The 1,153,433-nt window shown below is 39.3% G+C and overlaps 7 protein-coding genes and 2 pseudogenes across 12 annotated transcripts; 6 read left to right on the top strand and 3 right to left on the bottom strand.

Moving 5' to 3' along the window:
• The first annotated feature begins 188,937 nt into the window (after positions 1–188,937).
• On the top strand, positions 188,938–189,381 carry LOC122737966 (annotated as a pseudogene).
• A 34,023-nt stretch (positions 189,382–223,404) lies between these two features.
• On the top strand, positions 223,405–227,231 carry LOC122739272 (general transcription factor 3C polypeptide 6-like). The gene is made up of 3 exons (XM_043981076.1): positions 223,405–223,423; positions 224,811–224,853; positions 226,616–227,231. Exons 1-3 carry the CDS (start codon positions 223,405–223,407, stop codon positions 227,229–227,231), a joined length of 678 nt encoding a protein of 225 aa, XP_043837011.1.
• Positions 227,232–232,166: 4,935 nt separating this feature from the next.
• MSRA (methionine sulfoxide reductase A) lies at positions 232,167–813,071 on the top strand. Of its 6 annotated transcripts, XM_043987045.1 has the most exons (9): positions 308,337–308,352; positions 308,920–309,077; positions 309,279–309,354; positions 315,219–315,277; positions 478,456–478,524; positions 536,610–536,729; positions 627,067–627,171; positions 652,136–652,242; positions 812,318–813,071. In XM_043987045.1, exons 2-9 carry the CDS (start codon positions 309,065–309,067, stop codon positions 812,483–812,485), a joined length of 717 nt encoding a protein of 238 aa, XP_043842980.1. In that variant the 5' UTR covers positions 308,337–308,352; positions 308,920–309,064; the 3' UTR covers positions 812,486–813,071. The 6 variants fall into 6 exon arrangements, with proteins under 6 accessions (XP_043842981.1, XP_043842986.1, XP_043842984.1 ...); XM_043987049.1 differs by lacking the exons at positions 308,920–309,077; positions 315,219–315,277 and having other exon boundaries at positions 308,305–308,352; XM_043987048.1 differs by lacking the exons at positions 308,337–308,352; positions 315,219–315,277 and having other exon boundaries at positions 308,604–309,176.
• LOC122742655 (high affinity copper uptake protein 1-like) lies at positions 645,844–646,419 on the bottom strand. The gene has a single exon (XM_043987052.1). It carries the CDS (start codon positions 646,417–646,419, stop codon positions 645,844–645,846), a length of 576 nt encoding a protein of 191 aa, XP_043842987.1.
• A 5,873-nt stretch (positions 813,072–818,944) lies between the features above and the next one.
• Positions 818,945–876,765, top strand: PRSS55 (serine protease 55). Its single transcript, XM_043981075.1, has 9 exons — positions 818,945–819,017; positions 826,030–826,225; positions 829,857–830,095; positions 832,511–832,653; positions 837,697–837,933; positions 861,612–861,792; positions 866,801–867,007; positions 868,363–868,505; positions 876,484–876,765. The coding sequence occupies exons 1-9, from the start codon at positions 818,945–818,947 to the stop codon at positions 876,763–876,765; spliced, it is 1,701 nt and encodes a 566-aa protein (XP_043837010.1).
• A 77,317-nt stretch (positions 876,766–954,082) lies between these two features.
• LOC122739270 (WW domain-binding protein 1-like) lies at positions 954,083–956,102 on the bottom strand. Its single transcript, XM_043981074.1, is given in 4 exon segments — positions 954,083–954,420; positions 954,423–954,661; positions 955,474–955,604; positions 956,061–956,102. Coding segments are annotated over 4 exon segments (750 nt in total).
• Positions 956,103–994,449: 38,347 nt separating this feature from the next.
• Positions 994,450–1,052,559, bottom strand: RP1L1 (RP1 like 1). Its single transcript, XM_043981747.1, has 4 exons — positions 1,052,475–1,052,559; positions 1,008,221–1,008,848; positions 1,005,116–1,005,257; positions 994,450–999,980 (listed from the first exon to the last, which is right to left on the bottom strand). The coding sequence occupies exons 2-4, from the start codon at positions 1,008,827–1,008,829 to the stop codon at positions 994,450–994,452; spliced, it is 6,282 nt and encodes a 2,093-aa protein (XP_043837682.1). The 5' UTR covers positions 1,008,830–1,008,848; positions 1,052,475–1,052,559.
• A 23,936-nt stretch (positions 1,052,560–1,076,495) lies between these two features.
• On the top strand, positions 1,076,496–1,129,886 carry C2H8orf74 (chromosome 2 C8orf74 homolog). The gene is given in 6 exon segments (XM_043981773.1): positions 1,076,496–1,076,543; positions 1,085,030–1,085,111; positions 1,085,114–1,085,155; positions 1,085,158–1,085,218; positions 1,128,299–1,128,704; positions 1,129,665–1,129,886. Coding segments are annotated over 6 exon segments (861 nt in total).
• A 4,417-nt stretch (positions 1,129,887–1,134,303) lies between these two features.
• On the top strand, positions 1,134,304–1,135,069 carry LOC122739269 (annotated as a pseudogene).
• Positions 1,135,070–1,153,433: the final 18,364 nt, after the last annotated feature.

Here is a 1,153,433-nt window from a genome sequence, read left to right as displayed (position 1 = left end):
TAGGATAAAATATAAACTTTTCTGTTTAGCTTTTACAGTTCCTCTTAAACTGGTCCCTGCCTGTTTTTCCAGATTCATTAAATATTATTCCCTCTCCTGTACTCTTCAATTCAGTCAAACTGGTCTTCTCTCTATTCCTCAGACTAGCTATTCCATCTCCCATCTCTATACCTTTGTATTGGCTGTCCCCAATGCCTGGAATACCTTACCTTTTTTTTCATCTCCATCTCAAGGAATTCCTCTGTTCCTTTAGGACACAGCTTAAGTATCACCTTCTAGTCTTTTCTCATCTCTGTAACTGGTAGCACCTTTCCTGACAAAACTAACTTGTATTTAATTATATTTATTATGTATATACTTTTATGTAAGTTTGTCTCCCTATTAGAATGTAAACTCCTTGAGAGGAGGGATTGCTTTGTTTTTGTACTTATATTCCTTATGGCTGGTACATAACAGGTGTTTAATGAAATGCTTGTTAATTGTTTTATCTTCCTCCACCTAGCTGCCTCGTAATTTGTTTTTTTTTATTGTATTTTTAAAAAATTTGTTTAGAATTTTAATTTTCCCAAATTATATGTAAAAACAAATTTTTGGGGCAGCTAGGTGGCACAGTGGATAGAGCACTGGCCTTGGAATCAGGAGGACCTGAGTTCAAATCTGGCCTCACTTGACACTTACTAGCTGTGTGACCCTGGGCAAGTCACTTAACCCCAGTTGCCTCACAAAAAACAAAAACAAAAACAAAATTTCGACATCAATTTTTTAAAACGTTGTGTTCCAAATTCTCTTCTTCTCCTCCTCCCCCCACCCAAGAACTCAAGAAATTCAATATAAGCTATACATGAGTAGTCATACAAAATATTTCCACATTAGCCAGGTTGTAAAAGAAAACAGATAAAAACCAAACTTTAGATAAAGGAACTAACAAAAAATTATGCTTCAATCTGTATTCAGATGCCATCAGTTCTTTCTCTGTAGATGGATTGCATTTTTCATAATTCCTTCAGAGTTATCTTGGATCATTGCATTGCTGAAAATAACCAAGTCATTCACAGCAGATCATCTTGCAATATTGCTGCTATTTTGTACTGAGTTTTAATTCTGAAATAAAGAATGAAACACATTTGAACTCAGGTGTTCCTGACTCCACATCTCTTGAGTGCTTTGTGCACTGCCACCTAACTGCTAATCAACCAGTCAATCAATGAACAAGTATTAAGTACCTACCGTGTGCCAGGCACGGAGCATACAAATTTTAAAATGAGACCCTCCCAGCACTACACATATTTGGAAGCAATGACCAGACAGGAGTTTTAATTCAGGCCATTGAGATTGTTTTTGGAGCCACAGGACAGTAGATAGCCATATACTTTTCAGGAGTTGATTTGATTATTTCATTATTTCCTTAGTGAGAGGTGAAAACTAGCAGAGTGGGTGAGGGGAGGGGGAAAAGAGTAAGTGCACAGCAACAGAGCAGATGGCGATATACACAATCAAGGAATCTAGGTGGTTGGATGGGATGATGCAGAGTCTGAGTCCTCCCAGCTTGCTAGAAATAGAGGGTTGAGGTAAGGATTGACTCATTTATCCTCCCATCTAAGCAGCAAACTGGAGCGTAATACCTTACATCAGTAGAGAGCTTTACAATTTACGAAATGTAGCTGGCAAGGCAGCTAGGTGGCGCAGTGGTAAAACACCAGCCCTGGATTCAGGAAGACCTAAGTTCAAATCCGGCCTCAGACACTTGATACTTACTAGCTGTGTGACCCTGGGCAAGTCACTTAACCCTGATTCTCACACACACACACACACACACACACACACACACACACACACACACACACACACAATGTAGCTGGGCCACGAATCTTTGCCGGTGTGTCAAGACTGCCGGTGTGAGGGAGTCACAGATGCAAGGGCTAAAAGCACACGCCAGCTTCTCCCTTTCCTCTTCTCTTCTTCCTGGACATCTGGAGAGCTTCTGAATAGCTCTGAGAAGTCACCCTGGATAATTTCCATAACTTAGTGCAGCCTCCTGGAAGAAGATAGGAGGTGGAAAGGCAAATGTGAAGGGAGCTCAAAAGAGCCATGCTGATCTCCACTCCTCTGGGGGGGGGGGGGAAGGGCATCACCTGGGCTCTGGGGGAGGGAGGAGATCAAACTCGTGGAGAAGTCAGAAATGAAGATTCCATGGTTCAGAGGGAATAGAAGACTGTTCCCTACTCCCATTCCCTTTGTTCATTCCCATCCACTTTATTTGTACTGTGGGGCTGTTAGCAATAAAAGAGCAGAAATACATGGCTTCTTTGAAGGAATCAAAAGAACTGTGATAATGTCTGCTGGGCTTCTAGTAATTCCCCCCATGATTCAGTTGGTTGAGAGCTAGCACCATCTCCTGGGGAGGAGCCACAGGGAGCAGCTGCCAGAGGACAGAACAGCAGGGAAGAAGGACCCAGGATGTTTCTTGGAATGGAGAAGAATGTAAATGGAGTAGTGGAACATGAATGGAAGGAGAGCTGAATTAAGATACCAAGAAGAAGAAAGATCATGGTGCTGACTGGGAGCAAGGGTGGTGACTTCAGCAAGGTGGAATGGTGGGTGCCTCCTGGAATTGGGAAAGCATTTTGTAAATTTCAAAGAGCTATATAAATGTGAGCCGCCACCACCATCACCATCACCATCATCATCACCATCACCATTGCCACCACCACCATCATTTGGTTCCCCTTTTTGCCCATTTTCAAACTCATCTGCCATTTTTCTGATCATTCACAAAGTCCTTAAATGATCTTTCTGAAAGTTTTCCCTTTTGGCATGACTTTTTGCTGGTGTAGTATCACCTACAAACTTAGAGATGTCACTATGTACTCTCTATTTATGGGAAATAGGGCTAGTCCCAGGAGCCAGTCCTTGGGATCCAGCTCTAGGTTGTTTCCATTACTCTATTCAGAGAAGTAGCTGTTTGTCCTTATTGTTTCTTGTCTTTAAGCCATTTCCTTACCCATGATAAATTTCCTCCAAATTCCATCTTGACTCAGGTTTTTAAAAAAATGTTTACTTATTTTTTATTTACTTTTTTACATATAAGGTATTTTATTTTTCCATTACATGTAAAGATAGTTCTCAACTTTTGTTTATACAAGCTTTACAATTTCAGATTTTTCTCCCTCCCCTCCCTCCCCCTTCCCCTAGACAGTAGGTAATCTGATATAGGTTATATCTATATATCTATATACATATACATATATATACACACACACACACACACACATATATATATATACACATAATAGCATTAATCCTATTTCTGCATTAGTCTTGTTATAAGAGAAAAAATCAGAGCAATGATGAAAAACTTCAAAATAGAAAAAAAAACAACAGCACCAAAAACAAAAGAAATAGTATGGTTCGTTCAGCATCTATACTCCACAGTTCTTTTTTTTTTTCTTGGATTTGGAGATCCTCTTCTATCATGAGTTCCCTGGAACTCTTCTGTACCATTGCATTGGTGAGAAGAATATAGTCCATCACAGTAGATCAACACTCAATGTTGATGATACTGTGCACAGTGTTCTTCTGGTTCTGCTCATCTCACTCATCATCAGCTCACACAAGACCCTCCAGGTTTCTCTGAACTCCTCCTGCTCATCATTTCTTACAGCACAATAGTATTCCATTGTATTCATATACCACAACTTGTCCAGCCATTCCCCAATTGATGGGCACCCCCTCAACTTCCAATTCCTTGCCACCACATAAAGAGCAGCTATAAATATTTTTGTACATGTGGGTCCCTTTCCCCTTTCCATGATTTCTTTGGGAAAAAGACCTAAAAGTGGTATTGCTGGGTCAAGGGGTATGCACAGCTTTATCGCCCTTTGGGCATAATTCCAAATTGCTCTCCAGAATGGTTGGATCAGTTCACAGCTCCACCAACAATGAATTAGTGTTCCAATTTTCCCACAGCTGTTCCAACATTTATTATTTTCCCTTTTTTTGACTCAGTTTTTTTAAAGGCTTAGATGCAAAAACTCACCAAAGGCTTTCTAAAAGTCGACCTAATAGCCACTAATCCTCACCTTGCCCACATACTTCAAAAACTCTGGTAGATTATTCAGGCATGCATCCATTTTATAGAAAAATCCTTTCTTTCCCTCTGAAGGGTATGCTTACCCGAAGTGTATTGAACATAGTAGCCATTCATTAAATAATTGTTGATTGTTTGATTAATTAAATACTCATTAATCTATAATTCCCAGGGTCTCCTCTGCAGTCTTTCTTATTGAGTGGGACCATGTTGGCAACATGCCAGTCATTAAGCATCATTAATTTTGTCCTATAGTTTTGTGATTTTTTTCCTTTAAATTCCTTTGAAACTCTCAGGTACCCACCATCAATGGTCTTGATGATTTCTTTATCTCTAGTCTTTTAAAAAATTAGACCAACTGGGTTTCAACTTCTGGTTGTGACCCAAATCAGGGCTACAGAAAGGTAGAAAAATATCCTTTGTCTTCAGGATGAGTTCAGGTTGGGATGTTAGGATACCTTGGTGAGGGACACTGGCAGCTCTGGGATCAATCCCTTCCCTTGAAGCTGTGAGGACTAAAGAGGCATGAGTGTCTTCTATCAGTAGAAATGCCAACTAATCACCAACTTCCATGTCAGAGTTGGCCATGTCAGGGTTGTGCCAGAGACAGTTCCACCCAGCTCAAGAGCCAATGATTAAATCTTTAGTGTGAACATTTACAACCTGGGAATTAGAAAATGCTAAAAATGGGGGCTCTGGGCAGCTAGGGGGTGCAGTGGATAGAGCACTGGCCCTGGAGTCAGAAGTACCTGAGTTCAAATCCAGCCTCAGACACTTAACACTTAATAGCTGTGTGACCCTGGGCAAGTCACTTAACCCCAATTGCCTCACTTTAAAAAAATGGGGGCTTGACTTATTGTGTTGTCGATGGCCTAGACTTAATAAAGTGATAGAAAATGGGTTAATCATGCAGATTAAACATGTGTCATTGGTCAGTTGGTTGTTAAACATCTACTAGAACAGTCCTGACTATGCTACATATTTATTTTCTGCCTGGCTTCCATAACTAGTATTCCTGTACTTTATTAACCGATATTGTCCTTTTAAAACCAATTTCATTTTTTTTTTCAGCAAATTACTTACTCAGAACTTATTTTACTCAGTTATGTCTGCTCCCTGACACAAAGACTACCTTTTAACACCAATAATGTCTCAGTAATGTGATATGACTATAAATCATGGAATACCTTGATCTCCGAAGAATCAAAATTATAAGTGACTTAAAGAATGATGGAAAGAATCATAGTGGTTGTTACCATGAGAGAAAAATTTTTCTTCAAGTATTTAAAGGGCTATTAAATGAAATAGAGTTCAGCCTTATTCTGATTGGTCTTAGAAGTAAGAACTAGAGGCAGTGGTAGAAATTTCAGGGAAGCAAATTAGGTTCAGTATAAGGAAAACTTTCCTAAAAATTAGAGTTGTCCAAAGGAGTGATGAGTTGTCTCCAGAGATAGCACTGTCCCCTTCACTGGAAGTCTTTAAGTAGTCTGGATAACCACTTGGTGGTGGTGTTATGGTGGGTACAAGCTGGACTCAATGTCCTATAAGGTCCTTCCCAACTCTCACATTCTATGTGACTGTTAAAAAACAGACATCAAATCCCAGTCACATAAACCTAAAAATTTCCCTGATTTAATTATAGGAAAATAGAGTCAGATTGCTCTGAGTACTGTTCAAATCTTATGTGGACCAGCTTTACATTTCATAGGTTTAAAAGGGAAATGAATAATAATAAAAAATGTCGAGGATGTTAGAATATTGAACTGCTGAAGTCTACACAAAATTTGTATATTTTTTTGTGTGTTGTGTCTAAAGAATTTACCTTTTAGTAATTCATCCAGGTTGCTGCTCATCATATTTACCTAGCCTGGACCTTGCACAATAGACTGTGCTTCACTGGGGACCCTACTGGAAAACTTGAGAGTGGGGTATAACTTGCTAGAACTTGAGATCCACTGGAAACACTTTCAGGATGCTAGGATTACCTTTCAACTATCATTAGGCATTGCAGTAGTCCCTGAATGATGATGGTACTTGCCTCCTTGTATGTGACACGCCATCTCTTAATTTGGGGACATTTTCACTTGCTGGCCTCTTTGCCTGAAACACTCTTCCTCCTCATCTCCATCTCTTGGCTTTTCTGACTTCCTTCAAGTCTCAACCAAAATCCCATTTTCTATGAGAAGCCTTTCCTATTCCCTGTGAGACCACCCCTTAATTTAGCCAGTCTTTCTTTTTTTCTGTTCGAATGTTGTCTCCCCTATTAGACTAAGAGCTCTTTGAGAGCAGGGACTGTGTTTTGCCTTTCTCTGTATCCTCAGTGCTTAGCACAGTGCCTGGTATGTAGTAGGTGCTTAATAAATGCTAACTGACCAACTTCTAAGAATCTAGACAGTTTATAAATATTGTGTTAGAACTATAAATGTTGGGGCAGCTAGGTGGCACAGTGGATAGAACTCCAAGTCTGGAGTCAGGAAGACCTGAGTTCAAATGCAGCCTCAGACACTTATGAGCTGTGTGACCCTGGGCAAGTCACTTATCCCTGTTTGCCTAAGTTTTGACATTTATAAAATGAGTTAGAGAAAGAAATAGCAAAGCACTCCAGCATCTCTGCCAAGAAAACCCCAAATGGAATCACGAAAAGTTGGACATGGCTGAAATAATTCAACAACTATAAATGACAGAACATTAGTGACCATTTTGGGATGGTTCTTGACCAGGTAATGCTTGGTCTAGATACCCTCTGAGGTCCATTCCAATTCTGAAATTCTACAACTGATTCCGTGATTCTGGTTTGAGGTCTGGAAAAGGCTTTAATGTTATCCCAATACTTGAGAAGTTCCAGTGGCATCAAAGATTAGGAGGTGGGGTAGGATAAGAGGGTGCCAGCATTTCCCAGTGCCTTGAGAGACTGCCAATGCTTTTCACTTGTCAGACAGCAGAAGAGCTAACTATTGGGAACAGAGTTGCTAGGTCCCAAATCTTAGTGTTGATGATGACTTTAGTTTTATCCGGTTCTCATTTTTCAGAGTCAACAACTTATTTAAACAAGTATAATTGGAGATGCTGTAATTGTCCTCATTATCATCTTCCCATCTTGATCCTTTGTTCTAACCTGTTTATGATGTGACTGTACATAGACAGCTGGCTTTGAATTGACTCCCACATCAGTAACCTACTGTTTCCTGTCTGTTAAGATGTAGTCAGTTTCGCTTTTTGTGATGTTAGATGCTTGTTAGGTCTAGTGCCTTCCAACTCTTCTATACATGTGCAATCAAAATTAGTTGTTTTTATTTAAAAAAAACTTTATAATTTATACAGCTTGTCCCAAAAGTATTAATACATTTCTAAGCTTTAGTAGCTACACTAAGTCTTTTGGGACATCCTGTATTTAACAAGCCATTGAAGTTAGAAAAAAATAAATATTTTGTGTGATGAAATGAGCATCACTCCCAATTTAATTTAGTGAATCTTTATAATGTAATATGTATTACAATAAATAATAAAGTATTACAGTAGCTCATCTTTAAAGTTCACAAATTACTTGCATAGCAACAGCCCTGTGAGACAGCATTATTGAGACCCATTTTACAGAGGGAAAAAACTGATACTCCGCGTGATCATCCCAAGGTCCCACAGCTATTAAGTGGGGAATCAGGGTCAGGAATCCAGGTCTTCTGGAGGCTGAGTCTATGCTTCTCTCTACTACATGACAGCTTCTTCCTTTGGGCTTAATATCTTCAAAACAGTCACTATTACATAGTAAATTTCGTCACTAAAAATACTACCTATTTTAGTTTCCTTTTAGGTTAATGATGGCTGTAATACATAGAGTGTTGCACTTGGAATGAGGAAGCCCCGAATTTAAATCTGGCCTTAGAAGTTCACTGGCTATAGAAACCCGGTCAAGTCAGTTGGCTTCCTTGTGCCTCAGTTTCCTCATCTGCAAAATGGGGATAATAATAGTACCTACCTCCTAAGGTTATTGTGAATACCAGGTGAGATATTTGTAAAGCACTATGTAAATGCTAGCTATCATTTAAAATAAAAAAATACTATTTTATCTTTTCCCAATTACTTGTAAAGACATTTTTTAACATTTATCTTAAAAAATTTTTGAGTTCCAAATTTCTCCCTCTCTCCCCTACCTCATCTCTCCCTAAGACATTAAGAAATTTGATATAGGTTATATATGTGCAATCATGCAAAATATATTTCCATATTAGTCATGTTGTGAAAAAAGATACATAACCAAAAGGGGTGGGACCATGAAAAAAACCAAAGTGCAAAATAGTATGCGTTCAGTCTGCAGTCAGACTCTATCAGTTCTTTCTCTGGAGGTGGATAGCATTTTTCATCATGAGTCCTTTGAAATTATCTTGGATCATTGTAATGCTGAGAATAAAATGCTGGCTATTATGATATTATTATACTCTTACCTCACTGGTGTCTTATTTAGGTTTTGTAAGAATTTGGTGAGAATTCTGAGACACACCTCATGTTCCTGAGCTCAGTGGATCATTATGCCAGTTTTGTTCAGCCCAGATTATTGGGGCAGTTAGGTGGCATAGTGGATAGAGCACTAGCCCTGCAGTTGGGAAGACCTGCGTTCAAATCTGACCTCAGACGTTTGCTAGCTGTGTGACCCAGGGCAAGTCACTTAACCCCCAATTATCTTTAAAATATCCAGGGCCATCTCCATTTTTCCTGATAATATATCTTGGCACTGGATCCAGATGGTTCTGGAAGAGAGAGTGAGGCTGGTGACTTTTTTTTTTACCTTCCTCACTTAAATTCAATTCATTGCAAGTCATGACATCTGTCATGGTTCTCTTTGAGAACCACCACCACCAAAATGAGCTGGAGAAGGAAATGGCAAATCACTCCAGTATTTTCACTAAGAAAACTCCAAATGGGCTCACAAAGAGTCAGGATATGAGTGAAAACAACTGAACAACAACGACACTGGAAGTATGTAAAAATGAAGGACAAACAACAACAACCAGATTACTATAGTATATATGATCCCAGACAGTGACTGTCAGCCTACAAACCAATCCCTTAGAGTGGAGATTCTCAGCCTTTGTGTGTGTGTGTGTGTGTGTGTGTGTGTGTGTGTGTGTGTGTGTTATAGACCCCTCTGGGACTCTAGTGAAGCCTATAGACCTTCCTTTCAATAATGATTTTAAATAATTGGAGGAAATGTTAAATTTCTAGCTCTAGCTATGGTTAATGAAAATAAGGATGTAATATTTTGTCCCATCCAAGTTCACGGACCCCCTGAAGTCTATCCATGGACAAGAACCCCTGCCTTAGGGCTGCAGGAATCATTTTCACTTTCCTGGTCTGCACTCTTTCAGTCCAAAAACTTTGAGGGTCATCATCTAGCACCTGTTTTCCCAACCTTCTCCTCTTCTTTTCCCAATGCAACAAAGTGAGCTCACGGAAATTTATGGGCATGGGAAGATTAAAGCTTTAGTGAATATATAAGATCAAGGCATGAGAAATCACAGTGCTAAAAAGGGACTTCCTCAGTGACTTGCAGTGGCCTTACTCCTGCCTGAAGTTTACAAGAGTTCACCCTCCCCAGCCTAATGTCTCGTGGAGACAATCACCCTAGAGATATTTATTTCTGGTTTTCTCAGAAGAAAACCATGTGCCGCAAGCTTGTCCTTCTCCATGTCAGAGAATAGATTGATGAAGGCCCCTCAATAGCAGAGCTTTCATTGGATAGGATGTCAAGTTTAATAACTTTCCTTTTCTTGCTCTTATTTTTTTTTTATCTTTTTAAGTAATTGTATGAGTGGAACTAGGAGGTTTACCCTTACAAGGTGAGAGAAAAAATCCAAGACCTTATTTGAGATAAACCTTTTTAAAAGGCAGGAAATCTGGTTTCTAGTCCCAGGTTCAGGGGATGGGTCATTGTGAGATATTGCATAATTCATAACCTATCTAGACTTCAGATTTCTTCTGTATAAAATGATGTTAGACTAAAAGATTAAAGAACATTGGAGACTACTTCTTGCTACCCCACTCCCTCAGAGGTCCCCAGCCATCAACATAGTCTTTCTTTTTCCAGGGACTTGGACTTGTGATTCCCCAGGTCCAAGATCCTCAGTTTTCTAACACTGCTATCCCTCTAGTCAACAGTAAGTGCTTTAAAAGTGCTTAACAGTTATGAGGTACTTAATAAATACTTCTTCCCTTGCCTTCCTTCCTTCCTTCCCTGCAAAACTCTCCAGAAGTTTACAAGGTCATTCTTTTTCATCCTAAGCTTTCCATGAGAAAAACTTAGGAGTTAATAATCCAGAGTGGTGGTTCCCAATGTTCTACAAGTTTTGTCCTTCCTTTGTCCTTTTTCTTGTTCTGAGAACCCCTTTTAACAACAACAAAAAAAGATGTGAACCCTCGGGATAATTTAATATATTACCCATATTATTTTTTACAATTATTTACTGCTTAAGGCACCATTAAAGAATTTCTAATATGAAACCTTTGGACCATTGTCATGAACACCCAAGGAGTTTGTAGACCCCTAAATGAGTTCCATCAGTCTACAGCATACTATACATTTACTATTACATATTATGATGCTTCTCAGTTTTTTCATCTATAAAATGAGGGGACTAGATTACATGATTTCTTCAAGATCTAAAATTCTATGATGCTTAGTTTATATCTACTGCAAGAGGCAGGTGAGAGTGCACATCTCCCTAACATCTTTCTTAGTAAAGACTACAGCAAGGAATTCATTGAGTCTTTTCTCAATATGAGAACTACCAAAACAGAAATAATTTAAAGATTTAGTTACTAGTAGGATGTATCAGTATGATGCAATATTCGCCTTATAAAGTATGATATTATTTCAGAGCTTGGAAACGACCTGAGAAAAGCTTTTGTCTAACTTCATTTTATAGATAAGAAATCTGAGGTCCAGATAACTTATGAATTATACAGTATCTCATTATGGCCCTCTAGAAATTAGGTTTCCTGATTTTTTTGATGTTTAGCCTAAATAAAATCTTGAATCTTTTTCTCACCTTGCATGGTCAAAAGTAAAATTCCTAGCTCCACCCCTAGGATTACCTAAAAAGATAAAAGGCTAAGAAAAGAAAGGAAAGTTATTAGATTTTACATGCTTTCCCATGAGAGCTTTGCTATTAATGTGTCTTCATCAGCATATCCTCTGACCTGGAAAAGGACAAAGCTAGTGGTACATGAATTTCTTTTGAGAAAACCAGAAATGAATATCTCTTTTCAGCAGGGGTGAGTTGACTCCACTGAAAGCACCTAGGAGTAGCCAACCCCATTTGCAACATCTGTGAATAAGTTGGCAAGTTGCTAAATTGCACCTGTGAGTGAAAAAAGTGTAGAATTGTAGTTTCTTCTAGAATTTCAGGTGTCACATCATTCATCACATAGGACGGTTTATCAGGTGAATCTGTATGTCCTGAAAGAGCTTCTTCATCCCTGATGAGGGACTGGAGGCAAGACAGAAATTGGTTTACTCTGGTTTATCATTGGATTAAGTTCACAATGATTACATTGGTACAAAATCCCAAGTAACAGATTTGATTGTCATTGGAACTTTTTGTTCTTTCTGTTGTTTTTGTATTTGGGGCTTTGGCTGAATTTTCCTCTAGAAATCTGTGTTCTGGGTATAGATTTGGCTTAGGGAAAGCCACCCATCTGGATCTGTTTGATTTTAAAGTATGATCTTATATTTAAAATTAGAGTTCCCCATAATGAATTCAGGTCCTATTGATGTGTTTCCTCTCCTCCCCCCTCCCCCATGCCTGGAGGCATTCAGGAAGCTTCTGGGGGCTTAAAAAATAACACATAGGAGGTATATTATATGTGAAACCATTTGTTGTGCTGAAATATGTTGTTTTCAAATCTCTGGCAAGCTAAACACTGAGTTGCCTTGCAACTAAAGATTGTGGAAATTTCATTATTCTGATTGATCCTAACCATTTACCCATTTTTAAAAAAAATTTTTTTAAAGGGGCTTGCATCATGCTAAAGGGCCCTAGACTAGTGTAGACTTTAAGTTATTTCACCTGGTTTTCAGTAGTTCTTCCTATTCCTTTCTTTGCTGTCATGTTGTCACCTATCATTTCTTATTGCCAGCAATACCTGTCTCCAGTAACTCCCTTCTTTATGTCTGCTGTTTGTCATTTACTTTGGTAAACCAGATAATCCAGCTTGTTAGAATTGTGTGAAAAGTAAGAATAAATGGATTCTGAGTTTCAGGGAACAGACTTGTACCTTTTTTTGGTTAGTTTTTATGTTGTTTTAGCTGTGTCTGACTCTTTGTGACTCCCTTTGGGGTTTTCTTGGCATAGATATTAGAGTGCTTTGCCATTTCCTTCTCCAGCTTATTTTATAGATGAGGAACTGAGGCAAATAGGGTAAAGTGACTTGCCCAGGGTCACACAGCTAATAAGCCTCTGATGGTGGATTTGAACTCAGGTCTTCCTGACTCCAGGCCCAGTGCTCTTAGCCACTGTGCCACTTAGTTGCCTCCAGTTTAGTGTTTAGTTCAAGGCACTTGGCTTTGTTGCATATAATTGGTATTATATAAGTGACCTCCAGAAATCTTAGATGTACTTACGTTGAAATATAGCATTTATACTTTTGATCCCAACATAAATGAACAATGAAATTATGAATTTCTCATTTGTCTGATTTCACAGAGGAGTCAGTTATTTTAAGTGAATTTTCCGTATAACTGAATCTTAATCTTTTAAGAGTCTCAACTTTTTTATTTTTGCCATTTTTCTCTTTTGGATGGAGATCACTTAAAAATGTCATGTACTGGGGCAGCTAGGTGGCACAGTGGATAGAGCACCGGTCCTGGAGTCAGGAGGACCTGAGTTCAAATCCGGTCTCAGACACTTAACACTTACTAGCTGTGTGACCCTGGGCAAGTCACTTAACCCCAATTGCCTCACTAAAAAAAATGTCATGTACTTCCTGCTCTCTTAAACATGGGATATTAAAAACAATTTAACTTTTTCTAGATATCTCAGGATTATTTTTATGAACATTCATAAATCTTTTATGCTGTTATCTACAATAGACTTTTATCTGCTTTTCAGCTTTTCTGCTTCCTTTTGTTAGTATCAGGACCAGGGAATCCCATGGTGGTTCAAGGAGAAAGTCAACTGGATTCTGAAATTCATCTTTTCCATTGGTAAGCTGAGAGGGCATTTTACCTGAGGCATTTAAGAAGGAAGTTGTTATTCAGTTGTTTCAGTCATGTCTCACTCTTTGTGACCCTATTTGGAGTTTTCTTGGCAAAGATACTGGAGTGGTTTGCCATTTCCTTCTCCAGCTTATTTTACTGTTGAAGAAACTGAGGTAAACAAGGTTAAATGACTTGACTAGGGTCATATAGCTAGTAAGTGTCTGAGGCCAGATTTAAACTCAAGAAGAGGAGTTTTCCTGATTCTAGGCCTGACACTCTATCCACTGTGCCAAATAGCTGCCCCAAGAATGAAGTCCAAAGACTATTTGCAAGTGGATATAGGCTTCAACACAACCCTGTTGTCTTTGGGTAGAATTGGATTATCAGTAGAGAGATAAATAAAAAGAATAAGAATAGCTACTATTTATATAGCTCTTACAATGTGCTAGGCACTGTGCAAGGCACTTTACAATTATTATCTCATTTGATCCTCACCATACCCCTGGAGATAGGTGCTTTATAACCTATATTTTACAGATGAGGAAACTGAGGCAAACACAGGTTAAGTGACTTGGCCAGGATTACATAGTTACTATGTGTCTGAGGCTAGAACTAACCTAAGTAGGCCTACAGAGCTTGAGGAAGGGTGCAGTTGAACTATGTGGGAATTTGGGGAAGTCTTGCCTGGGAAGGCTACGGGGAAAGAAGGGAGGTAACTGCTACGTGTCTTTGTCTTCCCTTCCCAGACATTCTATCTTTAGTAGCTGTTTGGTACTTGCCCCAGAGTTGAGTGTCTATTCACTTGGAAGGGTAAACCTCTTTTGATTGGCAATTCTCTTGCATAAGCTACATATCTATAAAGACAATTTTTCTGAGACTTCACCCCATACCTTTATGTGTGTGTTCCAGAGTCGCAAGTGTTACACCATGACTGTCAAGCTGTCCCTTCTGGTTGTTGTCACTGTACCTGCCTCTAATAATCCCCATCCCCTACCAATGCCTGTTCTGGTTTGCTCTTCCAACCTGCAGTAGGTTGGGGAGCCAGTTAGCCAAGGTTGTTAATTGTTGAGATTTAACAGGAATAAGTAAATAGCCTTTGAGGAAGCAGCTAAGAGCTTCTCCTGAAGAATAAAGGTCATGGTTTTAGTACTAGGACTTTTGATCTTCAATTTGGGGTGCCATTTTGGTTACTTCAGGCTGTGTCCAGAGGGTTGTGTTTACTGGAAGTCTGACCTCTGAATAAGCAGGCTGTCGCTGTAATGAAATTTAAGAAAAGTCAGAAATCACTCAGGTGGAAGGACTGTTCCTTGACTTCCTCTGATACTTATTCCTCAAGTTACTTTGGACAAGTCCCTTACAAGTCTCTGAGACTCATAGTACTTATCTGTAGAGTGAAAAGATTGTACTAGATGGTCTTAGAAGTCCCTTCTGGGTCTAGATCTGCTTCTCAGCTTGGTTTTGACTCTAGGAGCATCCTCAAAGATAACCTTGTCACTTGAAATCTCAGCATCATGGAGATTGCTTCAGCTTTGGTATTCAACACCTCCTCATTAGATTCCTCTGGCCTCTGGGTTGTAAAGCAGAAAAAGTCCTCACCAAGCTTCCTTTTAATTAGATTGTAAACTCCTTGAGGGCATCAGTGGATAGAGTGCCAGACCTGAAGTCAGGATGACCTGAAATCAAATCTGGCCCCAGACACTTGTGATCCTGGGCAAGTCACTTAACCTTGTTAGCCTCAGTTTCTTCATCTGTAAAATGAGTTGAAGAAGGAAATGGAAAACCACTCCAGTATCTTTGCCAAGAAAACCCCAAATAGGGTCATGAAGAGTTGGACACAACACAACTGAACAACAACCACCTTCTAATTACCCTCTAGTGTCTCTCCCTTCTGGGTTGGAAAGCAGAAAAAACTCCTTCCCAAGGCTCCCTTTAATTAGATTATAAGCTTCTTGAGAACAAAGATGGTCTTATTATTTGTATCTCCAAGGTTTAGCACTTTGCCTTTGAAGGGCTGTGTGCTTGTTCCTATGCTTTTTAGCATAATGTTTTCAGAGATGTTGTCAGATGCCTTCAATGAAGATGAAAATAACCTCAGGGTAAGGTACAGCACTGATGGTAAACTAACTTGAAAAGGCTACAAACCAAGACCAAAGTATAAGGAGAGCTGGTGCTTGAACTTTTGTTTGGAGGTGATTATGCACTCAATGTAGCCTTTAAGGCTGAGCTACAACAGAGTATGGATCAATTCCCTGCTGCTTGATTTTGGCCTGACAACACCAAGAAAACAGAGGTCCTGCACCAGCTACCACTGCATCGTCCATATGTGGAACCACTGGTCACAGTAAATGGAGAAACTTTGAATGCTGGGGATAAGTTCACTTACCTTGGCAATATATTTTCTTTTTTTTTCTTTTTCTTTTTTTTTTTTGGTGAGGCAATTGGGGTTAAGTGACTTGCCCAGGGTCACACAGCTAGTAAGTGTTAAGTGTCTGAGGTCGAATTTGAACTCAGGTCCTCCTGACTCCAGGGTCAGTGCTCTATCCACTGTGCCATCTAGCTGCCCCAGCAATATATTTTCTAGGGATGTCCACATAAATGATGAGGTTGATGCATGCATTGCCAGAACTAGCCAAGTGTATGGGAGATTCTGAAAGAAAGTGTAGGAGAAAAGAGGTATTAGACTGTATACTAAACTGAAGGTCTACAGAGCTACTGTGCTGGCCTTATTGTTGTATGCCTGTGAAACCTAACCAGTCTCCTAGTGCCATGCCCAGAAACTGAATTGCTTCCACTTGAATTGTATTAGGAAGATTCTCAAGGTGACCTGGCAGAATAAGGTCCTAGACACTGAGGTCCTTTATTAAGCTGAACTGTCAGGCATTGAAATTCTACTGCAGGTTGCACAGCTTTGATGGACTGGCCATGTGGCCCAAAGGCCAAAGTTATGTTTACCCAAAACACTATTTTCTGGAGAACTTGCACTAGGCAAGTGCTTACATAGTGGTCAGAAGTGGTATAAGGTCCCTCTGAAAAACTTTAGTGCTGGTTGTGAAATATGGCAGATGCTGGCATGGGAACACCCAGCATGGCATGCCCACATCAAAGAAGGCATCATGCTCCATTATAAAAGCAGAATTGAAGTAGCATAAAGGAAATGTGAGTTGTGCAAATCCAGAGACATCCTCACTCCCAAAATTCCATAGTTCTACTTGTGCCCAACCTGGGGTAGAGTTTTCTTTTCTTTCCTTTCCTTTCCTTTTCTCTTCTCTTCTCTTCTCTTGGTGGCGCAATGAGGGTTAAGTGACTTGCCCAAGGTCACATAACTAGTAAGTGTCAAGTGACTGAGGTTGGATTTGAACTCAGGTCCTCCTGAATCCAGGGCTGGTGCTTTATCCACTGCGCCACCTGGCTCCCCCTGTGGTAGAGCTTTCTAGGCTCATTATTGGTCTGATCAGTCACAGTCAGACATACTGTATCTTGACCCCAACATTGTGAAGTCGTTGGTCCTCTTCAAAAATGATGGATGAGCAACAACAATCTCCTTAACCCACTTTTGTTATTAGGCAATTTGTTTTCCTTGTGACTATTTTTTTTTTGTGAGGCAATTGGGGTTAAGTGACTTGCCCAGGGTCACACAGCTGGTAAGTGTCAAGTGTATGAGGCCGGATTTGAACTCATGTACTCCTGACTCCAGGGCCGGTGCTCTATCCACTGAGCCACCTAGCTGCCCCGTGACTATTTTGTTAATGGTATGTTTCCTCTGGAAATCATAAATGAAAACTGTCTTCTGCAAGGCCCAACTCCCCTTTCTCATTGGTGAGTTCCACCTGGAGTCTCCATTTTGTGAAGGGATCTAGGCTGGCCTGACTTCATTCTTTTCTTAACCCAGGTACTGACTTTCTGGACTTCAAAATCACTCCTCTACCACTTTTAAGCTCCCTATTTTGTGTCATTTCCCCCTATTAGAATGTAAGCTCCTTGAGGACAGGGGTTATCTTTCTTTTTGTTTGTATTTGCATCCCCACTACTTAAAGTTCAATAAATGCTGTTTCCTTAACCCTTCCTTCCCTATTGACTAGATCTATGACCCTATGGGGACAGTTAGGTGGCAGTTTACTAGCTGTATGGGCCTAGGCAAGTCACATAATCCTTCTTGCCTCAGTTTCCTCATCTGTAAAATAAGCTGGAGAAGGAAATGGCAAGCCATTCCAGTACCTTTGCCAAGAAAATCCCAAATGGGGTCACAAAGAGTCAGAAACAACTAAAAATGACTGAACAACAATGACCCTATGGTCTTATGATGGTAGACCATCAGAAGCTACAAAGTGTTAAAAGGCCAATTAGCGCCTCCTGGAAACATTCTCCCTAAAATAGCTAGAGATCTTTGCTGTAAACTTTGATATAAATGAAAACTGAAAAGGAAGCTTGGAAAGGAAGCTGGCAATGTGTTTCTTGCCCTGTTTAGGGAGAAGGAGCCCAAATGGGGCAGGAGAAGCACCTGGTTGGCTTGAGGAGGCTTAACATAAGCATTTTCCTTGGTCTGGTTCCTGTTCTAGCTTTTTGCTACTATTTTGATTTTCCAAGTAATCTCTTTTGGGAAGAAAAGGAGCTGACTGGGCAGTACCAATATTAGGCCACTTAGAAATAATGTAATTTTCAAACTGACAAGAACTCCACAGGCAATCTAGCCCAACTCCTTCATTTTTGTGTGGGTTTTTTTTTGGGGGGGGGCAGGGCAATGGGGTTTAAGTGACTTGCCCAAGGTCACACAGCTAGTGTCAAGTGTCTGAGGCTGGATTTGAACTCAGGTACTCCTGAATCCAGGGCCGATGCTTTATCTGCTGCACCACCTAGCTGCCCCCCAACTCCTTCATTTTTACAGATGAGAAAATTGAGGTATAGAGAAGTATAGAGGGTAGAATAACATGGAGGAAGGAGCAATGGATATAGAACTTAAGGTTCCAGATTTTATATCTGTCACTTGCTACTTCTGTGACCTGAAGCAACCCTGCATTTTTCTGGCTCTTAGATTAGAAGTTCTTCAGTTCCTTCTAGTTCTGAATCATATGATTTCTGTAAGTGAGATGTTCAAGGTCACACATTTATTTAGAGGCTTTTATTCATTTATTTATTTCTTATTTAGTACTCTGACCACTAGTTGACTGATTGTGTCTCTCTTGAAAAAGTCTTAAATTTGTTTGTTTTGTTATAAATCCATTTTATGTGAGTTTGGGCAACATAACCTAGTTTTCCCCAGGGTCTTATTACCTTTGAATAAGCTGACTATGGTGATTCTAGATTTCTAGACCTGGGAAACAAGCTGAATGTAGATCAGCAACCTTATCGTTAATTCCTTTTCAAAAACAACTGGTAATTTTTGTTGTTGTTGCCTTCATGGCAAAAGTGGTCCAGGGACCAGAAGAGTTTGAGAACACCTTACTCTAAAACATTTGAATAACCATAACTCACACTTATATAGCACTTTCAAGGATATAAAATCCTTTTTCTCACAAAAGCCCTGTGGAATAGGCCATGCTCAGAACTGAAAATCAAACCCAGGACATCTGAATGACCAGGGCCCCTTCTATTTTGTCACACTGACTCTTTGTGTGTGTGTGTGTGTGTGTGTGTGTGTGTGAGGCAATTGGGGTTAAGTGACTTGCCCAGGGTCACACAGCTAGTAAGTGTCAAGTGTCTGAGGCTGGATTTGAACTCAGGTCTTCCTGACTCCAGGGCCGGTGCTCTATCCACTGTGCCACCTAGCTGCCCCTCATACTGACTCTTTTTCCAGAGGGAAATTAGTGTACAGAATTAAAAAGTGAATTTCTTAAGACCATTCACTATACAACAAGAGGGTAGATGAGCTGGGATTAGAACTCAAAACACTTCCATGATAGAGGATTAATTTTTCTTTGAGGAAGATGAATCAAACCACTTTCCTGTTTTTCAGTTTTCTATTTCCCACAAGTTTGAGTGATGCCCCCAAAATAGGATGGATGTAGAGGGAAATGAGCAGAACCAGGAGAATACCTGTTGTAAAGAAAAACTACCTTGAAAGCCTAAAGAACTCTGATCAATGCAATATCTCCGGAGGACCTATGATAAAACATACTACTCACCTCCTGACATCTAGGTGATGGATTCAAGATGCACAAAGAGATATATATATTTTTGGACATGACCACTGTGTAGATTTGGTTTTGCTTGATTATGCTTATTTATTGCAAGGGATTGTTCTTTTTTATTGTTATTTTCTTAATGCATGGAAGGAAACAGAAGGAAGTTCAGAAGTAAGCACAGATAAACAGGACAGCTTTGAAAGTAACTTGTAGAATTATTACATACTTTTAAAAAAGCAAATACTTTAAGATGGGGATTCACTGTTTCATATATACAAAAATAAGTTGCATAGATAGTGCAATAGTGTTGGTTGTGATATTTAAAGTTTCCTGAACCCCCTCGCCATATGGATGCATAGAAAGAATCAGCAGATGTCCAATGAATCACAGAATTACATTCAGAATCTTAGAGTTGAAGAGAACCTTAGAATTTCTCTAGTTCAACCCATACCTGAGAAGGTATCATCTCTAAAATAGCCCTCGGTCATCTAGTCTCTGCATTAAACTCTTTATTAAGGGTAACCAATGAAGAAATGACCTTCTCAGAAGAAGGCAGATTAAGAGTTATTCCTAAAACACAACATGATATTAATCCTGTTGTACCCTCTCCGATTGGAGAAACATTGAACCCAAGTCAAGGGCAGATAGGTGACACAATGGATAGAGCCCTAGAACCAGAGTTTGGAAGACCTGAATTCAAACCCAGCCTCAGACACTAACTATCTGTGTGACCCTGGGCAAATCACTTAACCTCTGGCTGCCTTAGTTTTCTCAACTGTAAAATGGGGATAATGATAGTACCTAGTTGTTGTGAGGAGAAAATGGGCTAATATTTATAAAATGCTTTGCTCACCTTCAAGCTCTATGTATATGCTAGCTATTGCTATTATTTTTTTATTTTTGTTTTTATCTTTGTTAGTATTGTAGATCCAGGAGAAACTTCTACCTCTCACCACTTTTTGCATTTCTCATATCACTTACCCATTGGTTGGTTTTGTTGTTGTTGGGGTTTTTTTGTGAGGCAATTGGGGTTAAATGACTTGCTCAGGGTCACACAGCTAGCAAGTGTCAAGTGTCTAAGGCCGAATTTGAACTCAGGTCTTCCTGAATCCAGTGCCGGTGCTCTATCCACTGTACCACCTAGCTGCCCCCACCCATTGGGTTTTGAACAATAAATACAGGGTATATATTGGAGAGAATGCTGGAATTTGAGTCAGAAAGATCTGAACTCAACTTCTACCTCTGACACTTGCTTTGAGACCATGGGCAAATCACCTTGTCTCTCAAAGACTCAGTTTTCTTATTTGCAAAATGGAGGGAATGATAACTGTAGTCCCCACCTCATAGAGTTGTTGTGAGACTCAAATGAAGTAATAGATATAAAACACTTTGCAAACTCTACAAAAGCATTCTAGCAGTGTCAGCTATTGTAGTCATTTGTGACTGTGTGGATTATAAGAACTTTGAAGACAGGGGCTGTGTCTTATTCATCTTTGTCTCTCTCCTTGTCTCCCCCACCCCCTGCCTTAACAACAGGGCTTTAACAACAACAACAACAACACCACAATCATCATCATAATCAATGATAATGACAATGATAACAACAGCATCATCATCAACAACAACATTTTTTTTTTTTAGTGAGGCAATTGGGGTTAAGTGACTTGCCCAGGGTCACACAGCTTGTAAGTGTTAAGTGTCTGAGGCCAGATTTGAACTCAGGTACTCCTGACTCCAGGGCTGGTGCTCTATCCACTGCGCCACCTAGCCGCCCCAACAACAACATTTTGATAAAGTTTTTTATGATAGTTTTGTTGAAGGAATGCTTACACCCAGGGCTTCCCTTGTAGGATAGAACCTTCAACAAATGCCAGGGGCAGAAGAAAGGACCATAGAATAAGAGCCAGAAAAAAGTCTTAGCCCAAATTTCTTCTTTCATAAATGAAGAAATTGAAGCCTAGGCAATTGGACTGGCTTGACCAAGGTCCCATAGATGATGCATAGTAGAACTGTGATTTGAAACCAGCTCCTCTGACTTCAAATCCATTTCTTTCCACTCTCCTTTTTGATCTCAATCTCCTATTATTACTCTTCCATGCTCTCAATTACTCGTTTCCAGATACAGTAATGTGTATGTGACTGAGTTGGGCAGCCAGGTGGTATGGTGGAGAGAGTACCAGGCTTAGAGTTAGGAAGACTCCTCTTAATGAGCTTAAATCTGGCCTCAGACACTTACTAGATGTGTGACCCTGGGCAAGTCACTTAACACCGTTTACCTAATTTTCTTCATCTGTAAAATGAATTGAAAAAGTGGCAAACCACTGCAGTACTCACAAGGAGTCAGACATGACTGAAAAATGACTAAACAACAACAGCCAAATAATATAAGGATAAAGATGGGACTGACCACTGATTTCACTGATACAAGGAACTGGCAAATGAGGGACCTCTTTTTCCCCTTGCAGGCTGGCACATTCTCTGCTTTAGAGTTGCTTAAGAAGTTACAGCTTGCTCAGTCATACAGATGGCATATACCAGAAACAAGATTTGAATCCATATCTTCCAGCTTCAAGGCCAACTATCTATCTATCATACTATTCCCCTTCTCAAATAATTTAAACTTTGAAAAAATTGCAGCATGAATGAAATTGCAATTGAGAGAACATGGGAGAGGACTGGAGAGGCCTGTATAACAATTACAGCTTTGCTACTAAGTAGGTATGTGATTGGGAAAGCAACCTAGCCACTAGAGACCACCCTTCAAGTTGACACTAACCCATTAATGACTACTCTTTGGGTCCAAATGGTTCAGCCATTTATGAATCCACCTAACTGGATACTATTTAACCCATCCCTTCCCTCCAGTTCACAAGGACCAAGAGGGTAGGATGAGAGACTGTCAAATCCTTAAATTTAGGGATGCTACATCTTCAGCATTTCCCCATATCCACTGGTCTAGAAATCCTATTATTAAACGAAATACATTTAGTTGGCCATTCCCTATTCTTGATGAAACCTTGCAACCTTGCTTATTATTTTTGTTGTTGTTGCTTTTGGGTGGGGCAATGAGGGTTAAGTGACTTGCCCAGGGTCACACAGCTAGTAAGTGTCAAGTGTCTGAGGCCGGATTTGAACTCAGGTCCTCCTGAATCCAGGGCTGGTGCTTTATCCACTGCCCCACCTATCTGCCCCAACCTTGCTTGTTCTTTTATCTCCTTGTTGCATCGAATATAGCTTTAAAAAAGGAAGTTATTTTTGTGGTCCTTGCTATTCATTGCCAGTCTCAGATCATTCTGAACTTTAGGGCCCTTGAGAATGTTCTAATAGGACCATGCCACTCTGAATTCATGATTAGTTACCAGCCTTCATTTCCAACTTTTGTCTATGTCTTTTAAAAACTCTGGGCCCATGAAGTCTTGCTGTATCCATATAGGTCTCTTTAGGCAATGCTTCCTTATCAGAAGCATTTGTTTATGTCAGTAGTATCCATTCCCTCTGGGTTGACTTTTCTTGTAGAATGTTAGATTATAGGCTCCTACCTGTCCTTTCTTTGAACTCTTCAAAATATACCCTCTCAACTGCCTCCTTTGGGCTTAGTGTCTTCAAAACATTCACTGTTACACAGTAAATTTCATCATTAAAAATGGTATCTTTTTTTTTTCTTCTTAGGGATAATGGCAGTAATGTTTCTTGGGAATCTAGGAGGTACAGTAACATAGAGTACTGGACTTGGAGTTAGAAAGACCTGAGTGTGAATCCTGCCTCGGACACTTACTGGCTGTGTGACCCTGAGCAAGTCAATTAAAAAAAAAAAGTTCTGTGCCTCAGTTTCCTCATCTGTAGAATGGGGATAATAATGGTCCCTGCCTTCCAGGGTTGTTGTAAGGATCAGATGAGAAAGGGTATGTGAAGCTCTTTGCAAACCTTAAAGCACTATATAAATGCTACCTACTGTTATTGTTATTATTACTAATTTCTTTCTTTCTTTCTTCTATCTTTAACTGTTAAGAGGTCACTTCAAACCAAGGTTCCCACCATTTCTAGTTCACAACCTCCTCCATATTGGTCATAGGCCCAGGACAGTAGTATACTCCACTGCTTCTTCCACTCTTTGGAGAATGAAGTTATTATTAACATAAACTGGGGGCAGCTGGATGGCGCAGTGGATAGAGCACTGGCCCTGGATTCAGGAGGACCTGAGTTGAAATCCAGCCTCAGACACTTGACACTTACTAGCTGTGTGACCCTGGTCAAGTCACTTAACCCTCATTGCCCTGCAAAAAAAAAAAAAAGATAAACTAAGAATTGTCAGTTACTTTGTTTTTGGTAGAGAGGGTGCAGCAGATGTCTAGATAGTTGAAGTTTTGCATCCTAACTATATTGTGCTTCTGTGCCAGGTTTGTGATCCATTTCCTGAACTCCTCATTTATTTCCTCCTTCTGTTCTCACTTCTGTTTCTCTCTCCAATGATCCTCACCCAAATGTGCTTCCCCCTTTGGTTCCTGTACTTCCTTACACATATCTATCTCCTTGAGAGGCAGAATGGGATTGTGGATAGAGGTTCAGCCGTGGAGTTAGGAATTAGGCTCCAGCCTTGCCTTTGAGAGGTATAGTGGCTGTGTGACTTTACCTCTCAGTGTTCCAGGCTGCCCTATTAGATGATAAGTTGCAGATGAGATACCAACCTCTGTCAGAATGAACAATTTTTACATCAGGATTTCCTTATAGCAATGCAATCACAATCTAGTTCCTCTGTGTGTGTGTGTGTGTGTGACATTTATAGGGCTACTCTGCCCTACCTTTTTGTACATACTATTCCTTTTGAATTACTTTATTCAACAAGCACACTGTTCTGTGTATATGTATATATAGTTATATATACACACATACATATATGTATATAAGTAGTTCTTTGTCTGTCTATGTGTCTACCTATCTATATAACTATCTGTCTATGAATCTATTTATGTATATCTTTCTCTATCTCTGTGTCTATCTGTCTATATCACTTGTAAAGAGTACAAGTTGGCCCCTACACAGGAAAAGTTAAAAGAGTTGGAAAATTGTCTCTCTTCTCTCCAAGTTATCAAAAAGAATGACGTTCTCCTAGAAAGAAGAAATACTTCAAAGGGAAAATTGCAAGAAAAGAAGAATTTTAATTTTAAGAGAGAAACACTAGAAAGTGTTATATACATACATGTATATACATATACATACATGCATACATACATGCATATACACTATCTCCTTTAATAAATAGGATGTAGGCTCCTTGAAGTCAGGGATTGTTTCATATTGGTCTTAGTATCCTTGGCCCCTAACACAGTCCTTGTCATATAGTAGGTTCTTGATAATTGCTTTTTGATTCATATTTTTCTATCTCAATAGAGTTCTACTCTGTCCCATTTTTACATGTTCTGTAAGATTTATTCAACAAGCATATCTTTTTCTATAGCCATATTACAGCCTCTTGAGTCTCATCTCACTAAGTCTCAGTGATAACAGTGGGTTTGAATTTGCTTCCTTGTTTTGTACATTAAAAAAAAATACTCCATCTCCCTGTCTCATCCAGGCTGGCAGTTCAAGGAGTATTCCCAGGATTGACTCCCCTGCCAGTTTTAGGGCAGGTATTAGGCCATATTCTGTTTCTTACCTGGGCAGGGTTGGCCCTTTTTCAGCAACCTAATGGATTCCTGTTCCTGGGGACTCATCACACTAAAGCCAAACTTAGTTCAGACCTGCTTGGCAGAGCCCACTGCAGCTCAGAATTCCTGAGCTCATGAAATTTGCCAGCCTCAGCCTCCCCAGTAGCTAGAATCATAGCCATGTGCCACCAAGCCCAGCTTGCTTTGAGCATTCGTGGGCTTTTTTTTTTTTTTTTTTTTTTAGTGAGGCAATTGGGGTTAAGTGACTTGCCCAGGGTCACACAGCTAGTAAGTGTTAAGTGTCTGAGGCCGGATTTGAACTCAGGTACTCCTGACTCCAGGGCCGGTGCTCTATCCACTGTGCCACCTAGCTGCCCCCGAGCATTCGTGTTTAAACAACTGAAATTATGAGCTATATTGTTAACTTTCTACTTGTCATTGTCATTGATGAGTTAATGATCCTCTCTACTGCTGCTATTACTACTATTGTTGTGATTATTTGTCTTCATGCCTTCTGAGAATAGGTATCCATGGTATTTGGTTTGGCAGATATATACAGTTCCTTCACAAGTTTTTTCCTTCTTTCCTTCCTTCCTTCCTTCCTTCCTTCCACCCCTCCCCTCTCCCTCCCTCTCTCTCTTTCTATCATGCTTTTAGGCTGCTTTACCATGCTGGTCACCCTCTTCTGAATATTCTCTATTTTTTTTCTAGTTTTTAAGCAAAAATCAAACTTTCAGTCTCTTTTTACCTCTTCCTACCTCTTCTTATCCATTCTGAGCAAACTTCAGATAACTTCTTCTATTCAACAACAATTCAGTTCAACAAAGGACATCTAGACCAATCTATACCTGAACAAGAAGCCTCTTTAAAATATACCTGACATGATTAAGAATTAGAAATCAAAGGGATGCCCATCAATTGGGGAATGGCTAAACAAATTGTGGTATATAATTGTGATGGAATATTATTATGCTATAAGAAATGACAAGTAGAATGATTTCAGAAAAACCTGGAAAGACTAATATAAACTGATGCAATGTGAAGTGAGCAGAACCAGAAGGTTGTACACAGTAACAGCAATATTGTTCTATGAAGAACTGTGAATGACTTAGCTATTCTCAAAAATACAATGGTCTAAGGCAATCCCAAAGGACTCATGATGAAACATTCTGATCACATCAGAGAAAGAACTGATTATTGTCTGAATATAGACTGAAACATACTATTTTTACTTTCATTTTTTATGAGTCTAATGACTAATATGGAATTTTTTTTTTTTGGCGGGGCAGTGAGGGTTAAGTGACTTGCCCAGGGTCACACAGCTAGTAAGTGTTAAGTGTCTGAAGCCGGATTTGAACTCAGGTCCTCCTGAATCCAGGGCTGGTGCTTTATCCACTGAACCACCCAGCTGCCCCTGGAAATGTTTTACATGATTGCATATGTATAATTTTTATCAGATTGCTTATCACCTTGGAGAAGGGAAAGGGAAGGTAAGGAAAAAAATATAATTTGGAACTCAAAACTTAAAAAAAATGAAATGTTAAAATTGTTTTTAACAAGTAATTGGGGGAAAATATAATATTAAAATATATATACCTGACAATTGGTCATTCAGATTTTTCTTCAAGACTTTGAAGGAGACCCCTTGTGAAAAATCTCATTCTATTTTTGTATAGCTCTAATGTTAAGAATTTTCTCTTTATATTTAGACTAAATCAGGATCAAGATCCCAAAGCACACAAAAGACTTGTATAGATTCACCTTTTTTTTTTTGGTGAGGCAACTGGGGTTAAGTGACTTGCCCAGGGTCACACAGCTAGTAAGTGTTAAGTGTCTGAGGCCGGATGTGAACTCAGGTCCTCCTGACTCCAGGGCCGGTGCTCTATCCACTGCGCCACCTAGCTGCCCCTGGTTGTTCTTTCATTCTTTAAGGAGTGCTTTGTATTTGAATCTATACAGGGGCAGCTAGGTGGCTCAGTGGATAGAGCACTGGCCCTGGAGTCAGGAGGACCTGAGTTCACATCCGGCCTCAGACACTTAACACTTACTAGCTGTGTGACCCTGGGCAAGTCACTTAACCCCAGTTGCCTCACCAAAAAAAAAAAGGAATGAAAGAACAACCTACAAAATAAAAGAATATTCAGTGCTCATGACTAGGCCATGCCAATAGAATAAAATGACAATACTACCAAAATTAATTTATACTTTTAATGCAATACCACAAATTAATTTGAGGATACTTCATAAAACTTGATAAAATAATAACAAAATTCAGGCCTGATTTGAATTGAGGTTAAAAGACTAAATCTATTGCACCAGCTCACCTATTGCTTCTACGTCTGCTGTCTAGGGCCAAGTTCAGTATGTCTAATCCCTCTTGCACATGTCAACCTTTCAAATGTTTAAAAACATATCTCTGCTCCCCCTGCACATCCCCTGCCCTGCCCCCTGCACCAAGTCTTCTCTTATTTAGGTTAACCTTCCCCAGTTTCTTCAACTGATTCTTTTATGGCATAATTCAAAGATCTGTCATCATCATGATCTCTCTCTTCTGGATACTTTCCATTTTTTTAAATGTTCTTACTAAAATGTAGCACACAAAAATTGAATAAAATACTCCGGATGTAGTCTGAAGAAGGCAAAGTACTTTAAGTACTTTAAGGCAAAGCACCTTAAGACTATTATCTGGGGGCAGCTAGATGGCTCAGTGGATAAAGCACTGACCCTCGATTCAGGAGGACCTGAGTTCAAATGTGACCTTAGACACTTGACACTTACTAGCTGTGTGACCCTGGGCAAGTCACTTAACCCTCATTCCCCCCCCCCCAAAAGACTATTATCTTCCTGGTCATGGATACTATGTTTTCATAATGCAGCCTAATTTTCATTTCATTTTTTTTTCAGATGTTGCATCCTACTATTGACTACTATTGTACTTGCAGTCCATTTAAATCCCCCAGGCAGATGCTGCTATGTTTCTACTGTTTAATACTTATTAAGTGCTTATAATGAGCAAAGTACCACATTAAATACAATGAAAAATGAAACATTCCCTGGACCCAAGATGCTTACATTCTACTTGAGAGATGTAGCATGTGACTAGACAAGTTGTGTTACTATGGGAGATGAGAGACTTAAGCAGACATTGTCCCAGAGTCTACTAATTAGTGATGTTTTTCAGTTTGAACTTCTGAGAGTGTTCTGGGGAATATCTAGGAGAAAGGAGCTGGAAGGAGTTAGTTCATTAGTTGGAGAATTAGAGTTCTTGAGTGAGTTCATTTTCCATTTTGGTGTCATGAGGTAGGTCTAGGTTGAGCAGTGGGGTAATTGCTGCCCTGTTTCTCTCTCTCTCTCTCTCAATCTCTCTCTCTCTCTCTCTCTCTCTCTCTCTCTCTCTCTCTCTCTCTCTCTCTCTCTCTCTCTCTCTCTCTCTCTCTCTCTCCTCTCTCTCCCCCTGTGCAGACTGCAGCCCCTGCTGCTGCTACTGATAATGCTGTTGCTATGCTAGGCAGATGGAAGTGGGACCTGAGAGACTTCCAAGAGCCATGCTTGGTGAGCTAATCCAAGTGCACCTTGGAGACAGCATCCTTCCTCCCCCTTCCCACAGTCTGTTCCAGGGAAAAAGCAACTCCCATCACTGTCCAACTCCACTGTGTTTTGCCCATTTCCTCCTTCCCATGAGGATAAAGGAATTAAAAGCAGGAGAAGCAGATTCACTTGAGAAAGGAGATGAAAACAGAAGATGAGCCCTCAGGGAACTTACATTCTAATGGGGAGAATACACCACATAAAGGGGAAGTAGAGAGTGGGAGTGTGGAAATAGAATGCTTGGAGCAGTATGGTTTGGAGCTGGTGGCTAAGTGAATCAGAGGCTTTTTCTAGGCACGATTAGGTGAGAGTTTACTATCTGGGCCAGGGGTAGTTCATTGCCAGGATATTTCCCCAATGCCAACTGCTGGACCCACTTGATTCTGAAAACTGAGACCTAGACCTCCACTGCTTTCTGCTAATTACTCCTTATTCTTCATCCACCTTTCTAGGCTTTCTCCTATCGCCCACTTGTTGGCAACTTTTTCTACTCTTTTTCCCCCCCGTTTTTCAGGGGAGGTAATTCGGGGTTAAGTGACTTGCCCAGGGTCACACAGCTAGTAAGTGTCCAAATATGAATTTGAACTCAGGTCCTCCTGACTCCAGGCAAGGAGGCTCTATCCACTGTACCACCTAGCTACCCCCAACTTTCTCTACTCTTTGACCCACTCTAAACAGGTCAGTCTAATAGTTTCCAGTTCCTAACAATCTCCATTCTGGCCTGCCTTGTTAATCAATGAGCCCTGGTAATGACAAAGTTTACATTTCAGGTCTTCAATATTAAATATAGCCATAGAAAGAAAAAATTTTAAACTCACTATTCTCCAAAATAAGGAGTTATAGAATGGTCCAGTGTATGAATATGTAGAAGCAGAGAGAATGTAAGAAATCCCTCACATTCCTAGATATGTGTCCATCACCAAGGACCCCAGTCACAGGACAACTTACTTCCTTTTCCTTTATAGAGACATCTGGGGGAATAACATCCTCTTGTCATATAATCCAGAAGATTTTAGTCAGCTTTTGTATCAACAGCAGACCCCCCTTCCTTGTAAATCTTACCTGGGATAGGATCAGCACCAGGTGCTTTGCCACACAAGAAGAGCCAAAACATCTTCTTCAGTTGAAAGTTCAACTAGAGAAGTATTGACTTCAACCTGAGGTATATGGTCAATGGCTTCAGCATTGGTTGATGACAGTCTGTTGAGAATGCTATGGAAGTGTTCATCCCATCTTTCCAGGATCATGTCCTTATCACTAATCAGTGTGACTCCATCAGCAGTGAGTAGTTGAGATGCACTATAAGTTTTTGGCCCATAAATAGAGTATCATAAAAGCATTTTGGATTGTTACTATAAGCATAAAACTGAATTTCATCTGCCTTCTTACTGATCCAAGAATCCTGCATCTCTCTAAGCTTCACTTGTACTTTACTTTTGATGGAATTAAACATTGCCTTCTTAGAAATGGATAAACTATCTTTCTGTCAAACCCTGTGGAGTTCTCATTTTTTATTTAACAGCTTCTGAATTTCCCCATCATTTCATTAAACCAATCTTGATGTTTGTGAGTGTTCTGACCCAGATGAGTAAATGTCATGCTGTACACCAAATCTTTGAAAGCTGCTCACTCCTTTTCTGCTCCACTGTTGCCAACCATGTGTTGGCTCAGCTTTCCCTCTGAGTTTGAAAACTGTTCATGCTGAAAGAAATTCTCTAATCTGTTGACATTGTCTTGTGGTAGTAGTCTTGCCTTGGGGGCCACCACTTTTGTTGAATGTGAATGTTTAGCTCTATGACTGATCCAGCATTCTGTGCCACACATCACCTTTATCTCTCTCACATCCTCTCTGTCTCTTCCTACAATGACATAGTCTATTAAATGCCAATGTCTGCTGTGAGGGTGCATCCACAAAGTTTTATTGTGTTTAGGTAAGCAGAAGATAGTATTGGTGATGAGAGGGTCATAAGATGCACAAGTCTTCAGCACTAAGTAACCATTGTTGTTGCTATTTCCAACTCCATTCCTTCCATGGCACTTCCTGCCATGTCTGGTAGTCTGAGCCTACTCTAGCATTGAAGTCACCCAGAATTACAAACTTGTCCTCTTTTGGCACATTGATGATGAGGACCTCTAGGTCTTCATAAATTTTTTTCTTTGACCTCATCAAGATTTGTCATGGTGGGAGCACAGGCACTGATTGTTGGCTGAGGAATGGTCAATATGGTGTTTACTGCTTGACAACTCCAGGATAAATGCTAGGAGCAGAAGAGAGGTCTGTATACAACATTCATCAATCTGACCAAGACCTTTGATACTGCCAGTCAAGTTTGGCAAAATTTGGTTGTCTGGAAAAGTTCATCAGTACAGGTTCTGAATAATGGATGATGTTTTCAAGTGGCCACAGTCACCAATGGAGTGAAGCAGGGCTATATGCTTGCTTCCATTCTTTTTAGCATATTTTCAGCAATGTTGTTGGATGCCTTCAACAAGGACGAAAACTGCATTGAGGTCAGATACCACATTGATGGTAAATCATTTAACTTGAAAAGGCCAAAACTAACGTGGAGGGAGAGTTGGTGCATAGCTCTTTGTTCTCAGTTAATTGTGCACTCAATACGGCCTCTGAGGCTAAGATGTCACTTGGCTAATTTTGGTCCAACAATGAACACTAAGAAAATAGGTTCTCCACCGACCAGCACTGCAAAATCCATATGTGGAACCATCAGTTACAGCAAATGGAGAAATTTTGAATGCTGTGGTTAAGTTCAGTCTTCTCATTGGACTCGCTGCTTCTCGTCTAACCTAGAAATATACTTTTGGGGCAGCTAGGTGGCGCAGTGGATAAAGCACCGGCCCTGGAGTCAGGAGTACCTGAGTTCAAATCTGGCCTCAGACACTTAATACTTACTAGCTGTGTGACCCTGGGCAAGTCACTTAATCCCAATTGCCTCACTTAAAAAAAAAAAAGAAATATACTTTTCAGGGACATCCACATAGATGATGCGGTTGTTGTACTCATTGCTAGAGTTAGCTCAGTTTTTAAGAGGTCCTGAAGGAAAGTGTGGGAGAAAAGAGGTAGTAAGTAGTCTGTCTACCAAACTGAAGATCTATAGAGTTATTGTGTTGACCTCATTGTTGTATGCCTATGAAACCTGGACAGTATATCAGCATCATTCCACAAAGTTGAATTGCTTCCATTTGAATTGTCTTAGGAAGATTCTGAAGATCACCTGGCAAGATAAAGTATTGAACACAGAGGTCCTTTCTTGAGCTGAACTGCTAAACATTCACTTTACAATAGAAAGCATAACTCCAGTGAACTGGCCATGTTGTTTGAATACTATTTTATGGAGAACTCATGCAAAGCAAGTGCTTACCAAAGAAGTTATACAAGGACACTCTCAAGGTCTCTCTGAAGAGATTTGGAATCTATTGTAAGACATGGTATATTCGGGGGCAGCTAGGTGGTGCAGTGGATAAATCATCAGCCCTGGATTCAGGAGGACCTCAGTTCAAATCTGGACTCAGACACTTGACACCTATTAGCTGTGTGACCCTGGGCAAGCCACTTAACCCTCACTGCCCTATTAAAAAAAATCCCAACTAAAATCCCATCTTTAGGGGCAGCTAGGTGGTGCAGTGGAAAAGCACTGGCCCTGGATTCAGGAGGACCTGAGTTCAAATCTGGCCTTAGAACCTTGACACTTACTAGCTGTGCGACCCTGGGTAAGTCACTTAACCCCCATTGCCTCATACACACAAAAAAAGACATGGTATATGCTAGCACAAGACCATCCAGCATGGTGTGCTCACATCAAAGAATGCACTGTACTCTATGAGCAAAGCAGAATAGCAGTAACTCAAAAGAAATATGAGATGTACAAATCTCCACTCCATGTTTATATGGACTATTTGTGCTTAAGCTATGGTAGAGCCTTCCAGGCTTGTTATTGATTTTTTTTTGGTGGGGTAATGAGAGTTTAGTGATTTGCCTAGGGTCACACAGTTAGTAAGTGCCAAGTGTCTGAGGCTGGATTTGAACTTGGGTCCTCCTGAATCCAGGGCCAGTGCTTTATCCACTGTGCCATCTAGCTGCTCCCTTGTTATTGATCTGATCAGTCACAATCAGACACATTGTACTTTGACCCCTAAGATATTGATGTCATTTGGGTCCTCTTTGAGCATGAAGAACAACAACCAACTAACCAACCACATGCTAGTCACTCTGCTAGTACCTGGGGATACAAGACAAAAATGTCCTCAAGAAGCTTACATTCTACTGGGGAAACAACATACAAACATATAAGCAAATAAAAATATACACAAGGTAAATTCAAGATGATGGGAAGAAGCACTAATAGCTAAGGGGATCAGGAACAACCTTATGCAGCAAGCAGGTGGCATTTGTGTTTTGAAATACAAAGTTTCTGAAACATTAGAATTTAGGGTCAAAGTACAATGGAGAAGTAGTTGTAAATAGGTTGAAACAGAAGACCAACAAAGGATTTGTCAGGAGAAGCAACATAAAGAAAGACATTACAGAGATTTATGACCAAAAAAAGAAGACAGGACATTCATGGGGAAAGGAAAAGGGGCAACCATTGGTTATCTATAAATACCATGTACTTCCTGGTATTCATTCAGTATCAAAAGAACTAGAGGAAGGATCCCAGTATATTCCAAACTACATATAAAAACAAATTTTGACATCAATTTTTAAAAACTTTGTGTTCTAACTTCTCTTCCTCCCTCCCTTCCCACCTCCTACCCCCAAGAACTCAAGCAATTCAATATAAGTTATACACGAGCAGTCATGGAAAACATCTCTACATTAGCAAGGTTGTAAGAGAAAACAGACAAAACAAAACTTCAGATTAAGGAACTATCAAAAAATTATGCTTCAATCTGTTTTCAGATACCATCAATTCTTTCTCTGTAGATGGATTGCAATTTTCATCAGTCTTTCAGAGTTATATTCCAGTATATTCACTGGAACAATTGTGGAAGATTTAGAGGAGGACATGGAAGAGTCTCCCAAGATAAAAGGGTGTGATGGGTTTCCACCTGTATTGTTAGGAATGCCCACAGATCCTTGGAGATATAGAAGGATAACCACTGGGATATGGGACCTAAATCTACTCATCTGCCTAATTTTCCTATTTTTGTTGAGGGCATCACCATCCTTCCAGTCATCCATGTTTGCAGCATTGGAGTGATCTGACCTCTGCTCCTCCCTCAGCCTCACCCTCCATATCCAACCAGTGACTATTAACTGTACCTTTCCACATCTCCTTTATCTGTCCCATTCTTTCTAGGCATGGTCACCACCCTAATCAGACTCTCATCACCTCTCAGCTGGATTATTGCAGCAATCTCCTCATTGGACTCCCTGATACTAGTCTCTCCCCTCCAACCACCTTCTGACAGAGGCCAAAATAATCTTCCTAAAGCATAAGTCTGACCGTGTCCCTCCCTTCCTTAAGAACTTTTAGGGGCAGCTAGGTGGCGCAGTGGATAGAACACTGGCCCTGGAGTCAGGAGTGTCTGACATTTACTAGCTGTGTGATCCTGGGCAAGTCACTTAACCCCAAATGCCTCACCAAAAAAAAAAAAAAAAAAGAACTTTTAGAGGCTCTCCATTGGCTTTAGAATAAAATGCCAACTCCTCAGTTTGGCCTTGAAAGCTTTCACAATTTGGTTCCATTCTACTTTCTTGGCTGATTGAACATTACCACTTTCCATGTGCTTTATATTCCAGCCAAACTGTGTGATTCAGGTTGTATTATTTTCCTTCCCCCATTCCCTTTTTCCCTTTTCCTTAATTCTACTAATCTTACTTGTGTTTTTAAGTTTATTCTTGTTAATAAACCCTGTTTTGTTTTTGAAAGAGGCTGTTAATCTCCTTCCTTGCCCCAATATTGCTGCGAGCCACCTAACACTCCCCAATTAAAATTTGGTCCCTACAATCCCTACAAACCTCTGAACTTGGTGCTTCATCTTCCACCTTTGCCTTTGCCTCAGAAGCCCTGCATGTTGAAAATATACTCTCTCCTCACTTCAGCCTCATAGAATCCTGTAAAGCATTGATCATGATTTGAGGTTTTTATGACCCAATCTTTTGGCTAGAATTAAAAAAAAAAAAACCTGGCTTGGCACTGGCCGGGGCTCAGGCATCATGCCTCTGCACTGGTGAGGTGCTCTACCCACTGGCTATAGCCGTTGCCATGGCACTGGCAGCTCACGTCATCACCACTCGCCCATGCCTACATGGGCCTGACAAAATTATAATGACTGGAAGCCCAGTGAGGGCAGTCATGTGACTGTCAGTCAGGGCTGCCAGCCCTGACAGCTTGGGGCAGTGTGTGGACAGCCTGGGGGTTGCTGGTAAGGAGAAGGGAGGAGATTTGCCATTCTGGCATTTGAGCTAGAAAGAGACAGGACATAGCTCTATGCTCTGCTGAGCCCCGGGCGCTGGTGTGATTCAGGTTGTATTATTTTCCTTCCCCCATTCCCTTTTTCCCTTTTCCTTAATTCTACTAATCTTACTTGTGTTTTTAAGTTCATTCTTGTTAATAAATCCTGTTCTGTTTTTGAAAGAGGCTGTTAATCTCCTTCCTTGCCCCAATATTGCTGCGAGCCACCTAACACTCCCCAATTAAAATTTGGCCCCTACAATCCCTACCTGCCTTCAAAGTTTAGTCCTCATGTCACTTCCTAGAGGAAGTTTCTCTGATTCCTTCAGTAATTAGTGATCTCTCCTTCCTTCCCTCCAATTATCTTGTATCCACATATCTGTTTATCTGTTGCATTCCACCATAGAGAGTAAATTCCTAGAGGGAAGGGACTGTTCATCATTTTGTGTTTGTATCTTTAATATCTAGTAGATAACAGGTGTTTGAGAAGTACTTGTGGGATTGGATTGAGTTAGATTGGAGGGTAAAGTACACGCTTTATGTGAAGGAAGGAAGGCAACATGCATTTATTCAGTATTTATTGTGTGCCAGGTACTGCACTAAGTGCTTTACAAATATTATCTCCTTTGATTCTCACAGTGACCTTAAGAGGTAGGTGCTATTATCATCCCCATTTTACAGTTGAGGAAACTGAAGCAAATAGAGATTAAGTCATTTGTTCAGGGTCATACAGCTAATAAGTGTCTAAGGCTATACTTGAACTTAGAACTTCCTGATCCCAGAACCAGTACTCTCTCCATTTTGTTGGAGATGGGTAGACTAGAAAGGAGTATAGCATCATTTAGTCTAGGTAAGTTGTTGTTCAATGATGTCTGATTATTTGTGACCCCTTTTTGGAGTTTTCTTAACAAAGATATTGGAGTGCTTTGCCATTTCCTTCTATAGCTCATTCTATAGATGAGGAAATTGAGGCAAACAGGATTAAGTGACTTGCCTAGGGTTACACAGCTAGTAAGCATCTGAGGTTGGATTTGAACTCAGGAAGATGAGTGTTCCTGATTCCAAGCCCAGTGCTCTATCCACTACGTCATTTAGCTGCTCGATAGCACCAAATGACATGAAGTAGAAGTGATATGTTGTGGGATAACTGTGAATATAAGTTTTTTTTTCTTTTTTTTTGTGAGGCAATCGGGGTTAAGTGACTTGCCCAGGGTCACACAGCTAGTAAGTGTTAAGTGTCTGAGGCCAGATTTGAACTCAGGTCCTCCTGAATCCAGGGCTGGTGCTCTATCCACTGTGCCACCTAGCTGCCCCAAGTATAAGTTTTATACTCACATAATAAGAATATGACAAGGAAAATCTTATATGACATATGACCAAGATAATGAGACTGAAGTGTAATGTTAAATTAATTTGGGAAAATTACAAAGTCAGCCCAAGTAGCAATAATGTTTATTTATGAGTTGTAATTATTAAAACTCAAATTTTCAGACTATAACAGCAAATGCTAAAATAAGAATGACAATTTTTAATAGGACAAATGGTTTGGTTGCCATCCTTTGTTCTCAAAGAGGACCAAAATGACATCACTATGTTGGGGTCAAGGTACAGTACGTCCAACTGCGGCTGATCAGTCCAATAATGAGCCTGGAAGGTTCTATCACAGGTTGGGCAAAAATAGTCCATATGCACATTTGGAGTAGAGATGTCTCTAAATTTGCACATTTTACATTTCTTTTGAGCTACTGCAATTCTTCTTTGCTCACAGAGCACAGTGTGTTCCTTGAGGTGGGCATGCCATATCAGATGGTCGTGTGCCAGTGTCTACCATGTCTTACAGTAGATTCCAAAGTTTTCAGAGAGACCTTGAGAGTGACCTTGTATCACTTCTTCTGACCTCCATGTGCTTGACTACTCCCTAGAACAAGTATTTCTACAATCCACAAGTAGACAGCCACAGTATAATGTCAAGAGCACTGGATTTGGAATTACAGGATCATCGAATTACAGAATCTGTGAGCTGGAAGGAGCTGGAGCGACCACCTAGGCCAACCCATACATAAAAGGAATCCCCACTATAACATACCTGACAAGTGGTTATCCAGTCTCCATTTGAAAATTGACATGGAATGGGAACCCATCACTTCTCAAGAAGTCTATTTCACTTTTGGACAACTCCAATTTTTAGGAAGTTTTTTCCCCCCTACCACCAAACCTACATTTTCCTCTTTGAACTTCTACCCCCTGCTCCTAGTTCTGCCCTCTGGGGTCAAATAGGACAAGCCTAATCCTTCTCACAATTTACAGCTTATTAAACACTTCAAGATAGTCATTATGTCTTCCATGAATCTTCCCTAAGCTTCCTTGAACTGATCCTTATATGACATGAACTCAAAGTTTTCATCCATGCTGGTCACGATATTTTCCAGATTATCAACATCCTTAAACTGTGGTGTCCAGAACTGAGAACAATACACTAGATGGTATGTGATGAGGGTAGAGTAAAAAGATACTTTCCCCTACTTATTGCTGAAGGCCGATCCTCTCAATGTAGCCTTAAATCATGTTAGCTTTTTTTGGACATCACATCACATTACTGATTCATATTGAGCTTGCAGTTCATTAAAACGGCTGAATCTTTTTCCAATGGTTGTCTAACCATGCTTCTCCCATCTTGTACTTGCAAAATTGATTTTTTTGTGCCCAAATATGAGACTTTATATTTATCCCTATTGAATTTCATCTTATTAGATTCAGCCCAATGGTCCAGCATGTCAAGACCTTTTTAGATCCTGACTTTATCCTCTATTTTATTATTTATCCCTCTCAGCTTGGTGTCACCTGCAAATTTGATGAGCATGCTTTCTATGTCTTTATATTAAACAGCACAGGGCAACACATATCCTTAGGGTACTCCCCCGAAAGCATCCTGCCAGTCATTCAGGCAAACCATGTGCCAGGCACTGTGCTAAGCACTGGGGGTACAAAAACTGGCAAAAGATAGTCCCTGTCTTCAAGGAGCTCACAATCTAATGGGGGGAAACAAGTGGCAAACAAGTATGTACAAACATGCTACATTCAGGATAAAAAAGGAATAATTAAGAGAGGAAAGGCACTAAAATTAAGAGGGATTGGGAAAGGTTTCTTGTAGAAGATGGGAGTTTTAATTGAGACTTAAAGGATGATGGGGAAGTTAGTAGGCAGAGATAAGGATGGAGGACATTGCAGGCATGGGGGCGGGGGGACAGCTAGTGAATGCATCCAGAGCTAAGAGATTGAATGTTTTTATTGAAGAACATTCAAGGGGGTATTGTCAATGGATCAAAGAGTATGTGGAGGGGTGGGTAAGGTGTAAGGAACCTGGAAAGGGGGTAGGAGCTAGGTTTTGAAGAGCTTTGAATGCCAGAGGATTTTAAAATTTGACTTTGGAAGCAATTGGAAGCCACTGGAGTGTGTTGAGTGGGAGGGGTTGTTGGGGTGCTGACATGGTCAGACTTTTGCTTTAGGAAAATCACTTTAGTGCCCGAATGGAGGATGGCTTGAAGTGGAGAGACTTGAGTCAGGTAGACCCACCAGAAGGTTATTGTGGTAGCCCAGGCTTGAGGTGATGAGAGCCTGTACCAAAGTGGTTGGCAGTGTCAGAGGAGAGAAGGCAGAATATTTGGGAAATGTCACGAAGGTGAAACTGATAGGCTTTGGCAAGCTACTGGATATGGCCGGGGTGAGAGATAGTAAGAAGTCAAAGATAACTTCTAGGTTGGGAGCCTAAGAATCTGGGAGGATGCTCTTTCCCACAACAGTAATACAAAAGATAGGAGGTGGGAGAGGGTTTAGGGAGAAAGAGAATGAGTTTAGTTTTGGACATGGTGAACTTAATATGTCTACTGGACATCTAGTTTGAGATATCTGAAAGGCCATCGGAGATGTGAGACTGGAAGTCAGCAGAGAGGTTAGGGTAGAATAGGCAGTTGTGAGAATCATCAGCAGAGAGGTGTTCATTAAATCCATGGGAGACAATGAGATCACCAAGTGAAATACTATACTGAGAGAAGAGAAGAGGGCCCAGGAGAGGACCCTGTGGGACACCTTTGGTTAGAGGGTATAATCTGGATGAAGAATCAGCAAAGGGGGCTGAGGAGTGGTCAGATAGGTAGGAAGAAAACCAGGAGAAGGCAATATCCTGAAAACTTAGAGGGAAGAAAGTCTCAAGAAGAGGGTGATCAAGAGTATGAAAGGCTATGGAGAGATCAATGAGAGTTAAGGACTGAAAAGAGGCCATTGGATTTGGCATTTAAGAGATTACTGGTAACATTGGAGAGAGCAGTTTCAGTTGGAAGCCAGCTTATAAAGGGTTAAGAAGAGAGTGAGCAGGGGCAGCTAGGTGGTACAATGGATAAAGCACTGGCCCTGGATTCAGAAGGACCTGAGTTCAAATCTGGCCTCAAACACCTGACACTTACTGGCTGTGTGACCCTGGTCAAGTCACTTAATCCTCATTGCCCTGCAAAAAAAAGAAGAGAATGAGCAGAGAGAAAGTGGTGGTACCTGTTGTAGACAGCTTTTTTCAAGTTGTTTAGCCACAAAAGGCAGAAGTGATATCAGATAATAATGGAGATGGAAGAATCAAGCAAGAGTTTCTTGAGGATGGGGGAGACCTAGCCACATTGATACTAAACCATGAACAACTACTCTGAGCCTATATATCAAAGCAGTTCTGAATAAGTCTAATTTTATTATTGTCTTTGTTATATACTGTCATCTCTTCCACAAGAATAGCATGAAATAATTTCTCAAAGCTTTTTAAGGTTCAGGTAAACCGTAATATATGTAACATTTCCTTCATCTAACAGTTCAGCATCCCTGTTAAAAATGAAGTAAGGTTATTCTGGCATGAACTTTCTTTTCTTTTCTTTTTAATAGTTGCAATCAATTTATTAAAAGAGACGATTAATTAGGCATCTGCAATGGTGACTTCAACTTCTACACCTGGTTCAATGCTGATAGAAGTAATCTGTTTAACAATTTCAGAAGGATTGTGTAAATCAATGAGACATATGTGGATTCTCATCTGGAAGGAAACTGAATCTGAACCTTTATGGCAGAGAGTTTTTCTAGCTGTGATTCAAAGTGTCTTAGTGAGCATTTGAATAGATTCCTTCACTTTCTTTTCTTCCTTCCTTCTTTCCTTCCTTCCGTTTTTGCTCTTCTTTTAAAAAAATTTATTTTACTTAAAAATTTTTTCCCAATTACATGTAAACATATTTTTTGAGTTTCAAATTTTTCTCCTTTACTCCCTTCCCTCCCACCTTTCCTGAGGCCAGCAAGCAATCTGATATAGGTTATACATTACAATCATGTTAAACATATTTCCTGGGGCAGCTAGGTGGCGCAGTGGATAGAGCACCGGTCCTGGAGTCAGGAGTACCTGAGTTCAAATCCGGCCTCAGACACTTAACACTTACTGGCTGTGTGACCCTGGGCAAGTCACTTAACCCCAATTGCCTCACTTATTAAAAAAAAAAACAAACAAAAAACAAAACATATTTCCACATTAGTCATGTTGTAAGAGAAGGATCAGAACAAAAAGAAAATAACATGAAAGAAAGAATAAACAAGAACAAGAACAAAAAACAGCAACAAAAGTGGCAATGGTATTCTTCAATCTGCATTCAGATTCCACAGTTCTCTTTCTGGATGTGGAGAGCATTTCCCACCATAAGTATTTTGGCGTCTTGGATCATTGAATTTCTGAGAAGAGCTAAGTCTCTCACAGTGGTAGATCCCTTCACTTTCAGGTTCTTTTCTTTGACTCCCCTAATTAGGTCAGCACACACCTTCTTGTGGTTGATGAGGGTGATTTGGACTCCACAAGTGTCTTTGAATGCCATGGCAGCAGAGCTTCCTGACCAACTTATACCTCAGTGAAAGCTAATAGAGGCGAGTCAGGAGAAGGAGAGGCAAAGACTGCCGGCTCCAGTGATAGTACCTTTCCCAAAAAGCACGAACTTCTTTAATGAAGCCATGTGGATTCTGTAATCACCACTTTCCTTTCTAGATGTTCACCAACCACCTCTCTACTGATCTCTTCTATAATTTTTTTTCTTCAAGAATTGAAGTTAAGTTGAAAGGATAATAGTTTGCAGACTCCTCACCCCCCTCCACTTTTTTTTTAAACTGAGGCAACATTTATTAATTTCCGGTCTCATGATTATTTCAATAGCCTGCTGGTTGGTCTGCCTGTCTCGTCTCTCCCTATTCCAATCTATCCTCCATTCAGCTACTGGCATGATTTTCTAAAAGCACCGGTCCCATCAGGTCACCCCCTTACTCAATAAACTCCAGTGGCTTCTTATTGCTTCTAGGAGCAAATACAAAATGCTATCTTTGGGATTCAAAGCCCTTCATAACTTAGTCTCCTACCTTTCCAGTCAGCTTACATCTTGCACCCCAAAGTGTTCTCTTTGATTGAGTCACGCTGCTCTCTGTTCTAGGAATAAGACTCTCCGTCTCTCAGCTCCAAGCATTCTCTCCTGCATTCCCCTTCCTCCACTCACTCTGACTACTAACCTCCCTGGCTTCCTTTAAATCCCAACTAAAACCCCACCTTCTACAGGAAGCCTTCCCTAACCCCTCTTAATCCCAGTACCTTTCCTCTGTTAATTATTTCCTATATTTTGTTTGGTATATATTTGTTTGCACGTTATCTCCCCTATTAGACTGTAAGCTCCTTGAGGATGGGGATTATCTTTTACTTCTTTTTTTTTACCCCAGTGCTTAGCACAGTGCCTTTCATATAGTAGATGCTTAATAAATGTTTATTGATTGATTGTGGTACCTCTCCCATAATCCAAAAATCTTTGAAATGTCATTGGTCTTAAGCAATTCTCTTTGCTCTTTCATCTCCATTCTTCATTCCTAGATGGCTGGTCAGAAACAATTAGCAGTTGTCTTCTGGAGGCTGGAGGAAAACCCTAAACCCATATATATCTTCTCTTTTTCTCTGTCTCTGTGTCTATATCTCTGTATTTGTCTTTTTCTCTGTTTCTCTTTCCCCCAACCCCTCTGGTGCTCTCTCATTTTTCTGAGTTCAAAAATCCATATGGGTCAAGATGATCCACTTGGATCCAGGAGAATAATCTAATCCCATCCTATTTTCATGATTATTTGTATCTTTAGGATTACAGTTAAGAATGATATTCTCAATTCATAGAATCAATTTTGTTTTATGTGTTTGCTACTGAGTCAGAATTTCTCTGATAGAATATGTACCTCATTAAATATATCCCTGCTCCACTTCTCAAGGGAAAATTTTCGGCTGAGTTCAACCCAATAAAATATAGCATTCATTTTTTAAAAATTAAATTTATTTTTTTAATGAACAAAAGTCTATTTCTTTCCCTCCCACCTTTCTCCCTTACCTTCCCCCATAAGAAAAAGAAACTCTTAATAACAACTATTCATGGTCAAGCAAAAGAAATTCTTACATTGGCCACATCCAGAAAAAAAAAATCTTTTTAATTCTGCACCCTGAGTTCAGCACTCCTCTGTCAGAAGGTGAGTAGCATGCTTGGTCCTCTGGAATCACAGTTGTTCATGGCATTGAGTAGAGTTCTTAAGTTTTTCAAAGCTGTTTGTCTTTATAATGTTAATATTTTCCATCCTTATTTTATTTATTCATTATAAATAAATTTTTGTGATTATTGATCATTTATTTTACTCCCTCCCACCTCCTCTCCCCACATTGGAAAAAAACCCCTGTAGTCAAACAAAACAAATTTCTGTTGCCCATGTCCAAAAGATGGTGTCTTATTCTTCCTAAATCCAGCACCTCTCTGTCAGGAGATTGGTAGCATTCTTCATCATCAGTCCCTGGGATCATGGTTGATCATTACATTTTTTTTTTTTTTTTTGGTGAGGCAGTTGGGGTTAAGTGACTTGCCCAGGGTCATACAGCTAGTAAGTCTTAAGTGTCTGAGGCTGGATTTGAACTCAGGTCCTCCTGAATCCAGGGCCAGTGCTCTATCCACTGTGCCACCTAGCTGCCCCTGATCATTACTTTTTATTAGAGTTCTTAAGTCTTTCAAAATTGTTCATTTATACAATGTTGTTTTTCTTGGTTTAATTCACTTCACTCACATACAAGTCTTTTCAGCTCTCTATAAAACCATATATTTCATAATTTCTTATAGCACAAAAGTATTCCATTATATTCACATACCATAATTTGCTATAATTTGTTCAACCAATACTCGATTGATGGGCATCTCCTGAGTTTCCAGTTCTTTGCCATTAAAAAGAGAAACTAGAAACATTTTTGTGCATATGGGTCCTTTTCTTCTTTGATTTCTTGGAGGTATTGGCCTAGTAGTGGTATTGCTGGGTCAAAGGACATGAAAAGTTGAGTAACTTTCTGGATTTATTTCCAAATTGCTCTCAGGAATATCTGGATCCTAAAAAAAAAAAAATCTGGATCCCTGGGGGCAGCTAGGTGACACAGTGGATAAAGCAGCAGTCCTGGATTCAGGAGAACCTGAGTTCAAATCTAGCCTCAGACACTTGACACTTACTCGCTGTGTGACCCTGGGCAAGTGACTTAACCCTCATTGCCCTGCAAAAAAAACAACAAAAAACAAACAAAAGAATATCTGGATCCAAAAGACATCCCCCAAAAGAGAAAAAGACATATTTGTACAAAAATATTTATAACAGCTCTTTTTGTGGTGGCTAAGAATTGGAAATCAAAGGAATGTCCATCAACTGGGGAATGCCTAAACAAGCTGTGGCATATGATGGTGATGGAATATTATTGTGCTATAAGAAATGACAAGCAGGATGTCTTCAGAAAGGCATGGAAAGACATTTATGAAATGATGTATTGTGAAGTGAGCAGAACCAAGAGAACATTGTGCACAGAGACAGCAATATTGTTTTATGAAGAACTGTGAATGACTTGACTGTTCTCAACAATACAATGATCCAAGACAATCCCAAAGGACTATTGATGAAACATACTATCCACCTCCAAAGAAAGAACTGATATTGATGGAACACAGACCGAAGCATGCTATTTTTCACTTTCATTTTTTTTCCTTTTAATCAAGGTTTGGGTGTTTTTGTTTTTGTTTTTTCGGTGAGACAATTGGGGTTAAGCGACTTGCCCAGGGTCACACAGCTAGTAAGTGTTAAGTGTCCGAGGCCGACTTTGAACTCAGGTCCTCCTGAATCCAGGGTCGGTGCTCTATCCACTGTACCACCTAGCTGCCCCAATCAAGTTTTCTGGTACAAAATGACAAATATGGTAATGTTTTACACAATCATACATGTATAACCCATATCTGATTGCTTACTGTCTCAGGGAGGGGTAGGGGAGGGAGGGAAGGAGGAATAAAAATTGGAACCGAAAACTATAAATAAAAATGTTTATTAAATTTAAAAAAAAAAGAATATCTGGAACCCTACCAACAATGTATTCTCACGTCTGATTTTCTGTAGCCCCTCCAAAATTTGTCCCTTTCCCTTCTTTTTTTTTTTTTTTTTGCAGGGCAATGGGAGTTAAGTGACTTGCCCAGGGTCACACAGCTAGTAAGTGTCAAGTGTCTGAGGCCAGATTTGAACTCAGGTACTCCTGAATCCAGGGCTGGTGCTTTATCCACTGCGCCACCTAGCTGCCCCCCCTTTCCCTTCTTTTGCTTGTCTTATTCATCTGATGAGGATGACATGGAACCTCAGAGTTGCTTTAATGTTCATTTCTTGAATTGTTAAATATTTGGAGCATTTTCATTTGGTTGTTGTACAAATGAGCACCCCATTACTTCATGTTTGAGGTCAGGATGAAAGGCATTCATGGGTCACTGGATAGTTACTAAGATGGTTTATTTTTCCAGAGCTTAGAAAAGATATTTTAAAAGAATATGGTAACTCTTAGTTTGGCTGCACATAGGGGTATCCTGAAGTCAACTGCACTGGGGCAAGAGCTAGTTGTTAAAAATTCAGCGTGATCATTTACACCTTAGAAATCAGAAAATGTTATAAATTGGGGGTTTATTTATTGTTTTATTTATTCTTTTGACTTAATAAAGTGATGGAGAAAAATGTTAAAAATGAAGATTAAACTTAAAGATGTCATGCATATATATATGTATATATGTATATGTGGGTGTATAAAACCATCATTGGCTATTATACATTCACCAACACACCACTCACCTAGCCTCTTTATGCAAATGTATCTGGTCAGTAGGGTAGGGTGTGGTGATTTGTGTGGTTTGGGGAAATCCATCAAGTCTGAAGGGTCTGGACTCCATGTGGGTAGGCCTTTTTATGTTCTTATGTGATCAGGAAGTCATGTCATTATAGCCAGAGGCTACCAGGAAACTACATTAAGGGAGGGGCTGAGGACAACCAGGTCTTGGGAACAGTTTTGTCACTACTGAGGAAAAACTAGCTTAACCCATGTTGTGGGGAAATGGGAGAACACTGGTAGATATTGATTTTATCACAGCTGTTGTTGGCATGGATGAATTCCTTTAAGAATGGCCAGTTTATACCCTTTGATCATTTATCAATTGAGGAATGGCTCTTATAAATTTGAATCAGTGCCTTAAATGGCTTGAAAATTATATCTTTATTAGAGAAACTTACTGCAAAGATTTTTCCTTTCATTCAATTGTTGTCCTTTTGATTTTAGCTACATTGGTTTTCTTTATGCAAAACCTTTTAAATTTTATGTAATCAAAATTGTCCATTTTTATCTCCTATGATCTTCTCTATTTATTATTTGAGCATCAACTCTCCTCCTATCTAGAGATCTGAAAGATATTTTTTTCCTTGTTCCTCTAATTTGCTTATGTTCTCACCTTTTGTATCTAAGTCATGTACCCATTTGGAACTTATCTTGGCATATGGTGTGTGATTTTGGTCTATACCTAGTTTCTGCCAGATTACATTCCAGTTTTCTAGTAGTTTTTGTCAATAGTGAATTCTTACTCCAGAAGTTGGGGTACTTGGATTTATCAAGTACTAGGCTACTAAGTATGTTTACTTTTGTATGTTGCATTTCTAATTCACCCCATTGTTCGACTTATTTTCTCCATACCAAATAGGTTGTTGTTTTGTTTTGTTTTTGTGGCTGATAAATGAGGATTAAGTGACTTGCCCAAGGTCACATAGCTAGTAAGTGTCAAGTACCTGAGGCTGGATTTGAACTCAGGTCCTCCTGAATCCAGGGCTGGTGCTTTATCCACTGCACCACCTAGTTGCTCCCCACTACCAAATAGCTTTGATGATTACAGTTTTATAGTATTTTTGGTAGTAGTAGCTCCCCTTTGTTCCCATATTTTTTCATTATTTTCCCTGAGTTTATTGACCTTTTGTTCTTCAAGATGAATTTTGTTAGTTTTTTCTAGTTCTATAAAGCAATCCTTGGATACTTTGATAGTATGCCACTGATTATGTAAGTTGACCAAGGTAGCATTGTTGTTATTATTATTATTATATTAGCCCAGCCTACCCATGAGCAATGAACACTTCTCTAATTATTTAGATCTGTATTTCCATAAAGACCATTTTGTAGTTCTATTCAAAGCTCTTGTGTGTGTCTTGGTAGGTAGACTCCTAAGTATTTTATATATTCTACAGTTATTTTAAATGGAATTTCTCTTTCTATCCCTTCCTGCTGGACTTATTCATTTCCTTAAAACATTGCCTTTCAACCTGAGGTCTATGAAATGGTTAAAAATTTTTTGATAACTTCTTAAGTATAACGGATTCCATTTGTAATCCTATAAATTTTATTTTATGCACTTAAAACATTATTCTGACAGGAGGTTCTTAGGTTTTCTAAGGAGGTTCACAGCATGTGGAAAAGGTTGAGAATGTTTGCTAAAAGATCCTGAGGTAACTACAGCACTGGCCTCAACAGACTTGGTAGAGGATGTCAGCAGTAAAAAAAAGAAGGGTTTTGGAGAGGTAAAGAAACTGGGAAGTGTTTTTACAAACTCTACCCCCAGACAACCTAACAGGTCAGAGGCACCTTCTTATTTAGCTCAGTAATTAATTATAATGCCCGAAGAGAAAGTGAGTATGGTTACCTAAAGGATTACTGCTGGTGGTATTTGATGATAGTATCTGCAATCTTGAGTCCTGGCGGCTGAAAGCTCCCTGACATAGGTAGGTCTTCTACAATCATCAGTACTGGGTATATGTATGCTTTCAGTGTGGAGTCCAGGCCAGTGTGCCTGATCAGGGGCTCAGGATGAGAAAGGGGAGCCTGTGAAGATGCTAAGAGTGAGGAAACAACCACTAGAGGTCAGCCAGAGACCTTAATTCCACATCAAACAGCTTTCCTAGCCCCTCTGGTGACCATGTTTCTAATGTGGAGTCCTGAGGTACTAAGCCTGGTGGTGTAGGCTAGTGGTGTCAAACTCAGATAGAAATGGGAGTACTTAAAGACCCCTGGAGGTCACATATTGACTTAGTTTTAGAATGTGACATTATCAATGTTTTATTGTATTATTATTTATCTTGTTAAATATTTCCCAGTTATAATTAATTTGGTTCAGGCCACACTAGGGAGTGTTGCTGACCACTTGCAGCCTGTGGGTGGTGTGTCTGACACAGGCAATACTAGTCCTTCCTCAGTGGGTGATCTGGGCCACCCCCCCCCCCCTCCCAGCTTGGAGGGACGTCAGTCTCTTTCCATGAATCTACCAGCATAACATGGGTTAGAGTCCAAACTCTACATCTAGCCTTTAGCTCTAGGTCAGAACAAAATGCAAATTCTTTCCTTGGGCATTTAAAGCCCTTCACAAGACACCTCTCCCCACTCCTTTGCCGAGGTGGGGGAGCAATGGAACATTGCATATGCTATCAGATTTTTTTTCATGTATTGCTCAGTTTTACTGATTTTTTTTCCACTCTTCTTTTTTCTTTAAAAAAAATCTTTGTTAAATGTGATGGCTTTCTAGGAATGGGGTAGGAGAAGGATGGGAGAAAAATCTAGGCGATATAAAAATAATAGATATCAATAAAATTTTATTTTAAAAACAAACCCACAATCTGGCTCCAGCCTACCTTTCCAGGCTTATATATTAATTCTCTTCATAATCTCTATGTTCCAGTCCAACTGGCCTACTTACAGTTTGTTCCCTGCTATTCTAGGGCACTTTATTTTCCTGGTTCTGTGCCTATGAATAGGGTGTCCCCTATATCTGGAATGCACTCATTTTATCTCATAGAATTCCCAGCTCCCTTCAAAGCCTAGCCCCACTGCCACTTCTAACAGGAAGTCTATCTTCATCTTTCCATTTGCTAGTTCCCACCCTAAGGGAAATTGTTTGGTATCTACTTTGTATATGTATTTGTAGTTACCTTTCTGTGCACATGCTGCTTCTCTCCAATAGAACCTGAGCATCCTGAAGGCAATTCCTCTTTTATTTTTATCTTTGTAGCCCTTTTAATTGGCTCAGTGCCTGTCATATCATAGAAGCTTAACACCTACTTTTTAAATGTTGAGAGAAGGTGAGGTCCGGGGTGGGAAGGAGCGGAGCCACATCCTTGTGGCCCCAAGGAGCCAGAGTGGGAAAGAAACTCTGGTGGACAAGACTGTTAGATTCAGAATTTCACCTTGAATAGACCTTGACCAGATGGAAGAATGAAGAAAATTATTATGGTGGCCCTAATAATTTGACCCTCTGAGTGGAAGATGGAAGGGCAGAAAGGATCAGAGAATAATAGATTTAGATCTGGAAGAGGACATATTGTCCAGGTCACTCATTTTTTTAAAAGAGGAAACTGAGTCCCAGGGAAGTTATATGACTTGTCCAAGGTCACACAGCTAGGAAGTGACAGAGACAGAATTTGAACTCAGGTCCTCTGACTCCAAAATCAGTGCTCCTTCCTCTGTACTATTCTTTCTCTTAGAGAGGTGGTAAATAAAGAAGGTGGTAAAAATGCTGGATAAGACTTAGGTTTAGTTCCTGGCTCTGCTTACTACCAACCCTGGGTAAGTCATTGAACTTCCCTGGGCCTCAGTTTCCTTGTTCATAAAATGAGAGGGTGGGGGTAAATGACCTCCAATGTCCCTTCCAGCTCTATTCCTCTGATTTATGATTTTGAGCTTCTAAGAAGGCATTTTAAAATAATTTCCTGACTTCCTGTGGTTTATTGACTTTTTAAAGCTATATCTTTCAATTTCTTCTGATGAATGCATGTCTTCCTCTTCTAAAATGGAATAGCTATTTGACAGATGTCTTTGATTTCCCTCTCACTCTAGGGTCTTCAGTTTGTCCTCTGATTACTCTTATATGTGCCTCCTCCAAGCCATCCCTTAGTGGGGAGCGGGCTCTGGGTTCTTTATATTCATCATGTGGTCTTCACTCAGCCCATCATCTCCACCTCTTCCTCATCAGAACCTTGGACTGTGTCCCTTGTAGGCAGGTTTGGACCTGGGCTCTGATAGGTCAGGTTTGATATAATCTTGCCTGGATCCAGTCAGTTCTCTACCCTACTTACCATTTTCTGGTATTTTCCATACATACCAGCCTGAGTCTCCTCAAGCAGAGAACAGTTTACATGACAATCATAACAATAAAGGGGAAAACAATTTTGAAAGACTCAAGAACTCTAACCAATGCAGGGACCAATCATGACTTCAGAGACCTGATGGTGGAGGAGGCCACTCATCTTCCTGGCAGATAGGTGACATGCATTTTTGGCCATGGTCAATGTGCCAGTTTGTTTTGCTTGACTGTCCTTATTTGTTAGAGTTGCTAGGTAGCACAGTGGATGGCATGCTAGGTCTGGAGTCAGGAAGACTCATCTTCCTGAGTTCAAATCTGGCTTCAGATACTCAGTAGCAGTGTGACCTTGGGCAAGTCACTAAACCTTGCTTGCCTTAGCATCTTTGCCAAGAAAACCCCAAATGGGGTTGTGAAGAGTCAGGCAAGACTGAAATGACCAAACAACCTTATTTTTTACGTTATAAAAGTTGTCATTTTTTGGGGGGGAGGATGAGTTAGTAGGTAGTGATAGAGATACAAAAGTAAAACAGCAGCAATAGATCAAAATAGAGAGAATAAAGCAAAGTGAAGTTCAGAAAGGAACCTAGACAAATATTGCTGTATTGTAAATTTTAAAAGTCACAGAAATTTATGGTTTTATACACAATTCTTTTTTTTAGAGAGGCAATGAGGGCTAAGTGACTTGCCCAGGGTCACACAGCTAGTAAGTGTCAAGTGTCTGAGGCCGGATTTGAAATCAGGTCCTCCTGAATCCAGGGCTGGTCCTCTATTCACTGCACCACCTAGCTGCCCCTATACAATTCTTTGTTTTTCCTGAAAATTGAAATGTTCGATTTAATTGATTATTAAATTCTAAATAAAACATTTTTAGAATAATCTATATATACATTGAGGGACTCCTTGATGAGGATTTTAGAAGAGAAGAGGTATGGAGCAGCTAGATGGAACAGTGGATAAAGCACAGGCCCTGGAGTCAGGAGGACCTGAGTTCAAATGTGGCCTCAGACACTTGACACTAGCTGTGTGACCCTGGGCAAGTCACTTAATATGAATTGCCTTACCAAAAAAAAAAAAAAAAAAGAAGAAGAAGAGAAGAGGTAGGCTTTCACAAATGATATTAAACATTAGGTTACATCTCTACTATTTCACAAATAACTGAAAGATATTAAAAATGTGAGATCCTATTGAGCTTATTATTTGTTGAATAAAAAAGCATATGCCAAAATTATACAAGATTCCTTGAAAGAGATACCATAACAATTACCGTTTTTTAAACACCCTTCTGATTATTAATATTCAGCAAAACCTAAAACAGAGAAATACATTCTTGCCAAAGGAGTTCATCATGGTCATGGATGGTATCCAGAATAGTCAAAGTAAATAAGGGATTCATTCCCTTGTAGATAGTGAGGGGCTCCAGATATTCCAATTTTTAGATGACATTGTGCTGATTAGATCAAAGCCAGGAACACTGCAGAGCTTTCTATAGGAAATCCATACTCACCTTAAAAAATTTGACATAACTACCAAAACAGGAAAAAAACAAACAAATGAAGAATTATAAGAAATATTTGAATAGGGAACCCATTTAGCTCATCCTTAAGTGTGTGTGTGTATACATATATATATATATATACATATATACACACACACACATATATATACATACACACATATATATACATATATATATATATATAGTCCCAAAATTCTTTTTTTTTTTTTTTTTAAGTGAGGCAATTGGGGTTAAGTGACTTGCCCAGGGTCACATAGCTAATAAGTGTTAAGTGTCTGAGGCTGGATTTGAACTCAGGTACTCCTGACTCCAGGGCTGGTGCTCTATCCACTGCACCACCTAGCTGCCCCCCAAAATTCTTAATGTAGTTATCTGTCTTAATAGCAAGTGACTATGTACAAACAAGATATATACAAAGATCAATTAGAGACAAGATCTGAGGAAAGGCATTAGTATTAAGGAGGACCAAGAAAGGCTACTTGAAGAAGGCAGGATTTTAGCTAAGACTTGAAGGAATCCAGGGAAGCCAGGAGGCTGAGACAAGGAGAGAGAATTCCAGGTATGGGGGACAGACAGCCAGTGAAAATTCATGGGGGGAGGGAGAGATGGAGTCAATCAGTGTGGTGTAGCAGGAGGAAGTAATGCACCTCAACTCCTGTCTACAACTCCTCCAAATTGCTCCAGAAAATTCACCAGACCAATTCTTTTTTCTTTGTTTCTTTCTTTTTCCTTTTTCTTTTCTTTTCTTTTTTCTTTCTTTCTTTCTTCTTCTTTTTTTTTGCAGGGCAATGAGGTCCCAGGGCCACACAGCTAGTAAGTGTCAAGTGTCTGAGGCTGGATTTGAACTCAGGTCCTCTCGAATCCAGGGCTGGCGCTTTATCTACTGTGCCACCTAGCTGCCCCCTCACCTGACCAGTTCTTGATGAAGAAATCCAGAGAAGGTCACAGTGAGGTGACAGGTTAGCATAGTGAGACAAAGAGATCTGTGGACACTGGAGACAGGGTTAGGCTGGGAGAATGCCACATGTGGAGCATTCCAATGCCCAAGGAGAAGCTGTGTACCAGGGCAAAAGGGGGTCCTAGACCCATAGAGGGCACCCGATGCCCATACTGGGCACTACAACAAGGATAGGTGTGAACTGGCAGTTTTGTTGTTCACTATCCTCTCCTGGCTCCCAGATCCAGGATAGAGTGAGGAGGTGGGGGCATTCCATTTCCCGAGAAGAGAGGCTATGATCAGTATACCTAGAAAGGAAGAAGTTCAGAAGGCAACAGCAACATTGTGGCTCAGACCCCAAGTTCTGAGAAGGACCTCACTTTCATTATCTAGCCCATTCTACAGAGGAATAACCGAGCAGAAATCCCAGATCAGAAGGGAGCTTATAATTCTGCCTCTCTGAACTAACAGAGCTTTCCAGCTAGCTCATAGGAGCAGACCCAATCCCAGGTCACAACTTGCAGAGATCATAAGACGGGAGAAGGGAGGCAGCATCAAATTTTGTCCTAGATCAGACCACTCTGGAAACCCTGAAGGCCTGCAGGTCCCCAGCCCATACCTAAGATAATGGAAAAATACAACACTTAATATCCCAAGAAAGTAGCAACATGATCAGTCCAGACCTTCCTTCCAGAAGTGTGGCAGAGCCCAACCCTAACATCAAGTCCAAAGTCAGGAAGTAGGCTGAAAGAATGGGCAAACAAACAAAAAAAATAATGACACCATAATGAGCTATTATGGTGGCAGGAACACCCAGGATACAAATGCAGAAGAAGAGAATGACGACAAAACACCTGTAATCAGTGCCTCAGAGGAAAACACAGCGTGGACACAAATTCAATTAGTATTCCTGGAAGACATGAAGCAAGAGTTTAAAAGAGAGTTAAAATTTTTTTTTTCATATAAATGGAATGACAGTGCTAGAGGAAAAAATTGGGGGAAAATGAGAGCTATGGAAAAAAAAAGAATTAGAAAGGCAATTAACAGCTTGGCATAAGAGGTTAAAATATTGCTCAGGCAACAAACTCCCTGAAAATTAAAATGGACCGAATAGGTCAATGGACTTCATGAGGCAATAAGAAATATTAAGACCAAGTAAAAAAGCTGAAAAAAATAGAAGAAAATGTAAAATATCTCATAACAAAAGCAATTGATCTGGAAAACAGATTGAGGAGGAAAAAATTTAAGAATCATTGGACTATCTGAACACCATGATGAAAAAAAAAAAGCCTAGACACCCCGTTTCAAAGAATCTTAAAAGAAAACTGCACAGATTTCTTAAAATCAGAAAAGAAAGTGGAAGAAATAGAAAGAATCCACTGATTATCTATTGAAAGAAACCCTGAAATGAAAACTCTGAGGAACATCACAGCCAAAATCCAGAGTTTCTATGTCAAAGAAAAAATACTGTTAGCAACCAGAAAGAAAGAATTCATTTACCAAGGATTCACAGTAAAGATCACACACAATTTAGAAGCCACCACTGCAAATGGCCAGAGAATTTAGAATATGATATTCCAGAAGGCAATACCACCATTCTTGTCTTACCACCAAGAACAATTTACCCAGTAAAATTGAATGCAATACTAAAGATGGGAGGGAAGTGGGTATTTAATGAAAGAGAGCACTTCCAAGCATTCCTGATGAAAACACCAGAGCTGAGGAAAAACTTTAAAGTTCAAACATGGGAATGAAGAGAAACACAAAAAGGTGAAGATGAATGAACAATTATAAGGGTTTAAACCAGGATATTTAAAAATATTTAAATATGGGGAGATGATGTATATACTGTGAACCTATCATTATCGGGGTTCATAAAAGAGGTCTAATTAGTCAAGGCCTCAGAGGGGTTCTGTTATGTCTTGATAATCTTGAAAATGGAAAGAGAGGGGAAGAAGAAAATAGTAGGGGGGAAGGGAAAGGAAAATTATCTCGCAATTACATAACTAGGGTATTACAAGTAGAGGGTGGGCAAAGTGGCTGAAATTGGAACCTTATTCTCATCTGAACTGGTCAAAAGAAGGAATGAATATGTGCATACACAAATGGGTATAGAAATACATTTCACTAAATAGGGAAATAGGAGGAAAAGGGAAGAAAGGAGAAGGGGGAATTGGTGGGAAGGTAGATTTAGGGAAGCATTAGTCCTAAGCAAAACAACTCTTTAGAATCTTTAAAGATCCTAGGGCTAATAGAGAACCACTGGAGTTATCGAATGGTTAGATCTGCTGCCTCAGGAAAATTACTTTGGCAGCTGAGAGGAAATGCCTGAGTAATGGGGATGAGATGGGAAGTACCAGGAAAGGACTCATATAGAAAGCTGGGATTTGAGCTAATTTAAGGAGTTCAAGGAAGTTAGTAGATAGAGATGAGGAGGGAACGCATGGTAGGCATGGGGGACAAGTGAAAAGGCAGAATCTGGAGATGGACTGTCCTGCTTGAAGAACTGCAAAGAGGCCACCATCAGTGGTTTGTTCAGCACTTAGAGGGGAGCAAAGTATAAGAAAGCTAGAGAGGTACAAGGGGGCCAGGCTGTGAAAGATTTTAAAACTAAACATATTATTTTATATTTGATCCTGGAGATAATAGACAGTTACTAGAATTTATTGAATGAAGGAGAGGGTGGTAGGTGGTAGTGACACGGTCAGGTCTGTACTTTGGTAGCTAAGGGGAGCATGGACTGGAGTGGATAGAGTCTTGAGTCGCTGAAGTTAATCAAGAGTCAATTAAAAGGGGCAGCTAGGTGGCACAGTGGATAGAGCACCGGCCCTGGAGTCAGGAGGACCTGAGTTCACATCCGGCCTCAGACACTTAACACTTACTAGCTGTGTGACCCTGGGCAAGTCACTTAACCCCAATTGCCTCACTTAAAAAAAAAAAAGAGCCAATTAAAATAGTCCAGGTGAGGTTTTTTGAGGGGAAGAAAATTACTTCTGGTTTTGAATATGTTGAGTTTGAGATACCTAAGGGATATGCATTTTGGGAAGTTCAAGATGTTGTTGGTAATTTGAGACTGGAAATCAGGAGAGAAGTTAGAGCTGGGAATTATCTGTGTAGAGATGATAACCAAACCCATGGGAACGAATGAGATCACCAAGCCAAAGATCCATGATTTCTATTCACTGATTCAGATCTCTTCTGTGGTTTGGTAAAAGGTCTTTGAGAGGGATTATGGGTAGAAAATTCCTCACCATGAAGCCTCAGATGTCTATACTTGAAGCCTTTCCATTCTGGTAGAACTTGTCAGAGCTTATACACAAAGTATACAAGGTCATCTCTGTGCCAAGAGATGTCAGAATAGGATATTATTGGCAGTTCAGGAAATTATCACATAATAATTCTATGGTGGTTTAAAATATTTTTTTCGATTCAAATAAAGCTATTGGATTCATTTTTATCATCATTGGTCTCTTTGGTTTCATCATTTTCATTGTCATTCTCTTCTCCCTGTGTTCCCTTCTTTCCACACAAGTTATCTTTATTGGTCTACTGCATTTATAGGGAATTGATCTGTTCCCAACTCAGCCTAGAGAGTTGAGAATGTAATTGCTAGGTATTAAACCATCTGTAAAGACACCAGTGGCTTTATGAAGTATAAACGGCTTCCTCTTACAGAATTAAAGGGAACAACCTCATTGGTTGAGTAGACAAACTAGCCACACCTCTGAATGCTTTAAATAGCTAAGCCCTTGAGAACTGGAGACTTTGTAAAGCTTTTTAAGCCTGGAGCTGAGATCTTTGAGGAGGGGAGGAGGGAATCTTTCACTTACCTCCTTTCAATGGGCATCTAGCTTTGAAGGGAAAGCTTCTTGACCAATAGAAGAAATTGAATTCAGTGGGGAGCAAACAGACACACACACACTCACTCCAGACAGACACAGATAAAGAGATAGTTACTATAGGGAGGAAGCAGCTTCTGGGGCTGGGACCCCTGGCAGCAGAGAAAAATTAAACAATCAGTGTCTTCAAGTAACTTATTATCTATCACAAATACTAGGTACCAAAGGTATTAGGGCTCATTCTCGAACTTCAAGGTTGATATAAAAAAGAAAAGGCACACAATATTTTATGCAACATTCCAAGATGGTGCTTCTATTAGAGCAATAATACTGGGTCGCATAGATGTTTTATGTGTGGTCTTGGAATTCATTGGTGGTGTTGCTGCGAGTCAGAGGTCATCAGCGGTGTCAGCAAATGGTGATAGCCTTATCAAGAGATGTTCTTGTCTCTCCTCCAGCCTCCCATTGTAACTCATTTTGGCCAACTTCTCATCTAAGGACCTCAACAACAACTTCTCTGGAAACATTGAAGTCATTCTGAGAATTCTCCCTTCTCTGTTTCTCCTAATCTCATATCCCTCAGACATCTTTCCCCACATGTCCTTTACACCGGTCTCTGATGAACAGCCCTGGTCTCTCTCTTGAGCTCCAGTCCTTGACTACCAATTGAATAACGGACATCTTGAACTGGCTATCCCTCAACATGTCCAAAGCAGCGCTCATCACCAAACTCTCCACCTTCTGAACTTTTCCATCCTTGTGGAGGGTACCACCAGGAATCCTCCCAGTCCACCAAGCTTATAACCTTGCTATCATCCTCAACCTCTCACTCTTGCTCTCATCTATTGCCAGATCTGGCTGTTTATACCTTTACGACATCTCTCCTATTCATCCATCCTCTTTTCTCTACTCACCCAGCCACCAACCTAGTTCCTGTCCCCATCACCTCTAGCTTGGACCATTTCAGTAGCCTTCTAACAGGTCTCTGTGCCTCAAGTCTCTTCCTACTCTAGTTCACCCTCCATTTAGCTGCCAAAGTGATTTTCCTAAAGCAGGGGTCTGCCCATGTCATCTCCCACTCAGTAAACTCCAGTGGTTCCCTATTATCTCCAGGATCAAATATAAAGCTCCATTAGGCATCTAAAGCTCTTCTTAACATAGCTCCTTTCTACCTATATGGTCTTCTTACACCATGCTTCCTTCTATGCTTATACTGGTCTAATGACTGTTCTTGGCACTTCTCTTTTCTCTATGCCTTTGTCCTGGCTGCTTCCATGCCATCTTCTGCAAGAGACCTTTTCTAGGCTCCCAAGCTGCTACAGCCTTCCCCTCTAAGACTATCTTCCATTAATTATCTACATATCTCACACATACCTAGTTATTTACCTGTTGTTTTATCCATTAGAATGTGAGGTCCTTAAAGCCAGGGATTGCTTTTGCCTTCCCTTGTTTAACCAGCACTTAGAACAGTGCCTGGATCATAGTAAATAATTAATAAGTGATTATTGACTGGCTGATAAACTGACTGAGAGGGTGCCTCAAGTCTGGGAGAATTGTGCTTTCTGGCAGACTGCAGAAGTCCTTTCTAGAGAGGCAGTAGATAAGGGGCTAAGACAAAGAAAGATTTGTTCTAGCAGAGGTCTGGATTGTCCCCCAAGAGAGATGCTAGAAAATCAGCTTCCAGCCTGAATCTTGTGATTCTGATCCAGTTGCTAGGAACTGCAAAGAGGATCCATGAGAGGGAATTTAGTTTGCCTGTCATCTCTAGGACTGCTAAGGAAATGAGGGAGGTGACACTTACCAGGAGCCTTGCCTAGTTGTGACTACCAAAGAAACAATGAGGCAATTCCTTTTCTGTTTCACCTTCTCATCCTATTAAACCATCTAGTCATCCATCCAGGTCTTTATCTGCTCTGGCACTGTGATAATCATGATTTTTTGAAATATATCATTTGATGTTGTAGTTATAATGATAGGACCCCAATATGGAGTCACTTAGGCTAAGTGATCCTAATGCTGGTAAAATATATAGGAAATGACAGACAATTTCTACTTTTCCACTATCCTGACCCATTCTAACCCTGTCAAGCAGTTAATGATCACAGCTTCTGATTGGATAAGACTCCTGGCTGATAGCAGCTGTTTAATGAGTCATTCCTCTCTTATTGCTTCACATAGCCAACTCAAACCTTTGCTCAATTTCTGACCCTGATAAAGAAATTGCCTCCAGCTGAGACTGGTATCAATAAGTGCCACCCTCCAGCCTCCCCTTTTCCCACCACATCTGGGACTGATGAGGAATGCTACCCGCACCTGGCATCAATGATCAGTCCTCAACCAAGTCGTTTTTTAGGGTTTAAAAATTTCTTGGTCATACCCCTAGTCTGAGCATGTACTTCCCCAGAGATGTTTGTCATTGTATATGACACCCTCCCCCTTGAGCTGGGTGAGTTTCTTTGCATCTATGAAATTGAACTTTTATCTATATTGCCTCCGTGTGTGTGTGTGTGTGTGTGTGTGTGTGTGTGTGAGAGAGAGAGGGGGGGGTTATTTATTTATTTTTTTGATAGAATTTATTTTTGCCTGCTCGTTGCACTGCATAATAAATCTCATGTTTTCATTAGTTTCCTAAGGACCAATTTCTTAACCTAAATATCCAAACCCAGTTCTTTGTTTTAACTTGAGACATGAGGTCAAATAAAGCAAGTTCTCTCCACACCAGACCTGGACTTCCAGAATCCATGTGCCCAGTCCCTAAAGAATTTGGTCCATTCATATTTGGGACTTCCATCTTAGGATCCAGCCCAGTTTCCTGTTGACTGACTGACCTCCAATTAGCTCACTTAGCCCAGTATATCTATCATCTTGCTCCAAGCACCAGGCCATGTTTTATCTTCACGTTCCATCCATTCATCCACTTCCTAGACAATGCTGCCATGTACCTATATCAGCAGCCACTCTCCTTCCTCCCAGCCTACTTTCTATCTTTGTTCTGAGCATCATAATAAAATTTCAAGTACCATTACTTCTGGAAAGGGTATGTCAATCGACTATACACCAATTCACCAACTCTATTCCTTCCCAAACCCGAGTTTCTTCTCTTAACCATCACTCCCCTATATATGTTGTTTTAAGAATCTTAATATGCAAACTTCTTGAGGGCAGGCATTATTTTTCATTTTATATTTGTATCTTCAGGTCTTAGCATAGTTCTCAACAAATACCAAGCATTTAATAAATACCTTTTCATTCATTCATTCATTTATTTGCACAAAAGAAATGATTGATTGTAATGTATGACATTTTTATTATTTAGTGTTAAATCTTGATGCTACCCTTCTTATTTTCATGACACTTTGTTTCATAAAGAAAGGAGTCATGACTTACATCATACTCTGTGGTGGGTTTTGAAACCACTTGTTAGGAAATGTTAGCTATGGAAGAAACACAAATCTGCAATAATCTGCATGCCAATGGAGCTCAATTTACTGAAGCCTGTCAATGAGTTCTTAATCATGGTCAGGTTATATCATGTGTACATCAAGAGGATCAGTCTTCCTATCACAAGCTTCGTGATTTCAGATTTGTTCTCTACTCCTCATTTTATGTTATCCTGCATATTCACTCAGTTGACAAATGTCAATTTGAACTTCACAATATCTCTTGCATACAATTCTTTTCACTCCTATGGCCTGAACTGGGCCTCTCTCTTCTGCATCAGCTTTCTAATTGGCCTACTTCAAGTCTCTCCTTTCTCTAATCTGTCTTCTTCATAGCTTCCAAGTGAGAGCTAAACACAGGTCACTATCCATCTCAATAAGCCCCAGTGAGTCCCTTTTGCTTGTGGGATCAAATATAAGCCCATTTGTTTGTCATTTAAAATCCTTCACATCCTGGCATCAAAAGATCTTTCCAGGCATATTATTTACCTGGCATTGATGTGACTGTCGTCAATGATAATAGCTAACACTGAGAGAGTGCTTACTATGTGCCAGGCACTATGCTAAGAGCTTTATAATTATGACTCATTTGATTCTCACAACAATCCTGGGAAGCAGAATCCTATTATTATCCTCATTTTATGGACAAGGAGATTGAGGCAAACAGGTTAAGTGACTTGCCCAGGGTCACACAGCTAGAAAGTGTCTGAGACTGAATTTGAACTCAGGTCCACCTGACTACAGGCCTAGCATTTTATTCATTGTGTCACCTAGCTGCCCCTAGAGTCAAGATAGATTATGAAAGACAAGCTAAGAAGCTGCTAGAATTAATGAAAAGAGATTCTTCCTCTTAACTCACTTTACAATTTAGATAAAATGGTCCTCTTTCTGTTCCTTACACATAGCACTAAATCTTTTTTCTCTGAGTCATTGCAGGTTGTCCCCCACAGCTGGAATGCAATACCTCCTCAACTCAGAATCCTTTACTTTCTTTAAAACTCAGTTTAAACTCCAACTCCTATACAATTCCCTTGTGTGATCCTTTCCACCACCTATGTGATCCTTGATTGCCCAGCTGCTGGTGCTCTCCCATGAAATTACCTTCTCTTTACTTTGTATATATTTATTTGGTGTATCTATATATCATCTATCTATCTATCTATCTATCAATCATCTATCAACTATCTATCTACCTACCTACCTAACTTATCTACTCATCCATCCATTTATCTATCCATCTATCTCTATCCATCTATTTATATCTATTTATCCATCTTTATCCATCCATTTATCTATCTATCCATCTAGTTCTATCTATTCATCTATCTATTTATGTCTATCTATACATAGATCTATGAATCTACATATCTGTTTATATCTATCTTGATATCTATGTCTCTATCTATTGATCATTCTATTATCTATCTCTACGTATTCATCCATCCATCCACCCACCTATCTATCCATCCACCCATCTATCCACCCATCTATCCACTCATCTATCCACCCATCTATCCACCCATCTATCCACCCATCTATCCACTCATCCATCCATCCATCCATCCATCCATCCATCCATCCATCCATCCATCCATCCATCCATCCATCCATCCATCTCTCTCCCTCCCTTTTATCTATAAATATGTTGGTTCCTCTGATAGGATGTAAGCTCCTGGAAGGCAGAGACTGTTTCATTTTTATCTTCTTTTCCCCAGTGACTGTGTAGTCCCTGACCACTATTAAGTGCCTACTATATTAGGCACTTGGTAAGTATTTGTTGATTGATGAATTAATGGACACAAATGGATTTTTGTCAGGTGTTGGGAATATAAAATAAATGTGAGATTGGGGTCTAGTTGGAAGTTTCTTGGCACTTGTACTGGAATAGTAACCGGAACTCTAAATCATACTCTTTTGCTATCAAGAGCAAAGGTGGATATGACACAGCTCATACCTGGCCTGTGGCCAGTCTCTGAGGGTCGATTTTGTGACTCATGTTGTGTCTCCCCTCTGTGCTTCAGTTCCTTCCTTGGTTAAATGAAGATCCTCACACCTGCTCTCCCTTCTCTTCCCAGGGGTTATGAGTGAATGACTTTACAATTTCATAGAAGGAGATTACTTGTAAATATGAAGTTCAGCATGGTACCATGGACAGTTGGGTATAACCACATTGTTATTCTTTTTCTGAATGTATTTTATTTAATTTTTTCATGAAAGTATTTTATTATTTTTCAGTTACACGTAGAGATAGTTTTCAACATTTGTTTTTATAAGATTTCTAGTTTCAATTTTTTCTCCCTCCCTCCCCTCTCCCCAAGACAGCAAGCAATCTGATATAGGACAAATATGTACAATCAATGAAAGCCACATTGTAACAATAATACATCACTAAAATTCTCCTTGAAGATGATAACTTCCTTGGGGACTGGGCACATCAATTCTGGAGGTCCCAAGTGCAGGTAGGAGGTACAGTGGATAAAGTGTCAGATTTGGAGACAGAGTTCAAATCCAGCTTCAGACATTTACTTAGCTGTGTGACCCTAGGGAATTTATTTAACCTTTCTGAGTCTCAGTTTCCTTATCTGTAAAATGGAGATAACAGTAGTATCTACCTCAAAGAGGTGTTGTGGAGATCAAATGTGATAATATATGTAAAATGTTTTGCAGCTCTTACAGTGCCATAGAAATGCTATTTTAAGTATTCTCAGCTCACAGGGAGAAATGGGCTACATAGATATTGCATATGATGTGAACTTGGACATTAACATGATAGACTACCACTCAGTGCCATTAGTTAGCATAACAGCTATGCCTTTAGTAAATGGTGATGCAGCCAAAGCAGTAAAACAAAGGCAGGAAAGGGCCATTTTGTAGGTTTTACATAAAATCTGCCTGTGCTATTCTTTCAGTTATTGGCTATGAACCTGATACAAATGACTAGTTTGGCTGGGTAAAAGCATGTTTATACTCTTGCTGCTTACAGCATTTGTTCTGCTGGTTGGAAGCACTGGGGAAGGATGGAAAACCTGGGGCAAAGAGGGCATGGAGTAATAGGAGGCATGGGTAGCAGTCTAATCAGTGATGCGCAGGTGAACATAAGTACCACAGGGTAAGAATAACCAGGTGTGTTGGAAGGGCAGGGAGAATAGAGATATTTACTGATTTCTGGTCCCCGACCCAAGCAAGTTGACACTTTCCTCCTCACCCTTGCCTCATGGAACCTTGAACTTCCTTCAAAGCCCAGTTCAAATGTCACAGTCTACCGGTGACCTTTCCTGATCCTCCAGTCTTTAGTGAGTTCCACCTCTCGACAAACTTTTGTATTGTTCTTAATTCATTTAGTTGTGTCTATGTCTTCGTGACTCTATGGACCAGGCCCTTCTGTCCTCCACTATCTCCTGAAGTCTGTCCAAGCTCATTTTCATTGCTTCTGTGACACTATCTATCCATCTCATCTGATGCCATCCCTTTCTCCTTTTGTCTTCAATCTTTCCCAACATCAGGGTCTTTTCCAATGAGTCCTGTCTTTTCATTATGTGGCCAAAGTATTTAAGCTTTTATTTCAATGTTTGTCCCTCCAATGAGTAGTCTGAATTAATTAATTGTTAACTGAGTTGATGTCTTCTTTCATAAAGCAGGCTGAGAAAACTCTTATGGTGCCAAGAAAGTTGGTAAAATTTCCAGTGACAGGGAGTCTCTAAGGCAGTCTCCCATCCTCTTAACTCTGCCTGAAAGTGTGAATTGGAATCATACAACCTCAGCATTGGAAGGGACCGCCCAGTCCAATTCTGCCCAAATTATGAATCCTATTTACAACAAGCAATGTACCCATCAAATGGCCATCCAGGCTTGGTTTGCAGATCTCCAGTAATGGGAAACTCACCTCCTCCTCTCTCCTCACTCTTCCACGGCAGTCAGTTGCAGTTGGAAGCAGCTCTAATTTTAATGAAATGTCCCTACCCCCCATCCCTTTTTAGTTAAAATTTTGCCTTCCTGTATCTTCCAACCATTGGTACTATTTTTGCTCTCTGGGGTCACACAAAGACAAGTCTAATGCCCCTTTCCGTGGTAACCTGTTAAACATTTGTAAACAGTTATTATATCTTTCTTTCTCCAGGTTTCTGCTTCCCTCCACCCTGCCCAGGACATGGCCCCCTTACCATCAGAGTCAATCTGATGATTGGCCTTACATTGCTTCTCCTGCTGCAGTAGGTCCTTGCTAGTTTCATTCCACTCACAGACCCACTGATTAATTGCTTCCACAGACCACCATACTTGATTCTTCTCTGGAAAAGGAAAACAAGTGTGTCACCCTGACTTACAATCAATTTGTCAAATAAAACTATTCTCTTTCTTGGAAAATGAAATCTGAACATTAAATTTCATTGGAAAGGATGAAATTTTTTTTTCAGGTTGATTAAAAAAGTTCCTGATGGTCATATAAGGTTTTATAATTGACAAAGAACTTTTAAATAATTCACCTCATTTGATCCTCAAAATAACCTTGTCAGGTAGATTGGGTGAATGTTATTGCCTTTATTTTACAGATTAAGAAACAGCAATCCAGGGAATTTAAATGACTTGGCCAATGTTAGTTAGCTACTTACTGATAGGATCACTAGACTAGAATCCAAGTCTTTTAATTCCTGGTTTATTGTTCTTTTTTGTACCAACTGCTTTTTACAAAATTGATCTAAGAATATTCTACAGCTACTAGAAGGACTGGCCTAACATGTTATAGAGAAGGGCTGTAAACTGTTTTTATTACCTGCCGCTACCTTCTCTTTTTGCGTTCTCCACCCCATTTGGGAACCTTCCTTGGCCTTGTTCTCCTTGCCACAAGATACCCAGGTACCTCAAATTGGTCTCTAATCTCTCAGGTCAAGTTAAATAACAAGCATTGATTAAGCTATAGGCAGCTGGGTGTTAGCAGTGTATAGGTTACTGGGCCTGGGGTCAGGAAGACCAAAATTCGAATTTGTCTTCAGACACTTCCTAGCTGTGTGACCCCAGACAAGTTACTTAAACCTTGTTTTGCCTTAGCGTACTCAACAGAAAATTGGTGATGATAATAGCACCTACCTCCTAGGGTTGCCGTGAGAATCAAATAAGATAACATTTGTAAAGCACTCAGTATAGTATCTGGCACATTTTGTTGTTTAATTTATTTGTTTCAATCCTGCCTGACTCTCTGTGCCCCCCTTTGGAATTTTTTTGGCAAAGATACTTGGATGGTTTGCCACTTCCTTCTCCAGTTCATTTTACAGATGAGGAAACTGAGGCAAATGGGATTAAGTGACTTGCCCAGGATCACACAGCTAGTAAATGTCTGAGGCCAGATTTGAAATCAGGTCCGCCTGACATTAGGGCCAGTGCTCTATCCATCAGGATCAATGCTTGTTGACTTAATTTGACCTGAGGGGCCAGAGAGCAATTTGAGGTATCAGGGTATCTTGAGGCAAGGAGAATGAGGTCAAGGAAGGTTGCCAAATGGGGCAGATACCACAAAAAGAGGAGGTAAGGGCAAGCAATAAAGAACCAGCTGCCTGGCACATAGTAGGTGCTTAATAAATGCTTATTTCTGTTGGCCTACTATGTGCCTGGCACTGTACTAAGAGCTGGGGATAAACAAACAAACAACCATGCAAAAACAGCCCCTCCTCTCAAAGAGTTCAATATTTGCTGTGACCATCCAGCCTTGATTTTCCTAACAGGGCCCTGCGTTCTGAACCTTGATGTCACCCCTTGCTCTAATAAAAAATGATCGTCCTTTGTTTCTTCTCGAAACCTTGCTTTGTTCCATCAGTCAGACTCTCCAAGGAGGCTGTATGATATAAATAGAACGAGCACTAGACCAGGAGTAAGGAAGCCTGGATTTTTGTCCCAGGCCATTGTCTAATTACCCATTTGATCCTGGCAAGTCATTTAACCTTCCAAGTGCTGTTTTCTTATCTATAAGGTGAGAGGTAAGAATAGATGGTCTTTTAGATGCATTCCAGCATTTAAAATGCTATCATTTAAATGACTTTTGACCATACAGTGGAATGTTCCTCTTCCCAGGTAATCTATATACATTTTCACAATGGCTTTTTACAGATACTTCCTTGCTGAACAGCACTGAGGGTAGATATAGATCTTTGCACTAAAATGTAGGAAATATGTTCACATTCTGTTATAGACACTTATTAAATGTGTGTGATGGTAAATTACTTAATCCCTTGGAGCTTCGATGTCCTTCTCTATAAAAGTATAAATTATTAACTATTTTCCCTATCTAACAGGGGCAGCTAGGTGATGTAGTGGGAAGAATGCTGGGTCTGGAGTCAAAAAGACTCCATCTTCTTGAGTTCGGATCTGGCCTCGGACACTTAACAGCCATTGTGACCCTGGGCAAATCACTTAACCCTGTCTGCCTCAGTTTCCTCATCTCTAAAATGAACTGGAGAAGAAAATGACAAACCACTCAAGTATCTTTGCCAAGAAAACCCGAAATGGGGTCACCAAGAATCGGACACAACCGAACAACAATCTAACAGGACTTTTGTGAGGATTAAATAAGTTGCAACCCACAAATCCTACCTGGGTACCAGGCCCTATGACTTTATACTGATTGACTCATGTGCCTCCATCTGACTGACAAATCCTTATTTTCTCTTAGCTCTTGCATGTTGTTCACAAATAACCTCATCCTTAAGTAAAGAGTTTAGTTAGATTAGTAAAAGTATAATAAAATCAAGTCGCTCAAATCCCTTTTCAGGTTGGAGACTATTTTCATTCTATTTAGTTTCCTGGGCTGCATGATGGAAAACAACCTGATAGTTCAGTGTTTTATAATACACCTCCCATCTTCCAGGAAAATCAGAAAATCAGATACTGGCAGTTAGTTTACAAGGGTAGCTAGGTGGCACAGCAGATAAAGCATCAAGCCTGGAGTTAGGAGGACCTGAGTTCAAATCCAGCCTCAGATACTTATTAGCTGTGTGACCCTGGGCAAGCCACTTACCCTGTTTGCCTCAGTTTCTTCCTCAGTAAAATGAGCTTGAGAAGGAAATAGTAAGCCACTCCAGTATCTTTGCCAAGAAAACCCCAAATGGGGTCAACAAAGAGTCGGACATAACTGAAATGACTGAACAACAACTACAACAATGTGCCAGGCAGAGGCTGGGGTGGGGGGGAAGATGCAAAGTGAGGCAAAAGACAGACCCTGCCCTCGAGGAACTTATAATTAAATGGGGAAGACAACAGTGTTTCTCAGACTAGATGGTCTTTAGAGTTCCTTCTAGTTCTTGATCTTCCAAGTTTATATGTATATCTAGATTTTTTTTTTTTTGCGGGGCAGTGAGGGTTAAGTGACTTGCCCAGGGTCACACAGCTAGGTAAGTGTCAAGTGTCTGAGGCCAGATTTGAACTAGGTCTTCCTGAATCCAGGGCCGGTGATTTATCCATTGTGCCACCTAGCTGCCCCCTGACAACAGTGTTTCTCCATGAAGACTTCCTTGATTCTCTTCACCCCCAACCTAAATTGAAAGTAATCTCCCCTCTTGCCAATCCTTTCTTAATTATCTTACAATGCTTTTGATATTCTGCTTTGAATTACAGTTGTTTGTCTACATCTTTTACCTTCTCTAGAGACTATAAGCCCTTCGAGAACAGGGAGGATGTTTTATTTGTCTTCATATTTCCTATAGCACCTAGAACAGTGTTTGCTGCATAACAGGGCTCAAATAAATGTTCTCTGAATGGATAAATGTAGGTCTGGCCCTAGAAGTTTGTACGTTATAGTAACATAAATTGACACAGCCCACACCCAGTTTTGTCTTCCCTGTAGAAAACCTGATTGGTGCTGAGGAATGAACACTGTTCCCTTGTGTGAACCCATTAGCTCTGTCATTTTGATTGCACAGGAATATCAAGAGATTGTTTCTAGGAAAAACTCCTACAAAACCACAGGTATCTGAAAAACCTTATGACAAAAGTAAAAAAGTAATGGGATTCTGGTGCCTGTGCAGATCCAGACCCCATCAGTGTTTGCTAAGGGAGTATCCTCCATGCGAAGATGCTAGGAAACTGCTTACAGAAGAATTTTGACAATTAGAGCACACGTGGATCTCTGTAACCACTTCTGATTGGCCTTCCACATGGTTGGTAGGAGCCTTTAAGGGCTTGGGCCAGCTCCGTCTTTCTCGTTCTACATTCTCATCTTGGGGAGTGAGATGATTTTTTTCAATCCTAGTAGGAGACCATACATTAAGGGCAAAGGGCCTTAGGACCTCCTTCTACACTCCTTAAGGTCATATGACTCCATGAAATGGGCCAGGGCACTTGGCCTTTTTGTTCATTCTGTTTTGTACTAGGTATAGGGAGATGAGTCTCGGATCTGGGCTGGGAGCACAAACCACTGGGATCCAGGAGTCCAGGAATACAAGATGAGTGTTACAGCCAACCAAGCATCATTTCCTAGAGAAACAGGGACATAAACTTGACCTTGCCACTGCTATGTAGGAATGAGAAAAGTTGTGAGTCTAATCACCTCCATCCCCTTTCCTTGGTTCCCCTCCCCCCATTCATAGTTTAGGGGACTGGAGCTGATATCAGAGCAAAAGAAATAACCCACACACCCCTCATTGTGCCCTATAAAGGGTCTGGTTCTGAGGGAATGGGGCCAGAATGTATACCATGTTATGAAAATAAAATAAAAGCTACACAGCCATCCTAGAATCACAGGAGGGTGGGGCAAGAAAAAAAACCACAAAATAGTTTTAGCGATGACTGTGAAATTTGCTTCCTGGAAAAACCGCACAGAAGTTTCAGAAGTATTTAAGCCTGGTGGTGTCTTCATGTGTGGTGGTGTTTTCAACAAAAGACTGGACAGACCACAGAGTCAGGGTCCAGAGAAAAGGGAGCATCCATTATCTATGGAGTGAGGGATGCTGGGAATACTCCTTTCGAAATGTGGGACAGAGGGGAAGGCTTAATAGTGCTCTTAGAGTCCCCTCATTTATCTGTTTCACTCATAGGTGAGTGACCTGGAAAGGGGAGAAAGCAGGTCTGACAGGATGCAGGCACCTAGGATTGAGCTTGGAGGTCGTATAAGACTAGCTCTCTACCACCCCTGGAAATGCCTTAGCTTTTAGCTAGCTGGAGCCGTCACCACGGTAACAGAACTGCACACAGCAGAAGAGGCGGTTCATGTGCTGGGGACCAGCAGGGGAATGTCAGAATGCTCCATCCAAGGATTCCCCCGCCCCCTTCCCTTTAGCTAGGTTTCCTGACACTGGCCCCTCCCACTTGGGAGGGCAGTTGCTGCCACAGTGACTATAAGAACCGGGGCCAAAATTTCTCTTGGTATTTTATTCTAAAAACCTGGCCCTGCAGAGCTATGTCTCTGAGAGTGAAAACAGCAGGAGAGCTCACATTTGGAGTTATTTTTCATGGACCCAGAACTCTACCCTATAGCATCTGGTGTCTAGCCCCCTTTCCTTCTGTGTTGTAAGTCTGGACCATTCTTTCTAGGCCAGCCTCGTAGGGTTCTTGTCCAAGGAGGATGGGGAAAATAAGTCAAGAAATATTTTTTGAGTGGCTACTATGTGCTGGGCATTGTGTGTGTGTGTGTAGGGGGGGTGGTTTGGGGGGAATTTAAAGAATTATAAGACATAGTCCCTGAACATAAGGATACAATATGCCAGTCTTTGGCAGTTATTGATGGATAAAGATAAGACACAAATCAAAGTGACCTTCTGTGCCTCCAGGACCACAGAGGTCCTTTGCTTGTCTTGCTTTTCTACATGAGGGTTCACTGGGGACCAGAAGGAAGCAGAACTGGGTGTTAATACTATCAAATGACCAGGAGCTGCTGGTCATTGATAATAATTGACCTTAGACTAGTCCATAGACTAGGGTTTGAGAGTTGGTTTTAAGCCCCTCTTTGCTTAACAGCCAGAGGAGTAATCTGGGAAGACAATCCTTCTTGCCCCACCCATAGGGACTTACTCCTAAATTACAGTTTTGCTATTGTTTGAAACATAAGTGCACTATGAGAATGATCCACAGAACAAAGAAATTTTGTTGGAGGAGGATGCTTGGGAAGATGAGCTCCATCAGAAGTTCTGAGCAATCTGAGGACCATGGGGGTGGGGCACTGAGACCACAGTTAAAAGGAGGTGGGGAGTCAATAAAAGAGATGAAGGAAGGGTCTGGAGTTAAACTCTGTCTCCTCCCCCACAGTTTTGTTTAGGGCTGAATCTGCTGTCAGATCCCATCCCTAGGCGTGAATTGGCATTGTTAGGGCGAGGTGGATGAATTTCTCTAACATGCTCTCAGTAAGACCTTTTCAGATACTACGCTGAAAACATATAAATCACTTTCAGGATTTATGCAAAATAACACGGAAGGACATTTCCTCTGATTTACTACAAAAAGCATGGTAGGCTTCATCTAGATTTACGCTGAAACCAGTAGAGAGAGTTACAAAGTAATTCTGTTAATGGCCTCGGATGTTCCCACTTTCCCTAAATGTGACATTATTGTGTTGTTGGGGTTTTATGGAGGCGGGCAGTAGGTAGGTTAAGAGAGATTAATTTTTAATTCTGCAAGTGATTCTTTTTCATTACCTCTGTATGCATTTAGGATAACAGCCACTGATATGCCTGGAATCAAACACTAAAAGATCCTGTGGATAGGGCTGGGTTTACCCCTAGTGGAGTAGACTGATACGATTTTAATAGGGCTCTAGAAAGGTCTCTCCATCTCAAAATATCTCCTTTACTCTGTCTACAATTCTTCAGTTCCTTTCATCATCTGAATTCTGACAGTTAGAGATTCAGTTGGATTAATAAGCATCCTCTCTAAAAATGTGAATACCTCTGAAAGGATTAAGTGGGGTGGGGGAAGGGAAGGCTGAGGCGCAGCCATTCCTGGCTTAGTAAGAATTAATTCAATTCAATTGAGCAAACTTTTATTAGGTACCTATTATACATATGCAAGGTACCGTGCTGTTGTTCTTGAGTTGTTTCAGTCATATCCAACTCTCTTGAGACTCCATTTGGGGTTTTCTTGGCAAAGATACTGGAGTCATTTGCCATTTCCTTCTCCAACTCATTTTACAGATGAGAAGATTGAGGCAAACAGGGTAAAGTGACTTGCTCAGAGTCACACAGTTAGTAGAGGCCAGATTTGAATTTAGGAAGATGAGTCTTCCTGACTTCAGGCCCAGCACTCTATCCACTTTCCCACCTAGTGGCCCCAACCCTGTGCTAGCCACCTTGTATACCAAGGTGCAATGAGATTATTTCTATTCTTCCCAACACATTCCATGCCTTGAGGGAATGGGCATTTTGAAACAAGGAGGAAGAAAAGATAATTTTGAATTGTGCTTAGGGAGAGCAGCTTGGCTTGGGTGGTTCAGTGGGGGTGCTTTGGGTAGCCAGAAAGACACATGATGGCCCTGAACTTCTGGGCATAGCCAGAGTTATGAGACAAGGTGGAGGGGTACAGATATGAACTTTAGAGACCACCAAGACCAATGTCCCCAACTTGAAATTTTGTCTAGGGCTAGCTCTAATTGTATATGCATTTCCTCTTGAGATCTTTAAAAATACAATATTCACCTGCTTGGGATAATTTACAAAGGGTCATGTGTAGAGGGAGGGGGGATGCATTTCTCAAGGTCCCTTTCTTCCTTATGAATCTATTCAATTAACCTAACTTTTGACTAAGAAATCATTGGGTAGAATTGTAATTTTTCTTACCAGTGATCTCTTAACCATCATATCTAGTAACATTTTCTCATTCCTTGTACTCTGACCTCTCTTCTGCATTTGCCACTGGTAACCACCTTTTCCTCCTGGATACTATGCCCTTAATGGGCTTTTGAGACATAGCTCCCTCCTGATTCTCCTATTACCTGTCTGATTTTTTTCCCCCTCAATTTACTTTGATGGTTCATCATCCATATCATACTCACTAACTCTGGATGTCTCTCAAGGTTGTATTCTGGGCCCTGTTCCCTTTTCTCTCTTATTTTCTTTCCTCTGGTGACCTCATTGGCTTCCACAGATTCAACTATCATCTCTCTGTTTATGACTCCCAGATTTAAATATCCACACCTAGTCTCTCTTTCCTGAATGCCTATCCCACATTACTAACTACATATTTGGCATCTCACCCTGGATATCTAGGAGACCTCTTTTTTTTTTTTAGTGAGGCAATTGGGGTTAAGTGACCTGCCCAGGGTCACACAACTAGTAAGTGTTAAGTGTCTGAGGCCGGATGTGAACTCAGGTACTCCTGATTCCAGGGCCGGTGCTCTATCCACTGCGCCATCTAGCTGCCCCTCTAGGAGACCTCTTAAACCCAGCATGTCTAAAACAGAACTTTGTAGTCTTACACTTTACTCCCTTCTTTACACTCTGAATTCTAGCTATTCTGGCCCACTCACTGTTCCACATGCAAAATACTCCATCTCCCCTATCTGTGACTTTGCATGTGCCCATATGCATTTCCCATACTTGTGTCTTGTGACTGGAAGACTTTCCTTCCTTACCTCTGCCTCTTGGCATCCTTGGTTTCCATTAAAACTCAACTGAAGTCCCACCTTCTTCATGAAACCTTTCCTGAGTCACTTTCTCCCCAACTGACTCAGAGGCAGCTAGGCATACTCTTTCCTTAAACTATCTTGTATTCATTTTGGGGGTTTTTTTTTGTTGTTGTTGTTTTTGGTTTTTTTTTTAGTGAGGCAATTGGGGTTAAGTGACTTGCCCAGGGTCACACAGCTAGTAAGTGTTAAGTGTCTGAGGCTGGATTTGAACTCAGGTACTCCTGACTCCAAGGCCAGTGCTCTATCCACTGCGCCATCTAGCTGCCCTATTCATTTTTAATATATTCTTTATATATTGATATAGGTACAAGTTATATTCCCCAAGGGCCTGAACTGTTCAACTTTTGCCTTTGTATCTCCAGTGCATAGAACAGTCCTTGGAACATAATAAGTCCACAATAAATACTAATTGGTTGATTGATTGACTTTTTAGGAAAAGCAGAGAGGCTGTTGCCTCCCTCTTAGCAATTGATCAGATCCATGTAGTACCCAATTTTCATTTACATTGTATCAAAACTATTTCTTGAAAACTCTTAGGTTTTAATGAAAACCTATATTGTTTAACATCACTATGTCAAAACGAACCAGTTAAGTGACAATAAGAGACCGTTTCATTCATTATCCTTTTCCCTCTAAGACCTTCGAATCTAGGGTCTGATCCGTTGATGATGAAAGCTAAGCAAACAGGATGATATAATTTATAGTATTAGATGCTATCTCCAAATTTAAAACATACATAAAAGGGTCCTATTGTTATTTTTCATTTAAAGTTTATTGAGTTCCAATAATTTGTTTCATGCTGGCTTCTGTTTATCAGTGCTCATGATGCAAACACATTCAATGATGGTAAAAGATTTCTGCTTCTCTTAAATGAATCTCATCCCCAATTGGGACAATCCTGTATAGGTAGCCAGTGAAAGCAGGAGCAGGTTGTGAATACCAGACATAGCTTCTAAAGGCATCAGGGGAGGAATTGTAGGTTTTCTTCATGAGCTCGGCAAATTGTGCCTTTTCCCACTTGCTTTCCAGAGTTTCTTTTAAAAAAATACATGCATCCAACAAAACAAACTGTAGTCCTTGGCTTTCTAAATTTAGTGCATTTAGGACATATTGTGGTCTTATTCGGGAGGTAGAGGAAGAGGAGAGAGAGAGAAAGCACTGATTTCACTCATTGGTGAAATAGGATTCCCTTCAAAGAGATTTGTTTTGACCACAAAGTTTTTCTTGTAGGGGAAATTGTGCACTGATTCTAGAAAAGATTGTGGAGGAGTTGGGGTGGGTGGGTTAAAGGTTATGTGTACATGTGTATATGTATGGGGAGGAGTTGAAAAGAAAGAAGATGGAAAAATTTTCTTTTTTGAAAATGGAAAGTTTCCTTCAAATAAAAATTAAACTCAAAAATGATTTTAAAAGCAGTTGCAGAAATATCTCTGGCCTCACTGGACTGAGTGGGGGAAATCATCTTAGGAGGGAAAAACGTCAAAATAGAAGAACAAGAAAAAAAATGTAAAAGATTGTGTTCTCTTATGTTGATTCTAGTGCAGAGGCAGTGAGCAGCAGGGGTCTGGGCTATGGGATACATAATTGGCCCAGGAATAATAAAGCCAAAATTGGATATTAACAGCAATTAGTTTCTGCAGTGACACTGGGGAAAAAGACTGTAGAAAACCCCATTGGGGCTTAAGCTGAAGCAATCTGAAATGAAACCAGTGTCTCAATTAAATGGGGATAAATATTGCCTCATAAATCTGTGCAAGTGTGGGTGGAGAGAAGGGCAGCTCGGGTGGGAACCAGGTGTGGGGGCAAAAACAAAAAATCGATTTTCTATAGAAGTTTTCAGTCTTCCTGTAGAGGACCCTATCGATGACTCTCCCTGAGGCAAGTATCCAGAGGTACTGCCGGTTCTTGTTCCCTTAGGCACCTTTGTCTGGAGTCCAGACCACTCAAAGTTATTTCAGAGACTAACCTGTTTATTCAAAAGGTCCCATCCTGGTCTCTTGTGAAGCAGAGAAGAGGGAAGATACAGACCTCAGGTGGTATAGAGGACAGAACGTTGGACCAGGTGAGGAGAACTGAGGTGTAGCCTGGAGCAGACCTTAACTGCCCCTTAGCTTATAACATTGAAGCTTATAACTTATAATTTTGAAGGAGTTGAACTAGATAGATAACCTGTCAGGTTCTTTCCAGCTATAACTTTGGGGTACAGTCTTTTGAACCAGTAATGAAGTCAATCTAAGAGAAGAAGGCTTGATCTAGACAAATTTTAAGCTTAAATTTAACTGCTCGGTAGAGAAGAAGAATAATATTTAAAGGCTCCAGTGGAAAACATCCTTGGAAAGAAAAGGAAAGAAGCCGATTCTTCCCACTGCAGTCTCAGTCAAGCTGATTTGCAAGTTTCCCTTTCCTCTCTAAGACCATCTGGGATAAGCTCTGCTCAAGAAACATCTGATGAAGAAACATGTTGTTAGGGGTTTTTCAGTTTTTAATTTTTTTTCTTTTTGGTGAGGGGGCGGAAAGGAAGGCAGGTGGTTGAGGATTGCGGGGCGGTGGCGCCGAGAGTGGGTTGAAGATTGCCTGGGATTGGGAAAGAGTTGACCCCAGGCTTTGTAACAGCCACTGATCCCCAGGGATTGGGGGTTGGGGGTGGGCGGGTGTCACGAATAAGCACGGATGATGGATTGAGGTAAAAAAGAAAGCGGGGTTGGGGGTGGGGAAGGTCATTTTGATACCCTGGCCACTAAGATTGGAAGGTGAAGGGACGTCAGAGGTAGGGTCGGTTCTGGTCGACTTCCTTTGACACTTTCATATTTCCCTATCCCCTTCGGCATCCTTTTTATTCAAGTGACTCGACGAAGGATGAGGAATAGGGAAGGAGGGGCTCGGAGTCTCAAAAGGCCAGGAAGCCTAATGAGATGTGGAGACCACGGAGAGGTTAAGGCCGGGGCATCTCAGGAAAGGTCCGAGACAAAGGCCGAGGCTTCTAGAAACCAGCTGGAGGAGCTGCAGGATGGTAGCGGGGAGCCACCCAGGAAGGTCCTGGGGTCCAGGCGGGAGGGGATGGCAGAAAGGCTGTGCGGACCATGTTGTGGCCGCGGCGAGTGAAAGGGTTATTTTTATACTGCAAGCCTCCCTCCTTCTCTATGTCCCAATCTGGGAAGTCAAGTCGATGCCTCCTTCCTGCACTCCCCTTCCCCCACGCTCGCCCGCCCCCCGGACTCATTTTCCGCGCTGACTGTCAAGTGTCCATCTGGCGCCTCGGCGAAAATGGGGCGAAGCAGGTGCATCCAAAAAGCAAAACGATTACCCCGTTAGGCAGTCACTGGCAGTCGCCGGCCTCGCCTTTCAGTCATTTACCTTCCATTTTTAAAAAGGCAGATAGTTAACTACCTTTTGTGGCTTACCTGGAGTTTCCGAACAAGATCGGGGAAAAATATTTTAAAAGGGGAAAAACCCCACCAAGAATTATTCGGCTTTCGTTCTTCCCATTCAGGACGAGCCCAAGAGAGAGGAAGGCCGCTGCGGTTGCAATATGAGGGGCCTGAGGCCCAGGAAAGGCGTCAAAATTCCCCTCTAGCCCCCCTCCATTCCTCTTATCCAGCTACAGTTCGTTCGGATTAAAGAAAAGAAAGATCCTATAGAGCATCTTCTCAAGCGACAAGCACCGTGCCCTGCACACAGAAAGCACTTAATTAACGTTTGTAGAACGAACGAATGGATGGAGTTGAAAAATGAACCAGCGTGAAGATCACCTCCCACACCTCCTCTCCACTGAATGACCTCTATTCAAAAAGAATCAGGAACGCTTTTGAAAAACAAAACAAAATTAAACAAACAAATAAACAAACAAGACACCTCCGGCATTTAATTTTGGAAACCCCATATCTAGAGGGGTCATTGAGAGTAGGCTCACTTCAGCCCGCAAGAGAGAAAAGGCCAAGAGGCCTCCACCGCTGTGAACTCTGAGCCTGTGGCGACTCCAGCTTCAGGACTAGGCCAGAGGAGCAAGTCAGCGAGCCTGAGGCCTGGACTATTTGTAGGCTAGACTAGTGGAAAGTCAGCGGCGAAGATCCGCTGGCTTTGCAGCGAAAATGTTCAGCCCCGGGCCTCTCGCATTGGCTAAATGTGTCACGGTAGCATTACCAAAAAAAAAAAAAAGTAGCCCTGCCCTACGAAGCTTTCCTCGGATGTATTATTTTTCTCTCTTTTGGCTTTCATACTAATAAAAATACGTTTGCGAATTATATTTATTTACGTATACATAATCTGAATACCCAACGGGACAAGCCTATCACGTTTTTCTCCAACTATATGTGCAATATACATAATTGAGGCAGATGAAGTCAGGTAAACAGTTATCACATTTTAATTTAAAATAAAACTTCCACTTCTTTGTTTTAGGAGAGTAAAAAAAAATCCTTGTAATCTCTCTGATATAAAATGTAGGAGATCTTTGTGTCTCTGGGGTGCCTGGCCTCTGCTCCTGATTTCTTGTTGATATCTTGGGCTTTTAAAAATTATAAAGAAAGGGATAGAAAAATAAAATAAAGTTGATTTACTGTGAATCTTTTACTACTGTACTCCTAGACAGAATTCTCAAAAAAAACCCCAACAACCAAAAAAACCAAACCCCCAAAACAAAAACCCCTCAATTCTGTGAGTTTTCTCTGCCAACCAGGTTTGAGTGTTCTACCCAAATCCATATCCCACTCCTGCCAAGAGCAGACCTTGAGGTGTTAAAAAACAACCTCTATTTAAACTCACTTCCCTTCTTCTATATTTACTTTCGAAATGCAATTTTAAAATAACTAATAACAATAACGAACAAATAAATTGTGTGGTTAAAAAAACACTTCAGTGTACTTGAGGAGAGAAAAAACATCTTTATTAAAGCATAAGCATTTTTCTTAACTCTTTCAACATATTTTTTCATCAGTCTACAAAGCCACACTCAACCTGCTATTACATCATCTCCAGAAAGCGCATTCATTCCAAAGCTTTATAAAATACAGACAAGTAAAGAGAACCTTTGAATTGGGCTAAAAGCCAGGCATTTTCAGGAAGACAAGAGAAATAAGGAATGTATGGAAATGTCATAGAGGGAATAGGATAATTTTCCTTAGGAGAGAGGTACAAATAGATTTTTCTTTGCATATGTGACTATAGTGATGGATAAATGTCCTTATATGTGTGAAAGGTATGTTTGCTTTTTGATACATGTATGTATAGGCCTATGAGTGTAAACCATAGAGTGGTTGCTGTGGGGGAAGATTCCTCTGTTAGGGACCTTCTTATTTCAGCAATAGCCCCTCCCTTCCAGACCTTCATTATCAGTTCAGGTAATAATTACCTCAGGGCTGTTTCCTCTTCTTCGGTTAAAGATCAATTTCCTTTTCCTTTTTACAGGAAACTGGCCTACCTTTAATGAGGAAAAAAAAAGGGAAAAAATAGAGAATAAATATACTACTAAGATTAATTTCATAATGTCAGATTATCATCGATTTAGACATGGAAGGTACCTTAGAGACTATTGAATCTAACCCTATCATTCTGAATGTTTTCTTTCAAAGTATTAAGCACAGAGTAGGACCTCAATCAATCTTTGCTGAAATTAAATATTGCATATCCAATGGGAGCTCATGAAAATGATATGACCACAATAGCGGGACATGTGAATGGATGGATGCTTTGGGTGAGTATATAACATCCTAAAAATAATATACCTCCAACACAACCTTCATTTTTGGTATAAGATGCAATCTGAAGGATTTCAGTTTGGGGGGGGGTGGAGAAAAGAGAAGATACTTGTAGGTAAGGGGGAAGTAGACAATCTTCAGGTTTTCTGTGTACAGCTACTGGGGCACAAACATGCAGATGGAGAGAGAGGCAGGATAGGTATTTACCTTTGTGATGGTCCTTTATTTGATAAGAACTGAAAAAGGACCTGGGAATGGTGAAAGAGGAATAGTGGTGCATTAACCTTCCCTCCCTCTCCCTTCCACCTCCACCCCCGCCATTTTCTTTTTTGCTATTAAAGAAACACAGCAGTGCACTCTTTTGAGTCACAACCGAAAGCACAAATTCAGCACACAAATACACACAAGCACATACTTGTGCACATACACATTAATAAACATAGTCCATACTCTGACCACACTCAGGCCGTGTACCCCCATGATTTCAGACCTCAGGAGGAAGCATGTGTTTGTGTATGTGATAGGGGTCAGGGGGTTCATTAATTCTGTCTTTCCACTTGGAAGCTCTGTGGGAGGGTGAATCATAATCAGAAGCGTATCATTATAGGGAAGAGGCTCACTAATATAGAAAATTCTGGGATGGTGTGACACTGATAACTATTGGCTCAAATCATGTCTTTTATCTGGCCTATTCATAACTTTTCCAGTGCCAAAGATGATGTTTTCTACTCTTTTTCTTAATAAGTCGTGTGGAAATATGTTGCTCCAAAGAGAGATTATTTCAAAGGAGCGGAGCAGTTGACATCCTCCCTTTTTCCAAATTCTGCAGGGAGCAGTCACTCTTCTTTAGTTTCTTCTTAAATACTTTCTGCAGAAAAAGGTGTATGAAGTTCTCATGCCTTTTTTTTTTCTTTTCTTGCCTCATGTGCACTGCAGTTCTATTCTAGCAAAGGCAGGTGGCTTGTGTCACATCCCTACAGGCCCAGAGAGGCTTATGGGAGAATGACATTGGGCTATGGCCAATATTTGTGTCCTGATAGTCCTCAAACACAGAGCTAGGAACTTAGCTGGTTCCCAATAAAAGTTTGTTAAATTGAATTGAAATTGGGAAGATTGGTGTTGTTGCAGGCTAACTTTTATTACCAAATCATTTGATGGGAACAGACCAGTATTTGAAAGCAGATAAAGATGAGAAGTAACCTTGTGAGGTTTTTGGCTACATTAGTTGGAATATATGGTATTAGTTATAATAACAACTAGCATTTATACAGCATTTTAGGGTTTGTGAAGAGCTCTATATTATCTCCTTTGATCCTCAAAATGCCACTGTAGGGTGGGTGTTATTCTTATATTCCCAAGGGTACTACAGAAGAAAACAAGCAGATCAACAGACAAATTGTGAGCTCCTTTTACCGGCTGACAGACCCTTCCACTACATATTGATGGACATTCTTTCTGTTCTTAGCTGTTGAAAAGACAGACATCCCTGGTGGGCAAAAAAAGTCCCTACTTCAACTCCTCATTCATGGGTTCTGATGCTCACTGATGCTCCAAGCTTCCCAAGCTCTTTTTTTTCTTCCTCATCTCTTCCCCTCCTTACACTCTTCCCCTCCCCCATCCTTTAGTCGGCTCTTCCGAGAAAAAAAATGAGTTCAGGTCTTGACACCCACCCTCTGGTCCTTACTATGCCCTGCAGCTCAGGACTGTGCTAGTGTAATGCGGAGCTGGAGGGGGAGGGGGTAATGTTCTTTGGGTCCCTTCTGAAGAATGGAGTAGGATGCTGTGAAGCAGGAGTGGAAAATGCAGGGCGCAGCTGCTGCTCTAGGTCTGGGGGTCTGGGGGGTGGGGAGAGAAGGCACGATTAGAGAGCCAGATCCTGCAGTTAGAGGGCAGGTTTAATCCTTTCAGGTCTCTTTCTGCTTCTTTTATAACATTCTCTAATCAAACCCCAGACATCTGCCCTGTACGTCACATTTTCTTTCTGTTCAGGTTTAAAGAGGCACCATCCTTCCCTTCCTAACCCCCCCCTCCCCACCCACCCCGCAGTTTGCTGCATTTTGCACTCATGTCGCCTCCTCTATCTCAACAGATTTCTGAGTGGTCCTCAAAAACAATAGTAATCATAAGCAATAATTAAGTTGGGAAGCCCCTTTTGGCTTTGGGCTGGTGGTTACGGGAGGTGTCAGGCTTCCTCCTCTCTCTGGCGGTCCCTAAAGGACCTTGGAAAACCTCTCTCCTTCACCTCTCCCCATTCCCCAATTTCCTTCAGTCCCTGCTGTCCATCTACATCCATCCCTGCAGCACATTGACCCTGGCCTCCCAATCAGATGCCCCCAGAACACTCACAACACCCCACCTGCCCTTTAGGCATCGGGAATTTCTCTCTTCAAGGGCACCACCAGACACATCGTCTAAAACAAAAACGCAGACCCGGCAAGCTGATGGTCCTTATAATCGCACCGGACAGATACACAAACACACACACACACACACACACACACACACAGACACACACACGCAGTGCTACAAAAGAGTGTATACATTGGCATTTGCAGTACACTCAAACTCACAGGCACAGGTCAACGCGAACATGCACACGGAGGTCTCCACACAAACACACCTTGTTGCAGAGACCACACACACATATACACACACACAACCGCGCGCGCGCACACACACACTCACATATACCCTTCCTCACCCGGCAGGCCCCAGCGCGGGGCTAGCCCTGCCCGTAGTCGGTGCACGTCCCCTCCCAGTCTCGGAGACGCTGCCGCTGCCCCAGTTGATGCTGCAGTGCTGCGCTATGCGGAACCTCCGCTCGGCTCCGAATGATCGACGACGCTGCTCAGCCCCATTCTTGGCATTCACCGCGTGCCTTAATTGTATGGACATTTAAATCAAGGTCCGCTGTGAACACGGAGAGAGAGGCCTTTCTCCTGAGGGAGGAAGGGAGATAGGGAGAAAGACAGAAGGAAGGAGAGAGGGAGAGGGAGAGAGAGAGAGAGAGAGAGAGAGAGAGAGAGAGGAAAAATAAAGAAAAAGAGGGGTGTGTATGTGTGTGCTGATGGTGGGGTGAGGGAGTTGAAGGGGGGTGTCAAGAGAAAAGGACAGTAGCATCCTCCCTACCCCAGCTCTCTCCTCCCCCCCACCCCCCATACACAGACAATGAGATAACAGCGATGTCTTCCAATGGCTCTTTGTTCTACCCCGATCCTTTTTTCATCCAGGCTCTTCCTGCAAAGCGAAGGGGGTGGGGTGGGGGGTGGAGGTGGAAGTGGGGGGGAGAGAGGCATTCTTTCCCCATTTTAATTACTCCTTCTTTTACTTCTTTCTCTCCTCTCACCTCTCCCTCCCTCAGTCCAGACAATAGGGGAAAAAACCCACCAACAAAACCCACCTCGTCCCAGAGAAGCAAAACCAACACCTACCCTCTCCAGTTCTCTTTTCCCCATCTCTGCCCTGGAAGAAAAGGGAGGGGTGGGGTGGGGGTGGGGTGGAGGGGGAAGGATGGGGAAAGAAAGACAAGGAAGGAGGAAAGGGGCTTGCCGCTGCTGACAGGGCGGCTGCCTCCTCTACCTCTGTTCTCAGAGTCTGCATACACACAGCCTCCTCCAGTTTTCCGCAAAACGGTCTGCTGCAATAAAGGGGCCTGGATCCCAGCAATAAACCGTCCCGGGCTCGCCTGCTGCAGTCAAGTCCTTTCGCTCAGGTCCCAAGTGGTGATGGGGGGATGGGGGTTGAGGGGGGGGGGAAGAAAAGAAAAAGAGAAAAAAAAACCCATAAGAGCGGGGCCCATCTGGCTTCTCATCAGCTTTGTCAAGTCTTGCATACGCTAAAATGCTAATGACCTAGATAGCTCATGCAAAATGCAGCAGAGAGGGAGGGAGGGAGGGAGAGAGGGAGGGAGAAAGGGAGGGGGGGAGGAAGGGGAAAGGGGGGGAGGAAGAGAGGGAGAGAGAAAGAGAAAGAGAGAAGGGGGAGGGAGAGAGAAAGAATATGTCTTCGAGACACCCCTACATATATCCTCCCTCCCTGCCTTCAGCCAATGTACTTTACCAGGTAAAGGGTGGGCTTTGATTTAAAAGGTCACCCGATTAAAATGAAGATACAACTGGGGTACAGGGTATTGAAACAGGGGGAGAGAGAGATCCCTAAATCATACAGACCATAAGTGACAAGGAATCCAAGAGATCATTCCCCCTCCCTCATCTTCATCAATGTTTACACACCAGAGGCCATTCACCTTTATACGTGTATATAGGTGTATACACACCTATACACACACACACACACACACACACACACACATTCTCCCTTCTAAGTTGTCTTCGGGATATTGATGGAGATAGATTTATCCCGATCAATACTCAATGTGTAAAGGGGAATCAAAATATACCTTTCTCCTCGTCTATCCTTCCCCCAGCAAATACAATCTATCCATACCCAATACATTTGAAGATTCTCATTCTGGAAATACCACATTTACACGTCCCTCACCCCACCCTATCTCATTATCCCCTAATACCGCACAAGGAATATCTCTCTTCAATCTTGCCTTTTTCTAAACGGATCGCTGAGCTTCCACCATACCCCCAACATGCCCCATAACACTCCGATCCTATGCTAGAAGACCATTATGAGAAGGTGGGATGGAGAGGAGTAAGAGGAGGGTAGAAAGCGAAGTTGCTGCGTCCACAGATTAAAAAAAAAAAAGGATATTAAATACACCTTTATCATTCCTACCCTCAACCTCCCAAAATGGGAGGGAGAAGAGGGCAGAGAAATCAGAAAGAATCAAATAATAGTAGTAGTAATAATAATCAAGTACCTTATAAGGACAAAAAATGTCAAACCCTAAATTCCCTTTCGGAAGCTCAAACGCCCAGGCGCCCTTCTGTCGCAGAGAAAAGCTGTGCGAAATTTAGAGAATGCTCCTCCGACACCCTTCTCTCTCAGGTCCCATCCCTCCAACCGGATGATGCAGCAGCGGCCGCAGAGAAGGCGAGTCGAAGGTGCTGGGGCTGGGTGTCAATCCAAGGGCTTTTTTTTTTTTTAAAGGGGGCTGGTCACTGACAGAAGCATCCCAACCCATGCCCACGAAAGCCAGGCAGCACCTACCGGGAATAAAAACCGAAAATGTAAAGAGACAGAGACAAAACCAGAGATAGGCGGAGATAGAGGGAGAAGAGAGAAAGGAGAAAGGGAGGAAGGGAAAGAGAAGGAGAGAGGGGGAGAGAGACAGAGAAAGAGAGAGAGAGAAAAAAAGGAGGAGGAGGAAGAGAAGGAGGAGGAGGAGAAGGAGGAGGAGGAGGAGGAGGAGAAAAGGTAACCAAAGGCTGCTAGCAGAATAATACAGATAAACACCAATCAAAGAACAGACTGGTGGCCAAGGTCGAATCCTTTCCCAGAGTCCAGGGAAAAGCAAGCGGCCAGGAGGCAGGCGATGGTGATCTCTCTACCTTGCAGGAGAAAATAATAACCGTGATAAGGAACATCATCATCATCATAATGATAAAAAATTCAGGATCTCCCTTTGGTGAACCAGAGCATGCGTGCAGAAGGAGGACTGCTGCTGCTGCTGGTGGGCAAGGCTAGCGGATCAAAAGGCATCCGTATAATATTAATCATGATAACGTGCAGAGAGCAAGATGTCTTTCGCATTGGGAAGCCTGTAGAGCCAGTTAACTTATATGAAGTGAGTTTTATAAAGGATAGAGAAAGAACTGAAAGAGAGAGAGAGAGAGAGAGAGAGAGAGAGAGAGAGAGAGAGAGAGAGAGAGAGAGAGCGCAAACGCTGGCGGCTTTCCAATTTATCATTAACAAGCCCGAATCTCGCTCCCTGCTCTCTTTTGGTGAGGATGAACTTTATTATTATTATTGTTATATCTTTAAAGGATTATTAATCTAAAAGAAGTCACATTTGCTTACTGTTTCCCGAAAACAAGAGGATTACAATACTCACGATCAAGCCTGATCCCTCTCTGCTTCCCTACTCCCCCCTCCCCATCTTTGAACACCAGAACGTCATATTCCTTGCCCCCAGTTACCTCCCTTCCTCTTTTTGCTCAGCTCAGGATAGCTGCTGTCATAGGAAATGAGGATTTTTTGGGGAAGTGGGAAGCGGAGGATCATGGAAAAGCGGGAAAGGAAAAGCTGGGGGAAGGTTCGACCTGCATCCTTTCTCCCTCCCCCGTTCTCCTCTCCCTCCCTAACTTCTGTCTATCAGTTTCCATACCCAGGGCGTTTCCTCCTTCCTTACAAATCAGTTTGGGATCTGCTGCTGTTTGTGTCTTCAACCCCTTAGACGCGCCCGTGCGCGCTCCCTCCTCCCCATCCCTCCCCCGGATTCTGGGCACTGCACAGACTCCATCCACTCCTTGCAGATTTCTCCCAGCGGCATGTGGTGCAGCTGAAGCTGAAACCCAGGCAATCGCGCTCACCCCCGCCCCCGCCCTCCCACCTCCCACCTCCCACTCCCCACCCCCATCCCCACCCCCGGCTGGAGTCGTTCCTTGCCAAGCATCCATTAATTTATTTACTTCCTTATTTATTATATAGCCATCCGACTTTGCAAAGCGAGGTGGTGGTATTTGGGTGGGTGGGGGGAGTAGAGAATGGGGGATCCGCACTCTAGAGTCCTTGCCTTCGGTGCAAAGCCTGCGGAGGTTGGAGTAGGTTTGTTGGGATTTTGCCAGCTAGAGATGCTCAGCTTTGGGGGCGGGGACCGGCTGGCTTTTGCAGCTGACATCACTGCAGAGAGAGGATGAGCTAGCTACTTGGGCTACTGCAGGGTTAGGGGGGATTTTGCAGCTTTCCCTTCGACAATCTTCAGAGGAAGGATAGCTGGTTAGATAGGCAAACGGGCAGACAGGTAGGTAGATCGATCAATAGATACATATACTGAGAAACTTATCCTCCCACCCTACGAGATTCAAGGTGAATGTGAAGGAGAGATGGACACGCGCATGCAAGCACACGTGCGCGAGCTTTAAACCGCAAGTCCCGAAGCACACAAGAGATAGGCAGAGTGCGCGTGCACGTAAATCCATCCTGTTTAAATTTAGAAGCGTTTAGGTGATGCCCCTTCATTCTTCCGGTGTGCATGGTGGTAACCTTGTATTACAGCAAGGACGCAGAGTAAGCTGCATTGCAAAGGAAAAGTACAAACAAAACAAAACAAAACAAACAAAACCCAACCAGGCTCTGAATGCGTTAAGAAAATCTTTCCATATTTCCACTGAGGGAAGTTTTTATGGGTCCACATTTTCTGCCTGGGTTCTATGTAGTCCTTTTATATAAACCCTGGGCCCTTCAGCCTCTTTGCTCTTCACCCTTCACTCACAGCATTTGCTTTGAGGATGACTACAAAAATCTACACGGAAAATTTACTGTTAATGTTGAACATTAGCTACAACATTATCCCCTCCTCCCTCCAACTAAAAACAACTAGCCCCCTCCCCCCAAACCCAACACAATTGGTTAAATAAAACGAATCCAGTGGGATTTCAGGAGATGCATAAAGATGAATGCACAGAGACAGGCAGTACGAATGGGTGTTATTTCCAGTGGCACGGTTGACCTCAGGTCCTTTTCTGTCTTCTAAAAGTCCATTTCAGTTTTTTGGGGGTAGTTTATTGGAAATATACCTCTAGAAGCCAGAAAAGAGATTTCAAGAACAGAAACAAAGTCCCTAACCCTGGCCTATTTTTTTCTTTTTTCTTTTTCTTTTTCTTTTTTTGTAGGAGGAAGGAAGGGAGATTGCTTTAATGGAAGAAAATAATCAGGGTCCCAGGGAGGGGGGAGAGGTCAATGTGCTTCTAAAGAGAAAGTTTTGGTCTAAATGTAAAAAAGAGAGACAACCTAGCAGCATGAAAAGCAGCAGTAGCATAGAAAAACAAAAACTGTGTTTGGTAGGAGCATTTAATAAGAGATTCAGACTGCAGTTGCATCTGCAAGGAAGCCAGGGACTTCACTGGAGAAAGTTACAATTCTGACCTTCCCCATTGTTTTTTCCCTCAAGCTCAAAAAAAGTGGTCCAGAGGGAAGAGACTAAGATAGTTTGTTTCAGAACTTAAATTGCAGAGGATTCCAGATCCTGGACCTTTGCTGTCATGGGCTATAGACTAAAGTATAGAATCTTGGATGACACAGCAAAGGTTATAAAGATATTACTCGTCTCCATTTTTTAAAAAAGCAAACAATGTATAAAAGCCTGCCTTTGTTCAAATGACAAACTGTTTCATTTCATCTCTTCTACTGTTATAGGGTCTTTGCTCTCTCTTCTTGGTGGTGGGGGAAGAGGGAAAGGAGAAATATCTGTTGTTTAAGTGCAATGCAGCTCTGCAGGTCTGGCTGGAATGCTTCAAATGATGATTCCTGGGTTAAAAAAGCAGCTGATGTTGAATTAATAGTTAAAATGTACCCTTGGGGCCTTCTCTAGCTAAAGGGAGCAGGAATTCTATGCCACTTCACCTAACTCACCCATTTCCTAGATATTTATGACCATTCTGATAATATGCTGGGCCATTCTTGATGGTCTCTTTAAAACCCAAAACCCTGGGCTTAAGTGATGATCTCTGCCCTTGATCAGGTGCCACCAAAAATATTAACACATTAAGAAATGATATCGTGAAACTGCCCCAAATCCGATTGCCTGGGATGCTCCAGGCCCATATGGCTCAGCAGCTGTGCTGACTCCACTTGAAAAGACACCATTGCCCCTCGGATGGCATCAACCAAGGGGTTCCCCAGGGAGCTCAAACATGACCTAAGTATTAACTTAGCCTGGGGTGTGAATGAGTTAAATCTCTCCCATCACAGAATGCTATTTTTAAAGTGTAAAAACCAAAACCAAAATTTAAAAAACCCAACAACAAAATAAGTGAGGTTTTGAAGTCATCGGTACTACCTCCATTACTGTCTTCTTTCTTGCTTAAGACAAACTACAGATATAACCACTCATCAGCTTACCTCAGGCATTAACTGAACAGACTGAAGGCAAAGGAGATCAGGGAGGTGGGATGGGGGCAGGGAGGAACATATATTATTTGCCAAGAGCACCATGTGTCAGTGAAATTTGTGGTTCTGTGTTCAGGGAAGCTGGGGTTCTGACCTCAACCAATGCTCCAGCTTTAACTACAAAAGTATGGCTTCACAGTTTGATGGCCTTAGCCTAAAGATGAAACACGGCTTGAAAAAAGAAAGCACATTATAAACTGCAGCCAGATTTAATTTTTAATATGATGGCGTATCCTCTAACGCATTCCTCACTGGTGTTTGCGTTCAGAATGAGTGATTCACTTGCTCTGTGGCAGGCATCAGAATAACACTAAGCTTGCCTGAGTGAGGTTGCTATTATAACACAACCTAGTTTAAAAAGATGTCCCCACATGGAATATTCTATAGCCTTCCAGTTGCAGTGGCTGAGGAAATTAAGCTCAAGTTTGCTCATCTTGCTTTGTGTAAAGCTCAGGGAGGTGATACACACACACACACACACACACACACACACACACACACACACACACACACACACACACCCCCCAAGTCTCTTGTTTCCAGAGAAATTTCCCAGAAAATGAGATTATATTTAGAGCCAAAGATATGAAAAGGTTCAATATATGGCTATGTGTATACGGTCTTTAGCTTGCTGTGTAGACTCCCAAAAGAATGTTTATCTCATATGTATGGATATACATATACATACTTATATTTTTAAAAAAGATCAGCTTTTCAATTTTTAACACACAATAAATATTACACAGAAAAAAAGTTCATAGATGAAATTAGAAAATAAATTTTTTTAAAAAGATGTTTGTTAATATAAACTCTAGGCTCCTGGAATTAAATTACTGGAATTAAACTTCAGCATCTTTAAAAGTTGCCTAGATGAAATGTTTTACCTGTTTTTCAACTTAATTTTAAAGCTCTAAGTTAACTTAATAGATCCAGAAGTGTTACTTCACTCATCTTTGGAAATGGGTAGAGATGCTTTTGCTTTTGCTATACCTAGCCATCCATCCAAACATCCTTCCACCCACTCACCCACCCACCCATCCATCCATCCATCCACATCTGATCCATCTACCTACGTACCTATCTCTCTCTCTCTCTGTCTCTGTCTCTGTCTCATCTATCTATCTACGCAAGCATCCTTCCTTCCAACCATCCATCCATCCATTCATCTTTATGATGTTTTAACTTTCAGAATTTATTTGAATGACATAAGTCATAGAACCATAGAGCTGGAAGAGACTTCAGAGGTCATTCACTTCAATTTTTTAATTTTATAGATGAGGAAAGTGATGCCCATGGAGGGTTTGAGATCTGCCCAAACTTGCTCTCTAGGATACTTTTCAAAAAACTGTACCTCATTGTCTGTTGTGACAATTTTCTAGCTGAACTTTCAGGTTACCTTCAATTTGGAATGAGAACAAACATAATAAAAAGATAGCCCCTAATTAGTTCATCTTATATATCTATAAATTTGTTCTAAAATTCTTCCACTTTCTATAAATTTTAGCTAGTTTTCACATTCCCAGAAAAATTTTTTTATAGAGAAAATAGTTTTATTGAGGCTTTGGGAAAGGGGAGGGAATGAGACAAAAATCATAGTGTTGTGAGTACATCATATGCTATTCTGTGTTTAGTAAATGAACAAGTTAAAAGTGGAGAGGTTTTGGGGGAGGGAAACAGGCACTTTCTGGGCAATACATAGAATCAGCTCATAAGGGAAAAAGAAGCATTTCTTCCACTTTTCTCTTCACCCAGATGTACAGTGGGGAGAGAGCATGTTCTCTAGGTGGTGTGTGTTTTTTTAAATACATGTAATAGTTATTGGGTCAAGATGCTTGGTATCCAGGGCTTGCCAACAAAATCATTTTTATGTTATTAAGAGTAGGAGGCAGAGTGGATAGAGCACCGGCAGTGGATTCAGGAGTACCTGAGTTCAAATCCGGCCTCAGACACTTGATACTTACTAGCTCTGTGACCCTGGGCAAGTCACTTAACCCTCATTGCCCTAAAAAAAAAAGAGTAGGAGGCAAAATGGTGTAAGGGAAAGCCCACTAGCTACCAATCGAGACACTCGGCTCATCTCAGTTTTGTCCCTGTTTTATCTCTTCTATGGACTTGCTGTGTGACTTGGGGCAGATCATATTACCTTTATGGGTTTTGGTTTTCTCATCTATAAAATAAATGGGTAAGATTAAATGGTGTCCAACGTTCCTGTCTGGTGTTAAGATTTCATAATCTTACTGCAAAGAAAGTAAAACAACAACCACCAAAAAATGTGAAGGTACATGCTTCTGAATCTTGGAAATACTCTCTTCATTTAAACATTTACCTGGCTAAGCCCTTATAGGGGCCTGGAGGATTGAAAGCTGGAGGTAGGGAAGGCATTTTATTCTGTGCCTGAAGCTCTAGCTTTTGTGTTTAAATAGCGTTCATCTGAAAGTATCACCTTTTTTTTTTTTTTCTGATTATGCTCAGGGTCAGAAAAAGGTCCCAGTGTCAGGTAAAAGCATTTTCCTATTCCTCTTTGTGCCATCCAGCACAACATAAATGTCTGCCTAGTGTTTGTTCACATAAGCAGATTTAAAAGCTCTCCTACTTAGCCCTAAATCCTGACCTAGATTGCAGGACCAAGTCTAATGATTCATTTGCAATGCTTATGATGGGCAGCTCCTACAGTCTTTTCTCTCTCTCTCTCTCTCTCTCTCTCTCTCTCTCTCTCTCTCTCTCTCTCTCTCTCTTAACTTCTTTTCTCCTCTCCTTATTCAGGAGGAAACCTTTATACCATTACCAACTGCTAAGGCTATAAGTAAATATTTTGGTTCTATTACTATGCACTCAGTAGGAGGCAATTTTCTCATGAATTATCTATCCTGGAGAGAAGGACTATATCTCACCAGAGCTGCAGACAATTTTTTAGCATAATGTTTATGTCCAAGATTTGTGGCTTTTTTGGGTGTTGGTGGTGGAGCCTGGATGAGAGAGTGGAGATGGGGAAGATGTAGATAAACTTTTTTTTTCTTTATGGGTTTAATGTAGACCTATCCATTTGAATGTGCCTTTAAATATAAAGACGATTTGTTAGTTTTTTATTGAACTGACACTGGCATGAATATGTCTTTCTTTGCCCAGAGAATGAATGAGATGTTAAAATGTTAATAAGCCAACAAGAGCTATTAGAGCTGGGGTACCCTTGTCTGTACTCCATGCAAAGGTAGAACATGTATTAGTCATTATGGACTCATTATTCTTTTTTTTTTTTTGGACTCATTATTCTTAAAAGAAAAAAAAGTCCTGACAGATAATGAGGTGCCAATTGATCTGTTCTTTAAATATACAAACCAAAGACAGAATTAGAGTGAATCAAAATCCTATCACTCACCAAAGAGAGGACGACCAGAAATGTTCAGGAATAACCACATTTGTCTCATATCCTGGCACATTATGGGTTTGGTTCTGAAGATGATTTAAGTGAATTTGGATTCTTCTTAGGTGCCAAACTGGAAATGAGAAATATGGCCATTTATGGAAAAATAAATCAGTAAAGGAAGGAGGATAAAAAAGAGAGAGGGGGAGCTATCTGGGAGGGAGGTGGAAAGGGAAGAGAGGGAGTAGTTTGGTGAAGGAGGTAGAAGGGCAGAATGGAATAGAGGTCCTGGGTTGAATAGATACCATTTATTACTGCCTGTGTAGCTTTCCACAAGGCCAAAGTCACTTTGGACAAGTCACAATTAGCTCTCTCCAAATGAGGGTTCTGGATTGAATGACCTCTGAGTCTCTTCCAGTTCTTTAATCATGAACCTAAGATGAAAGGGCAGTTTGGTGGGAGAAAGGAGTAGTTTAGTGAGTAGTTAAAAGTGAAGAAGGAGGGGGTAGTTTGGTGGATGAATGACATCTGGATTATTTATTTCCCATTGCCAACATTGAGGAGACATCTTACTGTTTTCCATACAATGTAATCATTGTTCCTACTGTGTGGAACAGTATCAAGCATATTTTCTCTATGTCCATCTCCTATGATATTGAAGTATTGCAGAGAAAAAAGCTTCTATACTCTTATGTACTAGCTAGCAATAGAAATGGATGTTTATCTCCTTTCCATCTTTAATTTAAAGAGTGGAGTTTACACACCCTTTATATAACCTTTACATATAAAATAAACGAGACTTCCTAGCAGGTTTTCCATAAAGAATAAGACAATTATGTTATAATGTAAAGCCTGGATGAAAAAGTTTCCTTAACATTTGTCACCCAAGACTTCATGTACCATGTTGAAGCAAACGGTGAGACTGACAGAGCTGATGAAAAACACCACTTAAGATAATTTTTTCTGCTAAACTCTGTTGTACACTATGCAAATATGATTGCCAAAGTGGGACATTATCAACACTTTAATGCTAGTTATCTTTCAAAGATGATACTTAGAGTAATCAACATAAACTTAGTATACAGTATCTTAAATAATAAAAATGTTGGCTTATATCACTCTGACATCTCCATATGACCTAGAAAGACTAGATGTATTGATGTAGGTGATCTATGGCTATAATATACTATGCATTTAAATAGGAGCTTAACAATAATTGTAACTTTGCTGGGAGGGGACAGATATGGGTATGGGTGGAAACTGAAAATAATTTAGAACCCTGGGCCTGGAGTCAGGAAGACATGAATTCAGACATTTACCAGCTGTGTGACCCTGCTTAAATAATGTAATCTCTGCCTCAGTTTACTCAATTGTAAAATGAGGATAATAATATCTCCTTCTTCTCAGGGTTGTCATGATGATCAGAATGGGATAATATTTGTAAAGTTTTGAACAGTTCCAGGAACAGAGTAGGTACTTAATAAATGATTATTCTTTTCTTCCCTTCCCTTCTCTTAGGGGAGGCAAGTTTAAGCAAATCTAGAGATGGAGAGGGAAAGTTGAGAGCTTTGCTATCATCCTGTTAAGGGGTATTGTTCCCAACACCGTGAAGGACTAATTATGTGACAGAAGCTTTCAGTCATATATGCTGTACTTTCATCCTTATAATGTCAAGAGGATTAAAGGAAGGAATGTTGAGTAGAATCCCCATAGAGCATTTACAGGAGGACATGGACAGAGTTATGTAAGATGAGCAGACTTGTGATCTGCATCACTGTATTGCAGACCCACAAGAATGAGGTCTAGTTGAGTATCAAGCTACCCAACAGCATCTTGAACAGGGTTAGCAAGAACCACTTCCAAGGGGGTTATGTTGGAATTTTTTAATATTAAGAAGCCCCACAAATAGTTATGGAGCAAATCAAAATTAAGGCAACTGAGATGGGAACTCTGTGGCAAGGGGCACACCCCTTTATATCTGAGGATGATTTCTGTCTTGGCAGGAAATGTACAGTGGGGAGAGAGCATTGGCCTCCGAGTCATAAGACCTTGGTTCCAGCTATGTGACCTTGAAGCCAGTTACTTCATCTTGCTAAGCCTTAGTTGACTCATGTATAAAATGAGAGAGCTGAACCATTTGATCTTTAGGGTTCCTTCTAGCTGGTCTGTGAGCTCTCTATGACTGAGAGAGATTAAAATGAAATGGGTGATGGAAGAAGGAACAAGTGAAGCAAAATGTCATCTTCCCTCTGTTTTTTCAGAGATGGCATTTTGTGTTCTTGCTCTGCTCTACCCCTCACATCTACCCCACCATATTACCCACACAATAACATGTGACTTATCACCAAATAAAGACCTATGAGCAATGGAATTCTTTGGCAATGAAAATACGTTCCTTTTTAAGAAGTAGTATTAAATGTATTTGTAGTCGTGATCCTCTGCTTATGCCCCAAGCATTTGTTTATTCTGCCTACCTCTAGTTTTGACTCTCTGTATTTGAATTTGCCAATTTTGCACATTTAAATTGTTGAGCAAATGAAGCAAGGAAAGATGGTATCCCTTGCGATAGGTCTAAAGAGTATCTAGCATACTTTGTGGGCACAGTAGTAATCATTCCTTAGTTGGCAGTGATCATAATATCTCTGTTGATAACAATGATATGATATGATATCTCTATTGATAGCAATGATATGATAACAATGAATCAAATTCCACCAACCCTGTTACAAAGTAGAGACATATTTAAACATGCTGGACCCTTGCTTCCTTGCTTTAGGTGATCAAAGACATAGAAGACTGGAACTGGGAGGGACCTTGGGGGACATCTAGTCCTAGGGTTCTTAATCTGGGGTCCATGAACTTCAAAAATATCATGATAATTATATTCAATATAATTGTCTTCCTCTATAATTCTATATTTTATGCATTTAAAACATTATTTTGAAAAGTGGTCCTTAGTCTTCATCAGGCTGCTAATGGGGTTCATGACATAAAAAGATTAGAAATCCCCAATTAGGCAGCTAGGTGGCACAGTGGATAGAGCACCGGCCCTGAAGTCAGGAGTACCTGAGTTCAAATCCGGCCTCAGACACTTAACACTTACTAGCTGTGTGACCCTGGGCAAGTTACTTAACCCCAATTGCCTCACTTAAAAAAAATCCCCAATTAGTAGAAACCTCTCATTACAGAAGAGGAAACTAAGATTGAGGGAAATGAAGTGACTTACTGAAGGTGTCTTGGGATTAGTAACTCAAAGTTATATAGAAAAGATCTTGTTTATTGCTTTTCATAAATCATAGCCCAAGTGTTCTCTCAAGCACACCATTGTTTCCCTTTCTTTCTTCTCTCCTATCAGTTGAATGATCACATTTCTGTTTCCTTGGGATTTGATCAGTTCTGGGATATCATTCTTAGCAGAAGGGAAACATTTCCCAGGTCATAAGGACAGTAGGCTGAATGTTTCAACTTTTTATTTATGTTAGCCATACCAGCTCCCTTGCAATGGTGTTTAATTCTTTATTAAGGCAAAATTTTGAGGTAGGAAGACTTCAAGGTTACCAGCTTCCTATCAATGCATTTTATCTGCCACCCCCACCCCCTTAGTGATTGAATGTCTCCATGATTTTTTTTCTAAACTATCTGATACCGATCATTTATATTTTAGTGTGAATTTGGGGCCATGTATCACCTTTCAGGGGGTATATACATTTTTTTTGCTTTTTCTCTAATAGTAGAACAAAGCATTCTGTCCCTTGGGAAAGGACTTTCAGGGATCACTTGAGAAGGGAGTTCTTAGGGAAAAAAGGACTTTGTCCTGATCCTCTTGAAGTGTTAGTCCCAAGTTTTAATTTTTATCATAAAAGTCAGCCAGTGTGACACAAAGCCCCTCAGAATCATGAGGAAAGACCTCAAGTAGAACTAATGAAATTCCATCCATTATTCCTGCTCCTACTATCCCTTTTTCTAACTGGGGTGAGAACTTAGACACTCACTCCCTGATGTCTAAAAGGCTTCTCTGGGCTCTGCCTTGCCCCAAACTGATCTCTAGCAAGAGTGACTTCTGGTTGCAGTTTGATAATCCCAAGATTTTCATGACCTTCCACTCAGTGTGGAGAGAGAGCGAGAGGCAGATAGGAGAATGGTTTTCCACTACTGACTCAGTCCCTGTTTGGCTCCTCTCTCAGAGGTTCCATTTTGTGGAAAGATTTCTGAGTGACAGAAAAGCAAGGGTAACTCCAATTGTTACAAAGCCATGAAGGAAACGAGAACTAGAAAAACTAGCGCTTCACATGGCTAACTTCTGTAGAATTTTGGATCAGATAGTTTCTTAGTTAAGCGGAGGCTTTGATGGTGATGATGATTATCGGTATTGATATAGTACACCAAAGTTGGCAAAACATTTACACACACTATCATATTTAAATCTCATAACCACCCTGTGGCAATAGGTACTACAGGCATTAATTATATTGTATTCAAATAATACAGGTATTATTTGAAATATAAGGAAATTCTATATATTTATATATGTTCAATTAAGTAACATCATAATAATTAATATATATTTAAGTGATTTGCCCCTCATTACACCTGTAGTATCAGTTGATAGCTATAGCAATGCTTGTCAACGACAAAGCACTTAAGGACCTTATCTAGTGAGCTCCATAACCACCTAATGACTCATAGATTTAGGTCGGAAGATACTTTTTAAAAAAAGTTTTAATTTTAATTTTTTTGGGGGAAGAGACTTTTGAAACCATCTACTACAGTACCTTCATTTTGTAGGTGAAGAAATTGAATCCCACAGAAGGTAACTTGCCCAAGGTGGAAGTGGGTAAGCCCTTGGAGGGCAGAGACTGTCTTTGCATTCCCAGCACAGTGCCTGGCACAAAGTAGGCATTTAATAAATCTTTGCTGAATTCAATTCAGCATTTCAGTTTAACACATCTGAAAATAGGTCCAGAGAAGTTAAAGGATTTGCCCAATGTCAGACAGTAAGTGGTATCATTGGGACTTAAACTCCATATAGCATTCTCTGATTCAACCACAATGTCCTTAGCCAAAGTTCCCTCACTTTAAAAAAGGAGGATGATAATAAATGCTTATTGATTGATTGATGATTTCTGCCTTGTCCTATCTCACAAAGATGTTGTGAGAGTCAGATGAGAAAATGTATGTAAAAGTGCTTCATAAATTGTAAAGAGTTATACAATATGACTCTTCATGATTCCATTTGGGGTTTTCTTGGCAAAGATACTGGAGTAGTTTGCAATTTCCTTCTCTAGCTCATTTTACAGATGAGGAAACTGAGGGAAACAGGGTTAAATGACTTGTCCAGGGTCACCTAGCCAGTAAGTGTCTGAGACCAAATTTGAACTCAGATTTTCCTGACTCCAGGTCCAGCTCTCTATTTACTGTACCACCTAACTGCCCCATATGCAATATTGCTATAGTTATTAATGATAGTACAAAAAGATAATAAATGTGAAAGGGTTTTGTTGATTGTAAAGACTATGAAAAGGAAGGTGGTATCATGATAAGGATGATGATGAAAATTGTAATACCAAATTACTATGTCTCTTGTAGTTCAGTTCCTTTAAAAACACACTCCTCAGAGAAGTAAGTCATTTTCAGACCTGAACTTTTATAGGACATTAACATGAATATCCAATCTTTCTGTTAGCAAAGTCCTGAGAGAACGGCGAATTTCAATTAGCTAGGTTCAAGGGGAAAGGTTACCTGGACCACTGAGCATGTAGGTTTGGCTGCTCCAGGGAGGCCGTGGGAAAATTCTGGGAGTGGGATAGAGAGACCAGTCCAAAGAAAGGAAAGGGATCTTGAAAGTGAAAGTTTATAGTTTATGAGCTTTGATTATATTGTCTTATCCAGTCCGTTTTTGCCCTTAGTTGTTAGAAGCCTGGTGGTAAATATTTAACAACTGGCTTCTTTGGCTAGAGGGGAGGGAAGTATGCTCAATACACCTTTAAATTTAATCCTTATTATTAACATTTCTTCATTGCTTTCTCAAGTCTAAAGAATCGACAAAACAATCAACCAAACCCTGATTTGTAGTATTTGCTGATTTCTGAAGTTTAAATGCTCACGATGAAAATTTAACAAGTGGCTCTCCCAAATAAGTAGGAGTAAACTCCAGTATACTATTGCCTGGTTTCATGAAGAAAAATTCAGTTGAGGAGCTAACCTCTTTCTTCAAACTTGTCTTTTTTACCCCCATCATTCTGAAGACAAGATGAGGTGAAATCAGAATGAAAGAATACTCTTGTCCACAGTGTGGAGCTACTGTAGCTGATTAAATGGTCAAGTATTTAATAGCTGAGATACTGGAAATGCAAATGAAAAGAGAAACCCCAGAGAGTTCTTGGTTTCAGGGTGGCTAGGACGGCATGTATGAAAAACAGGGATGAGCCCTCGAGACTGAAACTCTCTAGTTAAGAGTTAACTTGAAAAAATAAAAAGCAATTGTAAGACTATCTAATGTTGTCAAGACAATGAACCGCGGCCCATGTTGGAAAGGTCTAAAAGAAATCCAGGTAGGCCCACTGAGCTTCCTAATTGTCTTTTCTTCAGTTTTGTTTGATCTTCATGGGACTTCAGCATTTATCTAGAGTGGAGCCTTCTCATATTATTAAGTGAGATATAACATGTCCAGTGCTCACAAACCTTAAGGCACTATATAAATGCTATTATTAGTAGTAATATTATTATATAGGGTATTCTTAAAGTCTTAAGCTTTAATAGCTTAAAACTGCACTAAGGGGGCAGCTAGGTGGCGCAGTGGATAGAGCACCAGCCCTGGATTCAGGAGGACCTGAGTTCAAATCCGGCCTCAGACACTTAACAATTACTAGCTGTGTGACCCTGGGCAAGTCACTTAACCCCAATTGCCTCACCAAAAACAAAAAACCAAAAAAAAAACCAAAAAACTGCACTAAGACTTTTGAGATACCCTGTATTTTGGATAAAGAAACTGAGGCCTAGAGAGATGAAGTGAGTTGATTCCTGGGCTAGTGTTCTTTCTACTCTACTTCTCCATCTCCCATGTCAAATGTCCCTTATAGGAATCTGTATTGGTGGTAGAATGTTGCTGGCATCTCTTATAAGCAGTCGCTTAAGGACTCAAGTATACGAATATTAGAAGCATTGCTAAGATATTCCAAATGTAATTTTAGCAACCTCAGTAACCATAGTTCAATTATTTCCGGTTGTGCCTTCAGCAGAGAACTCTAAATATTGGTCACTGTGGCTGTGTAAGTGGGCAGTGGCTGATTGGTTTGCTGATAGTGGTGGCATGGCAATTTGACTAGGACATGTGCAGACACAGCCATAGTGGTGTGTTGATATGGACTGCAATTGAGGCTGTGGTCAAAAGTTTAAAGGTGATGAGATGATAATGGTAAATGTCCTTGGGGCCAATGCAAATTTTGCAGATCTGAGATAGTTGACTTTCAGTTCATGTGAATTGAGGAGAGTAATGGACAGTTTTAAAGAGAGGCCAATATAAATTAATTTCTATCTAGTTTTGAAATGAAATATTGAGGTCATAGGATCCAGAGCTGGAAGGGACCTTAGAGATACCCTAGTCCAAACCCCTCCCTTTACAGATTAAAAAGTAACTGATGCTCATAGAGATTAGATGATTTACCCAAAACCACAGGGTCAGGCAAGTGACAGAGTTGAGATTAAAAACCAGGACATCCTATTTCTAGTCTAATGCCCTTTCCACTAAAGCTCATCTTAAAAAGGATGAATTCAAAAAATCACAGAAAATGAATAGCTCCTTTTAGGGACAACAGACAAACAAACACACATTTTTATCATGAAAGGACTCCAAGTACCCATTACCTTTTCTCGCCAAAAACTGTTCTTGACCCCTTCCTTTCCCACATCCACTAACCACCTTTTGACCCTGCTAAGATAATTTCTTGGTCCACAATGGCTTCCAGTAACCCAAAGAATAGCCTGGGTGAAAAAGGTGGCTATCATGGCTGGAGCTATTGAGAGAAAACAAGTAAAGCTATTCCCTTGCTGTTCTCCAGGCTGCAGCTGGTCAGAAATGAGTTCTTATGTTTACAGGAAGCATCAAGATGTGGCTTGCTGCAGCTGTAGGGAAGGAAATAACTTTGTGAAGAGGCACCTTGCACCTATTTATTCTACCTACAGCTCTGGTGGTATAACTGCTTCTCTTCCATGCACACCCGTGCACACACATACACACACACACACACAGACACAGACACACACACACCTAGAATCAGGATTTTGCTATTATCCAAACCTGGCATCCTAGTACACTGCTGCAGTACTCACCACCCTTGGAGTGAGACACACCCCAGCTTGTTCTGGACTAGGGATCCATCCGTCTTCCTTTTGACCTGGTGCAATTATGGCTCGCAAATGAGTTAGAAATGGTACAATCTGATTGTTCCCCCTCTCCCCCCACCCCCAGCTGCTCCTACTTCAGCCACTGTGTGGCCACTGCAGCACTTGCTGTTCCTACCACACTGCTGCTGCATTAGCGCAAAAGTGCTGAGGCCAGCAGATTACCCCTCTCAGGATGGTGGGGATTTGTGTGCTGGGTATTGGAGTGGGAAGGGTTACCAGCTTTCTGAGATCCACAGCTATACCTAGGACAATTTATGTTATGGGAGGGAGTTCTGCTTGAAAAAAAAAAGGAAAAAAATCCCCAAAGGATGAATTTGAAGACATGTATGTGGCTTTGGTCAATGGACTGGGGCTCTGATTGTGCAGCAGTCAGGAATATGGAGGAAGGGGTGGGGGAGAAGAATAGCTTACAGGGTGACCTATACATGGTGAGCCTTCATCTGCATTGTTAATGATGACAATGACTCAGTCTTTATGACACTTAGGAACCAAAGACTTTCTTTTTTATTGAAGGAGATTGTTTTTTCTCTCTCTGATAGTGTGAGATCAAGAAAGATGTAATTCTATTCAATAAAAAGGTGAAACGTCAGAATCACAGGGCCAGTTGTGTCCAATTACTTGGAATGAGCAATTGGGACAAAATAGGGCAGAACCATAAGACATACTGGACAATAGCTCCACCGGTGTTTAGCATGATTTTTGCACTGATGCACTCAGATAGCCTTGGCCTGTCTTTCTCTACTTTCCCCCATACTCTTTGGTTGGGAGTTGCTTTGGTTGGTTGGTGCTGGCTCTGGTATCTTTATTTCAGTTCAGTTCAATTCAATTCAGCTCAATTCACTTCACTTCACTTCAAGAAACAGAGTTGTTTGCATGTTGTTTTCCCCATTATACTGTCAATGTTCCTTGAGAGCAGGGATTGTTGGTTTTTTGTTTGTTTTGTCTTGTTTTTATGCATCCTCATCACTTAGCACAATCTCTGGGACAGAAGAGGCATTTAATAAATGCTGGTTGACTTAATGTTTATTAAGCAGAAATTGCAATCCATACTGATGGAAATAGAGATAGGGTCCTATCCCTGTGATTTCACTGGTATAGGGAACTTCTCAGCAAAGAAACTCCTTCAAACAATATAGGTCAGTGCCTTCTCTGCGACTTATAGTCTTAGAGAGTTGCTGAGGACACTGAGAGATTAAGTGATTTGCTTGAGGTCACATAGCCAGTATGTATCAGAGGCAGTCCTAGAACCCAGGTCTCCCTGGCTTTGATGCCAACTTTCTATCCATTATGCCATACTGCTAGGAGTACAAAAACAAAAATATGGCTTTGCCACTTATGACTTGTGTGGCCTTGGAAAAGTCACATACTTTCTTTGTGTATCAGTTTCCCCATTTGCAAAATAAGGAGGTTGGATAACCTCTGAGGTCTTGGTTTTAACTTCTGGATCATGATCCTGGACCATCCTCTGCCCTCAGAATTTACATTCTACTGAACATTTTTCTTTTTTGGGCGGGGGGCAATGAGGGTTAAGTGACTTGTCCAGGGTCACACAGCTAGTAAGTGTCAAGTGTCTGAGGCCAGATTTGAACTCAGGTCCTCCTGAATGCAGGGCTGGTGCTTTATCCACTGCTCCACCTGGCTGCCCCTCTACCGAATATTCTTAAGGACATAATGGCCATAATGAAACCAGTACTTTGATTTTATAGGCAGGGTAGCATCCAAAAAATCTTCAAGTGTTATCACATGAATAGCATCATTCATTGCTACAGTAGGAACAACAACAACATGCATTTGCATAGTGCTTTGAGGTATAGACATTCCTGTTATTGACAGGAATAATGGCACAGAGAATTTAGGAGTCTTCATCAGATTCACTTAGGGAATGTGTGGTCATTGGACCATGGGCTCCAGAGCAGGAATGGATCTGAGAAATCAGCTAATCCAATCTCATCATTTTATATGAGCAAAAAGGCCCAGAGAGCTTAGGTGACTTGTCCAGTGGTATGCAAATAGGAAGCAGTGGAGGCAGAATATATCCCTGTCCTCCTGATTCCAAAACTAGTGCTCTTTCCACTCCCATATTATGTTGCCTCTATCCTATGTTTTGCTGCCTCCATAGAATTTGAGGTGTGGCTCTACCTTATATCCTGGTTCTTTCTATTCAGCCCAGAGTGCTTCTCGATAATTTCTACATGAACAAGTTACTGTGCTAGGCATCATCTAAGTATGTTTGTTTTTGCTATGCTTCAATACATTACTCTCATCAGCATAGTCATCAATCTTGATTCTTTACTCTTTGCATAATTATGGAATATCAGAACTGGGAGGGACCTTAATGATCATCCAGCCCAACCACCTAACTTTACAAAGGAGGAAACTGAGGCTCATAAATGTGAAGTCACTTGCTCAGTATCATGCAACCTTTAACAATAAAGCTGGGGGGCAGCTAGGTGGCGCAGTGGATAAGGCACCAGCCTTGGATTCAGGAGGACCTGAGTTCAAACCCTGCCTCAGAAACTTACTAGTTGTGTGACCCTGGGCAAGTCACTTAACCCCCATTGCCCTGCCAAAAAAAAAAAAACACCCAAAAAACAAAAAAACAAAAACAATAAAGCTGAGACCAAAATCCAAAGCTCCTGACAAAAGTACTTTCTGCTATGCCATAGCTGTCTACAAGCCTGGGCTGGAGTAAACTTATCTCCAGGAGAGACCAGATCAGATGAGAGTAGAAGACGTACATATATTATCTAGGCCAGAGGGAAGGGATGGTAGAGAAACCAATTTACTGCAAGAAATAATATTTTTTACCCAGTAAGAAGTATCCTATTTCAAAATATCCTCCCCCACCCCCAAACTACTGAGGCCTCATACATAGCCAGGCAAAGATGTAGAAAACAGTGCCTTGATTATCACCCTCTTTTTTTCTCCTATGAGTGCATGTTCCCCTTTGTTTCCATTCCTTCTTTGTGATCTGTTCTCCATGCTTCTTCAACTGTGTGCCAAAAACTGGATTCCTATCACACCAGAATTTTTTTCTAGCCCTGATTTTACTGGGGTTCTCTACCTAATCTTCCTTTTTCTATGCATGTCTCTTTTCTCCGAAACATTATGGGGGCTGCTTGGAAAGAACCTGCCACTAAGGACAGTTTTGTTCCTTTTCTTTTTAGGGTATTTTTTTCCCTTTAGGGTCTTTTAACAATCAGAGTGCTTCTTGATAATTTCTACATGAACAAGTTACTGTGCTAGGCATCATCTAAGTATGTATGTTTGTATGTATGTATGCATGTGTATGTGTATGTGCACACAAATGTATTAGGAATTTACCTCCCCCCAAAAAAACTAATCTTTTAAAATATTTCACTTTTTGAAATATGATTTGCTATTTTGAAATAAAGAAACGTATATCTAAATGCCTCCCTTAAGATGGTGGAAAGAACATTGAACTGGAATCAGGAACTGGTACTAATCCCTGCTTTGGCACTTAAGAGCTATTTGACATTGAAAAATCATTTCACCCATTCATAGCCTCAGTTTCTACACCTGTCAAATGAAGGAGTTAGAATCTGTGACCTCTAATATTCTTTCTAGCTCTCTGAAGCCTGAAATCTCTTACCCAGGAATCAAATGTCCTTTCATTCCACAATTAGATGAACATTTATTATACAAACACATGGTGGTTGGCATAATGGATAGAGCTCCAGCCTTGCAGTGAGAAATACCTGAGTTCAAATGCTGTCAGACATTTATTCAATCTATGCCCTGGATAAGTCATCTAACCTTTCAGAACCTCAGTTCTTCATATGTAAAATAAGGATAATAATAGCACCAATCTCAGGGGTTATTGTGAAGATAAGATGAGATAACAAATGTAAAGAGCTTTGCAAATCTTAAAGTGCTATAGAAATGCTGGCTATTTTTTTAATGGGAGAAGAGAATGCCAGAGAGGGAAGAAAAAGGAGAAAAATGAGGGAGTTGGTGACAATTAAAACTTTAACAACTTCATAGCTTTTTCTAGGCACTTACACAATTTGGACTTTCAAGGCCTCCCTTTGCTATTCTTGAACTCATTATTCTTGGAAGTGTGGTGGTAGTGGTGCTATTGTTGCAGAGAGAAATATTTAGGGCTCTTTGTCCTTATTTCACAGTTAAGGAAACTAAAATCCAAAGATGGGGGGGGTCTCCTTTAAAACAAATTAGTGACAGAGTTGTGAATATCATTCTAGTTTTCTTGCAGCTAGCCATGGGCTTGGGCCACTAGGCTGTGCTACTTCAGCACCTAAGACAGCGCCTTGGGTGAGCTGCATAGGCGGAACTGGGCATGGTAGCTATCACAGTATGCTGCTGTTTACAGAAGGTGAATTCTCTGTATGTGATTTGGCTACAGACATAATGAATGAAAAAGCATTTATTAAGCACTTGGTGCTAAGTACTGAGGACACAAACATGAAAAGCAAAGACAGGATTGAAGCGTGTTTCAAAATAAATATAACATTTGAGACTCTAACTTGAATTTCTGGTTTTACTATTGTTTAGGGATTTTCTTTTTAAAAAGGTATTTTTAGGCTTTAATAGTCCCCCGAAAAGTCCTGGATACCTTTCCCACAGTATCTTACGAGGGCACATTATCTGACCCTTTCTCCTTTTCTATATTTCCTATGAAGTTATTTTTACTCCCAACCGATTTAATCTGTGCTCATCTTCTATGGTTTCTTTCTCTTCTTCTGCCTTTCTCTTTCCTGTTCCGTCCCCTCGCCCCTCTTCCTCTTTCCCACTTTGCCCAGTTCTCTTATAAATGACTGCTAGATAATGTGTTCATGGGTCAAGACTATTCCCTTCCCCCCTCCCCCCAATTCCCTCCCAGGTAATAGCTGTACATTTTTTGTATGGACCTCCTAGAAACAAAAAAGGAATAACGTCCATGGTGGGAATTTCAGAGTCCTAGTAGGTCAGATGAGAAAATTGTTTTGGGGAAGGCAGCACCCTGTGAAGTACCATAAATTATACCATTTAGGCAATCTCTTGCCCTGGTTATATGTAGGGCCAACCCAAACACAATTCCACACAGTCTACAATGGACAGGATCTAACAATAATGGTCCCTCGATCTGTGCAAACTAGTATATACAACCATTTCAGAAAGAAATTTTCAGCTCTGGTTGGGGTAGCAGAGAACTATTGGGGGAAGAGCCCTGGATTACTCAGAAACCTGGGTTCGCATCCTCAACGAGTCATTCTTAAGCTATATGATTTTAAATAAGTGATAACTCTTTTGAGATTCAGTTTTATTATCTATAAAGTAGGGACAATAATGAAGGCAGCTAGGCTGTGCAGTGGATAGAGTACCAGACCTGGATTCAGGAAGACCTGAATTAAAATCTAGTCTCAGACACTTACTAACCATGTGACCCTGGGCAAGTCACTTAACCCTGTTTGCCTCAGTTTCCTCATCTATAAAATGAACTGGAGAAGGAAATGGCAAACATTTCAGTATCTTTGCCAAGAAAACACCAAATGGGGTCACAAAGAGTCAGATATAATTCAAATGACTGAAAAATAAAAACAAAGGGACATGCAATAAAATAATAATAAATAAAATAATTTATACATGCAATACCTATCTCACAGGACAGCTGAGAGAATCCATTTAGATGGCAAATATAAAGGGCTTTGTGAAGGGCAGCATGATGTCATTTGCTTAAGGTCAACTCAGCTCATTAGTGGTAGAGTCAAGAAACTAGTGACCAATTCCTGCCCATTGTGAACGGTGCTGAATTGCATGTAGATGACCCTATGTATAGGAAGGAAGGAAACAAGCATTTATTAAGCACCTACTATGTGCCAGGCACTGTGCTAAGTGCTTTACAAATGTTACCTCATTTATCCTCACAGCAACCCTGGAAGGTAGGTGCTATTATTATCCCAATTTTATAGTTGAGGAAATTGAGGCAGCAGAGGCTAGATGACTTGCTTGGGGTTACACAGCTAGTAAGTGTCTGAGCCTGGATATGAACTCAGATCTTTCTGACGCCAGGCTAGTGCACTATTCAAGGAAACTCTCTGACATTTAGTTTAATGATCTCCAAAATGAGGATGATTTTATCTCTAGTACCTAATTCACAAGTCTGTTGTAAGTCTCAAATGAGATCATATACGAAAAGCAACTTACAGATAACACTAAAAGTATTAAAAAGACAGTTTTGGCAAACATATGGTGCAAATAGAAACATGAGTTATCTTTCTAATTATTTATTACTTATTTCTAATTATTGGTGGTTGTGTATGGGTGGGTGGGTGGGTGGGGGAGTTCTCCCATTAGAAACACATCAAAGCTGCAAGTTTGTACAACCATCTATAGTTTATCAGACAGTCATGGTACTATTGGCAACAGCCAGGTCCCCCAGGCAACCAGAAGCCTTCCAACTCTAGGAAGTCTCTAACCCCATAAATTCATAGTTATTGCATATTAGAGCTGGAGGGGACTTTAGAGGTCAGATACTCAACTGTATCATTTGAGGGATGAAAAAAATGAAGCCCAGAGGGTGATCTGCCCAAGGCCATAGAGTTGGTGGAGCTGGGATTAGAATTCAGCTCTCCTATGCCTAGGGTTTCCTTAGAAAATATCAGCTTCCTCCAATTCATTCTATAACTTTTTTTTTTACTGCTTATTCTTTCATTTCTCCTGGATTATTTCCCTTCTTGTGAGGATCAAATGATATAATAATTGTAAATCACTCAGCACAGTGCCTGGCACATAGTAAGTACTATATAAATGTCAACTGCTGTTATTATTACTGTTCCCTGTGGAAGCACAATGCAGTGGTGGTGTCAAACTCAAATAGAAATCGGAGCCACTAATCAATGCATATGTATTCCTATAGGCTGCATATTGACAGTTTTAAAATGTGATATCTATATTTTATTATTTATTTATTTTGTTAAATATCTCCCAATTATGTTTTTTTTAGGTGGAGCAATGAGGGTTAAGTGACTTACCCAGAGTCACACAGCTAGTAAGTGTCAAATGTCTGAGGCAGGATTTGAACTCAGGTCCTCCTGAATCCAGGGCCGGTGCTTTATCCACTGGCCCACCTAGCTGCCCCCTTTCCCAATTACATTTTTTTTAACTTTTTTTTTTTTTAAGTGAGGCAATTGGGGTAAAGTGACTTGCCCAGGGTCACACAGCCAGTAAGTGTTAAGTGTCCGAGGCCGGATTTGAACTCAGGTACTCCTGACTCCAGGGCCGGTGCTCTATCCACTGCGCCACCTAGCTGCCCCTTCCCAATTACATTTTAATCTGGTTGGGGCTGAAGTCAGGAGTCTTGTGGACCACATGTTTGACATCTCTGTCTCAGTGTCTAGGGCACTGGGCCTGGAGTCAGGGATACTTGAGTTCAAATCTAGCCTCAGACACACTAGTTGTATGACCCTGGGCAAATCACTTAACCTCTTTGTGCCTTAGTTTCTTCAATTATAAAATGAAAATAGCAATAGCACCTATCTCACAGGTGGCTGTGAGGATCACATGAAATAATATTTGCAAAGCATTTAGCTTAGTATCTGGCACATAGTAGGTGCTTACTAAATGCTCATTCTTCTCTTCTCCCCTATCCCTCCCCCCCTCCAAGAACAGTTTGGCATCTACAAGGCCCTTTTGTTTGCTGCTGTAGTGAAAAGAATTTGGGGGATTCAAATCTTTCACTTGGAGTCAGAAGATCTATTTGTATTTGAATCCTAGTTCCGGTATTTGCTACATGTGTGACCTTGACCAAGTCTTCCAATTTTTTTTTGGTTGGGGGAGGGGACTCAGTTTCCTTATTTTTAAAATGAAAGAACTGAGATGACCTCTAAAGTCACTTCCAGCTATAAAGGCTGGGTTACTAAAGGCAGGACATCTCAATTTTAAATAGCAGTTTAGGATGAAAGAGATCACAGGACCAACACATTCCACAGGTGATGTCACATAAGGCTGTGAAAAATTAATTACAAAATAAATTGTGCTATACATTCAACCACTTACCAAGTCTTATTGATTCTGCCTCTGTAGCATCTGTCTTCTGTCATGGGGGGAAAATGGAGTACGGGTTTGGGTTAGGGGTAGGGGTTCTTAGGAATTCCTCTTTTAAAAATTACACCCTCTTGCACACAAAAGCAGTTAGAATAAGATACTAGTTTATTTAGGGGCAAGGGAAGGGAAGGGGGGTGGGAAGGGAAGAAATCCTTGGACTTTTCATGGGGAGAGAAGTATGGAACAAAGCACATGGCTCTGAGGTACCAATCTCTGGGAACAGGAGACTGGCAGGTACTTTTATAGAGGACTGATGGTGGGGGGTGTGTGTGACCATTTGACTGTGGAAAGTTCCTTTAGTGAGGGAGGACCATTCCTCACTGGTGGTGGCTAGAGGAATTGGGTGAGGGGTGGCTAAGGATCTCTCAAGCCATCTCTCTCTTCAAGACACAAAGGCCACAGCCACACCCAAATTTATCTCCCCTGGGGTAAGGGAGATCAGAATGAAGGGTGGAGATCCTGAAGCTAGCTCAGTCCCATCTGGTTCCGTTTATCTCTCTAAGGTATCGGTCCTCTGGTTTAGTTCCTCAAGAAGATTCCTTGATGTGCCCCAGAGAACTTCTTGGGGTACTTTCGGTCCCATGACACTTCCTTCCTCCTACTTATACAGGCACCATTTTAGTTCAAGACTTCAGCACCTCTTGCCAGTAATGTCACAATAGCCTCCTAACAGTTTTTCCTAACTCATTTCTCCCTTTTTCAATAATCCTTCCTTCCACAGAGATGACCAAGTGATACTCTTAAAACATGTCTGCTCATGTCACTACCAAGTTCAAGAAACTTCAGTGACTCCTTATTACCTATAGGACAAAATACAAGTTCCTCCATCCAGAAGCCAAGTCCTGGAGGACTTAACCCTTTCATACCTGAGATCCTGACATCCTGATTGGTGTTATCTCAGCTACTGACAACATCTAGGCCTGGGCTCCAATTACCTCATGGAATTTCTTCTCACCTGGTCCAGAAAAAAAGCTCTAGAGGGCTTCATACTTCATATGCTCAGAACTATTCCTTCATTACAGTTCTGGAACCATTCAAAGTAACTCTGTTGTTCCTAGAAAGGGTGTGTCAATTTACTCTCATGGCTCTACTCCTCTATTTTTTTTTTTTTTTGGCGGGGCAATGGGGTTTAAGTGACTTGCCCAGGTTCACACAGCTAGTAAGTGTCAAGTGTCTGAGGTCAGATTTGAACTCAGGTACTCCTGAATCCAGGGCCGGTGCTTTATCCACTGTACCACCTAGCTGCCCCTCTCTATAACTTTCTAAATGAAAATGATCCACCCTGTTGATGACTCTCATATATATATCCCCTTTTGTTAGAATATGAGCTTCTTGAGGGTTGGAACTGTCTTTGATATTTTGTTTCTACAGGACTTAGCATGGTGCTTGGCACATATTATGGGCTTACTAAATGATTTTTCATAAATGTTCTTTTATTCATTCATAATCTTCCTCAGAGAGACAGGGTAGTATAATGAATAGAGAGTGACCCTTGGAGCCAGAAAGACCTCAGTTGAATCCCTGTTTCTGATGGATGCTAAGTATGTGATTCTCGGCAAATACCTTAACCTGTCCTGGACAACTCTTTTTTTTTTTTTTTGGTGGGGCAATGAGGGTTAAATGACTTGCCCAGGGTCACACAGCTAGTTAAGTGTCAAGTGTCTGAAGCTGGATTTGAACTCAGGTCCTCCTGAACCCAGGGCCAGTTCTTTATCCATTGTGCCACCTAGCTGCTCCCCCTTTTTTCCATGGGAAACTCTTGAAGACTATATACAAACTACAGGGGCAGTTATGTGGCACAGTGGATAGAGTACTGGCCCTAGAGTTAGGAGGATCTGAGTTCAAATCTAACCTCAGACACTTGACACTTATTAGCTCTATGACCCTGAGCAAGTCACTTACCCCCAATTGCCTTAAACATCCATGGCCATCTCCAGTCATCTATATCTCCATCTCTATCTCCTTCTCCATCTCCATCTCCATCTCCATCCACCCATTCATCCATCCATCCATCCATCCCCATCTATCTATCTATCTATCTATCTATCTATCTATCTATCTATCTATCTATCTATCTATCTATCTATCTATCTATCTATCTATATCTTGCCACTGGACCCTGATGGCTCTGGAAGAGAGAGTGAGGCTGATGACTTTGCACAGCCCTCCCTCACTTAAATCCAATTCAGGGATGTCATGATCCTCTTTGAGAAAAAGAGGACAACAGTATCTAAGCCGCAGAGAAAATGCTAGCCTGAATTGGTGGGGGGAGTTCCCTCATACAGGAATTCTATATTTTAATGAAATCACAAGATCAGTCCCTTTCTCCCTCTTTGTACAACTATTTTCCTTAGGTAGATTGTAAACTCCTTTAGGGAAGGGAGGGTTTCATTTCTTTCCTTTGTATTCCCAGTATATCCATCTCAATAGTTGGGTACTTTCACATAGTTTGGTGCTTAATAAAGGCTTGCTGAAATATATTATACTATGAATATTATAAAATATAAATATTGCAAGAATATGACTATTATGAACTATAAATGTGCACATTATAAGTATATAATAAATGTAATATTGTGAATATTATAAACATTTAGAGGTAGAAGAAATCACTTGAGCCTATGATTGGTCCAGACTCGCCATGCCTCATCTTCATGGCTGTACCTCTTGTCTCAGATTCAGCTCTTCATATTCAGTCTGGGGACCCTGTGTTCTAATTGAAGAGAATCCTTCATAAGTGGTTGATTTAGACTCACCATGCTGTTGCTTTCCAAGCATCTTCACGATCTGTATTCTTGGACCCTTTTTCTGTCTCTCCCTTTCTTTCCTCTCCCCAGGCCCTTTCTACCTCTTGCTCTGGGAATAGTAATCAACAACCCTTCCATTCCTGGAAAGGACCCGTCAATCAATTGCTCTAGGTCTCCACTCACCATCCCTTTGACATCCCAGACTAAATGTTGTTCAATAATTTATATTCTGGCTGGGCCCAGAGGTACTAGGGCTGCTTTCCTAGCAGGATCAGCTCCCTCCTACTCATGCCCCTGCCATTTCTATGTTACTCAGAACTGGCAGCTCAGATAAATTTCAGAATAGAACTTACCTGGCAGTTTGAGGTTGGGAGCTAAGAGTTAAGATTTACAAGATTGTGTACAAATGTCTCACATAAAATTTTCTTAAACTAGAATGTGGTTAGCAGGCATTATAATTCACTTTTTCAAAAATTAAAAAAATTTCAATTTAACACTTACCAAATAAAATGACCATTTCCATATACATAACAAAAATTTTTTTAAAGGTTTATACAAGAAAATGTGAATTTCTGTTGTGTACAGCTTTTTTTCTTTTAAAATATATACTAAATTCAAGATGCAACTTTCAAAGCTGTCCTGCTTGTTTGTGATTATTTCTATATTTCCTTCTGTTCTTGTCTGTGCATTAAAATGCTTCAATGATGCTCTTTTCTTTATTTTCTTTTTTCCTTCTTTTTTGGACTTCCCTATCTTTAACTCTCTCTTACTTTGATTCATCTCTCATTGGAAAGATAAACAAAAAGAAAATCCTTCATCACCAGGCCACTGGAATCATGGGTGGGTAATGCATTGATCAGAGTTCTTAAATCTTTTTTTTTTTTTTTGGCAGGGCAATGAGGGTTAAGTGACTTGTCCAGGGTCACACAGCTAGTAAGTGTCAAGTGTCTGAGGCTGGATTTGAACTCAGGTCCTCCTGAATCCAAGGCCAGTGCTTTATCCACTGTACCACCTAGCTGCCCCCAAATCTTTTTTTTTTTTTTTTTTAAATTAACGAGATTAATTCTTACTGTCACCTTACTGCCACTCCTCTCCCACACTGGGAAAAAAAGTAAAGACTGAACCCATTTAACAAATATGCATAGTCAAGCAAAACAAATGTGTACATTGGCCTTATATGTCTCATTTTTCTATCTTGAGTTTATTGACTGTGAGTAGTTTCATCATTACTTCACTAGTCTTGGTTGGACATTGCATCAATCAGAGTTCTTAAATCTTTCTTTTGAAAAAATTAAGTTAAAAAATTTAAAAAGCATTTATTTTCTTTCCCTCTCATCTCCCCCACGTCCCTCAATTAAAAAAAAATCCTTGTGACAAAAATTCATTGTCAAGCATATTAGATTCCTACATTGGCCATGTCCAAAAGGACATGTCTTGTTCTGCCTATTTAGTCTATCATTTCTCTACCTGGAGATGGGTAGTATTCTTCATTATCAGTCCTCTGAATGATGACTGGCCATTAAATGTTTCAAAATTGTTTTTGCACTGGGCAGAATAATGGAAAGTCACAGTTGTAAGTGACCTTACAGATCATTTCATTCAACTTCTTGCCCAGTACAGTAATCTTTTCCACAAAATCCCTAATGTATGATCACGTAACCTCTGTATGTACATTAATATTAATAAATAAATAAATAATATTAATAACTAGGCTATAAGTTTATTCCAGGTGGCTTTGGATCCTAGGGAGTCACACCCCTGTGTTGCCCATGCTTCCTGGATGTGAACTCTTCCTGAGCACCCGGCTTATTTGTATACAAGCAAAACCAACAGAGGAGACTCTGAATAGGAGGGAGGATCTTATATAGAAATGGTAGAGTATACTGACAGAAAGCTAGCTTCAGTTCCACTCTGCCCATAGCCCCTCTAGCTACCAAAAGTGTGTTTGGAGAATGGAGTCAGAAATTCTGTATTAAGAATCAAGGTCCTGCTAGCTAATCAAGGTAGAATGCTAGCCAGCATTGTGGGGATGCAGTGGAAGTACTCTTGTCCCCTTGCCTCGATCAAGGTGTCTCTCATAAAGCACTCTGAGGTCATTGTCTCCATATGTTCTTCTCAATTCCACTTCGTGTTAGAGGTTTTTCCACAGCTCATGTTGCCATGGTATCTGGGCCCCTTGTCACCATTCAAAAACCCACAGATGAAAAAGAAGAGGATATGGTTCTTTGAGAATAGAACCGTTTTTGTTTTTTCAACTAGATCTGATCCTTGAAGCAGGGTTAGAAATTGAAGTTGCAAAGATAATGGTCACCACCTAACCTGGATTTTTTATTTAGCATTTTGCTCCAAGGCATCATCTCATTGATCCTCAGTGTTCTTAAGAGGTAGGGAACAGACAGGCATTATTTTCTTTGTTATTTAGACAATGTGGGAAGTCCACAAATTCCTATAGCCATACTCCTTATTCCTTGACTTGTTCTCTCTACTTTGGTCTCCAGATTGGCATAAAAGATGGGGATGAGTCATAGCTATTCACACAATGCAAGAAATTCAGGAATCTTTATAGTCATACCTTTAATTCTTTAACCTGCTCTCTCCCATCTGGCACAAAAGATGTGGGTTAAGCTACTGTACAAGGGGATACTGATGACTTTGTGTAATATGGAGGGATCAAGAAAAAGGATCATAAACCAGATAAAGAATCCAATATTGTATTCCGTATAGAAATGGAAGGGACCTTAGGGACCATCTGGTGACAGAATAATAAGATTATGGAACCCTAGATTTATAGCTATAAAGAATAACAGCTAGCATTTGTAGAATGCATTAAGGTTTGAAAAGTACTTTCCAGATGTTATTTTACTTGATTCTCACAACAATCCTGCAGAGTAGATACTATTATTACCCTCCTTTTACAGATGATGAAACTGAGGCAAAACTGAGGGGAGGTAAGTGATTTAACCCATTCAGGGTCACACAGCTAACGAGTGTGGCTGTTGCAATATTTGAGCTCAGGTCTTCTTGACTTCAAGTCCAACAGTTCTATCTACTTCGCCATCTTGTTATCTCTATAAAGAAGAGATTTTATAGATGGTACAATTTAATACTGTGCTTCCATATCTTTGCAGAGGAAGCGGGATTAATAGGTAAACAATAATCAGACCATGAGATTCTCATCACAGAGTTTTTGTAGACATGGTCTAGTTGATTAAAAGATCTATTCTCTTTGAGTCCCATTCATTTTATGGTATCACCCCTTTCATTTCATTTGCTCTTTCCCACATTGTTTCTCAGAGCATGGGGATTTGGCTGGAGAATATTGACAGGAAGTAACAATAGATGTAGCTTCAATAGAGAGGTACCACCTTCAAGGTGAAAGAGGCAGGATAGTCATTGAGCCTTTCTACCCTGCTCCATGAATGATGATCTAGCTGCAAGTAGAGGAGGCTGGAGGTCATGCCTAGGGAAATGATAACATAGAATGAAGACATCTTCTGTCTTCTCTTGAGTCCACTTAGATCCCCAGTCCATTCCCCATGTCATGAATCCCAGGTCTGAAGTTTATGCCTTGATAATTTGCCCTGGTGGATGCCCGAGTCCAGCAATGAGTTTGAATTGTGCTGGGTTGTTTATACTCCTTAGTCCACTCAAAGGAGGGGGTGAACCCTGCATTTTCTAGAATATTTGGGTTTGAAGTAGCTCCTAAGTCTATAACTTCTTGTGTCTGGAGAGGCACAGGCATGCAGCTGGTAGGTAGAACTCTTTTTTATTATGCATTGTTTTATTATTTTTATGTACCAGTTATTTGGTAATGAACTTTATACTGAGCAAAAGAATTGCATGCAGCATCTAAACATGTTTGCCTCCTTCTTTGGAAGGTCAGGTAGGTCATGTGACCAAGGATTACTGAAATAAAAGTAGTTCAAGAAGGAGTCAGAATTTGGCCAGTAGGTGGGGATTTAAAGGGTAAATACATAAATCCATACATCTCTCAACAAGATGTTGTTATTGCATAGGATACCCAAAGACACAGCTCCTCTATCTACCATCTTCTCTTCTTCTTTACCAGTTCTTCTTTACCCCTAATAGGGGACCCATACGTATTACTCTCTCACTCAGCCACACATCATTTGGCTAGTCAAGGTTCTTCCTCTTTCTTCAACTCCCCTCCCCCAACCCTAACTTCTTTTTTTAAAATTCAAGTTTATTTGATTAAAACCAAAGCACCACAGTCTGCCCAAAACAAAACATTTCATACATAACAGTAACAAAAACTACTGTATCAGATGTCCTTCACAATAAAGCAGCTGATTCCTTCATGAAGAAAGAAATCTGTAATATGATTGGCTAGTATTATTCATCCATGCATCCATGCATCCATCCATCTGGACCCCAATTGCTCTGGAGGAGAGGAACAAGATTCACTATTTGTGAATTGTGGCCCATTAATTTCACACCCATTTTATAAAGATGAAAACTAGTTACAATCAGTTTTTTTTGCGGGGCAATGAGGGTTAAGTGACTTGCCCAGGGTCACACAGCTAGCAAGTGTCAAGTGTCTGAGACTGGATTTGAACTCAGGTCCTCCTGAATCCAGGGCTGGTACTTTATCCACTGTTCCACCTAGCTGCCCATAATTTTTTGGTGCAGTTTGTAAAAAGACATTAAATATAAATTTAAACAATGTTATAAAATGTTTAAAAATATTTACATGGTTGTTTTAAAGGGGTTAAATTTTAAGCAGGAATTAGGTGGTTGAACTCATGGTGATGCTTGTAATTCAAACAGTCAATAAGATCACTCTATTTCTCTCATTTATAATGAATGCAGGCCACCTTCAAAAAATGAGTAAGCCTTCAATTTCAACCTATAAACCTTTTGATCACATGCAGCAACTTATTTTATTGAATTCATAATATCAATCTGTAGAGTAGACTCTAGAAAAAGGAAGACCATTCTCCTACTTCCCTGTCCCACCAGCTTTATCATGGGATTTTGACTCGAAAGTTCAAGGTGTCTGATAAAATAAGATTCTGAAATGCAAAATTCATTATCAGAGTAAACAACACTCACCAGGTCTCTCCAGATTCTGGAAAATGATGGAGGTTCTACTCTCGGGCAAGTTTACAGGGCCAGAAGCTATTGGGTAGGTCTTGACCTGGGGTGTATGAACTATGGCAATGTGGCAAGACCTGGTTGCTGACATCAAACTCACAAATGGTTATTATAAATCCTGACATCTTTTCCTTCTTAACTACCCAGGGAGAAGGTTGCATCATATGCCAAGGGGAACACTCTCCACTTCTTTTTTTTTAATGAAACTTTTATTTTATTTTCAATTTACAAGCATTTTCCCCTTTTCTATTCTACCTCCCTCCTCAATGGAAAAGAGAAAAACAAAATTTCTGTAACAAATATGCACAATCAAGCAAAACAAATACCTGCATTGACCATTAGGGAAAACTAGTGGATACAGTGGGTAGACTGCTGGACACAGAGACAGGAAGACTCATTTTCATGAGTTCTAATCTGACTTCAGACACTAATTAGCTGTATGACCCTGGCAAGTCACTTAACCCTGTTTGCCTTTGTTTCCTCATTAGTAAAATGAGCTGGAGAAATAAATGACAAACCACTCTAGTATTTCTGCCAAGAAAACCCCAAATGGGATCATGAAGAGTCAGGTGCAATTGAAATACTGAACAAGTATTGGCCATGTCCAATCCAAAAATGCAGGCTTCATTTTTTTTTTTTTTTTGCGGAGGCAATTGGGGTTAAGTGACTTGCTCAGGGTCACACAGCTAGTAAGTGTTAAGCGTCAGAGGCTGGATTTGAACTCAGGTCCTCCTGACTCCCGGGCCGGTGCACTATCCACTGTGCCACGTAGCTGCCTACAGCTTCATTTTTTATCTTCAGTCCATCACCACTCTTTCAGGAGGTAGGAAACATCATTGGTCTTAGTTGTTGGTCACTGCACTGATCAGAGTTCTTAAGTTTAAACATTTCCTCCTTGTTTAGGAGTTCACAATGACCCCAGTTGCCTTGCTGCCAATTTGTTCTTTTAAGCAACTAGGAGTGATTAGTCAAATTATTCAAGGCTGTCAATTATCTTTGCTTGGGAATGAGGAAAAGGCTGTGTTCTCCTGATCCTTGAAAATCCACCCATCGAGGGAGAGGGGAAGAGATGATCTTTCAGTTCTTATGCCCAATACTGGCTATGAATCATGTCTCTTCCTCTTGTTCTCCTCTCAGCATTGGTTGATGAACCCTAACATCAATGAAAGCCCTGCTTTTCCCCCCTTAAAGATCTCTAAAGGTGAGGCTGACCTTTTACTTTGGGGAACATTGAGGGCTGAGTGAATTTCCTTTGGATTCTCACATATCTCTCCTTCCCTCATCCTCAACCAATCTTGGGTCCTGACACTGTTAACAAAAATTGTGGTATGTGATTATGATTGAGACAGCTGAAAAATTTCAGAATTCCAGGAAGTCCAGAAGTGAACAGAAAGGAAATTTTTTTTTATTACTTTATCTTCAGTAGACCTCTTTAAATGACATGATTAATAGGGCCACCCCTTCCTTTCCACTGTCTGAGAGAATTTGGAGGGGAGCAGACTCCACTATCTCAAGAGCATTTAGGTCCAGCTCCCTTTCAATATTTCTTTGTTCTTTTAGGCTTTCTTTCAGGCTTCTCAGTATATCAGTTGCTTTCTGAAAGCAGCTGAAGCTGTCTCAAACCCAGGGATTCTTTCTCTCTTCCCCTAACCACTATTCAGTATCTAAGCAAAAGCTATATAGAAGACCTAGTATAATTAAGACAAGACCTCAGTAAGATTCTAGTACTTAGGATGTTTTACTATCCCAATACTTGTATTTTTAATGTGTTGATTAACTACCTGGTGTTGCTTGTTCAGTTTATTATTATTAATATTCCACACCTCAACACTAGTTTATTTTTGTGGTTTAAAGTGATAGTTTTTTTCATTAAAGAGGGATTAATTTGGTTATTTCACAATAAGGCAATTCAGTTTTTTTAAACTTTCCACTCAATTCAGGAATGGGGAAAAAAGGATGAATAAAAAACAAGGCACAAAATTTCTAATACTAGGCTCATAATCCAATATATAAAAGGAACTGATTCAAATTTAGAAGAATGAGAGCCATTCCCCAACAGATAAATGGTGAAAAGATATGAACAGGCAGGTAATTTTCAAAGAAATCCAAGCTATTAACAATTATGTGAAAAATTTCTCCACACCATCCATAAAGAAATTCAAATTAAAGCAATTAAATTTCTATATCACACCCATCAGATTGGCAAACATGAAAACAAAGGAAAATTACAATGGTGGGAGGAGCTGTGACAGCAAAGGAACACTAATGCACTTTTGGAGCTATGAACTGGTTTGGCTGGCAATTTAGACACCCCAAAAGTTACCAAACATCCTTTGATCCAATGGTACCACTACCACTTGATACCACAATGGTATCATTACTATTATCAATGGGCCTATGCCCTAAAGAGAAAAAATAAAGAAAGATAAGAACCAATATATTACAAAAACATTTATAACAGCTATGTGTGTGTGTGTGTGTGTGTGTGTGTGTGTGTGTGTGTGTGTGTGTGTGTGATAGCAAAGAACTGAAAACTAAGAGGATGGCCATCCACTTCCAAGTGGATAAACAAATTATGGTGCTGTATAGAAATGTAATAGAATATTATGGATGGAAGGGAGAGTTTTGGAGAAACTTAGGAATACTTGAATGAATTACTGAAGAATGAAGTAAGCAGAACCAGAAAAATTAATACAGTAGCAACAACATTGTAAAGAAATATAACTTTGAAAGACTTAAGAACTCTCATTAGTGATACCAGGCAAGCATACCTCCTGAAAATTGAAGAATCATTTCTCACACCTCTTAACAGAGAGGAAATGAGCTAGTTCTTGGCTATACTTATTTGTTATAAGACAGTGTGTTTATTTTGTTTGTTGGAGTATGTGTGTGTGTGTGTGTGTGTGTGTGTGTGTAGGGGTAGGGGTAGAATTATGGGTAGAAATAATGAGACACAAAATAAAAAGGAAAAAGGAAGAAAAACGGATAATAAGACATCAATAAAATAAACAGAAGAGAATAGAAGTTCAGAAAGAGACACCAACAAGCAGGATAGTATTGGAATTACAATGTTAAATTTAGTATATATTTATATCCCACCCCACCAAGCTGTACGTAAGTATAGATTCATGGTTTTATATGTAATTCTTTTTCTGTTTTTCTGACATGTGAAAATTATTATATTTGTTCATGTAAATTAAGTTCATAATTAAAAGAAAAGAAAGAAATGGAATCCATAACATAGGGTTAGCAGTCTGAGGCTTTTTGTCTTTTGAGCAGCAGAGTCTGAACCTCAGATTCTGGGTTCTCTCTTCTCTTCCTGACTACTTGACCCCACAGCTGGATATGCTTCTGCAAGATAACATTGTTGATGGGATCTGGATGTGAGTTTGAGGGAAGAGAGAGGGAATCTTCTCTATTTGCCCTCATTCCCAAGCTGCACTCTGTTAGAAATGATCCTATTGTCTGAATGTTTTGAATCTCTCAACCAGGGTTAGATCTTCAGCTTTTAAACTCTTATTTTCTCCTGATTGTTCAGGTCAGTGAGCAGAGAAGAGAGAAGGCAATAATATAAGACCATTATTTTTGCCAAACTGTAACTACACTTCTTGATCCTTTCATATGCAAATAGACAAAGTCTGAAGATGGCATTAAATCTTGTTATCCATTACCTGCATATTACATTAGTAATTTCATCTATGAGACTCTGGACTCAGCGGGTCTGAGGTCCCCTTATCAACTTTTGCCACACAAAAATAAAATAAAATAGTTCTGGCCTTAAGGTGCTTACATTTTATTGGGGGATTCAACAGAATTCCAGCATTTTTGTATTGGAAGGAACCTTAGTGCTCATCTTATCTAACTGACAACCATATTGAAAAAGGAATCCCATCGTTTCCCTGAAGACCCATCCTTTCCCTTTTTGAAGATTTCTAATGAGGTTAGAACCCATGAAGGCAGTCTATTCTACTTCTGGATAGTTTTAATTGTTATGAAAACTTCTCATCAAGCCTAATGTTGCCTCTTTGCAATTTCTACCCATTGCTCCTGGTAGCTCTTACAGGACTGAAGAAAACAATTCAAATTCCTCTTCCACATCACAGCCCTTCAGATACTTGAAGACAACTATTATCCCCCTTGAATCTTCTCTTCTTCAGGCAAAACATCTTCAGTTTATTCAACCAATTCTTATATGTCATGAACTCAAGCCTCTTTTCAATTCTGGTTGACCTCCTCTGGACATTCTCCAACTTATCAATACCTCAGTATGAGATACTTTACCAAATGCATTGTTAAAAACTGGGTAAGCTATATGTAAGAGTAGGGGTTGATTGTTTTAATCAATCTGGTCACCCCATCACACTTGAAATAACAAAATGGCTTCATACCTTGATACCTTTAAGGTATCAAAGGCATTTGACTAGATTTTAAAAGTTCTTAATTAACTTGGAAGGAGAAAAAATGCTTTCAGCCACTGCATGAAATAAAATGATGCTACAAAAGAAGTCCATTGGATTGGTTGAAGAATTGATCACATCTTGTGGACCTTAGAAAGAAACAGCAGAATAGTTCAAAACAAGGGATTCTTAGGAGTGAGGCAGTCTAAAAAGAACAGCTTTAGCCCAGCTTCTGAGAAGGAGTCACTTGGGGTGGAGGAAGGAGAAAAGCTCTGTTTCTTCCCTCTCTCCTGACAAGGGGATGACATTTTGAACTTTAAAATGTCAGAAGATTTTAGACTTCCTTTAGACAAGGACCCCATAAATGAGTCTGCCAGTAACCATGAGCTGTTAATTTGCCAATGCAATCTCCAAGCATTAGCCCATTTTCTCCTGGACCCTGTACATATTTTTGGGAGAGCATGTCCCCAGTTCGGAGGAATGTTTTGTATCAACTGTTTTTATTATGCCACCTTAGTAAATGCCCATTTCTAAAAGCTAATTAATTCTTTTGGATGATGGATATCAACTGATAATCAATGGGGGGAAACCCATTACTAGGGACTTATTAGTAATAGCATTAGAAAGATACTCTCTGCCTGACCAAAAGGGCAATAGAGATAGAAGCATCAAGAATATGAGGGAGTTTCAACATATCCCAGTGTGGGTTGAGAGAGACCTTGATTTTAGCTTCTGTCCTAAGTGGTTTTCTCCTCTCCCTCTATTCTATTGTGTTTGGTGTTCTTTTCATCTACCATGGAATCAAGTATTATCTCTATCCTGATGATTACTGTGTATACTTATTCTGCCCTAACCAAGCTTCTGACCTCCAGATCACATTTACAGTTACCCACTGGATGTTGTACAATCTGAATGTTGTACAATCTCCCTTCTAGGCTTATGTCATCTGCAAATGTAATAAGAATGCATAAATGTTTATATTCACATCATTGCTAAAACATGTTAAGAAGCGTAATGTTAAGTAAAGATTTCTAGTAAATGTAGCTGGAGACATCTTTCAAAGTGGACATGGAGCCATTAATGACTAATCTTTTTGTCCTTCAGATGATCTAGAGGAAGAAGAACATTAGAGGTCATCTAGTCCAACTTTCTCATACACAGATGGGAAACTAAGGGCAAGAGAATTTGAGTGAATTCCTTGATGTCAATATAAGTCATAAGCACTGGAAGTGACATTTGAACCCATATACCAACTCCTTTTCATTGATTCCCATAGTAATGACATAAGACTTAGGGGAACATGAGAGATGTGTTCAAGCAAGTGAAGGAATGTCATGTGAAAGAAGGATCTTTGGCTTTAAAGGGCAGAATTAATAATGATGGGTGTGAGTTGAAAGAGACCAATTTAGTCTTGGTGTCAGGGGGAAAAAAAAGAAACTTTCAAAAAATTAGATGTAGAATGGACTCCCTTAAGCGGTAGTGGGTTCTCCCTGCTTGGAGATATTTTGGAAGAGGCTGGCTGGCCAGTTGTTGGGGATTTCTTTCAGGAATGGGCTATACTACATACACACAAGTATACACAAATGTGGATATATAAATAAAAATTATGTGTAATATAATAGATAATTATATCATAATTATATAATATTAACTTAAAATTATATGATTATATATAAATGTATATGTGAATAAAAATACCATATATATATATACATATAAAATTTAAAAAGACACTCCCAATCTTTCAGAATTACCCCTAAATCCCTTAGGGGAGAAGTAGCTAGACATCATCTGAGGACCCAGCCTACCTTTGAAAATGGGAGTTTGGGGATAGTAGCCCCAGAGACTATGCTATATGTATCTACAGCATTTCCTTGGTCTTCCAGTTTTGTAACTGTCAAAAAAGGAAATAAGGTTACTTTGGTATGCTTTGTTCTTGATGGAACCATGTTGGTTCTTTGTAATGATTGTTTTGTTTTCTAGATGCTCACTAGCCATCTCTTTAATGAAATGTCCTAGAATTTTCTTAGGAATTGAAGTCAGACTCATTGGCATATGATTTTAGATTGTTTTCTTTCCTTTTGTAAGAATTAGGATATTCACCCTACTCCAGTTTTGTGGAACTCTCCTTTATTTTTCAAATATCACTGACATTGCCTCATCATCACATCTTCCTGTTCTATGCACATCCTTAAAAAATTATGTTTGGTTCATGAATTCCCAGTATGAAGACACTAGTAAGTCAGTCAACAAACATTTATTAAATGCTCACTTTGTGCCAGACACTGTATGAAACTAAGGGGATAATAAAGGAAAACAAAATCAGCTCTTTCTTTGAGGAATGCACATTCTAATGGGGGCAGGCAACATACAAATAACTAGGAACATACTAGATAGAAACAGAGTCGTTGAAGGCAGTATGAAAGAGGAAGGTGCTAGTATCTAGGCAGGTTGGAAAACAACTTTAGAGGGCAGAATTTGAACTGGATCTTAAAGGAAGCCAGGGGAACCAAAAAATGGAGGTGATAGGGCATCAGTCTCTTTAGATGATGCTCATTTTTCCTCCTCCTCAGAATTAATTTCCCTTTTGAGTCTTCAGAATCTCTTTAAGTTTCTCATCTATACTAGGCCAATTCCCTCAGGGAAATTTAGTCCATGGGATTTTACCTAGCCTAGATGCTTATTGGTGGATTGATTGATTTTATTGAACTCTTTGAAGTCTGCTTTTCCCAAATCTAGGATGTATGTATCTACTCTAGGAGTAGATAGTCCCTTTCCATTAGGGTTCCCATTATTTCTACTCTAGCCACCATTTCTTCCCAGTTAATGAAAATTTTCAATATCAGAATTGACTCTTTTTTGGTTCCTTCACCTTTTGAAGGATGTAATTATGATTAGTTGGAGAGAGAGAGAGAGAGAGAGAGAGAGAGAGAGAGAGAAGGGGGAGACTCCAATTACACACTTCAATTACGTAGATCATTACATTATGTCTCTCTACTAAGTTAGTAATCTGTTTCTTAAACTCATCTATTTCCACTTTCTCTCTAGGTGGTTTGTAGCATAATTTAATGATAAAATTACTTCTGTGTTTCATTCCATCAATCTTCACCTAAATTATTTTTTTTACCATGTGACACTCTTTTGGTTCCTGGATTTCCTCACAGAAATATACTTTTTTAAATGACTAGGTTTCCCCATATCACCCGAGCTGTAAATGTAGAGTCTACTCACAGACCCAATCCTACTACTGATTGGCATGGGAGTTTTGACCTGCTGTTTTCAACCTGGGATAGTTTGTCCCACTTTACACAACCTGGTGGTCTCCCATTCTAGAGGGCTTATCTTATTGATCTTAACCTTAGTGTGGACACCTGATTGACAGAGCCCACTGAAGTACTCCCGAGCTCGAAACCCACCAGCTTTAGCCTCCCTGCTACCTGAGATTACAGGAATGTACCACCATGTTATATAGGTTAAGGTTAAGGTTAAGGTTAAGGTTAAGGTATGCCTTCTTAATACACATTTTTATCCTACCTCTCTTTTTACCTATCCTGTTTCTTTTGAATATGTTATAAGCATTCAAATTTAGTGTCATGAAATCCTTCACACTGAGTCTTTATGACATCTATGAAGTAAAATTTGTTTTCTTGCATTAGGACTCCCAATTTCTGCTACTTGCTGCCTAGACTTTGGGTATCTGAATATAGACATTTGAGGCTATGAGTTTTACTATTGACTTCTTTCTTAGATTTTGTTGTGTGTGAACTTCTGGGTTCATATGCTCTTCTTCCCTCATGGTATAGAGCATAGTGGATATGCAAAGGTCATTTTCCTTCTCCCTCATCTTTTTTATCTTTTTTTTTTTTTTGTGAGGCAATTGGGATCAAGTGACTTGCCCAGGGTCACACAGCTAGTAAATGTCAAGTGTCTGAGGTTGGACTTGAACTCAGGTCCTCCTGATTCCAGGGCTGGTGCTCTATCCACTGCGCCACCTAGCTGCCCCCCCCCATCTTTTTTATCTTAAAGGCCCTTTGATTAGATTTATAAAACATTGAGTACATAATTCTTAACCAGATTTTGTTAGGGTCCATTCAGTATTGGTGTGGGGTCTGTCATCCCTATGTTTTAAGACTTCTGTCTCTGTCTGTTTCTCTCTCTCTCTCTGAACAACTAATCATTAAGAGGCAGTCCAGAAATCCAGATCTCATTCTCAGACATCACCCTCTTAAATAGCTATTTACTTTCCAAATCAATTTTCTTTTCTGCATCTTTTGCCTTCAGTGGGCAGCAGTGAGGAAAACACAACCTGTGCCTCTCTGGTTTTTAGTATCTTGTCTAAGATCTTATAATCTTCAGCAATATTTTCTTGGCTCCTTCTGGCTATATCATTTGTGCCCCTGTGAATCACCAGAAGTGGGTGGTAGTCATCTGTCTTCACAGGTCTTGGGAGATTGTCTGTTACATCTTGGATACATTTACCAGAAAGACAAAAGATTCCTCTAATGTTATCAGGTGAACAAATAACTGCTTCAGTTCCCCTTGAGAGGGAATCACCAACCAACATTATTTTTCTCTTCTTTCTTTGACCCTTACTGGTTAATCTCTTACCTGACAGGACCTGTCATTCTTTGGAGGACAAGCTACTCATCATAGCATCCAGCTCCCTGCTATTATTTTTTTTCAATTATCAAGCACTTATTTTTTCTTCCTTCTATTCACTGAAGAGAAAGGAAGGAAGATAGGAATATAGAACCTTTGAATCACATAAGCATAGTCAAGAAAAATATTCCTGCATTGGTTACATCCAAAAATGTATTTCTTATTTTACATATTAACCTATCATTTGTCTATCACGAAGTGGACATTGTCATTCTTTACCAGCCCTTTGGAATCATCTTTTTCTTCTTTTATTAACATTTAATTTAAAATTTTGAATTGCAAATTCTATCCCTTCCTTGTTCCCTCCCTTCCCTCCCCTCTCCCTGAGTTGGTAAACAATCAGATATAGCTTATACACGTACAATTATGTAAAACATTACCATATTAGTCATTTTGTATAAGAAGACTCAAATAAAAGAAAAAAAATGAAAGAAAGTGGAAAATAGCATGCTTGAGTCTGTGTTCAATCAATATCAGTTCCTTCTCTGGAGGCAGATAGTATGCTTCATCATTAGTCCTTTGAGATTGTCTTAGATCATTTTATTGCTGAGAATAGCTAAGCCATTCACAGTTCTTCATTAAACAATATTGCTCGTACTGTGTACAACATTCTCCTGGTTCTGTTCACTTTGCTATACATCAGTTCATGTAAATCTTTTCAGGCCTTTCCGAAATCATCCTGCTTGTCATTTCTTATAGCATTAATAATATTCTATTATAATCATATACCACAGCTTGTTTAGCCATTCCTCAACTGATGGGCATCCCTTTGATGTCCAATTCTTAGCCACAAAAAGAGTTGCTATTAATATTTTTGTACAGATAGGTACTTTTCTCTTTTTTGTGATGTCTTTGGGGAAATAATGGTTTTGATTATTTCATTGATGTGAATTCTTAAGTCTTTCAAAATTGTTCATTTTAATAATATTGATGTTATCAATTTTCTTCTGGTTCTACTCAATTCACTCTGCATCAATTCTTCCTCTTTTGAAAGATGCCAAATTTGTGTTTTTAACTCCAAGTGGATAGTTTTAAGTATACCTCCTATCAGCCTCTGGAGATATTCTTCATCTCTTCCACCTACAGACTAAGGTCAAGATTCCCTTTGGCTGTCTCAAATCTCCCCCCCTCCCCCCCGATTAAAACCCCACCTCAATTTTTTGAAATGAACAATTAATCGTCCCTGATCACTTGAAATATAAAGTTGTTTAGCAGGTCCCTTCACTTTCTCTTCTAGGAGGGACATAAACCTTCACTTGGGAGATAGATAATACTTACTCAGCTACATCAGAAATACAAATATCAAACTCATTCTAAGTCATGTAATATTTCCCTTTTCTTTTCATACCAACTGAGATTCTTAATCTTGTTTTTTGAGCTACTTGTGGCTATTTACACTTCACCTCCTAAAAACACATTAATACCCACAGAGCCTTTTATCATTTAACTTGATAGCAAGGTCAAGTTCCCTTTATCTTAACAGCTTTACAGCTACTCCCTACCTCCTTTTCCTTTTCTCACAAACTTCATATTTCATCAATACTATATTTAACAATTTACTATGTTTTATTTATCAAGTTTTTTTTTTACATACTCTGCCTTGACAAATATCTTCTTTTCCTCCTTCTTCTCCTCTTCTTTTTAAATTTCTTCTCTTCTGGCTTATATACCTTCATTCTTCTCCTTCAGATTGAGCCTTTCTCCTTTGGGCCAACTTCTCCTTTAGAAAACTTGAGTTTTCTCCAATTTTTCATGGTTTTCTTTTCCCAAATTTAATCTCTCACCTTCCCCAGAAGTCCCAAACCTACAAAAATCACCATTGTCTTTTCTCTTTCTCTTTCTACAAATGTGTCTCACAGAAGTCAGAAGTAGAATCTGGAAATGGACATTATTGTTCTTCCACTTTAGCCTCAATTTTTCTCAAACTTCTCCAAATATCTTTGATTTCGGGCCAGTCTCCTTCAGTGCTCTTGGATGGTTTAGGAAGGCCTCTTTAGTTCTTGTCTACTTTACAGACAAGATGCTGCTGCCACTGCCACTCAAAATAGGGTGGCTACTATTAGGTCCTACCCTCTGTCTTCATCCCTCCCTCCTGTCTCTGTCTCTTGGTGGTTCACTGTAGGCTCATCCCATCTCCAGTCTGTCATCTTCTCTTTGCATGGTCCCCAAGTGGGAGTTAACTCATCTCCTGCTGTTGCTATGATAGGCCCCAGTGAATTGCTAGACATTATGTTCTCCCATGCCTTCTTCAGGAGGCCTGATGCTGGTGCCCAGGGTTCAGTTGGGCCCCATCTCCCTGTATGATGATCTTTGGGAGATTGTTCTGTCCCTTGCTTCTGTTCTGACAGGTCAGGGTCAAGATGTGGCTTCTGCTCTCCAGTGAATAGACTCATGCTGGCTTAGGCTGGCATTTCCTTGGAATCACTCCTCTCTGTGAAATCATCAGTTTCTGCTTCTGCTTTTGCTTTGTCTTCCTCCATGTGATCTCTTTGTCATTCTTGGCCTGCTTTAAGTGGTCATCTTCTTGTGCATTTGTGGGCTGGATGTGGAATTTAACCTTGGCTTCTTTTTTTGGTTTTATTTGTTACTAGTCTTTTTGGGGTCACGTTTTAGGTATTTTGGGGGCGGTTTATGTGGGATATTGGGGGCTATCTATGAGTTTTCCATGTTACCAACCTAACTAGAAGTCCCTGAAGCTATGTTTTGTTCAACCAATTAAAATGCTTTTAAAAAACCCCAAATAATAAACACCATACATATGTATTCCATTTATACTATATCTTATATTTACATAATTATTTGCATGTTGTCTCCCCCAGTAGAATGTGATCTCTTGGGGGCAGCTAGGTGTTGCAGTGGATAAAGCACTAGCCCTGGATTCAAGAGGACTTGAGTTCAAATCTAGCCTCAGATACTTGATACTAGCTGTGTGACCCTGGGCAAGTCACTTAATCTTCATTGCCCCATAAAACAAACAAATAAAAAAGAGAATGTGGGGGCAGCTAGGTGTCGCAGTGGATAGAGCACCAGCCCTGAAGTTAGGATGACCTGAGTTCAAATCCTGCCTCAGACACTTAACACTTACTAGCTGTGTGACCCTGGGCAAGTCACTTAACCCCAATTGTCTCACCAAAAAAAAAAAAGAGAGAGAATGTGATCGTCTTGAGGGGAGAGATTGTGTGGTGTGTTTTTCCTCCCTTTGTATTCCCTCACTTAGCCCAGGGTCTGGCACATAATGTTTAATAAATTCTTGTGTGCTTATGGAAATTGATATAGTGGAATCTTATATACCTTTCAGTTAATTATGTGATTGTGAATATGTAGCTTGTATTTAAATTATTTTAAACACATCTGGCCATCAGTGATCCTTTGCTAGCATTCAGATGGTGGTAGTAGGGAATGCAACACTTTAGTATGACTATATTTCATAGCTCCTGTCCTGAGAACAGGTTTGCATAGAGAAGGGATAGGCCTGTCTTCGTCTCTGGAAATTGCCTGATCACCCAGCTCATAGATACAAGTCACTTTAACATATCAAATTTTGAACCCCAAACCCCAAGTCTAGTCAAGTCCACAAGCATTTATTAAGCACTTACTTTGTGTACTGTTCAAAGTTCAGGGAATACAAACACAAGCAGAACGACAATCTTTTTCCTCAAGGACCTTATTATCTAACAGGGGAAGACAATACTTAAAAGGGAAGGGGAGGGGGCAGCTAGGTGGTGCAGTGGATAAAGCACTGGCCTTGAATTCAGGAGGACCTGAGTTCAAATCCAGCCTCAGACACTTGACACTTACTAGCTGTGTGACCCTGGGCAAGTCACTTAACCCTCATTGCCCCACCAAAAAAAAAAAAAAAAGGGAAGGGGAAAGGGTAAGGGAGAGGGGGAAGACACCTGGAGGGCTGTGGTGTGGGAGTCAGTCATGGAGGTTCTGGAAGGAACTAACCAATCAGAGGATGGAGCTGCAGGACCAGAGAGTAATTCCAGCATGAGGAAACTAGGCAGAGTATATTTCCAGGGTATGAAGGCTGGTTATATTCTGTAACTGAAGAGCAACATATTTAGATTTCCTTGTGGCTCTTTCTTTTTCTTTTTTCTTCTTTGAGTGATTAAGATTTTATTGCGTACTTTCTATTTTCAAAGGGCTATGACAAGTTATTACTATTTATTCAAAAAAGTTCTATTACTGCCTGTTGTTTTATTTATTTTTTAGAATATAAAGCCATTTTTATTTATAGTTTTGAGTTCCAAATTTTATACCTCCTTCCCTCCTCCCCTACCTCCTCCTTGAGGTGATAAGCAATCAGATATAGGGTTTACATGTGCAATTATGTAAAACATTACCATATTGGTCATTTTGTATAAGAAAACTTAAAGCAAAGAAAAAATGAAAGTGAAAACTAGCATGCTTCAGTCTGTGTTCAATCGATATCAGTTCTTTCTTTGGAGGTGGATAGTATGTTTCATCAATAGTCCTTTGGGATTGTCTTGGATCATTGTATTGTTAAGAACAGTCAAGTCATTCACAGTTCTTCATCAAACAATATTGCTTTCACTGGGCACAATGTTCTCTTGGTTTTGCTCACTTCCCTATATATAAGTTCATACAAGTCTTTCCAGGCCTTTCTGAAATCATCCTGCATGTCATTTCTTATAGTAAAATCATATTCCATCACCATCATATACCACAGCTTGTTTAGCCATTCCCCAATTGATGGGCATTCCTTTGATTTCCAATTCTTAGCCTCCTTGTGGTTTTTTCACTACTTGAGGCAGCAATAGTTGACATCATACTAGCTACAGTACTATTCATCTCTCTTTTAATGAACCTTTGGAGTTTTTATAGCCTACATTATTATAGGTGAATATTAACCTATTCATCATACCTATAGTATGCTTTCTAGTTTGGAAAAAAGCTCAGGGGAGAGAAAAAAGATGCATATGTACAAAAATATATTTATAGAACCTCTTTTTGTAGTGGAAAGAATTGGAAAATAAGGAGGTGCCCTTGGGAAATGACTGAACAATATAATGGAATACAATTGTGCCCTAAGAAATGACAAAAATGATGGATTCAGAGAAACTTGGGAAGCCTTGTATGAACTGATGCAGAGTGAAGTGAGCAAAACTAAAACACTTTATACAATAATAACATTATAAATAGAAAAAATGCTAAAAGACTAAAGAACTCTGTTCAATGCAATAACTAACCACAATTCCTGAGGACCAATGATGAACTGTGTTAACCACCTCCTAACGGAGAGGTGATAGATTTAAGATGCAGACATACATTTAAAGTTATCACCAACATGGGAATTTGTTTTCTAGAGTAAGTAGAGAGAAACTCTACTGTTATCCATGTCTAATATCTAATATACTTTGTTCTCTCTCTCTCTCTCTCTCTCTCTCTCTCTCTCTCTCTCTCTCTCTCTCTCTCTCTCTCTCTCTCTCTCTTTACCTCCCCAACCCCAGTGAGTTGATTTGACACAGACTTAGGGATTTGTGATATCCCCCTATCTCCAGGCTTCCTGAGACTAGGTTGATTGTAAAGAACATCCTTCAATTAATCTTATTTGCTTTCTTTCTTTTTCCTTTCTTAGTCCTGTTGCAACCCCTACTTAAAAGAATTTTATTTTATTTTAATTTTTTTTCAGTAGGGGAAAAGGAGGTAGAAGGGGGTGAAAATAAATGTTTGTTAATTAGAAAAATAATTTTAAAATTTTAAAGCTCAGGAAATTTAAGAATTGTTGGAAATTTGGGCAATAAACAAATTTTGGTTCCTTTGGTCTTTATTTTTGCCATTTGACCCTTATGAGCCCATGGCTATTTGTGTAGAACAATTCTGAGTTCTGGGAAAGTTTCTTCTTGTTGTTTGTCCTTCATTCTGGAAGAGGATCATGACATCTGGAGATGATGTCATAACTTGCACTGAATTGGATTTGAGTGAGGGAGGGATATGCAAGGTCACCAACCTCATTCTCAGAGACATCTGGGTCCAGTGGTAAGATATATATCAGGACATGGTAAGATATATATCAGGAGATGGCCCCTGAGGGTTCTCAGCATGAAAGGAAGGCAAAATGGGTTTACTATTGTTTCTCTTTTTCTTTCTTTCTTTCTTTCTTTTTATTTTTGTGGGGCAATGGGGGTTAAGTGACTTGCCCAGGGTCACACAGCTAGTAAGTGTCAAATGTCTGAGGCTAGATTTGAACTCAGGTACTCCTGAATCCAGGGCCGGTGATTTATCCACTGCGCCATCTAGCTGCCCCCTATTGTTTCTCTTTTAAGGTAATTGGGGTTAAGTGACTTGACAGCTAGTAAGTGCCTGAGGTAAGATTTGAACTCAGGTCCTCTTGGCTCTAGGACCAGTGTTCTATCTACTGTGCCACCTAGCTGCCCTGGGGAAATTTCTTAGAGTCCATTCAATGCCATAAAAGTGGACCTGATAAGAAGGGGCCCAATTAAGTTAACTCTGAGGATATTAGGTTCTCTTCTTTCTTTTCCTCCTTTTTTGGCCTTTTAACTAATTTTAATGATAAAATAACCCAAAGTATAAATCTGGGATTAGGGGTACCAGAAATTACCCGGTTTTCTCCTCAATCACTACCTTAGAACTCATGGGAAATGTGGAAAATTGGTGAACATCCCTGATACATGTCAGAGATAGGACCTTTTTCATAAAAAAGGGAAAGTGTGGAAGCCATCTGTAAGTACTCCTTACCAAAGCCAATGAATTGATCTGACCAGAACTGGGAATGTGTTATATCCCCCTCCTCTAGTCCTCCTGAGCCCCAGGCTTATTATAAAGAATACCCTTCAATTAATCTCATTTGCTTTCTTTTTCCTTTTCCAGGCCTGACACTGATTTACTACAAAATCACTACTTTGGAGAGGCATTTGCTGTCAAATGTAGGCATTAAAATGGGTAGGATTATGATCAATTCCTCATTTTGACGAAAAAGTTCTATGGACTCACGGTAAAAATAGTACTGAATCATAGAGATAGGAAGAGAACACAAGGGGCTGGAGTGCCTAAGAGGGGGTAGGAAGAATGGTGTCCAGGGATGGGGAAAAGAAGAGAAGGACAGTGAAGCCTGGTCTTCCTCACCCCACCCTCCATCCTTATGTTTACCACAATTTCATAGAGTTTTGTTGCCCACATACAAGCAAAGGCTTGTGTGTAAGGGTGAAGAAAGACTTCTTTACTTAGAGATGGGGTGCTCCCTCCACCTCTTTCCTCCAAGCAAGGGTGCTTCTCAGGGATCAAGGGTGCCCAGGATGTTGCTGGGAGCTGTATGGTGAAAGCTCTCTCTCTCTTTCTCTCTCTATCTCTGTCTCTCTGTCTCTGTCTCTCTCTCTCTCTGTCTCTCTCTCTCAGCCCCTCCACTCCTGAGAGTTCTCAGCATGGAAGGAAGGCAAAATGTGTTTGCTATTGTCCCTCTTTTGGCAGCAGGACATTGGGAAGATGCAGTTCTGGTTGGAGACAAGAATTCTATATGGAGGGGAGTGGTGAGTAGAGGGAAACTCTATCGCCAGCCATGTCTAATATCCTTCAGTATAAAAGGAGAACAGAGTGCATTATTTACAATATAAAATCTATTGTAATGTCCATAAAATACCTTTAATGATATTGTTTATTAGCTACAATTATTTACTACAAATTAATAAATCAACAATGCTCTTTGATTTCATTAACAAGACCATATCTCTTCAGCATTCTCTAGATTTTATTTCCCTTCTGCTTCATAAATTTTTCTCTCTTTTTCTACTTGTCTCTTTGTCAAGTCTTCTATTTTTCTGTCCAGTGGGTTTTTTTTCCTAGCCTCTTCTGATTTTTCTTCCCTTTTCCTTTCTTTGGGTCATTGTCCCTTCCCCCTACATTTCCTCCCCATTTGCCTTGCTCTGCTTCTTGCTCACTCCATCACATCTGTTCCCTAGTGGATTTCCTCCCTCCTCTGCCCCCCTCTTTCTCCATGCTCTGCTCCAATTCACAAGATCACTTGTCAGTTTCAGTCTGCTGCTGGCAAATGAGTAGAACTGCCAAGCCCAGGAAGGGGAAAAAATGGAGTCCTAACAGTGCTGGTGTGTCCACGGTAGTTGCATTCCTTTGGGCTTCTGCTCTGGTTCCCTTTCCTTCTCAGGGTAGCACTATTCTACCTGGTACTACATGCATTAGGCTAAGAAGAATGAAAGTACTGATGAAGTCAATGGGTGTTTTTGACCTCAGGAGCAAACTGGGTAAAAAAACTAATCAGAACCTTTATTCAGAATTTGAATGGAACTAGTGACTAGCTAAAAGAAAGCAGGAGGTCTGATCCTGCAGCTCTTCCTACTGACTTTCTAGATGACTTTGGAGGGAGGTTTTCCCCTCATTCTCTGTTTTGACATCCATTCGGATCTGTTTGGATGTTTATCTTTGTACTCCCGGCACTTAGGAGAGTGCCTGGCATGTAGAGGTGCTTAATAAATGCTAGTTGATTAAATAGTAATAATAATGACCTTTCCTTTGTGGAAGAAGTATAGGCCACATTTATATAGTACTTTAAAGGTTAAAAAGTGCTTTCGCCCAAAAAACCACATGAAGTACATGGTCAACATATTGTTATTTCCATTTTACAGAAGAGAAAACTGATTCTCAAAGAGATTATAAATTCAGAGCTGAAAGTGACCTCTCTCACTCTCTGCCCCCAACCGGGATCATTTAGCCCAGTTCCTTCATTTGATAGATTCAATTCCATTGAATTTAACAAGCATTTGTTGAGTCCCTACTATGTGTCAAATGCTAGTTCCTGGCACATAGCAAGCACTTAATAAATGCTTGTTAACTCAACTTTTTGTCGAGGGGGAAAAAGAATTCTTGCTCTCAATGAGCTTGAATTTTATGACAATATATACATGGATAGATATAGTACATACAAAATACATATATAGAGAGAATAAATTCAAAGTAATTTCACTAACATAGCTACCAGTATTGTATAGGTCTTCATAAATTCTCACCTGGACTATTGCAATAGACTCCTAGCTCACCTCCCTAGCTTAACCTTGTGTGTGTGTGTGTGTGTGTGTGTGTGTGTAGGGGGGAGAGAACCCCTTGGCAGTGTGGTGAAGCATATGGACTCCTTAGAATTTAAAATTTATGATCGAAGGAAATGCTAAATTTCAGCTAGAGTTTAGTAAAATAAAAATGTAAATTTTTTCCATCTAAGTTCACAGAAAATTATCCATGGATCTCCAGCTTAACTCCTCCTTCTTTAGTCTTTCCTTTCTATACTTCATCTTCCATACAAACGATACATCAATGTTCCTAAAACAAAGGTCTGACCATGTCACTCCACTGTTCAGGAAGCTTCAGTGGCTCCCTATTGACTTTAGGATAAAATGTAAACTCCTTTTCTTGGCATTTAGAACTTCATAATTTGGATCCAAATTATTTTTCCAGATGGATCACAGAGTACTTCCCTTACATTTTCTATGTTGAGTCAAACTGGTCTATTTGCTGTCCCTTCTACATAAAATTCCATCTCTTACCTCCATGTCTTTACCTCATCTGTTTTCCATGCCTGAAATGTTCTTCCTCTTCATCTCTGCTTCTTAGGATCCATAGCCAGCCCTGTGAGATATCCCAAAGGTCTCTCAATTTCTGTATGAGAGATTACTATGAATCAAGCCAGAAGCCCATAAGTAAGATTCTGCTACATGGGGATTGTTCACAGATTCCTCAGAGACAAATAAAGGAGTTGGAAGAGTTAGCTCTATCATATATATAAAAGCAATCATCTTGACTATTAATCATTATTGGCAATGTGCTACAATTTGCTTATACCCACTATATGCTTCTCCATTGCACTTTGGGTCAATCACAATTTTGATTGTACTGAGGTTGTGGTGTTTGATAATTCACAACCATGTGGCCAGAAGAATATGGGTATTGATATTGAAAAGATGTTGGGGATTTCAATGCATATGTCTTTTTTTTTTTAGGCAGGGCAATGAGGGTTAAGTGACTTGCCCAAGGTCACACAGCTAGTAAGTGTCAAATGTTAGAGGCCGGATTTGAACTCAGGTCCTCCTGAATCCAGGGCTGGTGCTTTATCAACCTAGCTGCCTCAATGCATATGTCTTAAGGTTCAGTTTAGGATTCTTAGAAGTGCTATTTTGTTGTTGTTCAATTGTGTCTGAATCTTCATGACCCCCTTTTGGGGTTTTCTTGGCAAAGATACTGGAGGGGTTTGCTATTTCCTTCTCCAGATCACTTGACAGATGAGGAAACTGAATCAAACAGGGTTAAGTGACTTTCCCACAGTCACACAGCTAGTAAGTGTCTGAAGCTGGATTCAAACTCAGGAAGATGAGTCTTTCTTACTCTATCCACTGCACTACTTAGCTGCTATAGAATTTTTGAAATATCTCTCCGTTCTAATCAATTTTGGGCCCAGCTCACTGTCTGTTTTCAGTTTTTGCCCCAGTGAAGATATACTATTTCAATGGATCGTTTATCCAACTGTATATCATAGTTTGGACAATAGGCAATCTTCATTCATTTAGCTTTTCCTATGTGGATTGTTAGTCTAAATGATTTGGAATGGTCATAGACCTTGTGGAAAAGATTCTGTAGCTATTTGTGGCATTCCAGGGCTTGGGATGGTCAGCACAATGTTACTCATAAGGAGGTGCATCTTGGGGATCCTATCACTTATGGGAAATTCCAGAGCCATATGGATTGTACATTTGATAGTCTAGATAGGGGCAAACACTTTGGGCAAACGGTTCCTGTCTTGGTACTGAGGATCAGAGGTCATCACATGAAGTTATCTCTGTGGGTGCATCTATCAAGGAATCACATAATCTTAAATTATGAATGAGGATGTCTTTAAAACTGTAATTTCTTCTATTGAGTCAAATGGGTTTTTTTTAATAATAAAAAAATCCCATAGGGAGATCTTGTATTCTCTATGCTTTTCAGTCCATTGTGTGACTGATTATATGTTCTACTGTAGAAAATCAGTTGCAAAAGCCTGCTTTTTAACCTTTCTGATACTTGATACACTAAATGCCTTCAGTATATGTGTAGATCATTCTCATAAAGATTTGCAGAGAAGAAGGGGGAAAAAGGATATGGATCCATAGTTATTGATATTTTCTAGATGATTCTTTTCATGAATAATAGGCAGCATGGTGTAAGGGGTAGAGAGCTGACCCCAGAGTCAGGAAGATCTGGGCTCAAGTTCTTTGTCTAACACACATTGACTAACACAGGCTAATTCACTTAACCCCTCTGTATCCCCAGGCAGCTGTCTGAGACACAAAAGAAGTACTCAGCAATGCTATTCTGAAGACACATGGAGAAAGAATTCAATAAACATGAAGAAAGGGGAGTTGTCTAAAAAAAGACTGATGTGTAGACAACTAACAGATATCGTATTCAACACAATGTCATGTATGACACATGTGTCATACATGTGCCACACAGATCATTAACACGTATTACATATCTGTTAGTTGTCTGCACCTCAGTCTTTTTTATGTATATGTGTCATGAGTATAGATGCCACAATACACATGTATATCACCAAAAGCCTCTCTTAAATAGATAAGTGGTCAAAGGATTTGAACACAACTCTCAAGCAAAGGATCCAGACTCTTCACAATCACATGAAAGAATGCTCCCAATCACTAATAAGGGAAAAGCAAACCAAAACAACCCAAGGTTTCATCCCAATCCCAGTTAATTTCTGTTAAGTGAAGGAAACCTTCACCAAGAAGTAATTGCTACAGCAATGGTTATCCTGGCTTTCCAATAATTCCACCTAATCCACATCTTCCTTCTGAGTCTTCCTTTTGATCAGTGGTGGCATTTCCAAACTGCTGGCTAGGGTTAAAGAAATGTTCTATTGTCTTGGCACCGTGTGTGCTAAGCAAATATGTGACTTCAGTCTTGGCCACATCATGCCCTAACCCAAGTGGTTGAGTAGTTTTTCTGTGTCTCTATTATAACTTTTAATTCTCTTTCTGAATATAATGACTTTTAATCCATTTAAATTCTTCTATACTGCAATTTCTTTTTCTTTTTGGTGGGGCAATGAGGATTAAGTGACTTGCCCAGGGTCACACAGCTAGTAAGTGTCAAGTGTCTGAAGCTGGATTTGAACTCAGGTCCTCCTGAATCCAGGGCCGGTGCTTTATCCACTGTGCCACCTAACTGCTGATATACTGATATTTCTGAGGATCCTTTGAGATAATGATAGTAATAGCTATCATTTATATTGTACTTTATGGTTTGCAAAGCACTTTACAAATATTATCCCAATTTATCCCCATAACAACCCTGGGAAGGAGAAGCTATTATTATTGCCATTTCATAAATGAGGAAACTAAGGCAGATAGAGATTAAGTGATTTGCCTAGGGTCAATAAGTTAGTATGAACAATCTTTACTAAAATGTGGCACCCAAGACTGGACACAATGCTTTAAATAATGTCTAATTGGGGTAGATCTGAGGCTGAATTTGAACTCAGGTCTTCTTGTCTACAGGCTCAATGTTTTATCCATTACATCATCTACTTAGATCCACTAAATGGTAGCATAATTGGAATAAGTATGTTTCTCTTACCTGGCAACTACAATGAAGGTAACACTTGTATGAATGATCACACCATTTAAGAAAACAAATATCCAAATGGTGACTATTGTTCCATTCAAACACTAATTTTAATGTTATTGCTACTGTTCAAAAACTACTCAGAACTAACTCTTCTTTGGCAATCTGCTTGGCATTCCCAGATGCTCCCCATACTGGTACTAGACTTAGTCCTCCTGAGTCCAGGGCCTCAAACATTTACAAGCTGTGTGACCCTGAGCAAGTCACTTAACCCCAATTGCCTCAAACATCCGGGGCCATCTCCAGTAGTCCTGATGTATATCTTGCCACTGGACCCAGATGGCTCTGGAGGAGAGTGAGGCTGATGGTTTTGCACAGCCCTCCTTCACTTAAATCCAATTCATTACAAGTTACATCACCTCCAGATATCATGGTCCTCTTAGAGAATGAAGGACCAACATCAACAACAACCACCACCACCACAACAGCTAGCCTAAGTGTTGATACCCAATCAGCTCAGCCCTGTGGTAGCTCAGAACTCCTAGGCTTAATCCACCACTCAGCTTTCCCAGTAGCAGCAAGGGCTTGCTGACATGCACCACTATGAATAAGTGGGTAGTCATTCTTAACAGCAGGCAGCTAGGTGGTGAAGTGAATGGAGTGCCAGGCCTGGGATCAGGAAGACTCATCTTCCTGAGTTCAAATCTGGCCTCAGACATTTACTAGCTGTATGATCCTGGGCAAGTCACTTAACCTTGTTTGCCTCAATTTCCTCATCTGTAAAATGAGTTGGAGGAGGAAATGGCAAACCACTCCAGTATCTTTGCCAAGAAAGCCCCCAAATGGGGTTACAACTGAACAACAACAATTCTTAACAGTAGACAAACATTTAGTAAACAGAGTACCTAATTTTACCTAGATGCTTGTTATCCTTTATATTTTTTAAGGAGATGGCTGGACTGACTTATCCAAGGGCACACAGGTAGGATATAGTAAAACTGGGGTTTGAACCTAGGTCCTTTAATTACAAAACCATGGCATTTTCCCAAATGAGAAAATGTTGACATTCTAGACCATACTTATTTCTCTTTCTCCCTCTAAGATTCAAGGACCTTAAGAAAATCTGGCATTGCTTCCTCACTAGTCTTTCTGCTGGTACTGGACAGGTAGGAGAGAATGAATATGACTTTGTGAAAGCAAAATATGTAATCAATTCAGGCAATTCAGTGACAAATCCAGTCAAACTAAGTCATCAGATCATTGTGCATAGGATTCATAACTGTGAGGAATCTTTTAAGGCATCCAGTCCTACTCACTCATTTAAAAGATGAGGAAAGGAAAGTTCTTTGCCAAACTTATCCAGATACTAAGTGGCAAAGGTGGAATTGAACCCAAGATCTTTTCTCATGGCAGATCTAGTTATTTTGAACCTATGGGATGCATTGTTATTGATATATGGTCTGAGAAATTAAGGGTCAGGAAGCAAATGCCATGGCAAAATTGGACTGAAAAAGTGGGATTCTTGGGGCAGCTAGGTGGCGCAGTGGATAAAGCACCGGCCCTGGATTCAGAAGGACCTGAGTTCAAATCCGAACTCAGACACTTGACACTTACTAGCTGTGTGACCTTGGGCAAGTCACTTAACCCTCATTGCCCCCCCCCCAAAAAAAAAAAGTAGGATTCTTGAATTTTCCTAAAAGACAGTATGGATGAAAGAGCCTCTGGGCATTATAGAAACAAACAATATAGGCTCTAGTCCTAGCTCTTCCATGTATTAGCAACCTAACTTTGTTACTTAAACCTTTCTGAGTCTTGGGTTCCTTGGTTATAAATAATGTGAATGAATAAATCCTGCCAATTTTTTTTTTTTTAGTGAGGCAATTGGGGTTAAGTGACTTGCCCAGGGTCACACAGCTAGTAAGTGTTAAGTGTCTGAGGCCAGATTTGAACTCAGGTACTCCTGACTCCAGGGCCAGTGCTCTATCTACTGCACCACCTAGCTGCCCCAAATCCTGCCAAATTTAAGATCAATGTGGGTATCAAATGAGAAAATGGATGTGAAATATTGAGTAAATGATAATGTAATTTATACATGTGAGACATGATGATGATGGTGGTGGTGGCAACGATGGTGATAGTGGTGGTGGTGATGATGATGAATCCATTGGTTCCCTGCTCTTGAGGGATGGGCAGGTTGTTTTTATGTATATAGTTTAGAAGCCTGGACATCAGAGAAAAGAAGAAAATTAACCCTTCAGCTTGGCTCTGCCACTGACAACCTGTATCATCTTTTTTTTTTTTCCCCTTTTTTTTTTCAGGGCAATGGGGGTTAAGTGACTTGCCCAGGGTCACACAGCTAGTAAGTGTCTGAGGCTGGGTTTGAACTCAGGTTCTCCTGAATCCAAGGATGGTGCCTTATCCACTGAGCCACCTAGCTGCCCCGACACCCTGTATCATCTTGAGAAAATTACTTTACCTCCCTGGGCCTCTGTTTCTTCATCTGTAAAATGAAAAGGTTGGACTAGATGATCCATAAGGGCCAATCTGGCTCTAGTGTTATGGTCTTATTACCATAATGGTCACCCTCCTCCAGAAAAGTTCCAGGTTGTTGATGTCTTTATCAAGACTGGACGTAATACTCCAAACAGTGTTTGACAGGGATAGGATTAAGTAGGCATACATTATCAATGATTGTCCAGTCTATCCTTCTGGGTCAGGAAGCTTTTTAGTGCCCCATTCTTCACTCTCCCTCTCCCCCTCATTCCCTAAACTAGCATTTCCCAGGTCCATTTTCAATGTCACCAGTGATGGATCACTTCCCACAGGGCAATGGCTTTCTTAATGCATGCATTTTCACTCAGGGTGGGGTGAGGTAGACAGAGATCCTGCCTTGATGTTGAGCTTAAATGAGCCTCTGCTGACTTCCTGGATGACTCTGCATTGATTATAGCACCCACAGACTTCCCACCAGGGATTCCCAGACTACTTGGCCACTAATTTCCTTCATTTCCGAAAATTACTTTTCCTCCCATGGGCAGAAGAGGAAGTGGCTTAAATTGTATTCATAAACACCAAGCACTAAGGAGGAAGCTGGGGCATTTCATTGAAGAGATCATGAGGAAAGGGAATGGGAAGAAGGATTTTAGAAATGCCACTGTTATGGGCCTTTTGGTAGACTAATTCTCTAGGTAGGGCTCTCAGGAAGGGGAGGTCACATTAATGTGCCTAACATCTTTACTATAATTGAGTGCTTTGTCTCCTCGGATTTCTACTACTAAAAGGCAGGGTAAGGCTGGAGCCCTATGATGAAAAAGGATTTGGGTTTCCCCTCACTTTAAAGGTCCAAAGACCAATATGGTCCGTGGGTACAAGCTGACCTCTGACCACATTAGTATAGAATACAGTATTGAAATTTTACTGGGCTAAGTGAGCCAATAAAAGACCAATTCTCTTACAAAGTTGTTGTTCAGTGTTTTAGTCAAGTCTGACTCTTCACGACCCAGTCAGAGTTTTGGCAAAGATATTGGAGTGGTTTGCCATTTCCTTCTCCAGCTCATTTTACAGATGAGGAAACTGAGGCAAACAGGGTGAAGTGACTTGCCCAGGATCACACAGCTACTATGTACCTGAGACCAGATTTGAACTCAGGAAGATGAGTCTTCCTGACTCCAGGCCCAGCACTCTGTCCACTATAGCACCTAGCCGCCCAATAGTAAGTAGATACATTGGTAAATATCTAAAAATTGGCTCTCAAAAAAAAAAGAAAGGGAACATGCAAAACACTTTTAAGTTCAGTCTGAATTATTACCATTTTCTCCATCACTCTTAAATCTATGCAATCAACAAAATAATAAATCAAGGTCTGATTTACAGCATTTTCCAATTTCCAAGGTGTAAATACTCACAATGAAAATTTAACTATTGGCTTTCATGATCTGGTTTGAGCTGGCTCCAATAACTCAATGGGAACTGAGATATGAGCCATACTCAAGTTACATTCAGAGATTTCCCAGAGTCAGCCGTGAATTGAGGCAACCTGAACCAGAGTTATGCTTTCTTTCTTTCTTTTTTTCTTTTTTTGGTGGGGCAATGAAGGTTAAGTGACCTGCCCAGGGTCACACAGCTAGTAAGTGTCAAGTATCTGAGGTCAAATTTGAACTCAGGTCCTCCAGTGCTTTATCCACTGCACCACCTAGCTGCCCCCAAGAGTTATGCTTTTTTTAATTAAAATTTTTTTTTTTTAGTGAGGTAATTGGGGTTAAGTGACTTGCCTAGGGTCACACAGCTAGTAAGTGTTAAGTGTCTGATGCCAGATTTGAATTCAGGTCCTCTTGACTCCAGGGCCGGTGCTCTATGCACTGCGCCACCTGGCTACCCCCAAGAGTTATGCTTTTTAAAAGGACCACCCCTAAGATTAAATTAACTGGTCCTCAGGGTCTAGAGTCCTGGGTCAGGGGTTAAGTTTTTATCTCCACTTTTCAACTGAAGGAACTGAGGCTCAGAAAGATGAAGCATGGCTTGCCCATGTTTTCATGGTGTGTGTAAAAGGCAATATTCAAATTCTATCCTCCTGATTCCAAATCCAACCCATATTCAACTATATGACACCAACTTTCCCCCATGTTGATAACGACATTCTATCCTCAGCTTATGGGATGGCAGCTAGGCGCCACAGTGGTTAGAGCACCAGGTCTGGAGTCAGGAAGACTCATTTTCCTGAGTTCAAATCTGGCCTCAGACACTTAGTTGTGTGACCCTGGGCAAGTCACTTAACCTGTTTGCCTCAGTTCCTCATCTGTAAAATGAGCTGGAGAAGAAAACGGAAAACCATTCCAGTATCTTTGCCAAGATATGACTGAACAACAACCTTAGCTCATAGCATTGTGTCTGTACTACTCTTATTATAGTTATTATATATTATTTTGTATTACATGTAGTGGATATGCTTGTGGATTCCTACAATGCTTGGGCTGAGAGGCCCTCACTCTTTCCATTGTTAATTTTGCAAACTGCTACTTTACAGATCCAAGATTATTAGAATGAACTTTCCTAGCGCATTGGGAAGAGCACAGACACTAATAAATAATAATGATAATAAATAATATCCTCCAATCTCTCAGGATAAATACCTAAAGATGTGGTAATTAACTTTACCTTATTCATCTCCATGGTAGCCATGAAAGGGAAAGGGCACATTTTCTTATTGGCCAACTGAAAAAATATTAGCCTGGAGAGTTTCTGTGGATTTGCACATTAATCATATAGCACCTGAATTAGGTTGAGATTATTTCAGGGTAAGATGCCTACTTTGCTTAAAGTAAATTGAAATATTGGGGTAGGTCATTCTACATGATATCTTATGATAGGTAGATTGTTTCTGCTTCCAAAACATTTTCAAGGATGAATCATTCCAACTCCTTGAGGGCTGGAACCATGTTTTTGCCTTTATTTATGTTCCCCAACATAGTGCTTGGTGCAGAAGTCTTCTATAAATGCTTGTTGTTTGGTTGCTTGAATATTCTTCCTTTAGGCCAGGAATTCTTAATTTCTTGTGTGTGTCAAAGACCCCTTTGACAGGCTGGTGAAACCTACAGACCTTTCTTATAAATAATGTTTTTAAATTAATAAAATACACTAAATATAATAATCAAAATATTACAAAAACAAGTTAACAGACTACTGCTGTAGGGGATTATGTCATATTCCCTTTAAGTTACCTTCTAACTCTAGGATTCCCAAACTCTATGATTGTATAGGATATAATCTCATTTTATTCTTCCAAATGGTAGGTAGGAAAGGTCTGATGTTTGTCCTCACTTTATAGATTTGAGTTTGCAAGGTAATTAATGGAGACATTTCTCTTCTTCTTTTTTTGTTTTTGTTTTGTTTTGTTTTTGCGGAGCATTTGGGGTTAAGTGACTTGCCTAGGGTCACACAGCTAGTAAGTGTCAAGTGTCTGAGGCCAGATTTGAACTCAGGTCCTCCTGAATCCAGGGCTGGTGCTCTATCCGCTGTGCCACCTAGCTGCCCCAGACATTTCTCTTCTTGGCCTAAAATTCACGCAGCTGCCATCAGGTGGCATGCCGGCTACTTCCTTGTGGTACAATATTTGAAAAGATCACTACAGCAATCACCTGGACTTAACAGTGATACATAAAAACTTAAGAAAAACTTTTTGAAGAGATGTTGCCATACCAAATAAGTACTAAAATCTCTAATATACATGAAATCAATTCCCTCAGCTGGCTTGGTTGTTGTTGGTTGTTTGATTGTTTGTCTTTTGTCCTTGAAGAGGACCAATGCCATTGCGAGGGTGATGTCTTGACTTGAAAGTGAATTGGAGGGGCAGCTAGGTGGTGCAGTGGATAGAGCACCGGCCCTGGAGTCAGGAGTACCTGAGTTCAAATCTGGCCTCAGACACTTAACACTTACTAGCTGTGTGACCCTGGGCAAGTCACTTAACTCCAGTTGCCTCACTAAAAAAAAAAAAAAAGAATTGGATTTGAGTGAGGCAGAGCCGTGCAAAGTCATCAGCCTCACTCTCTTCTCCAGAGTCATCATAGTCCAGTGGCAAGACATAAGTCAAGATGACAGGCAATGGCCCAACACATGATTCAGTAGCAAACATGGAAAGAATTATAAAACTCAGACATTAAGAGGTGATATCATAGGGTCTGTGAATGGGAACAGAGAAGTTAGATAGTGGGAGTAACTTAGGACTAAAGTTTGGCAAGAGAACAGAGGTGACAGGTAAGAAAGGGGTTGAGGGATTTGAGAACAGAGGTCAGTAAAGAGTTGAAATGATTAATAATAGGGAGATCAGAAAAGGGTGAAAGTAAAGTCAAAGGTAAAGAAAGGCCTGAGAAAGTACTGTCTGGCTAGGGATGAGTGAGGAAGGGTGAGGCATAGGGAGACATGCAATGATAGCAGATTGTGGTCAGCCAGGAGAATGTTAGTTTCTAATTAAGGAAGTGGAACAGTTGTGGGTAATGGTGAGATCCACTGTGTGAACATTGTGATGTGTGGCTGAGGTGGAGTGAAGTGGTAACTCATTAGATTCAAGGAGGCTGCAAAGTTAGAAGGAGCCTCAGTATGAATACTGGTCAACCAGTATGAGGCCGGGCACTGGGGAGGAGAGGAAGCTGGTGAGCTTCACTTTCTCTTAGAAGAAAGCATTAACTAAGGACATCTATTTCTAGAAGCTGGAAATGTTTGATTTTTCCACTAATTTGATATTTGACTTTACAGTCAGTTTCTGCAGCTGATGATGGTACATTTAATAACAATTAAAGAAAACATTAATCGTGGAAGACGCTGGGCTTGGTGTTGGAAATACAAAACCAAAAGTCCCAGCCCCTCAAGAAGCCTAAATCTATTTAGGTGGGATCATTCAATTCAGTAAGCATTTCTTAAGGATCCTTCTGATATGGGTTTTCTCCTTGAGAAGCTAAACTGAAGGATAGACACACCTAAGAAGTAGGGGAGATAAGGGTGCCTGGGCCAAGGATAGCTTCAAAAGTCAGAACCACCACCCTTCACTCAAGCCTCTTCCACTACATCAGGAGCTGCTTACCTGAGCTGCACCAGGGGACAGAGATACCATCAGCCCTGATTCAAGCCTTTCCAATCCCACCCTTCATTCAAGCTTTCCCCACCCCCAAAGGGAACTTTTCATAGTCAGGTGGTCATCCCATCTGTCCTCCCACCATCCATCCTCTATAAAGGCTTTGGTCTTCTTCCTGGTCTAGGAGAAAGGTGACTCAGAGAATCATGTCTCTAAGCTACCTCCTCTGCCATTTAGGGAAGTCTTTGACTTCCCTCTTGGTCCCTTTCTCTAAGCACCCACCACCTATTTCCCCTGTGACACATCCCTTCTGCTGGATTTTCCTCTAGGTCATACCCACTAATCGTGGGTGCCCCATAAGGGTTTGTCAGGGCCTCTTTGTTTCTCTCACTATACTATCTCACTTGGTGATCTCATCAGTAAAAAATAGATTTAATAGGGGCAGCTAGGTGGCACAGTGGATAGAGCACCGGCCCTGGAGTCAGGAGTACCTGAGTTCAAATCCGGCCTCAGACACTTAACACTTACTAGCTGTGTGACCCTGGGCAAGTCACTTAACCCCAATTGCCTCACTTAAAAAAAAAACAAAAACAAAAACAGATTTATTTATTAACTCTAGAAACTCTTTTCTGACCTCCAGTTTCTGCAGACAAGTAGCCACCTATCCCCCTCTTTGCAAACCTCCAGGGATGGGGAACCCATCCCATTACCTCTTGAAGCAGCCCATTTCACTTTTTGAAGCATTTTTTTTTTTTAGTGAGGCAATTGGGGTTAAGTGACTTGCCCAGGGTCACACAGCTAGTGTTAAGTGTCTGAGGCCGGATTTGAACTCAGGTCCTCCTGACTCCAGGGCTGGTGCTCTATCCACTGAGCCACCTAGCTGCCCCCCATTTCATTTTTGATCAGCTCCCAAGGTTAAGAAGTTTTTCTTTTTTTGCATTGAAATCTGTCTCCTGATATAAATTGCGGAGAATCCTTTTCCAGCCCAGTAGTTTTTCCCTCTGGGGCCAGGCAGAACAAATCCATTTCCTCTATTCCTTGAGAGTCTTGCCTATTCTTGAAGATGGCTAACTTCCCTCCAGGCTAAACATCCCGAATTCCTTCCATTCCTCACATGGCCTAGTTTCTGGTACCCTCAGGTACTTCAGCACAAATGAACGAATGGGGGAGAAAAGCATTAATTAAGTGACCAGTATGTGCCAGGCATTGTGCTCAGCACTAGAGATGGTCCCTGATCTCCAGTAGATTATATTCTAATAATGGAGGTAAAATATAAAGTAGGTAGCCAAGGAAGGGAGTCTTGGTCTGGGAACAGTAATCCCATTAACACTACCATTGCTTCTGGGGGGAAATGTGACCACTGTACTGCCTTAAGATTCCATTCACCATCTCTGTGACTACCCTCATTCTGGCTCTATGCTTCCAATAATGCACACAAAGGTCACATTAGTTTTTGTTGTTGTTATTATTGCCATTGATTCATATTAAACTCGTAATCAACTAAAAGCCTCAGGGAACTGTCTTTTAGTCCTATGCCCTCCCCCATCCCATACTTGGGCAGTTGATTTTTTTTTAAACCACAAATGTAGGACTTTACATTTATTGCTATTAAATCTCATGGACTAAATCAATAAGAAGAAAATTTTACTTTGATACTTACAATTAATGCTGACTTGGGGCACTCCATTAGAAACCTCCTTTCTAGTTGGCATTGATCCATTAATGACAACTCTTTGGGTCTAGTCATTCAACCAGCTCTGAATCCACTTAACCATACTACCATATATGCCCACATCTCTCCAGCTTGTCCATTGAGTTAGCATGGAAGACTCCATCAAAAGCTTTGTTGAAATCTATATATCCTATTTCTATTATGTTTTCTGATTTATTCATCTAGGGATCTCAGAAAAAAGGGAAGTGAGATTAGACTGGCACAGCCTGTTCTCGATAAAGCCAGTCTTGCTCTTAGTAGTCACCAATGCTTTCTCAATGCTCACAAAGCATCTCTTTAATAATACAGTTTAGATCAGAGGTATCAAACATGATACTTGCCCTCCAACTGCCACTGAACAAGAGTAAAATATAATTGGGAAATAGTTTACAAAATAAAAATACAATAAAACACAAAAAATGTTAATAATAGGTGGTTTTAAAAATCAATATGTGGGCAGATAGGTGGCGCAGTGGATAAAGCACAGGCCCTGGATTCAGGAGTACCTGAGTTCAAATCCGGCCTCAGACACTTGACACACACTTACTAGCTGTGTGGCCCTGGGTAAGTCACTTAACCCCCATTTCCCCGCAAAAAACCAAAACAAAACAAAAATCAATATGTGACCTGCAGGAGGCACAGTTTGGTGGCCTCTATTTTTATTTGAGTTTGACACTACTGGTTTAGATTTTCTTAGCCATTGAAGTCAGTTTTGTTGGCCTATAATTTGGAAACTATACCCTTTCCTTTTTGGATAATTGGGAAAAGGCTTGGAGCACTTCTGCTCTTCATAAATTTTCTTTTTTCTTTTTTTTATCTTAATAGTAGTTTATTTTTTTACAGTTACATGTAAAGATAGTTTTCAACATTCATTTTTATAAGATTTTGAGTTCCAAATTTTTCTCCATCACTCCCTTTTCTTCCTCTTCCCCAAGATGGCAAGCAATCCAATATAGGTTATATATGTACAATAACATTAAACCTATTTCCACATTAGTCATGTTGTGAAAGAAGAATCAGAACAAAAGCGGAATACCTCAAAAAGGAAAAAACAACAACACAAAAAGTAAAATTTTCAAAGAAAACCAAAACAACCGCACCTTAACAATCATGCCTACTCAAATGCCAAAATCATCTTCCTAAATTTCGATCTGACCATGTAAAACCCCCAATCAATAAACTCCAGTGGCTCCTTATTGTCTCCAAATATAAAATCTTGCATAAAATTGACTGACTTTGTATTTCTCCCCTTCAAAACCTGGCTCCATTCTACCTTTCTGGTCTTATACTTTACTCCCCTCTAAGTACTCTACAATACAGAAACACTCATCTCCTTGCTGTTCTCACACATGCTCTTCATCTTTTTTTGTTTTTGTTTTTGTTTTTTGTGGGGCAATGAGAGTTAAGTGACTTGCCCAGGGTCACACAGCTAGTAAGTGTCAAGTGTCTGAGGTCAGATTTGAACTCAGGTCCTCTTGAATCCAAGGCGGTGCTTTATCACTGGCTGTCTCTCATGACTGAAAGGCTCTCCCTCCTCATTTCTACTTCTTGGTTTCCCTGAGTTCCTTCAGGTCTCAGCTCAAATCTGACCTTTGGCAATGTAAAGAATTAATTGTTATTTGAGGTTTTTATGCCTCAGTGCACACTGGCCTGGGGCTCCGCAAACCACACAGTGCTCCACCAACTAGTTGTAGCCGTTGCCATGGCGCTGGCACCTCACGTCATCACCACTGGCCAACGCCTACATGGGCCTGGCAAAATTATAATGATTGGAAGCCTAGTGAGGGCAGTCATGTGACTGTCAGAGCAGCCATCCCATTGGCTGGGGCTGTGTGGGTTTTTTCTGGGATTGGGGGAGGAGAATTGGGCATTCTAGCTGGATGCTGGAAAGACAGGAGGTCTGCTGGGTATTCTCAGCTGATTCCAGGGCGGTGGTATCTTTTGAGGTTGTATAATTTCCCTTTCCCCATTTTATTTCCTTTCCCTTGATCCTACTGATCCTGTGTGTGTGTGTGTGTTTAAGTTCATTCTTGTTAAAATAAATCCTGCTCTGTTTTGAGGGAGGCTGCCGGTCTCCTTCCTTGCCCCGATATTGCGGCGAGCCGCTTAGCTAACGCTCCCCAGTTAAAATTGGTCCCTACAGCAAGGAGCTTTTCCCAGTACCCCTCAATGCTGATGCCTTCTCTAGGAAACTACCTTCATTTAACCATGAATATATCTTGTATGGAAGTATCTTGTATAGTTGTTTGTGTGTAGTCTCTCTCATTAGAATGTGAGCTCCTCGAGGGCAGGTACTGTTTATGCCTTTCTTTGTAACACAGCATATGGCACACAGTAAGCACTTAATGAATACTTGCTGGTTCTTTCCATATCCTGGGACATACTTCATCTGGGTCTAATGATTGGAAGTCAGGACTTGAAAATGTTGACTTACTTTGGAAGTAAGTGGGTAAATAGTGGGGCATCTAGGTGGCACATTGGATAGAGCTGTGACCCTGGATCTGGAGTTTTCCTGAGTTCATTGACAGCCTCAGACACTTATTGGTTGTGTGACCCTGGGCAAGTCACTTAACCCTGCTTGCCTCAGTTTCCTCATCTATAAAATAAGCTGGAGAAAAAAAAATGGCAAACCAGTCCAGTATTTTTGCCAAGAAAACTCCAAATGGGGTCATGAAAAGTCAGACACGACTGAAAGTATCATGTGTAAAGAACAGGAAGAAGACCAGTTATTACTGACTTGTAGAGTGTGTGGAAGGCATCCACCAGGAGAGAGGAGGGTAGATCCAAGCCAAAGAGGGGGTCACCTGGGTCCAGGAAGGCTTTAGTATCCTACTCCTACTGGTCAAAGGAACTGGCATTTACCTTCATCATAGTCAAAACACATATGCCAGTCATTCTTAGTTGAGTGTAGTCATACCAGAGAAGTGCCAGTCTGAACCCTTAATATCTGGCTCATGCTCCTTTACTTATCAACCCTGTGGAGAAACAAAAAAGAGGAGGTGGTATAGAGGGGTGTAGTAATGGGGGAAGGCCCTATGGATCACTTCTCTCAATCCTGAAATGTAAGACCATTCCCGAGATATAACAAATACAGTCCCCAGAGGGGTTTAATGGTAGTGAGACTTATTAGGGGTGGCATATCAGAATCAGGTGAGGGAGTAAAGGAAATTGAGACATGAATGCAGGGCTGGGAGGGGACCACAAAGCATGGAAAGATAATTGTGGAAGAAAGTACCCACCATGTTGGGTGCCATGGACATAGAAAAACCTGAGTTCAAATCCAGCCTCAGACATTTACTAGCTGTGGAATCCTAGGGAAGTCACCTAACTTTTGTCTGCCTCAATTTTCTTATCTATAATAATAGCACCTACCTCTCAGGATTGTTGTTTGATCAAATGACAAATTTGTAAAGCATTTTACAAAACAAAGTACTATATAAATTATTATAATAATTATTAGTAGTAGTACTAGTAGTAGTGGTGGTAATAATAGGTTATGTACATGAATCCAGTGTTGGATACTGTGATCCTATAAAATGGTAAGGAAAGCTCTGTCATGTTAATAAGTGATGTTTTGAATGTATACTCAGCCTTCTCAGTGATTAGTGAGTCCTGCATTGTTGGCTACTGTCCTGACCCTCATAGCTAGCTGAAATTCATCTTCACCTCCAATTTCAGACTCACCCCAGCCCTCTAAGACCTACAAGCCTTGGGAGCAGCTTCTTCTCATGGGCAAATGCACATTTCACCACCTTCCCTTACAAGGAGCCAAGTGGTCTCACCTGTTTATTGAAGTGCCCCCATATTATCCACATCAGCATTAGTGTCTAAATCACACACAAGCAAAAAGCTCTTAGAATATATCAAGGAGTTCCTCAGGACCCTCTATCACAGTAAATTGAGCTCTCATACATTTTCTCAAGTGTAATATCTCTTTCAGCCTAAATGTTAGTACCACATCAATTTGTAAAGCTGTGGGTATCAATTCACTGATACTCATGTTACCTCCTTCCTGTAAGGATGAGAATTCTAGGGTTGTTAGGATTCTAGAATGGGACTTAGGGAAGACTCGTCGAATCTCTGAGTAGTTTGAGACATTCGAGGTCACTTATTTCAGCCTCCACCAAAGGCAGGACTGTTTTCTACCTTTTCATCCTTGACAGGTCCCTGATTCAGCTGAATGTTTCCTGTGATTGGGAGCTTCATGCTCCATGAGGCAGCTCAGAATTATTGGGCAGAAATGATTTTGAAAAATATTTAATTTTTCTAATTACATGTAAAAACAATATTTTTACATTCATGCTTTAAATTTTCGAGTTCTAAATTCTCTTCTTCTCTCCCCCATTGAGAAGGTAAGCAATTTGATATAGCTTATACATATGCAGTCATGCAAAATACATTTCTATAATAGTCATGTTGTGAAAGAAAACACAGACCAAAAAATAAGTTAAAAAAAAAAATAAAGTGAGAAATAGTATGCTTCGATCTGTATTCAGACTCCATCAGTTCTTTCTCTGGATACAGATAGCATTTATCCTCATTAGTCCTTCAGAATTGTCTTAGATCATCATATTGCTCAGAACAGCTAAGTCACTCACAGTTGATTATTGTACAGTATTTCTGTTACTATGTACAATATTCTCCGGGTTCCACTCACTTTACTTTGTATCAGTTTATGTAAGTCTTTCCAAATTTTTCTGAAAGCATCCTATCACAGATTGGATTGTTAAAAAGTTCTTCCTAATACTGAACACTACAATTTCTAGCCACTAGTTCTGGTTTTGACATATTTCTTATGTTAACAAATATATTAAGGTGATAACTCTAGTTCCAGATCTCATCTTGATTTACAGTGACCTTCAGTAGGCCTTTGTATTTTTTATTGCCTCTCATGTCCTCAAGTTAGAAATGATTAATTCAACAAATTTTTTAAAAAGCAGGATTGTATTTGGATCTGTGATTTCATTTGTATGGGAAGCTACTACTGTAGAACCTCCCTCCCCCAATTCAGATTGGCAACTCCTCAGGAACTTAGTATCTTACAGAGTTGCCTTGGACCTGGAGAGGCTGAGTTATTTACGCATATTCACCTTATTAATATGGGTCAGAGGCAGAATTTGAACCCAGGTCTTTCTAACTCCAGGACTGGCTTTCTATCTACTACACAATAGTGCTTCCCAATACAGCAAATAACGTGTTAAATATTTGCTTGCTGAAAATGAGGTCTTCCATTTAAGGTTTTCAAAATGAAACAAACAAAAACATACCCCATACCCCGCCCCCCCAAAGAAGCTTTATTTTACAGGTAGATGGAGAAACATTAGGTCCCTCTCTCTTAATTTAAGACTATGATAGGAACTATTTTCAGGTTTCTGATTAGGAACTACATTATAAACCCTATGATTATACTTTTTATGGTTTTGTTGTTGTTGTTGTTGTTGTTTCTGCAGGGCAATAAGGGTTAAGTGATTTGCCCAGGGTCACACAGATAGTGAAGTGTCAAGTGTCTGAGGCTGGATTTGAACTCAGGTCCTCCTGAATCCAAGGCCAGTGCTTTATCCACTGCGCCACCTAGCTGCCCCATACATTTGTTTTTTATAACCTTTCAGACCTGCTTCAAGGACACAGCAGATCAGCATCATTCTTCAGCAATTCAGGAAAGGTAAGTAAAGCACTTCAGGAGATGGAGAGATAGAGAAAGAGGGGAAACAGTCAAGAGAAGAAGGGGAGTTCTTTGGAATGCAACAGGCAAGATTTAAAATAAGAAGACACTCCCTGTTCAAGGACAAGAGACAAAGGGAAGTGAAAAAATACTTTTACAATTCTGAAAGAAGTACTTTTAGGCAAAACTTCAGGGTCTCTCATTCGAGGACAAGTAGTTGTTACAACTGCTTTACCATGTCCTTGCAGTTTGTTACATTTAATTTCCCCTTCAATAGGGGACTGGGGACTTTCTAATATTAAGCCAACAGGTGGTTGGGAGATTAGTGCAAAATAATTGTAGTTCTGGGGGCAGCTAGGTGTCACAGTGGATAAAGCGCCAGCCCTGGATTCAGGAAGACCTAAGTTCAAATCCAGCCTCAGACACTTGACACTTTCTAGCTGTGTGACCCTGGGCAAGTCACTTAACCCTCATTGCTCTGCAAAAATAAATAAATAAATAAAATAATTATAGTTCCTATTTTTTCTACCACAGTAACTAGGTGGAATAGTGGATAAAGGACTGAACCTAGAGTAAGGAAGACTTGACTTCAAATCATTTCTCAGCCATTTAATATCTGGGAGTCTCAACTTAGGGCATAGTGGTACATGCCTGTAATTCCAGCTACTGGAGGTGGGTTGAGGTCAGTGAATCATGTGGGCTTGGTAGTTCTCAGCTAGAGTAGGGCTAAACTGACCAGATGTATGCAAAGTACAGTACCAAAATGGATCCCTCAGGCTACCAAAAGAGGGCTGAACCAGTCCAGGTTAGAAATAGAGCAGTGGGACTGGGCCTGTTAGTAGCCATTGTACTTCTAGCTCAGGTGAGATAGAGACACTCTATCTTTAAAATAAAAAGACAATCTCTCTCATACTCAGTTTCCTCATCTGTAATATGGGGATAATAATAGCATCTTCCTCAAAGGGTTAGTATGAAGATGAAATGAGATAACATAGGAGTGCTGAAAGTGCTATATAAATGCTATATGTTATTATTTACAATGCCTACTTAGGGCAATTCTCTGCACACGGTTGACAGTCAGTTCATTAAAGACCGGTGGTAGTATTTCAGTTTTCAAATTTAATCCATTTCCCCTGGGAATCAATGGACTTTTCTTCATCAGTCTCCTGAGAAATCCCAACTGCAGAGGAGGTTCTCCAATCTCAACGATCCCTTAGATCCTTCAGCATGGGTCAATGGAAAAAAAAACAAAAAACATTGATCTCATTTTGTCCTCATCTGCACTCTAGATTATGGGGTCTAATAGTTACTAGAAATCACCAGTAAGGGGTGGCTATATAGAAAGAGATATTTAGTAAGTAAGAAATGTTTATAATTGTATTCAGATATAATTTGAAATCTGAAGCTGAGTTGTGGGAACTTTCCCATATATATATATATTTTTAGTGAGGCAATTGGGGTTAAGTGACTTGCCTAGGGTCACACAGCTAGTAAGTGTCAAGTGTCTGAGGCCGGATTTGAACTCAGGTACTCCTGACTCCAGGGCCGGTGCTCTATCCACTGCGCCATCTAGCTGCCCCTTTCCCATATATATTTAATCCAATCCAATCCAATGAACTTTTTCTTTTTTGGGCAGGGCAGTGAGGGTTAAGTGACTTGCCCAGGCTCACACAGCTAGTAAGTGTCAAGTGTCTGAGGCTGGATTTGAACTCAGGTCCTCCTGAATCCAGGGCCAGTGCTTTATCCACTGTACCACCTAGCTGCCCCCTCCAATAAACTTTTATTGTATGCTTAACTATGTGCAAGGCAGTAGGGTTACAAAATGAAAATGATAAAATTCGAAGAGATCATCTATATAACCATAGAAATCAAAGGCAGATTCAAGTACCAGGATTCCTTATACTTTCTTCCTGACTTTGTTGTGAATTTTTAGTATGATTCAGGGAGTCTAAGGCCAAAGGTTTTTCAGAGTCCCAGAAGAATATGCAACATTTACTGGAATGATGATTTAATTCAGACAGGATTTCATAAGTTCACTGGGATAGAGAGCTGATCTTGTAAAAAACAAAACAAAACTTTTTTTTACCATTCAAATCATTAGAGCTCAAAAGAGAATAAGCATCTGTTTCTGTCTATATTATGCTAAAATGTGTCAATTTAATCAAAATTTAATTTAATCAGTGAAAAAAAATCCAGTGAGTTCTCTACATGAATTGTCAGACTAAGTCAGACAAAATGGTTTGTTCAGTGTGCTTTGGTTCATATAGGCAGATGTTCTTCCAGAGGTCCTAATAAATGAATTTCAAAGTCATTAGGGAGTGGGCAGCTAGGTGGCACAGTGGATAAAGCACTGGCCCTGGATTTAGGAGGATCTGAGTTCAAATCCAGCCTCAGACACTTGATACTTACTAGCTGTGTGACCCTGGACAAGTCATTTAACCCTCATTGTCTTGCAAAAAACCAAAAACCAAACAAACAAACAAAAACAAACCCAAAACAACGTCATTAGGGAAAGGTAGGTAGCATGGTAGATAGAGTGCTGGGCCGGGAACTGGGAAGACATGAGTTCAAATGCAGCCTCACATACTTACTAGCTCTGTGACCCTAGCTAAGTCACTTAACTTCTGTCTGCCTCAGTTTTCTTATCTCTAAAATGGGGATAATAATAGCAGACTTGTTGTGATGATCAAATGAAATAATATTTATAAAGTACTTTACAAAAGTTAAAGTGTTCTATGAATGCTTTTGCCCCCCTTCATTGACTCTGGTGCTCTCAAAGGAGAAGCAACTGGTATAGAAGGTATTCTTTGATACACACTATCCATAAAAGCTTTTGATAAAATATTCTCATGGGGATAAATCCTCCGAGGCTCACTACAACACGCCTTGAGTTTCACTAGATGTGGCTCAGAACTCCTTAGTGAAGCCAGAGACTTTCACGTTCCCAGGCCTCTCAGCAGCAGTTTGCAGGCCGTTCATCCTGGTTTGGTGTTGGAAATATCCTGATAACAGTTTAATCTATGGAGGTGCAGAGCCACTGCTGCTCCTGGGGAAGTAAGAAAAAGGAAGACGAGGAGAAGGGGGAAAGGGAAGGATTCCCAAGACCTAAGAAATTGGTCTGCAAGCCTGACTTTCTGGGAACTTTTCTTTGTTGCCAGCTTCAATGTGGAGGGTGCTGAAATTCCTTATGGCAAAGAATATTGTACTGAAAGCACATAAAGTTTGAGTCCCATTGGATGAGCTCATCTCTCAGATCTCTTTCTATCCTATATCCCATAATCCTATGGCCCTGTGATTTTTTTTCCTATGCTTATTGACACCAGCAAAGTAAAACAAATCAGTAAAATCCCTCCCCATATTTGTGCCTATAATTTTCCTTCAAAACATGAATGAGCTTCTAGTAGTTATCTCAAGTTATTAACCCATATATTGTTAGTAGGTGCCCAAAAGAGTATGCAAAAGAAATGTCTGTGAGAAAACCTTAACCTTTTTTTTTAAACTTCTCTTCTCTCTGTACAGCAAACACCATGAGCCAGGTAGATGGAATTTTTCTGGGAAAGCTGTGAACCAGGACCTAAAAATGACTGAATGGTAGTTCCTTGAGAAGAATAAGTAGGCAATTGAAACAAAGAATTAGAAAATGATTAATGTGAATAGCATGGAGAAGGTAAGTAAAAGAAAACAACAACAACAATAACAACAACAAGAGATACATACCAATCACTAATGGGCAGTTCCTTGAGAAGAATAAACAGATAATTGAAATGAAAAGTTAGAGAATGGCTAGAATAGCTGGGAGATAGCAAGTGAGGAGCAAAAATAAAGTCAATTTAAAATAAAGTAAAATAAAATTTGAGAATTATAAAATATGATGAAAATTAAAATATAATTGACAAAAAGGTAAAAGAATAAATACTAGTTATACACTAAGAGTGAGTGATAACTGAGACAAATTCCTATACTCCAATGGTATCCACAAAATTTCAGATGATCTTAAGGACCCCCAGAGCAGTCCCTCTCAGGAGGATTTATAAGAATATTTGTACAAGAGTTTCATAGGATAGGCAGGCATGGATGGTATCATAGGAGCAATATTTACTTCATTGATTGTAAGTTAATTTTTCCCTAATAGATACTGACACTTTAGATATTTAATTGTTCTTGGGGGCTAAAGCTCAAACCATATCTTTAGTTTCCTTGTAGCCTAAATACAAAAACCAGTGTAAGAGGAATGAGGGGCTCTTCCCTCGGGCAAGCCCAGTGTTACCCTTTGCTTACTGAAATCTAGAATAATTTTACATTGCTGCCAATATAGCATCCAATGGTCATCAGAAAATTCTTTCTCAGGAATGACTCAGGAAACTATCAGAAGATAGAGTTGTCGGGAAGTGTCTCACTTTCTGGCATCATGGAGAGGTGAAACTATCTCTCTAATCTCTGTTACAGAAGGGGGTGGTGATACATTAGTAGAGGTCTCTAAAGGGACAACAATTTAGTCTTTTCCTCATCTTGGGACTCCCAGGGAAGTGGAATCCTGGCTTGTGGGCTGATCAATACTGAGTAAATGTTGGTAGATGGTGATTTTTTTTTTTTTTGGTGAGGCATTTGGGGTTAAGTGACTTGCCCAGGGTCACACAGCTAGTAAATGTTAAGTGTCTGAGGCCGGATTTGAACTCAGGTCCTCCTGAATCGAGGGTCAGTGCTCTGTCCACTGCGCCACCTAGCTGCCCCGAGGGTGATTCTTGATGCTGACTGTGCTACCAGGACAGGCTACATGCAGGAGGGCAATGACCTCATAGCGGGTGCCCTGATTCATGGAGAATATTGGCAGCTGTAACTGAAGCATCATGATCTATTTTGTGATCACAATGCTCCTGTTGTTTTTCTTGTTAATCATTACCTCTTTAAATTGAGAGACAAACGGGACTGCAAAGATTGGCATTGTTTGTCCTGTGGACACAATTGTTTAGATTTAGAGCTCAGTCCTTTTAGGCAAAGCCCTGGACTGTCTTACCTTTGTTCTCCTCCATAGGTGATCACTCCTTCAGGGGGTTCCACGGCTTATATTTTTAAAACTACATTTCTGTTCCTTTTTATTTTCTTTCTCCAGGGCTGCCTATGCAGTTGTTCAATAATAATCCAGGGGGCAGCTAGGTGGTGTAGTGGATAAAGCACCGGCCCTGCATTCAGGAGTACCTGAGTTCAAATCCAACCTTAGACACTTGACACTTACTAGCTGTGTGACCCTGGGCAAGTCACTTAACCCTCATTGCCTTTCAAAAAACCCCAAAAAACAAACAAACAAAAAAACTAAAGAGTCCTACCAAATTCATTTGGGGCAGCTAGGTGGTGCAGTGGATAAGAGCACCAGCCCTGGAGTCAGGAGGACCTGAGTTTAAATCTGGCCTCAGACACTTAACATTTACTAGTGGTGTGACCCTGGGCAAGTCACTTAACCCCAATTGCCTCACTAAAAAAAAAATAACAATAGTCCAAAGACCATGGGCAGCTAGGTGGCACAGTGGATAAAGCACCAGCCCTGGATTCAGTAGGACCTGAGTTCAAATCTAGCCTCAGACACTTGACATTCACTAGCTATGTGACCCTAGGCAAGTCACTTAACCCTCATTGCCCCGCAACAAAACAAAAACAAAAACAAAAACAAATAATCCAAAGGCCATTTAATGGATGGAATGCCTTCTATAAGACACTTAGGAACTTGCCACCAAGGTATGATATGCTGTAGGAGCAACATTCACCCCTTATAGGCTAGACTCATTTTTCCTTAAAAGATAATTAAACTATCCTTAAACTTAATTGGTCTAGGGAACTACAGTTTTACTAAAATTACTTCCTGGTGACTCAAGTACAAAAGCCAGCTCACGAGGAGTGAGGGTCTCATTCTTTAGACTTGACACATGCTTCTGACTGGTGTGGGAATGGCTAACATAGAGACAAGGAAGTTATACGCAAATAAATCAATGCTCTATTTTTGATGAGTATTGTTTCCACACTTTGGCTAAGTAAACTTCCTTTTGCTAACTTTCAAATGGTTCATGAGCATCTCATTTCATTTTAGTCCTGAACCTGAAGTCCCAGATTAGATTTGCCATTACCTGGTCCATAATAGATGGGTTGTGATATGCATCATTGAAGAGTATGCCTACATTGAGAAAATGACAACTCCATTGAAGAAATATTAAAGAATCAGCTTAGGAAAAGTCATTAAGTAGATGTTATGAAACGAGAAATATTTGGGAGCTAAATGTAACCGTGAATCATACTTGACTATATGAGAAGGATAGTTTAGTTCAGTTGGCAAGTGGTAGGGAAGTAATGAGTAGACAAGGGGAATTAAAGTATTTTTAACCTGAGGCTTTGGTGCAATTTTCTCTTTTCCAAGAATATCTTGATCCATGTTCCAGAGAACCTGAAACCATGACCACCATTATCAGGATGCCATGCAGCTCTGTTCCTAGGGAACTCTTCCAAGAGAACACAAAGACCAGCTCATTACAAGTAAGAGAAGTTACATTTCCGTGTTGCAGAATTAAATTCTGTATTTGATGAGAATTGTCCTAACTGCCTTGTGTTCTTTCTGTTTTCAAGTCCTTGTGCAGAAAAGACGTTGGCATTCTCCCATGCAGTCTTTGTGAATTCTGATAAGAATGATAACAATTAAAGTTCTGACATTTACAGAATATTGTAAGCCAGAAAATGTAAATGTGTGTATTAGGTATACATTCAAACCACTCCCTCTCTTTGCACCCCACGCTGCCAATTCCAAACTTAAATACTGATGTGCTTGATGGTGTGAAACTGACAGCCTCAGTGATGGAGACAGGAAAGGTGGCAAAAAACTGCTTTTCACACTCTCAGCTATTGCCAAAAATAAATGTAGTGGAGTGGACAGGCATGTAACCGGCATGTTTACGAATCAGTAAAAATCAAGGACTGGAAGCCCTAATTTATCATTTGTTCAATGCAAGGCTAGACAAAGACAATTTAATATAATGGATTGTTTACAAGTAGAGGAGAGCTGAAGTTATTAATGGATTACAAATGGATGAAAATGCATCTCATCAACAAAGGGGCAGGCAATCATTGTACAAGAATGAATAAAAAAAAGAACAAAAATGGTTTCTAAGTCACCTCCAAGCAGCTTAAATACAGAAAACACTGCACTGAAGGGGAAGTTTTGGAAATGTTAAACCAGGGAAGTCGGACCCAGAAAAACAGCACTAATCATCATAATAGCACATATTCATTTCATGATTCCAAGTTACAAAATACCTCAGTCCGATGAGGTGGGATCAATTTCTGTCATCTCCCTTTATAGATGAGGAGTCAAAGACCTGAAGGGTCAATAGACTTCCTAAGTCAAAAAGCTTGTTAGTAGCAGCAGAGCTAAGACTTCTGCATCTTTTTTTGCACCAAGTCTCTTGCATCCTTGCATAATTATTTTCCCTCTAAACCCTAGCTTTTTCTTTTTTTATTGATAGCACATCGTAACACATGATGGCATTTATTTTTTTTCTTTTTTTCTTTTCTTTTTAAAATTTTACATATAAGGTATTTTATTTTTTCTGTTACATGTAAAGATAGTTCTCAACTTTTGTTTATACAAGCTTTACAATTTCAGATTTTTCTCCCTCCCTCCCCTAGACAGCAGGTAATCTGATATAGGTTATATCTATATATCTATATACATAGACATATAGATATAGATATATCTATACACACACACATATATATATACACATAATAACATTAATCCTATTTCTGCATTAGTCCTGTTATAAGAGAAAAAATCAGAGCAATGATGCAAAATCTCAAAATAGAAAAAAAAAAAAACAACAGCACCAAAAACAAAAGAAATAGTATGGTTCAATCAGCATCTATACTCCACAGTTCTCTTTTTTTTTCTTGGATTTGGAGATCCTCTTCTATTATGAGTTCCCTGGAACTCTTCTGTACCATTGCATTGGTGAGAAGAATATAGTCCATCACTGTAGGTCAACACTCAATGTTGATGATACTGTGTATAATGTTCTTCTGGTTCTGCTCATCTCACTCATCATCAGCTCACATAAGACCCTCCAGGTTTCTCTGAACTTCTCCTGCTCATCATTTCTTACAGCCCAATAGTATTCCATTGTATTCATATACCACAACTTGTCCAGCCATTCTCCAATTGATGGGCACCCCCTCAACTTCCAATTCCTTGCCACCACATAAAGAGCAGCTATAAATATTTTTGTACATGTGGGTCCCTTTCCCCTTTCCATGATTTCTTTGGGAAAAAGACCCAAAAGTGGTATTGCTGGGTCAAAGGGTATGCACAGCTTTATCGCCCTTTGGGCATAATTCCAAATTGCTCTCCAGAATGGTTGGATCAGTTCACAGCTCCACCAACAATGGATTAGTGTTCCAATTTTCCCACAACTTCTCCAACATTTATTATTTTCCTTTTTTGTCATTTTAGCCAATCTGATAGGTGTCAGGTGGTACCTCAGAGTTGTTTTAATTTGCATCTCTCTAATCATTAGAGATTTAGAGCATTTTTTCACATGGGAATAGATAGCTTTGTAAACCCTAGCTTTTTAAACTGTGGATCTCGACCCCATATGGGGTCATGTAACTGAACATGGGGGGTCATGAAAAATTTGGCAATGGCAAAAGGTTATGTATACCTATTTTATACCCAGGGTCAAGGAAAAATTTTTCTGGTGAAAAGGGGTCACTAATGGAAAAAGTTTAAGAAACCGTGCTCTAAACCATGCTGTTGATGAGAGACACTTCTTTCTATGAAGGAGAGAAGCTTAGAAATGAGAGGAGTTGTATGGTAGACTTGGAAGAGAGGAATTATAGCTGAAGGGGAAGAGGTGGGGGTGACCTGCATTTGGATGGGTAAGGTAGGATATGAGGAGTATTTCTAATTTGGTTCATACTTGGGGCAACATTGTTCTGTTGAGAAGATAGTTGAAGGAAGATGGGTATAAAATCTTCTCTGTTTTAGGTAGGATATGGTTTCTCATCTCAAGTGAGTGTCTCTTTAGGGAAACTGAGGGAGAGTGTCTTTGTAGAGGCAGCTGGTGTGGTGTAAAGATCATTGTACATCAACTCAGAAGAGCTGGAATCTGTCAGGACCTTGAACAAGATATTTAACTTACTTGAGCCTCAGTTTTTTATTTTTAAAATAGTAATAATAATACCTTTCCTGCCTTCCTCATAGGGTTATTGTGAAGATCAAATAAGATGGTTCATGTAAAAGTATTTTGTAGCGATAATGTTTTGTATGTTTATATTTCATGTATAAAAACAGAGAGAGGCAGTATAGCTTAGTGTATATAGAACTAAATTTGGAACCAGGAAGACCTGGCTTCAAATCCCATCTCTGACACATACTCAAAAATCTGACTTTTATATATGATCTTAGAAGTTAGGTTTTTACCCCTTTTGGTATTTATTTTTTAAAATAGTTTTCTGGGAAAAGTCCCTTAGCCTTTCTAGACCAGAGGTTCTTAAACTGTGGGTCCTGACCTTACATGGGGTTGAGTAACTGAATGTGGGGGTCTTGAAAAAATTGATAACAGTAAAAGGTTATATATACCTCTTTTATATACCTATATACCCGAAGTCATATGAAAATTTCTTGGGCAAGAACATTATACATGGAGACAATAATATTATTTGATGAAGAACTGTGAATGACTTGATTATTCACAATACAATGATCCAAGACAATCCCAAAGAACTATTGATGAAACATACTATCCATCTCCAAAGAAAGAACTGATATTGATGGAACAGACTGAAGCATGCTATTTTTCACTTTCATTTTTTCTTTTAATCAAGTTTTCTTGTCCAAAATGACAAATATGGTAATGTTTTATATAATCATACATGTATAACCAATATTTGATTGTTTGCTGCCTCAGGGAGCGGGGAGGGGAGGGAGGTAAAGAGGCATAAAAATAAGAACCCAAAACTATAAATAAAAATGTTTATTATTTTTAAAAAATTTCTTGGGAAAATAGGGGTCTTAAGTGAAAAAATTTTAAGCCCTGTTCTAGGCAACTTTCTAAGTTGCAGAGTAGGTACAGTCTGTATTAGTAGGCAGATATTTCTCTCACCTGGAAATTCTTTATAGCTATGGAATCACATATCTAGTCTCCATCCCTATGTATAAAATACATACTTTATGGGGCAGCTAGGTGTTGCAGTGGATAAAGCACCAGCCCTGGATTCAGGAGGACCTGAGTTCAAATCTGATTTCAAACACTTGACACTTACTAGCTGTGTGACCCTGGGCAAGTCACTTAACCCTCATTGCCCTGAAAAAAAAATACATACTTTATTTGTATCCAAAATTTATACTATTTTAATTCTATTTTATATTCCTAGATTTCATGTCATATATGTATTTTATAAGCTTTTGTATCACTAGTGAGGAAACATGGACTAAGAGAGCACTAGATTTGAATTCAGGAAGACCTGGGTTCAAATCCCACCTCTAACATTTACAAAATTATGTGACCATGAACAAGGCACTTAATCTTAGTGAGTCTCGATTTCCTCATTTGTAAAATGTGGTTAATAGTGCCTGGAGTACCTACCACACAGGGCTGTTGTGAGGCTCAAATAAGATCACGTGGGTGAAGCATTTTCCAAACTTTCCATCACCACAGAAATGTGATTTTTAAAATGATGATGATTATCACTGTTTGGTTGGGCCCAGCTTTCTAGATGCAACACTTCTAGGGATCCTGCTGCTTCCATATTCAGCATTATTTAGGATAGCTTAAAAAGCAACTATTCACAGTCTTATTTTGACTGACTAACTCAAACTTCAACCTGTCACTTTATCTGCTAAGTTCTAGCACTGAGTCTCAGGAGGGTTGTTTGAGCACCCAGCATGACAGGCTGAGGACTTAAGAAAAAAAAATCAACTTAGGGAAGGTATGAATTTTAATAGGAATGGAAAATATGACCAATTCTGAACGGCTTTATGTTATTGTGCCTCCTCTGTGATATTGGTGAAAAATAATTTTGGAAAATACTTAAAGAATAATCATAATAATGGATATTTATTTTTAATTCACAGAAACTTTTAATTTTCATGTTTAATTTTTTGTTATCATGTTTTCTTTTTTATCATAAAAGTATTTTATTATTTTCCAGTTACATGTAAAGATAGTTTTCAACATTTTTAAAATAAATTTTTGAGTTCCAAACTTTTCTCCTTCCCTCCCTTCCCTTCCCCCTCCCCAAGACAGAAAACAATCTGATATAGGTTATATATGTACAATCACATTAAACATATTTTTGCCTTAGTCATGTTGTGAAAGAAGAATCAGAATAAAAGGGAAAAACCATAAGAAAGAAAAAAAAAACCAAAAAGTGAAAATAGTATGCTTCGATCTCCATTGTCTCCATAGTTCCTTCTGTGGATGTGGAGAGCATTTTTTCCATCATGAGTCTTTTGGAATTGTCTTGGATCATTGTATTGCTGAGAAGAGTTAAGTCTATCGCAGTTGATCACACAATGTTTTCACTGTGTACAATGTCCTCTTGGTTCTGCTCACTTCACTCAGCATCAGTTCACTAAATTTTTCTAGGTTGTTCTGAAATCTGCCTACTCATCATTTATTATAGCACAGTAGTATCCCATTACATTCCTATACCACAACTTGTTCAGCCATTCTCCAGTTGTTGGACATTCCCTCGATTTCCAATATTTTGCCACCACAAAAAGAGCTGCTATAAATATTTTTGTACATGTGTGTCCTTTTCCCTTTTTTATGAAGAGATCTGTAATTGTTCAAAGGAGTTTGGCCTGACTACAGACACAGGAAAGACCAACTGGTTGAAGAATGTCTATTGTCTATATCATAACATGCATCTGGATGGACAACTTGTAGAGCTTGGCTGTTAGGATTTGGTTCTAAGACAGTCAGTAGAGACAGAGTGAATTGGGCACAGAGTTGAACAGGAAGAAGAGAGTAGACTGGATTTCTTTGGGAAATTGCAAAGTTTCTATAATGATCTTCAGCTTTCCATGAAAGCAAAGACCACTATTTTACATACAAACATTCTGGTGTTTCTGTGTGGCAGCAAATCATGGAATACAACAGTTTCTAAGAAGTTAAAAAATGAATATTGCACAGTGGTTAGTGGAAAGGGATGTAAAGGGATGTGGTGGGTGTAAAGAAGCTGCAATACATAACTAACAAGGAACTTAAAAAAGAACAACTAAAAATGATGTCCTTGAAGAACTGTATGAAAGTAAGAAATGATGGGTTGGCTGCTTAGCAAGGGATGACAGGTGGGCAGCCAGAGTATTGTACTCTTGCCCTCAAAATTTCAGGAGAAATTGAATAAGACTTCTAGCACATTGGCTGGATCCCCCTGTAGTGAATTTATGGGAGAGCATGGATGAGAGTTAGGCTGGACAGGCAGGCATGAATGGAGAGAAATTCCAAATTGATGAGATCACAGGTCCATTTGAGTATCTAAGGTTTTGAGATCTGCAACTCATGTTATGTACCTGATCTTGTTTGATCCTCAAAAGTGATCCCTGTTTTACAAATAAGAAAAGCGAGTAGGAGAGATCAAGCATCTTGCTCTAGGTCACCCAACTAGTAATTGTATAAGATTGAATTTGAACTTAGGTTTGTATGACTTCAAATACAGAGCTCAATTGTTAGAAGTAGAAGTCACCTTAGAGATTATATCACTCTTTCAATTAACACATGAAGAAGCATAGGCCTATAGAAACAAAGTGAATCACTGGAGATCACACAGTGAGTGTGAGTCAGGAGTAGAACCCAGGTCTCCTTATTACTCATCTTGGACTCTTTCCATTATTTCAGGCTGCATCTGTACTATATCCTCTGCATGTGCACATATATGTACATAAATAGGGAGTATGGCCATTAATATGTAACATAATTTATAGGATTTCCCCCAGTATAGTCTACATAAAAAAAAAAAACATCGGGTGAAAAGGGGCAGGTGGGAAATACTTATAGAAGTGGAAAGAATATTAAAAGGTCACCTGGACCAGCTCCCTGCCCCTAGGTAATCACTATGTAAATTCTTCATGACAGATGGTTGTCTATCATATTTTTTAAGATTTCTAGGGATGGAGCCTGTTGCAATGTTTAATCAACCTTGCAGTTAAGAAATTTTTATTTATCATATTTACTTGCATAAAACAGGAGGTATGGTGGGATGATGGAGAATTATGCAAACATCTGGGTCCTAGTCTCTGGCTACTGTTGGCTAAGAGCAAAAAAACTTTAATTGAGGAATTATAATGGAGAGATTCTAAGTGATAAGTTGTCAACATATGTTTTATGTCACTGTGCTGGAGAAATAGTAGTAGGGAAAGGAAGCAAATGCTGGTAAAATGATTGAAAAGCAGTGCCTATATTTTGAAACACCAGTGTTTCCTTTTCTTTCAAGTTTCAGGTTTGGTACAGGAGAAGCATTAGGAATCTGCTTTGCCACAAATCTTCATTCTAGTGTTTGTTTCCCTGTATGCATGGACAGGCATTAAAATCTCAAATAAATATCCTACTTGGTCAAGTTAAGAACTGACAGTCTAGGGGAGATAGGAGAAAGCCAGAGAAAGGAAAGGGATAAGGGGGCATCTGTGTGGACATAAATCAATAAGCACTGAATTCTTTTCTTCTGCCCTTTTATACCACTCAGTGGTAAGATTCTGTGTTCGCTCTCCTAACACACACACACACACACACACACACACACACACACACACACGTCAGGTCTTTGGAACTTGGCTTCCTCTTCCTTTCATGGTTTGAGGGCTATTCTTGAAGGACAACGGAATGATTGTTCGAACACTATCAGCTCAAATCCCCTTTCTTTCAATATTAACTACATCAATTCAGTCTAAAAAAATTAACATCAATTAGCTACTATAAAGGGATGTTTACTAAAAAGATGTAGTAAGAGGTACAAAGGCATTTCCTCCCCAAACTGGGGGCACACTCTCCCTTCTATCACCTGGGTTTCTAGGGACAGTGGGCTCACATTTAAAGTAGCTGCTACAAAGCATTCATTCCTCCAATTTTTTTTTTCTGAATGTGGTTATAATCCCTGAAACAATTATCTCCTTGCTGTAGAACTGGAGCTTTGACTACTGGTTTGATCTGCTGTTAGACACTGTCTAGATTAGGGCTGTCAAAGAAATCCTCAAAAAGAGAAAAAGACCTATTTGTACCAAAATATTTCGATCAGCTCTTTTTGTGGTGACTAAGAATTAGAAATCAAAGGAATGCCCATCAATTGGGGAATGGGTAAACAAGCTGTGGTATACGATGGTGATGGAACATTATTGTGTTTGTTTGGTTTTGGTGAGGCAATTGGGGTTAAGTGACTTGCCCAGGGTCACACAACTAGTAAGTGTTAAGTGTTTGAGGATGGATTTGAACTCAGGTCCTCCTGAATCCAGGGCCAGTGCTCTATCCACTGCACCACCTAGCTGCCCCTGGAACATTATTGTGCTATAAGAAATGACAAGCAGGATGATTTCATAAGGCCTGGAAAGACCTGTATGAACTGTTGTATAGTGAAATGAGCAGAACCAAGAGAACATTGTGCACAGGGACAGCAATATTGTTTAATGAAGAACTGTGAAGGACTTAACTATTCTCAGCAATACAATGATCCAAGACAATTCCAAAGGACTAATGATGAAACATGCTATCCACCTCCAAAGAAAGAACTGATATTGATTAAACACAGACCGGAGCATGCTATTTTTCACTTTCATTTTTTCTTTTATTCAAGTTTTCTTATACAAAATGACAAATATGTTAATGTTGTACATAATCATACATGTATAACCCATATCTGCTTACCGCCTCAGGGAGGGGGGAGAGAAGGAGGAATAAAAATTGGGACCCAAAGCTATAAATAAAAATGTGTATTACTTTAAAAAATAAATAGATTAGGGTTGCACTAGTATACTGGGTTACCTGCTGGCAAACTCTGGTATGGATTTATATCATGTTATCACCACTTCTCCAACCTTTCTAAGTCTCACAGGGCCCTGTACCAAAGGAAAGAAGACACAAACAGGAGGTAGCTCCATCACAGATACTGGTTTATCTACGATGCCATTTAGTCAGAGGCATGCTTGGTAGGGAAGAAAGCTAATCTCCACTCCAGCCATCCAGAATTCAGAGAACTATTTTTGTACCTCCTGGGCAAGAGGAAGGGAAGTACAAAGGAAAATCTTCATTGGAACTTTTACATGTACTCTTAGTTCTGGCTCAACAGCCAATCAAAAGCCCCCTTTGCACCAAACAGTAAGTTGAAAGGAAACAGTCACTCAATACCTGTGTGTTCTAAGATGGGGAATTGGAGAACTCCATTCTGCATCATCATGAACTTCCAGAAGCTGGCTTGCCAAATATCCTAGGAGCATGTACTCTCATTGGCAGGTTCCTAATTATTAATTATTAATGCTCTTCTTCTTATTTATAAAACTAAAAAAAATTGTCCTTGGTGAATCAGTCAGGGTGAATTTTGAATCCATCATCTCCAACTCAGGACACTGTATCCCCAATTCAGAACAGACCTCTGCAATCCTGAAGAGCAAAAACATTGTTCTTTCTGAAGGCTTCCTTGTGCTAGATAGGGAAAAGGCTCAAAACAGTCGATACATAGTCCCACCTGTATGGGTAAACCCCACAACTGCCTCAATACAGATACAAAGATTGAACATAGAACATTTCACAAAGTTTATTGAAATTTCTGATTACTTTGTACTTTAAAAGGGCCAGTCTTGGTATTTGGAATGATTTTCCCCAACCCAACAATAATAAAGAAGAGGACAAGACCCAAAGACAATCAACATTCCTGCCTTAGAAGAAAACCTTGCTTCTTTGGAATTTCCCAGATGAAGTAGAGCTCTCTTCAAAGTATTTTAGAAGTTGGGATTGATTGGGAATCACCCCCTCCCACTCAGGTGAGAAACAACCCTGATTTGGCCTGGTGCTTGCAAACTGGTTCTGGGTCCTCAGATTGGGATACTAGCCTTGACCCTCTTCAAGCAACCCCCCCTATTCTTTACAGAAGGAGTTTGATGCTATAACATTACTTTGTGTCCCTGCAACATAGGATGCCTCCATTTTCTCTATGGCTCCCTGAAACACATAGTGAATCCATCTGGCTAATCATACAATATTCTAGGTATTGCTTTCTACACATCATGCCAAAATTCCTGGGCGTCACTGAAACACCCTAGGGCACCTCCAAATTTCCCAGTAGATCCCTGCTGGTACAAGGGAAAGATGAATGGAATTCCAAACTCACCCAATACTAGGACAAACAGAACAAGCCATGAACAAGTATGTCTCCCCAAAAGGGAGTAAGCACTTGGGATTGATTACTGAGGTTTTCAAGGTCAGCAGGCAATAGGAACTTAGATAGATCTAGGAAGAACTTTAGAGGTAATTTAATATACACTATCCACCTATGTTACACATGAAGAAGCTGAGGCCTTTGGCAGTTAAATGACCTTGTCCAAGGTCATACAGATGAATGGACCCTAATTGAGTTCAAGTCCTTTTGATTTAAAATCCCAAATTTTTTCCCACCTTTAATTTAAGTAGGTGTCTGATGTAATCAGGATGGCACATATAGTATAGTAAGTACTTCACAAATGTTTGTTGATTGACTCATTGATGGAGCATATCTAGCTTTATATGAAAGGTATTTCCTAATGGAAGAACTCATTGTAAAACTGACTAATTTTCTTAATCTCCTGTAGGAACCTCTTTAGGCAGCCATGGTTATTATTTCAAAGCATGAAAAATGAGCACAATGTCAGGATGCTTGTGCCCTCATTTTAAAAATGACTTCATATAGATTTTTAATTTAATTTCTTTTGTACAATAGAATGTAATCTTTTTTGAGGTGAGGGACTATTTCATTCTTTTTAAAAAAAAATTTCTGGTGCCTAGAGAAGTGCCCAGCACATAATAGTACATTAGACTTAGCTTCTTGAGAGCAGGGGCTGTTTTTTGTCTTTCTTTGTATCCCTGGAACTTAGCACAGTGCCCGACACATAACAGTTGCTTACTAAATGCTACTTGACTGACCGTTAAATAAATGTTTGTTGAATTGAATAGATATTAGCATACCTGCCAACCTCAAAGATCCTTTAGTGCAACCTCTTTGAGCAAAATATTCCACTGAATCAGCAGCAATCTGGAGAAATTCAGCTGGTTCTGATCAGAAATTTGCAAGAGCTTTGTCCTAAACATATGATACAATTCAATGGAGGAGCTATACTGGTGATATCAGTTCTGTGAGCATTAGAGGGAACAGAGCAAATTAGAATACCAGCCCCCCTCCCCCCATGAAGCTGTTCAAACCAAGACAATTCAGAGATGAAGGTACCATCTGAACCTTTACAACTGGGTTTATCTCAAACTTCTTTCAATTGTTACATCCAAATGCTAACCGGGTCTGACTTGGGGAGGCCAAACACACCAAAGAATTGATAATGGTCTAAGGATCAGAGCTGGGCCTGATGGGAAATCAGCAAGAATCTTAACAAGGTAATCATCTCCAACAGTTTGTTCACCGGTCAACAGATTTTCTGAGTTACATCCGTTGCTACAGAGAGTGCTGTCCATGGTCTGAATCCATCACACCATGTTGCTGCTGTCCAGGTGAGGGGCATAAAGTAATGTAATATCCCTGGCAGCTGCATATAATTAGCCATGAACACGGTCTCCCTGTTCTGGTAAACTCCCACAGCTGGGTAGGAAGACCCAACAAGAACCATATCTACCACTCCTTATTTGCACTACCTGCTTTCCCAAGCTGCTGGGAAAGTTTCTCAGTGTAGAGATTTTAAGTGTTGATGCTGCAAATAAGTGTTCACCATGATTCTGGTGATGCAGCTAGGTGCTACAGTGGATAGAGCGATGGGTCTGGAGTCAGGAAGACCTGAATTCCAATCTAGCCCCAGACACTTACCAGCTGTGTGACCCTGGGCACTTAACCCTGTTCACTTCAGTTTCCTCATCTATAAAATGAGCTGAAGAAGAAAACCCCAAATAGGGTCACAAAGAGTAGGACATGACTAATATGACTGAATAATAACACGGTTCGGGTAAAGCCTACCCACTTTTCCCTTCATCCAATCAGAGTTTTTATCTTCTTGTGTGAATCTATTTGTTATTCTCCTGGCTAGAATTCATGTGTCTGATCTGTGTGTTGAGAGAGGAAACTTCTCATATGGTTCTGTTTGTCTAGTTTCACTATCCAGAGGTGGTTCCCAAACCAATCTCTCAGTTCATGTGGCCTGTGATGTTGACTGGCTTCATGTTGGGCAATCCCCAGGCTCTTGTATGAAACCTAAGATTTTGAGATCCTAATCCATACCAACCATCAGAAAGCAATGTCTGGGGTGGGGAGAGGGGAAGGATAAAAGGAGGCAGAGGATAAGAGAGAAGAAGCAAAATACCTCACAGGTAAGCCTGAACCATAAAAGCTTCCATATAGCCACGAGCAAGGTGGTCATTCATTCATTTATTCCCTTAACTAATATTTATTGAGTACTCATTGAGTACTCATCATATTATATATATATATATATATATATATATATATATATATATATATATATATAATATGCTGGGAATTGTACTTGGCATTGTGGGAGATACAAAGATAAACAACAAATACCCAATGACTGGGGAATGTCTAAGCAAAGTGCAGCATGTAAATGTAATGGAATACTAAAGTGCTATAAGAAATAATGACCAAGATGAGTACAGAAAATCACAGAAAGACTTAAATGAACTGGTGCTAAGTGAAATAAGCAGATCCAGGCAAACAATACGTACATCTACTGCTTCAGGGATTTGGACGCTTTTATTGGGCTGATCAAGAAACAGTGAGTCAAAGGCCAATGATAAAGACCACTCATGTTAGACTGCTCTGGACCCATGCCTGAATCTTGTGATTCTGTGAGCCCTACCAGTATCCATTGCTGGAAGGAGCAAGCAATGTGGGAGAAAACATCTTGGGCCTACAACAGTCATATTTCTTCTTGAATAAATTTGATGAGTGTAACTTTCTTTTCTTTTTTTTAAACTTTTTTAGATGAGTATAATTTTTTTTTGTGGGCAATGGGGGTTAAGTGACTTGCCCAGGGTCACATGATGGGTTAACCCCAATTGCCTCACCAGAAACAAAAAACAAACAAACAAAACCCTATGCTCTCTCTCTCTCTTTTTTTTTGTGAGGCAGTTGAGGTTAAGTGACTTGCCAAGGGTCACACAGCTAGTAAGTGTCAAGTGTCTGAGGCTGGATTTGAACTCAGGTCCTCCTGAATCCAGGGCCAGTGCTTTATCTACTGCACCACCTAGCTGCCCCGAGGATGAATATAACTTTCAAGCTCAACTAAACCATACATGTACAGACAAACCCCCTAATACTATTTTTACTCATCAGGACAAAACTTTGTTGTCCTGGCTCTACACAATGATTAGATGGTTACAGGATAGTTTTTAAATATATTTTTGTATGATGAGATGAAGTAGGTGAACACTTACTATTAAGTGATATTAGTGTTATATTATAACCATAAAAATATAATGCTTCCCCCATTAGACTGTGAACTCCTTGAGGGCAGGGACTTGATTTTGACTTTGTATCCCTAGTACTGAGCAGAGTATTTGGAATAAGTAGGCATTTAATAAATGTTTATTGACTAACTGGCTGCTTCCTATGAGTCAGACACAGTTCTACTAAGTTGGCAAATATTGAAAATAAGGAGGGGAAAAGAGATTTTTTTAAAAAGAGAATACTCTCAAGATGGTAAGGCAAGCCCATGGCTGGGTACTTAGTTTTATTGGTCCTACAGTAAATATTCTCTGAGATAATATTGCTTTTGCAAAGAACTGCAGCCCAGAACAACCCACCTCCTATTGGGCTGCTCTGGCTGTTCCATTCAGAGTAAAATCTAAATGTTTGATAGGATTGATTGAGGAGCTAGGAATAATGGTTGACCACATTGTATTCTCATGATTCCCTGAATTAAAGGCATTTTCACATTGTTTTCCCCTAGGCAATTACTGGGTACGTGAGGTTTCTTCTTTTCTAAAATAAATCTGTTTCCAAAAAAGAGACAGAAAAACAGACTCCAGCATCTAGGCATTAAGCTAAAAAAAAGGCAATGGCAAAGCTCTTCCTTTGAGGAAGAGATAGCACTACAGGTGAGGCTAGAAACTGGGTGCAGAAAGAAGCTTTTCAAACTCATGACCAGGAGAACCACAATTGGAATTTAGGATAAGCAGAGCAGCCATACAAGACCAGCAGGGAGCAAAGACTGGCAGAGTCAATACCCCTGAGAGAGACTGCATGACATGTGACCAGCAGGGAGCAGACACAGCAAGAGCAGCATCATGATGAAACATCCAGAAAACATTGGTGGCTCTGCAGCAGTGGAGATAGGAATTGCTCCTTCACTTGTGTGCCCTGGCCACGTGCGTGTTCTGAGTATGTCCCATTCCATTTATTGACGTTGGACATTTCTGTTCCTTATATGTCCTCCAAAACACGTGCCCTGGATACCTACGTTCCCTATTTGTTTCAACTTTTTTTTTCATTGATTGTACGAATATTTGCGAGACATTTGTGGAGGAGTTTTATTTGTATTTTACTTGTATACTTTTATTAAATGATTTTACTAGAACTAATTGTGTCTTCTGACTGACTAGTAAAGGTAAACACATTGTGGGGGTTGGCTCATGATCTATAGTTTTCAATGGGTATGGATCCACAGAGTACCTTAAATTTGGTGTAGCTTGTTGTGGGGGTATCTACTGTGCAAGTTGGCTATTTCCCTCAGGTGCTAATTATTGTGTCAATATCCTGTAGCATGTGCTCTCTAGCTGTATTCTACTAGGTAAAAAATAGATTTAATTTGGGAAAAAATTTTTGAACAATGAAATAAATGCCAGTTTTGGATTTGACTTTCAGCAATTAATGGAATGATAGGGGTAGGGGTTGGGCCTGTGATTTCATTGATATAATGAACTCTAAGATGGAAAAAATCCTTTTACCAATGCAACTTATTGTCCCATAGTATTGACTAGAGCACTGGGAGGTTAAATGACTTTCCTAGGGTCACACAGCCATGATGTGTCAGAAGAGGCATTTGAACTCAGGTCTTCCTGGTTTCTAGGTGATGTCTGTTCATTACTGTATGCCTCCTCTTAATGTGGAATGTGATAGTGTAGAATCTCACTAAGAATAATGATAAGTAAAACAATTTTGTTAATATTAAAAGTTCTTTTCATTAATATAAAAATGTAATATAAAAATTAAGCATTTATTAAGTATTAATATTATGTTAATATTATATTAATATTATTATATTAATACATATAATATGTGTAATATATAATATTATGTTAATATTATATTTATATTATTATATATTAAACAATACTTATTAATACTAGTATTGTTATTTGTAAAGTACCCCCTAATTAGATTGTGAGCTTCTTAAAGGCAGGTATTGGCTTTTGCCTTTGTACTAGTACTTAGTACAGTGTTTGGCACATAGTAGGCACCTAATAAATGCTTACTGCTTGAAACAGAATCAGAATCTCTGAATTAGAGACCATATGGAGGATTCCTGGCAGTAATCTATCATTTCCCATCTGGTTCCCCTTTTACCTGTCTGACCATTCTTTCTTGGATCTTCATTCATGTCATAACCACTAACTATGAGTACCCCCCAAGGCTCTGCCCTGGCCTCTTTTTCCTCTTTCTATTCATAACTGACCTCATCACTTCTGGATTCAATGATGATTTTTCAAACAAATTATTCTCATATTTATATTTCTAGTCCTACTCCTTTTCCTGAGCAGCAGTCCCCATCACCAAGTGCTTGTTGGACATTTTAAACTTTACATCTCATGGACATCAACATGTCATGTCCAAAATAAATCATTCTCTTCCCCCTCTCCTCCAAAACCCTCTCCTTTTCTGAACTTTCTACTGCTGTTGAGGGTGCTTCCATTCTAGTCATGTAGATTCCATCCTTCATCCTTTTTGCTCACTCATGAATCTTATTTCTCTAATCTGAACCTGAGTTTGTTTATCTACAAAAAAGAAATACATAAAACCTACCTAGCCTGTGTATTTACAGCACAATAGTATGCTATTACAATAATATATTACAACTTGTTCAGCCATTTCCCAATTGATGGGCATCCCCTTAATTTTCTAATTCTTTGCCACCACAAAAAAGCTGCTATAAATATTTTTGTACATATAGGTACTTTGCCCCTTCTTATCATCTCTTTGGAATATAGACCTAGTAGTGGTATTGCTGGGTAAAAGGGTATACAAAGTTTTACAGCCTTTTGGGCAAATTGCCCTCCAGAATGGTTGGACCAGTTCACAAGTCTTCCAACAATGCATTAGTATCCCAATTTTCCCACATCTTCTCTAAAATTTATCTTTTCCCTTTTTTGTCATAATAACCAAACTGATAGGTGTGAGGTGGTACCTCAGATAGTTTAAATTTGAATTTCTCAATAGTGATTGAGAACATTTTTATATGGCTGTGGATAGCTTTAATTTCTTCATCTTGTGAGAATCAGAGCTCCACCCTGAGGAGAAAGAATGTGACTTGGCGGCCAAAAGTTATGTCTATAGAACTGCCTGTAGTCAGGTCAATCAAAGCTACCAGCCAATTAGCTTGGAGGTGTGTGTGTGTGTGTGTGTGTGTGTGTGTGTGTGTGTGTGTGTGTGTGTACAGCCCTGCTTCCTGTTTCAAAGATAGCTTCTGGGAGAAGCAGTGGAAAAGACAGAAAAAGAGAGGGCCTCTTTTCGTTCGGGACTTCAACTTTGTGGGAGACAGAGAAAGAGAGGAAATTAGATAGACTTTTCTGGCATTATGGGGTCCCATGTGTTCTCTTTACTCTTTAATAAATCCTTAAAAGCCTAAACTCTTGCTGAATTTATCAGTGGTTTTAGCCAGCTTTCCCCCAAGACTGGGTAGGGGGGGAAGATTAGAACCCAAAATTTAGATTTTAAACAACACAATCTGAAAACTGCCTATTTGTATCCTTTGACCATTTCTCAATTGGGGAATGACTTGTTTATTACCTTCTCTTCTTCCATTCTCAATAGTTTGTTGGGTTTTTTTGGTGAGGAAATTGGGGTTAAGTGACTTGCCCAGGGTCACACAGCTAGTAAGTGTCAAGTGTCTGAGGTTGGATTTGAACTCAAGTCCTCCTGACTCCAGGGCCAGTGCTTTATCCATCAGTAGTTTGTTTTTAAGAGAATGAAGAAATCTTCAATGATTTTGGGGGTTTGAAGGGGTCCTGAGATCTAGAGGAAGCTTCTAAGGTACATCCCTAAGCCTATGCCTAAACCTAAACCTAACCCTAGTAGATCTGCTGGGGAGGGTTTTGGGGAAGATATGAAAAAGGAACCTATAGGATTAGGAAAGTACATATGAGTTATGATCCACATGGAGAAGGGAGTTCATTGATCTATACTTATGAATCCAGTTAAAATATAAAGAACTACATAAATATAATAAAGACACACAGGTGTATGTCATGATATGATTATCTGGGTGAAGAATAACTCTTTATACCAGCCTGAGGAATATCTGGTTAGCTTACAGATGGAATGCTGACTTAGATGCCATCATGTTTTCTAAATTTTCCCAATATTTTCCATATTGGTTTAATTAGAATTTTTATATACTGATTAAATATAGATTGAATAAAATCCAAATGATCATGACATAGAGTTGCTTAGGGTAAGAAGCTTCATTTGAAAAGAAAAATGTCAGTTACCTGAAACAACTAATGTGATTGAAATGGTACTTGGTAAATCCTTTGCAAAGTAGTTCCAATTATTTCCACTTATAGATAATACCATGAGAGATCATTGCATCTGAAGGCCTATATGATTAATTGAGAGATTAAATTTTTTTATTGTAAGTGGATGAAGCAACAGATACTCATTTAATTATATTTGTATTGTATGATATGTTTTTGAAACTAATGTTAGGAAGTTTTTGCAAACCTTTTGATGGCAATGCCATGTCAAGAGAAAATTGCAACATAATTGGTGGCTTTTAAATGAAAATAATACAATGTAGGAGTATTGTACTAGACACTGCACTGACAGAATTCAACTGATATTAGGACAAAGTACAGGTCAGTAAGCACTAGTAAAAAATGTATGCCCTCATGAATTTAGACATATTGCATGTTAGATAATTAGTTGTATCAAGAAATATGATTTATTTCTGTATAAAAATTTTCAAGTTATTACAAGACTAGTTCACTTCAAAAAATAGTCCATTAAAAGGAAGGGTTTTTTTGGTAAAATTGTGTAACTATATGGAGGTAGAGTATAGAGCATTTCTATATTATTGAGTGACATTGTGGTTTCCTTGTACCTAACTCTTTCTAATGACATTGAAACAAAAAGAGGAGACTGCTCTTTTTCTTAGTGATAATAATAGATAAAGCAAAACCATTTTTAACAAAAATTTTCTGTTGAAATGTGTATTTGCTGTATATTTTGGGGAAAAAACTAAGCACTTGTAATTAATCATTTCAGGTTCACAAATTCATATACTTAAGAAATATTATTTTGATATGTTTCCTAAATTCAAAAATATCTCTTCTTCAGGAAATAGAGGAAAATAAAGACTTATTTACTAAACACTTGGCTGGTGTACAAAAGCAATTCTTATTTTATTTTAAAGACCTGGATATTGCTAAATATGAGTAAGGAACTAATTTTCTATGAAGAAGTAAACATTTTTTTAACTCTATGTGAACAATAATGGTTAATAGACTTGTCTTATGATAGTACTTTGAAGTAAATGTTTGGACCTGAAAATATTATGCTTTAACCCTGGGTGACACAAAAAGTGTTCTATAGTTTATCACACTGGTACAAACTTCACTATTGTTCAAAATAACTTATTTGAGTGAAATACTATAGCTGTTACAAAGAAAAAATGTCAATATCAGTTCTTGAAAAAAATAGCAACAATATCAATGACACTATATTTTGGGAAACTATGCTGAAAACCAATGTTATCCATCACCCTGATAATGTTGGGGTTATTTTATATTACAAATGTCAATAGTACATGATTTTTATAAAAATACATTACATATTTTGTTGTATATTTACTATTTTTTGCAATAAAAGTACAATCAAATTTTAATTTCATTTGAATAAAATGAGCTACATTATTTAATGAAAAAAGTTGCTAACATTGTTTAATAAAAGCTATAGGGAAAAAGGACACATTTTTTGGGCATTGCTACATAAAGTTTGAAAATCAATGCAGTTTGGGGGTAACTAGGTGGTGCAGTGGATAGAGCACTGACCCTGGATTTAGGAGTACCTGAGTTGAAATCCAGCCTCAGACACTTGACACTTACTAGCTGTGTGACCTTGGGCAAGTCACTTAACCCTCATTGCCCAACCAAAACAAAACAAAATAAAAAAATCAATGCAGTTTAAATATCAGAAGATGAAGAGAAAAATTCTCGTGGTTGTCGATTCCTTCCTAAGGAAATATTGATTACTTAAGAGCTCTTGAACTTTGGATCTCTTAAAATTAGCAAAACTCATGAGGTAGTGCTCACAAGGCATAGAAACATTCATTCTTGGAAACTCTAGTCTCTGACCTATGATTAGTAAAGGAAATAGAAAAGCAGAAGGCAGCAGGAAGCTAGGAAATTGAGTCCAAGAACTCTCCACTCAGGCCACCCAAAAAATCACAGGCATATTGCCATGTATTTCTCCTGCCAGTCACTATTTTCCACTAAGAAAAATCTGTCCCTCTTCACCTTTAACCCTTGCAGCACTGCTCTGAAAGTCCAAAGAGAAAGCAAGGTCAAGAAAGAAGAAAGCCAAGATGTTTCACAACTTGCATTTAGATAAACCATTAAGAAAGGGGGGCTCTGGGGCAGCTAGGTGGCACAGTGGATAGAGCGCCGGCCCTGGAGTCAGGAGTACCTGAGTTCAAATTCGGCCTCAGACACTTAACACTTACTAGCTGTGTGACCCCGGGCAAGTCACTTAACCCCAATTGCCTCACTAAAAAAAAAAAAAAAGAAAGGGGGGCTCTTCTGACAAGAGTATGTTCCCCTTCTTTCCCCTGCCATCTCTTTATCTCAGTTTCCTGTCAGCTTGGGGTAGCCTCAGTTACTGAGAACCAATTAGAGGAGTCCCCAGTGTCTTCTCAGCAAGGTGTTACAGAGTATGCTTATAGTACCTCCATGGGAAGTACCCTTCTGACAAAGGTCCAAGTCCTTAATCTCCTCAAGTTGATTGAGGGCTTAGCCAAATTGATCAGGGACTTCCCCATCACCCCTGTTACATCCTTTAAAATGATCAGGACAAACTGAGCAGATAAATCCAAGCAATGGTTTTGGAAATGGAAACGACTTCAATTTACTGTTTCTTTTTATGTCCTTTCCCTTTGCAACCCAATTCACTTCTCTGAGTCTCTCTTTAATTAGGGAATTGGGCTAGATCATTTCCAAAGCTCTTACTAGCTGTAATTTTCCATGAACTTCATTTCAGGAGTACAGAGGACCGATGCAATATTTCCAGAACCCAATTCCATTTAACCCACTTTGCTAAAAACAAAAACCCCATGAATATCTGACATGTTTTTCCAAAGCAGGATAGAACTGGAGGTGTTTTAGTGTTTCCTTTCTGCTCATGTTGATAGGATAATGTTGTGAACTGGGAACTGCTTATGCTGTGAGCCAGCCACGGATGTCTGCTGCTGGCTCTTGAGTTGTACAGCCTTTAAAGGTTATTAAAGCAATTCGTCTTTAGACTTGTTTAAATCGTCCCCATGCTATTTTGTTGTAGTCTCTGCTTTAGAGGAGTCACTCTATTGAAATGAACTGGGACTTCACTGGAGCTGCTTGGGTGATGCCTTGAAGCAACACTGCCCCCAGAATCTGTGTGTAGGCTGTTGTCCGCAGAATGAGTTCTCTCTTCTTCTTTCTCCTCTACCTTCTTTCTCCTTGTTCTTGCCCCCCTCCCTCTTCTTTTCTTTCTTTCCTCATATTCTCTGGAAATGGGATGGGGAGGAGGCTTATCTGTTCATCCCACACCTTGTTTATTTTAGCTAATGAACCAGAGTGAAATATAACAGCTGCTTGGTCCTAGTGTGGGTGTAGTACTGATGGGAAAGTAAAAGACCTAGACATCTCTTTGTATATCCTTTATAGGAAGACACGGAGAAGACTTGCACAGCAAGGAAAATGGGAATGGGTTCAGACTTTTTTGGAGAGCAATCACATTTGTGAGAACACAGATGCTTGTCTACTCTGCTTGCTTGATCCCTGGCCTGAGGTGAGAACTCCCTTTAAACAAAGAGCCTTACATTTTCTGCCTTTAGTACTTCCTAAGGGAAGGTTGGTAGAGCCTGATGGAGTGACTTCCATTTGTACCTTCATAAGGCAACTTCTACCTCCTGCTGCCAGCCTGATCTCTCAGATGTGCAGAACTTCTGGTGCAAAGAGGAGCAACCTTCTCTCTGACTTCAGACCTTCCATCTCCCACCGTGCCTGTCCCTTGAGAGAAGAGGAGGAGGAAATTCAGTAGGAAAGGGATTTTCATCTCCAGCTGCACCATTTCCTGCTTAATCTCTGAACTTCTGAGGGAAGAGGAGCAGTGAAATGGGGCCTCCCATTTGACTATCTGACTGTGTACCTCCTGTCTCATGTTGTACTTGTCTCCAGGTTGATTTTTGGTTTCCACTGGGAAGAGGAATTCATTCAATAACAAACTCAATGATGAACAGTCTCCTTCCTTGATCAGAACCTTCTCTTTTCTCACACTGTGGCCTCCAATCCCTTGACTCCTCAGTTCTCTCTCCAGTCATTTTCCCCGTCGTTGTCACTTTCTCCCCCTTTCCTCATCTTGACCTCTTTTGAACCAGATCAGCTTTACACATGGTCTTCTTCTTTGGAGTCCCTAGCTCCTTATCATAGTGCTTATTGTGTTTTGCTAAGCCTCAGCACCAGATCGTTCCTACAATCTGTCACCTTTGCTCTCTCTCACACACACGCACACACACACACACACACACACACACACACACGCTAAATGAAGGGGGCTGTTCTGCTTGGGTTTAGTACAAATGTATATTATACAATCTCAACTAAGGCCTGCCTGCTGCTTGTCAACCCTCCTATGCCTTCCTTATCAGCTCACTCTCCCACTTTCCACAGTGGCTCTTTCAAACCTTTCCATCCCTCCTCCAATCTCCCTCCCATGGTTCTCCCTCTGCCTCCACTCTCTCAGCTGAGAAACTTGCCCAATATTTTATAGTTGGGGTCATTCATTATGAGCTCTCTTTTCTCTCCTCTTCTTCAACTCATACCACTCAAATGCCTTCTGCAACTATCTCCTTCTTTATCCCTGTTTCATGTAAATGATAACCTTAGTTCTCACTAAGGCTAATCCCTCTACCTGCACAAGTGATCCCATTCTATCTCACCTCCTCTAACAGAATTCTCCTTCTGTCTTCCTCATTCTAACACTTCTCTTCAATCTCTCCCTGTCTATTGGCTCCTTCCCTACTGCCTACAAACATGCCCATCTCTCCCCAACCTCAAAAAAACCTCATTTGATCCTTCAATCCTCATTAATTATTGCCCTAAATCTCTTTTGTGGCTAAACTCCTTGAAAAGGCCATCTACAATGGGTGCCTCTACTCTCTCTCTTCTCATGGTCGTCTTAACCCCTTATAAACCGGCTTTTAACCTCATCATTCCACTGAGACTACGCTCTTCAAAGCTGCCAATGATCTCATAAATGCCAAACCCAATGGCCACTTCTCGAGTCTTATTCTCCTTGACTTCTTTTCACCTTTTGACACTACTGACCACCCTCTTCTTCTTGATACTCTCTTCTCTCTAGGTTTTTGTGACACTAGGCTCTCCCACTATTCCTCCTACTTAGCAGTCTTTTTTTGCTGGGTCCTCAAACATACTGTGCTTTCAAATTGCAGGTGTCCCTTAGTGTTCCTTCCTGGGGTCCTCTTTCCTTCTTTCTTTATTCTACTCCACTTGGTGGTCTCATCAGTTTCCATGAATTTAATTGTCATGTCTCTGCTGATGATTCTCAAATCTACCTATCCTGCCTTTCTGCTGATTTCCAATCTTGCATCTCCAAATGCCTTTCAGACATCTCAAACTGGATGTTCACTAGACATCATAAACTCAACATGTTTAAAATGGATCTCATTATTTTTCTCCCTAACCTGATCCCTTCCTAACTTCTCTATTACTGTAGAGGGTAATATCATTTTTTCCAGTCCCTCAGGCTCACAACCTATGAGTCATCCATGACTCGTCACTATCTTTCAGCCCCCCCCCCAAATCTGTTGTAAAGGTTTATTGATTTCATCTTTTCAATATCTTTTGAATAAACCTCCTCTCTTCTGACACTGCCAACACTCTGGTTCAGGCCCTTATCTTCTCACATCTGGGCTATTTTCTTTTTTAAAAAACAGGGTAAGGGGCAGCTAGGTGGTGCAGTGGATAGAGCACCGGTCCTGGAGTCAGTAGTACCTGAGTTCAAATCCGGCCTCAGACACTTAACACTTACTAGCTGTGTGACCCTGGGCAAGTCACTTAATCCCAATTGCCTCACTAAAACAAAACAAAACAAAAAAGACCAAAAACCCTCCTCAGGGCAATAAGGGTTAAGTGACTTGCCCAGGGTCACACAGCTGGTAAGTGTCAAGTGTCAGAGGCCGGATTTCAACTCAGGTCCTCCTGAATCCAGGGCTGGTGCTTTGTCTACTACACCTGGGCTATTTCTTTTTTTTTTTTTTTTAATGAGGCAATCGGGGTTAAGTGACTTGCCCAGGGTCACACAGCTACTAAGTGTTAAGTGTCTGAGGCCAGATTTGAACTCAGGTACTCTTGACTCCAGGGCCGGTGTTGTATCCACTGCGCCACCTAGCTGCCTCCACCTGGGCTATTTCAATAGCCTATTGGTGGTTCTGCCTGTTTTAAGTCTTTCCACCTTCAGTCCATCTTTCTTTAAGATACCAAAGTGATTTTCCTAAAACACAGCTCTATGTCAACCCCCTCCCCACATATACAAACTTAGTAAACTCCAATTGCTTTCTATAGTTTCCAGGATCAAATACAAAATCTTTCAGCATTCAAAGCCCTGCATAACCTAGCCCCCTTTTACCTTGCCTTATTCCTAAACACATACTCTTTCATCCAGTGACACTTTGGCCTCCTTGCTGTTCCACGAACAAGACACTTTGTCTCTTGACTCTGGGTATCTGCTCTGTCTGTCTCCTGCCTGGGATGCTCTCTCTCATCTTCACCTACTGATTTCCCTGGCTTCTTTGAAGTCCTATCTAAAATCCCATCTTATACAGGAAGCCTTTCCCAACATCTCAAGTTTAGTGCCTTCTCTCTTTTAATTATTTTTTAAGCTGTACATTGCTTGTTTCTTCATATTTGTTTTTTTTTGTCTCTCCCATTAGATCGCAAGCTCCTTGAGGGCAGAGTCTTCTGCCTCTTTTTGTTTCCCTAGTGCTTAGCACAGGTCCTGGCACATGGAATGCATTTAATAAATGTTTACTGACTGACACACAGATACGATTGAAGCATGGAAGTGTTGCTTATAGGCACTGGCTTCTGGAAGGCAATAGGTGTTGAATGGGTTGCCGATTCCTGGACTTTGAGTGTAAAATTCTCCATAACTCTTTGGGTAGCCCAAGATATAGACTTTTCAAGTGCCTCAGTTTCTCCTGCCTCTCTAGACTTTTCACCACCTCACCAGCAGTTTTCTCAGCATGGGGATGCTTTCACTCTGTGGGCCTCTCCTTTTATTGATGAATTCTTGATTTGCACCACCATTTCAGAAGGTACCAAGGCCATCCATGCTCCCTTAAATCCTACCTCTACTCCTGACTCTGCAGACTTTTCTAACTTTGAAAGTATCCTCCTCTGCTTTCCAGCTCCCTTTTATGCATTGTCTTCTCCCTCTCATGGGCAGCTAGGTGGCACAGTGGATAGAGTGCCAACTTTGGAACAAGGAGGACCTGAGTTCAAATTTGGCCTCAGATCTTACCAGCTGGGAAAAATGGTAAACGATTACAGTATCTTTACCAAGAAAACCCCATGTTGGGTCACAAAGAGTCAGACGTAACCAAACAACAACTTTTTCTTCCCCCCCACCTTAAGTCTCTTGAGAATAGGGACTTTTTTTTTCTTGCATTTGCTTTGTATTCCCTAGACTTAGCATAGTGCCTGGCATAGAGTAAGCATTTAGTAAATGCTTCCTCTCTCTCTTCCTTCCATCTTCTCTCTCTCTCTCTCTCTCTCTCTCTCTCTCTCTCTCTCTCTCTCTCTCTCTCTCTCTCTCTCTCATTCTCTCCCTCTTTTTCCCTGTGAAGTAGAGATTGCCAGATCACCTTCCTATACATCTCCTAGAAATACAATGGCTATTGATAAAATCCAGTGAGCAGTTTAGAGGAAAATCTCACTGATTTTTCTTTTAAAGATCTAGCCTTCTTGTATATATAATCTATATCAGATTATATATTATATATAATCTCTATCAGATTATATATTATATATAATCTCTATCAGATTATATATAATCTATATAATATTGTATATATAATCTATATCAGATTACCTGCTGTCTAGGGGAGGGGGGAGGGAGGAGAAGGAGAAAAATCCGAAATTGGAAAGCTTGTATAAACAAAAGTTGAGAACTATCTTTACATGTAACGGAAAAAATACTTTATTAATAATAAAAAAGATCTAGCCTTCTGTTATATTTTCCTGCAATCATAGTACTGGTTTCCAAATAAAGTTTTACTTCAACATCTCATAGTGTAGATGTCACCTTGGTTTCTCAGCCAGTAGAGTACAGCATTCTGTCAGGACTTACCAAGCTGGAAAGATTTTGAGTCTGGGTTCCATGATAGACTTGTATGTCTGTGGTCTTAGAACCATCTTAATTTGTTTGGTAAAGATTTCTATTGTGGTTGATTAGTGAATGATGAAGTTTTTGGTCCCAAAACTCTCAAAGATTGTCTTCCAAGTTATATAAGGACTGGAACCCATGGCAATAGAACATGTATGTATTACACACACACAAATATATATACGTATATATACACACATACATATACATATATGCATGTATCTTTATATGTGTTTATATGTACATATACATATATGTACATATACATGTGTGTGTGTGTTTCTGAAGCCAAATGATTTGTCCAAGATCAAACAGCTATCTCATGGAAGGGCCAGGACTAGAACCTATATTCTTCCACCTCCTTATTCAACATGAATTTCATTAATAGCATGACATTGCCCCCATAAGAATTTGTCTTTTTCTGTATTTTCACATTCTGAAATCCTAGAACTTCAGGCTACTGCTCCCATCACTCAAAGTGACTCTGTGTACCAGAGCTATAACTAACAATCTTTGTGCCTAAGGCAAGTAGGGCAAGTGCCAGGAATTCAAATACTGGTTGATACGTTGTCATGGGATAGGGAAGTGGTGGGCTGCTGGGAAAATGAAGGGCTCACTGCATGAAATCACTAGGGAGGGGTATGTTGGAACCAGCTTAATCCAGTTCATAATAGCTAATGGTTAAATTTTCATTGTGAGAATTTACATCTTAGAAATCAGCAAACACTACAAATCAGGGTTTGATTTATTATTTTGTTGACTGTCTAGACTTAAGAAAGTAGTGGAGAAAATGTTAATAATGCAGATTCAACTTAAAAGTATTTCTTCTGCATACTGCTAAGGATTATTGTTGTTTTTAGAGCTGGTCCTAAAACATTTACTGGCATGCCCCCGCATAGCTTCCTATTTAAACTAATTATTCTTGCTAACTAGATGCTAAGCTTGGTTGTTTCTTTGCTGCTGAGGAACTGTAAGTATTATCAGCACTCTCTGAATTTCAACATTTTGAACCAATGCCTCAGTCACCCTACCCCTGTTACACCTCTGCTGTGTATGTTTCAATGTGATGGTATACTTTTCCAGATTCAGATAGTAATAAGTGGAGGTAAATATTTTAATACAGAAATCTTTTCCCCCTTTCTTTCTTGGCAGAGTGTTACCCTTACTCAGTTTAAGTCTGTAATCCATTTTGAGAACTGGGGGAATGAAGATTTTTTTTTCATTCAGTGTCTGAGGCTATTAGAACCACAATTGGATTCCTCACATTAAGAGGAATACTCCATCTCTCCCAATTTGTATCCACTTAACTTCAGATCCAGCTATATGAAGGTTGTAGCACTAGAGAGGGAGAGGAAGTATTTAAGGAAGTTTGTAGGGAATCACTGATTACTGATCAATCCCTGCAAAGTACTTAGATACTCTAAAGAGACAGTCTACTACAATGAGAGGGCAGCAATGTAGGAGAATGGTTGAGTACTTTAGGATCAAAGCTTCCTAGTTGTGTTTGTCTCAACATGAAGCAGTAGGAGAGAATCTAGTCTGAGAGCTTTGCTTCTGTCATGAACCTTGAGGTTCATTTTGCCCTTCACATTCAGCCTTGTGAAGTGGGTGCTATAGTTGTTATTCTTTCCATTTTATATATGAAGAAATTGTATCACACTGTCATGGAAACAAGGCTAAGTGAATTTAAGATCTGTGTAAAACTGGAATGAAGGCAGTCTATGACTGCTATAAAATGATTTCAGTTCAATAATAATGATACTAACCAATTTTAAATGATAATAAATAATAAAATTTATATGGCACTTTCCATACACTGCCATTTGAGTCTCACAATAACTTTATGAAGTGGGTGCTATAGTTATTATTCTCTCCATTTAACATGAGGAAACTGAGGTTCCTAGAAGTTCAATGACTTGCTCAAGGTCACAAAACTGGTACCAGAAGTGAGATTTGAGCCCAGGTTCCTGACTCCAGGTATAGGATTCTGTTCACTGTGTCATATTGTGTGCCATAATCAAGGTATTCTGCTGGGTGATGGTTAATACAACCAGAAACTCTGAACCAGGTTTGGGTCATCCATGGGCCAGTGAAATTGGTACCATTATAATCTCATTGATCTGCCTAGACACAGCTTTAGCAATCTTGGGAATAAGATCTCTTAAGAGCCCCATCTTGGAAGTGGGCATACCTCCATGCCTAGTTCCAAAGCAAGTCAGGAGAAAAACACAGTTATGTAGGTGAAGCAATTTGAAACAGAACTTAGGGTCTTAGAACTGGAAAAGATCATAGAAGTCAATGAGTTCGTATCTCATTTGACAGAGGACACCATTATTAGGAAGAAAGTATGAACAGGGCTGTAAGGATTAGGCAGATGTCATAAGTCTAGGAAGGCAAGAGACAGAATGCAAAGAAGTCAATAGAAGAGGGAAGAAACGATCTACTCCAGAATTCTGTCTTGTGGTGGGGAGTCCATATTGATGCAGATTATGCAATGAAGTGGTTTGCGACAAGTCAGATTCCTAGAAAAACATGATCAGTTAGCTGGAATCACACTCTAGAAGCTCTCTATCCTTCATCAACGACATTCTCTTCTGGGTTTGTGTCTTGAGCTTCCTTGCCACTATAACAGCTCTTTATGGGGGAGAGGGGAAGGTTATTCTTTTTTTCCTCATTCTTCTCGCTCTTCCTGACTTCAGATGTGACAGGACTGGGCTCTGTGGCTCTTCTGGAGGGAAGGTCCAGGCGGGTCCCATTACTGCTTTCTTGGTGGATGGAGTGGTACATTATTCCAGAATTTTGGGAACAGGCTGGGGACCTGCAAGCTTTCATTGTTCCCAAACCAGTCTGATCCAGGTCAAAGTCTGATTATTGCTCCTCCTAGTCTGGGCTCTGCGAGTTCTTGACCTGGGTTTGGTTCTGAGCAAGAGTAAATGCTATGGGACTTTGCATCTGTCAGGCAGCTGAAAAACTATTGGTTCAGAGTGGCAGAATTGTAGGATCCTCTTTGTTCTGGAATTCCTGCCCTGGTTATTCCTCTGCAGGTTGGGCTAGATGCTAAAAATGAAACTCTGAGACTCATGGTGTCAGAGCTACATTATTGCTGCTTCTGGCTACTGAATTTCCTCCCCACTCCCACCCCCTCACGCTCAAGTTCCCCTCCCAGTTCGACCTGGATCTGTGACCCAGAACTGGGTAGTGGGCAAAAAAGTTAGCAATTGGTGCCTGCACCTGTCCCTGTCCCTGTCCCTGTCCTATTATGGGTCTGGTGAAGCCCCTGTATGTGGCTAGACCTTCTCTCACCCTGGTGCGCAGCATCTCCCTGGGAACTAGAGTGCTCTGCTCAAGGTATGCACCTGGCTAGACACCCTCCCCAGTGTCTGCAAACCTCCCTCAGTGTCTCCCTATGCCAAGCTGGGCTGGACAAATGACTCACTGTGACCTTTTCTGGATTCCCCTATCACAATTCAGTCTGGTGCATTTTCTAGATCTGTTTAGAGGAGTTTTGTGGAGGGGAACTCTCCATACTTCTTATCACTCCATTGTCTTGGTTCCACTTCATTTATATTATTTCTATAGAATATGTTATTAATATTTAGATCAACATTCTAGTAAATAACTTCTTTTGATTAGAAAAGGCAGTATGTTGAATGAATTCATCTTCATAATTAATATAGGATTGTAGGATCATAGATTTATAGCTGGAAGGGATCTTAGGGGTCATCAAGGCCAACCCCTTTATTTTATACATGAGAAAACTGAGGTCGAGAGAGATCATAATTTGACAAAAGTCATATAAATAGTAAGTAGAAGAGTTGTTGATTCTCTTAGAATCTTTATTAGGAATTCTAGATAACCCAGCAGCAATTTATAGACACTCTGGCCTTTTAGAACAACATTTCTCTTGCACTAATGACCCGTGGTAAATATTAAATCTTCAAACCATTTTTCAAAACACTAGTTTCCTGAATGGTAAATTTCATGTTCAATTCCATTTATGGAATAATTTTAGGCAGAATAGTTTACCTTTTTATACTGTGACTATATACATATGTCTATATGTTATATATATAAATATACACATAAACAGACATGCATATCTATGCACATGTGTGTATGTGTGTGTGTATGTAGTGGATAGAGCACTGGGCTTAGAGTCAGGAAGAGCTGAGTTCAAATCTGGCTTCAGATACTAGCTGTGTGACTCTGAGCACGTCACTTAACTTCTGTTTTCCTTAATCCACTAGAGTAGGAAATAACAAACCACTCCAGTATCTTTGCCAAGAAAACCCCATGGACAGTAACAGCATGCTATGCTTCAAGGGGTCATGAAAAGTTAGGCACAACCAAATGACTGAACAACAACAAAATATGTACACATATGTATGAATGTATATACTTGTATTTATTATGTATGTATGTATTGTGTATGATGAGGGTTTAGCACATACCCATATCAACTAAGATGAATAATTCAAATGGAAGACACTAGGGGAACGGTTTCTGGGAAACAAGAGAACTGGAACATGCCTAGATATTCTGCATTGGCCCAAAATGGGCTTCAGATTTTGGTCTCGTTCTCTTCATCCTTTACAATTCTAGGAGCAGGGAGTTGGGTCCTCAGTTCAAACCACAGGGATCTGGGAGCCCAGGGATCGAGGCTGGATCTTCTGCCAGCTCAGGATCAAAGCCCTGAGGAATCAGAGTGTATGATGCTAGCTCAGTGGGACTTTGGACTTAAACTTGAGACTAATGATGTGTATAGGATGTCAGTTAAGTTTTGAGCCTAATCCGCTTCCCCTTCCCTTCAGATGGAGGTAGTGTGGAGAAGATTAGGGCATGATATGGGTTTTGTTTTGTTTTGGTTTTGGTGAGGCAATTGGGGTTAAGTGACTTGCCCAGGGTCACACAGCTAGTATGTGTCAAGTGTCTGAAGCTAGATTTGAACTCAGGTCCTCCTGACTTCAGGGCTGGTGCTCTATCCACTGAGCTACCTAGCTGCCCCAGGATATGTTTTTATGGAAATGCTTTTATGTTTCTTCTTACTATACCTTTGAAGTAAACATTCCTTTGTAAAAGCTAGTCTAATGTTAAGTGATTAAATGGCAATGGTACCAGTCACTGGCCCCTGAAAAGGAGAGGAAACAAAATGGTGGGAGCTCTGGCTGACAGGAGAAAAGAGATTCCCTTAATTCTTGCAGGGTACTGAAGAACCCTTGATGTAAGGTAGTAATGTGTAACAGACCTGGCTCTCAGACAGTGGGGCCAGGGACCACCATATTATCTATATATCTCTATCTCCATCTCTACACACACACACACACATAGATATGTACATGTTTGAGTGATAATAAATAAATAAATTTAAATTAATATTCTTACCATTACACTAACCTAGAAAGAATTTGCTGCTGTTGACCCATGAACCCTAATAGGTAAATTTCATGAGTTGCTGTTGGAATGGCTACAGATAAGTGAGGAGAGGGTATGGCTATTATGCTGTCTCCATAAAAGGAAACTGTCTTAGGGAGAAACTGTAAGTAAGATGAACTGCTGTCTGCCAATGCCTTGTGTTGACCTCTCCCGGGCATTGAAGTCCTTGCCTAGCCTTCTGGATTTGTTTACCCACAATGACTCCTTTGCCTTGCTTACCAGTAAAGCATTCACAGCTTGGACTATGCACTTTCCCCTCTAGGCATATTTTCTTCCTCTCAAAATTCCTGAAAGCTGCCTCTGCGCTTGATGCCAGGGAATATCTCTTGTATGATGGTGGCAAATTCTGGTTTGATCACTGTGAATAAAAATACAAGGTTTTCATCTGCTAAGACAGAGATATTATGAATTGGAAAGAAGATCAGACTGAGAGTCAGGAGGCTTGGGTTCTAATCTGTGTCGTGCCATTACCTAGTTGTCGATGTTGTAACCAGTCACCTTCCCTATCTGGGTCTCAATTTTTCTATGTTTGAAGTTAGGGGTTTGGATTAAACAGTCTCTCTGGACACTTTAAAAGCCTATTCTGCCCTTTCTGCCTCCTCAATCATCATGGCTCCTGTGAAGAAATCTGTGATGAAAGGCGGCCAAAAAAACCCAAACCAACAAAAGAAGCAAGTCCTCAAATTTACCCTGGATTGTACCCATCCTGTGGAAGATGGGATTATGGATGCTGCTAATTTTGAGCAGTGTTTACAAGAATGAATCCAAGTGAATGGAAATGCTGGCAGCCTTGGTGGTGGAGTCGTAACCATTGAGAGACGCAAGAGTAAGATAACCATGACTTCAGAGGTTCCGTTTTCTAAAAGGTATTTGAAGTACCTGACAAAGAAATATTTAAAGAAGAACAATCTTCGGGACTGGCTCCGAATGGTGGCCAATAGCAATGAGAGTTATGAATTACGGTACTTCCAGATCAACCAGGATGAAGAGGAGGAAGAGGAGGAGGATTAAATCCTCTTGGGTCTGGAAACATTTTGTATATGATACTGAATAAAACCTAAAAAAAAAAAAGCCTATTCTTATGGTCTTAGACAAATCACATGGTTTCTCCAGGCCTTAATTTTCACATTTGTAAAATGAATCAGTTGGATTAGAAATCATTCTAAAATTCCTTCCAGCTCTAAAATTCTGTGGACAAAGAAGGTAAAGATAAGGAGTTTAGTGTTTCCACCAATAGCTACAACAGAGGACTATCAGCAGACAAGAATAGTACAATTCCCAAACAAATATCCCCAGGCCATGGGGAGCTTTATAAGCACTTTGTATGACTATTAATGCCATTGATTTCTTTGCTTAAAAATGTCTATTCATATCCATTGACCATTTACCAGTTGGGGAATGACTTGTATTCTTATAAATTTGACTCAGATCTCTATATATTTGAGAAATTAGGCCTTTATCAGAGACACTGTAAAACTTTTTCCCCTAGCTTTTTGCTTTCCTTCTAATCATAGTTACACTGGTTTTGTTTGTGCAAACAAAATTTTAAATTAATTTTAATTTAGTGAAACCAAAATGATCTATTTTACATCTCATTATGCTATCTATCTGCCCTTTCTGCCTCCTCGATCCTAAATTCTTTCCTTATCCATAGATCTGATAGGTAAACTATTCTATGCTCCCCTAATTTGTTTATGATATCACACTTTATTTCTAAATCATGTGTTCATTTTGACCTTATCTTGACATATGGTATAAGATATTGGTTGATACCTAGTTTCTACCATACCGTTTTCCAGTTTTTCCAGCAGTTTTTGTCAAATAGTGGGTTCTTATCCCCAAAGCTTGGTTCTTTGGGTTTATCAAATAGTAGATTACTGTGGTCATTTATTACTGTGTATTATGTACTTAATCTTTTCCACTGATCCACCACTCTATTTCTAAGCCAGTACAAGATTGTTCTGGTGATTACGGCTTTATAATACAATTTGAGCTATGGTATGGCTAGGCTACCTTCTTTCACTTTTTTTTTTTCATTATTTCCCTTGATATTTTTGACCTTTTCTTTTTCCAGATGGATTTTGTTATTCTTTTTTTCTAGCTCTATAAAATAAGTTTAGTAGTTTGTTCTATAAAATAATTTTAGCATGTTATTTTACTGAATAAGTAGTTTGAGTGGTTATTTTACTGAATAAATAAATTAATTTTAGTAGAATTATCATTTTTATTATATTGGTTTGACCTACTCATGAGAAATTAACATTTCTCTGATGGTAGATCTAACTTTATTTGTGTGAAAAGAATTTTGTAATTGTGTTTATACAGTTTCTGAGTTTGTCTTGGTAGGTAGACTCCCAAGTATTTTATATTGTCTACAGTTATTTTAAATGGAATTTCTCTTTCTATCCATTGCTCCTGGACTTTGTTGATAATATATAAAAGTGCTAATGATTTATATAGGTTTATTTTATATCCTGGGACTTTGTTCAAGTTGTTAATTATTTCAACTAGTTTTTTAGTTCATTCTCTAGGATTCTTTAAGTATATTATCATATAATCTGCAAAGAGTAATATTTTTTTTTCCTTTTATGCTCAACTTTGAGCCTATAAGTCTTATAACTATAGGGGATATGGAAACATGTTTTAGTATTACTGTATTATACTCTGATTCACAAAGGGAAACGATTACAGTGAGAAGGGGAAATGGGATTTGTCTGAAAAGACCAATGTGGATGAGCAGGGAATTCACCAAACGATTTAGTTTTATAAAAGAAATGTATAGAAGGCGAAAGCAAGGCCAAATAACAGAGAATGAATTTAAGAATGTGGCTTGACTCTGTAAAAATGGTGTCAAAAATGCAAAGTTCAGAATTAACTTTGGAAAACTTTAAAAAAAAGGAAAACTTAAAATAAAAAGGGTGTGTTTTTTAAAACAACAACAACAACAATACCCTATTGCAAGAAAAAGGAGAACCAAAGAAAGGGTTGGATGTTTGCTTGGGGGTGGATGGAGTGATGATAACTGTCAATAGAGAGAGGCCAGATCAATTCAATTCTTATGCTGCTTCTCTTTTAGATGCCAAGGAAAATGACCTTTTCACTTGAAAGGACAAAACAAAAATGACTAACAGAGTTGTTAAGAAATATGACCAAGAAGATTATAAGAGAGCAAATCGTTGTCCCTGGGGAATTCAAATCACCTGGCCCAGATGAACTATTTCTTTAGCTATGGATAGAATGCTTCCTACTTCAAGTCTTCTATACCTCCCATCCCAGCTTCTTCTCAACTGAGGATCTTGCCTTTTAATTTCCTGAGAAATTTAAAGTCATTTTACCAGAGCTCCCTCTTCTCCTATTCTTTCTACCTTAAAAGCCCTTGACATCTTGGCATTACATCCCATGGCCCATATGATCCCCAAATCTATCTTCTCTATCAGATAACATCCCCAATTATCCCCTCTTTGGAATTTTCAGTCTCTTTTTGTCTACAGGTTTTGTTCTTACTGCCTTTAAACATGTTCAAATCTCCCCACGCTAAACAAACAAAAACCAAAACAAGTTCACTTAACCCAATCAGCCCCTCAAACTATCCTCAGTGCTATTCTTTGATTAGGCCCACCTTGATTCCCCAGTTCCTGCCTTTGGTCAGGCCTCCCCAGTTCATACTTTCGCCTATTCTTGTCTATTTGGATGCAGGCCTCCTGACCCTCTCTGTTTTCAACATCACCACCAGCCACAGGGTTGTAATATAGGAAGGGCCATGAAAAGTCACCTGCCTTCCTCAATGGTTTTCTCTCCAATTACCAATAATTTGCCTGAATTTATTCCTCAATGGTTATCATAGTCTTGACTCCCAATAATCTATTCTCCCAATTCTAGTCATTTGGAACCCTCAGCAAATCTTCCTAAATACAGCCCACTCCTTTACTACTATTCCACTCAGCCTTCCCCCCTGAATGTACCTTACTTACCCAATCTACTTACCATTTCAAATGTGCTCTCTGGAATCACTATTCCTCAGTCAACAAATTTACTTTATCTTAAACTTTTTCCTTTCTCACTTCCTCCATCTTCTGGAATTCACTAAGATCTGACTCCTTCCTAAATTTACAGCATCCCTGGCTACCTTTTCAAATACCAGTTGAATTTTCACTCATACTCCTCAACTCACTGGTGGTTGCGCAGCTGGAATATTCCTTGCTCTTTAGGCTATTACCTTTGCAATGGCTACACATTACCCACATCTCTAATCTAGAGCCTTTGGTGAGTCATTTCAACTCTATATTATCCTCTATCTATTATCTCCATATCTAGTTGCTAATCATGCCTTGCCAAACTCTCACCTTGGATTATATTTCTTTTCTTTTCTTTTTTGGTGAGGCAATTGGGGTTAAGTGACTTGCCCAGGGTCACACAGCTAGTAAGCATCAAGTGTCTGAGGCTGGATTTGAACTCAGGGCCTCCTGAATCCAGGGCCAGTGCTCTATCCACTGTACCACCTAGCTGTCCCTCTTACCTTGGATTATAACCAGCATTTGCTGCCTTCACTCCTTCTCACATGCTGCTGAACTAAGCTAAAGAAAATAATGAAATTGTGTTGACTGGGTCCCCTAGAACTTAATGTTACATAATTTCAACTGGGCCCTCACTGAAGCATGGCAATCCTTTTATGTCTTCCTTATTAACTCACTATCCAACTCACCACAGTGGCTTTTCCAAACCTATTAAATTCTCCCTAAACCTTTCGTGGCACTTTCTCCCCCATCCCCTCCCCTGAACACTTTTCTTCAAACTTCACTGAGAAAAAATGAGGTTATTGTTTAAGATCTCCCTCACCTTCCCTCTTTCTCATCTTGTATCACTTGTGTGTCATTCCCCACATTTTCCTTCACCTCTGTCTTAGATGAAAAGGTGGCCCTCTATATGCACATGATCCCATTCTATTCTATCTTCTTCAGAAGATTGCCTCTTCTCTCTCATCTCTGCTCTCCCGCTAATCTTCGATTTCTCCTCATCTACTGAATACCTCTGTGCTGTCTACAAACATGTCCTTGTCTCCCCCATCTTTAAAAAATCCTCACTTGATCTGCCCATCCACACTAGATATAAAGCTCTATCTCTCTTCCCTTTTGTGCCTAAATAGTTCGAGAAAGGGGCAGCTAGGTGGCACAATGGATAGAGCACTGGCTCTGGAGTCAGGAGTACCTGAGTTCAAATCTGGCCTCAGACACTTAACACTTACTAGCTGTGTGACCCTGGGCAAGTCACTTAACCCTAATTGCCTCACTAAAAAAAAATAGTTCAAGAAAGCCATCCACAATTGGTGCCTCTACTTCTTTTCTTCTCACCTTCTTCTTAACTCTCTTTAGTCTGGCTTCTAACCTCACCATTTTAAGTTAGTTTTGTCCAAAGTTACTGATGATCTCTCCAATGCCATCTGCTTATCTGACCATTACTTCTAAGTCTCCTTTTTTGGATCTTCATTGAAGTTATGCCCACCAGCTATGGGTATCCTCCAAGGGTCTGTCCTGGGTCTTCTTCTTTCTTCCATCTATGCTATTTTGCTTGGTGATTATCATCATCTCATTTAGAATAAATGGTCATTTCAATGCAGATGATTCTCAGATCTGTTTATGCATCTATAACCTCATCTTACCTCTAGTCTCACATCTTCAACAGCCTATTTGGACATCTTGAAGTGGTTCCTTCCTTTCCTCTCAGTCTTTTTATACTTCCCTCCCCATTATGTACTCTATGATCTAGTGGACATTGGCCTTTTTGTTTATCCTTGCATAGGGCACTCATCTTATGACTCAGTGCCTTTTCATTGTCTGTCCCCTTTTCCATTGCCTGGACTCTCCTTTTCCTCATTTCATATTCCTGGCATCCCTGGCTTCCTTCTCAGCTTAATTTGGGGGGGGGCAATGAGGGTTAAGTGACTTGCCCAGGGTCACACAGCTAGTAAGTGTCAAGTGTCTGAGGCTGGATTTGAACTCAGATCGTCCCGAATCCAGGGCTGGTGCTCTATCCACTGCGCCACCTAGCTGCCCCCTCAGCTTAATTCTTACTTCCTGTAAGAGGCATAGCCTGGTCCCCCCCTAAATGCTAGTACCTTTGCTCCGAGATTCCATCCAATTTATTCCATACATGTCTTGTATATACATAATTATTTGTATGTTGACTTCTCCATTATTCCCATGTATAACTTATGTTGAATTGCTTGAGTTCTTGTGGGTGGGGGTGGGAATGGAGGGAGGAAGAGAAGTTGGAACACAAAGTTTTAAAAATTGATGTTAAAATTTGTTTTACATATATTTTGGGAAATAAAATTCTATTCAAAACAAAAAGAAAAAGAAAAAGAAAAAAATAATAAAATGTGAGCTCCTTGAGAACAAGAAACAGATTTTTGTCTTTCTTTGTGTTCCCCAGCACTTAGTACAGTGCCTGGCCCATAGTGATGCTTAATCAATGCTTGTTAACTGACCACACAGTTCATAATATGCTTGTGGAGAAGATGGAGAACTGTGGGCCAGATAATAATACAGTTGATGGATTGAGAACTGGTTGGATGACCAGACTTGGATTAGTTGCTAATGGTTTGATGTCAACATGGCAAGAATTCTTTAATTGGACCAAGGATTTTTACTTAGCCCTGGGCTCTTTTACATTTTTATCTGTGACCTGGAGAAAGGCATAGAGAGAATAATCAGAAATTTGAAAATGACACAAAGCTGGAAGAGAGAATTGACACAGTGCATGATAGAGTCAGGATCCCAAGAGATAAATGAGAACATTGAGCTTAAACTAATAAAATTCGATTCAATAGGGATAAATGTAAAATCTTATTCTTAAGTACAAAAAGCCACTTTCACAAGGACAATCCAGAGGAGGCACAGTTAGGCAGCAATTGTCCTGAGAAAGATCTGGGAGTTTTAATGATGTGTAAGCTTAATATAACTTAGCAACATGATGTAGCGGCCAAAAGGTGAATGTGTTCTTGGACTTTGTTAAGAGAGACATAACTTCCAGGTATAGAGAAGTGATAGTGCCACTATAGTATATCAAATCTCATCTGGAGTACTTTGTCCAGTTTGGGGTACCACAGTGTAAGAACACTGGTAAAATGAAGTGTTTCGAGGAAGGTAACCAGGATGGTAAATGACTTTGTTTTGTTTTGTTTTGTTTTGTTTTAGTGAGGCAATTGGGGCCAAGTGACTTGCCCAGGGTCACACAGCTAGTGTTAAGTGTCTGAGGCCGGATCTGAACTCAGGTACTCCTGACTCCAGGGCCGGTGCTCTATCCACTGCGCCACCTAGCTGCCCCAGTAAATGACTCTGAGTCCATGTCATATGGAGGAATGGTTGAAAAGACTGGGCGTGCAGGGATCAGAGAAGAGAAGTCACAGGGATGTTATGAAAGCTGTCTTCAAACACTCAAAGGGCTGTCATGTGAAGGAGGGACTGGGTTTATTCCGTTTGGCCCCAGAGAGTAAAACAAGGAGCAATCTGCAGAAGCTGCAAAGTGGAAAATTTAGCTTGATGTCAGGAAAAACTTCTCAAGAATTAGAAGTGTCCCAAAGCAGAATGGGCTTCCTTGACATATGGTCATTTCTCTATCCTTCGAGGTCTTCAAGCAGAGGCTGGACAATGCCTTGGTGGACATTTTACAGTAGGGATTTATTTTATGGATGGATTAGATTAGATGGCTGTTGAGGTACCTTCCAACTATCAAATTTTGTGATTCTGTGATCCCTCTTGTTGCAAATGATCCATTCCTAACTTTGAAGTCTCATTCATTACAGTTTATAAATTTTCGACAATTTTATATACTTCTTTCTATTACATTTTGGTGCGAACTTGTCTTATCACCCCATTTATAATAGCTTGTATTTATATGGTATTTTACATGCATTCGATTCTCGCAAAAACCCTATGAAGTAGGTGAGAAAAGTACTCTTTTCTTTGTTTGGCAGATAAAGGAGAGATTCAGGGAGGGTTAAATAAATCGCACAAGATCAATCAATCATTGATGAAGTACCCACTAGGTGCCAGGCTATCCACTTAACGATTAAGTGACAGAGCACGGAATCAAACATGGGTCTGGTGACTCATGGTTTTTAGATTACTTGACTGTTAGTACTCCAAATGTGAGAGCCTTGTTCAGTGACCAACAAGTTGACATGCTACTAGAGGAAATGAATCACATTTATCTTGACATTCTTCATATTTAGGAAACCATATCACAAAAGGAAGTTACAGATGACTGGCAGTTTCTCCTAGGAGAGACAAGGAAAGGAGGTGGTGGAGACCGTTTTGTCATACATGTAAAGGAAACAAGAAACATAATAACTCCTTTCAACATTCATGATGAGCATAAATAAGCAAAAAAAAAAACCCATCATAAAGATAACTGTAGCTTCTTCCGTGCCAAGGTAGAGAAAAGGAAGAGGTAAAGAACCTCTGAAGAAAATGTAAGACACTTTAAATTAAATCTATCTATCCATCCATCTATCTATCTATCTATCTTTTTTTTTTAGTGAGGCAATTGGGGTTAAGTGACTTGCCCAGGGTCACACAGCTAGTACGTGTTAAGTGTCTGAGGCCAGATTTGAACTCAGGTACTCCTGATTCCAGGGCCAGTGCTCTATCCACTGCACCACCTAGCTGCCCCTATCTATCTTTCTGTATTTTAATACTTGGTCACTTTAATGAAAATAATTGTAGAGGAAGATAAAAATATGTCTTAGGATAAAAAAATTAAAATACCAAAGGTTTGTAGAAGAGAATCATGTATTAAGTGCCTACTATGTGCCAACTACTTTAGAAATATTACCTCATTTGATTCTCACAACAACCCAGAGAAGTAGGTGCTGTTATTAACATAATTTTATAGATGAAGAAAGTGAGGCAGCTAGAGGTTAAGTGACTTTCCCAAGGTCACACAGCTAGTAAGTGTCTGAGGCCAAATTTTAATTCGGGTCTTCCTGATTCCAGGCCCAATGCTCTATCCACAGAGCCATCTAGCTGCTTGTAAGTTACATAGAAGCCTTGTGCCTACAGACCATGAAGACTGTTTCATGAAGATAGTTGGAAGACTTTGGAAATGGGGAAAACAGAATAACATCATACAATGAAATTGATTTTATATTAACAGACAGAAAATAACTGGTTATGGATATTGGAGACAGGTGCAGTGGAATGAATGCTGGATTGGTAATTGAATGAATTGTAGCAAATTTCTTAACCTCTTTGAGCCTCAGTTTCCCTGATGGACTAGATCCTTCTGTTTTCAAATTCAGTGCTCTGTCTACTATACCACACTGCATTTCAAACAAAAGGAATTCTTAGTTATCTTAGGCTTAGTGAGTTCTTAATTAATTAGAAGTTGTAAGGTACTTATATATCCTCTAATAAACTTTGTATAGAACCTATACCTTCAGCTGGTTCTCTTCTTCATTGCTGCTTGCTATCCTTTCTCTACCTACCATCAGTGCCTGTATAAAACTGGTTTCCCTCACCTCATATAAACTTTAATCCTATAAAGAACAACAGAACTAAACAAATACTTTTATCAAACACATTAGTCACCATCATTTAATTTTTTTAAATACCAGACAGTTTACTGTGTATTTTGCCTCCCCCCCCCAATTTCAAGGTGGTTCTAAATAGCTCTACATAGAACAATTAAATTTTTTTTCTCTTCCTTTCTTCCTTTCATTTTATTGACTCTGGAAGTTGCCCCTCAATCTCATCAATTAGTGTGGGACTATATTAAGGATGGTTCTTCTGTCACAGCAAGTGGCAGAAAGAGAATTATGTAGCTAATAGCAGTGGAATACATAAATTATTCACCAAAATACATAGTGCTTATTTGAATGTATTACAGCTTTCTAAGACTAACACTATATTGGAAGCTGATGTGTTGATTTAAAGGGAAAAAGAGGCCCATTATTTCTGGTACTTTTTTTGGAGGCAAGTACTTTACTTATTCTGAGGAATAGTCTGAAAAGAATGATTGACAGACTTAAAAAGAATGGGTACAATTAGGCTTTGTTAACTTCAGATTTATGCTTATCAAAGATAACTTTCCAATACAGTTGTACCAGCCTAGAGGGAGATTTATTTCTGTTCTCTATTCTTAAATTCAAGAAATATTTGCTAACTGCCTTTCTCTTCTTCTTCATCTTTTTTTTTTTTTGGTGAGGCAATTGGGGTTAAGTGACTTGCCCAGGGTCACACAGCTAGTAAGTGTCAAGTGTCTGAGGCCGGATTTGAACTCAGGTCCTCCTGAATCCAGGGCCAGAGCTCTATTCACTGCACCACCTAGCTGCTAAATGCCTTCAATATGCAAGGTTAAGTGCTATGTGGTTGGGATAGAAAGACCCCAAAATAAAAGGAAATAGTTCCTGCCTTCAAGGAGCTCATATTCTAGTGGGGAGATCAAACATATACACAAGTCAGTAAATGATATCTTTTCATTGTTGAATTAGGTTGTTCAGATTAGGTTGGCATAAGGTTTGGTGGCTATCATACCCTTCCCTTCCAGAATTGATTTTTGGAGTATTTAATCATTGCAACTTCTATGCCCTCATGAAAAGGCAGGCAGTATTGATGAGACAAGCAAACCTGGAATACAGCCTCAAGCAACAGGATATTTGCTAATAACTCCTGGGAAGCAGAAGCAACTGAAAATACAGATGAAATGCTACAGATGGAATCACTTACATTCATAACTAAGTTACTTTAACTTTCATATTTATTGATGAAAAATTATGCAAAGTGATATAAAATACTTCTTTCCTAGCAAAGTCCAAACTCTTAAGCTAGGCATCCAAAGCCATCTACAATCTGGTTCCAACTTACTTATCCAGTCTTATCTCCCATAACCCCCTTTCATGGAATTTCTTATCTAGTCAAAATTAACTCTCAGTTCTTTTTTTTTTTTTTTTTGGCAGGGAAAGGAAGGTTAAGTGACTTGTCCAGGGTCACACAGCTAGTAAGTGTCAAGTGTCTGAGGCCAGATTTGAACTCGGATCCTCCTGACTCCAGGGCCAGTGCTCAATCCACTGCGCCACCTAGCTACCCTAAATTTGGAAGTTTTTGGTGTTTTGTTTTTTTTTACTTGGGACAATTGAGGTTAAGTGACTTGCCCAGGGTCACACAGCTAGTAAGTGTCAAGTGTCTGAGGCCGGATTTGAACTCAGGTCCTCCTGAATCCAGGGTCGGTACTTTATCCACTGTGCCACCTAGCTGTCCCCTAACTCTCTAAGATTTTGGCAAACATGACTTATCTTCCTCTTATAAGTTCCTTGAGGTCAGAGATTGTATCTTATTCATTTTCCCCCCAAGCCTCAACATCTACCAACAGGGCCTTGCACATAACAAGTGATCAGTCAGTGCTCATCCAATTGAATGGAATTGAACTAACTTCATCTCTAACAAAAATCCAAGCTATTCCAAGAATTTTTGGCAGGTTTCAAGATGTCAGAAAGTTCTTATGGGGCCATACCATTATGCAAAAAGCACATGAATAAAACTTCTTGAATTATTTAAAAAGCAGCAAAGTTTTTATCTTGTTCTGAATCTCAAATGTCACAGCTATAATTTCTTACTAATTACATAATTAGATTGTTATGTAGTACTAGTAATTGAACACTTGAAATGCTTTTTAGAAAATTCTAGTTTTAAGAAAGTAATTACTTAATTCCACTGCATTTTTCTGATATAAATTAAGTGATGGGTAAGGTTCTGTCTTTTGCACTCTTCTCTTCTTAGTCTATATTCTCTACCTTGGCAATATCATCCACTTCAACAGCTTCTGCTACCCCCTCTATGAAGATGGACCCAACTCTGTACCTCTAGTTAGGACCTATTCGCTGAATTCAAGTCCACACGGACTATAGCCTCCTGCCTATAGGACATCTCCTCTTGTACACCTAAGACTCAGCATGTCTAAAACCCTTTCCTACTAAATCGTACTCCCTCCTAAGCCCATTATTTTTCCTTGTGGCACCACCATTCATTCTTTTGTTTTTTTGTGGGGCAATGGGGGTTAAGTGACTTGCCCAGGGTCACACAGCTAGTAAGTATCAAGTGTCTGAGGCCAGATTTGAACTCAGGTACTCCTGAATCCAAGGAAGGTGCTTTATCCACTGCACTACCTAGCTGCCCCCAACCATTCACTCTTTCTCCCATGTTTGAAACCCTTGTGCTATCTTTGATTCTTTCTTATTCCTTATTTCTCATAGTTAATAACTTACCAAATGCTCCTCATCCTGCCTTTGTGCCCCATCCCCTTCTCTCCAGTGCTATAGTCATCACCCGAGTACAGGTTTTTAAACATTTCTCTTAGAAAGAAATAGTTTCCACTCACTAGAAGTCTTCAAGCAAAGACTAGATGAACATTTGGGGAGGCAAAGTTAGCTTAGGAGTTACTCTAAGACCACCCATCTTGCTTCTAGCTAGTTTCCATAGACATCATTGAGGAAATCAACCACTGTGAAAAAGTCAGTTGGCTAGCACTTATTCTGTGCAAAGCACTGTGATAAGTGTTGAGGATGCAAAGAAAGTAAAAAATGAGTCTGTGCTCTCACGGAAGAGCTCAGTCTAATGGGAGAGACAATACATAAACACTATGAACAAAGAAGCTATATACAGGATAATTTGGGGATGGTCTTGGAGGGAAGGCATTAAGATTAGGAGGGAATGTGAATGAGGGGCAGCTAAGTGGCACAGTGGATAAAGCACCAGCCCTGGATTCAGGAGGACCTGAGTTCAAATCCAGCCTCAGACACTTGACACTAGCTATGAGACCTTGGGCAAGTCACTTAACCCTCATTGCCCCACAAAAACAAAACAAAACAAAAAACAAAAACAAAAAAGAGGAAGGAATGGGAAAGGCTTCTTGCAGGAGGTGAGACTTTTGCTGAACTTAAAGTAAACGAGGGAGGCTAGGAGTATGAGAAGAGGGGGGAGAACATTTAAAGCATGGGGGACAGCCAGTGGGATTGTCCCAAGTTAGGAGATGAAGCATCTTATGAAAGAACAGCAAGGAGATCAGTGTCACTTGATTGTGGTGTTTGAGAAGGAAAAGAAGGTGTAAGAAGACTGAAAGGGTAGGAAGGAGTCACAAGGAAAGGTAAAAAGCTGTCCTTGCTCTCAAGAAGATCATTCTAATGGGAGAGACACCATATAAGTAACTATGTACATACAAGATTATCTACTCCATTAGAGCAGACGGAAGGCACTAGCATTGGGGAGGGAGCAGGAAAGACTTCCTGCTGAAGGTGGATTGTGGCTGAATCTTAGAGAATAAGGCCAAGGGGTAGTTAAGAAACAGAAGTAAGGAAACGAGACCACTGCAGGCATGGGGGATTGGTCAATACAGAGGCAAGGAACTGGGAGTAGGGTGTGAGGAACATCAATAGGCCAGTATAAGTGTATCGTAGAATGCATGGAAGGGGAGCAAAGTTGAAGGAGCCTGGAAAGGTATGTAGAGGCCAGGTGGTGGAAGGGGCTGTAAATGCCAAACATAAGACTTTAAATTTAATCCTGGAAATATTAGGGAGCCACTAGAGTTTAAGAAGTAGGAAGGTGTCATTGTAAGCCCAGAACTTTAGTTGTCAGGATAGCCTGAGATAAATAGAAGTTAAATGACTTGCCTAGGGCCACCTGGATTTGAATCCAGGTATTCCTGAGTACAAGACCAGTGGTGTAGCATCCACTATCACACTCTGACTTTACAAGAACTCACATATAGGGGAAAACATCACAGTGACTCTGGACCAATATAGCTATACTATTTTCCTGCTGTAAAGCTTTTCTGTGACCTCTTTTCTCTCCCTCTACATTCTATCACTCTGTGATAGAATAAAGAGCTCATTTAAAGACCAATACTAGTGATGATTACATTGCCTTTCTTGCTTAAGTATGTTGGCTGCATGCATCCTCATCTTGAGTGGAAATACCACCAGGGTAATCTCATAGAACAAACAGCTGCACCCTTTTACTTTGTACCTCCATAATTCCATTCCATTGCCTTCCCTACTGTGTTAACAAAATGTATAGCCTTGGAAACTAACTACCTTGAAGGGAAACACTCATTCGAATGTATACATTTTGGTATGTTTTACAAAAAAACTCAATTGCTTTCTAGGCACACCTCCTATATTTTGTACCCTGATATTCCAGGGTAATGTTATGGTAAAAGGAGATTTGTTCTTTAAATGGCTGATTGACTTGTACTCACACAATCTTTTAATACAAGTTTTACACTTGCAATAAGGTGCCAAATTAACAGTTCAGGAAAATAAAAGGCTTATGTTCCTCTGTATAATAAACAGGGAAGAAAGAAGTAGAGTAAGCTTTATTATAGATGTATGCTTGTAAAGTACATAATATGCACACAAAAACCTTACTTTGAGCCACTGTGTTTTTATAAGTAGGGAAAAGAATCCTAATAATCATTCAAGATTTTTTCCTTGAAATTTCTGGTTGAATTCTAAATCAATGTGTGAATTGCTATAACATGGTAATTTCATTGTATTTATTTTTTTTTTTAAATAACATGACACATTTCTTCCAGAAGAGCTTAAAGAATTATGGGGTGATGGAATTCTGTTTCATTTATCCTTTGCAATTCCTGTGAAGCGGGGTCAGGAGCTGTTTCTGACTCTTATTCTAGAAGATTTATGCAATGCAGGGTTCTTTTCTTCACTTATTTGGTTTGACTTCTGTATGTGAAGGGAGCAGGCTATCATTAGGGGCTTGTGAAGCATCCATGAGAAATTGCAAGTAAGGATGGGAGGAAAAATATGCAAAATCCTATTCACTTTTATCCCTTTAATTTTTCCTTCCTTCCACTTTTCATTGGATGTGTCTAGACAACCAAGCACTTCAGAGGTGTGACTTTGTATAAAAGTGCTTGGGAAATGCTTGCCTAGAGTAACAATTAACATGAATAGCTAGCATTTATATAGTACTTTAAGAGTTCGAAAGTACTTTGCACAACAACCCTGTGAGGTAGATACTATTGTTATTCCCACTTTATACATAAGGAAACTGAGGCCAAGAGTGGTTAAGTGATTTACTTATTGTCACACAGCTAAGTAAGTGTCTGAGGTAGGATTTAGACCCAGGTCTTTCTTACTCCAAGTTAAACATTCATCTGTTGTATCACCTAGCTGCCTACTATAACTGGCATGTTCTGACTATAACTGGCATGTTCCTGACCACAAGGAAGAACAGAATGAAAGCTAGAATATCAGGAGTGTCCAGCATAGCACACATTCAGCTTTAATGGCTTCCAGGAGAGAGGAAATACAAATACTATTACTACTACTACTACTACTACTGCTGCTGCTGCTGCTGTTGCTGCTGTTGCTGCTGCTGCTGCTACTACTACTACTACTAATTGATATTGATATTTGTATAGAGCTCTTCGGTTTACAAAGCATTTTACATATGGTCTCCATATTTGAGATAGCCTGTTTGCTCTGGATTTTCTTTCCTTTGGATTCCTCTCCATTATTGCCAACCTGAAGATGCAGAGAGGAAATATATGTGGTTTGTGAAGCTACCATGAATAGAGCTGCCAAAGAGGTCATGTAATGGACATGCTATGGGTGTGCCATTTCAAACAAAGGCAGTTGACTGGCTTTATGGGGAGCCATGCCAGAGGGGGCCCTGAAGGGCACACACATAGGAAGCATACTTGAGAAGCAGCATGGGCAGTTGAGACTGAAGCATGGTGCACCTACATGGTGAAAGCCTGGGCCTGGGTGATGTTTTGGTTGTCAAGAAAATCCTTCTTGTGTTCTCCACTGAACTCTAGCTGTGTTCTGGTGATCAACCATGTAAAGGCTCTCTACAAAAGTCTAGATAGGGATCACTATTTACTGCATGGAGAAATTGTTCCCTTTCTTCTGGTGGTAAATTTTTAACTGAAGGATTACTTTTTGGGCCTCTCTTTCAAATGTTCTCTAGCTGCATCTTTTTCACTGGTAAGACATTGAGATCTTAATGGGAACAGTTGACACTACTGTGATCTTGGGATTTTGGACTTTGTTAGGAGATATGTACTGCCTAGGACTGAAAATTTCATACCCTTCTCAGGACAGCTATAGTCAGAAACTCAATAATATCACTGTATTTTGCTTTTAATTCCATTTAGTAAATGTACTCTAGTTTATAATAATGGTAATAAAAATAGCTACATAGCATTTATATAGTGCTTTAAGGTTTGCAAAGCACTTTATATATACTATCTCAGAGTGTGAATATGTAATCCTTTGGGTCATATGAAATTTGGAAAGAGAGATAAGAATCTCAGTAGGATGGGGGCTGAGCCATTTTCATAGAAGTTATGAACTAAGTTATCATAATGTCTAGTTTCAACCCTAGTCTAAATGAGGCAAGCTAAAACCTCAGATGATATCTAAGGCACCAAAATGAATCTGGGAGCTAGCAGGAATCCAGATGGGTCTGTTTCCATATGCTCAAAAGAACAAAATACTTAGGCTAGAAGCCATGGGGATCCTAATGGAGTCTTGTTGCACATGTGTGAGTCTCTGTAGGGGACCTAGGAGCTGGAGCTGCATAAACTTAATCTCTACCTGTTAATTTATGCAGAGATTATATACAGATTTGTGAGTTAAAACCCACCCACTTGCCTATCTATAGTGTCCATGCAAAGCAACTGTTTGTGTAGAGAGAAACCTTCCCCTCTTTCTACACGCACACACACACAAACACACACATAAAAAATCTTATTTAATTCTCCCAACAACTATGTGAGGTAGGTACTATAGGTATCATTATCCCTTTTTACCAGTAAGAAAACTGAGCCTTAGAGAGTTTAGGTATATTGCCCATGGCCACACCGCTAGAAAGTTTAAGATATGGAATCTGAATGCAGGTTTTTCTGACCCTGATCTAGAACCCTATACATTATGCCACAATGACTCTAAGAAAAACACCTGAAAAAAAAAAAGAAAAACACCTGGACTTGAATCTCAAACTTGTTAGCTCTGTGGACTCTACTTCTCTGAACTTTGGTTTCTTTAATTTATAAACCGAGGGGATTACGACTGGATGATTGATAGTTTCTTTAGGGTCTCTTCTAGCCCTAAACTATATCAGTACAACTTTCTCCTACTTCACAGAATTGTGAGGAAAAATGCTTTAAAAAACTTTAAAACTGCAAGGGTTTGGGTTTTTTTTGGAACATTAATGCATTGTTGGTGGAGCTGTGAATTGATCCAACCATTCTGGAGAGCAAGCCCAAAGGGTTATAAAAACTGCATATGCTTTGATCCAGCAGTACCACTGCTGGATCTGTATCCCAAAGAGATCATAAAAAAGGGAAAAGGACCCACATGTACAAAAACATTTATAGCAGCTCTTTTTTTGTGGTGGCAAAGAATTGGAAATTGAGGGGATGCCCATCAATTGGGGAATGGTTGAACAAGTTGAGGTATATGAATGTGATGGAATACTATTATGCTATAAAAAATGATGAGCAATATAGTTTCAGAAAAATCTGGAAAGACTTACATGAACTGATACTGAGTGAAGTGAGTAGAATGAAGACAATATTGGACACAAGAACCAGCAATATTGTGTGATGATCAACTGTGAAAGACTTAGCTCCTTCTTAGTAATACAATGATCTGAGGCAATTCCAAAAGATTTATGATTGAAAATGCTCTCCACTATCTAGAAAAAGAACTAATGGACTGAGAATGCAGGTCTAAGTATACTATTTTCACTTTATTTGTTGTTGTTATTTTTTCCTTTCTTGTGTTTTTTTCCCCTTTTGTTCTGATTCTTCTTTTTACACATTGACTAATATGGAAATATGTCTAACATGATTGTATATATATAATCTAATCTGATTGCTTGCCGTCTTGGGGAGGGAGAAGGGAAGGGGAAGGAGGGAAAAAATTTGGAACCCAAAATCTTACAAAAATGAATGTTGATCATCTTTACATGTAATTGGAAAATAAAATAAAATGCTACTAAAAACGGCAAAAAAAAGAAATTAAGTTATTTTTATTCAATAAACATTTATTAAGCACTTAGGAATACAAACCACTGTGCTAGGTGCTATGAAATACTCCCTGCCTCTAAAGGAACAGGCATTATGATACTAATTATTATTATTGTTATTCCTTGTGAAGTCACTGAACATAATTATGAATGACATCACTCAAATATTTTCTAGATCTCTGAAAGCCAAGAAGACAAATACAGGGGCATAGGGGGGATAAAAGTCTGGGTAAGATAACATGATTTCCTGCATTCTTTATGAGGGACTGCTTCTATACCTGGCAGGCTATCATAACTTGCATTTATATAGAACTTTTTACATCTCATTTGATCTTCATAACATCCCTGTGAAATAGGTAGTACAAATATTACCTTCAACTTATAGATGAGGAAATTGAGGTTCAAAAGTGACTTACTTGGTTCAAGGCCAGCATAGCTAGTAAATGGGAGTGCAAGGACAAGCCCACGCCTGCCTATGACTCCAAATCCATTGTTCTTTCTATACTATGCTGTGCTGCCTCTTTTAATTTTATTTTATTTGCGAGGCAATCAGGGTTTTAAGTGACTTGCCCAAGGGTCACACAGCTAGTGTCAAGTGACTGAGGCTGGATTTGAACTCAGGTCCTCCTGACTCCAGAGCCAGTACTGTATCAGCTGAGCCACCCAGCTGCCCTGCTGCCTCTTTTTTTTTTTTGATGAATACTGTTCTGTAGCTTGTGCCTATTTGAAATATACCAACCTGTGTTGTAGAATAAGACCTTGACTTCCACCTTTGCTCTGCTATTGAGAGCAATATAACTTTTGATATGCAGTCACCTTTTTGGGTGTCAGTTCCTTACATGTAAAACAATGGGGTAGGGGTTGAGATGACCCTCTAAGGTAGATACCAGATGTTAACATCCTATACTTCATACATGATTAATGTTGCTGAGGCTGTATGCTTGGCCAGCTGTGCATGACAAAGCCCGCTGTGTATAGCTTCTATTTGTGTACAGGGCCATCTGTGGATAAAATTGTGAAGTTTGAAAAGTTTGTCTTTGGTATTCCCAGGTACATCTTTCTTTATTCATGCTTGTCCCCTCTCTTCCCCCATCATGGTGTCCCTTTCTTTGTTAGGTGCTCAGTATCCTCTTGCTGTCTGACCTATGAAAACAAGAAAAGATCTTATATCGGTCATATCAACTTGATACATGAGACTATTTTATACCTAAGTATGACTTTTAGGCCTCCCTGGCATTGCCTTTTATTTCTAAATGCAGAATAAAAGGCCTTTTCCTTCTTAAAGGAATTTTAGGTATAAGTGGGGCAATAACCAGGGGATCCCTATTGAGTTCCCCCAATCCCCTTGGTGAAATTGTAGGATGTAAGGGGCACATAACAGATAAGGAGATATAAATGTACTGTCCTTTCAAGTCTTAAGTGGTCAAATCTGCAGATTATGAGTGTCTTTTGTTTTTATAAGATGTGAGTGGGCCAAAGTCTGAAAGAGGTATACGCTTCCATCATTCAATCATACAGTGAGCAAGCATTTATTAAGCATTTACTGTGGATCAGAGAAAATGCTAAATGCTGGGGATACAAAGACAAAAAGAAAGTCCTTGACCAATAAAATTATATTTAAATAGGGAACAGAACTTGTACATATCTATATTTGTCAGTATTTATATACATACACACATACATACATACATACATACATGTTAAAACTTTTGGGGGATGAGTTGTGTCCTCAGAGATAGTATGGCCTTTCAGGACTTTAGGGGCATGGCTGACAGATTGGGAGGCTGTCTTTCTAGTATCATAGCTTCTCAGCCCTTACCAGTGTACTTTCTGCCTTAATTATAAGTTAAGAATTATTTAGGCAGTTAGGTGTTACAGTGGATAGAGTGCTGGGCCTGGAGTCAGGAAGACTCATCTTTCCTGAGTTCAAATTTGGCCTCAGTTTCTTCATCTGTAAAATGAGCTGGAGAAGGAAATGGTGAAGCACTTCAGTATCTTTGCCAAGAATATCCCAAAATGGGGGTCACAAAGATTTGGACATAACTGAAAATGACTGAACAACAAAAGACAAAAGTATCCTTTAGAAAGGAATTGTTTCATTAAGAACAGTAGGTATCTACAGTAGGACGTACATCCAGCACTGATTGATGGAACCAGGAGATCTCAAACTCATGAGGTCACCTCCCAGGCTAGGAAACATCCATTTTAAAAATTACTGTTCAGTCATCATCTCTGATCAGGTGAAGAAGGTACCAGCAAAGAGCCAGTCTGAGGTCCAGACTCAGGCTCTCCAAGGCTGACATAAGTCTGATGTCCATTACCTGTATGGGGGTGGGTAAGAGGAAGAAGTAAATCCTCTCCCCAGCCTCACAAGGTCTGAGAGAGTTTGCATGCTACACACCGGGAAGAATATGGAAAGAAGAGGAACAAATACAGCATATAGATCAAGAAAGATTAGAACTGAGAAAAAAAAATCTGATTTGGCCATTAAGAGATTGGTTGAGAACTTTGGAAAGATTAGTTTAAGTTGAAAGCCAGAGTGCAAAGGGTTGAGAAACAAGTGAGAAGAATTGAAGACAGAGATTGTAGATCACTTTTACAAGACATTGGGAGGAGTTCTATAGGATGTTAGCTGGAGGGGATGGTAGGGTATAGTAATGGTTTTCTTTAAGGTTGGGGGAAACTTAGACTATTGCTGAAGGCAGAAGGGGAAAGAAGGCGATCGATAGGGAAAGGTTGGAGATTTGAAACAGTGTAGGATGATGGAAGATACAATCTATTGGAGAAGAGAGGAGGGGATGAGATTAAAGTGCGCATTCAGAGTTCCCATGTGCCCATGCAGTGCCTGGCTCTGGCAAGGAGGAAAGTCTACTTTTTGGTAAGGAATGAGAAGAAAGTAGGAGAGGGTAGAAGATGATGTCAAGGAGTTTGGAGATAGAGAGTATGGGAGAAAATGGAGCTCACTTTGAAATCCCTCAATTTTTTTTCAGTAAAATAAGAAGAAAGTCCCTTGGGGTGGAGGTGAGGAGTAGGGAAGAGAGAGAGAAAAGAAGAGGGAGAGGAAGAGAAACAAGTGTGAGGACTTGAGGATGGAAGAGATTTGGAATAACTTCTGTGGAAAGTGAGATAGGGACTCAATTAGGCAGAAATAAAAGACTTCCTTGCTGCAGTGATGGGCCACGCAAAGGTGGATGACCCAGGAATTTGCAATATAACCAGTCAGCATGATGCGGTGCTTCCTCCAGCTTTGTGAGTAGAAGTGAGGAGGTAGATGGTGGGAATAATCTAGAGTTGAGCTTCGGTAAGGGAGAGTGGCAACAGAAGGAAACAAAGGAATCGTGGGCAGAGGACAGAGTAGAGCTGAAATAATTAATTACTGGATAGAGGGTGGAGAGGGAGGGAAAGTGAAGTCATAGCAAGGGTTATGGCCTGAGAAAATATTCAGTTCTTTTAAAAAATTTTTTAAATAACATTTTTATTATAAAGTTTTGAGGTTCCAAATACATTCTCCCTCCCGCCCTGAGGCAGTAAGCAATTACATATAGATTATACATGTGCAATTATGTAAAACATAGCATATTAGTCATTTTTGTATAAGAAGACTCAAATAAAAGAAAAAAATGAAAGAGTGAAAAATAGCACACTTCAGTCTGTGTTCAATCTTATCAGTTTCTTTCTTGAGGGGGGAGTGGGGGGGGTGGGAGGATAGTATACTTCATCACTAGTCCTTTGGGATTGTCTTGGATCACTGTATTCCTGAGAAGAGCTAAGGCATTCACAGTTCTTTATCAAACAATAGTGCTGTCTCTGTGCACAATGTTCTCCTGGTTCTGTGAACTTCACTATACATCAGTTCATACAAGTCTTTTCAGGCCTTTCTGAAATAATTCTACTTGTCAGTATAGCACAATAATATTCCATTACAATCACATACCATATCTCGTTTAGCCATTCCTAATTGATAGTCATCCCTTTAATTTCCAATTCTTAGCCACCACAAAAAGAGCTGCTACAAATGTTATGCACAAAATATGTCCTTTTCTCCTTTTTGGGGGGATATCTTTGGGATATAAACCTACCAATAGTATTGCTGAATCCAAGGGTATGCAGTTTTATAGTCCCTTGGGCATAGTTCCAAATTGCCCTCCAGAATGGTTGGATCATTTCACAACTTCACCAACAGTGGAATAGCATCCCAATTTTCCCACATTTCCTCCAGCATCCAACATTTTCCTTATATTTTTTTTTGGTCATATTAGTCACTTTGATAGGTGTGAGGTGGTACTTCAAAGTTGTTTTAATGTGCGTTTCACTGATCAATAGTGATTTGGAACAAATCTTAAACTGGGGGATATGAGGTCGAATAACTGAATGTGGGGGTTGCAAAAAATTTGGCAGTAAATGTTTGAGTTGTATACCTGTTTAATATACCTATATACCCAGAGTCATGTAAAAATTTCTCAAGTGAAAAGGGGTCATGAGTGGAAAAAGTTTAAGAAGCTCTGATTTAGAGCATTTTTTCATATGACTATAGATAGCTTGATTTCTTTGTCTGAAAACTTCCTGTTCATATCCTTTGACCACTTATCAATTGAGGAATGATATGTATTCTTATAAATTTGACTCAGTTCTCTCTCTATTTGAGAAATAAGGCTTTTAGTGGAGATACTTGTTGCAAAAATTCTTTTCAGGTTTTCTGCTTTCCTTATAATTTTGGTTGCATTGGTTTTATTTATGCAAATACTTTTGCATTTTATATAATCAAAATGATCTATTTTACATTTTGTAATGCTCTCTATATCTTCTTTGGTCCTAAATTCTTCCCCTGTCCATAAATTTGCCACCTAAACTATTTCATGTTCTCTTAATTTGCTTATCACATCAACTTTATGTGTTAATCATGTATCGATTTTGACCTTATTTTGGTATACGGTGTGAGATGTTAGTCTATACCTAGTTTCTGCCATACAGTTTTCCCAGAAGTTTTTGTCAAAGAATGAGTTTTTCCCCCAAAGCTCGGATCTTTATCATATGCTAGATTGCTATAGTAATTTTCTACGGTGTATTATGTACCTAACCTATTCCACTGATCTACCACTCTATTTCTTAGCCAGTACCAGATTGTTTTGATAATTACTGCTTTATGATACAGTTTGAGATCTGGTATGACTAGACTGCCTTCTTTTGCATTTTTCATTGATTCCCTTGATATCCTTGAGCTTTTGTTCTTCCAGATGAATTGTTATTATTTTTTCTAGATCTATAGAATAATTTTTTGATAGTTTGACTGGGATGGAACTAAATAAATAGATTTAGGCAGGATTGTAATTTTTATTATATTGGCTCAGCCTACCCATCAACAAATAATATTTTTCCAATTGTGTAGATGTGACTTTGTGTGAGAAGTGTTTTGTAGTTGTGTTCATATAGTTCTTGGGTTTGTCTTGGCAGTTAGACTTCCAAGTAATTTATATTTTCTACAATTATTTTAAATGAAATTTCTCTATCTGTTGCTGCTGGACTTTACTGGTAATAAATAGAAATGCTGATGATTTATGTGGGTTTATTTTGTATCCTGCAACTTTGTTAAGGTTGTTAATATTTTCAAGTAGTTTTTAGTTGATTCTCTGAGAAAATATTGAGGGGTGAAAGGAATGATGGTCTTGATGAGGTACAGAAGGGGTGAAGCATATGGAGAGGTGGATTGATGGGAGGTAATGGTCAGATATAGGAGGATGTCAGTTCTAACTAAGGGAATGGAACACATGGGTAATGGCATGAAAATGTGTGTGACCATCTATATGTGTGGCTGAGATGAAAGAGCAGATTATGGGACTTAAGGAAATTGAGGAAATGGGAGTTTAGGGAATTTGAAAAATTATATACTGTTATAGTAGTCCCTGTATTATGAAACTCTCCTGATAAAAGGATAGGTGTTGGGGAGAAGAAGAAGATGGTGAATCAAGTCCTGACTCCATCTCAGGCAATTGGGCGGCTCAGTGGATAGAGTGCTAGGCCTGGAATCAGAAAGATCTGAGTTCAAATGTGGCCTCAGATACTTATTAGCTATGTGACCTTGGGCAAGTTATTTAACCTCTGTCTACAGTTTCCTCAACTATAAAATGGGGTTAATAATAGCACCTGCCACCCAACATTGTTATGAGGAACAAATAAGATATTTGTAAAACTCTTTTCCCCCAGTTTTCTCAACAGTTTTTGTAGAATATTGAATTCTTGCCTCAATATTTATCCATTCATTTATTGGTATATTAGGCCCTTGGGGTTTATCAAATATTTATGTTACTGTGTTGATTTCCTTTTGTATATTGTATACCTAATCTTTCCATTAATTAACTTCTCCATTTCTTATCTAGTACCTAATTGTTTTGACAATTATGACTTTGTAATATAATATGATGTCAACTATTGTTAGCCAGAAGATTTTATTGTTGTCTGGTCATTTCAATCTTGTCTGACTCTTCATGACCCCATTTAGGTTGTTTTTGGCAAAGACACTAGAATGCTTTGAAATTTCCTTCTCCAGCTCATTTTACTAATGAGGAAACAGAGGCAAGCAGAGTTAAGTGACTTGCCCAGGATCACAAAGCTAGTAAGTGTCTGAGGCCAGATTTGAATTCAGAAAGATGAGTCTTCCTGACCAAAGGCCCAGTACTCTAATCACTGTGCTACCTAGTTAGCTGCCCAGTATCTTCTATCTACTCTGTATGTATTTTAATTTTTTGGGGGGGGGGGCGAGGCAATTGGGGTTAAGTGACTTGCCCAGGGTCACACAGCTAGTAAGTGTCAAGTGTCTGAGGCTGGATTTGAATTCAGGTCCTCCTGACTTCAGGGCCGGTGCTCTATCCACTGTGCTACCTAGCTGCCCCTCTGTGTGTATTTTAAACAGGAATGAGTGTTGTATTTTGTCAAAACCTTTGCATCTATAGAAACAATTATATGATTTTTGCTGGGTTTTGTTATTAAAATGGTCAATTATGCTAATAGTTTTCCTAATATTGAACCAGCTCTGCATTTCTGGTAAAAATCCAATTTGGTTATAGTATATGATTTTTGTGGTATATTCCTATATTCTCCTTGTTAATATTTTATTTAACATTTTTGCATTAATATTCACTAGAAAAACTGGTCCATAGGTTTCTTTTTCTGTTTTGACCTTCCCTGGTTTAGGTATCAAGACATATTTGTGTCATAGGAGGAATTTTGTAGAACCACTTCTTTCTCTCTTTTCCCCCACAAACAGTTATGAGCATTGGAATTAGTTGTTCCTTAGGTATTTGGTTGATTTGCTTGTAAGTCCATTGGGTCCAGGGATCTTTTCTTTAGGAGTTCATTTATGGCTTGTTCAATTTTATTTTTTTCTTATTTCAATATTTTATTTTTTCTTCTAATCTGGATAAATTATATTTTTGAAAAATTCATCCATTTTATTTACATGTCAATTTTATTGGCATAGAGTTGATTGAAATAGTTCCTAATAATTGCTTTTATTTCTTCTTCATTGGTTGTGAATTTACCTTTTCCATTTTGGATTATTTTAATTTGGTTTTAATCTTTCCTTTTAAAAATCAAATTAGTTTATAAGGTTATCTATTTTATTGTGTTTTTGTTTGTTTGTTTGTTTTGGGGGGCGGGGCAGTGAGCGTTAAGTGACTTGCCCAAGGTCACACAGCTAGTAAATGTCAAATGTCTCAGGCTGGATTTGAACTCAGGTCCTCCTGAATTCAGGGCCGTTGCTTTATCCATTGTATCACATAGCTGCCCCCTTATTGTGTTTTTAAAAGATAGCTCCTACTAAATCAAATTTATAAGAATCCAAGTCATTCCCCAATTGAGAAATGGTCAAAAGATAAGAACAGGCAGTTTTCTGATGAAGAAATCAAAGCTATCTATTGTCATATGAAAAAATGCTCTAAATCACTATTGATTAGAGAAATGTAAATTAAAACAACTCTGAGGTACCACCTGACACCTATCAGATTGGCTAATATGACAAAAAAGGAAAATAATAAATGTTGGAGACACTGTGGAAAAATTGGAACACTAATGCATTGTTGGTGGAGCTGTGAACTGATCCAACCATTCTGGAGAGCAATTTGAAACTATGCCCAAAGGGCATATGCCACTATTATACCAGCAATACCACTATTAGGTCTTTCCCCCGAAGATATAAAAAAGGGAAAAGGACCCACATGTACAAAAATATTTATAGTTGCTCTTTTTGTGGTGGCAAGGAATTGGAAAATGAGGGGATGCACATCAATTGGGGAATGGCTAAACAAGTTGTGGTATATGGATGTAATGGAATACCATTGTGCTGTAAGAAATGATGAACGGGCAGATTTCAGAGAAACCTGGAAGGACTTATAGGAACTGATGTTGAGTGAGATGAGCAGAACCAGGAGAACATTGTATACAGTATCAACAACATTGTGTGTTGATCAACTGTGATAGACTTGACTCTTCTCAGCAATATAATGGTCCAAGATAGATCCAAAGGACTCATGATGGAAAATGTTCTCCAAATACAGAGAACCCCCCCCCCAAAAAAAAAACCAAACAAACTATGGAATCTAGATGCAGATTGAACCATACTATATCTATTTTTTTTCTTTTTTGAAGTTTTTCCTTTTTGCTCTGATTCTTCTAGCACAGCATGACTAATGCAAAAATAAGTTTAATGTGATTGTGTATATATATAACCTATATTGGATTGATTTCTGTCTTGGGGAGGAGGCAGGGAGTGGAGGGAAGGAGAAAAAATTGAAACTAGAAATTTTATAAAAACAAATGTTGCAAACTATCTCTACATGTAACTGGAAAATAATAAAATACTTTTATGGAAAAATAGCTCCTAGTTTTATTAGTTTAATGGACTTTTATTTTAAATTTTATTAGTTTCTTCTTTGATTTTCAGGATTTCTACTTTGGTGCTAAGTTGGGTTTTAAAAAATTTGTTGGCTTTCCAATTGTTGTTTTAGTTGCATGTTCAATTCATTGATCTGTTCTTTCTCTCTTTTACTGATGTGTTTAGAGAAAGATGTGATTTTTCTCTTGGCACTGTTCTGGCTGCATCTCACAAATTTTGGTATATTGTCTTATTGTTATCTTTATTTTTAATGAAATTTAAAATTATTTCTATTATTTCTTCTTTGACTCACTCATTCTTTAGGATTAGGCTATTTAGTTTCCAATTAATTTTTAATATATGTCCTTTATTGAATACAATTTTTATTGTGTTATGGTTGGGGAAAGTATTTAATATTTTTGATTTTCTATATTTTTCCCTATTTTTTCAACATTTGTTTTTGAGGTTTTTATAGCCCATTACATGGTCAATGATTATGAAAGTGCCATGCACAATTGAAAAATAGGTGTACTCTTTTATATTCACAATTAATATTCTCCAGAGAGCTAGCATATATAACTTTTCTAAAATTCTATTAATCTTCCTAACTTTTTAAAAATATTTATTTATTTTTAAGTGAGGCAATTGGGGTTAAGTGACTTGCCCAAGGTCACACAGCTAGTAAGTGTTAAGTGTCTGAGGCTGGATTTGAACTCAGGTACTCCTGAACTTAGGGCCAGTGCTCTATCCACTGCGCCACCTAGCTGCCCCCTTCCTAACTTTTTTATGGTTAGATTTACCTAAGTCTAAAAGGTGTAAATTGATGTAACCCCTTATTTAAATTTTCCTTTAAGAATTTGAATGCCATGCCATTTTGTACTTATATGTTTAGTATGGATATTACTTCATTGTCTATTGTACTTTTTTCTTTCTTTTTCTCATTCATGTTTATCTTTTTATGCTTTCCTTGAGTCCTGTAAGTGAACATCACATTTTCTATCTAGTTGTTCTTTTTTTTTTCCTTTTCATCAGAAATACTTGAAACTCCTCTTTTTTATTAAGGGTAAATTTTCCCCCTTGTAGGATTATAGTCAGTTTTGCTGTGTAAGTTATTCTTGATTATAATCCTAGATCTTTTACCCTCTGGAACATCATATTCCAAGCTCTATTCTTTTATAATTTTGGCTACTAAATCTTATGCGATCCTGGCTCCTTGGCAATTGAATTCTTTCTTTCTGGATTTTTATAGCACTTTCCCCCCCTTAACCTGAAAGCTCTGGATTTTAGCTATAATACTCCTGAGAGGTTTCATTTGGGGATTTCTTTCAGGAGGTGACCAATGGATGCTTCAAATTTTTACTTTGCCCTCTTGTTCTAAGATATCTGGGCTTTCTTTTATTACTTCTTGAAATTTGATGTTGGGCTCTTTTTTGTTCATGGCTTTCAAATAGCCAAATTATTATTAAGTTATTTCTTCTTAATCTTTTTTCTAGGTCAGTTGTTTTTCCCATTAAGATAGTTTCCAGGGGGCGGCTAGGTGGTGCAGTGGATAAAGCACCGGCCCTGGATTCAGGAGTACCTGGGTTCAAATCCGGCTTCAGACACTTGACACTTACTAGCTGTGTGACCCTGGGCAAGTCACTTAACCCCCATTGCCCCGCAAAAAAAAAAAAAAAAGATAGTTTCCATTTTCTATTTTTTTCAATCTTGTGTTTTAGCTTTTTTTTTCTTGATTTGTCATGGAGTTATTAGCTTGCATTTGGTCAATTCGCATATTCAAGGAATTCTTTCCTTCAATTAAGTTTTATACCCCTTTTACAAAACTGTTAATTCTCTTTTTGCTTCCATAGCTCTAGTTTATTTTCCCATTTCCCCTCACCACTTTCATTGTTTTTTAAAATTATTTCTTCTCATTAAAAAAAAACAACCTCTTTCTTTAACTCTACTAGGAATTCTTGTTGGGCTTATGTCCAATCTGCATTTTTATTTGAACCTTTATTTAACAAGTGCTTTCAAGTCATTGTCTTCTGTGTTTGTATTTAGATCTTTCCTGTCACTATAGTATCTCTTTATTGTGTTGGGGTTTTTTGCTCATTCTTCCAACCTACTTCTTGAATTTGGATTTTATGTTAGTGATAAGTTCTACACAATTCTGGGGACAATGTCCACCCTGAGCTGTCTTTTTATGTCCTTCTGCTAGTTTTACAGCTCAGTATAGGAGCCTGCAAGTTTTCAGTGCTTCCAAAGTAGTAAGATCTATGGAGAGGTCTGTTCATTGCCCTTTTGGAGTGAGTTTTGCAAGTTGCTGACTGAAGTTTGGTTCTGTTAGCCTATATGTTGTTGAGTTTCAGCAGACTGCTGATGGACTCAGTCACTGTTAGCCCTCTGTGAGGCTCTGTAGTTTCAGAGTGACTGAATGACTGTCCCTTTTGTCTGCAATCCTTGTCCTGGTTTCACTGTAGGCTTATGTGCTAGGCTAAAGCTAAAAGTGAGTCACTATTTTGCTCCTGGGCTCAGAGCCATATAGCTACATTTCAGGAACTTGTTCTTTGCTCAGTATAAATCCAGGGTCATGCTTGCTTCCAAGTGCTCTTCTCTGGTCTGGATCTATGACTCAGACCCTGAGGAATGAGTGACAGAATTGCCAAATCACACCTGTTCTTGCATCCAGAGCTAGTTCAAGGGTCCCCAGAGATCTCTTTCTCCCCCATGCTTCCCTTCCTGGTGCTCTCTCAGTCCTCATCTCATCCCTGGGTGATGGAATGCTCCTTGCTCCTGCTGACCTATACTCCTGGGCAGCCTTCCCACCTTCCTAGTATTTGTAGCTCTCTGTATCTTGTTAAGCTGCCCTGGGCTGGAAAATGACTTTTCTTGGTTCTTAATCAGAATGTAGGCTGGCATGTTTTCTAGGTTGTTGTGGAGGAGGGGTATTGGGTAAACAAGGCAAAAATGCTTCCTCTAATTCTACCACCTTGACTCTACCTCCATAAATTATGTTTTTCAAGTTAGTTGAGAGAGATATAGGGTACTACTTGGTGTGGATAGCAGTAGTTTAACAGCATAGGGAGATGTGGTTGAGTTTGTAGGCAGCAGGGAGAAGCTGAAGATCTGTGAGAATGTGTATGATTAGAGGCTGAGAAAATGGGAGGTGACAGGATCAAGCATATTATGTAGAGGGGCTGGTCTTACTAAGGAAAAAAGGCAACCTTTTTAATCAACGATTAAAAGACAAAATAGTAATGGATGAAGTCATGCAGTTAAGAGGCAAGGAAGAGATGAGAGGGAGCTCCTAGTATATGGTCTCTTTTTTTTCTCAGTAAAGCATGAAGGGACCACTAACTTGACAGGATGGAAAGGAAGGAGTTCTGAGAAAAGGGATGGTTTGGAACAGCTGCTGTGGTGAATGGGATATAGTTTCAATCTGAAAGAATAAAAAAAAATCCTTGCTGAAGTGAGGGCCATCCAGTTCAGATTGGAAAACAAATTTAGTTTTACAACTTCCTTCAGCAAACTAAGAAGTTCATCAACATGTGAGTTAAGAATAAAGGAGGAGGATGGTGGGAATAGTCCAGAGTTGGGGTCTGGTAAGACAAAGCAGTGATGGAACAAGGGACCAGGGTCATCAAGAATTTAACTGTTTCACTAAGGGGTCAAGATAAGGGAAGGAGGAGACCAAGGTTGACAGCCTGAAAAAGAACTGAGTTGTAGATGATTGCAAATCAGTTAGAACAAAGAATAGGTATAGAATAAGGTACAGGGGGAGATGGAATGATAGAGCATTTTGACCAAAGGAAGCACAGAGTTCTTGGTCATGGAAACATAAGACATGTGGATGATGGGATCAAGGGAGTGACTAGCTCTATAAATAGTTGGGGCAGAATGGAGGAATAGTACATGGGAATTGAGTAGACTGGGGAACTGGGAGGTTCAAGTATTTGAGAGAACAACAATATATATGTTGGTGTCCCATAACAGGAGGGCAGGAATCGGGGTATAGTGGAACACTGTACTCCAGGCACTGAACTTATTGAGAGAGGAAGGAGAATGTCTTGGTGGATAAACTGTTCTAAAGATCTAGTACAGGCAACAAATTTGAATATGGCAGATATCCAAGTAAAAGAACTTTCCAAATTATGGCAGTAAAGGAAGGGTCTAGGACTAGCAAGCATTTCAACTATACTTCTCCTCTCCCCCATCATCTGTGAGTTGTGGGGCTATGAGAAAAGCTGAAGTGAGGACTGGAAAGGATGTCCAAGGCTATCGTGTCATCTGGGTGGAGCCAGGTTTCAGTGATGGGAGGGAAAGAAATATATAGCACCTACTCTGTGCCAGGCATTGTACTAAGCGCTTTACAACTCTTATCTCATTGATCCTTGAAACAACTCTGTGAGATTGGTGCTATTATTATCCCCATTTTATAGGTGAGGAAACTGACACAGAGGTAAAGTGACTTGCCCAGTCACACAGCTAAAGAAATGACTCAGGCCAACACTTTATCCATTAGAAGATGGAAAAAGCAAGAGAGGAAAAGGCTAAAAATGAAGGCAAGTGTATTAATTACAGAGCAGAAGCTCCAGAGGTCAGAGTGGAAAGAGGTGGACATAGTTTGTGGTCAGACATTGTAGGGCGGAGAGATTCTTTGTTACAGATATGGGGGGGGGTCAGCAGGAGAACATAATGTTTAAAACCAGGGGTGAGTGGAAACATGGGATATTTCCATAAAGGAGGAAGCACAGAGCTTTGGCTACACATTTAATGATTTAAACATGATGTAAAGATATTGGGCAAAGCCACTTTCAGACTCTGACCAGTTGTATCTGCATGTGAAGGGTTGAACAGGCATAGAAACAATGACCTCCAAGATGAGTATGGAGTCTCTGACTTTTTCTCTGCCTGATCATCTTATGTAGCACTTAAGGCTTAACAACTGAGGAATCATTAACACACTGCTCGTATGTGTTAGAGGCAGGAATTGAACTCAGGTTTTCTTTGTTATGAGATCCGTTATCTATTGATTCACGTCATCCATGCTATATATGTTGCCATACCCTACTTAACACTAAAATAACTCTCTAGTCAGTGCTGAGAAAAAAAATGACCATTTCTGGAATGCTGACATTGTTATGCATATCTCATATCATCATAAATCCACTTAGATGATAAAGACTATAAGAAAATAATAAATCGTACATGTACCAAGGCACAAACTGAAATTTATTCCTGGTCCCTGCCTTGATTCTGCAGTTACAGGTGAGATCCACCAGATGGCTTAAGGAAATGAATCTGTCACAAATATAAATTCATGCAGGGAATCAGGGGCTGAGGGGAAAGGAAGGGAAGTAACTGGGGATTAAAATGCTATAGGCACTAGAGTCCCAAACCAATCAATGAATTCTAAGGTATAACTACTGCTGACACAAATGTGGACCAAAAGCTGTTTTAAAATGGTAGAGTATTGCTTTTCCAAGTGCAAACAGTGAAATCTGACCAGTAGAAAGAGAACCTTGAACTGAATGGAATTTGTCAGTACTGTGCCTGCTTGTTTCATAAAGTGCTTCATTAGCATAAGACACTGTAGATTACAGTTCCAAGTAAAGTCCATAGTAGCTAAGTAAGCATATGTACCATACCTAAGTGAAGATGACCAAAGACCATCTGAAGATTTATGGCAGACTAGCAGTATAATAAGTTGTTTTTATTTTCATATCTGTGTGCAGACCATTAGTTTTTGAAGAAGAGTACTTGGTAATAACATATTTATGACTTAGTAAACTTTGGGGATTTTATCTGTAGGCAGAGTGGGTAAAATTAGATGAATAAATTAAAAAAAACATTTGAAGATAATTTAAACTTAAGATATAGTAAAGCTCTGAGGCATGATCATGAAATGGAGATCAAGCCTTCTGATTACATAGTACTTGAGATAACATATTCAGATAGCATAGCCTACTTATAAAACTTTCCTTAAAAAGGTCATGGACTATTTCTAGCTCTTTTGGGGGTGGGGTGGGGAGAAAGACAGGGGGAACTAATATCTAGTGTCATGCTAAAGAAGGAAAAAGAAAAAGTTGTCTATTGCTGAGTCTCTTTCAATCACCCTGCCATAAAACAAACTACAATATATTTTAAGACTACAAGGAGACAAATTATTTGTTCATAAATTATAGATTTATAGCTGAAAGGGGCCTTAAGAAATATGTGTATAGCACCCTCATTTTACAAATAAGAAAACAGAGTATGTGGCAGAAGTGAGATTTGAATCCAGGTTTATTAACTGGATATATTTTGGGGTTTTTTTGGGGGGTGGGGCAATGAGGGTTAAGTGACTTGCCCAGGGTCACACAGTTAGTGTCAAGTGTCTGAGGCCAGATTTGAACTCAGATCCTCCTGAATCCAGGGCCAGTGCTTTATCTACTCTGCCACCTAGCTGCCCCAACTGGATATGGTTTTGAAGAAAGTTATACAATTGGATTGGTGAAACTCCCTTAAGCACATCATTTAGCAGAGCCTACAGAAATGTTAATTTGCTTTTTATAGCTATAATTTCTTCTTAAGGTAGTAAGAATTCTGTTTTCATCTGAACTATCCATGAATAGGAAACTCTTTTTTTTCTTCTCAAACTTCTCAAACTCAACTCTTTTTATCCTTTCTCAAAGAGGACCATGACACATCAGGGTCATGTCATGACTTACAGTGAATTGGATTTAAGTGAGGGAGGGCTGTGCAAAGCCACCAACCTCACTCTAGAGCCATCTGGGTCCAGTGGCAAGATATATATCAGGGCGACTGGAGATTTCCCTGGATGTTTAAGGCAACTGGAGTTAAATGGCTTGCCCAGGATCACACAGCTAGTAAGTGTCTGAGATGAGATTTGAACTCAGATCCTCCCAACTTCAGGGCTAGTGCTCGATCCACTGTGCCACCTAGCTGCCCCCCAAAAAGATGAAAATAATTGTTGCTGTTGAGTTGTTTCAGTGGTGTTCCATTCTCTGTGACCCCATTTGGGCCTTTTTTTTTTTTCTTTTGGCAAAGATACTGGCATGGTTTGCCATTTTCTTCTCTGGATTTTTTTTTTTTTTAAACAGATGAGGAACTAAGACAAACAGGGTTAAATGCCTTGTCCAGCGTTACATAGCTAAGTGTCTGAGGCCACATATGAACTCAGGTCTTCCTGACTCCAAGGTGGGCACTCTATCCACTTCACTACCTAGCTTCCTGAATATCGTAGCATAAGTTGACTTGGTTGAAATAGGCTATTTAACCTTTATTAAAAATAAAACAAGGGGCAACTAGGTGGCACAGTGGATAAAAGACCATCCCTGGATTTAGGAGGACCCGAGTTCAAATTCGGCCTCAGACACTTGACACTTACTAGCTGTGTGACCCTGGGCAAGTCACTTAACCCCAATTGCCTCATCAAAACAAAACAAAACAAAACAAAACAAAAAACCGTATGTGATACCATCTTATAGCCATTAAAATGGCAATGATTACTAAAATAAGAGTTGGTGGGGTTGTGGAGAAATAGGCAAGCTATTACATAGCTGGTATAGCTATAAATGGGTATAACCTTTTAAGGAAGCAATATGGCAAAAAAAGAAGAAAAAAGAGCTATAGAATTTTACTTATCTTATCTTTTGACCCTATTGATCCCATTACTATGACTATGCCCGAAGGAAGTTATTAAAAGGGGGGGAAACCCTTATCATTAATATATATATATATATATATATATATATATATATATATATATATATATATATATATATATATATATTAGCAGAAAAAAACTGGAACCAACTCATGTGTTCAAAAATTGGAGAATGGTTTAAAAAAATTATACAATCATGAAAAATTACTAAGCTACCAAAATCAAATATGAAGACCAAAAACAGTATTTTTAACTCATGATTATAAAATTTAGGTGTAAAAAAAAAATCCAAACCTTAAATTAACTGAGGCTTCTAATTTGTGCATACATTTCCCTTTCGATTTAACATTGATTGCCACACATAGATTGACTTTTAGATAGTTCAGTTTCTGGTTCAATATGTAATTATGGATGGATGGGTGTGAGCAGGGGAGGCATTTATCCTTAGATACAAGGGTTCTAAAGAGGCTATGGTGTTGCAGGCAACAGGTAGAAGGTAGGTAAGGGAATTCTTGATCTAGATTTTTTTCCACCTCCCAACTCACTGGACTAAGATGTTTTTCCAGGAAGATGTCAAATACTACTCTTCTAATAATAGCTAATATTTATGTAGTGCCTACTATGTAGTAGGTACTGTGATAAGTGCTTTACAGTTATTATTTAATTTGATCCTTATAACAACCCTAGGGGGTTGGGGCTATTATTTTCCTCACTTAACAAATGGGGAAATTGAAGCAATCAAGGCCTCTCCCAGGGTTACAGAACCACTTAGTATCTGAGACTGGATTTGAACTCATCTTCTCCTGACTCCAGGACAGGTACTCTATCCACTGTGGCCTATCACTGGCCTAGATAACTATCCTCTTTAGAAGCCCTGGATTTCAGTTTAGCCTTCTAACATTGGACAAATCAATTAACATCTCTTAGCTACATCTAAAAATCTATGTTCCCTGCCTACTTCATAAGGCTGTTGTGAGAATTAAAACATTTTCCAGTTAAGTTTTGAAAGTCGAACTAAGTTCTGAAGGAGGCCAGAAGGCAGAGTTGAGGAGAGAAGTGTTCTAGGCATGGGGGGTCAGTAAAAAGGCTCAGAGCTGGGGAAGCCAGTGCTATCAGATCAGAATGTGTGGAGGGGAATACAGTATAAGAGCTCTGGGAAGGCAGAAAGCAGCCAGATTGCAAATCATTTTAAAAGCCAGATAGAGGATTTTTTATTTATTCCTAGAGTTGATAGGGAACCACTGTTAGGACTTTATGAAAATTGATTTGGCAACTTTGCTGGATTCATTATTAGGGGATACTCAGGTAGAGAGGCCAATTAGGAGGTTATTGTAATCATCCATGCAACAGGTGACAGAGGCCCAAACTAGAAAGGTAGCTATTTGAGTAAAGATGAGGCAAACTCAAGGGACATTGTGGGGATGGAACTGACTGGATATGTGGGGGGGAGAGTAAGGAGTCAAGGCCAATACCAAGACCAAAAATTGAGGTGACTGAAAGGATAATGCTCTCAATAGAAATAGGGAAATTTGGAGGATGGGGATTTTGGGGAAAAATATGAGTTTAATTGTGTACGTGCTAGTTTTAGACATCCTCAAGACATCTCCAGTTTGAAACATCTAACAGGCAGTTGGAGATGTTAGAGTGGATCTCAGGAGAGAGCCTAGGGCTGGATATAGCTAACTGAGTATTAGAGTTGTCTATCACTTGCTCACTCAAAACTAAAAAGAAATCACAATGACAAGGCCTGCAGGGTAAAGATCTGACTATGAATTCCTCTACTGACTGAAAAACTGTATGACTTTGGGATACTTCCCTTCTCTAGGACTCAGTTTCCTTATCTGTAAAAAGTGGGACTCATGAGATGATCTTTAAGGTACCTACCAACTAGAGATACCAGGAAAAGAAGGGGAAGAAGAAATCAAAGCCTGGCTGAGATATTGAGTCATCTGCCTCAGGTGAGATATCACTACTTCTACTATTGCCTCATACAGTCAATTCTGAGACTTGCTTACTTCTATTGTTAAAAACTGTCTGTGTGGGGCAGCTAGATGGCACAGTGGATAGAGCACCGGCCCTGGAGTCAGGAGTACCTGAGTTCAAATCCGGCCTCAGACACTTAACACTCACTAGCTGTGTGACCCTGGGCAAGTCACTTAACCCCAATTGCCTCACTAAAAAACAAACAACAACAACAACAAAAAAAAACTGTCTGTGTACTTACAAGAACTTGTTAGCATGTATAAATGTATAGTTTCCTTAAATCAGTATTCAAGCTGTATTACGTGATCAACATTTCTTCTTTTATAGAATCAGAGTTAGGTTTTCCTAATTAAAATACATTTATTTAACTTCATGTAATCAACTATCAAAAAATAGAAAAAACAAATCAAGAAAACCAGATGACCAATCCTTCATCAACAATGAATAAAATAAAAGTTTAAAAAAATTGGCTTGACTGGGAGGAGCCACTGCCTCCAAGAAGCTTTACCAGGTGGCTGCTCTCTACCGGCCCTCACTTGTCAGGCTTAGCAGCTCTCCCCTGCCCCCCTTGGAGGCTGAGGCGGTCAAAGCCACCTCGGGTGGGGCAGAGGCTGAAGCTGGGTTCAGCTGCTTCTCCTTTAAACAGGAAAGCACATGCCTAGCAACTGGAACCAAAACTGGATATAGGTTATTTTCCTTGAGTTCTGCAGAACAACTAAACCAAGTCCACAAAAGCAATTGGGGAAACCTGAGCAGGTTTGGAGGCAGATGCATTATCAATAGCAAAAGACTGAAGATGAATGAGAGGATGATCCTAAAATGTGCCCTCCTAAGGCCCAGGGATGTAAACTGACTTTCTCAAGTTCACTCATGGAGTAAGCATCAGAGGAAAAATACTCCCAAGAACATCATAGCCAAGATTCTGAGCACCCAGATCAAAGAAAAAAGACCACAAATAGCCAAAGCTCAAAACCAAGGAACCACAGTCAAGATCACACAAGACTTGGAAGCTACACCTTTAAAAAAGAAAAAATCATGGCATATGATATTCTAAAGGGCAAAAGATAATGGCTTAAAACCAAGGATAACTTACATTGTAAGACTGGGTAAAGGACCTTTAGTGGAATAGCATAGGAGACTTTGAAGCATTCTTTTTTTTTTTTAAGGTTTGGATAGTATTTTACATATATTATTTCATTTGATCTTCATGACAACCCTATGAGGGATAAGTATTATTATTATCATCTCCATTAAAAACAAATTTGCTTATATGGATAGTTGCCTCAATGCTTCAATTGCCTAGTGATTTGGCCTTCTCAGACCTTTAAGAACCATTGCAAGCTACTTCCAAGGTTGGGGGGAGGAGGAACAAGTGGATACGGGGTGTGGGGGGAGAGTTGGAACTAGAGCTTTGGAACTTACCCTATAATTATGAAGTGGAAAAAAAATACTACTAAACTCTGATGTTCTCACTGGTCAGGAAAAACACTAGTGGTAAAAAAAAAAGGCAGTCAACTTTACTAATTCTTGCTAAACTATAATTATTTGCTCAAAGATACTCGTGGGGCTATTCTACTTGACACTTGTCATATTTCAGACTATATTAAAACACAAGAGGTGGCTTCTTAAACTGAATGTGGGAGTCCTAGGTCTGTGGACTATGGTGACTGCTGCCCTGTGTGAGTGGGCTCTGGCATGTGAGGAAGAGGAGGAGCAATTGGTTATGGTGGAATTATCAGGAATTATAGATTTAGAGTTTTTAACAAGATGGGGAAACAAATGCAAGATTTTGGGCATTGACACAGAGAGACCTATTCTTCAAGTGGACAGCTATGTCTTTGCTGGGGAATATGAAGGTACTCTTGGGACCTGTGTTGTGTTTGAAGAAAATACAGATCAGGTCGATGCATATGTTAACTATAAAACAGAGCTGAAATATAAGTGCCACACAATGAAGAAGCTGAGTATGATGAGAATACTTCTGACTGAGAAGGAGGGAGAAGAAAACATAGGTGGTGTAGAATGGCTGCAGATCAAGGACAATGACTTTTCATATAGACCCATCATGATTTGTAGCTGTGCACATCAGAAGGAAGATGAGGAAGTTGCAGCTCAAGCCCCAGACAAAACTTTGGAAGTGGAAGAGCAGGAGATCCAAGCCAAAGAGAACACTGGCATGGGCAGTGAACTGGAAAAAGCAGACCACTTGGAAATGGAATATGCTGGTCCTCTTCTTGATAGCCCTTCTTCTGAGACAGAAGATTCTACTTCTATGGAAACTCAGGAGCCTGCCTTAGAAGCCACTCCTAGGTAACATCATTCTTATAGGTTTTATGCATGAGCATAACTGGAGAGAATTGAGCTTTCATTTATTCATGGATTCCATGATTATTAGCCATACACGTAGTATAGATGCATATCTTTGGATAAGTCAGGACCAAGCAATAACCAGGTAATTCTTTAAAAAAATTTTTGTTTTTTATTCCTCTCCTTCAGATTCTCTAAATTAGAGATTTTGGCTGAAGTGGGTATTGCATGTAAGGGCACTCTTTTCAGGAGACTTAAAGGACTTCTGGGAGCTTGACTAGAGGGATCCTGAATAAAACATAGCTATGTATTCAAGCCTTTCCTCTAAGAGGATAATCAGGAAATTCTAGTCGTTACTAAAGAGCATTGTTTGGTCCTGCTAATGAATCAAGGCATTTTATTCTGCACCAATGATTGGACTTTTTTCAAGTATGGAAATCCCTGCCATATTATTAATGCAGTCCCCATCCTTTACCTCTTCTCCCTTCCCCAACTTAATTTTGAAGAGTTGTGAGGGGCCTTCAGAGGTTAAGTGATTTGCCCAGGAGTCATACAGCTAGTATGTCAGGGAGGAACCAGGGATTTCCTGGCTCCCAAGGCTCTCTTCTCTGTACCATGATTCTGCTCTATCTTGGAAAGAAACTTAATTTTCAGAATTATTACAGACTTCTGATTCTATAACATTGGGTTTACATACCTTATTCCTATAGCATGAGGAACTATAGAGGATCATTTTGTAAGGTTGTATAACAAGCCATTCCAGATAAGCAAGAGTCAGATAAATGAGGTGATAATGTAGTCTGTTTACATGAAAGTGGAGTAATAAATGAAAAACATGAATTAAAAAAAATAAACTGAATGTGGGGGTCATAAAAATAATGTTTGATCTGTATTATATGCATATAATACAGATCAAACATTATATATATATATACACACACACAGACACATATATATATATATATATGAAAAACCCATTTCTTAGGCAAAAAGGGGTTGCAAGTGAAAAAAGGTTAAAAAGCCCTGCCCTAGGATACAGTCAAGGCCAAGACTAATCTATTTTATTTATTTATTTAGGTGAGGCATTTGGGGTTAAATAACTTGCCCAGGGTCACACAGCTAGTAAGTGTTAAGTGTCTGAGGCCGGATTTGAACTCAGGTCCTCCTGAATCCACTGCGCCACCTAGCTGCCCCAAGACCATCTAATTTCTTTTTGACAATGAATACTACTATAGACAATGTGCCTCCACATTTGAATTAAGCCAAAAACTTTCTTCTGGGACCTTGAAGTCATTTATTTGGCTCCATCTATAAAAGCTTTATTAGTGAGACAAAGGCAAGAAGACTGTGTTTATTTGTAATAATAAAATGAAGTTCCAATATCACCACAAAATGCTATTAAGTATGCCTGGATTAGTCGGATGAACTCTGCTGTTACTTTCCTGCTAATAACTAATTTATAAAGTGCCTTCCCAGTGCAAAGTTGGGTTCTCTACCTTTTGCAACAGTCGAGAGGCAAAGATGCAGTGGTTCCAAGTCACTGGATAGTTGCTCTCTGTTTTTATTTTAGGTAATTGTTAAGCCATTAGTTTATGATTAATTGGTGAGGGTAAATATTAATGCTCCTAAAGCAGAATTCCTAAAATCCTAATGGCAATTCTGAGTACACAAGGGGATACAGAGTGGTTAGAGTGCTGGGCTTGGATTCAGGAAGACAGGAATCTAAGTCTTGTCTCTTGGCAAGCCACTTACCTCTTGGGCCCAGTTCCTCATCTGTAAAATGGGGATAATACCTACTTCATAGTGGTGTTGTCAAAGAAAAAATGTTAATGCTATGCTGTGTATTTTAGACAGGTTTGGTAGAAGCAATTTCATTAACATTCTAAATCCAAGCATTTTCTATCTTAAAGACATCTAAATTGGCACAATCCTCCAATCATGCCCTCAGACAACTATAATCCAAGACTAATTGAGGTAACAGTTATAGGAATCTGGAACAAGTTAAATGTTACGTTAAAATAGAGTTTTGAGACCTATTTGTTTTTTTTTAATCATAAAAGTATTTTATTATTTCCCAGTTACACATAAAGATAGTTTTCAACATTTGTTTTCATAAGATTTTTAGTTCCAAATTTTTCTTCCTCCCTCTCTTCCCTCCCCAAGACAGAAAACAATCTGATATAGATTATATATGTGCAATCACATTAAACATATTTCTGCATTAGTCATTTTATGAAAGAAGAATCAGAACACAAGGGAAAGCCTCAAAAAAGAAAAAAACCAACCAACAACCAAACACTAGAAACAGTATCGTTCAATCTGCATTCAGAATCCATAGTTCTTTTTTCTGGATGTGGAGAACATTTTCCATCATAAGTCCTTTGGAACTGTCTTGGATCACTGCACTGCTGAGAAGAGCCAAGTCTATTATAGTTGATCATCACACAATGTTGCTGTTACTGTGTACAATGTTCTCCTGGTTTTGCTCACTTCATTCAGCATTAGTGCACTTAAATCTTTCCAGGTTTTTCTGAAATCTACCTGCTCATTTCTTACAGCACAATAATATTCTATTATATTCATATACCACAACTTGTTTAGCCATTCTCTAATGGATGGGCATTTCTTCAATTTCCAATTCTTTGCCACCACAAAGAGAGCTGCTATTATATTTTTGTACACATAGGTCCTTTTCCCTTTTCTATGACTTTTTTTTTTTCCCAGTAAGGCAGTTGGGGTTAAGTGACTTGCCCAGGGTCACACAGCTAGTAAGTGTTAAGTGTCTGAGGCCGGATTTGAACTCAGGTACTACTGACTCCAGGGCCGGTGCTCTATCCACTGTGCCACCTAGCTGCCCCTCCCTTTTCTATGATTGAGACCTATTTGCACAAAAATATTTATAGCAGCTCTTTTTGCGGTGGCTAAGAAATAGAAATCAAAGGAATGCCTATCAATCAGGGAATGGCCAAACAAGCTGTGGTATATGAGTGATGGAATATTATTGTGCTATAAGAAATGACAAGCAGGATGACTTCAGAAAGGCCTGGAAAGACTTGAATGAAATAATGTATAGTGAAGTGAGCAGAACCAAGAGAACACCATGTACAGAGATAGCAATATTGTTTGATGAAGAACTGTGAATGACTTAACTTCTCAACAATACAATGATCTAAGACAATTCTAAAGGACTATTGATGAAACATACTATCCACCTCCAAAGAAAGAAGTGATATTGATGGAACACAGACTGAAGCATGCTATTTTTCACTTTCATTTTTTTCTTTTATTCAAGTTTTCTTATACAAAATGACTAATATGGTAATGTTTTACATCTGATTGCTTACAGACTCAGGCAGAGGACAGAGGAGGGAGGGAACCCAAAACCATAAATAAAAATGTTTATTACTTTAAAAAATAAAATAAAATACCGTTTTGGTATAACATTCCAGAGCTACAGTCATGATCTTGAACTACTCTGCCCTTTCACTGATCACTCATTTTACATATTAAAAATATCATAACTCTTTCTGAATGGGGAAAAAACAGGGGTAGTTCCCTTGGGTAGCTCACAGGTCGCATCAGGGAGAAGGCAATAAGCTTAACAAGACAAGACTATACAAAGTTTGGTTCTTACCCTTAACTATTTCCCTAAGAAAGCCCTTTTGCTTTTGACCTAACTCCTCTTCCAAAAAGGAAAGTCAGGAAAGGGATTTAGGCTGTAGAAAGCTTTATTTCAATATTTTTAGTTAAAATAAAAAGCATTTTAGTGCTTCCACAATGTAAAGCGTAAATGAGAGAATGCATTTAAAGTGTTTTGCAAACTTTAAGTCACTCATCATCATTAGTGAATTGCTGGTCAATTCTAGATTGTCTCCACCTGAATATTAACTTAAAGAGGGCAGGGATTTTTACATTTTCTTCTATGTATTCTACTCACATCAACTAGTTCAAGTGCCTGGGACAGACGGACGGACAGACAGACATACAGACACACACACACACACACACACACACACACACACACACACCCCTAGCACCAGTGTTATAAGAAGGTATTGGGTAAAATAATGGTTCCTGTTTCTTTAGCAATGCGAGTCTTTCCTCATAATCCGGTGTGGTAGGTAGTGTTAAGTAATATTAGCCTCATTTTACAGATGTGGTAACGGAGCTCCAGAAAGGGTTATTACCCAGAAGTCACAGTAGGATGTCAGTGAAATGTTTAGAAAAAAATCACAGATGTGGAAGGGGCCTTAGATGTCTTTAGTCCCAAGCGCCTCGTTTTACACAATAAGAAACTGAGGCCAGAAAAGTTGAGAGTTGCCCGGGGAACCAGAGACAATAAATGTCAGAACTGGATTTAAACCTACGTTCTCTGACTCCAAAGTAGCATTCTTTCTACTGCACCACTTTCTCCCCCTTTCTTTAGATACCTAGCAGCAGCACTAGGCACTTAATACATAATAGCTGACTTGTATCAAAGAATCCAGCTTTTCAGAGCTGGGCTCAGGCCTTAAGGAGTGGAGGTGGGGGTGCGATGAATCTCGGTTTCCTCTGGGAAATGGAGAAATCATAATTTTCTCATCAGTGAGCTAATCTGCTAGAATATGAACCCAGGTTCCTTATAACCAATCCAAGCACCCTCTCCCCTAGAGCAAGGCAGATGCGGTCAACTATTCTGTCTAAATATCGGTACCTTCTGTCCCTAAGTACTGTTTGAGGCCTGGGGATCATAAACACGCCCCCAAAACCCTATCCAAAGACAAAAACCTTGGGAGCAGCATCAGCTCCTCCCCTCAGAGGATTCTGCAAGCCACTCTTGCTAACGGGTTTATGCAACTCCACTCGGGAGGAAAAGCGATCCCTCCTTTCCCTTGGACAGCAGAGTAGCCAACCAGGGCCGCACGCGCCCAGTCTCGCGCCTGCCCAGGACTCCACACCGCCCCTTCCCCAGTCCCGCCCGCCCCGCTCGCCCCGCCCACCCCTAGACTCTCGACTCTCGACCCTCGACCCCCGACCCTGTCTATGCTGACTCGGATCGCAAACTCTCGGAGACTGCTTCACGATTTCTGGTCGCGCTTCACCCCTGGAATGATGGGAGACGTCGTCTCAAAAATCATCAGGCGCGAAGATGCTTTACCAGGCCGTAGCGAGCCGCTCAAAGTAGCAGGTAGGGGGCTATGAAAGTGACGCGCGTACTGCCGCGCAAGCGCGCTGCTGCTTCACCTCTGTGTGGTCGACTCCTGGAGGAAGAAGCGGCGCCCAGCTTCATCCTGGGCACGTAACGTGGGGTACAGCGCAAGCGCAGAAGGGAACGACCACGGCGATGGGGGCGGGAAGTGGAGAAATGAGAGAAAGTTGGGGGGGGGGTTCAGCTTTGTGTTCAAGGCCTAGTGCTGTTTCAGGAGGTTTTTTCTTTTCTGTTTCCTTCTATTTCTTTTCCTTCTAGGACTCTAAAGCCTTTTAGGCGTGTAATAATAGTAATAATAATAAAAACAATAACCAACAGTAGCACTTATATAGCACTTTAAGATTTGCAAAGTTCTTTACGATGATTCTCAGACCCCCATTGTTGGAATGCTCTCCCTACTAATCTCTGTCTCCTGACTTCCTTTGAGCCCCAACTAAAATCCCACTTTGAGCCCCAACTAAAATTCCAGTGCTTTCCCTGTTAATTATCTAATTTTTAACCAGTATATTTCTTGCTGCGTACATATTTGATGTCTTCCTTTCCCACCCAACCCCCCAGCCTCCATTAGATTTTAAGTTCCTTCGGGGCAGAAACTGGCCTTTTTCTCGGCGCTTAATAAATATTTATTGAACTAAATTATCTCATTTTATATGTGATGCGAAGAGATAAGGTGGGCAGACCCCAGAGGGTCATTTTGATTTTTTCTCTTCTCTCTCCACCGTCCTCTTCTTAGGGCTCAGTAGACCCTCTTTGCTCTGCTAATAAACACTGTGCCTCTCACATAATAAGCCCTTGACTGTGAAACATTTGCTGCCTTGGGAGGAGAAGTCACAGGAATTGTACCAGGAATGTTCAGAACAGCTGCTTCAGTACAAAGGGAGTGGTGGGGTGGGTTACCTTCCAGCCTCAGCCTCGGTTCTTCTTTGAAGTAGCTTTCATTCCCTGGGTCTTCCTTCCCTCCTTCCTTCCCTCTTTCCTTGCCTGGCATACTCAAGAAGTCAGGTACTGCTGCTGTTTCTGGAACTTTCCTTCAGAGCTTGTACTGGGAAGAATATGCCAGGTTGGGTTCAAGCTCTGTTTAGACATGGAGAGGAAAATCTCAGGGTGGATTTTGTTTTGATTTGTTTTTAATTTTCCCCATAGAACTTTGTTGGAAGAGACCTCAGAGGTCATCTTGTCCGATTAGTACCCGAAACAGGAATCCTCCCTATAGCCTCTCAGACAAGTGTGTATCCAGCTTTGCCTGAAGTCCTCTAAGGAAGGAAAACCCACAACTTCCCAAGGCAGCTTAGTTCACTTGTGGGCAGTTCTATTATTAGGAAATTTTCCCTTGTGAAGAAACTAAATCTGCCTTATTGCAATGTCCACCTGCTCCACCTGTTGCACCTTGTTTGTGGCCCTCTGAATATCAACAGAACAAACCTAATCCCTCTTCCATATAATAACTTTTCAAGTTAGAACTAAGAGAGATATCCCCAAATACAATTAATGGGTTACTTTTCTTAAGAGCTATTCAAGCGAAAGCTGGATGACCAATTTTGGGAAATGTTATAGCCAGGATTTCTGTATAGGTACAGCTTGTACTACATAGCCTCTGAAATCACTTTCAACTTTGAACTTCTGTAATTCTATTCTATTTTAAGACTGCTATCGTTAAGCCCCATTCCTCCCTACATCTTCTAACAGCTAAAGATCCCTAATTCCTTGTATGGCATAGTCTTCAGCCCCTTCACTATCTTGATCAACCCTCTCCAGATGGGCTTCAGCTTGTCAATGCCCTTCCTAAATTTGTAGTGCCCAGAACTTAGAAGCTACATCAGATGTGGTCTGGTCTGGACAGAATACTGTGGGATTGTCCCTCTATCATGAAGACTTTCTTAGCTACTTTGATGGATCTGGTATTCAACTTTTGTTGATGCAAAAGCTTTAATTATCTTCATAGTGATCTGTAAATGTTTATCATAAGCACTACAAAAGTACATGATCATAAAGTGATTTTTCTCATTGCCTTCAGATGCATGATAAAACTAGTTTTGTCCACTCCTTTATCTGCCACTCTGAAGGTAGCCTAATATCATAGTAGCTTTTCTGGCTTCTGGCTAGAAACTAAATGTCACCTACTAACACTTTCTGGTTCTATACTTGTGCAGTTGAGGTTTTGGACTCAAATATAGGACTTTACATTTGTACTAGGCTTCTTGGGAAGCTGTCCTAAGCTCAGGTATCAGGATGGCACAAATAATTGACCTGGAATAAGCGAAGGTTATGACAGAATAGATTTATTTAGCTTATAACAATATAGAGCAAGGATACTTGTTGATAGTTTTAGTGATGATTCAGTTGAGCACCAAGACTTTTCCTGATAGCACAGTCTTAAGTTACATCATTGCAAGGTCTTAAATTAGCCATAAAACAAAGAAACCTTTATGCCCAGCTGTATCCTTGGGGTGGTGGGGAACTGTCTATTAGCATTCCCAAAGTCTCTATACCATTTGGATAGAGGTAACATTCTACCCACACCTAGGATACAGCCTAAAACTTCCCCCTTAAAATTTTGCTACCTCAAACCTGCTGTTTTTCTAGTAACGAGCAAAGGTCTAGTCATATTCTACCATGAAATTTTTCCTTATTAAAGGTTACCTTATTATTTTATTATTTATTAGGATATATAAATTAGTGCATTAGCCAATTTTTCTCTTTGGGTCCCTTATAAATTTAATAGGTGTGCCATTGATGGTCTCATGAAAGTTAGTGATAAAAATGTGAACTTCACAGGGCCATCAGTAGGTACTCAACAGTATTTACCTTTCCACAAATTGCTAACAATCCATTAATGACTTTTCTTTGGTCATTCATCATTCAACCACATCTCTTTTTCTTGTCTATAATCAAACGATGGGAGGTTTTGTCAAATGCTAAAAGCCAAGTATTCTATATCTATGACATATCTATGGTGGATTTACCAGGCTAGTGCCTGTATTATATATATATATATATATGTGTGTGTGTGTGTGTGTGTGTATGTATATGTGTGTGTATATATATATATATATGTGTGTGTGTGTGTGTGTATGTGTATATATATATATATAAATATATATTTGTATATATATATTTTCTTTTTCTTTTTTTTGGTGAGGCAATTGGGGTTAAGTGACTTGCCCAGAGTCACACAGCTAGTAAGTGTTAAGTGTTTGAGGATGGATTTGAACTCAGGTCCTCCTGAATCCAAGGCTGGTGCTCTATCCACTGTGCCACCTAGCTGCCCCTAGTGCCTGTATTAAAAACAAAATAAAGTCAGTATATCTCACTTAACTCGAAGTTCCCCACCATTGATTTCTCAGTAAAGAAAAAACACCTCTCATTCCCCTGCCTAACCATTTACTTAAAAGTATAATGAACTTCCCAAAAGTTCATACAAGCAAGCCAAAACTTAAACTTTAACACTGACATAATTAAAAGACTTTAACTTTGGAATTGATTGTGTGACATAGGAGACACTGGCACAGGACCACCCAGCACAGCATGCTATCATCAGAGAAGGTGGTGGGCTCTATGAGCAAAGAAGAATTGAAGTAGCTCAAAAGAAATGAGAGAGGTGCAGATTTAGAAAATCTACCCCACATGATCACAAGGACTATTTGTTCCCAACATGTGGTAGAGCATGCTAATCTGCCACAGTTGGACACACTGTAACTTGACTCTAACATAGTGCTGTCATTTTGGTCTTCTTTGAGAACAAAGGACAACAAGTAACAGATTAAAGGACTCACTAGAAGATATTTAGGACCCTCCTCACTTTCACATTGATTTGTGTGTACTTGACATTTATCTTTTCTCTACAGTATACAAGTATGCTTTCAACTATGTTAAGTCCCCCAGTATTACATAGGAATTTGAGGCATAAATCCCAGGGTCACATGTAGCCTGTAGTATATATGCCCATATATTAAAGCAAGAGACTTTCTTTCCCAAAATGTATCATAATATCTTACACAAAAATTTTTTAGGATGGAATAGGCCATCTGAATCTCTAATCTAGGAAGTACTGTTTACTGACTTGTCTTGATTTTATATGGAAAGTTCTGATTTGGATGGGTAGGATGAGAATGTAAAAGTGTTGTGAAGACCATAGGAAATATTCCTTTTATTACTAAGAAAACTGACTGCAAACATTCCTCTCTGTTAAAAAATATCCCCAATAAATTTTAACACACACACATTGGTTACCTTTTGCCTTGGTGATTACCTTAACTTCTTGCTGCCAGAATTCCAGCGTCCTTGGATTGTCTATCCCCATCCAAGTTTATCTTGTTATCTATTTTGTATATGTAACTGGGCTTCCAGTCAAGCTTGGGAGAAATGATACCTAATTGGTGGAAAGAATGCTGACACAACACTTTCTTCCTATGTAAGGGACTTTGTGAATGGCAGATATGTAGATGTTGGCTCCTCAAAATATCCCAGTTTTCCATTTTGCCTCCCTAAAGATTTCAAAGACTCTCTCTTAGGTCATATTGGGCCCTCTTTCTTGGTCTGAAGCTGATATCTCCTCTCACTCTCAGCTAGAGTTCATTCTTTTTTATTTATTTATTTTTTTGGTATTTTCTGATATATTCCAATATGTAGAACTTTTCTGGTTTCCATTTACTGTTTGCTTGGATGATAATCTTTTGTGATCGTTGGGTAGAAAGTAGTTAAAGTGGTGAGTCTAAGTTAAAGGACTACTTCTACCCTTCCTTTTAAGAGGAACCAAGGAAGTAGCTTTTCTTCTGAAATCCTAAAAATCATACTCCAGGGCCAGCAATATTCGAAAGCAGGGAGATATAGATATAAATCTAGCCTGATATCTCTCTTGGAGCTAGCTGAGGGAAGGAACAAGTACCCGGCCAAGGCCCCTCTTCTTCTTTCAAGGTAGAAACCACAGTTTTGCACAGGAATTTACCAGTGTCCAGAGATCCATGTTACCAACAATCTGCACCTTTACATTTAGATAACCTATACAGGCACACATATCTTACATATATGTTTTTGATATACATGTCTATGTGTGTGTGTCTACATGTGTATATATAGATATGTATATGTGTGGGGGTATACAGTGCCCCTCTCTTTATACATATATCTATTTCTATGGATATTTCTGCAGAAAAAATATTGTCTATTCTTTAGAATGTAAGCTTCTCCATAGTAGGGACAGTTTTACCTTTATATCTCTAGAGCCTAGCATGGAATAATGCTCCATTGATTGATTGACAAGAATTATCTGTTTAATTTGTTTTGTGTGTATATATATATATATATATATATATATATACACACATAAATTTTTTAAGGGACAATGAGGGTTAAGTAACCTGCCCAGGGTCACACAGCTAGTAAGTGTCAAGTGTCTGAGGTCGGACTTGAACTCAGGTCCTCCTGAATCCAGGGCTGGTGCTTTATACACACACACACACACACACACACACACACACACACACACATTTTTTGTGAGGCAGTTGGGGTTAAGTGACTTGCCCAGGATCACATAGCTAGTAAGTGTTAAGTGTCTGAGGCCGGATTTGAACTCAGGTACTCCTGAATCCAGAGCTGGTGCTCTATCCACTGTGCCACCTAGCTGCCCCCCCACCTTATATTTTTTAATGTTAATAATGGTAGCCTCCATTTTAGCCTTTCACTTTTTTTCAGTCATGAGTCTGGCACATAGACGTGTAATATATGTTTATGGGTTTATCGATTGAAGGAAAACTTCTGCCATTCGGTAAACCACTGACAGTTAACAAAATCCTGCTCTCCAATCCTTCTCGGTAAGAAACCCAAACTTTCCAACTAATTTAGTATTGATCTCCCATTTCTCTTCAGGCTACCTATATGGGCCAGATCCAACTATGTCCGTAGGAAGTAACTGGATCTTGTGAGAAAGGGATTGAATTGCTCTGTGTGAAAGCATTTGGACATCTGTGGGGCCTAGCATGAATTTGAACTTTTGGTTCTTTCTGATTTTCTCTCCTTACTGTTCTGCTGTTACAGTGATTTACTTGGTCTCCTTTGTGAAGGCAGTTTAACACTGTTCCCATTCTTGGTTATGTAGAGGTGCTTGAACACTTCGAGACAGAGGGAAAAGGAGAATTCATATTCATTTAGTTAAACGAAGGGGTTAAAGAAGCTTAAGGTAGAATGACCTACAATGTTCTTAAAACACTTGGAGTTTATTTTTCATTCCCCCCCCTCCCCCACATTTATCCCAGATTATGTAATTGCTCCTTTTTTTCTCAAATAAACTTATAGCTAATGGAAATTCTCCATGTTTACTTGTTTACATGTTTTTTTCTTTGTATTTGGGAAATATTACTATTCAGTTAATCAGGTGCTTATGTTCTAGTGACATCAATTCAAGGCTACTTTATATTTTTTTCTTGCCTCCCCCTTTCCTCCCCCCTCCCGCCCCCCCACCACTTAAGAGTGTTTTATTTTTTTCCAATTAGTTTTCAACATTCATTTTTATAAGATTTTGAGTTCCAAAATTTTCTCCTTACCTCCTCTCCCACCTCCCCAAGACAGCAAGCTATCTGATATAGGTTATTTATGTACAGTCATGTCAAACATATTTCCACATTAGTCATGTTGTGAAAGAAGAATCAGAACAAAAGGAAAAAAAAGCATGAGAAAGTAAAAAAAGTAAAAGTAGTATTCATACTCCATTAGTTCTTTCTCTGGATGTGGAAAACATTTTCCATCATGAGTCTTTTGGAATTGTCTTGGATCATTGTATTGCTGAGAAGAGCTAAGTCTATCATAATTGATCATTTCACAATGTTGCTGTTACTGTGTCCAATGTTCTGGTTCTGCTTACTTCACTCAGCATCAGTTCATATAAGTCTTTCCAGGTTTTTTTGAAATCATCCTGCTCATCATTTCTTATAGCACAATAGTAAGCCATTACATGCATATACCATAACTTGTTCACCCATTTCCTAATTGATGGACACCTCCTCAATTTCCAGTTCTTTGCCACCACAAAAAGCTGCTAAAATATTTTTGCACATGTGAGTCCTTTTCCTTTTCTTTACAATCTCTTTGGGATACAGACCTAGTAGTGGTATTGCTGAGTCAAAAGGTAATGCAGATTTATATTGGTTCCTTTTTAATACCTACTTTCTTGCTTTTATATTCTCATACTACTTTTAGTTTAATTTTAGTCTTTTTTCTTCCTTCTCCTCTCCTGTCTGTCCTTTCTTGAACTTAACTGCTTTGAATTTATTTATAGTTATTCTCTTTACATTTATTCTTTTTATAATCAATATATGTCCTTGTCTGTTGGATAGAATGTAAGCTCTTTGTGAGGAAAGAATGTTTCTCCTTCTTTGTATTTTGTAGCCTTAGTGTCTATGACAGTGCCTGGTACAGCATTTTCACTTAATAAATGTACTTGTATTGATTTTTTCTGCTATGTTCATTCAAGTTGTGCAATGTTCAACCTTTAACAAACATTTAGCACCTATTATGCAAAATATCATTCAACTTTAAACATTATTCTTTTTTATTGTTCTCAATTCTCTAGCAAGTTGTCCATTTCCCCATTCTTTATTATTCTTTCTCTTAGCTATTTCAAGTGTGTTTCATCTTACTTTCTTGTTTTTTGTCATGTACATTTTCCCCCCAAATTGCTTTTGTAATCAAAATCTACATTTTGACATGATTTTGAAATCTAATTTTAGAGGAGGGAATTGGAATAAGTTAATCTGAGTCATTTTACATTTCATAAATATTCATTTTTGCAGTGGCATCATTAGTATAGATAGGATATCTTTGGAGACAGATTTCTTTCACATTTATGTGAAGGATATTGTTGACATTTCTTTTATTTTGGGTCTCTCTCTCTCTCTCTCACACACACACACACACACACACACACACACACACACACACACACACACACACACACACCCCCCACAAAGTAGGAAATAGTTTTCCACTTAGGAATATTTCGCTTTTTGATTTATTTCTAGATTCTAGGACATATAGTTGATGTCAATGCTGTCTTTCCTTTCCCCTCCATTCCTCTTTGATCATGTCATTCTCTTTATTATCTTCCTACAATATTCCTTTAATCACGTGAATACTAAGGTTAAAAAAACCCAAACCCTTTGGTGATTCCTCATTGACTGTAGGGTAAAGACTAGACTTTTTTTTTTTTCAGGGTAATGAGGGTTAAGTGACTTGCTTAGGGTCACACAGCTAGTAAGTGTCAAGTGTTTGAGACAGGATTTGAACTCAGGTTCTCCTGAATCCAGGGTCGGTGCTTTATCCACTGTGCCACCTACCTGCCCCTAAGACTAGACTTTAGCTTAGTGTTCTGGGCACTCTACACTCAGGCACCAGTGTACCTTTCCTGCCTTATTTCTTATTCCTCCCAAGCAAAGACCCTATATTCTATCTAAACTGGTTTTCTCATTGTCTTTTGAACACATCTTATATTATTTTATTTCTTTACTTTTGCTCCTTCTGCTTCACCCTCATGGAATGCCCTCTTCCTTTTTTTGCCATGTACACAAATCAGCCGTATTCAGTGCTTCAAACCCCAGCTTATGTCCTGCTTTCTCCTTAAACATTTCATGAGTACCCTATTCATTTCTCCAGCCAGAGGTAATTCCTTCCTCTGAACTCCTGTAGCAATGATTGTTTTTGTGACTTGTTTGCAATATGATCATGTATTGCCTTGGGAATCTTTTCTATTGTCTTGAACTATTATTTAAACATTTTTCTGTTACTTCTCCTTGCAACTCTTTAAGATTATAAATTGAGACACAGTTGCTTATCTGCATTGAGAGAAGGGATTTCCTAACCAGGAATCCCCTACCTATACCAGTGAATACTAAAAGGAACAAGCCAACAAACTTGTTATTTTACTTTGCAGATATTTATATGCTCTGTCTCCAACTAGGATGCAAACTCCTTCATGATGGTGTCTTCTGAAGGACAAAGAAAAATTAGATGAAATGTATTTTCTTACCTTCAAGGAATTTAAGGTTTAACTAAGCCTAGGGAAAATAGAAACAGGACAAAGAATTGGATAGATCCTCAACCCAGTTCTAGGGTAGTCCTGAGATAAATTGATATAGCACATCCTCCATCTACGCTGCAAAGACGAACGAGTAGCCATTACTGTACTCTGCTGAAAGGTATAGCCACCAAACATGTACATCTCATTCCCTTACTAGGCGGTATCATGAATTGGATTTTTTAAAAACTGCAAGTCTTAGGGATGTCTACTAATCATAACAGCACACATTTGTAGCACTTTAAAAACATTTTGTCATTGTTTCTCAGAAGAGTCCTGTGAGGTAGGTACTAGTTTTATACCCATTTTGAAGATGAGGGAATTTGCTCAGAGACCTTATTTAAGTAATTTGTTCAAGTCCCACGGCTCATAAGTGTCTGAGGTAGGATTTGAATCTAGGTCTTTCCAATATCAGGTCCATCACGCTTTCTACTGCCCTACTTCCTCTACATAAAATACCTCTAAGCATAGTTACTCTTTCTTTATGAACAGAAAAGGTAAATATGGCAACTAGGCAAAATTCTGATGGATACAAAACTAGACTTTGATACTGTTAGTCCTGAAATAAAATCAAACTTGTAAGTGGAGGAAAAAGGTATTTTTAATCAAGATAAAGATGGTTGTAAGCGTGGGTCACACATATATCTGAGTACACAGATGTCCACCAAGAAAACTTATGGAAAGTTTTTTATATTTTCAGGAGGAAAAAAGGGGGTTGCGAGTCATATGAAGAGCTTGGCCTGATCATGAGGCCCCAGCCGACCTTGGCACTCTGAACAAGAAAACTTCATTCTGTTTGTTTTACCCTTCATGATCTAACTTGCCATAAATCTTAATGAAAGAGACAAGGACATTTAGTAGCTATGGCTAGCCTAAGCTAGTTCTCGTCACAGGATAAAAAGATGCCAAGATGGTTCTCCCCCTCTACCTTCTTCCCTCCCACCCCAACCTAATTGAGTCTCAAGAACAGGAATATAAGGACCTTGCTAGGGCTGTTTAGAGGAAGACAGGCTTCTCTTACTGTCAGGTTGGCCTTTTGACAGAGGAGGGAATATTACATTTGATATTAACAATATTAAAGTTAATTTTCCTGTCAATACTAATCATTCACAATTAAGTAGAATGAATTTTGATGAATAGATGTATCTTATATATCTACATATGTATCTGTGTGTGTGTGTGTGTGTGTGTGTGTGTGTGTGTGTGTATACCATTTTAAAAGGCTTATTCTAAGTGTACAGTGAAGATCTGGAAGATCCTGAGCTAGATCTCCTGGATTGCTGGTAGGATCACAGGAAGCCTTAGATTTTAGGTGGGAAGAGAAGCAAAGGAATGAGGAATTCAGTCAATGAGAAGCTGGAAATTTGATCTTTTAATGTGTTAATTATTAGCTACATTTGGCCCAACCTCTATGGGCCAAATGTTAGTGACTGTGTTATTGTGAGGATAATAATACTCAAACTATACATAGGATTAGAGAAAAATTTTAATATTAATTCTGAATATAGATATTAAACAAGTAAGACCTCAAGGAGAGAAAACTTACAAAACTTCTTGATATGGAAGTAATTCTCAGCACACTGACTAGTAGATTTTTTTTTTTTTTTTGCCATTTGGTGCTGGTTTCCTCTTAACATAGTAATTTAGCCTTTCTTTAAATGTGTTAGGCTAGCTTTGTTGTAAGTTGTATTTGATTACAACACTAAACACTCAGTTGTTCATTGTTCTTTGATCATCTTATCTGCTTACAACTGAAAAAAATTACAGTGAACTTTTGTGTTGGCTTTCTTTTTAAAGTTTAAAGCATTGCCAGAACTAAGCCCAAGATCCAACGTCCATAAAATTCCCAGTTGACCTCCATACATTTTGTGTTTCATTGTGCCTTTTAAAAGTGGATCCTTCTTAAACCTTCCAGTTTTCAACCAGTCTGAAAGTATATCTTCCTCTTATTGTACCTCCTCCACCACCATCTCCTACCGGTATTTCAAGATTCAGCTCAAATACCAACTTCTTTTTATTGCAAGGCAGTGTGGTAGAGCAGAAACAACATTAGACTTGGAATAAATAGCCCTGGATTGGAATTCTTCCTCTGCTACTTGGTAGTTATAGGATCATGGACAAAACAGGGATAATAATTCTACTACTCTTACCTTAACTTATGGGATTTTTGTGAAGAAAATGCTTCCCATATTAGTATCAGATATTGTCATGAAGATAAAAGTGATCTTTCTCTAATCTAAACTTAACATTTTGCAATTCTTTTAAGCATAAATAGGTTATTTTTCAGGGTTCAGGTAATAGGGTCATAGATTTAGAGTTGAAAGGGACCCTGAGAGGTCATTGAGTCCAAACTTCTTATTCTATTACATTATAATTTGTAATTCACAAAACAAAACACATTATAAATTAATAAAATTGCTTCTAATTAAAAATAATTTGTAATTCATGTATGTCTCTTATTGCAATTACTGAAGTATAAGCTTCTTATGATGGTAAGGGTCATCTTCAGTCAATTAGTCTTTATTATCTTTTTTTAGTGCCTTACACAGTGTATTCTACTAAATATTTGTTGAATGAATGGGTGAATATATGTGTGTGCTTGAATGTGTAGGTTTTTGTTTTTGTTTTTTTTTTTTAGTTTGTGAAAAACAGTAATAGCCATCCTATATTCTGGGAGCTTAGCCATTAGGTCACATGTGTCTAGTGTGTTAAAAGCTAAAATGTGTTCCATGGATTTTTTGTGGGGAAAAATATCTAAAGACATATTTAATAACTTAGAAGAAAATCAGAGTTCAACAAGTTAATAGTAAATTGAAAGGCAGTATGTTATGAAGAGTGCTAGCCCTAGAGTCAGGACACCTAGTTTCAAATTCCACTTCATACACTTCCTAGGCAAGTGTCTTCCTCTTAACAAAACTGCAATTTATAGTATAAATCTGATTTTCTGTACTTTAAAAATGGGGAAGGTAATCTCTGAGAGTTTAACCCATTTGTCTTAAAATGTGGAATAAATTTAAGTTATTATTAGTGTAGCAGCCCCTAAAGGGACATACTATTTGTATTTCCCCTCCCACCACTTCTGTGAAATTGATGATAGGCATGAGTGGAAAGGGGCTGGTTTCACTGAAAATTGCCATACCCCCAGAGAGAATAGAACTTTAGATGCTTGTGCCTATTATTGTCTTCTGTATTCTCTGTTGTTTCTGTTATTTCCAGAAATCTAATTGGCTTATGGAACATATTGCTGCCAAAGGAGAATTTTTATAGCATAGGGATCACAGAACTTTGGAGCTGGAAAGGACATTATTGGCCACTGAGGCCAACATGTAGCTGGAAAAGAAACTCTACTTCTGCAAAGTGGTCCATCTAGCCTTCACTTGAAGACTGCAGACAAGGCAGAACCAGAGGCAGCCAGCCCGCTCCACTTCTGGACAGCTCTTATTACTAGGAAGTTTTTTCCTTTTGCCAATACTAAATGCGCTTTTGTGCCATTTCTATCCATTGCTCTTAATTCTTCCTTCTGCAGCTAAGTAGAGTGTGTCTTTTCCTTGAGATAGCCTTCCAAACACTTAAGGACCGCTATCATGTCTCCCCTGAGTCTTCTCTTCTGCAAATTCATTATCTTTAATTCCTTTAACTCATCCCCCTATGTCATAATCTCTAGGCCCATCCTGGTGACTCTCCTTTGAACACTGTCTACCCTACCAATGTCCTTCCTGAGAGAAATGATTATTAATAACCAATTATTAATATGGAGGAAATCCAGTGTTTTTTCCCTTTCACTTTCCTCCTTCAAAGCCCAGTCTTTGTGAAGGATAGGGCTGACAATGAGACATTCCTCTCCTAATAACAGCCAGCATTTATGTAGGGCTTTAAAGTTTGCAAAGTGCTTTGCAAAAATTGTCTCATTATATCTTCACAATAACCTTGGGAAATAGGCACTGTTATTATTCCTGTTTTATAGATGAGGAAACAGAGGCAAGCAGAGGTTAAGTGGCTTGCTAGGGTCACACAGCTACGATGTTTCTGAGGCAATATCTGAACTCAGGACTTCCTGACTCTAGACCTAACATTCTATCTACTGTTCCCCCTAATACAATATTCCAGATATGGTACAACTAAGGGAGATTATAGGTAGGAGAAGGTGTCAAGGGTTGATATATGGGTGATCTCTCCTAGCTGTTTAATGAAAATTTCTTAATCTCCTCTTCTTAAACTCTAGATTCAGAAGACTATCATAGCATTGTCTGGAAGAGTAAAAAGACTTAATATTTAAACAAATTTACCAATAACTAAAATGAGTGTTGTCTTTAAAGTAATAACTTTGGAAGACTGCTTATTGCAGTGATGATGCCATTGCTGAGAACATTTTTGCCACATTTTGGGAATTGTCTTTTAGGTCCAGTTAATGACACACTCAGAAAAATAAATTTTAGATCTTTGTTGCATACCCTATTTTTGATGATATTTCTTAGCTTGATCAACCTTCTCAATCACTAGACTTGGTTCTCTTTTCTTTCTTTCTTTTTTTTTTTTTGCAGGGCAATGAGGGTTAAGTGACTTGCCCAGGGTCACACAGCTAGTAAGTGTCAAGTGTCTGAGATAGGATTTGAACTCAGGTCCTCCTGAATTCAGGGCTGGTACTTTATCCACTGTGCCACCTAGCTGCCCCAGGTAGACTTGGTTCTCAATGACTTTAGGCTGTTTTACAAAATGAAATCTTCCTTTTAAGGATAATGACTTACTATTCTTGGGGATATTCAAAGAGTATGCCTAGACACTGATGGGCATTTTGTTTCCTTTTGTTGTTACTAACAAAAGAAATAAAGGGAGACTGTGAATGGACAAACTCATCCCTACTATTGGTTAAAAAAAAAAAAGTTCAAAGCACATGCCTTTCTGATGGTGACATTATCATCATATTGACATGATTGGAAATACATTAGTAAAATTTCACAATTTGTGCAATGATCTTAGGTCCATAGAGCTGGAAAGGGAAGTAGAACTAGTCCAGCCCATTGATTTTGTAGATAAGACCCTGAAACATGAAGTAACTTGCCCAAATTTAGTTACATAGCTTGTTAGTAAAAGAGCTAAGACTAGAATTTGAGGCTCTAGGGTTCCACTCTAATGTACTATATACTCTTTTCTTAGGAGGCTGCCAGAAAACTTATGTGATATATAGCAACATCTTAACGTTGATATTTGCAAAGTAACATTAACTTTAATACCCTCTTCTCAGTTATTCCCTCAACTTTCCCTCACAGGTTGGAGTCCCCTGAGGATGTTTACTGGTAACTTGTTTGGTGGCTACTCCCAACACTATTGCTCATGAACCCACAATGGTGTGCTTAACATTAACAGTTAGCCATTAGGCTTAATTTATCTTTAGAAAAGTCTTTTTTTTTGGGGGGGGGCAATGAGGGTTAAGTGACTTGCCCAGGGTCACACAGCTAGTAAATGTCAAGTGTCTGAGGCTGGATTTGAACTCAGGTCCTCCTGAATCCAGGGCCAGTGCTCTATCCACTGTGCCACCTAGCTGCCTCAGAAAAGTCATTTTCTAAGGTGGTATAGTCAAAACAGTTGATATAAACATTCCCCTAAAGACCTGTGGTATACCTTGCCACAAATATCCCTAGCATCTGTGTGCAAAGTATGTATGTATGCATTTGGCAAAGGCCTACTTACAACTCCTGCTACTGAAGTCCTTTTCCTCTTTGTAGAATCTTCACACAATTTCTCTTAAGTGCTTCAATCCTGTCGGAGGGGCACTCAGTTGAGTTCCCAAGGTTGCCTTCTTTTTGATTTGATAGGTGGTATTCCTTTCTTCCATGAGCGGTCACGCACCTTGAAGCTACTTTCTACCATGGGTGTATTTCTGTCCTGGGCATGTGTATGTGCCTCTGTTCCTGGATAGAGGCATTTTTTCCCACTGGTCCACTAGCTGCCACAACATGGATAGTGTCATTTACATAGAGGCACAAGGGGCATGACCCACTGATTCTCTTAGTCACAAGATGTTTCCTGGATGGTCTTAATCACTTTTTTCCTAGTGGCCAAGGCCCTTTATAGAGCTTTACAAGTTGATTAGAGATTTATTCAAATATTGTAGTGGGGTTGTGGAAAAAACTCCTTACCACCTACTTTATAGTGTTTGTGATTACATTCTGAACCCTGCTGACCACATCAGTTAAGGGAGAGAGGGAGATTCCTTCATTTACATTTGTAACATTTCAACTTTAAGGATGCTGTTTGTTTAAGTCCAGATAGCATGTCAAATTTGATGCCTATTTAATATCTTGTCCTTTATTCTAGTAAGACATTCTAGTAGTGGATGTCATATAGTGGAAAGAGCATCAGCCTTGTTCTCATAAAACTTGAGTTTGAGTCCTGATTCTGATGCTTACTAACTGGGTGATCCTGGACAATTCATTTAAACTCAACTGAACTTCAGTTTACTCATCTGTAAAACTGTAATGTCAATACCTGTATCATGTAATTTTTAGAGCTGCTGTGAGTAAAAAACAACTGTTGTGAGTAAACTTTAAAAGTGTAATGATTGGAATGACCCTGCTGGAGATTTACTGTAGAAAAGCTCCTCCATGAGCTGAAGGTCTTTGAGGGCAAGACCATGTGTCTTTTTCTTTGGCGTCAGGAAGTGATGTTTGCTTGTGGGAGGAAGAAGGGGGAGCCTGGCACTCTGACTTGGACTCTTTCCTGAGGACTCCAGCGAAGAAGGGAGCTAGAAATGCGCTCTCCCTTTAATAGATAGATGAATGTAGGCCTTTCTCTCTCTCTCTCTACCAAATTCTTATTCTCCTTATTAAATGCTTAAAAATCTAACTCTTGCTAAACCTTATAATTTATTGGTGACCACTCATTAGCTATTTTAGACAGACTAGCTAGAATTTTAGCCTTTAACAGAAGGCCATGTATCCATGTGATAGAAGTCATGGTGGATAGAGAGCTGGCATTGGGGCCAGAAAGCTTGGGCTTAAGTTCTACCTCTGACATGTATTGACTGTGTGGCCTTCGACAAATCCCTTAACTTCCCAGGGCTCTAGGCAACTTTCTAAGACCATAAGTTGCAGAGAAGGTGATGACCTGTATTGTTAGAGGGAGTTTGCTCATCCGAGAACTCCGTATGTCAGTGAAACCATAGTTCTTATTCCTGTCCTTGTGTAAATGTGAACTATTATTGTAAGAGCTGTGCAATCTTAATTAACCCAAACTTCAATTAAAAGAATAGTTTACATAGGCATTTTACCAACATATTATGTTTTCATTCAGTATAGACTATTTGTGTGGAGTCATGTTCCAGTACTAAAACTGTTTTAAAAAAATACAGAAAAGGACAGGGAGACAGGGAGATAAAGGTAAATTACAAAGAAAATTCAATCTTCATATTTGCAGCTTTTTTTTTTTTTTAGTTCTCAGTCTTTATGCATGTCCTCTTTGTGCTCGTCTCTCTTTACTACTTCTTTACTATCCTAGAAAATAAATTGACTCAATAATATAGCTCTGGGCTGTTTTAAAGCCAGTGGCATAAATCTTATTGACATCTGTGTTAATGGTCCTAGTATGCATTGATTCCTTTGCCACTGTAACAATATTTTAAGAAATTATTAAATAGTGATTGTTCTAGCCTCACTTTTCTAAAGTGACGAAGGCTACATCTTTGCCTCAGGTTCCCTGAACAAAGAGGTTAGGGCTATCTTTCTTTAAGGCCCAGTGGATAAAGCACTGGTGTAAAGGGCTAAAATTCTAGCTATACTGTCTAAAATATCTAATGAGTGGTTGCCAATAAATTATAAGCTTTAGCAAGAGTGAGACTTTTAAGCATTTATTAAGGAGAATAAGAATTTTTTAAAGAGAGAGAAAAAGGCCTAGATTCCTCTATCTATTAAAGGGAGAGTGCATTTGTAGCTCCCTTCGCCACCAGAGTCCACACGAAAGAGAGCAAGTCAGAGCGCCAGCCTCCCCCTTCTTCCTCCCACAAGCAAACGTCACTTCCTGGCGCCAAAGAAAAGACGCATGGTCTTGCCCTCAGAGACCTTCACCTCATGGTGGAGCTTTTCTATAGTAAGTCTCCAGCAGGTGGCGTCATTCCAATCGTTACATTGGGCCTGGAACCAGGAAGAGCGAAGTTAAAATTTGACCTCAAACACTAATTTGGTGACCCTGGACAAGTAAGCTCTGTTTGCCTCAGTTTCCTCAACTCCAAAATGGAGACAATAATAGCATTTAGCTTGCAAGGTTGTTTTGAGGATCAAATGAAATAATAATTCTAAAAGGTGCTTAGTGCAGTACCTGGCACATAGTAGGTGCTATATAAATGTTTATTCTCCCCCCACTCTTCTGCTCCGGTAGTGCTTTGTGCCTATTTTTATTTGTTCAACAACATTCAGCAAATATCTTTTAGTTATTCACGTTGTACAAATGCACTATGCTTAAATACTGGCAAAGACACAAAGATGTGCGTTCTCTATTGTTTCATGGCTGTTTCTGTATTGCTGTATTGTAAATTGTAGAACAACTTGGCATTTCTCTATTGTTTCATTGATAGTTCTGTACATGTTTTATCTGCCCTCCTAGAGTGTAAGCTCCATGAGAGCAGGGACAGCTACTTTTCCGTTTTTATATATCTCCTATTGCTTGGCATGGTTCTTTGCACAAAGTACAGGTTACTGTTTGTTGAATGAATGAATAAATGAATACTGTTTGTTTAGAAGTGCTCAGAGGGAAACGAATGATACTCTAAGCATAAATAAGTGTAATATATCATAATCTGCATGGGGAAAATCAGGACACATCAAGTTGACTTCCTATTCAAATAGTTCTATTATTTATCTACATAATTTGAAAATAATGGCTTCATTTAGAGTTGTTAAAGAGGGAAGCAAATATCAACCTGTCAGGGGATAAAAAGATAAGAAAATTGGGTAATCATTCCTATTTTACTCAATGCTACTTATATCTTCTTCCTGTTTTTTTGTTTCCAACTTTTTTGCCATTCTTTGTAAAGAAAAGGTAGAAGAAAAGAGGTTACTATTCCTCCGAAGTATCCAGCCCTGGAACTTTACTTAACTTGTGGTCTGTTTCCTGGGGTACCAGAAAAGACCCTTGCCTTAAGTCCTGGTGCTTTTGTAATTCATGACTTAAAATTTATTTAAAAATTTGAATTTAACATTAGTTAAAATGGGCATTTCCATATACAAAGTAAAACAGACCAAGAACGTTGTACATGAACCCTTAAATCTTTATTAGGTTGTGATGTTTAAAATCTAATGTGTGGCCGCCTTGTTTCTATCTCAGTGTTGGGGGAGAGCTAGGTAAGGTTTACTTATAAGCAAGAAACATCAGCACTGGTTTTTGGTATTAAGCATTTATTAAAGAGTAAAGAGAACACATGTAGTACAGTAAAGCAAGAAAAGCCTATCTCCTTTCCTCTCTCTCTGCCACCAACCCGAAGTCCTGGAATGAAAAGGCAGACCCAGGGAGCCAGCCTCACCTTCCTACTTCCTGTCTCCCTCCCTAAAAGGGGAGGTCCTTCAAGCTGATTGGTTGAAGGTGGTCCCGTGTTGAGGTCATAGGCCATAGACTCTGAGAACAACACCCCACTCAGGGTCGGACAGGCATGGTCTTGATTTAATCAACCTTAAGTAGTTTCTCAGTCAGTCTCTCAGTCTCACCTAATTCAATCAATTCCAAATCAATCTTTAGGTGGGGCCCCTGGGCGGCTGCCAAATCTCATTATTTTTTTTCACAAGGTACAACTTGTTCTTTAAAAAAGTATATTCAGACTTAGCCATTCTCAGCAGTACAGTGATCCAAGACAATCCCAAAGGACTAATGATGAAACGGACTATCCACCTCCAAAGAAAGAACTGATATTGATGGAACGCAGACTGAAGCAGGCTATTTTTCACTTTCTTTCATTTTTTCCTTTGATTCAAATTTTCTTATGCAAAATAACTGATACAGTAATGTTTTACATAATTGCACATGTAACCTATATCTGATTGTTTACTGGTTCAGGTAGGGGGGAGGGAGGGAAGGAGGGACAAAATTTGGAACTCAAAACTTGAAATAAAAATGTTTATTTATTTATTTTTTAAAAAGTATGTTCACTATTTAATTTATCCTGATCTCCAACTTACTTTGGGAAGAGAAGTGCTACCCTCTACTACAGTGATGAACATTCTCATATCTGGTCATACCTTTCATATCTCTGTGATTCTGAACCCATGTAATTCATCATCCAAACCCTATTCCCCAATCCCTATCCCCCTCAACCCTCACACCACAAAGCTTCCACCAAATACCATCCACCTCTTCAAATGTTCCATAGGCAACACATTTCTCTTCATCCTAAATCTTTTGCCCTCCCAGTCCCTCCATCTACTAGCTCCTATTGAAACCTGACTTCTTTCTGATGGCGCAGCCTGCCCGACTACCCTTTCCAGTGCTGGCTGTACCGTCACTCATTCTCATCAGTGTAATGGTTGAGGCAGGGGAATTGGAATATTCTTGTTCCCCATTGCCACTTCCAGTTTCTTCCATAACTTCATCACTTAGTAACCTCTTCTCCTTTGAGGTTCTTGCTATTCATTTCTACCACCCAATCAAAATCCTGGTAGCTGTGGTTTATTGGTCACTCCCCTTTTTTCCACAGTGAGTTTGGTACAAGGCTCTCAATTTTTCTCTCCTTTCCAACTCCTGTCCTCATACTAAGGGACTTTGACATACATATTGACTTTCCCTCAAACACCCTAACCACTCAGTTCCACCACCTACTGATTTCTTATGAGCTATTCCTCCATTCCACCTCAGCCCCACCCAAAGATGGTTGTACCTTTGATCTTGCCTTCAGGCACAGATTTACCACCTTTATGTTCAACAATTATCTGTCTGACCTTAATCTATTGGTTTTTCACATCTCTCTCTCTCTCTCTGCCGTCTCTTACAAAACTCTACTCTTCATCCACACCATGGCCTCTTATCCACACACCATGAACCCTCTGTTCTCTCCCAGGCTCTCTCCTCTGTACTAGCTATTTTTCTCCTCTTTTCCCATCTTGACCCCTTGGTGAATCAGTTTAACTCTACACTGTCCTCCTTTCTTGAATCCCTAGCCTCCTAATCATTTTGCCAATTGCACCTTTGCAAGCCTCAGCTTTAATCACTCCCACCATTTGCTTCCCTGGTTTCTACACATGTGCTTCTGAGTGAAGGTAGAGAAAATCATGTAACTATTCTGACTGGGTTCACTACAGATTTATGTTATACAACCTCAACTGGGCCCTCCCTCACTGCTACGAGGCTGTCCTTCTGTCTCTGTCTTATCAACTTATTCCCATATCCTCAGTGGCTCTCCCAAACCTTTTCAACCTTCCTCAAACTTCCTATGCCTCTCCCTCCCTCCACTCTCAGCTGAGAACCTTGCCTTACATTTTTTTTTTTTTTTAGTGAGGCAGCTGGGGTTAAGTGACTTGCCCAGGCTCACACAGCTAGTAAGTGTTAAGTGTCTGAGGCCAGACTTGAACTCGGGTACTCCTGACTCCAGGGCCAGTGCTCTATTTACTGCGCCATCTAGCTGCCCCCCTTGCCTTACATTTTATAGAAAAAAAATTGAGGCCATTTGCCATGAGCTCCCTTTTCTTCCCTCTTCTTTATCTCTTATCACTCAGGCGTCTTCTGTCACTTTTTCCTCCTTCACTCCTGTCTCATATGATGAGGTAGCCTTATTGTTCACCAAGGCCAACCCCTCTACTTAAGCAATTCCATTTTAGTCCATCTCCTCCAACAGATTGCCCCCACTGTCATCTCCACTCTATCACTTATTTTCCATCTCTCCCTCTCTACTAGCTCCTTCCCCACTGCCTGTGGTGACAGTGAATGTCTTAGCAGCTGCACTCCTTGCACTGGAATCCATCATATTTATACTCCCAGGACACCTCCTTACCTGGAAACTCATCATCCCTTGGTTGTCACACCTTATCAGTGCTCTCAGTATCCTTTATCCTCCTGTTTGAAGGGGTGGAGGACCAAGTAAAGAACTCCTACCAAAGCTACATTTCCAGAAGACTTCTGGGCCAGTCATCTTTTTATTTCTCACTGCTGCACTCCTTGGACTGGACTCTATCATATCCCTATGCCAGGTACCTTTTCTCCCAACTCCCCCTGCCCCATCTTCCTTTTATGTGTTGCCTTTCCCTATTTGATTGTGTGCTCTTTGAGGTCAGGGACTATCTTTTCCTCTTTTGTGTCCCTAGTGCTTAGCACTGTGCCTGGCACACAGTAGGTATTTAATAAATTGACTGAGTGGCGCATAAGAGAGAGGCTTGGAAGAATTCTGTGACTTTGGTTGTATTCTTGGCCAGAGGTTTCTATACTTAATAAATGCTTATTGATTGACTCACTGCTGACCCTGAAACATGGCTCATGATGCTTTAGAGCACAGAGCATGGACCATGTTGTGGGAGAAAATGGTGAAAGCTGAGGTTAGATTCAGGCTAGAAATGCCTATCAAATCTGTATTACCTGAACATATGCCCTCTTTCTTATTTGTTTATTTATTTTTGCGGGGCTTGCCCAGGGTCACACAGTTAGTAAGTGTCAAGAGTCTAAGGCCGGATTTGAACTCAGGTCCTCCTCACTCCAGGGCCAGTGCTTTATCTACTATGCCACCTAGCTGCCCCCTCTCTTTCTTATTCTTAATGAAAAGGTACTTGGTGGCTGCCATTGGACCACTTCAACTCTATGCTGTCTTCTAGGCTGAATCCCTTGCTTTTTTGTGTTATTGGTGCCAATTCCTTGACAAACCGCAACCACGGATTGTTCCCACTATCTCCTTCTTCTCATCCTCCTCACACGATATTGAATGGAACTAGAATCATGCAACTGAGCCTAATTGGTCCATTACAGAGTTATGTTATCTAATGTAACTGTCACTGAAGCAACAGAATCCTTTTACTCTGCCCTGACTCTCTCCCACTTTCCACAGAGGCTGATCTAGACATTTTATTTTCTTCTCAGACCTCTCATACCACCCATCCCTCCACCCTGTCAGATGAAGCCTTCCTCATACATAATGAGAAAATAAGAGACCATTTTCTGAGAGCTCCTTCTTCTCTCTCCTCTTTTCTACCTCTCTGAACTCCTTGACATTATCCCTTATTTTTTCTTCCTTTACTCTAGTCTCTAATGAAGAGAGAACATGTTTGCCAAGGTCACCCCTATTCAGATCTTCCCTAGTATTATCCTCCAAGCCCCAATCTTCAATCTGAAGCAACTCAGTGGTATAGTGGAAAGAGTGTTGAATTTGTAATTAGGAAGATCTGAGTTCAAATAGTGCCTTTTGCATTTACTAGCTGTGTAACCCTGGATGAGTCATTTAGTCTTTTTCAGCCTGAGTTTCTTCATCTGTAAAGTGGGAATTGAAAATAATACTTATCTCAGGTTATTGTGAGGATCAAATGAAATAATATGTGAAATGCTTTGAAATCTTGAAGTGCTGTACAAATGCTAGCTATTACTATTGTTCAATCTTTCCCTATATTCTGGGTTTCTCCCTATTGCCAAAACATACTATGAATGAATGGAAAAACACTAAGCACTTATTATGGGCAAAGTACTATACTTGACTCTGGGGTTGTGGGTCAGCAAACTTCCTTTTTTCACTCTTTCAAACACATTTCTGCACATTGAAGAGCTACACAAGAAGGTGGTATGTTGAGAGGATTGGGATTTTTGAGTGTCTTCTGGGTTGATTCCTTCAGACCTTTTTGGAACCCTTGAACCCCTTAGGAAGCAGGAACGCTATGACCACGTGCAAAGCTCTACCATTGTTTGTGATGAAGTAAAAAGGTTAACTTTTTGGGAGCTTAAGATTGGCAAGTACAAAGGGGTACCAGGTAAGGTTTGTCTGATCATTGCAACTGAATAAACTTTTATTAAGGGCCTGTTCTCTGCAATGTAATGGGATAGGTGCTGGTGCCACAAAACCCAGTCCCTGGCTTGCTGGGGTTTAAAACTTAGTAGAGGTAGGGTGTGGGTGGGGGATGAATGAAGCATCCACTCAAATAACTGTAGTATATGGTAGAATATAATTCTAAGGAAAAAATGTATGTGTGTGTATATATATCTATATCTATATATATGCACAGTATGTGTATAAATACATTTGAATAGAAGTTTATTTATACAGATATACATGTATATATGTGTGAAATTTAAAATTGGATATTAGATCATAAATCTCCCCTACTTAACTTTTCCCTTAATTTATCTCCCAGACTAGTAAATGGAAGCTTCTGGTTTTCTAGATAGAGCCTTTATTGTATATAAGGTGTTGTTGATTAGAAGGATAGGAAAGTAGAAATACAGTAGAAATCGTCTTAAATCTAGGCTTAGTCTATATTTCTTATAAAAACTCACCAAACCAAAAAAGGCCACCTTTGGAGTGAGGGAGACCGTCTGTGCTGCGCCGCCAGGAGTCCCGCCAAGCAGGCAAAAAGGCCTCTTCCGTTCTCTCCACCCCGGAAGTCAAAAAAAAACCCGGCAGGCAGTCTGACATGCGCAGCAGGCGGACTGTTCATCTCCTCCCCAAAAGGGTGGTCCTTGAAAAACTGGCGTCCTTCAGTTATCCTAACCGACTGTTAAAAACTTTCATATTTTACTACATTTCCCCCCTTTGCTTCCTCAAGAAATGGAATGTTTCCTTGATGGAACAGTAAAAAGAATATAATAACCTTTGCTGACTAATAATATGCGAACAACAATACAGAAAAGGAAGAGAGGAAAGTTTTGTCCAGAGGGGCGATTTTTTTTTTTTCTTTCCTCATGAACCGACGCTTTGACATTTGTCTTGCAAAGGGAGAGCCTCTGCAGAGAGTACATGTTACAGATAGTATATAACAGAAAGGAGATAGTAAAAGCTAATAAAGCAAAACAGTTCATATAAAGTCTCTGAGTTCTCTTGTCTTCTTGAAGTGGTAAGATGTCATCAGGAGGAAACTGGATTCTGGTCTGGAAAACTGGATTCTGGACTCTGGTCTGGATTCTGGACTCTGGACTCTGGTCTGGAAAGCTGGATTTCTTCTTTAACTGTTTGAATTGCTGTATTTTTTTTTTTTTTACTAAACCTTAGCATAGCATTTTGCAATCAGTAACACTTTTTACCACCATGTGTCTGGATCAAAGCAAATTTAGTATGTGTTCATGACACCTGAAAATGTTATGGAAAGGTTATCATACCATATCTCATGGTTCCGAGACAGCCAGTGATTGTGCTAGGCCACAGGTGAGTTCAACTGAGTGAGATAAAAAGATAAATAAGTTCAGTTAAATTAGGTTAAATTAGGAGGGAGAGAGGATGAATACTGGACTGTGCCTAGTAATTGTGCTCTACATAGTCACCATCATAAGCAAACCATGGACTTATGTATACCTGTCTCTCCTTATATTCTCTCCAGGGCCTGCATCAGAGTTCACAGCAAGTTAGTCTCTGAAATGATAAGTTTCCATATTTCTGAAATCTCATTAATTTCACCAAAGACAATATGATGGTAAAAATGTGTGCTATGCTGCATAACTGAGAATATATTAGTGATATATACAATAATTCCAAACCATACCCAGAGTATAATGACATATAAATAATAAATGAATGTAAATAGCTGATTATATTAGACATTGTTACATAATCTTCTTTTAGACATTATTACATAATCTTCTTTTAGCAAGTAGACCACATCATCTTATACATGAATTCTCTAGTATAACAGTAGCAGATACTTAAAGTGGTGATTAATTCATCAAAAAGAAATAAGACTTCAATTAGCAAGATTCAATATTCAATAGCATATACTTAAAATGCCTTTTTACAAAATCGGGTTTTTAAAGAAAAGCAAAAGAAACAAAAGTAAAAAAAAAAAAACAAAGCAAAACCAAAAACCAAAAATAAAAGGCAAAAGATTCGCTAAGCACCCTTTTGTGCTCTTAAAGAATTTAAAGGTGTGGTGAATTCCAGGTCTTTTCAGTGCCTTTCAAAAGTCAAAACAAAACAAAAAGCAAAAAGGATTAAAAAAAAAAATAGGTATAGGGTAGGGAAAAGGGTGGGAGAAATTGAGGTGGGCCAGAAAACTAGGCCATGTGCTTCAGTGCTTTTGCCTGTGGAAGGAAATGCTTGTTAAATTTTAAGGTATTTAAGCTGCTAGAGTTTGGGGTATGCCACATTGTTTTAACTGGTTCCCCAATTCTCTGCATGCCAAAGTGGCAGGGGTTTCTGAATTGTCATTGATCTTTCTAATGCTGTCATAATGTTCTTTATGGTAGAAAATGTGGAGTTCTCTAGCATCAGTTTTGTCTGTGCCACTGATTCTCAATAAAGGCTGATTTAATTGATGAACCACAACATTCAGCTGATGCTGCTTAGCAAATGCTACAATTGTATCATTTCCTCCCCACTTTCCAAATTTCTTTAATTCATCAACATATTCTTCAAAAGGGGAGTCATTTACTATAAAAGACTCAAACTCTTGTCTATGGTTAATCATATAAGAAGCAGCTTCTTGTCTGTGTCTGAGATGATTTCTACAGTGACCTTCTAGCTGGTCTGCTAAAGCCCTAAAAAGGCAATTTCCGTCTCCTGATACTTTACGAAGACTGAGTCCCAAAGCATTTAACTGATCAGTGGGATTCTTAAATGGGAACTGCCTGTTTCCTCTCAACTTTCTTTGCTCTTTAACAGTTGCTATCGTTAGGGTTTTTACCTCTTTAGCGTCTACCTCAGGTCTATCTGAAATCTCTTCACCTATGAATGGTGCAGGCTTTATATGAGAGCAATGAATCCATGAGTCTTTTTCACCAATTTTAATGGCAGTAGGAGTTGTCAATAATACCTGAAAAGGTCCTTCCCAGGCAGGTTGAGTTCCACTGGTTCTCTGAAAATTCTTTACATATATTTTATCTCCTGGGTTGAAGTTATGCAATGAAAAGTCTAATGGTCCTGCCTGGACCACAGCTCCTGCCTCATGGAGTTCACGTAGCCTGGTTTGTAATTCCTGTATATAGGAAGCAACAGAAGTATCACCTCCCACCAGTGATGTATAAACTGGGGAAAAAGTTTTAGCTTGGATAGGAGGGTGACCAAAAAGCATTTCATAAGGAGATATATGAAGTTCTCCTCTTGGTCTACTTCGTAGATAGAATAATGCCAATGGTAGAACATCAGGCCATTTCAAATGGGTTTCAGTACATAATTTGCCAATCATACTCTTAAGCTCTTTATTCATACGTTCAACTTGGCCTGAACTTTGTGGATGGTAGGGCGTGTGGAATTTTGGAGTCACTCCCAAGAAAGAGTAGATTTGGGATAAAATCGAATCAGTGAAATGTGTGCCTTTGTCAGAATCAATGCGGGCTGGTGGGCCAAAACGAGGTACTATCTCTTTAAGGAGAATTTTGGCAACAAAGGCAGCTGTGGCTCGGGGGCTGGGAAAGGCCTCCACCCACCGAGTGAGCTGATCAACTATAACAAGGCAAAATTTATAATGTCCTGCTTTTGGCATAGTAATATAATCAATTTGTAAGTGCTCAAAAGGTGTATATGCTAGAGGACGCCCTCCATAAGCTTTGGCCTTAAAAGCATACTGATTATAAGACTGACATGTGGAGCAGCCCGAGCAGATTCGAGATGCTGTATTAGTCACACCTGGTGCTATCCAGGTTCTCTTAATAGAGTCTACAATGCCTTGTGTACCAAAATGGCCTTTTCTGTGAACAGAGAGGCATACCTGGTGGTAGAATTTCCGGGGAAGAAATGGCTTACCTTCCGGAGACACCCAGATGCCATTGATCTGCTTCGCCTTAAATTTCTTTTTCCACTTTTCTACTTCAGAATCGTCATAGGTTAGGTTGGAAGGAATATCCTCAGAAGGTGAAAGGTTAAATACATGTTCAGGAGCTTCTAATGCAGCAAGCTTGGCTGCAGAATCGGCTCGTGCATTTCCCTTTGAAACAGGATCACTATTCCCTGTGTGGGCAGGGCAATGTACAACAGCTAGGGAAGAAGGCAGTTTCAGGGCATCTAAGAGGTCCTTGATAAGGTCCCCATTGGCAATAGCCTTGCCCGAGGATGTTAGAAAGCCTCGTTGACGCCAAATCATACCAATAAAGTGGCATATGCCAAAGCCATATTTCGAGTCAGTAAAAATAGTGGCACTCTTACCTTTGGCTATATTACAGGCCTGTGTAAGAGCCACAAGTTCAGCAGCCTGTGCACTAAAATGGCAAGGCAGAGAAGCTGCCCAGAGGGTGTCATAATCAGAAACTACAGCAGCTCCAGTAAAACGGGTTCCCTCTCTCATAAATGAGGAACCATCTGTATAGAGGACAAGATCAGGATTTTCTAAAGGTGTATCAAAAAGATCATCACGGGGTTTTTCAGCCATATCAACTAAAGAAGCACAGTCATGCAACGGTTCCCCCGAGAATGGTAAATTAGGGAGTAGTGTTGCTGGATTAAGAACTGTGCAGCGTTTTAAAGTGATATTCTCATTACCTAACAGGGTTATTTCATACTTAGCCAGCCTTTGATCTGAAAAGGCTTGTGTCCTGTGACGTAGTAAGAGAGCCTCCACTTCATGAGGGCATTGCACAGTTAGAGGGTTACCTAGGACCAAATCAGAGGCTTTTTCTACCAAAAGCGCTGTGGCCGCCACTGCTCGAAGGCAAGGTGGCACTCCAGCCGCTACAGGGTCCAGCTGAATTGAATAGTAGGCTATAGGACGCTGGTTAGGCCCCAGTGACTGAGTCAGGACTCCAGAAGCCACCCCCCTTTGTTCATGCACAAAGAGAGTGAAAGGCTTACTATAATCTGGCAGTCCTAGGGCAGGTGCTGATAACAAGGCCCGTTTTAATTCTTTTATGGCTGAGAGATGCTGGGGATCCAACTGTAAACTGTCTGGAACAGAACTTTTTGTAAGAGCTATGAGGGGTTTAGTAATTTCACCAAAAGAGGGTATCCATTGTCTACAGTACCCGGCTGCTCCTAGAATGGCTCTCAACTGCCTCTTAGTAGTGGGGGCAGAGAGTTGTTGAATGGCCTGGACTCGCTTAGAAGAGACAGAGCGAGTTCCAGCAGCCAAAATAAATCCTAAATATTCTACCTGGGGCAAACACCATTGTACCTTTGTCTTGGAAACCTTGTGTCCTCTCTTGTGCAGCTCCAGCAGTAAGTGACGGCTATCTTCCTGACAAATTTCAGCATTAGGAGAGGCCAAAAGTAAGTCATCAACATATTGTACTAGTGTGGAGGCTTTAAAGGTAATAGAGGCCAGATCCTGCTGTAAAATTTGGGAAAATAATGTGGGACTGTCTACAAATCCCTGTGGGAGTCTAGTCCAGGTCCACTGTCTATTTTTCCAGGTAAAAGCAAATAAATATTGGAAGTCCTCATGTACTGGTATGGAGAAAAAGGCAGAGCAAAGGTCTACCACTGTGAAACATGTAGATTCATAGGGAATTGAGGAAATTATCATAGCCGGATTTGCGACTATAGAATGTCTAGGAATAACATAATTATTAATCGCTCTAAGATCTTGCACAAAGCGATAAACAGGTTTACCATCTGGCCCAGGCTTGGGTTTTTTAACTGGCAAAATGGGAGTATTGCATGGAGAGTGATGACATGGAATAATAATACCCTGGCTTTTCAAAGCCTCAATTATAGGGGTGATCCCTTCTATTGCTTCCCTAGACAATGGATACTGTGGAATGGAGGGGGGTGGTCCCCCCTTAACTTTAAAGGTAACAGGCATGGCAGACTTAAGGAGCCCCACCTCATTAGGGGATGAGGCCCATAAAGACTCAGGAATGTCAGAGGGGATTTTGGATACCTCCCCTGCTGTTCCTTGAGCTTCTGTAAGTAAAATTGGTAATAAATGAACAGTATCCTCTGGCAATTGTAAGGAGACAGCCCCATCTGGAGCACAAGATATGGTTGCTCTAAGCTTGCAAAGGAGATCACGACCTAATAAATTTACAGGGGCATCAGGCATGAGTAAAAATGAATGTTCTACTGTTAAGGGCCCCATAGATACCATGCGAGGATTCAATTTTGCCACTCTCTGGCTCTTTCCTGAGACTCCCACTACATTTAAATATCCTACAGGTCTACACCCAGCATCTGGTTTGCTTACTAATACTGATTTAGAGGCTCCTGTGTCTAGCAGACAATCATAATAAGTCTCCCCCACTTTTAAGGTGACATGTGGTTCATTACTCTGGGGAGGTGAATGGACTGGCACAAGTGCATTCAAAAAATCCGGATCTGGGAATATATGGCTTTCATTATCTATGTTCCATTCCTCCCCAAGACACCGTCATTCCTGTGTCCTCTTCTGAGGGGGACCTTGGTTACCATTATTCTGGTACTGCCTTTCTGTATTCCTCCGAAAAGATCTATTTCTATTTTGATTTCGCCTGTAATTAGAATTAGAATTTCTTCTCCAAGTCCTACATTCTCTCAATTCATGCCCCTCCTTACGACAGTAACAACACACCTTAGTGTCCTTGCTCCGGTGTTCACATGGCTGACTAGGAATCGCTGGTGCCAGAATGCTCTGTTTAGGGTGATCTGGATCTTCCTCACGTGAGTCAAAGACATAATTTGCAAGTTCCTTAATTCTATCTACTGTGAGATTTCTCCAGTCTGGACATTGTTTCAGAAAGTATCTGCGTATTTCTGGCAGTGAATTATAAACAAATGTGTTGAGAACGATATAGGAATCTCTTAAATCTACTGGATCCAATCTGGTGTACTGTCTAGCGGCCTCACAAAGTCTATCATAAAATCTGTTTGGTCTTTCATTAGCCTCCTGAGGTAGGCTTAAAAATTTCTGCCAGTTTTCCGGTTTTCTAGAGCAAGATTCCATTCCCTTCAGAAGTGTTTCTCTAGCATCTTTTAATCTTTGGAAATCCCTATCATCATTATAATTCCACTCTGGATCCTTTAGAGGCCATTCCACATTGGCCTTACCTTTCGCAACAAGGGCATTTCCTGCTGAGATAATATCTGTAATCTCAGTTGGGGACAGTAAAGTTTCCAAAAGGCAAGTAACATCAGCCCAACTGGGTTGATATGCATTAAATATAGTCCTTAACTGTGAAATTACAGTGTTTGGATTTTTCTCAAAACTAGGGATGAAAGATTTCCATGCGCTCAAGTCACTTGGTCTAAAGGGGCTATATTTTCTGACTTGAATTGGCACTCCCTTTTTACTATGTTCTATAGCTTCCTGCAGAGGGAGTAGTTTCTGTTGATCTGATTCTAAACTTGGATCATCTCTAGTAGAAACAGCCATTTTGAGGTCTCTCTCCATATGTGAGAATTTCATTTCGAGGTCTCTCTCCATATGTGAGAATTTCATTTTGAGGTCTCTCTCCATATGTGAGTATTTCATTTTGAGGACTCTCTCCATATGTGAGAATTTCCCCCATATCATAACAATGATAATAACAAAAACAAAACAAGACAAAAAAAACCCAAAAAAAATAAAATCCTTAGTCGTATGAACTATGGATGTGGTATTAAAAGGTATTTCAATTGCAGGCATAAAATTTCTACTTATATTAAACGTATTTTCCCAAAGATTCTCACTTATACTATTATACAAAAAACTTTTTGCTGCCTGAATGAGGAAAAAACCAATAATGTTTTGAAGGACCATTGAGTAAACTATTCCTCTAAGTCGGGACGTTATGCTGTCCCAATACATTCCGATGAGAAAAATCAAAGGGATAGTAGAATATTCGAGCATCTTGCCCTTTAAACTGGGCTGGCTTTTCTGTTTAAAGCAAGACTTTTAGAGGCTTAAAGTCTTTAAGGGAGATTAGACAAAGGGAAAGTCCGTGGCGGGGGGGGGGGGTATTCGGAAAATCCACCGAATTAGCCGGCTTATGGCCAAACTGTATGGCCAAACTAGGGAGGGTGGGAGGGTCCTTAAGGTCCCTTCGGGGTCGCCAAACTGTGAAATTTAAAATTGGATATTAGATCATAAATCTCCCCTACTTAACTTTTCCCTTAATTTATCTCCCAGACTAGTAAATGGAAGCTTCTGGTTTTCTAGATAGAGCCTTTATTGTATATAAGGTGTTGTTGATTAGAAGGATAGGAAAGTAGAAATACAGTAGAAATCGTCTTAAATCTAGGCTTAGTCTATATTTCTTATAAAAACTCACCAAACCAAAAAAGGCCACCTTTGGAGTGAGGGAGACCGTCTGTGCTGCGCCGCCAGGAGTCCCGCCAAGCAGGCAAAAAGGCCTCTTCCGTTCTCTCCACCCCGGAAGTCAAAAAAAAACCCGGCAGGCAGTCTGACATGCGCAGCAGGCGGACTGCACCCGGCAGGCAGTCTGACATGCGCAGCAGGCGGACTGTTCATCTCCTCCCCAAAAGGGTGGTCCTTGAAAAACTGGCGTCCTTCAGTTATCCTAACCGACTGTTAAAAACTTTCATATTTTACTACATATGTATATATATGTATTTACATACATGTGTGTATATATTTATATATAAAATTCTAAGGCATGAGAGATGGAGAAAGGAAGAGTAAACTTATTCAGGGATTAGGGGAGGCATCCTATACCTGATGAAGAACTCGAAGGAAGAAGATCTGTTAGTCAACCAGCATTTATTACCAATGCTAGGAATGTACTAAGCAGTGGATATGCAAATACAAGAGGGAAACAGTACTTGCTTTCAAGGGGCTTATATATTTTTTAAAAAGTTTTAATTAATGTGGTTTTTTTTTCCCCATCATCATATATTCTCTTTTGCCTCTCCAAGAGCTGTCCTATATAACAAATAATTTTTTAAAATTTATTTTATTATTTATTTTTTACAAATAATATTTTTAAAAGAAAAAAAGAAAGAAAAAAATCAGCACAATCTATCAATACACTGAAAACATGCACAATGTATAGTAACACTTGTGGATCTCCCTCCCACCTGCATGTAAGGGTGATTTGGAGGTGTCCTCACAGATTTCTTCTTTCAAGTCATGCTTGAGCTTTATGATTTTGCTACATTCATTTATGTATTTTTTTTGTGTGTATGGAAGTACTTTCCATTGACATTGTACTCATCGCATTTATTGTTTTTTTTTTTGGCTCTGCTTTTTTCATTTTGGCATCTTTTCATGTGGATCTTTCCATGCTTCTGTATATTCATCACATTTATCATTTCATACAACATAGTCATATTCCATTATATTAATGTACCACAGTTTGGCCATTCTCCAATTGATAGGCTCCAATACTTTGTTTTCTATTCTTTTCTATCATAAAAAGTGCTGCTATAAATATTTTGGTATAAATGGGGACTTTCTTCTTATCAACTTCCTTGGAGTATAAGCCCAGTAATGGAGTCTTTGGTTTAAAGGGTATGGACATTTTAGACATTTTATTTTTATAATCCTAAATTTATTTCAAAAGTGGTGGTGCCCTTTAAGAGCTCTACCAAAAAATGTATTAGTGTGGGGATTATTCCACAACCCTTCAACTGTGATTATTGCTTTTTTTTTTTTTTTTTGGTCATTGCCAATTTATAGAGTGTGAGGTGAAATCACAGGGTTGTTTTGATTTTCATTTCTTTTTGCTCATGATTTAATGTATTCTTTTATGTGGTTGTGAATACTTTGTAATTCTTTTGAGAATTGTTTGTTCCTATATTTTGAATACTTATCTATTAGAGAATGGCTGTTAGTCATATACATACACATATACATAATACATATGCATATAGGTATATACACATACATGTACATATGTATATGTATATGTGTCTACACATACACAAGCATCCTGGATGCCAAACCCTCATCACACAAATATTTTTTGCCATTTGATTGCTTCCCTTCTTATCTTAGGTACATTAATTTTATTCGTGTAGAAGCCTTTCAGTTTCATGTAATCCATTATATATTTTATCTTTTGTAATTGCCTCTATCCTTTGTTTGATTAAAAATATATCTATGAGGGCAGCTAGATGGCGCAGTGGATAGAGCACCGGCCCTGGAATCAGGAGTACCTGAGTTCAAATCCGGCCTCAGACACTTAACACTTACTAGCTGTGTGACCCTAGGCAAGTCACTTAACCCCAATTGTCTCACCCCCCCCCCAAAAATATATATATCCATTTCTGTGAAAGGTATAAAGTGTCTTATATTCTATTGAAGAAAACAATATATACATATATAAGCATATATAAAGTAGATACAAAATGATTTCAGGAGGGGCAGCTAGGTGGCGCAATGGATAAACCACTGGCCCTGGATTCAGGAGGACCTGTGTTCAAATCCAACCTCAGAGACTTGATACTACCTGTGTGACCCTGGGCAAGTCACTTAATCCTCATTGCCCAGCAAACCAAACAAACAAAACCCAACAAAACACAAAGTGAATTCAGGGTATTTTTGAAAAGGAGGGTACTTGTAGCTGCAGGAACTAGGAAAAGCATCATGAAGAAGGTGGTGCTTGAAATAAGTCTTAAAGAAAAGGAAGGCTTCCAAGAGGCATAAGTGAGAAACAAGTGAATTCTGGGTACTGGGAGAAAGACCATGCAAAAATATTGTAGAAGGAGCTTCCTATGTGTTGGAACAGTGTGTAGGCCAGTATGGCTTGTTTGCAGAGGGCATGGAGGGAAGTAATGGGTCAAAAATTGGGAAGGTTAGATGGGGACAGTTTGTGAAAAGATTTAGATGTCAAACAGAGGAGTTTCTGTTTGATTCTAGGATCAAATAGGGAATCACTGGAATTTATTAAGTGTTTGGTTATGACATTTTCAGACTTAAGGAAAATGATTTTATGGAGGACATATTGGAGTGGAGAGAGGCTTGAAGTAAGGCAGTCAAGTAAGAGACTATTGCAGTAATCCAGGTAAGAACTGATGAAAGCCTGAACTAGGGTGGTGTCTATGTGAGTGTCAAGGAGGGGATAAATGGAAGAGATATAGTTAGGGCAGAAAGGATAAGGTCTGGCCACTGATTGGATTTGTGGGATGAGGGAGAGGGAGGAGTTAAGGATGACATTGAAGTTACCTGGATTCCTGGAAGGGGAGTGATACTCTTGATACCCATAAGGAAGATTAGAAGAAGGATGGGTTTTGTGGGAAAGATAATGGTTTCTGCTTTGAACATGTTCAAAGTTTGGTATGTCCCCTTCGAGATGTCCAATAGACTATTCATAATGTTTCATGAGGGCTCAGGAGAAAGAGTAGGAATGGATTTATTGATCTGAAAGTCATCTTCATAGAAATGGGCATGAAACCTGTGGGAGTTGATGAGGTCACAAATGAGTAGAGAGAGAAGAGAGAAGAAAACCTCTGGGGCATAAGAGAAAAGAGAAGGTTTGGAGTAGTCACTGTGGACAATCAGATAGAAAATCAGCTAGGGAGGAGAAAGAATTTCCACAGTTATTAGTTGTAACATGGGATGATGAATGATTGAAGGAGACTGAGATGGAATGGTTAGATAGGTTCAGGGTGGGGCAAAAGTTGCAAAAGGGTTTCAATATTTAATAACTCCTTTACTTTTTGTTTTTAATTTACAATACCATAGCATCATATACAGTATAGATAGGAAATGAATTTATATTATGTGTGAAAAATCATATCTCATAAATGGTGAAAAATAAAGAAAACTTTTTTTTCAGAAAGTTTTTAAAGCATCTTGACTTTTGGTCCACCATGTAGAAGAGAGCCTTGAAAACCCAGGGATGATAAAATACCCACAAAGAGAGGGTGGTTGACAGTGATTTCATAAAGAAGAAAAGACTGGGAAGAATACATTAGAGTTGGCAATTACTTAGGGTTATTAACTTTGGAGAAAGCAGTTTCAAACTGGAAGTCAGATTGCAAAGAGTTAGTAAAATGAGAGTAAGTAGAGGTTGACCGTTTTTTCAAGGAGAGAAAGAGAGGAGTGATATAGATCACTAGTTAGCAGGAATGATGGGGATCTAGTGAAGTGGTTTTTTTTTTAAGTTGGGGAGACTTGGGTGTCTTTTTAGGCAGCAGGGAGGGAACTCACTGTGTTGGAGGAGACAGAAGCTTGTAGAGAGAGGACGATAGTGGACAATCTGCTGGAGAAAATGGGATCAAAGGTAAAAGTAACATTTGGTCTTGTTAAGGAAGGTCATTTATTTATGAGACTCTAAGGAGTGAATAGTTGGGTGAATACCAGCAAGTCAGAAGATGTGAGGGGATGGAAGAGGGAGTTCCCTGAGAAAGTCCTCAAATTCAGAGAGACACTTAGCTGGGTACTCTTGAGACGTTTGAAGAGAGAAGTTCTAGAAAGCCTAAAACAGCCATTTTGAATGAAAAACTAGGATGCTGGCCCAGACATTGAGATTAATCTGGGACAAAGAGAGAGATTTAAGTAAACTTCTGTCATTGGACCTTTTTTCACTACTCTATAATCTTTCTTTAAGTAATCTTATGTACTCCTATTACTTCAATTATACCCTTCATACAAATGACTCCCAAATCTCTATTTCTAAACCCAACCTCTCTCTAGTGATTCAGTCCTACATTTTCAACTGTCTACTAACCATTACCTTTAGAAGATAACCATTCTTAAATTCAGCATATTCAAATCTATATTCAGCATATTCAATTCATCATCTACCTTCCCACTTCCTAATTCTGGGGAGGTTTGAAGAAAGAAGAGGGAATAGCCATTGCAAATGGAAGACTGGGCTACTGGCTCAGATGTTGAGATTTATCAGGGAAAAGAAGAGAACTAGGGAGGAGTTAAAAGGGTTTCCTTTCTGCAAGGAGGGCTCAGGAGACTAAGATGTTGGGGGAATCTGTCTCTTCTTTGCTTGAGCTGAGGTCTGTGCCAATGCCCAGAGAGAGGAGAGGGCAAGTGAACTTGGGGAACAATGAATGGTTCAGTTTGACTGAAGTTTAGAGTACATGAAGGGGAATGATGAGTAATAAGGATGAAAAGAAAAGTGAGAGTCAAATTATGAAAGTTCTTGCTGGTTTAAGGAATTCCTATTTTATTGGGTAGATGTGAGAACTGGGAAATTTTTGAGTAAGAAAGTTAAATGATCAGATTTTTGCTTTAGATAGATTTTGGAGGAATAGGCATTCCAGGGACTGTTCTATGTACTTTACCAATATCTCATTTGATCCTCGCAACAAATCTGGTAGGAGGTGCTATTATTATCTCCATTTTACATATGAGGAACCTGAGGCAGAGATTACATGAATTGCCTAGTGTCATAAAGCTGCTAAGTGCTGGAGGCTGGCTGAACTCCAGGTCTTCCTGACTCCAGGCCTAGCATACTCTATTCCCTGATGCCTAGGTGCCTCTAGGTGTGAAGGAGAGGAGAGAGTCAATGTCAACAAGCATTACTAAGTGCCTACTATGCGCCAGGCACTATACTAAGCACTGGGGATACAAAGAAAGGCAAAAAAACTACCCTTGCTCTCAAGAAGTTCTCAGGCTACTGGGGAAGATGATTCACACAGCTGTGTACAAACATGATATATACAGGATCTCAGAAGGAATGCACAAAAGTTAGGGAGGCCTGGGAAAGGCTTTTTGCATAAGCTGAGACTTTAGCTGAGATTTGAAGGAAGCCAGGAAAATCAGTGGCAAGGAGGCACATTAGATTTATTATAAGAGCCCCTAAGTTATGTGAGATTTAAAATTGGATATTAGATCATAAATCTCCCCCCTTTAACCTTTCCCTTAATTTATCTCCCAGACTAGTAAATGGAAGAAGCTTCTGGTTTTCTAGTTAGAGCTTTTATTGTATGGTAGTCACAAGGTGATGTTGATTAGAAGGATAGGAAAGTAGAAATACAATACAAATTGTCTTAAGTCTAAGCTTAGTCTATATTCCGTATAAAACTCACCAAAAGCCCAAGGCCACCTTTGGGGAGAGAGAGAGAGACCATGTCAAGCGAGTGCTGCTGCTAACCGCGAGCCGGGCCGAGTCGAACTCCCATCAGCATCAGTCTGTGCAGCCCAGTCAGGAGACCAGCAGAGCAGGAAAAAGCTCCCACTTCTGTTCTCTCCTTGCCTTTTAAGCTCGCACCCCGGAAGTCTAGTGCGTAGCAGGCAGTCTGGCATGCGTAGCTCATGTTGCTGGTCTCCTCCCCGAAAGGGTGGTCCTTCAAAAACTGGCGTCTTTCAGTTATCCTAACGGACTGTTAAAAAACTTTCATTTTTTTTTTTTTACCACAGTTAGATGGGAAGTCATGCAGCCCATAGCTTCAAGAATGGTGGTGCCATCTAAACAAATGAGAAAGTTCAAAGGAAGGACACATAGAGGGGGTAGGGAGGTTGGTGATAAGTTCCATTTTGAACATATTCCCCACTTATTGGTGGTGCTGTTGCCAGCTTGTCTACTTCCCTGTATTCGTAAGGTGATTGGTTATTGTCATTCTTTTTATAGAAATAGTTGGAAAGAGAGAGAAATGATTAGTGCACCTGGGTTCTCACCCTCATTCTGACTTTGTGAAACACTTCAAGTAGTTAAGAAAATGTAGTTTCAATTTTTCAGCTGCTTCCAGGCCCTATGTTGTTCAGCTTTCTAACGTCCTTAGCCAGTTTTCCTCTATAAACTCTAGAATAATGGACTTCTCAGTGGCAGTGGTTTTGATAACGTTGGTTTTTGGAATATGAAAATGACTACATGAGTGATTATGAATGAATGGAGATACTAGTAAAAATCTGTGTGTAGGGCAGCTAGGTGGCGCAGTGGATAGAACATCGGCCCTGGAGTCAGGAGTACCTGAGTTCAAATCTGGCCTCAGACACTTAACACTTACTAGCTGTGTGACCCTGGGCAAGTCACTTAACCCCAATTGCCTCACTAAAAAAAAAAAAATCTGTGTGTAAAGGCAGGTAGCTAGAAATTTGGGTCTTCTAAGCAAATAATTTAAAAAATTATCCCATACCTTTTAGTAATTGCAAGACAAATGACCAACTTTCTTGCAATGCCCAGGTTCTTTGGGTTGTCTTTACTACTGATAGAGAAAAAGAGGATGTTGTCTTGCCTAGGTGGAACTGAGGTATTATGAATAATTACTCTCCTAAAAGGCTGAGTAGATCAGCAACAATTTTAGCAATTGATCTTCAGCAGGTAGGTTAAATTACTGAAATTTTAGTGAATTTAGTAGAAGTGATTATTATATGTTAATGAAATATCCTTTTAAAATGATTATTTATTTATTTTTAGCATTCTTCTCTTTTTAAATTTTGAGTTCCAGATTCTCTTCCTCCTTCCTACCCCTTCCTCCACCCTCTGAGAGGGTAAGCAATATGATATCCATGAGGCTTAACTTTCTGATAGCCATGTTGAATATCCTTTGTTGAATTAGTAGAAACTGAATTTCTTAGCCTAGGGCCTGTCACTAACTGGAACCTAAATAAATGCTTGTTGGATAAACAAGTAGGGTGCTATTACTGGTGGGCTCCTACTAGGACCTCCTGATGTCTTTAGGGTTGATTTTTAAGGACCTTTAAGGTTAAAGTGTTGCACAGGTTGCTCTAATCATAGTTATGGTTAATATGTTAATACCAGAAATAATCTGAATAAGTAACCTTTAATTTGAGAGTCTTTGGCTGATTCCTTTGATTTCTACATACCTCCAACATCTGCCCATCTCCATGATCCCCACTTGTGGTTTTGCTGCTTTTCAGAATGTTTTTAATTATGTTAATAGGTATGAAATTTAAAAAAAATTCTCTTAATCCTTTAATTAAAAAGTTGTAAGCCTTACATTGCACTTTAAGAAAGAAAGTGTATTGAAGAATCAAACAGTGAAGTTAGTGACATAGCCAGTTCTGGCCCTGGATTCCACTATACCTTTTCTACTAATGGCAATAATCAGAGCTAGTATTTATGTGATGCTTAAATGTGCCCCACTTTTTTTTTTTTTTTACACGGGGCAATGGGGTTAAGTGACTTGCCCAGGGTCATACAGCTAGTAAGTGTCAAGTGTCTGAGGCCGGATTTGAACTCAGGAACTCCTGAATCCAGGGCCGGTGCTTTATCCACTGCGCCACCTAGCTGCCCCAAATGTGCCCCACTTTTGATTCTCACAACCTCCCTGGGAGGTAGATGCTACTATTACCCTCATTTTACAGTTGAAGAAACTGAGGCAAATAGAGATTTGCCTAGGGTCATGTAGTAGTGTCTAAGGTGGGATTTGAACCAAGGTCTGCCTCACTCTAGGCCCGTGCTCCCTCATTTAATCTCCCTGGGCCTCAGTTTTCTCATCTATAAACCTGTACTTTCTGCTATTCCCACGATGAGATATTACAACTCCCCCAAATGTTGGTAATTATGAGTCTAAAAGTATTAAAAATTATTTTTAAAAAATCAAGGTTTTTTCCCCTAATAAATACATTTACTGAACACTGCCAACTTGCAAGGTTCTACATGAAGACAGACAGTGTTCCTCATGTTTCTGTAGTGTTAAAGTTTAAAAAATACATTTCAGAAAGGGGAATTAACGCTATTTCTCAGCTGGTAGGTACATTCTGATCACAAGCTTGTTGAACAAGTGTATAAAATTTGCATTACAATACATCTAAAACCTATTGCTAGTCAGAGGAATGCAAAATGACAATTTGCTTCAAGGCTACAGCTCCTCTTTTTCACTGCATATCATATAAATGTTCATTACATTTTTAAAAAATGAAGATAAAAATCTGGGAACATTGAATAGCCTCCTTAAAGCACCCATGTGTAATGGACCTTGAATATTGCAACATGGTGAGACAATGGTAATTACCAGGAATGAATTTTCCCTTGTAAAGTTTAAAAAATATTTTCCTTTGTTCAATTTTTGCTTCATGGTGTTCCGAAGTACCTTATCCTTTCCTTGGGCCAAATATACTTCAGTTTTGTAGAGAAATTCATAATTAGTGGGCTATAAAATGTATAAAGAATGAAATGCATAAGGCATGAAAGTACAAAAGCTATATGTGTCTAAAATATTCTTTGGCCAACTGTACCCTTTATAATTTTAACAGATGCTACTTAGAGAAAGATCATAAAAATAGTGTTTTATGAGAATTTTTGGTTTGCAATCTGGAGGGGAAAAAGGGACTAAAAGTCAGAAACATGCATCTCCCATAGTTAGCAGACAAAAAGAATTCGAGTGTTGTAGTTTGCAGATCTGAGTCGCCAGCTGTCAAACCCCGTGCCTGAGAAAATGCTGCACAGCCGCAAACCTGCCTTTCCTTAGGGTGTCTTCAGCACCAATTCTTACAGAGCTACGTCATTCAGCCGCAAGCCTTCAGCAGACACTCCTCAGGCCCTGAGGTGGCCGCGGGCTGCTTAGCATTCCGCGCACACTCCGCGCTGGGCACTGGCCCAGAGCCGCACTGCACAAAGCGGTCCCCCTACGGTCTGCGGCGGGGCGGGCCTGATAACGGAGCTAGTAGCTCTTCTCCAGCTTTCTCCCTGGTAACACAATGCAGGTTGCTGGGAAACAGCATAATTTAGGGGTAGAAACTTTACCCAACTGGCAGTTTTCTGAATGTAAAAACAGGGTTTGAGGTGCACCATTGCAGGCAACTTAAATGAGAGAAGGAAATAGAAAGAGGGAGAGAGGGGGAGGGATTGGGAGAGGGAGGGATGGGGAGGGATGGGGGAAAGAGAGGGAGAGGGAGAGGGAGAGGGAGAGGGAGAGGGAGAGGGAGAGAGAGAGAGAGAGAGAGAGAGAGAGAGAGAGAGAGAGAGAGAGAGAGAGAGAGAGAGAGAGAGAGATCTATTTCTGAGGATTATATACATATGCAACTCAGAGGTTTTCTTTTAATATGTGGTATGAGAAAGGATTATTATTTTCTGGAGAAAGGTAAGGTTTTGGATAAGCAAGATCCAGTAGCAGTGATAATTTAGGTGTAAGGCACATGGACTAAAGAGCATGTATTTCCAGGAGTAAGATATGAACCCAGGCATCTGTGATAATATTTTATTGAATTTCGCTAGAAATGAGAAATTTTAGTATCATTTTTAAGCACTAGCTGTTTAGTGTGGAGCAAGGACATTCATTAGAAAGCTGGATTTAAGCCTTTAAAATCCCGGTCACTCAGAGGTCCAAATGTGAATATAGACCCCTTTGGCTTTTGAAGTCTCTAGCCATAATAAAAAGTAGAGAGACATGAAAGCAGAAGGGTATACCGAAAAATCTAGGATATAGTTTAATTTAAAAAATTAACAATAAAACAATGTGACACAGTGGAAAGAACTGTTTGGAGTTAGAGGTCCTGAATTCAAATTCTGGATCCGTTATTTGGTCCCTTTGGGATCTTGAACAAATTGATTCTGTAACCTTTTTGGACCTCAGTTGCCTCATCTGTAAAACTAGGAAGTTGGGCAGATGATGTTTAAGGGTTTTTTGTTTGTTTTTCTTCCCCCAGTTCTGTGTCCTGTGGTGTTTTTCTAGCCTCCTTCTGAGTGCTTCTAAAAGCACTAATGATTCAGGGAAAATCTAGGTTTCATGAAGCATCACAGTAGATGTATTTTAAGCCTGATGAGACCATTCAAATGCTCTTAACCCACAGCTAAACTGGAATAGTTCTCTACTAAGTACCTTTGGGGTTCTCTTTGAACATTAGGCCCAGGCCAGATGCCCTTCTTGTTTCCTCTTTTTCCTGGTAGGCCTTGACCATCCTCTCTACACTTTTCTATTGAGAACTTGCATGATGGGTAGTGTTCTGAATCATGGTCAGGTAACCTTCAGTGCTGGAGTCCTGTAGTCTGCCTTATAGATAAGCCAGTGTTACAGAGGCACATAGGATTGTGTTGAAATGATATCATTAAAAGTGAGATGCAGATGCCACTTTCTCCCCGACCTGCCTTTGTGCTTCTCTTGAGCATTTCAGCTTTGAGGGGAGCACCACAGTTATAAGATCAGGGACCCGTTAAAGGAAATGCTTTTTTGAAGAGAAAATATAGATACCTACTTGTTTATATTCCTTATCAGATTCACACCGCAAGTTCCATGGGGCAAGGACCATATCTTATTTAACTTTGTAGCAGTTGCACATTCAGTTGTAAGCATTTTTCTTCCTTTTCAACATGATTCAATAAGTGTGTTGTATAAATGAATAAAAACGAGCGTATTCTTGTCCCACAGTTCCAGCTAGGAGCCCACTGTGGGTGTTCCCCCAAACCTGAAGATCTTAATTCATTCTTGTCTTTGTATCTTGTTCAATTCTTGTTCATGTCCCCATGTAAAGCTTCCAATGAAAACAAATTAAAATGCAAGTACTTAAGGATGCAAAAGGGTACTAGATCAAAATGAAATATAATAGATCCAAGATGCTCTAAATTGCATAGAATATGAGAATTATAAAGGACTCTAGAGATCATCTAGTTGAACCTCTCTTCATTTTACAAATTTAAAAAAAGATCCAGAGAGGTCTAGTTACTTCTCCAATATTGCATTGCTAGTTAATGGCAGAGCCTGACTAAAATCCAGAATTCTAAATTCCAAGGCACTTTGGGAAGGAGCTCAGCTGGTGAATTCATCTTCTGATCACCTATGACTGCCCACTTGGCTTATGCTTAAGATAGTATTTGATGGATGCTGAGGGCTTGCTAGGTAACCTGTTTGGATAATCTGTTTTAGTGTTTATTGGGTAATCTATTTTAATATGAACCTCTCAGAGACAGAATGAGGTGCTACTGTAATAATGGTGGGCCTTTTGCCCCTCCTCAAATCGTACCCTGTAGGCAGCTGCCAGTTCTTTCACATGTAGGACTGACTGTGCTAACAATAAATTGCATTAATGATTTTATAGGTTTATTGAATGTTAGAGCTAGAAGGCTTCTTTCTTGATGGTTATCTAGAGGTTAAAGGACTTGCCCAAAGTCACACAACTAGGTAGTTAGTGTTAAACAGGATTAAAAAAATACATTTATCATAAAATATATGGTGAGGATATTGCATAACATTTATCCTATTTATAAGATAAAACATTCTGATAAATTCTGGAAAATATTTAGTGGATACTGAATTTAGAGTCATCAACTGCAAAAGTGGAATTTCTAGGAGTAAGGGGATAAGAGTAGCCACTCTGAGGAGATCAAATGAGATAACACATGCAAAGCACTTTACAGACCTTAAAGTGCTATATGAATGCCAGTTAAGATCATATTGATGATAATAATGATTTTGGAAAGGGTCAGGGAGTCTACTTTTACCTTTAGACCATGGTTTTCAACTGATGCTATCTTTAGATATCAACCCTGCTTTGAAAAACAGTTTTAGCAGAGATAGTATCCTAATTTATGGCCACATCTGGGAAGATGGGGAAGGAGTAGAGCTGATGGATATTTTAGTCATGGGCCAAGTGGTCTTTGTGTGTGTGTGTGTGTGGGGGGCAATGAGGATTAAGTGACTTGCCCAGGGTCATGCAGCTAGTAAGTGTCAAGTGTCTGAGGCCAGATTTGAACTCAGGTCCTCCTGAATCCAGGGCCAGTGCTTTATCCACTTCGCCACCTAGCTGCCCCCCAAGTGGTCTTTTTTACATCTCTAGAAGTCAGTGTTGTATCCATTTTGGCATATGGATACTAGTACTTCAGTTAGAAGTATCCTTTCCCCCTTCAAGGGATCTTGAATTCTAGGTATTTATACTTAATGTGCCTTATAGTTAGTTCTGGGGCCTCATTCATATAAAATCCCAACTCCAGTGACCTCATTCTAACGTACTGGAATTATCACATCTTGGACCCAGAGCTCTTACTAGAAATTTTAGCACCTGGGGCAAATTCATTTATAGGGAGGGAAATGGTAGGGGGGATTGGAGATGAGGATTAAAGTTGGTCCATTTTTCTTTGTAGTTGGGTTGGACAGGAAACATAGATCATGGAAATAGAGGAGATTGAAGAATAGGGAAGCCAAAATATTCTTGTTTGATTTTTTTTGGGCAGGGGGGGGGCAATGAGGGTTAAGTGACTTGCCCAGGGTCACATAGCTAGTTAGTGTTAAGTGTCTGAGGTCAGATTTGAACTCAAGTCTTCCTGAATCCAGGGCTGGTGCTTTATCCACTGTGCCACCTAGCTTCCCCTGAAGTCAAAATATTCTAAGAGGGGAGAGGTAGTGTTGGAGATGATAGCAACAAGGATCTAGATAGACTAGAATGTACTTTAGGTTGCTGGTGGAAGGTAGTAGAAGGAAGGTCTGAAAGTGGCGATGGGGTTGTTAAAGAGAATGCTAGAGAATAGCTAGCTATGAAGAGGGTGCTAAGAGAAGTTATCTTTAGGAGATGGTTAGGTTTCACTGAATATCAGAAGACTGAAGGAATATGAAAGGAGGAAATTTAAGATAAAAAAACAACAACCATAGATTTCTAGTTCAAAGTGACCTTAGGGAGGCATCTCTAGTCCAACTCTCATTTTGCAGATGAAGAGAGGTGATTTGCCTAAGGTCACAAAACAAGTAAATGGTAGAGCCAGGATTCAAACTCACATCTTCTAACTCAAAATACAGTGATCTTTTCACTGCCCAATAACAAAGGAAGGGTCTCAGAAGAGCAGAGAAGAATAGCGATTGGGTGAAGGTTATGGTTGAGTTTCTTATGGATGGGAGCCAGGGGTGTTGATTCTTTTGGCTTATACTACATTGATTATGGTTGTCCAAGTGACCCAGGCCCTCAGGTCCAACATGCATCACTTGGAAGAGGGTTATGACATCTATAAGATCCGGGGGGTGGGGGGGGGCATTTGAAGAGAGCTATGAACCATGAGCTGGGGAGGGAGCTGGATCTGGGAAGGAATTAGGGCGTGTTCCATCAGTTGGCAGCTGGTCTTAATTGCCATGTGCTAACTTTGGCTCTGCCTAATTTTCACCATCTCTAGCAATTAAACCACTTCCAAGAACTTAAACTTTGCAATTCTGCTCTGTCCACAATCTCCTATGCATCTGTTTCTCCTACTCTCTCACAGTTATCTACCACCAAGTTTTTATGAGGATTGGATGAGCTAATGTGTGCCATACACATGCTATTTCTCATCATCACTCACACCAAATTTTTGCCTTTAAAGTGACCGTGTGTCCCTTACTCATTCCTGTCTTCCTCTTACACTTATCCAGCGATGGTTTCACTTGCGTCTGCACCCTGCCTTGACCCCATAGTTAGTCACTTCAGTATTTCATTAGCCACTGCCCCTGACCTGACACTGGCTTTGCCTTTTTTTGGCCTACTAATTTTCATTCTTGGGTAACCCCACTCTCTGATTTCTCTGTTCCTTTGTTAACACTGCTTGGTATCACTTGATAACTTATGAAATTGAACCAGTTTTACCATCAGATTTATGGTATATCACTTTGGCTTGACCCTTGATGCTGCTTGATATTTCTTCCCTATAATGGAAGAAGCCTTGGTTCTGGAGTTAGAGGACTTGGGTTCCAATTCTACCTCTGGTAGTTTAGTCTCCCTGGAGCTCAGCAGCCTTCTCTGTAAATTGATGGAGTTAGACCGAGCCTTTGAGTTCCCTTCCAACTCGACATCTGTGATTCTGTGATTATCTTGTTCCACCCTTACTACTAGTTTTCTCTTTCATTCCCCATAGTAAATCTTCCAAATTTTTCCTACTTATATAGCAAATGACTTAACCTTCCGTTTGAGGCCATCAGAAAGGAGTTCCACAGCTTCTGTCCTCTGTTCATCGAAACTCAGCCCCATCATTCCTGTCATTCCTATGTTCTCCTCTCTCTGGTCACAGAAAGAAATATCCCTGCTTCTTACTAGATCCTAGAGATCATCCATTCCAGTCCTCTCATTTTATAGATGAGGAAACTGAGGATCAGGGAGGTGAAGTGATTTGTCCAAGGTAATGCTAGGTGGCAATCTGAGAAGCAGAGAAAAGCCTCTGAGTCCAGAGCTGGTGTGGCTTAACCACTCTTTCACCCATTCCCTTTCATCTCTTCTACAACCATCAATATAACAATGATACCCTTTATTCCATGCATCTTTGATCTGTTCCTCTCCATTGGCTTCTTCCTATCTCACCATAAATGCTCAAGCCTCCTCATGCCTTCACTGTGCTTTCCCACCCCTTCCAGCTTCTTAAACCATTCCCACTTTTCTCCTAAAGTTCTTGAAAAGTTGTTTACACATGATAATTCCATTTCCTTAACACCCACTCTTTCCTCAGCCCTTTGTAGTCTAACATCTGCTTGTAGTACTCTACTGAATCTGTTCTCTTAGAAGTTACCAATGACTACCTAATTATGAAATTTTATATTCCATTATATTCCATTCAAACTTTCAGTCCCCTGGATGCACCCTTCATTTCCCCATGGTCTTTGCCCACTCTTACCTATGCCTGGAAAATTACTCCATTACTCTTTCCCTTCTCCCTTCAATTATAAGTCCTTTAACTAACTCAACTCAAAATACCAAACTTTTTTTTTTTTTTTGAGGGGGAAGCATAATTGAAATTGTTGAAAATTCCTACATATAACATTTCTGGCAGCTCTCTAGTTCTTTGATCTCTTTGTTGCTCATTATTTTTCTCACTGACTAGTAAGGACGAACAGCCTATTAGTAATCATAATAATAATTCTTATGTTTATATAGTGTTTTAGTGGTTACAAAATGCTTTCACATCCATTATTTCATTTGAGCCTTAATAACTATGTAGGATAGGAAAGGCAAATGGAATGATCCCAGTTTTCCTTATGATGACTGTCAGGCCCAGAGAGTGGAGGGCTTGCTCAAGCTAGTTGGTATCTAATGATACTAATCACTGTTTTATCTGTCTTCTGATCCTGTCACTACTTTTACTGTACCCGCAGCCTCATACTTGAAAAAGGTCAATGCTGTTGTTATTTCCTGATAGGCAGAGAATGGGGATGCCTGATCCTCTTCTTTTTTCCTGTCCTAGTTCTCCCTTTCTTGTGACTGTAGAGTGATCCTAATCCTTCCCTCTTTATTCCTTTTTCCTAGAGGCTTATATCTATTTCTCTGAAAGCCCCAAGGAATGAAGATAATTTCATTTTTGTAGTTGTATCCCTAGTTCCTTGCACAGTGTTATGCACATAATAAATACTTGATAAATGTTTATAGATCAGCAAGATCACCTTTCAGTGTTGATTACCCTTCATGAGAATGAGTTGGTTAGAAAGTGGCTTCCTCCAGTCTCAATGATCTACCTCCTTACTAATTTTTTGAACCTCAGACTTCTGGTAGAATTAGGCATTTCAAATAGAATCTAAAGTTTCAGGCTTGGACCATGTTTCACATTCCACCTACCCATCTCTGAGGACACTAAAGTCCACTTAGCTTGGCATTTTGCCATTTTTACTTTTATTATCCCCCTTCTTCCCATCAGGAACAGTTACTTTCTAGATTCAGATCCCCAGAGACCATGACCCCTCAGTTTAAGAGAATAAATCCATTCTACTTTGGGACTTCACAGTGGGGCTGAGCAGTCCTGATTTAGTGAGTGAACAAAAGCTCCCCTAACCCACTTTATCTAGTCAGCCCTAAACCATGCTTTACACCCCATCCAGATATTCACCTGGACACTGGGACCTACATAGTACAAATCTATCTGATAATAATAATCTAATCAGTACTACTCCTGCTACTGGGAAAGATGTGACCAGCTATTGCCCTATAGCTCTACCTACTAATCACAGTGATTGCCTATATCAGGGGGTCAAAAAACTGTGGCCCATAGGTCAAATCTGTCCCATTCCCTGTTTTTGTATATTGTCCAAAAGCTAACAATACTTTCTGTATTCTTACATTTTACATTTTGGCTTAGACCAAAGTCCATTCTGTGGCCACAACATGGAAGCACCAGTGTACAAGATATACAAAGGATAGATTGGAGATAATCAAAAGAGGGAAGGTACTGTCAGTAAGGGGAGCAGGACAGGCTTCTTGTCCTGTATCTGTGGTCAGAATGTTTCAGGGTCCTGGAGTTTTTCTGTCTTACTAGTCTGGATTTCCTGTCCTCTCGGAACAGAGCACCATAGACTTAGGTGCCTCTGGATTCTCTCTGGGCAGAAAGCTGGATTTGCTTGCTTGCTCTCATGTTGTACTTTGTTGCAGACTTCCTTTTCCATTGCTTCTGTCTCTATTTTTGTAATTTTGGGGCTTGATGAAGGAGCTCACTATTGTTTCTTGTTGTATTACTTCATTATTATTTGACCTGCTGCCCTTTAAAAATCTTTGCTGGAGTGTAGGTGAGAGATCTGGGCTTCCATATGCCTTTTCAAACTTCCATCTTATCCAGAAGTCTAAAAGTGGTCTTTTGGAGCCATTTCTTAGGCATTTGTGAAACATAGTATTACTCTATAGTTATAGAATCCACAAAGAAGGGAGAGCTAGGACTGATCAAGGAAGGAGCTGATACAGAAGGAAAGAAGAGGAACAGCATCTCCACTCTCTGCCGTCAGGAAATATCAATAGCATTAACCTTTTTCAAAGATGAGGCTGTTGGTATAGTAAGAGTAGTGACAGGATCAGAAGACAGATAAAACAGTGATTAGTATCAGAAGATACTCATTGGTATGGGCAAGCCCTCTACTTTCTGGACCTGAGAGACTGCATAAGGAAAAATGGAATAATTTCATTTGCCTTTCCTACTCCACATAGTTATTTTGAGGCTTCAAATGAAATAATGGATGTGAAAGCATTCTCTACTGTGGACCTCTAAACCTGTCTTTTTCATGAAAAACAAAGAGTCCACTGTAGCATGTATGAACACAATTGTATGAAATCATAACTAAAAATTCAATTCTAATAATTTAGCTCAGAATAGAAGCAGCAGGTAAATAGAAGCTTTTGATAATCTTTTGTTTTCTGACATCTGATTTTTTCTCTCTCCTCAACTTCTAGTTATTTTTTGTTAAAATCTCTTTTTCATCGAGTTCATGTTAACACAAATTTCTCTTCCATCATCTGGTAGATTTCTTGATCTAGTTATATCAATCTTAGAGTCATTTATTTTGTGATCTTTAATCCAGTCTCCTTAGTTACCTATCTTTTCTCTGTTCTTTTTGGTTGTTCTAATTTTATGTCCATTGATTAAAGTATTCATAGGAAAGTTATGTATTATCTGTAGAATTGCCACTCATCTGAGTCTATAAGAAGGACCTCAGATTGTAGTAATAGCACCGGAATATTTTATACAAAGAAAAAACATTGGGGTAATGGAAAAAGTGAGATTGAAGGTTCATGAAGCTAAAATAGAAAATGCTGATTATTCAAATCAGACGAAAATAGGTAACTACAGGAGAACTTCCATAAGTCTTCCATAGCACCAGGAATTTAGCTAGTAGAAGAATTAATTCAAGTCAGTTAAAAAAGTATTGAATGTTTTCTCTGTTCTGAGCATTGTGTTAGTCACTGTGATGAGTGGGTAGACATGGTCTCTGCCCAGTAAGAACTTATATTTTAGTTGGGGAGGTATATACATTATCTCCCATCATAGATATTCAACACATTCAAGTTACATTAATTAAGATGATCTTGTATTTTTAAGTACTCACTGCCCTTTGCTTTAAGGATTTCTATATTGAGATCCAGAGAATAGCATTCTTCCTAATACTATTAATTTTTCTCTAATTTCTTGGTTATCACCCTCCTATAAAGCACTTAGTGATTTTTCTCATCAAATTCCATCCCATAAGAGTAACAGTTGTTTAATGTTTTATTAATCCTATTACATTCACTGTCAACAATAGTATTTTAAATACAACTGATGGAATAAATACTAAACTGATGGAATATAAATAGTAAATATAAATATAAATATTTAGTATTTTAATGGAATTTATTAATTTGATCATTGACAATGCTATGCTAAGGTTTAGTAAAAATCCAGCAATTCGAACAATTAAAGAAGAGAATCCAGCTTTCCAGACCAGAGTCCAGAATCCAGTTTTCCAGATCAGAGTCCAGAGTCCAGAGCCCAGTTTTCCAGACCAGAATCCAGCTTCCTCCTGATGACCTCTTACCACTTCAAGAAGACAAGAGAACTCAGAGACTTTATATGAACAGTTTTGTTTTGTTAGTTTTTGCTATCTCCTTCTGTTATCATATACCATCTGTAACATGTACTCTCTGCAGAGGCCCTCCCTCTGCAAGACCAATGTCAAAATGTTACGTTCATGAGGGACTGCCCCTCTGGACAAAACTTTTCTCTCACCCTTTTCTATATTGATATTAACATATTATTAACTAGCATAGGATATTATTTTTGGCTGTTTCATTGAGCAAACTCATTCGTTTTTCAAATGAAACAAAGGGGGGAATGTGGTTAAAAAACGGAAGTTTTAGCTGAATCATTTGAGAGTTGAGCACATGCTACTGAAGTGGCTTTTGAAGGACCACCCCTTTTGGGGAGGAGACTGCGATGAACAGCAGTGTGCCTGCTGCTGCCCAGAGAGCGTGGCCAAGAATGCTGTACTTCCGGGACGCCAACTTAAAACTGAGAGTAGGAACGGAAGTTCGCTCTCTGTCTTGCTGACTCTGGCTTCTCAGTTTAGTGGTGACGGCACATGCTTTGGTGATCGACTCTGGTTCTCGGCCTGGCAGGCAGTTTTGGGATTCGGTGAGTTTTATAACAGAATATAAACTAATCTTAGATCTAAGATTATTCATTTGTATTTCTACTTTCCTATTTCTCTAATTGGTATCACCTTTTTGTTATCTAATTAATTCCCAAACAATAAAAACTAATCCCTCACTGATTAAAGCTCAGAGGCTTCTTTTTCTTAGTGGTCTGGGAGATATATAAGGGAAAAGTTAAAAGGGGAGTTTAATGCTCTTATATTCAATTTTAAATCTCACAGTATAAATACTAAATATAAATACTAAAATTGTACCAGGTAGTATCTTCTATAAAGGAGACTCTTATAGAAACCAATATACAAATTGGTAATTATATGATTACAAACTTAAAAAAAAAACCCTTTAGATTAGAAACATCATAAAAGTCACTGACATTTTTATAGTACACCAAAGTTTGCAAAGCACATGATCTCATTTAGTCCTCTAAATAATGCTTTGAGGATATAGATGAGGAAACTGACATTCAGGTTAAGTGAATTATCAGGTTCCTAGAGATAGTAAGTATCAGAGGTGGAGTCTGAACCTGGTACCTAACACTTGATTTAATTTGCCGTCATGTCTCCCTAATATACAATAGGACTACACACTACAAAATTCATAGCTATGCCTACCTTAGTGAGTCTGATGAGTTCTTGCAACACTTGGGCTGTTCATTTGTTAGCTCTTACTTGTTGGGTGACTGGCCAGCAATTCACATGGACCTCCCATTTACTACCTATATGACTAGATGTATAACCATGCAAAAGAATTTGACTTAACCATTAGGAGATGGAAAGAAATAAGAAAAACCAGGTGAATAAAGAATTATAGTTGTCCAAGTTAAGTCAGGCCAAAAAGCATTTATTAAGTGCTTACTTTGTGACAAACACTGTGCTAAGTAGTGTGGGTACAAATTCAAGTTGAATGTCCCTCCTGTCAAGGAACTTACATTCTAATGGGAGAAGACATTATATAAAAAGGATCTAAAAATCAGTGGGGGCCTTGGGGGAAGAAGGTACCTAGGTGAGGAAATGGTAAAGAAAGTTTAGAGTTATGAGTGAAGCTTGGAGAGGAATGAAGACAATAAGTAGCCTGAGTTTTTACCTTAAGATGGAGGTTCAGGGAAAAACCAACCAGGACCCTAGGGTTAGAGAGTACTTTCAGTGTGATAAATCTTGGGTGAAGTGTACTTTTAGGGTCAGGAGGCATCTATAGCAGGTTAGAGAAAGTCTAGAGGGTTAGGAGTGGAGCCTAGAGAGGAAATTATGACATAGAGTTATGTGGACAATCTATAGAAGTCATCATTGGTATGTATGTCTTTCATAAACACTGCATTTGGACATGGGTTTGGCCCAGAATTAAGGAGGAGAAAAGTGGGCTACATTGTCTTTGGAAAATCATAAAGTTTCTTTAATGACCCCAACCTTCTCTCTGAAATAAAGGGATTTTTTTTTTCTTTAATGATTTGGGTTGATTTATTTTGTATCCTGCTACATTCCTTTTTTTTTTTAAATAAACATTTTTATTTATACTTTTGAGTTCCAATTTTTATCCCTCCTTCCCTTCTCCTCTCCCCTCTCCCTGAGGTGGTAGGCAATCAGATATGGGTTATACATTTGCGATTATGTAAAACATTGTCATATTAGTCATTTTGTGTAAGAAAATGAATAAAAGAAAAAAAGTGAAAAATAGCATGCTTCAGTCTGTGTTCCATCAATATCAGTTCTTTCTTTGGAGGTGGATAGTATGTTTCATCAATAGTCCTTTGGGATTGTCTTAGGTCATTATATTGTTGAGAATAATTAAGTCATTCACAGTTCTTCATCAAACAGTATTGCTGTCTCTGTGCACAATGTTCTCTTGGTTCTGCTCACTTCACTACATATCAGTTCATACAAGTCTTTCCAGGCCTTTCTGAAATCATCCAATTTGTAATTTCTTATAACGCAATAATTTTCTGTCACCATCCCATACCACAGCTTGTTTAGCCATTTCCCAATTGATGAGTATTCCTTTGATTTCCAATTCTTAGCCACCACAAAAAGAGCTGCTAAAACTATTTTTGCACAAATAGGTCTTTTTCTCTTTTAGGGGATTTCTTTGGGATATAAACCTAGCAGTGGTATTACTACACAGTTCTATAGCCCTTTGAGCATAGTTTCATGTTGCTCTCCAGAATGGTTGGATCTTTACACAACTCCACCAACAGTGGATTAGCGAGGGACTTCTTTTTAATACCAATATTCTACCAGTGCTATATGTCTGTAAGTCATTGTCTCTTAAGAATTGAAAATGAGTATCACCGAGAGAGTATGCAGCTAGGTGACTCATTGGATAGAGTGCTGGGCCTGGAGTTCAAATATGGCCTTGGACCCTTACCAACTGTATGACATTGGGCAAGTCGCTTAACCCATTTGCTTTAATCCACTGGAGAAGGAAATGGTAAACTCCTTCAGTATTGTTACCAAGAAAACCCCATAGACAGTGTTGGCATGGTATGGTCCATGGTATCACGAAGAATCAGACAAGACTGAATGACTGTACATAAGTGAGAGAGTAATGGAGATGTGTATCTTGGTATGAACAGGCTGTAACATATAACAACTAAGAAATTATGAGGAAGTGGATAAGAGTGTCTTCAAATAAGTGCATGTTCCAAAGAGAAGTCGAGTTGGTCATGTGTCAAAAGCAAGGGATAACCAGATATAAGTCATATATTCTATTATTATTGCTGTGATGTCAAGGGAAAGTGAGGAAGGTTATGAGGGTGTTGGGTAAACTGTGGCAAAGTTCTAGGGGCATATGAACAAGAATGGAATATGTTGGGTTGTGATCTGAATTTTTGGAAGAAAAATTCACAGCAATGGAATCATTTAAGTATTTTGCATGATCTTGAGCAAATTCCTTTACCTTGATTAGGCCTCACCCTGTTTCTTCAGCTAAAAATGAGGGGATCAGGCTAGATAATCTCTCTTATCCCTTCTAGTTCTAATTCCTGTGATCTGTATCTATATTCTCTATCCTAACTTCTGCCTTTTACATTTAGATATTACATTGGCCATAATTGGTTGTTGAATTGTTTCATTAGCATGTTCCATGGTCCTTATACTCCAATCAGTCAGTTAACAAGATTTTATTACTACTATGTGGCAGACACTGTGATAGGTGTTGGGGATACAAAGACAAAAGTTAAACAATCTCTGTCCTCAGGGAGCTTATATTCTAATGGGGGAGACATCATGGACACATATAAGTATATTGAAAATATTTACAAAATGAGAACATGGTAGTTTTAGGAGGAAAGGCCTGAGCAACCAGGGGGAATCTAAAAAGGATTCATCTAGAAGGTGCTGAGCAACCAGGGGGAATCTAAAAAGGATTCATCTAGAAGGTGGTATTTGAGCTGAATTTTGAAGGAAATCAGTGGTTTCAAAAGGCAGAGGTGGGGTGGGAAACCATACCAGGGATAGGGGACAGCCAGCACAAAGTCAAGGAGACCAGAAATGGAGTATTTATTGTGTGAGGAACAGCAAATAGGTCAGTATTATTGAAATGCAGTACGCATAAAAGGGATTAATATATAAGAAGACTGGAAATATAGGAAGGAAGGAGCCAAGTTGTGAAGAACTTTAAATGACAGAGGAATTTTTACTTTATTCTAGCAGGAGTAAGTAACCAGTAGAGTTTATTGAGTATGGGCCTGACTTGGTCAGACCTGTCCTTTAAAAAAAATCACTTTGGCAGCTATGTGGAGGAAAGGTTAGAGTTGGTGGAGACATGAGACAGAGAAGCTATTATTATCATTATTATTATTTTAAAATAACATTTTATTTTTTGCCTCAGTTACACAAATAACAATTTTTAACATTTGTGTGTGTGTGTTTTAAAGTTTTGAGTTCCAAATTCTATCCCTTTTCCAAAAACTTCCCCTTCACCCTCCCTGAGATGGTGAGCAATCTGATATAAGCTATAGATGTGCAATCATGTAAAACATTTCCATATTTGTCATTTTGTGGAAGAAAACTTGAACCAAAAAAAAAAGAAGAAGAAGAAGAAAGAAAGAAGAAAGGAAATAAAGAAAGTGAAAAACAGTATACTTTGGTCTGCATTCAGATACCATCAGTTCTTTCTCTGGAGGTGGATAGCATTTTTCATCATGAGTACTTTGGGATTGTCTTGGATACAATGGATGAGTCCATTGTATTGCTGAAAATAGCCAAGTCATTCACAGTAGCCATTGGTATTATTGTAGTCTGGGTGAGAAGTGCTGAGAACCTGAATTAGATGGTGGTTGTGTGATTGCAAAGAAAGGGGACATTCAGGAGAGGTGTTATAGAGGTAGAATGGACAAAATTTGGATTGAGTATATTGGGTACGAGTGAATAGTAGAAGATGATGCTGAGTTTGTGAAGCTGGGGGCTAGAAGGATAGTGGTGCCATCAACAGAAATAGGGAAGTTTGAAAGAGAGAACAGTTTAGGGGAAAGACGATGAATTCTGTTTTAGACATTTTGGATTTAAGATGTCTAGTGGACAGGACATTCAGTTTGATGTGTCTAATAGGCAGTTGTAGATGTGAGATTGGAAGCCAAGAAAGAGACCAGGGATATACATATAGACCTAGGAGTTACCTGCATAGAGATGATAAAATAATAATAATAATAATAATAACAGCAATAGTAATAAAACCAGTGGGAGATGATGGAATCATCAAGTGAGAAAGCACAGAGAGAAAAGAGAAGAAGAAGAGGGCTCAGAACAGAGCCTTGGGAGACACCTAGAGCTGTTTGGTATTTTGGTGGGGCAGTTGGGGTTAAGTGACTTGCCCAGGGTCACACAGCTAGTAAGTGTCAAGTGTCTGAGGTCAGATTTGAACTCAGGTCCTCCTGAATTCAGAGCCAGTACTCTATACACTGTGCCACCTAGCTGCCCCTGGTATGATATAGCTGATGGTCTAACAAATGAGACTGAGAATGGGGGGTCAGACAGATAGGAGCAGAACCAGATTTTGGAAATTCACGGTGGAATATGAAGTGGCTTTACAGAGCTCTGAAGCATTCTCTGGGATATGACATTTTAGAATGTGCCATGGTTTTATTTTAACACTAACAATTCAATTTGCATTATTGTACTTCAGAGACATTTCTGTAACTTAACTGTGTATTAGGAAGTAGGTAGAAACTGGGCCTGGGATTCTTGAGCCATATGTAAATTAAATTTACCCTCATAAACACTGAAGATTTTATCAGTGATATTTATATGAATAAGTGGAACCATGAACATAATCATAGTGAATAGGAACATTTGGTTCTGTAATGGGAAAATTTTTGTTGATAAATAACAAAGGAATATTTTTGAAAGCCTTTCTCTTTTAAAATCATATCCAATTAGGTATGTTTAAGTATAGAAGTCTACACTGCAGTAGTTTTACAGCTATGAGAAACTTGAGAGCTATGAATTCTAATTCTGACATCTGTTGACTTGGTATACAAATTGGTCAGTTAACCATTTTTGTCTCTCAGTTTCCTGTTCTGTGAAATGATGACTTTAAGATGCTTTTGTAGTCCTTTAAATCACAATAATGGTCATAATAATACACAAGATTCATATAGTGCTTTAAAGTTTACAAAACGCTTTACAAATGTTATTTTTTTTTGGTTTGAGGTCATTTGCTTCTCAAAATAACCTTATGAGTAGTCCTTTTACTGTATTTATTTTACAGATGAAAAGTCTGAGAGAGCTTAAGCATTTTAGCCAGGGATGAAAAGTGTCTGAGTCAGAATTCAACCTCAGCCTTTTCTTATTTCAAGACCGCAAAGAGAACTTTGGCAGAGTAGTGAGAGGGTCAAGAGGATCTGGTTTTAAATTCTACCTCTGACACATATTAGCCTTGTGATCCTGAGCTAGTCAGTCCATCTCTCTCTGCCTCTGTTTCCTCGTCTGTGTGTAACAGAGTATAGTGAACTCTATGTGTAGCGAGGAACCCATGTATGGTGTAGACTGTCTTTGTGCAGCTAATTTTGGGGCCAGAGGCTGCTCTGCTCTCTTCAGAAAGTGGGGTTACTTCCAATTGATAAATGGCCAAAGAATATGAATAGGCAGTTTCAGAAGAAATCAAAGCTATCTAAAGTCATATAAAAAAAATGCTCCAAATCACTACTGATTAGAGAAAAGGAAAAATAAAACATCTCTTAGGTACCACTTCACACATATTAGTTTGGCTAATATGACAGAAAAGGAAAATAACAAATTTTGGAGGGGATGTGGGAAAATTGGAACACTAATGCAGAACTGGTGGAATTGTGAACTGATGCAACCATTCTGGAGAGCAATTTGGAACTATGCCCAAAGGACAATCAAACCATGCATATACCCTTTGACCCAGAATAACCACTATTATCCCAAAGAGATAAAAAAAGGAGAGGGATCTATATGTACAAAAATATGTGCAGCAGTTCTTTTTGTGGTGGCAAAGAACTGGGAACTGAAGGAATGCTCATCAACTGGGGAATGGCTGAACAAGTTATGGTATGTGATTGTGATGGGATACTATCATGCCATAAGAAATGATAAGCAAGATGGTTTCAGAAAAACCTGAAAAGACATACATGAACTGATGCAGAGTAAAGTGAGCAGAACCAGGGGAACATTGTACACAGTAACAGCAATATTGTGTGATGTTCAACTGAATGACAGTTCTGCAGGACTTATGATGAAAAATGCTATCCACCTCCAGAGATAGAGCTGACAGAGTCTGAATACAGATTGAAACATACTTTTAAAATTTTTTCTTTATTTTTCTTGTTTTTTATTTTTTGGTCTGAGTTTTCTCTCATAACATGACTATTATGCAAATATGTCTTACATGACTGCACATGTATAATCCATGTCAAATCCTTGCCCTCTCAAGGAGGGGGAAGGAAGAGAGGAAGAGAATTTGGAACTCAAAATTTTTAAAAGTGAATGTTAAAATTGTTTTTTACACATAATTGGAATTTTTTTTAATTTAAAAAGAAAAGAAAGAGGGGGTGCCAGGTTACAAGTATATCTATCTGCTCCTTTAAATGTTGTTTGTCTAGGTGAATATGATTGGGTCCAATCTAACTTCTGATCACTCTGTCATTTTTTTGGGGGGGGAAGGAGGATCTCAAATTCTATAGCTAAGGCTTCCTTGACCTCTTTCCCACCTAATACACACAATGAACACACATAATGATTAGCAAAGAAAGCCATTTATTCAAATCGTAGCAAAACAGAAATCATAGAAGGTATGCATAGGAGAATATTCACTAAACAATACAGAGTGAAGGAGCTCTCTTATTATGAGCAAGTTAGCTCACCTCAACCAAGAGAGAGGGTCCTGGATCTCACCCGAAGGGAAACTCCTTGAAGTCTCTACTGTAGCAAGCTAGGAATAAGAATGTGGTGGAGACTGCCCACTCCTCTCATGCCCCTCCTAGAGTCTTTTCTTTCAGCAATCAGAAGTGGAGTTGGCCTCTTCAATCTTCTCTCTTGAAGCTGGAAGCCAGGAGTGCCCCAACTGGTTCTCAGCTTGAAGAGGCCTGAAGAGTCTTGAAGAAGATTGGTGTGCCAAGAGTCCCCAAGGGGGCTGGTCCTAAAAAGTCCTGAAGACCAAAGGCCAGAGTTTTCTATCTTCTCACCCACTCGGCTCTGCCCCTCAGATAGGGCCTTCATCTCCACCAGTAAAGAGAGCGAGTCCCATACTTTGGGACAGGACTTCATGTAAAATAGAGCTAGTAACAGTACCTACTCATAGTGTTGTTTTGAGAATCAAGTGCTATATAAAGCACTTGCCAGGCAGGCACCAGTCATCTAGGCAGTTAGCTTTTATTAAGTGTCTACTAAGGGCCAGGCACTGTGCTAAGTGCAGGGGATACAAATAAAGGCAAAAAACAATTTTTGCCCAGTCAAATGGTGAACACAACATGCAAATAATTATGGTAAAAAAGATATATGCAGAATAAATTGAGGATAGTCTCAGGAGGAAAGTAATAAGATGAAAGAGGACTGGGAAAAGCTTCTTGTGGATGGTGGGACTTTAAGTGAAGGAATCCAGAGAAGCCAGGAGGTGGAAATGAGAAAGGGGAGAGTTATAGTCATGGGGACAGCCAATGAGAATGCTCAGAGTTGGGAGAGCAAATATCTTGTTCAAGAAACGGCAAAGTGATCAGGGTTGCTAGATTGCAGAGTATGTGGAGGGGAGTAAGATGTAAGAAGACTGGAAAGGTGGACGGGATCCTAGAGGTAACAAGAAGTCACCGGATTGTATTGAACAGGAGGCAGACTTTGTCAGACCCGTGCTTTGACAGTTGATTGGAAAATGGACTAGAGCAGGGAGAGACTTGAGGTAGGGAGACTCAGCAGGCTCCAAGTGTGAGGTGATAAGGGTGGTGGCAGTGTCAGAGGAGATAATGGATTATATCAGTTAATTCATATTTCTCAGTTACCTGATGATACCTCAGGCTCAACATATCTAACATCAAATTCTTCTTTTACAAAGGAAATCTCCTTGTTCTTTGTGACTTCCCTAACTTTATGAATGCTGCCATTATCTTCCCAGGTACCTTGGCTCGAAAGTAATGAATCATCTCTCTTACTATATTACTAGTACTACTGGTATTACTACCAGTGCTACAACTACCACCTATTAAATGCTGTGGATTCTCCCTCTATATTGTTTGCCATATCTGTGCTCTTCATTTCTACTACTATCACCCTAAGAGAAGCTTCCAAACTGATTTCCCTGACTAGATCTGTAGAATGTAAATCGTAGTATCTATAGCACATATTCTAGCTTTGTTGTAGGGATCAAATGATGCAAACTAAAGTGCTTTGCCAACTTTAAAACACTAAATAAATTCCAATTATCACCACCACCACCACCATCATCACCCTGAACTTGGGGTACCAAAGTGAGTCATATTGGTATTGAAAGTTCTTCATTTTGGGTTTTTGTAATCTTCTGGAAATTTAGCTTAATCAGGGAGACAGACACATGGTGGGTTGAATCCTCTTGTTTGTCCTCCAGAGAGTGAGCTCTTGGGATTTCCCCTGGTCTTGTCTTTCAGGGTCTTTTAAGACTGTCAGATTGAAGACTGAGGTAATGTTATTGCTGGGGAAGGGTCCATAATGAATTTTTCTCAGTTTTGGCTCAAAACTCAAATGCTATCTCCACTGTGAAATATTGTCATCAGTAATAATCTCCTCTTTCACATAGGAGAGAGAATATACAAAATAAACAGAAAGTAAATTTTAGGGAGAGGCACTAGCAGTTGGGAGGACTCAGAAAAGGTATCATATAGAAGGTGGTGCTTGAGCTGAGTTTTGAAGGAAAGTAGGAATTTTAAGATCTGGAGGAGATGATGATGATGATGATGGAGAGAGAGAGAGAGAGAGAGAGAGAGAGAGAGAGAGAGAGAGAGAGAGAGAGAGAGAGAGCTACAAAAATATATTGCAGCCAGATCATGGAGGGTTTTAAAGGCCAGAGGAGATTGTATTAGGTCCTGGATGAGCTACTGCGGGTTACTGAGTATGAGAATAACATGGCCATTTTGGAAGGAAGGATTGCAGATGTGCAAGATCTGAGGCAAGGAGATCAATTAGAAATTATCTGTAGTGGTCCAGACAAGAGGTCCTAAACTGGGGTTGTGGCCATTTGAGTAGAGAAGAAGGAACCAATGCCATTGATGTTCTACTTCTTTATCCCCAATGTTTTCTTGACTCTGGAGGCTTCTATCATTCAACTGAAACTACTCTCTCCAAAGTTACCAGTACTTTTTTTTTTTTTTTACCAGTACTTTCTTAATGGTCCAGTCTAATGGACTTTTCTCAGTCCTCATCTTTCTTAGCTTCTCTACAGCCTTTAAAACTGTTGATCAGCCTCATCTTGATCCTCTCTTCTCTCTAGGTCCTCATGACACTGCTCTTTCCTTGTTCTCCTCCTGTCTGACCACTCCATAATCTCATCCAGGTCATACCCAATAAATGTGTTTGTTCCATGGGGCTCTGTACTATTTCTCCTGGTGATTTGATCAGTTTCCATGGAGTCAGTTATCATCTCTATGCAGATAGTTCTCAGTTCTTTTTATCTAGCCCTCACTTCTCTCTTGACTGCCAGTCTTTCATCTCCAGCTGCCTATTGTACATCTTGAAATGTATGTTTCCTAGTCATTTTAAACCCCAAATGTCCAAAATGGGACTCAATCTCCCCCACCCCACTTTCTTACTCTATATTTCCTATATTTTGAGTTCCATTAGAATGTGAGCTCCTTAAGGGGAGAAATTATCTATCTTTTGTATTTGTATCCCTAGCACTTAGTACTGGGCTTGGCATATAGGGTATACTTAATAAATTAATCCATCCATCCATCCATCCATCCGTTTGTTGATTCATATATAGGTCTTGAAGTCATTTACATAGAAATGATAATTAAACTAGTGAGGCTACCAAGTAAGATTTTGGAGAGAGAAGAGGGCCCAGGATCAAGCCACTCACAGTTATAGAGCATGGTTTTGATACTGACCTAGCATAGGAGCCTGGGACAGAGTACTCAGAACCAAGGGAGAACTGTGTCCAAAAACCTAGAAAGGAGAGACCATTCCTTATCTCACTGTACTCCCCTCCATAAATCTTTCAGTTCAACCAGGCTGGTTTACATATTCACGGTGCCAGGAACATTCCTCTGTTTTGTTTGTGCCTTTCTCCCCCATAAAGGTTTATCTGCCCAAACTGATCCCTCCTTCCTTCAAATTCATAGTATGTCCTGTACTATTCATTTTGTACTTATTCATATGCTGCCTTATTGAAATCATTGTATCATTATCTTCTATTATTTTACTTTTGTATTACTATTTAACTTTTCACATACATGCACTCTTGTATATTTTTCATATATATTTTATATACATGATAAAATATATTTTCATGGATATATGCTTTTTTTTTCCCCACAGCATTCATCTGGGATTTTAGAATATTAGACCTGGAAGGGACTTTAGAGATCATAAGGTACAGATGATTGATTGAACTGAGGCCCAGAGAGGCCACATGAGCTACTTAATAAGGTCATACGACTAGTAAATGACTAAGCTAAGACTAGAATCAAGATCTCCTGACACATAGCCTAATGTTCTTTCCATTATGGCATCCTGCCTTCTTGTTTCAAATTAAAAGCTTTTATAGGTTATGTGTTCTGTGTAATCCTTATATCTACTATAATACCTGGCCAGGTGCTTTGTAATTATTTGCTGAATGACTCTATTTTGTATTTAGTGTAATCTTATATCAAGAATCTACTATTAAGCAGAGATGAGATCTCTTTGTTTAGTCAAGCCCTCTTACCATATTACATACTCATTAAGTATTAATATTAATAAATTTCTCAAGAAATTTGTGTTATGTTTTCAGATTTACCTGCTAAGACAAGCTTTACATCATCAAATGTAAGTTTGAATAGGAATGCTTTTGTGAACTTTAATGGCTCCCTCTCCAAGTGAAGAGGAGTTAGGATCCTTTAGCTTCTCTATTACTATTTGTGTTTAATATTTATAGGTAAAATTACCTTCTATAAATATGTGAAAACATTCAGCAGTGAAGGAAATGGCTCCCAGTGTGACAGAAGAAAATATCTTTAAAAGATCTGCAGTTATCTGCAGTTTCCCAGAGGCTATATTTACATTAAAAAAAAAAAGACATTGTTTTATGTTCTGGAATCAAGGGATGATTTTATGATTTAACAGGTTATGTGAAGAACTTTCTTAAGATTATTAGTACTGAAATAACTGCTACAGAGATCACATAGCAATATTGGTATGCAGACTTATTGAGTTGGCTTCCTTCCTTCAGTGTTATTCATATTTTTCTCCTGAGGGTACCACTTTGCTCTCCTGACTTAATACAAAAATGTGGAAGCTCATTTGTGCTGCATTGTATGATACTGGGGAAAGAATGGCTGTCTGTTATCTCTTCTTCTAGGATCTATCACCATAATAGGTAGATGGTTTTTTAGCCTCTATGTAAATAGGTGATTTTTGGAAATGTATTATTTATTGTTGAGGGTTCCATAGAGGGGTTTAGAGTAGAGGCAACACTTAGCCCTGGGTTATCTCATGCTTAATGATAGTGGCTGGCTGTTACAGGAAATCACAGTAAGAAATGATGGCTGCAGCTAGGATAAGGAGGCAATAGACCACAGATTCATTCACTCGTACCAAACCCATATTTTAACTCCCTCTTTGAGTGACTTTCCTTTTTTTAAAGGAGGAATAGCCAGGAGCCTGAACCTGGAATTTATTTAGGCCTTGTAGCATCCTCTGAATTAGAATGTATCTTACATCAGGTCCCATCATAGAATCGTAGATTAAAAGCTGGAAGTGACCTTCCTTGGAGGTCATCATCATGTCCAGCCTCCTCGATTACATGTAAGGAAGCTGAGATTCAGAGAAACAAATTGTCTTTTCCAAGGTCACATTGGTGATAAGAGGAGGATCCAAGGATTTGAAGACAGCTTCTCAGATTTCAAATCCAGTGCCAGGTCCACAGTGTCATGCTGTCTCTCTCTGAGTGCTCAGATGCTCAGAGCAAGCTTTCCTTACGGTTCTTTCTTTAAGGTCTTTCTCCAAGGTAGTTTCTTATAGTTCAAGGCCCCTAAATTTACCTACTCTTCAAATATTTTTAGTGTGCCTGATTTTAGTAGGGTATAATTATTGTTTTTTTATGGGGTATCATCACTTTAAGACCTTGAGAAAAGCGAACTTCTATTGGGAAATATTTTCCTGAGGTCCAAAGTGGATCCTGGCTCTTTGTTAGGTCATAGCTCAGTTGACTTCTATACACCTTCCCTCCAAGAATAATATAAACTTATTGAGAACAAGGGATTATTTTGTTTGTGTCTTTGTATGCCTAGTGTCTAGATGATGCCCAGTTGAAAAGAACAACAATTTGATTCAGTTGAATTCAATCAATAAACATCAACACATACAATGCGCAAGATGCTGTTAGGTACTAGTTGTATAAGGGCATAAATGAAAAACAGCCTTCATCCTCAAGGACGACTCTATTGGACAATGTAACATATAAACAGATATCTGAGGTCTGAGGGAATGATAACAACTAGGGAAATGGATCCCGGGAATCTTCTCTAGGAGAGAGCCCCTAGGGGCAGCTAGGTGGCACAGTGGATAAAGCGCCAGCCCTGGATTCAGCAGTACCTGAGTTTAAATCCAGCCTCAGACACTGACACTTATGGCTGTGTGACCCTGGGCAAGTCACTTAACCCTCATTGCCCTGAAAAAAACAAACCAAAAACAACCCCCCCCCCAAAAAAAAAACCAAAAAACTCAAAACAGGAGGAAGACCCTTAGGTGAGCCTTGATGAAAGCTAGGGATGCTGAGAGGCAGAGAGATAAGGAGGGAGTACATTTCTTTTTTAAGTAGTTTTTCAGTTGTGTCTGACTCTTTGTGACCCCTTTTGGGGTTTTCTTGGCAAAGATGCTGGTGTAGTTTGCCATTTCCTTCTCCAGCTCATTTTACAGATGAAACTGAGGCAAATGTGGTTAAGTGACTTGCCCAGGGTCATACAGCTAATAAGCGTCTGAGACCAGATTTGAACTCAGGAAGATGAGTCTTCCTGACTCCAGTCCTGATGCTTTACCCACTGAATCACCTAGTTGCCCCAGTACATTTCTAGCATCTATTATCTCTAGCCCTGACTTCTCTTCTGAAATCCTAAGTTCCATCCGTCTCTGCCTGCATGTCCTGTTGGTGCCTCAAATGCAAACTCAACTTGTTCAAATGCAAGTTTATTTTCTTTTTCTCTAAACTTACTCCTTTTTTCCTGACCTTGCTATTTCAGCCTATGGTACCCCCACTCATCAAGATTCCTGTTTTAACTTCTCATATCCAGTTAGTACTGTTTATTTCACCTCAGCAGTACCACTCACATTTGTTCTCTTGTCTTTATTCCTTCAGCTACCACCTTACCATAAGTGCTCATTCCTCCCTTTTTCTGGACTACTGTAGTGACTCGTAAGAGGTCCCTCCAACCTCTACTTTCTCTCCCTGATAAGCACTTCACATTATTTCCATAATAACCATTTTTGTGTATAGATACTCTTCAAAAATCTTTATTCCTTACTTACTATCTAATAAGGAAAGTTCAGCCTTCTGTCCCTGACATTTAAGACCTTTCCCAATCCTTATCATAGAAAACTCACATTGCATGGTAAAAAAGAACACTAGAATTTAATACAGAGAATGTGGGCTTGAAGCCTGATTTTTGCCATTTACTGCTTCGGCAGTTTTGGATAAGTTGTGGTAACCTCTCTGAGTCATAAAGCACCTCACCTACTTCTTAGGGTGGTTGTGCGGATCAGATGACATTATGCATTTGAAATCATTTTAGAAATTGTAAAGTTCTTCAAGCATAAGGGAATATTATTGCCATCGACCTTCAGTTTGGTCTGAGAGGTGGTCTGATGTTCTTTGGATGAAGCTCAGGGTCATCACATGATATTTGCTGTTTCCCTATAGGCATCTACTGTGTGCTTGGCTCTGTGTTGGGTGCTATGGATCTTTTTGTAGAAGGCAAAATAAAATTATCTGTGCCCCGAGGGTATTTATAATCTGGCTAGTGTAGGTAGAGATGAGTTTGGAGGAAAAAATCTAACCTATGTGTGTGATAGTTTAGAGAACAGACATCTTAAGAGCAGAGTCTGCCTTATAATATTATCTTTATATCTCCCCAGTGCCTAGTGTCACACACACATGGTACATGCTTAATAAACGTTTGTTGAAATAAATAGTAAATTGTATGGTGTATACTAAGATCATAGATTTAGAGCTAGAGGGGACCTTTTAGATTATCTAGTCTAATTGGGTTATTTTATGTATGTGAAAACCGAAATCTGTAGAGGTTAAGTGACTTGCCAAAGGTCATACAACCAGTATACATAAGAGAAGACATGAGTGTTTCCTTCTGAGACTATTACTTTTGAAAGATGGTTCCCTAGTAGCCACCCATGTGACCTTAGACAAGTCACTTCACCTCTTTGGGCCTCAGTTTCCTCATCTGTCAAATGGGGGAAGGTTTAGACTAGACAATCTCTGAGAACATCTTAGGCTCAACCTGATTCCTCTGATATCAATGTTAGTCCTGCCAGGAAATTCTTGAAGATTATAAATTGCAGAAGAGTTATAGATATGTTCTGGGGAGTTGTCTTGTGGGGAGTTTCTCACACAGATTAAATAACAGGTCCAGACCAAAAAGAAGAAGAAAAAGAAGCAGGGCATGCTCACCAACATTTAGGATCTGTGTTGTAATATTCACATCACTGAAGTAGTTCAGCATCCTATACCACCAGTCAAGTGGTTCACTATGATTTTTTTTTCCTTTTAAAAACAGAATAATTGGATTCATTTTGTTAGTGGCCTTAGAGAGTATGGGATCTGTTTTGGAATAATCAGTGAAGTAAAAAAATCTGAGTAATTTTTATTTTCTTGAGATATTATCATGGGAAGAAATTTCTGTGCTTCATGTAAGAACTCACAGTTATTTAGTGACTTGTGTTTTGCAACCTATAGATAGCTATATAACACTGGACCTGGAGTCAGGAAGAACTGAGTTCAAATCTGGCCTCAGACACTTACTAGCTGTGTGACCCTGGACAAGCCACTTAACCTCTGTTTGCCTTCATCCACGGGGAGAAGGAAATGGCAAATGACCCCAGTATCTTTGCCAAGAAAACCCCATGTACAGTATGGTCCATGGGGTCATGAAAAGTTGGACACGACTGAACAACAACATCAATGTTGCAACCTGCTTTCCTCACAGGTATTTAATATTCCAAGTTTACAAAGAAGGTAACTAAGACCTATAGATTAAATGACTTGAACCTAGATTATCTGACTCTAAATTCAGTGTTCTTCTCTCTATACTTTATATTTTCATAGAACAGCATTCAGAAGGAGATATTGTTTTATAGTGCATGTTATTTTGTCCTATATTTCTTAAATCTCATGGGTGTTCGGGAGAAATTTTATTCATATGATTCTGATTCAAATTTAATTTATTCACTGTAATGCGAAGGTGTTTGATGTCCAAAGAATATGTTTGATGCTTTTAAAGCTTCTTTTTTAAGAATGAATCCCATTTTGCTAAAAGTAATATGGCAGCTTCCAAAGTCTGAATCCCATTCAGTTGGTTATACTCACATTGGTCATATTCCAGCCCAGTCATTTGGCCTTGAAATTTTTTTTTCTGTGGTTGTTTAGGACTGAGCAAAGGAAATTTGCCAAGAGGAGTATTGTTTTTCACCTAAAACAGCTTTGCTTCTCTTCTACTTCCTCTCTCTGTTTCTTTAAACAAATTATAAAGATTTTGATAAATGTTAGGGTATTCAGTACATTTCATGCCATTCAAAAACTTGGAAACAACATTTATATAAATGGAGATATTCTTTAAAAAAATCTCTCTCTCAAAATTAGTTACCAGTGCCAGATGATTATTTTGGACTTTTAAAAAGTGTTAATTGAGGTCTTTGTACAGCGAAAATGTTTGTGCTCTGTTTTTGTTTTTTGGTTTTGGTGAGGCAATTGGGGTTAAGTGACTTGCCCAGGGTCACACAGCTAGTAAGTGTCAAGTGTCTGAGGCTGGCTTTGAACTCAGGTCCTCCTGACTCCAGGGCTGGTGCTCTATCCACTGCACCACCTAGCTGCCCCAAAGTTTGTGCTCTGAAACTTCTGGAGTCAGTTTTGAAATAAAAAAAGCAAATAATGATCAATTATGACATTTAGATGTTTAATTTAATTAACCACCCACAAGAAGCCTTCCCCAATCTCCCTTAATGCTAGTGCCTTCCCTCTCTTGCTTCTCCATTAAACTTTGTGAGCTCCTTGAGGACAGAGACTTTTTTTTGTCTTTCTTTGTATCCCCAGTGCTTAGCGCAGGGACTGACACATAGAAGGCACTTAATAAATTCTTAGTGACTTTATTTGACTTTAATCTGGAAGAAGATAGTGGGATATCTTCAGAGTTTAACAGTAAACTATATTCTGACATCAAATGCCAAACACTTTTCCCACCCTGTGAATCCATGATATCATCAGGGTGGATAATCTCTTCCTTGGTGCAGATTGTGACCTATCCATGTTTTTTAATAAATTTCCCTCAGGGCATCCATTATGCATACTGGAAGAATCTATTGAAATAGCAAGAAAGTATTTTTCCATTGCCTAATTGTGAATACTATGCTGTCCAGTCTAAAGAAAATTGCATAGCCTTGCTTGCCCTTTAAGAACAACAAGACTGCAGTGTGGTCACTTGAAATAGTACAAAAGGTGTTGTGGAGTGGGGGTGGGGTGGGAAAGGATTTCTCTGACTTATTTCCTTCTTAACCCTTAAATAATCTCATACAGATGAGTTTCACATGGCCATATCCTATAAATGAACATGGATAGCATTTTTCTTTTGTTTGATAGCTGTTCTACACTTGGAGCATATTTTCAGGTATGTGTCACTTGGGCGAGACAACTTGGCCATAGTTTTGAAAATTATCTTCCATGAAATAAGTTTGTAGAATTAAGATTTGTTGATGGGGGCAGCTAGGTGGCACAGTGGATAAAGGACCAGCATTGGATTCAGGAGGACTTGAGTTCAAATCTGGCTTCAGACACTTGAAACTTACTAGCTGTGTGACCCTGAGCAAGTCACTTAATCCTCATTGCCCTGCCCTCCCCCCCCCCAAAAGATTTGTTGATAGTCATAGCCTGTATCCTTCCTTTCTACTGATGGTCTTAAGTGCCTTCTGTGAGTTGATAAGGCAAATATTGTAGGATTGCTTAGCAGCAGTGAGGCTCCAATTTTGTTTGTGAATGTAAATTTTTAGTGTACCCAGTCAGAAGAGTTGGATGATTTTCCTCATCTTTTTCAGCATGTATGAAGGAGCAAGGTGGTGGATTATGGGAATGATCCAAGGCTTAGGCTTAGCTGGACATAATAGGTGGTATGGTAAGAAGGGTAGAAATGCTAGGGAAATAGTGTAGAGTTGAATTAGCTCACCAAGGGGTCAAGATGGCGAGAAAAGGAGAGAGTCACTAGGGAAGTGGAGATTGTCTGGGAAAGAATTGAGAGGTCAAGGTGATTGGAGGTCATGGTGTGTAAGAAGAGAAGGATTTTGTAAGGAAAGCAGAGAGTGGCGTGGAAAGTCAATAGATTATGGTCAGATAAAGGGATTTGAGAATTCCTGAACACAGAGGCAGTACATTTGTGGGTGATGGCAAGATCAAAGGTATGACCATTTTTGTGTGGGCCAGTAGTGGAGTAGAATAGTTTGTGGGAAGTGAGTAGGTTGAGAAACTGAGTTGTTAGGCTGTTAGAGGGAGAGTCACTGTGTGTGTGTGTGTGTGTGTGTGTGTGTGTGTGTGTGTGTGTGTATGTGTGTGTTGAAGTCCCCTAGTATGAGGACAGACTTTGGGGAGGAGAGAAAAATTCAGAGCCATGAATTGAACTCATTGAGGAAAGAAGGGGAGTCATGAGGGGGATCTGCAGACAAGTTACTAGAATTTTGATTGGGTGGTAGATATGAATAGCATGAATCTCAAAGGAAAAGACGTTATTAAGTGATGGAAGAAAGGGGAGAAAGAACATGGAAGTAGTAGTGGGAAGCAAGGAATATTCCAACTCCCCCTCCTCGACCAGTAAGCCAAGTAGAATGAGTGAAGGTGCAACAAGTACTGGAAAGGATGGCCAGGGAGGTTGTGTTATCATGGGGGAGCCAGGATTCAATAATAGTTGGTAGATGGAAGGAGTCGCTTGCCAAGTCTTGTTAGTTTTAGCTTCACAACATCTTTTGCATGCCCGCCCTCCCCCTCTACATTCATAGGGTCACCACCCTAGTTACATTACATTTCATCTGGACTATTGCAGTGGACTCCTAATTGGTCTCCTTACCTCAAGACTTTCCTCTCTCCAACCCATCCTCCATATGGTTGCCAAAGTGATTTTCCTAAGGCATATTTGAATCATGTCACTCACTCCCTCTGTTCGTGTAACTCTTGTGGCTCCCAAATACAAACTTCTCTGTCTGGCATTTAAATCCCTCTTCTGCCTTGCTCCAGGCTACCTTTCTAGGCTTATTATACTACTACCCTTAACCTGCTCTGTTGTCAAGCAAAATTGGCCTCCTCCCTGTTCCTCACACATGACGTTCCATCTCCTGCCCCTGCTTGCACATTTGCACAAGCTGATTCCCATACTTGGAATGCACTTCCACCTCCCCTCCACCTCTTAGAATCTCAAGATTCTTTCAAAGCTCAGCTTAAACACCACCTCCTATATAGACCTTTCCTGATTCCTCTAGATTTTAGTCTCACCACCCCCAGAAATTACATTGTACTGATGGTGTATACTTTGTACATATTCATAGCAGTTCACTAACAAGCATTTATTGAGCATCTACCATGTGCCAGGCACTGTTCACATGCCTAACTGAACATGTTTCTCTTGAAAGAATGTAAACTTCCTGAGAGGAGGGACAGTTTTATTTTTTATTATATTCTCAACATGTGGCACAGCATCTGGCATGAAATTGGTGCTTAACAAATGCATCTTGATTGATCAATTGATAGAGTTCTGTGACCAGTAGACAGGAAGCTCTAGATTCAAATCCAGCCTCAGATACTTACTAGGAGTTTTTGATCACGGAGCCTCTCTTGAGTCTCAAGTATCTCTTTAAGACATCCAATAATTTATAGTGATTTGCTTTGGTCTAGGGTGCTGACAGAAATCACAGAACCTTAAGATATCGATGTAATACCCAAAATATTTATATGTAAATCTTCTGGCACATAGCTTAAAGTCTTAGATTCTATCTCTGTAGTAATTGAACCAGATATTGATATAACTAAGTACTAGCCACTTGTAGCTTCATAATCTGTGTTGATCATAAGATAACAGAAGTAACTTGAATTAGCCATGCTGTCTTTTGACCATTTTGTGTGAATAAACCTATCTTTAATCTCTTAAAAATTTACCTTGCCTTTTCATTCTAAATTCCTTCCATGTAGCTTTACAAACACTTTGTGTTTTACCAGCGCATCCTTCACTCAGGAGTTTCCCAAGTACTCTTTAATGCTCTTTAAGGATAATTTGTTACTCACCTCCAGTGATTGGACAAGTGGGTATTTTCAAGGTTGATTACAAAATATACTTAATATAGTTTCTACAAAAGTGTCAAAGGGTGAGGTGGATAGTTACTTTGCTCATAGGGAAGAATTTTTCTTGATGGGGGTTGTAACTATTGATAATAAGGGTCTACTAGCAATTAGTAGGTTTTTTTTTTTAAAAGAAGTTAAAATATCTGTCAGCTAAGATAAGTTGAAGGGACCCATAAAATAGTCTGAATTCTAACCTAGATTCCACATTTCCTACTTTGCCCCGTAATTAGAGGTTTTCTGTTGCATGATCACATAGTTTTATTATGAGGTATAGGCAAACAGCCAACTGTGAATAGAAGGTGGATGACTGGGGCTGGGGAAATGATAGTTCTGGAAGGGCAGGCAGGTATCCAGGGCCATGAATTTCTGTTGGTAATGGAGCCTGCTTCTGTCAGAGAAAGTAGGGCGGGCTGCTGGCCATGGTGCTAAATCACCCTAGTACTTGGGTGTTTTGATGCATAAATGTTGCTACTTAGGAAGGGCAAACAGCTCCACCTAGCATAAGAGAATTTCGTGTAAAATCTGGTTGGGCAACTAGGCTAACCCTTTGCTGGTTATAATTTACAATCTGACATTTCTTTTGAAATCCCACCTGTCTTTAAACCCAGTGAAAATGCTACCTCTTCCATGAAGCCTCTCATCTCCATCTGATTCCGCATCACCCTTAGAAAGACCTGATTTCATTCTTGGCTTCAGTGCTTATTAAGTGTATGACCATAGGCAAGTATCTTAACCTCTCTGAGCCTTGGTTTCCTAATTTGCAGAGCAGGGATAATAATGCTTATATTGCCTAGCTAGTAGACGTTTGTGAAAAAGGCCTTTTAAACTTTAAAGTTCTTCATAAATATGAGTTATAAAGTAATTATCATGATCATAATCATTCCTGGAAAGGACCTTATAGATATTCTAATCCCACCATTTTATCTAACAGATGAGGCAATTGAAGCCTAGAGAGTTTAGTGACTTGATTAAGCACATACAGCCAAGAAACACAGATTCTGCAACAAACCCAAGCCATCTGACTTTCTCCTACATCGTGGTTTAGGTCCTAGCTGTGCACAGTCTACCTGGGTTTGGGCAAGTCACCTCACTGGGTCTTTGTTTCCTTGTCTGTAAAATAAGGGGATGATTTATGAGGTACTTTCTAGCATCAGCATTCTATGATTCTGTTGATTCAATAGAATATATTCATTCTCTAATTCCTGTCTGAGTTACAACTTATTTTATAAAATAATCTCTCTGTGTTTGTATTCATGTTTCCTATTGACTAAAAGATGCATGCATAGACAAATAAAGCAAATTATATATATGGATAGATTATATACACACACCCCAAATAATAATGAATAGAGGACTGGAATTAAAAAACAAAAACAAGTAAACCTGGATTTCATTTAATGTTGGGTTTTTCTCTCTATCTGCTTTGTCATAGTTAATGTGTTTATTATTTTCCTGGTTCTGCTTCCTTCAGTCTGTGTCAGTTTATATGAATTTTACCATGCTTCTCTGAATTTCTTATGTGTATTGTTTCTGTACAGGAATTGTACAGGAATATTCCATTCCATGCACATATCACAGTTTGTTTAGCTGTTCCCCAATCTGTGGCTGTCTACTTTGTTTCCGGTTCTTTGTTATCATAGAAAGTGCTGCTATGAATATTTTGGTGTATATGAGAACTTTCTCTCATTGTAGTCATGCCTAGCAGTAGAATCTCTGGATCAAAAAGTATGTTTTAGTAATCCTTGATTCCTCACTATCTCTCATCCTGCCATATGCAACCTATCCCCAAGGCATGTCAATTTTACCTTGGCAACATTTCTCAAATGTGCACCTTTCTCTTCTCTGACATTGCTATACACCTTTTGCCTGGACATTTGCAGTAGCCTACTAGTGGGTCTGCCTATCTCTAGTCTCTCACCATTATAATCCATCCTCTTCAGCCACCAAAGAGATTTTCTTAAAGTACAGGTGTGAGCTCTCCCCTACTCAATAAACTCCATTGGCTCTCTATTGCCTCTGGGAGAAAATAGAAAAGATTCTGTTTGTTATCTAAGGTTCTTCCTATCCTAGTCCCCTCTCACCTTTGCAGTCTTTTTGTACTTTGCTTTCTGCCATGTCCTCTTCAGTCCCCTGACACTGGCTTCATTGCTGTTCCATGAACGACTTAGTCATTCCATCAATAGACTGGTTATGTTTTCTGGGTGTCCTTCGTGCCTGAAAAACTTTCCCTTCTCATCTCTATTCACTGAATTGCCTGGCTTCCCTTAAGTCCCAATGAAAATCCCATCTTCTATAGGAAGTCTTTCCCAATACTCCTCTTAATTCTGGTGCCTTTCCTCTTTTAATTATTTCCTATTTATCCTGTAAAATATATCTCATTTCTATATATTTATTTGTTGTCTCCCCTATTGAATTATGACTTCCTTGAGGGCAGGAACTATCTTTTGCCTCTTTTTATATTCCCAGTACTTAGCACAGTGCCTAGCACATAGTAAGTACTTAATAAATGTTTATTGATTGATTGGTATGATTCCTTAAAAAATTTTTTTAAAATATTTTTTTCAATTACATGTAAAAACATTTTGTTTTGTTTTGTTTTTTGTTTTCTTTTTAGTGAGGCAATTGGGGTTAAGTGACTTGCTCAGGGTCACACAGCTAGTAAGTGTTAAGTGTCTGAGGCCAGATTTGAACTCAGGTACTCCTGACTCCAGGGCTGGTGCTCTATCCACTGCGCCATCTAGCTGCCCCAAAACATTTTTTAACATTAATTTTAAAAACTGAGTTTGAAATTCCCTTTTTTCCTCCTTAATCTCCTTCTTCCTTGAGAAGGCAAGCAATTTGATAGAGATTGTATTAGTGTAGTCATACAGAATACATTTCCATATTATTCATGTTGCGAAAATACAACCACTAGAGATTGGTGTAATTCCTAATTTCTTTTCAGAATATTTGGAGGGGGGTGTTTTGTTTGTTTGTTTGTTTGCACAGGGCAGTGAGGGTTAAGTGACTTGCCGAGGGTCACACAGCTAGTAAGTGTCAAGTATCTGAGATTGGATTTGAACTCAGGTCCTCTTGAATCCAGGGCTGGTGCTTTATCCACTATGCCACCTAGCTGCCCCTTTTCAGAATATTTGTATGAATTGAAAACTTATCAACAGTGTAATAGCGTGCTTGTCTTTTTGAATTCCCCTGAACATTGATTATTTTCAGTTTTTGTTATTTTTGGCACTTTACATGTATCAGGTGAAACTTGAGGGTTTAGGGATGGGAATACTCTAAAGTGTAAGGAAGGTGGTTTAGAAAAGAAATTTTGGGTAATGCTTCTTTGTTTTGGTTTTCAGCTACTAATATAAAATCAGCCAATTTGATTATTATTTTGAATGTTCTCTTCAAAGTTATCAGTGATCTCTTTGTGGTCAGATCTAATGGCTTCAGTTCTCACCCTTCTTGACTTCACTGCAGCATTTGAAGGAGGAGGATGGTTTGGAAGAAAGAGAATTATTTCTGCTTTTGACATGTTTTGTTTGAAATGCCTTCATGACACCCAGTTTGAGATGTCTAAATGCAGTTGGTAATTTGGGACTGTGGCTCAGGAGAGAGATTAGGGATGGATATATAGATCTGACACTTGACTGCCTAGAGGTGATAATTAAGCCCAAGCGAGACAACGAGATCAGCAACTATGAAAATATACAGTAAAACATACAAGACTCAGGAGAGAACCTTGGGTGGGTGGTCACCCATGATGATTAATGGGTGTATCATGGCTGAAGAAGTCATATAATAAAGGAGACTGAGAAGTCATCAGATGGGTAGGAAGAGAAGAACCAGGAAATATCATTGTTAAAAAATCTAGAAAGAAGTGAGGAATCAAATGGCACCAAATTCGATTAAGCTGTGATATAGAATTTTAAAGTTAGACTCTTTAGTCAAACTTGTGCATTTTATAGATAAGGAAGCTGAGGTCCATAAAGGTTCATTGACTTTACCCAAGGTTACACAATGAACTATTGGTAAAGCTGAATCTAGTACCCAGGTCTCCTGATTTTCTACCCACTCAGATATTCTTTCCTATATACTGAACTTGCCTTTTGGATGAAGATAATGGATCGTGTTTTTGTTTTTGTTTTGTTTTTTTTTTCAGGAGGAAATGGATGCAGATAAAATTTCTAAACCTGAGATAAAGAATAGTTTCCTCCAGGCTATAAATGAAGTAGTACCTATGGACCTGTTTAGGTAAATGTAAGACATTAGAATATAATATAAAGTAAAAACACTAGAATATAATATAAAGTAATAATAACAGTATTACAGGATACAGCACTGGGAAGGAATTTTGAGTTCCCCTATTTTAACACTCTTATTTTCATGTCTTACTCTCATCTTACAAAGGGAGCTATAGCCCAAAAGTCAAATGACTAGTCCAGGGTCATTCAGGCAGGAAGTGTTAGAGCTATGATTCAAGCATATATTTAGTCTTACTCCAAATCCTGTGCTAAGTTAATTTTTAAACTCCAGAACTATCAAAGTCTATATGGGAATACTTTATTCCATCAAAATTTTTATGAGGAATTTCTGTTTTTGAAAATCATCTTCCCTCCTCCCTCCTTCCCCCTTTCTCCCTTACTTCCAATGATTGTTTTGAAGAATAGGAATAGCTACAGCTTTGATATTCAGTTACCCCTTAAGACTTGGCATTCTGATCAGAATCACCTAACTTTTGTAGCAAAATTTTTGGAAGACAAAACATGATTATATGTATACTAAATTCTTAGTTTTATTCTATATGCCTCCATCCCTTTTCTTCCCAGGATTCTTTGCAGTAGGACAAGGAAAGCCAAGTATTATAAAAAGAAATACAGTATGTGGTACGTACTTATTAAAGTTATATACGTCCCCTCTCCCAGAAGACTCTTGATTTACTGCAGGTTGTGCAAATGTCGCATATGGGCATTTCTAGAGAACAGATTCCTTATCGCTGAACAGTGAATGGCTTCCGATATTCCATGATTGCTTCAGGAAAATGTAGTGATTACGAAAGGTAGGATACCATGAAATCTGTAAGGTGATTTGGCAGGAGAAGAAGCTGTTGGTGCCAGGATTTGGTTACTAAACCACAGTTTCCTGTTTTTAAATATATTAATTGATCCGCAAAGGGCATCTTTTGGAAACAAGAATTCAGACAGACTGGCACAGGTTGGAGCTCCGCCAAGCCTGCTCGGGAAGGTTGCCATACTGGGAGCAAAAGAGAGTGAGTGAGTGAGAGAGAGAGAGAGAGAGAGAGAGAGAGAGAGAGAGAGAGAGAGAGCGCTGAGGAAAGAAAAAAAAAAAGGCAAGACTTGGCACAGCTCAGTCAAATCAGCTTCTTTTGTCTGCTTTCTCGGCTTGAGCTTGAGGAAAAGGAAAGAAACCGTCCTGGGGCACCGAAAAACCCAGAACTTTTTGGTTTTCAAACTTAGAAGGCTTTTTAAGTCTCTTGGGCTATTTAAAAAGTGGTGGTACATACAATGCCGGTCAGTCATCAGTATTAAGGGAAAATAAGAGGCTTTTCAAATGAAGCTTCCACATTGTCCACACATTTGGGAAATGTTGCATTTGGTTTTTGCAGGTATGATTATATTGTGAGGGAGACAGGATTAATTTAGAAGATGGGAAGGCAAATTTCCAAATTAAAGGGAGAATCTTAATTTTCGACAAAAAAGTTTGCTCATCAGCCCAAACCTGCTTTCAAATCAAATCAGGCATCCTTCGGAATGTATTCAGAACGTAAGTTTTCAGATCTTCTTTTCTTTTCTTTTTTGCCCGTTAAAAGAAATTAACTTTTTCAAGGAGCATCTCCAAGATTTCATACAACTCAGCCAAGAAGTAAGAGTAAAAGTTGTTTTATCCAAGTATTTAAGAAAATGTTTTCTTAAAGCAACAGCTTTTATTTTTGCTGCTTCATGCTGTCCTAACTACATTCCCCAGCAATTAGTGACAACACTGAAGACCAGAAAGGCAAGCTGAAGACACCCAGACTACGCCTGAAGGGCAAACCAGAAATGTGAGCATTGTCATTTTTTTTTGTCTCTGCTCTAAAACATTCTTTTTTTTTGGGAGGGGGGTGGTAGTGTATATGTATAAAAGATGGGTAAGATTAGTGAAAAATCTGTGTGAGGGGAAAATTTTCAAAGGTAATGTTTCTGATGTTAAAAGAAATGACTGAGTAGAGAATTGAAATTTGAAATGCTTCTACTGGATAAGCAAACCAATATGTAGCGAACTATGTTTGAAATTAAGTGGTGGAAAAAATTCCATGATTTTCAGTTGGTTAAATTTAATAATTCAGAAATTATTGCAATGTGGACTTGTGGTGAAATTGCAAGCAGATCAAAGGGATAAGTATTCCATCGATTTTCTTTTAAAAATTATCTGAATTTTCAGTGAAATAGGTATTTCATTTTGAATTTTACAACAGCAAATATTGCCCAATAGGCCTGGTTATAGTTAGATTATACAACTTTTGCTCTTGCAAACAATATTATTGTAAGGGAGAATAACTGTAAGCCATGTATTTTTATGAACCATTTTCACTTTCATTAAGTTTTCTGCTATTTCAGGAGATGGTTTGATTCATTTGGATGTGCAGTTTTATGATTTCTGTAAAAAACATATTTCCCTTTTCAATGTATGTGTTAGGAGAGGAGATAATCAAGGACATTCAAATCATCACTACTCATTCACAACTATAGAAAAGATTGAATAAGAATACATGCTTTTGTTTTGATCTTATTTGTGGATCTTTGGACAAAAGAAAAAAGGCTTTGTGTACCTATACCTATAGCGACACATTGTAGAACCTAGATCACAGGCAGCTTTTAAATAGTTTTCTAGCATGACAGTAATATAGCAACAAGCATGGTAATGAAGTTTACTATTTGAATCTGATTTGAAAATGGGAAAACTAAAACAGGTGTTTTAGTAGTTAAGATTGTAGGTTTTACTAAGGCATTTTATTCATCAACATTTTAATCTTCCAAAAAATTGACTTATTAGTTCATGTGGATTGGCAAAATAACAGCCTTTGTTGTGTAAGCTGCTTAATACAGTATTAATAGTGTTTGTTAAAATGGATGCCTGGAAAGAAAAGACATACCGATAGTCCCTGGGAAAAGGAAGTGTTTGTATGATCTCTTGTTTTTCTTACTGAATTAGCCATTTTATACTCATTCTTTTACCAACACTGATAACATGTCACAGATTTATGAAACAAGATATGAAAGCAAATAAGCTTGCAATCAGAGCTATATGGCTTAAGATTTTATCTAATCACCTAGATCCTTAGATCTGGATACCTTTTAAAAAGCACAATATAATTTTTTTTATCATTTGTTTATGCCAAATTTAAAAACTTTCTCTCGTATCTTGAAATAGTCTTTGGGAACTTATTTCATTATTATTTTTAGAGTAAACTAAGGTTTTAAGTAGGATAAACTTTGCAAATCCTAAATTTATATCCATGTTTCACCTAATAGCAAGCAATGTAATTAAAGGTGCATTTAAAATTGATAAATTTCAAAAGAGTTTAAAATCTCTAATTTTAAAAATTTCTACTCAGATTATATTTTTGTATTATTCTTTTGACTTTCACTTTGTCAAAAAATCAGGTATTTTGCTTCTTAACGTTTCTTACTATTTCCATTGTTGCATTATCTTTGGCCTACACATTAAGGACTCTAAAAATGAATTTCGCCACGACCAAAATACTTCATGTAACTGTATCTGAGAGAAACAACCTTCTCCAACTCAGCTTTTGTGGGGTTTTTTTGTTTTTTTTGTTTTTGTTTTTAGAAGCAGCAAATTAAGTTTATGGCTTTGTACAACAAGGTGAATCTTGGTTTATATATGATATACTTCTTTTTTCTTGGACATTTCATTTCACTAACGAACTGAAATTTCAATTTTTCTGAACGTTTTAAGCATAGTTTGGAAACTTCAGAGCTTCTATTGTATTAGATGCTTGTGTATCAATAATTTGATTTTAAATTAACGTTTTCTTAAATGTGATCATATTTTAAACTGTACGGTATCTCACAATCACACTGTTAATTGACGGAAATAAAGGTTGGGGTTAGTTGATATTTGATCTGCTATTAAGTTACTTTTAGGTTTATAAAAATTACAGATGAATCCATCATTTTGCATGAACATAATCACGTGAATTTTTTTAGAATTACAGCAGTGTATTTGCTCATTCATTCAACAAATATTCATCAAACGCCTTATGAGAGCTGGCATTCTACTTAGCCATGTATCTTAGATGGCAGAGAAGAGCGCCAGCTACTTAGGAGTAGCATTGAAAGAGAAGTATAAAAGAGTAGGCAGATGTGTAGTATGACTATGAAGGGTTTTAAAAAAAAATGAAAAGCTTAAAAAAAAAGTTGGTTTAATTTTTTTATACATTAAGGTCAGAGCTGGGTTGAGGCATTTGTGTTCCTGAGATTTGGAAATTGTCTTGCTTTGCATTTGAAATTTGCGCTCCCTACAGTATGTGTTACTGTCCACCAGAAGCTTTGAGCCTTTGCTGTAACCTGTACTGCTTGACTATTTGTCACCATAGATAATTACTATTGTATCATTGAGAGCATTTTCTGCCATTGAAAATATGGACTTTTATAAAAACTCAGTTGAAAGTCTAGAAGAGACCATGGTCATCCTGCTGCTTGTATTCCTGCTGTTTTCATGATCATTAAGCTTCCGTTCTATAAATCGTTGTCTTAAAATCTATAAAATTAATCAACACTAACCCTAAAACTCTTTAAGAAATAAATTATATAGGAAAGATCAAATCGCCCCTAACATATTACTTCCCCCTATTTTTCTTAGGTTTTATGGAATTTTTACAGAGGGATAAACCACGTTGTGCTGGTGGCTTTAACTTAGCAAAGAATTATTTCTCTGTTTTTCTAGATAGAGATTGCTTACTTGATATAGAAGAGGCCAATGCTAAACGGTTATATTTTCTAGAATTTATATTATCTAGAATGGCTCATTGAGGAAATACTTAAATAGTATATTAAAGGAGCCAACCAACATAATTTCCATAAATACTAAATCATTTTATAATTCTTTTCTTTCATTTTTCCTGTCCTCTATAAGGTCACTAATGACCTCTAATCGTCAAATCAGATGTCTTATTCTCAGTTTTCATTCTCCTTAATCTTTCTGGAACATTCGATATTACTGACCTTTTACTCAGTTTTCCTTTTGCTTCTCTTGATTCTTCTACTGCTAGCCAATTTTCCTGTTTTCTTGTCTAATTATTCTTATTTCAGTCTCTAAGTGATGCCATCTCTTAAGGTTCTCTTTTTCCTCTTTGTACTCCTTCACTTGGTGATCTCATTTATTCTTTTGACTTTAATTATTATCTCCATTTGAATCACTTGCAAATATGTCTATGCCTGTGCCTATGTCCTTGTCCTTGTCCATGTCCATGTCCATATCTATGTCTCCTTGTGTTTGTGTCTACATCTACATCTACATCTATATCTACTTCTATATCTTTTTTTCTCTCTCCCTGTCTCTCAGATTTTGTCTCTGTCTCTGTCTTTCTCGTCCCTAATGCAACCTTGCCTCAGCAGTAGTCACACGTTTCCAACTCCCTGTTGGACTTGGACATATCCCCAAAGACTCAAAGGCAACCTGCTGCATAATGAATTAATGATTTACCTTCTTCCCTATTCTTCTTGATGGTATTCTTAGTTATCTACGCTCAAGGACAGAACGTTTTAGGTTTTTTCCTTAGCCAATAAGCATTTCTTAAAACTCTTATTATGTGCTAGCCACATGTTAAGCACTGGGTATACAAAGAAAGGCAAAAATCATGGTCCTTAATTTCAAGGAGCTTACATTCTAATTTTAACATAAGTAGAAAAAATAGATATTGTTTCATATTCTTAAAGGAGAGAAATGCTATATAAAGCTTATGGGAGGTTGTTTCCAAAGAACAGTATGATTTTATTAGCCATGCTATAATAATGTTATCTCCTGAGTTCTATACTTAGAAGAATTAAAAAAAGAGAACAAGGAAAAAATGGAGTTACATTTGATAAAAACTTATTGGAAAAATTAAAAATAGAAAGGTTGAGTTTGAACATCTGAAACTATTGGGCTGGCATGGTTCTGACATGTATTTAAGAAAATTAAGTTGAGCAATTATTACGTATCTTGTATCAATTCAATTCAGCAAACCTTTAGTAAAATCCTACTATGTTCAAGGAACCATGTCATGAACTGGGAACTCAAAATAAAATAGTTTATACCTTGAAGATGCTACTAAGATAATATGACATTTACCTTTTCTTTCCCCAGTGAATTTCTGGGAAATGGGTCATACATTTGGAGCCAAAAGGAAACATTTAGTCTATCTTCCTCATTTTATAGGTGAGGAAACTAAGGTCCATTTAAGTTAATTGACTTGCCCAAACAAGACACAGGTGGGAAGTCAAGCTGGGATTTTAAACCCAGGTCCTCTGACTTTGAATTCAGTACTCTTTCAACTGTGTTGTGTTGCCTCATTCTAGTGAATTTATGGAGAAGTGTAAAGGAAGATTGTGATAAACTTGTGCTATCCTTGTAAGTTAATAAAAAATAAAGGCAGTTCAGTCTTTGTTCAGAGATGAAGCATATAAAACTCATCTTATTGTTCTGATTTTGTTTTTCATGGTCCTCATCAAACTTACCATGTAACATCTCATAAAGTAATCGTATGAGCATGAATAAAGCCATAAAGGCAAAAATAAGCATGGTGTTATTTGTAGGATTGTAAGGAAACCATCATGGAAGGAGTGTTGATATAGAAGGAGGTAGGTTGAATAATTTGGAATTTATCCTGAGGACAGAGAGAGCACATTGAAGGTTATTTCAATGGGGGAGTGACATGATGAAAGTAATATTTTAAGAAGAGTAATCTGGCAGCAGTGTTCAGGATGGACTAAAGGGAGAAGGCGGCAGGGGACAGGCAGAAAAGTTAGAATATTATTATAGTGATTTAGAGGTGATGGAGTCCTACTAGGGTAGTAGCAATGAAAATGAAGTGGGATTAAAAAAACACTTCAATTCAGCAAACATTACTGTGACAGATGATGGGGAGAGACAATAAAAAACAGAATTTAGATCTGGAAGGGATCTTAGATATCTAATCCAATGTCCTCATTTTTACAGTTGAGAAAACTGAGACTCAAAAATAGTTAAGTTACTTTTGTACAAAGATAAAAACCAACACATACCTTATTCTCAGGGAGCTCACTGTCTAAAGAGTGTGCAAGTGGGGAAATCTAACATTGCAACTTGACTCCAGATGTCTCTCTTACTTTGTTACAATACCAGCGGTGCACTGTCAATGATGACTAAATGAAAGTTGACTTCTTTACTTTTTACTCAATCTAAAGATTAGGTGATTGACAGAACATTTTTTATCATGACTAACAGATGAAAAGCATTTTTATTTTTTGTGTACTAAAGTTTTCTTAGTGTGGGTAAAAGGCATTCTTTGTGACTCAGTTATAAACTCTGAAGACTATCGAATGTCCCTTCCTGAACCATGGAGTTCGGGCTGGAGCAGGGCAATGGTACAAAGTGCAAATGAGTCATTATAGTGGGTTGACTGCAAGACAATGCCAGGCCTTGGGAGGTGAAATTTTCACTGGAGATTTCCAAGTGAAGGCCCGTGGGATGATTCTTGTTTGGACATGTTAATCTGTGTAGTGCACTGAGATCCCTTCCAATGCAAAGATTCTATGATTAAGTGATGGCATCTTCATCTCCTTAATCTCTAGGCTCATCTTTTGAGGTATTTTGACTCTTCTTTCCTTTCTGTTGTTTGTCTGTTTTGATTCTTTATCCAAATAAATCACCACGTCTTGTCAGTAATGGGTCTGAACCAGCAAAGTATTCTAAAGAAGAGACAATGAGGTGGAATGTGCCAGGTGAGTCAAACCAACATCTCTATTACTACATCCCCTCAGACCCGTGGAGACAGCTCAGTATTCTGAGCCCAAGATCCTTAGAAATAGGCTAGTGCTCCCTAGAACACCAGTCGAACTTTTAGTCTGGTCCCTGTTACCATCATGCATGGAAGGGAGCAAATCCTATGGAGAAAGGGTCTGCCCTCCTCACCGACTTACCAACCACTGAGCAACTGGCACAGTTGGACAGATAAACCCACGTACTTTGGAAATGGCAGTGGCACTCTCTCTCAATCACCTCATGGTCATCATCTCAGAAAACAACCTCTGTGGAGATGAGACCTTGCAACTGCTACTGTGGGTGCTGTGGTCCAACTTAGCAATCATAGCTACTGAACACCTAGAGAAGAAAGTTCTCTCCACACAGGGCCTTGGTACTGCCAAATGGTTCAGTTTTATAAAGGATTTTATTAGCGGAAATGTTATTAAAGAAGATGCATGACCATCAGCTTTGTTATTGTACTTTAAGAACCATGGGGCCTTTCCATTTGACTTGCTGTTGAAATTGTCTTTGTGCATTGATTTTTAGAATGTGACCTCCTTGAGAGCATGAACTGTCTCTGTTTTCCTTTTTATATCCCTAATAATTATCACGGTGTTTTGTACATAGTAATCCCTTAATAAAGGCTTTTTCATATATCCATTCTTTCAATTTCTGTAGCTGCCTTTTTAGTTTGGGTCTTTAATGCTTAATATTTGGACTGTTGTAAAAATCTCCCTTTTGACCCCCTTGCCTCTATTGTTCTCCTAACTACAATTAATTACTACAATAATCTTCCTCAAAACATAAATCTTTGTGACATGCCAGTTGATAAAATAATTGTTTTCAGCAATGGAACTGCTATAGCAGATTCTATTTAAGTAGTTTCCCTTTTATCTGATCAGATCTTAGTTCCTTAGCTGGTCAGGGTACATTATTTTAAGAATTACAAAATAGAGTATCCAGGAGAGAGTGGCCAGGATTGTGTGGAGCCTGGAAATTATATATAGGAGGCGTTTACTTTGTAGAAGAGAAGATGAAGAGGAGACATGTTGGTTATCTTAAAATATCTGAAGGGTTACCATGTAGAAGAGGGAATATTTTTATTCTCTGTTGTTCTGTCCAGAGGATGAAAATAGATCAGTGTGTGGCAATGAAAGGTTAGCAGTTTTGGTCTCTACCTAAGTCTACCTCAGATTAGTTACTTATATCTGTCTATCCATGCAATGTCTTGTTTCTTAAAATAGTGAGCGCATTGTCATTGGTAATATTCAAACAGATGTGAGATAGCCATCTCTTAGGGAAGCTGCAGAAAGTAGTGATAATAACGATTCACATTTATTTAACACTTCATGGTTTATAAACTACTTTTCTCACAACAATCCTCTAAGTTAGCTCTTATGATGTTGAGGAATTGAGTTTAGAGAGATTAAGTGGCACACAGCTAATCGATGGAAGAGCCAGGGCTCATTCCCTTTTCTCTGTGCTCCCAAGATGATTCTTTTTTAATTACACTATGCTACCCCTGAACTGTTTGAGGTGTTGGGTACAAAGTCCATTTTGCCAAGCATAGATGAAGTTTGTCTTCATTGGAACAAAGCTTATTGCTTGCCTTCTTAAAGATTTTCAACATTGACAAGGAACCATTCCCTTTCTTTCTTTCTTTCTTTCTTTCTTTCTTTCTTTCTTTCTTTCTTTCTTTCTTTCTTTCTTCTTCCTTCCTTCCTTCCTTCCTTCCTTCCTTCCTTCCTTCCTTCCTTCCTTCCTTCCTTCCTTCCTTCCTTCCTTCCTTCCTTCCTTCCTTCCTTCCTTCCTTCCTTCCTTCCTTCCTTTCTTTCATAGAGGTAATAATGATGTAGTGGGAAGAACCTTGTTTTTGGAGTCAGAGGAGTTGAGTATAAATCTTGCCTTTGATGTCCACTACCTGTGTGACTCTGGGCAGGTTACTTAACCTCCCTTGCTTTTAGTGGTTTTGTCTGGAAAATGAGGATATTGGGCTAGTCTCTGAGATCCTTTTTGTCTCTACATATGTCATCTGGTTTCCCCAGGATATCCTCCATGATAATGGCAGACACCTTTGTTGAGCCTGTTTTATGACTTGCTTGATACTGATAACCTGAGGATCATTGACTATATTATCTCTGTGGTTGCATCTATCAAGGAATATTGTTTGATCTTAGAATATGCATGGGAAAATCTTTGTTGGATGAGAAGCTTCAAGGCTGCATTTTGTCCTATCAAACAACAACAAAAAAAACCCCTTTCTTTTTCTTTTCTTTACTTTTTTTTTTTTTTGGGTAATCAAGAAACAGTAAACACAGTGGTATCCTGTATTCTCTACACTTCTTAGTTGATTGTGTCACTATGAAGATATGGTGTGCCATGGAAAAATGATTGCAAAAGCTTATGTGTTTCCTTCATCAAGGAAACTTGGTAACATATTCATAGATAATTTTCATAAAGATTTTAGAGATGTAAAAAAGTAGTCATATACGTTGGTAGTTACTGATGTCTTCCTAGTTTTCTTTTTTAGTTAATATTATTGCCTGCGGTAATTTCCATTCTTTTGTAACCACCACTGAGATATTATAAATGTTGCTCCCTAAAAGGGGTTAAAGTCATGTTATCCCTAGTACTGAAATATTCTGTATATCTGTAATCAACTTATTTCATCATTTCAAGTTCTCTTTCCTGTTCTTCATATACGTGCTAGGGTGTTAGAATTCTGTAGTCATTGAGGTAAATGGAAATTCTGGCAAATCTATTTGTAATTTCATGGCACCTTTTCTCAAATGCCTTTCCTCGTTCGCTGTGCTATTAGAAATTTCCCAGCTAAAGTTACCCAATGTCTACCTCTCATGTATCTAATTATTTACATGTTGTCTCCCCCATTTGAATGTAAGCTCCTTGAGAGCATGGATATTTTTGCTTTCCTTGTGTCTCTAGCTCTTAACACAGTGCCTTTCATAAATGTTTGTTGATTAATATGGTGTAATATGTTGGTCTGTCTTTCATTTTGCATCCAGAAATATTCTGGAAATTATCTAGCTTAGTTGGATTCAGATCCAATTTTCTACACAGCTTTCTATCTTCTATTGCTTTCCACTATTTTGTAAGGTAATATTATTTGCAACATTCTGTAATGCTTCTCCATAATGGTTTTTAAATTTTTATTGGTTTTTTTGTCATATGTATTTCCAACTATATTTCTTGCTTCCCACTTCCCTACACTGTTAAAAAGATTTAAAAAAGAAGAGAAAGGGGGAAGCTAGGTGGCGCAGTGGATAGAGCACCAGCCCTGGAGTCAGGAGGACCTGAGTTCAAATGTGGCCTCAGACACTTGACACTTACTAGCTGTGTGACCCTGGGCAAGTCACTTAACCCCAATTGCCTCACCAAAAAAAAAAAAAAAGAAGAAGAGAAAAAATCATCAAGACTAACCGACATATCAACCATATCTTAAAGTATATGTAAATATTCCACCTCCTAGTTGCTTGCTTTTGCAAAGAAGAAAAATGTGTTTTCTCAAGTTTTCTTTGGACATTGTAGCCATTTCATTTGCATAATTCCATATGCCTTCCAAAATGTTTAAACCAACAATACATTAGTGTGTCTGTCTTCCCCCCAACATTTATTATTCCCATCATTTGTAATTTTTTCCAATTTGCTAGTATGAGGTGAAACTCAGGGTTGTTTTGCTTTGCATTGCTCTTATTATTAGTTATTTTTCATATGATTGTTGATGGTTTGTAATTTTTCTTTTGAGAACTCCTTGTTTATATCCCTTTACCATTTACGTGTTGGGGAATTGATTTGGTCTTATATACACACTCATACATATAACCTATAAACATATATCTATTAGTTGTCTATATATTTTGGATAATTAGACTCTTTGAGAAATTTTCTACATTTCCCTCATTTAACCACCCCTTTTCTTCTTATGGTTGCAGGGGACTTTGAGGTTGCTTGTCCTCACTGTGCCCCTCATTGTGCCCAGTATAGGGAGTGAATTGGTGTTGGGGTTGGTTTTTATTTTAATATTTTACATTGTATAGTGGTTCTGTCTCTCTTATCTTGTGGATTCTATTATTTATTTTAATTCTGGAATGTGATTTCTTTTTCTAAAGTTTTTGGGTTAGAGAGGTATGAGGAAAATGACTACTTCTCTGACTTACTACTCAAGTTATCTTTTCCATATTGTTTTATAAAAGGATATGTATCCTATGTTATGGGTAGCTAAGTGGTGCAGTACACAGAGCACTGGGCTTGGAATCAGGAAGACCCATCTTCGTGAGTTCGAGCCTGACCTCAGATACTTATTAGCTGTGTGACCCTGGGCAAGTCACTTGACCCTGTGTGCCTAAGTTCCTCATTTGGAAAAATAAGCTGGAGAAGGAAATGGCAAACCAAATACTCTAGTATCTTTGCTAAGCAAACCCCAAATTGGGTCATGAAGAATTGGACATGACTGAAAAACGACTGAACTAAAATCTTATGCTGTTGTTTCCCTTGATTGCCATGACTTTTCATTTAAAAAAGAGATCAAATGTTTGCTGACTAAATTTTGGTTCTCTTTTGGCCTCCTCATTATGGCAATTGTTTTACATTGGTTAAGCTTTTATAAGAACATGGTTAATAAGTAAAAGTCTAACCAATTTCCCATTTTTTTCTGGATTTAAAGCTGATTTAAGTAGGTTGGGTTAGAGCTGTGGTAATTACATGCAAAATTTGGTCATCTTTCTTCAAATATGGTGTTAATTTTGAACTTTATTCTAATGGGTCAATGATCTGCTGCATACTATGTATATGCTGAATGCTTTTATTATTATTATTATCTTATTATCTTTTTGATGTAGTTCATCTAAAAGTCAGTGCCTTGCTATCATTCTTTTGTACTTCATGTTTTGTGACTTGTTGCACAGGTAGATGACATGACTTCTCTTTTTAACTGAATAAAAATATTGCAATGTGAGTTCATCTCTTATAGGCTTACTGAAAGCAATTTTGAGACAGTTCCAGTAACATAAGGTTATTGATGAACATAAATTCCCACGTGGTTTTGATCTCTCTCTGTCTCTCTCTCTCTGTCTCTTTCTCTCTGTGTCTCTCTCTGTGTCTCTCTCTTTTTGTAGGGCAATGAGGGTTAACTGACTTGCCCAGGGTCACATAGCTGGTAAGTGTCAAGTGTCTGAGGTTGGATTTGAACTCAGGTCCTCCTGAATCTACTTTATTCACTGTGCTACCTAGCTTTTTCCTATACTTCTCTTTTGAAAGCTTTACATTCCACATAGCTTGGAAACTATGGTTATTTGGTGAAGCACTATTAAAAATATTGATCTTAAATGTTTATGGATCCATGCTATGTTCAAGTATTTGTGGGAAACATTTTTGTCATGAATTGTCAAGGATATTTTGAGGGGTTTTTTTTTTTGTATGGAGATTTGTCATTGATCAATTTATGAAAGAACAAACTTATGATGCTTTATTTCTGTGTACTCAGTAGGTCCTAAATTATTGCAAGGTTGCAGCTTCTGCTGTTTTGTTGTAAAATCTGCATCGATCCAACAGGACCAGGCTACTTAGGGATAATCCTTCTATAATTTCTGATGATGATGATCTTATCCTGGTTATCATCAAAAACCACTGCTTTCTAGAAATCAGTCTACTTGACTCAGCTATTTGTTTAGCAATTCTTTGTCAATATGTTGTTGTGTGGTAGGGAATCTGCTAGTTTTGTGTGGGTAAGTTGGTTTTGGGGGCCATTGATGGAGAAAACCGGGGAGAAGTTAGTCTGTCATAGCTCATTGTGTCCATACTTGCTACTGTGGCTAGATTGAGATCTCTTCATTCTGTTCCTTTCATCTTTACCACTTTACTCTTCATTCACCTTGGGTTGAGACAGTTCCCCTGGCATGTATTCAGCTGATCCTTTGAAGAGCTAGATTGCCCATTTAGTTGTTTCCTCACTTGAAGCCTAAAAAGACCCAGCTAAGTACGAATTGGTATTAGACAGCAGACCTAAACTTTTTCAATCTTGAGTTTCCAATATATGTGTACAGGTAGTGGAGGAAATAGTTTTGTATCCTTTTAACATTGAAATTTATTTTTAAAAAATTTCAATTTGTGACATGGCTTTTAGTGCATTTTGTTATCCATTAGTGCCCCATTTACATTTTAGCCCTCTAAGCAGAATTATTGGATTAGCCTAGTTTAGGCTTGGCTCAGAGTATGTTGGTAGAGTATGTGGGCATATTATCCTTTAGAGAGTCTTTTGATTCTACTCGTGGATCTTAGTCACTTTGTAGGCTTTATTATTATTTCTAATGTTATTATTCATCTTACTCTTTTCCCATTTTTTTTTAAAGGTAGTTCAGATAGAAATGGCTCTGGGATAAGCTGCTATCCTGCTACTATTCTTTTATATATGATTTTCTGTGGACTGTTATACGGATGAATAAAATAAGTGTTTCAGTAATTGAATAAAGGTATTGATTTGAATACATTTTCTCTAAGTTCACTGAAGGCATCGTCAGAATAATCTTAGTAGCAGACAGGATGTGGGCATGCTGTGTACTCTATCTTTTGCCTTCGTGATTTTGATTTCTTCTGCCAGCTCTCTGTCAAAAAAATTTTTTTTTGTTCTACTTAGTTTGAAGTTAATGAATATCCACTATGGTGAACTATCTTTAAAATATTGTTATATTTGGGGAAAGGGACCCACATGTACAAAAATATTTATAGCTGCTCTTTATGTGGTGGCAAGGAATTGGAAGTTGAGGGGATGCCCATCAATTGGGGAATGGCTGGACAAGTTGTGGTATATGAATACAATGGAATACTATTGTGCTGTAAGAAATGATGAGCAAGAGGAGTTCAGAGAAACCTGGAGGGTCTTGTGTGGGCTGATGATGAGTGAGATGAGCAGGACCAGAAGAACATTGTACACAGTATCATCAACATTGAATGTTGATCTACTGTGATGGACTATATTCTTCTCACCAATGCAATGGTACAGAAGAGTTCCAGGGAACTCATGATAGAAGAGGATTTCCAAATCCAGGAAAAAAAAAGAAAGAAAGAACTGTGGAGTATAGATGCTGAATGAACCATACTATTTCTTTTGTTTTTGGTACTATTGTTTTTCTATTTTGAGTTTTTTCGTCATTGCTCTGATTTTTCTCTTATAACATGACTAATGCAGAAATATGTTTAAAGTTATTATGTATGTATATATGTATATATATAAAACCTATGTCAGATTACCTGCTGTCTAGGGGAGGGGGGGAGGGAGGGGAGAGAGGGAGAAAAATCTGAAATTGGAAAGCTTGTATAAATAAAAATTGAGAACTATCTTTACATGTAACAGGAAAAAATAAAATACTTTATTAATTAATAAAACAAAAACATTGTTATATTTTTGTTGATCAAAATTATTTGTGGATGATTTTGAGCAAAACTTATGTCTGTAATATCCAGCAGAGTTATTGGTTGAAATTTTCCAAGGATATTTTGAGGTTTATATTTGTAGTAGGGGGATTTGTCACCTGTTAGTTTTTGAAAGATAGTGATCTACTGATGCATAATTCTAGCCACCAAGTCATGTCTTGCCAGATATTTAGCAGGTGCTAAATTTTTACAAGATGAAGTGATGTCTTACACAGTTACTATTATTTTCATGAGTTATCTGTATTGATATCAGCATCATAGAAAAGTCATCCTTATTTCTCTTGGATGTTGGATTGAAACAGTCCTGGGAGAAGTCACTATTTTATTATTATTCATTTATATTAAATGTTCTGTGGATTGTTGCTTACGTAGATAAAGTAAGTACTTCAATAGTTTCTATGAAAGGATTTGGCTCTTTTGTAGGCATGATAAAAGCATCATCAGGATAATTCCAATATGTACCTTATCCTTTTCCTAGAAGATGATTATTTTTTGGGCTAGGTCTCTATATTTTGAAAGGTTTTCATTCCAACTTACACTCAGCTTGGAGATGATTATTATTTGATAATGGTGGCATCTATTAAAAATGTCTAAGTTTTTATGAATCAGTATTACATCCTGGTGATTGTGAGCAGTAGTTTTTCTGTAATTATGATCTGGTTGCAGTATAGTTTATTGGTTTGAGTTCTCAAGGACATTTTTAAGTATAGTATGGGAATTTGTTATCTGTCAGTCTATGAAACATAGTGAGCTTCTTATGTCTAATTCTCACAGTCAGGTTATGTCTTGCTCAATTATTTGGTACGTGCTAAATTTTTGTAGTCTACAGTGTTGTATTACAAAGTGTCTATGTTTCCTTGTGTAAGCTGCTTTGAATACTAAGTCCAACCCTTCTGTAATTTCTAGTAGCTATGACCTGGTCTTGAATTGCTATTAAAACCTTTGCCATTTCCATAAGCACATGTGCATAGCAGAACCATTTGTTCAATGCATCTTTGTACATGTGTTGTTGGCCAAATTCATGTAGAAGCTATCCATGGAAGTTCTTTTGATTCCATTCTTGGATCTTAGCTATTTTTGTTAGGATAATTTCTAATCTGTCATGTTTTATTTGGTAGCCCAAAAAGCATACATTAAGATGGGTATTGCATAGGTGGTTATTGAATTAAATATATTCTTCCTATTGAACTTTGGTTTCAGGATGACAATGAGTATCTAAATGTATTTACCTGAAATTTTCTCTTTGGTAGCTTTAAATTCATTGTGTCCTACCCAGAATAGAACTAAAATATTTATTTGTAAGTTTTGTCTTTGTCCGTTGGTTCAATTAACTTCTAGCTCAATTGCATCAAAAAAGATGAGAACAAGATAATAATAATAACAATAATTTATTTGTAAGTATTATCTTCATCTATTCATTCAATTTGAACCAATATTTATAATGAAATAGTTATTGTTATGATTTATTAGAGGAAATGAACAAAATATTTCCTGAAATGTTTTTGATTTTACTATTTTGATTTTAATTTTATTTAATTTTATTTTTTTGGTGAGGCAGTTGGGGTTAAGTGACTTGCCCCAGGTCACACAGCTAGAAAGTGTCAAGTGTCTGATGCCAGATTTGAACTCAAGTCCTCCTGAATCCAGGGCCAGTGCTTTATCCACTGTGCCACCTAGCTGCCCCTATTTTTATTTTTTTTTTAAGGAACAGATAGTGCTCTGTTTAGCAGGGCATTAGAAACTTATCCACTCAGTTTAAAAATATTAAATTCATTTCAGATATTCAAAATCTTCTGTAGAGTCAATATTTTCTACCATTAACTGCACAAGTAGCTATATTTTTTATTATAAACAACATAGCAAAAACATTTATAAGTCACATACAGGGGTAGTTACCAGAAAAATTCCTCACTTATCCCAATTTAGCCTCAGTGTCCTATACCATTTGGGGACTACTGCTTCATTCTTGAGTTTCTGGTCCCTGTGAGTTCCAAAGAAGAATGTCTCATCTTAAATGCATAAACACCATTCTCTCCCTTTTTGCTTTAGTCTTGGAAGAACTGATAGGCCTATTCTCTATTAAGTCTAAGACCTCCACTTGCCCTTTTATTTTTTTATTCATTTGCCTATTTATAATTTATTTATTTTTAACATTCTTTTCTTTTTAAATTGTGAGTTCCAGATTTTCTCCCTCTCTTCCATTCCTCCCCAAACTGTCGAGAAGGCAAACAGTATCAATTATACATGTAAAATCATGCAAAACATATTTTAGTATTAGCTATATCACAAAACAGAAAAAAAATAAAGTGAGAAAATAATACTTCAATTTGCACTCAGAGTTTATCAATTCTCTTTCTGGAGGTGGGCAGCATTTTTTCACCCCGAGTTCTTTGAAACTGTCTTGGATCATTGTAATGATTAGAGTGGCCAAGTATTTCACAGTTGATCATTGTTTAGCAATATTATTATTGCTGTTACTGTGCACATTGATCTCTCAGTTTTTCTCATTTTGCTTTGTATCAGCTTATATAGGTCTTGCCATGTTATTGTCATTTCTTATAGGACAATAGTACTCCATCATAATCATTTGCCATAATTTATTTAGCTATTCCTCAGGAAATGGACCTATATGTACAAAAACATGTATAGCAGCTCTTTTGTGGTGGCAAAGAATTAGAAATTGAAGGTATGCTCATCAACTTTTTCTTTGATCTCTTTGGGGTACAGATGTAATAGTGGTACTGCTGGATCAAAGAATATATACAATTCTGTAGCCCATTGGGCAAAGTTCCAAGTTGTTCTCCAGACTGGTTGGACCAGTTCACTACTCCACCAATAGTTTATTAATGTACCTATTTTTCCTTATCTAGTCAAGCATTTGTCATTTCTGCCAGGTGTGATTTAATTTGACTTTCTCTAATTAGTAATGATTTTGAGCATTTTTTTCATGTAACTATAGACAGATTTGATTTCTTTTTCTGAAAACTACATGTTCATATCCTTTGACCATTTATCAATTGGGGGTTGCTTTTATTTTATAAATTTGACTCAGTTCCATATATATTTGAGAAATGAGACCTTTATCAGAGATACTTGTAAAATTTTTGATATTACTTCATTGTCTCTGTTATCTTTTAGCAAAATGTAGTTTCCCTGATTATCTCTTTTAATTAGGTCTATTTTTGCTTTTCCTTTGTCTAAGATCATGATTGCTACTCCTACCTTTTTTACTTCTGCTCAAGCATAATAGATTTTGCTCCAATAGTTTATTCTAACTGTGTGTGTGTTTCTGTTTCAAGTACATCTCTTATGGATTCTGGTTTCTAATCTATTCTAATCCAAGCTATCTGCTTCTGTTTTATAGGTTAGCTCATCCCATTTCCATTCACAATCATTATTACTATGTATTTTCCTCCATCCTCTCTTCTTCTCTTTATCCTTCTCTTTCTTTTTATCTGATATTTTCTCAAATGTCTGTTTTGCTTCTAAACTGTCACCCTTAATTTGCCCTCCCTTTTACTATCCCCCCATATCTCTTATCCCCTTCCTCTCCTATTTCCCTATTTTATAAGATAGATTTCTATACCCAACTAAATGTATGTGTGTACACATACATATATACATATATTTGTATATACACATACATACACACACACATATATACACATATAAAATTCCCTCTTTGAACCAATTCTGAAGAGAGTGAGGTTCAAGCATTGCCGGCTACCACCACCTCCATTTTCCCCTCTACTATAAAAGTTCTTCCTGATGCCTTTTTTATTCAAGAAAAATTTCCTTGTTCTATCTCTCCCTTCCCTCTTCTCCCAATGCTTTCCTCTTTCTCATCCTTATATTTCTTTTTTTTTTGAGCTCATGCCAACATTATTGACTTACACTTATGCTCTCTGTTAATGTAGACTCCTTCTGACTGCCATAATAATGATAAAGTTCTTAGGAGTTATATGTATTATATTCCATATGTAAACAGTTAACTTTATTGAGCACCTTATGATTGCTCTTTAATGTTTACCTTTTTATGCTTCTCTTGATTCTTGTGTTTGAGTGTCAGATTTTCTATTCAGCTTTGGTCTTTTCATCAGTAATGCTCAGAAGTCTTCTATTTTATCAAATGTTCATTTTCCCCTCTAAAGAATCATACTTAGTTTTGCTGGGTAGTTTTTTTCTTGGTTGTAATTCTAGCTCCTTTGCATTCTAGAATTTTATATTCCAAACCCTCTGCTTCTTTAGTGATATTGACTGTGGCTCCACAGGATTTGAAGTGTTTTTTTTTTCGGGCTACTTGCAATATTTTCTCCTTGACCTGGGGGCTATGGAATTTGGCCATAATATTCTTGGGAGTTTTCATTTTGGATATCTTTCATATGGTGATAGGTGGACTCTTTCAATTTTTATTTTATCCTCTTGATCTAAGATATTGGGGCAATTTTCTTTGAAATGTCCTGAAATATGATATCTAGACTATTAGTAGTCCAAAAATTCCTAAAATATCTCTTCTGGATCTATTTTCCAGGTCAGTTGTTTTTCTGATGAAATATTTCACATTTTTCTTCTATTTTTTCATCCTTTTGACTTTGTCTTATTGTTTCTTGAAGTCTCATGACTTCTGCTTGTCCAATTCTGATTTTTAAGAAATTGTACTAATCCAGGTGGGATGTTGGAATATTCCTTTTTTTTTAAAAGTATTTTATTATTTTCCAGTACCATATTACATATAAGGATAGTTTTCAACATTTGTTTTCTGCCTTGCAGTCCCTAACTTTGTTTTTCATCCTCACTATGACCTCTAATTCTTCACCCCCTCATTTCTTTCCTATGCTATCTCCACTGAATTGGCTACATTTACCTCCTTTACCCATCTTGACCTGATCATGCATCAGTCTAACACTACACTATCCTCTTCTCTTGAGTCCTTTGTGTCTCTATCCTAAAGTATCTTATCCTATTCTATCCCATTCCATCCCAACCCATCTCTTCCCCCTCATACCCCCCCCCCTTCCCATCTTAATTTTCCCTTCCAAGCCTCTGATAGGAGGGCTAGAGAGTAGAACTCCTCCCAATGCCTTCCAATACTGAGGCCAGAAATTGGACTTTCATCTCATTCTACTTTGTGTCTCTAGCTCTGCTTGCTTGGTTTCAATTTCACTGAAGAAGACTCCCCCAGACTGGGTACTATAATTTGTCAGAGTGTCCCATTTACTTCCACTACTCCCTTCTTTGTCCAGATTGTAAGCTCCTAAAAGGCAGGGATTGTCTTTTTCTTATTTGTATTCCCAGTACTTAGCACAGTGCCTGGAACATAGAAGGAACTTGATAAATGTTTATTGAATTAAATTCAATTCTCACCTTTGCATTTCGGAGTTCCTAGTTCTTTTTTTGTTCTGTGTGTGTGTGTGTGTGTGTGTGTTTCAGGGGCAATGAGGGTTAAGTGACTTGCCCAGGGTCACACAGCTAGTAAGTGTCAATTGTCTGAGGTAAAATTTGAATTCAGGTCTTCCTGAATCCAGGGCTGGTACTTTATCCACTGCACCACCTAGCTGCCCTCAGAGTTCCTAGTTCTTTTAAAGCCACTACAGTATCTTTGCCAAGAAAATCCCAAATGGGATCATGAAGCGTTGGACATGACTGAAACGACTAAACAACAACAGAAGTTCTCTTCGAGCCTCAGCTCAGTGTAACTTCCTATGGGAGACGCCTCCTGCTTCATCCAGTTGTTAATGTTCTTCCCTTCTTCCTGAAATGAAATTGTATTTATTTTGTATTTACTTATCTATACACATGTTTTCTTCCTTCCCTCTCCCCAGAAGAATGTAAACTCATTATGGGCAGAGAATTCATCTTTGTCTCCATGTATCCAGAGTCTAGCAAAATACCTAGGTACATAGTAGGCCCTTAGCAGATGTTTATTGATTTTACTGAAAGCTACAAAAGTTATACCTTTGTAATTTTGCAACAGTATGCTTTCTCCTTCCCCCCTCCCCTGCCAACTTCCACCTTTTGTTGTGAAGATAGGGTGGATTTTTTTAATGCCACAAAACTCCTTAATTTATAAGATTCTGAAGGGGATTAGAAATCCCAACTGTCAGATTACAGAGCACTGATTATAGGATGATGTGAATGAATATATTTTTGTCCTAAAAGCAATCTTCTCTATCCTCTTACCTCTAAACAGTGAAGAATTTCCTATTCTTAGGGAGCCCCAGAGACGTAAATCTCACATTTTCTCTTGGTAACACTTCAACATGTTTAACAGTGCCTAGCAGGTAGGTGCTTAATAAATACTTTTGGACGTTTATGATTCAAAACATCATCCACATTTAATCTTCCACCTGGATTCCTTTTAATGCTTTAGAATAGCACATCAGTAGAGGACTGCTTTGTTGGGCTATTTCTGTATACAACTGCAGAAATAGAGAAAAAGTTCAAAGAGAGAAAGATGAGTCTCCCTTCCAAGAGAGCTTTTGCCATTTTCTTAATGCTTATTCTCCTTTTGAGAGCTCATTACTGAACACTATACAACATTAGCTTACAGTGGCGAATGTGTCTTGCCTAGAGCCAGGGGATGAATTAGTTGACTGCTAAAGGCCATAAGATCAGACAAAATCACACCTAAATTATCCTAGACAGATGAGAAGCTATTCTATTTTTTAAAGATCTCCAGAGAACATCCCACAATCTCACTTGGTTTCTCTTCTCAGTGTTTAATAACCTTCACTGTCAGTAAATTCTTCCTTATATTTAACTCAGCTCTCCCTTGCTACAGCTTAAACCCATTTCCTCCTGTTCTGTCTTTAGTTGAGATGGAGAACATCTGGCCATTATCCTCTCTATAATAACCCTTTGTATAGTTGAAGGTCATTATTAAGTTTTCCCTAAGTCTTTTCTTCCCCAGGTAAAATAATCATAGTTCCCTTTTTAAAGCATTACCCCCCCAAGATTGCATTTAAAAAAAATCATAAACACCTGTATAACTTTTCTTTCATTTTTCTGATCCAGACAGTATGATATAATAGAATGAGCCCAAGACTAGAAAGGATATCTTTAAGTGTGGCCTTTTACTGGTCATGTGACTTTTCTGGTTTCAGTTTCCTCATTTGTGAAATAAAGATGTTATCCTAGGTGTTCTTCAAGAGTACTTACTTCTTTTCTAAAATGCTTTGAATATTACTGTCCATACAGGTTTTATTCATTTGTCCACTGCTCATATATAAATATCTGATTTTATTCACTTTATAGCTTATAAAGATCAAATATCTTTATGTCTTTAAGTGTTTTGAAAAGATCTTGACATATTGAATATAATAAAATTTAATAGGCACAAATCTCAAGTATTACAATTGGATTCAAGTAAATGACTCTACAAGTACATGAGAGGAGGGAATATCTAGCAATTTTCTGAAAAAAAAATCTGGAGATTTTAGTGGACTGCAAGGTCAATATGAGCCAACAATGTGATGATGCGCCCGAAAAAACCAGTGTGCTCTTGGGCTAAATAGAAAGCATCATTCCCAGTAATAAGGAAGGAAGGGAAGGGACATTTATTAAATCCCTGCTATGTGCTAGGAACTATGCTAAGGGCTTTACAAATATTCTCATTTGGTCATCGCAACAAGCCTGGGAAGTAGGTGCTGTTTTTATCCTCGTTTTATAGATGAGGAAACTAAGGCATAGAGAGGTTAAATGACTTGCCCAGTATCACACAGGTCTTCCTGACTTAAGGCCCAGCACTCTGCTTCAGTAATAAGTATGCTGTGCTTCTGATATGGTCTGACTAAATCCAGGGGCCTGTGTTCAGCTCTGGACATCATACTTTAAAAAAAGTTTTTATTGATGACATTTATTTTTTACACCATCATAGGTTTCCCCTGTTTCTCCCCTTCTCCCCCCTATTTTTTTTAAAAGACAAAAAGAAAGAAGAGGAAAATCTCTATAACTTGTCAACACATTGAAATGTCTGAAAACATGTATAGTGCGCAACACCTGTGGACTTCATGTCTCTGCAAAGGGGTGCATTGGCTGTCTCCTCTCCTGTCTCTTCTTTTGAGTCATGCCCAATCTTTATGATTCTGCAAGATTTAGGTTTGACTTTTTGTGCATGTGTGTATGGTTCTTTCCAATTAGTTTGTTGTAGTCATTATGGTTATCGTTTGCTTGACTCCACTTCTTTCATTCTACATCAGTTCATGTAGATCTTCTCATGCTTCTCTGTAGTTACCATATTTATGATTCCTTATAGCACAGTAATATTCTGTTACATCCATGTACCACAATTTGTTTAGCCATTCCCCACTTGATGGACAGCTACTTTGTTTCCAATTCTTTGCCATCTCAAAAAAGTGCTGTTATAAATATTTTGTTGTGTCTGGGAACTTTCTTCTTATCAATGGTTTCCTAGCAGGATTAGCTGGGCATTACACTTTAATAAGGACACTGATAAGCTTTCAGATGTCTGGAGCAGACGGTCACATGGGTGAAGAGTTTTGAATACTTGCCTTATGAGTATTGTTGAAGGAACTAGGATTATTCAGTTTGGACAGAGGAGATGTTGGGGTAGGGGGAGTAGGGGAACATGCTAGCTGTCTCTGAGTTCTTGTGTTGCAGCATATGAAGTCCAATTCTGTTTGGCTTTAGAGGGCAGAACTAAAAACAATGGAGAAACATCAGAAAGAGGCTTTGACATTAGGAAAAACTTGGAAATAGTAATAGGAATCCAAAACCATAATGGATTGCCATTGAAGGCTGAAGGTCCCTTCTCAGTAGATATTTTTCTTTTTTTTTTAATTTATTTTTAACATTTAAAAAAAATTTTGAGTTCCAAATTCTCTCCCTTCCTCCCACTTCTTCCTTAACCACTGAGAAAGCAAACAGTATGATATCAATTATACATATGAAATCATGCAAAACACATTTCTATAATAGCCATATCACAAAAAAGCAAGAAAAATCGAGAGAAAACCATATTTCAATTTGCACTCAGAGTTCATTAGTAGATAGCATTTTTCACATTGAGTCTTTTGGAATTGGCTTAGATCATTGTATTTCTCAGAAGTCTTTCACTGTTGATCATCTGTACAATATTGCTGTTACTGTGTACAATGTTCTCTTAATTCTGCTCACTTCATTTTGTATCAGTGGCCATTTTCAAGAAAAATTGGTATGCTGCTTACTTACTTGTTGCGTGGGTATGAGTGATTCTTTTTCATGTATGAGTTCACTATATGATAGGATCACAAATTTTGAGCTAGAGCAGACTCTAGAGGTCATCTCATCTATCACCCTTATTTTGCAGATGGTAAAACTGGTCCAGAGAAAACAAATGAATTGCCCAAAGTCACACAGATATTGTGTCAGCAGGAATTTGAACCCAGGTCTTTCCATGTCCACAACTCTTCACTGCAGTATTTAGATTAACTGGCCACTGAGATTCCTTCCAACTCTGAAATTCTTTGATACTATTCCATTTGAGCTTTAGATAATGCTTGATTTCTGCTCATTAATTCATTGCATTAAGCATCTGCTATGTACCAGGCAACATGCTATGTCAGGATAAAAACAGTTCCTTCCTTCAAGGAAATTATAGTCACCATAAAGATTGAATAGAAAGTAATTTCTGGGGATTGGGCACTAACAGCTACCAATGGTTTTGGTAGTGGCGGGTGGGGTTCAGAATAGGCTTCTTGTAGGAGATATTACTAGACATCCTAAAAGGTTGTTGTTTGTCCTTCATTCTTGAAGAGAACCATGATATTGGGGTGATGTCATGACTTGCAGTGGATTGAATTTAAGCGAGGGAGGGCTATGCAAAGTCACCAGCCTCATTCTCTCCTCCAGAGCCATCTGGGTTCAGTGGCAAGATATACATCGGGACAACTGGAGATGGCCCCAAATGTTTAAGGCAATTGGGGTTAAGTGACTTGTCCAGGCTCATACAGCTAGTAAGTGTCTGAGATGAGATTTGAACTCAGGTCCTCTTGACTCCAGGGCTAGTGCTCTATCCACTGTGCCTCCTAAAAGGTAGAGGTGGAAAAAGGATATAATCCAAGCAAGGCAGACAGTATGTTCAAAGGCCACAGAATTGGAAAATGGGATACCATATTTGGGGAGTAGCAAGTAGGGCAGTTTGGCTAGAACGTAGAATACATGAAGAGAAGATATCAAATAAGCCATGTCTAGAATGCCCTCTACCTTCATTTACCCCTGCTGAGAGCTCATTTACCCTTTAAAACCCTGTTTAAAATTCATCTCCATAGTGCCTTCCCTGATCTTTCCTCTTTTCATCTGTTTGACTTGATCTTTTCCTTCTTAATTTTTTTCCTTCTCAGTACCTTGTTCATAATTTTTCTGTGTACTTATGTTGTTTTATATTGTAGTTATTTGCATATATTTCTTATATTCCCTACTATATCATAAACTCCTTGAAGGCAGGGAATATAAATTTATTTATCTTCACATTTTCTTTAGGCACTGGCATAATGCCATGTGCTGTTAGGTAGGGTCTTAATAGAATGAATGAACATAATTCTGTCTTTCCTCAGTTTTGCCTGGAATACTTGTCTAAATCACTCCTGTGTTCTCAGCAGTCTCTCCCTTGTATAATTCTTTTTTCATTGTGCATCATTCTGTACCTATAGAATATAATCTCTTTGAGGGTAAGGAATTATTGTGGTTTATTTGCTCTTGGTATCCTATATGCCTAGTATAGTGTGAGCAAAGGAATTGACATGGGAAAGCACTAAGGTTCTATTTGGAGAATGGTGAGCAGTGGAGTTAATCTGATTAGAGTGTAGGGTTTGTGCAGGGGAAGAAGATCCTTCCTTATGTAGAAGGAAATTGTAGAGTAGTTCTTAACATCTCAGACCTAACCATGCCTTGTAAAAGTAAATGCTTAATATGTCTGTTGAATTTAATCACAGAATCTCAGAGCTGGAGGCAGCCTTGGTGGTCAGAATTACAACTCACACCCCAAAACAATCCCTTTAGCAACATATACAAGTGGTCATTTAGCTTTTCTTAAAGACTTCAAATGAGGAGGAACCTATTGCCTCCTTAGGCATTCCACTGGTTAGGTAACTTATTTATTAGGAAGTTCTACTTGCTATCATTGCTATTGCTCCTCCTTCTGTCCTTGGGGGCCAACTAGAACAAGTCTCACCCCTGTCATGTGAAATGCCTTCAAATACTTGAAGAGAGATATCATGTTTCCCCTGAATCTTTTCTTTCCAAGTGAAATATTCCTAGTTCCTTCAAGGTGTCCTCGTGGGGCATGACCTCAAGGTGTCTTACCATTCTCACTTACTTAGTACACTCTACAGTTTATCAATATTGTAGTTAAAGTGTGATGACCACAATATTCCAGATTTTATCTGATCAGGACAGAATACAGTGAGACTATTAATGCATTGTTTCTGGTAGCTATACCTACTCTCAATGTAGCCTAAAGTCTGCATTTGCTTTTTTAGGGCTTCCATATAACACTCTTGACTCATTTTGAGCTTTTAGTCCACAAAACCCACAGCCCTTTTTCAGTCACATTACTCCATCTTGTACTTTTAAAGTTGAACCCATGTGTAAGAGTCATCAAATATCATCTGATTGGATTCAGAACAATGTTCTAGACTTAATATCTTTTTGGATCCTGATGTTTTTAGCCATCCCTCTCAGTTTTACATGATCTGCAAATTTGACAATGATACTGTCTATGTCATTATTCAAGTCCCTGATAAATTAAAAAAAAAATTTTATAAAATTGTTAAAACAGCCTGGGCCAAAGGGATTCTAAAAACATTCCACTCAGGACTTCTGGCTAAGTTGGTGTCACACCACTAATAGCTACTCTTTGATTCTTACCAGTCAGCCAGTTCTAAATTCACTTACTTTTACTACCATCTATTTCTCAATTCTGCCCCGCCTCCTCCCCAAGGAATAGCATCAGACACGTTATTAATTACTTTGCTAAGATACGGGTAAGCTATGTCTGTGCTATTTCCCTGATCTACAATTTTTTACCCTGTTGAAGAAGGAAATTAGATTGGTCTGGCAATCAGACCTGTGCGTGTTTAAGCCATGTTGGCTCTCCTTAGTGACTGTGTGTTTCTCTTTTAAAAAAATTTATTTTATTATTATTATTATTATTTTTTTTTTGGTGGAGCAATGAAGGTTAAGTGACTTGCCTAGGGTCACACAGCTAGTAAGTGTCAAGTGTCTGAGGTTGAATTTGAACTTGGGTCCTCCTGAATCCAGGGCTGGTGCTTTATCCACTGTGCCCCCTAGCTGCCCTCTGTGTGCTTCTCTTGATTTTCTTCACAACTATTAAAGTCAGGCTCACTGGCCTAGAGTTGGAAAACTCCAGTCTGCTCCATTTTGAAAATTAGGACTTCTGTCCCTTTTTTCAGTCCTGCTGGACCCTTACTGTTCTCCCCAGTCTTTCATATGTTATTAGTGGTGACACAGCAATTCCATTCTCTAGATTTTGTATTTACTGAGAATATAGTTCATCTGGGCCATTTGACTTGAATTCATCAAGATGCTTTCCTACCATCTTCTTGTTTATCTTGGGCATCAACTCTTTGTTAGCTATTTTTGTCATGTCTTTTCTACTCCAAAGGTCATTTTTGTTGGTAGTGAAAACTGAACCGAATGAAGCATTTAGCAGCTATGCCTTGTCTGCATTGTCAGATATCATCCCATCCACCATGGGCCAGGGTCCTATCCCTTTTCTGATCCTCTTTCTTCCCCCAATAGTGGTTTTTAAAAAAATCTCTTGTTGTTTTTAGCTACCCCCCAACATCAACTCAGTCTGTACCTTAAAGTTTTGCTGTCACTCTTCTTACAGATTCATGCCACACTTTTGTATTCATGCACCATTACCTGCCCTTTCTTCCATCATAGATCATACTTAGAATCATAGATTTCTCTGAAAAGGGAGCAGAGGAGGGAAGGGTTACATACCACATTGCATCTATCTTCTGCACATAGCATTTTCAGAATATTAGTTGGTTGGTTGGCATACGCATCAGTCTCTTCAAACAATTCCCATTTTTCATCTACATTTGGACTTGTTTCTCTTTGCATCTTCAGAATTTTGTTCTGGAGAGTTTTCCTTCCCCTCCTGGGCTGACTTCCCCTATAATATCTCAGTCCATGGGATCCTATCTTTCCTCTCAAGTCCTTTGTTTCTTTACACTTTCCACCTAAACATAAAAGCAGTGCAATTATTGCTTTGCTACTTGAACAGGCAGCATTTCTCCCTCTGACTGCCAGGCTTTGAACAGATGAAATAAAAATCTATTTATAACATGTCTCTGATGGATTTCCTCCCTACCTGTGGTGGTGCTCCATCAGCAGGTGTACTGAACAGATGGAGAAGGGTTTTAATTTTTCAGTTCAATTAGATCAACTCTCCAGGTTCAGACCAATGTGTTCTCTTTCTGACTTTTTTCTTTCCTCTTGGCATTAAAATTGTTGAGCACAGCAAAACACAAATTAAGACCAGAAGAAAAAAAATGCATGCGGGTTTGGACTTTTAAAAACCACAGTTTAGTTTTGTTGTTAGTCAGATCTGCACAGCTTGATTTTTATACTGTGGAAAGTTGGTTTTAACCCTTTTATTACAAATTCTTATTTTTAAGATATTGTTCCTTTGCATCAATGGATCTGAGAGGCAGCATGGCATAGTGGGTAGAAAGCTGGTCTCAGAGCCAGGAAGACCCAGGTTCATGTCCTTTCTCTAGCAAATACTCTTTGTGACTCTTGGCAAGCCACTTAACTTTCTCTCTCTCTCTCTCTCTCTCTCTCTCCTAGACTACTCTCTAAGATGTTGACTTATATTAGTAGAGGGAGATTCCTCATATTGGTGTTTATATACCTACAACATCACAGGTTTAGTCCTTATCCCAATCAATGGATGTAAAATATGACCTGTAAGTGCTCAACCTACAGACATTTCTTTTGGGGGATAATAAATCATTAGTGTTGGAACATTTTAAATGGGGGAAGAACAAGACTCATAGTTTTGAGACAATAGTTTGATTGAATGTTGTGGTTGAAGGTGGTAGAGGCATGGTTTCATAGTATGAGTGGTTTTAGTGAGGAATTGAGGTAATTAATTTCACAGAGCTCAGTTTTCATCTAACCCTATAATTCTTTTATTCTTTTGTGATACGAAGCAGACTAGAAATATTTCCCTGCTCCCAGCATCTTTATCACTAACTTGCCAATACTTCACTTGTCACCATTAGACATACATTTTATTTCATTAGCATGCTATGTTTGTAGGAGTTGTCTGTTTATGTAAATATGTCTTTGGAGGGTTATGTTATATCATTGTTATTAACCATTAACCCTTTATTGAGGATTGGTTGATTAGATTTTTCTAAATGTCATAGCTGATTGAAAAAGAATGGAGCATAAGACAAGTGAGTTTTGTTAGAGGCAAGGAGGAGGAGGGCTGTAGTGTTACATGCTGTGCCAGGAGATCAAGGTTTAGTTCTGGAGAGAGGGATTCTGAGTGGTCGGTGTCAACATGAAAGAACTGGTAACCCAGACATAGGAGCCACCAAGAGGAAGGAGCAGGCCTCATAATGGAAAGACAATGACAAGGCATTGAACCCAGATGCTTTATTTGACCATACCATTGCAGCATGTGTGAATTTATTCACCTCTTTTGTGGAGATGGTCTTATTATATGGATGCATTTCTGTGTTCCATCTTTTAGACCAGCAGTGTCAATCACAAATAGAAAGGGATCCTTGTGGGCTGCATACTGACTTAGAAAATCACAAATTAACATTATGTATTTTGCATTGTATTTTTATTTATTTTGTTAAACATTTCTCAATTACATTTTAATCTGGTTCAAGCTAGTTTGACACCTCTGTTTTAGACTATGAACTGTATGGTAAAGATGCTAATTAAATTCTGCTAATTCACTGACATGTCTTATACATGATAGGTTGTAGGTGTTTTGATAATAATGATCCAAAAAATGTGCTTCATTGCAAAGTTAAAACATAATTAGACAAAACTCGGATCTATCCCTTTTTGTGATGGCTACAGAATAGTAGTCTGTCATGTTTTGCTTTTCTTTCATATCATTAAGAAACTTGTACTCCATTGGCTCAGTTAAAGTAGTTGTAAGGTGTTGACAAAGAAATTCTAAATTTGCCTTAATTTTCAGTCATATATGAACCTATAGTTGCTCTAAAAAAGAAAAACCTGGATCCCACAATCTTTTCTGGAATTAGCAGAGGAGTATTGCCTATGTTGATGAGATGTCATTTCCTTAATGTAAACCAGTCTGTCCCCATGAGATGAGAATAGTTTAATTTAACTTCTGCAGGAAAAACATTTTTCTAAAATCAAAGGCTTTCAAGTGTTTATTCCTTGGTCTTTCTACCCTTGTTGTACAAGCTCCTTGGGCTAATATAGGTCACTGGGACGCGTGCCCTAGGGCTTTTTCTGATTGGTCAATGCCTCATAAGGCCCTCTGTATCAGTGCAGATCTAGACGTGCATCTTCTCACCATCTTCTCTGCTGTTGCATCAAAGACCATATACCCCATAGGATTTCATACTTTTAGCATTGGAATTCCCACCTGGAGGTCCTGCTTGTCCTGTAAATTGTTGGCCAGCTGTTGCCAGCCATGCTTTACCTTATGTCCTGACTACCTTCTGAGTTCTCCCCCCACTCCTCTTTCCAGTTCTAGAACCATAATCAAATCAATATTGCCATCATGATTGAGAAGGTGTGTGTCATTGTTTCCCTATCATTGCATTCAATATTCCATTAAGTTTGCAGACAAAAGTACCTCTCCTTGGCCACCACTCCCAGGCACACATATTTATGGATGTATGCAGATCACCTCATCCTATTAAAATATAAGGTCTTTGAAGCAGAGACTGTCTTTGTTTTCGTATTTGTATCCTCAATTCTTAGCACATAGTGAGTGCTTAATAAATCCTTTTTTTAAATTAATTCATCAGATGTCAAACGTGTGTCAATTCATCATTGTTGCTTATATCAACTGTCACAGATCAGTTAATTTTTGGCTGTATTTTTAAAAATTCTATTGTTTTTATGTTTCCTACTTATATAATCTGTGTCAGGGTTTTTCATTTGAAGTTAAGGATAGTAATATTAATTGATTTACTTGTTTGTTCACTTATTCAACAACTATTTATTGACTATATTATATGCATGGCACTCTGTGAGGCCCTGTGTGTGTTTCAGAGATGCTCTGGTCCTAGCCTTTGAGGAAGTGGCTGAAGGGGACAGTATATGTTGCCACAAGCTACTAAATAACGCCAATTCCATGTATTTTATGGTAGACAAATTTGGACTGTGGTTCAGTCATGTAATAGTCAAAGACTACATGCTAAAAAAAATCTTACACATTTGGACCACCAATTAGAAATAATTTGTATTTTAAGGTCCTCTTTTGGGATACAAATTCCAAATTTATTTACTTACCTCAGAAGATTAATCTTATTGTCTGCAATTAGTTTCAGTGCTTTAATGGAATCAGTATCTAGCAAGAATCAGCTTGATGGGTGGGAGATTTAATTTGGGGGAAGATAAAAAGAGAGGGGCAGTTTGGAGGAGTAGACACTTTGGAGGTGGAAGTTAGGCCTAGTTGGGGGATTTGGGACAGAAAAGGTCTGCTTGAGCATTCAGGGCACCTAAAAGTCAAGGGAAAAAATGACAGAGGTGGAAGAGGGAGAGAAGCTAAATCTTTATAATTTTGTGTAGTGGCCAGTGGTGACTAATGTAGGGGAAAGTACCCTGTGCTGGGCGTTGGAAACCCTATTCTTTGGTTATAGCTCTATGTGATTAAGTGATTAGCTCTATGACCTTGGCAAGTCACTAAAACTCTCTGGCTTCTGTTTGCTTGTCAGCAAAATGAGGGAGTTGCACCAGATCATTTCTAAGCTACCTTCCAGTTCTGAATATTATATGGTTGTCTGAAAAGAAATTTTATTGCTGCCTTTAAATGATTAGCATATCACAGATGACTAATATCTGATTTAGGATGGCAGAAAGCATTGGGAAGGTTGTTAACCTCATCAAGGAAAAATTTAGACTAAATTAGACTATTCCACTTTAGCCTTTTCATTTCAGCCCAGTATCTCCCCACCCATCCATTCTGTCCCACACTGTGGGGAAGAGGATAAGGGAGAAGGAAGAAGAGTAATTTTGAACTAACTACCTGTAACTGGGGGAAGGTACTTCTGATTCTTGGTTTTAGAAGGCCTTCCTTCTCTTGGTTCTAGGCTACAGAACTGAAAGGGATCTTAGGGGTCATTAAGCCCCCAAAAGACTATGCGTTACTTGCCCAATAAACGTCTGAGGCAGGATATAGCTCCTCTTTCTGACTCCATCCCCTGCTCTCATTATCTTTTCCCTCTCCATCTCTATGCTGAGAACGCAAGGATTATTTTACTGGAGAGGACCTCTAGAAACTTTTCTGTGAATGCCAAGAGCCCCCAATATATATTTTTACCCGCAGCACACTTCTTCAGGTTATGATTGTACATAGCTATAGTTCATTCATTAGGACGTGCTGCCATTCATGTTCCTGCCTTGGTTGGTGAGCCACACTGTTTTATGCCTCCAGAAGAGCACTCTAGTGAATTACAGCTATTAACTCCATGTGATCTGTTATCTTCTAGATTATCTCTGGAATGTGTTAATATTGCTATATAATTTGCCCATAAAAATGCATGGGCTTATAATGAAATGTGAAGGAGACCAAGCTGAAAGTAAAGGTTTTAAATGTAGCAAATGGATGACACAGTACAATATGACCCTGTTATTTAAGCCTCTGTTATGTCAAGGTCATTATGATCTGAGATGGCAGCAGAAAGGGCTGCTTTGTTAGAGTGGTTTCTGTTACTAGCTCTGAGAACAGAGGGACAGCCCTGTGGTGGGGGAGGGGGGGAGGCGGTGGGGTGAGTATTTAAACATATAGTGACTGTGGCCCTTGAAACTAGTAAAGGTAATATGGTCTTGGCAGATGACTAGGGCATTTTTTCCTAAGCTAAGAAAAACTTAAGGCTTACCCTACTAGGTCGCACCCACTGTGAGTGTATCTGGTTTTAGTCTTTAGATTTCCAGGTTGAATAGTTTTTTTTTAAAATGTGTCATAATGGTACAGTTTTTTAATTTTAAAAATCATTTTAATTGCCCATTTCTGAAATTTCTTCAAATTTAGTAGATTTTTTTGAGATGTGTTCACTAGAATTACACACAGAATTATAGATGCAGATATTGCATTATCTTGTTATTCAAAATGATATGGAATGCATATACATATGTATGCATATACACATATATGCATATATATTTCATTTCCATACTGTTCATAATTTTAGAGGGTCATTTTTGGTTGCAGATACACATTGGGTGGGGCAGATAGATGGTGCAGTGGATAACCTTCCTAAAGTCCGGAAGACTCATCTTCATGAGTTTGAATCTGGCCTCAGGCATGTACTAGCTATATGACCTTGGGCAAGTCACTTAACCTTGTTTGCCTTAGTTCCTCATCTATAAAACACCCTGGAGAAGGAAATGGCAAACCCCTCCAGTATCTCTGCCAAGAAAATCACAAATGGGGTCAGGGAGAGTCAGACATGACTTCAGTGACTGAACACCAAAGCCCATTGGACTATTGTTTTCCAGGAATAATCTGTAGCGATCCCCATGTTCTTTATTAGATTGTAAATGATAGTTTGGAAGTCATAATTATGTAAAAACTCATTATTTTCCATCAAATACATTACATTACACTGGCCCCCAATGAATTCCCATTACCACTATTTTTGTTCCCACACTCATAAAACCTTCTCATTTTGTTTTGTGGATGAACTTGGTCATAGCAGTTTATGCATTTTTGATAAGTTCACAATATTAACCTTAAATTCTTTCAGAATTTTTAAGTGAAAGCCAAAAATAGTTCTGGTGATTTGCCTACACTTTGGCCATCTATAGATTCATAAATTTCACTATTCCTGCTCTAATTCACTTATCCAAGTATAAATAAATGTCTAGTTCTAGGATCAATCTGTGAAGGGGAATTTCACTGTTAATAATTATGGTAATTATAAACTTTATATTGCTTAAAGCTATAGTTCAGTGCTATGGTTATCATGATAGGGCTCCAGTATGGAGTCACTTAGGCTAAGTGGTCCAAATGCTCTGAAGAGCAAATAGGCAAAGACCAACAATTTGGACTTTTTCACTGTTAACTCTTGTGTCAGGCAGATAAGACTCAGCTTTTGATTGGATGAAACTCATGACTGATTGCAACTTCTTGATCAATTTTTCTACTGCCTGAGATAGTTTACATTAGATAGATTATCATGCCCCAATAAAGAGACTCCCCTTTCCCAGGCTTCACCTAAGCTTAAGAAATGACCCCAAGAACTTTCCCTCCATGTCTGGATTTAATTAGGAATGCTCCTTACCACATCTGACACCAATGATTTATTCTCAACCAATTCTTAGGGTATCTAGTTTTATCACCTGGACCCCAAACTTTGACTGTGATTTTACCCCAATATATCTCCCTCACCCTTGCACTTGGATCCTTACCCTTGCACTTGGATGAGTTTCTTGGGTACAAAGCTCTGTCTGTTTATATTGCTATGTAATGTGTGTATGCTTTTGTTTTCCTGTTTGCTGTGCCAAATAATAATAAAGCTCTTGATTATGTTAGTTTTTTTTTCTTTTGTTTTGTTTTCAGGGCAATGAGGGTTAAGTGACTTGCCCAGGGTCACACAGTTAGTAAGTGTCAAGTGTCTGAGGTCAGATTTGAACTCAGGTCCTCCTGAATCCAAGGCTAGTGCTTTATCCACTGAGCCACCTAGCTGCTCTATATATTAGCTTTTTGAGTACCAATTTCCTAGAAATTCCCAAACCCAGGTCTTTGCTTTAACCTGAGCCAAGAGGCCAAAAGCAATAATCCTCTAAAGAGAAAGGTATTTGTTTATTTCTACCTTTTTTTTTCTGTCTCTAAACCAAACCTTTATCCATGATAAAACAATACTATTATTGTCGTAGTGATTAAAATTTTAAAAAGACTTTAGCATGAAATCTTATAAAAGACTTTTTGAAATCTGTCTACATTGAATCAATTTTTTGCTCTTAATCAATAAGCATACCAAATCACCATGCATGTCCAAATATTTACCCTCCCTAGAAAATTCTAGTATGATTTGTAATTTACCATTTAAAAAGCCAAGTTGTCTTTTTCCATCTCTTATCATTTGTACTTGTGCCATTGTCATTTCCACCTTCTTCCTACCAAATGAATTCTATTCCTGGAATAAACTTGGAATTTGACAGTCCAGCTTTTTAACTTATCTTGTCTGAATCCAGGCTACCAAGCACTTCCTGGTCTATTTCAATCCAACATGCTAGACTGTATCCCTCCCTAAACCTTTTCAACTCCTATTTATGTGTTGTCATTAGACTCCTCTCCTCTCCTCTCCTCTCCTCTCCTCTCCTCTCCTCTCCTCTCCTCTCCTCTCCTCTCCTCTCCTCTCCTCTCCTCTCCTCTCCTCTCCTCTCCTCTCCTCTCCTCTCCTCTCCTCTCCTCTCCTCTCCTCTCCTCTCCTCTCCTCTCCTCTCCTCTCCTCTCCTCTCCTCTCCTCTCCTCTCCTCTCCTCTCCTCTCCTCTCCTCTCTTTCTCCCTCCCTCCCTCCCTCCCTCCCTCTCTCTCTCTCTCTCTCTCTCTCTCTCTCTCTCTCTCTCTCTCTCTCTCTCTCGTCTCTCCCTCTCTCTCCTTCCTTCCCCCTCTCTTTCTGTTTTCCTAAATATTTGGGGATCTTACCTTTTATTATACATTATTCCAGTTTAACTTGAATGAATGATATTTGCTGGTTGGGGGACACCCACTACTATCTTCTGACTCTGTGACCATTAGTAGCAATGAGTCACACATTTGAACCGGTTCTATAATTTCATGTTTCCTTGAAATCTTTAAATGGATGCCAGTTAGGTTTAGAGTAGGCTGCACATTTAGCCATTTTTGATAAAGCTCCTTATTTATTTCAAAGAATAATTTAGGAATTTGAATCTCATTTCAATTAAGCAAACTTGTATTAAGCCAAACCCATGCTACTGAGACCAACATCCTTTACATATAGATATACACTTAATCACATCTCTTCCTATCTTCTGCAATCTCCAGTTCCCCTCTATATAGTGGTTCCTTCCCAGAAGTCTACAAACATACCCGTCTCCATCACCCATAAAGAAAAAAATAATCCCTTTACTTGATCCTATCATCTCCTAAAGTAATTATCTCACTCTTTTTGCCTCCACTTCTCTTTCCTTGAACCTTTGGAATCTGGTTTCTCAAACTATCAGTAAGTGATTTTCCCATGGTCATAAAGCTAATATTGGTGAGAGGCAGGTTTTGAACCCAGGTCTTCCTGACATTAAGGCTAGCTCTCTATTTTATTGTGCCACACTGTTTCTCACCAAATAATGTACTAGTCTTACAATAAATAAGTGTGCATCTTTGCCATATGAGAAGTCAAGATAATTCTATTATATGCTATACTTAGCAGAAAAGATTTTATGATCTGGAGCAGGAAGAATCCTTATGGGTAATCTGGTCCAACGCCACTTACTTTACAGCTGGGAGTTTTGGTTAAGTGATTTGGGCAATTAGTATGTGACAGAACTTAGATGAGCTACAGGAGGCTATCCAGAGGAAGGCAGCCAGGATGGTGAGGGCCTAGAGTCCATCTCTTATAAGGATTTGTTAAAGGACCTGGCCAAGTTTAGCTTGCAAAAAAGACAACTTATGGGAGGACATGTCAATGTCTTCAAGTAATTGAAGGTCTGTCTTGTAGAGGAGGGATCATACTTGTCTTGTTTGGCCTCAGAGGGCAGAACATGGAGTGATAGATAGAGGTTACAAAGATGCAAATTTAGGCTTGATATCAGGAAAAACTCCCTAGCAATAAGGGCTATGCAAAGATAGAATGGGCTTCCTTGAAGTATTTTGAATTTCCAACTCCTTGTAGGTCTTTAAGTGGGTGCTGGAGGAGCATGGGGTATGTTATAGTGGGGCATGGGTTAAACTAGTGAGTGTCTGAGAGCCTTTCCAAATCCTGACCTCTCTGATTCTAGACACCCAGATCTTCCTATCCCCAATCCATTGAGTTTTCTGTTGTGCAAACTTGCCTTCAATTCTTGTTTTTGTTGGTCGTTTTGTTTATTTGTATGCAGGGCATCATCCTCATATCAAATTTGAACAGTCTCATCTCTTTTTCTGTCGTCTATCTCCAAATTTCTAAGTAGTATTTCATGGTATTCCCCCCTCCATAAACAGAATTCATGCTTGTAATTATGTGGAGGTGCTTGCTTCCAGTTTGAATGGAGTCAAGAGAGCCCTAAGTTTCTGTCTCAGCTTTGTAACACCATTTATCACTTTACCTCTCTGGGCTCCTGTTTCTTCTTTTCTAAAATGAGTGGGAGATGGGTTAGACCTAGAGGTTCCTCCCAGCCCTAACATCTGTTGATTCTACTTGAGCAGGTCTTCTGCAGTTTTCACTATGCTCTGGCCCCACACGTGTAGTTAAACCTGACTTTTTGCTACTTTGATTCTAGTTAGACACTAAGTATGCTTTCCATTATGAGACATCCATCAGTAAATAGAATAGAAATGTATGGTTAAATAGTTAAAATTATTTTCATCATTTCCATCATTACAACTATAATATGCATTGCCATTTCAACCCAAATAACCACTTATCTTCCTTGAAATATTGCAAGAAATCTATTATTCAAGGGTGCAGAGGAGGGTTTTTTTTTTGGTTGAGTTAAATTTTGTTATGGATTAGATGTGAATTCAGTACAAATAATTGAATTAAATTGGATGGCATGAATAATTCATGACATGTAATTTCACATCAGTGCTAGCATAAAAATAAAGCTCTTGGTTTATGTGCCAGGAAAAATGCATTTTATTATTTGAAAGGTAGTGAACATTTATTATTTTGGTAGATAATTCACTTTATGATTAAATAGAGATATTAAAGTCCAAGATCGAATGAAAATCTAAAGTTCTAACTCTGAGGACTTGATACATACATAACCATCTCTGTCTACTTGGTAAAATCCTTGTGTGTGTATGCATGCACATGTGTGCATATATGATTAGTGATTTCTAAAGTTACATAGTGATAGCCTTTCCCAGATATTGAAAATTAGTTCTTAACTCCCATGGTGCCCAAGATTAAGACAACAGAGAACTAATTAAACTTGTAGTGCTCCAAAGACATCCACAATACCACCTGACTCCCTCAAGGAACTATTGTGAGGACTGAGTGCTTCTCCTCATGAATCTATCATCGTTTCTATAGACCAGACTTTGTTAATCTATTAAGAAATCATTATTAATTTTTGTGACTTGCATTGATTGATTCCTACTCTCATTGGTGGGGAATTCAAATTCCAGTTATAGAAGGCAGCCACCTCAATCGTTGCCTTTTCTGTGTATTTTGCTATTACTTTCTTTCCTGCCCCCCTCTCATTTTACTTTTGATGAATCAGGAAGCAGGAGAGACAGGAAGCCATGCTTAAAAAAGTAGAAGATAATGTTTTTGAAATTGCTGTCTTGATACATTTTATATAGAACTTTGAGATTTATAAAGTAGGTATTCTAAGTATTATTATGTCCCTTGGACAGATAAAGAAGCATATGCTTAAGAAAAGTAAGTGACCTATCTGTGCCTATTGAGTTAATAGATGTCACAACTGGATTTGAATCCAGATTCCCTAATTTTTAAAAATTTATTTATTTTTTTGGTGAGGCAGTTGGGGTTAAGTGACTTGCCCAGAGTCATACAGCTAGTAAGTGTTAAGTATCTGAGGCTGGATTTGAACTCAGGTCCTCCTGAATCCAGGGCTGGTGCTCTATCCACTGTGTCACCTAGCTGCCCCTCAGATTCCCTAATTTTTTACATGACACCAGGCTGTCTATAATAGATCTGTGGTGTCATCAGTATGGGTGGGCATCTCCACTGCCATACTATCTTGATCTTAGTACAGTCTCCATCAAACTCTTTGGTCTCAAACCCCTTTACGTTCTTAGGGCCAAGGCTATGTATAGTTTCTTAGAATAATGTGTTTAAATGCATAAAATGAAATACACTGGATTACAAAGGAAACCAATTATGGTTATTTGTACCAAGGTGGTGGCTAACAGAGGGGAGAAGTGGGTGTATGTATCATGAAAGAAAAAATCAACCGGCCTTGGCAACTGAGAGAGACTGAGGAGATGAGGATGACACCCTGGATGAGAACCTGCATGACCAGGAGAATGGTGAGTTACTGGAGACTGAGGAATGGTCAGAAAGATAGGAGGAGACCTAGGAGATAGCAATGCCACAGAAACCTAGAGAAGTGTCAGTTTCAAGGAGAAGAGAATGATTGACAGAGTCAAAGGCTATAGAGAGATCAAGTAGGATAAAGATGGAGAAGAGGCTGTTAGATTTGCAGCTAAGAGCTCCACAGTAAATTTGGGCAAAGCTATTTCAGGTGAATGAAGAGGTTGGATTGTAGACTGCAGAAATTTAAGAAGGTAGTGAGTGGGGGGCAGAGCCAAGATGGTGGAGGAAAGGCAGTGAGCTCCTGAACTCATGACACGATCACTCCAAAAAACATCCAAAATAACGCCATAGGAAAATGCCTGGAGCAGCAAAACTCACAGAAGAATGTGCTGAAATCATCTTCTAACCAAGAATGGCTTGGAAGGTCAGAAGGAGGGAGCTGCTGTGCTGATACAGGAGTAGAGCCCAACCCCACAGTCACCCTGACACAGATCCAGTCTTAGGAAGTCCTCATCAGAGAAGGAGACCACCAGAGCCTCTGAATCAGCTGAAACATCAGTGTAGTCTGGAACTAAGCTCACAGTTTGGTGAGTGGGCTGAGCCCTGGCCAGGGTAGGGTTAGGGTTAGGGATCGCCAGGGGTCTATGCTGGTGCTAAGGCAGAACTTGGATTTTACATCCCCGCTGAGAACCAGGAGGTAGGCTCGAGTAGCAGTGACCCAGGTGGGGGAGGGGCACAGGCTCTAAGAGCTAACAACCACAACAGACATAGCTGGTTGATTAGCAAGTTGGTCTGGGGTCATCTAGGACCAGGAAAGAGGCTGGGGAGGGAAGAACCTGATTCTCCTTAAATCATACCACCTGGGACTTCTTAAGCTTGGGATACTGCAGCCTGGAAACAGTGCCCCACTTTAAGGAGCTAGAAGTCTAGTAAAAGAAAGGCAAGATGAGCCAACAGAGAATGGTGAGGACCATAGAAAGTTTCTTCAGTAACAAGGAAGACCAAGGGGTACCCCTCAGAGGAAGATGTCAACATCAGGGCCCCTATATCTAAAGCTTCCAAGAAAAATATGAATTGGTCTCAGGCCATAGAGGTGCTCAAAAAGGACTTTGAAGATAAAATTAGAGAGGAAAAAATGGAAAGAGAAATGAGGGTGATGCAGGAAAGACATGAGAAAAAAGTCAACAGCTTGAAAAGTCAAATTGGCCAAATGGAAAAGGAGGTACAAAAGCTCTCTGATGAAAATAATTGCCTAAGAATTAGGATTGAATAAATGGAAGCAAGTGACTTTATGAGAAACCAAGACACAATAAAACAAATCCAAATGAATATAAAAATAGAGGGCAATGTGAAATATCTTCTGGGAAAAACTGCTGACCTGGAAAATAGGTCCAGGAGAGATAATTTGAAAATTATTGGTCTACCTGAAAACCATGATCAAGGAAAGAGCTTAGACACCATCTTCCAAGATATTCTCAGGGAAAATTGCCCTGAAATTCTAGAAGAAGAAGCTAAAATAGAAATTGAAAGAATCCGCCAATCACCTCCAGAAAGAGATCCTAAAAGGAAAACTCCTAGGAATATTATAGCCAAATTCTAGAGCTCTCAGGTCAAGGAGAAAATATCGCAAGCTGCCAAAAAGAAAGAATTCAAGTACTGTGGAGCCCCAGTCAGGATAGCACAAGATCTAGCAGCTTCTACATTAAACGACTGGAGGGCTTGGAATATGATATTCCAAAAGGCAAAAGAAATGGGATTACAACCAAGAATCACTTACCCAGCAAAACTCAGCATTATCTTTCAGCGGATAAAATGGGACTTTAATGAAAAAGAAGACTTTCAGATATTTGTGATGAAAAGACCTGAACTGAATGGCAAATTTGACTTTCAAATACAAGATCCTAGAGAACCATAAAAAAATTGGAGCTGGGGGACATACCTGGGGTCATACAGTGGGCGACTGTCTTGTGTCTGAGGCTGGGTTTTGGCTGGGATCCCCCTGGGTCCAGGGGTGATGATTTGTCCACTGTGTCACTTAGCTAGATGATAACATCTTTAGGGTTAAATTGAGGGGTGAAGGGAATTCACTGGGGAAGGGGGAAGGGCAGAAGTGAAATCTTACATGAAAGTAATAGGAAAAGGCTTATGGAGTGGGGGAAGAGATGGGAGAGGAACAGGGCAGTAAATGAATTTTACACTCATTAGAAAAGGCTCAAAGATCTTAAACTCATCAGAGTTGCCTCAAGGAGGGACTAACAGACACACCCAACTGGGTGGAGTAATCTATTTAATCTGGGCAGTAAATGAGCCTAACACTCATCAAAATTGTCTCAAAGACCTCAATCTCATCAGAATTGGCTCAAGGAGGGAATAATGTACACACTCAATTGGATGGAGTAATCTCTCTAACCCTGCAGGAAAATAGGAGGGGAAGGGGATAAAGAGAGAGGGGCAAAAGAAGGAAGGGCAGAGTGGGGGAGGGGACAGACAGAAGCAAATCCCTTTTGAAGAGAGATAGGATGAAAGGAGATGGATAATAGAATAAATATCATGGGGAAGGTAATAGGATGGAAGGGAAACAGTTAACAATAGTAATCACGAAAAAGAGAAAAGGGGGAAAAATTGTACAAAAAATATATATAGCAACTCTTGGTGGAGGCTAAGAATTGAGAGTCAAGGGAATGTCCATCAATTGAGAAATGATGGAAAAAGCTGTGGTATATGATTGTAGTGGAATGGACTTGTGCTACAGGAAATGAAAAACGGGATGATCCCCAAAAAGCCTTGAAAGACTAATGAACATCGATGTATAGTGAAGTGAGCAGAGCTGAGAGGATATTGTGCATAGTGACAGCAGTATTGTTCAATGAGCAGTTGTGAATGACTTAACTACTCTCAGCAGTGCAATGATCCAAGACAATCCCAAGGAACTAATGAGGAAGCTTACTATGCACCCCTATAGAAAAAACTGATAAAAAGAACACTTGTGGATTGTAGATATATAATCTGATTGTGATCTTGTGGAGGGGGGAGGAAAGGGAGGGAGGGAGGGAGAAAAATTTGGAACTCTAAATCTTATGAAAATGAATGTTGAAAGAAGGTAGTGAGTGGAAAGGAAGTGGAATTACTTATTATAAATGGCTTTCTCAAGGACTTTAGCCACAAAATAGAGGAAAGATAGAGGACAAGAGCTGATGGGAATAGATGGCACAAATGAGGATGGTAGAGACATGGGCAGATAAGGAGAGATTGAAGATTGTTGAGAGGGTAGGGTTGATAGAGGAGGCAATCAGTTGGAGAAGATAAGATGGAATGAGACCACTTGTGCATGTAGAAGAGTTTGCCTTGGCAAGAAGAAGGGCCACATCTACCTGTGAGACAGGGATGGAGGAAGATTTAGTGGTGAAAAGCTGAAGAAACTTGTAGAAAAATTGCCATGAAGAATGAGATGGGAAGTCAACCCTATAATTTTACAGATGAGCACACTGTGGCCCAGAGAAGTGTTTTGCTTAATGTTAGAAAGCATATCTCAGCTAGTTCTCTCATCACAGACCTAGTGTTCTTTTCACCATTATAACCCACTACACACAGACATCATAGTTAGATTGTAATTTATCTTATTTACATAGTCAGAGATGTTGAAAGGGGTGTGAGGAAGACGCATAACAGCATCCAAGAAGGGTTTCTCCTAAACTAGAGTTCAATCTGGAGGTCACAAGTTAAGGAAATACCTTAAATAAGAGTCTCTGTCCAGTTAGTTAGGGGTTGATAAGCAAAATGCATCATCAGAGGCAAGGAGTACAAATTTTTGGTCAGTGTTCTTCACATAATTTGAAGGTACCAACCACTACCCCGTTTCAAATCAAGAATATGCCACTAGACATGTCCTCTCTCATTCTTGCTATTGAGCCGGAGCTGTTATGGCATGAAGTAGGTTTACATACGTTATTTCACTTGAACCTTACACAACTCATATGAGAAAGGTAAGGCTAGTATCATATACACTCTTTTCCTGAATTGTTCTTTCATTTACTGCTTCTATCAATCTAACATCTCATATGTTCCACTATTCTTTAATCATTTCATGTATATACATATTATCTCTCTAATGAGATTATAAGCTTCTTAAAGGTAAGGACTGCATTTTACTATTTTTCTTTTATCCTTTGCAGCACCTCCTTATAAAATATCAATTTTTTTAAAGACTCATCTCAAGCTCTTCTCTTGCAGGAGACCTTTCTCAATTCACCCAGCTGCCAGTGCCTACCTCCCTAAGGTTACCTTCCACTTACTCTGTGTACACACACACATACACACGCATATACAAAAATAGAAATTTATGTATATTTCCATATATTTTATGTGTATATATATATTTATCTCTGCCAGTAGAATGTAAGATTTTTGAAGGCAGGGACTAATTTTGCTTTTCCTTTGTATCCCTAATGCTTAGCACAGTGCTTGGCACATAGTAGCAAGTACTTAATAAATGTTTTTTGGATTGATTATTATAGCAGTGAAAAAGTATCTATAGACATTTTAATGGAGAAAAGGTGCTCACATCCTGCTTTTTGCAAACTACTACAAGAGAGATCCAGTGGATACCTCACCAATAGTACTATATACATCTGTAATATTCTCTCTCTCATAAGTGCGCGCACACACACACACACACACACACACACACACACACACACACACCATTTTGCTTAGTACCTTGCTCAGAGACCTTCAATGCCCCCTTTACCTACGGGATACAGACAAAAATCCTTTTGGGACTTAAGTTCTGCCATGTTTTGACCTCAATATAGTCATTCTAAATTTATCTCCCACTCAAACTATTCCCTTTCACACCCCTCTGCCCCAGTTAATTGCAACTTTAAATAGTCCTTCCCCAAGACAGAAGTAATCCCTTACCTCCCCTGAACTAACACAATACTTTTTCATTGTCTACCTTGTGTTGTAATTGCACATATATATATATTTATATATAACATGTTTTATAATACATATATTGTTATATAATATAGCAATATTATATTATTTTATATTATTTGTAATACCTCTTCTGCATTAGAATTAGAATGCAAGCTCCATGAATGCAGGTATCATGTCTAATTCATATCTCTCATAGCCCTAAATGCTTGTAAATGGCTATTGAATATATAAATATGCATTTTATTTATTTATTTTATTTATGCTTTGCTGAAAGAATTGTGTTGAGAATTTTTTACCCCAAAGATAATAGAAGATACAAGATAGAATCTGGGTTGGTAAAGAAGAACTTCAGAATGTCTGTGTATGTGCATGAAGATGGCTTACCAAATGAAGCTTGGAAGCCCTTTTCTGATATGTAGGGAAACTGCAAATGCCACTAAATAGCCTAGGAATGTGATATTTTTGAAGACTTAGAGAGCAGCTGACAATGTGGTAGCTCAGTAGTTTTGTCCAGTGACTGGGAAAAAAACCCCCATTCTTATGGTATTGCTGGGATTTTTCTTAGAGCCTTTGAAGGCACATGGAAAGCTAATGATCACTCAAAGGAATAGAATTCTCAGGTTTTCAGTGATATATAGATGCCTGGGATGCTGAAGTTTGGATATAATCCAGTGATTCATTATTTCCTGACTATAGAGACTCTAGCCACTGGCATTGCACCCCCTTTTCCACACTTCACAATTCAATGTGCCCCCCCCCCCCCAAATCATTACTTAGCAGGCAACCTTGTGGTGATGACTCTCAGAGCTTAGCTAGGCTGGTCCTCTGATGATAGACACAGTCCATTGCCAGGTGAATACCCAAATTCTTTCCAGATTAATAGCACCAGCAAGAAATTGTGCTGCCTTGTCATTACCTTCAAGTTCAAGAACCACTTCCATGTAATGAGGAGGCATTTTGGGAAAGGAAACCTCAGAATATTAACTTGTAATATAATTCTTATATTGCCCCATAGAATTCCAAGTGTCCTTATAATAAATGGGCATTCCCTGTTCTGATATGAGAGGGCTGGGACATATCATCTCCTGCCTCCTACGGAGGCTTTGGGACTAACCCAGGGCATATCACTTCTCAACTCCTCCCTAGGATCCAAAATATTTTGAGGCAAATCTCTGCTCTAGTTGATGTGAAGAATCCAGGACTTAACTTCTTTGTCTCTTCTGTAGCCTTCCAAACTGGAAGGGGCACACAACTTTGGTGTTGTTCTTGACTCCTTACCCTACATAAATGATTAGTTGTTAAATCCTATAATTTCTTCCTCTATAATTTCCCTCACATATCTCCCATGCTTCTCATTCACACATCCACTACCCTGGTTCATATCATCCCTCATCATATCTCACCATGTGTCTCTGCCTATTCCAGTCCATTCTCCACACAGCTGACAAAGTAGTTTTTCTTGAATTGTAGCTCTGACCATCTCATCCTTCCCAGTTAATGTCAGCAGCTCATTTTTAACTTTAGGATCTGTTTGGCATTTAAAGCCCTTCACAACCTGTCTTCCTAACTTTCCATTTTTTTTTAAAAACAAAAACCAAATTATTGCTTATCATGTACTCTGTGATCTATCTATACTGGACTTCCTGTGATTCTACAGTGACATCACCCCATCTCATACAACCATGCCTTTACACAGACTATACCCCAACCCTAGAATAACCTTTCTCCTAATCTTCTTATTGGCAGCTAGGTGATGCAGCAAATAGAATGTTGGGCTTGGAGTCAGGAAAATCTATCTTCCTAAATTCAAATCCAGCCTGAGACACTTACCCTGGGCAAGTGTTACCCTGGGCAAGTCACTTAACCTTATTTGCCTGTTTCCTCGTCTGTAAAATGAGCTGAAGAAGGAAATGTCAAGCCACTCCAGTATCTTTGCCAAGAAAATCCTAAATGGGGTTATGAAGAGTTGGACACGACTGATAAACAACTGAATGATAACAATAATCATATAGAATCCTTATTTTTGTTTTTTAAACCCATATCTTGCAAGAAGCCTTTCAGAGTCCTCCTAGCTTCTAATGCCTTCCCATGTCTTCCATTATGTGTGTTTTGTCTCTTCATTAGAATGCAAACTCATTGAGGACAGGTGCTATTTTTGCTTTTCCTTTGTGTCCCCAGTGCTTACCACAGTGCCATACATAGTGAGTACTTAATAAGTGCTCATTAAGTGATGTTTATAGCAGTGAAAATGTGCGTATAGACATTTTAATGGAGTTAATATGTGCACCCACTTTGCTTTTTGTAAATGATAGCATAAAAGATGTCCCAACTATAGCCTATCAATTTTGATGTAGCTTTGATTCTTCAGAGATGAAACATATCATTATTGGAGAAGAAAGCTTTAGGAGACCCACTGGGCGGGGTCAGGAGTATAAGGCATCACCTCCGCATACTTTTACAATGATTATTAGGACAAGCATGGCCTTCTTCCTGAGGAGATGGCTGATACCATCCCTCAGCTAACTAGCCTGAGGAGATATAGGTGCTAAGTTTGACAACTGGCCAAGAGGTCTTATAGGGACAGCAGGATGAGAAGCTAAACTTGTTTTTCATAAGAAGTATAATCACCTAGTATTCTCTGTAGTAACTACAGTAAAATTCCATTTTTATGTCATGCCATTTTAATGGAAATGCCAGTTTTATTAAATGAAAGCAAATGACTGGTAAAGAAGATTTGAACGATGTTTATGAGCCTTTCATGTGATTTTATTGAGTTTTTTTTCTTCTAATTCATTAGTGAAGGCAAAAAGAAACATGGACATATTTTATCTTTGATCATTAATCAAATAGGATTTACTTTTTTCTATAAATTTCTTAGAGTAAATAGCTGAATTAAGTTTTCTGAAAAAAACGCATTTCAATGATTTATCCTTGGTTTCTACTCTTTCTATAAAAGAAAGTACTTTGGGGGAGGCTAGGTGGCTCAGTGGATAAAGCACTGGCCCTGGATTCAGGAGTACCTGAGTTCAAATCCGGCCTTAGACGCTTGACACTTACTAGCTGTGTGACCCTGGGCAAGTCACTTAACCCCCATTGCCCTGCCCCCCCCCCCCCAAATAGTACTTTACTGTTAATATTCTGGGAAGTGTATCTCCCTCTACTTTCCTTTCCTTTTGGCAGCATGACAGCAGGATATTTAAAAGTAGAGAGGGGCCTTTAAATCACCCTTTCCAGGTATAGGTAATGTATAGTCCAGTAAAATTACTTCAGTCAGTGTCAAGTTACTTCTGGTTTGTTAGCAGATGTGACAGTAGCATTTCTGGCTCTTCCTTGGACTGCTGATTCATGGCACTGGATCTGGCAATGTATGGCAAGTCATATATTCCTGATATGTGGAAGGATTTTGTCCTAGCTAATTTGACTATAAAGCAAATGTTTGTATCAAGGACTACATTATCATTTATTCTATTTAAACATTTTATCTTCAAAGTCCTTTCTGATCACCTCTGTGGCCTGAGACCAATTCATATTTTTCTTGGAAGCTTTAGATGTATGAGCCCTGACATTGCTATCCTCTTCTGAGGGTGCACTTCGATCTTCCTTGTCACTAAAGAAACTTTCTATGATCCTCATGTTTCTCTGTCTGCTCATCTTGCCTATCTTTTACTTGACTTTTAACTCCTTAAAGTGGGGCACTGTTTCCTGGTTGCACTGTTCCAAGCTTCAGGGGGTCCCAGGAGGTATGATTTAAGGAGGAACAGGTTCTTCACTTGCCTGACCTGTTCCCTGGTCCATAGATAACCCCAGGCCAACTTGTTAATTAACCAGACAGCAAAACTTTGTGTGCTGTGGTTGTTAGCTCTGGCAAGCCCGTGCCCCTCCCCAACCTGGGCCAGTGCCACTCAAGCATACTTTCTGGTTCCCAGCAGGGGTGAAACACCCAAGTTCCACCTCAGCACCAGCAGAGACCCCTGTAATCTCCCCCCAGCCAACCACTCAGCCCTCTCACCAGACCATGAGCTTACTTTGAGATGACATTGGTGCTACAGCTGATTCAGAGGCTCAGGGGGTCTCTTTCCCTGGTTCTGCTTGCCTGGAACTAGATCTGTGTCAATGTGACCATGGGGTTGGGCTCCACTCCTGTCTCGGCACAGCAGCCCCCTCCTGCCGATCTTCTAAGCCGTCTTTGGCTGGAAAATGATCTCAGTCTGTTCTTTTGTGGGTTTTGCTGCTCCAGAAATTTTCCTGTGGCATTATTTGGAGCAGTCGTGTCATAAGTTCAAGACCTTACTGCCTTTCCTCTGCCATCTTGGCTTTGCGCTGGAAATTCCCCTACTCTATTTAAAAATTGCCCATGCCTTTCTTTGAGGTCTGCCCCTACCCTATTATCTTCTGTTGCTACTGCTACCTCTCAATTTTTGTTCTGGTAGCCAGTGTTGTTCTCTTTTTCTCTTACTGAGGTCAAGGCTGCCATCCAATTTTCTGGCTAATTTTACAGGGCAGAGAGGATATGCTAGGGTTAGTACCATCCACCAAACCCCAGGTTCAGTCTCCATCACCTCCATTACAGTTCTATCACTGCCTAAAACTAGACCTATCTCTGTTGAGGTTTGAGTCATGGGAGTCATAGAAATATAACTTTCTCCTAAATGGGGAAAAGTGACTTGTAATCCTTGTGCTATCATACAGAGAAAGGATGAAAAGGCATTGTAAATGAACTAGCTATAGAAATGAGGGTTGTTATTATCATTATTATTAAGGGTTTTTTTTTTTTAGTGAGGCAGTGGGGGTTAAGTGACTTGCCCAGGGTTACACAGCTAGTAAGTGTTAAGTGTCTGAGACCGTATTTGAACTCAGGTCCTCCTGAATCCAGGGCCAGTGCTCTATCTACTGCGCCACCTAGCTGCCCCTTATTATTAATTATTATATTACCTGGTACCTCAGGAATAGCAACTCCACTGTGGGGGACTTGAGTTTACTTTTAAGAGCTACCACTTTAGGACCCTGTGTTCAGCCAAGAATGGGTAACAATAATAATCAAAGCTAACATTTACAGTGTGTTTTCATGTTTGCAAAGTGCTTTATATACATGACATCATTTGAAATTCACAAAAAGCAGTCAACAAGCATTTGTTGGGCACTTACTATGTGTTATGCCTAGTGCTAGAGGCTGGGGATACAAAGACACACACAGACACACAAAAGAAACAGCCCCTACTTTGCTGGAGCTTGCATTTTATTGGGGAAGAAAGTGTGTACAGATAAATGCAACATTTATACAAGGTAGTTAAGGAAGGAATGCATTAGGAGTTGGGATGATCAGGCAAAGGCTTCTTGTACTTACTGGCTGTGTGACTTTGGGCAAGTCCCCTCTAATTGTCTCAGTGAACATCAAATAAGATAATGTTTGTAAGGCTTTTAGTTTGGTATATAGTAAGTGCTTAATAAATGTAGTTTTTTAAAGTGAGGCAATTGGGGTTAAGTGACTTGCCTAGGGTCACACAGCTAGTGTTAAGTGTCTGAGGCTGGATTTGAACTCAGGTACTCCTGACTCCAGGGCCGGTGCTCTATCTACTGTGCCACCTAGCTGCCCCAATAAATGTATTTTTAAAAAGGAGTGTCAGATTTTATGAAGTAGAGAAATTGGTACTACAGGTACTATTATTCCCACTTTACAAATGGAGAAACTGAGCCTTAGAGAGGTTATGGCACCATAACTAATAAATGCAAGAAGCAACAGAATCTGAACCCAGGCCTTTTTGACTTCTTGGTCATTATTGTTTTCCCTATAGCATCCTGCCTCTCAATTGAGCTGGGATCAGCTTTTAAGGGATGACTTTTTAGGGCTCAGCCTAAATCTGTGTGATGAAAAATGGGTTCTGCTGAAACTAGATGTACATAGAATAGTCACTCTTAACTGGGGGAGGAGGGGGCGGTGTCTGTGGATTCTACAGTGCATAGAACTTGGATAGAAAAAAAATCTTTATATTATTGTATTAGGCTATAGCAGATAGATATTGGTTTCTAACCTTAGATTGAACCCTCTAAAGGGTTCTTCAGAACAGGGGTTCTTAATCTGGAGTATGTGAATTTAAAATAAATTTTTTTGGATAACTATTTAAAAATAATTGGTTTCCGTTGTATTTATTTTATGCATTTAACAATATTATTCTGAAGAGTCCACAGGCTTTACCCAACTGCCAAAGGTAATGGGTTCATGACACAAAATAGGTCAAGAAGTTTTACCATAGAACCTCAAGTTTACTGTTGGTAGAAGACATGTTCTGAACTATTTTGCTAGTAGTGGTGACCAATTTACATTGAATCCTGCATACTTATTCTTTTTTTAAAAGTACTTTATTTTTCCCAATTATATGTAAAGACAATTTTTAGCATTCATTTTCACAAGATTTTGTGCATACTTGCTCATGCTTGACCTTTTTATAGGCCGAGAAATGGCCAAAGTTATGGGATACCATTTATAGTCTACAACATGTCCTCCTATTTCCAGCCAACTGGCTCCCACGAGGGTCACACTTAGAGTTTTTGTAGCTAGAATACTTTGCCCTTTGAGGTGAGAAGGCCACCACTGAGTTCAAGCCATCTGAGACAAACTGTCTCAGACTCAAACAGAAAGGACGCCGTTTAGGGCACAGATTCCTAGAATGTCAGAACTAGAAAGAACCTTAGGGATTAGCTATTTGAATTTCCCCATTTTATAGAGGAGGAAACTGAGGCTTTGGTTGCTCACTTGACTTATTTGAATTGGTGTCAGATCTAGAACTAGAATTAGAATCTGTGTTCTGATTTCTACTGAAAGAGCTTTAAAAAAACAAACAAAAAAAACGGGCTATAGGAACCAGAGCTAGAAGGGATCATAGAAATCATTTAATCAGTTGTATCGGTTTTTTTTTGTTTGTTTGTTTGTTTTTTTCAGATGAGGCAACTGAGGCCTGAAGAGGGGAAGAGATTTGCCCCCTGAGTAGTTTGTGACAAAGCCAGGACAATTAGCCAGACCTTTTGACTCCCAGCCCAGGAGTCTTCCCGCTACATATACTGCTACTGAGATAATTTGATGCATTTCAGTTTGCCAAGACTTGTGCTTGTCTCTCAGCAATCCTGAGGTTTGCTCAAAGACAGGCAAAACGACTTGACTGCCTTCGTTAAGCACTAATGAGGTGTTTAGATTAGAAATCTCCCCTTTTTGTGGCAGAAAAGATCAACCGGTAGCAAATGTTTGCTTGAAACATTCTTGATGAAATCATTTTATCTGTTTAAAAACCTTGTTAAGTTTCCGTTTAGGTGTTGTTTTAGCAAGTTATAGTCTGGCTGGAGTATAAGTGCTTTCAGAAATAAATTCTAAGGCACTCTTTTGCTAGAGTGATCTGTACCCAATGCAGGCTGTAAAAGGTAGATCTGTTGCTAAGGTAACCGTCTGAGAAACTTTAATGTATAAACCTTGGTATTGTGTTTAAATTTCATCAAACACCCAATCCAGCAACTCTGCTAGAGATTACTATTGGGAAAGGGAAGCTCTTTCTCTTTCTCTTTCTCTTTTGAAAATAGGAGAGGGGAAAATCACTCCCTTATAACTTGGAAAAAAAAGATAGGCAGGAGGGTTAACACTCTGGGGGGTGCAGTGATGAACCTACCGATTAATCTTTCTTTCTGCTAAATGGTATAGAGGGAAGGAAAAGGTCTTAGAGAACTTCATTGGAGAGGGGACACAGTATCTCCCTACTGTATCTCTTTCTTCTCTGTTAGCTTCAGGGGGCTAGATTGTGATAAAAGAGACATAACCTAGAGCCTTGAAGGAAACTAGTGGAGACTTAATATATAGAGCTTAAACCATGTGCAAGCCGTATGATGGATACCAAGTCAGGTCGGTTAGAGAAAAGAACCAACCATTTATATCTTTGAAGCCATAGGGGAAAAGAAAGAAAAGATTAGGAATAGTAAACATTAAGGAATAAAGAAACTTGAACCTGCTTCTGTTTAAGGGTTTATTTACAATTTGCTCTTAAGGATTACTTCACGATTTAGCTATGTTAATATCTATATCCATCCATCCATCCATCCATCCATCCATCCATCCATCCATCCATCCATCCATCCATCCATCCATCCATCCATCCATAAGACTTGGTAGAATCTTGAGTGTACTACAAGGACAACAAAAAGCTATTTATTGAGACCAGGTGACTGTGGCTAAAACACTATTGTTATTTGGTGGCAGACAAAAGATTAGGAGCAATTTACAACCTCTGGAATATCCAAGTTAATAACCACAATCAATCAAGTGACAATATTAATGTTACACTTTCATTGGCCGGAAAGTTTTGCTATTGAGAAACTAATTATTCACATTTAAATAGCTATTGAAAGCACTTTCCTTACAAAAATACTGTGAGAGAGTGCACATCTTATCTCCATTTTATAGGTAAGGGAAGTGAGACTTTGTGAGAATGACTGACTAGTAGATTGTCACCTCCCCTCCAATCTCTTTGATGTGGACACTCCCAATAATAGTGCCTATCAAAACTCTTCCCTTGGCTACCTGTTCTGTCTAAGTCTTCTCCACCTCCATTATTAAATCTGTCAGAGGATGTCCATATCATTTGTTTGGGTCCTTACTTTAGTTTTCTCTAGGTTGCTTGGACACCAGAATAACATGTGATATAAATGGATGTTCAGTCATTTCAGCCATGTCCAACTCTTTGTGAAAATCTTTGTGATCCCTTTTGGGGTTTTCTTGGGAAAGATACTGGAGTAATTTGCCATTTCCCTCTCCAGCTCATTTTACAGATAAGGAACTGAGACAAACAGGGGTAAGTGACTTGTCCAGGTTCACACAGCTAGTAAGTGTCTGAGGCCAGATTTGAACTCAGGAAGATGAGTTTTCCTGACTTGAGGCCCAGTGCTCTACCCACTGCTCCACCTAGGTGCTCCAACATGTGACATGGCAAACAGTAAATTCCAGAGCTGATATTAGAACATCTCAACTCTATTAAAACATCTCGACATTAACACTCTTTTCTCATATTTAGTATGGTCGACTGCCCATGTCCATGTGCACCATTTCCACACTTATTTTATTACTTTTGTTAATATAAATGCAGATCTAAAGTTTGAATATAATTGCAATAGCTCTGACTGGTTTCATTTGTATCAAGGAATATATGGATATTCTGAAGCAATACAAAAGATAAAAAGAAAACTCAATTATATCAGCATTATATCTTAGAGATAATTTTAGCCCAATCCTCTCATTTTACAAATGCAGACTCAGTTAAGAGACACCACATGCACAGGGTCACACAGCTAGTTAGTGCCTTCTAAACCAATGTTCTCTCTCAGCTGTACTACTGTGGAACTCTCTCAGTTAGAGTGAAAAGAACTCTAGACAAAATGATATAAACACAGTATTCCTGTTTTTAACCTATAAGAACTTTGAATATTTTTTCTTTTGATAGTAAACATTCTTAAATGTGGGTTTTAGCAGGGATTTAGAAAAATCAGAAATACTTAGAAAAGAGTAGAAAAACAATGACAACAACCTGGAAATAGTATCTTTAAAAAGGAAGGGTTTTTTTTTGTTTAGAAAAACAAAAGTCCAAATGATCACAAGCCTGAGAATTTGGAGAATAATCAAAACTGAAAGAATTTAGAAGAGGATGGATTTATGTTATATTGATGAAGAATCGACCTGACCCCTTAATTTTACAGATGGGGAAACTGAGGCACAGGCAGCTGAATGTCTTGCCTAGGGTCATGAAAATGGTTAGTATTTAAGATGGTATCTAAATCCAGGTCTTGCTGTCTCAAAGTCCAATGCATTATCTACTGAGGGTCATTAGCCCTGTGTTGGTGGAGCAGACTTGAAAAGCAGATGGTTCCCAGACCCTTGTGAGCAAACAAAGGGCAACTTTGTTGCAGATAATCTGTATTGAACCATCTGTATTTCCTGTTTCCTAAACCTTGTGGTTGATATTCCTGGTCTTATCCTTTCTTGTTATTTTATTGGTGTTACTTCTTAATATTATTTAATCCTGTCGGAAAGGGGGAAGGGGAAAGAGCAAAAACAAATGCTGACTGGATGTCTGGCCATTTTGGATGTGCTGCGAGAGCAAACCTTGACTTGGATTCTTAATACCCCTATATCTGACTACAGTAGACACAGAAGATCCTGGTTATTACACACAGAGAATTAGATTCTGATGCATGATGAGACTGAAATAAACGTTTTGCTTGGTGATTTACCATAATAGCTCCAAAAGACAGTGGCCAGGATAGTGAAGGAAGTCAAAGCCATGCCCTCCGTGGATTGGCTAAAATAACTGGGGCTTTGGGGAAGACTGTTAGGGAGGGTGTATAATCACTGCCTCTTAATATTTGAAGGGCACTCTTATAATGGAAGGACTACACAGCTCCTGCTTGGCCTCCAAGGGTAGAATGAGGACTAAAGGGAAACTACAGGGAAGAAAAGTATAGCTCATTATAAGGGAAATCTTCCTGATAAGTAGAATTATCCAAAACTAGAAGTGGCCACCTTGTCACAGGTCACTGGAAATCTTTAATGGTTCCTAGAAAACCCCATAAAAATCCTGTCACCTCTACTTTCCCATATTCTACTCACTCAAAGTTTGGCTTCTGAGCTCACTATTTGGCTGAAACTTTTCTTTCTAAGTTTAATAATGGTCTTTTTTGTTTGTTTGGTTTTTGTTTTTGTGAGGCAATTGGGGTTAAGTGACTTGCCCAGGGTCATACAACTAGTAAGTGTTAAGTGTCTTAGGTCCTCCTGACTCCAGGGCTGGTGCTCTATCCACTGTGCCACTTAGCTGCCCCAATAATGGTCTTTTAATTGCTAAATCCAACGTGCTTTTCTCAGACTTCTTTGTTTCTTAGACTCTAACATTTGACACTTAAATAGTGCTTATGTTTTTGTGACACTGATTCCGGTTCTTATCACCTCACCTGTGGATTGCTGCAGTAGCCTGCTGGTGGGTCTGCCACCACCCTGGCTCAGGCCCTCATCATATCTTGCCTTACGTGTCTCCTATCCATCCTCCATTTAGTCACCAGTGATTTTCTTAAGATGAAAATCTGTATAATGCCAATCATCTCCATATCTTTAGATTGCTTTGGTTGGTCATGGGTATGCTAAAAGACAGCCTTGGGAGCATCTAAATCTCTCTGTTAGTAGTTTGACTCTGGGAACTATAGGGTAAGAATTGAGTGTAGTGAAAAGCCCATGGGTAGAAATTATAAAGAGAATTATGTTTTTGGTGGGAGAATTGACTGAATTGTTATAACAGAATTCCATAGAAGACTGGAATTCCAGCCCACTGATAACAGGAAGTATAGCGCTGTAGTTATTGTTTTGGGTTTTAGGCAAATGTGCTCTCTTTCCTCATCAACCTGAGGATAATATACTATGAAAAAGTGAACATTTCCTTGAAGAGTTAGGAGTAGAGGCACCTTCACTGCAATATAGCCTTCACTTTGTATTGATTTATAAGAACTCCTTGGTAACCTATTATTTACCTCAGGAGTTCTAGCAGGTGAGTGGGGACAGCCAGGCACACTTCTTCATTTGATTCTTTTCCCAATATCTTTTTAGATCCTCACAGTATTGGTCTTGTGGGTACAGACTGGGATATGTGCCTAATGGTTATTGTGACTAACTTCAGGGTGCCATAGTATCTTTGGGTATGTCCTTAATCTCTCTGAGATTAAGTCCATAAGGTGCTTGTGGTTGTGGTTGTTGTTGTTGTTGTTTTAAATAGAAAGGCTTTAAAATTATTGAAAATGTAATTAAAAATCTTTAAAAATTCAATCACCAACAGTTAACAGATATTTTAAGACATGAAAAAGAAGGTTATTATATGAGAAACTGTGAGCTTCCATGACATACAGTATATTGTTTTAAAAAATATCTAAGACTATGCTGTCATGAGGGGATGTCTTTCAGATGCTTCCAAATAAAGACTTAAACCCTATAATAATTATATTTGGGAGCTCATATTAATCAGGGACTCCCTTAATCACCTGTCACTCTCCACCCCACCCCCAATCATGCTTGCATACTATATATGCAGAATATTTTATTTTCCTTAGTATAAAAAAGTCCTTAAAAAGTATACTATTTTTGCTGGATATGAACATGTATCTTTCTTGAGCAACATATAATAAAATAAAAATAACTCATTTCAGAAGCAGGAAACAACATATAGAAGCAGCATTCTGTTTACTATTTGACTGCTGATATGTAACCGCATGATATTGGTGTCTTCTTTCTTAACTTTGAATATTCCTTCAGCTCTCACTGCCACCAGTTTTACAGAAAAAGGACATTTTTTCCTTCCACTTAATTTCTACCCTGTTGAGTTACCACTGGTGGCAGCAGCAGGCCAGTAATCTATTAGAAGCCACTCTTCTATGTTTCTCTGAGATCAGACCAGCATAGCAGCTCAATTTAGTGTTCTTATGTATGCAAGTGAATTCCTAAAACTAACATTTTTCCATTTGCCATATTTGAAAATGTTTTTTTTCCCCAAAAATCTTCTAGTAGGTGTTGATGTGGATGTGTGAGTCTGAGATAAACTGTTTGGGGTCTTTTTTTGGGGCAATGGGGCATCAACATAAATTATTGCAGACTTTCACTGTCCTTTGGCAGGGCTGATTAGCTCTCTGGCAGTTTACTTTTATAGAAATAGGTCTTTCCACATAGGTTTAGCACCAGCTTGGGGGAACAGCATGTCACTTATTAAATTTAAACTTACCGTCAAAGTTTATTTTAAAATAAAGTTTTATTTTGTCATGAAATTACAGACTTTGTACGTTTGAAGAAATGGTTTCAATGCTACCTTTTTTTTTGAGAGGGAGTGAGGGGGCTAACCAGACAGATAAGACAGGGAATTGATGTAGAAATAGTACATCTAAATTTTAACAAGGCATTTGACAAAGTGTCTCATGCTATGCCTGTGTTCAAAATTGGGAAATGTGGGATAGACCCAAATAACATTCTTTAATGAGTTATTGTCAACTTGGAGGAGGGTCTCTAGTGGAGTGTCCCAGCTATGTGTCCTTGACATATTTATCAGTAATTTGGAAGAAATAGAAGAAGGAATGTTGGCTCCATTTTCAGATGGCATGAAATTGAAACAGAAATATTTTGGGTCCTAGAATCTCAGGATTGGAAAGGGCCTCAGATGTTATCGGAATCATTTCCTCCACACCAATTCTGGTAAATGGTCATCTGGTCTTTGCTTGAAGATCTCTAGAGAATAAGAACTCACCATCTACCATCCCAGTTCTTCTGCTTTTGGGTAGCTCTTGTAGTTAGGAAGTTTTCCCTGATATTAGGTCTAAATTTGTTCTTTGAAACTTTAACCCATTACTCCTAGTGGTGCCCTTTGAGGTCAATCAGAGCAAGTCTAACCCCTCTTCCCAGCTGTAGTCAAATATTTAAAGATACCTATTATGCCCATTCTAAATCTCATTTTTGTAATCAACACCTCTACTTCCTTCAACTGATGCTTCAATAGCATTATCTGGAGGTCTTTTACCATACTGCTTGCTCTCTTCTGGACTAGTATATCAATATCATTGCAAAAATATTGTCTCCACACCTGAATGCAGTGCTCTAGATGCCATTTATTTATTTATTTATTTATAGCTTTAATTTTTCTTCAATTACATGTAAAGATTTTTTTTGAGTTCCAAATTTTTCTCCCACCCTTTCATCCCTCCCCCCTCCTGAGGCCAGCAAGCAATTTGATATATGTTATATATTACTATCTAGAGGTCATTTAACTAGAATAGGGTACAATGAAATTATCACCTCTTTAGTCCTAGATATGAGATACTACAACTTCCCCAGTACATCCTAAGATCACATTAGCTTTCTTGGCTACTATATAATACTGTAGACCACATTGAACTTATAGTCTACTGAAACCTCCAGATCTTTTTCAGTTGGACTGCTATCCAGCCATAACTCCCCCATCTTGTTCTTGTGAAATTGATTTTTGGAACCCAAGTCTAAAACTTTACATTAAATGTCATCTCTACTGATTTGACTCAGTGTTCTAGCCTGCCATGATAGTTTTTGATTCTGACTCTGTTATCCCATATGCAGGAATATGATGGTAAGTGTTTAATAACCAGCTCTCAAAAAAATTCACAGGACATACTTTTAAACCCATTTAAGTTTAATTTACATTTTTAACATTTTTCTTTATCACTTTCTTAATACTATGAACAAAACAATAAATCACACTTTGATTTTTAGAGATTATCAGGTATAAAAATGTGGTCAATAATGGCAAAGGCTCCAGATAGATCAAGAAGAATGAGGATTGAGAAAAGACCATTAGATTCAGCAATTAAAAGATCATTGCTGACTTTGAAGCTGTTTTGGTAGAACGATGAGGTCAGAAGCTGGAGTTAAGGGGTTAAGAAGAGATGGACAATAGGGGTTAAGAAGAGATGGACAATAAAGAAAGTAAAGGCACCTATTGTAGACAGCCTTCCCATGGAGTTTAGCCACAAAGGGCTAAAAGATATAGGAAGATAGTGAAGAAATCAGTGGACTGGGAGAAATTAAAGATAAGTGATAGAGTGGGGATGACAGAGGGGGCAATCTTTTGGAGAAGTAGAGATGGAATGGAATCACTTGTGCAGGTAAAGGGATTTTCCTTGGTAAGAATTAAAGCCACCTTTTTCTGTGGCACAGGGGTGAAGGACGAGATAGTGGCAGAAGGCATCTGAGTGATATGAGATGAGAAAGAAGGGAGAAGAGGAAACTTATGGTGAACAGCTGAAATTTTTTTTTCTGTAAAATATGAAACAAGGTTCTCAGCTGAGACTTGGAGGAAGGGGAGCCATAGGAAGTTTGAAGAGGGATGAAAAGGTTTGGAAGAACTGCTGTGGAGAGTGGGATAGTGAGTTGATAAAGCGTGTAGGTGACACAATGGATAGAGGACTGTAGCTGAAATCAGGAAGACTTGAGTTCAAATATGGCCTCAGCCACTAGCTGTGTGATCATGAGCAAGTCACTTAACCTGTGACTCAGTTTCCTCAACTATAAAATGAAGATAATACCAACCAAGTCCCAAGGTATGAGAATAAGATGATATATTTGTAAAGTGCTTAGCACAGTGCTAGTAGACACTCAATAAATACTTATTCCCTAATAATCCTTTTTGTTCCTATTCAGTAGTCACCAGGTACTTCACTTTATTGTTTATTTTTCTGTTAGATTTGTCATGATCTGAAAGGTATACGTTGAGGTCTCTCACTATTATAGTTTTACTGTTTATTCTTCCTTGTAATTTGATTATTTTTTCCTTTAAATATTTAAATGGTATGCAATTCATTGCAAATTTATGAGTATGTACTATGCATGTATGCATAAATGTATATGTAGTAGTATATACATATGTATAATGTTGATATTGATTCATTATTTATAGTACCTTGAAGCATAATATGGTTTTCCTGTTTTTCTCTTTTAATTATATCTATTTTTTTATTGTTGCTTTGTTGAAAACCATTTGCCTAGTATATGCAGTCTGGCTTTTATTTTTATTGCTCTACTTAACTATTCTGTAAAAAATGTATAATATCACCAGTGTTAAGACATTCAGTGAATTTTTCTCAGTCTTTACTCTCCTTGACTCATCACAGCCTTCTATGTCATTGACTATTCCTTCTTTTTTGAAATTCTTCTCTTCTTTAGCTTTCATGATATTTCCTTATCCTGGTTTGAAAACTAATTGTTCTTCCTTAGATATTTCTAAATATTTCTACCTCCTCTTCACTGACTCTACTTCCTTGCTTCTGTCAGTTCTCCTTAGAGGTCAATCCTATGTTCTCAATTCTTCACCTGTCATGTTTATGCTGACAAATCCTAAAACTATACCTCTAGCTTTCATCTCTCATCCAATCTCCATCATTATATCTCCCATTCTCTATGGAACTTATCCATTTGGATATCCCACCATTACCTGAAAGCCAACATAATCAAAAACTTATTTATCATCTTCCTTATGAAATTGTACTCTAAAACTTTCTAGTTTCTACTAGGGACGCCCTCATTCTCTGAAAAACCTTGAAATCATCTTTGATATTTCCCTTTTAATTTCTTAAATCTAATCCATTACCAAATAATTCTTGCTTCATAAATTCTTTTTTATTTCTTCTCTCTCCATTTCTACTGCTATCACTCTCCTCCAAATTCTTGTCACTTAATGTCTGAGCTCTTATATTAGCATCCCATTGACATTCTTGATTCTAATCTATATTTCAATCCAATCCATACTTTACACCGATGCCAAATTTATCCTTCTAAAACACCATTTTTATTTTGTCACTCTTTTGATCAAGAGCACTTAATGGCTCCTCATTGCCTTTGTAACAATAAGAGACATTTATCTTTCACACAATTTCATCCAGCCTATAGAACAAGGGTGAATAACCCTTGAAGTTGATAACCCTTTCCATTAATGTGCATGCCTATAGTAGTAAAAATACAACCTGGCTCTCCAAGTCTTAACAGGAAAACCTTTCAAAGATAATGATGTTGCTCCATTAAAGTCTATTTTTGTTCTTGTGTATGCTAATCACTTTCTGTGAGTTTATGTGTGGATCTCTCTCTATTTCTGTCTCTCCATATCTCTGTATATTGATATGTGTCTATCTTTCTTTCTGTTTCTCTGTCTCTTTTCTCCTTCTCAGGCCTTGTTTTCATTTTATTCTCCCTCTCCCTCTTCATTATCCGTAACATAGGACTGAAATCTAGCTTTCATCATTTGTGGTATTTACCGAAGAACTTTATGTTATAGCTGTGTTCTTAATTTAAAGATAATAAGGGGAATAGTTTAAGTTTAAAGATAAGAGATTATTTTCTATTCCTTTCACTAAAAGAAAAAAAAAGCTCTAAATTTTTTTACTTATGAACCCTTCAACTTTCATGTGAGCGAGGAACTGTTGATAGAGCAAAGGTTCCACACTTAGTACTATAATCTCTGACATCCCTAAAATAGTCAATCCTTCTCTACTTGAATATTTTCAGTGAAGGAAGCTCACAAGTTTACTTGGCTGTGCCTTCCTTTGTTGAAAAACCCTATATGATAGCGTAGTTTCCTCTAAGATGCACACCTGTAAAACCATGCAGAACATATAATACCTTTGTTCTGACAGATGAAGCTAAATGGTGTCAACCTAAGGCTTAACATGAAGTCCTTAAAATATATATTCAATCTATGACCCCTTATTGGATTTCTGTTCCCTCCCTGATATTTGGTCTCTTTTTCAAGTGGTCCAGTAATTTGTGAATATTGCTTCAAGGACATTCTATGAAACAGTTTGATTCAATTTTAACATTTACTAAATACTAACAATATAAAGGACACTGAGGTTATAAAAATAAATAAGCCATAGCCCCTGCTCTCAAGAAATTTAAATTATCATCATAATAACAACTAATATTTATATAGCACTCTAAGGTTTGCAAAGCACCTTAATATATTAACTCATTTGATTCTCCAACCAACCTCCTGGGTTAAGTTGGATTATTATCCTCATTCTATAGATGAGCAAACTGAAGCTGACAAGTTTCTTGCTCAGGGTCACACAGCTAATAGATGTTTGAGGGACAGGATAAGACCTCAGGTCTTCCTGACTCCAATTCCAGCACTGTATCCACCAAGCCACTTCTTTTTTAGAGAGAAATCTGTCAGTTTTGGAATATTAAAGTGATTTTTCACCTGTTCTCTAAAACTCGAATACTTCTCAGAATCACATAATATCCTGGGCACTCTCTTCACAGCCCTAAAGTCAGGATCTTTTCCCTCTTAATCAAGTCTAGTTCTACTTCTCTGAAACTTCTCACTATATGCTAGTTTTGGGTACTGGAGCCAAATAGAACAAGTCTAATAATTCTTCCACATCATAGTCCATCTAATATTTTGGAAGAAATTCTCACACTCCACCTGCAAGTGTTCTTTAACTGATCCTTCTACATTATGGTCTCCAGGCCCTTCACCAACCTGGCCACCTTTTTCCTAGGGTGTTCCACCTTGTCAGCGTCCTTAATGTGTGGCATTCAGAAGTGAATACAGCTTTATATAGGGGACTGAGAAGGAAAGCAGGAAAAAACCTGCCTATGCATATCCAATATGTAACTGGTTTCCTTTGGAATGCTATGTATTTTATGCATTTAAAAACATTATTCTGATAAGGGGTCCATACTCCCAAAGATGCTCATGGGACAAAAAAGAGAGAAACTGCTATTTAGAAATATGATTAGCATATCAAGATGTCAAAAAATTCAAAGAAGATAAAAATCCAAGAAAGGAGTCATTAGTGAAATCCATGACTTCAGATGTCTATACACAAATGCACTAAGTTTTGGTATCAAACAAAGTGAACTAGAAATCCTAGTGTAAGAAAGCAAATTTGACATAGGTCTGTCTCCTCAGTGAGATTCCATGGGATAAGACTTAATGACTGGGATATGACTTTGAAAGGGTAACCCTTATTTATTCAGAAGAAACATTATAGGTAAAGGGGGAAAGAATACTAATTTCATAAACTTCTCTCTCTTCCTAAAATGTGGTGCCCAAGGCCAAACACCACCAGCTGTAGATTGACCAGAGCAGAGAACAACAGGACCACTACCTCCCTTGCCCTGGACCATGTGACTCTCTAAATAAAATTTAGGATTGCATTAAACTTTTGTGCTTTGTATTGAGTTTACAATCTATTAGACACTCTCAGCCTTTTTTTTTTTTTTTTTGACTTTTATATTCTGTCAGTTAGAATGATAAAATATTCGGGCAGCTAGGTGGCGCAGTGGATAAAGTGCCGGCCCTGGATTCAGGAGGACCTGAGTTCAAATCTGGCCTTAGACACTTGACACTTACTCCTGTGTGACCCTGGGCAAGTCACTTAACCCTCATTGCCCCACCGAAATATAAAAATAAAAAGAAGATAAAATATTCACATTTTGACAAAAAAACCCTTGAACCCCCCCAAAATCAATCACATATGGAAGTTGCTTTCTAACTTCTAAATGTGTGGCAACCAGGAGCAAAGCTATGCATGATTAAAGGGACAAAGCTTATAAGGAAATCTGAACTTAATATACTGTTAGCACATACTCCAGAGCTGCTCTCTCAACCCCCACTCACACTACTAGGCTGGTATGCCAGAGGTACCCTCAGTGTTCTAGAGGACTCCTGCTATAGTTCACTAGCCACAAAGGTAGGCAAATATTGATTATCAGTTGAGATTAATTAATCAGCCAGATTTAATTAGCTTTAAGAAAGGGATATTTACTATGGTATTTGAGTAGCAACAACAAATTCATCCAGAAGTTTGTGATATACTCTCCCATCAATACATTCACGATACAAGGGACAGTGGGCTTAATTTTGGACCATTTGTAGCAAAGGAGTAACTCATGACTCCTGGGTGTTAGAAGTCCTTTACTTTCTCCCTCTCTCTTTTTTTCCCTTTCCTTTCTCTTCAAGGAATGCTCAGGAAGTTGCCCCATAGGTATTGTGTAGTGTTTTGCTGGACTTCATGAGAGTTCTTGGGGACTTCAGCTGTTCCAGGTATGCTGATAGGAGGCTAATGGGATTCCAAAATCATATGGACTTTTTGCAGTTCATAAGGTGACCAAAGTGGCAGTGTTGGTGGGGGTAGAGGAATGGCGGAGAGGGGATATTGAAGCTTCTTCTCCCCACCTCCTTCCCATCCCCCACCCCACAGCTTTTCTGTCTCTAGACCTTAGTTAGATTAACTCTCTCTTCTCTGCTGTAAGACACTGGAATACTCAGTTGGCTTTACAGATGACCTAGAGGACTTAACTGAGTCTCCTCAGCCGATGGCCAATACACTTCCTTTGGAGTATTATTCCATTGTACCCAGTGTCTTTCAAGGACTTCTCATACCTTGTCTAATGCCTTTGATTGATTAGTTGATTCACCAGAGGTGTTCTCACCTGCTTAAGGTAGTTACTTAAACTGGGTGGGGTGATTGACTGATTCAACCTCTCCCCATCCTTACACAAGGAAAAGAGAAACCTTCTAAACTGATTTCAGAGTATTGTAATAATATATCAAAAATGACCAACTTCTTATTGCAGGATAAGGTTCATTTTATTTAATTCAAGGATATTCTAATATATCATATTAGTATCAGCTTTTTATTCTAAGTTATACTATAATATTTATAGAGGACATCAGCTATCTATCTATCTCTCTGTCTGGTGCCATCCTTAATAGTTTCAAAGGCTAAAAGTGACCTGGATCAAATGATCTCAATCAACCCCATAGCCCCTTAGGCATAGCAATGACAGATTATCTACTTCAGATGGCTGCCTTTTTTTTGTCCCCTTAAAGATCGCTGAAGATGGGAACTCAATAACTTTTCTCCATGTCTTAAACCTCCATCAGCCTTTATCCCTGATTTTCTTATGCATGTTTGATAGATCATCGGTCATCATTTTAAAAATCTCTTCATAGGATGAGAATAAGATAGTTTTCTTTCTCCCTTGTGCAGTTTGGAACCCATTCATGCCAAACTCATCTTCTTGATCTTTTCTATGTCTTTATTTTGTTGACATTTTTATTCAGACTTTCTGGTATCTATACATGCAAAAATTGGTAGGGTAGAATGAAGTTCATTCTGTTAAGCATATGATTCTTCCTTTTAAGTAGGTTTACATACATTTTGAGATATTGCCAAATAGTATATTTTAGACCTTACAGTATTCAAATTTTTAAAAATAGCTATATACTACATTAGACGGTAAAGTATTATTAGTAAGCTAACTAAAATTTGGTTATAATATTTGGACAATAGTTCCCCTCCCTAAAATAAAAACAATATAAACTACAGTCATTACTGGTTCTTGCTTAAATGCCTAAGATAACATAATATCAATGATACTTAGAATGAAAAAGAAACCTAAACTTCCCCTTAAATAGAAAGTTTATTCCATACAATTTAAAAAGTGACTTAACATAAGTAAAAAGAATATTTTAGAAAATGTACATAAGAGGCAATAAAGCTATAAACTATTTTCTTAGCATCTTATGCAAAGTAGCTTATTTAGATATTAGGAAACCTATTATAGTTATATGTTCTCTGTTATATTTATATGCTCACTCATCACATACATACAGAAAACATCTATTTTATATGTTATATTTTCATATATTAGAATTCTTTATTTTACTTCTTCCAAGTGTGAGGTGGCATTTTGTTAAAGAATTGACATTTTTTCAGCTACAGTAGTGGCATCATTTTCGTCAGTTCTGCAACAAAGTTTTATCATCTTGTTGATCCACTTGACTTGTGTCTAGGGACTTTTTAGTCTGTACAGAGACAGAAGTGCATTCCTATACAATAAGATAACCAGAGCCTTCACAGATTCGTTATCCTTGTCAGCCTCTGTCTTTGGAGTTTAGATAATAGAATGGTCAGGGGGCTTAACTCCAAAGTATTTTGTTATTGTTGTTGCTATTGAACCCCATGACAAGTTCTCTCTTAATGTTTGAGCCTTGTAATTCTTTCCATGTTTGTTACTGAACCACTGGGACAACATAGCCTGAGTCAGTGTCAGTTTGACACAACTACCTTATAAACTTTGTTTTCTAAGGTGACTTTCATAATTTTGCAGAGATTTTCAAACATTGCTTTTCTCCTCCTTCTGTTTCTTTTCCCCCTTGGCAACTTCCAGGACACTCTGACACCTCTGGTTACAGTCACTTAAGGTCATAGAACCTTATTATGAGAGATTTGAGAGCTTGGAAGGATCATTGAGTCCAATCCCCTATGTTTTTTTTTCAAATTCTTCTTGGTTAATGCAATTTTCTTGAATCTTTTTATTCTTGTCCCAGTTTTTTTCATCTTTGTTAGAGATATTTCTTATCTCTGATTTATCCTCAGGTGATGTTTTTCCTTTTCACATTTCTCTTCTTTCTGCCTCATCATCAGTGAGTTCTTTATCTTTCTCTTTTCCCACAAAAATCTAATTTGATAACCAATGTGTTAGTTATAAAATATAGAGTATTCTTACAATAGAGTACTTCTTTACTATCTCCTTCATTGTTCTTTTTTCTGAATGTTGAGTTCTTCCAGATGCAGGGATTCCTATGAACCATGGCCCATAGTTTTACCCGCATCAGTCCTAGTCCATCATTGGCTTCCCAAGAAGTCAGTCAGTAAACATTTAAGTGCATATCATGTGTCAAGCACTGTGCTATTTCCTGGGGATACAAAGAAAGGCAAAAACAGAGTTCTCTTTATTAGAGTGGAATGTATTCATGATTAAAAATATCAATTGGGCAACATGTTCTTGAAACAAAAGTCTCAGTTTTCCTTTCCTTCATTGGAAGGAACAACCTTGAGTCTGTTTCCTCAGGAAACTCATCACAGAAAGAAGCTTGTAGGCTTTATCTTGTAGCACTATCTTGGAAGCCACCAGTCTATGTCTTTCCTTAAATCCACCATAGAGGGTCCCCTCAACACTCCCATGGCCTTCCTCTGGTTGCTTTAAAATTATCTTGGCACTATGCAGCACAAATATTTTTCTACTGAGTATAGTTCTAGATGATGAAAGTCCCCCCCCCCCATAAAATTTATTTTTTTAACAGAAGATAAAGTTATTTGTAGAATTTCCACAGGGCTCACAGAATCAAACATTTTGATCAAAAATAGTCTTAGAAGGTAATGAACAGCTCTATTTATGACAATAGTTGCTTCAGGGGTCATGTACATGTAGGATCCATGAAAATAGTGGAAGTACTTGTAATTTTATGCTATTAAATAACATACACAAGACAAATATTATATTTACATATGGGGTGCATATCTGTGTGTGTGTGTGTGTGTGTGTGTGTGTGTGAGTGAGAGAGAGAGACACACACACACAGGGACAGAGAGAGCGTGAAAGAAAATGTGGAGAGGGGAGTGATTTACATAGAATGTATATTTAGATCACTTTATCTGACAATCTCTAGACAATCAGATAGGAAGTTTAAGTATGTAAGTATGTAAGTATGTAAGAAGGGGTGGAAGAGCAGTGGGGTTTATTAAAGGTGTTTGATTACACTTGTCCACTGTTTAAAAAGATGATGGCTTGTGAAATTGGTTAAGGGTGAAATTCAACGTCTCATCCATTTGAACCACCAGATCACTGATTCCACTTTATTTTTAAATTTTCAGTCATTTTAGGATGGTTATCTCCTCAAAGTTATTTGTGAAATCCCCATTAAGTCACCTAGGGGGGCAAGAGGAGCTTATGCTCACTAATGACTAAGGGCAATCAACTGTGCCCAAGAGAAAGTACGACCAATAGCATAGTCCAAGTTGTGATCACAGAGAGTAAACCTGAAGCTGGGCTAAATCCAGCCAGTATTTTTATTTCATAGCAGGATTCCCAATCTCAAGGTGAGAGGCAGAAACAGAGCTCAGGCAGAGGGGGCAGGGGGTGTGTGTCAGAAGTCAGGGGAGTGAGCCCAGAATTGGAGAGAACAAACCAGGCAGGTAAGTGGTAGGCTACAGTGAAGTGACAGTTTGTTCCACAGCTGCCTTGGGGAAGTCATTCTTTTGTGGCATCATTATGCTAGCCATGCCGTCTCCTTGCTGTACTGTGTGACAATAGTGGTATGGGTCCTAACGCTTCCATCCTTAACCTTATTTTCACAGTTTTTAGAGCTTTGGACAATTTGATTTTTATAGTTTTATGGATTTAAGTAGAAAAATTCTTATAAATATTCTGCAGAAACGCAAATAGATTTATTGTGTTTTTTAAAAAAGCAAGCTCTTCTTATTTTCGTTAAATATGTGTTTTTTGCAGGCTATGTTAAAATTTTTTTTCTAAATGTAAAATCTGTGCTAGCAAAATCATTTTGCAGTTCTGAGCAGATCTCAGTTTTACAAAATAATTCTAAGAAGGGAGTCTTTCTTCTTCGTTGTTTTCTTCTTTCTTAGTAGAAAAGAGAAACTGGAACATGGTTAACTCTTTGATATCCCCATCTATCCATATGTATTTATTAATCAGATCGCCTGAAAGCAAATGAAGTGTTGTGTGCAAAGAGGGGAGGAGTGGGGAAAGCTGGGAGAAGTTGACAGTAAGATTGCTTGAGTCTTAATTGGAAAAGCACATCAGAAAGCCAAACGCTTTCAGAAAAGGGACACTTCATGGAGTAATTTGTCTGGTATGGCATCACAGTTTGTTGTGTAATTTCAGTTCTGTTACTATGGGAACTTGCTTTAGTGTAGCAGTGATTGTTAATCAGGATTTGCAGTTATACCCCTTTCATCAGTAGGCTCTATATCCTTATGGATTAAATCACAGTTCTCATTGACAATGGTGTAGATCAAACATTATTGCCAGAAATAAAATCCTGCCAAGCTTCCTGTCATTTTCCTCACTGTTACCAGAAGTAGCAAATGCAAGCCCCAAATCTAACTTTTACAAGGAAATCAAGTTTCTTCTTAGTTGTTCTTCTCTTTCTAATTGCTGCAGAATCCCACTTGGGGAGAAGGGGTTATTTCCTTTAAAATAATCTTCAGTATGTATGAAAAGGGCATACCATTTTATATTGTCACAAATGAGCTCTTGAAAAAAAAATAAATACAGGTAATAAGTTATTTAAATATGACCTCTAATCTCTCTCCTGTAAATCCTCTTATTTGTATTTTAACTCTAGTTATTTAATGAAACCCTTTATTCTATCAGTAGCAAAATTCCTTTTTTCTTATTAACAGATTTCCCCAAATTCTAACTTCCGCCTTCCTGGATGAGCCCCGATTTCAGCCACTTAACAGATGCCAGTTGATTGATTGAGGGGGTTCCAAATTCCTCTAGCTCTTGGATGCTAATATCATTCCAGAATGTATGGAAATGCTCATAACTATTTGTTCATGCCAACTTGCTTAAGAGTGAAAGCATCTTTTGACCATGCTGGCACCAGAAAGTTAAGGACTTGTAGGTTACGGATATAGATTTGACAGTGCCAGCTTATAAATGATTTTGGGAAAATGACATTAAAAACATGAAATCTATAAAGGCCTTATCTCAAAGTACTCTTTTTTCAGGTATGGTGTTCCAATTCAGCTGGAATACCCATTATCCCTTGTTCTCATCCTGCTTTCTTCCCTTTTTGTGCCTTTGCTCATATTTCCCTCCTTCAAGATCCAACCCAGGGGTCATCTTCTTCATAGCCTCTCATCCCCCAGGGGCCAATGATATCTTTCTTCTCACATTTCTCATATTATTTTGTCTGAATCTCTTCTTTAAGTTTATGGAACTTTCCCTTGGATCATAATTGGGGGGCTGCTAGTGAATCACTCGAGTTTGGGAGCTCTGTGCTGCAACAGGGCTAAAGCTGATTGAGTCCCCACTAAACTCAACATCAACATGGTGAACCTCCTAGAGCAGAGGTCCACCAGGCTGCCTAGAAGAAGGGACAAATCAGCCCAGGTTGAAAGAGCCAAACAGGTTAAAGCCTCTGTGCCAATCAGAACTGGAATTGGGGCAAATTTCTGTGGCTGCTGTACTACCAGCCAGGAAAAGATAGGAACATCTTGTCTTTTTAAAAAAAAAGGGGGGGGGTTGTATCATATTCACCTTGTATCTCTAGCACCAAAAATAATGCCTTGCACATAGTAATTGCTTAACAAAATTTGTTGAATGAGTAAATGAATAAGTGTTCAAACTTTTGCTACATGATGCCAAATGAGTATAGATCACTAACAATAGTCAATCCATGCCCTAATTTCTAATTATCCCTATTTGAGACAAGAATTTTTAAATAATATGAGTTACATTTAATTTTTGTGTATTCAAAATATATTTAGAGGATGCATTATTCAAACATTAGTGTTGGAAATAGTGCTCGTTCCTACCCTCTGCATCTCTCCCCACCCCCACTCTATTTTCCCTTTCTGCTTTTATTCTCCTCTTCATCCTTGCATATGCCCAACCCCCATGTATAATTCTGATTGGCTAAATTAATTCTGCAGCATCCTGCTGTGAATAATTATGTTGATCCAGTGTGTATTCTGATGCCTTTTTTCCCCCCTTTGCTTAAATTATAATGTGACAATTGCAGCTCACAGCTGGCTCATCAGAGGTGGGCAGTTTGGGAATTGGCACTGAATGTGCCTCTCCGTTAACTCCCTGCCTTGATTGCTGAAGACAAGACATATGTAAACCCGATGATTATTGCCATTTTGGTGGATTTCACAAAGATTCTTCTTTTAAACATAAAGCTGTCGTATTTGTTGGGGGGAGGGGAGATGGTCGGATTTTTCTCTACCATCCTCCCTTTCCCTTCAGACAATAAATAGCTGTCAGGCTGATGTCAAGGATGAAATTATAGGTGCACATGGGGCCTTGATTACATTGTTTTTGAAAGATTGCTATTAGCATACTGAAATGAAGTCTAATTTTTCACTGACGGAGCTGAGTCAAAACTCGAGTGACACTGGCAGGGGATATCAGCTATAAGAAAAGAAAGCTGTAATATGAGCACCTGTCCTACAGTCTGAGTCAGTTTTCAGCTATTTAAAGCAGATAATAAAATAAAGGAATGAATGCTTTAGAATATAGTGGCTGGAAATGGAAGATAAATTGGCAGAGTATGAAACAAGACATTCAAGTTAGATGGGGTTCTTTGTGTAATTACTGAGTATACTTTGAAAAGAAATTTCAAGTGTATTTAATCCATTTTATTACAGCTTCTCATTTGTTTATTACATTTGTGTTCTATGGTTGGAAAATGGACTGTAGGTTGTTGTTGTGGTTTTTTCCCCCCTCTCTCAGTGTTTGCATAATTCATTTTCTATTGCCCAATTCCCCAAGCATGTATCCTCTGAAGATGCATGCTGATTATCATCTAATCTGCAGGGCAAGTACCCTGGTTGTGTTTTTATTGTTTACAAATTCTGATGATATGAACACATTGCCTGTTCATTTTGGAAATCTTTAATTTTATATTCTAGGAGTATAGTCTCCTTTCAGTGTTTTAAGGATATGATGCCCCCTATGATGACAGTTTTATTAGGCATGTGTGTATTACATTAAATACCCTTGTTCTTTACTGAGGCAGGAGGGGGTTAGGGGAGGGGGAAATTCATCCACAAATGTTGGCCTTGAAAGTATTTAACCCACATGCGTTTTTATTTTGACGGCTATGATTTTGAAAGCAAGAATATATGAGAGTAACATAGTAAATGAATTCTAGATTTGGGCTTCCCTGGGACTTGGCTTCTAATCCTAGTTCTGCCACTAGATGTCTATATGAATATAAGAAAGTCACAGAATAGAGGTGGGCCTCACTTTGCCCCTCTGTAAAATGAGTGGGTTCAACCAGATGATGTAAAAAGTCCCTTCTATCTCCAAAATTCTATGATTCTGTGAATTATTTAGTAAAGGTGTGTGAGGCAGGGGTTATGGTGTACACAGGGAGCATAGTCATTTTAAGATCATTGATATACAGCTGGAAGGAACATAGGATGTTAAGTAGTCTGGACTCTTCATCTTATAAATGAGGAAAACAAGGTCCCAATTACTGACTTGCCCAAGGTTATGCAGAGAGCAAATGTCAGAACAAGTGCTAGGTTTTCTGACTGCAAATGAAATGCCTTTTACTTCTGTTTGAGTGAAGATCTTTCAGTCCTTCCCTATCATTTATCAGATAAACATTTGGCATTCAAGGTCATCTACTATCTGGCTCTTACCCAGCTTTCCAGGAATACCTCATGGTTCTCTGCTACATGTATTGTATGGTTCCAGCCAAATTGTATTACTCACCCCATCACTCAGCTTTATTTATTTATTTATTTATTTATTTTTGCATTTTAATATCTTATTTTTTCCCAGTTACATGTAAAAACAATTCTTAACCTTTGTTGTTGTTGTTGTTGTTTTTACAATTTTGAATTCCAAATTCTCTCCCCTCCTGCCTCCCTTCCCCCGTCATAGAGAAGGCAGGCAGTTTGTTATAGGTTATATATGTGCAGTCATGCAAAACATATTTCCATATTAGTCATATAATGAAAGAAAACACAGACCAAAAAAAAAAAAACAAACCCCAAGAAAAATAAAGAAAGTTAAAAAAAAAACATCAGTGTGCTTTGATCTGTATTCAGATTCCATCAGTTCTTTCTCTGGAGGCCTCCACTCAATTTTAAACCTGCTCTGTCTTGTGGCTTTTGCCTTTACCTTTGCTAAAGCTGTTCCAGAATGGATGCCCCTCTCTAACTCCTATTCCCACCCTCACATCTTTGTCTACTGACATCCATCTCTTTATCATCTATTTGAAAAACCACCTGCTTTCCGAAGTCATCCCTGATAGCCCCAGCTGGAAATGCTATTGTTCTCCATTATTTTCTCATACTACCTCATATAGAGGTCTCTTTTGTACTTTCTAATTTGCATCATGATTTTATATATGTCTTTTCTCTGATTCTAGATTGTAACTACTCTGAAGGCAAGCTTTTTATTTTTTTTCCCACCTTTTTTCTCCCTCCCTTCGATGCCTAACACAGTAAAATTTTTAGCTGTTTAAAGCAGATAATAAAAGAAAAGAATGCATACTTTAGAATATAGTGCCTGGAAGTGGAAGATAACTTGCTGGAATATGAAACTTGACATTCAAATTAGGTATGTGAGATTATTAAGTATACCTTGGAAGAAGTATGGCCTTGGTCAAATGACTTAACCCCTCTGGACCTGAGTTTGCTCATCTGTAAAATGAAGGGGTTGACACCTAAGCCCCTTTCCAGTTATAGTTCCCGTTCTCCTTTAAGTTCTAGATCTATGATCTTCTGAAAGGAGTGCTTCAGTAAAGAGACTACCTGATATTAGATCATTACCTAATTTGCTATTATCGATAGATAGCTATGCTTTGTTTTCTGCATTTTGTATTCATAGATTACTGGGATACTCCTGAAGTACATAGTGGATTGGAAAGATCATTTGACAACATTGGAGGTAGAAGACCTGAATATTATTATTCCCTTTTCTATCCTTTACTAGCCATGTGCATTGGTCACTCGTGTCACTATCAACAAACTCGTTATTCCCTATTACCTCTAGGATCAAACAGAAGTTCCTTTGTTTGACAATCAGGCTCTAGCCTACCTTCCTTACCTTATTGCATGCTGTCTCTTTAAGTGTGCTCTACAGTTGAGGCAGCTAGGTGGCACAGTGGATAGAGCACTGACCCTGAACTCAGGAGTACCTGAATTTAAATCAGTCCTGAGACACTTGACTTACTAGATGTGTGACCCTGGGCAAATTATTATTATTATTATTATTGGTCTGTGTTCAATCAATATTAGCTCGTTCTCTGGGAGTGGATGGTATACTTCTTCGTTAGTCCCTTGAGATTGTCTTGGATCATTGTAGTGCTGAGAGTAGTTAAGTCACAATTGCTCATTGAATAATACTGCTGTTGCTATGCACAATGAACTCCCAGTTCTGCTCATTTCACTATCAGTTCATATGAGTCTTTCCAGGTTTTTCTGGAATCATCCTGCTTGTCATTTCTTATAGCACAATAATTACATTACAGTCATATACCACAGATTCTTCAGTCATTCCCCAATTGATGGACATTCCTTTCATTTCCAATTCTTAGCCACCACAAAGAGTTGCTATAAATATTTTTTGTACAATTTTCCCCCCTTTTCTCTTTTTCACAATTACTATTATTAACTGTTTCCCTCCATGCTAGTCTCTTCCCCATGATATATACTCCATTATCTATCTTCTTTCACCCTATCCCTCTTCAAAAGGGGTTTGCTTCTGATTGTCCTCTCCCCAAATCTGTCCTCCCTTCTTTTGGCCCTCCCTCTTTTTCCCTTTCCCCTCCTATTTTCCTGCAGGATTAGATATATTACTCCACCCAATTGAGTGTGTATATTATTCCCTCCTTGAGCCAATTCTGATGAGATTAAGGTTTTTGAGCCAATTCTGATTAGTGTTAGGCCCATTTACTGCTTAGTTTAAATAAATTACTCCACCCAATTGGATGTGTGTTAATCTCTCCTTGAACCTATTCTGATGAGTGTAAAGTTAATTTACTGCCCTGTTCCTCCCCCATTTCTTCCCCCACTCCATAAGCCTTTTCCTGTTTCTTTCATGTAGGATTTCACCCCATGCTACCTTTCCCCTCCCCCCTCCCCCAGTGCATTCCTCTCACCTCTAAATTTTATCCTAAAGATGTCATCATGGGGCAGCTAGGTGACACAGTGGACAAAGCATCCACCTTGGACCCAGGACAACCCCAGTCCCAATCTGGCCTCAGGCACAAGACACTCATCCACTGCACAACCCCAGGCATGTCACCTAACTCTGACTTTTTATGGTTCTCTGGGGTCTTGTATTTGAAAGTCAAATTTTCCATTCAGTTCAGGTCTTTATATCATGAATACCTGAAAGTCCTCTTTTTCATTGAAGTCCAATTTTTTCCTCTGAAAGCTTATACTCAGTTTTTCTGGATAGGTGATTCTTGGTTGTAATCCCAATTCCTTTGCCCTCTGGAATATCATATTCCATGCCCTCTGATCCTTTAATGTAGAAGCTGCTAGATCTTGTGCTATCCTTACTGGGGCTCCAGAGTACTTGAATTCTTTGTTTTTGGCAGCTTGCAATATTTTCTCCTTGACCTGGGAACTCTGGAATTTGGCTATAATATTCCTGAGAGTTTTCCTTTTGGGATCTCTTTCAGGAGGTGATTGGTGGATTCTTTCAATTTCTATTTTACTTTCTGCTTCTAGAATATCAGGGCAATTTTTCATGATAATTTCTTAGAAGATGATGTCTAAGCTCTTTCCTTGATCATAGTTTTTAGGTAAACGAATAATTTTCAAATTATCTCTCCTGCATCTATTTTCCAGGTCAGCAGTTTTTCCAAGAAGATGTTTCACATTTTCCTCTATTTTTTTATTCATTTGGATGTGCTTTATTGTATCTTGGTTTCTCATAAAGTCACTAGCGTCCATTTGTTCAATTCTAATTCTTATGCAGTTATTTTCATCAGAGAGCTTTTGTATCTCCTTTTCCATTTGGCTTTTCAAGCTGTTTCCTTTTTTCCCATTTCTTTCCTGCATCACCCTAATTTCTCTTTCCATTTTTTCCTCTACTTTATTACTTTATCTTCAAAGTCCTTTTTTTGAATGTCCTGAGACCAATTTGTATTTTTCTTGGAAGCTTTAGATATAGGGGCCCTAATGTTGCCATCCTCCTCTGAGGGTGCACCTTGATCTTCCTTGTTACTAAAGAAACTTTCTATGGTCCTCATCTTTCTCTGTCTGCTCATTTTGCCTTTCTTTTACTTGACTTTTAGCTCCTTAAAGTGGGGCACCGTTTCCAGGTTGTACTGTTCCAAACTTCAGGGGGTCCCAAGTGGTATGATTTAAGGAGGGGCAGGTTCTTCACCTGCCTGACCTGGTCCATAGATAACCTCAGGCCAACTTGATAATCAGCCAGACAGCAAAACTTTGTGTGCTGTGGTTGTCAGCTCCAATGAGCCTGTGCCCCTCCCCCATGTGGGCCACTGCTACTCAAGCCTACCTCCTGGTTCCCAACAGGGGTGAAAAACCCATGTTCTGCTTCAGCACCAGCAGAGACCCTTGTAATCTCCCCCTGTCAAGGGCTCAGCCCTCTCACCAGACAACACTGGGACTGCAGCTGATTCAGAGGTTCAGGAGATCTGTTTCTCTGGTGAAGCCTTCCTTGGGCTGCATTTGTGTCAGTGCAACTGTGGGGTTGGTTCCACTCTTGTCTCGGCACAGCAGTCCCCTCCTGCCGACCCTCCAAGCTGTCCTTGGTTGGAAAATGATCTCAGCATGTTCTTCTGTGGATTTTGCTGCTCCAGGAATTGTTCTATGTCATTATTTGGAGGGTTTTTTTGAGCAATTGTGTCGTGAGTTCGAGAGTTCACTGCCTTTCTGCCTTTGCCCCTGGGCAAATTATTTAACCTTTTTCTACCTCGATTTTCTCAACTACAAAATAGGGATGATACTTTCCTGCATTGTCCTGTAGATCAAACAAGACATTTGTAAGGTGCTTGGCACAGTGCCTGGCACATGGTGAACACTTAATAAATTCTTATTCCATTTATCCATCAATGGAGGGAATACTGAAACCAGTGATATCATGGACACTGGAAGTATTGAAGTTAACTGTTGATACCAACTTGTGTAGACTTTCCAGGTCCTCTGGCATCCTGGTATAATGAAGGAGCACTGAATGACCAGGAGTTAGGAGGCCTCTGTTCTAGGCTCAGATTCACCATTTGCTAGGTAGATGGACTTGTAGAAGTTATTTAATCTCTCTGAGCTTTAGTAGTATAATTTGCAAAAAGAAAAAGGAATATCTGCCTCTCACCTCACTATGAGAGCTAAGTTGTGAGCATTAAGTGTGGTAAAGCCTATGAAAGCTTTTTGTGAACTGCAAAACTCTTTGAGTTATTTTCATTTGTATTCTTGGGACCAAACTGGAACCAGATAGATCCATATATATGACAGGTATAAGCACTGGGAAAAGTACTATTCATCCAATCCCCTCAATGTAAGATTTCCCTTCAAATTTATAATTATTTGAGCAAAATGTTCTCATCTGGATGGATTACTTTCTTTAGGATCAGTCATGCAATAGAGGATATGGTAGGTTGCTACTAAGAGCTCGGGAATAGTAGCAATTGAATCTTTGTTTTTGTGGGGTTTTTTTTGGTGAGGCATTTGGGGTTAAGTGACTTGCCCAGGGTCACACAGCTAGTAAGTGTTAAGTGTCTGAAGCCGGATTTGAACTCAGGTCCTCCTGAATCCAGGACCGGTGCTCTATCCAGTGCGCCACCTAGCTGCCCCTGCAATTGAATCTTAAGAGCAGTTTTATTCAGCATTGTACTATATACTTCTGTTATGTGGGCAGATTTTTAGAATGTCAGAGTTTTGAGGAGTTTTAGCTCATTTGAGGAGAATGAGCTTTTACATAGTGGGAGAGTGAGAGATAGGACATGGAACTGACTTATATACTATTAAGTAATTTGTTTAACAAATATATATTAATGTCCTACTCTATATATAGAGCACTTGCTAGATTCTGGGGGAGATAGGAATATAGATTAGGTACATTCCTGCTCTCAACTAATTCTTGGTGCTCTCCACCATTTTGTTGATCTACTCTGAATTTTCTCCAACTTGTCAGTGTCCATTCTAAAATGCAAAACCCAGAGCTGGAAATAATACTATATATGTATCGTCCGATTAAGGTGGAGTATAATAAGATTATCACCTGCATTGTGGATCACAACAAAATGTGACAAGTCCTCAAATAGATGGGAGTACCAGATCAACTTACTTGTCTCCTGAGAAATCTGTATACAAACTAAGAAGCAAGAAAACTCATTGGTTTAACATTGGAAAGGGAGTACAACCCGGCTGTATATTTTCGCCTTACTTATTTAACTTATATGCAGAGTATGTCATGTGAAGTGCTAGACTGGATGAATAAAAAGGTGGAATTAAGGTTGTCAGGAGAAATATCATCAATCTCAGATGTACAGATGATACAACTCTGATGGCAGAAAGTGAAGAGGAATTAAGAAGCCTCTTGATGAGGGTGAAAGAGGAGAGTGTAAAAGCTGGCTTGAAGCTTAACATAAAAAAAGAAAAACTAAGATCTTGGCAACTGGTCCCATCACTTCCTGGCAAATAGAGGGAGAAGATATGGAAGTAGTGTCAGCTTTTATATTCCCGGGCTCAAAGATCACTGCAGATGGTGACTGCAGCCATGAATTAAAAGATGCTTGCTTTTTGGAAGGAAAGCTATGGAAAATCTGGACAGCATACTATAAAGCAGAGACATCACCTTGCCAAAAGGTCCATGTAATCAAAGCTATGACTTTTCCAGTAGCAGTGTATGACTGTGAGAGTTGGTCTGTAAGGAAAGCTGAGTGCTACAGATTTGACTCATAGCTGAAGAAGACTTTTAAGAGTCCCTTGGATAGCAAGGAGATCAAACAGCTTGTACTTAAATTAATTCAGGCTGTTCACTGGAAGGTTAAATACTGAAGCTGAAACTTAAATACTTTGGCCACATAATGAGGACTGGACTCATTGGAAAAGACCCCGATGTTGGCAAAGATTAAAGGTAAAAGGAAAAGGTATGTCAGAGGATGAGAGGGATAGTGTCATGGAAACAATGAACATGAACTTGAACAGACTTCAAGAGATAGTGGAGGATAGAAGGGCCTGTTGTTGTTCTAGTCTATGGGGTCATGAAGACTCAGACAGAATTGAATGAATAATCAAAACAACACAGACACCATATGTCTATTAATGCATCCTATGACTTTTTGTTGTTGTTCAGTCATTTCAGTTGTGTCTGACTCTCTGTGACCCCATTTGGGGTTTTCTTTCTTTTTTTTTTTTTTTTGGTAAGGCAATTGGGGTTAAGTGACTTGCCCAGGGTCACACAGCTAGTAAGTGTTAAGTGTCTGAGGCCGGATTTGAACTCAGGTACTCCTGAATCCAGGGCCAGTGCTTTATCCACTGAGCCACCTAGGTGCCCCTTTTGAGATTTTCTTGGCAAAGATACTAGAGCATTTTGCCATTTCCTTCTCTAACTCATTTTACAGATAAGGAACTGAGGCAAACAGGGTTAAATGACTTGTCTAGAGTCACACAACTAGTAAGTACCTGAGGCCAAATTTGAACTCATCAGGCCTGTTACTCTATTAACTGAGCCCCCTAGATGCTAAATCCGATGATTACACAGAATTTTGTGACTGCTATATCTCAGGGAAAAATTAATCAAAGATTAGATTAGACCTGTCTCTTAAAAAAGGAGAAAATTTACAATTGATGGAGAAAGTTGAAGAGGAGAATAACTTCAAATAGGAAAAATTGTGTAAGTAAAGTCAGAGGCAAGAAACTAAGACCCATGCTAGGTTGAATAGAACATAGATTTTATGAAAGCAACTAGTGTTTGGTAATTTGGGGTCAGATCATGATAACCTTTAAATATTGGGTTAAGAAGTAAGGGCTTTATTTCATAGGCAATGAGGAATTATTGAAAGTTTTAGAATAGGGCAGTGATATGATTAATGTATTTAGCAATATACTAGATGCATTTGAATTGGGAGATACTAGAGGCAGGAGTCTGATTAGGAGATGCCTCTAATAGTTCAGGTTAGGAGTAATGATAGCTCAAGCTAGGATGGTGGCAAAGGGGAAAAGAGGAAATCGAAAACAGAAAAGATAATGGAGAGGTATAAGCAACAATTCCTTTTTTTTTTTTTTTGGGCGTGGGGCAATTGGGGTTAAGTGACTTACCCAGGGTCACACAGGTAGTAAAGGTTAAGTGTCTGAGGCTGGATTTGAACTCAGGTACTCCTGACTCCAGGGCCAGTCCTCTATCCACTGTGCCACCTAGCTGCCCCTAAGCAACAATTCTTGAAGACAGGAATGATTAAAAAGAAACAATTGTACAATATCAGAATGACAGAAAATAAAAATTAGACATTGTTACACATACATCTATTCATTTAGTTTATTAATAATAATAGATGACATTTTTATAGCTTTTTAAAATTTGTAGAACATTTACAAACATCTCATTTGATCCTTACAAAAATTCTATAGGTATTAGAGGTAGTATTTTTACACATTTTACACATGAGGACACTGATTTTGCAGGTACACAGACTAAGATTAATGGATCTTCGTGGCTCACTCACTATCCCAACAAGTGTCCGTGGCTCACAGTTGTATCAGCACTGGTTCTAGACCTCTTGTTATAGCATTGGAATTGTAGGATGTATAACTGGAAGGGAATCTACGAGAAGATCATCTACGTTAGTCTCCACATTTTAAAAAGGAAGGAAATGAGTCCCAGAGACTTGAAATCACTTATCCAAAGTCACCCAATAGCAGGTTGGCAAGGAAACATTTAAAAACCAGAGCAAGATTAGAACCCATTGAACAAACATATTTCTGTGGATGCTGGAGTTTGAAATCTCAGCTATACACGTGTTCCTAACTCACCCTACTGAGTGAATTGGTCTCTAGAGTCTCTTGTTGACCAGGAATCTATAGGTCCACTTCACAGCTTGTTGTTAATAATCATGGATTGACCTGGCCTCCTTGCTAGTGTGAGCTTTTCCCTTCCCAAAGTTTATACTCACTTTATCTTATTAACATCTCTGTGTGAGGAATAGAACTTTGATGCATTTATAGGTTAACCATTTTGAAATTTAAAAATTATCCTTGAACTTGTGTGAACCCTGGAGGAATCAGGGCTTTCCCGTTTGTGGATAATTTTGGAAAGGTGATAAATTTAGGGAATAAAATTAATTCCACCCTTAGAGAGTCTGTTCACAGTTGTCAAATGAATGAAAAATTCTATGAGAACTTCTGATAAGATGACTGTGAGAAGAGTTGTATATAAACCCACTCCCTAGCACTATAAAATAACTAGAAATGTTCAAAATAAAGTTAAAAACAACAACTAAAAGAGAAAAAAAAAAGGAATCCATATAAGAAAACTTCCCACAGAAAACACCAGAAGATGCTGATGAAAAGCTCTTAATTTGAGGAAGAAATTTTAGGAGCTAATTCCAGAATAAAATTCTAGAAGAAGACAACAAACCCTAGAAATGAGAATTGAATGTGAGTGACCTTTGTAAGCGATCAGAAGGCATAATAAATGAATCAAAGGAAAATATGAGTTAAATTAGACCTTAATGGAAAAACTTGAAAGTAGTAAGCGAGACAATCTTATCAAAGCACTGGATGTCCTGGGAAAAAAATGGAGTAGAAGGAACTCAGAAATTCAAGGATATTCTTCTTTTCATTATTGTGAATAGTATTTTCTTCTTTCTTTCTCTAATTTTTTTATGATGTGACCTTTTATATTTACATCATGAATTCATTTGTAACATTTAGATCTTAATCTAAACCCAATTTCTTCTTGGCTATTTTATAGTTTTCACATTAGTTTTTGTTGAATAGTGAGTTCTTACCCAAGTAATTATGGTTTTTAGGTTTAGTCTACACTATGCATGTGTTACTTTTTGTTTGCTTGTTTGTTGTTGTTTTGGGGGGTTAAGTGACTTGCCCAAAGTCACACAGCTAGTGTCAAGTGTCTGAGGTCGGGTTTGAACTCACGTCCTCCTGAATACAAGGGCAGTGCTTTATCCACTGCACCACCTAGCTGCCCTGAATCTGTGTTCATTTACTTTTTTGTATTTGGTGTACTTAAAATATTTCCAGTAATTGACCTGTATATTTTTAACCAGTACTGACTTGTTATATAATTCTTTGTTGTACAGCAAAATCCAACTCCTTCATTCCTACTTTTTCTCCCATTATTTCCTTTGAAAAGCTTTATCTTTTATTCCTCCAGATGAGCTTTTACATTTTTTCTAGTTCTATAAAATAATCCTTTAGTAGCTAGATTAGCATGACATTGAATAAACAAATTAATTTAAATAATATTTTCACTTTTATTATATTGAAAAGCCCTATGAGTGAGCAATCAATATTTCTCTGATTATTCGTGGTTATCTTTCTTTCTGAAAAGAGTGTTTTGTAGTCATATTCATAAAGTTCTAGTATTTGTCTTGTTAGGTGGATTTATAATATTTCATATGTTCTGTAGAGCTTTTGAACAGGATTTTTTCTATCTTTTTCTCTCAATGTATTGTTGGTAATATGGGATGTTTGATGATTTGTGTGTTTATTTTATATTTTGATACTTTGATGAAGTTATCAGTTTTTTCAATTAAATTTCTAGTTGAGTCCCTAAGGTTCTCATATAAATCATTTCATGTACAAAAATCATAATTATGTTACCTTTTTGCCTGTGCTTATTACTTTGATTTCTTTTTTTTGGACTTATTGATATAGCTAGTATTTCTTTCACTATGTTAAATAATATTGATGATAATGTACATCTTAGTGGAAAGGCCTCTAGTTTATCTTTATTACATGTAATTTTGGCTCTTGGTTTTGCATAGTCCTATTTATTCCTATGTGTTTAAACATTTTAACAGAAGTTGGTGTTGCGTTTTTTTCGAAGTAGTTTTCTGGATCTGGTAATATAATTATGAGATTTATGTTATTAAAATTGCCCATTATGTTTATGGTTTTCCTCATATTGAACCAACCCTGAATTCTTGATTTAAAGCCTACCTGTCATAACCTAACTTTTTTTTGCATGTGTGTGTGTTTCTATATCTTCTTTGCTGATACTTTATTTAAACTTTTTGTGTCTATTCATTGAGGATATTTGTCTGTTATTTTCTTTCTTGGATTTGTGTCTTCCAAATCCAGGTATCAAGCCCATATCATAGAAAAAATTTGTTAGAATTCCTTGTTTATAATTTTTGCAAATAATGTATATGATATCCAAATGAATTAATCATTGAATTTTGTTCATAATTCTATTTAAAATTCATGTAATTCTGGAGTTATTTTTTGAAAGTTAATTCATAGCTTATTAAAGTATCTTTTTCTGAGATTGGGTTATTAAAATTCTCTCTCATTCTGTTAACTTGTATTTCATAGTTTTGTAGCCATTCATCCACTTCCTTTAAGTTGTCAGTTTTGTAAGTATATTATTATATAAACTAATTTGTAATTATTTCCTTTATTTCTTCATTTGTTTTGATTTCTCCTTTTTCGTTTTTGATATTGGTAATTTGGCTCTCCTTTTTATTATTTTAATGGTTTATTTTCCATTTTTTAAAAAAGCTAATTTTATTGATCAATTTATTGGTTGTTTTTGCCTTTAATTTTAACATCTTTGTTTTTTCAGAATTTGTATTTTGGTATTTAATTGGATTTTAGTTGGTTTTCTACATTTTGTTGTTGCATTTCTAGCTTATTGATCCATTCTTTCTTTTTTTCCCCCATTAATAAAAAGTATTTAGAGATATACATTTTCTTCTCAGGACTACATTGGCTACACCCCATAAATTTTGATATGCTGTCTCATTATTATAATTTTCTTTGATGTTCTGTAGTTTCTGAGGTTTCTCCTTTGGGCCACAAATTCTTAATACTGAAGTTATCAAGCCTCCATTTAATGTTTTAAGGAATAGATAGCTTTATTGGGTAGTATAATGAGAAAAACAGAGTAAGACCTAAGAATGAATATGGTGAGAAAAGCTCACCAGTATATGAGATTCCAAAATGGCACCTTCATTATTCTACTGAAATGAGCTCCCTTTCCAGCAGGAAATAGGATAAAGTAGACTGCAGAGTTTTCTGGGAAATGTAGTTCTCATATCTCATGAAGTCTTTTATTATCATAAGACTACCCAGATGAACTTTCATGATAATGTTAACTGTCCTTTCTCTTTCTCCCAAACCAGTTTCAAAAGGATTAAAAAAAAAATTCCATTTCACAGATCTAAAATGGTCTTCAGTATATGTTCAAAGCACATACATACTCAGAAAGGAGTGCTCCACAATGATTCAGTCTAGATAATGGGAAAATTGACTTCCTTAGGCCAATAGAGAGTCTTTCTTCACCTTTACCAGCTAATTTGGACAAAGAGGTGAATGAGGTTGGGGCTGGAGTGGTGTGATTTGAAAGAAATTAAGTGAAAGTCACTAGTAAAAGAGAAGGAGGGGGATAGAAGAATGCTAGAGGGTATGCAGGATTGATTGATGGTAGGTGGACAGGGTTGGTACTTTAGGATTCCCAGATGTAGAGGGTGATATGGAACCCTTAGGAGGGTACAAGCCTGGCTGCTCTACATTGTGTCCCACCTGCTTTGATGTTCTGTGGCCTTTTCACCTTCATGGGACCAGAGTCCTTTCTCTTTTCCAATTAATTTTTAACCCTTTCTTCAAAGACCTTTCACTTGATATAATTTTATTGTGCTTTAGCCAGTAAAAGATTTGTTTATTTATTTTTTGGTTGTCTACACTTGTTTATGAGTTCTTATACCCTAGTACATGGTCAGTTTTTGTGAAAGTGCAGTGCACAGCTGATAAGCACACTTCTGTTCCTATTCACTGATCAACAGAGATCATATCTATCGCCCTATCCCTGAGAACATGTTCTACTTTCTTTTTTCTTTTTTGTCCTCCTATACAGTCTACCCTTCAAGATGCAGTTTGTTTTGTGGGTTACTAATACCCTCCTGAAACTGCCATCCCTCTTATTCTTGACACCCCTTTTCCTGGATCTCTCCTGATTCCCTGTTAAATTTAATGCATTCAATAACAGACTCTCTCTCTCTCTCTCTCTCTCTCTCTCTCTCTCTCTCTCTCTCTGTCTCTGTCTCTGTCTCTGTCTCTGTGTCTCTCTCTGTTCTTTTCTCTCTTCTCTCTCAGTCTGTCTGAATATTGATACAGATATCGATATCTTCTTGGTGGTGTAGGTTTGAAAAGTTGGACTTTTCTGTTTCCTCTCACTCTACCTGCCAACTTGAGGACATCTATATCACTATTTCCCGTTATGAAGTCAAGAGCAGGGAGGAGGGGGACACTAAACAGGAATCTGAAGATTCAGTAGTACTTGCCTTTAGGCTCTTTCTGGAGTGGTAGTGGGCATTTTGTCTGCTAAAATTGCTGCCTGAATTCCTCTCTTTATATTACATCAGACAAAGAGATGGGGACAGAGGACTCATTCAACAGCTTGTCACAGGCTGGCTGAGCTCTCAGTTAGGATTGGGTAAACAGCACAACATAATGACCAATGAAAACCATGGCTGGCTCACCTGATTTTGATCGACATCTCAGTTTTCCAGTTTTATCATTAGATTGGAAACTCCTAGAGGGCAGGAACTTTTTGCCTCTTTTTGTATCTGCAGTGTTTAGCACAGTGCATGCCACATAGTAGGTGCTTAATAAATGTTTATTGATTGTTTGATTAATTATTGGTGGCATCACAAATGTGCTATGAGGAAGTAAGTCTTTGTTCCTCCATAACCATTTTTGGAAGGCTTTGTAAAACACCTTTTACATGTAGCCTTTGCTTGACTTTAGTTGACACTTTCTAAACCAAATGATAGCTAATTCATTAAGAAGTCCTTTTTCCCCTGTAGAATTTGTTAAGCCATTAAAGAATATTTTACCCCATTTGAATTCAGAGTACAGTATTGTATCTGTGAAAAATTACTCTAAATGAAATAGGAAAAATTTAACAAGAATTTTCAGTTTGAGTAATGTAAGAAGTTATGAGAAAAGAAAGGATGAAAATACAGAAAGCTGCTTGAAGAGTATAATCTGCAAAAAAGTTGTGTGGAATGAAACATGGTTTTATGTGCTACATTTTGTTCCCCAAATTTTAGAAAACATTTTTCAAAATGAAGGGAGCAGCTGAAAAATGGAAGTTCCTACTCTCATATGTAGTAGAAGTTAAACTTTAACATTTACAGTGAACCTGCTCAAAGCCAAATTATAAACCACCCTCCAAGAGTAAAACCAGCTTGTCATATCTTAACAGATATGTGTACATCAGTTGTAATTACCAGTTATTGTCTACCATTTTGACAATACTATTAATTATCTAATCAATGATAATTAAATACACAAGTCTAAATATCCTGAGAGTTTACATTTTATCAATTGAAACAAACCAATTAAAATGTTCAAAATGGAAACATGTAATCAACAGCTAAACGCATGCGAATTGTGACCAAAATATCAATTAATGTGTTAATATATTACCTCAAATTCACAAAAACAGAAAAATAATGCAGTAGTAATGCATATAGTAATTATGGGCTATTTTGATTGGAAGATATCAGTGAATTTGTTTTTTATGCCTTAACTTGGAGGATTCTCTTATGTCAAAGGAGTTAGGAAATATTAGCAATAAACAGTTTCCTTTTCCCCTTTTTTGGGAGCATTATTTCTTAAGCACAAAATAAAGGACGTTAGTTCCTCTGTATGCCTAGGAGAAAGGAATTGCCCTTCTGTGATCTAGACTAACATTCAATGTAAGGAGTGAATATTTGCTGTGCACTCATTAATTTTCACGGGTTTATTTTCATTTTATGTACAAGAAAGTTGAGAAAAGTAAAATTAAGTGATTTGCACATCAACAGGTTTTTATATATGGTAGAGTCATTTAGAGCTTTAAAAGGAACTACAAATTAGGTGGATATATTTTGTATAGGTACGCTTTACTTAGAAACTTAATTAAAGTTGGATTATTTTAAACATTTCTGTTTTGAAGACAGTAGAGAACTCTTTGAGAGTTCTGTTATTGATGGGTCTAATGAATATACTTTTTTCTAATTAGTTGGTTAAAAATTATTTCATGGAATTTACATGGTATAGTAGTGGATAAGACAGATACATAAATAACTACAATCCCATTATATATAAAATTCTATCAATAGGTATCTAGAGGAGAGAAAGTTTACTTCTTTACTGGTGAAAACAGAAAACTTTTATGGAGAACATAGCATTTGAATTTATAACTATTTTGGAGATTTCGCTTTAGCTTTCTGACAAGCAGGAGAAGTATCGTCTTTCTGTGTGTATTGGAGGTTCAAGGTGGGGAAGCTTGTAACAAAATGGCCCCAGACAGGACATGGAGTAAGAATCATATAACCTATGAACTGAAAGGGACTTCCAAAGTACTCTCTACTCTAACGTGCCCCTGACCAAGAATACCCTCCCTAAGATCCCCAACACGGAGTTGTCCAGCCTCTGCCTAAAGACCTCCAGTGAGGTCTCCTGAAGAAGCCCACTCCATTACTGGACAGTGTTTTTTTTTAATACCATGAAGTTCAAATCTACCTTCCCAGTAACTGCTCCCTGGGGGGAGAGTAGGATGAGTATAATATTCCCTCTCTCTTTTTACATGTTAGTACTAAAAAGAATTGAAGGTGGTGATCATTTCCATCTAGCCCCCTGCCCCAGTCCACTATTCTTTAACCTTAGCACCCCAGCTTCCTTCAACTAAGCTTCAGCTGGTGTGGTTTCTAGTTCTGTGTGTCACCAACCTGGTCGCTCTTGGCACTGTGCTCCAGTATAACATAGTTATAATTTCTGATACCTACATAGCACTTTACCTCCATTATCTCATTTCACATTCAGAACAACCCTATGAGGTAAGAACCACAGACATTGCTATTCTCCATTTTATAAATGAGGAAACTGAGGCTTCTAATGGTTGAGTATCTTGCCTAGAGTCACAAAAATTAGTCCATTTCAAAGGAGTGCTTTGAATTTAGGTCTCTCACTTCAGGTCCTACATTTGTTTAATTTAAAAAGCAGAGAGAATGGATGCAGGTATTACACTGTCATAGGTGGACAAAACAGTCTCTGTTCTTAGGGAACTTAGATTTTACAAGGAAGAAATGATAGGTTACACAGGGACACAGTTAAACATATATGTATACATATATATGTATATATGTGTGTACATATATATGTTATATGTGTGTGTGTATATATATATATATATATATATACACACACACACACGCACACATACATATAAGTATAGAAATAATGGGGGCAGCTAGGTGGTACAGTGGATAAAGCACCAGCCCTGGATTCAGGAGGCCCTGAGTTCAAATCCAGCCTCAGACACTTGACACTTACTAGAGGTGTTACCCTGGGCAAGTCACTTAATCCTCATTGCCCTGAAAACAAACAAACAAAAAGAAATGATGAATGCATATGTATATATGAGACATATCTATATACAATTTTATATTTATTATTTTGTGTATCCCACTACTCTGATCTAGCTATCTAAATAAAATCCAGTAAGCTTAAAATTTCACTAGACCTTTTGAGACTCAGTGTCACCAAAGGCCTGGTGCAGTTTTAAGCTTTAACTGGTAACCTTCAGTCTCACATTTCCAACTGTCTATCAAATATCTCAAATTAGATGTCCTGGAGATATCTTAAACCCAACGTGTCCCAAACTGAACTTATTTTATTCCACCACCCCACCCCCACCCCCACCCCCCTACCCCCGTGCCAAACCTCCCGCCTTACAAATTTTCCTGTTACTCTCAAGGGCACCACCATTCTTCCAATCCCCCAGGCTCGCCTCCTCACCATTTCTCTCTCTCTCTCTCTCTCTCTCTCTCTCTCTCTCTCTCTCTCTCTCTCTCTCTCTCTCTCTCTCTCTCTCTCTTTTTTAAAACAAAACAAAACAAATTTATTTATACATTAATGTTGAGGGCTGGACTAGAGTTTAAGAAAAAAGGAAAACAGTGTGATCCAGTCCTGTACAGAAGATAGAAGACAGGTTATGAGGAAGGGGAAAAGATGCATGCACCCAACACATATACACATATACACATACACACAAGATGATGGGAAGATAGGCTGGGCAGCCAGTGTCAGGGCTCCTGGCTAGTCACCTGCTTCATGTAGGTTTTCAGCAGGTACTTTTTAAAGGCTGCTCCTCACCATTTCTCATCCCTTGTATCCAATCTTTTGCTAAAGTCTTCCAGTTTCACCTTTGTACTGTCTCTTGAATATACTCTCATTTCTTCTCTTATACTGTGACCATCCTGTTCCAGATCCACACCCCTTCACTCTTGGACTATTGTAATAACCTGCTGGTCGGCCCAATATAAGTCTCTCCCCACACTAGTCCATCCTCTATTCAGCTGCCAAAGTAATTGTCTTAAAGCACAAGTCCAACCATGTCACCCCCTACTCAATAAACTCCAGTTTATTAGAGTTTATTATTTTTAATACGTATTATCCCTATTGCCTCCAGGATCAAATAACAAAAATACGTTGACATCCAAAGCCCTTCACAACCTAGCCTTCCCCTGCCCACTTTCCAGTTTTTTTATATCTTAGACCCCACACCCCAGTGTCATCCAGTGATACTGGCCTTTTTACTCTTCCTGTAACAAGATACTCCACTTCTTAGCTCTCAGCATTTTCTCTGACTATCCACTATCCCTTGAATTCTTTCCCTCCTCATTTCTGCCACTTGGCTTCCTTCTAGTCCCAGCTAAAGTTCCACCTTTAACAAAGAAGCCTTTTCTAATCCCTCTTAATTTCAGGCCTTCCCCCTGAAGATCTTTCCCGATTAATACTGTTTATAGGGGGCAACTAGGTGGCGCAGTGGATAAAGCACTGGCCCTGGTTTCAGGAGGACCTGAGTTCAAATTCGACCTCAGACACTTGACACTTACTAGCTGTGTGACCCTGGGCAAGTAACTTAACCCCAATTGCCTCACCCCCAAAAAAAAGAAAAAGAAAAGAAATTACCTGCACAGAGAAGATATCTGAAATCAGAGGAGCTAATGAGATTATCAAGGAGTATATATATCTTTTATATATATAGATCTATAGATATACAGATATATAGGCCCAATATAGAGTACTTGAAGACAGTCACATTTAGGGGACATGGCATAAACGATGATGCAGCAAAGTAGTTTGAGGAGCCAGACATAAGAAGAGAAATGGTCATGTAGTGCCTTTTTTCTCACTATATTGCAGTGTTTTTTCATAAGGAAGGGAATGTTCTTTCCTTTCAGTTCTCAAAGTACCTAATTTATAACTGTCTTGTGCACATGTATTTTACCTTGTAACTATTTCATTTATTCACTCACTTATTCAGTGAGCATTTATTAAGTACCTATTATCTACCAAGCCCTGTGCTGGGTGGTGGCAATACAAAGACAAACAACAAAAAGGCCCTGCCTTGAAAGTGCATGTTTTCTGCTTAGGGGGCAGAAAAATGTCACAGGTGAGAGAGTGCAGGAGCCATGTGACCCCAGGAGAAGTAACTTAAATTTTGTCAGCCTCAGTTTTCCTATTTGTAATATGGAGATAATAATAAAATTTAAATCACAAGATTGCCTTGTAAAACCTTAAAGTGTAATATAAATGCTAGTTGCTATTAGCTACTTTATCATCATCCTTATTTTGGGATAAATAAATATAGTAAAATACAGATAAATAAAACAAATACAGATAAAAATATAGATAAGTAGGGGCAGCTAGGTGGCACAGTGGATAAAGTACCAGCCCTGGATTCAAGAGGACCTGAGTTCAAATTCAGCCTCAGTCACTTGACACTTACTAGCTGTGTGACCCTGGGTAAGTCATTTAACCCTCATTGCCTCACCCCCCCCCCAAAAAAAATATATATATAAGTAAATACAGTAAAATACAGATAAACAAATAGAAAGCAAATACAAAATGATTCTAGAGGGGTGGGTACTAGCAACTGGGAAAACCAGGCTAGGTCTTGGGTTTTGGTAGCACTTTAGCCTGTGAGGGAAGCTAAGAATATCTCATCTCCTCTACTAGATGATACATTCTGTAAGTATTTCTATTCCTAGAACAAAAGAAGTGGGGAAACAGAATACCCTACAAGGTGTATGATGGGGGTCTAGGTAGGTCATTTCTCTACACATTTCTTATGCAATGATCTATCTCTGGAGACCCCCAAAGGATCTTGTGTGGGACCCAGGAAAAGGGAACATGGCAAATACTAAGGAGTTGCACTTTTTTCATTTGCACAATTGGGACACATTCCCCCGATTTTCATATTTTTGGCTTCCTCACATCAACAGCCCTTGAAGAAATCATAACATCCTAAGAGTCAAACCCTTCATGAGTAGGTGGCAATTGGGGCCCGCTGGTGGATATGATCATGGCCAGAAATGGTGGAATATGGTTCCCTAGATCACTCTCGATAACTGTTATCTATCCAGGGAGATAACTACCTACTAAAAATTCAAGTTTAATACTATGGGGAAATGCAAGTCAATGAAGAAGACTTGCTTCCGCCCTTAAATAGAGAGTGAGGCCATTTTAAAAGGTTAGCTTGCCCTTTTCTGAATTGAAATATTTAGCACTGCTCCATATCATCAGCTGGCCCTAATTTTCTTACAGTGTTGTGGCCAATTTGGAGGATGATTCAGTTTTATTCAAAAGGAAGCGGCTGCATTTCCCAAACAAGTTATCTATTTTAAAAAACCCAAACAACTTTTATGTGAGCACGATTCCACTCTGAAATCATACTTGGTGTCTGTGAATATAGCTTACTTAACTGGATTGACAGTTTTATCATGAGCAATTGAATTGAGTTTGCCCATTTTTTGGAGATTCAAAAGAAAAATATTGTTGAAGTCTTTTGGAAATGTGTTGAATTGGGTTTTATTTTGGAAAAGATAACCAGAAAGTGTTAATAATAACAATATCAACAATAATAGCTAGCATTTATGTGATGCTTTAAAGTTTGCAGTGCTTTATATTTATCATCTCAATCAGTCCTTAGAAAAACCCTCTGAGGTAAGTACTATACATATTCCCATTTTACTGATGAAGAAATAGAAGCAGATAGAGGTTAAGTGATTTGTCTACAGTCACAGAACAAATAAGTGTCTGAGGCAGGATTTGAACTCAGGTTTTCCTGACTTCGAGTCTAGTTAACTCTATTCAGTGTGCCACCAAGTGTATGTGTATGTGTGTGTCCATGCATACAGACAGTCTGAGTCAGAGAATATGAGAATTAGTAGTTTTCCTGACTCAGAATGGAGGAATAATGTGGAAATATTTTCAAGACAAAGAAAAGACAGCCCTTGCCCTGGAGGAGCTCACAATTTAACTAGGGACACAGCATGCAAACAAATTATGTACAAACTAGCAATATACAAGATAAATAAGAAATAACTAACAGAGGGCAGGCACTAGAACTAAGAGGGCTTGGTAAAGTCTTCCTGTAGGAGGTAGGATTTTAGCTGGGATTTGAAGAAAGCCAGAAAAGCCAGGAGGTTTAGATAAAGAGGGAGAACATTCCAGGCATGAAAAAAAACACACCCAGAGCTGAGAGATGGAGCGTGTCATCTGCAAGCAGGAGGTCAGTATCACAAGATCAAAGAGTATATATGTATGTTGTAAAGTTCAAGAAGACTGGATTGGGAGGGGGAGGGGGGGGCGGGGCAAGGGAGGTTATGAAGCTCTTCCAGTTCTAAAATTCTAGAATTCTTAACTAAGTAGATGAAAGGTCTAGAATTAGAAGGCCCCTTATTTTATGGTTGAGGAAACCGAGGTCCAGGGAACTTAAGTGACTTCCCCTAGGCCACAGGGGCAGTAAAAGAGATAAGGCCTCTAGGCCTCTGTGCTCTGGCTTTCAGAGGATTTTATACTTTGTGACCTCATTATGTCTTTTTCAGTAAGCAAATTAACATTAGTTAAATTGATATTTATGTGTTGGGAACTGGTTAGAGGATATTGAAGAGATAATACCTGGAGACTGATATTGGGGAAATATTAACTGGTGGATAGAATATATCAGGTGGGGGAGCTTGTGCACTATAATATTAGAATAATCACCCTTTAGGGGCAGCTAGCTAGGTGGCGCAGTGGATAAAGCACTGGCCTTGGATTCAGGAGGACCTGAGTTCAAATGTGGCTTCAGACACTTGACACTTACTAGCTGTGTGACCTTGGGCAAGTCACTTAACCCTCATTGCTCCCCCCCAAGAAGAATAATCACCCTCAACCCCCTGAGAGTTACGCCTAGAACTCTCAGGATTATAGAGCCAGTCGAGCTCTAGGGATCTGACCTGTTAGTCCTGTGTGTGTTGGGAGAATAACACCTCTAGAACCTAGTCATAGAATCATATAATTTCATAGTAGGAAGAAAACTCTGAGGTCATTTAGTCCAGCTGCTACCTAGAGCATGAATCATCTTTATAATAGCCCCCCCCCCCCGAAAAGTGATCTTGAAGGATGGATAACATTTTTTAAAAAATTAATAAAGTATTTTATTTTTTTTCCATTACATGTAAAGATAGTTCTCAACTTTTGTTTATACAAGCTTTATAATTTCAGATTTTTCTCCCTCCCTCCCCTCCCTCCCCCCTCCCCTAGACAGCAGGTAATCTGATATAGGTTATACACACACACACACACACACACACACACACACACACACTAACATTAATCCTATTTCTGGCATTAGTCATGTTATAAGAGAAGAAAAATCAGAGCAATGATGGAAAACCTCAAAATAGAAAAAAAACAACAGCATCAAAAACAAAAGAAATAGTATGGTTCATTCAGCATCTATACTCCGCAGTTCTTTTTTTTTTTTTTTTTCCTGGATTTGGAGATCCTCTTCCAATACGAGTTCCCTGGAACTCTTCTGTGCCATTGCATTGGTGAGAAGAATATAGTCCATCACAGTAGATCAACACTCAATGTTGATGCTACTGTGTACAATGTTCTTCTGATTCTGCTCATCTCACTCATCATCAGCCCACGCAAGACCCTCCAGGTTTTTCTGAACTCCTTCTGCTCATCGTTTCTTATAGCACAATAGTATTCCATTGTATTCATATACCACAACTTGTCCAGCCATTCCCTAATTGATGGGCACCCCCTCAACTTCCAATTCTTTGCCACCATGTAAATAACAGCTATAAATATTTTTGTACACGTGGGTCACTTTCCCCCTTCCATGATCTCTTTGGGAAAAAGACCTAAAAGTGGTATTGCTGGGTCAAAGGGTATGCACAGCTTTATTGCCCTTTGGGCATAATTCCAAATTGCTCTCCAGAATGGTTGGATCAGTTCACAGCTCCAGATGGATAACATTTTAATAAGCAGAGATAGAGGTAAGGGTACATTCCAGCTATAGAGACATATATAGGGAAAAATTAGTGGTCTTGTGCCACTGTGACATACTATGTATATGAGGGAGCAGTAAAATGTAAGGCTGGAAAGAGAAGTTGGGACTATATTTTAGGAGGCCTTAATTTAGAGGTCCTCCAATCTGCCTAAGTAGGGGTGAACCAACCTTGGTCACAATTTAGAGGGCTGAAGAAGTTTTCTAGAAAGTGGAAAACCAGTGAAAGAATTCTGGGCACAGAAGTAACATGAACAGAACTAATAAGTAATTACTTATTTTAAGTTTAATATTTGGTATCATCGAACTACTAGCATAATAACACAATGGGTGAAAGGCCAGACATAGAGTCAAGAAGAACAAGTTCAGGTGTGATCTTTGATATATACTGGCTGTGTAACCCTATGCAAATTGCTCAACCTCTCAGTGCCCCAGTTCATTCTTCAAGACTAGTAAAATGCAGACTAGTCACTGATTTACATTGGTAGAAGTAGCTTCCTCATTAGGGAACTCCTTTATGCAACGAAATTGCAGGGCTAGACTAAAAATATCCAAATAAAATTGTTTGCTTCTGTTGTCATTTTATGTAACACACTGTAAACTAATATTTAATCTTAAAGTTTTGTTGTATTGTGGATGAAATAGAAAAAGCCAGTAAAAACAATCCTAATGTTTTTTGTTTTGTCAAATCTATTTGTGTTTTGTTGGTGCAGGATAAGGTACTAAAGTCTTACTATGTTTTCTTTTAAAGTCATAGAGCTGAACAGGATGTTAGAGATTATGTAGTTTGACCCTTTCATTTTCCAGATAAGGTAATAGGGACCAAGAGAAATGAGTACTGGGAATGAAAGCTAGTATCCTTTGAACCCAGATCACAATGACATATATTTTTTCCGTGTATTATCTCAGAATTAAAGAAGAGAGATTTAGAAGTCATCAGGTTTGAATCCACACAGGAGACCAAATATCCAGATGAAAATGGAAAATTTCATTAAAATATGTAGGTGTTTTGTCTGCTATGCTAAGCTTGGTCTCTGTTATGGGTTTTGATTCTTTACCTATATACAATCAAAGCCCAACTCATTTTAGCTTAGGTAGAATGAACAAATAGCTTTCATTCACAGTATTCACTGTCATTTAACTTAATTTCTCATTTCCTCTTTCCTTGGCTGGCTAGCAAATGAGGGGATTGAACTAAGTGGCCTCTAAGGTCCCTTTTAGCTTTTGGACTCTAGAAGGAAACATAATAGATTTTGAGTTTTACAACACACATCTTAGGCTGTTTTGGTAAATCAAAAATAGATTTAAGGAGAGATATCACAAGTTTTCTCTGAGCCGAAAAGAAAATCTCAAACTATGGTGACTCATGATATATTTGGGTGCATTAGGAAGGGGGGATTAAGCATTAACACAGTACCTACTATGTGCTGGATACTAAAAACAAAAACAAAAAATCCCACCAAAACAAATGCCTCATTTTATCTTCACAGAAACCCTGGGAGTTAGGTGCTATTATCCTCATTTTACAGTTGAGGAAACTGAGGTAAGTTACTTGCCCAGGGTCACAAAGGTAATAAATGTCTCAGTATAGATTTGAACTCAGGTCTTCCTGATTTCAGCCTCAGTGCTTTATCTGCTGTGTTACCAGCTTCCTCATTAGGACATCTAGCCAACTGCTTGCTAACTTTTCAGAGTCAGAGCGTATTACTAAACATATTTCTTTTTATTTTTGTGGGGCAGTGAGGGTTAAATGACTTGCCCAGGGTCACACAGCTAGTGTCAAGTGTCTGAGGCTGAATTTGAACTCAGGTCCTCCTGAATCCAGGTCCGGTGCTTTATCCACTGGGCCACTTAGCTGCCCCTGAACATAGTTCTTAAAAAGGTTAGAGTAGATGTGTAACTTCAAAGAAAATATTAGTGAGAAAAAGGTACCAAAGCTACTTTTAGGGGAAAAAAAGTTCCAAGGGCATTTCCTTCCTTCCTTCCTTCCTTCCTTCCTTTCTCCCTCCCTCCCTTCCCTTCCCTCCCTTCCTTCCTAACAATAGGTTCCTATTTAAAAAGTCATTTTCACTTTTTTCTTAGTAAAGAATATTAATATAGGGGTCAACCCATTATTTAATTATTTAGACATACTTTTAAAAAAATTACTATAAAATGTGTTGAAAAAGGTTTTACATTTCTCTTAGAAACTGCCATCTTCTGTTTCTATGGAAATTGGAACTGGGCTTTTGAAAGGCTCTTAATGGAGGTTTATAGCAGCTTAACATACCAAAGCTGAACAGCCCCTATTAAAAATCACTCAGAATTTGCAGTATTTTTATATGATGGTTATTCCTTCATAATAGCTGTATTCTGATTCTTATACACTCTGTTATTCTCTTACATTCACTCTTTGGGGAACCAACTAATTTTAGGAGTAATGGGATAATTAAAAAAAACCAACTTTTTTTAAGCTTGCCAAAGACTTTTGCATGTAAAAAGAAAATTTGTGCACACATTAACCTCTATCCAGTCTATAATTTTGCTTTTAATATGGCAACATAGAGATGTATGTTTGGGCGGTTGCCTGGGAAATAAAATATCAAGAAAAACTTTCTCTTTATTCAAGTTACCAGGATGCTGATTTATTTTTGTTGAATATTAGAAGTATAACAAAATCTGCCAGTGAAGCAGTTAATCGAAGTACATTTTTTCTGGTTCCATATTAATAATAATTTTAGCTTTATAAGAATTGAATGAGATCTATACATATTAAAGCAAAAAGGATTTTAGGTTCATCACAGTGTACTGTAGGAAATTAAAAAAAAATACAATATGGATTTGATTTTATTCTATACTTGAAATATTTCCTCCAAATAAAAATAATGCCTTTGTTCTTTGCAGAAATTCATGGTGGTAAAATATCAACAATAAGGCTACTTCTTTACCTAATGGAGAGTATTTGATGGTTCTTCCCTATATGTAATGTCTTATGCTGGTATAATGGAAACTCCTTTAGAGCAGGGACTGTCTTGTTTGGTTTTAATTGTATCCCTAGGACTAAGCTGAGTATTTGACACCCGTAACTGGTTAATAAATGTTTTTTCATTCATTCATGTGAGAGAGACAGCATGATATAGTGAGAAGAACCTTGTACCGAGAAATCTGGGCCCAGCTTGTCACCAAAGAGTTGGACAGGACATTTCTCTGGATTTCGCTTATTCTAGCTGTAAAATGTGGTTATCAGAAGAGACTGTAAGCTCCTTGAGGTCAGACCCTGTTTATTTTTGTTCTTGTGTCTCTCATGTGTAGAACTGTGCCTGATGCATGGTAGACATTTGATAAATGTTTGTTTACTGACTCACTACATAAGAGCTTATCCAGTGTTATGATCATACTTTATTTAGAATTGGAGGAACTGCAAGAAGAGACAGCTTATTCTTCAGGAAATATAAATTATAATAACATTTGTCGGCAAGTAGTTATTGTAGTTAATCAGTTTTTGGTTGTTGGATTTCTTCATTTCTCAATTTAACCACCTTGAGGAATAGCTGGCTATAGCAGTCACCTGGATTTTGATTTAGCTCAGGCAATTGAATCAGTTATATAATATATGGGCTAAATATTCAAAAGTCTATCTCCATTTGCATACTAAAAGTCATCATCTTTGTGATTCAGTTTAGCTGACTAAGATGGATTTAGCATAGAAATAATGTTCAGAGTAGTGTGATAGTCTTAAGACAGTAATTACCTGATTAAGTACCCCAGTAAAAATGGGCAAAGAGTGTGTGAGTTGGCATGGGTAGGGGGAAGGGGAGTGGTGAATTAGAATTGAAGATAATAGTTTGAGTACTAAATGAAATGCAAAGATTCGTTTGCATACCCAACTTCCATTTTCAACTATTTTTTCCTTTTACTGAATTTATTTCCAGTTCAGTTTATTTCAACAAATATTTATCTAGCACCTGCTTTATACAAGGTATTATGTAAGGCACTCTGAGGGATGGAAAAGAAGTATAAGATATTATCACTGCTTTCAAGAACATTACCATCTTATTGGGTAGTTAAGGCATATACACATATAGCATTTAAATAAGGTACAAAATAGAATATGATGAAATGCCAAAATGTATGGAAGAATAATTGCTAAACCTCAGGATGGGATGAGTCTGGTGAGAAAAGCTAAGGACAGAAAATAATTTTTTTTCCTTTTAACTATATTGAAGAAGAGGATCAAAAATGAAAGAATGAATTAATGAATGAAAAAGCATTTATTACATACTTACCATGTGCCAAAAACTGGGCTTGGGGTACAAATTGTTGTTGTTTGTCCTTTGTTCTGAAGAGGATAATGACATTGGGGGTGATGTCATGACTTGCAATGAATTGGATTTAAGTGAGGGAGGGCTGTGCAAGGTCACCAACCTCACTCTCTCCTCCATATCCAACTACAAAGGCAATGACAACCCCTGCCTTCAAGGAACTTACATTCCTATAGTTAGAGATAAGCCTGTAGGGAAGGACATTTTGATACTTAAATTTACTGGCATGGTCAAAGCTGACATCTGAGAGGATCTTGTCAGGCTAGAACAATGGGCTGAATCTACTTAGGTGAAATTTAATTTACACTTGGGTTCAAAAAACAACTTCCTGAGAACAGAATGGAAAGGTGTGAGTAGGCAGCAACTTTACCAGATGTAGAGGTTTTAAATAAAGAGTGGCACAATTTGAGTCCATAGTGGGATCCATATAAGTTAATGGTTTAGGCTTCAATGAGAGAGAATGTCCAGGACTTGGACAATAAGTCCCACTGTATTCTACCTGGGTCAGACTATCCCTGGAATATTGTGTTCAGTCTGTGATGCCACATTTTAGGAAAGAGACTGATCAGCTAGAGAAAGAATGCTGAGGAAGGTAACCTGTGTGGTGGGGAGATCAGAGATCTTGACAAATAAAGGTTCTTTGAAGGATAATTAGCCAGGAGAAGAGAGGCAGTGTAGCTTAATGGATAGAATAGTTCTCTAATCTAGAAGGACCTGGTTTCAAGGATATGTGACCTTGGGCAAGTTGCTTACTCCCTCAGTGCCCTAAGATACTGGAATTATAAATTATAGAGAAGCTGCTGACCTGTATTGACAGCAGGATTTTCCTCATCTGGGAATTCCTTTTTACTGGTGAAATCACAGGTTCAGTCCCTGTCCCATTGCTTCTGATATCTTATGTAGAAAAAGGGATTAGACTTGCTCTGCCTTGACCCAGTGGGAAGAATCAAGAACAAAGTTAGTACAGGCTAGATGAGGAGGGGAGAGAGAGAGAGAGGACTTTCTAAGGAGTGTTTTTCCTCTGTTGATTATTGTTCATAGATATTTGCATGTTGTCTTTTCTTTTAGACTGTGAACTACTTAAGGGCAGGGACTGTCTTTTGTCCTTTTTTGGTATTCTTAGTGGTTAGCACATCATAGATGCTTAATGTTTATTGACTTGGCTGAATAAGGCATTAAAAAATTCCCAATTCTGGGCATCTTGTGAAGACAGGAATTTTATGGATGTGGGTTTGACTGGGCGGGGTGTCTTTGGGGCTCTAGATGTGAATCTAGGTTCAGTAGATGCAGCGTATGCTCGCTCTTTTTGTTCTTTTGTATATGAGATTAGTTGACCCCGGGTGGTCAGAGAATGCTCCTGGAGGAGCAGAATGTAGGTTAGGCCTTTGCAGATGGTTAGCACTTGGCCAAATAGAAAACTGGTTAGAAGGTATTCTAATCACAGAAAACAGCACAGAGCTGGGAACACATATGACTTGTTTGTGTGATGTGGTAGAGATGGTCCTGAATGAAATACAGAATTTGTCTTAAGGCGATAGTGGGATAACTGAAAGTTAGATTGGGGCCAGATTATAGAGGTCATTGGATAGCAGTTGTGAAGTTTGGATTTTATTCCGTTGCTGGTGTGGAACAATTAATGGGTTTTGAGCAAGAAGGATTCATGTTGCAAGTGGTGTCACAGAAAAATTAATTGGTGAATCTGGTCAGGACTTCCACACTCCACAGTGAACAAGTCCCACCAGAAGTATGACCTTAGTCTTAAGCTTTAAGCCATTTATAAGTGAAGGGATAGGGACTAGACCTATGATTTTAGTTGGTATAGGGAACTTGCAAGTGAGGAAATTCCCTCTACCAATACAGATCAATACCTTTTCTTGTGCCTAGAGCACAGAGAAGTGTATTGACTTGCCCAGGATCACAGTCAGTATGTTTCATGGGGAGCTGATACCAGGTCTTCCTGCCTTTGAGACTAGCTCCCTCCTCACTCTGCCATGCTTTCTCAGTGAACCATTTCTAACTGTAAAATCCATTGTTTTCTTAGATCGTATTTGAGTGTATTTCTCATTTAGTCTGTAGCAGGTTTACAACTTAAAGGTCATGTTGAACACCTTTTTCCCCCCTCAGAAGCAGATTTGCTTTGGCTCACAGGCTTGTTATTGTAGATCATTTGCTTTTTTTTTTCCTTCTTCTCATTGTACTATAATGATACCTCAGTGTTAGAATCTAGAAATAAATGTGTGTTGAATGGCTCTGGACCTGAAGTAGAAAAGTCCTGGGTTCAACTCCTGGCTTTGCCACTTAGTGGTATGACTTTAGGTAAGTCACTTCTCCCTGGGTAATATGAGGTTATATGAGGTACAGAGCTATAACTAGGGTGGGGCTCCCTGGGAAGTACAAATTTCAAGAGAAAGTTGTAGAAATATCTGTTGCTTCAAGAAATTTTGAAATATTGAGGCATCTGGTGGCACAGTAGATAAAGCACTGATATGCGTTCATATCTGGCATTAGATACTTATTAGTGGTATGAACCAATCCCCATTTCCCCTTCATCTATCCCCCTTCCCTGTTCTTCCATCTCCTTTCCCCTTCCCCATTCCCTCTTCCCTTCCCTAAAAAGCAAAACATTCACCACAGCATTGGTACAACAAAGAGAAGGATGTAGCCATAAGGCACTGGATTTACACATAGTAGGTCCTTGTTCAATGCCCTTAGTACTCACTGACTGTGTGACCCTGGGCTGATGACTTAAACTCTCAGTTTCCTCATCTGTAAAATGAGGGCACTGGACTCAATACCTAAGGTCCTTTCTATCTTTAATTCTGTGATCTTATGACAAGTGCAGTAAAGGATGGGGAAAGGTTCCCTTTGTCCTATTTTAATTGTGGATAACTCTGACTTAAAAACAACTCATAGATATGTATGACCTCATTTCAAAGACCTCAATGGCTAGGCATAGTTTGACTACCTGTTTCTCAAATCCCAACCACTAAGAATTCTGATGTCTTTTTATAGAATCATTGAAGTTGGGAATTTGATGAAAATTGGTTCTGAATTCAGAAAGGTCACTGACCTTTTCTTCTAAAAACTGAAAAGGGAAGTCCACAGGCTTTATAAACTGTTCAGTCCCTTTATAGCTTCTGGTGGGTGTGTAGAAAAGTCATTGTTTGGTGCAAATCAAAACTGGCGCTTCTCCCAAATGCAGGCTGTTAGCCCCTCGCCCCTCCAATTCCCATGACTTCATTCAGCAACCAATGGAAACAGTCCCTCCAGTTTACAAATGAGGAAACTGAGGCTCAAGTAACGGAAATGAATTGTTTACAATTTATGATTTGTATTTTACAATCCCCTTTCCTAGCAACAACTCTATGAGTCCAGCAGAGCAAGTGTTACTTATGCCCTTTTAATGGAAGATCCTGAGGCTGAGAGAGGTTAAAATGATTTGCCAGGGTGCACCCATAGAGTAAGTGGTAGAGTTGGTAGTAAAATCCAGATGTCCTGAGTTTTTGTCAGTAGCCTCTCTAATACACTACTTTAAAATTTGCAAATAGTTATGGGTTAGATAACTTGGATGTGTTTATTTTAATTTATTCTTTTTAATTTTTCAAAGGGATCCCGCTTCACTTAACCTCCCTTAGTCCCTACTCTTGTCTTCACAAAGCATGCTTCTGTTCCCTGTGGAAAAAAAGAGAATGCTTATATAATTTTTGTTTTGTAATTAAGCAAAATATTTCACTGGGCTTCCTCACTCATGATATATGAGGCCTTCATAAAATACAAATAATAGACCTTTGCACCTCTGAAGAGCTTTTCATTTAAACTTAAGCTGTTTAAAAATGAACTGTTGTCTTAGAGGCCATGTGTAAATTTTATCCACATATTTCTAGAGTATTAATAAGAATATTTTGATTCTGCAAAGAGGCTCTCATCACTGATATCTTAAGAGACAGCATATTTTCATTTCTTAGCAAGTATTTTATATTTAGTTGCATATGGGCACATGATGTAAGTGACTTGTACTATATTTTAAAGTGAATTTTATTGATATCTTTTGGTTTTTTTATCACCTGTATTCCCCACTATTTCCTAAAGCACAAAGATAACTTAATAAGTATTCATGAATCATGGTTTGTTTTTCCAGTCTTCAAACTATGGCCATCTACTTTGTTACTACAAAAAGTGCTACTATAAATAATCTGGTGTATATGGGGCCTTCCTTTTTATCCTTGACCTCCTTGGATTATATGCCTGGCAGTGGGTATCCTATAGAGTACAAAGTGAAGATTGAATTTAGGCTGTTGCTATTTCAGTGGTTGCTCAGATGTATGGCTAAAAAAGAAAATATAATATATATTATCTAAACTTTGTTCTGGAGAAGAATTGAGAAAATTCACTTCCATTTCTGAGTTATGGAACTATAGATGCAGAATATTGCATATGCTGTCAGACATGGTCAGTGTTTTGGTTAATTTTACTGACCTGTTTTTTTTTCTTTCCCTTTATGGATAGAAGAGGGAAAATATATTAGGAAATGAATATGATATAAAAAAACAACGTATCAATAAGATAAAATATACATTCTACGTATTGAAGTTATGGAGCCATACAAGTAACTAGGTTTTTAACCTATATAGAAAAATCATTACCTTAAAAACAATTTTTTACTTTTTGGAGAGGTAGCATGGTATGGGCAGAAAACCTGGACTCAAAGGCAGAAAATTGGGGTTTGAATTCCAGCTGTGCTGCTTACTAACTATATGAAGACCTTGAGCCAGATACTTATCTTTTCATTAAAAATAAATTTTCTTGATGTCTTTTGGTTTTTGTATCACCTATACTTCCCTGTTTCCTCCCTTCTTCCCCCTCCCTACAGAAGGCCATCCTATATGACAAAAAATTTTTTAAAATAAAAAGGAGAGGAAAAAGGGGGGGAAATCATACAAATCAAGACAAAAAATCTAACAATATATGCAATGTTTTATGTCTGTGGAGTCCCTACCTACAAAGTTTTGGAGAGAAGAAACACACTTTCTAGGTCTCTTTTTTCCACACCTAAATGGAGACAAATCATACTTGCATTGTCTACATACTAGGATTGTTGTGGTTATGTTTTATGATGTGAAAACAGTTTAATTTTAAGAAATCCCCCCCAGCCTTATAGCTTTCAATATAATGAACAGATGTTAACAATGTGTTAGAAGAACTGGAAAGCTGAGTGTATCTCTGATTCATTTATGCTGTGTGAACACCTTTCTTTGATCGAATTCAAGGGAGCAACCTCATTAGATGAAATTATACCCACCTTTGCAGGGCTTTAAATAGCTAAGCCCTAGGGCTTATTTGGAAGAATGTATTATCCAGGTCCGGTATTCAGAAAGATAGAACAAAATGAAAAATAATATACGAGGGGGTCAGTTTTAAGGCCTACATGCATTCTTTTTATAGAAAACGTATTGTTTTAGGATTGGATGGCTGAAACTGACTGATAGCTACATATTCTGATAATTTGTCTTTGTTTTCTTGGGTGGTTTTCTGACTGGAAAGTAAGTTAGGCAAAAATTAGGAGGAAAAAAAGGGAAAGACTGAAGGAATGATAACAAGGTCATCTTGTTTCCCCTCCCAGCCTCATTATCCTAATGAATAAAATGAGGAGGTTGGAATACTTGCCCCTTCTGCACTTTAATGCATATAACAAGTCCTTTTGTGGACATGGTTAGGCAGAGGTGAATGGAGGAGGAAAGGAGGAGAAAGCTAGCTAGGAAGTAAGAAGGACAAAGTGAGCAAGTACACTAGATGTTAAGATTTTTTTTTTCCTCACACCAGTTTGAATCTCAGATCAATCTGGTTTGTATGACAGATAGTCACTTAGTTTTAGAAAAATGTCTGCTTTCCTTCAGAGGCCCAATACCTAGTTCATAAAGATTGTGGCAAGTATTTTTAAAAACATGGCTTACATCAAGTGAGACATAGTGAGAAAAGGCAATGCCAAAGGCTGTTTGTGAGACATTGAAACTTTCCTTAAGCACCATCCTTCCAATTGCTCATGAAGCTTGCTGCAAGTTGCTGCTATGATCCTATCTCTGAATTTTTCTAGTATTTCATGCTGGGACAGGAACATTAACAGAGGCTAGTGCATATCTTTTTTCTCCCTCAGGACTTCATGATCTATAGTAATCTTCCTCTCTCCAAACCAGTGATCTAGAGAATTTAAGGAAATAAATGCAGTCTTGCGTCATCAGAAGATAGGGGAGCCCTGCTTTGCTCTTAGGGGGAGGGACAAGGCCTACCTGAAGTCAGCATTTTCTTCTGGCATTCTCTTGCCTGGCTGAGACTGCTCTGAGAGGCTCACTCTTCAAAGTCAAAGTCACGTAGACTAACACACAAGAAAATTCTAGTAACTCTGTGACCTTGAACAAGTTGCTTTAATGCTCTTTGATGCCATCAAGGAGGAATGCTGGGAGATACAGAGGAGATAGAAGCTGACATAACCAATTTTGCTCTCTCCTCAGAAACAGATAGTGACAGGTTTCATTTTCCCTTAGGGATATAGGATACAATTAAAAAACAAAAAACCAAAAGACTATGGATAGAGCTGCTCTGCATCCAAATTATAAGTCCACAAGGTATGGGTAAAAATTCTCTGAGTCTTTTTCATGTATCCAAGAACAGTTTTTTTTTTTTCTCCTTGATTTTATGTTGACATCTGGGGGTGGAGAAAAATAGCTCAGGCTGTCCATTGGTCAACAGAAAAGATGTATAGTTCATTTTTATATCTCAAGTTGTGTTTTTTTAAAAGCATGATATGATATGCCAAATTAATTTAGCAGTTTGGGGTGTTCACTAGGAACATGAGGAAAGGACATTGTAAACCTTAAAAAGTATTGTAGAAAGGAGTATTGTTATTTTTTCCATTGTTGTTACCTGCTTGTAGTTGTTGAACCTTCTTTCCTTCCATTTATTGGTGGCCTTTTCATACCTTTACTATGGTAACCCAACAAAGATTCTAATCAATGTATTGATTAGGTGCTTTTTCCTATCCATTTTTGCTAGCTATTTGCAGAGCACCATTTTAGTGTCTCCAGCTCCAATTTTTTTTTTTAAATAAACTTTGGTACTTTTGGTTTGCATAACAGCCAGTGAAATGAGACTTTTCCCATTCCATCACTGCAGGACAGGCTTTTCTAGTTGTTTCATTCCTAATTTGGGGCTTCAGTTAATTTGTAGGTTCTGGAACATCATTTTACTTTTTTCTTCTTTCAGCCTTCTTCAGAAAGTCACCTTTACACCATCAATTACTTTTCATTTTCTCAGAAATGATTACATATGTAGCACTCAGCATGACACTGGATTCCATTCCCTTCCCTTCCCTTCCCTTTCTTTTTTCCTTCTTTCTTTCTATTTCTTTTCTCTCTTGCTTTCACTCTTACTCAATCACTAGCAACTGAAAAGGAAACCATTTAATATTCTTTTTGGGTGATGGATTCGGCTTCATCAGGAAAAAAGATGGGATAAAAATGAGAACCAGCTAGGCTCATGCCTGACAAAAAACTGATCATTATGTGGATCCAGGCCAAATGTCAGATCTCGAAATGTCTCCTTTTATTTCAGAGAATCATGAAATGTTAGCTTCAGGAGGACCTGAGAGACAATCTAGTTCTTCAAGCTCCTCATTTTATATCGGAGGAAGCTAAATCACACAGAGGTGACATGACTGTGTTCAAGGTCACATATCTAGTTAGTGGCAGAGTTTGGCCTGGACCAATATCCTGTGAAGAAGGCAGGGTACTAGGTATCATTATCCCCATTTTACAGATAGGCATTCTAAGGCCCAGAGGAGTGAAGTACCTTTTTCAAAGCCACAAAGATGGACAAGCCAGGACTGGATCCTGGGTTTCCTTCCTGACTTTTAGCCTGTTGCTCTTTCTACCCTGTTGTACATACCACTTCTGCATTCCGAGAAGGTTCTTGCTCAAATAAAAATCTAGATCACTTCTCTTCCCTTGAAAGAGGCTCCCTTTTCCTTAGTGGAAAGGAAGGCAAGCATAAATTCACATTTTAAAAATTAACTAAGAAACACCTTGAATTACAAATGGATATACTTCTAGATTCATTTAGCTATAGTTTAAATGGAAGTAATTATGACTGCATTAGTGTAGCATTAATGAACATTGCCAAGTCTTTGGATGTAATTATGTGTAATAATAAAACATAAATATTGATTGAATAAACCTGAGCCTTTAAAAAAGAAATATTGCATGCACATGTATGATATGTCATGTAGATAGATAGATAGATAGACAGACAGACAGACACATCATCGATTCAGGTTGTGATTGTGTGCTGCTACCAGGCTTTCAGACACCCAATTTGTAAACACAGTCATTATAGGCTCTCATTGGAAAAAAAAAAAAAAGAATGTTGTAGGGATGCTTTCTCAGCAGTGTGATCCAATGTATGTGTGCTTAGCCAGGTAATAATTCCTTTCCTAAGAGAATTGTTGAGAAGAGTTACATAATTAAATATCATCTGTTTCCCTCTTTAATGCCTGTTTTTTGGTTTTTGTTTTTTTTTTGCCTCCATCCACTCCCTGTCTGATCCATTGCTGCCTTTGTTTGGGAATGGCCAAAGAAAATGGCTGCAGCCCTGACGAATTGTGTTCATTAAGTTCTTGGGATGATGAATCCCCAAGCAATGCTTCATTTAATTTAGCAAGTGCCAAAGTCAAATATTTTACAGAAGGCCCAGAGCAGGGAAGGATTTTATTGCAGCTCTAGGTGGGTTTGCTTATAAAAGAAGTGGAAAACTGATTCTCTAAGAAAATAACTTTGGGAAATACTTTTATTTCACAGGTAAGCACACATCTTTTAATTAGTAAAGGCAATAGCATAAATATATTTTTTTAATGCAGAAATGAATGAAGACTGAGGTAGAGTAGAAAGAGGCCAGGAAATAAGTCCCAGTCCTTACTCTAGTGATAACTATCAGTATCATCTAATGTTAGAGTTAGAGATGACCTGCTAGAAATTTTCAATAATTTACTGCAACCTCATCATTTTATAGAGTGGCCATTGAAGAGAGAATGTTTTTGAAAGTGTTTGGAAACCATAAAACAACTGTGTAAATAAAAACCAATGCTATTATAGTATTTAATGTTTGTATTCATTTCTCATCATAAAGTCATCATCTTTCTCATGCTTATTTGGACATTTTCCTGGTCTCTAAGAATCTGCTAAGGTACATAAGAGGTCAAAGGAATTATCCAACTAGCCAGTGACAGAGCCGCAGCTCCAGCCTGTAACTTTCCATTGTAACTCTACCTGCTTTATTATCAAATCTCTATAGTTACAAAGTGCTTTCACCTACATTATCTCATCTGTTTCTCTCAACACTTCTGTATGTTAGGTAAGGCAGGTATGTGTTATCTTCAGAGTAAGTCAGTCATTCAACAAACATTTATTAAGTGCTTCCTACATGCCAGGGACTATGTGAAGGGCTGGAAATATAAAGAAAGGGAAAAACATTATCCCTCCCTTCAAAGAACACATTCTAATAGGGAAGACAACATTAAAATTGTATATATGATATATATGATATAACATATACATGTTAAATCATATAGATCATATACATGATAGGTACATATGATATAAATCAATGATAAACTCAGAGGGTAGGCACTATTAGTGGTGGGGGTGGGGGTGGGGGTAAGGGAGGGGAATGAGTACTGTGAAAAAGCAAGGAAAGCCAGGAGATAAAAGTGAGGAGAAAGAGGATTCCAGGCATGCGGGACATCCAATGATGGAGACCAACTAAAGATTACAGCAATAGTCCATATGTGAAACACCAAGGTGGTTTTACTTTCAGAGAATATGAGAAGCGTGAAGACGGCAGAATCAATAGGACTTAATAATAAATTGGATATAGGAAGTAAGAGAAAGTGAGGAGTTTGGGGGTAATACCTAAGCTACTCTCTTTTGGTTCTCTCCTTCCATTCCAACCCTCCTTTTCAGTCTCCTTTGGATCTTTATCAAGTTTATGTGTGCAAATTTGGGGTATTCCTCCAAGTCTGTCCTGGGCCCTCTTCTTCCTTTATATTATTTCACTTGGTGACCTCATCGTGGATTCAATTACCCTCTTTATGCCATGATTCTCAGATTTATTTATCTAGCCCTAACTTCTCTCCTGACCTTCATTCTCACATCTTCAACTTCATATTAAACCAAATGGCATATTGACATCTTTCCCCCTAAATCTTCCCTTTTTCCTAACTTTCTTACTACTTTCAAGAGTAAGAACGTCTTTTCAGTTACTATGGTTCACAACCTAGGTGTCATCCTTGACTCCAAATTCCTCCCTCCACCTCACGAAACCCCATAGCCAGGTCATGCTGATTTTACCTTTGCAACATCTCTTGTATATGCCACTCCCCTTCAGATACTGTCACCTCCATGGTGCAGGCCCTTACTACTTCATGTCTAGACTATTACAATAGCCTGTTGGTTGGTCTTCTTGCCTCAAGCTGTTCTCCACTCCAGTCCATCATCCACTCAGTTGTCAAAGGGACCTTCCTAAAGCACAAGTCTGACAGTTTCACTTCTCCTACACAATAAACTCCAGTGGCATGTAATTACTTCTGAGATCAAATATAAAATCTTCTGTTTGACTTTCAAAGCTCCTTATAACCTGGCACCTTCCTATCTTCCAGTCTTCTTATGCCTTACTCCCTTCTCTATATTTTATGGTGCAGTGACACTAGTTTTGCTCTTCCTTGCAGAGGACACTCCATCTCCTGACTCTGCCTTTTTGTTGGTTGTCCCCATTCCTGCAATGCTCTTCCACCTCCTCTGGAATGCCCTAGCTTCTTTCAAGTCTCAGCTCAAATATCACTTTCTGCAAGAGGCCTTCCAATGTCCCCTTCAATGCTGATGCCTTCCCCCTCATATTTCCCTCTCATAAGTCAAGAAAAATTGCTCTCCCCAAAGTTACAAATGATATTTTAAGTGCCAAGTTAGTCAATCCTTTACAGCATTCGATACTGTTGAATGCGTTCACCTGGATGCTCTTTCTTCTTTCGGTTTTCATGAGACTGCTCTCTCCTGAGCCTCTTCCTACCTGTCTCACTTGTCCTTTTCAGGTTCCTTTCCTGACTTATTATCCATAACAATTCTTCTCCTTTACTGTGGGTATTCTAAAGTCTGAGATCTGTTGCATTCTTTATGTTCTTTCTTGGTGATTTTATCACCCTCTGTGGAATGAATTATTCTCTATGCAGATACTCTCTGTATTCAGTCCTAGTCTCCCTCCTAAACTTCAGTATCACTTTACCAACTACCATTTGAACATTTCAGAGACATCTCAGACTCAACGTGTTTCGGTTGAAAGAACTACCATTCTTCCAGTCTCCCAGGTGCATAATCCTAGTATTTTTTTCTCGACTCCTCACTCTTCCTCATTCCCCATATCCAATAAATTGCCAAATCCTTTCATTTCTATCCCTACAACTTATCTCATATTTTTTATTTTCTCCTTACTCTCACTGACACAACTTCAGTTCATGTTCTTTTATTCTCTTGTCTAGAGTTTTTCACTAGCCTTCTGATTAATTTCCCTGCCTCAAATATCTCACCATTCTAATCCATCTTCCATATATCTGTCAAAATGTTTTTCCTTAGGGGAAGATCTGCCCATGTTCCTCCCCTATTCGTTAAACTCTACTGGCTCCCTATGCCTGTATAGTAGCACATAAACTTCTCTGTTAGGCATTTAAAACTTTTTGTAATCTGATTTTTGTCTCACCACTCTATTGGAACTTCTTTCTCAAAGGTCACCAGTTACCTCCTATTTCCTAAATCCAATATTCTTTTTATATTTCGTATCCTCCTTGACCTCTTTCAGACACTTGCCCATCCCCTCCTTCTGGCTACTCTGTCTGTCTTCCCTTGGTTTTGAAGATCTTGACTCTTTATTTTTTTCTCTCACTATATTTATCTAGACTGACCTCCCTCTGGAATCCTACCTAGAGGGCAACTCAACATAGATGTTCCTTTGGCATCTTGAATTCAACACATATCAAAATGTCCTTGTTATTTGCCCCATTAAAACTATTCATCCTATTTCCCATGTTCTTAACTATGAATCTGTATTTTATTATTCATTTTCTTCACATTTTATATCCAACCAATTGCCACAATGGTTTACAAAAAATTCTAAACTTTCTCAGTCTTTTCATGAAACAATCTACTCAAATAATTGCCTGTTTATATTTTACTAAAATAAGATTTTGATTTTTTTGCTATTGTAACATTAATAATAAATATACAATAAAATATAACATGCAGAGATTTTCACTTAGATTTTAAAAAATCATTTACTTCTGAATATTTGTAACACAAAATAATAACCATAATAATGATAATGTGATGCATAGGCTTGTTTTTTAGTTTAGAATTTCTCAAAACTTGAATGCTTTGATGATATTGGTACTCATTATTTTTCAACCATCAGACAAGATTAATATTTTAGCTTTATAACAGCCACATCAGAAAACTCTTTTGAATAAATAAGATGCTACGAATAAAAGTAAAATTTCTATCTTTTCCTTTGACAAACCAGAGAATTCTTTATTCATCCATAACCAAAACATAATAAGATTTTCAAGTTTAAACACTTGTTTCAACATGTAATCAGAAGACAAGTTCATTAACTATTCTTGTTCAGATGGAATAAAACCAGTTGTATCATATTTCTGCCTGACACATGGGTTCCATAGGCACTCATATTTAGAAATATCTGGGTCTTTAAAATGTGAACTGTGTCTACAGATTGAACATGTTATTAACAAACTGGTCTTTAATTTGTCTATTTCATTTGAAGTTTGAGTTTTTAAAAATTAAGAAACAATATTTTAAATAATAAAATAATATTTTAAAATTTATTATTAGTAGCTCTAACTTTTTGATAAATGCAGTTATTTTATCTTTCTGGATCAGATTGTGAATTTGAGGATCTGGCATTGGCTTATTTTAAATACTCAGTTTTTCCAAAAATAATCCAGCAAATTTCTGTTATAAAATGTATTTGCTTCATTTTTATTGTTGTCACTTTAAAATGGCAATTTCTTCTTTTAGCACAAACACCCATCAAAGTACTTTATTTAGCACAACAAATCTGGGGTGTTTTGTTATAATGGAAGTGATTTATATTCTGCCCTAATATTGCAACATGATTTTGTAAAGAGCATTCCTTTCAATAGACTCTTTTTATAAAGGTGATTATTCTTGTAGCAACTTGAGAAACTGCATATGACTCTTATGTTTCTTCACATAAATGATTATCAGTGAAGCATGTGACATGTCCAGCTTGGGCAAAATGCCACATTTTTAGCTAGTGCTTTTAGACCTGCCATTTATCCTTACATTGAGCCCTATCAATGTGGAGTCTATTAACATTCTCCTAGATTATATCATTTAAATAATCTATCAATTATATTGAAAATTTCTCTTTAGGTGACACTGTTACAAGTAAGTTTATAAAATAATAAGTTGACCCTTCCGTCAGTTTCAATAGCATATCATAAATATGTAATTAAATCAACATAGTTATGTCTGCAGTTTCATCTGCTTGTAATACAAAAGAGTAAGATTTTAGCTCCTCAATTAATGGATCACAAAAAGTCTATGAGCTTAAAGACATTTCTTCTTCCCACCATATTACTTGCAAATTGAATCATCTGAAGCTGCTTGCCAATTGTCAAGTGTTGTTTCAACAGTATCTGGAGCTTCAGGCAGCATCAATTTTATTGAGACTTTTTAGACCTAGCAGTTCTGTAAGAAAACTTGTATGATACAAGTAAAGTCACTGACTTTATTTTTGAAAAAGTTTACTTTTACTTATTAAAAGCATTTAATTTTTCCTGGAAAAATGCACTTGTCTTGCCACTGTATTATTCATGTATACTTTAAAGATGTTTCAAATGATTAGATTTAGCACAATCTGCAATCTATGCTTTTATACAAAGCAAACACAGCAAGTGGTCTTTCCTCTCTGTCAGTAACAGTACTTGTGAAAACTAATGATCAACATAATAGTTCATGCTTTCTGGATCTGGGCATTGTGGTTCTGCTGTTGCTGAAATTGTCTCTGTTGTTTTTGTGTCAGCTGTTCCAATGCATTTTCTCTTCAAACCAGTTATGTATTTATTCATCATGAAGGGATATTATTTTACTTTAAAAATTTGAGATAAACATTTTAAGACAATTAAATTTAAATATCCTTATTGAAAATTTTACACAATTATCTATAACTATTCTTTAGCTATTTCAGTTTTTACAAGTTGCAGTTCTTTTTGGAAGTAAGCTTTCTGTATTGTACTCATCAAAGTTAATGACATTGAGAAATATAACAGATATTATGCTACTTTTAAGTTAACTCTGTGTTCAAAATCAGCAAGCAGTGAAATAATACCATATTGGGGCAGCTAGGTGGTTCAGTGGCTAAAGCACTGGCCCTGGAGTCAGGAGGACCTGAGTTCAGGTCCAGACTCAGACACTTGACACTTACTAGCTGTGTGACCTTGGGCAAGTCACTTAACCCCAATTGCTTCACACACAAAAAATTTAAAATAAAAATTAAAAAAAAAAAGAAATAATACCATATCTTTGCATCATGACCTTAATGGTGGTGATACAATATTGCTTCTAAGTCAAGATTTGACATGTGCTGACTCAGATTTGGCCTCATTTGTACATATTGTTTTAGAAGGAGGCAGTCTAAATGTTTCCCTCAGGGTTCTAAGTGTGCCCCTGAGGTATAGGGGCTGTCTATTTTCTTTTTTTTCTTTTTTTTTTTTTTAAGTGAGGCAATTGGGGTTAAGTGACTTGCCCAGGGTTACACAGCTAGTAAGTGTTAAGTGTCTGAGGCCGGATTTGAACTCAGGTACTCCTGACTCCAGGGCTGGTGCTCTATCCACTGCACCACCTAGCCACCCCTGCTGTCTATTTTCTAATGCTATCTACCTGACCTCCTATTCTGATGTAGTCCCATCACTGTTAACTAGAGACTAGTTCTTCTGTTTCAGTTAACCAATTAAGACCAATTAGCTTTTCCAAAGGAATTTTTACTTTGAAGATATAGCAAGAATAAAAGTCACAAACATTTCCTTCCAACCTTCTCCTTTATACCACTGGTGAATGGTGGGCTTGGGCCTTACATAATTTTTACATAGCATTGGTCTCACCAAGCTCATGCCCAATTATAGCATGGCAGGCTTTAGTGTACTGCATGCTCAATATGAGTCAATAGGCCAAAAATCCTATCATAATAGATGTTAGATTGTGTTACCCAAAAGTCATGACTCTATAAGAGATGAGTAGAAACTGGATTTATTACAAGAGAAATGAACATGCATGTAGAACTCCTTAGTACAAAGGAGCCCAGCAATGCAGGCAAAGCCTTGGGTATTTATGTTATAGTGAGAATGGGAGGTTGCAGGGGGAAGATGAAGGGAAAGAGGGGGGGAAATTCTTTAGAGTTGAGTTTTGAGAAAAGTGATGCATGTTTAAGGCCCCTCCTGGGAACTTCTAGGCCACAAAGATAGGATGGTCTTGCTTATCCAAAAGTCCCAGCTGCACAAATGGTTTATCAGTATGGGTTAGGCTGCCTAGACTTCAAGGGCACTGAGAGGTGTTTTTTTGTTTTTGTGGGGTTTTTTGGTGGGGCAGTGAGGGTTAAGTGACTTGCCCAGCTACAGCTAGTCACACAGCTAGTAAGTGTCAAGTGTCTGAGGCCAGGTTTGAACTCAGATCCTCCTGAATCCAGGGTCAGTGCTTTACCCACTGTGCCATCTAGCTGCCCCCTATGAAGTTCCTCAGTCTTGCATGTCTAAAAGTTATAGAAGGAATAGGTAAGAGTTAGACTAGGTGAGCAAGGAAGTCCCATAATCTCACATGGCACTTTTCATCTCTATCTACCTTGTACTCCAGTTACTCATATATACATCATATCACCCACTGGAATTTAAACTCAACAAAGGACAAGGCATCTTGATTCATCTAAATTTTGTAGTTGTCCTGTGTTTTGCACAGAGTCGGAATTTAATATTGTTTAAGTGGGACCAGGGTTCCTGAGAATGCATGGTTAAACTGGTAGCAATAAGAGAGAAGACAATGTTTGCCTGACATTTTGGTTCACCAGTGGAAGCTCTCAGGGGGGTGTTACACCTTCTAGATCTGGAAAAAAAAAGGGTACAATGAGATAACTATTTACAGTTCATTTTTTTCCTCCTAATAGTCCCTTTAATCTGAAAAAATTAAGTTAAACTATTTTGTACAGAAATGAAAAGAGGAAAAACTAGAAAAATACAAGTATGGAGACTTGTGTTGTTTTCATATAGCAGATAGACACATTCTAGAGATTTGCAACTAAGGAAATCAAATGTTGCCTATCCATTGTCACTGTACCCCCTCACACCCCCCCAAATACCCCAACCAAATAACCATTTGAAAACTAATCAAATAATCATTTAAAAAATTAAAGCATCAACCTAACAGTGTTGTTAACACATAAAAGACTCAGGGGTAAATCACTTTTAAGTATGACAAGTTTTCAAAATGTGTTTCATTTGAGCACACAGAGAAAAAGATTTTTTTTTTTTTGGTGTTATCAGTGATACCATGAAGGAGGTTTTACCCCCCTTTAAATCTAGATGAATATTTATATGTGCACGGCATGACAACAACAATCAACCCAGCCTGAAGATTAGGCACCAGTATTTTCTTTAGTAATTCCAAAATGTAAATCTGAAGCACATGCAGTCTTTTTTAGTACCTTGATGTTTCTTGTCACTGGATGTACTGCTCTTAATTCTGTGCTGCTCTTCAAAGATGGGCATCAGGGGATAGTCCGAGGTTATATCAGTGCAATGTCAAATATCTGAATATTTGGCAACATCAAATGACTGACTGAATTAAAAAATTTTTAAATCCTGCGGCACCAGCATTTATCCAGTTTCCCATGATTAAAACCATGGTATTATCTTTGACTTTTCCATTAGCTCCCATATTTAATCAGTTAGCTTACTCCTCTAAGTTCTAGTTGAAACAATCATCTGACCTTCCTTTACATACAGTAGCACACTTGGTAGTAACCTTGAAGTTTTATTGTTAACCATCAAGTGATCCAACTAAAAAGTACAGTGAAAAAAAAAATCAAAAATTGTCTTGTAGACTTCTTGACTTTGTGTTCACAGTTCAGTCTCTCAGTCAGTCCTGAGGTCCTCTTAGTATGTGACATTTATATCTTGGTCTGTGGTGGAAGCAGGAAATCTTTTTCACTTAATGTAATTTATGTGTTTCAAAATTATATAGAAATGCCACATGTCATGTAATAGGGACATTCTGTCTTATATGCTGTGTATTGAATTGTTCAATAACTATATATTGAGCACTTAATATGGCAGGCTCAGATCTCAAGGTGCCTAAAAGCCAGTTGGAAAGATAAGAGATATATAAAGGAAAACAATTGTTTCGTCTCTCTAGGCTTCACTTTCTTAATTTGTGAAGTTAAAGAAACAGAAAAAAAAAAAGGGATTTCAGATTAAACAGCCCATGATTGTAAATTAAATAACAGATACAAGACAGGGTGTGGTGAAGTAATAACAATTGATAACAAGTAACAGCAACTTGAAATATTGTGGGAGCACATAAAGAAGAGGGAGGTAAATAGTGTCTAGAGCCTTTAGAGGATACCTTGTGAGAGGTGGTTTCTGAGCTAGACTCCGAATTATGAGTATTTTGGATAGGCAGTCAGAGAGCAAGGAGAAGGGCAATGCTGGTAGAATACATAGCATCTAGTACATTTTAGTCTTCTCAATAAACAATAATCAGGGAAAGTACTGAAAGTATGGAGCATGATAGCAATTCTGAAGTTATGTTTTCATCAACTTTTCCACATTGGTTTATGTCATTTGCCTATTTTACTTAGCAACAGTTGAAAATTAAGGATGGGGTTGGGAACAGCTAGGTGGAGCAGTGGACTGAGTACTGACCCTGGAGTCAGGAGGGCCTGAGGTCAAATCTGTCCTCACACTAGTTATATGACTCTGGGCAAGTCACTTAACCTTGATTGCCTCCGGGGGATGGGGGGAGGTGGGGAAGAAATAAAGAAAATCAAGGAGGAAAGTTTCATGACCAGAGGAAAATTTTTTTGGAAAAATAATAATACGATTGGGACAGTAGTGTCTTAAGGTAAAAACTGTTTCTACCTTTTTACTTAAAGCATCTTTGGTTCAGAATGTTTGTTTCTGGCATAGCAAGGGGAAGTTACTTAGACAAAAATGTTTCCATCCTACTTTAAACACTTGGGTTTTTGTCCTCACTCTACCACTAGAATAGCTATTTAACTTTGGGCAAGTTGTACTCTTTCAGGATCTCAATTTATATAACTTAAATGGTGATAATACTTTTCTAATATACCTTCTAGGGTTATGTGAGAAAAGTACTTTGTAAGGTATAAAGTGCTGTTTAATGATGGCAACTCTCATCTCCATAGCAAAGCCAAGTTCTAGTTCTGCTCTGTATGACTTTGGACAGATTGCTTCACCTGGATGTGGTGGTACACTGGAATGAGTGTTGGACTTGGAATCAGAAGTCCTGGGTTCCATTCCTGATTTTAACACTTTATTACTGGGGGCAGCTGGGTGGTGCAGTGGATAAAGCACCGGCCCTGGATTCAGGAGTACCTGAGTTCAAATCCGGCCTCAGACACTTGACATTTACTAGCTGTGTGACCCTGGGGAAGTCACTTATCCCTTATTGCCCCACCAAAACAAAACAAAACAGAAAACCACTTTATTATCTGTGTGACCTTGGTCAACTCACTTAATCTTTCTTGCCCTCTGCTTCTTCAATGGTAAAATGATGGGGTTGGAATAGATGGTTGCCAACCTTTCTGCTAGCTTGAAGTCAATGTTTCCATGATTCTATGATGATTATTGTGCAAAATAAAGGAGTTAGGTTGCATGGTATATGAGGCCTATATTTTGCTCTCTAAATGTTATGAGAATCATGAGGATCTCTTTGGATAGAGGAAATAGAAAACTGTCCAAGCATTAAACAATTAAAAAAAAAACCCACCAAGAAAAATAATCATACCTTATAAGCATAGAGCCCTTTTACATACAATATCCTATCTGATCCCACAACAGCCTTATAAGGTAGGCAGAACAAATATCTTTGTAAGTCTAAAGGGAGGGTCATCAGAGGATATATGAATATGTGGTATTTGCCTCTTCAGTGCAGATAGCAATACATCCATGCTGTATTAATCTCTGCAATTCTTGTCCATGTTCTTCCATAGAACCTTCAGAGATAATCTACTTCAGGAGAAAGAGACCTTCTTCTTGGTCTTTTTACATATGGTAATTATCAGTGTGCCAACTTATTCCAGAGGCTAAGCTCATTAATTGTTCTGAGTCTAAGAGATGCATTAGAGTGTTGAGAAAATGCAGCCCATAGCACTAAAAATATAGGGATTTATTTCAGTGTCTTACAGTCTACAATGAACCAGAGAAAATCTGGGGTTTGAGGGACAAGGACTTGAAAAAGCAAGCAAAGCTTTTGACCTGACAGGCTACCTAGAGAAAATGCACTCTTCAGGCTCATAATATTAATTCATTAGGCATAGGTTTTCCAGGACAAATACTAAGCTAAAAATAGGGAGCGGAAAAGTGAGATGAAGAAATTTTGAATGAGATGACCCACTTGCCTCACTTATTGATTTAAATGTCTCTCTAAGGTTACCATCAATCATTCAACTGCTAAATCCAATAGCCTTTTATCAATCCTCCTCCTTCTTCTCTGCACTTTCACTACTCTTCACTACCCATTTCTCCAGAATATTCTCCCCTCCCTTGGTTTCTTTTCATATCTCTTTTTCCTTTTTTCTCTAATGCATCTGACCATTCCTTCTTACTTGCTTTGCTGGTTCATCATCCATCTCTTGTATTTCTCCAAGCACCTAGGTTCATAATATTAAGGTTATTCCTGATTCTTGCCTATCCCCCCTGTATATAATAATGCTAATACTTATTGATTCTCCCTTCCTAGTACCTTTCCCATTTGTCACCTTATCATACTCACAAGGCACTGAGTTCATACTCTCCTATCTCTTGCTTAGACTATTGTGTTAGCTTCCTAAATGATTTCCCATCTTCCAATCTCTTCTCTCTCCAAACCATCTTCCATAGGATGTCTGATGGTAGCACAGCTCAAAAACCTTCAGTGGTTGGGGGCGGCTAGGTGGCGCAGTGGATAAAGTACCGGCCCTGGATTCAGGAGTACCTGAGTTCAAATCAGCTACAGCAACAGCATCTTCTGGAATTAAGCTTATGGTTGGGTGAGAGGGCTGAACAGCTGGTCAGGGGGTGAAATATAGGGGTGTTTGTGGGACCTAAGGAGGAATTTGGCTATCCCACCCCAGAAGGGAACCATGAAGAAATCTTGAGCAGCTGAAGACTCAGGTGGGGGACGGGAACAGGCTCATTAGAGCTAAGAACCACAGCACACAAAGTTCTGCTGGCTGGTTAATTAGCAAGTTGGCTTGAGGTTACCTTTGGACCAGAGAACAGGCCAGGCAAGAGAAAAACCTGCCCTCCCTCAAACTGAAACACCTGGGACCCGCTGAAGCTTGGGACAGTGTAACTTGGAAGTAGGACCCCACTGTAAGAGGGAGTTAAAAGTTAAGTAAAAGATGGCAAGATGAGCAAGCAAAGAAAGTTGAGAATTTTAGAAAGTTTCTTTAGCAACAAGGAAGATGGTAGTGCACCCTCAGAAGAGGATAACAACTTCAGGGCCCCTACACCCAAGGCTTCCAAGAAAAATATGAATTGGTCTCAGGCCATGTAATCACTCAAAAGGGACTTCGAAGAGAAAGTAGGAAAGATAGAAGGAAGATTTAGAGAGGTGGAAGAAGGAATAGAAAGAGAAATGAGAGTGATGCAGGAGAGTCATGAGAAAAAAATCAACAGTTTGAAAAGCCAAATGGAAAAGGAGATACAAAAGCTCTCAGAAGAAAATAATTGCCCAAGAATTAGGATTGAATACGTGGAAGCTAGTGACTTTATGAGAAACCAAGACACAGTAAAGCAAATCCAAATGAATAAAAAATAGAGGGGAATATGAAATACCTTCTTGGAAAAACAGCTGACTTGGAAAATAGATGCATGAGAGATAATTTGAAAATCACTGGACTACCTGAAAACAATGACCAAAATAAAAGTTTAGACATCACCTTCCAAGAAATTGTCAGGGAGAATTGGCCTGATATTCTAGAAGCAGAAGGTAAAATAGAAGTTGAAAGAATCCACCAATCACTTCCTGAAAGAGATCTCAAAAGGAAAACCTCCAGGAATATCATTGCCAAATTCCAGAGCTCTCAGGTCAAGGAGAAAATATTGCAAGCAGCTAGAAAAAAGGAATTCAAATACTGTGGAGCTACAATAAGGATAAAACAAGATCTAGCAGCATCTACTGTAAAGCTTAAAAATTCTAACTGTGATGTCTAAAAATCTAATGAGCGGTCACCTTAGATTAGAAGCTTTAGTACCAGTCTTTGGGCAGTAAGCATTTATTAAAGTATATTGGGGGTTAGTAAAGAGAACACGTGGAGAAAGAAAAAACCTTACCTCGCTGCACCTGAAGCTTCTCCTCTCCCACCTCCAGTGGAAGGACCTTCTCCCCACTTCTCTTGATTGGAAACCCTCTGTGGGCCCACCCAAGCACAGTCCCTACACACACAGTTCTAAGCTAATTGGCTGGTGGCAGTGATTGACATGACTTATGGGCGTTTCTATGAAGAGATATAACTGTTCAGATGCTAATCACATGCTTTTTCCTCAGGGCGGCACTCTGATTCTCACACTACATTAAAGGACTGGAAGGCATGGAATATGATATTCTGGAGGGCAAAGGAGCTGGGACTACAGCCAAGAATCATATACCCAGCAAAACTGTGTATAATCTTTCAGAGGAAAAAATGGGACTTCTATGAAAAAGAGGACTTTCAGGCATTTGTGATGAAAAGAATTGAACTGAATAGAAAATTTGACTTTCAAATACTAGACCCTAGAGAAGCATAAAAAGGTAAACAGGAAAAAGAAATCATGAGGGATATTAAAAGATTAAACTGTTTACATTCCTACATGGGAAGATAATACTTCTAACTCATAAGGACTTTCTCAGTATTAGGGCAGCTGAAGGGAATACACTTAGATAGAGGACATAGGTCTGAACTGAATATGAAGGGATGATATCTGTAAAGCATTTATTTATTTATTTTTTTGTTTATCCTTGTTTTTTTGTGGGGCAGTCAGGGTGTGGTGGCTTTTCTGGGGCTAGATTTGGGCTCAGGGCCTCCTGGGTTCAGGGCTGGTGTTTTGTCCACTGTGCCACCTAGCTAACCCATGATGACATCTTTAAAATAAAGTTAAAGAGTAAGAGGAATGCACTGGAAGAAAGGAAAGGGAAGAAGTGGACTGGGGAGAGGTAGCTCACATGAAGTAAACCAAAAAAAAAAACCTTATGGGGGGGGGAAGAGGGGGAAGAAGTGTGTGTGGGGGGGGTAGTGAGTGAACCTTACTCTCATCAGAATTGGCTGGAAGAGGGAATAACATACATACTCAAGTGGGTATGGTAATATATTTTGCCCTGAGGGAAAATGGGAGGGGAAGGAGATAAGGGGGAGGGGTGGAGAAGAGGGGAAGGAAAAAAAGGCAGATTGGGAGAGGGAGCGGTAAAAAAGCAAAACACTTTTGAGGAAGGTGAAGATGTTCTGCATAACTACACATGTATGACATATTGAATTGCTTGATTTCATAGGGAAGGTTGAGGAGGGTGGAAAGAAGAAAATTTAGAACACAGAATTAGTTTAAAGACCTTAATCTCATCACAGTTGGCTCAAGGAGGGAATAACATATACACCCTATTGGGAAGAGTAATATATCTAACCCTACAGGAAAGTAGGAAGGAAAGAGGATAAGGAGGGAAGGGTGAAAGAAGAGAGGGCAGAGCAAGGGCGGGGGCAGTCAGAAGCAAAACACTTTTGAGGAGGAATAGGGTAAAAGAAGATAGAAAATAGAGTAAATATCATGGGAAGGGAATAGGATGGAGGGAAACAGTTATGATGATTGATTATAATGGCAAAACATATGGTACCTACTTTTCTGGACTATTGTGAAGAAAATTCTTTGTGAAGTTTAAGGTACTATATAAAAGTTACGATGAACAGGATGCTATCAGAAAAACCTGGAAGGACCTACATGAACTGAAGCAGAGTGAAATATACTGTATACAAAATAACAGCAATAGTGTAAGATGATCTGCTGGGAAGAGCATGGTTATTTTCAGCAATGCAATGATCCAATAAAACTCTGAAGGACTTATGAAAATTGTAATCCATCTACAGAGAAAGAACTGATGATATCTGAAAACAGATTGAAGCATAATTTTTTTTTTGGACAGTTTCTTAATCTGAAATTTTGTTTTATCTGTTTTCTCTTACAACCTAGCTAATGTGATGTTTTCCATGACTACTCATGTATAACTTATATTGAATTGTTTGACTTCTTGGGGGTGGGGAGTGGGAATGGAGGGAGGAAGGGAAGTTGAAACACAAAGTTTTAAAAAATTGATGTCAAAATTTGTTTTTACATGTAATTTGGAAAATGAAATTATAAACAGAAAAAAAAAAGAAAACTGTGTATAGCATTGATGGGTTTGCTTAGGGTCAATTAGTCAGTACATGTCAGAGACAGGACTTGAATCCAGGCTTCTCTTGCTCTGGAGTTCTCTCTGTTTTGACTATGTTATGCTACATAATAACATTAAGAAATATCATTAAATTTGGCAAGTAGGATGTCACTGGTAATTTGGGAAAGAAAAATTTCATGTGAGTGATGAGATCAGAGGCCAGAATGCAAAGGACTTAAAAATGAGTGAGAGTAGAGGAAGTAGGGTAAGTGTAGATAACTTTTCATGGGAGTTTATTTGAGAAAGGAAGATGAGATGTAGAAAGTCATTTGAAGGGATATTAGGATCTAGTGAGTTTTCTTGTTTTAAAGGATGTGGGTGTCTTGATCATATTTGTAGGCAGTTGGGAAGGAATCAGTAGGCAGGGAGAGTTTGAAGTTTGGAGAATAAAAGGAAGTCATAATGGAGGCAATTGCCTGGACAAGATTGGAGAGGATGAGATCAAGATGTTGGCCTTGTTAAAGAGAAGGGAAACTTCTCCATCAGAAACTGGAATAAAAGAGAACAGGGTGATGTCAAGAGGTCTTGAGATTTGGAGAAAGGGAGAATGGAATGGAATGGAATGGGCTAGATTTTCTTGGTAAAGTATGAGAATAGGTCTTCATGAAAGATTGTTATGGGAGACTTGAGGAGAAAAGAAAAAGTCTGAATGACTAATTGAAGGGAGTAAGACAGAGAATCAGTTAAGAAGGAGTAAAAGGACCTTGCTGCTGCAATGAAGGGCCATTTGAGAAAAGATAACTTGCATTTGTCCTTCCATGACTTCCTCTAGCTCCATTTATCAATATGTGAAAAGGATCAAAGGAAATAGATAATGGGAGTAATCCAGGGTTACAGTTTGACCAAGGATTAGTGGTGACAGAAGGGGGTGGAGGGATGGGGTGAGCCAAGGGATTTGAGAGGAGAAGATGGAGTAGAGTTGAACTGCTTTACTAAAGGATAGAGTGGGAAGGGAATAAAGTGTAGCCATGGTTGAGGTGGTGGCCTGGGAAAGTACTGAGGGATGGAGGGAACAGAGATCATGGTGAAGGTGAAGTATAGGTTTAGTAAGAGTAAGATATAGGAAGAGATGGAATGGTTATGATTATGGTCAGATAACAGAATTTGAGTTCTTGATCATAGAAGTAGAATAACTGTGGCAAGATCAAGAGTATGACCATTGTTTTGTCTAGCTGAGGTAGAGTGGAAAAGTCATTGTCTTGAACCCATATGGAAATTGAATAAGACAGTGACTAGGAGGTAAGGGTTCTTGAAGGAACATCAACAATTCCTTATATAAAGGCAGAACTTGGGGTAGAAAAGAAATCTGTAAGCTAAGCACTGAATTCATTGAGAAAGGAGGGAGAGAATGACCTGTGTACCAGTAGATATAAGCTACCAGGGTCTGGATTGGGTGATAAATTTGGATAGAATAAAGTTCAAAGTGGGAGAGGCTGCTGAATGACAGTAGCACAGGAGGAATCTGTGAATAGCAGTAGGGCACATGGACTTTCCTCACTCCCTTTCCAGGACCCTTGTGTCAGAAGGGGCCATGAAATTAGGTGTAACCAGTACTGGATAGGAAGTCTCACTATGCAATATTGTGAATAAGAAGGAATGACTCTCTATGAGTGCCAGAAGGTAGAGGAAGCATGAGAAGAGGTCTAAAATGAAGGGAAGATTATTACTTATGGAAAGGGAATTCCAGAGAGCACAGTGGAAGGGGTTAGTTTAGTGGGTATGGGCTTCGGTGTATGGGGAAGAGATAACAGGAAATAGTGGTTTTGTGGGACTGGGGAGAGAGGGGATTATTTCCTATTAAGCACACAGGGATTCCACTTTTGTGTTTGTAACAGGAATACTTGTCAATATAATATACTTTAGAGTTTGTGAGATAAACAAAAGTCTTATAGCTTTATTGACAAGATAACAAGTAACTATTATTAATGAACACAACTGTAAGAAGAAATGTATTTTTTAATTTGTCAAAGTTGTTCATCCCCTAGTGACTAAATTACTACATATTTGATCGCACTGGCAGCAATAGCAAACTACTGATATGAAATCATCCAGTTAATTAAATAAAGATTATATTACTGGAAAAAGCTAAATCATCAACTCAGCCATGTTGAAAACACTTTCAGAATCATTTTTAGAACAGCTTCACAATTTGTTTATCTAGCATTAGAATTTTTTGCATTGTATCGATCATTATAGTAGAATATATTTTAAAATAATATTTTCCAAATCAGGAACTATTAGACTTGTATCTTTTAGATACCTATGTGACCTTAGTGGTATGTTGGAAGGGGTACTAGATTTAAGATCAGGAGACCTGCACTCAAATTTTAGGTTCCCTCATTTATTGCCTGTGTGATCCTTAGAAAAATCACTTAATCTCTTTTTGTTGGGCCTCATTTTCCTTAGCTTTATAAAATGAGAGAGTTAAACTAGACAACCTCAGGGTTACTTTTAGCCCCAGTGTTATTATCCTTTAACTTCCCTTACCCTCAATTACCCCATCTGTAAAACGAGGGGCTCTGATAAGATGATGTTTAAAGTCTTTTCTAGTTCTATAAGATTTTATTTTTAGAGATGGCACATCAAGTATCATCTTCAGAAAAGCAGCAATCTCAGGACAACTTGTCTGCTATTCAAATCCTACCTGTCCTTCAAAGCAAAGCCTAAATATCATGTCCTCCAGGAAAGTTTCCCTAATCCCCACCAGCTCACGATGATACCTCCCTCCTCTGAACTTCTTAATTCTTACTGTCTATCCCACATAAATGGCAATCCACTGTCTTTTCCTCATCCTTTGAAGCTTAGTTTAACTGCTACCACCTACACAAAACCTTCCCTGAGGACCTCAGATAGTAATAACCTTTCCCTAACTGAGATCTCACATAGTACTTTGCTTACACTTCCCTAATGCTTTAGCTTTTTAGAAGTTTTGTAGCCTAGTCATTTGTGTAGATACATGTGCATTATCATCATGTATCTATGAGGAGACAAGGATAGTATCTTATCTAAACTCTGTATTTTTGTTGGAGTCTAAGCACACAAGTGCTTGGTATATATGTTGAATTTATTATTATTTCTATTTTATCAAATAATTTAAAAATATAGATTATGTATGCTTAAATACTTCCAAGATCTGTTTCTGTGCCTTTTGGTACTCCTTTTACCAGGGCAGACCATAATCATTCCACAACTTGGATGATTTTCTTAGAGTTTAGTGTACCAAAAAGAAATTTGTCTCAGTGCAGCCAGCCTGCTGATGAACTTTTGCTATTTTAGCTAGGTCTGCATGCAGACAACAGACATACAGTGGACTCCCTGGGCCCATACTTAAGACTTTTTAGTTTGGTAGGATCTATCATGGATCTTAGAGTTACCTTTTATGCCACATGGAGGCTTTGGAGTAGGACGTTAGTGGAGGATATAACATTCATACTTCTAATTTATTAGAAATGTTTCATTCATACATCTAGCCATTAACTTATTCATTCAGTAACCATTTATTAAGTATCTGTTATGTGCAAAGCACTTTGCTTAGCTCTGATGGAAATTAAACATCTGAAGTTTTAATCAGATCCAAGCAATAGGTATAAATGAATTAAAAAGTGAATTAGTAGAATATTTAGGAATTCCTTCTTTCCAAGGCAAGGCTCAAGTATGATTAAAAAATACCATCATCACTCCTTCTGAGTTCACAAGTGAATTTTCAAATGCTTTCCAATCTAACTGGGGTCAAAAGGATGAAAGTAATTTTTATGATTGTGGGTCTTGAGATATGACTGGTAACTGGAAATATAATTGGAGGTCAAGGACATTAGTTCACTGGCGCTAGTCCAGATCTTGACACTGAGAGGAAAATAGATTATATGATTTACAACAGGAAGGACTATCTTAGAGATAATCTAATCTACTTTATTCCACACACCCCCCATTTTGAAAATGAAGAAACTGAGAACCAGAGAAGTTAGTTTAGTTGACCAATGTCACACAAGTACAAAACTAGGTCCTCTGACTTTAAACCATGTGCCTTCCCCCCCCCCCGCCCCATCTATGCTATATTAACTGAAATGGAAAAGGGGCTTAAAACTTTTAGATAACAGAATAAGCAACTTCAGATAAGATGTATGATATTGGAGAGGTTGGAGTTATCAGCGTGACTGCAAAGTTTTAGAAGTAGTAGAGGATTAAAACAAAACAAAACAAAACAAACAAACAAACAAAAAACCCACCTCCAAATAAAAGTAGTAAGAGAAGAGGCTATTTCAAGGGACATAACCATAAGGATTAAGAATAGCCCAACCATGGGGGCAGCTGGGTGGCGCAGTGGATGGAGCATCGGCCCTGGAGTCGGGAGTGCCTGAGTTTGAATCTGGCCTCAGACACTTAGCACTTACTAGCTGTGTGACCCTGGGCAGGCCACTTGACCCCAATTGCCTCACTAAAATAAAAAAAAAAAAAGAATAGCCCAACCTTACTACAAGCTTCCGGAGGAAAAGCATCTTTGTTTTCTATTTTTTTCCTACAGAGGAAGAACTAGAAGAAACTGAACAGTGTTTTAAGCAGAATTAAGCTCCTTCATTTGATAAATATTTATTAAATGTCTCTTGAATACAGAGTACTATTCTGGGATTTGTCTAGGAGAGATAGCAAGTTTACCTAAGACAGTTTCTGCTCCTGGTGGAGCTTATAGTCTAGTTGGAGAACATGGCACAAACACAAGTAAATATAATTACAAAGTTACATGGTGAAAGCATTAGAGAAATGAAAATAATATGTTGTGTGAAGGCTAAGAGTGAATATAATTCCTGAAGGGAAAGGAGAAAATGAAGGAAGGCATCCTGGAGGACTTGGTACATTCTGGCTCTAGGAATGATATAAGCAAAAGTAGGGAGGTGGGAAATCACAGGGTGTCTTCAAAGGACAAAGAGAAATCAGGTCCGTCTGGAGCATATAAAAGGCAATAATTTAAGATAACACTGGAATTGCAGGTTGGTATCAGATGGTTTAGGGCCTTGAATGCCATTTAGTTTTTTTCTATAGGGCAGGAGTCAGGAGGGAACTGCTGAGAAACATGAAGCTTATCTACTCCACATATTAGTTGGCACTTCAGTACTTGTCATGGTAGAGAAATAGTTTTTTGTACCTTAAAATGACTGATGTTATCTTTTTTATTCCACTGTTTTTTGTTCTGATCACATGGCATTTTCCCATTCTAGTTTGCATTAAAGTTTTTTATCTTCCTTTACTATCACCCTAGGCATTTCTCCTCATTATGTTAGGGTTATGATTCTAGCTTTGGGGCTCAGACTCTGGGAGGTCATACCAATCTGCAAAGTTTGAGTGCAAGGCTGCATGTCTGTCATGGGAAGATCAGAGGATCAGTATCAGAGGTGTGGCTGATAGGTGATTAAGGTTTTTTTTTTTTGGCTATAGCAACCAATGAATCTGACTGTTCAGACAGGGAAGAATTTGCATTATCCCTTGGTAGAAGATGTGTACTCACAGAAGTGCTAAATGTCTTATCTACCCTCTTAAATGGAAATCTCAGTGGCATCAATGACCAGGTCTTATTTACCTTTGAATCACCCCCTCTGCCCCCACCCCCTCCCTTGCCTAGTGCAGTGCTTGGACCATTTTAGGTATTTTTTGAATTTGAATTTATTCCAAATCACCCAACCAGGAGAGAGCCAGGACTACATCCCAATCTCTCCACCTTTCATTTACAACAGACTGTCTTTCACTTTAGACTTTTTCATTTGGGGATTAGGGAGCAAAGAAAAACCAAAACACAACTGTGATTTAAGTGAATTGTATCTTTGTCACCCCTCCAACTTCCTTCTCTCTCTCTTTTTTGGTCCTCATAAAACTGATGCTTTTATGACTTTTCTTCTTCCATCTTCCATCAAAACATATTTCTCTGTAGAAAGAGCTTGTTAAATTAATTTGTACTGTTGTAGTTGTTGTTTGTCCTTGGTTCTTGAAGAGGACCATGCCATCAGGGTGATGTCATGACTTGCAGTGAATTGGATTTAAGCGAGGGAAGGCTGTGCAAGGTCATCAGGCTCACTTCATTCTTCAGAGCCATCTGGGTCCAGTGGCAAAATAGCTATGAGGATGACTTGAGATGGCTCCACATACTTAAGGCAATTGGGGTTAAGTGACTTGCAAAGGGTGACACAGCTCGTAGAGTATCTGAGGTGAGATTTGAACTCAGGTCCTTTTGACTCCAGGGCCAGTGCTCTATCCACTATGCCACCTAGCTGCCCCAATGTATACTAAGATGTAAATGACTAATGGTTTAATGAAAGGGTAGTTAACCTGTTTTAGGAGAAGAGTCAGAATTTTGATCTTAAAGATAAAGAGGATCAGTTGTTTTCTCTAAAATGACATATATTGCTCTGGAAATCTCTATTGCTGGTTGGTTGGAGCAGCCTGTGTGTCTTTGTTGTATTTTTTCAGGTTATTTCAAAGGACACACTACTTTTAATCACTACATCACAACATGTAATAACTTTTTTTTTTTTTTCCAAAATTACTCCCATGAAGTTCTAAGGGTGATGCTTTGACTATCCTGGCCTGTTGCCGCTATAAGGTAAATTTACCTTTTTGATATAGGATAATCCTTTGTCAGGCACTGTTCTAATCATCAGGGATAAAAATACAAGCAAGTGAGACAGTCTCTACCCTCAAGAAGCTTACATTTAATTGGAGAAGATGACACACAAAGTGGGGGATGAAGGGAGGATGAAAGGGAGTAATGACATGGTTGGTTCTGAAATTACTGTGATGTGATGTGGAGATCTGGTTCCAAGCAAGATAAGGCAGAAGTTCATTTATTGGATCCCAGATCCCAGGGGCAAAGTCCAAGGTATCTGGTGAGAAAGAGAGGAGGAGGATTGGGAAGCTCTAAGGAAGTCTCAAATGCCATCATCTGCAGGCTGGCAAATGGAGATCATGGGGTCATGGAGGTAGAAGGAACCTTAGTGGTCACCTAGTTCAGCCCTTTCATTTTTCAGGGGAGGAAACTGGGGTCCAGAGAAGCCGCCATAGGTGGTATCTGGCAGGACTGGCTGCAGGCTCAGGTTCTGTGGTTATAGATTCAGCACCATGCTCTTTGAATCTTTCCTTCCTCGCTGTTCCTATTTGTTCAGCAAGGGCTAAAGGAAGAGGACCTAACTAGACTTGGACAGGGAGCATGATATAGGGAGAAAGGTCAGCAGACCACCTGTGTCTGACTCCTGGCTCTACTAAATAGGGCTTGTGAGCTTGAGATCATTCTCCTTATATTACTTTATTATTTTACTTCTCGGTATGCATGTTGTATCTCCTCTTATAAAATGTAATCTCTTTGAGAGCAACGGCTATTTCACATTTGTTTTTTAATGCCCAGTGCCTTGCACATCGTAGAGTCTTAAATATTTGTCGAATTGTGTTAGATGGAACTGTATTTAACCTCCTTTGATCTGAGTTTCCAGATATTTAAAACGAGAAGGTTGGACGGGATGCCCTAGCTCCAAATCTTAAAGATAAATTGTCTTTTCACCATGCTGGCTTCTCCTCTTAATGCCACTCTGTGCCTAGCCTTCATCTAGCCAGGCTCTTTCTACCAGCTCCCAGATCTTTGAGGAAACAAAGCCCCTTCTCGCTGTTTTCTGGCACTGTCTCCCCAAGCCAGGATAAAGCTGCTCTCTAGGCAGCTCCCCAATACCCCAAGCTGGTTGCTCTATCCTCCTTGGGCCTCATGCCCAGAAATCTCTTTCTACTCATCTCCTTTTCCTGGGCATGGGGCCAGGTTCAACTTTTCAATATGTCGTCTTCCAGATCCCGCCTTGATTAACTCAATCTGCTGTCCTCTTAACTTCTTCTTCTTGCTTCACCTTTTTAGCTCTTTCCAAGTCTTCTCTTTCTTTGTTCGCATTTTTGGCTCATCTGATACCAGCATTTGGAAGGAACTACATTTACATTTAACACACATCGGATAGCTTTTGTCTATTCCATGAAGAAACATACCCAGTAACACACAGAAAATTGAGAAGGGGGTGGGGGATATTCTGATTACAGGCTCCCTCAAGAAAGGGGTCTATATCCTTAATAAGAGGTTTCCATGTTAGACCTAAGGTGATAAGGAATTTTAATTAGCACTTTAATTGAGACAATGAAAGAGAACCCTCAATTTTTCAAAGTTCAGGGTCCCAGAATAGCCTCTATCAGCTCTTATTAGGACTAGAGGCAAGCTATTGGCAGCACCAAACATTGGCTGTGGAGTAAGAGAACCTTGGTTCAAATTCCATCTCTGACATTCGTCGTCTTTGACTTTGGGAAGATCCCATGACCTCCCTGGGCTTCAGTTTCTCATCTGTAAAAGGAGGAGCTTGGACTCAGTGGGGTCTGAGATCCCTTCAACTCTACATCTATAATACTATTATTCAGCCACTCTTTGGGCTGGACGACACACACGATAGCTAAAGATTCATTTGCTATTTTAAATCAGAGACCCCAAATCTGAGATAAAGTGGAAAACCAATCAAAAATAAAAATGGAAAGGGAAGGAAAGGGAAGGAGAGAAGTAGTTCACGTTTATATCACACTTTATGGTTTGCAAAGTGCTTTCTTCACAGTAACCCTGTGAGAAAAGTAATACAAATATTATTATTCCCATTTTACAGATGAGAACACACACACCCTCCAAGGGTAAAAAGACTTTCACTCAAGGGGCTTAAGGCAGTGGGTACTTGAATGTTAACCTTGTTCTTAGGAAACCTTTCCTGAAAGTAAAAAAAGAATTGCTCCTGAGGTACTTAAGACAGTGGATACTTGAGTATTGACCTTGGCCTCAGGAGAGGACCCTTCCTGAGGCCAAGGTCAATATTCAGGTACCCACTGTCTTAAGAACCTCTTGAAATAAAAAGATCCTGGTAAGGAGCTGAAGTCATGAGTGATACTCACTCTAATCCCTCAGGTCCCCTCCAGTCCTGCATCTCCAATCTCTCAAATTTAGCTCCCTCCTGCTCAGGTCTCACCTATTTTGGAGAAAACCTTGCTCGACCCTGTAGTAAGTTCTAGCAACCTGCCAGTGACTACAGACAGCAGCTGTCTTCTATTGTAGGCTAAAGAACCACCGCTGAGAGGGCTTGGACAAGGCTGGGAATAAAGGATTTTTGCTATTCAGTTGTTTCACTTGTGTCCTAATGACCCCCTTTGGGGTTTTCAGGTCAGAGATACTGGAGTGGTTTGCCATTTTCTTCTTGACCTCATTTTACAGATGAGAAAGCTGAGACTAACAGGGTTAAATGACTTGCACAAGATCACACAGACAGTAAGTTTCTGAGGGAATAAAGGAGAGGTGATCAATATAGACATGGACCAGCTATAGAAGTTGTTGGTTAAAGTGGAGCCAGAGATCTGAAACCAGTTGGGCCGTCCACAGTTGGGGTGTAGCTCAATACTTCTGGTCTGTGTGAAGTTAACAGGACAGAACTGGATAGGCAAAGCAAAGTTAGGGCAGGGAGTAGGTTGGAGACTAGGAAGACTGATGGGAACCAAGAAGACATAGTGGCTAGAGTGTAGAATAAGGGAGATGGTCAAAAGCCCAGGTAAACAGTCAAGAACAAAGAGGATAAGACCACTAGAGGGAAAAATAAGGTAGGTAGCCAGCAGTCCAAAACACCAATCTCAGTAGGCCTGAGAAAGCTGAATGGGCAGGACAGAGCAAGGGGGAAGCTAGAGCAACAGGCCAACCCAGGGAACAAATCCTATCACCTCAAGCACTGCCATGCTTCGGGACCAGGGCTTTTACACAGCTCCTGTTTAAGCAGGCACAGTCTCAGCCCGGTGGTGTGGTCTTTGAAGGTGAGAGATCAATTATATTATATGGCCATGGGGCAGAGTGTGTGAGCATTAGAAATGAGCTTCCTTCAGGGCTGCCATTGCATTTCTTTTCTTTCACTTCCTACCTTTTACAGTGAGTGGTCTAGTAATAAGAGCCCTTTGCACAAACATAACATAATGGATTCTGAGTTAGAAGGAGCCTTTTGAGGCCCTTTTGTCTTTTAAAGTTAAAGAAGCAACACCAAAGGTCTCCAACAACTGATAGTAGATACTTAGATATATTATCTATCTCCATTTCCTCTGGATGTGTTCCAATTAATGGATATTTCCTCTCTGTCCAATTCTTTGCTATCAGAAAAAAAATGCTGGTTGTTTATACTTTTGTGTATATGCAAAGTTTCTTTCTGCCCTTGTCCTCCTTGACACGTATCTCCAACAATTTAATGGAATTTTTGGATCAAAGAGTGGAATCCTTTTAGTCACTTTTTACAAACATAATTCCACATTGCTTTGCCAGAATGGCAGGACCGATTCGCAGCTACACCAATAGGGTTATTTGTGTGCCTCTCTTCCTGTAGCTTCTTTAGTTTTGCTTTTAAAGCCTTTCACAATTCGTTCCAGTCTGCCTATTCATTTGTACACATTATGTGCCCCCACATGTCCTGCAGGTCCAATCAATCTGGCTTCCTTGCTGCCCCCATACGGAGTGATCTATTTCCTATTTCCATGCCCTTGTACTGTCTTCCCGCCCCCTGCCTCAAAAGTACTTCTTTCTCACCTCTACCTCTTGGGATCCCTAGCTTTCTTTCAAACTCAGCTAAAGTGCTACATGAGGCCTTTCCTGATCCTTCCCACTACTAATGCTACCCACAAACTATCTTGCATTTGCTTTGTATGTTTTTTGAATCTATATTTGGACGTGTTTGGACTGGTTTTTTTTTTTTTTGTCTTTGTATTCTTACTACCTTTCATAGTACTTGGCATGTAATAGAACTTTACTAAATATTTGTTGGTTGGTTATTCACTGGTTTTTCTTCCTTCTCCTGTACCTTGAGCTCATTCCTTTGCCCTCCGCTCTTTTCTGTATTCTTCAGAGCGTACATATTTTCACAGCTTCAACTAGCACTTGCATCCTGATGAAATCCAAATTTATTGCTCTAGTTTTGTCCACTCACACAAGCTCCTGTTCTCTATTTCCTGCAGTCTTGCTATATGTTTCCATCTGATTTCCCAATGTCACCGTAAGTTTACCAATGTCCAAATCCATCGCCTTCCTCTTTCTAGCCTTACCTTCTTCAAATACCCTTCCTCAACTCCTCCCAAGATCCTCATTGTTGAAATGAATGATATTGACATTTTAAAAAATGGTTCATAAAATTTAGAGCTGAAAGGAACCTTAAACATACAGCTTGTCTAGACTCTGTGTTTTACAGATGAGGAAACTGATGATGAGAAAGTAAAATGACTTTTCACTCATATGGTAAGTAGGTAGAAAAGCCACAATTTGAACCATGGTCTTCTGACCCTATCTAGTATTCTTTCTGTCATATCAAATCAATCACATAGCTTTACCAGAGTGATATATGTTTATGTGTGTTTGTGTATATACACACACATATATTTATATATATTTTAAACTCTCCATTCTTTGTCTGTGCCCTGTCACCAAGTCTTTTTTATTTCCCCATTGAAATATCTCTCATATCTGTCCCTTCTCAAATCATGCTGCTTCTGCACTAGTGCTGACCTTCATTACTACAGTAATCTCCAAGTAGGCCTCTCTCACTCCATTGTCTCCTTTACCTGGTCTCTCTTGCATACCACTACCAGACTGATCTTCCTTACTTCATTCTGTTATTTTCTTGTTTAAAGACAATGATGACAACAACAACAACAACAATAACAACAACAATCCTTTAAAGCCCTCCATTAGCTCCATATTTACCATACAATCAAAACTTTTTTGCTCTCCCTGCCCCGTCCCAACCTTCTATAATTTCATCACCTCCTACCTTTGCAACCTTATTTTCTACTCTGTTTCACAAATTGTAACCATCAGTTCTAGTTAAGTCCATCTTTTTACTTTTCCATAAATCTGGATGTAAGAGCAGTTGTTAGGAGTAGGGCAGGGGTAGGAGGAAGGTGATAGGATCAATCAGGTAATTCTATAGAGAAGAGATTGCAAGGTATCAGTGAATGACAGTTTGAATTGGGATTATCTCCATCTGAGACAGCTCCCTTTTCTTTTTCCATCAGTCATGCCCTACTTCATCTAATACTGTGTGGGTACCATTTAGACTCAGAGAGTTCACTGCTCCACTGATTAACTGAGTCTTTCTGTAGAATGTTAGAGCAGAAGAGATCTTAAGGGTCATTTAATCCAGAGCTCCTTAAACTTTTTCTACTTGAGACCTTTTTTTACGTGACCTCGGGTATATAGGTATATAAAATAGGTATACCTTTTACTGTTGCCAGATTTTTCGCAACCCCCACATTCAGTTAGATGACCCCATATGGGGTCTTGACCCACAGTTTAAGAAACTAGGATTTAATCCAACCCTGTTGTATCACAGATGGATAGACTGAATCACTTTTTGGTATATTATAGATCACAAGCCTCCTTTTGCATAACAGAATTGTTATGCTTCCTAGAATCATGAGTAGATTGAAGTTAGCATTTTTCTTTGTGTTTATACCCAGACTGAGATAATCTCATTTCAGATTTGTGTGTGTGTGTGTGTGTGTGTATAATTTTGAAGCTAGAAGAGAAAGCTCTCTGAAGGGTGTGTTTTGTTTATTGCATTGCTTTCAGTTCAAGTACCAGAGAAATCAGGCAACAGCATTTCCTACATTCCCTTCTATCTTTCGTCAGCATTTCACTTTTCTTATATTGCCTTTCCTGAGTCATCAGTATTGGTCTAATGGACTGGAACAGCCCAAGTTGAATGGTAATTACTTATTGAGTTGCTGATAGCCCAGATGAGAATTGGACTTATTAGCTCAGTAATAATGGAAATCTGTGTTTAATGCAGACATTTTAAAGCCATTTGAAATGCTCTCGAATCTTTCTCTTGATGTTATATGTTAAAATGCCATATTCATATTTTAAAATTCTGTGGATGTCTGCATGTGGAAGAAACCTCAAATCTGTCCGTTTTAAAACTAGAGTAGCTCAGTGAAAAATTAAGGGGTGCTATGAAAAAAATCAGAATATTCTACTTTATAAAGGACATAGGGAAGGTGCATGGATATGCATTCTTAAAAGGGAAGAAATGTCTTGCCCTTCAACTCCTACCACCCCAACCTTCATGCTATTCTTCATACTATCGACAGATAAATTTTCCTTCTGTATGGATGTATTCAAAATTCTTCAGTGGCTCCCAACTGTCTGCTGAAAATAACAATGGATCCCTGAAAACTCTGAGAATTCTAGTCCTGGAGCACCTTGCTTCTTTTCTGAGGTTCAGTATAAGTTGCTTTGGGAAATCCTGTTCATCACAGCTGAACCCCCACTAATGTAATAGTCTCTTTTTAAAAGCCATGCAAGCAATAAATTTAATAATAAGTATTTATAGCATACAAGTAATGTAAACAATAAGAGAGAATCAAGTAGCAGAATCATAATTTGCCCCCATACAGGGACATAATCTCTTTAGAGATTCCAAGGGGATTATAATCTAAATTTCCCCTTAATCCCATTTATTCCCCCAGAATTCTAGGCAAGGGAAGGAATGGCTTTGGAACTCATAGTTTGTGTGATAAAAAACCTAGGGTTCAGTGCCCTTTGTCTTATGTAGATCAAGACAAGCTCCTTGGGTCAGGATGGAAAATGGCCAAAGCCTTAGGTTGGGCTGCAGATTTGTTAAACCACTTGCCTCAGTCTTGTAGTCCCCTGCTAGGACTTCTAGGTTCAAGGAAACCATGCAATACTCTTTTGTGTGTTCCTCTCACTTTATCTGCTCAGTTCAGTTGCAGCCCACTTCTCCATCTCATCTTGCTCTGGAAGCCCGACTTTTTTTTTTTAAAACATGGCACTTTGTAGAACACTTTCTACTCACCAGAGTCCCAACATGGTGACATCACTGCTCTATAGCTAGATAGACAGCCTTCTGGAAAATATAATCCAGGGTATTTCTCCCAATCTAGAAATGCTATGTCAACCCAACTATTGTGGTAAAATAATGGAATTTGGTAGATGCCAAGGGGTCCAACTTGATTGACTTAGTAGTATTTGAATTGAGTGTGAATGAGAAACTACTAAGTACCCATTTAAGGTGATTAGATGTTGAGCCACACCTGGCCCACCCTGTTGACCCTACTTTAGATTTAGCCAACCCTGAGAAGGAGTGTCCTCAGGGGGACCCCAACAGGAAGTAACACAGACTCTCACACTTTCTCTCTCTCTGGCTTGGGAGTGGACTGGAGACTGGCTGCTGACGTCCATCGAAACTACAGTCCCCTGGTGGTGAGTTAAATCCAGCCCTTTGAATTAGCTGAGCTGGAAGCAAGATTTGGGGATTGCACAGGTTTTTGTTAGAGTCAGAGAGATTATCTGTTTTTCTTTTTCTCAATTCCCTTGTCCTTTATAAATTTCACCTTTACTGTGTATTTTATTCCCATTAAAAAAACCTGATTCATTTGTGGACAAGAGGCTGTTAAGCTCCTTTCTTATTGGCCTGGGAGAAATAACTAAAAAGGCAGTTTGGAGGGGAGGACGTTTTGGATCTAAAGGTCTCTCATTATTTTCTGAACCCCAATATTATGGCGAACCACCCAATTAACTCTCCACGTGTTAAATTTGGCTCCTACACTATCATTGGTGAATTCCTGGGGACTTTTCTCCTTGGCCATGCCCATTACACAAATAAAACTGTCTAGCCTAAAATTTAATATCTTTCGTAACCTGGCACCTTTTATCTCCCCCCAACCGCCCACCTCCCAGCCAAAGTTTATTTAACTTTCATACACTGATAGTATGCCAACTGGACTACTCATTATCTCTCATACATATTCAATTCTTTCCCAACTCCCTGCCTTTGTTCATGCCTAGAATGCCCACATCCCCATCTCTAATGTGTGAAATGCTTCCTGTCCTTCAAAGCTCAGCTTAAATACCACCTTTTGCATAACAACTTCCCCTAGTCCTCCAAGTCAGAGATGATATTTTTCCCCTGACCTTTTACACTACTTTGTATCTCTCTATGTTGCACCATATTTATTGGGTTTCATTATGTGTGTGTGTGTGTGTATGTACACACACACATATTTGTACATATACATATATACTTGCCATATTCTCTCTGCTAGATTATTTGGTCCTTCAATACTTGGGACTTGGATTATTTGTTCTGTACTTTTTGAGCATCTAGAGCAGAGTTTTCCACATACACAGTAGGTGCTTAATTACAGGGTTTTTGAATGGGTGAATGAACAAGAGTGGTAACTCTTGTTTGATAACTCACTCTGAAGTTAAAACAAATTTTTGGTAAGAAGCTTTTGTTTTTAAGCCAAGTAATAGGCTAGAAAATTTCACTGCCAAGATGTGTGTATATTATATAAGGATGAGTCAATAGCTAAGGTGAATTTGGAGTTTTTTAGAGCTGGAAGGAACTTTAGTCCAACCTCCACATTTTTCACATAATCTTTCTGTTCTCTACTTTCCTTAAGTGACTTAGCCACGATTGCACAACTAAGTAGCATCAGAGGCAGGGCTAGAACATGGATGTCCCACCCCCTAGTCTAGTGTCTTTTTCCTCTGCTATTCAGAAATAAAATCACTTTATTTCAGAAAAATGAACAAACAGCTGTTTTTAGTTGTGATTAACTCCCAGTCCAACACTTTTATTTTAGTGACTGACAGACTTTCTGATTTCTTCCAAGGAAGTTTTTAGTAAAGAACATAGCTAATAATTCCCCTTTTCACTTGTGTAGAAAATGAGGCAGTTGGAATATATGACCTCTATACTCTCACATTTTATTTTCCAGCATGTTCTTCATCATCCTTGAGCTATACATGACAATGAGAAGTGCAAGGATAACGATTATCTGTTTTGTGGACATGTTCTGTAATAGAGTTACTGGGTTTAGCCTTTTCACTGTAAGAATTAAAGGACTGCAGCTTGACAGCAATGCACACTCTAAAAACAGAACAGCAATTAAAAAAACCAAACCTTTAGCATCAGTGTCTCTGCCCTGATTGATATCTCAGAACCTGGGTACCGCATCCTCAGGTGTACACTCCTAAAGGATGTTAGCTCTAAGCATGATAGGTACATCATGACTTGGAAAACTGAAACTACACCTCAGTCAGTGACTGACAACTCCTTGCCAGCTCAGTGCCTTTTTAGCCATTCTGCTGCTGCCCCAACTTGGGTGACTCTAATGACTAGTCTGACAACTTCTTTTTTATTCTTCTACTAACAATACAGAATTGTTCATGTTAGTGACTGGGGCCACACTACAGTTCCTCTGGTGTTCACACAGAGAGACAAGACAGAAAAACTTTTTGCAGGGCTTTGGATCTCAGATATGGTGTTAGTCACTGGATGAGGAACTGGAGCAGGAATCTCAGCTGAGAGAAAATGGATGGGAGCTTAATAAGAGAAGACTGCTATCCCAATGCCCTTGTAAGGAGAAGCATTGCAAATTGAATGAGAGTTTTCTTTTATTGGGGGCAGGAGTTTTTTTGTTTGTTTTGTTTAGTTTTGGTTTTGGCCATAGGGACAAGTGTTCTAGAACATCCATCATCATATTGCCCATTTGTGGATACCAGTGTCACGTTAGGGACATTAGATATGGTAAAATTCTCACTTTTTTTTTTTTACACCTTTCCCCTTGGGTATTCAACTCTGTATCATTGCTACAATTAATCAGTGTTTCAGCCCAAAGGAGTGGTTTCCCACAGATCAGAATTCCATCTTAGAGTGATTGGCTGAACAATTTCTATTAATTCTATATAGGTGATTGAAATCCTTTGTGAAGTGGAGGAGCTGAGATGTTGTCTAAACTTAATTTTATTACTTAAAAATTTGAGCAAATTCTACAAGATCAGATCCCAAGTAAATAATCTTTTGTAGGATCTGTAAATATCTTGATATGAAAACTCAGCAAGTCATAGTAAGAAGACATTGAATTGGGTTACCATCTGTGCTCTGTACTGCCTCACTTTGTGACTACGGATGAATCACTTCCCATTCCTGGACTGTAGTTTCTTCATCTGTAAAGTGAGAGGTCTTCAAACTTTTTGTTCTCAGGACCCTTTCACACTCTTAAAAGTTATTGAGGACTCCAAGCAACTTTTTTTAAAAATGTGGGTTATATCTATTGATATATCCATCTACTATGACACTTGTAGTGGCCTTTATGTCACCTGCCTTCATCCATCTGCCTCTAGGGTACTTTGCCCCGCTGAGCCAATCTTTATTTCTTGCTCTTATGCCTTTCTTTGTGACAGATTGTTCTAATACTGACCCCCAGTCCTCACCTGAATCCATTATCTTTAGTCCTAGGAACTGACTTATCTCCCGGGCTCTGCCATGGCATCTCCAGTCTCAGCTTCAGTTGCCTACTGCCTGTAGCAGAGTTTGACACCTCCATCAGACAAATCAAGAAATAGCCATATCTGCAGAGTTCTGGTTGTTATCATACTTCTATTATTCTTGACCTCAAACACAGCAAAGGATATTTTAAAAGGTAGATAATGAAGAGCTTTCTTTTTCAGATCAGAGCTCCTCTTGTTTTCTCCTGATCACTAGTGCTACTTCCTATCTTTGACCTGTTTGCTTTAGAATCTGAACCTCATGTGTCTATACCCTTGAGATAGTTCCTAACTTTTCTTGCCTTAGCTAACTCATTGCACTTGACCAGCACTATGCACCTCATGTGTCTAGTATTGTTTTCTCATGGTTTGCCAAACTTTGTATGGCTTACTAAATTCCTAGTTGTGGTTCTTGCTGGCCAGGCCTTCCCTAGATATGACAGTGTGGGGTAGTTGGTGTTTTAATGCAGAAAAGAAGTTGTAGGGGATTAGTTATATGGGAGGATGTTTTCCTTGATTTTATTTTCTAAATATATTCCTACAAGTGTGAAATAACTGAGAGAAGGAGAGAATAGAATTATTTCTCAAGAACTTTCTAGGATAGAACCAAAGCAACTTTGTTGGCACATCTATTACAATAGAAACTGCATTGGGTTTGGGATTGAAAGATTTGGATTTGAGTACTGGCCCTCCATTTCGGAGGACCTGAGTTCAAATCTGACCTCAGACTCTTGACACTTACTAGCTGTGTAACCCTGGACAAATCACTTTACTGTCATTGCCCCCCTTCCCAAAAGACGGGTTTTAATTCCATCTCTCCAACTTAATACCTTTGTGACCTTGGCCAAGTCTCTTACCCTATCTGGCCCTTGCTTTTCTTATTTATGAAATGAAAGAATTGGACCAGATGATCTCTTACGTTCCTTTTGGTTCTAAAATCCCATGGTCCAATGATCCATAGTCTTGGGGTATTCACAGCTTCCCCAGCTCTTTATTTCTAGCTATGGAGGAGAATGTTTGCAAAAATAGGATTGGATCAATAGGTTGAGCAAGTAGGCTCAGCCTCCTTAGCCGTCATAATGATAACCACCACAACAACAATAAAACAACAGCTTTTTTTTTTTCTTTGCTCAGTTGTTTAACTGGTGTCTGACTCTTCATGATCCCATTTGGGGCTTTCTTTGGCAAAGACATTGGAATGGTTTGCCATTTCCTTCTCCAGGTCATTTTACAGATAAGGAAACTGAGACAAAGAGGGTTAAGTGACTTGCCCAGGGTCACACAGCTATTAAGTGTCTGAGACTGGATTTGAACTCAGGAAGATGTTGTTGTTGTTGGTTGGTTGGTTGGTTGGTTGTTGTTATCATTTTTATAGCTAAGGGGACTGAGTCTTCTTGCTCAACCTGATGATCCAATCCTATTTTTGCAAACTCACTCTCCTCCATAGCTGACAATAAAGAGCTGGGGGAAGCTGTGAATACCCCAAGACTGTGGATCATTGCAGTCTATCCACTGCGCCACCTAGCTGCCAATAACTATAACAAGTAGAATTTATCTGGCATTTAAAGGTTTTCAAAACATTTTACAATTATTATCTTATTTGACCCTAATAACAACCCTGGGAGATAGGCCCCACACTATATCCCCTGTGCCACTTAGCTGCCTCTTAAACAGTTCATACATACATGTACACACACATGGATCTGTCTATCTTAAACATAGTTAACTTGTTTCCCTTAGTCTTTTGTTTTCTGGACCAAACATCCCTAGTTTTTTGGCTCAGAGTTGGAGCTGGAGGAGACTGTAGAGATCATCAAACCCAATCTCTTAATTTTGCTGATGATGGTTAAGTGACTTACCCAAGATCACAAAGTAGTAAGTGGCTGATCACTTTTTTGTTGTTGTTGCTTGCAGGCAATGGGGGTTAAGTGACTTGCCCAGGGTCACACAGTTAGTAAGTGTCATGTGTCTGAGGCCGGATTTGAACTCAGGTACTCCTGACTCCAGGGCTGGTGCTTTAACCACTGCGCCATCTAGCTGCCCCTGATCACATCTTTTGATGCCAAATCCTTTGCTCTTTCCACTTGTACCATGCTACCTCCCCAGTACATTTCTTCAACCCCTATTCTGGATGCCTCCTTCTGGATAATCTATTATTTATCAATGCCCTTCAGCTAACTCAATTTAAATTTAACCACCATTTTAAAAGCACTTACTATGTTCAAAGAACCAGGTCATCGAAATTATACTCTTTGATACTGCTCTGGATCATAGATAAGAGAATCACAGATAAGAGATTTAGGTCTGGAAGAGACCTTAGAGATCATATAGAGTAAGTATATCCCTCTCTTATTTTTTATATATTAGGGAAATGAGACAGAAAGATTTTTTCCCAAGGTAATGCAAATAGAAATCCAATATGATTTTCCTCTATACCACCCTGAACCTCCAAATTTGCATTGTTTCCTATCTCTGGTACTTTTACTTTTAACTCTTGTTTCAACTTCACTCCTGGATCCCTCATTACCCTGGCCATAACCCATTAGACATACCCTTTAGCTTTTTGGGTTTTGTGTTGGCTGACCTGGTGCTGACTTTATACTATGTCACAGGTCCAGGGATCAGAATTCAAGAGAAAGTTTGATTCTGGGGCATTTTGTATTTTTTAGTGATTGTGATGGCCAGCAAGTATATTCAAGAAGGGATAGTAGATCTGGAATATCTTTCCAAGATGATTTTTAAAAAAAGAAAGGAAGAGATGCTAAAATCCTTGTCCTAGGAAGCCATAAACATATATGATCAAGCCCTTTCCAGTTCTGTACAAATTTCTGCTACTTCATGGCCTTTCTTTTCCCATAATGAAATTTACTTGGCTTGATTACCTCAATGCTAGAGATACTTTTTTATTTCTTATTTTTTTTATAGCTTGCTTACCAATTCCTTTAGAAAATATCTTGGAAACTGGGAGACAGATTTCTTATTTATGAATATACTTGGGAAAATAAATAAATGCAATAAAATATTAAGCAGAAAACAAAACTGATTTAATGAATTAGATATGCATATGCAAGTGCTTTGGAAAATATAATATGCTGCATGAGGGTATTAGAAAGAACACTGAGTCAGGTGTTAGAAGACCTGAGCTCTAGCTACCTGGTTTAGCTACTTAATAGTTATATGATTGTGGGAAAGTCAGGCAATTTCTCTAAGCCCCTCAGATTCTACATCTGTAAAATAAGGGTCCAGTATTCAGACTACTTCCTTCATGAAGTTGTCCAGAGCTCTTCACAAGGTAATGTATGTAAAGAACTTTGCACCTATGAAATACTGGATACAAAGGCTATGGTTAACTAATAATTATAACACATTTTCTTGATGATTTATAATATTTATCTTGACAAAGCACTTTATAAATCTATTACTTAGGATCCTGGCAGTAGAAGAGACCTTAGAAAATATCTAATCTAAATCCTCCAATATTTTGATCCTCACAATTCTCAGAGGTTCCCATTTTATGGATGTGGAAAATGAGACTCGGAAAGCTTAGGTGACATGCCAAAGGTGATATAGTTAGTCTGAAATAGAACTAGAATTCAAACCCAAATCTTCTCACTATGGAGAAAGTATTCTTTCTACTAGTTTATAGCTACCTCATAAGGATATGATGATTCCTCTCATCTCGAACACCTGTAATACTTTGTGTGTGTGTGTGTGTGTGTGTGTATTATTTTTCTCAATTATATGTAAAAACTTTTGAACATTTATTTTTAAAGCTTTTGAGTTCTAATTTCTCTCCCTCCCTCCAGCTCCTCCCTCCTCCTTGAAATGGCAAGCAATTTGATATATACTTTTGAAGTCATACAAAACATAGTTCCATAATAGCCATGTTGCCAAAAAAAAAAATACTGACCAGAAAAACAACAACCACAGCCACAACCACCACCACCACCACAACCAACCAACCACAACAACCACAACCAACAACAACAACTACACACAAAAAGAAAGTTTTTTAAAAAAGTATGTTTTGATCTACATTCAGAGTCCCTCAGTTCTTTCTCTGGAGGTGGATAGCATTTTTCATCATAGGTTTTTTGGAATTGTTTTGGATCATTGTATTGCTTAGAATAGCTAAGTCATTCATAGTTGAAGATCATACAGTTTTGCTGTTACTCTGTATGGTGTTCTCTTGGTTCTGCTTACTTCACTCTGTATCAATTCGTGTAAGTCTTACATAGTTTTTCTGAAAGCATCCTGGTCTTAATTTTTTATAGCAGAATATCACTCTATTGCAATTTCTACAAAAATCCTTTCCAATTTTCCCAGTAATTTTTGCCAAATAGTGAATTCTTGTCCCCAAAACTTGGATCTTTGGATTTATCAAACACTAGATTACTGTTGTTGTGTACTACTGTGTCTTGTGTACCTAACCTAATCCATTGATCCACCACTTTATTTCTTAGTCAATACCAAGTACCAGATTGTTTTGATGATTACTATTTTGTAATTCAGTTTGAGATCAGATATGTATAGGCCACCTTCCTACACTTTTTTTTTCTTTTCAAATTGGATCCCTTTATATTATTGACCTTTTGTTCTTTCAGGGGAATTTTGTTATTTTTTCTAGCTCTTTAAAGTAATTTTTTGGTAGTTTGACTAGTATGGTACTAAATTAGTAAATTTATTTAGATAGAATTGTCATTTTTATTATTTTGGCTCAACCTACCCACTCTCCATTTGTTTAGATCTGATTTATTTGTGTGAAAAGCGTTTTGTAATTGTGTTCATATAGTTCCTGGGTTTGTCTTGGCAGGTAGACTCCCAAGTACTTGATATTATCTGCACTTATTTTAAATAGAATTTCTTTTTTTATTTCTTCCTGCTGGACTTTGTTAGAAATATATAATGATGTTAATGATTTTTGTGGGTTTATGTTCTGCAACTTTGCTGAAGTTGTTAATTATTTCAACTAGTTTTTAGTTGATTCTCTAGGATTCTCCAAGTATACCATTCTATCATGTACAAAGAGTGATAGTTTTGTTTCCTCATTGCCTATTCTAAGCTCATCAATTCCTATAATACTTTTTACTTTACTTATGACACACAAACCTTGTACTGTGGTTGTTTGTATACTGGCTGTGTTACTCTTCCCCTAAGCTGAAATCAATTGAAATTAGAAAATGGATTGCTAATTCTCCTTCCCCAAAATCCAAGTATCTAGTATAGAGTTAGGTGCTTAAAAATATTTGTTGAATTGAAATTGTCTACAGTGGATGACAAGATAGAAAATTTGTGTGATATTCATTAAAACAGACCAAAAAGTCTATGTACAGAATCTTATATTTCTTTACCATATTCTTAACTCTAATTTCCCTTACCTTTCATTCTGTTTAGCAATATTTACTATTAAGTCCTCTACTTATAAAGAATGATATGGGTTGACATTTTCTTGAAGATCCTGCCTTTTCTCCATCCCTGGAGACTGACTGCACCCTTGGTGAATGTGAATCCCCTGGTGGACAATTGATGATTCCAGGACAGCTGGCTGTAAGGGGCAGTTCAATCAGTATGCATCACCACTAGGGCACTACAGTCATTAAAATTCATTATAAATGACTCACAGTCCCAGGAATCTCATTTAGTTCTCATCCAGCAGCTGGAAGATGCTGCCAGCTGTGATTGTAGGGTTTCCCCAAAGATTTTACCTCAGAGTGGGGGGCAAATAAGTCAAACTTTTATATGATGAGTAGGGGTGGGGATGGTAGAGAATATTTTAAACTAAAATAAATACATATACACGTTTATATGTATGCAGTACATTCATACACATATGTATAGCCACATATATACACCGATGTATATATACACATGGATACGTATGATACATGTATATATTATATTGGGCATATATACATATATAAACATACATATTTATACACATATACACAATACATATGTTTGTGTGTGTGCATAAATCTGTTGCCATTAGAGTCTCCATTTGGGCACTTGGTTAAGGAGAAGGTGGGACTGTCCCTGGGAAATTGGCCAATCTGAGTCATAGAGAGAAGAAAAGGAAAGAGGAAAGATAGAAGAAGGGGTAGTTAAGAGAAGAGGGAGGGGGATAAGACTAAAAGGAGAGAGAAAAGAAGATGATACATATGGTGAGTGATGTTAGAGTGCCAGCAACTACTACAGTGCCTTTTGTTGCCTCAGTTTCATATCTTGTCCATCCATGTTTTGGAGTGAACCATAATTAACCTGCAGAATACCATCAAGTTAAAGTTAATCAAGCATATGACTAGCTAGGGGCAGGTAATGGACAGGTCAGCCTTTGGTAATGGCAGAGGGTGCATCTTTTTGATGTAAACCTCCTTGAAGAGAGAACCTGGCTACCTGACTATGGACCCTGATGCCACCAGTACATTTTTCAACAGATGATCCATCAAGAAAACTCAACAAAGGTTCGGTAATCTGTATTCCACATCCTGCTACCTGTAGGGATCTTGGGCCACCTTATGGTGTCAGCCCTAGGAATCAATGAAGCTCCTGCATAGTCTTTTGGTGCTGCCCCTAAATGGTAGCTTTAGGTTTGTGCCAATGGGGCTGCTAGATTACAGCTAGAAGTGGACCACTTTGGCTACCTGGTCATTCTCCAATCCAACTAAATACATAATGGTTATTGTTATAAGCCTTGCCTCTTAAGATTGTAGGGTTTCAAGCTGTTGCCAGTGCAAAGTCACAATCTCACCAATAACATTTGCTTTGTGACCTGGATTGAAGAGGGAATCATTTCTGTTACTGTTTCAAAACCAGATCAATATACAAATTTTTGTGTAAATTATACTCAGTTTTGAAGTTTGTATTGCTGTGGGGAGTCACATAGTATTGTATAATACTTAATTTCCTTTGTCTTCCTGAATCTCCCCTCGTTGAGAGCTCTGACATTCCAGGTTGGGTTTTTTTTTCTTTTTTTCCTTTTTTTTCTTCAGGTTGGTCCTTGATAAAATTGTAAAGGAAATGAAATTTGTCTTTAGTGTTCCCAGGCTCCCCTTTCACTGTTCTTTTCCTGCTGTCTTCTTCTTCTTCTTCTTCAGGTACACTCTCCCATTCCAACCAAAACCTGTTTTGGGGAAAGAATTTGACATGTCATTTGCCTACTGATATGTCTGTATGTATTACCTTTCCCAGGTACTATAAACTGGTAGTCTAAGTCATATTTCTAATTAGAATCAAAGACATTTTCCCTTCTCTAAGGGACTTTGGATAGTGGGGGAGAGACTTGAATTCCAGAGTCACTTTTTTTCTGGAAATTTCTTTGAAATACCAGCCCTCCTCCACCCCCCCGCAAAAGCACCGATTTAATAGAAAGCCAACTATTCTGTGCTTTATAACAAAACAAAACGCGTTTACTAAAAATATTCTTTTAAATACTAGCAATGAGATCAGTATGTAATAGGATTTTTTCCCCCCTTTAATTTGGACAAGAGTTAATAGGGTTCAGATTTTTGTTTTATGTTTGTGCTAGGGCCAATTTTAGTCATTAATCCTATAACTTTATTTTTGCTAGTAGTGCCATTGGCAACCTCTTCATGGAACCTAAGGGGAGTTAATAGTTGTTGCTTCACTATCTGAGTGAAGCATCACGTGAAAAATCTCAACTGTTTCACGTGTTTCCATTCCAGTTATGTGTTTAATCTCAGCTTGATTCTGAATGAGTTAGCTCCTCTTTAACCACAAAAGATTTTTTTTCTCTAATGTGACAACATTATCAAAAGGAATAAACAACTTCTGGTTGTCCTATTTAAAATTTCCAGTGAATACCAACCACTTGAGTGTATAGCAGAACTGATATATTTTTATATCTTTAGGATTTGCACAGTGCTGTGACATTATCTCATTTGCTCCTTAGAACAATTCTATGAAGTGATTACTACAGATATGATTACATTTTACAGGTGCATTTTAGAACTTGAAGCTCAGAAAGCTGAAGTGATTTGTCCATGTTCCTATGGCTAATAATTATCAGAGTCTAGAAGCAAGGAAAAACTGTGCCTTGTTGAACTCTGGACAGTTCAAATCCCATTTGTGATATTATACTAGGGTATGATATTTTAGTGGGAATATTGTTAAACTGAAATGTACCATCCTAAGGAGAGTAATGAAGATGGTATGGGAACATGAAACCACGCCATTTGGCAAATAGTTAAAGGATATAGGGCATGTTTATCCTGAAAAAGAGTTGACAGGATAACTAAATTTTTGAAAGTTGGTTGGTCATGTGGAAGAGGGATTAACTTATTTTCTATAGTTTTAAAGACCCAAGCTAAGAGCAAAGAATAGAATTTCCAAGGAAACATATTTCAGGACAATATAAGGAAGAACTTTCTAAAAATTAGAACTATCTAAAAATGGAATTTCAGGCAGCTAAGTGGCATAGTGGATAGAGTGTCAGGACTGGAGCCAGGAAGACTCATCTTCCAGAGTTCAGATCCAGCCACAGATACTAGTTGTGTGATCCTGAGAGAAAGTCACTTCACCCTGTTTACCTCAGTTTCTTCATCTGTAAAATGAGCTGGAGAAGGGAATGGCAAACCACTCCAGTATCTTTGCCAAGAAAATCCTAATTAGGGTCACAAAGAGTCAGACGTGACTGAAACGACTGAGCAACAATGGAACTGGCTACCTTTTGAGGTAATGGATTTCTGCTCACTGGAAACATTCAAGTCAGGTTTAGATGCTCTCCTCTAAGTGATATCAGTAAGAAGCATTCTGCATTAGGCTGAAGTTTAGTCTGGATTAGATGTCTAAGATTCCCTCCAATTTTATGATGCAGTGATTCTACCGTTGAATTTTCAATGAGTTTAATTTTAGCCTTAGTTGAAACTTAGTATCTAATGAAGTCCGTGATCCACGTGCAGCTGAGGCCCTTCCATTAAATACAATTCAAAGACATAGACAAATGGTCCTGGGTTATTTGCTCTGGTGCTTTTTTATTAGCATGGATTCTTAAGAGTTAAGATGCCTAATTAAGATCATAAAGTGTTCTTTCCTTGTAATAGTATTTTCTTCTTGCTGGAATTTACATTTTGGTTATGTTATAGCTTTTTACATAGTATGTGATATGCCCATAAAATCACCCATCTCATATTGTCTTTTGCAGTAACCCCTCCCATTAGCCAAGGATTTTTTCCTTATGCAGCAGGAGGTGACATTCTCTCTGCTTGGCTGTATTTTCTTTGCTGAAGTGTGCTTTCTGGCTGAGCTTATTTTCCTTGGACAATGGGTTTCCTTCTTAACTGAAATCCATTGAGAGGGGAGAAGCCTTTCTTTGGTTGTCATCATGGTGGAGGGAAATGCTGCAGGATGAGGGAAGTGGAGGGTGTCCAGTTTTGGATCCCACATTTTAGGAAAGGCATTGATGTATTAGGAGGAAAGTAGCCTGAAGAGGTCAGTGAAGAGCCTTATGCTAGATGAAGATTGGTTGAGGGAAATGGAGATGTTTAGTCTGTAAGAGTTGGGGGGGAAGGGGGGACAGAGGATATACTACTCAGGATCTTTTTTTTTTTTTTTTGGGTGAGGCAGTTGGGGTTAAGTGACTTGCCCAGGGTCACACAGCTAGTAAGTGTCAATGTTCTGAGGTCGGATTTGAACCCAGGTACTCCTGACTCCAGGGCGGGTGCTCTATCCACTGCGCCACCTAGCTGCCCCTACTACCCAGGATCAAATACTTGAATGATTGTCATGTGGAGGAGAGATTAGACTTGTTCTCTTTGATCTCCAGGAACAATATTGTAAAGAGGTACATTTAGGTTTGATGCTAGGAAAACCTTCCTAACAATTAAAGCCAAGAGTGAATGCAACTTAAGGATTTCTCTTTATTGAAGGTCCTTCAGCAAAGTTTTTATGACCAATTGTAGCATATTGTAGATATGTCATTCTTTTTCAGGTCTTGATTGGGCTACAGGGCCACTGAGGTCCCTGGCAATGCTGAGATTCGATTGTTCTGTGAAGGTGTTTCTAGCATTCTAAGTTGGAACTTGGGACAGATCTCACAGATACAGTGATTGGATTTCAGGAAACAGTCATTTTCCTGGTGCATTGTGGGTTAAATAGGCTATTGTGGATTGGCCAGGGAACCCAACCCTCATATGTAATATTGGATCTATGGGGAAACTTGACATTCCCAAGTTCTAAGCAATGAATTTTTATATCTGTTTTGTATTTAGAAGACTGGGGAAGGAGGTTATAATGATACCTACTTTCAGTTTTTGAAGGATTACTGTGTGGGAAAGGGATTCTCCTTCTGCTTGGCCCCAGAAGGCAGAGCTAGAATCAGTGGATGAAAAGTACAGAGACCCATTTTCATTCCCTGTAAGGGAAAACTACCTAAAAATTTGAGCTGTCTGAGAGAAGAATAGACTGCCTTGGGAGGCAGTGGGTTGCTGCTCACTAGAGGTTTTCTATCAAAAACTCTCTGACCACTTGTGGATGTTATAGAGGAAATTTTCAGTCACATATGAAATTGGACTAAAGTTGTTTCTAAAGTCTGTTCCAAAGCGGTGATTCCATGATTCTGTGACGTGCCCGTGATCTCATGACTAACATCGGACTCAAGACTCAAACTCAGATTTCCTGACCCTCTCCAGCTTGCTCTCTTTTGCCTCAAAATAGAACTTCATTGTTTCCAAGAGAACGCAATTGAAGCGTTATGTGGAGAAGAGATATTTTTGAGGTTGTTCAGGTCAGCTGGGTACTTCTTTTTCACTTTTTGTAGGGATAGAGAGCATGTTTGCTATCTGGTTACATAATCCCACATTCCTTTATTCCTTTATTTATTACCCATTCAATTATGAATTATTAGGAAAGGAATGAAGCCATAGTGCCCCTTCTTGGTTGGGGATTGGTGGGGAGGGAGTGGAGGGTTGGTGGGGAGGGCCTAGCCCTAAACCCGGGTAGTGCCAACAGGGGACATTGAGGGGAAATAGGTGGATGTTTGCCTAGAACAGATTGCAAGGGGAGGTCTGGGCCTGTCAGGCTTAGCTCAGCATTAGACCTGATCATTTATCACTGTCAGATGGAAGTGGGGGGAAAATGCACTGGACCATTCCTGTTCATCTGCTGACTGACGCTGAATGCAACCTCTAGGCAGATAATCTGCCATTGTGGGGGCATGTGCAGGCGTGAGATATTATATCACAGACTGCAGTGCTGCTCCCTGCTTAGAGCTTCTGACATCTTCACAAGGAGAGAAGAAACGAGGACCTCTCACGCTGTGCTCCTGTGCTGAAATCACGTGCTGCCTCATTGCCGTGGTTTTGTGTAGATCCGTTCGTTAAAACGGATTTAATGGTGTATTAGAGACATACATTCAGGCTCAGGAATAATAATCCGATCCTGATGATAGGATGAGAAAACACCACTCTGTGTTTCATGCCTTAATTTAATTCCCAGGACTTGGATACGCTGTGAAGCACTGATTATTTTAATACCACAGAGCTGACATTGATGAATGCAAGGAGGAAAGCCAATAACTTTGCGAACATCTATTTGAAACTGACACAAAAAAATACAAGTTAAAAAAAAAGTTAGCTTGTGATAAGGGGAATAAAAATCAGGAGAAGAAAGTATAGGATTTCAAAATAAGAAAGTCTGCTTAACATTAATTTGTAGGGATCTGAAATGTATTTTAAAATCAATACAGGAATCATATCTTATGGAAAACCACAACTTTTCAGCCATATGGAAGGTTTTTACTGCTGTATCTTTTTGACTAAAATGAAGATTTTAATGCTTGGATAAATCTTATTTTAGATTAGTTATGAAATTAGTTTACAGTATTTTATTTCAGTGCTCATTACAGATCACAAATCACAAGTAGCCAGGGGAGCACTTCATAAAAATCAGGTGGAAAATTTTCAATAAATTAATATCATAATTTTAATAGATTCTGAGTTAGACATTGTTGTTAAGCATTTTAATTATAGAAAGGGTATACAAAGTAAAATAGGGTCCTTAGAACAATGGGAAGAGAGGTAATGGCTTGTTATTTCATTAATAATGGGTGATTCTGGGATGCATGCTAGTAGAAAAAGAGGATATTAGTGCTGGACAGGACCACAGGCGTAATAGACTAGAGTACAATATTCTTATTGTACAGATAAGGAGACCAAGGATCACATTGTAAGTGTGAGACAGCCTCAGGACTCAAGCCCCATCTCTTCCCTTCTAGACTAGAAATCTTTCCACTGCTGAGAGGTGAGGGGAAGGCACTGTGTTAAGCATTCAAGAAATATTATCTCATTTGATAATATTTAATAATAACTCACAAAACCCTGCAAATTAGGTGCTATTATTATCTCCATTTTACAGTGGAGGAAACTGTGGCCAAGTTACTTTCCCAGGATGACACAGTAACTAAAGTCACATTTAAACTCGGGTCTTTCTGACCCCCAGCCCATGCTTTATCTACTGTGCCACCTAGCTGCCTCACCAGCAGATTGCTTCTAAACCTCCTTCACCTGGTTTTACCAGGTAATTACATACTACTAAGAGGTATAGAAAGGCACCCTCAAAGCTTGGAGAACCAGGTTCAAGTCACACCTTTCAGACAGACTAGATGTGTGATCCTTGGCAAATCATTTAATATATCAGTATTCTGGCCAATTGTCTAAAACTTTAAGTTGCAAAGAAGGTGCTGACCAACCTTGGGAGAAGTAGTTTCTTCACTCAAGAGTTCCTTATGCTGAAAAAATTACAATTTTTCCTTATTCTGGTCTTTCCTATTCCTGGTTCTTATCCCTAGTATTCAAATGTTTCTTAAAATAGAACTCTGTATTAAACCAGTTAAGCATATCATTTAAAATAGTAGCTGGTATTAAAAGTATACAATTAAAGAAAGCTTGAAAAACCCCATAAACTCCTAAGTACAATTTGGCATCTCTCTGGCTCATTTTTTAACTTTCCTCAATCACTGATTAATCTAAGCCCAATTTTTGCAAAGTTTGAGTTGAAAATCTATTTTAAACAGCCCCAAACCTTTGTACTCTAAGTCAAAAGTCTTTCTTTCTTTCTTTCTTTCTTTCTTTCTTTCTTTCTTTCTTTCTTTCTTTCTTTCTTTCTTTCTTTCTTTCTTTCTTTCTTTCTTTCTTTCTTTCTTTCTTCCTTCCTTCCTTCCTTCCTTCCTTCCTTCCTTCCTTCCTTCCTTTCTTTCTTTCTTTCTTTCTTTCTTTCTTTCTTTCTTTTTTTTTTAAGTGAGGCAATTGGGGTTAAATGACTTGCCCAGGGTCACACAGCTAGTAAGTGTTAAGTGTCTGAGGCCAGATTTGAACTCAGGTACTCCTGACTCCAGGGCCGGTGCTCTATCCACTGCGCCACCTAGCTGTCCCTCAAAAGCCTTTCTGAAGATTATTCATTACTCCAGTGCTTCCATGGTTCAGACCAGTTTGGGGTCAAAAACCTTTGTCTTTGTTTTTAACATTTAAATTGCTGAATATCTAGCTCCATTTTCTTCTGCTTTCCCTCTATATACTATTTTGTTTGGTGATCTCATTAGCTTCTATTAATTCAGTCATTTAAAAAATGAATTGTTTTTAGTCAACAAAAATCCACCTTCTCTCCCTCCCACCTACCTTCACCCTTTCCCATTGAGAAAGAAAGAACAATAAATCCCTGTTACAGACATGTATAGTCAAGCAAAACAAATTTCACCACCAACAATGTCCATGGATTCAGTTATCTTCTCAATAAAGATGATTCTCAAATCTATTTATCCAGCCCTAACATCTCTGCTGAACTCCAGTCTCATACCTCCAAATGTCTATAGGACATCTCTCAAACTCATTGTCTCACAGCCCGTTCAAAACTGAACTCATTCATTATCTTTTCCCCAAGCCTCCCCCCTCTTCATAACTCCGTTATTACTAGCAGCAGGTTCACCAAGGCTAAAAATCATCCTTAATATCCTTACTCTCTTCACTCCCCCTCACCTTCCACCCACATCCAATCTGTTGCCAAGGCCTATTGATTCTACTTTTGGCATTATTTTACATGTATGTCCCCCTCTCTCCTCTGACACTGTCACCAAGTGCCACTGCCACCTCACACCTGAACTACTGCAATAGACTCCCTCATCACTCCCTATTCAGCCTATTCTCCACTCAGCTATCAAAATAATCTTTCTAAAATTCTTGTCTGACCATGTATACTCATCTTAAATAAACACCAGTGGATCCCTATGACCTCCATGATCAAATAGAAAAACCTCTGTGTGATTTTAAAGCTCTTCATAACCTGCCCCTCCCACTCCTTTTCCAGTCTTTTGTTTTTTTTTAAATAATTCTCCATGTTTGATATTTGGATAATCTAATGTTGGTATATTGCTGTCATGTGCCTTAGCTACACTCTTCCCAAATTAGTTTCTCCAGTTCCTAAATTTCTTTTGCTTTTCTCTTTCCTGCCTGGTAACAGCATTTCAGTACCCAGAACTCTGCGCTGTTATTCTCAGTGTATTCAAAACATTGCCAAATCCCTGATGTCCAGTGGGAACTGACTTTCTAATGAACACTGTTGAGTGAATTGGGGAGTAAATGGCCTTGGAATGGACCTAGATCCCTGGGGGTACCCCTAGATTGGTGATAATCTGGGAGTCAGACAGATGGTTCTTGGGCAATTTGAATGTAACTGGATTCCCGCTGGAACCGAATTGGCTTCTTTGATGGGAAGGGCAAGATCCCAGACTGTCCAGCATAATTCCTTACAATGAGACTACAAGTTTCTGGTAAATTGTTATTTGTGTGGGCAGATGTGAAATATACCGGGTTAAGCCATGGTCTAGGTCACCTGGGGAATGAATTTGAACAAGAAAACAGTGCCTCAGATTTGGATTCCATTGTAATCTCTGTTGTCAGGCAACCAGCTTGTCTGTGTAGCTCCATCAAAGATACCCAAAGAATTTCAGAAGAAAAGAGTCTCAGACAATAGTATTTGTGTCTCATTTGTCTGGTCTTCAGTGGAAGGAAATTGGCCAACACTTCATCATGGGGTGGGGATCCGGCATGGTACTGGGCATGTGGATGAGAAAGGGGTCCTATCCTAGTTGTGGAGGTGATCATTAGGTAGACTTTACTAACTTAAAGCCTAAATTGACCTCTTTGTAATTTTCAACCATTGTTTCTGGTTTTCTCTCTGAGGCCAAGCAAAATTCTAATCCCTCTCCCATATGATAGTCCTTCAAATCCTTAAACTTAGCCATCATGTTCCCCTTGAGTCTTCTTTCTGCCAGTCTGACTTAACAGTCAGTCCATCAATAAGCTCCTCCAATGTAGATTTTATGGTTCTTCCCTACCATGGTTGTCCTCCCCTGCACCATTTCTAGCTCCTTAATGTTCTTCCTTAATTTCCTTAACTGTGGCATGCAGAAGTGAGCCATGGTCAGATTAGGTTAGAGCAAGAAAATTACCTCCCTATTCCTTATATGAAAGCTCTCTGAGTACAGTCCAGGATCACTTGGCTACTTCATCATGCTGGAGACTAGTATTGAGCTAGCTGCCCACTAACCTCCCTTGCCTGCTCCAGACTCATCCAGTCATGTCTCTCAGTTCTGCACTACTTGTAAAGTGGATTTTTCTGATACCAAGTATGACTTCCTTTTGAATTTCATGTCTCTCAGTTCTGCACTACTTGTAAAGTGGATTTTTCTGATACCAAGTATGACTTCCTTTTGAATTTCATTCTCTAAAAGTCAATAGGTCAGCAAGCATTGATTAAGCACCTGATGTATGGAAGGCTAGGTGCCAGGGATACAAATGTAAAAGTGAGCCAGCCTCTACCTTGGGGACATTCTACCAGGTTGATACCACGTGTTCACAGACAACTAATACAGGCTACGTCCAGAGAAAGGCTAGGTTATTGGGGGTAGAGAGAGTGGCTGTAACAAATAAGGGAATCATGGATTTAGAGCTGGAATAGCCCTCAGAGGCATCTAGTCCAACTCAGTGACATTACAATGAAAGTAAGACCAAGAGAGGTTGTTCAAGGTTACACACCAACCCTTGTGAAATATGTAGGGTCCCGGGGCAGCTAGGTAGCATAGTGGATAAAGCACCAGCCCTGGATTCAGGAGGACTTGAGTTAAAATCTGGCCTCAGACACTTGGCACTTACTAGTTGTGTGACCCTGGGCAAGTCACTTAACCCTCATTGCCCTGCAAAAGAAAAAGAAAGTAAAAAGAAATATGTAGGGTCTCAAGAATTCTTGACACCGGGCACAGGTGACTAAACCTTGATGACCAGTGTATACTTTCTTCTATAGGATATAAAAAAAGATTCACATAACATTTACTGATTGAACAAACATTTATTAAACAGCTATTCCACACTTGGCACTGTCCTAGGTACCAGAGAAATACCTTCCTGAATTCAGGGAACAGAAAGTAGGTTAGTTTGATTGGAATGTGGGATGTATGGATGGACATGTAGGAAATAAATCTAGGAAGGTAGGCTGAGGTCAGATCATGAAGTGTTTTAAATGCCAAGATGAGAAGTTCCTGCTTTATCCTAGAGCCAATGGGGAGCCATGGAAGGATTTTTTAACAGGGGAATGACCAGGTCAGTCCTGTGCTTGAGGAAGATTATTTGACAAGAGTGGAGGATGAATTGGAAATGGGAGAGACTGGAACCCGGAAACCATTTTGGAGGCTACTGTAGTGAGAGGTAATTAGAAGCTGAACTGGAGTGGTGGCTCTATGAATAGGGAAAAGGGGAAAGATGCTAGGAGTGTTATGGAAATAGAATTGATAAGATTTTACAACTGATTGGACAAACAATTAGATTGGGATGAAGGGGAGGAGAAATAGAAGATGCCTGAAGTTGTGAACTTAGATGACTGAAAAAATAGTAGTATTGTTCTCAATAGATACGGGAAAATTCTGAGTGCCTGTTGATTTAAGGAGCTCTATGTTGGACAATTTGATTTGAGATGATGGTGGGATATTCAGGTCAAGGTCACAGATATTAAATGATCATAGATTGAGAGATAGAAAGGACCTTTGATGCCCTGTAATTTTACAGATGAGGAAACTGAGGCCCAGATAGGTTAAACAATTATACCACTTGTGTGTCTGATGGAGGATTTGAACACAAGGTCCTTTGACTCCAAATCCAGTAGAATCCTTTTCACTATTAGTGATGGAGGACTACAGTCTAGAAGAGAGATTAAGACTAGATACACAGATTTGGTAGTCATCTCTATAGAGATGCTAATTTATCTCATGGGAGTAGATGAGAGTACGAAGGGAGAGGGTATATAGAGAGAAGTGATCTCCTTGTCATCATTGCAATCATTGTGCCTTCCTACTTAATGGTGAACAATAAAACAAAATCAAATACTGTGTAAATGTTTTTACCTCCATTATCTTAACTGATGCTTATGCTTTCTGTGACTGAGAGACTACTAGCTAAGCTGAAACAACACTCATTGTGCATGAATGACTATTTTGCTTCTGAATATATATGTGACTTTTCAAAGGGATGCCACCATGCTGTGGTATGGGATAATCCAGTGTAGGTAGAGCTAATATATTCTTATTTTGCCACTGAAGAAATTAGGTCAATCAGTTGATCAAAAAGCACTTAATAAGCACCTGCTGTGTGCCAGGAGCTATGCTAAGCACTGGGGATACAAAAAAGGGGCAAAAGACAGTCCTTGTTCTTTTTTTTTTTTTTTTTTTTTTTTTGTGGAGCAATGAGGGTTAAGTGGCTTGCCCAGAATCACACAGCTAGTAAGTGTCAGAGGCTGGATTTTAACTCAGGTTCTCCTGACTTAAGGGCAAATCACTTAACCTCTCAGACTATAAGTTGCAAAAGAGTTGTTGATCTATTATTAGAGGGACTTTTCTCACTAGGAGTACCCTACTGATAAAATCATAGAAGATAAAACAACAAATTCCTGCCCCAAATCAAAGAAGTTAAGGTCCCCTTTCAACACCATTCAAATCAAATTGACAAGCATTTATTAAGTGCTTCTTGCAGAATGAAATAAGAACCAAGAAAACAAAAGATCCTTTCTTATGGAACATAGAGAAAAAATCTCTAAGAATAGTCATTCTTGATGTGGAAACAACGTTAAATTTGAAGCCAGAATGCTTGAGCTCCTGGCTTGGTACAACTGTATCATCATCGAATTGGAAAGCAACTAAATGTCTCTGTGCCTCAATTCCTCCATCCATATAATAGCAAGAGATAATAAAACTTAGATCACCTACTCCATAGAGTTTTTGCAAAGATCAAAGTGTGGTAGACTGAAAAGAATGATAGATTTAAAGTCAGAAGACCTGGGTTTGAATCCTAGCTCTCCGTAATTGTGTAATCCTTACCTTTCTAAGCCTTGGTTTCCTCGTCTGTAAAATGAGGGGATTGGATTAGTTGGCTTTTAAGGATCCTTCCTGGGGCAGCTAGGTGGTGCAGTGGATAGAGCACCAGCCCTGGATTCAGTAGTACCTGAGTTCAAATCTGGCCTCAGACACTTAACACTTACTAGCTATGTGACCCTGGGCAAGTCACTTAGCCCCAATTGCCTCACTAAAAAAAAAAAAAAGGATCCTTCTTACTCTAAAGCTGTGAAGACTATAAAGTGATATTCTGGTGGACACTGCTGTTCAACTGTTACTTCAGCATCCTACAGTGGGCAAGAGCACAAGCCCAGGAATGAAGGGACCTGAGTTCCAGTTTCATCTCAGCATCATCAGCAGTAACATTGCTTTAAGGTTTACAAAGCACTTTACAAACGACATCTGATTTGATCCTCACCACAACCCTAGGAGATGAAGATAGGTGCTATTATTATCCTATTTTCACCAATGAGGAGAAAGTAAATCTTACATCACCCCCCCCCCCAACTCTCTCTCTCTCTCTCTCTCTCTCTCTCTGATCCAGCAATACTGGCCTCGTTCCCATTCCTCACAGAAAACACTTCATTTCCCAACTCCAGGCAGACATTTCACTGGCTGCCCATTATGCCTTCCTCCTCATCTCCATCTCTTGGCTTCTCTGGCTTCCTTCAAGGCCCGGTGTATATTCTATCATCTTCAGGAAGCCTTTTCTAATCTCCCCGAATTCTTTTGCCTCCCCTCTGTTGATTATTTCCAGTTTATCATTTATAACGTTTGTGTACATAGTTGTTTGCTGTGGTCTCTCCCATTAAACTGTGACCTCCCTGAGGGGAGGGACTGTCGTTTGCCTTTCTGTGTATGCCCAGCTCTTAGCATACTGCCTGGCACGTCGGTGTTGATTGACTGACTAAGGCAAACAGAGACTGAGGGAGTTGCTTGTAATGACAAGATGGGGAAACTTGGGCAAATCACTTTCCCTCATCTGTAAAAAGAGGGGAGTAGGTATGATGGCCCCTTCAGTCTCCTTCCCTTCTCTCATTCTGAGATTATCTGATTCTAATCTTAGAGCTAGTCTTGATTCTTTGGTTCTTGTCCACGAGAACAGAAACATATATATCAGAATAATCAGACTGTGGGAGGATAATTCTAGGCTAGTTTTTCTCAGGCAGAAAAAGGCCTCTTAAACTGAGTAGATACTTATTATTGATACTAATAATAACACCTTACACTTGTATGGTGCTTTATACTTTTCAAAGCATTTTCATGTCTATTATCTCATTAACCATTTTGGCTGAAAAGCTTTCCTCACTTTTCCTCTCAGCCAACATTTGGGTGGAATGTTTAACAGGATGGATTTGGTTCCCACATATTAAGAACACAATGGCTATACATTACAACCTCTTGCCACAAACTACTACCCAGAATACTCCATTGTGGGAGCAAGGATTTAGGGCTTTCTTCTTTCTTATTTTTCTCCCAAGCTCTTACACTTCGGAAAATTCTGCTTTCTCTGCTACTAAAGCAAAAGGAAGCAACACTGGACTGGGAATTAGGAGGCCTGAGTTCAGATTCTAGCTTTGCAATTAACTCATTGTGTGAGCTTAGTCAAGTCATCTCCATTTCCTTACCTGTAAAATAATAGCTTGATGCTGATGATTTTCCCAAGGTGCCTTCCAACTCTAATAATCTCCAAATCTACTCAATGTAAGTAGGAAACACCCATTTTATGCCCTTTTGCAGACTGAGATACTAATAAACACACGTTTTATAAAGCATTTTTATAAATTTATAAATTAGTTTATATTGTTATATACTCACATTTTTATAAAATACAGTTTACAACAATTCTATGAGGTGGGCAGTGTTAATATTATCCCCATCTGCATTTTGACAAGAAAACAATTTCAGAGAGGAATGAAATTTGCCAAAGTATGTCATATGTGGTGGAACTGGTCCTTTTGGTTCTAAGCTCAGTTCCCTTTATTTTTTTTTAATTTAAATTTTTTTCCAGTTCCCTTCCATTATACTAGACAATCCCTTGTTTTTTGTCATTTGCATTTGAAGTTTGATGCCATTGTCAAGAGCAAAGACAATGACATGAATGGCATTGGAAGATGAGAAAGTCAGAAGAGAGAGACAATGTGCTATAGGTAGGGAGAGATCATTGGACATGGGATGATGAGACCTGGGTAGGAACCCTAGCTCCACAATTTGCTGTACTAGATGTGTGACCCTGGGCAAGATTCACTTCTCTAAGCTAAAGTGTCCTCATTTATAAATGAGAAATGATAATGCTACATGACCTACCTTACAACATGTGGGAAAAAGAAAATTTTAAATGTAATAGAAACAGGAGCTATTATTCTTGGTCCTGAAACATTTTTCCCTGCAGCCCTTGCACTCTTCTCTCTTTTCTTCCCCTTCTTACCAGTCTTTGTTGTGATGATTGAAAGAAATTATGTATGTAAGGAGCTTTATAATCTTAAAAATCCAATAAAATACCTGCTACTATTAAGCAATGGAAGACAAAAGGATGATAAATTAGAGTAAAATTCTGGATGACATGTCAGGTTTTCTTTTGGGCTAGCAGTTGTATAAGATGCATAGTTTTATCTTATCTGTGACTTTTTTCCTTTAGGTTTTGTGTTTTGTTTTTTTTAATATATATTCTGGAAGTTTCAGCTTATAAACCTCCAGCTGATAAGCATCTGTGACCTAATCCCAGTGGCTGTGGCTGTGGTTCCCTTCCTTCCCTTATTCTCAGACCTTGCCTTGCCTTTGTCTGCATGTTTAATCTCCCTCTCTCAGCCCCAGGTTCTCTGTTGGAGCATATGGATTTTGTGGTCGTCTCCTTTGCTATCTCCTGTGGCCTTCTGGGTGACTCAGCTGCCAGGGTTCTTCCTTCTTGGTGAAGCAGTGGTGCAGTGGAAGGAGGGTTGGCTTTGGAGTCAGATGAGTTGGGTTCAGATTCTGGCTCTAACCCTAAGTGTGTGACTTAACCTTTTGTGGTTCAATTTCCTTAGGGGTAAATGAGGAGATTGGACTGATGTTGTGTAGCTCCCCCATAGTTTCTTGCTTTGTGTATTGCTCCCCCATCCTTTTTAGTTTATTGTGGGTCCGAAAGAGGAGTGGATCCCCAATTAAATATTGGGGGGGGGCAGGGCATTGAGGGTTAAGTGACTTGCCCAGGGTCACACAGCTGGTGAGTGTCAAGTTTCTGAGGCCTGATTTGAACTCAGGTCCTCCTGAATCTAGGGCCAGTGCTTTATCTACTATGCTACCTAGCTGGCCCACCCCCTCCCCCACCCCTTTTAGTTTAAAGCCTTTTTGATAAGATTTAGAAGGCATCAGGCAAATACCTTCTTGCTTACCTTTGTCATTAGGATCCAAGCATCAGAGATTTAGATCCGGAAGGGATCCGAAAAATCATCCGGTCCAACCACTTCATTTTATAGGTGTGAAAACTGAGGACCAGAGACATTAAGTGACCTCTCCAAGGTCACATAGATGATAACTGGTAGAACCAGGATTCAAGTCCAGTTCCAGATGCAGCCAGATGTTTGCAGTTGCAATTGGGGTTAAGTGACTTGCCCAGGGTCACAGGACTAGTAAGTGTCTGAGGTGAGATTTGAACTCGGGTCCTCCTGATTCCAGGGCCAGTGCTCTATCCACTGGGCAAGTCCTCTATCCACTGTGCCACCTAGCTACCCCGGGTTGAATGATGCATGACCAAAAAGAAGTTAAGTAGCCTTTATTTGGAATATAGTAGCAATAAACCCTGGCAGAAATAAAAACATAGCACACTTAGCGCGTGTTACTTTAGGCTCTTTATGCTCTCCATACCAAGTGAGATGATCAGACTTGTTTTTTGAATGTGTGGTTCTTTACAACTCACCTCCTATGTGGTTGTTAAGATTTTTACAATCCTTTATCACCTTTTAGCATCTTGACAGCTATACCTAACTTTTTTCCTTTTCCTCAAAAATTTTATAGCCTCATAATTCTTCATTTCCCTTCTTTCAACAACTTATTTATTTTGCCAATTTTGTTCTTTATCAGTTTACTAGCTTTTTCTTTTTTTTTACTTTTGAATTTGTGATATTCTTTCTTGCCTTTCCTACTATCTTCTCCTTTTCCTTTTCCATGAGTTCATTTCTCCAGGTCCTTATTCCACATTCCTTTTGTGCTTATGAGCCCTTATTCTCACTCAGCCCAGGTTTTTTTCCTTAATTCTATCTTCAAATTGTCTCATGTTTCTTCTCCTCCAAATTCAATTACTGTCTCTTCTTTTTCTCCTCTATGCTTTTCACTGAAAATCCAAAAGTAGAGTCTGGAACTAGGGATTTTTAATTGATTTTTTTTTCTCAATTCCTCCCAAATTTCTCCTTCTAAATTAAATATATAGCCTTCTATCCCACTCCTCTCCCTGCCCTTTAAGCTCCTCTAGAAGCTGGTAGTAGAGTCTTTGTTAATCTTTATGGGTTATTTTTAAGCATTCCATATAAGTAACATTACCTTCATGTTAACAAAGAACTTTCATGAAAATTCCACTTTGGAACTTTTTCCTTTCTTTCTCTCTTTATAACAATGCAGAGGCATGTTTTCATTGCAGTTATTTAGGAGATAGGCACATCCAAACATTTCAAAGTCTTTGTGGCATGTTGCTTGTGACCATGAGCAAATTGTTTAATTTTTCAGAAGCTTGGTTTCTTCTTTGGAAATTGAGAACAATAAGAATTGCATCACCTCCCTCTCTAAACCTTAAACTATTATATAAATGGGAGCTAATATTATTTGGTACAAAATGGTTCTTTTTTTTTTTAAACAGCTTTTGCTGCCTCTCCTTTTTTCTTCTCTTCTCATTTGCCTCCTCTATGCTTTTTTTTCTTTTTTCTTTTTTCTTCTGCTCCTTCATATTGCCTGGAAACAGGGCTAAAGATAAGACAGTGTTGGAATCTGACTGGGCAGGATTCATTGGCAGCCAGTCAAGAGGCTTTTGTCTGAAAAAGTCCCTTCAAGGTAGGAGAAACAAAGCTGGAGAAGAGGCCAAAGCTGCCGTAGTCGGTCACCAGGACACAGCTACCCACAGACATATGCATGGATTTATTTATTCTGCACACCCATCTGTACTGTTCAGTATGTATCCATATTTGGGATGCATACTGAAAAGTGAGGCTCTATAGCATAGTCTAACTAGTTTACATAGATACAGGTATATTTTTATATAGTATACAGATGTGTTCCTGAAAAGATGCCTGTAAATTTGTGAATATTTTACATACAGTGGTGAAGCTTGCTATTTAAAGAAATTATAGTAAATCTGTTTATAAAGCAAATGGGAAAAAGTGGGATACAGTGGAAATTCTGGGAAACCTTGGAGTCACAGGCTCTGAATCTGAATCTCCACTCTGTCACTTGGCTTCTGGGTGACCTTGGGCCAGTCACTTAATTTCTCATGGCCCAATCTCTTCATCTGTAAAATGGAGGGATTGGGGGCAGCTAGGTGGCACAGTGGATTAAAGCACTGGCCCTGGATTCAGGAGGACCTGAGTTCAAATGCGGCCTCAGACACTTGACACTTACTAGCTATGTGACCCTCATTGCACCCCCCCCCACCAAAAAAACAACAACAATAAAACCCCCACACAACAAAAAACAACCCTAAAAAATGAAGGGGTTTGACTAGATGATTGCTCAGGTAATTTTCAGCTTTGGATCTAATATCTAAAGTTTTTTTTTTTAAAAGGCAAATGATTATCCTTCCCCCATTTGTATTTTGAAGTTTTGTATGTTAAAATGGTGACACTTCTGTATATTAGAGCTACATGAGGGATAATCAGATTTTTTAGCAGGCATGTCACTTAGTAAGTTACTACTTTGACAAATAATATAATAGACTATAGGTCTTAATTCATCCTCAGTGCAAATCCTACCTCATACATTCCAAAGGTATATGACCCTGGGCAGGGTCTTTCTGTGCTTCAGTTTGTTCATTTGTGAAATGGTAATAATAACAAAACCTGCCTCATGGGGTTGTTCTGAGGATCAAATAAGTTTTAACATATATGAAGCACTTTAAAACTTTAAAAAGCTCTATACAAGGGCTTATTATTACTATCACAAATGATTACCCCCAATTTATATTTTGAAATTTTGAATATTAAAATGGGGGTGCTCCAATATTTTAAACTTACATGAGGGATAATCAGGACTTTTAGCAGGTATGTCACACAGCAAGCTGCCATCTTTATATATATATGTGTGTGTATATATATATATATGTGTGTGTGTGTGTGTGTGTGTGTGTGTGTATAAGATTATAGAATATAGAGCTATGAGAAACCCCAGAGATCATCTACTCTACCTTACATGTTTTATAGATGAAGAAACTAAGGTAAAGGAATTCAGGTGATATGCCTAAGGTCAGAAATAGAAGCGAAATCCTAATTCAAACTCAGGTCTTCTGACTCCCAAAAGCACCCCTTCTACTAAACCCTGTGGATTTTTGTGTCTTTTTATTCAATCATTATAAAAGTACAGAAACAGGAGCTGGAGTACGACACCCCATGGATGAGGACAGAGACAAATCCAGTTTGATTGGATTGGAGTATAGGAGGGAAAGTAGTATCCAGCGAAGCTGGAAAGATTGGTTGGATTTAGGTTTTGAAGGGCTTTAAAAACTAAACAAAGTGGTTTATATTTTTATCCCAGGGGCAATAGGAGGCTACTGGAATTGGTTGAATAGAGAAGTCACGTGGTCAAATCTTTGCTTAGGGAAAATTACTTTGGCAGCAGTATATAGGATAGACCGAATGGTGAGAGACTTGAGGCAGGAAGACCAATTAGAAAACTATTGCCCTAATCAGTAACTTTCCTATTCATTTTTTGGCTCTTTCTAGGGCCCATATCAGCTCAGAAACAGATGTTTCTCAGTTCTCTGTGCTTCTTCCACTTCTGAATATGATTAGCATCATATATACTCATGCATATATGTATATACATACATACATGGGCCATCAAGACAATTCTATCTGAAAAAATAAAACCAAAAACTATTCGTTCCCTCCATTTTTCCTGATCCCCTAAAGTATTATAAAATTGAAGATACTTTGGTCATGTAGATATGCCAATAATGCTTTATCGCTTTCACCATGGGGCCATTAGGATAGTCATGTCATTATCTCAATGACCTCTTTATAATTCTTAAGTTAGCTTTACCTTTTCCATCTTCTTATGTTCCTGATATGAACAACATTGTTAGTAGGTAAGTAAGTAAAGTTAGTGGTCCCAGGACCACAAAGAGTCAGGCATGATGGGACAACAACAAAACTACTGGAGTAGTCAAGCTTCAGTTGATTGTTGACATTAGGAAGGTAAAGCATCACAGAGCTGTAGAAACTGCATATTTCTACAGGCAGAAACTACTCCCATGTAAAGTAAGAATTCCCTTTACTAGATCCTTGATAAATGGTCTCTTTAAACACATTCAGTGACAGGAAGCTCACTCTTTTTGTTAGGTAACCCTTTTTATTTTTGGACTACCTATAATGACAAGGAATGATCCCTTCTTAAACTTTTTCCACTCGTGACCCCCTTTCACCTGAGATTTTTAAGTGACACTGGGTATATACAGCTATATAAAAATAGGTATGCAAATCAAATATTTACTGCCAAATTTTTCAGGACCGCGACATTCAGTTATCCCCATATGGGGTTTCAACCCACAGTTTAAGAAGCTTTGATCTAGGGAGGTAACATCTAACTCCAGTAAAATCAGCCAAATTACAACATGGAAAAATTTAGGAAAAATTGAGAAAGAAAGCATTCTACCCGATTCCTTTTATAAGACAAATACAATCCTAATACCTAAAACAGGGGAGGATGAAACTGTCATGGGAGGATTATGGGCCCCGGTTATCCCAACAGTTCTCTGGGGAGTTCAAGGAACTTTTTCTTTGAAACCTCAGGGGTTTTCCCTTGAAATCAAGTAGATCTCTCCTTGAACTCAATCAAGGACACGGACACACACACACACACACACACACAAAAGAGATAAGTGGCAAGGATGCTCCAGGACCACCACCCTGCATTCCAGTCCTCCTGAGCACCTGGATGAGGTAATCCAGGAGAAGACCACCTGGAACCGCCCACCAGCAGACTGCTAAAACCCATCAGGACAAAGTTGACGCCCACCACCAGATTGCTCATGAGGGATTCCTCCTACCCCAGCGCAATGTGGGAGGACCCCCAGCCCCTCACCCAATAAGAGACTCTTACCCACCCCATCTAAACCCTATAAAAGGGTGCTCCCCAAGCTAGTGGGGAGGAAAGCCTTTTGTTTCTCCAAAACCTTCCTCCCAATATGAATAATGAATATCAATTAAAATTTTTAAACAATTAAACATTTTCAAATAGATTAAAGCAATTCATCCAAGAAAGTATTCATTGTGATCCAATTCGATTTATACCATGGATTCAAGGTTTAGGAAAAACAGGCAAAATAATTGATCATATTAAAAACAAAATAAACCAGATCCACATGATTATCTTAATACATTCAGAAAAAGTTTTTGACAAAATATAATACTCTTGTATGCTAAAAACCCTACAAAGTGTAGGCATGGAGGACTTTTTTAACATCATAAAAATTGCCTAACATGTGCTATAGGGTTAAACTAGAAGCTTTCCCAGTAAATGCTGAAATAAAGAAAAGATGACCTCTTTTCTTCCTATCATTTGATATTGTTTTAGAAATGCTAGTCAATATATACATATAAGACAAGAGAAAGCAATTTAAGGGGTCAAGATAGACAAAGATGAGATAAAATTATCCCTATTTGCTGATGAATGATATTTACTTTTAAAAATCCTAGAAAGTTGGCAAAGTTCCCAACTGAGACAATAACTTTAGTGAAATTTCAGGCTACAAAAGAAACCTACAAAATCAACAGTAGTTTCTTATAATAATAACATAATCCAAGAGAGAATCATAGAAAGGGAAATCTCATTCAAAATAACTATACAATGCATAAAATATTTGGGATTCAATCTACCAAAGGACACAAAAATACTTGTATAGATTTAATGAAAAAGTGATCTTTAAAGAAATAAAAACCAACTTAAATAGCTGAAGGAATATTTAGTGTTCATGGCTGGGCCATGCCCATGTAATAAAAATGACAGTGTTTTTATAGTTAATTAAAAATTTTAATGCTATATCAATCAAACTATCAAAGAGATATGTTGGGGCAGCTAGGTGGCATGGTGGATAAAGCATCAGCCCTGGATTCAGGAGGACCTGAGTTCAAATCCAGCCTCAGAAACTTGACACTTACTAGCTGTGTGACCCTGGGCAAGTCACTTAACCCCAATTGCCTCACCAAAAAAACCCAAAAAACAGAGGGGCAGCTAGGTGGTGCAGTGGATAAAGCACTGGCCCTGGATTCAGAAGGACTTGAGTTCAAATCCAGCCTCAGACACTTGACACTTACTAGCTGTGTGACCCTGGGCAGATCACTTAACCCTCATTGCTCTGCCCCCCCCCCCCCGAAAAAAGCAAAGAACAAAAACAAAACACAAAAAACCCAACAACAACAACAACAAAAGAGATGTTACAGAACTCAATACAATAATGACATATTTACTTGGAGGAACCAGTTGTAGAATATAAAGGGAAATGAAAAAAAGGGTAGATGCAAAAGGAGAATAGCACTTTTAGTCCTCATGCTGTATCCTGAAGTAGCAGTCATTCAAAACCATTTGGTACTGGTTAAAAAATAGAGAAGTAGATCAATGTAACAGACTAGAAAAGGGAGAATTGGAAATAATGGAATTTTGTTGTTTGTCTTGTCTTTCTAAGTCTGTTTCTATAATTCTTACTTAGTATGTTGTAGTTATTTAGTAAAGCTCCTGTGACCTAGTAAACTAAAACTCACATGCACTGTAATATGATATTAAGTTATTATCATAAGCATTTTCTCTTCATATTTATTGGGATACGGCAGTATAGAAAATATGGACCCATTCCAAAATGGTTTACATTTAAAATTGGATAAGACCAGTAAGAACATGAACATTTGCTTGAATATACACTTATCTTTCATTCTATATTGTCATATGCCAGGTGTTAGGAGAGCAGGTTAATACTTGAAGTCCTTAAACTAGCTTCTTATCATTTCTTCTGAGATTATACTCCAGCTCCAGTGGCATGGACTGAGGGAGAAAAATTTTTTTTAATGATGCTCTTTGTGATATCAGCCTCATCTTTAAGAAGTTACAGGCATCCACATTTGAAGAATTGTAGGGTAACGTGGAATGCTGTCTTGTTTGTTTCTTGAAAATGAGGTCCTGGAGTCATCCCAGGACCATTTTATTGTTGCCTTGGTTGTATCTGAATCTGTACTTTGATAATTTAATGGATCTGTATTCTCATCGATGCATATTCTTGTTCCACCAGCCTGTCCACACCTGTCCTCTTTGCTGACTCTTGTACATGTACTTCTATAAATCCATCATAGAAGATCTATTCAACATTTTGGAGACTTTCATCTAGGTCTGATATTTTTTTTGGTACCAGTGCAGCATTTGTGCTGTCCATCTGTTATCCTTTGTCCTTGTCATAAAATCAGACTACCTCTCTTCCTGTTCTGTTCTTGTGCATTAATCATTTGCTAACCTAAAGTGCAGGTCTAACCATGTTAATCCTCTCCAAATCCACCCACACCCCATTTCAAAAAACTCCCCATCATTTCAAGGATTAAATAATTAAGTATAAAATTCTCTATATGGCATTCAAACCCTTTGCAAGCTGACCCCTTCCTAACTTTCCAGTCTTCATAAACCCTTTTTATCCCCCTACATACTTTGATGTATGGGAATAATACGCTTCCATCTCTTGACAAGGATTTTTTTTTTGGGGGGGCAATTGTGGTTAAGTGACTTGCCCAGGGTCACACAGCTAGAAAGTGTCGAGTGTCTGAGGCCAGATTTGAACTCAGGTCCTCCTGACTCCAGGGCCCATGCTCTATCCAGACTAGGCATTTTCAATGGCTGGTCCCCATACCTAGAACTCTCTCCTCATCTCTACCTTCTAGCTTTCTTGGCTTCCTTCAAGTCTCACTTTCTAAAAGAAGCCATCTTGCCATCAATGCCTTTCCTCCATTGATGATCACCTTTTTAACCTCATGTATCTTGTTTGTACACTGGTTGTTTGCATGTTGTCTCCCCCATTAGACAGTGAGATACTTGAGGGCAGGAGCATTTTTACCTTTCGTTGTATGTCCAGCACTTAACACAGTGCTTGGCTCACAGTTAGGGCTTAATAAATGTTTATTGATTGAAATTCTTAATTTTTCAAAAGCAGTGATGCATAAACCAGCCCATTCTTTTCCCTCCTCTTTTTGAAAACATTTTTCATTGATATCTTTTGTTTTTACATTACCAAAATTTCTCCCAGTAAACTCTGTCTCAGAGAGCTAGTTCATATAAAATATATATTTTTTAAGAAAGATAAGTGAAAAAGAGGAATGAAAAAATTAGCAAAACCATTCAGTACATTGAAAAAGTCTGGAAATATATGCAGTGTATCACACTAGTCAGTGTCCCATCTCTCTAAAGACGTAGGGTGGAGTTATCTTCTCATAGAAGCCATATGTGTTTTTTGTAATGATCACTTTTGATTGTTTTTGTGGTTTCCATTCACGTGGTTTTAGTAATTTTCTCTGTTCTTTTCTGTGCTCTGCTTATTACTTTCTGCATCATTTCATGTAGATCTTTCCATGTTTCTCTGTATTTGTCACATTCATCATTTCTTCCAGTACAGTTATATTCCATTATATTAATGTATCAGAGTTGTTTCGCCATTCTCCAATCAATAGGTAACAACTTTATTGATGATTTTTTGCTGCCACAAAATGTCCTACTATAAATATTTTGGTGTATATGGAGACTTACTTATTATTAAATACTTCCTTGAGGGATATGCTTACTAGGCAGATGTCTGGGTTAAAGGGTATGGACATTTTAGGTATTTTGTTTCCATAATTCCAAATTGGGTTGTTGTTGTTGTTGTTTTGAGGCAATCAGGGTTAAGTGACTTGTCCATGGTCACACAGCTAGTATATGTCTGACTCCAGGGCCAGTAGTCTGTCCACTGTACCACCTATTTGGTGCATCCCCCACACCCCAATTGTTTTCCATAATGATTGTAACTGATCCACTTGCAATACAATATTGTGCTTATCTTTCTAGTTTTCTCTTTGGTCATCTTTGTTAATTTGCCGGGTATGTGGTGAAATCTCAAGGTTATTTTGATTTGCATTTCTCTTGTCATTAATGATTTGGAGCATTCTTTCATATGTTTGCTAATAGTTTGCAATTCTTATTTTGAGAACTGTTTGTTCATATCCCTTGATTACTCATTTTGGGATGGTTTTTGGTTTTATTTACCTATATATGTGTTTATATGTCTATATATATATTCACACATATATGTATAATAAATATATATACATATATGTGTGTGGATATGGGCAGGTAGGTGGCACAATAGTTAGAGTACTAGGCCTGGAGTCAAGAAGACCTGAGTTCAGATCCTGCCCCAGACACTTACGTGTTAGTTGCGTGTTCCTGGGCAAGTCACTTAACCCCATTTGCCTCAGTTTCCTCATCTGTAAAATGAGCTGAAGAAGGAAATAACAAACCACTCTAGGATCTTTGCCAAGAAAACCCCAAATGGGGTCACAAAGAGTCAGACATGACTGAAATGACACCTGTTTGTCTATCTATCCATCCATCCATCTATCTACACACACATACAGAGGGCATATTTTTGTTAGAACTGGAGAATTGGGCTCACTGACATTTTAAAATATGTCTGTCAATATGTATTTATGGACTTTCACTTAAAATTTTGTATTTCTTCTTTCTTTTTTTCCAGGCAAACATCATGTCAATGGAAATAGGACTGTCGAACCTTTCCCAGAGGGAACACAGATGGCTCTGTTTGGTAAGTTATCAAATCTGAAAGGAAACCCAAATTGTGTGGAAAGAACGAGGGCCAAAATTTTTAGTTTTAGCAAGGGCCCTCAGGGTTTTCATATTTGGATTGCTCTAGAGAAGTTATTCTGGCCAACTGAAAACTGTTCTAAGTTTTTAATAAATTCTATGGTTAGGCTTTAGTTTGGGCACTGGGTATTTTTTTTTCTCATTTTGATAAATCAGTTACTAAATTTCTTATTTACTTTTCATATATCTGCATTATAAAATAACCTGGTGACTTGGGGTTTCTGTTTTTATTTACTAAAAAGGAAAACAGTGATTTTTATATCGATATCACATGACCCTACTACATTGAAATAGTTTAAATTTCCATTCCTATAGTCATCCCCATAGACACCCCTTCTTTGGTCTTGAGTTCATTAATCATCCAACAATTATTTATCCAGAATTTAGATACTTATACTATGTTTTAAGGGTATAGAGACAAAGACAAAGCCATTTATGTTCCTGCCAGGAATATTCCTTCACCACTGACTTCTCTGCTTGCGTGAACTTGTCTTCAAAGAACTTACATTTTACTGGGGGACACAACATGTACATAAATAAATAATATATACTTACATGGCAGCTAGGTGGTACAGTAGATAGAATGCCCTGTTTGGAGTGAGGAAGTCTCATCTCCCTGACTTCAGATGCAGCTTCAGACACGTATTATTTGTGTGACCCTGGGCAAGTCACTTAACCTCTGTTTGTTTCAGTTTCCTTGACTTTAAAATAGGGATAATAGATAATAGCACCTGCCTGGAGGGTCGTTATGAGGATCCAAATGAGATCCAAATGGAATATTTGTAAAGGGCATTTAGTGCTATGCCTGGCACATAAATGCTCATTCCCCTTCTCTCCCCAGTTCCTATTCTGCACGACTACCAAAGTGATATTCTTTTTGACCAGGTATGACTGTTCCACTCCTCTGCCAAGAAAGCTTCAGTGGCTCTCTATTGCCTCTAAGATTAAGCTCTCAGCTCCTCTGTTTGGCATTTAAATCCTTTCACAAGCTGATTCTAGCCTACCTCTTCAGGCTTAATATAGAAGTACTCCATTTCGAACTATCTGCATCTCAGCCAAAGTGCCCTACATCTTGCATCACATCTCTTGTCTTTGATGAGATGGTGATAAGCCTTTAAATAGGCCTTCCTGAAACATTCTCACTCATCCGTCACCTTCACCTTTTCTATTCTCTAATTCCCCATAAAGTCCTGTGCAAATATTACTTTGTACATGAAGCTTTTCTGACCCCCAAGATGCTTAGTGTCATCCCTTCAATTACTGTGTGTTTACTCTCTATGAAGTCTGTAAGTTGCTTCTTGGAGATCCTTGAGAATAGGATGTGTTTCATTTTTCTATTTGTATCTCCAGTGCCTAGCAGAAGTGACTATCACATGTTGGTGGTGTTCATTGTTTCAGTTGTGTCCAATTATTCACGATCCCATTTGGGGTTTTCTTAGCAAAGATACTGGAGTGGTTTGCCATTTCTTTCTTTAGCGCATTTTACAGATGAGAAACTGAGACAAACAGGATTAAGTGATTTGCCCAGGGTCACATAGCTAGGAAGTGTCTGAGGTCAGATTTGAACTCAGGAAGGTAAGTCTTCCTGACTCTAAGCCTGGCACGCTATCCATTGCGCCACCTCACTGCTGAGTATTACATAGCAAGTATTAATAGATGTTTAAAGACCATTTGTTAGGGATATTGTTGAGGATACTTGTTTTCAAGTATGGATTAGATTAGGGGCAGTTAGATGGCGCAGTGGATAAAGCACTAGCCCTGGATTCAGGAGGACCTGAGTTCAAATCCGGCCTCAGACACTTAACACTTACTAGCTGTGTGACCCTGGGCAAGTCACTTAACCCCAATTGCCTCACAAAAATAAATAAATAAATAAAAATAAATAAAAATAAATAAATGTTTCCATTAAAAAAATCTTAAAAAAAAAGTATGGATTAGATTAGATGGTCCCTGAAGTCCCTTCCAACTCTGGGAACCTTTGATTCTGTGAGCGAGTAGACTTCCAGTGTTCTCATAAACTAAAGAAGAACAAAATTAAGAAATTAAAACATTCACTGAGTGTCTGCTTTATATAAAACATGATGTATCTAATACTGCCTCAGCATTGTTGGAAGAAGTAGCATTGTGTCTTTTAATGCACTATGGAGGACAGCTAGGTGACACAGTGGATAAAGCACCAGCCCTGGATTCAGGAGAACCAGAATTCAAATCTGGTCTCAGACACTCAACACTTTCTAGCTCTGTGACCCTGGGCAAGTCACTTAACCTTCATTGCCTTGCCCCCCCCCCAAAAAAAAAAGCACTATGGAAATGGGAGCTATTCCTTCAATACCTTGGGGATCTCATGATTTTGTTGGGATGGGTATTTCTTCTATGGTTATATATTCTGACTCTTCTAACACCTTACAAGATGTCCTTTGTGAATTATGGTGACTGAAAAACTCTTCCCTCTAAGGCTAGCCTAGTGATAAGCCCTTATAAATGTATTGAGGCTTTTCTTCAAAATACATACTCTTTTATTGTACTTACATTTGAAACCTTTTCAGTTGATAGAATCTGTGAGAGTCTGCACTCTAGTGATCTGGCCTTTAAAGACTCAGACTTATAGCAAGGCCTAATAAAGCAATGGAATGGGATTCAGGTAGAGGGAAATATTATTAAATAAATTCTATTCAATAAACCTTTTATTCATGTCTTGTGAATTTATGGGCTTTTCCCCCACAGCATCATTTTCAAATTTATCTTGTTTATTAACTTCCTATTTCTACTTTCCTGTTCTTCATTCAGTGTATAACTTTGTTTCCTACTTTGCTTAAAAAAACAAAAAACAAAACACCCTCATTTACTCTTTCTTGACCTAAATATCTCCCTCTCCATGCTCTGTATGCTCCATCCTCCTTTTTTTTCCCTTTTCTGATAGCCTCAGAGGAGGAAGTTTTTCTTGATCTCAGAATTTAACTCATTAGCCTGTGTTTTCAAGTCTGTTCTCTGCCACCTCCTGAGGGACCAGCTCCCACAGAGAAAAAACAAAACAAAACAAAAAAATGAAAAACCTTTCACTTGACCAAGCTTCTCTTTCTATTTGTGGTCCTATTTTTCTCATTCTTTTTGATGTTCAATGTCTGAAATCCATGATCTACACCTTCTATCTTCATTGCCTCACCACTCATTTTCTTTCCTTGTCCTCTTGGCAGAATTTGTTTGATTATAATGATCGCGCTCATACCTATCCCTTTACACAGTTTTTTCCTCCTTTGGCTTCTTCGACACTTCATTATTCTGTTTCTCTTTCTATACCTCTCACTGCTCCTTTATTTTCTCAAACACTAGGCCCTCTTTTCCCTGTCACTCCCCATCTGTGGATGTCCTGTGAGGCTCAGCCCTTGGCCCATACTACTTTGTTTTTCTACACTTTTTCAGAAGTCCTTCTTTTTCTTGGTTTTTCAATGTTATCTTTATTTTGAAGTCTCTGAAATCTACCTTTTCAGCCTCAAGCTCTCATGCAAGTGCTGTATCCCTAACTGCTTCTGGGACATTTCTACTTATGTGTCCCTAGGCACCTCCATGAACATGTAGCTCCAGAGGTGTCAGTCCATGAGCTGTATGGGCAGAACTCCTGAGTGCTGCCTGAACCAGATTAAAATGTTATTGAGAAATGTTTATCAAAAGAAATCAAAATGCAATATAACATAGAGTGTAGCTTCTTAAACTGTGGGTCGAGTAACTGAATGTGGGAGTTGTGAAAAATATGTCAACAGTAAAAGGTTATGTGTTCCTATCTTATGTACCTGGGGTAGCATAAACATTGCTCGGGTGGAAAGGGGCAGAGAGTGGGAAAAGTTTAAACCCTGGCATAAAGAATGTTACTTTGTGGTTTTCTAAGGCAATATGTAGTCTGCAGGAATTTGTTTCTATTTGAGTTTGAAACCCACTAAACTCAGAATCTTCCTTATGTTGCTACCCCTACTTCCCTGTTAATATGAATGATGCTTCTGTTTTTCCAGATTCCTGGGTGGAAACCTTGGTGTACTGTTTGATAGTGTTTTTCTTTCACCCCTCATAGTCAGTCAATTAGCAAGATCTAGTGAGTCATCCTTCCTACTGTTAGTTGTTTCTGTTGCTTGTTCTCTGTGGCATCTATCAGCACCCTAGTTCAACCTCCTGTCACTTTGCCTTAAAGATTCTTATTTAGGAGCCTCTCATCTAAGTGTTTTCCCACTGATTCTCTGCATCACGTTTTAACTGGTCTTATAGTACATGGCTGTCATTACATTGCTTCCCCTCTCAAGTACCTATGAAGGCGACCAATTGCTGCATCATGGCAAAACTGCCATGCTTGGCTCTTGTGACCTCCTGTAACCTGACTTCATTCAGCTTATTTAACCATAACCATTTCCCAGTACAAATTTCCATTCTAGATATATTAGTTGTTCAGTTTCAATTTGTGTCCTAATATCCCTACTATATAATCAGCAAAGTTTTATTGAGTGTTTACTATGTATGTTCCTTTTCTTCCCCCAAGATTCACTGACTGCTGTCCTCCATGTCTCAGCCTGATGAAGTCCCACCTCTTAGCTTTTGCTCGGTTTGTTTTTTCCCAGATGGAATAGCCCTCCTGGCTTATCTCCACAAAGCTTTCTCTGTCAGCATCCGCTCACATTCACCTTTCTTTATCTCTTGTACTGCCTACAACACACAATTAACACATTATATGCTGTCCTATTCTCTTTCTGTATCTGTCATTTCATCATTATATTTCTTCTACTTTACAACCCCTAACCCCTCCATCCCTTTGCTTCTTGTGATTGTTGTTATATCGTTGTTGTTTGTCCATTGCTCTTGAAGAAGATCACCAATACCAGGAGGGTGATGTCTTGACTTGCAAGTGAATTGGATTTAAGTGAGGCAGGGCTGGGCAAAGTCATCAACCTCACTCTTTCCTTCAGAGTCATCTGAGTCCAGTGGTAAGACATAGTTTAAGATGACTGGTGATGGCCCCAGATGCAATGGGACACCTTGGCCTTCTTAAGCTAAGGTCTTTTCCAGGTCACAGTTTGTCTGAGGCAACACCCATTCATTAGTTGAAGGCTAGGTCAGAAATGAGTCAAAAGATGGCATAGTTTGCCTTTATAAAAGAATCAGTCTGGGAGGGGAAGGTCCTCAATATTATTATTATTATTATTGCATTAACTGACATTTTATAGTATATCATAAAGAATTTTGCTTTGCACAGTCCATCACATTTGATCCTTATGACAAACATGACCATGGCTTTCTATAAATCGTCTGCATAGGATCCATTCAATGAATGTACTAGAGATCTTCTTGTGTTCTTTTATTTTTAGTATAGCACTTTAATGTCAATCAGTTAATTAATCATCAAGAATTTATTTTTTTTTAATCAGAAAAGTATTTTATTATTTTCCAATTATATATAAACATAGTTTTCAGCATTTGTTTTCATAAGATTTTTAGTTCCAAAGTTTTCTCCTTCTCTCCTTTCCCTCCCCCCCTCCCCAAGACAGAAAGCAATCTGATATAGGTTTATATATATATATATACATGTGTGTGTTATATATGTACAATCACATTAAACATTTCTGCATTAGTCATGTTGTGAAAGAAGAATCAGAACAAAAGAGAAAAAACTAAAAAAAAGAAAAAAATCCCCCCAAAATGTTAAATCCACAGTTCTTTTTTTTCTGGATGTGGAGAGCATTTTTCATCATTAAGTCCTTAGGAATTGTCTTGGATCATTATATTGCTGAGAAGAGCTAAGTCTATCATAATTGATCATTTCACAATGTTGCTGTTACTGTGTCCAATGTTCTGGTTCTGGTCACTTCACTCAGCATCAGTCTACTTAAGTCTTTCCAGGTTTTTCTGAAATCTGTCTGTTCATCATTTCTTACAACATAATAGTATTCCATTACATTCATATACCACAACTTGTTCAGCCATTTCCCCAATTGATGGGCATTCTCTTGATTTCTAATTCTTTGCTATCACAAAAAGAGCTGCTATAAATAATTTTGTAGATGTGGGTCTTTTTCCCCTTTATATAATGTCTTTGGGATACAGACCTAATGGTATAATGGGATCAAAGGGTATGCACAGTCTCATAGTCCTTTGGGCATAGTTCCAAATTGGTCTCCAGAATGGTTGGATCAGTTCACAACTCTACCAACAATGCATTAGTTTTTCAATTTTCCACAGCTTCTCCAACATTTATTATTTTCCTTTTTTTGTCATATTAGCCAATCTGATAGTTGTGAGGTGGTACCTCAGAGTTGTTTTAGTTTGCACTTCTCTAATCAATAGTGATTTAGAGCATTTTTTTCATATGGCAATAGATAGCTTTGATTTCTTCATTTGAAAACTGTCTGTTCATATCCTTTGACCATTTCTCAATTGGGGAATGACTTGCATTCTTATAAATTTGATTTAGTTCCTATATATTTTAGAAATGAGGTCTTTATCAGAAACATTGGCCGTAAAAATTATTTCCCAGCTTTGTGCTTCCCTTTTATTTTGGCTGCATTGCTCCTGTTTGTACAAAACCTTTTTAATTTGATGTATTCAGAATCATCCATCTTGTATTTTATAATATTCTCTATTTCTCATTTGCTCATAAATTGTTCTCTCCATATATCTGAGAGGTAAACTATTCCTTCCTCTCCTAATTTACTTATGGTATCACCCTTTTTTGTCTAAATCATGTACCCATTTTGACCTTATTTTTGTATAAGGTGTAAGATGTTGGTCTATGCCTAGTTTCTGCCATTATTATCTTCCAGTTTTTCCAGCAGTTTTTGTCAAATACTGAGTTCCTATCCCAGAAGCTGGAATCTTTGGGTTTATCAGACAGTAGATTACTAAAGTCATTTACTTCTGTGTTTCCTATGCCTAATCTATTCCACTGATCCACCATTCTATTTCTTAGTACCAAATGGCTTCGATGATTGCTACTTTATAGTATAGCTTCAGATTTGGTATGACTAGTCCACCTTCCTAAGCATTTTTTCATTAGTTCCTTAGATATTCTTGACCTTTTATTCTTCCAGATGAATTTTTTTATTATTTTTCTAACTCAATAAAATAATTTTTAGAGAGTCTGATTGGTCTAGCATTGAATAAGTTCATCAAGTATTAATTAAGGGGACAGCTAGGTGGCACAGTGGATAAAGCACCAGCCCTGGATTCAGGAGGACCTGAGTTCAAATGAGACCTCAAGACACTTGACACTTACTAGCTGTGTGACTTTGAGCAAGTCACTTAACCCTCTTTGCCCCACCAAAAACAAACAACCAGCCCCCCCAAAAAACCCAAGGAAGCATAAATTAAGTGCTTCCTATGTGCCAGGCATTGTGATAAACTTTGGAGATATAAGGGAAAAAACAAGAATGGTCCCTGCCTCCAAGGAGCTAACGTCTCGATGGAGAAGATGGCGGGGGGGCGGTACATCAATAAAGATAAAGACAGACTAAAGAGAAGGTAACCATAGAGGGGAAGGTACTATAAGTAAGGGGAACTAGGAGCCTTCTGCAAGGAGGTGGAAATTATACAAATCTATGAAAGATGCCAGGGATTCGAAGACGCAGAAGTGGGGAGGGAGAGCATTCCTGGCATAGGGGACAGTCAGAGCAGTGATACAGAAACTAGAGATGGGGTGTTTTGTGTGGGAAACAGAATGTAAGCAATTCTATCTGGACTATATTGAGGGAAGTAATCTGTAAGAAGGCATGGAGGGGCCAAGTTGTGAGGAGCTCTTAATTACCAAACAGAAAATTTATATTTAATTTTAGAAGTAATAGGGAGTCACTGGAGTTCATTAAGTATGATGGAGGGTGTGTGTGTGTAACATGATCAAACCTGTGCTTTAGAAAAATCACCTTGTTAGCTTTGTGAAGAACAGGTTGGATTGGGGAGAGATTTGAGGTAGGGAAGCCAAATGGGAGGCTATTGAATGAGTCCATGAGGAATGCTGGAGCCAGGGTGGTGGCTTCATAAGTGGAAAGAAGAAGATATGGGCTATTGAGGAGTTGAGGATGATGCTAAAGTTTTGAGACTAGGTTTCTAAAAGGATGTTGGGCCTCAATAGTAATAGTTCATTATAATAATAACTCACATTGTTAAAATAATTTATAGGGTCTCAAGGTTGCAAGAGACTTCACAGGGGAGCTAGTCCAACTTGTACCTGAATATAACATAATAATAATAGAATAATGTAGTATATAGAATATACAATAACAAAATATGAGATAAGATAATATTTATAACATGATATAATATAGCATTATTATAGCACTTTTAGGTTTTCAAAGCACTTTACGAATATTGTCTCATTTGATCATCACAATAACCCAGGGAGGGAGGTGATTTTATTATCCCTGTTTTAAAGATGAGAAAACTGGAAAGAGGTAGAAGTTCAATGACATGCCCAAAGCCACATAGTAAGTACCGAAAGCTGAATTTGAACTCGGGTCTTCCTGATTTCAAATCCAGTGCCTAAAGTCCATGATTTCAAGTCTATGGTGCCACCTAGCTGCATCAATAGCTGATAAACTTAAAACCAGGTCATGCAAGTTTTGCTTTAAGACCTCTAGTGAAGTCAAACCCACTGTCTTCTAAGGCGTCCCATTCTACTTTTGTATAGTTCTAATTGTTACTAAAATTTCTCTTTCATTGGGTCTTAATCTGCCTTTTCCCAGCCTCTACTACTTGGTTGTTGTTGTTTTTTTATTGCTCTCAGGGGGCGAAGCAGAAGTTTTAACTTTCTTCTACATGCCAATCTTTCAAACAACCAGCAAGCATTTATTAAGTGTCTACTATGTACTAAGCATGTGCTAGGTGCTTTGGCTACTGAAATAAAAATGATACAGACCTGTCCTTGAGGGATTTACAGCCTTTCACATACTTGAAGATAGCTATCATTTCCTCTTGCCCCCTAAGTCTCTTTGATACCTATTAGCACAAAGAAGCATAGTAAGTGTTTGTTGAATTTAATTGAACAACTCTGTGAGGGTGGTAGTAGATAGTAGTATACCTGTTTAGGAATTTTGGAAGCTAAGCTTTAGAAAGATATGTCATGTGCTTAAGGTTACACAGTTAGTTAGTGACAAAACTGGGACCACCAATGAGACAATACTCTTTCCACTTAGTATATATAGCGTGGTTTGGTTTTAGCATGCTACTTAATGATTCAAAATCCACTTATTGGCACTACTTCTGGCCAATGAACCTGCCTACTGACTCCTGGTGTATGTGTGAACTGTGTGTAGATAATGCCCAGAGCAAATATGCATAGTTTTCTAGAAATAGAAATGCACTTTTTTTTTTTTTTTTTTAGTGAGGCAGTTGGGGTTAAGTGACTTGCCCAGGATCACACAGCTAGTAAGTGTTAAGTGTCTGAGGCCGGATTTGAACTCAGGTACTCCTGACTCCAGGGCTGGTACTCTATCTACTGCACCACCTAGCTGCCCCTAGAAATGCACTTTTAACAATAGAAAAGTACTGACAAAACTGCATCCATGGTGGTTATTTCAGCTGAGCTGAAGTTTTATTTAAAAACTTCAACAATAAACCCTCACATATTTAATTCTATAATTATATCAACTAGGAGCAGAAATTGCCTTTATATAAATGTTGGCTATTATTATTTTATGAAAGGGAGCCTCATAGAAGGGGAGTAATGTATTCAAAGTGCTCATATACAACATTTGTGGTCAGATAATGGGAGAAGAGGAAATAAGCACCTACTATGTGCTAGACACTGTATTAAGCACTTTACAAATCATTTGATTCTTATAACAATCTTAGGAGGTAGTTACTATTATCATACCTTGTTTTATAATTGAAGAAACTGAGGCCAACAAGTTAAATAACATGCCCAGAGTCACACAGCTAATAAATGTTCGAGGTTAGATTTGAACTCCATTCTTCCTGACTCTAGGCCACCAACTGCCTCCAAAGGAAAAAAGCTTACAATATCTGATACTCCTGGGTGGTCTCCAATCCAGGTACAAATGATGTCCAACCATACTTAGCTTCTGATATTAGATGAGATCAGGTGCATTCAGTGTGGTATGTAGACAATGCTACATGCTGCTCAAATGATGGCACTGGGAGCAAGTAGATAGGTCAGATCCAACATCCAGGGCTCCTGAATTTCTAGTTCATTGATAATTTCATAGAACTATAATCATATCTCTTTAGGAAACATCTGGTGGACAGAAAACCTGAATTTCCTTTACATTTTCTTCCCCCTCTCTCTGTTACCAAAAAACCCAACAAAACTCTCAACCCCCCCCCCACAATAAACTCTCAGCAAATATTGATTGATTTTACTGTGTTACACTGTACCAGTAGCTGTGAGGTCTACAAAAGAAGTATAAAACTTGCCCTCAAAAAGCTTATGTACAAGGTGGCAAAACATGTTCAGTTAACAGAACATAGATGTTGTTTGAGTCACTACCTCCCCAACTAGATTGTTAGCTGCTTATAGACTTGTAAATGCCTTCTAATTGTGTACCCAGAGCTGCCTAGTATAGTGTATGGTCCATTGTAGCCATTCAGTAGGAACTTGGTTTTGTTGATAAAAATCTTATGTGGTCTTTATCAACCTAAAACCCGTTTCAGCTGGGTTCTTTAGAAGCTTTATTGTTCCCATAAGCACCTTTTCAGAGCTCCTTTTAGAAAAAGCAAATTCTACATTTGAACAGATTTATAAGTTAGCCATGTGTTTATAAATCTTTCATACATTCTGAAAATTCTTCAAAAATTATATTCAGTGACCCTTTAGAAGCGGTTTCTTTTCTAGAAAACTATTTCTGATGTTTGTGTTTGAAATTATTTACAGTTTTCTCCATTTAGGGTTTTTTTTTTTGGTAGCATGGAAATATATGAATTTACTATATCCATTTTATATCTCTATTCTCTGATTGTAAGTTATAAAACACCCTGGTATAGTAGGAAGAACATTCTGCCAGCAGCCGAGAGACCCTGGGTTTGAGCCTCCACCTGACTTTTCTTGGGGTCACTGTACTTTGCAGGGTGTCAGTGTCCTTAGATACAAAATGAAAGAGTTGGGCTTGAGGCTTTCTAAGGATCTACTCAGCTCTGAAATTCTCTTGTGCATTGAGAGGCAAATCAAATGTCAGTAGCATCCCATACTTACCCCTCATAATTAGATGATCTGAGACTTTATTCCAGACCCTTATCACTTTTATCAAAAGCATCATCTTGATGTTAATAATTTAAGTATTTTTCACACATTAAAATTTTGGGAGACTTCAAAGGGCCTTTTAATGGTAACTTTTGGAGCCAAGATGGTCTTAATTATGATTAGTGAGGAAAGGAGCACCTATTAAATAAAAATGATAAACATGCTAACTTTTCTCCTAACCAATGAATCCTGTACACTTTTCAAAAAACAAAAAGCATTCCTAGAACATTGTTATCATGTGAGAAGAATAATTTCATGCCTACTAAAAGCTTTATTTTATTTTATTAAGAAGCATTTCAGAAACTTTTTGTGATGCACTGCTTAGTTTTACAGCTTTCTAAGTAGTTGTTCAGTTTCATTCATTGCTCTTTTCCCTATCTTTTGTTTCTGTGACCAGAATGGCTTTAGTCCTGTGTGATACCCATTCTGTGTGTTCTGGGATGATGATAATGACAGTAATGGGCTGTATTCTCCTGGTGGGTGTCTCTTCTATGGAGGGAGCTCTCTTTCAAGTCAGTGGGAGTTCTTTGCTTAAAGTCAAGGGAAAAAAAGAACCCAACGTCTCCCCTGCTCCAACATCTTAAAATTACTCATTGTCTTAGTTCAAAGTAGTTGAAAGTGTCCTATAGGATACCAGCCTTTTAATCCTTGCAGTGGTCCTATGGAGTGGGTATTATAGAGCCCTTTTATAGAAAGGGAAATTGAGGCACTGTAACGATTGGAATGATGCCACCTGCTTGAGACTTACTGTAGGAAAGCCCAGCCATGAGGAGAAGGTGCCTGAGGGCAAGACATGTGGCTTTTCTTTGGCATCAGGAAATGAAGTTTGCTTGTGGGAGGAAGAGGGGGCTAGGCTGGCTCTCTTCACTCTCTTTTATCAGGACTCTGGTGGAGAGTGGAACTAAAAATGCGCTCTCCCTTTGATAGATGAATCTAGGCCTTTCTCTCTTCACCAAATTCTTATTCTCCTTAATAAATGCTTAAAAGTCTAAACTCTTGCTAAAGCTTATAATTTATTGGTGACCACTCATTAGATATTTTAGACAGACTAGCTAGAATTTTAGACCTTACAGCATCCCAAAATTAAGGAACTGTGGTCTAATAAGAACATTTCCTCAGGTATGAGGAGCCCAGCATAAGATTGTTGCCATATGTCATCCCTCTCAATAAATGATTGTTGAATTGAGTGAAAGTAGGAAAATTTCTGAGGCTTTTTTTAGAATGTAGTGATTTCTAGCAATCAAATCTGCTTAGAATTATTGAATCTAATATGAGTATTTTCTTGTCGCTTTGAAAAATTGAAGGACTGTTCCATTTTATTTGTCATAAGAAAGTTGTTTTTACATGCAAAATAGTTACAATTATTATCTATCTATTAATTATGAAGAGAAACATTTATAATTCCTTGTCTTATGACTTGAACTTTACTGATTAGGATAATAATAATAGATGAGATTTACTCAGCATTTTATATTTTACCTAGCATATTCTGTACAAGGGATGGATGAAGAAACAGAGGTTCAATGATTTACCTCTTGTTGCAAAGCTAGTAAGTAGAAGAACTGACATGTGAATCCAAGACCAGTATCTAAGACCAGTAGTCTTTCTTTACTGTACTTCATTATTTCTAGAATTTTTTTAAAATGTAGTTTTCCTCCTTAAATATAAATTACCTTTCTAGGGCCTTTACAAATACACATTGAGATTATTTGAATTGAAGATATAAATGAGCTGAAGCATATATAGTGAAGCAAATTAGTAAAAACACAATTCCCAAAAGACCTACATTTTATGATAATGGATAATAAACAATTTTTAAACATAAAAATAAATCCTCTGGCTGCTTGTATTCTCTGCACTTTCACAGATTCCTATTTCAGCACCTCATTGTAACAAAGAAGTGGGTGACATTACAGCCAAGTTCTGGTAGGTTCCTTGTGTGAAAGAGGCTTCACATGTGGTCCTAACAACAAATTCTAATTACTGAAGGACAGCCTAGGTAAATACAGAGAGGTTCAACACCAGGAGAATAGCTATTTGGTGATAAATTCTTTGGTCATGGTAACCCATGAAACCAAGAAAAACAATTTTAAAAGCCCCTAGTTTTGTATAATTCACTCTACTTCTATGGTGGGATAGTATGGGAAAGGAGATAGAGAGTTCTAAAATTAAATTTTTAGACCATTTATAAATGTTGTACTTTGTATTGTAAATGTTTGAGCCTTGTCCAGTGAAAGATGAGAGGAAATGTATCTTAATACAAGGGTTTTTAATCTTTTTTGTGTGCCATAGCACAATGAGACTCAAAAAAGCCTAGAAACCACCATAGTCAGAAAAACACTTCATCTCCTTGCCAAGTGGAGAGTGATGGGGGCTAATGGTGGACAAGTCAAAGTGGTTGGATCAGTTCACAATTCCCAATTATACTAGATCTCTTCCAACTACCTAGCACCTTCTGTCCAACAAGGGGTGTGTGTGTGTGTGTGTGTGTGTGTGTGTGTGTGTGTGTGTGAAGGTAAGTGAATAATGCAAATACTGCCATCCTATTTTATGTATAGGGGACAGGGGTTTCATGATTTGCCTTCCATCACACAACTAGTAAGTGGAAGAACTGCATGGATAGATATTGGGAATATAAATAGTTTAGAATATAAATGTTTGCAAAATTTTATGGATGAATGTTGTAGAAAATTATAAATAGTGTTTCCTCACACAAAATAGGAAGACCTAGTGGAGGGAAGAGCAGGTTTATAGAAAGCTTGACAAGAGATTCAACTAAGCAAAATCACCTTGCGGGTTTTAAGAATGCTCCTGGAAGGACAGCAGACAGAAAAGGGAAAAGATCTGTCAAGATTTTTTTTTAATGGATTGTTTGTTTCTCTAGTAATGGTATCTCAAGAAGAATTTACTAAGTGCTTACTGTATCTCACACACTAAGTTAAATACTGGGAATACAAGGAAAGGGGAAAAAAGTTTTTGCTCTCAAGAAACTAACATTCTTATTGGGAAAATGACATAAATAGCTAGGTACAAAGTATATGGAAAGTAATCTGAGATTGTAAGGCATCAGTATCTGGGGAAAGGGAGAGGGAATGAGACCAGGAAAGGTGAGCTGTCTTGAAGGAAACCAGAGGGGTTAGGAGGCAGGTGAGAGAGGGAAGTGAATTGAGGACATGGGGGACAGGCATGGTCCCTGATGTGCTGCTTTGAACAAGTAAAAGGGGTGCTAAGGAAAACTGAGGTGGGAAGAACAGCAAGGGTAGACCAAATATATATATTTTAGGAAATCTATGCTGGAAAGGATATAATTCTGAGCATGTTGAGTGATTTTTTTTCAAGGTATCTGGAGAGGAGAATATTTCACCAATCTATAGACCATATTTGCAGTCACATATCACATCTATAGCCGAAAGGTAGAAAATAGTGAGATCTTACTATGCTTATTAGTTGTTGACTCTAAAAAAGTGTATTTAATTCAATAGAGTGAAATGTCTTAGATTTAAGGTATCTCTTAAGGTGTCACTTATGCATATATTAAAATCATATAAGATTCTCTGAAAGATGTAACAACAGAGATAACTTGGATGTTCTTCTGATTATTAATATCAAGTAAGGCATGAAACAGGGAGACTTAACACTTATCAAATTTGTTTACCATGTCATGGAGGATGATCAGTGCAGAGTCCAGATGGTGAGATCCTCTATATACTTATGTTTCAGATGCTGTTGTGCTGATGGCATCAGTCCTTGGAATATTAGAGACTTTATAAATGAAATACATAATCAGTCAATCAGAAGAGCTTAGCTTGTCTATGCCAGAGATTGGGGAGGGAGAGATCAAGTGGATGAAGAATGCCTATTTATGTATGTTATATAGTTGTATGGACCACCCTTTGAGCGCATTAATAAGTACATACATATTGTATAAAAACTCTAAATATATAATGAGCTACACTAAGAATTGAACATGAAGAAAATAGGTCAGATTGCTTTTGGAAAATTGTGCAGTTGTTTTAAGGACTCTAAACTTTTTTGTTTGTTTGTTTTTGGCAACAGTATTCTTCCAGTGGTTCCATAAAGCTGTGAATCACACATGGAATAAAAATGAACAAAAAGTTATAATTTAAAGTCATCTATAGGAAAAGGGAGATGTGGATGGTGGGCATAAGTAGGTTGCAACAAATCACCAACCAAGAATTACATGAGGGGAAGCATAAAGGATGTCACCTGAGAGATTTATTGCTGGATAAAAGAAATATGGGAAGATTCTGAAGTGATAGTGCTGGGTCACCTTGAGGGATTCTTTACTAGCATTCATGCTATTCTGAGAGATCTAAAGGAAAGCATGTTGGGTAGATCCCCTCTGGATATTTGATAGGAGGGTATAGCCAAGAGTTACACAGTATCAACAAGAAGTACCTACAAGGGGCAGCTAGGTGGCGCAGTGGATAGAGCACCGGCCCTGGATTCAGGAGTACCTGAGTTCAAATCCAGCCTCAGACACTTAACACTTACTAGCTTTGTGACCCTGGGCAAGCCACTTAACCCCAATTGCCTCACTTAAAAAAGAAGACAAAAAAACAAGAAGTACCTACATACTTAAGATCACAGATCCACCAATGTATTGAAGTATAACTAATATGTCCAAATCCTGAAAGGCATTATTTATTTATTTTAAAAGTATTTTGTTATTTTCCACTTACATGTAAGGACGGTTTTCAACATTTGTTTTCATAGGATTTTTAGTTCCAAATTTTTCTCTCACCCTCCCTTCCCTCCCTCCTCCCCAAGAAGGAAAGCAATCTGATATAGGTTATATATGTGCAATCACATTAAACATATTTCTCCATTAGTCATATTGTGAAAGAAGAATCAGAGCACAAGGGAAAAACCTCAAAAAAGAAGGGAAAAAAAACCAGCCCCAAAGTAGAAACAGTATGGTTCAATCTGCATTCATAATCCACAGTTCTTTTTTCTGGATATTGAGAACATTTTCTATCATGAGCTCTTTGGAATTGTTTTGGATCATTGTGTTGCTGAGAAGAGCCAAGTCTATCACAGTTGTTCATCACACAATATTGCTATTATTGTGTATAATGGTTCTGCTCCTCTCACTCAGCATCAGTTTATTTAAGTCTTTCCAGATTTCTCTGAAATCCTCCAGCTCCTTATTCCTTACAGCAAAATATATACTTTTTATTTGAAAGTAAGATTCCAGGGGCAGCTAGGTGGTGCAGTGGATAGAGCATCAGCCTTGGAGTCAGGAGTACCTGAGTTCAAATCTGGCCTCAGACACTTGACACTTACTAGCTGTGTGACCCTGGGCAAGTCATTTAACCCCAATTGCCTCAACCCCCCCCCCCAAAAAAAAGGAAAGTAAGATTCCGTAAGGATAAGAATCTCAGTAAGAACCTCAAGCCCTGTGTAAATTGTCTTATTCCAAGTTTGGGGCATCAAAATTTTTGAGGTTTTAATACTTGATTGGACATAGATGTATGTGTATATATGATATATATAATATCGATAAATTTATTGACAGAAATAGATGTCTGCTTCTTAAAGTAGTGAGCTTTCCATCACTTGGAGTCTTCAAGAACAGGCTGAAAATGCAGAAAAGATTTCTGCATTGAATGGCGGGCTAGCCTAGGTTCTTAGATTCCTTCCAACTTTAATTTTTTTATGATTCTATAATCTGTATCCATTTGTTCAAGTTCCTCAGGGAAAGAATTGAAAAAACTTAATGGAAATAGCAGGGGATTTGGAGCCGTACCATTTGGGTCAAATTCCGGCCTTGCTCTTTCCCTGTGTGAAATGTGAGCAGGTTAGTTCACCTCTGTGGGCCTCAGTTGCCTCATCTACAAAATGAAGGGATTGCATTAGGTCTCCTTTAAATTATCTTTCGGCTCTAAATCTGTGATTCTAAAACCAGGAGACAACAGCAAAAGGAACTCAGTAAATTGTTTGTGCTGACACAGCTTGGGGGAAAGAAGGAAGTACCTCAGAAAGCTTACACCAGCCTGAAAAAAACGAATTGGGGACTTGATAACAGCAGAAGACAAATGATTAAGCAGCTTTTCTATTTTAGTCTCTCTGAAGGCTCTTAGATTAGGCAGGAATAAAAAAAATCTCTTTAAATTATTATGGGGAATGCAGTGACAATATCTTCTCAAGCATAAATATTTAATGCTAAGCCTCATGAGCAGTAGAAGTGGCAAAAGATTACCTGAGGACCGTGAGGCAAAGTCAACTCTTTTTAGAGGGGAAGGCAGGGGGAGGTAGCATTGTGGGAGAACAAGAACATGCATATGCAACACTGAGCAAAATGGCAACCTCTGCCCATTCCCGACATATGTTTCTGCTGCTCTCTGGTCTAGAGCATTTGAATGGAGAGAGAAACCATTAAGATCTAAGAGAAATAGAGTTCAGTGTTTATGAGAGGAACCAACTACAATGAATTCTTACTTGAATCAAACTGTAGGTGATTTTGGAAACAGCCAGTTATTTGTCTGCCAGCCAAGCAAATAACATTGAAAACAGCATGCAATATGTCAGACTTCAAGGGAAAATCTATTGGTGTAACATTGGCTCGAATCCAACATTATGTTGAAAAATAATCTGATTCTGGTGTGACATATTTCTTCCTGAACCTTGACTGAAAATTATTGAAGATCATTTTGTGATTGCTGTAGTGGCAGTCTCTTATGGCTTTAAAAAGTCTGGAAGAATGACCTTGAAATTTGTTGATAATTAGCTTAGACAATCTGAATTGATAAGCTTGTTGGAATGGTGTGTTACCTACCACCCACTGCAAACTTCTTAAATGATGTGGCAGGTGAGGATGCAAATACAGGCTTTTCTTCATTAACAATGTACAGCTCCTCTAAGAAATGGTGGCTAATTGGATATTCGAATCAATTGCTTAATATTTTTAACCAGATTTATAATATACTATTTGTGTGCTTAATTTAATAGCCTTCATTTTCCCTTCCTCGATTGTGGTGGGGTGGCCGAGGGAAGGTGGAAGGAAGCCAGATAAGGGATACTTCACCTGTATAAATCACCCTCTTTTTCTGCCTGAGAGCACATGGGCAAAGTCCAGGCACAAGATCATAGATCTTTTCCAACTTTTAAAGCTGAAAGGGATGTTAAAGTCCATCTAGGAGGGCCCTCACTTTAGAGATGAGGATATTGAGGTCAAGAGAGCTCAAGTGACTTGCTTCAGGCACTAAGGTTTGAACTTTGTTTTTGTTGAGTTGTTTCGGTGGTATCCAAGTCTTTGTGACCCTTGTTTGAAGTTTTCTCGGCAGAGATACTGGAGTGGTTTGCCATTTCCTTCTCCAGCCCGTTTTACTGAGGAGGAAACTGAGGCAAACAGGGTGAAGTAACTTGCCCAGGGTCACACAGCTAGTAAGTGTCTGAGGCCAGATGTGAACATGGGTCTTCCTGATGTCAGGCCTGGCACTCTATCCTATATATATCACTCTATGCTACCTAGCTCTCTAGGTCATTGGGTTCTGGATGCAGTGACTTTTCAGTTATTCCATACTGCCCTCCAGTATATTTGAATAAATATGAATAAAGATGTGGCCTGGGCAAAAGTGAGAAAAAAAATTGGGTTCAAGCCAGAGGCAGCACCTGAGCCCTGAGCTCAGAGAATGTACTTGGAATGTATGGGTAGCAGTTGGATACGGCTAGTACCTTTCTGGATTTTTATAGGAAAGAATCACATCTCTTATAATGCAAATTTTGGTTCAATTCTTACTTCAGTTAACACCTCCCTTGCTAGATGGTCGGTTACTTATAAGCCCCAACTATTCAGAAGATATTCAACCAAGTAGGAGGTAAGCCAAAAAAAAAAAAGTTATTAAAAAGTCAGAGGTAGTGTGATGCAGTAAGTAGAGTTTGCCTTAGAACCAAGAAGACCTGAGTTCAAGTCCTGCTCCCTCTGACATATGCTGTGACACACATAAGGCCAGCCAAGGCCTCACAACAAACCTTTGTCAAAACCTTACTATGTGCCAGGCATTGTCCTAAGGGCTGTGGGTAGAAATACAAGCAAAAAAGAAACAGTCCTTTCAAAGGGCTTATATTTCTAATGGAGGAAGATAAGACAGAAAAGGGAGATGAAAAGGGAAGGGGATGAAGGTACCTGATTAGGCCATGGTTTCAAAATATAGAAAGTCAGAAACATAATTAGGGAAATGAAGGCTGACTAACCCAGACCCTTTCCCAAAATGTAGGCCCTGGGAGGAACTTACCATTTGGAGAAAAGAGTCAGCACGGTAGAGGGATGTTCTATTGTTATTAGCCTCAGAGATGGATGGATGGCCCACAGTGGGGAGACCCCAGGGACTGAGGAAGATTAGAGGACAATTCTCTAGCTGAGGCCTGGTATTGAAGTCTGGAATGTCACAAGTGCAGCTGAGAGGGGAATGAACTTTGCCAACCTGTGCCCTTTCCCAAAATGGAGGTCCTGGGAGGAACTCCTCCTAGACAGGTTACAGAACAGGCCTGGAAAGTGCTCTAGCCAACTCCCAAAGACTAAATTACAGAGATGGGGCTGATCTACATTAATAGCGGGAGTTTCCCCACCTAGGAGTTCCACACACCAGTGAATTCACCCATTCAGTCCCTATTCCTATCAAAAGGTTATAGGGATCCATGGAATTGGAGCCAGAAGCAGCCTTAGAGGTCATCCAGTCCAGCTCCCCCATTTTGTAGATGGGGAAACCAGAGCTCAGAATCACCTTGTCAAGTCAACAAGAATTTAAGTTCCTACTATTCCCCAGGAACTATATTAAGCACTGAGACTACAAAGAAAGGTAGCAAATAAATAAGTAAATAACCATGTAAGTAACAGTGTCTCTCCTCTCTAGGAACTCAGCCTATTGAGAGAGACAACATGGGGGCAGCTAGGTGGTGTAGTGGATAGAGCACCGGCCCTGGATTCAGGAGGACCTGAGTTCAAATCCAGCCTCAGACATTTAACACTTACTAGCTGTGTGACCCTGGGCAAGTCACTTAGCCCCAATTGCCTTACCAAAAAAGAGAGAGAGAGAGAGAGAGAGAGAGAGAGAGAGAGAGAGAGAGAGAGAGAGAGAGAGAGAGAGAGAACATGCAAATATGTACATACAGAGGAGATAGACAGGATAAATTTGAGATAATCATTCAGTTTGTCAGTCAACCAGTTCACACCGTGTTCCAAGCACTGCTCAAAGTGTTGGCAATGTAAAGAGAGCCTTCCCCTCCACAAAAAAAAAAAAAAAAATCTTTGAGGGAAGGTGCATTATAGGGGATTAGCATTATGGGGGATCCAGAAAGGCTTCTTGTACAAGGTGGGATGTCAGCTGAGACTTGAACAGAGTTAGGGTTAGTGGAGGTAGAGATGGCAATGCCCAAGGAGATAATTCACCGAGTGATGGGCTGCCAATGAAAATGTACAGTTGAAAGATGGAACCTTGTGTATAAAGAACAGCAACAAAGCCGCTGTCACATTTCAGAGCATTTGGACCAGAGGGAGGTTTAAGAAACCTGGAAACCTGCTGGTGGGTCTGCCTGCCTCAAGTCTCTCCTCACTCCCATCCATTCTCCATTCAGTCACCGAAGTTATCTCCCTACACAGTAAACTCCAGGATCAACTGAAGAATCCTCTCTTTGGCATTCAAAGCCCTTCATAACCACTCCCCCTCACCAAGCCACCCCCTTTTCAGTCTCCTTATGCCTTACCCTCTGCCACATACTCCTCATTCCAGTGACCATGACCTGCTGGCTCTTCCATGAACAAGACATTCTATCTATCAGTTCTGGACATTTGTCGCTGGCTGTCCCCCATGCCTGGAATGCTCTTTCTCCTCACCTCTGCCTACTGGCTTCCCTAGTTTACCTTCAAGTCCCACCTGAAATCCTACCTTTTTATGGGAAATCTTTCCCATAGACACTTTCTTAATTCTAATGTCCTTTCTCTCTTAATTTCCCCCCATTTCTCCTACATGTATAGCTCATTTGTATGTATTTCTTCACTTGTCTCCTATATTAGATTGTGAACTCCTTGATGCCAAGGACTGTCTTTTGCCTCTTTTCCTATCCCCAGTGGTTAACACAGTTCATGGCACATAGTAGGCCTTTACTATCTGACTGATTGACCTACCCTACCTAACATACATCCATACACAACATGTATATATACACATATAAACATACACACACATATTCTGCCTAATATACAAATGGATGTATATAGTTAGTTAAATGAGCTCTACAGGGTATCCATCCAAATGCATGTTGAAATCTGGGCAAGGGGTATTCTTCATTCACTTGTTTAAACTCCCTTGAAAGATTACTGATCTTTTCCAGGAGGCTCTCCAAAGGTCTGGTGTTTGATTGGATCTTTGTAATGTCATCTGTAAATAGGAGCATCTAGTAGACCACCCCATCCACAGGGAACTATTTTCTCCCTGCACTCTACACATAGTACATTTTCTTATTTTTTTTCCTTCTTTTTTTTTTTTTTTTTTTTTTAGTAAGGCCATTGGGGTTAAGTGACTTGCCTAGGGTCACACAGCTAGTAAGTGTTAAGTGTCTGAGGCCGGATTTGAACTCAGCTACTCCTGACTCCAGGGCTGGTGCTCTATCCACTGTGCCACCTAGCTGCCCTGTGTAGTACATTTTCTATACCTTTTATCTCTAAATTCACTGGACAGCTAAAAAAAAAAAAACACAGGTAGAGAGATCCATGCTTTACCATTTGAAAGGATATGACAAATAGCATTAAAAAATAACAAGTGTTTTCTGAGAATCAAATTCCTTAACCCTAGTGAACCTCATTTGCATTAGTGATAACTGAACTTTTTTGTAAGAAATTGAGGCCATTCATTCACCATAAGCTCCCTTCTTCATCTCAAAACTCTTTAATGTCATTCTGCACTTTCTCTTCCCTTCCTTCATACTCTAATAATGAAGCAGCCTTTCTCTTTGCCAAAATGGATGTCCCTACCTAGGCTCTTCTTGATTCTGTTTCTTTCAATCTTCTATCAGTACATTACAACTTCAGTCATCCCCTTTATCTTATCTTCAGTATCTCCCCATCTACTGCTTTTTTCTCTCCTTCATTCAAACACACTGTATTTTTTTCCCCATCCTTAAAATGACAGCATCAACAAACATCTTCACCTGAGACTACCAACTTCTCAGGGCTAACATCCTATATTTCTCTTTCCTTTCTCAGCCAGACTTTTAGAAATAGCTTGTTTATGCTCATTGCCTCCATTTCCTCTACTCTCACTTCTTGCTCCTTTATGGTAGGACTTCTGACCTTATTACTTAACTTAGACTGCTATATTCAAAGTTACTGATGATGTCTTAAGTTACCAATATGAAGTTATTTTCTCAGTTCTTATCTTTCTTTGACCTCTCTTCCATAGTTTACAATATTGACCAAATTCTCCTAATGAATACTCTCTTAGCACTAGGTTTTCATGTCACTAACTCTCCTGATTCTCCTCTTACTTTAATGACTGCTCCTTCTTAGTCTCCTTTGCTGGCTCATCGTCTATAGTATGTCCTTAACATTGGATATTTGCTGAAGCTCTGTCCTGGGCCCTCTTGTTTCTCTCAATACTTTCTTTGTGACCCCTTCTCTTTACTCATATAGCCACCACCTTAGCTTAGTTCAAACCTTCATTACCTCTCCTCTAGACTATTGAAGAGGTTTTCTAACGGATTTTCTTGCCTCATGCCTCTCTTCACTCCAGTCTATCTTCTACATAGCCACCAAAATATCTTTCCTTAAGTTCAGATTTGACCATGTTACTACTCCACTCAGTGAACTCCAGTGGCTCCCTATTACTTGGTATGGAGCACTAAAACTAGAGAGATAAATAAATGCAAGAAGATAATGACCTCAAAAAAATTATCATAGACCCACAATGACCAAAAATTCAACCACAAAGGCGGGAATTAATCCATAATGAATGTAATCAGAAACTCAAGTTAAAAAATGGATTTTTCCACCAGGATTACGTGAGTACATAGAAGAAATGGAGGAAAAGATGAAAAATAAAATAAAAGTGTTGAAGGAAAGAATTAACAGATTAAATATCTTAGAACACAAAGTGGTAAACAAATTGCCTGAAAAGAAAAGTAACAGACTCTCTGAAAAATTAGAATACACCAAACAGAATTTAGTGATTCTGTGAGACTAAGAAATATTAGAACAAAACTGAAAGATTGAAACATAGCAAGAAAGTATATCTACTATTTTAAAAAGCTGATTTGGAAAACAAGTCAGTGAGAGGGAATTTGAAAATCATTGTGTTCCCTGAAACCAAGTTAAAACAAACAAAAAACAAACAAAAGTCAAACCAACACCTGTATCTCAAGAAATTCTAAAAGAGAATGGCCCAGCTCTATTAGATCCAGAAGGCAAATTGAATATAGCAAGAATCCACCAATTTTGCTCCTGAAAAAAACCCCAAATGAAAAGTCCCAGAATTCTCATGGCCAAAATGCAGAGCTCCCACATCAAAGAAAAAATACTGCAAGAAGCCAGAAAGAATGACGTCAACTACCAAGGAACTGCAGTGAGGATCGCCCCAAACCTGTTAGTTTCTTCTTTAAATGAGAAGAGATATTGGGATACAGTATTCCAAAAAGCAAGAGATATGGACTTACAACCAAGAATGTTTTACCTGCAAATTAGAGTATAACCCCATAGAAGAAAAAAGGAATATCTTTAATCAAACAGAGTTCTTTAAAGCATTTCTGATGACCGGAATGGGTTAGAAGAAAATTATACAAACATGGAAGACAGGGTGGAGAACAGGAATCAGATGAACCTTACTCTTAAATGAAATGAAAAGAATGGGAGTTTGGCAAATGTGATACCAAAATAAACCAAAAAACCCACAACCTATTAAGACTTTTTTTTTTAACAATTCAAAGAAGAGAATAAAAAGTTTTTAATTAACATAAGGGACTAATTATATACTTTAAAAAAAGGAAGACTCACAGTTTCATTTTTTGTGTTCTGCTCTTTATAAGAAAATGGTAATTTTTTATATTTAGGTTCAGAACAAAACAATAAAATATATTTTTAAAAGGTTGATATAGTATATAAAGGAAAGATCAGAGTGAATAAAAATCATAGTCAACACACAAACAGAAAATATTAAAAATGGCAGAATTTATTGATACTTGTCTATGTAGAAAACTATTTAGAACAAATAAGTAGATATTTAGCTGACTAAGTCAGTAAGACAAATGTGGAAGGGGAAGGACATGAAATAGGATAGGGCTTAGAAGTGGGAAGAAACGTTTGATATCAACTCATCCACTGCCTTCATTTGACAGATGAGGAAACTTTAAAAGGGAAGGGCTTTTATATCAATAACTGGCTTAGTTTCACATAAGTGCATTACAAAACTACAGCTCCATTAGATTTTGCCACAACTCAGTCAGCGGTTTATTGTATGTAACTAATAAAACATGAACCATCATTTAAAAAAAAATTGAGGGTTTCATTGAGCTAGATGTCTAGCTTAATAAAAATCGATAATATCGTATGACAGCCCCCCAAAACTAGGAATATCTTAAGTTTCATTAATAAAGTCATAGTTCCAGGACCAGTGAGGTGATGGTCCTGGTCAGATGACATGTGGGGTACTATCTTCTGTCCTGTGAACTGCATTTTAAGAAGGAAATTAACAAGCTAGAATACATCAAGAAAGGGTGAGCATGCTGAGACAAGTGATTATATTGCTTTATGAGATCTAATTGAGGGAACTTGGAATATTTAGTCTTAAAAAGAGACTTTATTAGAAACATTTTAACTGTCTTCAACTATCTGAAGGATTACCACATGGAAAAGGGATTGGCCAGGTTCTACTTAGCCCCAGAGGGCTGAAGTAGGAACTGTGTATGAAACTTTCTACAGGGCTGATTTGTGCTCACTATAAGGAAATAATTCTGTACAATTAGAGCTATCCAAAAATGTTATACTTGGCCTTAAGAGGTATTTGGTTCTCCTTGTTGAAGGTTTTTAAAGTAGAAATTGGATAACTCTTGAAGTCATTTCCCCTTTCACACAAATAGCTTACTACTGGCCATGATGTGTATGATAAAATGCTGATTCAGGCAATGAAGAAATTGATCAGTGACATAAGAATCTAGGGAGCTTTTCACAATTGTTGGGCACAATGTATTAGGGAAAACATCCAATCAAAGGACCTGTAGCTGATGCTGTTATCAGAACGATTTATGTTAGTAATTGCTTATCACTAGAAAGCTCGATCTTACTGATATGTTATCAGTGTCCTAAGGCTCAGAAAAATGGTTTATGGTATACTAAGATCCAGTTTAATTCCTGAATCTACTGTCATGAAAACTGACAGTTGTTTAAGAAGATGGATGTTATTCAATTGTGGGGTGCTCTAATTATCCTTTAAACTGACAAGTGGGCTGAGTTCACTACATCTAGAGTTTAAGGTGATATGAATTAATGATAACCTTTATCATGACAAAGTAAAAAAATATTTAAAAATGTTTACAGCATGATTTAAATGAAAACCCCACTGGATTCTGAACCCCTGGAGTCAAGTTTACTCAGAGGTCAGTCATACTTTCATGTGGAAACAAAGTAGAATCATCCTTCCCTACCCCATAATTCTCAACCAGTTTAAATGGATTAAATTTGAATTGTTCTTTTCAATTTGGGGCTCCAGCTTATTTTATCTTCCTGTAGAGTCTGTGTATAGCAACATTCACTAGGTTAAGAGTTATGTAAACATTATTCTTCTTGCCAGTGTGTTATAGTGTGGTATCTTTTCATTACTTTTAGTACCACCTTCCAGAAAATTAGGAAAACAAAAAACAGACTAAAGATTTAAATGAGTCATCTCCGGTGAATGAAAGGAAAGTAAATGAAAAAGAACTTGAATTAAAAGTATGGGCTGACATCAGATAGTGATATAATGGCCTTGTTATATTTGGCATCATTATGAATATAGATGGAATTTAAGAATCTCCTATTTGACAACCATCCAGATCTTTTGGGAGACCCAGGACAACAATGATCTTATGATCAACCGATAATCTGGTGAATATTTTTGATGATATTATACTACTGAAAAAAAATTATGTTTCTAAGTTCTGAGAGAATTGTATTTTAGTTCTGACTTATGATTGTCAGAATATCAATGTTAACTTACAATAAAGACAATGTAGTACTATATGTACCTGCCAGGAGCCACCAGCATTTGTAACAAAAGTATTACAGGCCTGTTCTCACCAGAATTAGAGAAAGGGTTCAAGGATAGTAATAATTCACTTAAACCAGAGGCCAGCTCAGAGTTGGAATTCAGAAGGAAAAACAATCAGCCCAGATGCTATAAGGAAATATAAGGGAGAGGCCAGACCTCTAAGGTTGACTGGTAATACCCAGGACTGTCCACTTCAAGTTCAAGCTAGTAATTAACATAGTGCTGGAAGAGGTTGATAGAGGGGGATAGGATTAGGCAAGTAGAAGAGAGGGTTGTACCAGCATCCAAGAGACTTAAGACAGACAAGGGTGTATATGATTCTACCACCTTTTGAAGAAACAGCAATGAGCTAGAATTTAAAAAGTTTTCTACCTAGGGAAATGTATGTGGCCTGATATGGTATATGGTGTTATCAATGGGAGACAACCCAGGAACAGGTTCTGTTAGGGTGAGGACTTAAACAGAGAATTAAATACATAGGAGAATTAATCTAGGATGGCATGGGGGATTAAAAGAAGGAGGTATCACTTCTGCTTGGGGAAATTAGGGAATGATACATTCATTCAGTGTATAAGCATTTATTTTTTTTTCTCTTTTTTTTTTTTTTTAGTGAGGCAATTGGGGTTAAGTGACTTGCCCAGGGTCACACAGTTAGTAAGTGTTAAGTGTCTGAGGCCAGATTTGAACCCAGGTACTCCTGACTCCAGGGCCGGTGCTCTATCCACTGCGCCACCTAGCTGCCCCTGTATAAGCATTTATGAAGTGTTTAATGTCACAAAAACTTAGAGAGGACACTATTCAAGAGGATAAGGTGATCCATAGATTCAAATGCTGCAGAGAGGTCAAAAAAATTTGAAAATTGAGGAAAACAAAACAAAAGGTCAGATTTCGACAGTCAAGTGGTATAGTGGATAGTGTGCTAATCTTAGAGTCAGAAAGACCTCAGTTTGTATCCTGCATTTACTAGCTATGTGACCCTGGGCAAGTCATTAAACTTTAATCAGCCTTAGTTTCCTTATTTGTAAAATAGAAATAATAATATGTATTCACCCATTTATGAGTATCAAATGAGATAGATAACATATATAAAGTACTTAGTAAACTTTAAAGCCGTTTTTCTTGTTCTTCTTTGTCTTCTCTTCTTTTTCCTTCCATTTTTCTTGTTCTTATTCTTTGTCTTCCCTTCTTCTTCCTTCTTTCATCTGTCTTCTTTTTCATGTTCTTGTTCTTTGTCAATTAAGAGACCATTGGTAACTTTGGATAGGGCAGTTTTAATTGAATTATAAAATCTGAAGCTAAATTAGACATTATTTACCAGTGACACTAGAGCTCTGCCTTGAAGGAGGGAAAGAAGGATTTTACTATGTTGCCATAGATTTGGAGGGGAGTCCATTCCAGACTTGGGGGTGATGGTCATTAGCAAATGCATGGAGATAGTGAAAGGACAGACAGAATTAGGTAATTGTCTGGTTCCACTGGACAGAGTACACAGAGAAGAATGCAGTAAAATAAGTGACATCATTAAATATGTGCATGACTAGAAAAGGAAGTGGGCTGATCATGTAGCAAAAGCCAATAATAAGGGATAGTCCAAGGGTTCCACTGCCTTTTTTTTTTCTTTTTTTTTTTAGTGAGGCAATTGGGGTTAAGTGACTTGCCCAGGGACACACAGCTAGTTAGTGTTAAGTGTCTGAAGTCAGATTTGAACTCAGGTACTCCTGACTCCAGGGCCAGTGCTCTATCCACTGTGCCACCTAGCTGCCCCGGTTCCACTGCCTTTTGAAGAAGGACTTCTATTTGGAGAAGGCTCCCTGGGCAGGGGTGGGGGTGGGGGGATTATTTTCTTGATTTGTTTCCCTGTTTCATTCTCGCCTAACATTTCCTATCATTTTGGTGTTATGCCATGCAGCTAGGTTCCTTGTGATGAACATTAAAATGGAAGTCAGAAACATAAAGTCAAAACAGTGAAATGGTTTACATGTTTGGTTCTCTGTATTATTTCATTTTTTTCTGTCACCATGTCGGCACTGCACCATGCTGCCATCTCCTTTGTAAAGAGCATTTGATTACGTTGTAGTCCTAGCTTTGCCACTTAATAATAGCATTTGTGTAGCACTTTTAAGATTTCCAAAGTGTTATTCGTATGTTATCTCATTCTATCCTCATAGTAACCCAGTGAAGTAGGTGCTACATGTAATTAGCAGTCACCCATGGTAGGGACCATTTAAATATATTTTCTAGTTTGAAAATTCTATAGAATAAGATAATTCTTTTTGTTGATAGGAACAGTTTTTTGAAAACATTCAGATAGTATTGGATCACAAGATAGGTACAGTATTGGACAATTGGGAAATTTCATTAAACCAACAAAAAAAAACCCACCCAACTTTTATAAACTGGTATAGTTAAATGAATGAATTAGGAAATCTATCTCTGTTTCCATCCTAAAATGGAGTATTCAGTGACATGATTTGAATTGTAGATAACATTTGGTATACAGAGAAGGGAGAAACCATGGAACTATCTGCTAATTTTTTAAAACTCTAAAACATGGTTACAAATTTAATACATGAAATTGGCAAACTAAATGGGAGTTTCAAAGAAAATATAGACTTCCACAGGCAGCACTAAATGTCATAACTCTAAATATAATCAAGTAAAAAAAAGGAGGAGAAAAAAATCACAAGAGTGAATCTCCAGTGAATCACAGCCTAGCACATACTATGCAATTAAGAGTTGCATTTTCAGGAGAGGATGAACAAGTTTTAGGATACCAGACCAGCACACCAGCAGAATTTCACAGAAGTACCATATCATACCAATATATAGCAGGAAGTCATGAGTTCACAGCAACACCCTGGAGGGGCTGGAGCCCTTCCTATTCTAGCTATTCACCAGTACAAGGGAGGAAGGAGAATGCTATGATACTAGTATAGAGAGAAGACCTAGACACACACCTAGAGCGATCTAAGAGACTCAATCCATTCTAGCATGAGGACTCTAAAAAGAGATAGGTCTATGATCCTCAATGAATGAACAAGTTAATGGTATAAGGAAGGTTTCCAGGCTGTTAGGAATGAGAAGATCTCTAGGCAGTAAATGGAATGTCTAGAGGAAGGCAGGACTTCTTTTGAGCCTGAATGACACCAGACTTCTGGGCCAGAACTTAAGAAGGTGGTAGAACCAAGTATGAACTGAAAATTGGGGGGGAAATCAAAAGTACAAAATGAGTGGTGGCTCAGATTGAAGAGCTAGAGATATACTGTCCAGAATAGAATTCATAATATGCTTAGGGTACATAAATGGGAATGTCAGCAGCAGAAGGAGAGGTAAGGGGAGGAGAATAATCTTTTTAAGGTTATTTGGGCATAAGCAGAAAGAAAAACATGAAGGGGAAAGGTGGCTATAACATATGAATGTCTGGTAGGTATGAGAAAAATTATTAACTGGCCTATAAGTGATATATGGTGGGGGTGGGGATGGCATTAGCACTATTTCCCTAAATTATAAACTCTGAGTTGAGAGCTCATTATATTATCCCTATTTACTTCCTTTTCTTAGGCCACCTTTATTCCGTAGATTCACCTCTGATTCCTGGAAGCAGACTATAGAGACTATATGTTTCTCCCTAAGTGAGAAAAGGAAGAGGCTCTTTAAGACCAAATCAGGTTGCCCCCTTGTGAAGCAGAGTTAATACCAGTGGACATTTGATAGCCCTGTTGAAGAATAGGTGATATTGGAGACATGGTCATCTAGTATTTCCAACTATCTTGGCTATAATTTCTATCACGAATTCCAGCCATGCATATCTCCTTATGAAGTCTAGTTGCCTTTATTCTCCTTTTAGAATCATAGGCCATCTGGTCCACTACAGTTCCTAGAACATCTCTTGTCTTAATTTGACCTCTTATTATCAACCCCTACTCTTCTAACAAAATCTGCCTCTCTCTCTAACTAAAGGTAGTTCCATTACCATTAACCAGTTCCGTTCTACCTCTTAAACAGCCCTAGAAATACCACTTGCTGGTAAACTACACCTAGCTGATAAGTTTTCAAGATCTGCAGAACTGGATACCCTGTATTTGAAGTAAGGATGTATTATAAAAAATATTAGGAGTCAAACAATTTTCTGAATTAATAGTTTTAATTCAGCATAGTTAGATTGTGGCCTGGAGTGAAAAGGGCTGAACTCATGGGTGAGATAAGGGGAAGATAATATACAACCACATATTCTCACATCTCTGTATCTATAGAAAATTTGGAATTCAGGAGGCATTTGTATTATTAGTGAAGCCAATTGTGTAATTCCTGCAGGGCCCCATGGTCTTTGCCTTGTTCTAAGTACATAAACTATACCTCTGGCTCTGACAAGAAGGTCAATAAACATGTTGTTCAGTGAGGGAACTGGGGAAGAAAATAGATTAGCAGATATCTTTCATCCCTACTAGGAATATAATTCAGAACATGCCATATTGGTGAGAAATCAGTAGTGTCGTTTACTCCCAAAACCCAACTCATCATCTTTAGCTGTAAAACCTGTCCCTTCTACTACTTCCTTTCCCTCCTCTTTTTTGAAAGTATCAGAATTCTCCAAATCTCCTTTTCTCTACCCTACCGACTACATCCAAGCATTTGTCACATCCTTTCGATTCTACGATTCTTATAGCCTCTTCTCTCCATTTGCTGTCTCCCACCCTAGTTCATTCTCACTTAGGTAACAGTTACAAAAGTCCAAATGAAAGCTATCAGGCCCCTCTCTTCCCAGCCCCTTTTCTCTTTACCTTTCACAAAGCTCCCAAAATAATTTTCCTTATTTCACTATATTGGTCTCCTGCTTAAAAACAAAATAAAACAAAAAACAAAAGCCTTCAATGATTTCCTATTTTCTCTAGGATAAAACACAAGCTTTCTTAGTTTCACATTTAATACCATCTGCAATTTGGCTCCAACTTACCTTGTCCTCGTACGAGGGCTGTTATGGGAAGAGTGCAAATATTAAGAAAGGAAGTTAGTTTTTAAAAAAAAAAAGATCACATTTACATTCAACTAAGCTCTTCACAGTAAACTTGTGGCATAGATAGTGCAAATATTCCTCCCATTTTTTTACAGATAGGAGCTGAAGCTCAGAAAGTTTATTTTGTTTTTTTGTTTTTTTTTAGTGAGGCAATTGGGGTTAAGTGACTTGCCCAGGGTCACACAGCCAGTAAGTGTTAAGTGTCTGAGGCCGGATCTGAACTCAGGTACTCCTGACTCCAGAGCCGGTGCTCTAAACACTGTGCCATCTAGCTGCCCCGCTCAGAAAGTTTTAATGATAACAACAACAACAATAATAATGTTGATGTTATTGATGAATGACAATGATAACTAAAATTTATATAATGCTTACTATGTGCCAGACACTGTGCTAAGTGCTTTAAATGACTTGTCCATAGTTGCTGAGGTAGTTATTATAAGAGCTGGAACTTGAAGTCAAGCTTTGACTTCTAATGCAATGCCCTTTTCCTTAGATTGTCTAGTAAGGGATTGGGGCATTGGGGGGGTGGGGGTGGGGCACAGGGTTAAAGAAGAGGACAAAAGAAATTTCAAACCAGGTTGGAAATTCAGGTACTGAGAAGGAAGGGAGTAAGCATAGGATGGCATCATTTCTTCCCAGGGGAATCCTAGGTGCTGAAACTAAACCTCTATGATAAATGATGGCATTTGGATACTATATGACATCCTACATATATGGTAAGGTTTAGAGTAAGCCAGAAATAAAATACCATGGCTAGCATTGCCTTCTGCCTAGGATAAAGGAGATTCCATTGGCTGGGTCACTGAGAATTTGCTTTAATGCCTACTAGACTAATCCAACTATTTAATTATTTGGCACACTAAAAGTGAACTAAATAACAAGTACAGGAGCAGGACTTCTTTATAGATGAATTCTGGAAACTAAGAGAAAGCCATAGGTTTTGTATTGTAGGCTTTAGTTTTGGGGGAAAGAGAGCCCCTAAGATTTCTAATATTGGACAGATTGGTACATCTTTTCGAGATCCTGATGTACCTGTTACAGGAGACCTATCTATCACAATAATATAGCATGCACTTGACTAAATGCTGGCAATAAAAAGACAAAAACAAGGTATCCCCTGCTTTTGATGTGATTACATTCTTTTTGGGAAAAGAAGATGTGGATAGAAAATTAAATACAGGGGTGAGTAGGTAGTAGAAGGCACAGATCTGGTAGGAAGGGCAATATGGGATAGCTACATGGGAGAGGTGGTATTGACATGGATGGTTATGAGGAAGTGGGGACTGTTGGCCTGGAAAAGGGCTTTCAGCCTTATCAGCCTATGACACAGAAGTATTCTGAGTGAAACTAAAGGATGGTAGATAGTGTTTATTTTGATTTGATGATCAGTCACTGAGTAAGAAGTAGAAACCTGGGGTGGGGGTGGAGGGTACATGATGGCAAGGCTGAGGACGAGTTCCTAATTCTGCCTATAATTAGGTAGAACTTTGTGGAGTCATCAGGTCATAAGAACCAAGATTTAAAGCCAGAAGGGACTTTAGAGGCAATTTCATACAACCCCCTCATTTTACAGATGAGGTTTAGAGAATTAAATGACTTGCCCAGAGTCCCATAACTACTAAGTTCCAGAAGTGGGATTGGAACCCAGGTCTTCCTGATTCCAAATCCAGGATAATGCATGTTCAGTGCTGAGACGTGTTTCCTCTTAGCCTCAGCCAGCAGCCTCTGATCTTACTCCAATGTTGTCTCCCTTGGGGCAAGATGGGAGTGGGGGTCTGGAGGGTCCAGATTGGCCTCTTTGCCACTGTGGAGGGACAGTGAGGCAAATGATAAAATGGTGGAGATGCCATTTAAAGTTTGTCAACCCAGGGTATGTGCCTTGAACTCAGGTGCCATTCCAATGTGCCTCTCAAGGCTCCCCAAATCTCTGTAGTTTCTAGAAGTAGAGTACATCCTGCCTGGAGGTCATTTTCCAATAAGCTTACAATTTCTGTGGCAGAGTTCCTTCTGTAAGTGTTCTCCATACTTCCAAAACAGTTTCTCAGGGAAAACGACCTATTTGTACAAAAATATTTATAGCAGCTCTCTTTGTTGTGGCTAAGCATTGGAAATTGAGAGGAAGCCTATCAGTTGGGAATGGCTGAAAAACCTGTGGTATATGATTGTGATGGAATAATATTGTGGTATAAGAAATGATGAGCAGGATGATTTCAGACAAAACCTCAAAATACTCACATGAGGGGAAGCTAAGTGGCGCAGTGGATAGAGCACCGGCCCTGGAGTCAGGAGTACCTGAATTCAAATCTGGCCTCAGACACTTAACACTTACTAGCTGTGTGACCCTGGGCAAGTCACTTAACCCCAATTGCCTCACTAAAAACAAACGAACAAAAAACCTTACATGAACAGATGCAAAGTGAAGTGAGCAGAACCAGGAGAATGTTGTACATAGTAACAGCATTGTAAGATGAAGAACTCCAAATGATTTAGTTACTCACAGCAATGCTGTGATCCAAGACAATCCTAAAGGACTCATGATAAAGAGAAAGAGCTGATACTGATTGAATGCAGACAATCATGCTGTTTTCTCCTCCTTCCTTCCTTCCTTCCTTCCTTCCTTCCTTCCTTCCTTCCTTCCTTCCTTCCTTCCTTCCTTCCTTCCTTCCTTCCTTCCTTCCTTCCTTCCTTCCTTCCTTCCTTCCTTCCTTCCTTCCTTCCTTCCTTCCTTCCTCCCTCTTCTTGTACAAAATGTTTTACATGGTTGCACATGTGTAACCTATATCAGATTACTTATCGTTTCAGGGGGGAAAGGGGAAAGAGGGATAGAATTTGGAATGCAAAACTAAAAAAAAAAGTTTAAAAATTAACATGTAATTGGGGAAAAAATAAAATATTTATTTTTTAAAAAACAGTTTTCTGGCCTTCAAATTGAACTGAAATCGTTCTTGTCAAATTCAGTTGTTCATTTAAATTCATAGGAAACTCCTTGGAAGAAGAAATCAGGCTGCCAGTGTCACTGGGTGTTGGGGGTTTTTGAGCAGAATGTATCTTGGCAAAGCAGTGAGCTGAGAATTCCCTCTGCTGTCCTAGTGTTAGGCCAGTAGAATTTTAAATATCTTGCCTCAAGCTTTGTTTTTCTTTGCCCCAGGCAAGCTGTTCCACATATTTGTCAGGCCCTGGTCTGGTATTGCTGCTCTGGCTTGGTGAGCTCTGTCATCAGCTCCATGCTCACTGTCCTTAAGAGTTTTATTTTCTCGATTTGAGCTGCTGCTCTCTTGTTGATCTTTTGTGTTTTGCTAGTCCAGTTAGTCGCAATTTGTTTTCTATCACTTCAAGAATGCCCTTACCCTAGATGAGCTGGTTTTGGTTTAAGCACCTGAAAACATCGAGAGTAAATATACAAGCGGAGGCCTTGGTAATTTTACACAATTCTGGTACCCTTCTGGCCCATAAAGCCCTGAAACAAAACAGGGAAGGTTTTCTGCTGCAGGGCTGAAATGTGATCAGTTGTGATATATAACATAGAAAGGCTTCTTTATCAACCACAGGACACAGGGATGGGAGACCAGGGTGGGGCCGGGGGGGGGGGGGAGGGGGGAAGAAGGGAGAGTATTTGGTGTCTTAAAATTGGGTAGGACACTTCAAAGAATAATTTCTCAAATGAAGGTAACATTAGGAATTGATGTGGGCAGAAAGTAATTAAGTATCATTAAATACAGAAAATATCAATTTGCTACTAATTGCTCTATGGCTTGTTTTCTTTTGTACAATGAGAGGTAGGTGTTTTTAGTTTTTAAATAGGTACATATAAATAGATAGATGCAAGAAGGAAAGCTTCTTGAATTTTTAGCATTATGTAAGTTTGGAAAAGAGAATGTAATCTATAGATTTTTTTAAAAAAAGAAATATCTTCTGGCATTTTAGTGGAATTAAGAAACTCTTTGTGAAGAATTTTTTAAAAAATTCCTGTTATTAACACATGTTCATTAGCACATGTTCATGTTCACGAATGTTAGAGATATTATTAGATAAAAATTTGAGATTTATTAGTGTTTAGAATATCACATAGAATAATATTATTTATATTGTGATTTAGAATTATTATTCCATTAGAATATTAGACAATTATTGAATGTTAGGTAGGGCCTGAAGGTGTTGGGGTTGGAAAGGTATGAGAGTATGTGGGGGGAGGTCAGGGGTCGGTGGGAAGAAGTTGGGTATTGTTCTCCTAAATATCTTCCTATGTACCTGGAAAGAGCTGTCCCAGGCTAAGGTATTGAGACGTAGAATCTGGATGCAAGGCAAGAGGCACATACCTTGGTTTCCTGAGAAGCTCTATCCGCTAGCATGCACAGGCATCCCGAAGGACCAGAGATAGGATATGTTCTGCTGAGAAGGCACAAACAGTATTAGTAGCTATTTCTCCTTTTAGGGACAGAATTTAGTTTTTTAAGTGTTGAGGACATGCCCCACCCCCCTTCCCCTGGGGGAGGGGATCATCAGGGTCAAAACTCTTTTCATAATATTAAAATGTTTTAATTTCTAATTAGACATAAACCTCATAAACAAAAGCTCTTTGGGGTCTTTGATAATTTTTTTTTTTTTTTTTAGGCAATGGGGGTTAAGTGACTTGCCCAGGGTCACACAGCTAGTAAGTGTCAAGTGTCTGAGGCCGGATTTGAACTCAGGTTCTCCTGAATCCAGGGCCGTTGCTCTATCCACTGTGCCACCTAGCTGCCCCTGATAATTTTTAAGGATGTAAAGAGTTCTGAGACCAAAATGCTTGAGAACTGCTGGCCTAGGGGAAATTTTCTATCAAGGGACACATGATTCTCTTCAGAGAATGGGAAATCATAGTGTTGGTTCTAGTGGTTAGCTTCCTTTTCTTGTCCCTCTCTATTCTGAGGTACTGGATCCTGTCCCTAAGAACTCGGCCTCATTCCCTTTGCTTTAGACCCCTGAGGTCTGAGCACCTTTAACAGAGGCCTGTAATTCTTGACAGAATCATAGAGACTTGGCATTGGAAGGAACTTCAGAGATTACTGAGTCCTATCCATATCTGAACCTCCTGCATGGGAGTCCTAAGAAGTGGTCTTACAGCCTCTTTTTTCCTTACGAGGCCAATGATTCCCCTTTTGGACAGCTTGAAGTTTTTGAGAGTCCTCCCTCCTGTGCCGAGTCTAAAATTGCTTCGTACCTTTCCATCTTAGTTCTGCCCTCTGCAGTCAAGTAAAACAGGCCTAACTGCCCCCCTCCCCCTTCAGTGACAACCCTTCAGATATTTGAAGACAGTCACCCCCAGTCTCTCTCTCTTTTTTTTTTCTGGGTTAAACATCCCAAATTCCTCCGACTGATTCTTAGATTGCATGATGTCAGAGTCACCTCGTGGTTCTGCTTGCCCTCTTCTGGAAGTAATACAGTTTTTCAGTGTCCCAGAGCTCAGCAGAATGGAAGCTGCAGATGAGTTTTCACAGGGTTTGATCAGAGTGGGACTCTCATCTCCTTTATTCTGGGCCCTCTGCATCTATCAGAGCAGCCTAAGATTGCATGAGCCTCTTTGACTGCCACATATGACAATGGAGGCTCCTTCCCTGGAGATAGAAAGCCATGCACAGATTCGGTGCTGAGACACAGCAGCATGTGGCAGCCCTCTTTATTCCCAAATCCCCCCACTTGTTTATTCAGGTGTGCAAACACCCGTGTGAACCAAGATGATAAAGCTACATGCAGCATAGAGACCCTTCCTACTTGTATATAGTCATTGCATCGCAGATTAATGCTGCTGCCTTCTCTTGTGTGAAAACAGAGATGTTGGAATATTTTTTTCCTTTCTTCTCTCTGTTTTTGCCCTGACTTTCCACCTTGTGCATATGTTTGTTATTCTCTCTTTTCCTTCCCAGTTTTGTAAAAACATCTGTCACTCACAAGATCCCCCCCCACTTCGTAATTGTCTTTCCCATTGCCATCCTATTCAGTCTCTTGAATGTATAGTATATTACATGGTAGTGTATAATCTTCCTAAGTAATTGGTTTAACTGTGAAACAGAAAAGGGTTCTCATGGTGGCTTGTATCTTTTCAAGGACCAGACTTTTCTGTACAGGGAGAGGCTTGCCTCCTGGATTATGTCTTGTCCAATTTCCCTTTAAACCAGGCTAACCGGGTATTTCCAAATCTGTTTGTTTGTCTTTCTCAGAATCCTAAATTAAAACTGTGTATCCCTATAGTCCCTCACTTGATTTGCTAATCCCTGCTGGTTATTGTCCTATATATCTATTCCTCTTCTTGTTTATCTCCTTATGAAAGCCATCTCTACTAGATGCCTCTATGTCCTTTTTTCTCACTCAATGCTAAACCCACTACAGTCTGGCTTCTGACCTCATTGCTCAAATGCAACTGGCCTCTCCAGTTACCACCGATCTCTTATTTGCCAGATCTAATGACCCTTTCTCTGTTCTCATCTCTCTTGACCTTTCTTTTTCCTCTGACACTTTCCATCACCAGCCTTTCTGAATAATTTCTCCTCCCTGGTGTTTGTTTGTTTGTTTGTTTTTTAGGATGCTGTTCCCTCCTGTTTCTCCTGCTACAGTCTTACTGATCCTTCTCTGTCTTCTTTGCTGAATTTTCATCCAAATCACACCCATTAATTGTGAGTGCTTCCCAAGAGTCTTCCCTGGGCCCCCTTCTCATCTCAGTTTAAACCATCTCACTTAGTCATCTCATCAGTTCCTAGAGGTTCAATTATCTCACACACACACACACACACACACACACACACACACACACACACACACACACACACACATATACACACACAAATAGTTCCCAGATCACCCAGTCCTGTTTTCTTTCCTCAGCTCCAGTCTTGACTCACCAACTACCTGTTAAACATTTCAAACTGGATGCCTTGTGGGCATCTCAAACCCATCATGTCCAAAACAACTCACTGTCTTTCCCCCACAAACTCTTCTTGCTTCCCAATTTTCAAGGCAGCTAGTGGCACAGTAGATAGTGCATTGGGTCTGGAGTCAGGAAGAACTGTGTTCAGATCCAACTCAGACACTTAATAACTGTGTGAACCTGGACAAATCACTTAACCTCTGTTTGCCTCACTTTTCCTCAACTGTAAAATGGGAAAAATGATAGCACCTACCTCTCAGGGTTGTTGTGAGTGTCAAATGAGATATTTATAAAAGACCCTTAGCATAGTTCCTGGTATCTGGTAGGAATTATCCTATTTTACAACAACCTCCCCCACCCCCCCCCTTAAGTCTCCTTTTACTCCAATCCATCCTCCACTCAGCTTTCAAAAGGGGTTTTTCTAATGTGCAGGGCTGATCTTGTCTCATCCCCATTCAGTAAAGTCCATTGGTTCTTCATCAACTCCAAGATCAATTTAACAGATATTTAGCAAGTATTTACTGTATGACCGAAACAAATATAAAGTCCTCTGCTTATGCTTCCTCCTTTTTGAGCACTCTACAATCTCTCTACAATGATCTACTGTTTCTTGAGCACAGGTCAAATCCCACTTGCTGCATATTATTTCCCGTCTCTCCCCCTAATGACCACTCCCAACCTAGCTCTCCAGTGACTTCTCTCTGAGATTACCTTCCATGGATTCTGTATTTATTATACATGCATTCTGAGCTCATATTAGTCTGATCAGCCACAGTTGGATACACTGTAACTTGACTCTAACAAAATGATGTCATTTTGGCCCTCTTTAAGAAGGAAGGACTGCAACCAACCAACCAACATAGTTAATTACATGTTGTCTCCTTAATGAGAGTGTAGTCTTCTTGAGGACAGGGCCTCTCTTTTTATCCTAGTGCATAGCACAGTTCCTGTTGCATAGTAAACACTAAATAATTTCTTGTTGACTGACAGACTGACTTGGAACTCAACTGGTTGCAATCTAGCTTCTGATTACATTACTCCACTGAAACTCCTCTCTCCAAAGTTTCTAATGATGGCTTAATTGCCAAATCTGATGGTGTTTTTCTCTGTCCTTATCTTTTTTAGCCTGTCTTCTGTATTTGACAGTTTTGATTACTGTCTCCCGGATATTTTCTCCTTTCTGGGTATCTGTAATGAAACTCTCATAGTTCTCCTATTTATCTAATTGCTCCTTCTCAGTCACTTTTCCTGGCTTATCATCATACCCTTCAGTCCTAGTTCTGCCCTCTGGGGTCAAGTAAAACAGATCTAACCACTCTCCCCCCCACCCCCCAGTGACAACCCTTCAAATATTTGAAGACTGTCACCCCCAGTCTCCCTCCTTCCCCCCCCCCCCCCGGCCCAAACATCCCAAATTCTTCCGACTGATTCTTAGATTGCATGACGTCAGAGTCACCTCATTGTTCTGCTTGCCCTCTTCTGGAAATAATAGAGTTTTTCAGTGTCCTTGCTGAAACCCAGCTAACTGTGGATGTGCTGGTCTTTCCTCTTCTCTTTAAACATGCAATATCTCATTAGCTCCCATGGGTTTAATTGTTATCTCTCTGGAGTCTATATATCTAGCAACATCCGCTTCTTTGAGTCTCAGTCCCACATGACCAGTTGCCTATTGGATATTTCAAATTGGATGTGCTGGAAAGATTTCAAACTCAACATGTACAAAACAGAACTCATTATCTTTCTCACCAAACCCTCCTCTCTTCCAAATGTCCCTCTTTCTGTTAAAAGGCATTGCCATTCTTATAGTTTTCAGGATCCATAACCTTGGCATTGTTTCAAATCATCATTCTTCCTCATTCCACATCTTCATTGTTGCCCTATCCTGCCATTTCTTTCTCCACATCTCTTACATGTAATTCCTTTTCTCTACTCATATATACATATGTGTATATGTATATATGAATGCATGCATGCATGTATATATGTATGTATGGGTATATATGAAAAGGGAAAATTAAAATCATTATGAAAATACTCATCTACACACATATATGTATGTATATGTGTGTATAAATATATACAGTAGAGGGGCAGCTAGGTGGCACAGTGGATAAAGCACCGGCCCTGGATTCAAGAGGAACTGAGTTCAAATCCGGCCTCAGACACTTGACACTAGCTGTGTGACCCTGGGCACGTCACTTAATCCCCATTGCCCTGCAAAATATATATATATCAATATACAGTAGTAAATGTCCATATAACCAAAATTTCCCTCAGTATCTCCCCTCACAGAGAGACATCTTATATTAAAAAAATAGTATTTTTAAAGCTTAAAAAAAAGAAAGGAAAAATTAGCATAACTAATCAGTATATCAAAAAAGTCTGAAAATGTGGTCAGTGTATAACACTTGTGGATCCCCCATTTCTGCAAAGAGGTGAAGTTGAGATAACTTCTCATATTTCTTCTTTCAAGCGGTGCTTGTTCTTTATAATTTAGCAACATTCATTTTGTTGTTGTGGTGGTGGCGGTTTTTTTTTCCATTTACATCATTGTAGTCATTGTGAATATTGCTTTCTTAGCTCCAGTTACTTTACTCTGCATCAGTTCATATGGATTATTCCATTCTTCTTGATATTTATCTCATTGATCTTTTTTTATCCATTGATCATTTTTTACAGCACAGTAATATATTTCATTACTTTCTTGTAACACAATTTAACTGTTCCCCAGTTTATGGGCATCTATTTTATTTCCAATTTTTTGCTTTTGCAAAATTATTGCTATAAATATTTTGCTATATATGGTTGTTAATGGTCTGCAATTCCTCTTTTGAGAACTGTTCATATCTTTTGAACATTTATCTATTGAGAAATGCCTTTTGGTATTATGGCTCTATTTTTTTTTTTTTTAGCAAATAGTAGATGGTTTCTTTGATTGTTGCTTTATACAGTAGTTGGGGGTCTGGAAGTACCTTCTTCATCCCTACTTTTTTTATCATTTCTCTTGATATTTTAGATTTTTCTTTGTACAAATGAATTTTGTTATTATTTTATCAAGTTGTTTAAAATTTCTCTGTAGCAGTTTGATTGGTATAGCACTAAATGACATAAATTTGGTAGTGTTGTCATTTTTATTACATTGGCACAGCCCAGACATGAACACTGAATATTCTTTCAGCTTTCTAAATTGTTCTTTACTTCTTTAAAGAACACTTTGTAATTGAATCTATACAAGAATTTTGTGTGCTTTAAGAGGTTAGTTCACAGAGATTTTGCATTTTTATAATTATTTGGATTGAAATTTAGCTTTCTATTATTGCCTTTGGGATTTTGTCATTTTTATTTTATACACATATAGTTAATTTTTGAGGGTTTATTTTGTAGCCTACAACTTTGCTAAAGCTATTGTCCCAATTATTATCTTTGCTGATTCTCTAGGACATTCTAAGTAAACCATCATATCATCAAGATATAAGGATAGCTTTATCTCTTTTTAAACATATGTTTATGCTTTTAATTTCTTCCTCTTATTTTATTGCATTTCCAAAATTATATCAAATAACAGTAGGGTAGTCATCCTTAATTTACTCTTGCATTTATTTGGAGGGTTCTAGTGTACCCTCATTTCATAAGATGCTTACCTTTTATTTTAGATACATACTTCCTATGACATTAAAAAAGGTCACTTTATATGATTATAGTGGAATGGACTTGTGCTACAGGAAATGACAAACAGGATGATCTTCGAAAAACCTTGAAAGACTAATGAACATCGATGTATAGTGAAGTGAGCAGAGCTGAGAGGACATTGTGCGTGGTGACAGCAGTATTGTTCAGTGAGTAATTGTGAATGACTTAACTACTCTAAGCAGTGCAATGATCCAAGACAATCACAAGGAACTAATGAGGAAGCTTACTATGCACCCCTATAGAAAGAACTGATAAAAAGAACACTTGTGGATTATACATATATAACCTGATTGTGATCTTGTGGAGGGGGGAGGAAAGGGAGGGAGGGAGGGAGGGAAAAAAATTTAGAACTCTAAATTTTATGAAAATGAATGTTGAAAACTACCCTTATGTGTAAATGGAAAATAAAATAAATGTTTGTTGAAAAAAAAAAGGTCACTTTATGTTTATGCTTTATAATTTTTTCTTAACATAAATCAGTGTTATTCTTAAAGCCATTTTCCACATCTATTGAGACAATCCTGTGGTTTGAAATGCTTTTATTTATATATGTTTAATTTTATTATTTTCCTAATATTAAACCATCTTTGCATCTCTAGTAGAAATACAATTTGGTCACAATGAATAATTTCTGGAATCAATCATTGTAATTTGTTTGATGTGATTTTATTCAAATTTTTTGAATTGGTATTCTTAATTATATTGCTCTATTCTTCTCTCTGTGCTTTTTCCTCCCCTGGCTTAGGTCTTAGGATTATATTTGTCTCATAAAAGGAATAAAATAGGATTATTTCTAATTCAATTTTGAGAATAATTCATGTAGTATTAGGTGGGTTTTTTTGTTGTTTGTTTTGTAACATACATTTATTTTGTTTTTTTCAGTTACATGTAAAGATAGTTTTCAACATTCATTTTCATAAGATTTAGAGTTCCAAATTCTTCTCCCTTCCTCCCTTTCTGCCCCCTCTCCACAAGACAGCAACCAATCTGATATGTTACATATGTACAATCCACAAGTACTTTTTTTTTTTAAGTCTGTGTTCAATCAATATCAGTGGATTATATGCTTCATCATTAGCCCTTTGGGATTGTCTTGGATCATTGTATTGCTGAGAGTAGTCAAGTCATTCACAATTGCTAATAGAACAATACTGCTGTCACTGTGCACAATGTCCTCCCAGTTCTGCTCACTTCACTATACATCAGTTCATATTAGTCTTTCCAGGTTTTTCTGAAATCATCCTGCTTGTCATTTCTTATAGCACAACAATATTCTATTACAATCATATACCACAGCTTCTTCATTCATTCCCCAATTGATGGATATTCCTTTGATTTCCAATTCTTAGCCACCACAAAGAGTTGCTATAAATATTTTTTGTATAATTTTTCCCCCTTTTCTCTTTTTCAGTTACTATTGTTAACTGTTTCCCTCTATCCTATTCCCTTCCCCATGATATTTACTCTATTATCTATCTTCTTTCACCCTATTCCTCCTCAAAAGGGATTTGCTTCTGACTGCCCTCTCCCCAAATCTGCCCTCTCTTCTTTTGTCCCTCCCTTTTTATCCCCTTCCCCTTCGATTTTCTTGCAGGGTTAGACAGATTGCTCCACCCAATTGAATGTGTATGTTATTCCCTCTGTGAGCCATTTCTGATGAGATTAAGGTCTTGAGCCTATTCAGATGAGTGTAAAGTTCATTTACTGCCCTGTTCCTCCCCCCTCTGTCCCCCCACCCCACTCCATGAAGGTCTTTGAGCCAATTCTGATGAGTGTTAGGCTCATTTACTGCCCAGTTTAAATAGATTACTCAACCAAATTGGCTGTGTATGTTAATCCCTCTTTGAGCCAACTCTGATGAAATCCTCTTCCCCCTCCCCCAGTGCTTTCCTCTCACCCCTCAATTTTATCCTAATCATGGTATAGTTTGGTTACACAGTGAACAAAGCACCTACCATAGACCCAGGAGGACCCCAGCCCAAATCTGTCCTCAGGCACAAAACACTCACCCACTGCACAACCCCAGGAATGTCACCCAACCCCAACCACCCCACAAAGAGAGATAAACAAAAAGTAAATACTTTGCAGATATTATCCCTTCATAATCAATTCCCACCTATGCCCTCTGTCTAAATTTATTTCTATCATTTGTCCTAATACTGAGAAAGTTCTTATGAGTTAGACATATCTTCCCATGTAGTAATGTATACAATTTAACCTTTTAACATCCTTCTTAATTTCTTTTTCCTGTTTACCTTTTTATGGTTCTCTAGGGTCTTGCATTTGAAAGTCAAATTTTCCATTCACTTCAGATCTTTTCATCATGAATACCTGAAAATCCTCCTTTTCATTGAAGTTCCATTTTTTTCCTCTGAAAGATTATACCCAGTTTTGCTGGATAGGTGATTCTTGGTTGTGTGATGTTTAAAATCTAATGTGTGTATCTTTATCTGCTCCCCCCCCCAATGTGGGGGGAGAATTAGCTATGGTTTACTTTTAAATTCAGCGACAGTTTAGGCTTTTAAGCATTTATTAAAGTATATTACGGGTTAGCAAAGAGAGAGAGAGAGAAAGCCGCCTTCACCTAGCTATCCAAGAGAGTGACTTTCCGGAAGTTAAGATATCTGCCTACCCTGCCTGCTTCTGCCACCACCAGCTTCTTCCTGAACTAAAGAGCCAGTTTCCCTGTTTGTTCAAGTGGAAGCTTCCTGCGGGACCGGAAGAGAGGAGGTCCCCACACACAGCTCCAAGCTAATTGGCTAGTAGTATTGATTGACATGACTTACAGGCGGTTCCATACTTCTCATCATGCGGGGTGGTGCCTTGGTTCTCACAATATCTTTCTCAGAAGGGGGTGGCACCCTGGTTCTCACAGTTGTAATCCCAATTGCTTTGCCTTCTGGAATATCATATTCCATGCCCTCTGATCCTTTAATGTAGAAGCTGCTAGATCTTGTGCTATCCTGACTGGGGCTCCACAGTACTTGAATTCTTTCTTTTTGGCAGCTTGCAGTATTTTCTCCTTGACCTGGGAGCTCTGGAATTTGGCTATAATATTCCTGGGAGTTTTCCTTTTGGGATCTCTTTCAGGATCAGTGGATTCTTTCAATTTCTATTTTACCTTCTGCTTGTAAAATGTCAGGGAAATTTCCCCTGAGAATATCTTGGAAGATGATGTCTAAGCTCTTTCCTTGATCATGGTTTTCAGCTAGTCCGATAATTTTCAAATGATCTCTCCTGGATCTATTTTCCAGGTCAGCAGTTTTCCCAAGAATATATTTCACATTGCCCTCTATTTTAAAATTTATTTGGATTTGCTTTATTGTGTCTTGGTCTCTCATAAAGTCACTAGCTTTCATTTGTTCAATCCTAATTCTTAGGCAATTATTTTCATCAGAGAACTTTTCCATTTGGCTTTTCAAGCTGTTGACTTTTTTCTCATGTCTTTCCTGCATCCTCCTCATTTCTCTTTCCATTTTTCCTCTACCTCTCTGACTTTATCTTCAAAGTCCTTTTTGAGACCAATTCATATTTTTCTTGGAAACTTTGGATGTAGGAGCCCTGACATTGCTATCCTCTTCTAAGGGTATACCTCGATCTTTCTTGTCACTAAAGACACTTTCTATGGTCCTCACCTTTCTCTGTCTGCTCATCTTACCTGTCTTTTACTTGACTTTTAGTGCCTTAAAGTGGGGCACTGTTTCCAGGCTGAACTGTCCCAAGCTTCAGGGGGTGCCAGGTGGTATAATTTAAGGAGGGGAAGGTTCCTGGCCTGGCCTTTTCCCTGGTCCATAGATAACCCCAGGCCAACTGGCTAATTAACCAGACAGCAAAACTTTGTGTGCTGTAGTTGTTAGTTCTGGCAAGCCTGTGCCCTTTCCCCACCTAGGCCACTGCTACTCAATCTTAATTCCTGGTTCCCAGCAGGGGTGGAAAAAACCCAAATTCTGCCTCAGCACAAGCAGAGACCCCTGTCATCTCCCCTCCTGACAAGGACTCAGCCCTTTTGCCAGACCATGAGCTTAATTCCAGATGACACTGGTGCTGCAGGTGATTCAGAGGCCCTGGGGGTCTCCTTCCTAGGCTTGGCCTGCCTGATACTGATCTGTGTCAGCGTAACTGTGGGGTTAGGCTCCACTTATGCCTCTGCACAGCAGCCCCCTCCTTCTGACCTTCTAAGTTGTCTTTGGTTGGAAAATGATCTCAGCACATTCTTCTGTGGGTTTTGCTGCTGGCATTATTTGGAGGTTTTTTGAAGTAATCATGTCATGAGTTCAAGAGCTCACTGCTTATCGTAGTATTAGTTTTTAAAGTGTTTGACAGAATTCCTCTGGACTAGAATTCCTCCGCCCTCCCCAGTAGTTTCTTTACCTTTAATTTCCTTTTCTGAGATCGAATTATTTAAGATTTCTATTTGGTGTTCTATTAGTTTGGGTCTTTTATATTTGTAGTGGTATTTCTCTATTTTGTGTTCTTAGTTTTGTTAGCATACACTTTTGCATAGTAGGTTCTGATAATTCTTTTTATTTCTTCTGGTTTTGTTGTAATTTCATCTCATTCATTTGCTGTTTTGTTGATTTAATTTTCAGCCCTCTTCTTTTTTAATTAGATTGGTTAAAGGTATATCAATTTTATTAGTCTTTTCAAATTACCAGCTTTTCACAGAAACAGCAGCTGTTGTTGCTTACAAGGAACACATTTAAACAACAAAGACATACACAGAATAAAAATGAGGTGCTGGGGGAAAAAATTACCATGCATCAGGTAAATCCAAAAAACCAAGAGTATCAACAGATATTCATAACATAAAAAAGAATAAAGAGGGGCAGCTAGATGGCGCAGTGGATAAAGCACCGGCCCTGGATTCAGGAGTACCTGAGTTCAAATCCGGCCTCAGACACTTAACACTTACTAGCTGTGTGACCCTGGGCAAGTCACTTAACCCCAATTGCCCCAATAAAAAAAAAAAAAAAAAAAAAAAAAAGAATAAAGAAACCACATAATACTGAAAGGGAACCATTGACAACAAACCAATATCAATACTAAACCTATATGGTTCAAATGCATTAGCATCTAAATCTAAAAAGTAAAAATTAGCTGAACTACAAGAAGATAGATGGTGGCAAGGGATTTCTGTGATTCTCTCTGTTTTTGATAAGTGTAATAGAAAGGTAAACAAAAGAGAAAATAAAGAATCAAAGAAATTTGCTGGCGAAACTAGAGCTGAAAGACTTATAGAATATTACAAATGGAACTGCTAAAGAATATGTATATTTCTCAGCATTGCATGGAATTTTTACAAAAACTAACTATATATAGTGTATGGAGATTGCAAACAAATATTAAAAAGCAGAAATAGTAAACACATTCTTTATAGACCATAATACAGTAAAAATAATTTCATTTTAGGGAGCATAAACAAAAGACACAAGTCTAAATGAAGACTTAACAATGAAATCCTAGTAATACTGATTGTGGATCAAAGAACATAGAAACAATTGATAATTATATGAAAAAAAATGATAACTATTAAACAGCATCCCAAAATTTCTGGGACATGGCTAAAGCAGCCCTAAGGGGAAAGGTCATGTTCCTACATACAAAATAGAAAACAAGAGTATTAATGAACCAAATATGCATTTAAATAAAAAATTAGAAAGCCAGCAAATTAATCTAAATAAGTACAAAAGAAGAGATAAGAAATATTAGAAAAGAAATACACAAAATGGAAGCAACAACAAAAAAAGTTATAGAAATGATTAAAATTAAACTAAAGGCATCAATATCCTTCAAATTAGTCCCCTTGCCTCATGTCTCTACATATTCCAGACTATCATCTACTCAACTGCCAAAATGATTGTCCTTAAATCTAATTTTGATTATCTTTCACTAACTAAATAAATGTAGGTAGCTCCCTATTGTTTCTAGAATAAAATAGAAACTCCCCAGTTTAGCTTCATAATCTGGCCCCTGAGCCAAACTGCCCTTCCATCTGTTCTTCTGTCACATGTTTCTCCATCTCCCATCTCCATAACTTTTTTCTGGCTGTACTCTATGCTTTCGTTGTACTCTCTCCTAGCCTCTACCTCATAAAACTTCTCTCTTCCTTCAATATTTATCGTAAACATACTTTCTACCTGAATCTTTTGCTGATCCCTCCCAATTGCTAGTACCTTTCCTCCCAAAATTCTTTGTATTTAACCACTTTTTTGGGTGTATTAGTTCTCTTTATATTTATTTTTTGTACAATCAACATTTTATTATAGCTCCTATTGTTAGCTCCTTAAGAATAGGGATTATTTTATCCTTTGTATTTCTATACCCAGCATCTTGTAGAGTATAAATAAGCTATTAATAAATGTTGATTGATTGGAGAGCATAGATCATAGGAGCTTAGATCTAGAGCTATCATAGATCTCAGAGACCATATCGTCTGACCCCCTCCTCATTTTATAGAAGAGGAAATTAACCTGGCAAGATTAAATGACTCATCCAATGCCATGTAGGTAGTAAGCTTTTGAAGCAGAATTTGAACTGAGGTCCTCTGACTCTAGAGCCAATGTTCTTCCCACTATACCATGCTAATCTAATGTAACCTATTTACTGAGGGAGACATTTGTTTCCTTTCAATCAGATTCTTCTCTGTTCAAAGTTATCAGGCCTATTGTCATTTAAAGAGGAAAGTGAGCAATACTTAGGAACCATAGACACTTATCAATGTGTTTGGGAAGTGGGCAATGCCTTATATTTGTTTATTTTTATTTGCTACTAGTAAAATCCTATTAGATAAAGGACTATTATGACCAGAGGTATAACCAGATGGCTTTATTACGTGGCACATTTAATTTGGTAAAAACACTGGACTGCAAGTCTGGAGGCCAAATTCCCAAGCTTGACTCTGCTACAACTTCACTATGTCTCTTTGGTTCTCAGTAAATTCAATACAATTGTGTTATGTGATTTTGACTTTAAGAATTGTACTTTTGAAGTAACTAGGTTCTAGTTTGCTGTTCATGTCACCTGTATGACAAACAAGATGGAGGTCTCTATCTTTTCTCCAGTATCCACTAACTCACAGAAAGCTTCCAAAAGAATCCACAGGATGAGAAATCAAGAAATCCAACTAAGAAACAACTGTTACTATTACTGTTACTAACAATGAATTAACTCTTGAAAAATGCTAATCCATAATCCTCTCAAAGAATACCCCTCCACTAGTCTCTGGTTTATGGTAGAGTACATGGATTTATGCTTGGTACCAATACAGAGTTTCCACTTTTGCTGCAGGAACTCTTGTGGTGTACCCCAGCACATGTTTATCTCCCACCCCACTGCAACACATGTCATGCATTTACTTTACTCAGCCACAGAGAGATGGGGGAATTAAGACCTTTGTTGATTGTTGGCCCCCAGGTTATAGGCTTTCAAAGCTGAAGAGATTCTGGCCATAATATCTACCCCATAGGCTATCATCTTTGCAAAAGGCAGATGCAGATTCAGGCCAATCAGAGAATGAAAGAAATAGAAATTAGAACGGAACCCCCTGACTGGGACAGGGGTTTCAGTATGAGTGACTGTATCAGGTTCAAAGGGAGGGGGACTAAAACTGAGCTGGGATCACTCTTGTCCTTCTAGAAGCTACTTAAGTCAGGAAATGACACTAGTTTAAAAAAAAAAAAGAATCCCAGGAGAAGCAGAAGCACCTTTTTAGTTCAGTCCCAAGAATATACCTCTATCAGAGGGAAAAATAATAATGGGAGAAAAGGGAGAGTATAAAGTGAAAAAAAGGCTTAAACTACCAAAGATTTTGAGCAGAAGAAAATTAAATTAAAAACCCTAAGCACAAACAGATAAATCAACAGAAAAGATCCTAAAATTATTTTTTTAAATCATTGAAGCTTTAATTTTTAGAAGACCTATTCCTTTTTTCTTTTTTTTAAGTAATAAACATTTTTGTTTATAGTTGTGGGTTCTAATTTTTATCCCTCCTTCCCTCCCTCCCCCCTCCCTGAGGCAGTAAGCAATCAGATATGGTTTATAAATGTATGCTTATGTAAAACATTACCATACTAGTAATTTTGTATAAGAAAACTTGAATAAAAGAAAAAAAGAAAGTGAAAAATAGCATGCTTCAGTCTGTGTTCCATCAATATCAGTTCTTTCTTTGGAGGTAGATAGTATACTTCATCATTAGTCCTTTGGGATTGTCTTAGATCATTATATTGTTGAGAATAGTTAAGTCATTTGCAGTTCTTCATCAAAGAGTATTGCTGTCTCTGTGCACAATGTTCTCTTGGTTCTGCTCACTTCTCTATACATCAGTTCATAGAAGTCTTTCCAGACCATTCTGAAATCATCCTGCTTTTCATTTCTTATAGCACAATAATATTCCATCACTACCATATACCACAGCTTGTTTAGCCATTCCCCAATGGATGGGCATTCCTTTGATGAAAAGATCCTAAAATTATGAGGAAGAAAGAGTGCTAAAATATAAAAAAGATTAGGAACTTCTCTAAATCAATATTATAAAACAAAGAAAATGGAACAATTGTTAGATAAAAAAGAACCTTGTGCAATTCCACAAAAGCTTGAGACCACAATAGGATGTTCCAGAATGATTGAAAAGAGAAAATGAAACCATAAGATAAGAAGTTAGAAAGAAACAGATGCAAGAATGTATGACCTGCACAGCAATAAACAAACAAATAAATATTTAAATAAAATGAGCAGAATAGGAAAAGAAATCCCCAAACTTTAATCTATGGTCATGGGTCTCTGCAAAGAAGTGAAAGGGAGAATCAACTTGTATTTGAAACAAACTGAATTGAATGACAATCTGAAATAATAGTCTATGTAAAAAGTCATTGATCTCAAAGACAGTGTTTGAAGAGACAAGTTCAGCATGATATATCTCCAAAAAGAATATGAAAAATTGAAAAACCTTAACACCATAATTCAGGAAAAAGTACCAGAAAAATTCTCCAAACTTATGAATGTAGGAATGAAAGCACCAATTAAAACAATACCCAAAGATCACTTCCAGAAAAGAAAAGAAAAACAGAACCTCTGTCTCGGACTCTATGATGGATAGTCTGAAGACAAAAAAATATATTCAGGAGAAAGACCTTCAAATATAAAGGGATAGTAACGTGAATAATAATCACACAAGAAAATAGAATTTCTGCAACCACCAGAAAATGTAAAAGGGAATAGAACAATATATTCTAAAAGAAACTCAAGATGTATCCCAAAATTACATTCCTTGAAAGACAGCCTAATCATCAGTAAAAAGAAAGAACCTGATATGAGCCAAATATTCAACTTGCAAAAACTCCCAAAAACAGAAACACAAAAAAGCATAAACTACCAAGAATAAGTAATATAAAAAATACGTCTCCAGATTTTTTTTTTAAAGAGAGAAACTAACCTAATAGGATTAGGGGGAAGAAAGGGATAATTGATAAATATTTTTTTCAAATTACACATAGTGGGGGGCAGGTAGATGGCACAGTGGATAAAATACCAGCCCTGGATTCAGGAGGACCTGAGTTCAAATCTGGACTCAGACACTTGACACTTACTAGCTGTGTGACCCTGGGCAAGTCACTTAACCCTCATTGCCCTGCCCCCTCCCCAAATTACACATAGTAAAAAAGATAAAAGAGAAATTTCTTGCCACACAGGACATAAACTGTAACTTTGAATGTCTGTTAAAACAATCCAACTTGTGACTTGTAAATACTTCTTCAATTCAACTACTGCCCTCAGCCAAATCGTACTTTATTATTTCCTCATATAGTTTAGGATAAGGAGAAAGACTAGACCTGGGTTTTAATTTATTTGGGACTTTTCCTAGATGAGGCAATTTTCTCTACCACTGTAGGTAACATAACATAGTTTCAGTAGCCCATGTCACTAAGCAGTTAAATGACATGACCAGGGTCATTCAGTCAGTGTTTCAGAGGCAGGAAGTGGACCAGGTCTTCATAATTCTCAGTCTACTATTCCATTTTATATAAAATATTCTAATGTTCAATAACAGAATGACAAAAATTCTGCTTGCATTATAAAATTCATCATTAAAAATACTTATAAAACATTAAGAAATCTCTGTATGGCAAAACATGAATTGTCTTATTAGTATAAGCACCAGACACTGGTAGGCAAGGCAGATTGAGCTCTCAATCACCCCAAAAATTTTGAATTAGGGTCTTGTCTATGTATGATGAATTCACACCCTTTCTCTTTTTTAAAAAACCTTTTTAAAAATTTAACCCATTAAATATTTTCTAATTACATTTTTAGAAAATTGAACTCACATTCCCCTTTTTTCTTTTATATATTTTTAATTAATTTCATTAAATATGTCCCAATTACATGTAAATTTTTTTACATATACTTAAAAAATTTTGAGTTCCAAATTCTGTCTCTTACTCCAGTACTTTCCTCAAGTGAACCTTCTCGTTTTCTCACGTGTTCCCATTTTCAGAAACCATCCTCCTTGTTATTTCTTATACCATGATAATATTTCATCACAATCATATAATACAACTTGTTTCAGCCATTACCCAGTTGATTAGCTTCTTTCTAATTCTTTACCACACCAAAAAAAAAAAGCTGCTATAAATATTTTTGTGCAAATAGGTCTTTTTCCTTTTTCCTTGATTTCTTTGGGATATGAACCATCACCATTTCTCACAAAGACAATCTATCAGTACTAGATTTCAAACTATCTTACAAAGTAATAATCATGAAAACAATCTGATGCTAAGGAATAGAGTGGTAGATTAGTAGAATAGATTAGGTCCACAATACACAGTAGTAAATGACTATAGTAATCAAGTTTTCTTAAACCCAAAGATCTAATCTTTTTGGGGTCAGAGCTCATCATTTGAGAAAAAATTGATGGGAAGACCGGAAAGAAGATTGGCAGAAACTAGGAAAAGACCAACATCTCACACTATACTAAAATAAGGTCAAAATTTACCTGTCAGATCTATGGCCAAACAAGCGACAAAGAAGATCATGGGAAGTAAAATGGATAATTTTAATCACATGAAACTAAAAAGCTTTTGCACAAACAAAATGAATACATCCAAAATCGAGGGCAAACAGGAAACTGAGGGAAAATTTTTACAGCAAATTTCTCCAGTAAAGGCCTCATTTCTCAGATACATAGAGAACTAAGCCATATTTGTAAAAATGTCAACCATTTCCCAACTGACAAATGGTAAAAGATATGAACAAGCAGTTTTCAGAAGAAATCAAAGCTATCAATAGTTACATGAAAAAATATTCTAAATCACTATTGATTAGAGAAATACAAATTAAATCAGCTCTGAGGTATCACCTCACATCTTTCAGATTGTCTAACGTGATAGAGAAAATGACAAACACTGGAGGGGATGTGGGAAAATTGGGACACTAATGTACTGTTGGCGGAGTTGTAAAATAATCTAATAATTCTGGAGAACAATTTGGACTACACCTAAAGATTTATAAAACTGTGCATGCCCCCTGACCCAGAAATATCACTTCTAAGGTCCTGTTTGGTTTTTTTCCTAGTTTCTCGCAATCTTCTTTCCAGTCTTCCCAGCAGTTTTTTGTCAAATGATGAACTCTTACCCCAAAAGCTTAGATCTTCAGGTTTATCAAAACTTGATTACTAAAGTCATTTACTACTGTGTATTGTAGACCTAATCTATTCTACCAATCCACCATTCTATTTCTTAGCACCAGTTTATTTTCATGATTACTACTTTTTAAGATAGTTTGAAATTTAGTACTGCTAGATTGCCTTTATGAGAAATGGTGATGGTTTGATACATGGTGGAATCTTCTCAGAATAACTTGATACATGAGGAGATGTTCTCAAGGGAAACATGCCTGTATAAAGATCAACTGACAATATTATCTAGTAAATTGTGTCAAACTAGGAAAGAGAAAAGTAAGTTTTTCAGGGCTAGAGATATAAACCAGTTTGAGCTGGCTCTTGCTGGTATCCTAGAGAAAGTAGGTAAAAGGTTAACTCTAGGCTCTACTGTGCTTGCTCAATAAATTTATTAATTAATATTAATTTATTCTCCACTGTCTAAAATCTCCACCCCATTTTTGATCACGTGTCACATGAAGGTATATGTATATGGAAGGGGTAACCTATCAAGGAGGATTTAGCTAGAACTCTCCCCGGAAGATTGTGAACCTGTGCCTAGCAACTTATGATGGCCCAGGGGAGGGACTGATTGTGGCAGGGTGTAGGATAAATACAAGGTGCTTGCTTTCAGTATTTGCACTCACTTACTGTTTTTCTTGCTGTGAATGCCCATTCTCATGAGAATGTAATAAAGGCTTTTTGTTATAAGAAAGCTGCCTCTGAAAGAATTTATTTTGAGGTTGTCTGCACCTGTTTCTCACACCTTCCTTCTCATTTTTTTCATTTATTCCTTTAATATTTTTAACCTTTTATTCTTCCAGATGAGTTTTGTTATTATTTTTCTAACTCTGTAAAATAATTCTTTGATATTTTGATTGGTATGGCACTGAATAAGTAAATTAATGTAGGTAAAGTCACACCCCTTCTCTTCATTTGGACAGAGCTTCCCTAGAAACTTACTCTCCTTCTAGAGTGTGGTTTTTATATCAAATGTGGAGTGTTACTGGTAGAAAGGAAAATGACTGCCTGCCTCAGGTTGCTCATCTTTGTCATTGTTACAGGCTCAAGTATATTCATCTATTAGGTGTGTCTTCCTATGGATTCCCTGCTTTCTGTTTTTCTATCTCTTTTTCTTATCTCTAATATACATATGGTTCTGAACCCTGAACCAGTTTTTATTAGAAAAATACAATTGGGTTTATAAACTCTCAACAATTTTGATATCTTCTCTTTCGTGTTTTCTTCCCTCCTTTTCAATTGCACCACCTCCTTTAAAATAAGTACAATGGCACAAATTTACAGCTCTTTGGTTTTAAAAAAGTATGTCAGTTACATAACCAAAAACTCAAATTATTGCTTAAAGAGGTAACAGTTTTAAAATTTTGGCAGCTCAGTTTGTATCAAGACAACAGAGGGGAAACTATCCCAATTGGGATCTGTAAAAGCAAGAGATAGACTGGGGCAGATAAAAATAGAATGGATTTTCACTCCCAGGAGAACCCAGTGGGGATGGATCCCAAGTTAGTCATACCAAAAGCCTATCAATTTTCTCCAGCAGTCTGTAGACTATCCCTTCTATGCATAAACTATTCCCAGTGCCAAAGGTTCCTCTAGCCCCATCAGGGGAGCAATGGCTACTTAATCCGTGCTCAATCTTATGCTAGAAAAGTTTAGCTTAAGGATTCCAACCAAGTCTCTTCTGATGACCAGTTTCCCCTTCTTTACTCTTATTCTCTGTTGTTTCCCAACGTCACAGAATTATCTCTTCCCATCAGAGGGAAAGGGAGAGATAGAGGGAGGAGGGTTTGAATTTCTGGCACCCTTTACCAAACCAGTGAGAACCAGAAGATGATCCAGACAAAAGTACCTTTACTCCATCTATCTCTCAGACCACTGAACTTATTGATCCTTGGGATAAGTGCTACTCATTAAAATGGGGTAAAAAGCAACAAAGGTTTTTACCTTCATGATGCTGGCATTGTAGCACAAATTCCAAATTGAAGAGGAATTTCATCTTTGTTGTTCCTCCCACTAGGTATGACATCTCCCACCTCCGACTCCTGGCTGTTCCCTGTGCCTGGAGTGCTCTCCCACCTTATTGCTACTTCTAACTTCCCTGGCTTCCTCTATTTCTCAGTTAAAGTCCCACCTGCTACAAGAAATCTTTCTTTGTCTTTTTTAAACTTAGTGTTTTCCCTCTGAAAGTATCTCCAATTTATCCTGTACATATCTTATTTGGATGTTGTCTCTCAAATTAGACTGTTATCTTCTTTTTCTTTTTCTTTTCTTTTTAATTTATGGAATAGAACAAGCATTTCCATAACAGAAGATGATTGTACATGACACTGTAAATCTACTATGTACAACTTGCTATTCCTTTTAAATATACAACAAAATTATCATGTAATTTTCTTTTTTCTCCCTCTCACCTGCCAGAGATAGCTCACATTAGACACAAATGCATGTGTGTGTGTGTGTGTACATATGTAAAATTATTCTATACATACTTCTATTTATCAATTCTTTCTCTGGATGCAGATAGCATCTTTCTTTATATGCCCTTTATAGTTAATTTGGGTATTTTGAATAGAAAAAATTGCTTATTCACTCATAGTCATTCTTGAAACAATATTGCTGTCACTGTATATAGTATCATCTTGGTTTTACTTATTCACTCTTTATTATTTCATGCAATCCTTTCCATGTTTTTTCTAAAATCATTGAGTTCATCATTTCTTATACCACAGTAGTATTCCTTCACGATCATTTACCACAACTTGTTCACCCATTCCCTTGTTGATGGGCATCTCTGCAATTTCCAGTTTTTTTCCCACCACAAAGAGAGCTTAATCATCTTTGGAAACAGACCAAGTAGTGGTATTGCTGGGTCAAAGGGTATAAGTAGTTTAATAACTCTGGGCATAATCCCAGAATGTTCTCCAAAATGGTTGGATCATTTCACAGTTTCACCAAATGATCTTCTTGAGATCAAGGACTTTATGTTCCACATGTTTAGCTTAGGGCCTAATACATGGTAGATGTTTAATTAATGCTTAGTGATTTGTTGATTTGACCTATAGATTGTGAGATTTCCCATATTCTCCTGTTTCCAGTTAACATTATACATTGACCGATATTATTATCCCATATGTTTAACTTTTAATTAGTAAGTGATACTTTTAGTGAAATGCCTTGTAATTCAGCTTTTTTCCCAGTTTTCTGTTGGGAGAAGGGAATGGAATAAGTATTTATATGGTGCTTACTATGTGCCATTGTACTAAGCACTTGTTACTCATATCTAATTTGATCTTCACAACAACCCTATAAGGTATGAGCTATTGTCTGTTTTACAGTTCAGGAAACTGAGGCAAACAGGTTAAGTGACTTACCCAGGGTAACACAGGTAGTTATGGGTCTGAAGCTAGATGTGAATTTGTCTTCCTGACCTACTACACTACCAGTTGCCTCTGTTACAACTATGGAGAAAATGTTCTTGCTTGTTGGGGTTAGGAGTGCATATTGCTTTATCTACTACTGCTCCACCAAGACTCAGAAAGACTATGTGGGGTTATAAACCTGTACAGAGTTTCTAGGAGTTAGTAATTATTGCTTATTACCTAGGATGACACCTGAAAAAAGGCTTATCATGGATATATTAGGAAATGAATTCTAAAATAACCTGTCTGTCATTTCACTAGACTAGGTTCAGCTTTTAAGTCATTCATTATGTGCAACAATAATTCTCAGGAAAATAAATTAGTATGTTTTGGTTGATCCATGACATATCACATGGACTTTGAATAATCTGTTTTTAAAATAAAACAATGGAAGTAATTTATTGAGTTATTTAATGGATGAAATTGTATTAATTGGAAATAGTTCATGCCTTTGAATTATACCCCCACTGTCTATAATTCGTAATGTAGTTTGTTATTATTCCTCCATATCAAGAAAGCAGAAGAGCAAATTAATATTTATCATAAATATAAATTAATGTTTTGACAACTAATTGATAAAATAAGATACCCAAAATATATGCATTTGCCTGTCTATATGATTTGGAGTATATGGAATTCTAGTTTGTAACTTTGTAGGATTATGTACTGCCTAAAGAGAGAACATCAGCTAAACTTATTTTTAAAATAGAGATGCACATATTATCAGCACCATCATACCTACAGATTGGTGAGTGTATGACTAGCAAATAACCAGGGCAAAAGTAAAGTCCAACATAAATGTATAAATGAATGACTTGTCATTGAAATATTATTATCTCTTATGCTTTTGTAGGAATGGGGTGTTTCTGGGGAGCAGAGCGGAAATTTTGGAACTTGAATGGAGTATATTCTACTCAGGTTGGCTATGCTGGAGGCTACACTTCGAACCCAACTTATAAAGAGGTCTGCTCAGGTAGGAAGATTTTGCTTTCTGAATGACAAATGTAATGGGTACTTGGGGTCGCTATCCTTTCTGTAGTGCTTACACAACTCACAAAGGGCATGTGGACCCTCTATGCACTGGCTCACTCATTCTAACTATCTCTCATGTTGACATGTTCCCAGAGAAGATCCGTCACTAAGTAGTTTCACTCATATTTTTTCAGGGTACTAAGGCTAACTCTTTGTGGTGAAATACATTCCCCTAAATCAGTACTGTAGCTCCTGAAACGCCATTGGTATAGTTCAGTTTTCACAAAACCAGTCATTCACAATAAAGAAGACATTCTTTGATCTGAAATATAACCATCTATTTAACAATATGACAGAAGAAATAATAACATAACAAGAATGCACATAATAAAGCAAATGTAGGAATAATAAATACATTGCAAACCATATATAAACCTGGGTCACACTCTCCTACCAATGTATTCAGTATCTGTGAGAGTGAATCAGCACACACTTCTAGAAACACAGCAGTGAATCAATTATATGAGTAAGGTAAATCTGTGAGAGCTTATCTCAATAACTCCTTTTTTTCTGTCTCAGATACTGTCTATAAATATTTTCTTGATGAACTACCTTCTGTATTGAATAGATCTAACCATGGCTAAGATGAGGTGTTCAATGCTATGATTGACTAACAGTTCATTGGGCATGATGTCTCTGCTGAAATAATGGCAGTTTTTTCACACCATAATAATGTCACAATAATACCTTCCAAAGTCTCCTTACTTAAGGCAATAAAACAAAGTTAAGCAAAACCACATGGTGCAGTAACTGTGACTGACAGTGTTCCATTCCATACCCATAGTCTAACTCTATTTAGAGAAAAGGAGTGTGTTCCAAATCAGTCATTGGGAACCAGTATTGATTTTCCAAAATAATAGTTTTGGTCATGCTATCTCCCTCCCTGAATAAACTCCAGTGGCACTTTGTTACCTCCAGAATCAGATACATGGCATTCAAAGCCGTTCATAACAGGTATTCTTATGTTTTACTCTCTTCCACATATTCTCCCATCTAGCCATACTGGCCTACTTGTTGTTCTTCAAACAGATTCCATCTCCTGTCTCTGCCTTTTCACTGGCTATTCCTCAGTACCTGGTATACTTTCTGTCTTTACTCTGCTTTTGGGTTGTCTAGATACCTTCAAGATTCATCTCAAATCCCATTTTCCTCAGGGGGGTCTTTCCCAGTCCTCCCAATTTGTGCTATCTTCTCCTCTGTGACTACCTTCCATCTAAGTATATGGCTGGTCGTTGTCATGTGTGTCTCTCCAGCAGAACGTGAACTTCTTAAGGCTATGGAATATTTTTGCCTTTTTTTGTTTCTTGTCACTTAGCATGGTGCCTGACAAATAGTAATGGATTTAATAGTGAAAGGTTTTCTTTACATATCTACTTGAATATATATTTCTTATTTGTTTTAGGATCTTCTGATTATAATGTGTTCTGTAAAGATTTACATTTTTATTTGTAATCTAAAGTTGTATACATACGTATGTATGTGTATTTTGTGGCTGCTACTGTTGTTTTTCAGTTGTGTCTGACTCTTTGTGACCCCATTTGGGAGCAGAGAGAATGGAGTAGTTTTTCATTTCCTTCTCCAGCTCATTTTACAGATGAGGAAACTGAGACAGACAGGGTGAAGTGACTTGCCCAGGGTCACATAGCTAGGAAGTGTCTGAGGCCAGATATGAACTCAGGAAGATGAGTGTTCCTCATTCCAGGCTCACCTAGCTGCTTTCTATATATTCATAACACATAACCATAAATATATATATATATATATCAATCTATATATCTTTTGAGGTAGATACATATTCATATAGATCTGTAAATGTTCATATATATATATATTTATATTGTGTATCTGTGTATTTTTATTTATCCTTGTGAAAGTAGGACTGTTTCAAGGGTTGTGGATGTGTTTATCTCTATGCATATCAATGAATTTAAAAGAGGATGTTTATATGTGTATAAATATATCATTGGGACCCAAGTTCAACATCTTAGAGTCATACCTGACACTTCCTTCTTCTCATCTTCCTGTATCCAATCAGTTGCATCAACTTGCCAATTTGAACTCACAAAATCACAGAATCAAAGAATTTTGGAGTTGGGAGAGAACTCAGCAACTCTATATGTCAAACCAAACCTGAGAATAAATCCTCTTTATAATATATGTCAAAGGTATTCATTCAGCTTTTACATAAAGATTTCCAACAAGGGAGAATCCCTTATCTCTTAAGCTCATTCTACTTTTTTTTGGACTGCTTGGGTTTGACGTGTGGTATGGGTTTAATTGATCAGATTGATCATGAGGTGTCCCAAAGAATTACAAGACTCAGTGACTCAGTTTCCCAAGATTTATTGAAAGACTATTGAGCACAGGGAGAGCACCATGGAGATAAGTGTCCCTAATCGGGAGAAGAAGAATAGTTATATTTATAGTAAGTAGATTATTTCCTCATTATCTTAATTTCCTCTTTGTGGCAGGTTCATGGGATATCTTATACTAATTTGGACTTCCTGGGGTCCTAAGACAACCCCTGACGCAGGTACCTTTTTCCCTGGAGGTGTGTTTTTGGGGTTTATGTGTCATAAGGTGAACCTAAGGACACATTTGACCTTCTCCGTGCATGTTCCTAAAGACATGCTTAAACTTGTCAGATGCAGAGGGTCTCTGCGTTTATGACATCTCTTTACTTAAGATCTGGTTTCTAGGTGTCCTGTCATCTAGGAATATTAATGGTTATTAATGGTAAATAGTCCCTGTAGTTACAGTCTCTGTTGATGGTGAGGGGTGATATGGACTCAAACCCTCTTGGTTACTGTAAGAACACAAACCTTAGTTTCTCTGTTATCCCTTTAAGGTACTGTGTCAAGATAATGGAATGTGATAGATGAGATTTAGCAGATACTCAGGGGCCCACCTGGAGACTGATTTAAACTGATTGAATTGGATAAGGCGACTGACTTGTTGACTTATTACTAGATTGTAAGCACATCTGGCTGGTACTTAAGGGTACTTAAGAAGGTATTGTTCTCAGAAGCTTAAAAACTTTGAACATTACGTTGAGACCACCTTTGGGTCCAGTGAACCAATGAATTTGAATGACACTAGCAAATCAGCTTGAGGAACCTCCCATTTCTGGGAGGGGAACATGAAGGAGGAAGCGGATGCTGGCGAGAGAGTGCTTCCTCTTTTTTGGTGCAAGAGATTGGCATGGTGGCAGAGAACTTCAGAAGTGGGAGGTTTAGGAAGGCGAGGATTGCCAGGTTAGAGGAAATCTGCTCTCAATATTTCTCTTTCTTTTACTATCTTTCAATAAACCCTTAAAAATCCTAACCTCATTTATCAGTGATTTTAGTCAGTTTCCCCCCCCAAAACTGGGGGGACAAATTAGAACCCACATTTAGAATTTTAAATAACACAGTACTATTAATAAGGACTCAAGCCTCAATTTATCTGTTAACCTCTTTTTGCCTCCTCCATCAGGTTAGTGGATGATTTCTTGACCTGAAGCCTAAGTCTTCCCCTTAGGCCAAGTAGAATAAGTTGAATCCCTTAAGACATAAAAATCCTTCCCTGTCTCCATTCCTACCTCCATCTCTTCTCCTGCCTAGACAGCCTTAGTTTCTTCAGATGATTCTTTATGGCAGGAACACTAGGCTTTTCACCATTCTGATTGCCCCACTTAGGATGCTCTTCAGTTTACTGACATGCTTCCCAAAATGTGCTACCCAGAACACAGGACTCCATTATTCTTGTACTAAGATGGAGCACAACAGGTATGTAACTGCCTTATTCCTGAAAGCAATGCCTCTCATAATCTGGCACAAATTAGCTTTCTGGACTGACACATTATGCTACTGACTAACTAAGCGTACAGTGCAGTAACTTATTCTAAAAATTGCTAATTCTACCTCCGTCCATCTTGTACTTGTCAAGTAGATCTTTTGAATGTGAGTAAGACTTTACATTTCATCTTATTAAATTTCATTTAATTCAGTTCGGTCCAATGTTTTAGCCTGTCTAGATCCTCGGGAACTTAACTCTGTCATAGAATATGTTAGTTTTTCTTCTAAGCTTTGTGTCATCTGCAGATTTGATGAAGATGCCATCTCCCTGCCTTTAGTGAAATCTTTGAGAAAGACGTTTAAATAGTACAGGACTATGCACACATCCTGGGATGTTTCACTGGATAATTTCCTTCCCAGTTGAGATTAATATATAAATGAGTGCTTTTTTAATCAGGCCATTCAAAAACTTCAAAATCTATCAAATTATATTAGTGTCTTTCGTTGTTGTTCAGTTGGTTCAGATGTGTCTCACTTTTTGTGAGTCCAGTTGGGTTTTCTTGGCAAAGATAATGAAGTGATTTGCCATTTCCTTCTCCAGCTCATTTTACAGATAAGGAAACTGAGACAAACAGGGTAAAATGACTTGCCCAGGGTCAAACGAGCTAATAAGGGTAAGGTCAGATTTGAACTCAGGAAGATGAATCTTCCTGACCCTAAGTTCTGTGCTCTATCCACAGCACCATCTGGCTTCCCGATTTAGTTGCTTCTATCTTTTTTATAAGAATGGCATGAGATTTATCAAATGCTTTGCTAAAATCTCTCTCTCTCTCTCTTGCTCACACACACACACACACACACACACACACATGCACATATTTGTGTATATCTGGATCTTTATCATTCACTGATGTACTTGTTTAATTAACTGTTAAAAAAGGGAAATAAGATGAACTATTCGTAATAAAATTATACAGATTTTTTGTCATCACAGCTTCCTTCCAGGCTTACTGACCTATTGTTTAAAAGTTTTTGTTCTCCTTTTTCTTCAAAATCAGAACAACATTTACCCTTGTCCTAGTTCCCAGATACTTTTCCTGGTTTCCTATCTTTCAGGTATCCCTGACAGTGATTTGAGTAATCAAATTCATTTGTTCCTGATTATGTAGTCCATCTTTTTAAGGTAACTTTAGCTTATTAAGGATATCTAGGTGATCCCTTACCATCTTGTTTATCTTGGGTATAAACTCTTTATTAACTTCTTTAATTTTTTAAAATCATTTCTAACCCAGAAGTCATTCTGCCTGAGAAAATAGAAACAACCTCCCCAAAAAACCAACCAAAAAAACAACCCTCACAATCTGAGGAGCTCTGTCTTCTACAGTTATCATTTTCTTTACAATATATCTAAAAATAACTCCTTTTCTTATCCTTAGCTTTTCTCATCAGCCTCAGCTCATTCTAAGCTTCAACATTCCTGACAATTCTTTCATTTCTTACTTCTATGCTGTGTTTTTATATTTTCCATCTTGTCCATTTTCTGCCTTTATTTTCATCTACTATACAAATTTTTAACAAATCTAAGTTGGTTGATGAGTTCCCAATGCATTAACATTGCTCTCTTCAGAGGACTCCTCTTTGTCTTCAATGAAATTTATTCTCTTTGTGTATTCAGAATTTCAATCACAGGAAGCTTCTCATCAGTCCTGATCTTACTTCTCTTGTAGAATTTTAACCTTTGATTTTGACCCTTGTACCATCTCTGCCATCTGTCTCCTCTCCATTTACATAGCCATTGCCTTCATCATCTTTCATCTGGACTATTGCTATAGCCTTTATAATTGCTCTTCTCCTTCAGTCTTTCTGCTCCCTAATTCATCCTCCACATAGCTGCCAATATAGTCTTTCTAAAGCAACCCATCAAAAATCAAAATGGCTCTCTGGCAGGTGTGGCCCCCTATCCTTTTCCAGTGATAGAGAGATAATGGCATAAAAGGGGGCAGAGGAAGAATCCCACTGTAAACATCAAATTATTTATCCTCTAGATATGAGATCCTTATTCAATCACCAAATATGGCATACTACTGAAGCAATTAAATGGTACCACTCTTGATCATCTCACTGAATGAATCTGGAAGAGAAAAGGAAGGATGGAAGCTAAATGGAAGGATGACTGATAGGTTCTCCACAGAGAGGCAAATAGAGAGGTTGGGGGGTTTGGTTTTCTCTGTTTTGTCCTAAGGCAATAAGAAAGATAAGTTTATGCTACATTTAATCATCTTTTATTGTAGTAATCATAATAAATTTTTGCAAAAAGTTAACTATAGTAATAATTGGAGTTTATGTGCAAACATCTATTGCAAAGAATTAATAGAGAAGTTCTACAAAGAACTCAGTCATATCCTTCAAGTTATCTTAACATAATTTAATACTTGGTGACTTCAGTGTAAAAATGATTGTAACCGAAGTTAATGAAAAGTGTTGCAAAATAGGGTCAAGAGTAAATAACCAGAGGACAAAGAAGCCTAATGGCTACATTTTATGAACTCTTTTTTTTTTTTTTTTTGAGAAAAAAGAATTAGATGGTTTTGGATATGGTTAAGCACCAAATAACCCAATAAAATTATATCTTAATGGACAACAATGACTTATTTATATGAAGTCATTCTTAAATTGGTTTTCTGTATATAGTCACATGTAGACTTGTTAGACCATTCAACCAGTCAATGAGCTTTTATTACATAACTTGAATATACCTGTCATTATGCTAGGTTCTAGGGATACAGGTACAAAAATGTCATAGTTCTTGCCATCAAGGAATTTATGTTCTATTTGGGGAAATCATATGTATAAAAATATATATATATACAAAATAAATACAACTTGGGGGTGGTTTTTTGTTTTGTTTTGTTTTTGTTTTAGTGGGTGAGGGAGAGTGACTAGTGCTAAAAGGCATCAGGAAAGGAGGTACTTGAGCTAAGCTTTGAATGAAATGAGGCTTTCTAAGAGGTGGAGTTTAGGAGGGAGAACATTCCAGACTTGGAGAGGAGGGTAACCTGGAGATAGGAATTAGAGTGTTGTGTGTGAATGAGAACCAGAAGACTAATGTAGTAGGGCTCTGGAATATGTCAAAGCAATTAAATAATAATAAGGGTAAGAAGGTAGATTGGACCCAGATTGCTTGGGGCTTTAGATGCCAAACACAGGAGTTAGCTTTTGAACCTAGAGGAAAGAGAGAGTCATTGAGAGCTTTTGGAGGAGAATTAGGGATAGTCACATCTATGCCTTAGGAATAATATTAATCTGGCAATAGAATTGAAGATGGACCAGAACAAAGATTTAAAAAAAATTAATATAAATGTAAATGAAAAAATAAAAGTGAGAAAAAGACATGCTATACAATCAAAACAACTACAGCCGGATCTTTTTAAACAAATAATTGGTGCTGAAAAATAGGGAATAGGCCAAGGAACTGACATAGACACTTACTGAAAACCATTTCCTAAAGAAGTTTTAGCTATGTTGATCTATAGCCATTAAGAGGAGAAAGAAAAATGCTAGAAACACTCAGCAAACAAATACTTGTTTGTCTTGCCAAGTGGGGACATATAAAAACTATGGGAATCAAATCTTGATGACTAAGATGATTCCTGGGCTCTTTTGTTGGTTACCTACTTTTCTAGCCTTATTTCATATTGTTGTTGTTAATTGTTGTTCAGTCATGTCCCACCTTTTGTGACTCTATTTGAGATTTTCTTGACAAAGATACTGGAGTGGTTTGCCATTGCCTTCCCTAGCTCATTTTACAGATGAGGAAGTTGAGGCAAACAGGGTTAAGTGACTTTCCCAGGATCACACAGTTAGTAAGTGTCTGATTTGCACTCAGGAAGATGAGGCTTCCTGACTCTAGGCCTGGCACTCTCTCCACTGTGCCACCTAACTGCCCTATATATTTCAAAACTTTACATTCCATCTACCTGGACTATTAGAGGAAGCCCTCAGCTATATCCCTGAACAACAATACCTGAACTACAATATATTCCATTCCACATCTCTGTGAAAATGGGCACCTTGATTTGCTTTAGCCCCCCAGTTATCCAGGTACCCAGAACAACTGTATGAGGACTGGCTTCTCTGGCTAACATGCCAACTATACTTTGTGTGACTGAGAGTAAACCTAGCTCGTCATTAAGTGACTCTGAAGCCACTCAAAGACTTATCTGACTGCAGGATATGTGACTGTGGGTATGGACCTTATCTTTACCTATATAATCCTTTTTCTTTTTGAAGAGATCTCTTCAACAAGACCTTGCCCTGCCAATCACCAAGAATGCCTTCTGATTTGTGTATCCAAGGCCACATCCTCTACCCTTGGAATTCTCACACACCACCTCCTCCCTTTGGAAGTGGGCCTTTCTAAACCTCCCTCTCCTCCAATTTTCTTACCTGTCTTTGTTTAAATTGTATATAAACCCTTGCAATCTATTGCATTACATCCTATTTGACAATAGACTAAATAGTATCCATAATCATGTTGAGGGGACTTGTGACCTGGATGGGGGTCTAGCTCACCCAAAGAATTGGAGGCTCATAGCAAACCTTGTAAAATAAAAAAGATGTATTAGGAGAGAGGAATATTTAGCCAGGGCACAGCCACTATGGAGACTGTCTCCCTGAGAAAGAGAAGAGCTGGTGGTCTTTTTATATGTTTACAAACAAAGCTATCAAAACAACTGAGAGGGGATTGAAACAACTGGGAAGTGATGCAAAGCAACTGGGAGGGACAAAACAACTGAGAAGGAAAACAACTGTCAGGCAGTGCCTTGAGTATCAATATATCATCTTTGTTCCTTGTAGACCAGGGTCTTCATGCTAGGTTACACTACATTCCTGAGGAGGGAGGCAGAGCTGTTTTTCTCTTGGGAAAATTTAAGGATTCCTTGGGGTTAGGGTCTTTCGTGGGGTCCCATGGCTCACTACAATTATATGTGATTTTCTTCCCTGCTTAATAAAACCTTTCTTTTAATTTTTACAGGTAGTCTTTCTCTGTTTTCCTTCCCTTTTAGGAAGAAGAGGATTTAAGATTCAAGAACTGGCCTTTTTGTTCCCTGGAAAATTGGCCTTAGAGTTCTCTGGTCTTCCCCTTTAGGGAAAGAGAAATCTAAATTATATTAAGAAAATGTTTGCCTCCGTTTACATCTCTGTATTTCCCCCTGCCTATCTCATATACTTGGAATAGATCCCTGATGTTCATGGTCCTTGTCTTTCAACACTTAAATCAGATACTGTATTTCCTTTGTAAAGCCTTCTGTGATCTGCCCAGAAATTAGTGCTCTGTCCCTTATAAAATTGTCTCACATTTACTGTCAGAAATAAAAAATACTAGACTTTCCTTTTTGGTGAATATATGAAAACTTTATTACATTCTTGCAAGAATGGGCAGTGTGCTTTGCCACAACAAACTACTCTTTAATCCCTAAACCTATCGCAAATGTCCCTCCCCTCCTTGTCTCATTGATTGAGGACTAAGAGGTATGGAGTCTTCCTGGAACACCTCTATATATTTCCTCTTAACATGTCCCCCCTCCTGTTACATACATCACATGTTTGAAAATGGCGGCAGTCTCCACCTTTGGGGTGTTGGCAGTTAATATTCGTAAGCTAATTAAGCAAGCTTAGTACAAACTAGCTTTAACCTTTGGCACATTTGGACTAGCTAGACTACTATCCTTGAAGTTCTCTTCTATATCTACTTTTAGGTGCCTGCAAGACTGTCTTTTAGTCTTGAGGTCCCCTTTTTTGCAATCCTCCTTTCTTACCCAGATTCTTTCCCTCATTTGTTTTCTGAGATAACAGCATTTTTCTGGTGGGAGACTTTATTTCATTTCTCTCATTTACTCATCTATATTTATGTTGCATCACCCACTCCCAATAGAATATAACTTCCTTGAGGGCAGGGATTGATTTGTTTTTGTCTTTGCATTCTAGCATTTATCATTTTACCTTACTGTTATTAGTAGATGTATGTTAGTTTTTGCTGAGTTGAACTAAATTAAATTGTGCTTACTCCTGCAAAGCAGAAAATCTTAAAACTTGACTGTGGTTATTTACAGTCAATCCTCAACTTTTCTGGTAACTCCTAGAAAATAGTACAAAAGTAAAAAATGCTAATGTTACTATATTGATCCTATGGGAAATAAGGGATTAGATTCAAACAGCCACCAAAAAGTGTAATCTTTACCTAGAGAGTGATGAAAATGCACTTTTCTATATATAATTCCTTATGACAAAACATTAATTCTGTAATTAATTTTCCTAACACAATAATCATGAAATAATCCATAAAATACAGTGTACAAAATAAAATTGGTAACATACAAAACATATTTTCTCTCTAGTGCTTTCCTCCTATTCCATGGATATAATGAATCATAAATTTATTAACCAAACTTGCTGACAACAGTGACTACAGACATTCCTGCATAGTTTATCTTGCACCTTTATTTTCTCACTAAGCTTCATCACTGATTTGTATGTTTGGGCTTAGAGCCCAAAGGACATTGAACTGGGAGCTTTGTACTGTACAATGAACAAGACCAGTGAAACACCTAGGAGGATACCAGCCACTCCACAAACTTGCACACATTGTAATGCCTCTCATTTTTTTCTCTACTGTGCATAGCCACAAATGTGTGGTTGCCAACTCAAAAGTGAAAATTAGGTTACTAATAAAAATCACAGGAATACTTGAAGTTCTAAAAGTTAAACAGGAGAATGTTGAGGATTGACTGTACTACTTTAATCTCTTTTTTCCTTTTATCCCACAGGTCTCACTGTTCTTACATAAGGGGGACCCTTTGGATGATTTTTGTTCCCCCCTCCCCCATTTTGTGAATTTCTCACAAGTTCCCAGGCAATTACTTCTTTCATCCTTTTTTCTTGCTTCTGGCTGGGTTTCCTCTTTATCCTTCCCTGATCCAATGCTTGCTAGCTTTTTCTTATAGCTTTGGGAAAAGGAGGCTAACAGTTATTGTTTGGGAAATAATTCCTACCCACCCAGAGACTCCTTGGCACCATGAACACACAGAACATTTCTTACATTTTGCAGGTAATTTCAATATGCCATTAACAACGTGCTGCTTTGCTCTCTACCCCTATTCATCACAAACTAAACTTTAATTTTTTTTAAAAAAAAAGCAAAACAAAACTGGAGCATATAACAACTAATGACTGTTGAGCTAAAACTGGAATGTATCTAAGTGTTAGCTCTGTTTTAAGGTGTAGGATGTTGGATATCCCATATTGATAACAATCTCACAGATTTATCTCTTGGCAAGAATTAGCTAAGCCTTATTTCCATAAACAACAATTTCAATGAGAATTTATTGCAACCTTTAAAACCAAAGGGAATTGTATATTAGTGAGAACATTAATGAATACTCAGAATTAGAATTTGTTGTAAGAATGTGATGCCCAAATTTGTTACATTTCTTGCAGTCACAATTTAAGATTGTAAGGACTAGAAGGGAGTTCTTCATGTAGGAGGAGGAGGATTTGGGCTAAGTTCCACCCTGTCCCCTCTTGATAAGGGAAGCAATCAGCATAATCTGCAGAGATGGAGGCTAGGTGCCAAAGACATTATGAAACTTGAAGGAAATTTATTTGTCCAAATATCAGGCTGAACTTGATGATATTATTACTACTGGGAAGGAAAGGGAGCTTACAAGACAGATTTGGCTATGCCTTCTATCCTATTTGGAATGGTTTATAGATTTAGAGTCAGAAGGGACATTGGAGCCAACCCCTCATTTCGTATATGTAGTTTGAGAAACTATATATAGGATATTCAACTTGAGATGTCTGAGGCATTTGGTAATGCAGGAAGGATGATAGTTCAGGAGAGAGAGATAAGATCTGGATAGATAGATCTTGGAACATTCTGCATTGAGAAGATAATTGAACCCATGAGAATTGATGAGATCACCAAATGAAATAGTAGAGAGGGGAAAGAGAAGAAGGCCTTTGGAGATACCCAGTTTTAGTGGACACGACAGAAATGAGGATCCTGCAAATAAAGTTGGGAGGGAATAGTAATATAGGTGAGAAGAAAACCAAAAATGAGTAATGTCAGAAATAACCCAAACAAAACCCAGAGAGTATCTGGGTATGTATCAAATGATTCAGAGAAGCAAAGAAAGATAAAGCCTGAAAAATACCATTTAATTTGTCAGTTAAGTGATCATTGATAACTTTGAAGATGGAAGTTAGATGAGATAGGAGGCAAGATTTCTGTGAGCTAAGAAGAGAGTAAGAGGACAGGAAGTAGAGGCACCTATTAGAGATGGCTTCCTCACAAGTTTAGATGACACTAGGAGGAGACAAGACAAGAGTTAGCATGGATGGTAGGACAAAGTAAAAGTGTTTTTTGTGTTTTGTTTGTTTTTTTGTGGGGCAATGAGTGTTAAATGACTTGCTCAGGGTCACACAGCTAGTAAGTATCAAGTGTCTGGGGCTGGACTTAAACTCAGGTCTTCCTGAATCCAGGGTTGGTACTTTATCCACTGCGCCACCTAGCTGCCCTAAAGTAAAAGTGTTTTAAGCTAGGCCTTGTTTGTAGGTAGTAGAACAGGAACCAGCAGGTAGGGTAGGATTGAAAATAGTGGAGCTAGTAGAGATAACAGTAGAAAAGGCAAGAGAGGATTGGCTGGCTTCGGCAAGAAGAGCCACCACTTCATTTTATTTAGGAACGAAGGAGATAATAGTGGGAAGAGATGTCTGAGTAATATGAGATGATGAGGAGGGGAAGACAGAGCTCGGCTACAAAGGCCTCAGTTTGTTTAGTGAAGTATGAGTAGAGGTTCCCAGCAGAGAAGGGGGGTGGCATCATAGGAGGTTTGAATAGAGATGAAAAAACTTGGAACAATCAAGGAGGGGTTGGTACTCTTCCATTAATATGTCTTTGAGTTTATGTGTCCTTTGGTTTGAGCTTATGAAAAGAAGTTTTGATTGGGGGGAGGTATGATAAATAGATTAAATTCAGTTTAATTGGGAATACTACACTCTTCCATATATTTTCTTATTTCAGTAGTATGTAAACTCCTTGATAACAGGGAGTGGTTTTTTCGTTTTCTTTTAAATCTTTGTTATTTCAGTTTTGGCATAGTGTCTTGAACATAATACATTCTTTGTTTTTTTGGTTTTTTGGTGGGGCAATGGGGGTTAAGTGACTTGCCCAGGGTCACACAGCCAGTAAGTGTCAAGTGTCTGAGGCTGGATTTGAACTCAGGTCCTCCTGAATCCAAGGCCAGTGCTCTATCCACTGTGCCACCTAGCTGCCCCAAACATAATACATTCTTAAGAAATGTTGAGGGCAGCTAGGTGGCAGAGTGGATAAAGCACTGACCCTGGATTCAGGAGGACCTGAGTTCAAATCCGGCCTCAGACACTTGACACTTACTGGCTGTGTGACCCTGGGCAAGTCACTTAACCCTCATAGCCCTGCCCCCCAATTAAAAAAAAAAAAGAAATGTTTACTAAACTGAACTGAATCAGTATGACAAGGTACCATCCCTCATTTTCTCATTGCAAGTAACCCTGAGGTTCCTCAGTACTACTTAATGGGTTTAATTTTTTTTTTAATTTGTCATCAATGGGAAAAGAACAGAATTCAGTTCTTGAATATCCAAAATAAAATAATCACAAATCCAAGAATGCTAAATATCTTTTGCAGTTTGACAACTTAAATAAGGGACAGCTGAGTTGCACAGTGGATAGAGTGTTTGGCTTGGACCTGGGCCTGATCTTCCAGAGTTCAAATCTGGCCTCAGAAACTTAATAGTTTTATGACTCTGGGAAAAGCACTTAACTCTGTTTGCCTCAGTTCCTTATCTGTAAAGTGAGCTGGAGAAGGACATGGCAAACCACTCTGGCAGCTTTGTCAAGAAGACCCCAAATGGGGTCATGAAGAGTTGGACACAACCGAAAATGACTGAACAGCAACTTAAATAAGATTCTATGCCTTGATATCGCTTTTAGGATATTAAAATGTTGACTGTCTTTATTTATCTGATACAAGTATGAAATGTAACGAATTTGTGAATTTTGAACCCCTTAGGACCTTACTTTAAACAATCAAGTTGACAATAGAGGCTTAGCAGAAGACACTTTATAAGATTTGCTAATTAACTATTCTTTTGTCTGGCAAGTCTTTACAGTGGGTCATTAGTCTGTAGGTTATTATCCTAAGTAGCTATTCTAAAAGTAATCATAACTTTTGATTGAGGTTTCTCACCTTCAAATCACTTTATAAATGCTGAACCCCTAGCTTTGGTCTGTCCTGAGGAACGCTGTATTTTGGATTTGAAGGCTTAGTTCTGGTAAAACTTTAAGCAAGTCCCTTAACCATTCTGAGCCTGTTTCCATCAAATCATGCATCAAATGAGAACTTGGCTTAAATGATATCAGAAGTCCTTCCAAGAATTAAAACTAATCCTTTGAACATGTACCCCTTTCAGCCTCACAGTGAAAGAGATCTCTTATCCCTATTAAAATTCCACTCACCACATATTTAGTTTCTGGTTAGAATCTCAGTAGTTGCTGTCTATCTCAGAGATGTTGAGAAGGACCATGAGTTAGGGGCTAATCCTCTGCTCCTAGGGGCAGCTAGGTGGTGCAGATAGAGCTCTGGCCCTGGAGTCAAGGACCTGAGTTCAAATTTCAACCCAGACACTTCCTATCTGTGTGACCCTGGGCAAGTCACTTAACCCCAATTGCCTTAAACATCCAGGCCAATATATATATATATATATATATATAATCTTGCCATTGGACCCAGATGGCTCTGGAGGAGAGAGTGAGGTTGGTGACTTTGAACAGCCCTCCCTCACTTTTAGGCCTTATAGTGCAAATCATGACATCACCCCAATGTCATGGTCCTCTTTGAGAATGAAGGACAAATGATAACAATCCTCTGCTCCTAAGAGGATCTCTCTCTCTCTCTCTCTCTCTCTTCATCTCTTCGTCACTCTTTCTTTTCTTTTCCTTCCTTCCTCCCTCCCTTTCTTTTCTTCTTTCCTTCTTGTCTGCTGTACGTACAACTTTCACTAGCCAATAACAGCTCACATTTATATATAATAACTAACATATAGGTTTTGAACTTTGTAAAGTGCTCCCATACGAGCCCAACAACAACCCTTTGAGGTACCAGTAAGCACTTAAAAAGTGTTTTCCCCAGTGAGGAAACCAAAACAGAGATTTTAAGTGTCATACAAGTAGTAAGTGGCAGTGTTTGGAATCAAACTCAGTCCTTTTTTTTTTTTTTTAAAGCGAGGCAATTGGGGTTAAGTGACTTGCCCAGGGTCACACAGCTAGTAAATGATAAGTGTCTGAGGCCGGATTTGAACTCGGGTACTCCTGACTCCAGGGCCGGTGCTCTATCTACTGCGCCACCTAGCTGCCCAAAACTCAGTCCTTTTGAGTACAAATATCCTAAACACTACCTACACCAGAATTCCTCTCCCATAGGAAACTATAAGGGAATAGCCACGCGGACTTGTTTTGGAGTCACGCTGAGGAAGAACAAAATGTCCAGCCTTTCTTGAGTGAACTCGCAGAGCCATCCATGAGTTTACTGGCCTAAACTCTGACTCGACTTAGTTAAAAGAAAACACGAGATGGACGGATTGTTTCTTTCTCACATATCCACATACACAATAGTCATTATGCAAACCAGCCTATCAGCTGTCATGTTGTTGCTTTACTACATTGATTTTAGAGGTAATTGAGCTATTCAGATTCCTGAAGCTTATGAATACACTGATAGAGAATTATTCTTACATTTTATAATAACTGCTGTACAGATGAAAATATGAAAAGACATTCTGCAGTGGATAAGCATTCTGGGTTATTTTCAGTACATTAGCCTAATACACAAATACTCCATATTTGGCAAGCATTAGACAACCCAGGATGTTTCATTCACTATGAAATATCTTCTCATATTTTGCTTACAGATGTTCAGAACAATTCCATGTTTATTAGTGTATTCATAAGCTTTTAGAAAACTGCACAGCTGACTGTCACCAAAATCAGGGGCTTGAAGGGTGAGGGAGGGAGGAACTCTATTATTCCTTTTCACAAGTTGTCTCTACCCTATAACCATGGAAAAGCTGAGGCCTAGACACTTTTCTTTTAAGCAGCATATTTCTTTGGACTTTTAGGCCCCAGTTGAACATGTGGTATTTCAATCCTCCTTCTCTCCCTCCACCATGTTTTTTTACTGATAAAAAAATGTGTTTTCAAATTCCTTAACTGCAATACTAGGATATTGTTAAATAAATACAGACTTTACTTTGGATGCTTGAGAGTTGTATCTAAAGATCCCATAAATTTCTTAACAGATCTAAGAAAACTTCACCTCATTTTACTTGAATTAGGTAAAGGGGTTTTAATGTTTGTGTATCTAAGTACAACTATAGGTTGGCTGATGCAGTTCAATTCAATAGGCATCTCTTAAGCACCCAATATGCAACACCCTAGAAACAGAGACAAATTGAAAAAAGCAATCTTGACTTCAAAGAAACTTACTTTCTACTACTGGATTCATTTCCCTTGTCATTTTCAGTGTAAGGCTAGCCCAAATTTATACAATGCTTTATGGTTTGCAAAGTGATTTTCTCACAATAACCCATGAGGGAAGCAGAGAATGTGTCATCAATCTCATTGCATAGATGAAGAAACATAAGACACAGGTTAAGTGACATAACCATAGTAACCCAATCACAGTAAGGATTTTAGAATCCAATGTCTATTTATCTTAAATCCATCACTCTTTTACTATACTATGCTATGTACAGGGATGTGCTAGTAACTATTTACGAACTAGCTCTTTGGGGGGAAAGTGTACCCATGATCCTCTTTTCAGTTTAAATTTTATTATTAACATATTCTCCATCAGTTTATTAAGTCTCTCAAAACAATAAATCAAACCCTGGTTTGTGGCATTGGCCTATTTCTGAGGTGTAAATGCTTGTGCTGAAAATTTAACATTTGATTCCTGGTGTGAGCTAAACTGGCCACAGCACATTCCTGGCTATGTCTCAAAAAGCAACAACAACAATAAATCTTAATCTTGTTCATTGATTCCATCAAAAAAGCTAAAAAATATAAATACTTAGTTTCTCTAAAATTATTTGGGGTTATAATTAGAATCTTTTTAATCATTTCATAAGTGGGTATAATAAATTTCATAGTCATGTTTATAACAGAACCCACCATTTTCTTATTCTCGTTTTCTTGTTTCTTTTTGGTTCTTTGGTTTCAAAAGCAAACATGTGGTATTCACAATGCAAACATTCATTTCCCTCAGCCCAAAAAGCAGGAGTGGATGATATTACATTTGGCATAACACAGTAAGCATCTGCTTAGGATAGTAGACATGACACAACAGTGATGACCAATATCTTGATTTCAGTTTAGTGTGCTTAGAAACATGATGGTATAGGAAGACCAGATGGACTCCTGGCTCTGCTGTCAATGTCTTTGCGACCATCTAACTTCTTTTGGTACTCAGTTTTGCAGTCTCTAAAATGGTGGAAATCAGGGCTAACTGATCATTAAGGTCCTTTGCAGTTCTAAAAAATCTATGATATTTCTGTGATCTACTGGGACTCCCAAAGTCAGCCCTGCAGAGTAGTCTCCCTTAGGAGTTGAAAGTCCAGGTTGTCCATAAAGATTTTCCATCTCTCTGGTAACTGTATGTCTTCAAGGCAAAAGGATAGAATACAAATTCACTGGGCCTCAGTACTTTATTTCTATCTGGTCAATGAACTTTGTATCATTATAATTGACCTTTATATTGTGCTTTTAAATCATTTCACATAAATATCTTATTTGAGCCTCACTTTGTGAAACAGGTACTATTATTCCCATTTTACTGATGAGGAAACTGAGGTTCTGAGAGATTGCTGAGTTTTGCTTATGGTCACACAGTTAGTAGGTGTCAAAGGAAGGATGTGAATTAGGGTCTTTCTGAATCTAACTCTAGCTCTCTCTACTATGCTAGAGGTGTCAAACAAGTGACCCATGATAATTCCCTGGATTAAAATGTTCTTCCTATCTTACATTTGAATTTGAAATATATAAACATGTGGTTTTTTAAATCAGTATGCAGGTGTGGGGGTCCTCATGTATAGCTTAGTTCCCCTCTCTCTAAGTGTGACCACTGTATTATGCCATACAGCTTCATCCTTTCTTATATTTCACATTAAACGAAAGCAAAACAATGCTTTTTGAGACTTTGAAATTCCCTTCTGGATAATTTTCTCCTGGTTCCTAATTTTAAGGGAAAAAATGTGTGGGCCTTATACCTCTCCATCATCCATTTAACCACCTGCAGATTAACAGAGTCCAAGCAAATGGAACAAGAATACAAGAGCAAAAGGAACTATCTCCCCTCTCATCCAAACTCCTACTTTGTTCTCTCTTCTTTTTATATCACTCATTAAGAAAAAAACCACACTCATCTGAAAAAAGAGAATCTCCTTTTCCATTTTCTCCTTTCACATTTATCTGAACCCCTATAGGAAAGTTTAAAACTCCAATGGGAATAGTCTGTACAGTGTGCAAACATGATGTGATTCTTGAAACTCTGTCTTGGAAATAAAATTTAGATATTAGCTCAAGGTATTTAATTACATAATATAAATAATCTTTCAAAAGCAAAGGTCTGACCATTCCAGCCCTTTGCTTCAGAATCTTCAGGAGCTCTTTATGTGAGGCAGGTAGGTGGTACAGTAGATAGAGCTCTGGACCCGTAGTCAGAAAGATATGAATTCAAATAGAGCCTTAAATACCTGTTAGTTATATGGCCCTGGACAAATCACTTGACCAATGTCTGTAAGGTTCTTTTTCTGTAAAAGAAGGATAATAATAAAGACTATTCCCTAACTCATGGGCATCTTCTTTCTTTCTTTCTTTCTTTCTTTCTTTCTTTCTTTCTTTCTTTCTTTCTTTCTTTCTTTCTCTCTCTCTTTCTCTCTCTCTCTCTTTCTTTCTTTCTTTCTTTCTTTCTTTCTTTCTTTCTTTCTTTCTTTCTTTCTGTCTTTCTTTCTTTCTTTCTTTCTTTTAGTGAGGCAATTGGGGTTAAGTGACTTGCCCAGGGTCACACAGCTAGTAAGTGTTAAGTGTCTGAGGCCGGATTTGAACTCAGGTACTCTTAACTCCAGGGCTGGTGCTCTATCCACTGCGCCACCTAGCTGCCCCAAAATATAAACTCCTTTGCCTTTTTTTTTTTTTTTTTTTTTTTTGGTGAGGGTTAGGGTGTAAAGTGTCTGAGGTCAGATTTGAACTCAGGGCCTCCTGACTCCAAGGCTGGTGCTCTATCCACTGCACCACCTAGCTGCCCCTGGCATCTACTTTCTAGTTCTTCGCTATTATTTTTTTTAAGCGGTTTCAGATTTTTGGTATATGTGGGGCTTTAAAAAATAATTGGCCTCCTCATAGCATATATCTAGGTTTATAACCTTAAATCAAAGGGTGTGGACATTTTAGTCACTTTATTAGCATTATTCCAAATTAGACTAATTTTTTTCAATATCAGTAGCTTGTTTCACTGGTAAATCTACTTCTTACTTTAAAGGACCTAACTTACAAAGTAAGGAGTATCATTTAAAAGGGGGGAGGGTGTCAAAAGATGAAAGAATCTATCTCTTGAGCACAGATTCTAATAGGTAATTAGTTAATAATAATGGCCACATTTCTAAAGTGCTTGAAAGCTCACAAAGTACTTTCCTCACAACAACCATGTGAGATTACCAGTTTTGTCATCCCCATTTTTCAGAGGAGAAGACTGAGATCAAGAGAGTTTGGATTACTTGCTCGTGGTCACAAACCAGTTAAGATGAGATCCGGGACTAGAACCCATGGCTTCTGATTCTACATATTGTATTCCTTCCACTATGCCACGAAATACACCCATTCTTTAAACCTAGCAAAAGAATTCTACCATTGTCTCATCATCTATTTTCTATAATAAATTTAAGAGGAATTTGTTACAACAAGCAGTTCTTAAAGAAATAGATGGTGGTCACTACATTTGTATATTCAGATTAAAAATGAGTCAGGCATCAGACCCATGTCAGACACATTTACAAAAATTGTTCATCAGTGTTATAAAGGTTGTCCTAAGCAAAGTCAAAATAGAAAAGGAATTCATTAGTGAGCAAGAAGTTCTCCAGATCTTCCTGTCTGGGGATGGCATTGTGCTGATTGCATCTAGCCCTATTATACTACAAGGCATTCTTAATGAGATATATGGACATTTGAAAGGTATCAGTTTAGTTATCCACACCAGAAAAACAAAGCAAGTGAAGAATGTTTCTCTCTAAAAGATGATGATGTACAGTTGGATGGGGAGTTCATTGTATTAGTCTTTTGGTATTATCTTGGACAGGGACTGCAGGTAAACATTGAGCTGTGCCCAAAATTGATCTGGATTGCATTTGGGAATTGGCAAAACACTTTGAATTCAACAAACATTTGTGGCACACCTACAGTGGTTAAGACCCTATGTTAAGTGCTGGGAATACAAAAACAAAATTAAAACAGATGCAGAATTATAGGTTTAGAACTAGAAGGATCCTTTTAGGTTTAGTCTAACCTCTTCATTTTACAAATTTGGGCCAGAGGGGCTAAGTGACTTGGCCAAAGTCACATAAAGCCCTGGAGTGTCTCCTTTCAATTATCTCTGTTTCTATTTTATCCATATCTATATATGCCCATCCATCCGTCTATATATATGTGTGTGGGTACATACACACACACAAACACACATGTGTATTTAACAACTTTGTCCTCCAAATGATGTAAATCATGGAATACCATGAAATTAGGTTGATTACAGTTGAGGATGTCCCAAAGAGCAATGGTCATATACATGTTAGATGTAAACAGTCTACAGAATATTACCGACGTTGACTTGAATATCATAGATGACATAAAAATATCATCCTGACCAGAAAAGGAAGTGTACAAGTCATGTACTAAGGGTAAAGAAGGACAGGTTCCAGTGCAAGTGTTACACTGGTGTCCATGGAATATTAAAAGAACTGGTGGAAAGCTTATAGTGGGTTGAGTAATTATGAAAAAACATGAAGAAGAATTGCATAGGGTGTGAGAATATAGATTGCAGTGGTCTATACCAGTAGAGATAATACCCACACAATGAAATTCAATTCAGCAAACTTTTATTATGGACCATATATCCTCTTTATGAATATTATTGTACTGATTGCATCAAGCCACAGAACATTGCAGTCTCCTAGAAGTGATCTGTAATCACTCAAAAGACTTTGGCCTGACCCTCCATACAGGAAAAACCATGAAGATGAAGAATATCCATTTCTCAGATCATGGCATGTATTGGGATGGAAAAATATATGGGTCTTATCCATCTATAAATATCTGGAATAGATAGTACAGAAGGACAATGAATTGGGCTCAGAGTTTACCAGAGTAGGCTGTGCTGTTTTGGGGAAATTTCCAAGCTCCTTTAATGATCCAAGCTTCCCAAGAAAGGAAAGGACTATATTTTTATATCAACATTACACCCATATTGTTCTACGGCAGCAAAACAGGAAGACAACAGTCTCTAAAGAGTTAAAAATTAATATCACAAAGGACAATGGAGAAATGTGTGGATCTGAGAAGGCTGCAACTTATAACCAATGGACCACATAAAAGAGAAACAGGTATAAAATATATCATCAAGGATTTGTATGAGAGGAAGGAGATGTACTACTCACATGGTGCGGGTGAGGAATGATAGATGGACAAGTGGACCACCAGGGTACTCTGCTCATATCCTCACAGTGTCAGAAGAGAGAGGAAAGCCTTCAGCATGTTCAGTGGACAAGAGGGTGGGCAGGTATACCCTGGGCACAAGGTAGACAGGCATGGACGGATTGCTCTCTGCATTATTGGAGGAAACTTCCAAGTCAATGAGTTCGCAGATCCATTTCACTTGTGGATACAAAATAATATGAGATAACTTTCAGGTTTGGAGGGGAGTGCATAGTGAGGTAGAATTAAACTCCCTTTGGAATTTCTTGTATTATTCTGAGTCTCAATGACTTCCCTAGTGACTCACAGGTTTCTAGTGCCTTTGAATGACTTCTTTTTAAAGTAACTATTACAAAATTCTGGGTGCATTTGTTCTCCCAAACCAGCCACATATATACACGCATACATATGTACATTTATGTGTATATGTAAGTGTGCATGTATGTTACTTATATAATATGTAATAAATGAACATTCTATACTGTGAGATCTATATCTGAATCACAAGTAGGTGGGCAAAAGTAAGAATGAAATAATTGAATCACCTGTCATAATTGTGAGTGGTTTGACAGGGTCAGAAAGTGATTTCTTTCAGAATGGCCACTTGCTATCTGCTGCTTGTGTTTCAAAGCTGACTGACCCTCATCTTCATGTGAACTGTTTCCAGACCACTGAGCATCTCTCAGCTGTGCATAAGCTTCACTTAACAAGATCTGTCCCTTGATGGGTAGAATTGTGGTCTCATTGAGCACCAGAGTAGAGAGCTAATTTCAGGGTTTCCAGTCTTTAAAAATGTCAACTTGCATAAATGTTTATTTGGCAGAAGTACTCTGAAAGACTGCTGTCTGCCTAACCACAAAGTATTTCATCATTCTTTGTTCATAGATTGTGTTTTGTATTATATGTCTAGTCCAGGTTAGGTTGGCATTTCTATTAATGTGTGAATATCTCAGCTATTTAGGGATTAGTAAACAACTAGAGTCTCATGGAGAAATTGGTAATCATATTACCCTATAAGATAGCATATATTGTCTCATTTGTTAATATTACTAATTAAAGGAAAAGAGGGTTTATGTTTAGCTCTATCTCCTCAAATAATTTTTCCCCCATTGGCAAGCAAATAAATGATACAGCTAGGTGGTACACTGGATAGAGCACAGGGCTTGGAGTCAGGAAGACTCATCTTCCTGAGTTCAAATCTAGCCTCAGACACTTAGCTGTGTGACCTTGAGCAAGTCACTTAATCCTACTTACCTCAGTTTTCTCACCTATAAAATGAGCTTAAGAAGGAAATCATAAACCGTTCCAGTATCTTTGCCAAGATAACCCCAAATGGTGCTACAGTTAGACATGACTGATATGATTAAACGATAACAAAAAACTAAATAGTTTTCATATTTTTTGTGTCAATATTCTTAAAAAAAGATTAATCTCACTTGATTAACTATTGCATCCATCCATTCATTTATTAGGTATTTTTTGAGCAGATGAACTATATATAGCACTGTCTTAGATGCTGAGGAAGATACCAAGGTGAGAAACATATGGCACTTAGCTTAAAGGAAGATGCAGTCTGGTCTAGTAGGAAAAGCATGAGATTTAGAGTTGGAAAACCTAAGTTTGAGTCCTGGCCCTGATACTGTGTGACCTTGGGCAATTCATTTAGCCTCTCTGAGGCTCAGTTACTCTGTCTCTCAAATGAAGGTAATACCTATAATATCTCCCATGTCCTATTATGAGGAAAGCATTGCATAGACTGTAAAGGCCTGTACAGATGTGAATTGCTATTAAAAGAGCTTACTTAACATAATTAACAAACATTTATTAAACATCTACCATACACAGGGAACTGTGCCAGGTACTAGAAATATAAACATAAAAAAATAGATAGATTTAGATATATGTATATACATATCTATATATCTATACCTATATCTTATATACATACACACACATATAATATACACATACATACACACACACATATACAGATCTTGTTTTCAAGAAGCTTACAATCCAATAAAAGGGGGTGTTATGTTTAGAGATAACAATCTTCTCTCTGAGAAGTCTCCCTCTATAGTATGAGAAACATATTCCTTGAATTCTTTCTGGACTCTTAAGTCTGTAAAGGACATACAAAGTAGGTTTTCTACAATAATTTTCATTTCAATAAGTGAAGTTGTTGGTTTAAGTAAAACAAAATCCCTTTTTAGAGAAAATGTGATGGTTTTTAAAAATATGGTCTTGGGCAAAGATTGATGGTGGTCTTTTTATCACTGCTATCAACCTGAAGGAGGGGATTTAAAAGAGAATGACAGGGTACAATTGGTTAAGAGATAGTATCTGAGAAAAGGATCTTATTTTTAGACTACAGTTTCAAATATAGGAGTGACTTTCCTGCCTAGGGATGGAATACATCTAACAAGACTTGTAGGAATGTATTTCTAGAGTCATACAAGTCTCAAGTAATGAAAAATGAAGGGGAATGTATATTTATGCGGGTATATCTATATGTATATGTGTATACACATACGTGTACATATACATATATGAAAAATAAACTAAAGCCTAATGCAGGAAGACAAATTTGCATAATTATTGCCTAGATTTAGTGTGATAGAACCCATGATTGGACTATGGCCTTGGAAGAGGGCCATATCATATTCAAAACTTGTAGTTATGCTCATGATAGGAACTGTATGAACTGGTGTATTGGTGTACACGTGTGTGTGTGTGTGTGTGTGTGTATGGTGGGAATAGGGTGGAGAGTAAGGATCAAGATGAAAAACATTAGAATTAAGGTTAAGGAAAAAACTTGTGATATTTTTCATCTTCATAAACTACAGACCACCTGGAAAGAAAAAATAAAGAGATGAGGAGTTTGGGGGGGAAAAAAAAAGATTTCAAGCCTGGAACAGAAGCATGATTTAGTAACAGAAGGAAAACTTGAATTATCCAGATATAATCTGTAGATATCTTTCCGCCAAAAGCAGAAAAACTCAAATTCTTAAAGAACTTCATTCTTCAAAAGGTGAATTAAATAATAATAATAATTTTAAAACCCCTGCTATTCTGGACCTAATTCTAGTTAACAAGAAAGAACTGGTTTCTAGGGTAGAAATAATAGGAAATCTAGCCATTCAGGAATAATTTTAGGAACAATATCTGTATGTACCCTTTAACTCAACAATACTACCATTAAGTTTAGACCCTAAAGAGACATATATAAGTATAGCATCTCTTTTTTTTTTTTGTAGTGACAAAGAACTGGGAATTATGGAGTACCCCCAAATTGGGAAATGGAGGACATTGATAGTGACCAGTTTTTAGAGGATGGCAAGCTTAAATGATAAAGGACCTAAAAAATCATGCCCTTTGGCAATCATATGAAAGAAATGGGAATGTTTACATCAGAAAAGAGGAGACTTGACATGAAAGTTGTTTGTTTAAGTATTTGAAAGTCTGTCAAGTAGGGGCAGCTAGGTGGCACAGTGGATAAAGCACTGGCCTTGGATTCAGGAGGACCTGAGTTCAAATCCAGCCTCAGACACTCAACACTAGCCGTGTGACCCTGGGCAAGTCACTTAACCCTCACCACCCTACAAAAAGGAAAAAAAAGAAAGAAAGAAAAAAAGAAAGTCTGTCAAGTGGAAGAGGGGTATAACTAATTCTTCTGAACCCCAGAGGCCAGACCTAGAAGTATTGGGTACAAGTAGCAGAGAAGGGGATTTAGGCTTCATATAAGTCAAACTTTCATGATAATAAGGAATAGGCAGCCTTGGGAGTTGCTTGGATTCCCTTCCATTTGTAGGTCTTCAGTTAAAGGTGGATGATCACTTGTCATATATGTTATAGAGGGAATTTTTGTTCCAGTCCAGATTCAAATAGATGGCCTGTGAGATCCCTCTGAACTCTGATTCAGTATCAAAAATTTGACCCCACTGCCAATTCACCAGCCCCATCTTAAATCTTCCCTTCCACTTCCTTTCTTTTTCTTCTGTGATAGACACCACTCTACAATTCTTCTCCACTACTCTTTAAACTCTTTAAGTAATGATGGGAACAGAGTGGGTTATGTTGCCCTTAAAGGATTTGGGACTAGAGGGAGAATGCTGAAAGTACCTCAGTTAAAAACCTAACAACTAAAAGGATTTTCAAGTCATAAAACTGAAAACATATGGTAGCAAAGACTAGATTTTCAAAACTTATTTTATCTCTTATTATATCTGCATGAAACAGTAAGGGACACTTCTCCCCATCTGAGAGAGAGAGAGGCTCTAGAGATCCCTATGAATAGGCAAATCCTGGGCCATTCATTCATTCCTAACTCAGAGTACCTTGGCCATCTGCCTACTTTCTTTGGATAAGGCTCCTCATATTAGTTTTCTTTTATTTCTTAAAACTATATCAGGTAGAAAGGTTGAGTTGGGTGCCAGAGTGACTTTAAGACTTGTAATTTATTCTAATAGTAAGGTGTTCTCTCTTAAACTTATGATTCAAGGATCAGGCAATTGTAGTGAATGGAATATGGAGGGTAAGGCTGAAATGTTGCAAGAGCACAGAATGCAGTTGAATCTACTTCAGCACAGCTTTTTTTGAAACAACCAATTTTGAATCCACTTATCCAGACAGTTTAAAGAAGACATTAGAAAAAGAAAGGATGTTTCCTTCATACTTAACAACATTGGAAACTGAAAGAAATCTTAGAGATCATATAGGCCAAGCTTCTTATTTTGTAACAGAAGGAAAAAAAGGCTCCAAGGGGTGAAGTGACTTGCCCCAAAATCAGAGAGGTAGTAGTAGAACCAGTACTTAGTACCAAGATGGTGTAGTGGGTAGCACACTTGGACCAGGAGTCAGGAAGACCTGAGTTCTAATCTAGCCTCAGACTCTTACTAGCTGGACAAATCATTTAACCTCTGCCTTACTTTCCTTATCTGTAGAATGGGGATAATAACAGCACCTATTTTCTAGGGTTGTTTTGAGGATCAAATGAGATAACAATTGTAGAGCACCTAGCACAGTGCCTGGCATATGATAAGCACTATAAAAATGTTTATTGTTGTTGTTGTTGTTGTTACTGTTCTCTACTGATTCCTCATAGCTGACATATTCTGAAGCTCATTTAACTTGATTTGTAGATTATGCCTCACCTTATGATGCCTATTTATAAATTTATCGCACTGCCATGGCCACTTTCTCTGCCTAGCCTGTTGATTTATTTAATACTTGATGACCTTTTAATGCTCTAATACATTTATGCTCTGCTTTACCTTCTAGTTATATGTATGCTTGTCTTATCTCCCCTACTAGACTGCTTCTTCTTCTTTTTTTTTTTTTGCAGGGCCATGGGGGTTAAGTGACTTGCCCAGGGTCACACAGCTAGTAAGTGTAAAGTGTCTGAGGCTGGATTTGAACTCAGGTACTCCTGAATCCAGGGCCAGTGCTTTATCCACTGTGCCACCTAGCTGCCCCCTAGACTGCTTCTTTGGGGCAGGAACCACATCACACTTATTGTCAGAGCCATAACTAGGAATTATGGCACCTGAGTCAATTTCTACCAACTGCATTTAGGGACACCTTCAAATGAAGGGAAAATGCAGGACACACCCAGTAGAGAGAAGAGAGAGACCCAAGGAAATGAGTATAAGGCTTCTAGCTGGGAGGGTCCTGCTTGCTAAGGAATATGAGGGAAGAAAATTTCAAGTCAGGTAAGGAGCTCACTCCAGCCATCTTCAGATAGCTTCCTATTTAAACTAATTATTCTCAATAACTAGGTGTAAATTTCTATTGTTTCTATGCTGCTTTGAAACTACAAGTCCTCTTAGTTTTCTCTAAGTTTGGTACCTTGAGAAAAGTCTCTGGTTAGCACACACTAATTAAGGTTCACTTTATTGTTATATCTCCCACAGCACCCTGCACATGGTCAAGAGGGAGGGAGGAAGGAAGGAAGGAAGGAGGGAGGGAGGGAGGGAGGGAGGGAGAGAAGGAAACAAATATTTATTAAGTGCCTACTATATGCCAGGCATCATGCTAAACACTTTACAAATATTATCTGATGTGATTTTTACAAAGACCCTAGGACTAGGAGCTATTATGATCTCCATTTTACTGCTGAGCAACCTGAGGCACACAGAGGTTAAGTGACATGTCCAAAATTACACAGCCAGTAAATATCTGAGGCTGGGTTTGAACTCAGGTCTTCCTGGCTATAGGTCTAGTGTTCGGTACACAATGACCGACACCCTTTAGCTGCCTCTCTGGGAGCAGCATGGAACAATGAAAAAAATACTAATCTCAGGACCTTAGTTTAAATTCTTCTTCTGATGCTTTCTATCTGTGTGACTATGAACCAGTCATTTATTCTCCATAGGTCACAGTTTCCTTATCTGTAAAATGAAGGTTTAATTTTTGAGGTTCCTTTCACCTCTTGATCTTAAATGTTTGTTTACTGAATGAATATAGGAACAAATGTTGGAGGAATAATTGATTTCAAATAAACAAATCACCTTCATTTGTTCACAATTAAAAAAAGAAAACACTACTGTGTGATTAGCAGAGTGGACCAGGAAGAACATGACATAATGTAGGAAGAATTGTAATTTACCCTTCACTGGGTAAGTGAGGGAAATGCCTGGGGATAGATAACATCTGGCCTGAACAACTTCCAGAAGGTGGCATGTCACTCTTCAGTGCCCTTGCCCAATGCTTCAGTGATTAAGTAAAGAACAGTAAAATACCCAATGTCTGGAAAAAATTCAAGGAAAATGCTGTTCAAGAATAAAGGTGATGCAAAGGTGGTCTTTAATTTCCTTCCTATTATGGTCTGGTAACAAGTTCATGAAGACCTTGTTAATTACGTAAAGAATGATTGCAAATACAGGGGAAAAGCAGGCTTCCGCTAGGTTTTCCTACAATAGAGCATATCAGTTAACTTATAAACAGAGAGTCCCAAATGTTCCTCAGCATGGTTGGCTCTGTCAAATGTAACAGAGCTTCCATTGCCCCTTCCCCCCACCAAGTACAAAATCTGTCCTGTGTCCTTCCTTTGATGTTAGTGAATAGAATGGAATTGTTTGATGATTCCTTCTTTATATAGTCAGGATACATAGTATCATAGATTTAGCCATCAAAAGGACTTTAGAGGTCACCTAGTCTGTTGTTCAGTCATGTCTGATTCTTTGTGACCCCCATTTGGAGTTTTCTTGGCAAAGATACTGGAGTGTTTTGCCATTTCCTTCTCCAGTTTATTTTTTACAGATGAGGAAAATGAGGCAAACAGAGTTAAGTGACTTGCCCAGGGTCACACAGCTAGTGAGTGTCTAAGGCCAGATGTGAGCTCAGGTCTTCCCAACTCCAGGCCTGGCTCTCTATCCACCACACCATCTAGCTGTACCCCATCTGATCTAACCCTTTCATTTAATAGATGAGGAAACTGAGACCCAGACAGATTAAGTAGTATCTGTTGTTCTATGATGTCATACAAAATTCAATTAGAAAATAAGCTTGATCAGGTATATGAACAAATACAAGGCTCTGTATACACTAGGTCCTCAGAAAAGCATTTTTATTTGAATTGAGTAAATGTTGTGCCAAAGAATCTGTCAAGATAAGTGATTAAGAATAGTTGTTTTAAAAAAAATTCAGCTCCGTCTGTGGATCCTTCATTGGATCTTGGAGAGTATAGCTAAAGGCAGCTTGGAACAGTTACTGTAGTGCAAAAGTTTCATTTCTGGATGAAGAGCTGCTGTGGAAAGTCAAAGAACTACTTAATTCCATTTTCCTACTAGGTATGATATTTGGGACTGAATATGATAGCTGGAGGGGAAAAAGAACCCTAAAAAAGCCCAAGCAAAAAGAAACCCCAAACCCTAAAACTATCACAGAGATCAGTGGAAGAGAGTATGTCTAGAGTTTCCCCATGAGATCACCTATACTTAGTGAAATAATCTACAAACACAGATGGGCAGGTCATATAGCCTGAAGTTAGGGGAACAGATGGACAATTCCTTTAACAAATTGGATGCACAGGGACTGCAAATGCCTGCTAGGAAGACCAAGGACAAGTTCATTTGACCTAGTGACAAAGCTACTTGGTCAAGAGTACAGAAACCACGTAAGTGTTGATACATGTAAAAAGAATGGGTGATCGGAAGAAAATCAAAGAAAATTGAAGAAACAAGTAAAGGGCATCTCCTTCTTAAACTACCCTTAATGTTCTTGACTAGGATTATTTTACCATATTCCTGCTTATACAACATGAGTTAAATGGCATCGCTTCTAGGAATTTTCATTGCATATTGATAAGGATATTACACTTTATACTACCTCATTTTGAGCTCACAACAAAACGGTGAGATAGGAAACACAAGACTTTGTATTATTTTCTTCCTATTTCAGAGAAGAAAACTACCCCCTCTCCCACGTTTCCATTTCCCACTCCCATCCCACTTTGATCACCGGGCCATTAGAGCTGTCCCAAAGTAGAATAAGCTGGCTCAAGAGAAAGTAAGTTCCCCATCACAGGAGATCTTCATATAGAGATTAGAAGACCACTTACTGAGATGAGATGATTCCTGTTCAGGTATAGGTCAGATTAAATCACTCTGACTCCTTCCAATGTTGAGAATCTGAGATTGTGATTCCATTTAGAGGGAGGTCTGAACAATTTAGATTAGCCATTTTTGTCATTCTCATGTAGAGTGAGGGGCCAGAGAGACCTAAGCATGGGGAAGCCAGAAGCCAGGAGTGCTTCCAGGCATTGAGCCTGGAGTCAGGAGGATCTGAGTTCAAATCTGGCCTCAGACACTTACTAGTTGTGTGACCCAGGGCAAGTCACTTAAGCTCTGTTTGCCTCAGTTTCCTCAACTGTAAGATGAGAGTAATGACAACATCTACCTCACAGGATTGGTATGCGGGTCAAATGAAATAATATTTGTAAAGTGCTTAGCACAGTTCCTGGCACATTGTAGGTACAGGGTGGACCAAAAGTCACAATGTTTTAATAACTGTTTGAATTTTTTTGGCTATTTACCAGATTTGAGTTGTCACACATAATGTAAATCCATTTACTATATGTACTGTATATGATGCTGTGGTATTGTAAATTAAAAACAAAAAATAAAGGAGTTATTAAATATTGAAGCCCCTTTGTGACTTATAGCCCATCCTGTACTATATAAGCACATGTTCATTTCCCCACTTCCTCTTTGTAAAGTGTGTTGTAAAACTTTGTTATAGAAATGCTAATGTTATCTAATATGTTGATTTTATTATCTAATATATTGTTATATTCTATAGTATATATTATAATATATATTGATTTTCACTGTTGCATTTTTGTCTTTGTATCCCCAGCACCTAGTACATTATCTTGCATCTGATGGCTGCTTAATAAATGCTTCCTGAATTCAATTGAATTGAACCCATCCTACAAGGTAGCAGAGGGCATGGTTAGGTGTTAGGAATCCAAAGACCAGAGTTATATCTCTTTCACTGACTCTTTGTGTGATCTTGGGCATTTGATTTAACCCCTCTTTGGCTCATTTTTTTTCTCATCCGTATAATGTGGGTATTAATCTATGCCATAACTACTTTTCAAGGTTGGTTTGGAGAGCTAATGAAACATTGTTTGTGATAATAGTTAAAAAAAAAAAAAAGCAGAACTCAGTAAATGAAAAGTTTTATTAGATCAGACAAAGCCTCACTTCTTTTGGCTCCTTCATAAATCTGCAAAATTCTGTACTTTGTGTTGCAGGCACAAGTCTGCCAGAATAAATTTTTATTAATTTAGACTATTCTAAGCTAAGCATCTTTGTTTAGAGAGAGAACCAAATATGGAGGAACCGCATGACTTGGGAAATCTTTCTAACGAGTCACTTTCAAGTTATTATTTATAGCATTTCCAAATAATATGCAACTCAAAATAAAAGTTCAGTTAGCATTTCATTTTATCAAACAGAACAAGAATCGCTTAACTTTTTCTATACTCTTGGAGAATCATTTCCTAAAATCATTCAATCCCTCTTTGATTCTCCTTTCCAGCTGGTCATAGGTAAACTAAAAAGATACATCAATTATCTGAAGTAATAATAATAATAATAAAACTTCCTTTGCTTAGTTTATTATCCTAAATACATTAAAATAAGCAATGACCTTAAGTAGTTTGAAATATTTCTCTTTCTAAGTCTGGTTACTACTCAATCCATTTTCCAGAAACTTTAAGTTCTTCCTTAAGCCTTTACACAGATTCCAAACAAAAAAAGGGGTTTGGCCTTGCAAAAGGGAGAATGTACTTAAATGAAGAAATTTTTCTAGCACTGGGGTCTCTGAAACCTAAGGAGAAAAGAATAACCAGTAGGAAGGGATGTTCAACAAAATCAAGTACTATCAAGAAATCAAGAAGGATAAGGTTTGCAAAAAAAACAAGCATTTAATTTGATGATTAGGCAGTCATTGATGACCCCTGAAAGAGCAGTTTCTGGAGAGCAGTTGGGGTGAAAGCCAGATCATAAAGTAGTAGAGGAAAGAGTGGGTAGTGTGTGTTTGGAAATGTGAAATGTAAAACCCCTTTTCAAGAAGTAAGCAGTGAAGGAAGGAGCGGGGAAAAAAGATGGAACAGTGAGTAGATGAGTAAAGAGTTTGAGAGAAGGCTCGTTTAGGTCCTAAACGTGTTTTAAGCAGATGGGAAGAAGCTAGTAGAAAGTGAGAGACTGAACCTCAGATTTTGTGATAAATGATAGGAGTCATGGTTTGGTGATGAAATGGCCACCGTATCATAATCAGGTAACATGAAAATTGTTTGACTGAAAGGGTTTGGTGTCATCGGTAGCTGCTTTTCTAATTTTCTTAAAATCACATCTGTACACAGGTTTGGCTTCGGTTTGGAATTCCAGCTTTGCTGAAATGCTAGACGGAAGAAATCGTACTTTTTGTAATAGCTAAGAATATGTGATAGTGGTAGCAAATTGCACTTCCAAATGTTTGCATAGAACCATAGAATATGAGAGTTGAAAAGCACTTAATCCTGCACTCTGATACTCAGAGACATTATATAACCTGTCCAGTGTCACGCAGATATTTAGTAACAGGGCTAAAACCTGGGTATCTTGATTCTTAGGATAATCTCTTTTATGGATACCATGCTTCCTCCCACTGCAAATTGTTAAATCTGAATCCAATTTAATCTTATCGTGCAAGCGCACTGTTAAAAAGGTTTAGAAATCACTGAAAGCTTTTTCAAGATATATTTAATTCCACATTTTACAGAAGTTCAATTTTGTATATTTTTGCAATAGCTTAGATATACTTCTATGTAGCTATCATTTTACTTTAAAAAAGAAAAAAAATTGTTGACATGCTCTGTGTTTATATCACAATCACTTTTCAGGGTCCTCTAATCATATCTTTGCTTATTAAAAAAAACGTTACATAAAGCCATCTGATACAGCAATCTCAGTTGACAGACTATATAATATTTTTAATTTATACATCACAACAGTTCTTTAGAAGAAAAGAAACTATTTTAACACCAGTCCTCTGAAATCAACATTGGATATTACGTTTAATCTGAATGCTCTTGTCTTTATTATTTATTTATTCATTCATCCATGCATCTATTTAATTATTTGTTTGTTTGTTTATTCATTATTTATTTATTTATTTGTTTGTTTGTTTATTTTTGCTGGGCAATGAGGGTTAAGTGACTTGCCCAGGGTCACAGGGCTAGTAAGTGTCAAGTGCCTGAGGCCAGATTTTAACCCAGGTCCTCCTGAATCCAGGGCCCGTGCTTTATCCACTGTGCCACTTAGCTGCCCCCTGCTATTGTCTTTTGGTCATGGTTTTCAGGTAGTCCAATGATTTTCAAATTATCTCTCCTAGATTTATTTTCTAGGTCAGCTGTTTTTCCAAGGAGATATTTCACATTGCCCTCTATTTTTTCATTCAATTGGATTTGCTTTACTGTGTCTTGGTTTCTCATAAAGTCACTAGCTTCCATTTGTTCAATCCTAATTCTTAGGCAGTTATTGCTATTGTCTTTTAATGTTGCTTTTGTTTACATTGTTGTATTTATCATCTTGATCTGCTTGTGTTTTTCTGCATCAGTTCACATGAGTCTTCCCATACTTCTCCAGATTCTTCATAATCTTTTGTTTCTTATGAACATAGTAATATTCCATAATATTTATTTACTATCATTTGTTCATCCGTTCCCCATTGGATGTCCACTTTCTTTATTACCTGTTCTTTACTCCCACATAGAATATAGCACATCAATTTAAAAGGAAACGAAGATCATTGCAAATTTACCTTAAACAATAAATATCATATTTTGAAATTATGCAGAATCATAGAATGTTAAAGCCAAAAAGATTCATGAAAATAGTTGTCAGTCCTTTTTTTTGCATATGAGAAAACAGAGGCTTAGAAAAAAGGCCTGGCTTGACCAAGGTCATACTCCTACTAAGTGGATAGCTTTTGTTTCCCATCACTGTGTTCTTTCTGCAGTGCCACATGTTTTCACAGTTTTAGCCCATACTCATCTGAATTTTCAGATTATTCATAATATGAGAGGCTAGATTTTTGCCTCTGATATGGTGGCTTATGTGCCTAAAGTGGTTTATAAACATGACTTTCATGCTTGGTTGAACTGCACCTGTACCAGGAGTTCTCTAGGAAATTTAGTTCTAATTTATGCTGTTTGCCCCATTAAATTAAAGAAAATTACTTCTTTCCCATTGTGGTCGGGGGCATATGCTCCATTCTTCTAAGTCCACAAAACATTGTATTATCTATGAATGTTTTGAAATATATGATTCTGTATCAATTCAAAAGAAATTTAAAAGGGATCTCAGAGGCTATTGATCTATTTAGATAAATATAAATATCTTTATCCATCTGCAGAGAGATTACTTGTACATATTTTGGTGTCTAAAGAATCTAAAGTGCATGTTTATCTCTAACTTTACTTTTTGGCTATCACTAATATAATTTGTAAAACCACAGGTTTTTATTTTTAATCTAATTTTTATTTTTAATTTTAATTTCCTGGTTTACTGAGGAATAAGTAGAAAACCCTTTTGGCTTCCACTCTCATTGGTTACAACATTTCTCATGCATAATAATATATTCTCCTCCCTTAGTTTAATGAGCATAACTGAATTAATAACCTCCATTAGCTCCATATCAACTCCAGGATCAAATAGAAAATGCTCTGTCTGGCATTCAAAGTCCTTCATAACCTAGCCCCCTCCTACCTTTCCAAATTTCTTACACTGCACTTCCTGACACATTTTTTAATTAGATCCAATGACACTGGCCTCCTAGATATTCCACAGACAAGCTACTCCCTTCCTTGGCCTACGGTGTTCTGTCTGGCTGTCCCCAGTGCTTGGAATACTTTTTCTCCTTAGCTCTGACTGCTGACCTCCCTGGATTCCTTTAAGTCCCAAATAAAATCCCACCTTCCCTAACCCCTTCTTAATTCCAGTGTATCCCTGTTAAAATTATTTGCCATTTGGGGGCAGCTAGGTGGTACGGTGGATAAAGCACCGGCCTTGGATTCAGGAGGATCTGAGTTCAAATCCGGCGTCAGACACTTGACACTTACTAGCTGTGTGACCCTGGGCAAGTCACTTAACCCTCATTGTCCCACAAAAACAATAAAAATTTTTAAAAATTATTTCCCGTGGATAGAGCACCGGCCCTGGAGTCAGGAGTACCTGGGTTCAAATCCAGCCTCAGACACTTAACACTTACTAGCTGTGTGACCCTAGGCAAGTCACTTAATCCCAATTGCCTCACTAAAAAAAAAAAAAAAAATTCCCATTTATCCTGCATATGAATATGTGTGTATGTACAGATACAGATACATAGACATATATTTGTTTGTATGTTTTCCTCTCCAATAAATTGTAAGCTCCTTGAGGGTAGGGAGTGGCTTTTGCCTGTTTTTGTATCCCCCATGCTTAGCACAGTTTCTGGGAGATATGAAGAAGGAGCCAAAGTTTTGGCACATCCTGATAAGCAGGAGAGACTGGTGGTAGACTCTGTATATTGGTCATCTAAGGACCAGGCCAGCTATATTTGGAAAGGCTTATCTCCAGATGGCCAGGCACCAGATGATGAACTTTTTTCAGCCCCAACAATTCATAAAAATGGTTTACTAAGGCTTGTGCAGTTTGTGATGTATACTGATGAATGATATACACATGGGATATTCCTTCGATTATTGAAGCAAATTATCTAAAATTCACAATTTCTGTCAGTTGAGATAACAATACATTATGCATAACTTTGAAAATACTATATATATATACTTCACATGTGGCTACTCTGCATGGGTTGCTCAGTGCTAAAGTTCAGTCTCTTTTCCTATGTTTATAAGTGAAAAGCCAGAATACAGGGTCTTAGGTACAGTTAGGTACAGGTTAAAATGGCTGAATTGTTGGCCACAAGGTATGGCAAAAAGTCTCAAAGAGGGTGGGGAGCTGATACAAAATGAGGAGTTGTGATTACAGGATAGCCTTTGTGTTAGAAGCTGAATATTAAACCAGAAAAAAAAACCATAAGAAGGAGTCATCATGCTGATGGAGATGAGTTGGAAAATTCCTCACCTCCACCCCCACTACAATTTGTGAAATGGTATGGTCATACTAGGCAATCCCCACAGACCCTTCCTAATCTAAGTCCTGTGATTCTATAAACTGGATCAGGGAATACAGCTAACAATGGGAGTTAGAGTAAGGGCAAAACATCAGGAGAAATGGGCATAATCTGTAACTAGGAAAACAGGCACTGAACCAGGAGTTTAGAGTTGTTACTACTAACAGCATACCTTGATGGAACCCCTGCTGCTAGCTTTAAGAGCAAGGCTGTCAGCCTACAGGACCCATAGAAAAAAGGAGGAAAGAAAGGGACTGAGTCTTGATTCCAGCCCCTAGCACAATGCCTCATGTGTTCCAGGGCCTTAAGAGACATTTGTTGAATTGAATTGAATTTAAAAGGGAAAATAGATTTAAAATTAATTATAATTATTCTCCCATTGTTAACCATCCTTTCAAGTACTACAAGAATATCTACATAAACAAACACATTATCTATCTATCTATCTATCTATCTATCTATCTATCTATCTATCTATCTATCATCTATCTATCTATCTATCCGATCTATTTATCTATCTATTGTTTACTTGTTTGTTTGGGATTTTGCCCCATATTACATGTAAAAACAAATTGCAACATTGATTTTTAAAACTTTGTGTTCCGAATTCTCTTCCTTCCTCCCATTCCACCCTTAAGAACCCAACCCAGTTGTGCAAAACATAGCAGAGAAAAAAAACTTTAGAAAAAGTAACTAACAACAACAACAACAACAACAAAATATACTTCCATCTATATTCAGGTACCATCAGTTCTTTGTAGATGGAATGCATTTTTCATAAGTCCTTCAGAGCTGTCTTGGATCATTATTTCATTGATGAAAATAACTAAGTCATTCGCAGTAGATCATCTTACAATATTGCTGTTATTTTGTATACAGTACATAAATATCTAGATAAAAAGGTAAGTCAACTAAGCTTAAGTTGTATTAACCACTTATTTACTCTTTGATCCAGAGCAACTTACCTAATCTGTTTATCCCTCAAATTTTTCTGTTAACTGTTTGGATCAAAAGACCACAGAATTTTGAAGCTGGAAGGGACATTGGAGGTAATTTAATCTGATCCTTCATTTTGCAGATGAGGGAGCAAAGACCCCAAGAGGTACTTCTATACCTGTAGATACATCATTCTAAAATCTGTCATTTATAAGGAAGGAAGTGCAGTGCAGTGGATAGAGAACTGATCTTAGACTCAGAAAGGCTTATTAAAACAATCTGGTACTTCCTAAGAAATAGAGAAGCAGATCAGTGGAATAGAATAGATAGAAATTGCACTATAGTAAATGACTATAATAATCTAGTATATGATAAACCCAAAGATCCAGCCTTTTGGAACAAAAATTCATTATTTAACAAAAACTGCTGGGAAAACTGGAAAACAGTATAACAGAAACTAGGTATAGACCAACATCTCACACCATATACTAAAATAAGGTCAAAATGGATATATGATTTACACATAAAAGATGATACCATAAGCAAATTAGGAGAGTATGGAATCATTTATCTGTCAGATTTATAGGCAGAGGAAGAATTTAGGACCAAAGAAGATATAGAGAACCCAAACTATAAATAAAAATTTTATTACATTAAACAATAAATAAAATTATGTGTGTATATATATATATATATATATACATGTATATTTCTATACCAATTAAAAAAAATAATCAGAAAGGCTTGGATTCACATCCAGTCACTGAAACATACTGGCTGTGTGACCCCTTGTTAGGCAAGTAACTTAGCCACTCAGGGCTCCAGACATTTTCCTAAGACTGAATGTCCAAAAGAGAGACTTGAGGAGCTCAACTCCAAAGAAATCATAAATCTGAGAAAACAAACCAAAATAAGGCAATTATGGGAACATCAAAAACCAACAGGCAAGGGACAGAGATTTAAAAAACAGTTGTCTTTGTTTTCAAAGCTACCTTCTCTTAAAAGGCATTTAGGAAGGAGGGGGGAGCTAAAAAGTAAAATGGATTGGAATTATATTGCTGTCATTTTATTCCTTATCCCTTCATCCACCTCAGCCCCACAAAAATTTTTGGCAAGGAACTGTCCTAGGTTCCACAGATACCAAGCCATAGGGACAAACATCTTCATAGAATTTGCATACAATTCTACAAATATTTATTAAGGCCCTACTGTAGGTAAAGTGTTGTGCTAAGCGCTGTATATACCATTGTATTCTTATTATTTTGGGTACAAAATGCTGGAGATGAAGGGGTTAGGAGTAAATTAGTCAATATTATACCTTAAAATTACTTGGGGTGCTTCTTTATGGGTCCTATTCAATGAATAAATATTACTCCTGAGCTTCTAATATGGGTATGTAGAGAAGTTACGTTAAGCCTATACTTGTTTCTTAAAGGGATAAAATTAGAAAGAAATGTTCATTTCTGTTCCATGTATATACATTTGGGGGGGGCAGGTTGAGGCAATTGGGGTTAAGTGGCTTGCCCAGGATCACACAGCTAGTAAGTGTCAAGTGTCTGAGGTTGGATTTGAACTCAGGTCCTCCTGACTTCAGGGCTGGTGTTTATCCACTGCACCACCTAGCTGCCCCTTGTGTGTATATATTTTTAACCTGCCATCTAATAATTTGAATCTATTGTCACATTTCCACAAGGAATATAAATTGAATTTTGTTAATATTGGATATGAAAAGAATGTATCAATTTATAGAGGAATTAACAGAGCCAGCTCAGGGACATGTTTCAAAAAGACTTGTGCAAATTTTCTGTGAGTTTAATTCACACTCAGAGGTCTATTTTGTGTGTTTTCTCAAGAATAAGGTGCACTTGTCTGACTCTTTATATGGTATTATAGTTTTGTTAAGAATTTCCAGGGTCTCTGGAGAATTTAGATGAGTTAACATATACCAAAAGAAGATTGAAACAATTCTTCCTTATTTGGTTGCACTGGCCTGAAGTGAAGCTGAGAAAAAGGGCACACTCTTGCCTAGTCATTTGTGCTTACAGCACATGCCTAGGCAATAAGATTAGCTAGGGAAAAGTGAAAGCTGCAAGTACAGGATGGGCCAAAAGTCACAAAGTGGTCTGATGTTTTAGTAACTTTTTGAAAAATATTTTAAAATTTCCGTGTGTACATACATATATATTTTATAGGATATATACTGTATATGATGCTATGGTATTATACATTAAAAACAAAAATAAAGGAGTTATTAAATATTGAAACCCCTTTGTGACTTTTGGTCCACCCTGTACAAGAAGATAGAGGTGCGTCGAGGACATTGCAGTAAATAAAGAAAGTGAGATGACTTAGAGTCATGGACAAAAGATGAGGATCCAGAAGCAAGCAGGTATTTCCAGAAGAGGAAATGAAAATGACTACTGCAAAGAAGTGTCAGCAAGGGACAAAAGCTGGGACGAAAGCTGTTCATTTTCTAGGATGTTTTTTTTTTTTTTTTACCTCATTGAGGTCTTCTATTTCACTTTTCTTTAATTAAAGTATTTAAAGACATAAACTTTTCCTTAAGGATTACTTTGGCTTCATTTTCAAAGTTATATATTGCATCGCTTTAACATTTAAAAAGTTGAATTATCTATTATTTTTAACATTTGTTCTTTGACTCATCCATTCTTTAGGATTAAATTAGTTAATCTTCATTTAAATTTCAGTCCTATTTGTAGATGATATTTATTGATTACAGTTTTTTATTGAATTCTTGCCAATATATGATGTTTAATATTTCAGCTTTTATGCATCTGTTTTTGAGATTTTTATGCATTAACAGTATAATCAAGTTTTGTAAAGGTGGCATGCTTAGCCGGGTAATATTCTCTCTCCTTTCTATTCCCATTCAGTAATCACCAAAGATACCTCATATTTCAATTTTCTAAAATTCTCAGAAGCTATTAGATTTAGAGGCTGAAAGGACATTAGAGACTATTATGTCCAACCACATCATTTTATAAATGAGGAAGCTAAGATGCAGAGAAGTCAAATGACTTACCCAGGACACTTAACTAGTGTCTGAGTTGGGATTTGAAAACAGTATTTTTTATACTTGACATAACTTCTTCCTTCTTTTTGTGTGCTTTTCACCAAGCCCAGACCTTGTTCTCTGGTTCTTATGCTTTTTTCTTTTTAATTTCCCTTTACAATCTACCCCCTCCCCCAGTGGTGCTTTATTTTGTTTCTATTTCATCCATAAACCAAGTCCCTCTTATATCTTGCTTTCATTGCCCTTTCCTTTCCTGTATCTCTATTGGACTAATTTATTTCTATTCCAAAGTGTGTTTGTGTGTGTATTCAGCCATCTTTGCTATAATTCATATAAGAGGATTATGAGATGCTGTACCTCCAACCCCTTTCTCCATGTTTATATATTCTTGTCATGAACCTCATTGTGTTGGTTTTGGTTTTGGTTTTTTTGGGGGGCAATGGTGGTTAAGTGACTTGCCCAGGGTCACACAGCTAGTAAGTGTTAAGTGTCTGAGGCTGGATTTGAACTCGGGTACTCCTGAATCCAGGGCTGGTGCTTTATCCACTGTGCCACCTAGCTGCCCCCTGTTTTGTTTTTTAATAAGCCTTTGTGATTTACCATTAAGAATGTTGTATTACAAAATTTTCTCTCCTTAATTGTGTTCCATCCAAGTCTTATGTGATCTTAGCTTGGTACTTGAATTCTTTCTTTATGGCTTCTTGCAGTATTTTTTCTTTGACTTAGAAGCTCTGGATTTTGCTAGGGCATCCTTAACATTTTCAATTTGGGCTTCATTCAGCAAGTGATCAGGGAATTCTTTCTATTTTCCCCTTTCCTTCATGTTCTAATAGACCTGGGCAGTTTTCTTTTATGATTACATATTGTGTCTAAGTTTTTTGTTTGGTTATTGTTTTCAGGGACTCTTGTTCTTACATTATTTCTCCTTAACCTGTTTTCAGTGTTGTTGTTTTTTCCCCAGTTTTTCCCCCTAATATTTCTTGTATTTTTTAGGAGTCATTAAGTTCTTTTGTTCCATTTTATTTCTTTCCATTGCTTAAAGTTTTCCACCTTGTATTTTAAATTACTTATTCTTTTTCCAAGTATTTCTTCCAGAGATCTTATTTCATTTATAATTTCATTTTTATCTCTTGCTTTATTTCTTCTAGCCATTCTTAAAGTTCTCATGGCCAAGTACTTTTTCCTCCCTGAGGCTCTGCTTGTATGTTTTGTAGAGTTAGTCTCTTCTTCTGTGTTTACCTCTTGGGTGTCTTTATATCCATAGTCTTTGTTTATTGAGTCTCACCTTATCTTCTCTCTATTCATATCTTCAGCCTCAGTTCCTGATTTGAAACTTTATGCCAGAGCAAGATTCTATATCCTGCTTAACTACTGAATGAACTTTTGGCTTCTATTTGGTCCTCCTCCAGATTTCTTGGCTTTTTTGTTTTTTGCTGCTGAATCCCACCTTCATCAAGGCATCTGAGATTTTACATATATACACATGTGTACATACATACATATACACATATGTGTGTCTGTATACACATATATATACTTACACATACCTACCTACATACCTACATATGTCTACATGAACATTTGCACAAAATATTTTTGAGGATTATAGATATGTATGTGTGTACAAATGTATATAGACACATATGTATATATACGTGTGTGTATGTGTGTGTGTGTGTGTGTTTAGTCTGGATGTGTGATTACATTGAAATAGTGAACTTGGAGGGGGGGGCAATGAGGGTTAAGTGACTTGCCCAGAGTCACGCAGCTAGTAAGGGTCAAGTGTCTGAGGCCGAATTTGAACTCAGATCCTCCTGAATCTAGGGTTGGTGCTTTATCCACTGGGCCACCTGGCTGCCCCCAAAGTAGCGAACTTTGAATTAGAAAACCCTCTATACCAATATAAATTGGTAGCACTTCTCTGTAACTTTTAATTTAGAAGGTTTTATGGGATATGGATTGGTTAAGATACTTGTTAAGTTCTTAAGTTCATAAAACTTGTATATATAAGAAGTAAAATTTGAATAAAGGTCTTCCTTACTCCAAGATCACCTCTCCAGGTATAGATATATAGATAGAGACAGAAATAGAAGTATAGGTTGATATGAATATCTATGCATAGATATATACATAATCTAAAATCTTTTCTAATATATTTTGCATATATTGTACCATTTTTCCACAATTTAAGGAAATAACAAGGTCATTTGGGACAATCAGTGTTTTGTTATTTTCCTGATTTCTAATATGAACTTATTTGGATTAAGGAACAAATTTCTTCACTATTTAATGGAGATGAATATAGTACTGGACTGAAGTTTAAAACCTTGTCAACAACAGTGATTACCCATTGTTTGCTTTCCCCTATATTTGTTGTAATTATAGTACTTTCAATTTCTTGGAGAAGATGCAATGTTTAATCATGTAATTATGTTTCTTGAAAGCTACACAAGATATTCTATACAACATGGAGGACCACTTCTACCATAATAAGATAAATAAAAAGTATAGTATGAATGTATTAGTGTCATGAAGAAATAGTGAATTGAAAGCAAGGATATAGGGAAGAAAACCAGCTAAATCAAAGTTCTCTTTTGAAAGGGTTAGCTCTAGCAAGATCTGAGTAGGGTAAAATATGAATTTTTATAATTGTACATGTAGACATGTATAATTAATGAAATAAGTATGGTTTCTTAAGGCACAATGAATCAAAAGCCAGTATCTTTCACCACAAAAGACATCTGACCAATTTCTACTTAGGTAGAAGTCATGCATTTTATTCACCTCTGACCTAAGTATGTAGCAGGAATTAGTTTGTTCACGATATTGACAGAGGAGGGATAAAATAGAGGAGAAATGGGATTAGATATGCAGGGCACAGGAAGGTTCATCTTAGTCAAGAGAAGGCAGCTCTTATTCTCTAGGATGGGAGTTAAAGATTCAGGAGTTTATAACATCAGGCTCTCAATTTTCAGTTAAATACAATAGTAAAGTTATAGAATCTTAGGGATGGAAGGGACTTGAGAGGTTTAGCCCATACTCGAACAGGAATTTCCCCCTATAAGATCAAAGAAAAACAGAAATATCATTTAATGGGATCTTTCATCATCTTTTATTTCAGTCCTTCTAATAAATCTAAGCATAAAGACCACTGTAAAGATAACAGTCACACATACACCAGCATTTGTAGTAGAGGATGAAGAAATTCTACAAAGAATTTGATTAAACTCTTGAAATTAAATCAACTTTGATGCTAAGTGATTTCAATGCAAAGGTAGGCATATGGGCAGATTGAGAAAAATACATTTTAAAGTATGGTTCTGAACCCAGAAACAAGAGGCCAAAGCCTTATAGATTAGATTATATAAGAAACCTCATGGCTATATTTAATTAGTACTTCCTCCAAAAAGAGTGTTGTGAGGCACCAGACATGACAAGCACCAAATAACATCTTAAAAAACAAATTGGATTATATCTTAAAATACAGGAGATAATTGATTACCAATGTGAGAGTCATTTACAATCAGCTGTCTGTGTAGTCTCCCCATTGACTTGATATAGTAAAGATCAATAACAATGCCAAATGAGAAGAATAACACTGAGAAAACATGTCATTTTAAAAAATTGATGCTAAGTAATGGAAAGTGGATACATAAATAGGGATCTATATGTATTTTTTATTTAACTACTATAAATATTGCCAAAATGTGAATGAAAGAGTGTAGAATCTACCTCATTCCACAAACACTTGATCTCCATTACAAGATGAGATATTAGGACCCAGGGCAATGAAGATATAAACCAGTTTTCAATTCATTTAGGATATATGCTTATGTTGATCATTTTCACATTCAATTGGAGTATTTCTAAAGTCTGATGGTGGAAAATGAAAGAATATTATGAGCAATATTGCCTCAGAAAACAGTAAAAAGGAATTCACAGAATGCTTGTCATTAGACCCAATTAAGAAACATCACTCTGAGACCTTTTAAAGATGAAATTGGAAGGAGCATAATAGACAAAAAGTGGAAAATGAATCAAGATTTTTATATCAAACTCTTCACTACTAGTGACACTGGAACCATGACCTTTGAAATCTGTTCTTCACATTTGGGGTCTAACAACACAGAGGAAGTAGAACTGATACTAAAGAAAACAAAGAGAGGAAGAGTGGCTAAACCGAAACAAGTGTACTTAGAAGAGGTCCATACTGGATCCAAAACTGTTTCAAAGGTATTACAAGATAGATTCTCAAGAGAGCTGAACATCGGGAAGATACTGAACACCTGCCGGGTGGGGGAAAATTATTGTTATTACTTCCCCTCCCCCAAAAAAGGCTCCTGAGGAATTATCAGTAGTACTGACCCATTATAATACTTTCTCATTTGCACAGTGAGAATAATTTATACATGCATTGAGTATATCCTTCACAAATATATGATAAGGAAATATGTAGGCTTTCGGGTTATTCTGTAGCAGACTACATCTTTACAGTAACAAAACTACAGAAAATACAAAACCTACAAAATTCTAGTGTTTATTGTTTGTTGACTACAAAATAACATTTTTTTCAGTAGAGCAAAATATGCCCTTAAAGGGTCCTCTATAACAAGATTTTTCCAACGTATGTTGGTTTTTCAGCACAGGAATGAGAGACAGCCAGTGGAAAGGTACACTGGTGGGAAATACAGTGCCATGTATGAAAAAAGGTAAGAAAGCCCATTGACTAGAGTGCAGTATCCATGGATGTGAGTGCTATGTATCAAGACAGGAAAGGCAGATTGGGGCCAAGTATTGAAGGAGCTTAAATGTCAAATAGAGGTGTTTATATTTGATCCTGGAGGTTATAGGGAGTCACTGGAATTTATTACAGTGGGGGTGGGGGGGGCGGGATAACATTACCAGACTTGTACTTTAGGAATATCTATTTGGGAACTATGTGGAAGATGCAGTGGAAAGGGTCAAGAGACCAATTAATTAGAAATCTTTTGACTATTGCAACAGTCTAAGGAAGTGGTGATAAGGGCTTAAATTAGGGTGTGTGGTTGGAGAAAAAGGAGTTGAGTGGAGGTCGAAACAACATTTGACAACTTGAGTGGACACATGAGCATAGTAAGAGTCAGGAGTTGAGAATGACACCTAAGTAGTGAACCAGCCCATCGCTCAACAGGAACACTCTAACTTGAAAATAAGGAACCAAAATATACTGACTATATGTAGCAGCCCAGACATATTTGCGATTTCTTTACCTCAGTATTTCAAAAGATCTGTTTTGTCTGGATAGGTTTTCTTTCCAGTGATATAGATTGTAAGTCCTCTTACATTAGACATGACTTCATGAGATGTTATAGACCAACAGACAGACAGAACAACAACCCTTTTTTCTTAAATATTCAGTTCTAGTTTCCTGGAAATGATGCAGACTCACATACTTGACATAAACAGATGAGGGAAGCACACAAACCATGTTAACCATGTTTGATGTGTTTTTCTACGTAGTCATCTATTAAGTGCTGTGGATGCTTCTTTCCTACTTTTATTGACCATGTGTAAACAGAGTGCTTCCACATAGGGGCATTGTTCCCACGGAATGCAATTTGTCAGCCTGCAGTGTAGTCAGATAATGGGAAAAGGATAGAATTCACTGAAACAATTACTCAAAACAATGATACAGGTGAGTGGGCATTTCTTGGTTCTCTGAAGATTGAAATTGTTTCAGAGTATTTTATTTCTTTGTCAATTCTTCTCAAAGGTTGAGGGGTAAAAGAGAGATGGGGAAAGCATTCATTCATGGGATGGTTCCACATGGGATACCAAAGGGTGGAACTATAGAAAGCCACAGATCAGGAGGAGGTGCTGGGGAGAAGAAAGAATATGAAACAAAGTGTGGAAGGGGCACTGTGGCAAATTTGAGCAGATTTTTAGGATGGGGGCCCATCACTCTATGCCACTCTCTAATATATGTATATGGGATATGTATATGTATATGACAAATCTAAGAGAAATGAAGATTTGATAGTAGAATGGGAACTCAACTGTTATAACAAAGACTTTTAGAGACCCTCTGGTTAAGTAAGCCCAATCTGTAAAAAGGGTCTCAAGATATTATAACATACCCATCACAGAGCATCTAGGTAATCCAATTCTTGCCTTTGGTATTATTATTAAATTACTTTTCCATACAATACATAGACCACCACCCTCATTTGACAGATGAGGTGTCTGAGAGAAGTGAAATAACTTGCTTGAGGTCATACAAATAACTAGTAGGCAGTAGACCTGGGAGTAGAGCACAAGTCTCTTCTAAACTTGAGCACAAATAAATCTCTCCCCACCCCACCCCAACCTCAAGCATGGGAAAATATAAACTTAAAGAAATATTAGCCCTAAGTCCACATCAGGGAAGACTGACAACAGTCTTTTTTTTTTTTAATAAACATTTTTATTTAAAGATTTGAGTTCCAAATTCTCTCCCTCCTTCCCTTCCTCTCTCCCTGAGGTGGTAAGCAATCAGATATAGGTTATACATGTGCATTTATGTAAAACATTACCATATTAGTTATTTTGTTTAAGAAAAGTAGAATAAAAAAATAAAATAAATAAAGTTAAAAATAGCATGTTTCAGTCTATGTTCAATCAATATAAGTTCTTTCTCTGGAGGTAGATAGTATACTTCATTATTATTAGTCCTTTGGAATTGTCTTGGATCATTGTATTACTAAGAATAGTTAAGTTATTCACAGTTCTTCATCAAACAATATTGCTGTCACTATATACAACATTCTCCTGGTTCTACTCACTTTACTATACATCAGTTCATATAAGTCTTGCCAGGCCTTTTAAAAATCATCCTGCTTGTCATTTTTTGTAGCACAATAATATTCTATTACAATAATATGCCACAGTTTATTTAGTCATTCTCCAATTGAAGGACATTCCTTTGATTTCCAATTCTTAGCCACCACAAAAAGAGCTGCTATAAATATCATTGTACAAATAGGTCTTTTTCTAATTTTTGAGACTGACAACAGTCTTGACACTGTAAAAAAACCCAATTTGGTGAAAGATTTTATGTTCCCCCTAAGGGGTCAGAAAACTGGTCAGAAAGAGATCACAGGGACCCTTTGTTTATACTGGGTGTAGCTTGTGCTTATTGGCAACTCTGTTCACCATATGCAGTTTTGGACTTTGGTTCCAGAGTGGAGAGGAGTGCTTGGGCTCTGTCATAAGGGAAACAGGGGCCCTGATTACCACTCTAGGGCTTAGAGGAGCACTAGCACTTATAGTTTCAGAAAATCATGGAACCTGGTCACAATTCCATGGCTAAGAGAAGAAACAGTGCTAGGAGTAGCAATAGTGTGTTGTGGCTGTGAGGGAGCAGGGGTCCTTCCTGAGTAAAGCCCAGAGCCCGGATCAAGAAAGTAGTGTCCACACCTCTCCATGGATCACACCACCTTGGAAGCAGTGAAAACTTTCAGACCTCCATAACTAATTCTGAAAATAGCAGAAAAAGAAAGCCAAAAGATTGGAACAGTGCCTTCCCACCTCAAGACAAACAGGGCCCAACTGTAAGATAAAGTTAAAAGTCAAGAAATAGGCTGGGAAAAAAGAGCAAACCAAAAAAGAACCTGACTATCAAAAGTTACTATGGTGACAGAGAAGATCAAGACACAAGCTCAAAAGAAGACAACAAAGTCAAAACAGCTACAAGCAAAGCTTCAAAGGGAAAAAAATGTGAATTGGACACAAGCCTCCCCAGAAAGAATTTCTGGAAGGACTCAAAAGGATTTTAAAAATAAAATGAAATATAGAGGGAAAAGAGGGAGAAGAAATGAGAGTGATGCAAGAAAATTATGAAAAGAAAGGCAGCAGCTTGGTAAAAGAGGCACACACAAAAAATACTGAAGAAAATAATTTAAAAAATTGTTCTAATGATGAAAGAGGAACAAAAATTCAGTGAAGAAAAGAACTCCTTAAAATTTAGCCAACTGGAAAAAAGAGATACAAAAGCTCACTGAAGAAAGTAATTCCTTAAAAATTAGAATTAAGCAAGTAGAACCAATGACTCCATGAGACATCAAGAAACAATAAAACAAATCAAAAGAATTAAAAAAATAGAAGAAAATGTTAAATGTCTCTTCAGAAAAACAACTGACCGGGAAAATAAGTCAAGGAGAGATCATTTAAGAATTATTGAACTACCTGAAATCTATGATCAAAAAAAAAAGTGTATACATCATATTTCTGAAAATTGTCAAGGAAAATTGCCCTTATATTCTAGAAACAGAGTGCAAAATAGAAATTCAAAGAATCTACTGACCAGTTCCTGAAAGAGATCCCAAAATGTGGGGCAGCTAGGTGACGCAGTGGATAGAGCACCGGCCCTGGATTCAGGAGTACCTGAGTTCAAATCCGGCCTCAGACACTTGACAATTACTAGCTGTGTGACCCTGGGCAAGTCACTTAACCCCCATTGCCCTGCAAAAAAAAAAAAAATCCCAAAATGAAAGTACCAGGAATGATGTAGCCAAATTCCAGAATTCCAAGGTCAATGAAAAAATGTTGCAAGTAGCCAGGAAAAAAAATCAAATCTTGTAGAGCCACAGTCAGGATCACATAAGATTTTGCAGCTTCCACATTAAAGGAGGGAAATACTTGGAATATCATATTCCAGAAGGCAAAGAAGTTAGAATAACAACTAAGAATGACCTAGCCATCTAAACCAAAGGGGAAAATTGGAATCTACCAGGAGAAGGGGGAAGGGAGAGTTAGAAGGGCCAAATTATCTCACATAAAAGAGGCTTACAAGGAAGAACTTCTATAGTGATGAGGACATGGGAGTAGGGGTGGCAGGCAATGCTTGAACCTCACTCTCATTGGAATTGGTTCAAAGAGGGAAGAATATATATACACCCACATATACACATATTCAATTGGGTATAGAAATCTATCTTACCCAACAGGGAAATAAGAAGGAAAGGAAATAAGAGATACGAGGGGCATGGGATAAGAGAGAGAGGAGATTGAGGGAGGCAGTGGTCAGAAGCAAGGCAGACTTTTGAGGAGGGACTGGATAAAAAGAGAGAGAAAGATAAACAGGAAAATGCACAGTTAGTGATCATAACCGTGAATATGAGTGGGATGAGCTAACCCATAGAATGGAAGCAGATAGAAGAATGGATTAAAAAGCAGAATTTAACAATAAGTTGTGAACAAGAGACACACTTGGGACAGAAAAACACACAGATAGTTTAAATGAAGGGCTGGAGCAAAGGCTATTATGCTTCACCCGAAGTGAAGAAGGCAGGGGTGACAATCAATCATGATCTCAGACAAAACAAAAGCAAAAATAGATCCAATTGAAAGAGATATTCAGGGAAACTACATTTTTCTAAAAGGTAGCACAGAAAATGAAGTAATATTAAAAAATTACAAGTTTCTCTGATAAAGGCCTCATTTCTGACATATATAGGGAACTAAGTAGAATTTACAAAAATAAGAGCCTTTCAAAATGATTAATTGTCATAGGATAGGAAGGGGCAGTTTTTAGAAGAAGAAATCAAAGGTATCTATAATTATATGGGAAAAAAATGGCCTAAATCACTCTTGATTAAAGAAAAGCAAATTTAAACAATTCTGAGGTACTACCTCACACCTATCAGAGGGGACAAATGCTGGAGGGGATGAGGGAATATTGGTACATTAGTGAATTGTTGGTGGAGTAGTGAACTAGTCCAACCATTCTGAGGAACAATCTGGAATTATGTCTAAAGGGCTACAAAACTGTATATATGCTTACCCAGCAATACCATTACTTGGTCTGTCCTCTAAAGAGATCAAAGAAAAAGGAAAAGAACCTATATGTACAAAAATATTTATAGCTGTTCTTTTTGTGATGGCAAAGAGTTGGAAATTGAGGGGATGCCAATCAATTGGGGTATGGCTGAACTAGGTGTAGCATATAATTGTGATGGAGTACTATTGTGCTATAAGAAATGATAAGGATAATGATTTAAAAACAAAACAAACCATGGCAAGACCTATATGAACTGATACAAAGTGAAGTGAGAAGAACCAGAAGATCATTGTGCACAGTAGCAGGAATGTTATGATGACCAATTGTGAAAGACTTGGTTACTCTGATCAATACAATGATCCAAGACAATTCCAAAGGAGTTATAATGAAAAATGCTGTCCACCTCCAGAGAGAAAACTGATGAATTCTGAGTACAAATTGAAGTATAATTGTCTTGGTTTTATTTTTTTTTGTAATATGACTAATATGGAAATATGTTTTGCAGGATTTCACATTGCTTGCTTTTTCTGTGGGTGGGAGAGGAGAATATTTAAAATTCAATTTAAAAAAGAAAGGAATGTTAAAAATATAAAAATTTTAAACGAAAACCATGTATATGTGTATATATATATGTGTGTGTGTGTGTGTGTGTGTGTCCTTAGTTTCCTCATTTATAAAATGTGGGAGTTGGATTTCTGTGTATTGACTGTGACTCGTAGAGTTCTTCCTTCTCTTTTTGATATCAGCCTTTTAATCTTTTGGCTTTCTTCCTTCCTTTCACATTCTTTTAGAAAATAGCTTGGTTTTCTCTTTCTGTAGTTTGTATCTATCATCTTCCCTGATAGACTATAAGCTCCTTGAGGGCAGGGAATGTTTCACTTTTGTTTTTGCATCCCCAGTGTCTAGTATTTGGTACTTGCAGTATCTCGCACACAGTAGGTGCTTAATAAATGTTTGTTGATTATAGATTTAGAGCTGAAAGGGATCTTAGAAGCCAGTTAATCCAAACCCCTCATTTTACATATGAGAAACTTGAAACCACGAGATTTTACATGACTTATTCAGTCACACAGCTAAAAAAGGGTTTGAAGTAGAATTTGAACCTGTGTATTCCTGATTCCAAGGTGAACAGACTATCTACCATGCTGTATTAATCAATTAATTGACTGATATATCGGAATAAGCACTTACCTAGAAGTCTTATGACCAGTGTCCACGTCCTAGTGCTACCACTTGTATTACATGTATCACTTAGTTACATGAACTTGAAGAATTTTAAAAATAATTGCTAAATGTCACCTCGAGGCAAGTGCCCTAGCCTGACTGAGCCTCAGCTTCCTCTCTTCTAAAATGATGATATTGAATTTGACAACACCTAGGGTTCTTTCCTGTTCTCATATTCAAACACCTTTGATTTTCAGTTGTTGTTGTTATTATTGTTGTTGTTTGTCCTTTGTTCTTGAAGAAGATGATAACATCAGGGAGGTGATGTCATAACTTTCAGTGAATTGGATTTAGGTGAGGGAGGGTTATGTAGGCACCAGCCTCACTCTCTCCTCCAGAGCCATCTGGGTCCAGTGGCAAGATACAGATTAGGATGACTAGAGATGGCCCCATATGTTTGAGGAAGTAAGGGTTAAGTGACTTGCCCAGGGTCATACAGCTAGTAAATGTCTGAGGTGAGCTTTGAACTCAGGTCCTCCCAACTTCAGGGCCAGTGCTCTATCCAGATCTCATCATTAAAGAACAGTTCTTGGATACCTTTAATTGCTTCAAATTTTCAAGTGTCTGTTTTTGGTAAAGGTTGAACCCTGTACCACCTGTGTTTGCCTGATGTTTCTCCCTCTTCTCAGCACTAGGCAGATTTCTGTGTCCCATGTAAAAAGTAACCTGGGAAAGTGGAGCACAAGGTGGCAGGCGCACTTTCTACTCTGCTCCCAGCCCCTAGCTCTGTGTAGAGATGGTGTTTGAAGCCAAGGAAACATGGTTAATTGGAAAGTGGCAGTGGTGGTGTTGATTCCAAAATTTCTTTTCAGATAGCGCCTTTCTAATTGGTAACCCAAAGCAATGGTTAAGTGAATAGAATTCATAGCAGCAGCTGTTTGGTGTTCAATGACTGGACACACAGTGATGGTTAAGTGCATGAAACACTCATCTCTTCAGTCCGAGTAAGCTAATCATATACAATTCATTGAACAGGGGAGTTGCACTTACAGAGCAGGAGGCTGCCTTGTAATTGCGGTGAGGCTTTTTCAGTATCTTGCAGTATCTTTTGTCTCTGCTGGAGCAGTTTTGGTTGCATCCTGAAAACTGTCAGTTTGCCTTATTTTTGCAAGGGCCTAACAATCCCTGCCTCACAATGCGGTTTAAATTGGACCAGATGCTGCATCAATAGAACAGTCTGCCCATCTCCAAGGCATTAAGCCCAAAATTATTTAGAAAATTGAAGCCTTTAACATACTCTGGATTAATGTGATTAAGTAGAGCTTGCTTTAATTCGTAGCCATCTATTCCTTTATTAATAACCGTCTCATCAACAGGAGTAGCACATATGGGTACAAGACAACTGAAAGTTAAATTGATTGCAGTAAGCCTGTTAAGAAAAGCATTTAGTGTTTCAGTAACAACTGATATAAGACTTGACTGTTAGGCAGTTTGGATAGATTTAAACCTGCTTGTAGACACAGAATTTATGATCATCTCTTAATTTTTTATGTAAACTTAATAAGTGAATGAGGTCTCATCCCCTCCAAGATCTGCATTTGATTAATATATCTCTTTAAGTAATAAAGAAAATAATCTTTTCTCATCTGCATTGTAACAGCTGGCATAAACTAGCAGAAATATCCTTCAGGCTTAGAAAAGGTGAAATTAAAAGGAGCTTAATTTTTTTAACATATAATTGAAAGTGCACAACTATTATGCATATTATGAATAACTGTTGAGGTTATCATTTTTAAAAGAGATACAGACGTTTCATCAGCATGAGGCCTACATACTCATAAAATTATACTTATTGTAGGAGTAGCAGAAAATAATGGTATGTTTTTTAAGTGTCTCTAAACATTCTTATAGATCTCTAAAATGCTTTTCCAATGCTTACCGTTGAGTCTGAAGAATTTTTTATGGGAATTGCTTTAAAAGACGTTTTGACAGTTTAATTGATGACAGTTTGTGTTCAATTATTCTGTGAAGACATAATGACCTTGGGCTTTTTTCAGGGTGAGTTAAGTAGCAATAGACTAGAAGTTGGGAGATTGGGCTTCTAGTCCTAGCTCTGTAACTAATTAGCAGTGTGACTTTCAGCAAGTCCCTCAAGGTGCCTTAGTTTCTTCATCAGTCAAATTAGAGGGTTAGATGAATCCACCTCCCATTGGCCCAGGTGTATTTTTTTGCCTTCTGTTCCTCTTTGTTCAAAGGAATATGTAATTGTATTAACAAGTCTTTCTGAAGAGAAACAAAGATTTCTATAGTAGAAGTGTAAATATATGAGTGCTATATACTGAAAACAAATGTGAGATTTGAGTCTGAAATTATAGGACTAGATAATATATTGAAAGTCCTAGGGGCAGCTAGGTGGCACAGTGGATAAAGCACTGGCCCTGGATTCAGGAAGACCTGAGTTTAAATCCGGCCTCAAGACACTTGACACTTACTAGCTGTGTGACCCAGGGCAAGTCACTTAACCCTCATTGCCCTGCCCCCCCCCCCAAAAAAAAGTCCTGTCCAGTTCTAAAATAATGTGATCTTAATATAATCTCATTGCACTTTGGATCATAGGTTTAGAGAGAGAAGGATCATTAGAAGCCATTTTATAACTGCCTTCATTTTATGGATGTAGAAGGGTCACACATAATAAGTGGAAGATCTGGGATTTGAATCTTGTCTACTATGTTGCTATCTGAGTTATAAATGGGCATACATGGGGTAGGGGAGAGGGAGGTATGGGAATTTATTGTGATTTGGGGACCCTTCCTTTGGACTGAGATTAAAAAGCCTTAGACCCTCAGTGGTTTTCTCTGTGTAAGAGGGGCTGGGCTGCCCCCCTCCACTTCAGCTGAGCTGAGAAGCCTGTGAACCTTAGGGGACACCGGCTGGGGGAGTCCCAGCTCCCTATACCCTGAGGGGAGCTGCCCCAGAGATCCCAGGCTTGTCCTGGTACATCCTGGGCACACAGCAGGGGGCATGGGCCCCTCCAGCCCTGGGTGTGGTAAGCACAGGACACTCTGGTCCCCCTGGCCGCAGCCCTAGCACGGCCAGATGATTAGCTTGGGGTGCGGGGGTGCAGGGAGCCCGAGGTTTGAGGGGAGAGAAGGAAGATATATACTGGGAAGTTAGACAGTAAGGGGGAATGGAGAAAGGAGGATGGACAGAAGAGAGGACAGACAGAAAGAGGATGCCAGAGGACTAGGAGAACACAAGGAGGTCAGTGAGAGAGAAGAAGCGTTTGAGGGGAGATCACAACAGCAAGAGGCTTTTCAGGGGGGGTGGCAAGAGTATGGAGCAGGGGGACTTTTCAGTGAGGGGAATGCTATAAGAAGGTCCGTTGGTATGCAAGAGGACACTAAGAGTGAGACTGCAAAGAGTAAGCAAAAGCAGCGGCAGGAGGGAGACACAGGGAAAGCAGTCAGGTCTCCTATAACTTTGCATTTCTTATCTCTTACATTTATTTTTATAAATAAACCCAGCTTTGATTATTTAATTAAGAGGGTTCTTAATTGTTTGCTTATCAATTTGGGAGCCGAGCAGTGTGGAGAAATTTTTAAAAGGCCCTAACAGATTGGCTTAGGAAATTAATAGCAGTCAGATAGCCAGCCAGTCAAAAGTCCCCACATTAGGCCCCCAGTCAGATTAGGGCCCAGCTAGTCAGTTATAATATTCTTACAGAGGGGAAAGAAAAGGGGAAGGAGAAGGAATAGTGCATGAACTTACATACCTTTGAGTTCCCAATGAAAAAATAAAGAAATTCGAGAGTTATGAGTAATCCACAACTATCATATACATGAAGTTTTAATTGCTAAGAATTCATCTTTGGAGGAAAAAAAAGAATTCACCTTTGAAATGCACTGTTGATATAACTATGAACTGATCCAGCCATTCTGGAGAGCAATTTGGAACCATGCCCAAAAGGCTATAAAATTGTCCATACCCTTTGACCCAGCAATACCACTACTAGGTCTATATCGCAAAGAGATCATAAAAAAGGGAAAAGGACCCATATGTACAAAAATATCTTTTTAGTAGCTTTCTTTGTGGTGGCAAAGAATTGGAAATTCAGGGGATGCCTATCAATTGGGGAATGGCTAAACAAGTTGTGGTATGCGAATGTAATGGGATACTATTGTGCTGTAAGAAATGATAAACAGATGGATTTCACAAAAAACCTGGAAAGACTTCCATGAATTGATGCTGAGTGAAATCCACAGAACGAAGAGAACATTGTACACAGTATCAACAACATTGTGTGATGGTCAGCTATGATAGACTTAACTCGTCTCAACAATACAATAATTCAAGACAATGCCAAAAGACTTATGGCGGGAAATGTTCTCCACATTCAGAAAAAGGACTGTGGAATCTGAATGTAGATTGAAACATACTATTTTCACTTTTGTTGTTACTTTGTTGTTACTGTTCTTGCTTATTCTTTCTTGTGTTATTTTTTCTTTTTGTTCTGCTCCTCTTACAACATGACTAATGTGGAAATATGTTTAATATGACTGCAATGTATAACCTACATCAGATTGCTTGCTGTCCTCAGGAGAGGGGAGGGAAGGGATGGTGGGAGAAAAATTTGGAACTCAAAAAATATCTTTACATGTAACTGGGAAAAATGTTTAAATTTAATTTAATTTAAAAAAAGGAATTCTTTGAAAATGAGCAAGACTTTTCTTATTAGGACAGTTCCTTATACATGTCATTTCACAGAATTGAACCAGATTGAATTATATGATGATAATTCATCACAAGAGCTTCTCTTAAGAAAAAGAGTTCTAATGTAGCTGAAAACCATTATCAAGTTTTAGTACTGGGAAAAGTTGTAAAAAATAGCCCAATTTCTGAAGAAATTCGCACTGCCAATTCTGCCAGAATATCGAATAGCTGGGGATGTGGGTAAGGGGTTAATGGTATCATGGCTAAGTTCTAGGAATGAACACTCCTGGAACAACTTGTGTGGATAACACCTAGTTTTCATATTGTTGTTAAGCTGAACTGGAATAAATAGGGGAAATAGAGTGAGACAATCTCAGAGTCAAAAGGTATCTTAAAGCTTTTATTTTAAATTTACTTTTCCCTCAATTCTATGTAAAAATAATTATTAACATTTGTTTTTTAAAATTTTGAGTTCCAAATTCTCTACCTCCCTGACACCCCCCCTTACCCTTCCTTGAGAAGGCAAATAATTTGTTATAGATTATACATGTGCAGTCATGGAAGACAACTTTCCATATTAACCATGTTGCAAAAGAAAACAGACCAAAAAATGAGAGAAGTGAAGTTTTAAAAGTATTTCATCCATATTCAGATTCTATCAGTTATTTTTCTGGAGGTGGATAGCGTTTTTCATAATAAGTCTTTGGGAATTGTCTTGGATCATTGTATTGCTGAGAATAGTTTAGTCATTTCACAGTTCATTAGCATAAAATATTGCTGTTACTCTGTACAGTGTTCTCTTGGTTCTGCTCAGTTTACTTTGCAACAGTTCATGTAAGTCTCCCCAGATTTGTCTGAAACTATCCTGCTCATCATTTCTTATAGCTCAATAGTATTCCATCACAATCATATACCACAACTTATTCAGCCATTCCCCAAATAGTGGGCATCCCCTCAATTTCAAATTCTTTGCTATGACAAAAAGAACTGCTATAAATATTTTTCTTTGGTGGGGCAATGAGGGTTAAGTGACTTGCCCAGGGTCACACAGCTAGTAAGTGTCAAGTATTTGAGGCCAGATTTGAACTCAGGTCCTCCTGACTCCAGAGCCGGTGCTCTATCCACTGTGCCACCTAATTGCCCCTAAATGAAATTTCTATATCTCTTCCTATTGGACTTTGTTATATATAAAAATGCTGATGATTTGTGGGGATTTATTTTATGTCCATCTGGTCCTGGTGATTTTTTTTTCCTTAGGGAACTCATTGATGGCTTATTTAATTTATTTTTCTAAGATAGGGTTATTTAAGTATTCTATTTCCTCTTCTGTTAATCTGGCAATTTGTGTTTTTGTAAATATTCATCTATTTCACTTAAGTTGTTAGATTTATTGGCATATAATTCATAAAATAGCTCCTAATAATTGCTTTAATTTCATCTTCATTAGTGGTGAATTCACCCTTTTCATTTTTTGTATTGGTAATTTGGTTTTCTTTTTTAAAATCAAATTAACCAATAGTTTATCTATTTTATTGTTTTTTCCCCGTAAAAACAAGTCCTAATTTTATTTATTAGTTCATTTTCTTAGTTTCAATTTTATTAAGCTCTCTCCTTTGATTTTCAGGATTTCCAGTCTGATATTTAGTTGGGTATTTGTTATTATGTTCTTTTTCTGTTGTTGTTTTTTAGTTGCATGCCCAATTCATTGAACTGCTCTTTCTCTATTTAATGATGTAATTGCTTAAAAATAGATATTTTCCCCTAAGTACAGCTTTGGCTGCATCCTATAAGTTTTTGTATGTTGTCTCATTATTGTTATTCTTTTTTATGAGATTACTGGTTGTTTCTATGATTTGTTCTTTTATCCACTCATTCTTTAGGATTACTTTACTTAGTTTCCAATTAATTTTTAACCTATTTTTCTACTGTCCCTTATTGAATATAATTTTTATTGCATTATGATGTAAAAGGGATGCATTTAATATTTATGCTTTTCTGAATTATTTGTTAGATTTCTGTGCCCTTGTCCATTTTTTCTGAAGATGTACTGCTAAAAAGGGTATATTCCTTTTTATTCACATTTAGTTTTTTCCAAAGGTCTATAATATCTAACTTTTCTAAAATTCTATTCATCTCTTTAATTTCTTTCTTATTTTTTATTAGATTTTTCTGCTTCTGAGTTGGAAAAGTTCAAGTCCCCTGCTAATATAGTTTTACTATTTCTTCCTATAACTCATTTAAATTTTTCTTTAAGAATTTGGATGCTGTACCACTCAGTGCATATATGTCTCATATTGTTATTACTTCATTATCTTTGGTACCTATAATATAATAAAGTTTCCCTACTTATTTCCTTTAATTAGATTTATTTTTGTTTTTGCTTTGTCTAAGATCATGACTATCTCTGCTTTTTTTACTTCAGCTAAAGCAATAATAGATTCTGTTCCATCCCTTATTTTACCTCTGTGTGTCTCCCTATTTTGTTTGTTTCTTGTAAACAACATATTTTCAGAGTCTGATTTTTAATCCATTCTGTCTGTTTCCATTTGTGGGTGAGTTCCTTTTCACATTCACAGTTATGATTAATAACTATGTATTTCCTTTCATTCTATTTTCCCCGTTTATCCTTTTTTTTCTCCTTTTAACCAGTCCCTCCTCAAAGTCTGTTTTGTTTCCTACCACTGCCTCCCTTAATCTGCCCTCCCTTCTCTCATCCCCATTTCTTTTTTTTAATACCTTTTCCCTCCTACTTTCCTGCAGCTTAAGATAGGTTTCTATACCTAAATGAATGTGTCTGTTATTCTCTCTTTGAACCAATTTCAATGAGATTAAAGTTCAAGCTTTGCCCACCACCCCCATCTTCCCCTTTATGGTAAAAGCTCTTCTTTTGCATCTCTTTCATGTGAAATACTTTTCCCATTCTACCTTTCGCTTCCCCCTTCCCCCACCACATCCTTTTTTCTCATGCCTTAATTTAATTTTTTTGGAAATTATCCCATTAAAGTCAACTTACACCCATCCCTGTCTATGCATATGCCTTTTAACTGACTTAACAATGATAAAGTTATTAGGAGTTATAAGTGTCATCTTATAATATAGGAATATAAGCACTTTAATCTTATTAAATCCCTTATGATTTCTCTTTCATGTTTACCTTTTTGTGCTTCTCTTAAGTCTTATATTTGAAAGTCAAATTTTCTATTCAGCTCTGTTTTTTTTCATCAGGAATGCTTGAAAGTCCTCTATTTCATTAAATATTTGTTTTTCCCCAAGAGGATTATACCCATTTTTTCTGGTAGGTTTTTGTTGGTTATCATCCCAATTCCTTTGCCTTCCAGAATATCACATTACAAGCCCTCCTCTCCTTTAACATGGGAACTGCTACATCTTGTATGATCCTGACTGTGGTTCCATGATATTTGAATAGTTTCTTTCTGGCTACTTGTAATATTTTCTCCTCTACCTGGGAGCTCTGGAATTTGACTATTATATTCCTGGGAGTTTTCATTTTGGAATTTCATTTAGGAGGTGGTCAGTAGATTCTTTCCATTTTTATTTTATCTTCTGGTTCTAGGCTATCAGAGCCTTTTTCCCTGATAATTTCTTGAAATACAATGTCTAGGCTCTTTTTTAAAAAATCATGAATACCAGGTAGTATAATAGTTCTTAAATTATCTCTTTTTGATTAAAAAAAAGTTGACTTCAAAATTGGGGTGCTGCCCATCAACTGGGGAATGGCTGAACAAATTGTGGGGTGAGATTAGGATGGAACACTATTATGCTGTAAGAAATGATAAGCAGGGGGCAGCTAGGTGGTGCAGTGGATAGAGCACCGGCCCTGGAGTCAGGAGTACCTGAGTTCAAATCCGGCCTCAGACACTTAACACTTACTAGCTGTGTGACCCTGGGCAAGTCACTTAACCCCAATTGCCTCACAAAAAAACCCAAACACACACACACACACACACACACACACACACACACACGCAAACACACAAAAGAAATGATGAGCAGGATGCTAACAGAAGCACTTATGAAAAATGCATTCCATCTACAGAGGAAGATCTGATGGTATCTGAATACAGATTGAAATATAATTTTTTTGTTAGTTCCTCTTTCTAAAGTTTTTTTTTTGGTCAGTTTTCTTTCACAGCCTGACTAATGTGGAAATATTCTGCATGACTGCACATGTATAACTTATATTGAATTGCTTGAGTTCTTAAGGGGGGGTTGGGAGGGAGAGAGGAAGGAAATTTGGAACCCAAAGTTTTAAAAATCACTGTGAAAATTTGTTTGTACATGTAACTTGGGGAAAATTATAAAAAGAAAAAAAAATTAAATTATTTCTCTTTGATCTATTTTCCAGGTCAGTTGTTCTTCCAAAGAGATATTTCATATTTTCTTCTTCTTTTTTCATTCTTTTGAGTTTGTTTTATTGTTTCCTGATGTCTCATGGGATCAATTAACTTTATTTGTCCAGTTCTAATTTTTAAGGAATTATTTTCTTCAGTGAGCTTTTGTTCCTTTTTTCCATTTATCCAATTCTGCTTTTAAAGTAGTTCTCTTCAGTGGATTTTTGTGTTTCTTTTGCCAATTTGGCCGATTTTGGTTTTCTAAGGTGTTATTTTTTTCAGTTGGTGTGTGTGTGTGTGTGTTTGTGTGTGTGTGTGTGTGTGTGTGAGAGAGAGAGAGAGAGAGAGAGAGAGAGAGAGAGAGAGAGAGAGAGGGAGGGGCAGGAGGCAGAGCTTCTATTACCAAGCTGTTAGTTCCCTTTTCATAATTTTCTTGTATCAATCTAACTCCCCTCCCCCCATTTTTCCTCTACATCTTCTATTTTAAATCATTTTGAGCTTTTTCTAGTAATTCTTTTTGGGGTTGTATCTAATTCACTTTTTTTCTTTGGACCTTTGCTTGTAGCTATTTTTACTTCATTATATTCTGATTTTGTGTCTTGTTCTTCCCTGCCACTGTAGTACCTAGAAAGGTCATTTCTCTTTTTGTTGTTTGCTCATTTTCCCAGCCTATTTCTTGAATTTTAATTTCATGTTAAAGTTTGGCACTGCTCCTGGAGTATAAGAGGTACTATCCTGAATCTCAAGTATTTTATCCTGCTGTTTTCAGAGGTAATTCTGGGAGTCTGTAGGCTTTTAGTTCTTTTGAGGTAATATGATCTAAGAATAGTATGTTCACTACTCTCCTGGCCTGTGCTCTGGTCTGGGAGTTACGACAAGCATCCTTCTCCACTCTGGAAGTATGAACAGGACTCCTGCTCCCCTGAGGTAGAAATACTCTCTTTCCTTATGGCCCTGGAAATATAAATCAGGGCACTGCTTTCTTGTGCACAACCTTAAGCACTCTTCTCCATCCTGGAGTTGTGCTCAGGGAACTCTGCGCCCCTGAGACCACAAGAGTGCTCCTCTTTGTCCTGGGACTGCAACTTAGAACTATGTATGGGCAATGCAGTAGGATCCTGTACCCTGTGCTGGCAAAGGATCCCCTGTAATCTCTTTCTGCATCAATGACAGCAGTAGCTGTAGGAGCTCTCAGCCCCCTGACTGTCTGTGGCCTGGGAGCTCCCAAAGTCACTGCTGCCATTGGTGCAGCTGCCACTGATGGCCTGGTGTTATGTGGCCTGCACAGGCCCAACCACCTCTCAACCCCTACCATGAGACAGTCCATTTCTTTTGACTTCCTGAGTTGTCTTTGGATGGAAAATTGTTTCATCCCAACATTTTGTTGGTCCTATTTATCCAGAATTACCTTCAAATCCAAGGTAAATTGTAAGAGTTGAATTAACCCTTTACTTACACAACTGTCCTTATAAAACTGGCTAACAGGTAGCATTTTGTTTTCCCACTAAGAAAAGAAGAGCAGGCAGCAAGTATTTATTAAGAAATTACTCTGTCCCAGGCATTGTGCTAAGCTCCAGGGATACAAATACAAGCAAAGAGAAAGCAATCTCTTCCCTCAAGGGGCATACATCCTTATGAGGAAGACAACATATAAAAAGGAGCTGAAAAATGAGAGGAGGGTTGTCAGAAGTTCCCAGAAAAAAACCTCACCAATGAGAGAGTAGAGCTGATATGGAGGAGGTGTGGTCCTGGGCGAGAAGACTGTAGAGGCATGATGCTGAAATTAGGGAGAGTCAGAAAGGATAGCCAGGAGGGGAGTAAAACATGGCTGACCTGGGCCCTATGGAGGCCTCAAAAGCATATCACACCTGGGAAAAGGGACAGAGGTATGTTCTTAAGGTAAGAAGGCAATTGAGTCATGGTGGCAAAGTCTGGGAGAATTAGAAGCATAGCCAGGCAGGGAATGAAAGACTAATTAAAAGGAGATGCTGGTTTTCACTTTTTCTGATTATCATAAACAGAACTCTTCACTTCTTGAGTTACAATAATATTTAATAACAAAATTGCTAATGTTTTATATATTGCATAACAGTTTACAAAGAATTTTCCTCACAAAAGTCCTGTGAGTCAGATAGTATTTTTGTGGGGTTGGGGTGAGGTGAAACCCACTGGTGTTTCTCATACCCATTGGTGTGAGAAACTCCCAGTGTGGAAATTCCTTCTGCTTGCAATTTATAGATTTAGACAGAGTAGGCTTGGACATTGAGAGGTTGAATAAATTGCCCAGAATTCAGAGGCAGGATTTTAACTCAAGTCTTGTCTAAAAGAAACCTGGCCCTCTGGCTACCATGCCACCCTGCTTGCCAGTGTCTCCAGGGTACGATTGCCTTGATTTTATAGGTGGGGAAACTGAGGATCAAAGGATAAATGGATAAGCACTTATACAACTAATGAACAACAGAGCCATAATTAGACAAAGGTCTTCTGATTCAGCATCCTGCTCTTTTCATTCTATCAGGATTCCTCCATTAGCATACACTAATAATCTTTTAAAATACAAATAGAAATTGTGCTACAAGGAATCCCAGGTCTTGTGTATAAACCATTAATCATGATCAAATACCAGCAACCAAATGTTTCCTACAATCTGATCCAAATTAGGAGGCAACATTGATCAGTGGAAAGGATGTTGGCTTTGGAGTCAGGTGAAGCTTGGATTCATGTCCCGACTCCCAGATAGCTAGCTATCTGGCTATTTCTGAAACTAAAGTTGTTGTTATTATTATTAGGTGAATGACTTCACAGGGGTTCAAATCAAACCTTTGAAACCTACTAGCTCTGTTCTTTCACCTCTCTGAGACTCAGACCACTTTCTAAGACAAATGGCACAGAGAATTCCCATACTAAAGACCTGTCTATATTGTATTGTCTTAAAGTTGTCCAAGGCTCAGAAAGGTTAAATAACCTTTTTATGATTGCATGGTTTCAGTAAGTTGCTAATAAGTTTCATAGTTTAGATTTGAACCCATGTCATCCCAATTTCCTTTCCAACATTTTAGCCACCATTCCTCTCTGCTTCATATGTGTACACACACATATTTATGGGTAGGTAATACATTTAAGAAAACAGCAGTAGACTAGTTTCTAAAGAGTGTCGCACAAATGATCACATGCCCTTTTCAATCCTCAACAAAAAGATAAAAGTTCATCAGTGACCTTCAGCCCTTCTAAGTCTCAGTGACCTTGACCTGTAGGCTAAATCATTCTTATCAAGGTCACACAGTGGCTTAAAAGTAAATTCATTCTCAGTCACTAAAGCTAGGCCTAGTCTACTCCAAACCCAATGTGGTTCCATAGAGGGAAGGGAGGGGTATTCAATAAATTAGGAATAGGCAATTAAAGGGGTGATGGCATTTGCACAGTGTGAGGAAATGCATGGTGCCAAACTGATCATCTCATATTTTCTCACTATCCCTCTTCATATCATAATATGTAAGTAAAATGGATTGCCAATAAGAAAGAGAAAGGAAGAAAAACTTGTCAGACTGCTTCCAGTATTTTTATTATCATGCTTATAAAGCTGTCAATATCTTTTTACATTCTAGTTGCTGGGATTAAAAAGTAATACTCAAAAATGTGATGAGAATTAAAATATGGCTGTCTAAGAGCTGAGAGGCAGGGAGGAGGCAAGGGGGAGCATTTCTTTGGTATCAACTAAACAAAATGCCCCCAAACCTGATGGACATACTTCAGAGAATTGGGAGAAGTGTGCTATCCTCCTGCAGTCAAGAAGGAGATGAACTGGAAAGCTTTTGTTAACTGGAAGAGCTAAACCTGCAGTTAGTAGGAGAAATGTAAACTTTCATATTGTGAATATTGGTGCAAAGGACGAAGAGGGTATAAAGCTACTGGGATATACATTACCAAAGTGGATGATGATGATAATAAAAATAATAACTAGCATTTATATTGAGCTTTCAGGTTAGATGAGGAAACTGAGTCTGAAAGAATAATCCTTGAATCACCTCTTGGCCTCTCTCCCCAAATTCAGTTGATTGGTTGTTTATTCTTCCTCTGTGCTTTTTTCTCCATTCACATGGTCACCATCCCAGTTCATCACCTCTCATCTGAACTATTGCAGTAGCTTCCCAATTTGTCTCCCATCTTCCAATCTTTTTCACTTACTGATCTGGCTTCCACACAGCTGCCTAAATTATCTTCTTAAAGCACAGTTCTGGTGACATTACTATTTTGCTCAAGTGTCTTCAATAGCTCCCTACTGCTTAGGATAAGATATAAATCACTGGTTTGTCATTTTATGTTTCCAGCCTGCCTTCTTCCCCTTCACACATTCTACTCACATTCCTATCAAACAAGTCTACTTGATTTTTCTATATCCCACTTTCATGTCTTTTCCCTAGCTGTCCTCTATGTTTAGAGCAAGATTTCTACTTTACCTTTTCTTCAAGGTCCAGCTCAAGTGCCAACCCCTTATATGATGAGCACTTTCCTGGTCCCTCACATTGTTAGGACTCACTGTTTTCCTTATACAGCTTCCAGATTACTTTGTAAGTATTTATCTGTGTACATATCTATTCCCTCAACTCCCCATTCCCCAGCACACTCACACAAAATAGAATGTAAACTTCTTTGAGGGCAGGGACTGTTTTGTTATAGCCTTCCTATTCCCTAGCATAGGTCCCTATACATAGTAGTACCTAATAGTTATTCAGTGAATGGATCTGGGACCGTTTTTTCCGCCCATTGGGGATTGAGACCTCTTGCCCAGTGAGAGGGCCTTGAGCATCTCAATCCTTGGCCAGATGTCTATATGGTATATTAGACTCCCTGAAAAAATTTTAATCTTCTTCCACCCTCATTATTCCTTATACCCTTAGAATTTGATTAGAGTTTTTATTTATTTATTATTAAAACTAAAGATCCCCATGCAAAGAAATTATCTGATAGTGGCAAATATATTTTTCTTTAATATTTCCCTAGTGTAATGCATTTTCATGTTATTATTATAAATGTGTGCCCTTATTTTTAAGGAGATATCTGGAAATGTGGTTTATTGAGTATAGTCTGCCAAGACTTTCAGTTGCCCAAACTCCAATGGTTTACATAGAGGTTCCAAACATGGAGCCTGAGGCCACCAGCAACCCTCCCAAGTGCTGCAGAATAAGATTAGAATGTAATTGGGAGGGGCAGCTAGGTGGCGCAGTGGATAGAGCACCGGCCCTGGAGTCAGGAGGACCTGAGTTCAAAGCCGACCTCAGACACTTAACAATTACTAGCTGTGTGACCCTGGGCAAGTCACTTAACCCCCAATTGCCTCACCAAAAAAAAAAAAAAAAAAGAATGTAATTGGGAAATATTTTTAAAAAATAAATAAAAATACAATAAAACATAGGTAGCATTATATTTTTAAACTAAGTCAACATGTGGCCCTCAGGGACCTTCATGTACAGGTTAGTGCCCCTCATTTCAATTTCAGTTTGACACCGCTAATTTACAAGACTAGTCTTTCAGTTAAATTTGGGGAATAGTCTCATTAACAGTTATAGTAGAGAACTTGGACACTTTTGGAAGAATGCAAACAGTCTTGGTCACAGTAATCCAAGATAAGAGGGAAAGGGGAAGGACTTGGACCAAGTGGCAGCTCTGAGGGTAAGAAGGTGATGAGGGAATGTGAATAAAGGTAGAGGAATCTGGAAATTAAAGAGGACATTATTACTTGAAAGGATTCACCTTTCTCCTCAAATGATTGTCAGCAGCTAAGGGACATGGATGCTGAAATGACAACTCTATTCATGTTATAATTAGAATTCTTACAAAGCAAGGCATCTCAAAGCAACCCCCCATGAGGATCCAAATCGCTAATGCAAGCATTAGCCATATCTCCCCGCTGGGCTCAGGTGAGTGTGGCATCCATAAGTAATCCAGATTCCACATTATCAACAACAAATACTTGATATGGCAATATCTCTTGAGAAAATATTAAGTATTTGTTGTTGATAATGTGCTTTGAACACTGTAATGCCCTATCCAAATGGAGAGGATGGAGATGATGACCATGATGGTGGGGAGTGTGTGAACATCATGGTGTCCATTTTAATCCTAGTCATAACATGGAAACAGAAAGGACCATAGGCACCATCTAGTCTAGCCCTCTGATTTTACAGACAAGAAAGATGAAACCGAGTGAGGGGAAGTCACTTGTTGTTCAAAGGCATTAGCCTTTACCCTGATAAGTATTCAAGCTAAGGAGAAGTAGCTTCATCCAAAAGATGGGAAGGTGGGTTCTCAGGTGTACACTCATTCCCAAGGATCCTACATTGCTCTGCCAGAGACTGTTGAAAGTCGAGCCAGCACTACAAAAGAATAGTACAAAAAGGACCTTGTTCAGGACTTACCAGTTTTTCCTAGGACACTTTTTCCTACAGCTTCCTCAAATAGTAAACAGAGCTGTACAATGGACAGCTTGTCACCTTTGACCAATATCCTTTTTTTGGTTGTTTTTTGTTTTTGTTTTTGTTTTTTTTTTGTGAGGCAGTGAGGGTTAAGTGACTTGCCCAGAGTCACACAGATAGTGTCAAGTGTCTGAGGCCTGATTTGAACTCAGGTCCTCCTGAATCCAGGGCTGGCACTTTATCCACTGTATCACCTAGCTGCCCCTGACCAATATCCCTTTAAAGAGAGCCAGTGACTAAAGCTGCAGAGCAGTGGTGCTTTCTCTGAGTAATATTGAGCCAAGTGACCATGTCTTAGCAGGTTGGCTCTTTAGCTGGCAAGGTGTTTCAGTTAAGCACTAGGTAAGATCCCAGAATCCTAGTCTGTTAGAGCTGGAAGGGAACTGAAAGATTTTCTATCCATTTTTACAGATTAGGAGATCAAAACCTAGAGAGAAGTAACAGACCCAGGGTCATCTGGTTAGCAGATGGTACCTCTGGGACTTGGCCCCTGATGCCAGTGATTCTAGTGTTTCCCAGAGATGACAAGATAAAACTCTGGGACTCTAGAAGAGATGTACAGTAGTATGTAAACTAACTAAAGTAACAGCCATAAAAGTACAGTCACCGAGAGCCTCTTTCACAATGGAGAGAATCAGAGAGAAGCAAAGGTCATGAAAAGGGAAGACATATAGCCAGGCAGACACTTCAACTGGAACAATGCTCTTATCAACTATCATGGAGTCACAGAACCTTTGAGAGTCAGAAGGAATCTGGAAAACACTTCTCTGGCCATGACAAGTCACGGTCTAATATGAAAACCTCCCATGAGGAAGACCCAAATGTGTCCATGGGTAGCTCATTTTACTTGGGGATAGTTCCAATCCTTAGGAAGGTTTCTGCAGATATAAAACCTAAGTTTTTCTTTACCTAACATTCATCCAATACATCTGTTTTTGTCCTCTCAGGACAAACAGAAAAAAAAATTGAATACTGTTTGGACATGACAGCACCTCAAGTACTTGATAGCCTGCATGTCCCTTCACTCCCGGCTCCTGCCCTGACTTCTCCAGGCTTCATCCTAGTTCCTTTAACAATCATCATGTAGCATGGCCTTTCACCCTCCTGGTTGCCTTCCTCTGCATACTTTAGCACAGTGCCTGACACATAGTAGGCACTTAATAAATGTTTATTGATGATGTTGATGATTATGATTAGTGTCCTTCCTAAAATTTATCTCTTAAAACTGAGCACAGTATTTCAGATATGATGTGACCAGGATGGAGTACAGTGGGACTACCACCTACTTCTTCCTGGAATCTGTATTTCTCTTTGTTTTTGTTTGTGGTTTTCCTGTTTGGTTTGTTTTTTTGCAGGGCAATGGGCGTTAAGTGACTTCCCCAGGGTCACACAGCTAGTAAGTGTCAAGTGTCTGAGGCCGGATTTGAACTCAGGTCCTCCTGAATCCAGGGCCAGTGCTTTATCCACTGCACCACCTAGCTGCCCCTTGTATTTCTCTTAATGTAGCCTTTGGCTACCTTAGTTTTCCTGGTTGACATATTATTATGTTGTTCACTCATATTGAATTTGTAGTCTGTTAAACCTCCCAGATCTTTTATAGACAAGCTACTATCTAGTTATGCACCCCCCACACACACATCTTATGTTTGTGAAATTGATATTCAGAACCCAGGTGAAAGGCTTTATATTTATTTCTACTAAATTCCATCTCATTAAATTCAGTCCAATGTTCTAGCCCATCAAGATCTAGCTTACATCAGGCTGTGGCTCATGCTGGAAGCAGTTAGTCCAGGCCTTTATCTGTTGGTGTCAAGGATTCCCCTGGTGTTCGTAACCTGAATAGCCATTTCCCAAGATTCCTAAGAAAAAGTTTTTGCTGAGAAAAAACTGTACAACTCCACAGCTAGGGTGTTTCACAGGGCCATGTGCTTCTGGGAATACTAAAAATTACAGTGTTGTATAGGGGACCAGAGAAGAGTAAAATGAAAGTTGGAAAACTCCCTTATCTCTATTCTGAGGTATAATCCATTTCAACAAGTTCCCTGAGTCTTTTTCTCTGCCCAAATATAGACTAACAAGCTCACACTGGGCAAAGGTAATAGTTGCTCAGGAGAACTGGCCTCCTCTGAGAATCCCTCTTTCTCTACTCTCTAGGGATCATTACCATGAGAACAAGAGTGGACCCACTCTCAGGGTCTCTTAACTCCTGTGAGTGTTTTGTCTTTCTGGTCATAGTTGTTAAAGGGGTTTTCAAGGGATGAAAGGTATTTGGTCTTTTGAAAATGCTAATGTGAGACAATTAGAGGCTCACTAAGCAGAGGAAGTCCAATGGTAAATGGTACATCTACATTTTGTATGGTGTTAACGTTGTGGTTTCTGGCTCCTGGGATTACAGCAGTAGCTGGGCTTGAAACCCCCCCAAAAAAGTATAAAAATTCAGAGCCACTACAATAATGTCACTAGCAGAATCTCCAGCTGGTCTAAGATTTGTTAGGTTTGATACTCTTTAGAAACACCTGGAATCTGCATTAGTTTTGGTTTTCATCTGAGTACTGGCGATTCTGTAGGCATATTTTCTTATTTCTTAAGTAAAAATAGTAATCAGGACCAAATCCCAAGGTTATTAGTGAAACATAATTATTAAAATGGATTTTAAGGGGTTTCCAAAGTACAAATGTTAATCTCTGAAAAAACCAACTATGGTTTCTGTACTACAATCTCAATCTTGGCTCCACTCTTTCTGCACTGCAGTCTCCATCTTCGTTCATGTACAAATTAGGGATAATTATACTTACCAGATACTTACTTCAGAGGGTGTTTGAGAAGAGAATGTTTAATGTAAAGCATGTTGCTTTCTTTGGGTGAATTTTTTTTTATTTGTACAAATTAAAAATTGCTATTCATTAGAAAGAACAAATAAATTATTTTAGCTACTAATATTAGTATTTCTGTAATTCAAATATAGTTTCAATGCATTGAAGACAATCTTGAAGATATACATGCCATACTTTTTAAAGATAATGCTTAGACTTCCATTGTCAAATCAAATAACATTCCTCTATTTTTAAAGAGCCCCTCAGGGCAGCCCAGGAGAGCTTTGAGAGAAGTCTCCTGTTGCTTTGTGCTTTCACCTCAGAGGCAAAAAGAAATGTAATTAGAAATGTGTCAGAGAAGCCTTGGCTATTGTACCTGGTTGTAAGCTTCAGATGTTTGGATCCCAACTTGATAATGGCAATCATCCATCATCTTTGTTCCTTTTTCATGTTTGCTCCTATTTCATTTGCAGGGTGGGGTCAAGGTTTCTACTCTGGGGGGAGAAAAACCCCAGTGAAATTTCAAAAAGAAGCTCCATTCCATAGTAGCAAATCATTGTGTGTATTTCATATCATTCTTTCTTGTAGCACATGCCAGGCATCTTTTCCTGTTAACTGCATTTTGGAAGCTTATTAGATATGTGTCCTTTTGCTGCATTTTATACTGTCTTAGTATGGTGCTTTCACAGACAACATAACTCCAAGCCATTTATACTAATAAGCACTGACATATTTTATATTCAAGGTTGTGTCATTAAGGTCTGCTTGGTTACCACTAATTGGTAGAGTAGAAATGGTGAAATTATGTGGATTTTTGAATGTTTTCCATTAATTGTCAAAAAATTAACCCCTTATATTAAACTTATTGCATTGTCTTTTTTATTTTAAAGCAAAAAAGAAATAAAGGAAGGAAGAAACTTATAAAATTGAACTGAATGGTTGAGTATTACTGATGTGGGGAAAAAAGCATTAGAATTCAGGTGACCTAGAATTATATTCAATTTCTTCTACTTACTATCTGTGTGACCTTGGGCAAGTTACTTCACTGTTCTGGGGTCTAGTTTTCTCTTCTGCAAAATGAGGGGGTTTAATAAGATGGACTCTAAAGTTTTTTTTAAAGCTTCCAGTGTTCTGTCCATCTATTAATAGTCATTCATTAATTTTTCAGATCATACTTGGTCAAATTTTGGAAGTGATATGTTGGGAATTATTGAATTCATTTCTTAGTGACATGTTTTAGAAAGGAGATGGTAAATTGGACGCAGTCCATATAAAGGCAGCCAGGATGGTGAAAGGCCTAAAGATCATGCCAGGTAAGAATCAAATGAAGGAACTCAAGATAGTCAGCCCAAACATGAGAAGACTTTGGGGGATGAGATAACCATCTAATTAGAATCTGAAGCACTGCTATGTGAAAAAAGAGTGGTCTAAACTCTTTAATACTTGGCTTAGAGAACACAACTGGGAGCAATGAATAGAAATTTAGACTTGATGTATAATAATTATGGTGATAATAATTATAATAGTGATATAGGGGAAATTGGGGTACGGGTTGGTGGGAGTTGGGGTTCTTGGGAATTCCTCTTTAAAGAATTACACCCTCTTGCACACAAAACTTAGTTAGAACAAGGTGATAGTTTATTTAGGGCCAAGGGAAGGGAAGGGTGGGGGGAGGGAAACCATGAAAGAAATCCTTAGACTTTTCATGGGGAGATTTGGCATAAAGCACATGGCTCAGAGGTACCAAATCTCCTCGAACAGGAGACTGGAAGGTACTTTTATAGAGGACTGATGGGGGTGGACCATCTGCCCGTGAAAAGTTCCTTTAGTGAGAGAGGACCATCCCCCACTGGTGGTAGCTGGGGGAATTGGGTGAGCAGTGGAGGACCATCCCCCACTGGTAGTGACTAAAGGAATTGGGTGAGGGGTGGCTATGGATCCCTCTTCAGAACACAAAGGCCGAAGCCACACCCAAACTTATCTCTCCAGAGTAAGGGAGACCAGAATGAAGGGTAGGAATCCCAAGCTAGCTCAGTCTGATTTGGTTCCTCTAGGCCTTATCTGTCCTCTGGTTTAGTTTCTCAAGGAGAAGATTCCTCGGTGTGCCCCAGAGAAATTCTGGGGTGCTCTGCGCCCCATGACATTCCCCACTTCTCTATATATAAGGAAAGGGGACGAAGATTCTTCTGAAACTGCTTCATGCTGACCGGGGGTCGAAGAAATCACGGCGCAAGGGAGGGGGAGGGGAGAGAAGTGGAGAAGGCCTGGAATGCTCGGAGTTGTGAGGGGCCCAGAGAGTCCAGAGGCAACACGTAGGCACAGTGTCATGAATCCTTGAGCCTAGATGGAACAGACTTAAACAAAAAAATTAAAACTGACCAGAGCAAAAGGGAAAAGTGACTTTATCAGATCAGGAGTCAAGTGGGACCTTTTTGCAGGACAGGGTGTGGCCTGCTTTGTTTTTTTTTTTGTTTTTTTGTTTTTTTGTTTTTTTGTTTTTTTTTAGTGAGGCAATTGGGGTTAAGTGACTTGCCCAGGGTCACACAGCTAGTAAGTGTCAAGTGGCCGGATTTGAACTCAGGTACTCCTGAATCCAGGGCCGGTGCTTTAACCACTGCACCATCTAGCTGCCCCGTTTTTTTTTTGTTTTTTTTTTTTTGTGGCCTGCTTTACAGGAGGGAGTTCAAGCCTAATTCTGTGATAGGCAGTGTCTGTCTACATTAAGGGTCCCTTTTATCCCATCCCTACTTTGTGCCTTGATTGCATGCTAGGACCTGAACCAGAGAGTAAGACAGAGGTCGCCCCAAAACCATTCCTAGGCTTGCCTCCTATGTCCAGCTTGGCCATAGGCCCGACACGATGCTGGTCAGGAGAGCAAGCTGCAGAGCCGATCTCTTGGGTGCTGCCCTGGGGACAAAGAGGTAGGAGAGCTGACCTCACCTTCGTGCGGCGTCCCCCACTTCTGTGTCCCGGTTTACTGCAGCTGCCAGAATCTCGGCCAGCCGGAGTTCTGCTGGTAGCAGATGTGGTGATGGCTGCTGCTATTATATGAGCTTGGTCTATGGAGCGGGCACGAGCCATCTTTTCTCTCTCTTTGGCTACTGCAAGGTCCCTGTTATTAAAAATCTTAAAAGCAATGTCAAGGAGTTGTGAGGATGGGATCTGGGGACCCCAGTCTAACTTCTGGAGCTCTCTCCTAATGTCAGGAGCAGACTGGCTGATAAAATGAATATTGAGGACAGTAATTCCTACATCTCTTTGGGGGTCTAGGTTAGTATATTTCTTCAGAGAGTCTGCTAAGCGGCTCATGAAGACAGCAGGATTTTCGTCAGACCCCTGTTATCTCCCTCACCTTTCCATAATTGACCTGTTTCTTAACCCCCCTTCTCATTCCCTCAACTAGGCAGGTGACCATGTGATTTCTACGAGCCCTATCTTCCCTGTTATCATAGTTCCATCTCGGTTCTATGACCGGGACAGCTGTAAAACCAGGGACCCCAACCCAATTTCCAACCTGCGAGTGTTCATCCCCAACTTGTACCGCCAGGTCCCAAATCTGTTTTTTTTCGTCAGGGGTACAACAGCTGGCAAGAATAATTTGCAAATCGGTCCAGGAAAGGTCAAACTCCAGTGTCACAGACTTAAAGCCATCTATGAACTTTGTGGGGTTCTCTGAGTAACTCCCCAATTTCTCTTTAATCTGAGATAACCTGCTTATAGAAAAAGGGGCATGCCTTACTGTTGTGCCCTTCCCAATGGGAAATTCCCTTAATGGAAGCAGGGAAGTAGTGGGAGACGCTGGTGAGGACCTGGGTTGGGGAGATAGCTCAGGTGGAGACAGAGGATTGGGCGCAGGGCCCAGTGGGGGAGGGGTGACAGCCTTTGGCTGTGGAGTAGGTGGGGGAGGGGAAACAGTCTTTGGCTGCAGCATGGGTGGAGATGGGGAAAGGGAGATAGCCGTAGGTAACTGCAGATTAGGTAAAGCAGATGGGGTCGGCTGAATGGAAAAAACAGGAGAAATGGGAACATATTGGAGTTCCCCCCGATTGTAAATGGGGTAGAGCAGGATAGAAGGAGACTGATATCCACTCCCCGTGTGGCACAGGGAATTGGTTCTGAGATCAGCCGGTGGGCAAGGAGAGGTCTCAGTCATAGAGTGATATGACTGTGGTTGACCCATAGGTACGGAAGCAGGCGGAGAAGGAGTGGAACGAGAAACAGGTAGGGAATGAGTTTGAGGAGGAGGGGAGGCTGAGGTCTCAGAGTAGGTGCCCGAAGAGTTAGCGAATTGCTTGGGCTTGTGGTGATTCTCAACCGGCAAGGGGACCTCATCCTTTCCCTTTGACTTCTGGCTCAAACTCATAAAAGCCGATACGTATGGAATCTCTGTCCATCTCCCTTCACGCTTGCAAAACTTGTCCAATTGCAAGATGGTATTATAATTAAGGGTGCCGTGTACAGGCCAATTTCCTTCACTTCCTAGAGGATAATGTGGCCATAAATTGTTACAAAAATGTATCATACATCTCTTTCTTAGGTTTTTAAGTTCCAGTCTAGTCCAATCTCTTAGGATGCACCCCAGAGGTGAATTTTTCGGAACACTCCCTTTCTGTCCCATAACTACTGTCTAAGGAGAATAGTCTGAACCAAGAGCAGAGAGCTGGTAAGGGATAGACACATAAGCATAAATGTTCTTACCCAGAAACGTGTAGTCTGAGAGTCCGAGAGTGGTTCGGACATCTAGGAGTCCCAGGCTGCTCTCTGCTGTCCTGCAGACACCGACCGTCTCTACCTCTCTGTGACTCAAACGGGAGGTTGAGTCCGGTGGGAGAGGGAGAAGAGAAACCCAGAAGGGAGGTTCCCACCCCCCAGTTTTGTGTGCTAAGAGGAAAGAGGAGAATCCCACGTCCCTACAACGTTCGGGCGCCAGATGATATAGTGGGAAAATGGGGTACGGGTTGGTGGGAGGGGTTCTTGGGAATTCCTCTTTAAAGAATTACACCCTCTTGCACACAAAACTTAGTTAGAACAAGGTGATAGTTTATTTAGGAGCAAGGGAAGGGAAGGGTGGGGGGAGGGAAACCATGAAAGAAATCCTTAGACTTTTCATGGGGAGATTTGGCATAAAGCACATGGCTCAGAGGTACCAAATCTCCTCGAACAGGAGACTGGAAGGTACTTTTATAGAGGACTGATGGGGGTGGACCATCTGCCCGTGAAAAGTTCCTTTAGTGAGAGAGGACCATCCCCCACTGGTGGTAGCTGGGGGAATTGGGTGAGCAGTGGAGGACCATCCCCCACTGGTAGTGACTAAAGGAATTGGGTGAGGGGTGGCTATGGATCCCTCTTCAGAACACAAAGGCCGAAGCCACACCCAAACTTATCTCTCCAGAGTAAGGGAGACCAGAATGAAGGGTAGGAATCCCAAGCTAGCTCAGTCTGATTTGGTTCCTCTAGGCCTTATCTGTCCTCTGGTTTAGTTTCTCAAGGAGAAGATTCCTCGGTGTGCCCCAGAGAAATTCTGGGGTGCTCTGCGCCCCATGACAATAGCTACATTGATATAGCACTTATTGTGTTCCAGGCACTGTGCTAAGCACTTAGTAATTATTATCTTATTTGGTCCTTACAACAGCCCTGAGAGATAGGTGCTATTATTACCCCCATTTTACAGATAAGGAAAATGAGACAAACAGAAGTTAGGTGACTTGCTAAGAATCACATAGCTAGTGTCTGAGGTTATATTTGAACTTGGGTCTTTCTGACTGCAGGCCAGGTATTGTATCCACCATGACATCTAATTATCCCCAAAGTATAGATAAACTTCCTAAAAATCAGAACTATGCAAAAATAGAATAGACTTACCTCAGGAGGCAGGGTATTCCCTCCTTCCCACCTCCTTCCATATGCTGATAAATGTTTAACAACTAGATCTCAGTGGGGGGGGGGAGTTCCCACAACACATTTTAAATTTAATATACATTCTTAATATTTTCTCCATCACTTTCTTTACTCTAGATGATCAATAAAACTATGTCAGACCCTGATTTGTTTTGTTGTTGTTGTTGTTTTTAGTGAGGAAATTGGGGTTAAGTGACTTGTCCAGGGTCACACAGCTAGTAAGTTTTAAGTGTCTGAGGCCAGATTTGAACTCAGGTACTCCTGACTCCAGGGCCAGTGCTCTATCCACTGCTCCACCTAGCTGCCCCACAGACCCTGATTTGTAGCGTATATTGACCTATGAGGTATAAACATTCACACTGAAAATTTAATAAAAGGCCCCCCAGCTATCTGGGCTGGCTCCAGCATACCACTCTTTCCCCCTTTGCTGGAGGTTTGCAGCAAAGGTCACGTGTCAAGTAGGATATAGAGGGCATTCTTGTTCCTGCTATGGGTTGGACTAGACAATCCTTCTAACTCTGGGATTCTTTGATTCTGTGACAATGCTACATTATAAATGAGATCATGAAGGGTGAACCTACTGAAAGTAACTACCACAAATGTTTGACTCCTGCTTTTTGTATGACCCTCTCAGCCCAGTCTCTGATATGGGCTGACTCAGCACCCGATGACTAGAGTCTTGAGTGCCATTGTCACACACTGCCTCTGGCTTCCTGGCACATGTTTCCTCTCAGATCCAAGATGGCACCTCTGAGCTCAAGCTCACCTTGAGAATCTGCAGTTGGGCTGAATAATTAGAGAAGTCTAGGTCCCATCGCGAAAACATCAGCAGACTTCTAAACAATCACCCAAATCAGGCGATGCTCTAAAATAACTGACATTTGTGGAGGGTTTAAAAAGCCTTAAGAAGAAATTCAAATCCAAAGATACACAAGTATCTCTTTCTTTTCTCATTTTTAACCCTCGCTAGTCTTATTTCTCTCCCTTTTTTTGTTCTGTATTTAGCATCACTGTAGGCCTCCTGAAATCTTTTATTCAACCACTTGACTTTGTTGTCAGCTTGCTCTCTCCCAGTTGTCATTTGCCATTCAGTTCTGGGCTGGGAGGACTATACCACACGGAAAATTCCCCTGTGCCCCTGAACTAGATGAAAATGTAATTGGGAAATGTTTAACAACATATATGATATTAATTTGTGGTTTTCTTAATCAATATGTTGTCCAAAGGGGTCAGGCTTGACACCTCTCAATTAAGGAATGATCCCAGGACTTTTACTTGACAGCTGTGTGACCTTGGGCAAATCATTTACCCTCTCTGAGCCTCATTTTTCCACATCAGTAAACTGAGGAGATTAGATAAGATAACCACATAAGGTCCCTTCTAGTCTAATTCTAATCTTGTGATCATTTCTGTAAGGCCTTCTGCCATCTTCTTCTTATACAGGATTATGGATCATACAGCTGGAAGGGGCTTTAGAGACCATCTGGTCCAACCTTCTCATTTTATTAAAAAACATTTTTTTTTAATTAACAAGCTTTTCTTTTCCCTCCTTCCTACTCTCTCCCTACAAAGAAAAAGAAAACCTTTACTTATACATGCATACACACACACACACACACACACATATACACATACACACCTAGATGTGGAAGGAGGAGGGAGGAAAAGTGGCTCAAATTAAGTGACTTGAACAAGGACACACAGGTAGTAAGTTAAGTTGGTAAATTTGAACTCAGGTCCTTTGACTCCAAATTGAGCATTCTTTGTCCATTACCATCATTCCTTTTTTCTAAAGCAATTCCTTGTATGTATTTTTATCTCAGCTTCAGTCCTTTGTCTTCCTTTCTTGGAAGGGGGCTTAACAAGGGAGGGAAGAAGAAGAAGAAGAAGAAGAAGAAGAAGATAGAGGAGCAAAAATAATAAATGTCCCTAAAATGACAACCTTTTGTTTGGCACTCACTAATCAGTCACCCCATGTATTTGCTTTTCTTTTTCTTCTCTAATATTTGATAAAAATCTTCATATAATATTTACTTTAATTATTGCCCTCTTCAATCTTTTTTTTAACATATAAGGTATTTTATTTTTTCCGTTACATGTAAAGATAGTTCTCAACTTTTGTTTATACAAGCTTTACAATTTCAGATTTTTCTCCCTCCCTTCCCTCCCTCCCCCCTCCCCTAGACAGCAGGTAATGCCCTCTTCAATCTTAACTGATTTTCCTGATCAGTCTCTTACAACTGGCATGGGAAGAAAGATTTCAAAAAGCCAGAGTGTTCAAATTTAATATAAAAATTGGACACAAAATAAACAGATTTCATTTCAGGAGCCTGGAATAGAAGTTCCTTTTTCCTAATTTTCAAAGTGACTATTATAAAATGTACTTACCTGAAGTGTTCTGAGTATTAAAATCTACAAATCACTTGAAAATTCACATAATAATCACTTGTATCAGTGCACAACATTCGCAAATCAGTCTTAGAAATGCCTAGAAAGTTAAATCTATTTGATTTTTAAAATGAATCCAAGGAATAGATATATAAGTTACCATTTCATAGCCTGGACTGAATTATAAATTAGCTCTGTCATTGTCCACATGTGGCTAGGTTCTAGTCTGCATGATTATATTCCCATTCATATGAGTAATTATACTTACCAGATACTTATTTCAGAGTAAGTAATCTTAAATTACTTTATGGATTTTAATCTTAATAACACTTCTTATAGGGAAACTTTACTATAACCTCTTTCCAGGTAGAAAAACAAAACAGTAGTTATCTCTCTATGGGATGAATTGATTGACCATTTTCATTCAATTAGCACACTAGTTCACTCCTACAGCTTCCTGAATTGACCTCTCATTTGAGTGAATCAGCTGGCTGTTTTGACATCATATAGATGGTCCCAAGGTTATGACTAAATGATACTACATCTAGTTGAGGAATGAAAAATTAAGTCAGCTGGCTTCTTGTTTTGTGTTCTTTTCCTTATCAACATACAGCATCAAAAGGTTGATGGACTTTTTCCATTGAATTATTGACTTGTTTTGATACTTGCCCAAGCACTCCATTGATACAAACAAAATATTGAAAGACAGAGATGAAGTAGATTTCTGGCACATTGTGTCATGTGTATCTTGTATGGAGTATCCTGTATGGAATATCTGCGGAAGAATATAAGAACTGAACAGGATGAGAAGGTATGGCTAGCTTGCCATTTGCAACCATGAAAGAAATATGGATACAACTCCATGTGGATACAACATATCCATTGATATGTTAAAACCTAATTTAACTTTATATAGGCCATGGTTTGGGATATTCCCAGTCCAAACAGCACATAACCACAATGCTAAGAGATCAAGATTTTAAAGTCTTGACTCTAGGTTCAGTCTTGTCAAATATATGTTTAAGTAAATATAAAATTAGGTCTTATTCCTAAAGATTTTGAGATCACCAAATAAGGAAATGCAGTGCCCTTTTGATAATCCTACCAAGTCAGTTTTGTATGGAATATTTGCAAATAGTACATAATGTAAGTCAATAGAGTATACCAATGCCACCCACAGACTTTAAAAATCCATAACTGTAATGCTGTTTCTGTGCAAAATGAGTGGGCAATTATCATTATCTTCAGATGAATTCAAGTAGCTCCACTGGAAATCTGTGTAATCAGCTTGGGCATTCGTAAGAGCAGGTTTCAATATGGCTTCTTCTATTCTTTGTTTTTTGCCCCCCCCTCCCTTTTTTTCAACCCCAAAGTATGTTGTTGGTTTTTGGTTGGGGTTTTTTTGGGGGGCAAAGAAAGATGAAACAAAGTCTCCAACTGAGTTTTTAAGGACACTGTCAATGTAATTTTCTTATGTTTGTTTTTCTCAATAGAAACAAACTATATTATTCTTCTGATATGTAGCATATATAGTAAGGAGTTATGTGGTATACTGAAAAGAGCACATCATACCCGGAGCCAGAGAGACCTACTCTGGAGTTCTGGCTATGACACTAACTAGTGTGCAACTCTGGATAACTCCCCTAACCTCTCTGAGGTTCAGTTTCATCATATGTAATACTACACCCTTAAATTATGCCTTTTGTGTGCATATGCTTTAAAAGACTGTGTCTTAAAGTGATTTTGTAAACTGCTAATATTAGATTATTAGTATTATTAATTCATGAGCTATTAGTATTCTTGGTTAATAGTCTTGCTAATATAAATAATATGACTCTTAGTGTTACTTTCACACATATTAACACTCTCCTGGAGAATGTAGCAAACACCTTTGTTACATTTGAATATAAATGATGATAAACTTCTAGCCTTTCACAACAGTGCCCTGTTTTAAGCTAGCTCCTTGTTATGTAGAAAGATGAAGCCCAAGAGTGATGGAGATGGAAGAGACCATATAACTCAAAACCCTTATTTTAGAGATGGGAAAACTAGCAACCAGAGAATGGAAGGATCTTGTCCAAGATCCCAAAGTGGCCAAAGTCAGATTGGAATACAAGGATTCCCAGTCTAGTCCTCTTTCTACTGCCCTGACCTCCCAATCCCCCCAGACTAACCATATATATTAAAAGCCTGGTCTAACAGAACAGTGAATATTACTTCTGTCCCTACAAACTAGTGACAGGATTCCTTTCCTAGCCTCCTTGAGTCAATGTCAATGTCAGCCAAGGTCTTTTAGGCCTGAATGTTGAAAGGGGCCTTGTAAAGATAGCGCCTAGAAATTCTAGGGCAATTAAGCTTCTTCTATGCCATAGACACTCTGCAGGCTCCCCAGTAGCTCTCTTGTATCTTCCTTTGTTGCTTGACCATTACCTGGCAGTTGGTCAACACTCCTGAACTTTTTCTCTTAACCTGCTGCATGTGGATTCCCCTTTTCTCTCTTATGTGCTAAGCTTGGACTTGGTAATGTCCCATCTCTGCACCCTTCTCGGTATTTTTCACTCATTCTCTTTGGTCCCTCCAACCCTTCCCAATTCTTCACTTCTAGGCAACTTCCCAACCAGAACAGAACTTGGTACTATGATTTTTATCTGGAAAAAGTGACACTGTACTACTCAATGGCCATAGAGTACGTTTATAACCATTGTCAACTATTTCCTGAATAAACATATACCACTGTATGGCAGTTAGATGACTCAGTGGATAAGAGTTCTGGACCTAGAGTCAGAAAGACCTGAATTCAAATTTGGCTTCAAATACTATCTGTATGATCCTGGGCACATCACTTAACCCTGCTTGCTTCGGCTTCTTTGTGTATAAAAATGAGCAGGAGAAGGAAATGGCAAATCACTTCAGTATCTTTGCCAAGAAAACTCCAAATGGGGTCACAAAGAGTGAGAAATGACTAAACAACAAAAGCAACCAAATTGTACACAAAAGTGACTGGCCCAGAGAATATGAGTAGATTAGCAAAGATGTCACTAATGATAAAAACAAACAGTTGTTTGTCCTTCATTTTCAAGGAAGACTGCTGACATCATGGAGTGATGATGTCTTGACATGTATATGAATTGGATTTAAGTGAGGCAGTCATCAACATGAACAAAGTCATCAACTTCCCTCTTTTCTGGAGTCGTCAAATTGTCTTGCTACAGTAACAATAGTAATAATAATAATAACAATAATAATAATAGCTAGCAATAATGTAGTATTTCAGAGTTTACAAAGTGCTTTAAATTGGTTATTTCCTTTGATCAGTGCTGGGAAAGCAAGCTAAAACACATGTCATGCTAGTGGCAGAATAGGTGTGTCATCTTTACATATGAGGGCTTGCCCATTGTTATCTTTTTGCATACACTTAAAGTTAAGTTACTTATTAAAACAGTTTTAGAGAGAAAAGGTTCTTTTTAGATACACTGAGCTCCTAGAGACTGTCTTAAAGTGAATTAGTAAGTTGTTCACCAAAATTAGGTGGTTAACACTGCTTTGACACCATTATATCATTCTTTTCTCCTTTTCCTTTGTTAGCTCTCCACTGTTATTGGCATTGCTATCAGCAGTTTTATGATAACTTGCGCTGCTTAATTTTAATTATAAATAATAGCTGATATTCACATGGCACTTTTAAGGTTTACAAAGTACTCTTCTATGCAAAAAAACAAACAAACAAACAAACAAAAACAAACAAACAAAAAACAACCAAAAAACCCCACAAAGTACTCTTCTATACCTTAATTCATTTGACCCTCATAACAACCCTGAGGTTGATACTATGGATGTTATCATTCCCATTTTATTGCTGAGACAATGTATACTCAGAGAGGGTTAGAGACTTATACAGTCACACACTAAATGTCACAAGCAAGATTTGAACCAAGGTTTTTTCTGATTCCCAATTGGTATTCTTTCCACCATATAAACATTACCACCACACTCATGTAGCATATGTTCACACCTATTTTTTGTATCCTTTTTTTGTGTGGTGTTTGAGGGACTTTGTTTTTGTTGGGTGGTTTTTTTTGTTTGTTTTGTGGGTTTTGTTTTTTTGGGGGGGGTTGGCTTTTTGCAGGGCAGTGGGGGTTAAGTGACTTGCCCAAGGTCACACAGCTAGTAAGTGTCAAGTTTCTGAGACTGGATTTGAACTCAAGTCCTCCTGAATCCAGGGCCAGTGCTTTATCCACTGTGCCACCTAGCTGCCCCTGTTCACACCTATTTAAAAGTAAAGTTCCTGGGTCTTATTCCCCAACAGCAAATAGTAGAAATTCACTTAGCCCTTGCCTCATTTTCCCATCATCCATGTCCCTCCACCCACCCACATTTCAATGTGTCTATTGAACAAACTTTATAAATTTAAATTGACAGAGTGCAGATGTAAGGGGAAAACTATACCAAATGCCCAATCAAGTTGTCTGACAGTCTCTCCTCCCCAAACCCTTAAAGACTGAAAGCAGCATTGTCTTTGCAGCCAAACTTACTTATAGGACAGTTTTACTGCCTTCAATTCCTTTATACTAGTGACACCAAGAACCCACCAAAGAGGTGAGGTTCAAAACAACCTTCTGATGTAGCTATGCTAACTTAGGGCAATGTTATTTGGAGTCAGAAGACTTAAGTTCGACTGAAGTACTGTTGCTACTTATGTAAGTCTCTCAGTTTTCTCATCTGTAAAATGACAGGATTGGATTCCATGATTTCTGGGTCCTTTCTAGCTGTGTTGAGAGAAAAGTGAAAAAGTGGGTTTTATACCAGGCTCTGATAGTCAAAGCATTATTTGACCAGTAGATGAAGTAAGTTGATGAAAGTACTATTATCTCTCCCTGCAATTCAGGGAAGATGCTGATAATGATGATCACAATAATGTTGCTAACTCCTAACTAAGTTTGTTGAAGTGTGTGGCTCATTGGGTTCAATGAAGACAATAACTGAGCCAAGGAATATCATGATTCTAATATTGTAATCCAGAATGTGTCATTGACAGGCAAGTACAAAGCTGCGTCAAGCAGAAAGCTTCCTCATTTTCTCTTATAATTCCATGGTCAAAAAAAAAAAAAGATTCTATGATTAAGGGAGCAGCAAGTTAGTGCAGTGGATAAAGCGCCAACCCTGGCTTCAGGAGGACCTGAGTTCAAATCCGGCCTTAAACACTTGATACTTAGTAGCTGTGTGACCCTAGGCAAGCCACTTAACCCTCATTGCCCCATGCGCTGTGCCCTCCCCCCAAAAAAGATGCTATGATCATGTAAGTCTATGACATATAAAATTCTTAAGAGTTAAGTGAGCCAAAATGGTCAAAGGATCTTAACAGGTAGTGAGTGCTCAGAAAGAAGATGCACAGATCAAAATTGTTGAAAACTACCTGAAAAACTGGTCAAGCTCTCTAATTATGAGAAAAATATAAATTAAAACAATTATGATATATCGCCTTTTCCCATTAAATTTGCAAAGATAGTTAAAATAATCAAATTCAATCCAATGCTGGTGGGGTTGTGAAGAAATTGACTATTATATTACACAATCAATGGAACTCTCAAGTAGTATGGTAGGATTACATGAACCAGAGGTGGCAAGCACCTTAGAGTCTATCTGGTCCAGCCATCTCATTTTACATATGAGGAAACTGAGGCCTAACAAGGTAATTGATTTTACCCAGGGTCATATAGATGGTATCAGAGGTGGATTTTTTTTTACCCTAAGAACATTATTAAATGGAGGAGGGGGTGGTGGTGGTGATGGTCCATGTGCAAATATATTCATTGCAAAATGATTCATAACAAAAACAATAACTGGAAAAATGCTCCTGTGGCCAGGATGGAAATTGAGATGGTATCAACAGGATAATCTGTGGTCCTTAATCATTAAACAACAATCAATCAATAGACCTTGATTAAGTGCTTCTATGTACCAGGCACTGAGGCAGGTGCTGAGGCCACAAAGACACAAATGAAACTTCCCTGGACCTCAAAGAACAAACGTTCTGTTTGGAAAATCGCTAAATAACTTGTGGTCTATAAATGTAATTGAATATTATTGGGTCATAAGAAATGCCAAATATGAAGACTAAAAAACAGATATGTGAACCAAAGCATGATGAAAACAGGAGAGCCAAAAAAATTACCTACATTTACTACAACTATGTAAATGAAACACCAATAGAATTTTTTAAAAAAATATGAAAGAAAATTTTAAAATTAGTCGAGGCAACTAGGATTTTTTTCAGTATCTTATTAATGTTTATATATATGTTAGAAGACAAACTAAGGGATAGAGTTTACAGTTGTATTAATTGACTTGAATTTTTTTCTTGTTTGTTTTTGAATATTTGTTTTTGTCAATGGTTACTAAATTTAGAATTAAAAAAATGAAATCATTAATGTAAATGAAACATAAAATCACAAGGGGAAAGGAGAAATTCTTTGTCTCAGGAGGTTAAAAAATTATCAGCATCAGGTTTTGCCCTGTCTTTCAGAGTTTAGACAGCTTCCTTTTAACTCTTAATTAAGTATATTCATATTAAAACTTTTTTCTTTTCTTTTTTTTTTTTTAGTAATGGTAATTTTCTAAGTAGATAATTAGTGCTATAAAGTAAGATTTTTAAAGCCTTCCCTTACCTCTAAAATTGAACCTTACATGGTACAACTCAACTTGAAAACCTTAAACAAAGATATTTTGGTTTGAAGCTGCAGACACTTCTTTACTCCATTCATTTATTCCTAGGCCATCCTCCCATAATTTGGAAATGCTGGGAAGAATACTATACCCTGCCCTCTCACAAAACCTCTCCAGTTCACCCCCATTGTGTGGAATGGCGTCATAGAAACGTTGAACTAGACAGGGCCTTGAAGACAATCAAGTCCAATTCCCCTCATTGTATAAATGAATTCATCCCGGTGCAGAGAGTTAACTGACTGGTGACTCTCTCAGAGATGTGTATGTCCTCTAGTGATAGCTCCCAATCCACTGTTCTTCCCAGCTGCCCTGAGCGTAGACTTTATATCTGTTGTGACAGAGAATAGCAGTTAGCTATGTGCCTGATGCTACCTCTGGAACTTTTAATGAAATATAGAAATGTAATGGAACTTCAATAGTTTAGAGATCTTTGAAGAGCACTTCTTCTGATGACAGAGATCACTAACATTCCATACCTTAATGGATGCCCTGGATGAGTTGATGTGGCAAATCCCAAAAAGCAACAACCTTCTGGCAATAAGCCTTTCCACAAATATTGGGCCAATCCTTTCCTATATCACACACATACACGAACTCACATACATACACACACACACACACACACACACACACTTTACCAGTAGACCTAGGAGGAGGTATCATTGTTGAAGTTTAGCAGAGATTTTACTTTTGAGTGTGTGTCTGTATGTGTGTATATATGTTATATGTATATATGCATGTATATAAATACATACAAATGTATGTGTATGATACACATATAATATATGTATACATATATGTATGTTTACATACACACACATGCTTTTATTTTATCTTTTTAGTATCTCAACAGAGAGGGACCATTGGGGTCATTCCAAAAGTGTTAATTTATTGAGCAGGTGACCAGAGTGGAAATTAGAAAAATGTCAACAGAGCAATCCCTGGTCCTCCTTAATGAGTAAATAGGCCAGAGTGAGTGATAATGTAGGAGTTTGTGGGGGGAACAAACACATTAATCTATTAGAATAGAAGGAAGTGGCCATCCATGCTGAACTGGACTGTGAAATATACCCCTAATGTTGGCATAATAACTGGATACACATATTTGGTACCATTGCAATCACAAACCAACCATGCTAAATTTGGTACAATTGAGCACATGACTACTCACGTGCAAAAAATTGTGAACATGTCTTGCTCTCAGTTGGCTAGCTGACCTTGGTTTGCTCCATGAAGACACATGGTTGCATGTGGAACTCACCTTCTGTGTAGATTCTATTCCAGAATCCCCAGTGTTTTAACACATGGACCAAACCTTATGTTTCCTTTTAGAAAGTTTTATAAGATCTCAGATGGTTGCACGGACTCTGCCCCCTCGTTGTTTCCCACTGAGCATTTAAGGAGAGCCTATTGAGGGAAAGGAAAAAAAAAACACCAAAATGAAACTCAACATTTCTTCGAATATTTTTCCTTTTAAAGGCATTTTTCATCCACATGCTAAAACACATACTATGCTGCTTTGACTCTTTAACAAGCACATTTGCACATCACATCAATTCATGTCATTTGCACAGCATGTGTGATCAAAGCTCATCACAGTTTTAAAGTCTGGCCCTTATCTCAGTGAAGCATAGGAAAGTGTTTGCAGATTGATCTCAGAAATCAGATTAGCCTAGGACACTGGTTCTTTCCTATAAAATGTGAGGATTACTGTGAGTTGTTCATAGGCCCTTAATCCCTTTGATCATTTACACTGTGTAGTTTTATACAGGTTGCTCTGCTTTGGAGAAATAAAGTAAAGAAACATAAAGGTGAATTTGACAGAGGCATCACCTCACTGTTTATCAATGCAGAGAAATCTTGAGTTTTAAGGGTAGCAGCTATAAAAGATTTGAATAAGCTGCTTTTAAGCCTTTCTGAATGTAATATCTGCACAAAGATTTTTAAAAAAAAAGAATATCAGTTTCTAATTATACCTACAGATTTGCCCAATTTAATATTTCTAATATTTTATTATTTCTAAACAGTATTCCTAAATCTCTACATTAAAGTTAGCATAGACTCCTGATTTAGACCATTTCCTATGTAACATTTGCCATCATTTTATTGCATGAAGTTTCTAAATTCAATTTAGAGACAGCTTTCTCCCATTAGGAACTTCCCCTAAAATTAGGGGGGCTGCTGTCACCAGGTCATGAAGATGCCTTACTTCATATGGCCTTGTGATCCAGACTATAGTGCATATGTTATGTGTGGGATCTGCAGTGCAGAGAACCATGAATTTTCCACCCTTCTGTAAAAGAACATATTTTTACTGGTAAATGTAAAAAATGTTGACTATGATGAAGATAATCTTATAGAGCAAACTTAGTAATAACTGATAACAGAGATAATAAAAGTAATGACAAATGAGAAGAGCAGGTTTAAAGCAATTAACACCTACACAATATTAGTCTTTTAAAAATGTTTTATTTCAAGCTTAAACACAAAAACCTATGAGAATTTTTACATCAGAGCACAAAAACCATGGACTGTATGTGAAATTATGAGTTCCCATTTAATACTGCTTTTAAAAAGAGTATCTAATCAGTTCCATGGATTACTTCCAAAACTGTCCTAAAATTGTATACTTTTAGAATTATAAAATGGACCACAATGATTTGGAAAATATCTACACAAAATCGTGTTATAGTATTAGCAAACACAATGCCTGTTATCCTAAGGCAGGTTTAAAAAATTAAAACTTCCTCACTCCAAAGTACGAAGAGGACTGATAGGTATTCTAAGAGCACATGATAAACAGGCCAGAAATATTTTTGGGTCAAGCAGTCATGACTTCACTGAGCAGTAATAAAGGCTGATAACAGAAATGCACATTAGATTTTTCATATTTATAACTGAAAGTGGTTTACCTCTGAGTTGAGTGTGTGAAACAGCTAATGCCCCAAGAGAGGAATCAAAAGGCCCTCTATGGACAACGTCTGCATGAAATCAGCTGTCAATATCTCAGTAAAGAAATGTCAAATAAATAGCTGTTATATGGATTTGTTTATGCAAATAGAAGGATTTATGGTGGCAATTCAGAACCATGTCATTAACCATCATAAATTAAAGCAGTGTTGTCCTTAAGGGACCAGAATTTGGTGATCAATGCATATTGTGAAAGGAAATGGTAGAAACTATACAACAGAACGACGTAAGCTACAGAAATTTAGCACCTGCCAAATACCAAGCAAGAAGCAACTTGGAAGCTAGAAATATACATCAGAAAGTTGCTTTCTCAGCAAATCCTCTTCCTACAAATGCACACTGCTTTGAACACTCAACCAATAAACTATATCTTAGAACTAGAGCATTTTCATAGGATAAGTTGTTGTCCACAATGGTGAAATGATAGTGATGATAATGAAGACCTAAGTACAAAATGGTACAGCTTGGTGGTGTGATAGGGCATAGAGTCCTGGAATGAAGTCAGGAAGAAGATTCATCTCATTTGGGGTTTTCTTGGCAAAGATACTGTCATGGTTTGCCATTTCCTTCTCCAGACTATTTTACAAATGAGGAAACTGAGGTAAGCAGGGTTAAGTGACTAGATCAGGATCACATAGCTAGTAAGTGTCTGAAGCTGGATTTGAATTCAGGTCTTCTTGACTCCAGGCCTGGCTTTCTATCCACTGCATCAGCTAACTGCTAGCTGTTAGTATTTCTAGAATTGTCAAATAAAAGGTAAATGTAATATCTGTATTGTTACATATTTTTTAAAATAGGAAAAAATCTGATTCAGATTCTAAACATAAAGTCCCCACTATGTTAATTTACCTGGCTGTAATATAGAAATAAAATTTTAAAAGAATGAGCTGGCTACGTCAAATTCCTGAATCTACATTCTTGGTTCTCTTATGTTCCATCACTGGAAATATTTAAAGTCTTGCTTGATGGCAGATAAGAGATGAAAGATGGATTTTTAAAATATAGAGACATCATAACCAGCCATGGAAGGTAAAGATGTAAGTTGTCTCATACCAGGTTATAAAACCATTGTACCAAGGAAGATGATAGGAAAAAGTGAATTCCAGAGGCATAAAGTCTTTGAATCAAACATCTGGCTTTCTGATCCAAGGAGTATCCCTCTTGGGACAAACTTTGAGAATGGGCCAGCTGACAACAATTGCAGGAAAAAAACAACCAGGAATTAGCAACACTAGTTGTTTACTACAGAGACAAATTAGGTGAAGAAAACACTTACTGCTCCAGTGGGTATTTGAACCCAACCCTTGCAACAGTGTTAATAGCATAGCAAATATGTCCCTCTGTTAACTAATTTATCTAATGTGATTGAGCTATAAGCCTGCTTTTTAAAGGCTGTGATGCTCTCTCTATCGGTGTTGCATGCTCTCTCTATCGGTGTTGCAGCTGAACTTGTAGTATTCAGAACACAGCACTTCCATACGTTCTCTGGGTTTTGTTGTTGTTATTGTTGTTTGTTTGTTTGATGTTTCAAGAACTCTCTTAAAGATTTTATTTAGAATTCTATAGTTTGATTGGAAAGCAGGTTTTGACTTGGTTTTTTTTTTCTTTGTTGTTCGTGTGCATTGCCTTTTTTGTCTACTTTTGTCAGAACGTAATAAGATAACTGCAATTTCAGTCTTCCTCTTGAAGTCCCGGAAAAGGACAAGTGAGGACATGGAAAGATCACTGGTCTTAGAGTCAGAAAACCTGATCTAAAGTGTACCACTCACTAACCATGTGACTTTTCACTCATTTAAAAAGGGGATATGGGGAGGGGGGAAGGTGAGGGGGGGGGAGAAGAAGAAGAAAAGATGGGAGAGAGGAGAAGGGGACAGAAAATATTTATAGTTCCTATCTCATATGGTTGTGGTGAGGAAATGATAATAGTAGCTCACATTTATAAAACATTTCATTTTAATATCATAAGACTTTACCCTAGTAATATCCCCATTTTACAGATGAAGAAACTGGGGCTCAGAGAGGTTAAGTGACTTGCTCAAGGTCACATAGCTAGTAAGCATTTGAGGCAGAATTTGAAACCTGTCCTTCCTAATTCTCACTACAGTGTTCTCTCCACCAAGCTAAAAGTACTTCAGAAAGAACCAAGTTGGGGCAGCTAGGTGGCTCAGTGGATAGAGCAATGGCTCTGGAGTCAGGAGGATCTGAGTTCAAATCCAACCTCAGATGCTTAACACTTATTAGCTGTGTGACCCTGAGCACTTAATCCCAATTGCCTTACCAAAACCAAAAACCAACCAAACAAAAACCCTATGCGCGCTCTCTCGCTCTCTCTCTCTCTCTCTCTCTCTCTCTCTCTCTCTCTCTCTCTCTCTCTCTCTCTGGCAGTTGGGATTAAGTGACTTGCCCAGGGTCACACAGCTAGTAAGTGTCAAGTATCTGAGGCCGTATGTGAACTCAGGTCCTCCTGAATCCTGGGCTGGTGCTCTCTCCATACACTGTGCCAAAACACTATGCTCCAAAACACTATGCTCTCAGTTAAAAAACAAGTGTATATAAATATGAACTAAGTTAACTTCTGTAAGAAGATAACTTTAAGCCTTTATCTACAAATAACAACAAAAACAATTTCAGACATTTTGGGGGAAATTGTTCATTTCCTCCATTCTTACTATTATCTTCTCTTTCTCCTCCTTGGTTTCAAAAACAAATACTAACTTTGGATGCTTTTTCTGTTTCTTTCAAGAGAAAACTGGCCATGCAGAAACTGTCCGAATTGTGTACCAGCCAGAATACATCAGTTTTGAGAATCTGCTCAAGGTCTTCTGGGAGAATCATGACCCGACACAAGGTAGAGTGATGAGTGAGCCAGTATTTAATTATCTTACTAATTACAGCTGGGATAATTAGTGTTTGAGCTGCATGGAAGAGATGAACCTTGAAATCACACAGGAGTTCAAGAATATGATGGCAGACATTTATTGACAAGGAAAAAGGAGAGAGGGAAAAAGGAGAGAGAGGAGAATGAAAGCCAACTTAGACTAAGCCTGCCTTCCCCCTGCCTCCCCATTTACAGCTGTCTGTGGTGGGAGAATTCCCACAGAGAAAAACATGAGACAGTAGAAAATCCATTCACCTTTGATTATTACATTATGCTTCCTTAATACAGGCTTTTGTCTATGAAATTAGTGTCTTTTTTTCAGCCATTCCAAAGTTGTTCTGATTTATGCTCCCTGTATTTCCTTTGGTTTAGATTTTTTTCATCTTTTAAAACACTGTTGTCAGATTTTATGTATGCATAAGAAAAATAATTGAACTAAAAACATAAAAGCACAGTTATCAGGGGCAACTGTAGTGGGGCCCATGATGTTTATCGTTCAAGCATTTTCCATGGAGGAGATTACATAGGGAAATGAATTTCTATCTGGGCAAATGATGGTAATCATCCTTTTTCTATATTCTTATGTGCATAAAAGCAAAATTCCATGTGAATGAACACCGTTATAACACTCAGTGCACCAGACTTTCCTTGTTCTGGCCTAAAGGCCATGCCAATATGCTTTACTGATGTGGCATATCTATTGACTAAAAAATTCTATGTAGCAGATGTGCTCATCACAGATCTCCACCCATTCGGCAGTCACTTTAATAATGTCAATTTCACAACAGTTCTGTTTGTATGGTATTTGTGTGTGGTATCACTACTATATATATGAGGAGGTAATGTTAGTAGGGCAGCAGAAGTTTCTCTTGGTAAAAAGTACTTCCTGGACCCAGATGGCTCTGGAAGAGAAAGTGAGGTTGGTGACCTTTGCACAGCCCTCCCTCACTTAAATCCAATTCACTGCAAGTCATGTTATCACCCTGATGTCATGGTCTTTTTTGAGAACTAAAGGCAAACAACAGCAACAACTTCCTGGGAGAGATAGAAAATTCTTTTGCCCATTTTAATGATTAAGATAGGGTTGTTGACTGCTGATTCTTAGATCCAACCAACTCTCAACCCTCTTGTGTCTTCAGCTTGTATCCAGGTGGTGGGGGGATGAGTCACTTCAAAACTTGTATATCCTATGCTCCAGTCTCTCAGGACCCTACTGTAACAACAGCAACAACAACAATAAAGAAAAAAATAAAGAAAAAAGCAACAACGATAACAATTATTATTATTATTTCTATAATTTCATATTTCATCTCTCTTATTGACCTGCTGCCTTCCTGAAAGGCCTACTTTGGTGCTCATTATAGCATGAAGGCGACCCTACAAACTATAGAATTCGAAAGGCCTTTAAAGATTATCTAGTTCTTTACTAATTTTACAGATGAGGAATCAATACTCACTGAGAGTGGTAAAGTAACTTGCATACAGTCACACATCTATTAAAAGCCAAGACTTGAATACAGATTTCCTGACTCTCAGTCTGGAGTTCCTTCTCCTACATCGGGTTGCTTGTTTGCTGGCATCACAGAAACTCTGAAAGGTCTTATCAGATAGGGGACAGGTTGAGAACTCCAATGGTGGATGGAATACCCATCATATTGAGTTCACAGGTCCATCTAAGGATTTCAGTATCAAAGTATCACAGAACATTAATCACAGTCTCTTCTATTCAATAACAAGGCCATGTGGAGCTAGCATGTGGCCTCATTCCAGTGAGTCAGGGAGATGCCTGTAGATACCCAGATGTTTGTTGCCATTTATAAGATCTGTGTAATTGAGGATATGATATTCAAATTTTAAAATAATTTATTAAGCACCTACTATGTACAGAGTACTGGGCTGAGATAATTTTAAAATATAGTACTTATCATCAATTTGTAGTATGATAGAGAGAAATAAGATGTGCATGAAGAGTTATCATGGTATAGTGGAAAGAGCAATGGATTTAATGCCATAAAGTCTGAGTACAAACCCTGATTTTGCCACTTCTTCCCTATGCGATAGGCAGCTAGGTAGTGCAGTAGATAAAGTGCTGGGCTTGGGGTCAGGAAAACCTGAGTTCCAGTCCATCCTCAGAAACTTCATAGCTGGTGAATTTGGTGAATTCTTTCAATTTCTATCTTACCTTCTGTTCTTAGAATATCAGAACAAATTTCCCTGACAGTTTCTTGGAAGATGGTGTCTAAACTCTTTGATCATGGTTTTCAGGTAGTCAATAATTTTCAAATTATCTCTCCTGGATCTATTTTCCAGGTCATCTCTTTTTCCAAGGAGATATTTTACATTGCCCTCTATTTTTTCATTCTTTTTGTTTTGCTTTATTGTGTCTTGATTTCTCATAAAGTCATTAGTTTCCATTTGTTCAATCCTAATTCTTAAGCAATTATTTTCATCAGAGAGCTTTTCCATTTGGCTTTTCAAGCTGTTGACTTTTTTTTTCCTCATGACTTTCCTGTATCACTCTCATTTCTCTTTCCATTTTTTCCTCTACCTCTCCTACTTTTCCCTCTACCTCTCTTTATCTTCAAAGTCCTTTTTGAGTGTTTCTATGGCATGAGACTAATTCATATTTTTCTTGGAAACTTTGGATGTAGGAGCTTTGATTTTGTTATCTATTTCTGAGGGTGTATTTTGATCTTCCTTGTCACCAAAAAAACTTTCTAGTTTCCATATATTTTTTTTCTGTCTGCTCATTTTGACAGCTTATTTCTTGACTTTTAACTCCTTCTTAAAGTGGGGCACTGCTTCAAGGGCACACTGTCCCAAGCTTCAGGAGGTCCCAGGTGGTACAATTTAAGGAGAGGCACGTTCTACACTCCCCTGGCCTGTGCTCTGGTCTCTAAGTAACCACAGGTCTGCTTGCTCTTTAACCCAGGAACAGAATTCTGTTTCACTGTGGTTGCAAGCTCCAGGGAGCCAGTGCCCCTCCCCCACCTAGGGCCTCCACTCAAGACCACTTCCTGGTTCTGAACATGGGCAATACAACCGAGTTCTGCCTCAGCACAAGCAGAAACCCCTGTAATGTCCCTCTGGCCAACCATTCTACCCCTTCACTGGACCATGTGCTGAGTTCCAGAAGTAGCCGCTGCCTCAGCTGATTCTAAGACCCCAGAGGCCTGATTCTCTGGGGCTAGGGCTGGGTCTGCACAGACTGGCCCAGATCTACACTCCACTCTCACCCCAGTATAACAGACCTTTCCTGCTGAAATTGTCTTATGGCATTATTTGAAGGGATTTGGAGGGATTTGGGAGAGAGCTCCAAGGAGTCACTGCTTGTCCTCCACCATCTTGGCTCCCACTGGTGATCTTTAAAACGATTTCTGGGAATCTGTAATTCTAGGCAGGATATGTAGGAAAGGGTAAACATTTGGCATTTTCTGACTGAACATTGAACCTCTTGACATGCTGGTTCCATCTTAGTGATTAAAGTTAGAGTGAACCCCTTTTAGTTACTTATTTTTGTTTTTGTTTTTGTTTGTTTTTTTGCAAGGCAGTGGGGGTTAAGTGACTTGCCCAGGGTCACACAGCTAGTAAGTGTCAAGTGTCTGAGGCCAGATTTGAACTCAGGTACTCCTGAATCCAGGGCCGGTGCTTTATCCACTGCGCCACCTAGCTGCCCTAGTTACTTATTAAACTCTAATAGTGTTTACAAGGGCCTTGTTATAACTGAGGCTTTGTTCTCACAATGGATTGGGCTGAGAGACCCATACTGGGAGGCATTCAGGCTGTTTCACAGGAGAAGAGCAGATGATGGAATGAAGGTAATCTCGGCAGCAGGCAAGGGAAGGCTTGTAGGCTCCACACCTCAAAGAGGCTCAACAGTAGGTACCAGGCAAACATCCATGTGGTTGTGGGTAGAGCATAGTGTCAAAGGATTCTGCGATAGGCAGTGACCATTTGGCATTGGGGACAGCAGTAAGGATATGACCTCCGCAGTTCACTGTTGGTCTGGAGTCCTTGAGAGAACTGGGTCCTAAAAACACAAGTGTCGGAGAACTAGAATAGGAATAAAGGTATGTGGTTGAGAAGTGACTTGGAGAAGGGGGAGAGACAGGTGCTAAATTATGAGAATTAGAGAAGAAACTGCTCTTCTTCCTTCCTTGGTCCACCCTTCACACTGCCACCTGAGTTATTTTCTTCATGCATTTTTCTGATCATGTTCCTCCACTCCCACATCTTAAGTGGCTCCCTATTGCCAGTCAAATAAAGTATCATTTCCTGAGATTGGCATTCAAGGCTCTCTACAACCCAACTCCAACCTTATTTCATACTATTCCTCTTCATAGACTGGACTTTCTAGCCAAACAAGTATACCCCAACTCTTCTTGAATTGGACCTTTAGTACATTTATTTTGGACAGGAACTGTAGGTAGCAGGCCCAAAATTGAATAGGAAAATAGGCTCAATTACATTTGGAAATAGATCAGCTCTTTCAACTACCTCCACCTCAAAACACATTAATGTATATGTGTGTATGTATCTACATGTATGTGTGTATACATGTATGTGTATATATACATCTACATCTATGTTCTCCCACTGATGCACTATACCTCATACCAAAGAAATCCATAATCTCAGAAAATTCAATTTAGCAGAGAACCTAAAAGTTAATAATAGAGGTATGGTAGGTTTTAGTAGGCTAAAGCATATTGCCAACAATGATTTGCCAATAAGACATGGTTTAAAAGGCACTATTACAGAAATAGATATCTAGAAAATGGAGTGGGCCAATCAATCACATAGCAGGGGAAAGACAGCTGTAATATTGCATAGGTATCCGTGAAATAGTAAGTGGTCTTGGGGAAGGATCACCAAGTAGTTTTCCTACTGATGATTCCTGGGAGGACAAGGATTAGATCTGCCTCACAGGAGTAGGCATGGAGAGGTTGTGATCTACATCGGTGGATTATTGAAATCATGCATCCATAGGAATATCAATATTATGTAATGTGATTTGCTTTACTTCTCCAGGGGCAATCAGTGGACTTGGGTTGGGGGGAGAAGGTAGAGAAAGAAATGGGATAAAGGCAGAATAATAACATAGAGAAAAGGAGAAAGGAAGGGATAAGTGGAGAGGGTTTTTCTTCTCCACACTTATATGACAGAACATTCCCAAATGCAAAGGAAAGAAAAGAGCCCAACATGACTTCCACAGTGAAAAAAATCAATAGGCTAAATTAAAATATATACGTTTTCTTTCTGTGACTTTCTTACTCAGTTGACAACAAGCTCTGCCAAATTAATGTCTCAACTTCATGGTGTTCAACATTTTTAGTTAGTGGGTATTTTTTATTAGTCTCTAGTTTTGAAGGACTGTACTTTTTTTAGACAGTGTATGAGGAATCTATCATCTGCAAATAATTAGACACTGGAAATTACATTGTATTGCTAATGAGCAGATGTGTATACTTATAGGGGAGGAACAGCTGCACACACATAAAATGCTAAAACAACCCCAAACTAGCATTATGTATTCTGAGAGAAGTTGCATCTTCATTTAAGAATCTCAGAACCAGAAAATTAGGGGGAAAAAAGAAAATGTGACCATTTCTGATATCCTGCATTATTACTGGTTTATTGTTGATTGGACTTTTTCAAGGGATAGCGTATCTAATGTACTTTATTTAGCAACTTTCAAAAAAAGTTTCTAGTTTTTACAAGACTTTGATGTGTCCATGTTACTGTAAAATATGACAAAAGCAAGAAACAGACTACTTAAATTTATGAATAATGACAGTGAAATAGTTTCACGAATAGAATTTTGGACCCAACAGACTCCATCGGTTCCATAGTACTTAATATTTCCACTAATTATGAGGAAGAAAATCTGATGATCTCATGAGAACTTTAAATCTTTTGGAAAATACTGTGGTGCAGAACCATTTGAATAAAATTACGTGAGGTAAGGAGAATAACTAAAATTCATCTAAGCAGGATAAACTAGATAAAAGTTGTGTCTGGATTGTGATGAAAAAGTAACAGCATGATCTAGAAATTCTAAAGGGTGATGCATTGATTGCTGAATGAGTCAACAATGAAAGTGATATTAATGCCTCGCATTTAATTTTATTTTTTTTGTGGGGCAATGAGGATTAACTGACTTGCTCAGGGTCACACAGCTAGTAAGTGTCAAATGTCTGAGGCCAGATTTGAACTCAGGTCCTCCAGAATCCAGGGCTGGTGCTTTATCCACTGTGCCACCTAGCTGCCCCCTTGCTCATGGTTTTAGACCTAGTTAAACCTCTGAGGTGGATTCCAAACATGAGCTTCCCAACTTTAAGGGCAGCTGTTCCATGCTGCCTCTGAGATCATATGAATCTTCCCAGTGTAGTCTCTGCCTTGCTCTGTGCCTGCTCATGTAGCGCAGATCCTTATTAATGTTTTTAGATGTCATTTAAATATTTCAAATTGCATAAGATGATAATGCTACTATAGTGGAAAACCTTAGTCTTGACCCTGCCATTCACTTACAATGTGTTCTTGGATAAATCACTTAATTTCTCAGAGCCTCAGTTTCTTCATCTATAAAATGGACATGATACTTCTACTACACATCTCACTAGGTGGTTACAAGGATCAAATAATATTGTTTGTAAACAAGTAATGAAGTGCCATGTAAATGTGAGTTGTGGTCATGTTGATGGTTACTTTGTCATCTTTAAGGGTCATGTGACTATTGTTATGCAATAAGGTATTTTGTAGTAATAATAGAAATATATTGGTTAACTGGGCAGGAGGCTTGTGTGGAATACAGTATCTGAATTCTGGTGAATTATAATTCTTTTCTTTTTCTAATTTCTGTTAGGTTCTCTCATCCACTGTGTTTTCTTATCAGATGGGCTTCTCTCTGCAGTCTAACACACTGGGAAATCTAGGTTTGTTCCCATCCAACCCCTGTTATATATGCTTATAATGGTTTACAGATGAAGAAACTGAACCCCAGGAAGGGGAAGGGACTTGGCAAAAGTTAGATAGCTAGTAAGTAGCAAAAGTCCTTAGGATTTGAACTCAGGTCTTTGGAATACAAAAACACTGTTCTTTATACCAGATGCCCTTGAATGTTTTAGGCAAAGAAGAAAGGGTTGAAATAGTAGTAAACAACACTTTTCTGTGGGGAAATAAGGGCTGTGCACAGTTTATGTTTTGAATTTAAAATGAGGTGTTATCAAATTAAAATAGACAGAATTAATTTTATAACTAGGTAGAGCTGGATTGTTCCATATTAATAAGCCTTGTCTAAAACACAGAAGCTGTGTTTTATGTGTAACGAGTTGTATGAGGGCAAGGGTACACTTCCCAGTGGTCCGAGTGCCAGTCAGAAGCCCATCTGATTAGGAGCTACTTTTCTCATGAGGCTCATGGCCCAAGAGAAGGATCTGCATGCAGGTAGGGGTATAGGAAGGAATGCAGCAGCAGGACAACATGATGACTATTGAGAGAATGCTGAGGAGAGGACAGGAGAGGAAAAGACAGGAGAAGAGAGGACACAGAGAGAGGCACCGAAAGAGACACAGAGAAAGATATAGTAGAGACTTCCTGCTACACCTGAGATAGGTGAGACCTGTAAATTCTCAAGGTGGAGTTCACCATATACTGTGAGGATTAGGGACTCATCCCTGAATGAATAGTTTGGGAAAATAGCTTCCTCTGCAAGTCTGTTATGGGGAAATAGAGTGGGGGTTTGGGATAAGGGTTCTTAGAAATTCCTCTTTAGATCTTAAAAAAGGGAAAAGGACCGATATATACAAAAATATTTATAGCTGCTCTTTTTGTGTTGGCAAGGAATTAGACATTGAAGGGACGCCAATCAATTGGGGAATGGCTGAACAAGTTGTGGTATATGAATGTAATGGAATTCTATTGTGCTATAAGACATGATGAGCAGGCAGATTTCAGAGAAACCTGGAAAGACTTACATGAAACTGATGCTGAGTGAGATGAACAGAACCAGGAAAGCATTGTACACAGTATCAACAACATTATGTGTTGATCAACTGTGATAGACTTGGTTCTTCTCAGCAATACAACGGTACAAAAGAGTTCCAAAGGACTCATGATTGAAAAGGCTCTCCAAATCCAGAAAAAAAAAAAAAGGAACTGTTGAATATGGATGCAGATTGAACCATACTATTTCTTTTGGTTTGGGTGCTGTTTTTCTTTTTGGGGGTTTTTCCTTTTTGTTCTGATTCTTCTCTTATAGCATGACTGATGCAGAGATATGTTTGGTGTTATTGTACATATATAACCTATATCAGATTGCTTGCTGTCTTCGGGGGGAAGGAGGGGAGGGAGGGAGAAAAATTTGGAACTAGAAATCTTATGGAAATAGATGTTGAAAACTATCTCTACACGTAACTGGAAAATAATAATTTTATAATTAAAAAAAAGAAATTCCTCTCCTTTAAAGAATTATACCTTCTTGTACACAAATCCAATTAGAATAAAATAATAGTTTATTTAGGGTGCTAGGGAAAGGAAACCAAGAGAGAAATCCTTGGACTTCTCATGGGGAGACAGCATGGCAGAGAGTGTGGCTCTGAGATACCTATCTCCTTGAGCAGGAGACAGGCAGATACTTTTATAGAGGACTGATGGGGGCAATCATCTGACTGTGGAAAGTTCCCTTATTGGGGAAGGACCATTCCCCATTGGTGGTGGCTGGGTGAGTTGGGTGAGGGGTGGCTGCAGATCTCTCAAGCCATCTCTCTCCTCCTCAGGCTACAAAGGCAGCAGCCACACCTAATCTTATCTCCCCAGGGGTGAGTGAGACTGGAATGAAGGGTGGTGGTCCTGGAACCAGCTCAGTCCAGCTCAGGTGCCACTTACCTCTTTAGGTGTGTCTGTCCTTTTGATTTAGTTTCTCAAGGAGAAGGTTCTTTGATTTACCCCAGAGAACTTCTGGGGTATGCTAGGCCTATAGCAAGTCACACTCTAGTATGGGGAAAGCATAAGCAAATGTCTGAAGACTCGGGCCTAAAGGTTGGAAAGAGGAACTCAAGCAGCATTCAGATCCCTGGTTAGATAGTCCTCTAGTTTCTACCATTTCAATCACAGCAGGAGTTCCCTCTTTTAGCTCTCCTCAACAAAATAAATGTCTGCTATCGTTCTTTCTTCACCAGATGCTATCTTAACTATCTTCTTCACACTACTTTCTTTCCATTTCTTCCACATACTCTAGGTGAGGAAAATCCTTTAAATAGGCAGTCTTACAGGATTCCAAGTCTCAACTCATCAGCATTTGAAGCCTTTTTTATGGGCCTATGGACTCATGGGAAATGTAGTTCTTAATTGGATGGACTTCTGCCTGCTCCTCAGCGCACTGAAAAGTATTAGTGTGTTCTCATCTAAAGCCTGTTACATATGATTAAATCAATGGTTAGACAAACATTTTCTTATGATGAGTTATATTCATCATAATTCATCAAAATATATTTATTTGCCAAAATGTAGTATTTTAGTAGCTTACATTATATAGTACTCAACAATTACAAAGACCTTTCATATACATTAGCATATTTGATCCTCACAGCCACCCTGTGAGGTAGGTAGATCATGTAAATACGTTAGTAAAAATATAAGGTTGTATTCTCCCTCCCCCCGAAATATGGTTGGCATGTACAAAATCTAAGAGCAGTCTAAAATTAAATAAAATTACAATACAGTTAGCTACCATTGTCTACCATTACTCTAGCTTCTCTGGATATATAAAGTGTGAAATTTGTAGTTGATCAAATGAGGTTGTTTTGTTCCCCTCTTCTTCCTTTTCCCATCAAATGAATGTTTTTAAATTTTTGGACAGTGACAGCTTCTGCCCCTTGCTGATTCTCAATATTATGTTGCCTCTGAGTCTTTTCTTCTTCAGGTTAAGGAATACCTTAATTTGATGGTCATATATGTACTAGAAAAACTTCACCATTCTGATTGCCTTCCTCTTATTCCCTAGTTTACCTGTCTCACCCTGGTTTGTCAGTGTTCTCTTTCTCTTCACCTTTTCTTATAATGCTTCATTTGAATTTCTTCTTTGCCTTTCTCACTCTCTGTCTCCTAATATACTTATTTGTGTACATGCTATATTGCCACCCCCTCCCAACTCAATCATTAAATTCTAAGTTTCTTGCAGGCAAGAGTTGTGGTGTTTTTCACATTTGTATCCCTAGTGCCTAGTACAATACTTTGTCCTTAGTAGGTATTTATTAAAGGACTGATGAATGGAACTACATTGAGCTGAATTAACCAAATGTGGGTGAAGGCTAAAATATGTCACTCTTCTATTTTCAGTCTAGTATCCAGCAATACATTAACATGAACAGCAATTACTGCTTGTAATTATATCACTAATTATTCAATGAACTACTTTAAGGAAAGTTCATTCATCCTACTTCAATAAATATTGATTTGGAGAGGGAGAAAATGACCAACCAACACCTTAACTTTCATATAATTATAGTTTAAGGAAATAAGAAACTCAACTTGAAGCTCCATGTTTTTTTCCTTTTTTTTGGCTTGGGGCAATGAGGGTTAAGTGACTTGCCCAGGGTTACACAGCTAGGAAGTGTCAAGTGTCTGAGGTCTGATTTGAACTTGGGTCCTCCTGAATCCAGGGCTGGTACTTTATCCACTGCGCCACCTAGCTGCCCCAAAGCTCTATATTTCTTGAAGAAAAAAATGTTAAAAATTAAGAGATATCTTCTCTTTACAGTTGCATACTTCAAAGTAGTAGAGAGGTTGGAATGTAAGGAATTAATTTTTCTCCAGCATGGGCACACTGACCAGACAAGAGAGCCCATCAATATTACCCTTAGTTGCAGTAATTATCAGATATAGCAGAATATGGATATAGAAATAGATGACATATAAGAGAAGGATAGAGGCATAGACAAAGAAAGTCTTTTGCATAGAATGAATGGGGGAATTTCAGAAGGATCGCATGATAGCTTGCTGCTTATAAGTGGAATCTTTATTTGGAAAAAAGTTGATGGAGAAATCTCAAACAGTTGGTAAAAGTGAGGAGGTCACTACTTCTTCATGAATGCCAAAAAGCTCTGTTCTCATTAATCAATTTCTAGAGCATTTCTGAAGAATGTTAAGTACAAAAGTGTTATTTCTGAGCCAATAATTTGCTCTTCATCTAACACAGCTCTTTTTAAGTATGGCATATCAAGTCCATTGCTTGCTTTCCTGGGAAAAGAAGCAGCCTCATAGCATCCTTAATTTATCCTGTTTCTCTGAAGCCATGGGGGGAAAATGGAGACTCTTGGCGAGAATTTTCAATGTTTGTTTAATCTCTGTGAGAGCTAGTTCTGTCTTTGTAATTATTAAATTCATCCACAGGAGAATTCTATAAAATGATGCCTATAATGTCTAAATCTGAACTCATCTACCTTTCTTTTAACAAACTCTTGATTAATCTGACCTTATATAGCCTTATTTTCTACTACTTCCCAGTATAAGCCCTCCAATCTGGGTAGGCCAATCTCTTCACTCACCATCCTACCTTTTGTGATGATGTTTCCCTCACCTTGAATTCCTTCTTTCCTATTCCTATCAAATGCCCTTCCAGCCTTTTGAGGTCCAGCTTTAGTCACGTAAGACATAGACTGACTGGATCATAGTTTTAGAGCTAGAAGGGAACTTACAGGTTATTTAGTCCCACTTCTTCATTGAGGATGGGAAAACTGGGGCTCAGAAAAGATAAATGATGATGCCAAGGTTACACAGGTGAATGAGCAGCAGAGCTGGCCTACAAATGCAGGTATTCTGACTTCAAATCCAGCTCTCCCTCCATGCTACCTCTATGTGAACCTTTTGGAACTCTAAATATTCTTCAAATCTCAGCTCAGATTTCACTTCATTCACTTCACTTCAAGTCTTTACTTACTCTGTTCATTCTTTTTGTTGTTGTTGTTGTTGTTGTTGTTGTTTTGCGGGGCAATGGGGGGTTAAGTGATTTGCCCAAGGTCACACCGCTAGTAAGTGTCAAGTGTCTGAGGCCAGATTTGAACTCAGGAACTCCTGAATCCAGGGCTGGTGCTTTACCCACTGCGCCACCTAGCCTCCCCCTGCTCTGTTCATTCTTGATCCTCAAATTATCTTACATTGACTCTTCTGTTTAAATGTAATCTTAATACCAAGCATAGTACCTTATAGGTGCATAATAAATGCTTGTTGAATAGAATTTCGATTATCAATTAATGAATGTTTCAATAAGCCAGAAAAAAAAGACCATTTTGTTTCATTTTTGCTGGTTTTCTTTCCTTCTTGAAAGATAATATTGAGAAAATTTGTCATCTGGAGAGCAGCACCATAAAAGATTGAACTCAATTTGAATTAATTATAATCTTTGAAGCCAGCTAGGTGGCGCAGTGGATAGAGCATTGGGCTTGGAATCAGGAAGACCTTAGACACTTGGGCAAGCAAGTCACTGAACCCTGTTTGCCTCAGTTCCTCATCTGTAAAATGAGCTGAAAAAGGAAATGGCAAAGAACTCCAGTATCTCTGCCAAGAAAACCCCAAATGGGGTCACAAGGAGTTGGACACAACTGAAACTGAACAACAACCACATTAATACTTGGAGAATTCACCTGTTGGGCTATTATAGTCCAAACTGGGAAAATCCAATTCTGTCAGTCCTAAATCTTTGTTTTAAGCTTAATAATAGATTTCTTGTCCTTTTGAAGTTTTCCTCTTCCTTCATACCCCTTATAGTAGATATACTGATAGTGTTTATGAGTATAAAAGCAAACTTTTAATGTATTTTCCTCATGTTGTCACTCAAGTACCCTTCCAAGAGAAAAAACAGATCTAGCTGTTGGCTTCTTGGTATATATGAAATAATTCTTCCCTTTTCTGATGTCAAGTTTATGCACACAACCTAAATGGCCCCAGAAGCTTTGAAATTGGTCAGTTTGTTCAACATAGTCTATTCAGTCTCTCTGGATTGAACACAGACATCAAGGTAGCAACCTACACTGATTACTAAGGTGGCCAACTGATTGATTTGTTTATGCTAGTCTTATTTGTTATCTGCAAATATGCTACGACTGAAGAACAAGGAGGCGGTTGTTCCTAGTTCTCCTGGTTCTTTGTCCATTCTTCTTTTCAGTGTTCTGCACTGACTCTAGATCAAATTCATGAAGTGTTTTTCTGTTACCTTTCCAGGTGTCACTGTTGTTGTTTCTTCCCCCTTATTAAATAGAAGTGGATTTGGAATTCTCAAGTCTCATATTTCACACCATGGAGCAAAAGTCAGCAAAAATAGTTTCATATATTAGCAGCTCTGACCCATGGACAAGGCCATGTTACCACTGAAATTATCAACATTTCACTAGAGAATGTTTAAAGACTTAGACAAAATTTGAGTCATGTGAATCCACTGATTAGTGGAATCATTAAATCAAAAACTACTCAGTATGTATTTGATTTGATTTCTTATTTGGGTTATCACTTTAGCTGTGTCAGTGAGTAATTCACAGATTAAATGCCACCAAATAAATCTTTATATAGGAAGTTTCTTAATGGTCTACCCTAAAATCCTTCAGAAAACTACATTTATCTATCTACTAGTCAGCTCAGAAGTGCACAGCCAAAATCTCCACTCAAGTCTCTAAATGAAGGGAGGTTTGATTAAAAAGAAAAATTGCAAATATATCCCATAAAAAGAACTTACAGGTGGAGGCAAGATCGCAGTATAGCAGAAATATAGTGAGATCCCTCTAAAATAAAACAAAGTGAACTTCTCCATACAGATCTAGAAAATTGACCAGATGAAAACCTTATTAGGAATTTTTTAAAGTTGTGGGATAGTTTTTCCTATGTAATAATAGTTTATTTTTGCTCAATTATACATAATTATTTTTAGCATTCTTTTTAAAATTTTTGAGTTCAAAATTTTCTCCTTCCTTCCCTCCCCACTCCCTGAGAAGGTAAGCCATATGATACATATGTTATACACTTACACCGATTAGGAATTTCAAGAAAAACATCACAGTGAGTTCTTTTTTGAGGCCAAGTTGGCAAAAGGAAACAGAAAAGACTTCAGACATTGGGAATGGGGTCTGTCCAGGAAAAAATCATACGGAACATTTTAATTCAGGCAGCAGCTGTGCACTGGTGCATGAAAAGGTCCTAGATACAACATGGAGGGGACCTGAACTTCTGACGGTATAGGAATAGGTGCTGCCTGACCACACTGGAGCTCACTGCCAAGTTGTAGGTCACAGATCCAGTGCAGACTGAGTAGGGAACTTGTGCCTTGTGCTAGCGTTGCAGATTGAGAAGTTGCTGTGGGCCCCAGGTTCTACGTGGAGCAAGAAGCAAATTCAGAACAAGCAACAGCTGTGTGGCTTGGACTCCAGGAGCCTCAGTTCTACTTTCTCATCCAATTTGAAGCCTATAAAGGAATAACAAGGACAGAAATCTCAGACCAAAGGGAAGCCTACAGTTTTGTCACTGTAAACCAGCAGAGCTTTCCAGATGGCTGATAGTAGCTGAGTCCCTTAACAGTCTACAGTAATCCAAAATGGGGAAGATCCAAAGCCAGGTTAGAAACTTGCAGAGCTCAGACCGGAAGGACAACTGTCAAACTTTGCAATGGATTAGATTACTTTGGAAGCACTGAAAGCTTGCAGATTCCCAGCCTGAATTCTCCTTGAGATCCTCGAATAATGTAGTGTTCATTATCTTAAGAATTCAGCATAAGGGCCACTGCAGATATTCCCTCTAGAAGTACATATAGCCTGTTCTCACATTAAGTGTGAAACCAGGAAATAGCCTGGAAGAATGGGCAGACATAAAAAGAATTCCACTATAAAGAACTATTAGGGTGAAAAGGATGCTCAAAACAAAAACACCTAAGAAGATAATGACCACAAAACCTCTACAAGCAAAGAAAAACACAGCTTGGAAACAGATTCAAATAGAATTTCTGAACGAAATGAAGCAAACAGTTAAAAAAAAAAAGTTAAAATCCTTTAATAAATGAAATGAGAACGTTGGAGAAAAATGGCAAAGAAATGAGAGATGTGAAAAGAAAGAATTGGAAAGGAAATTAACACCTTGCAACAAGAAGTACAAAATCTTGTTCAAGTAACAAACTTTGAATATTGGGATGAGTTGAATAGAAGCTTATGATTCCATGAGATAACAAGAAACATCAAATCAAAGTCAAAAGAATTTAAAAAATAGAAAAAAATGTAAGCTATCATTGCAAAAGCTTGAGGAGAAAAAAATTTAAGAATCAACACACAGCCTAAAAACCATGATCTAAAAAGAGCCTGGACATCATATTTCAATAAATCAAAAAAGAAAACAGCACAGATCTCTTAGAACTAAAGCATGAGGTGAAGGGAAATAATGTACCATTCACCTCCTGAAACAACCCTCCAAATGAAAATGCCCAGGAACATTTTATCTAAAATCTAGAACTTCCAGGTCAAAGAAAAAATTCTTTCAGCAGCCAGAAAGAAAGAATTCGAGTGCCAAGGAAGCCAAGTCAGGATCACAAAGGATCTATCAGCCACCACTCTAAAGCTTGGATAGCTTGGAACGTAATATCCCAGAAGGTCAAGGATCTAGGCTTACAAGCAAGAATAATTAAATCCAGTAGAGGAAGAAATGGATCTTTAGTGAAATTGAGGACTTCCAAGCATTCCTGATGAAAAATCAGCACATGGAAATTTTGAAGTATGAATACCAGAGTCAAGAGAAAAATATATAAAGGTACACATGAATGAGCAATCATAAGAGACTAAACAAGGATAAGCTGCTTACTTTCTAATGTTGGGAGATGGTATACATACGCCCTCTAAATCTTATTGTCATCAGGAACCACAGAGGAAGTTGAATTAGACAGAAGACATAAGAATGGTTCTGTTAGGTCTTTGTGACCTTAAAAAAAAAATGGAAAGGGAGGGTTAGAGGAATACAGGATATTTTCATTTTACCCCCTAGAATTAGTTGGATAAATCCACAGCTCCATCAATAATATATAAATGCGACTGTCTTTCCATGATCCCTCCAACATTGACTATTTCCAAATTTTCCCTTTTTCATAGTTTGCTGGGTGTGAGGTAAAATTTTGGAATTGTTTAGGTTTATATTTCTCTATTAATAATTTGGAGCACTGGGGCAGCTAGGTGGCGCAGTGGATAGAGCACTGGCCGTGGATTCAGGTGGACCTGAGTTCAAATCTGACCTCAGACACTTAACACTTACTAGCTGTGTGACCCTGGGCAAGTCACTTAACCCCAATTGCCCTGCAAAAAAAAATTAATAATAATAATTTGGAGCACTGTTTCCCATGCTATTTTTTTTTTTTAGTAAGCCACCTAGCTGCCCCTCCCATGCTTATTAATGGGATTCCACTTCTTTTGTTCACAGTCTTTGACTACTTAAGTATTTGGAAATGGCTTTTTATCTAAGTTTTTTTTTTTTTCTGAGTTGCCTATACGTCTTCAATATCAGATCTGATCAGACATATTTGATATAGTCTTTTTTTATCAAATTGATTACTTTCTTTTCTTATCATAGTTGTCTTAATTTTGTTTGTACCAACTGGCTGAAGTATTTTTTCTAATTTTGGTGCCTCTCCTCTGTTGATTATTTCCAATTTATTATATCATAAATAACTTATTGGTACCATGAACTCCTCAAGAGCCAGGAATGTCTTTGGTTTTCCTTTGTATCTCCAGCACTTGGCATGAGGCCTATCACATAGTAAACATTTACTAATATTTATCCCATTTTCATCCCCAGCTGTGAAAAGGACCTGATCAGGTTCTCTTCTAGTTTCTTATGGTATAGTCTTTCTGTCCCCTCCAGGTAATGAGGGTTAAGTGACTTGCCCAGGATCACACAGCTAGTAAGTGTCAAGTGTCTGAGGCTGGATTTGAGCTCAGGTCCTCCTGAATCCAGGGCTGGTGCTTTATCCACTGCACCACTGCACCACTGCACCCCCATGGTATATTCTTTAATATTTAAAGGCACTTGTCCTTTTTCAGTGTGTTTGTGGTATTTGGTCTAGCACTAAATCTGTAAACCTATTTCAGTATTGTTATTTTGATTATTTTGGTACAACCTAGCCTTGAGCACTAAATATGCTTCTGATTATTTAGGTCTTTTATTTATTTAAGGAACATTTTCTAATTGTATCTCTTTAGGTCTTGTGTGCAAGACCTCTTTCTGTGAGTCCTAGAATGTATTTGCGTTTTATGGTTATTTTAAATAGGATTTCCCTTTCTATTATTATTTATTTAATTAATTTTTTTAGTGAAGCAATTGGGGTTAAGTGACTCGCCCAGGGTCACACAGCTAGTGTTAAGAGTCTGAGGCCAGATTTGAACTCAGGTCTTCCTGACTCCAGGGCCAGTGCTCTATCCAATGCGCCACCTAGCTTCCCCTCCCTTTCTATTATTTCCTTTTGGATTTTTAAGAATTGCTATATAAAAATCCATAAATTTTTGTGGATTTACTCTGTTTCCTCCTACTTTACTAGTGTGGTAAAATAATGGAATTTGACAGACTGATTGGAATGGGTCACACCTAGCCTGGCCTGAGTGAAGTATGCTGCTGATGTCAGCAAAAGAAACCACTCTCGGATCGAGTTTTAAGGACCTCCCCTTTTGGGGGGAGGGAGAGTAAATGCTCACTGAGGGGAGTTCAGTCTCTTTCCGGGCAGTGAGCTGCAGGGAGCAGAGGAGAGAGAAGTTTGTCCTGTGGGCCCTGGCTTCATAGCTGTTTCATATTGATTGAAACTACGGACCCCAGGTGGTGAGTTAATAAACGAGCTCTGTTCTTTGAAATTAGCTGAGCTGGAAGCGAATTTGGGGATTATATAGGCTTTAATTAGAGTTAGGGGGATTATCCATTTTTTCCCCTATTCCCTTGTCTTCGACTTTATTAATTTCACCTTTGCTGTATATTTTATTCTCATTAATAAAACCTTATTCGTTTGTGGAAAAGAGGCTGTTAGGCTCCTTTCTTATTGGCCTGGAAGAAATATCTAAAAAGGCAGTTCAGAGGGGAGGAAGTATTGGATCTAGAGGTCCCTCATCATTTTCTGAACCCCAGTATTACAGCGAGCCACCCAATTAACTCTCTACATATTAAATTTGGCCCCCACACTAGAATTATTGTTTCAGTTGTTTTCTTTGATGGTTCTCTAGGATTTTCTAAGTAAACCAGCAAATAGGGATAGTTTTGTCTCCATTTTGCCTACCATTTCTTTTTCTTCCTTTATTGCTATTGCTAGCATTTCTTGAACTTTGACAAGTAACATCAGGGAAAGAGGATATCTTTCCTTTACTCTTCTATTTATTGGGAAAACTTTTTTAAATTAAATTAAATTTTTTTAATACAACAATAGGCTACTTTTATTAGGAGAACTGAGGATCTCAGTCTAATAGCAGAAACCAACAATTTTGGGAGGACAGCATCCAGCTTGGAATTTAGTAGGCAAACCTCCTTAATTTGCAAGTGTTGGGAGGCAGGGGGTCATGGAGGGACAAAGGGAGGACTTGAAAATCAGCTCCCAGTCTCCAGCTACTTCCCATTGTGATGAATAAGGCCACATTCTAGAGTCTGGCATTAATGGCAGTGCTCTGTTATGTCCACTACCACTGCCTTCTTCCAGCTGAAGAGAAAGTAGCCTGTTCTAGCTCCTGCCACTACTGCAATGCAGAGGTATGCGTTGTAGGTCATAAAGATAAGCATAAAGAAGTAGTTGAAGACCACCTGGATGACAAACAGCACTGTCTGCAGAAGGTGAGAGAAACTCAGCATCTTTTGCTTAACAGTTTTGTTGTATGTTTCCATAAGGATAGTTCCATTTGGTCCTGGGACTGGCATGGAGCTGTAATGAATGCTGACCTGGCATTTACGCAGCAAGATCTCCCGGGCTATTTTGAGACCTTCATAGAATATGGCTAACAAAAAGATAGCCACAAATGCCCCAGTCATTTCCCCAGGTGCATTGATCACTAATCCAGAAAACAGCACTTCTACATTCTTATATCCAAAATAGAAGGTCATGGGCATCATCATGTGTCCTCCTTCTCCTCCCTCACCATGAGTGTGAGAGGCTGTAGTAGATGAATGATGGTGGGGGCGCATATTGCTATTTTCTTCCATATGACTCATTCCATGATGGTGTTCGTGGTTCATCTTGCCAGAAGATTGATTGAAGATCAAAATCAGGAGTTTCAGGTTTCAGAATGGCTATTTTTGTCTTTGAATCTCCGACTTGTTTTGCATAGAAGATCAGAAGATTGAGGGATTCAGTATTCCTTTGTGGGCACCAGCTGTGATGTCTAAAAAATCTAATGCGTGTTCGACTTAAATGAGAAGCTTTAACATCAGTCTTTGGGCATTAAGCAAAAAGAGAACATGTGGAGTTAAGAAAAGGCCTATCTAGCCTAGAGTTCCAGCCTGGTCTGGTTCTTCCTCAAGTCCTCCGCCACAAGCCTGCTTGAAACATGAACTGCCTTCCTTCATTCTCTCTCTTTTTTTTTTTTTGGTGAGGCAATTGGGGTTAAGTGACTTGCCCAGGGTCACACAGCTAGTAAGTGTTAAGTGTCTAAGGCCAGATTTGAACTCAGGTCCTCCTAAGGCCAGTGCTTTATCCACTGTGCCACCTAGCTGCCCCATTGGGAAAGCTTTTAATGTTTACTGCATATGATTCAAGCTTTTGGTTTTAGAGAACAAAGGAGAGAGTAAAGGGAGAGAATAAACATTTATATAGCACCTACTATTTGCCAGGTGCTAAGCACTTTTTATAAATATTATGTCATTTGAGCCTCACAATCCTGGAAGTTAGGTCTTATTATTAGTTCATTTTATAGTTAAAGAAATTGAAACCAAGAGGGGTTAAGTGATTTGTTCAGTGTCACAAATAGTAAATTTCTGAGGGTGTATTTGAACTCAGGTCTTCCTGACAAGGGCACCTAGGTGAAACAGTGGTTAGACTGTCATGCTTGGAGTCAGGAAAACTTATCTTTATGAGTTCAAATCTGGCCTCAGACATTTCCTAGCTGTGTGACCTTGGACAAGCCACTTGACCTTATTGTCCTGAGTTTCCTCATCTGTAAAATGAGGTGGAGAAGAAAATGTAAAACTACTCCAGGATCTTTACCAAGAAAACCCCAAATGGGGTCAAGAAGAGTAAGATATGACTGAAAAACAACTGAACAACAACAAAACTTCCTGGCTCCAGGCCCAGTGCTCTATGAGAACTGAACAAGTGACCAATGAAGAGGCCTAAAACTGAACGACTTTACCTTCTCTCTGCCATCATTTAGAGGCAGTTAGGCAATATGTTGGACAGAGCCCTGGACTTGGATTCAGCATAACCAGAAATTCAAATTCTGTCCGAGATACTTCCTAGCTTTGGGACCCCAGGAAAGCCCAAAAACCTTTTATCAGCCAGTTTCTTCCTATGTAAAATGGGCAAAATAATAGCGACTATTTTCCCAGGGGTATTGTGAGGATTACATGAAATAATGTAAACCTTAAAGCACTGTATAAATGTGATCTATCTTTTTATCGTTATCATCAGCATAACTTATCTTCATCTACTCCACACTGAGTGGCAGTCCTGCCCCTTTTGTTTTCCTTAGTTGTACTCATCAGCTTCCACTCATTCTGAACTTTGGCACTCTTTATAGCAATCACACAAGACAGCACCACGCTTTTGTGTTTATTCTCAATTATCTGCCAGTGATTCCATCTTCTTTATATGTTCTTTTGAAATACCAGGTGGTCATAGTCTCACACACAAATATCTTTTTTTTTAGACAATTCCCTTTTCTTTTCCCCATTAGAATTGTTTATCTTTATATCTTCAGAATATGAGTCTTGAGATCTTCCTTTTCTCCCACTTCTCCCTTTTAGAATTCAAGACAGTGTACCTATCATTTCTCTGAACCCTTTGAACTCTATTGTCCCCCACATCTAGGAAGCATGTCAGACAATGCCCAGCTTTATTTTTTTCTTCTGTATCAGAATTCTAGGATGGAGTGTCATTTTCTTCCAAGGTGTCCATCATTTCTACTTCAGTAACCCAGTTCCTCTTTGTTATTTAGTTAGGCCCAGAACAGAAGTTCTCTTCATCCTTTATTCCATTTCTTGAAGAATAAAATTATCATTAAGGCATGCCAAGAATTTATTAGCTTCTCTGTTTGGGGTGGAGGAGGGGGAGGAGAGAGGGAGGAAGGGAGAGAGAGAGAGAGAGAGAGAGAGAGAGAGAGAGAGAGAGAGAGAGATTGAGATTTTTTTTAATTTAATTTAATTTTTTCTCATGAAATATTTTATTATTTTTCCAGTTACATGTAAATATGGTTTTCAACATTTGTTTTCATAAGATTTTAATTCCAAATTTTTCTCCCTCCCTCCCTTCCCTCCCCCCTTCCCAAGACAGAAAGCAATCTGATATAGGTTATATATGTACAATCACGTTAAACATATTTCTGCATTAGTCGTGTTGTGAAAGAAGAATCAGAACAAAAGGGGAAAACCTCAAAAAAGAAAACAAAATCAAAAGTAGGAACAGTATGGTTCAATCTGCATTCAGAAGCCACAGTTCTTTTTTTTCTGGATGTGGAAAACATTTTCCATCATAAGTCCTTTGGAATTGTCTTGGATCACTGCACTGCTAAGAAGAGCTAAGTCTTTCACAGTTGATCATCAAGAGTGTGTTAGTTTCAGCAGATATTAGGACAATTTAAGTCAAGTCCCTTAGTTCCTTATCACAGTTTTTTTTATGTATCCATGCCATCGTTCTGAGCTATTCTTCAAAGTCTTCATCTATTCCCTTCTTCTGTCCAAGTTGGCTATAGAATATTCTCATAATATGATAACTTCTCTCCATAAACTTTCAAATTACCAAGTTTCATTATTTTTATTGTAGTTATTTTTTATTTGTTTCAATACCGTGCTAGAAAGTTAAGATTCACGAGGTCAGAAATCATGTGTTACTGATGTCTAGAATATTGTTGTGCATACAACTGGTGTTTAAAAAGTCTTAAAAACTTGTTTAATTGTACCACATTCCATTTTGTCTCCTTTTTAACATGTATAGTGAAAATTAAACATTGCAGCTGATGTGATTATTCAGTCATTTTAGTTGTATCTGACTCTCTGTGACGCCTTTTGGGGTTTTCTTGGTAAAGATACTGGAGTGGTTTGACATTTCCTTCTTCACCTCATTTTTATAGATGAGGAAACTGAGGCAAAGAGGGTTAAATAACTTGCCCAGGTCCATACAGCTAGTAAGTTTTCTGAAGTGGATTTGAACTCAGGTCTTTCTGTCTCCAGGCCCTGCACTCTGTCCTCTGCCCCACCTGTCTATTGCAACTGATATACTTGCTATAATTAGTTATTTTGCATAATCAGTTGGTTCTTCTGTTAAATTATTTTCATATCTGTAATTGACACAAGGAAAGTGACAACCCAAGGGAAACATTTGACATTAAAAGTGTTGAAACCCCACCCTAATTAATGTAAGCACAGAAGGCCTAGACTTCTTGATTCAGTCAATCAATCAAAAGTTCAAACTAGATGCAAACTCCCTTAATCAATTTGTGAGGAGAAAAGTACTTTGATTATTGGATGGAGATGCCTTGCAGAAAATAACCTTGTGCTTGGCTGAAAGGATCCGACATACTTCTAGACCTAAGTATCACCCAACCACTAATTCATAATAGTGTATTGTAGCCATAGTGAATTCAGGGTGGCTAGATCTAGTGATGAAGTACTCCTCAGAGGAAAGCGCCTTTGAGGGAAGATGGGAGGAGAGCTTCCCCACTATCTATCAGGTCAAGGACTTTGTGAATTTTGAAAGGTTAGAAGACCTGGAGTTCAGCATTGCTGGAGCTAGTCACAATGTCCTTAGTGTGTCAGTAGCTGATGGTCACATCTGCAAAGAAGGTAGAGATGCACACTGAGAATAAACTTCAGCCATCCAGAAAGGATAGCTTCAGTCTTTTGCCAGGAAGCTGACCTTCAGAGCCGAGCTGCCAGCTATGCCAAAGAGGACACTAACATACCTAGAAGGACTAACTTCACAAAGGGGATAAAGGACTTCTGGTATAAAGGAGCTATGATTGTACTCTTTGGCCAAGTATGCCCTTTAAGTTTAAAACCTCTCTTTCCAAGGCCGTTATGTTTACAAGGGTACTGTGTGTCTAGTTTGCTTTTTCAATGAACAAGTATTTTTTTTTCAACTACTCTGGGGGGCAGCTAGGTGGTGCAGTGGATAAAGCACTGGCCCTGGATTCAGGTGTGACCCTGAGCAAGTCACTTAACCCTCATTTTCCCGCAAAAAAAGACAACAAACAGAAAACAAAAAACAACTACTCTGTCCCTCCTACAGCCCCCATCTACCCAATTGAATGAGGGAGGGAGGGAGAGAGAGAGAGAAAGAGAGGGAGAGAGAGAGAGAGGAGAAGAAGAAGGAGGAGGGAGGAAAGAAGGAAGGAAGGAAGGGAGGGAGGAAGGGAGGAAGGGAGGGAAAACATCATAAACATTCATAATCTATCAAAAAATTCCCACATTTAGACCATGCCCTCAAATGTATATCCCCTTTGCATTTTGGGGATGTAGTCCTACATAAATAAAATATAATAAAGAATTTCCTAGATTAGAAGATCAAGATTCTACTAGTACTAGGCATATAAGATTTTCTTTTTCTTCATGGTCACTTCTATGAGAAAATTGGAGAAGTATTAAAGAAGAAACCTCTATAATGAAGAATAATAATAATAATAATAGCACTTATATTGCTCTTCAAATTTTGTAAATTACTTAAAAATACTTCATTTGATCCTTACATTAACCCTAGGAGGTAGAGGCTATTACTTCCTTTTTACAGATGAGAAAATTGAGACTGAGAGAGGGTTAAGTGACTTGCCTTGAGTAACACTTCTATCTGAATTGGAATTTGAACTAGCGTCTTCCTGACTTCATGCATAGCACTCTATCCACTGCATTTTTTTTTTTTTACGGGCAATGGGGGTTAAGTGACTTGCCCAGGGTCACACAGCTAGTAAGTGTCAAGTGTCTGAGGCCAGATTTGAACTCAGGTACTCCTGAATCCAGGGCCGGTGCTTTACCCACTGCGCCACCTAGCAGCCCCTATCCACTGCATTATTATAAACCATCCACTTCAGAAGCTCAACTCTTTATTAGAGGATCATTTTAATATCATGTCTTAAAAGAAAAGGAAATTATTGCATTATGTAACATAAATATATATTTGATTCATTGATTACAAATGAGTAATACATATTATGTACAATAAAATTTTTGGAGTGTTTTTTTTTTAGACTTTTGACAATATCTTTTAGTTTTGAGATTGGTCTACAACTATACAATTCACACTTGGAATTTATGCACAAATGGAAGAAGAGAATCAAGATGCATAAATATTGGTTAATATCAAAAATAGTTTCCAAATCTAAGTAAAATAAACAGTAATTATATATAGGATGTACCTTGGGTATAATACATCTGATGATACCAGGTCATTTACATAGTACTTGTATGGTTTGTAAAGCTGTTTCACATATATTATTATTGCTTTTGATTCATATATATAATATTATATACTCTTCTAATAACCCCATAATATAGGCAACAATACTGTTATTATATCTTCATTTTGGAGCTATGGAAATGGAGGCTCAATGAAGTAATTTATCAGTGGTTACATAGCTAGCTTGTGCTAAAGCTGGGACTGGGATCCCCACTCCTAACTGAGCTTCTGGCTTTTCCCATAATGTTAAGTTGTATCATACCATCCCATTCTACTAAAACCAAATCAGCTTGGCATTGGCAATGCCACTGATTCGGTCCCAATTACTCTGTGTTTGTTTGTTTTTTATAGGCATGCGTCAAGGCAATGACTTTGGTAGCCGATACCGTTCTGCTATCTTCCCAACCACTCCGGAACAGGTAGAAGCAGCTCTTAAGTCTAAAGAGGCTTACCAAGAGGTAAGAGCAAGCAGCATGCAAGTTGGTTGTTGGGAAAGACTGGCTCATGATGTGAACATAAGGCCTTCTTCAGACCTTTGTGTTTCACTAGCCAGGATGTGACAGACTTAGCTATACTGTTGACTTTCTTCTCTTCCATAATCAAGTTCTGTTTACAAATTTGATAGAATATTGTGCCAAGAGCTTGGCTATTTAATGTTGCCACTGAACCATGTAGGTTTGAGAAAAGAAATATAAAGGTTGAACCCTTCTGTGTTCCTGGTTTTGTGTCTTTAAAATAATCTACTAGGTCTGCTCTATTATAAGCAATGAGTTGAAAAAATTTATGTTTTCTGCTGCAGTAATACATGTCTTTGACTCTTACAAGTGCTTTAAAAATATTTCACTGAGAGAGGATTAGATCTTCAAAAAGTCAATCTGAATCTAAGGGCTTTATTTTATTTTATTTTTTAATTCCCAATGTATAGTTTAAGTATTGAGGACCACACATAGTTACTTTTATGATGGGAATTTGGAAAATATGGCTAGCATTCTTATGCGTCAAAAGGATGGATGATACCTTGAGATAATGTTATGATTCATCACATTTTGAAGTATCCCACTCCTTACCACCTCTCACCATATTGCCTGCTTGACTTTGCTTTACATTGATCCTCATTTTTAAACTATTGTTCTTAATATCATGTGGCATCTCCTTGCCTAATCCAAAGATCTGGTGACTTGCTGGCAGGTAAATTGCTGGATTTCATATTTGGACTATTACAGGATCACATGGAGAGAGTGGGAGGGACATTAGAGGTCACCTAGCCCAACCCCCTCATTTTACAAATGAGGAAACTGAGGCAAAGTGAATTTAAATGTCTTACCCAAGGTCATTCAAGCGATAAACATCAGAGGTGAAATTTGAACTCATTTCATCTGATTCAAAACTATCATTCTGTCTCCTATAAAACTTCTTGTTCTATTGATATTTAGTCTCTGGCAATGAGTTTGCTGCCATTCTCCAGTTTCTTCAAGGTTTGTTAACTTTCTCAGCCTGTTACCATTATTTCCCCTTGGTGTTTTTTTTCCTATAATTTTATAGTTTGTATTATTGCGTTAGTCAGCATTGATGATAGTAAAATTGCTATCTCCCTGTCAACCAGCTGAGTCTATGAAAGGGTTAAATGGTTAGCTCTGCAATTGGCTATGTATGCACTAGATTGAGAAAGGAAGGGACAGGTACCAGGGATGAAGCAAATCTAATCAAACAGGGAGACAAGTTTTTCTAGAAAATCAGAACAAGAAAGAAACAAATCACCATACCATATAACATCTGCGGGAATATTAATTGCCGTTCTGTGAGCTGTATGCTGAAAAATCTACTCCACGTGCAAATCAAGACATAGCCATCATGATGTCATTGGGCCTCTTTGAGAATAAAGGATGAACAAAAACAGCGAGGAATGCATTGTCAGAGTTAGAAATAATAAACCAATGAATGAGTCAGTGAATGAATGGGATCATAGCTGAATGGGGGTAGAAAAGTCAAGAGAAGGATTTTTTGTTTTGTTTTAGGATTGGGAAGACCTGAACGTGTTTGTCAGCATATGGGAAGAAAGGAGTAGAGAGGGAGGAATTGATCCATATATATATATAAGAGGGGTTAATGGCAGAAGGAATGTCCTGGAAGAGGCATACAGGGGTGTAAGAAAGGCCACAGGCGGGGCAGCTAGGTGGCGCAGTGGATAAAGCACCGGCCCTGGATTCAGGAGGACCTGGATTCAAATCCAGCCTCAGACACTTGACACTTACTAGCTGTGTGACCCTGCACAAGTCACTTAACCCTCATTGCCGTGCCAAAAAAAAAAATTTTTTTTAATTAAAAAAAAAAAGGAAGGCCTCAGGTAGAGGAATTAATCTTAGCCTTAGATATAAGGAGGAAACTGCATTCAGAGAACCTACCACCTTTGTGACCTTGGGCAAGTGATTTCCCAGCCCTGAACCTCAGTTTCCTCCCCTATAAAATGAATGGATTAGACTGGATGATCCCAAGATCACTTCCATCCCCAAATTTATTACCTATTATTAAAGGACAGCTTTTGGGGATTAAACAGAAATATTTTGAGGCATTGGAGAGGAGAAGCTCAGTTTCCATGGAAGAAAGAGACTAAGTCCTACATAAATAGGACTGTTTGCCGAAGTGTGGTTAGGGGCTTGAGGGGAAAGGGGAAAGCTTGGCATAGTCACTGGATAGAATGAGATGGTGAGTCAGTATGAATGGAGAAGAATTGCTGACCCAACTTAGAGGCCCAGCTGAGGTTATGAGATTTGTATTTTGTGACAACTTGATTTTGTCATCTTTTCCATCAACACTCAGAAACAGTGGAATAGGAGAGGAGAGATTGAATGATCAATAGGACCAGCTTGGAGTCAAGGATTAGTTAGATGGTAGTGTCAGGCAGCTCAAGAAGTGAGACATTCTAATGGATCATTCAAGTCCCATGCAGAATATCAATAGTATTCAATGAATTACATTACCAAAAAAAAGGGTTTCTTATTGCTTTGAATTGAAAAGATATTCTTGTGTTTCCATTGATAGCCCCTAAAAACAATTTTGTTGTCCTGATTATAATGTCATCTACAGTAAGCATTTTCTTTGGTTCCTTTTGGTATAAAGAAACATTATCATGGAAGACATTAATGGTGTTCTATCTGCATTGTGGAGAGGGAAAAAACTATAGAAATGCTGTTTATAGCATGGTATTATTTGTTGTATGGAATGTAAAAGAAATATCAGACATATTACCCTGCCCTCTAGATTACAATTGTAGTCTTCATGATAGAAGCCCTCTCCGGATAGAAAGGCCCAAGGTACATTCTGAGGACTTCTTACCTCTCTGGTTTATTGCCCCCATTCAGATGAAACTTAAGAAATTAGGGGCTTCCTAATTTCTTCCAAATAAGAAACTTGCGACTTTTCCAAGGATGACCATCAGCTTTCCTTACAAGTAAGGCTGACAAGGCTTCAGAAAACACAGTTTTTAATAAAGAACCCAATCACATTTGCAAGGGCTAGATACCCCACCCCAAATACACATACACACACACACTTACTTTTTTGGTTTGTTTTGTTTTCTTTTGTTTTGGTTTTTGTTTTTGCAGGGCAATGAGGGTTAAGTGATTTGCCCAGGCTCACACAGCTAGTATGTGTCAAGTGTCTGAGGCCAGATTTGAACTCAGGTCCTCCTGAATCCAGGGCCAGTGCTTTATCCACTGCGCCATCTAGCTGCCCCTGACACTTACTTTTTAATGAGCCACTTCTTCCTCTAGGAACCCATAACACACTGAAGTTTTACTCTATTATCTTGGCTAAGACCTCAGAAAGAGGGAAGTTCCCTACTCCATGTTGATGCTCTGCTCCTCATTGTTTGAGCCTTCAGTGGTCTCTCTTCTGTGTGTGTGTGTGTGTGTGTGTGTATGTGTGTGTGTGTGTGAGAGAGAGATATTTGGGGTTAAGTGACTTGCCCAAGGTCACACAGCTAGTATGTGTCAAGTGTCTGAGGTGAAATTTGAACTCTGATCCTCCTGACTCCAGGGCTGGTGCTCATCCATTGCACCACCTAGGTGCCCCTGTGGTCTCTCTTCTATCCCAGTTCTTTGCTGTATTGCTTTCCTCTGGGCTTTGTCCTCCATTTATTATTCCCTGGCAATTACTCTTTCACAGACCTCTTTACTATGCTCCACCACTCCATTGCAGATGTCCTCCATTCCTGGCAGACATCTTAGTCTTTCTTACCACTATCACTGATTTCATTTTGTTTTTGCTGCTTCCTCTTCTTTTGTCTCTCCCCTCCCCAATGTTTTCTAATCTCTAGAAGATGATGTCAACCGGTCTCAAGCAACTAGAAAATGGAGGAATCAAACTGGAATCCCAACAGATAGTTCCATTTTTTCAGGGCTTATGGCCAGAATGCCTCTGGTCTATTTAAAACTTCTGTTGTTTAACATGGAGGTCCCATAGTGCTTCCTTATATTAGAAAGAAATTAGTCTCTTCTGGTGGCTATGGAAATGTATCTTTCTTGGATCACTAGTGGGTATCTATTTTTAATTTATGCTTTGTGTCCTTTTATTTACATCTTCCTCAAGCTCCTGTGCAATGTGCCTTCTCTTTGATCATCACCTCCCACTGAATAATTTTGAAGTTTGGAATAAAACTCCTTTTTTTTTTGTCTTTATGACTATCCAAGAGGCAACAAAGTGGTGCATCGTACCTAGAGTCAGGAAGACTTGAGTTCAAATTAAGGCTTAGATGCTTACTAGGTTTGTGACCCTGGGCAAGTCACTTAGCCTGTTTGCCCCAGTTTCCTCATCTGTAAAAATGGGATAATAACAGCACCTACCTCTCAGGGTTGTTGTGTGGATCAAATATGATAGTATATGTAAAGCACTTAAGTAGGCACACAGTAGGTTATATAAAAGTTATCCTGGCAAAAATAGGTACTATATAAATACTCTGTGTGTGTGTGTGTGTGTGTGTGTGTGTGTGTGAGAGAGAGAGAGAGAGAGAGATTGATTCAAGTCATTGTCTTCTGAGTGTGTCTTGAGTTTCCTTTTCACCACAGTAGCTTCTTATAGTCAGGGTTTTTTTTTTCCTTTTTTTGTTCTTTTTTGCTCTCTTGTCCCACCTACTTCTCAACTTTGGACTTTATATTACAGTTGGGCTCTTTTCACCTTTGGGGTGGGGATGGGGGATGGGGTGGGTTCTCACTGCTTTCACAGCTAGGTCTAGGGTCCTGACAGGATTTTTGTCCTTCCAAGGTAGTGTGCTCCAAGGAGAATTTTGGTTACTGTCTCTTGGCCTATACTCTGGTCTTTATCTAACTAGGGCACTTGCCCCTTTGTAAACATAATTGCCCCTCTCTGCCCTGGAACTACAACCCAGAATTGGGTAATAGGCGGTGGAGTTTCCAAATGGTACCTGAGCTACATCCAGTGCTAAGATAGATCTCCCCTGGAATCTCTGACCAGTTGTTCAGTCTCCTTATTATCTCTAGGTGCTGGAGCTAGGCACTCCCAGTACCACTGCAGCTGCTGCTGCCACCACCTGCAAAGCCCACCAGGCTATGCTGATGATGGCCAGCACACACATCAGTGTCTACAGACCCCATTTTCCATTCACCTCAGCAGCCCTTGATGTAACTACTCCGGATTTGGTTTGATGTACTTTTTAAAGTTAATTAGAGGGGTATGTTGGGACAGCTCAGCAAAAAATGCTCATTTCACTCCACCATCTTGGCTTCCCCTCCCCATTTCACATTCAAAGAATGATTTTACACTATGTATGAGTAAAAACCCATTTTATCCACAAACTTAAAAGTTCTCAGCTCTGTGGTAGGACAAAAGTCTATACTTTCCTGCCTCTTCTTTTTTCTTATCATTTCATAGTCCTAGAATGCTTTCCTTTTCATGTATATTAATTTGGAAATCTTACTCCCCCTTTAAGGATCAGATTAAATGCCACCTCCTCCGTAAGTTTTCTCTGATTTCCTCAGATAAGATTGAAAATAGGTTCTCTGTCTTTCCTTATCCCTGTCTTTCCCAAACTGTGATGCTCTGAACTGAATAGGATTCTCCAGATATGGTCTGAGCAGAACAGAGCTGGGGAGGACCATCACCTCCATATTCCTGGAAGCCATTTTTTCTTAATGTGGCTCAAGGCCATATGGCTTCTTTGGGCTTCTGTTTCATACTGTTGACTTTTATTGAGTAAAAATCCACTACAACTCTGAGATCTTTTTCAGAGAAACTGCTTTGTATTCCTACCTTGCTTATCTTAAGCTATACAGTTGATTTATTGAACCCCAGTGTAAGACTTTACTTTTATCTCTTTTAAATATCATCTTAGTCATTTCAGCCCAGTGTCCCAGCCCGTCAAGAACTTTTTTGGATCCTGACTGTCATTCAGGGTGTGAAGTCCTAGCCTCAGAAAGCTGTATATGTCCTTATCCAAGTCACTAATAAAATGTTAAATAGCACAGAGCCAAGCACAGACTCCTGGGGCACTCTGCTTGAGATCTCCTTCCAAGTTAACATTGAATCATGCATAACTACTTGAATCCATTTAATTATAGTATCATCTAGTCCACATATCCCCATATTTTTCACAGTGATAGAATACAATACTTTGTCAAATGATTAGCCAAAGCTAGGCTTGTTATCCAGTCTCCACATCGTCTTTGTCATTTGTTCAGAGCATACTTCAATTTGTGCCCAGAACTGAACACACAGTACCAATTTAGTCTGATTTGGGTGGTTTACAGTGAAATTATGACCCACAAGTTCATAATAAAATACTTAGGATGCTACTTGCTAAGTAAGATCAGTGATCTTATTGCAAGATTTTAAGAGAAAATTTTCATTTATTGTAGAGGAACTGATATTTTAAATCCACTGTTCAACACATACCCCTATTGTGACTTTGTGATATTATTAAAGAATTTATTAAGAACCTGAAATTGCTTAAAATCGACCTGTTCCAGGAAGCAGGAATTTGAATACTCAAAATTTTAATAAATTAGTTGCATCCAAGTGATAATTCATTTTTACTTATTTCTAGTTGTTAAATAGATCATATTCAGATGGCTATTTAATGTGCATTGTTTACAGAAAAAAACTCTTATAGTTCTAGAGTGTTTGTTGATTAATGGGTGAGAGGGAGAGGTTCACAATAATGGGCTTATGTGTTATTAAGTTGTAAAGCAAAATTTTGTCCAAATGAAAAACCTCATTTGTATTATTGCCCTCTAGTGGTCTTTGCACATCTCCACAGTAGAGTAAAAGTGCTGTACACAGTAGCTCAGTACCAGGGATTTAGGGTTTATGAGCTTGTCTTGGCATTGCAGAGAATCACACTTTGCCAAATCACTTTCTTTATAATCAAGTTCATTGTATTCCCCTAGGATGCTGTTTCTTATGTGAGATAATGATCACTGGTGTCTTTGCAAGGGCTTGATAGGAAATTTTATTTCTGCAAAGGAGAATTGATAGATTACTCCATTGTCTACAAACCACTTTCTGCGTCAGCATTGCAACTGAATATTTACATATCACAAATATAGATATACACTATAATTGTTTTATGTGTGGTGTAGAATTAAACACGAGGTCAAAGTGAATAGTAGTAACATTTTTTATTTCTACTGTGTATAAACTACATCTCATCTCTCAGATGGGGGGGAGGGAGAATTTTTTTTCTCTCCTGCTTATGTGATTCATATAATGAGACAACTGGAACTAGACCTACATAGCATCTTCTTTCAATAATAAATATACGAGTGAATCTTGTGAAATACAGGTAGGTGCACTCTGCTTAATTGCAGGGGAAGGCTAATGAAAATATTTTAAAGCAATATTTTTGTACGGCTGAATACAATTTGGAGTTAAAGAAAGGGTCTTTGTTGTTTCCTTCAAAGGATGGTAACTCTTGACTTGAGTGAATCAATAAAACGACCCTAGGACTTGTAAGATCTGGAAAAAAGAGCAATTGTGTGCATCTTCATTTGAAGGAAGTCTCACTGAAATTGAAGTAAAATCTATTGTGCAATAGTCTACCTAGTCAGTACATTCGGTTTTAAAACACCAATTGACTCAGCTGCAGCTCCATGTGGTACAATGGCTCCAGCGTGTTCTTAGATGGCAGCTGAATGGCTGCTTGAATTCTCATAATGGAGGAGAGATGTTCATTTAGAGTTTAAACAAAATCATGTCTCTTATGTTCTCTCCAAAGCTAGGGAAACTCAAGCACCTATCTGGAAAACAGGAAAGGCTAGTTTGGGTGTGTGTGTCTGTGTGTGTTTCAAACTTGATGAAGAGTGCACACACACACACACACACACACAAGGAAGAGGAAAGCAAGAAAACTGATATTCCAGTTTTGCATTTGCTTCAGAAATAACTCACTCCCTCTGGTGGGAACATTTAACACAGAATGTATGCACCTCCCCCTCCCTCCTCACCCCCATCACATTCATCTTGGCTCATGTGACATCTGTTCAGGATGCTGCAGAGCCCGTCGTTTGGTTACTATGGCAGCCAACCCAGTTAGCCCACCCATTGGCTGAGAGCAGAGAGGAGCTGAAGAAAAGGCCTGCAGTGTCAGGGGTCATTGTGCACAGTGCCCGCCTTCCTCTGTTTTCAATCAGCTGTGCGTCCTGGATGAACTAAGGGAGTATGCCAAAAGGGGGTGAAGTTCACAAGGTTACCTTGGCTGCCAGCTGTGTACACTACTAGGGTGGAACAGAGGCAACCTCAAGGTCAATGCCATTAGCTTTTCCTTCGAGGGTGAAGCGGTGGAAGCCCAGTAAACCGAGCAGAAGACGCAAAGACTGGCCGCTTGTTTTTCCTCCTTTTCTTTGAACTCCACTTTCAAATTTATTTTGTCCGGTGTGGGATTCAAATTTGGGAGCAAATCATCTTTTTTAAATTTTTTACCCTCAGAAGAGTCCAGGTGCCTGAGTTAAATTGCTAGAATGAAAGCTGTATTCATGTTTGTTTCCGGGTGCACAGCATCATTTTAAAATCAAAAATAGGGCAAGACCATCATGGAATCCACACCTGAACCCGGTTTGGTTTGGTTTTTTAAACCCAATTTTCCTTTGATTCACTTCATCACTGAATGTAATAATGTGGTTGGCATGCACACTCCCATATTATCTGCTGGCTATCCTTATTTTTCCTATGGCCTGATGAAAAAGAAGCAAAGGGCTTCAAAGCCCCAACCCATTCTATTTTTAGATCTAGGAGAAAGCAACCCTAGAGAATACCTGGCTGTTTGTCAATATTGTGAAGTGCTGCTAATAATCAGGTTATTTTCATGTTTCACAGAAGGGAAACTAGTGGGGATGCGGCAAGTAGGAGTTGATGGGAGATCTCAGCTTCTGAGACTTCAGCCACATTGTTTCTCTTACCTGTAATTCTGTGACTTGGGAGCCAGAGAGACAAAGAACAGGTAAAGGTTAGAGTGAAATCTGGGTCCACTGAGAGACTATTCTTTGGCCCACTCTATCAATCAATCAGTTAGCTATGTGGTGTTGTAAGGATTTAATAATTAGAGGAGCAACAGCATCATCAAGGGGGGAGCAGCAGTTGAGCTGGAATCCAAAGAGCCCTAAGCTCAGGCACCACTTTCTAACACTTTCTGTGTGACCATGGGCAAATAAAGTAAACCCTAAACTTCTGCTCCCTTACCTACTGAATAAGGGGTTGGATTAAAAGATCTCCGAGAGGAGGCAGCTAGGTGATGCAGTCGATAAAGCACTGGCCTTGGATTCAGGAGGACCTGAGTTCAAATCCAGCCTCAGACACTTGACACTTAACTAGCTATGTGACCCTGGGCAAGTCACTTAACCCTCATTGCCCTACAAAAAAACAAAGAAAAAAAATAAAGAACATACATTTGTTTAAAAAAAAAAAAGATCTCCGAGGTCCCTTCCAGATATAAATTTATGATCTGATGGTCTATATAATAAAATATAACCATGTATTGTTATAATGCATAGTAATAGGATAATGATACTTACAGTACATACCTCAAAGAGTTGCTATGAGAATCAAGTGATAGAATCTAGTAAAGTGCTTTGAAAACCTTCCATTATCATTATAAAGAAAGTCTTCCCTGATTTTTACTCCACCCTGATCAAAGCCAGAAGTATTTATCTTATCACATTTTATATTTTCCCTTATGCATATAATCATTTTCTAAATCATATTTTAATTTTCCATATTCCAATTTATATATGTGTGTGCATGTGTGTGTGTATATATCTGTGTGTGTGTGTGTGTGTGTGATATCATATCCCTTACTAGACTGTAGGCTCCCTGAGGACAGAGACAGGTCTTGTTTACCTTTACATCTCTGCCAATACGTATTCCAAGATCTGTCATATGAATACTGAAGCCATATTTGTCATTATCCTTGTATTCTCCCCTTCTTCCTTCTTCATCACCATGATCATCATCACCACCACCATCACCATCACCACCACCACCACCACCACCACCACCACCACCACCACCACCATCACCACCACCACCACCGCCACCATCACCATCACCATCACCATCACTACTGCCATCTAGTAGGTGCTCAATGAGAAAAATAAAGCTATGGAATGAATCATCTCTGAAGTCCAAGAACCTTTTGATCACTATATTTTAAAAATAAGTCTTCTGTTTCTAGGCATAGATTCCTATCATAAATATTATAATACAGGCTGTTGGAAAGTGATAAAAAAATTCAGTTCTTTCCTTTACATTTTTCCTCTTTGAATGTTTTTATGTTATCTGTACCTTCACAGAGAGGAAGAGTTAAATGTAAGAAAAACACACACACATCAAATTACTTTGCAACAAATCCTATTTTGTTTGTGCAATATCATTTCTTTGGTTGACTGACATTTGACAGGGGAAATTGATTTATGTAGCAGGCAGAGAGTTGAACTAGTTGACCTTTCAGATATTTTTTCAGCTATAAGATTTTCTTATTCTGTAGTTTTACAGCAGGTACCCAGTATGCCAGTAATTGTGTGTTAATGTTTCTACCAGTCATGTTATGGCTCGGCCCCCATCTTATTGCTTGCTCTTAATATTTTTGCCACTATTTGCGTGCCTTATTGATTCACCTCCAATTTAAGAACATACACTAATAAGCATTGAATGTAATGTAAATAAGCATTAAATGTAAACATTTTATACATGTGACATAGATGCAGATACTCTTGGACTACACATTCTATTTGATTACCATATGTAGCCCTTCCCAAAAGAAACAAACAATCCCAACCTATGAGGGCCCAAATCCATTTTTCTCTCTGACCTTCTAGCCCAGAGATAAGAGCTAACCTGAAAATTCAAATCTCAGTTCAGTTCCTACCAAGAGCTGAGTAAAAGAATTTTAGTTTTAATTTCCATAGTTCTTCTGTCCAAACTTAGATTTTTTGTTTGTCATTATAAGAGAAGCATCCCTACACTGTGGCTTCTCCTCTTGCTCTGTTGTGTAGCCCTACTTATCTCTATGCAGTTTATGTATGATATAAAATTCCATTGAACTTTGTGCTGTCTTTGTAGCACCCAGCACTGAAATTAGGGGCAGGTCAAATGCCCCTAGCTATGCCCATTTGGCACTGCCTGATAGTCATAATCTAGTTTCCACAGGTGGAGGTGAGCTGCCTTGGGCTTGGATGCCATTAATTCCTTTCTTTCTCTCTCATTTTCACATGGTATGCTGTCCCCCATCTGACATCATGCACACAAGTGCACATTTACCCAAGATGATATATGGCAGGGACACAGATACAACAAGGATGTAGACTCTTGTCCACAATTTGAAGAGGCTTCCTCAAATTTGCTTTTTGTGTCCATCCAATCAAAGCATTTATGGGGAAGTTATAACCATATCTCAGCAAAGGGTGTCCTTTCCTTGGTACACTACCTGAGCCCTACTTTCTCTGAGGGACTATGTCCCTGGCTTCAGAATGAACATAATCATAAACTGCTTACATGTATCGTGGTGGGAAGGTCAAAGTGCTTGTCCAGCTGTTGTATTTCAACTCAAAACTGTTTGTATTTCAGTGGATCTTATACGCCTTCAGTCCATAATTCAATTAAAAAAAAATATTTCCCTAGAACTTTTTAGATTTGGAAGTGATCTCAGAACCCATCTACTCCAGCCTAAATGTGAAAAGGAATCCTCATTACAAAATGCTCAACAAGTAGTTATTCACCTTTTTTCTTGAAGATCTTCAGTGAGAGAAAATCCACTTCCTCCTTATGTAGCCATTTCTCTTTAATATCAAGCCTAAATTTGCCTTTGCAGTTTTCACCAGTTGTTGCTAGTTTTGCCCCATAGAGCAAAGCATTTAATGGATTTAATTAAAAGGAATCTATAAAATTACAAATCAATTTAATGGAATACCATTAACCTTCCATTATAATCAGTCTGTAATGACTGGCTTGCCTACCAGGTCCTTCACCTCTCTAGCTCCCATATTTGGGGCCACATAAGCACAATATTTAAGCTTGGCATGTCCCTACTTCAGTCCCTACTCACTGACTCTGGGATCATGTGGGTTCAATAGAAGTGTCAGAGCAAGACTAGCAACCAGGCTGAGTTTGTGTTGGTTTAAGTATCATCAACCCTTCCTTCATCTTGTTTGTCCATAGCTTAGTTCCTGCCTTGCTACCTTATACACCACTTCCTTTAGAACTGGGACCTTAACTTGCAGAATGAACACATATTCACACCTGGTGATTTCAGAGTCTTGGTTATTTGGGTTCTGTTGAATGATATTTCACTATAACATGGCAGAGTTCTCAAAGAAAATCATAGCCTTTTACATATTTTGCCTTTTAAATATTACAGAAGGAAAATTATTATCATCTTCATTGTTCTCCAGGAAACAAGTACATCACTGCTTCTTCAAATGACTGTGTAATTGGGGATAAAAACCAAACCTTTGACTCCTAGTCCTGTACTTTATCCATTAAGACAATGAAATTTTCTTTTTTTCAAAACCGTTCTTATTGAATTGGACTTAGTCGTGCATAAAGACGCTATGATTATTGAATGGTAAATCTTTCAAACAGAATAAAATACCCAAACCTGAGCTATTTTGGAAAATGAATTGTGAATTTGTGTGGTTATTTTTTAGTTTGAAAGGGGAAAAAAAGGATGAAGGGACTTGATCTTGAAAATTTGAAGAGTATAATATGTTAAGAATATGGCAAGCCTCTCCATGTACAAGTTTGGTAACATAAGAAGAATTTAGAAACATCTTCTTGACAGTAAGGGTTGGTAAGCCCTGGAACAAGCTCCTCATGGAAATGTTGAAGACTCTTCCTAAGAATGTTTACAAAAAAATTGGTGAAAGACCCATTTCACTAAAATTGCTTGACTATTTTTTTCCAGAAATGCCTCAATATCCTTTCAGTCTACTGAATCCATGATTTTTCATTATTTCATAGTACTATATACTTAACATCTCAGACATGACAACTTTCTTTGAAAGTAGCTCCCTTTACCCAGTATTTATCCTTTTAATCTGTGGCTAATTAATATGCCGAAGAATAGTCCTTGACCACTAATTGTTCTGATGCCTTGGAAGTTACCTACTGGATGGAAAATACCCAAAACAATAGATTGGGGCTTTCTATCACCTTTGGCAGAGCAATTCACTTTACCCATCCTTTATTCTCTCTCTTCCTTTCTCATCCATAACTCTCCAGTCTCATAGTTCTGCTATCTCTGTAACTACCCCTTCTTTGGGACTTTGTCCCATTCACCCTAAAAATGTAGACATCCCCTCCTAGAAATTTTCCCCAAGCCTCTTTCTTTTCCTCCACTCTCTATTTTGATTTCATCATTCTTAGGGTATTTAAATGTTGAACAGTTCTCAAATCTTTACTTCCAACTCTTACATCTCCCCCTAAGCTCCAGTTGTTCCTTTCTAATGACTTCCTCCTTAGAATGTAAATTCCTTTAAGTAGGGCATTTATTTTTTTTCTCTATATCCACAATACCTAGCACTTGGTAAGCAGTTAATATATGCCTGTTGAATTGATTTGTGTTGTTGGATGCTAGATCTCTCTATCTAGATGTCCCACCATCATCTGAATGATATCTAGAATTGGACTCTTCACGTTCCCTAAACCTGTACTTTTTCCTTCTTTAGAAGATTCATAGTTTGAACAGTATGGATATTCTTTCCACCAAGGCAGATTCCAACTCTCCTATGATTTTGTATTGTCAAAAAAAAAAAAAAGTTTGTCACTGAATAGCCATTATTCTGGTGATAAAATTCTTCAATTTATCTAAGTTAATTCTCAGAAAAACAACATACAATAAGTTTTCAGTCCCTACTTGAGATCTTCCAGGCTTTGTAGAACCTGCAAGAGCCTGCAGCCTGGTGAAACTTCGAGAACCCAGGCTCACTTCTCTGCATCAATGAGGCTTCACAGTATATGGACATGTGACCTGTTCCTCCTCCAAACTTTAGACTTTTTGTTGATGGTGCCAACATTCTCTCAGTTACTCAGGCTTGACAGTTTAGTCATTTTTATGTCTTTAATTAACTGACTCATTCCATCAAATCAGTTGCTGGAATCTGTCCATTCACTTTCTGTAGTTTCTCTCAGATTCCTCTTTCCTGATTCTACTTCCACTGTTGAGTCAGAGTCTCATTGACTTTTGCAGAGCTATTATACAAGGAGGACTATTTTCTATTAACTTGTTCTTTCTGCTTCTAGTTTCTCTCTACTTGAGGCCATTTTTCACACCATTGCCTGGGTAATTTCCCTGATTTACCACATTAACCTGATCATGTTATTGCTTTCCTCAAAAACTTTCTTTGATGTTCCATTTCAAGGCATATACTCCAAGAAGGTCAATGGCTCCCATTTCAGTCCAAAACAGTAACTTAGAAGGCTTAGCTCTTAAAGGTCTGAATGGAATAAATATTATAAGGTTCTTAACCTGTTTAGGCTTACCACACTTCTTTATGGTAGCACTTAAAGTTGCTTGTCTGCTTCTCCATATTCTAGTAATTCTGTAGGACTCAAGGAAGGTTGGTGTTAGTATTCTCACTATTGTTGGATACATCTCCTAAAACAATTATATACAGCATACAACCATATTCCCCAGCTGTATCCCAAATAAGATTCTCTCCTTAGTACTAGGACCTTTGAGTTACATTCATCATGGCTGAGTCAAAAAGTTGTCCTCATTTAGGGTATTCAGCATGCAATCAGCCTTGTTCTAAGAACTCCAGCCCCACCTATCTGGATCTATGCATTTGACCAGGCTAAAAATTGTGGTTCTATAGACAGGAACTGAAATGAAGGATTCTTCCAGCCCTCCAAATTATCTCCTAGAGTCCTGGTGTTATTTATTAATAAGAGAAATAAAGAATTATGACTTTACTATATCTACAGAGCCCTGAATGCAATCACTATACAGAATTGCTATCACTTCAATACATAGCCTGATAGACCAGTTAGCAAGGATAGTGATGCTCACCAAATTAAATCGCTGAGTGCTTCCAGCCTAGTCCTTATACAAAGAGATGTGAAAAGGAAGATGACATCATAGATTCCAATATGTGCAATATGAACATTGGATTATGACATTCTTCTTGTATAATTCTACTATTGTGTTTCAGAAGTTCATTAATTCAGTGATTTAAAACGTGTTGGGCCAGTGGTGGTCATTTACCTTTATGATATGCTCATTGCATCTGTGATCCCAATCAACAGGTCAAATTGGTCACGGCCATCCTCCAGTTCCTATACTACAGCTTCTTGAAAAATTCAAGAAATTCCAAATTAACAAGGAAAAGATGGAGTTCCTTAGGTACACAGTGGGCCAGTGAAGAGTTTGTATGGATTTGACAAAGTCATCCATGATATTCTTATGGTGGACATGAAGCGATATGGCCTAGCCAATAGCACAATTAAATGGATGTAGAACTGAATAGTTAGGCTTAAAAATAGTCATTAATGGTTCAGTACCAAATTAGAAGGAAGTCTGTTATGGAATATCCCCAGAGCCTATCTGTGCTTGGGCCAGATAAAATCATACATGGCATCACTATCCAGTTTGCAATATACAAAGCTAGGTAGGATTCAAAAAGATCTTGCCACTCTAGAATGTTGTGATGAAGATAAAAGATGAGAGTTAACAGGAATGAATGCAGAGTCTAACACTTGGGTTCAGAAAGTAAGTTCCACAAAGTACAAGGTAGGGAAGGCATGGGTTAAAGGTCTGGAAGAGAAAACAGGAGTTTTAGTAGACTTTATTCTCAGTGTGAGTCAGTAGTTTACATGGCAACCAAAAAACAAAACAAACAAAAAACCCAACTGGTTCTGTTTAGCTTGTGTTTACAAAGGCATAGTGTTCAGAACTAGGAAAGAAATCTTCCTGTTGTCTTCTTCCTTCATCAGATCTCACTGTGATTAGTTCTAGATGCCACATTTAAGGGGGAAAAAACAGTGTTAAGCTGGACAAAATCCAGAGGAAAGGGAGAGTAGGATGGTGAAGAGCCTTGAAATCATGACATGTGAATCAGTTAAAGGAACTTGGGATGTTTATCTCAGTAAAGAGAAAACTTAGGAAGGTCCATGATAACTCTTTTCAAGTATTTGAAGGCTTGTTAAATGAAAGAGAGTTAGGAAGGAGAAGTGGTGTCAAGGATGGTATCAAAGAAATAAATTCCATTTCATGTGCAATCAGCTTTTTTTTATTCTACTATGTTATGTAATTGTTTGTTTTATTTCATAATTTAAAATAAATTTTTAAAAATTTGAATGAAAAAGGTGGGCTGTTCATAAGGTCAGAATAAAGGATAACTGATGGATAGTCTCCTAATTTGTTGCCCCAATTCTTTTCTCTTTCTTATTCATTCTCCACATAACTGACATAGTAATATTCCAAAATTCCATGATCTAACCATGTCTCTTCCCTGCTCAAGAAATTCCAATGGTTCCCTATTACTTCTCACATCAAATACATCTAAGAGGAGGTGATGCTGTTCAAGCCTATTGCATTAGAGGCAGGTTAAGTCAGGAGGAAGCACAGAAAAAACAGCGTACAGGGTTGGAGTAAAATTCAAAAGTAGAATGGAAATTTGAGGAGAAAGCTTGTATTAGATAAATAGCCAATCCCTCTGACACATGTTATCTTCTCTCTTGATCCAGAACTGTCCCAAATTGGCCTGTTGTTTATGTTTTTGACTTCCAATATGAACTTCATCCTTTACCAAGGGAATTTTACCAAAGGAAAATTACTGTTCTCACCCTCACCTCTACATTTGGCCACAGCCACTTGTTTACCCTGCCCTAGGTTACTTGGACTGCATGAGTACAAAACCAATTCCTAATCCTTGCAAAGAACTAAGACTAGAGAAAAAGATTAAAGTTAAAGTGTCAGTTAATTTCTTGTCAGCTATATTTTTTGGCTATGCTCCACTGTCACCATGCCACCCTAGGAGAAACTCATCATAGGAAATTCATCATCACAAAGATAGCTTCGTTTTTGGTACTCACACCTCTTCAGGACCCTCAGCAGCTTCAAACCCTTTGATGGAGGACTTGTGGGTGAAGTAAAATCTCTTCCCCAAACCTCTATACAAAGAGGATTCAGAAGTCCAGGAAACCATTTCCCATCAGTTACACTCTTTGGATTCTTCTCCACCATCATCTTGTTCCTGCTGCAGTAAACTTCTGCTATTTCCCCATCAGGGTGCCCTTTTAGCTTTTTTTTTTTTTTTTTGCTTATGTATATACACAGCCTTTTGCATAGTGCCTGGCACTTAGTAGGTACTTAATCAATGTGTATTATATTGTATTGTGTTATGTTGGGTATTGTAAGCTGTCATTGTATAGTAATCACATTTTGTAATTACTTCCTTCTTTCCCTTCTCCTGCCCACTTGGCTGACAAACTGTTTAGTGATTCACAATTTTAGGCTTCTCTTCCTTTGCTAATTAGTGCTATTACCATGGATCAGTTTGAAGATGAGGGAGTTCCTAAAGGGTCACTCTCAAATCCATTGTCCTTCTATGCCTGTGGGCTATTGACTCCAACCTCAAGATTAAATGGTGACTTTCTCCTTCCTTATGTTGTTTGCAGGAATCTCTGTTTCCCTTTTTTTACTGTAGAATGGATCCAGATTCCATTTAGGGAAATTTAATCTGAATTATAAACTATTGCATGTTTATTTAATGTTCAGACATGATACCTTTGACTTCCTTCAAAATTATCTCCTATAACACCTACCTATGGATTCTAACTAGTTTGTTTCCCTGCCTCTCCTTGTCCTCCCCACCTTCTAATCCGTCCTTCACACAGCTTTCAAAACAATCTTTCTGGGGCATAGGCTGATCAAACTCTGTTCTGCTGATCCAAAACCTCCAGCCTATAGAATAAAATTCAGGTGCTACACAATCTGATTCCAGCCCACCTTTCCAGTATTACTGAAGTCTACTATCTTTCTCTATTTTCCAGACAAAATGGCGTACTAGCTGTCTCCTCATCTTGCCTCATCCTCTTTTTTTTTTTTTTGTGAGGCAGTTGGGGTTAAGTGACTTGCCCAGGGTCACACAGCTAGTAAGTGTCAAATGTCTGAGGCCAGATTTGAACTTGGGTACTTCCTACTCCAGGTCCAGTGCTCTATCCACTGCGCCACCTAGCTACCCCCTGCTTCATCCTCTTTTCTGCCCTGACTCCTTCACACAGGCTGTCCCCAGTGTCTCACTACCTCTACATCTTTGCCTCTTGAAATCCTTCTCTTCCTTCAAGATCCAGCCCAAGTGTAACTTTCTTGATTTCTATCACTGAAAATGTTCTCTATTCCTTTACATTTTCACTCTGAATCTCAGTTGCCCTTTTCCCATACTACCTTGTATCATATTTACTTGTGTTTTATCTTATCTAAAGGATCATAAGTTCCTTTGTGGAAATGATAGGGGTTTTTTTTTTTCACTTTTATATCTCCATTACCTAACACAATCATTTAACTGAATTGCTGTAAAAGTGCTGTCACAGCCTGAAGTTAATGCTACTATATTATTGTTCTATGTTGCTCCAGAAGTTTACTTAATATCACTCCCCATGATTCCCTTCTATCCAAGAGAACCCCAAAGAAGCATAGTTAAGCAAAACCAATCAATCCATTATTAGATTAAGGTTCTTTTCAGGAGGTGTTCAGTGGATTCTTTGTTTTTTTTTGTTTTGCCCTTTTGTTTTTGTTTTTTGTTTTTTTTAAAGAATAAAATAATATTTTATTTAGCTGCTAGGGAAAGGAAACCAAGAGAGAAGTCCTTGAACTTCTTTTCGTGGGGAGGAGGCATGGCACAGAGGCATGGCTCTCTGAGAAACCTTTCTCCTCAAGCAGGAGACAGGCAGATAGTTTTATAGAGAACCAATGGTGGTCTGATGGGGTGATCATCTGACTGTGGAAAGTTCCCTTATTGGGTGGTGGGTTGGAAGCAGTATGGTGTGGGATAGTTGTTCTGTTCCCTCGAGCCACTTTGGCAGCAGCCAAGCCTAATAGGGTTATCTCCTCAAGGGGTGAGGGAGACTAGAATGAAGGGTGGTGGTCCTGGAGTTATCTCTGTCCAGATCCTGTGCAGCTTATATCTTTAGGTATGTCTGTCCTTTGGTTTAGTTTCTCAAGGAGAAGGTTCCTTGATTTCCCCCAGAAAACTTCTGAGGTACCCCAGGCCCATAACATTCTGCACTTCTCTATATATAAGGAAAAGGGGTAAAGATTCTTCTTCTGTAATTGCTTCAAGCTGAATGGGGTTGAAGAAATCACATGGGGGGGGGGGGACAGAGTGAGGAAGGCCTGGTCTGGAGAGTGTGAGGAGATGTGAGGTCCAGTGGGTGGGAGGAGATGTATACTCACTGCTGTAGCTGCCATGGGGTTGAAGCCTTGAGCCCATGGATTCCGAGGGTCCATGTGTGGTTTGGACGTCTGGCTGAGCTTTTAGTGAGGGAGGGAGACTCAGGCTGCCAGTTGCTGCCACGTTCAAAAGCTGACCACCTCTACCTCTCTGTGACTCAAACAAGAGATTGAGTCAGGTGGGAAGGAGAGGGAAAAAAAACAAAAACAAAACAAAAGGGAAGTTCCTACCTCTGGGTTTTGTGTGTTAAAAGGAAAAAGGAATTTCCCGTACCCTGCAATATTGGGTGCCAGTTATGTTATGGGGGAATTTGATGGGGGTTTGGGGTAGGGGTCCTTAGGAATTCCTTTTTAAAGAATTACACCCTCTTGCACACAAATCCAATTAGAATAAAATAATATTTTATTTAGGTGTTAGGGAAAGGAAACCAAGAGAGAAGTCCTTAGACTTCTTGTGGGGAGAAGGCATGGCACAGAGGCGTGGCTCTCTGATATACCTATCTCCGCCCTTTTGCTCTAATAGATTTGATCAGTTTTCTCCTATGATTTCCTGAAATATTGTGCCTGGTTTTTATTTGGTCATTTTTTTTTCAGGAAGTCTGATGATTCTCAAATTATCTTACCTTGACACATTTTCTAGGTCAGTTTAGGATAGTAAGATAACCTTGCATTTACTTCTCTTTTTAAAATATTTTGATTTATCTTAGTAATATTTCTTCTTACTTCATGAGGTCCTTGAGGTCTGTTCACTTCATTCTGATATTTAGGGAGTCCACTGCATGGGTAAGGGGTTTTGTGTGTGTGGGGGGGGGGTTTAAGATCTACTCAGTTATTTATTTTTCTTCCAGTTCTTTCTTCCAGAGATATTATTTTCTTTATAATATATTTTTCCCCTGTTTTATTTCTTCCAGCCAAGGTTTTTTTTTTTGTTTTTTTTTAATGAAGCATTGCTTCTAATTGATGTGGAATTACTCTTTTCTTCTGTGTTTACTTCTTGGGTGTCTCTTGACCACAAAGTATTTCTTTGTTGTGTTTGGACATTTCTTCTGTTTATACATATCTCTAGTCTCAGTTCCTGGTTTCAGACTCTGTACCAGGGAAAAGTTCCACTCCCTCTTACACTCTTGAATGGCCTTGAGAAATAAAAAAAAACAAAAATCTTTTCTTAATACAGACTTCATGACATAAATATGGCATTACATTCATTCTATCCAAGGACCAGTCAGTCCATAAACATTTATTTATTTTTGTTTGTTTGTTTGTTTGTTTTAGTGAGGCAATTGGGATTAAGTGACTTGCCCAGGGTCACACAGCTAGTAAGTGTTAAGTGTCTGAGGCTGGATTTGAACTCAGGTACTCCTGACTCCAGGGCCAGTGCTCTATCCACTGCGCCACCTAGCTGCCCCCATAAAAATTTATTAAACACCTTCTATGTGACAGGCATTGTGCTAAGCGCTAAAGATAAAAAGAGGCAAAAAAATAGTCTCAGACCATAAGGAACTTTACAATCTAATAATAAAGCAAACAAATATTGACAAAGCAAGCTATATACAAGATAAACAAGAGATAAAACATGGAAGAGACTAAAGTTATGAAGGGCTGGGAAAGGCTTCTTGTAAAAGATGGGATTTCAGTAGAAACTGAAAGAAAGCCAGGGAAGTCAGTAGGCTGATTCAAGGAGGGAGAGGATTCCAGGCATAGGGAATAGCCAGACACAATTCCAGAACTGAGAGATAGAGCATATTATTCATGAAACAGCTAGGAGGCTGATGTCACTGGATTGAAGCGTACAGTTAGGGAGCAAAGTGTAAAAAGACTGGAAAGGTAGGAGGAGGCTAGGTTATGAAGGATTCTGAATGCTGAGCATAGCATTTTGCATTTGTTTCCAGAGGCAATAGGAAGCCATTGGTGTTTATTGGGCAGGGGGTTTAGGATGATCACATGATCAGATACTCATTTTAGGAAAATCACTTTACTACCTGGATGGAGGATACGTTGGAGTGGAGAGAGATTCAAAGCCAGCATACTCACCAGAAGGCTATTGTAGTAGTCCAGGCATGAGGTAATTAGGACCTGTACCAGAATGGTGGTATCAGATGAGAGAAGAGGGGGGATTATGTTACAAAGGTTAAAAAAAAAAATCAATCTGTTGCCTTGGCAACCACTTGGATATGGGAGATGAGAAATAGTAAGAAATTGAAGGTGACTCCTAGGTCCTAGACCTGAGTTCAAATCTAGCCTCAAACATTTACTAGTTCTTTGACCCTAGACAACACTTAACCTCGGTTTTGCCTCAGTTTCCTCATCTGTAAAAAGGGAAGAGGTAATACCTCTGAGGGTTGTAAGGATCAAATGAGATAATAATTGTAAAGTCCTTTGTATAGTGCCTGGCACATAGTAAGTGCTATGTAATTATTAGTTATTATTATTACTATCATTTCAGATAAATTTTCCAGCCCCCAAGTAAGAGCAATTCAAATAAGGTTAGGAGATAGAGAGGACACCCAATTGCCACACTGGGTGGACCACATAGGGAAGATTTATGACAGGGATAGTTACACAGAATGAGAAGGGATGGATAAGTCATAGTCTACATGGTTGATTGATCATTGATCTCTTAAACAAAAATCCATTGTACCCCCTGCCGTTCACTCAGGGCTCTTCACTGTGCTTTCAGTGTTATAGGATCACTTTGTCACTCACTTCATTCCATCTCTCTTAACCTTGAACTTGGGGCTGCTCTTCATTATTGCTGTAAAACAACAACAAAAACTTCTGATAAACCTTAGTTCCTCAGGATCATATAGTTTTTATAAAGGGAAGGGGTTCTCCCTCCCCCACATTGTACTCCAACCACTGCTCCTACCTGCTTCCCAGATTATCTGGCTCCCAAAGCCTACTTTTATCTATGTCTGACATTACAACCAAAATGCAATATCAAGATCTTGTTTCGGTATCACAAGAATATGTAAAGATGCAGGTGCACCTCTCATTTGAAGCAGTTGATATAAGGGCTGGCTTCTGGGCATGAATGGGACCAAAAATAGCCCCTGCCCTTATGGAACTTACATTCTAGTGGGGGAATTTACAAAATTAGGTAAATATGAAGTCATTTGAAGAGTGAAAGAGCATTACCTAGTGGGAAGGGTCAGGGAAAATTTCCAGTAAGAGGTAGCCCTTGAACTAAACCTTTACAGAAGACTATCATAAGAACCAGACTTTGGCTACAGCATTCCTCTTGCTTGGAGTTATTTCCTTAAGGAAAACCCCAATCATAGAGGACACAGGTGATTATGCAAAAACTTATTATCAACAGTAAGATTTTCTTTAAAAGAAAAAGTGATGTGAAGAAAAAGATGAGCTTAACCTTGGTGAAATTGTCATATATGAAGCAATCATTTAGATTAATTATTTTATTATTTTCTTACATATATGTGCAGAAATGAATGCTATTTCAGAATATTCATACATGATGTTATGTTAACACCCACACTTCCAAGTGGAATCTGGCGATTAACAGGAATCTGCAAGGAGTTTAACCTCAAAACACAAGTCTATTAAGGAAATATCATTAAAATGCCATTAGTATGCAGCAAGGTATTCCTCTTTCTGCTAAATCAGTTTGTAAAGTGGTCCTACAAATGCGCCCTTTCTTTGTTATGACAGCAAGTCTTTGTGATTCTGGTGCAAGACTAATAAGACTTGAAAATAGAGAACTGAATTAGGTGGCCAGGAAACTAGAGTGAGGTGCTGTAAAAGAAAGAGGAGAGATGAAAGCCTGAGCTCAGTGGATGAGCAAAGAGGGTGTGTTTCTGCTTGGAAAGGAAAATGAAGCCCAGAGGACTTGAGGGGACAAGGATGGGACCCCAACGGGGAGAAACAGAGGAGAGCAATATGAGGTGGTTTGTACCCAACAGCACCACAGAGAAATGGGTTTCTGAAGGAAAATAACAGTATGAGGTGATGAACCAAAAGATGACTATACAGATAGAAAGAAGGTCTAGTACCCCTAGAATGAGAAAGAAAAGTGAGGAATAGTGAGACAGAGGGATATCCATGCTCAGAAACCTTCATGCATTTTTCAGGCTATCAGGTGACTTTCCTCATTCATAAACCCTTTAAAAGATAAATAAAAATTACAGCCTCAAAATTAAATCCCATGTGAAAGTGCTTGGTAGCCACAAAGTGTCATATAAATGTAACCTGATATTACTATTGTTATATATAATAATGATAATAATGTGATTACACGGAAGGAGCCAGATTTTTGACAGCGTGATTATTCTTACCATCCATAAAGATCATAAACTGTTTTTATCTTATGGTCATGTGTGATTCTTGTCCTTGTTTTCCCATAAGCTCTTCATAGAGGATCTAACTAATTCACTGGAAACCTGCTTTTCTTCTAGTATCTAAGAACTGTTTGCCTCTTTGGGTTTGTGGCATCCCCCTACTAGACTATAAGTTCCATGAGAGAAGCTGGGTCTACATCTAATTTAAACTTTACTCCCCGATACGTAATATATGGTTGGTTGTCTTTCGTTCCCAAAGAGGACCAAAATGCTTTAACTATGTTGGGGTCAAGGTACAGTGTGTCTGACTGTGACTGATCAGACCAATATGAGCTAGGAAGGCAGAAATAATCCATGTGAACATTTGGAGTGGAGAAGTCTCTAAGTTTGTGCATCCCATGTTTCTCTTGAGCGAAGCACTTAAATGGTGCTGCAAATAGAAGTCGATAAATAAATGTTTATGGAACGAGTGCTCACTGTTATTAGCATTCTTTATTATATATTTAAAGGAATAGCAGGTTATATATAATAGACTTGCAGTTTCATGTACAATCATCTTTTGTTTTCTATTCTTCAGTAAGCTTTTGCACCTCCTTTTTCATTTGGCCAAATGAATTTTTTAAGGAATTGATTTCTTCAGTCAATCTTTGTGCTTCCTTTTCCAAGCTGTTGATTCTTTTTTCATAATTCTGTGTTGTTTTCATTTCTCTCCCCATTTCTCTCAATTAATTTTTTAAATCTTTTTTGAGCTCTTCCAAGAAGGCTTTTTGGTCTTAAGACCAATTCATCTTCCCTCTTGAGGCTTCACATGTAGGCAATTTGAGAGTATTGTCCTCATCTGAGTTTGTATTTAGCTCTTCCCTGTCGACACAAAAGCTCTCAATGGTAAGAGCCCTCTTCTGTTTCTTACTCATATTGTAGCTTATTTTTTTAAAGTTAAGGTTTGCTCCTGGGGCACGAGGATCACTGACAATGGTCACTGTTTCAAGCTTCTTGTGCAGGGGGATAGGGGCTGTGTCACTGGCTTTCTACTCTGAGGCCTCTATGTCTTGTGGATTCCTCACCACCCTGGGCTTGCTCCCTGTGCTTGCTCCAGGTGCTGGGATGGTCTGGCCCAGGCACACCTGTCCCATGGGTGGCCCTCCAGCTAGCAGCCTGCCCTCTCAGCTGGTGCTGGCGGATCTCACAACTGGCCCTCTGTGCCACCAGCATGCTGAGCCAGGATCAAGGGGCCTCAGTTGCTTCTCTGTGGCCAAGAGCTTCCTGCTGACTTAAGTTCAGAATAAAAGAAAATAAAATTTTTAAAGCGTTCTCCAGGTTATGCTATATTGCTTTGATTCCTGGAGGACCATAATCTCAGAAGAATTATGCTTACAGATATACTTTGTATACAGTAGAATATAAGCTCCTTGGGGCAGCTAGGTGGCACAGTGGATAAAGTACCAGCCCTGGATTCAGGAGGACCTGAGTTCAAATCCGGCCTCAGGCACTTAACACTTACTAGCTGTGTGACCCTGGGCAAGTCACTTAACCCTCATTACCCTGCAAAAAAATAATAATAAAAATGTATGCCCCACCCCACCCCACCCCCAATATAAGCTCCTGGAGGACAGGAAGTACATCCTTTTTGTCTTTTTATCTGTGGTGCCTAGTACAATATCTTGTACATAATAAGTGCTTAATTAGTTTCTGTTGAATTGTATTACTAAAATCCCCACAAAAGTCAGTTGGAAGAATCATTAGCATCACTACCAATGATAGCTTGCATGTAAGAGGTGTAGAAATAATGTTCAAAATGTGTATGACTTGGGGGTAGCTAGGTGGCACAGTGGATAAAGCACCAGCCCTGGATTCAGGAGGACCTGAGTTCAAATCCAGCTTCAAACACTTGACACATACTAACTGTGTGACTCTGGGCAAGTCACTTAACCCTCATTACCCTGCAAAAAAATAATAATAAAAATGTATGACTGGAATAAAGAGGTGAGAGACTTAGAGTTTTCTTATCATATATGTGTGTGTGTATCAATAAATTAGCAGAGTGGTTCCTATTTTATCTCTTTCTTGCTACATAATTGTCCAAACACAGATAACTGTGACACATATATTATATAATAATTGTATTAGAGAAGGGAAAAAACTTATTGTAGAAGGGGCAGAGGGAGGTCATTATTAACCAGAGGTGGTAATAATAATAATCTAGTTGATACCCGGCATTCCCTAGCAAAATAGCATCTTCTGACTGATGACATGCTTAAGAGATTATTTCCCAAATCTTTAGAACTTAAGAACTGTCCCTTTATTCTTGGTAAGTGAAGCATTTTGATTGGAGACATGGAGGAAGATTGAACTATACATTGGAAAACTTAGAAATGTCTCCTTTTAGCACAGTAGTAATTCCCCTACTTTCACTTGCTCACTCAGCTACTTTACTGTAGGATGAACATAGATCACTCATCGACAGCTACAGAAAGGCAGGCAGACTTGTTAGTCTGGGTAAAATCCTGCTATTATTGCCCTTTCCTATGTGCCTGACAAATTTCTGTGATTTCCCTGCTTCAGCAATTTTTCAGTAGGAAGGAAATTCCCCCTTTGACCTAGAATGAAGATGGTAGTAGAAATGGGAAGAATTTAGTATTCATACTGTCCTTTGTCTTGTAGACCTCAGACTTGGGTACTCAGCCTTATCATCTTTTAAGCCAAAATGTAAAGTTTAAATTTAAAAGTCCATCTTCTACACAGAGGCAGTGAGAAGTATATCAGAGAAAAGAGAGAAAACGGAGGTGACTCTCTGCCCTTTATTCTGTAGGGACCAATTTTTAATTGGGGAGTGTTAGCTAAGTGGCTCGCCGCAATATTGGGGCAAGGAAGGAGACAGCCTCCTTCAAAACAGAGCAGGATTTATTTAACAAGAAAGAACTTAAAAAACACAAACAGGATCAGCAAGATTAAAGGAAAGGAAATAAAATGGGGAAAGGGAAATTATACAACCTGAACACCACCACCACCCAGGAATCAGCTGAGAACACACAGCAGCATCCTGTCGCCTTCCAGCTTCAAGCTAGAATGGCAAAAATCCTCCCTTCTTCCCAGCAGACCCCAGGCTGACCACACATAGCCCCTAGCCAATTGGCTGGCCGCTCTGACAGTCACATGACTTCCCTCACTGGGCTTCCAATCATTATAATTTTGCCAGGCCCATGTAGGCGTTGGCAAGTGGTGATGAGGTGAGGTGCCAGCGCCATGGCGATGGCTACAACCAGTGGGTGGAGCACCGTGCGGTTTGCAGAGCCCCAGACCAGTGAGTAGGCCGAGGTTTTTTTAAAATTCTAGCCAAAAGATGGGGTCAAAAAACCCTCAAATAACAATTAATTCTTTACAGTTCTCCTGTCAATGTTCTATGACTCTATGCTCAGCTATCTTTGTTCTTCCAGTTTTGGTAGATCCAGAAGTTAAGAGGGAGATTTGTATTACAGACATTCTCTGTGTTGGTTCTGTGAAATAGGGAGGCAGACTTATACAATGATCTGTCTCATGTAGAACTGTAGTACATTAGAGTTGGAAGGACCCTTAGAAATCATCCAATTCAAGTCTTTCATTTTTCAAATGAAATCATAGAGGTCTGGGAATGAAAGAGGAGGGGAGTTGCCCAAGAGATGCCAAACAACTTAGCGGCAGAGTGGTGCTAGAACTCAGATTTCCCTGACCTCCTAGTCTAGAGCTTTTTCTACTATTCCACAATATGCTCTCCTGCCTTGATAATAATTTACTTTTTTCTGCTTTATCATTTCAAAGTGATAAACATTGTATGAATACCTGAAATCAGGTTGTAATCACAGTAGTTATTGCTGTTGGACACTCGCAGCAAGTCACATCCCAGTGTATCTTCAATAAGCCCACAGTAATTTGTTGTCATTCAGTTGTGTCCAACTCTTCATGACCCCATGGACCATAGAACAACGGGCCCTTCTATCCACCACTGTCTCCTAAAGTCTGCGCAAGTTCATGCTCATTGCTTCCATGATACTATCTCATCTTCTGCCACCCCCTTCTCCATTTTCCTTCAATCTTTCCCAACACTAGGGTTTTTTTTCCCAATGTAATAATTGTCCCTCTTTCTGACAATTTTCAGGATGCTCCAGCAAGATAACTCTGCTGGGAAATTCCAAGCTCTAATTAGGAATGCTATGTCTCTCTCCTTTCTCAATAAGCGAAAGGTAGAGCTAAAATTGGATGTAATTAGCACATACATCAAATCCCACAATCCACACTATATGTCACATAAGCATGATCAGTGTTTTCAAGGTGGGGTAAACCCTTATAACGAGTCAAAGATTGGCACTATTATAGTTATTACACCATGACATGATTTAAGATGATTAAAAATTATTTCCAGCATGTGTTTTTCTCTTTAAAAAAAAAAAGTTGATTCTATTTCCTTCACACTTTTCATTTGCAAACTCTATATACAACTGCCTTCCAATTACTTGTTACAGACTCTTCCTGGAACCCCTGCAGGGGTAGTCAGTGCAACACTTCATGTTTCTGGCTTCCTAAGGACCAATGCACCAACGGATATCAACAAAACAAATTCATAATGATTATCAATGGGATCAAGCGACCTGGGTTTTCCCCTTCCCTCTCCATGACTTACTATATGGCCTCAGACAAATCTTTCAGCCTCATTTTCTTCATCTATAAAATGGGGTTGGACTAGATGATCTGTCAAGTCCCTTCTATCTCAGATAGTCTATGGCTCCATGAATATTTATTTAGCTCAAAAATAGATGTATATGGTTCTGGGATTAAACCTTTAGAGCTGGGAGAGACCTATTGTATGTTTTGCAACCAAGGAAGTAGGTCCAGAGTTCAGTGACTTGCCCAAGGTCACAATGCTAGGGAGTAGTAGAGCCCAAATCCAAAGATTTTCCTCCTGGTTAAATTCACAAGAATTAAATATTATACTTATGTTTAAATAGTAGTTGAGAAATTATCACATTATATAAAGTATGATACATAAATGTAATGGCATATCACTGTGCTATAAGAAATGGCAAATATGATGGATACAGAGAAGCATGGAAAAGCTATATGAACTGATACGGAATGGAGTAACAGAACCAAGAAAACAATATACACAATGACTATAACAATGTAAATGGAAAGAAAAATATATATACTACACATATACACATAGATAGAGTGAATGTTGCAAAATTGCAAAGAAAAATCATAATTCCAAAAAACACATCTCCTCATCTCTACTCCTTTGTAGAGGTGGGAGGACCATAAGTGTGGTACATTTGCACATCAATTCATACTTTTATGATAGTTTTGCTGATTTTCTTTCCTCTTTCTCTATTTTGCTTTAAAATATTTTTATATGGGGAGACTCTCTGAAGGGGGAAGGGGAGATATTCTGGGGGAAATTATGTTTATATAAACAAGAGACATCAATACATATTTATTTAAAAACAAAACAAAAAATTCTTAACAAAATGCTAATCCATTAACAGTGCTCATCCCTGCTGAGTGGCTCTATGATATCCCTACCAGCATAGCAGTCATTTGATAAAAACATTAGCTCAAAGATGAAAGCTGAGGCAAACAGGGTTAAGTGACTTGCCCAGGGTCACATAGCTAGTAAGTTTCTGAGGCCAGATTTGAACTCAAGATGAGTCTTTCTGACTCTAGGCTCGGCATTTTATCCACTGTGCCACCTAGCTGGCCATTTACACTTGAGCAAACTGAGGCAAATAGAAGCTAAGTAACTTATTCAGGGTCACACAGCTAATAAGTATCTGAAGATAGATTTGAACTCAGGTCTTCCTAACTCCAGATCCCACACACCATCCACCATGCCACCTAGCTACTTGAAGACCTGTAGTGAGAAGAAAAACCTTTTTCTCTGGAAGTAGCCCATTCTACTTTGGGATAACTGTCGTTGTTTTTCTTTACATGAAGTCTAAATCTGCCTCATCCGATTTCCTTTTCAGCTCTGAGACTATATGGTTCTGAATTTCTATCATAATTTGTTTGAACCTATCTGGTAGTACTTATTACATGCTTCTTTGAAACAGAATCTTTAGTTTCTTTTACCAACTCCTACAGGCAGCCCATCTTGATTCCTTCAGCTTCTAAGGGCTTCACTCCTGAAATTAGTTTGTATCTATTTTGTATATGTTTCTCCCCATGATATGCATAGTTTTTCCCTAGTAGAGCACACTATTATTTTATTTGTGTGTGTGCATAGTGCCTGACACACAGCAGTGATTAATAAATGCTTGCTGTCTGAATGCATGTTCCTTACTGTAACTCAATGGATTTCTCTGAGAAGATCCTTGCTAAGTCTTGAGTTCAACCACAAAGAAACATATGCAGATTTATCTGGCCTAGAGTGGGCTGAATCTAAGACTTGACTGTCAGGATACTTTGACTTTGTATTTATTTATAACTAAAGTATGGTGCACAGAACTGGCCCACCAGATACAACCTGAACAGGGCAGAGTTCAGAAGAACCATCACCTTCCTTGGCTTGGACATTATTCCTCTCTTAATATAGCCCAAGGTTGTGTTCGTTTTTACGGCATATTTCTCAAGTGACTCATATTGAGTTTACCACTTTAATGAAACCTGCAAATCTTCACATAAACTGTTGCTTGCTTAGCCATGCTTCCCCCATCCTGTACCTGTTCATTTTTAATCCAATTACAGAATTGTACATTTTTGGACTCAACCTCTTATTCCAGTTTTAAAAAATATTGCTGTAGCCTTAATCTACCATCCAAAATTAACGAACCATCCGAACTTTGATTAAGGAGAGACCACTTCTGAAAGAAGTGGCATGATTTCAGAGGTTTCATGGAGGTTTGACCTTGGGCCTTAAAAGATATGTAGAATTTCATTAAGCAGAAATCATCTGATCATAGATTTGGATCTGGAAGAGATCTTTAAAAGCCCTTAGTCCAAACCCCTCATTTTGCCAGTGAGGAAACTGAGGCTAATTGGCTTGCCCAAGGTCACACATGTAGTAAGCAGAAGAGTCAGGTTTCCTGACCCCAAGATCATTATTCTTTCCACTTGATGCAGGAAAAGAACATAGATTTTGACTTTGTCACCAAACTATGAGCTTTTTGAAGATAGAAACTATTTTTACACCTTTTTTTTTTAATCCTCCACAATGCCTAGCACAATACTTTGTCTTAAGTTATTTTTTGAATGATAAATGATGCAGTTGGATTGAGCATGTAAATAGAGCCATACATGCATACACTTATTTCTTCAGCCTTATTAATTATTTTGTACTGTGTTTTACTTAGGTAGAATCAGCAGTTAGATGCTTAGAATTCATTTTAAAACCATAGTATCATGGGAACACAATATCATATTAACAGAGGCATATAACAGAGAGTAATTTTCATTTCAATCTTGGTCCAAACCATGAAATCTCCTGGTAATGCTCAATGGAATTCATGGAACCTCATAATCACAGAAGAAACAAAATGCAAGATGACCCAAAGAGTAGTGAGGAATAAGATGACTGTTTGTATAATCGGGTACAACATATTTCCATCAATGATAAGCACAAGGGATGACATAAAAGACAGAGAATCATAGAAACCCAGAGGTGGAAATGGCTGCTAGCGGTCCAGCTGGTATCTGAGCAAAATACTCTTTATCCCCCACCCCCAACAAAGAGGCATCAAACCTTATAAAAGATATGATCATTGGAAAAGAAGGTGGACTAGTTTTGCAGGAATTAAGAGAGATCATGGGTAGAAGACTCGATTCATATATTAGTATTCTTGAAATAATAAAATAGCCTGAGAAAGGATTCTAAGACTTTATTGTAAATCCTTTATGAAATCTTTATGGAAAGACATGGATGAGAAGGCATTGATATATTATGATATGATCTATACCAATGGAGGGAGCACCCATGTTGAAATCACAGATTGAGCCAATTATGTGAACTATTATTGTTTGTTAGGTCCCTCATCTGTGGATTAAGGTAAATAATTTTGTTTTGTTTTTCTGTCCCGGGAACATTTTCCAAGAGAATTTCATATTTTAAAACCAGCTATAGCCTCTGGCCAACTTTCTGTTTCTCAATTTAAATTCACAGACCCCCTAGGACTTTGAGTGAAATCCTTAAGTCAGAGATAATAACTATGATGATGATAAACATTTAATCTTTAATCCAGGGAATTTAATGAATTAAATTGAAAAGATTCTTCTTGTTGTTTGTCCTTCATTCCTGAAGAGGACCATGACATCGGGGTGATATCATGACTTGGACTGAAATAGATTTTTTTTTAAGTGAGGGAGGGATGTGCAAGGTCACCAACCTTATTCTGTCCTCCAAAACCATCTGGGTCCAGTGGAAAGATAATTATCAGGACAACTAGAGATGGCCTTGTATTTTTTTTTAAGGCAATTGGAGTTAAGTGACTTGCACAGGGTCATACAGCTAGTAAGTATCTGAGGTGAGATTTGAACTTAGATCCTCCCAACTTCAGGGCCAAGGCTCTATTCACTCTCTCCATCGTCTACTTATATTGGGAGTAGAAATTGGGTGGCAGGATTTAGAGCCATTAGTTAAGATATAAGAGGAGGGAGAGAAAAAAAAAACAGTGAGGTAGTCAGCATGGTCATCAAATAGACTTCAAGCCATGATAGGCCAAAAGTAAAAACCTCAATTCTATTTCAAAAGCTTTTTTAAATAAAGGATTTTTTTTTAAAAATTAGGTAAATCTATTATAGATCATGCATTTCTGTGATTTGATATAAAAACATTTGGGGAAAGCCAGCATGTAAAGATTGCCAGCCCAAAAAAGTTGGAATTAATATACAATGTGCTTACTGAATCTGTTCAAACAGTACATTTATTATAATTAGATAATGCATAATTATGCATGATGATGATGGATACCAATAATTACATATACCATTGAATGTATTTATATGTTAGCTTTTTAAAAGTCAAGATAGTATTTTATAGCATCAGCATCTACGCTGTCAGCAGATTTGCTTGCCTTTGTTACCATGATTAATGCATGAAACATTTTAAAGTGAGTTTTAAGAATACCGACATATTCCACCTAAAGTTGTTGGCTGGTTCTCAGAAAACACGACTTTTGGCAAAGTAACATTAAAGGGGGCAGTAAGATTCATAGAAATACAATAGAAGAAAATAAAACTGGACTTGGCTGTGGCAGAGAACAAGGAAGTGAAAAAGCTTGAGCTTTCTGGAAAGGGAGTCTATGATGTTAATGGTTTCACTATAAAACTGTTCACTGAGGCACTGATATACTGGATATGCCTATGTGATTAATATTCTATACTGCTGAACTAAGTGGAGACATAACTTATAATTATGTAGGTGCTTACAGTTACAAGTATTATATTACAATACTTGTAACTGTATACACACTTCTTTTCATACATAGGCTCTTCTGAGCCTCACAAAAATAAACATGTTTTAGGCAATTTCCCATTTTACAGATGAGAAAACTGAACTGAAGAGCTGTAAAAGTAACTTTGCCGAGTTTATATTACTGTAATGACTGGAATGACGCCACCTGCTGGAGACTTACTGTAGAAGAGTTCCGCCCATGAAGTGAAGGTCTTTGAGGGCAAGACCAGGAGTCTTTTTTTTTTTTTTTTAGTGAGGCAATTGGGGTTAAGTGATTTGCTCAGGGTCACACAGCTAGTAAGTATGTAAGTGTCTAAGGCCGGATTTGAACTCAGGTACTCCTGACTCCAGGGCCGGTGCTCTATCCCCTGCGCCACCTAGCTGCCCCTTTTTTTTCTTTTTTTTTTTTCCAGGAGTCTTTTCTTTGGCATCAGGAAGTGACGCGGGCTAGTGGGAGGAGGAAGGAAGAGACAGGCACTCGGTCTCAGGCTCTTTCCTGAGGATGCTGGTGGAGAGGGGAGCTAGAAATGCGCTCTCCCTTTAATAGATAGGAATCTAGGCCTTTCTCTCTCTTTACCAAATTCTTATTCTCCTTAATAAATGCTTAAAAGTCTAACTCTTGCTAAAGCTTATAATTTATTGGTGACCACTCATTGGATATTTTAGACAGTTTAGCTAGAATTTTAGCCCTTAACATTACACAACTTCTAAGTGGCCGAGTTGAGTCCTGAACCCAAGTCTTCTCACTCCAGATCAATTGCCCTATGCATTTATTAACTCAATTGACTGCAGGTTTTCTTAAATATATAGCTTACCTTATGACTGGTCGCACATTACAAGATATATTCAGAGAAGATTCTTATCATCCCTGCATACATCTTTTTCTTTATGAATTATAATCTCATTGTTAATTTTGTGGAGTAGATACACAATCATATATAATATGTATACATATGTATATAGACATCTATCTATATTAAAGTCACAGAATCTGAGGATTCAAAGGAACCTCAATGTTCATCCAGTCCACTCTCTACACAAAAAGAACTATAACACCCAATAAATGCTCATCTAATTTCTTGTTAAAAACCTCACTTCCTTTCAAGGCAGACCATGCTACTTTCGGACAGGTCTAAGTTTTAGGAAGTTTTTCCTGACATTTAACCTACATTTTCCCCTTTGCAACATCAAACCATTGCTTCTAGTTCTGTCTTCTGGGACCAAACAGAACAAATCTAATCTTTTCTCCATGTCTCAGCCCTTCAACTTGAAAATAGCCATCATGTTGCCCTAGAATTTGCCCTTCTCTGGATTGAACATCCCCATTTTTTTTTCTATTGATTCTCATGTGATGTGGACTCAAGACCCTTCACTGCTACCACCAGTTGGTTGACTGACTGGTTAGCCCCTTCTAGATATCCTCCAGTTTCTCAGTGTCCTTCTTAAACAATGTTAAACAGAACTGAGCACAATGCCCCAGATGAGGTCTTACCAGAGCGAAGTATGAGGAAGGCGATTGATTGTCACCCTATTCCTGGAAGCCATGACCTTAATGCAACCTAGAATTATACTAGCTGGAAAATTAAGGGGTGGAGGGGAGGAGAGGATAGGCCAAATGATGTACTTTACCCCATGACCTTCCCCCAACACACACAAGTAGCTGGTCCCCTTCCTACTGGCTTCTCAGCTGCCTTTTGTAGGATATCTTCCCCCATTAAAATATAAGCTCCTTGAGGTCAGTGTCTGTCTTTCTTTTTGCTTATATTTGTTTCTCCAGTGCGTAACACAGTGCCTGGCACATGTTTGTTGCTTGTGGCCTTGCTTATAGCATGCTGCACCACAGTCACTATTTTTCCACTTATTTAGGGATATCTCCCAATTTTTTTCATCTCAGGTTAACTTGACTGAGTTCAGTCCTTGAAGATCACACAGACATTTTAGTTGCTACAAAATAAAGCAGCCCAATACTTCTTGCAATCATTAGAGCAAAAACAAACAAACAAAACAAAACAAAAACCAACAAAAACACATTTTGTTATCTATTTAGCTTCCAGTTTTCCTTCTATTTTAGGGTTTTGACGCTATTAAATAAACCAACACAATGAATCAAGGTCACAATTACACTGGGACAGTTAGGAATATTGCTCTTTTGGGGTCCAGACAGAAATATCCCTAACTCCTCTCTCCAGTTATTTAAAAATGGCAAAGTGGGTACAAAGCAGCCACATGATGATTTTTTCATCTGTAAAACTAGATGATGTCTATATTTCTACCCAGATATAACGTCTGGTATGATGCAGGCAGTTCCAAAGCACCAGTACACATTTTGCATATTGCACTTGCTGCCTGGGACCTTCTAAGGCAGAATGAAGCAATGGCAAGTAGGGTGGGTAGGACTCAAACTGCATCTGACTAAGATGTTAATCTGCATCAGCCAGCCACATTATAATAAGCAATTAAAATGCGCAGCTATTTAAGTACTTGTTTGTTGTATTTTGCTATTTTTCTGGTGCTTGTGTATGTGATTGTCCTACTTTTAAGCAGAGGTAGCCCTGGGTAGAGCAGCATGAACTATAAGACCTGCGTATGAGCCCCAGCTTGGATACTGACTAGGGGAAGTTTTTTAACTCTCTGTCTTTTGTTATCTGTAAAAGGGAGATAATATTTACACTATCTGTATCACATGGTTGTCATAAAAATCAAACATCTCTTAGAATAAAAAAATGACACTTGATTATATGCTGTTTATACTGCAAAGAGGGAACAAGAGATCAGAGCTGTGGCTGAGCTCTATCCAGTTCTTTGGTCTTATGGAGTAGGAATTATTATTTAGCTCCCTTCCCTATTCCATATCTCAGTAATTCTAAGGGCATTAGCAAAGACCAACAAAACTCTTTCCCCTTCCTCTTCCCCCAACCCCCGCCCCAAATAACCAGAACTTAGGATGGGGTGTGCAGGATGCCTCCCTCTTTCTGCTTTCATTTCTTTGTACTGGGTAATTTACTTCAGAGAAGTTGGTTGCCTACTCTGTTTTAACCCCTGGCATTGAAAACGGAAGGTTCATTTACTTTGACAAAAAGCCCTTAGCAAGAAACAAAAACAAAACAAAACAGAACAAAAAATGGAGAACTCCTCTGAGTTCATTATGATGGATTTTACCTGGATGTTTTCTAAAATGTTTCCAACACGCCTGAGACTCACAAAAATTGCCTTTGTTAAGTTGGAACCCAAATAGTCATAGGATTTGGAGCTGGCAAAGGACCACAGAGATCATTTCGCCCAATCCCTTCATTTTATATAAAACCAGGAGACCCTATGGTCCAAAGAGCCTAAGTTTCCAGAGCCAGCTCATGGCAGAGTAGGACTAAATCCAGGTCTCCTTATTCCCAGGCTCCTCTCCCCCACCCCCACTATGCCATAGTACCTCCTATAAATGTCACAATCCAGTATTTGTGAACCTGTGAGGCTAAGCATACAGCCAGTGTTGCCATGTCCTAGTGAATCTGGGAGCATCCTGCAATGCATTAACTTTAACTTTGCAAAGAGTAAAGATGATGTGGGCCACTCTGCACTTGGGGAAGAATGGAATTTGCTATATAATCTCTGTTCTTGTAATGTACTCCTAAAGTGCCACTTTGTAACAGTAAAATGCTCACTAAAAATACTAAAATATTTTTAGTGGGAGAGTACAAATCAGATGGAGCTGCACATTTCCCTGGTGAGCAAAAGTGATGAGTTTGTGTTCATTAACTGCAGGCCATCTGGTGCAGACATGCTGCAGTCTGTGAATCAAGCATGCACCAAACTCCAGGGATCAGAGCAAGTGCCAGAGCCAGTGTTTTGGAGAGGCAACAACAGCAACGGGGTGGGAGCAAGCTGGGGGGAGGGGGAGGACTTGACTATCTTTTCCCCTTCTTTAAAAAAAAAATCAGTTCTGCTATGCCGTATATGAGGACATTCCAGGCTGCTCAGCTGGGAAACCACATTACAATCTCCTCATTGACCATCTGAGCAGTCTTTAGGGTGTACTTCCGCAATTAGAGTCATTTTGCCAGGCTTCCTCTCCATTTGGGGGCAGAGGGATGCATACATTATATTGTGTTTCTCAGAATTTTCACAGAACTGCAGGCCAGAGTGAGGGATGCTCACATGCACTCTCACATATGCTCACGTGGTTGACAGAAAATCTGGAAGCAAAGTCAAGACTTTGAAAGCTCACTGACGCTTCACAGAAGGCTGAAAAACATTCTGGGGAGAGGGCGTTTCAGGAAAACAGCCATTTTCTTGTGAAAAGTTCTCTTTCTGGAGCTCTGTTCATTTTTTTTTTTTAAATGGAGTTCCTTGGCAACAAGATTTTGCTTCCCACAGATTTGCAGCACCGTAGTGTTATAGGCAAGGACAATTAAAGGGGATTCATGTTCCTGCCATCACAGGCTGAACTTTTATTTGAACACATACATACATACACACACACACTCACACACACACACCCCCTTAAAATAGAAGATATTGCTGGACTTGAAATCACAAATGTAGGTTCAAGTCCCACGTAAATTACTAGGTGAGTGACTTCAGGCAAATTTCTTCAGCTTTATTTTTTCTCATTTACAAAATGGGGATAATACTACTTTTCCTATCTACCTTGCACAGCTGTTTAAGGATTGAGGCTTAGAAAGAGACCATCATTTTACAGATGTGCTAAATGAGTTGCCCAAGGTCACATAGTGACAGAGCCTATTTTGAACTCGGGTCTTCTGACTCCAAAACCAGTGCTCTCTCCACAACAATTTCTGTGAAAGTGCTTTGTAATCATAAAGTATGATATACATACAAACTACTATGACTACTGATTATTATTATTATCATTTATTATTATTATTTCTATACAGCTGGAGTTATTGTACTAAGCACCAACATGAACATAAACTCTACCATATTTAAAACCAAATTATGCTTCATATTCTCTAGTCTCAGCCAAAAAAGGGAGTCCTTAGTCTATGTGTATTTGGGGGAAGTGTTATTTCTTATCACAAGATTAATTCTCATTTAGGCAAGGGCTTATATATTCTATTTCATATCAGACTTCCATCTTGAATAATCCTAAATAGTTCTCCACACTTGGGAGAATCCATTTGGATATATCTAATCACATCAGCTACTTAAAAGAATCACTCATTCAACAAATAAGAGAGTTCTGATATTAGGAAGGGGCCTTAGAAGTGTCCTTTTCAAGCCCCTCACTTTAGAAATGAGGATACTAAAATCTAGAGAGGATGAAAGACTTTCCCCAGATTACACAGGACTAAAACAAGAATTTGGACATCTGCTAGGGTTCAGAATCCAAGGCTCTTCCTACCACCATGCTGTTTCTCAATCAATATTTATTTACCAAGACCCTCAATAAGTCGACATATATTTATTAAACACTTACTATATGCCAAGGACTGTTATCAGGGCTGAGAATACAAAGAAAGGCCAAAAAAAAACAGTCCAGTCCCTCAAGAAACTTACATTCTTCTGGGTGAGAAACCATGTAAATAATTACGTACTGTTATATTTACACACACACACACACACACACATATACACATACACACATAGTATCACATGCTAGTGTATACGTATAATACTATATGCATATAGTATTACATACTTATGTATAATTATGTAATACTACAAATAAGAGCTATATAGAGTTAGATAGTTGTTGTCTTTCATGCTCAGAAAGGACCAAAATGACTTCACTATGTTGGTCAAAGTTCAGTGAAATCACAAATGTGGGATTCAACTGGCTGATCAGACCAGTATGAGCTTGGAAGGCTCTACCACAGAGCAGGTACAAATGGTCTATATGAGCATCTGTAGTGATGTCTCTAAGTTTGTGCATCTCACATTTCTTTAAAGCTACTATACATAAGGTACGATAGACAGATAGATAGATGGATGTATGGACAGATGGACAGATGGACGGACAGACAAACGGATGGATGGATGGATGGACGGATGGATGGATGGATGGATGGATGGATGGATGGATGGATGCATGCATGGATGCATGGATGGATGGATGGATGGATGGATGGATGGATGGATGGATGGATGGATGCATGGATGCATGGATGGATGGATGCACGGATGGATGGATGGATGGACGGACAGACAAACGGGTGGATGAATGGATGATACTATACATGGAATAAGGCAATCTAAGAGGATAAGACATTAGCAGCTGGGGAGATTTGGAGGGCTTGCAGAAGATGGGATTTGAGCTAAATCTTAAAGGAAGTCAGAGAAACTAAGAAGAGGAGGTATGCGGCAGATCATTATAGACATAGGGGAAAGTCAGTTCAGATGCACAGAGAAGATAAAATATTGTATTTGAAGAAATGCTAGGGTAGATAGGGGGTGGGCCAATGAATGTTAAGTGACTTGCCCAGGGTCACACAGCCATGTGGAAGACTGGAGAATGCAGAGATTGAAAGTATGAGGCCTCTTAGAAGGTATTTTAAAAGGTCAGCAGGGCATCTAGGTGGCACAGTGGATAAATCACTGGCCTTGGATTCAGGAGGACCTGAGTTCAAATCTGGCCTCAGACACTTGACACTTACTAGCTGTGTGACCCTGGGCAGGTCACGTAACCTTCATTGCCCTGCCCCCCCCCCAAAAGGAAGGAGCAAGGTTATGAAGAGCTTTAAATGTCAAACATTAGTCTTTTTATTTGATCCTGGGGGTAATAGGAAAGAACTGGAGCTCATTAAGCAAGAGGGTAATAGAGTCAGACTTACCCTTTAGGAAAATCATCTGCAGCTGAGCAGAGGCAACTTAAAATGGGGAGAGACTTGAGGCAGGGTGACTATTTAAAAGGCTACTGTAATGACATAGGTGAGAAATGATGAGGGCCATTACTAGGGTGGTAACTAGGTGAGTATTGAGAAGAGGACATATAACTTCAGTGTTATAAAGGTAGACACGAGAAGACTTGAAAGCAGATTGCATACGTAAGGTTAGTAAGAGTGAAGAGTTGAGGGTGACACCAAGGTTGTGAGCCTGTGTGATTGGGGAAATTGGGAAGATGTTTTTACTCTCAACAATAATAGGAACTTTTGAAAGAGGTAGGTGAGGGTTTGGGTGGAAAAGTAAGGAGTTCTGTTTAGAACATGTTGAATTTGAAATGCCCAAAAGGCATCTAGGTGACACAGTGGATAGAGTGATGGACTTGAAGTCAGGCAGACTCCTCTTCGTGAATTCAAATTCAGCCTCAGACACTAACTAGTTGTGTGACCGTGGGAAAGTCACTTAACCCTGTTTGCTTCAGTTTCTCCATCTGTAAAATGAACTGGAGAAGAAAATGGCAAATCACTCTAGTATCTTTGCAAGGAAAACCCCAAAGGGGTCACAAAGAATCAGACATGACTGAAAAACTACAAAAAAACAATAACGAAAAGGAAGTGCTATGGGGTTGGAACTGAAGAGAGAGAATTGGGCTAAATATATAGAGCTGCAAATCATCTGCCTAGGGATGATAAATCAGTCTTTGAGAACTGATGAGATATGAACCAAATGAAATAGCATAGGGGGCAGCTAGGCAGTGCAGTGAATAAAGCATCACCCTGGATTCAGGAGGACCTGAATTTAAATCTGGCCTCAGACGCTTGACATTTACTAGCTGTGTGACTCTGAGCAAGTCACTTAACCCTCATTGCCCCACCAAAAAAAAAAATAGCATAAGAAGAACACTAATTATGTCCCTTGACTTGGAGTCAAGAAGAACTGGGTTTAGCCATTGGCTAGATACTTATTTATCATAGGCTGGTTACTTTATCTCTTAGGGTGTTCATTTCCTCTTCTATAAAAGGCAGAATAATAGTAATTATAATCATTTACCTCGAGATTGTTCTGTCAAATTAGGTAATGCATGTAAAGCCCTTTCCAAACTTGAAAGTGGTATTTGCACTGGTCTAGAACTTTTAGTTGATAAAAAGAAGTATTATGATATTGACCAGAATTTTAGTAACCACTAGCTTCTTTGTCAGAAGTCAAGCCAGTAAAAACCATAGTAAACCAATTATAAATCAATCTAAAATTTTCAGTAAACATTAATTACAAAAGGCAAAGAGCTGTGGGTTAAGACAGGTGGGGAAGATTGTTCCCATCCCACTGGGAAAAGGGCTATACATAGGGCATCATCGATGAGCAAAAGGTGTACAATAATTTTGATCCTTCTTAGTGGAAGGATAAAATTGAAGGAACTGTTAGTACTCTGAAAAAGGAAGATAACTGAGGCCTTTCCGAGACAGACTCACTAAAGACATAGTTCTTCTCCAGTGCAGTTCAAAGCAGAGCATGAGAAAGGCTGCCAAGGTTTTGATGCGTCATTAACCTGGTGAAAATAATGGGGCTATGGAAGAGTCTTACTCTAGTAATGATTCAGAGTGGGTTTGAAGGTTGTGTTCGACCAAAGGCTGAGATAAAACCAGGGTTTGATTTAATAGTGATCAATGATGGTTGGTATTGGTGAGAAATCAGGAAAACTGGGTTGTCTTACTGGCTCCAGCATCAACTTGCTCTGTCAAGAGCAAGCTGCTTTTCTACTTTAGCCCTCAGTTTTTTCATCTATTGAATTAGAAGGCTGAATTGGATTATAGGTTGTCAACTGCATTTGTGTGTCTGTTAAGCCTGTGGACCACTTCTCAGAGTAATGTTTTTAATTACATAGAATACATAGGATTACAAAAGAAAGTGATCGTATTGAAGTACATTTATTAAATATTTAAAACAACAACCACAAAAAAATTTCATTGACCCTAGATTAAGAACCCCTGAACTAGATAATCTTTATATAGCATGTCTACCAGTTATATAATTCCATTTTAGTAACACATGGAGTCCAGGAATAATTAGATATTCCAAAAAAATATGTAAACTAGGGTGATTAATTCTTCCCCTCTGAAGCTTTTAAGTGAGACGGTATATTTCCAAAGCACAGTATTTTCAAATCATTGACTAGAACTGTAGTTTTTCTTGAAACTAGCCACTTAAGAACAACTTCTATCCTTGAATATTGTCCATCTCATTTAATACTATTGGGAGCGGGGCGCATTCAGTCAAAGTTGTGAGCATGTTGACAAAGGAAGGCCTATTGGAGGGCTTGTTTGCCTTGTTCCCAAGAGAGCCTCAAGCCATTATTGCTGTTGAAGGCTTGTTGCATCTTTGTATTTTTATATCTCACATACTTGAAACTCTTTCAAATGGATTTCTCCTGCCAGAGTGAGTAAAGGACTGAAATAACAAGTGGTGGTGGTGGGGGGGGGATTGAACTATAACTCATGTTAAATTATAGCTACCAACCACAACCCTTTCCCGTTGCTTTGAAAATGTTATCAAATACATCACAATTTCAGCTACACACTGACGTGTCATGCAGTGGTCAGAACTCTAGTCTACAGGTCAGGAGATGAGGGTTCAAGTTCTTGATCTTTCTGTAGTATTTGACACTGTTGATCATCCTCTCTGCCTGGAAACTCTTCTCTTGGTTGTCCTGACATGGCTCTCTTAGCTCTTTTCCTATTTGTCTGCCCTTTCCTTCTCAGTCCCTTTTGCCAGATCATCCCTGACATGCAGATGTACCCTAACTATGGGTATAACCCAAGGATCCAGCCAGGTATCTTCTCCTATGCACTCTCTTGGTGATCTCATTGGAGTGCCCAAGGGTTCAGTTATTATGTCTATTGTAATTACTCCCCAATCTATACATCTCATTCTGGTCTCTTTCCTAAACTCCAGTCACTAATTTCCATTTGGACATATTCAGAATCTCAAATTCAACATATCTGAAAAGAAACTCATTTTCCTCCAAAACCTAACTTTCTTCCATGTTTCCTGATTTCTACATATGGCCCTACCATCCTTCAGTCACTCAGATTCACAACTCCATCTTTGACTCCTCACTCTCTCTTGTACTCTATATCCAGCTGCCAAGAACTGTACCTTCTATGCCTATATCTTTCACACTCATTGTCCTCTCCACTCCAGTTCAGGTCTCTATCATCTCTTGATGGGACTATTGTAATACCCTTCAACTTGGCCTCCCTGCCTCAAGTTCCTCCTTTTTCTCTTCCAATCCATTCTTCATATAGCTGCCAAGTGACTCTCCTAAAGCACAGGTCAGAAAGAATTCTCTAGAAGTTCTAGTGACTCTCTCCTGCCTCTAGAATGAAATGCAAGCTCTTCTGTTTGGCATTTAAAGCTATTCAGAGTCTGGCTGGAGCCCACCTTTTCATTCTTGTTTCACATTATCCCTCCCCACCTCCACCTCCACCTCCACCTTGTGTATGATGCAGCAAAACCATCCCACTTAAACTTAATCACACAACAAATGTCACCTCCTATCTCCATGCCTTTTCACAGTCTTTTCCCAATGCCTGGAATGTACCTCTGCTCACCTCCACCTCTAAGAATCCCTAGCTTTCTTTGAAGTTCAGCTCAAGTGCTGCTTGCTAATATCCTCAGCTGCAAGTGCCTCACCTTCATTGAAACTAATTTGTCTTTATTTTGCTCTTATTTTACTTATAAGGGAATAAACCTTTCCTAAGCTCCTACTATGCGCCACTATGCTAAGCACTTTAGGCAGAATATATCATTTGATCTTCACAATAACCCTCAGATGTAGGTGCTATTATGATCTCCATTTTACAGTTGAGGAAACTGAGGCAGAGAGAGGTTAAGTGACTAGGGTCACACAGCTGGTAAGAAGCCAGATTTTGTCAATTTCTTGACTCCAGGCCCTGCACTTTATCCACCGTCCCACCTTGCTGCCTTAAATTCCAGGTACATGTTGTCTCTCCCAATAGACTGTAATATCCTTGAAGGCATGGACTGTTTTGTATTTTGTTTTTTGTATTTATGCCCCCTAGCACAATGCCTGTCACATAATGGGCACTTAATAAATGATTATTTATTATGGATTGATTAATATTATTAATATGTATTGATTGGCTCAGCCACAGACTTCCCAAGTGACACTGGTTAAATTATCTTCTCTCTCTGAGCCATCATTTTTTCTTTAAAATGAGAGATTTGTACCCTACAATTCCCCAAAGGTCTTTCCTGTTCTGATATTAGTCTGTGAATATTCCAAGCCCATGAGTAACTCTTCTCAGATTATGTACAAGTTATTAAGGGTACATGTTGTTTCCATAAAATGATGCAAATAATGACTTAGGGCATTCCTGACATTTTTATCCATATTATTTTATCATATTATAATCACATGCAGGGAGTTTCTAGATGTTTTCAAAATGAAAGGCACAATGGTATACTAGACTTGAACTACTGGAGTTATAGTCAGGTGATTAGTGTTCAAATTCCAACTCTCCCACTTGTTATCCAGATTATCTTGGGAGAATCAATGTAGTGCTTGGAATAACTCCCTCATAGGATTGTTATTGTTTTGTAAATTGTAAAGTGCTATGTAAATGGAGTTATTATTGTTGCTCCTTGACATCTCTTTTCTTTTCCATCCCATTTTTTCCCCAGTGGGACAAATAAATTTGTTAGGTTTGTATGTATGAATGTGATTATCTACACATACAAAACAGCATATTACATAGCTACATACTTCATAGCTTTATGTAGACTGTTGTTAATGATATAGTTAATAAATATAGTCATGAGATTTTATAGCTAGAAGGGACCTCAATGATAATTTAGTTAAACCATCATTATTAAAGAATAAGGGCCCCAGGATTGTACTCATCAACCAGATTTAAGTCTCAGAGAGGACGGCCTCATTATGCTCCCATAAACAAAATTGTTTAAACAAAATTTAGGTTTGACTCACTTCAGGGGTCTCCCCAAAAGAGATTAATGAAATATCAACTAGAAAAAGTACTTCATGTACCAGGAAGATCATATATGGGACCGTTATTTATTTTTTCCACAACAAAAAAACTGTTTAAAACACAAAATACTCCTAAGTGTGAATTGGCAAAGACTTATAATAAAAATATAAATATTAAAATATAATATAAAACAGTAACCTATCACTCATACTCTCCTGGGAGGTTGATGCTAAAAACATTATAATGTGTAATTTTTCCATCAGAGCAAATTGTCTCTTGTCAGATCTAATGGCCTTTTCTGAATCCTCATACTTTTTTACCTTTCTGTAGGCTTTGACACTGTTCTCTCTAAATTTTCACAACACTAATCTCTCCTATTTCTCCTCCTACCTTTCTGATCTCCCCTCAGTTTCCATTTCTGGTTCTTCATCCACGGGTCACAACCCACTAAATGTGAGTGTTCCAAAGAGTTCTGTCCCAAGTCCTCTCCTTCTTCTATGCAGTTTCACTTGGTTATCTCATCAGTTCCTATAGATTGAATTATTATCTCTATGCTGATGATTCTCAAATCTACTTATCCAGCCCTTAACCTCCCTGCTGACCTCTATCTCCATTTGTTTTCAGACATCTCGATCTGGATGTCCTATAGATATATTAAACACACATCCAAAACGGAATTCATCTTTCCCCCAAAACATTCCTCTCTTCATAACTTCTGTATTACTGTCCAGGCTACCACCATCCCCCCAGGAACCCTAGCTTAAAACCTAAGTGTAATCCTCACTTCCTCACTATCTCTCAGCCACTGCATTAAATGAATGGTCAAGTGCAGTCATTTCCACCTTCATATATACTTCTTTCCCTCCTCCCTGACCTGTTTCAACAGTCTGCTGTGCTGGTTGGTCTTGCCTGACTCAAGTCTCTCCCCACTCCAGTTCATCCTCTTCTTATTGTCAGAGCAACCTTTCTAAAGCACAGATCTGACCCTGTCACCATGCTACTCAGGATACTCCAGGGTATTGAAATCACTTCCAGGATTAAATATAAAATTGACTATTTTGAATCTAAAGCCTTTCATAGCTTATCACCTTTCTAGTCTTCTTATACCATACATTTCTTACACACAGACACACACCTTCTCATATGCACATACTTTTCATTCCAATGATTCTGGCCTCCTCATTGTTCCTCAAGCAGGACACTATATCCAGGCATTTTCAATGGCTATCCTCCAAGCCTAGAATGCCTTCCCAATTCATATCTATTTCTAGTCTCCCTTAGTTGACTTTTTATAGGAAACCTTTCCCAGTCCTCCTTAATTTTAGTGCCTTCCCTGTGTTGATTTTTCCAATTCGTCCTGTATATGAGCTGTTTGTATATAGTCATTTGCATGTTGCCTTCCCCATTTGACTGTCAACTTCTTGAGAGCAGGGATTGTCTTTTGCCTTTCTTTGTATCTCCGGCACTTAGCACAGTGACTGGTACAGAGTAGGCCCTTAATGAATGTTTATTGACTTGCTTGAGTAACCTCAAGGTATCCATATCTTCTAGCAAATTAGAGCATGACTTGGGTTCATCTTACTTACAGTTAGTAGTCCATACCCTTCTCCTAAGAAACATTATAGTATCTACAGGAATAACTTTCCACAGGGCACCAGCAGTCAGAAGCTCAGGAACTACTGTTCAGGTAGCTACCAGGCTCTCCACATCACTGTTTTGGTCAAAAGAAATCCAAAAAAGAAGAGGCAAATAGAGCTTTGACATCTACTCTCCATCTCATGCAAATACACATATATGGTTGCTGCCATGTATGGACAGTTACTGTTATAACCAGAAATAAGAGAAGAAATCTCCTCCCCTTGGGGGAAGTCGAAGGGAGAGCTCTCAAGAGTTCCCAAGCCATGGATGTAGAAATTGTTTCTCTCTTTAAATTCTACTGAGTCAACTGCTTTTGCTATTCATTGGCCAATTTTCTTTGACACAGCCAACTTCTGTGTTCAGGGAGCTTCCATTCTACTGGGGCTGTTGTTCAGTCATTTTCAGTTGTGTCTGACTCTTCATGACCCCATCTGGGGTTTTCTTGACAAAGATACTGGACTGGTTTGCCATTTCCTTCTCCAGCTCATTTTACAGATGAGGAAACTGAGGCAAAAAGGTGAAATAACTTGCCTAAGGTCACACAGCTAGTGAGTGTCTGAGGCCAGATTTGAACTCAGGAAGAAAAGTCTTCCTGCCTTCCAGAACTGCTACTCTTTGCATCATGGACCCACTCAGCTGCCCTGTTGGGTTTAGAATATGCCATATTCCTTGCGCTCTAGGACCTTACAACCTAGCAACAAAGAATATATACTTCTGCTGACTTTTTAATTCTCATTCTGGATTGTAGAAGTCAAACATTGACTCCTCAAACACTTTTAAAAAGTCAAAGGGATTGTGATGAATAGTTAGTGACCTTTGTGGCTCTTCATGTACTTGTCCCATTAAGTAGCAGTAGTTCAGTTAGCAATAACTTCTCTTGTTCCTTTCTTCAGCCTCTGATTTAAGTGGTTTTCATTCTAATAGGAAGCTTTGCCCAGGCTAATAGAGTTGGCCATCTACTTAGATAACTCTCCTGTCATCCTCTGTTCCTTTTCCTCTGTTGTAGAGGAAAGAAACTAGAATAAAGTAAATTGAGGTGCTAGTCGCAGCTCTGCTGTTAAATCTCTCATTGTGCGACACTAGAATGTCACTTTATCTTTGGGGGTCTGTTTTCTTTTTTCAATCTTACATTTATAAGTCCCTTTCCCCCTTAAATTGACTTTTATCAGGATGGCAATAATAATTTCATTTCTCTGTGTGTGTGTACGTGTGTGTGTGTGTTTAACAGCAGTAGCTCTTTGACTTTCAGCTCTTTCCTTGCCAAATTATTTTCTAGCCTGATCAGGTGATTTTACCAGAGAATTTCTAATGCCTCATTTTCAACTGTATGATTCTCAATCTTCTTAAAAGATGGCATATTTGTATTTCTTTCTTCCTTAGCATATTATTCTTTCCCTATGGACTAGCCCAAGAAATCTAGGAGGGAAATAATTTTATTAGACCTTAGGCACAAAGATTATTTTCCCTCTTCTTGTTTCTAATGTTTGGGCTTTTTTTAAAAAAGCGTCCTCTTTTCTAGTCTATTTCCTTCCTTTGTTTATAGTCCTGCCTGCCATAGAACATGCTGACCTTGTGTCAAAGAGAGATGAATAGAATAGAATTGGTATATAGACCAAGATTTACAAAGCCTTTTCTCAGGTTGTTCCCCCTCCCTGATCCTGACTCCAATCAATGTGTCAGGAATAGTTTTTGCTGTGGTGGTTGGTTATTTGTTGTTGTTGTTGTTGGTGGTGGTGGTGGTGGTGGTGGTAATAAATTTTTTTTAATGGCATTAGAAGATCTTTCCTCTACAACCCCCTTCTGCCCCACTAGTTGAGTGCCCTTTTCAAATCCAATTTTTTATTCCCACCAAATCAAGCCAAGAATATACCTTTTCAATAACCAATAAGCCAAGCAAACAAAAAAGATCAAAAAGTCAAAAATCTATGAAAGGGAACTTGGTCAGCAAATCCTCTGATCAACCCACCTTTACCTTTCTCTCTTATCTCTCCAACCCCTGGATCTAAATTATTATGAGATTTCATCTGGTTGAATCAGTGGGTTTACATTTACTGCCCATTAAAGAAATGCCCCAACTTTTTTCTTACCCACATGACTTTTGTCTCATGTATATTTTCCTAGTCACCATCAATAGCCAATGTCTAAGCGGCTTCCCTTTGAGGTCTTGCGAACACAAGAGAGGTGCTCTACCCTGTTGACTTCATTTCTCTTCTCCCTTCACCCTGCTTTTCATTACTGATTAAATAGATAACAGTGGGGGCAGCTAGGTGGCGCAGTGGATAAAGCACTGGCCTTGGATTCAGGAGTACCCGAGTTCAAATCCAGCCTCAGACACTTGACACTTAACTAGCTGTGTGACCCTGGGCAAGTCACTTAACCCTCATTGTCCTGCAAAAATTAAAAAAAAACATAAATAGATAACAGTTTTGAAACAACAGAAGGGTGTGCTCTTATGCTTCTCTCCTTCTAGTGAAAATGTCTTTGAAATTGGTGGCAAAAGCAACCAAAAGAAACTCCAGGGGTAGCTAGGTAGTACAGTGGATAAAGCACCAGCCCTGAAGTCAGGAGGACCTGAGTTCAAATCCAGCCTCAAACACTTGACACTTACTAGCTGTGTGACCCTGAGTAAGTCACTTAACCCTCATTGCCCAGCAAAAAATAAATAAATAAATAAAATATATAATAGTTATCATGTAAATTTCAGAAAGAAAGAAAGAAAGAGAAACTCCAGCCAGCATCTTCCACAAGTGAGTTCACTTTCAGGCATTCAAGATTAAACCAGAAAGAGATTTTCCCCCTAAAAATATTGGTTCTCCTTTCATTCTTTCTTCCTTCTCATATTTATCACATGGGTAATAATGTATTTTAAATTAAAACAGTTGTACTTGGAAAAACTTCATAAGCTAGACAGTGCCATTTAATGCATCTTTTTAAATTCCTGGTAATCTGCACAGTGCCAATCACAGAGTAGGCATTTAATAAATGCCTGTTAACTTGCCTTTCTGCTATATAAAAACCTCTATAATTGATAGGAATACACAAAAGTCAATATACAGAGGTATATAGGAATATGCATAGGTCAATAGTATATGGCACCTGCACTCATACAGCTTATGCTATATGAATAGAGACCTGGTGGGATTTATTTCTTGCTATATGAATGTTAACACATAAGTTCACTTCTCTATACCTCAGATTAATATCTATAAAATGCAGCCTACTACCTCATCAATAAATCTGATTCAATAAACATTTATCCAGTCTATAATCCTCCTTTTATAGATGAAGAAATTGAGGACCAAAGATGTGACATGTTACTCAAGATCACATAGTGAATCAGAGATAGGACAGGAATAGAAGTCAAGGCTTCTGACTTCCCAATCTAAAGCTTCCTCTGAGATGATATCTGTGTGGTGTAAACCATTCCACAAAACAAAGAGATATTGTCTATGATGATTTTTTTCCAGTAGTTACATGCCTTCCTCATGGGGCAGTGACTCTCTGCATTGGACTATATACTCATATGTCAGGGATTCTATACTTTTATTATATGTGGGCAGTGTTGCCCACATACTCTATTTTATGGATGTGGGCAATATTGCCAACTTTGCAAATATCCCAACCCTCTCACATCTTCTCACCTTGGACAATTCTTAACTCTTTTGAGAAATCCTTCATAAGAGATAAGCAAATGCATTGGAGACATTCCTCTGGTTCTGTTAATATTCTATAGATAACAATGTAACATTCAGCCTGTCCATCTATCATCTTTTACTCTTCATGACTGGTCCTTTTCATTTTCTAGCTATACATAATGTCATTTCTTGAGTGAAAGTTGTCATTGGTAGTAGGCATTAGTGAACTTACTCCCACCATATGGCTATTTCTCTTTGGTTCATCTGCAATTCTGATTATCCAAAGTATAGTATTCTGAGATGGCATGGTGAATTTGGGAAATAGTGCAGCATATCTGGAATTTCCATGATTTTAAGCCATATAATATTATCAGCAAAATAATGGTATTTAAAAAGATGGAGTTTTGTGGTAGCAAATAACTTAGGATCATTGAAAGTATCGTATAGTTTCTGAAATGTCATCTAACCTGATGTCTTCCTCATATTCAAGATATTTAAATGGATAGAATAACACAATATATAGCCTGCCCATTTCACCTCATGTCATAATTTAACCTTTTTTTTTTCAGTCCATACCTATGATTTTATTTGTATAAGGGATTTTAAGTGAGGAAACTCATCCTATCAATAAATATCTACAATTGTTTTGCAACATATGGTCTTAGAGAATTGTTCCAGTCATTTGTTAAGTGCCTACAATGTACCAGGCATTGGGCTAAATGATAGAGGTATAAAGAAAAGAAAATGACTGTCATGGATCTCACAGTATTTCACATGGGAGATATGAAAACAACTTTGTACAAACAAGATATTGAAAAGATAAATTAGAAATTATCAACATTGGGAAGGTACTAGCATTAAGGGGGATCATGAACAGCTTCTGTGAGAAGGGGGGATTTTACCTAGCACTTGAAGAAAACCAAGGAAGCCAGGTCTCCTTCTGGCAGACAATAGTCTTAGGAACTCTAGAACTCAGAGCTCCCCGATTCAGGATTACCCATAATTAACCCTAAAATCTAAAGATTTTGATTCTCAAGATGACTGGTCTCTGATTTACACTCAGAGATGGAAACACTAAGATAGAAAAAGGCAATCAGAAACTTGAGGTCCAGGTAAGTTTCCTTTCAGGCTTATTTAGGGAAGCACAGGTCACTTCAAGCCACCATTTTCTACTCCTGGGAAGTAAGCAAAGAGATAAATATTCAATTCTATACCCCCTTTTTATACTCTGCTCTGGGAGTATAGTGGAGAAAAAGTATTAAAAGAAAAATGGGCCAAACTATTTCATAGTTTATTTTATGAGCCACAAGAGAAAATGTGGCTCTTCCTACAAGAATCAGTCCTTCTAAGTCTTAGTTGTCAGTCACTTTGGAGGCAGGTACCAGAGAAGTTTTCATTGTTATTTTTATTTATTTATCTATCTATCTATTTATTTATTTGCAGGGCGATGGTAGTTAAGAGACTTGCCCAGGGTCACACAGCTAGTAAGTGCCAAGCGTCTGAGGCTGGATTTGAACTCAGGTACTCCTGATTTCAGGGCCGGTGCTCTATCCACTGCGCCACCTAGCTGCCCTAGGGACTTCATTTTTCTTAAGTGCTATTTTTGTTTTCTCACATAGGACAAGGATTCTGTGACCAAATGCAGTCATTTCGATAATATGGACCATGAAACTAGATCCCTATAGAAATTCTGGCAAATATGTTTTATTTCATATTTATTGCCCCCTTTCTAGTTTCACCTATGAATACTCTTAGGATGATCTGGTTAAGCTGTATCATACCAAGTTTTCCATTGATTTCCATTGGTTTTTCACTTAAACTTCCTTTTACTATTTGTAAACATCTCTCCTTCCCAGTTCTATGTTGCAAATCATCTTGTATACTAGCTGATGTTGCCTTTGGTTGCAGTATCTGTCCAAAATTAAGTGTTTATTGGCTAAAGTGCTTTCTGGGTCACTTTGGCCTCTCTACTGTGGTAATTGTTTTTCATTGAGTAAACTTTTCTGAGAAATAGTGATATTAGAGTCGATGCCTTTTATACATTTTCCTATTTTTTGGAGGCACCAGTTTCAAGATCTAATTGCATGTGGTATCTTCTCATCTATATTCTTTTTTTCTAATTTGCTATTGACTTTGACCTATGTTTTTAACAGTCAATGATGTCTTCACGCTAATATCTTCTTCTGCAATAACTTCATCAACAAGTCGTGTTCTGGGGGCAGCTGGGTGGCACAATGGATAAAGCACCGGCCCTGGATTCAGGAGTACCTGAGTTCAAATCCGGCTTCAGACACTTGACACTTAACTAGCTGTGTGACCCTGGGCAAGTCACTTAACCCCCATTGCCCCGCAAAAAAACCCAAACAAACAAACAAACAAACAAAAAAACCAAGTCGTGTTCTGCCTGTTAATCTAGAATCAAGTACATTTTTTGGTAAAATATCATACTTGCCATATACAGCATATTCCAATGGAGTATCTATGATACACAGAAACTTTTCAGTAACACACAAACCTTTAACTTCTCTTTTTCTTGATCCTGAATCATATTTTCCAGTGTATTTTTTTTTTGGCTATTCTTACCTACCTACATGCACATTGAAGTCATCATATATAAAGATCTACATTGACTTAATTTGGAGGATCTTATTCAATTAAAATAGCTATTATTTAGTGCCTTCTATGTACATAGTACTGCCCTATGTGCTAAAGGTACAAAGAACGTATTGAAAAATAGTGTTTGGGTGGGAGGTTAACTAGATAACTCAATTTCTCTTGTACCTCTAAGACTGTGATTCCAAGAAATCTTTGTCCTGCTTCATAATGTTTCACATTCTTGATATTTTTTGAAGCTTTTTTAGCATCAGAATATTTGAACATCATAAGAATTTCTTTTCAAATGTCTCTATAAACCCAGTCATCTTTGTTATCTTACGTTAATAGACCTTCTAAGTAAACCAAATAGAAGAAACCTTGATGGAGGAGAGCCTTTGAGACAGAAATAAACGAGAAAAGGCAAGCTAGAGCCAGACTGGGAAAGGCTTTAATGCCAAAGAGAAGAGTTTCTATTTTAATTTAGAAGTATGGGGAGACATAGAAGCTTCTCAAGCAAGGAGGTTGCTTGTTCAGACCTGTGCTTTAGTCAGTTATTTTTGGCAGCTGTGTGGAAGGTGGTTTGAAGAAGGAGAGAGTGGATAAAGGGAGACAAACTAGGTGACTATTTTAATAGCCTAGGGTGAGAAGTGATGACAACTTGAACTAGGGTCATGAACCTGTGAGTGGCTAGAAAAGGATTGGTGTGAGCTATGTTGTAGAGAGAAAACAAATAAAATTTGGCAGTTGATTAAATATGGGGATAGGAAGGAAGCAAGAATAAAGTCAAGTGAGCAAACCTGGGTGACTGGAAGAAAGGTGGTAACTTTCAGAGATACAGGGAAGTTTGAAGAAGGACAGGTTTAGGGGGAAGAAAATTAGTTTTGTTTTTTTTTTGCAAGTGTTGGATTTGAGATGTTTTGTAGAATACTCAAGTGAAGGTGTGCATTCATTCATTCCTTCATTTAATATTTAGGGATTGGAGTTTAGGAGAGAGATTAATGCTCAATGTGGGGTTAGGGACTGGACCTGTAGTTTTATTGATAAGGGGGAAACCCCAGTAAAAACCAGGGCAAATTGGCACTTTCTCTAAAACTTATTGATAAGTTACATGATTTGCTCAAGATGATGCAGCCAGTGTGTGTCTGAAATGGGACTTCAGCACAGGTCTTCCTGGCTTTGAGGCCAGCTCTTTATCCATTGTGAAATGCTGCCTCTTGGAGAGGCAGAATTTTAAATTTGAAATTCATCAGCATATAGATGATAATTAAACCACTGGGAGCTGATGAGATAATAAAGAAAAAGGGCATAGAAAGAGAACAGGAGACAGTGTGGAGAATACCTACAGGTAGAAGATTGGAGGTGAAAGATGGTCCAGCAAAAGAGATTAAGAATGATCAGCTAAGGGGAGCTAGGTGGCGCAGTGAATAAAGCACCGGCCCTAGATTCAGGAGTACCTGACTTCAAATTTGACCTCAGACACTTGACACTTACTAGCTGTGTGACCCTGGGCAAGTCTCTTAACCCCAATTGCCTCACCAAAAAGAGAGAGAGAGAGAGAGAGAGAGAGAGAGAGAGAGAGAGAGAGAGAGAGAAAGAAAGAGAGAGAGAGAGAAAGAAAGAGAGAGAGAGAGAAAGAAAGAAAGAGAGAAAGAAAGAAAGAAAGAAAGAAAGAAAGAAAGAAAGAAAGAAAGAAAGAAAGAAAGAAAGAAAGAAAGAAAGAAAGAAAGAAAGAAGGAAAGAAGGAAAGAAGGAAAGAAGGAAAGAAGGAAAGAAGGAAAGAAAGAAGGAAAGAAGGAAGGAAGGAAAGAGAAAGAAAGGAAGGAAGAAAGGAAGAAAGAAAGGAAAAGAATGATCAGCTAGGTAAGAGAATCAGTAATTCTTATTAATGTCTCCATGAAATTTCTCTACTTCATCTTCTGATGTTTCTACATAATCTGTAATTACCTTAATTGTGTTCTGTTGTAACATGGTTTGTTTTTATTCATTTGCCAACTCCTTTCCTCAACTCTCTGAGGAAAATTTGTGAGCAGCCCTTTCACTTAGTTGCAACTTACTTATGTTTTTTGGGCTCATTTGTCCTTAAGAATGTCTTATAGATTTGATTAATCTTCTGAGAGTTTATCAGTTGTTTGACCACTGGTCATTATGCTGAGATACCACATTGAGTACCAGTAGAGTATTGTAAATATTCTAAACACTCTTTTTTTTCTTTCAACTCTGCCTTTGCAGGATTGTAGAAGTAGAAGGGAAGGACAGTTAGGTGGCGCAGTGTATAAAGCACCAGACCTGGATTCAGGAGGACCTGAGTTCAAATTGCCCTCAGACACTTGACACTTAGTAGCTGTGTGACCCTGGGCAAGTCACTTAACCCCAATTGCCTCACCAAAAAAAAAAAAAAAGAGAGGGAGGGGAAGTAGAAGGGAGCTCTGTGTAGAATTGAGGATCATTTTAAAATTTTTCTTTGTTTCATAGGCCAACTTTGGTAAAATAATAAAAATAATGATAATAATTTGTCATCTAGTAGCCAACTTTCAGTTGAAAATCCTCTTTTATACTTATGATTCTTAAACATTGGTCACAGTCTATTTTTGGACATAGACTAGAAATCTTTCCAGCTTGGCATGACCTCTCAGAACATGTTTCATTGATGTAGCTTTTGAGTAACCCAGGTCACCTTCACATCATATTGCAGCACAAGAGTAGGACTCTTGTTGAGAGATAGTAAACAGTGATAAAGTTGTTTTTCCAGTTTGAGAGGAAGAGACAGTAGTCATTTTATCCATATTTCTTACAGAGACATTTTTCTCTCTTTACATTCTTATAAATATCAAGGTCTAGTAAATAATAGCTAATTTGTGTTTTTATTATTGCTTTAAAATCCAAGAACTCCTTGCCAAGTCGAAAAAAAATCAGTATAGCTGTTATGTTTAAAAACAAAAAAGTTTAATAAGAACATTGAGAATACTAATTAGAGTTTCCCCTTGCAGATGTTAATATGGTTATATTGAAACAGAAATAAAAGATCTTCCGTTTTGATTGACCTTCCTATTTGCAAATAAAAAGTAGGTCAACCTTGCTGAAATACAGAGAATTATTTAGACTTTCCAAAAAGTACTGATATTATTAGCTCTGAGGTTAAATTGGTCAAAATAGGTAAATCTCTATGCAAATGGAAAGTTATTTTGTCTTTCAGAATCAAGAGAATTTCTCAAACTTTAATGTCTTCCAAGTACTTTGTGATGTATCAGTCCTCAACCGGTAGATGAGACTCTCCTGAGTTTAAATCTAGCCTCAGACACTTACTAGCTGTGTGACCCTAGACCCTGGACCCTGGACAAGTTACTTAACCTCTGTTGGCTTTAATTATAAAATGGGAATAATAACAGCACTTACCTCGCAGGGTTGTGAGGATCAAATGAGATAATGTTTTTAAAGTGCTTGGCACATAGTAGGTGCTATAGAAATGCTTGTTCCTTTTCTTTCTTTCTCCTCCAGTTGCCTCAGACTCACAGGAGAGAGTGGGTGTAGCTGTTGGTAGGTTTTACTTCTATGCTGCTCTGCATGGAAATTTCATTACCAACCTGCATCCACTTCCTTTTTCTTTGCTAACTTCACAAAACACAGGTAGTTCCCACAAAAAGCTGGTAATTCTAGTTGCAATGGATTGCTTTGTTTATTCTTCTCGTCACATCAGAAGCCATTAAACAGCCCAAACTAGAAGGAGCAGAAGAAACTCAGACCACACCATTTCACCAAAGTAGCTCATCCACAGTCACACAGTGAGTTAATATAAGAGCAAGTGCTAAAATTTAGGCCTCTGCTGACTCCAACGCTCTCTTTTTAGCTGTCCTGGCTACCAAACCTTTTAAAATGTGTTGACAATTCCATTGGTTTTGAATGGGTCTAGACATCCTAACAAATGTGGGAAGAGCCTAGTAACCCATTTGCAAATAAACTTGCTCTCCCTAGACATTCATCAATGCAAGTGAGAATGTAGCCCAATATCACAGAAGATAATACCTTTCTTTCCAACACTCACTCCTACCTTAATGTGTAGAACTCCCCAGTTGGAGACAATGGATTTGGCAGCTTTTAAATGTGTTTATGATTTCCTGTGCTATGACTCATTTGCACTGATGGTATTAAATCTAAAACAAACAGAAAAAGGTCACAGTCTTATAAATGTGTGTTCAGCTTAATGACTGATTGCTTATTGGACTCCACTGATTCCAAAGCTTTTTCTCTTTTAGAGGACAGGTTCAGGGGCAGCTAGGTGGTACAGTGGATAGAGCACTGGCCCTGGATTCAGGAGAACCTGAGTTCAAATGCAGCCTCAGATGCTTGACACTTACTAGCTGTGTTACCCTGGGCGAGTCACTTAATCCCAATTGCCTCACCCCCCCCCCAAAAAAAAGTACAGAGGACAGGTTCAGACCCTTCATAATCTAGGTTCTTCTTACCTTTGGGCAGCATCTCTCCAGTAGATACCATTTTGCAACACCTACTTAGGGCTCTCAGGACAAATTAGCAGCTTTAATGAATGCTGCTGACTTCCACAAGGCCTTCTCAGTTTTGGAAGAGAGTGCATCCAAAAAAAAAAAAAGTATATCTTGGAAGAAGCAAACTTTCAGCTAATTATCATCTTCCCCCCCACCCCCCTTCTGAGTGCAGACTACCGTTCTTAATTTCCTGACCAGCTTGTGCCCCTCCCCCGCTCCTTTCCAAGCATCTGTGGTGGTTTCAAATTGAGCTGTGCTACCTGCTGCTCTGACTTTCTAACATACCATACCAGTTGGTTTGCCAAACAGTGAACTGCCAGCCATCTGCCATCCCAATCGGAATTTACATTGTTTCATCTTAAAATAACGCCTTCAGAATATCAAGTAACTCAGTGCATCAGGTTTTAAATTTGAATATCAGCCAGAATTAAAAACAAATACCAAATGGGCATAGAAGAGGAAACATTAAGGGGAAAAAGTTTGGGGGAAAGTTAATTTTTCTGCCTTTTACCTGGCTTATACCAGAATAATCATACTTAATTTTATCAACAACAGCAGGAACTGCGTAAGTATGTGCTTTAACCCTTTTCTTACTGGGCTATTGAGGTATGAATCTATGGGTACTGGAAAAAGCATTTATGCTGCAGAAACAATAGAATCCGTTCAGCTAACTGTGGACCCCCTTGACGGTCAATATGGTTGTTCCACATAGGCTCAGAATGTTAGCGTGAGGAAGACCCAAGACAGGGAAGTGACTTGCTCAGTATCACACAGCAAATCAATGACAGAGCTGGAAGGAGAATGTGGGATTTCTGATTCCCAGTTCAGTTTGTTGCCTACTGTTTTACTCTCCCAAATGTGACATGGGACTCTTGTTGAGTCCTACAGATTGGATCCTGAATTTGTGAAAGCAAGGTAACAGAGAAATGACAGTCCTGTTAGAAATTATGACTACAGTATGACTACAAGGAAATGAAACTGACACCCCTTTCAAAGGACAGGTACACTTTATCTGTCCAAAACACAGCTGAAAATTAGAGATTAAGCAAGAAAAAAAAAAAGGCCTCTCAGTAGCCAGTATTGACAAGTCCATGCATGCCAAAGGCTGTGATTTCCAAACACACAAACAATTAGAAAGGGGCTTGGTGATGAAGAGGGTATGTTGTCCAAGGCAGCCATGAGAAGGTATAGCTTCCAACTCAACAGTGAAGAATTAGAGATACCTATAAAAAGAACATAAACTCAAAAAGAGACAAAACTGGGGGGGCAGCTAGGTGGCGCAGTGGATAGAGCATCGGTCCTGGATTCAGGAGGACCTGAGTTCAAATCTGGCCTCAGACACTTGACACTTACTAGCTGTGTGACCCTGGGCAAGTCACTTAACCCCCATTGCCCTGCCCCCAAAAAACCCAAAAACCCAACAACAAAAAGAGACAAAACTGGGGACATTTAATGTAGGGACAGAGGTCCCTATATACCTCAGCAGTCCCCAGCATTATCAGTATTACATCACAGCAAAAATTGCTGTTCAATAATGACAACCATGAGCCATCAAGAAAGATTTTATTTAGTTTTCTATTTAAGAATACAGCAAAATAAGTCCTATATTGTAGAAAAGTTTACACTCCAAATAAAAGTTGGGTATTTAAAGAGATAACACTTCATATATGAAGAAGATTCAGCCATCCAGAAACCCAGCTATCTAAAATTAATTATTCCAGAAGGGTCACCAGAGAGCTTAGGTCTTATTATATTTTGTCAGTAGAATACAGTTGAAAACCCACATTGTATTTAGACCTCAGCTGAAATTGCTAATGTCTGACCTGGAATAAATCAGCTCATTCTCTAGACCCCAGTTTCCTTTATCTGCAAAATGAGACCATCAAAGTAGAGAAAAATCTAAAATCCCTTCTCAACCTTAGGAAGTTAAGGCATTGATTCCAAGGATGCTATCACTGGTCAAAAAGGCCCAATGCTGAATGTCCCTTTTGGTACCATGGAGGAAGGGCCTGAAATTGGGCAAAATGAGACTGCAGGGTCTAAAGCTTCTAAGCCTTTGGAGGCTTAATAATCTAGCTGAAAGTGATATTTGCTTTGAAAGAGCATTCCTGGTATTTATTTCTGATTGTAGTCATTGGTCATTCATTGTCGTTAAGTGACTCAAGAACCCTACATAAAATAATAATATATGATATAATGTGATTAATGTAATATAATCTATGTGTATATATAGACAAATGGAAATATACATATATACATATATTACATATGCTTTCCTAGAGGAATGCTATGCATATGATCACATAGCTAGTTAATGGCAGAGCCAGATTTAAGAGTATGCTAAGTTTTACTCCTGTTTTTTGAATAGAGAAAATGAAATCTAGACAAGTTAAATGACCGATTCAAGGAAGTATTGGAGCTTGAAACTGAACCAAATTTTTTTCCTTTTTTTTTCCAGTTTCTATCCACATAGTTGTCCTTGTTTAACCCTAGTCATGGTCCAAAGAACAGGCCTCTCCAACTTTTTAATAGATAAAGAGAAGCCTTATACAGTAATATACCAACTGTATTCTTTTTTTTTTTTTTTTTTTTTTTTACTGAGGCAATTGGGGTTAAGTGACTTGCCCAGGGTCACACAGCTAGTAAGTGTTCAGTGTCTGAGGCCGGATTTGAACTCAGGTACTCCTGACTCCAGGGCCGGTGCTCTATCTACTTCGCCACCTAGCTGCCCCTGTATTCTAATAACTAAAATTTTTCTAGTGCTTTAAGGTTTTTGAAGCTGATTACATATATTAGCTTATTTAATCCTCATAACAACCCTGTGGAGTAGATGCTATAATTATCCCCATCTTACAGATGAAGACACTGAAGCTGATAAAGTGACTTCCCCAGGGTCACACAGCTAATAAATATCAAAGGTAGGATTATTTATTCCCCCATTTGCTTTTTGAATTTCCTACCCATTCTTTAAAATTCAGCTTCAATGCCTCCCTAATATACTTACCATATCCTATTGTATATTAGTTATTTGTCTTTATACTGAATTATCCTACTAGTTTGTTACCTCTGAGGACAGATACCATATCTTATCAAATTCTGTAAGTTCTTCGATCCTAAACAGTATTCTCAATATAGTAGGTGCTTAATGAATCTTTGTTGAATGAGTATAATGAATGAATGAAAGAACAGAAACCATAATGATGGCCAAAGAAGTTATGTAATTATTCATTGGTCTTGGAAGTTTTCAGTTGTCAGAAATGGGAAAACAGATAGGCAAAGGTAGGAAGGAACAGGACTTCTGTAGGATTTATTCCCAACAGAAAGTCCCTCTTTCCCATCCTTAGTAACCTTGAACTTAACTGTTGTTCTTCAGTTGTGTTCCACTCTTCATGTCTCCATTTGGGTTCTCTTAGCAAAGATCCTGGCGTGACTTGCCATTTCGTTCTCCAGCTCATTTTATAGATGAGGAAACTGAGACAAACAGGGTGAAGTTACTTGTCCAAGGTCACACGGCCAGTAAGAGGCTGAGGTTAGATTTGAACTCAGGTCTTCCTAACTCCACTGCACTACCTAACTGCCCTTAACTGTTATACACTCCGAACTTAATCGAAAGGGGAGCATGGGGGGTGGTGGGGTGGGGAGGAGTAACACAACAGTATGTCATTTATGAAATGATGTAGTTTGACATTTCTTTGAAAAAAATTTACCCTGTATTTAAAAAGGATTTAAAGTAACTAAGCCTGATAAAGCTATACAAAGTCGGCCTATGCTTTGCAAGTGAGAATCTGGCATTTCACAAGGTGTTGACTGTTACTCTCCCATTTCCATGTCTTTCAATGGATGTATAACTGTTGAATAACAAACTTTTGTGCAGTTTAGGTAGAGAAGAAACAAATGTTGCAAATCCTAGAAAATGGTTGTAAGTTGAAAAAGAAACAGAAGAAAAAAAGAATTGTTAATAATTAATATATTCTCGCCCTGAGAATTAAGAGTGCCAGTAATAGCTACATATATTACTGTTTAGAAGGAAATACAAAACAGAGGTGAACTGGGCAGGCTAGCTCACTCAGAAATTACTTACCAGCTGACATACTTTCTTGGAGGAAGGAGGCATTCCTTGTCTGCTTCCCCTAGGACTTTTTTCTTTTTTGGTCTCTGTCTCTGTCTTCCTCCCCTCCCCTTTCCTTTCCTTCCCTTTCCTCCCCTACCCTTTCCTCCCCTCCCCTCCCCTCTCCTCCCTCCTCCTCAGCTCCCCTCTCCTCCCCCAAATTCTCTCTTCGAAAACATTTAGAATTATCAGATAAATTATAGGATAATTTAAAAGAAATTCAGGCTTATTGCATTCCAGTACACATACACAATGAATACTAATAATAACCAAGTATTGCCAAAGAGAGAGCCTGCTGGATATGCTTTAATGAATAGATAAAGATCATGCTTACTGTATTAATTATTTATATTAAGATGAGTACAGCTAAAATGCCTGAAAGCACTGCTCTAAAGTAGGCTAACCCTCCCCTCAGCAATCTTGTTTATGCTATTAATTTGCTCAGCAAACCCTTTGTTGCTAGTTGATACAAAGTTAAACTTCAGCCTAGGCTACTTCCAAATTATTATGAATTCTAAATTAATGGAGGCCAAGTTAATGAGCTTGTACAGTGTTAATATTTTATCTAAAAATTGTTTTTCTTTTATGCACTTTAAAAGTTTTGCTGCCTTAAGTATAAGTCTATTTTATCTTGTATTCAGAAGTTTTTGCTTCAATTCATTCATTTAATGAATAATTTTTTAAAAATATATTTTAGTTTTTTCAATTACAAGTATACATTTTTAACATTTAAAAAAATTGAGTTTAAAATTCTCTCCCTCTGTGAGAAATAATTATTAATAATTGATATCTTGGGGAGATTCAGAGCCAGCTCTTCTCTCTCTCCTCCCCACCCCCTCCCCCCTTTTTCTAAGGCCTTTGGTTTTTCCTGAAGTACTTTACTGATGAGATTTGGACTAACTTTGTTGTACCAGACCATACCCAGTTGAAAGCTATTGTGCTCAGTTTAGCTTGGGTGGTATGGACAGCCTTTGAATTGATAACCTAATATAGACATACTGTCCCCATCCAAGTGACCCCCAATCCTTCATTTTAATATATCCCACCTCCAATCACATCAAGCCAATTAGATTTGATTGCTATTTGATGGACCACCTACAGTTAGAAGGGTATATATGTGAGTTCACTGCCATTTTGGTCTTTGGTTTGAGAGAGATGGCCAGTTCCATTCTTTTATTAAAAACCTGCTGACCTTATTAATAAAAGGATTAAATGACCCAAAAACCATGTCTCATTTTTAATTATACCTCCTTCCTTCCTTCTCCCCCTCATTTAGAAGGCAGGCAAGCAATTTGCTGTGATACATGTGCAATCCTGCAAAACATATTATTTTAGTCATGTTGTGAAAGAAAACAGGCTCCTCCCCCTGCCCCTCCCCCCCCAAAAAAGAAAAAGAAAGTCTAAGTAAAATATGCTTCGATCTGCAGTCAAACTCCATCAGTTCTTTCTCTGGAGGTGGATAGCATTTTCCATCACAAGTCTTTTGAACTTAGATCATTGTATTGCTGAAAATAGCTGTCATTCACAGTTGATCATCATACATTATTGCTTTTACTATGTACAATGTTCTCCTGGTTTTGCTCACTTTCTAGATTTTTCTGAAATCCTAATCCTCCACCACAACTTATTGAACCATTCCCCAATTAATGGCATCCCCTCAATATCCAATTCCTTGCCAATACGAAAAGAGCTGCTATAGCTATTTTTGTACATATAGGTCCTTTTCCTTTTTTAAAAAAATTCTCTTTGGGATACAGAAACTGTAGTGCTATTGCTGAGTCAAAGGTACTCACAGCTCTATAGCCTTTTGGGCATAGTTCCAAATTACTCTCCAGAATTGTTGGACCAGTTCACAACTCCACCAACTGTGCATTAGTGTTCCAATTTTTCCACTTCCCCTCTAACATTTGTCATTTTCCTTTTCTGTCATATTACTCTATCTGATTTGTGTGAGGTGATACCTCAGTTATTTTAATTTTCATTTCTCTAATGACTAATGATTTAGAGAATTTTTACATATAATTATAGATATCTTTGCTTTCTTCACCTAAAAATTGCCTGTTCATATCCTTTGACCATTTATCATGGGTAAACTATTCCATGCTACCCTAATTTCCTTATGGTATTACCCTCTGTGTCTAAATAATGTACCTATTTTGACCTTATCCTAGTATATGGTATGAGATGCTGGTCTACACCTCATTTCTGCCAAACTATTTTCCTAAACCAGGAAGAGCAGTTTTATCAGCAGTTTTTATCAAATAGTGAGTTCTTGTCTTAAAAGCTTGGATCTTTGTGTTTAGCAAACACTAGATTACTATGGTCATTTACTATTGTCTGTTGTGTATCTAATCTATTCCATTGATCCACCACTCTATTTCTTAAAATTTTTTTTCTTTTAGTGGGGCAATTGGGGGTAAGTGACTTGCCCAGGGTCACACAGCTAGTAAGTGTTAAGTGTCTGAGGCCGGATCCGAACTCAGGTACTCCTGACTCCAGGGCTGGTGCTCCACCCACTGCGCCACCTAGCTGCCCCACACCACTCTATTTCTTAACCAGTACCATATTGTTTTTATGATTTCCACTTTTCTGGTATGGCTAAGACAGCTTCCTTCACATTTTTCCCAGTGATTCCTTCATTTAAAACTTTTGCATCAATATTGAATAGGGAAATTGGTCTATAGTTTTCTTTCTCTATTTTTGCTCTTCCTGGCTTAGATATCAGCACTATATTTGCATCAGAAAAGGAATTTGGTAGGCCTCCTAATTTGCATATTTTTCCAAATAGTTTATATTAGGATTAGTTGTTCTTTAAATGTTTGGTAGGATTCACTTATGAATCCATCTGGTCCTGGTGATTTTTTTCATAGGGAGCTCACTGATATTTTATTCAGTTTCTCTTTTTAAGATAGGATTACTCAAGTATTCTATTTCCTCTTCTATTAATCTAGATAATTATATTTGCATAAATATTTGTCCATTTCACTTAGATTACTAGATTTATTGGCATATAATTGGGCAAAATAGCTACTAATAATTGCTTAAATTTTATCTTCATTGGTGGTGAATTCAGTCTTCATTTTTTATATTAGTAATTTAATTTTCTTTTTATAATCAAATTAACCAATGGCTTATCTATTTTATTGTTTATTTTTATAAAGCCAGCTCCTAGTTTTATTTATTGGCTCAATGGTTTTTCTCACTTTCAATTTTATTAATCTCTCATTTGATTTTCAGGATTTCCAAGTTGATGTTTAATTAGGGATTTTTTAATTATGTTCTTTTTCTAGTTTTTTTTTTTCAAAGTTACATGCCCAGGGCAGCTGGGTAGCACAGTAGATAAAACACTGGCCCTGGATTCAGGAGGACCTGAGTTCAGATCTGGCCTCAGACACTTGATACTTAATAGCTGTGTGACTCTGGGCAAGTCACTTAACCCTCATTGCCTCACCAAAAAAAAAAAAAAAGCAATTAAATTAAAAAAACAAAATAAAGTTACATGCTCAATTCATTGATTTGCTTTTGCTCTATGATGTAGGCATTTAGAAAGATAAAATTTCCCCTAAATACTGCTTTTGCTGTGTCCCATAAGTTTTGGTATATTGTCTTATTATTGTCATTCTCTTTAATAAAATTATTTATTGTTTCTATGATTTTTTTCTCTTACCCACTCATTCTTTAGGATTAAATTATTTAGTTTACAGTTAATTTTTTTTAAAAGGCTTTCTTTTTAATTTTTTTTTTTAGTGAGGCAATTGGGGTTAAGTGACTTGCCCAGGGTCACACAGCTAGTAAGTGTTAAGTGTCTGAAGCTGGATTTGAACTCAGGTGCATTCTAATCTGAAAGGATGAATCTGGCCTCAGACACTTGACACTTACTAGCTGTGTGACCCTGGGCAAGTCACTTAACCTGCACTGCCCCACAAAAAGAAAAAAAAAATTTGGATATTATAACATTTGGTGCATATTGATAAAGTAGTGCATAATGTTCAGTAGTGACATTATTTCATTGTCTGTGATCCCATTTAGCAAAATGTAGTTTCCTTGCTTATCTCTTTAATTAGATCTGTTTTTGCTTTTGCTTTGTCTGAGATCATGATTGCTACCCCTACTTTTTTTTGTTCAGTTGAAACACAATATATTCTGCTCCAGCTCCTTACCTTTACTCTGTGTGTCTCTCTCCTTCAAGTGTGTTTATTGTAAACAACATATTGTCAGATTGTGGTTTTTAATCCATTCTGTTATCTCTTCTATTTTATGAGTGAATTACTCTTATTCATATTCATAGTTCTGATTACCAACTGTATATTTCCTTCCATCCTTCTTCTTCTGCTTTTTATCCTTCTCTCTCTCCTTTCACTTTGTCCCTCCTCAAAAATGTTTTGCTTCTGACCACTGCCTCCCCAAATCCACCCTCCTTTCTATCATCATACTTTTCTCTTATTCCCCCTTTGTAGAGAAAGATAGGTTTCTATTTCCAACTGAATATATATGTTATTCTCTCTTTGTGCCAATTCTGATGAAATTTCAAGTATTGCCCACCTTTCCCTGCTCCCATTTTCCCGTGCATTGTAAAAGCTCTTTTATGTGAGATAATTTGTCCCATTCTACCTCTCTTCCACCAGTGCATCTTTTTCCTATCCCTTAATTTTTTTATATCATCCCTTCATAGTCAACTCACATTTGTGCCTTCCATCTGTGTACATGCCCTTTAACTGTCCTAATAATACTAAAGTTTTTAGGAATTAAAAGTATCATTTTCCCATGTAGAAATGTAAACATTTAAACTTTTTTTGAATCCCTTATTATTTCTCTTTCCTGTTTACCTTTTTATGCTTCTCTTGAGTCTTGTATTTAAAAATCAGATTTTCTGTTCAGCTCTGGTCTTTCCATCAAGAATCCTTAAAAGTTCTCAATTTCATTAACTGTTCATTCTCTCCCCACCCTCACCCCTATCCCCCTGCTAACAAAGGATTATATTCAGTTTTCCTGGGTAGGTGATTCTTGGTTATAATCCTACCTCCTTTGCCCTCTAGAATACCATATTTCAAGCCCTCTAGTTCTTTAATGTAGAAACTGCTAGATCTTGTGTCATCCTGATTGTGGCTCCATGATATTTGAATTGTTTCTTTTTGGCCACTTGCAATATTTTCTCCTTAACCTGGGAGCTCTGGAATTTGACTGTAATATTTCAGGGAGTTTTCATTTTGGGATCTCTTCCAGGAGGTTATCCATAGATTTTTAAAATTTCTATTTTACCTTCTGATTCTGAGATATATGGGCAGTTTTCCTTGATAATTTCTTCAAATATGAAATCTAGGCCTTTTTTTGATCATGGCTTTTAGGTAATTTTTTCCATGAGAATATTTTAATTTATTTTTTCATTCTTTTGATTTTGTTTTATTATTTCTTGATGTCTCATGGAGACATTAGCTTCCACTTGCCCAATCCTAATTTTAAAGGAATTGTTTATTGCTGAATTATTTATTATTATTAATCATTTATTACTGAACTATTATTCAATGAGGTTTTATGCTTCATTTTCCATTTGGCCAATTCTACTTTTTAAGTGTTTCTGTTATTCAATGAATTTTTATATCTCTTTTTCCATTTAGCCAAGTCTGCTTTTTAAGGAGTTCTTTTCTTCAGTGGAGTTTTTGTGCCTCTTTTACCATTTGGCCCTTCTGTTTTTAAAGGTGTTATTTTCTTCTGTCTTTTTCATGCCTACTTTATCAAGATGTTGACTCTTTTTTGTGGTTATCTTCTATCACTCTCATTTTTTTTCCTATTTTTTCTCTACCTCATTTGATTTTTTTTAATGACTTTTTGAGCTCTTCCAGGAATTCTTTTTGGTCCTGAGACCAATTCACATCTTTTCTTTGAGGCTTTTTACATAACTATTTGACTTTAATATTTTCTGAGTTTTTGTTTTGATTTTCTATGGTCAGGTTCTTTTTTGCCCATTTTCCAGCTTATTTCTTGACTGTTAATTTTATGTAAAGTTGGGCTTTGTTCCTGGGGTGGAAGGGACACTGTCTCAGGCTTCAGGTTTTTCGTGCTGCTGTTTTCATAGTTAGTTCTAGGGTCTCTGGGTTTTCAATTCTCCAAAAAGGTATGATTTAAGGAAAGGTGTGGTAACTGCTCTCCTGGCTTGTGCTTTGCTCTTTGAGTAACCACAAGTACTCTTTTCCACCCTGGAACTGTGATTAAGGTCCCTGCTCCTTTGCCCTGGGACTGCAACCTGGAACCATGTATGGGCAGCGTAACAGAATCCTGCTCCCAGAGCCAGCAAAGGATCTTCCATAATCTCCTTCTGACCCCTTTAACCTCTGTGGGTTGAGTTCTAATAACCACTACTATCACAGATTCAGTAGTAGGCATTCTGCCGGCTTTCCAGGTATAGCCTGCACTGGATTGTGCTCCATTTTTACCTCAGTGAGACAGGCCTTTCCTGCTGACCTTCTAAGTTTTCTTGGGCTGGAAAATTGTTTCACCCTATCTTTTTGTTGGTTCTGCTGCTCCAGAATTCATTTTGAGATATTATTTTAATGTTGTTTATATGGAAATTTGAGAATGCTCAAGCCAGTCCCTGTCTTTACTCTCCTATATTGGTTCCACTGCTGCCTTAACAAGTACTTCTGAAACACCTACTATATCCAAGTTCACATCATATAGTTTTCAGCAGTAACTTTATTTTATTTATACAATAGCATCTCACTGGTGTTTCTGTTACCAATGGCCCTAACAGGCCTTAACAGGATCAGGTACATAAAGTGCTTCTAATACAACTTCTTAATGAAATTGGACGCATCTTTTTTAACATAGCACATCACCTTTTATAAAACATCATTTGCATGGAAAACTTAAGTTTAAAATGATTTGATCACAAGAGGCAATCAGAAGACATCTCATTTAAGGTGTTTTAATCAAGGTAAGATAAGAATACATCATGAATTCAGATGGAAATCAGTGAGAAAATGGGATTTCCCCCCATCTGTTTTACAGACGGATATTCCATATATGTGTCTGTTCTAGGTGGTATAATAAATAGAATGCTGTACATAAAGTCAGAAAGACCTGAATTCAAATCCAATCTCAGATACTTACTAAATGTGGGATCCCAGACAAGTAACTTTACCTCTATCTGCTCAGTTTCCTTATCTGTAAAACAGTAATAATAATAGCAACTACCTTGCAGGGTTGTTCTGGTGATTAAATAAGATAACCCATGTAAAGTGTTTTGCAAACCTTTAAATACTATATAAATTCTATTACTAATTATTGTTCTTTTTATATAAAATGAGACTTACCTGCAAACCTTCTTGAATCTATTGATATACAAATTATCCAAATCAGTCAGATCATTGCAAGATCCATATACTAGTAGAAAGTTGAAAAGTACATAATTTGCTATCATCTAATGGCTCTAGGAACCTAACTTGGTATATAACCAACATGCAGTTCAGTCTGCTCCCATAGAAGGCATCTAGTCAAGGCACATAAAATTGTCTGGTTGTAGAAATTCTTCCTCTGACCAAGTAAAGAATCCCAGCACTTCATTGCCCATAGAACCAGCTTTTCTCCATACCTGGGAAGGTTCATTGCCAATAGTGTTTTTTCATGTAAAACAGAAAATGGAACCTAATGATCATATTCCCTGACAACAAACCTGTATGGCAAAAATAAAAGCAGAGTTATCTCTATTTTATGACATTGGTGAGGTCATTCTCTTTCCTAAAGTCTCTCTCTGAGTGGTGGCATAGATTTCCTGGTTTCCAGCCCAGTTCCTTTTCCCACTTGGATATATTCCTCTTCATTCATTTAACAGATATGTATTGAGCTTCTGCTATGTAGGAGACATTGTGCTAGGTTTCTATGAGGGACACAGAGATAATATATTCTTTCCTAGCCACATGTAATTATAATTTTCAGTACCCTTCTTATCTCTGTGTATAGCTGAATTGTTATCAATATAAGGATTGTGAAAACTGGCAAATAACCATGTGAAAATCTTATAAGGAAGGATATGAGGTGAGCATATGATATTTTGACTTCAGCAAAACATATGACAACCTTCTCTAATATTCCTATAGGTAAGATGTTGAAATGTTGACCAGAAAATAGCATACTTAAAATTACCCATAGCTGTTTAAACAGTCATTCCCAATAAGTATTGATGAACAGTTCTTTTTTAATTTAAAGCTCCTATGGATATCTCTTGAAGTGCTATAGGGCTTTCTTTGAGAGACTATGCTATTCAATATATTTTAGCAGTAACATAAAAGAGATGCTTATCAAATATGAGCATGACACAACACTGAAAGGGACAGATAAAAGTAAAGAGGAAAGAATCAAGAATGAAAGAATCATAGATTCTCTCTCGACATCATAACAGTTTAAAGCAGCTTAGCAATCATCTAGAACCTATCCCCATCATTTGATAACCATAACTTGCACTTATATAATGCTAGGTGGCTCAATGGATAGAGTGTCAGGCCTGGAATAAGGAAGAATCATCTCTTTGAGTTCAAATCTGACTTTTATTAGCTGTGTGACCCTGAGCTTAACCCTATTAGCCTCAGTTTCCTCATCTGTAAAATGAGATGGAGAAGGAAATGGCAAACTACTCCAATTATCTTTGCCAAGAAAACCCCAAATGAGGTCATGACGACTTAGACACAACTGAAATGACTAAATAACAACAGAATTTATGTTGTATTCTAAAGGTTTGCAAAATGCTCTATAAATATTTCATTTTATTCTCCCATAAACCTTATAGGCTAGGTGCTACCATTATCCCCATTTTATAGATAAGGAAACTAAGACAGCAAGAGGTTAGTTAAGTGGCTTGCCCAGGATCACACATCCTTGTGCCAGCAAAGTATCTAAGACTGGCTTGCACTCCAATCTCCCTCACTCCAGGTCTAGCACTGCACTGCATAGCTTTATAGATGAAGGAAACAGACTCAGAAAGGGGAAAAGAGTGGCTCAGTCACATAGCTAGTTTGTAGCAGGTCCAGGACTAAAATGATCAGCCCATCTCTACCTATTATACAGTCAGTTCCTTGATGACATCATTCACTCTTGTTCTTTTGCAAAGTTCTCCAGGGGTTGTATATCACAGTGTCCTCATCCCCACTGCATGCCTTTCCATTGCCCTCTATGTGGTTCTCATTTTTAATTCTTGAGGAACTATTATATTCCATGTTTTCCTGATGCACAGAAGCATTGATAGAATAATATTAGTATTAAAAAGCTGGACCTTGGATTTCATGGAAAGCTTGAAACTTTAAAATTGTCCAAAAGCAATCCAGCCCACTCTCCTACTCTGGGACCAACTCATTGTCCATCTGAATGGTCTATCTTAGATATACATGTGCTGATACATACCCAAAAAAATTAAGTACTAAGATTGGGAGTCAGAAGACCTGGGTTCAAATCCTTATTGTTTTATTCATTAGATGTATGACCCTTCCTTTTGTGCCGCAAAATGGCACAAATAATACTTACACTTAACCTACTTCATGGGCTTATTGTGAAGAGGATATATTGTAAGGTTTAGTGAGCTACATAAATGTGAGTTATTTTATTTATTGTAAATTTTTTAATTGATGTCTTTTGGTTTTTATATCCTAGTCATGTTCCAATAGCCGCTTTTCCAAATTCAGATTCCTTCATAACAAAGAAAATAAAGTGAAAGCATATGCCACATTCTTCTCCCATATCCCCCCACCTTTCTTTTTAGATGATGGGCGTATGTTCTTTCATTGGACCAAGATTGATCATTGCAGTTAATCTGAATGTCCCTTCATCTGATGTTTTCAGTTAGTCACCATTTATTAAGCACCTATTATATGCCTGACACTGTGTTAACTGCTGAGGATATAAAGAAAAACAAAACAAAATACCCCCCCCCAAAAAAAAAACAACCAACAACAAAAAAACCAACAGTCCCTGCTGTCAGGTATTCACATTCTAATGAGAGAAACAAGATACAAACAACTATGTACAAACCAGATGGCTGTATACCAGGTCCCTTGGAGATCATCTCAAAGGAAAGGCACTTAGGTTAAGGAAGACTGGGAAAGGCTCCTTGCAGAAGGTGAGACTTTAGCTGAAGGAAGCCAAGGAAACCAGAATGTTTCCTGAGTGAGAGAAATCAGGCATGGGGGACAGCCAATAAAAATGCCTGGAGTCTGGAGACAGTGTCATGTTTGAGGAACAGCAGGGAGGCCAATATCACTCTATCACAAGGTATGGGAGGTCAGAGTCCAGGTCAAAAGGTAGGAAGGGGCCAGGCTGTGGAAAGAGGGCTTTAAAAGCCAAATAGAAGATTTTGTACATTTGATCCTAGAGGGGATGGGGAGCCACAGCAGTGTATGGAATCACCTGTGCTTTGGTAAGATCAGTCTGGCAGCTGAGTGGAGGATGGGTTGGAGTGGGGAGAGACTCGAGGCAGTAGTTAAGATGGGAAGTGATAGGGCCATGAGGTCCTGTACCAGAATGGTGGCAGTGTCAGAGGACTGAAGGAAGGGGATATGAGAGATGTTACAAAGATTAGGTTGATTAGGTTGGAGGAACTGGAAAAGAGCTGGAATGAGGCATGCATGATCACTAGTCAAATATTTAAAGCTAAGTCATGTGGGAGGGGGATTAGACAGTTTGTCCCCAGGGAACAGAACTGGGAGCCACGGGTGGACATTGAAAAGAGGCCAATTTAGGCTTAATATCAGGAAACACTTCCTAGCAATTAGAGCTATCCACATGTTAGATGGGCTGCCTTGGGCTATAGAGGCTCTATCATCCATTGATCCAGTGTGGGGATTCTTTGTTAGGTATAGGCTGTAGTCAATGATTACTGAGATCCCTTCCAACTCTCAAAATGTGTGATTCTGTGACATCCTTGCCATATATACTGAGTATTATTTTTCTTTGTAACTGTATAGCTAGAGATTCCTGTTCTAGGGAGCAGTAGAAGAAAAATATTATTTACTTGCCCTTCAAGAAAGTGTCAAAGTGCCTTTTAATTGGTAAAGTTTTGCCTGCTGATATAAATGGAGACACTGGCTTCACAGTCATAGGATAACTTTTAGGGTTTTGGATAGTTGGGCAAGGATAGGATCTTTTGGGGGACAGAGGACTGGGTCATACCGGGAAGCCTATTGGCAAGAGGGTCGGATCAAAACATCATATCCGGTAAAGGAGCCATAACCAAGGATCTGAGACATGAGGGAGATAGTCACGAGGAGAATAGGGATGGTGGCAGTGGGGACAGGTCAATATGTCAAATCAGGGGAATTCAGAAAACCAGAAACATCAAAACTCATGGCTGAGTCACAGAGGGGTTCAACATTCTAACTCCAGAAAAACCTGTGAATGAATATTCATTAATACCCAGAATTTTCTTTTTGTGGTCCATTCTTATGTGGAAATGCTATCTAACAAACTGATATCCTCCCACATCTGCAAGGAGTCAGGCCTGGATGACAGGAATTTGTGCTGGAACGTGGGTAGAGATGTGCCTATTGGACTAGAATCTTGGTCTTCTTGGCAGTAGCCCTGGGTTCAAATCCTACCTCTGCGTCACACACACACAGATGCAAAATGAGGGTTCTTGGAGTAGATGATCTCTGAGGTACCTTTGAGTTCCAAATCTATAATCCTATGACTCTATGCAGAAACCAGAAGTTAAAACATTAATATGCTATAAATAGAAGGAACAATCTGGGTAAAATAGCTATCTTCACAAGTATTAAAATAAAACGATAATATTCCATGATAGATTTTTCCCATTTAAGTTCCCTTTTTCAAATCTTTTGTGCAGCCCCCTCCCAACACTGGAGGGGCAGAAGAAGGAAGCGGAGATGAGGTCTAGCTGTAGAGGCTCAATTGTTTGGTTTAGACTGATCCATAACTCCCACCCCCTTTTCTCTTCCTTCTCTTTCCTTCTCTCAAAACCTCCTTTCACTGAAATTGGATTTCAGCTAGGTATAGGTATGATGAAATGACACTAGCTTAATTACTCCTTTAAGGCCTCATTGTTCTCATCCCTGAGAAAAGCTTTTGAGAAGGCAGTGCTGAACAAGATGCTTGCAAGAAACTGCAGGACACTCCCCCCTCTTCCTCCTTTATCTCCCCCAAAAGAATCTACCCTGGCAACAAAGTATATAGAATCAGCATCTTCGTGGCAGACAATATCCACTCCTCACTGTTTCCTTTACCTTTTTGTAAGTGGCTATATGTCCAATATCCTCTGTTAAAGCAGAGTCCTCTCCAGGGGAAAGAGAAAGTAGGTAGGCAAAGGTAATACTTGAATCCCCTAAAGAAAGATCTTCTGACCTAAAAGCAATTTTGCTTATAAAGAAATATGCTTTAACCTATGAATGTCCAAACTATCTTTGTTCCAACTCCACCCCCCAGCAAAAAAAATTGTGCTTGATCTGGAGACGTTGCAGGTTGTTATTTGGGGGGGGGGGATGGGGGTTGGGAGAAGGAGAGAGGTTGCATCTGGGGAAAAAAATTCCACTGGGAGTTGAAGTACCATTTGGCAATGTAAATGGGTTGCCAGAATGATATGTCTATTTGGGCCTTTACATGAATGGAAAATTATGATTAAATAGCTTGTCTTGGAGTCATTTCCATAGATTTATACACAAAACCACATTTGGCATGGGAAAGAGAAGACTTAGGGGGGACATGATAGCTGTCTTCAAATATTTGAAATGCTGTCTTGAAGAGATTAGTCTTATTCAGCTGTGGAAGTTACAGAGAGGCAGATTGTTTATTCCATATAAGGAAGGATTTCTTAACAATTGGCCCTTTCCAATTGGGCTGCCTTGGGAGATAGCAAATACTTGTGTTCAAACAGAGGCCGGATGGCCACTTATATTAAATGCGACAGAGGGGAAGCCTGCATCAGATAGAGGTTCCATTACCTGGCCTTCAAGGCCCCTTCTAATACTGTTGTTTTTTTTTCAGTTGTATTTTTCGGTCTTATTTTCAGGCTTGTGGAATAGATAAATTGAAGTATTTGGGGCTTTGAGGTCCTCAGGGAACACATTGTGAGTTCGAAGGCACATCTCCTATTTCCCCTTAATTTCCCCTCTGCTTGTCAAAGCAGACCACCCGTCATTTCTTAAACATGTCCCATGCTTTCCCAAACCCATGGTGTTCATAATTCATCAAATGTCTTCCCCTAATATGTGCAATCATAAGCTTGGACAAACTTCAGGAGATGTCGGAGGATAGAAGGGCCTGGCCTGCATCAGTCCGTGGAGTCAGAAAGAGTCAGATATGACTGAACAACAGAAATGTGTCCTTCATGAAATTCTAGGCATGATTCAAGGCCTAGCTCAAATGCTACCTTGTCCTTGAAGTCTTCCCTCCCCCAAATGTTAGTATTCTCTCTCCCATTATATAGTTTGCACTTATCAAGATACTCTTTCTTTTTCATTAATTTGCTCTTATCACTTCTCCAACTAGATTGAAAATTCTGTGAGGATAGGAACTTCATTTTGGAAGCTAGAATAGTATAGTATACTGAAATAGTACACCCCAGCTCCTGAGCATTACACAGCTCCTTTGCTCAAAAAGGGTGCTTCCACTGCTTGGGAAATAACTTGTCAAAATAACAATAGTTGACATTTACATAGCTCTTCAGAATTTGCATAGTGCTTTTCTCATATCCATCCTATGGAACAGGTAAAAATACTATCTCCATTTTACAGATCCACCTCTACAAAAGTTCTGCCTCAGTGTCTCATCATGTTATAGAGGTGAGCTCAGATTCTTGAAGGCTCTGCCGGTAGGGTAGAAGCCTTGGCAGGTTCTGCCAAGCTGGCAAGGTATTGGGTCCAGTCACAACAATAGCCTGTTTTTATTACCTGAGAGTCTATAAAAAGGCCTGTCACCAGAGGGCTGACTGCTAAGTAATGAATGTTTTGACCTCAGAGACCCACAAAACAGACACCAGTGGCTATCATGATTATGTGGTGCTCTCCCACTTCAGCCATGGCAGAGGGTACTCTGAATCCCCCAGCTTTGAGCCTATTTACAAACATCTCTACTGTTGTGACTCCAGTGGCCCAATGGTAGATAAACCACCGGACAAACTGAAGCACACTCCCTATTTCAGATTTCTCTATAAATTGGAAGATTCTAAAAAGTTGAAGTTAAATGTAAAAATGGCTCACAAGTTTTCCTTGAAGAGATAAATAAAGGAGCAGGAAGAGTTGGTTATAGCATCTTCTGAAAGGCAGCACATAACATCTTGCAGGATTCGTGATAATCATAAATAAAGAGGTTGTCATGAGGATCAATGCAACTTACACTCTTCTCGCTGTTATATCTGACAATGCTTGACCAACTACAGAAAGAACAAATCCATTCTGGAAATGAAAAGTGTAAGAGTATTCTGGGATTGGTGTTCAAAATACTCCAAAGAGAAGATTCTAAAAGATAAGAAAACTGCACAGGTCATAGTATTTATTACTAAGATAAGTGACCTAGAGGCAGCATGATATAGTAGAGAGAACACTGGATTTGGGATTCAAAGAATAGGGTTCACAACCTGGGCTGCTGTTTGGCAAAATAATTTAGGCCTAAATTTCTTTATCTGTGAGATAAGGAGCGCTGATGAGGGGATCTCAGGTCCCTTCTATAGCCTAATCTTATCATTTATTCAGAAAAGATATCAGCATTCAATGAACCGTATACCTGCCTTTTTATCTCTAGACAATGGTCTGTGCTCACATAAAGAGTGTCCTTGGTGAAGATACAAGAAGGGAACAGGCAGACTTTTGTAGCTAATTGTCTGCATTTGACCGTATCTCCAAAGTCACAAAATTGAGTGAGGGGTATAGAAAATATAAGATCACTCAATGAATATTACTTGTCGATTACAAAAAAGCATTTGACTCAGTAGAAGAAATTGCAGCTGCAAAGGCTCTTCTCAATTAAGATGGCTTCCATACATACAAGATTCCATTATAGAGGTGACTGCCTAGGTAACCTCCTTCAAGGATTGGAGTCAGGAACAGCTAGGTTCAAATCCTGCCTCTAATGCTTAAGCACTAGCTGTGCTACCATGGGCAAGCCACTTATCCTCTCTGACCCTCAGCCTCTTTATCGATAAAATGCCCATAATACTTATAATAGATGAGGAAATGGAGAGTCAGAGAGAATGAATGGTTTGCTATGGTCACACCTCTGGTATATGGTCGAGTCTTAAAATTTTCCCATTGAATCTTGCTGCTTCTCTACTTGTAAAACATTATCAACTTTTTTTTTTTAATCACCTGTTGACCTAGAGGTGCCAAGCCAGGGTGGGAGGGAGAAGAAAAAAGGGAGAGAATAGACATTCGCATAGCACTGACTACATGCTAGGCACTTTGATAAATATTATCTCATTTGATTCTCACAGAAATTCTATGAGATTGCTGCTGTTGTGACCCCCATATTATAGCTGAGAAAACCAAGTTAACAAAGATTAAGTGACTTGCCCAGGGTCACACAGCTAGTAAATGTCTGAGGTCAAATTTCACTTTAGGTTTTCCCAACTCCAGGGTCAGAGCACTATCAAATATGCTACCAGCTTCTTCAAGGTGGTGGGGATGGGGAATGCATTTTAATCTGGATTTTAACAGCATAACTTATTTTAGCAGTAGGATAATGAAATCAATATTGTAGGAGGGTTTGGGGGTGGCTAGGTGGCGCAGTGGATAAAGCACTGGCCCTGGATTCAGGAGTACCAGAGTTCAAATCCAGCCTCAGACACTTGATACTTACTAGCTGTGTGACCCTGGGCAAGTCACTTAACCCCCATTGCCCTGCAAAAAAAAAAAGAAAGAAAGAAAGAAAGAAAGAAAGAAAAGAAAAAGAAAAAAAAGGAGGGTTTTTTGAATTTGTAGAAATTTGGAGTTAATTCATATAATAGTATTCCCATTGTGAGTGTCTCACTGTACTTAATTAATTATAACCACCAACTTTCTGGTATTTGTCTATAAAGCTCTATGGGACAGTATTTGTGCATGGGGCTTAGTAAGGCAATGGTCATTCCAACTTCTCCATTAGTGAATTCCCTTTCTAGTTGCAGACTTAAATTTCTGACAACATAGGTAACTCAATATTATTTAGAAATGAAAACATTTCTTATAATATATTTTAACTGAGATAAGGGTAAGTAAAAACCATTTCCTCTAAAACTAATAGAAGCTCTGACCTTGGCTGCAGATACCTCTCCCTGGCAAAGAAATTGAGCCTTTGTGAGGGTGGTAGGGTAGGTACTAGGCAAGCAGATAACAGCCTGTGAACCTTCAGCTCATCCTTGACAAATCCCTCTTGTTTTTCCATATGCCTCGAACCCTTGAAACCCTGAGTTGTTTGCCAAACAAAGACCTGATTAGACATGCTAGAAGAAGCACACCCCAAAATTAAATACCCTGGAGATCTTTCCTGTGGAGACAGTTATAAGGAAATATACCTGGGAAATCCTGGACCACGTCTACCCCACCACCAACTGTAGGCATTGACCACTGCCTCATTTGCTGCGGATGGATCGGTGGTACAATGAAGACATTAGTCTAGAAACCAGCGACTCCTCCTACACCCCACTCCTCCCTCCTAAAATCACTGGATTCAGATTCAAAGGATTCATGTGACTTTGGCCAAGTGACTTCTTCTCTTTGGCTTCCTCAATAAGAAGGCTGTCTAGATGACCATGTCATAATCATAATCCTTTGATCCTCAGTGGTTAGTTACCTGTCATCTACAACCCCAACTCTGTCCCCATGGGATCTGGTCCATTTTTCTCTCTGCTACCTCTGGCAAAACCTTTCACGCATTTAGGCAAGACCTGTAATGATACACTGTTAACATGTCTTATCTACCTTTTGACCTTGCCTTTGACCCTTTAGACCTTGCCAGTACAAATAGAAGAATTAGGATAACTACAAAATCACTATCAATGGGCTATATAACCCGAGACACTTGAGCAAAGCTTTATTAGATGACAAGGCTTCTGATAGGTAGAGAGAGATCAAGAGGGATTGCATTCCAAACCTGGGGAGTGACTTGAACAAATGTATGAAGGCAAAAGATAGAGTACTGAGTTTGGGCAAGTTTGTATAAATAGGGAAGAAATCCATGCTGGAATAAAAACTTTAAAACATTCAGGAATTGCTGGGTGGGACACTGGACCTGGAGTCAGGAAGACCTGAGATCATATTCAGCCTTAGACACTTTATTAGCTTCATGACCCTGGGCAAGTCAATCAATCAATAAACGTTTATTAAGCACCTATTACATGCTTGGCCACAGAAATGAGACATAGGATCAGTAGATGGATGTTACAAGTAGGTCAGTTTTGAGTTAGTAATAAGGAAGAATTCCTTAACAATTAGCACTGGTAAAAACAAAGCAAAATAAAATAGGCTGGTTATTTAGGAAGTGAGTCCCCTATCCCTGGAGATGTTTAAGTGAAGGCTTGGCAAAAACTTGTCTTAGACTTTGTAGAACATATTCATAAGTAAGAGAAAATTGGACCATGTGACTACTTATTACTCCCAGCTCTATGATTCTATGATTCTATGATTCTAGTCTTATCTCATTGTTGACCAGCCTCCCTGCATTTACTAGTTCCTACCTGATAACCTGCTGAATAATTCCTGGATCATTGACAGTAGCCACACAGCATAGTGGAATGAGCAATGGGCATTGAATTCAAAAGACCTGAATTCAAGGTTCTCGTTCCTCCTACTTCTTTTCAGAAATCAGCCTTGTCAAAAAAAACCCATAACTCTGAAACAAACCATGTTCCCCAGCACCACCATTGGCCTCCATCCTGTGACATAAAAGATCATCAATCTTGTTAGAATTTATTTCCCTGTCTTATTTCCCTATTTTCCTATCTATCCACCAATCATGTGATTAATGGGTATAGTTTGGGGTTGTTGTTGTTGTGTGTGTGTTTTTTAAATTCTACCTCATCCATTTGGAAGGCCAGGATGAAGAGGTTAGAGGACGCAGGGAATAATTGTATCCAGAAATGCATTTTCTGAGTCAGATCTTTTGACTTTGTCTTTGCTGAGCAAAATTAACTTCCAAAATGGCTTGCTGCTGGTAATGAAAGGAAAGACTGTGTATCCAAGCTATGGAAAGATGCATTGGCTATTACGCGTCAATTGATAGTCCAGAACTGACCACTTTGAGGATGCTGCTTTCTGCATTGAAGCAAGAAGCAAGCCTCTGCTGTGTCCCATTCACAAGCTTTAATTACAGTACTTCCACACAACTACCACATGCTGACAAACTGCTTTTTCAAGAAAAGGGTCATGAATACCAAAGTGCTTGGCTTGGAGGTGAGGATGTATCTGAGAGTGACTTCCAGCTGAGAAAAGCTTAGCACACTTTTTTCCTGGTCTGCTAAGAAGAAGCTGCCCTGATAGAACTGTTATTGGTGACCTAGGAGGAGCCCAATTTGAGCTGTGGCTATAGGAGTATGCATGTAACACCCACACCGGGAGGCCTGGCCCCAAGACAGAAAGCTGCTAATCACTGAGACCCGCTCAGGGCAAATAGCCTCTAGTTGGCAAGCTTTACAGCAGAGGTCTCTCTAATGGCTGAACAAAGCAGACTTACAAACTATGCTAACTCCAGGAGCACAGGTTATTTTAGAAGACCCCAGGGAGGCAAAAGCTTTGAGAATGTGATCGAGAGAAAAATGCACATGAAGGACTGAGTCTAACAGCACCGAATGCCCAAACTGATAGTTGACCCGAAGCAGTGTCTACTTCCAATGCCTACTCTCAGATGATACTGAACTTATGGGCACATAGTCTAAGATGGGTAGTTAACTAGCTTTGCAACTAGGAAGTTGAACTTTTACCCAACCTATGGCTCTGTTGCTCCAATTTAGACCTATTTCTGCTAGCAGGTCTGTCTTTTGGATATCCAGACCAGCTGGTCTGACTCCTTCTGATACCCCTTGTATTATTAGAAAGGCAGAATCAGAGTCAAGGAACATTTATTAAGCACCTTCTAAGTGGCAGGCATTGTACTAAGCACTGAGGATAAAAAGAAAGATAAAAGATAGTCTTTACCCTCAAGGAACTCACAGTCTAAATGGGGAGACAACACATAGAAAACACACACACACACACACACACATACACACACAGAAGCTTGTAAAGGGTGAAGGAGGGGTGCCAGAGGGAGAGTATCTGCATCTGGAGAAATAATCTGAGGAGTTGGGAGTCACAGAGTCTAATCCATCATGCAGAATGATGAGTGTCTGGACATCATGAAGTCCAGGAGAGCAGAGAGGTGGGAAATGAGGAAATGAATTCCTTAAATGGTGGAGGACCTGGGAGGAGCTCACCAATGTCCACTTTTCCAGTGAGTGGGAGGAAAAAGCCCCAGGGGTAGGAAGTGCTGACGAGGTGTGAGTTTGAAAGTTGATTTCGTCTTGCTTAATGAGTTTCTAGAGATCATGAAATTCAGGAGAGCAGCCAGGTGGGAAATGAAGCCAGTGATTAAATCATTCAGCCTTCTTTTCACCAGGCAAAATAACTCTAATTCCTTCAGATTTGCCTCCTAGTGTATATTTTCTATTCTGTTCATCACATTCTTTTGCTGGACCATTTCCCATTTCTCCTCATCTCTCCAAGTACGTAGAAAACAAAACTGGTCAGAAAGTGTCCAGGAAAACAGGTAGAAGGGTTAACCACCTCTTCTAGGTGTCACCTACATCAATATAATATTAGCCCTTTAATAACACTTATCTTCAGTGTATGGTAGTACAATCCAAAGCCAAGTTCTCTTTCTACTTTTTGGTTTTTCTAACTTCTCCTTTGTTATCAGGCTAACATGTATCACTTCTCACTGCTACCAGTGTACCTACCTCTCATCTTTTCAAGCTGGCTTCTCCTCATTGTTCATTGGTTACAACCAAGCTTGTTACAATTACATGCCAAGTAAAGTAAATGGACAAAGAGAATGGACCTGTAGGAAGACCCCTCCAGCTAACAAAAGTGTTACATCTCTTATTATTTTGGAGGCTAGGAAGCCTTTAACAAATATCTCTAGACTCCTGCTTATATTTTTTTCCTGCTTATATTATGATGGAATGAGATGTCTATTATCCTGTATCCTTATCATATCTTCAGTCCTACATGACATCACTGGGAATTACAGTCCATGTGATAACCATGACAAAATGTAGGATCCTAAAGTACCTTCTGAATTATCAGAAAATTAAATTATGTTCTGTATAGTTTTAAGAGTTAAATGTATTTTGTTGAATTTGAGAACAGATATTGTTGGTGCCCTAGAAAATGCAGTGGAATAGGTCCTAGCCTCAGATCTGATAATCACCAGTTTTGTGCATGAGAGCAAGTGACTGCATCTCTCAGGGCCTCAGTTTCCTGATCTTTAAAATGAGGAAGTTGGATTAGATAATCTCTAGGGTTCATTCCAGCACTGTAATTCTGGGAAATTCTTTCCTTCTTTTCAGGATGATTTATGTCTTGATTTACTTGTGTTTTCCCATTTACTGAGTTTTCTTCTTTAAAATTTTGGACTAAGATCACGAATTCCAAAGTCTAGTTAGCTGCCATATAAACATGCCAATCAGGAACCTCTTTCCAAATTGGGCAGCTTCCTTTACATGCTACTTTTATTCATGGATCTACCACTATCTTCCCAAATGCCCACAATGGAATGAGACATCTCTCTAGGTACTCGAATAGGCAAAAGAAAATGGAGCATAAATGACTCTAGCAGCTTGGTGCTTTCTAACCATTAACTCTTGGTTTTCCTCCCTGTGGACTTGTGTTTGTTCTTGGTCTGATCTGTGACTTCATTGGTTTAGGGAACTCCCAAGGAAGAAGACCACTCTAGTTGTGCAGGTCAGCAGCCTGCAGCCCAGGTCTCAAAGGAAAGTCCTGAACATAAGTCTTGTAGCCTGCCTCTGTAGCCAGTTCTTTATCCACTGCATCATGTTGCTATTAATGTTACTAGAGTAATGTTATTGCAGTAGCAGTATTCAAAGCATTCCAGTGGATCTGTGATCTCTCTCATCTGGATATTTCTTCCAGAGAGGAAGATCCCAATCTTTCCTGCTTCATATCTCTTCCTAAGTTCACTATATAAGAAGCCTAGCCATAGCCTAACCATAACGTAACATAGGCTATCTACCTTACCCTATGACCAGCCATCTTCTTTTTCTTTAACGCTTTCTCCTGATGACATCCATTCCTCCAGTTCTTTAGAATTCCATATCTGCTGTACATTGTGACTGGCTCATGCTCAACATGTGCCTCTCTATTGCCCCTTTGTGTGATACTCATTTTTAATTCCTTGGAGGCTATAGTTTCCATGGGTCATAACCACACATCACCATTTATAGAATACCGATGTTAAAAAGATGAGCCTTTTTGTCTGGGAGATGCATGGTGTCATCAAAAGAGCTTTGTCATTTTCCAGAAGTAATCCATCTCATTCTCTTCCTCCTATTTAATTTTGGCCCAAATCATTATCTATTTGAACCATTTTTACTAGATATACTGATAGACACACTTAATAGGCTGGCCATCTAGCTGTACATTAGAATCTGGGCAAGAGATATTTAGTATTTCCTAAGTGGGTAGTGGGGATAAACCCTTTTGTGTGGTTTAAGTATCTCTTTCAGGAGATTTTACAGTATTCTGGGGTCTGATGCAACTAGCACAATGTCCTCCCTAAGGAGGATCATTTGCAGGATCTCACACCATACACAGAAAATCCATGAAATAATAATAATACCTATTTTTTTTTGTTTTGCGGGACAGTGGGGGTTAAGTGACTTGCCCAGGGTCACACAGCTAGTAAGTGTCAAGTATCTGAGGCTGGATTTGAACTCAGGTCCTCCTGAATCCAGGGCCGGTGCTTTATCCACTGTGCCACCTAGCTGCCCCCAAAACTTCCAGACTTTTTTTTTAAGTGAGGCAATTGGGGTTAAGTGACTTGCCCAGGGTCACACAGCTAGTAAGTGTTAAGTTCCTGAGGCCGGATTTGAACTCAGGTACTCCTGACTCCAAGGCTGGTGCTCTATCCACTGCGCCACCTAGCTGCCCCAATACTTATTAATAATAATAGAATTTGGTACTCAACTTTAAATAAAAATGTTTATTTTTAAAAATCAGTTGTTTAAAAAGAAAAAGAAAATTATGTGTTATCTATGGCCTAGAACCCCCAAATCTTAGACTCACACAGATCAGAGCTTATCCTGGGAGCTACTCAAAAATCAGACTGTGACTTATTATGCTTCCTCCCAGAATTTACTCTAGGAAAATCTCTAAATATAGTTTGTATCTGGATCATGTCTAGGTCTCCACAGATGTGGAGAGCAGATCCTAGTTCCTGTAAGGTAACAACAGACTTAATGAATATAGGACAACTTTCATAACTACCTCCCCTAGTAAATGTTATATATATATATATATATATATATATATATATATATTTATAGAGAGAGAGACAGAGACAGAGACAGAGACAGAGAAAGAAAGATGAGTCCCACTCACTTAGTCCTAAATGCTTTGAGATTTTCAACATCCTGTAGTCTGAATCTGTCCTTGAAAGGGAATCAAATTTGGGGTTATCAGTGGGGCCACCCCTCCATATGCTGGTGAGCCCTGCCTTCCCACAGGGACCTTTGCAGGCATGTAGTGTCACCTTGTGGTTTGGACTCCCGCATTGAGTGGAAATGAAGTTGGTGCTACTAGGCAGCATCTTTTTGTACTCTACATAGAATCATGTTGACATTCAACCTTATGATAATACTCTCAGGACTCAGGCTCCTTCAGAAAAGAAACATACTTGGGATTGCCAGGTAGGCATACTCCTCTACCTCCATTGACCCTTATGCCTATGATGTTGGAATAATTCATTTTAATAGTAGTGTATGATATACTAGAGTAATAAAGTGTATAATAATAGAGTGTGAAGTCCAGGTCCCTTGCTCCTCAATGTTGTATCTCTAGTCCCTTGCCAGTGCTCCTTCCAATACTGGCAGCCAAGTGTGAGCCTTTTCTCTCATGAAGAGATTGATAATCAGGAAATCCCCTTCTCTTAATAGAAGTAAATAACCCTAAACTTTCAAAATTGAGGTTAGGTGCAAGGAAGGCCTATACTTGCCATTTGGTCATATAATTCCTTGATGACCTCATAGTGGAGAAATTACCCAACTGCTAAAGGCTTGGTTGAGAACCTTAGGGTTGTTATAGGAACTCATTTCCCAGACCACATGATAGAGCACCAGTAGCTTCTTTATGTCTGCCCCAAGTCTTCTATTAACAGCTCCTAGGACTTAGGGGTGGGGGGAGGAAGGAAAAAAAACACCTCCCACAATCTGGTAAGCTTTCAGCATCTCCCCAGAAACATGTGAAAAGGAAAAAATGGAAAGGACTAAAAAAATTCCCCTTTTATAGGTCAGCACAAGTGTAGGATTGATTTACTCCTTTATGCTTTTTTACTAATTTCATATACCTTTACATCATTTTATCAGCTCTTAGTGATTTCACAGTTATATTCAACTTCATTTCCTTTCTCAAACTTCATGCCCATTTCTTTTACTTGCCTTTTTATAGCAGCCTTGTCTGTCCAACCAGCTTCTTTTTGTCCTTAAGTGCTCTTACTTCCTGGGTCCTTCTCCTCCATCCTTACCCTTTTGAGTCTTCCTTCAACCTGAGTAGTCCTCCTTCAACTTTTCCTATTTCATGTTAAGTAGTTCTTCAACTTTTCATCAAGCTCTACCAAATTTCTCCTCCCTAAATTCAATATCATCATATCCCTACGATATTTCCCTTTCTCAACTTTCTTCTCCTCCCTGTTAAACTCACATCCCCCTTCTTCTCCATATATCATAAAACCTTCTTCTGAAGCGGAGTAGTAACTATTGATTGTTTACCACCAAAAAAAAGCAAACAAAATTTGACTTGTTAGAGTAAAATGACATCTTAAAAGCATTCCTCCAACTGGATGTCTCCTATGCATATGTTAAGATCATATAAGACACCAGTGTAGATGTGTCCATGGAGGTAACATTTGTCAACTATATTCTGAGTATCAGCATCAAAAAGCTTAAAACAAAGAGACATATGTTTAACAAATATGTGGGCCAATGTCATGGAGAATATTCTTTTCAAAGTCCAGATATCTTGTTGTTTAGTCATATTCAGTCATTTCTGACTCTTCCTGACTCCTCTTGAAGTTTTCTTGACAAAGATACTTGAGTGGTTTGCCATTTCCTTCTCCATCTCATTTTACAGATGAGGAAACTGAGGCAAACAGGGTTAAGTGACTTGTCCTAGGTGACACAGCTAGGTTTGAACTCAGGTCTTCCTGACTCCATTCCTTTCACTCTATTCACTGCATCACCTAGCTGCCCAGTTAGACACTCTTATTTCTGCATGACATGTTGATTTCATTTAGCAAATGCTAAATGTAGCAGCTTTCCTCAATTATGTCCATTGTCACTTAAAAGATACTGGCCCACCACTCTATGGAACTAAAACTAAATGGAAGAATTCCTTTTACTCTGATTATTACCTGCTATTTGACAGACAACCTGCTGAGTTCATCCTCCAAAAGATACAGATACTCACTATGGACGGAATGATGGGATAGGCCTAGAAAAGAATAGGCAGAGATTGGGCTTACTTGCATTTAAGAAATTGCACTGTCCTTTCGATAACTGAAAGCAACTCCATCTTTTTAATGCCAGCATGCTCCTGCTGAAATTGTATGGCTGTGACTCATGGAACACCAGAAGAATTAAGATTGCAGGCACTCCGAAAGACAACAGAAAGATATATGCATGGTGATGGTCAATGTGACTGTAGGCTGTAGTGTATTGTGACCAATGATTTGCACATGGTAAGTGGTATGAAGGTCATCATCAAGGACATGCGTGACTAGAAATGGGGTTGTGAGGAGTCGGACAGGACTGAAACAACTTGAACAAAAAATCATGTAATATAGTCCCACAAAAAAAGCCTTCACTTATAGGCAGAGGTTTGCCAGGCTCTGACCATAAATTCTACCATCTGCCTCTTCATTGTTCCCTCTACCAGATTCTACATTCACCCCCATCTCCTTGTGTGCCTTTAGAAAGATGCCTCTTCCTTGTCTCTGTTGTCACTGTGTTGCTGTTTGCTGTCTGCTATTTATTCACTCCTCTTCCAAATCTGTTGTTTGGGGTGCAAATGATTTCTTCACTTCTGGTTTTCTTTCTTAAAATGTTTCAAATTCTTCTTTATTATTGAATATCCATTTTTTGCCTGTGTGCTTAAACCCAAATTTGTAGGATAGGTCACCCTGGGGTGCATCCTGAGCTTCAACACTTTATGGAGCACATTTCATTACCTCCTCCTTTTTCTAATGTGAATAATCTTGAGTTAATCTAATGTCTCTTCCTTTGTATTTGACAGTCTTTCTCCTCCTGACTTGCAGAATCTGTTGTTTCTGAATTAATTGTTAAATATAACCAATATGTGTATTGGAGTTTGTAGCCTTCGGTTTTTGTTTTTCTTTTGCTTTTTTCCTAGGGGAAATCTGTGAATTCTTTCAATTGGGAATTCACCTTCTATGTTCAGAGGGTCTGGGCAGTTCTCTTCTCTTATTTCCTGCATTATGATGTTCAGGATTTTTTATCCTGTCATATTCTTCTGGGAGATTATTGGGTTCTCTCTACACATCCTGTCTAGAGACCTGCATGTTTGTTTTGCTTGCCTAGTGAGCATATTTTCTTTTTCCTTTTCTTTTTTTTTTCTTTTGGTCAGGGCAATGAGGGTTAAGTGACTTGCCCAGGGTCATACAGCTAGGAAGTGTCAAGTGTCTGAGGCCAGATTTGAACTCAGGTCCTCCTGAGCTGGTGGTTTATCCACTGCACCACTTAGCTGCCCCTGACAATATTTTCTTTTAATGTTTTTGGTTTTTGCTCCTCTTCTTCTAGGTTGTCCTTTACCTCTCCATATTTCTATTCCCAATCTCTATTGTTCTCTCCTTTGTTTCTTTGGTGAGACTTGCCTTTGCAGATTCAAGTTGTTCTATTCTGCTCCTTATTTTTGCTATACAGTACATAACTTCTGCTCTTATTCTCATTACTCTTTTAAACTACTCAGGAATAGCAAGTTGTAGTTCCGTGTTCTCTTCAAATTCCATAGGGTCCTCTGTCTCATTGAGTACTGGATCATTTTCCTTCATTGTGCAGTATTTATTCGCAGATGACCAAGCTTATTTACTAGATTTGGAGGCTCCATTTCCTTCTGTTACTGTTCTTCCTGTTGATTGTCTGTTTATGTTAAAGGTCTTTGAGATTTCTTCTTCCTGAAATCTTTGGTATTTTCAGTCTTTACCACCACCCTTTATTTTCCTAATTACTTATTTCTTGAATCTCACCCTTATGATTGTAGTTTCTTTGGGGTCTGGATCTCAAAGTGTCTCCCCCCCCCAACACTGGAAAACTCTCAGTTCATTAGCCGAGGTTTCTGTCCCACATAAATTTTGGTTAGTCAGAAATGGCCCTGGCTGGATTCTGTTGCTCTTTCTCTTAGGTTTAGTGGAGTTTTGCCCTGCTTCCAACATACAGTGTCCTGTCCTGGTGACTTGTTCCTGGTGACCTTTATTCCTTAGTTCTCTGGCCCAGCACCAGGAGTCCAGAGCTTGCTCAGCAATTCAGAATCTGCTTTCCTTGGCCTTGGCAATTCAGAACTTTGTGACACTAGCGCTTTCAGGCTGCAGCCTCCTGGCAGGCTTTTGTTCCTGAAGGCTAGTGGCCAAGATAGTTTTGGAGACCCAATCCTGCAGCCAGGTTCTCTATGGCATTGGAAAGAGGGAGGGGCAGAGTATGGGTTATAAGGGTGGATTTTGATGGAAGTCTGTTTTGGGTCCTTGGGTCTCCTAGTGGGGCCTGACTGCTGATAGGAGTGATGAGTGAGCTGAGTCAATGAACATCAGTTCCTCGATTTGCATGGTTTTTCTAAACCTTCTTTTGGATTCTGGATGTTGTAGACCATAAAAACAGCTGAAATTGCTTTACCTTTGGTACATATTTTCTGTTTTAGAGAGGTCTGATAGTTTGTGGGGATGGGAGAATATATCTAGTCTACCATCTTATTGCTCACATGACCCAGAAGTCTATACTGCCATCTTCTTTGCTTGTATTTTTAAAAACAATTAAATTAATTACAATTAAATTAAAAACAATTATTCAATGAGTTCCCTAAGCATATCAAATGGACAGCTCCAACTTTTCCCTGATATACATGGAACAAAAGAAGAAAAGGAGGGTGTATTGGATAATTCTCTCTATGGAGTACTTACTGAGTACTTATTGCACAGGATGGGAATGTGTAGTCCCTTTGTATTGTAGACCCATTGAGGGAGTACTCAAACCAAAATATCATAGATCCTTCCAAGTATTGGCAGAGGAGGAAACAAAAGCTCAGAGGGGTAGTCATGATTGTCTCAGGTTTAATAAGTAGTTGTACTGGGGATGATAATTGATGACAACGATGATAATAACAAAGCAAAAATCATTCTCATTTCCATATATTGTCCTGTTGTGGTCCACAGCTCATAGTTACACTGACTTTCTGTCTGAACAAGAAATCCTACATAACATCAGCATGAACAAACGTGTTTATAAAACCCACTTTTCAAAATGTGCTCAGTTAACATGACTAATGCAGAAATATGTTTAATGTGATTGTATATACATAATCTATATCAGATTGCTTCTATCTTGGGGAGGGGGAGAAGAGAGAAAAATTTGGAACTAAAATTTTATGAAAAAATATTGAAAACTATCTTTACATGTAACTTGAAAATAATAAAATACTTTTATGATTTAAAAAATGTGCTCAGTTGGAAATAGGGAGTGGTAGGTAAGGAATAAGGGATAGTCATTTAGAGTATTCTGATTCTTTAATTACATGTCCTTTGGGGCAGGCCTGATCAGATTAATGAAATGACAGGTATCCAGATATCTGAAATATCAAGAAAGGTCAATGGCTGGGAAATTTTGAGGAGAAGGCATACAGGATCTTATAATAGCTAACTAACATTTAGATAGCACTTACCATGTGCCAGACACTGTGCTAAGAGCTTTACAATTATTATCTCATTTGAACTTCATAATAACTCTGGGCTGTAGGTGCTATTATTATCCCCATTTTACAGATGAGGAAACTGAGGCAAAGAGAGGTTGTGATTTGCCCAGGGTCACACAGCTAGTATCTGAGGCTAGATTTGAATTCAGGTCTTCCTAACTGCAGACCCAGTGTCTACCCACTATACCATCTAGCTATCTCACATCACACAAGGGAAAGAAATTATTTGAGAGTGTTAAGGACTTTGGTGGCAAGAACTAGAATGTTATAGATCCCTGCTGAAGAATGTCTCTGTTATGTGAATTCCCACAAATGTAGTGTGCAACAAAAGCTGCTGCCTGGATAATACAAAGTTCATAAAGAGCAACGTTTCAGAGGACCTGTCAAGTTTGTAGATGATTTCCCTTACCTGAAATTTAGATGCTGGACCCTTTTGCTTGGTCACTTGGTAAACAAGCGTTTATTAAGTAAGTATTAAGCCTTCCTGATTCCTCTCACTTTCCTGCCTTACTGACTTTATTCCTAGTCTGGGGACTGTGAAGATGGAAAGGAGGGGGAGGGGTGCCTTCCCCAGTCTCGGCATCCTCAGGTTTCTCATTATCTAGTCAGAAACCTGTCCACTTCAAATTGGAAGAGGAAGCTAGAGATAAATGAAGGTGTGGGACTAGTTTGAGAACCAGTGGGAACCTTTCCACTTGGAGTTAAATTTGGGAAAGAGGAGCATTAACAGGAGAAGGAAGTCTTCTCCCACCCCACCCCCCAGTTGTACTAGGCTTACCTAGGAATAAAAAGCAGAAAGGAAGGAGTTTGAGGGGGGGGGAAGTGGAATGTGAGAAGATAGATGTTTTTCTATTATCTTATTAAATTTCCCAGTTCTTCCCCAAGGAGCAGACTTGGGTACTTTGTGTTTTGTCTAATAAAGTAAAGAAGTGACTGCCCTAATGAGGTGGCCGGTGAGTGTGCCACTCTTACTGTACTGAAGTCCCAACCCACTAATAAAGATGACTCTTACCCCACCAGCAGTTAAGGAGGAACTATTGAGGGTAGAATCATTTTGTTTATTCCCAGAGGAATGTTGGATGGCTTGTCTTTGTTCAGAATCTCAAGCCTTTCCCCTTCTCTGTTTGCCTCAGGCTTCTTCTCACAGTCTGCTTCTACTTACCTCCTCCACACTTTGAGACCTCTAATATGTCATTTTTGTTGTCAGGACGGCATGCGAGTCAGCTGCCTGCCACTCTTCTTTCTCCTTCGGTTAGCTATTGGATCCCCCTTAGAATATTCACGTGGAACGGGGTTAAAGGGTGGAGGAGAGGAACTAGCATGCTTACTTTGACCTTCTCAGCCTTGACCATTCACCTCCAACCTCAATCATGGGCCACCAATGATCCTTTGCTTTGATCATTGACCTGCTTGTGTTTGAAGAGTAGAAGTGTGGAGGAGGAGGAGGAGGATGATAGATCAATAAATGAAACAAACAAAAAAAATAATACAAAAATAAAAAAGGAGACTAGCATATTTATTTACCCTGGCTCCAAACTGTCAGGAACCTCTAACAAGAATACCTCCAGTGTTCCTTTCCTACCTTGGGCTGATTCTCGACTTGCCATGCTCCCTGTAACTGTTACCCTGGACTATATGTATGAGATTCCCCCAGGGAGCTTTAACTAGAGTAGAATTTGGAACTTTCATGCCAAGATCCACAAGGCTATACCATTGTGGGCTTTATAAACTCCATATTGAAAATTTCCCTTTCTTTTTAATTCAACTTGCTTACCTTTTATTTTGCCCCAGATATCTTGAAGAATTATCCCCTCATTATGTAAAAAATGCAAAATTATCCCCTTGGAATGGTGGGAATGGGGCTGGCAGGAGGATCTGATGGTCAATGTTGGTGCAAATGTATGCAAGGTTCCTAGCGAAAGACCTCCAGCAACAGACAGAAAATTTACATGTCAGAGAATATTAAGGAATATATGCATCATCCCCAAATGGCTCATGTTTACTTATATGACTAATAGTGTGGGTGACTATCTGGCAATGCCAGACTTTATTAGGATTTCTCAGAAAACCATATTAGATGCACCGCAGATAATTCTGAATTCTCCAGCTATAAAAGACAAAGTTACAGCTGCAAGCCCTATTCTTTAATTGGTTAGCCATAATGATCTAATAATGTACATTCCTCTTTATATGCAATAGCATTAAAGCTTCCAAGCAACTGTGTTTGGAGTGCATATTAGCTTCTTGAAATGTTTTAATGAAGACACAGACAGGCACTTGGGGGGGGAGGGGGGAAGCTAGTAATTTTCCTGCATATGCCAAAGATGAACCTTTGCTTTCAAGGGGATGGTACTTTCTAAGGTTTCTAAGTTTCAAAAAAAAGTGTATTAAGGGGGATGGGAGGGAGAGAGGGAGAGAGAGGGGGGGGGAGAGAGAGAGAGAGAGAGAGAGAGAGAGAGAGAGAGAGAGAGAGAGAGAGAGAGAGAGAGAGAGATCCTAGAGTTGAATTCAGGAGAAATTTGGCTTCAAATATTGCCTTACTAGACCTAGAGCATATCAAATAACCTCTAATAAGGTTTAGATTTCTCGTATATAAAAAGGGTACAATTATACCTGTACTATGTATTTCAGGTTTGTTGTGAAGTTAAAATGAGATAATGTATGTTAAGCACTTTACAAATCTTTAAGTCCTTTAGCAATCAGTCAACAAGCATTTATTAAGCACTTAATACATGCCAGGCTCTATACTAAGTGCCGTGGATACAAAGACAAGTAAAAAGCTGTATAACTTAGCTATTATTATTAATGTTATCTGCATTATCAGGAATACCTTTCTTGCCTTCCTTGACCATGGGGGATTCTCCTTTAGCAAAGGGAGGTCTAGAAATTTCTCTAAAATTTTTTAAATTCTCCTTCTTTCCTCCCTCCCTCCCTCCCTCCTTCCCTTCCTTCTTTCCTCCCTTCCTTCTTGTTTGTTTCTGGATACTTTCCATCATATGGGCAGTTTCATCATTTAGTTCCCCAGGAACTCCTTTGGGTTGTATTCCAGCCCTCCTCCAACCTCCAACCTCAAGTCATATTGAAATTCCCTCTTAAACAGTACTTCAACATCTGGAGTATTGTGTTGTTTGGGGTGCCACATTTTAGGACTGATTGGGACAAATCAGAGGTAATTCAGGATGGCAGGGCTCAGCCTGGAAAAGAGAAAACTTAAGGAGGGAGCATTGATAGCTAGCTTCAGGTCTTGTATGACCTTACCAAATCACTTAATCTTTTTAGACCTCATCTATAAAAGGAGGGGTTGGACTAGATGTGATCTCTAAGATCCCCTCTAGCTTTAAATTCTATGATCCTGTCAAACATTTGAATGACTGCCATACAAAAGAATGGTCAGGCTCTCTCAGCTTGGCCCAAGGGGCAAAACTATGAGCAAAGGGTACAAGTTGCCAAGGCAGATTTTTCCTCAAAATGAGTAATTACTTGCTAATGATTAGAGACATCCAAAAATGAAATGGACCACCTTTGGAGGAAGTGATTTCCTAATCACTGAATATCAAGCTACAAGACAAAGTCAAGGAGAATTCTTTTCTTCTTAGATGTTGTTGGGTTGAGGGGTAGACGCTTCAGTGGTTTGTGAGCCATTTGAAGGCTACTTTTCCTTTTGCTTATGCTCCCAATAGCTCAGTACCTGTCAGACTGCAGGAGCCATTAGCTGCCTTTGCTAGCAATAGTATACATGCACAATCAACTTCAGTCTTGTCTTCCTTTTGGGATTGTTATACATTCTTTCCTACCAGTGGCACAATTCCAACCTTCCTCTTTCATATATCTCTCCTTTGTTTTCCCGCCTTTCCTCTTTCACTGGAGAAAAGGGTCTAGGGGGAAAGTGACCAAAATGGGAATTCAGCACACAGTCTCAGAAATGGGTGCCATTCTCCACCTAGCCAAAGGAGGTAACAGAGAGTTTTAAAGACAGTCAGGGGGTAGCTAGGTGGTTCAGTGGATAGAGCACTGGGCCTGGAGTTAGGAGGACCTGAGCTCAAATCCAGACTCAGACATCTGTATGACCCTGGGCACTTAACCCTAATCACTTCCACCACCACCACCCCCCAATTAAAAAAAAAAAAAAAAAAAAACAAAAACAACCCAGCTCCATAACATTCCCCACAACACTTTTTTATATGCATTCCCACCACACGGATAAGGAACAATCTTTATACTTCTCTGATCATCTCGATTGTTTTCACTGAAATAGAAAGGAAAACACCACTTCTCTTGGTGTTGCTGCTAAAACTGCTCTCAGATGCTTCTTGTCCTGTCTGCAGATGCCGCTGCTTCTGGGATAGTCACCTCTCCCTCCCTCTCCGTTGCAAAACTTTTGCATGGGCCTCTCTAAGACTTATCCCTGTCCCCAAGCCATTCAACACCTCCCTAGCCCAGGAGACTGTGAAAACCCCAAATGCCTTTCTTTCAAGGTCTTTGCCAGGTGGGGCACAGTCTGCTTCCCCACCTCTTTGAAAGGACTATTACAACTATATGTTTAAATAGGATTATTCTCCTTCCTTTCTGGACTATTTCAAAGTTGCATTTCTTCTTGTTGTTGGAAATCAGTAAGTCAGAGCAAAGTGATGCAATGAGTTGCAAAATTCTGGGGGCCGGAGGGATGGCATTCCCTATCATTATCTCATTTCTGTATTCACCTGTCCATTGCAGTTAAGGCCAAGGAAGGAGCTCTGAATTTTAAGTTAGGACCAGGGTTCAAATCTGGCCTCCCAGCCAGCTAGGTGGCATAGTGGTTAAAGCAATGGCCCTAGATTCAGGAGTACCTGAGTTAAAATCTGGCCTCAGACATTTGACACTTACTAGCTGTGTGACCCTGGACAAGTCACTTAACCCCCATTGCCCCCCCCCAAAAAAAATCTGGCCTCCCATTTGTTCCTTGTATGACCTGGGACAAATCACTCAAATCATTTAACACTTCGGACTCCAATTTCCTCATTTGTATTCTTAGGGGGGTGGGGGGGTGGACTAGATAGCCTCAAAGGTCTTTTCCAGCTCTGAAATTATGATCTTCTGAGCCTCCTTTTTTTTTTTTTTTTTTGGCAGGGCAATGAGAGTTAAGTGACTTGCCCAGGGTCACACAGCTAGTAAGTGTCAAGTGTCTGAGGCCGAATTTGAACTCAGGTCCTCCTGAATCCAGGGCCAGTACTTTATCTACTGCACCACCTAGCTGCCCCCTGAGCCTGCTTCTGATTTTAAGTTAGTCTCCTAAAGTGTTAGAAATAGATTAGGCCCATAGACTGATATTTCTAGTAAATACTGATTCAAAAAATTAAATTAAATCCTGACAACAAGACTACAGCAATATATCCCCCAAAATTATTTTCTATAATCAAGTTAGATTTATAATAGGGATGCAAGAATGTCCCATAGTTAGGAAAAATGAGCATAATTAATCATATTAAAAACAAAAATACCCCAAACCATTATGATTTTATCATCAATAGATACAAATAAGCTCTTGGCAAAATATAACACCAATTTGTACTTAAAACTCTTTAAAAGGCATATCATAGCCATAAAAGCCTTTTTAACATGATTAAAAGATATCTAAATTATTAAAATATGATTAAATATGATTAAATATGATTAAAATATATCAAGATCAAAAGTTAATATTTTCATTGGGGAAACAGTAGAAGATTTCTCAATAAATACTGGGATGCAAGGATGACCCCTCTTCTTACTAACATTTGACATAGTTCTAGGAATGCTATCAATAGCAACATCCAGAGAAAGAAATCAAAAGCAAAAACATAGACAAAGAAGATACAAATTTATCACTATCTGCAGATAATATAATAGGCTTTGAAAAACCTAAGAATCAACAAGATAATTATAACAATTAATAGCTTCAATAATACAAAATACAAATACAGAATACAAAATAAATTCACAAGAATCAAATGCATAACTATTTGGCAATAATAAGAATCCAAGAAGAAATAATAGAAAAGAGAAATCACATTCAGAATAGTGATAAAAATGATAACGTATGTAAGGGTCAGTATAGTAACACACTCAAGACATGTAAATACAATTATAGAACACTTTTTAAAAAATAAGGAAGAGGGGCAGCTAGGTGGTGCAGTGAATAGAGCACCGGCCCTGGAGTCAGGAGGACCTGAGTTCAAATCTGGCCTCAGAAACTCAACACTTACTAGCTGTGTGACCCTGGGCAAGTCACTTAACCCCAATTGCCTCACTAAAAAAAATAAAAAATAAAAAAAAAAAGGAAGAACCAAATAATTGGAGTTTTCATTACTTATGGTTGTGACATGCTAATATAATAAAAATGAAAATACTACCTGAATTAATATCTTTAGTGCTATGTTAGTCAAACTATGGGGAGGGGTGATTATTTAGAAATGAACAAAATAATAACAAAATTCATGTAGAGGAATAAAAGATTTAGAATCTCAAGGAAAAATGGGGAAAAATGGAATTAAGGGAAGATGCAAAGCATATAACCCCAGGAGGTCAGTCATAAAGAAAAATCCCATACATAAATCTAATCCCTGGATCCTAAGCTATATAGGGGCAGCTAGGTGGCACAGTGGATAAGGCATTGGCCCTGGATTCAGGAGGACCTGAGTTCAAATCTGGCTTCAGACACTTGACACTCACTAGCTGTGTGACCCTGGGCAAGTTACTTAACCCTCATTGCCCCGCAAAAAAAACAAGCTATATAACTTTAGGCAGGTCACTGAAGCTTTCTGGCCTCATTTTTTGGCTTTTTACAATGGGGATTGTAATGCTTGTGCCACCTTCCTCACAGGGTTGTTGTTAGGAAAGTATTTTGCAAACTAAAGAGCTTTATAGTAGTGATAACTAATATTTATATAGTGCTTTAAGGTTCATTACAGAGTCAAATAGGGAAAACCAATCTTACAATATAGTTTTAAGCAATTTTTAGAATTTATCAGCATTTTCTCTCACTAGCTTTAATTCTCTCCAATGGACCCAATTTTCTTACTTGCTGAGAGAGAATGTGTTATAAAAATAAGAGCACTGAAATGGGAATCAGATGACCTGGTTTTTAAACCTGACTGCCACTGAATGAATTTAGGCAAGTCTCAATTTCTCTAGGATTCTATTTTCATCTCTGTAAAGTCATGGAATTGGACTAGATGAGCTATGTCTAACATTCTATGACTCTTTAAATATTGGGCACAATGAATAAGTGGCACAGTGGAGCACCAGGCAGTCTCATCTTCGTGAGTTCAAATCCAGCCTCAGACTGGATTTTCCTAGCTCTATGACCCTGGCCGAGTCACCTAACCCTGTTTGTCTCCATTTCCTCATCTGTAAAATGAGCTATAGAAGTAAATGGCAAACTACTCCAATATCTTTGCCAAGAAAATCCCAGATGGGGTCACAAAGAGTCCAACATGACTAAACAATGTGGACGACTATGAAATTTGCTCGTGATAATTGGGAAATCCCTATGATGACTTGGTGCTTTCCTCATTCATGTTCATTACTATGTATGACGTAGAGGACTTCTTAATCTCTCTAGTTTTGTTCAGGGTCCCACCATCCTTCCACTCATCCAGGTTCACAATCCCCTAGTCATCCTCAACTTGTCATTCTCCCTTATAACCAACCCCTCAATTATCCAATTAGTTTCTAAAGTTTTATTGATTTTATCTCTACAGCATTGTTCATATCCTCTAAATAGTCATTCGGGTTTAAAACCTTAGCATCATCCTTGATTCCTCCCTCTCACTCACCTCACATATTCAGTCCATTGACCAATGTTATTGTCTCTACCTTCACCCAGTCTCTTGCCTACATCCCATTCCATCCACTCAGACAGCCACCACCCTGGTTCGGGTCTTCACCCACTCTCACTTGGACTAGTACAATAACCTTCTAGGTGGTACTGTGGTTAGAGGGCTTGGCCTAAAGTCAGGAAGACCCAAGTTCATATCTGACCCCAGACACTTATTAGTTGTGTGACCCTGAGCAAGTCACTTAATCTCTGTCTGCCTCAGTTTCTTCAACAGAAAAAAGAGAATCACAGTAGCTACTCCCTCCCAGGATTGTGGTGAGAAACATATGAGATCATTTTGTAAAGCACTTAGCATAGTACCTGGCACATAGTAGACAATAAATACTTGTTCCTTCTCCTTGCTTCTTCAAGTCTCTTCCTTCTTCAGTCTACCCTCATTCAACTGACAAAGTAGTTTTCTTAACCCACAAGTCTAATATATTTTCCTCTATTCGGTAATCTCCAATGCGTCTTCCCTTTGAGATCAAATACAAATTCCTCTGCTTTAGTTAAAACCCTTCACAGCCTGGCCCTAACCCATTAGATTGTGAGCTCCTTGAGGACAGGGACTGTCTTTTTGCCTATTTTTGTATCCTGAATGTTTATCACAGTACCTGGCACATTGTTGTTGTTGTTGTTGTTGTTGTTGTTGTTGCTGCTGCTGCTCATGATCATATTCATGATCATGATGTTCAGGATGTTGTTGAGTCATTCAGTTGTATCTGACTCTTTGTGACCCCATGGACCATATCATGCCAATACCATCCATGGGATTTTCTTGGCAAAAATACTGGAGTGGTTTGCCTTTTCCTTCTCCAGTGGATTTAAGGCAAACAGAGGTTAAGTAACTTGCCCAGGGTCACCCAGCTGGTAAATGGATGAGACTGGATTTGAATTCAGGACTTTCTGACACCAAACCCAGTGCTCTATTCACTGGGCTAATTAGCTGCCTCACCTGACACATAGCAGGTGCTTAATAAGTGTTTAGTGACTGAGTGACCTAATTTTCAAGCTTTATTATATATTACTCTATTTGACATAATCTGCAGTTCAACCAAACTGTCCTTTTTACTGTTTCTCATATACAACACTCTGTCTTCAATATCTATGCTTTTGCATGAATTGTCCCATACTCCTAGAATGCATTCCTTCTTTATCTATGAGAATGATGATGATGTATTGATAAATACTTGCTATCTATTATTAGAATTTCTAGATTTAAGCAAACTCATTTTAAGTGCCCCCTTTTATATAAAACCTTCCCTGATCCTCCTCTCCTGACAAAGATCAGGTTGTACTTAATTTGGATATCTTTTGTATGTACGTATATACTTGTCTAATCTTTGAAGGCAGAGATTGTTTAATTTTTGCCTTTCTTTCCCCAGTAGCTATCACAATGCCTGTTACACAGTAGGTGAATGCTGGTTGATTGAATGATAGAGTACCCCCATTTTGATGTTGGAATAGATTATCTAGCCTTGGAATGATTTCTTTGTCATCTGATCTCATAGCGCTATTCAGAGGACTTGGGTGTGAAACCCTGGTTCTTCTATTCTCCATCTGTGTTACCTTGGACAAATCCCTTACCTACCTTCCCAGGATCTGTTTCCAGGGTTGGGCCAACTTGATCTATACCATTCTTTCTATTTGTATATCTATGCTCATACATTATTCCAATTTGTAATGAATTTATTGGTGCATATGTCTTCCCACTCCTTCTACACTCTAAGCTTGAGTGAACAGGCAATGTTAAGTGCTTACAACAAAAACAAAACAGTCTCTGTTCTCAAGGAACTCAGTCTAATGGAAGACAGAGAACACATCTTATCTCTATTTTGCCCAGTGCTGGGTATAGAGTTCTGCCCATAGTAGATACTTAAATTTTTTTTTTTAATAAATGAATAACTTTATTCCTTGGGGCGGCTTTAAAGCCTTAACTGTGAATTCTTAAAGGATACACACAGTCAGAGAATGCATCAATATTGAGTTCCCTTCTCCAAAAAAAGAAGCAGAGATAATGTAGGTATTTGGCTTTTGATCTTTGGGCAAGGACATTGCAGTCCTTTCTGGAGGTGAACTGAAAGAAGATTCAATTCTTGCTGAATGTGACCTTGTTTACAAACTCAGGAATGTGTCTGCAGAGACCCAGTACTGTCAGATGCTAAAAGCAAAGAGCTGCATTTGGTAGCAGGCTGTAGATTCAATAGGCCCAGATGATTTTTCACTGAGATACAAACCATTTTCCTACACACACACACAGTCAACTGAATGGACTCACATTTTAGCTGACATGCATGTCAGCTGCTTAAGAATAACCATTTGAAGAGCGTGTATGTACTGGGCCTTTTTCAATCATATCCTGAAGCAGCCTGTTTTATTGGCCACATACTGTCTCAGAACGACTCAAATGAAATATAACAGCTTCTCTTCATGTGATGCCAATATCAGGTTTAATTAGAGTCTTTTAATATAAGTGGTAATGCAATTTCTCTTTAAAAAAAAAAAAGAACCACCCTTGGCTGGTTGATTCTGCATCATAGTGAGAGAACAGGAGATTATATACTCCTAATGTGAAAGGTAAAAGACATTGCCTAGTGGGCTCTTTAGTACTTTGGTACTGTACTTCCAGTATCTAAGACGCAGATGGTGTAGAGAAGTGATTTATATCACTTCTCTAACTCGGTAGATGGTCTGAGAGCTGATGACCAAAAAAATTCATGATCTTGCAGCCAGCCTGCTGATAAGCTCCTTTCTCAAACTTAGTTCTGCTGGTCCACAGACAACAGACATAAAGTCTATCACCAAGCCTTTGTGTGGAGTCTTCCAAATCAGTAACACTGCCAGAACGTGAACCTTCCTGGCATAGCTTTCTAGAACTCAGGGTCACTTCCATACCTCAGAGAGGGTCAGAGTAGAACTTTACTGGAACAGCTTTAAAATATTTTAAAAGGAACTATTCATTTTGCTTTAGATGTTCAGTAACAGTGGAAAAAACTGCTTTTAAAAAATCAGTCTACCTATTACTTATGACAGTCATTATTGTAATTTCTTGTGTCATTTCTAATTTTAAAATGTCCAAAACAGAACTTACTATCTTTTCCCCTAAATCTTCCCTCCTAACTTTCCTATTACTGTTGAGGGCAACATCATCCTCCCATCCCTCAGCTTCACAATCTAGGAGTCATCCTCAACTCCTCACTCTCTCTCACCTCCCATATCCAAGCTGTTGCCAAGGCCTGTCAATTTCACCTTTACAACATCTCTCAAATATGCCTCCTCCTCTTATTGGATACTGCCACCACTCTGGTGCAGGTCCTCATCATCTCATGCCTGAACTATGACAATAGCCTCTTGATGGATCTGCCTGGCTCAAGTCTCTCCTTACTCCAGTCCATCCTCCATTCAGACACTAAAGTGATTTTCCAAAAGCTCAGCTCCAAACATGTCACTCTCCTTCTTGATAAACTCCAGTGGCTCCCTATTGCACCCAAGATCAAATGCAAAATGCTGTTTGGCATTCAAAACTATCCTGCTCCTACCTCTCTGGTTTTCTTATACTTCACTCCTTACCCTGTACTCTTCAGTGCAGTGATGATGGCCTCCTGGCTATTCCATGAACAAGACGCTCTATCTCTTGGCACTGGGCATTTTCTTTGGCTGTCTTCCATGCCCAGAATACTTTCCATCCTCATTCCTGCCTACTGGCTTCCCTTAAGTTCCAACTAAAATCCCATCTTCTGTAGAAAACCTTTCCTAACTCCTTTTAATTTCTTTTCTTCCTTTTTTTTTTTTTTGTAAGGCAATTGGGGTTAAGTGACTTGCCCAGGGTCACACAGCTAGTAAGTGTCAAGTGTCTGAGGCCGGATTTGAACTCAAGTACTCCTGAATCCAGGGTCGGTGCTTTATCCACTGTGCCACCTAGCTGCCCCACTCCTTTTAATTTCAATGCCTTCCCTCCATTAATTATTGCCCATTTATAGCTTGTTTGTATGTATTTTTTGGTTTTTTCTCCCATTTGCTTCGAGCTCCTTCAGGAAAGGGACTGACTTTTTCCTCTTTTTGTACCTCTGGCACTTAGCACAGTGCCTGGAACATAGTAGGTGCTTAATAAATGATTATTGATTGATTATGTGTGAGAACTTTGGGGAAAAAAAAAAGATTTTGCGCATTCATTTCATTGGCCGTCTAACTTCTGTATCCCCATTACAAAACTCAATTTAATTCAGTTCAGCAAACATTTGTTTAGCACCTATTATGCATAAAGCACTCTGCTAGAGGCTGGTGATATAAAGACAAAAATGAGGCCATTCCTGACCTCAGGAAGCTTATATTCCACTATGTACATACAAGGAAGTATCTGGATAATTGCTGTGATCAATTTAGATTACCCAATTGGATAACTTTGGTCCCAAAGTCAACTTTGGATCCTAAATTGGCTGGATTTGATGTTGACTTTTTTTTTTGTGGGGCAATTGGAGTTAAGTGACTTGCCCAGGGTCACACAGCTAGTAAGTGTTAAGTGTCTGAGGCTGGATTTGAACTCAGGTACTCCTGAATCCAGGGCCGGTGCTCTATCCACTGTGCCATCTAGCTGCCCCTGATGTTGACTTTTATCAGACTATTGAGCTGGTTGCCAAATCTCTACTTCCTTTTAGGCTCTTTAGAGAGGACTTACCTTTTCCCATCTGTCGATGGAGAAAAGTAAGTACTTCCTAGGTGTGTTTATTTTCTGAATTACTCTTCAGAAAGCCACTTGAAATCTTCTGGTATAAAATGAGGACCAATACAGGTCTTCCTACTCCTGGGCCAGTGTTTTAAATATATGTGGGTATGCATACACACCTACACACACATATATACACACACACAACCTCAACCTTCAGATTCAGAGAGGTTCAATGACTTGCCCATCATTACAGTGTCAGAGCTTAGACTTAAATCCCACTCTAAGTCCAGTGTTCTTTCCACATCATGAAGGAGGTCCAAGGTTCTTTCAATACTTTGCTACCTTTCCTAGATTGAACATGCCACAGTTACTTGGCCTAAATGACTGCAAAGAGTCTATAGCCTGGGGATTGTCATCCCACTTAGTCTTTATTCCATGTTTATTTTCAGAGGGGAAAAATGTGTACCTCAGCTGAGGCTAACACATCATCCTAACTGTTCTAGAACCTCAGGTATTTTAGTAGGGTATTTGAATCCTTGCATTTAATGTATTAATTACAGATAGGTTTCATATGTTCAATAAAGCATCCATTCTTTTCCATTAATTTTCTTTTTGCAGGACCAGTGATACTTTGAAAAAATCTAACAGACAGATTTTATTTTCTTAAACCCTATAGTTCCCTCTCTTCACTGTCTCAGGGTGGCCTAAACCTTAATAAGTCTAAATTAATGAGGTTTTGTTATAATAGGCAGAACAGAGCCACAACTCTGGGAAGCTTTGGCTTAGTCTAAAATAGCATATGGAAAAAAGAGTAGTGGGTATCCGAGAACCTGAAATGTGGCATCCCTTCTGCCGCCAAATCACTTGTGTGGCCCTAAATGACTGGGCACTTCCCTGAGCTGGTTGTCCCTTCCAGCTCTGAAATTCCCTGATGCTCTGATGCAAGGTACAGATACAGCAGAGGTTACCCCTGGCTTCTGGTCATCTCTGGCTCTTGGCCAGGCATTTGGGGAAGACTCAGTAAGATCAGTAAATCCTCATTTCTAGCACTTGGTTCTCTCCACCACCTGGCAATCACCAGTTAAGCAGAGGCAAAGAGCACAGCCTATCTGTAGAGGACAGACCGGGTCTTGGCTGGATGTTGTTGCTTAGAAGATATTATGGGTGTTTATATTCTATTATTTTTTCATTTAACTTTCTCTTAATGGAATTCTCAGACTTGAATCCAAAACTCTTATTTAGGAGACCTGCCAATGATCATATTATCTAAAAGGTATTTCTTGGCTCTTAGCAAGATATCAACCTGATGTTTTCAGCAAAAAGGAAATTCAAGTCAACAATATTTATTAAGTCAGGTACATTGCCAAATAAGGGCAGTTAGGTGGTGCAGTGGAGAGAGCTCCAAGCTCAGGAAGTCTGGAAGATTCATCTTTGTGAGTTCAAATCTGCCCTCAGACACTTACTAGCTGTTTGACCCTGGACAAGTCACTTCACCCTGTTGGCCTTAGTTTCCTCATCTGTAAAATGAACTGGAGAAGGCAATGGCAAACCACTCCAGTATTTCTGCCAAGAAAATCCCCAGTGAGGTCATGAAGAATCGAACCTGACTGGAAACCGCTGAACAGCAACAACAAGCATTGCTAAATGCTATGGGGCACACAAAAGGGAAGTGAATGAGCAAGCACTCCCATAGCACCTACTGTGTGCCAGTTACTATGCTAACTTTACAACCGTTATCTCCTTTCATCCTCTCAACAACCCTGGGAAGCGGGTGATGTTATCTGAATTTTACAGTTGGGGAAGAACTGAGGCAAAAAAAGAGAATGAATGACTTGCTCAGGGTCACACAGCTGGTAAGTGGTCGAGGCCATGGTTGAACTCAAAGGAAAACAAGGCATTGTCTTTGCCCTCGGTGAGTGACATGACTGCTGGAGGCAGCCATGCAACTGTGTATAAAGGGCTGAGCTTGAAGCCAGGAAGATGATTTCAGGTGCTGCCTCTGACACTTGCCAGCTCTGTGCCCTTGAGCACAATGCTTTGTTTCTCAGTGTTCTAGGCAACTCTAATACTGGTAGTGATAGAGAAGGCACCAATCTGTACTGGGAACAGAGTTCCCTCACCTGGGAGTTCTCTTTGCCAAAGAAATAACATAATCAGGGGGCGGCTAGGTGGTGCAGTGGATTAAGCACCGGCCCTGGATTCAGGAGTACTTGAGTTCAAATCTGGCCTCAGACACTTGACACTTACTAGCTGTGTGACCCTGGGCAAGTCACTTAACCCCCATTGCCCTGCCAAAAAAAAAAAAATGTAATCAGTCCCTACCATTGTCTGTGACTGCCAGAAGAGGGGATGCCCTCCAGCTTCCAGCAGCTATTAAATATGTTGAAACTCTAGAACTTTTGGCACCCCAGGACTCCTGGGGTTTTTAATTTTGATCTTAATGCACCTACAAAACTGAATTCCACAACAAATTCCATAGGTTTGTCCCAGAGCCCAAGGTATTTAAGGGTGATCATCAAGACATATTATTATTAATAATTATTAATGAAATCTATTATTAATTTAATATTAATAAATTACATTATCAAGAATGACTAAATTGAATCCTTAGTAATTATCCTAATTATTCACATAGAGAAGATTAAAATGGTTATTCCTCCTAAGGTCAGTAGGACCTGCCTGGAAAAGAGGGGTGAGTGGGGTGGGTAGAGAAGGGAGACAGAGACAAAGACAAGGAAGAGTCAGAGAGATAGAGACAGAGGAAAAGGAGGCAGCAAAGAGGCAGTCTTTTGTCACTTCATTTATCCTCACCTCAAAGTCTCAGCAAAAGTCTCATTTTCTGCAAGAAGCCTTTTCTGGTCTTCCTTAATCTTAATGTCTTCCTTCTGAGACTGCTTCTAATTTATCTTTTATGTATCGTGTTTGATGGAGGCAGTCGGGGTTAAGTGACTTGCCCTGGGTCACACAGCTAGTAAGTGTCTGAGGTTGGATTTGAACCCAGGTCCTCCTCAGTCCAGGGCCAGTGCTCTATCCACTGTGCCACCTAGCTGCCCCCATATATCTTGTTTGTACATGGTTGGTTGTGTGTTGTGTCTCTCTCATTGGACTATGAGCTCCTTCTGAGCAGGGACTGTGTTTTGGGGAGAGTTTTTTGTTGATTTTTTTTTTTGTCTTTCCCCAGTGCTTAATGTAGTGCCTGGCACACAGTAGTCACTTAATAATTGCTAATTGACTAGCTGACTGGTCAATCCAGGCCAGCAAGAAAGTCTAGTGGGGATGAAGGCTTAGAATCCTGGGCTGCCAGAAGGGAAGGAAGGTTCAGAACTCAGCCCAAGAGTTGCCAGTCTCATCCACAGCCAGGGGAGAAGAGAGAAGAAGCAATGAGCTAGTCTCCTGCTCCCTTGACAGCCAGTTGACTACTTGGCAACCCATGGGAAGTTCTCTGGACAGGGGAAAGATAGAAGACATGAAATGTGGCATCAGTCTAAGTTTCCAGTGGGTTGAAAGAAGCTTAGTATTTGCTGGCCTCTTTACCTTGCTCATTTACAGTAACATTTGAATATTTTATCAGTCTCTCAGTCTTCCTCCTCATGATCACTTTTCCTTATTGATCTTTAAAAAAAAAGAAGCCTATGTTTTCACTACAGAGAAACCTCAGTTGACATTATAAATCTGTGGATTTCAAAGTCAGCACTCTTCACTGCCCTTAAAAAATACATTTTGTATTTTCATAAAAGCCATCAATCTTTTACTGACAGTGGTGAATATAACTCCCTCTCTCACCTCCCCCTCACCTGTTCCCTCCTCCCACCATGAAGAATCCCCCCCCTCAAAAGATAATACAGCCCAGAATAATGCACTAGGAGTTCTCTCCTTGCCCCATTGCTTTGGAAATTAGGATCAGTTACTTTATAAAACACTTTGTGATACTAAAGATATGAGAGATGACGAATGACAATGGATTCCATTCTAAATGATGAGCCAGCATGACCTATTTAATCAAGTGTTACAGTAATTGTTTTTCTGACTGAATCAGGCCATGAGGTTTGGGATGTGGGCTAGTTAGTTATTGTGCATAAACCAGAGAAGTGGAATTGAATGTTGATGAAATCATAAGTCATTCATAAGGAGGGGGTTGTAGACTGAGATCAGGAATATCAAAGGCAGCTAAGTCATGTGACAGCAGGCCATGATCAAATTTGGCTCCTGGATCTGAGTCTAGAGAGCAAAGGGGAAACTTTACAGTTGTGCAGTTTGTTTGATGGATGTAGAAAGTCACTTAGGATAATGCAGAGATGTCCAGAGTCATCCTTCTACTCGGTTGATGTTGGGATGGTGTTGTGATATTGTGGGTGAGAAGAGGTGTGCAGATAGTTTTGTTTTTGTTTTGTTTGGGGGTTTTTGTGGGGCAATTGGGGTTAAGTGACTTGCCCAGGGTCACACAGCTAGTAAGTGCCAAGTGTCTGAGGCCAGATTTGAACTCAGGTCCTCCTGAATCCAGGGGCAGTGCTTTATCCACTGTGCCATCTAGCTGCCCCTGTGCAGACAGTTTTGGTTGTCAACCTGAAAGATCACTCTGCTCCTATAACCCCTTCCTTTAATTAATCTATTTCTCCCAGGACTTTCATCCCTCTCTGGGCTCCACTCCTGACTCCCAGACGTCTTACCCTACTATGCTCCCATATGGTTACCATACTCTTCCCCCTTTTCAACTTCCTTTTATGTGTTGTCTTTTCCCATTATAATGTAAGCTCCTTGAGAGCAGGAATGGTCTTTCTTTTTGCCTGCATTTGCATTCCCAGTGCATTTCCACGGGTTTGTTTGGTTTTTTTCCAGTCATGTCCAAATCCTCCTGACCCCACTTGGAGTCTTCTTGGCAAAGATACTGAAGTGATTTGCCATTTCCTGCTCCAGCTCATTTTACAGATGAGGAATCTGAGGTAAATAGGGTTAAGCGATCTGACCAGGGTCATACAGCTAGTATGTGTCTGGAGCCATATTTTAACTCAGTAAGATGAGTCTTCCTGACTCCAGGCCAAGTACTCTATGTACTGAGCCACCCAGCTGCCTGTACCAGGCATATGTAAGTGCTTGCTTTTTTATTCATGTTTTTCAAAAATAAAATTTTATAGAATTTTGCAGAAATTTAGTTTCTGGGAGCCTGGAGAGTATTTGTAAAAGATCTCTCTTTCATCTGAAAGAAGAAATGGCCTTTCTGGGGCTCTAGAAGATAGAAAGAACTAGAACACATGTGGGAAAAAGTTACAAGGAAGCAAACCTCAAGATGAAGACTTTTCTAACAATTAAAGCTGACAATAAATGGAGTGGACTGACTATTGAAGCCATGAGCTCCACTTGGCTGGAAGCGAAGCTCTCTTTTTACAGGCTAATTCACTAGAGAAAGTCAGAGTTCAGATTCTTTTCCTCTGTAGGTCCAGCAAGTAAGAATTCTCTTCCTTTCTAGATAATGTTCTTCCCTAAGTCCCAGTTATTATTCAGTCCCTCCTTCTTACTTATTGGGCACTATGTCTGGCTTCTGTGGGATATCACTGACCAACCATCTCATCTTCCAATTCATTTAGTACCTGAGGATTTTATCAAGAAAAACTAGTTACCCTCTTACTATTTCCTTACTTATCTTGGGTATCAACTTCCTCTGAATTATGTTTGTTTTGCCCTTTCCTTTGGGAAGGTTAATCTCCTTGGTTGTTGTTCTTCTCTTTGTTGTTATTTATCATTATTCCACCTACTACAAGCAGCAGTCCTTTTTCTTCTTTTTCCTTCTCTTTCCCTCAGTGTGGCTCTACAGCTGTTAATGCCTCTCTAATGAGCCCCGTGGAACCTTCATCCATCTTTAACAAACTTGCTTTCATCTCAGGCTTTTTTTCTCTTACTTTCTTTCTGTGTCCTTGCACTCATGGAAATCTAACTTCTTTTTTGGGGCAGCTAGGTGGCACAGTGGATAGAGCACTGGCCCTGGAGTCAGGAGTACCTGAGTTCAAATCCGGCCTCAGACCCTTGACACTTACTAGCTGTGTGACCCTGGGCAAGTCACTTAACCCCAATTGTCTCACCCCAAAAAAAAAAACAAGCAAAAAAAAAAACAAACCCAAAACCATTTTAACCCTGGCCACTCTCTCCACTTTTGGGTTCTCCTTCCTTAACATACTGGGCCAGGAGAAAGAATAATCAGCCTCACTCCATGCCCATTGGTGCCATTCCCAAACCATCCTTTACCATCATTACTCAACAGCCCCTCTCTGACACACAGTCCATGTGTTTGTCCTAGTTATGTCCTGGCTTCTGGGTCATCCTGCATCTTTTTTCAAGGAGTTTAATACAGGGCTGACAGTCTTCCTTTCAGCAACAACCCCTGCCTTCATATTTGGGAACATCTGCACACTGATGTATTGTTAAACCCACTAAACTCCCAGTTCACCAAACTCCTCAACTCCTATGACCTATAATTTTATTCTCCCTCAGCCAACTGTAGGAAAGATCATACCTAGGATATTGTCATTACCCATAACTATTCTTTCCCCATGATCTTGAACTGTAAATTTTCTCTCATCACAACATCCTATCCTTCTATCTCTCCTTCTCACTTCTCCTAAAACCTATTCTTTTGTCCTCATCTCCATCTCCTTCAGCCCTGGTCTATCATCCAATCCTTCACCCCTGCACTTTTCTCCTTTCCACATTCTTGATCCTGTGTTTGACCAAAGTAAGTATACACCATTCTCTTTTCTTTAATTTCTTGTCTCCTTGTCCCATTATTATACCACTGTGACAAAAGTTCCATCCCTGATATTTTCTCCCTCCTGATCTCTATCTCCTAATTTCCTTGACTTCCTTCTGGTCTCAGCTAAAAATCCTACCTTCTGCAAAAAGTCTTTTCTGATTCCCTTTAATTTCAGTATCTTCTCCTTTGTTGCTTATCTACAATTTATCCTTTATAGTTCTTGTTTGTATATGGTTGCGTGCATTTTGTCTCCTGTTACCCTAAGCTCCTTGAGAGTAGGGATCACGTTTTGTTTTTGTTCTTTTGGAGAGAGGGTTACCTTTCTTTGTATTCCCAGTGCTTAGTGCAACGCATGGCAAATAATAAGTGCTTAATACATGCTTGTGGACTGTCTGATTGCCTGACAAATACCAAACCTATATTTCCTCCATGGTCTACATTTTTGCAACTGTACCAACTGGATCCATCACAAATATCTCACTGCTACATTGGAGCCTTTTCATTCTTTTCTAATTGATTCTCTATGACACTCCGTGAAGCAAGTATTCCAACACTCTTCTGTCATCCAGCTACCTACACCACTCTCTTCTCTCTCTCTCAGTGGGGTAACTTATCTCTTCCTTGAGAAAATACAGCCCATCTATTGTCAATATTATACCATCCTCATGCTGTCCACCATAGTTAGAGAAAGAGGTAGCCTTTCTCCTTGCCAACAGCATCTTGTGTCCTTGGGGTTTGCCCTCTGGTAATTTGTTCCCTTGATCATTCTGGTCATCATTAGCTCTCTTTCACTCATCTTCCTTCTCTCATTTACTCTCACCTTCCCCATTTCTTAGAAATGTGTCCCATTCTCTTGCATTCTTAAAACCTCATATTTGACTCTGATGTGCCCTCCAGGTATTATGCTGTATCCAATCTCCTTTTCAGAGCCAAACTCCTAAAGTCATCTATACTCATTATCTCCATTTTCTTACCTCATACTCATTTCTCAGTCCTTTGCAATCTGTCTTCTTTTGTTGCCATGACTCAGCCAAAACTGCTCTGTTACCTAAAATGTCTTAACTTCCAAATCCTAGGGCTTTGTCTAATTCTCCATCCCACATGACCTCTCTACAGCTTTTGACACTGTTGACCACATCCTCCTTTGGCATTTATGACAGTGCATTTTCTTGGTATTCTTCCCTAATGAATTCAGTATCTCATTCTCCACAGCAGCTATTCCAAACCTTATTGTCTCATCCTTAGTCTCTCATAACACTTCCTCTCCCCCCATCCTCTCAACTAAAGACCTATACTCATCCTTCACCAAAAATTGTGAGGCCCTTCCCAGAGAGCTTACTCTTTTCCCTTGCTACACACTTCACATCATTCAGATATCCCCCCACTATCCCTTCATTCCTATCTCCATATATTCTCTCTATCTCCTTCCCTGATACCTACCCCAAAAGTTCACATCTTTCCCATCTTCAAAAAATCCACATTTGATCTTAGCATCCCTGCTATCTTCCTGTATATCTCCTCCCTTCTCAGCTAAACTCCTTAAGAACAATATACACTTAGTGCCTCCATTTTCTCTCCTCTCCCTTTCTTCTTAACACTCTTCAGTCTGCCTCTGACCTCATCATTCAATTGAAACCACCCTCTCCACAGTTACCAACCATTACAAATATCTCACTGCTCCAAAGTAGCCTAAATTTAATGAATTTTTCCCTCAGTCCTCATCCTTCAAGACGTCTCTCCAACCTCTGACACCATCACTCCTCCTAAATCCTCTCTCTTCTCTAGATTTCCATGACGTTGCTATCTGCTGGTTCTCCCGTTTGTTTGATTGTTCCTTCTTGGTCTCCTTTGGTTTATCTTCATCAATGTGACAACCAAATGGGGTCACAAAGAATCGGACATGACCAAAACAACTGAACAACAACAACAACAACAACAACAACAACAAAACCCCTTTCTTTTGTTTGTCTTGCATCAGTTGCTGCCTTTTAGACAACTCAACTGGTTATCCTGTATGCATCTCAAGCTCAGTGTTCAAAACAGAACTCATAATCTTTCCACCCAAATTCTCCTCTTCTAAACTCTCCTCTTACTGTTGAAGATACCAGCAGCCTCACAGTAGTGTCATCCTTGACACGTAACTCTCATCCCACAGATTTAATCCATTGCCAAATCTTGCTCCTATCTTCACAACATCTCTTAGCCGGTTATCTTTTTTCTTTCCCCTGCCTTTTGCTTTTAGGTTAAGAGGCAAATTCCTTTTCCTATAATTTAAAACCCCATGTAATTTGCTTCCTATTTTCCTTTCCAGAACTATTTCATACTCCCCTGAAAACTCTGTATAATCTAGCTAAACTGGACTACTAGCATGTCCCCAAACTTGCTATTTCATGGCTCATCTCTGTGCCTTTTCACAGGAAGTCTTGTTTGTAACATACACACACACACCCTTCTCATCTCTTCAGAAACTGAAACTAGAATCCCTATCTTCAAGGTTCAGCTCCACTGAAATCTTCCCTAACTCCTGCACTTGCTAAGGTTCTCTCCCTACTAATATTCTCTCATATTTGCTTATCTTTGTACATATTTTATCCACGGGTTACGTTGTAAATTCCTCGAATGCAAAAACTGTTGTTCACTTTTTTGTCTTTGTTTTCCTAGCACTTAGCAGTGTATTCCATATAACAGGCATATAAATGTTTGATGAATAGAGTAGAATTGAATTGAATTATAGCTGCTGTTATATGTAGCTTATCATTCATGATCCGTGATATCCAGGACTATGTCTTATCTAAATGTTATATCTTCCTCAACAACTAGCACACAGTGTTCTATGTCCAAAATCAGTGTTTAAGAAATACTGTTTCTTTAAGAACTTGAACTGAATCTTAATCACCATTATTATAACATGAAAAGAAGAGTGGATTGACTTCTCTTTTATGGTCTTATCTAGACAAAGGATAGTTTTAGGAAAGGAAATGCAATTCCTGGCTTGAAATCCAAATATACAGCCTTTGAACTCCAAGACAAGCAGAAGAATTTCTGCCACCTGAAATCTGGGCCCAGGAGATTTAAAATGAGCCATAAATGTAGTCAGACTGAGTTTTCAGAATTACTAAATAAAAGAAATATCCAAGTTTGGAGAGAAATAGGTCCTTTCACCTCTTTAATGTTTTGAAACAGAATTATGGCACGTTAAAGTTAGAAGGGACCTTTGAAAAGGCTCAGTGCCAGCCCCCTCATTTTCTAGACAAGGAATCCTTTAGCCAAGTTGAAATACAGTATAATAGGGGTAGGGCTGGACCTATAACCCAGTTCTCTTGTCTTCAACTTCCTTCTCCTGCTCTGGACTGCCTAGTGAATGTTGCTATATTTTGTAGGCCTTGAAATCCACTCTGGATGTGGCAACCACTTATCTTTCAGAGCAGAGCATGTCGACCCCCACCCTCCATCCTGGGCATTCTTCTAAGTGCTTCCAGAAGCTTTGTGTGGATACACTGAGAAATATCGAAGCCTTTGGGCCCCCGAGGCAGTGCTAAACTCTTCTTTGTTACCTCCAGGAGGCTCTGAAGGAAGTGGCATTGATAACTAAAGTTAATGAATGCAAGTCCCAAACAGAGCCCCTTTTCCACAAGAGCTCAAATCTGAAGTTGGCTTTTCACAAGTGTTCCCGCAGATCTTTGTGAACTTTTCAAAGTGGGTTCAAGATCCTCCATGCTTTCTTTAGTGCTGTTTACTTGTTGATACAATCCTATTTAATGCTATTCACTTATATTCAGGTACTCAGCCTCAGCCTTTGATCTCCCAGATTGGCATCAACTCACTGCAAGGACTGATCACCTCTCAATTTACTTTCCATGCCATTCACTTAATGGGCCCAATATCAAGTGAAATTAATTACAGTGACAAGTTGTCCCTGCTCTTATTATCCATGTTCTATGTCCTTGATATAAGTACCAAAGCTCAGTAAGAAAACTATTCATGCAGTCACCCAATCAATACCCATGGTCTCCCTACCTCCCTCCCCTTCCAGGCCTCCCTCTGAGTTATTCATATATTTATATATTTATTTATTGTGTGTCGAGTGGCCAGACACATAAAAGAAGCTCTAATGTTTCAGTGACACCTTGCTTTTTTATTTTTTGAACCGTGGGAGAGATGAGAGCCTTAATGACTAAGAAAATTCTGCTGGGAAATCTACAGTTACAGACAGCTTTTAAAATGTTATCATGGCATTGTTTTTCTGGCAGAATTTGCCCTGAAGACTTGTGACCAGCACCCCAGTTCCTGAAAGTGTCTCATAGCTATTAAATCTCTTTGGCATGGTGATGGATTGAGATGATTTCGTTGGCATTTAAAGATTTGAGGTTTGAGATCATTTCTCATCCAGATCTTTCTCAATGACCTACCCACTCCTCTGCTCTTCTGAAAAACCTTTCCTATCTATCAGAAAGAAGCATCTGTTGATGGACGGATGAAATGCTTCTCTCTTTCCTTAACAGCTCACAGAAATGTCAGAGCTGGAAGGGCCCTAAGAGACCCTCTATGCTTAGGTCAGCCCTCTCACTTTAGAGGGGGGGCGAAGTACAGCTCACACAAATACAGGGAGAAAGCCACTCAGAGAATTTGTGGCAGGGCAAGGAGTCAAGCCACAGATCCCTCCTCCTGGTACAGTCTTCCTGTGGTATCGTTATGTTTATTTGTTTCTCTGTCCTTTTCCAAGGCCAGGATGTCCTGGTTAGAACATTCAGACTTAAAGAATAATTAAGCAGCTTAATTTATGATCAGATTAAAGAGTCTAGTACCTACAGTATCCCTCAAGGTGGGATTGGTTTCCTCCATTTCAAAGAGCTACAATCCCTCCGCGAAAGATTTGCTGATTTTTTCCTCGCCTTGCCACTTCTGTGCCAATACCTGGGCACAACTTTTTGTGTGAACTGTGCTATATCTTTCAAGCTTGGCCCATGGGAAAAGCAACTATAGAATAGTAGCAGATCTCCTTGAAAACAAGTGTGAAGGGACCCCGGCTCAAGCAAGAAGCTGGGAGTCTGGAGGATTCTAGATCCTGTGACCCTCTCCTGCACTGTTTAGACCAGGCTTCAGAGAACCATGGAATGTTTGAGCTGGAAGGGACCTGGGAGATGATCTAGTCTATTTGACTCATTTTACAGATAAGGAAACTGAGACCCAGGGAGTTAGAGTGATTTGCCCATGGTGACCCAGAGAGTTAGGAGTAGGACTCAGGTCTCCTAACACACTCACGTCCTTTGGGCTGTACTGTGCTAATTTGTCATTCAGCTTGACCTGTAAAGAAATTACCAGAGGCAGCTAGGTGGCACAATGGATAGTGTGCCAGACCTGAGTTCAAATCTGGCCTCAGACACTAACTAGCTGTGTGACCCTGAGGAAGTCAATCCTGCTGGCCTCAGTTTCCTCACCTATAAAATGAACTGGAGGAGGAAATGGCAAGCCACCCCAATATCTTTGCCAAGAAAACCCCAAAATGGAGTCATGAAGAGTCAGACATGAATGAAACAACTGAACAACAACAAATACACGATATTACAGTCAAGTGAGCATAGTTTTTCCATAGAGTCTATAAAGTTATCACCTCAAGTCCTTAATCCGTTGCCTCATTATGGTGTGGCAGTGACCCTGGGTTTTCAAGGGCTAGGCCAGTGGAGCTTGGGCTCTGGCTGGTCTTGCCAAGCTGGGAGGGTTTTGAGCACATATCCAGTACCATACTGTATGTCTTCCCAATGACCATTCTGCCTAAGTTTGGAGAAGCTCATCTCCAGATCAACTGAGGGGTAATGAATTCTTCAGCCCCAACAACTCTGAAAGAAGACTCATGGTTGCATTCTGGGTTGATGGAAGAAACATATGCCAGTCAATTCACAAACCCCTAAAGGGTCTAGGATACCTTTTCTGGTGTGTCCCGGACTCTTTCCCCAGTCTGAACCCCTTCTCAGAATAATGTTTGTTGCCTATGGTCATACTTAAGGGAAATGCCAAATTTCAGTTAGAGGTTAGTGAAAATAAAAATGTAGTTTTCCTCCCATCCAAATTCACAGAACCCCTGAAATGTATGCATGGAAGCCTTGAGAGTCTGTGGAACTCAGGTTAAGAACCCTTGGCATAATGTACAACCATGACTTCACAGGTTGACATTGATCTGTAGTTGGAAGGAGAGCCAGAACCTACAACCTTAGGATTTTTAAGAAGAGAAAAAAGAAGCATTGGTCATAAAGATGTTTCTAGAATATTGGATGTTTAAAATGAATAGAATGAAAAAGCGTTCTTTTGACATTCTGGCTTTTTAAAGTCTTTGGAATTCCTCACTATCTCCACCCACCCCTACTCCCATTATTCCTAGTCTTAAAACAGAAAACAAACCCCTTCTATTAAGACTTACTAAACCATGGCTACACACCATGGAAAAACCATATGCCATGTGCAAAAAGATGAGAAGGTCACCTCTCTGTGTAGTAAGGAGAAACCCAAACTCTAAGCATTAGCCTGGCCCCAACACCACAGAATCTCAGAGCTAGGAGGGACCTCGGAGGCTCCCTACCCATCTAGCCCAACCCATACCTGAACAAGAAATCACTTCTGGGAATTATGTCTTCTCAAAACTCCAGCAATCCTTGAAGTGCTCAGGTCTCTCCTGCGCTCCAGAAATTAATGTGTTGTTCGGTCTGATGCAGGGCATGGGACAGAGGCCTTAAGGAAGGACAGTTTTCCTTCTGGACTTCCTATGATGAAATAAATGAACAATGCTGAGGTTTTTCCACACTGTCCACCTCCTAATTAGGCTGAGCTTAAAAGGGAGCAGTTGGCGTTCCTGTTGGTCCGGGCCATGTGCTACCTGCAGCAGGCCAACTCCAAAGTGAGGCTGATTTGTCTCTTACCTTCCCTCTGCAGCCAGCAGCTGCTCCTGACAGGTGCTTCCTCTCTTCTGTAGCAGATGGTGACCAAAATGGGTGTTACTGGCAGGTTTAACTATAAGGCAGCCTTCTCATCACACATACTGATGTGTATACAAACATGTACCCAAACTTTCAGCTTTTGTTCTAAAGTGATTTTTGCCTTTGGTTTCAGGTAGTGCCAGAGAGATCTTTTTCCTACCTTCATTCCTCACCTTTTCCCCTCCTCTCCACCTCCCCTCCCTCCCTAAGCCTCAGTTTTAAGCCCTTCAGCATTTGGCTAACAGATTGTGGGGCTGGCAAATGCTTGCTTATGGACAGACACAACTTTCTTTCCTGGTCCCCCTTTCTTTCTTGGCAGCATGTTGAATATCGCTGGTGTGTTCAGAATGACATCTGTTTCCCAACTTCTCCATCACTGATAGCTGTGAATATTGTCTGGAAAGTCCAGTGACCCTGCTGCCCCCTCAGGTATTCTAGGGATCTGGGGCACTCACTGGGCTCCATTGCCTGCCATCAGCTGGGTAAGTTGTGGCAGTGCAAAGAGACCAAGAGTTAAGGTCAGAAGATTTAGATTTGAATATGTATCACCTGCCACCTTGGACAAGTTGCTCCACCTCTCTAGGCCTAGGTTCCCTTTTTATGTCAAGTGAAAGCGTTGAACTAGATTACCTCTAAGCTTCCTTGCAGTTCTAATATCCTGAGAGGATGGCAGCTCAGTTACTGACTTAATTTAAGATGTCCATGTAGCTTCATCTCTTTTCTGAGCTAGCTAACCATGCCTGAGCTTTAGCTGGGGGCTGGGAAAAGGGGATTGTGCAGCTCACCTTTATGCCACACTTTTCCCTCCTGACATTTGGCTTTAGGGTCGCCTCTTCTGCATCCATTCTCTGGGCTGACCTGTCAGGGAAGAGCTACCTGTATTGTCTAAAGTTTCTGAAAATCAGATCATGGATGGAAAACTCTCTACTTTCCCACCTTGCCCTGTGATCAGTCCTGGAAGGACCCCCACCCTCACTCACTGTGTTTGGGCTGTTCATTTCAAACAAATCACCCAGCCAAGACAACCAGATGAGGATGGCATCTGGCTCCCCGGCTGCTGCCAAGTCACTGCTGCCGCATTGCTGGCAGAAAAGAGCTGTGTTCTTGCCAGGTTCTTCCTTTCAACAACAACAAAAAGAGCACATTACATTCCCAGCATTTTTCTCTTTTATCCCCACCAATATGTCAGCTGCACCAAGCCTTTTTTTACTTTCCCTGAAACTTAGAAATCGAAGGCCCAGCATTTTTAACCCTAATGGAGAAACCTAGCTCACCGCCAACCAATGCTGGAGCGCTGGATGTCTTTGAAAATGACTGACACATTTGAGAGGCAGAAGACCGGGTTTCAAGTCTTCCTTCTGACACTTGCTATGTGGCCTTAGTCAAGTGCTTGGCCCCTCACAGAGCTCATGGGATCATAGAGCTGGACAGTACTTTAGGCCATCTAGTGAAATGTCCTCACTTTACAGAAGAGGAAGCTAAGACCCAAGAAGGCAAAATCAGTGAACAAGCACTTTGGTGACTTGCCCAAGGTCAGAGATGTAATAAGTAAAAGAGGTGAGACTTCAACCTAGGTCTTCTGACTCCAAAACCAGTGCTCTACAGGGTTCTGTTTCCTCGCTTTTATTTGGAAAGTGCTTTGTAAAGCCTTGAGGCATTACATAAATGGGATTTATTATTGTATTGCTGAAAGTCATGACTTGAAATGTGGTTGACCTTCTATCTAAAATTGAAAGAATATGAGTTCTCTAAAGGAAGAAATATGTAGAAGCTAAGGATGAGGAGCAGATGAGTGACAGAGAGAAGGAAAAAGGAAACAAAGGGTTTGTCCAGGACCAGGCCCATCCTCGCCCCACCCCATATGCAGATAAGTCTTCTCTAATGGAGATGAGTAATGTGAGGTTGATCCTAGGCAAACTACTAACTTTAGGACGAATCATGTCAAAACTGAAACCTTTTAGAAACCATAACCCATCTGGGTTCCTTTAACAGACTAAAATTGGTAAGCATTGTCCAGCACCATTTGAGCCTACCCCAAAGTCAGGCATAAAAGCCTCGGTACTGGATTCAGGAGGACCTGAGTTCAAATTCGGCCTCAGACACTTGATACTACTAGCTGTGTGACCCTGGGGAAGTCACTTAACCTTCTTTGCCCCATTTTAAAAAAAGCCTCTGTATTTCGATATAATCCCCTTGTCAGAGTCCTTGAGTCAGCTCTGCATTCCCTTATTGATATTTTTTTTCCTCTCTGTCACATTGTTTGCTCAGATTCTGTGAGAAGCACAAAGCCCACAGCTCTTATCCATCCCAAACTTGGGCCCAAAATGGCATCACCATTTTTCTAGAAAATTGGGCTAGGTGTCTTTGGATCTTTGGGCGGTGCCTGAGTCTTTCCAAGGCCACGTCAGGGAGGTCTGAAATAAGGGCTTCTGGTAGGGTGCTAATGGCAGCACTCAGCTGCCCGAGAAGAAGGGCTTCACCCATATCCACCAGTACAGGGCTACCCCACAGACACTCTAGCTGAACAGCAGCCTGGTTCTATGGTAAAGATAAAGAGACCTAGTCAGATGCAGGTTTTCTGCACAGATGAGGGAGGTATGGGGAACAAGGCAAGGTTACACTAGACGATCTACCCTGATCTGCTGCTTCCCCACTCCTGAGGTCAGAGACTTCAGAGTTTGAGAGCTGGCAACATAAATATAAAACCAGGCCACCTACATACAGTTGAGAGCAGGGAGCAATTTCTCCCTTTCTCTGTCCCTATATCCATGTGTTCTGGCTTACTTTTTTAAGCTGGCTTCTTTCTACATAGTATGGTATAGCATAAAGAGGAGTGTGAGGATTTTATTCCTGTTTCTACAACCAACAAGCTATGTGATCTTAGCTAAATCACTTAATGGCTTTGGGTCTTGATTTTCTGAAAAATGAGGGCTTGAGCTAAATTATTTCTTAGTTCTCTTCCAGTTCTAATATGCTTGGTATCAAGTTGAATAACAATAGAAAGGCATCCACTATACCCTCTGACTAATGAGATTTTTTTTTTCTTGAAAGTTAACCATGAAGTGAAATGCCACATACAAAACAGACTTTTCCTCTATTTTACTTGCTGGTTTTGTAGTTCCTAACCAGCCCATGATGCACGCGTGATCATCCTCTGGCTGCCATTCCATCAGAGGGCCTCTATTGGGTCCCTTCTTACTTCCTCTATTCCTGCATCCTCCTGTCTGCACTGTGCTAGATGAGCTGGTATGGATTATTGGTAATCACCAATACTTATTCATGATAACAATTAACATTTATGCAAACAATTTCTGGTTACAAAGGTCTTTGTCTCACTTGATTCTCACAGCGATCCTGTGACATAGATAGTGCAAGTATCTTTGTTCCCAATTTATACAGAAGAGGAAACTGAGGCACAGAGAAACTAAGGGCTTTGTCTGAAGCCAGAACCAGGACTTCAACTGTAAATATGCCTCACGAGGAGTCATCATCCTCATGATCACCACTCCTTATTTACCTGGGGCTCTACAGGTTTTACTTTCATATCTTTTATGGCCTTTGTCTCTTCTTGCATTGGGAAAGATGGTAGGAGGAAAGAGGATGGGGTCATGGATGCATGTGGAGAGGTTGTCCTTGGAAAGAAGGCAGGCCGACTTCATCAGAGAATGGAATCAGTAAGGAGGTAGTAAAGTTGGAAGATTTGGGTTCAGGTCCTCCCTCTGACACATGTTGGCCATGTAACTGTGGACAAGTCACTTACCTTCTTAATACGATGAGTACGTGTGTTTCTTAGAAGTTCCAATGATTTTACTCCAGATCAGAAAACAACACGTTTCTTCAGCCTGGAGTTCCCTTCTGCCCTAACCTTTCTTTCATGGGAGCCACCAGGTTTAGTGACACTGTGCCATCTTTAAACTTCAGATGGAAACTAGCCAGAATGTTGAATGTGGAGAACAAAAAGTAAACCAGTTTGTCTAAGAGAGCACATGAACTGGCATAAATGTGAAATAAGCCCAGAAAGATGGGCTAGAACCAGACTATAAAGGCTTTGAATTCACAACAGAGGAGTTTGTATTTTCATCCCAGAAGCAATGGTCAGCCACTAAACAGCTATGAATTGGCCTGTTGAGAGGTATTGACGTAGTTAGATCTGGGCTTTAGGATTATTTTGCACCCACCTGGACTACTGCAATATCATTTCCCCCTCCACTCTCCTTCCCCTCTTCATTCTCCTTTTCTACACTGGCACCACACTATGGCCAGAGTAAGCTTCCTTATTCATGCATCTGATCCTGTCATTTCTTGAATCAAAAACAAAAAACAAAAAAACTCCAAAACTTCATTTGTTCCCTATTATGTACTGAGTGGTTCTGCTTAGTTTGTCTACATTCATGATATTTAGATATAAATGAAGAATCTGAGGGGCCCACTGTGCTAGTTCTGGTGTCTCTCTTTAACCAGATGCAATCTTTGTTTAGATACCGTGATGTTCAGAATTTTTAAATGAAAAATTTTCCTTTTAATGAAATTTCTGTTTAATCTGAAAAGTGAAAACCAGGTATCCTTTGCTTTCCCAGAGAAGCAAGCTCTTGTATGTATCAAATGCTAAGGACACAGATTACAGCAAATTCATTTCACATAAGAAATGCCACCAGCATCACAGCCCAAGAGTTTGAAAAGAAAATCTCCCTTTCCAGAGAGCTGAATGTCACCTAATGAAGAGTAGTAGACAACTTAGCTAAGCTTCTTTTTTTGCAACAAGAAAGCCTCAGGAAAAGATCAAAAGAAGCAGATAACCACAAGCTTAGAATAATTGATCCATGGTACTCACTTTATTGGTTACAGAAGGACTCATTTACTCTTTCTTTTTTCTTTTTCTTTTTTTGCAGGGCAGTGAGGATTCAGTGACTTGCCCAGGGTCACACAGTTAGTAAGTGTCAAGTGTCTGGGTCCAGATTTGAACTCAGGTCCTCCTGAATCCAGGGCTGGTGCTTTATCCACTGTGCCACCTAGCTGCCCCCAAGACTCATTTACTCTTACCTGGCCTACTGCAATAGACTTAACTAGTCTCCATACCTCCAGTGCCCCTAACTACCTCCACCCAATCCATCATTCACATCATCGATAAATTAATCTTCTCTATGCACATTTCTTATGTCATTCAGTTCCCTAGTCATAGCCCTTCAATGACTGTCCATTGTCTACTGAATGAAGTCCAAATGCCTTTACCTTGCATTTGAGGGCCCCTTACAAATAGGTTTCAGGATGTGGTGATGCTGAGGTACTACCGACAGTAGGCTGAAGAACCTAAAATTAATGACAGCATGATTGGGCTTAAACTCTCAGGTACAGATTGGACTAGATGACTTCTTCCCCCTCCCCCCTTTTTTTAAGTTCTGAAATCCTAGGATTCTGTCCATACAGCCTTAGCTCATTCACATTAGTTTCCTTACACATCTCACACTGTGGTTAAACCACAAAGCATGTGCTGTGTTCACCACCCTTGAACACAGCACATGCTTTGCCTCCTCCTTTCCTATGCCTGAAGTACCTCCCCACATTTTTTTAACCTGTTGAAATTCAACATCTCTTTCCCAGTACACTATTCCTCTCTGTGCCAAGGTTTAAGAATTGGGGCAGCTAGGTGGCGCAGTGGATAGAGCACCAGCCCTGGAGTCAGGAGGACCTGAGTTCAAATTGGCCTCAGACACTTAACACTTACTAGCTGTGTGACCCTGGGAAAGTCACTTAACCCCAATTGCCTCACCAAAAATAAACAAACAAACAAAAACAATTAGAGTAGCTGGAGAGCTCAGAGCAGTGTTTAATCAACAAATCAGAATTTCAGAAGGAAGTGATTGTTGGGTTTTACCTTGGCTAAAACTAATCTTGAGGCCTTCTGAACTTTTTTCTCAATCTTTTCTATCTCTTTCCCAAAGAAATCTTTATCTCTCTCTCTCTTTTTTTTTTGCTTTCCTTTTTTCTCCTAGTGACTTGTGCCCAAGGGTGCTAAATAAGTATTTGTCTAATTGAATGGGATTATTAAATTTCTTCTAAGCAACCCTCTTCCTTCTTATTATAATCTCCTTACCCTCCACTAGCTATAAAGTAAAAATGAAATATACATCTTATTTGTTCTATTTCTTAAATAAAATGTTTCCCTTTCTTAACTTGACCTCCTATGGCTACACACACATACACACACACACACTCACTCAGTTGAGAACCTTACCTCATATTTCACAGAAGAAATTAAGGCCATTTGCCCTCTTATCCCCTCCTCATCTTGCATCACTCAGATATCTTCTGGCATAATGTCCTCTTTCACCCTTGTCTCACATGAAGAGGTGTCCTTTCTCCTTGGCAGGACTAATACATCTACATGCACAAGTGATCCTGTTCCATCCTGTCTCTTCCAGCAGATTTGCCCCTCTATCATTTCCACTCTCCCTTATCTTCAATCTCTCTCTATCTACTAGTTATATTTCCCTACTGCCAGAAACGACTCCATATCTCTCCCCATCCTCAAAATAAAAACAAAACCCCTCACAATCTATCTATCCCCATTAGCTATCATTCTTTAGCAAGCCTCCCTTCTGTGGCTAACTTCCTTGAGTAGGCCTTGAATAATTAGTGCCATCATTTTATTTTCTCAACTACAATTGGTGCCTCTACTTTATTTTCCCTCACTCTCTTCTTAACTCTCTGCAGTCTGGCTTCCAACCTTATCATTCAACTGAAAATTATGTCTCCAGATTTACTAGTGATCTCTTAACTGCCAAATCTAATGGCCTTTTCTCAAGCCTCATCCTTCTTGACCTGTCTGTAGCCTCTGATGCTGATTACCCTCTTCTCGGTACTCTCTTCTCTCTAGGTTTTTGTCATGCTACTTTCTCTTGATCTTTGATCACTTCTTCTCAGTCTCCTTTGCTGGATCTTCAGTCAGGCCATGCCCAGTAACTCTGGGTGCCCCCAAAACCCTGTCCTGGCCCCTCTTCTCTACTCTTTAGTATCTTACTTGATGATCTCATCAGCTTCCATGGATTCAATTATCATCTCTATGCAAATGATTCCCAGATGCATTTATCTGTATAGATTGGAATGATGCCACCTGCTGGAGACTTACTGTAGAAAAGCTTCACCATGAGGAGAAGGCCTCTGAGGGCAAGCCATGCGGTCAAGGTCCTTGGCGTCAGGAAGTGACATTTGCTCATGGGTACTGTCCTATCAAGGCTACCAGCCAATCAACTTGAGGAGCCTCCCATTTCTGGAGGGGGACACAAAGTAGGAAGTGGACGCTGCAGAGGGGTTCTTTCTCTTTTGGTTCCTGACCTTGCCATGGTGGGTCAGATGATGGGGTCTCTTAGAAATAGTTAGATTTTTACCTTTCTCTCTGATCCTAATGCTCTTTAATAAATACTTAAACACTTAAGTACTCTTGCTAAGGCTTATAATTTATTGGCAACCACTCATTAGATTTTGGATAGTATAGCTAAAATTTTAGTCACCTTACCTATCCAACCCTAACTTCTCTTCTAACTTCTAGCCTTCCACCTCCAAATGACCATTGGACATCTCCAACTAGGTATCCTATACACAACTTAAACCCACCACATCTAAAACTTAATTCATTATCCCCCCCCCTCCCCTAAACTTTCCCTTCCTCCTAACTTTCTTTTTACTGCCCTCCTAATCACTCAGGCTTGCAAACTACCATCCTCACTCTTCCTCTCACCCCTCATATACAATCTGTTACCAAGTCTTGTTGGTTCTACCTTTGTATTTTCTCTCATATATTCTCCTTTCTCTCCTCTGACATTGCCACCACACTGTTGCAGACCCTAATCAACTTACCCTTGAACTATTGCAATAGCCTACTGATCGGCTTTCCTTCCTCACATCTCTTCCCACTCTGGTTCATGCTTCACTCATCATTGATCTTCCTAAAGCACAGCTGTGACTATGTTACCTATTCCCCCAACCTCATTATTCAATAAACTCCAATGGTTCCTTATCACTTTCAGGATAAAATCGAAAATCCTCTGACATCCAAAGCCTTTTACAACGTGACCCCCTCCTACTTTTCCAGGCTTCTTATACCTCATTCCCCTACCCCTCCATGTACTCGGCAGTGCAGTGACACTGGCCTCCTCTCTGTTCATTGCACAGGGTACCCCATCTCCCAACTCCAGGCACTTTCACTGGCTGTCCCCTCTGCCAAGAACTCCCTTCCTCTTCATCTCTGCCTCCTGACCTCCCTGGCTTCCTTCAAGTCCCAGCTAAAATTCCACCTTCCGACAAGGAGCCTTTCCTGATCTGCTTTAATGCCGGTGCCTTCCCTCTGTGGATTATCTCCAGTTTTTACTCTAGACTTTTTTTTGTTCCTAGTTGTTTGCATATCATCTCCCTCATTAGACTATGAACTCCTGGAGAACAGGGACTAGTGTTTTGTTTTGTTTTTGGGGGGGGGGGATGTTGTTTGTTTTTCACTTTCTATCCAAGTGCTTAAAACAGTAGGGAGAACATACTAGTATACACTGCTAGGTGGCCTAGTGGATTGTGTTGGGCCTGGGGTCAGCTCTAGCCTCAGACACTTACTGGCCATGTGACCCTGAGCAAGTTACTTAACCTTTGTTGCCTCATCTGTAAAATCGGGCTAATGGGGCTAAAATGGGGTTATGAGAATCAAATGAAATACATATTAATAGTAAAGTATTTAGCACAGTACATGGCATATAACCAGCTATTAACTATACTAGGTGCTTGTTCTGAATATTTCCGATTTTTTTCCTTTAGGGTAAAGGAGTTTTTCTTTCTTTTCTTTTCTTTTTTCTTTCTTTTTTTTTTTTTGTGGGGCAATGAGGGTTAAGTGATTTACCCAGGGTCACACAGCTAGTAAGTATCAACTGTCTGAGGCTGGATTTGAACTCAGGCCCTCCTGAATCCAGGGCCAGTGCTTTATCCACTGTGCCACCTAACTGCTCCCTGTTCTTTATTTTCATGTGATCTCTTTCCCCACCTATTTCATGGGTCAAAGGTTTGTTTTTGTTTTTGTTTTTGCGGGACAATAGGGGTTGAATGACTTGCTCAGGGTCACACAGCCAGTAAGTGTCAAGTGTCTGAGGCTGGATTTGAACTCAGGAACTCCTGAATCCAGGGCCGGTGCTTTATCCACTGCGCCACCTAGCCGCCCCCCGGGTCAAAGGTTTTTAAAAGAAAAATCAGTTCTCTTCCCTCCTCAGCCCTCAAAGTACCCTCAGGTACTTTTGTTATAGAAACTGACTGTGATAAGGACCAGAGAAAGCATGTATTTATTTATAGTCTGAGCTTCTACATTGCAGATGATTTGTTATAACCATTATCAATAGCTCTTACTCTGGGTTATTGGCCAGGACATGAAAAATCACTCTGTGATGCAAAACACATCTTTGTAATGGCGTTCACTGTAATGGGATTCCACCCATATAATTGATAGTATAGACAAGTTAATTTTGAAAGTCTATTAGCAGTGGTGTATTTTTAGTTCAGATTGACACTCCTTTAGATACAGCCATAGCTGATGTTTGTTCAGTAATACCAAGACATGTCACAGAATATGAGAGAGCATCTGTTACCTCTAGTAAATTTTAAACCAAATGCAGTGCCAAGGAAAGTGGATGACAGATTGATATATATTTCCTCAGATCAAATAATTTTTTGAAGAGAAAAGGCATAGAGCATTTAACTGACAGTGTCAAATGTGAAAGTACAATTCAGATCCTCCTGCCTGTGATAACTTACTAGTTGTGTGACCATGAGCAACTTAAGTCACTTAACCTTACAGAGTTTCAGTTTTTCCATCTCTAAAATGGGGTAATACCACACAGAATACCTCCCTCTCCTAATTGTTGTGCACTTCAAATGAGATCATATATATAAAATATTTAGCAAATGTTAAAGCTCTACATAAATATTGGTGGTTGTTAGCATATTTGAGATTTATCCTAGAAAATGAGAGACTTGGAGAACAGCATGAGGGGCATGCTAGCCGTCTTCATGGAGGTTTGCTACATGGAGGAGCTTGGTTCTGCTTGGCACCAAAAGAAAAGCTGGGCAAAGTGGATCAAAGTTAGAGAGAGAGGCAGGCTTAGGGCTGATGCCTGGAAAAGCTTCCTAACAATGAAAACTGTCCCAGATTGGAGCAGGCTTCTTGGTTTCCCTCTCATTCCTGGTCAGTCTGCCTTTGCTGGACGTTATAGAGGGCATTCTTGTCAAGTACATAATAGAGGGGATTCTTGCACAGGTACAGGGTTGAGTAGGTGGCTTCTGAGATGGGCCACCTCCAAATCTAGATTATATGACCCTTCTCTCATGGGAAGCCGTCAAGTTTAGTTACCATACGCCACCTCAAAACTTCAGATGTACATCGCAAGGATTTCTTTTTATTTCACACTATCTTAAACTCTCTTTTTATGAAGCCAGACAAGAAAATATTTGCCAAGGAATTTTAGCTCTTAAATGTATTTTTGGTTTGTTGCTTGTGTTTTTTTTTTCACCCTCCCCTCCTACTTTATCATTTGAATTATGCTATTGTCTCCTCCAAAAAGGAAAAAGAATCCAACCATTTTTCCTCTTTCCACCATAGAATCTTGGTGAGATAGTGTGTGCTGCAACCCAGATGAGAATGTTTACTGGCTTTTAAGGACAGATAGAGTCTTAGAGAAGATTCCCTGTCCTCTCCCCACCCCCCACAAGGTGCTGTCCTGGGGCCTCATTTCTTTATATACTGGTTTGATAATTTCATTTATCCCTATAGCTTCAACATACCAAAACAATAAAAGGTACAGTTGTAGGGATAAGTCAGAGCTGCTCACAGGGCACTGGCCTATCAATCAAGGGTAAGTAAGTTCTTTTTGGAAGAAGTCTGTGCAGAAGGGGATTTTTTTTTTTTTTGCTGCTGAATGGGCATCATATAGGGCAGCTAGGTGGCACAAATGAATACAGCCTGGGCCTGAAGTCAGAAAGACCCAAGTTCATAACTGGCCTCAGACACTTACTAGCTGTGTGACCCTGGGCAAGTCACTTAACCCTGTTTGCCTCAGTTTCCTCACCTGTAAAAATGAACTGGAGAAGGAAATGGCAAACACTTCAGTATCTTCCCAAGAAAACCCTCCAGATGGGGTCACAAAGAGTCAGACACGACTGAGAATGACTGAACAAACAACAAATTCTCCAGGCTAAAATTCTCTGTTCCTTCACTATTCCTCTTAGAATATAGTTTCAAGACCACCCGTTTTCTTGACCATTCCCCTTTGGAAAGACTAAATGATCCAAATGTGGCACTCAGAACTGAATACAGTACTTCAGAGTCCATGAGGCCTATTATGGTCTGTGATCTAGTCACTGCGCTTCTATTAATGAAATGTAACTTTATGCTATCTTCTTTTTTTAGCTGTCTTAATACATTTTTGGCTCCTACTTAATTGTGTTCAGCTGAAACCCACAGATCTTTTCCTCTCTATGACAGATCTTCCTTATCCTAGACTTGTGCAATTGATCTTTTGAACGTGGTTAATAATAGCTAGCATTTTAATATAGCAGTTTAAGGTTTGCAAAGCACTGCATAAATATTGTAACTATTATATTATATATTGTAAAATTTATAAATATTTAGATATAATATCTCATTTGAGACTCATAACAATCCTATTGGTCAGGTGTTATTATTATAACCCATCTTATAGATAAAAAAATTGAGGCTGAGAGAAATTAAGTGACTAGCCTAAGGTCACGTAGCTTATGTGGCTGAGGTAGGATTTTTTTTTTTTTTGCGGGGCAGTGGGGGTTAAGTGACTTGCCCAAGGTCACACAACTAGTAAGTGTCAAGTGTCTGAGGCCGGATTTGAACTCAGGAACTCCTGAATCCAGGGCCAGTGCTTTATCCACTGTGCCACCTAGCCGCCCCCTGAGGTAGGATTTTAATTCAGGTCTTTCTAGGTCCAGGTCTAACACTCTTTCCACCACACCATCTAGCTGCCTAAGGTACTGAATGTATCATTTTAAAATTTCATCTTGTTAATTTGTGCTCAGATTCACAACTTGTTTAAATGGTTCTGAGTCTTCTTTCACTAATGACATTAAGTTGTCTCATCACAGTTTGTGAAATCTTTGGGTTTGATAAGTATGCCTTCTATATCTTCATCTAATTCGGTGATAAACATGTTGAACAGCACAGGACCAACAAACTGAAATCTTGTAGCCCTCCATGGGAGACTTCGTTCTAAGTCAGAGGTTAGCAAAGTTTAAAGAGATAAACTATTACTTTGTGAAGAATCATAGAGTGGTTGGAGGGCTGACATCAATAGTTTCTTGGTTTTTTTAGGTGAGTTACTTGGTATGAAGGGGTTAAATTTTTTTCATAAAGAACCTAATGTCATTTAATTTCACTGCATAGTCCATCAAGAGCAATCCTTTTCATAGAACTTAACTATTTTTGTGTTTTAATATTATTTTATTATTATTATTTTTTTTTTTATTTTGGGGGCAATGAGGGTTAAGTGACTTACTTGCCAGGGTCACACAGCTAGTAAGTATCAAGTGTCTGAGGCCAGATTTGAACTTAGGTCCTCCTGAATCCAGGGCCAGTGCTTTATCTACTACACCACCTAGGTGCCCCCTATTTTTGTGTTTTAATGAGATGAGTCAACACACAAGTACAGATGCATTTGCTTATTTGGGATAAAATTGCTGCATATATGAACCCAAAAGGCTAACTGTCATTCTCAAGAATCAGTAGTTTGCCGACGCCTTCCTTTAGATTGACATGTTCAAGTTCAACCACTATGAATCATTCTAACCATAACATCAGGCCTATATGTTTGCCATATTACTACCCACAAACCAATTGGGGAATTTTGACCAGTATTTTGCTACCTGAATATAATAATGATCATCAACGGAAGATTGGCCAGCATTGATTAAGTTCACTTATATGAATTAATTAGAGTTTATATGCTAATGTAGGCATACAACATGAACACAGATGTTGTTGTTGTTGTTGTTGTTGTTTGTCCTTCCTTCTCAAAGAAGACCATGACATCAGGAAGGGTGATTCCTTGACTTAAAAGTGAATTGGATTAAGTGAGGGAGGGCTGGTGCAAAGCCTCACTCTCTTCTCCAGAGCCATCTGTGTCCAGTGGCAAGATATAGATCAGGACAGACTGAAGATGGCCCCTTGAACACAGATAAGTCAGTGTAATAAACAAACAAAAATACACACACACACACACACACACACACACACACACACACACAGTAATTTCCTGAGGGAAGGGGAAAGAGGCAGGGAAGAGATGTCTAGTCCTAGGGGAGGTTGCCCTTGAACTGGAAGGAATCCATAGATTCCATGTGGCAGAGGTCAAGAGAGAGAGTGCATTTTAAGGTACAAAAATGCAACATGGGATGTTCAACCTTGTTACCTTGTCAAAAGAAAATGTAATTACTTTGATATAACTTGTCCTTCACACAAATGTAGTGACTATTGCATTCCTCCCCTTTTATGCTATCAAATGTGTTCTGGATTGTATCAGGGACGTAGCACAAATAATAATAGTATGTGCAAAAAATATTAATATATATGTCAAATAAACATAGGCAACAAACAGCAGTTATAAAATAATGCCTTAGATTTATTGCCTCCTTCTTATTCTTATGGCCCAGGTGAATCCAACCTTACTAGGCCAAGCTTTCTTAGTTGTTCCTTTTCCTTAATGTCATCTGCCTTCTCTGCCACTATTACTGGATAAAATAACCTTCTCTGTCTTCCTAAGGCATGAAGCCGGATTACCATTAGGATTAATGGAGATGGATTGGTGTCACATAGGTATCACAGATAAAATAGTGGTTTCAGGCAAAACTCTTTGAGTTTTGTTGCAGTCATACTTTACCCACCACTACCATGTGTTATTGGCAGTGAGAAACTAAATATTGGTCTGATAAGGGTGAGCCAAGAGGAATGAGATAATTGAGCTCTGGCTCAAAACATGGGTGAAGTAGGTTCATCTAATTGATATTTTCAGACAACGACAGGCTAATTGTCTTACGGTATCTCACTGGCCTGAAATTCCCACTGATGAGATAGGCTAGGTTAGAAAATTGTCCCCAGAAAACCAAAAATAAAAGCAACATTACCTGGGACAGTCTTCTGATATGTCCCAATCTCGTCATCAAAAATCACTTCATCAGATGGGCATTTGGAGGGCTTGGGCTCTGAGTCAAATGAATAAACATGATAGCCACGAGCCCTTATAAACTGATAGTATGATGGTGATGGACCAAAGAGAGTAAGCCCATGATATGGAGTACCTGGGAAAAGGAGAGAACATTCTAACAACTTTGTAATCTTGCCGGCATTGGTTGGGGAGAGGATATCTAAAAGAGAGGACATAGAGACCAAAAAGGATGCCCTGGGCTCAAGCTATAACAAAAACTATTCAAGGAAGATCTCTTTATTTACAGTTGTTCATTTTTCCATTAAATAGAAATGCTCTTCACTTCATCTCATCACTCCTTCCTCCTTTTCACCTTCCCTCTCTCACCTCTTCCTTTCTACCTCCTTTCCCCTTTCCTCTCATCCCATGTCCAGATTTTCCCTTACTTTTGGTCCATTCTTCTCCTCCTCCTTCTCCTCCTCCTCCTCCTCCTCCTCCTCCTCCTCCTCCTCCTCCTCCTCCTCCCTCCTCCTCCTCCTCCTCCTCCTCGCAACTGGGGTTAAGTGACTTGCCCAGGGTCACACAGCTAGTAAGTGTTAAGTGTCTGAGGTCGGATTTGAACTCAGGTACTCCTGACTCCAGGGCCGTGCTCTATCCACTGCGCCACCTAGCTGCCCCCTGGTCCATTCTTCTTTACCCTTTTTCCTTTTCTTTTCCACTTCCTTTCCTTTCCATTCTTTCAGCTTCATTTCTTTCCCTTATTTCCTTCTCTCTCCCCTCCCTTCTCTTTTGCCTTAGCCTACTTATATTTGGCAGTTAGGTAATCAGTGATAGAATGTCTGGCCTGGAATTAGGAAGACTCGCGTTCCTGAATTCACATCCACCCGAGACATTTATTAGCTGTGTGACCCTGGGCAAGACACTTAACCCTTTTTGCCTCAGTTTCCTCATCTGTAAAATGACCTGGAGAAGGAAATGGTAAATTACTCAGGTATCTTTGCCAAAATACAAAAACAAAACCCAAATGGAGTCACAAATAATCAGATACAACTGAAATATGACTCAAAACCAAATTTATATTCAATTTACTACCTTCAAGGGAAAAGGATGAAGGGGGAAAAATCCCTAATACTCCCAAACTACAACCTAATATCCAGAAGGATTCAGGAGGGAGGAGGATGAATTAAAGTGTCTCCTTCATCCCTTGCAGGGCTTAGAACAATTTTTTTTTCCATTTAGTACTTCACCATTGAGAAGCAGGACCGGACTGGACTCTCCACCTCATCCTGCAGAGAAAGAATGTGGTTTCAGCCTTCTTTGTTAGATACATTGAGGCAATGAAGACCCAATGACTATTTATAGTCATAGATCACAAAGCATGTGAAAGCAGAACTCCGGGGTCCCTGGTTCTTAGTCTCATGCTGTTTGTTTACGAGACTTCAAGGAAGAGTGCACCCCCAAGATTCCAGATCCCTTTTCATACTAGCAAGGGTGGTAAATGGGTCTATGGTGAGTGTTCACAGATCTTTGGACCATTTCTAAAAATGAGAAAATGAATCTGGAGTCTAGAAGCCTTCACCATTTAAAAAATGAATTAGGGGTCAGGTCAGACCCAGCCTACACAAATAGTAGAAGTAATCATGACTTTTCCAGGAATATTTTTGGCTTGAATAATGGGTGAAAATGCACAGGTTAGTAGGGGAGTCATGAAACACAGAGTAGAAAGAACCCTGTTTGTACACTGGGAGCTTTGTCTCAATATTTCTCAGAAAGAGAGAGTAAAAGGGGGTAAGGGTATGTTAAAAATGGAGGAATGAGTCCAGGCAGAGTAATAGTAAATAGAGTTCTCTTGGGGTAGACAAGTTAAAGGCCCTTCCTTGAGAGTCAGCTTCTATCTCAGGTAATGATATTGTGTTCTGGGAGGCCAGATTCATCACAGACAGAAGCAGGCAGACAGACCCTGGTAGTACAGGAGGCAAGAAGTGACCATCTTAAATGGGCCCATCTGGAGAAGGCCCTGGGGACTGATGGAAGCTGGTTTCTAGTCTCTGGATGGCCACCTGGGTCTTGCTATAAAAGTTCCTGGGAGCTAAATAGAAAAGAGGAGGAAAGTAGTGAGACTTTGTAACTTTATGGTCCAAATGAGCCTGGTGAAGTTCCCAGTAGGAAGTATAGCCTTCCCTAACAAGAAGGTCCTGTTACCTATTTTAGGTTGTCTTTTTTTTGGTGGGTCAATGAGGGTTAAGTGACTTGCCCAGAGTCACACAGCTAATAAGTGTCAAGCCAGATTTGAACTCAGGTCCTCCGGAATCCAGGGCCAGTGCTTTATCCACTGCACCACCTAGCTGCCCCTGTTACCTATTTTAGAATGAAATCACAGTTCACATCTCCTCCCACAAATAAACACATACACACACACACAAAAACAAACAAAGCAAACCCCAGTTAATTTTAAAAGTACTGAGTCGTATTTAGTTTGCTTTCTTCAAAAGTGTGTACCATTAAATATAGTACAGTGTTTTGTAATATGTGAATTTAGATATTTTAATAAGGAGTTGTGTTGTGGTTAAAAAATAAAGGATGAAAAATATTAATCTAATATCACCTTTTCAGTGAAGTGACACCAGTGGTATCAGCTATCTGGGCCACATGGTTATGATTGAGGTATAATCTCCACCTAGCATCAGCATGTCTAGAGTACAAATTCAGTTCTTCTGAGAGGTGAGAGTCTCCTGAAAATGAAGTTATAACGGTAAAGGGAGATGTCACCACTGACGTGAGGCCTGTGGGTAAGATTATAATGAGACTGAAATGTATTTGTTCTTTTCTTTTTCTCCCTAAAGATTCCTTATATTCCAGTTATTCATTTTAAATGGCTTGACGCCTGCCATGTTTGGTGTCATCCCTCTCTTTCATGGCACACTAACGCTGTCAGGAATACCAGGAAATACCAGGAAAACTAACATAACTTGTACCTCAGGATTGACTTTGAGTCCTCACAGACCAACTTCAGTCTTTAGAAGCCTTTCTGTGTTAATACTCTTTGTCCCCACCCTGGAATCCTCTTGGAAACAATCTGAAATAGACTTTATGACTAAGAACCCTACTTTCTGCTCCCCTGCTCCTACTGTGTTGTCTGTGTGAGCTTTGAGGTTTGTAAAATAATTTAACCAAGAACAGGACTAAATTAGAAAAACCATCAGTAGTACAGTATCTTCCCTTTTCCTGTAAGGCTTCTGTCAATTAGCAAGCACACTTGAGGGCCTCTGTGAGGGAACAGAAGCAGCTCTTTGGTGCTTGCCTGCTTCCCACCAAGGTCTTCTCACTTCTTTCCCACCATTGCTGCTGATACTACTGCTGCTGCATTGGGCACTTGGATTCTCCCTTGGCCCTTTGACCCTGCAGTTCCCAGGTGAATTCTCTGCCTGGAGGGTGTGTTCTGCCTTGGTATCATGTTTATTCTCACATCATTGGCCCCTTTACTCCTCATGGCCAACCAGTCATACAGCGGCCTCAGAGCCTTCATTGACAATGTGTGCCTTACCTCTCCCCCCCAAAGAATTGCCTCTAGTCATTACAGAGAAAAAAAAACATCCCTATGACCAGCCCAGACAACACTCCACAGGTCTTACAGTTATAGTCCCTTCCGTACACTTCCGACCTGGCAAAAGTCACCTATTCCTTTAAGCACCAAAGGCCACAATTAACATTGCATTATCTGTTTCATTAAAAATTCACAGTTCTTACAAATTGTACCAGGTACACATATACCAAAGGTCCAACTTCATGGCATTACACATGTTAGAACATATTATGTGCAATAACACATATCAAAGAAATCTCTATTAGCTTTTTATATACTCAATTATCAGGGGCCAAAATTTCCCAAGGTAGTATTCAGTCTTACACCAGCAAGTACTGCAAAACAGAATAAGTGGCATCTTCTCTCATTAACCCCTGGTGTTCCTTACACAGCAGTCTTGTCACTGGCCAAATTATCTGGTGACAGTTTATGTGCCTAATAGCACTGCCTTCATGAGGTCCCAACCACAGAAGATCATGGTCTTGTTGCCAGCTAAATATCTTCACCCACTGCCTCTCTTTGGCCCCTGCTGGGTACCATATGGGTCTGGGTCCTTGGAGTTCCATGGCTGCCTCGTTTTGTCATCCTCCAGCTGGCTTCCTCTCTTCTGCATGGTCACTCCAGCCTGAGAGCTCCTGATTGGCACCTTGTAAGATTGTTCCATATGCTGGCCAGACCCTGACTGGCATGGGTCTGTTTACCTCTGTTGTGACTCTTGTTGGGCATTATTTCTTTTTTCTCTGCAATTGCACCAGTCACTGTGGCATGGCACCTGAAGAGTCTAGGTGGAAGAGGCCTAGGAAGGGTTTCTGTGGCAAGATTTAATTTCCTAGGGACCACAAACAACCTCTATCCCTAACACTAGCTCTATTTCCTGAATTCAGATGTCAAAGTCAATACCCAGTGCTCCTCTTAAGTGCATCCAGAATGAATAATAACATCTTACATTTATGTAGTGCTTTATATCTCTCATCTCATGTGATCCTCACAACTCTATGAGGTTGTGCTTTCATCATTCACGTTTTACAGATAAGAAATTGAGTCTGAGAGAGGCAAAGTGACTTGTTGGTCATCTTGTCCACAATGGTATTAAAATCCCAGTCTGTCTCTTTGGGTGTGCTTTGTCTATACTGTTCCTTGAAGAGGATGACATCAGCCTCAGAGCCCATGGCCCCATGATCCTCGGGGTGTATGACTCTACCCCAGTTGAACAGATAGACAACCTGATTTTTAACTTCTCCACAGAGGTTTTTCTGGCACTCATTTGGGTCTATGGTCCATCCTGAGTAAACCACTTAGGGTCCAAATTTTTGAAGCATTTGAGTACAGTCCTGCCCTGGGGTTTCTGTTTCCACTCCATTCATTCACCAGATCAGTACTGATTTTTCTGGGGTGAGAATCTCAGGAGTGGGGTTATTCCTGCTGTTCACTTGGCCATAGCTATAGTCATCAAGAGTCCCCCGAACTCACTTGGGATAGTCCAGTATGGTTCATGGGCTCCACAGACCCTCTGCCCTTGTAGCTGCTTTCGGAAGTACTCTGTCCAGCCTGTGTATCTGGATCTTAGAAAACAGTCACATAAATGGGGTTTAATCAGTGAGACTATAGAATATAACATGATAATAACTCAGGGCCAACTTTCAGACACTTCTCAATTTGGCTCATGTCTCTCAAAGGACCTTGTTCCTATGTTACCCCAAATGTGATAAGGACATAACCCCTGCCCTAAGATGGAGCATAAAGCCTATGACAGGTATAAACAACACACACACAGATAAGTATAAAACAAAACAGAAGAAGGTATATAGATATGAACATGGAAAACAACCAGGCGACTGAGGAAGAATGGGTTATCTTCTTCAGGGTGCTGAAGGGTAGGGAGGAATTCAGAAAGAAGAGATACATCTACATAGTCTGCTAAAGAAACTGGCTAACCCTCCTCACGACCCACCTGTTTTTCCCCATCCTTTTCCAATGGTAGCTAGACTCTACTTCCTTTTTCATCAAAAAGAGAAAGTGAGCCTCTAACTACAAAATCTTGAACTGCAAACTATATAAGAAACCTAGGCTAAAATGAGGCAAGAGGTAAGGTAGTAGAGGCCCAGGACTATTCTTCATTCTTCTCTTTGTCTGTCTCCACAGTGCTTAACAATGCTTGTTGGATTGGGTTGAAGGCAATATGAGATTTATCTCGGAGATCATAGAAATTATAGCTCGGGTCCAGGGGCCTGAGAGATTATCTTGTTCAATTTCTCTGCTTTAGAGATGAGGAAACTGACATAGAATGAGTTATCCACAGTCATAAGCAAATTTACTGTAGGTTTGTAGAAGAATGAAAACCCTTAGGGGAGAAAAACACATGGAAACTTAAACTATAAGACAAAGATATTAGACTGAAGTGTCTGATCTAAGGTTCCCAATTAGAATTTTCACAGGTTATTCATTTACACAAGCAAGTTGTTTAAAAGTGCCACATTAGAATTAATCGTTTCACACCTCTTCCTATCGTCTGCATTTGTTTCAGAGATCATCCATCCAAGCTGTCAAGGGTCTACATAATTCTGATTGTAGCTTGTAAATGGATAATGCTTCTGAGCTTAAAGTCCCTTGTAAATATCATGTTGTTGTCTGAATGACCTTTTTCTTCCTCTGACTAACTGTAATTGATTGAATCAAAGGAAAAATTCCATTACTCCAGCAGGGCCTAGTTCGGAGTCTTTCAGAAGGAAAATATAAGTACTGTAGTCCCACTCCATGGCCAAAGCACCAGGGGCAGATTTAAATCATATTATGATTGGGGAGTTAACATTATTGGACACAGGCAGCATGTTCCATATGTGCTGAACATAGGAATCAAGGAGCCTCCATTCAGCAACAAATCGATAGCGTTTTCTTTCCTAGTGGCTTTATTTAAAAGCTATAAAAATAACTTCCATCCTTAAAAAAAAAAAAGGAAAAAAAGAATGTTCAATAAAAGTGTAGTCAGCCTAAAACTTCCCCAAGAAAACAACCACTGAATCAGACTGCAGCATAGGTCAGAGACCATAGCAGACCCTGGTCTTTTTGTTAGGGAACAGCTTGCTATCTGTTATGCCATCAGAAGTTAAAAAAGAAACACCAAAAAACCTCCAACCTTACCTCCTGCCTTCTAGAGGAAGAAGGAATAGCCTAGAGGATGAGCCATCACATATACAACCAGAGGAGGAGGCAGAGGAGTCAGTGGCAAGATCAATAGAGTGGCGATTGTTTCTCAACCCCAAGATATGTCTGTTATGTCAGGTATATTGATGAATCTGAGAAAAAAAAAGAATCTAATTATCAAAGCATATATACATTTGAACACAAGAAAAAAATCAATCTGGAGGAGGACCAGAGATAATAATAATAATAACTACTAACATGTAGTGCCTTAAGGTTTGCAAAGTGTTTTACTAATATAACATCATAATATTATGAAATGCAAAATGGATGATTTTGATTACATTAAATTTAAAAGTTTTTGTACAAACAGAAGCAATGCATTCCAAAATTAGAAGGGAGACAGAAAACTGGGAAACAATTTTTATAGCCAGTACTTCTGATAAAGGCCTCATTTCTAAAATATAGGGAAAACTAAATCAAATTTATAGGAATCCAAGTCATTCCCCAATTGAGAAATGGTCAAAGGATATGAACAGGCAGTTTTCTGATGAAGAAATCAAAGCTACCTATTGCCATATGAAAAAATGCTCTAAATCACTATTGATTAGAGAGATGCAAATTAAAACAACTCTGAGGTACCACCTGACACCCATCAGATTGGCTAATATGACAAAAAATGAAAATAATAAATCTTGGAGAAGCTGTGGAAAAATTGGAACACTAATGCATTGTTTGGTGGAGCTGTGAACTGATCCAAACATTCTGGAGAGTAGTTTGGAACTATGCCCAAAGGGCTATAAAGCTGTGCATACCCTTAGATCCAGCAATACCACTATTAGGTCTTTTTCCCAAAGAGGTCATAAAAAAGGGAAAAGGACCCACATGTACAAAAATATTTATAGCTGCTCTTTTTTATGGTGGCAAGGAATTGGAAATTGAGGGGATGTCCATCAGTTGGGGAATGACTGAACAAGTTGTGGTATATGAATGTAATGGAATACTATTGTGCTGTAAGAAACAATGAGCAGGCAGATTTCAGAGAAACCTGGAAGGACTTGCATGAACTGATGATGAGTGAGATAAGCAGAACCAGAACATTATACACAGTATCATCAACGTTATGTGTTGATCAACTGTGATAGACTAGATTCTTCTCACCAATCCAACAAGAAAGTTCCAAAGGACTCATGATGGAAAAGGATCTCCAAATCCAGAAAAAAAAAAGAACTGCTGAATCTGGGTGCAGATCAAACCACACTATTCTATTGTTTTTGTTTGTTGTCTTTCTTTTTCGAGGTTTTTCCTTTTTGCTTTGATTCTTCTCTCATAACATGATTAATGCAGAAATATGTTTATTGTGATTGTACATATATAACCTATATCAGGTTACTTGCTGTCTTGGGGAGGGAGGGAAGGGAGGGAGAAAAATTTGGAACTAGAAATCTTATAAAAACAAATATAACCTAATTTCCCCTCCTCACATTAGCACTAAAAGGTATCCCCATTTTACACGTGAAGCAACTGAGGCTGAGAGAGGTTAAGTGACTTTGCTTAGGGCCACACATATAGGAAGTATTTGAGGCAGGATTTGAACTCGAGAGGGGATGGCAGTCTTGTTCAATTCAATAAACATTTTTTAGGGCCTGCTACATGCCAGGCCCTCATGCATGCTAAGTGCTGGGGTACTAAGACAGAAGTGAAACAACCTCTCCCCCTCAAGAAACTTCTATGCTACCAGGGTACATGCTGCATTTAAACTATCTGTTTTATTTCTCTAATATCATTTCATTTGAATAGGGAGAGAGCACCAAATGGGAGTGGGGGAGAGGGAATCAGGAAAGCCCCCCCCCCCATAGGAAGCAAGCACCTGAGGTAGAGCCACAGAAGAAGTTAAGGATCCTGAAAAGCGCAGGCTGATGCCAGGAAAAATTATACTAATGAGAAAAAACGTTTTTCCTCCTCCAAAGTTATGCCCAAACTTGAGCACCATAGCAGTCATTTCAGTGGTAATATAGGGTATTTCTACAAGCAGAAAGGTGTTGGGCAAGCACCTGCTTGTGCTGTGCCAGCTTCTGTCCTCTTCCCCCCCATCTTGCTGCCTCATCATTTTGCATGCTAACCTGAATGGCCTGATACTGAATGAAGGAGGAGATGCCCTAACCCAATCAGGCAATCCTTCTCTCTCCACGCTCCTAACAAGAAATAGCATTCTCTCACAAGGATCTTTTGAAAACACGTCCCTCATTCTAACCCAGAGAGGCAGTACTGATGATGGGAATTCCAGGAAAGCGATAGCATTGCCTTGGTAAATTAGAAGAGTGACTTAGTTTTATTTTGGTTTACTAAGCTTTGAATGAAGAAGAAAACTGATCAAGTTCCCCTGTCTATTTCCTTACTATTTAGCTGTGAATGTTTTCTAAATGAGTGATTTTTGTGGTAAGCCAGTGGACACGCCAGAGAGATGAAAGATGGCCCCCACACAAAACGTACATATCCTATTGAGGTTTATTGATGGGATGTTCTTTTTTACAACCAGCGGAAGCCTGAAAGTGGGAGAGCGGAGATAGGGGGTGCTGTGGTTGTTTTAATCTACTTCTCAAGATGGATTCCCACCAGCTATTTGAGAAGCACAGTTCCTGTGGTCTCATGGGGTACGACCAAAGGTAGCTTCTCAATTTTCCTTTTTTTTTTACAAGGAAAAATCCCATCTCTAATATGTATCATCATTTTTCCTTCTTTCCTTAAGTTCTTAGGGCAATGATCAGTTATCTGTTACCTCCACTCCTGGATATTCACTTTGGGATCTTTGAGCATTTTCATTGGTTGAAGGGACAAAGGAGTTTGAATCCTGACTTAGACACTTAACTAACTGTGTTATCCTGGGCAATAATGGCACCTATCCAAATCAAAGTGCTTTTCAAACCTTAGAGCCATGATATAAATGCTAGCTATTTTTATTATCAAAAGAGGGAGAAAAGGGAAAGGAGTGAAGAGTTTGATTCATTACTCAGCTAACTCTGCAAATGTATTGAGTTTGCTCTTGAGGCCTTGGGTGGAGTCAGAGAAACTTTCTCAGAGACTAGGAGCTCACATCTCCACAGGGAAGGCTATTATTGCTATATTGATAAAGATCCATGGCTCAGAGAATGCATGATTAGCCAATGGCAAACAGAACAAGGATTTCACTGTTTCTTCATTGCTTAAATTTCTGACCTAACTCTTTGCTCCCAAGAGCCAGTCTGCAGACCCTAAAGCATGATATCCATCAATATAATCATGGTGACAGTCATGACAACAACCAGAATTTCCTAAACCCTACTTTGTGCCAGGTCCTGATAAAAATGAAACCCCACCCCTTATTCTCAAGGAGCTTAAAGGTGAACACCAACCCAGAGCTTTTGTTCAGTACATCATCTCTTGAGGTGTCCTGTATCTTTGAGATGGATCAGCAATCAATTTCCAGGGTCAGTAGAGCATGAGGAAGACCAACCTGGAAAAACCTGACCAGAGGCTATGTGGTTGAATAGAAAGAGCCTTGAATTTAGAATCAGGGTTGAAATGTAGAACCTGCCACTTAGAAGTCTTGTGACCTTGGGCAAATTACTTCATTTCTCCTCATCTATAAAATAAGACTGTTGAACTAGATCTTCCGTCTTTATATGCTATGACAATAGAGAATTATATTCTGAATTGTTACTTCATTTTTATACTGTGTAGTATTTGTTACTTCTCTTTGTGTAGCTTGAACTATTGCATGTCTATTAATAGGAACAGCACAATAATTCTACTTTTAAATTAAGTTATTTTTCTACATAGGTATGATATATCTGTGTAATACAGTGAAAGTTCGTGGAGAAATGAAAAAAATGGAGCAGGGAATTAAGAGACCTGGGTTTTAGACCTGATTTTGCCACTACATGTAGGGCAATATATGCATCATTTTTACCTCTCTAGGACTCTCGGTTCCTTCATCATTAAAATGAAGGAGTTGAGCTAGATGATCACTAAGGTTCCTCCCAAATCTATGTCTCTGTCATTTTGTGATTTTAAAGCTTATTAGAATGCATATGTAAAATTTTCAGTTAACAAACATTTAAGAAATTAATCTGACCACTCCCTCTTACCCGACTCCCTACTGAGCAAATTTTTTTTAAAAAACCTCGAAAAAAATTAATCCCTTAATACATAGATGCATAGGCCAGCAAAACAAATTCCCACATTAGCCATATCTGAAAATGTCCTTTTTTGCCTTTTAAGTTTATCACTTCCTCCATCAGAAGGTGAATGGTATGCTTCTTAGTCATTTCCTTGCTCGATACATTATCATTGCATTGTTTAGAATTCTAAAGACTTTCAAAGTTCTTTTTCTCTATGATATTGTTATCATTGTATATCAATCGTTCTCCTAGTTCTTCTCGTGTTTGGTGTATTATGGTGTCTTTTAATTCCTGGTTATCGAGTCTTAAAAGAAAAATAAAATGAAGTGTGTGCCATCTTGTGGGGAAAGGCTGGTATTGACAAGATCTCCTGCTGGAGGGGGAAAAAATGACTTCAGAAAAATTTCCAGAGATAAAGATGAATGAATGAGTTGGTAGCTCCGGGGAAGCAGTACTAAATGGTTAGAATGAAGTAGCCTGCGCAAATGATGGAGGGGGTGGTAAGACTGAAAGGAGGGTGGCTGACTGCCCAGAAACCTGAGAGGGCCAAAGGTCTCTGCAATTGAGGAGTTGGGTCCATATTCTCCCTGTAGTGGTAGGAACTGGAATGCTCCCCATCCATCACACACACCCTTTCATCAATTCCCTTCCTTATTCCTGGAATTCCCACCTCATGCTACTTTCTCTAAAAAGCCTTTTTCCAGTTCTTGCAGACAATAATGATTCTTCTTTCGTCAGAAATAATAACACCCTGTGCCTTTCTTACAGAATTATTTTTAATGTTTATCACATACTTATTTGTGTACATGCCTTCCTTGCCCCATTACACTGCAAACTTTTTGAGGGAAGGGTCTGTCTTAGTGAACTTTGCATCTTCCTCAGAGGCTAGCAGATGTATAGGTGTCCATGGTAGATGTTTGTTCAAATTCAAATTCAACACATTTTTTAAATTGCCTATTAGGGGGCAGCTAGGTGGCACAGCAGATAGAACACTGGCCCTGGATTCAGAAGGACCTGAGTTCAAATATGCCTCAGACACTTAACACTTACTAGCTGTGTGACCCTTGGCAAGTCACTTAACCCCAATTGCCTTGTAAAAAAAAAAAACAAAAACAAACAAATTGCCTATTAGGTACAAAGTTGGTTGGCTAGTGAGAGCAAAGGTGAAAATTAACATGAAAGTAAAAGGAGTGAAATTGAGAAGCTGGGTACATTATCCAATCATATCTCCTTCACAACCTATTTAAATGATCTATTGAATGAAAAAAATGGGAAATAGTTAAAAGCAAAGATCTGGGCTGTCACCATTTCTTCCAGAAGTTTATAAGGATCATAGATTTAGAGCTAGAAGGGTCCTTCCAAGCCATCCAATCCATTTTACAGATGAGGAAACTGAGGTCCAGAGAGTTTCAGTGATTTGTCCAGGAACCCTGAATAGCAGATGTTATTATTATCCCTATTTTACATTTGAGGAAACTGAGGGAGACAGAGGTTAAGTGACTTGCCCAGACTAAATTTGAACTCGTCTCCCTGACTCCAAGCCTGGTGCTCTATCCACAACACCACCTGGCTGCCAGAACTACCTTAGCCAGCAAGCATTTCACCTTGCAAAACAATGAGATGCAGCAGCCAAGGGTAACATGGTTTAGAATAACAGACCCATTCACAAAACCTTATGGAGGAAAATCAAGAACAGTTTTAGCTTACACAGCAGTGAAAGGCAATAGAGAAGAAAACAGACCTGCGAATCAGATCATGCTGAGAGTATGTAAATGGAAGATTAACAACAGAGAGATGTGACATGCATATGCTGTATACAAATAAGTATAATATAGGGTAGAGTGTGATGGATCAAATATTCTCTTGGAGACTGTGAGAAATCACTTTCAACTGGAGTGATTAGAGAAAGATTCATGGAGGAGGTGGTGAGTAAGCATACCTTAAGATAATATAATGATAACCATTAGCAGAGTTGAAAAGAGAGTACAGGAAACAAGAGAGAGCAGAACAGCCTCAGATAAAAGCTAGTAGTTGTATTTGGCTGCAATGCAGATGACTTTAAGGGTATTGAGTATAAAATTAAAACTAAAAGAGTGATTAGAGCCAGATTGTGGAGAGCCTCAAATATCAGATCAAAGAGAATATCTCTTTTTCCATTTGGCAATAGGGAATCACTGGTGGATTTAAGCGGAGAAGTAACATGATAAGGCCACTACATGAGGAAGATTATTTTTGGCAGATTTCTGAAGAGCTTGTACAAAGGCAAACGGATGGACAATTATATGATCATGTGTGGGGAACAGCAAATAGTTAGTTTGGGCAGGAGTATAGAGTGTTTGAAGGACATTAATGTGCACTAAGTAATGTGTACTGACTTCCCTGGCTTCCTTTAAGTCCCAACTAAAATCTCACCTTCTACAAGAAGCCTCCCCCCAACTCCTCTTAATTCCAGTGCCTTCCCTCTATCAGTTATCTCCTATTTATCCTTTATGAAGTTTGCTTTGTATTTATCTGTTTGCTCTTTACTCCTCCATTAATTGTAAGCTCCTTGAGAGCAGGAGCTGTCCTTTGCTTTGTTTTTTCTTTTTGTTGTTTTGTTTTGTTTTGGTTTTTGTATCCCCACTACTTAGTACAATGCCTGGCATGTATTCTTAGGCCCTTAATAAATGTTTATTGCTTGATTGATTGACTAAGCCTGGAAAGTTAGATTAACTGGAGTCTGATTGTGAAGGATGTTAAATGACAGAGAGGAGGGGCAGCTAGATGGCGCAGTGGTAAAGTACCGGCCCTGGATTCAGGAGTACCTGAGTTCAAATCTGGCTTCAGACACTTGACACTTACTAGCTGTGTGACCCTGGGCAAGTCACTTAACCCTCATTGCCCTGCAAAAAACAAAAAACAAAACAAAAACAAAGACAAGCAATGCCAATAAATGACAGAGAGGGGTTTGTTTCTTATCCTAGAGACAAGAAAAGCCTCAGAAATTTCTTAAACAGGGTCAAAAAATCATAAACTTCAAGGGCCAGCTAGGTGGCACAGTGGATAGAGCACCAGCCCTGGAGTCAGGAGTACCCGAGTTCAAATCCGACCTCAGACACTTAACACTTACTAACTGTGTGACCCTGGGCAAGTCACTTAACCCCAATTGCCTCACTAAAAAAAAAATCGTAAACTTCAAGGTCCTTGAGCACTGCTAGAGTAAGGATGAGGGAGAAGGAAGGGTCAGAGATAATGTTGAGGGTTTGAGCCTGGGTGTCTTGGAGAATCATGGTACCATTAATAGCAATAGGAAATACCAAAAGAAAATCATATTTTCTTCCTCTTTCGAATGTGCATTCCTTTAGGGCAGGATTTGGTTTGGTTTTTGTTTTTAACTTTCTTTGTATCCTCACTGCTAATCACATTAACTCAAATATAGTAATGCTTGACTAAAGGGTCTGATTTTGTTGGAAAGATAACAAGTTGTCCTAGATGTTCCACATTAGACTCATGCATTAGGACTATTAATCAATGTTCTTACTGTTTCTACAACCTAGAGGCTCAAATGCCAGGGGCCAGCCATGACAACACTTCCTTCCCTCCCTCCCGTTGTCCATCTATAGGGAACATAGGACTCTCCCGTGTAACTCAATGGCCTCAGAAATCCAGTTCCTTTAGTGAGAGGCAGAGACAAAACTAAAACTGGAGTGAGTTTGGATTAGAGCTAGGAATGAGGTATGCCTGCTTGTGACAAATGCTCAATCGAATTTAGAAGAAGGAATGACATTTTACGCTGAAGGCATGCTGGATCCTGTAACAACAGCTAGAGCCAGTGGTGAGTCCCAGTGTGTCCCTGGCTGCAAGCACTTGCAGAGCAGCCATACAAATCATTTGGACCTGACAGTATAGGCATTCAGACTTTTTTTTTTTATTCATACCCCAGGGAAGGCTGCCAGGAGGGAGGGAGAGAGGGGAGGGAGGGAGAGAGAGAGAGAGAGAGAGAGAGAGAGAGAGAGAGAGAGAGAGAGAGCGAGGAGAGAGAGAGAGAGAGAGAGAGAGGGAGCGAGAGAGCGCCAGAGAGAGCCTGCCTATCTGCAGTCCCCTTGTTTCCCCTCACTCCCCACAACCCGATTCAAATAACCACATGGTACAGGATGAAACAGCTGCCTTTTTCTGTATGTATGCACTTCACAGGTGCTGAAAAGTAGACTCTGAGACCCAGGAGGAAATTTGAATCATCTTAATTCTCTTGTGAACTCACTTTTTTTTTTGTCTTGATTCTTAAAATATTTTTCTCCCTTTTTCTGTGGAATTAAATCTTTTAAAAAAAATATTATTTTCTAAATATAAAGTTTGGTAGTAATATTCCATCTGGGGAGGCTGCCTTCATCCTAGTCTCCTAGCTGGCATAGTACTAATGCTGATTGAAGTCTATGAGGACATTCACAGCCCTGAACTGGGGTTTTCTCTGCTACCCTTATGCAATGTGAGTTTCTTAGAATTCTCTCTCAGATTTAACAAGCTAGACAAAGAAAAATGTGTCACATTTAAATCTCAGCAGAGAATCTTCATCTTTTCAGGGCAGTTGAAATATTCCAGTTTTAGTTTGCTAGTATGATGGGGGGGGGGCAGTGTGTGAGCAGGGATGGGGGAGGGGAAATGGGGATATGATAGAGATGGAAGCTTTCCTGAACAATTCTAAATTCTCAGTCCTCACCTCCTTCCACCTACCTTGTCCACTGCCTACCAATCCTGAAGCCATGTGACTGCCAGTTTCTAGTGTAGCCAAATATGCACCTGTGTCCAGAGCATGGCACAGCCATTGGCTGTGGAAAGCTGGCATACCTCTATTCCCAGGAAGCTGTGCATTCTGGAGCTCAGCTTCCGAATGCCTGGAATAGGAAACATGTGACTGGCGACAGAAGCTGTTTTCTATTCTAACCTAGAATGTTGGAGCTGGAAAAGATCCCAAGTATTTTTACTTAACCTTTCTGTGTTCTTTAAACCAGTCTTAGCTCATCTAGTATCCTTATTGGTTCAATAATTTAATGACCCTGCCAGCATTCCAAGTGGGCAACTGCTAGGAATGGGGGGGGGAGGCAGGGAAAGGGAGGGAATACAAGACTGTAAGTCAAGGCCCCTGCCTTCCAGGAGTCTCCATTCCAGTAGGAAGATTGGCCGTAAGAAGATAACACTCCTGGGATGTTAGTGAAAAGGGCTGGATGGAATTTAGAGACAACAAATCCTATAGGAGATCAGAGGTGGAGGAATCCCTCTGGGTTATCAAGCTGTCAGAGAAAGCTTCACCAGAGAAGAAAGGACTGGATAAGTAGAGAAGAGGAGCATTCCAGAAGAAGAAAGGTGGAGGGGGGGCAAAGGTTCTTTCTAGAGAAATCCTTTCTAGAAGAATCCTGGACTATTGAAGTTGGAAGGGATCTTAGAGATTATCTAAGGCCAAGGTCATAGAGCTACTTGAAGGCAGACTCGAATCTAGAATACAGGTCTTCTAAATCCTAGAACAGTTCTATTTTTATGATATCTTATATAAGGTATGACTAGTTTGACAAGAATAGATTTGGTGGGAATTAATTCTGGACAGCTGCTGAGGCAGCTTGGGTGGGCAAGTAAATAGAGCACTGGACTTGAAATCAGGAAGACTCATCTTCATGAGTTCAAATCTGACCTCAGACATTTAATAACTATGTGACCCTGGGAAAGTCACTTAACCCTGTTTGCCTCAGTTTCCTTAGCTGTAAATGAGCTGGAGAAGGAAATGTCAAACCATTGCCCAAAAACAAACAAATAAGAAAATGATTCATGAAGTAGACATGACTGAAAAATTACTAAACAGCAACAAATTCTGGAGAGGTTGATTTGGGCCAAATTGTGAATGGCCTTGAATGACACACTAAGGAGTTTGGACATTGTCCTCCAGCCATTGAGAAGCCACTGGGGGGCAGCTAGGTGGTGAAGTGGATAAAGCACCAGCCCTGGATTCAGAAGGACCTGAGTTCAAATCCGACCTCAGACACTTAACACTTACTAGCTGTGTGACCTTGGGCAAGTCACTTACCCCTCATTGCACTGCCCCCAAAAAAGAGAAACCACTGGAAGTTCTTAAGCAGAAAAGGGACATGATGAAAGAGGTGTCTGGGTGCTCTTAATGTAGTAGCTAAAGCACAATGTGTGACTGGAGAGCAGTAGACTGATGAGACTATTGATTTAAATAGTCCAGGTTTGAGATGGTTGGAGCCTGGCCTAGGGTTGTTTGATGCTTATGGGCAAGGAAAAGACAAATGCTAGAGAAAACAAAGGCAGAGTTTAGTGATAATAACAAAGATTTATATAGTGCTCACTACGTGCCAGGCACTGTGCTAAGCATCTTACAGTTATTACATTTGATCCTCACAACAACCCTGGGAGGTGGGTGCCATTATTATCCCCATTATACAGATGAGGAAACTGAGGCAGAGGTTAAGTTTGTCTGTAAGAGAAAGGAGTCGATTTCAAGTCATGAAGTCTAGGTGCCAGGGATAATGATAATAAGTTTTGTGGTCTTAGAAACTTAGATATACTTGAGAAAATTTAGAATAGAGAGGGTGGGATATATCTTAGGAAAGAGGGACAGTGATTAGGGAGCCACAAAAAGGTACCTTCTGGAAATGCAGAATGTGACTATAAAGTAGTCCAGGTCATCCCAATTCTGTGTCTTTCTTCAATAGCCTTTTTAAGCCACAAGTTCTTAACCTCAGGTTATGTACTTGTTTTTTGTTTGTTTTTATAATTGTATTTCAATGTAATTGGACTTCTTTTTTTCTTTTTCTTTCCCCCTTTTTTTTAAAGGCAATTGGGGTTAAGTGACTTGCCCAGGGTCACACAGCTAGTAAGTGTCAAGTGTCTAAGGCTGGATTTGAACTCTGGTATTCCTGAATCCAGGGCCAGTGCTTTATCCACTGTGCCATCTAGCTGCCCCCAATTGACTTCTTTTTTAATTCTTTGTATTTTATTTTCTACATTTAAAAACCTGACTCTGAGAAGGGGCTCATAGGCTGTCACCAGACTGATTGCCAAAGGGGTCCATGCCACAAAAAAAAGGTTAAGAAATCCTATTTTAGGGCAAACTTAGGATTATTCTAAGGATATCCAGATAAATTGGGAAGGGGTAATGTCTGGTATATCAATAATATGAACAGAATTAAGCTGAATTAAATAGAAGCCACTCATAAGCTCTATGCTTCTTCACTCTTATGAAAATATGACTCCTTCCCTCCAGAAAAAAAAATGTAGTCATCCTTCTTAGTTATTTACATCTGATCATTGTGAATGAGTTTATCAGCTGGTCCTGTGAAACATCAATTCTTGCAGAATTGGGTTGAATTGACTTGAAGAGGCTCTTGTGGGGTAGGGGAAAGAGGGAAGTAGAAAGAATAGGAAAGCATTGATTGCCTTAGAAATGGGTACAGATGCTACCAAGAGTGGGAAAGACCAGACAGATAAAACTGGATAGTCCTTAAGACAATTTCACCTTCTTTATATTTTGCCAAGTAATTACCTCTACAGAATACTTGTTCTGAGGCCCAGAAACCAAAAGAAGGCTAACAGATACACTATGTTGATTCAGATGAAAGGAGAATAAATTAGAGGGATTAATATGGTAGCAGGGAATTCCAGCTTTGGTAGGAGTTTGACTATATGACTACCTTTCCTTCACGTTCTAATATTCCATCATGTAATGATTCTGGGTGTGTTATTAATGGGGAATTCTAGCCATTGAGATATTTGTGGTTTTCCCTAGGGAAGCATTTCACTATTTCTTTAGTAGTTAATATTTCTTCCCTTGCAAAATTATCTCCTATTTACATGTCTAGGTACCTGTTGAATCCTTTCTGTATAACTAGATTCCTTGAGGGTAGTGATTGTTTTTGTTTTGTCTTTGTTCCCTAAATGTAATAGGTGTTCATCAAATGCTTATTAAATCAATCTTAAATCTCTATAATCCACAAATTTCTAAACAAGCTTTGGTCCTTTGCTGGGCTCTGTCTCCTAATACTTGTGATGAGTAAAACTAAATGTGTGGTGGTCTATTTCTGTCCCATGTTAGGGAAAACTAGCTGGGGTTTACTTATAAATTAGAAGCTTTAGCACCAGTTTTGGGGCATTAAGCATTTATTAACATATATTAGATATCAGTAAAGAGAGAACATGTGTCTCTGAAACATAGGAAAGCCTAGCTACGATCTACGGGAGAGAGAGAGAAAAAAGCCACCTTCACCTATGAGTGTCAGGCCACCAAGAGGAAGTCCCTGTGTCTGTGAGAGCAGAAGCTCCCTGTGGGTCGGAAGACAGGTGGTCCCTACACACTGCTCCAAGCTCATTGGCTGGTAGCATTCAAGTCCATTGATTGATATGGCTTGAAGGTCCATGAATAGAACATGTTATGGTCTGAGTTCAAATCCTCTGGTGGGAACAAGGCTGATGTTGGGCTGACTTTAGAAAGGTCAGCCAGGCTCTCTCAGCGGGGGGTGGGGTGGGGCTGGTACTAACTTTTTCACACTCCCCCCTGTGCTTCATTAAGAAACATAGTTGGGGCGGCTAGGTGGCGCAGTGGATAGAGCACCGGCCCTGGAGTCAGGAGTACCTGAGTTCAAATCAGGCCTTGGACACTTAACACTTACTAGCTGTGTGACCCTGGGCAAGTCACTTAACCCCAATTGCCTCACTAAAAAACCAAAAAAACAAACAAAAACAAACAAACAAAAAAAGAAACATAGTTTCCTTAAATGAAGCATAACATTACAGATACTTATGACTAACAATGTAAAGGGAATGAAAAGCGAGAAAAGAAATTGAGTGACACATTGACAAAAACTAAAGGGGCCAGTCCACTTTAGTAGGTGGACATTACAAAAAAAGAAAAACTAAAGGGGCAGTCCCCTTTAGGAGGTGAATATTACAAATAGTAATGTTATTAATTATTAATATTATATCACAATGGGAAAAGGAAAATAGGAAATGTCCATTTAAGTCTTGAAAGTCTTTTCTCAGGTGATTCTTTGGATGTCATCTGGGTGTAGCTGTAGAGGTGAAGGTGTGGATGCTGAGTCTCAGCTGGAGAGTTTTGGGTGTGGTTGTAGAGAAGTCTCTCAGGTGTTTCAGATACTGATGATCAGCTGGCAAGTTTCCTACAAAATTGATCTTAACACAACTTTAAATAGCTTTATCAATAACCAAATCAAACAATGAGAGTTCTCAAAAACATGTCTGAGGAGATTTAGAATCTTTTTAGAGATTTTAGAATTATGTATTGTCCAGTTGTCACATATCAAACAGATATAATAAAGACAAAAAATGAAACCCTTTTTTTTAACTTAATATTACTGTAAACCCCCCTGTGGAGACTAAATCGAGAAGATGTAATATTCAGATTAATTTAAATTTTAATAACATCTAACAAAATGTGTCTTTAAGTTACTTGCAAGAGAGTCCATAAGTTATGCTGGTATACCCTTCTTTAATACAGAGCTAAGACAATTGTGATATTAATTAAGAAAAGAATTTTTATCTTTGTTTCATTACTTTTTGCATCATCTGCCTAATTATCCTCATGCCATTATGAGAAAGTAAAGAATCTAATATAACTGGTAACAGATGTCAAGGCCAAATCCAACATTGTATCCATCATAACATCTGAGATAATTATTGGGTTACCATAAAAGAACAGAGAAGAAAAAGAAATGAGCATTGCCAAACTTCATGGGTCTGCAGATAGCCAATGTGGCATGTTGAGGGGAAACTGAGTCAGGCTTAATCACATGCATAGGATTGAGATGTCCATGGCATCAGACATATAGGAGGGGGAATTGAAGTCAGGCATAGAATGAGATGGCATTAGCCCAGCTGTCTGGTGCTATGTGGGGAAAAAATTAAACCAAGAGAATCCAACCTCAGCTCTTGCTAATGGCCATTCTCTCAGCCTTTCCCAAGTCAGTGTAGTACCTGGACTTTGTGCATGTCTCCCCTTCATTGACAGTTCAATGCCTACTCTTATATGTATTCCTCTCATGGATGGCTGACATCTTGGATGCTCAAGATCTGATAACTCAGAATAAAGGCACTTAATGTCTCAAATGGTAAATTCCCATAATCCAAGTCTCATATGGATTTAACAACTGAGGATAATGATTGACAACAAAAAATGTGAATTTGCTTTGACTGAGAATATAATATACAATATGCAATAATTCCAAATAATAACTTTTTTGTTTTTTTAAGCCAAGTATACAATTACCTTTGTGAAAAATTAGAACACATTTTTTTTAAGTGAGGCATTTGAGGTTAAGTGACTTACCCAGGGTCACACAGCTAGTAAGTGTTAAGTGTCTGAGGCTGGATTTGAACTCAGGTACTCCTGACTCCAGAGGCCAGTGCTCTATCCAATTCACCACCTAGCTGCCTCTAGAACACATTTTAATACTGTAGAGGAAGCTAGAGTAAAAGTTGTTCTAGCATTTACTAGAATACTTTTACCAGTATTTACAAGAATAAATGTGGATCTATTAAATAAAAGAGGATGATTAGCAGACTAACTCTGATTTCCAATATTCCTGACTATCAGTGACACCAGCATTTTCCCTAGTCACCATGGATTGAATCATGGATTCACCTCTAACTCCATTCTGTTCATTTCTTATCCTGACATTCACCACGGATTGCCAATTCTTCCTTGAAATATCTCATCCTTCTCTAGTAACACAACCACAACTTGATTGTATTTTCTAGGGAGGAATAAAACAGGAATGCAGACAAGTAACAAAGGACAAAGGAGAAATCAAAGGGCTCCGGGATTTTCTGAGAAAGGAAAAATCACTAATAACTGTAGAGGTCACCAAGAGTTAAGAGTTGGTTAGGGCACTGAGTCTTTTTTAAAATAATATTTTATTTTTCCCCTAATTATAGGTTAAAACAATGTTTAAAATTTGGGTTTTTTGTTAAGTTTTGAGTTCCAAATTTGATCCCTTTCATCCTTCCTGAGACTGTAAGCAATCTGATATAGTTTAGACTTGTGCAAACATGTAAAACATTACCATATTATTCATTTCCTACAAGAAGACTTGGAAGAAGGAAGGAAGGAAGAAAGAAAGGGAAGGAGGGAGGGAGGGAAAAATACTATGCTTCAATCTGTATTCAGACAATATCAGGTCTTTCTGTGGAGGCAGATACTAGGTTTCATCATGAGTCCTTTGGCATTGCCTTGGATCATTATATTACTGAGAATAGCTAAGTCATTCACAGTTCATTGTAGAATGTTGCTGTTATTCTGTACGATTTCTGGTTCTGCTCACTTCATTTTGCATCAGTTCATATAAGACTTTGCAGGTTTTTCTGAAATTATCTAAAGTCATTGTCATTTCTTTTAGTACATTAATATTCCATCACAATCATATACACAACTCGTTTCAGCCCTTCCCTAATCGATGGGCATCCCCTTGATTTCCAATTCTAACCACCACAAAAAGAACTTCCATAAGTATTTTTGTATAAATAGGTTCTTGGTACTGAGTCTTAAAGGAGGATAAGGGGTATGAAGGCAGATACGAACAGGGAGCTTGTGCCAGGTCTGAGTGTGGCTTGTGCAAATGCAGGAGGTGGGAGATAACATATTCAGTGCTGGGAATCTTGAATAGGCTAGTTTGGAATATAAAGTGTGTGAAGAACAACAGTAAGGTGAAACAAGGCTAGAAAGGTACAATGGAGCCACCAAAGAGGGCCTTAAATCCCAGGCTGAGGAGTTTCTATTTTATCCTAGAGACAGTGAGAAGGCACTAAAATTTTTGAATAGGAGAATGAAAAAAACACCATCATGAAAACATATTCGGGGGTAGCTAGGTGGCGTAGTGGATAAAGCACCAGCCCTGGATTCAGGGAGGACCTGAGTTCAAATCCAGCCTCAGACACTTGATGCTTACTAGCTGTGTGACCCTGGACAAGTCACTTAACTCTCATTGTCCTGCAAAACAGAACAAAACAAAACAAAACCCATATATTTTCTCTTGCTGTAGATGTTGAATATTGATTATGTATTGGGGGAACTGGAGAACTTTGAGAAGGTACTGTGGAGGAGAAAGAGAAATAGTTGTTTTACTCAAGGAGGTACAATCTGGATGGGGAGCCACAAAAAAATATTAATGCTACTGGGCATGCTATGATGAAAAGAGCACTGGCTGGGAGTCAGAGGGTTTAGATTCACATTACACCTCCAGTGCATACTACCTATGTTACCTTGGTCAAGTCACTTAGCCCTGTTGGGCTTCAGTTTCTGCATCTGTAAAATGAAAAGCTTGAGATGAAGAGAACGCTAGAAAACCAAGATTATAAAGCCTGTGTAAGGAGAAGACATTGATAAACAGAGTCAGAGAAAGTAGAGAAATTGAGGGCACCATTATTTGCCAAAGAGAAGAGATGATTATTCTGGAGTATATCAGACCCTTAATTCACACTTGTAGGCCCCAAAACAGAAATAGGGCCGGGAAAAGTGGAATCAAGGACAGCAGTGGGATGGCACAAAGAAGAGGGTAAGGGCTGGAATTAAGAATTGGCCTCACCAGGTGTACATTTGTAATGGTGGCCCCTGGATAAATAGGCCCTATTTCAAAGTAACAAGCTCATTCTCTTTTCCCCCGATGTCACCTAATACCATATCAGAAGAACAGAAGGAAGCTGATTGGCATTGAAATTATTGGCATGACTTCCTGTTGACACTTGTAAACCCTATGAGAGAATTGGCTGATTCTGAGCCAGGTGGTTGGATGGCACTCTTGGCATTGGTTGGTTAGCTTCATGTTGCCTTCGTAGCCCACTCTCTTTAGAAAAAACACAACCTTTTTCATCCCAGCTTAGTGAGCAAAACTGCACTTCCAAATTATATTCAAGTGCTCAGCAAAATGGAAAGTAATGTAGAAATGCTTAATAATAAACCCCAGTCCTGTTTGGTAAACTTGAGACTTTTCACACCAATCCTCCCTGCTCATCTTGACTAAGTGGCAATCAGAGGTTTCTACATGAGCATGGATAAGAAAGGGAGATTATAAGGAGATGGGAATATGCTATTGAAGAATGAATCCAGCGTATCCTTGGTTAGAGAGAGGCTCCGTAAAGGGAAGCAAGTAAATAGACTACTCTAAGTCATTGGTTGAAGACCTGTCTGGAGAATTCCCTCAGGCTTAGACAGAATCTGGAGGTGGGTCGCTGGGCTGAGACGGGGAAGTGCCTGACAGCTAGGGCAGAAACTGGGAGCTGGATGACAGCATTTTGCCAGGCAGTGTCTTAAAAATGTAGGACCTCACTGTGTTGTGAGCCAAATGCATATATGGAATGAATGAGAATGAGGAGTTGAGGTGACTGAGAGAGATTGTGATCCTAGATGACAGTGAAATGATAATGGTGTCCTTGATGGAAATAGGGGAATTAGAGAAAAAAGTACCAAGAGGATGAATATTTTGGACACAAAAACTTTCAGTGGTTTGCTACTATGTCATAAAATGAGTTGAGAATGAATGTTATGGAAGTACAGTGAAAAAAATCACAATTTCCTAGAGTATGAAGTATATGTATATATGTGTATATATGTATGCATACATAGGTACATATATGTATACATATATATATATTAACTCTCTCCTGCTATTCTGTTAGAACCATGTAAGCATATCTATCTCCTCTCACACAGGAATATATTAACTTAAAAATATAGTGAATTGAACTAAATATTTTTTGGGGGATGAAGCAATTGGGGTTAAGTGACTTGCCCAGGGTCACACAGCTACTGTCAAGTGTCTGAGGCCGCATTTGAACTCAGGTCCTCCTGAATCCAGGGCTGGTGTTTTATCCACTGTGCCACCTAGCTGCCCCAAAATGAACTAAATATTTTTATTATTATTATTATTATTATTAATAGCTAACATTTATATAGTGCTTACTATCTACCAGGCACTGTGCCAAGAACTTTACAATTATTATCTCATTTGACCCTCTTGACAAGCCTGGGAAGTTAGGTGCTGTTGTTATCCTCATTTTACAGATGAGGAAACTGAGGCAAATAGGTTAAGTGACTTCTCTGAGGTTAACCAGTAAGTATCTGAGGCTGGATTTGAGCTCAGATCTTCCTGACTTCAGGCACAGCAATCTGTTCACTGTACCACTTAGTGTATTCATGATCAGAAACCTAGGATGAAAATATTATATATACATACTTATTAGGCTGGCATTATATAAAAGACTGACATCACCAAAGTCAGGTGGTTCCCATCTTTAAGCCTTAAGGGGTAGAGTTTTCTTTCTTTTTAAATCTATTATTTTTTTCAATTAACAAGCATTTATTTTCTGTCCCGTTTTCTCTGTCTTGAACAAAAACAAAACAAAAGACAAAAACCTCTTCTAACAAATATGCATAGTCTATCAAAGCAAATTCCCGCATTGTACGTGACCAAAAATGCTATATGTCATGGTTTAGTCTTCAAGAATCAGATTTTTAATCATGATTGCATTCATCAAAGTTTTCTAGTTTTTTTAAGTTACTTTTCTTTATAATTGTATAAATTGTTCCCTTGGTTCTGCTCACTTTACTCTGCATTAGTTCACATAGGTCTTTCATCTCCTCTCTGAAATGGTACATTTCATCATTTCTTGTGGTGTAGCAATATCCTATTATATTCATATACCATGATTTGTTTATCCATTCTTTAATAGGTACATATGCCCCTTAGTTTCCAGTTTGGGTTTTTTTGGGGGGAGGCAGGGCAATGAGGGTTAAGTGACTTGCCCAAGGTCACACAGCTAGTAAGTGTTGAGTGTCTGATGCCGGATTTTCACTCAGGTCCTCCTGAATCCAGGGCTGGTGCTTTATCCACTGCACCACCTAGCTGCCCCCAGTATCCTGGTTTTGCTGCTACAAAAGAGTTACTCTAACTATTTTGGTACATATGTGTCCTTTTCCTCTTTTTTCAATCTGTGGAAAGTATATGCTTAATAGTGTTATCACTGGGTCAAAGTGTATGCACATTTTAATGACTTTGGGGGCATAGTTCCAAATTGCTTTTTAGAATGACCAGCAGTGCATTGTGTGCCTGTTTTCCCAGAGTCCCTCAAACATTTGTCATTTTCTTCTTTGATCACCTTTGCCAATTTAATGAAAGTGAAGTAGTACTTCAGGTTTGCTTTAATTTAATTTGCTCTAATTATTAATGATTTTGAGCATTTTATACAATTGTTGATGACTTGGATTTCTATCTTTGAAAAATGCCTATTCATATTCTTTGACCCTTTATCTGTTGGGGAAATTACTCTTTTTCTTATATATTTGAATTAGTTCCTTATATGTCTTGGATATGACACCTTTATCAGAAAAATTTGGTGGAAGATTTTTTACCAGTTATCTGTGACCCTTCTCATTTTAACTGTATTTGGCTAAACTTTAAAAAAATTGTATAACCAAAATTGTCCATTGTCTTCTCTATTCTTTGTTTGACCATAAAGTCTCCCTCTTTATTGTTTGTTTGGCCATAAACTCTTCCTCTCTATGTACATCTGAAAGGTAATTTCTTCCTTAATACTCTAATTTACTGTTATCACTTTTTGTGTTTGTCATATGTCCATTTGGAGTTTATCTTAGTATATGGTGTGAGATGTTGGTCTGTACCTAATTTCTCCCAAACTTTTCTAATTTTAGCAACAGTTTTTGTTGAATAATTGCTTCTTTACTCACCAGTAACTGGGAACTGTGAGTTTATTGAACATGATACTACAGTGTTTGTTTGCTTGTGTGTTGTGTACCTAATCTCTTCCTCTGATTAATCTCTCTTTTTTAAATCAATATGTTTTGATGAATATTGCTTTGTAGTAGTATACTTTGAGCTCTGGTACAGCTAGGTCCTTCCCACTTCTCTTATTTTCATCATTTCTTTTTATATTCTTGACCTTTTGTTCTTCCAGATGAATTCTCTTGCTCTATAAAGTAATCGATTGATTGGTACAGAATTAAATAAATCAGTTAATTTAGGTATTATTATTATTATTATTATTTTATACTGGCTTGACCTACTCATGAGCAATTAACATTTCCACAATTATTTAGGTTGGTTTTTTGTAATTTCATTCATATAGTTACTGGACATATATTAATAGACAAACTCCCTAATATTACATATAGTTATTTTCATTGAAATGTTTATTTCTATCTCTTCTTCCTGAACCTTTTTGATGATAAATAGGAATTCTTATTATTTATATGGATTTATTTTATATTCTGCAACTTAGCTGAATTTCAGTTAATTTTAGTTGTCTCTTTAAAGTTCTCTAGGTAGACCATCATATCACTTGCAAAAAAAATAAACATTTTGTTTCCTCTTTGCCTGTGCTCATCCTCTCCATTTCTCTTTCCTGTTTTATTGCTGTAACTAGTATTTACAGCACAGTGTTAAGGAGTAGTGATGATAGTAGGCATCCTTGGTTTACCCCAATCTTATCAGAAAGGCCACTTACTTTCTTACATTTTATAAACATTTGTTCTTGGTTTAAAATCAAAATTATTTACTATATTAAGGAAAAGTTCATTTATTCTTATACATTATAGTGGATTTTTAAAAATATAAATGGATGTGGATATTTCCAGGTCTTTTTTTGGCTTTGATTTATATAATTATGTGATTTTTAAAAATTATAATTCGTTATTAATATGATCTACTATAGTGTCTACAGTCTTCCTTATACTAAATGAATCTAGAGTTTCTGGTAGAAATACAACCCAATTATAATTTATAATCTTTTTAATATGTTGTAAATACATAGCCTATTTGCTAGGGGTAAATTTCCCAATACAGTTTCTCCAGCCATATTCCTAAAGAGAATGGTGCTTCCTTCCCTAAGCTGCTCAGGGACTTGTCAAGTAATTCCTTCCTCCTCTCCCTAACTTTGAGACATCAAAGGCAAAAATCCTCCCCTAATCATTGCGATAATAAGACTTCAGAGAAATGAAATAAAAATCTTTTACCAAAATTAATTTTGGGGGATACCTGCCCTAAATATTCACAAAATTATCATACCCTGAGAAAAGCAAGAACAATGAAGAGAACTAGGCCTTGTTTTATATATTTAATTTTTTTGGTTTTATAAATTTACTTATATGTTTATTTTAAATATATAATTAGGTTAATAATTAAATATAATTTTTATATTTACACTAAGCAAATATTAATTGATGACTGTTGTCTTACTGTATATCTCTTGATGTCTCATTGGCTTCTGTCTATACAACTGGGTTCTTAAAAGCTATAGTAGTGATGTGAGCTTTTACCAGTCCTTCCAAACTGAAAATGCTATAAGTATTGATTACCCAGAGAACCCCTAGATCAGCAGCTTGTCTAAGGATCAGACTAGCTAAGTTTAGAGAGGCTCATCACTAGAAAGCTGATGTGATTTAATTTTTCAGTCAGGGTAATTCATGATGTCACTAAGTAAGGCAGAAGGGATGGAGATCCACATTGGTGGAGGGTGTGTCCATACCAGTGAAATCACAGATCCTATACTTTTTGAAGTATAATGATGATGGTTCAATTTGAACAAAAAGTTGTAATGGGTTTTGTAGCCTTTCCTTGTTGAACTTTAGTAGGCTTAAGATTATTCACTGTGATTTAAATAATCCCTCTGAACTAGAACCCATATAGTTCATCAGTTCTCTCTATCAAAATATGGGTAGGACAATTCACTACTGGTTCTATGAAGTCATGATTGGCCATTGCATTGATTAGAGTTCATGAGTTTTTTGAAGTTTTCCGATATTGTTGCCATATAAATTGTTTTCTTGTAGTGATAATACCTGATTTTTAATATATTTTAATGATTCTTCCCTTGGTATAAAATGAATGATTTGCAAATTTTCCAGAATATAGGGTAAATTTTATGTAGTTATTGGTGGCTTATGCAAATGAAATCAACAAATATATTTTGGGAACTAATACATAATGATACAATAGATCATTCACCATACAGTGAAGCAACTTTTCCCAGAAATATTGAAAAAGACCTGCATTACTTTGGCAATACAGAAACTTAAAGGCATTTTTGGACAAAGCTTATTGATATAAAATTTCTGAAAATGTTAAGAAAAAAAAGATTATTCACTATGAGCAACCTGAGAAACGGGTTTTTGTGAGCAAAGGGCTTTAGAAATGGTAAAGTCTTGTAAATGTGGTCTATTATCTCCCCAGTACATGAAGCCAGGACTGTCAACCTACATATTTTACAGCCTGGCTAATTTGAAATTTGACTTGTTTATAAACTGCTTTATAGAAACATAGAATATGAGAGCTGGAAGATACCTTAAAGGTCACATCCAACCTTATTTTCAAATGAAAACACTGATTCCCATTGAGGTGGAATGACTTGTCCTTGGTCAAACATCTCATTCATGGAAGATGCGGGCAAGAGCCAGGCTTCTTTTTGTTCACTCTGTCATAGTTCATTCCATCACTGCTCCACTGAGCAGCCATGTCATCACTCAGCATCTCTTCTCCTTGGTTCTGTTATACATGTAAACTTTAACAGTTGGGTTTTAAGAGCTAGAGTTCATGGGTTCAAATTCCAGCCTTGCTCCTTGATAGCTGTGTAATCTTGAGCAAATTGCTTGACTTTTCTGTGCCTCGGTTTCCTCCTCAGCGAAATGAGGATCGTCATAGATTAGAGCCAGAAGAAATGTTAGATCTCATCCAATCCATCCCCCCTCGTTTGAGAGATAAGAAAACAGACCCAGAAAGTCAAGATATTTACCCAAGATAACAGGCAGTTAGCAGCAGTGCCAGGATTCTGACCCAGATCCTCTGACTCCAGAATTAGTACTCTGTAATACCCTACTTCTCCGGATTATTATGAAAATCAAATGAGATCATTCATGTAAAGTCCTTTGTAAATTGTAAACACTATGAATGTGAGAAGACATGGGTTCAAACCCTTTGATCATAAGCAAATTATTTAACCTTTCTGAGCCTCAGGGTCCTGATCTGTGAAATGAGGATAATAATATATTTATTACCTACCTCCCAAGATTGTTATGAGAATCAAATGAATAATTCATGTAAAGCATTTTAAATGTAAAACCTTTATTAATGCCAGCTACTGTGATGATGACGACAGTGATTAACAAACTCCTCTCTCTTAACAGGTCCTTACAGAAAGTGGATATGGTGCAATTACAACCGAAATCCGAGAGGGTCAAGATTTCTATTATGCTGAAGATTACCATCAACAATACTTAAGCAAGAATCCCAATGGATACTGTGGGCTGGGAGGCACAGGAGTTTCTTGTCCCATTGGAATACAAAATAATTAATGCCCATATGATGGCATTGAGCTTGCATTTGCGATGGCACTGCTGTAGGGTAATTGACCAGAGGCATAGCTTTTCAAGTCCTGACTCCATAAAGGGTTTCTAAACCAATGAAATGCAATGACACCTTGATAAGATATGAATATCTCACATTTGAATGGCAGTTGATTTTATGTGATTATTGGAACTACACCTTCTGCTATGGGATGGTAATTAAAGTGATTAAACCTAAAATGTAAGCAGTTTCTGGCTTCTGAGAGAAGGGAGGAATGCAAGCAAGAGGGTGATAGGAAGTTATTTCTGGTGGGAAAATCTTTACTACTGCCCTGGCCATTCTTCCTTTCCTGTGCCATCAGATTTGTAACCATTCGTGGCCTTTAATGACATGTTTACAGAAATATTTCTCTGTACTGAATACAAATGGGCAGTTCCACAAGAATAGAGCCAATGGAGCTTTTTGTGCTTGTTGCAGGCTTCCTCGTGGCCATAGAAAGATCCAAGTTTGCTTTATAGATTATGATGCTTTGCTTATAGCAATGAGAATGGTAGCAAATGCATAATCCAATAAAAGTTTATGTTCTGAATAAAACCAACCTGATGTTTAGCTTGCTTTTTACCTGTTACAATGCATTACCTCAATGAATTGTAAGATAAATTTGCATCCTTTAAAAGAATGAACAGAAAAACAACACAACCATTTACATACCTCTCATCACTTTCCCTAAAGAGAAAAATCAATATGATTGAAAGTCTGGAAAATGGAGTATGCACCTCAAGGATTTACATAGGAATTTTGTACTAGTGGAGTTCAATGAAATAGTTGAAGAAGGCATGAAATTGTAGAGATACCACTTCCTGTCCCTCTTTCCACTAAGAAGATTGGCAGTCATCATCAGGCCAGCAAGGGATGAATTGAATGGGTTTAGTTGTGGCTGAAGGATTTCCATCAGGGCCCAGCCATCTTCATATGCCTTAGTGTGGCTACAATCCTAGGGGAGTCTACAACACCTTGCATTCCATTTGCAATTCTTCCTAGAATTGTACTTCCTACTGCATTATTTAAATTTTCATTGACTAGAGAGGAGGGAAGAATGTTAATTCATAGGTAAGTTTTATAGTGATGCAGTATATAGTGGTTGGGTTGGTATCAGAAGAATAGGATTCAAATCCCACTTCTCTATCCAAGGTAGTTCCGAAAGACTTATCTAGAAAGTCATAAATGAGTTGTGTTTCCCTCTTTGGGGAGGATTCTTATACTAGGAATTCCCTACATGGTTGAATTTGTATCCAGGTTAGCCCTAAATTCCTAGATATGAAAGGCAGAAATGCAGATTAATAATAACTGATGTTCATATACTGCTTTGCTTGCAAAGTAACCTTATTTGAACCTCACAACAGTACATACAGTAAGGAATATTTTCCCTGTTCTATAGGCCTAGGAACTGAGACTCAGAGAAGTTAAATAACTAGGCCATGGTTATACAGCTAGGAAGTTGTTGGAAGTAGGACTCAAATTCAGTTCTTTCTGACTCTGAAGTCCAGAATTCAAAAATCAATGATGGAAGTTTTATGGAAATCTTGCATGTGAGAAAACTGTGTGTGTCCTATATGCCCTATCATAGACATTACTGTTTTACATGAATATTCAAAGATCACTTCTGCCCACTGTTCCAACAACTCAAGTCATTCTTGTCACTTAAGAACTCTGTTCAAGTCAGGTCACAAAGAAACATGGACAAGCAGGACAGCTTTTAAAATTACATGCTGAATTTATTATATACTTAAAAGGAAAAGTAAACTGTACATAATAGGGATTCACAGTTCCATGTCAATCTTTTTCCCCTGTTCTAGTATTTATATGAAAATGCTCCTTTTATTTAGTATTTAAGTTCAGAATTTTTAAAAACCTATATTTTTAATATTGCTCCCTTTGATTTTTTTGTTTTGTTTTGTTTTTGCAGGGCAATGAGGGTTAAGTGACTTGCCCAGGGTCACACAGCTAGTAAGTGTCAAGTGTCTGAGATTAGAGTTGAACTCAGGTTCTCCTGAATCCAGGGCTGGTGCTTTATTCTGTGAGGGCCAAAATTTGATATACGGAGTGTTAATTGGGTGACTTGCCAAAATATTGGGGTCCCAGAAATATGAGGGTCCTTTAGGTTCACCCTCCCCTCTGAATTGCCCTTTTAGATATTTCTCCCAGGCCAATAAGAAAAGAGCCTTACAGCTTTAATTCACAAAAGGATCAGATTTTATTACTTGGGAATTAATTAAACAACAAAGGTGAAATTAATAAAAAATCAAAGATAAGGAAATAGGAAAAAGAAATACAGATAAATTCTCTTAACTCTAAACTTAACCTATGCAATCCCCAGATCGTTTCCAATTAAGATAATTCAAAGGAATTTAGGGTTTTCTGTGTTCGCTCACCAAAATCTGGAAAGTCTACAGTTGCTCGCGCCACTGGAAAGGCAGTCGACAGAGAGAGACAGAGAGCTAGCCTTCCAGAAGAGTCCTTGCCTCCCCTCATGGAGCATTCAATCTTCCTCCCCCCAAAAGGGGAGGTCCTTCAAAAACTGCCTATGGAGAGTTCTCCTTTTGACCTTAGTAGCATACATAATTTCAGGGTAGGCCAGGTGTGGCCCCTCCCAAATGAGTCAGCTAAATCTCCAATAATTTTTTACCACAAATAATTTTACCACATTCTAATAATTTTTACCACAATTCATTGCACCACCTAGCTGCCCATCTTTCTTTATTTTTAAGTCAGTTTGTTGACCACATCTAGATTCATCTTTGACCTTTGTAGTTTCCCTTAAGGGAGTATAACCTAAGCCGTTTATTTTAACATGCTAACATGTTTGGTATATATTATGCTAACTTAAACTCCAGTTACTCAGAGAAGGTAATTCAACAAGTACCAGAGTCCTGAATAGTAATGTCTCATACTTCAATGTGGTAGTCACTTTGTTCTTTTAAAAATTTTGGGGGACAACTAGGTGGCACAGTGGATAGAGCACTGGCCCTGGATTCAGAAGAACCTGAGCTCAAATCCAGCCTCAGACCCTTGACACTTACTAGCTGTGTGACCCTGGGCAAGTCACTTAACCTCAATTGCCTCACCAAAAACAAAAATAAAAACAAGAAAAAAATTGGGGAGAAGGGTATAAAATGATCATTTTTTGTGTTCAAGTCCCCTTCACCTTCAAAAATTTCCTCACCTCGCCTACCCAAAGATCCATTCTCTATAACAAAAAATAGAAGAGAAAAAGAAAGAAAAAAGGTACCTTTTCAACAAAAACTAATCACATCAACTACATCTAATAATATATGCAGTGTTGGACATCCATAGGCCCACAAAATACCTACAAAAAAGGAGAAAGGTACATCACTGCATCTTCTTATCTCTTCGTCAGGACTGAGTTTGACTTGTAATTACACAACATTAAATTTTGAGTTTGTTGGGGCTTTTCGTTCTTTTAATTGACATTGTTGTTGTCATTATGTATGTCATTTTCCAGAATCACTCTGTATCTGCTCTCCAATGCTTACAAAGCCTCTTACTTTACTGAGAAAATTGAGGTCATCCAATATGAGCTCCCTCTTCTTTCCTAGTCTTCATGATACTCTCTTCTCCTTTCTCCCAGTCTCTGACACTAAAGTAGCCATTTTCCTTGCCAAGGCCAATGCCTCTGTAAGTAAATGTGCTCCTCATCCTCTCACTTTAGTCTTCTCTAGCAGATTGCATCTTCATTCCATCCTGTCCCCCCACACCTCTTCCTATCTACTGATTCCTTCTCTACTGCCTTATAACATGCTGAAGTTTCTAACTTTCACTGAATAGAAAGAGAAATTCCATCTGAAATAACTGCAGACAATATAAAATACTTGGAAATCTACCTGCCAAGACAAAGCCAGAGATGTATGAACACAATTACAAAACACTCTTTGCACAAATACATCCAGATCTAAACAATTGGAAAAATATTCATCGCTCATGGATAGGCTAAGCCAATATAATGAAAATGACAATTCCTCCTAAGTTCATTTACTTATTCAGTGCCATATCAAATCAAACTACCAAAGAATTATTTTATAGCACTAGAAACTAGGAATGAGCCAACATCTCACACTTGAGACAAATGAAAAGTCCAAGAGACAGAGTTTCTGGGTAATTAATAATCAATTTATTAATTAGGCTGGTAGAGAATAAATATATTGATGGTGAGTGGTTTCTATTGATAACCAAAGACAAAAGCATGGAGATCACAGAATACTTAAATGCCTTTGGGAAAGGGTTGGTTTCCAGGGGAAATCTTTGGAAATATCTTTGGAAAAGGGGATGCCCCTGATAGGTGAAAATCAACCTTGAATGGTGAACAATTTATGAAGGATAGACTTTCAAATGAGGAGGTGGACTGAAAGCCTTAAGCTCCTTCTGCTAAGAATGTGACATAATCATGAGTCAGCCACCTCTAGCAATCTGGACAAAGGAATCCATCTCTATCTACCCACACCATTCTGGTTGGTTTTCTCCTTCATGAGCTGGGCTACCCTAAACTTTAGTGGAGGGGTACAAGGGCATTCTTAAGTCTTTAGCTGGGATTCACCTAGATTAGATTCTGTTTATATCCTTTTTAAATTTTTTTTTAGTGAGGCAATTGGGGTTAAGTGACTTGCCCGGGGTCACACAGCTAGTAAGTGTTAAGTGTCTGAGGCCAGATTTGAACTCAGGCACTCCTGACTCCAGGGCCGGTGCTCTATCCACTGCACCACCTAGCTGTCCCTCTGTTTATATCCTAAACAGAAATAAGGCCTTCTAGTTGGATGGTGTTCTGCCCAAGATAGAGGAGTGTGTTCCCAGAGGATTTGGGCAATCTCATTTATCAGCAATGTCCTTCAGAGACTGACTGGATGGCCTATGGTGTCTGGTCTCTGTATGAGGAAATAAAAAGCCTGGATCCTTATTAATAGGAAACAATTTCTCTCATACCGTAAACCAAAAATAAGGTCAAAGTAGATAAATGATATATATATATATATAGTGAGATTCAAAATTGGATATACAGAGCATTAATCTCCCTCTTTAACTTTCCTTAAGAAAAAGGAGCCACTGAGATTTAATCTATGATGGACATTTCTTTGGTCTTCTGAGTAGCTTGTTTTGTGACACTTTCTTGTAATTCTGCTTCATTTGCTTTGATGGCTTGTTATGACTTTTTTTCTTTTCTTTTCTTTTCTTTTGCGGGGCAATGGGGGTTAAGTGATTTGCCCAGGGTCACACAGCTAGTAAGTGTCAAGTGTCTGAGGCCAGATTTGAACTCAGGTACTCCTGAATCCAGGGCCGGTGCCACCTAGCCGCCCCTTGTTATGACTTTTTGATTTAGATTTTAATAAAAATCTAAAATCTTTTTCACTCTTGTTTTTCTTTTCTCAGTGCCTTTTCTCCCAATAATAACTTAATCTTGTGACTAGAATCTTTCAGTGAGCTATGTGTAGATGAGGAAGAGCTTTCAAATTCAGATTCAATACTAGTTTCCTCTAGAACTTTATCATCACTTTGGATAAAATTTCTTGACTTTCCACTGGTTCCTTAACTGTATCTCCTGGCCTACTGTGCAAGTCTAGGGGAGGCTAAAAGTAAGTCATCAACATATTGTACTAGCATGGAACCTGGCAATGAAAAGTCTAAAGGTCCCGCCTGGACCACAGCTCCTGCCTCATGGAGTTCACGTAGCCTAGTCTGTAATTCCTGTATATAGGAGGCAACAGAAGTATCACCTGCCACCAGTGATGTATAAACTGGGGGAAAAGTTTTAGCTTGGATAGGAGGGTGACCAAAAAGCATGCCAAAGTGGCAGGGGTTTCTGAATTGTCATTGATTTTTCTAATGCTGTCATAATGTTTTCTCTTGATAGAGTCCAAAATGCCTTGTGTGCCAATATTCTATGGATAAGGGAAGATAAAATGTTTTGCACAAACAAAATTAATACAGCCAAAATTAAAAGGAAAACAGGAAATTGGGGAGAAATTTTATAGCAAGTTTCTCTGATAAAATCCTTGTTTCTCAAATATGTAGAGAACTGACGTAAATATTTTAGAATATGAGGCATTCTCTAATTGTTAACTGAGACTCAAAAAGGTTATGTGATTTGCCCAAGGTCACAAAGTTAGCAATAGCACAGGAAGAACTCAAACCCACTCCCTTCTTCCAAATTCAGTACTCCTTAAGCTACCTCTCTTAAAACTTGACCCACCTTCCCTGTACCCCTAATGAAACATCAGGCTCTACTGTGACCTCGGCGGTTGTGAAGAGACCAGGTGATGTCACATATGGCTGGTGAAACACTGAGCTCTCAGATTTATAAAATGCCCATGAGGTTACTGCATTTGGCATTCAGGACACTTACAACTCTACCAAGCTGCTAAATGTGCAAGGAAATGAGAAGACTGTGAAAGTAAATCATGATGTTTCTGCTGTCAATGATTTTTCAACTTCCATTGTTGGCAAATATCTTAGGAAAACATGATTTCTCCAGTAAGTACCATGGACGTGCATGTGTTTGTGTTTGTGTGCCTTGTGACTATACAGTAATTCCATAACTCCCAAGGGAAAATCAGTCTCATCACTTCATAGTTCCACCTCAGTAGGTTTCAGATGAATATCTATATGTATTTGTGTATGTGTATACAAACTATATATACACATATATACTTATGTGTTCTTAACTGGACTTATGATTGATTTAATTAGTTTAAGGAATTCCCTTTAACAATGTGAATCAGCACTCACTGCAATTTGTGTTCAGTAATAAGGTACTTGGTGTATTGAGAGGAGAAGAACTAGTTATGTGTCACATATAACTTAAACCCTGCTCTTCCTAACTCCAAAATCAGCTCTCTGTCTACTTTGCCACACTATGGCAATGACTGTCTTTTGCCTCTTTTTTATTTCCAACACTTAGCACAGTGCCTGACACATATTAGACACTTAATAAATATTTTGTATTGATTGGTTAGAGATGTATGTGTGTATGTATTTATTTTGCACAGCTTCACCTCACTTATATCCAATTCATGATTGGATCATCACACTCATGATATCATCGGTCCTCTTTAAGATTAAAGGACAAAAAACTCTGTGTGTGTGTGTGTGTGTGTGTGTGTGTATACACACACACTGAGGTCAAGATACACACATACACAAGCTTCTGAGTATGTATATTTGATGATATATTAAAATGTATTTAATTATCTATATATTCATATCTATATACTTGTATCATTACCTTCATTTCCCAAATATATCCATATAGCTTTTAAGTATTAGCAATGAGGCAGCTAGGTGGTGCAGAGGATAAAGCACCAGTCCTGGATTCAGGAGGACCTATGTTCAAATCTGGCCTCAGACACTTAACACTGTGACCCTGGGCAAGTCACTTAATCCCCATTGCCCCACAAAAAAGTATTAGAGATGTACTTTTATACTGTGTGTATATTGGGGGCAGCTAGATGGTGCAGAGGATAAGGCACCAGCCCTGGATTCAGGAGGACCTGAGTTCAAATCCGGCTTCAGACACTTGACATGTACTAGTTGTGTGACCCTGGGCAAGTCACTTAACCGTCATTGCTCTGACAAAAAAAAAAGACTATAAAAGACTATATACTATGTGTATATTATATGTATATATATATATATATGGATTTATACATGTATTCATGCATGTATGTGTGTATGTATATTCCTAAGGACAGATACAGGGTGGCCCCCAAAGTTTTTGTGCAGTTTTAAGCTTTAATTAGTTTTAATAGATTAGACCTACCCTAAGACTTGCCCCAATCATCTTCATTTCCCAAATATATTTATATGTACATTAAGTATAAGAGATGTCCTAACAGTAACAACAGCAACAATAATTTGTATGATGCTCTAAGTTTTACAAATAGCTTTACATATGTTTTCCCTTTTGATCCTTCCCAACAACTTTGAGAGATGGGTCTTCATTTTATAGAAGAGGAAAATGAGGCTAACAGAGACTTTGACTTGCCCCAGGTCACATAGCTAGTAAGTGTCTGAGGTAGGATTTGAACTTATATCTTCCTGACTCTATGTCCAGTGCTCTGTGCTAACTACCACATCACCCTGGTGAAGGAGAGGAGATCCAGACATCTCCAAACTGATTAGAAGAGAAATTATTGATCCACCTTCTGCCTCCTCCTATGGTCCAAAGGCCACTTTAGTTTTATAGTTTTGTCCTCCCCCTATCATTAATGCCTTTCTCACTGTTTCCCCTCCCCTTCCCACCCCCACCCCATCCTGGGTGTCTCCTTAAGGCTCAGGCCTTCCTGTGTGTGCATGAGGAATCAAGGACTTGCTTTAAGGAATTTTAGGGGGACAAACTCTTTTGCAAAGCTCTGGGGCAAATAGGTCAGGAAATTAAGCCATCAAAGGTTCATAAAATTATAAGCTAGCATGGAGCCCCAGAAGACATCTACTCCAGTCTCCTCGATTCAATGATTTCACCAAGGTCACACAGATACTATTGGAGCCTCCTTTTGAACCCAGGTCTTTTATCCCCAGATTTAGTGCTTTCTCTACTGTTCTACTCTGAGTGTTAATGCCAGACATGCTAGACTATTTTATATAAGGATTGCATTAATTGGCAATTCTGCTAGTCATATATGAGTATCTTTCTGTACAACTCTAATAATAAAATTTTTAACTTTTGCTTTTTCAGTTGGATGGGAGAGAGATAATATCTGAGTTCTTTTTTGTTTTTTATTTTTAAGTCATTATTTGTTATTTGTGTATCTTCAGGATGCTCTATTCCTTTTCTTTAAACATTTTTTCCATTAAGAAACAATCATTTCCTCTGAATATTCATAGCAGTTTCTTGTAGATTTTCTATGTCAAATTAATTTTTTTTTTCTTTTTGGTGGGGGAAAGGAAAGGTACTGAATTGTAAATCTTCCTCTGTTCAGTTGAACACCATCCCATTTGGAGTTTTCTTGTCAAAGACTGGAGTCATTTCCTAATTCCTTCTCCAGCTCATTTTGGAGGTGTGGAAACTGAGGCAAACAAGATTAGGTTGACTTGCCTAGGGTCATGGAGCTGCCTCAGGCCAAATTTGATTTTCAGGGTCTATCACTGCAACTACTGTACCACCTAGCTACCCAATCTTTCTTTAGCTCCTTTTATATGTTTGTTATTAGGTTAATTTTTGAGATTTCTTATATTTCTTGTATATCTTGTTTCAGCTTTCATTTCTGCAAGATAATTTTGTTAATGTCTTGTTAAATTTAATATACACTTTGAAAAATAAATTGTATTGAAATGATGCCCAAAGGGCTATAAAACCATGCATACTCTGACCTAGCAATTCCACTACTAGGTCTGTATCCAAAAAGAGATTTTTTTAAAACCCCAAAAGTAAAAGGACCTATAGGTACAAAAATATTTATAACAGTTCTTTTCGGATGGCAAGAAATTAGAAATTGAGGAGATGCTCATCAATTGGGGAATGGCTGAATAAATTGTCTTATGTGATTATGATGAAATACTATTGTGCTATAAGAAATGATGAGCAGGATCCTCTCAGAAAAACCTGGAAAAACTTACATGAACTGATGCAAAATGAAATGTACTTCATAGAAAGTAGCAGCAATATCATAAGATCATCAGCTATGAATAACTTAGCTATTCTTAGCAATACAATGATCCAAGACAACTCTGAAGGACTTAAGGTGAAAAAATGCTGTCTATTCCTAGAGAAAGAACTGATGAAATGAGCCTAACACTCATGAGAATTAGCTCAAAGACCTGAATCTCATCAGAATTGGCTCAAGGAGGGAATAACATACACACTGAATTGGGTGGAGTAATCTATCTAACCCTGAAGGAAAACAGGAGGGGAAAGGGATAAAGAGAGAGGGGACAGACAGAAGCAAATCCCTTTTGAAGAGGAATAGGGTGAAAGAAGATGGATAATAGAGTAAATATCATGGGGAAGGGAATAGGATGGAGGGAAACAGTTAACAATAGTAATCATGAAAAAGAGAAAAGGGAGGAAAATTGTATAAAAATATTTATAGCAACTCTTTGTGGTGGCTAAGAATTGGGTATAAAGGGAATGGCCATCAACTGAGGAATGACTGAAGAAGCTGTGGTATATGATTGTAGTAGAATGGTATTGTGCTATAGGAAATGACAAACAGGATGATTCCAGAAAAACCTGGAAAGACTCATATGAACTGATGTATAGTGAAGTGAGAAGAATTGGGAGGACATTGTGCACAGTGACAGCAGTATTGTTCTATGAGCAATTGTGAATGACTTAACTACTCTCAGCAATACAATGATCCAAGACAACCCCAAGGGACTAATGACGAAGCATACTATCCACCTCCATAAAAAGAACTGATAAAAAGAGCATTTGTGAATTATACATATATAACCTGGTTGATGTCTTGTGGAGGGGGGAGGAAAGAGAGGGAGGGAGAAAAATTTGGAACTCTAAAAATGAATGTTGAAAACTACCCTTACGTGAAACTGGAAAAAAATAAAATAAATGTTTGTTGGGGAAAAAAAAAGTCAAATTTTCTATTCAGTTCAGGTCTTTTCATCACAAATGCCTGAAAGACTTCTTTTTTATTGAAGTCTCATTTTTTCCTCTGAAAGATTATACTCAGTTTTGCTGGGTATGTGATTCTTGGCTGTAGTCCCAGTTCCTTTGCCCTCTGGAATATCATATTCCATGCCTTCCGGTCCTTTAATGTAGATGCTGCTAGATCTTGTAGCTCCATGGTATTTGAATTCCTTTTTTCTAGATGCTTGCAATATTTTCTCCTTGACCTGGGAACTCTGGAATTTGGCTATAATATTCCTGGAGGTTTTCCTTTTGGGATCTCTTTCAGGGGGTGATTGGTGGATTCTTTCCATTTCTATTTTACTTTCTGCTTCTAGAATATCAGGGCAATTTTCCATGACAATCTCTTGGAAGATGCTTTCTAACCTCTTCTTTTGGTCATGGTTTTCAGCTAGTCCAATGATTTTCAAATTATTTCTCCTGGATCTTTTTTCCAGTTCGGCTGTTTTTCCAAGGAGATATTTCATCTAGCCCTCTATGTTTTTATTCATTTGGATTTGCTTTACTGTGTCTCGGTTTCTCATAAAGTCACTAGGTTTCATTTGTTCAATCCTAATTCTTCGGCAATTATTTTCTTCTGAGAGCTTTTTTATCTCCTTTTCCATTTGGCTTTTCAACCTGTTGACTTTTTTCTCATGGGTCTCCTGCATTGCTCTCTTTTCTCTTTCCATTCTTTCCTCCACCTCTCTAAATCTTCCTTCTATCTCTTCTACTTTCTCTTCAAAGTCACTTTTGAGCACTTCCATGGCCCAAGACCAATTCATATTTTTCTTGGAAGCTTTGGATATAGTGGCCCTGAGGTTGCTATCTTCTTCTGAGAGTGCACCTTGATCTTCCTTGTTGCTAAAGAAACTTTCTAAAATTCTCAACTTTCTTTGCTTGCTCATCTTGCTGTCTTTTACTTGACTTTTAACTCCCTCTTACAGTGGGACCCTTGTTCCAAGCTACACTGTCCCAAGCTTCAGAGGGTCCCAGGTATTTTGGTTTGAGGGAGGGCAGGTTTTTCTCTTGCCTGGCCTGTTCTCTGGTCTGAAGATAACCTCAAGCCAACTTGCTTATTAACCAGCCAACAGAGTGCTGTGGTTCTTAGCTCCAATGAGCCTGTGCCCCTCCCCCACCTGGGCCTTCAGCTGCTCAAGATTTCTTTCTGGCTCCCTGCTGGGGTGGGACAGCTGAATTCCTTCTAATGTCCCACAGACACCCTTGTATCCCTGCCCCCCTCCCCCAACCCCAGCCAGCCACTCAGTCCTCTCACAGAACTGTAAATTTAGTTCCAGAAGACACTGGTGCTGCAGCTGATTTGGAGGCAAGTTTCTCTGGTGTAGTGTGCCTGGGGTCTGTGTCAGCTCGATTGTGGCTACTCACAGCCCAGTACAGCCCCCCTTTAATCTGTTTTTGGCTGGAAAATAATCTCAACCTGTCTTTTTGTGGGTTTTTCTGCTTATGGGGTTCTTTTATTGTTGTTTTTGGGGTAACTGTATCAGGAGCTCTGTGCATTTCATGTCTTTCCTCCGCCATCTTGGCTCTGCCTTCACACACAGAGTTTTAAAAATCAATGTTACAATTTGTTTTTACATGTAAGGTGGAGAAAATTCTAAACAAAAACAAACAAATAAATAATAAATGAATGAATGAATGAATACAAAAGAATATAAGTCATTCCTCAATTGATAAATAGTCAAAGGATATTGAATAGGCAGTTTTCCAATGAAGAAATCAAACCAATTTAAATGCTCTAAATCATTCTTAATTAGAAAAATACAGATTAATACAACCTTGAGGTATCATTTTACACCTACCAGATTGGCTAAAATTATAGAAGGGGAAAGTGACAAATGTTGGAGAGAATGTGGAAAAATTGGGACACTAAGTCACTGTTTGTGGAATTGTAAAATGGTCCAACCATTTTGGAGAGCAATCTGGAATTATGCCCAAAGAGTTATTAAACTACATATGCCCTTTGACCAAGCAATAAACTACTCAATCTATTTTCAAAGATGATTAAGGGAAAAGGAAAAGAACCTTTATGTTCTCAAATGTTTATAGCAGCTCTCTTTGTGGCGGCAAAGAACTGAAAATTGAAGGGATGCCCATCAGTTGGGGAATGGCTAAACAAGTTGTGGTATGTGATTGTGATGGAATACTGCTATGCTATAAGAAATGACAAGCTCGATGATTTTAGAAAAACATGTAAATACTTGCATGAAATAATGAAGAGTGAAATAATCAGAACCAAGAGAACATTGTATACAGTAACAGCAATATTGCTTTAAGAAAAACTTTGAGCAAATAAGTTATTTTGAATATTATAAACACCCAAATTAACTCTAAAGGATATATGAAGACAGATGCTATCTGCATCCAGAGGAAGAACTGATAAATAGAAGTGTGTAAAGAATAAATTTACATATATGTACATATTTGTATCTAATGGTAGCCATCTCTAGGGCAGGGAGGGGGAGGAGAAAAAATTTACATGATAATTTTGTTACACATTTAAAAGGAGTAATAATAAGTTGTGCATGGTAGATTTGCTGTTTTGTGTACAATAGTCTTTTTATTGTACTATCCTATGTAATTTTATCTTATTCTATAAATTTATTCTATATTCTATTATAATATTCTATATTCTATTCTATAAATTAAAAAAAAACTTTTAAAAAAGAAACTAATTTCCTGGCCAGAGAAGAAGCAGGTTCAGGAGCCAAATAGAGCCTCTAGCCCACTCTTGTCCTTGCTGGAATCTCAGGGCTCACAGTGGGAGAGATACAAGGCATCTCTAAGGTTGAGTTCAAATCCCTCATTTGATTCATGAGGAAACCAATATCCAGTAAGTCACTCACTAAGCAATTAGCAAACCCAGACAAAGATGTTTCTTCCCTTCTCTCCCCTTTCTTCTTGCAGTGTTTCCTTGTGGTCAAATCCATTCCAATCCATCCTTGAAAAATGAAGCCGCTCCAATCCTAGGAGGATTCCAGACGTCCACTTCTGAAGTTCCATGGCAAGTGAGCATCCATTTCAATAACACATTTTTATGTGGAGGAACAATACTGGATAATTGGTGGATTCTAACTGCTTCCCACTGCTTCATGGATAACAAGTAAGTATTGAGAAAAGATGGATTTGTTTGTGAGGTCTTTTTTCTTCTTTGCAAAATGATAGAATTTCAGATATGGGAGGAATCTCAGAGGCCTCTGTTCCTACCCATATCTGAACACAAATTCCCTCTACAGCACGACCAGTAAGTGGTCATTTAGCAATGACTTGAAGACTTCTTAGGGCCGGGCGGTAGCCAGCCCCTTCCACTTTGGGACAACTCAAAACTGGTGGGCAGGCACATCTTTTCATCAAGTCTAAATATGTTTCTTTACAATTGACACCCATTGATGCTGGTTCTACCTTGCAGAGTGAAGCAAAATAAAGTAATCTGTGCTTTTAATGTTTATTGTTGTGGAGTTTACACACTCAAACAGGTGGGGCAACCCAGAAACAAAACAGGGGAATGAAATTGGAGCCAACTGCTTTTATTTAATTGGTTCCTGACAATCCTTGAAGTTAATTCCTTTTTTTCCTTGTTAGACTTTCTTTATTGGGTGCCTAAGATGCAAGCACAGAGAATTCCCGCTAGTTGTATTATATAATGATAGTATCTTAGCATTAAAATAACAACAACAGCTAATATTTATGTAGCATTTACTATGCTGTCCATGCTAAGCACTTTACATTTATTATCTCATTTGATCCTCACAACAATCCTGGGAAGATAAATGCTATTATTATCCCCATTCTATAGTTGAGAAAACTGAGGCAGATAGTGGTTAAGTGACTTGTCCAAGGTTGCACAGCTAGTAAGCATCTGAGGCTGGATTTGAACTCAGATTTTCCTGATGCTAAACCTAGCACTCTATCCACTATGCCACCTAATTACTCCAAGGACATTAGACATCACCCAGTCAAACTCCATCATTTTACTTATGAAAAAGGAGTTCCAAAAAGATTAAGGCATTTCCCCAAGGCCATACAGATACATTAGAGGCAGAGCTAGATCTCACTCAAAATCTCTTAGATTCTATTCTAGTACTCTTTTTGACCTCTCAGAGATTTGTCAAGTGTTTTCATTAGGCATTAATTCAAACTATTGTGACCAGACTTCCAAGAAATTAATAGAGCTCCATATTCTCCCCTTGTCTATGGCTCAAAACCCCTTGACATCATTTTCCCTGACACACTCTTACTCTGGGCTTTGAGAAGGAGGTAACATCTCTGATGGTCTTGGCCCTCACCAAGACCAATCCTTTTGCATGTACCCTTGACCCTATCCCCTTTTCTCTCCACTGGCAGATTTCTCCCATAATCATTCAATCATCTTCTCTCTCTCTCTCTCTCTCTCTCTCTCTCTCTCTCTCTCTCTCTCTCACACACACACACACACACACACATATACACACACACACACACACACACCTCTTTAATCTATCATTCTCTATCGAATACTTTCTTCTGTCATCCTTACAAACATGCTCAGGTCTTCCCTATTCTTCAAAACAAAACAAAACAAAACAAAAAACCAACAAACTTATGACCGAAGCTGTCATACAAGATCTCATTTTCTCTTTCACAACCAAAATCCTAGAAAAAAGCTATCCATATTCATTGCCTCCACTTCATTTCTTCTCACTCAGTTCATAGTTCACTTGGATTCTGATCTTGTAACTACTTTTTTAAAAACTGAAACTACTTTTTAAAAAAAAATCCATTTTCTTTTATTTTCAGCTGTGAATTCTCTCTCCCCTCCTACTTCCTCCCCTCTGTTGAGAAAAGAAGAAAAAAACCTGTTACAAACATGAATAGTCAAGCAAAATTAATTCCCCTATTAGCAATGTTGTAATAATAATACTAACTCCATCTTTGACAAAAATTGTTGGGAAAACAAACTCTTCTCCTCAGAGTTACCAATGATCTTTTTTTGTTTGTTTTTGTTTTTGTTTTTGGTTTTTTGCAGGGCAATGAGGGTTAAGTGACTTGCCCAGGGTCACACAGCTAGTAAGTGTCAAGTGTCTAAGGTCAAATTTGAAATCAGGTCCTCCTGAATCCAGAGCTGGTGCTTTATCCACTGAGCCACCTAGCTGCCCCGATATTTTTCCCGGTCTTTTTTTTTTTTTTTAAGTTCACAAATGCTTACTATGAATTGATAAACAAACATGTAGTACTAGGTGCTAGGAACCCAAAGACAAAAGTAAGACAAGGACAGTCTAAGCTCCTAAGAAGGTGCTTACTGACAGTTTCGGATCTGGGGAGCTGCTAGAACAGGTTTGGCGCTGCTACAGGTAAGATGTTAATGAAAAAAGACACAGAGACATAGGATGGGATTGGAAGGGCCCCATGCATTCGGGTGGAGGCAAAAGGCAAAGTTTATTCACACAGTCTGACATTTTTATACTTGAGGTGAGCAAAAAGAATGTCTTTGTGTGGAGTTCGCACCAAAAGAATAGGATGAGAGGATTGGTTCGTAGACCTTGGGCCATGTCGGCCTTATCTATAATGAGGAGCATGTTTCTGTCCTTTGAAGTTTCCTTGGCACCTATGCAAATGTATCATCTTCAATGCCCAGCAAATGCATCTGCATCCAGAAAGGATCATTGTGGTTTATAGCCCTCTTATCAAGGGCTAAGAATCAGTGTATATTTTCTGGAAGGGGTGGGGGCTTGTCTGTGAGCTTTGCTCGAACAGTGAAAGGGGAACTTCATTAGCCCCTAACAGCTTACTGCTGGAAAGGAAACAGAAGGAACAAAATGTGTATGATAAATGAATATAACATATACATAGAGCACATCCAAAATAATTGGGGGGAGGAACATTAGCAAATAGGGGAATCTAGGTAGGCTTCAAGCAAAGAGGTAAGGAGAACATGTATTCTAGGCATGGGAGACCACATGAGCAAAGAGTAGAAGGACAGGAATGTTCTGTGTGGGGAATACCAAGGCCACACAGAGTGTAGGAGAGTGAAAGTAATGTGGAATGAAGTGTGTGTGTGTGGGGGGGGGGAGGGTTCAAGGGGGAAGAAAATGAAAGCGTTTCTTAAGCACCTACTATGTGTCAGGCACTGTACTAAGCACTTCATAAGTATGATCCCATTTGATCTTCATGACAGCTGCTGTTATTATCCCCATTTTGTATTTGAAGAAACAGGTTGATAGAGCTGGGGCAAGATAATTAGGGGCCTTAAAACCTAGGGGAATTTATATTTAATCCTAGAGGCAAAATGAACTACTGGAGGAACCCCCAAAGGAACCTAAGCAGAGGAATGACTTGGTCAGACCTGTAATTCAGGAGCAGCACTTTAAAATGGCGGTAGTTTGTCATGCAAGGAGATACTGGGCAACAAAGTTGACAAAGAAGAATGTGTAATCCTTGGTTCTGGTGTCTAGCAAAGCTTCACTCATGCTATGTTGAGACACATATTGTGTGGACACTCAATTGGGTCCCCCTGTCCTGAGCCGTATTCCATCTATAGATCTCATCCCACCAAGTTTCCCTAATATCCATGAGTTCAGATTTGCCTCCTTGCTTTAGGGACTCTAGAAAAGATGCTACATGACTCTCCTCCACATGGCAGCCTTCCTGCTGGTCCAGCACTGGCATCACTTAACTGCCTTGGGTTTAGTTAAATTCTCTATTTGCAATTTCCCAATTTTTTTTCGTCTTTGTTTGTTTGTTTGTTTCCAACCAAGTACATCCTATTTGGAAGTGCACCTGGCAGGGATGGAACCTGACAGTGAGATTGTGGAGAAGAGAAATGTGACAAAGCTCATTTTTCACTCCAACTTCAATCAAATCTTCCTGAACCACGACATTGCTTTAATGTTGCTCAGTTCTCCTATAGAGTTTACTATCCACAAAGTACCAATCTGCCTGACAAGAAACATGGACAGAACGGAAGAGTGCTGGGTATCTGGATGGGGGCACTCACGTGAGTAGCTTTTCCAGAATGTCTGGCACCTCTCACTTCTGGTGCTGTGTGTGGCATAGATATAATGTAGACAGAATAAGAAACCTTTGGGGGCAGCTAGGTGGTGCACCAGCCCTGGATTCAGGAGGACCTGAGTTCAAATCCGGCCTCAGACACTTGACACTTACTAGCTGTGTGGCCCTGGGCAAGTCACTTAACCCTCATTGCCCTGCCCCCCGCCCACCCCACCCCCAAAAACAAAACAAAACAAAAATCACCAAAAAACCCTTTGGGGATTTGCTCTATCTAGTGAGCAAGTTTTGTTTTGAATTAGAAAAACACAATTTAAGCACCACCTCACCTAATGTAAAAAAAAGGCAAGCCCCTGTGGGTACCTCCCCCCTGCCCCCAGGACTCTTCCCTTCCACCAGGGTTATAGCAGTCTAAAAGGATTATGGAATGTTGCAGCTGGAAAGGGCCTTAGAAAAATAAAGGGAAAATTTCTGTTTGGGCATAGTTTGGATTAGACAGCCTCTGAAGCTCGATTTACATGCCTTAATTCTGTAATTCTGTGAAATCACCTTCAGTTAGCTACCTAGTAACTCAAAGATGTTGTCCAAACTCTTAATACTTGAACCTCCACAATCCGGCTCCAACATACCTATTGAGTTTTCTTGTCTGTCTCTGTCTGTCTATCAAATTCACAGTTCTTTCCTTCAAAATGGAGCACTAACTGTCCCAACATCACAGTCTACAATCTCACATCTGGGGTATTTGTGTGGTTTGTTTCTGATGCCTGGACCACCTTCTTTCATCATTAGAATGTAAACTTCTTGAAGGCAGGGGGTCTATTTTTGCTTCCACTTTGTATCACCAGCACTTAGCACAGTGCCTAGCACAAGAAGGTGCTTTATAAATGCTCATTGATTGATTGTTGGCTGTTGAAAACCTCCTCTTGCTTCAAGTTCCGGTTCAGTTACCACTTTCTTCAAGAAGTTTACTCTAATTTCCTTCTGGGGAAAGTCTTCTTTTCTACCTCAAATTTTCCTAGAGCACTTTGAGTCTCTCTTTTGTATTGATCCCATTCTACTTTGTATGGTACCTATCTTTGTCACATTGGCCCAAGGAGATTGGTAATGAGCTCCTGAATGCCAGAGACTATGCATCACTTTTTATCTTAGTAGCCCCTATGCCTTGCACACAGTTGGTGCTGGATAAATGTCTGCATGGTTGATAATAGAGTAAGCTGAATGGAAAAAACAACATTTTCTATCTCATTCATCCATCTTTAATTGGAGGAATTCCCTGATGTGGACACTTCTTCCACTGAAGCAGATTGGCATCTTTCTGTAATTTATAATCTTAAGAGAGCTATCTGGGGAAAAAGCTTGGTACTTGCCCATTATGACATAGTTAGTGCAAATCAGAGGCCAGAACCCGGATCTCCCTGATCCCAAGGCTAGACCCACTCTCCCCTGCTAGTCTGACTATCTCAATAACTGACAGGTATCCACAAGGTTTTCTAGGTTCTTTACAAACTTTAGCTCATTCTGGTTGTTTTGCTAGACTACTTTAAATGTCTTTGGATTGCTAGCAAAGTTAAAACTCAGACTGGAAGGCCTATAATTTTCTCTTATTGAAATATCATTCAAAAGGAGAAGGAAATAAGATTTTGTATAGCACCTACTATGTGACAGGTTCTGTTCTAAGTGCTTTACAAATGTTATCTCATTTGACCCTTACAACACAGCCATGGGAAGTAGGTGCTGTTATTATCTCTATTTTACAGTTGATGAAATTGAGGCAGACAGAGGTTAAGTCTAGGTTACATAGCTAGGAAGTGTCTGAGATTGGATTTGAACTCAGGTCAACAAAGTGAGAGCAGTGGGGTGAAGAGAAAGGTGAAGCTAAACACCAGTGAAGTTTTAATTCCTGATTGGATGATGGGTTTTGGGAGAACTAGTGGGTCTTGTTTGTTTCTTTTTGGAAAACTACTCCTAGACAAAATCTATGGAGGGAGAGAGGGAGGGAGGGAGGGGGAGAGAGACAGAGACAGAGACAGAGAGACAGACAGAGAGACATAGAGACAGAGAAACAGATGGAAAGAGGGGGGAGGGAGCAAGGGGAGAGACAGACAGAGAGACAAAGAGAGAAGGAGAGAGGGAGAGAAAAAAGGTAGGGAGTAGAGAGGGGAGAAAGGAGAGAGAGAGGGAGAGAGAAAAGAGGGAGAGAGAGAGAGAGAGAGAGAGAGAGAGAGAGAGAGAGAGAGAGAGAGAGAGAGAGAGAGAATGTCTTCATTTCCTGTCTTAAGTGGAAGGGGAGAGATATTAAGGATAATCAGATCTCTATAGTCTAGGGGTATTTACATTCTTTCAAAGAACAATTCCTTACTACTGGTTACCATTTCTCTCTTGATCTGTCTTTCCTTTCTGTTAGAACCTATGAAGAAAATGTCTATCTCACTGCAAAAAGTCAAGCTGGAGATCTTAGATTGGCAAGAGTGCTATGATAAAGTTTTCATTCTTACTGAAAACATGATCTGTGCCTGGGATCCAGAAGGAAATAAAGATTCCTGTCAGGTAAGCAGGACTCTTGTCATTAGATTCAAAGTCAGCCTAGCTCCCAAGGAACCTTTGTGACTCCCTGGCAGGGCCAGCAGCTCTCAGGACACCTTTGAGTAATAGTCATTTTAGTGTAGGTCACTTCTTCCTTCTTGAAATTTCTATTAATACCTGACATGAGAAGATGTGAAGCGGTCCCTTGTTGTAACATCATGCAATGTAAAATGCATTCTAAAATGCTTTTATTCTACACTAGTCTGAGAAGTACTTTCCTTGGATTCCTTCAAGGAGTAGAATTTCCTTACCTAGTTAACACCCTTTATATCAAGGCTTCTTAAACTTCTTCCACTCATGACCCTTTTTCGCCCAAGAAATTTTTATGGGACCCTGGGCATATAGATATATAAAACAGGTATATACACAACCTTCTACCATTGCCAAATTTTTCACGACCCCCACATTCAGTTACATGACCCCATATGGAGTAGTCACAACCCACAGTTTAAGAAGCTAGGCTTTAGATGATAGACCAATCTATTATTTATTAAGTATGTGCTTAATAAATTTATTAAGCACCTACTATATACGAGGGTTGTAGGGTATGTTGAGGGAAGACTAGTACCTCTGGTGTGTGAGCTGTCAAGCCTTTTTTCAGGGTTGCTTTCCACCTTTGGTGTCTATCTGATGCATCTAACTCTCACCTGTGGCTCCAAGAAGCTATGGCATGTGCAGCAGCCACATCCTGGTAAACCATTTCAGTAGATGGGCTAAACCATGTTGAGGGTAACCAAGGAGTCTCAAACCCATCAGTGAGTTAAGAGGATGTCTACCCCAAATGTGAAGACTCCCCTGGTGGAATGGACAAATGAGAACAATTTGTTCCAATGGTCATGAAGACAGCTGAAGCAGGTGCTGTGGAGTATTCAGAGCTTGGTTAGACATCGAAGATGCCCAGGTCACCCACTGCATCTCGAGCCATCACCAGTTGTTGTGACTCTGTCTTGCCATTGCACTGTGACGACTGTGGAAGTGAGGCTGACGACTCCATACAACTCTTCCTCACTTAAATCCAATTTATGCCCAAGTCAAAAGACATCACCCGTACCATTTTACACTATCTCAAAGTCCTATGGTGAGAGGCAAGTGATGAAGCAGCAGGTGTGGATACAGTGGGAGCTGTAGTCCAAACCCTGTACACAGTAGCCCAGGCTATAGGGCCATCTTCTCACTGGAAGCAACAGGGGGATTCAGCAGCCCCCTGGGTCTCTGAGCAGCCTTTTAAGGACCACACTGCTTACCACCTGGTATGAGGGAGGGGCTAGAAAAGGTGCCCTAAGTATTGTCTGCTTACCCAACCCTGGGCTGATTACCACGGCAGGCAGAGATCCCATCATGTGGTCAAAACACAAAACAAATGTACAAAAACTTGTGCAAAATGATTCCACTCACCTTCGGTACATGGAATATGCACACACATCTATACAACAGAAATCTAGTAGACCTGAAAGATAAATAGCACCTATTGGGAGAGAACTCAACAGGTAAGCACATCCAAATAGCAGTCCTGAGCAAAACAAGGCTGGCCAAGGAAGCCCAGTTCACTGAAGCAGAAGCTCAATACACATTTTTGGAGTGGCTGCAGTGAAGGTGAGTGTAGTGAATCTGGCATACATTTGGCAATCAAAACTAATCTAATCAACAAGCCTGTATGCCTACCAAAAGGAGTGAATGACAGGCTCATGACAATGTGATTGCCACTTGCAGGAAAACACCACACCATCAGCAGTGCCTGTGCTCCCACCGTGACAAACTTTGATGAGGTTAAAAAAAATTTACAAAGACCTGGAGACCCTCATCACCAATGTGCCAAAAGAGGACAAGCTTATAATTCTGGGTGACATCAATGCTAGAGTAGGCTCAGACTACCAGACATGGCAGGGAGTGCTTGGGAGGAATGGGGTTGGAAATAGCAACAGCACTCGTCACTTACTCCTGAAAACTTGTGCATCTCATGACCTTCTCATCACCAATGATATTTTCCATTTACCTAAACACAGTAAAACTTCATGGATGCACCCTCAAAGCAAACATTAGCATTTGATAGACTATGTCATCACAAGAAGAAGAGACAGACAGGTTGTGAGAGTGACAGAGGCAATGTGTGGTAGACTGATCACAGACATCATCTCCAAGCAAAATATTCACATACAATGAAAACAGCGGTCCCAAGGTAAAATGACTACCAGAAAACTTAACGTAGACAGACTAGAGCACTTTTCTGAGATGGAATAGTTTGTTGCTGACTTGGAGGGAAAGTTGAGCCCAACGCAAGGTTGACAACAGTGGAGCAGAAAAGGGGTGGACAGCTTTCAGAGATTTGGTGCACGGTATTGCATTTGCTCATCTGGGTCAGAACACTCATAAACATCAAGACTAGTTTGATGAAAATGATCGGAAAATTCAGCAGTCGCTAAATGAAAAACAAGAACTCCACACACGGGTTTACCAATAAGATAGTTCATTTGTGTCTAAGAAGGCAGCATTGAACTCCATCAAAAGTAAAGTACAAGCAAAGCTTAGAGAGATACAAGATTATTGACTTAGTAAGAAGGCAGATGAAATTCAGTTTTATGCTGATACCAATCCAAAGCACTTTTATGGTGCCCTGAAGGCTATTTTTGGCCCAAAAACATATGGTGCATTTCAGCTACTCTGTGCTGATGGAGTCATATCGATTAGTGACAAGGACATGATCCTGGAGAGATGGGCTGAACACTTCCATAGTGTTCTTAACAGACTATCATTAATCAATGCTGAAGCCATTGACTGTTGACCTCAGGTTGAAGTCAACCTTTCTCTAGACAAATTTCCAACTGAGGAAGAGATTTTGAATGCCTCTGATTTGCACTTACTATGTGATAATGGGCAAGTACTGAGCTTTCCCCCCAGACAGCTCTCTTAAGATTATAAATTACAGAAAGATGCCAATCCGCTTCAGTGGAAGAAGTGTCCACATCAGGGAGTTCCCCCAATTAAGATGGATGAATGAGATAGAAGATGCTGTTTTTTCCATTCAGTTTACTCTATATCAACCATGCAGACGTTTAGACAGCACCAACTGTGTGCAAGGCACAGGGGCTACTAAGATAAAAAGTGATGCATAGTCTCTGGTGTTCGGGAGCTTATTACCAATTTGCTTGGGTCAATGTGACAAATACCATATTGACTGTTCCTCGGCCCTTTCTGAAGTTACGCCAGCTCTCATCTTTTAGGTGATCTTTTAGGAAAAGCCTATTAAGGTGGACTCTGGCAAGAATCTTGCCAGCAATGACTAAAAGAGTGATGCCCCTGTGATTGTCACAGGACAATCTATTTCCTTCAGCTTTATAGAGATGGACAGTGAAGGGGACCTTGGGCGACTCTGGAGGAAGGGAAGAAAGGTATTAGACTGACTATCAAACTTACCTCATTGTTGTATGCCTGTGAAACCTGGACAGCGCCATTCCAGGAAACTGAATCAATTCCATTTGAACTGTCTTAGGAAGATTCTGAAGGTCACTTGGCAGCATAAGATACTAGACACTGAGGTCCTTTCTTGAGCTAAATAGCCAAGCATTCAAACTCAACCGTACAGAGTGCAGCTCCAATGGGCTGGCCATGTTCTTCAGATGACAAACCGAAACTTGCCTAAAAGACAATTTTATGGGGAACTTGCAGAAGGCAAGTGCTCACATGGTGGTCAGAAAAAGTGATGTAAGGACCCAAAGTCTCTCTTAAGAACTTTGGAATTGATTCCATGACATGGGAGACACTGGCACAGGAGCACCTAGCATGGCATGCCTGCATCAGAGAAGGTGCTGTTGTGCTCTATGAGCAAAGCAGAATTGAAGTAGCTTAAAAGAAATGCAAGATGTGCAGATTTAGAGAATTCACCCCAAATACTCACATTTGTTCCAGACCTGTGGAGTTTGTACTGGCCTGATTAGCCACAGTAGGACACACCGTAACTTGATTCTAGCATAGTGATGTTATTTGGCCCTCTTCAAGAACAAAGTGGGGGGGGGTCAGCTAGATGGTGCAGTGGATAGAGCACCAGCCCTGGAGTCAGGAGGACCTGAGTTAAAATCCGGCCTCAGACACTTAACACTTACTAGCTGTGTGACCCTGGGCAAGTCACTTAACCCCAATTGCCTCACTAAAAAAAAAGAAAAAAGAAAAAAGAAAAAAAAGAACAAAGGGCAACACTCAACCAAACAGCTTCCCACACACTGTATCATGCACAAAGAAAGGTAAAAGACAGTTCCTGCTCTCAAAGAACTCACAGTTTAATGGAAGAAGCAACATGAAAATAACTATATACACACAGGATATATAGGATATATTCAACAGAGAGAAAGTAGTAGAATTAAGGGGGATCAGGAAAGGCTTCCTGTAGGAAGTGGGATTTTACCTGGAACTTGAAAGAAGCCAAAAAAGCCAGGAGGTAGGGATGAAGACAGACATGCATTGGGAGTCAGACAGTGAAAATGTTTGGAGTTGGGAAATGGGATATCCTTAGTTCAAGTAATATCAAAAAGGCCAATGTAACTAAATAACATGATGGGGGAAAGACATAAGAAGCCTGGCAAGGTTTTGAAGGGGTTTAAAACCCCCAAAGAGGATTTTATATCTAATTCTGGAGGTGATAGGGAGCCATTGGAGTTTATTGGGGAAGGAGAGTGAGATCTGAACTTTAGGAAAATCACTTTGAAAGCTGAGTAGAGGATAAAGGAAAGAAACTTGTGGGAAGCCAACCAACCAGCAAACTATTTCAATAATCCAGGAGTGAGGTGATGAAGGCCTGCATTATCAGGGAGAGACAAAGGCACATGTAAGAGATGATATGAAGGTAAAATGGACAGACCTTAACACATTTTACATATGAAGAAACAAAGATTCATAAAAGTTAAGTAACTTATCAAAGGTTATACAGACAGTAAGTGGCAGAGTAAGGTTTCTAATTCTCTTGATTCAACTAGAATATAGTTGGGATGAGAATAATATTTTCTTTCTCCCCTTTAGGGTGACAGTGGGGGACCTTTGGTTTGCAACCTCAAAAATCATCATGACGTATGGTACCAAATAGGCATTGTCAGCTGGGGAGAAGGCTGTGGTCGAAAAGGGAAACCTGGTATATACACAGCAGTCTCCAATTACTTGCTTTGGATTGTGCTAAAAACCCGTGAGGCGGGCCATCCCTATGTCTTGTCATCTTCTGAATATTTTTTTGTTCCTTCACACTATTTACTTTTGTTATTGTATTTTTCATCTCTTCTCCTGCAAAAGATCTTTTTTCTCTTTACAATTACATAATTCAGTGCCTCTAAACCAAGTGTCCTGATTGGAGGGTGTCCAAAGTCAATTGTTATCATGTGAAATCACTGAAGAACTGGAACAATTTTGAAGAATAGATATGGATGAGACTTAGACTCTTTGGCCTACTGGTAAACCTCTCCTCCACCCCTTACCTGTACCCCACCTTCCTCAGCACCATGGTACAGTGGGGAAAGAATTCACTTCAGAATAAAAGCACCAAGTTTCTAACCTTGGATCTACCATTAACTTTTTTTTTTTTTTTTTTTTTTGCGGGGCAATGAGGATTAAGTGACTTGCCCCAGGGTCACACAGCTAGTAAGTGTCAAGTGTCTGAGGCTGGATTTGAACTCGGGTCCTCCCGAATCCAGGTCCAGTGCTTTTTATCCACTGTGCCACCTAGCTGCCCCTACCATTAACTTTTTTATCAAGTCACTTAGTCTCTCAGGGTCTCACTTTCACCGTAAGTAAAATAAAGAGATTGGTTAAATGAGGAGGTGTGATAAGAGAGCACTTAGCTTTCCTCAATGAATTCAAGTCACCAAGCTCAGACAAACTATCTCCCAAGATACTGGGAAAAATATAACAAACTTATGAATGTGTTCACAGAATTGCTTTCAGTGATTTGAGAAATTATGAGAACAAGAGAAACAGTAGATATAAGTAGTTTTCTAATTTTTGAAAAGGGAACAGAGGATGGATTATTCAAATCAAAAGCCAAATAAGCCTGATTATGATTCCTGAAGAAATTCTGGAATTATTAAAATGATAATGTGTCAACATTGAAAAAGGGAGGAATGATCACTATAAGACATGGGTCATGCCAGCTTAACCTCATTTTATTTTTGACAGGTTTATTAGGTTAATAGATAAAAGGAATAGTATGGACATCATTTATTTGGCTTTTGGCAAGTCATTTATATTTATCAAAGTATATCATGATAGTTTTGGGTTTTTTTTGTTTGTGTGGTTTTTTTTTGGTGGGGCAATGAGGGTTAAGTGACTTGCCCAGGGTCACACAGCTAGTAAGTGTCAAGTGTCTAAGGCTGGATTTGAACTTGGGTCCTCCTGAATCCAGGGCCATTGCTTTTTATCCACTGTGCCACCTAGCTGCCCTCCCCAATGATAGCTTTGTAAAGAAGATGGAGAGATATGACAGAATAATGGTATAGTCAGGTGGGTTTGTAACCAATTGACTGACCAAAGCCAAAAACTACTAATGGATTAATGTCAGTCCTTCATCATTCTATTTTGTTTGCACAAAATATCTTCCTTTCTCCTCTTTACCTATTCTTATCCATCCCTTAAAGCTAAACTCAAATGCTATCTTATGAACAAAAACCTTTCTTTTAAGAATACACATAGCTGGGGGCAGATAGGTGGTGCAGTGGATAAAGCACCAGCCCTGAATTCAGGAGGATCTGAGTTCAAATCCAGCCTTAGACCCGTGACACTTACTAGCTGTGTGACCCCGGGTAAGTCACTTAACCCTCATTGCCCCGAAAAGAAAAAAAAATGTTGAAAATTAAGAAGAAAAGAAAAGAAATAACAAGCAGGATGATTTCAGAAAAACCTGGACTTACATGAACTGACGGAAAGTGAAGTGAACAGAAATAGGAAAACATTGTACACAGTAACAGCAATATTGTTTGATGCAGAACTGTCAATGATAGCTATTCTCAGCAATACAGTGATTCAAGATTATCTCAAAGGACTAATGATAAAGCATTCTCTGCCTCCAGAGAAAGAACTGATATTGCATGAGTATAGACTGAAACATGCTATTTTTCACTTTCTTTCGTTCTTTTTACTTTATTCAAGTCTTCTTGTACAAAATGATTAATATGGAAATATTTTACATGATTATACATACTGTCTCAGGGAAGGGGAAGGAGGGAGGGAGGGATAGAATTTGGAACTCAGAACTTAAAAAAAATCAAATGTTAAAAAATTGTTTTAACAATTTAATTGGGGGAAAAACAAAATATATAAAAGTTAAAAAGACTCTAGCCTACCATAAACATAAAAGTTAAATTAACCAACCAATAAGCATGTAGTTTGTTCCGGGTATTATTCAGAGGGCTAGGGGTATTAGGACAAAAGTGAAGGTGTCTCTTCAAAAAAACCTATATTCTGTGGGGGGGAAATCACATGGATGTATATAATTATATTAAACACATTAAATAGAGTATCTATAAGAAAACTGGGGAGACTTTAAAAGCTGGAGAGATAATATAGTCATAATTATTATAGCTCACATTTATATGGTGCATTAAGTTTGCAAAGCATTTACAACTAATCATCTCATTTTTTCCTCACAACAACCCTAGGAGATAAGCACTATTATTAACCCCATTTTACAAATGACAAAACTTAGCAGACATACATTAAATAACTTACCCCAGGTCCCATAGCTATGACATGTTTGAGGTTAGATTTTGAACTCGGGTCTTCTTGATTCCAGGTCTAACAGTCTATCTATTCCAACATCTAGTTTCCAGGATAAATAGAAGATGTATTCAGAAGAGTCTTTCCCATAGGGGAGTTGTGTAGTTTTGTTTGTAAAAGGATAAAGAGCCTCTTAAATATGCACCTCGAACCTTTGTGATGGGTCACTTTGTGGGGACCAGTGGCTTTTGTCAGTCTCCATATATTCTTCAGCACCAGACATTTACAGTAGAGTTCAATCTTAGACTTATTGGCCCCTGTTTGTGTGGAAGAAAAAAAAAATACTGCTACTGACATCACTTATCAGCAAGATTTCATTTCACAATCACTCTTGAAGATACAGGATTACTCATTGGTAAGAACATACTTGGCTCTAATATGGACAAACCTTTTTACACTCATGATTCTTCCATCAAACATCCCAACTTTGTCGCACTCAAGACCTTCTATAGCCTCAAATAGAGGTGACCATTGTCTGAGGGGCAGAATGAAAGGACTAACTATAATGGATAGTGTCTCATAATCAGTATAAGGATAACACGCATTGAGACCTTGAGAGGCAGATATTGTCTTAGAGTAAACTTATCTGCCCAGTTTGGGTACTAATAATTATTCCAAGAACAAGCTATTGTTTTCTTAGAGCCAAACCCCACTCAACTACTTGTAAAAAGGGGGAAAACTTAAATTTTTAGTATATGAATATCGAGGTTATAAGAATCTCTATTGAAAAGAAAATTAACATGAACATAAAAATTCCACAAATCATAGTTAATACAAATGTTTCTTCTATTTATGAAAAGGGTTTCCCAAAATAGGAGTTGCATTTGTAGCTTCATTAGACAATGAGTGTAAAGTACAATTCTACACGGGTTTGGGCCATCCCTTAACCTTATTTCTATAAGTAGAAATCCACCATGAGGTGGCTCAGACAGGCCAAGAAAAAGGGTTACACAGGACAATAAAATTACCTATTACTAGAGAACAACAGGCCAATATCATCCCCCCATGGACAATTAAGTGACCTGCAAAAATATCTTTGATATTCCTTGGAGTTGTTTAAGTATTTGGGGGTAAAGATCTGTAAAAAATTTAGGGGAGAAAAGAAATGAAGTAACCATTGGTCTTTATTGGAGGAAGATGAAGCTTCTGTGAGGTTTTCCTACTTCATGTTGTACATAAGTTACACTGAGATAAAGGGTCATTGGTTCTACCTACTGTTTTAGGTGCTTCAGATTTATTTTAAACTATATCTTCTCTCCCATTCTGTCCTTTGTGGTGTCTGGGATAATTGAATCAAAGTTGCTTCATTTCTCAAAAAAGGGAGTGCATCAAGAGGATGAGTAGAGAAGAAAGTCTTCAAACATTTGCCTTCATAGTTCACATAAGTCTGAATTCTTATTGGTCAAAGATTCAAGTTCCTTAAGATCCAGGGGCCAATAGAAGGAAAGCAAACCCTCCTGTCTAGAGCCTGCTGACAGTCCACTCTATTGTGATCTCAGCAGGGGTGAATCCATGGAACTTCTGGTGAAATGTGTAGCTGATGATACTCTAGAGAGACATCAGTAGATCTCTCAGGCTTGGGAGGTTGGTGAACACTAAACTGTCTACATCTCACCTGGACTGTTCTTAGCATTGAAATCAAATGAAAAGTGGGAGATGGAGTCATATAATTATGTGTTTTCTGCCAATGATGCTTCTTCTATTGATGGAAAATGCTCTGGGAAAGAAAAGACGTATGTAATATTTGTGTATGTGTGTGTGTGTTCTCTCACTTCACCAAAAGTGAGCCATTCTAGATGTGGTCTGACCAGGGCAGAGTAGAGTGGGACTATTATTCTAATACAGTATGTTAAGACAGGAGGAAAGTTGCAAAGAGGAAAATTCAGCCTTGATGGCAGGAAAAACTCCAGACTTAGGATCAGATCATTTCTATGTATTTTGAATATTAGATCTTTATCAAGCTACTGACAGATATTTCATTTTTCTTTTCAAAAAAGCTATTCAATTTCATGGAATCAAAATGATCTGTTTTTCCTTTGGTGATCATCTCTATTGCTTATCTGGTTAAGGTAGTGTTTGCCCTCACAGAATTTATATTCAAATGAGGGAGACACACATCTACATATGTAGTTATAGACAAGATGCATACAAAGCAGATATAAGGCCATCAAAGAAGAGAAGGCACAAAGAGCCAGGGATCCATGGAAGTGCCTTTTAAAGAAAGTACAGTTTCAGCTGATTCTTTTTTTTTTTTTTTACTGAGGCAATTGGGGTTAAGTGACTTGCCCAGGGTCACACAGCTAGTAAGTGTTAAGTGTCTGAGGCCAGCTTTGAACTCAGGTCCTCCTGACTCCAGGGCCGGTGCTCTATCCACTGCGCCACCTAGCTGCCCCTCAGCTGATTCTTGAAGGAAGCCAGGGATCTTAAAAGAGGAAGGAGAGAGAAAACAAAAGGGAAGCAGTAGATTTATGATATACCCACAATTACTGGGTATAGCATCAATGAAGACCCTACAAAGGAAAACAAGGAGTTAATGGTCAGGTAGGAAGAGAACCCAGAGAGAGCAGGTAACCTGAAAATTCAAAAAGGAGGGAGTATTCAGAAGGTTAATGTGGTCAATAGTATCTAATGCTACAGAGGTCAAGAGGTTGGTGTATTGAAAAAGGTCATTAGATTTTACAATTAAGGAAATATTGGTGCTCCTGGTTAAGTCAGCATCATAAAAGATGGTAGAGAACTTCACATATGTACTCTAGCGATCATCTAAAATGAGCAGAAGACCAGGTAATAATCAGGAAATATAAGGGAGCTCCTTCATCCATCCCAGTACTGCACATAGAGAAAGCTAGAATCCATGAACAATGGAAGAGATAACCCTCCAGGGAAAACCAGCATGGGCTCAGAAGAATCAGCTGAAAGCCCATACTACTTCTATGATCATGAAAATCCCAGGAAAGGAGGGAAAACTGCAGCAGTCTCTTTACCAGTGATGCCCCAAAGAATCAGAGGACCTCACTGGGGGACACTCCAGGAAGGATGCACAACAACACCAGAACTAGGAATGCCAACCAGACCATAGAAGCTCCCTGACCATCGAATGAACAGCAATAAAGCTGTGACCAGTGATAATGAAGCCTGTCAGTGCTCTGAAAACAGACCCACCAGGGAAGGTAGAAGCCAGTGTTAGTAGCCCGGGAAATCAAGGTCAAGGCCAAATGGGACCTAACTCCCCCTATCCAAGAATGTGTAAGGAGCAGAATCTGGTGCAAAGTCCCAAATTAATAACTAAAGCTAGAGATATGACTAAATAGAAGAAGACATTTGATATTATAAAGAAATATAGAACCAGAGACTCCCCAAAAATCAACCCAGAAGAAGAGGATAACTCAACAAGTGTAAATGGATCCTTGAGGGGTGGGGTAGGAATGCATTGGTCACAAGAACTATAAGAAGATACCAAAAAATGAGGCAAGAGATGGAAAATAAAATAAGGGCTCTAGAGAAAAAAATGAAGAAGCAGAGAATTACAATAAAATAAACCACAAACCATATATAAATGAGGGTCATATTCTCCCACCCAATGTACTCCATATCTGTGGTGAAAATAGGCCCATGCATGAAACCCAGGTACTTGGGGTAACACATAACACTATACTGCAGGGTTTGACATCATTGGGCCATTTGGGACCATGTGCACCAATCAAAATTATTTCTTTACCTATGTGTTGGTTGCTAGCACTCACTGTTCTTCAGCTGGGCAAATCCTTTTTTGCATTTGCAAGTGCTTTCAACTCCTTGTTCAGTTGTTTCAGACTCTTTACATCTCCATCTTGGGTTTTCTTGGCAAAGATCCTAGAGTGGTTTGCCATTTCCTTCTCCAGCTCATTTTATAGATGAGGAACTGAGGCAAGGTTAAATGATTTGCCCAGGGTCACACAACTAGTGAGTATCTGAGGCCAGATTTGAACTCAAGAAACTGTTTTCCTGACTCCAGGCCCAGCACCCTGTGCACTATGGTGCTACATAGCTGCCTACTTTCAACTTACTATCATCCTTTAAAAAGGTATTTAGAGGGGCAGCTAGGTGGTGCAGTGGATAAAGCACCGGCCCTGGATTCAGGAGGACCTTACTTCAAATCGGCCTCAGATGCTTGACACTTACTAGCTGTGTGACCCTGGGCAAGTCACTTAACCCTCATTGCCCCACAAAACAAAAACAAAAAAAACACACACAAAAAATAAAATTAAAAAAATATATTTAGAAAGTGTTACCTTCTAATGTGAATAGAAGTTCCCTTAAAACCAGAAAATTGAAAAGTTCATCAGACTTCCCTCATTAGCTTGCTCTCTCACTTTCCACAGCAGCTCTTCAAAACCATTTCATCCCTCCTTGAGCCTCTTACAGCTCCTGTCCCACGTTAGCTTTTTTTTTTTTTTTTTTTTAGTGAGGCAATTGGGGTTAAGTGACTTGCTCAGGGTCACACAGCTAGTAAGTGTTAGGTGTCTGAGGCCGGATTTGAACTCAGGTACTCCTGACTCCATGGCCAGTGCTCTATCCACTGTGCCATCTAGCTGCCCCCCCCACTTTATCTTTTAAGGGAAAATGGAGACTATTTGATGAAAACTCTCACCTCCCCTCTTCTTTGTCTCATATCACTCATATGCCTTCTGCCGCTATATCTCCCTTCTCCTCATCTCACATGATGAAGTGGCCTTGCTCCTTACCAGAGCTAACCCTCATTCTATCCTGTCTCTTCCAACAGATCGTCCCCTCCATCATTCCCAGCCAAGAAAAGCCAAGCTACAATAGGTTCTTCCACTTTCTTTCCTCTCGCTCTTTCTTCACACCTTAATGCAGCCTCTGACTTCATCATTCCACCTAAACCAAAGTTGCTTGTGATCTCTTAATTGCCAGATTCAATAGCCTTCTCTCAATCTTCATTCTCCTTGACCTCTGTGTAGCCTTTGACATTATCGGTCACTATCTCACCCTTAATACTCTCTTCTCTGTAGGATTTTAGTCCACTATTCTCTCCTTGTTCTCCTCTTACTTCTCTGATCGTTCCTTCTCAGCCTCTGCCATTATTGGATCCTCTTCCAGATGTGTAAGTTTCTGTCCTAAATCTTCCAATTGTAGGGTAACATAACCTCTGAGAGAAAACTGAGATACCCAAGAAAGAGGGGCCCATGCCACCTTGGCTATTAGTAGGTTTTATTAGGTTAATTGGTCATCCTGGGCAGCATCAGGACAAAGTAACATCATGGATTCCCATGCCAACCCCACGTAAGGCCAGGTATTATATAGAAAAAGAGCAAAGAAAACATAGTGCCAGGGATAGCCCAGGGTCACAGGCAAGTCTTCCCATGGCAGTTTACATTTAATCAAGATGGTTTACATTCTTCTGTGGAATCATAGGTCACGTCCCCACTCTGGCTACTACCGTAGAAGGTGATAGCCTCTAACTGTATGTGTCCCAAAGGGTTCTGTCTTGGGCACTTCTCTTCTCCCTCTAGACTATTTCACTTGGTGAGCTCTCAGTTCCCATGGATTTAATTACTATTATAAGGCTGATGATTCTCAAATCTGCCTATCATGCCTTAATCTCTCTGCTCACCTCAAATCTCATGTCTCCAACTGCCTTTCAGACATCTTGAAATGGATGGCCAGTAGACACCTTAGCCATATTGTGTCAAAAATAGAGCTCATTATCTTTGCCCCTAAACCCTCCCTGCTCCTCCCTTCTCAGTTAGTGGAGAGGGAAACACCATCTTCCTGGTCTCTTAGGGTCACAAAGTAGGAGTCATCCAGGCCTCCTCACTATCACCCCCCAAGGCCAAGCTGTTGCCAAGGCCAGCCAACTTCAACCTTGCACCATTTCTTAAATCTTCCCTTCTCTCCTCTGCCACTGCCACTGCTCTGTTACAGGCTCTCATCACCTCACACTTTGATTACTGCAATAGCCTGCTGATAGGTCTGTCTGCCTCAAGTCTCTCCCTACTCTAGTCTACCATCTATCTATTAAGCCACAAACATCATTTTCCCCAACCATGTCACCCCCACCCCTACTCAATACACTCCAATGGTTCTCTACTGTCTCCAGGATCAAATACAAAATGCTCTGTTTGGCATTCAAAGTCTTTCATAACCTAGCCCCCTCATACCTTTCCAGCCTTCTTAGACCTTACTCTCTAAAACTTACTCTTCCATCTAGCGACACCAGCCTCCTAGATGTTCCACAAACAAGACACTGTATTTCTCAGCTCTGGGCATTTTCTCTAGCTGTTTTCCATGCATGGAACTCTTTCCCCTCTTCAGCTCTGACTACTGACTTCCCTGGCTTCCTTTAAGTCCCAGCTAAAATCCCACCTTCTACAGGAAGCCTTCCCCAACTCTTCTTAATTCTAGTACCTTACCTCTCTTAATTATTTCCTATTTATCCTTATTTAGTGGCGGCAAATTAAAATAGAAGTGGATCTCTGCTGGTTGCATGTTGACAGACAACCACAACATCAACCATGTTGCCTTGTATTTTTATTTATTTTGTTAAATATTTCCCCATTACATTTTAATCTGGTTTGACCACTTTGAAGGCTGTGAAAGTCTTTTGCCTCTTTTTTTGTATCACTAGTGCTTAGCACAGTGCCCAGCATGCAGCAAACTCTTAATAAATATTCAGTGACTGACTGATTGAAGCTGTCTGTCTCTGTCTCTCTGTCTGTCTCTGTGTCTCTGACTCTGTCTCTCTGTCTGTCTGTCTGTCTTCGGAATGAGCCCCACTTCTCCCTTCCTCTGCCCTTTGCCTATTAGCATGATTGCAATTTTCTGCTTTGGGGGAGTTACCTACTTCTTTATATATTCTTTCCTTTTTATTCTTGTAGAAACTTGTGGCAAGTCAGATACATCAAGATCATTGAAAATGATAGCTTCCCCAATAGTAGGGGGTGTCCCAGTTTCCTATGATGAATTTCCATGGCAAGTAAGTATTATTTTGCACAGAACAACACATGTTTGTGGAGGATCAATAATCAACTCCTGGTGGATTTTAACTTCATCCCAGTGCTTCTTTTCTAATAAGTAAGTATTCATGGGCAAATTATTTGCATTATAATTTAAAAAAAATAAATTATAATATCTGTGCCTTTGGTGCTTCTTGTGATGTTATGACAAAAATATTGATCCCTACGATAGAATATCAAGAGAGGGCAGATTTGACCAGTTGCTTTCTTCTCATGCCATGCAATATTGAAGATGATGGTTCTCTCACTGGATTTTCTAAATTGGATGGTGAGAGTAGGCCAAAGACAGACAGTGCTTTGATTTCACTTTGTAGAATCATGGAAACTGACAACCAGAAAGAATGCAGAGGGTACTTAATCCAAACATTTCATTTTACAGAGAATGAAACTGAGATGCACAGAAGTAATGTGATGAGGCAAGGTCACACAACTAGTGAGTTCAGAGTCCAGCTGTTTTAGCTTCAGTATTAAATGCTAAGGTCGTCTTAATTTTTAAAATATCAAGTGCTTAGGTTGTCTTGTTGTTGTTTGTCCTTCATTCTCAAAGAGAACCATGACATTAAGAGATGATGTCATCACTCACAGTGAATTGGATTTAAGTGAGGAGAGATGTGCAAAGTCACCAGCCTCACTCTCTCCTCCAGAGCTATCTATGTCCAGTGGCAAGATATTCATCAAGGTGACTGGAGAGGGCCCTGGATGCAGTAGAAGACCTTGGTCTTTTTAAGGGAGGTCTTTACCAGGTCTTAGTAAACAATAATAATAATAATAAACAAACAAATGTAAGAGAGAGGAGAAGAAGAAGAAGAAGAAGAAGAAGAAGAAGAAGAAGAGGAAAAGAGAAAAGAAAAGAAAAAAAGTCCAGGGAGGGGAAGGCCCTCAGGGTTTCTCTTAGGCTGTCTAAGGAAGATGGAAAACTCTTATAGAGTGATTTAATCCCATCTCTTTATCATGAGTTGGCATAGAGTGGCTCAAAGTCCTCTGGATACCCAAATAAGATCATAAAGTTAAAGGCATTATAGGGAGAGAGGAAGCTTTGGTAAATTATTTTGATTGTAATTTTCCTTAACAATCTATTGCGGAAAACTGTGTGACTAAAACTGGTGTATAAAGTGCATTGGAAGTAAGGGGTTGTTGTGTCAAGGAACACTGGAAGAATTTATAAGTGGCAAGGGTGGTTGAAATAGGAGAAGACTTGTAGGTTTTCATATATGATAATACCTTCATGTAGGCATGTCAAGGAATGCAAGGGAGGAGAAGGATTAGGAGAAGGAGGAGAAGGAGGAGAAGAAGATGATGAATGAAGATGACAAATGAAGAAGATGATGACAATGAATGAAGAACAAAAAGAAGGAAAGAGAAAGGGAGAGAAAGGAGAGAAAGAAAGGAGAAGAGAGGAGAAAAGGAGAAAATTCTGAAAGACTGATGAATTAAATATCAAATAATCAAATACAAATGAGTCAGATGAATGTGGCCATTGGCACATCTTGCATTTGGACTTCCTAATCTAGTACAATATCGTGCTTTTTTTTTTTTTTTTGCGAGGCAGTGAGGGTTAAGTGACTTCCCCAGGGTCATGCAGCTAGTAAGTGTCAAGTGTCTGAGGCCAGATTTGAACTCAGGTCCTCCTGAATCCAGGGCCAGTGTTTTATCCACTGCACCATCTACCTGCCCCCCATATCATGTGTTTAAATCAATATCCTGGAAATGGACCTTGTGCCTCATCTCAATCTTTAAATGCTTTTTTTTTTTACATTGAATGCATCATATATTTTATTTTATTTTTTAAATAAAAGTATTTTATTGTTTTGCAGTTACATGTGGAAATAGTTTTCAACATTTGTTTGTATAAGATTTCCAGTTTCAAATTTTTCTCCCTCCCTCCCCTCCCTCCCCCCTCCCCTAGACAGCAGGCAATCTGATATAGACTATATATATATATAATAACAGTAAACATTTCTGCATTAGTCATGTTATATGAGAAGAATCAAAGCACAAAGGAAAAACCTCAAATCAGAAAACCAACAGCACCAAAACCAAAAGAAATAGTATGGTCCAATCAGCATCCATATTCCACAGTTCCTTTTTTTCTGGATTTGGAGAGCCTTTTCCATCATGAGTCCTTTGGAACTTTCTTGTTATTTTGGATTGGTGAGAAGAATCTAGTCTATCACAGTTGATCAATCCATAATGTTGATGATACTGTGTATAATGTTCTGGTTCTGCTCATTTCACTCATCATCAGTTCATGCAAGTCCTTCCATGAACTCCACCTGCTCATCGTTTCTTACAGCACAATAGAATTCCATTACATTCATATACCACAACTTGTTCAGCCATTCCCTGATTGATGGACATCCCCTCATTTACCAATTCCTTGCCACCACAAAAAGAGCAGCTATAAATAATTTCGTACATGTGGGTCCTTTTCCCTTTTTTATGATCTCTTTGGGAAAAAGACCCAAAAGTGGTATTGCTGGGTCAAAGGGTATGCACAGCTTTATAGCCCCTTGGGCATAGTTCCATTCTCCAGAATGGTTGGATCAGTTCACAGCTCCACCAACAATGCATTAGTGTTCCAATTTTCCCACAGCTTCTCCAACATTTATTATTTTTCTTTTTTGTCATATTAGCCAATCTGATAGGTGTCAGGTGGTACCTCAGAGTTGTTTTAATTTATATCTCTGTAATCAATAGTGATTTAGAGCATTTTTTCATATGGCAATAGATAGCTTTGATTTCTTCATCAGAGAACTGCCTGTTCATATCCTTTGACCATTTCTCAATTGGGGAATGACTTGGATTCCTATAAATTTGATTTAGTTCCCTATATATTTTAGAAATGAGGCCTTTATCAGAAGTACTGGCCATAAAAATTGTTTCCCAGCTTTCTGAATCCCTTCTAATTTTGGATGCATTACTTCTGTTTGTACAAAAACTTTTAAATTTCATGTAATCAAAATCATCCATTTTGCATTTCATAATATTCTCTATCTCTTGTTTGGTCATAAACTGCTCTCCTTTCCAAAGATCTGAAAGATAGACTATGCCTTCTTCTCCTAATTTACCTATGGTATTACCTCTTATGTCTAAATCATGTACCCATTTTGACCTTATTTTAGTATAAGGTGTCAGATGTTGATCTATGCCTAATTTCTGTCATACTATCTTCCCGTTTTCCCAGCAGTTTTTGTCAAATACTGAATTCCTATCCCAGAAGCTGGAGTCTTTGGGTTTATCAAACAGTACATTACTAATGTCATTTACTACTGTGTCTCCTGTGCCTAGCCTATTCCATTGGTCCTCTTCTCTATTTCTTAGCCAGTACCAGATAGTTTTGATGACTGCCGCTTTATAGTAGAGCTCCAGATTTGGTACAGCTAACCCACTTTCCTGTGCATTTTTTTCATTATTTCCCTTGATATTTTTGACTTTTTGTTTTTCCAGATGAATTTTGTTATTATTTTTTCTAGCTCTATAAAATAATTTTTAGGTAGTCTGATTGGTATGGCACTGAATAAGTAAATTAATTTAGGTAGAATTGTCATTTTTATTATATTAGCTCGGCCTATCCATGAGCAATTGATATCTTTCCAATTTTTTAGATCTGATTTGATTTGTGTGAAAAGTGTTTTGCAGTTGTGTTCATAGAGTTCTTGGGTTTGTCTTGGCAAGTAGACTCCCAAGTATTTTATATTATCTACCATTACTTTAAATGGAATTTCTCTTTCTATCTCTTGCTGCTGGACTTTGTTGGTCATTTATAGAAATGCTGATGATTTATGTGAATTTATTTTATGTCCTGCTACTTTGCTAAAGTTGTTCATTGTTTCAAGTAATTTTTGAGTTGATTCTCGAGGATTCTCTAAGTATACCATCATATCATCTGCAAAGAGTTATAGTTTTGTTTCCTCCTTGCCTATTTTAATTCCTTTAATTCCTTTTTCTTCTCTGATTGCTAAAGCTAACATTTTTAGTACAATATTAAATAATAGGGGTGATAGTGGAAATCCCTGTTTCACCCCTGATCTTATTGGGAAGGCCTCTAACTTATCTCCATTACATATAATGCTTGCTGATGGTTTTAGGTAGATACTGCTTATTATTTTAAGGAAAGCTCCACCTATTCCTATGCTCTCTAGAGTTTTTTATTAGGAATGGGTGCTGTATTTTGTCAAAAGCTTTCTCTGCATCTATTGAGATAATCATATGATTTTGGTTAGTTTTCTTATTGATGTGGTTGATTATGTTAATAGTTTTCCTAATGTTGAACCAGCCCTGCATTCCTGGTATAAATCCCACCTGGTCATAGTGTTTTATCCTGGTGATCACTTGCTGTAATCTCCTTGCTAATATTTTATTTAAGATTTTGGCATCAATATTCATTAGGGAAATTGGTCTATAATTTTCTTTCTCTGTTTTTGCTCTGCCTGGTTTTGGTATCACCACTATATTTGTGTCATAAAACGAATTTGGTAGAACTCCTTCTTCACCTATTTTTCCAAATAATTTGTATAATATTGGAATTAATTGTTCTTTAAATGTTTGGTAGAATTCACCTGTAAACCCATCTGGCCCTGGCGATTTTTTCTTAGGGAGTTCATTAATGGCTTGTTCAATTTCTTTTTTCTAATATGGGATTATTTAAGGATTTTATTTCCTCTTCAGTTAACCTAGGCAGTTTGTGTTTTTGTAAATATTTATTCATTTCATTTAGATTGTTAAATTTATTGGCATACAGTTGGGCAAAATAGTTCCTAATTATTGCTTTAATTTCCACTTCATTGGTGATAAGATCACCCTTTTCATTTTTGATACTGGTAATTTGGTTTTCTTCTTTCTTTTTTTAAATCAAATTAGCCAGTGGTTTACCTGTTTTATTGGAAAACCAGCTCTTAGTTTTATTGATTAATTCTATAGTTTTCTTGCTTTCAATTTTATTAATTTCTCCTTTAATTTTCAGGATTTCTAATTTAGTATTTAATTGGGGGTTTCTAACTTGTTCTTTTTCTAGCTTTTTAAGTTGCATGCCCAATTCCTTGATCTCCTCTTTCTCTTTTTTATTCATGTAAGCAGTTAGAGCTATAAAATTTCCCCTAAGCACTGCTTTGGCTGTATCCCATAGATTTTTGTATGTTGTCTCATTATTGTCATTCTTTTGGATAAAGTTATTGATTGTTTCTATGATTTGTTGTTTGACCCACTCATTTTTGAGGAAGAAATTATGTAGTTTCCAATTGATTTTCAGTCTACCTTTCCATGGCCCTTTATTACAGGTAATTTTTATTGCATCATGATCTGAGAAGTATGCATTTACTAATTCTGCCTTTCTACATTTGACTATGATGTTTTTTGTGTCAATTTTTGAAAATGTGCCATGTACTACTGAGGAAAAAGGTATATTCCTTTCTATCCCCATTCAATTTTCTCCAGACATCTATATGTATAACTTTTCTAGTAGTCTATTCACCTCTTTCACTTCTTTCTTATTTATTTTGTGGCTAGATTTATCTAATTCTGAGAGGGGAAGATTCATATCCCTCACTAGTATAGTATTACTGTCTATTTCCTCTTGTAACTCATTTAACTTCTCCTCTAAGAATTTGGATGCTATACCATTTGGTGCATACGTGTTTAATATTGATATTAATTCATTATCTATAGTACCTTTTAGCAAGATGTAGTTTCCTTCCTTATCTCTCTTAATTAGATCTATTTTTTGCCTTTGCTTTGTCTGGGATAAGGATTGCTACCCCTGATTTTTTTACTTTAGCTGAAGCATAATATATTCTGCCCCAGCCTTTTACCTTTACTCTGTGTGTATCTCTCTGCTTCAAATGTGTTTCTTGAAAACAGCATATTGTAGGATTCTGGTTTTTAATCCACTCTGTAATTCACTTCTGTTTTATGGGACAGTTCATCCCATTCACATTCACAGTTAAAATTATTAACTGTTTATTTCCCTCCATCTTCTTTTCCCCTTTGTACTCTTTCCCCCCCTTCTTTCCCCCTATTCCACTTGCCAGTGTTTTGCTTCTGACCACTGACTCCCTCAATCTGCCTTCCCTTTTATCAGCTGCCCTTCTTTTTCTTGCTCCTTTTGCCCCAACTTGTGCCCTCCCTTCTATCAATACCACCCTTTTCCCCTTCCCCTTTTGTTTCCTTACAGAGTAAGCTAAGTTTCTTTATACAAATGAGAGTGTATTTTATTCCCTCCCTGAACCAAGTCTGTTGAGAGTAAGGTTGCAACAATGCCCACTCCTCCCTTCTTTCCCTCTGTTGTAATGGGTTCTTTTTGTGCCTCTTCCTATGATATAATTAACCCCATTCCCCCTTTCCCTTCCTCTCCTCCCCCTAGTCTTCTTTTATTCTGCCCCTTAAGTTTCTTTATATCATCACATCAAAGTTGATTTAATAACAATACCTTTACAGAGATACAGATCTCAAGAGTTAAAAGTATTATCCTCCCTCATATGGACTCAAGCAGTTTAACATCATTGACCAACCCTCTTCTCCCCCTTGTTTACCTCTTTATATTTCTCTAGAGTCTTGTATTTGGAGATGTTGATAACTTTAACACAAATCATGGCATTTGGAAGAAAGAAGGATCACAGCGAAGGGGGATAATGAGTTAGTTTCTGGAAATAGTGGGCTTGTGATATCTCTGGGACATTCACAGGCATCCTTACACTCCCCATGTACAATATAGAACTCATAATATTTCCTAATAAAGCTTCCTCTGGCCCCAAATTTCCCACTTTCAGGTGCTGCCATCTTCCTAATCACTCAGGTTCATCCCTCTTCTTCACTCCCTAGAGTTAACTAGTCTATTGAGTGAATCATCTATAGCATTTATTTTATTCACCCCTTTCCTTCCACTCACATATTTACCACTATATTTCTGGTTCTCATCCTCTCACTTGGCCTATTGTTTTTAGTTTTTATTTATTTTTTAATTTAGAATTTTCCCCAAGTTACATGTAAAAAATGAATTTTTTCACATTGATTTTTTAAAACTTTGCGTTCCAAATTTTCTACCTCCCTCCCTCCTCAACCCTCCCTAAGAAATCAAGCAATTCAATATAAGTTATACATGTGCAGTAATGCAAAGCATGTTCACATTAGTCAGGTTGTGAAAGAAAATAGAATAACTTTGGAAAGAGGAAATAAAAAATAAAATTATACTTCAATTTGTATTTAGATACCATTAGCTCTTTCTCTGTTGATGGTTTGCATTTTTCCTATGTCCTTCTGATATTATACTACTCATCATTTCTTTCACAGTTGCTATTGCTAACTGTATTACCCTCCATCCTATTCACTCCCCTTGATATTTACTCTGTTTTCTACCTTCTTACACCCTATCCCTCCTTGAAAGTGTTTTGCTTTGTACTGCCCACTCTCCCAATCTGCCCTCCCTTCATTTGCCTCTCCCCCCATTCCCTTCCCCTCACACTTCCCCTCAGGGCAAAATATATTACTATACGCACTTGAGTGTGTAAGTTATTCCCTCTTTGAGCCAATTCTGATGAGAGTAAGGCTCACTTACTCCCCCACTCCTTCCCCATCTTCCCCTTAACTCCATAAGCTTTTAAAATTTCTTTTATGTGAGCTACTTTACCCCAGTCTACCTCTCTCTTTCCCTTTCTTCCAGTGCATTCCTCCTACCCCTTAACTTTATTTTAAAGTTGTCATCATGGGTCAGCCAGGTGACACAGTGGATAAAGCACCGGCCCTGGACCCAGGAGGCCCTGAGCCCAAATATGGCCCAAAACATAAGCCACCCCACCCTGACTGTCCCACAAAAAACAAGGATAAACAAAAAATAAATGCTTTACAGATATCATCCCTTCATATTCAATTCACACATGTGCCCTCTATCTAAGTATATTCCTTTCAGCTGCCCTAATACTGAGAAAGTTCTTATGAGTTAGAAGTATTATCTTCCCATGTAGGAATGCAAACAGCTCAATCTTTTAACATTCCTCATGATTTCTTCTTCCTGTTTACCTTTTTATGCTTCTCTAGGGGCTTATATTTGAAAGTCAAATTTTCTATTCAGTTCGGATCTTTTCGTCACAAATGCCTGAAAGTCTTCTTTTTCTTTAAAGTCCCATTTTTTCCCCTGAAAGTTTATACTCAATTTTGCTTTTTGGTTGTAATCCCAGTTCCTTTGCCCTCTGGAATATCATATTCCATGCTCTCTGATCCTTTAATGTAGAAGCTGCTAGATCTTGTGTTATCCTTACTGTAGCTCCAAAGTATTTGTATTTTTTTTTCTAGCTGCTTATAATATTTTATCCTTGACCTGGGATCTCTGGAATTTGGCTATAATATTCCTGGAAGTTTTCCTTTTGGGATCTCTTTCTGGAGGTGATCGGTGGATTCTTTCAATTTCTATTTTACCTTCTGCTTCTAGAATATCAGGGCAATGTCCCCTGACAATTTCTTGGAAGTGATGGCTAAGCTTTTATTTTGATCATGGTTTTCAGGTAGTCCAATGATTTTCAAATTATCTCTCCTGGATCTATTTTCCAGGTCAGTTGTTTTTCCAGGGAGATATTTCATATTGCCCTCTATTTTTTTTATTCATTTGGATTTTCTTTATTGTGTCTTGATTTCTCATAAAGTTATTAGCTTCTATTTGCTCTATCCTAATTCTTAAGCAATGATTTTCTTCAAAGTGTTTATGTATCTCCTTTTCCATTTGACCAGTATGGCTTTTCAAGCTCTTGACTTTTTTTTCATGACTTTCCTTCATCACTCTCATTTCTTTTTCCATTTTTTCCTCTACCTCTCTAACTTTATCCTCAAAGTCCTTTTTGAGTGCTTCCATGGCCTGAGACCATATTTTTCTTGGAAGCTTTGGATTTAGGAGCTTTGACTTCGTCATTATTTTTTTCTGAGAGTGTATTTTGATCTACCTTGCCACCAAGGAAGCTTTTGATGGTCTGCTGTTTTCCCTGCCTGCTCATCTTAACTGCTTATTTCTTGGCTTTTAACTCCTTCTTAACGTGTAACACTGCTTCCAGGATGCACTGACCCAAGCTACAGGGGGTCCTAGTGGGTATGATTAGGTTTGTTCTCAGCCGACCTGGCCTGTAAGTAATCACGGCCCACTTTCTCTTTAACCCAGAAGCAGAAGTCTGATTGAAATCTGATTCTTTATGGTCAGAAGCTTGCCTGTGCCCCTCCCTCACTGGGCCACTGCCATTCAAGTCTGCTTACTGGTTCAGAATATGGGCACTTCACCTTAGCTCCAGCAGAGACTGCAGCTATTTCCCCCCTGACAACTGCTGGACCCCCTCACCGGTCCATGAGCTGAGTTTCAGAAGGAGCTGCTGAAGATTCTCAGACTCTGGAGGTGCAGCCTGCCTGGGGCTGGATCTGTGCCACAGACTGAGTTCCTCTCTCACCCTGAACAGCAGATGATCCCAGTTGCGTAAGTAAGCCAAATGTGGCTGGAAAATGGTCTCACTCTGTTCTTTTGTCGCTTATGCTGCTCCAGGAGTTGTTTTATGGCATTTTTTGGAGGTATGTGGACAGATTTATTCAGAGCACGGTAGAGTCACAGCCTTTCCTCCGCCTTCTTGACTCCACCCCTCCTGGCCTGTTGTAATAATCATGTAATTAGCCGCCTAGCTTCTGGTTTCTCATCCTCAACCCATCTTCCATACAACTGACAAAATAAGCTTCCTGTAGTATAGACATGACTGTCACTTCCTTGCTCAAAAACTGTGAGTGGCTCTCTATAGATGGCAATATAAACTACAAACTCTTCATTTTAGGATCGAAAATCTTGGATAATCAAACACCAGTCTGCCTTTCTGGACTTATTTCACTTGACATCCAAGACAATTTGGCCAAATTACTATTCACCATTTTTTGGCCTCTTTTCCTATCCATTCTGCATGCCCAACAGCACTGCCTTCATCACCTCTATGTATTAGAATCTTTAGCTTCCTTCAAAGTGGGGCTCAGATATTACTTCCAACAGGAAGATTTTCTTGATCATCCCATGTGTTAATGCTCACACCCTTCAAAAATTTGTTTATATTTACTTATTACTTTATGTATTGTATCCCCTTGCAAAATATAAGGTCATTGAGGTGCTGGGATTGCTTATCAGGTTTGGGAGGCTTTTGATTCCCAGGGCCTACTTCAGTACCTTTCACATAGTAGATTCTTGTTACAAGAGTACTCATTTATTTATTATTCTAAAGGCTATAAACTCGTGGCTTAGACATTGTTTTAATTTGGAAGCTATGCCTTCCAATGGCACATGAAGCCCTTTAGACTCTTTTGAAGGAAGGGCTGAGGGCCTCACTATTTTTTCTGACCTAGTACAAGTTGTTTATAGACCTCTATTCCGTGGGGATTACTCAAAATACAGGCTAAACTACCTGCACTCAGGGACAGGCTACTCACTGTATTTCCCCTCATTTTACAGATAAGAGATCTTGTTAAGACGATAAGGAACAATTATTTGAAAAACTGTTCCAAATCACTAGTAATAAGAAGAAATAGAAATCAAAACAACTCTGAGATGTCATCTGACACCTAATAAATCAATGTTGGAGAAAGTGTGGTGAAAAAACACCACCAGACATACTAATACATTTGTGGTAAAGCTTTAAATTTAGTGCAAACATTTGAAAGAAATTTTGAATTATTTGAAGAAAGTGACTAAAATGTCCATATCCTTTGATCCGGAGATCAAATTATAGGTATGTATTCCAAGGAGGTCTATGATAACAAGAAAGGTCTAATATATACCAAAATATTTATCGTAACACTTTTTGTAATGGCAAAGAGCTGGGAAAACAGTAGATGTCCATCAATTGGGAAATGACTAAACAAATTGTGTTGCATGAGTATTTTGAAGTATTTTGAAAATAATTTTATTGATATCCTTTATTTTTTATATTGCCAGAATTTTCCCCAGGATTTCTTCCTCTCCCTATCCCAAGAGCCATCCCAAGCAATAAATAATATTTTTTAACAAGAAAAATACGATAAAAAGAGGAAAAAGAAGATTTCAAAGGGATATGAATGGACTTGCATGAATTGATACAGAGTAAAGTGAGCAAAAACAATAGAAGAATTTATACTAACATAAATATTATAAAAGATGAATTGTGCAGAATTACAAAGAAGAGATATGAGAAGACACTCATCCTACTCTTTTACAGAGGGGGGAGATCCACAGGCATGTTATTTTAAATATACAGACTTTTTTGATATATTGATTTATTTTGCTGATGTTTTTCTCCTCTTCCTCTTTTTATTGTATTTTAAGGATTAAGGAAACATGGGTATATTTGTAGGCAGTAAGGAAGGAGCCAGGAGATGGGGAGGGGTTGAAAATAAGTGATAGAATGGGGATGACAGAAGAGGTAAATCTACTAGAGAAGACAGCTGAGAGCAAATTGGGGGAAAAGTAGAACAGCTTAGAGAAGATGGAAGCATACAATTAGCAAACACAAAAACATACAATTAATTATCATAGCTATGAATGTGAATGGGATGAACTCACCCATAAAATGAAAGAGGAAAACAAAACTGATTAGAAGACAGAATGAAACAACATGTCATTTAAAAGAAACACACTTTAAAAAGATTTACCGGGGCAGCATAAAGCACTGGCTCTGGATTCAGGAGGCCCTGAGTTCAAATCTGGCCTCAAACACTTGACACTTACTAGCTGTGTGACCTTGGGCAAGTCATTTAACCCTCATCCCCCCCCAAGAAAAGATCTACAAAGTTAAAATAAGAGGTTGAAACAAAATCTTTTGTTTCAATTGAATGAAAAAAATAGAGATAGTGATTATGATCTTGGACAAGATAATGGCAAAAGAAATAGATACAATTAACGCAAGGAAACTACATTATACTTAAAGGTACCATAACCAATTACTTAATATCAATGCTTAATATCTATATATGTATATTTACTGAATCATTTCCATCCTAAAGAACCATCCCTTGATCCTTCCATCCCCAGCAAGTATCATCCTTTATTTCTTCTGTTCTTTGTAGCTAAACATTTGAGGGGGAAACTAGATGATAGAGGAAGCCAGGTGGCTCAGTGGATAAAGCACCAGCCCTGGATTCAGGAGGACCTGAGTTCATATCCGGCCTCAGACACTTGACACTTACTAGCTGTGTTGCCCCAAAATAAAATAAAATAATTCTGAGGTACCACCTCATACCTATCATATTGGCCAATATGACAAAAAAGGAAATAATAAATGTTGGAGAAACTGTGGAAAATTGGAAAACTAATGCATTGTTGGTGGAGTTGTGAACTGATCCAACCATTCTGGAGAGCAATTTGGAGCTATGCTCAAAGGGCTATCGACTGTGCATACCCTTTGACCCAGTAATACAACTACTAGGTCTGTTTCCGAAAGAGATCATATAAAAGGAAAAAGGACCCACATACAAAAATATTTATAGCAGTTCTCTTTGTGGTGGCAAAGAATTGGAAATTGAAGAAATGCCCATCAGTTAGAGAATGGCTGAACAAGTTGTGGTATATGAATGTAATGGAATATTATTGTGCTATAAGAAATGATATGGGGCAGCTAGGTGGTGCAGTGGATAGAGCACTGGCCCTGGAGTCAGGACTACCTGAGTTCAAATCCGGCCTCAGACACTTAACACTTACTAGCTGTGTGACCCTGGGCAAGTCATTTAACCCCAATTGCTTCACTAAAAAAAATAAGAAAAAAAAAAGAAATGATGAGCAGGCAGATTTCAGAAAAACTCGGAAAGACTTAAATGGACTGATGCTGAGTGAAGTGAGCAGAACCAGGAGAACATTGTATGCAGTAACAGCAACATTGTGTGATGATCAACTGTGATCAACTTGGCTCTTCTTAGCAGTGCAATGATCCAAGACAATTCCAAAGAACTCATGATGGAAAATGTTCTCCACATCCAGAAAAAAGAACTGTGGATTCTAAATGTAGATTGAACCATACTGTTTCTACTTTGTTGTTGTTGTTTTTTCTTTTTTGAGGTTTTTCCCTTTTGTTCTCATTCTTCTATCACAATATGACTAATGCGGAAACATGTTTAATGTGTTTGTTTATATATATATGTATATATATGTGTATATATATATATATATATAACCTATATCAGATTGCTTTCTGTCTTGGGGAGAGAGCAGGAAAAGGAGGGAGGGAGAAAAATTTGGAACTAGAAATCTTATGAAAACAAATGTTGAAAACTATTTTTACATGTAACTGGAAAATAAAATACTTTTATGATTAAAAAACATAGAAAAAATAAAAGAGAATTAATAGCTTTGTAAAAGAGGCATAAAAAAGCTAAAAAAATGACTCCTTAAAAAAAGAGAATTGGCCAAATGGAAAAAAGAGGTACAAAATGTCACTGAAGAAAATAATTCCTTAGCAATTAGAATCAGTCAAGTGGAAGTTAATGACTCCATGGGACATCAAGAAACAAAGCAAAACAAAACAATGACAAAATAAAGAAAATGTAAAATATCTTATTGGGTAAAAACAGACCTGAAAAATAATCAAGGAGAGATGTAAGATTTAAGAATTATTGGACTACTTGAAATCCATGATCAAAAAAGAGCCTAGACACAAATATTTCAAGAAATTACTAAGGAAAACTGCACAGAGATATAGAACCAGAGAGCAGAATAGAAGCTAAAAGAATCACATATCAACTCCTGAAAGAGATCCCAAAATAAAAACTCCTAGGAATAATATAGACAAATTCCAGAGCTCCCAGGTAAAGGAGAAAATATTTCAAGAAGCCAGAAAGAATTATTCAAATATCATGGAACCACAGTCAAGTAGTCCAATAATTCTTAAATTATGGGACTGGAGCAGAATATATTATTCTTCAGTTAATGTTAAAAAAGGCAGAGGTAGCAATCTTGCTCTCAGACAAAGAAAAAGCAAAAATAGACCTAATTAAACGAGATAACCATGGAAGCAACATTTTGCTAAAAGTTACCGCAGATAATGAAGTAATTTCAATATTAAACATATGAACCAAACAGCATAGCATTCAAATTCTTAAAGGAAAAGTCACATGAATTACAAGAGGATATAGAGAATAAAACTAGACTAGTGGGAGAGTGTTCTTGAGAGTGCCCATATATCACTTCTTCTGAAGAACTTTGGAATCAATTGTGAGAAATTGGAGATATGGTACAGGACTGCCCAGTATGGCATGTCCACATATGTGCTCTGTGAGCAAAGCAGAATTGCAGTAGCTCAAAAGAAATGCGAGATGTACCAATTTAGGGACAGCCCTGCTGCAAATGTTTATATGGACTATTTGTTTCCTACCTGTGGTAACCTTCCAAGCTTGTGTTGGTCTGATCAGCCACAGTTGGAGATAGTGTACCTTGACCCCTACACAGTAATGTCACTTTGGTCCTCTTTCAGAATGAAGGACAACAACTAACCACTAGTGGGGGACCTCAACTTTTCTCTCTCAGAATTAGATAAATCTAAGTATAAGATAAATAAAAAAGAAGTTAAGGAGGTAAATAGAATTTTAGAGAAGTTAAATGATAGACCTCTGGAGAAAATTGAATGAGAGTAGAGAGGAGTATGCTTTTTTTCTTAGTTGTACATGGCACCTTCCCAAAAATGGACATGTATTAGGGCATAAAAACCTCACAGACAAATGCAGAAAAGCAGGAATATTAAATTTTCTCTTTTTGGACCATAATGCAATAAAAATTACTTTCAATAAAGGGCCTTGGAAGCATAGATTAAAAATTAATTGGAAGCCTAAATGCTCTACTTCTAAAGACTGAGTGAGTCAAATATCAAATCACAGAAAAACCCAATAATTTCACTAAAGATAATGGCAACAAAAAAACAACACACCCAAATTTGTGAGATGTGGCCAAAATAGTACTTAAGGGAAAATTTACACCTCTAAATGCTCACGCTAATAAAAGAGAGAAAGAATAAATCAACCCATTGGACATAGAGCAAAAAACAAACAACAACAATAACAAAAAACTAGATCTAGAGGCCCTATTTCCTTCTACTGTTTTGTTCCTTATTTTACCTGCTTATGCTAAAAGTTTTTGAATTTTGTTTCCCCTGAGACCTTTGGCAATTTCAGTCTTTTCTCCCTTATTTCCTCGATGAAATGACCATCCAGAAAACCAATAATGAGCATTCTACTCTCTTCCTGACTAAAAAGTTATGGATAAGAGATGCAGAATGAGGCAAACATTCCTAGACATGATCAATGTGTGGATTTTGCTTGGTTATTCTTATTTTTCACAAGGAGGGCTATTTATTGTTTGTTTTTGTTTTTGAATTCGGGAAGGAAAATGGGAGTTAGGGGAGAGTGATAATACTGTCCAAAAAGAAGAGAAAGGAAAGAGAATAATGAAAGTATGAAAAACATAAAGCAGAAAAAAGGAGGTTTGGAGAGAATGATAGACAAGAACAGTACAGATTCTAAAATAACACATTCAATTAATTATCCTTTTTTTAAAATGATGAGCTATTCTAATGCAGATTTATAGTTCTGTGTACAAGTTTCACTTTCTGTTTGTTTTAATATAGAAATGCATGTGGTGATTCATATTTGTCAATTTCAGAATAATAAAAATAACAAATACATTTCAAATGCTAGTGATGGAAATTAAGTATGAGAAAGGAATTAAAGGCCATAAACACTGGAAAACCAGAAAGAAAATTACCTGTTTGCTACCAACATGGTGGTTTATTTACAAAGCTCCATAAAACAAGCAAAGAAACTAATTGAGAAATTTAATAGCTTTATTAGCAGACTATAAAGTAAGTTCATACAGAATGTGGGCATTTCTGTATAACAAAAAGAAAATCCAGGAGGAGGTAATAGAAAGGGAGATCCCTTTCAAAGTTATTAGAATGTGCTCAAAATTGATGGGAATCAAGATGTTCCCAAGATTATGTAAATATGATTACAAAACACTCTCTAAATGAACAATTGGAGAAATATCCATGGTTGCTCTTGTTTGGAATCCATCAACATAATAGTAATGATGATGGTAGCTAAATTAATTTATAAATTTTAGTGTTATACCAATCTAATTACCAAGGAGATACTTTATAGAGCTAGACAAAATAATAATAATAACATTCATTTAGTGGATCAAAAAAGTTTAGAAAATCATGTTTTAAAATAGGAAGAAAAGAGAAATAGCATATCTACTCCTCAAATTATTTAAATATATGGTATTCATCAAAACTACTAAATATATACTGGTTAAAAGATGTTAAAAAGTAAATCAATGGAACAGACAAGAATAAAAAACAACCAATAAATCCAATAACATTTATTACTTAGGAATTTGAGAAAACCTGATTAGAAAATTGGAAATCAGGTTGGCTGAAATTAGGTTTAGGAAAATAATCATACACCATATACCACCATACTTCCAAAATGGATATACAACTTGAATATTAAAGGTGATACTATAAAAAATACATAAGAACTCAATTAACTTTCACAGCAAAGACTAAGGAGTGACTTCTTTACTAAATAAGGGATAGAACTGATTACAAAAATTAAAATAGATCACTTTAATTACATGAAATTAAAAAACTTTTCACAAACAAAATGTGACTAGAATAAGAAGACAAATATTCAACTGGGGAAATCTTCTTATAAAGTATATTTAATAAGTATCTGATTTGATATGACCAATTGGACCTTTGGCTTCACTGGTTTGGTGAGGTAAGGAAACCTCTCAATGAGATGGTTAACACCATCTCAGCCACTTCTAGTCTTAGAGGTATACCTGGAAGATTGAGAGATTAAATGATTTTCCCAAAGCTAGTATGTGTTAGAGGCAGGGCTTGAACCTAGGTCTTTCTGGTTTGGAAGCTAGCTCTCAGTCTACTACATCAAGCTGCCTCTTATAAGCCAATATCCAAGATACATAATCAACTAACCAAAAATTGTAAACCAAAAGTCATTCCTAATAGATAAGTGGTTTTGAAACAAATAGTTCTCAAAACAGTTGCAAACTATTAATAATTTGTTCATTTAACAGATTTGTTAAGCTTTGCATAGCATCTAGAGAGCTGGCCTTGAAGTGGGGAAGACATTCATTCAAATGTTTTATACTGGCTAATTGACCCTGGGAAAATCATTTAATTTTTCAGGGTTTTAAGCAATTTTCTAAGATTATCAGAGAAGGTGATCATTTATTTTGGTAGGAGTTTCCTCACCTGGAGAGTTTCTTATACCAATTAATCTAGATCCAGCCCCTATTCAATTCCTATCCAAATGGCTATTTGAAGATATGTTCCAAATTACTGATAAGAAAAAATTGAGTCAAAACCACTCAGATTCTACCTGTAACATAACCAGTTGGCAAAAAGGACAAAAGATGGGAAGAATCAATGTTGTCATGGAAAGACAGACACACAAATGCACTGTTGGTGGAGCTGTGAATTAATCCAACCAACAGGGGAAGAAAATTTGAAATTATTAGAAGAAAATGACTCTGAGACTCTACTTCCTGCACCCAGAATTGAAAAGAATATATGAAACAGACCAAAACCCCAAGACCATTTCTCAAGACCAGAGGGCCTAAAGTGAGAGAGGGAAAGTAGTCCTTCTCCACTCCCCAGCTTAGTGCATGGTGCCCATGCTTTGAGTGAATGAGATCTTCAACCCTTGGACATGGCTGGATAAAGAGAGAAACTGTCTCAATCTACAGTTTGAATGAAGCCACCATTTCTAGCTATGCTACCAATGGAAAGAAGATGCCCCCCCCCATATAAGGCAATATAGAAGGCCTTCTCCCAGAAGCCTGTCCCTGCTGTCTCCCACATGGGTGCTTCCATTTTAGGTGACCAGGATAGCATTCAGAGATGAGTTGAGCAAATGTACTTCCCTCCCATCTTTGTAGAGGTGGGAAGCTATGGGTAGAGAATGTTGTGTTTACTATCAGATATGCTTGATATGTTGGTTAATCTTCTTTCTTAGTCTTTGTTATTGTGAACGTAATGGTATATTACTGGAAACAAAATAGGTGACTAATGATTTGAGGAATAGCTAAACAAGTCGTGTTACATTAAGATTCAAATTCTGCCTTAGACATTTGCTAGCTGTGTGTCCCCGGATAAGTCACAGAACTCTTAGCCTCAATTTCCAGATCTGTATAATATAGATATTAAGAGCACCTACCTAACAAGTCAGAATTTAGAGACAGAAACTTTAGAGAATTAGGTTCAATTGGAATGAATCCCACCACTACCTTTTTCACTTCCTGATCTAGTATGTCTTACTAGCTCTTAATATGTGCTCCAATAACTGGTCTTTCTGATTATCTCAACCAAACCTGGACTGGGTTTTTAAAGTTTATACTCTTTATCTTCCCAACTAAAACACTACCACTTCTTCCCCAGGAAGATTACCTTATTCCTTAGCTCCCACTATGCTTTCCTGCGATATTCCGCCCCCCCCCCTCCAGCAATACACAGTAATCAATGGTTTGCTTAATCCATGGCACATATTGGGCCCAAATTAGATAAGACACCACAACGATCATTAGCCCTGCCCTTTGGATATTTTGGAGGTATCCAGCATATTTTGTCATTATGATGCTGTTCCCTTCTCATAAACCAGGGAAGCTTTGGAAATATAATATAGAGTGGTAAATAAAACACTGAATTTAGAGTTAAAAGACCTGAATTTTGAGTCCTAGCTTCCACTCTGTTCCTCATTCTATGTTTGACCTCGGGGAAGTCACATTTTGAGCCTCAGTTTCCTCATCTGTAAAATGGACATAATATTTGCACTACTTCAAAACAGGTTATTGTGAAGAAAGTTGTTTTTCACTGTAAAGCACTATATAAATGTGAGCTTATGTTTTATTATTATTATTACCACCATTATTTCCATTTATTCCTTGAGAGAGTACTAATTCTCATTCCATTTCCAACTTTAACTCCAACCTTAAGCCTAACTCTGGCCATTTACTCCTTTGAATAACACCTCCTTTCCCATGATGTAGATATAACTTAGATAACCCTCCCCTGATGAAGTCTATTTCTCCTATTCCCAGTCACATATCCAATGGGAGATCCAGTTCCTTAAGCAGTTCCCTGTGTAACTGGTGAAGGTGTACAGAGAAGGTGAGGCCAGGAAGTGGGGTAGCTATATTCTTACCTTAACTGTAGTGCCAACATCAGACCTAACCTTTTAAATATTACCTTCCTTTTGGGCTGAATCATACCCTCTTCCTGCTCACCATTTCCCTCATCTAACATTCATTTTCTCTCTTCTCATTTTTTTAATATTAAGAACAGATAATGTTGAAATATTTATGGGAACAGAACGAATAAATAGTAAATATGGGGAGTGGAAAAAAGTAAAGAAGATCATTATTCATTCCGGTTTTGATTTTTCAAATCTCGATAATGACATAAGCTTGGTCATGGTTCAGTCTCCAATAAAATTCAATACACAGAAAAAACCCATCTGCCTGACAAATAAGACTATGGATTGGAAAGAATGCTGGGTGCTAGGATGGGGATCTACAGGTAAGTTAATAGGCTGACACTGTTATCAAAGAATTTCCTTTTATCTTTGATGCTCACATAACTAAGGCAGGCAGGAAAATATAGTCAAGGGGATTCCAACAAAGAGGCTAAGATTGCCTCTGAGGTTCCTTCCAACTCAATCCTAGTCATAAAATTTTTTATAAAAGATGCACCAAACCCCCCAAAACAACAACAACAACAACAAAACCCCCATGGCCCTGGATTCAGGAGGACCTGAGTTCAAATCTGGCCTCAGACATTTGACACTTACTAGTTGTGTGACCCTGGGCAAGTCACTTAACCCTCATTGCCCTGCAAAAAACCAAAACCAAAGCCAAAACCAAAACCCAAAACAAAAAAAATGCAGAATGAATGAATGATTCTTTTTTGTTATTTGTTTGTTTGGGGTTTTTTGTGGTGCAATGGGGGTTAAGTGACTTGCCCAGGGTCACACAGCTGGTTAGTGTCAAGTGTCTGAGGATGGATTTGAACTCAGATCCTCCCAATTCCAGGGCCAGTGCTTTATCCACTGCTCCACCTAGCTGCCCCAAATGAATGATTCTTCACATATGGCACACACTATTCTGTATTCTCTACAGATAAAATGATGCAGACACAGCTTCTTCTCAGAATCCATAATTAAAAACCATGTCTAGGAAGCCACACACATAAGCAAATATCCTACAGACGACAAAGTCAAAGCAACATGTTTAGGCTTCAAAGTATGACCAAAGTATACATGTAGACAGGGGAGATTCATGGTGGGTGGTCAGGAAACAAGGGACATCCAAGTTCCCCCAGCTTAGGAAGTGTCTTCTACCTCTCTGTGCTCTCAGAACTTGCACAGACACTCAAGACTCTCTCTCTTCACTAACTTATAATATATATTTTAATAAATCTTTAAAAGCCTAAACTCTTGTTGAATTTATCAGTGATTTTAGCCAGTTTCCCCCTAAAACTGCGGGGGGGGGCAGATTAGAACCCACAATTTAGATTTTAAATAACACAGTAATGATGATGATGCTGAAGTAGAAGCATCTGAGTGATGAGTAGGGTGGGGCTGGCCCCCAGTGGAGTGTGATTTATGGTTAATAGTGGCCCTCGGCTGTTTCCTGTGGGTATGCTCCTATTCTAAGCAGTCTTGGTTGAAAAAATTATTCTCTTGTTTCTTATCTGAATGTGTGTATGTGTGTGTGAGAGAGAGACAGAGACAGAGACAGACAGACAGACAGAGAAAATCAAAGAATCAGTGATGATCATTCCTCTGAGTTTTAGGAGTATATGATTTTTACCTAAGAATGGTTCTCTGTTCCAGGCTCTTCTCTCTCTTCTAATATACCTGTCCTTTTGATTAGATGCTTTAAAGATGGACTATCCTCCCCTTCAAAAAGCCCGACTTTTTCTGTTGGAATGGGATAAATGCCACAAAATGCAGCCCCACCTCACTAAAAACATGATCTGTGCCTGGGAACCCAGAGGAAAACAGGATCGTTGCTTGGTAAAAAGAACTTAATGCTCAATAGATGGGCCACAAGCCACTTGGTGTCAACTATCTGGGGAGATGAATTCCTCCTTCTCGGGGTTTTATGGCTTTCTGATAATAGTGGACATGATGATAGGATCATAAATTTAGGTTTTAGAAGAGACTTTAGATGTCATCCACATCAACCCCCTCATTTTACAGAAAATGAAACTGAGGCACAGAGAGGCTAAAAGACTTGCCCAAGGTCATAACACTACTATAAATGGCAGAACTCTAATTGAAACCTAAGTCCTTGGAGTCCAAATTACCAAATGTTTCAAAGTTCTGCATCTCTAGCACCTGTTCATATGATCTGGCCTCTCCCAAACTGTGCGAATATTCCTTCTTTGCCCTTTTCCCTTTTAAGATAACTTTTTATAGCCTCTTTAATCATCTTTAGAATTTTTTATAAACCCTAGGTCATTCTGGACTTCACTGTTAATCAGTCAATCATTCATTCAATCAATCAATCAGCATTTATAAAGCACAGTAGGGATAAAAATACAAATAATGAAACAATCCCCACTTTTAAGGAGCTAACATTGCCACGGGGAGATAACAAGCACATATATAAGTATAAACAAAATTAAATACAAAGGAGGAAAGGTACTAGCAGATGGGATCAGAAAAGGATTCAGATAGAAAGTGATACTTAAGTTGCATAGTAAAGGAAAGAATGAGGTGGAGATGAGGAGGGACATTTCAGGCATGGGGAATGCACATAGATGGGAAATTGATTGCTATGTGCTTGCATGTTTGTATGTAATGTGTGTTTATATGTAAGAAAAGGCCAGTTTGGCTGGATCACAGAGTATAGGAAGGGGAGTAATGTCTAGTGAATCTTGAAAGATAGGTTGGGGGTCAGTTTGTGAAGGGTTTTAAAAATTAACCAGGAGGCAGCCAGGTGGCGCAGTGGATAGAGCACCAGTCCTGGATTTAGGAGGACCTGAGTTCAAATCTTGCCTCAGACACTTAAAACTTACTAGCTGTGTGACCCTGGGCAAGTCACTTAACCACAATTGCCTCACCAAAAAAAAGTTAACCAGAAAAATTCTGACTTTAACATAGAGGTATCAGGGAACCACTGGAGTTGGTTGAGCTGGAGAATGACATGATCTGATTTGTACTGAAGGACAATCATTTTAGCAGTTGTGTGTAGTATATACTCTGATGTGCAAAGAAATTTGATGCCAAAAGACAGAAGGCTATTGAAAGAATGTAGGTAAAAGTTGATGAGGGCCTGTTAGGTAGAGAAGAGTCAGATGTGAGAGGTTCTATGGTGGTTAAAATAGCAAGATTTGGAAAATGAGATATGTATATGTGGAGTGATATAGAGTGAGAAGTGAAGGATGATAGCAAAGTTATGAACTCAAGAGACTTGGAATAATGGCAGATATTAGCAGAAATAGGAAAGTTTGAAAGAGGTAAAAGTTTGTATAGAAAGATAATACTGCAAGAATTCATTTGTGTTTATCTCATTCTTTTATATCCATTTCTCAATTATCCAAATAGGATGTAACCTCTTTGAGAATAAGGACTATTTTACCTTTGTCTTGGTTTCCATCAAGGCTTACCAGAATTTGAGCATCTTGCACCCAGTAGGTGCTTAATAAATATTTGTTGAATGAATACATGAACCTTTTCCACTGTTAGCTATTTATTGGTGCATCCATTGGTGAAGCACCACTATTAACATGTTTCTATGAAATCATCTTTGCTCCCATTGGAATATACTATTACAATCAACTCTATGTTTTGCACAGTGTCTCACACGTAGTAGATACTTATTAATTGCTTATGGATTGATCGACCAAACTTCTACTACTTACTGTGGTTGTTCAGTCATTTTTCAGTCATGTCTAACTCTTCAGGATCCTATTTGGAGTTTCCTTGGCAAAGATACTGGACTAGTTTACCATTTCCTTGTGAGAGTCACACAGCCAATAAATGAGGCTGGATTTGAACTCAGGAAGATGAGTCTTTAAGAGTCCAGGCCTAGCACTCTACTCACTGTGCCACCTCTCATTCTATTCTTCTTCTAAGATGATTAAGACATAATGCCCAGGCCTCATCTAATTAGACTCCATGCCCCTTCTTTGATGATAGGGTTCAGAAGGAACACATACATCATTATCATCATAATTATCATCTCCCCATTTAAAAGTAGAAGCAGTTTACCCTTTTTAATTCGTTATCAATGTTCATCCATGTTTACTTTTGATGATTGTCTAAACTACTTGTTTAAACTTCAATGTTTCTATAACTCTACAGCTATATACACACACATATATGTGTATACATGCATATATGTGTATATGTACACATGTACATATGTATATAAATATATACATCTATGTATTTATTGATGTATCAATGTATGTATGTATGTATGTATGTATCTATCTATCCAGCTACAGTCTTTTCATCTGGAATGCTTTTGGAAGGTAGCTATTTCATTAAAGGTTCATTTCCCCCTCTGTTGGATTATAGTTAGTTTTGCTGAGCAAATAATTCTTGGCTATAAGCCTTTGCCTTTTGGAATATTGTATTCCAAGCTCTCTGCTAATTTAGATACTAAATCATGTATGACCCTGCCAGTGGTGTCTCAGTACTTGAATTCTTTCTTTTTGGCTGCTTGCTGTAATTTTCTTTGACCAGGAATCTCTGTATTTTGGCTATAATGATCCTGGGAATTTTCATTTTGGAGTTTCTTTCGGGATATGGCGAGATCTGGGCAGTGTTAAAATGTTTTGAAATATGATGTATAGGCTGGGTTGGTTTGTTTTTTGTTTTGGGGGGGTTTTTTTTGGTCCTGGTGTTTAGGTGGTTCATTGAGGCTTAAATATTTTTCTCCTTGATATGTTTTCCAGATCAGTTGCTTTTACTATGAGATATCTTATCTTTTCTCTTGTTGTTTTAGTATTTTAACTTTGTTTCAATATTTCTTGTAGTCTCATAAGGTCATTGGCTTTTCTATGGTCCTTTCTAATTTTCAGGGAGTTGTTGCATGGGCAAGGTTTTGTATTTCTCATGCCAAACTATTAATTCCTTTTCCAATTCTTTCATCTGTAGCTCTCATTTCTTTTCTAATATTTTTTCCTCTAGTGTTCTCATTTTATTGACAATAACATTTTAACTTCTTTTTAAGACTCTTGCTTAACTTCTTCCTGGAATTCTAGTTGAATTTGTGTCCACGCTATGGTTTTCTCTGTGGCTTTGCTTGTGGATATTTTGGAATCATTCTCTCCTTCTGGGATTGTGTCTTGAGAAGTCCTGTCATCATAATGAATTTTAATGGTGGATTTTTTGTTTATTCATTCTTCTAGGCTACTTTCTGACTTTAGACTTGATGTTAGGGCCAGGTTCTTTCAACTTCTGGATGGAAAGTCTGGGCTGGTCCTGTTGCTGCCTTCTTGGGGGAGGGGGCAATTGAGTATTGTGTTATTTCAGGATCTCAGAGATACTTTCAGCGTCTCCAGAATTGTCTAATACAGGTCAAAGTATGATAGTTGCACTTTGTGGTCTGAGACCTTCAAGTTCTTGATCTAGGTTTGAGTCTGAGTAATAGTAGATGCTATTAACCTCTATCAACTAGCTGAAGAACTTCTGATTACGACCTATGGAACTCTAGGATCCCCTTTGGTCTGAGATTCCTTCCCTGGTTATTCTAAAGGCTTCAGATTAGGCTAGAAATTGGAACTGAGTCCCTGCCCTGCCCCAGGGGTTGGACTCTTACTGCTGCTGTTTGCTTCTGACCTTGTCCCTCTCAGCCTATGGTCTGAAACCTCTCCCTACTCTGAATGCCACCTGTAGGCACAGGTGCTCTTCTGCAGTCCACTCTGGATCTATGGTTCCAAACTGGGTAGTGAATAACAAAGCTGCTAGTTGCCACTCATTCTCCTCAGGTACTTCAGTATTGGTTTTAGACCTCCTCTTCTGGTATATAGTCTCTGCCTGGACACTAGAGTGCTTTATATTACCACTCCTGACCAAAATCTATTCCTAGAGCCTTCTCTGTCTTCTGTTGCCAATCTGGGCTGGTAAAAAATGACTCACTGTGACTTTTTTTCTTGGATTTCCCCATCAGCATCCAGTCTATATTGCATTTTCTAGACCTGTTTCAGTCTAAATCACATTCAATCCATAGATTTAATCTATACAGACATATCTCAAGGACATTGCAGGTTCAGTTGCAGCCACTGCAATAAAGTGAATATTGCAATAAAACAAGTCACATGAATTTTTTTGTTTCCCAATATATATATATATATACATATATATATATATACATATATATATATATATATATAAGTTATGTTTATACTATAGTCTATTAAGTGTGCAAGATTATAACGTCTAAAAATGTACATACCTTAATTTAAAAGTACGTTGTTGCTAAAAAAAATGCTGATCATTATCTGAACCTTCAGTGAGTAATAATCTTTTTGCTGTGTAGAGGGTCTCATCTTGATGTTGATGGCTGCTGACTGATCAGGGTGGTAGTTGCTGAAGGTTGAGGTGGCTATGGCAATTTCTTAAAATAAGATAACAATGAAGCTTGCTGCATTCATTGATTCTTTCACTTAAGCACTTAGAGGACATTACAGGGTTATTGGCCTAATATCAATATTGTTTTTTCTCAGGGAATAGGGAGGCCTAAGGAGAGGGAGAGAGATGGGAGAACGGCAGGTCAGTGGAGCAGTCAGATCACATACAACATTTATCAATTATCAATTTATCAATGTCTTATAAGGTCCCAGTTCATCATGGTGCCTCAAAATAATTACAATAGTAACATCAAAGCTCACAGATCACAGATCATCAAAACAGTTTGAAATAAGTGTGAGAATTACCAAAATGTGACATAGAGACACAATGTGAGCACATGCTGTTGGAAAAATGGTGCCAATAGACCTGCTTGCCACAAACTTTCAATTTGGTTAAAAAAAAGTGCAGTATCTGTGAAGCACAATAAAACAAAGAACAATAAAATGAGGTATGCCTGTACTGCATTTTCCAGATCAGTTTGGAGGTGGGTTCTGTGTGTGTGTATATGGGGGGAGGGAAGGTGTCGAGAAGTTGTTGTTGTTCAGTTGTGTCTGACTCTTCATGACCCCATAGACCAGAGCTCACCAGGCCCTTCTATCCTCCACTATCTCTTGAAGTCTGTCCAAGTTCATGTTAATTGTTTCCATGATACTATCTATCCATCTCATCCTCTGCCATCTCTTTTCCTTTTTTTACCTTCCATCTTTCCCAATATCAGGGTCTTTTCCAATGAGTCCAGTCTTCTCATTATGTGGCCAAAGTATTTTAAGTTTCAGCTTCAGTATCTGGCCTCCCAATGAATTAATTTCTTTAAATATTTACTGATTTGATCTTCTTGCTGTCCAAGGGACTCTTAAAAAGTCTTCTCCAGCTATAAGTCAAAAGCGTCGGTTCTGTGGCACTCAGCCTTCCTTATGGTCTAACTCCCACAGTCATACACTGCTACTGGAAAAAACCATAGCTTTTACTATATATGGACCATTGTCAACAAGGTGATGCTGTCCAAATTTACCATAGCTTTCCTTCCAAGGAGCAAGTGTTTTAATTTGATGACTGCAGTCACTGTTTGAGGTGATCTTTGAGCTCAAAAACATAAAATCGGACACTGCTTCCATTTATCCGCCTATTTTCTAGGAAATTATGGAACTAGTTGCCAAGATCTTAGTTTTTTTTTAATATTAAGCTTTAAGTCAGCTTTTATACTCCTCTCTTTCACCTTCATCAAGAGGCTTCTTAATTCCTCCCATCAGAGTGGTATCATCTGCATGTCTGAGGCTGTGGCTATTTCTCTTGGCGACTTTAATTCCAGCTTTTGATTCATCCAACCTGGCATTTCCCAGGATGTAATATAAGTTAAATATAATATAAATTAAATAAATAAGGTGAAAATATACATCCTTGTTGTACTCCTTTTCCAATTTTAAACTAATCAGTTGTTCCATGTTCAGTCCTAACTGTCTCCTCTTGGCTCACATACAGGTCCCTCAGGAGACAAGTAAGATGATTTGATACTCCTATCTCTTTGAGGACTTGCCACATTTTGTTGTGATCCACACAAAGGCTTTAGTATAGTCAATGAAGCATAAGTAGATGTTTTCCTGGAGCTCCCTTGTTTGCTCCATAATCCAGCAAACGTTGGCAATTTGGTCTCTAGTTCTTCTGCCTCTGAAAATCAGCTGGCTTTTCTGGTAATTCTCAGTTCACATATTGCTGAAGCCTAGCATGCAGAATCTTAAGCATAACCTTGCTGACATGTGAAATGAGTATAATTGTCGGGTGATTTGAACATCCCTTATCATTGATCTTATTTAGGATTGGGATGTAAACTGCTCTTTTCCAATTGGCCACTCTTGTGTTTTCCAAATCTGCTGGCATGTTGAGTGCAGAACACTCTATTGCTTCCCACTACTGCTGACTGATGTTTTTCCCAAAATGTAGTACCCCAAACTGAAAACCATGATGCAGGTATGGTTTTATCAGGGCAGTGAAATATCATCATCCTAATCCTCATAGGTGGTACAGTGGATAGAACACCAGCCCTGGAGTCAGAAAGATATGAGTTCAAAACTGATCTTAGACACTTACTGTGTGATTCTGGGCAAGTCACTTAACCTCTGTTTGTCTCAGTTCCTCATCTTTAAAATGGATCACATTGGAGAAGGAAATAGCAAACCACTCCAGTATCTTTGCCAAGAAAAACCCATGAACAAAGTCCATGGGGTTCCTCAGAGTTGGACATGACTGAACAACAACAATCCTTACTCCATGACTCTTAATGCAACCTAAGATAGAATTTGCATTTTTTCTTCTGTGTCATACCATTAAATTATTTTCAGCTTGAAATCCACTATCTGCCCCCCACTTCAGTTTTTTCCATATGAACTGTTATTTAACCATGTTATTTCTGCAGTTTATTTTTAAACCCCAGGGTCAAGCCTTTACACTTGTTCTCATTATATTTCAAATTCTGGGAAGTAGCTCCCTAAACTAGTGCACTTTCTTCTAAAACTACCTTGTGTTAATTTTGTATGGATTATGTATGTACTTATATATATACTTATACATGTTATCTTCCCCATTAGAATGTAAGCTTCTTGAGGGCAGAAATTGCTTTACTTTTGTCTCTGTATTCCAAGTACTTAGCACAACACACAGTAATATTAAATAAATGCTAGTTGATGAATTGATGAATTGAATTTAAGAGTAACAATAATTTACATTTTTATAGTACTTTAATATTTTGCCAGGCCCTTTTATCACAAGAACCCTGTGAGGTCAATTAATAATAATAATAATGATAATAATAATAAATAGCACACATTTATAGATGCTTTAAAGTTTGCAAAGCACTTTACATTTTTTAATCTCATTATTCCTCACAACAACCCTGTTGTTAAAGAAATTGAAATTGAGAGGTTAAGTTACTTCTGAGGGGTCCCAAAATGAATAAGTATCTTAGGCAGGATTTGAATTGGGTTCTTCCTAACTCCAAGTTCCATGGTATAGCCATTGTGCCCCCTAGCTAGTACAATTACACTATCAGACCCATTTTAAATGAAGAAAGGGAATGAAAGGATTTTCTCAGAACTACATTGCTAATAAGTGACTTGGTCTTAATCCAGGCTTTTTGATTCCTTTTTTTTTTTTTTTTTTTTGCGGGGCAATGAGGGTTAAGTGACTTGCCCAGGGTCACACAGCTAGTAAGTGTCAAGTGTCTGAGGCCAGATTTGAATTCAGGTCCTCCTGAATCCAAGGCCAGTGCTTTATCCACTGTGCCACCTAGCTGCCCTTGATTTCATTTCTAATGGTCTTTTTACCATACCAAAGCAGTCAAGTTTGGAAAGATGTGGTTTATAGAGCATAATAAAATGTTTTCACTCCTAAACTGTCTTCTTTTCTCCTTTAGGGGGACGTTGGGGGGCCTCTGATATGCAGTGCCAAAAATCAACGCAATATATGGCACCAGGTGGGCATTATCAGCTGGGGACAAGGCTGTGGCCAAAAAGAGACGCCTAGTATGTACACATCAGTGTCCAGATATTTGGATTGGATTATTAGAGAGACCCGAAAGACTGGCCAACCCTTTGAACTCTTAACAGCCTCTGGTTATAGTCTGCACACTCCGATGTATTTTATGTTATTGTTTTTGTTAGTCTCTCATCTAACTCTCAAGTCACTTGTTGCATGATAATTCAATAAAATATCCACTGTGTGTTAAATTGTATGTATAATATGTCATTGGGGGTCACTTGGGGTTTCATACTGAGAACTGAGGTTCTCAGCTTAGAAGATCTTAAGATTTAGTTTGGGTTTTTTTTGTCTTTGTGCTCTTAGCATTGTGCCTGGTGCATAATAAGCACTTAATAGATGCTTATTGATGACTTGATTATGGTGGGATGCTTTTGACAGATAACCGTGAGGTCACTGGTTTGGAGGAATCATGGAGAAAGGAAGGGTGGGAAGACACCAAAGCAAAATAAACTGTACTTTTCAACTTTCCCTATGTCCCCGACTTTTGTGGCAAAGAAGTTGTTAGTTTTTATAATATATAAAAGGATGAAGGGAAGAGGAAAAAGGGAAAAAGGAAATTTGAGTAGCACAATTGTACTTTTCTATCACATTTCCTAAAGCACCTGTTGCAAAGCTTCTCCTCTCTCAGCTAGCACCCTATCATCTCTCCTGTCCCCTACCATATCACTAGAGAGTGACCATACCTCATACTTTCCTGGAATAATTAGAGTCCCACTCCATCCCTAGTTCTCTAATGTCACCTATTGCATATCTCAATACCTCTAAACACCTCCACCTGTCATCTCTACCATTGCTACTAGACTGCAGGGAGCCTAGTTCTTCGTAAAGCTAATCCTTTTACCCCAGCCCTTAGTTCTATCCTCTTTTGTTTCCTCTGGGAGCTTTCCCTGATGGCAATTATTTCCTCATTTTCTCTTTTCAGTCTTGATTTCTGTAAGCACTGAAAAGCTGCTTAAAATATATCCAGTACTTCCTTCATCCTCTCCCCCCACCAAAAAAATTGCACTCGGCTCTGCCAGACCATAAAGCTATCATCCAATATTTATTCTTAATTTCAATGCCAAGTCAATAGAATTTTCAGACATGTTCCTAGAAAAATCTCATTGCCTTAAAGAATCACAGAATATGAGAGTTGGAAGTAACTTTTGCCACTATCTAGCTCAATGTAGATGTGAGAGGAATCCTCACTATAACATACTTGACAAATAGTTGTCTGGCTCCTGCATGAAGGTATCCAATAGAGAAAACTCACTACCTTTTGGGACAACCTAGCTCCACTTCTAGCCTACTGGAATACCTAGGAAGGCAAGAAATTGACATCAACTCTAGATTGATTTCTTAGCAACTTCTACAAATTTACTCCTGGTTCTGTCTTTTGAGACCAAAAAAGCCCAAATTCTAATCCATTCTAAACAAAGCTTGAGTTTTCCCTTTTCCGGGTTAAACATGCACAGTTCCTTCATTTGACATTGATTCAAGACCCTTTACCATTCTTGTTGACCTACTCAGGATACTCTCAAGCTTATTAATATCCTTTTTAAATAATGATTCCCATAACTGAGCAAAGAACTGTTGTTGTTGAGTCATTCAGTCAAGTCCAACTTTTTGTTACCATAGCTGTCCATGGGGTTTTCTGGGCAAAGATACTGGAGTGGTTTACCATTTCCTTTTCCAGTGGATCTAATGCATCCTTCTGTCAGGTAATAAGAGGTTAAGTGACTTTCCCAGGGTCACACAGCTAGGAAGTCTCTGAGACTGGATTTGAACTCGTCTTCCTGACTCCAGGCCTAGTGCTTTATCTACTGAGCTGCCATCCTACTGAGTCCAGTACTACAGATGAGCAAATTAGGCACCATCACCTCCATATTCCTGGAGGTAATGCATCTCAATGTAGTCCAAGATTGCATTAGTATTTTTGGCTACTACATCACTCTGCTGATTAAGCGAACTTTATTTCAGAACTATGGCCTAACTCTGCCTCCTTCAACTTAGTCTTAGGAAGTTCATTTTTGTTCCCAGAGACAAAACTTTACATACTTCCCTACTGAATTTTATCTTAATGGATTCAGCCCAATGCTATTGCCTGTCAAGATCCTGGAGGACCTTGAGTGTCGTGTGGACACATTAGCTGTATCTCCCAACTCTGTGTCATGTGCAGATCTGATTCCATGCCATCTATCTCTTTATCTAAGCCCTTGATAAAAATGGTAACTGGCACAGTGCCAAACACAGGTCCCTGGGGCACTCTAGTGAAACCCTTCACACGATGATGTCAGACCATTAATAACTACTCTGAATTCGGCCAACCAACCATTCAGAATCTCTCTGATTATGTTGCTTTCTAATTCAGATCTATCTTCTCCACAAAAACAGTATGAGATACTTTATCAAAAGCTTTGCTAAAATCTAGGTAAGTCACATCTAAGGCATTCCCTCATCTGCTAGTTTAATAATCTTTTCCCAAAAAGTGAAAGTTAATCTGGCATGACCTATTCACCATGCAGGTTTTGTATATTCGATATTTATATTCTAGAGGTTCTTTCTAGAGTCCTTTAGAGCAGTGGTATCAAACTCAAAAAGAAAATGGGGTCAGCTAATCCAGACAGAAGGATCCTTGCAACATGTATATGTATGTGTATATGTATATGTATGTGTATGTGTATGTGTATGTGTATGTGTATGTGTATGTGTATGTGTATGTGTATATGTACATTTTGTAGACAAAATACAGGCAAAATAAAAACTGGGAAGCCTTGCTTTCTTTCTGTTGTTAGTTATCATCCCATCCACTATAAGTAAAGATCCTCATCTTTCTTTGACCTTTTCCCTCCCTCAATATAGCTGTTTTAAAAGCCCTTTTTATTGTCTTTAGCTTCCCTCACCAGCTTTGGCTCATCCTTTACTGTTCCTGACATTTTTATACTACAGTGCCAGATTCGTATTCATCTTCTGTTATCTGGCCTTACTCACTTCCATCTTCTCTAGACTTATTTTTAAAATCAGAGTTGGCAAAGGATATGAATAGGCAGTTTTCAGAAGAAGAAATCAAAGCTATCAATAGTCACATACAATGCTCAAAATAATTACTGATTAGAGAAATGCAAATTTAAAACAATTCTAGGATACAACCTCACACCTATTAGATTGCCTAAGTTGACAAAAACAGAAAATTACAAATGGTGTAGGGAATGGGGGAAAACTGGGATACTAATGCACTATTGGTAGAATTGTAAACTGATCCAACCATTCTGGAGAATAATTTGGAACTTTGCCCAAAGGGCTATAAAACTTGCATGCTCTCTAAGCTTGGTTATCATAATTTCACAGTATTCACAGTTTTGATTATTTGTTATTGTTCCTATTGAAATTGTTGTGGTCACTGTGAACATAATGCTTTCCTGGTTCTGCTTATTTCAATTTGTAGCACTTCATATGAGACTTTCCATGCTTCTGTGTATTCATCATATTCATCCCTGATTTTAGCACTCTAATAGTTTATTATATTTATTATGTGCCACAATTTTTTTAGCCATTCCCCAATTAATGGTCATCTACTCTGTTAAAAAGGGAGAAGGTGGGGGGGCAGCTAGGTGTCACAGTGGATAGAGCACTGGCCCTGGATTTAGGAGGACCTGAGTTCAAATACAGCCTCAGACACTTAACACTAGCTGTGTGACCCTGGGCAAGTCACTTAACCCCAATTGTCTCACAAAAAAGGGAGGGGCAGCTAGGTGGCACAGTGGATAGAGCACTGGCCCTGGAGTCAGGAGTACTTGAGTTCAAATCCGGCCTCAGACACTTAACACTTACTAGCTGTGTGACCCCTGGGCAAGTCACTTAACCCCAATTGCCTCACTAAAAAAACAAAAACAAAAAAACAAAAAAAAAAAGGGAGAAGAAAAGTTAAGCTGTACTGGGAGAACACAGATTACTCAATGACAGGATGGGACCAATGTGTAAAAGGGATGGGACAATGATAATCTATAATGTTGGGAAGGCAAAGGTGTTCAGATTTTAGTTTACATCTCTTTTCTCTGTTGAAGGAGAATAATCTTTGGACTGCAAATAGCAAAATAAAATTAGTTAACAGGAAATTGCTATTTAAATAAAAAAAACTTGCATGCTCTTTGATGCAGTGATATCTCTACTAGGTCTATATTCCAAATGGATCAAAGAAAAAGGAAAAAAGACCTATTTATACAAAAATTATTTATAGCTGTTCTTTTGCAGAGAACTGGAAATCAAAGGGATGCCCATAATTTGGGCTGAACAAGTTGTGGTATATGATGGAATACTATAGTGCTGTGAGAAATGATGAACAAGATGGTTTCACCTGGGAAAAATTTTACAAACTGATACAAAGTGAAGTGACTAGAACCAGGAGAACGTTGTACACAGTAACCAGCAATATTGTCTAGACAACATTTTTTTGTTATTGTTTGGTGAGGCAATTGGGGTTAAGTGGCTTGCCCAGGGTCACACAGCTAGTAAGTGTTAACTGTCTGAGGCCAGATTTGAACTCAAGTCCTCCTGACTCCACTGCGCCACCTAGCTGCCCCATAACCAGCAATATTGTAAGGATGATCAGCTGTGAAAGACTTAGCTACTCTGATCAAGACAATGATCCAAGACAATTCCAAATGACCTATGATGAAAAATGCCATCCACCTCCAGAGAGAGAACTGATGAAATGAGTGCAGATGGAAGCATACTTTTTTTAAACTTTATTTTGTTTTCTTTTGCAACATGGCTAATATGGCAATATATTTTGCATGACTTCACATATATAATTGATATCATATTGCTTGCCTTCTCAAAGAGTGGGGAAAAGCAGGAGGGAGGGAGAAACTCTAGAACTCACATTTTTTTTTTGTGGGCAATGAGGGTTAAGTGACTTGCCCAGGGTCACACAGCTAGTGTCAAGTGTCTGAGGTTGGATTTGAACTCAGGTGCTCCTGAATCCAGAGCTGGTGCTTTATCCACTGCACCACCTAGCTGCTCCCCAAACTCAAAAATTTTTAAAAAATGAATGTTAAAATCATTTATATGTAATTGGTAAATATTTAATAAAAATATAAATATATTAAAACAAATAAAGTCTGAGTTGGTTAGTGAGTTCCCTGAGTATCAACATATGTCTCCTCAGACAAATCACATTCTTTCCTCCCCCCCATTGGAATTGTTTTCTTTTGTGTCTAAAGAAATTCATTCATGAGCAATCTTCCCCATAGCATTTTTTTTTTTTAGTGAGGCAACCGGGGTTAAGTGACTTGCCCAAGGTCACACAGCCAGTAAGTGTTAAGTGTCTGAGGCCGGACCTGAACTCAGGACCTCCTGACTCCAGGGCTGGTGCTCCATCCACTGCACCACCTAGCTGCCCCCCCCATAGCATTTTGATCCATGTTTTCTATTTAACTTTCCTCTGAACCCTTTGAGCTGCTTTCCCAAAATCCAGAACACACAGTCTATACCCATGTAAGGCATTACCAGTTAATGCATTGCCCTTACATATGAAGCATTTTAGTATTGGGTCAAAAAGTATGCATAGTATAGTGGATTTTTGTGCATGATTCCCAATTAATTTCCAGAATGGCTGGACCAATTCATAGCTCCACTCTTAGCGCCCTAATGTTCTTAGTCTCCCCCCTCCTGATAATTATGCTTTTTTGGTCATCTTTGCCAATTTGATAGGTGTGAGATGGAACGATAGAGTTGTTCAATTTGCATTTCTCTTACTATTCATGATTTGAAGCATTTTCACATGGTTGTTGATAGCTCACATTTGTTCATTTGAAAGCTGCCTTTTCATTTCCTTTGCCTATTTAATTACTGGGAAATGGATCATGGTTTTTATATATTTGTTTCAATTCCTTACATTTTTTGGATAAAAGGCCTTTATTGGAGAAATTTGCTGCAAGGATTTCCCCAATTAATGATTTCACTTTTAATTTTAACTGCATTGATTTTGTTTGTGTGAAAGCTTTTAAATTTTATGTGATAAAATTATTCATTATGATCTCTATTCTTTTTGTTTGTTTGTTTTTGAAGGGCAATGGGGGTTAAGTGACTTGCCTGAGGTCAGATTTGAACTCAGGTCCTCCTGAATCCTGGGCTGGTGCTTTATCCACTGTGCCACTTAGAAGCTCCTCTATTCTTTTTTTTTTTTTGACTGAGAAAATGTATCACCTTCCCGTCTGATGTGTTTATGATATGATCTAGATCTTGCTTCCTATCTAGGTCCTGTGTCCATTTGGAACTTATTGTGGCATATAGTGTGAGGTGTTGGTCCAAATCCAATCTCTGCCAGCCTACTTTCCAATTTTCTCAGTTTTGCTGGACAATGAGTCCTTATGTCAATTGTTGGTGTCCTTGGGTTTATAAAACACCATGCTATTATAATCAATTACTCCTCAGTCTTGTTTACCTAATTGGTTCCATTGACCAATCTGTCCATTTTTAAACCACTACCAATAGTTTTCATAACTATTTCTCTAGTCTGAGGTCTAGTACTGCTAACCTCTTTCCCTTCCTGATCACACAAGTTTCAGTCCTTTCAGTCCTCCTGAATGGCCCCCTGTATGGGCTGCCCATGAATGAAGTGCCATATCCCTGAGCAGCAGGGTTGTCTTTGGCCCTCTTGGAAAACATTGAAGTATGTATGTACTGTTCAGAGTGCAGCTCTCTTTATCACTTTGTACAGTGACGAGAGAGAGAGAGAGAGAGAGAGAGAGAGAGAGAGAGAGAGAGAGAGAGAGGGAGAGAGAGAGAGAGAAAGATGGCTGTTATTTTTCTCTTTTTTTTAGCTAGTTATGTTCCTATTAGGCCAGGTCTAAGAACCCCCTGGCATCAGGGCCCACTTCAGGCTGATTTCAGACTACTTTTTGGTGTATCTCCAACCAGAGTTCCTATGCTATTCTGGTCATCTTTTTGTGCAGTCCAGGGCTGGAAGAGGAGCTTCCTAGTATTTGATTTCATCTATCATTGCTTGATCTGGTACCATTTTAAATCTTTATCAAAGAATTTCACTAGGGAGCTGGTTTTGGCTTTTCACACGACTTTCTTGGAAATTTATCTCCTTTTTTCCCATTTATATGACCCCTTCCTTAGTTCTGACCATCCAGCACTGCCTCTCATCTGCCTTTTTTTTTTTGCAGGGCAATGAGGGTTAAGTGACTTGCCCAGGGTCACACAGCTAGTAAGTGTCAAGTGTCTGAGGCCAGATTTGAACTCTGGTCCTCCTGAATCCAAGGCCAGTGCTTTATCCACTGTGCCACCTAGCTGCCCCCCTGACCTTTTGAAATACCTTCTGAGAGGCCTCATACTTTCAGCCTCTCCATTCTACAGTCTGTCTTTCACCTGGTCTCAACAAAACAAAACAAACACAACAACAACAACAACCTTCCAAAGGCACAGGCAAGACCATATTAACAGTACCTCGAGGATAAAGCACAAATTCTTCAGTAAGGGGTGTAAACCTTTCACATTCTGCCTATGACCTACTTTCTCAGCATTTTCTCATGTTACTAGCCTTCAGACCCTCCACAATTCAGCCAGACTGGACTACTGCTTATGTTCCAAACTCAATATCCCATACCTTTGTGAATTTGCATAAATCATTCTTGCTTCATTTCAGCCTCTCAGAATCCTGAGAATATATTTCTGTTTCCTGCCTTCCCTGAAGCATAGGCTAAAGTCCCATCATCTAAAAGAAGCTTTTCCCACAGCAATAACTAGGCCTAGAGTCCTTAAGACCTGAGTTTAAATCTGGGCTGTGTGACCCTGGACAAATCACTTAAGTTCTATTTCCCTCAGTTTCTTCAAATGTAAAATGAGGACAATTATAGTATGCACCTCCCAGGGTTGTTGTGAGGATCAAATGAGATGATATTTGTAAAGCTCAGTGCCTCAGTTTACCTTTCTAATTTTATTCACCACACCATGATGGCCTAACCTAACTCCTATTTCTAGTCCCTCTTTCCCTATCCTGTCCAGTCAGTTGATCCTGGGTATTGTTTTATGCCAAAATAGGTTTAATCAAATATCTTGAAGGCAGTTTTGTCAAGAAAAAACAATGATTGAAAAGGACTACAAAAAAAATTTGTTTCATAACCTTTTATCTATTTAAGTAGCGCTTTAAAATTTACAAAGCATTTCTGATATATACCCTGTGAGATGAGTAATTGAGGTATCGTTATCCTTGTTTTACAAATGAGGTAAGGTAAGTGGTAAATGCCAGAGCCTAGATCAGGGGCAGGGCAGCTCCTTCAAAGATCAATGTTCTTTCCACAATACCGCAAGAGTATTATAGCTCAGGTTCTATAAATGTTCTTTCCTTGAAGTACATTTTCCTGATCTACATCTTAGGTACACTATGCCCTAGGTCCCAGCTGATGGTTACTATTAACAGAGAGAAAGGGGGCAGCTAGGTGGCGCAGTGGGTAAAACATCAGCCCTGGATTCAGGATGACCTGAGTTCACATCTGACCTCCGACACTTAACACTAGCTGTGTGACCCTGGGCAAGTCATTTAACCGACATTGCCCCACGAAAACAACAACAACAACAACAAAACCCCCCAAAACCCCACCAACCCCCCCCCAAAAAAACCCAAAACCAAAAAAAAAACTGAGAGAAAGAAAGTATTTACACCCAAAGAACATATAGTGCTATGCTTTCCTTGATAGCTGCTACAGAGACCACTGTGAGCCCCAGGCTGTTGGCCTCACATGGAAGGTAGGTGGGTTTGCAGCTAAAAAGACCTGAGTTCAGATCCTGGCCCAAACATTTCCTAGCTGTGAACCTGGGCACATAAACCATTTAAATTCTTTTAGTCTTTGTTTTCTCATTTCTAAAAGGAGGGGTTTGGACTCAGTGGCCTCTAGGGAGCCTTTCAGCTTTGACTATTTGCCTGTGATCAGCTGAGTGAGACTTGTCCCATACTTTAAGCCCATCACTGTCAGGAGGAGCAAAAACATTTCTATTTGCTGTTTGAGGTTCCAATGGGAGTCTCTGAGGTCATACATGTTGCTATTGTTTAGTCACTTCTGACTCTTTGTGACCCCATTAGGGGTTTTCTTGGCAAAGATACTGGAGTGATTTGCCATTTCCTTCTTCAGCTCATTTTACAGATGAGGAAAGTGAGGGTTAAGTGACTTGCCCAGCTGTCTGAGGTTGGATTTGAACTCAGGTCCTCCTGACTCTAGACCCCTTGCTCTATCTGCTGCACTACCTAGCTGCCCCATACAACCTTACCAATGGTGTTATACTTTCTGAGACTTGGTCTTGCTCAGCATTTGACAGCTACTTTTTCATCATCTCCATACCCTTGTGAGGTGGGAGGAGAGAGTGAGGCTGGTGACTTTGCACAGTCCACCCTCACTTAAATCCAATTCACTTGCAAGTCATAACCTCACCTTCCCGATGTCATAGTCCTCTTTAAGAATGAAGGACAAATAACAATAACCCTTGTAAGTACGTCACTAAGAACGTTCTCCCTTTTTACACAGAGAAATCAGGTCAAAGAATTATGCAGTGAATCAGCAACAGAACCAGAAAGAGAATCTCAATATCTTTCTCCTGATTCACTCCCCAGTCTTAGACTTAAGGGAAGAATTCTTATGCTATTTGTGTGTGTGTGTGTGTGTGTGTGTGTGTGTGTGTGTGTGCGCTCTATGCCTCTTTGGCAATCTGGGGAAGCCTATGAACACCCTATCATTTTAAAATGCATAAAATACATAGGATTGCAAAGGAAACTAGTTCTATTCAAATGTTATCAAATTTTTAAAAATCCACAGACCTCTGCCTTAAGGGAGATATACTTCCCTTTCTTCACCTGATATCGGAAGGCTGACAATTCTTCCTGACCCAAGTCCCTGAAATACCCTACTCCCAATGGCTCATCAGAGGACATCCTTCAGGGTGATGGCTAAAACACTCACATAGCACCTTCTTTTGAAGCTCCCACAGCTTTCTGTGGGAGAATTTCTAACTCAAGCACTGCATCCTCTTCCATTAATTTGCCTCTTTGATTGGGAACACGAAGTAACATAGCTTACGATTACATCATGCTTTTCAGTTTACAAAGCATCTTCATGTGGCTTGTTTGGTGAAGCATTTGTTAAACACCTACTACGTGCCAAGCACCATGTTAAGCTCTGGGGATACAAAGAAAGGCGAAAACATAATCTCTGGCCTCATGGAACTCAATGTCTAGTGGAGGAGACAAACTGTAGGAGAAAAATTGGAGACAATTTCAGAGGAAGGGCATTAAGATTATAGAGAACTGGGAATAATTTCTCATAGAAGATGAGCATTTAGCTGGGTAAGACATTGAAATGTCACAGAAGCAAAGAGGCTTGTTTCTTTCACAGGTTGTCAGATGAAGCATGGGAACTCTCATTTTCCAACATTTCTCTTCCTCTTATTTATTCTAAGCCCCACATCACAAACATGGAGAGAAACAATTCCAAGTTTGTAGAACTTTTATTTTTATAGAGCATTTTGACATTTGTGCCTCTTGGTTCTGGCAGATATGTGAATGTACCCCTGCTGTCTCCCAGAAAGGAAGGCTACATTGGGTAGGAGAACCACGAGGCTAGTGGAGATGAGGAGCAAAGGCAATGTAAGGTCAGTTAGTTAGTCAACAAGTAAAGTAGTAAATGCTTACTGTGTGCCAGCCAGGCAATGCACTAAACACTAGGAATATAAATACAAGCAAAGAGAAAGCCCCTGACCTCAAAGAACATACATTCCGACTGGGAAAGATAACATGAGATCTGGGGTTTGGGGGAAGAGGGGAAGGAGAAGATGTTTGTTTTGGGGCATAGTGGCACAGTCCAAGGAATCAGGAGTGTGAGAGATGTGGGCCTGTCTGAGTGGCTATTGGCACACAGAGTGCTTCCAATTTGGTATGGCCTTGGGAAGTGCATATGCAAGAAACGAAATGCCCGACAAACTACACTCTCACCAGTGTAACTCAGAAAGTATGTCATGGTGTTATTAATATCCCTCACTTTTCAAGGGCTATTGACAAGAACAAATCAGAAAGCTGCGATGTAAAATATCACCATTGTTTCTAAGCCATTAACTATCCCCACCGGCATACAAACTCTATCTTTTCAGAAATGAAAAAAAGAATTCGGGGGACCCTTCCCAAATTTTTGTCCTCACAGTGAAACTAGGAGGAACCTTTGATTTTGCAGAAAAAGAAAGAAAAGGAGTGGAGAGAGGAGAAATAAAAGAAGGGAAGAAAAACGGATGTAATAAAGAAAAGGAGATATATGGTTCTTGTAATTTCCATCTCCTGCTCATCCAGCAACCTTTTGTGGATGGAGGAATCAGTCAGTATTCCTCCCTGTTTTTTTTCTCTCCTGAAATGTTCTGAATTTAGAAGAAAAAAACCAACACTGTCAAATGCATATTGTTTTCCAAACTATAAATGTCACATCCGCTTCCTCCCCCTCGCGGCACAGATGTCCCTCTAGTCTCTTCCAAACTCGTCTGAGTCACAGGCCCGGAGCTTGCTGAGAGCTGCAGGACTAAGCTGGAGGCTGGAGTTGTTTCCTTCCAAAGGCATCATCCAAATGTGCATGCAGATGGAGCAGATGAAAATTATCTGAAATGATCTGTCTGCAAACCACTCACGTGGTCACTTGCATTCAAAAGGAGCAAAAACTCCGAGCCTAAGCTTTCTGTGGGAGAATTTCTAACTCAAGCACTGCATCCTCTTCCATTAATTTGCCTCTTTGATTGGGAACACGAAGTAACATAGCTTACGATTACATCGTGCTTTTCAGTTTACAAAACATCTTCATGTGGCTTGTTTGGTGAAGCATTTGTTAAACACCTACTACGTGCCAAGCACCATGTTAAGCTCTGGGGATACAAAGAAAGGCAAAAACATAATCTCTGACCTCACGGAACTCAATATCTAGTGGAGGAGACAAACTGTAGGAGAAAAATCGGAGACAATTTCAGAGGAAGGGCATTAAGATTATAGAGAACTGGGAATAATTTCTCATAGAAGATGAGCATTTAGTTGGGTAAGACATTATTATGCCCATTTTGCAGATGATGAAACAGAATCAGTGTGAGTGACTTACCCAGAATCATAATCCTTGGGCAAGTAAATGTTCACAGCTTCACATCACACCCTGCAAACGTGGGATAGCTTTGAGCCCCTCTGTGAGCAGAGCAGCAGCTGTCATGGTAGAATCACTTTAAGCTCCCAAGGTAGGAATGCTTTCTCTGCCACACCCTCTGCCTCTTCAAATCCTGTCTTTAGACAGTCAACAAGTATTTATTGGACATTTATTATATAATAGGTCCTATACTAAGTGCTAGAGATACAAATTTAAAAATATAGTCCTTGTCCACAAGAGGATCATATTCTAAGGGACAAGACAACATGCAAATAACTACAAACGAGGAGATGGAAGGTACCATCAGAAGGTAAGGCAGTAGCAGTGGTGAGACTGAGATAGCAGCAGAGGGGAGATTTGAGCTGAACCATGAAGGAATCCAGGGAGACCAGGAGGCAGAAATGAGGAGGGAGAATATTCTAGGCATTGGGGACAACCAGTGAAAAGGCATAGCCAGGAGTTAGTGTGTCTGGTGCAAAGAACAGTAAGAAGGCAGGTGTTGTTGCATTATAAAGTACATGAAGACACCAACTGATACTGAGTGAAGTGAGCAGAACCAGGAGAACATGGCACACAGTAACAGTAACATTGTAGAACGAACAATTGTGAATGACTTGGCTATTCTCAGCAATACAATGATCCAAGACAGTCTCAGAGGACTAATGATGAAAAAGGCTATCCACACCCAGAAAAAGAACTGATGGAGTTTGAATGCAGGCTGAAGTATACTTTTTTCACTTTTTTTTTGTTTGTGTCTTCTTTCACAACATGACTAATATGGAAATATGTTTTGCATGATTGTACATGTATAATCTATATGAAATTGCTTATTGTCTCAGGGAAGGAGGGGAGGAGAGAGAGAATTTGGAGCTCAAATTTTTTTTTTTAATTTTTGCAGGGCAACGAGGGTTAAGTGACTTGCCCAGGGTCACACAGCTAGTAAGTGTCAAGTGTCTGAGGCCGGATTTGAACTCAGGTCCTTCTGAATCCAGGGCCGGTGCTTTATCCACTGCGCCACCTAGCTGCCCCCTGGAGCTCAAATTTAAAAAAAAACTAAATGTTAAAACTTTTTACGTACCATTGGGGGAAAATATTAAAGTTAAAAAAAAAGTACATGGAGGAGAATGAAATCTAAGAAGACTGGACAGATAGGAAGAGGCAAGTTGGTGAAGGACTTTAAATGTCAAACAGATCATTTTATATTTGATACTGGAAAGAATACTATACCATTGGAGTTTATTGACTGGGTGGGAAGGGGTGTCATGGTCAGACTTGCTCTTTCAAGAACTCTAATACTTAGGGGCAGCTAGGTGGCGCAGTGGATAAAGAACCGGCCCTGGATTCAGGAGGACCTGACTTCAAATCTGACCCCAGACACTTGACACTTACTAGCTGTGTGAGCCTGGGCAAGTCACTTAACCCTCATCGCCCTGAAAAAAAAACAAAACCCTAAACTGTAATACTTAAAAGGTCCTCTCACTTCAGGAAGTGATTCTTCCCTAATCATTGTAGAGATCTGAGTTCTAATTCTCACCCTGCCCCACACTTACTCTCCCAAATTACCTTTCCTGAATTATGTCCCACTATGAGTCTCCCTCCCCAGCCCTCCACTGTAGCACAAGCTGCCTACCTCCCCCACTCCTTTGCTTGGCATCAGGATTACATTTCCCCATAGACTCAGAGCCAGTGATTGTCATACCCTTTACAAGGTTCACCTTCCCACCTGAGTGGACTGCTTCCTGCCCCCACCTTGTTGCCTATCCTGGCCCTTATACCACATAGGATGTTTGGGATCAGGGCATCCTCAGTGGGAAAGTAGTTGGGAAGCTGACCACCACCATTCCCCTGTAGTCAATGTGACCCTAGTTATCCCTAGCCCCATTCTCCTCTGCCCCCCTTTCTGCAGTGCCCTTTGCAAACCTCATCTATTGTCAGCCTTTTTCTGTTAAGGAAGCTAAGTGACCTAGTACAAAGGGTGCTAGACAGATTCAAGATCTGAGTTAGAACTCAGGATCAGAATCCTGCCTCAGATGCTTGCTAGCTGTGTGACTTTGGAGTATAACCTTTCTCAGCTTCAGTTTTGTCAGTGTAAAATGTGTATAACAATGGGGCAGCTAGGTGGTGCAGTGGATAAAGTACCGGCCCTGAAGTCAGGAGGACTTGAGTTCAAATCCAGCCTCAGACACTTAACACTTACTAGCTGTGTGATCCTGGGCAAGTCACTTAACCCCAAATGCCTCACCCCCCCAAAATGTGTATAACAATAGTACTTACTTCACAGCATGGTTATGAAGATCAAATAAGAAAATATATGTAAAGCTCTTTCTAAATGATAAAGTGCAAAGGAAATGTTAGTTCTTATTATAAGTACCTATTATAATAGGTAGTACTTATATATCTCTGTAAGGTTTTTGAAGTACTTTACAAATAGCATCCCATTTTATCCTCAAAACAATTCTAGGTGGTAGGTGTTATTATTATCCCCATTTTGCAGATAAGGAAACTGAAGCAAGCAGAGGTTTTGTCTTACGAGGGTCACACAGCTAGTAAGTGTCTGAGGCTGGATCAATAAATTTTGTCCCTGGTTCAATTTCTTTTTCTCTAGCTCAACCCCTGCTCTTTAAAGCACCCTGGTCTCTGAGTCCATGACCTCCATCTTCGGTCTACCTCAACCACCTATGGGTAGATACTGTTCCACCCTCACCCCAATCCCCACTTCCCAGCTTCAGCTGAATTTCCCCCTGGGGTGACCAAATTCCTAATAATGGTTCTATGTGTATTTTAGTCATGGGAGCCCACCTCTGCAGAGGCAAGGCCTTCAAGAAATATTTATTGGGGGCAGCTAGATGGCACAGTGGATAGAGCACTAGCCCTGGAGTCAGGAGTACCTGAGTTCAAATCCGGCCTCAGACACTTAACACTTACTAGCTGTGTGACCCTGGGCAAGTCACTTATCCCCAATTGCCCCGCAAAAAAAAAAAAGAAATATTGTTTGAATTACTACTATATTCAAAGTGCTAGATACAAAGCTACTCCCTCAAGAAGCTTACAATCCAATCGGAGAAATGAGATAATTCTGCAAATAACTAGGATAGAATCTGGCATGTGATGAACACCATATTAAAGAAACGAAACATTGCAGAGGCTTAGAGAAGGATGAAACGAATAGTTTCTGACTCTAGAGATCCTCTAAGACTTCACAGAGGAGGTGGCATTTGAGCTGAGTCTTAAAGGCTAAAAAGAATTTCAAGAGAATTAAATGTCTTTCAAGCAGAAGGAATGTCATGGCAAGAAAATATGTGATTTAGTCAAACAGTGTTGAGTAGTATCCCTTGACTAGAGCCAAGGATACCTGTAGGAAGTTACAGTAGATGAAATGAAAAAGGTAGATTGGTCTAAGACTGTAGAAAGCCTTAACTGCTGAAACTAAAGAGCCAGGACTTTATTTGATGTGGTGCCCCGGAAGGATTTTTGAATGATAAGAGCCCACTTGTCTTAGCTTCAAGAACGAGACACGAAACCCTTAGACTTATGCATTAACTACAGTACTTTATTGATAATGTATAAACCGTTTTGATGAACAAATGATAACAAAAGATAATTTTTCCTATTTGTCTTCTACCATTCTGGGTCTCATTTATTCAGTTCTGGTCCTGGAAAACACACATCCAGGAGTGACCAGTCATACCCAGAATTACAAGGTAGATGTGAGTGGCCCAGGGAATTAAGGGAGGTAGTGTTTTATACTAAGAGGGAGGCAAAGAAAAACTGGCATAAAAGAAAAGCTCAAAAGCCATCAATCCAAAGGAAATTTTAGCACTTGTTGAAACATACCAATTACATTCAAGTAAGAGAAAAGCAACAGAGGTCTCAAAATATCCAAGAAATAAGAATAATAATAAGAAGAAAATTATTCAAATGTATAAAAATAAGAGCCAATCTCCTATTGATGATTGGTTAAAGACAACAAACAGGCAGTTTTCAAAGAAAGAAATCCTAGCTATCAGCAGCCATATGGCAAAATAATTCTAATTACTAAGAAAGAATGGGGCGGGGGCAGCTAGGCAGCACAGTGGATAGAGCACTGGTCCTAGAGTCAGGAGTACCTGAGTTCAAATCTGGCCTCAGACGATTGACACTTAGTAGCTGTGTGACCCTGGACAAGTCACTTAACCCCAATTGCCTCACTAAAAAAACCCAAAAACAAAAAAAAAAAGAGAGAGAGCGAGAGAGAATAGGGCAGCTAGGTGGTGCATTAGATAGATTGCTGGGCTAGGAGTTAGGAAGACCTGAGTTCAAATGCAGCCTCAGACACTTACTAGCTGTGTGATCCTGGGCAAATCACTAAACCCTGTTTGCCCCAGTTTCCTCATTTGTAAAATGAGCTGGAGAAGGAAATGGCAAACCACTCTAGTATTTCTGCCAAGAAAACCCTAAATGAGGTCATGAAGAGTTACACTCAATTGAAAAAATTGAATTAACAAAAATGAAGAAGGAACAGAAGTACTCTTAGATTACATGCTTTAGGGCAGCTAGATGATACAGTGGATAGAGAATCAGACTTGGAGTCAGGAATATTCCTTTTCCTGAGTTCAGATCTGATCTGAGACTTCCTAGCTGTGTGATCCTGGGTAAATCACTTTAACCCTGTTTGCCTTTGTTTCCTCAGCTGTACCATGAGCTAGAGAAGGAAATGGCAAACCACTCCTATATCTTTGCCAAGAAAACCCCCTAAAAGGGTCACAAAAATCATACATGACTGAAAATGACTAAAAAACAACTAATTAAAGAAATTAAAATGAAAGCAACTCTGAGGTTCCACTTCATACTTCTGAGATTGGAAAAGTTGACAAAAAAAGAAAAATGATAAATCTTAGAGGGGCTGCCAGAAAACAAGCACATTATATTACTGTCACAGAGCCATGAGCTGGTACAACCATTTCAGAAAGCAATTTGGAAGCATGCCTAAAAAGCTACTAAACTCGGCACACCCTTTAACTCAATGATACCCCTACTACTAGGCAAAGAGATCAGAGAAAGAGAAAAAAATATCCATATGTCCAAAAATAGTCATAATAGCTCTTTTTGTGGTGGTCCAAAGAACTGGAAACTAAGAGGGTGCTCAACAATAAGGGGATGGCTGAACAAATTGTGGCATATAAATGTAATGCAATACTGTTGTGCCAGAGGAAATGATAAAAAGGGACAGTTTCAGAGAAACTTGGAAATGAATGTGCTGTGAAGTGAGCAGAATCAAGAGAACAACTTGTACACAAACAACAATGGAAAGACACATATTTTTGAAATACTTAAGAACTCTGATCATCACCAAGATCAACCATAATTCCAGATGACAGATGATGAAATGTGCTACCTACCTCCTGACAGAGAGGTGATGTCCTCAAGGTACAGAAGGTAATAGATGATAGATAGATAGGAAGATAGATGGATGGATAGATAGATAGAGATATATGTATGTGTGTATGCGTACGTATATATAGACATGTACATATATACACACACATCTTGGATATGCTAATTGTAGGAATTTGTTTTGTTTAATTATGCATATTTGTCATAAGGGTTTTTTCTTTTCCCACGGTGGTGAATGGGGAGAAGGAAATAGGAGGAAGAGAATTTAAATATTTGTCTCTAAAAATTAAAATTATTTAATTAAATAAAATTTAATTTAAAAAGTAAAGGCACTTCAGACCAGTACAATATCATTGTCCACCAGCCATATTCAGCTCCTTCTGTTGTTGTGTACCCCTTCTCTGCCCTCCAATGAATGAGGAAAGAGATAAATCTGACCAACGTAAATAATGAAGGAATCTAATCAGAGCTGTGCTTTTTACTTTTGGATTAATCTGGCAGTCATGGGATTAGGTAGAGACTGGAGGGCTTAAGACAAGTCAGAAGTTATGTAAAAATTCAAGGCCATTAGTTCAAATTATGAACCAAGATGGTGAAGTTGGAAAAGAAGGATCTGGTGAGAGAGACATTGAGGAGGGTGGAGTGATGGAAAGGACTTGGCAACAGATTCCATGGGGACAGGGGAGGGGAAGAAAAGGGAATCCAAGAGGACTCTCAGGTTCTGGACTTTGGTGGACCGGGAGATTGGTACCATAAACAGAAATAGAGAAGTCAGGATGAGGATGTCATTGCCTTGCAGTAAATCACTCATATTTCAGTAGCTCTTTATGTTTGTCAAAGCATCTTGCAGGTGAGATGATGATTTCATTTCAGACATATAGACATATTAGCTAAATAAATATATCACTTCTATTTTCATTTCATCATTATGTGTTTTCCCTACAATGGTACCATTAGAAAATCACCTGTACTATCTTATCCTGTGTGTCTCCTGTCAAAACCTTTACAGACAAGTCCATCAAACCTGCTGAAGGGACTTCCTCTGGTTCTCCTGAGATGACAAGCGTACCGGTGTAAGTATACAGACTGTCTATGTGCTCTCCCTTAGGTTATACATCGCCTCAATTACTTTTATGTCCCTTTTTTCATGAGATTTATCACTGGTGATGTACCATGCCCCATTTATGAGAAGAAATGTAGTACATCTAGGTAGAGTGCTAAACCCTAAAGCAAAAAGTCCTGGGTTCACATGCCTCCTTAAAAATGTGTTGAGTTGTGCAACACATTTAAACTCTCTCACCCTCAGTTTCCTCATCTGTAAAACAGGGATAGCATCTGTAGCATTTTCTGTTGTGAGGGTCAAATGGGATAATATTTGTAAAGTGCTTAATAAGTCTCAAGTACTACAATGCAGTTATTATTTATGACCATCATGTAGCTGTCCATTGTTCTTTGGAAATTTTTATTTCTCAGAGATCATGATATCCTATGATAATATCTTCAGAAAAACATTAATTTTTAAAAGATGAACTTTCATTTCAGGAAGAAGCTTGGGGATCATTGAAAATGCTATACATCCAGGGGCAGCTAGGTGGCACAGTGGATAAAGCACTGGCCCTGGATTCAGGAGGACCTGAGTTCAAATCTGGCCTCAGACACTTATTAGCTGTGTGACCCTGGGCAAGTCACTTAACCCTCATTGCCTTGAAAAAAAAAAGAAAGAAAATGCTATACATCTTCCTAAATGTAAAATAGCCTGTTTTCTTCCTCCTGTTCACTTCCAGGTCCAGCACATTGCATCTGAAGTGTCTGTAACAGATAGGTTGGTAGATGTAGATATGCTGTTGGACCATAGAGCTAGCTGGTCCAACAGTGTGGTTAGAGATATAGATGCAGATATATAGATATAGATATATTTATGAATGACACCATAGATGACACCATAGTTACATCTACAGCTATGTCTGTATATATAGTGATTGACCAACTCTATGGGCTGTCCATCCAACTTCATATCATATACTAATCTGGACGACAGATATTCTTTATCCATTTGGTTTTTACCTGTGTGAATAGTTCATCTGAACTCTTCTGAAGGATTTTAATTTATTTAATTTAATTTATTTTTTTGTGAGGCAATTGGGGTTAAGTGACTTGCCCAGGATCACATAGCTAGTAAGTGTCAAGGGTCTGAGGTTGGATTTGAGCTCAGGTCCTCCTGAATCCAGGACCGGTGTTCTATCCACTGTGCCACCTAGCTGCCCCAGATTTTAAGTTATTTTAAAAACAGTTTTGTGATGTTTAAGGGCTGGATAGAGTCAATTAGATGGCCTCTATTATTATTAAACATTATTGTTGAAATTAATTAATTCTTAACAATTTAAGCATTTGATGATTGGTTTTAAATTAATTTTAGTTATTTATTAACTATTTAATTTGTTATTATTATCTATTAAAGCAAAAAGTTGCACTAAAACCTTGGGGCACCCTCTGTCAAAGAACATTGGCTTTTCACAGCCACCTGGTGAAGTAAATACAGCAGATATGCTCACACCCATTTTATAGATGAGGAAAGTAAGGCTCACAGATGTGATGAGACTTGCTCACAATCGCACAGTTCTAAGTGTCTAAGGCAGAATTTGAACCCAGCTCTTTTCAAACGTCAAATCCAGTGCTCTTTCCATTATGCCACAGCCTGTTCTTTATAGCATATGAACCAGGCTCTCTAAAGAAAGATGCTGCCTAGGGGGCGGCTAGGTGGTGCAGTGGATAAAGCACCGGCCCTGGATTCAGAAGTACCTGAGTTCAAATCTGGCCTCAGACACTTGACACTTACTAGCTGTGTGACTCTGGGCAAGTCACTTAACCCCCATTGCCCCGCAAAAAAAAAAAAATAGATAAATAAATAAATTAAAAAAAAAAAAGATGCTGCCTATCAGAGGAATAAAGTCAATGGCTTTCTCTGCAGGCCCAAATTCAATATGTGATCCAGAAGGGGCTTAAAGTGTGGAGCTTAGAGGAAAATCATGCAGTCTTTATAATTTGGAGGCTCTTCACATTAGAATGCACATTACATTGCAACCAGACATCTAAATTGGTTCATCATTCACCTTGCCCCTATAGCCATTGTTTTCACTGAGATTTTTTCCATGGTCATTGATTATTCATTTCCTTCAGCAACGAGGGACCACATAATCTTCCAGGCCCCAGAATTGCTTCATTCAAAATTATGTGATTTGATATGATGGCAGACCCAGAAGAAAGTATTTCATGTGTTGGGTTTCTAGTCATAACAATATCTACTTCCTTTGTGGGCATCTTTTGAGCTTCTTGGGAAAGGATCTGTTCCCATCCCCTTCCCCTTCACCCCCTAAACATAAGAATGCTGAGGAGGGAACCCCGAGTACTGCCCACAGTTAGGGGAGAGGAGAAAGAGGACTCACCAAAGAAGACAAAGAAGGAGCAGCCGGAGAGCAGGAGAAACAAGATAATGCCATGTCCCAGAAGCCAAAGGAGGGCTTATAAAATAGAGGCTGCCAATAGTGTCAAAAACAGGAGACCTTTCAATGAGTATGTGAACTAAGGTGAGACTATTGGCTTGGGTAATTGTATCATTACATTTTACCACCATCTCCTCCTCCTCCTCCTCCTTTTCTTCTTCTTCCTCCTCTTCCTCTGTCCACATGGGAAATCATACCTTTACATTTGGGTGCTCTGTGCAAAGGAATATAAATTCTGATAGCTTATATTTCACAAGGAATCTTGGAGTTTGGGGGCTAGATTTTTCTTACCTATTTATATATTCTATCATTTGTTTTTTTTAACTGGAACAATTAATTCTTTTGTCTCATGTAGTTTTCATTTATGATTTCTTGAAATATAGCTCTGGAAAACAAGGCTTTGTTAAAGCCTACTGGAATTCAAATGGATCTATTTGACTATACCTTTATTTTTGTAATTTAATATTTTATTTTTCCTCAATTATATATAAAAACAATTTTTAACATTTGTTTTTAAAAAATTTTAAATTCCAGATTCTCTCCCTTCTTCTCTGCTATCTTCCCCTATTGAGAAGGCAAGTGATTTGATGTAGGTTACACATGTGGAGTCATGCAAAATATTTCCATGTTAGTCACATTGTAAAAGAAAACACAGGCAAAAATGCAAGAAAAACTAAGAAAGTAAAGAAAAAGTATGCTTCAATCTGCATTCAGAATCCATCAATTATCTCCCTGGATGTGAATTGACTCTACCATCAAGCCCAAACCACTCTGGTTTTCACTGATTGGCCAGAAATAGGACCCAGCCCAAGTCTCACTTGCTCTTTGTTTGGCTTTTGATGGCTCAGTGAGTGTAAATAGCAATTGTTTCTGTTCTGGCCCCAAACTCTAAGGGTCTTCCCCACCCTGCTTGATTCTTTTGTGAAGTAAAGGAGGCCATCTCAATTCTTACCTGACCAGTGAATGGGTGTTGTCTCAGACAAACTGAGACCTGGGAAAGACCTTAGCTTAGAAAGGCCAAGGTCTCCCACTGCATCCAGGACCATTTCCAGTGGTCCTGATCTATATCTTGCCACTGGGGTCTGATGACTCTGGAGGAGAGAGTGGAGATGATGACTTTGAACAGCTCTGCCTTACTTAAATCCAATTCACTTGCAAGTCAAGACATCACCCTCCTGACATTGGTTTGCTTTGAGAATGAAGGGCAAACAACAATCTGCGAACTAGGTTGAGACCATCAGATTGGGTAAATGCATTATTATATTCTGAACTCTGCAAAGGGACACCATATAAACAAGGCTGATATCTTAGCCTTAGTCATGAACTCACAACAAAGAGGATCTTCTTCCCGGGGAGCTGTAGGGTTGTCTGGTTCTCATCTATTTGGAAGCTGAGCAAAAATGAAGGTGGAACACTCACTTCCCCTTCCAGAACTGAACTCCAGAGACATTGTGGCATTTGTCTTCATTGACCTCAGTCTTCTTGGTATATGCCTTTTTGCTCTTCTCTCCACCCACATTGTCAAGCCTTCAGATGCCAGTGGTGGAAGATTATCATTGTTTTTAAAACCTACTTTTAGATTTTTCATGCACGTCAAGGCAGCAATAACTGAGGACAAGTTAGAGACTCACACCCTGATCTTCCCATACCACTATGATCTTAGGGTTATATATTTAGAGTTGAAAGGTACCTTAGAAGCTATCAAATCCAACTATTTTGTTACAAACAGAGAAACTGAGACCCAGAGAGTCACACTTGAGTAATAGTGACTTGCCCAGGATCACAAATATAGCAAGTAGCTGGGGCAGGATTTGAACACAGGTCTTCCTGATTTCAAGTCCACTGTTCTATCCACTATGCAACACTGCCTCTGAGTGGGTGTATAGAATGGAAGGGGGTGGGGGGGAGGTTCTACTTTAACTGGAGTCAACATATGTAACTAAAGTGATGAGTTCTTTTCAATACTTCAAAACTTCCATACTTTCTTCTATGTGGATACTTCCAACCTCCATTGACAGATTGGAACCCCTCTGGGCATTCATGGACCTATTGCCAACCTTCTGGAAATGAGCTTCTCCAAACTTGGCCAGGCCAGTCATCAGAACATACACACGAAGCTCTCTAGCTTAGTAGGTAAGACCTGCCAGACTTTGAGTTCAACTGGCCACGCCTTTGAGAATCCAGGGTCATAATTATGCTAGGATTTGGCATCAAGGGCAGAGGAGAGAAGGGAGATGGTTACAGAATCACACGATAGAATTATGGAGCTATAAGGAACTACAGAGATCATCCCATCCAACCCCCTCCTTGAGCTATTAGAACTCAGATGGGGAAGCTGAAGCCCAGAGAGGCTGAATAACTTTCATAAGGTCACACAGCTAGCACATAATAGTAATAACTCACATTTATATAGTGCTTACTATGTGCCAGGCACTGTGCTAAGCACTTTATAATGATTATCTCACTTGATCCTCACATCAAACTAGGGACATAGGCACTATTATTATCATCCCCCTTTTTTACAGATGAGCAAACTGAGGCAAGCAGAAGTTAAGTGACGCACCCAGGGTCATATAGTTGGTAAGTGTCTGAGGTTGTATTTGAACTTGGGTCTTCCTGATCTATCACTGCACCACCTAGACGGGATTTGAAATCGGGTCCCCTGTTTCTGCTTTACCATGTTGCTTCCTATCAATTCTATTCAATAAACATCTATTAAGTGCCTACTACATACAAAACACCTTCCTTTCATAGAGGAAGAGCTTAATGCACAGAGAGGAGCAGTAATCTGTTCAGGGTCACGTATAACTTTTCCTGACACCATGTCCATAAATGTGTTTTAAAGTCACCAGACAAATCCAAGGATTAGAAATGTTCCTGAAGCATGGGAATCAGCATTTCTTGTTACTACCATGCTTGGTTGCTCCCCCCAATAATCCACCCCTAGCTTTCAGGAGATGGAGTCTAATGTTAACAATGCCAGAAAAGAGATTTGATTTCATTACTTCCCTTGGCAAACCCTTTCTGGCTCATAACCTTCAGAGCCTGGGAGTGCATCTAGGTGTATAGCCTACATCCTCCCTGCTGTGACTTACTTAAGCCCCTATCCTGTGCCCCTCTGTTTTTGGTATGTGGGTAGCGTGTAGGTAAGATTGTCTCTGAATACCTCAAGGTCCATTTCCCACAGAGGCTATTGTGGTTTCCAGAATTTTTCACCTTTATTGTTGCCCTGCATGCCAGGTTTCCTGGGAGCTCTTGCATTTGCCATACCTCTTGTTCTTACAGTCTAGTCCACCTGCTGCCAGGGCAGCAGGACATTGGCATTGCAGAGGTGACTGTTTTCTGTGCATTCTGGAAAAGGGAAACTGAATCTGAAGTTGCCAGAAGCTTCAGCTTGGCCAAGTTAGCAAGGTGGTATTATTTGCCTAATGTTGTTGTTCAGTTGTGTCTGACTCTCTGTGACCCCATTTGGAGTTTTCTTAGCAGAGATACTGGAGTGGTTTGCCATTTCCTTCTCCAGCTTATTTTACAGATGAGGAAACTGAGGCAAACAGGTTTAAGTGATTTTCCCAGGGTCAAATAGCTAGGAAGTCTCTGAAGCCAGATTCAAACTCAGGAAGTTGAATATTTCTGATTCCAAGTCCAGCATTCTATCCACTGTGCCACTTATCTACCCATTATCACCTGCAACTATGCCTGAAATTCTACCAAGAGAGACTGCTCCCTCTGATGCTCAGAGGCACTTCTGGTCTTTAAAGTTCCCCCATTTGAAGCCTGAATAGCCCTGGAAGGGCTCACATCTTACCATTAGCTTCTGGCCAAAGGAAGGGGGGAAATTGGGATCACTGAGTTATAATTTATTTATAGCTATGTGAATGGTTATGTAAGTGAAGCAAAAGTATGTAGAGACTTTGTAAGCTCCGCTCCCCATTAGTGGTTCTTAGGTAAGAGAAAATGCTTCTGGCCTCTATTCTGTGGGGGTAAGATGATTGTGTTAGGCATGGACTACGTCTTCATTTCCTCGTGGTCTCTGTTCCCCCAAAGAGCTTGCCTCTCCCCTGGGAATCAGAGGTCACAATGGATAGAATCCTGTACCTGGAGTCAAGACTTGAGATCAAATCCCATTAGCTGTGGCAAGTCACTTCATCTCCGCCAGCCTCAGTTTCCTCAACTTTAAAATAGGGATAATAATAAGACCCATCTCCCAGGTTGTCATGAGGATCCTATGAGGTGAGATTTGTAAAGCTCTTGCAGAGTAGTTGGTGCATAACAGGTACTTAATAAATGCTTATTTCCTTCCTTCTGCTTAAATTATCATATAAACATTAAAATTCTAAATAAATGTGAAGGGGTGATGATAATAATTATCCCCATTATTCAAGTCCTGACTCAGGTCTCCCCCTCCTCCATGAAGCCTTCCCTGAACACTGGGTGAGCACAGTGGTCTGATCTTTTTGCCCTTCTATAACATTTGCTCTCCTGTATCATTTGTTTGAGGGTAGAAGGGCCAGTCTTGGAGTTAAGAAGCTCTGGGTTCAAGTCCAGCCTCTGATACATACAAGGCAGACCTCACAGTGGCCCAGCCAACTCTCTTAGATGATACCTGCATCAGTGGAAGGAGTTCCCTCAGCCTGGAGTTCCCTCAACTGATGAAATAAATGACAGATCCAGTCCAAGCATTTGTTCCAGTTGAAACAATACGATGGACAAGTCTGTTATCTTTGGCCTTTTCTTCTCCATTCTGCCTGGAATAGATTTACTTTTTTGCAATACGTCGTAAAAAGCCCAAGAAGGACAGTTTGGGACAGTTCAAAACAAAGATAGTGAAGATTCCGTTTAGACAGTAGTAGGAAGATGGAGATGGCACAGTGCAGTTCCCAGTTTGGGCCACAAGGTGGCACAATGACCGCACACAATCTCTCCCTCCTTTCCTAGAAAATTCCTGATTTTTGCAAACTAGTAGAAGGAGGATTCCAAGAACCTCCTAGGAAATGGGAGAGTTAGCAAGGACAGCTTTGAGAAAAAGAGAGGGAAAAGCGATCACTAGGATAGCTCACCTGAGCGCTGCTTAGGACTGACAGATGAGTTCTCATTAGCCTGGTCAAATAAAGCACACATGAAATAAGGTGTGTAAAGCCTACTGTATTGATACCGGTTGTTAACCACAAATTCACACGAATGAGACAGATAGAGGATACAGAGCTATACCTGAAGTCAGAAGTACTGGATTCAAATCATACCTTAGACACTTACTAGCTATGTGACCCTGGGCAAGTCACTTAAACCTGTTTACTTCAGTTTCTTCATCTGGAAAATGAGCTGGGGAAGGAAATGGCAAACCACTCCAGTATCTCTGCCAAGAAAACCCCAACTGGGGTCATGAAAAGTCAGACATGGCTGAAACAAATGAACACCACCACCACCATTATTATTACTAGCTGTTTGGGAAAGTTATTTAACACTGTCAGCCTTAGTTTCCTCATGTGTAAAATGGGATAATAATAATAGCATCTACCTCTCAGAGTTATTGTGAAGATAAATTGAGGTAATATATATGGAGCACTTGGAATATCTTAAAGTGCCATATAAATTCTAGCTCTAATTTCTGGATTGCACCTGTATTGGTGATTGCATATGAAATTCCTATAGATGGACACCAGAGGGAGCGTGGCGAATGATCAGGTTTTAAACAGAAATAAAAGACTTCATTTTCATTGTCTCACAATGCTAGAAGGGACTTTCCCAGTGCCATCACGGTGTTCAAGGCCGGATTTTCCCTAACCAATTCAATTCAATCTAATTTTAAAAAAGAATTTATCAAGCACTATTTAGTCCTGAGAATACAAAGATACAATGAAAAGCAGTCCCTCAAGGGGTTTATATTCTAATGGGGGATTCCAGATGTAAACAATTAAGTATAGACATGATCATTCGAGGAGGGAAAAAACACCAAGTTAAGAAGATCAGGAATGGCTTCCTTTTCATAGGTGGCATAGGAGCCTTGAAGGAAGAGAGGGCTTCTGAGAGATGAAGGTGAGGAAGGAGTGCATTCTGGGCATAGGAGGCCCTTGTGCCAAGGGGCCAAGGCTGAAGATTGCCAAGTTTGGGGACTGCTAAATAGACCACTTTATCAGAACACAGAATCTGCTCTGGGGACAAATATGCGACTAATCTGTATAGATGACATCCTCAAGCCAGTATGTGAAGGGCTTTACATACCAAGTTTAAGAGTTTATATTTTACCTGGGAGGCAAATGGAGTCACAGAAGATTCTTTAATAGGAGAGTGGCAACTGTCTGTTGGTACTTTCAAAAGATTATTTTGGCAGCTGTGTAGACTAGAGGATTATTTGGAGCCTTATGACTTCTTAGACAGCTACAAGTCATGGAATAATCCAGTTTCCAAAGAAATGAAATTTAAGATCACCTAAAGTGCAATGGGAAGGCTCAGAGTGGCCATAAGCAGGTTATGTAACAAACCATGAACAAGGAATTCCAAAGAAGAAGCCATAAATAGGAAGTCAAGGGACAGCTAGGTGGCACAGGGGATAAAGCATTGGCCTTGGATTCAGGAGGACCTGAGTTCAAATCCAGCCTCAGGTACTTGTCCCTTAACTAGCTGTGTGACCCTGGGCAAGTCACTTAACCCTCGTTGCCCTGAAAAAACAAAAACAAAACAAAAAAAAGGATGCCAAGTTAAAAAAGAGTGGTGGGCTTGGGGGAGGCGACTGACTTCTATTGTGGATATTACAATGGATTTACAATATTGTAAATATTAAAATGTCTATAGGATATTACAATATGGATTTAGAATATTGTAAATATTACAAAATCTATAGGACATCCAGTTGGAGATGTTCAACTGCAGTTGGTGTTGCATAATTGGAACTCTGGAGAGAGACTAAGGCTGGGAGTCATTTGTATAAAATGACAATTTAAGAAGAAATTGGTGAGACCACAAAGAAAGGATAAATACACATGCATACATATAGACATATAGACATAGATGTACACACATATTATTGCTATTGTTCAGTTATGTCTGACTCCTCATGACCCCATTTGGGGTTTTCTTGGCAAAGATACTGTAGAGGTTTGCCATTTCCTTCTCCAGCTTACTTTACAGATGAGGAAACTGAGGTAGTGATTTCCCCAGGGTCCCACAGGTAATATGGAAGCATCAGAGATGTCCCCTGACTCCAGCTCCAGTGCCTTTCTCATTATAGCATACTGCCACATCATCGGAGCCTATAGTAAAGGAGGACAGAATTAGAGATGATGTTGAAGGACCCTCAGGTAGAGAAAAGGGAGCTAATGATGAATACCATGTACTTTGTTTTTTTTTCGTGGGGCAATGGGGGTTAAGTGACTTGCCCAGGGTCACACAGCTAGTGAGTGTCAAGTGTCTGAGGCCGGATTTGAACTCAGGAACTCCTGAATCCAGGGCCGGTGCTTTATCCACTGCTCCACCTAGCTGCCCCACGCCACCTAGCTGCCTCTGCATACTTTCTTGATGAAGTAGGAATCAGGGTCTTCTTCAGAGAGGGAGAAGAAGGAGTGTTGTAAGTGTCTTGCAGGGGTCGAGGAGGGGGAGAGAAGGTTTGGAACAGCTCATGTGGGAAGTACATTAGAAAATCAGTGAGAAAATATTAAAATGATTGCCATGTATTCAGGAAGCCTCAGTTGAGATTAGTTCAAGCAGTGCCTCCTCTGTGAAACCTTCCCTCAGTTCCTCAGCTCACAATGACTTTTCCCATTACACTTTTGGATAGCTGTAATTGTTAGGAAGTTGGGGTTTTTTGTTGTTGTTGTTAGGAAGTCTAATTGTTAGGAAATCTAATTGTTAAGAAGCACAGTCATTCAAGGAGTTTGGCTGTGAAAGGAAGGAGAAGCAGGATAGCAACTTGGGGAGCAGCAGTGTCAAGTGAAAGGTTTATTTTATACAAGTCAATAGAGAGAGAGAGAGCAGTCGAAGATGCCAGAGAGGAAAGAGATGTGTATGGAAGAAGGTCCCTCAGGAGTTAGAAAATGCAGGTGCTCCTGGGACTTCAGGGAAGAATGTATTTGTGCAAAAAGGGCAGCGTCAAATCACTTCCCACTGTGGGGTATTTCTACTCCTTGGAGGTGAACAAATATTAATGGAAATTAGGCAAATGATAGAGTTGTCTACCTGAAAGGAGGGACACAATGGGTGGAGGGAAAGGATGAGGTAGCTGGTTCGTGAATTTATGAGTATCATGTAATTTTATACAGGGATCTTTGAGGGCCAACAGAGCTGAGTGGGGACTCATCCTCCGCACTCTCAGTGGACTGCACACCAAGCAACAAATCCAATTGTACCAAATGCTTCCATCATATGAATTATTCTTTGTTGGGGGAGTGGGGTAGGGAGAAGGCAAGGAGGAGGATCCCAGATGCTAAAAAGGATACCAGAAGGGGCAGCTAGGTGGCGCAATGGATAAAGCCCTGGATTCAGGAGGACCCTAGTTCAAATCTCAGACACTTGACCATTAACTAGCTGTGTGATCCAGGGCAAGTCAGTTAACCCTCATTGCCCTGGGGCGGGGGGGGGGGCAGAGAGAGAGAGAGAGAGAGAGAGAGAGAGAGAGAGAGCAGAGTCAGTGAAAAGTTGAAGGAGGATGAAAAGGGCATGAAATCAATATGAATATTTTTAAGCACTTACTACGGCCACTGAGGGTATGAAGACATCAGCACCTGCCCCCATGAACCTACATTTTAACTAGGAAGGCAACATATACACATAACACATGGCCACAGTTCATTTGCATGAGATGATCCTTATTGGTGGAGAGTGATTACCCAATCCTCCTCACCTGTGTGAGGAGTCATGTTGTTGAGAACTCAAGAGAGGAGAGATCTTGGTCTTCTGGCTTTCTGCTTCAAGACAGAAGATATTTGGTTCCAGATTCTCTTCAGGGAGAGGTCCTTAAAGGGAGAGAAATACAATGAAAAGACTCAGATATGTAACTATTTAATAATATATGCAAAATGAATTGATGGGAGTTTGAGGAGGAGTTGAGGGAGTCAGGAAAAAACTTTATGTAGAAGGCAATGGTGTTTGACCTGAATGTTAAAAGAAATCAGGGATTCTAAAGATCAGAGATGAAAAGATGGTGCAATCCTCCCAAAGAAGAGCAACTTTCACAAAAACTGAGAGATGGGAGATGGAGCGTGGCTTGTGCAGGACATTGAGTGCGCTTGTGTGGCTGAAACCCAGACAGCGAGGAAGGGATTAATGTGTCAGCAGCCTGAGAAGGAAGGAAAGGGCAAGGCGTCTGTATCAGATCCTGGAAAAGCTTTCCTCTTCTTGCAAAAGGAGAAAGCGAGGCCATCTGCTTGAGAAGGGGAGAGACACCTGCAGCAGGCACACTGAGAACGGTGGTAGGGAGTCACTGACAAATGAACAACTATTGCTGAGCAGGTGGAGAAGAGCTGAAGTTAGATTACATAAGTTGGTAGTGGTCCAGCTTTGCATGATTCTGGCTCTTTCTCCTGTGGCCCAGAAACAAGTGTGGAGAAACCAGATTCCGAGGGGGATCCAAGGTCAGCGAGGCAAGGGAGAACATTGGCAACAGAGCCAAGAAGAGAGAGACTTCTAGAATGCTTTGGGGCTGTGCACTGACTGAATGGTCTCTCTCTTCTCAGTGAAGTAAGAGGTGAAATCATGGGTGTAAAGAGAGACATTACATTCTCTCCAAGCCAGTGATGAAGGCACAATGATCACTCTGGGTCTTGGAAACAAACCTGACTGGACAAGTGATTTAACAGCAGCCAGAAGTCATGAAGCTTTTATTAAGTGCTTACTATAGGAAGACAAAAGTGAAATGGTCCTTGTCCTACACACATAAGTATATACAAAATATATACACATTGAAATAGAAGGTAATTTTGAGGTAGGGAAGTGGTAGCGTCTGGGAAGGTCAGATGTCCAAGGCAAGTCTCTAAGACTGCAAACTGCAGAATGGCTGCAGCTCTGCAGTTGGTAGGGAGTGTTTCTTCATTGGGAGTCCCTTTTACTAATGAAATCATAAATCTCTATGAAAGAAAGAAGGGCAACTAAGTGGCACAGTGGATAGAGCACCAGGCCTGTGGTCAGGAAGACATGAGTTCAAATCTGGCTTCAGAATCTTCCTAGTTATGTGACTCTGGGCAAGTCACTTAACCCTGTTTGTCTCAGTTTCCTCATCTGTAAAATGAGAAGGAGAGGGAACTGGCAAACCACTTCAGTGCCTTCAAAAAAATCCCCAAATAGGATCGTGAAGGGTTGGATATGACTGAAATTACTGAACAACAAAATGGAATAGAGGGGCAGCTAGGTGGCACAGCAGATAAAGCACTGACCCTGGATTCAGGAGGACCTGAGTTAAAATCCAACCTCAGATACTTGACACTTACTAGCTATGTGACCCTGGGCAAGTCATTTAACCCTCATTGCCCCACAAAAAATGAAATAAAGAGGGAAGAGGAGGAGGAGAGAGGAAGGAAGGAAGGAAGGAAAGAAGGAAGGAAGGAAGGAAGGAAGGAAGGAAGGAAGGAAGGAAGGAAGGAAGGAAGGAAGGAAGGAAGGAAGGAAGGAAGGAAGGAAAATGATGCCATCTTCTAGTAGGAGAAATACATATGTGGTAGACATTCTCATTTTTTCCTATACAAGAGTCTCTTTTAATTGCAAATAGAAAATGTTCTTTCTTCCCCCAACCCTGTGTTGCCACTTCTATTACTCTTACCAACTAGAAAATTGCAGAAATGGTCAACAACCCCAAAAGTAATCTCTTCATTACCACCTCAATTAGTGAAAAAGGAAAAACACAGATTAGTGAGATCTACTAGCCTTACTGCTGTGCATCAAGTTGGCCTCAGGAAACCTGATGGCCTGTGACACATGGGTGGGTTGGTATATGAATATCAGATTGGCCTTGCCCAGTTTGGCTGCCTGTTTCTTGGGCCATTCCTCTCCTTAGCCATGGTTGGCAATCACCTCCAACCCACTCACCTCCAAAGAACTTCTCCCTACCTCCACAGACTCTCTCCTCATGTCACATCACTGGACAGTCACTGAGAAAACATGCATATGTGAGGCAACGATCTGGTTCTTACAGGCTGGTTGAGGGGTTGGGGAAGAGGAAGTTTGAAAAGAGCAAACTCTGTGGTGTGTGTGTGTGTGTGTGTGTGTGTGTGTGAGAGAGAGAGAGAGAGAGAGAGAGAGAGACAGAGAGAGAGAGAGAGAGAGAGAGAGAGAGACAGAGAGAGAGAGAGAGAGAGAGAGAGAGAGAGAGAGAGAGAGAGTAGCTCCTTTGTAGCTCATTATATACAAAACCCTCACTGAGCCCTCAGGGGCCCTGGTCTTTATAAAGAATACTTTCTTTTGGCAAAGAGAAGAATGCCAGAGACACTGTGGTGGAAGAATTAAAAGCCTGAGAAGTATTGTCCAGAGATAATCCTTCTGCTGTGCTGGGGAGAAGATGAAAGAAAACATTTATGGAGAAAAATGGATGATGATAAGAGCTTATTCCCACCCTCCTTCCTCTAACATTACACAGATGAGCGCTTACACGTGCGCACACACACACATACACGATGACATATTGTCCATCTCTCTAGAACTCTCTGAAAACCTCTTGGACCATGGGGCACAATCTAGCCATCCAGTGAATGGGGGCAGATGACTGTTACACCAGCACAACCACTAAGGCAATCTATTCAGTGTCAAGGGGCTTAGTCCATTCTGCAAATATGGGCTGGTTTAGGGGGTCATGAAGTCATTTTCTTTCTTTTATAAAAAATGTCTGAATTATTCATGTTGTGAAAGAAGAATCAGAACAAAAGGGAAAAACCTTAAAAAAAAACTAAAGTAGAAACAATATGGTTCAATTTGCATTCAGAATCCACAATTCTTTTTTCTGAATGTGGAGAACATCTTCCATCATTAATCCTTTGTAACTGTCTTGGACCTTTGTATTGCTGAGAAGAACTAAGTCTATCACAGCTGATCATTACACAATGTTGCTGTTACTATGTACAATGTTCTCTTGGTTCTGCTTGCTTCATTCAGCATCAGTCCACTTAAGTCTTTCCAAGTTTTTCTGAAATCTGCCTGCTCATCATTTCTTTTTTGTGTGTGAAGAATTTTATTTCCTAAATTACATGTAAAAACAAATTTTGACACCAACTTTTAAAAACTTTGTGTTCCAACTTCTCTTCTTCTCTCCCTTCCCACCCATACCCCCAAGAACTCAAGCAATTAAATATAAGTTATACATGAATAATCATGGAAAACATCTCCACATTAGACAGGTTATGAGAGAAAACAAATTAAAACAAAACTTCAGATTAAGGTACTATCAAAAAAATTATGCTCCAACCCGTTTGCAGATACCATCAGTTCTTTCTCTGTAGATGGATTGCAATTTTCATAAGTCCTTCAGAGTTATATTGGATCATTGCATTGCTGAAAATAACCACGTCCTTCCCAGCAGATCATCTTACACTATTGCTATTCTTTTGTATACAGTACATTTCACTCTGCTTCAGTTCATGGAGGTCTTTCTAGTTTTTTCTGATAGCATCCTGTTCATCATAACCTTTATATAGTACCTTAAACTTGACAAAAAATTTTCTTCACAATAGCCCAGCAAAGTAGGTACCTTACATTTTACCATTATAGTCAATCATTGTGACTATTTCCCTCCATCCTATTCCCTTCCCACAATATTTACTCTATTTTCTATCTTCTTTTACCCTATTCCTCCTCAAAAGTGTTTTGCTTCAGGCTGCCCCCTCCCCTGCTCTTCCCTCCCTTCTTTCACCCTTCCCTCCTTATCCTCTTCTCCTCCTACTTTCCTGCAGGGTTAGATAGATTACTCCTCCCAGTTGTGTGTATATGTTATTCCTTCCTTGAGCCAACTCTGATGAGATTAAGGTCTTTGAACTAATTCTGTATTCTAAATTTTCTTTCTCCCTCCCTCCTCAACCATCCCTATGAAATCAAGCAATTCAGTATGTCATACATGTGCAGTTATGCAGAACATCTTCACCTTCCTCAAAAGTTTGTTGCTTTTTACTGCTCCCTCCCTCAATCTGCCCTTTCTTCCTTCCCCTGTCCCCTCCCCTTATCTCCTTCCCCTCCCACTTTCCCTCAGGGAAAATATATTACTATACCCTCTTGAGTGTGTATGTTACTTCCTCTTTGAGCCAATTCTGATGAGAGTAAGGCTCACTCAATCCCCCACTCCTTCCCTATCTTCCCCTCCACTTGATAAGTTTTTTTCTTGTTTCTTTTATGTGGGCTACTTTCCCCCAGTCTACCTCTCCCTTTCCCTTTCTTCCAGTGCATCCCTCTTACTCATTAACTTTATTTTAAAAATGTCATTATGGGTTAGCTAGGTGACACAGTGGACAAAGCACCAGCCCTGGACCTAGGAGGCCCTGAGCCCAAATCCAGCCTGAGACATAAGCCACCTCACCCTGCCTGCCCCACAAAAACCAAGGATAAACAAAAAAATGCTTTACAGAAATCATCCCTTCATATTCAGTTCAGACCTAGGTTCTCTGTCTAAGTGTATTCCTTTCAGCTGCCCTAATACTGAGAAGTTTGTTATGAGTTAGTTAACTTCCCATCTAGGAATGTAAACAGTTTAATCTTTTAATCCCACATGATTTATTTTTCCTGTTTACATTTTAATGCTTCTCTAGTGTTTTGTATTTGAAAGTAAAATTTTCTGTTTAGTTCAGATCTTTTCATCACAAATGCCTGAAAGTCCTCTTTTTCATAGAAGTCGCATTTTTCCCCTGAAAGATTATAATCAGTTTTGTTGGGTAGATGATTTTTGGCTATAGTCCCAGTTCCTTTGCCCTCCGGAATATCATATTCCATGCCTTCTGGTCCTTTAATGTAGATGCTGCTAGATCTTGTTTTATCCTTATTTTAGCTCCACAGTATTTGAATTCCTTTGTTCTAGCAGCTTGCCATATTTTCTCCTTGACCTGGGAGCTCTGGAATTTGGCTATAATATTCCTGGAAGTTTTCCTTTTGGGATCTCTTTCAGGAGGTGATTGGTGGATTCTTTCAATTTCTATTTTGCCCTTTGCTTCTAGAATATCAGGGCAATTTCCCCTGACAATTTCTTGGAAGATGCTGTCTAAACTCTTATTTTGGTTATGGTTTTTGGGTAGCCCATTGATTTTCAAATTATCTTTCCTGGATCTATTTTCCAGGTCAACTGTTTTTCCAAGGAGATTTTTCATATTGCCCTCTATTTTTTATTCATTTGGATTTGCTTTACTGTGTCTTGGTTTCACTAGATTCCATTTCTTTAATTCTAATTCTTAGGCAATTATTTTCTTCTGAGAGCTTTTGTATCTCCTTTTCCATTTGGCTTTTCAAGCTGTTGACTTTTTTCTCATGGCTCTCCTGCATCACTCTCATTTCTCTTTCCATTCTTTCCTCCCCCTCTCTAAATCTTCCTTCTATCTCTCCTACTTTCTCTTCAAAGTCCCTTTTGAGCACTTCCCATTCATATTTTTCTTGGAAACTTTGGATGTAGGGGCCTTGAGGTTGCTATCCTCTTCTGAGGGTGCACCTCAATCTTCCTTGTTGCTAAAGAAACTTTCTATAGTTCTCAACTTTCTTTGCTTGCTCATCTTGCCATCTTTTACTTGACTTTTAACTCCCTCTTACAGTGAGGCCCTACTTCCAAATTACACTGTCCCAAGCTTCAGAAGGTCCCAGGTGTTTTGGTCCGAGGGAGGGCAGGTTTTTCTCCTGCCTGGCCTGTTCTCTAGTCTGAAGATAGCCTCAAGCCAACTTGCTAATTAACCAGTCAGCAAAACTTTGTTTGCTGTGGTTCTTAGCTCCAACAAGCCTGTGCCCTTCCCCTACCTGGGTCTCCTGCCACTCAAGATTTCTTCCTGGTTCCCTGCTGGGGTGGGAGAGCCAAATTCCTCCTTTGGTCCCTCAGACACCCCTGTATTTTCCACACACCCCACCCCTGGCCAGCTGTTCAGACCTCTCACCCAACTGTAAGCTTAGTTCCAGAAGACACTGGTACTGCAGCTGATTCAGAGGCTTGGGGGAAGGTTTCTCTGGCACAGCCTGCCTGGAGACTGTGTTGGTGTGATCGTGAGTTTGGACTCTTCTTGAAGCCCAGCATGGCCCCCTCTAAGCATCTTTGGCTGGAAAATAATCCCAGCCCATCTTTTTGTGGGTTTTGCTGCTCCAGGGGTTGTTTTATGGCTATTTTGGGGGGTAATTGTGTCAGGAGCTCTGTGTATTTAATGTCTTTACTCTGCCATCTTGGCTCTGACCCCCAAGAAGCCCTGCTCATCATTTCTTACAGCACAATAATATTCTATTACATTCATATACCACAACTTGTTCAGCTATTCCCCAATTGATGGGTATTCCCTCAATTTCCAATTCTTTGCCACCACAAAGAGAACTGCTGTAAATATTTTTGTATACGTGGGTCATTTTCCCTTTTTTATGATCTCTTTGGGATATAGACCTAGTAGTGGTATTACTGGGTCAAAAGGTATGCACAGTCCCATAGCCCTTTGGGCATAGTTCTAAATTGCTCTTCAGAATAATTGGATCAGTTAACAATTCCACCAACAAAGCACTGGTGTTCCAATTTTTCCACAGCTTCTCCAACATTTATTATTTTCCATTTTTGTCATATTAGCCAGTACCTCAGAGTTGTTTTAATTTGCATTTCTCTAATCAATAGTGACTTAGAGCATTTTTTCATATGGCAACAGATAGCTTTGATATCTTTATCTGAAAAATGAAGTCATTATCAAATCAATTCATTTCAATGAACTGAAGGTCTTTAAATTTTCAGGGCCAAACTAGATTGGGGGCCAAAATCCATACCCCAGGGGGCAGCTAGGTGGCACAGTGGATGAAGCACCAGCCCTGGATTCAGGAGGACCTGAGTTCAAATCTGACCTCAGACACTTGACACTTACTAGCTGTGTGACCCTGGGCAAGTCACTTAACCCCCAATTGCCCTACAAAAAACAAGACAAAACAAAATCCAAACCCAATTCTCACCTCTTCTTGCAGGAAATTCTTTTTCTTTACCTCCTAGTAACTTAAAAGGCATCAAAGGAGACAGTCAGTAATAGCCTCTCTTGCTGTGGCACTTCTAATCCACAGAGGACAAGTCATCTTTCTACTGACTGGTTGAGCTCTCAGCCAGCATGGGTTTAGGCACAAATGTATAATAATCAATTAAAACCATCATTCATCGACTTGATTCTAAGTGACAGCCTAGCCAACCAATGATGGTGGAAAGAGAAAGAGGCTGTAGCTTCCTCCTCTGGCAAATTCTAGTGGATTAAAATAAATATTTTTTAAAACCTTGTGATGATTTCTGGGGTAAACTTATCACTAATATAATATAATATAATATAATATAATATAATATAATATAATATAATATAATATAATATAATATAATATAATATAATATAATATAATATAATATAATATAATATAATATAATATAATATAATATAATATAATACAATACAATACAATACAATACAATACAATACAATACAATACAATACAATACAATACAATACAATATAATATAATATAATATAATATAATATAATATAATATAATATAATATAATATGCCTTATGAAATTCTGGCATTTTGCTGTCATAGAAAGCTTTATGGTGTACTTGTAAGAGCCCTGGATCTGAAATCAGAAGATAGGTTCCTATCCTGGCTCTTTTATTATCTGTGTGACCTCTAGTCAATCACTTTTCCTTTCTGAGCCTCAGGCTCCTTATCTATAAAATGAAGAGGTTGGACTAAATGGTTTTTGTGATTCCTTATAGATCTATACCTATGATCTTAAGGTCTCAACAGAAAGATGATCTCTAACATCAAAGGCAGCTAGATGGCATAGTGGATAGAGTGTAGAGTCTTGGAATCAGGGAGACTCCTCTTCCTGAGTTCAAATCTGGCCTCAGCCACTTACTAGCTGTTTTTTAGCTCTTTTCTGACTTGGTAAGGGCAGCTAGCACAGTATATAGAGCACTGGGTCTGGAGTTAGGAAGACCTATCTTCCTGAGTTCAAATCTGCCCTCAGACACTTAGTAGCTGTGTGACCCTGGACAAGTTACTTAACTCTGCTTCATTTCCTTATCTGTAAAATGAGCTGGAGAAAGAAATGGCAAACCATTCTAGTATCTTTACCAAAAAACCCCAAATGGGGTCACGAAGAGTCGAACACGTATGAAAAATGACTGAAGAACAACACCAATTTGACTTGATGAATGGTTTTTTGAGGTTTGATGTGGTGGATAAAACATCACTCTTTGATCAACATATTAATGAGCCTCTCAAAATTTAGCTAACTTGGCCTTTGGACCAAAGACAGGAAGAGGAGGGGGGACAGGTATTTATGAAGCATCTACTGTGGGGGGTAGATGCTGTTATGATCTTCATTTTATAGAGGAGGAAACTGAGCCTTAGGGAGGGTTAGTAACTTGCCCAGAGTTACACAGCTAGTAAATGTCAAAGGCTAGATTTGAAGTCTAGTATTCTAATTCCAAGTCCAGCACTCTAACCACTGTGCTACCCAACTGTTTCAAAAGACTTATAGTTTGTCAGCAGAGCTGAACTTGGTTATTCTTTCTAGCTGAGAGGGACCTGCTAGATCTTATATTCTACTGACACAGCCTTAGAGAACCCAGGGTAACCTCTGCACCACAACAAAGCAACAGAAGAGAGAATACTAAAGGATTGTGTTTCTAAAATTTGTACCACCCATACTAAATATCCTAGTTCCTTCAACTGTTCCCAGGCTTGAGTCCCTCTTCCTCCCTCCTACTTGTCCCCTTCAACCCAGCCCTGGAAACTGACTTTTAACTCATCCTGAACACATCTCACACACCTGGAGGCAGGAGCTTGGGGCAGCCAAAAGGGAAGTTAAAAGAGAGTTCCCCACCTCCTCCTCAGGAATCCAACCCCAGAGAAATGATGAAGAAGGCCAATTTTGCCATCTACACCCTAGCTTGGGGCTAGGGTGGCACCAGAAAGCAGTGGCTAATAACTATTTACTACCCGCTGATCCTGAATCATGAGGGCTTCCTATACACACAATCCTATACCTACAGTTAAGGCAGAAGCCCCAAGCTACTCCACATTCTTGGGATTTAAGAATGATTGGGATAAAGGGTTTTGAGGTCTGTGTTTCATATAGTTAGAGATTAGAGCTGGAAAAGATCTAAAAGACAATTTTTTTTTGGTGAGGTAATTGGGGTTAAGTGACTTGCCCAGGGTCACACAGCCAGTAAGTGTTAAGTGTCTGAGGCCGGATTTGAACTCAGGTCCTCCTGAATCCAGGGCTGGTGCTCTATCCACTGTGCCACCTAGATGCCCCCTTCCCTTTTATTTTTATTTTATTTTATTTTATTTTTTTGGTAAAAGACAATTTAATCAAAGTGCTTATTAATCTTCATGAGTTTTTGTCAAACAAATGAGGAAACCAAGTAAGCCCCAGAGAGATAACTGGACTTGTCCATTCTACTGAGCATTTAACTCTAGTTATTGGAGCAATCATTCAATGTCATTATTGTTGTTATAAAGAGTGACAGTAACCGATTATAAAGTAGATAGTGCAAATGTTATTATTTCCATTTTATAGTTGAGAAAATTGAGTGTCAGCAAGATGTCTCAGGGCAGCTAGGTGAAACAGTAGATAGAGTGCTGGGCACATGGGCAAGTCACTTAACCTTATTTGCCTTAGTTTTTTCATCTGTAAAATGATCTGGAGACACTTATTAGCTGTGTAATCCTGGGCAAGTCACTTTACCCTATTTTCTTAAGTTTCCTCATCTGTAATATCAGTTGGAGAAGGGAATAGCAAACCACTCTGGTATCTTTGCCAAGAAGACCCCAAATATCATCATGAAGAGTCAAACACAACTGAAACAAATGAACAGCAAGTATTTACCCCTTGACTACATTTTTTAGTCTTGGGGCCTTCTCTGTGGGACCATTGTTACTTTTTAAAAGAAAAGGCCTTGGGCTTATATGTGATCTCTCTTCTTGCCTGTTTCCTTCTCTTTGAGGAGAGACAAGATCTGTAACAGCTGCTGTGAAGAGTGAATCAATGACAAGGGAGACTAGAAAGTTTGCTTTACTACGGTGAGAGTTCAGCTGTGATTACAAAAAATAAATGAATAGTTGGCCTAGTCAGAATGACTTTGTGATGCACTCTATCTCTATTCAGCAACACCTGTGACAAACTGAAGGTGGTGGATAGTGGGAAAAGCCCAGGTTTTGAGTTTGACAAGGTATGAAAAGCTATAGAACAAGAAGGAAAGCCAATCAAGGGTGGTAGATTATATAGAATTGAGTTGGTTCACCAAAGGGTCAAAATAGTGAAGGGAAGAGACTGTAGCTGATGGCGGTCTGAAAAAGAACTGAGTGGAGAGATTAGAGGTGATGATGAAGATGAAGAATAGGATTAGGGATCATAAGGAATAGGGAAAGATAGAATAAAAAAGATTATGATCAGGTAGGAGAATTTTAGAGGTCATGTATGGGTGACAACCATCTCTGTGTATAACTGAGGTGGCCTTGAGGAAAAGATCATACATAGGGAACTGTGAAGTTAGAGTATTTGAAGGGGTATTAATCTGTATGTGTGTTGAAGTCTTCTAGTTAGTGCAGGAGACAGGGAGTAGAGAAAGCAGGAGACAGGGAGTAGAGAAAGCAGGAGCCATGTACTGAGCTCTTGAGGAAAGAAGGAGAATGTTTTAGCCATAGAGGGGAAGGGGATTCTATGAATGGCAGCCACCAGGATCTGAACTGGGTGATAAATTTAAATATTGTGAATTTTAAAGAAGTTTCTTCAAGAAAATATTTGAAGGAAGGTCTGAAAGTAATAGTAGAAAGCAAGGATTACACTGACTCTTCTACCATAAGAGAACACATAGTCAGTAGTGGGATCAGTAAGGGAATTGGTATTATTGAGAGGAGCCATGTTTCACTGGGGGCCACAAACCAAGAGGTTTAAGATAGAAAGAAGTCTAGTACCACAGTTTCTTCAGACCAATCAATGGATGCCAATTTTCTTTCCAGGTTTTTTTTTTTGCTACCACAAACAGTTCTGCTATGAATAGATTAGATAGATGGAAAGATAGATAGACAATATATATTATTTTGTCTTTGGCTTCCTTTAGGGCACAAATGAACAGTTAGGCTCTTTCTCCCACAATTCCTAATTACATGTAGCACCTACCTCCCAAGGGTGTTGTGAGGATCAAATGAGATATTTGTAAAGTTCTTAGCACAATGCTTGACACACAGTAGGTATAATATAAATGTTTATTTCCTTCCCTCCTTCATATTTTTCAGGATTGTTGGACCAAGTTGCAGTTCTGTCAATAGCATATTAGTTTGCCTGTATTTTCCTATAGCCACCTTTAAAATAGTATCTTCCAACCTGGAGAATACAGAGCAAGGAAAGGGAAGGAAGAAGGAAAAGGATGGTGGCTCCAAATGGACAAAGATTGAGAGGGGAGAAAGCCAATCCCTATAGAAATATTGGCATAGGCCTTGAGAAACTAACAAAAGAATCCCTCCATATCATACCCAAATAGCTGTACAGACTTCTTCATATAGAGATACTTAACCTGAGATCTGTGAACTTATTTTTATTAAGCATTTTGATAGCTATATTTAAATAGAATTGGTTTCCCTAGAAATGCTATATATTGTATTTAAAAACTTTTTTCTCAGAAGAGATCTATGGTCTTGACTGTGCTGACAAAGGGCTTTGTGATACGAGCAAAGTTTAAGAACTGTTGGTTTAATACTAATTCCATGATGGGTTCCAGTTAGGCTGTTTCCTTCCCAGCAGTCAAAATCATTAAATCCCCAAGATATAACTTGTCAGAAATGCCTTCCCAATGTGCCCCCAATGAGTCAGAGGAAAAATTGGGAGAAATGGCATTTCTGGATTCATACACACGTAGCTGAGGGCATGCCACTTCAGGAATGTGATCTGAGATGGAGATGAAGCCTGAGGGATGCTTCTCCGGTGGTCCTGAGTAATCTGACTATACCTACCCACTGCCTAATAGAGCTAATCTAGCCACTTTCCTAATGGAAGTTAATGGGAAAACAATTAGGTTCACTTGCTAGCACCTGAATATGGTTCCCTGGGTGAAAAGACATCTATATTCAAGGGAGAGAAAAGCATCCAGAGACAAAAAAAAAACAACTCCATATAAAACCAAAGTTAGGTATTTATTTCCAAATTTTGGTTTAGTAACTAAAATTCTATTCCTTACATCAAATTATTTCACAAAAGAAAAAGAAAAAAAGAGTTATCTAAAAGGCTTAGCAATTATGACAAAGGATACTCTCAGAGAAAGAGGTCCATGTTTTGGCAAGTCTCCAAAGGAAGAAACCTTCCCTAAAAATTATTTGGAGGGGCAGGTAGGTGGTAGATTGGAGTCAGAAAGAACTGAGTTCAAATTCAGCCTCAGACTACTTACTAGCTGTAAGACACTGTCCCCTCCCCTGCTCCCGGGGAAGTTGCTTAACCCTGATTGCCTCAAAACAAAACAAAATTATTTGGTCAAAAACTACCCATTATAAAAGGTCAAACAGGATCCAAAGAACTTAGAAGAAAATAGATCAAGCTAGGGAATAAGAACAAAATTTCTGTCAGCAGATGCTACAAATGGCACCAGCAGGAATCTGGGCTTCCTTACTCCAGGAATTCTTACTCCAGTTTTGGGTTGAAGAATGTAAGGAAGACACCCTTCCTTGAACCAAACTTTCAATAAAGACTGTAAATTATTTTAGGAGATGTTCACAGTGGGGCTCAAGACTTAAGATTTTCAGTAGTTGATGGTTTAGGAGGAACTTGGTATTTGCAAGTGAAGGAGTTGATGCCAATTTACTGAGCCATCCAGGAGAGGATTTTGCCCAGGTTGGTGGGGGTGGGGTGGAGGGCTACAGTCAACTGAAGAATGACTGTCTTGAAATTTGCATCTTTGATGTAAAGGTTGCACCATGAAAAAGCCCAGTCAACTCTGCCCTCGAAGTTGGAACAGAGGTGCCTCAGCTGAGCAGGTGACCTGACAGCAGCAGGTGCCAATTGATCATTCCTTAGAAAAAGCTTTGGACATAGGAGATGGTTTCCATTTTTCAAAGACTTTAAGTTTATCTTTTCTTTCCCTCCCCCATCGTCTCTTTTTCATACTCTATTTATGTCTCCTACCTCTCTTCCATCCCTCCCCCTCAAGAGCCAATATATGATGAAAATATCAATCGAAACAAAGTCATCCCAAATGTCTAGGCAGAGAGGAAGTCAAAGGGCAAGCCCAGTCTTTCTTGGCTGGATCAGCTTCCCCATAAAGGTTATTTTGCTTTTTAGTCTGTCAAACCATAAGCATTTATTAAGCACTTAATATGGGACAGACACCATGCTAAGCACTGAGTTTACAAATTCAATTCAATTCAATGTAATCAACATTTATTAGGGGCCTTCTGTGTTCTAGGCACTATGCTAAGATGTGGGGATACAAAAAGAAGCAAAAGCTTACATTCTATTGGGGGAGATGACAGGCATGTAACTTTATACATATATGATTCTATACAAGGAAAATCAGACACAATTCAATTTATAAGGAAGACACTAGCAGTGGAAGGAACTAGGGAAAGGCCTCTTCCAGACTTCATGAACAAGACAAAGCATGTCCAATCCCTCTTCCATGTAGTTCTTCAAATACTTGATGACAGCATTCATGTATCACCTAAATATTCTCATCTCTAGGTTCATCATTCAAAGCTCCCTCAAACATTCCCCATATAACATGATTCTGAATCTCCTCCCTGTGCCAATCACTCTCCTTTAGATCTGCTCCAATTTCTATGTGTCCCTCTTACATTATGGTACCCAGAACTGAGTACGATGTCCCAGATGTGGCCAGGCCAGGATACAACCAGTGACCCTATTCCCTGCTTCCCCCTGGAGAGGATGTGTCTTATTAATGACACCGTCTCTCTTTCCCTTCTTGAGGGTTAAAAGTGCAGCACGCTAGCCAGGCATGGGAAGAGGATTTTGGAAGAAATCGGAAAGGATATCTTGCCTTTTTATCCCAGCGACAATGCTGAAAGTTAGCCAGTAGAGGGGAGGGGTGGGGAGGGGGGAAATCTGAGACCAAACAAAATTATGAATGGACCAAATCCAAAACAATAATATGAAGGTTCAAACCGGGGAGGGAAAGGGGAGATAACCCATTCAGCATGTTGACAACCATCAAGGTCACTGGCCTCATTCGGCGGCCGGTATAAACAAAGGCTCACAATAACCTCCTTTCCTCTAAGAATAAACTCCTCTAAGGGCCTTCCCCTGGGTCCCTGGCTTCACTTGTCCCTCATCCCTGGATAGCCGGTCACTGAAAAGTTGATGCTACTTCCTCAGGCAAAAACTCCAGGTCTTTTGTGAGACCCCATTTCCTCCTCCTGTGGGAACCACCCTGGGCCCCAGTAAACATCTGCAGCATTGGCCGGCCTTTCTCAGAGGATCCAAGGTGGGAAAGGAGGAGGGGGTGGGGTGTTGGAAGTGGAAGGGGGAGCCCTCAACCTGCCCCCAGGCTGGAATTGTAATCACATGGCTGAGATGAGAAAACAATGAAGGGACACCCCCCAAAATGCTCTCCAATATGCCTCCCAGAGGGTTCCCGGATGGTAGAGCTTTGACAGTTTCCTCTTCTCCCAAGCCTGTTCTTTTGTATGTGTGTGTGTGTGTGTGTGTGTGTGTGTGTGTAGGGGGGGGGGTTGTTTTGTAGGGTTGGGGTGAGACAGGGGAGCAGGGCCAAAGGTGATGAATATGATGCCGTCGAGGGTAAAGGAAAAGAATGTCTCTCGAGGCCCATAAAGAGGCTTGGGGTGAGTAATAGGGGTGAGGGGGAGAGGAAAACTGTAAGAAGAAAGCTCAGGGAGGGACTGGAAAGTCTGGTATTTATTGGAAAGTCTTAAATGTTTATTGAATTGACTCGATCGAATTGATTGAAATGGAAATGAACTAAAAATTTGGTTGGAAAGAGGAAGGATGTGTGCCCCAAAGTTTATGAATAATGGCTGGAGCTCACAGGGAAGAAAGAGAAAGTTCTGGGATGAGGTAGTTTGGAATTGTTCGAGGCAGGGCAGACAGTGCAAAGAGAGTTGGTTCTATAATCTTGGGTGGGGGTGGTCAAACATAGCCTGTGAGAAGGGATCTCCTAGAGTACAGAGGAGAATCTCCTTTGTGGGATGAAGTGAAGCAGGACAAAAGGTCAGAGGTTATCAGGAGGTTTAGGAACCCCATGTAAGTAAGGCTGATGCTAAGAGCCAGGCACTATAGGCACTGAGAAAGACATGTTCTGCCAAAATTCACATGTTCTATCCTGTCAGGTATTACCCATTGAAAAACAGCGTATCTAGGGACAAACTTTTCTATGCCTAGCCAGCTGAGCTTTTCAGTGTCTGTAGGGGTGGGGTTAAGACTGTCCTGAAGGTTGGGAAAAATAATTTCTGAAGTAACCAAGCAAGTGATCTTAGCCTTGAGGCAACATGATACAGGAGAAAGGGAAGGTTTCAAGTCAAAGCGTCCGGGTTCTTATCCCCTCTCTGCTGAGCAGTGCCTTGGGTAAGTCACTGCCTTTTCTCAAACTATAGTTTCCTCACTGATAAAATGGAGGAATTCAGGATCTCAGTTGCAAGACCTTCTCATCTCTGCTCAGTCTGCAAGAAAAGGAGAAGTCATTCCTACCATGCACCCCCATCCCCCGCTCCCCCCTCCCCATCAGTGCCGGTAAGAGTTGCCCAATATGCTTTGGTGAGAAGGTTGGCTCTCACTCCTCTGGTTGTTGGCTGGCACAAAGCAGAGCAGAGCCTGCCAACAGTGAGGGCCTTTGCTATCTTTGCAGAACATCTGGAAAGCTTACTGCTCCTCCCAGCTCTCATGCCTGCTCAGGTCTGGCAGGAAATGCTCATGTTATGTGTGCCCAGTGACTCGCAGATGGGTAGGAATGTTTTCCTTTCTCTTTTCTCTTCTTCATGAAACCTTTCATGTGCTGCCTTTCTGTTTCTTAAGGGGAGATTGGAATGACTGCCTGCCTGCCCCATCTGATTTCAAGCCAAGCATAACCTTCTCTGCCATTCCACCCTTCTCCTCCCAGCCATGTGGGCTTAGGATACAGTGGATCTGTGCCCTGGAACATAATGTCTCATTCCCCACAGGCAGGCCCCAGAGCCTGGGGAAGTCTCTCTTCAAAGGAAAAGGATGCTGGTTGTCTTGCTCTACCCATCAAGCTATGCTGGGAGGATATTCTCTTCTCCTCCCTCAGTTGGCATGAATGGAGGTTGTGGGGAGGAAATTTCCTCTGACAAGAGAGGGATGGGAGCTGTCTGTGGTCCAATGTCAGTCCAGAGACTTAAATTTGTTTGTTGTTTTTTTTAAACCGAGAGACTGTATGGTGTGCTGGAAAGAGTGATATACCCAAAGAAAACAAATAATAACAACGATTTTAGAAACAAAGCAAGAATGCTGCATAAGGACACCTGGAGCCTAGTCCTGATTCTGCCATTAACTAGCCTTGTTGAGACGTTGGACAAATCTTTTCCAGGGCTATCTAGAGGATTTTTTTTTCTTTTAATGACACCCTAGATAAAGTCCTGTGGCAAATAAAAACCTGTTTGTGTACTTCATGCTGAAATGCTTGTAGTCCTTTGATGAATCCTCATCCAGGTGGTGTTCCCTAAAACTGAGTACAGTCTAAGGCTCTTGTCCTGGGCCTCCTCTTCTCCTCCCAATATACTCTTTCTCTTGGTGACCTCAGCTCCCATGGGTTTCATTATCATTTCTAATCTCATGACTCCCACATCCATGTATCCAGCCCCAGTCTCTCTCCTGAGTTTTGGCCCTGCATGAACAATTGCTTATTAGATATTCTATCAAAGTCAACGTGCTCCAAACACAGCTCATTATCTTTTCCCCCAAACTCATCTCTTTTCTAAACTCCCCTTTTTCTATCAAGGACAAGACCAAGGTTTGAAACCTCAGCTACCCCTCAACTCAGTAAGTTCCACTGACTCTGTTACCTATAGGGCCAAATAAAAAATCCTCCATTTGGCATTTAAAGCCCCTTACAACCTGGACTGGACCTACTTGTTTAGTTGTATCACACCTTATTTCCCTTCACACACATAATGGTGAAGTCAGGCTGGTCTTCTTACTGTTCCTCATACATGGCCGGCTTTTCACTAGCTGTCCCCCGTATCAGAAATTCACTTCTCACCTCTTAGAATCACTTATTTCCATCAAGGCTCAGGGGAAGAGTGACTTGAACTCTTTCTGGACCCTGACCCAGACCCTGACCCCCTCCTGAACTGAGAGTGACTTCAACACCAATCCCCCTTCCCACCTAATCTTGGTGCAGTTATAACGTTTGATAATTTTATTAGCTATTAAGCTTTATTTTTTCCCCAGGGATTTTATTTTATTTTAAAAAAATATAATAAACATTTTTATTTCTAGTTTTGGGTTCCAATTTTTATCCTTCCTTCCCTACCCCCCTTCCCTCTTCCCTGAGACGACAAGCAATCAGATATGGGATATATATATATATATATATATATATATATATATATATATATGTACGATTATGGAAAACATGACCACATTTTTCATTTTGTACAAGAAAACTTAGCTGTTAAGCTTTAATAGCTTAAAACTGCATGCATACACATACATATATGTACATCTACACAGATATAGATATATGTACATCCACGTGTATAGTTGCAAGCATGTAGACATGTATGTATGTTCATGTGGATATTTATGTAGACATATGTTATAAAGATATGACTATATAAACATATACATATACTTACATATATATAATATGCATATATCCATATTGTCCCTCCTAATTAGACTACAAGCTTCTGAAGGAAAGAGAATGTTTTACTATTATCTGTATCCCAAATACCTAGCACAACATCTGACCACATAGTAGGCACTTAATAAATTTATTGTTATTGGGTAGTTTCAGTCATGTCCAACTCTTTGTGACCCCATTTTTGGAGGGTTTTCTTGGCAAAGATACTGGAGTGGTTTGCCATTTCCTTCTCCAACTCATTTTATAGATGAGGAGACTAAAGCAAACAGGGTAAAGTGACTTTCCCAGAGTCATACAGCTAGTAAGTGTCTAAGGCCAGATTTGAACTCATGAACATGAATCTTCCTGATGTCAAGCAAGATAGCTAGGTGGTGAAATGGGTAGCGCACTTACCAAGAAAGTCCTAAACGGCACCACAAAGAGTCAGCCACAACTGAAAAGCGACTTAGTAAATACCTTTTAATTAATTGGTTGTAACAGTTGCTTTAGTTACCTGGGTATTTTATCATGGTGGACTTATATGATGCTGACTGACTGCCAGTTAGTTACAGGAGATTTAAAAGTGCAAGAGAGGAGGCAGCTAGGTAGCACAGTAGATAAAGCACCAGCCCTGGATTCAGGAGGACCTGGGTTCAAATGTGACCTCATACATTTGACACTTACTAGCTGTGTGACCCTGGACAAGTCACTTAACCCCAATTCCTTCACCAAAAAAAAAAAATTCAAGAGAACCCCTGGATGAATTTTTGCCTCCTCCTTCTCCCCTCCCATCCTCCAATTCAACACAAAAACTACATCTAAGACTTAAGTGGGAGAGTGCCAAGTGTCCACTAATGTACCAGAAATACCAGAGCAATAGTCCTGAATCCTCAGATTGCTGCTCAGTGATTCCCTTACTCTCACATTAGTAACAGGGTGGGAGGGTGGGTGGGGAATTTTCAAATGAGGTCCAGAGATCTCCAAATGGGATACTATCTACCAGTGTGGTCATGGGTCTCTTCATTTCACTTCTCTGGTTGTCATTTTCTTCACTTATCTAACCTGTTTCAGTCCCTGATCTTTGATGGATGGACCAGATTCACATTGGAGAGAAAGGTATCTCTGTTAGTAACAATCTCTGTGTTGATGTTGCCCTCACCAAGATTTACCCTGGGAGAAAAAACAAAATTTGGCTCTTTGTTCTCCCTGGGAAAAACCAAACGAAACCAAAACCTCTTCAGATCCCCTGAAAGCATTCAGGCTCACAAAATATTGAATACAGGACAGGCTTCATTTAACCCAACAAAAATGTAGAATAGGATCTTCAGCAGTCATGAAATCCCTCCTCCCGTTTCTGAAGAGCATCACATAATCTTCCCCTCCAGACCTTTATATTCTACATGACTCGCACAATCCAAGTTTCTCCCTCAGTGCATATGGCTTTCTCCTGTGCCAATTTTCTTCCCCTTTGGGACAATCCAGATGGCATGGCCTGTGGACTTCTCTGGGTCCAAGTGAGTCTTGGCATCTCCATATCCTCTTCTACCTTCTCTCACTGAGAATATGAATCCTTTTCTCCTCCCTTTCACTGAGGCACTGTCTTCCCTTCTGTGTCTCCATCTGTCACTGGACACTAGGCACACAGAGTTCCCTGTAGAATCAAGCAGATGTTCAAGCCCTTCTCCAGATCCATGTGCACCCAGGCATTTCTGAATCTGTGTTTTGGTGTTCATGTGTGTATCTGATTCCTAGGTTTATGTGTGTGTGTGTGAGGATGTATGTATATGGAGAAAGGATGTATGTTTGTGTCTGAGCCTCCCTTCTCTATACTCTCAAGAGGACTTCTCAAGATTCTAATATCTCTTCCCTTAGGGTGACTTTTTTCTTTCATCTTTTCTTGGTGGATCCGTAGCTTCTTTTAAAGGCTAAGGTCAAGGGGAGCTCAAGTATATGTTGGTAACTTGGTTCTTGCTACTGCCCAAACAAAGACCATGTTAGTGGGACACAGAGGTGTATACCATGAAGAGAACTCATACTTTGTACAGATCTCTCTTCAGGAAATAGTAAGGGAGCTGGAAGTTTAATGGACTCTTTTGCTCTGTATTTGAGTGAGACTGTAAATTGAGATCCAGAATCTTCTAAAGAAGATCAAGAATATTTTACAGTTGCAGGCTTTTCTGCCTCACATAGATAGACATTGGGATCAGTCTCAGAAATTCAGATTTCCAATCTTGGTAGGTGTTCCTTTGTGATAACTTTCCTTCAAGATGACATTATCACAAAGGAACATCTACCATGGAGAGGACTTACCATATGGAGGCAACATTAGTTGGGTAGTGATGCTACAGAACTTCCTTCTTTCCCTGAAGAAATTCTGTCTCCCAAAGATAAATGACTTAGGCTAAAACTAGGGTCCAGGAGATTTCCCTCCATGTCCCCATATATGTTCCTGAACTGCTACTAGAGACCCTGAACCTTCCAAGATCAAATTCTAGAGAAAATAGCACCATACCTATCCATGTTATGATCTGACTTGACTCTTGTGCTGGCTGAAGCTACTGCTTGCTGATTGAGATACCAAAAAGAACCTCCAAGAATAACTGAGAAGACCTCCTTAGGGACCTGCTGGCCAGTGGTTATCATCATAGATGGGGAAGGGTAGAGGATGGCCACAGCAACCAGTTCAACTTGGGAGCCTACTTGGCATATGTACAGTTTGTCCCCCTTATTTGTGTGTAAGTTCTGAGGGCAAGGGCTATTTGGATTTTGGTTTTCTATCCTCCATGCTTAATATGGTTCCTGGCACAGAGTCCATTCTTAGTAGATATTGATTAATTGATAAAGGGAGGGATAGAAGGAAGGATTAACTATCCTCAGACCATCTTCAAAAGTTCTGGACACTCACATTCAGTCTAGAAAGAGGGGGTTGTGTGATAAAATAATGGGATTTAGCAGCTACAGGCTAGATAGGCCTTTTCTTAACTTTCTGATCAAAGACCCACCTGGAGATTAATCTAAACTGATTGAATCAAGTGAGAGTGATTGATTGCTGATTAGTCTACTTCAAAGTTAACTAGATTATAATCACACCTGGCTAGCCCTTAAGAAGGTATTGTTCTCAGAAGCTACACTTTGAACTTAACTTGAGAACGCCTTCATGTTCAGTGAACCAAACCCATTTGAAATGGCCTGATGTTCTACCATTGGCATTATTCTATCTACGCAGTAGACCAAGAGGAGAACTTCATATATCTCCTTATGAAATGCTTTACTCCATGTGAATACCTGTATGCTTTAATAAATGTTTAATGCCTAAAGACTGGTTCTAAAGCTTCTAATTTAAGGTGACCACAATTTAGATTTTAAACATCACAGTTGCTTAGGGGCAGCTAGGTGGTACAGTAGATAGAACATCAGCCCTGTAGTCAGAAGGACCTGAGGTCAAATCTGGTCTCAGTCACTTGCTAGCCGTGTGACCCTGGGCAAGTCACTTAACTCCAATTTCCTCCAAAAGAAGAAAGAAGAAGAAAGAAGGATTGATTGCTAAGGTGTCATGACAATACCCTCACCATATTGGCTTTATGGCTTGACTCACAAGCTAAGCCTATGGGACTAATCCAAATGTACCATAACCTCATATATAGTTTGTTGCACAACTAACTTTCTAATCAATCACTAATTATTAAGCATCTACTGTGTGCTAGGTGCTAAGTACCAAGAATGAGTCAATCTCCATTGTCCTGCCTCTTGAATGATCCCTCTGATTGAAATTCTTCTCACCCTTGAAGACCTAAATAACTTAGCTAACATCTCCTTCTTTTGTACACACTTTGCATTTTTTGATCTGTGTACATATATCCCCCAGAATGTAAGTTCCTGGAGGGTGGAAGCTATACAATTTTTGTCTTTGTATTTCTAGCACCTTGCTTGTGGTAGCCTCTGAATAATTATTGGTTGAACTGAATTGAATTGACTTTCCTGATCCCTAGAAGTCATTTCTCCTGCTTCATATCTCTCTCATCCCTCTGTTTGGAGTTTTCTTTTGTACTCTTCAAATTCTATTTTGTATTAGAGTTATCTGTGTTTGTGTCTTATCTCCTCTTTGATACTGTAAGGCAATGGTGTGATGGGAAATATTTAATAATCAGCTCCCTGACAAAAACAACAATAAATGAATACACAATATACTTTTAAGTTTAATCTGGATTATTGACATGTTTTCCATCACTTTCTTATGTCTAGATAATCAACAAAACAATAAATCAAGAGCTGATTTGTGTAGCATTTGCCAATTTCCAAGATGTAAATGCTCACGCAGATAATTTAACAATCAACCCTTTAGAGCCTGTTCAGGCTGGCTTTAGCACACCTTTGCTGTAAGGCCTTGGATGAAAAGAACCAGATCTTATTAATCTTCCTTTCCCCAGAGGTTAGTATATTGATCTGCACACAGGAAATGGGGGAAAGGGCTGTTTGGTTGAATTTGGATTACAAGCTTCTATTTCAGTTGGCCTATAATTTTCCCAAGGAAATACACTTTGCTTTGCACTGGTGGTGATGCAATTATTGACCTGACGGGAATCTTATAACTGCAACAAACAGGAAGATGTGAGAAGCCTCTGATTTCTTCAGCAGGGCTCCCACTTTCAGACTCACTTTAACCAGACTCTCCCAGTGTTGAGACAAGTGGTAGAATAACACCTTTCTTCCTAAACCACCTTGGGATGTATTCTGCATATGCTCGTATAACCTGTGGCTGAAAATCCACATCCACAAGATTCTCCTCATTGGCAGAGATGGATTGTTCAGTGTTCTAAGCTTGAGTGAGGGGTAGAGTTGGTGAGAGCTTAGGAAAAAAGAGATTGTTCCAATCCAGCAGTTTTTAAGGAAACAGTCTGTCCTGGCTACATAGCCAAACAAAAAAGGCCATCCTCACCCATGTGGGTGAGGAACACAGAATGTCTTTTCCTAAAAGCGCAGTACCCACATGTAAGGTGACCTGGCCATGTGCAATTCTCCCCTCTCTCTCTCTGTCTCTCTGTCTCTGTCTCTGTCTCTGTCTCTCTCTCCCTTCTTGACCCCATCCCTGGAACTCTATTCACTGTGTCCCAGACAAGAGTAGAAAAGGAAAAATTTCCTTTCTTCTCAAAGTTCCATATTCACAGTGACCTTCCCTGGTTCTTCCCTTTCTGTTCTCACCCAATCAGGTGAACCAGACACAATGTTCTTTTCTTTCACTTGCATCCCCTCTGCCTTGACATCTGGGCTGGTTCTTCCAAGTGCTTTTCCAACAAGGGATAATCATTGAGTGAGTGATGAACCTCTAGCCCCAGCTCTGCCTTTTACTACCTGGGTAAGCTTGGACAAGTCAACCAAACTAAGCCTCAGTTTCCTTATCTATAAAACCAAACCTTCATATGCAACAAAGTGATTTCAAGGGTCAAATGAGAAGAAAGCTATAAAATATTTTGAAGATGTCTGGGTCATAGGACTAGACACTAGACATTTTCCTGCTTTGTGACAATCCAGATGTCACGGCCTATGGATTTCTCTGGCTCCAAGTGAGTCTTGGCATCTCCATATCCTCTTCTACCTTCTCTCACTGAGAATATGAATCCTTTTCTCCTCCCTTTCATTTCATTTCATTCCCCCCAATAACTTTCAATAATCCCCTCCCTTCAAATAAGAGGGATTATGCACCAGACACTGAACAATTATAGATGAATTCAGAGGCTGGATAAGAGGAGAAGGATGGAGAACAGCTGGGAATGGAAATATGCCCTTATCAAATTATCATAGTGGTGAAAGCAAAGAAAGGCTGACTTCCTATAGTCTCTCAGGAAGTAAAAGGTCTGCAGGAGAATGGGCAACAAGGGAGAGATTCAATTGGTGGGTAATGCAAATGATACAAAAACAAAAGATAGCAATAAAATTGATTTAAAATCAAGTGCTTTGTCATTGTAAAGCACCATATAAACAACAGCTATTCATAGGACTCCATATTTTAGAGCCAGAAGGGAATTTGGAGGTCATTCCTTCATTCCTTCTTGATCCCCATCCTGCCTCTCCAGAATGCCTTCTCCATCATGCCACAACAGTTTTCTCACCCGGAAAGATCATGCTTTCCCTTCCTGGCATTGGTTAGTTCCTCCCTGAACCTCCATTTTTTAGGTAAGAACCCAGGATGCCCATGCTTCTTTATTCATTCCTCTCCACGCTCCTCTCCTGACTTTTCTCTCTATCATGCCCCTACATGGGTGCTTCCTTCTCCCCGACCCAAGTTTTCAGCTTTCTTTTATGAGATGTCTTCTCCCTCAAGAATTGGGGTTAAATGACTTGCCCAGGGTCACATAGCTAGTAAGTATCTGAGGTGATAAGGGGCCTGCTAGCCCTGCCACACAAATACCAACTGTCATTGCGAAGGCAAGCAAACTATCTCAGTTGAAGCAGCAAGAAGAGAAAAGAGGCAGCATGTGCTAAGTAAGCCAAACCATGGGGACACCATGACAACTACTCTCCTTCAGACCCCACTGGAGACAGCCCAGGATCTTGTACCCCAAAACCCTAGGAATAAGAGCATCCCTTCTCCCCACAAGCCTTGCTTCCAGCCTGTCCTCTCCCCATCATATAGGGCAAGAACCCCTTTAGAGAAGGTATCTTCCATCACCACCACCAACTGCCAACCAGCTTTCAACAATGGGCAAGTAAACGCCAATGTCCTAGGAATAATAGCAACCTCTCCCCCTTCCCCAAACCACTGGTCCTCACAGCCATGATCCAGTCAAACAACCCTTGTAAAGAGGGGACTTAGCAACTGCTTCTGCACATGCTGAAGCCCTTGCCTTCCCAGGGGTTACAGTTATTGAACGCCAGGGAAAGAAAGTTCTCAACACTGAAGTCCTTGGCCCTTGCAAATGGTGGAGTTTCAGAAATATGCTGTTTATTAATGGAAATGATGTTAAAGGAGGGCAGGGAATACACATTTATTAGACACCCATTGTATGCCAAACACTGTGTTAAGTGCTTTATTAATATCTTATTTAAAAAAACAATAAACATTTTTGCTTAGAGTTTTGAGTTCCAAATTTTATCCCTCCTTCTCTCCCTCCTCCCCCACTCCCTGAGGCATTAAGCAATTAGATATAGGTTATACATGTGTAATTATGTAAAACATTACCATATTAGTCATTTTGTATAAATATAATCTTTTTTTTTTTTTTTGGTGAGGCAGTTGGGGTTAAGTGACTTGCCCAGGGTCACACAGCTAGTAAGTGTTAAGTGTCTAAAGTTGGATTTGAACTCAGGTCCTCCTGACTCCAGGGCCAGTGCTCTATCTACAGCGCTACCTAACTGCCCCTAAATATTATCTCATTAAAAAATATATATTATCGTCTATGGGGCAGCTAGATGGCATAGTGGATAGAGCACTGGGCCTGGAGTCATAAAGACCACAGTTTAAATCCAGCCTCAAATACTTAGTTGTGTGACCCTGGGCAAGTCACTTTACCCTATTTACCTCAGTTTCCTCATCTATAAAATGAGTTGGAGAAGGAAATGGTGAACCACTCCAGTATCTTTGCCAAGAAAACCCCAAATGGAGTCACGAAGAGTTGGACATGACTGAAAACAACTGAACAACAATATAACCATCTATTCTACCATTGCAATTGGGCCTTTCTAATGGACATGAAACTGAAACTTCCTGTGAGTACTGCCTCCTCTCTTAGAATGTGAGCTCCTTGAGAGAAGGGGTTATTTTACTTTTCTTCTATTGCACCCCCTTTGCTTTGCTTATAGTAAGCACTTAATAAATTATTTTTCATTCATTAATTAGGAGATTAGGTTAGATGCTTGCTAAAGTCCCATCAAGGTCTAAAGTTCTAACATCTTCCCACCTTTCCCTCTCTTCACCATGCTTTCCAAACAACAGCTCTGAGATCACAAGGAGTCTGGAAAAGCTGTCTTATGGCTCCTATTATGCTCCTTCTGTTTTCTTTGACTCCGTGGGTTGTTTTCCCCTCTTTGTCATTCACCTTAAGTTACAAGGAATTGGGCAAGTGAAATAGAGATAACCAATAACAAGCTTTAAATTAAATTGCATGGAAATCCACTTCCTTTAAGTGAGCAAGTATATAAGTGCAACTGCCCTTGGGCCATTCTCTATGCCTGCAGCTGACCCCCTGGGAAAGGGACCTGCTCTGTTGGCTTCTGTCCTAGGACGGTGATCCATCTCACACAGGTGGGTTTTAATGGCACATGTCATTGCAATGTTGATTCTGGAATCTGCAGCTCTCATCGGCAAAGACCCGGCCTTCACAACAGCCCATCTGTCTGGCATTCGGAAATTGATAGTTGGTGAATCCTCCTGTCTCAAGCTGGGAGCTCATGACTACCATAGTTGAAGTGAGCCCCAACATCAGTCTAGCCTGTGAAGATTCCAAGTCTAGTCCTATACTTTGGTCTTTAACTCATTCCTGAACCCGGGCCAATTCACTAAAAGCCTTGGCTCGGAGTAAGCAGAAGGATCTTAGGACCACAGATTTAGAAGGGACTTCAGGGGTCATCTAATTCAAACTAGAGAGGTTAAGTAGCTTGCTAAAGGTCACACAGAAGGACTCCAGCTGAAGTGTCTCACATTGGAAGGACCCTTACAAAAAAAGGGGGGAAGTTCCAACTACTACAGGGGTGACTGAAAAGAAAAGCAAAGGTCAAGTGTTTGAAAAAGGACTAAATGATCATTTTTCAACTTTACAGTTGGAGGAAAACCAACAGTCCAAGCTTTCATTGTGGGAGGAAGAAAATAATAACCTTCAATTCCATGGGGGGATGCAATTTTAAAAATAAGCTTTGGGGCCAGCCCTTTTTAAATGCCAGCTCTGCTTGGATCCCCCCTTGCACATAACTCAGGAGCACACAATGTGTTTTCTTGTTATGAATGAGTGTGAAGCATCAGAAAAGGAAAGAGGAAACCCCTAATGGAGTCCTGAATAGACCTGTGAAACGGGATAATAAAAGTTGTCCTGGATTTCCGTTACCAGCAGGTGCTTCCTTCAGGGTTTCTATTCATTTAGACTTCAGAATTTGCCAAATCTTCCCTCCCCCCCTTCCCCTTCACCCCAATGCCCTTGAGTTCACTGCGTCCATGAGAGGCCACTTTGTGTCTGAGGCTCAGGGGATGCTGAGATCAGGAGTTCCTGACTCCCTGATCCCATTGTAGGAGGCAGGATCTTTGTAGTATTTGGACCAGAGGGAGAAAAGGTGACAGGATGAGCCACCTGAATACAGTGTCCCATCCACAGTCAGGAGGAAGAAGAGAAGCCTAGGCTTTCTCATCATGGAAAATTCAAGCCTGGATTGGAGACACTGGCTGAGGACTTATGGCACATGACCCTGCCAGAGACTAAGAAGAGAAGTGTATTTAGACTGGAGGCCATGAGGCCTTTTCTTTCCCCAGGGCAATGAGGGTTAAGTGACTTGCCCAGGGTCATACAGCTAGCAAGTGTCAAGTGTCTGATGTGGGATTTGAACTCAGGTCCTCCTGAATCCAGGGCTGGTGCTTTATCCACTGTATCACCTAACTGTCCCTGTGAAGCCTATATTCTAAGCCTGCAGGACACCAGGAAGGATTTGATTAGATGTTCAGAAGAGTATTACAAAAGTAAGGGCATGAGAAGATAGAGGGTTAGTCTTGGAGACAAGAAGAGCTGAGTTCAAATTCTATCTCTAACACATACTGTTTGACCATGGACAATCCTATAAGAATATAAACTACAACTGACTAGTCAATGGAATTTCTACCCTGCGAATATCTATACCAATGGAAGAAAAGTTTAGGGGAAAAGAGAGGGAGAATATTAGAATAGATTATCAAGAAAGGTTGTAGAATTTCCCTTTCTAGTGACTTTTAAGAACAAATGATATTTTAGGATGATTCATCATGATGCTAGAGAAAGTATTTTGGGTAGATTGGGTAGACATTGGTCTAAGCCTCTAAGGTTATGTCCAACTCAGAAATTCTGTGAAATTCCATGACCGCTGCTAAGGCACTTTACTCAGGAGAGTTTAGAAGATGTATTTATTTTGGAGTTTCTGGGGATGGCATGGGATGTGCAAGGAGGATTAGCACCTCTGGTGTGGGGGTCACTGAGCCCCTTTCAGGGTTGTTCATCCAACTTTGATATCCATTTGGCACTCAACTCTCACCTATGGCTCCAAGAAACTGTAGTGTGCACAGCAAGCACACCCCAGTAAAATTGCTTCAGAAGATGGACTAAGCCAGCTTGAGGGTAACTGATGGCCTCAAACCTCAATGAGTTAGGGAATGTCCACCCCACACAAGTGAAGGCTTCCCCTGGTGGAATGGGGGGATAAGAAGAACTTGTTCCATCAGTCATCAAGGTGGCTGAAGCAGGCTCTGTGGAACACTTAGAGCTTGGTTAGACATCAAAGACACCAAGGTCATGCACCACATCCCAGGCTATTGCCAGTCATCTTGACTTTTGTCCTGTCATTGGACTTCAATGACCCTGGAAGAGAGAGTGAGTCTGATGACTTTGTGCAACTCTGCCTCACTTAAATCCATTTCACTCATGAGTCAAGACATTCCCCTGTGATGTCATCACTCCTCTTTGAAAATGAAAGACAAATGGGGGCAGCTAGAAGGCGCAGTGGATAGAGCACCGGCCCTGGAGTCAGGAGTACCTGAGTTCAAATCTGGCCTCAGACACTTAACACTTACTAGCTGTGTGACCCTGGGCAAGTCACTTAACCCCAATTGCCTCACTAAAAAAAAAAAAACTTAAAAAAAAAAAAAGAAAATGAAAGACAAACAAGAACAACAACACAGTTTTGTAGCCAAGCTATAGTTAGCAATATCTTGTATGTCGCCTCTCCCAGTAAAATATGAGCTACTGGAGGGCAGGGACTATGTTTTTGCCTTTCTTTTGTATGTCCAACATTTATCATAGCACTTAGTACATAGTAAACTGGCACATTAATAAATGCTTATTGATCCTTTGATTCAAGAGCACATCTGTGTGTTCCTATAATGTCTATTCCCAGGATATATGGGCTCTTAGATGCTTAATCAATTAAACATTTTTTTTAGTGAGGCAATTGGGGTTAAGTGACTTGCCCAGGGTCACACAGCTAGTAAATGTTAAGTTTCTGAGGCCGGATTTGAACTCAGGTACTCCTGATTCCAGGGCTGGTGCTCTATCCACTGTGCCACCTAGCTGCCCCCTTAATCAATTTTAAATATCCAAATGATGCTTGAGTTCCTCCACCCGCAGCCAGTCTGTGCCCAAGCTCACAGGGGCTACTAGGGCTTAATTGATTGCTCTAATGGGTTTTAATAAAAATCTTTTTATTTCATTCCTATCAAAGCAAACACATGAATCTTCTGGGCTCCTTTTTTCAACCCTAAGACTATTTTATTTTTTCCCAGTTACATGTAAAGAGAGTTTTCAACATTTGTTTTTATAAGATTTCGAGTTCCAATATGATATAGGTTATATATGTACAATCACATTAAACATATTTCCACATTAGTCATGTTGTTAAAGAAGAATCAAAACAAAAGGGAAAAACATCAAGAAAGAAAAAAAAGTAAAAAAGGTAAAAATATTATTATCAATCTGGATTCAGATTCCACAGTTCTTTTTCTGGATGTGGAGACCATTTTCTATCATGAGTACTTTGGAATTGTCTTGGATGATTGTATTGCTGAGAAGAGCTAAGTCTATCACAGCTGATCATCACACGATGTTGCTGTTACTGTGTACAATGTTCTCCTGGTTCTGCTCACTTCACTCAGCATCAGTCCACTTAAGCCTTTCCAGGTTTTTCTGAAATCTGCCTGCTCATCATTTCTTATAGCACAATAGTATACCATTACATTCATATACCACAACTTGTTCTGCTATTCCCCAATTGATGGGCATCCCCTCAATTTCCAATTCTTTTCCACCACAGAGAGAGCTGCTATAAACATTTTTGTACATGTGGGTCCTTTTCCCTTTTTATGATTTCTTTGAGATATAGACCTAGTAGCAATATTACTGGGTCAAAGGATATGCAGAGCCCCATAGCCCTTTGGGTATAGTTCCAAATTGATTTCCAGCCAGGCTCCTTTTAAAAAAAATTCATCAGCCACAGGAACTGAATCTGAGATGTATTAACTTGATAAAACTCTAAGTACTTAAGTCATGTATGGCCTTGTAACACCATTCCTATTATTGTCTTGAAATGCTTCATCACTATTTACCTTTTTACTTTGATCATTGGGCAGTTCTGGGTTGGAACTCAGAAAGATCTGAATTCAAATGTGAGCTCTAACACTTAGGCCAGCTGGGTGGCATAGTGGATAGAGCACCAGACCTGGAGTTAGGATAGACTTTGTTTAAATTTGGCCTCAGACACTTACTAGCTGTGTGATCCTGGGCAAGTCACTTAACCTCTGTCTGCCTCCATTCCCTCACCTGCAAAATGGGGATAATAATAGCACCTACCTCCAGGGTTATTGTGAAGACTCAATGTGATAATATTTGTCAAGATCTCAGCACAGTGCCTGGATTATGGTAGCATCTTAATAAATGCTTTTGCTAATTTAATTTCATTAGACCTAAAACAAATAGGGCTGCAAGTAAGAAATAATTCTAAGAAAAATAGAAAATATGGCACCTTGTATTGCTGTTTATGTCCAAGAACAGTTCATATTTCTATAATGCTTTTGGGTTTTCAAAACACTAGCCACATATTTTTTAATTACTGAATTAGCAAAATATGTTTATTATTAAGAGGCTATGTGTCACAGCAGTTGTAATGCTAGCCTTGGAGTCAGGAAAACCTGCATTTAAGCTCCCTTCTCTGACACTTGCTGATTGACTATGGGTGAATCACTTAACCTCTGACTCAGGTTCCTCATCTCTAAAATGGAGAAAATAAGATCTATACTGCCAAACTCATGCAAACTTCAAAGCACTAAAGAAATGTAATTTATTATTACTATATTAATAAAAAGACTGCTTGCAAATTGCTGATCTGATAAGTGGACATCTTAATGAGTAGAAAATATTGTACAAAGGCTCACAAATTTGGAACTGGAAAGGACATTAGAGGTTATTTATTCCTACTCTTTTATTATATAGATGAAGAAACTGAGGCCAAGAGAGAAGTGACTTACCCAAGGTGAATGTGTATCTTATAAATTTTTTGTTGTTCAGCTATTTTCAGTCGTGTCTGACTCTTGATGACCCTATTTGGGGTTTTCTTGGCAGAGATAATAGAATGATTTGCCAGTTTCTTCTCCAGCTCATTTTACTAGATGAGGAAACTGAGGCAGAGTTAAGTGACTTGCTCAGGGTCACACTGCTATTAAGTGTCTGAGGTTGGATTTGAACTCTGCTCTTCCAGACTTCAGGCCTGGCACTCTGTCCGCTGTACTAACCAGATGCCCAAATCTTATAGCTTACTTTGTCATTTAAATAATGGATGGTTTAAGATCTATATTAGTTAGCAGACTCTGGATTCATCTTGGTCTATGATACCAAGAAATTCTAAGTAATTGAAGGATCTCTCTTACCTCCTACACAACGATTTCCATGACTTCCCCCAGTGCTTAGTGGTCACTCCCTCCCCAGGATTCTACATGCACTCATTGCTTGTACTATTCAATTGAATGTTTAATGTGTATCTATCTGGTGAGATCATAGGAGCAGAGATTTAAAGCTGAAAGAGACCCTGGAAGTCATCTAGTCCAATCCCATTATCTGATGATGAGGAAAATGAGAACAAAGGGACTTGCCCAAGGTAATATAAGTTCTAAGTAGCAGAACCAGCATTTGAACCCAGGTCTTTAATTACAAAACTAACATTATATCCACCATACCACACTGACACTTAGCCAGAAATCTTTTTTATTTTAAAAAGCTAGGTGTCTCAGTAGATAGAATTCTTGGCCTGGATTCAGGAAGACCCGAGTTCAAATATAGCAGCAGACACTAGCTATGTGACTGTGGGAAAGTCACTTAACTTCTGCCTCAGTTTCCTCAGTTAAAATGGGCATAATAATAGCACTACCTCAGGATAAAGCGAGATAGCTTTTGTAAAAATGCTTAGCACAATGCCTCGTGCATAATAAGTGCTATATAAGAGTTCTCTCTCTCTTTCTTTCTCTCTCTCTGTATCTGTCTATCCACATATATATCTACATGTATATATACATGTCTATATGTCTCTGTACACACATATCTATGTATTTGTAGGTGTGTGTATGTATGTACATATGTGGTATGTATGTATATCTTGTCTTCCCACTTAAATGGTAAAGTCCCCAAGGGCAAGGAAGCATATGGTTCTTTGTCTCTATTATATATAGCATAATGCCCTCCCCATACCAGCAACTCAATAAATACTTTTTTTTTTCTTGTTGATGATTATGAGATGGGAATGTCAAAAATAATTGGCATTTATATAGTACCTTAAGGGTTATAAAGCACTTTATGTACATTATCTCATTTGCTTTTCACAACAACAACTAACATTTATATAGTGTTTATTTATATATTTTGCAAAGTGCTTTACATGTGTTAACTCATTTACATATGCTAACTCGTTTGCAAGTGTTAGCTCACTTGTGAGATAGGTGTTATTATCATCATGCCCATTTTACAGATGAGGGCAGAAGGGGCGTATCATTATGCCCTACATTTTTTAGAAGGGTCAAGTGGAGAGCCAGATGGATTGACATGCTGAAGCTCCCATAAAACAGTGGGATTCGGGAATGTGGGCCCCAAACTAGTGCTCTTATAGAGAAAGGGGAAACTGAGGCCTGGTGTTACCTGAGATTTCCTAGAAGTCTTCCAAAGCATCGGAGATATCACTGGGTAAATAGCATATGCATAAAAATACTAGAAGCGAAGCAACATGGTACAGTGGAAGGAATACTGATATTGGATCTGGAGTACTTGGGTTCAAATCTCATCTCTGCTGATTACTACCTGTGTGATCCTGGGCAAGTCAAGTAATGTAACCTCCCTGGAGCTCATTTTTATCTATAGAATGAGAGTAATGACCACTGACATCCCCCTCTGCTCTAAGATCTATGTCCTATAAACATGAATACATATACCCTTATGCCACAGATTTAGTATCATAGACCATAGACCTCATCTTGCAAGGATTCTTAACCTGGGGCCTATGAGTTGTTTTTTCTTTTAATTTCGATAACTGTACCTCAATAGAATTTTGAATTTTATTTTATGCATTTAAAAACATTATGAGAAGGGATCCATAGGCTTCACCAGATTGCCAAAGGGGTCCATGACATAGACACAAAGAGGTTAAGAACCCTGATCTAGTCCAGCTCCTTTTTTACAGATAAAAGAACAGAGGACTTGCCCAAGGTCACACAGGAGTAAATGTGCCAGAGATGGGATTTGAACCCATATCCCCTGATTCCAGATTTAGCACTTATTCCCCTACACCACAAACTTCCTCAATGCTATATACATGTGTTCAATACCTCCTATGCCTACAGTAAAGTGTAGTTGGCAACCAGGAGATGACTTCTATTCATCTGAATTGCCTGGATCTGTGCCAGCCCCCCCCTTCCCCCAAGTGATCCATTTTGGCTATTGTGCTTATTACAGCTGATCTTTATCTTGTTGTTTATCCAGTTGCCTTATAGACTGACTTTCTGAATGTCAGGTTTTTGACTGTTTCCATAACAGGAAGTTGCTCGCTGTCTTACTGTATTAAGGAACTCCCTTGTATACAATAGGACCCACAACAAAATTCTAAACACTCCATATGCCTGGGGAACCTCATTCAATCCCATTTTTATTGTTTCTTTTATAGGCTGAATCCTGTATTTACAGATAGAAGGGGTTTTGTGTTTGTGTGTGTGTGTATGTGTACGTGTGTTAATAGGAAGCCAAGCCTGGTGGTTCATTTTCCACGTTCCCCACCTTGCCCCACATCAAAGCTCACCCTGGTGCCAAGCTGAGGTCGCTCTGTTTTAGCCCAGAGCTGGGATTTGTTAAAAAGGGAGCAAGCCAAACCCGGCCCCCAAGAGAGTTCAGCTTTGGTTCCACTTGGCTTTCCTTACAGGTCAGAAGGAAGTTTGAGCTTTTGTTTTCTTTCATGAACTTAGTCAACAGAAGAACAACTCCCTCCTTCCCCTTAAACCAGGGGTGCCAAGAACCCCGTGGAGGAAATAGAAGATCAAAGGCAAATGGTCCTTCCTTTGCTGCTTAGTTATCTTGTGAATTGGTTCCCATGGCTGGTTGGTGCTTCTTTTCTTGACAAAAGTCCCTTTTGGTGTCTGACTAAATTTCTTGGATTCCCTTTCAATATTTCCTAGGGACATTACATCTGCAGGGACCTCAGAGCCATACCTGAACAAGTGTCCCCTCCACAAAGTACCCAAGTGCTTAACTGTGACCCGCAGAGTCCATTTCACTTTGGGAAAGCCTATGGCTTCTGGTTCTTCTCTTTGGAGCCAGACAGAACAAAGCTATTCTCAGTTCTGAGGCTTAGTCCTTGAGACAGAAAAAACCTTCTCTTCTCCAAGATAAGCGTCCCCCATTCCTTCAACCAGTATTCACATGGAATGACATCAGGGTCTTTCACCATCCTGCTTGCCCTTTTTGACCAGTGATTCTCTGGACCAAGGGTTTTGTTTTTCCCCCAAAATATTTTGATAGATAGATGTCAATAGATTTGGTTTACTTTATAATCCTATGTATTTCATGTTATATATTTAAAAACATGATTCTGAGAAGGGTCCATAGATTTCATCAAAATTCCAAAGGGGTCTATGACACAAAAAAGTTAAGGACCCTTGTTCTAAATTGTGCTTCCATTGGCACCAAAGAAGGGAAACTAAATTATTATAATGACCACATATAGACTGGAAAAAATATGAGAACAATGCAACATCCTATTTTCACCAGAGAAGAAGGGAACTATGGATATAGGTGGTACATATACTCTCAAAAGCAGTCAATGCATCCATTCATTTTGCTGAACCTTTGTTGTTGTTGTTGTTGTTACAAGGGAAGCTTTATTTGGTATGGGAGAGAGGAGAGGTATGTTCAGAAATGGAAAGTTAGGGGATTACAGGTATAGGATATTGCATATAATGTCAGAATTTTTTAATGTGTTAGAACTTTTTTGCTCCCCTTTTTAATTCTTTATTATGGTGCAGTAGATAGAGTGCCAGCTCTGGAGTCAATTAGACTCATCTTCCTGAGTTCAAATTATTATTAGTCATGTGACCCTGGGTAAGTCACTTAGCCTTGTTTGCCTCAGTTTCCTCATTTGCAAAATGATCTGGAGAAGAAAATGGCAAAACATTCTAGTATCTTTGCCAAGAAAACCCCAAATGGGGTCATGGAGAGTTGGGCATGACTGAAAAATGACTGAACAATAACAACAACAAATAAGGGATGGCTTTTGGGGAGGTGTGGATGAAGGGATACACCAGGAAATTTAGGTGATTTGATAACACAAGAATTAAATTTAAAAAAACTTTTAAAATAAATACAAATTTAAAAATAAAAATAAAACTTGTCTGTTAGAGCTGAATACAGTGCTCCAGATATGATCTGAGCAGGGAAAGGTAAGTGGAATGATCATTTCCCTAGTCCTAGATTTAAAGAAGCAGAAGACAACATTAGCTTTTCTAGCTACCACATCCCATTGTTAAAACATTTCAAGCTTACAGCCCACAGAAAATTATAACACTCCTCCCCCAAAACTGCTGTCAAGCTTGCCTCCTCTAGCTTATACATGTAGAAATTAATTTTTTTAACCCAAGTGTATGACATTTATTTTTTGATCTTGACTTTCCCTTGTCAGATACCAAAGGACCTTCAGGAAGGAAATAATTAAGGTGCCCCTGAATGAGGGAGCAAGTTGGTAATTTCAATTGATGAGATACCTCTCTCTTACAACAAAGATCTGGAGAATATGAGATGTCAGAAGATTTTTTTCTGGGTAGAATCATGAAAAAGTGGTAGCCTTTTGACCTTCCATGCACACTTCAATCCTTCAAGTATCTGCACTTGGATACATGTGAGCATTTCCTCCATAGAAACTAGTTGTCTCCCTTCTGAAATGTAGTAAATGGCCTTTGTGAATAGCCACGGCCAAAAAATGATTATCACTCGGTGGCCGACCTTCTGGTGATGGGAATATGCAGTACCTTGGGATTTCATTCGGGTCTGGGCACAATCAGCCCAAACTGTCAGACCAGTTGGTGTGTGCAGACACTCTCCATGGCCAAGGTAACAGCCATATAAACAAACCATCTATAGTTAGGATGATTGGACCAATGAAATCAGCTAAACAAGCTACCCACTCATCTAACTTTTGTGCTCTGGCTCTGCTCTCTGGCTAGGCCTATTACATTACCCAACAGGGTTTAGGGCACGCTGAGGGGATTGTTGTCTCTTTTCTCTGCCATCAGCTTGAACCCCCACCAGCCATGTTACCCACATATGTTCAGGTCCTGTGACTAGTACCACATTTCTATTTAGCTACTTACCACTGGGCAGCTTTAACAAATGGATACTTACTTCAAAGATATAGCAAGAACCAAATGTAGAGACATTTACCTTGGAGGCACAATTGCTCCTACACTTCCTCTAGTTGGGGGCCAGGGGTGGAGGTTAGGATCACAACAACTCAGTTCTTATATAACATTAGTCCCACCAAGTTCATGTCCAGAGGAGGCATCGCTGTCAGATGAGTATTTCCTCTGGGTTGAATCAGTCAGTCAGTCAACTAGCATTTATTAAGCTTCTACTATGTGCCAGGTGAAGGGTAGCTAGGTGGCACAGTAGATAGAACACTAGGCTTGGAGTCAGGAAGACTGGAGCTTAAATCTGGCCTCCGACACTAGCTGTGTGACCCTTGGCAAGTTACTTAACCATTTGCCTCAGTTTCCTCATATGTAAAATGAGATGGAGAATGAAATAGCAAACCCTCCAGTATTGTTGCCAAGAAAATCCCAAATGGGGTCACGAAGAGTTGGACATGGCTGAACAACCACAGCAACAATATGTGCTTTGTACTGTGACAAGCACTGGGGATTCACAAAAACTGACCCCTGACACTTCGGCTGAAACTTGAAGAAATCCAAGGAAGCTAAGAAGCTGGGTTACCAAAGGTCACTCCCAAAGATGACTCTTTGCTCCTCTGGGCATCAGTGTTTTACTGGCTTTGAATTCTTTTTTTTTTTTTTTTGCAGGGCAATGGGGGTTAAGTGACTTGCCCAGGGTCACACAGCCAGTAAGTGTCAAGTGTCTGAGGTCGGATTTGAACTCAGGAACTCCTGAATGCAGTGCTGGTGCTTTATCTGTGCCACCTAGTCGCCCCCTTACTGGCTTTGAATTCTGAACTCTGGAGCATTCTGGACTTCTCAAACCCACAAATTGTGGGCTTTGCTCCCTTTGCTGGTCACTGAGCCCCACGAAAATCACTGAAGCAAAGAGACAGTAGCTGAAGTTAACAGGTTTTTTTTCAATGTTTCCAACATCATTCAAAGAATATGACCGCGGTGCTAACCTTTGTCCCAGAGATCCTACGTCTAGGAAAGGCCTTGTATACACCAAAATATTTATAGCAACCCTTTTTTGTGGTAGCAGCAAACTGGAACAAAAATAAATGGCCTTTGGTTCTATAAGGGCTGAACAAACTTCAGTATATGAATGTAATGGGATATTCGTTGTAATGAATATGAAGAAATTAGAGAAAACATGGACAAACTATATGAACTTGACACAGACTGAATTTAACACAACTATGAAAAAAAATCTACAAAGTGACTTGTTCAGTTGTTTTTAGTTGTGTCTGGGAAAAGGAAATAGTTTGCCCTGTCACAATCAAGAGAGTGGGGGTCTCTCTCTTAGTCATTGGTACCAAGATTCTTGACAGAATCTTCCTTAATAGATTAATCCTTCACCTGGAAGATGGTAATGTATCTAAGAGCCAGGGTGGCTTTTTGTTGATATGGTGTTTGCTCCTTGACAACTCCAGGAGAAATGCTAGGAGCAGAACAGAGATCTGTACACATTTGTTGATCTGACCAAGGCCTTTAATACTGTCAGTCATTAGGGCTTGTGGAAAATTATGGCAAAATTGCCCAGAAAAGTTCATCAATATTGTATATAAGTTTCATGACAGCATGCTTGCATGGGTTCTGAATAATAGACAGTGATCTTGTACCTTCTCAGTCACTAGTGGAGTGAAGCTGGGATGTGTGCTTGTTTCCATCCTTTTTAGCATGATGTTTTCAGCAATGTTGTCATATGCTTTCAGTGAAGGTCAGCTACTAGACTGAAAGCAAATTATTCATCTTGAAAAGACTACAAGCCAAGACTAAAGTGGAAGAAGAGTTGGTGAGTGACTTTTCATTCGCAGATGATTGTACACTCAATGCAGCCTCTCAGGCTGAAATGCAAGAGAGTATGGATCAATTCTCTGTTTTTTATGTTAATTTTGGTCTACCAATTAACACGGAGAAAACAGAGGTTCGGGTGCAACTAGGTGGCCCAGTGGAGAAAGCACCAGCCCTGGATTCAGGAGGACCTGAGTTCAAATTTGGCCTCAGACACTTGACACTTCCTAGCTGTGTGACCCTGGGCAAGTCACTTAACCCTTATTGTCCCACAAACCAAAACAAAACAAAAAACAAAACAACCCCAAGAAAACAGAGGTTCTCCGCTGGCTAGCACCATATCAACCATACGTGGAACCATTAGTTACAGCAAATGGAGAAATTTTAAATGTTGTGGATAAGGTCACTTACCTTGGCAGCGTACTTTCTAGGGATGTCCACAGAGATGATGAGGTTGAAGCATACACTACCAGAGCTAACTCAGTGTTTTTGAGACTAAATGAAAATGTGGGAGAGGAGAGGTATTTAGACTGCCTACCAAACCGAAGGTCTACAGAGCCATTATGCTTACCTCATTGTTGTATGCCTATGAAACCTGGACAGTCTACCAGTGCCATCCAGGAAATTGAATCGTTTCCATTTGAATTGTCTTAGGAAGTTTCTGAAGATCACCTGGCAAGGTAAGGTACTGGGCACTGAGATAATTTCTTGAGCTGAACTGCCAAGCATTCAAACTCTATTGCAGAGAGCACAACACTGATGGGCTAGATATGTTCAAATTCCAAACATGTTTGCCAAAAAGACTATTTATTATGGAGAACTCATACAAAGTAAGTGCTCACATGGAGGTCAGAAGAAGCGATACAAGGACACTCTCAAGGTCTCTCTGAAGAACTTTGGAATAGATTGTGAGACATGGGAGACACTGGCACAGTACTGCCCAGCATGGCCTTCCTGCATCAAAGAAAATGATGTACTCTATGAGCAAAGCAGAGTTTCAGTAGATCGAAATAAACATGAGGCGCATAATTTTAAAGATATTTCCACTCCAAATGTTTATATGGACTATTTGTACCTGACCTGTGGTAGAGGCTTCTAAGCTTGCATTGGTCTGATCAGCCATAGTCAGACACACTGTACCTTGACTCCAACATAGTAATGTCATTTTGATCCTCTTCTAGAATGAAGGTCAACAAACATGCAATCATAGTTGCGTCCAACTCTTTATGACCCCATTTGGGGTTTGCTTGGCAAATATATTGGAGTGGTTTGCCATTTCCTTCTCCAGTTCATTTTACAAATGAGGAAACTGAGGCAAAACAGGGTTAAGTGACTTGCCCAGGGTCACACACCTAGTAAGACTTATTTGAGGCTGAATTTGAACTGACCCCAGGCCTAGTACTCTATCCACTACACCACCTAGCTCTCCATACAAAGTGATTACAACGATGCAAATTGAAAGAAAAATAAAATGAAACTAAATAATCATAATGATCATGCATAACCTAGAAAAATATGAAAAAATGAAATTTCCTTTTTTCATGGAGAAGAAGGGAACTATGGATCTGGGTGGAGCATATACTTTCAAAGATAGTCAATGGGCCTAATGGTTTTGCTGAACTATTTTTTTTCCTATTTTGAAAATGGGTATTACAAGGGAAGCTTTACTTGGTATGGGAGAGTAAGAGATATATTCAAGAAATAGATGTAATGTAAAAATAAAAGTTCTTAATAAGAAAGGAAGGAAGGAAGGAAGAGAAAGTTGTGTTTATTTTGCAGTTGGAGAAATTCAGGCACAAAGAGAGTAAATGACTGATTCAAATTATAGAGTATATCTAGGCTGATAGATAAGTCCCAAAGTGATTTTAGCCTAGACCCATTCTCCATTCTATAGGGAGGTTGGTATTTTACTTTGAAAGAAGGCATAGAGTCACAGAGTCATGAAATAACAGAATTTTAGAAAGTCTGAGCTAGAAGGGATCCTACCCCAGTCCCTTCATTATACAGAAGTTGACTTGCCCAGGGCTACATCACATCAACATGTCTCTAGGTAATGAATCCCTCTTCTCTGACCAGCTGCCATCGATGAGCAAGTAAGTTCCAAATCTTCTTCCCTCTATTACCTCCCACTATTGCGCAACCTTTGTGCAAACACAACCTGCCAGCTTCCACTGCAGATGCTACAATCCCCAATTCCTAAACACTCAAAGCTACTAAAGATCCCCAAAGGGAAAGTTTTCACCACCAAGTCATTGGTGCCATCAAATGGCTCAACAACAAAAACAGATAATAGTTTTATTAATGGAAGTGACACTAAGGAATACACATTGCCACCTGCCTTGCCTTTGTATTCTAAGGACCACTAAACCTTTATATTGGGCATGCAACTGCAAACTCCTATATGTGTTTTTCCCCCATTAGAATGTAAGCTTCCTGAGGGCAGGGACTCTTACCTTTCTATTTGTATCCCAGTACTTTGCACAAATTAAGCTCAATTAAAACATTTTCATCCATTCATTTACTCATTCACTCATTCAATCAGTTATTAATAACTTGCTGGGTCCCAGAACCCGTGCTAGGTGTTGGGGATGTGAAGACAAAAATGAAAGTTCCAGCCTTCCACCTGCTGATAATGCCAGTGATATCTGACATTTCTATCAAGCTTTATGATTCACAAAGTGTTTTGTATGTACTGTCTCCTTTGATCCTCACAACAAGCTCTGATAGAGGCAAGGTAAAGATTATCATGCTCATTTTCCACAATGGGAGCTAAAGAGACTCATCTGAGATCACAAAACTAGTAAGCATTGGAGCCAAAACTCTTCTGGCTCTAAGCAACCGAATCCTCAGTTCTACGGAGACACACACACACACACACACACATACACACATGCACGGACACACACACACAGATGGATACACACACCCTCACACATGCACATGATTTCCAGCTATTGTATAGATGCAGCCCACACAGAGAAATGTATTTCTTTGTCTGGTGTCACACTAACAGGACTAGGCATTGTGTTTATACACAGAGGTACAGTATGAATGTGGAGGCTCTGGCTCTTTTCAAAACCACACCCAAATCATTCCAGATAAATGAAAACCCAGTTTGTGAAGAATTTTTCCAGTCCCCTGAGTGACCCATTCCAAAGGCTAGTCATCATTAATATTGTAGTATCATAGCCTTTATGATTAGATATAGCCTTATGTGCTAATTCCATTCCCTTATTTTACTGAAGATAAAACTGAGGCTTAGAGGAAGCTAACAAGAGTTATTTTTATTACCTCATCCATAAAAAGATGGTGTTGAAATGGTCCTTGGTAAGGTCCTTCCCAGCTATAAGAATTTTAGTATTCTGTCCTCATGACATTTTTGTTGCTGGCTCGTGTGTGTTTGGAAATTAAACATTGTTTTTCATTTCTTCCCTGCTCCTAATTTATCTATTTCTGTTGAGTCCAACCTACCATTCTTTATAGTAACCCAGGTTCAAGTCCCTGACACAGTTCTCACAATAAATTCAAATCTATCATGTTGCATTTCTCTTGTTCAGTTCGTTTAACTAGGTATCCACACTATATCAGATTCATGTGAATCCCCCATGACGCCTGTTCTTTTTTTGTTTGTGAAATGGAAATTAACAGTGGTTTGGATTCAGAAGACTTGCACAGGAATCTGACTCTTGACTCTCACTAGCTGTATAACTTTGGAGAACTCAACCTTTCTGAGCCTCAGTTTCTCTATATGTAAAATGGAAATAATAATATTTGAACTCCTCAACTAAAGTTGTACTTTGCTTTCTCGTTGTGGTATAGAGATGACCCCCATTGTCAAAGGCTTCGCCAGTAGAGCATAAGTCCTGGCAGACCCTACCAAACTGGAGAGGCTTTGAATACAGGCTGGGCAACAGACTGCCTTTCTGTCACCCAAGAACCAGGCCAATTCAGAACAGCTTATACCCAGAAGGCTGAATGCTAACCGATCTGGGGTTTGCTTGTTAGGGGCATTTTGGCCACAGCAACTCAAGAAACCACCTACCAAGTCTTAGAGGACAAAGAGAGTGCCCGCTCTGATGAAAGTGAGACATTTTTGAAGTGCTGAATCAACAATTGCATTATCTAGCCCATGTTTGTGCTGCTAGGCAAGTACTGAGTAAGCCTTGAAGGGTTAAAGAAGTATGAACTCATTAATAGTAGCCCCTTCCACTACAAACACCCCATTAACTTCTCATTTCCATCATAAGTACTTTTGTTTCCATCATTAAATTAAGACCAGATTCTAATTAATGTCACCTTTTGGTAGGTAAATTCTAGCATTATCCTGGAAGATCTGGCTAAAGAGAAATCTTACAAGGAACATAGAATGTCTCTTTCTTTATGGGATATATGTGGTGTGAATGTTTATAAAGCAATGACACAGGGGCAGTGGATAGAGCACCAGCCCTGGATTCAGGAGGACCTGAGTTCAAATCCAGCCTCAGACACTTGACACTTACTAGCTGCGTGACCCTGGGCAAGTCATTTAACCCCAACTGCCTCACCAAAAAAAAAAAAAAGTGATAAAGCAATGACACAGATTCCCATGAGCCAACACAGGGACATGAGTCTCATAGTCCTGGCATATCATCAGATGGATCACAGTATAAGAAATCCTCAATTATCAAGACCTTTCTGGATAATGTTAGTGTTATCTGGCTAATATTTAAATTTTCTTAGTTTGGAATTGGGTCCCAATATATAAAATGTTCCAAAAGTCTTAGTGCAGCTTTAAGCTTTTACAACCATGCTGACTTGTTGTTACTCTCTCTTCCATACACATAGCATCTGTGCTTTTTCATGTTTGTCCCATGTCTTCTTTTAGATTACAAATTTCTTCTCTTTTACTTCCTTTGAGTCCCCCTATAGTAGCCACTGCACCATTCTGTACATAGAGTAGAATTAATTCTGCTATACTTTCTTCATATTTCCTGTGACTCTTATTCACAGTTGCTGGGACAATTCCTTAGCCTGGGCTCGAAGGGAGCTGCTTTAGGTAGAAAACTTTCTTCTTGAAGGAGTCATGGCCAGAAGACACATAAGAGATTAGGGTTCACTTTGAAGTGTTCTGGACTAAAGTGTAATGGAAGTTTTTGTCTCCGCTAAAGGGAGGGTTCAGGGATGTGAATACCCCTAACATGGTGGGTTATTCAGAAGTCATAGAACCACGGATCATTAGAGTGAGAGTGGCCCTTTAAAGATCACTGGTGCAATTATTTAAAAATCTTTTTGGTTTGACAGGTGATTTCAAGCATATGCTTATAATATTGGCTTTGGAAACTGTATGTTTACTGTAGGAAGTTGGTAAGCCCAGGAATTTGTAATACTACAAACTAGAAAGCCTAGAGTAGGAAAGGTAGAAGGGAGTTTTAAAAGTCCGATGTACCAATTTTACAAAGGATGAAACAAGTCCAGAAAGGACTTGCTATTTACTTTATGTCACACAGAAAACTTATCAGTAGAATTTAACCCAGGTTCTAGAATCTAAAAGTTCAGCCTTGGACATCAGTGGTGTCAAACCCATCAGATTAAAATATAATTGGGAGGGGCAGCTAGGTGGCGCAGTGGATAGAGCACTGGACCTGGAGTTAGGAGGACCTGTGTTCAAATCCGGCCTTAGACACTTAACACTTACTAGCTGTGTGATCCTGGGCAAGTCACTTAACCCCAATTGCCTCACTAAAAAAAATGTAATTGGGAAATGTTTAACAAAATAAATTAAAATGTAATACAACATAGGTAATATTCATTCATGATTTTCTTAGTCAATATATCTATAGTAGAGATTTTCTATTTCAGTTAGACACCACTGTTCTACATCACCTGATGAATTAAACATACTTGTTTATGTCAACAACTCATCTTATTAAAGTCGGTACTATCATTTAATTTAAATTAATTAATATAATAATTAAATTAAATTGATATAATTTAAAGGAAAATGTGCCCCAAATCATGGATCCTAGACTTTCACCTAGAAGGTGTTTTGGAGCTCATCTACTCCAATATTCTCATTTTACAGATGAGGGAAACTCAAGTCCACAGAGGCTGTGACTTGACTAAGGTCTCTCAGATAGCCTAGACTCAACCTATCTTTCTATCACTTCCCTTCCTTGCCTCTGCAACCCCACCAGACTGGCCTTCTCTCTGTTCTTCACACATAATGCTCCAAATCTTTTGTTTCTCTGCAGCTTTTCACTGGATGTCTTCCACATTGGAATGCATTCATTCCTTACTTTTAGGTGGCACAGTAGGTAAAAACACTAGACCTAGAGTCAGGAAGCCCAGAGTTTAAACCCCACCTCAATACAACATCAAATGAGATAATATTTCTATAGTTACTGGCACATAATAGGTACTCAATAAAAGCTTTTCTTCTTCTTTCTTCTTCCTCCTCTTCTTCCTTTTCCTCCCCCTCCCCCTCCTCTTCTTCTTCCCTTTCCTCCTCTTCCTCCTCCTTCTCCTTCTCCTCCTTTTCTTCTTCCTTCTCCCCCTCCTCCTCCTTTTCGCCTTTCTCCTTCCTTCTTTTGTCTCCTCCTTGGCCTCCTTTTTAAATCTTCCTCATATTCCTCATTGTTGTTTTTGTAACCTAATAGAAGACCTACCTTTCTTTAAGATGCAACTCAGACACCAGCTTCTTTATGAACCTTTCCCTGATCCCCCGTGTTCTAGTGTCTGCCCTTCCAAACTACCTTGTATATAACCACTTTGAATATATTTATGCTGTATATAGGTTTATATGTATGTGTCTCCCCATTAGAATGTAAGCTCTTGGGGCAGCTAGGTGGTGCAGTGGATAAAGTACCAGCCTTGGATTCAGGAGGATCTGAGATCAAATCTGACCTCAGACACTTGACACTTATTAGCTGTGTGACCTTGGGAAAGTCACTTAACCCCAAGTGCCTCACCAAAAACAAAAAATAAACAAACAAAAAAGAATGTAAGCTCTTTGTGAGTAGAGATTTTTCATTCAGCATCTAATATAGTCCTTGTATACAGGAAGTGCTCAATAAATACTTGCTTGATTTTAGTGGTAAAAACATTGATTTAAACCCAAGTTTTCTAACCTAGTCTGCTTTTCCAGTAAGTCAGATTATTCACCTACCAATTCAATTCAACAAAATATTGTTAACTTCATGTAATATGCAAGGCATTGTACTATATGCAATATACTATATCAGTTTATCTTTGTAAGGATAAATATTGAATCCAGCAAAACTCCTGTCATGTCCACATTTTGTCAGCAGAGGGAGTCATCTACCCACTTGTTATTTATGAAGCTGCCTTCAGTCCTCACATGCTGCAAATTTTACTTATCCAGTCCACTTCACCATACTGGCAGATTCCCCACAGATTGAGTTGGGCCACTGCTGAGGTGCCATTTCCCCTCAATAATGTGGCTGCTGCCGGGGAGCTCCTATCATATATTGCCAGCACTTCAGAACCACACAGACCTGGCCTCATGGCCCAAGTGTGCTTAGGTACCTATGGGGATAATGGCCACTCCTAAGTGAGTCCTGGACTTGCTTTCATTGCCCTCTGCCCTTGCTTCAGAACTTTATGGAGCCTGAAGAGTTAGAAACCCCGATGCTCTATTCTACACCTCTGGGGAAATCTTAAAGGAGTACTCATCAAGGAGCTACCTCCACTGGACCAGACCCATGGCTTATGAGATGTACCAGCAGCCACAGACATCATCACATGGCACGTTGTGGGGATAGGTGCCCCAACCATAATAGTGCCTGGGTTTCCTTCTCATGCTTGACATAGGACAGGCTTATTCAGTCAGAGCCTTTCCAACAGGATACCTGGGCAGCATCAGCTGTAGCTCTGTTTTCCTGTGCGGTGTGCTGGGCGTGCTGAGTACATGTAAGATGCTGATAATGGGAACAATGCTGCAGAGGAAAAGGAATTAAAGGAAGGAGACTATTCCCCTGGACTGGGGACTCTCCCTTGAGCTGGTACAGAACCAAACAGCATTATCCAAACCTACAGATGTACAAATGAGAGGGGCAAAAAGGAATGCCCATGGGTCACAGGCCAGCCTTGGAAGGATGGAGGCTCCAAGCACACATATATATCCCTATTAACTGTGGCTTCAGGAGGGCCTAGAAGTAGAGCTACCTGCCGGGCTACCTTCTGGGGTGTTATTAATTTTTGTGTGTGTGTCATGGACCCTGTTTCAGTCTGGTGAAGACTATGGATCCCTTCACAGAATAATGTTTTTTAATAATGGTAGAAAACACTAAATTTTAGTTAGAGGTTAGTGAAAAATAAAGATATTTTTTCCATTCAAATTCATAGGCCCCTTGAAATCTATCTGTGGTCCCCTTGGAGGTCTGTGGACCTCAAGTCAAGAACCTAGGGTATACAGTGAAGCAAAAAAAAAAAAAGACTTCATAAGATTATGGGATATAGAATTAAAAGGTACCTTATTTTGATTTCAATGAGATGGAACAAGCATTGATTAAGTGCTGATTACATGCCAGGCAGCATACCTGGGGCTAAGGAGATGAAGTAAAAAAACAGACAGTTCCAACCTTCAAGGAGCACTCTAGGGGGACACGACATCTAAACAGAGAAGTAAATACATGTATATACATATATAACAAGCACTCTGAAGAGACTCAACTCCCACTCACATGGAAGAGTCAGACTACCAGAATGTGACTACTTTGTAGCTCTAAGGAGCTGAAGGTACCTTTCTAGTTCCATAGATCATGAACCCCCACTGCTACACTTCCTGCCAAGATTATTAGTTGAGAATCAATTTAGTCAACTGAAATTAAGTCATGTTTAGAAAGGAGTATTTACTATGGTGATATGAGAACAGTTCATATAAAACATCCTGTAAGGGCCTTTCCTACCAATTTATACAGACTCCAGGGAAAAATGGGCTCAAACTTTGATTGTAGATTTCCTGGTTGCTAGAAGTCTTTCTCTTTTGTTTCTTTGTTTCTTCTTCTTCTTCTTCTTCTTCTTCTTCTTCTTCTTCTTCTTCTTCTTCTTCTTCTTCTTCTTCGCTAGTTAAATCTCTTTAATGAGACTTGAGGTGTCAGGTATGTGAATAGGAAGGGCAACCACCACTGTTTTCCTATATGTAGTTACTACTGCCAGAACCCCTTCCCCCAGGAGTCAGAGCACAGATCTGCCTGTATCCAGGCCCTTCAGAAGAGACTGGGAATTCACAGGGAATGGGATCAGCAGGGGCTGAATTCAGGGAACAGACACTGCTATCCTGGAGTGGTGGTGGCTCTGCCCACCCAGGTTTGGCTGGACCCTGGTCAACTAGACCATGGTAGGTATCAGGACACAGCTCAATTCCCAAATCTCCAGTCAGTCTGCAATGGTGGCAGGACTGGTCTAGGGGTGCTGGACTCTCCCCTTCCCCCATATCCCCAGGCTGACTTTGGGCAAGAACCCCAGCTCCACTTTCCATTCTACCCTGTGTGGGTGGGTCCTGGAAGAGGCCCCTATAGTACCAAGTGGAGAAGGGGGGCAGCTGGAGGCACAGGAACCACTGGCGCAGTCACTGGAACTGGGTGATGGGGGCCCAGGAGCCACACTGTATGGGGGAGATGGGATTCCAGGGTGGTAAGCTACATCCTCATAGGCAGGAATCTTGAAGGAGGAGAGAAGGTGTACGTCAAGCATGGAGCCCCCTGAGTTGAATCTTTTCTTTTGGGGTGGGAGGCTCAAGAAGGTCCCCTCAGGTGGGGTGCAGTTTGAGTTCCTTGTTGAACTTTGAATCTAGAACACTAATTGGATAATGGCAATTACAAAATTCTCCAGATGCTTTGAAACTCTTGAAGTCCTACTTTAGCCCAAAGTGCAGGGAGGGGAAAGAAAGCCCAAAGCTTAGGTCTCTCCTTCAAATCCTCCTGAGGGGTTTTACTAAAGTGATGCACTGGTTCATACTTCTGGAATAACTTTGGTTCTAACAAGCTTGATAATTTACGGATGGACCCTTTTTTTCTTGTTTTTCATTCATTTCAGTCACGTCTGATTTTTTGTGACCCCATTTGGGGTTTTCTTGGTAAAGACACTGAAATGGTTTGTTGTTTCCTTCTCCCTGTCATTTTACAGCTAAGAAAACTGAGGTAAACAGGGTTAAATGTCTTGCCCAGGGTCATTTGAACTCAGGTCTTTTTGATTCCAAGCCCAGGGCTCTATTCACTGCACCATCTAGCTGCCCTTGGGATAACCACGAGGGCATGACTAAGTTTTCTCAGCCTAACTGAACATGTTTCCTGTGCAACATCACTCCAGTTCCAAAGATGCTTCACACTTAGTCTAAAGCCCACAATTGGTTGATTGACTGAAACAAATTTATGACTGAGATTGATTGTTTTCACCTGGTCAAGATACACTTACTTCCCCACTTAGTGGAGGAGAGAAGATTATTGGGCAGGAGGGACAGCAACAAAAGCCTTGATAGGTTGGAGTACAGTTTAAAGCAGGAGAGGTGTTTGCAAAGGGAGTTGCCTGAAGGTGGCATTAGGGAGCAGGGAGGAGTATTTCAGTTCCTCCTCCTGGCCCTCAGTGTCAGGGGGCATGAGAGGGGCAGCCAGCCTTGGAGATGATGTTTCCTGGAGAAAGCCAAGTTTCGGGGAGCACTGGAAGATGGAAGAAATGCACCATCACAGAGTGAGAGCTAGAAGAGGCCTCGGAGGGCACCTAACCCGACCCCCTGGCTTCACAGATAAGGGGCCTGAGGCTCAGATTCAAATCGAGATTCTCTGATATTAATTAAATACAGTGACCTTTTTGCCATGTCACCACAAAGTAATGAAGGGCCCCAGAGGGCTCAGTGAGAACAGTGGACAAGCCAGGGTAGGAATTCAAGGCAAAGCCATTTACTTTGGGGATGGAGCCAACTCTGATGTATGGCCAGAGTTTATAACCTGAGTGCTGATCTCTAAGCCAAATCCTCGATGATCATGGTCCCCATCACACTAATAGGGTGAGAAAACAGTCTGAAAGAGTGACATGATGGCCCTAGCATCCTGGATGCCTGGACTGTTCAAGGGAGCAGGAATTGGGTTGGCTAGTATAGGAAGGGAGACCCTTACACAGCCTCCAAGGACATCTTCATCTGGGGATGACTTCCACATGCCATGGTAGTTCCAGCTGTATTATGGGGTGAAGCAGAGGGAAAAGTCAAATGTATCTCTGAGATTCTGAGACTGGGTAACAAAGAAGACAGCGACACCATAAGTGTTGGAAGTAAGGAAATGAAAAGAAGGGGTTCGTAATGAATATAGGCTGGACCCAGAAAAAAATCATTATTTTAGTCTTGAATCAGAATTTTGCTAGCTGTGTGACCCTGGTCAAGTCACCTACCTCTGCCTTCCTCAATTTCTTCATTTATAAAATAGGGATAGCAAAAGAAACAACTTCTCAGGATTGTTGTGAGATAATATATGTAAGGCAATTTGCAAACCTTAAATTTTGTTTTGTTTTTCTGGGGAGCAATGAGGGGTAAGTGACTTGCCCAGGGTCACACAGCTAGAACGTGTCAAGTGTCTGAGGCTGGATTTGAACTCAGGTCCTCCTGTATCCAGGGCTGGTGCCTTATCCACTGCACCACCTAGCTGCCCCAAAATGTTATATTAATGGTTGCTTTTGAGGGGACCTTTGAACAGGTTGAATCTGAAGTATCAACAGGACTTCCAGGAGGAGATAGAGCAGGTAGTTGGGTATGTGGACCTGGAAATCATGGGAGAGGTCAGGATTATTGGGTCAGGATATCTACATTAAGGAGTTATCATTATAGAAGTGATACTTGAATCCATGGGAGCAGGTGATATCACTAAGGGAATGAGTGTAGAGGAAGAGAAGAGCTGAAATAATGAAGTCTTGAAGGACAAGCCCTCTTAGTGGGAAGAAGGATGATGGACTTATGAAGGATACCAAGAAGGAACAGTCAGACGGGAGGATAACCAGGAGCCAAAGTAAGGATGCTTCTCCAGGAAGAAGGGGTAACAAAAATAATAAGAGATATTTATATAGCCCTTATAAAGTTTGCAAAGCATTACCTATATTGACTCATCTGATTTGATTCAACAACCAGAGGTGGGTACAATAAGTGTCATTACTCCCATTTTACAAGGTGAGGAGACCGAGGCTCTAAGTTAAGTGACTTACCCAATGTCACACAACTAGTAGGTGTCAGAGATGAGAAGTGAATTTAGGTCTTCTTAACTCAAGCCTAACCCTCTATTCACAATGCAAAGTCTCAAATGCTGCAAAAAATGGCAAGGAGAATCAGGACTGAGAAAAGGCCTTTAGATTTAGAAATCAAAAGGTCATTTTGACCTTTCAGTTAAGAGGTTCACCTTTGAGGAAGCCAGATGAATTGAAGAGTGAATAGATGATGAGAAAGTGGAGACAGTGAGTATCAATTATTCCCTATTTTAGGAGAATAGCAGGAAAGGGGAAGAGAGACATGGGACAGTAGCTTTTCAATTAATCTAGTAGCTTACTTGGGACAGGTAGGTGGCGCCAGTGGATAAAGCACTGGGCTTGAAATCAGAAGACTCATCATCCTGAGTTCAAAGCTGGCCTCAGAAACTTACTAGCTGTATGACCCTGGGCAAGTCACTTAACCCTGTTTACCTGAGTTTCTTCATCTGTAAAATGGGCTAGAGAAGGAAATGGCAAAATCACACTAGTATCTTTGCCAAGAAAACCCCAAATGGGGTCATGAAGAGTTGGACAGGATTGAAAAACAATACATTACTTTCCTTCATGTACTCTGTAGCACTCCATCTCATGATTCCAGGAATTTTTACTGGCTGTTCCCTGTGCCTGAAACTCTCTCCCCCCTCATCTCTGCCTCTTAGCTTCCCTTGCTTTCCCAAAGCTTCAATTAAAGTACTACCTTTTTTTTTCTTTTTTTTTTAAGTGAGGCAATTGGGGTTAAGTGACTTGCCCAAGGTCATACAGCTAGCAAGTGTTAAGTGTCTGAGGCCGGATTTGAACTCAGGTACTCCTGACTCCAGGGCCGATGCTCTATCCACTGTGCCACCTAGCTGCCCCAAAGTACCACCTTTTGCAAGGTCTTTTTTTTTTTTTTTTTTTTTAGTAAGGCAGTTGAGGTTAAGTGATTTGCCTAGGGTCACACAGCTAGTAAGTGTTAAGTGTCTGAGGCCAGATTTGAACTTAGGTACTCCTGACTCCAGGGCCGGTGCTCTATCCACTGCGCCACCTAGCTGCCCCTGCAAGAAGTCTTTTCCAGTCCTTTAATGTCTTCCCTTGACGTTTATCTCATCTATATGTTGTTTGTACATAATTATTTACCCGCTAGCTTTCTCATTAGACAGCTCCTTGAAGGCAGAAACGGTTTTTTAAAAAACTTTTTCATTTAAATGTTAAAATTTGTTTTGTCTTGTTTTGTTTTTTGTTAACCTCTCTTTGTATCCTCAGTGATTAGCACAGTGCCTTGCACGTGGTAAACACTTAATAATGCTTATTGACTTGACAAAGGTAAGAAATGGATACACAAGTGATATGAAGTAGGTGCTGGCCACCCTTCAAGTCACAGACTTTCTATAACTTTGCCTACAGCAAGCACTTGAGAAAGGTTTGTTGAATTGAACTTTGTGGTTGACTTAAGGAAAAATTTTCTTACCTTATTTGTATAAACTGGAATTTGAGATCTTTGTGAACACAACTTAGATGATACCTGGGATGTACTTTGGAGAAATAATTCGTACCTTTCCCTTAGGAAAGCCAGAAGGTTGATTTTATAGGTGTGTCCATATGATGCTGAAGCATAAAATTCATTCAGAGAGTCAAGATTTTGTAGCAAAAGGGATACCAGGTTAGGAGGCAGGAGATCTGGATTCTAGTCTTTCCTCTCTACCGCCCCCAAACAGAACGATCTTAAGCAAGTCACTTGTACTATTTGTAATGATTGGAATGACGCCACCTGCTGGAGACTTACTGTAGAAATGAGGTGAACATCTCTGAGAGCAAGACCATGCGTCTTTTCTTTGGCATCAGGAAGTGACGTTTGCTTGTGGGAGGAAGAAGGGGGGAGCTTGGTGCTCTGACTCTCTTTCCTGAGGACGCTGGTGGAGAAGGGAGCTAGAAATGTGCTTTCCCTTTAATAGATGGATGAATGTAGGCCTTTTTCTCTCTCTTTACCAAATTCTTATTCTCCTTAATAAATGCTTAAAAGTCTAACTCTTGCTAAAGCTTATAATTTATTGGCGACCGCTCATTAGATATTTCAGACAGACTAGCTAGAATTTTAGCCCTTAACATATTAGGACTTAGGAGGCCTTATCTGTAAACAAAATAATAATTAATTATAATAATAATAGGAAGAAGAAGAAGAAGAAGGAAGAGGAGGAGGAGGGAGAAGGAGAAGAAAGAGAAGGAGAAGATGGTGGTGTTGGTGATAACTTACCCTGCTAAAGACAAGGAACTGTAACTGTGGTATCATGGAGTGAATACTGGACTTAAAAATTAGAGGTCTGGGTTCAAATCCCAGCTCTGATCTTGACTAATTATGGGAACTTGGAAAAGTCACTTAACTTCTTTGAGCCTCAGTTTCCACATCTGCAAAAGTAATGGATTAGACTAAATGACTTCCAAAGTCTCTTATAGCTCTAGGTCTTATGGCTCTATGACAAAATGATCTCTTAGACATTTCTAGAGTGGTGATTTATAAAATTATGGACCCAGAAGAGACCTTTGAAATAATATCAGCCAATCCCTTTACTTTATAGAGGATGGAAACGATGGCCAACTAGGTTAATAGACTTACTTAACATTATAGAGTTTGATAGGTGGCAATTAATAAGCACTTATTAAGTGCCTACTATGTACTAGGCACTGGGCTGAGGAAGGAAGAAAGGAAGAAAAAAATAATCCCTGCCCTCAAGAAGCTCATGGTGTAATAGGGGAGATAAAATGCAAACAGTTATATATTTTAAAAAATTGGATATGATGAACAAAAGGAAAACACTAGCATTAATATGTTTGTTTAGTTATTTTTCAATTGCATCCAATTATTTGTGACCCCTTTTGGGGGTTTTCTTGGCAAAGATACTGGAGTGGTTTTCCATTTCCTTCTCCAGCTCATTTTACAGATGAGGAAACTAAAACAGAGTTGTGACTTGCCCAGGGTCACACAGCTAGTAAGTATATGAGGGCAGATTTGAACTCAGGTCTTTCTAACTCCAGGCCTGGAACCTTATTCACTGGGCTACCTGATTAAAGAGGACTGGAAAAGGCTTATTGTAGAAGAGGAGATTTTAATTTTTTTTGGTGAGGCAATTGGGGTTAAGTGACTTGCCCAAGGTCACACAGCTAGTAAGTGTTAAGTGTCTGAGGCCGGATTTGAATTCAGGTCCTCCTGAATCCAGGGCCGGTGCTCTATCCACTGCACCACCTAGCAGCCCCCAAAACATATTTTATACTTTTTTTTTTTTTTTAGTGAGGCAGTTGGGGTTAAGTGACTTGCCCAGGGTCACACAGCTAGTAAGTGTTAAGTGTCTGAGGCCAGATTTGAACTCAGGTACTCCTGACTCCAGGGCTGATGCTCTATCCACTGTGCCACCTAGCTGCCCCAGAAGAGGAGATTTTAGATAGATTTTGATGCAAGCCAGGAAGGCCAAGAGACTGAAATGTAGAGAGAATTCTCAGCTTGAGAGATACTTTATTGACCTTCAGTCTGGATCTTATCATTGCAGTTTTTGTCAACACTGGTATTACTTAAGTCGATTTGGCCATGGAACATTTAGAACCTGAACTATATTGATGGAACCAGTTATTCCTTGTCTAGTGCAAAGGATGTGAAGGTATGAGATACCTTGGGAGGAAAGAGAAAGTAAGAGAAAATACTAGTACACATAGGACCAAAAGTCCAGCTGATTGAACTAAACAACTATGTTTGTGTTGTACACATATACTAAGTGTTGAATTTAAAATGTGCTTTGGGGAAAACTATTCTGCTTCAGATAAATTCAGGCTTATTTTCAATATCAAGGACAATTGAACTTTTGCTGTACTGAACCCTGTAAAAAACTGAACCCCTGAACTTCCTTTTACCCCAAGGCAGACTCATTTTGCCATTCTGCTGTGTTTCTAGTAATTCTCTCCCCCACCCAATCAAGAGCCCATCACCCACATCCCTTATTATGAACTGTTCTGTCAGCACTTGGCATGCACTCAACAGAGGTGACACCAATTATTTGTGTCAAGGCTCCCCCTGGAAGACGGAGATGTATGAAATCTAGCTCAAGGGCAATCCATCAAGGCCCAACAAGGTGCCGAGGGCCTGTCACTGCAACAGGGTATTGAGGAGAAGCCACAATCTCTCAGGACAGATGGTTGATGAAGAGCACTCTATCATAGGAATCGATGCATCTGATGAGACTGAAGGAATGCATACAACTAAGCCTTTAAGGTGCTAAAGAAATGTGAGTTATTATTATTAAAGTTATCATTATGTTAATGTCAGTTACACCATTTTGAGAGATCTGCTTGAAACTAGATGCCCATTGTTTTTGGTTGATTTAGTACAGGACACCCCCTTTCGTTTTTTTTTTCTTTTTTTTGAGGAAGAGACTACTTCTTGTTTTCCCTACAACTTTGAGAACACAAGGAATCGGGGAGCAAAGAAAGGAGAAAAGTCTCTGAATGGGGGCATGATGGAGGATTTGGGTGTTAACTATCAAATCCTAGAGAATAGTGGAGTGCATGATGTCTCCTCCAGCTACACTTTCTTCCTGGTCAGAACAACGGGGAGGGGACCAGGCTAAAAAGAAAAGTGAACAGAGTTGGGGTGGGGCAGGGGTAGGGAGTTTGGCCACCAGTTTGGAGATCTGTCTGGTAAGGCTCAAAAATCTGTGGGTGGATTCTCATCTCATGGTTGAGGGACCCTTTTGTCTGGGGGAATGGGATGGATTGGATCATCTCTTCTTCTAAAAGTTCCATTGATCCTAGAAAGAATTCTGTTTTTAGGAATATCTGTTTATAATGTGAGAAATCATTATTGATAACTAATATCTTGGAGAGATTCAGAGCTTCTCTCCTTCTTTCTAAATCCTTCAGGTTTTTCCTGAATGACATAACTGATAAGATTTGGACTAACTTTCTTTCACAAGACCACACCCAGGTGGAAGCCATTATGCTTAGATCAGCTTGGGTGGGAGCTACATTCTTTGAATTGGTGACCTTATAGAAACATACTTTCCCCATCCGAGTGACCCTGAGTCCATTTTAATATAGCCCACCTCCAATTCCATCACCCAATTAGATTTGATTGCTATTTGATGGACCACCTACTATTTGGAAAGGTATATAAGCTGTGAATCCACCACCATTTTGGTCTTTGGTCTGAGAGAGGCAGCCAGTGACCATCCTTTTACTAATAACCTGCTGGTTTTATTAATAAAATAATTAAATTACCCAGAAACTATGTCTCTCAAATTTTTAATCATCACAATAAGAGGAATGATGGCATGGAAGAAAGAGCCTAAAAGGTCAAGTTCCACCCATTTGTTTTACAAACGAGGAAGCCAAGGCCCACAGAAGAGAAAGTCCTGCTCTGTGTTGCACAGCTAGTTAATAACAGACACTTTCCAATGTAGGTGCCCTAACTCCCACTCTAGTATTTTCTAACTTTGCCCTTTAATCAGTCAGCCTAGGTAGAGGCAGCTGGTGGTATAGTGGATAAGTGCCTGGAGTTAGGAAGAAAAATCTAAATCTGGGTTCAGAAATTTGCTAGCCATTAGATCCTGGGCAAGTCACTTAATTGTCATTTGCCTCAGTTTCCTCAATTGTAAATAAGGATAACATTAGCACTTTGAAAAGTTATTGTGGGGATCAAATGATATAATATTTGAATAAAGGGCTAAGCACAGTGGCTACTATATAGTAGATACTATATGTGGTAAAATTATTAGGATTCAGCTGACTCCTTTGGGAGGGGCCACACCTGGCCCACCCTGAAGTTACGTATGCTACTGAGGTCAGAAGGAGAAGCCTCTCTCCATAGGCAGGTTTTGAAGGACATCCCCTTTTGGGGGAGGGAAATTGGACGCTTGCTGAGGGGAGGCTGAGGCTCTTCCGGAGCTCACTCTCTTTTTTCTTCTTCCTCCCTGGCGGTGGCGTGAGCAGCAGCAGCAGCCGAGTCATTTAAGCCTGGTTGTAATTTGTGCTTTCCATTCAAGCCACAAGCTCCAGGTGGTAAGGTACTCTGCTCTTTTGAACAGACTTAGGTTAGAGCTAGGAGGATTCTCCCTATTTCTTTTTCCCTATTACCTTGTCTTTGATTTTATTAATTTCACCTTTGCTGTTTACTTTTTTCTCCCTAATAAAATATCTGTGGAACAGAGGCTGTAAGGCTCCTTTCTTATTGGCCTGGGAGAAATATCTAAAAAGGCAGTTTCTGAGGGGAGGGAGCTTTAAACCTAGAGGTCCCTCATTATCTCCAGGACCCCAATATTTAGGTGAGCCACCCAATTAGCTCTTCATATATTAAATTTGGCCCCCACATATATAAATGCTTATTCCCTTCCTAGGTAGTGACATCTTTCTTCCTTTCTTCCTTCCTTCCTTCCTTCCTTTCTTTCTTTCTTTCTTTCTTTCTTTCTTTCTTTCTTTCTTTCTTTCTTTCTTTCTTTCTTTCTTTCTTTCTTTCTTTCTTTCTTTCTTTCTTTCTTTCTTCCTTTCTTTCCTTTCAAGGCAAATGGGGTTAAGTGATTTGCCCAGAGTCACACAGCTAGTAAGTGTCAAGTGTCCGAGGCCGGATTTGAACTCAGGTCCTCCTGACTCCAGGACCAGTGCTCTATCCACTGTGCCACCTAGTTGCCCCTTTCCATGTCCTTTTATACCTTTCTCTCTATATCTTTTATCTCACAGTATCTCTGTGAATTTCCTTTTCAATCCCTTCTTTAATCCTTTGTTCACTCTGCTATGTTTCTCACCCTTTTCCTTTTTTCTTACCTGTCACCTTTAATCATAGTATGTAATCTCTTTCACTCTCTTTCTTTTTTTCCTCTTTCTCTTCCTCTCTCTCTCCAGATGTATCTGTATATATGTGTGTGTGTGTGTGTTTTAAAAATAAGTTATATACATATAAATATATGAATAATATTGCAATATATAAATATATTATATATATAATATATACAAAATTTTATATTCTGTGTATATCTCCATATCTATCTATCTACCTATGATTTCATAGATGTAGGAAATTCCTGGTAAGAAAACTATAGAGCTAAAATTGTTACAACTTAATGGTGCTAGAGAGTTGCATAGAATAGAGAGGTTTAGTCACTTGCACAGAGCCAAACAGCTATAGTATATATCAGAGGCAGAAGTTGAATAGAGGCTTCCTGACTCTGAGGCTGGCCTTTTAGCCCCAGCACCATGTTACTTCTCATAATTATTCATATTGTGTTACTTTAACGTGTTATGGAATATAATTTTAAAAAAAGTTTGTGGGGGCAGCTAGGTGGTGCAGTGGATAAAGCACTGGCCTTGGATTCAGGAGGACCTGAGTTCAAATCCAGCCTCAGACATTTGACACTTACTAGCTGTGTGACCCTGGGCAAGTCACTTAACCCCAATTGCCCTGCAAAAAAAAAGTTTGTTTTTTACAGCAGATGGTTTGAACACTTCATTTTCTAAAAATCCTTAATGCAGTTGCTTAAAAAAAAAAATCTGTGGGTTCCACTTGATTATTTCTTCAATGCAGTTTAATAGAACATTTTTCAACAGAAAATTTCTCCTCATTGTCTAAAGACCCCAAACATCTTCCCTTCAAATAGCAGTCTTTATTAAGGGCCCTGCTCAAATTTTCAGAGCAATGATTTTATCTAGTATGCTTCATTTGAATCCAAACTCAGGTGCAGGAAGAGCTAGCTTCAGATTTTGCTTTGTTGATGTTTCCTATGTATTTACATAAGAGTTCAATGTTACTGGTGTGGTGGGCTTCCCAGGGAGCTTAGGAATCAAGATGAAAAGTTTTAGCATCTCCATTCTGTGAGACTTTAGGCAAATCCCTGAACTTCTGCCACTCAGAGAAAGCATAAATGAAGACCAGAGCTGCTGATGCCAAAGCTTATGAGATTATATCGTTGTCAGAAATCACACTCTCTGGAAAAGGCAGAAAATTAAAGACAGCTTTGCAGTGTTCAAGAGAGATGAGCAGCATAGGCTCACTGGCCTGAAAGAAATTGGGTGGGACCTAAAAGAAAGGTTATAGAAAGGTCAGACTCAAAACCAAAGTAATAAAGATTGTCAAAGACATCTTGGCCCCTGTACTAGAATGTTGTCTGAAAGGGACCTCAGAGATCAGAAGCTGAGATTTGGGAGGGATCTCCAAAGTCCTTAGTCTACCTCATACCTGAATGTCCTCTATAATAAACTCAACATTTGTTTGTAGATCTCCAATGATAGGGATACTGGTACCTCAAAAGGAAATTCAATTCAATTTAACAAACATTTATTCTCCATTAGTGGGGCCTTCATTTGGGGGACAGACCCAAGCTGGCTGTGTTTCATTTCCCTCCCTGGTCTGCTTCTGACTCTCTGGACTTTACTGCCATACGTGTATATATATATATATATATATATATATATATATATATATATATATATATATATATATATATATATATATATATATATATATATATATATATATATATATATATATATATATATATATATGCCATATATGAGTATATCCCTGCTTCTCCCTTCAGCTCTTTTATGTGTAGTCTTCCCCAATTAGAATGTAAGCTCCTTGAGGGCAGGGGCTGTTTTTCTTTTTGCTTGTATTTGTATCTCCAGAGCTTAGCACAATGCCTGCTGGTACATCATAAGTACTTAATAAATGTTTGCTGACTTTATGTGCCTACTGTGTGCCAACCATTGTACTAGGTGCATACAAAGACGAGAAGCTTGTATTCTAATTGGGGGAAGCAATATAAATGTAGATAAGTAAATTATATATATATATATATATGTATATATACATATACACACATACATATGTATGTGTATATGTGTGTATGTATGTATGTACATCCTGAATGCAAAGTAATTACAGTGGGGGGGGGATGTTAACAACTGGGACAATTTGGAAATGTCTCATGTAGGAAATGGTACATGAGCAGACTGAATAAAAGCATAATGGAGGAGGAAGGGCACTCCAGAGCTGGGGTAGTATCTATACAAAGGAAGTGGAAGCTGGAATGTCATATAGGGAGAACAGCAAGTAAGGTAGTTTGTTCCAGATGCAGAATGAAGCGAGGGAAGATATTTTGAACTAAGTCTGTAAAGATGGGGTGGAACCAGACCATGAAGGGCCAGAGAAGTATTATTATTATTATTGTTATTATTTGGTGTGGCGATGGGGGTTAAGTGACTTGCCCAGGGTCACGTAGCTAGTAAGTGTCAAGTGTCTAAGGTCAGATTTGAACTCAGGTCCTCCTGATTTCAGGACCGGTGCTCTATCTACTGCACCAAATAGCTACCCCCAGAGAAGTATTATTATAATGTCCAGACAATAAGGAGGCACCGAAGTTTCTCAAGGAGAGGAGTGAGGAAAGAGCAAAGGGAGGGATAGAAATGGAGACCAAAAGGATGATGGGATGAATGACTGTAAGAGGCACCAGGCTATAGGCAAGAATTTGGAAGCCACAGGTTCTTAGACATAATTATGGGGAATTTAATAATAATGTTAGCTGGAGTTTACATAATGACTTAAGCTTTACAAAGTGATTTCCATGCATTACAATAGCAAGTAAGCTCCTTAAGCCCAGGAATGGAAACTCCAGTGTCTAGCATAGCTCCTTGCATATGCATGGTAGAATTGAATTACTTTATTTGATTCTCACAACAATCCTGTCTGGTAGAAACTATCAATGTTATTACCCTCACTTAGATGAGGCAGCTAAGTGGTGCAGGGGATAGAGCAGACAGGAAAACCTGAGATCAAGTCTAGACTCAGATACTTACTAGCTGTGTGACCCTGCATAAGCCACTGAACCGCTGTCTGCCTCAGTTTCCTCATCTGTAAAATTGGGATAAGAATAGAAACTACCCCCATAGGATTGCTGTAAAGATAAAATGAGATAGGATGTTTGTAAAGTGCTTTGCACAAACCTCAAATATAAATGCTAACTATTATTATGAGGAAACTGAGTTTCAAAGATTAGTGTCTTGCCCGTGGTCACACAGTCAGTGCCAGAGGAGGGGTTCTCTTGTGACTACAGGTCCAGCACTCCTAAAGGTAAATAATTAGAAAGGTAGGATAGAGCATTGGACTTGGAATCAGGAAGACTTCTCCTCATAAGTTCAAATCCAGTCTCAGATACACTCACTAGCTTGTGACCCTGGGCAAATCATTTATCCCTGTTTGCCTCCATTCCTCACTTGTAATGTGAGCTGGAGAAGGAAATGGCAAACCACTTCAGTCTCTGCCAAGAAAACCCCAAAATGGGGTCATGATGAGTCAGACAAGACTCAACAACTACAATCAGCCTTTGAGGTCCAAATCTTTCAGAGTGGGGATAAAATTTCTACCAAAGAACTGATTTTTATTATTAACAATTATTAGTATTACTGTTGTTAATAATAACAATATGAAAGATTCTTATAGGAATTTAACCTGCAAACCACACCCTACATCCCCGGCCACCCCAGATAGAATGTCTTTGGTTCTTGGAAAGTCAACTAGCTGGGAAGTGTCCAGGGCAGCTAGGTGGTACACTGGCCCTGAAGTTGGGAGGACTTACTAGCTGTGTGACCCTGGACAAGTCACTTAACCCTAATTGCCTTAAACATTCAGGGCCATCTCCAGTCGTCCTGATATATATCTTGCCACTGGACCAGGGGGTTCTGACAGAGAGAATGAAGTTGGTGAATTTGCAGTCCTCCCTCACTTAAATCCAGTTCACTTCAAGTCATGACATCACCAGATGTCCTTCTAGTATGAAGGACCAACAACAGTAACAGCTGGGAAGTATTACAGCAGCCCTTAGTGAATCAGTAGAAGAAGACTAGTGGTCAATTTCCTTTCCTTTTTGACTCCTAGAGAATGTTGGCTCTTGAACTTGCCCTCATTTTCCTTCTAGGACTATCTAGGAATCCTACTACCACCCTCCCTCCAACCTCCTCTATCCCAGAGCATGCCAGCTGTCTCGAGAAGCAGTGGAGTAAAATATCTGATATTTATGTAGTATTTAAATGTTTATATAAAGTGCTTTACATACTATCTCATTTGATTTTCATAACAACCCCTTGAGGCAGCTAGATAGCACAATGGGTAAGAGTTCTTGACTTGGAATCAGGAAGCTCCAAGTTCAAATCCTGTCTCAGCCAATTACTAGATGTGTGACCCTGGGAAAGTTATTTAACTTGTGTCTGCCTCATTGTTCTCATTTCTAAAATGGAGATGATAACAGGTTTGTTGTAAGGCGCAAATAAGATTGTATATGTACAGTGTTTTGCAAACCTTAGAGTGTTATTTAAATGCTAGCTAGCTAAGAAGTAATATTATCTCTATTTTACAAAATAGAAAATTGAGGCTCAGAAAGGTTGCAACCTTCCTAGAATCATATGGATGGTAAGAATCTGAGGCTAGGTTTGAACTCCAAGTATGGCATTCTACCCACTATGTCTTAACTGAGTCCCAGGGAGATTTGATGATTTGTCTGTGGTGACTCAATTGATATGTGATAGAGATGTGATTTCAAGCCACATCCTTCTGATTCCAAGTCTGGCACTCTTTATACTATACCATATTTGTCTGAAGGGAAAGTTGGACTTTGAGTCATGAGTGACCTGAGTTCAAGTCTACCTCTGCCACTTATTAGCCATGTGACGCTCAACAAGTCACTTAGCTTTTCCCCTTTTGATAAAAAAATGAGGATAATAATACTTGTATTCCCTAATTCATAGAGTTATTATGCAGAAAGAACTTTATAGACTTTAAAGTACTATTGAAATGGGAATTATTGCCTTCTCTCACTTTCTTCCACCTTCTTAAATTATACCCCAAATGCATCCCCTTTGTTTCTGTCCTCCACATTGGTTACCTTACCCCCTTCTCTTTCTATATTCTTCTCTCCTTTCTGATCTTTCATCGTCTGCCTTCCAATCACCACCATTCTGGGCACATAGCAAATGCTGTTTATAGAATAAGACAGCTTTGGCACATGAGTGACAGCTGAGGAGAAATCATTGGGAGGAAGATGAGCAAATTGGAACTATAGCATATTAGTCTGGAGGAGAGCATGCAGTCCCACTTCCTTGTTTCATGGCTATATGTGAAGTGACTGATCCAAAGTCACAAAGCCAGGAGTCAAACCCAGGCTCAACCTCTCAGGCCAGTGCTCTTGCCAACATGGCACACAGCTGGTTGGTTCATCTGAAACCTGAGTAGTTTAGCCAAGGTAAAAACTAGCCATTTGACAGGAGAATTACACTTAGGAAGGATGTGGTAGGGAAGGCAGCTAAGAGAGTCAGATTTAATGAGAGAAGGAGGAGGAGGAAGAGAAGGAGAAGGAGAGGGAGGAACAGGAGGAGAACAACAAGAATTTATATAGCAATATATGTGTATGTATATGTATATGAATGTATATGCATGTATATAAAATTTCACTTAATCCTAATAACCCTAAGAGGAAGGTGGTATTATCCCCATTTTATAGATGAGGAAAGAGAAGCAGAGAGGAGGTTGAGAGACTTGACTAGGGTTACATAGCTAGTTAAGTGTCTGAGGTAGTAGGTAGGTTTTAAACTCAGGACTTCCCGACTCCAAAGACCAGAATTCTATGCAGAGGTGAAGAAAGTGCTATTTATGTCCCAGAATAGCTAAAATTAAAAACCTCTTCAAACATCAGTCATTCAGCAACATTTCTTTGGGGAGTTGCCAACATGGCTGACCTTAAGGTGAGGTGAGCAGATAGTTTACCAGATGTGATTTCAGGAACAGTAAGGTACTCCTACCCAAACATATTTTCTGAAACTGCCCACAATTATTTACTACCTTACAATGCCTAAAATTCCATCTAGTAGAGATTCATCTGGTTTAGCAAATTTTGTCCTGTAAAAGGCAAGAAGGAGGTCAAAGCAACAAAGCATTCCAGTGCTAAGGGGGATGGAGGGTGAGGAAGGGAATAAGCATTGTTATAATGCCTACTATGTGCCAGGCACAGTGCAAAGCACTCTACAAGTATTATCTCATTTGATCATACTAAGCCAATGTTAGCAAGAATTACTTAAATCTGATATTTTCCTCACACTGACTAATCTTCCTCTGCTCTGGCAGAAAATGGGAGTTTTTGTTCAAATGAGAAGAAAGCAACTAACTCTGTTTTGGTTCTTTTGTTTGTCTTTTTGTGGGGCAATGGGGGTTAAGTGACTTGCCCAGGGTCACACAGCTAGTAAGTGTCAAGTGTCTGAGGCCGGATTTAAACTCAGGTACTCCTGACTTCAGGGCCGGTGCTTTATCCACTGCGCCACCTAGCTGCCCCAAGCAACTAACTCTGAACCTTAGAAAGCTTTCAAGGGAGCAAAGTGCTTGGTAGTCCAGTCCAGTGAAAAGTATCAGTCTATCAGAAGGAAGTATGAGAGCATCATGCTCAGGGAGGAGGGTTGGAAGAGACACCAGGCTACTAGAAGGAATGCATAGAAAAGGAGGTGGGAGGGCACTAAAGATAAACTTGACCTCTTTACATTTTTTCCTGGGCTAGTCTTAGTTATGTAGGGAGGAGAAAGTGCTAAGAAGTTATATTTAATTTCCTTTTTCCCCTTACACAAACCAGAAAATGATTTTGACATTGGTTTCATTTCATTAATAACAAAATGAGAATCAGGGAAGAAAAGTGTCAATGTGAGGTCACAAAGCAAGGATCAATAAGTGACTGCTCACTTCACCTATCCCTTGAAGCCAGTTTTGTTGACAACACCCTCGAAGTAGCGCAGGTACATTCATCTTGCTGTTAGAACCAAGAAATATTGCTGACTATCTGATGCCCAAAGAAGTTCTTCATTTTTCTGGGACATAAATGGCACTGTCTTCTTCATCTCTGGATAAATCCTTGATCTTGGAGTTAAGAAATCCTGAGTTCAAAACCTTGGCTCCAGGCTCAGGAGTTAATGGCTTCCTTGATGAACCACAGAAGTTTTCAAAAGCACCATGGAACCTCAAGATGAAATAATGGAAGGAGAACCTTGTTTCTAATCTTGGCTCTGTCTCTACCTACAGATGAAACCTTGGGAAAGCCACTTCCCATTATAGTCTTTAGTTACCTCACCTGTACAAAGGAAAGATTTGGACTCAATAATCTATTTCTAAGGACCCTTTTCAGTTGAGTGAGTTTACACTTGAAAAGACCCTAAAGAAGGCATTCAAGCCAGCTCCTCCCTCCAAGAAGGCTACCATTTTAATTACCCAAGAAAAAAGAATCTCTATTCTATGTTTAAAGATCTCCAGTAAGAAAGGGACTCCCCAACTTCACCCAGCTATCTGCTCCTCCATGACCTGAAATAGAAATTAACAAACAAAATAGTACAGGGTGATTAGGTGCAAGTTATTAGTTACGAACCCCACTTTATGACTCAAGAATAGCTCAAAACCTAGCCCTATGATAAACTGCTAAAATAAAGAAATCTTAAAGCACTATAGAAGTGAGATGTTAATTTTATTTTTGTAGTTGTCGTTATTATTGTTGCTACTGTTGTTTGTTTTTTAATTGAACCTGTGGGGAGGAGGATGATGACGGCCACGACGACGATGATGACTACGACAACAGGGAAGTCATCTGGGCATCTCTGCTTAGAAGAATGAGAAACTTTATTTAAGGTCATGCTTTGGGGCAAAGTTCATGTTCTAGGTCAGATCTCATTGATCTGTGGCTGATCATAAGCATTGAAGGTCATTCAGGGCAGGGCCCTAGTGATTTCTCAGTTCTCCATGTCATCGAATCATAGAAATGCTACAGCTAAAAGGGGACTAGGAAGATGTAGAATCAGAGTTTAAAAGCTGGAAGGGATTGCAGAGGTCATACAGACCCATCACTCTATTCTACAGTGAGAGAAAACTGTCCAGGGGCAGCTAGGTGGCACAGTGGGGCAGCTAGGTGGCACAGTGGATAAAGCACTGGCCCTGGATTCAGGAGTACCTGAGTTCAAATCCGGCCTCAGACACTTGACACTTACTAGCTGTGTGACCCTGGGCAAGTCACTTAACCTCCATTGCCCCGCAAAAAAAAAAAAAAGAGAGAGAGAAAATTGTCCACAAGCAAGGAAATCCTATGAGAGTACAGCACTGAACAGGCGAGAGAAAAGTGGTATGACATGCCCAGGGGTCATGTGAAACATCAGGCAAAGCAAGACTGGACAAACCCTGGTTTCCGTCCAGCCTCCCAGTTCAATGCTCTTTCCACCACATTTCACTGCAGCAGATGCCCTGAAACACGCTGCAGAGCACAAGGGACTTCCAAGCTTTGCCGGTACATGACTCCCATGGGGACTCAATGCTTCGGCAGCTTCTTCAGGCTTTGCATGTGGGTGGTTACCCCCGAATGGGGAGGGCAGCATCCAAACCTAATTAGAAGCTGTAGAGGAGCCAGGACATGGGAGGCTGTGCACAAAGATTAGTGCGCCTTTCATAGATCATACGCACACAAGGGACATAATAAATAATCCACCCAAAGTTTTTAAAGGTAAAAATCAGCAAACCATTAATAACGTCCTTGGCACCATATATCAAGCTGAAATCTTCCCATTACAGCTGATCCCTAGTTTCCTGAGCCTGCCGATTTGCATTTTCTCCTCTGCTTTGGTAAAGAGCTTCCCTTAGCTTTGGAAAAAACTTCCCTCCTCCTTCTCCCACTCCCCAATTCTCCCTTGGGGGGTGGCATTTGGATTCTTGTTTTTTTTTTAATAAATCTATATGCTTTTGGGGGCGGGGTGGTGATTATTCAGATTCCTAAAACTCATTCAATCAGTTGAGCAAACATTTATTGAACACCTACTATGAGTAGGACAGAATAACAGCTAAGTGAAGGGAGCCTTCACAATGACATTGTGTGGAAACTGAGACTTTTAATCAATATGATTTGTCTCTCTCATCTTAATCACTTTTCCCTCCCCCATTCCCCCAGTGTAGACATCTACACTAGGCAAGTTCCTTCCTGAGTTAAGCAGGAATCTTTCTCAGGCCCTTTTTCTCTATAATGTAGGTGGCTTCATTAATCAATCCATCCATTAACTAATGCAGTTAAGTCACATTAAATGTAAAAGTTGCTTACAGTTGTTGTTTCAAGACCCTAATGTAAGTGCCCACTGAGAGGGAGGGGTTCAGGCAAAGCTGATCCAGATGCTTGAAACTGGAGATTGGAAATGACTCTGTGACCGTTTAGCTCCTTTCCGGGCTTCCCCTCCCAAGCAGTCTTCTAAAGTAGGGGTTCTTAACCTTTTTTGTGTCATTAACCCTCTTGGCAATTTGGTGAAAGCTAGGGACCCCTTCTCAGTATCATATTGTTTAATGCATAAAATAAAATGCATAGATGTTACAAAGGAAAGCAGCTATATTGAAATACAGTTATTGGGGGCAACTAGGTGATGCAGTGGATAATGCACTGGCCCTGGATTCAGGAGTACCTGAGTTCAAATCTGGCCTCAGACACTTGACACTTACTAGCTGTGTGACCCTGGGCACGTCACTTAACCCCCACTGCCCCACCAAAAAAAAAAAAAAAAGAAAGAAATACAGTTATCAAAATAAGGGCACAACAAATTCATGGGGATCAGGCTGAATGGTTGGCTGAGGGAAACAAGTTAGTCATGATGGAAGTTGAATTTGTAATAAAATCCACTGAATACAAAAATAGGAGTATTCTGGGTTCTTATTCTGAGTCTGTCAATACCTCACTATGTGACGTCAGACAAATCATTTCCCTTCTATGGGTCTCAGTACCTCTAGTAAATGCATAACAATGAAATCAGTTTCCCCTTGCCAAATTGTAGATAACCTAAATTTTCTCTTCCAGTCCTCTTGCCTCTCCTTTTTGTGTCCGTCTTCCTTCTTTAGGGCCAGAGTTCCTTCCCTCCCAGATACTGAGTGTCTTTTAGGTGTCTTTCCCCTCCTAGGGGAAAAATGGGTCTGATAAATTCTATGGCTAAGATGTCAAGACCCTAATGAGTCATTCTTCTCTTGGATACATACATTTTAAAAGAAGACCCTGTAGGGAGCAATACTTACCACAGAAAGGCCTTGAGTGTTATTTCTGGGGACAACGATGGGTCCTGGAGGAAGGTATTCAGGGAAAAGGCCTTCCTAGTGGTCTTCAAAGCACAATGTCAGACAATCTAATCAGGCCAGATTGCAACCCAGATTCTACCTATCTGGGCAAGGAGACTGCAGATAGAGGGAGCAAGAACTATGTAAAACCCAAGTGAGAGTGGAAATGTATTTTTATCTGTCTAAGTATATATAGTAGCTAATGATTTTTGTGTGTTCTCATTGTGTCCCTTCTGGAAACTCTCAAGTCTCAAACTGAACTTACTGGTGAGTGTTTAAAGCCCTGGGATCTGGCTGAGAAGTTTTAGGTAAAGGCCTGCTTCGGACAGAGAAAAGGACAAAAGCTATTCAGAGAAAATGACTAGGGTTTTGTGAAACAAGAGAACTGCAGACAGACCCTAGAGCAAGTCTAGATGATAACTTTATTATTGAAATGTACATTTTAGAGAGTTGCAAAAGCCCTTAGAGATCATCCAGGATTATGTTACAGATGAGGAAATTGAGGCCCAGAGAGTTGAAATGACTTGTCTGAGGTCACACAACTAATTTTTTCTTCCTCCTGAGTTCACACATCGAGTCCATTTCTCTTATCTCCAAGGATGATATGGGTCCATGTCATTGGTATATAAATGGGCATGTTGGAAGAAAATCCCTCCCTCATTCTTTTTTTTTTTAGTGAGGCAATTGGGGTAAAGTGACTTGCCCAGGGTCACACAGCTAGTAAATGTTAAGTGTCTGAGGCCAGATTTGAACTCAGGTACTCCTGACTCCAAGGCTGGTGCTCTATCCACTGTGCCATCTAGCTGCCCATGTCCTCCCTCATTCTTATATACATATTTGACGTTCAGCCCAACCTGTAACCAATTCTTTTCGCACTTCTGCCTTCAATGTTAGTATGGTGACATAGCCCAAAAGGGGGCATGGTCTACTCTTTTCTCCCTATCCAAAATCTATCCATCCTTCAAGGTCCAACTTTATTCATGAAAACTTCCCAACTTGAACTGAGTTCTCCTTTCCCTTCCCTCCTATTGTATGAGTAGTTAATCAATCAATCAATCAATCAATCAAGATTTATTAAGTACCTACTATAGTTAGGCAATGTGCTAAGCACATTGATTTTAAAAAAAGAGATACAAGAGGCAAAAGACAGTTCCCAGCTGTAAGTAGCTTACAATTTAATGGAAGGACTTCTAATCTAGTGGTCGATATCACCCTTGATAGTAACTTAATTGTTCTGTTAGTTTTGTTGTTTGTTTCATCTCCTCAGCTAAACTGTACTCTCCTTGAGGGAAGGAAGTGACTCATAGGTCTGCATATCTTTCATAGCACCTCACCGAGTGCTGAATACACAATACAGAATCTTGATTGACTTGGCTCGGTCCATGTGGTCCATGTAGTACTTCACAGTACATTTTAATGGGTTCCCTTGCTGGACCTCCTACTTTGTCCCAGGAATACCTAGATACAAATAACTAATGAGAATTAATAATCCAGATAACGAATGAGCAAAAGACATCTCCTACCTGTCTAACCATCCTTTTGCAGTCTCCTTTGATGATATCCTCAGTTCCCTTGGAAGCACTAGGTTAACATGGCACAGAATATAAAACAAACATTGTTGCTCCTCTTTTCTTTTGAAGAGGACCGACGACATCACGAGGTGATTTTTTTTTTTTTGCGGGGCAATGGGGATTAAGTGACTTGCCCAGGGTCACGCAGCTAGTAAGTGTCAAGTGTCTGAGGCCGGATTTGAACTCAGGTCCTCCTGAATCCAGGGCTGGTGCTCCATCCACTGTGCCACCTAGCTGCCCCACGAGGTGATATCTTGACTTGTACCTGCCTTAATTGGATTTAAGTGAGGCCAAGTTGCATGAAGTTGTCAGTCTCACTCTCTGCTCCTGAGCCATCACAGTGCAGTGGCAAGACAAAAGTCAAGACGACTGGTGATGCCCTGGGATGCAGTGAATGGCCTTGGCATCTTCCATGGCTGACCAAGCTCTAAACATTCCACAGCACCCATTTCAGCCACCTCATGGCTATTGGAACAAATTATTCTCATCCACCTATTTCCCCAGGTGAAGTTTTCACATGCTTAGGATATGCATCCCCTTAACTCACTGATGGGTTTGAGACCTAGCACAAGCTCGTTTAGCCTATCTGCCTAGAAAGTTCTACTGGGGTGTGGCTGCTGTACATGCTATGGCTTCTTGGAGCCACAGGTGAGAGGTGGGTGAAAGGCACCCCTGCAAAGGGTTTGGTAAACCACACCCTGAGTACCCCACACACCCCAAAATATAGAAAGGCCATCCTTGACCCCATAGCTAGTCAAGAAAACTTTCACCCTCTGGAGGGCCCTTTTACTTGTAGGGACCTATATAGACACCTCAAAACCACAGTGATTTCCTATTGCTGCTAGAATCAACCTGTTTAGCTTTTAAAAACCTTCACAACCTTATGTTGACCAAGCTTTCCAGCCTTATTGTATATCACCCTCTAGCACTGTGTGGTTCAGCCCAAATGGTCTTTTCTCTGTTACTCATACATGGTGCTCCGTCATCTATCTCTCTTTGTTTGCACTTGCTGTCTCCCCTGTCTGGACTGTGCTTCTTCCTCAGCTCTCCTTCATACAATCCTTCCCTTCTCCCAAACTGTAGCTCAAGCACAACGTTCTACATGAAGCCTTTCCTGATCACTTCAAATGCTAGTGCCCTCTCTCAACTACATGGTTTTAGTCATGTAGTATTTAATTTGTCTTCATACTCTTTTTATTTATTATATGTCTATGTCTCTGTGTATCTATTGATAGATAAATATACATGCCTACACACATATATACACATATACATGTACACATAATACATACACACATGTGTGTATATATACATTATATATATATGTGTATATATATATATATGAAATCTGTTATCTACCTCATTAGAATGTAAGCAACTTGAGAGCAGGGATTATATTACTCATTGTATTTATATTCCCAACACCTAGAATAGTACCTGGCACAAAACAGATGCTTAATAAATATTTGTTCATTGATTGATTGACTGAAGCTTATAATACTTATAATCCTAGGGTTGAGAGTGCTACAAGCAGGGAAAGAACTTCAGTCACTGGAAAGTCTACTTCCTCTTTAAGACCTGCACGGTCCACAGGACTCACAGTATCAGTGAGGCCAAGGACTGGGTTTGGGCCACAGCATTTACTAATTGTACCTTAGTTCTCGATCCTGTGCTTCCGATCTTGACCTAGGTCCTTGGCTTGATCCAACAACTGCTCCATAGCTTCCTCTCTGCCTCTACTGATGCTGCTTTGAGTTACTGTAGTCCTCAGCTTGTCCAATATACACTTCTCTGCTTATCATACCCTATCTTCTTCTGACACCACTGTCTCCATATGCTCTTGTCATTGCCAGTGCAATTTACTTCTTACATTTGCTGTCACTGTTGCTGCTTCTTCAGATAAGTGTTGTAACGATTGGAATGACGCCACCTGCTGGAGACTTACTGTAGAAGAGTTCTGCCCATGAAACGAAGGTCTTTGAGGGCAAGACCAGGAGTCTTTTCTTTGGGAAAAGGAAGTGACGCGGGCGAGTGGGAGGAGGAAGGAAGAGACTGGCGCTCAGTCTCGCTCTCTTTCCTGAGGACGCTGGTGGAGAGGGGAGCTAGAAATGTGCTCTCCCTTTAATAGATAGGAATCTAGGCCTTTTCTTCTCTCTTTACCAAACTCTTATTCTCCTTAATAAATGCTTAAAAGTCTAACTCTTGCTAAAGCTTATAATTTATTGGCAACCACTCATTAGATATTTTAGACAGACTAGCTAGAATTTTAGTCCTTAACAGATCGGAATCAAAAGTGTTCTGAATTTACTCAGAGTAATAGTATCAGTTCAGAGGTTACATAGGATTTCTATGCTATCACATATACATTTTGAAATTAATGGTATGGGTTTATTTTCATAGAGATTTTCATGATTTTGAGATTGTGTTTTATACTTAGTTTTTAAAACAAGGAGAATATTTGTAAAAGCTTTTTATAGTCATGTGATCAAGTTTATATTTTATAATACTCTTATTAATATTAAGTTCATATTAATTTAGATTTCCTTAGTTTGAATTTCACTGTCTTTTATTGTTCCATGTGTATTTTCTTCTATTCATTTGTCTATCTAATTTTGAAACATTGCAAGATGGTTTTGATTTTATTATACAATGTTAATTCTAGAGGTATTGTGCTCCCATATTCTGAGTTGTTTGTTTTTGTTATTTTTTCTCAACTGATTATTTGATCAAACTCTTTAAAGCATTTCCCTGGCAAATTGGTTGCCATGGCAAGTGTAAATTGATTCTAGAAGTATTATTTTTGATAAGCATATTCTGAAAAAAAAAAGAGGGGAACGTTTGTAAAAGTTTTCTTTGTTCAAAAAAAAGTTTTCTTTGAGATTCTATTGTGCTTTAACTTGTATTTAAATATGTTCTGATTTTTCACAAAAGTAATTGTATACTAAGTTAAAAAAGGGGTATTATTTGAAATTGTTGCATAATTATATATTATATTCTGAGTCAAGATGCATTCACATTTTTTGCAATCATTTATTATCCTCAATTTTAAATCCATATGAGACTTGGATTATGGGAACTTATCATTTAAGACATTAATTGCCTTTATTCTGAGTTATCAGATGCCAGTTGGCCAAGATGTCATCCAATCACAAGAGAAATACATGCAAGAGCAGACACTGAACTGTCACATGAGGGGAGACATGCATGAAGTCAAGGTATGGCCGAGGGAACGGCTTTTGACTAATGTTGAGGTTGGATTCTCTTGGTTTAATATTTTATTCTCTTTTTCCCCACAATATTGTACAGATGGCTGGAAGTATTGATCCCACCCATCTCATTTCTACACCTGGCTTCTATGCCCCCTCCTATATGCCTGATGCCATGGATATCTGAATCCCATGCATCTGATTAAGTCTGACTCAGTTTTCTCCAATATATTCGGTGGCATGGACATATATTCAATCCACCTATTTTAAGCCTGGCATACTGCATGGGCAGTACATATTGCTCAAGTGTGGGAATGCTCATATCCCATCATTTCTCTGTTCTTTTATGGTAACCCCCATAATTATCTCAGATGTCATGATAAATAACAGTGTTGAATTTGGCCTTAACATCTGTTACCAATTATATTAGATTTAAAAATTTCTCATAATGGCATGAGGATAATTAGGCAGATGATGCAAAAAGTGATGAAACAAAGAATTAATATCACAGCAATTGTCTCTTCAATTACCCTCCATAAGGGGGGGACTATATTAATATTAATTTTAAAGAATGTTTCAATTTTTGTTTTATTATATGTTTCATGTGTAGATTCTGAATTCCCTTAGACATGTTTTTGAGAACTTTCATTGTTTGATTTGATTATTGACAAAGCTATTTTAAAGTTGTGTTAAGCTCAATTTTGTAGGAAATTTTCCTGGCTGATTACCAGCATCCACACATCAACCCCTGAAAAGACTTCCATTCCACAACTACACCTAGAGGACATCTGAGAAAAGACTTTCAGAGACTTTAAATGAACAGTTTTGATTTGTTGTTTTTGTTGTTTTTTTCTCTTTCTGTTATAATATACACCATCTGTAACATGTATTCTCTGCAGAGGCCCTCCCTTTGCAAGACTAATGTCAAAGCATCGGTTCATGAGGACAAAAAAAAAAATCGCCCCTCTGGACAAAACTTTCCTCTCTTCCTTTTCTATATTGTTGTTCACATATTATTAGTTAGCAATAGTTATTATATTGTTTTTACTGTTCCGTCAAGGAAACATTTTGTTTCTTGAGGAACAACAGGGGGGGACTGTAATGATTGGAATGACGCCACCTGCTGGAGACTTACTGTAGAAGAGTTCTGCCCATGAAGCGAAGGTCTTTGAGGGCAAGACCAGGAGTCTTTTCTTTGGGAAAAGGAAGTGACGCGGGCGAGTGGGAGGAGGAAGGAAGAGACTGGCGCTCAGTCTCGCTCTCTTTCCTGAGGACGCTGGTGGAGAGCGGAGCTAGAAATGTGCTCTCCCTTTAATAGATAGGAATCTAGGCTTTTTCTTCTCTCTTTACCAAACTCTTATTCTCCTTAATAAATGCTTAAAAGTCTAACTCTTGCTAAAGCTTATAATTTATTGGCAACCACTCATTAGATATTTTAGACAGACTAGCTAGAATTTTAGTCCTTAACAGTGTCATGGCCCATTTAAAATGGGCCATACTAGACCAACATGCCTTGGGGTTAATCAACTCCTTTATTAAGTGAATAGTCATACTTGGTCATGAAAAAGGGCCTCATTGGACAGTTATGAAGACTTAAAAACCCTTTGATTCATCCTTCTAAATGGGAGGTTGCTAGCCTCACTCCTAATTGAGTTGGGATGACTAAATTCCATTATCTTTTCCCCCAGAGTTTTTAATCTTCCTCCCCTCACATTCCACTTCTCCAACAGTCAATAGCACCCATTAAGTCTTTCTTTATTTTTTGAGGTTAGAGGAGAAAAACACCCTCATTTTCATTTGTCTTTTATTCCCATCTCTTTTTCCCTCTAGGGCAGCTAGGTAGTACAATGAATAGCTGGGTTTGGAGTCAGGAAGACTCTTTCTGAGTTCAAATCCAGCCTCAGGCACTTACTAGCTGTGTGACATGAGCAAGTCACTTAACCCTGTTCGCCTCAGTTCCTCATCTGTCAAATGAGGTGGAGAAGGAAATGGCAAACCACACCAGTATCTTTGCCAAGGAAACCTCTAATGGGGTCACAAAGAGTCATACATGACTGAAAAACTACTGAACAACAACAACAACAATTTTTTCTCTCCTTAATAGTACCAGGCCATACAAATTACTGTGAGTCCAGGAATTCTCAAAGGGTAGGGGTAGACCCAATGGCTATATATGTGACCATATAGGGAACTCCCTAATGTGCTCAGATTTGAAAAAAACATTTCAAAAGGGACACATCACTATGGACAAATACCAATGAGAGATAGGCGCAGACATGGAAGAATATGTTAAGAAGATAAAATTCCAGAATAAATTGAGGCTGGTTAAAAAAAAAGTCAATTAATGAGACTTTTTTAAAAAAAGCATTTTTGGGATCAAGAATGAGGAATTAGTCTCATTGCCTGGGGGCAAATCAGACAAAATGTATTGAGAGAGAAACTCCGAATTCTCAATTGCCTCCTTGTCTACCAAGGAGAAAAGCCTTCAAACTAGAAAGGATATAAAAACAAAATTAAAGAGAAGTGAAGTCCAGTACAGGTGGGAAAAGATTAAGTGGTCCCTTGCTGTTAAATATCAGACAAAGTCTTCTCATGATGCAAAGTATTTATATCCCATGTGTGATGATGGAACTTCGAAAAATCATGAAAAATAGGAGAGAAGCCTGGACATGAATTTACAGCCTCATTTAAAAATACATAATGAGGAAAAGATGAATTTGAGAAATTATAACCCAATAGGCTTGACATCAACCCCCAGAAATTTCTAGAATAGGCTTTTCTACTCTTCAGAATTCAGTTCAATCCATCAAACATTTATTAAGCTTCTACTAAATGAAAATCGAGGTTCTTTCCACTGGCTCCCCAGAACTAATTTATTGAATTGACAGATTGAAGATTTTAAAAGATGTCGACAGGCTAGAACAGCAGATTGAACAAAAGATAAATGCAGAACTTTTAGCTTCAAATGATCAATTGCATAAGTACAAGATCCAGACAACCTGGTTTATAAGCCATCTTTGTGATTGCTATTTATTAGTAAGTACAATATAGTAAGTGTCTGAGAGACATATTTGAACTCAGGTCTTCCTGACTCCAAGTGTAGTGCTCTATCCCTTGTGCCACTTAGCTGTTTTGATTTGGTTGCTCCATCTTAAGAGGGATCGACAAATTGTGCATCACCAACATGTTGAATAATATGAAAATAATGCCAATTGAGGATTGGTTGAAGGAATTGGGCATGTTCATAAGTTGAAGGGATGTTAGAAGGGGTGGAGGAGGAAATGTGATGATTCTCTTCAAACATTTGAAGGGCTATCATGCAAGAAGGAAAGGAAATAAATGTTAAGTGCCTATTATGTGTCAGACACTGGGCTAAGCACTTTGCAAATATTTCATTTGATCCTTATGATAGCTCTGTGGGTAGAGCCACTATGATGCCCACTTTACAGTTGAGGAAACTGAGGCAGAAAGTTAAGTGAATTGCCCAGAATCACACATTTACTAAGCATCTGAAACTCCTAGTTCCCTCAAGAGAGATTAGTTAGAATCATTCCATCCTATTCAAAAACTAGTACCAACAGGAAGATTTCAGTTTAATAAATCAATCAATAAATATTTATTAAGCACCTATTATGTGCCAGGTACTGTGCTAGGCATTAGAAACACAAACGCTGAACTGATCCAACCATTCTGGAGAGTAATTTGGAACTATGCCCAAAAGGCACTACTAGGTCTGTAGCCCAAAGAAATCATAAAAAAAGGGGAAAGGACCCACATATACAAAAATATTTATAGCAGCTCTCTTTGAGGTGGCAAAGAATTGGAAATTGAGGGGATGCCTATCAATTAGGGAATGGCTGAACAAGTTGTGCTATATTAATGTAATGGAATACTACTGCACTATAAGAAATGATGAGCAGGCAGATTTCAGAAAAACCTGGAAAAATTTACATGAACTGCTGCTGAGTGAAGTGAGCAGAACCAGGAGAACATTGTACACAGTTAATAGCAACATTGTGTGATGATCAGCTATGATAGACTTAGCTCTTCTCAGCAATACAATGATTCAATACAATTCCAAAGGACTCATGATGGAAAATGCTCTCCACATCCAGAAAAAGAACTGTGGAATCTGAATGCAGATTGAACCATACTGTTTCCACTTTTTTTGGAGGGTTTTTTTTTTTGAGGTTTTTCCCTTTCATTCTAATTCTTCTTTCACAACATGACTAATGCAGAAATATGTTTAATGTGATTGTACATGTATAACCTATATCAGATTGCTTTCTGTCTTGGGGAGAAGGAAGGGAAGGAGGGGAGGGAGAAAAATTTGGAACTCAAAATCTTATAAAAACAAATGTTGAAAATTATCTTTACATGTAATTGGAAAATAATAAAATACTTTTGAGATTAAAAAAAAAAAGAAACACAAACACTAAAACAGAACCACCCCTCCTTTCAAGGAACGGACATTTTGTTAGAGGAAACACACATGCATGTGCATGCATGCATGCATATATGTACACACATGCATGAAGACACATACACATATGTGTGTTCTTGTGGGTATATGTACACACATATAAATTTATGTAAAATAAGTTCTTAGCAGTTATAGCTGTCCAGCTATAGAATGGACTACCTTGAAAAGTAGTGAGCTCCCCATCCCTTGAAGAATGGCGTCCAAGAGACGCAAAATGTCCATCTTCTAAGGGTGTTATAGAAGATGTCCTTGGCTAAAGTGGGAGATTGTACTACAGAGGTTTTAAGCTTCTTCCGGTTCTAAGAATTCATTATTTTAGTATTCTGTTTATCAGAAAAGCTTCTGGGAGCGGACTCATTGCAAGGAAGACTCTGTCAAGTTGTCCCATTGGGTGAGTTTCCCAGGTCTCTAGGTGGTAGCTTGAGCCAATAGGAATGTTCAATCCCTAAAAGATAACTTGGGTTCTTGGTGCTGCCATAGACCTCTCTAAGGGAAAGGTTACACGCCATGTTGTGTAGTGAAAGTTCAATGTACTTGGAGCCAGAGTCCTGGCACAGAATTCCACATTACACATTGAAGTATGACCATAGACAAGTCATTTAACCTGACAGAACTTCAGTTTCTTTTTTTTGGGGGGGGGGCAGGGCAATGGGGGTTAAGTGACTTTCCCAGGGTCACACAGCTAGTAAGTGTGAAATGTCTGAGGCTGGATTTGAACTCAGGTACTCCTGAATCCAGGGCCAGTGCTTTATCCATTGCACCACCTAGCTGCCACACTTCAGTTTCTTTATCTATAAAATAGGAATTATATTTGTACTACCTATATCAAGGGGGTAAATAGTAAGGAAAATGTTTGGTAAGACTTAAAGCCCTATATAAATGTGAGCTATTATCATCACACCCATTTTTCAACATAGGTTCATTTGGCTAGGTCAGATTTTGCAAAGACACCAAAAAGAGCCCTAGAAATAGCAGAAGAGCTGTAGGTTTAGAAACAAAATTGACTGTCTTAGCTATACTGGATGTAGATTTCCTCTCTCTGTTCTTCACAACCTTCCTGCCACCCTCATCTCTTTCTGTCTGTCTCTGTCTCTGTCTCTGTCTCTTTCTCTCACAGACACACAGACACACACAGAGTACTCACTTCTTTGGGGGACAGAAGTTTGCTCCCTCTCTGTTATGTGTTTTTCACACACTTAGCCCAGATGGGTTCAGGAAGTGAGACATTTAAATTTCCCCCAGGATCTTAAAGGATAAATCCACCCACCCCTCCTCCCAAATCCCACCTTATCTCCCCTGTTAAGGTTGACCTGTTCAGGATATAGGTTTGGTAAAAACTTAAGATACCACTACAGTATTATTATTACCACAGCGCCGCCCCCGCCCCAAGCATATAAGGAAAGGACTAGTCCAGACTGATGTGATGCCATCCTGTGCATGATGTCCTCCAGCAAAGGAGAGTACTTCACACACCTGTCTTGGGACAGTCACACCAGTGTTGTATGTTGTATGATCATCATCATTAGGAACTTCTTTCTCACATCTAGTCTATGCAGCTGACTCCAGAAGTGATGGGTTTCATAAGTGACTCCCCTCATAGTGCTGCCCCTTTTTTACCGTTGGTATTTACCATCCCTTTTTCTCAATTTCCCACACATCTGCCAGTGGAAGCTTCCCGATTAACCCATGCTCTATGTTAATATTCTTTGTAGGCCTGGGATGGTGACTGATAAACTTTTTTGATGATGGCATGAAGTTTTATGCTTTGCTGTGAGGAAAAGAGTACACTAAGAGGAGCTGGGAGACTCACCCTTAAACAATTGCAGCTTTTACATGACTCCAGACACACCTAGGAATTCTGCCTGACACACTGTTTAAGAACCATAGTCCTAGAATCTTAGAAGGTAGAGAACAAAGGGAACCCAGGGATCATCCAATCCAACCTCCCTTCTTTGTGAAAGAAAATTGAGACTGCTAAAGATTGCTTATGATGACCCCCCTCATCCAACACACCATCAGTGTGGTTCCAAACCTTACACACACAGCAATATCCCATCCAGTCTTTCCCTCTCTGACTATTTCTAGACTTTTCTGACCCATGTCGCTTCCACAAAAGCAATCTGTCACATCTCCCATTCACTGACAGCCTCATTTTCTGCACCTGTCTAGTCTACTAAACTAGTCCATATCGATGTGTTTTTCCCAGGAAACCATATGTGCATTTTAACAGTGAATTTTTGGAGACAATGCCTTTCTTCCAAAACAGGGGTTCTTATCTTGGGGTACAAGGACTCCCAAGAGATTTGTGGATAGATTTCAGAGGAACTGTGAATTTGGGTGGAGGGAAAATTATATCTTTGTTTCAATATATTTGGTTTTGGGGCAGCTAGGTGGCACAGTGGATAAAGCACTGGCCCTGGATTCAGGAGGACCTGAGTTCAAATCCAGTCTCAGACACTTGACACATACTAGCTGTGTGACCTTGGGCAAGTCACTGTCCTGCAAAAAAGAAAAAGAAGAGGGGCAGCTAGGTGGCGCAGTGGATAGAGCACCGGCCCTGGATTCAGGAGGACCCGAGTTCAAATCCAGCCTCAGACACTTTACACACTTACTAGCTGTGTGACCCTAGGCAAGTCACTTAACCCCAATTGCCTCACCAAAAAATAAAAAAAAAAAGAAGAAGAAGAAAAGTAGATTCTCACTACCTCAATATATTTGGCTTCTTTTGTAATCCTATGTATTTAATTTTATTCGTTTTATGCATTATTCCAAGAAGGGGTTCACAGACTTCACCAGACTGCTAAAAGGATCCATGATTTTTTATAAAAAAGGTTAATAGGGGGCAGCTAGGTGGTGTAGTGGATAAAAGCGCCAGCCCTGGATTCAGGAGGACCTGAGTTCAAATCCGGTCTCAGACACTTGACACTTATTAGCCATGTGATCTTGGGCAAGTCACTCATTGCCCCACAAAAAAAGCAAAAAAAAAAAGTTAAGAAACCTCCTCTAAAAGAATAATTTATTGTGTTCAATCCAGGCATTAGTTGGTGGTAGGTTGGTGTGAGAGATTGGCAATGGGAAAGAGGTAGTTTGGTATAGGAGAAAATATAGTGGAGTAGGAGCCAGGACTCCTGGGTTCTACTCCTGGCTCTCATATTAGCAAGCTGTGGCTTTGTAACCTTGGGTCAGTCACTTAAAAAAGGAAAAAAAAAAAAATCTCTATGTGACTCAGTTTCCCCAGCTGTAAAATGAGGGGGCTGGGCTAGATAATCTTTAAATACTTTAAATCATAAAATTCTATGAAAATGGATAAAGCATAGAGGGTATTTAGGGCTGAATTTTTCTAAGCTATCTCCCTAGGGTCTTTTGCAGAGATAATGAATGGTTAGCTGTTATTCCACATAGATCTTAGAAATGCCTCTTTGATTTACAAAAAAAAGTCATGAGGGGTGTGTGTGTGTGTGTGTGTGTGTGAATTGTCAATGCCTTACCCTTTTAATATTGCCTCTTTATTTCCTTTAACACTTTAGGGAATGGTGAGAGGCTCTAAAGTAACTTACTTCCAGCCTATAGATAAAATAGCATCGATATGTACATCAAAAAAGAGAACTGATTGGTGAATACCATATTATTCAAATATCCTGAATTCTGCAGTGTCCACTTAACCTACCTAGTGCTATTCTAATTAAAGGAAGAAGGGAAACATATTTATTAAGCACTTATTATGGACTTGGCACATTATCTCATTTGATCCTCACAACTCTGGGAGTTAGGTACTATTGTTATACCTGAAGTAACTACAGCAGAGACAGGTTAAGGGATTTGCCTAGGGTCATACATCTAGTAAATGTCTGTAGCTGGCTCTGTACTCAGGTCTTCCTGACCCCAAACTCAATGCTTTAGGTTAAAGTCAAGGAATGCTAGGGATAGGAACTCATGATTCAGTTAACTAATTTTGTAAATATAAACAACTCATCATTTATTTTTAAGCTTATAAAGTTCTTTGCCCATATTAACCATGTGATATAAATAGTGCAATTATTCTAAGTCTTAATTTACAGATTAGGTGGCTTAAGATCAGAATGGGGAAAAAAACATGCCTATAATCATGCAGGTATTTTGTGGCTGAGTTGAAATATGAAGCCAGACCTCCTGATTCCCATGACAATACTTTTTTACCTTGTCAACCATCGTGGATTCATTTTTCAGTCTTCTTTTTGTCTCTAGACCATAAAAATCAACATTGATGTGAATGAAAAAGATGTTTAGCCAGACTATGGACAAAGGGAATTTTCCTTTGTTTGTGAAGACAGGATGGGAGAATTCTATGTGGTAAAGGATAGAAAGGCATCTTGTATCCTCTCCTTATAATTTCCATCCTCAGGAGTCAGGGGGACCTGAGTTCAAATCCAGTCTCAGACACTTGACACTTACTAGCTGTGTGACCCTGGGCAAGTCACTTAACCCGATTGTCTCACAAAAAAAAATTAATTTCCATTCTCTTTCTAGGTCCAAGTATGACCAGACCAAAAGAACTATATGGAAAGACCGTCTTCAGATATAGGAAGAGGGAGAAGCAGAGAGAGAAAAGAGAGACAGAGGGAGAGAGGAATGGAGATAGAGACATAAAAGAAAAGAAGGAAGGAAGGAAGGGAGTAAGGAAGGAAAGAAAGGGAGGGAGGGAGAGAGGGAGGAAAGAAAGAATGAAAAAAGACCAGGACTTGCATTTAGGAGAATTGATATTGAAACTCTGCCCTACTATTTATTGGCTCTATGTCTTGGGATAAGCTTCAGTTCTCTGAATTCTCACCAAAAATGGGGTGACAATAATAGTTAAACTACTAGCCTCATGGGATTGTTGTGAGCATAACATAAATGAATATATATTTAAAGTGCTTGGTAAGTGCCATGTAAATACCAACGATTATAATTTTTCTGCCTTGATAGGGAAAAATAACTTTTACACTGCCTATCCTGTAGGGGTTTTATAAGGAAGCCCTGTTTTTCCCTCCTCAGTAAGTCAGAGAAAGAAGGAGGCATTGAAGGCCCTGAGAGCAAAGTGAGAATAGCTGCTTCCCTTCTATTAAGATCCTTTCCAGTTACAAGGTATAAGAGCCATTCCTGGATGATGATGGTGATGGTGATGGTAATAACGCCAATAATAATAATTTGATACCACCAATATACCTTCTTCCTGCTGACATTTGGGATCTGCATGGTTACTTCAGTTAACGTAATAATAACAGATGGTATTTATACAGCTAAGGTTTGCAAAGCACTTTATAAATGTCATCTCATTTTATCCTCACAACAACCTTGAGAGGTAGCTACTATTATTATCCCCATTATACAGGTGAGAAAACTGAGGCAAGTAGAGGGCAAATGACTTGTTCAGGATTACACAGCTGCTAAGTGTATGAGGCTGGATTGACTTTAGGTCTTTCTGACTCCAGGGCCATCCATGCATCTACTTACAACAATGAATTCAGTAAAGTGATCCAGTGGAATTGCTGTGGTGGCAAAATCTGTTGGGAGGATGCTGAGTTTTACTGACCTGTGTGTTAGGTCTGTTGTAGATGAAGAGTTGAGAGGAATAAGGCACCACATCCTCTGATTTTACTGCAAATTCTCTAAATCAGAGACAAACACATGATTGTGACAATTGGTCAATATTAATAGGAAGAATAGTGAGATTCGGGGAGTAGTGGGGGTGGACTACTTTGTGAGTGAGATATTCACCATCCCTTAGATACAAGTGATTTATCCATAGTACTAATCAGTTTATAGACTACAAACTGTGATTTAAAAGATTTAGATATTCTTTAGTAGCTTAAACAAATAATAATGAAGTAAGTAACAGATATTGGTAGGAAAAATGCAAATGTTATTTTGTCAACTTCTCTACAATACCACTTACCTAGAATCCATCCATCTGACTTTCCATTTTGGTTAGATATAGCTACCAATCAGCTTAATGGTCAGATACCTAAAATAGTCATTTCTGAGCTGAATGGGACCGATCAGAGCTGCCAAGAAGTTGGAAAATCACTCTTTTTTTTTTTTTTTTTTTGTGAGGCAATTGGGGTTAAGTGACTTGCCCAGGGTCACACAGCTAGTAAGTGGTAAGTGTCTGAGGCCGACTTTGAACTCAAGTACTCCTGACTCCAGGGCTGGTGCTCTATCCACTGCGCCACCTAGCTGCCCCCTGGAAAATCTCTCTTAAAGCAACATGGTGGAAATCCTTGACGGTAGAAAACAACTCAGAGGAATGGGGCAAGAGAGGCTTCATCCAAGATGGCAAAGACGCTTTCCTATAGATGGTTTCCTATGTTATCAGCCTGCTACTTAGTAACAAGCCTATTTTAAGGAGAGTTTATAGAATGGCAAGTGACCATGCTGATATCTGACTAGTGATTTCTTTCTATTCCATACTTATTGTATATGTACCACTTGGATTATGTTAGATTGTAGGAGGAGTCATCATGTAGAAATATCCATGGATCCTGAGACTGGGGGGCTTTGGGTCCTAGGCCTGAGACCAGCTTTGTTGTGAGACGGGATCCCTCTCTCAAAAAACCTATTTTCTCTTGGCTTTCAGACTTTGGTTTTTTCTTTGTCTAACACCACGACTTAGAAATTTTCGAAACAACTTTAAGGATAAGATCACTGTATGCCCAGTCTGTATAATGAGGCTATTTCTATTTGCCTCACCCTACCCCAACAACCCCATAGTAATATTGCAGTGCTTATGTTCACACCATAAATTTTGGTGAACAAGAAATTCTGCATAAGTCCCTATCTAATTATCCACCTATGTAATGGAAGTGAATGATTCCTGGAGGAAGAGACTACACTTTTCTGCTGACTAAGTGGTGCTGTGAAGGCAACATGAGGACACACTTTGTCAATAAGGACATCCTCTGTGAAGGTAAAGGAAATGGGAAGGGTTGATGTTTAATGGCGCCGGGCTATGCCAGTCTCTCTTCCACTTTGGACTCTAGATTTATGATGGTCAGGTTGCAACACGCAGATGTAGATTCTGGAAAGTTTTGTCTGCACCCTACCCAAGGTAGAGGGGTTCCAGGAACAAATTGAAAGCCAGCAAACTTCATTTCCTGGAAAGCTGCAGCAATGTCTAAACCCCTTAATGCCAGCACCCTGCTGTCCTCCGGCAGCTGCTGCCAGGAGAGGTACTCTTCCTGCCTGTGTTTCTGCAGTATCTAAGTTAACAATGAATTAATCACATAGGTCCAGCCTCTGGTTTACTGGGAACAAATACTGATTCTTGCCACCTTGCCACTCAGACCTGTGCACAGAAAACATTGCAAAGGGGAAGGGGGAGGGAATGATTATTTACTAAGAACCTACTATGTGCCAAGTCACTGTGCGAAACACTATAAATAGTATTTCATTTGATCTTCACAACAATCCATTTTTTTTAATAGTTGAGGAAATTGAGAAATAGATATCAACTCTAAAGAAGTTTGGATTTTTTTTCCACTTGGGGAGACTGAAGAGGGGATTGAATGAAAATTACAAACAGTTTGATATTAACATGTTGTATTTTTTTTAATAATTTTGAAAATGCTTTTTATAAAATAGAAGGAATCTATCCCCCCCTTTCCCAGGGTAGCCATTCAAATACTTCAATAAAGACACCTATCACATGGCCTTGTGCCTTCTCTCCTCCAGGATAAACGTCCTCAATTTCCCCTACCTGATCCCCCACACAGCATGAACTCAAATTCTCCCTCACTCCCAGACTGTTCTTACCTAACCTTGATGTCATTGGTCCTCTTCGAGAATGAAGGAGGAGCAACATTTCCTCAGACTCAAGCTTTTGAAGTTGGTGTCAGGTGTACAAATATCTGACCCAAAGTCCCAGAAGGGGAAAGAGGAAGCTGGAGCAACTTTGAGCAGATGCAGGGAATCTTTGGTTTAAGGTTTGAGGAAAGATGCAGGTGAGTCAGCATGAATAAACTTTGAAGTGCTATGTGAATAGCTTGATGAATCATGGTGTCTAGTGTCATGAGTGTTTTGAGGTCTAGTGTCAAGTCCCTTCATTGTCTCTATTTCCTCATCTGTAAAATGAGAGATTATGTCTAAATCTCCTTTGAGTTCATCTTAATCTTATAATCTTATGATCTCTAAGCACTATATGACTCTATAAAAGCAGCCTTGCCAGGTCCCATGTCCAAAAAGCAGTGGCCCTGCTTTTCCTGGCTGAAAAGTGATGGTGGGAGGCAGCTTCAGCATGGAGGAGAGGTTCCCTTCCCATCCCCACAGCTTGGCTATCCTACTTTCCCTGCTCTCCTAATGATGTCTAGTGGGAATAATTTTGGACAATTCCTGAGAAAAGTTTTGGTCTTCTCCATGCTAGTGAAGGAAGTTGGGGAGAGGTTATATCATATTACAGACAGTTTAATATAGTGGAAAGGAGTGGATTTGGGGTCAGAGGTTCAAGGTTCAAAGACAAGCTTATGCCACTTATTATCTCTGAGAGGAACAAGTCACTACCTTCCCTCTGCGATTCAGCTTTCTCATGTGCAAAATGAGATGGTTGGACTAGATTATTTCTACCCCTGAGTCCTACTAACTCATTCATGATTCCCAATATTTGGAGTATTTTGCAAACGCTAAAGAAAATGCTATTTTTACTCCAACGCAGTGTCCATTATAGCTACAGAACTGTCCTCGAGGTGGGGGATACCTGAGTTCAGGTCTTGCCTCTGACTAGATGTGTAACCCTGGGTGAGTCATTGGACTCCTTGATGCCCTAGGCAATCCTTTCAGGATTATGGGTTATGGAACAATTGCCAATTTTCATTGGCCGAAAGAGTTTCCTTGCTCAGTGTTTCCTACACCTGCAAAATCACAGGTCTGAACGAAAACAACTCATAGAAAAAGACCATCTTAGCATATGAAAATCTCTAACAATCTTTAAGCGAACAGGCAGGAAGGCAAGTCACTTATCCTTTCTGGGTTTCAGTTTCTCCTTCTTCTTTAAAATGAAGGGGTTGGATTAGGTGATCTCTAAAATGCCTTCTACTTCTAAAACAATGATCAACCAAAGGAAGTACTCTTTGCAAAGATATATGTCTACATATATGTACATATACATATGTATGCATAAATATACACACGCCATGAAAGAGTAGTAGATTTGGAGTTAGAGAACCTGGTTTCAGATTCCAGCTTCACTGCTTATCTGCGGGACCTTGGGCAAATTATTTAACCTGTCTTGGTGTTAGTTTCTTCATTTGTAAAATGACGATATGCATTTATTAGTCATGTCCCAAAGAATCACCAACACAGAATTTTGAAAAGCCTGAAAAAACATTTTATTAAGAATATCTTACATAGCTTTCAAATATAATTAAAGAAGAAAGGGTGAATACAGGCACCACTTTAGATCCAGCAAGAAACCCTCACTTCTCCCTCTAAATTTGTTATTGATTATAAATAAAGAGTACATAGAATATTTCCTTTATATAAACAAATACAAAACCCCATAATAAATAAAACATTGTAACGTGGAGAACAACAGCCCTTCATTTTAATGAAGCTTGGTTGCAATGTACTATTTATTTCCCTCTGAGTCACTTAAAACAGGATTCTCCCTCTATTATAAAGAGAAATAGATGTCCTTCAAGTTAAAAAAATAGTGAATTGGGGCAGCTAGATGGCTCAGTGGTTAAAGCACCGGCCCTGAATTCAGGAGTACCTGAGTTCAAATCTGACCTCAGACACTTGACACTTACTAGCTGTGTGACCCTGGGCAAGTCACTTAACCCCCATTGCCTGCAAAAAAAAAAATAAAAAAAAATAGTGAATTGAAAGTTAAGATCAGTTCATGCTTTAGACATGGTATATAACTAGCTCCCCACCTCCATCCTTCCTCCCTGATATATCCCCAAACTCTTCTTCTCCTTAGCTGTCAGGAATAAAGAATAACTGATCCTGGGTTAGAGCCTCCCTTTGTTCCAGGGAAGACCCAGAGAGGGAGTCAGGCAAGGTTTTCTCATGGACCAGGAAGCTATTCAGTTTGATCTCCCCCCAATGCCCATCAAGGAAATGCCATACTAGAATGTGCACCATGGTGGTGGAGATGACAAGTGTCTCTCTTTTTCACACCAAAACTTTTAGCCTCAGCTTATTTTGTATGCAGTCACAGCTAGACTAACATCAGTTTCCATGGCAGACAAAATGGCAGTGTCTACTCCAAAAAGCTGGTGAGAATAGCCCAAGAAATCCCACCTCCAGTAAGGGACCATTTAACTGGGGTGGGGCCAAGGGCAAGGCCCTGCAGCCTAGTGATTCTGAGTGAGTCCATACTCTACCTGGCATAGGAACAACAACATTCAGAAAAAGTATTTTAAAATCACATTAGACCTTCAGACTATGAATTAACTCCAGACTTATTTTCATCTAGATTTTTCAACAGAAATCCATATTTTCAAAGTCCCTACATATATTTGAATTTAAGTCACCTCAAAGTCTAATGGTGATCCCAAGTAAAAAATACAGATCAGCAGTCAAAGGACCAAAAAGGGAAGAGAGAGGTATGGGGAGAGAGGGACAAAGTTTTTCTAGTTAGCTTACTGGTTCTTGGGTGTCCCAACACTTAGAAATGAGAAAGTTCTACAATGTTCAAATGGGCCACATAGTTGGGTTATGTCCAGTTTAGAAGGTTCAAGATGGAAGAAGCTCCTTCTTCAAAACCAATAAATGGGACAATGGGGTGTAGAACTTAGAAATATAATTTCCTGAATTCACTACCTGCCATAGTGATGACTCTTGATACTTCCCTGTGTCATTTTCCTTTACCAAAGTAAATTAAACTCACTAAGCCCCCAAAATAACAAAGCCCCCAAAATAACAAAGCCACTGAACCTGTGAGTGGTCTAGCAGCATCCTCTTCTAGAAATCCAAGCAATTGTCATCAAATATGTCTGCCTTATCAATAACTTCTGTAAACTTAGAGTTCTTAGCCAGCCTCTCCTTGCGTTCTAAGTCAGGGCTGCCAGTAGAGTCCTTTTCAGAGGTACTAGAGCAAGAAGACTTTTCATCTTTCTCAGAAGGGGAATTTTCAGGATACATGGTAAAAGCCTTGTTCTCTGAATTACTTTCTCTGCTAGGCTCAGCCTCTGGGCTTTCTGATTCTTGACAGTCTCCCTCTGAGCCCTCTTTTTCTGAACCTTTCTGTGATGCTTGAGAGCAGTTTTCAGTGGACGAGGTGCTGGAGAAGACGGTTTCTTTGTTTCGTGGGGAGCTTCTGAGAGCCTCAGGAGGATTGTTGGTCCTCACACTTCCATCACTTGCCTCTTGCTCAGAATTACTCTCTTCAGACCTTTCACCAGTCTGAGTTTCTCCTGGGATTTCCTGCCAGCTGCTTTTCTGGTCCTCTTGGCTTCTTCCCTCTGACTGTGACTCTGTTTGCTTCTCTACCTCAGCCTGTGGGCTGAGTGGCTCAGTGGCCTGAAGTTTGTCAGCACCATCTGATGCTTCTGAGCATCTATCCCCATCTCCTGTGGCTTCTTGCTCTGAATTTGCCCCAAATTCAGATGCAGGGCCAGTTTCTTTCTTCTCACTTCCATCACCTGCACTCTCTCCCTCATCTTGTTTTTCATCTTCATTGTCTTCTTCCAAGTCACTTTTGGCTTTTCCTTCTTTATCTCCCTCCTCACTGTTCTGGAGATCTGCTTCTCCCCCTCCCTCAGTCATTGTTTCCCCATGATTAGTCTCCTGCTCTTCCCCTTTATGCAGTTCCGACTCTCCGTCTTCTCTGGGGTTTCCCTCCCCTGCATCAGCTCCATCCATACATCTGCTAGATGCCAACCCTGGTTCGGCTTCATCAACAACCTCATTACCTGTGTGTTCTCTCTGAAGCGCTTTGCTCCCTTGCTCCTTGGTAGCCAGCTCAGCTGCTCCCTCATTCAACTTTTCTTCCTTCTTCTTAAGGAGAATTTGTTGTAAGTCAAAAGCCTTTCTGACAGGAGCATCTGCAGCTGGTGTTGGGTTCTTCAGAGACATACTAGTCATCTTCTTTCTTATGCAAGTGTCACAAGGGCAGAACTCTTCCTCCCCTTCTAGCTCCCGTAGATCATCACCCAGGGTGCTGCTGGACACCATGGCATCATTGAAGGCCAGGGAGAGATACCTCTTTCCTGGCGTTTTATTTTGCTCTGTGAAGGCTGAGTGGTTGTGCATACCCTTCAGGCGCCTCCTCCTTTGTTCTGTCTGCAGTGAAGTCTCCCACCTAAAAGCTTCCTTGGGGGGCTTTGGAAGCTTCTTCCCTGCCCTACTTTGGATTTTCCTAAGTTCTTTTTCTATGCTCTTTTGTATTCGTTGGTTTACCTCATTCTTTAATTCTATAATCATCTGGTCCAAAATTTCATTATTCTGTAAATTCCACCTGACCTTGAATTCAGACATGGCATTGACATAATGAGTCATGAACTCCTTCTCTATCTTCTTCAACAACCTCAGAACCCAGAGCGGATCAGGATCTGGTGAGGTGTTCTGGATAATAGATGCCCTCTTCACCCCAGTCCCCGAAGTGGTATTGACCACAGATTGCCCACTCACCACAGTAACTCCTTCAGTTACCTCTTTCAAAGGAGGGTCAAGTGCTTGGCCATCATGAACACTGTCAGAATTTGAATCATCTTTACTGAGGTTATGAACTTGCTCTGTTGGTTCCTCTGTGTTGACTGGGGGGCATGAATCTGTAGAGTCCCATTCTTTGGATGCTTCCCCTTCTTGTATTCCTTCCTCTTCCTGCATTCTTTCCATTAACACTTTCTCATCTTTTGTCTCTTCCGCTTGTTTTTCTTCTTCTTGAATCTTTTCTGCTTTCATTCCTTCATCTTGTGTTTCTCCCTCTTGCATTTCCTTTTCTAGCATTTTCTCTTCTTCCATCCCTGCTTCTTTTACTTCAGCTTCATCAACTACCCTCATGCTATTTTCCAACATCTGTTCTTTCAGGCTTTCATTGGCTTCATCCCTGCTGGTTACATCATGAGTGCTTCTTCCCTCTTCATCTCTCTCAGTCGATTGGACTTCCATTTTCACTTGGCCATTTGAGAAGGATCCCTTGTTCTCTTCTTTCACTAGAGTTATAGGATCTATGTCATCATGGCAGGTTGTGCTATCCCGCCCCTTCAAATTGGAACCCTCCATCTTTTCAGGGAAAGGAGCACAGTCCACCACACCAGCCACACTCCCTTCTCCAGAACCACCAGAGCCACTGCTGACATCTACCCCAGAAGATGACATTGGGGTAAAGTCACCAGTCAGTGGGGTTTGTGACAATCCCTTTGAGCTTGCCTCATCTGTCCTGGGGTTACATTCAGTCCACAGGGCTTGGAAGATGCTCAGAAGCTCTTGGTACTTGGGGGAGTTCATGTAGGTCAGCTGGTTCGTTACAGTCATGAGTTCTTCATCAAAGAAGTGTAAGCTGGCCAGGCAGGTGATCAGTACATGGGCAGAGTGGCTCAACTTCCTTCCCATGGTCTGCGACACTTCTGGCAAACTATTGAACCGGCCTAGCTTAGGGCTCTGCTTAGAGCTGAGCAGTGTTTTCATGATCTGCACAGAGCTATACAGTGTGCTAGGCAGGTCCTCCATCTTACTCAGGTTGGTTTTCACTCCCAAGTCCGCACATTCACCTGGATTGCCCTCAGCTATTGTTGCCGCAGTACTAGAAGACTTCTCTTCAGTAAGACTACCTCCTGCCTTTGGGCTAGCAGTATCCACCCTAGGGTTTTCATCTAATGGTGCTCCCCCAGAATCTTCCCTATCTAGGGCAGATTCTTGGGCCTGGGACATCTCTCCAGGAACTTCAGGAGAATCCTTGACACCAAGGTCCTCTTCTGGAGTTTCCACAGCAGCTCCAGGGCTGTCGTCCTGCATCTCATAGCTCATGAGGATGGATTCTTCTGGAATTTTGCTCAGCCATTCATAAACTACTTCCTCTGGAGATGCGCTGGGCAGGTCACTGGGTATAATTCCAGTGCTACTGTCTGGCTTGCCAAGATTCTTCTTCATTTCATAAGGCTTCCCTCCTCTAGAGTTTTTCCTTGGCATTTTCCTCCCAAGACCAGGGGAGGGGCCATCTTTCCTAGCTCTTTTGGTTTGATTTGTGGTCACTGATCTGGAACCAGGTATTATGGGACAAGACAAATTAAGATTGGTCTTCTCCTCCCAACTCCCTCTGCCCCCCAAGTTGGCATTCCACCTGCTGCTGCCTGAGGTGTACTTGACTGCAGTGAGTTTGCCTTTTCTGATGTGAGGCATTCCTCTGGGGGGAGTGGGGAGGGATCTGCCGGCTTCTGAGCCAGTCCAAGAGCCTGCTCCCCCACTGGCATTTTTCCTCTTAGCTGGAAGGACCAGCAGTTTATCACTGTAAGTACTAGAAGGTTGGGTTTTGCTGGATTGGGAGGAGCAGCTACTTCTGCAGGCATTTGATTCCTCCACCTGAGGTTCAATAATCTTCAACTCCAAAGAAACTCTAGGATGGTCCTCCAGGCTCTTCTCATCCCAAGACTCAGCAATACCTTGCAAGGCAGAAGAGTCTGATGTGTTTGAAGATCTTGGCTCTGGAGAGCTAACATTGGCTTTTGTGACTCCCCTCATCTTCTCCAAAAAGTTAGGATCTGAATGGCTGGAATTAGAAACATTCTCTAATTTCTTCTGATCTGGGTTATCCTCCCGAGTAATGGAGGCATCATTGAGTCTTGATAAACATTCTAAACAATGAGCAGAAGATAAAGAGGACCCAGGGTCCCTTGCAGTTTTCTGTTTAGCTTTAGATGAACATCTGGAAGAAATAGAAGTTTGATTGTCTGCCCTGGGCTTTTCTAGGAGGGGGAAACTGAACATTCTCCTTGGCAGGGACCTCTCGGGTGAGCCTTCCAAGATGTAGCTAGTCCCTTTATCCCCATTGCCCTTCATTTGTGGCTGATTGCTTTTGCTTCCCTCGTATACTCTGGAAGAGTGAGAGACATCATGTAGGGACCCATTACTCTTAGGGCTTCCCCATCCTTTGCTTCCACTGCATACTGAGGGACAGGAAGAGTGTGGAATGCAACTCCACTCAAGGTCACTGAACTCATCATTGACCATTGCCCTGGGCATCTTCCATACAGATCCAGAACCCGTATCCTGTATTATCCTGCAGTGTTCCTCCTCTTCAGTTTCCAGAACTTTATTCTTTAAGGAGCATGGGCCAACAAGGGAAGAACCAGAGCCCTCTTGAGCACTGTTCATCTGAGGGGTCGATTTCCTGCTAGGGCCACAAGATGGAGTAGAATGGGCCATGGTGGCTGTTCCCTTAGTTTCTCTTCCATAGGAACAGAAAGCCCCCTCCTGTCCAGGACTGCCACTTGCCTTCTCAGCCACATGCATTCTCTTTTCCCTGCACCTGGAGCATACAGATGAGGCAGAAATGTGCTCTGCTGCATCCTGAGCCTCATCCTCCAGGCAGTCCATTAAGCATGCCTCATTTCCCTTTTCCTTATCTGGGAGCCACTTCCTGCCTGTCTTAGTTCCTTGAGTTTTCTGATAGCTCTTCCTATGTGAGTCAGGCACCCCATCACAGGACTTATTGTTTTTCCCAATGGGGGTATATTCATGCTCCCCATCATCATCATCATCGCTTGAAGCAGCTGTGGCTAAGTTCCTTTGACCCGAGGCCAGGTCCTTATCACTGCATTGTACCATGCCTTCCAGGATCCCAGAATAACAAGAGGATCCTGGCGCACTGCATTCTAAGGGTTCTCCACCAGAAGTGGTGCAAAGACTGTCCCCAGAAGCCTTTGTTTGGTGGATGGCCTGTCGGAACAAGGAAGCCCCTGAGCAAGGGGACTGGGTAATCCAGGAGCTCCTCCCAGTTCCTGTTCCCTGTCCCTGAGAAACATGCACAGGATTTTTCCAGATTTCATATTTGGGTTGTGGCTGCTGACACCCTTGATAAGAAGCTTCCTCCAGCACTCGGGGATTGGTCTCATCTGGACAAAGGAAGGTATCTACCTCTGAAGATCTCTGCACATTATTCTCCCTAGATGGATGGAATAGGGCAACTCCACTGGGTCTTAGGTCATCCCCATTGGCTGCCATGAGATGGGTAGCTTTCCTAATATGGGTGGACCATTGGAGCATTTCCTCACTGAGTAGTCGGAATCGTACTTTCATCTCCACTGATAGGCTGCCATCTTTGTTCACATGAACCTTCTTCTCAACATCGTCTTCGTTAGCCCCAAAGGGGATGAGACCAGCAGACTTCTCTGGAGCGTTGGTATTTGTTGTAGGGACAGGGCTGCCACTCCTTATAGAGGCCCTAGAGCCATTGAGGTAGGACTTCTCCGATGTCAAGGAAAGCTGCCTTGATCTGTTGCTTGATTCAGACCTTGAATGGATGACACTCTTCTTGGCTTTCAGCTCCCAGTGGGCTGGTATTTAGAAAAGCAAATGGAAAAGATAAACAGAGAGAGTGATGAAGCACCAAAAATCTGGATAAGGGGGCGGGGTGGGGATAGAAGAGCTATTCAATGTAATGCATGGCACAAGAAACCCAAAGGGAATGCACAACTCTTTTGGTTGAATTCACATTGGGTTGCATACAATGTGACTTAAAATTAGAGGCTTTGGGGGGCAACTAGGTGGCACAGTGGATAAAGCACTGGCCCTGGATTTAGGAGGACCTGAGTTCAAATCTGGCCTGAGTCACTCGATACTACGTGACCCTCAGCAAGTCACTTAACCCCCATTGCCCTGCAAACAAACAAACAAACATATGAGTAAATGAGTAAATGAATAAATGAATGAATGGATAGATAGATAGATAGATAGATAGATAGATAGATAGATAGATAGATAGATAGATAGATAGATAGATAGATAGATAAATTAGAGGGTTCCTTCCAAGCACGGCCTTGGAAATCATTAAGTTGACAGAGAGTGTGCTTTTTCTTTGCACCCCCAGTATTTAACACAGAGACTGGCTGCTAGTAAATGTTTAATAAATGCTTGTGGATTTATTGATTAATTCCTATGGTGGTATTTGTCCTAACAGGATTTGACCTGCATTCAAATGAAGAACAGTGTTCAAATCAAAACAGTAGCCTGAGCATGTCTGGGAATCCCTAACGTCCTTTGTCAGAACAGAGAAATATACAAATAAACTGGCCATCGCAGTGTGGTAGAATAGAAAGGATACCCAGTTCTAGTTCCAACTTGGACACTAAGTAACTGTGTGTGCCCTTGGGTATCACATCACCTCAGCAAACTTTTTTATCGGGAAAATGAGGACATTGGATTGAATGTTCTCCCACATCACTTCCATGTGCTGTAAATCTGGGATAGGTAGTACAGAGTAGTGGGAAGTGTCTTGGATTTGAAGCCAAGCATGACATGGGGTCAAATCCTGCCTCTGATACTTCCTGGCTGTGTTGCCATGGGGAAATAACCTAACCTCTCTGAGCCTTAGTTTTCCTTATCTGTAAAACTGATGTATTAATAATAGGTAGGACTAAAGTGAAGTAAGCAGGACCAGGAGCCTAATTTATATAACAACTATTTTGTAAAGACATGATTTTGAAAGTATTAGGAACTCAGATGAACACAATGACTAACTAGCCACAGTTTCAGAACACTAATGATTAAACATACTACCCACATCCAGATAGAATGGTAGAGGTTCAGAGTGCAGATTGAGGCATATATATTATAAAATATGTATTATATAAAATATATGTGTGGTGCATATGTCTGCTCTGCATCCAAAACAATTGACATGCTCTCTAGGTATGTGGGTAAGAATGCCTTTCTTGAGATATTTCCTCTTGTTCCTAGCTTAGAAGAAAATAATTTTCCAACTGTTATGAAAGAGAAAATACATATATAATATATGTATTATGTAAAATACATGTGCATTTATATGTGTGTGTAGATACACACATGTACACACATATATGGCCCATATAGGTACTGATACATAGGCATATGTATGTATACACATTACATATACATATGCATTTTTAGTATGGGAATTTGTTTTGCTTGACTGTACATGTTCCTAATGTTTTCTTCTTCTTTTTTGTTTGTTTTTGTGGGGCAATGAGGGTTAAATGACTTGCCCAGGGTCACACAGCTCATAAGTGTCAAGTGTCTGAGGCCAGATTGAATCCAGGGATGGTGTTTTATCTACTGTGCCACCTAGCTGCCCCCTTTTCTTCTTTTTTCATTGTGGGATAGGGGAAAATGAAGGGAGAAAATGTAAAACTAAAAAAAAATTACTTGAATTAAAAAATAATAGCTAACATTATATAGTGCTTTAAGATTTGCAAAGTACTTTACAAATTATCATTTGATCCTCATAACTCTAGGAGGTGGGTGCTATTATTATCCTTATTTTACAGATGAGGAAATTGAGGTAAACAGAGGGTAAATGACTTGCCCAGAGTCACACGGCTCTATGTGAACTCAGGTCTTCTTGGCTCCAAGCCCAGGGTTTCATCCACTCCACCACCTCATCATGATTTTGTTCAGAACAAATGAGATAATGTATGCAAAATGCTATATAAATGTTAGCTGTTATGATGATGCTGCGGTAAAACAGTTCTATCACTCAATCAGTTAATATTTATTAAGTGACAAGCACTGTGTTAAGAGCTGGAAGTACAAAAAGAGGCAAAAGACAGTCCCTACCTTCAAACAGCTTACAATCTAATGGGGAAGACAACATGCAAACAAATAAATGAATAAATAAATAAACGAATGAATGAATGAATATAGCAAGCTATATATAGGATAAATAGGAGATGATTAACATATAGAAGGCACTGGTATTAAGAAGGATTAGGTGGGCAGCTAGGTGGCACAGTAGATAGAGCACTGGCCCCAGAGTCAGGAGAACCTTAGTTCAAATCCAGCCTCAGACATTTGACACTTACTAGCTGTGTGACCTGGGCAAGTCACTTAACCTCAACTGACTCACCCAAAAACAAAACAACAAGGAAGAAGGAGGAGGAGGAGGAGGAGGAGGAGGATTACGGAAGGCTTCCTGTGGAAGATGGGATTTTAGTTGCAATTTACAAGAAGGCAGGGAGATCAAGAGTCAAAAGTGAAGAGGGAGAGCATTCTAGGTATGGCACACAGCCAGAGAAAATGCCTGGAGCCAAGAGATGAAGTGTCTTATTCATGGAACAGCCAGGAAAATACTGTCACTGGATCTGAGAGTCTTGGAATGTCAAACAGATCATTTTGTATTTGCTCCTGCAAATAACTTGGCTGGGATCTTTAAAGGCTTCTCCAGAATTCCCTGGTTGACTAGCTGCTTTGGTGTCTAATGTATCAGGTTAGAAATGGAGGGAAAGGTCATTTTATGTGTATTTATAACTTTCACACAGTTCTGTGTTATCTGGATGTGTCTAAGCCTCAGCCTTCAAAGTCCAGGGTGAGACAATCCCAGGGGCTCAGGATAGGATTTATATCATCTAGGCAGAAACCAAGCTTGGGATTCCAGACTGGATGATGCTTGCCTAAACTCAATGAGATAATATCTGTAAGGCACTAGTACATGGTAAACACTTAATAAATGTTTGTTCCTTTCCCTCCCTCCACTCAAGTAACTCAATGAAATTCAACAAGAATTGCCTACTATGTGCCTGAACTACACCATGAATTTTGGATACAAAGATAATTATGAAGCAGTGCCTGTCCTCAAGGAGTTTACAATCTGGTGGGGGGAGGGTTGTGATAGGGAGGATGCTAACATATTCACACACATATAATATATGTAAATAAAAATTTAAATATGTAAAATAGTTCTGCAAAATATGTAAAATAGACATGCAAAATAACTTTGAGAGGAGCATTAGTGGCTAAGGGAATTAAGAAATACATCTTGAAGAGGGTGGCAGTTAAGCTGCTCTTTGAAGGAAGGTAGGAATACCAAAAGGTAGTGGAGAAGAGGAACAATATTTCAGGGCTGGGACACAGAAAGCCTGGGTAAAAGTACAGAGAGCAGCCCATGAAATATCATGTACAGGGATTACCGGGTAGAGTGGTTTGTCTGGAACTTGGAGTATGTGGGGTGAGTGACATACAATCAGTCTGGAAAGATAGTGTGGGATTTGACTGGGAAGGGTTTTTAAAAGTCAGACAGAGGAAATAGGGAGCTACTAAAGTTTCTAGAGCAAGAGAGTGTTTCAACATGAAGATTGACTCAGCTTTGACACTCAGCACCTTCTCATCTTCCTTATTTGCCTCTTCTGATCTAGAGGGTGAGAATAAAGCAATAAACTCCTCCCAGAGGCTTCCTTTATAATCTCTATAAAATTTCTCAGAACTTTCCAGACAGCTCTCCATTTTGCAGCAGCAGATCTGCCTGGTTTGTACTCCATGCTCCCCCATATGAGGGTATCCCCAGATGCCACCTCCCCCTCTCAGTTTCCTTTTGTGTATTATATTAGATTGTAAGGTCCCTGAGGGCAGGGGCAATTCTTTCTCTCTCTCTCTCTCTCTCTCTCTCTCTCTCTCTCTCTCTCTCTCTCTCTCTCTCTCTCTCTCTCTTTCTCTCTCTCTCTTTCTTTCTTTCTTGTATCCCCAATGCTTATCACAGTGCCTGGTGCATAATAGGCACTTAATAAATATTAATTGAAATTAATTCAATTGAGTCACTTGGTCAGGACTGTGCTTTAGAAATAATTTCTAAAGTCCCAGCTTGGTTCTTCTATTCCCATCTCGAAAGAAAATCCTTCAGGCCCTTTAGGGCACATAGGAGCAATGTTCTCTTTGACCTTTCCCTATCCTCTAGTTCAGTTAGACTTCAGTCTAGATGGAGCAGAAAGATTCAGTCATTCCTTCTCTGTCTCCTGCTTCTCTGATCTCAGTAATAACATAATTACTGTCTCTCTGGTGCAGCAGCTAAGAGATTTTTTTTCTTCTCTCTCTGGCCAGGTACAACAAGAAGAGAACAATCATGCTCCCCACACTCCAAAAATATGCAGAGAGCATCCCTTCACAGGGGCTTAGCAGCTTGTATCTGGGGGGAGATGTTGGCACATGGGACTAAATAGTTAGGGACAGAAAAAATGTCTAGGGATGAAGTAAAAGTGCTCTATTAGTCTTAAAGTCTATATAGTCTCAACTCTGGTTATGAGGATGATGATGACCCAAAGATAGGGTAGCAATGGTCAACGGTCAATTTTCTAGTGCATCCAGTTTTATAAGGGCCTATGACACCAACATATAAGTACTACGTCATGAAAATATTTCTAGAGTAACAATTTTGAAGAACCAAGCTTTCCTCATGCAGGAATTCCAAATACCGATGCAAACACAGGTCCAGTGCCCATCTCCTAATATGAATCAAAGTAAAAAAAATTTTGATCTAGAAGGGACCTTCAAGATCCCAGAGTCACAGATGAAGGACCAGAAGATAGCTTCGAGGTCATTCAATCCAACCCCTTCTTTTACAGATGAGAAAATGAAGGCCCATAAAGTTGAGGATGCTTGTCCAAGGTCACACAGCAAAGGTGTGCAAATATTTGGGGATGAGGGGGAGAGAAAGGCATCAACTAACCAGTTCTCTTCTTAGAAGTCAGTCCCGGCAACTTGTCAGGCAAGCGTCTCCTGGAATTTTCCAACGCCATAGGTCTGAAGGGCTCTTGTCCAGCACACACCACAGTAGAAGGGCCTTGAAGCAGACTCTGTAGGGATTCCACCTGAAGAAGAGACAGAATTCATTAAATGTCATGGTGCACATGTCTGCCCTGCATCCAAGACCATCGAGATGTTCTCTAGGTATGTGGGTGAGAATGCCTTTCTTGAGATAGGTCCCCTTGTTCCTAGCTGAGAGGAAAAATCATTTCCCAGTTGTTACGAAAGAGATCATTTTGCTACTTCTAAAGCTGAAGGTCAAGTAACCATCATTTTGGTCACTGGTTATAGGTACACAGCCTGAAAAGGAGGTTAATAGGTTATTTATTACCCATGCTCAACTTTTAAACTTAAAGGAATCACTCCCTCCTCACCTTTGCCATCAAGAATCTCTGGCTTCTTTCAAGGTTCCACACAAGTACCACCCGCTCCTGAAAGCCTTCCTTGACTGCCCTACTAGACAGTATTCTCTTCTTCCTCAAAACATCTTGCACCTACTTTACTCTGCGTGTGTTTCATTTCCTGTTCCAGCAGAGCGTAAGCCCCAGGAAGAGCAGAAACTTTCATTTTTGCCTTCTTGTCCCCAGAGTCTAGCACAATGCCTTGCAAATAGAAGGTACTTAACACATTTGTTGAATTAAAATTGGGAAGCAATTTGAACTGCTGCTTTGTATCCAGGGTTGTGCTTCTATCCCTCAAACCCAAAAGGTGTTGATATTTATTTTTAAAATCCCAACTGTACCAGAGACTTCACAGCCTCCATTTGGGGGTCTTCCACCATCTCTAAAGCAGCAGGGGAGCTGGTCCCTGTCCTCTTTCTAATGGACTTTCTTAATAAGGCTCAGAATTTCTGCTCATCTGCTTCTGCTGATATCTGTTGCCTGATATTCCTCCCCAGTCACTTGAAATCCCTCCTCCTATCCCATCCTGAATCCTTCCTGTTAGCCCAGGGCTCATTTTCAGTGAGCAGACTTGTACATTTTAAAATGATCTTCCTGACTTGGATGTTCTCTGCATATCGTCCTGTCTATTAGTGGCAAGGAGGTTTGTATCAATTATATGCTCTTGCTCCTGCCTGCTAGACCAGAGAAGGGGAGCTCTCTTTTGACCAGAGAAGTCAAAGCATGACCTCTCTAGGCTACCAGGACATGGAAGTACCTAGTTGCCTTTCTAACCCTTCAGCTGAATTCCTTCACCTGAACGTGCAGAATTTTTTTGTCCTTCCTTTTGGTGAACAAATATTGCCAATGACCAATACTGCCAAGCTAAGACTCTGAAGACTAAACATTGGAACAAGACAAAGGATGTGAGACTTTCAGACATCACTAATTGAGGGCTGGAAGAGACTTCACCAGAGATCATTTAATCTAAGCATCTCATTGTCCAGAGGAAAACACTGAGGATCATAGAGATTATAGTCAGCAATTCAGACTCAGAGTCAGGATTCAAACTCAGGTCCTCCAAATCCAGTACTCTTTCCACTATCATTCTACTACTAATTAGCTGTGTGACTTCAGCAACTCACTTTGTCTATGTTTTCTCACCTATAAAACTAGGTTGTTGGACTAGTTCAGGGATTCCTCACCTTTTGGGCATCATAGGCCTTTTGGGAAGTCTGGTGAAATCTATGAGCCCCCTCTCGGAATTATATTTATAAATGCTTACAATAGAATATATAGGATTACAAAGGAAACCAATTATTTTGAAAAACGGTTATCAAAATATTTCTAAAAAACTAATTCAGGGGGCAGCTAGGTGGCGCAGTGGATAAAGCACTGGCCCTGGATTCAGGAGGAACTGAGTTCAAATGTGGCCTCAGACACTTGACACTTACTAGCTGTGTGACTCTGGACAAGTCACTTAACCCTCATTGCCCTGCAAAACAAAAACAAAAAACAAATTCAGATTCCAAGACAATAATTGCTGGAGTAGATGATCTCTAAAGTTCCTTCTAACCCTGATATTCTTTGGTTCCGGGACTGTCGTTAGGGTCCATTCTGGATTTCCAGCTCTTGGGAACTGTTCAGCAAAGCAAGCCCTTTACCCCTCCCTCCATCAAGACCATTTTCATCATGTAAGTGTCTGTAGGCAGGAGGAAGGCCCATGTATCTGCTTATTCAGCAGGATGTCCCCTGAATGCTTTTGAGTCTTAGATTATTCACATTTTCATTAATCCAGATGGGCCTGACCTGGACCAATATTGGCCAATGAAGGTTGTATTCTCTATTTTCATTCTGCTCACCTTTTCACAGGGATGCAATGACCAGATAACTTTCTTCTTCCCTTAAGGAACAGTTTCCCTTTTCAATATTGATAGTCCAGGAAATCTGGGTCGGAGGGAGGAAGTGGGGGATTCCAATATATACCCTGTTTCTAGCTGTGCCTCTGCTGAAGTCTTACTCTGGTTCCTCATCATGGTGTAGGGATGGCCTTGATTTCTTGGGTGCCATTCCAGTGTGGGGGTCTGTGTTAGAGGAAAGCTCAGTCTGGGAGAGTTCAAGGACAGATCTAAAAACAGAGCATGTCCCTGCTAGCTTAGGGCCAGACTTCCAAAATGCAAATCGGCTAATGGCCAGACAATTGGACTGCCTGCCCATTGATTAACTTGGTCACAGTACCACATAAAGACCACCCACTAAGAAGCCAAGGGCTTGGGAGATCATGGGTCTTCTCTAGTACTGCAATTAGGAGACCAACAGTGAAAGAAACCCAGTTCTGTCTGGGGAAAGAGTCCACAGTCACTGGAGAGTGGGAGGTGTTAGGAAGTGAGAGTGAGTGTTCTCTAGACAATACCCCAGTGAAATTCATAGCTCTTACTACCTGTCAACGCTTCCACCATTTTGCAAACCTCCTTTGCCTCCTGTGAGGCTTTTTTTCTCCTAGGAAAACTCCCCTTTCCAACTAATCAGCTGCATGCACTGTGACAGTCCAAGGAACAGGACATGCCGAGGGAGTTACATAACTACCAAGGCTTACCACATATGTGCTTATAACAGAGAAATTGCTTCCTGGCCCTGTGGCCACATACCTTCCTCCCATCAGGATTGTAGAGGTGATTTACAGGGAAGTGCAAAACCTCAGACGCATCATTGAGGAAGGCCTTAAGGTTCTGAGTATTCTTTGGACCCAGAATCAAGGAGCGCCGAAATCCAATATCTCCATTCTTTACCAGAGTTAACTTCTTTGGTGCTCTAGGGCCCTGCCAAGAAGGGGTCTCCTGCCAGTCTTCTGAGGTGTTGATCCTCTGGGTGGGATAACCACTTGATGAGGATCCTGTTGGCCACTTGGATGACCCTCCAAGGGCCTTGGAAGGATTCTTGTCAGAACAAACATAGCAGCCCCCATCTTCAAGTTGCTCCAAGGAGCTGACGCAGTGTACTCCTTGGGGTGTGGTGATCGTGCGGACACCAAATGATAGGGGAATGTGGTGAGAGAGCTCATCCATGAGGGCGTTGAAGCTCTTGAACATGCGCGGGTTAACAACCATCCGGACCCCACCAAAGCGGGGGTCCCCTTTCTTGAAGAAGGTTATCGTCTTGGCTGGGGGAACCTGGGTGACGGTGGTGGCCCGTGCCAACAGTGGAAGGGAAAATTCATGGTGGTTTTGGGAAGGGGCATCATCCAGAGCGTAGTTCATTCCTCATAGGCTCAGGGAGCTATAGCAAGAAAGTCAGGAAAAGAGACTTAGGCATCTAGTTCAAAACTAGCAAAGTCTATATTTTCCATTTGCCCCATTCAACAGAGAAGCACCTCTACTCCCAAATACAGTCCATTCTCAATTATCCAAGGAAGGGAGAAGAACCAGGAGAACAATTTCTACTATAATGACAACACTGTAAAAACTCACAGCTTTTATAGACTTAGGAACCCTGACAACCTTCATGCCTCACGATGGCCAAAGAAAGAAGGAAGGCCCCGACATGTTCTGTGGACTGGTGGGGAATTCATGGGAGGATCTAGACCAGAGTTGTGTAAGATGGACAGGCAATGGAGTAATTGCTGTTTGCATCATTAGAGGTAATACCTATATTGATGATGGCAGTTAGTCAACTAGCATTTCTTAAGGCACTGTGCTAAGTACTAGAGATACAAAGAAAGGGGGAAACAGTTTCTAATCTCAAGGAGTTCACAGTCCAATGAGGGAGATAAAATACAAATATCTATTTACAAGCAAGATATAAACAGGATAGTTTGGAGGTACTCTCAAAGGGATGGTACTAAGATTAAGGAGGAATGGGATTAAAGAGAACTGGCAGAAGGTGAAACTTTAGCTGAGACTTGAAAGAAGTCAGGGAAACTAGAAGATGGAGATGAGGAGGGAGAGAGTTCCAGGCATGGAGACAGACTGGGAAAATGTATTGAGTCTGGAGATAGCATGTTACACATGAGGAACAGTAAATCATAGACAATTTGAATATTTGAGCCTAGCATAGTATCTAGAATTTAGTAGGTGCTTAACAAGTGCCTGGTGACTTGAGCATATATACACATATATTCCTACCTAGATAGGCTTATTGAAGGCAGGGATTATGTCTTAGATTTTTGTATATCTACATCTTCCTTCTCCTCCCACCCTAATCTAGCACCTAGTGGGACCTTACTTTGTACTTAACAAGTGTGCAATAAATATTTATTGATCAGTTACATGAAATCTCTCATAGGCTTGCAAGGACTCAGCCTCTGTTAATATTTTTCATTATCTGATCATTATAATAAAAGCATGTCACCTTCCTCAAACAAAAATAATCATCCTTTACAGTAGAACTACAAACTGGACCCCAATATGCTAATTACATATATAGGGTAAAATCATAACACTAAGCCTATGTGGCTCAGTGGATAAAGTGCTGGGCATGGAGTTAGGAAGATTCATCTTACTCATCAAGAATGTGAAGTCTTCCTGAGGGCAAATCTGGCCTCAGACACTTACTATCTGTGTGACCTTGGGCAAGTAACTTACCTCTATTTGCATCAATTTCCTCATCTATAAAATGAGCTGGAGATGGAAATGCAAAACACTTGAATATCTTTGCCAAGAAAACCCCAGATGGGGTCACAAAGAGTTGGACATGACTAAAAAAAATGACTGGACAATGACAACAACAAAAGAGTCCTACTTGTTGCAGATATTAGACCCTGTCCAAAGACATGCTATAAACTTGAAAGGGGACAGCTAGGTAGTGTAGCCCATATAGTGCAGGTCCTGGGGTCAAGAACTGAGTTAAAATCCAACCTCAGACACTTACTACCTGTGTGATTCTGGGCAGGTCACTATGTTTGCCTCAGTTTCCTCATCTGTAAAATGAATATAAAAGCAACGTTTACCACCTGGAATTAATGTGAAGGTCAAATGAGATAACTAAAGCTCTTAGCACAGGCACTATATAAATGTGCTAAAATTAATATTAAAACGTTTTGCTTAAATTTCCCTTTCTTAATTTTGCCCTACAGTTGTATAATCCCTATGGCTTTTTTTACCCTTTAACCTGTGTATAAGGGCTTTGGTGAAAACCCAAATCACGTAAGATAGAGGCACCCATGTAAAAAAACACTAGGGATCCATTTCTGAGACAAATTATTTTGCATTGGCCTGCCACACTGGGGAGAGTGGCCTTTTTCCCATTGGCTATGTACTTCACATTGGCTGTATCTTTAAATCTAATTCAGTATAAGTCACAACATCACCCTGATTTCACCAGTCATCTTTGAGAATGAAGACAAACAACAAGAACAATCTTTTTTTTGGGGGGGTGGGGCAGAGCAATGAGGGTTAAGTGACTTGCCCAGGGTTGTACAGCTAGTAAATGTCAAGTGTCTAAGGTCAAATTTGAACTCAGGTCCTTCTGAATCCAGGGCTGGTGCTTTATCCACTGCACCACCTAGCTGCCTCCCTGCATTTATGTTTAGTATTGATATTATATTATATTATACTATGTTATGTTATATCATATCATAATTTTATTTTATTATACATCATATATAATATATTATAGATATATGTAAATGTATTATATAATATAAAACACAGATAAAATATTTAAACTATTATAGGCATATTATAAATTTATTCTATTTATTACTATATAATTATATTGTTATATTTAATATTTTGCCTTTGAGACATATGTTCTTTTGTAAAAATAATCTGGTTTATCAAAAGGAACTGGGATGCTTAGATCCCTAAAACTGAGAGAAACACAATTGGCTGGAGCTTGAGCCATTGACAGAGATAAATACATCCTTGACCCACTAAATACACACACGTGCATGCACGCACACACACCCCCCTCCGGCTTACCCCTCCCCCAAACACACACCACACACACACACATTCACTCCCTAAAGTTAACCAGAGCACCCTGGGTGGAAATTCAGGCAGTAGGGGCCATAGTAAGCACTGTAATGACTCTGTGTATGAAATGACTATATAATCCTCTCTCACTTAAGTACAAGCTGTATTTTTAGTTTATATAATCTCTTCCTCTGTCAATTAATCCTCCTAAACTATCCTTCTTGGAATTCTATAGTAGAACGAGCTCAGGATTTCAGTATAGTGGGAGGGCGTTGGTTTCTGCCCTCCCTCCCTCAGCCTGATGGATGTAATCACCTAAAGTGGAGGTATATGACAGAAAAGAGGAAGGCTTCGTGTGTTTAAGTATAAGAATGTATCTGTGCCTGTCAGCCCTTTCTGAGCTGTGAAGAAACTCTCTTTGAAGGAATTAGAGAACAGCTGGCTAGTGTTTGGCTAAGGATAAGCTTTCCACGGGCAACCTTTCTAGAGACAGTCGCAGAGAGTTGGGAGTAGCTTCCAGGGAAAGTGAGCTCTGGCAGCAAATAAGAGAACTAGCCCAATTAGTGGAGAGTAGGCAGAGGAGTAGACCCAAAGAAAACGATCAGTGACCTTCCCAGCAGAGACACTGAACCCTTCAGGGAGCTGTGTGAGAACATCCCAAGGAGAAAAAAGATATGGGGTCCTTCAGTACTTGCAATCTAGGATGACATAGCCACATGAGTTTCATCTTTTTTTTCACCTTTAAAATGATGTACGTCTGTTCTCTCCCTTCCCTCCCCCAGGACAGACATTAAATACATTTGTTCATTCACAGAGGTGAACAGTGGGAATTCCCTCCAGAGCAAAATCACATTTTATCTCTGACTCAGTTTTAGAGACTCGTCTGATGCCCATGAGAATTAAGTAATTTGCTCAGGGTCACACAGCTTTAAAAAAAAAAAAAAAGGGCATCAGAGATGGGATTAGATCTCAGGACTTCCTGACCCAGCTCTGAGTCCAACATTCTATTCCCTACACCCTGATGTCTCTCTTCTCGCCAAAGAGATGGAATGAATACTAGCAAGATTGAGTTTAGATGCAAGTTGGCTCAACAACAGTACACATGTACACACACACACACACACACACACACACACACACACACACAAAAAACCAGCCCAAAACAAAACAAACTTGTACTTACTTCAGATAAAAAATCTCCTCTAAAGCTTAAGGTGACTAAAATGTAGCAAAAGCAAGCTAGGGTTTGTTGTCTCTCCCCGCCCCCAAACAACAACAACAACAACAACAGCAACACACACATACAGCCTAAACCCTGAAGCAGTTATGTGAATGCGTGAATGAATGAGTGTGTGCTCCATGGAAAGAACTGTGCTAAAATAAAAGGTGAGAATATAAATGGAAAAATGAGACAGTTCCTGCTCTCAAAGGGACATTTTAATGATTTATCTCCAGCATTTAGCACAGTGCCTGGCACATAGTAGGCACTTTTAAAATGTTTATTGACTGACTGATTAGTGGAGGAGACAACATATAGAGGAAGGTTTGTGACTCACAATAGGAAGAAAGTAGCAAAGATTTTTTTTTTTTTTAAAAGTCAATACGGGGGCAGTTAGGTGGCACAGTGGATAAAACACCAGCCCTGGATTCAGGAGGACCTGAGTTCAAATCTGGTCTCAGACACTTGACACTTACTAGCTGTGTGACCCTGGACAAGTCACTTAACCCTCATTGCCCTGCCCCCCCCCCAAATAAACAAAACTATTCATGAACTGGTCTCTTCTAGCTTGCTATTCTTCTTAGACTTTACCACCCCTCCGCCCCGCCCACTCACTGTATTCCTTGCCCAGGACAGTCCATCCCCAGACTCACTGCCCTCTGTCCCAGGAATTCTCTACCTTCTCCCCTAGCTTTCCTGGCTTACTTACTTACTTCAGGACTCAGCTCAAATTCCACCTTCTGCAGGAGGACTTTCCCAGGCCCTCCCTGCTCCCCACTCTGAGATCACTCTCCCTTTCTTTGCACTGTATATGTCTTGTATGGACAGTTATTTGCACGTTGTCTTCCCTCTTTAGAACGTAATCTCCTTGAGGTCAGGGACAATGTTTTTGTCTTAGAATCCCCATAGTTTATCATGGTGCCTGGCACATAGTAAGCACTTTAAAATGCTCTATGACTGATATATGGACTGTGTTTCAAAGGCTTTCCTCAAAACCACCCAGCCAGGTAGGTAATGTGAATATCATCATCATTTTACAAGTGAGGAAATAATGTGTCCAGTGTCAAATGGGCCATAAGCCTTGGCTTTCTGAGCCCCAGTCCACAAAACCACAGGGTTCAGAAGGCAGAGCTTTAAGCCACAGGGCCCACAATGTTGGTCTCAGTGCAGGTACAGCAGAGGAGTGCCCAAGCACAGTAAGAAAAGGAAGGGGGTGATAAGAGGAGCCATCAGGAAGAAGGAGAGGAGAGGAGGAAGAGGAGGAGGAGAATTCCAGCTGGTGAGGGAATGGAAGGGGGAAGCCAGAGAAAAAGAGATAAAGGAGCAAAAGGAGAAAAATAGAAGCGGCAGGAAATCCTCTAAGAGGTGACCACCCCAATGAGGAAAGGGGAACAGGGTGGGTCGGCTGCAGAGGAAACTGCTCTGTGTGGGGTCTTGTAAATGGAATCTGAGAGAGAAGGAAGGGCAAGTACCAGGAGTGGGCGATCACTAGAGAATAAGGGCAAAGAAAAGAGAGGAAATCAGACGCAAAAATTAGAAAACTAAAGAAAGGCCAAGACCTGAGAAAGAAGAAACCCGCAAGTCTCCAGACTGGGTCTAATGTAGTGGACCACATCAGTCAGGGAAGTGGAAGGAGGTTGGAAGAAACCTTGAAGGACTGATTGATTTTACTCAAGAACAGCTGGGTGTACTGTGATACTATCCACAGTTTAAGAACACAGCAGCCAAGCCTTTCGGCATAAGAAGAAAAGAAAGATTGGCTGTGATCAAAAGAACCAGAGTGAAGTACAGTTAGGCCAACTTTAGGGTTGAGAGAGACCAGGTCTACTGGTCCAAAGGAGGAAATAGTGAGAAAGATATTCCATTTCTTGCCTCTTTACCTTTGCCTTGACTGTCCCTGCTGCTAGGCAAGTCCTCTCCCCATACCTCTGCTTCTGAGAATCCTCATTTTTTTTCAAGGGTTAACTCAAGCACTGACTCCTACAAGAGATCTTTCTTAATTTTCCCTGGTTATTAATGCTCTGGGATGTCCCCCTCCACTACTTTGTACGTACCTTGTATTATCTTTGTATTTATCTTTGTCTTTACTGAAGATATTATCTTGGAATAATATCTATTATTCTGTGTACATAATTTTCCCCTAAGAGCAATGTAAACTCCTTGGGTGTAATGACTTCTGGGTTTTTTATCCTTGTATCTAGCACCTAGAATAATGCCAGGCATATAGTAGACACTTAATAAACCCTTGTAGGATTGAAGGAAGGAAGGCTTCTGTTTAAGTTATTATAAAATATTGTTAGAGTTGGAAGAATCCTTAAAAGAGGGAATGTTAGAAATAGAAGGGATCTTGCAGCACAAAGCATACAATGTTAGAGCTGGTCTTAGTCAGTGTCCATGTAGTCCAACCCCCTTCTTTTACAGATGAAGAAACTGAGGCCTTGAGAGGGGAAGTGACTTGCTCAAGGTCATAGGGTGAATTCGTGACCAAGACAAAACTAGAGCCCAGGTCATCTCTTTCCATAAACAGTTCCCTGCACTGTTGAGGGTAGAATAGAAAAATTACAACTATCCTAATAGTGGATTTATGAGGGTAACCATTCATCCTGGGATCCTTTTTCTCCTCCCCTCTCCCCACTGTTTTCCATAGTTTTATAGACACCAACAGGGGAATAAGAGCCAAAGTGGATAGCATGACTTTCCCCATCAATATTATTTCATTAAGGTGGCAGCTAGGTGGCGCAGTGGATAGAGCACTGCCCCTGGATTCAGGAGGAGCTGAGTCCAAATCCAGCCTCAAATACTTGACACTTACTAGCTGTGTGACCCTGGGCAAGTCACTTAACCCTCATTGCCCCACACACACACACACAAAAAAATGTGTGTGCGTGTGTGTATAAATTTCAAAGGGATTATGCCAGGGAAAACAAGTCCCGTTACCCCAAGACACAGTTTAAGAAGAAGAATCTAGTTCCTTTTATAATAGAATTCAACTTTCTCCCCTTTGTCTCCAAAGGTGCTAAGGAAGGAGCCCAAAGACCTAGTTTTGACATATACCAGTTCTATAATCCTGGGCAAATCAATAGACTTCCCTGTATCTTTATGAGTTTCTTAATGTATCTCTACATAGTTTCATAAAGCAAAGAGAAGCAGCAGAAGGTAAAATCAGTTTAAAGAAGGTTTGGTAAGATATCCAACTAGGCAAAATCATTCCAAGGGAATTCAAGGATGAAAATGGACATTGGGCTATAAACAAGAAAAATGGAAAAGATTTGTAAAAGATCATTTCAATATACTGATTTTTTTCCTATCAAAGATAATGGAGCCATCACACTTGAACCCTAATCCCTGAGATACTTCACAGAAAATAGTTATGTCGCTAAAGAGAACAAAAAAAATTGTAAGGTACAACATTTTACTGACCCCAACCTTTCCATAATGTCAAAGGCCAATCTTTTCAAAACAACGTTTTGCCAGTGTTGCTGTACAGGGGTGAGAATTGGAACAGCAGTACCTCTGAAGAACTAGATATGAGCATGCAGAGGACAATGGAAGGATCCATGATGGGTGTGAGCAGGCGGTAATACATTACCAACATGGAACTTGGAAGAATAGGAGTAAAGAATGTCATCAAGGAACTCAATTATAGAAAAAGAAGCTGGGCTTGTCACATGGTGAGAGCAAGGGATGCCAGATGGATGGTCAGCATATTCCACTGCTACCCTTGTGGTGCTGGGAGAAATTAAGGAAGACCTGTCAAACATTAGGTGGATACCCACTCTAGGCAGGTGCTCTGTTCTTTCCCATTTGCCAAATGGTCAATTTATTGGAAGACATAGGCAAGGGGCAAACAGGATGGATAAACAGGAATGAGTTATGAACTGTACCAATCAAGGTATTCCTCAAGCAGTGAGATCCTAGATCCTTTGGAGTACATGTGTAATACCTACCTGCACCATCTACACCAAAGGGTAGTTGTGAGGAAAAAAAATTTTTCAACTCTTGAAAGTGTTTCTAACTTTTGGAATGGGCTGTTGTTGTTATCCCCACCTCCAAAAGAAAGTTGAAAGGGAAAATATTTTCAACAATATAGAGTCCTTTGAAGAAATATCTCAAGAAAAAGAAGGTTGGGGGCAGCTAGGTGGTGTAGTGGATAAAGAATCAGCCCTAGATTCAGGAGGACCTGAGTTCAAATCCAGCCTCAGACACTTGACACTTACTAGCTGTGTGACCCTGGGCAAGTCACTTAACCCCAATTGCCCTGCATAAGAAAAGAAAAGAAAAAGAAAAGAAAAGAAAAGAAAAGAAAAGAAAAGAAAAGAAAAGAAAAGAAAAGAAAAGAAAAGAAAAGAAAAGAAAAGAAAAGAAAAGAAAAGAAAAGAAAAGAAAAGAAAAAGGTTGTTCTGGGAATAGACAAAAAATCATGCAGGACTAAAATATTTGGAAACAGTCTTTACATGTGCTTCATTGAAGGTTCCTTATTAGAACAGACCTGCAAAGAAGTGGTCGGATGGAGAGGTGAATCAAGAGAGAGAAAAGTCACAAAAATCTAGAGGAAAGAGAGTATCAAGAAGAAGGTGATGGTCAACTGTCAAAGGCTGCAGAGATTTTAGGAAGGATAAGGATTGAGAAAAGGCCAGTTAGATCTGGCGATTGAGAGATCATTAGTAACTTTGACGAGAGCAATTTCAGTGGAATGATGAAGTCAAAAGCCAGACTGAAGAGAATCAATAAGACAATGAGAGGGAAGGAAGTGGAAGCACCCATTGTAGACAACCTTCTCAAGGAGTTTAGTCACAAAAGGGAACTGAGATATGGGACAATTGCTAGTGGGGATGATGGATTAAGTGAGGAGTTGGGTTTTCTTGAGTGTGGGAGAAATATTGGCATGTCTATGAAGCAGTAGGGAAGTAGCCAGTGGACAGGGAGAGAGTGAAGAAAAGTGAAAAAGAAGAGATAATGAAGAGGGCAACATGCTGGAGAAGATAAGATGGAATAGCATCACTTGTGCATGTAAAGGGGTTTGTTTTGGCAAGAAGGACCACCTCATTACATGGAATTAGAGTGATGGAGGAGATAGTGGCAGAAGGCATCTGAGTAATGTGAGATGAGGAAGAGGGAGAAGAGAGAGCTTTTGGTGAAATGTAGGGTAACTGGAAAGACTTACATGAATTGATGCTGAGTGAAATGAGCAGAACCAAGAGAACATTGTACACAGTATCAACAACATTGTGGGATGATCAACTGTGATAAACTTAACTCTTCTCAGCAATACAATGATTCAAGACAATGCCAAAAGACTTATGGTGGAAAATGTTCTCCACATTCAGAAAAAGAACTATGGAATCTGAATACAGATTGAAACGTACTATTTTCACTTTTGTTGTTGCTATTTTGTTATTGTTCTTGTTTATTCTTTCTTGCATTTTCTCCCTTTTGTTCATATTCTTCTCTTACAACATGACTAATGTAGAAATGTGTTTAACATGATTGTAATGTATAACCTATAGCAGATTGTTTGCTGCCCTTGGGGTGGGAGGGAAGGGAGGGTGGGAGAAAAATTTGGAACTCAAAAAAATTCTTTACATGTAATTGGAAAAAATGTTAAATTAAATTAAATTAAAATTTAAAAAAAAGAAATGTAAGGTAAGGTACTCAGCTACGAGGATTGGGGTAAGGGGAAACTATGGGAGAAAGGATGAAATGGTTTGAATTGAGCGAATCTCAATGGAGGAGTGATGTTGGTAGAGGGAGAGCTTGGAAGTGGCAATAGGGAGTGAAGAGTATTCCAACTATTCCACCTCAACCAATGAGTTGAGGGAATGAGTGAAAGTGCCATGAATGCTAGAAAGGACCGCCAGAGAGGGTATGTAATCAGAAGAGAGCCTGGTTTCAATGAGAGTCAGAATAGGAAAAGAATAGGAAATGAAAATAATTTAAGATGACAAGTTTGTTACCTACAGAGCAGGCATTCCAGAGAGCACAGTGGAAGGGATGGGTAGCTTTAGAATGGGAGAATAATAGCTCATCAGTGGTACACTTGGGCTATCCACCTGTCAATCATTGCCTTTGTCATATGACCAAGCCATATTTTCTTCCTATCATGCTAGTACAGAACCTGGCACTGGTGCTTTGAGGGTGGAAAGGGGAGGGGGTGACAGGGCAAAGAGAGAGGGCAATTCCAGGCCCAGCCTCTTCCCTAACCAGAGCAGCTGCCCCAGCAAGAATAGCCCCAAAAGAAGAAGCCAATCCCTGTCATTGTTTGTCCTTCATTTTTTGAAGAGGACCAAAGACGTGAAGGGGGCAATGACCTGATGTGCTTGTGAAATGGATTTAGGTGAGGCGGAGCTGAGCAACATTTACTGTGAGAGAGGAACAAAGGGTCTGGAGAACAGAGGATGCCTCACTCCATGCCATTTTCCTCCAGCATCTAGCAAGGGGCTGGGAGTGGGGCACTCCAGTGCAATACTGATATGTTTTTGTTTTTGTTTTTCGGGGCAATGAGGGTTAAGTGACTTGCCTAGGGTCACACAGCTAGTAAGTGTCAAGTGTCTGAGGTCATATTTGAACTCATGTCCTCCTGAATCCAGGGTGGATACTTTATCCACTACGCCACCTAGCTGCCCCCTGCAATACTGATATGAATTACAGTGAGGAGAATAGGACCTTCCTCCCCTTCCCTTTCCCCTCCAAAGGCTCGTAGAAGAACAAAACAGTTTGCCAGGTTCTTGATCAAGGTCAAATTCTGCAGCTTGAGGGTGCTGTGGAGCCTCTAAATAAAGAGAAATGGGCACCTACCCTGAACCTTCTCCCTCCCCTCCCCACACCCCCACTTCCTCCACTGCTCTCAAGTGTCCTGAGCTTTTCAAGTTCCTTTTCCCTGACAATACTAAATGAAGTGTGAGGGGATTACTCAGGTCTGAATGTCTTGAAGAAATGGCAGGAGGAAATGAGCTTCCACAGCTCTAAAAGGGAGGGGCCGACTTGACCAATCCTCCGGACTTGTTGACATAACAGGTCCTCGTCATCCAGGAAATCAGAGTTCTGTAAATCAGTCACAGAGGAGAGAGAGAGAGAGAGGATGTGCCCCCGTTAGGGTCCTCCCCTAGCTCTGGCAAGGGAGAAGGCTCAGTGGTAGCCTGTGCTGCTCTCCCCCTGGACTGAAGCCAGTTTCCTGTTTCCCCCAGTTAAACGAAGGAAGAGGGGCCAGGGGGAAGTCACCTTTGGTGCCAGACACCTGTTCTGCCTCAAAGAAAAATCAGAGAATCCTGGGCCAGTGGAAACTCTATAAGGGGGCAACAGTTATAATGGGAAGGGCAGTGTGAACAGGCTTTCGTGTATTTTGTCACATTTGATCCAAAGGTGTGACTCCCTAATGCAGGAATTCCAGGAATCAGCAATAGGCAAGTGAGATGAGAGACTTTGGAAATGCCAGGGAGAAATCCCCACATTATACATACATCCAACCAACCAACCATCCAACCATCCAACCATCCATCCACACACACACACACACACACACACACACACACACACACACACACGTATGTGTGAGCACATAAACACACACATGTATGCATGGTGACATGTGCATACATATACATTTGCATGTGTGTATATATGTTCATACATGCATGTGTGTGTATACGTGTGTGCTGGCCTTTCCTTCCACTCCTAGCCCAGGTAGTGCACTTGCCCACTCTAACACACGAAGACAAGAAGCCTCAATAATGGCTTTTGGTACCTTTCAAGTCATTGCCTGTGAGCGTCCACCTTCTCCACCTACACATAGGCTCTGTCTAAAGACACACTTCATAACAAGGTCTTTGGAGGAAAAAAACCCCACTAGTATAACAGGAAATATTGTTGTTTTAACTACTTTCAGCTTCCCCCCTTTGTCTTCAGCCTTATAAACAAGACAATTCCCCAAAGCCACATCTAATCACCGGGCTGCAGGGGTCTTGGGTCAAGCAATCAGAAACGCTTCTTGGTTGAGATTAGGTAATTCAGGAGCTAGGATTTGGCAGATGCTGTTGGATGGCTCCCACTAAGTAGCTCTTGCTCTGAGTAGACTACAGGTGCCCAGATGCACCATGGGAAAGCTGCCAACGTTCTTTGGAGTGGGAATCATCATTTCCATTACAGTGAGATGGAGGCAAGTTAAGAGAAGTTGCCTAAAACACCCAGCAAGATAATTTCAATGCCCAAAATAAACCCCAGTTTTAGTAGTCTGCTCACCCACAGATTCTTACTTCCTCACTACCCATAATCAGCAAAATACAAATTTATGTTGCTATTACTTTGCTAGCATTTTCATAGATTTGAGGGTATATGAACTTGGATGGAGAAAAAAAATACATCTCTTTTAAAAAGTATTATTGATTTCCTTTGTAACTGTATGTATTTTATTTTACACATTTAAAAATATTATTCTGAGAATCAATCAAATAATAAACATTTATTAAGAACCTACTATGTGCCAGGCACTGTGCTAAGCATGGGGGATATAAAAAGAGACAAAAGACAATCCCTGCCCTCAAAGAGCTTACAATCTAAGAGAGGAGGCCATAGACTTCACAAACCTGATTACCACTGGGTTCCATGATTTACAAAAAAAAAGGTTAAGAACTGGGGGCAGCTAGGTGGTGCAGTGGATAAAAAACTGGCCCTGGATTCAAATCCAGCCTTAGATACTTGACACTTACTAGCTGTGTGACCCTGGGCAAGTCACTTAACCCTCATTGTCCCCCGACACACACACACACACACACACACACACACACATACACCAAAAAAGGTTAAGAACCCTTCAGCTAGAGAAAACCCACAGGTGTGGGACTGTGTTGTGTAGGGGACAGAGTACTGGACTTCTGTAGTTAGAAGACCCCTCTCCTGCAATTTCCTAGCTATGTAATGGATACGAGTTATCTAACTTTGATAAGATTCGTCTAGAACATGATTTTCCCTGTATTATCTACCTCACCAGATCATATATTTAGAGTTGGAAAGGCTCTGAAAGGTTATATAATCTTATCAACCTCATTTAACAGATGAGGAAACTGGGACCTATATAGATGAAGTGACTTGCAAACCTAACATAGCTAGGAAGTAGTAAGATTCAAACCCAAGTCCTTTGACACAAACTTTAGCACTAAGAGGTGAAGTAGATAGAGTGTAGGACCTGAAGTCAGGAAGACCTCAGTTCAAATCCGACCTCAGACACTTACTAGCTGTGTGACCCTGGGCAAATCTCATCTACACTATTAAAATAAGGATTATAATAATAGCTAACTTCCAGGGTTTGTTCAAGGATAAAATAAGATATTACTTGTGAAGTGTGTTGCCAGTCTTAAAGGAATGAATAAAAGTTATTTAATAATGGCAAACATTATTATTATATATTTAATATAAATTAATTTAAAATTAATGTTCATTATTATAATGAATAAATTGTTATTATTAAGGTAAAATGACATTTAAGCTACTCTGATTCAGTCCATTCTCCTTACCCAAAGAGAGGGAAATGAAATCCTTCAGTGTATCATTTTATGCTTTAGAATAAGACAATCAGTGTATTTTACCAAGCACCAGCCATGTTTGGACCATTACTTCCCATTTCCTTTCTGCTATGAAAGAGTTAATGTTGGTCACATAAATCAGCCCTTGTCTCCTAAAGTATAGCATGTTCCCTAATGCTCAGTTACAATATACAGAGTGTTATATACAAGGACAGAAAGAGAGGGAAAGAATGAGGAAAAAAGAAGGAAAAGTAGACCAACTTCAAAACACATTTGAGGACTCTAGAGGGATTTTCCAATGTTCTGCATCCTTCTGATAAGCAGCCATTCCTTGGGGATGACTTATCATAATCTTCAAGGGGACTATCTGCTGAGATGTGGTTAATGCATATAGTGTAGCTAAAGACCAGACCAAACATGCTTAAGGTCTGCGACAGGAAAGAACAATTAGAAAATCTATGAATGGTAGCATGGGTTATATTTCCTTTGTCAAGATTAATCCTTGTTAGTTTAAACAATGGTTTATATTGGCCACAGGTGTCAATAAAAGAACATTTTTAGTTAACCTTGTCTCTCTGGGGTGAACCACAAAGTGTGTGAAATGAAAACAGACTGGAGGGAATTCAAACACATTTTCATTTATTCACCGTCAAAACCTAACTCCTTAAAACAAATAACTAACCTTGAAAATAAAAGTATAAGTACAACCAAAATGCCTCCTACAGTAGGAACTATATCTTATCATCTTAACTTTATATCCTCCCCAGTGACTACTACAGTTATGTAAAAATGAAACATTTCAATTTTCCCCTCAGGATTTTAAAGCTATTATAAGATTTTATCCCTATTTCACTATAGTTGTGAAAGCACCTCTTGGGGGTGTTCCTAAGTCATCTATAACACAAGGACTAACTGATACTACAGTGACCTGAAACTGACAAACATTTTTAGGAATAAGTTAAACGGGATGTGGCCTTTGTCACTGTTATAACTTTTGTCCTTCTCAGTCTTGGCAATTCTTTATGACCCCATTTGGGGTCTTTTCAGCAAAGATCCTAAAGTGGTTTGCCATTTCCTTCTCCAGCTCATTTTACAGATGAGGAAATTGAGTCAAACAGGTTTGAATGGCTTGCCCCTGACTACTCGAAAAAAAGTTTTGTTAAGAACTTACCACTGAGTATCAATATCAGCAGTTAAATTTTCTTGATAACTACTTATATTTTAGTTAATTAGTTTTTTTTTTTAGTTTTTTTTTGGTGAGGCAACTGGAGTTAAGTGACTTGCCCAGGGTCACACAGCTAGTAAGTGTTAAGTGTCTGAGGCCGGATTTGAACTCAGGTCCTCCTGAATCCAGGGCCGGTGCTCTATTCACTGCACGGCCTAGCTATCCCTAGTTAATTAGTTTTAATACACTAAGTCTTATCAATGTTAAATCAAATTTGCTGAACTTATTAATTTTCCAGTGGTTCTTCTTGCTGCAAACATTAGCAAATTTTTGGGACCGCTTCCATGTGCAAAGTGAAGTAGAGAATTAAATTACTTAATTCTTTCCAAAATCAAATACTTTTTCTCCTTACTTATCTGAATATTTCAGATAAAAATTTTTTCTCTGCACCATGTGACCAAATCAACTGCAGCATCATCACAGAATGATAGTCAATAGATTGATTAGACTCTGAAAAGAATACCGGACTCCAAAGTCTAAGGAAATGAATTCAAATTGCACCCCTGGTACTTAACTACCAATGAAGCCTTAGGCAGGCTAATTACACTCCCTGGGCCTCAATTTCCTTATCTGTAAAATGAGTGGATTAAATAAAATGGGCTTCAAGGTCCCTTCCATTTCTAAAATCTGTGATTCTAAGAATTTAACCTAGTTAGTTAGCCAACCCAAAATACCAAACAGATTTCCTAAAGCCCAGTGGTGAATAACTCTGGCTAAATATTTTCAGTCTGCGTTGGTACACTGGTAAGAGCTCTATAGTCAGAAGACCTGAATTCAAATCTCGCCTCTGACACTATCTTGGACATGCCACTTAAATCTTTGTGGACCTTGGTTTGCCCATCTAAAAAAGAGGGGATTGGAATAGATAGCCTTTCTGGTCAATCTATTTCTATGACCAAACCTGCATTGATCAATTGGTCTGAGCTCCTAAATGATAACCTTTCTATAATTTCTGGTGACAATGGCCTGTTTCAGAATCACTGCCATTTATATCTATAATTAAATCTACATGATTCAACCATGTGTTCAATGATTTTTTTTTGGTAGACATATCACTGGTTGACTTCATGTATATGTTGCCCATGTGGGTCTTTTAAAATTCCACTCTTCTTTCTTATCCATTTCCTTGGTTCCATCTAGCTGTATACCCTTTTGGGCTACATTTGACAAATCCAATGGCATATATTTATTATAGTCTGTCTTTACTATTGCTCAGTGAAATGATGTTCATTTGTTCCAAAATATTTTTGAAAGTTTTAACATCTGTTTATCTTGTGCCTTGAGAACAGCCATCAATACTCTTTTACCTTTTTGATGAGAAAGTGGTATTATTGCTATCACTGTTGCTATGGCTATCACCACCACTACCACCACCAGCATCATTATTTGTCAGTCTGTTATGCCCTTGCTGCATATTCTAGCTAAATATCTTTTTCCTGCAATGGCTAAGGAAATCTTTTTCTTAACTGTTGGATGACCTATGAATGTTTCATTTCATTCTATCATCAGTTGAAAACTATCAGGGGACCAGCCTGAGTTAGACAAGCCATAATGCCAGAGATTTATCCTATTTGATTATTCTAAAAGTGTGTTCAGGAAATCATGTAGACCTTGTGACAAAGCCTTAGGTTTTGTTGTTTGCTTTGCCTGGCTAGTCTCCTCCTAGCCACAGTTTTATTCTTAGGACCTTCCTCGAACCCTGAGTCTGCCTCCATTCTGGACCCACCAACCATCTCCCAGCCACCACTGGCTTCCGTCTTTGGTCCAGCACCTTCCCAGCATCCTATGCCAGCCTTGAATCTCAGATGCCACCATCTTCCCAATCAGTCTGGCTTGCAACTTCAGTGTCATCCTCTAATGCTCACTAGTCTCATTCCACATATCAAATGTACAGTTAGATCTTCCAGTTTTTACCTTAAAAGCATCTCTGATATAAGTCTGCATTTACAGAGCGACCACCCTTGTACAAATCCTTATTACCTCACACCTGGACTACTGCAACAGCCTTCTGGTTGGCCTCCATACTTCACATCTCTTTCCATTCCAGTCCATCTCAGCTGCCAAAATGATCTTTCATTCTGACCATGAATGAAAAGGTCTGACCGTGTCGACACCTCCTCCCCACCCCACCCTCTCCAAATTCAATAAACTCTGGGGCTCCCTATTACTTCCAGGATCAAAGGAAAAATTGTCATTTAAGGTCCTTCACAAATTGATCCCTTTCCATCTTTTACAATCTACTTACACTCTACTCCCTTCCACTGCAATCTGCCTCCACTGAAATTCTTGCTGTTCTTCATACATTACTCCCTTTCCCAACTCTGTTTCAGGCTGTCCCCTATCCCTGGAATGCTTTTCCTCCTCACTTCTACCTCCTAAATCTCCTGGTTTCCTTCAAGTCTCAGCTCAATCAATAAACATTGATTAAGCCTCTGTTATGTGTCAGGAACCTGGCTAAGCCCTGGGGATGCAAAGAGGCAAAAGACAGTCCAGTTCTTGAGGAGATTATAATCAAATGGGGAAAACAACCTGCAAACAAATAAATGTAAATCAAGCTATATACAAGATAAATAGGAGATAACAGAGGGAAGGGACTGGAATTAAGAGGGGTTGGGGGGGCAGCTAGGTGGCACAGTGGATAGAGCACCGGCCCTGGAGTCAGGAGTACCTGAGTTCAAATCCGGCCTCAGACACTTAACACTTACTAGCTGTGTGACCCTAGGCAAGTCACTTAACCCCAATTGCCTCACTAAAAAAAAAAAAAAGAGGGGTTGGGAAAGGCTTCTGGTCCAAAGTGGGATTTTAGTTGGGATTTAAAGAAAGCCAGGGAGTTCTGTAGTCTGGGCCCAGGAGAGACAGCATCCCAGGCTTGGGAGGAAGCCAGAGAAAATGCTTGGAAGCAAGAGATGGAGTGTCTTATCAGTGGAATAGTCAGGTCAGCATCACTGGGTTACTATACATGGGGGTGCAAGAAGACTGGAAAGGTAGGAGGGGGCTAGCTTATGAAGGACTTTGAATACCAAACACAGCATTTTCTATTTGCTCCTAAAGACAATAGGGAGCCACTAGTATTGGGTAGGGGAGGGGGAGTGATGTGATCAGACCTGAGTTTTAGGAAAATCACTTTAGCGGCTGAATGGGGATGGATTGGAGTGGGGAGAGACTAGAGGCAGGCAGATCCACCAGCAGCAATTGCAATTCCACTTTCTGTAGAAGACCTCTTCCATCTGCACTGTTTATATCTTGTATGTACATAGATGTGCATGGGTTGTCTCCCCCATTGGAATGTGAGCTCTGTGAACCCAAGAACTATGTATTTCCCTTTCTTTGTATCCCCAGCACTTAGCACTGCACCTGTCTCATAGAGCTAACATTTACTAGATGAATGACATTGGGCAGCTCATTGAATGTAGCTGAACCTCCCTTTTCACACCTGTAAAATGAGGATAAAAATACCCATGGTGCCTATCTCACAGGATTGTTGTAAAGATCAAATGAGAAAGTGTATACAAAGTGCTTTACCAACTTTAAAGTGCTTAACACAGTACCTGGCATAAAGTAAGCCCTTAAAATGCTTGTTCCCTTTCTATATAAATGTCAGTTATTATTATTATTGATTGATTCACATAAGGTAATATTCCAAATTACAGAAACTTGTACCATTAAAAGGAAATGTTTTAGATTGTGGGACAGCTAGGTGGCACCACAGACAGAGTGCTGTTACTGGAGTCAGGAGGACCTGAGTTCAAATATGGCCTCAGACCTTAGTAGCTGTGTGATGATGGGCAAGTCTCTCAGTCCTGCCTCAGTTTCCTTATCTGTCAAATGAGCTTGAGAAGGGAATGGCAAACCACTCCAGTATCCTTGACAAGTGGGGTTGCAAAGAATGCGGTGTGACTAATCTACAACAAAAAAAGAAAGGAAGGAAGGAAGATAGAAAGGAAGAAAGAAAAAGGAAGGAAGGAAGAAAAAAGGAATAAAAGGAAATCTCTCTAAAATTTATTTCATACTTGTTAGCCTTTTTAAATAGACTGTATTGAACATAAGGTAAGCATTTCTAGAGGATTTGGGATTCCCATGGTGACTGCATTGCTGTCTTGTCATACAACAATGCTCCAAAATGGCTCTTGTGATTATACAGGGTGGGCCAAAAGTCATGAAGCCTAAGCAATATATTTCTAACAGAAGAACAAGAGAAATGGAAGGATAATATTAAATGGCAAACATTTATCATGCAAGTACCTTATCGGGGTGGGGAGGTTGATGATAAGACAGAAACAAAAAATCACAGTTCACAAATGCATGAGTCATAATGCCATGTATGCAAAATTGGAAGAAGAAATTCATTACCCACAGGGGAGACTTTATTCAGGAAAAGGACACTTTAGTTGAGCTTTAAACGATAGGTAGAAATTTGATAGGCAAATTTGATAGGGGAGAAAGGATATCCCAGCTTTAGGAATAATCTGAGAAAAGGTCAAAAAGCAGGAGAATATAAACCAGATTTGGGATCAGAGAATCACAGGAGAACCACAGGAGAGTGGAATCACAGATCTGGAGCTGAAATGTACCTCAGAGGCAATATAATCCAACCTTCTCATTTTACACTTCACCAGGTAGGTGAAATAACTTGCTTGAAATCACACAGGGAATTAGCATCAGTGGTGGAATTTGAGTCCAGAACCTCTGACTCCAGAGCCAGTACCTTTCTAGTTTGGTTGAATATTAGAATACGTGGATAAGGAATAATATGAGGAGTAACGTAGCATGATGCTTGAGGAAAAAAAAACCCCACAAATATCAAGGGAGTTTTCATTAAATCTGTTATTTTTTTTTTCTTGTTGGGCTAGAAATAAGAGGCTTGGAAATATATAATCTACTCTTGTGCCATGACCCTGCCCTCAAGAAACTTACCTAGTATTTAGCAAGACAACAGATTAAAGTGATTTCTCCTTCCTTAAATTTCATTTTGTTTTTACTTCTCCTTTACACTTATCATACTTTCTTTAATCAAAGGTGAACATACAGAGTGTGCCAAGTGTGCCTGAGTACACCCTAACATCCCTCAAAAAATTGCTATTTTTTGTCTCATTTTGTAAGTTTATATTTTAAAGTTTACTTGTTAATTTCTTTTTGTGGGGTAATGAGGGTTGAGTGACTTGCCCAGGGTCACACAGCTAGTAAGTGTCAAGTGTCTGAGGCTGGATTTGAACTCAGGTCCTCCTGAATCCAGGACCAGTGCTTTACCCATTGTGCCATCTAGCTGCCCTCTAGTTGTTAAATTTTTTTAATTAAATTTGGTTATATTTTAGTTTCTTTAGTTTGTTTAAGGAATATAATCTCCCTTATAATTGAGTGTCCAATAAATGCTTGCCTTAAAAAAAATTAAATTAAATTCCCTGAAATATACCCTAATGAAATGTGCTCTGTGTGCTTATAGTTATATTTATTTATGTCTATATCTATCCCCTATATAAGTGTATACTGTCCTTGAGAGCAACTGTCTTTTTGCTGTAGCTCCCTTTGATTCTCTAGCATCTAATACCATGTTTTGCACATTACACGTGTTTAATAATTTTGGAAGCTGAATTATATTGAGTTCCTAAAGAAAGAAAACGGTACAATGGAATGAAATCTGGGTATGCTATCAGAACACCTGAGTTTAAATCCCAGTTCTTTTGCTTACTATCTGTGTGACCTTGAGCAAATCACTTAACCTCTTTTGGCCTCAGTTTCCTCATCTGTAAAATGAAGCGGTTGGAAAAAGTGACCTCTAGTGTCTATTCTAACTCTAAATCTACAATTTATTAAACCCAAGGGAGGTACCTCCTAAGGAGACTTTTCTTTCCAAGTGGTCCTGCCTTTCTGTTCTGGGAAATACATGGGGTGTCCCTCCTTTCTCCATTGGCTGTTGGCTGCCCCTCACCTGAGCATCAAGGGTGTACATGTTAAACAGCTTATTATAAGAACACGTTGACAGATCAGAGGAAGCTCAAAAAAAGGCTGCAACAGAAATGACTTAAGGGGTTGTGATGGACTGATTTATGAGATTCAAGTAATAAACCTGAGTACAGAATGTTACAGCTTGGGCAAACATGTTGAAGGCTGGGCGGGAAGGAGGTGGGAGGTGGGTGGGAAGAGAAGAAAACTCTTCCAGCTTATGTAGACATTGGTGCCACCTCTTAATTGCTCTGGAGGGTGAAGAGGGTAAAGAGTTGGGGGAAGGGAAAGGACTTGGGGCTTTAAAAATATTCAGACCACTCTTCCCCTCAGTATCCTGAATAATATTTAAAGGAGAATACTCTCTCTCTCTCTCTCTCTCTCTCTCTCTCTCTCTCTCTCTCTCTCTCTCTCTCTTCTCTCTCTCTCTCTCTCTTCTCTCTCTCTCTCTCTCTCTCTCTCTCTCTCTCTCTCTCTCTCTCTCTCTTCTCTCTTCTCTCTCTCTCTCTCTCTCTCTCTCTCTCTCTCTCTCTCTCTCTCTCTCTCTCTCCTCTCTCTCTCTTTTTTGGTGAGGCTATTGGGGTTAAGTGACTTGCCCAGAGTCACACAGCTAGTTAAGTGTCAAGTGTCTGAGGCCGGATTTGAACTCAGGTCCTTCTGACTCCAGGGCTGGTGTTCTATCCACTGCACCACCTAGCTGCCCCCTGCTCATTCTCACACATCTATTTCTCAAGGGACCCAATTCCAGAAGCTAATGATTGGTTGAAGTAAGCTGTTTAGCCTTCAGAGAAGAAGACTTGGGAGATATGGTAGATAGAAGTCTTCAAATATTTGAAAAATCCTCATATGAAAAAAGGATTAGGTTGGTTCTGCTTGACCCCAAAGGGTAGAACTGGCCCCACTGGGTGAAGATTCCACAGAGGAGATTTCAGTTCAGTAAGGATAATCAATATAAGTCCTAACAATTAGAACTGTCCAAAGATAGATTGAGCTACCTAGTGATGTAGTGTATTTTTTTTATCACTAGAGGTTTTCAAGCAAAGGATGGATAGTGACTTTTTAGGAATCTGTCATGCATTATCTGAAGGAATGGACTATGTTAGCTGCTTCTTAGACACTCTCAACTCTTCTAGCCTTTCTTCTCCCTTAAACAGTCACACTAATGCATTGTTGGTGGAACTGTGAATTGGTCCACCCATTCTAGAAAGCAATTTGGAACTATGCTCCTGAAGTCACTGAACTGTGTACAGCCTTTGACCCAACTTTACCACTGCTATGCCTATAACCCAAGTAGATCAAAGAAATAGACGGATATGTTAAAAAATATTTATAGGAGTTCTTTCTGTGGAAGGGGTGCCCATCAACTGGTGAATGTCTGAAAAAAAAGTATGGTACATGAATGTAGTTGAATATTATTGCAGCTTTTAAAATGACAGAAGAAACGGTTTCAGAGAAAAGTGGAAAAATGTATGAATAAGGTGAGCAGAACCCAGAAAACAACTTGCACAATAACAACAACGATGTAAAGAAAAACAAAAAAGATTTGAAAGACTTTAGAATTCTCATTGACGTTATGGCCATCCATGATTTGAGAGCATTGATGATGAAGCATGTTACCCACCTCCTGTGTAGAGCTGCTGCCCACCTCCTAACAGAGCAGCGATAGACTCGAGATGTAGAAGAAGGCATACATTTTTGGGCATGGGAATTTGTTTAGCCTGACATTTTTAGGGAGGATGAGGTTTAAAAAGGAGAACAAAAGCTAGGGATAGAGTTTCTTTTTTTAAACAAGGAGAGAATGGAACAAAGGCCAGGAGGAATCACAGAAAAACAGGAAAGTTTTGAAGGTTACTTGCTGAATTTATTGTGTACTTGGAGATATGAACAAGTTTTACAAAGCAGAGATTCACAGATTTGTGTATAAGCCCCTCTTCCCGATCTGCAATGTTTTGGGAAATGATCATCTTTTATTTATTTATTTATTTATTTATTTATTTATTTATTTATTTATTTACTTACTTACTTACTTACTTACTTACTTACTTACTTACTTATTTATTTATTTTAATTTATTTTCGTGTTTGTCAAGTTCAGGATAAAAGAAAATTTAAAAAGAAGAAAAAAGAATCTGTTTAAGAAGCATCATGATTAAATTTAAAAACAAAACAAAACAAAACATAAAACCCACCAAGAAACATCATGATTAAGTTGAATAAATAAGGGTCAAACTCCTCTGCTTGGCATTCAAGGTCCTTTCTCAATATGATGCCAGCCCCACCTCTTTCCAACTAGATTCCATATCAAATAAGATAATGTATGTATAGCTCTTAAAGTTCTATAGAAATATGAGGAATGATAATGATATAATTCACCTTCTTGCTCTTGGTACTCCAACCCCATTTATTGTGTGACCTCGATCAAGTCACATAAACCCTCCAACACTCAACTTTCTTATCTGTAAAAAGGAGTTAATTATACCTCTAACATCTACTTCAAAGAGTTGTTGTGAGCCTTAAAATGCTACATTTTGGGGGCAGCTAGATGGTACAGTGGAGAGAGCACCAGACTTGAGTCAGGAGGTCCTGTGTTCAAATCCAGCCTCAGACACTTACTAGCTCAGCAAGTCAGTTAACCCTGATTGCCTCCAGAAAAGAAAAGAATGTTACATAGCTGTCAGTTATCAAGACTTTCATGAAGTCAAGCAGAGAGTAGAAAACATAATGAAAAAAATAATAAGAATAATGTAAATGAAGAAAACACTAAATAACAACAGAATTAAAATGCTGAATGATAATCTGGCACCCAATATAAGAGTTCCTAGGCAGCCCTGATCAATTCAAGTCTCCTGGCCCTGATGTACAGGATATGGTTGTCAAGCCACTGTCTCTAAAACATCTTGAAAAAATGGAAGAAGTATCACACAGAGAAGGGCAAATGTCTTGATTCCTCACTCCAAACCCTGAAGGAGCCTGTGAAACTATTGGTCAGAGAACCTGACTGGGAACTTTGGAAAAATTCTAGAACATATTATTAAAGATATGACTAGCGAACATCTAGAAAGGCTGGTGATGATCACAAAGAACCAGTTGACTTCAGCAAGAGTAGATCATGCTTGACTTATTTGATTTCCTTTTTTGGACAATGTTTTGTAACTATGGGGAAGGGAACGGTATAAATACAGTTTAACTAGACTTTAGCAAAGGATTTATTAAAATATCTTGTGGTATTATTTTGGAAAAGTGGAGCAACATGGGCTAGATGTTAGTATAGTTAAATCTAGAATAGGTTGAATGGCAAAACCAAAAAAGAGTAATTGTTAATGATTTAATATCAACTTGGAAGAAGATTTGTGTGTATGGCCCAGAGATATTTAACATTTTCATCAATGACTTGAAAAAAAACAGACAAGAAACATATTGTACCTACAGAAATCCCAAAACTTCTAGGGATAGCAAATGCATTGAGTGACAGAATCCAAAACAATCTTGACAGGTTACAGCACTGGGATGAATCTAACGTGGTAATAGTTAATAGAGATGAGTTAACAGTTTTCTACTTAGGTTCTAAAAGTCATTTTCACAAACATAAGATGGTGGAGAGATGTCCTATAAGTTGTCCTGAAAAAGATCTGGAGGATTTAGGGGGCTGCAAGCCCAGTATGAGCCCATTGTGGGGTGTGACAGCTAAATAGCTCATGAAATCTTGGACTGTGTTAAAAGAGGCATAGCTCCTAAGAAAAAGGAGCTGAAGCTCTCCCCCCAGTTAAAACCCATTTGGAATATCGCATCAGTTCTAGGCACCACATTTTAGGAAGAACAGTAATAAGTTGGAAAGCACCCAGAGGAGACCAAGCAGAATCATAAAGGGCTTTGAGGTCATGCCATATAAAATATATATTGAAGAAAGTGCTTATGTTTCCCCAGAAGAAGAGAAGAATCATAGCGTCACCTAATATCTCTCTTCAAGTAGTTGAAGAGCCATCATGAGAAAAAGGAATTAGACTTTTCTACTTGGTCCAGGGGGCAGAACTAAGAGAAGGGGGTGGTAGTGGCAAAGGGGCAAATTTAGGCTCGTCATCAGGAAAGACTTCCTAATGATTACAGCCATCCAAAGATAAAAAGAGGCAAACAGGCTGCCTCTGAAGATAAGGGGGTCCCTCTCATTGGAGGTCTTTAATCAACAGCATTAATTAATCACACAAATACAAAGAATGAAACCATCCCTACTCTAAAGGGTCTTACATTCCAATGGAGGAAATAAGTACAAATATAGGTACATAGAGAATAAATACAAAATAGCATAGGAGAGTGGGTTCTAGCAATTACTCGGATCAGGAAAAGATCCATCCCATGTATGTATGTATGTATATATGCATACACATATGCATGTGTATATATAAGTATATAAACACATGCACATATAGACATGCAAATTATATTTCAATTTGATGTATTGCCTTGTGTAGTAGGCTTCACCAGTCATGGACAACCATGGATCAGCGCCTTGAAGAGCCACAGGCCACAGTGTGGCTATGCAGTCTGATACAGGAGCCGCAGCTCCTGCCGCAACGAGGACATTGGAAAACTGTGCTCTCTGTTGCCCGTTGGTTCCTGAGTCTCATTCTTTTTTCTTCCTCCTGAGCTTGAAGGCCCATCTTAGCTGCGCGCAAGCTCCTCCTGAGTCCTGAACTCCATCGGGCACGGTCCTTGGCTATCTCCTCTCAGCTGCCGATGTCTATTCCCAGAGCCCTCAAGTCTTACTTGCATACATCTCTGTATCGAACCTGGGGGCGTCCAGCAGGTCTTTGGCCTGAGGCTAACTCGCCATAGAGTAGGTCTTTAGGAATGTGCCCGTCTTGCATGCGGTGCACATGACCGAGCCAGCACAGTCGTCTCTCCCGAGAATTGGTTGCCCTCCTAAACTCCATAGCCTCATTCGCTCCTTTCATTGCAACATGCAGGGTGTTGTACAGTTCGAAGGCAACACCTCTGAAGCATTCAGCATAAACAGTGGAGTCAAGCAAGGATGTGTGCTTGCTCCCATGTTGTTTGGAATTTTCTTCTCCATGCTGTTGCATCATGCTTTTGGTTTGTCAACTGATGGCATCTATCTGCATTCCCGGTTGGACGAAGGCCTGTTCAACGTTTCACGTCTGAAACCCAAAACCAGAGTGAGAGGTAGCACCCTTAGAGACCTGCTTTTCGCCGATGATGCCACACTTGCCTGTCACTCAGAGCGTGAATTGCAGACCTTGATGGATCGCTTCTCCCAAGCTTGCACGGACTTTAGCCTAACCATAAATCTTAAAAAAGATGAAAGTCATGTGTCAGAGTGCTACGTTGCCTCCATTGATACACATCGGTAGCTACCAGTTGGATGTCATAAGCCAATTCTTGTATCTTGGCTCTATTGTCAGTGACAATTTGTCACTTGATTCTGAGATCAGTCAGAGGATTGGGAAAGCTACTTCAACCATGGCTAAGCTTGCCAAGTGTGTCTGGGCAAACAGTAAACTGAGAAGACGAACCAAATTTGCTGTCTATAGAGCATGCATCCTGAATACCTTATTGTATGGCAGCGAAACGTGGACTACGGATACTAGACAAGAGAGGAAGCTTAACAGCTTCTACATGTGCTGCCTTCGGTGCATCGTTGGCATATCTTGGTCAAATAGGATAACCAACACAGAAATGCTCCAATGCACGCAACTTCCGAGCATCTACACGCTATTGCCTTGTGTGTATGTATAATATATATGGATACAGTAAATATACACATGGAATATATTTGTATACACACACACACATATACACAGATAAGAAATGTGTATCTATATACATATCCTCTCTCTCACAAACAAACACACATACGTACATATACAAAATACATAGAGTAGAAAAAAGGTCACTTCAGAGGGGAAGGCTCCTGCAACCAGGAGAACTAGGCTTCTTGCAGAAGGTGGTGTTTGAACTGAATCTCTAAAGAAGCCAAGAGTGTCAAGCGGTAGAGGTTAGAAGAGACAGCATCCTAGGCATGAGAGGCGGTCTGTATAAAAAGAGCACAGATAGGAGATATAGTGTCCCATGCAAGTCACAGCAAACAGACCTGTGTCACTGGACCAGAGAGGTCCAGGTTGTAAAGAGTCAGAATGCCAAAGAACTTTACATTTCTTACGAGAGGTAATAAGGAAACACTGGTGTTTATTGAAGGGGGTGGGAGTGTAACATAGTCAGACTCGCATTTGAAGAAAATCTCTTGGACAGTTTTGTGGAGAATAGTTTGCAGTGGGGGAAAATTTGAGTTAGAGAGACCAATTAGAAGGTCACTGCAATAGCCCAGACCACAAGGGAATGGGGACCTGAACTAGGGTAGTGGCTTTATGAGTAGAGATAAGAAAACAAGTATGAGACATATTGTGAATAAGATTTGATGACTCATTTGACATGTGGGGTAAAAATACGGAATCAAAGATGCTAAGATTGTTTGCAAAGAGCTTAGCATAGTACTTGACACATAGTAAGTGTTTAATCAATGCTTATCACAGAGGCGGGCTATGTAGCACAGCGAATAGAGCACTAGGCTTGGAGTCAGGAAGATTCCAGCCTGAGACACTTTCTAGCTGAGTGACCCTTGGTGAGTCACTTAAACTTCTGTCTGCCTTTGTTTCCTCAACAATAAAATGGGGATAATAAAGAGTACCTACCTCCCAGGGTTATTGTGAGGATCAAAAGAGACAATATGTGTGAAGTGCTTAGCGCAGTGCCTGGTACACAATAGGTGCTTAATAAATGGTTATTTCCTTCCTTCCTCATGAACCTTGACTAATGTTACTTTCAGATGAATGATATTAAAGCGCACTTCCTTTCTGTTAAAAAAAAGTAAACTATCAGACTGAAAAGCTACATGTGCTTCAAATCAATCACTACATAACACAGATGTGCATAAATGCCTGTGTAAGGGAAGAGACTTTGGGAATTTGTTTATTTAAAAGTGACATATCAAAACAACACGAATCAATTAAAATGCACTTAATGACTTTTTCTCAGTGCTCATTCTTTTTTTTTAATCTGTCCTTTGCTTTTTAGCCTCTCAACCATCCCTTCCTCCTGCATACTCTCTCCTCACTTGATTTCCACAATCATCTTTCCTCCTGGTTCCCCAACTACCTCTCTGGCCTCTCCTCTTCAGTCTCTTTTATTGGTTCATCATCTATCCCTAAATACCTAAGCATCAGGTGTACATCAAGGCTGTTTGCTTCTCACTTTATGTTCTCACTCTTTGTAGATCTCCCCAAGTCCTTTGTATTCAATTATCACCTCCATGGAGATGAATCCCGAATTTATATAACCAGGCCTAATCTCTCTCCTGGACTCTAGGCCCAAATTGACAATGCTTCCTGGACTTCTCTCCATCTGGATACCTCATCAGCATCTGAAAATTAACACATTCCAAATAGAACACATCCTCTTTCTGCCTAAGCCAGAGCCTCTTCCAAACTTCCTTGTTTCTACAAAAGGGTATAGGGGCAGCTAGGCGGCACAGTGGATAGAGCATCGGCCCTGGAGTCAGGAGTACCTGAGTTCAAATCCGGCCTCAGACACTTAACACTTACTAGCTGTGTGACCCTGGGCAAATCACTTAACCCCAATTGCCTCACTAAAAAAAAAAAAAAAGAAAAAAGAAAAGAAAAAAAGGGTATAGCTATTCTTTCAAGCATCCAAGCTCATGATCTCAGAGTCATTCTTGATACTTCCCACCTCCTTTCACTTGATGTTCAATCAGGTGCAAAGTCCTGCTGATTCTGCCTCTATCATATTTCTCACATCCAATTCCTCATTTCTACACACATGGACACAAATTTAATTCAGGCTTTCTCTCTCACACCTGGATTCCTCTTTTTTCTGCCTGCTCCCAGTGTCTTCCTGCTCCAATTCGTCTTTCACATTATTGCCCCCCCCCCAAAATCTTCCTAAGACACAGGTCTGACTATATATCATTCCCTTGCTCAAAAATCTTCAGTAGCTCCCTATTACCTCTGGAATAAAATACAAGATTCTCATCCTGATATTTAAATCCACCACAATCTATCTCCAACCTGCCTTTCCAGCTTTATTTCAGATTATTCCCTTTCATAAATGCAATGTTTCTGCCCAATTGGACTGCTAGGCCTTCCTTGAACAAGATATCCAGTCTCCTGCCTTTAGGAATTTCCATAAGCTGTTCCCTGTGTCTGGAATAACACTCACTCCTCCTCTCCACTTCTCAGAACCCTTCTCTTCATTCAAGGATCAATCCACATGACATTTCCCCCTGAAGTCATTCCTGACCCCCAATTGTTAAAAATCTCCCATTCTTCAAATGGCTTTATGCTTACTGATCTGTGTCCAGCTTCAATTCCTCTGGGTAAAATATAAGTACCTTAGGCAGAGACAGCTTCGATGCTGTCTCTATTAATCGGTATTAGCATGGTCCCTTACCCATAGTCTGGGCTTTAAAATATTGGATTAAAATCCCCAGACAGAGAACTGATGAACTCTGAAAGAAGATCAAAGCATTTTTTCACTTTATTTTTCTTGGTGACTTTTTTTTTTGCAACATGGCTAATATGGAAATATTTTACATGGCTTACATTTATAGTGGGTATCATATTGCTAGCCCTCTCAATGGGTGAAGAAGTGCTAGAGAGAGGGAGAAAAATTGGAACTGCAAACAATAAACAAACAAAATGTTGGCTTGAATTATTAAATAAACCACAATTATCTTCATGATGTTCTTTTTTTTTTTTGCTTATGTGCATTATGAATATCTTGAGTCAGATTGACCAAGTTTCCCACAAAATTATGTTTTTTGAGTCTTTTGGGGCACATGATGAAACTGGCCCTGCCAACTCCCTTATTCATCCCACCAACTTCCTGAGTCACCTTCTACTTAGCTGAAAATTCTTTAGTTTTTTTTCTTTTGTAATAGCAGCAATGACAACAATATTATATCTATTACCCCAAAAGTCTTAGTGCCACTTAAAGCTTTTAAAAGTGTTTGGGTTTTTTGGGTGAGGCAATTGGGGTTAAGTGACTTGCCCAGGGTCACACAACTAGTAAGTGTTAAGTGTCTGAGGCCAGATTTGAACTCAGGTACTCCTGAATCCAGGGCTGGCGCTCTATCCACTGTGCCATCTAGCTGCCCCTAAAAGTGTTTTTAAAAAATAGCATTCTATATGAAAATACTAATTTCTCTGTGTAATTTGCTTTATTTTCTCCTATGCAGTTTTTTAACAATTACAATTTTGAAATAAAAATGTTTACACTTCAAATTAAAATTGAGCATGATCATTCCAACATACACACACACACACACACACACACACACACACACACAGAGTCTGTTTTTAGAAAGAGTATAGCTAGTAAAATGAGCTGGGGAACAAAATGGCAAGCCAGTCCAGTATCTCTGCCAAGAGAACCCCAAATGGGGTCAAAAAGAGTCAGACACAACTGAAACTAATGAACGATAATGACAAAATTTTTAAAACACATTACAATTTGCAAAGCAGTTTTCAGGTAGGGCTTCATTTGCTTCAGTTCTAGGAGTAAGTAAATCAATACACTGGTCTTTGGCCAAACACCTCACACTCAGACTACCAAGAATTAAGTAAATGTGAGTAGATGATCTAAGATTTATGTTATTCTTAATATTTTCTGTCCAGGGATATAATGGTAAATATTTAATAACCAGCTCTCCAGGGGGGACAATGTACATAATATTGAATCTGTATAATTAGCATTTTCTATATCAGTTTCTTAAGTGTAAACAATCAACAAAACAAGAAATCAAGTCCTGATTTCTGAGTGTGTTGACTTTTGAGATGTCAATGGTCACACTGAAAATTTACCATTTGACCCTCCCAAGACTTGCTTCTGTCCCTTTTTCCTGGCACCATTGCGGTCAAAGTAAAAGGGTGCCCCATAGGACTTTGAGCCATGTTATATGATTATCTGATTCATGAGTCACCATGTAACCCAATTTAGGGTAGTTTCCTTGGGGATCTTAGAGATTTCCACAGAAAATGGACCTGGCTCATGATGCCCAAAACAATAGACCTCAATGGAGGAAGTATTTGACCTCACAGAAGTGAAGGTGCTTAACTCAGGACATGTTAGAGAGTGTGAAGGGTGGGTAATGAAGTGGGGGATGGTCTCATGAGAGGCAAGGATACCACCAGATCTCCAGAGGGGCAGGAGACATCTCTCACTGAGTCAATGGTTGTGTCAGAGTCTCAGGTTATATGATCTTGCGGCCATAGGACCAACGATCATTAAAACAGATCTCTCCAAACTCAGCAGCCAGGGTCATGCCAGGTGCTCTCCATTCCTCCCAGCTCCATGTGAGCACACCTGGGTTGTCCCATGCAACCAGGAAGGTTGACAATGAGGATAAAAGCCAGGTGTTTCATGGGGAGGAGTATGGTTGCTCTTAAGCATGTCTGATTGGTTTCCTGATCCTGATGTGTCAGTTAGGTGCCAATTAATGAGGAAGAAGGAAGTTTTTAGTGAGGAAGATTCCAGAGAAGAGGCAGCAGGGTGGTGGTGTCAGGCAGGAGGATAGAGCTTGTCTACATTAGAGACAGTTTGTTGCAAGAACCATAGGCATGCATAGATAGAGTGTGCGGGGACCATACCTGCTTGTCTTTTATGAATGCATATCCCCAGAGCCCAAGTCTCCCCTTCCCCCATCTCATAATGAAGCATCAGTGCAGGACTCTTGTCCTAATTCATTTATCTTGGACTTATCTTCTCTGTATTCACATGACTACCACTCTGCTTTAGTCCCTTATATGCCTGATTGGTTTCCTTATCTCCATTCTCTCTTCTCTCCAATCCATCCTCCACACATCTGCCAAACTGACATTATTAAAACAGAGGTCTGACCATGTAACTCCCTGGTTCAAAAAAGTCCAGTGGTTTCCACTTGTTTCTAGGCTAAACTAAAATCTCCTCTATTTGGCTTTTTAAAACATTCACAATGTAGCTCCAGCCCACCTTTGCAGGCTTACTGTTCATTATTCTCCTTCATTAATTTTTGGTTCTAGCCAACCAGCCTGCCTGCTTTTCTCCTTCCAGTGTTCCACATCCCAGGCCTTTGTCTCCCATACCCAGATATCACTCTCTCCTGGTCTTCACTTTGAAGAATTCCTAACTTCCATAAGAATATAAGTCAAGTGCTATCTTATATAAGAACAGTATTATGATCCCCTAGCTCCTACTGCCCTTCCCAAGCAACCTTGCTTTTATTTTGTACATCTTTTACATTTACTTATATATCTATATGTTTTTCCATCAAATAGAATATAAGGGTTTTTTTGAGGCAATCAAAGTTAAGAGACTTGCTCAGGGTCACACAGCTGATAGGTATCGGAGGTCAGATTTGAACTCAGGTCCTCCTAACTCCAAGGCTGGTGCTCTATCCACTGAACCACCTAGCTGCCCACAGAATGTAAGGTTCTTTAAGGCAAGGATTATTTCATTTTTTTTTGTCTTTATATCTCCAACAACTAGCCTGGTGCCTAGCACATCAATTGATCAACATTCCAGACATACAGACATTTCTTAAGAGCTTAATATGTACTCATGGAATGAATGAATGAATGAATTTGTGTCTGTCTTATTCCCCTTTCACACCATAAGCTGCAACCATGTCTTATCTAAAACTTGTATGTGCTCTACCCACAGGAATATTTAATAAATGTTGAATTGAATTGTTTATTTCTCAGAAGTATACAAGGGGTTCTAAGTGCCTTATAATTTAAACTAAAACTCTAAAATAATGCTGACTTTAAGGACCATTTACCAATTGCCTCTTTATCTAATTATCCTCATTGCTGTACCTACCCCAGTTTAAAATATCTAAACCTATTGTTCTTTCAACAATACCATGCTACCTCCCTTTCCCTTCTTCAAACTTCTATTAAAGTTGAAGTTGGGGGCAGCTAGGTAGCCCAGTGGATAGAGCACCAGCTCTGGAGTCAAGAGGACCTGAGTTCAAATTTGGCCTTAGACATTTGACATTTACTAGCTGTACAACCCTGGGCAAGTCACTTAACCCCAGTTGCCTCACACCCCCCCCCCCCGGAAAAAATTGAAGTTGTGTCCTCATTTTGGCATTTAATCATTTAATTAAATCACAACATATTTCCTGAGTGTGTGCATTAGCTCCATTTGACCGTAAGCTTCTTGAGGGCAGGACTAAGTTTCTTGCTTCTTGAAAACCTATGCAATGCGTCCCGTAATATGGCTCTTTCCTTCAAACCACTGAATTCTTCAGTCTGCCTTTCCTCCAACCTGGAGTCTATCCAGTCAGACTAGTCATGCTTAAAAATCACTTCTAACATGTCACTCCTCTTGCTCAAGAAACAACTGCCCAATATGTCAAGTCTAAACTCTTCTGCCTGGCTTTCTAGTCCTTCCACAACTTGGCCCCACCTCACATTTCATGCCTTAGTTCTCACTAATCCTCCATGCCGCCAATCCTATCTGGTAGCCCCACTGGCCTCCTCCCTAGCCCACAAACCTGCCACACTCACTCCTACTTGTGCTCCCATAATCTCTCTCTCTGTCTCTCTGTCTCTGTCTCTGTCTCTCACACACACACACACACACACACACACACACACACACACACACGGGGTCCTGGAATATACCTTCTCTCTCTTCTCCATTTATCCCAAGTCTACTGTTCTTCGGGGGAAGATCAAGTCCTACATTCTCCACGAAGAAGCGAAAAATCCAGTCCTGCCTTCTCCTTCCTGAATGCCTTCTCTCATTCCTCAAACCCACATTCTTAGGGCCAGAGTCAAAAGACTGGAAGGTAATTGAGAGGCCATCTAGTCCCAAATCCCCATTTTACAGGTGAGGAAACTGAGGACCAAGGAGGTTGTGACTTCTTCCTTAACTCTGTCTCCTGTCTTCCCAAAATACTCAGCCTTTGGGCTTATGCAGGAAACTGCCTTTCTCAATCCTCCATCCCTACTCCATCTCCTGCCCCCACCCCCACTCCAATGCATCCATTGCTAGTGACTTACTCCAAGATCACCTTCCATTTACATTGTATCTATTAGGCACTTAGGCAGTACAATGAATAAAGTTCTAGACTTTGGAATCAGAAAGACCTGAGTTCAAATCCAGCTGTGTGACCTTGAGCACTTAACATCCCTGTGCCTCAGTTCCTGCATCTATAAAATGGGAGCAATCATAGTACCTAAATCACAGAAGTGTTATGAGGATTAAATGAGATAACATATATAGAGTACTTTGTAAACCTTAAAATGTGATATAAATGTTAGTTATCATTATATATTACTATATATTATGTGTACTTTTCTTTGTATGCTATCTCCTTCATTAGAATGTTAGTTACCTGAGGGCAAGGACTATGTTTTTGCCCTTCTTCATACCCCAAGCACTTAGCAGAGTACCTGGATCATAATAAGCATTTTTTTTTTTAGTGAGGTAATTGGGGTTAAGTGACTTGCCCAGGGTCACACAGCTAGTAAGTGTTAAGTGTCTGAGGCCAGATTTGAACTCAGGTACTCCTGACTCCAGGGCCGGTGCTCTATCCACTGCACCATCTAGCTGCCCCCCATAATAAGCATTTAATAAATGCCTGGTGACTGACTAAACTCCTTAAGGTCACATAGATTATAAACATTAGGATTTGAACCCAAGTTATCTTGGTTTGAACCTCCAAACCCATATTTCTTTCAACAATATCATGCTGCCTCTCTTTTCCCTGTTTGAACTTCTATTAAAGTTGAAGTTATGTCCTCATTTTGGCATTTCATCATTTAATTAAATCACAATGTATTTCCTGGGTGTGTATTAGTGCCATTAGATTCTAAGTTCCTTGAGGGCAGGACTATAATTCCTGTTTCTTCTACCTCTCCCCTGGAGTTGGGTAACAACTCCCACAGTTCCCTGCATATAATAATAAGCAGGATTCAGTGCAGAGACTCCTCAGAAATACTGATAGAATTAACCTCCTTTCTTCTTCCTTCTTGGGAAATACTAATGAATCAACAAGTATTTATTATGCACTTACCATATGCTAGATATGGTGCTAGATGCTGAGGATACAAAACAAACCAGTCTCTGTCTTCAAGAAGCTGTGTTACCCTGGGCAAGTCACTTAATCCCTTTTTGCCTCAGTTTCCTCATCTATAAAAGGGGACAAAGAAGGAAATGGCAAACCACTCCAATATCTTTGCCAAGAAAACCCCAGATGGTGTCACAAAGAGTCAGACACAACTGAAACAACTGAACAACAACATACGTTTGGGAATTTAGACCTGCTAGTGTGAGAGCAAGTAGTAGGGGCTGACCAAACCCAGAGAGAGGTTGAGTCTTTAACACAGCCAGATAAGAGTTGGGAGGTTCTTTACATAGTGTGTGTTAACTATACCCCAGTGTAGTGACTAGACCCGGATCGTAGCACAGATAAGGTGTTACAGGCACCAAGGAGTCATTTTGGTGGCAGCCCATCAGATGAGATGCACACCATTTGTGGCAGTTGTTACACAACTCCTCCCATGCTTTCCCCTGCCTCTCCCCCTCCCTTCCTACTATCTCTGATTCTAGGAGCAGGAATCAAATCAACCCCAAACATTCTTGGAAAGGAGGAGTAGATCAATTGCCCTGTGGCTCTACTCAGCATCCATGTGACTTCTCTGACCCAAACACCCGTCCCTAGCCTTCTTCTATTAGGATGCAAGCTTCTTAAGGGAAGGAACTCTAGTTTTCTGTCTTCATCTTCCCAGCACAGCACCTGGAACATGGCAATGAACAAATAGTTTTTCATTCATACATACTAGATACATGGTCTTGGACAACAAACTTCATCTCCTTAGGCCTCTGTTTCCTTATCCATAACATGAATGGGTTGGGCTAGATGACTTCTAAGGTTTTTTACAGCTCATCGTCTATGACGGTATGTATGTAAATGATACAGGGCAGAAGGAAGGGTCCAGACAACATACTGTGAAAAATCAGATGAGAATCACTTCTAACTGGGAGCTGAGGGTGAGGGATTGGGGATGGGAAGGAGAGGAGGATAGATTGGCTTTATGGAGAAAATGATAGCAAGGTTGAGTTTTGAAGGATGAGGAGCATCTCAACAGGCTGAGAGTTGGGGATTGGGGCTGGGGGTAGGAGGGGGGAATTCATTACAGTCATGAAGGACAACATGAAGATGGTTTAAAGATGGAAGAGCACAGAACCAGAACAGAGGATAGTAGTCTAGTCTCTCTAGATCATAGGCATTCAGTCAGTCAACAATCACTTATTAAGTGTCTGTAATTTGCCAGACACTATACTTAATGCTAGATTTACAAAAAAAGACAAAAAATGCAGACCCTGCTCTCAAGGATTTTACATTCTAATGGGAGAGATAACATAAACAATAACTGTGGTGGTAGTGAGGTGGCACAGTGGACAAAGTGCTGGCCCTGGATTCAGATTCTGAGTTCAAATCCAGCCTCAGACACTTGACACTTACTAGCTGTGTGACCCTGGGCAAGTCACTGAACCCTCATTGTCCACAAAAAAAAAGTACATATAAGATATACACAGTATAAATGGGAGGTAATTTTACAGGAAGGGGTCCAAAAGCAAAGGGAATCAAGAAAGGCCCCCTGCAGAAGGCTGGATTTGAGTTGAGTCTTGATGGAAGCCAAGGAAACCAGAAAATGGCACCCAGGCATGGAAGACAGCCAGTGCAAAAGTATGGAGTCAAGAGATGGAGTATTACATGTGAGGCCATAGAACAGCTAGATCATAGGGTGCGTGGAGGGGAATAAAATTTAAGACTAGAAATTTAGGAAGGGGTCACGTTATAAAAGCTTTAAATATCAAACAGATCTCCTCTTTGATCCTTAAAACAAGAGTGAGTTAATGGCATTCATTGTGTAAGTTGGTGACATGATCAGATCTGTGCTTTAGGAAAAGCACATTTGCAGACAATGGATTGGAATAAGGAGAGACTCGAGCCAGGAAGAAATGTTTGAAGGCTAGTTCAATAGTCTAGTCGAGACACGACAAGGGCCTGTTCCACAGTGATGGCTGTGTGAGGGAAAAGATGGTTCGGTAAGTTGTTTTTCAGCCATGTCTGATACTTTGTGACCCCATTTGGGGTTTTCTTGGCAAAGATCCTTGAATGGTTTGCCATTTCCTTCTCCACTTCATTCCACAGATGTGGAAACTGAGGTAAATGGGATATTGTAAAGGGAGAAATAGTGCAGCTAGGTGGCTCAGTGGATAGAGTGCTGGACCTGAAGTCAGGAAGACACATCTTCCTGAATTCAAATCCAGCTTCAGACACTTATTAGCTGTGTGAGCCTGGGCAAGTCACTTAACCCTGTTTGCCTCAGTTTCCTTATCCATAAAATGAGCTGGAGGAGGAAATGGCAAACCACTCCAGCATCTTTGCCAATAAAACCCCAAAGATGGTCATGGAGAATCAGATATGACTGAAAAACAACTGAACAAAAACAAAAAGGTAGAAATGATAACCACAGAACAAATGAAAATAAATGTTGCAAAATTACGAGAAAAAAAGAGGCTTGGTACCCAAAAAAAGAAATATAAAAAGACAGTTCATCTCACCCCTTTGCAGAAGTCTGTGGGTATTGGTGGAGAGGAGTGTTACATATATTGGTCATTTTTTTTCAATGTAAGGATCAGTTAATTTTTTCTCTTCTTTAAAACATAAGAGAATGGCTTTGGGGTGGGGGGAGGATACAAAGGGAAATTTAAGGGATGTAAAAACAAAAGATGCCAATTAAATTTGTTTTTAAAAAGACCATATTATGGAGAAATTTAATGATGTAATAACTGTCTAAGATTCAAGTTCTGGGTTCAAGTTTCACCTCTGCCACACCTTGGCTGTATGACCTCCCACAAGACACTTAAACTCTCAGGGCCCAGGCAAATCTCTTAAAACTATAAATTGCAGAAGGACCAGTAAACACTAGTAAGAGGAAATTCTTTACCCTGTGTTCCCTATGCCCATATAGGTTCAGTTTAAATGGGTTATGGCAGACTAATCTCTTTTTGACAAGGTTACTAGATTTGCAGATCAGGAAACTGGAGCCTAGATTAACTAGATTTTAGCTAAAGATTTTTTTTTTACTCAAAATGTTTATTGGGGAAAATTCTGGGTATTGCAATGGACAATCTATAAAATAAGGGTTCTTAACCAGGAGTCCACAGATCTCAAAGAGGTTCACTGATAGATGTCAAGGGTTCCATGAACATAGTTGGGTGATGTTTAAAGAATTGAGAGACACAATTTCTGGGTAATTTAATAGTTTTATTAATAAGGCCAGCAGGTTATTAATAAAAGGATGGTCATTTGGCTGTCTCTCTTCAACCAAAGATGCCTAATGGTGGTAAGGGGTCCTGGTTTATATGCCCTTTGAAGAGGAGGTATTCCTGAGGGGTGGCGATCAACTTTGATTGGCTAACCAACTGGGAGGTGGGCTACCTTGGGGTGGTTTTAACTAAAGTTTTGGCAAATCCAAAGCACCTCCAGAATAGGGCAACTAGGGGAGTGAAGGTGGCTGTGATATTTAAGGATTCGTTGAAGGAGAAAAGAGAAGGCCTCATGGGGGTAAAGGTCAACAACTGTCTTCAAAAATTTTTAAGGGTTTCAAATTTGACCATCAAATAATGAACTTTCAGCCACAGCACCACCAGAAGACAAGGCTGTCTATTAAGTATTAAGGTGGAATGAGTACTTTCACCAACCCTGGGATTCCCCCTATAAGAGGTATTCCTAGAGAAGCAGGTAAACCATGCCAACAGCAAGCTCATCTGCCCTCAGGGACCTATATACTGTCCCAATAGACTTATAAAGCTATTCTAAGTTTTACTGATTTATTCACTGATTCATTGATTAATTGATTTATTCTAGCTCTACCAGAACAACCCTGACAAGGGGTTGATAAATAGTCAACTCACCTCTCATGGACGTGCTACACAGCCCCAGATTCAAAATACTAGGAGAGATAAAAGTCTGGATTTGAGCTTCCACATCAAGGTATTGTTCTTGGACACAGTTTCAACTGGGTCCAACAACTCCTCTACTTGGCCCATGGAATGGTCCAGGCAAAATAGGATCTTAGCTTTAGAGCTGGAAGTGACATTGGAAGCCATCAAATCCAACCCTCTCATTCTATAGATGAGGAAATTGAGGCACAGAGAGTTTATGTGACACTAGTTCATGAGTCTCTGAGGTGTGATTTGAATTCAGATCTTCCTGACTCCAAGTCCAGTGCTCTATTTACTATGTTGACTAGCTGAGCCCTTTACTTGAAGCTGAGCCAGACCCATTGCTGGTCCTCTCCATTTGGCCACTGGTTCCTCAACATATATGGTTCCCTGACACAAGGTTCTTTAAAGCACAAGATCTCCCAGAGAGATTGCGTGGCTACACAGGCTTCTCTCCAGAGCCGAGTCTCAGCGTGTTCAACCAGCTTCTCCCAGTTCAACCTCCTGCCCTCTGATTGGAAGGTGGAGGGCTCCCTCCCAGAACCTTCACTAAAGGAGGGCACCCACCAGACTGCATTCTTATGGACTTCTCCACCATGGCCCAAGACCTCTTCATCCTGGAAGATCACTTGAACCCTGTAACTCAGACCTCAAAAGTACTCTGCCCATCTGACCCCTGCCTCTGATTAGAAGGTGAAAGACTCCTCCCAGAATCCCCATTTAAGGAGGATGCTCAGGCCAGTCATCTCTTAATTTCCCTCTATCTCTGTACTTGTCTATTATCCCCCTCCCACCCCTTTCCAGCTTTCTTTTCTATATTGTCTTCCTCAGTAGAATGTAAGATCCTTGAGGGTAAAGGACTATCTTGTTGCTTATGTTTGTATTCCCAGTGCCTAGCACATAGAAAGCACTTAACAAATGCTTATTGACTGATTTCCAAGGCCACAGACAATAATGAAACACAGGTATGTAATGGTCATGAGTCATTACTCATCACAGCATCTTCAATGTGGCATCAGAAGAATTACACGTAATTGGGCAAAGAATCCATACCACATATCAAAGTGACATTAATGCTGTAACATCATCCTCATCAGTGGGGTGACAAGGTGGGGGAGGGAACATTTACAACAAATCAAAAAGCATTAGCCTCCTTTCATCTCCATCATGTGATACTCTGTGAACTTCAATCACTAATCCTCAAGGATGACATAATTGTTTTGGAAAAGATCCAGAGAATTACAACTAAAAGCATCACAGAGATAGAAGGGTTTTCATATGAAAATAAACAAAACTTTTTAAAGCAACTTATAAATCTTCAGTCTTAAAAAGGTAAGGATGACCAAGAAGGAAACTGATCAAAGCCTCCACTCTCATGAAATGTACAAGAGTGACCATGGGTTCCTTGACCAAATTCCAAGAAACTAGATGGAAATAAGGAGCTTCCCTTCAGGCTTGTAAGAGGGGGTTTCAGGCCAATATAAATCAGTATTACATGGAAATGTATAAATTGATGAAATAGTAAAAACTAAAGAAATTTGGTGTTCCCCTGTCATAGGTTTGTAGCACTGGAAGGGACCTGAAAGTCCATTTACTCCAACCCTCTGGTTTTACAGATGAGGTAACTGAGCTCCAAAGAAAGATCACATACATACTAAGTGTTACAGCTGAGATTTGAACAAAGGTCCTGTGGATTTCAGACACTCTTCAGGGTCCTAACTAAAAACTTAAAACTCTCTAAAAGGGGGGGGGGGAGAGAGGCAGAGAAAAAAAGAGAGACAGAGACAGAAAGATATTGATGTAAAGAGATAAAGATGTAGAAAGGTAACTGCATTTGAATATACTTGTTTTGCTTTGTAATCCTATTTTTTTTTTGTTCTATGCATTAAACAACATGATTCTGGAAAATGGTCCATAAGTTTCACCAGCTTGCCAAAGGGGTATATGACATGCAAAAATGTGAAGACCCCTCTGATGATCTAGAGACTAGGTCATGGGGTTGCATAACAATGTAAGGATCACGAAGAATTTGACAACAGTAAAAAGTTATACATATACCCCCCCATATACCCTATGTACTTATATATTTTATACACCTGTTTGCCATATATACCTATATATTTTATATACATACATACACAAATGAATACATACATGTATGTGTGTATACACACACATATCTGGAGTCAAGAGAAAATTTCTTAGGCAAAAAGGGGTTCTGAGTGGAAAAAGTTTAAGAAGCCCTGATGTAGTTCCTATTCTTCAGATGGGAAACTAAGGGTAAATGATTTACCCTATTGGCAGAGTGGGGGACTAGAATTTCTGGCTCTTAGTTCAATAGCCTTTTCATGGTGCCTTTCTTTCTTTCTTTCTTTCTTTCTTTCTTTCTTTCTTTCTTCCTTTTCTTTCTTTCTTTCTTTCTTTCTTTCCTTCTTTCTTTCTTTCTATCTTTCTTTCTTTCTATCTTTCTTTCTTTCTTTCTTGGTGGGGGGATGAGGGCTAAGTGACTTGCCCAGGGTCACACAGCTAATAAGTGTCAAGTGGCTGAGGCCAGATTTGAACTCAGGCCTTCCTGAATCCAGGGCCAGTGCTTTATCCACTGTGTCACCTAGCTGACCCCTGATGGCACCTTTCAATAACTATCTTTAAACTTAAGAGAAACATGCTGAGAAGAGCACGCAGCCATTCTCCCTCTCTGTTGCAATCAGAACAAGAGGAGAAAACCTGCAGGATTTCTGTGGATGGAAGAATTTCCTGATAATGTTGGCTAGCCAATAGAGTGAATTCTATTCACTAGCCCATGTGCTAGAAATAGTGAAAAGAGTTAAGATCTTGGCAGTAGGAGTAAAGAGACCCAGATCAGTTCAATTTGTGACCCAAGTCAGATGATTTGGGGCAAAACCTCGGAATTTCAGTCTCCTGAAATTAGAGCAATACTGACAACAGTCATTTCACAGATCTACATATATGTGTTGTTTCCCTCCCAGAATGTAAGTTTGTTTAGGCCTGTGACTGTTTTGTGTTTGAATCCCCAGTCCCAAGCAAATACTATCCACTTAATAGTATTTGTCCAGTTATGGAAAAAAGCATTTTGTGAATTTCAAAGTATCATGTGAATGCAAACTCCTCGAAGGAATGGACTGTCCAGAAATACATGGCACCTAACACAGTCCCTTGCATATAGCTAATTAAAATTGAATTGAATGTAAACTGCTATTATTATTGCATATCAGGGGTCTTTTGAAACAGGATGGATTTTTCTTCTGTGGTATTATCCAGCCATCCACCCTGAGAATCTTGCCATCTCCCTTAGCTAGAACAGTACTCTACAGAGGGGACTTCCAGAGACCATCCCCTCCCTTGACTCCAGAAGGAGTTAATCTCATCAGCTTTGGCTCTCTGATCTGGAGCTGAGATGTTCTGATTGGTGAGGGAGTGAGTGCAAACTTACTTGACCTGCTAGGATGTATAGCTAGTAAACCCCAGACCATGTTTCTCATCCTATCTAGTTAACCCATACCTATCATCTTGCCATCTATCCTGTCCCCATCCGGGTTCCCCTATCTCTTGCTCTGTGAGCAGCGATCAAATCAATACTATCATTGCTTCTGGAAAGGGCTTGACAATAGGTTACCTTATGGCTTCACTCACCATCCCTGGAACCCCCCAGACCAAGCTCCCTTTCCTAGCCACCACTCTCACATATATGTTGTCCCACTCTATTAGAAAGTAACTTCCCTGAGAGCAGGGACTATATTACTTTTGTATCTGTATTCATAGGGGCAGCTAGGTGGCACAGTGGATAGAGTAGTGGACTTGGAATCAGGAAGACATCTTCCTGAGTTCAAAATCTGGCCTCAGATACTTCCTAGCTGTGTGATACTGGGCAAATCACTTAACCCTGTTTGCCTCAGTTTATTCATCTGTAAAATGAGCTGGAGAGGGAAATATCAAACCACCACATTATCTCTGCCCCCAAAACCCCAACACAACTGAAATGTGCCTGGCACATTGCAGATATTTAATAAATATTTTTATTTTAATCACTAAATGTGAGCCTGATAAAAGACAGTGTGGTGCAGTAGACAGAATAAGAACTCAGTCTCAGAGATCTAGGTCTAAATCCCAGTTTTGCCACTTATTCCTTAAAAGAATCAGAGGACCTAGGTTCAAATCTCATCTCTGGGCCTGAGGTTTTTTTCTCTATAAAATGGGGAAGTTGGATGAGATTATCTAGAAAGTGCCTTCCACATCTGAATTCTCTGTTCCAACTCAAGGTCCCTCCCAAGTTAGTGATTCTGTGTCCTATAATAAATACTCCAAGTCTATAACCCAATGGCCCAATTCTTTGCCCCTCAGGCAGAGAGCTAGCCCCTATAAATGAGTTCAAGAGCTCGGGCACAGAGAAAGAGGATGTTTTCCCCTTGCTTAAGAGGGAGTTATAGGAAGGGAGTTTCCTGGTGGTGAGGGGCGACCTAGTATGGGAAGGGCAGGGAAGAGACAGGAAGTTGCAGGGCCTGAGAGACCCCAACCAGGGGCACCTAAATCAGGCTGCCCCTCCACAGTCAAGTATTTCTGCATGCTTCCTTTCAGTATACACACACACACACACACACACACACACACACACAGAGGAACACACACAGGAACACAGGAGTGTATACAAGCATTCCAGAGTGCCCACAACTCCTCCTTTCTCCTAGAGTCTGAGAAGGGGGCAGAGGGAGGGTTGGCTCCAAGGCCTGTATTATTCACCCTACAGACCCAGGAAGGAAGAATCAGGCAAGCTCTGTTACTAATACCCTATAAATCAGCATGCAAGAACCTGAAAAGTTCAAAGAGAGCGCTACCACGTTTAGACATGACCCTGTACAACACAACTCTATATGCCACAGGAGGATGGAAATTATCTTGCATCATTTCAAACATCCTGCAAAATTCATCCCTCTTTGTGTCTCAAACCCCTTCCCGGTTGCCTGAGACTCCTCCAGGCTGGAAAACATTCTGTCCCTTTCAGGGGCAGACTCTAGACACAACAGGTTGGCAGCTAACTTACCGTCTTCCGGGCAGTCTTCAAAGCATTGCTTTTTTTTCAAGCCAACATTCCAATTCCAATTTCTACTCTTCAGACACTCTCAGAGTAAGATATCCAGGCCAGCTTCAGTGGTGTCCTTGTCTCGAGACAGTGCTTCGGATACCCAAGGGTGTGAACTAGGCCACCCCTCCCCTAGTTATTTAGCAAGCAGGTCACTACTTCTGAAAGCCCAATTCCTGAAGGTGCATGTCATCTTCCTCCATCCAAGGGATCTCTCACCATACCATGGGCCCCCTTCATAGGACATCCAGCCGAGGCTGCCTGAGCCAGCCAATATTAGCTCAGAACTGGATTAGGAAAGACACAAAGAGGATTAGGATTGCATGCCATCTGCAGGGGGAATAATTAGCTTAATGACGTTGTGTAGATTGTTTTGGCTGCTCTGGCCAAGGATACAACTGCTGAGGCTATGAAATTGCAGGACCATCTACCCATGGAGGGGTTGGGAGGGTCACCTATCATTATATTCTTGCTATAAAATTGGGCTCAGGTGAGCAATTCCCAATTCTTTGTGTCAAGAGGGGGCCCACTGAGCCTTTCAGCGGGATGTTAAAATTACACAAGAAGGTAAATGTAGAGACTGACACAGAAGGTTTAAACCCCTGGTTGGAAATTGAATATATTAGTCAGACAACCTACTATTTTGTCTCCCTGAGGCCTAACGAAGCATTCCCCTTATTGTGGGACTGAGCCAACTCATTTCTGGACTGAACAGATTATTTTGACATCTTGTAGACACCACCTGTGAGAGTCAGTAAATACTGGCTTTATCAGGAGAGGGATGGTACAATGGAAAGAGAGTTGCCTCTGCAGCCAAAGGACCTGGTTTCAAATCCTGCCCCTGATAATTATTAACTATGTGACCCTTGATGAGTCATTTCTTCTCTCTGGCCTCAATTTCCCCATCTGCAAAAAGAGAGGATGGAACTAAGGTGGTCCCTGAGATTCCTGGCTGACTTAGCTCTAAGATCTATTTTTGAGCAGGAGGTCTCAAGATAAGTCTTCCAGGAGGCAGATAGATGAGCTATGTGACCTCTGGAGCACAACATCTTAACATGGGGTACATGATAGATTTTATGGGCTCTGTGAACTCAGGTGAGAAAAAATTACATCTTTGGTTTCACTAATTTCTAACAGCAATTTAATGTCTCCTTCAATCATTTAAAAATGTTTTTCTGAAGGGGGATTCACAGGCTTCCAAATTTCCAGAAGGTTCTATGACCCTTCCCCCAAGAAAATGCTAAAAACTCTGTGTAGAAAGTAAATTAAGTTCTCAGTGCTACAGGAGGCCATGATAACTATCATTATTCTCATGTTGTTGTGCATTTGCTCAAGTCGTGTCCAACGCTTCATGACCCCATTTGGGGTTTTCTTGGCAAAGAGACTGGAGTAGTTTGCCATTTCCTTTTCTAGCTGATTTTACAGATGAGGAAACTGAGGCAAGCAGGGTGAAGTGACTTGTCTACGGTCACGCAGCTAGGAAGCATCTGAGGTCACATTTGAACTCAGGAATATGGATTTTCCTTACTACAGGCCCAGTGCTCTATCCACCATGACACCTAGCTGTCACATTATTCTCATACCAACAGGCAAAGCCTTAGACGCTGTCTACAAAAACACCTAAACGACTAGTGAATTCACAGAAAACAAGTCCAAACAGTTCTTTGGATTGAAAGGCATTGAGGGTTAGAGGAGAGAGACCTGGACCAGCAGTCAGGAAACTGAATTTGAGTACTAGTCCTGCTATTTATCATCTAAATCACCGCGATCGAGTGGCTTAACTTCTCAGGGTCTTCTCACCTGTAAAATACTTGTGCTCCTTACCTCGGAGGCAGCTAGGTAGCACACTGGAGAGAGTGCTGGCCTTGGATTCAGGAAGATCTGAGTTTGAGTCCTCCCTCAGACACTTACCAGCTATGTGGCCCTGGGCAGGACATTTAAATGCTATCTGCCTCAGTTTCCTATTTATGAAATGGGGATAACAGTAGCACTTCTCTCCCAGGATTGTTGTGAGGACCAAATGAGATAAAATTAGTAAAGAGCTTTGAAAACCTTAAAATGTGAGCTATTATTATTACCCCGCGAGATGATGGTGAAGGAAGGTGCTTTGTAAAGTGTAAAGTGCTATATAGATGTGAGCAATTATTATTAATGACAATGAGGGAGAGAGTCTGGTACATAGTACAAAGAACTCTGGATCTGAAGTCACAGGAGCTGAGTTTGAATCTGACCTCTGCCATTTATTAGTGTTATTGGGGGTTGGAAGAGGCAGCTAGGTGGCGCCATAGTGCATAGAGTGCCAAGACTCACCTTCCTGAGTTCAAATTTGATCTCAGACACTTATTAGCTGTGCAATCCTGGGCAAGTCACTTAACCCTGTTAACCTCAGTTTCCTCACCTGTAAAATGAGCTGGAGAAGGAATTGGCAAACCATTCCAGTATCTTTGCCAAGAAAACCCCAGATGGGGTCATGAAAATTCAGACATGACTGAAAAATAACTGAGCAACAATAAGTGTTATTGGACAACCACTAATAACTAGCATTTATATAGCATTTTAAGGTCGACTTAGTGCTTTATAAACATTGGCGAGGTGAATAGAGCACTGGTCCTGAAGTTGGGAGGACCTGAGTTCAAATGCCACCTGAGATCCTTACTAGTTGTTACAGTACATGAAGAACAGTACAATAATTGATGGTTATAATGAGCCAGATGTATCCAAATAGGTCAAATTATGTTGTTTCACCCTGCTTAAAAAGGGTAACGTAGTATGGAATTTCCATCAAAATAAAAAGTTTTGGTACTTAAAATTATTTTCTATTTAATACTTTATTTTCTTAATGGTTTGGAATAAAGAATTTTATTGTTAAAGTAAAAAAAAAAGAAAGCTCTTGTGCCAAAACGAAAGTGAGTATTGTGATTTTTGCTTATTTGTTGGTGGTGTTTTGTTTTTTTTTAATCGGTCAACTTTCTGAACTATTGTATAGAAAAAAAAGGAATATTCTAGTAGATGCTTTAAAAAAAGGCAGCCTAGAGAAGAGTGAAGATGTGGCTGGCCTCGGGCTTCCTCCTTAGAATGGTGGTTCTGGGAGGAATCAGTCAATCAAAGGGAAGGGCCAAAACATGCTTCCAATGTGTGACCTGTCCAGAGGTGGAGTGAGCATCCGGGGTGGAGAGGTTTCTGAGGCATTACAGAGAAAGTCCAGGAACAGAGTCAGGAGTGAGGCCTGCTTAGGAACAACTATATACTTGTTGGAATAATAAATGAAGGAATAAAAAAAATCAGCAAAGGAATAATAAATGCTTCTTGATTCATTGAATGTTAAATTGAGTTAAAGTTTAGATTTTTATCTTGTAGACAATGCAAAGACATTGAAGGTTTTTAAGCAGAGAAGTGACACTACCTGGACCATAGCAAACACCAAATAAAGACTTGTCAACTGATAAGATCGGTTGGTTCTTGTCCAATAAAAGTGGTGTTTGGGGGAGAACAGTCTGGTGACGGTATAGAGAAGGGGACAAAGGAAGAAGAGAATGGCAACAGGAAGACAGTGAAGAAGCTATTTGAGCATTCCAGATTGGGATGATAAGGGTGGGGACCATGGGAATGCAATGAATGGAAAAGAAGGATGCAAGATGCTCTCTGAAGGAAGGATCACCAGCGCTGGTGATTATTTAGATATGGCGATGAAGGAAAGAGACTCTCTAAAAGTAAATCAAAACAGCCTCAAAGATTTTAGGCTTCCTCAACTGACCCTGCATAGAAAGAGGGAAGATGAAAAAGGAAGAAGTTTCCATGGAACATACAGAGCCCAGTCTCTGATATGTTGAGTTGAGGGTGAGGGCAGGACATCCAAGTGCAGATGTATCACCCACGAATCCTACATATAGATGCTCAATGACTGCTGAACACCTGAATTAAATGCCCAGCAAGACATAAGAAATAAGGGAATGGCATCTGGGAGAGGGTCCCTGATCTTCTTAGTCATATCCCTCTTCTTTTTTCCCTAGATAGCACTTGGTTTGCACCTCTCTCTGTATTGCTTTTATTGTTATTTAGATGTATGTGGTTCCCCTCTATAATTCAAATTAATTTATATGTGTTCTTCACACATAGGGTTGACCTATAATTTCAAGTGCAAGGAACACCCAGAGAATAACACCTGTTCTGTAACTTCTTATCTTAGAGCAAGGGTCATGGAACTGTAGTCCACAGGTCAAATCCAGCCTGCCACCTGTTTTTGTATAGCCAGCAATCTAAGAATGGTTTAAATAAAGTAGTTTTTTTTTCTACATTTTAAAATAAAATAGTTTGCTGACCTCTGTCCAAAAGAGTTGTCTGGGTCACTAAGAGGCTGAATTACTTGCCCAGGGTCACGCAGCTGACATCTGTCAGAGATGGGATTATAACCTGAGTCTTTCTGCCTCTGAGATCTACTCTTTTTCAATTATACCACAATTGACCTTCCCACTCTACCCAAGAGAAACTTGACCAATGCTTGTGGAAAAGAAGGGAAAGTGTTCATCACAGGTTTAAGAGTCATCTCTGGATGCGGTAGTTGAAGTCACAAGAATGGATATCTCCAAAAGACAAAGAATAAGAAGAAAAGACCAGGAAGCCAAGGGCTAAACTGTGAAGCAAGATGAGAACCAGGAGTAGATGGGGTCATAGATGCCAAAAGTGGAAAGAGTTTGGAATGAGGAGGGTGAGTGATCAGAAGGGTTAAATGCCATCAAGGACGATAAAATCTGAGGGAAAAGCCATTGGATCTGAAGGTTAAGATATGGCTTTGGTTTTATTTATTTTTTTGTAGGCAATCAGGGTGACTTGCACATCCTCCTGACTCCAGGGTCAGTGCTCTATACACTACATCACCTAGATGCCCCAAGATATGATTCCCCCAATCTTAATAGTATTTTATTTTAAGATGTGACTTTTGAGAAAGGAAGAAACAGAATTTCAATAGAGAGGGAAGAGAAGAAGCCAGAGTTCAAAGAGGTGACAAGAGCTTGTCTGTGAAGAAGCTGAGGCAGTGAGTGTAGCCCATTGGTGTGAGAATTTTAACAGTGAAAAGGAGAAAAATAGAACAGTAACTACAGAGAGTAGTAGGGTCAGATGAAGGTCTGTTTCAGTATGGGAGAGACTTGTGTTTGGTTGAAGGTCAAGATAAGACACCAAAAAAGAAAAAGGAAGAGGGAGGGAGCAAAATCCCTAGGGAGATAAAACAGTCCATAGCTAGTTAGTGGGACATTAGGAAAATCATTTCAATGACCTGGGTCTCAGTTTCCACATTAATAAATGGTAAGACTTTTAGAATTTATAGTTGGAATGTTAGAGATCATTTAGCCTAACCCTCTCATTTGACCTATGGGGAAACCAAGGCCTAGGGAAGGAACACCACCTGAACAAAGTCAAGTGGGTAGTAAGTAGCAGAGTCAACATTTGAACCCAGGTCCTCTAACTCCAGATCCAGTCTTCTTTGGACTAAATGACCTCAGATGCTATCCAGTGATAATTTTTTGTGATTTTGACATGGACCCAAGTTTCCCAACCTGTGTTCTGTAAGACCCTAGTGTTTTATATCATGAGTAGAATTTCATTAGACAATTTTAAGTCTAGAGATATTTTGTCCTCTGAAATAACATAAAATTATTATTAAGTATTATAAGATAATATATTATATAATTAATATAACATAACATAATATAAAAGTATTTGAGTATTATCAAAGAATGCTTACTAAATGCAGTATTTTTCCATGTAAAATTAAGCTTAATTTCCTCAATTTTTGCTGCAAAATCTTCCTGAACCCTCTTTTCTCCAGGAACAGACCATATGGTCCCAGAATCCTTGTGGTTTCCATTAATATGCTCAGTTTCCCTGAACCCAATTAACTTGAAAAACCCTTAGACAAGCACACATACAACTTTGTAAAGTTGGAGCAGGATTCCCCAATTTTCCCCTTTAAATTCTGTCTTCTTCATTAGGCTATCAGAAATTCGAGATAGGGGCAGGAGAAGATTCCACCACTCTCCTTGCTTTGGAATAATTGATTACAAGTTCACCAGGGGATGCAGGAATGCCAGGAAGCAGGACCATGGTCCTATGGGACCATAGAACTGGAATGGACTTTGTTTTCTTTCCTCTCCCCCTCCACCCCAGAAAAGGCTACCATCAGACACAAATAGGTATATACATATTTATCAGTTCTATCTTACATATATATATCTTGCATATATATATATATATATGTAAAATTATTCTGTACATACTTCTATTTATCAGTTCTTCCTCTGGATGTAGATAGTGTATTTCTATATGCCCTTTTTTTTTTTACGGGGCAATGGGGGTTAAGTGACTTGCCCAGGGTCACACAGCTAGTACGTGCCAAGTATCTGAGGCTGGATTTGAACTCAGGTACTCCTGAATCCAGTGCCAGTGCTTTATCCACTGCGCCACCTAGCTGCCCCCGCCCTTTATTTTTAATGTGTGTATTTATAATAGTCAAAATGATTTAGTTGCTCAAAGTCATTCTTAAAATAATATTGCTTTTACTATATACAATGTCCTCTTGTTTCTGCACACTTCTCTCTTCATTATTTCATGCAAGTCTTTTTATGTCTTTCTAAGATCAATGAACTCATCATTTCTTTTTTTTTTTTAAGGCAATGGGGGTTAAGTGACTTGCCCAGGGTCACACAGCTAGTAAGTGTCAAGTGTCTGAGGCCGGATTTGAACTCAAGTACTCCTGAATCCAGGGCCGGTGCTTTAACCACTGCGCCATCTAGCTGCCCCGAACTCATCATTTCTTACAGGACTATAGTATTCCATCACAACCACATACCACAGCATGTTCAGCTATTCTCCAATTGATAGGCATCCCTGAAATTTCCAGTTCTTTACCACTACAAAGAGAGCTGCTATAAACATCCCATTCATATTCAAAGTTATAATTACTATTTGTGAATTTCCTTCCTTATTTTTACTTATGATTTTCTTTCTCAGCCTCCCTTTTTACCCTATCCCTGTTGCCTTATCTTCTCCCCCTACCCATCCAACCCCCACTTCACTCATCCTTCCAAAAGCCCCTTCCCATGCCCTATCCCTACCCTCCCATCTCAATCCACATACCCCTCTAAAAGTCCCTTCCTCACCCTGTCCCCCAGTTTTCTCATCTCAACCACATTTTAGACAGTCACTGATAATCTGGAGAGCATCCAGAGAGGGGGCAACCAGTATGATGAAGGGTCTCAACTTGATGCCATATGAAAATCAATTGGAGAAACTTGAAATGTTTAGCCAAGAGGAGAGAAGACTTAGAGGAGATAGGACAGCTTCCTACAAGGAAGAGGGATTAAATTTGCTGTGTTCTGCCCCAGAGAACAACACTAGGAACAACGAGCAAAAGATGCAAAAAAATTAAGCTTAACGAAAGGGAAAATTTCTCAACAATCATTATCCCAAAATGGGATGCCTGTCATGGAAGGTAATGAGTTGCTTCCCCGGTATAAGTATTTAAGCAAAGATGGATGGATATTTGCAGTTCCATGTTGGAGACAGGAATCTTGATAAGATATGGCTTGGAACAGATGGCCTCTGGGGTCCTGTTCACCTCTGAGTTTCTATGATAATGTCATTTCCTCTCTGTTTCCCATGTGTTCTCTATAACATCTGTTTCAGAATTCAGTACACTAGGTGCTCAGAAAGGCTGATGGGGGACAGAAATGTCACTGCAAAAAAGATCTTGATCTCTGTGGATTTTTCACAGAACTGCCACTCTCTGGAGACACAAAGTTCTGATCTTAAGAGACCCCCTGTTCAAATCACTAAGGGATTCACACAGTAGGGTCAGCTCTGCCCTGGTCATGGCAAGGAAAAATTTATATTCTGATCTGAGAACCCTGATCACATTGCCATTTTTGCTGGCAGGAGATAATGCTACATACAACTATAGATGACCTCAAAGGGGCTCCCTTTTTGGACCGTCACTGCTTGTCTCTTGCTCAGTCATTACACACACACACACACGCCCATCTCCATTTTTCAAAATAGCACTCAGCCTGCCCACAGGCTAAGACTCATAGAATTTCAGAGCTGGAAGGGGAAACTTGGAGGTAGTTTAACCCAACTCAATCATTTATAACGTTAAGGAAACTGAGATTGTTTGACTCTATGTTAGTGTCTTTTTGTCGTTAGGAGCAAAATTAGTATTATTTCTTTTTTCTTTTTTTTTGCTGGGCAATGAGGGTTAAGTGACTTGCCCAGGGTCACAGAGCTAGTAAGTGTCAAGTGTTTGAGGCTGGATTTGAACTCAGGTACTCCTGAATCCAGGGCCGGTGCTTTATCCACTGTGCCACCTAGCTGCCCCCCCTTTTTTTTCTTGCTAAAATGAGTATTATTTCTAAACTTGTCACTGAGATAGAAAACTATATGTATTTATTTACATGTATACACATATAAATATATATTTTATTTTTATATAAGTAACATGTACACACATATATATGTACATAGATATTATATAATGCGATGCAATGGAAAGAACGTTGGATCTGGAATGGTCAGGAGAGCCAGGGGTTGAAATCTTGCTTCCATCCTTCCCTCAGTTTCCTCACCTGTCTTATGCACGCTAGCCCATAGAGTCACCAGAAGGAAAGTCCTTTATCAACATGAGAACACTACAGAAATGTGGGCTGCTCCCTCTATGACTGCTGGCCATGGTAAATCACTGCCCCTTCCTGTTCTCTCTTTACTCACATACTGCGGGAAAAATCAACACTGCCCTTGAAGATAAGGGTCAGGCTGACTTGGGCAGGAAAACCACAATGCATCCTGTGGAGTCTAAGAAGGCTGCAGTGGGATTAAGGAACTTTGAAATCAAACCCTTTCTGTGGTGCTTCTAATTCCTGGGCCTGCCTCCTTCCTTCCTGTCTCCTCCCACCTTAAAGTGGAGAACGATCCCCTCGATGTTTCTTGGGTGCTTTGCCTAAACAGGGCTCTTCACAGATAATCTCTTATCTCTTTCTCCCTGTCATCAATCTCTCCCTATCTATTGGTTCCTTCCCTGCTACTTACAAACATACCCAAGTCTCCTCCATCCTCAAAAAAAAAAAAAAACAGAAACAAAAACAAAAACCCTCACTTGATCTAACCATTTCCAATAGCTACCATCATATATATCTGCTACTCTTCTTGGCTAATTAAAAAACAGAGCCTCCCCGCCCCACCCCTTCATCTTCTCTCCTTCCTCTCTCTCTCCCTCTCTCCCTCTCTTTCTCTCCCCCACTCTCTCCCTCTCTCTCCCTCTCTTCTCTCTCTCTCTCTCTCTCTCTCTCTCTCTCTCTCTCTCTCTCTCTCTCTCTCTCTCTCTCTCTCTCTCTCTCTCTCCCCTATCTCTTGTCTTTCTCTGTCTGTCTTTCTCATTTCTCTTCTCTCTGTGTCTCACTATGTCTGTGGCTCTGTCTTTCTTGGTCCATCTCTCTGTCTCTCTTTCTCTCTCTGTCTCTCTGTCTCTCATTTCTCTTCTCTCTCTGACTCTCTGTGTCTGTGGCTCTGTCTTTCTCTGTCCATCTGTCTCACTCCCCTAAACCCTAAACAAACAGGTTTCTGGCCTTATCATTCAACTGAAACTACTCTCTCCAAAGTTATCAAAGCTCTTTTAATGGCCAATTCTAACGATCTTTTCTCAATCCTCATCCTTTTTGCCTTCTCAGTAGCACTCCACACTGCTGTTTACCTTTTCCTCCTGGAAATTCTCTTCTCTCAAGGTTTCTGTGATAATGCTACCTCCTGCTTCTACTCCAATCTGTGGGACCGCTCCCTCTCAATCTTTTTAGTTGGTTCTCTATCGATATAATCCTAACTAAATATGAGTATACCTAACGTTCTGTCATGGGCCCTCTTCTCTTTTTCTTCTAAAACAATCTTTCTTAGCTTGAGGTCCACAGAACTCCCAAAGAAACCACGGATCGATTTTTAGAGGTCCATGAACTTTGATAGGAAAATAAATGACATTTTATTTTCACTAATCTCTAACAAACATTTGGCATTTTCTTCAATTATGAATTAAAAAGCATTATTCTGGGGGGGCGCAGCTAGGTGGTGCAGTGGATAAAGGACCAGCCCTGAATTCAGGAGGACCTGAGTTCAAATCTGGTCTCAGACACTTGACACTTATTAGCTGTATAACCCTGGGCAAGTCACTTGACCCTCATTGCCCTGCAAAAACAAACAAACAAACAAGCAAAAAAAGCATTATTCTGGGAAGGAATCTATAGTTTTAACCAGTCTGCAAGAGGGGTCCAAGATGCAAAAAAGATTAAGAAGATTGAGAATCCCTGCCCATCACTTGATTAGGGATCATTAGGTTCCACGGATTCAATTATTTTTATTCAGATGATTCCTATATCTATATATCTACCCTTAGTCTCTCACCTTGGCTCTAGAAACTTGTCACCAATTGCCTTTTGGAAACCATGAAGTGGATATCCCATAGGCATCTCAAACTCAGCATATCCCAAACTGAACTCATTATCTTTACCCCCAAACCTTTTCCTCTTCTAAATTTCTCTGTGATTACCACTCACATAGCACTTACAGTTCACAGAGAGCTTTCCTCACAGTAACCCCATGAAGTCATTAGTACAAGTATTATCATCCCATTTTACAGATGAAGAGACTGAAGCTGAGAGGTTGTCACTTTACTTAGGGTCACATGGCTAGGGAGCAACAGAGCCAGAAACTGATTCTAGGTCTTGTGACTCCAAACCCAGGGCTATATCCACTGCTTACGGCCACCCCTTTCTCAGACAAACCAAAGCTAGGGGGGTTTTCTCTTCTTTACATGCTTCTATTTTATTCTTGCTCCTGACTTTCAATTACAGCCTTCCTTAACAATGTAAAAAGTCAGTTTTTTGAGTTTTTAATCACAAACCAGACTAAAATTAAAATCAAAGGTGATTGTTAGTAAGAGGCAAGGGGGTCTGTTTTAAAAAGGCAAATGAAGTTCAACTCATCATGTCTTTAAGGAGTTAAATCCGTTTAAATTATCCATTGCATTTTTCATAGTGTTAAAGTCCATTTTTGTTGAATAAAACTTTGACTTTAGCCAAGTCATTTATAAGAAAAAAAATAAATAAACTTCTCTGTGATGGTCAAGGGTACCTCTATCTTCCCATTTACCCAGGCCCACAGCCTCAGTATTATCCTCCTCTTCACTCTCACTCACTCCACACATCCAATCTGTTACCAAATTTCATCATCTCTATCTTCTAAACATTTTCCCATTCATCCCTTTCTCTCCACTCACACAGCTCCCACCCCAGTTCAGGCCCTCAACTTCTCTTGCCTCAATGATTGCAATATCTTCTGACTTATCTCCTTGCCTTAAGTCATTCCTCCCCTTCAATCTATTCACTGACCACACCACTTTCTTCCCCCTCCAACACTCAATGAGCTCCAATTGCTCCCTCTTACCTCTAGGATTAAATGTAAACTCTTTTTGACATTTAATGACCTTGACAGCCTGGCCCCTTCCTATCTCTTCTCACACTGGCCTCCCTCCTATACCGTCTAAGACCCAGCCACACCACCCTCCTGGTTGTCCCACAAACACACCACTCCACTTTCTACCACTGAGCTTTTGCCCGGTTGGACCTTCATGGCTGGAATGCTAGCCCTCCTTACCTCCACTTTTTAGTTTCCCTGTCTTCCTTCAAGACTCAAATCCCACCTTCTTCAGGAGGTCTTTGCCAACAGCCCCCCCCCACCGCCCCTAGCTGCTAGAGCCTTCCTCGTTGAGATTACCTTCCATCATCTCTTTAGCATTCAAAGCCTTTCCAGTCTTCTTACAGCTAACCCGCCCCCCATACACACTCTTCCTTCCCTCTAGAGATTCCTGGCTGTTCCTCTAACAAGACACTCCACCTATATGGCTTCTGACATATTCTCTGGAATGCCCGGAATGTTCTTCCTTCTCTGCTCCTATTACTGACCTCCCTGGCTTCCTTTATTTTTATTTTTTATTTTTTGCTTCCTTTAAACCCCAAACTAAAATCCCACCTTCTATTTATTTTTTTAATTTTTTGTGGGGCAATGAGGGTTAAATGACTTGCCCAAGGCCACACAGCTAGTTAAGTGTCAAGTGTCTGAGGCTGGATTTGAATTCAGGTCCTCCTGAATCCAGAGTCAGTGCTTTATCCACTGTGCCACCTAGCTGCCCCCCTTTAATTTTTCATTCATTCATTTATTCATTTGTTCATTCCTTCATTTGTTTATTTATTTTTTAAATCCCACCTTCTACAGGGAGCTTTTCCTAACCCTTCTTAATTCCAGTGCTTTCTCTCTTTTAGCTCTTTCTTATGTATCCTGTACATAGCTAGCTTTGTATATTTTTGTTTGCATGCTAGTTCTCCCATTAGACTGTAGGCTATTTGAGGGCAGAGACTGTCTTCTCTCTTTTTGTATTCCCAGGGCTTAGCATAGTACCTGATGTACAGTAGTTTATTGAATAAATATATCCAGTTATTTACATCTTGATTCTTGCATTAGAAAGTAAGCTCCTTGAAGGCAGGGACCATTTTGGGCCTTCTTTGTATCTCCAGCATTTAGTGCAATGCCTAGACCATGAAACCATCATTGATGTGTCTCTCAGCATTACAGTGCATTAAGGAATGCCTATTATCAGAATATGCTGTGTTGGAGTGAATAGCTCCATTCAATAGTCTTTGTCATGCCTGCTATAATATTAATAGTTCATATTTAGATACCACTTCAAAGTTTGTAGAGTACCTTATATACTGCATGATATGCTGGAAAGAACACTGCACTTCAAGTCAAGGGCCTGTGTTCAAATTCTGGTTCTGCCACTAATTGACATGTGACTTTGGGCAAATCATTTCACCCCTCCCAGCTGGTCTTCTCCTTGGAAAATTCAGGAGTTGAATTAGATGACCTTTAAATTTAAATTAGATGACCTTCTAGTTCTAGATTTTTATATGATCCCTGTGAGGTAGATGCTACAATTGTACTCATTTACAGATGAGGAAACTGAGTCTCAGGGAAGTTAAATGCCTTACCCAAGGTCACACAGCTGGTAAGTATCTGAAAAAGGACTTGAACTCAGGTCTTCCAGAGTCCAAAGGCAACATTAACCATTACATCAGGGGCAGGATGATGACTCTAGTAATCTTTCCATTATACCACACTCCAAGAAGGGTCACTAGGAGTGTAAATACTCAATCGTATCTCTACTCAATAGGAAAGAACTAAATTTGGAGTCAGAAGCCCTGGGTTTGAATCTTGGCTTTGACAATCCCTTTAAGACCTCTCTAGGACTCAGTTTTTTGTCCTCATCTTAAAAGTAAAAGGGTTTGAACAGAAGAACTCTGAGGTCACTTCTAGCAATAGGCCTTGAGGAAATTCCCTTATGACACTTTTAGAAGTCCCCTTGCTGGCAACCACATAGGTTCTAGACAAAAATGAATTTATCGACTTTCATTTAAACTTTTCAGAGATGTTGTCATGAGGATTCCTACTCAAGTAAAAGTTGGACTAGCTGAGATTCTATAACTTTCTTCTATACTTCTATATTCCACCTTTGGGATTCTATAATTATAGGGAAGAATGCCCATACACTGTACCTTAGAGAATTCACCACTGGCTCCTTCTAGATGGGAGAGGTATGTCCCAATGAACATCAGTGGAGTTCCTCTAAGTTCAATTTCTTCATCATTCTCATCTGTCCCACATCACTTGCCAACAACCCTGAGTTCCCTACCTTAGTTTCCTAGTAACTTCCACTTGTCTATAAATAAGACCCAGACAAAATTGTGAAGTCCACAAAAAGTCTTTGGTGTCACCATCATTTCCCTTCTGTTTTTTTCCCACTCAGTGGCTCACATAGAATCCCTGTTCCCCTTTTCAGAATGCTGAGTCCAGTTCCCCTACCTGTTTTTCTAATCTCTTCCCTTGCCAAAACAAGAAAGTGAAAGAGGATTCAAAATGTTTGTATTTTAAGTCTTGTATCTGTCAGTGAAAATTCTGGTCAACACCATTATTTTATTTGTTCAGTCGTGTCCAACTTTTTGTGATCCCATTTGGGGCTTTCTTGGCAAAGATACTGGAGTGGCTTGCCATTTATTTCTCCAGCTCATTTTTGCAGATGAGGAAACTGAGGTAAACAGGGTTAAGTGACTTGTCCAAGGTCACGTAGCTAGTAAGTGTTTGAGGCTACAAAGATTAGTTTTCCTGATTCCAAACCTAGTGCTCTATCCACTTCACCATCTAGCTGCCTCTTACCATTTAAGCATCAAAACAAAGGACATTCCACAAGAAGTCCCTAATTTCCTGCCCTAGGTTCCTGGGGTTAATCCTAAGAGTTGGTCGGGCATTCCTGCTCATGACCCAATATTTAATAGCAAATGCTTTCTAAATGAAGTTATGTGGTAACAATATTAATAATAGTAATAATATAGACTAATAAGTATTGTCAGGATAACCTTGACAGATGCTACTATAAGCCTGGAATAGTGAGGGATCAATAATAGATAGCATTTATTGTTGTTCACCCTTCATTTTTGAAGAAGACCAGTGACACCATAGGGTGATATCTTGACTTGAATATGAACTCTGGGCAGCTAGGTAGTCTGGTGGTCTGGTGGATGGAGCATCAAGCCTGGAGTCAGGAAGACTTGAGTTCAAAACTAGCCTCAGACATTAACTAGCTGTGTGACCCTGAGGCAAGTCATTTAACCCTGACTGCCTCAGTTTCCTCATCTGTAAAATGAACTGGAGAAGGAAATGGCAAATCGCTCCAGCATCTTTGCCAAGAAAACCCCAAATGGCATCCCAAAGCATTGGTCATGACTGAACAATAGCAAATATAACACTTTAAGGTTTGCAAAGCACTCTACAAATATTTCATTTAATTCTCACATTATCCCCATTTGACAGATGAGGAAACTGAGGCAAACAGGTTAAATGACTTGCCCAGGGTCACACAGCTAGTAAGTGTCTGAGGCCAGATTTGAACTCAAGAAGGTGAGTCTTCCTGACTTGAGGCCCCAGTGTTCTGTCTTCTGTACCACCTTGCTGCTTCTACAGGAGTTTGGAATAAAGGAGGGAAAAACCAAACCCATTTCACCTTTGACCAGAAAAATCTGTGAGATTATAAATGGCTATGTTTCAGTGAAAACTATTAACATACAAACAAAAAAGATTACTGTAAATCACAGGGATAGGGTCTGCACCCATGATTCCACTGAGGTAGGACACTCCCAGTGAGGAACTTCCTCAATCAATACAAATCTTCTCTGAAATGTGTCTAAAGAGCTTCCTGGAATTGGGAAGACCTGAGTTCAAATCTGGATTCAGACACTTGCCAGCTATATGACTCTGGTCAAGTCATTTAACCTTTGCCTCCCTCAGTTTGCTCAGCTGTAAAATGGGGGTCATAATAACACCTTCCTCTCAGGGTTGCTGTGAAGATGAAATGAGACAATATTTGTAAAGCGCTTTGCAACCCTTAAAGTGTCATAGAAATGGGGCAGCTGGGTGGTACAGTGGATAGAGCACTGGCCCTGGATTCAAGAGGACCTGAGTTCAAATTCGGCCTCAGACACTTAATGCTTACTAGCTGTGTGACCCTGGGCAAGTCACTTTACCCCAATTGCCTCATATAAAAAAAAAAAGATTAATTTTTTTAAAGTGTCATAGGAATTCTTGCCATTATTATCTAACATACTCATAAATTTATCACCAAGCCCTTCTCTCTGCTTCAAAATTTTTCTTTAACTGTCCCTCCAGTCTTGAGTAAAGCATAGTTCCCTTCTTTTTGTCAGGTTTTTTCAAGGTCCACACATGGCCTTCATCTTGTTCCCTCCCACTTCCCCCAGACCCTGGCTTGATTAATTATTCCCCTCTCTGACCTTTAGCGTCTCCCCACCAGATGCCTACAAATACACTCAGCATCCAGAGTACAGTGTTTCCGTCTTAAACAGCAATTACAGATCTGGGGAAGTGGCATCACAAAGAAATCAGCCTAACAATGCATAAAACAATAGGCCTTTGTTGTGGCATTCTTTAACTCTGGAGGGCTGGATCCAGGCTCCCTTCACTTTGGAGGATTTCCAAGGGGACTTGTACAGACAATAGTGATACAGGACAGATGAGCATGGATAGGTTGAAATCTGAATCATTAGAGGGAGTACTCACATTATTGAGCTCGAAAATATGCCAAAGCTTCAATGTAATGAGAGGCTCAAAGCCTGAAACAAAATACCAAGGGGGTAGGAGAATGAAGGAACAAGGACAGAAAAGAGTCATCTGGACCTCAAGTCTTATACCTCATAAATCTTATACCACAGGAGGAGAAAGAGGAAGGGGGTCGGGAATTATCCTTCAGAGTAGTCCCCCTTGGAGTCAGCACATCCAGTTCCACCAAGTTCTCCACACTCCTCCTTATCTGGGTGGGATACCTGAGTCCCAAATATTTTCACACCAGAGTAGTTCGTAAGGCAGCCCAGTATCCTAGGCATTTTTAGAGAGGGGGCAGGTTTCCCTTCTGATGATGTCACCACAGGGGCATGCAAGATATTGACTAAGAGGAGAGATTGCACTGAAACCTGCCAGAAGTCCATCTGTGGCTTTCAGAAGTTTCCAGGAAAAGGGAAGGGTGAGGATTGGGCAGGAAGAAGGGCAAATATATAGCATCCAGAACACAGCCAGGAAACTGCAAGCAAGCCTTGGGGATCTGAGGGAGGCCCATAGGTGTTAAGGTCTTTGGGCTTATCACACGTGATGTGATGGGAAGAAATACTCTGTTTGGAGTCATAGGACTCAAGCGCAGATGCAGATGCCTTGGGTTCAAATGCCCTACCTACCTATGTGACCCTGAAGAGGTTGCTTCTACTCTCTAGGTATTACTTTATCTGTAAAAAGGAGGCTTTTGATCTCCTAGGTCCCTTCTGGCTCTCAATCCTATGGTCCTCTGAGCAGGCTAAATGAAAGCCAAGAGTCCATCCCCCTCCTACTAGAGGGCCTGATCCTATCCTGTGTTAACTCAGTACTTTAGTGCATCCTTCCTCAGGGTGACTAAGGTCCAGTGGTCTGTGAGCTTATGGCCGGGCTTCCTCATCTGAGGTGCTGGCTGGCACCCTACACACATGAAACCTTTAATAAATGCTCATTTCATCATGCCAAGAACTTATTTATTTATTTTATTTACTTTAAGTAGGTTTGCCTGGTGTACTTTATATAGGGGTTTGTCCTTATCTTCCTCCCAGCCCCAGAAATGGCCAGTGCAGATGGCCACAAGCCCTAAAGCCAAGGGCTGAAGCAGGAAGAAGGCTGGGACAGCCTCACCTCCAGGCTTTGGCAAAAACTCTTTGATCCTGTGAGGAAGGACTGCTCTCTAGCCCTCTTCCCACCAAAAAAAAAGATTGATTCCCAGGGTTTTTTTAATCTCCATAGAAGGAAATTCTCTGGCTTCCTATGAGTTCCTATCTGAGAGTCTTACAATGAGGCTGACATCTGGTCCTAACAAGCACCGCCAACCCCTTTCTGTAGGCACCCCAAAAGGAGGAGGCCTTTCTCGGCACTAAAGTCTTCCTTTTATCTCTCACTCTGGCCTGAAGATGGGGTACCCTGGGTCTAAAAGACTGTGCCAGCAGAGCATGAACTCTGGGAGATTCTCTAAAGCAGAGATTTCAAGAGACTTCACCCCCATCCCCATGGACTCTCTCTGTGGCTCTAGCATCAACTCAGTTAACCTTCTGAGACACTCATCAGTCTCCAGAGAGTTGGGCAAGCAGGGATGCATTTCTAGAATACAGCAGCTCATGAAGATGTCTACTAAGAGTACCATGTTGAGTGTATTATGTACTTTAATATACATTATGATAAATGTTCTAGGTATAAAATGTTGCATGTTATATTGTGTATATAATATAAATATACACAAAACTTTAAGCTACACTAAGACTTTTGGGATACCCTGTACTCCAAAAGAAAAACACACTGTACATAAGAGAGTCCTGCAGCTTCATGTATGTCATGTATGATCCTCTTTTTTTGTCCTACTGTGTATAAGGAATGCCCATTTTTTTCAGGTGCTTTTTCCTTTGCTTTGGAAAACCCTGTATATGCACATAAGCCCCTGTAGAGAAGGCTCCTCCCCCCTCTATATTCCCAGCAGCCTAGCACAATAGGGGCTACTACAGCTCATTTCAATTCAACAAACATTTAATAAGCACCTACTATGTGCCAGGCACTGGGGCTATAGATATGAAGAATGGCTGTGACCTGTCTTCAAAGAACTTGCTTTCTTCTAGAAAGAAAACATGTATACAGGAAAATCTAATAGGAAGTAGACTTAGGGGAAAGGAGAGATACAGATAAAAATTTGGAAAATCTGAGGGGAGCTGTGGGGGGGGGAATAGTCGGGAGGTTCAAGGAAGCTTCATAGAGGAGGTGAAAGCCTAAGTTAGCCTTTAAGGAAAGGAAGGATTTTGATTAGTAGGAGTACATTCCAGGCATTTGTCCAGGACCTCAGGCCTGTCTGAATTCACATATGCAAGAGGTGGCTTGTTGGGTTTGGGAAAATAGCTAAAAACCCACTTTGGCACCAACTTCTTTTTGTAAAGAAAAGCAAGAGGAAATAAGGCTGGAAGGCTAGATTTGAGTTACTAGTGGTGGGCCTTGAATGTCAGGCTAAAGATTTGAATTTACCCAATTAACAATATGGAGGCATTAAAGGTTTTTGAGCAGGACAGTGGAGTCCCCTCAATGTTCACTGATGAAGGAATGGACAGATTGGCCCTGAGCAATTTAGGGCTCCATCTTTAGAAAGCTAAACTAGATATCTTTACACAAGGAAGGAAATTGGAATCTCCCACTTCTGTACTTGTGCATTTCTCAGTTCAAACTTTCCAGGAAGTCTTTTTAAGAAATAGTAAGTCAGGGGCAGCTAGGTGGCGCAGTGGATAGAGCACCGGCCCTGGATTCAGGAGTACCTGAGTTCAAATCCGGCCTCAGACACTTAACACTTACTAGCTGTGTGACCCTGGGCAAGTCACTTAACCCCAATTGCCTCACTAAAAAAAAAAAAGAAAGAAAGAAATAGTAAGTCATCCAAACCATGCCCCACAAAGCCCTTTCTAAATTCTCAGGTGGCAAGTGATATCAATGAATGTTTGTAAAGTCTAGTGCATTCATTTTAAGTCAAATTCATTATGTAATAGAGGTGTTTAAAAAGTTAAGCCCAAGGTTACACAGATGGTTAATAGCAGAGCTATAGCCAGAAGCCAGGTCTCATGGCTACTCCATTGGAGATTCCCAATCACCATTTTTGTTCTGCTGTCTCCGGAAGAGTCACAAAGCTTAGCAAGAGTCGGAAGTGATTAGAGAGGCAGTGGAAGTTCTACAATGCAGCAGAGGACCTGTTCTGAAGGGAATTCAATGCCACCAGAGAGCCTGATCCTCAGGACACCAACATTCCTGGGGAGGGGGCAGGTAGGCAGGGGCATCCTTTGCTTCTGAGACTCAGAGTTTGGGAGTCAAATGCCTGTTCCATGTGTAGGGCATCTTCAGGGTTTGCTTCCTCCTCTGCCATCTTGGGGAAAAGTTGCAGTGCAAGTGCCACAGGTGAGTTTATTCTAGCTCCCAAGGACCCAGCCACCTTATATTTGTATTTACTTTGTATGTAACACTTATGATAATAGTGTCTACCTCCCAGGGTAATTGTAAAGAGCAAATGAGATAATATATGCAAAGCACTTTGCAAACCTTAAAGTGGTATACACACACACACACACACACACACACACACACACATATATATATATATATACTATTTGTTATTATTTTTGTTATATACCATGGCATTTTCTATTGCAGGAATGTCAGAACTATGAGTCCATGGGAGCCAGAGGCAGTAAAGGACCTTTCCTGACTCTATGCTCAGTCATCGTAGGAAGTTAGAGAATGGGGGAACCCAACTAAGTGATTATTCCCCCAAGCTTTGGCCAACAAACTTCCAGCTTTGACTCAGGATGAGACCCTTCAGCTCTAAATCTGTGATGCTCAGTCAGTCAATAAATATTTCTTAACTACCTACTATGTGACAGGCATTGTGCTAAGAGCTGGAGACACAAAGAAAGGCAAAAAGACATTCCCTTCCTTCGAGAGGTTCACAGTCTAATGGGGATAACAACATGTAAACAACTATGTACAGGCTAAATTGGAAATAATCAATAGAGGGAAGGTACTAGAATTAAGAGGGATGGGAAAAGGCTTCCTGAAGAAGGGGGATTTTAGCTAGGATCCTGCGGTGCTTGTCCAGAGATTTATAGTCAACATTTGCTGCAAAAATCTTTCATCCTCTTCCTTCTCCCCATACCCTCATCTTTATCCACCTCAGCCCTAAGACCACAGTCAATATTCCCCTCTGCCATCCCCTGGAATCTCCACTCTATTGTTAACAATTCTCTTTTTTCTACTTTGCACTAATGGAAGTCTTGCTGTTTATAGGTGACCCTGCATCCCTGGTCACCATCTCCAGTCCTGGGTGCTCCTCACCAAGCATGGGGCCATGAGGAGGAATAAGCATACTCCTTACTTTTTACTCCAACTTCCAGGCCACCCTTTGGCCACCATTTTTAAAAGAACTTCTCCTCGAGGTTTATTCCATACATACATACACACACACACACACACACACACACATATATGGGATAAACATATATATCTGATTACACATATATGTCATATGTATTATATATGTATAAATTATATATCATATTCATATAATATCACACCTATGTGTATGCATGTGTGTACACACACACACACGATTTTATTGTTTTTGTAAGGGTAGCTAGATGACTCAGTGGATAGATCGGTGAGCCTGGAATCAGGAAGATCTGAGTTCAAAGCTGAGCTCAAAGGGGGCAGCTAGGTGGTGCAGTGGATAAAGCACTGGCCCTGGATTCAGGAGGACCTGAGTTCAAATCCGGTCTCAGATACTTGACACTAGCTGTGTGACCCTGGGCAAGTCACTTAACCCCCATTGCCCTGCAAAAACAAAAACAAAAACAAAGCTGACCTCAAGACACTTACTAACTGTGTGACCCTGGACAAGTCACTTAACCTCTGTTTACTTTCATCCAGTGGAGAATGAAATGACAAACAACTCCATTATCTTTGCCAAGAAAACCCCATGGACAGCACTTTTGTGTTGCACAGAAGTCCATAGGGATCACAGTAATGGGAAACTTATCAGAGATTAAGAGTATGAACATCCCTGTGTACGACTGGGGTACAGTGAAGATGGAAGCTGATGAACTGAGAGGTTCAACGTATATACCAATGTGTATATTGAATTCCCCAAGTGTGAGGGCAGGGGTCGAAATGGAGAAGATGACTCTGAGCAATGTACTGAAATTCTTGAGAAAAAAATAGAGAAGATGTCCTGGAGACTGTTTCTACTGTTCAGTCGTGTCTGACTCTTCATGACTCCATGGATCATACTGTCCATGGAGTTTTCTTGGCAATTGAGGTACCATATTTTTGCTTTTCTTTGTATCTCTAGCACTTTGTGCAGTGTCTGGACACTGCTTAATGTTTGTTGATTGACTATTTTACCTCTCTGATCCAGAATTATGAAATTTCTCTCTCCAAGCATAATTTTCTTTATTTCTATCTCTTTCTTATCTTTATTCCCCCCAAACTCCTTTTTTGTACCTTCACTCCCTCTATCTATATTTGTTCTCTCAGTCTATTACCCCTTCTCTGACTTGACTTTTTTAAATTTTTTGACCCTGTGTTATTGGCCACCTCATCTATACGCTACTATCTATCTTTGAATTCCTTATCCCCCTTTTCTCTGGCTAGTTGTATCTTGTCATGCTCCAATCCTGGCTTATCCTCACCACCTACCTTCTCTTTTCCTACCTAAAGGGGGCCAGATGTTGCTGGTGAAAGCTGGGCAACCATGCTAAGTCCATAACAAATTGATCTTTTCTGCTCTTAAACAGGCCCTCAATACTGCACCAAAATATCATGTTTGAGGAACACAAGTAGGCTAATGTCTCTGGATGGTAGAATAAAGAGGGGGGTATAAAGTGTAAGAAGTTAGGAATTAGAAAGTTAGGAGGAATTTTATGTTTAAGTTAGGAGGAAAGTTGTAAAGAATTTTAAATGCCAAAGAGATTTATATTTGATCCTGGAGGTAATAGGGTGCACTGAAATTTGCTGAATGGAGGATGACATAATCAGACATTCTTTTTTATTAAAAAAGTATTGTATTATTTTCCAGTTACATGTAAGGATAGTTTTCAACATTTGTTTTCATAGGATTTTTAGTTCCAAATTTTTCTCCCACCCTCCCTTCCGTCCCTCTTCTCCAAGACAGAAAGAAATCTGATATAGGTTATATATGTACAATCACATTAAACATTTCTGCATTAGTCGTGTTGTGAAAGAAGAATCAAAGCATGAGGGGAAAAACTTTAAAAAGGGAAAAACAGCCCCAAAATAGAAACAGTGTGGTTCATTCTACATTCATAATCCACAGCTCTTTTTTCTGGATGTTGAGAACATTTTCCATCATGAGTTCTTTGAAATGGTTTTGGATCATTGCACTGCCAAGAAGAGCCAAGTCTATCAGAATTGTTCATCACACAATGTTGCTGGTACTGTGTACAATTTTTTCCTGGTTCTGCACCTCTCAGTCAGCATCAGTTCATGTAAGTCCTTCCAGGTTTCTCTGAAATCCTTCTGCTCATTGTTTCTTACAGTACAATAGTATTCCATTACATTCATATACCACAACTTGCTCAGCCATTCCCCAATTGATGGGTATTCCCTTGATTTTCAATTCTTTGCCACCACAAAGAGAGCTGCTATAAATATTTTTGTACATGTGGGTCCTTTTCCCTCTTCTATGATCTCTTTGGGATATGGTCTTAGCAGTGGTACCATTTATTCTTTAGAAAAATCACCTGGACAGCTGAATGGAGAATGGAATAGAATAAGGAGAGACTGGAGACAGGGAGACCAATTAGAAGGCTATTGAAGATGCAGATGAAAGCAATGAGGTCCTGAATTGTGTGGCTGTGTGAGCAGACAGTTGGGAATGTATAGAAGTGATATTTTTAATATAGGGGCATTAAGCCTTCCTAATGAACCAGATGTGTGGGATAAGTGAGACTGAATCATTGATAATTACACTGAGGTTGTGAATCTGGGTAACTAGAAAAATGGTGCCGATCATGGAAGAAGGAGAAAAGCTAGTGAACTCTATTTTGTATATGTTGAGTTTGCCATATGTACAGAACATCCCATTCAAAATGTCTAGTAGGCACATAATGATTTGGGTCTGGAGCCCAAGAGACAGACTAGGGCTAGATATACTGATCTGAAAGTTATCTGCATAATTTATACCAATGATAATTGAACCAAAGTGCTGATAAAATCACCAAGTGAGATCTTATAGAGAGAAAAGGGCATGGCATAGGTCCTTAAGGGACATTCACATTTAGTGGGAGTAACATACCTAAAAATCCAACAAAGTTGACTAAGAAGGTACAGTCAGGTAGAAGAACAAAGAGATAACAGTATCCTGAAAACTCAGAGAAGAGAATATCAAGGGGGAAAGTAATTAACTATGTCAAATATTCCCAAGAGGTTATTAATGATGAGAATTAAGGAAAGGGATACAGGGATGAAGGCCAAGGACTAAGAGGTCCTAATGAGTAAAGAGAGACCTGTGCAAGTCCGAAGCTTCCCTTTCCCCCTCCCTGACTCCTTCACACTCTCTGAAGTACGAGGAGAGAAGCCTAGAGAAAGGCGCCACACTCTGGCATAGTTACCATCACACAGCCATGTTAAGTGACCCAATAAAGCTGACCCATGCATGCCCTGGAAGGATTCTAGGAACTTTATATTATTTCTGGTGGCGTTTCTTAGCAACCAGATGCTGGGATCATGGCGGAATTTACAGCCCAAGGAGTGAAGGAAATCTTCCAACTTGAGGTGAAGATATAAAGTAATTTTTTAGATCCAATTGGTTTTAAAGTGCAATATAAAGCTTTAGAAACAGCTCATAACATTCTGACATTTTAAATGTGGAACCTTGGATAATCCATATTTCCTAGGATCCTGCTTATAATTATTAATACTTTTTTAAACTGAGTTTTATCCAGGTACTAGGTCAATGACTTATCAAACTTTGGAGGTGTTTTATCTTAAAGGATCAGGCACACATTAAAGGTGCCACCTAACCCATATTCTTTGGGGAGTATCCCTTATAGAGGTCATCTTGAGCCTTGCAGCTTACAGTTTCACAACCACTGGTCTGGAACACAGTGGATAAAGACCTTGCTTAAGGAGCAAAGCCTAAATCAGGAAGGCTAGTACACATGGGGAAAAACAGGTTGACATACCTGCAAAAAAAAGCAGGGTGTCCTAGATCAGGAAGGTATATGCAAATCCATTCCCTCTTCATGCCCCCAAACATATCCTACTATGATGTATATCTTTCAAAAGATAATTCCTCAGCAAAGGGGATCTATATATGTTTGTATAAGAAGTTAGAGGGGGCAGCTAGGTGGTGCAATGGATAAAGCACTGTCCCTGGATTCAGGAAGACCCGAGTTCAAATCCAGCCTCAGCACTTGACACTTAATAGCTGTGTGACCCTGGGCAAGTCACTTAACCATCATTGCCCTGCCAAAAAAAAAAAAGAAAGAAAAGAAAAGAAAAGAAAAAAAGGAGGAGTAAATCATGTGAGAACTGGAGTAGAGACAGGCCAAGTAGCCAATTCAAGGCTACACAATCACTCAGTTGCATGCTCTTCACAACTAGAAGAAGTTAGATAAAATGATCAGTCAAAAAAAAAAAAAAGAAATTTCTGAGTGTGGGGATTAGAGAAGAAAGGTACATTGCCCCCCACCCCCAGGGATCTCTAGCATCTTTGAGGTAACATAAGCATTTTCTTTCTTTTTTATAATATTTAATTTTTCCCCAGTTATACGTAAAGAGAATTTTAAATAATCATTTGTTTTGGGGGGTTTTTTTTGGTTTTTTTGTGAGGCAATTGGGGTTAAGTGACTTGCCCGGGGTCACACAGCCAGTAAGTGTTAAGTGTCTGAGGCCGGATTTGAACTTAGGTACTCCTGACTCCAGGGCTGGTGCTCTATCCACTGTGCCATCTAGCTGCCCCTTAAATAATCATTTAAAAAATTTTGAGGTCTAAATTTTTTCTTTCCCTCTCTCCCCTTCCCTGAGACAGTAAGTAATTTGATATAGGTTATACATGTTCAATAATGGAAAACATATCATATTAGTTGTGTTGGGTGTGAAAGAAGACACAGACTCAAAGAAAAAATAACAAAAAATACAGAAAGTGAAAAACACAAGTATGCTTTGATCTGCACTCAGACTCCATCAATTCTTTCTCTGGAGGTAGATAGTATTTTTCCATCATGACCCCTTTGGAATATCTTGGATCATTATATTGTTGAGTATATAGCTAAGTTATTCATAGCTGGTCATCACACAGTATTGTTGTTACTGTGTACAGTGGCATAGCACCAAATAAATAAGTTTAGGTAGAATTGTCATTTTTATTTTACTGGCTCAGCCTATCCATGAGCAATTTAAAAGTATTTTGTAATTGTGTTCATATAGTTCCTGGGTTTGTTTTGGCAGGTAGACTCCCAAGTATTTTATATTGTCTATAGTTATTTTAAAAGGAATTTCTACTACATAGTGGACTTGCAGTTTCATACACAATTATCTTTTTGTTGTATTATGCTATGGAAATGTTTGCTTTATTCCATAAATTAAAAATAAATAAAAATGTAAAATTTGTTGGAAATATATAGAGATGCTGATGAGTTGTGTGAGTTCATTTTATATCCTGCAACTTTGCTAAAATTGTTGATTATTTCATTTTTGGCTTTGGGGGGGGGGGTTTGGCCAGGCAATGAGGGTTGTGACTTGCCCAGGGTCACACAGCTAGTATGTGTCCAGTGTCTGAGGTTGAATTGGAACTCAGATCCTCCTGAATCCAGGGCCAGTGCTTTATCCATTGCATCACCTAGCTGCCCCAAGTTGTTGATCATTTCAACTAGTTTTTTACCTGGTTCTCTGGGATTCTCTAATTATACCATCGTATGATCTGCAAAGAGTGATAGTTTTGTTTCCTTACTGCCAATTTTTATTCTTTCTATTTCTTTTCTTGTCTTATTGCTATAGTTAGCATTTCTAGTACAACAGTGGGGACAATGGGCATCCTTGATTCACCCCTGATCTTACTGGGAAGGCTTCTAGCTTATCCCCATTACAAAAAAAAGTTTGCTGATGGTTTTAGGTAGTTACTGCTTACCATTTAAAGGAAAGCTCCATTTATTTCTGACGTTCTCTAGTGTTTTTAATAGGAATGGTTGTAATTTGTCAAAAGATTTTTCTGCATATATTGAGATAATCATATGGTTTCTGTTGGTTTTGTTATTTACATGGTCAATTATGATAATAACTTTCCTAATATTGAACCAGCCCTTTATTTCTGATATAAATCCCACCTGGTCACAATGTATAATCCTTGTAATATTTTGCTGTAATCTCCTTGCTAGTATTTTACTCAAAATTTTTGCATCAATATTCATTAGGGAAATTGGTGTATAGATTCATTCTTTGTTTTGGCTCTTCCTGTCTTAGGTATCAGTATCATATTAGTGTCATAAAAGGAATTTGGTAGGATCCCTTCTTTCCCAAATAGTTTATATAGCATCAGAATTGATTATTCCTTAAATGTTTGATAGAATTCACCTGTGAATCCATCTGGCCCTGGGAATTTTTTCTTAGGGAGTTCATTGATGGCTTGTTCAACTTTGTTTTCTAAGATGGGGTTATTTAATTAATCTATTTTGTCGTCTGTTAATCTGGGCAATTTATATTTTTGCAAATATTCATCCATTTCCCTTAGATTGTCAGATTTACTGGCATACAATCAGGCAAAATAATTACTAATTATTGCTTTAATTTCCTCTTTGTTGGTGTTGAATTCACCATTTCATTTTTGATACTGGTAATTTGGTTTTCATTTCTTAAAAAAATCAAATAAACTAATGTCTTTATATATTGTATTATTTTTCTCCATAAAATCAGCTCTTAGGTTTATTTTTTAGTTCAATGGTTTTCATTTATCTGCCCTTTCTCTCTTTCATTAATATGTGTTTAGAGATATAAATTTTCCCCCTACATACAACTTTGGCTGCATCCCATAAATTTGGGAATGTTGTCTCATAGTTGTCATTCTTTTTAATGAAATTATTGTTTCTATAATTTGTTCTTTGACCCATTCATTCCTTAGGATTAGATTATTTGGTTTCCAATAAATTTTTAATCTAGCTTTTCTTGGCCCTTTATTAAATATAATTTTTATTGCATCATGATCTGATAAGGATGCATTTAATATTTCTGCCTTTTTGCATTGATTGTGAGATTTTTGTGCCCTAATACATTGTCATTTTTTTGTGTGAAGGTGCCATGTACTGCTGAGAAGACATAATCCTTTTTATCCCCATTCAAATTTCTCCAGAGTTCTATCACATCTAACTATTCTATTCTATTCTATTCACCTTCTTAACTTCTTTCTTGTTTATTTTGTGGTTAGATTTGTCTAGTCCTGAGAGGGAAAAGTTGAGGCCTCCCATTAGTATAATTTTAGTGTCTATTTTTTCTATAACTCATTGAACTTCTTTAGAAATTTGGATGCCATTTGATATGCCATTTGGAGAATATATGTTTAGTATTGATACTACTTTATTGTCTATGGTACCTTTTAGCAAGATGTAGTTTCCTTCCTTATCTCTTTTAATTACATCTATTTTTGCTTTTTGCTTTTGCTTTGTCTGAGAACATGATTGCTACCTCTGCTTTTTTTTAACTTCAGCTGATGCATATACACTGCTCCAGCCTTTTACCTTTACTCTATGTGTGTCTTTCCGCATCAAATGTATTTATTATAAACAACATATTGTAGGATTCTGGTTTTTAATCCATTCTGCTATCTACTTCTGTTTTATGGGAGAGTTCATCCTATTCACATTCACAGTTATGATTACTGTGTATTATCTTCCATCCTATTTTTCTGTTTATACTTTTTTTCTCTCCTTTCACTCTGTCCCTTCTTACCAGTATTTTGTTTCTGACCACTGCCTCCCTCTATCTGTCCTTCCTTCTATCAGCTCCTCTCTTTTTCTTGTCCCCCTCCCCTCCTACTTCCCTAGAGAGTAAATAGATTGCTATACCCAAATAAGTGTGTATGTTATTCCTTCTTTGAGCCAAACCTGGTGAGAGTAAAGGTCAAGTGATGTTCATCAGACCTTCACTTATTTCCCTCCATTGTAATAGGTATTTCACACTTCTTCATGAAATACACTTCTGGTTATCCTAACTTATGTTTTGCCCCTGGACTTTCATGACTCTGGAAAAGAGAGTGAAGTTGGTGACTTTGTGCAACTCTGCCTCACTTCAATCCAATTTACTTATAAGACATTACCCTGTGAGGTCATTGGTCCTCTTTGAAAATGAAAGACAAACAACCACAACAATACCAAGAATACAGGGCTGGTTCAATATTTGGAAAACTTAAGCAGAATCTATCATATCAATAACAAAAGTAACCATAATAATATGATGGTGTCAATAACTGCAGTTTTTATAAAAAAATACAATAACCATTCCTACTAAAAACACCAGAAAGCATAGGAATCAATGGAGTCATTCTTAAAATGATAAGTAGTATCTATCTAAAACCAAGAGCAAGCATTATATGTAATGTGAATAAGCTAGAAGCCTTCCCAATAAGATCAGGGATGAAGGAAAAATTTCCATTATCACCACTATTATTCAATATTATATTAGAAATTATGTCTATATCAATAAAACAAGAAAAAAATTGAAGGAATAAAAAATTGGCAGAGGAAACAAAACTGTCACTGGAAATATGATGGCATAATTAGAGAACACAAGAGAATCAACTAAAACACTAATTAAAAACAATTTACACCTTTAGCAAAGTTGCAGGATGTATAATGTTGTTGTCATTTCATTCATATCCAACTCTTTGTGACCTTATTTAGGGTCTTCTTGGCAAAGATATTGGAGTGATTTGCCATTTCCTTTTCCTTTTGTACAGATGAGGAACTGAGGCAAGCAGAGTTAAGTGACTTGCCCTGGGTCACACAGCTAGTAAGTGTCTGAGACCAGATTTGAACTCAGATCCTTTTGACTCCAGTGTTGGTGCTCTATTCACTGTACCACTTAGCTGCCCAGGATATAAAATATTAGTATTTCTATATATTACCAACTCAGCAGGAAGAGTTAGAAAAAGAAATATCATTTAAAATAACTATAAACGATATAAAATACTTGGGAGTCTACCTGCCAAGACAAACCCAGGGACTACATGAACATAATTACAAAACACTTTTCATACAAATGAAGAGACACTAAACAATTAGAAAATATTAATTGTGCGTAGATAGACTGAGCCAACATAATAAAAATTCTACTTAAATTAATTTACTTATTCAGTACCATAACAATCGAACTACCAAAGAATGATTATATGGAGCTAGAAAAAATAATAATAAAATTAATCTAGAAGAACAAAAAATCAATAATATCAAAGGAATCAATGAAAAAATATGAAGGAAGGTGGCCTAGCAGTACAATATTTCAAACAATATTATAAAGTGGTAATCATATAAACAATATAATACTGACTAAGAAATAGAGCATTAGGTCAGTAGAATAGATGAGGTATATAATAACAGAGCAGTAAATAACCATAGTAATCTAATCTTTGATAAACTCAAAGATACAAGCTTTTGAGGCAAGAACTCACTATTTGACAAAAATTACTGGAAAAACTAGAGGGTAGTTTGGTAGAAATTAAGTGGAAAGCAACATCTCACACATATACCAAGATAAGGTCAAAATGAGTACACAATTAAGACTTGATGAGCAAATCAAGGAGCATGGAAAAATGTACTTGTCAGATCTATGGATAGGGAAAGCATTTATAACCAAACAAGAGGTAGAGAGGATTACAGGAAATAAAATGAATTATTTTGATTATGTGACATTTAAAAGTTTTTGCACAAACAAAACCAATGCAGCCAAAATTAGAAAGAAAATGGGGAATGGCAGGGGGTGGGAGTGGTGGGGTGTTATAGCAAGTTTCTCTGATAAAGGTTTCATTTCTCAAACATATAGGGAACTGAATCAAAATTACAAAAATAGCCATTCTCCAATTGATAAATGGTCAAAGAGCATTTTTCATAAGAAGAAATTGAAGGTATCAATATTCGCATGAAAAATATTCTAAATCACTATTGATTAGAGAAATCCAATTCTAAGATACTACCTCACACCTATCAGATTGGCTGACATGACAGAAAAGGGAAACTATAAATGTTGGAGAGGATGTGGAAAAATCGGTGCACTAACTTGGTGGAGTTGTGAATTAATTGGTCCAACCATTCTAGAAAACAATTTGGAACTATGCTCAAAGGGTTATTAAACTGTACATACCATTTGACCTGTCTACTAGGTCTATATCTAAAGGAGATGAAAGGAAAAGGAAAAGGACCTATATGGACAAAAATATTTCTAGTAGCTCTTTTTGTGTTGGCAAATAATTGGAAATTGAGGGCATGCCCATTAATTAGGGAATGGCTAAATAAGTTGTGGTATATGATTTCATTGGAATACTGCTGTGCTATAAGAAATGATGCTTTTGGGAAAAGCTGGTAAGACTTATATGAACTGGGGGCAGCTAGGTGGTGCAGTGGATAGCGCACCGGCCCTGGAGTCAGAAGGACCTGAGTCCTAACCAGGCCTCAGACACTTAACACTTACTAGCTGTGTGACTCTGGGCAAGTCACTTAATCCCAATTGCCTCACACACAAAAAAAAAAGACTTATATGAACTGATGCAAAGTGAAGTGAGCAGAACCAGGAGAACACTGTACATAGTAACAGCAATATTGTAAAGATAACCAACTGTAAAAGACTTAGCTACTCTGATCAATACAATGATCCAAGACAATGCAACAAACCCATGATGATAAATGCTACCTACCTCCAGAGAGAGCTATGATGAACTCTGAGAGAAGATTGAAGCATACTTTTTTTTTCCTTTTCTTTATGCTTCTTGCTTTTTATTTTTTGGCAAAATGGCTAATATGGGAATCTATTTTGCATGATTTCACATATATAATAGATAACATATTGTTTGCCTTTTCAATGGATGGTGAAGAAATGGAAGGAGAACTTGAGTCAAAATTTAAAAAAATAAACATTAAAAATAAATTTACAAAGTATGTAAACTCAAAGTTAAAAAATCTTTTTGTGTAAGTTCAAAGTACCGTAATATGTCACTGTCATTAGTTTTGGCTAGTACACCATACTACGTCAGTTTCCAATCAACATCAAAACTTTTAAAAAATTGAAATAGTTTTATGAAAATTATAAAATATTTTATAAATAGATATATGTTCATGTTATATGATTTATTGTATATTTGAGACTTAAACATTATAAGATTATGTTTTATTACAAAAATTATCATTTTATTTTAATAAGATACTTGCTAAGAATATAATTTGTATAAATTATTTTCTGAAAAGTGCAAGATTTTTTTATAAAAGGGGGACATTGTTACATAAAATTTCGAAACCATTTCCTTAGTTGAATGATAGTGATGATGATGATGGCAAACATTTATATAATTCTTTAAGGTTTGCAAAATATTTAATATACATTTTTCTCATTTGAAGCAAATGGTTGCCTAATTGTCCTAGCACCTGAATTTTCACCATTGTTGGAAACATTCCTTTTATTAAATCACCTCCCCTATTTCTATACAACTCTTTGCTGTTAAAACCTCAGTATAAATTAACTTGTCATGTTACTTTCTTCCATAGAAATCTGCTGACATGGGCCACTGAGGAAAGGATAATTTTTATAGGGAAGAAAACAGGCACAATTTTGGAATATGAGGAAGACCTGGTTAGAGGCACCATAATGATTGTAATGAGGTCACCAAGCACTCTGTGAGAAAGGAGAGCCAAGAGAGAGGACAGGCAGCAGGAGGCAATGGAAAGAATCCTAGAACCTGGATTCAGATCTCAGCTCTGCCACTTGGCAAAGTCTGTGTGACCTTGGGCACTTAATTTCTCTGAATCTCAGTTTCTCCAATCTGTCAAAGAAGGGGAGTTGGATTAGAGGATCTTGAAGGTCTCCTCCATTTCTAAATTTATGACTCTAGGAGAGGGGCCAACTCTTAAGAGGAAGAGAGACCAAGGATAAATGTACAATTTTACCTGGGGTGGTTATGATTTCCAACAGGGTCCCCCATGAGAAGCCAGCATGGACAGAACATACCACAATAGCATTGCAATGTGGACAGGACCTGACCTGTCCTGCTTTTTGTTCCCTCCCAGAAGCAGGAGGGTCGAGAGCTCCTTAGAAGACTCACAAAATGGAAACGGCTTCGAGAAATGAAAGAGTCCCGGAAGAACATCTTACTGACATCCTCTATGACGGTATTGTGTTTGCAGTAGAGAAAGGCTTCCCTGGCCAGCAGTGGTAGAAGTTGCCAGATTCACAGAAGAGCTGTTAGAGGAACCAAATGTATGGCATGGCCTCTGATGGAGCTGACAGGCACGTGGGCTATGCCACAGCCATCAAACAGGGTGTCCCAAAAGTCTTAGTGCAAGTTTATGTTAATAAGACTTAAAACTATTATGGCTTAAAACCACACCAAGACTTTGAGGACATCTTGCAGAATAAATTAGGTTTGGAGGAAAGCAATGTTTTACACACAAGGGCATGAATTAAAAGCCTCTACCTCCCTTACCAGTCTAATGGGGTACCAGGCTAATAGCCCCCCATTCCCCCCAAACCCCCCAAAAACAGTCCAAGTCTCCAGCACTGCCCTCCTTTTCATCAAATATCACATCATTGCTGGGCCAGTGACTTCACTAGTACCCACTTAGGAAACTATTTCCTTTCCAAGATATTTCAGATCACAGCAAGCCCAAGGTGGTCACACCAGGGAAATTGTGATGCTTGTTTGTCTACTGAGATCATCACGTGCTCTTGAAAGAGATTATAAGTCATGTTATCATTTCTTGTTCTCAAATTGCTTTGATAGGCTTCATAAAATAATGAAGAAAAAACCATATTGGAAGAAAGTGGGCACAAATAAATAAACAAACGAATGAATGAATGGATGAATGGATGAATAAATAAATAATAAATGAGTGAATGAATAAATGGATGGATGGATAAATAAATGAATGAATGGACAGATAAATGAGTGAATAAATAAATAAATACATGGATAAATGAATGAATGAATAAATGAATAAAGATAAAAATATAAATAAAAACAAATAGATAAATGGATAAATAAATAGATAATTTTTTTTAAAAAGGATAGTGGGCCTGTCCTGACTTTGTCACGAACTAGTTATGTGACCCTGGGCTGAATCACTTAACCTTCTCTGGGTCTCTGTTTCTTCAACTATAAAATGAAGGGATAGGATTAAATGACCTTCCATCTCTCTCTTCCTAGCTCTGATCCTTCTGCCAACAGAGAAGTCTAGGAATTGTGTGACTTTTATGGAACTAGGGAAGGAGAAGTTTTTATCTCCCTTTTATTAATATAACAAGTAGGAGGATAAACAGTTTGTGTAAGGTTGAATGGATTGTTCTGTCTATTGGTGCCTTTCTTTCTCCATCAGCCAAACTCAGGGTCATCTGCCTATTCATTAAATCTTTACTGAGAGGGGCAGCTAGATGGCGCAGTGGATAGAGCCCCGGCCCTGGAGTCAGGAGTACCTGAGTTCAAATCCGGCCTCAGACACTTAACAGTTACTAGCTGTGTGACCCTGGGCAAGTCACTTAACCCCAATTGCCTCACTTAAAAAAAAAAATCTTTACTGAGAAGTATATCTATATAAAGTACCCACGTACGTCCTTCTGAGGACACCAAAAAAAGTGTCCCTGCAAAAAGCTTAGAATATCATGGAGAAGCCAACCAAATGGCAGAATGACTGATGCATTGATGCGGTCAGAGTTCAAAGAAGAGGAAGATTACTACAGGCTAGCAAATCCTGGGATGGCCTCATACAGGAAATAAAATGTGAGCTAGGCACCCAGGGATGGCTAGGATTTAGTAGGTGAGGGAGAAAGGGAGGGACTTACCAGGCAGCAGGAGCAACCTGAGCCCTGAGCAAAAGCCTGTGGTCAGGAAGGAGCTTGCCATGTACAGGGAATAGTCAAGGAGTAGAGGGAGGTAAGACTGCAAAGGTAGGTAAGGGCCAAATTGAGGAAGGCTTTGAATGTCAGGATAAAGATCTGAACCCAAGACAGATGCTGGTAATTATTTTAAAACCTGCTCTCAGAGTGGCAGGGAGGGGAGAAAAGAGACAGAGAAGACATATAGGACATACTTTCAAAAATTGTTAAATTAATTTCATTAATATTTTCTAATTACATGTAAAAAATTTTAACATCCATTTTTTAAAATTTTGAGTTCTGATGTATAATGAAGTGAGCAGAACCAAGAGAATGTAGTGCACAGAGAAAGCAATATTGTTTAATGAAGAACTGTGAATGGCTATTCTCAACAATACAATGATCCAAGGCAATTCCAAAGGACTATTGATGAAACATACTATCCACTTCCAAAGAAAGAACTGATATTGATGAAACACAGACTGAAGCATGCTAGTTTTCACTTTCTTTCATTTTTCCCTTTTATTCAAGTTTTATTTTACAAAATTACTAATATACAATGTTTTATATAATTGTAAAAAAATTGAGTTCCAAATTCTTTTCTGTAACCCATCTCTTGAGAATACAAGCAATATGATACATGTGAAGTTATGTGAAACATATTTCCATATTAGCTATGTTGTAAAAGAAAACACACACTCAAAACAAGAAAAATAAAGTTTTAAAAGGTCTGCTGCAATGTGAATTCAGAGTTCATCAGTTCTCTCTCTGGGAGTGGATGGCATTTTTCATCATGGGTCCTTTGGAATTTTGGACACACTTTAAAATATAATCTTCATTATTAACATCTTCTCCATCACTTTCTTAAGTCTAGACAACCAACAGAACCTTAAGTTGAGCCCTTACTTGAGGTGTTTACAGATATCTGGGGTACAAAGGCTTTTGAGAGGCAGTTCAAATGACTCCAGCACATTCCTACCTGCACCACACAACACTCCTTGCAAAGTAGCTTAGGAACCTAATTTCCATTATATTTAGCAGCAAACCAAGACTGGTAGAAAGCACATTAATAGATGATGGTCGGGGGCGGCTAGGTGGTGCAGTGGATAAAGCACCAGCCCTGGATTCAGGAGTACCTGAGTTCAAATCCGGCCTCAGACACTTGACACTTACTAGCTGTGTGACCCTGGGCAAGTCACTTAACCCTCATTGCCCCACCAAAAAAAACAAAACAAAACAAAAAATAGATAATGGTCAATTAAGTTTCTTTCAGAGCCGAGATACCTGAGGATTCCTGAATGTCATGGTCTTGGATCCCAAGGGGCTACTAGTCTTAAACCTCCACCGATCGACTCCCTTCCCTCTCCACCATCAAGGCCCACACAAATCCATTTCCACATACCCCCAAAAGAAAAAAAAATGTGTTTTTCATCCAAAAAAGGTTCATAAACTTGGGCTTTGGATGATTTCTCTTCACAGTTTAAGTTGTCACAGGCACAGAGGGTGGAGACTGTTATTGAAAGTGTCAAATAAGTAACTCCCTCTGGCTGTGGTCTACACCTGCTGCCAAGCACAATCTTGTCCAAAGCGCCAAGGTCCTATTTATTTAAGAGCTTACTGAGTTAGTTCAAGTCATTGAGGTGTGTCCCAGGAGCTTGCCTAACGAAGCTGACAGCTGGCTTTTCCAGACATCTCACCAGTCAGGAGAAAGGTAGAAAGCTCAACTGAGATAACAAGCAAGAACATGAGTCAGTCAGCAGTTACGGATGTCATCTTGGTGGCCTTTTGTGATCAATCAACAAGCATTTATTAAGGGGCTAATGTCATGGGTACTGTGCTAGGCTCCTAGGGATATAAATTCAAAGAACAAAACAATCCCTACTCTTAAAGAGCTTACAATATGATGGGGGAGAAAGCAAGTACATATAAAAATATATGTATCACATATTTATAAAATGAATAAATATAAAAATAGATAGTAAGATAGATAGATAGATAGATAGATAGATAGATAGATAGATAGATAGATAGATAGATAGATAGATAGAAGGTAGATAGGTAAGTGGGTAGACTGTAATTAAATACAAGGTGATTTGGGAGAGATAAATGTATCATTAGCTCCTCCAGAGCACAGACTGATTTTGCTATTCTTTGTATGCAATAGCACATTATGTCTGGTAAACAATAGTAGCTTAATAAATGTCTCCTGAATGACTAAGAGCTTTTCTATTCTTTTGGAATCTCTCCCTCTCTAAGATACATAGAGAATGGATCCCTGAGTACCTTTAAAATAATAATAGCTAGCATTTAGAAATGGCAAACCACTCTAGTATCTTTGCCAAGAAAAGCCCCTGTGAGGTCACAAAAGAGTTGGACACAACTAAAACAACTGAACAACAGAGCACTTTACAAATATTATCTCATTTTATCCTCCCGACAATCCTGGGAGGCGGGGTTTATTATAATTCCTATTTCAAAGATGCAGAAACTGAGGTAGACAGGTTATGTAACTTGCCCAGGGTCATACCACTAGTAAGTGTAGATAAGATTTGAACTCACATCTTCCTGTCTTCAAGTCCATGGCACCACTTCCAACAACACCATTTTTCTGTGAGTGGAGAGATCCAGGGATCCTTCCCAATCTCATTTTCTTATCACTTTTCCATATAGAACATCAATGAAAAGCAATATAAATGTGAGTTATTGCCAAATAGAAGTGGATTCATTCACTCAACAATCAATTAAATGTCCCCTGGGGGTTTAAAGAATTAATTTTTTTTTTTTAAAGAAACTGTCCCTGACCTCAAGGAACTTACAGTCTATTTTGGGGAAACAATTCATATACAGATAAGTAAATACAAAAAAATACCTAAACCACATTGCAATTGAGATAGCAGCTGAGAGGATTAAGATGAATCTCACATAGCAGGGCAGGTAGGTGGCACGGCAGATAGAATACCAACCCTGGAGTCAGGAGGACCTGAGTTCAAATCTGTCCTCAGACACTTGACACTTACTAGCTGTGTGACCCTGGGCAAGTCACTTAACCCCAATTGCCTCACCAAAAAAAAAAAAAAAAAAAGCTGAATCTCACATAGAATACAGACCTGATCTTGAACCCTGAAAGAAGTTGGGGATATTGAGCCGTAGACATGAGAAGCCAGAGAATTCCAGGTATGGGGACAGTCTGTTCAAAGGGAGATATAAAATGACATGATAGTTTTACAGTTACAAAAGAGTTAGGGTACCTCCTGAGATATTTTTGCTTGCAGATCCAGGATTCAAAGTCATGCCATAGTCCTTGCGATTTTTCCTTCTCCCTCTAGATAAAAGGAGAGAATTCATTACAGTGTAAATATTTATAAAATTCCTGGTAAACCTTAAGATGCTATATATGCCAGTTATTGTTATTGTTACTTCTGATAACACCTACTTACCCAGGATAGGATAAAAAGAAGCTGAACAAAGTAAATGAGATGAAGGGACAGGGAGAAAGGAAGCAACAACAGGAAGGCCTAGAGAATACTTTTTTTTTTTTGGTGAGGCAATTGGGGTTAAGTGACTTGCCCAGGGTCACACAGCTAGTAAGTATTAAGTGTCTGAGACCAGATTTGAACTCAGGTACTCCTGACTCCAGGGCCAGTGCTCTATCCACTGTGCCACCTAGCTGCCCCTGGGGAATACTTTTAAAGACCCTGTCCTAGAGGTGAGTGAGGCTAGAATGTGATCTCCGGAGATAAATCAATCAGCAAGCATTTATAAAACACATGTCAGGCACTGTAGATACTAGTACAAAGAATGAAATAATCCTTATTCTTAAAGAGTTTATATTCTATTAGGGGAGAGAACATGCACATATATTAGTATACACAAAGTAATTTGATATTGTCAGCTTCTCTATAGGAGGGGGTTCTAGATGAATGAAATGTTGGATTTTTACCTCTCTGTAAGAAAACAGATTCCCAACTGAAAAATGTCTTCAAGAAATCACCTACTTAACCTCATTGCCTACAAGCCATCCTAGTTTTTCAAGAGATTGTCTAAGGAAAATCTGCCTATGATTTCTTCCCCAGTAACCTATTCCAGAATCTTTCAAGGCTTAGTCAAGTTCAGTCATGTCTTACCCATTCAAGTTATGTTCTCCCCTGTTCCAAGTTAAGTCCTGCTTTCTTTGCTTAACATTCATATCAGAGTTCTCAAATTCTCAAAATGGAAAGTAGCAAGTCACCATACTCTAGCCAGTAAGTCTATTCCATACACCTGAATTCACTCTTCAACCTACTCCTTCCTAAGAGGATCATTCCAGTAACTTTAGTTTTTCCCTAAAGAAAAAAAAAAAGTTTCACACAATGATCAATTCTAGGCTTCTACTCTAGAACCTATTTAAATTGTTTATATAATGTAAGATAAGACCATGTAAAGTTCCACAATAAATTTCTAAAACCTAAGTAGAAGTTAGAGAGCTAGTCTTGGAGTCTGGAAGATCTGAATTCAAGTCCTGCTTTTGACACATATCAGTTATGCAACAAGCCATTTAACTTCTCAATGACTCCAGACAAATTTAGCTCTGTAAATCACAGAAGATTGTTGGTGGAGGGAATTTCCCATTGGGAGTTCTTGCATTGGTGAAATGAAGGGTTCAGGAGCTCAAAGAATTATTTCTTCACAGATGGATGAAATATCTAGAATTCCAATGCAAACTTTCTATTTCAAAAATAAACTATATGGGGCAGCTAGGTGGCACAGTGGATAGAGCACAGGCCCTGGATTCAGGAGGACCTGAGTTCAAATCTGGCCTCAGACACTTCACACTTACTAGCTGTGTGACCCTGGGCAAGTCACTTAACCCCAATTGCCTCACCAAAAAAAGTAAAAAAATAAAATAAAATAAAATAAACTATGAAGTTTTCAGCTAAAAGTCAGCAAGCTATTTTCCATAACAACTTTAAGTAAATTGCTAGAGGACTAATCAGAATTCCAAAAGACAGTGATAGCAGGTGATGACTGAATTACAATCTCACGCATCAACCTCCAACTTCAACTCACACCTCGGAAACTGATGTTAACAAGGAACAAATTATTTTCAGGTCAGCCTGGACTGCTAAGCTGACCTGGTTACAATAAAACAGAGAGGAGTTACTAAAGCTACCAATTTGCCAGTGTCTCTTGCCAATGGTAGCATGGGGGAGGGCATTACATGGGAAATTCAATTCAATTCAGTTCAACAAACATTCATTAAGCACACATTTTGTGCTAGACACTGAAACTTATTGGAGAGACCAAGATAAAAACAAAAACCATCCTTTGTGAAGGGGGCAAATGTGCATAGAAAATTAAATACAAAATAAGTATAACAAGCAATTTCCAGGAGACCACAGAGAATATCCCCTCTTTATCAGGCAACCTGAACTTTATCAGTTGAATTCTGAAGATAGCACCTAGGCAACTGCTTGACAAAATCCAGGCAGAGGTCACAGTCTGACTGAGAAATTAAAGCAGGTACTTGAAAGAGGCATTTTTTTTGTATTTTACTAAAAGATCTAGCTGCCCCTGTCAAATCAAGCAGTCCTTCCTGTCATCTTCTCTGATTTCCTTCCTCTCTCCTTTCCCCATCCCCTGCAACAGGGGCACTAGCAGAGATCTGTGGACCTCTTTCCTTTCTCTCTCAGTCACCACGAAGGCCCTGGCCAATAGAAGTTTTATTGGATAGCTTCTATAGAAACTCTATTTTCTAAGGTCCCCTCATTCCATCAGCAGCTAGGGGCAGGTAGGTGGCACAGTGGATAGAGCACTGGGCTCCGAGTCAGGAAGACCAAAGTACAAAATCCCACTTCAGAGAGTTTACCAGTTAGGTGACCCCAAGCAAGTCACAATCTCTGTTTATCTGAGTTTCATCAACTGTAAAATAGTGATCTAGTTCCCAGGGTTATAGTGAGGATCTAATGAGATGAATTTAAACATTTCATTCAAAAAACGAAACACTCGTGGCAGCTAGATGGCGCAGTGGATAGAGCACCGGCCCTGGAGTCAGGAGTACCTGAGTTCAAATCCGGCCTCAGACACTTAACACTTACTAGCTGTGTGACCCTGGGCAAGTCACTCAACCTCAATTGCCTCACCAAAAAAAACAAAAAATGAAACACTCTCAAGAAACTTACATTCTAATTTGGTGAAATATTATGGACATTGGTAAGTAAAAGCAAAATATGTAATACTTAAGGGAAGGACATTAGCAATATTTTTGTGTAGAAAAAAGCAATTGACTTGATCCCTGAAGGAAGCAAAGGCTATTACAAGGCAGAACTTTTCACACGTGGGGAATAGCCCTGTGTGAAATCACAGAAATAGAACACAAAATATTGAATATGGGTCACAAATTTGCCCATTTGACTGGAATACGGAAGTGAGTGGAGCCGAATGCAATGTAAATCGGGTCCAGATTGTGATGTGCTTTAAATACCAAATAGAGGATTTTGTATTTGATCCAAGGAGCAAAAGAGAGACACTGGGACTTCTTAAGCAGGGAAGTGACAAGGTCAGACCTGTGCCTTAGGAATGTGAATTTTCAGCTGTGTGGGAGATAAATTGGAGAATAGAGGGGAGCAAGGGAAGACCAATTAGAAGGCTATTCTGCTGAGAGATGACAAAGACCTGAAATGAAGTGGCAGCTGTAGAAGCAGAAAAAAGGGAATAGATGTGAGAGATGTTGTAGAGGTAGAATCAATAAAGCTTGGCAATGAATTGTATATTGGAGGATGCGGGGAAAAGGAAGAGCTGAGGATGGCTTGAAGGTTCCAAACCTGGGTGACAAGATGGTTGATGGAATCCTCATCTGAAATATAAAAAGTAGGAAGAGTCAGAGGTTTGGCAAGGGAAAAGACAATGAGTTCTGTTTTGGACATGTTGAGTTTAACTTGCCTACAGCCATGTAGCTGGAAATACTGGCAGCTGGTAATTTAGGACCAGAGCTCAGGAGAAGGATTAGATATAGAGATGTAGGTGTCACTTGCATACAATTGGTAATGGGATGCACAGAAGCTGATGTCACAAAGAGAAAGGATGTATAAATAGGAGGGAAGAGGAAAGGAGAGGAGAGAAGAGGAGAGGAGATAAGGGAAGAGAAGAGGAAAGAAGAGAGGAGAACTCACTACAATGCCTTGGGGTATAGTCACACATGGGGACATGAATGATGGTCCAACAAAGTAAACTGATAAGGAGCAGCCAGATAGGTAGAAGGAGAAATGGGAAAAAGCATTGGCATGAAAGCCCAGATAGATGAGAGTGTCCTGCAGGAGAGAGGGTAAACCATGTCAAGTATTACATAGAGGTCAATAAGGATAGCAATGAAGATGATATCATCAGGTTTGGTTATTAAGAGGTCACCAGTGACTTTGGAAAGAGCAGTTTCAGTTCAGATTGCAAAGGGTTGAGGAGTGAGAGGTGGGGAAAGGGAGATAAGAAATGTAGATATCTTTTAAAAAATTACTCTAATTTTTTAAGAATGAAAATCTAAGGGGTAGCTAGGTGGCACAGTGGATAGAGCACCAGCCCTGGAGTCAGGAGTACCTGAGTTCAAATCTGGCCTCAGACACTTAACACTTACTAGCTGTGTGACTCTGGGCAAGTCACCTAACCCCAATTGCCTCACTAAAAAAACAAAACAAACAAACAAACAAAAAGAATGAAAATCTATTTTCTCTACCTCCTACTCTTTTAAAAAAAACCCAAAGCCTTCAAGACAAATATGCATAGCCAAGCAAAACAAATTCCTACATTGATCATGTTCAAAAAGTATGTATCAATCAGCACTCTGAGTTCAGCTCTTTATCAAGAGATGGGCAACATGTTTTATCCTGAGTCTTCTGGAATTTTGGTTGGTCATTTCATTGATTGGTGTTCTTAAGTCTTTCAGAATTGTTTATCTATAAAGACACTATGAATTGTTGTCATCATTGTATAAAACTGTTCTCCTGTCTCTGCTCACTTTATCAGTTCTTCCAAATTTTCCAAGGTATCTCTTAAACTGTTCCCTTCCTCGTTTCTTATGGCATGATATAGTATTCCATCCCATTCATATACTAGTTTGTTTAGTTATTTCCAATTGATGGGAATCCTATTAGTTTCCAGTTCTTTGCTGCCACAAAAAAGCTGATAGATAGATAGATAAATGTGAAAGGGAAATCATATAAATATATGTGTGTATGTATATATATGGGAAGGGTCATATATACATATATGTGTATATATGTCTGTGTATATATACACACACATATATATATAAACGAAAGGGACTCATTTGTATATGTGTGTGGGGGGGGAGAGACAGAGAGAGAGAGAGAGAGAGAGAGAGAGAGAGAGAGAGAGAGAGAGTCCCTTTCCTTTTTCTAGATAGATTTTTCTAAGAGTTTGGCTATGAAACAGAGGATAGATATAGGACATAGATCAAAAGGATGATAGAGTCAAGTGGAAGTTGTGTGTTGTCTTTAAAAAGACAGGGGAGATGAACATATTTCTAGGCAGCTGAGAAACAGATAATGATGATTCAAGAATTTAAAGCTCTGGACCATGGGGTAGGAAGATGACCAAGGGCTAGAACCTGGGAACCAAAAGAAATGAAAGTACTAAGGACTGGGGTGTATGAGTGGAAGCTGGCTATAGCCATCGGACCACAAACACACTCACTCCTTCCCAGTGCCTGGGTGGTGGAAGATAAGGAGAGGAGTAAGCTTTAATGTAGGCGTGACTCAGATGAGTTCCAATTGAGGGGAGAGGACAGAGGGCAGTATATAATAGTGACAAATAGTCATAGGACCACAGATTTAGACCTGGAAAGGCCTTTAGAGGTCATCTAGTACATGTCTATCATTTGTCAGATGAGATGCCTGAGACACTCAAGGTCACATGGGTGGTAAAGGGCAGAGCTGGGACTTGAACACAGGTATCGTGACTCCAAATACAGCATTTGCTTCACTCAGCCTTCCTGGTTTCTCCTCCAATAAATGTTGGGAGAGTCCTGAATTTTGGAGTGGGAAGGGGACATCAGTTTTAAGTGCCTACTATGTGCCAAGAACTGGGCTAAGCACTTTACAAATATTATTTCATTTGTTCTTCACAACGACCCTGGAAGGTAAGTGCTAGTTATTATCTCTATTTTACAGTTAGGAAACGGAGGCAGACAGAGATTAAGTGACTTACCCAGTGTGACACAGCTAGTAAGTGTCTGAGTCTAGATATGAACTCAAGTCTTCCTAATGCAAAGCCCTATATCCAGAACAGAACTACATGACCTTATTCATCACTATACTTCTCCAGAACTGTCATCATCCACAAAATAAGGATGATAAAATGAGAATTCTTCATATGGCAGTTGTGAGGAATGTGCTTTTTAAAAACCTACAGGTATTATATAAACATCAGCTATTATTATCTATAAAAAGAGAGGGTTGGATTTTCCTTTTAAAATTTCTTCCCACTTTAAGAATTTTATGAATCATACCACACACATTTGTAACCTTAGAGCTATTTTTACTCCTCCTCCTCCTTCATTCCTCTGTATCCAATCAGTTGCCAAGCTCTACCAGTTCTTGCTGTGCATCATCTCCCAGATCCAATTCATTTCCATCCTCAGTGCCTCTACCTTAGCCCAAGCATTTATTACTTCATACCTAGATTACTAAGACAGCCTCCTATTTGTTTGCCCTGCCTTCAGGTCTTCCCTGAGCCAATCCACTCTGCTTCTGGGATGAGCTTTCTCAAATTTTATTTCTTTTGTTTAAAAAAAATATTTAGTTTTAACATTTCTTTCTTTTTACATTTTTTGTGGGGCAATAAGGGTTAAGTGACTTGCCCAGGGTCACACAGCTAGTAAATGTCAAGTGTCTGATCCAGATCTGAAATCAAGTCCTCCTGAATTCAGGGCTGGTGCTTTATCCACTGTGCCACCTAACTGCCCCCTCTTTTTACATTTTGCTTAAATTCTCTCCCTCCCATCTTTCTCCTACCCACTGAGAAGGCAAACAAAATAACATCAATTAATTATACATGTGAAATTATGCAAAACATATTTTTGTATTAGTCATATCACCAGAAAAATCAAATAACAATAATAAAGAAAGTGAGAAAAGTATTCTTAAACTTGCACTCAGGGGGCGGCTAGGTGGCGCAGTAGATAAAGCACTGGCCCTGGAGTCAGGAGTTCCTGAGTTCAAATCTGGCCTCAGACACTTGACACTTACTGGCTGTGTGACCCTGGGCAAGTCACTTAACCCCCATTGCCCTGCAAAAAACAAACAAAAAACCTTGCACTCAGAGTTTATCAGTTCTCTCTCTGGAGGTGGAAAGCATTTTTTCACCATGAGTCATCTGGAATTACCTTGATTCATTGTATTGATCAGAGTAGCCAAATTTTTCGCAATTGATTACCATTACAGCATTGCTGTTACTATGCACAATGATCTCCTAGTTCTTCTCATTTCACTTTGCTTCAGTTCATATAGATCTTGCCCTGTTGGGTTTTCTTTTTCTGAAACCACCCCTTGGTCATTTCCTATAGCACAATAGTATTTCATCACAATCATATGCCATGACTTGTTCAGCCATTTCATAATTGATGAGCATGCCTTCAATTTCCAATTCTTTGACACCACACACACACACAAAGCTGCTATAAATATTTTTGTACATAAAGGTCCTTTTCCTTTTTCTTTGATATTTTTGGAGTACAGACCTAATAGATTGTCAAAGAGTATGCCCAATTTCATAGCTCTTTGGGCATAGTTTCTAATTGTTTTCCAGAATTGCTGGACCAGTTCACAACTCCACCAACAGTTTATTAGTGAACCTATTTTTCCTTACCCCCTACACATTTGTCATTTTTGATGGGTATGAGGTGGTACCTCAGAGTGGTTTTAATTTGTATTTCTCTAAGTAATAGTGATTTAGAGCATTTTTAATATGAATATAAATAGTTTTGATTTTTTCTTCTGAAAACTGCCTATTCATATCCTTTGAACATTTATCAACTGAGGAATGGCTCTTATTTTCAAAATTTGCCTCAGTTCCCTCTATATTTGAGAAAGGAGACCTTTATTAGAGACATTTGTTGTACAAATTTTTCATACTACTTCAATGTCTATGGTACCTTTTAGCAAAATGAAGTTTCCCTGATCATCTCTTTTAATTAGGTCTATCTTTGCTTCTTTATTTACCTGAGATCGTGATTGCTACCCCCACTTGGCCTTTCTTACTTTGCTGAAGCATAATAGATTCTGCTGCAGCCCTTTATTTTAACCATGTGTGTATCTTTTTGTTTCAAGTATATCACTTGTCAACAATATATTGTTGGATTTTGGTTTCTAATCCATTCTGCTATTTGCTTCCATTTTATGGATGAACTCTGTGAGAAAATAATTCAAAATCACAGTTATAATTACTAACAATGTATTTCCCTCCTTCCTATTTTCTTCTATTTATCCTTTTCTCTCTCACTTTTTTACCCTGTTCTTCCTTATGTCTGTTTTGCTTCTAAATACTGCCTTCCTTTTATCATCCCTTTCCCCTTCTTATCCCATTCCCTCTTATTTCATATTGGGTAAGATAGGTTTCTATACCCAACTCTGTGTGTATATTCTTCCTTCTTTGAACCAATTCCAATCACAGTGAGATTTAAGCATTGCCCACTACCTCCTCCAATCTTCCTCTCCACTATAAAAGTTCTTTCTTTCAAGTCTTTTTTATGTGACAATATTTCCCCCATTCTATCTCTCCCCCATCTCCCAATGCATCGCTCTTTCTTACTTTACTATAATTATTTGGGGGGGGGGGGAGATCATTCCAACACAATCAACTCCCTTTCCTTCTATCTATGTAAAGTCCTTCTAACTGCTCCAATAATAAAAAATTTCTTAGGAGTTACATGTTCATCTTCCAATATATGGACATAAACAGTTTAACTTTATTGAGCCTTTTACAATTATTCTCTTATATTTACCTTTTTATGTTTCTCTTGAATCTTGTGTTTGCATGCCAATTTTCTATTCAGTTCTGTTTTTTTTTTCCATCAGGAATGCTTGAGAGTCCTCTATTTCATTAAATATCCATTTTCTCTCAAAAGATTATGCACAGTTGTGGTGAGTAAGTTATTTTTGGCTGAAATCCTTGCTCCTTTGGCTTTTAGAACATCATATTCTAAGCCCTCCATTTCTTTAATGTAGAAGCTGCTGGATCTTGTATGATCCTGACTGTGGCTCCACAATATTTGAATGCTTTCTTTCTGACTGTTTGTAATATTTTCTCCTGGAACTGGGAGTTCTGGAATTTGGCTATAAGATTCTGGGAGCTTTCATTTGGGGATCTCTTTCAGGAGGTGGATTCTTTCAATTTCTATTTTTACCGTCTGGATCTAAGATATCAGAGCAGTTTTTCTCAAAAATTTCTTGAAATAAGATGTCTGGACTCTTTTTTAGTCATAGTTTTCAGGTAATCCTATCTAATAATTCTTTTTTTTGTTGTTTTTTCAGTGTGAGGAAATTTTTATTTAATTGACCATATTAATGTCAATAACAATAGAAGTCACATAATTATATAAATAGATTCTTTTTTTAAAACCTTAATTTTTAAAAAAATTTAAAATAATTTATTTATTTTATTGTCCAGTTACATGTAAGGGTACTTTTCAACATTCATTTTCATAAGATTTAGAGTTCCAAATTTTTCTCCCTCCCTTTCCTCCCCCCTCCACAAGATTGCAACCAGGTTATATATGTACAATCCACAAATGTTCTTTTTATCAGTTCTTTCTATAGGGGTGCATAGTAAGCTTCCTCATTAGTTCCTTGGGATTGTCTTGCATCATTGCAATGCTGAGAATAGTTAAGTCATTCACAATTGCTCATTGAACAATACTGCTGTCATTATGCACAATGTCCTCCCAGCTCTGCTCATTTCACCACACATTGATGTTCATTAGTCTTTCCAGGTTTTTCGGGGATCATCCTGTTTGTCATTTCCTGTAGCACAAGACCAATTCACTACAATCATATAGCACAGCTTTTTCCATCATTCCTCAATTGATGGATATTCCCTTGATTCTCAATTCTTAGCCTCCACCAAGAGTTGCTATAGATATTTTTTGTACAATTTCCCCCCTTTTCTCTTTTTCATGATTACTATTGTAAACTGTTTCCCTTCCATCCTATTCCCTTCCCATGATATTTATTCTATTATCCATCTTCTTTCATCCTATCACTCTTCAAAAGGGATTTGCTTCTATCTGTCCCCTCCCCCACTCTGCCCCTTCTTTTGCCCCTCTCTCTTCGTCCCCTTCCCCTTCTATTTTCCTGCAGGGTTAGAAAGATTACTCAACCTAATTGAGTGTGTACATTATTCCCTCCTTGAGCCAATTCTAATGAGATTGAGGTCTTTGAGCCAATTCTGATGAGTGTTAGGCTCATTTACTGCCCAGATTAAATAGATTACTCCACCCAGTTGGGTGTGTCTGTTAGTCCCTCCTTGAGGCAGCTCTGATGAGTTTAAGGTCTTTGAGCCTTTTCTGATTGTAAAAATTCATTTACTGCCCTGATCCTCTCCCATCTCTGCCCCCACTCCATAAGCCTTTTCCTGTTTCTTTCATGTAGGATTTCACCTCTGCCCTTTCCCCTCCCCCAGTGAATTCCCTTCACCCCTCAATTTAACCCTAAAGGTGTCATTACCTGGCTAAGTGACACAGTGGACAAAGCATCATCCCTCGACCCAGGGGTATCCCAGCCAAAACCCGGCCTCAGACACAAGACAGTTGCCTGCTATACAACCCCAGGTATGTTTCCCAGCTCCAATTTTTTATGGTTCTTTAGGGTCTTGTATTTGAAAGTCAAATTTGCCATTCAGTTCAGATCTTTTCATCACAAAAATCTGAAAGTCTTCTTTTTCATTAAAGTCCCATTTTTTCTGCTAAAAAATTATGATGAGTTTTGCTGGGTAGGTGATTCTTGTTTGTAATCCCATTTCCTTTGTCCTTTGGAATATCATATTCCATGCCTTCCAGTCCTTTAATGTAGAAGCTGCTAGATCTTGTGCTATCCTGACTGGGGCTCCACAGTACTTGAATTCTTTCTTCTTGGCAGCTTGCAATATTTTCTCCTTGACCTGAGAGCTCTGGAATTTGGCTATAATATTCCTAGGAGTTTTCCTTTTGGGATTTCTTTCTGGAGGTGATCGGTAGATTCTTTCAATTTCTATTTTAGCTTCTTCTAGAATTTCAGGGCAATTTTCCCTGAGAATATCTTGGAAGATGGTGTCTAAGCTCTTTCCTTGATCATGGTTTTCAGGTAGACCAATAATTTTCAAATTATCTCTCCTGGACCTATTTTCCAGGTCAGCAGTTTTTCCCAGAAGATATTTCACATTCTAGGTTTCTCATAAAGTCACTGGTTTCCATTTGTTCAATCCTAATTCTTAGGCAATTATTTTCATCAGAGAGCTTTTGTACCTCCTTTTCCATTTGGCCAATTTGACTTTTCAAACTGTTGACTTTTTTCTCATGTTTTTCCTGCATCACCCTCATTTCTCTTTCCATTTTTCCCTCTACCTCTCTAACTTTATCTTCAAAGTCCTTTTTGAGCACTTCTATGGCCTGAGACCAATTCATATTTTTCTTGGAAGCTTTAGATATAGGGGCCCTGATGTTGACATCTTCCTCTGAGGGTGCCCCTTGGTCTTCCTTGTTACTGAAAAAACTTTCTATGGTCCTAACCTTTCTCTGTTGGCTCATCTTGCCTTTCTTTTACTTGCCTTTTAGCTCCTTAAAGTGGGGCACTGTTTCCAGGCTGCAGTATCCCAAGCTTAAGAAGTCCCAGGTGGTATGATTTAAGGAGAATCAGGTTCTTCACTCACCCGGCCTGTTTCCTGGTCCTAGATGACCCCAAACCAACTTGCTAATCAACCAGCTTTGTGTGTTGTGGTTGTTAGCTCCAATGAGCCTGTGCCCCTCCCCTACCTGGGCCACTGCTACTCAAGCCTACTTCCTGGTTCTCAGCAGGGGTGTAAAATCCAAATTCTGCCTTAGCACCAGCATAGACCCCTGTAGTCTCCCCCCTGCCTAGGGCTCAGCCTAATCACCAGACTGTGAGCTTAGTTCCAGACAACACTGGGGCTTCAGCTGATTCAGAGGCTCTGGGGTCTGTTTCTCTGGTGAGGCCTTCCTGGGATTGGATCTGTGTCAGGGTGACTGTGGGGTTGGGCTTGACTCCTGTATCAGCACAGCAGCTCCCTCCTTCTGACCTTCCAAGCCGTTCTTGGTTAGAAGATGATTTCAGCACATTCTTCTGTGAGTTGTGCTGCTCCTGGCATTTTCCTATGGCATTATTTGGATGTTTTTTGGAGCCTCTATCCAATAATTCTTAATTTATCTCTCTTCAATATATCTTCTAGGTCAGTTGTTCTTCCAATGAGATAGTTCACATTTTCTCCCATTTTTTTCATTCTTTTGACATTGTTTTATGTTTTATTGACTCAAAGTCATTAGTTTCCAGTTGCCCAGTTCAGACTTTTAAGGAATTGCTTTCTACAGTGAACTTTGTGCCTCTTTCTCCATTTAGCCAATTCTGCTTTTTAAGGAGTTCTTTCCTTCAGTAAAATTTTGTGCCTCTTTTATTATTAAGGCCAATTCTGTTTTTTAAGATGTTATTTTCTTCAGTATTTTTACCATACTGTTAATTCTCTTTTTCTATTTTTCTTACAGCATTTTCTTTTCCCAATTTTCCTTGTACCATTTAAAATTTTTTTTTAACTCTTCTAGGAATTCTTGTTGGGCTTGGATCCAATTAACATTTTTCTGTGAGGCTTTGCTTATAGTTTTAAAAAATAATAAACATTTTTGTTTATAGTTTTGAGTTTCCAAATTTTATCCCTCCTTCCCTCTCTCCCTAGCCTCTCTCTGAGGTGGTAAGCAATAAGATGGGTTTACATGTGCAATAATGTAAAACATTACCATATTAGTCATTTTGTACAAGAAAACATGAATAAACGACAAATTAAAGAAAGTGAAAATAGCATGCTTCTGTCTGTGTTCAATCAACCTCAGTTCTTCTTTGGATGGTGGATAGTCTGTTTCATCAATAGTCCTTGCAGGATTGTCTTGGATCATTGTATTGCTGAGAATAGTTGAGATATTCACAGTTCTTCATCAAACAATATTGCTGTCTCTGTACACAATGTTCTTGCTTGTAGCTTTTTTCACATTGTTGTCCTCTTCTGAGTTTATACCTTGGTCTTCTTTGCCACAGCAGTAGCTTTTTATAGTCAAGTTCTTCTTGTAGTTTGCTCATTTTCCCAGCCTATTTCTTGACTTTGAACTTTATGGCAAAGGTTGGATTCTGCTCACCCTGGGGTGAGGAAGCATATACCAAGCTTCAAACTTTTCATGCTACTATTTTCAGAGTTAGTTCTGGGGATCTGTAAGTTTTCAGTGCTTCCAAGGTGATATGACCCAGGGATAAGTGTGGTCATTGCTCTCTTGATCTGCACTATGGTCAGAAAGGGCCCTGATTCCTTGAAGTCACAAGTGCTAGCACTCCTCTTGGGACTGGAACAGTGTCTAGGGCCCCTGCTATCTTGTGACTGACGACAAGTGCTCCACTCTATGCTGGGATTATGACTCAGACTGCTTTGGGCAATAGAGTGGCCAATTAGCACCCGCTGTACCTAGTACCACACAAGAATTCCCTGTAATCTCTTATGACCAATTGTTCAATCCCCTTACTGTCCTGGACTGAGAGATCCTGAAGCCACTGCTGATGCTACCACTGCTGTACCACCTCCATAGGTCACCACTGGTATGCCTGCCATGTTCGAGGCCTGTCTCCCTTGGGTCACAGACCTCTTCTGCTGACCTCCTAAGTTGTCTTGTACTTGAAAAATGTCTCACTCTGACCTTTTATTTGCTCTGTCACTCTGAAATTTGATTTGAAGAGTATTTTAAATTGTTTGGAGGCAAATATTGGAAGAGGTCAACTAGGTTGCTGGATGTCAGAGACACCTTGGCTCTGACGCCTGAACATTATTACTAAAACCTGCTTCTCCCCACATAAAATGCAAACGTTTGTTTCTATTGCTTATCAGATCAAATCTGAATTCCTCAACCTTTATGCTCAGTGCTCTCCATCAACGGGCCTCTCCCTTCCTAACCTAGCCTTATTGCCCTTATTCATTTTTCTCCTTCTCCCCTTCCCCAAACCTTCCCTGCCCCAGTCCCACTCACTTTCTTAGTACCTTTGTTTTTGCCTATTTTCTTTCCAGGCTTACCCACCTACCCCCTGCCAATTCAGAGGATTCTAGATCTAGAACTGGAAGGAACCTTAGAGCCTAGCCAGCCCAATCTACTCTTTGTACAACTAAGGAAACTAAGGCCCTAGCAGCCTAAACAATATGCCCAATGTCACATAGGCAGTAAGTGCAAAAGTCAGGATTTGCATTGAAATCTTCAGAAACCAGAACTTTTCTTTTCTTTCTTCCTCTTTCCACTGCACCTTACTTCATCTCATGTGGATTTAATCCATCATCATCAATACCTTATAATATTCCATAGAATGTTAAATATAAAAGAATAATAGCAAGATAACAAATTGTCTCAGGACCTTTTTCATCTAAACTCTGTCAAGTATAAGAGAATAACAATAATAAACATTAACATACATAGTGCTTTATATTTTACATAGCATCTTATTCATTATCTCATTTGATCTTCATGAAGACTTTCTGGGGTCAGTAATGAAGATTTTATAGACAAGGACATTGAGCCTGGTTGAAATGGTGGTCTCCAAAGAGGGGACCTAGATGCCTGGCCAGATCATGACAAGAACCCAAGGGGTATATGAGCAACCATTGGAGAGTAGGAAAGTGGCTCATATCCCATCATCTCTACAATATACAATTGTGGGAATTTTCTGCAATACGATCATACCTACCCTTATCCTCCAACACTCCCTCACTACCCTACTATCTCCCTTCCCTTCAGGCTCCTAAGCTTCCCTCTTCTGAGCTTGGTATATATAACCTAACCCTGAGAGGGCACCTTCAGCAAAGCCAACACCAGTGAATTGAGAAAATCCTCTTCCCCACTCCCTCGGCATACCCACCACTATCCCTCACATCGCCTCAAGCTGCAGCAGACACCCCTAAGAGGATGGGCTCCTCCTCAGAGACAATGACTAGTGAGTAAGAGCTCTACCCCCCCACCCTTTTATTTTGGGTTGGGACACAATGAGTTGTACAAGATAAGCAGGTATAGATGGTATGGATGGGTTATGGCAGATTGCCAATTGAGTACATTATCATTCTCCTCAAGCTCAGCCCTCTTCCAAAATTCCCTCTTACTGTCACCATTATACAAAGATAAGCAAATATGATATAATTCAGGGAGGGAGAGAATACTAGAGACTGGGGGGAGGGGAGTCAGAAAAGGCTCTGCAATTTTAGTGATACTTGAGCTTAGCTTGAAGAAATGCAAGGATTCTGAGGAATAGAGATAGGGGAGTACATTCCAGGCATGGAGACCAGCTTGTGTGAATGCATGGAGGCAAAAGATAGAATACTAAGTTTGGGGATAAGTACACTTTGTCAGGACATATTTTATGGGAAAGGGAGGGAGGTAGGGAGGGAAAGGTCACATAAAATAGTGCTGGAAAAGTTGGTTAGAGCCAGACTATAGAGAGCTTTAAAAGCAAGAAATATATATATTTATATATAATATAATATTAATATATTATATATTAATTATAATGTTATGTATTAATATTAATATATAATATTATGTGTGCATCATGTATGTGTATGTATATATGTGTGTATGTGTGTAGACACATACATATATTATGTATTATATATGTATTTATACTGAAGGCAATAGGGAATCACTGAGGGTTTTTCACTGAGGGTCAGATTTGTGCCATAAGAAAATCACTTTGGTAGTCAAGTGCAGGATGGATTGGAGAGAGGAAAGCCTGAGCACAGGACAACCAATTAGGAAGCTATTATGGCAATTCAAGTGGGAGGTAATGGGGACTTGAACAGGGATGGTCACTGTGTGAGTAAAGAAAAGGGGCTATATGAAAGCTTCTTCTACTTCTTATAGAGGTAGAATCAACACACCTTAGCAACTTATTGGATATGCAACAAGGAAGAGTCAAGTATGATTCAAGGTATCTGAAACTTGGGTGACTTGGATAGGTGGGGCAAGAAAGTTGGAAAGTAATGCCTACAAGAAAACAGGGAAATTTGCAGGAACTTAGGGTTTAGAGGGGGAAATAATGAATGAATCCCATTTTGGGATATGTTGATTTTGACATGTAGGCAGAAATGTTTCTGTAGGCAGCTGGCAATGGGAGACTGGAGTTCAGAAAGAGATTAGAGTTGAATTTATAGATCTGAAAGCATCTGTAATGAGATCATAGGTAGTCTAGGAGAGGTATATGGGATCACCAAAAAAGCATCAAGAGGGAGGAAGGAGACCCAGGACAGAGCTTTGGGGAACAACCACATTTAAATGCTGGGAAGTGGATGCCAAGCCAAGGAACCTGAGAAGAAGTGGTCAGACAGGTAGGAAGAGAACCAAGGAGAGCGCAGTGTCAAGAGAGAGCAAAGGAGGAAGGAGGATCTAGGAGAAAGCGGTAGCCACCAGGAAGACTATACTGCAAAGGACTCAGGTAGGATGAGGACTAAGAAAAGGCCATTGGACTTAGGCAATTAGAGAACACTGAGACTTTTGTAACCTTGAAATTATGGTGAGATCAGGATATTTGATGTTTGCCATTCTGTTTTGTTCGTCGCTAGATGTGCATGCTTTGTGGTGTTCAATTCAACTTCCTCAGGGATTTTGTAAGGCTGGGGTTAATGTTGGTTGATCCTGTTTGCTAACAAGAGAACAGCGAGTTGGCATAAAGAATTTAAGGAGGGTCATGTTTGCACAATTGCGATCGAAAGTTCTCTGCCAGGACAGGCTCTCTCTACTGGGCTTGCCAACTCCGCTTATCTCTTGCACTTGATCTGGGCTGCTGCTGGAAAGGGAGAGGAGTGCCAGTACTGTAGTTTATTCAAAAGCATAAGCTCCTTGGGGCCCCACCCTCTTGGGAGACTGAGACAAAAAAAAAAAAAAAAAGATGCATGACGATGCCCCGAGCATCCTTCTATGACCTGATGTGGGCTAGAGGGAAAGCAGCTTTACCTGCCTCTTCTGAAGTTTAAAGGGGTGACACTAACCTTGTATCCTCTTTGGTCTGGTATCCTGTCCAGAGTAGGGTGGAGCCCCTTGCTGCGGAGCTGTGAGGGGGTGGTGCTTTCCACTCAGTCTGGCAAGGGGGTTTACCTGTCTGAGGAACTTGCAGAAAATGTGAAGGTTTTGCTAACCCAGCCCAAGTTCTCACAAGAGAGATGTTGGGGGATCTGAGGGAGAGAGAAAGCCTTTCTTCCTTGTAGATCTTTCAGTTCATTAGTCATGGATCATAGAGCTAGAGCTTCATGATTCTTTAGTGAGAAGCCTAGAGAGGTCAAATGACTTATTAAAAGTCACACAAATAGTAAATGTTGGAAACTTGAACAGCTGCTGAGATTCAGGGTGTTGGAAGGACACTCCAACTAGTACTGATGTGCAATCATATATGTGGTGAATGGTTGGGGATGGGAGAGGTGGAGGACTTGTATCCTAGCTTGGGCAAGGAGCAGGAGGTAAGAAGGGGGGCTCATCGTCACCTATCCTATAATTCTACCATAAGTTCTAAGATTTAGCGAGGTTGAGTATGAGGAGAAGGGTCAGAACTTTTTCTGAAGCTTCTGGTTTTCAAGGAACTTTGCTCTCCCAGGCCATGTGAACCCAAGAATCAGAGTATGACTGATAATTCTCTTTCCCAGCAGAAAAGTCTCACACCCTGGTTCCCGCCACCTTTCCAGGTGTATTTTGTGTTATTTACCTCTCTACACACTCTATGTTCCAACCAAACTGGAGTTCTATGTATTCCCCAAATTCACCACTCCATCCTCTGGCTCCATGCATTCACAAAAGCAGGTCTCCTTCCAGCTAGTCACTTCAAGTTCCATGAGGGAAACAATTCTCTTTGGAATAACTTCAGAGAGATGGACAAGAATGGTAATCCCTTCATGGCTCCTGAGGATCTGCATCTGCAGAAGAGAGTAGGGGAATCTGAAGGAAAGAGTAAAGGAAAGAAGGAGTGAAAAGATCTCTGAATTTGGGAGTCAGAATATGTGGTTTTGGGACCCAGCCTTCCAATTGACTTGTGACTAGTTATGTGACCTTGGACAGCCAGTCAGTAAACATTTGTTAAGTACCCTCTATGTGCTGGGCACTGTGCTGAGCTCTGTGGATACAAAGAAGTTCAATAGATAGCACCTGCCGTCCACGAGCTTGAAGTCTAATGGGGGAGATAACATACAAACAGCTCTGTACAAACGAGCTATAGATAGGATAAATCGGAGACAACAGAGTGAAGGTCCTAGAACTACTGGGGGAGGGGGACACATGAGAAAAGCTTCCTGTAGAAGGTGAGATTTTAGCTGACACTTGAAAGAAGCTGGGAAAACCAGAAGGTAAAGATGAGGTGGGAGAGCATTCTAGGCATGTGAGATGATAAGTGGAAATGCCTAGAATTAGCAGACGGGAATGTCTTGTGCCATGAGCAGCAAGGAGGCCACTGTCGCCAGATCACAAAGCACACAGTAGGAGAGGAGGGCTTTGAATGCCAAAGAGAAGATGTTATCTTTGACTCTGGAGGTGATAGGGAGCCACTAGAGTTTACTGAGCAATGGTGGTAATGTGGCCAGACCTCCACTTTAGGAAGATCACTTGGGCAGCTGAGTGGAGGAATGGGGAGAAATGTAGCACAGAGAGACCCGACAGCAGGCTTCAAAGGCCTGTACCGGGGTGGGGGTGGAGTAACAACAATCCTTTCTCCTTTATATGCCTCATTCTCTTTATCTGTAAATTGAGGGGGTTGAATTAGATGTGGTCTAAGAATACTTAACATTCTATGATATGTTAACAACTGTTAAGCGGTCCCCTGAACTTGTCTTTTGGAGTTGCTGTATTTTCCAGACACACTGGACTTAGAGGGTGCAGGAGGCCCTGAATGTGTCATGGATGAACCCTGAACCTTGCCCCAGATGACATGATTTGTTGGTTACATCCCAAAGTGGATTCCTTGTGTGTCCTTGGGAGTCAATACAGGTGACAGACAGTTTGATACAAGATGACTTCTTTTTTTTTTTTTTTTTAGTGAGGCAATTGGGGTTAAGGTGGACTTGCCCAGGGTCACACAGCTAAGTAAGTGTTAAGTGTCTGAGGCAGATTTGAACTCAGGTACTCCTGACTCAGGGCCAGTGCTCTATCCACTGCACCACCTAGCTGCCCCACAAGATGACTTCTTGACGTTTCCCCTCCCTCAACAGTTCCTGAAACCCCATGATCTCTACATCCTAGTTTTGCCCTCCCTTCTATCAGTCTCCCCTCATTTTTGTCCTTTCCCCTTTCCCCCTCCTAGTTTTCCCCTCCCTTCTATCAGCACCCCACCCTTTTGTTTCCCCTTTCTCCTTTTACTTCCCTATAGGAAGATAAAATTCCTTACCCAATTGAGTGTGTATGTTATTTCCTCTTTGAGTCAAATCAGATGAGAATAAGACCATGATTCTCTACATCAACAAAATCTAAAGATGAAAAAAAAAATCAGGCAGGAGTAACAGCTCAGCTTCTTAACTTGATGTGTGATCTTGAACACATTAAGATCTTCCTCCTACCATAATTTTCCTCAGTTTTAAATGGATAAAGATGCCTGTTAACCTCAGATGGATTTAGAAATCTAGGCCTTGAAGTCAAGCTAATAGGCCTAAGAGGAGACTTTCATTATCTTTTTTTTTTTGGGGGGGGAGTGAGGTAATCAGGGTTAAATGACTTGTCCAGGGCCATACAGTTAGTAAGTATCTGGAACTGAATTTGAACTCAGATCCTCCCGACTCCAGGGCCAGTGCTCTATTTACCATGTCACCTAGCTACCCCTAAGGTTGTCATTTTTGAGTGCATCATGGTGCTGGCTCTAGATTTTAAAGTCTGTCTTTGTCCTTAACTAGCTGTATGACCCCAATTTTAAATCCATGATCACAGAGTGTTGCTATAATCTTCCAAGATGAACCAGATCACAGCAAACCTCAAGATAGTAGGGGACTACACACAGATGCACACGCTCTCTCTCTCTCTCTCTCTCACACACACACACACACACACACACACACACACACACACACACACAAGCGCGCGCGGAAAATGGGCAAAAACAGTGGAGCGAAAGCCTGTGTTTGAGGCTTGTCTCTGCCATTTACTAACCTTGTAACCTTGGGCAAGTCTCTTTGGGACCTCTCTGAGAGTCAATTTCCTCATCTGTAAAATGGTTGTTATGAGAAAAGCACTTTGTAAATATTAAAAGGCTATATAAATCTGAATAGCTAGTTTTATTATTCTAATTGTTATCATCATAAGTGGCCAAGTCAGAATTTGGATAATAATAATAATAATTAATATTAATAACAGCTAATACTTATATAGAGCTTACTATGCACTAAGCACTTTACAATGATTATTTCATTTGTTCCTCACAACAACCCTGAGAGGTAGGTGTTATTATCCCCATTTTACAGATAAAGAAACTGAGACAAACAGAGGCTTAACCTGAAGCTGGATTTAAACTCAGATATCCTAACTCCAGGCCGTGGCACTCTATCCACTCTGGAATCCACTACCACAACCTGTCCCTTGGACTCCTGCTATAAAGTCCTAGCCACATAAGCCTCATTCGACCACTTTTAATCTGCTAAAGGGACCAATGTCTACTTGAAAAGGAGTGTGGAGGGGCTGACTTGGGGATTTAGGTGGGAAGAAAGGATGCAGTTGAGTGGTCGAGGCCTCAGCCCCTACAAGGGCCTTCCTCAAACTTGAGCTGGTCCTTACTTTTAGGAGAGCCCTTGAAATAGAAGTACACATAGACCCTGGGGTGCCTCTAGAAGTTCTGGGCTGTAGACCCTGTGGGGGGCGGGGGGTCTCTCCAATAGAGTCTCCCATAGAGTTGTGACCACAGAGGCAGGGATGATGCTGCCTGACCTGAGACACACAGGGGATGACCTCCTTCCCACCCCAAAACCACCTAAACAATCCTTCCTGGAGAAGCAGGAACTATTTATGGGTGGAAAGACAAGGTGTCACCATAGAGACCAGGACTCACAAAGACACCTGGATCATAGAGACTACGTAAGATCGCACAGCAGCCCTTCCCATCTGGTGGCTGCCCCAGGCCACTGAAATCCCCCACTTAGTTACAGCCCACCCTGTCTCAAATTGCCAGGGTAGCCCCAGGGCTTCTGATTAGGTCAGCAAGGTTCACAGTCCCACCCTTTTGCCTTGATGCTGGTAGGGATTTATGGATTGGATTGGTGCGTGCACGGGGTGTCTCAAAAATCTTAGTGTAGTTTCAAGTTACAAAAGTTTAAGGGTTTAAGCTACTGAAGTTTAGGACTACACTAAGATTTTTGGGACATTCTGTACCTAAACTTTTTTTTTTTGGCACCAGCAAGCACTGGCTCATAGAATTACATATTTAGAACCGAAGGAACCTTAGGGGGTCATTTAGACCAACCTTTTCCTTTAGATAAATGAGGAAATTGAAGCCTAGGTCCTAAAAGTAATCAGTGGCAAAGCAAAGATTTGAGCCTAGGTCGTCTGGATCCAAAATCCAAAGCTTTTGCCTCTGGGTAAATGAGGGAAGGGAATAAGCAATTGTTATGCACCTACTATGTGTCAGAACCTGTGCTAAGCACTTGGCAAATATCAACTCATTAGAGCATCCTTTTTCCTCACTGGCTTCCTCTCTAGGACAACCAGGTAAAGGCCCCAAAACCCTGGAAATAATGGCCCTGATTTGCTATTTGCTAAAAAAAAAAAAAAGACCAAATTTCACAGCTAGTTGGTCACTACTTTCCAATTGGCGACAAGGATTACCCATAAAGCCATCCCTATAACTAACTCCCAGGGATCTGGGGAAAAGCAACCACTTGGGACACATGACTTTCAAATCTGAGATGCCAGCAAGAGAAGAATGTGTATGTGGGTAGGCCTAGGAGACAGGGTTACCTCATAAATGCTTCTCCCCTACTTTCCCTACCAGGAGAAGCTCCTAGATGACCCAATATACACTTTTTGTCATTGTTGTTCAGTTGTGTCCAACTCTTTGTGATTCCATTTGGGGTTTTCTTGGCAGAGATCCTGGAGTGGTTTGCTATTTCTCTCTCCAGCCCATTTTATAGATGAGGAAACTGAGGCAAACGGGGTTAAGGGGCTCACCCAGGGTCACACAGCTAGCAAGTGTTTGACGCCAGACTTGAACTCAGGAAGATGAATCTTCCTGACTCCAGGCTAGGCACTCTATCCACTGTGCCACCAAGGTGCCCAATATACACTTATCCCCAGCAAACAGGAGAAAAGGGAACCTCAGTCTATAAGATCTTTACCATGCTCTGAGACATTCTCCTAAAATCTGGGGCAAAAGTAAATTCAGAGATGGAGAGTAGCAAGTCGAATATAAGTGATAAGCATCTGACTAGCATATTCCTGACTTGCATCTGTTAGTGTTAATTACTTCTCATGATAACATCAGGGATCCTATCTCCTGGTACTGTTTCTAGGAAAAATATTAAAGGAGTAACAAAACAGGCCTAGTTCAGAGAGAGTTATTGTTGGCCAAAAAGTAGTTTGGGAGCTGCAAGTGAGAGTAGGAAGAAAAAAATACATTTGTCCCACCTCTCCAAAAAAAAAGGTAATATCAGTTCACATTTGTATGGCATTTTATACTTTGCAATACAAAGCATTTTCTTCATAGCAACCCCTTTTTGTAGATACAAACGTTGAGGCTAAGAGCAGCTAGGTAACTTGCCCAACTACTTGGAACCAGGACTAGAACTAGCTTCTCTTGATTCCAAGGCCAAAGCTCTGTCTGATGATTAACAGGTTAGTACTGTATAGCACATTCACCTTTCAAAGTCCCTTGTGCGTCTAAATAGATGAATTAGTCTCACAAACCCTGGGAAGTTTTGGATCCCAGAATCTCCGAACTAGAAAGAAAACTAAGGTCCCAGTCTGTCTTAACTCATATGGGACAAGGAATTATCATTATAGTATCTTCAGCAAGTGGTCATCTAGCCTTTACTTTAGGGACTCTAAGGAAACCCAAAATAGCCCATCTGATCTGAGTTCAAAGCCGGCCTTAAATACTTGACACTTAATATCTGTGTGACCTTGGGCAAGTCACTTAACCCTCATTGCCCTGCCTCCCCCAAAAGAAAAAGACAAAGAAAAAGAGAGAAGAGAAGAGAAGAGAAGAGAAGAGAAGAGAAGAGAAGAGAAGAGAAGAGAAGAGAAGAGAAGAGAAGAGAAGAGAAGAGAAGAGAAGAGAAGAGAAGAGAAGAGAAGAGAAGAGAAGAGAAGATGTTCAGAGTCGGGAGATAGAGTGCCTTGGGTAAGGAACAGAAAAGAGGCCAGTGTCACTGAATCCCACATCCTGAATACAGGCCTCCCAATGCTACTTACTAGTCTCTCCAAAATTACCAGTGATCTAATTGCCAAATCTAAGGGCTTTGTCACAGTACTCATCCTTCTTGACTTCTCTGCAGCTTTTGACCACCCTCTTCTTCTTGATATTTTCTTCTATCTAGGTTTTCATGGCACTACTCTAATTGAGTTCTCCTCCTCTCTGAACACGCCTTCTCAGTGTCCTTCCCTGGATCCTTGTTCAGATTACATACACTAACAGAGGGTGCCACAGGATTCTGTCCTCTTCTGTCCTTCTCCCACTATACTATTTTATTTAATCTCATTAGCTCATCTGGATTTAATTATCATCTCTATGCTGATGATTCTCAAATCCATTCAACTACTCCATAACCTCTCTGCTGACCTCTAACCTTGCATCTCCAACTGCCTAATGGGTATCTTGAACTGAATGTTCTTTAGGCATCTTAAATTCAACATGTCCAAAATTGAACTTATTATCTTTCCCCAAATCTTTTCTCCCTTCCTAATTTCACTGTTACTGTTGAGAGTACCACTCTCCTCCCAGGCTCACACCATAGATGTCAATCATCCCTCTTCTCCAAATTCTTACCCCTCCTATATCCACCACCCCAGCACAGGTCCTCATCACCTTCCACCTGGACTACTGCAATAACATACTGGTTGGCCTCCTTGCCTCAAGTCTCTCCCTACTACAGTACATCTTTCACTCAGCTGTCAAATTGATCTTCCTAAAGTAAGGGGCCATCTCTCCCTCTCTCTCTTCCCCCCTCTCATTTCCATCCTGTATATGAATTGTTTGTACATAATTGTTTGGGGTAGCTAGGTGGCACAGTGACTAGAGTGCCAGGCCTGGAGTCAGGAACATTCATCTTTGTAACTTCAAATCTGGCCTCAGACACAAACTGTGTTACCCTGAGCAAGTCACTTAACCCTGTTTGCCTCAGTTTCCCCATCTGTGAAATGAGATGGAGAAAGAAATGGCAAACCACTCTAGTATCTTTGCCAAGAAAACCCCAAATGGGGTCAAGAAGAGTCAGACACAACAGAAAAGAACGACTGAACAACAACATAGTTATTTGTATATTGTTTCCCCCATTAGTCAATGAGCTCCTTAAGAGCAGGGACTGTCTTTTGCCTTTCTTTGTATTCCCAACCCTCAACACAGTGCCTAGAATATAATAGTATCCTTAAAAATGCTAGTTGTATAAAGCATTGGCCCTGAATTCAGGAGGACTTGAGTTCAAATCTGGCCTCAGACACTTGATGTCTATGTGACTATGTGATCCTGGGCAAGTCACTTAATCCTCATTGCCCTGCCAAAAAAAAAAAATGCTAGTTTACTGACTGACTGACCAAGATCCTTTTTAGAACAGCTACTGTCTAACCCTGCCTTCTCTATTTTGTATATATTACATTTATCCCTATTGAATTTAATCTTATTAAATTCAGCCTCCTTCTCTTACCTGCCAAGATCTTTTTGGATCCTGGTCATCCAGTGTGTTGGCTATCCCTCCCAGCTCTATGTCATCTAAAAACTTGTTGTGTATGCAATCTGCATATCCATCATTTCCCCACCCCACCCCCACCTCTACCCTGGTTCCTAAATTTCCTCAAATAATTAGTGGTCTAATTTTTAGGTCCAGTCATCTAACCATTTCTGTACCCATCTACCTATGCTATCATTTAGCCCACATTTCTCTATCTTGTCCACAAATATAGCATGAAAACAGATAAACTGTATCTATAAAATCCCCCCTGATCAGCCAGTTTAGTAATTCTATCAAGAAAAGAAGCAAAATTAATTCAGTATGATCTATTCTTGATATTTGTGATTGCTGTTTCCTTTTTTATGTGGTCACTAACCATACATTTTGTAAAGTCCCAAAATTTTGCCAATAATCAAAGTATAACTGTTATAATATCCACTTTACACATCAGGAAACTGGGTTTCAAAGAACTAATGAAATAGTCAATCAGTGGCAGAATCTGGACTTGAATTCAAATCTTTTGACTCTAAGCCCATTGGAATGTAATGGAAGAGCACATTTTGTGTACCAACTCTGAGGAAAGCTCTTTGCTAAGCACTGTGGATACAAATAGAAGACAGTCCATATTCTCAAGGAGTTCCTATCCTAATTCAAAGAGACAAAATATAAAGGAGAGATGGTTCATTTTCATATTCAGTTCATGACAGTTGGAGAGACAAAGGGATAGTAGGCAAAGGAAGTATCAGAGCAGATGACAAAATCCTGAGAACCTTGGGGGTATGATGGCAGGACAGATACCCATACAAGAAAACAGTAGACCCAATAGTTTCCCTTTTCTTGCTCCCCAATCCCACACATCATCCTTCTTCTTTGCATTTCCCAATTTATATCAGATAAGGAATAGCTATAAAGCAGTCCAATTCTTTGAGCATTGGAAAACACAATGGAGCTCTGGTAGGATAATATTGGGTCTAAGACTATATACCAGTACAGAACTGGCATCATGGTGCCCTTAGTCAATACATCTTGATGGTGGTGGTGGCCATGATTGTACTTTGAAAAAGCTAGTGCCAAGAATGGGCACAGACTTCCTGCAATACTTGGAAAGAAGTCCATCATAGCTTACCACCAGCAGCACCCAGAGATATATACTGATACTTTATTTTAAGATCTTCAATGCACTTTTCTCATCTATGGCTCACAACAACCCTACCAAGTAGGAATTATTATTATATCCATTTTACATATTAGGAAACTTGGGTTCAGTGAAGCTAAGGGATGTGCCCATGGACACACAAATGTCAGCGTTGTGATTTGAACTCCTGACTCCACAGTGTGCCAGCCTTCATGTACTCCAAAAGTCAGATCAGCCATTATGAAGATGTACTGAGCATAGAGCATGAAGGGATGTTTCTGGGAACCTGTTCACTTACCTGCAAGTGAGAACGGAATGTATATAGTTAGATGACACAATGGATAGAACACTGGGCCTAGAGTCAGGAAGACCTTAGTTTAAATCTGGATTCAGACAGTTATGTGTGACCCTGGGCAAGTCATGTAGCATCTGTTTGCCTCCATTTCCTCAACTGTAAAGTGGGGATCATAACAGTACATACCTCTCAGGATTGTGAGGATAAAATGAGATAATAGTTCTAAAGTATTTAGAACAGTGCCTGGCATGTAAGTGCCATAAAAATGCTTATTCCCTTCCCTCTCCCCATATTGAATAGAAACAGGATACCACACAGGAAAGGATTCAGCTTTTTCAGTCAATCAAACTAAGGTTGAGGGCCAGTTTCATCTGGGGCAGGTTAGTCCTCTTTTTTCTACCTTGTTAGATGAAATCTTTGCTGGATGACTTTGGGGTGTGTGATTTCAGGGTAACCTCAAATATATCAAGAGCTTCCTCCTACATGATACTCAGGCTATTTCTCCTAGTACCTCCCCACCCCCCAAAATTTTACTTTGCATTTATTTTGTATATCTTTGTATTTATTTATATGTATATCTGTTATTTCCCTCTCTTCTCTCCCAACAGAATATAAGTTCATTGAGGGCAGAAAAAGTTTCTTTTCTTTTTTTCCTTTTTAGGTCTTTGCAGTCGAGTGCCTAATACAACCTAGGGCACTTAGTATAAGATTAATACATGCTTGTTGAATGAACAAAGGAATGAATCTCCCACAATGGCCTGTGTAGCATTAATTCTTTTGGATAAAAGTAAATATATTGTAAATAGTACAAAAGTAAATGGTACAGTTGGTCCCCTGCGCCTGGAAAGCATTCTCTCCACTTCACTACTTGTTAAAATCCTTCTCTTCAAGATGGAGGAGGCATGCATAGATAACAGTTGTTCTGAAAAAGAGCTAGGGGTTTTCGTGGACTGTAAGCTCAACATGATTTAGCAGAATAAAGTGACAGCCAAAATCAAATTTGATCTTGGGAGACAATCGGGGAGGTGGAGTGTCCAGAAATAGAGCAGTGCTGATCGCTTTGGACTTTGCCCTCATCAGATGCCATTGTGTTCAGTTCTGGATGCCACGGTTCAAGAATTCTGAAACTCAGTAACTGACAGCTAAGTGGCACAAAATGTTGGAGCTGGAGTCAGGAGTATCTGGGTTTGAATGCTGTTTCAGATGCTAACTCTATGGTATTGGGCTAATAACTTATATTTTCTCAGTCACCGTTTCCTCATTTGAAATATGAGGATAACAGTACCTATATCACAGTATGGTTGTGTAAATCAAATAAGCTAATATCGCTAAAACAATTTGCAAAGGGATATATATGTATACATATTATATGTATAATACATATACACACACATATACATAAGCTAGCATCATCACCACCAGCATCATCATTACTATTATAGCTGGATAGTATTCAAAGGAAAGCAACCATGCCTTCTCTACTATGGAAAATGACCATCTTAGATCTATTCTTACTCAAAAACATGGACTTCTTAGCTTCTTAGCTGAATGAACAAGCCAATTTGGAAAGAAAGGTCATTCCACTATGTTCTGATCCATGGTTCTAGAATCCCCTTTTCCATCCTCCATCCTCCAGGCAACCTGGATGGAATCTATTCACCTTCCTCCTACCCCTGGCACTCACATCTCTTTCTGGACAGCTATACATACCATGCTGCCCTGACTCTAGCCAACATCTCTATCTCTCCTCCACTCTCCATCCCCAACACACACACACACACACACACACACACACACACACACACAAAACTTGGTCTTCAACCCTGGGATACTAGGCTATTACAGGTGGGCTTTTGTTCCTATTTTGCCCAGAACCAGACCTCCAAAGCACTTCTAGTCATCTCCATATCACATCCTAGTTGGTGGGCATTTTTTCCTAGCTGCCTTTTACATGTTATTTTGCCTCATTAGAATGTAAAATCGACCTGAGTTCAAATCTGGCCTCAGACACTTGACACTTACTAGCTGTGTGACCCTGGACAAGTCACTTAACCCTCATTGCCCCACAAAAAAAAGAAAGAAAAAGAAAAAAATAAAGAATGTAAGATCCTTGAGGGCAAGAATGGTCTTGCTTCTTGTTTTTGTATTACCAGAGTCTAGCATGATGACTGGCCCAGGTAAGAGCTTAATAAATGCTCTATCTACCTATCATCCAATGATATTGAATCATCACAATGAATTGAATAGAGAGATATTAGAGGTGGGATGCAAGGGGTGGCTTTTCCTGGGATTATGTCCACTCAGAAAGACCCCTCAAACATAGGATGTTTTCAGTACTTCCCAAGTGGGTCAAATTGTTCTTTGGCATGCAAGGTTCAGTAATTATTCAGGTCACTTAACTCAGCTCATTGTAAAGGGACCTTAAACCTGGGGAATGAGACATCAGTATCTTGTGACCATCAGTAACCAAGGACCATTATTGAAAGGCAGTGGTCTCTCTAGACCTTTTGACTTTTGGATGAAAATGGAATATGATATATCAAAATGACTTGCTACTACTGCAAACTCTCAGCCAGTTAAGAGTTAAACTTCTTGAAGCCCCAACATAAGTGTCCTTATCATCTGGACAGGATCAAGCCAGCCCTAATGTTGCTGGGTCATCCCCACCTCCTCCTTGGAGACTGAGCAATAGTGGGTGGTAAAGATCCCCTAGGGCTACTCAGAACTGGATCTCCTACCCTCCTCTTCCAGAAGCTAACCCTGCAGTTTCATTCATAGGGAGAGTGTAAGGAGGGCAGTTTCCTAAATAAAGTCAATAGGGATGACTTATACTTTAGTGGAAGGAGCCAGTGGGGTGATGTTCAGTGTACAATTAGGAGGTCGGGGCACCAATGGGGTGGCATTTGGAATAGAGCAGTGGAAGGAGGTGCAGATGGAGATGAAGGGTGGAAACCAGGAGCTTACTGCGGGTCTGGAAAGGGGAAGAAATTGGGAGGAGGAATATAAACCCTGCTCTAACATGCTCTCAAGATGTAGGCAGAGTTCTTTACAGAGGGATATTCTAAATTCAGAAATGAATCAATTAGATCTAACATAACTCTTCTATCCCTAAGCTACTCCTGCTCTGCACTCTGGCAGCAGCGGTTTCACCTCTACCCATGGGCTAAGGACTGTGTGCAATGGGTGAGAAAATATAACAGGAGCCTGTTCTTGCCCCTTGCCCTCATCCTCCAGCCCAAGATCCCAGGAATATAGTAGCAGGGGTGATGTGAATGTCATTCAAAGGGACTCCCTATTCCCTGATTATTCCTCAAAGTAGTTTGGAAGCCGTAGGACTGAAGGGGTACTTTTTCCTTGCTCTGTGAACTAATCTCATCATCACCTTGATCTCAGATACTATTAGCCACAAGGCAAATTCAGCACTTTACAGTTTGTCTCTAGAAGGGTTTGGAACAAAACTTTAACCTGCCTGGGATGTTTATACAATCCATCAAAAAGCAGGACTCTCCCAATCAGATGAGGATACCTGATTATTTTATGAGCATGAAAGATCTGATGACCCTGAAATCTCAGTTGAGTTGCAACAGCTTTCACCTAAATCTGAGAGACGGACAGTACTGTGGCAGAGTGGAAAGACCTGGATTCAAATCCTTATTTAATTGTTATTGTCATTGTTGTTGTTGTTGTTTAATTGTTTCCAAGTCTTCATGACCCCATTTGGGATTTTCTTGGCAAAGATACTGGAATGGCTCACCAGTTCCTTCTCCAGCTCATTTTACAGATGAGGAAACTGAGGCAAACAGAGTTAAGTACTTACTATCTACGTGATCCTAGACTATTCAGTTTCCTCAGCTCTGAGATCATAGGGTGGAACTAGAAGAATCAGATTGGGGGGGGCAGGGCAATGAGGGTTAAATGACTTACCCTGCGTCACACAGCTAATAAGCATCAAGTGTTTGAGGCTGGATTTGAACTCAGGTCCTCCTGAACCTGAGGCCAGTGCTTTCTCCACTGTGTCACCTAGCTGCCCCAAGAATCAGATTTATGATTCTGAAAATCAAGACAGAGTCTCATCTCAATAAGAGTAGAAATCAGGCCAGCCCTTGTTCACCTCCTTCAACTGTAGCTTTTTCCCCTTTGCCTCAAAGCTGCTTTGAAGTCTCTAGCTAATTAGTAGAGCTAAATTTGACTTTCACTTCTAACTTTGACCTCTCCTCTCTCAACTTTCCTGTACAGATGAACCTGGTGGAAACAACTCTCTAAACACTGCAGTTTTAACCCTGAAATCTATTCTGATGAGTCATTCTTTAAAATAATAGTTCACATATATTTAGTGACTTAAGGTTTTCAAAGTATTTAATATATAACTTATCTCATTCTAGCCAGTGAGATTGATAATACGTATATTATTTTCCTTTTTTCCTGATGGAGAAACTGAGATTCAGAGAGCTTAAGCTAGTCAGTTAACTAGTATTTATTCAAGATACTACTTAGAGCCAGGTACTGCGTTAAGTACTAGGGATACAAAAAAAGGCAAAATCAGTTCCAGCCCTGAGAGCTCTAATGAAGCCATAGGTAAACTGTGATTGATTCTCAGTCCTGAGAGAGCAGCTCCGAAGGAAAAGTCAGACATTTTATATCTGGGGCTGTGTCCCCCAGTAAAGTGCCTTTCCTCCTCCTTCCCTCAAACACATTTCAGATTTAGCCATCTTTTACACTTCAGCATGAATAAATATCTTGGATTTTGCCCCAAGATTAGCTTTTGGTGCAGGGTAATGACCAGTGAGACACTGGATATGGGAGAAAGGGAAGGAGACCCCTAAAAAGGACCCTAAAAAGTAGACTGTGCAATATTGAATCTTTACCTACTCCAATTTTTTTTATAAAGTAGGCCCTGATAAAGGCCTCCTGAACTGAAAATTATGCAACTCCAAAGTGTTTTGACTCTCTTCTGGTTAGAGTTGAGGTGACTGCAGCCAAACTGGTTTTTCAGGGGGCATTAGTGGAACCTGGTATCCCCCCTGGGGAGAGAGGAGGCCTCTTTCCATGGTTTCCTAGCCAGACCCTCCAGAAATTATGTGGGGTGTAATCAATCTTACAAAACCCTGAACCCTATTCCTGTGTATTTGGGGAGGGAGGGAGGGGGGTGGTGACAGGAGGAAGTAAGTTTGGTGATTCTTAAAATCAAATGTCTTTTTGCCCTGGATTTTGGAGTTCTATAATGCTGTCTTTCCAGTCCTCTCCTCCTCCTCCTGCTCCTCCTCCTCCTCTCCCACCCCACCCAGTCCCCATGCCTCCAGTGTTCTGTGCAGGTGCTGCCCTTCAGGGAGTTGGGGAGGGAGGGAAGGGGGCAGTCTTCAGGAAGTTCCCAGCAGCCAATGCAAATCAAGGCAACTCCCTGATATTGAAGTTGAACCTGCAGGCACAGATCTGTCTGAGGAAAGAAGCCTGGGCTTCTCCCAGAGATTTAATCCATGGGTTTCTGAGTCACCTGCCCCAGACTTCTCAACATATGGTTTATGAAGTGCTCTCCAAAGGCCAAGAAACTGTTCCTAGTAAGCCTTAGATTGTCCCTTTCCTTATATAACCTGAAATTGGCCTCCCCAAAAAGAAGCTGGGCCCAGTAAGTGAATCTGTGTATGTAACTCCCAACTTTAGCAATGACTTAATGTGTGACCTCAGACAACTGTCTGGGCTATAGCTTCATCATGTGTCAAGAGGGAAGCAAAACCAAGAGAAAATTAGAAATAATAAAAGGACTACAAAACACTGGGAAGGTAGAATGGGTGTGATCAATAATACACTTCCATGATGGTTGTCCAAACCTTCAATCTATCAATCAGTCAATCAATAAACATTTATTAAGCACCTACAATGTGTCAAGCACTGTGCTAAGCCCTATGGATACAAAAGAGGCAAAAGACAGTCCCTGCCCTCGAGGAACTTACAATCTAATGAGGAAGACAACATTCAAAGAGATATATGCAAAGTAAGCTACATGCAGGATAAATAGGAAATTATTAAAAGAGGGAAGGGACTGGAATTAAGAAGGGTTAGGGAAGGCTTCCAGTGGAAGGTGGGGTTTTAGTTGGAACTTAAAGGAAGCCAGAGACATCAGTAGGATTTGGGATTTCAGTGGGCTGGGAGCAAACACCCATCCTACCAGACTGTCCCAGCCCCACCCCCCAAGTATAGTCCTGAACAGAGTCCTTGGGAAGGGGAAAGGAGCAGCCCGCGACCAGACAAGCTGCAGTGCGTATTTGCTGTTGAGGGTGCTTTCTTCAGCAAATGACCAAGGAAAGCCATACATTCAAATGTTGCAAGGTTGCTCTACATTGGTGTAGAGTCCCGTTTTGATTATGAGGATGAATCCCCTTCCCCTCTCTTCTCTGTTAATCCATGTGCTTCCAGGTTGGTACAGGAAAGAAAGGAGGAAGGAAACAAGCACTTACTAAGCACCTACTATGTGCCAGGCCCTGTGCTAGGTGCTTTACAAATTTTAGATCTCATTTGATCCTCACAATAACCCTGGGTGGGAGGTAGGTACTGCTATTAGCCCCATTTTAAAGTTGAGGAGACTGAGGCAGACAGGTTAAGATGACTTGCTCAGAGTGATACAGCTAATAAGAGTCTGAGACTGGATTCGAATTCCTATCTTTCTGACTCTAGAACCAACCCTCCCTCCCCTGTACCATCGAGCCGCCTCTACTATGGGAACAGTACTGGATTTGGTAGCAGGCAACCTAGATTCAAATCTCAGCTGGGCCACTACTTAAGTGACCTTTGGCAGATCACTTCCCTCCCTGGCCCCCCGTTTCCTCATCCATAAGAAGCTGAAGAACCAACTCTCAGGGGTACTACAGAGGAGAGACTCTTGTTCCAGTATCATTCCTCCCAGCTCTAAACCTATGATTCTATGAGTCCTCTCTTTAAAACCTGGTTCAAACCCTACCTCCTCCAGGACTTCCACGAAGATCATCCCTTTTCTCCCCTCAAGCACAGTGGATTGTTGGCCTTGTAGAAAAGAGGAGCTGGGTTCAAATCCCACCTCTGACCCATTGATTCTGTGAGCCTGAGTAAGCCGCTTAATCACTGTGAGGTTGTTGTTGCTTTCCTCAGATGAAAATGTAGATTTTTTTTTGTTAATTGAAAAAAATATGAAAATTTTCAAAATTAAAGGGAAAAGAAAAGACTTCCAATGAGAAGGAACTCAGCACCTTCTAAAGCAGGCCATGTCTAATTGGAGATAGCTCTAAGTGTGAGAGAGATTTCAATGTCTCACTGTAATTTCCACCCCCTGTTCCCAGCTCTACCTGGTGGGGCCAAGCAGAGTAATGATAAATCCATTATCTTTCCTCTGACAGCCCTTCAGTTCTTTTTTTTTTTTTTTTTACAGGGCTATGGGGGTTAAGTGACTTGCCCAGGGTCACATAGCTAGTAAGTGTCAAGTGTCTGAGGCTGGATTTGAACTCAGATACTCCTGAATCCAGGGCCAGTGCTTTATCCACTGTGCTACCTAGCTGCCCCCCAGCCCTTCAGTTCTTGAAGACAACTATCATGCCCCCACCGTCGGCTCTTCTCCAAATAGAGCATTCCCAATTCCTCCAACTGATTTTCTTATGAAATGGTCTCTTATCCTCCTTCACCATCCTAAACAGCCTTTTCAGGATGCACTGCGGCTTGCCGGTTTCCTTCCTAAAATATGGCACTCCAAAACACAATATTTCAGATGTCCTCTCTCCTCACCTCTGCTTCCTCGAAATCCTTGAATCACTTTGGAATTGTCTTGCATCAGAACAAAAGGGAAAAGCCATGAGAAAGAAAAAACAAAAAACAAAAGTGAAAATTGTATACCTCCCTCTGCCTTCAGACTCCACAGTTCTCTCTGGATATGGAGAGCATTTTCCATCATAGGTCCTTTGGCATTGTCTTGGATCATTGTATTGCTGAGCAGAACTAAGTCTATCACAGTTGATCATCACGCAATGTTGCTGTTACTATGCACAATATTTTCCTGGTTCTGCTCACTTCACTCAGCATTAGTCCACTTAAGTCTTTCCAGGTTTTTCTGAAATCTGCCTACTAATCATTTCTTAAAGCACAATAGTATTCCACTATATTCTTATATGACAACTTGTTCAGCCATTCCCCAATTGATGGGCATCCCTTCAATTTCCAATTCTTTATCACCACAAAAAGAGCTGCTAGAAATATTTTTGTACATGTGGGTCCTTTTCCCTTTTTTTGATCTCTTTGGGATACAGACCAAGTAATGGTATCACTAGGTCAAAGGGTATGCACAGTTTTATAGCCCTTTGGGCATAGTTCCAAGTTGCCCTCCAAATTGGTTGGTTCCATTCACAACTCTCCCAACAATGCAGTAGTATTTTCAAACATTTATCATTTTACAGTTTTGTCATATTAGCTAATCTGGTGGGTGTGAGATGGTACCTTAGAGTTGTTCTAATTTGCATTTCTCTAATCAATAATGATTCTGAAAATTTTATCATATGACTATAGATAGTTTTAATTTCTTCATCTGAAAACTGCCTGTTTATATCCTTTGACAATTTCTCAATTGGGGAACTGCTTGTCATTTCTTAGGGGACAATAGTATTCCATCACAATCATATACCACAACTTGTTCAGCCATTCCCCAGTTGATGGGCATCCCCTCAAGTTCCAATTCTTTGCCACCACAAAGAGTTGCTAGAATTATTTTTGTACATGTGGGTCCTTTTCCCTTTTTTATGATCTCATTGGGATACAGACCTAGTAGTGGTATTCCTGGGTCAAAGGGTATGCACAGCCCCATAGCCCTTTGGGCATAGTTCCAAATTGCTCTCCAGAATGACTGGATTAGTTCACAACTCCACCGACAATGCCTTAGTGTTCCAATTTTTCCACAGCTTCTCCAAAATTTATTATTTTCCTTTTTTGTCATATTAGCCAATCTGACAGGCATGAGGTGGTGCCTTAGAGTTGTTTTAATTTGCATTTCTCTAACTAATAGTGATTTAGAGCATTTTTTCATATAGCAACAGATAGCTTTGTTTGTTTTTGTTTGTTTGTTTGTTTTTTAGTGAGGCAATTGGGGTTAAGCGACTTGCCCAGGGTCACACAGCTAGCAAGTGTTAAGTGTCTGAGGCCGGATTTGAACTCAGGTACTCCTGAATCCAGGGCCAGTGCTCTATCCACTGCACCATCTAGCTGCCCCAACAGATAGCTTTGATTTTTTCATCTGAAAATTGCCTGTTCATATCCTTTGACCATTTCTCAATTGGGGAATGACTTGTATTCTTGTAAATTTGATTTATTTCCCTACATATTTTAGAAGTAAGGACTTTATCAGAAACACTGGCTATAAAAATTGTTTCTCAGCTTTCTGCTTCCCTTCTAATCTTGGCTACGTTGCTTCTGTTTTGCATTTCATAAAATTCTCTATCTCTTGTTTGGTCATAACTTCTTCTCCTCTCTATAGATCTGAGAGGTAAACTATTCCTTCCTCTCCTAGTTTACCTATGGTATCCATGTACCCATTTTGACCTTATTTTGGTATATGGTGTAAGATGTTATTCTATGCCTAGTTTCTGCCTTACTATCTTCCAGTTTTATCAGTTTTTGTCAAATAGTGAGCTCCTATCCCAGAAGCTGGAGTCTTTGGGTTTATCAAACAGTTGATTACCATAGGCATTTACTACTGTCTCCTGTCCCTTACCCATTCCACTGATCTACCAAACTATTTCTTAGCCAGTAGCAAATAGTTTTATGACTGCCACTTTATAGTATAGATTTAGGTTTGGTATGGCTAGCCCACCTTCCTGTGTATTTTTTTTTCCATTTGTTCCCTTGATATTTTTGACCTTTTGTTCTTCCAGATGAATTTTGTTATTATTTCTATCTCAATAAAAATAATTTTAGGTAGTCTGATTAGTATGGCACTGAATAAGTAAATTAATTTAGGTAGAATTGTCATTTTTATTATATCAGCTCAGACCATACATGAGCAATTGATATTTTTCTAATTATTTAGATCTGATTTTATTTGTGTGAGCAGTGTTTTGTAATTGTGTTCATATAGTTCCTGGGTTTGTCTTAGCAGGTAGATTCACAAATAATTTATATTATCTAGTTATTTGGGATAGGGGGTGTTTTGTTTTCTTTTTTTGTTTTGTTTTGTTTTGTGGGGCAATGAGGGTTAAGTGACTTGCCCAGGGTCACACAGCTAGTAAGTGTCAAGTATCTGAGGCCGGATTTGAACTCAGGTCCTCCTGAATCCAGGGCCAGTGCTTTATCCACTGCGCCACCTAGCTGCCCCATATCTACAGTTATTTTACATGGAATTTCTCTTTCTATTTCTTGCTGCTGAGCTTTTTGGTCATGTATAGAAATGCTGATGATTTCTGTCTACCTGCTTTTTACTATGTGAAAGGGGCGGGGGGGGGGGGGGAATCAGTCCTTAAAATGAACAAGTTGAGAGTTACCTCATTAGTGCCAAGAAGGAGAGGGGTGGAATCTCCCAGGAGGCCAAACTCCATCCAAACCATAGCTTAAACTGTTGGCAAAGTGAGGGCTTGTTCCTGCCAAATCCCAAGGACAGAAAGATTTTCAATGTTGTACCCCCTTGGATGAATATTTTTCTAAGACAGTGACTTCCCCACCCTCTTTTTACTCTGGGAGATTAAAGGTAAATATTGCCTCATGGAACCAAGACAGCTGGAAAGAGTGTCCCACGGGCAAAAATGAAGGGGAGGATTCTTTCAAGCATTCCCATCACTAGGAGCCAATTGATGCACCAGCCCCTAGCTAGAGGGGCCTATGGAACTTGACAGACATTGTCCATATTACCCCATATGCTGTCAGGGTTCTGAGAAATTAAATGACTCAACAGTAGAGTTTGGGGACAGGAAAAGTTGGGGGAATTCAGAAAAAATATCAAGGGTTGGGGGCATGTTTTGTCCAATTCTTTGAGTTCCTCAGAAGAAAGGCCATCCATAATATCAAAGTAAAATAATTAATTATAGAATAGGATATATAATACTAGACTTGTAAGGGACCTTCATAATCATCAACCACCCCCCCACACACACACACACACACTAGATGCTCCTTGAAGGCAGAGACTTTGCCTCTCTTTGTATCTCTAGTGCTTAGCACACTGCTTGGAACATAGTAAGTGCTTAATTTTTGATGAATGAGTGAATGTAGTACAAAGGTCAGCAAACCATGGCACATAGGTTAAATTCAGGCCACCGACTGTTTTCATATGACCCAAAGCAGACCAGATTTGGTCCTTGGGCCGTAGTTTGCAGACTCTGATCTAGATCACGCCCACACACACACCTCATTTTACAAGTGAGGGAATGGAGAAAATTCATGGTAAAGTTGCTTTCTAAAACCCAGATTTCCTGACTTCTATTCCTCTGCTCCTCCCCATAATATTTTTAAAACTATTTTTTTTTATCATGAACTTCACAGTCATCAACAAACATGAACATTTTTACACACAAAGGACAAAAACAGGAGATTACCTGGTGCCATTTTTCAGTGTCAGTCTGTTTCTCTGATATAGATGCTGGATTACCAAGACAGACATACAGTTCACTTCAAGCAATCTCTGTAGGGAGCTAATTGTATGGTCACATGTGTATCAAGCACAGGAAGGAGAAACATTTCACAAACACACACACACACACCCTCATCCAGTCTGGAAACTTACACAAAGAGAGAGAAAAGATAGAGAGGGGAGCAAACTCATTCATGATGAACAAATGACTAGTCATCTCTTGAGAATCCCTAATCATGTGGCTTCTCTCCAATGGCCAAAACCCCACATTATATGTACCCACATGATGTATTTCCTGGACCTTGTGGCTGGCCTGGCCTTTGGACTTCTCTTCAGATAGCTAGCTCATCATCTACTTTTGTCTCTACGTTCCCAGATTGCTCCATTAGCCAGGCCTTGAAGATACTTGGGAACAAGCTCAAAGAATATGAAACAAAATTTAATCCTTGCAATCTGATGGCCATCTGCGACTATTTTCACAACACCTTCATCCGGCATTTAAAACTCTACCAGTATGTCCTCTGTAAAGACCAGGATGTGTATCAGACTGAGGAATCTTTAGACCTCTGCCCTCCACCGCTACCCCTTCCGTTGTCTGAGGGTGTTGACAAAGAGGTCTGGAATTATCAGCAGAAGGTGGCTGAGCTCACGGCTGCTGAGGTGCAAAAACGGACCAATATGTTGCTTCTGAGGGAGACCTTACACTTGGAAAGGGAGCATACAATGCAGAAGATCTTTGAGGGAGTCACCCTGAAAGAAATGGAGGTCCTAGACCGAGAGGTGAGACACAATATTGCTGAGTGATATGATTGAGAGGTAGCTAGGGAAGTGGCATTGTAGTTAGGAAGACCTGTGTTCAAATATTACCACTGACATAGACTCCATTTCCTGCTCTTTTCCCTAATTTCTTCTTTCCTCCCCCTTCCTTTCTCTTTCCCTTCCTATCTCCTCTTCTCTCCTCCTATCTTTTGGTTCCTCTTCTCCCCTTCCTCATATCTCATTTCTTCTTAATTGATCTCCTCTACTCTCTAATGGCTTTGTTTTTATTGTTGTTATTGCCATTGGGGTGCATCTGAACATCATAGATATAAATCTAGAAGGGACCTCATCCAGCCCAACACCTCATTTGACAAATTTGAAGGAACTTTATCCTTCTGGTATGAGATTAGAAAGGCTGAAAAACATGGGACCAAAATAGCTCTTCCTAGCCTTTGGATTGTAGGATTCTACCATATGGGTTAAGACAAAATCACGCTCAATGTAAAGGTTTTGTCTAATAACCAACTCATGGGTTACCCTACTAGAGAAACCACTTATGAAGTCACAAGGGAAGGAAAGGACAAAGTTGAGACTAGAACTCGAGTTCATTGACTCCTAGTCTAATCATACTGACCTATGTCCAGTAACCAGTAAATTACCCCACTAGAGGAACCACATCTAAAGTCACAAAGGAAGGAAAGGGCAAAGATGAAACTCCTGTTTCATTATCTCTTTTTAAATTTTTTATTTTGTTTGGGGGGGGGGGAATGTGAGTTAAGGGACTTGCCCAGGGTCACACAGCTAATTAAGTGTCAAGTGTCTGAGGCCAGATTTGAACTCGGCTCCTCCTGAATCCAGGGCCGGTGCTTTATCCACTGTGCCACCTAGCTGCCCCCTGTTTCATTGTCTCTTAGCCCAACCATACTTCCCTGGCTCCCTCTAGAACCCTCCAAACCAGCTATGTCCTGTTTTTTTCTCCAGGTATTGGAAGATATCATCCGCAAAGCCATTCGCACACAGATTGAGTCCTTGAAGGAGCTATTGGAGAATGAGATAAAGACGACTTATGCAATATTAGACCTAAAACTGCAAAAGAAGACTTTGAAAGCCCCTCTTCCCTACCCTCCAGAGCCAGGCCAGTCAAGCCAAGCGGAACTGAAAAAGGAAAAAACCAAGAAAGCCAAAGAAAAGAAGAAAAAGTAGGAGACTGATGCCCAATTTGAGAAATGCAAATGAGAATAGGCCATTCATTGTTGGCCATAGAAAGCAACATACACTGTGTTTCCAAGTACTGTGACTCAGACATTTCTTAGAAATTAAATGTGGTGGGTTTTTTTAAAGCAACACCTATAGCCATGACTGTGTGTTATATTTAGTTGGGATAGACGCATCCTTGAAAATTGAAACCAAGCCAACTTCATTCTTAGTGGTGGGATAACAAGCTTTTCTCCATTTCCACCTAGCACTGGTATCATCCAAATAGCATCTGCTCTGTAAATTCTTTTGAAGCCTTTTTTTTCTTTTTTCTTTTTCAGGGCAATGAAGGTTAAGTGACTTGTCAAGTGTCTAAGGTTGGATTTGAACTCAGGTCCTCCTGAATCCAAGGCCAATGCTTTATCCACTGTGCCACCTAGCTGCCCTGCTCTATAAATTCTAATTGACTTTTTTTTCCACTGAGGACAAAACTGATGAAAGTGAACTCAAATTGTAGTAGGGAAAAATTAGGGCTCATATCAGTAAGGATTCTTAACTGGCACAATAGTTCTAGGATGCTGTAATGATGCCCAAGAGCTCTCTTACCCAGTGATCTTTGAAAAGAGAAATGGTATTTGTCTGTTGGGAATTTAAGCCTGCCTAAAAAGAACTAGATTAGATGGCTTCTGAGGAACTCTTGTAACTTTGGAAACCTCTGTATAATGTGGGGACATATATGTACCTCAGGTGTCGATTGGGCCCTCAGTCCCTGACACTACAAACCTAGACAAAACCTTGGTGGGGTCCTCACAAAATCTCATTGATATATGCTCCTTAGCAGGGTCTTCTCTAAGAATGCAAAAAAAAATCCACTATTCTTCCTTCTCTTATCAAATCTCCAAATCTCTCTCTCTCTGTACATATATATAATATATATATGTAATGTGTGTATATATACACACACATATACATACACATATGTGTGTATATGTATATAATATATGTGGTGTGTCTATATGCATAGATTTACATACATATGTACAAAGTAACCCAGCAAACACTTATTAAGCATTTATTAAATTTTCACATAACTGTGCTTGGCACTAAGGATACAAAGAAAAAATGTTAAATAGTCAATGACCTCAAGACTTTTCCAATCTACTGGGGGTAGGGAGGGGGGGAGATGTATGGTACAAGCAGAGAAGCATAAACATAACTATTTGAAGAGGGAAAATGTTTTCCACAGTAGATGGCATTGGAACTGAGCCTTGAAGGAATTTAGAAACTCCAAGGAGCAGGGGTAAGGAAGTTTGTGCATTCCAAGCACGGACTCAGGAAATGGAATCCACAGTATGGTAAACACATAGGCCATTTTGGCCAATTATAAGGTTTGGACAGTGGTACTCTCCCCAGCCCTTTCCCTTATTCCCCTTCTCCTTAAGGCTCTATCTTTCTTTCCAACTTCTCAAGCTGATACTGGCCCCTCTGTACATGTTGTTCTCTATGGAAGTTGCATGGATAGATAGGCCTTTCTCCAGGTCCACTCACAATCTGATTTCTCTTTCTGTGTCTGTGACATATTCATATCTGGACATAATGCATGTCTATATGTTTTATAGGGTCCTCTTTTGAAGAATAAGTCCAAGGGCCAGTTCAAATGTGGGAACTCTTATCATTCCCAAGGAAAAACTCAATGATCTTCTTAGATGCAACCAAGAAGTTATGGATTTTAGTTCCCAGGGGCTTCAACCAAAGTACAAAGGCTTATCAGTGAGACAGTGAGGACCATGGCAAGAATTCACTCTTTGTCTAGGAGCTGGTAAGGGGAGCAAGGGAGGGAGGGCTTACTCCACTTCTTTTGACATTTCCAAGAATGACCACTATAAATGTATGCACATGAATGTGGTTATATATCTAAATTTTAGTTATTATAATTATTATGTAATAAGATCATAGATTTAGAACTGGAAGAGACCTTAGAGGTCATCTACAATGCTTTCATTTTATAGATGAATAGAGTTCCAGAAGGCTGATGTGACTTTCTTCAAGGACACACAGGTAGTAAGTAGCAAAGTCAAGATTTTAACCGAGGTTGCCAGATTCCAAATCTTGTGATTTTTCTACTGTACTAAAGCTGTGGTGTTGGTGGTGGTGGTGGTGGTGATGATGATGAAGAAAAAGAAGAAGGAGGAGGAGGAGGAGGAGGAGGAGGATGGTAATGATGACAGCTTCATCAAAGCCCAACTGGTTTACTATTGATGTCATGAGTTAGAGCAATATCAGAGTACGGGAATGCTAACCAACATAGTACATAGCAGCGACTCATCTTTCCTGAGATAGCTGTGAAAGTCCTGTGAACATTCTGAAATACTGACTATTCAGGCTCTGACAATACCATTGGTTGGGTTAGCACCCTGACCAGTGTGATGAAAGTATTGCTATGAATCTTAAAAACAGACAGGGACACAGTGTTGTTGGGCTGTCCCTAATCAGAGCCATTATTGATTATCACTTTGATATGAGGACAACTGAGCAAGTGGCACCCCTTGGTGTCCTAAAACCTCAGAAAGGTATGATGTATTTCAGGGGGAAAAATTAGAAACCTCAATGCCCGACCTTCTGGAAATGCTTTGATGTAAATGGTGCTATCCAATAAAATGAGCAAACCAAGAATGCAAATGAAATAGATTGAAAACTATGGATGATTTGGTTAAGTAGTAAGTACTATCACATAACAAAGGTGGAAACAGATTTTGCCAACTATAGGCAATGACTTTAGACTGCTTTTTATTAATGACATTGTCAGCTCAGAGCCATACAACAGTGTGTTGAAGATGCAATATAGGGCAATCCTAAGAAATAACTTCATTCCTAAACTCAGATCAGATGAAAGAAGAGGAGAAATTGAAGAGTTATTTAAATCTGAAGAGGGATGAACTGAAGAAACTGAAGGCATTGAAAATCAATAATTAACACAAACTCCAGAAGTGCTACCTAATAAGGAAATGGATGGCAAAAATAAGACCAATGTCTCAAATGATTATGAAAATACAATGGACATATGTACACAGAATGGAATTTTGAAAATCCTTCTTTTATTTTGATAGCCAGACCCCACTAAAAATTGAACTATGCCAAAACAGAGCAATTTTTTAAAAAAGCTATTATTATCTGCTCTAACCATCATGAATCAACATACTTCCCCACAATATTAACAGAGTATTAAAAAAATCAGGTCCTGCCCACAACAGTACATGCTGTTTGTGGCTGTGTTTTCAGCAGTATCATAGGGATTGGACCGGTCATTTTATCAGTGAAGAGAATTCCCCAGATATGGAAATTCTCTCTACTTACTCGGGTTGGCTCCTTCTCTTAGCTGGCAAGAACATTTTGAGACTGAGTGACTTGCCCAGGATTACTCAATCAGCATGTCAGAAGAAAGACCTCAACTAAGGTATTCCTGACTTCAAGGCCAACTGTCTATTTGCTGTGTCATGGCTATTTCTCAAAGTAATGACTGATGATGAAAAATGAGCAATGAATGGGGCCCAGAGTTGGACAAGAGAAGGTCAACAGTGGACTGTATTGTTTGTTTCCCTGTGTGACCCTGGACTAATCACTTAACCTCTCTCTCTTTGGTCCAGTTTCCTCATATAAAATGGCCTTTGTGACCTCCAAATTCTATTTTAGTTCTAAATCTATGAACTTATGAACTGAAGTTATTTTAGTGAGCCAAACTTTCCCCTGAAATCAAGTTCCATCTTTTTATGCCTATATTCTTCCAGTGATGCCATATGGATTTGAATCACAGGATCACGATGTGCAAAGAACTGTGGCTATGGATTCTCCTACGGCAATGAAGAGGTATATAGTATCTGGGACATAACATATTACAAATGAGAAAATGTATAGAAGTGGTGTGAAGAATGTCATCAGAGAAATGTGGGTAGCCCATGTGTTCCACTGCTATCTCTACAATACCAAAAGAACTCAAGGAAGGCCCCCACCTGGCATGTGAAGCTGACCACCTACGGCAAGTTAATGGAAGACATGGCCAAGATTCATATAATATGAACACATACAGATGGATTTCATTCTGCACCATTAGAGAGGATGTCCACATCAATAAAATCACAATTTGATTGAGTATTGAACTCTGTACTAATATGTAACTTGAAACATTGACTAAAAGGAATGAACACTGATCTGGAGCATCAAGAGGCTTGGTTTGTATTCCTAATTCAACCCTTCTTCATGACCATGAGTAGGTTATTCTTGGCACTTAGTTTCTACCTCTCTAAAATGAAGGCATTGGATTAAATAGTATATGATTCTAATACATGACATAAAAATGAGTGGGGGCTCTCAGCTCTTTTCCCAAGGTTGGTGCCAGGATGCACTGCTTTAGTTGCCTCTCTGAAACAATATGGTGAAGGTCATAGTCAATAGATTTGGCTGTATTGGACACCTGGTGACCAGAGCTGCATTAAATTCAAGTAGAGTAGACATTGTGGCCATCAATGATCTCTCCATTGACTCAACTACATGGTTTATATTTCAATATGATTCTGCTCATGGTAAGTTCAAGGGCACTGTAAAGCTGAGAATGGAAAGCTGGTGATCAATGGAAAAGCTATTACCATTTTTTAGGAACAGGATCCTACCAATATTAAATGGAGAGATGCTGGATCCCGGTATATTGTGGAGTACATTGGTGTCTTTACCACCATGGAGAAGGCTGGGGCTCACTTGAAAGGTGGAGCCAAGTGGGTAATTACCTCTGCCCCATCTGCTGATACCCCAATGTTCATGATGGGAATGAACCATGAGAAACATGATAATTCCCTTAAGATCGTCAGTAAAGCCTCCTGCACTACCAACTGCTTGGCCCCCTTGGCCGAGGTCATTCATGAGAACTTTGGCATTGTGAAAGGACTCATGACTACAATCCATGCCATTACTGCTACCCAGAATACAGTAGATGGCTCCCCTAGCAAGCCGTGGTATGATGGGCATGGTGCTTCCCAGAATATCTTCCTGCTTCCACTGGTGCTGCTAAGGCTGTAGGGAAGGTCATACCTGAACTGAATGGGAAGCTCACAGGCATGCCCTTCCAAGTTCCTACTCCCAGTGTATCTATTGTGGGTCTGACCTGCCACCAGGAGAAACCTGCCAAATGTGAGTCTTCCTGATGCCAAGCTTGGCACTACCTATCTTCCCCATATATAAACATGAATGTGAGTATATGTATGCACGTATCTGTATATATGCATGCATGTGTGCATACATACATAGATTTGTATGTATAAACAGACATAAGCACATATACATACATAAATATGCATATATGTTTTATAAGATGTTAAAGCTTAAAAATGCACAGACTTTTGGGACATCCTACATATACACATTAGGCAGCTTCTGGCTCTTAGATGAGCACATTTTCCATTGGATCACACGGTTTCACAGACAACCAGTTTCTCCTCTCCTCCTGTTATCAGGGGATTGAAGCCCTGCAGATTAGCCACTGGTCCTGGCCCCAAAGAAATCAAACTGGAAGTTTGTTACCAAACTCTGGGCTCTTCCTTCCAGGACCCATAATTTGCTCTCCAGGCACTGGCTCCTACCCTTTACCCTCTCTTTTCGTAATGAAGCACAGGGCTATGGAACATAGCCAGTGATCAGCTTATCTTTCATCTCCTCATTCCCACAAGTGCTTTCTAGGGCTCATCTGCTGCGGCTTTCTCAGCCACTGGTGTTTGCCAGGGCACACAGAGTTCTTGACTGCAAGGATGGATTCAGCCATGGGAGAGGAAGCTCTTTGGGCCAAGAGGCTCCTACTCAAGGCATATTTGGTCAGAGTGCTTTTCCTCCAGTGTTGAAGACCTTCTGAAGTGGCCAATAACTTATCTGGTTGCCTACCAATAGTATTGAAGCAAAAGGAAAAGAGGGAAGTTATTCTGGCTATACCAAAGGCATATGGAGGCAAAGGCCTGAGTTCAAGTCCTATCTATACCACTTACCAGTTTCCATATCTGTAAAATGAAGGTAATGATACCAAGCCAGTTCTCTCCACAGGGTTGTAAGTATCAAAATGGAGATAGATAGACTAGATAGACTAGACTAGACTAGACAGACAGACAGACAGAAAGATATAGATAGATAGATAGATAGATAGATAGATAGATAGATAGATAGATAGATAGATAGATAGATATCTTCATATAAATACAAGCTATTGTAATATTGAGATGGCTAGGCAGCACCATAGTGCTCAGAGTGCTGAGCCTGAAATTGAGAAGACATATTACTGAGTTCAAATCTGGCCTCAGACGTGACCCCGGGCAAGTCACTTAACTTGTTTGCCTCAGTTTCCTCATGTGTAAAGTGAGCTGGAGAAGGGAATGGCAAACCACTCCAGTAACTTTGCCAAGAAAACCCCAAATGGGATCACAAAGAGATATGACTGAAAAACACTGAACAGCATCAAATTGATATAGTATTGTTGGGATCTCTTTTTCCTTATGGTATTAGCCCTTTCTTTCCCAAGCATCAAGCTGTGTGATCCTGGGAGTAGAAGATGTTTTTGGAGGGTGGTATTTGTCAGTATGGGAGAACTGATAAAATATCTGGTATTCTGGGACAGGTATAAGAAGAGGTGTAATCAAGTGATGTGGGGTTAGGCTTCCAACAAAGGAGAGAAAAGCCAAGTTGGAGGTCTTGGAGAAGCAAAGAATCCAATCTTTAGCCTTTCTACAACAATTAGTACTATTACCTTCTGACCACAGGAACATTACTTCTATGAAGCTCAGTTTCTTCACCTGTGGAATGGGAGAATAAAATTTGCATTACGTATCTCAAAGGGTTTTTTGCAAAAACAAAACAAAAAAACCACCTTTGTAAACAATAAGGAACCATAAAAAGTGAGCTATTATTATTCCTATTTTAATTGTGTCTTTTAATCTTCAAATTTCTTTCCTATGTACTATCTTCATTTTCTCAGTTTCTGTACCTGTAAAATGTAGACAGTAACTATAATTCCTCCTTCAGTTAGTTCATGTAAGGGTCATATGAGATAAAGCATGTGTCATGAGCCTTATATACAAGATGGGGAACTAATGTAAATAGAGAAGACCAAAAGCTATTTCCAAAGTGGTCAAAGTATATGAACAGACAATTCTCAAAAGAAGAAAAGCAAACTATTAACAACCAAATGAAGGACTACTCCAAATCACAAATGATAAAAGAAATGCAAATAGAAACAATTTTGGGGTTTCACCTCATACTCAGAAAATTAGCAAAGATGACAAAAGATGGGAAGAATCAATGTTAAAGGGGTTGTGGAAAGACAAGTATAATGATAACAATTTCTACTGCTTCCAAAGGAGATGTGGTACTTGCCCTCTCCCTTTTCACTCAGCTTTAGACCCATATAGGTGGACCAAGTTTAGACCTAGGGGAGCCAGGTGTCTATTGAGAGAGAAAGATCAGGCGCTTTCTTTGCACTCCTTGTCTCTATGATCTCACCCCTGTGCCCTAGGGAAATTTACTTAAACTTTAGGTTTGACCCTTATCTGGAGTGTCCTCAGAAGAGAGTAGAAAGGAATTCAATTCATTGTGTAAATCAGGTAGAAAAGCTATTTATCTCCTCTACATGAAAGGAATGCTCAATACACAAAAGACACCAGAACGCATTGACAAAAAACAACAAAAAAATGTAAAACAAAGCAGTGACACGACTACTATATCCTTCAGGACATTAAGACTTAAAACATCAACATATGATTCATTTTAAGGGATTGCCAAACCGGCATTTTAATTGTATGTGGATAATTCTCAAACCTAACTGTCTTGCCCCAATCTCTCGGTTCACCTCCAATTTTACTTTTCCAGTACCTTTCAAACATCTCAAACTGGATGTCCATTAGATATCTTCAACTCATCATGTCCAAACTGGAACTCATTTTCCCCCTTACACTCTCCTCCCTCCAATCTTCCCAGTTACTATAAAGAGAGCAACCCCATTCTCCCAGTCCCTCAGGCTCACAACCTAGGAGTCATCCTGGATTCCTCACTATCTCTCACTCCTAATATCCAATCTGCTGCCAAGGCCCATCCATCTCACCTTGGCAACATCTTCAAATACACCCCCTTCTCTCCTCTGATAATGGCCCTCATCACCTAATGCCTGGACTATTACAATAGACTGCTTGTGGGTGCCTACCCCGACTCTCTCCCCACTCTAACCCACTTCTGTAACATCTGAGAGCACTAAATTCAGCACTGAATTATGCATGGGCAGCTACAAGAGGCCAGAGCAGCTCAGTGCTTCTCCAAGGAGTGGTCCCACAGACCTAATCCCTACTTCCCAGGGACACTAATACATGGTGGAACTGTGAATTGGTCAAACTACTCTGGAAAACAATTTGTAACTATTCAAAGAAAGCAAATTAAAATGTCTATACCTTTTGATTCTATATTTTCTTGGAACACGTCCCAGTGATGTTAATGATAAAAGTTATACCATACACTGAAATATTCATAATGGCATTTTTTGTCATAGCAAAGAACTAGAAACAGCTCAACTAAATAATGGCAAAACATGTATATACTTGAATGTAATAGAATATTACTATGTTGTAAGAAACAACGAATATGAAGAATAAAGAGAACTGTGGAAAGACTTACACAAATTCATGCAAAGCAAAGTAATCAGAACCAGGAAAACAACATATACAATAACTACAACTATGTCAATGAAGAAAACAAAAAAAAAAATGTGCAAAGTGACCAAATACCCACACTCTTTAATTTAGAGCTTCTACTACTAGTCACTGATTTTTTTTAAAAATGTACTTTTTGTGATTATTTATTTGTCCTTCATTCTAGAAGAGGACTATGACATCACCGATGTCATGACTTGCAGAAAATTGGATTCAAGGGAGACAGGACTGTGCAAAGACACTAGCTTCACTCTTTCCTCCAGAGCCATCTGGGTCCAGTAACAAGATATACATCAGGACAACTGGACATGGCCCTGGATGTTTTGAGGCAATTGGGGTTAAGTGACTTGCCCAGGGTCAGACAGCTAGCCAGTGTCAAGTGTCTGAGGCTGGATTTGAACTCAAGTCCTCCTGACTCCAGGGCCAGTGCTCAACACTGTGCCACCAAGCTGCCCCAGTTTTTGTGACAGCAAAGAACTGGAAACAAAAGTCCATTGATTCAGGAATGCCTAAAATGGTGGTTCATGAATGCAACAAAATACTACTATGCTATAAGAAATGACAAACAGGAATAAAGGGAATCAAGAAAAAAATATATATGGACTGATGAAAAATAAGATAAGTAGAACCAGGAAAATAGTATACACAATGACTACAATGTAAATGAAAAAATAACCACCACAAAACAATAAAAAGGAAGGTTTCAAAGTTATGAAGAACAAACGTGGCCCCATATAAGAAATTTTAAAAGAAACCTCTCCCCATTCCTTTGGAGGGGGCAGTCAATGGATGAGGAACATTGCTTATAATAGATTTTTTTCAATATGTTAAGCAGTTTTGCTAATCTATTTTTCTCTTTTAAGAAATTTTTTGTTATATGAAATAGCTCTTAGAGGAGAAAAAGAAAGACTGGAGGAAATTTAAATGATATCAAAATGAGATCTCAATGAAATTTATTTAAAACAAAAAAGAAGAGTAACAATCAATGCATACAATGGAATCATAATGACTACGCTTGGCCCCAAAGATGCAATATGAAAATTTACCTTCCTTGCCTCTTTGTAGAGGTAGGGGAATTATGGGTATGGGAAATGCTGCATATAATATTGGACTCGGTTGGTGTTTTCCTAAAAATGGATTTTTTTTCTCCTTTTTATTCTTTTGGGGGGAGAAAGGGATAGAAATATATTAGGAAACATAGGTGATATAAAACCAAAATATATCGATAAACATTTAAATTTTTCAAAAGATAAATCTATATAAAGCACTTGAAAATATGTCCCCCCATCCCCACCCCTAGAACATAGGCTCCCTGAAGATCAGGGCTTTGTTCTTTGTTCTTCATCTCTCCAGCACTATATGCTAGGCACACTCTGCCAATGTGTGGTACATAGTAGGCCCTTTAACTGAATTAAATTATTTTAATTAAATGACTTTAACAATGAGATAGGCAGAGCATTTTACAGAGGAGAAACTGAGACTCAAGGAGACTGGTGACTTGCCCCAGGTCACACAGGCAGTAAACTGCAGAGTGAGGATTCAAATCCAAGAGTCAATAGAAGGCCTCCCTGCCTCCTGGCAGGAGAAGCAACTGTTGCTAATAAACTTGACTAAAGCTGGTTGCTTTGTATTTAGCATAGCTCTGCAGTTTAAGATTCCTTCCCTGAGAAGGTCATAAGTGATTTGTCCCAGGCTCCACAAGTCACAGCAGGACCATGGTGAGAACCAAAGTCTGAGTTTTCCCATAGTTCCCAATTTCCATACTAGTACCTATTCTTTGGATGTGCCCCCACCCCACCCCAATCTCATCTTCCAGAGGGAAGAATATGTTTTCTCCAATGGGAGTTAGTGTGGGAGTCTGTAACCTCAATTCATGCCAAAATTATATTCCCCTGAGCCACAGCAACTTCAAACCAGCAGCTGTCCCAGCAGGCCATGCATATGTGCCTTCAGCTAGCATATGGTGTTAGGAGGCAGGTGGGCCAAGTCACAATCTCCATGGTGGGGGGTTTAGCTGATACTTGGAAGAACCTATGATTCAGTAGGAAACTAGCACCTTTTGTGTCTAGTGCAGGACAAATCTGAGAAGTCATCAGCAGCTGCTCATAGACTGAAGAAATCTAGGTAAGAGCTCTTCTATGCTGCCTGGAAAAAAGCATTCTGTGCCCCATTTCTGTCTTTCACTGTGAAACTAAGCCCCTTCATAACCAAGCAAATAGTTGAGTATAGTGGAGTGAGTAATTGCACTGAGAGTTAGGACACTTGGGTTCTGATCTTTTTTCCTCCCTGTTTCATTTTAGAGTGGGTGTGGATAGAGTTCTGGTCCTGGAACTTATTAATTGTATGACTGTCATGAGTAAGTCACTTAAATTCACTGAACCTCAGTTTCTCCATGTGTAAGATGCAAATAATAATAATAAAGATAATAATAACCCCTATCTCACAGGGTTGTCGTGAAGCCCTAAGGGGATGGATGATTTATGATGTAGTGTCTTGAAAACATCAAAGCAGTATATGATGTTCAGTCGTTTCAGTCACAACCAACTCTTTGTGACCCCATTTGGGGTTTTCTTGGCAAAGACACTGGAGTGGCTTGCCATTTTTTTTTCTCCAGCTCACTTTGCAGATGAGGAAACTGAGGCAAACAGGATTAAGTGACTTGCCCAAAGTCACACAACTAATATGTGTCTGAGGCTAGATTTGAACTTAGGTCTTCCTGGCTCCAGGTCCCAGTGCTCCACCTAGCTGCCCTAAAGCAGTATATAATTATCAGTTATTATTATTTTCACCTCCTTCATTCTCTAATTCAGCCCCCTTTGGACAAGTCACTCCTTCCATGTCTTCCCATCATAATGATTTCATAGATTTATATGGTGCTTAACCATTTTCAGAATGCTATCATATACATTACCTCACTTGAACCTTTCAAAAACCCTGTGAGGTAAGCAGGGATGGGTAGTATTATTTCCATTTAACAGATGAAGAAACTGAGGCATCAAGTTCATACAGCTAGTAAGCAGCAGATCTCAGATTGGACCTAAGTCCCAGTAGTTGGGGGAGATATAAAGTAAATATAACATATGGTTCCTATCCTCTGTCGGGGAGGCAAGACCTGATACACAGCATTACATAAGTAGTGCATTAAGGGAGTGAAAAACCAAGTGTTCTGTGTGGTCCAAAGTAGTATACACGAAAACCACGGCAGACTCATGGAGGAGATGACGTCTGAGTTAGGTTGTATAAAGGATGGGTAGGGCATAGGAAGACATGTCAGCTCGATCCTTTGAATTCTGAAGGAGGTCAGGGATACCAGAGGACTAATGGCTTCTCTCCTCTGATGAGATTCAGCCAAATCTTCCCCTGCTTCCTCTCCCCAAACCTGCTAACTCTGCCCCAGTTCTCTGATGATCCAGCATACCTGAGAAGCACGACAAAATTCCTAAAAAGGTATGAGAGCCATAGAGACAAACATAGTCATAATGGATGGGGTACAGGTTTGGGATCTGGGGGACCTGGATTAGAGTCTGGGCTATGCTGTTGATTTGCTGTGTGACATTGATTCACTTCAGCCCCATTCTGGGCCTCTTTATAAGTAAAATGAAGGCATTAGTCAAGATGATGGCTAATCTCTTTTCCTACCCTAACATTCTGCCAGTCCATGAGGCTTTTCAAGAGTACGGAAAGGGGGCGGCTAGGTGGCACAGTGGATAAAGCACCGGCCCTGGATTCAGGAGAACCAGGGTTCAAATCCAGCCTCAGACACTTGACACTTATTAGCTGTGTGACCCGGGGCAAGTCACTTAACCCCCATTGCCCCGCCCAAAAAAAAAAAAAAAAAAAAGGAGTACAGAAAAAGCGATTCCAAGTTGGTTATATGAAGCTCTCTTTCAAACCTGAGCTGATGAATGTTTCAAGGTTCCTTCATGAAGGTTACATGTGGATCTTTGCCAGCAGTCAACAGACTCTTAACTGGATCCCATTCTGAACCAAGCATAAACCACAGTTTGTGGGTGGAATTTTAGCTTGGCAAGACTCATCTCCCAGCCAAGATGCCCAGGGCTATTTCTCCGTAGCTCCCCTGGGTCTTAAAGTCTATAGTGTCTGAGGACTCTAGGAAAATTCAGCTGTTGTGGAGGGAAAGATAAAATCTGTGGATATGCTTCAGACTCGGAGGAAAATTCAAAAGTAGTACTGCCTGTCGCAGGGTCATATTGCATGACCCTCACCATGAACCACAGGTGAGTGTTTTCTATAGATAACCTTAAGATAGGACATGGTTCATCATGGGAAGTATCTAACTGCATACAGAATAATAAAATATATATGAATATATACAGGTAGGGGAGGAGGGAGCTAGCATGGAGAGGGATCAGAGGTAGGAATCAGGAAAAGCTTCATATAGAAGGGAGTGCTGGAGCTGCATCTTCAAAGAAATAAGGAAGCTATAAGGCAGAGATGAAAAAGGAATACATCCAAGCATGGAGGAGGGCATGATCATGAAGAGAAGAGATATAAGTAAGTCTTATATAAGTAAAGAACCAAGAGAAGGCCAGTTTGGCTGAACCACAGAGTCTATGAAGGAGCGTAATTTATAGTGAAACCAGAAAGATCAGTTGGAACCAGGTTGCGAAGGGCTTTGAAAGCCAAACAAAGGAATTTACATTTTATCATGCAGGCAAGAGGAAGTCAAGCTGAGTGACAGTCAGATCATCACTTAAGGAAAATTATTTTGGCATCAGTTTGTAGAATAGAATAAAGAGTAAGAAGAAATTCGAGGCAGAGGTTTCAACTAGGAGGATGTTGCAATAATCTATGAGGGCCTGAAGGCAAGAGGACCTGAACTGAGGTGGGAACTGTGGGAATAGAGAGAGGGGGTCAGATGGGAGAGATGTTGTGGGGCTATAAACAGCAGGATTTGTCATACAGTTGTATAAGTAGAGTAAAGAAGAGTAAGGAATCAAGAAAAAAGCCAAAATTACAAACCAGGGAGACAGGAAGACAGTGGTACCTTGTCAGAAGTAGGGAAGTTTATTTGAAGATACTGAGTTCTGCTTTGGATGTATTTTCATTTTAAATGTCTCTGAGATATCCAGTTTGAAACGTCCAATGGCTGGTTGATGATATGGGCCCAGAAAAAGAGACTATAGAGATCTAAATATATAGATCTGTCAGTCATCTGCATAAATATGATGATGAAACTTTTGTGATTTAATGAGGTTACCAGGGAAGAAAGTGTGGAAATGAAGAGGGATCAGGCCAGCGCCTCAGAGAAGTCACATGGTTAGAGAGCTCACAGATGACGAGCCGCCAATGAAGACAGAGGAGCAATCAGACAAATAAAAGGACCAGGAGAGATGTGTCACAAGAAAGCATCAAGGTTAGAGATTCCAGGAGGAGAGGGGTCAGCATTGTCCAATGAAGTAGAGATGTCAAGAAAAATGAAGACTGAGAAGAGACCATTAGCTCTGGGGATTAAGAGATTGTAACTCTGGAGGAAACAATTTCAGTTGCATGATGAGGTCAGAAGCCAGATTGTAAAAGGCTTAAGAGGAAATGAGAGGAGAGGAAATGGTGACAACAAATGTAGACATTTCTTTTTAGGAGTTTGGATGAGAAAGGGAGGAGAGAGATGATAATAACTTGAGAGGATGGAAAGCCCTAGTGAAGGTGTTTTAAGACTGAAGGAGACTTGGGTATGTTTGAAGGCAATAGGAAAGGAACCAATGGATGAGAAAAGATTAAAGATCAGAAGGGGAGGGTGATTGAGGGGGCAATCTGCTGGAGAAGATGGGAAAGGATGGGATACAGGGTATATGTCAAGGGGTTGGACTTGACAAGAAGAGCCACATCATTATCAGAGACTAGAGGAAAGGAGGAGAGGGTAAGGAATGACATCAAAGCATTTGTAAAGGAAGAGAAGTGAAAGAGAGAGTTCATAGGATATGGCCTTTACCTTCTCAGTGAATAGAGTCCAGGTCTTTGGTTGAGGGAATAGAAAGTGTAGAAGTGTGGAAGGCTTAAGGAAAAAAAGTGACAGTTTGATACAGTTTTTGCAGGATGTAGGATAGGGAATAAACTGAGAATACATAAAAAGATTGCCTTGCCACCGTGTAGTTCCAGTTAAGGTTAGAGAGCAGAGATTTCTAGTGTATGCACTAAGTTTAGCGGAGTGTAGGATACGTTCAGGAAAAAAACTAGTACCTCTGATGGGAAGGCTGCTAAGCCCTTTTCAGGGTTGCTTTCCACTTTTGGTGTCTCCCTGATCCACCCAACTCTCACCTGTGGCTCACCTACAGCAGCCACACCCTGGTAAACCATTTTGGCAGACGGGCTAAACCAGGTTGAGGGTAACCAAGGGATCCCAAATGCATCAGTGAGTTATAAGGAGGTGTCTACTCCAAGCATGTGAAGACTTCCCCTGGTGGAATGGGCAGAGGAGAACAATTTGTTCCAACAGCCAGGAAGGCACCTGAAGCAGGGGCCGTGGAGCCAAGAGCTTGGTTAGACATCAAAGATACAAGGTCATCCACTGCATCTCAAGCCATCCCCGGCAGTCTTGACTCTGTCCTGCCATTGCACTGTGACGACTCTGGAAGAGTGAGGCCGACAACTTAAGGCAACTCTGCCTCGCTTCAATACAATTTATGCCCAACCCATACCATTTTACCATTTTTACCTATCTAAAAGTCCTGTGGCAAGAGGGAAGTGATGAAGCAGCAGGTGTGGATACACTGGGATCTGTAGTCACAACCCTGCCCACAGGCAGCCTGCATAGGGTCTTCTTCTCATTGGAAGCAGCAAGGGGATTCAGCGGCCCCCTGGGTTTCTGAGCAGCCTTTTAAGGACCACACTGATCACCTCCTGGTGTGAGGAAAGGGCTAGAAAAGGTGCCCTGAATGTTGTCAGCTTACCCAACCCTGTCCTCAACAGGTGGGGATCCCATCCTGTGATCAAAACACACAAAAGCTTCTGCAAAGATGATTCCACTCACCATTGGTACATGGATTGTGCACACACTTATAGACAAGACAAAATCCATTAGACCTGAAAGATGAGTAGCTCTTGTGAGAGAACTCAACAGGTATCACATCCAAATGCCAGCCCTGAGTGAAACAAGGCTGGTCAATGAAGCCCAGCTTACTGAAGTCGGAGCTCAATACATGTTTTTCTGGAGTGGATACACTGAAGGAGAGCACTGGAATAGGTTTTGCAATCAAAACTAATCTAGTCAATAAGCTTGTATGCCAACCAAAAGGTATGAATGACATGCTCATGACAATATAATTGTTCCCAACATGACAAACCCTGATGAAGTCAAAGAAAAAATTCTGAATACCTGGAGACCCTTATCATCAACGTGCCAAAAGAGAACAAGCTTATAACTCTGGGTGACTTCAATGCTAGAGTAGGCTCTGACTATCAGACATGGCAGAGAATTCTTGGGAGGAAAGGAGTTGGAAATAACAATAGCAATTATCATGCACTACTGAAGATTTGTGGATCTTGTGATCAACCCTGTCTTCTACTTACTTGAATGCAATAAAACTTCATGGATGCACCCTAGCAGCAAACACTGGATCTTAATAGACTTTATTATTGTAAGAAAAAGAGACAGACAGAATGTGAGAGTGACTAAGGCAAAGTGTGGTGGTGCAGGATGCTGGACTGATCGTAAACTTATCTTCTCCAAGATAAATATTCTCATTCGACAAAAGCTATGGCCCCAAGACAAAATGAGTAGAGAAGACTTAATGTCAACAGATTAGAGCTCTTCTCTGAGCAGAAACAGTTTTGTTGCTAACTTGGAGGGAAAGTTGAGCCAACACAAGGTCGGCAACAGTGGAGCAGAAAAGGAGTGGGCAGCTTTCAGAGATCTGGTGTACAGCACTGCATTTGTTCATATGGGTCAGAATACTCACAAATAACAAGACTGGTTCAACAAAAATAATGGGGAAATTCAGAAGCTGCTAAATGAAAAATGAGAGCTTTACAGGGTTTACCAGCAGGATAGTTCACCTGTCTCTAAGAAGGCAGCATAGAACTCCATCAAAAGTGAAGTACAGGAACAGCTAGGCAGCACAGTGGATAGAGCACTAGCCCTGGAGTCAGGAGGACCTGAGTTCAAATCTGGCCTCAGACACTTGACATGTACTAGCTGTGTTACCCTGGGCAAGTCACTTAACCCTCATTGCCCCTTCCAAAAAAGAAAAAATTGTGCTGAAAAAAAATCACAAGTGAAGCTTAGAGAAATGCAGAATTCTTGGCTCAGTAAGAAGGCAGATGAAATTCAGTCTTATGCTGATAGTAACAATTTTTATGGGCCAACAATGTATGGGGCATCTCAACTACTCAGTGCTGATGGAGCCACATTGATTAGTGATAAAGACATGATCCTGGAGAGATGGGCTGAACACTTTCACAGTGTTCTCAGCAGTCATCAATCAATACTGAAGCCACTGACCATTTACCTCAGGTGAAGTGGATCCCTCTCTAAACAAATTTCCAACTGAAAAAGAGGTGTTGAATGCCATTAGGCTCCTCTCCTGTGGCAAAGCACCTGGTACTGATTCTATTCTAGCTCAGATTTACAAAGTAAGGGGTCCATTGCTCATACAAAAGCTGACTGAAATTTTTTGGTTTATATGGCAAGAGGAGGTTATTCCCCAGGAGTTCAAGGACACCTCCATTGTACATCTCTATAAAGATAAAGGAAATAGATTGTCTTATGACACTCACAGGGTGGGCCTCTCAGTCATTGCTGGCAGTATTCTTGCCAGAGTCTTCCTTAATATATTGATCCTTCACCTGGAAAATGGTTATCTACCTGAGAGCCAGTGTGGCTTCAGAAAGAGCCAAAGAACAGTCAATACAGTGTTTGTGGCTCAACACCTCCATGAGAAGTGTCAGGAAGCAGAACAGAGGTCTGTGCACAAGAAGGCCTTTGATACTGTCAGTCATGAGGACTTATGGAAAGTGATGTCAAAATTTGGGTGCCTGGAGAGGTTCATCATCAGTATTGTATGTCACTTTCATAACAGCATGCTCGCCTGGAGTTCTGGATGATGGACAATGCTCTTGGGATTTCCCAGTCATCAACAAAGTGAAACAAGACTGTGTGCTTGCTCCCGTTCTTTTTAGCATTGTGAGAAAATAATGGGGTTCTATAAGACCCAGAGAGCCTGGCCAGACCTTTCTTAAGGTCATCTCAGAGTCCAGAGAATTTAAAAGGAAATGTGGTTGGACCTTGAACTGTGAATAGGGATTAAAACCACACTTACCTGAAAGCTTTTTCCCCTCGGAGGGCTCCGTACTCTGACATCAGCACACACTGCACCCTCAGACCAATAGATTTGAATGATGCTAGTTAATTAACTTTGAGCTCTCCTCCAACCCACAGGAAGCTTACACAGTTAGGTGCACTCTTTACCCTGGGACACAGAAGGGGCAGCTACTTGTCCCACTCTCGGGAGGCTCTTGGCTTTTAAGGCTCAAGGAGGCAGGATTCACATTTTTCTTTCTTCCTTCTATCCTAGGTATGTCAGGCTCCTGATCTTTCTGAACAATGTGCTATCTCTTTACTAATATTTAATATGTTTTAATAAATGCTTAATGCCCAAACTGGTGCAGTAGCCTCTAATTTTTAAGTAGCTACATATTAGAACCCCAGCTAAGTTTCCCTAAACTTGGGACAGTATATAGGGCAACCCCAGATAATTTTAATCGCCTCAGCATAATGTTTTCAGCCATGTTGTCAAATGCCTTCAATGAGGATGAACACAACATCAAGGTCAACTACTATACTGATGGTAAATTATTTAACTTGAAAAGGCTACAAGCCAAGACTAAAGTAGAGGAAGTGTTGGGACATGGTTTTTTTTGTTTGTTTGTTTGTTCATGATTGTGAACTCAATGCATCCTCTGAAGCTGAGATGAGACAAAGTATGGATCAATTCTCTATTGCTTGTGCTAATTTTGGCCTAACAATTAACATCAAGAAAACACAGGTGCTCCATCAGCCAACACCACACCATCTGTACATGGAGCCATCAGTTACATCAAATGGAGAAGTTTTGAATATTGTGAATAAGTTCACTTGCCTTGGCAGTATACTTTCCAGGGATGTACACATAGATAATGAGGTTGACACATGCATTTCCATAGCTAGTTCAGTGTTTATGAGGCTCCAAAGGAAAGTTTGGGAGAGAAGAGGTATTAGACTGACTACCAAACTGAAGGTCTACAGAGTCATTGTGCTAACTTCACTGTTGTATGCCTATGAAACCTGGACAATATACCAGTGCCATGCCAGGAAACTGAATCGATGCCATTTGAATTGTCTTAGGGAGATTCTGAAGATCATCTGGAAGGAGAAGATGTCAGACACTGAGGTCCTCTCTCTAGCTAAACTGCCAAGCATTCAAACTCTCCTGCAGAGACTGCAACTCCAATGGGCAGAACACGTTCTTCTAGTGCCAACCATATGCTTGGTTAAAAGACTATTTTATGGAGAATTCACACAGAACAAGTATTCACATGGTGGTAAGAAAAAATGATGCAAGAACACCTTCAAGTTCCTAAACTTAAATTTCTTAAAGTTCTCTTACGAACTTTGGAATTGATTGTATGACATGGGAGACACTGGTACAGAACCATCCAGCATGGCATGACCTCTTCAGAGAAAGTGCTCTGTTCTATGAGCAAAGCAGAATTGAAGTAGCTCAAAAGAAATGCAAGATACCAAATTTAGATAACCCACCCCAAATGTGCACATGGACTATTTGTGCCCGACCTGTGATAGTGTTCTGAGCTGGTACTGGTCTGATCAGTCACAGCCAGACGCACAGTAACTTGACTCTAACATAATGATGTCATTTTGATCCTCTTTGAGATCAAAGAACAACAGCAAGTAAGTTTAGTGGCATGACTTCTTCTGGCACCATTTACCAGTATAGAAGTAGGAGCAGAGGAGGCAGATGGTGGCAGCAATCCAGGGTTGAGTTTTAGCAAGGAGTGAATAAAGGAAGGGGAAGTGGGCAAACAATTTGAAAGTAGACAACAGTGTAGGGTTGGCTTGGTTAATGATAAGGTCGAGAATGGGAAGAGGAAAGTGAAATCAAAACCTTGGTAATGGTCTGGGAAAATACTGAGGAATGAAAGAACAAAGAATAGCTGGGAAAGGCATAGGGAGGGAGGGAATGATAGAAAGTTATAGTCAGAAGAATGTTAGAATTTTTATCATGGAAGTAGAACATATTAATGGTGATGAAATCCAACATGGATCTTATATTCATGGCTGAAGTGAAATGGAAGGATAGGTCATGAAAAAATTGAAAAGATTGTGAAAACAACCTCCAAATCATTAATAATAAGAGAAGTACAAATCAAAACAACCCTCAGGTTTCACCTCTAGCTCTGTAAATTGTCCAAAAAAATTACAAAAAATAGCAATAGCCAATGTCAAAGGGGTTGTGGAATGATAGGTATATATACTAATGCATTGTTGGTGGAACTGTGAAATGGTACAACCAGTTTGGAAAGGGATTTAGAATTATGCAAATAAAGTGACTAAAATGTCCATACCCTTTGAACTAGAAACTCTGTTACTGAGCTTATACCTCAAGGAAATCATCAATAAGAAGAAAACATCCATATGTCAAAATGCCAAAATCTTCATAGCAACACTTTTTGTGATAGCAAAGAATCAGAAACAAATTAGACACCCATTAATTGGGAGATGTCTAGACAAACTGTGGCACACATATGCAAAGTTATGCTATAAGAAACTATGTGTAATAAATACAAAAAAGCACATAAAATTTATATGAATAGATGTAAAGTGAAGTAAACGGAACCAAGAAAACAATATGCACAGTATCTAAAACAGTGTAAATGGAAAGAACAATCACACACACAAAAAAAAATCAAAAGTAAATGTAACAAAACTGTAAAGATCAAACAGGATTCTAATGAAGAAATATGAGAAGACACCCCCATCCCTTCATGGAGGTAGGAAGTTCACAGGTGTTATGTATTGTGCATGTTTTCAGACTTTGTTCAATGTATTAATCAGTTGTGATTTTTTCCTCTCTAAAAATACTATTTGTTATGTGGGATGACTTTCTGGGATGGGGAATGGGAAGAGATACTTGGAATAACTATGATGATGTAAGAAATAGAAGATATCAATAAAAACTAATTTTTTTAAAAAAAAGAAAAGATTGTGAGAAATTAAGAAGTTGGAGTGTTTGATATGCCATTGACACAAATATAGAATTCTCCTCTATGTAAGGATAGAAATTGGAAAAGATCAGAAGATGGTGAGCTTTAGGTACTAAATTCCTTCATAAAGGTGGAGAGAATGACTTGGGGTTTCATATATAACCTCCATCATGATCTGTATTTCATGAAAAGTTTTAACAGATTGAACTTCAAAGAAAGAGAGGTTGCTGAGCAATGACAGTAAAAAAAAAGTATCTGAAAGTTGCAAAAGAGAGCAAGGATTATCCCAACTACCTTCTAAGATAAGTACTAGAAAGGATAGCAAGTGATGTAGTGCCATCCAGGAGAAGGAAAGTTTCTGTGAGTGCAAGTAGGTAGAAAGAAGATAAGAAGAGGTTCATGATAAAGAGGGGTTTATTTATTATGGAATGGGAATTCCAAAGGGCATCTTGGAAGGCATAGGCAGAGTTGGAGTAGGACATGGGAAGGGAAGATTTGAGAAATATGAGGATGAAAGAATGGTAGGTCAGGGGTGAGTGGAGGTCACTTGTGCCTTGAGAACTCCTAGGCAATTAAGACACAAAGGTAAGGAGAAGAAGAGGTAGTGGGAGTTGGCTAGCCAACTTTGTTGGGTAGCAAAGGTGGCAGTTTAATTAGAAGGATCAGTTTCAAGGATTCCACTGTGGGATCTTAGTAGTTACACTCAGAAGGATAACCTGAAGGGGAAAAAAAGCTGGGCAAATGAGTTTGGGAAGGATTGATCTGGAATACAAGGATTTGTTTATTGGTGAAGAATATGCATAATGATGGAATGCATTGCTATCAGAAACTTTATTTTCAGAATTAGAAACCATATAGGAGGAAGAGAGATATGTTCTAGAGTATGCATGCATTCCCTTTTCTCCAAAGGCCACTGACAAGGCCATGGCTGCCCAGACTTCTTGGCATGCTCAAGGGAATCTTTCATAGCACCTCACCAAGGATGATGACAACAGATTACATTTCTTTGGGACTTTATGATATGCAAAGTGTACATATATGTACATGTGTACATACATGATCTCATTTGAATCTCACCTTAATGCAAGAAGGTAAATATTATTATAATCTTATTTTACAGATGAGGAAACTGAGGCTCATAGAGGTGAGGTTTCTTACCCATGGTCACAGAGCTAGTATCAGAGGTAGCACTAGCATCCAGGTCTTCCGCATTCTAACCACTAAACGGTGCTGCACCTCTAGCAAGAGTCATTCACCCAATGATACGGAGGTTATATTTGTCTGTGACTTCTAACTTAACTTGCTCTCACTCCCAAGTGATGGGGCTATTCTTTACTTCTGCCAGACCCTGGTCTTTAACCTCCAATAAGAGACATCAACCATTCCATTCCATTCCACAGACTTTTCTGAAAACCTGTGATGTATAAGTATCTGTGCTAGGTGCCAGGGATAAAAAACCAAAACAATCCCTGCTCTCAAGAAGCTTACATTCTACTCAGCCATACCACAGGCATACAAGTAAGTAAATATAAAGCATACACAAAGTGATTTCAAAAGGGTGAGGATATTAATCATCAGGAACAGCATCACTGCTGCCCCTTCCCCTTCCACCCCCAGAGCATACCAAAGAAAAACTTCCCCCCAAGTTTCTCTGAACCCAAGCCAACTTTTCAAAGGGAAGGGAACAGAGTCTACAACAACTCTAGGCCAGTGAACTTGACTTCAATTCCTGGCAAAATTCTAGAAACATATTATTAAAGGATGTTTAGTGAACATCTAGAAAAGGAAGTGGTGATTATCAAGAGCAAGCATGGCTTCATCAGGAACAGCTTATTTCAGAATAACCTCATTTCCTTTATGACAGGGTTACTAGACTGGTAGGTCAGGGAAATGCTGTAGATATCTGCCAAGATCCAGCCAAGTATTTGGTGAAAAGTCATTAATGCTATCCTTGTGAGCTAGGTGGTTGCATAATTAGGTAGAGTCAGAACTTGTTGAATGGTCAAACCCAAAAAAGTAGTCATTTGTGGCCTGATATTAGCTTAGGAGGAGGTCTCCAGCAGAGTGCCCTAGGCATCTGTCCTTAGCACTGTGCTGTTTATCTCTTTTGCTCATGACTTGAATAAAGATATAGACAGCATGCTAGTCTACTTTTCAAATGACACAAAACCAGGAGAGAGAGCTAACACATTATAAGACAGTGTCAGGATCCAAGAATGTATTAAAGGTCTAAAATGGTGTCCCAGATCAAATAAAATGGAACAATACAGATAAATGTAAAATCCCCATTTGGCTATTTTTTTCTTAAATTAACCTGACAGATAAATATTGGGGAGGGGTGGCAAAATAACAATTTGAAAAAGAGACGAGCTTGTAATTAGTGGATTGCAAGCTCATTCTATGTCTATGCCTTCATTCAAGTCATGGAGAAAAGTGATGATCAGATGTCCAAGGAAAGGTGCCTGGACCTTTCAAATTGACATCAATCCTATCAAGGATGTTTTTGGATAAACTTTGTTATCCGACACTAGAGCTATCCCTCTAAGCTTCTTATTATCTATAAATCTCACTTGGTCAGCCAATAGGTATTTATTAAGCATTTAGTCTCTGCCAG

This window comes from Dromiciops gliroides, chromosome 2 (genome assembly GCF_019393635.1).
Source record: "Dromiciops gliroides isolate mDroGli1 chromosome 2, mDroGli1.pri, whole genome shotgun sequence".
In the NCBI taxonomy this organism is placed as follows: domain Eukaryota; kingdom Metazoa; phylum Chordata; class Mammalia; order Microbiotheria; family Microbiotheriidae; genus Dromiciops; species Dromiciops gliroides.
The sequence above is the reverse complement of the archived record's forward strand: the minus strand, read 5'-3'. Positions and strand labels throughout refer to the sequence as shown.

What these genes read in the sequence shown, in the direction of transcription:
- LOC122742655 (XM_043987052.1), bottom strand. Translation starts at nt 646,419, where the DNA reads ATGAACCACGAACACCATCATGGAATGAGTCATATGGAAGAAAATAGC.
- PRSS55 (XM_043981075.1), top strand. Translation starts at nt 818,945, where the DNA reads ATGATGTTTCTGCTGTCAATGATTTTTCAACTTCCATTGTTGGCAAAT. An exon ending in CACTGCTTCATGGATAACAA is followed by an intron (nt 826,226 to 829,856) that starts GTAAGTATTGAG and finishes TTTCCAACCAAG; the next exon opens with TACATCCTATTTGGAAGTGC. An exon ending in ATCTGGATGGGGGCACTCAC is followed by an intron (nt 830,096 to 832,510) that starts GTGAGTAGCTTT and finishes CCTTTCTGTTAG; the next exon opens with AACCTATGAAGAAAATGTCT.
- LOC122739272 (XM_043981076.1), top strand. An exon ending in GGAAAAGAAGGGGAAGAAGA is followed by an intron (nt 224,854 to 226,615) that starts AATCAAAGCCTG and finishes GGCTCTGGCATG; the next exon opens with TGAGGAAGAGGAGGAGCAAT.
- MSRA (XM_043987045.1), top strand. An exon ending in GAATCATGACCCGACACAAG is followed by an intron (nt 627,172 to 652,135) that starts GTAGAGTGATGA and finishes TGTTTTTTATAG; the next exon opens with GCATGCGTCAAGGCAATGAC. An exon ending in CTAAAGAGGCTTACCAAGAG is followed by an intron (nt 652,243 to 812,317) that starts GTAAGAGCAAGC and finishes CTCTCTTAACAG; the next exon opens with GTCCTTACAGAAAGTGGATA.
- RP1L1 (XM_043981747.1), bottom strand. Translation starts at nt 1,008,829, where the DNA reads ATGAACTACGCTCTGGATGATGCCCCTTCCCAAAACCACCATGAATTT. An exon ending in ACAATCCTGATGGGAGGAAG is followed by an intron (nt 1,005,258 to 1,008,220) that starts GTATGTGGCCAC and finishes TCTCTTCTTCAG; the next exon opens with GTGGAATCCCTACAGAGTCT. An exon ending in GACTTCTAAGAAGAGAACTG is followed by an intron (nt 999,981 to 1,005,115) that starts GTTAGTTGATGC and finishes TCTAAATACCAG; the next exon opens with CCCACTGGGAGCTGAAAGCC.